Here is a 1,153,433-nt window from a genome sequence, read left to right on the forward strand (position 1 = left end):
TCAAAGGGGCATCAAACCTCACCACTTAGTTTATCAAGGTGATCACATAAAAGGGAGAAAAATAGTTTAGATGGGGCTGTGGCTACAATAAAATACTGACCCACCAATGTAATTTCTCTTCTTTATTCTAACGTCCCACTTTCCATCACCACTTTTTATTATAATTTTAATTATCACCTATAATTAGTCTTTTATTTGTGCATTAATATGCTTAACTTCTGTCTCCCTCACCATAATGGGGGCTCCTTGATGAAAGACAGTAGAGTACCCGAGTTTCCCTGTGGCATACCTGGTGCTCAGTTTAGGACATAGCATACAGTAGGCAATTCAGTTTGTTTTTATTAAAGGGTTAAAGCTGCCATTTTGGGAAAGAGATTTCTCATTTAGTAATAATGTGAGCAGCACCAGGATCATGCCCATGTATAGATTTCAAGGTCTTCATTCACATCAAATACGTATGACATCACCAGCAGTGTCTCCTCTCTGGCAACGGTAATGAGTTTAATTCAGGATCTGGTTTCTTCTTTACAGTTTCTTGTTACATGTCCCATAGAGATGTTACTTCTTTAAATAACCTTGATATCAGTAGGTAACTTTCATGCTATAAAGTCCTTGATAAAATCTTGAGGCCTCTGGTAAAAAGATATAACTAAAATCTAGCAATAATAATAATAGTAATAAATAAAATCTAATGAGCTATCTCATCTTTCAAATCATGGCTTGAACCACCAGGGTAAAAAGTAAACATTTGGCTGGACCAGGTTGTTAGTATAAAAAAAACAACAACAGCTTTTTCCGTTTATTTTTCTCTCTTTAGAGACTTCTAAGGTAAGATTAGATATACCACTAATAGATGGTGAGTTTCTTTTTTGTCCCCATGTGAGTATTATATCTTATGTGGCTCTTTGTTCATGGAAAGCCTTCAACAATCTGGTGACTTGAATTCAGCAACTTTTTTTTAGACATAGGTGGGGGTAGAAAAGGAGTAATGGAGTTTTAAGTTTCCACTCTTCATCCTTGAATATTTCATGCTAAGCTGTGTGATCTTGGTTAAGTGGGTTGAACTTTCAAAATCATAGTTTCTTCATTTATGAAATAAAGTTGTTGTGTTCGATAAAATGATTCAATCTTTATGAAGTTTTTGGAACAGTGCCAGCATAATGTATGAGTATATATACACACCCTCCCACAAATAATAAATGATTATTTATTAACAAATGCAAAATAAAGTTTAACTGTATAAAATAATCTCCTAAACTTTTACAAACTGCCAAAGCTAATACAACTTCAGTATAAAAAGACAGAGCAGATTTGGTTAAACCGAGTCACAGAAGGTCTACCAATGATGTGAAGAGAAGGGTCAGAGCCCCTTGTTTCCCATAATATAGTCTTACTTTTCCTGAATAGCATTATGGGAAGAGAATAGCATATCTGGTAGCTTTCGGGACTTTTTTAAAGTATGCTTTAAAAACGTCTTTTTTTTCAGTCTCCATAACACAAGAGGAGGTGAGACTTCACAAGCTTAGCAGCAGAAATAGATCAGAAACATTTTTTTCTAAATAAAGACCTTATTTTCATGGTGCCTGGTTTCTTTGACCTAAATTGCAATAAGTCAGTGTGTGTGAAATTACCTTTTGTAGGACAAGAGATCATAGAGAAAAAGGGGGAATAAATGGCAAGACCAAGAGAAAAGAATACACAATATAGGCAAGACTTCAGGTTGCCTGACAGAGCCCGGGACAAATAAGTAACTAAGTAGTTATAACAAAGATGACTCAGAGAGGCAATGACTAATGAGAAGACTAGCAATTATTTCCACTGGGCAGCCATGACTGGGGGTGAGGATGTCTTAAGAACTAACATAAAATGATGTTGAGGCCAAACAATGACATTTAATTGAGTTCTCTATTTCTGGAACTTAGTTTATTAAACTTTTTTATCATTTTCAACTTCATGGTGATGGCATAGCAGATTTATTTCTGTAATTAAATGGATTGTTATTTACCAGCAGAAATAAAGCTGGCATAAAAAGATACATGATCAGTAACATAGCTCAAACTTTATGAATTATTACTAAGGGCTGATGAATGGGATAATTATTTTTTCCATAAGAGGTTACTGAACTGTGCCTCAGGTCTGAAGGAACACTGGAAGCAGATCAGAAAAGACTGGTTATGAGCCATTTGTGACAGTTTGTGACCATCCATGTTTTTTTCCTCCCCTTTTGTGGTTTCAGAATAAGTCATAAAAATATAATCTTTTCATAGTGCTATGGCCAGCACTTGAACAATGTGAGCTACAGTCATAATATTATCACTGCAGGTGTTATACTGTGGGTTGGGTTTTGTAAACAGTGATTCGATGTGTGGGAGCCTTCTACTTGGTGTTGGAGTTCCTCATAGCCAGGGTGGGTGGTGTTTGAACAAATAGGTTCTGAATGAGTCAGCCTGGTACAGGCCTGGCATTTTTAAATGGTTGAGGACATTTATGAAAGATAATAATAAACCTGATAATGACAACTCTTAAGGACCTTGGAGCATTATTACATCTAAAAGGATCTCTAATTGGGCAGCAAAATATTATTAAAAGGTAATTCTGTCTTCATGATAGGGAAATGGGATTAAAACAGGAGTGCTGGGCACAGCATCTACCAAAAATCTCTTCTGTGCTTTTACGATCCAGGCTACACCTTTAGAGTATAGATGTTTAAATGATACTGCTCACAAAATCTACCCAAATCAATCAAAGTTAGTTTAAGGATGAAGAATAAAAGAACATTCAATTACCAGTTTGAAAAGTTTAATAAGCCTCTAGCAAATTGTGTTTAGAATAAGATCAAATATTTCTTTATTTTGTAAGAGCCATAAACTAGTGGGAGTAAACCTTTTGAGCTTTACATACATTGTAGAGTGAAAATAAGAACAGACTTTTGATAAGATAGTCATTTTCCTAATGTAATTCTCCTATCTGTCAGGATAGATAACAGTCATGCTGTGTTAACAAACATCCCACAAATCTCAGTAGCTCAAAACAACAAAGATCTTTCTAGGGCCATATGTCTTAGGTTTGCAAGAGTATGCTTTTCATTTTCTTCCCTCAGGGGCACAGGTTAATAAACCTTCCACTATTTGGAATATCACTTATCAACTTAGGTAATGCAAGGAAAGGTTAAAAATTGTGTGCCAGTTCATAAAGACCCCTACTCACATATTATAGGCCTAAGCAAGTCACCCAATTCAAGTGTAAATTGATCATAGGCTTGGAATAAAAAAATAGGAAATATTTGGTAAAGAGTCATAGTGATTACCACAAGGGAAGACACATCTTTCCTTGATTAACCATTTTCCTCTGAAAAAATATATTTTAATAATACTCAATTCCCCTATTTTCTCCTTTGCTATTTAAAGTTATCCTAGTGAATATCCCTAGATCAGATGAAGGCTATAGTTTCAGAAATACTGAGCTTTGGTGTTAGATCTTAGAGAATATTTTACCCATTTTCTATTTTTACAGATAAAATTGATGTGAAGAAGAAGAAAGTCACTGAAGAAGATGTGACCGAGCCATGTTAAATTACCTGTCTAATTGCACAAACTGAGTTGATGTTGAAGGTGAGTTTTGGTTCTCAGCCAGCATCTTTTCTGTTACATTGCGTGATATTCTTTGGGATACTAGAGTAGTAACTGAAGTTGTTGAAGAATTCCAGTTGGGATTTCAATACTATTCTACACAGAAAGTAAGGCATTTTTATTTTTGGTTTTTGATAATGCATTACACATGTTTACATGCCAGCAGTTGCAAACCCTCTTTGCTATAAATTCATGAGAATGGAACATTTGTATTTTATTAACTATTAGATTCCCAGTGTGTAGAACAGTATCTGACACACAGAATAAATTTAATTAATATTTATCTTGTTTATTTGTTTGTTTTGTTAATATCCATTTACCCTACTCTTTAGTGAGTTTGAGGTAAGAATTATTTTTACCTGTTTGTATAGTATTGCTACTAAACATTATGTCTAAGCAATAGCAAGTAGTTAAATTTTGTGATGAGTTAATAGAATAGTAAGATATTGATATCATGAAGATCACAGAGCAAATCTAAATGAGCAGAAAGGCTGAACTAAGATATTTTATAAATAAATCTTATTTTATTTAAGTTCATATATGATAACAAAGCTAATGCTACCACTCAAAGGCTTCTATTAAATTTTGTAGCTTATATGCAGAAATTTGTTTGCTCATTTGTGAAATGAAGTTCTTGGAGATTTTCTAATATATCTGTTTTAAAAATTATTATCCTTAGCTCATATCACAAATAATTCTTATCAGTCCATTTTAGATATTTTTAAACAATTCGGAATGCTTAACCAGATTGACCATTGACTAGTAAATATGTAGATGGGCCTGATTTGAATTTATTGTAGTTACCATATTAACATCTGCCTTTAGCAGCTGATTCACACATGCTTAAGTATAGTATTCTTAAATAATTACTACAATTTTCTTTTCAGTATTTTATTTTCAAAACATATAAACTGCTTATCCCTTCTTCAGCAATAATTAAGATTTCAAGTCAAATAGCACATAAACAGAAGATTAAAATATAAGTGCAAATCTCAAACCAAAAAATCTCTTTGAACGAGCCTTCCACATTCCCCACTTTGTTTTATTTAGAATTTATTTAACACCCAACAGATTTTATGTAAAATCTCTGTGTTCTCTGCCCAGACTGGTCCCTTTAGGGATATGTCGGTTTAGTATTATGGTGTACTGAAATTTGTGTGTATGTGTGGTAGGGTGAAGGGAGATAAGCAGCAAGGGGGATTTAGTACTTTTTATTTCCCAGTTGCAGAAAGTTAAAAATCAAAAGCACTGATAGAAAAGGCACATGAGCCTGCCTTTCTTGGGACTGCCTGGAACAAACAGCACTGTTAGCATCTGTAACCAAAATGTGACAACTTCCTGCCTCACCACTGTCAGAGAAGCAAACCTCAGCATTTTCACATGTCCTAGAAATAACCAACTCTATATTAAAGGGAAATGGGTATTTTTACTATTTTCTGAAAACCCATAAAAGACAGTCTGTATCAGATATCACATGACCAAATGTTACAAAAGCACCCAAATTTTCTTCTGGTTTCCTCCCTCTTACCTCACCTCTACAGGAGCCATCCTTCATCTTTTCAGCCACGCTGTTTTCAGCTTTCTTAAACCTCCCATCTCTCTTATGCTCCCCCACCCAACACACACACAGCCTGTTCTTACCTCACACATCGTCTGTCTCTCTCCTGGTTTCTTTAGTAAGGATTCCCATTCCTCTCCATTCAGAAATATACAAGATATGTCCTTTAGAAAGCAACAAAAACTGTCTATAGCAAAAAGTATTTCCCCCTTATTATTTATACAGGCACTGATACTCTGTTCTGTATCAGACTTTGTCCCACACTTAATTAACGTATTCATTCATTTAGTCAACAAATATTTACTGAGTGACTATAAGTGCCAGGCATTTTTCAAAAAATGAGCTCAATATTTAATAATGATCCTCAAATTTATGCTTTGTTTAACCAAAAAAACATTGATTTCATTTGCAGTAAACATTTACTGTGGTGATGGTCACGGAGCATTACCATGGGTGGTGCTGGGAGGAAGAAGGGATGTTTAATACACTAAGAAAAGGTAGCCAGTTCTCCCAGATCTATGCAATTGATAGGAGAAAATTTACATAATAAAATGTAAATCTAAATGTCCATGTTCACCTCTGGATACTTATTTCTGGCCTGAGAGTAAGATTTAAGATTTCAGGGGCATTAAAGTGTAAGTGAATGAAAGTGTCAGAGTAAATGGAATAACAGGAAGTGAAAGTTGGAATGGGCCTAGAAATTATAAGGCCCAGAGTCCTCTTTATGTTTGAAGAACTAAAGAGGACACAGAGAGAAAACATATTGGTAAGAGAAGTCATTGGCAAGGATAGACAACATGCTAGAAGTCTTCAGACACTCCTAACAGTCTCCTAACAAATTGTGTTCCACTTTAATTAACCAGAAGAGGTTTCTGTGGTGTGGGCTTCAGAACCACGGATGCATGGTGTACTGGGAAGAGCATAAAGTTCAATGTCAAAAAGTCATCTCGCTTTCCTGAATCTCAATCTTTTAAGTTATGGAAATTGGGGTAATAAGAATTATCTTACAACATAACAGTGAGAAATAAGTGGTGTGGAAAATTGTGAAGTTTGAAGTGCTGAATCTCATAACAGGAATACAGCAGCATGCAGTCCCTATAACCCAAGGGTTTCTTTAAAAAATCGTGATAAGGCTTTACAAAATTTCAGAGAAAATGAAAATTAAACAGTGACTTTATTTTGTTAGCAATGGATTACCAGTCTCTTTCTTTCTGACAAAATCTGCTTTCAGAAGCTCTACCATGGACATTATCTTTTATCTCCAAGTAATTTTCTCTACTGCTAAAACATCATTTCTTAATTTACAGAATCCTAGGGTACAAGTCAGCATTTAAGGAGTATTTACTCAACATGACCTCTGTTACCAGAAAGCTAAGATGTTATTTCAATCAGTCCCGAAACCTGGTATAAACTTTCTTAAAGCCCCTGCTTAATAAAAATGAGACTCAAGGAGGTAAAAATGTCCTGCTTAAGTTTGTATATGTGATACACAAGGGCAATTAAAGCCATGTATTTTGATTTCAAGTTCATAGAACACTTTTTACAATAATGAAGTAGATGTTTTTACCCAATCTCTCTCCCATATGTAATAGGAAAGATATCTATGAGCCTTGTTAAATTACTGAGAAGTTGAAAACAAGAAGTGGGTATTAGTTCATTCATCTTTGAAATATGGTGTACATTCATCAGTTTGTTGTTCCTGTTTAGTAGTGAAGTAAAGTCAGTATAAGCCAAAAGGGAAATAATATTCTCCATTCATTTCAATTAAGGCAAACCTAAGTAAAAATATTTTTTAAACTACACCATACAAAAAATAAACTCATGATGGATGAAAGACTTAAATATAAGTCATGGCACCATAAAAGTCCTAGAGGAGAACATGGTCAGGAAAATCTCAGATATTCCATGCAGCAATATTTTCACTGGTATGTTCTCTAGGGCAAGAAACATAAAGGAAAGAATAAACAAATGGGACTTCGTCAAAAAAAAACAAACAAAAAACTTCTGTGTGGCTAATGAAAACAGCAGCAAAATGAAAAGAAAACCAACTCTAGGGGAAAACATATTTGCAAATTATACCTTGGACAAGGATTTAATCTTCAAAATATATAAAGAAGTCACATGACCCCATTCCAGGACACAAACAATCCAATTAAAAATGGGCAAAGGCCCCAAACATACACTTCACCAAGGGGGACATACAGAGGGCCTAGAGACATATAAAAAGATGCTCAACATCACTAGCCATCAGAGAAATGCTAATTAAAACCACAATGAGATATCACTTCACACAGGTGACAATGGCCATCATAAACAAATGAACAAACAACAAGTACCAGTGTGGTTGTGGAAAAAAAGGAACCCTAGTGCACTGTTGGTAGGGATGCAGACTGGTGCAGCCACTATGGAAAACAGTATGGAATTTCCTCAGAAAACTAAAGATGGAACTGTCTCTTGACCTGGCAATTCCACTGTTGGGATTATACCCTAAGAACCCTGAAACACCAATTCAAAAAGACCTATGCACCCCAGTGTTCATAGCAGCACAATTTACAATAGCCAAGTGCTGGAAACAATGTAAGTGTCCATCAGTAAATGAGTGGATCAGAAAACTGTGGTACATTAACACAATGGAATGCTACACAGCAGAAAGAAAGAATGAGTTCCCACCCTTCGCTACAGCATGGGAGGATCTGGAGAGCATTATGCTAAGTGAAATAAGCCAGGCAGTGAAAGAAAAAATTCATATGATCTCACCTATAAGTGGAACCTAATCAAGAAAACAAACAAGCAAGTAAAATATAACCAGAGACACTGAAATAAAGAACAAACTGAGAGTAGCCAGAGGTGAGTGGGGAGGGGATCATGGGGGAGAGGGAGTCATCAAGGAACATGCTTAAAGGACACATGAACAAGGCCCAAGGGTGGTAGGATTGAGGGTGGGAGATGGGGATATGTAGGGTCTGGGACAGTGAGAGGGGGTTAAATGGAAGGGGGGACAGTGTAGGGGATCAAGTGCACATCTGCACTCGAACAACAATAAAAAATAATCCCCCAAAATAAAAAAATAAAAAGCATTGTTTCCCTCCTTTGCTATAACTTCATAACTTTATAGACACTCTGATAGGCTCATATAAACACCATTTTACTTCTAACAATTAAACAGTTTCCTCATCTGTAAAATAAAGATAATGTCAGCACAGACCACATAGGGCTTTTGTAAAAATTAAATATTATAATACAAACATTTCTAAATAGTGCAAAATATTTATAGGTCACACAGCGCTCAGGTCATGTTAACTTACATTTCTAAAAAGAAAACATTGCCTGATTTCAACAAATATGTGTGTGTGTGTATACACAGTGTGTGTATATATATATACACACACACACACCAATATAGATATACTGATTTGATATATATACACAGAGACTAATATATACACACACACACATATACACAGGTTCCCTTCACTATTTGAAAGTAGAATATTCCTATGGAATTTTTCTATAAGCCTAGAGCGTAAAGCAGAGAAGCATTGACCTTAGGACACGTGTTGCTAATGGATGTACAAAATAAACCATGATAAAGCACAGATGCTCCTAAACAAAGTTCAGACCCCTGGCATCTTAATGCTGAGATACCAGTGTCATTCCCAGGGAAGGAGCTTGGTGGGGCTACACTAGGTGTTCAGGGTGCTGGCTTCCTCTCTAAGGACTCCCAGCAAAACAAATGCAAAGGGCTAATTTTGATTTTGCTTTTTCTTCTCAAAGCAAAAATCTTTGATTTCTGTAACTTAGCAGAAACAGGTGTCAACGTAGGTCTTTTGTAAAAGTGAAGTGGTATAAAGTGAACTTTCGAAAAGTGGGGGCCACCTGTAATATAAGTAAATATATCATGTTATGTATATTTAACTTTTATACATAAATAGTTTTATACAATTATATAAAATTAAATATATTTATAAATTTGGGATAGATAGATAGGCAGATAGATAGGCAGAATCTTACAAAAGAAAACCCCTCTGTGACTTTACCTCCATGGGGCTTTTATGACATCTTTCTAGGACGTATCCTTCAGTACATCTACTTCTCTGGTTCATAAACTACAACTTCACTAGTAGGGCCATTTGTCTCCTAGAGCACAGCCTGTACTCTATCACCATGAAAAATAATTGGATCTTGTTAAATAAGCAGATTTCTAGTCCGCAAACAAACCTATGGAATTGAAATCCTAGGGATTAGGATTTGGCAATTTGCATTTTTCATAAGAATTCAGTGAAATCTAAAGATTTTTCCCCTTCTCCTGGCAGTTGCTTTGGGCAAGTTCACTTGAGCTTTCTGTGTCTTAGGATAGGAAGAAAAAACCCTTTCTCGGAGATGGACACCCACAATCTGTAATTGAATCTGCCAATTTCTCATTGTGTGGCTTTGAGAAGAGCACTTGGAGCCTTCTTTATAATGCATAGGATGGAAGTATCAGTGCCAGTTCAGCCTAATGCATGGTTATCATGAAGACAAAATTAGATTAATAGAAGTAAAATTTTGAAACTCTAAGAGCTATAGAGATTAAAGCATTTTTATTTTCTGTAAAACAAGATAAAGATTTCACAGGTATGATGTGAGGGCAAATTTTAAGATTATTTAGGAAGTATTTTGAAATTTTTTCAAAGTTAGGTGTTTCTTACAGGAGAATGTGTTTTGGATGGATTACTTATAATGCTCATGTGTTTTATTATTTTACAGTGTTTAGTGGCAAAAATGTATTAAGTGGTTCAGAATTTTCAAATGGTATTTTGGTATAACTGCCTGTGAATGGCACTGCATTTTTATGTACATTGAAATAAAGGACAACCTATTGTTGTTATAATTAATAGTAGTCTGTTCAGATTAAATTATATATCTTATTTAAACTTGAACTAACCCCTTTTTGCCTGAGCTTGGCACAGGGCTGGATTAATTTACCAGAATGAGATTCAACCTAGCTACTAATTCTAATGTTCTATAGAACAAAAAAAGAATTTTTCCTTCCACTCTTCTTGTGATTAAATCAGATTAGGTAGATATTCCTCTGAATCCATTATTTATACTGGGAACTTGACTCTTGATTTACAAAAATCTTTTGTCTCATAGTTACTGTTTTGTGCAAATAATCACAAAAATGCACTGGGAAGCTAAAAATATTGGACTTGATGTTCTAGCTACCTAGATAGTATCAGCTTGGCCTCTAATCCCTTCTGTTTTGTGCTTATGCAAATGGTTGAGGATCTCAGGGCAAAAAGGAAACTTGGGGTGAGAAAATCTCAGGTCATCTTTCAAAATTTATCTGAGACACTACCTGTGGCTGGGGAACCAAATGGCATTAGGGCATGAACATTAATAGCACCACATTTGTCACTCACTTCATATTCAAAAAACAATAATTACTTTCCCCTGAATTCACTTTCTTCCCATTTCCCACCCTGTTCCTTCTTTCTTTACATTACCTGTTTACATTTCACTTCCTCTTTTTCATTCTGTATGGTTTTCTCATTAGAAGATACATTCCTAAATGTATTCTTAATACAAGCATGCATTCTCTTGGTTGAAAAGATATAATGACTTTAATTCATCATAAAGTATAAATGACTACTAGCAAATCCTTTGTAGAGGAAAGAATTTTCAGAATATTTAGTAGGTTAAGGGGCATTACAATCTAATTGGAAAAGCAACTTCAGATAAAACACAAAATATTCTAGTCACCTTTTTTGGAAGCAAAGAGTATTTTTGAAGATTATGTATAAGTGATTATGAGGTCTCTAATTCAATGCACTTAGATTTATACATTTTAATTCAAATCATCATTACCTTTGGATCACCCTGGCCAGAAGTTTCAATAATATTGTCCAAGTTAATTATCTCACAATAAAACCTACAATAGCTGAACATTTCTAGTGAATAGAGAATTTTCCAGTTTCTAATGGAAAACCAGCCACAGGGAGTTGGATACTCCGTTCCACAAATGAAAAGGAACACACTAATTTCTGAGCTCACCCCAGGATACATAGCAGAACCATGAATCAAAGATCAGAGTTTTGCTCGAGTCAGTTACCAGATGTCACTCCATTCTCAGTGTCATATAGCTATGACACCTGGATCTCTGCCCATCCTGATTCCAGCCGAGAGATAATTGCTTATATTCAAGTCTAGGCATGCAGTGCACATTGGCCTCCTGGTGGGAATCATAGAGAGAGAGAGTGTGTTAAGAATTCCAAAATGTGATTCTAATGTAGTTTCTCTTTTTCCTTTTCTTTTTCTTCTATTTTCTTTTCATTTCCTTTCATTTCTTTTTTTTCCTTTTATGTAATTCTTGACAACGCTAATCACTTGCACCCTGCAATTTTTGAAATAATAAGAATCCATGACATAATTTATCCAAAGCCTTCTGCGAAGACACGTGTAGATTGTGGCACAGACAAAAACAATGCAGGCAGAGGACAGGTACACTTTCTGGGCTGAGTGTGCTGTTTGCTCTGTTTACATTTAATTTATTTATTGCTATTGCCCACTTCAAATATATATTCTTTATTGCACATCTGCAATTGAATTGGTGAAGCTCACACCAACTAAGAATTTGTTTATGTTTATCTTATGCTGGAAAATAGCTTATGCAAAGCATTTGAAGGGAAAGGGATGAGAGAATGTCTCTAAAAACTAGCCATCTTCATTAGTGGAAGTTACAGCCACCTCATTAATCTCTTAGTAATCTGACCTATCAAAATGAATAATAAGTAATCTAATGACATATAGTTACTAACTTCTATGGTTATTAAATGTAAATATAATTAATTAATACAAAGGACTTTCAAACTCACTGCATAGGGTAGGGCAAAAGTAGGTTTACAGTTATGTGACTATGTGAATCAGTTTATTCTTGTATTATTATGTTAGTTATTATATTATTTTCCAAATGAATGATTGTAAACCTACTTTTGCTGCATTTTGTATTTTATAATTATTTATAATGATAATAAAATAAAGATAAAAGCCTTGGATGATTGAACTTTTATTAACTCTAAGATTTTATAGTATTTGTAATTATTGCATTTTGCTTTGTTTTATTTTTCACAAAAACAGGTTAAAACTCTAATTTATTTTGTTCAATGCCAGATTTTACAAAAGAGTCTGTGAACTGATCATGATTTGGCCCCCACCAAATCTTATACATTCCTCCTAAATGAATTCCACTTAAAAGTTTGAGTAACACTTTCTTCTGAGGGTTCTTAAAAAAAATTAAATCAGTAATCTTTACAAAAGTGAGATTTGTAAAAATGAAAAATAGTAAAATTCATTAATAGACTATAAAATAGGTTTGTCAGTTTACCTCAAAGATGGAGAAAGATTGGACCATAAACTCAGAGTTTATAACAGAAGAGAAGGATAAATACAGAAATAGTCATTACAGATACAGGAGTACACATAGTTAGAACGCATGGCCTGTGATGATTATGAACCCCAATTAGGAGAACAGTAGAATAGATCTGGAGGTAGGCCCTTCCTTCCTTCCTTCCTTCCTTCCTTCCTTCCTTCCTTCCTTCCTTCCTTCCTTCCTTCCTTCCTTCCTTCCTTCCTTCCTTCCTTCCTTCCCTCCCTCTTTCCTTCCCTCCCTCCCTCCCTCCCTCCCTCCTTCCTTCCCTCCTTCCCGCCTTCCTTCCTTCCTGCCTGCCTGCCTCCCTGCCTCCCTGCCTGCCTTTTGCTTTATTCTGTCTCTTTTTCTCCTTTTGTAATCAGTCCCTTCTCACTTTCAGGTCTCACCTAGTATGTCAGTTACTTGGAGATGCTTTCTGTGCCCTGCCCACCTCATCTAAAATAAGTGTTTCTATTTCACCCCCAAATATTATCTGCCCCAGTATCTTATTTTTACCCAAGATCTATTAGAATGAGAATCATTTTTATTTATTATTCACTTCTTTTTGTCTCTCTCCTCTATTAGAAGATAAGCTATCTAAGAACCAGAATGGTTTCATTTTATTCAAGGATGAATTATTATTAAATAGTAGAAATTGAATATATAACTTCTGGGGAAAAATAAAATAAATGATTGGATTTAACAACTATAATGAGACCCAAGTCAATATAGCATTTTATACTTCTGAGCTATCCTAGTGACCTCAGGAAAGACCATCACTACCTGGGAAATGTAGTATTAGTGAAAAAGTAAGCCTTTATTTCCACATTACATCAATGAATAAAGTGCATTTGGGAATAAAATCAAACTTAAACTGGAGAATATTGTATATATTGTCATCTAGGAAAATGAATGAGAATGATTAAACAAGTTCAAAAACAATTTCTTCAAGCAAAATTAACATGGTTGCAAGGGCTTTACTTCCTTTTGATGTTTCTGGACTTAATCAGGAATTCTCACTTATGCCTAATAGTATATAACGGACTCAGGCTTCCATATCTCTAGAAAATAGCCAAGTGCTATTAAGATGAAGATGATGAGGAGAGATCATAGCCAAGCTATTCTTAAACACGAGCATAACCTTAGTTTCTGAATTTGTTTCAAATTCACTGGTACATTTCTCTAACAGTAGTATATGTGACATTTAATGGAGTAAAACAATGAGTTACTTAAGAATAAACAAAAGCCAACCTGGAAACTTCAACATGGAAGATTCTACTTTTCTGACACTAGAATAAAATCTTGTTTTTGCTTTCAGTTAATAAATAATTAGGATATAAGTAACTTTAGAAAAAAACATTATTTCTGTACTATGATTATAGAGCTGTTGATTGACTAAATATTTGGTTCTTAAAAATGTACATTACTGCTCACATGAAGACAGAGTATGGTTCATTAGGACCAATGTTATGCATTTCATCAAACACAGAACTTTTTATCCCTGGCCAAGTAGCTCAGTTGGTTAGAGTGTCATCCTGATTCAGCCAAGGTTTGGGTTTGACACTCCATCAGGGCACATATAAGAAGCAACAAAGAATGCATAAATAAGCAGAATATCAAATTGATGTCTCTCTTCCTTCCAACCTCAATAAAAATAAGAAATTAAAAAGCAGAATTTTTCAATAACATGTCTTCCTATAAACTGGTGTTAATATTATTAAATCTATTGGCCTGATTCATCACTGTGAGCTTTGAAAAAATGAGAAAATGAGACTAAAATTAATCTTATAGATAAAATAATTCTCCACAACTTTAGTGCTGCCATATGTTTTTAGGGTATTGCTATTTGCATATATCAGAATAATTAACACTAGGACATGAATTCTTATGACTCTAAAAACATTTTGAGGGTGTATAATAAAGAGTTTCTGTTTTTCAAAACTGCTCATGAATCAGTTTAATAAGTAAAACAAAAGACAAGAGCTATACATTTTCATTCATTGCCACTTTCATAGAATAAATGATGCAAGGATACTTTCTCTACAAAGAGATCAACATGGTTTTCCTCCCAGACACTTTTATTTCCTACTCTATTTTTTTGTATGGTGTATATATGTATGAGAGTGTTTATGTATATTTATAAAATATGTATACACTCTCACTCAAATGTGGAAAGAATAAAAGTACAACCTCCTTTTTTCTCCATATGTGAATTTCTGTAACTCATTATGTGTTCAATATTAAATCAAGCCAGTCATAGTTTCGTGTACTATCAAGATTGTTCATCCCATCTCAAAGGATGTTCCATCTTTCCCCTTTCAAATGTAGTTTTACTCCAGGTGCACATAGATATCTACCTATATCCATAGATTTAGGGAAGGGGCAGGCATGCTCTTCTCTTTCTGGCTTCAAATAAATTCTGGATGGACCCTAACTTGTCTTATCTAGTCTGAGTCACTGTTTCACATGTTGCTCTACTTGTTGCTGGCTCAAGTGTCTTAAGGCTGGTATAACTCATGACCTGTTCTCTTTCCTCAATAACTCAGTTTCATTGTGGTTCTCACTGATGCTTCAGACCCTATAAGTCTCAGAAATGCCTGCCCTCCAGGCCCCGGCTTATTCATGTCAAGGCACCCATCTTGATGCTTCTATTTCCTCACCTTGGTGATTCCAGCTTCATAGCTAACTTGCCTCACTCTTCAGCTCTTCCACTGGAAGCACACTAAGATGTCTAGATTGCTCTTCCATCCTGTGCAGCCCTGACACTATCTCATATCTACTCTCGGACATTCCAAACCACTCTCCTCCACTATAAGTGATCCCCAGCAAACACTTTTCATAGGGAAGAACTTTTCATGGTGTTCAGCAAGTGAAAAGTCATCACTGCATGACTTAAAAAGCAGATATCTAAAGCAAAATAATTTTTTAGGTCCCTCTCTTGCAAGAAGAAAAAATTTTAAAGGTTATTGTTGAGTAACAAGGAGGCTGCTAAGTAAAATATACCTAATTAATATATATTTTTAATCCTCCATGGCTTCTGCCTTGTTAGGTACAAGATTCATTAGAACTTTGAAATTCTTTTTTTTATTTGGCATTTTTTTTCATTTTATTTTTGTTGTTGTTAATCTATTACAGTTGTCCATTTTTCCCCTTTTGACTTCCTCCACCTAGTCCACCCCCTACCTCCACAGTGGGTCCCCACATCATTGTCCATGTCCAGGGTTTCATTCATACATGTTCTTTGACTGAACCCTCCTGCTTCTTTCCATAGTCAGGCTATAAATATGAGTTTTCTCCACAGGAAAAAAAATAAGTCAACATTGAGACCTGAGGCTGAGCAGTGACTGTGTTATTCCGGGTTGTCCTTGCCCTATTTTCACTTGAAGTAATAAACTTCACCACCAAGCCTTGGTGGTAAATCGATACAAAGAAAGAGACTGACTTACCAGTAGGAGGATATACCAGGAAAGCATTTAAAAAATACACTTCTGGTATTATATATTATGCTTAGTTTAAATAGAGTAGAAGTCTTTCCTTTACCATGACTGGTCTGATTGGTCAATTAATGACAAAAATAATTTCTAAAAAAGAGTCACTTTAAATATTTCATATAGATGTAGTATTTTAACTGTCATCTATTTTCCAATATTTTGAAGTATGGCTATCTTTTATTGTTTTTTTTTGTCTTTTGTATTGTTTTTAGCATGCGTTTGCTGATTGAAGGGCTGTGGTCCTTACCTTGTATACAATACACTATGTCATTAGTATATTGGCTTTTATTTCCAGGTTGTCTTTTTAAAGTGAAATGAGAACTCAAACATATTTGCAAAACAATCCAAGGCTAGAATTCTCATAGAGTTTACAGTCCCCATTGAATCTTTATTTGTATTTTCTGTACATAATTCAAGACTCTTTATTGCAACTTAAGTATTTTTGAAAACATTAAGCACAGTTTCAAAAGAACTGCTCTCATTTCCTGGTCATATTCCATCAGGTGGTATAAAAAATGAAAGAAGTAATAAAAAGTATACATGAAAATATAGATTTTGAAAAAAGACACAAATTATTCTTAGTAAGCATACAGCTTATCTACTGGTAGCAGAACTGGAGAATACTAGGCCATAATTTAGTAGCCTTGAGCAGTCCATGGGTGAAACACATAAGTTATATGTTTTGCGAAGGAAATTGAAATTCATCGTTAATCTAAAAGCTTAGTTAAGTGGAGGCCAGTTAAAGGGGCTTCTAGCATATTTACATACCATTTTTGCACAGAAATACCAATCATACATATATTATGTATTTCTCCTTGCTTTTTAAATATATTATGTGCTTATTTATTTATTTTTACTTGAATTCAATAGACTCTGGTACCCCTTCTGGTAGACATATACTCAGCATGGTATTGGGAATACCAAGGTGAACAAGGACTGTACCCTGAATATAATGAGGGACTAAAAGTGGATTGTAAACACTCATCCGTACTTTATGTATTAAATCCCACCAAGTAGAAAACTTAAAAGTATATGGCTTCGTCTATTAGAAATAGGCCCACACATTATTTATTTTTATGTCAGTTTGTTTTTCAGTACTTTATGTAATATTCAGCATAATTTAGAGCAAGTTATGCTAAGTGAATAAGCCAGGCAGTGAAAGACAAATACCATATGATCTCACCTATAAGTGGAACCTAATCAACAGAACAAAAAAAAAAAAACAAGCAAAAAATCATTAGAGACATGGAAATAAAAAACTGACAGTGACCAGAGAGGAGGAGGAAGGGGATAATGGGGGAAAGAAAGGGAACATGTACAAAGGACCTATGCACAAGGACAATAAATAGGGTGGGAATTGTCTTTGGGAGCAGGGATTAGATGCAGTAGGGGAGAGCAATGGGGTGTGTGTGGAATGGGGACAACTGTAAGTGAACAATAATAAAAAATAAAGTAAAAATACAGCTAGAGGAAAGTGTATGACCTCATCACTAATTGTCAGTCTACATCAGATATTATTTTTTAATGTTCTTCAGTCCAGGGTGAGGAGGGTTAAAATTAAATCTTTCTTGATCTCCTGAGATTTCTGATGCAGTTCTTCAATACCATGAGCAGGATGGTATCCAATGCTTTGGCAGATGCTGTTGACTCATGAATTACTATGGGCTATATGTCTCATTTATAAATTCTATTAACTGTGATAATGAGCAGATATCATTATTTGGCCTTCCAGCATTAATAATTGATTTTAGGCCAATATTATTTTCTCTCGCGTTCCCCTTCATCTTTTCAAAATGTATAACAAACACAAAATGAAATAATTATTTATGGTTAACATAGTACCATTTTAAAAAAGACAGCTTGCTAATTTTTTTTGACTAAGATCAATTTTATTATTACTTTCAAAATTATTAAAATATTTCAGCATTAAACATTTCTGTTGTGTTTCCCATAACAATGAATCTAGAAGATTTTCGGGTCACTTTCCAAATTCCTTTTAGTTTCAATTAAGATTTGGTAAAACATTTTTAAAATTCATACATAAGAGAATATAATACTTTAAATGGAAATGCAAATTATGTATTATAGAATTATCTTTCTGCTTATACCTTGTAATTTTTTATTAATGTTAATAAAATTGCTAGCCTGGTGACAAACACATGTTTGGGACTCAGAAAAGTTTATTAAATTAATGCATTTGACAAGAAATAACTGTTCAGTTAAGACTTCTCCATTTTAAGTTTTTTTACAAGATGTTTTCCATTTTTAAAGAGAGATAATAGAGAATTTTAGAAACAGAAAAATAATGCTAGTAGGAACCACAGCATTAAGTCTATCTTCTCCATTTTTCAGATGAAAATTACAGCCAAAGGAATTATGTGATTTAACCAATGGCAAGTTAAACTGACTTAAAACCTTAGGCTGTATTACTAAACCATGTAGTTTATTTGCTTCAAATAACTGATGTAACCAACATGTGTAAGGATGTGTAATGATGAAAGCACTCTAATAAAGTGCTGAGCTTTAAAATTATTTTTTAAAGGAATGAACTACAAAATTCCTACCCACAAAAATTTGTAAACTTTAGTTTGGGAACAACTGAGATTTGATTCTCAGGCTCAGACTGGAGTGTGGGCTGGGGATATTTATTTCAGAGTCACCAGTCTCCCATTGTTATAAACTGAAGACATAGTGAATTTTAGATCCCACAAGAAAAAGAAATAAAAAAATAATAGCAATAAGGATGGAGTCCGGTGGAGACTAATTTATTAGTGATACAGAGAGTCGGAGGGGAGAAGCACATAGGAAGAAAATCAGAAAATAATAGTTTATCGAAAATCAAGGTACACAGAGAATCAAGTAGTGAGTGACAGTTGGTTTCACAATCAATGCAGAAGATCCAATTAGGGTGAAGACTTGAAAGACACTATTAAAATCAGAAATTCAGCCCTGGCTGGTGTAGCTCAGTGGATTGAGGACAGGCCTGCAAACCAGAGTATCATGGGTGGATTCCCAGTCAGGGCACGGGCCTGGGTTGCAGGCTAGTTCCCAGCAGGGGACACACTAGAGGCAAAGTCTACTTTCTCAGCAACTTTGAAATATATTAAACAGTTTTATTAACAATAATGACCATGGTGGACATTAGATTCCCAAAACTTATTCTAAAACTGGAAGTTTGTTATCATCATCTCCTCACTTCCCCCAGACCCCCTGCCCCTGGTAAACACCATTCTAGTGTCTGTTCCTGTGAATTCAGCTTTTTTTAGATTTCATATATAAGTGAGATCATATGGTATTTGTCTTTGTCTGACTCATTTCTCTTAGCATAATGTCAAGGTCTGTCCATATGGTAGATTGAGAGAAACTTTGTGTTGAGGCATGGATCCCTTCTACCCCAAGAAAAGTTTTATCAGATTTGAAATCTAAACACATTGAAACTCAGTAAGTTTAAAATTTCAATGTAAATAAAGCACTTTTGAAGTCAAGCATACACTCAAATAATGACAGAGCCACGCCACAGAATCTATTCATTTTCTTCACAAAGACAGCAAGGAAAGGTGCAAGAAAGGAAAAAGCTAACAAAAATCTTAAATAAAATAGAATTGGTAAGGCTGACTAAAGAGAAGAGAAAGCATGAAGCAAAGAAACTTAATAAGTACTTTTTAAACCTCAGGTTTATTGAGATATAATGGACATATAGTTTGTGTAATTTTAAGGTGTGCACACACGTATTTGATGCTGTTTTAAATCCTCACCTGAGGATATATGTTTTCATTGATTCTGAGAGGGGGTGGGAGAGAAAGAGACATCATCGTGAGAGCAAACCATCAATTGGTTGCCTCCCCTACACCTCTTTCCTGGGTATCGATCCCATAACAGTTTGGTATACAGGATGATGCTCCAACCAAATGAACACCCTGACAGGGTAATGCATTTATTTATATACCGTGAAATGACTAGCTAATGCCTGAACTGTGTCACATAATTTCCTTTTCTATTTTATGGTGAGAACATTTAAGATACAATCTCTTAGCAACTTTCAACAATATAACACACTATTATTAACTATAATCACTGTGCTGTACATTAGACCCCCAGAAATTATTCATCTGGTAAGTAAAAGTTTGTACTTTTCAACTAACATCTCTCTTCTCCTTTCATCCCCTGATAATCACTGCTTTGCTCTCTGTTTCTACAAGTTTGCTTTTTTTCAGATTCCACAAACAAATGACAGTATTTGTCTTTCTGTGCCTGGCTTATTTAATTTAACATAAGGTTCATTCATGTAGTTACAAATGGTAGGATGCTCTCCTTTCCTCTGTCTGAATTTTATATACTGGGTCCAGCAGAAGTAAGGCCTGCTTGAATGTGGTTGGTAGGGTAATAATAAAGGTGTAATAATTTATACTTTTAATTTGAACATTTCACCCAAAATATCATATGGTGTGTGTGAATATTATATTGTTATGTTACAGAATTATATGCTTATGATTTTGTAGTAAAAAGGGAAATTATTTATGCTGGATCCTCTGCATATATGTGTGTGTGTTTATAGGTATATGAAATCTGTATATATTCCTTCATCCCTTCATTTTCTTTATTGATTTATCTGTTGGAAAACATTTAAGTTGTTTTCATATCTTGGCTATCATGAGTAATGCTTCAATACATCAGTGTTTCATTTCCTTTAAATAAATACTCAGTAGTAGGATTACTGGCTCATATGGTAATTCTACTTTTAATTTTTTGAGGAACATTCATACTGTCTTCCACAATGGCTGCACCAACATACAGTCCCACCAACAGTGCACAAGCATTCCCTATTTCCACATCTTCTCTAACACTTGTTATCTCTTATATTTTTCATAATAGCGATTCTAACAAGTGTGATGTGATACCTTATGATTTTGATTTGCATTTCCCTGATGATTAGTGGTGTTGGGTCTCTTTTCATGTATCTGTTGGACATTTTGATGTCTTCTTCAGAATAATTTAATATTGAAATCCTATCAAGTACTTTTTCTGACCACAACGGTATAAAACTGTAATCAACTACAAGAAGAAAAGTGGAAAATTATAATTATGTGGAATTAAACCATATGCTACTGAACTATCAATGGGTCAAAGAAAAAAAGTTTTAAAAAGTTAAAAAATATCTTGAGACAAATGAAATGAAAATAGAATGTACTAAGACTTACGGCATGCTGCCAAAGCAGTTCTAGGTGGGGTTTATGGTGATAATTACCTGTAGTATTAAGAAAATAAAAGATTTCAAATAAACAACCTAACTTTATACCTCTATCTTTATATCTATAACTTTATACTAACTATCAAAAGAAGAATAAACTATGCTCAAAATTAGTATAAAGCAAGAAATGAAGATTACAGAGAGAATAAATGAAGTAGCAACTAAAAAGACAAAGTATCAGTAACACTAACAGCTTTTTCTGAAAAGATAAACAAAACGGACAAACCTTTAGTTAGACTTATCAAGAAAAAAGAGAGGTGATTCAAATAAAATTGTAAATTAAGAGGAGACATTATAACTGATGCCACATGGGCAAAGAAACATGAGAAACTACTGTGAATAATTAGACACCAAACGAATGGACAAACTAGAAGAGATGGATACATTTTTAGTAAGTACTTTTGTTGGTCTTATATTAATAATGCTCATTTTCTAGGATTACACAATCTTATTAACAAATTTTAATGTAAACATTTGTAGAAGAGTACACTGGATAATAATGTTTTTTTTTTCATTAAGTGTTAATTTTTTTTTTAATTCAGAAGGAATTTTGTAGGGAGTCATCTTCCTTTTCTGAAACATGGTTTGCTTTGTGATTTTGTGTTTCAGAGATGTGTCTTCTAGGCCAGTCTTGAATAAGCTATCTTCTCACATAATCTGACAGAAGCAAAATGCTACCCTTGCTGAAAATGTCACCTACACTAGATTGGCATTATTCTTGAGATGAGAAGTATTAGAATAATTCCCAAAGAGCTTTTTGTGTTTATCTCTGAAATGTTACTACATGATGGTATCTAAGAGGATAGATTTGATTATTTTATTAAGTCAAGCTTTAATCCTTGATAGCAAAATATTATGAAAATGGGGCCAAGTACAGACAAATTTTGCTTTAGTCATTAAACATTAAAGTTGGAAGGGAAAATGGAGTTAATTGAATTCAGTGAAATGAATGTAAAAGAATCCTAGTTCCAGAATCACTTTAGTGGGAGGAGTGAGCTAAATAAATCGAGTTCCTGATTCTTCTATTTTTTCCCTTCACAGCATTTCTTCAAGGGTCTTTTTATATTGCGGTCTTCTTTATTAAGTTAAAAATATTTTAAAGCCATAATTAAGTCTAAATATTTCATAATGAAAAGGTACAAAATTAGTTAATAAGGGACAAAATGATTTCCCTAAGTCATAACCATAGTAAAAGATGGAATGGAAACTAGAACTATGGATTCTTGAGTTTTAGTACATAGTGATTTCATTTAACTTTCTTATTCTGTTAAAGATCTGAGAACCCAATTAGAATGCCATAATAGGACATAATGGCTTAAAATTTGAGAGAATGAAAGAAAAGTATTATAAAGAGGATTGAAATCATCAATGATTATTTTTGCTTCATGAATTTTGCCTTCATATAATTTTTTCTACCTGTTTGAGTATACATAGATATTGAAAGTGATAAATATTAAAATATTAAAATAAAAATTTGTCCAAAATGCAAGAGGTTATTAATGTATTTCAGGGTTCTCAACCTCAGCATTATTAGAAATGGAGGAGGCTCCATCATACTTTCGTGTTTGCTCCCCTGTGTATTACAGGATGGGTAGCAGCATCCCTGGCTTCCACCCACTACATACCAGGAGAGATACCTGTCGTGACAATCAAAAGGATTTCCAGACAATGCCAGATACCCACTGGGGGGTAATGTCACCCCTGTTTGAGAACAACTCAGCTAGATAATGTATAATCTAGATCCAAATCGAAAGTCCTAACTAACGATATCTTACGATGTTAGTTATTATATATGGGCGTCTGTTCAGTGAGATATTTTGGAAATCTTAAGGAAAAAGACTGGGGCTATAAAAAGTGAGGCAGGTGTGGGAGTCAATGCTTAGAATAAAAAGCTGAAGTTTGCTGCACTGAGCTGACTATGTGCTCAGTAGATGTGGTGTGGTGAGTCAACAAAAATGCTTAATATTATTTAATAGAACTCAGTTCTTGCTAACTTCTTTATGTGGCCTCACAAATAATGGGAACCAAAGAATTAAATATTTGTCTTTGATGTCTGGGCAAGGCACTCAAACTCCAGCATGGAGCATGGTGATGGGGACTGGATTCTTTAAAGCTTGCTAATTTGATGCCTGGCTGAGTTTTGCAGTTGAAAATGGGAAAAGTCATAAACAAAGGGCTTGTCTTGAGGAGTGGGCTCATCGTTCTATGCCAACTTCCATCCTAAACCTTTATCCTTTACTGTCCAAACCAAGATTTATAAATCAGCTTCCCACTGTTAAAATAAAAGAGAGTTCTTTGTTGGTTTATTTATAAGTTGTTTATACATTGTATTTAGTGAACAACTGCTATTTCCAGAGTGAAATTGCTCTCTCTGCCACAGTGGCTGATTACTTGTCCATGCAAAGCATGACTCAGTTTTGCACAGTCAGATTACTTTTATGATATTCTTACATGTATCCTATATTCACTGGCATAAAAATCTCTTACTTTTGGATTTTGACACTTAATGATTCTGTAGTGTGGCTGGTCCGTGATTGTCTTCCCTGCAAACACAAAGAGCCTGGCCACAACTGGAGATAACAAAGCCAGCAAGTAAAGAAATACAAAGGCAAATAGATCCTCAAAGACAAAAAGCCCAAGACATCTTTAAGCATTTTGACCAAGTCACATCTGAAGTTAGTTTTTCTCTCTTGGATATCCATCAACAAGAGTCAACAGAATTGTCTTTTTTTTTCTTTATACAGTCTGTGTTAGGTCTTCATCACTTACAAATGAAAATGGTCTGCTGAGTATAGTGAATATTCCCACTTAGCAAATGTTGGCAAGGAATTGCAAATGCAGAAACATAGCAAGATAACAGCTTATAGAGATGAAAGACCAACAGTATAACAGCAAGGGGTAGAAAATCTCATGAACCTTAATGCAGGAATAATGAACAGAAGGAGTGAGTGTGTAAGTTATCTTGCAAGCCTGATTTTCAAGGACAAGAAAGGCATTGAAGAAAAATGACCTCATAACAGATTGAAATAGAGACGATAATGGAGGAGGGAAATGTCCATAATCAAGCCAGAGATAGTGTCCTTCTATTCACCTACTGTTTGCAAATTCTGATGATGGAGGACCAATAGTTCAACTCACCTGTGCAAGAACTATATAATTCATTTATTCAATAGATATATATTTACAAATAATCAACCAAGAGGGAGAATTCTGACTTGATAAAAACCAATTCTCTGGACTTTAGTCTGTTTTTAATTTCTCTTTATTTTTTAAAAAATTTTATTGTTGTTCAATTACAGTTTTCTCTGTTTTTCCCCCTTTGCTCTCCCCTGCCCTGCCCACCTGCCCTCCCCTACTTTCAGTCCTCACCCCCATAGTCCTTGTCCATGGGTTTTTTTATATACATGTTCTTTGACTTGATCCTTCCCCTCGTTTCCCATTACCTTCCTCCTCCTCCTCCCTTCTGGTCACTGTCAGTTTGTCCTTTATTTCCATGTCTCTGGTTCTATTTTGCTCACTTGTTTGTTCTGTTAAGTTCCATGTATAGGTGAGATCATATGGCATTTGTCTTTTACTGCCTGGCTTATTTAACATAGCATAATGCTCTCCAGTTCCATCCATGCTGTCATAAAGGGTAGGAGTTCTTTCTTTATTTCTATTGCATAGTATTCCATTGTGTAAATGTACCACTTCTTTAAAAAATGTATCTTATATTTCGTTGTTCAAGTATAGTTGTCCTCATTTTCCCCACATCGCTCCCCCAAACCCCAGCCATCTTCACCTCCCACTCTTGATCTTACCCGCTTTTGGCTTTGTCCATATAGACTTTAGTCTTATTTTTTAATTATCTTATTGTTGTTCAATTACAGCTGTCTGCATTTATCCCCCACCACTCCCCCCTACCCAAGCCAAACCCACCTCCCTCCCTTGCTTCTACCCCCCAACCTTGGTTTTGTCCATTTGTCCTCTATAGTTCCCGAAAACCCTTCCCCCATTATCTCCTCCCACCTCCCCTCTGCTTACTCTCAGACTGTTCTTAATTTCAATGTCTGTGGTTATATTTTGCTTGCTTTTTGTTGTTGTTGCTTAGTTCTGTTAAAGGTGAGATATGGTATTTGGACTTCAGTCTCGATAAGAGATTTTGGTCAGGGGAGGAAAGAAACAGTTCAAGAAATCTGCACACTATAATAGCTATTGCAGTATAGGTAAGTGCAGAATGCAAATGGGAGATTTACTCTACTACTTGTGGCTTCAGATATTACAGATAAAAAAAAGCCATTCAAACTAGTTTAAGTAGGGAAATAAAAACTTGCATTCAGGCACAGCTAGACCGAGAAGATCAAATCATAGCACTAGAACTCTGACTTTCTCTCAGCCTCTTGGTTTTCTTTGTCTCAGTGGGCTGTATCTATATATAGGGAATGACTTCCAAAGCGTGGCAAAGGCAGCCATTGACAGCTCTGGGTTAAGATCATTAGAAGTCCAGTCCAGTCCAGTATCATCTTCCCCAAATGACACTAGCTGACTCTGCTTTTGGTTTTAGTCTCATTTCTGGACCAATCTCTGTATATAAAAGGATGCGCTTAAGCCTTTTCCATGTTCCACTTCTATGGCTGGATTCTGGGGCCTTGAGACTGACCAACCCACTAAAATAAAGAAGAGTGATAGAATTATCTAAAGGACAAGAACTTACGTAGTCAATAGCACTTATTGTTGTTAATATTCAAGTTAGTCTTCATCATCATTATTTTATATGTTCTTCAGTCTCCTAACACATCCTGGGTGGGACCTGGAAGTAATTAGGTGACATCTGAAGTTTTAAGGAGTAAGTATTCATATGATCACTACTTGGTTAGGATAAAAATCAAGGACAACTTAGAGTAGAGCGTTCAGTGTAATTACATAGATATGCTTTAGGAAAATTCACTAATGTCTATATGTGCACAAATATTATCTATTATTTATTAATTATTAATTATGTGCCAGGTATTTACTAAGAAATCTCTTTACTTGATCATCTCATTTAATTCTCCCAATTTTAATAAGGTAAATATGATTCCTTCTCAAATTGCAAATAATGCTCAGCAAGGTTAAATAACATAACCAATGAGCAATTAGCAGAGATTGAATTGAAACACAGCAAGTGTGAAACAAGAACTTGAATATTTAATATGGCTTTGTATTTAAGGTGACAGTATATTTCAGTTTATGTCTCTTGTCCTGAAATAATTATTAATATCATCCCTTTCTACTCCAAACAATGGCCAGATTTGAACAGTGAATTGTATAATCATCATAACACTCCTTCATGGACATATATGAATGCCCATATATTTTATATACATGTCTTGTATTGAAAATGATTTTTAAAAACATTTTTAAAAATTTTATGAGAAACTCCAGATTTACGGAGAAGTTGTAAAGATAGTAGAGTTCCGATATACCCCCACTTCAGTTTCCTCTATTATTAGCATTTTGTATTAATACGTCATAATTAATGATTGAATTGATACATTAGTATTAAGTAAAGCCCATACTTTATATACATTGTGTTAGTTTTTATCTAATGTCCTTTTTCTGTTATAGGAATCCATTCAGGACACCACACTACTCATGTCTCCTTAGGTTCCTCTTAAGTGTGAAGGTTTCTCAGTCTTTCCTTGTTTTCGATGACATCGACACTTTTGAGAAGCACTGGTCAGATATTTGTAGACTGTCTCTCAAATGGTATTTCTCTGATCTTTTTCTCACAATTAGAATCAGATTATAGGTTTTGGGGAAGAAAACAACAGTAAAGTGACAATTTTATTACATCATGTCAAGGGCATATATACTATTAACATGGCTTACCATAGTTGATAATAACCTTGGTCACCAGGTTGAGGTAGTTTTTGACATATTTCTCCACTGTAAAGTAACTCTTTAAGAATGGTTATTAACCTTTTCACAGTATGTTTATATGAAGAAAATCCATACATTTTCAGTGTGTGAATCCATTAGTTTGAACAGATATATTTACCTAGGTAACCATTATCCAAATCAAGATATAGGGCATTTCCATTGACTTTCTGAAGTTGTTTTAACTTCTCTTAATTAAATATTATGATTTGAAAGAATCTTTTTGGTAATAATTGAATCAGAAGTGACCCAACTCTAGCAGACATATCATACAATTTTGAGATGCTCTGGAAATAAATACCCATGTTGTTAAGTATGCTTGATTCTACCAGGTTACCTTTTATAGATTGGCTATTCATATATATATATATATATATATATATATATATATATATATATATATATATAATCTTCCTTGAATGGAATAACTAGGAAATGCAGACTTACCATTCCTTGTACTTAAAATCCTGTCCCATAAAAATGTAAGGATGAACCTCTGTCATAGTAGAAACATGGGAATGAACAAATCTAAAAAAAAATGTATTCTAAAAAAATCACAAGGAGTCAAAAGTTTTGTTTATAACTACTAAGTGTGTGACAGGATGTGAAGAAACCTGACACAGTTTTGACACATGTGGTATAGAGAAAACCATTTTGGATACATTCATGGGACATCACCTACTGAGGTATAGGAATGTAAAGCAAGAAAATCAAGTGGTATTTTATATTCCAAGGTTTCTAAGAAAAGAGTAGACCTGAAGTAGGAGTGAAACAGGTGTGATCTTAACATTCTAAGTGAGACTTCATGTCAGTGTTGGAAACAGAGGTTTCTAAAGTGCTTATATCAATGTGTGTTTTAACATATTAGTCATAACATTAATCACTGTTAGATTTATTAGAAAAGTAATGTTTTGAAGAAGCAACACCAATAAAAATCATGGCAAGTAATTAGAACCGAAACAAATGTTAAAACTCAGAGAGAAAAAATAAAAATCTTTTGAGTTTATAGGTGATAAAAAATGGGTAAGAGAATGTTGGGAACTACCCTTCCTTGTTTTTAGAATTGTAACTGCCTCCCATGGCTAAGTGAGCGACCTCCGGAATGCAGGCCACAGGAGACAAAGCTTGTCTCTGGCAGCAAGTGCTGCTTCTGCTTCTTCCCCTGCCCCCAAAGCATGGTCGATGTCCATGGCGGGTATGATGAGAGGGGCAACCTAGGCCAGACACAATCACTTGGGAGGCCATCATGGAAGGACTCAGGGGGCTGCGACAAAGAGGGAGAGATGGATCCTTGTTCCCCAGTTATTGTGACATAGCTCAAGTCCCCATTTCCATCTGGGAGAAGTGCTGCCTGGCTCTAATCCACTTAAGCCTAAAAACGTATGATGGGCAAGGGGTGAAGCCCTGTGCTGGAAAGGGTGGGTAGCCTGGCTAAATCAGGCATAAAAAAGAATATGTAAAAATCCTATGAAACTGCTTTGCTTAGAATGCCCTCATTTAAATGATAAGGGTCCAAGCAAGAAGTTGGTTCCTCAAAGTTTTATGGCTCATTAGCTATCTGACCCTGACTGAGAATAAGCCCTCATACTTCTTTGAATGTTATCTATTGTTTGATCCTTACTTGTATTCTTGTGCAAATGAACCCAATAAAAGCCCCTTGAGTAGGGGCTTTTCCCCTTTAAGGGACTGGCCCTTCCCCTTTGAGGGACTGGCCACCTTTCCTTCCCAAGCAGATCATGTCTTGGTAGTGTTTACTTTTATCTGTGGCAGATGGGGGGGTGGAGGGGACATGTCACCCCCACAAGAGAAGAGTTTAATAATTTGCCAAAATCCTAATATTTTTTACCTTCTATATCAACTTGATTGAGATACAATTTAAAAAAACAAAAATACATAATAAGTGCAAATAGATTGATGTATTTATAAATACATAAACTGAGCATAAAGCTTTATTATATAAAAAACACCACAGTCAAGTGATAGAACATTTTCATCACCCTGGAAAGGTTCCTTATACACTTATTTATTCAATCCATTCACTATACCTAGATTCAGGCCAATCTACTATTACTAGACACTAATTTTAACTTTCTAGAATTTCATTTAAGAATGTTATAACACACACTGTTTTAGGTCTTTCTTATTTTACTTGGTGTAACATTTTTGACATTCATCTGTGTTGTATGTATCAGTAGTTTCTGTCTTATAGTTGAATTAAGGATAGCATAAATGTATTTATCCTTTTGATGGGAATTTGGATTATTTTCATTTTATAGTTATTTTGAATAATACCACTGTAAACATTTACATAGAAATTTCTGTGGATGTACATTTTTATTTCCTTGAATAGAAATGGAAATATTGGTTTGCATGTTAACTGCATGTTTAACTTTATAGGAAACTGAGAATTTTCTAAAGTGGTCACACCATCATACATTCTGACTAGCTGTGTATAAAAGTACTATTTCTTCATATTCTTGCCAACACTTCGACTAGTCAGTTGTTTTTATTTTAGCCATTCTAATAGCTAGTGGAGGCTTATTGTGGTTTTAACTTGCTTATCCATGATAACTAATAATGCTGAGCATCCTTCCATGTTCCTATTGCCTTCTGTGTATCTTCTTCATTGAACATATATATTCCTTATTCTGCACAGGTATTATATAATTTGCTTTATATACAACTCCTTTATCAAATATATAGTTGTATCATTTTCTCTATGCTACCTTCTATTTTCTTAATCTGTGTAAAATTGATATTTTCTAGAAAAATTCTTAATTAAAGTCACCAGGGAAGCCATATGGATGTGAAATTTTCTTTGTGGGCAGCATTTTTATATATTATTTTTATCTTATTTAAACATCTTTATTTAGATATTTTTCTTATAGAATCCACTAATTTTAAGTGTATAATTTAATTATTTTTAGTAATTTTACCAAGCCATGTAATAATCAACATAAGTCAGTTTTAAAGCATTTTTATTGCCCTAATAAGATATTTTAAGCCCATTTCTAGTTAATTCCAATTTCCACCATCAGCCCACAGCAACCATAGGAAGATTTTTAAACAAAATGGAAATTTAGCAAAAATAAACTTTTTTGTATTTTCTTTTTTTTTTTAATCAGTTCTGGTAAGTTGCATCTTTCAAGAAATTTGTCCATTTTATTTTGTTATCAATTTTTTAAATAAAATACTTTCTAATATTTTTATTTGCTTTTTATTAACTTGAGATGACATTGGTTAATAACATTACATACATTTCAGGTGTATAATATTATAAATCAACATCTATATACTGTACTGCATGCTCACTACCCAAAGTCCAGTTTTCTTTGATTACCATATATTTGACCTTCTTTATTCACATTGGTGTCCTACTAATGGTCACCTTCCCCTCTGGTAAAATATGCTATTTTCTTTATCATTGTTCAGTTGCAATTGTCCTGCTTTTTTCCCAATTGCTCTCCCCTGCCCCATCTCCCCCATTCCCACAGTCAATCATTCCCCATTGTCTGAGCCCATGATTCCTCTATTTGTGTTCTTCAGCTTAACTCTTCCCCTTCCTTTCCGCATCATCCTTCTCTCCACTCCCCTCTAGTCACTCTCACTTTGTTCTTTATTTCCATGTCTCTCATTCTATTTTGCTCATTTGTTTTGTTGATTAGGTTCCACTTATAGGTGAGATAATATGGTATTTGTCTTTCACTGCCTGGCTTATTTCACTTTGCATAATACAGTACAGACCCATCCATACTCTCTTGAAGGGTAGAAATTCCTTCTTTATTTCTGCTGCATAGTATTGAATTGTGTAAATGTAGCACAGTTTTTAATCCACTCGTTTACTGATGGGCACTTAGGCTGTTTCTAGAACTTGACTATTGTGAATAATGCTGCCATGAACATTGGGGTGTATAGGTTGTTTTGAACTGGTGATTCATGACTTTTAGAGTAAATCCCAGAAGTGACATTGCTGCATATAAAGGCAGTTTCATGTTTAGTTTTGTGAGGAAATACCATACTGTTTTCCACAGTGGCTACAATAGTCTGCATTCCCACTAACAGTGCTCTAGGGCTCCCTTATTTCCACTTCCTTGCTAGCATTTGTTGTTTGTTGATTTGTTGATGATGGCTATTCTGATCAGTGTGAGGTGATATCTCATTATCATTTTAATTTGCATTTCTCTGATAGCTAGTGATGTTGAGCATCCTTTCATATGTCTCTGGGATGTCTGTATGTCATCCTTGGAGAAGTGTCATTGGCCACTTTTTTAATTGATTGTCTTCCTGGTGTGGAGTACTGTGAGTTCTTTATGCATCTTGGAGGTCAAATTCTTTTCTGAGGTATCATTAGAAAATATGTTTTCCCATAGTATTAGATACCTTTTCATTTTGATGATGTTTTATTTAGCTATGTAGAGGCTTTTTAATGTGATGTACTCCCATTTGTTTTTTTTTCTTTTATCTCCCTTGCCCCATGTGATACATCGGTCAAAATATTGCTGTGTGGGATATCTAAAATTTTACTGCCTATGTTTTCCTCTAGGAATTCTATGGTCTCATTACTTATATTTAAGTGTTTTAACCATTTTGAGCTTTTTCTGGTCTATGGTGTAAGTTGATGGTCTAGTTTCATTTTTGTGCATGTACCTATCAAGATCTCCCAACATCATTTATTGAAGAGGCTATTTTTGCTTCATTTTATGCTCTTGCCCCTTTTGTCAAATATTAATTAACCATAGAGAAATGAGTTTATTTCTGAGCTCTCTCGTTTTTTTTTCATTGATACATGTATCTGTTCTTGTGCCAGTGCCATACTGTTTTGATTATACTGGCCTTGTAGCATAGTTTGATAGCAAGTATTGGGATCTCTCCTACTCTGTTCTTCTTTGTTAAGATTGCTGAAGCTATTCAGGGACATTTTTTATTTCATATAAATTTTTGAAATATTTGTTTTAGATCTGTGAAATATGCCACTGGTATTTAATAGAGATTGTTTAAATCTAAAAATTACTTTGGGTAGTATAGATATTTTAATAATGTTACTTCTCCCAATCCATGAATATCATATATGCTTCCATTTATTTATATATTCCTTAATTTCTTTCTTTAGTGTTGTGTAGTTCTCTGAGTATGGGTCTTTTATCTCCTCGCTTTGTTTATTCCTAACTATTTTATTTTTTCCTGTTGCTATAGTAAATGGGATTTTCTCCCTGGTTTCTGTTTCTTGATATTTTTGTTGATATACACAAATGCCATTGATTTCTGAACATCGACTTTGTATCCCACTATTTTCCCAAATTCAATTATTAAGTCAAGTTGTTTTTTGGTGGAAACTATTGGATTTTCCATGTACACTATCATGTCATCTGCAAATAATGAGAGTTTTAATTTCTTCTTACCAACCAAAGGCATTTGGATGCTTATGATTTCTTGTTTCTTGTCTTATCTGTGGTTAGGTTTCCAATAATATGTTGAATAAAAGAAATGAAGTGGACACTTTTGTCTTGTTCCTGATCTTAAAAGGAAAGCTTTTAGTTTTTATCCATTGAGTATGATCTTGGCTGTAGGTTTCTCATATATGGCCTTTATTATGTTGAATTATGCTTCCTCTAATCCCACTTTACTGAACGTTTTTATCATAAATGCATACTGAACTTTATCAAATGCTTTTTCAACATCTATTGATATGATCATGTGATTTTTGTCTTTCATTTTGTTTATGTGGTGTATTATGTGTATTGATTTGCAAGTATAGTACCATCCTCACACCCCTGGGATGAATCCCACTTGATCATGGTGTATGATCTTTTTAGTGTATTGCAGAATGTATTGCAGAATGAGGTTTGTCAATATTTTGTTGAGGATTTTAGCATTTATCAGAGATAATGGTCTGTAGCTTTCTTTTCCTGTTATGTCTTTATTTGGTTTTGGAATTAGAATAATACTGGCCTCATAAAGAAGCTCAGGAGTCTTCTTTCTTCTTGAATTTTTTACAATATTTTGAGAAGGATAGAAGTTAGTTCTTATATAAGCATTTGGCAAAATTCACCTGTGATGCCACCTAGTCCAAGGCTTCTGTGTGCTGGGAATTTTTTGATTATTGCTTCAAATTCACTAGTTATTATCAGTCTATTCTGAATTACTTCTTGACTCAGTTTTGGAAGCTTGTATGTTTCTAGAAATTTTTCCATTGCACAGAGGTTTTCAAATTTCTTGGCATATAACTGTAGTAATTTCTTACAATCCATTGTATTTCTACGGTATTGTTTGTTACTTCTCTTCTTTTGCTTCTGATTTTATTTATTTTGGTCCTCTCCTTTTCTTGATGAGTCTGGATAAAGGTTTGTCAAATTTGTTTACCTTTTCAAAGATTCAAATCCTGGATTTATTGATCCTTTATATTGTTCTTTTAGTCTCTGTGCCATTTAATTCTGCCCTGATCTTGATTATTTCCTTCTTTCTACTTGCTCTGGCCATTTCTTGTTGTTGTTCCTCTAGTTCTTGTAGATGTACCATTAGGTTGTTTATTTGAATTTTTTCTATCTTCTTTAGGTAGATCTGTATTGCTATGAACTTTCAGGACTGCCTTCCCTGTGTCCTGTAAGTTTTGGGTAGTTGTGTGTTAATTTCCTTTATTTCCAGGAGCTTTTGATTTATTCCTTGATCTCATCATAAATCAATTCATTATTTAATAGCTTGTTATTCATTCTTCATGTACTTTAATATTTTTAATTTTTTTCTTGAAGTTTGTTTCTAGTTTCAAGTCACTGTGACCTGAGAAAATGCTTGATATGATTTAGATTTTCTTGAATTTGTTGAGGCTTGATTTGTGTCCTACCATGTGATTTATCTTTGAAAATGTTCCATGTGCATTGGAAAAGAATGTGTATTTTGCTTCTTTGGGGTGAAAGTATATATACGTGTGTGTGTGCGTGTGTGTGTGTGTGTGTGTGTGTGTGTATTGATTAAGTCCATTTGATCTAGAGTGTTGTTCAATACCAAAATATACTTGTTGATTCTCTGCTTGGAAGATCTATCCATTGTTGACAATAGAGTGTTAAAATTCCCTACAATGAGTGTGTTGCTCTCAATATCTTTCTTGAAGTACACCAATATCTGCCTTATATGTTTAGATGCTCCTATGCTGGTTGTATATGTGTTTAAAAGAGTTATATCTTCTTGATGAATTGCTCTGTTGAGTATTATGTAGTGTATTTGTCTTTTTTAAGTCGTTTGTTTTGAAATCTATTTTGTCTTATATAAATATTGCTACCCCAGCTGTTTTTTTCATGTCCTTTTGCATGGAGTATTTTTCTCATTCCTTCAGTTTCAATCTGTGCAGATCTTTTGTTCTGAGGTGCATCTCTTGTATACAGCATGTATGCAGGTAGTGTTTTATTCATTCAGCTACCCTATATCTTTTGATTAGAGCATTTAATCCATTTACATTTAAGGTTATTATTGATAGGCATTTATTCATTGCCATTTTCCCTTTGTACTCTTTCTTTTTCTTCACCTCTTAAAGCACTTTTTTTGTCATGCTTTGCAATGCTGGTTTGAAGGAGATATATTCTTTTACCTTTTCTTTTTTTGGTCTGGGAAACTCCTTTTTCCACCTTCCATTTTAAATGAGAGCCTTGCTAGGGAGAGTAGTCTCAGTTATAAGACTTTTTTTTTCATTACTTGGAATATTTCTTGCCATTCCCTTCTGGCTTCTAGTGCTTCTGTTGAGAAATCAGCTGCTAGCATTATCGGGGCTCCCTTGTATGTTACTTCTTGTTTCTTCCTTGCTGCCTTTAAGATTCCATTTTTGTCCGTAAATGTTGTCATTTTTATTATAATTTGTCTTGGAGTGGGCCTCTTTGGGTTGGTTGGGACTCTGTGCTTCCTGGTCTGTGTGACATTTTCTCTCATCAAATTAAGGAAGTTTTCTGTCATTACTTTTTAAAACAGGCTTTGTAGCCCTTGCTCCTCTTCTTCCATTTCTGATATCTCTATGACATGAATATTATTAAATCTTATGTTGTGCAGCAGCTCCTATAAGCCCTCTTCATTCTTTTTGAGTCTTTTTTCATTCTGTTGCTTTGTCTTGGAGTTTTTGTCTACCCTGTCCTCCAGCTTACTGATACATTAATTTGCTTCATCTAGCCTGCTTTTAATTACTTCTAATGTATTCTTCATTTCATGCATTGTACTCTTTATTTCCTCCTTGCTCTAATTGGTAGTTTCTATGTCCTTTTTCATGCTGGTGTAGATCCTGGTAAGTTCCTTGTAGCTTCCCTGAAATTCTCTGTAGTTCTCACTGAGCTCCTTGAGCATCCTTATAACCATTATTTTGAACTAAATGTCTGATAGTTTGCTTGCCTCAGTTTCATGTAGTTTTATTTCTTGGGATTTCTCCTTTCCTTTCAATTTGGGGTTGTATCTTTGTCTCCTAAATTTAGGTTACTCTTCTTGTTTTTTCTATTTATTAGATTGATCTGCTTTGAAAGGGGTTCTTCATGGTGTGACCTTCTTTACTAGAAGTCCCATGGGACTCAGTGGTACAGTCTCCTTGACCTCCTGACCTGGATGTTTTTGGGGTACTTTTATGCCCTTTGTTTGGGCTCTTGGTTATAATAGAGTTGTGGTTTTTGGGGGTCATTCTTTCATGTGTCCTTCCTTCTGGCTAGCTGACTGAGAGTCACACCATCCTCATGTCTTATGTGCTATTGTTCAGGGGCTGCCAGAACAAAGCCATACAACTGAGGAAAGAAACCCATACCTGCAAAAATAACCCCCACCCACAACCATATTATCAACAGCAAATGAGCAAATATTAATATAGATGTGAAGAAATTGAGATGATTGTAAGAAAAGAAAAAAAATACTAGATGAATAACAAAGAGAAATGATTTTGAGACGGTCAAGGGAGGAGAAATAATAAGAATAGGGAATAGAAAAAGAAAAATTGAAAATAAAATTTACATGTATAAATATAAAAGAGAGAGAAGAAGGAAGAATTAAGCAATAAAAGGGAAGGGTATAGTATTAAGTTTAAACAAATAAATTTTAAAAAGTATGGTGAAAAAATAGGAATCAAATTGGAGGAAAAGGTCTACCACAACAATATCAGCAACAGATGAGCAAATATTAATGTAGGCAGAATGGGAATAAAAAGAAAAAAAGCTTATTAAATGTCTAGAGGAAATAAAAGTGATTTTGAGAAGACAGAGAGAGAAGAAATACTAAAGAGTGAGGAACAAAAACCAGGCTAAGGCTGGGAAATATTAATATTTAAAGCAAACAAACAAAAAGACTATTCATGAAGAAGGCAAAATGGAGTAGGAGAGCAGAATGTTAAAATTTTGAAATGCAAAAATAGTGAAGATCTATAAATAAGATGGAACAAATGCAACAATAACTACCATATCAACAACCAAAGATCAAAAATTGATAAAGATGTTGAGAAAATAAGGTTCTTCAAAGACTGTGAGATGCCTAATGGCAAAGAAAATGGCTTTGAGAGGCTGGAGGGGATAGAAATAATAAGAGTGCAGAATAGAAACAAGTCATAGCAAGAGAAGAAATAAAATTTAAAACAAAAGCAAGAAGGAAAAGGAAGAAGGTATACTTGAGGAAAAGAAGAAAGAAGAAAAATATGTGGTTTGAAATAAACTAAAATATAAAAACCAATGAAATAATAAGCACAAACTAGAAGGAAAATAAATGAATGTTAAAAAGCTATGCAGGAGAGAAAATAATGCAAATAATGAAGAAGACCACAGTAGAGTTTGTCTCAGTAGAATCCACTGTTTGCCACTGTTTTCTCTTTCTGGATCTTCCCCTGGTGGTGTCAGATTGTGTCCTAGTCTGGTCCTAAACAGCTTGTTCAAGATTACAAGTAATTCAGTGTGTGGTTTTCTGCTTCAGCTTTGGCTGGCACCTGCTCTTCTGCCCTGTCTGCTTTCCATCAGCCTCAGGCCCAGGAGTGATTCATTTAGTGACCCAAGAAAACTGCCTGTACCTTCTCCACCTGCTTCCAGAGGGAGCCCCTAGTGTGATAGGGAAGATGGGAACCCTATTTCATCCTCAGGGGGGCACTGTTCAGTCTTCAGGGAAGATGGTGGGAGTGTTTCCCTGCCCTCTTGCCACATGTCTTGGTCTGTCCCAGATTCTTTTCAGCTATGAATGGTTTCTGGTGGATTAGCTGTCCATCTCCTGTGAGGGGCCAATCTGTGTAATAGGGGAGGGCTCTCCTGCATGGCACAGACAGCAGCTCTGTTTAGGCACCCAGGCTGAGTGGGGCCCTGAATATGCCTTGTTGTGCCTGTCTCTAATCTCTCGGCCCTGATCCTGAGGAACACTGTTGCTGGTAGTGTCTGGTAAAGGTCCTTTTCAGAGTTTTTCTTTCCCCTGTGGGAATTCGTCCAGCAGGGGGCTTCTAAGCAGGCCTCACTGATGTGCAGAGCCTGTAACCCCTCAGGTAGGGCTTGCACTTGCCCATCCATGAGGGGACCTGCCTGGCTGCAGCCAATCTCAGGCATTCAGCTCCTGGCCATCTAGTTCCCAGCCTGCCACACTTTCACTGGAGACTCAGCCTGAACTCTCCACTCTGTATGGTCTCTTGCTCATCAGCCATCCTGGGTTGGGTCCCACTGTCCCTTCAGTGTTACTCTATCCCTCTGAGTTCTTTGTTTATGTGGGTGCTGTGCATGGGTACACACATACATTAGCATCAGGTTCCTGCCAAGTCTCAAGTCTCGCCTCAGCTCTTTTTTTAAAATAGTTTCTGTGTAGCCTCCATACTGCAGCACTCACCTTGGGGGGCATATTCTCTATGTGCTCCCCATCCCCCCAGATCACAATCTCTGTAAGTCAAGGCTGGCCACAGCCTGTCAGAGCCTCCAGAAGTTTTAGATAGCATTTCTCTCTGGAGTTTTCTGGGACGGTGCTGGGAAGGGAACAACATCCATAGTATAACACAGGACAGTGGTGGGGTGCACTTGCTGCACTCATCACTGCCTCCAGTGGCTCTCAGCCTTGATCAGGCCCACTCCTGTCTCTCTCTGTTCCTGGGGCTCACAGCTCCTAAGCAGCTCCGCAGCTGCCCAGAATCTGAACAGCCTGAAGTGGGGGGCTGAGCTGCCACAACAGCAGTTGGTCTACCAGGAGAGCCCGGGCCCTCTACTGCCAAATTCCCTGCAAACAATATCAATGAGGTGTGGATATTGGTCTAAAACACATATTTAGACAAAATTATTTGATATTTTGACGATTTTAACGGTAAATGTATAGTGTCTCTTCATATGTTGAAGGACACAATATCTCATTTGGATGGCAAGGTTAGATATTGTGAAAATATAGCTATTATAAAATATAAAATATACAACTAATAATTACCAAATCAAATTATACCTCAGTAGACTGGGTAAAGAGTGCACTGATGCCATAATCAAAAATATACTTTGGAATCAGGAAGGAAGATATACCTTTGGCTCACTCCAAATGAGGTGTTGAACTTGAACTAGATTCAAGTGTTGTACTTGGCCGTTTCAAGGTTTAGGGGTAGGAAGCCAACTGGTCAGGAGTGACAGCTCAGTAACTACAATGGCACTTGACACAGGGTACAGTCCTGGAAAACACAATGCAGCTTGTTTAGGACTGTAGGGTGAAGTAAAGGTATCTATAGCCACATGAAGACCTAGATGGCTAATCTAGTTATCTAGTGTGAGAACAGGCACACCCTACCTCTAGTATGTACTGTGCACATGATTACAGTTAAGGGAGGAAAGAAGGAACTGGATAAGTGAGTACCTGTTGTTCACTGGATATTCCCTGAACATGCTTCACCTAGGAGAAGTAATCATGGAAACACTCTGCTATTAAGATCAGTGTCTAATACACAGACAAGCAATAGAATATAGTACTTAAAAGCACAGTTACTGAACGTAGACATGGGTGTTAACCCTGTCTGTACCTACAAGGTAAGTGGTAGAGTGGGTGAAATATATACACTTAAGAGATAGACTTCCTTGCCCAAATTTGAGTTCTGGTACCTCCCAGCTTTATTTCCTTGGCAAGTCTCTCTAAAAACTCTGTGCCTCAATTGCTTTACCTGAAAAATAGAGGTGATGATAATAATACCTATCTTATATGTGTTGGGGATTAAATAAATTCTCACTTTATTATGAGGATTTAAAAATCAACGTGTGCCCCAGCTGAAAAAAAAAACAGAAAAGAAATCATGTGCCAATCATTAGAGCAGTACATGGAACAAAGTAAGTGCCAGACATGTTAGCTACTGTAATTCTTTCTTGTGTAAAATTCAGATAAGAACAATACTGGTCTCTCTTTTATAGGTTTGATGCAGAGATTAAATAAGTCACTGCCTATAAAGTGCCCATTCTAGTGCCTAATAGACAGTAGGTGCTGAATGAAAGAAATAAACTTCACACATTGGTGATGGTTATTAATTCAAGAAATTCATGTGGTTCAACCAGCAGGTTCAAATGCCTTCATTGCCCACAGATAAGCAGGTCTCAAGAATACAATGGTGTGATTCTTCCTAATCATGAAACAAACTCCACTACTTTAAAATCACTACTCACTTTAGATAGGTAGAATATTACACCTTATATATTTTATATGTGTTATATACATATATATGCTGCATTTTTTTTTATCAGAAAATGAACATAATCTACCAATCCACACCCCAATTTCCTTCTAGCCCCAGGAATGGGCTTACCACCTGGGGAGTACACCTGGTCAAAGCCTGGTGTGAGCACCAACCCACACCTCATGTAGGGAACCAGACTAAACAGCATGAGCTGCACCATGCAGACTCAGTGCTGTGGCCAAGCGCCTGCTTTCCATTTGGTTGCAGACAGACCAGGGCCCAAGGCCCTCAGAAGCAGCCTAGAGTGGCAGGTTCCCAGGGCCCATGTCATGGAGGCCCCTCAGGGGACCCCACCCAGCAAGGCTCCCTTAAAACAATCCTTTATAAGACAATTTAACAATGTATTAGTTATTGTCAAGACTTCTTAATTTCTTATTTCACCTCCCACTCAACTAGTCTCCTGAAGTCACTGTCATTTGATATCATATGCTCAAGGTCTGCAATTACATCAAGAGCTAACTCCAAGACTATTACACTCCATGTCGTAGAGTTCTGAACTTCTATAGTTCATTTTCCTGAATCCACAAATCATTAGTTATTTTTCTTTTAATTATCTGTTTATCTTTAGCAGTAACAATCTAAATTGGCATCCTCAATTTTGAAAGACCCTACTCTTAAGAACTACTAGTTTAAGCAAAGAATGGAATACATCTGAGCGTCAAAATGTAATGTTTAAAGGCAAAGCAGCTTTAGGCATTACTGGATCCAGGGTGTAAGATGACCTCATCGGGGCTCTACTTTTTCTTTGTCTTTGATCTGCTTCCATGTGGGTTGATTTTATTCTCATACAGGTTTATTCATGTGGTAGAAAAGAACCATTCAAGAGAAATAATTCTGCCTTCTTTAAGTATTCATACATCAGCTTTCAGGTTCTTTACCAATCCTTACCTTCTTTATCAATAATTTAGCCTCAGCCAGGGAAGGAAGGGATCAGTTCTGCCAAGGCTTGATGTGTGCCTACAATTGAGTTTGTGTATGTGAGGCATTAATATTTTCAGCTCCATCTCCACTCATGGACACTGAGACACCTTCTTCACCATAGGAATGGCTGATGATGTTACCAACGGAATAATAGCAGGAACATTTCATCCCCTATCAACTTAGGGGCTATACAGAATTAGAGTTTGTTTGTTTGTTTTAACAAGATGAAACCAGGGAAAAGATGCTGGGTATGTGACATAAGATGCCTGCTACAAATAAATATGACAGGAAAACATAAAAGATGAACTAGAATTTTTTTCTCTTTCTGTCTCTACAAAAAAATGTCCACTCAGTAGTGCAAGTCCAATGTAAGATTGTGTGTGTGGTGGAGGGGGGTTGTGGATCAAGGCCTTCATGAAGGATGGAAGAATAACCCAGTATATTAGCAATAGGGATGGCAGCAGTTAAGGAGGACAACTTGGTACATTACAAATTAGATTTAAATACAGAGGGAATTGGCAGTGGAGACATTTTCTGTAGAAGATGATGGGCAGTGGAGGACAACAAAGAAAATAAATAAAACTTAGATGATTAAGAAAATTCAATACTAAGAATATAAATGAGGACTGAGCCCTTTAGTTACACATTTTCATTAATTCCTAATGATAGATCACTGACCACACAGAACCAAACATGTGAGCACATTTTATAATGTGTCATCTTTGTGCCTAAAACTAGATTCTCCTACCAATTGATTATAACACTAGAACAAAGGCTGGCTCAGTTTTAGATGAACCATTCTTACACAAATATTTTCCATTCATATAATCTCAAAAAATACACACTGTGTCACCTATTAGTTCCAGATTATGTGTATCATTTCCCCAGTTCTCTGGTAACAGATTACTCTTTCTCTTTGGTTCTGGTGGTGCTTATGCCTGGCGTCTGACCCTCCTCAGCCGGTCTATGGCAGCGGCCCTAGTTCACTGATACAGGAATCAACACTTGACTCAGGAAGAATTAAAGCCTTGCTTTAGATTTGGTCAAGAGACTTAAGGTTAGAGTATTCAATATTATGCAATATTTGTAAAACAAAAGTATTAGTAAATCTAATAGCCATCCTTTATGTTCTGGGCGCTGCATACTGTGACTAGGAGTGCAGCAAATTACCTGCCATTGTTTCTGCCCTGCCATGTTATAGTTTAGTCGCTGTTGAATGAAGGCAGTGGAGAATGGCAACACCAGTTCTGACTCATTGAACACATGAGTTATTCTTACAGATGAAACACTATCCTAAACATTGTCCGAGGAAAGATAAATAATATGCAGCCCTTACCCTCAAGGATCTTACAACCTGGCAGGGGAAATAAGACATGCACACAGATGACTGCAGTGCAAAGAAGATAACAATTGCTGCCAGATGTTTGGGGAGAATGAGCAGAAGGAGAGAATGCAGAATAAGGCAACATTCAAGAGTCAGCCAAGATATAGTTATTGAGCAATCACAAGATATGAAATAAAAATGATAGAGATGAACATGGATCCAGACAGCAGCAGGTAAAAAAACCAAGTGACTTTACTTGCTACCCAGTTCTCTAATTTTTGTCACCAAATTCCTAATAAGTACAGTAAATTTGAAACTTAACAGGGATATAGTCTCTGTTGAATACAGCCTCAAGTAGCGATGCCTAAAAATTAGGCTCATAGTACTTGTGTTTCCAAATATTCCTTTCTGCTGCTTTGTTTGCTTCTTTTTCTTTCCAAATTAGCCGATGCTACTTTAAGCAGTTATCTATTTCAGCTGTCACACTCTTTTGAGCTGGTGCATTGGAACAGGTGACTTAAAAGAGGATCAGTTTGTCTTCAAACAAGAGTAAGAAAATACTGTATGGTTGAAAAAAAAACAAACCTCAGAGGCAATCTTTCAGGCAAGGCTGAATCCAGGAGTTCACATCTTTTAATTAGGTCTCTACTTATCTCTACCCTCATTCCTCTTTCTCTCTTCCTTTTCCCTCTCTTTATATCTCTTATTATGGGATTCAAATGTCTCTCTGTTGATGTGGAAGGTCCTGGCACAGCTACAGGCTAATTATCCCCACAGCTCCAGGACTGGCAGGAAGCAGCGGGGCCATCATCCCCGTAAGGCTGTGCAAGGTGTGCACTCATGTGGCAGGACATCACATCTAAAAGTGGTTGATAATCACATTGTATGCACAGGTGGATTAGTGTGTCAGATACAGCACTGCTCTCTCTCTCTTTCTCTCTTGCAGATGGCAGTACAATGTTGTTAGAACATTTTCCAAAAAATGTAAAGTGTTTTAAGGATAGGGGGACTTCATTTTTCCCCTAAATGATGCACAGATTATCTGTTGGATAGGGGTAATTCTGTGTTAATTCCCTAGGTACCTCAACAAAGTCCAGGAATGAGTCCTGGGTGGTTCTCCTTGAGTTCCATTCTCATCCTTTATCTCGTACTCATTATAGCTAGCAGAATCCTATTTTCTGACTAGCCAAAGCTGGATTATGGGGAATGGTGAATATTTTTCTCAAACCTTAAGTATTGAAACCTGGAGAAAGGGCATATCCAAAAGGAAACCGATGGACTAGACTGTTTTTAGAAGAAAAAGGAATAGATGGTAGACAAGAAAAAAAGTCCTCTATACCAGGATATGTTTTAAATATTCTTTGGCTGTCCAAAAACTAGTCTCCTACATATAAAGCAGCAGAGTATATTGGCCTGAAAAAAGGCACCATGGCCAAAACATGGTCTATGAGGGGTACTAAAAAAAACCCCAGAATTACCATCTGGAGAATGGGCTCCTTGTAGTACAGGCTCCCCTGACTAGGTGAGTATTCTAGGAAACCATCTGTACCAGTGTACCAATTGGCATTGTTGTGAGAGTCAGTGTTTGGCTTTGGTGAATTTGTCTGAAGACTCAAGGCTTTTGCCCATTTCATGATGGGTGATTTACAAGCACACCTGCCCACACTGCACTGACACTGCAGCAGTTTTTGGCTAAAAACAGTATGACCCCCTTTCTCCGCTTTCCATATTCACCAGATCTCACCCTGAGTGACTTTTTGTTTGTTTGTTTCTGTGAATTAAAAAAGTCCTCAAAGGGAAACATTTTGCTGATGTGGAAGGGGAAAAACAAAAAATAGCAGAACCACCAAAAGGCATCAAAATTGACAAGTTCAAAAACTGTTTTGAGTAGTGGAAAAAAATCTTGATAGGTGTATCACATCAAGTGGAGAGTATTTAGAAGGTGATTAAAGTTTAAACATGTAAAAATAAATATATATTTTTATAAGTAAATTCCAGATTTTTTGCTCCTCCCTTATATTTTAACAGAGGGTTTGGGAGTTAGAAGGTAACTGTAAGAGGATCCGATTCAATCTCACCACTTTAAAGACAGGGAAACTAAAACCCAGGCAGGGGAACAAAAGTGCCAAAAGGTACACAGGTAGTTGGCAGCAAAGACAACCAGCTATCTGTCTACTGACTTTTTGGGTTGTGTGTGTGTGTGTAGAAGGTCATCTGTATTTAGTATATTAACAACAAAAACAGCAACAACAAAAAAGTGTAGTCTTGTTTCTGGTTTTCTCCCACCCCCAAACCTCTGCAGTGCAGTTAGTTTTGCTGCACTCCAACAGAAAGCCTCATGAAGAGCTGAGTTAACCTTCCTAATTTCACTCTGGTCCCCAAGGACAGAGACATTACCTTTCTTTATATAGGAACTAGGGCCACTTGTTGCTTTAATGGGCCAAGTTTGGAATGGTGCACTGAACAGGGACATCTTTGAAAAACAGCTTCTAAATTGCAATGCAACCTGCTCTGGCATCCTGATTTTGCCCCCACGGCTCCAGCCAGAGAAAGAGAGAAAGGCACACAGAATCACTGAGATTTCTGTCTGCTTCTCTTTCTTCCTCCTACTAGCACCTCTTTTCTGCTGTTTCCTGCCCTGGAAAACCTGTCACCGGCCCAGAAGCATCTCTGGAAATGGGTAGGAGGGAGCCTTACACCTGTCAGCACCAGAGAAGAAAGTGAGCTCTGTAGAGTTTTTGGTCGCTCCATCTCTTGAGACGAAATGAAGGATAGGGGCAAGTGTGAGGCTTCCACCACAGATTTAGTAGCGACTTCGGTTAGTTCATCTGGCTCTGGTCCCTGTAAACCCTGAGGACCAAGAATATAGTAGTTCCATTCCTAACGTTTCTTGTCGGCGTGTTTTCCTACAGGCCGTCCAGTTCCTTGGCCTGAGTAAAGGTTCTGTAAGTCATGAATCAGGGTCCTGTGGGTAGGTTCGTTTTTTTCTTGAGAGAAACTGGCAGAGACGGATCAGCAGTAGAGAGGGTCTTCCCTTGATCTCCATCACTGGTTTCTCCACCTTGCGACACCCTGGCGTTCTCCCGGAGCTGACAGCCGGGGCTTCGGACCTCAGGGTTGGGAGCTGTCAGCACCAGACATCCCGGCCCCATCTCAGGGCTGACGCCACTCGTGTGTGTGTGTGGGCGCAGGCGGGTGATCAAGAGGAGTCTACAGAGAGATGGGGGCAAGAGCTCATCCCTCGCAGGCGACCAGCAATCCTTAGATTCCCTGGGGACCTAGAAACTCCCAATCGCCGGCACTCCTCCACAACCCCCCCCCCCCACCGCCACCCACGCCCCCCTTACTCAGCACGCAGCCCCTCCCTGCGTGATGATGCAAACCAGTGGGGAGGGCGGGCGCTGGGAAGGGTGGGGAGAGACTGAGAACTAGCGAGGGAGGGAGAGAGTGGGAGGAGGAGGAGAGGGAGCCGAACGACCATTTAAAGCGATAGCAATCCGTGCCCTCTCCCCAGTGCTGGGCTGTTGAAGAGCGCGAGCAGCTAGTCGGAGAGCGCCAGCGCGGAGCGCCGGCCGGCGAACCCAGAGCGCACGGCGCCCCAAGCTGGCTGGCGCCGCGGGACCCCCTACACTCTCCCGCCTCCTCTCCCTCACCCTCAGTGCGGGCAGGAACTCCTGGGCTTCCCCGCAGAAGCTTACCCCGAGGGGCCTGGACCCCGGTGATCCCACCACGGTCCCTTCCGGCGCCGCCGCCGCCAACGCCACCGCAGCAGCCGGAGCAGCATGGTCCAGCTGGGGAAGCTGCTCCGCGTCCTGACTTTGATGAAGTTCCCCTGCTGCGTGCTGGAGGTGCTCCTGTGCGCGCTGGCGGCGGCGGCGCGCGGCCAGGAGATGTACGCCCCGCACTCCATCCGGATCGAGGGGGACGTCACCCTCGGGGGGCTGTTCCCAGTGCATGCCAAGGGTCCCAGCGGAGTCCCTTGCGGCGACATCAAGAGGGAGAACGGTATCCACAGGCTGGAAGCAATGCTCTACGCCCTGGACCAGATCAACAGCGATCCCAACCTGCTGCCCAACGTTACGCTGGGCGCGCGGATCCTGGACACTTGTTCCAGGGACACTTACGCGCTCGAACAGTCGCTCACTTTTGTCCAGGCGCTGATTCAGAAGGATACGTCCGATGTGCGCTGCACCAACGGCGAGCCTCCGGTTTTTGTCAAGCCGGAGAAAGTAGTCGGAGTGATTGGGGCTTCAGGGAGTTCGGTCTCCATCATGGTAGCCAACATCCTGAGGCTTTTCCAGGTAGGGGGGGCGCTTCCTCAGGGGTAAAGTGCTCCTTACTTCCCGCGCTCTGTATTCTAAAAAGCTGGTTTTGACTCCAGGGGTGCAGGGTCAGGTCAGCCTTCACGCATTTCCACCCAGGAGATCCCGACGAATCCCGTCCACCCCACCCAAGGAGGTACCTTCCCTGCTTGGTTCTTTTCCCTTCCATCTCTCCCCTGTCCGCGCTTCACTCCACCCGGCTTGACATCCTGGATTTATGGCCCCATTTACAAGAAGCAATCTGCGAAAAACAAGGCGATGATTTAAATGGGTTTGCATTAGAGTGAAATATGGTCCAAAAACAGGCTTGTAAAAGTGCCGGAATCCCGTGAGAGCCGGCCAGGCGCATGGACTATGAAAAATAAGAAGCCTCGAACCTGGGCATTTCTCAACTCCCCAGCTTCCCAGTCCCAAGTCGCCTGGCAAGCCGCAGCTCCCCTGGAAAATTTGGAGAAGAGTTTAGGGAGGCAGTACTTAAACCGAGGGCTAGGTCTTCATCTATATGTGGATGCTAATTGCCCACCTCTCTTGGGTTGGATTTCCCCCGACCTGTAGCCTGTCTCCACGAGGGCGTGGGGACGCTCCCCAAGTGGGGAGATGCCACCTGCAGACGTGACCCCCCCCCCGCCGTGATTCGCTGTGAGCAAATGTTTGCATGGTCTAAATGACATTTGCAGTCCCAGCTACTGGCAGGAGCTGGGCGATGAGCTTTCTAGTCCTGCCACTTCAGAGCCAGAGATGAGCTCATGCGAACTGCGAAACAAAATCGCTTTCTTTGCCTCCTCCCTCCGCCCGTCCTTTCCCAAGACCTCCCTTTGCACCCCCCCAACCCTAATTCTCTTCTTCTGGGATCCCGGAGCCGGACGGGGAGGCTCCTGGAGAAAGGCAGTGAATGGGGTGCGCAGAGCAAGGCCGGGTGTCCCCGGGCTCTGGGTGCCCAAGGGCCACCGCGAAATTGGAAGAAGGCGGATGGGGCAGCTGAGCGGTGGGTTCTACCGCAGTGCTCCCCAGCCGGCAGCTCCTGCAGACTCTGCCCCGTGGCTCCTGTGCCGCCTTGGGTATAAATGGATGGCTTTAGGGGTTAAGAAATTGAGTTTCAGGGTCTGGGTGATTGTGGTTTCCCTTCTCCATGTTCCTCTTTATGTACCCTTCTCTTCTCTTTCTCCCTGCTTTGTTTTTTTCTCTATCTTCCCTCCCGTTCAACATCTGCTTCTCTTCTCCTTCTCAACCCCCACCTACAAGTTTTGTGTTCATCTGTGTGTTGAGATGATCCCTTCCTAATGCACAGCTCTCTCCCTGCTTGGTAGTACCCAAACCCAATTAATCCCTCTTCCCCAGATGTTCTGGCTGACTCTGGCTGACTCTGGTGCCCTTATCCTCCCCTAGTGAAGAACTGCCTCTCTCTCAAGTGCTTTCCCTGAGGGTGTCGGGTTTCTGGAGGGGACTCATCTTGAGAGTCAAGCTGTCACCATGTCAGCTCCCAGGAGAGTGAAGTTTGTTTTTGCGCCAAAGGGAGGGGTGCCTTTCATGGCTGCAGCCTGGTATGGCCTCTGGACACCTGAGCCCCCCTAACACCTCCTGAGTGTGCCATTTTGGAGATCACTAGATGTGTGCAAACCCAAAAGTGCTTTGGACCTAGTCAGCCTTCACTCTGACTTGACACTTTCAGGAAGAGCTTGAGTTGTTGAAAGCAAAACCCAGAAGTGCTTCCGTTAATCCCTGAACTTAAAGCTAGACAACTTGAGGGGGCAGTGCTGAGGGTGAGGATGAGGTCAGAAATCACCTGAGAGCCCCTGGGGCAAATCACATGTTTTTTCAGAACCCTGGGGGTTGAAGGTATGTTTGGTGTTTAGCATTTTTAGATTATTTTGCTGTCTGTTTCTGGCTTTGCTCAGAGCATGGCAGTACTGCAGATGGGTCTGTCAGAAAAAAAGAGTGAAATGTTAAAGTCAAGAGAGAGATTGCAGACGAGGTTGAAGGACTGTGCTGAAAAAGAGTCCAGGGGGAGCTGATTCCTCTTCTGGTGTGTGAATCTGAGACACTTGTGAGGAAAGAAAGAGCTTGCCTTACGCTTAGTTCCCAATTCCCAGGGCTGGGAAGGAAAGGAACCGAATGTTAGCGTTAGCAGTGTGGGTTGGGAGCAAAGCCATTCAGAGAAAACTGTCATTTTCCTCTAATTTGCAAATTGCAGATATTCATGTTGGATTGAACAGCTGAGGAGAAAAGAAGCCTCCAGTTTCCACCTGCATTTATTGAGAAGAGGCTGGTGGTGGGAGGAATGCACCAACTGTAGACCATGCTGCAAGCTGGATATAACCAGTGGTGTGGGCATCGGTTAATGATTGCCCACATTGGAATATATAGCAGCCTTGTATGCATGTGATCTTAGAGGCTCCTGGCATGCACTCAAACCCCCAGGTTCCCAGACTGTGTAAAGCTTCCAAATGAATAGGGAGAATAGAGGCATAGAGACCCATTGTTTAAAGACACAGTCAATTTAGGGAGAGGAGAACAGTAGGTGAATCTTCTCTTGGGATGCTAGGTTCAGCTCAATTAAGATTGTCCTACAAAAAAGAAACTCCTCTAAATGATTGAATTCCTAGCTCTCCAAAGTTTCAAGTTCTCTTTTCCCCAGTCCCTATGGGTTGCTGTGGGGACAATACCAAACCTATAATTTGAGACAAAAATGTATGGTGAGATAAACTGCTAGGCTTGAGGAAGGAATGACTTAGTGACTTAAATGGGGGCTGCTAAGCCCTTGGGGGGCAGGAGGGAGTAATGAGATAATAATAGATATAACCAATGCTGCTGCTGTCAGCGAAGCCTGGAATGAAGTTCATTGCTGACATTTAGGACCTAGGCAAGAATGTCCACTCACATGTAAATAGTGTCTATGACTTCAAATTCTCACTTGCCTGCTGGTGTTCCAAACCAAAGATATAAGCTAGGCAAGTCCTTTCTCTCTCTCTCTCTCTCTCTCTCTCTCTCTCTCTCTCTCTCTCTCTCTCTCTCTCTCTCTCTCCTCTTTCTGCACACTGAATTGGTTAGTAAGTGACATGTCAAAGGACAGGAATCATATTCAGTGAGTCTTTCAAATCCAGGAATTTGAGGCCTAATGAAATTAGTGTGTGGCCAGGATTCTGCCAACTGTAATTCAGTCCTATACCTGCTGCCCTGCTCCATTTTCAGCCTCAAAGAACCATCGGGGAGGAATTGCTGGAGCATTGTTTCCGAACCTATATAAAAAACACTCTCTAATGCTAAGAAAGATTAAGTGTAGATTAATATCAACTGTAAGAAATATATTTAAAAAATAATTACACAGTGGGGATGGCTAAATGCGAAGAGCTTATATAATATTGTAACCAGAGGCTAAATCCCCTGACCACTGTTTTATGGGCTAAAAGTAAGATATATTATAGTAGAAAGTAATGGGAATGTTTTTATTCAAGCTTCTCTGTTTTTGACTCGAGAGCAAATGCTACATCCTGACTCTGAATGAACAATATTTCAGTGTAGTGTCATAGTCTGAGCTGTAGACTTGGAATTGAGTGGCATCTGCTTCTGTCTTGTTCCATCAAACGCAACTAGATGGAAAAACTGGTCCACTTGACCTTTGTTGGAGCATATCACAAATTTAAACCCATGGACCTTACACCATAAATGAAATACATTTGTAAATTTGTAAATGTTTTCTTTCTGTCCATTGAAGCTTGAATACTATCTCAAGCTTTGGGGACATTTTATATATAAGTGTCTAGTGTTCTTTCTTTTTCTTATCTATCTATCTATCTATCTATCTATCTAGTTATCTATCTCCCTATCTATCTTATGTAATTGGATAGAACTGGGCACCTGGTATGGTATGGTATTACTATTGTGTGTTTTCTTTTAAAGCAACTCTAACCTACTCTTTTTAAAATTTCATAAATATAGATGTCGGTGCCATTTAGAATAATCTCTATAACAATCTCTGCCTCCACATTTACTGTGTTTCAGGAAATTTACCTAACAGATGGCGAGTGGGCAATTTTTAAAGGGACATTTTTAAAAAGCAGAGAGGGAAGGATAAGATATAAGCACATACTATATTTGAAGATACCCCCATGTGTATTTTATCTGTACATACTCATATAATCAGGATGTCTTGGGCATTTTTTCTTTAACAATCATTGAAATAGTGGATGTCTCTAATTCAACTTTGAAAATATTTAGAGTTTAACAAATCACAAGTGCTCTATTTTTTACATACATAGGTTTAGTCATGGATTTAAAAGACTGTAGCCAGATTACACAAAGTATACTCTAGTCTCAATCCTGCACATTAATTAACTTTGTTACCCTAATAAAGTCACTTAATTTTTATAGGCCTTATTTTTCTCATCTGATTTTTTTTCTTTAAAAAAATGTAGTATCTTAGGAGTCTCCGATATCTTTGTGTAGCAGTTTAGGTTGGATAAAACCTGCTCTTGTCAAATCCTATAATGTTGTATTTCCATCTCCCACCTTGAACATTTGAGTGAGTTTGAGGGACCATTTTAAGAATATATTTTCACAGAACCATCTTAGTGACTGCTTTCCCATATTTAGACTTTTTCCTTATTTGTTTGTCAGTGTGCTCCTCAGTGATACATACTAAGGCTAGTGATGAGGAAAATGACTGCCTAGGTCACCTGACTGCATGGTTATGACATGGGGCAGGGAGTGAGAATGACGGAGTAGCAGATATAGCTTACATTATTTCGTGTCCTATACCCTTTTATCCTGCAAAACAACAGGCTTTTCTTTTGGAAAACACAGGGCCTCCTCCGTGGCCCCAGGTATGATTGGTTCAACTCTAGGCATCTGGCCTTGGCTTGGCCTGTCAGAATCCTCCCCACAAACTTTTCTGTCAAAGAGAAATGGAGAAATTGTCACTTCTTTCTGGAATTTCTAAGCTGTGGAAATGTAACTTCAGAACTTCCTGTGGTCATCCAACACAAGAAGAGATTCTGTGGGGGGAAAAGGTCATGCTGGGTAAGTGGGGCTGAGTGATGGAGAGGGCCAGAGCTCTACGGGGATTCTGGACCTCCTAAATCCAAAGAACTCCAACTGCATCCCTGAACTTCCAATTTGTAGCACTTGCTTTTTTGTTTTCCTTAAAATTTTCTTTTAGCCGTATTGAAAGCAATCGAAAGTGTCAGAGCTACAACAGCCTATTTCCTACATTTATGTAAGGTCCACTGACTGGAATTCAAGTGAATAATAACACGTGATATCTTCTTTACTTTAAATATCATTCTTCTAGCCCAGGTTTGGGATATTCACAACTATGCATCCTTCCCCACTTTTCCTAACATTTACGGTTTTAGTTCTTTTCACATTTTTCCCATCTTGTTGCAGTTGAGAGAGACAGCGAGCACTTTCTGATGTAAACTCTAGCCTCTAAGTCTTCTGTTTGGAAGCCTTAGAATCATTCTTGGTTTCTTTCATTAAAGCAAATCTTGTGTTGATATCCCCAGGGCACAGCAGCGTTTTCATGGCATAATGGACTACAAAGTACATTAAACTCCTGGGTCAGTTGACAGTAAGCATCAGGCCTAACTCTACTTCTCATCCCCTTTTACTTTAAAAAGGCAAAAAAGAACAGGTATAAACACATTTTTCTAACAACTAAAATGCACATATGTTTATTATTTAAAAGGATATTTATGCAACACATAGTCAGACTAATTAATTCATGGACTTTGGTCAATTAGCCCAGTAAATAATGTTTTATGCACTTAATAAAAACAGAAGTATATCATTTTTATAGGTAAATATTTATCTGAGAACAGTACTAGGCCAACACACTTAATATTAAGTTATTTCCATGTTTGGCAAGTAACCTCTTTTCAATTATATCTAATACTAAATGTTTTTGGTTAGAGATTATAAAATCAAAAATAAAAAAAAATATGATATTACAATGACACAGGATACATACCTTATGTTAGGAGATCAGAAGTTCTAACTTCTTTTTAAGAATACTAGTGACCATAATAATAATAATCTGAGTCCTCACTATGTGATGTACTATAAATACCTCATCTCATTTAGTCTTTACAATACTCCTGCAAATGCGTATTTTCATCTCTATTGTGCAGTTGAAGCAAGTGATTCTTATAACTCAAACTCACATCACAGGTGTCAAAGTCTAGTTTCAAACTTAGATTTGTCTGACAATATCCAAGTTATTAACCACTAACCATACTGCTTAGTTGTTGTACAAATGTAGAAATGCTTAAAGTGATTATAGATGTGTCTACCCTGGAATTATAGTGGCTTAAAGACATCAAAGAAGCTGATTGCTTAACCACATCTGTTTACAGAAAGATATAATATTTTCAGTTCTAAAACAAGATTAAATCTGTGAATCCATAGAAACTTGAGCATACAAATCCCCAGCTCCAAATAAGTTTGTTCTTCATCATTCAACAGGTATCCCTGTATGCAGGCAATAAATATATAGTAGACTTTTCATTCAAATAAATGAGAAAAGATGTCTCTCTTTGTCCTGATTCAATGTCCATTATTATGGATTATGATGGCTCTTCCTAAACTTTATTTCATTCACTCCACTTTTTCTATAGACCTCAAGTGGGGAAATCCATCATTCAGATATATGTGCAAAGTGAGAGGACTGTATTAATACAATTGCTGTAAGTCAAGTTGATAGAGCACGTGAAATACATCCTAATAAATGCAACATTAGTGTTTGTGTGGGCTGCAGAGTGAGGAGTAAAAGAATTTTAAGTTTAATGGATTATTTTTCCTGTTGCTATAACAGTGCTGCAGTGTAATAGTTTTATAATTGATCATTTACAGAATTCTCCATCTCCATTGAGTGTCTGCTGTTTTTTTTCTCTTGGTCTTGATAGGAGACAACAAGAAAGGCACATGGAAGGGCTCAGCCTGCTTTTCTGCATTATTGTTTAGATGTAAATATTTAAATTTACTAAAGTAGTATTTAAACCTTTTAATCATGCTTTAAAGTAGATTATGGTCTGAAGGTATTAGCATAGGAAGACATAATGTAAGGTGTTTTCTAGTAAAAAACACACTTTTATCAAAGGATTTATCAGAATTTTTATGTATGGCTTAAGAGTAAAATTCTGGAGTTAGACCTGAATTTAAATGTACACTTATTGCTTATTACGTGTATGACTGTGATCAAACAGGTACCACTCCTCTCTCATTAATTTCCTTATCTTTGAAATGCGGATAATAAAAATGTACTTTCTTGATTGAATATTTGTAAGAACTGCACAAAACATGCTTGGAAACATGCTCGTGCCAAGTCTAGCATGTGATGAGTGTTCAGTTCATTTAAAAGTTGTTATTTTATTATTATTATGCTATCACTAAATGTCACTGTTGCTTAAATGTCAGTATTGCTAAATTTGCTGTTAAATTACCATTATAATTTATGCCAAATTTCACTTTTCTGTGTATTTATTTGTTTGTTTGTTTATTTATTTTAATGATACTACTTAACAGAATGAGAGTTCCCATTGTATTGCTGAAATCAGTCATGAAGTTCATAGACCCAAGACAGCAAGGAGGCTGAGAGCAGTGGGCCTTGAAGCTAGCCAGCCCCCAGTTTGAATTCCATTGTGATCCTTTTCCAGCTACAGAACCTTGAAGAAGTTATTTATACTTTTTTGTCTTTACTACTCGTTTTGTCATTTATATTTTTCCCAGAAATATTTTTAAGTACCCCCATATGTACTGCTCTACGTTAGTACCTATCAGTAAATAAAATAGACAAGTCTTTCTCTTTTTCTTTTCCTTCCTTTCTTTTCTTCTTCCTCCCTCCCTCCCTCCCTCCCTCCCTCCCTCCCTCCCTCCCTCCCTCCCTTCCTTCCTTCCTTTTTTCTTTTCTTTTCTCCCCTCCCTCCCTCCCTCCCTCCCTCCCTCCCTCCCTCCCTCCCTCCCTCCCTCCTCCCTTCCTCCCTTCCTTCCTTCCCTCTGTCTCTGTCTCCCTCTCTCCTCTCACTTCTGCCCTCTCTCCTCTCAGGTTACACTGCCATGTAGGAACAGATAAGAGTAAATAAGTCTGATGGTACATTAGAATTTGATGAGTACTATGGGATAAGGAAAGGAATCTGGAGCACTGAAGAGTAATCCAACCAGTGGTAGGATTTTAGCACAGGGGCTCCACGATTTGTCTTTTGTTTTAAAATAATAAAACTATCTGTGGTATTGAGGATAGGGAGAATGAGTGGAATCAGAATCTGAAGAGATTACTGATGTCTATAAGATAGATGTTGGTGACTTGAGCTAGTATGTTAGCAGCAGATGTTTCAAGAAGTGGCAACTTCAGAAAGTTGTGACAGCATTTCTTAGGAATTGAATGTGAGTCGTGAAAGGAAGAAAGGGGGCAAGGGCAAATAAATACAAGATTTGGGGACTGAGCCACTGGAATATTGAGGTTAATATCACCTTAGATGGAAAAAGCTTAAGAAGAAACACATTTAGGAGACTAAAGATTAGTTCTGGCGACATATAATTTGAGATGTTTTTTTGAGATCCAATTAGAGATGTTAAATATCAGTTGTATGTGCCAGTCTGCAGTTCTGAAGAAAGGTCTAGTCTAAAGATACATTTTAATAAAATAACAATATTAAGAATGATTACTTGGAAGTGTCATTATAAAGATTAAATTAAATAATATGATTTAACACTGTGTTCTCAAAAAATTTAATAAACAGTTAGCTAAAAATAATGGTCTGAAATGGAAAAATCCTGTATATGTTGTCAATTAACCCTTGACAACATGTAGTTTAGAGGCACTGACCCTCTTGCACAGTCCTAAATACACATATAACTTCTGACTCCTCAAAAACTCAGTGGTCCCTTAATGCTGTGGGAGATTTGTTCCAGGACCTCACAAATACCCAAATCCATGGATGATCAAGTCCTGTATATAAAATGGTGTAGAAAAATAAATATAGTCAGCTCTTCATCTCTGTGAACTTTCAATCACAGATCAAAAATATTGTTTTTATCCACAGTTGGTCTGCAAATGTAAAAGCCCTAGATACAAAGGGTTGACTGTCTGTTTATTGAAAAACATCTGCATATAAGTGAAAACATGCAGCTCAGATCTGAGTTAATTAAGGGTCAACTCTAGTTTGTATTCACATTAAAACTGAGCAAAATGGTGTCACATTATTTTACTAGTCTTTATGACCCATTTTTAGTTAAGACATCATAACTGCAAACATTTAGACTGAACATTCCAGTCTTTTCCCTTTCACTCTGATAATTGCAGCCATAACCACATTTTGTAAGGTTTAAGTTAGTTGTAATAATGTACCTCTTTAATCAGAAGTAATTGTGGACAATCTAGTTCAGTGCAATTATATATACACACATGCATCATCAGACTCAGTGGAGAATTTGCATCACTGATATACATTAAAGTTAAAGCAGTTGTCCCAGCATTCAAGGAAAAGTAATGTGTTTGTCTTATAATATCTGTATGGGTAACTACTTTGAATAATTTTACCAGGGATTTCACATCTTTCATTCACTTTGCAATTGAAAACGTGATGGTAAAAATTTTATCTCATTGGTTTTGAGCTCCATTTAGGTATTTGCAAGTCCTTAAATATCTTTTGTAGTTAAACCAAAATTCTGTTCCTCATTCATTTGGCTACCAGATATTGGTCTAAACATGTACTTACATTAAAAAAAAAATGAATGACCGCATTGTCTCTGCATATCTATAATTTTATTTTATCACTATAATTATGTAAACTATATTTTAATTGTAATTATAACAAATTTTATATCAACACACATCTACTTCTAGTGTTCAGGAGAAGCAGCATGTAGTAAATTTTATCAAAATATAGCATCTGAAGAACAGAACAGAGGGTAATTGCATAATTTTGTATTCATTATAATTAAGTTCAGTAGAGTTGGCATAATATAATTAAGATGAAAAAAGTACAAAACATTGAGGCACCATGGCTCCCTCACTTAACACACCCTTTTCTCAGCACAGATTTAGCATCTTTCTGTACAAAAATAAAGAAAAGAAGAGGCCAGAGGATGAATCACAGGCATGAGAACAGTGGAACTATTAAAAAATGACATGAAAATGATATATTTCTTTTGGATTTGGTAGGTGGGGAAACAATCTAATAGTGTGTATGCCTACTGGGGCTACATTTTCTGAAAAAATGTAAGCCCAGTGTCAAATATGCTGTCCCACCGTCCTCATAAGCAGGGACGTACAATCTTTGCTTCCTGTTTCTTAGTAATTAGTTGAGAAAGTTATCCCAAGAATTGCATCTTTTTAAAAGATTTTATTTATTTACTTTTAGAGAGAAGGGGGAGGAAGGGAGAAAGAGAGGGACAGAAGCATACATTTGTGGTTGCCTATTGAGGTGCTCTCCACTGGGGACCTGGCCCACAACCCAGGCATGTGCCCCAGCTGGGAATCAAACAAGTGGCCCTTTGGCCAACACTCATCTACTGAGCCACACCAGCCAGGGCAAGAGTTGTACGGTATCTTAACAAGCAAACAACATTGCGTTGAAATGATTGGCACTCCCTAAGCTGTCACTCTCCAGGCTTTCTCTCTCTTTGTCCTGGATTTATTTAAGTTTGGAGTGCAGGAATGGGTTATGGGGAAAGATTATTGGCATTTCTCTATCTTCAGGAGTCAGTGTGGTATAATGGTTAAGACTCTAGGTGCTGGGCATAGTTTAAATCTCTGCTTTCCACTTGCTAACCACATAAGCTTTGGCTATTTATCTCATTACCTGGGCCTCAGTATTCCCTTCAGTAAAATAATCATAATGATATTCCATCCTCATAGAACTGTTTTCAAGGTTAAATGAGGTTCCAGTTGCCATGCACTTAATACAATGCTTAGAGCACTGTGTGGTGTATTTATTACGGTGTCATTGTTGTTATTATTATTATCATCATCATCATCATCATCACTGCTATCTTCCTTATGTCTTATTCCATTATTCTCCAACTCCCATCCTTGTCATGTTTTTGTACAAGGGGAGAGTCATGACAGCATTTGCTCCACTGGTATTTGACCCTAGTCATTAAGGTGGCTTTACCAGGGCACACCATTTATTGTTGCCCATTGAAACCATTCCTGTTTTGAGAAGCGAAATTGGATGTTGAGGCCAAGCAGGGTCAAAGACGGAGAATTTTCTCTTTCTCACCCATGGGGCCAAGTGAAATATTCAAGCTTCAGGAGAATCAGGCAAAGGGAAAAATGTTTAATTGTATAGTTTCATGATTAAGAACAAGTAAGACAGACTGAATTTGAATTCACTGCCATCATGAAGGTATAATCTTAGGTGCTTATTGTGAACTCTCTGAGCCTCGCCGTACACCTGAAAAAAAGAAATTATATTAGGATCTACTCCATAGCATTGTTGTGAGTAATAAATGAGTAAATAAATTCTTCTATAGCATTATCACATTGTTTGGCATATAGTAAGCACTTAATACATTTTAGCTTCCATGACTACTACTATTACTAATATTATTAAGTAGTTGAGCAAATCCATGGCCTTTTTTTTTTCTCAGGTGGCACATCAGCTTACATTTATCAAACATTGCTTATATGAAAACCTCCTGAACCCTGAACCCAGTTCTTCAACTGTACTTCCAGTCTGAGCCAGGTTTGGGGGGATGATTTTATACTGCCACTGCCACCATCAATATTGTCATCATTGTCACACCACATTGAGTACTTACTGTGTGCCAGGCACCAACCTTAACCCTGTTCATATTTATATCATGTTCTTTCACATTCCTCATATGAAATGTGAGATGAGGTGAGAAACACTCATCGTCCTCATCTTACAGATAAGTAGACAGAAGTGTCGAAAAGATAAATAACTTGAAACATAGCAAGAGATGAAGCCAGGCTTCTAAACCCCTATTTATCTGACCTCAAGAGTTCTTAAATGGGGTGGGCAAAAGTAAGTTTACAGTTGTGAGTACATGTAACAGTTTATTCTTGTATTGTTATTTGTTAATTATTTTTCATATGAACAACTATAAATCTACTTTTGCCGTGCCCCAAACTATTATACCACATCCTGGTAAGGAAATCTTCCAGCCACTCCAAAAAGAGTAGAGAAGATTCTCTATTCTTATTTCCCTCTAATTGACACATCATCCTCTCCTGTTACGAGAAGGGAAAGAAGGGGACCTTTGCAAAAAACAAAGGAATTTATTCCTATTCCCTTCAGCCTTTCCTGAATCTGTTAAATAATATTTTATTTTCTTAAAAATTCCCACATGTTCCTTTTGGTACTTGCCTTTGCCTTTTAGTATTCTTACGTTCTGTACATGACTCATCCACTCTATTTAATGTTAATTTATTTGAGGTCAAGTATAGGGTCTTACTCACCCTGCAGGACAATTATCTCCTGCAGCATGTAACTCTATGCTTTTCTTTTGGCAGGCCTTCTTGCAGTTATTCATTTGAGTTTTGTTGAATCGTGCTCAAAAACAATACACTAAAAGTTATACAGAAAATGCTTTCTTCTAAGGACGACTTTTTAAATAAATTACTAACAAGTTATTTTTATGGGAGTAGTATAGAGGTTCTAGATCTTCAGGTAATTTTTTTTAGGTTCTGTACTTCATTACCTTATTTTAATATATACTGATAAAACTGATTTTTTTTCTGTCAAGCCTATAAAGCTTCATTAACATTTAACTTAAGCTGTTGATTATGTATTGGTGACTTTTCTTTTTTTAATTTAATTTAATTACCTTTTTAATGTTGTTCAAGTACAATTGTCTCCATTTCCCCCCACAGTAGTCCCCCTGCCCCACCCATCCCCACCTTCCAACTCCTTTGGCTTTGTACATGGGTCCTTTGCGCATGTTCCTTGACAACCTTTCCCTTCTTCTCTCCACGTTAACCCCTCTCTACTCCCCTCTGGTTACTGTCAGTTTGTTCTTTATTTCAATGTCTTTGGATATATTTTACTTGCTTGTTTGTATTGTTGATTAGGTTCTACTTATAGATGAGATCATATGGTACTTTTCTTTTACCACCTAGCTTATTTCATTCAGCATAATGCTCTCCAGTTCCATCCATGCTGTTGTAAAGCATAGGAGCTCCTTCTTTCTTTCTGCTGCATAGAATTCCATTCCGTAAATGTACCATAGTTTTTTTTTAAAACTAAGACCAGTATTTTATTTAGTGTAAGTCTTTTGCTAAAGACTTGTACTTGGTTCTGGGCCACTGTTGGTCTCTGTAAATTGAGTTATTCAGAATTAGAACCGCTGGTAGTTAGGAACAGGGATCATAATTGAGTGTGAAATAATTATTTCTTTTATTCTTCCCTTTCTTCTCTATCTCATTGTCATTGGATGACAGCAACAACTTCTTAACTGGTTTCCTGGCCTCCACACATTTGACACCCTCTTCCTGCCCCCAATTGGTAAATTAGTAGCTACAATGTCCTTTTAAAACAGGAGGTTTTCTCATGTCACTTCCCTGCTCAAAACCCTTTGATGGCTTTGTTTAAGATCAAATTCTTTATCCAGGATGCCCACAACTTGGTCCAGCTTTTTCCTCCAACCTTTCTTTTTTTAAATATATTTTATTGATTATGCCATTACAGTTGGCCTATTTCCCCCCTTCATTCCCCTCCACCCTGCACACCCCTCCCCCCACCATTTCCCCCCTTTAGTTTATGACCACGTGTCTCAAGTTCTTTAGATTCTATATTTCCCATATTATTCTTGCCCTCCCCCTGTCTATTTTCTACCTACTGTCTATGCTACTTATTCTCTGTACCTTCTCCCCCATTCTCCTCTTCCCACTCCCCTGTTGCTAACCCTCCATGTGATCTTCATTTCTATGGTTCCACTCCTGATATAGCTGTCCTCTTAGTTTGCTTTTGTTTTAGGTGTGGTTGTGATAACTGTGAATTTGCTGTCTTTTCACTGTTCATTTTTTTCATCTTTTTTTTTCTTAGGTAAGTCCCTTTAACATTTCAAATAATAAGGGCTTGGTGATGATGAACTCCTTGAATTTGACTTTATCTGAGAAGCACTTTATCTGTTCTTCCATTCTAAATGAAAACTTTGCTGGATAGAGCAATCTTGGCTGTAGGTCTTTCGACTTGGAATACTTCTTTCCAGCCCCTTCTTGCCTGTAAGGTCTCTTTTGAGAAATCAGCTGACAGTCTGATGGGAACTCCTTTGTAGGTGACTGTCCCCTTATCTCTTGCTGCTTCTAGGGTTCTCTTCTTCATTTTAATCTTGGCTAATGTAATTATGATGTGCTTTTGTGTGTTCCTTCTTGGGTCCAACTTCTCTGAGACTCTCTGAGCTTCCTGGATTTCCTGGAAGTCTATTTCCTTTGCCAGATTGGGGAAGTTATCCTTTATTATTTGTTCAAATAAGTTTTCTACTTGAGCCTGTTCCTCTTCCCCTTCTGGTACCCCTACAATTCGGATGTTGGAACGTTTAAAGGTATCCTGGAGGTTTCTAAGCCTCTCCTCATTTTTTTAAATTCTTGTTTCTTCATATTTTTCTGTTTGTTAATTTTTTTCTTCCTTCTGGTCCACTCCCTTGATTTGAGTCCCAGTTTCCTTTCCATCACTATTGCTTTCCTGTGCATTTCCCTTCATTTCAATTAGTTTAGCCTTCATATGTTCCTCTAATTTGTGACTAAAATCAACCAGCTCTGTGAGCATCCTGATCACCAGTGTTTCGAACTGTGCATCTGAAAGTGTGGCTATTTCTTCACAGCTTAGAATTATTGGCTCTGGGGCTTTGAGTTGTTCTTGAGCCATAATGTTTTGGTCTGTTCGCACCTGTTAGGAATGAGGGGTGGGGCGACCCAGTCTCTTGGTTGTGATGCTGTATGTGGGGCAATAGTGGTCCCCTCTGCTGCTTCCTGCAAGCCACTGGGGCCTTCGGGGTCTTTCTCACTGGTTGCTCCTCCACCTGGTTTATCTGTGGGCAAATGTTTGACCACAGTCAGGCAGCTGCCTTTCACCCTCACTGTGTCTGCCCATTGCCACCCCATGCCTGGGATCTGCCAACCGCTGCCTGCGTACCTGAAAAGGTCTGGCTGATTTTTCTTGCACAACCCCGCTCCACCAGCTGCTGGCTCCACCCCTCTTACCAGTCTGGCTGAACGGTTCGTTGTTGTAGGACTTCCATACAATTCAATTTTCTGTGTTTTGGTTGCATTTTTGTTACTAAAACTTTGTTGTCTTTAAAGTTGGTTGTGCAAGGAGGCACAGTGTTTCCACCTACACCTCCATCTTGGCCAGAAGTCCTTTGATCCACTCATTTCCTGATGGGCACTTAGGTTGTTTCCAATACTTGGTTATTGTAAATTGTGCTGCTATGAACATTAGGGTGCATAGGTTCTTTTGAATTGGTGTTTCAGGATTCTTAGGGTATAATCCCAAAAGTGGAATAGCTGGGTCAAAAGGCAGTTCCATTTTTAGTTTTCTGTGTAAATTTTATTCTGTTTGTCACAGTGGTTTTACCACTCTGCATTTCCACCAACAGCGTACTAGGGTTCTCCTTCCTACACAATCTTGCCAGCTCTTCTTTGTTGATTTGTTTATGATGGCCATTCTGACTGGTGTGCAGTTGTATCTCACTGTGGTTTTAATTTCACTAGCATCTCTCTGATGGCTAGTGATGCTGAACATCCTTTCATATGTCTCTGGGACCTCTGTTTGTCCTCCTTAGAGAAGTGTCTGTTGAGGTCTTTTGCCCACTTTTTAAATTGGGTTGTTTGTGTTCCTGGAGTGGAGTCATGTGAGTTCTTCATATATTTTGGAAATCAAACTTTGTGTGAGGTATCATTTGCAAACATATTTTCCCAAACAGTTGGTTCCCTTTTTGTTTGCTGCTGTTTTCTATAGCTATGCAGAAGCTTTTTATTTTATTGAAATCCCATTTCCTTTTTCTTTTCTTTATGTCCCTTTCTCTAGGAGACATATCAGTGAAAATATTGCTGTGTGGAATATCTAAGATTTTCCTGCCTATGTTCTCCTCTAGGACTGTAATGGTGTTGCAACTTATATTTAAGTCTTTTATCCATCTTGAGTTTATTTTTGTGTATAGTGTAAGTTGTTGGTTGAGTTTCTTTTTTTTTTTTTTCATGTAGCTGTCTAGTTCTCCCAACAGCATTCATCAAAGAGGCTATTTTTGCTCCATTTTATGCTTCTGTCCCCCTTGTCAAATATTAATTGACCACAGAGACTTGAGTTTATTTCCGGGCTTTCCATTTTCTTCCATTGGTCTTTGTGTCTGTTCTTATGCCAGTACCAGTCTCTTTTGATTCTAGTGGACTTGTAATATAGTTTGATGTCAGGTATTGTGATCCCTCCTACTTTGTTCTTCTTTATCAAAATTGCTGTAGTATTCAGGGTCATTTATAGTTCCCAATAATTTTTTGAAATGTTTATTCTATATCTGTCAAATATGTCATTGGTATTTTAATAGAGATTGTACTGAATCTGTAAATTGCTTTGGGTGGTATGGACATTTTAATGATGTTAATTCTTCTAATCCATAAACACGGTATATGTTTCCATTTGTTTGTATCTTTCTTAATTTCTTTCTTTAGCATTGTGTAGTTTTCTGAGTAAAGTTCTTTTACCTCCTTGGTTAGGTTTATTCCTAGGTACTTTATTTTTCTTGTTGTTATAGCAAATGGGATTTTTTCCCTGATGTTTCTGATATTTCATTGTTGGTGTACAAAATGCCTTCAATTTCTGAATATTGGCTTTGTATCCTACTATTTTGCCAAATTTACTTATTAGTTTTTTGATGGAGTCTATAGAGTTTTTGATGTACACTCTCACATATGTCATCTTCAGACAATGGCAGTTTTGCTTCTTTCCAATTTGAATGCCTTTTCTCTCTTCTTTTTGTTTGATTGCTATGGCTAGGACTTCCAATACTATCTTGAATAGCAGTGGTGAAAGCACACACCCTTGACTTGTTCCTGATCTTAGTGGGAAAGATTTTAGTTTTTGCCTGTTGATGTTGGCTGCAGGTTTCTCATATATGGCCTTTATTATGTTGAGGTGTGCTTCCTCTACTCCCATTTTGCTGAGTGTTTATATCATAAATGTATGTTTTACTTTATTAAATGCTTTTTCTAGAACATAACATTCATTGTTATGATCATGTGATTTTTGTCTTTTCTTTTGTTTATGTGATATATTACATTTAATGATTTGCAAATATTGTATCATCCTTGCATCCCTGGAATGAATCCCATTTTACCATGATGTATGATTTTTTCACTGTGTTGCTGGATGTGGTTTGCCATATTTTGTTGAGGATTTTAAGTCTATGTTCCTCAATGATATAGATCTGTAGTTTTCTTTCTTGTAGTGTCTTTATCTGGTTTTGGGATTAGAATGATGCTGGCTTCCTAAAAGGAGTTTGGGAGTCTACCTTCTTCTTGGATTTTTTGGAATAGTCTGTAAAGGATAGGGGTTATCTCTTCCTTAAATGTCTTATAAAATTCTTCTATGAAACTGTCCAGTCCAAGACTTTTGTGTGCCTTGAGTTTTTTCATTACTGCTTCAATTTCACCAGCTGTTATCAGTCTAGTCAGGCTTTCTGCTTCTTCTTTACTCAGTTTTGGAAGATTATATTTTTTTTCTAGAAATGTGTTCATTCCACCCAGGTTTTCAAATTTCTTGGCATATAATTATTGGTAGTATTTTCTTAAGATCCTTTGTATTTCTAATGTATCAGTTGTAATCTCTCCTCTTCATTTCTGATTTTGTTTATTTGGGTTCTCTCTTTTTTCTTGATAAGTCTGCTTAAAAGCTTTTCAGTTTTGTTTATCTTTTCAAAGGACCAGCTCCTGAATTTATTGATCCTTTGAATTATTCTTTTAGTGTCTATGCCATTTAATTCTGCCCTGATCTTAGTTATTTTCTTCCTTCTACCCACTCTGGGCTTTGTTTGTTGTTGTTCTTCCAGTTCTTGTAAGATGTAGGATTAGGCTGTTTATTTGAAACGTGTTTATCTTTTTTAGGCAGGCCCATATTGCTATGAACTTCACTCTCAGGACTGCCTTCGCTGTGTCCCATAAGTTTTGGACTGTTGTGTGTTCAATTTTACTTTTCTCAAGAAACTTTATGATTTTTCCTTGATCTCATTATTGATCTATTCATTGTTTAATAGCATGCTATTTGATCTCTTCGAATTTGAGTGTTTTTTAGTGTGTCCCTAAGGTTGGTTTATAATTTTAGTACCTTATGGTCCAAGAAAATACTTGATATGACTTTAGATTTCTTAAATTTGTTGAGGCTTCTTTTGTGTCTTATCATTTGGTCTATCTTTGAGAATGTTCCATGTGTATTTGAAAAGAATTTGTATTTTGCTTCTTTGGTATGAAAGGTTATATATATATATATATATATATATATATATATATATATATATATATATAAGTCCACTTGATCTAGGGCATTGTTCAATGCTGCAGTATTCTTGTTAATGTTTAGTTTGGAAGATCTATCCATTTTCGATAGTGCACTATTAAAATCTCTTAGTATAAGCATGTTGCTGTCTGTATCTTTCTTGAAGTTCTCCAAGATTTTCCTTATATATTTGGGTGCTCCTATGTTGGCTGCATGTGTATGTTTATAGTGTTTATATCTTCTTGATGGATTCTTGAGTATTATGAAGTGACCTTCTGGGTCTCTTTTTATGGCCTTTGATTTGAAGTCTATTTTGTCAGATGTAAGCATTGCTACTCCGTTTTTTTTTTCTCCTGTCTGCTTGGAATATTTTTTTCCAAACCCTCACTTTCAGTCTGTGTAGCTCTTCTGTTCTGAGGTGGGTCTCTTGTAGACAGCATATATGTGGGTCATGTTTTTTTATCCATTCAGCTACCCTATGTCTTTTGATAGGAGCACTTAGTCCATTTACATTTAAGGTTATTATTTGATAGGTACTATTCATTGCCATTTTATTCCCTTTGTACCTGTGTTCCTTTTTCTCTCACTATGTTTCTTCCACTTAAAGCAGTTCCATTAGCATATCTTGCAATGCTGGTTTGAAGGAGATGTATTATTTCTGTCTGGGGGCCTTCTTTTGTCTGGGAAACTCCTTATTTTGCCTTCCATTTTGAGAGCCTTGCTAGGTAGAGTAGTCTTGGTTGCAGGCCATTGCTCTTCATTATTTGGAATATATCTTGCCATTCTCTTCTGGCTTATAGTGTTGTGTTAAGAAGTCAGCTGCTAGTCTTATCAGGATTCCCTTGTATGTTACTTGTTGTTTCTCCCTTGCTGCTTTTAAAATTTTCTGTTTGTCTTTAAAATGTGGCATTTTAATTATGATGTCTTAGAGTGGGCTACTTTGGGTTCATCTTGATTGAGACCCTGTGTGTTTCCTGAGCTTACATGGTTTTTCCCCTCTCCAGGTTTGAAAAATTTTCTGTCATTTTTTTCCAGACAGGTTTTCTATTCCTGGCTCCTCTTCTTCTCTTTCTGGTATCCCTATTATACAAATATTATTTCATTTCATATTGTCCTGAAGTTCCTTTAACCCCTTTCATTCTTCTTGAGTCTTTTTTCCTTTCCTTGCTCTTTCTGAGAGGTTTTTTTCTACCTTGTCTTTCAGCTTACTGATTTGATCCTCTGCTTCATCTAGCCTGATTTTGTTTCCCCCTACTGTGTTCTTCAATTCAGAAATTGTATCCTTCACTTCCTCTTGGAATTGTTAGTTTCTGTACCTTTTTTATGCTGATATAGTTCCCAGTAAGTTCCTTGTAGTTTCCCTGTACTTTTTGGTAATTCTCACTGAGCTCATTGAACCTCCTTGTAACCACTCTTTTGAACTTATTATCTGATAGCTGACTTGCCTCTATTTCATTTAGCTATCTTTTTGAGGATTCCTCCTTTTCTTTCTATTGGGGGTTGTTTCCTTGCTTTCCCATTACTCGTAAGACTCTTCTTGTTTGTTTTTGCTTTTTAAATTGATCTATTTGACTCCCTAAATTTGTGGTGTGGACTTCTATGGTGGGAGACCTGTGAGATTCATTGGTGCAGTCTCCTGGATTTCTTGATCTTGATGTTCTTGGGATGCCCTTTATGCCATATATGTTGGCTCTCTGGATGTAATTGGGTTTTGATTGTTGCTGGGTCATCCTTTGGTGGGTCCTTCCCTCCAGCTAGTTGATTGAGGATCACTCTACCCATCACATATTGTATGCTGTTGTGTAGGAGCTGCCAGAACAAAACCAAAAGCCCAGGAAAGAAACCCATGTCTGAAAAAAATAGCTCCCCACCCTACCAATGCCACTGTCAACAACAAATGAACCAGTATTAATAAGGATATAAAGAGTTTATGATTATTATAAGAAAGGATAGAAATAAACTATAGTATAAAATCTAGTGACTTAATATGCACAGAATTGATGGATAAGAAATCAATGTTAGAAAGCTGTTCAGGAAAGAAAAATATCACAAATTATGGCAAAGACCACAGTTGATTACATCTCAGTAGCCCCTAGTATTTACCACCATTTATTTTTCTGCATCCTTTCCTGGTGACATCAGATGTTGATCCCATCTGACCTTAGGCAGCCTACTCTGAGGCTGCCAGGGACCTACTACCTGTGGCTGTCTCCTTCAGTTTTTAATCTAGTCACTCTCTACTTGGCAGACTTAAGCACCATAGGGCAGGGCAGAATCCCTCACGTGGTTGGGGCTGTTGTTTCCCCTTAGGCTGCTGCCACTTGGAGGTGAGTGGTCTGCCTGAGCTAGATGGATGATGCCATATGGGAGGTAACTCTGCACTGGTATCCTGGAGGTTACTCTCTCAATTCTATCCCCAAAGCCTCTGTCCCCAGTCTCTCCTCAAGTGTCTCCAGTCAACTGTGTCACCCCTTTGCCAGGGATCAATTGTTTGTGGCTGACTCCTTCTGTTGTTAATCTATTCACTCTGCACTCAGCAGTCAGGCTTAAGAACCACAGAGCTGAGGCAGTGTCCCGCCTGGTGTTGGAGCTATTGTTTCTTCTCAGACTGCTGCCACTTGTATTGGTCATGACTCAGCACCTGTATCCCAGTGGGTGACTTTTCCATTTAAAAGGATATCAATATCATTTGTTCTTCTCAAGGGTGGGCTGGGTGGGAAAGTGCATCTTAAAGCCACAAATTGTTTTTTTAAAGTACTAGCATAAAGAACTTGAGCTTTTTGATATTTCTGCAGAAGTAATCAATTGTTTTATTTGTGTAATACATTCATTCTGAAGGTATAAATATATTTTCAAAGTGTTCTAATTTGTTCATATTCTTCACTTTTGTCTTGATTGAGAACAGAGTAGGTTGAATGGAAGACAGTCATTCTGACCACTGGGACACTAGGGTAGGAGAGTCAGTTCCCTGAATTTTGTTTTAATCTCTTTACTATTAATATTAATTAGTTAATGTCTTGAGTGCTTGCTTACCAGATGCAAGATACTCTGCTGACCATTGCAAATAGATTGTATAATTTAATCCCTTGATAGTCATATGTTAAACTATGTATTATTATGATCCCCTATAATTCACATAAGGAACAGAGCCTCAGAAGTGATTATTTGTTCATTAAATTATGGTAGAAGTGAAACTTGGACTCAGGTCTTTCTGACTCCCAAATCAGTGATTTTCCTACTAAATTAAAGTTGCATAACTCTGTGAGACTGGACTAGAACATCTCTACGATTACCTAAGTTGTAACTTTTTACAGTTGTTTGATTTGAAGCTTGCAGGGGTGTGGGTTAGGGAAGAATTCCAGCCTGTTGAATAGCATTTTTCTCAGAAAAGTATGAGGTCTGCTTTATACTCCAGTTCATTCATTCATTCATTCATTCATTCATTTGATATATATATATAATGTTTACTGTGTACAAAGGTACATCATAGCAGATCGAGTGCCCCTTCCGTTGATTTTCCCACAGCAGTCAGAGAAGCCTTAGACTAGCTTGCCTGGTATGGGGGAGGGGTTTGGTGCAGAGAGCCTAGCTAACTCCACACCAACTAAAGCAAGACATCCTTGTATTAGTTCAGAGGCATCTTGATACCATGATATAGCAGCACACTTAGATCTTACAATTTTGCCTGGAATTAATGTGAGAAAGGTTTTGGGTTTTAATATGGAAAGTGGATGCAGTCGTGGATTTGGTGGTACTACATATACATGGACATCATGTATCTGTAGCTACCTGCCATCCCCAACTACTACTGCTTTTTACAAACTAAACAAGTACCTTTTCATCTCTCCTATGGATCAGCTCTTGACCAAGGTTCTAGAACTTACCATCCCCCATAAGTATGTCACTGGCTAAACAAATGGTTTTTTGAGTAATGGTCATTAAATGATCCACAAGGTAGACTGCCATTCTACTGCTAAGAGTAGAAAATGGTGTTTTTTTACAATTCATTGGAAAAATATTGGCCACTGGATATGCTTTCCTCAACCTTAAATTTTATATATATATAAAATGAACAATTGTTATATATAGATATTTTCCCTGATTTAAAATAGTTTATATATAATTATTTATATATGTAAACAATTTTAAATTGAGGACATATTTACATATATAAATTTTGATTCTGCTGGCAAGTAAATGAAATTATCAGAGCACACATACATATGCACTTACACAAGAAAATAACCAATCAGATTCAATTCAATAACTTGCTTATTTGTAGATTTCTGTTTGTGATTTTATATCTGCAGGTGTATTTGCTAAAGAAAATATTTCTTTCACTTTACATAAAATTGAATTTATGTAACACCCATATAGCATGTTCCGAACACCTTAGTACAGTTTTAATCTTTGATAGCATCAGAAGTATGGAAATGCAAAAATACCAAAACATCACTTGAAAGTTTATTTATATTTCACTTATACTCATTTACTTTTATGAAACTTTGAAAAATAAACATTTAACTGGATTTGTCTGTTTCTGTATGTGTGGTGGAAGATTTCAAACACTTAACTGAAACACAAACAGCTAATTAAAAAAGGTATTATTCAAAATGATCAAAAATAAAAAAGGGCAAAGAAATTCAAATAATTAAACTTTCAAAGGATGCTTTTTCCAAGTGTGTAGTATTTCTTTGAAGGGATGTATCCTGAATCTCTACTAAGCACTTTGACACTTCTGTTTAATGAGTAACTACTTTGTGTCTGAGACTGCACTGTACACTACAGATTCAATAATAATAATAATAATAATAATAATAATACAAACAACCACATATATTCACAGACATTCCTTGCAAGGAAGGAAAGTCCAGTGGGAAACAGACCAGTGAATCACACATTAAAAATGTCAAGGATTCTCAAACATTAGTGTGCTGAAGGATCATGGCAGGCTTACTAACCAGGCAGAGTCCTCGACACTTCTTCACTTGGACAGGTTTGAGGTCCTGGATACTTTATTTTCAGTGAATGTCTCCAGGAGAATCTAGGATGGTTGGATGTTTTCAGTTGTCCTCAACATTCAGTGTGCATCAGATTTGCCTGGGAGTCTTGTTAAAGCACACATTCCTGCGCTTCTCACCCAGCATTTCTGAATCAGTAGGTTTACATTTTCACTATTCTCCATGTGTTGCTGACATTGCTGGCCCAGGGACCACATTTATTTTGAAAATGACTTGTTTGTGGAAAATACCTTCTGAAAGTCTACAGTATGGGATCGTGCATGCCATGAATGAGACAGGCATTGAGAACCATTGGAAGGCAAAGGGCAGTATCCTAAATTGGCAACAGGAAATAATAGTAGCTAAAATTGATTGACTCCAGAGAGATTACAAGCACTTTAGCTCATTTAATCCTTTTCATAAGGTATGCACGTGCTACAAAGTGTTTTGCATGGGAGGCCAGAAAAAGTATTAATTTGGCTAAGTTCTAAATTGCTATGTCACAGATTAAGAATTCAAAGATATGAAGTTTGATCTAGAGCCCACATTGTTAATCATTCTGCTCCTCTCTATAGAGAGGAGTAAAGGGAGCCTCTGAGTGTAGATAAAAGGATGAGTGGACATAAAACTTATTCCTCCCTTCCTCCCTCCCTTCCTCCCTTCCTCCCTTCCTCCCTTCCTCCCTTCCTTCCTTCCTTTTTTCAGATGGGTTGACTCTCAGGGCTTTCAGAGGAACCTGCCCTCCCCATACATCTACCCTCAAGAAGTCTGATTATCCAGAGAACCTGAGGCTAGAAATCTACACCTGTTAATAATGAGTTTGGCTGCTGAACTAACAGACAGTGAATAAGAGACTTTCCTCATTTTTGCATGTAACAATGTTTGGAAATGGTCCCTACAATGTTAATTAAACTGCTGAAGGATGTCAACAACAGACAGGTTCCCTCTAGTTCCAGTTCCTACATCTCTAACATGTTTCTGTGATTCCCTCAGTTGCAAGATGACAGATGAATCTTTGAATGTTCCAATAATTCAGCCAAGAAGGAAGGAAGGAGGGAGGGAGGAAGGGAGGGAAGGAAGGAAGGAAGGAAGGAAGGAAGGAAGGAAGGAAGGAAGGAAGGAAGGAAGGAAGGAAGGAAGGAAGGAAGGAAATCAGAGATCAATTCATTTACTACATCATCAGCAGACTTCAACATAGATCTCATCAGCTAGGATTTGAACTGGCCATTTCAGCCTTAAAGATGACGGTATATCCTACACCAAGGCTGTAATAGCCGCAAGGAGAGAATACTTATTGACTAGGAAGCTAACAGTGTCTGCACAGATTTCCTTCCCACTATTCCTCATATCCCCAAACTGAATTATATTTCATGTCCTTTACTTTAAAGAATGGTGAGGAAACATTACTTATCTGTAAATAGCCTCTTAGAAAGGGTACAATTATATAATTATACTATCCCCTAGAGAGCTTCTTTCTTCTAAAAACTCTTTGAAAACTGTTCAAGGTTAAGGACATTTGATCTTAATTTAGTAACTTGCTGCTGATTATCCTAGAATGACATCCTCTCTCTGCAGATATTCTGTTGGGCTTTAGAAAATTCTGGAAGAAGTGGACAGAGAAGTTTTATGGTATATATACACACACACACACACACACACACACACACACATATATATATAAGCAGTGTGAATCTGTTTAAAATAAAATTTATTTAGAGACCAAAAGGCATTTTATGTCTTTGCTATTTTTTCCTTCTCTCTACATTTTCACAATTTTTTTCCAAAATGCCTTTGAACAAATCTGTAAGGTATCACCCATCCATCTCCCCTGTCTGAATTCTTTAATACTAAACTATCTTCAGCATGCTATCTTTCACTCCTCTTTGTTTGAAGCATTTCTCTGGGTCCTCACCCTTTCTCCTCTTATATTTAGACTCATATTTCAAACTAAAGCAACAGTCTGCTACGACTTCTCCATAAATTGAAGAGCCTGATTTTGTGAGAAAAAATAGACTTTACCATTTTACTTTAAAGATAAGCAATATGTAAGATGTTTTTGAGAATTAAAAAAGTAAGATAAATATTTAAGCACTGGAAGAAACTTAGAATTGATCACATTCAAATAGTTTATTTTACAGATAAGACAACTCAGGTCCATAGGAAGAAAATCCATCAGTTAAACCCTAAGAGATAAACCTTAAATCTCTGTAGTGTGACACATTGGAAGTTCATTTCTTATTCACTCAGTAGTTCAATATAGGCTTTGGTGGTTTGGCAGTGAGTTTTCTGCTCATGTGATTCAGGAACCCACTTTCCTTCAACATGTGGCTTCTATATCTGGCTCAAAAAGTAAAGGAGAGAAAGTTTCAAGCTCAAATACCAACTTATTATCCTTCAAATATAAACTATCATCTCATTTGTGGCCACATTCCTTGGGGCACACAAATGAAGTCACACTAGATAGATGAAATTGGAGATGCAGGGTGTTGTCTCTGGCTTGGGTCTAGTGATGCGTCAATAATCTGGAGGAGCTAATTAAAGTCTTATTCAACAATTGGTCATTTCTGCCACAATGAATGATTAACCTAAGGCAATGGATTGTGTGTGTATGTGAGAAAAAGAGAATATGTATATAAACAAATACATGTAAAGATATATTTTAGCATATGTACTAAACACAAATACATACATACATACAGCCTGGGGCAAAAGTTGGTTTACAGTTGTTTGAATGAAAATACAATGCTTAATAAAAAATAATAATACAAGAATAAACAGTTTCTGCATATTCACTGATGTAAACCTACTTTTGACCTACATTGTACACATACACAAATATACATACAGACATATTTGTATAGGTATAATCTATGTGCATTAGTATAGGCTAACTCTTGGGGGCTCCTATCTTCTAAGAAGAGTATAGCTCAAATTTCCTTATGTTTCCTTTTTCTAGTTCAAGATCACCACTATCTATTTCCCTTCATTGTACTATCTCACCCCCATTTCAGTGTCAGATGAAAACTGGGTAAGAATTTATTGCAAAATCTCCAGATCTTTGAAAAGTAATACAATACTGACATATTAACAATATTACCCTGTGCAAATTTTACCAATTTCAGGTGATGAATTTGTAGGGAGTAAATTTAGATTGATACAAAAAAGTTGATTTTTATTTTACACAAATACTTTGAGCCATGATGCAAAATAAATGGAAAATTAGAGAAGTCTAAATTTTCTTATTGAAAATTAAAATATTTTGCTTGTGAAAATAATACAAACTCATTGTAGAAACTCCAAAAATTGAGAGGATGTAAAGAAAACAAGTAAAAATCATTCAAAATCTCATTTTTGAGATATCTCTAATTTTTTTAGACTTCTTTTGTGAGGGAGGTGCATATTATATAAACACAATGCATCAAATATATTTAATCATATCAAACTATAAAGTGATTCATAACATTTTTACCTGGCAATATATTATGAGCATGATTCCATATCACCTAATAAAAATCTTTCTCCTCATTTTAATGGTTGAACATTACCTCATTATTTGTTGAACCAGTCTTCCATTGCCCTCCTTTCTTGCTACTAGCCTATAAGGCTAATTATTAAGAATAGGGGCCAGCCTCTTTCTTCTCCAAAACACTTAAGACTTTAAATTCTTGGGATATGGGGATCCAAGCAGCCTAGCTAGTATGGGTTGTCAGGTGGGATGAGTAGTTTAAGAGGTTCAAGAGTTTATCCTTGAATCTGGATATTCGCAGAGTAATGTGTCAAGTAATGTGATCAAACCATAGTCTGGAGACTTGGAGTATATCACATAGACTTAAAGGCAGTGTGAGACAAAATGACAATGCAAATTACATTGATGAAAGTATCAGCGAAGTGACATTTAAAGGGCCCCATGTGTTTTTGCAGTGTGCCATCTGTTTGCAAAATGGGCAAAGCCATTGGATCTATCCAGTACAGTGAATGAATGGGACTCACATTTTGAAAAACTGAAATTGTGTCCATTTGTCAAGAACCATAATTTGTTCTGCTCTATTTCCCCAGGTAGAACATTGTGGGCAGTAAGACATTACCCTACTTCACTCCTGGAGCTTTCCAAAAATTGAAGCTGTCTCATCAGATAGTTAGCTTCTTGTCACTGAGAGTTGTGTATGACCAACAAGTTTAAGAAACTATTTATAATTTTATATGTATTAGATTCACTAGGGCATCCAAGTTGTTCTAAATAAATTCTAAAAATATGTCAGGATAGTTTTGAATATTTTTGTTTGATTAGTCATAATTTTCTGGTTGTGACATTTATCACCATTTTGACTATGACCACGTCCTTTTATGTGTCAAACTACTGTGTGGTACACTTGGATCTAATACAATACTGAATGCCAACTATCACTGGAATAAATTTGTATTTAAAAAATTTTCAAAATGAAAGTTTAAAATGAAAAAGAAAGTGAATATAATTTGTGACTAAGCAATCTCATTTTTGGTAAGTTCCTAAGAAAAATTCTTGCATATGTATAACAAGAAACATACAGATATTCAATAAGTTGATTTTTAGAAAAAATATATATAAACTAAAACTTACTGATAAAAGGCCTAGGTACCAAAAAACCCCACAAAATACATTCTTGTTGTCTCTTAGCCTAGCTCTGTGGTCTTGGGCAAGACCCTAACCTGCTTGAACACAATTTTCTTTCATATAAAATATAAACAATATTATATGCTTTGAAGGACTTCAGAAAGATGACTGATTATGTTTATAAAGTGGCTAGTAGCTATCCTGGCTCATAGTAGTTACTTGGTTAATTGTAGATGTTGTTAATTTAATTTTTAATTTGTTGACAAGTATTGTATATTCTGTGCTGGGAACTCTACAATTTATTCTGAGAGTGGAGAACTTTGGTGATTCAGAAAGCTGTTTGGAGTCCTTCAGTGTCCTACATATACCTCACTTCTATTCCTAGGTCATTTATATTCATGGAATAAATGATGCTTGATATGATCACTCCAAGGTGATGAGAAACTAGGTGAAAGTTCAATATACACCTGGAAATAGAAATGGATTTCCATGCCCAATGCAAATGTGAGAAAAGCATTATTCCCTCCTTATGAAGGAGATGATGTGAAGAACAACCAGCTTGAGGACATTCTGGGCTGGAAGGTGAGAGACCTCATTCCCCACTGTATTTACCACACAACTTCCCACAAGGGCTTTTCGTTCTGTAGCAGGAATTTCCACTTTACACCCTTGTAGTTAGAACTATACTCCATAACTAATATCTAGTGAGTACTGTAATTATAGACACCATAAATATGATTTATTTAATATTTTCTTTGTTTTAGCATTTTACATTTATAACGTAATAAAGATTATTACTATATTATAATTATTAAAATTACAATTTCTTGAGCTCAGAATCCTGGGTTTGGATCTCACCTCCATTGCTATTTTTCTTGTGAGTTTTGTTGAGGTATAATTAACAACAAAAAAAGGTAAGATATTTAAATTGTACATTGTGTGCATTGTGATTTGTTAACATGTATACATTGTGAAAAAATTGTCCTCATTGAGTTAATACATCCAACACCTCACATATATCTCCCACCCTTTTTTGGTGAGAACACTTAAGTTGTACTGTCTTAGCAAATTTCTGTTATACAATACAGTATTATCACCTAGAGTCACCATGTCATACATTTGATGCTCAAACAATATTCATCTTACAGCTGCAGGTATGTACCCTTTTACCAACCTCTCCCTATTTCCCCCACCTCCCAGCCCTTGGCAAACACTTTTCTACTCTGTTTCTACAAGTTTGACTTTTCCTTTTTTTAGATTTTAGGTATAAATGATACCATGCAGTATTAGTCTCTATCTGTTTGATTTATTGCACTTAGCATAATGCCCTCCAGTTTCACCTATATATTATCACAAATGGCAGGATCTCAGTTTTTAAAGGCTGAATAATGGTCATTGCCTCTTAACTGACTAATTTTTGGTACATTGTTCATACTTTTTAAGACTTGGACTATTTTTTTGTTTCTAAAATAAATACTAACAGACTATTTTCTGATATGTGGAATGTTTGTTGAATAACAAGTGCTTAGTTGATATAATAAATGTAACACTTAGCACCGGGTTAATACTTACTATTACTCTCCCTATTAACTTTTATAATAAATTATGTAGTGAGTAACAATAATAATAGTTTTATAAATGTTTGTGATGTGCCAAGCTCTTTTCATGTATTATGTCAACTGACTCTGTACCACATTGTCATGTGGATAGAATCCTTCACATTTTTTTCTGCAGAAGAAACTGAAACTTTGCAAGACTGAGTAGCTTGCTTAAGATATCAACACAGGTCTGAATCATTCCACACATGTGCTCTTACCTACTAACTGTCTGTAATTCCAAATCTGACTTTGTTTGTTATTGTTGTTTTAACTCCCAATAATCTGATCTGAAATTCCTTTCTTTACTTGGGAAACTTTATACTTCATGAGTCTTGGTGAGAAACAGAGCCTTCCTCCCAATATATAAGCTGAAAATAGCAGATACATTGTTTACTCTTTTTTTCAGTCTTCCTTCCAGCTGGAAGACAGGTGACCTAGGGTTCACCAATCAGACCCACGTCCTAGATTTTGAATTAGTGACACATAATGTGAAGGAGCAAGTTCAGCAGTGCTTGGGTCAGCCTCCTGTATTCCGTTCCTGCTGGGTGAGCAAGGCAAACCAGGGTGTGGGGTCACTTTGGCGTGATTCTATAATTTTAATAGGATGACCTTGACTTCTGATAGTTCAGTCTACTTCTAGTTACTGAGACCTAACAATAACCTTTACAAAAATTCTGCTTGAATCAGCCACCTCTGGTTCCTGTTGCTTGCCAATAAGAGCTTTTCTGATATATGGTGGTGACCTGTTTGTCCAGGTGGATATCACATATTCCTGTTAGGAGCAGAGGGCAGGAAAGTTTCCTGAGCATCTATCTGAACATGAGGAAAAGACCTAAGAAAGAAGAATTTAGCCAGTTCTGCTCATGTTATATTTTTATGTTCAGCTGCCTCTGTTTGACAGACCACATGCTAAGCATTATGCCCCTTCACCTGTTATAAACAGGTGAGGCAAACCCAGGCTGTCACCGAGAGCCACACTGAGATGTTCCATGGACAATCTAGAAGGGGAAATACTTCATTCAATGTTTTTGCCACTTGGCATTGCACTGTTCCTCTCTTTGGAAAGCAGCTTCCTGCATGTGTGACAAAAATATGCTTAAGCAAGGCATAGATGGACAGAGATGAAAGACACTAAAATTACCTGCAGAAGAAAAAAAGCATTATCTGTTAGCTGATGGTGTTAGGACCCCAGATACACTGCATGTCCATGAAAGGACAGGTGTGTATGGCCCCGGGAATGTTAAACTTCCATGGTAATGTATTGATCTATTATAATGAAGATGATGGTGATAGAATCAGTAACATTTATCAACATTGCCTGGGTGAAAGACACATCATCCTAATGACATTTTATCCCCACTACAACCCTGTGAAGTGGTAGATACTATTATTCTATTATCTTCAAGGTTCAAAGATATTAGGAATTTACCCAAGTTCACAATTGGGTGGTAGAATGAGCTCAGCCTGTGATCTCAGCAATTATGATGCTTGCTGCATATCTGTTTTAAGTGTTGCCAATACAATGAAATATGCACCTACTTCTGAGTGATTCTATCTCAGGAGCTGTGGAGTTAAGTGGACCACATGTCTTTATAGACAATAGATAACATAAGAGAGATTGTTTAAAAGGCCATTTGCATATTCCACTGCACTGTCATGTCTGCTATTGGTTAGCTTTTGAGTAACTCATTGACACATGTCTTAATCCAATCTCTAATGTCATTCATCTTGTACAATATTTGACTTACTGAGGAAATTATCTTTATTCTTTTCCACAAGCACAACTGAATATTCAAAACATACTCACCATGTTGTGAATATATCCCCTATTTATTCAGGGGCTGAGTAAGAGTGAGAGAGGAAAAAGACATAAATAAATATCTCAATGTATAAAATCTGGTCATCATTCTTTATATTTTAATATATTGTTAATAATACCTCTCAGCATTTAGTAACATTTACTAATTTGTATTTTTGGTATAGCAATTTCATTCATACAGTATTTAATTTTTTCTTAAAATATGGTTCATATACAGTATTATATTAGATTCAGGTGTACAGCAGAGTTATTTGACATTTACATGTCTTACACAGTGAGCACCATGGCAAGTCTAGTACCCATCTGACACCATGCAAGTTATTATTGACTATGTTCCCCGTGCTGCACTTTACATCCCCGCAACTAATTGATTCTATAAATGGAAATTTGCACCTCTTATTCCCCTTCGCCTTTTTGCCCCTTTTCTCTTTTACATATAGTTTATTATTTATATTCTATTTTAATAACACTGATAATTATAGACTAATAATAAAGTCATCTGACTCTACACTTTCATTCCAAAGGCATGAAAATAAAATAGAAAATAATGTAGTAAGTAGAAAATCTTTTTTCTTTTTTTTTTTTTGGTGGGATGAAAGGCTAACTTTAATACCACTCCTTTAACATTCCCTTTAAATTGTTTATTCCACCTTTAGCGAATGTGAGTGACTTCCATTTGGATAAATAGCAGCCTTGAGGGCAAACCTAAGGAAAGAAAAGTGGAAATTTTGTTACGGTAAAATCAGATATACTTTTAAGTAAAAAAAATTCTTTTAAATTTTAATGGTGAAAATCTTTCTATTTATACATACAGCTTCCCACAAAATTCTGGGAAACTTTATCAGTAGAGAATGGTGCCAAGTACACCTATTTTATTTCACCCTGTCTTACTTATTGCTTGCTATATTGACATTAAAATCCATAGTGGAATCACATAATTAGCAGTCTAGGAAATTTTTATGACATTTGATCTAAATCTCCGAAGTAAATTTTAGATGGAGATGATATCAAAGTCACATGAAAAAATCTAGAAATATATTTATGTTTTTAAATATACTAATATAACAAAAACAATCCTATTTCTAGGGAATAAAAGATCATTCCTTAGGTGATATTATATTATGGCAGAAAATAAATGTATACATCTCTTAACCCTACCCTAAAAATGCAAAGGAGTAGGGACAAATGAACTAAATTAATTGCTTTTGGTTCAAGTTGTAGTTTTTAGTAGCCACCTTCTGAATGAGTTTTCTAAGCAAATGTATGTAGTTCATTAACCATTACCTCTAAGTATGCTTTTTTGTACACTTACTAAAATACCATTATTAAATATGTCATTTTTAAATGATTTATGTAAATGTACCATTTACATTATTATTCTCCCTAATAAGTCAAAATATGTTATGTGCTATGTTTGTCTTCTATGGCTTAAGAAGAGAATATATGTTAAAATGCATTCGAATATTTATCAAGAGTCTACTAAGTGTCAGGCACTCCACTAGGCAGTAGAAGTATTGCATTAGAGATGGAAAATGTCCTTTATCTTCCAGAACTGATAGTACTGTTAAGAGACTACTGTGTCAAACCCAAGTCAGTTTCTTTTCAACAGAGCTTAAGAGTCTTGTGAAGTAAGTGTCTGGTTAACAGCAGGTCCTAAATTTGTTTGAGATGAATCCTTACTTTAATGAACTCTTTCATATGATTTGTGGTCCATTGAATATACTTTGAGAGAGACTAGCATTCTGTAATTGTTAGATAATTACCTTCTACTAAGCAACTATGTACTGAACCTATGGCGTTATTCTAGATTTTTTGGAGGATACAATGATGTACATAACCACTACAATTATAGGAGGTCCAGTTTAACTAGGAAGAGAAGCAGCTGTTACAACTTAATGCAAATTCATTTATATGCAAAATATGATTTTTATAGTACACAATATATTCTGAAGAAGATAAAGTAGTTTTCAACGTGGGGCCTTGGAGGAGGATTCACAGAGAAGGTAAAATGTGAGCTAGGAAGAATTTCAGTAGGTTTATTTGGTTCTGACTGTAAGATAAAATCTCTTCTGACCTTCATGGAACAGCATTGTATCTGGAGGGAACAGTATGATCAAGCATGCAGTGGTAGAGATTGCCAGAGTATAGTATTTCAATACATGGAAAATATTGAAACATGTGCTTTTTTTCTAGGAAGGCAGATCTCAAGTAAAAGACAACTATAATGGAAGTCACTGCTCTTTGTTTTGCACATTGCTTTGAGTCTATAACATGCAACAATGTTTGACATGGTCATTATCCAAGAGGGTACTTAGTAACAGGAGTAGAAAGGAAAGGACTCTTCCTGTGTGTCTCACCTTTGCTCATGGGGCAGAGGAGGTGCCAACATCATCGACCTTGTCACAGGTACCATCTACAAGGGGAATGTCAAGACTCATTCTAGTGAAAGGTAACTATAATTCCAAAGAAGGACTCTAAAGATATGCTACACATTTTGCATATCTTATATAATTGGTACAACCAAGATGTCACCTTAGTGGTCCTCCTTAGTACTTCCTTAGAAAGTCTGGTATGCTTTTTCTGGTATTGGCAGACCTTTAGAGAGAAAGCAGGGGTAGAGATGAAGAATAGCCATAAAATTTTAGCCCCTTGAACAGGGTGTAACACACAACACAACTGTTTTTCAATAATCTTAACAACCATACTCATAATAAACCATTAGAATGACTGCTCTTGTATGTCAATAAAACATTACCAAAAATATGTTAGCACATTTATTTTTTCTTCAGCTTTACAATTTGTTTTATCATTATTTTCATTTTACAGGTTGGAATATGAGGCTCAGAAATCTTAAATCATTGGGTCAGGTTCAAACAGCTAGTAAGAAAGAATTCTGTCAGATCCTACAGACCACAATATAAGTCTTTTAAAATATAATTCAGAATGTTTTAATGAATTGATGAACTAATCCTCATAGTCAGACTGACCACATCATTATATTAGGCTCAGCAAAGTGGGGAAATAGCATAATAATAGTTGGATAGTAGAAACTATAATAGAAACTTGCACTGAATTTTCTAAATGATGTTTAGCTGATGGTTTCATGATTACAGCCATTGAATAGAGATGGGCATATTTTGGTGATTGAAATAAGGTCTCATATTGAGTGAAATACATTATTTATTCTTAGACCAGTATGACATGAGTAACAAATGACATTGAGATGGCATCTAGAAGTGCTCCTGTGTAGTTCATCATGTCAGCCCAACCAATAATTTTAAGATGTTCAGAGGTGATAATCTATGCAACCATAAAGAATATTTCTAATCAATGTAAATAATATTTTTTCTGCGCTAACCCCAAAGTTAACTTATAACACACAGCGTAAGATTAACAAACCTTTTTCATCATCACTTTGTTATATGACTTAAGTTTGGAAGCCATTCAGAAGGATGTGAATTGAAGCTATGCTGAGCAATTGGAATGAAATTGGCCTTTGGTGGAAGCTTCCCTACCTCTGACTCCTATTTCTAGCTTCTTGAGAAAGAAAGGACAATTTTTCCTAGAGAATTTTACATGTTTATTATCTCACTCATATAATGCATATGAGGGACTATTTTGTCTTCTAAGCAAAACTTATCTTGGCATATAAAGTAATTTTTAGCCACTGTTTAATGAAATAAATACTGATTGTGAGGTGACGTCCTTTATTATTTGACTCCTGGATCACTTTTGTGAATATACTTTGCTTGAGACTAAATTTGAACTGAATATGTTATCTATAGGGCAGTGTAGCTCACGTGCATCATCTAAATGCAGGCTTTCTGAGGTCAGGTACTATATCTGCATCATTAGTGTAATTCTGTGTGTATCATTTAACAGGTGCTCAAGAAGTACTGTATGAATAATGTGTGTGTGTGTGTGTGTGTGTGTGTGTGTGTGTGTGTGTGTGGTGAGCAAAGGTTAGCATCTCGTTTTAGAGAGGTAGAGTACCCACACTTGTATTCTGGGAATATTCAATGCCAGAATCTTGCTACACCAATCTTCAGTTCCTTTACAAGTGTCTCAAAAGCACATTTCCTGTCCTTAGAAAACCTATTTCCTAATGTGTTTCCTGTAGAGTAACACTTCTTTAAATATTCAGTCCCGTTACTGCCTCTTTGAGATGGAATTTATTACCTCCCTATAAAGAGAATTTATTTTTTCTCAAATCTGTTCCACTGATGTGCTATATATATACTGGTTGGCCAAAAAGTCCATTTAGGTTCCCCCCCCGGCTATTTATTTATTTATTTATACTTTTAAAATTGTTGTTCAAGTACAGTTGTCTTCATTTTCCTGCCACCACTACCCCTCACCTCAGCCTTTCCCACCTTCTACCCTCAACCTTACCCCCTTTTGGCTTTGTCCATGTGTCCTTTATACACGTTCCTGAAACCCTTCCCCCCTTCTCCCCATTATCCCTTCCCACCTCCCTTCAGGTTATTGTCATTTAGTTTTTTCCATAAAATTTAAGACACATTTTTCATTTTCACCAATAATTTTATTGATTTAGATATTTTAGGTTGTCAGCTATATTCCATGTGGTATAATGTTGATTGTTCTCAATTAATGTCCTGATTTGATTGCCATCAATCTCAAGTGGTCTACCCAACCGTGAAGCATCCTGCAGTGAGAAATCTCCAGCACAAAGCTTTGACACATTGGATCGATCACAGCAACTTCTCCATACACTACACAAATTATTTTTTTCCATTTCAGTTGTGCTTTGGCCTTTCTTGAAGTAATAAAGCATAATATGCTGAAAATGTGTATTTCTTTTATCTTCAATATTAAAATGGCTACACAAAAATTTACCAGTTTTGATGTTTCTTTTATTTATTTTAATTGTTGTTCAAGTACAGCTTTCTGTCTTTTACTCCCATCCCAGCCCGCCCACCCAGCTCCTGCTCCCATTTCCACCTCCCGCAGTTTTTGTCATTGTGTCTTTTATACTTGCTCCTGTAAACCCTTCCTCTTTTCTCATGAAATTACCTTCCCTGTTCCCTGTGGTCCCTGTCAGCCTGTTCTCTATTTCAGTGTCTTTGGTTATATTTTGCTTGTTTGATTATTTTGTTGTTTAGGTTCCTGTTAAAGGTAAGATCATGTGGTATTTGTCTTTCACTACCTGGCTTATTTTGCTTAGCATAATGCTTTCCAGTTCCATCCATGCTATTGCAAAAGGTAGGAGCTCCTTTCTTCTGCTGTGTAGAATTTCATTGTGTAAATGTACCATAGTTTTTAAATTTTCATTTAAACCATTTATAGATAAGGATTATTCTTTAAAAATCCATATAAACACTGAAAGTGAAAGTCAGCATTTCTCAGTCTTCAATTATGTTCCCAGCATTTTACACAAAAGCCAGTGAGCATGATACTTATACCTTTCATGAAAATACAAAAATATATGAAGGTCTTTGAACTTCTGCCATCAATTTGAGTAGCCATTGAAGGTGTAGTTCATTTTTTTCCAAACGTTTTTCTTTTTTTTAAATTTATTTATTTTAATTGTTGTTCAAGTACAGTTTTCTGTCTTTTACTATCATCCCAGGTCACCCACCAAGTGCTCCCCACTTCCCTCCCATTTCCACCCCCTTAGTTTTTGTCCATGTGTCCTTTATACTTGTTCCTGTAAACCCTTCTTCCCCTTTCCCCCTAAAGTTCCCTTCCCTTTCCCCTCTGGTTCCTGTCAGCTTGTTCTCTATTTCAGTGTCTTTGGTAATATTTTACTTGCTTGTTTGTTTTATTGTTTAGGTTCCTGTTAAAGGTGAGAGAGATCATGTGATATTTGTCTTTTACCACCTGACTTATTTCAGTCAATGTATGCTTTCCAGTTCCATCCATGCTGTTGCAAAGGGCAGGAGCTCCCTCTGTCTTCCTGCTTCATAGAATTCCATTGTGTAAATGTACCATAGATTTTGGATCCATTCATCTACCGATGGCACCTAGGTTGTTTCAAGCACTTGGCATTGTAAATTGTGCTGCTATGAACGTTGGGATGTATAAGTTCTTTTGGATTGGTGTTTCAGGGTTCTTAGGATATAATCCTAGCAAGAGAATTGCTGGGTCAAAAGGCAGATCCATTTTTAGTTTTCTTAGGAAATTCCATACTGTTTTCCATAGTGGTTGCACCAGTCTGCAATCCAACCAACACTGAACTAGGGTCCCCTTTTCTCCACAACCTCTCCAACACTTGTTATTTGTTGGTTTATTTATGATGGCCATTCTGACTTGTGTGAAGTGGTATCTCATTGTGGTTTTAATTTGCATCTCTCTGATAGCTAGTGACATTGAGCATCTTTTCATGTGTCTCTGGATCCTCTGTATGTCCTGCGTGAAGAAGTGTCTGTTCAAGTCCTTTGCCCACTTTTTAATTTGGTTGCTTGTCTTCTTAGAGTGGAGTCGTGTAAGTTCTTTGTATATTTTGGAGATTAAACATTGTCTGAGGTATCATTGGCAAATATGTTTTCTCATACAGTTGGTTCTCTTTTCATTTTAATACTGTTTTCTTTAGCCATACAGAAGCTTTTTATTTTGATGAGATCCTGTTTGTTTATTCTCTTCTTTATGTCCCTTGCTCTAGGGGACATATCAGTAAAAGTGTTGCTGCATGAAATATATGAGGTTTTCCTGCCTATGTTCTCCCCTAGGATTTTAATGGTCTTACAGCTTATATTTAAGTCTTTTATCCACCTTGAATTTATTTTGGTGCATGGTGTAAGTTGGTGCTCCAGTTTAATTTTTTTTTTTTTGCACATAGCTGTCTAGTTCTCCCAACACCATTTTTTGAAGAGGCTATCTTTACTCCATTTTATGTTGCTGCCCCCTTTGTTGAATATTAATTGACTGTAGAGACTTGGGTTTGTTTCTGGGTTCTCTCTTCTTTGCCATTGGTCCATGTGTCTGTTTTTATGCCAGTAGCAGGCTGTTCTGTTTACAGTGGCCTTATAATACAGTTTGGTATTAGGTATTGTGATCCCTCATACTTTGCTCTTCTTTCTCAAAATTACAGCAGCTATTTGGGGTCATTTATGGTTCCATATAAATTTTTGAAGTGTTTGTTCTATGTCTGTGAAATATGCCATTGGTACTTTAATAGGTATTGCAATGAATCTGTAAATTGCTCTGGGTAGTATGGACATTTCGATGATGTTAATTCTTCCAATCCATGAACATGGTATATGTTTCCATTTGTTTGTGTCTCTCTTGATTTCTTTCTTCAGTGTTGTGTAGTTTTCTGCATACAGGTCTTTTATCTCTTTGGTTAGATTTATTTCTAGGTATTTTATTTTTCTTTTTGCTATATCAAATGCAATTTTTTTCTTGATTTCTGCTTCTGTTGTTTAATTGTTGGTATACAAAAATGCCTTTAATTTCTGGATACTGACTTTGTATCCCGTTGTTTTGTTGAATTCATTTATTAGGTTGAGCAGTTTTGGGATGGAGTCTATAAGATTTTCTAAGTACACTATCATGTCATCTGCAAACAGTGACATTTTTGTTTTCTCCTTTCTGATTTGGATGCCTTTTATTTCCTTTTCTTGTCTGATTGCTGTGGCTAGGACTTCCAATACTATATTGAATAAAAGTGGTGAAAATGGATAACCTTGTCTTATTCCTGAACTTAGTAGAAAAGTTTTTAGTTTTTGCTCATTGAGTATAATGTTGGCTGTAGGTCTCTCATATATGGCCTTTGTTATGTTGAAGAATGCTCCCTGTATTTCCACTTTGCTGAGTGTTTTTATCATAAATGGGTTCTGTACCTTATCAAATGCTTTTTCCACATCTATTGATATGATCATGGGTTTTTTTTTGTCTTTGCTGTTATTTACGTGCAGTATTACATTTACTGATTTGTGAGTGTTGAGCCATCCTTGCATCCCTGGGATGAATCCCACTTGGTCATGGTGTATGATTTTTTTTAATGTATTGTTGGATGCGGTTTGCCAATATTTTGTTGAGGATTTTAGTATCTATGTTCATCAGTGATACGCACCTGAAGTTTTCTTTCTTTGTTGTGTCTTTATCTGGTTTTTGGATCAGGATGATGCTGGCGTCGTAAAAAAAAGTTTGGGAGTCTTTCAGCAGTTTGAATTTTTTAGAATAATCTGTGAAGGTTAGGGGTTAGCTCTTCCTTAAATGCTTTGTAGAATTCTCCTGTGAAACCATCTGGTCCAGGGCTTTTGTGTGTTGGGAGTTTTTGATTACTGCTTCAATTTTATATGCTGTTACTGGTCTGTTCAGGCTTTCTGCTTCTTCTTCACTGAGTTCTGAAAGATTATATTTTTCTAGAAATTTGTCCATTGCATGTAGGTTTTAAAATTTCTTGGCATACAGTTCCTCATAGTAATTTCTTACAATCCTTTGTATCTCTGTGGTGTCCGTTGTAATCTCTCTTTTATTTGTGATCGGGTTTATTTGGGTCCTCTCTATTTTTTTCCTAATGAGCCTGCTTAAAGGCTTCTAGATATTGTTTATCTTTTCAAAGAACCAGGTCCCGGATTCATTGATTTTTATAACTGTGCTTTTCATCTCTATGTCATTTAATTCTGCTCTGATCCTGGTTATTTCCTTCCTTCTACTCGCTCTGGGCTGTCTTTGTTGTTGTTCCTCTAGTTTTGGTAGGCATATGGTTAGGTTGTTTGTTTGAAATGTTTCTATCTTTTTTAGGTAGGCTTGTATTGCTATGAACTTCCCTCTCAGGACTGCCTTTGCTCTGTCCCATAAATTTTGAGTTGTTGTGAGTTCATTTTTATTTGTTCCCAGAAATTTTTTGATTTCTTCTCTAATTTCATTCTTGACCCATTCATTGTTTAATAGCATGATATTCAATCTTCATGATTTTGAGTGTTTGGGTTTTTTTCCCTTGAGGTTGATTTCTAGTTTCAGTCCCCTGTGGTCAGAGAAAATGCTTGGTATGATTTCAATTATCTTGAATTTGTTGAGGCTTGTTTTGTGTCTTATCATGTGGCCTATCTTTGAAAACGTTCCATGTGCATTTGAAAAGAATGTGTATTTAGCTTCTTTGGGATGAAGAGTTCTGTATACATCAGTTAAGTCCATTTCATCTAGGGCTTTTTTTCAATGCCACAATATCTTTGTTGATATTTTGTTTGGAAGATCCATCTATTTTTGACAGTGGGGTATTAAAATCCCCTACTATAATTGTGTTGCTGTCAGTATCTTTCTTGAAGTACTTTAAGATTTCCTTTATGTATTTGGGTACATATATATTTACAATGTTTATGTCTTCTTGGTGGATTCTTTCCTTGAGTATCATGAAGTGACATTCTGGGTCTGTCTTTATGGCTCTATTTTAGAGGTCTATTTTGTCTGATATGAGTATTGCTACCCTGGCTTTTTTTTTTTTTTCCTGTTTGCTTGGAAAAATTGTTTCCAGCCCTTCACTTCCAGTCTGTGTAGGTCTTTTGTCCTGAGATGGGTCTCTTGTAGGCAGCATACGTGTGGGTCATGCTGTCTTATCCAGTTAGCTGTTCTATGTCTTTTAATTGGAGCATTTAATCCACTTATGTTTAAGGTTATTATTGATAGATACTTATTCGTTGTCATTTTCATACGTGTGTCTCTGTCTCTTTTTCTTTTCCTTCCTTTCCTTAAAGCAGTCTCTTTAGCATGGCTTGCAGAGCTTGTTTGGTGAAGGTGTATTCTTTTAGACTTCTTTTGTCTGGAAAGCTCCTGATTTGGACTTCTATCTTGATTGAGAGCCTTGCTGGGTAAAGTAACCTAGTTGTAGTCCTCTGATTCTTATTACTTAGAATATTTCTTCTCTCATCAAATTAGGGAAGTTTTCCATCATTACTTTTTCAAATAGGTTTTCTATCCCTTGGTCTTCTTTTGCTCCTTCTGGTATCCCTATTATTCGGGTATTATTTTTCATATTGTCTTGTATTTCTCTTAATCCCTCTTTATTCTTTCTGAGCCTTGTTTTCTTTTCTTGCTCTTTCTGGGTGTTTTTTTCTACTTTGTCCTCCAACTCACTGATCCAATCTTCTGCTTTATCAAGCCTGCTTTTGATATCTTCTACTGTGTTCTTCAGTTTAGATATTGTATTCTTTATTTCCTCTTGGCCCTTGTTGATAGTTTCTATTTTATTTTTCATGTTGATATAGTTTGTAGTGAGTTTATTGTAGTTTCCCTCTAGTTTCTGGTAATTTTCTGTGAGCTCATGGCACTTCCTGATAACCATTGTTTTGAACTCAATATCTGATAGTTGAGTTGTCTCTATTTCATTTAGCATTCTTTTTGAGGCCTCCTCCTTTCCTTTCATTTGGGGATTGTTCCTTTGTCTTCCCATTGTTTGTGAGACTCTTCTTGTTAGCCTCAGCTTCTTAAATTGATCTGTCTTGACTCCCTGGGTTTATGGTGTGAACTTCTGTGGTAAAATACCTGTGAGATTCAGTGGTGCAGTCTCCTTCATGTATCCCGGTGTTCACTGCTTCCACCTACTCTTTTTTTGTGATCAGTTGGAGGAGGAAGGCAAAATGGTTTAAGACAGCAAGAGAGTATTCTATGCTATTTACAGTAGCAGCTGGCAGAGAAGAGATAGGAGATTCTTTGGCTATGTATAGTGTTACCCCCGATCTTCCACCCAACTAGACACTTTTGAGAAAGGATGGAAAGAAGATAAGACTCTTATTGGGGAGGGAAGGATTGTGAGTTGGATCTAGAAAGCAGTGAGGTTGTGGGAGGTTATATTCTGAGGTAAGGTGAGAATAAAGGGTAGTAAGTAGGTGTAGTGTGTGAGAGAATAGAATTAACCACTATAGTAATAGAGTTCAGGAAACCGTGAAGTAAGCTAAGATCTGGGAGGAGTGTTGTGTAGTATTTACAATTGTATGGAACAGCTATTATTTACAATAAGATTAGAGCAACAATCATATGACAGAATCTATGAGATCTAGATACCAAGAATGGGGAGTATTGGACCTTCAGTATTGTGCTAATAGAACACAGGCGAAGTGAAGGACAGTAAATTAGCAATACACTATGAATGAAAGGACAAGGGAAACCTGTTAAAGGATACAATATAACCAGCCAGGCAAAGAAGACTAAACAGAAAGAAGAGGAACACAAAAATATTATTCACATAAAAGATGTAAGATTAATGAAAAATAATACAAATATGCAATACCTTGCAGGTCTTTGTAATAGCAAAGTGAAATTTGTCTCTCTGTCTCAGCTGGTGGGATGGCCCCCTCTTTGGGTCCAACTCTGGTCTTTTCACTGTTTCAGGTTTTTTTGTCTCATTTGTGGGTATTTCAAAAAAAAGAAGACTAAGAAAAGTAGAAGAGATAAAATTGGAAAGAAAGGAAGTAGGAATGAAACAAGAAAGAAGGAAAGAGAAGCAAAAAGAATTGAGAGATAAAAATAATAAAAATTAAAAAATAAAAATTACTTTAAAAATCAAACAAACAAACAAAAAACAACAACAACAAAAAACCCTCTTGCTGACTTCAAACTGGCCAAACCAGTTTTTCTGTTCTTGCTGGTTGCAGCAGGCTGAGGGGCAGTTTACCAGTGTGGGCTCAGGGTCTCCTGAGGCACACAAGCTCTCTAAGGGTCCGCGGGTGTGGTCCCTGAGTGTTGCACAAAGCTCTCTCTACTTGGGTTGTGGGCACATGAGCCCAGCCAGGCTGTGTCCAGTTGCATGGGCTTGGGTGCACACTCTTCCCAGGGCTATGCATGGGTGCTCACAGCCCTTGTGTGTTTGCCACTCAGTCCTTACTCAATTCTCTGCGACTTCAAGCAATCAGGTCTCTCCCGGTGCTGCTCAGACCCTGCTTGGGCCTGAGGGAGTGCTGACCTAGCTCTCTCCCAAGAGCCCTGTGGCCAGCCCAGGGGGAACTGGGCCTGGGGCTGCAGCCTCCCTGGTTCCCATGCTGATCCTTGGGCCCTTATTATCCTGAAGCACTCTCCTTACCGTCTGGTTTTTCAATGTCCACTACAATTTTTGATCTCCTATTTTCATATATGCTGTGGTACTATTGGCTATTTGCTCTGTTCCTCTTTAGATCGGCCAGGTTTCTCTCCCATGTGTAAGGGGAAATGGAATCTGCTCCCTCTTACCTAGCTGCCATCTTCTGATAAGTTTTATTTTAAATGTACACTGATATGACAGCTGTCACAATATAATCAAACAAAATTATTTTGTGTGAAGTTAAAGACAACTAAGTGATACTAGAGCCATCTTACAGAAACCCCTTACCAGAACTTTTTGGCCAACCATGTATCTATGCTCTATTGAAACAGTTAACTGTTATATCACATTATACTAATTTGTTTACTTAAGGTTTGCTTGATCATAATGAATTCCTGAGCCTGGTGCATTTATTTTATTTTTATTTTTCAGTTAGAGTTGATATTCAATATTATTTCATATTAGTTTCAGGTATACAGCATGGGAATTAGACAATTATGTAATTTACAATGTGATCCCCCCAATAATTCAAGTACCCACATGGCTTTGATGCATTTCTTATTGGCATCTATCACCAGAAAATTATTCTAACAATTAAACAATACATGGACAATAATATTTCTTTGTCTTTCTGACTTGTAGCTAGGAATTCAGCTGGAAACAAGCCCTGAAATGTTTGTACTGGATACTATTAAACAGCTTCTTAAGTCATTGTGTATGGAAAGCATTACTGACTGAACTAATGACTCTCAAAGTGTGGTATCCAGACCAGCACATGAGCTTCTCCTGAGAATTTGTTAGAAGTCAAATTCTGGCCCTGGCTGGTGTAGTTCAGTGGACTGAGTGCGGACCTGCGAACCACACGATCGAGGTTTGATTCCCAGTCAGGGTACATGCCTAGGTTGCAGGCCAGTTCCCAGCAGGGGACTCACGAGAGGCAACCATACATTGATATTTCTCTCCTTATCTCCTTCCCCTTCCCTCTAAAGATAAATAAATAAAATCTTAAAAAAAGAAAAAGAAGTCAAATTCTTGGGCCTCACTCCAGACATGCAGAATCAGTCTCTCTGGGAGTGGGCTCAGTACCTCTGTTTTAACAAACCCACCGTGATGCTGGCGCATGCTTGAATTTGAGAACCACCGGTTTAGGTATAGAACTTAAGGATTAGGCTTTGGATAGATCTGAATCCTAAGCTTCAGGAAGCCACTGTGGTGACCATGAGCAAGTTACTTTTGGTAACCTCTAGCCATCTTTGTGCCTGGCTTAGCTAATCGTGATTTAATTAAATTAGACTAATGCATTCAGTGCACTCAAGAGAGTGAGCAAAACATTGTATGCATTCAATAAATTCTAGCTATTATCATTATCATCAATCAGAGTTTATTGACTCATTCTGAAGGCACTCTTCTAATATGTATAATGTAATCTGTAAAATCAACAGTTAAAAGAGCATAGTAAGAAGTTTATCAGACAGGGTCTCAGCAGGAAATCAGGGTGCACCGAAAAGGACAATTTGAGCATCATGCAGAGAGGCAAGGGACGGTGTAGCAGCCTGGGTTCAGTGAAAGCTTGGCTACTTTGTCATCTAGGCTTAGGAGAGGAAGGAGAAGGGAGGCATTGCCAGAGAGAGTGAGGCTCCCCATAGATGCTGTGACCACCCTCACAGAAGCTGTACTAGTTGAGGGATGAAACAAACCCTCAGTAATTTAGCAGAGATGGACCCAGAGGGATTAACATTCTGACTTCAATCTCATCCTCCATTCCCTACAATCTCATGTCACTGCTCTTCACTGGTGAACCCAAATAGAAGCCAGAGCAAGGACACATATTAAGGAAGCCTATGCAATCCAGCCATAACACAGAGTTGGATGAGAAAAATTATCTGGAAAGACAAATAGGATATAGATTCCACAGGTGGTGAGCAAGGTCTAAAATCTCTTGCCACTTTATCATAATTATTATCAGTGAAACAAGGAGGAACAAATGGTTATTTCTGACTAGGTAGCAGGCTTCAGGGAAAAAGTGGAATTTAAATTAAATTTTAAAGGAAGAGTTGGATGTTTTTTAAAGTACAGTTTACAGTCACTATTATTTTGTATTAGTTTTAGATGGATAGCATAGTGATGAGCTAATTGTGTACTTCGCAAAGTCATTTCTCTGACATTTCAAGTACCTGATGATTTGAATTTTAGTGGAGAGTATGGATAGGAATTGGTGAAGAACCAAGGGAAATTGAGAGATTCATTGAGAGCAGAGTAAAAAAAGCAATGAAATAAAGACAAGAAAACACAATGCATATGGTAGGAATAGCAACTATTCTGTGGATGACTGGAGTAAGGAATGGGTAGGTAAAAGCTGGAAGTTAAGATGAAGTAAATACTTGCATAACAAAGTTTCCTTCATTAACCTCAATTTCCACTTCCTAAGTCCTTCACTGAGAATAAGGAAGTAAGAGTGAACTTTACTGGGGTGGGGAGAATGGAAGAATAAGGAAAAAGAGAAGAGTAGAAATGTTAGTATGCTTTGGTGAAGCTGGGTAAATGATGGGTGATGTTATCACAAGCACTGGGAGTGATTGGGATGAATATAGGCTCAGTTCTTGACTGTGTAACTGCAGTCAAGGGACTTAACCCCTCTGGGGTGCAGACTGCCGATCCATGAAGTGGGGATAAATGATGCTTCCTTAAGGGTTGCTATGAGTCTATAATGAAAAGTGGAAGTAAGAATTGAATCCAGTAATAAGTTCTTAATACACATAAACTAATGTGATGATGATGATAAGAATAATAGTTACCAACTCTTGAACACTTATGTGCCTGATAGCTACTGTGCTGGTTGTTTTACATATCTTTTTTCAATTAGATTTTTTTTCTCTCATAGCTGTCTTTCTACAGGCAAGAGACAGTTAATAGCTCAGCTTTGAGGAAAGTGTAAGAGGAAAAAATATAACAGAAAGTTAATTCTTAATAAACCTGTCAGCCTTCTGACAGGGGCCGTGCAAAATGTCTAACAAAGACCTGTGCTTACAGTACTCAATTGGACAACTTTTGATCGAGTATTAACTTAACGAATAGGCACAAACAAGTTTGAACTTTAGGGAGAGTATGTGGTAATATTAACATTGTTATAATGTCTTTTGAAAGTTAATCTCTAGAAATCAAAAAGAATACCAAGAAAGGGTAAAAATCTCTCTTGGAAAGCTATTGAGAAAACCAAGTTTGCTAAGACTCCAAAAGGGGAACTCAATAAGCATCCAGGTTACTCATAGGTCTTCTAAGAATAAGCCCATGAGAAATATTTGTAAGATCAAATGCCAGCATAAGGAAAATGCTGGTTTTATTAATGGCCATTTATTTTAAACAAATGGACTAATGATAAAAATAATGACAATGTGATGAATTTTTTAAAGTCTCCTTGACCAAACTGAGACTGAAGAGGGTAAACATTAAGATGCTCATACTTTTACTTAACTTATTGAAGTTGAGCAAAGAGAGCACCTGAAATGTTACAGGGCTAAATTTTATACAGAGTCCCACAGTTACAGTGCACTGGGGACACGAACCCGTTCCTAAAGTTCTCTGGTCAGTATTCTTTCACCAGTAAAATATTTGCTCATTGCAAATAGTGTGAACTTATTTCCAGGAAAAATGCCTAAGAACAAAATAATGTGGGCAGTAAAGAATACAAATGTAATGGCTAACTTAAGCATCCAAAACTGGAGGTAAAAAGTGAAGCAATTATTGGTTAAAAGAATGCATAAATTCAACTGGAAAGGGGATATGGTCAGAGAGGGCAGTTGGGGAATGGTGAGTCACTGAAAGTAAAAGTTTCAATTATAAGCAATTTGGGAGCCTTCAACAGAGGTTTTATAGATTGAACAATAGCTACAAGTTAAGGATAAAATACAAGGCTAACATGTGGACTGTAGCTTAGAAAGAAAGCATTGCAGGAAAGCCTCTTCAGTCTAAACTTACCTCTCTGTGTATTTGAATGGATTGGAGAGCATTAAAGCAGCCATTTAAAAAGCACGGGACTTAATTCAATCAGCCAGTGAATAATATGAGGTATTTTTGCATTTATATTAATTTATGCTTATAAATACCACTTTAAAAGCAACAAAATCCATAATTTTGAAACTAGTATAAAGAATGGAAAGATAACTTTTGCCTTGAGGGTTAAGATGAGGGTGTAGAAATTTAGAGAGATAGCATTTTGGAAAGTTATATTAATATTTATTAGCTGCTATGGTTTTGAAATGTGACAATTTAAAAAGAAGTAAAGACTATACTTTCAGGGATCATTTCTATAGTTCGTTAAAAAGAAGTAGACTACTATTTTTTTTAATTGTTATTTATTGATTTTGGAGAGAGAAAGGAAGGGAGAAAGAGAGAGAAAAAGAGAAAGAAAGATTATTTTCTTTTAGATTTTATTTGTTTATCTTTAGAGGGGAAGAGAAGGAGAGAGGGAGAGACACATCAATGTATGGTTTCCCCTCGTGTGTCCCCTGCTGGGAACTGGCCTGCAACCCAGGCATGTACGCTGACTTGGAATTGAACTGCGAGCGATCCTTTGGTTCGCAGGCCCATGCTCAGTCCACTGAGCCATACCAGCCAGAGCAAGATTTTTTATTCCACTTATTTATTCATTCACTGGTGGTTTTTTTGGATGTGCCCTAAATGGGTATCAAATGTGCAACCTTGGCATATCAGGATAATGGTCTAATCAACTGAGCTACTTGGCCACGGCTAAACTATTAATTTTTGAAAGGTAGTGGGTTGGTTTAAAAAGAAGGGAACCTTGCAGAGAACTATAATTTTCAAGGGTGTATTTCAATGTTATTTCAAAAAATAAACACATTTCCCATAAAAATGCAATGATGTTAAAGGAATAATGCAGATGGAAGCTTTTTGGCCCAAAGGATTTCCATCAGGGGAAGGTATTATTGTTTAACACATCACGACCCAGCTCTGTGAGTGCTAAAACAGTGGCTATTTTTACACAATCCTGTAACATTCACAGTATTTCTGGCCTTAGCACTAGGCAGATATCTTTCTGTCTGTCTTTGTAATTGTCTCCTCTATTGGAACTAAGTAATCCCTTATCTACGAAACTGGAAAGTAGTTCTCATTGAATAAAACCAAAGTTAATTCTCTGTACTGAGCTTTCCCAGTTCTTAGAGGTCTAAAATTAATGATACAAAGCATACTATATTTGTACTTACATATATAATTAAACATGAGTTGCATGACAGATGCCAACATTAATTATAACCTAAAAATTTTCTTTTGAACTCATACATATTATATAACAAAATACACCTAAGAGCTAAAAAATATAAATAGGCATGAGATTTGATTGTTTGAAGATAATTTTCTTCCTATCACTTCAACAATAAAGAGTTAAGTAGGACAATTTTTAAAATGTTTCTTGTTGTTTTATTTTAATTTGTTATATTTATAAGTCTTTTTGGAAAGCCAAGTATTTTCTGAAGCAAAATTAATGGGTTTTTAAATTTATATTTACTTGTATTTTTGTTGTTTTTAATTTTCTTTTCTTTCAGTTTTGATCTTATCATCTCCACTTACTTTTCCATTTAGAAATCATTTCTTTTCTCAGGATTACAATCTCATTGAAATCATCATTTTTAATTTAGTTTTCCTCTTTATTGACTTTATTGGGGTGACATTGGTTAATAAAATTATATAGTTTTCAATCAGGCATTTCTATAATACATCATCTGTCTACTGTGTTGTGTGTTCAACCCTAAGTCAAATCTCCTTCCATCACTATTTATCACCTCTTTATGTTCTTCTTCCTCCCCTCCCTTTCTCTATGGTAATCACCATATGATTGTCTGTGTTTATGAGATTTTTTTCTTAATTCCTTCACCTTTTCACCCAGTCCCTTAACTTCCCTTCACTCTCATAGCTATCAGCCTGTTTTCTATGTGTGAGTCTATTTCTATTTTTTATTAGTTTCTTTTGTTCCGTTGATTCAACAGATGAGTGAAATTATATGGCACTTGTCTTTCTCTGAGTAGCTTATTTCACTTAGCATAATACTCTCCCTGTCCATCTATGCTGTTTCAAAGGGCAAGATTTCCTTCTTTTCTATGGTCTAGTTACTAGACTCTAGTAGTATTCCATTGTGCAAATGTACCACAGCTTCTTTTTAATCAACTCATGTACTGATAAGCACATGGGCTGCTTCCAAATCTTGGCTATTATAAATAATGTTACAATGAACGTAGGGGTGCATATGTTCTTCTGAGTTAGTGTTTTGAGTTTCTTTGGATATATTTTCAAAAGTGAAACCACTAGGTCATAAGGCAGTTTCATTTTTAATTTTTTGAGGTAACACCATAATGTTTTTCACAGTGGCTGCACCAATCTGCATTCCTACCAACAGTGCATGACAGTGCCCTTTTCTCCACATCCAACAAGCAACACTTGTTTGTTGCTTCATTGATAACAGACATTCTGGCAGGTATGAGGTGATATCTTATTGTGGTTTTACTTTGCATTTCTTGGTTAGTGACACTGAGCATCTTTTCATGTTTATTGGCCATCTGTATGTCCTCTTTGGGGAAGTGTTTATTCAGGTCTTTTGCCCATTTCTAATTGGCTTATTTGTTTTATTTGGTGTAGAGCTGTACATATTCTTAATAAAATTTGCATATTAACCCCTTATCAGATGTATCATTGGCGAATATGTTCTCCCATTCAATGGCTTGTCTTTTCATTTTGTTGATGTTTTTTTTGCTGTGGAAAAACTTTTTAGGTTAACGTCGTCCCATTTGTTTATTTTTTCTTTTGTCTTCCTTGCCCAAGGCAATATATCAAAACAATATTGCCATGAAAAATGTCCACAATTTTATTGGCTATGTTTTCTTCTAAAATTTTTATGGTTTTGAGTATTACATTTAGGTCTTTAATTCATTTTGATTTATCCTCATATGCAGTGTAAGAAGGTGATCTAATTTTATATTTTTGCATGTACCTGACCAATTTTCCCAACACCATTTATTGAATATTCTGCAAAAAATAGTGTTGACTACAAATCACATGCTATGCCTTAATTTATTTTCCCTACAGAATTATAGTTTTAAAATTCTCAGTGTTGCTACATATAAATTAATTTATTGCTTCTATCCACTATCTAATACTTCACCATATTTCAGTAGCATGTTTTGCTTCTCTATTACCCTAGTGATGAATACTCAGGTTGTTTTTTAACACTTTATGTTCACCATAAAGTATTAATTCACTATATTCACACGTCTCCTTAAGGAATAGTGCAGAGTTTCTCTAGGGTTTACACTGAGAAATGAAATGACCGTGGTAGAATTTGTGTGGTTCCTTCTTTCACAGATGACTCTGCAGAATAACTGCACCATTTATCTCTTACCGTCTCTCTCAACATAGCCTTTGGAGAGAGATTTCACTTTTGTCTTTTACCACAGGCTTCAGCACCATATAATGCATTTTAACTTTTGGTAGTCTGGCATGTGTTGATTTGTTTAATTTGTGATATTTGTTTTAATTCTGCATTTTTCTGATTCTAGCAATGTTGATTCTATTCTTTTTTGCTATTCATATCTCATGCTCTATGGATTGCCTGTTTATAAACTTTTCCCATTATTCTGTCGTGTCCAATGATTTTATTTAGATTTACAGTTATTTTGTATTCATATATGAATTCATTATTGATTTTTAGACATTGCACATATCTTCTACCCATCACTTGTTTTTAACACTGAATTTGGCATCCTTTATTATACTAATTTTAAGGTAGTCCAATTCATTTGTTTTACTTTATACAATATATACTTCTGGCTTTTTTTTTAATGGAAACTTTTTTTTAAGATTTTATTTATTTATCTTTAGAGGGGAAGGGAAGCAGAGAGGGAGAGAAATACCAATGTATGGTTGCCTCTCATGTGTCCCCTGCTGGGAACTGGCCTGCAACCCAGGCATGTGCCCTGACTGGGAATTGAACTGCAATCCTCTGGTTCGCAGGCCTGTGCTCAGTCCACTGAGCTACACCAGCCAGGGCCTACTTCTGGCTTTTTAAAATAAATCTATTTCTTTCTTTACCCTGAAATCACAAATATATTCTCTTACAGTTTCTTTTTCATAGATTTTTACCTTACACATTTAGTTCTTTTAAAATCATTTTTGGATTGTTTTTCAATTTATTTTAAGTTACAGTTGACAAGCAATATTATATTAGTTTCAGTTGTTAAATATAATGATTAGACATTTATATATCTTATGAAGTGATCACCCCAATGTCTTGTACCCATCTAACACTATACATAGTTATGATACTGACTATATTCCCAGTACTGTACTTTATATCCACATGACTAATTTTATAACTGCTAACTTTTACTCCACATTTAGTTCTTAAACCTATTGCATTTGAGTTTTATATATAGGGTGGGATTATACAATATGATGGTTAATAGAATGAGCTCTGAGGACAGACCGTGTGGGTTTAATCTACAGCTCTGCTACATAGTTCTTAGGCTAGTCAGTCTATCTCTCACACCTGTTTTCTCACCTGTAAAGTGAGGATAATAGTTTATGCCTCATGGGGTCTTCTTATGAATATTAAGTGAGCCCTATAGTGTTGTGCACAATACAGGGGTGGGCAAAAATAGATTAATAATGGCAATAAATATTATAATAATTAATATATAAATAACAACAGAAGAATAATCTCTGTGTTTCTTGTACATACAACCATAAACCTACTTTTGCCTACCTCTTAAGTCATATCATTGAGATCAAGTCTTATATGACTTTATATAGTGAGCTCATTTTCCCAAAACCCTTAATTCAGCTTTCTCCACAAGATTTCAATGCTGTTTTTTCTCATATGCCAGCATTCCATCTATATTTGACTCTGTGTCTATCCAGCCTGCCTGTTTGGATGTGTTCCACCCTGCTTGTTTGCCATTTCTTCCAACAGCATCCACTCTTTTTACCTATTATGACTTCCCAATGTAGCTCAGTATCTGGTAGAGCGAGTTCTTCATCTTGGTCTTATTTTCCAAAACTGTCTTAGCTGTATGGAAAAATAAATTCTTCCATATAAATTTTAGATTAACTTTTTCATGCTGTCACTCAAGAAAAGGTTTGGAGTGTTATTGGAATTGCATTTAATTTATGATTAATATAAGAAAACATTATTATAGTGTTATATCATCTCATCCATAACTGTGACATATATTTATTTTATTCATGTATTCTATGATAGGGAGTTAAAGTTTTCACTATGAAGTTTTTTGCATTATTTATTAGATAAATCCCTGTATGCTATAGTCTTTGTTGCTGTGCAAATGTATCTTGTATTTTATCTTGTTATTGATGCAATTGGGGAATACAATTGATTTTAGTGTATTGATCTATTTTTTAGTCACTATGTTGAGCTCTTAGATTTAACAGCTTATTGGTTTTCCTGGCTTTCCAAAATAAATAAATGATGAAATCAATTTATAAATATGATACTATAATCTATATTTTTCTAAACTGCCTCTCTTTCTATCTCTCTCAATACACATCTTTTTTTAAATTTTGGGCAGTTTTAATAGATGATGTTAAATGAAAGCAATAATATTGGAAATCTTTATCTTAAATCTTTTTTGAGGTCAAATTCTAAGAATTTTATTTTATTATATTATTATTATTTTATTGTTATTCAAGTACAGTTTACCCCCATTTTCACCCCACCATGACTTCCCACCCCACCCTTCCCCATCTCCCATACTCAAACCTACCCCCTTTGGCTTTATCCATGATGTGTCCTTTATACATGTTCCTTGATGGTTCTTCCCCTACTATCCCTCTTCCCCATCCTCTCTAGTAACTATCAGTTTGTTCTATATTTCAGTATCTCTAGTTGTATTTTGCTTGCTTGCTTGCTTGCTTGCTTGTTTTGTTGGTTAGGTTCCACATATAGGTGAGATCATCTGGTATTGGTCTTTAACCACCTGGTGTATTTCACTTAGCGTAATGCTCTCCAGTTCCATACATGCTGTTGCAGACAGCTCCTTTCTTTCTGCTGCATAGTATATTATTTTTAATTAAGTTTATTGGGGTGACATTGGTTAATAAAATTATATAGGTTTCAAGGGTACAATCCTATGATACACTGTCTGTAGACTGCACTGTGTGCTCACCACCCAAAGTCAAATGTTTTGTCCCCCCTTTATCCTTTACCACTCCCTACCCTCACTGCTCTGGTAACCACTATACTATTGTCTGTGTCTATGAAATTTGTCTGTTTGTTTTTCTCATTTGTTCATTTTTTGCTTTAAGTTTTTATACCCCATATATGAGTAGAATCATATGGTTCTTACGTTTTTCTGATTTATTTTGCTCAGAATGATACTCTCATGATTCATCCATGTTATTTCAAATGGAAGTATTTCATCTTTTCTTATGGCTGAGTAGTATTCCATGGTATATATGTACTACATCTTTATCCAGCTTTCAGTCGAAGTACACTTCAGTTGTTTTCATCTCTTGGTCACTGTGAAGAGTGATGAAATTAACATGGGGTTGCATATATATTTGCAAATAAATGTTTTCAGATGTTTGGATAGATGCCCAGAAGGTTGCTGGGCCACATGATAACTACATTCTTAATCTTTTGAGGAATCTCCATACTGTCTTTGTAGTGGCTGTACCAGTTCACATTTCCACCAGCAGTGAATAAGAGTTCTTTTTTCTCCACAACCTATTCAGTACTTGGTATTACTTGTGTTGTTGATCATAGCCATTCTAACAAGTGTGAGGTGGTATCACATTGTAATTTTTTTGTAATTGTAAAGTTAAAGTTTTTATTGTTTATGCTATTACAGCTGTTCTAATTTTTCCCACTTTGCCCCACCCTCTAATCTACCTCCCACTCCCATAGTGAATATAGTCAATCCCCACATTATTTTTTATGTCCATGGGTCATTCATAAGTGTTCTTGTCTAGTCCCTTCACTTTCTTTCAACCAAACTCCCCCTCCCCTTCCCCTGCTACAGCTGTCAGTCTGTTCCATGTTTTTGTGCCTCTGAATATATTTTGCTCGCTCATTTATTTTTTCATTATATCCCATTATAAGTAAGATCATATGGCATCTGTCTTTCATTGACTGGCTTATTTACACCAGTTCCTTCCATGCTATTACAAAAAGTAATAATTCCTTTTTTTACCACTTCATAGTATTTCTTTGTGTACATGTGCCATAGATGTTTTATTCACTCGTCTACTGATGGGCATTGTGGCTGTTTCCAAATTTTGGCTGTTGTAAATAATAGTGCTTTGAACATTGGAACACACATATTCTTTTAAATTGATGTTTTTAGATCCTTTGGATATATTTCCAGAAGTGCAATCACTGGGTCAAAAGGCAGTTCCATTTTTAGTGTTTTGAGGAAACTCCATACTGTTTTCCAGAGTGGTTGCACCCGTCTGCATTCCCACCAGCAGTACACTAGGATTCCCTTTTCTCCACATCCTTACCAGCACTTACTGTTTGCTGATTTATTAATGATGGCCATTTTGGAGGTGTGAGGTGGTATCTCATTGTGGCTTTTAAAAAATATTTTATTTATTTTTTTACTTTTAGAGAGAGGAGAAGGAGAAAGGGGAAGAAACATCAATGTGTGGTTGCACTCCATTCTGGGTACCTGGCTTGCAACCCAGGCATTGCCCTGACTGGGAATCAAACTGGCAATGCCTTGGTTGGCAGGCCCACACTCAATCCACTGAACTATACCAACCAGGGCTCACTGTGGCTTAAATTTGCCTCTCTCTGATGGCTAGTGATGTTGAGCATTTTTTCATGTGTCATCAATATGTCTTTCTCAGAGAAAAGTCTATTCGGATCCTTTGCCCACTTTTTATTTGGATGTTTGTCTTCCTGGTGTTGATTCATTTGAGTTCTTTATATATTCTAAAGATTAAATCCTTGTCAAATGTATCATTGGCAAATATGTCCTTTGCATTTCCATAACTGGTGAAGGAGCACCTTTTCATATATCTGTTGGCCATTTGTATGTCTTCTTGGGAGAAGTATCTGTTCAGGTCTTCTTCCCCTTAAAAATGAACTTTTTTTCACTTGGTGTTGAATTATATGAATTCTTTATATTTTTGGATATTAATCCCTTGTCAGAGCTGTTTATGTTTTTTAAAAAATAGTTAGAATGATTATTTTCATTAATACATGCATGAGTCATTTATTTTTGGTATATAGACTTTATCAAGGAAAGATAATTTTTGTTTGGGGCTAATTTCACAAAATTTTACTCCCCCAATAGGTTTTGAAATTCCTCAGATGCTTTTTGTTCTATACATTAAATAAAATGATTATATTATTTGCTTCTTAAAATTTAACTAGTATAGTGATTCATTGATTGATTGATTTTCTGTTATTGAAACAACCTTGTATTCTCTGGGATAAACCCACTTGACAATCTTGTATTTTTGTTTAAGTTAGCTTTTGCTGCATTGCAATCCACCCGAAAACTCAGTGGCTTAAATAGCAATCACTTGGCAATTTAAAATTATATTAATCTGGGCAGTGTTATTTTCCTTCTGGTTTTGTCTGAGCTTATTTCATATAGTATCAGTGAACTGAGAAATCAGCCAGGTGAGAACTGGTCAGAGGAAGCCACACTCACATTGGTTGGTTTGGGCAATGAGAGCATCTGTCTATTTGTCTTCAGAACCTAGTAGCCTAATCCATGCCAACTTCTTTGCTATTGTCTCATTGTCTGGAGAAAATTACACACCAAAGAAAGCCCAGACTTACTTTTTTATATACTTTAGAACTATGTGAAAAAATATAGTCAGGTGTTGGGCTTCTATTTCATGAGGGAGATTTGACTGTAATATTTTTATGTTGTTCCTATTCAGTATGATATTTTCTTCTTCCTCCAACCCCATCATTCTAGCTTAGGATCTTTAAATGAATTGAATAGAAATGAGTATCAGATTTTTAAATCACATAATCTTGGACAAGTGATCCCCACCACCCACTGAGGATGTTCAGAATGATTTGCTCTCAAAGTGGGCTGCAAACCCATATCTGCACCAAGCACTTTCAAGGGATATAATACACACTGCGTCTCAATCGTTCCTTACTAACATGTTTTGTATGGTTTTAGAAGATGCTGTACAAGGAACTAAAATTCATTGAAAAGTATCTCTAGAGTTAAAAATGTTTTTTTTCTAAGTATACATTAGATTTTCTTTACCTTGATGGATTTTTGAAATATAATCAATATCTAGTTATAGTGGACTAAAGATATGTACAATTCTTTTGCTGGATTCTTCTTTATTTCTCAGTTAAAATAATAGTAAATGCTTATAAATAAAAATACAAAGAAAGAAGGAAAAACTCTTCATTACCCCACCACCCACCTTCACAGGGAAAACTATAAATATAAGGAATCAATTTAAAAAGATTTGCAAGATAAAAAATGATTCTAAAAAATCCTTGGAGACATTTGACCACTGAAGGATTGTGTTGAAGAATGTAAGTAACGTTTTATCTTAAATTCAAAATATATTGACAAAAAGTAGAAATAGTGCTCTAACTACATGGTCACAAGTAAAATAACTATATTTAGAATTAGAGAAAAATTTAGAACCATTGGATCCAGTTTCACATTTTTCATATGAAGAATCTGAGAATTCATGAATCATTGAAAGATCTCTCATTAATTCCAAGTAACTTCAGAATGCTATCTTCTCCTAGTTTGGCCATGAAAAAAAATGGATTTTGAGAGAGAAATAAATTCCTTTAGAGAAAGAAAAAGAATAAGGCCATTTTTATTCTAAGGAATCATGGAGAAATAAAAATTATTTTTTTATAATTTCCTGGTGGATAGAGGTCTTTTAAGATTAAGTATTATTAAAGTAGAAAAGTAGAGGACATTATCTAAATAAATCACATCAATCTACTTCCAGTCAACTCTTTTCTGGGTAAATTCATCCTTCATTTGTATTATGTAGTATTTGAAATTATGAATTTGTTTCATATTCTCAGGTCAGTTTATTTTAGCCATGCATTTTTTCTCTGTTTATTCCTCCCTCTTTTCCTTCATTACTCCCCTTCTATTAGTAAATTAGGAAGAAAATTTTCTTATATATGCTCAAGTTTACAACAGCAAAACCCCCAAATATAACATATTTTCTAAAAGCATAACAACTGAGAAAATATTGTAGCAGCAGAATCTAAGACTTTTTGGTTCTTTAGGTCTTAAAGTAGATTTGGAAAGTTCTCTTTTTAAATTCAGGGATGATAGTCAAGCCTTTGTTTTAAGAAAAACAATTAACTAAAATATTATTTTACAAAATTATTATCACCTTTGGAAATTAGTAATGATGAAAAGAATATGATGTATTTAAGTAATGTCTTCTTTTTTGTCTAGAAGAAAATGCACTTCAGTTTATAGCCCTAACCTATTTAATTCTCCAACAAACCTGAGAATGAACAACAGTACAGATTGTTTTTTCCTTCATTTCACAGATGAGAAAATTGAGGTTCAAAAAGGTTAAATGATTTGGCCAAGGTCATTCTTTGAGATGGTGCCAGAGCCAGGAATAGGACCCCTATTTTCTTGTCCCCTCTAGTGTGATTTCATTTTCTGTTCCACTATGACTGCAAAATGTACTGTACCCACCCTTACAAAATTCCTGAAATGTCCTTTTATTATGACATTAAGATAGTGACAAAACTGACCAAACACAAAAAATGCTATATGAAAGGAACAGCCTTTTTTGTTGACTGTGTCCCATAAAATTCCACAGGCACACTGTATGAGAAACATGAAACATTCATTACGATCATAGTCTCATTAGTTCTGGCTAGAACTAGATTTTGCAGAAATTAAAGACATGTCTCATGGCCTGACTGCTAAAATGAGTGCCTCAAGAGTCAGAGATGCATTGCTGCTCAGTTAAGTCAAGAATACCCTTTGCTAATTGTTTCTCCTCAATTTCTTAGAGAATTTAAATTTATGATCAGCATCATATATTATACCTCAGTACTATTCATCATCCACTTTGCACATATGTGCAATAAAGAAATTGGCCTGTCATTAAAGCCTGCCTTGATTCAAAATCTTATGACCTTAGTTGGCAGTCCAGTAGGTAGCTTACTAGGTGCATTAAATAATCTCTGTTATGGGCCTACAAAAACATGACCCTTAACTTACCAAGCTGTTTCTTCATGAAATAAAAATCAAACTGAGAGTTTAGGGAAAAGTTTGAAAGTATCTGGCTCTTTCAATCATGCACTGAGGTCCTTAGCATTTCTAGCTGCTGTGTGTGCTCTTTGATTGGTAGTTACTTATTAATGATAATAAAACTGTACAACTGTCCGTGTACACTGGCCCACAGTGTCCATGTCATTATGGATGAAATGAGACATTCACATGGACTACCAAGTCCGGTGGAGAAAAAGAGACAGCAGGGCTTTTCTCTCAAGGGGAGCAAAAGCCATGGCCCTTGCCGTGACCGGCCTTTATTGGGTTTCTGGGCACATTACCTGATGGCCCTCATTTACTATGCACAGGTTGCTTAGATGGTTACTTTTTACAGAAGACAAAGAAGCCAATGCTGCTAATCACATCACAGAAGAGGGATATTTGCAAATGAAAAGGCAAAAGTGGTTGAACTGGTTACACTCCTCCTTGACAGGTTTAGCATGGATTTTAGGAAAGTTACTTTGCAGTAAATGTTTGCCACTGGGGGCTGGGCCCATGCCACACAGAATGGTCTCCTACATCTCCCCCCTTGTATTTAGTTAGGACCACTATAGATCCCACAAAGCTTGCTACTTGCTGGTCTCTCACAGGACCCTGGGACAATGATTCACAAATGCATCAAAGTACACAGAACATTATTACAATCTGTAAGCAACCAGTGGTTCCAAAGACCCACATTCTCAGATTAAACACATCAATCATTGTCAGGCAGTAATGATCAAATAGATAACATTCAGAGAACTCTGAGGACCTATTTTGAGTCAGGGTCAGACAGCTAAAGGGCCATAAAATTCTGGGGAAACAAACTCATTCAGGCTTGGACTCTTATTATTTAAATTGAGGGTATCAGCAAAGTAGGTTTATAGGATTTTATGCTTTCTCTCTTAGGCCTGATTGCCCCAGAGAATTTACCCTTTCCAGTACAGGGCAGCACCCACCTTTAGCATTGTTTCAGGCTTAAATTGAGCAGGGAGTAAGGCAGCCAAGAGATTAGGAAACTTCTTGCAGACAGAAAGAGGTCTCAGGCTATGTCAAAGCCAAGGGGTGAGGGTCCATCACCCCCTTTTTCTATAGCCCCCCAAGTCCTTCCCTAAAGGCCTCCACATGATCTGCCTGTTTTAGGTCGATCCTCCCTGGAGGAATCCCAAGGGCAGGTCATCATTGGCTAACCAACCAAGCATTGGGGGCCAGGCAGGGTGAAGTAAAGTGGGCACGGATGGTGCTCCTGCCAGGGAGATAAGCTTCATCTCCTCAGTGGCTTATGGTCCCAAGGTTGCTCACTCAGCCTTAGCTATGGTGGGGTTACAGCTCCTGAAACCAGGCAGAGTGGTTCCCAACATCCAATGTTCCCCCTTTTTGTTTGTGAATGCAATTGTAGCTGTTAAGCCTGTGAAACCCACTATTTACTAGTCCCAAATGCAATCTCAAGAAAACAACCTCCACATATACATCATAAAGCACAAATAAGGATTAAGACAAAGGGGCATCCAAGGGCTGCTAGGACCCAGACTTGTAAATTCAGTCCATTGAAACAGTTTTTAGGGTTCAACCACCGAACACTATGGGGCACCGAGGGGTTGTTGCCCTCTGCAGGAGGTGCTGGAGCCTCAGCCTTTGTCATTGGGGCAGGTCCCATCCTCCTCCGTTGGCAGACCCAGGCCCATGAGTGATGGTGCGAGTGTCCATTTTCCTTCTGGTTGTTCAGGGTCAGCTGGGCCATCTGGTCTGTCAGTCAATTGGTTTTCAGCTTCAGGTAGCAGAGCAAGTCTGTCGCTCTCATGATAAGGTTTTACTCTTTTGGCTGGTAGCCAGACACGACCTGTAGGGATGGGAAAACAAGCACACCCTCTTCCCCAAGTTAAGAGATCTGCAGGTCCTTGCCAAGAACAATCTCCCAGAGAATTTCTATATAAAACCTATGGAGGAGATGACTTTGGCTCTTTCTTCTGAAGATGTTTCTTAATTAGAGTATAAAGCGATTCATCACGATTTAAAAAAGTATAGGTAAACAGGGCTAACATAATCAAGTTTTGGGGGGAAGGACTCATGACACCCTTTTTCTGTTTTTTAAGAAAATTTCTAAAAGTATGATGAGCCCATTCTACAATTGCCTGACCGGTTGGATTTTAAGGTATTCCTGCTTTATGTTGGATATTTCAATGCTGAGGAAAAACCTGATTAGAATGGGCAAGGTATACAGGGCCATTATCAGTTTTAATTTGCTGAGGCCATCCTAAATGACTCAAGCCAATGGGCTTGTGTATTTTTAGCAAATTCTCCTGTTAAAACAGATGCACGTAGGACACCAGAGTATCAATAGAAATATGAACGTATTTGAATTTTCCAAAGGGAGCGTAATGAGTGACATCTGTTTGCCAAATTATTTGAGAACTTAGTCCTGGAGGATTAGCTCCCTAAATGGGGGTGCCTTGCTCAGGGCTTGGAAAGACAGGCCCCCTGCTGTTTCTGCAGGCTGCAGTGAGTTTAAGCAGCAAGTTAATGGACCTGTTGTTTTCAGGACTTGGTAGCTCCTAGATTCAGAGTTTTCAAGAAAAGTGGGAAAGATGGCAGTGGAGGTGCTCTGAAAAAATATGTTTTAGACAAAAATGGTTGCACACCAAGGGCCTTTTGTGACTCAATCGACTAACCGTTCCCTCTGGGAGAATAGCCAGTTCTTCCCCAAGGAAACAATCAGTGTTTACAGGTCCTGAGTTAAAAAGTGGTAAGTAGTCTTCTGTGGAGAAGGGCTAGTTCTCCCCAGGGACAATATACCTATATTTCAGTTTTACAGTAAAAGTCACAGCTCTGGAACAAACAAGGAGGATTCTTAATGTTTTTTTAACATGTCACACCCCCATTTCACTTATAGCATGCTTTAGATCGATAAATTTAAGAACACATTCACAACTTTCAGAAACATTTTTTTCTCTACTGGCATATACATTTACTTTTTTTAAATTGGAGTTTTGACCTGCTCCATTTCTGACCTGGGCAGGTTCACCCCTCCTTAGGCAACCTGGTCCCCCCACCCCTGCGCTTGGGAAGTCACCATATGGATGCCGAACTTAGTGCAGACACCTGATCAGCATAGTGCACTGCAGCCCAGAACGCCTGGGCTCAAGTGATCCTCCTGCCTCAGCCTCCCCAGTAGCTGGGACTACAGGCACACGTCACCACGACTCACCATGCCAGGCTGGCTACAACTGTGCCAGAATGTCCAGAACTGACCCCAGAAGGGTCTCCCCCAGCTCGCATTGGGAGAAAGGGAGGCGAGGAAAACCAGTCTCCTCTCCTCGCTGCTGCTCATCCCTGGCAGGGAGACCCAGCCCCCACTTGACTCGCAGTGACTATGCACCAGCCAGACTGCGAGCTGGTACACAGACCCGCGCCACTGCCGAGGCCCACGGGTGGGCCGTGTGCAGGTGGCTTGAACAGCAAGAAGGGCATAGCTAGTGTGCATCTGTCCCTTCTGTTTCATACTTCCAAAATGTCAAGATCCCTTATGTAGGAGACATTCAGCAGCCTCAAAATACTGCTGAACCTAAAACATTGTTCTCCTTCCTTTGAGATCCTGTTCCCCATGGTTGAGGATTCGCAGAAACCTTTAAAGAAATTTTTAACAAATAAAAGAAACTTTTTCTGAAATTCCTCCTGCCACAAGCACAGTGTTTACAAAACTAGTTTCAATTTTGCCTTTTCTCCACCTGCACCTTTAAATTCTTATGCAGGCGGATGGAGGGAAAAGGCAAAACTGAAGGGGCCACAACAGGCAGCTTAAAAGTATTTGCTGAGATGCCTGTAAACTGTACTCTAACTAGTTGATGTTTTTAAAGCTTATTAAAGGAACAATCTTTGCTCTTTCTTCCAAGCCTAGACCTAGCTGGGAGTTGTGCCATGGGGGTATTTTTACAGTGTTGTGGCAAGTGCCTTTGTGGCTCTTAACTGCTCAACCCATGCACATGAGGTTGCAGCAAAAGCTTGGGAGAGGGAGCAAGGCTCCTGCTTAGGAAAGAAGGTACAGTTGCAAAGGAGTCCCAAGAGAAATCGACCTGAGAAGAAAACGCTTTTCCTCTGAAATCTAACACACCCTATGACGTTCCCGAACAGCACTCTGGGTTGTAGGCCCTTACCTGGGCTGATGCGCACACTCCAACCACGGTGGTGTGTTGTCCATAACTACGATGGCTCATGGCCTCTGGGTCCCTGTGCAGGTGACAGCTGATGTGACAATGGCTCACAGTGTCCATGTCATTATGGATGAAATGAGACATTCACATGGACTACCGAGTCTGGTGGAGAAAAAAAGACAGCATGGATTTTCTCTCAAGGGGAGCAAAAGCCATGGCCCTTGCCATGACCGGCCTGTATTGGGTTTCTGGGCACATTACCCGATGGCCCTCATTTACTATGCACAGGTTGCTTTAGGTGATTACCTTTTATAGAAAAGAAAGGAGCCAATGCTGCTAATCATATCACAGAAGAGGGATATTTGCAAATGAAAAGGCAAAAGTGGTTGAACTGGTTACACTCCCCCTTGACAGGTTTAGCATGGATTTTAGGAAAGTTACTTTGCAGTAAATGTTTGCCACTGGGGGCTGGGCCCATGCCACACAGAATGGTCTCCTACAGTCCAAGATACTTTTCTTTCTGTTTTCTATCCCTCAAATGTTTAATAAACCAAACCAGCCATTTGCTGCATTGTCTTGTTCAATTACTTTTCAAGGATAAGTGTCTTCTGTGAACTCCTTCACGAAAGACCCGGGGTCTTATTTTTCATGGCCTCAGGCAGAGAGCATAGTTCCTGCCCAGATTAATTACTCAAAATTGTCAGTTAGATGGGTGGATGGATTGTCAGTGTCTTACAACCCACAAATAAACTAGTATTGTGATTTTTACTGTATATAAGCAGGACATGACTTAGGTCAGGAAAATAAATGTCTAGCACATGTGCCACCACCTGTCCCTCTCATGTTCATTACAGCGCTCGATAGTCTATCATGGCATTCTCTCTCTTTGGGTGTAGACAAGACTTGAAGATCCTTGTGTATAGTGTAAATCATGCTTTACTCTTTGATTTGAGTTGGAACACAAAAACAATTTTATTTTCCATCCATGATGTTGACGTTAGGAAAATTAGCTATATTTTGTGTAAAAATATAGACATGCAGAATAAAAATAGTAGTTTTCAGGAAGTGACCTAGTTCATCCTGACTGGTGAGGCTCAGTGGGTTGGACACTGTCCCACAAGCTGAAAGGTTGCTGGTTTGATTGCCCATCAGGGTGTTTCGATCAATGTTTTTCTCCCTCAGTTTCTCCTTCTGATACAGGGTGCAGCCAAGGGCGGGGCAGCAACAAAGATTTGGAATGGTGTCCAGAATTCAAAGTGTATAGGAATATTGGAGAGACATACAAGATGTCCTCACTGCCCCCCCCCCAGGGGGAAGGGACCAATAGAGCAGGGCCATTGAGAGCTGTTTTGCATAGCAACAGTTTTGCAGCTAACCTCTGGAATGGTTATTTAACATATCTATAACCTTTAACTGATTTCATAGATATGTTAAATAGCTGTGGCCATGCTTTGAGCCAGGGAGAAGGGAGTAGCTGGGACTCAGGATGGGAACGAGGGGCTGTGCAGGAGTGAGAGCGCCTGTGTGAGACCTTGGAAAAGACTTGCTCCGGGAAATGAAGGGTCCCCGCTTGGCCAGGTGAAGAGAGAGCTACACGGATTGGGGCAGAGTGAGGACCCCTGCAGTCATGTAGGAGAGAGCTATGTGGTTTCAGCAGAGTGAGGACCCCCTCTTGGCCAAGTGAAGAGAGAGCCATGTGGTTTCGGCAGAGTGCAGACCCCCTCTTGGTGAGGTAAAAGAGAAAACCACACAGCTTTGCCAGAATGGAGACCCCTGGGGCCAGGTGAAAAAGAAAGCCACACATGCTTTTGGTGGAGTGCGGATCCCTGCAGCTTTGGTAGAAGAGGCCCACGTGGCTTTGGGGTGCCCCCTTTGGCCGCGTGGCCTGGAAAGCAGGAGAGACTTTGACTGGAACTTGGTAGAAAGAACTCTTGCCAGTGTACCACATAACTGGATTAATGAGAGATCCTGCCTACATGGTGATACAGCTGATGGTGCCAGTGGCCTGATACACAGACGTGTGTTCTTTTCCTGATTTACGGTACCCGGAGTTGGGACAGTGGGAGAAGTGAGCACTGTGTGGGTGTAGGTGTATACCCTAAAGGACTTTGATATTTTAGTGGAGGCATTAGGCCTGAATAGCATTAAATAAACATTTTGTTTCTTTTTCACAAATCTCTGGCATTGAGAGATGTCTTTCCAATTGGCGGCGGACAGAAGAGCCCAGTAAATATTAGTATTCTGTCCTTGGGAGGGGCCCCTGTTGTATAGCAGTTTTGGGCATCCCTAGGTGGGCCAAATATTGTGCCCCCCTCGGACCTCTTGTTGGGTAACACTTCCCTTCCCCTCTCTGAAAATAAAGAAATAAAATCTTTCAAGAAAAAAAAATAAAGAAGTAACCTAGTACAGGTTTCAGTTGAAAAATATGTCTAATTATTTATAGACGTTAGAGTCACCCACTCAGCTTCCTGCTTCAAAAGTCATATAAATTTTTATTTTAAACCAACATGTCGACCCAGTGTATAGCAAAACAAATCAAAACTTGCAAAACAGAGCCCTTCTATGTAGGACTCTTCATGACCACATATCCACATAGAGAAGTGATTCTCATTTTTTTTCATCTCATGACATATAAACTAGATACTAAAATTCCATGGCACACCAAATATATATATATATATATATATATATATATATATATATATATATATTTTTTTTTTTTTTGCTGATTTGGCAAAAAATATAGTTTTGATTCATTCACACTGATGGCTATTGTGTCAGCTGTTGTTATTTTTTAATTTGACAAGCTAAGGGAAAAGAGGTCAGTGCTCCTGACAAAATAGTCAGGTATTGTATGTTTTAAAAATTCTTGTGACACCCTAGTGTGCCTGCCACAGCACACCAGTTGAAAATTGCTGATATAGAGTGATAATGTCAGGTTTTTTAATTGGTAAATCAGGCTACAGGAAGAAATAGAGAGTATCTGTAATGGATAATTTTAAGCAGCATAGACATCAAGAAGTAGTATGTGAAAAATTATTTCTGGTAGGTAGAGTAAATGGACAATCAGAAAAGGAGAGGATTGGTGTTGAGTAGACTCATCACTAGTCCATGGTTACTACCAGCGTAGTAGTTCACCAATGAATTTGTCAGGGCTATCAATGCTAGATATAACAAACACTCCTTAAATCCAAGTGTTTTAACTCAACGAATATTTATTTCTCATGTTAAAGACCAATGTATGTCAAGAAATTCTTTCTTAGCATATCGTTTTTAAGTAGTGAGTTGAAAACCTGTGACTCCTGTTTTGTGCGTTGTCTAAAATACATAACTTCTAAAATTATAGCCAAAAGGAATACAGATAGCATAAGGTCTCCTGGCCAGACCCAGGGTGGTGGACTTGCATACTTTCAGCCAGAATTCAAACTCTACCTAGCAACAAGGAGCCTGGGAAAAAGCGATTGTTCCGTGTGCCCAGGAAGAGAAAATGAAATGTATTTCCATGTCAGTCACAGTTGAACACAGATAATATGTGGCAGAGAGCAACATTTGCAGATGATGATGCATAAAGATGAAAGATTTTTTTAATCAGGGAGAAGCACTTTGCCATCTGAATTCTGAATAGTATTAGATGAAACCATCCACTGAAAACTACCAATCTAGTTTTGTATGGTAGATAGCAGGAATTATGGTCTTATTGTTACAAGCATGTGTTTCACCATGTAGTCTTTCCTATTAGCCAGTCTTCAGTTCCCTCTCAGGTCATGTGACCAGGGCCTTAAGAATGGAAAGCACTGGGCCACCTATACAACCACCAGTCCTACAGGTGACACCAGCATTGAGGAATAAGAGGGAGCCAACACAGATGACTATGCTATTCACCTACACTTTATTAATGCAGAATCAATTTCAATTCATACTAACCTAATAGTAATAACCTAATAAAAATAATAATTACTTAGAAATAATCAGTAATAACATTACACAGGAGAATTGGGAGATAACCAACCCAAGTCCCAACAGTGCAGATTAGGTCTGGGTCTGGGAGGCAGACGGGACTGCATAGTCAGCTTTTTGCAAGGCAGAGTAAGAGGTGGGGAGCCACAGTCGAGGTCTTTCTTTCCCAAGGCTGAATGTTCAGGTCAGGATGTCTTAAAGTGATTTTCTTTCAAGATGGGTTATCTGTATTCTGAAGTTCTTTGCTTTTATGCCTCTTTTGGTTGCAAATTCATGTTAATTTTGCACGATTTCTTATAAACGTGTTTTTCTTAATTTGGATAAGCACATGTTATTTTCCTTAGTCCTGAGAGGCACATGTTATATACATCAGCTTTGATAGGCACATATTTACATCAGTTCTAATAGACACATGTTGTTTTGTGCAACCTCCATAGACCCACATGGTTCATGTCAGTCTACTGTGCATTCTCTGTAAGGGGTGTTACCCGTCAGACAAGCACATGTTGCCTGCTGGGCTATGCTGTACATGCTAAGGGGTTATATTATTTTTCTAAGTTATTACTGTACTGTGCATGCTCCAAACATGGGTTTGGGTCCAGCTTTCTATATTTATTTGGTAAACAAATGAATATTTACATCTGCACAGCACTTTGTTCCTAACTGCAACCTACCACTACTTCCATCCTGGTCCCTAGATCATTTCTAGTAGTTGGTATGAATCAGGGTCTGAGCAGTTCACCTGATGTGGACACTTTGTGTCCTTTGTAGCCAGCTGGTGGCTACATCTTAACCAAAACAAAGGAAAGAGGGAAAATCTACTGCTCTGCTTATCAGAAAGTCCTTCCTCAAATCTGGCAATTTTTGGCCACATTCTAATAATTTCTTCTTTCTTTACATTTCTTGGCCTACTGAATGCCATCGTCAAATTCTCCCTCAAACCATGGTTTCTTCAGCTTTTCCCTGAAAGGATAATTTTTCAATTTAGTTTTTGAAATATCTTGTTAAAAGTGAAATTTTACTGAATGGATTTCAAGATCTAATTGGCTTTATCAAGTGATCCATGATTTGGGCGGCAACCCAGCCTGCAATTAGAAAAGTGCTCTGAGAGGTTGTGATATGGGAAACTTTGAAAAACCTCTGTTTAACCTTTATTTGCCCAGGCCCTAGGTACCCTAGAGAGAATGATGGGGCTGTCTGGGAGGGCGGGTGGCCTGATAGTGAGGACTGGAAATGAAGGGAGAGGTCCTAGGAGACTTTGACTCACCTAGCACCCCTGCTGGGAATGCTGATAGCCGGATAGTCAGTAGGGCTGGGACTAGCACCCCCGCAGATAGAACCAATTTTCACATTTAGCCTTTGAACTCTGCTTCTGCCCTGTAGATAGAACTAATTACCGCATTCTGCTTCTGTATCCTGCTTTGCCACGTAGATAGGGAGACCCCTAATCTATATATTCCCCAAGAATCTTTTGGTTAGGGCTCAGAATTTGGAGATGACTCCTCTGAGCCCGTGCATGTTAAACAATAAACCTCGTACTCCAGAATCCTTCGGTGTCTGGTTGCTTCGTTTTCCTATAACAGTTGTACAAAAGGGAAGGTTTTCATAGAAAGAAGGGTGTGACAAGTGAGTTATTAGCAAAAAAAAAAATCCCATTTTGAGGTGAAAGGATGCAGATTACCTCTTCTTTCTATGGGGTATGGAAGGGGCCTAAGTGACAGATTACTTTATTGGTGTTGACTAGAAAATTCTACTTGTTGATAAAGATTACATATCTGGTGAAGTTTAAAATTGCAAGTAGGTCAGGTGTTAAGTCTGGGTTTTGTATCATGGGCTTTAGTACAAATGACACCATTTTGGGATTGTGGTTTTCTCCGTAACATTCTAGCGAGGTCATGTGTTCAGAAAGGATATCATATAAAAAGATAAATAGGGGAAATTGCTTGTGGGATTTATGTACCCTCATCCACTAATTTCAGAGCCCTTACCCATCTTTCTGATCTTTTATTAATTTTTAGGAGTCAATCAGAAGTTTTCTGTGGACTTGGGAAAATGTACATATGAATGTTTTAAAGTTTATTGTGTCATGAATTCAAAAAAGCAGGAAACTGGAAAAATTATTAAAATGTCATAGGCACCCCAATTCCAATGGGGGACTGTGGTGGCTTTCTCACATCACCAAACAATGGTTCAATGCCAGCTTAGTGTCCTAGATTTAAACTTAATTGTAACACTATCTAACCTGGAGATAGTATCAGATTCTACAGGTTGAGGGCTCAGTCCCACAAGACTGACTACCTGATCCATGGGCAATAGGTCAGAAGGTCTAAAAACCTTCTCCTTGGGTTTAATTCATTTGCTAGAGTGGCTCACAGAGCTCAGAAAAAACATTTTACTTGCTCAAGTAACCAGTTTACTATAAAGGTATGTAACTCAGGGACAGTGGAATATAAAAGATCTACACAGGGAAAGGTGTGAGGAAATAGCATGGAGCTTCCATGCCCTCTATGACTGTGCCAGCTCCCCAGATCTCCATGTGTTCACCAATCTGGAAGATCTCTAATCCATGTCCTTTGGGGGTTTTATGGGGGGTTCCTTATATAGGTATAGTTGATTCAATCATCAGCAGGTGGCCATTGGACTCAATCTTCAGCCCTCCATCATGCCCCTGAGGTCAGGAGGGTGTGACAGAAAGTTCCAGCTCTCTAATCAGCTCCATTGACAACCAGTCCCTCTCCTTACAGTGGGCTCCAAAGGTATTCTTAGTAATGTAACAAAAACATCATAATTTCAGCCATTACTTAGGAAACTTCAAGGGTTTTAGGATCTCTGTGTCAGGAACAGGACAAAGACTAAACATATATTTCTGATTACAAACTGCAACATCACAGTTACTTAATATTTGTACTATTCCAAACTGGTTGCAGTCATCAGGGATAATAACCTAATATCCAATCTTTTCTATTTATTTCTTAAATCAGATTTAAGAAATTTTATTGCTAATAAGATTTTCTCCCACTTCTAATTAATTTTTAAGTTTTTAGTTTAGTTTTGCAAATTTTCTTATTTCCAAAGGTTAAAACTAAACTTTCCAAGAAAAATTTTGTTTTTTAACTTTTAAAGGGAGATTATTTTAGATTCAGTGAAATGACAATGGTGCTAAGAGCATGTGACAATCATGATATCAACTTTTTCTTTTTTAAAGCATATTTTATGGATTATGTTATTACAGTTGGCCTAGTTTTTTTCTTCCCTTTATCCCCCTTGTCCCTGCACCAACCCTGACCCTCCAGCATTCCCTCCCCCACAGTCCGTGTCCATGGGTTATACATACAAGTTGTTTGTCTTCTCCATTTCCTATACTATTCTTAACCTCCACCTATTTTGTGCCTACCTAGTATACTTCTTATTCGCTGTACCTTTTCCCTTATTCTCCCCCACCCACTGATCACTCTCCACGTGATCTCCATTTCTGTGATTCTGTTTCTGCGTTAGTTGTTTGGTTAGTTTTTGTTTTTTAGGTTCAGTCGTTGATACTTGTGAGTTTGTTGTCATTTTGCTGTTCACAGTTTTAACCTTCTATTTCTTAGATAAGTCCTTTTAACATTTCATATAATAAGGGTTTGGTGATGGTGAACTCCTTTAACTTGACCTTATCTGGCAAGCACTTTATTTGCCCTTCCATTCTAAATGATAGATTTGCTGGATAGAGTAATCTTGGATGCAGGTCTTTGCCATTCATGACTTTGCATACTTCGTTCCAGCTCCTTTTTGCCTTCAAGGTTTCTTTTGAAAAATCAGCTGATGGTCTTATGGGCACTCCTTTGTAGGTAACTGTTTCCTTTTCTCTTGCTTAGAATTTTAAGATTCTCCTTATCTTTATTCTTGAGTAACTCAATTATGATGTGTCTTGGTGTGCTCCTCCTTGGTTCTAATTTCTTTGGGACTCTCAGGGCTTCCGGAACTTTCTAGAAGCTTATTTCCTTTGCCAGATTGGGGATGTTTTCTTCATTATTTGTTCAAATAAGTTTTCAATTTCTTGCTCTTCCTCTTCTCCTTCTGGCATCTCTTTCATTTGGATGTTGGTGCACTTAAAATTGTCCTAGAGGTTACTCGGCATCTCTTCATTTTTTTTTAAATCTTATGTCTGGTTAGATGTTTATCTTTTCCTTTTGTTCCAAATCATTGATTTGAGTCCTGGTTTATTTTCCTTTACTGTTGGTTCCCTGTAATATCTTCCTTTATTTCACTTTACATAGCCTTAATTTGTTCCTTCATTTTGCAACTACAACTGTGTTCGATCAGAAATTCTGTGGGCATCCTGATTAGCAGTGTTTCAAACTCTGCATCTGATAGGTTGTCTATCTTCTCATTGCTTAGTTCTTTTTCTGGAGTTTGGGTCTGTTCTTTCATTTGGGCCATATTTCTTTGACTACAAGCACTGTTACAAGGTAAGGGGTGGGGTCTTACGTATGCCCCAGGGTGGTGAAAACTTCTTTGCTGGGTTGTGGCACTATATGTGAGGGAGGGGTCAGAGAGGGAACAGTGCCACATGCTCTGCTCTTTTCCCATTTTCCGTCACTTCCCTCCCTTCCCACAAGCAGATTGTGTCTTTTCAGGTGCTGATTCATAGGTGGGTGTGTTTGTGTACATTTTAGGATAATGTGGGTCTCTCCAAAGAACTCTCCTTGAGGCTGGGAATTTCTCCACTACCACAAGACCCACAAAAATTTTTAAAACTGGAGTTCTGAGTCTTTAGTTTTCTGCGCTGAAACCCTGGTTTTTGTGGTCTGTCTCACTTCCTCATTGTTCCTCCCAGCTTCTCTGCACATGAATGTGGGATCACCTTTGTTCTCTGCCACCATGACTTGCCACAAGTCCTCTCCACCTGGCTGCCCATCTCTGCCCCTCCTGCCATCCAGATGAATGTTTCTTCAACTCTTTGGTCATTGGACTTCCATTCAACTCCTTGGTTGTAGTTCTTCCATGCAGAACTACCAGAACTACTTTTCTGGTAGTTCTGGCTGTTCTTTATTTTCAAATTAGTTGTTATCTTTCTTTTGGTGGTGTGAGGAAGTGAAGCATTTCTATCTATGCCTCCATCTTGACTAGAACTCTCCAATATAACCTTTTTCAAATGATTGGCATTATCTCAGTTAATTTAAATTCAGCAACTCTAAGCAAAATATAAACCTGATAATTATGGCAATTTTTAAGTTGATGGCATTAGATTATTAAATAAGATCTCAGATTTAAGGCATATTTTTCCTAAATATGTCCCAACGACTTATTTTATGATCCTCCTCATTAGTAAACAGCCATCTAATTGTTTAGTGCCTTCACCCTAAATTAAACATTTTGAATATCACCTGTGTTCCCATGGGAACTTACTTGATGTTAAGTGAAAGAAAAATGAAAGAAAGAAAAATGAAAGTATTTTTGGTCTAAAATAAACTTGAGAAATGCCCTGTTCAATAAAATTAAACATGTTTCTTGACTGGAGGGCTTTTGAGATGTGCAATGAATTATAGTGTGCCCTGTGAATTACAGGTTAAGTAGAATTTGGTGTGAAGAGTTTTTAAACTTCTTTTGGCCACACAACCCTTTGTTGATAGAGATTTTAAAGGATCCTTATTTCAGAAACATTGGAAAATGCTCTTCTAGTATCAATCATGCCTATCGATATCAGCATTTGAAAGGAGGCCCACAGATAAGCTTATCTAATTTCCAATATGGAAGTCTACCCTATGACCATGCTATAGGTTCATTTAGCTGTGGAGGCATATCTAGCTGACTCTATAGTTGGAATGCTCTTCTGTTAAAAATTTTTAACTTTTTAAGTGCATTTTACTGTTAAAAAAATTAAACTTTAAAATTTTGTCTATTGGACCTCTGATTTATGGATTAAGACATAACCTACTCAAGTAAAAGAATATTTTTCAATGGCATTTTATACCTGAAAACAGAAACAAACACAATTAAAATTCACAAACAGTAACCACTTATGTTGATTATATCTCAACAATACTGGAAAAATTAGTGATCAGAGTTTAATTAGAAATACTTTTAATTTAAAATTTACATTGAAATAGGTTGTCAGTACATAAATAAAACCAGTGAATTTTTTTTATATCTAGTAAAATTTAGACAGAATTCCAATTATATATAATTGCTAGAATGAAAAAAGGAATTGTACGTTACTTTGAGTCATTATTCCAACAAAATTGGATTATAGCATTATATCCTGCCTCTTACTGTATGTTTGATGTTAACAGCTCAATCAGGTGGTGTGATTCTGGTAAAAATTCATTCAAGGCATTTGTCATTTTTCCTAAAGCCTTTTCTTAATTATTTGGTATCCAAATGAGTTTATTTTACAATCCTTATTGTGTCCCTTTCTCTCTTTGAATTGCTAACTATATATTTTTGCTAGATCCGCATTTATCAATGACTTTGTATATTTATTCTAGATTTCTGATACCATTTACAGTGCCTTCACCATACTCTATCCGTATGATTTAGCATTTCACTTTGCAGTTTATTTGAATTATATTTCTATTATGTGCATAATAGAAATGTATATTTATACATATATGTATAAATAGTATATATGGTATTATGTTTAAATCACGCTTACAGGGAATGGATTCTATGGGCAACTCAAAATCAAAGGATATAGATAAGTATACTTGGTTATTAAGAAACACCTGTTATTGTGAAAATAAGCATAATGAACTCCCTAAATCTTTTATTCTCTGTTCTTACTTTCCTCCAGTCCTTCATTATGGAGTTCTTAATTATTTTTCAGGACTTTCATCACCTCCTCACTTCTAGGTCCAAGTTTGATGAACCTTTTGTTTTCATCTTTTATTTGTGAAGTGCTGATCCTAGTCAAGCCAGAATCCTTTTCCATTCAAGTTTTAGATTTAGGGTTTCAGTAGTTTTAATAGTAAGGGTAAGGACTGGCTATGCTAAACCCCTATATTCTTCCACCCAACACTTCTTCTGAGTAGCTTCCTACAATAGAAAGACAGACAGATGGAATGTTTGAATCTATAACTATGACTAGAAATTTACTTCTCAAACTTGACTTTCTCGGCATGCCATCTTAATCTAAAGCAATCTGCCAGATAAAATCTTCATTCTCTAGCCTGGGATTCAAGATAATACATATTCTAATCCTCACTCCTACTGATTTACCCCAGCCCTCCTCCTCACTTTTTTTACATATAGAAAAGCTGTTCATCTAACTGAATTCAGTGTTCTGGAGTACAAGTTCTTTTCTTTTCCTTGTATTTCAGTGTATCCCTGTTTCCTTTGCCTACAAAGTCCCTTGATATTCTTCACAGTCCTAACTCCTACTTGGCCTTCACTTTACTATCTTTTATACTTGGCCTTCAGAAAATGTTATCCTTACCAGGATCAATAAATTGATCAATCAATAAACCATAAATATGTTCATATGTTCCTTCAATTAAGTTCTTTCCATCAACCCAAATAGTCATCTTTATTAATAATACTATTTGCTTTCACATAAATGTGTTTAACTCATTTTTTTGACTGAGTACTATCTAAACCGACAGCATAATATTCTTCATTGTATTGGTTGTTTTTACATGCTTAATGTTTCTGTGACATTATTAGCTGGCTGTATCAGCTCCCTGAAGCCATAAAGTACACTTTATTGATTTTTTCAATCCCTTAATGTTCTGTCTTGTTTTACACTTAATGGGTGTTCAATAAATTTGACTTTGAAATTTTAGAAAATGAAGGAAACTTCCCCCAATCCTACCCATCTCTGTTCAAGACAAATAAAGATCCTCTTTTTTTTGCCCAACATTATTCTTTTATGGAAAATGGTCAGATATGTTTTACAGAAATGCAAGAAAAAATTCTGCATATTTAAGACTTGAGTCTTATGCAGTACTTTTTCCTCATCATGAATATATTCTTAAACATATATAATGGAGAACTGTGTTTTTATAATTTTATGATAAATCTCATGTAAAATAGCCATTGACATTTTAAAATACTCTTCACAGTGCAATTATTTCAAAGTTTCATTTCTATTTATATGAATATGATAATTATTTTACAATTAAGAGGAGTCGAAATATGACAGCTGATTTTTTTGTTGTTCTGTTTTTTAATTTTTAATTAAAATTTAATTGTCGTTCAAGTACAAGTTTCTGCCTTTTTGTTTGTTTTATACCATATTGTATTTTGGAGACATTGGGGGTACCTTTACTTATATTCTATAACAATATATAGGCATAATGTTTTAAAAATCACATGTATAAATATTAAATTTTACTATTACTTGGATGCCAGATATGAAGAAATATGATTTATTGAAATATTTTAAATTTCCTGATTTTAAAATAGGAAGCACTTTCTCAAATGTTTGTCTTCTTACAGAATCATCAAGTTTCTATCTTTAACAAAAGTCACTTAGTTCTATGCATGCCAATTAAGTTGAATGTTAAATTTACAAGCTCATGCTAATATATTCTCTGCTAAAGTTGAAATTTTTTTGTGTATTCATTGATATTGAAATATAAATCAAAGTGGTATAGATACTTGGGTGAGTGTGACCAAAAGGCATCTAAATTCATGGACATGAATGTGGAAATGGGATGATAGAATGAAATAACAAAACTAATGGGCTTGAGGCTCTTATTTCATTCTTTACTTAAACATAGTAAATGTAGTTTTTTGTTTTTCACCTAAGACTTGGTTCTGTATATATAATTCATGCAGAAGCAGATTTATTTCTAAAGCATCCTGTTTTTCAAACCAACCTATCAACTTCAGCCATTACACATAATGACAAATTCAGAGCTTGATTAGTTTTTCTGTTTCAGTCAGCAGGGTAGATAGCAAACAAGAACCCAGTTTGAGTAGGGTTTCCCTATAGACCCAGGGTAAATTTTTAACATGGTGCTGTCATTATTTATTTTATGATCAAAACAAATTTATTGATCATTTACTTATATGTTCTTACAAAGTTCTACATTCCTTCATTTAGCACATTTTCTGTATACTTTCCATGTACCAAACACTGAAGCTACAGTGATGAGCAAATCAGACATAACCCATGTAGTCATAGATTCTATATTTCAGAAAGCATACAGGGCTAAAAGCACCAGTAGGAAGAAGGGCTTCTTCCAGTTAAGTAATCATGGAAATATATGTGAAATGTATAATGACCAGGATGTTGTTAAGAGAGCAAGTAAAAGGAGATCCAATATTTTCAGGAGGTCCAAGAAACACTTCCCTGTGGCAAAGCCATCTGAGCTGAGTTCAGAGGGATACATTACCTAAACAATGGCAGTGATGGGTAGAGTTTGAGAAATGAGCAATATAGGATGATGAAACTTCACTAATTCAGAACATACTATGTACCTATACTGAGATGTAAGAAAAAAAGAACAACTCCAAAAAACTGAAGTGGCATCTGGGTGGAGACAGGGGATGTTGCAAAATGAGGCTGATTTAAGGTAACCACTGTAAATAACCCTCATGATTTTTCCTAATTCAGGTATAGTTGTCTCCCTTTGACTGGGAAGGGTGGTTGCAGAGACTAATAGTGACTCTTGTTCAGAAGAATTTCCATGATGCCAGTCATCATTTGTATGACCTAAGGCAGGTTACTTAACCACTTTATGCCTCAATTTTTTCATCTGTCAAAGGGTAGGGTTTATCTTACCTTATAGGGTGTGCAAGGGTTTAGAACTATGTTTAGCAAACAGTCTCTAAATAAATATTAACTATTGTAGTTATGTTAGTATTTGTTGCTATAGTTTATTAAATTAAAAGTTGAAGAAAATAAATGTAATTAAACAATGGTAAATGTTGAAATCTTTATTCAAAGTGAATTACAAGTGATTAATAAAAAATTCTATGCCAGGCCAAAATTCAGACAGAGAGGAATTTACTTAAAAGAAGCAAAACTGATAATAGAAACTGCATAAAATATATACATCAGAAAATGACACTTTGGAAAACTGGAAATCAATTGCATTTTGCTAATTGTTATTTTTTTTGGAAAGGGAAGATGGATGTTTGCAGTAAACTTAAATGAAACTTTAAAAAAATATATTCTTTGGTAACAGAACCACAAACAAATGCTCATGATTTTGTGTCTTGGGCTAAAGCATTTCTCAAATGTCCTTGGAAGTTCCCAAAGACAATCTTTCCTTAGAAAAGTCTTTCTCCTGTGAGTAAATAATGTTCTTGCCTAGAAATGAAATGCAGTAATATATTACACTTCAACTGAACTGATAGCAAGACTGGTAGCAGAAGTTCATGAAGAAAATGTTGCATAGTAATCTACAGTTTAAGGCTCTGTAGCTAAACTTCCTCAGCTTCTTAAGGGATGTCCTTTGTCTTAAATTAACATTGCCCAGAGAAGAAATTTGCCTATGCTTTACTTAACCATAAGAGGAATTTATTTAGAATTATTATTTATCATGAATTTTTTGCCTTCAACTTTATTTTATTTTATTATTGTTCAAGTAAAGTTTTCTATCTTCTTTCTATCAACTTTTTGTGGTTTTGCCCCACAATTGGTAAGCGGAGTTTCCTTTTCAAGGAGTCATATAGCAATGACATTTGAAAAATTGCCTTGCTTTTGAAGAAAGCTTCATACTTTTCAAGTACTTTGTATATGTATCTCTATGAGGCAGATAGAACAAGACCTGTGTTTTACAAAGGAGGAAATGGAGGTTGTAAAGGAAAACTGCTTGTTCAAGGTCATTCAGTTAGACAAGGATCACATCATAGGAATACTCAAAGTTCAGCAGGGTAAGCTTAAGGTTTCAGTACATCTTTACACAGGTATTTTTTGCATATATTTTTCATTTATGTAAAATGAAGTGCAGTAGGTATCTAGCACCTCCCTCATGCTACTTAGTCTGGTGAGACTCAAACTATTCTGATGGCTAATTACATGGGCTTTCGAATTTTAATTCCAGCTCCACTCCTTACTTGAAAGAAGTTTTTTAGCCTCTTGGAGCCTGTTTCCCCAACTCTTGGAGCCTGTTTCTGCTTTCATTAAATGGCAATTTAAAATTTATTTTTATCTTTACCCAAGGACATTTTTTTCATTACTTTTTAGAGAGAGGAAGGAGTGAGGAAGAACAAGATAGAGAAAGAGGGAGAGAGGGAGGAAGGGGGAGAGAGAAAGAGAATGAGAGACCTTCTATGTGAGAGAGAAACATTGATTTCCTTCTCACAGGTGCCCATACCCTAACTGAGAATTGACTCCATGACTCTTTGGTCTACAGGATGATGCTCCAACCAACTGAACCATACCAGCCAGGGCCGAATGGCAATTTTAATAGTGTTGTATATGTTCATTCGTGCACTAAATGAAGCACCTGTCAAATACTCTGCTAAGAATGGTTAAACTTTTCTAGGAGGCTAGAAGGCATCTTATAGTGGATTTCTGAGGAGAGCTTAGAGTTAAGATGTGAATTGACCTTAGGAGAAAATGAAGGCTCAGATGACAGCTAATAGATAAAGGACTCTCATACAGGCCATAAAGGTAGGACTGGAGACATATGTTGTGACTTTGTACCAACATATCACATTTCCAGCCTCAGTTCTCACATACTGAAGAGGAGAATAATTGTCAAAGAAATCTCATAGGGTTCATTGGTGAAGATTAAATGAGGATTATATAAGCATGGGAAGTACCATAGGAATTTGATAACTTATTTTATATGAGTATATGTACAAATAAAATCACTCTCCACAACCCCTGTCTATACCAAGTCATCACAGTATTCTTTAATTTTGTACCTGAGTCTGGACATGGACTGGTTATTTTATTCAGCTATCATATCAGGCAGCCTTTACCATATTGATCAATGGAAACTCTTGCCCCTGTGTGTCATATAATTTAATTTTAATTTTAGTTCTTTAGGTATGTGGGCATAAAGAGAAGGAAACAAATATATTGCAGATTTTTAATTCAAAAATGTAGAAAACATTTTCCCTCTGCACCCAGGCAAAGAGATTCTGAAGAAAACATCTTAAAAATTTAATTTTACATATTAGATAATGGGAGTCTCTCTACTTGATTTAGAAGCTGACTCTCAACTTTATGAGGATTATGCAGATAAAGGTAATTTTAGAAAATTCCAAATTACTTAATTCTTGATGTAATATTTTGTCATAATAAGAAATTAGGATTTTTATGAAAACATCCTTAATCTTTTTCTTGCACCTTTAACTTGTTCAGAGAGGACTTGTGTCTGCTTCATCTTGAGTTTGTCAACACATTGAGTTGCTAAAATCAGAGGTGAAGCTTAGTTTCTGCTGAATTAGTTTACCCAAGTGAAACTGGGATTATTCAGCAAGCATTTACCATGCTTTTTAAAAATACAAACAATTGAACTTGAACAACAATAAAAATAAATAATTTTTTTAATTTTAGAAAGTTTTTAGAATTATGTTATTGTTGTTCAAGTACAGTTGTCTCCATTTTCTCCCCACCCCATCCAAACTAAAAAGTTTTGTTTTAATAAACTTTTTTTTTAGTGTTGCTCAAGTAGTTTTAAAAAATACCAAGATACATGATCTTGTTTGCTTACAGTGCTAGGAATTTTTACATATATACATGTTTACTTATTTAGAGCTATTTCAGGTTCACAGTAAAATTGAGCAAAAGGCATAGAGATTTTCCACACACCCCCTATGCTCTGTCCCCACCCTTTGCCACACACTCACAGTCTCACTATCAACATCTCTCACCAGAGTGGTGCATTTGTTACAATCAATAAACCTATGTTGTTACATCATTATCACCCAGATTTCATAGTTAACCTTAGGGTACACTTTGTGTTGGCTTGGACAAATTTATAATGACATGTAGTCAACATTATTATACAGACTAGTTTCAATGACCTAAGTATCTTCTATGTTTTGTCTATTTATCCTTTCCTCCCCAGTAAACTCGATAACCACTGATCTTCTCACTGCCATATAGTTGGAATAATACTGTATGTAACCTTTTGAAATTGGTTTCATTCACTTACTAATATGCAGTTAAGTTTTCTCCATGGCTTTTCATATCATACATTTTTATATTAGAGAGTATACACATGGGTAAGAGTCAGACAAAGCTTAGTTCTATTCCTCCCCTATACCACTTAATATATAATATATAGCCACTAAAAGGTACAGAGCATGACATACATGTAAAGCATAGTTTCCTTGTTTATTTTATTTTTAATTAATTAATTAATTAACTTTAATTTAAATTGATGTTCAAGCACAATTTTCTGCCTTTTACTCCCATCCCAGCCTACCCCCAGCCCTCCCCACCTCCCTCTCATTTCTACCCTCCCCTTGTTTTCCTCCATGTGTCCTTTATACTTGTCCCTGTAAACCCTTCCCCTTTCCCCCTGAAATTCCCTTCCTTCTTCCCTCTGGTCACTGTCAGCCTGTTCTCTATTTCAGTGTCTGGTTATATTTTGCTTGTTTGTTTGTTTTGTTGTTCAGGTTCCTGGTCAGCCTGTTCTCTATTTCAGTGTCTGGTTATATTTTGCTTGTTTGTTTGTTTTGTTGTTCAGGTTCCTGGTAAAAGTGAGATCATATGGTATTTGTCTTTCACTGCCTGGCTTATTTCACTCAGCATAATGCTTTCTACTTCCATCCATGCTGTTGTAAAGGGTAGGAGCTCCTTCTTTCTTTCTGCTGCATAGAATTCCTCCTTGTTTGTTTTATTTTAAGTACATGCATGCTGTTCATTATTTAGAGAAGATATTTGAAATTACTAAACTATAATTAGTGACACAGGAATAATGAAATTTTATCAACCCTCAAACCAAAAAAATAGAGATGGGTGACTTTCCTCACAAATTTGTAGAATAATGTTTCTGTAGATCAAATTAAATTAGTTTACTATAGCCTGTCATGAGTTGCCAGGCTTAATGGTCACTTACCTTCCATCACTATTAATACCCTGATTCCCATCACTTGGAGCTGGGCCAACTTCTCCTTTTGGTTCCCCACCCTGGTTGAGTTGCCTTTCATGTGCTGCTCATACATGAAAGCCCTATTCCTGAAAAATGTCTTCTATGTGAGTTTCTTACATTCATACATATTTTCATTTTGCCTGAGTGAACCCAGACATGGTCTTAAGAATCATACATTCTCAAGAGTATCAGCAGCATGAGTCTAGCCAATAGAAATAACATGACCTAAAGATACTTAGCTGATGGAATCTTTAGAAAAGCCTAAAGTAACAGACAGTTTTTAAATAGTGGCTTATGACTTCTGGGAACCGACTGAAATTCTTATGTGAACCAGCATGAAAATTCCTTTCAAAGACACCCATCACCATGACTTAGAGGAGACTTCCTTCAGCAAGTGCCTTGGCCCATGCTGCATCCTTACTTTGGCTTATCTGTGGCTCAATTTTAGCCCCCAGGAGGAAAAAAGGCTGCCAAGGGGCAGCTTGTTTGTTTTGGGAGCCAGCCCAACATGAAAAGTTTGCAGGTAGAATCAGAAAGGGAGGCTGCAGGAGGAGAGGTGGGGGAAGATGACAGCTAATGATTCAGAAAGCAGTTTGCATGACAGCCTTCTGCTTAACAGGAGGTAGCATGTGCACGGGTGATGGTTTACCATCCACCACCAAGCTGGCTTCTACACCCTGAGTGCTCATTCAGTCAATACCTGAGTCCTAAGGGAAAGCCCAGCACACAGCTTTTGCTTACCTGAGTTAACACAGCCTGTCATCTAGAATTTCAAAGAGCTTTGCATTTATGAGAACACAGGGATTTATTTCATTCTGAGCTTCAGGACAACCAGTCCCACACAAACTGATTTAACAACAAATGTTGAAGTACAGATTCAAGGCCATCTAGCTAATATGCATCAACAACTTACTGTGTACCAGTCTCTGCATTGTGTGCTTTTCATATTAGATTTTATTTAATAACAGATGTCTGAGGTGGGTGTTTTAAGATTCCTGTCAAGGGCTCCCCACACAGGGAAAAATAGCCAGAAAAGGCCAAAATATCTTTCATTAATAGTGAACTAGCCCCTGCTACCTCATTTTGGAATTCTGAGTCCCTTCTCTCTCTCTCTCACCTCCAAATCACAGATGACTAGATCACAGGACAAACTTAAGCTAACATGATTTATTCTCTAGGTCATAAGCTGAGATACTGGAACAGACTGTGTGACATGTGTTGTTACTTTCCAGTGCAATAACCATACTCATTGCTTAATAGATGTTTTGGTTATCGTCCAATAACATTAGCAATCCCTCTTCCAGGAATGGTGAGAGAGGTTGGGGGAGACACCTAATCTCTTATTCCCTCCCAAACTTGTAAAGGCTAAAGCATGTTCAAAGTAGAAGCATATCTCTTTGTAACATGTTTAATTCTTTGTTGTATAAATGTGCAAGGGGACATTGGAGAGGCTGAGTCACTTGTCCATGTGACCAAGCCTATGTTTTTAACATTTCCATTAAACTTATTCCTCCTTACCAGTTAATTTGCCTTTTATGCTGATGTCCTGAGAAACAGACCACAGTTCAGGATAGAATTGAGTAACCATGAATAAGCTGGAAATGCACTTTATTTCCATAGCTAAGGTCATCATTTGTTTCTTTTAAGTGAGGTCTTCCATTTTTTAGTGACCATTATTAACTAGTTATGTGATTCAGTTGATTAAATAGACACAGAATATCCATGTATAACATCCCATATAAGACTCATATATTTCTATAAGCCCTATGTGTTCTTCTAGAGTTTAGATACTAAATCAAATAAGTTTCTTTTTTGTGAAAAAAAATGAATATAGAATCTCACATGAAAATTTATCAACATTTTTTTCTAGCTATAAGCAATGGCTATTGTTGGTTTGTTAGTCATGGTAGACAAAGCCATATCCTTCAGAAAACAACAAAACTTAGGAACTCTAGAATGCTTGTGGCTCAGAACTGTAAGAAGAGACCAAGGGAAGAGTAACATGCTATAAAGTATGTCACAAATCAATACTGAAATAGAGCTTAACACATAATTCATGTGGAAAGAAGTTCAAAACATGAATGCCAGTTACTTCATATTCCGTTCAAAGATGACAGAAACACTGTTGAAGTATGGTGTTCTGACTGCCATTTGAATGGTCGGATTTCAAACAGCAGTGCATTAGTTGTGCCCAAATGGGTAGATAATGCTGAATAATTAAGTGAAGAGGAAATGGGAGACCTGAATTCTAATCTTGTCTTGGCCAGTGAAAGAGATAATGTTGACTTCAAGCCCATCTCACAAGCACTTCCTGCCTTTGTTTTCTTGCCTGTAAATGAGGGAGTGACTATAGTTCTTCAATACCTTGTGATGATCTTCAATTCTATGATTCTAGAAGCATTTTGCTTTAACACAGTTTGAGAATTTATGCCTAAATTCAAGCAAGAAGAAAAATGTTATTTTATCTAAAATGACCTTGACATAGCATTAACAGAGCAAATGAAATTTTCTGAAAATTGTTCAAAGAATCACCAATTCAGAATTCATCTTCATGATTGGCTTTTATTGTCAGTTTAATTTTTTCAGTAGACCTATGATAATTTCAGTTTTTTCCTCTGCACCTGGACTAGTAGACCAGGTAGTTGGAGAAACACTTCGTCACTGATTTTAGATGCTTTGTTATCAAAGCCAGCTTTGTGATCTTTGCTCTATCTATGAATTATTTACTTAATTTGATGTGTTTTTCCCTGATTCATAGAATTTCCTTTTGTAATAATGTTTCTTCCCATTTATGGGACTGTAAATACAGCTGACTGTACCTCTCTAGTGGCTGAGCACATATCAGGTCTTTTGTATGAAGGATGCTAGTAGCTATGTTCCTGCTCATAGGTCTACTACATACCCATTCATTTGCTTTTTTTCCTGCTCATCCTTGAACATAGTGTCTGTGGAGTAAATAAAATAATGACACCTAGTACTTATTTAAGTGGAAGTCAGAAAACTTGACTTTTCCCTAACTTTTTAAATTTGCTAGCTTCATGACAAAGTGTACCTTTCTTCCTTTCTCTGAATGTCAATTCACCTTCTATATGGGAATAATTATGCCTGTCATGCAATGTGGGAACTATGAAAGAAATCTGCCCATATACCACAAGGTTGGGAGAAGTAATTGGGTTTATTTTCACCAGGTTTGGAGGCACATGTCTGCAATGGTCTGTTTGAGCATATAGACTACATGGAGTATAGTGGGGCATGGAAGACACCTTGGAGAGGTGGATAGACACCTCCCAGATAATCAACCACTGGAATAAAGTGAGAAGCATTTTGACATTTCAAGAGAGATATGATTTATGATATTAATGGTTTTTAACCTTGGCTATCCATGGAACTTTTAAATGTCTTAAAGCCCAGGCTATAATCTACATGAATTAAATATGAATTTCTGAGGAGTTGGTCTGAGGCCTTGGTATATTTTAAGGTTTGCAGAATGTGATGGCTAATATTGTGTCAACATGACTGGATCATAGGCTGCCCAGAAAATTTACTAAATGTTATTCCCAGGGAGGTCTGTGAGAGTGTTTCCAGATTAGATCAGAATTTGAATCAGAAGGTGAGGTAAAGCCCAGTGAGGCCCGATGTAGATGGGCCTCATCCAACCTACTGAGGGTCTGAATAGAATAAAAAGGCAGAAGGGAGAAGCCACTCTCTAGGCCCGACTGCTCAAGCTGGAACATTGCTATTCCCCTGTCCTCAGACTGGAGTTATACCATCAGCTCTCCAGGTTTCAGACATATACCACTAATTTTTCTGGGTCTCCAGCTTACATTTAATATGTGTATATATTAAATATTCAATATGTGTTTAATATTGATTACACATATTAGATCAGTTACATATATTACTTTATAAATACATATGTGTGTATATATTGTACTATTTTTCTGTCTCTGGAAAACTCTAAGTGGAAGATTACTCTAATACACAGTGAAGATAAAGAACTGCTATATATTTTAAAATACTGTGGCTAATGCATCACAAAAGTGGGTGATCTGACAGAGCAATTCTGCTTCTTATATGACAATTCTATGAAGGTGAGTAGCAGTGTAGATTTTTTTTTCTTTTTCAATGGTAGGCAATCATATATATGAAACCACTTTGGAGTCGGCAAGTCATTGATTAACTTATAGTATGTTAGCATTAAAACTACATCTCCAACATACTAATTAGTAGAAGGGATTCTAGGCCTGTCATGTGGAAACTTCCATATCTGCATCATTGGAAAAGAATAGAAAAGACCAAAAAATTACTGAAGTTTTTGGAGAACCCTAGTAACCCTTTTGGGATTCATGATATCAGCATTCATTGGCCTGTAGTTCTTGTTTTATAATATAGAGACCCACAGTTATATAGGAAATTGACACCTAAATCTTCTTAACTACAAGTAGAAAGGACAATATCTGTCACTAAAGAAGGAAATAGAGGTGGAAGTGGGGAAGACAGAGTAAAGAAAGAGAAAAGCAAAAGTCATTTATTTAGAGAAGACTTACTCTGAGGCCAAGCTCTGGACGTATAATCATCTGTATTTCTTATTTCAAAATACATTGCACGCTCTATTTTATGTCAGCATTTAATGATTTGTCTTTTAACAGAACTTTAAGTTCTGTTAAAGAGATTCACTCCTGCTGATATTCTGTTCCATGGGATCCCAGGAACTTTACACAGTCCCACCGTATTTGTTGAATCAGTGAATCAATGAATTAATGAATATGACCTCACACATAGTGTCTTTCTCAAATCAACTACCTGTTGTATACCATAATTAAGAAGGTTGTATTGTTATATTATTAAGTCTCAAAGGGAAATATGACCTTGATTTTAGAAGTTGAGTTCATGTCTTCTCTGAAATCCCTCGGAATAAAAGTTTACTCTATTAAACTAGGTTATACTCATCTGGCCTTATTTTGAGCTCTTCTGATGAGTTGAATGCTCTACTTGGTGAGTTAAGTCATCCTAGATATGAATATATGTAACTTTTGTAGTTCTTTCTCCTATCTGCCTCACTGAAGCATCCCACCCATTGGTCTTAGTTTGACCTGCTGGAACTACAAAGAAACAATGTCAGTTTCAAATAGTAGTCTGTTATTACACCCCTGAAATTCCTTAGCATAAGACAAATATTCAGTGTTTTTTTTTCTATTAATATTGTGAAAGTATGTATAAGTCCTTCGACATCTTGTTCACCAATGTTTACACTTGTTTTTGTTTTCTAAAATTACTCCAAAAAAAGGAAGCATTACAAGACTAGCTCTAGTGCTTCTAACATGGTCCATCCAAGACAGAGTGAGGCAACACACACACACACATACACTGGAAACTATATTTCTGTTAAGTGTGGTTCTTCTATCACAATACCTATATATGTTTATTTCAAAAATAAAAATATAGAATTGTATAAAATATGTAATGTTTAACATAAGAATACAGATGTAACGTGTATAAAAAAGAACACTCAGATCATTCAAAATATTACATTACACATACATACACACAAACCCTTTCATATTCTTTAAGATCCATTCATCTCTTTTTCTCTTCCTGTTTTTCGTGTGTTCATTTTTGTGACCAACACACAAACACACATGCCTAATACATTTTACCTAAATAAAAATACAGTGTTTTAAACCTGTTTTTAAAACTGAATATAAATTCAGGACATTATTAAATGGATATAAATTTACTTCTGCATTAAAACTTGTAAGCTCTTGGCTGATGGGTGAGTTCAGCCCACAGAGATTTTATTTTCCCTCAGAGTGTGCACAGTATTTGAAAAGTCTAGACATTTTGTGGCTTCTCTTGGACACCCGGCTTATATGGGTGTGCAGCCTTCTGTGGATGTGGTGAAGTGGAATTTCACGTGCTTCCTTTACACTGGGCAGGTCTTCTCCAACGGACTCAGTCATCAGAAGGCCTGCTTGACATAGAGTCTTTAAGAACAGCCCCTCTAGGGCTGAGTTTGCACTCCCTGAACATTGCCGTATTAATAGCTGCAGAATCACATGCAGTGGATGTACCAAAATTCATTCCATAAATCCATTTTTAAAGATTTTTATTTATTTATTTTTAGAGAGGGGGGAAAGGTAGGAGAAAGAGAGGGAGAGAAATATCAAAGTGTGGTTGACTCTCACATGGCCCCCACTGGGGACCTGGCCTGCAACCCAGGCATGTGCCCTGACTGGGAATTGAACTGGTGACCCTTTGGTTCACAGCCTGTGGTCAATCCACTGAGCTACACCAGCCAGGGCCCATAAATCCATTTTTGTTAGACTTAATGTTGGCTTCATGTTTCTCCTGTTTTAAATATTATTGCAGCAAATTTCTTTTATACATTGTATTCACCCAATTACTTTATCATTTTATAGTAAACTCCTACATTAGGGTTGGAATTGTTGAGCCAAAACAGACTTAGAGATTTTAGAATGTGTTTTAATCGTGTAAACATCACAAGGCCCACAATAACAGCCTGTAAATTTCACAGTGTTAAGCAAAACTTTCACCACTAGCTATATGTAAAAACAGATTAAAAAATAGTATTGTTCAAAATATATAGTAGCTAAATTAATAATTTATTGTTGAAAATGGCAAAATACATAAAAAATGTAAAAGAAAAAATAAACATATATATATATACTTCTGGAATTTTGAAATGCTTATTTTTTGCATTTTTACATTTTTCACTTATTTATACATATGCATTTATATATACATATATATTTACATATACCAATGTTCTAGGCACACATTATTTAATAGTTTTAAGATGTACTGTTATATAATTTCTTCTCTTACATTTTCAGCTAACATATTATGACTATTTCCCATATGTCCTAATATTTTTATTTGGGTAATTTACAAGTTGCTACATATTTTGACTTATGGGGTCACTTATTTAAATGATCCTCTATTATTGGACACTTAACTTGTTTTGAAGTGTTTCTTTTTGCCAATAATTCTCTAATTACACAATTTATGTAGATTTCTGTGACTTCTTTAAATTATACTCTTAGAATAAATTTCTGCATGTAAAACTACTAGCTCAAAAATCCAACTTGTGCTCATACACACAATTTTTAAAATCTAAATTCAGACCTCATATTCACAGTTATTTCAATTAATTTAGTTTATTTCTTTTGTTCTTTTGTTTTACCCTGTTGATAGCTAGATCTTTATTTTAATTTAATACATTTTTCATTGGATCTTCTTGCCTCACCTCTCTGACTCTTCTAAACACTTTGGGTAATTTTGGCATTAACTGGTCATTTTGACAAAAAATTCATTTAAATTTCCTCATCTGGTTACACAATCCTGCCCCTCTCCCAGGTACAAAAAAGTGCAATTCTAATGGTTAACATTTTTTTAAAGATTTCGTTTATTTATCTTTAGAGGGGAAGGGAAGGAGAGAAAGAGAGAAATATCAGTGTATGGTTGCCTCTCATGCGTCCCCTGCTGGGACTGGCCTGCAACCCAGGCATGTGCCCTGACTGAGAATGGAACTGTGGTTGTTTGGTCCACAGGCCTGCACTCAATCCACTGAGCTACACCAGGCAGGGCAGCATTTGTTAATACAGGGAATGAAGCCCCACAATTTTTCTATCACAGCTTACTGTTTGGGACTGGTTTCACAGGAATATTGTAATTTCCTTTCACAGTGCAATTGCATTGATATTCCATCCATGCATCAAGGAATATGAGGAGGCAAAATCTGTGAAAGTACTTGAATATGAAAATAATTATGTTTTAATAAATGATAAACATGAGATCTGTCCAGAAGTTATCCAACCATGTAATATGAAAAATAGAGACATTTATTGAAGAAGATATAAGATACAAGAAACATTTAGTCCCCTTCAGAATACGTTCCTTGGGACTTCACACAGTTCTCCCAAATGCCATCAGCTCCCCTGTCTAATTTTCCTGAATCTCAAATACAGTTTGAAATATCTTCCCTTTCAAAGGTGAATTTTCGTTTTGGGAAAATCCACACTTTGCAGGGTGTCAAACTGAGCTGTAGGGTGACTGAGTCATCTGCGTGATTAGATGTTTCACCAAAAAACTCTGCATGAGATGTGATGCATGAGTGGGTGCATTGTCATGATGAAGCTGCCCATCACCAGTTGCCCATAGCTGCAGCCTTCTGAATCATTTGAATAGTTTCTGTGGAGGATGTTCAAGCTTAATGAAAAATTTGATGCAGATGCATTGCTCTACTTGCTCAGTCATTTTTTAATGTGATGGCCACATGGTACACATGCTCACTCAACATCTATCACCCCCACTGACTAGTACAGTGAAGTTGTCATTGTTCACGCATGCACATTCTAGTCCACTCTCTTCGGCCAGGTTACACTGATATCATACAAACCATTCTCATTATATTGACAATAGCTAGATTTTTCTGGACAGAACTTGTATCATAAATTATTGAATATAATTAATGGTGGTTGAGCAAATTCTTTCTGCAAAACTGTGACATACCTTTGAAAATGAAGTCTTGTAATTAATATATTTAGATGTGGGGAATGAGTTTTTCCTCAACTTTTCATCAGAGCCCAGATATTGCCAGGCAAACAACTTGATGGAATCAATGGAAGCATAGGTAAGCAGGTGATACTCTCCTCTTGCCCTCCAATTTATCAGTAAATGGCTTTTCTGTGGACTGCAATTATTGAAAGGTTGTAATTTGTAGCCTTCTGACATATATGTGTTTAGAAAATCACCTTTTAAATGGAGCACACTCTGCTAGTAACTAGTGGGTTTATGAGCACTTGTTTGTCATTCATAATGATTAGGTTGCCCCATATTTGAACTGGCACATAATATGCAAGTTATAGTATTTTAAAGTGATTTTTTTCTATCTGCTTTTCCTTTTAGAGGCTTTATTTAGGTGCTTAGTTAATATCTTCCAGCACTTGGCCTCTGCTAGAAAATGGAAGAGCCTCACAGGAAACCCACAGTCCACTCGGAAAACTGAGAAAACATTGGAAAGAGATGGTGATAGCTGCTGTGCTCTCAATCTGTTATACTTGGTGTGATATTGTCATTTTAGCACATGGTAGGTTGCCAATAAAAGTCATAGTCAAAGCATTCCAGGTACTTTAGGGAGGTGTGGGAATGGGGTCATTTCAATTATGTAAAGAAGGTGCATCTGTTTGGCAAGAGGGCCATATCCATCTTTAACAATGCACAGAGCTTTCATTTTCTTTCTTTGTCCTGATTACTAATCTGTTTAGGTCTCCATGCCTTCCCGACTGCCTCCCCCATCTTAGCAGCTGCTCATCTCTGTACTTGCTTTGGAACATCTACTGGAGACAGCACTGAGAGCACAGGGTCTGGTCTCTGCAAAAATCAATCATTGCTTTTCTGAGCTGCACAAAATAAAAGGAGAGTCAGGAAATGAATGAAAGGGTGTTTGAGTAGAAATTGAATAATGCTACTGTGGTACCCGGGTTAGAAAGATGATACAGCAGATTTCTTGTCATATTATCACCTGGCAGGTGTATGTATGTTTGTGTGTTTTCAGTGAAAGGAGAATAGATAGCATCCACAATTGTGAAAGAAAACTAGGAAAGGACATGGATGAAGCATTTGGCATCGTTAGGGTGGATCAAATGGAAAATTTGGCCTGGCTTTTTTACAAAGGGAGACTTGTTCAAATGAACATCTATAAGAAGATAAAAATTGATTAGCATCAAGAGTAGCCATAGGGAAGGTAGAAGGTGCTGATCACATGCTTTGCCCAGGTGCTGTCAGAGTGACTTCAGGTGTGATACAGAGTATGGAAGCGCTAGATCTTTCTAGCATCAGATGGGATAACTCTCTCCCCAAGAGATAACCCATTCTCTCCTTTTATGAAACACAGGACTCTGCAAGTGTTGTATTTGGAGTGATCATGTAATTTTCCTTAACCTACGTGTGGCTGTGGAATGAAGTAAAGCTAATGCGCAGGCACACAAAGGGCAGTGAAAGTATGAGCTCTGGGGTGAGAGAGAACGGCATTAAAATCCCAACCCTATCGCTTATTTAGTTACATAAATTGAACAAGTTCCTTAAATTCTTTGAACTGCAGTTGCCTTGTCTATAAGGTGGAAATAGAGTCATTCCTTGCTGGGTTGTTGTGTACATTATACATAATACATGCAAAAGGCCACAGCACTGACATGAAATAGACAATCTGGTGACCATGGCTGTAACTCAAGAACTATCCTCTATCCAATACAGGCAGTCCTAGAGTGAAGCAATATATAATAAAACGTACTCAGAAGAACTTCTAAGTAAGCAAAGTTCAACTGATTGTGTAACTACATCCTGTGGCTAGGTCTTAATACATCAATTCATAGGCAACAAGATTCACAACATGTACTATAGATAGCATATTTCCAAATTGTCATCGTAAGAACTAAACCTTTGTAATTCTTTGGTTCCTAGGTGTTTGATTTTTCAACCTTAATAATGTATTAGAGTACTTCTGAGTTTAGCTCTTATTAAATTATAAATGCTATCATTTTATACCTAAAATGCATGGTTTGCTCAATTAAAGTAAAGAAAAAATAAATATTTTAGACTGACTGAGTCTGGTTTGCTGGTGTTCTGTTAGTACACAGACAAGGGGATCTAGTCAGCAAAATTGATAAGTTGGTCATTTCTAAATGTACTAAGATTAGATTGAGATACTAATTTCCAACTGCACATTCCCTTGTAGGTGGTCTTGTTTGCTTAGGTATAAGGATATGTCTTTCTCCAAATTTTTGACAGCTCTGCTGTCTCAAATAAAAGCCATGAAGTCTTTCAAGGGCATTCTGTGCATCCCTCTTTTTTTAAAAAAATATTTTATTTATTTATTTTTTGAGAGAGGGGAAGGAGAAAGAGTGGGAGAGAAACATCAATGTATGGTTGCCTCTCATGCGTCCCCTGCAGGGAACCGGCCTGCAACCCAGGCATGTGCCCTGACTGGGAATCGAACCTCGATACTCTGGTTCCCAGGCCTGCGCTCAATCCACTGAGCTATGCCAGCCAGGGCTGTGCATCCTTCTTGGTCAACTCTCACTCTTAGGACTAGTCTCAAATGCTAGCTGCCATCAGATCCTGGAAAGCCCATATTTTTCTGTCATTGTTACCTTCATCGCCACCATCATTATAATTACTCCTATCAGTTCAACACCTGTACTGACCTAGGCTTTATACCCATTGTTTACTGCTTTATATATAAGGTCTGTACAGGAAGTATCCAGCCATTTACCATGAAAAATAAAGGCATTTATTGGAAAAGATATAAGATACTAGAAATATTGTTACATCTCTCAACCAATGAAGAACATTGAGGTGTACTCACTAATTGTTTGGCTTGAGGGGCATACCTGTGATGGACAACACCTTCCCAATCAAAAAACATAGTTAACATGGTCTTGATCGACTGGGCCTTTGTTTCTGAATCATAGTCATATACCCACGATTCACCTCCAATTATGACCTTCTTGAGGAAATCTGGTTCACTTCAGTGGTTTGAATCAAGTCATTAGCAACTACAGTATGCTGTTCCTTCTGCTCTGGTAGCAGAAGCTGTGAAATTAATTTTACCATGTTGTGCTTCATGTCTACATCGAAATCTCAGACACAGTAGTTTTTGGAATCCCCAAGCTCAGCTTCTAGTTCTTGCATTGTCAGTTGCAGGTCTTTATTGCTGGCAGCCCATACTTGTTCAACATTCTCAGATGTTCTGCTTGTTGCAGACTTTCTAGAATGTGGATCACTTTCAGCAGGTTCTCGACCACCTTTGAAGCATTTGTGCCACACTCATTGCATCATTCCTGAAATCCTTCTGAACCATTTGGATAGATTTTACAGAGGAATGTTCAAGCTTAACACAAAATTTGATGCAGATTTGTTGCTGTACTTGCTCAGCTATTTTGAATGCAACAGCCACACAGTACACATGCTTACTCAATGGTATCTACCACCCCCACTGATTAGTATAGTGAAGTTGTCATTGTTCATGCATGTACATTCCAGTCCACTCTTCTTGGTTGTTATGTTACATTGATGTGGTACAAATTGTTCTCATTATATTAACAATGGCTGGACTTTTTCTGGACAGACCTTGTATATAGGCTCTATTTGCTAGCTGTGGTCTCTTGAAACAGATAGCAAACCCTTTGCTTACTTACTCATTCATAAAAATGATATTAACCACTTTAGTCAAAAAGAGTAAAACAGTATCATCTTGAATGTCCATTTTGAATGATTGGTTTGAATTCTGGCTTCCAGAAGCATTGAGTTAAGAAAAATTTCCAGGCTCTGTCTAGCCTCGGCGAGGAAGAATGCCATGATTGATTAGCAATGTCTGCCATGGGCAAAGGAAGAAAAAACAGTAATATAAAGAGTGACATGTGGGCCTGAAAGAATGGCAATTCTCAGCTCCCTTGTTTTCTTTGCTCTTTATAACCTTTTTGAAGACAGGAATAATGTTTATACCTTCCATCATGTTGCTGTACAGTTCATTTCTAGACCATTTATTTATTCCCTCAACCCTCTTCTTATTCCTGCTGAGTCCTCCCTATCTCAGAAACGTTATGTAGTCTACTACCGCAGCCTGGATGCTCTGCTGAGCACCCCTGACCCCAGAGTGGGTCTCTGCAGGGAAGCCTTCCCTGTTTATCCCAAGAAACTTCCCTGGGGTTATTGCATGTGGCAGTATCCTCCTATTTCAGGCTATAAAAGTCATATAAATTAGTAATTATTTGTTGGGATATTTACTTCTATATTTATTGTCTCCTTCCCTGAACTCTAAACTCTGTAAGCTCAGGATCATAGCTGTCTTTTTGACCAGCCACCTTGTACCCAGCATGCACATCTGGGAGAGAGTAGACATTTAATATATATTTGTTGAAACACTGAATGCACTAAATTTTAGAGATTCAAACTTAATAAAACAGGGATCCTGGCTTCAGAGATCTCATATTTTAGTGAAGGAGAAAGTTGATTAAGTAAATAATTATGGTGCAATGTGATAAAAGAAATCACCTGTAAAAGAATAACTACTGCCTGGGTTCAGGGACAGGTGTTGGGCAAACCTCCTAAAGGTAATGTTAAAATTAGATTTTGAAGAATAAGGAGTAAAAATGGACCTCAATAAAATTTCCACTTAAAAATTAAACACTGAATCTTGTGCTATTTGAATGATAATGTTCCACCATTAAAGTTTCTTTACAAATCGAATGCCACATATATTAACATGTACCTGTAGTATTGCCCTGAAAGCATTTTGAAAGAAATATAATGAGTATCTTGCCCATGGAAGGCACACAATTAGGCTTTTTCCTTAAGGATATTCTTAGTGTTAACCCTTTATCCTGCTTTTACTTGATGTATCCACTTACTGTTAGGATCCACGGGCCTTGATGGAAGCTCTTAGTCCATTTGCCAAAGGGCTGGTGGGGACTCTGTGAGCATGAGTCTTCTGAAATTTTAAGCAGCAAATGGCTGAAGCATTTCCTACAGTTAGGGAGTATGTGGTTATAATGAAATAATTTAGAGGAGTGAAATCACATTTGTCTTTTTAGATTTAAATATATGACTTGGGAATAATAAAGGAAAAGTCATTACTAGTATAGCAAGGGATAATTAAAATAAAAGATGGTTTTAGGTATGCCGCTTTCTTATGGCTTCAATGATAAATTGTTAGGTATTGTATTGATTGTAGCAGGAGGTAACATATCCCTTTGCTGGCGAAGTCTTTGAGGAATAAGCTGAAGTTTTGGGCTTATTTTTTAATAAGGTACAGAGGAAGAAAGGGAGAGATAAATTAAGAAAGCACAAGGCAAAACAGTTCCTTAAATCACATTTAAAATAAGATGGAGTTTAATAAAATATAGGAAGGAAAACTGAAAGGCAACAGTAATCTTTTAGAGAAGCTTTTATAATTATATTACAGCACTTGAGAGAGCTTCATTGCTTTGTGTATAGGCCTCTAAACTCCCCCAAAACATGTTTGTTCAACTTGACTGCAGTCATGAGCAAAGAAGTGTTTTCTTGTTGGGTTGTAAAGGCAGGGTCATATCCAGGCACTACCTGGGTTCACATCCCATTGCAATTCTCTATGAACCTGGGTGTCATGTACAGATAGATGCAGAAATAGGGTTTAAATCAAATGCATGCTGCTTTCTCTAAGACAAAAGCTATCCAATTAATTTTACATTAAAGTGGAAGAATTTATGCAAAGTCAGTGCCTTCTTCAGCTCTTATTTTTTCTTTTGCACCTAATTTTATTTTTTAAATTATTTTATTGTCCAATTACAGTTGTCTGCATTTTCCCCCCATCACTCTCCCCCACCCCAGCCAAACCCACCTCCCTCCCTTGCTTTCACTCTCCCCCTTGGTTTTGTCCATGTGTCCTTTATAGTAGCTCCTGAAAACCTTTCCCTGCATTGTCCCCTCCTACCTCCCCTCTGGCTATTGTTAGATTGTTCTTAATTTCAACGACTCTTGTTATATTTTGCTTGCTTTTTTCTTTTGTTGATTATGTTCCAGTTAAAGATGAGATCATATGGTATTTGTTCCTCACCGCCTGGCTTATTTCACTCAGCATAATGCTCTCCTATTTTATTTGGAGTACAGGAGGCCATTGACACAGAATGCATCTTGTAACTTGCTTTAGATCAAATGAAAACAGGTTGAAGGGAAAACAAAGTAACTGCTGGCTTTGGCTTTCAAAATCAAACCAGAGTGTTAGTCTAAAGTTGTGGTCATGGATAACAGAACTTACAAAAAAGAAGCCCAGGACTACAATTTGATGAGCTCCAACAATTAATTGCTGAACCTTAGAGTAGTTGGAGAAATAGAAGGAAAACTGGGAAAATGTGGTGTGAAAGATACTAAGAAGAAAGTGCGTTTCTTAAGGAGGAAGATGTCAGCAATATCGCACATCTGCGTGGTCAAGAAGATGAGGTAAAATACCTTTTGGATTTGGGGAGTCATTGAACCCTTTAGTTGTCATTGTTTTGATTCACCAGCCAGAAAAGTGATTTTGGGAAGTAAGTGAATAAAGTCAATAAATAGAGAGAAAGAATGTTCTCTGTCTTAGTTAGGACTCTTGATTTTATCTTTGATCAAAAGAGAAGTTTAAGTGTAAGTATCCTGAGGATGTCTCACAAACCCAAGGGCATAGATGCAGCCACATCTCAGCAACTTACAGGTTCCAGGGATTGAAGCACTTTTGGAGACCAAGAAATCCTCTCTCCATTTTCTTAGTTCTCTTTCTGCAAGTCTGATTCATTCCTACATGGAATCGCCTTTCCTCACAAGATAGAAAGTAAAAACTGCCATCACTCACAACTGTATATTTCCTTTCAAAAGAACGAGACTGGTATGTTCAAGAACAACTTGGACCACCAGCTCTACTTCTACCTGTCCCAGAGCTCATTGTCATCGGGTTGGCTGGGTCAAGCCAAATCATCTGCAACTAGAGGCATGGCAAAGACGTGGCTGTGCCCACCGAACCATACAGATAGAGGTGGGAGGGGCAATTCCAGGGAAGAGGTACTGGGCAGACATGCCTGTATTTGCCTACCAGCATCTCATGGTGAAGAGCTTTTTGAAATTTGGTTCAAAGGACCTATGCGTTAGAATCACTTGGCATATTTTCTGCAAATGACAGATATGAGTCTTATGCCAGATCTGCTCTACCAGAAACTCTTTAAATGAAACCTTAGAGTCTTTTCCTCTAAAAAATTCCTTGATGGCCATAATTTGCACTAAAGTTTGGGAATCACTGATCCAGGAGGAAAATTTTGTGTTTAGTGCTTATATACCACCTTCGGATGTCACATCCATTCTCAGAACTTCCGCCTCTGCCATATCTGTTCCTAATTCATGGCACTAATCTGAAATTTAGGCTCTAAATTACCTTTTCTTTCATGTGTGGAAAAAATTCTGCCCTGAAACTATAAGGGATATGGAGGAGATATTCAAGAAATGTTCACAGGCAAATTTTCGTAATGAATACAGATTATCCCCTGGATTGCTCATAGGTGAACGCGCCATTAAATACAGAGACTTCATCTTTTGTATATTTTTCTATACCATATATAATATTTATAGATAGATTTGCCATTGAAAAAATAGTGATGCTATTGACAGGTTTCTTTTCTCTGTTCTTATTTGTGTACTAGGCCTTACATGTATACCCATCCCCATCTCTTGTTGGGAACCTCTCTGCCTGGTTTCAGAAGTTGTAACCGCCCCCCTTGACTAAGGCTGAGTGAGAGAACTCTGGCATTCAAGCCACTAAGGAGACAAAGCTTGTCCCCTGCCCCCAATGCTTGGTCAGTTAGTCTATGCCAGGTACGACCCCTCAGAGGAGGGGCAACGTAAGCCAGTTACGATCACTTGGGAGGACATCATGGAAGAACTTGGGGGGGCTGCAACAAAGAGGGAGTGATGGACCCTCACCCCCCAGCTATTCTGACATAGCCCGAGTCCCCATTTCCATCTTGGAGAAGCGCTTCCTCGATCTAATCCACTTAAGCCTAAAAACCTATGATGGGGAAGGTGGTGCAGCCCTGTGCTGGAAAGGGCAGGTTCTCCAGGGTGATCAGGCATAAGAAAGAATATGTAAAATCCTGTGAAAACTGCTTTGATTAGAATGCTCTCATTTAACCGATAAGGGTTCAAGCAAGAAGTTGGTTCCTCAAAGTTTTATGGCTGGTTAGCTATCTGACCCTGACTGAGAATAAGCCCTCAAGGTTCTTTGAATGTGATCTATTGTTTGATCCTTACCTGTATTCTTGTGCAAACGAACCCAATAAAAGCCCCCAATAAAAGCCCCTTGAGGAAGGGGCTCTTGGCCCTTCTCCTTTGAGGGATCGGCCACCTCTCCTCCCCAAGCAGATCTTGTCTTGGTAGTTTCACTTTCATCCATGGTGGATGGGGGTCTTTGCAGGCAAAGTTGCCCCCACAATCTCTTACACATGTTCTCACCCAAACCCTTAAAATACATCATATAAAAATACTCACCTTACCTCCCCACCTTCTATTCGAAATATAGCTAAAAGCACAGTGCCCATTAATTTAGACCATTGTTTTGTGGAAGTTACTTCCGTGTTCCCTTCACTGACTTAGAGTATCAGTTCTTAAAACACTTACCCATCCCTTTCTCACTCCCAGGGACATTGAAATTGAAAAGGGTCAGGAGGCTGATCACCTCTCTTCAGGGTTCAGTGCACATCAGTTTTAAAGTTCTGAGAAACTCATTAATATGTAAGCCTGTTACCCTTTTAAATCATTTCCAAAACATGCTTCACCTGTGTCCTTCTCCCCCAGAAGCACTTAAACTAATATCCCTAAAACACACATGAAACATAGCTGGTTGGAGAAGTAGAACTTGATCTGCATTATTCTTCTAGTTAGAGAGTGTATTTTAAGGAACAGAATGGGAGAGAACTTGAGAAATATGTCAATGGTCCTTTTGTCTTGATCCCACAAAATGATGAGACTGATTACTCCCTTAAATGAGCAGCATCACATTGTTCTTGTGCTTACACTTTATACTGTGAGTAGTTACGCATAAAGTAAAAGCTATTGAATGAATATTAAGTTGTTTGGGTAGCTGAGTTGTTAGTTTTTTTTTAACAAAGGAAATCTATTTATTTACATCTACACTGTAGAAATATGGCAATGCTCCAAGAAGAATGTAAAATTAACCTATAATTTTCCCACCCAAAGAGATCTAATATTAGCATTTTAATATCTATTCTCTGTGCCAGTTTTTTATTTAGTGCCTGTCTCCTCTAAATTCACCAATTTTTAGCTGTTCTGTGAAAATATACATGGGACCTTTAAGTAGTTTTTCCCTTGGCCACGGGTGTAATATTAGGCTTTACTAATAGGTGGCGCTGGAAGGATGTTACAGAGAAAAGGTGCGGCTTCTAGGTGCTGGTGCGCTTTCTTGGAAGCTCCTGTTGGCCTCTCTGGTGTCTGGCTCCTTCAGCATCCATGACTTTCTTAGTCCCCAGCTCAGCAGTTCCGGCACTTTCTCCAGCACCCCGCTTCTACAGCTCCAAGGGCTTCTTGGTGTCCTCTCCGCAGTGCCAACACTTCTCCGAAGACGTTGTTGCACAGCAGCCAACAGCCTCCCTGGGTACCTCCTATCAAGTTTTGTAGTCGAGTGCCCCAGGTGAGAAACATTTCATAAACGACTTTCCCTGGAACCCCAGGCGGCATATTTCCAGCATGTTACGGAGGGCATTATTTCCAGAAAGTGTCATCATGAGGAAGCACAGCGACCTCTGTAACCATCCAGTAGGCTGTGTTCTCTCCAAATAGGGTTGAACCTCAGTCCTTTGGGGTCAGAGGAAGACTTCTTTATCAGCTGGAGGGTTAGTAGCCATTCCTTATATTGGCTATCTCTGTATTTTTTAAAGTTCGCTTTACTCATCACTTAGATTTAATTAATTCTTTAATTAATTAAATCCCCTGTCATAGTTAATTATTTTTATTAACATTTCAATGCTAGAATTACTGTGTTTTTTCTCTCCTGGTTGGAGCTAAAATAATAACTGATAAATTACTGAATATAATTTTTGTGGGTGTATTATTACTTCAATTTTAAGAAGGAATCATGAGCCCCTCTTCACAACATTCTGAGTTTCTACATCATTACTTTAATTGTTGCACAGTAGCCCATATAGTAGATACTTCATTTTTTTTCTCTTCTATTTTCTATTGTATGTACTGTTTTCATTTTCCAAAATTCTAAACAATGCTCTGGTGAACATCCTTTCATAATATGCGTAATGATTTCCTTACAATGAACTTTTAGTCATTTGGATGTTTTAGTCAGAAGCAAATCTCATGCTCCTCATAATGAGCATACTAGGTCACAGGTGGCAAACACAAGGCCCGAGGCCGAATCCAGCCCTCCACCTTGTTTTATCCGGCCCAGCACCTTGTTTCTACCCAGGGACAGCTCCAATTTCCTTGCCTCTAGTGAAGGAGTAGTTACATTTATGTAATCTTAAAATTACATTCAGCCCTTTGAAGGCAACCATGAGGTGAAGTGGCCCCCAGTGAAAATGAGGTTGACACCCCTGCACTAGGTAAAGTGGGTTATATATTTTCAGGGGAGTATTGGACGTACTACTTAGTGGTATAATGAAACAAAAAAAAGTGAGGAAGACATGGTTTTCAATTGTCTTCTGCCAAACTTTCACAGAAGGAAGCCAAAAAATCTCTCATGTAACACTAGAACCAAAACTAGATTTGAGATTGAGCCATTAAATATGTTATTATAAATGACTTCTAGCTGTTTTTCTGATTAAATGTTTTCCTTGTGTTTTGCAATTGTGGAATCCACCTCATCAAAAGAATGGTAAATGGGAAAGAAGTAAATAATTCAGAATATCTTGGTTGTTCTTTAAGAAAGCAAAACATTAACCTGAACTTCTTAAACAAATTGAGCTTGGCTGATTTTCTTGCAGAAAAAGAACCCCTGTGGCTTCAGCTGGAAACCCTGAACCACTGGCTCAATTGTTGTTTCCTTCAGGTTTCTGCATCCCAGGTAAAACAATCCCAGATACTGTGCTAAATGAACCTGAACTGCTGAGGCTCGTTCAGATCAATCTGAACCAACAAAGGGATAATCCTGATTGGTAGCTACTGAAAATTCTCTCCCACCAGGAAGTAGATTCGGGCCATCCCTTCTACAGCCACACATGTTCCTGAGAGTGCTCATCTTAATTCAATGTTTGTTTCCAGTTTGTTCATAGATGTATCCCAAATGAGCTGGTAGAAATATTAGCATTTAGTGAGCCATTTGGTGGTTTGTAAGACAGGCTGTGATAACCTCAGAACAAGGTTACTTGTTCATGGTTACTGTCATCAACAACACAATCACTATCACTTACTGAGCACCTACTGTGTAGATAGACATTAAGCCTCTCGTTCATGAATTAGTTAATATTCACAAAGCTCCTAAGAAGTGAGTACCAATAATACCCCCATTTTGCAGATAAAGGCACTGAGGGAGAGAAAAAGTTAAGAATTTGCCCATGATCACACAGTTATCCATCTATTCAACCAAATTAGACTGTCTGACTCCAAGATCAGGTGAGTGTGTGGCCCAAACACTATGCTTTACTGCTTCCCACATAGTTAGGAGCCAAAAGGAGTGGAATGGTCTACCTTAAAGGGAATTTTCCTTCAGATTTAGGCAAGTGCTTTCATCACTGATTTCAGTTGAGTCTCTGAGAGACTTAACGTATCATCTAGTATTTGTCAAATCAAACGACTGCATTTTCCCCCTTAATTCATCATTTTGAATTGAATTCCTTGGATTTATCCTGTTTTATAATGCTATGTGAGTTAGCATAACTATTATCAACCTCTTTCCCACCTGATATCACCACATATAACAAATAAAACTCATACGCATGGCATTTTCTTATGTGCTTATCCAAAATTAATATGTGAATCTGCATAAGTAAGAGGCTATAGTTTCGTACAATTTTTTCCAGGTCAGCTGTTACTCTATACCTTTGTCTCCCATTTTTCCTAGAGTCTACCGTGAAGGACTTACAGTCTAGAGAAACTGAAAGAGAGAGAGATGTTGGCTTGACAAATATATCTGAGCCCCGATAACGTGCCATGAGCCAATCACTGTAGTAGGCTTGTAGGGGATTTAAAAGTAAGAGGGCTTAGGAGAGATAGGCATTGACACCATTGACGAAAAGCACTCTAGTCACAGGGCAGTCAAGGGAGGAGGGAGGTGGGGAGAGGAACACAGCAGCAGAGTCCTTAATGTGGCCCATTCTCAAGTTTCTTAATCGAAACTCTGCTGTCTAACCGTGGCCACTTCTGGGAAATTCTGTACCATGAAGGTTTTGCTCAGTGTTAAAAAAAACTCTAGCAAAACAATGAAGGGGACAGAAGCTAACAGAAGGTAAAGTATATAGCAAATCATAAAGTTGTGTCTAATAAACAGGAAAGATCAATTCAACCTCCCAATCCCAAAATCTATTGACACCACCTAACAGTATAGAATTTTTACCATGATACTTGCTGTTTATTTATTAGTAGGCAGCATGACATAAAGATAAAAATAACTCAGGGTATAAATGAAAGTCCCCCACACTATGTTTGAATTTATGACTAAAATAACTATTGGTAGGATTCTATACATTTTAATATTTAGTTTCTGCAGCAAGTTGAGCAGAATTACAAAATCACATGATGTTCAAGGGAATTCAGTAAATACTTAATATACACCTTCATTCTAGAGATGAGAAAACTTCATCACCAATAAAAAGGGTAATTTGATTTATAACCAAAAAATCTCTAAAGGAACTGTAATCAGAAATATCCACTTGTCATACCTCTTAATTTTGTGATTAATTTACCTCACCATCAATCAATAAATATGATCTTTCAAATACAGAATATTTTAGCTTAGCTTCATAGGCCATAATTTTTTAAAAGGTGACAAAGGAAAAAAAATAGAAGCAAAACTTAAATAAATCTGAGATTTTTTTTGTAGTAGACCAATGCCACATTTAAATGGGAAGCATATTTATTCCATACTTATAAATCTTAATGTATCATAAAAAATATGTTTTACAAAAGTGAGATGTAAGAAATTAATTTCTATTCTGTGTCAAAAAGCTGTATGGTAGGCAATTAATGCATAAAATACCAGCATTTTCTGCCTTAAAGGCTTCATTGCCAGATGAAATTACAGATCTCAAATACAATCATTATCCTGACATTAATTTTTTGTTTGTGTGGTCTAGGGAATATATAATCTTAAATTGAATATTTACCTAATCAACGGTCAAAAGATAACTTCTTTTTTTTTTACTTATTTTTTTATTGATTATGCCATTACATTTGCTCTATTCCCCCCTCCATTCCCCTCCACCCTGCATACCCCTCCCCCACCATTTCCCCCTTTAGTTCATGAACACGTGTCTCAAATTCTTTTGATTCTGTATTTCCCCTGCTATTCTTACCCTCCCCCATATCTATTTTCTATCTACTGTCTATGCTACTTATTTTCTGTACCTTCTCCCCCCTTCCCCTCCTCCATCTCCCCTGTTGCTAACCCTCCATGAGATCTTCATTTCTATGGTTCTGCTCCTGATCTAGCTGTCCTCTTAGACTGCTTTTGTTTTAGGTGTGGTTCTTAATAACTGTGAGTTTGCTGTCCTTTCACTGTTCATCTTTTTTATCTTCTTTTTCTTAGGTAAGTCCCTTTAACATTTCATATAATAAGGGCTTGGTGATGATGAACTCCTTGAATTTGGTCTTATCTGAGAAGCACTTTATGTGTCCTTCCATTCTAAATGAAAACTTTGCTGGGTAGAGCAATCTTGGTTGTAGATCTTTGGTTTTCATGTCTTGGAATACCTCTTTCCAGCCCCTTCTTGCCTGTAAGGTCTCTTTTGAGAAATCAGCTGACAGTCTGATGGGAACTGCTTTGTAGGTGACTGTCCCCTTATCTCTTGCTGCTTCTAGGATTCTCTCCTTCATTTTAATCTTGGCTAATGTAATTATGATGTGCCTTGGTGTGTTCCTTCTTGGGTCCAACTTCTTTGGGACTCTCTGAGCTTCCTGGATTTCTTGGAAGTCTATTTCCTTTGCCAGCTTGGGGAAATTCTCCTTTATTATCTGTTCAAATAAGTTTTCCACTGGTGGCTGTGCCTTTCCCCCTTCTGGTACCCCTATAATTCGGATGTTGGAACGTTTAAAGATGTCCTGGAGGTTCCTAAGCTTCTCCTCATTTTTTTGAATTTTTGTTTCTTCATTCTTTTCTGTTTGATCATTTTTTTTCTTCCTTCTGGTCCACTCCCTTGGTTTGAGTCCCAATTTTCTTTCCATTACTATTGGTTTCCTGTGCATTTTCCTTCATTTCAATTAGTTTAGCTTCCATATGTTTCTCTAATTTGTGACTAAAATCAACCAGTTCTGTAAGGATCCTGATAACCAGTGTTTTGAACTGTGCATCTGAAAGACTGGCTATTTCTTCATCGCTTAGATCTATCGGTTCTGGGGCTCTGAGTTGTCCTAGAGCCATTTTTGGTCTATTCGTGCTGTTAAGTAAGCGGAGCGAAGCCTTAGTTGTTTACCAGGACGGGGAGACCCAGGTCGCTGGTTTGTGACGCTGTGTGTGGGGGCGTGGTCAGAGAGGGAGCAATGGCGGTCCTCTCCAGCTAGCCCAGCGCGTCCAGTCACTCCGCACGCCTGGGTTGTTTATCCGATCGGAATTGTGCGAGCCTGCTGCCCCACGCCGGCTTCTCTTCTCACTGGCTTCTCCGAACGTAAATGCGCGCGGCCAACCGACCCACCGCGCCCCTTCCTTGTGCGCTCCGGCAGCCAGCTCGCTCGCGATCAGCGCCCTCAGTTCCGCTGCGCACGCACTGCGCACTACCCCGGGAATTTTTTCTTGCTAACCTGCTCCGCTGCTGGCTTCGCTCCTCCTACCGGTCCAGCTGAGTATCTAGTTGTCCTTTGGACTCCGTATTGTCGATTTTCCGTGTGGCTTGGTTGTGACTGCTGTTAAAAATAGTTGTTCTTAGATTTGGTTGTGCACAGAGGCAAGGTGGTTCCTCCACCTACGTCTCCATCTTGGCGGAAGTCAAAAGATAACTTCTGATTTCTGCTGCCTTTAATCTAGAACAAAGTATCTACCTATGAATATTAATATGCTGCTTATATACTAGGGTACTACTGCTTACTATTTTCATTTCATGGAACACTTATAAAATATTTATGTGCCACACTAGGATAAACTGGAGGAGATCTAAATGGAGGTTGGTAAAAATTATATATCCATCTTTATATTAAACAGTGATAATGAAAATAAAATAAACAAATGTAAGATCAAGAAAATAAAAACAAACAACTATAATAAAAATATAAAGCATTTTAGAAGATATCAAATGGTTAATTTTTATACAATTCTCAAAAAATGTTTTTCATATTTTTAAAAGATACACTTGTGCTTGCTTCCAGAAATATAGAGGTTTCAATTAGATCTTATAATAAGTGGTGACTATAATTCTAACCAATATATTTTAATATTAACTTCCAGTTTGTGGTAGTCACATTTGACAAGAAGTGTTAAATTACTTTTACAACCATTCAAAAATGTACAATTCAATTTTTAAAATAAATCTAGTTTCTTTTTTTTTTTTGAGTAACAGTGGCGAAAGTGGACATACTTGTCTTGTTCCTGGCTTAAGGGAAATGTTTTTAGTGATTGCCCGTTAAGTGTGGTATTTGCTATGTTGAGGTGTGATCCTTCTATTCCCACTTTGCTGAGTGTTTTTGTCATAAATGGGTGCTGGATTTTATCAAATGCTTTTTCTGAATCTATTGATATGATTATATATTTTCTAAAAATTGTATTTATTGATTTGATAAAGAGAAAGAAGGAGAAGTTTATTGTTCTACTTATTTATGCATTGATTGATATTTGTATGTATGTGCCCTGACCAGGGACCAAACCCACAACCTAGATATAATGGGATGATGCTCTAACTAACTGAGCTACCTAGCCAGGGATGATCATATAATTTTTAGCCTTTATTTTGTTCATGTGGCATATTACATTAATTGATTTGCAGATATTATACCTATCTTGCATCCCAGGAATAAATCCCACCTAGTCATGGTATGTGATATTTTTAATATGTTGCTGAATTCATTTTGCTAATATTTTGTTGGGGATCTTTACATCTATGTTCATCAGGGATATTGGCCTAAAATTTTCTTTCTTAGCAGTGTCTATCTGATTTTGAAATTAGCATAATGCTGGCTTCGAGAAATGAGCTTGGGAGTCATCACTTTGGGTATAATTTTCTCTCTTTTTTCCTAATCTCTCAGTGTGAGAACTGAGGCAATTAATTTGGGATCTTTCTTCCTTTCCCAATATAGGTATTTATTTCTATAAATTTCCTCTTAAATACTGCTTTAGTGGCATTTCTCAAATACTAAGGGTTCTGTTTTCATTGAAATTTGTAGTTCAAAATACTTTTTAATTTCCCTTTTGATTTTTTTCTTTTGCTTATCAGTTATTTAAAAGTATGTTAAAGTTTACAGATATTTGCAGAATATTTTAGAGACTTTCTGTAATTGATTTCTCACTTATAGTACTTGAATCATTTTAAATTTCTTGAGACTTGTTTTTGTGGCCCAGAATATGGTCTATTTTAATAAATGGGGTGTGTGTGTGTGTGTGTGTGTGTGTGTGATCCCCTAGTGTTGGGTGAAGAGTTATTTAAGTCTTATAAGTTGATAATGTCATAAAAATCTAATAAATTCTTACTAATTTTTCTATCTATTTACTCTTTCGACTATTTTGCTTCATGCCTTTTGTATCTCTGTGGTTTGGTTTTGTTTTTTTTTGCATAAATATTTAGGATTATTATATCTTCTTGATAAATTGATCCCTTTATCACTATGAAAAGACCTTCTTTATTCTTGGTAAATTTCTGTGCTCTGAAATCCACTATGACTGGAAACCCCTCAGCTTTCTTTATTAATGATTGTTGATATCATTAGGTTTAACACCTTGCCAAAAGTTTTCTATTTCTCTTATCTGTTTTTTATTTTAGATTTCAAATATTCTTGAGCTTTGTTCTGGGATGAAGTTATGTTACATAAAACAGTTTCATTCTTTCTAGTCTTACTTTCAGAGTTCATAGGAAAAACCAGAGTCACCCTTAATGTAAAGCTAAGTATCCCACACAAATGAAGCAAGTCCCTCTGAGTTATTTACCCAATATCCCATGAATTATGTGGTTTTTTAGTCTGGGTAGTGAGAGTTAGCACCACTTTACTCTGAGTGCACCAGACTCTGTTACTACTAATTTTTGGACTGCTCTTTTCCTGCTGCTTTCTAATAATTCCTTCACAGGTCTGGTTCAATCAGTACTGTGCTGAACACTCAAGGAGGCCCCTTTATAGAGCCCTGGAGTTCTATGTGTAGCTCTCTCCTTTCTAGTTTTCTGTCCTGTCAGCTCCAGCAGCCTTATCTCTCCAGGCTCTCAGCTCAGTTTCTTCAACCCAAGGAGACTGCCAGGCATCTCCTTGTTTTCCCTCCCTGCTCTTGGTCTGAAAAGTCTATCAACTCAGTAAGCTGGGCATCACAGGTCCTACCACATTTGACATCTTTCTCTTAGGAATCACTGACCGTCACTGCCTGATACCCATTTTCCTAAAAATTTGCTTTGTACATCTTAGCCATCTTTCTCTCTTTGTTACTTTTAGTCTCTCTCTTTCTCTTTCTTGTTTAATGTTTTGGATAAGAGGGTAAGTCCAGTCCTCATCACACATTCCAGTACTCCATTGTTGCTAGAACTGGGAATATATGAGCATGAGCATACAGAATTGAATTAATGCTACAATATGACCTTGCTTCCTCTACTGCCCTATGACCAACATTCTCATGGTCAAAATGAAGTTTTGCACTTCCCTGTGGATTTCCTCCATGTAGTCATGTTGCAAAATTCCAATGACAGTGGGTAATAGACTGCACAATACACCATCTATTCTTAATGAAACAAAGATTCACATTTCTATACTATTTTAGTGAAGGTAATAAGAGCTGGTGTAACAAATCTTTATTTGCTAGTGACTTAACATAAAAACAAAGGTTTATTTCTTATTCTCATAGTAATGCAACATGGTGTTTCTGATTTTCTGATGACTTATCTCCCTGCAATAAATTAGGAGCCTGGATGCTTCCATGACCTAACTGCCATTTCCTAGGACCTCAAAGTCTTTATCATATAGCTGGAAATCAGAGGAGAAGAGGGTATAGAAGGCTCTGTTCTCACATCAGCTCAACCCAGAAGTAACATTCATTGACTTCAGCTCACCTTTCATTAGCAAAATCTAGTTGTAGGAGGACTAAAACAAGCAGCCCTGGCAAGCCATCATCTAGCAACAACCTTACATAATGGAAGACAAGCAGGCTCTCTGCTGAATTGCTCATCATCTCATGACAAACATGAGGAACTTTGTGACATTTAACTCTCTTCTAAGATATCTGCTTAATTTTTCATCTCTCCAGCTCTGATATGGGCAGCAGACTAAGTATCTATCCCATGTTTCATCAACTCGTGCTGTCAAGAGGGCCTGCTTCTTTTGCATAACAAGCACAGCACACTGGGCTACTTTTGATACCACATTTCCCACATTTGGACCCAAAGCATGCCTTACACATCACCAGGTTACTACTGAATAATCTCAGAACTATGGTATTCACATGAAAGGAAGAGATGACTAGCTTCCAAGATATTTGTGGACCAGAATTGCTCTGATGCTTACTCCCAACCTATTAACCTACTCCTAATCAAGCAGGTGGCACCTGTCGGAGTTCTGCAGGCTTTGTGGACTGCTCCCTTAATGTACATGAATAAATCATAGACCAAATAGGCTGCTTGTGAGGTCTAAATGAGACACTGTATTTAATGTAAGTGCTAAGCATGCTGTCAGGCAATATAAAAAGCAACCATAATTGAGACTCTTGTGATTATTAATTAAAGATAGGATATTCAGCAAAAATTGAAGTATGCTTCTTATGGAGGGTGATGATATACTGAAAAATTTGAACAAGTATTATTTTCTGCAACTTCTAATAAAATATGTGTTTGGTATCTGATTCCTAAGGAGAATGGATTTTTCTTCTTACCTTATCACATAGATATCACCTAAATAAAGTCTGAATGCTTATAACTAAATTCACTTTTAGGGTTTCTCCAACCTGTAAGAGGCAGCAATGTTTACTAACATAGAGTTTTGGTTCTAAACTCAGAGTTCAACACCCCAGTTCCCTTTCCCCTCCCTCTGGCTATTGTTAGATTGTTCTTAATTTCAATGACTCTGGTTATATTTTTGTTGGCTTTTTTCTTTTGTTGATTATGTTCCAGTTAAAGGTAAGATCATATGGTATTTGTCCCTCACCACCTGGCTTATCTCACTTAGCATAATGCTCTCCAGATTCATCCATGTTGTTGCGAAGAGTAAAAGCTCCTTCATTCTCTCTGCTGAGTAGAAATCCATTGTGTAAATGTACCATAGGTTTTTGATCCACTCATTTGCTGTTGGGCACTTAGGTTGCTTCCAGCACTTGGCTATTGTAAATTGTCCTGCTATGAACATTAGGGTGCATAGGTTCTTTTGGACTGGTGTTTCAGGGTTCTGAGGGTATAATACCAGCAGCAGAATTGCTGGGTCAAAAGGCAGTCCCAGTTTTAGTTTTCTGAAGAAATTCCATACTGTTTTCCACAGTGGCTACACCAGTCTGCATTCCTACCAACAGTGCACTAGGGTTGTCTTTTCTCCGCATCCTCTCCAGCACTTGTTTATTGATTTGTTTATGTTGGCCATTCTGACCAGTGTGAGGTGATATCTCATTGTGGTTTTAGTTCGCATCTCTCTGATGGCTAGTGATGTTGAGCATCTTTTCTTTTTTTTACTTAAAAAAAAATTTATTTAGTTATTTTTCAAGTACAGTTTTTTGTCTATTTCTCCCATCCCAGCCCCCCACCCCCACCCCATGCTCCCTACCTCCCTCCCATTTCCACTCCCCTTAGTTCTCGTCCCTGTGTCCTTTATATTTGTTCCTCCATATCCCTCACCTTTTCCCCCTTAAATTCTCTTCCCTCTCCCCTCTGGTCACTGTCCCCATCTTCTCTATTTCAGTGTCTTTGTTTTTATTCTGCTTGCTTGTTTGTTTTGTTGTTTAGCTTCCTGTTAAAGGTGAGATCATATGGTATTTGTCTTTCAACACCTGGCCTATTTCACTCAGCATTATGCTTTCCAGTTCCATCCATGTGCTTGCAAAGAGTAGTAGCTCTTTCTTTCTCTCTGCTGCATAGAATTCCATTGTACATATGTACCACAATTTTTTGATCCATTCATTTACTGATGGGCACCTAGGTTGCTTCCAGCTCTTGGCTATTGTAAATTGTGCTGCTATGAACATTGTGGTGCATAGGTTCTTTGAAATTGATGTTTTAGGGTTCTTAGGATATAATCCTAGCAGTGAAATTGCTGGGTCAAAAGGCAGGTCAATTTTTATTTTTCTGAGAAAATTCCATACTGTTTTCCATAATGGTTGTACCAGCCTGCAATCCTACCAACAGTGAACTAGGGTCCCCTTTTCCCCACACCCTCTCCAACATTTGTTGTTTGTTGCTTTGTTTATGATAGCCATCCTGACTGGTGTTAAGTGGTATCTCATTGTGGTTTTAATTTGCATCTGTCTGATAGCTAAGGATATTGAGCATCTCTTCATGTGTCTCTGGATCTTCTGTATGTCTTCCTTGGAGAAGTATCTGTTCAAGTTCTTTTCCCATCTTTTAATTGGGTTAGATGTCTTCTTAGAGTAGAGTCTTGTAAGTTCTTTGTATATTTTGGAGATTAAACCTTTGTCTGAGGTATCGTTGGCAAATATGTTTTCCCATACAGTTGGTTGTCTTTTTAATTTAATACTGTTTTCTTTAGCCACACAGAGGCTTTTTATTTTGATGAGATCCCATTTGTTTATTCTTTCCTCTATATTCCTTGCTCTAGGGGATATATCTGTAAAAATGTTACTACGTGAAATATCTGAGATCAACAAAGATATTGCGGCATTAAACAACACCCTTGATGAAATGGACTTAACTGATATATACAGAGCTCTTCATCCCACAGAAGCTAAATACACATTCTTTTCAAATGCACATGGAACATCTCAAAGATAGACCACATGATAGGACACAAAACGAGCCTCAACAAATTGAGCATCTTTTCATGTGTGTCTCTGGGCTCTCTGTATGCCCTCCTTGGAGAAGTGTATATTCAAGTCTTTTGCCCATTTTTTAATTGTTTTTTGGTCTTCCTGGAGTGAAGTCATGTGAGTTCTTTATATATTTTAGAGATCAAATCCTTGTCTGAGGTAACATTGGTAAATATGTTTTCCCAAGTAATTGGTTCTCTTTTCATTTTAATACTGTTTTCTTTAGGTGTGTAGAAGCTTTTAATGTTGATGAGATCCCATTTGTTTATTCTTTCCTTTATGTCTCTTGCTTTAGGGGACATATCAGTGAAGATGTTGCTGTGTGGAATGTCTGGGATTTTTCTGCCAATGTTTTCCTTTAGAACTTTTATGGTATTACTACTTATGTTTAAGTCTTTCACCCACCTTGAATTTATTTTTGTGTTTTGTGTAAGCTGTTGGTTGAGTTTCATTGTTTTTTTTTTTTGCATGTAGCTGTCCAGCTCTCCCAACAGCATTTGTTGAAGACGCTATTTTTACTCTATTTTATGCTTCTGCCTCCTTTGTCAAATATTAATTGACTATAGAGACTTGGGTTTATTTCTGGGCTCTCTGTTCTGTTCCATTGTTTTATGTGACTGTTTTTATGCCAGTATGAGGCTGTTTTGATTACAGTGGCATTGTAATACACTTTGATATCGGGTATTGTGTGATCCCTCCTGCTTTGTTCTTCTTTCTCAAAATTGCTACAGCTATTTGGGGTCATTTATTGGTCCATATAAATTTCTGAAATGTTTGTTCTATATCTGTGAAATATGTCATAGGTACTTTAATAGTGATTGTATTGAATGTATAAGTCACTTTGGGTAGTATGACCATTTTGATGATGATAATACTTCCAATCTATGAGCATGGTACATGCTTCCATTTCTTTGTGTCTTCCTTATTTCTTTCTTCAGTGTTGTGTAGTTTTCTGAGTACAGGTCTTTTACCTCCTTGGTTAGGTTTATTCCTAGGTACTTTATTAGCCAGGGTCATTTCTTCACTGGAGATATTCCTTCACAGGGATATTATGATGGAATAACATCATACATATGAAACATTTAGCAGAAGAAATCACATGTGGTAACTGTCTAATGCATGTTATTATCATTACATGATTATAAAGAAGAAGCAGTATAATATAATAAATAGAATATCAAGATTGAGGTCAGAGGATAAATTTACATCCATGATCTTTTTTTTTTAAATTTTGCTTAACCTCAGTCTCCTCATCTAGAAAATGGATCCAATAATATTCTCTTCACAGGGTTGATTCAATGATCATAAAGACTGTGAACTTACAAAGAACCTTCTCTAGAACTTGTTAAATTGTCTAGAACACATAATTTTCTTTCACTGATAATATCTGTGGCTGTAGGCTATTGATCTTCCTCTTAATATAAATTAGGCCTTCTGTTTGGCCTATTGTAATTAACATTAAAAAACTTCAAGCAATTTTAAATAATAGTACTATGTATAATATTATTATTTAAGAATATACTTAATCCTTTTCCTTCAGAATATGGCCATTGGAATTATGGAGTAAGACCATAACCTGATTTTTACAGTGACATTTTTAAAACACATGGTATGACAGGGTTTGCTCTCATCACAAAGCAGAGAAATATCAATATCTATCATTTTACCAGCCCTAACCCAGGTTAATTTTAAGATCATTACTAAAGACTAATTCCATTTGGAAATTTAATATCCTGCTAGAGGATGTCTTACTACAAAAGTTTAGAAAAGCATAAAAATAAATTCAGAAACAAATCCTACTAGCCTATGTCATTGAAGACAGTATTCCCAGGCAGGCCAAGTCTAAGGTCCACAGTCAGCAAGGGCTCTAATATGTAAGTAATATCTGCCATGAATGTGGTGGGAAGAGGTAGGAGTGTGCCCGGTTAACCCTCCTTCTGTTTTGAGAAGATTTCGAATTCAGATTAGATCATTGCATCACTACAGAGAAGCCCTGCTACACTCAGATATTTTTCTCTGAGACTCTGAACAAACTCACACACTATAAATAGACTCTTTTTTAACAAGGAGAAAACCTAAGGGCTTTCTCTAGCATCTCTCTCATCCTCTTTCCCCTATTGTACTCTGTGGATGTTGCATCTTATATCACTTCTCCAAACTCTAAGAATCTTTCATGGATAACCTCAAAGCCAGTATCTTCTATGTAGTTACTTGTTCAGTACTGCTCACATAGATCTCTCTTCTCCCTGAACCCCTTGAAACAATGTTCACATCTTTCAGTTAAGTGTTAAATCACAGAATTTCTTTCATATTATTTAAGTATGTTACTATGTTTTGTTCAAGTAGCATAGGGGGCAGGGAATGCTATTTGAAGAGAGAGGCTAATTCTTGAAAGCAGGCATTGATTATATCTTACATTACAACTGGCAACCCTGTGATACTGAACACATTGGCTAAATAAGTATAAATTCAATTAAAATGACTTGCAATGATGGCTTTATAGAAATGCTGTTGAATGATAATGTTCACATCAAACACAATATCTAAAAATAGCTAGATGATTATTTGAACTTGCACTTACTTATATAGATATAGTGCAAGGGGTTGCCCACTGGAATTTTATTTTTCATTGTTCGGCATTCCAGATGCCTTAAGTGACCTGTGAGCATCTTTTTAATATAAACTTTGGACCCTGGTATTACATTTTGGGACTGCCACCATGTGCAATTCTAAACTGTTTTTATAAAGTCTCAGGAGAAGTTTCCATTTAGTGAAAATTAATCTCTTCAGCTGCAGGAATATTTCCCCTGATTCAGACCTTTCCCTTTCAATTAAAGCAGTGAGCTCAGGACGTGGCTGGTTGTTGTGGAAGCCCACTGTGCTGTTTGTCATTGCTCTGTTCCCAAATGGCTGTTGCTTGAGGGCTACATCTAATAGAACTGCTGCATCTCCTTCACCAAATGTGAGATGCAAGCATTGTTCTTTGGTGTCCCATAGGCAGAACGTCTCACACAAGATATTGTTAAATTGTATTATACCTCCATACCTCCATGTAGATTTTTTTCCACTGGTTTCTGTGTGTGTCTTAAGTTAAAGCAGTGTTTCACTTAGCATAATACTCTCTAGGTCCACCTATGCACAAAGGATAAGATTTCCTTCTTTTTTATGGCTGAGTAGTAATCCATTGCGTAAACGTACCATAGCTTTTTTATCCCCTCCCCTACTAATGGACATCTGTGCTGCTTCCAGAGAGAAACAGAGATAGGGAGAAGTAGGAAAGGGTAAATTGGGAATAAATGGTGTTGAAAGGAAACTTGGGGTGATGAACACAAAATACAATATATAGATGAGGTATTATATGATTATGACCCTGAAACCTATATAATTGCATTAACTAATGGCACCCCAATAAATTCAATATAAATAAATAAACAAACAAATAAGTTAAAGCATTTTTTCCAGTCTATATCATGCTCACCTTTGTTCACCCTCCCATCTCCCACTTGCATACCAGAGCACAGTAAATGGACCTGTTTTCTCATATTCACCATTGATCTTGTTCTCAGAGGATCTGATTTGACAAGAGATTCATTTCTATATATTTACCAGCGCAAGTGAGGCTATCAATGCTCTATCCATTCATTCAATAGGTTAGGCATTGAGGAAACAGTAAACAAAAGGGGTATAGTCTCTCTCTGATGCAAAGCGTTTTGAGGGGAAATAAAAAAGGGAGAGCCCATCTTGTTTGAAAGCAGGTGATCAAGGGATAACAGGTGGCCTTTTTATATAACTATACTGAGCTATAATTTTTATATACTACATCGTACATCTTTAAATACATTGTATTATTTAATATACAGTGTATATTAAATATATGAGCTTTGATATATGTATATACCCATGAAACCATCATCACAATCAAAATACCAAATATGTTATCACCTGTAGTGTTTCTCATGTCCCTTTGCAATCCCTCCTTCTATGCCTTACTATATATTAGTTTACCTTTTTTGGAATTGTATAAAAATAACAGCATGTACTCATTTTTTTCTGGTCTGGCTTGTTTTAGTCCACATACTGATTTTGAGATCTACCCATGTTGTTCCATGCATGCCAAAAGTCTATTCCATGTGTTTCTTTGTTTTCTTATTTCTTTCTTGCTGCATAGTATTCCACTGTAAAAGTTTATCTGTCACATGCTAATATCTATTCCTTTCTATTATCCATATAGCTGCCATGAATGCTTGTCTGTACATCTTTGTGTGGACATTGCACTTTCATTTCCTCTGGAATTTCCTAGGAATGGAATTTCTGGGACATAACATCAGGTCTTTTGATGGATGCAGGAGAACAACACAAGAAGTTGGAGCATGCATAGATATAATCTTGGAAGGAGGAGAGTTGGGATATCTGTTGATCTCTCCCAACTATCTATCTAGTTCAACATTACATCATATAGCAAGTTTTAGTCTTGGTTCTTGATCTTCATTTTCTTTTTTTAAAATTTCATTGATTGACTAGAGAGAGAGATTCATCAATATTTGTTGTTCTACTTATTTATGCATTTATCGGTTATTATATGTTCCATGACTGGGGATTGAACCCACAACTTTGTTGTATTGGGACAACGCTCTAACCAACTGAGCTACCCAGCCATGGCAGATCTTCACTTTCACATATGGTCCCCTGTCAGTATTTCTTAGTTCAGTGGATAGCGTCATCATTTTCATAGGTGCTAAAACTTAAAGCTGGCCTTGACACCTACCCCTTTCCACCCTCTTTAATTTCCAAAGTTTTCCCTAATGAAAATATCTACCATTCACACTGCAGTGCCTAAGTATAAGTCACTGTGACCTATTACCTGGACCACTGATCCCTCATCCCTTAATTTGTTCTCTACATTCATTATCTGCAATTAAGACAAAATAGCCTTCAAGTATGTAAATCTGAGTATTTTATTCTGCAGATTAAATCTTTTCATGTACTCTCATAATAGTGGAATAAAGCTTAAAATCTATACCTTGGTTTTATAAAGTCTGCATAGCCACATCTCTGTTTAATGCACATTCTAGCATTATGAATCTATATTATCTTATCCTCCTATTCCATTTTATGTTTCACATTCAGTAAGCCTTTTTATTTGAATTTTCCAAGTTATTTCTCACCTCTTGACTTTTATATTCTCAGTATCCTTGTCTCTCTCCATTTATTTGTTAACTTCTATGCATCCAACTTAAATATCATTTTCCCTGAAAATTATCACATTTAGGTAAAGAAACTATTTTGGGCTGATTCTCTATACCAATCATAAACTATTACTGTATCCAAAATTTTGACCAGACTCTCTAACTACAATAAGTTGTAGTTAGACCCTACTATAAGTTAGGTAGGGCCTAACTTATTTACCATTGCATTCCTGATACTTAGCATAGTAGCCTATCTTGAACATATTAAGTCCTCAAACACATTTTATTATTGAATGAGCAGCTGTGACTATAACCTAGACCCTATATAACAGATGTCTGACAAATTTTTGAAGAGAAGCTAAGATAAATTAAATTCAAGAAAGGTTTCCCAATAACCGGTATGGATGTCACCTATTTCATACACTGAAATCCATGACTTTGCTTATAACAGTGTCCCTCTGGCTCTCATTTAAAAATTACTTTATACTTTACACAGTTCTAGTAAATTCAAGTGCCATGCTTTTATAGCAGAGTACATAAGAAGCAGAAAAATAGTGGTTGAAGAACAAAATCAATGTAGATATGTGTAGGCGTACATGTCACAGCTAAAGAGTAAAGATACTAGAATACATGAAATTATAATTCATAGTCCCAGTAGTCAAGGGCAGTTTGGTCCTGGGCCAAATAACCTTATAATATCATTTGATTAGAGATAAATTTTGATATTACTAATTAAATGATGACCTGATGAGGCTACTAATATTGATAGGCACCCTTGATTATGTTCTTTCTATATGCTAAAGTTGAAGATAAGCTCTTTTTATGCAAGATTTTATTAAATTCTAGTAATCACACTATAAAATAGATACTGATATATTTTACCAAGGAGGTAAAGAAAGCTAAGATAAGTTACATACCATGGCCTTGGTTGCAGAGCTTTTGACTCTAGCCTGCTTAGTCCTGCTTCTTCAAGTATTCAAGAAAAGACTAAATTGCTATTTTACTCTCTTTAAAAAACAGTAAATTTTAAAAGAATTCCATCAAAATGACATTTTTACTTAAATTTTGGATCCTCTGGGGAGATGTTGAGTTGTCTACAATAGTACTTAAGGTAGAAACATTTATTTCCCAATCATGCCTAATAGATGGTGTTTTTCTGTAAATGCTTTTCAATGATTACATTACACTTCATGATTACGTGTGAGACAATGAAAAGATTCTAGCAATCAGTGTTTCCAGATAAGTAACGAGAGCATGCTGTTGATACTAGACAATCCATTACTCCATATGGACTCATTAAGGGGCTAGTTATCATCTCTAATTGCAAAGAATGTATATCCCTCAAACGAGTCCATAATCTTTTCTAATAAGAAGTACTAAGATTATAAATAGAATCTATCACCAGATTCATTTAGAATCCACTTATCTTTATGACTATATGTATTGTGGATCATCAGCCCATGATCATACAAACTCCATCACTGCTCATCTTCCTTATGTCAACTGTAAAACGTGGTGTCTGCTGGGAGATTAATTTTTTCATACTTGTGAGGCATAGACTCCTACATTCCTAAACACATCTTGCTTGAAGTAATTAATTCTAGCATTGCATTAGTCAAACATATGCTCCCCATCTTTCTTTTAGGGAGTACTTAGCTCCAGACCACGACTCAAGCTCAGCCTGCCTCCAATCCATTCCTCCTCTCTCCCCAACCTCTTCCTGTTGGCTTATTCCAAATCTCCTCTCCTTTTGATATTTTTCTTTCTCTTGGATTTAAGAAAAGCCCAAAGAGTCTCTGTGGTCCATGTCTAGACTTTTCCATCCCCAGCTATAACCTCACCATTAGCATTTTGGAAGCTCACCAAGCATGGCGATAACCAACAATCTCCACTAATGCAAATCAGCATCTCTCCACATCTCATCTGTTCTCACCCTGATTCATCTTCCTCCAAGAGACCAGCAGGCTTATCTTCATCATGCCTTTACTCCTCCATTTTGCTCTGTAACTACCAAAATCCAAGGATTCCAAGGCCTTTAAATATCCAGATATTCTCTCCATATTCTTTTATATCTCTTAAACTGACATATCTCCCACCTCTTTTCAGTCCCTCATTCCCCAAATACTTTCTCCCTATCCTCTGGAATATACAATTAGTCCTTACCCAAATTCCTATCTTTGGTATCTTCTCTTATGTTTCCTTCATCTTCCAGTTTATATAAAATACTGGCTTCTGATGACACAGTTCTCTTTACAGTTTCCTAAGAGAAGAACTCTTTTTCCTCCTCCACATTACCTGTCATAGGGCTTAGAGATTTGATTGGCATTTTCTTCCCCTCTCATTGCTGTTTCTAAGACACTTCTCCTAATTTAAAACACTCAGCTTGTTGGGAGCACATGCCAACAAACTGTACTACCTAGGTTGTCCTAATCATCTAGTGAACTTCATTCCTTTCTCCTCATTTCCTGGATATTTTTTTCTTGCAACTTTCTGCCTGTCACTACTCTTATTACTAATTTTGGAATTTCAAAATTCACGTGGATCACTTCCTCCCAAACCCAGTCTCTCAGTGCCTTGGCCTCTGTACATTTGGTGATCTTCTTTTTCACCCAGCTTCAGCTTCTTATATCTTTGGATATATCCTAGAATTCATCATTATCAGTAGGTGCCACACCCCAAACCTCAGTTGCTAACATCTCACATTCTAGCAGCCATCTCTTATCTTGCCATATCATAAATATTTTCACTCTTGCAATTTGCTGGCCCCTTTTAGTCCTATAATAACCCCTATTCAAGTCAACTCCTCTTTACCAGTTTAATTGCTACAATCCTTGTCATAATCATTTCCTTGCTCACACCTTCAAATCCTTTGTCCCTTTCCATCTGCTTCACTTTCCTTGCAACCCTCATTTAACTCTTTGCCTATTAAAACTCTGAAGATAAGCATTAGAATGTGGCTTGTAAAAAATGCACAAGTGCCCTGGCTGGCGTAGCTCAGTGGATTGAGCACGGGCCTGCGAACCAGAGTATCGCTGTTCGATTCCCAGTCAGGGCACATGCCTGGGTTGCAGGCCAGTTCCCAGCAGGGGACTCATGAGAGGCAACCATACATTGATATTTCTCTCCCACTCTTTCTCCTTCCCTTCCCCTCTCTTGAAAAATAAATAAACAAAATATTTTTAAAAATGCACAAGTGTTCCTACTGGTCTCACACTAGTGTCTCAATGGACCTCCATGATAACAATAAGGGCAAAAATAAAATTAGAATTTTTTACTAATGATGACATATATTTATACCTATTGGGTCTACATGTTTAATTTAAGTAGGAAGGGGTTAAACATGACAAGGTTCATGTTTAGCACAAGTAATTTGACCAAGTTCAAAGAAGTAGTAGGATCAAAACTAGTGTTTAAACCTAGAACCAACTAGAATTCTTGTTCCTAATCACTGGGCCACACTGCAGCTTGTGTGATGTTCCTACAATAGTGGAGGAGGATAGTTCAGGTTTCATCAAGACTAAGAAACCAATACAAAATAAAGTGAAGAAGATTTCTTCCTTTAAAAAGTATTGAAATCATTTTGCTTTTAAAATTGAAGCTGCTTATTTGTCTCCAGCCATTATCAATCATGAAGTGATTGTGAGGAAGTATGCTTCAAGGTTAAATGCAAGGGGAGACTGCCTTCATCTCTGGAAAACTGCTGGAGGACCCATGTTCACTTCATTTTTCTACTGTGTGTAATTGCAGCTTTTATAAATAAGATTAAAAAATGCTTTTGCTTTTCTCTTGAAGCCCTTATTTTCCTTTGGGGATTTTTTTTTTTTTTTAGATGACCAGTGTTCTGCAAAGTGGGTGTAGCTGCTACTTCAGCGTAAACATGAAGCTCTGCAATTTTGCCAGGAGAAAAGCAAATTATTTGCCAAAATAGGGCCATATAGAAAACTCAGAAGTTGAAGACACTTAAGAACTTTCATTGACTGATATTCCTGATTTCCAGAGCTCAACAACCTCAAATAATACCTACTTTATAATTGAAAACAACATCTGTCTAATAGCACTGTCAGAATCCAGATGTTTCTAGAGCTATGTCATGACAAAGATGCATGAGTAGACTATTGCATAAAAAAATATATCCATGTAAAAAAGAAGTGGTAATCTTAATGCTAAATTTCAACCACAGGCATTTTAGCATTTCTGAAATCAAGGTATGTTTTAACAATTGATGCAGGTCATAGTGTAATTGGTAGTGTTTTTTTCCTTTCTTTTATAAAAGAATGGTGTGATTTACATGGATGACATTCTAATTTGGATGAAACAAATACTAATGTTAAGAGTATTATCAGTATGAACAAGAAGATATAAGCTTATTTTTCCATTTTCATTGTACACATCAGATTTTGCTAAGCTGAAATTCTATTGGAGTTTTCCCTACAGACATTTTTTTGGCACTTATGTGCCTTCATCTTACCGCTTAATTTCTGTATAATATGCTTACATTTGCTGCCTCCATGTTCTCAACATTGACTCAGAGTCTCACCTCCACCTCCTTGTGCAATGCTTAACTGAAGCCGGTCTTTTTAACATCATGCATAGACTGTTTTTAATTTTTAAAATCAGTAATAAATTATTTAATGTATTTCTTTAAATCCTCATAGGAGGATATGTTCTTGACTTTAGGAAGAGAGGGAGGGAGAGAAGTAGGGAAAGAGAGAGCACAACAGAGGGAGAGAGAAAGGGAGAGATTGACCTGAGAGAGAAACATCCGTCAGCTGATCCTGCACATGCCCCAACTGGTGATTGAACCCACAACCTAGGTATATACCCTGGGCAGGGATTGAACCCACACACTTTTTTTGTGTATGGGATGATGCTCCAACCAACTGAGCCACACTGCTAGTGCAAGTATAGACACTTTTTAAAAATATACTTTAAAAAATTTAATGTATAATTTACATACAATATATATTAGTTTTAGATATACAGCATAATGATTTGATATTTGTATATATTATGAAATATGGAAGAAATAGCCTCTTATTCACCAAACTTAAAAGCCTCTGGGTAGCTTTTGACACTACTGAGCCTTCACCTCCTCTTCACACTTTCTGTTGGCTCCCATGGTGACTTGTCTTATTTCTCTGCCACGTTCAGTCCCTTCTGCGCTCACCCCACTGCTTCCACACACCTCCCTAATATGCTCATGTCTTACAATTCAGTCTTCAACTCTTCTCTTCCCTATAAAATCAACAAATTACCCCTCTTCCCCGTAGTCTGTATGCAAATAATCATTACTAAAGGTTTATTTCTATCATTCCCTCTCTTGGTTTCTGGTCTCTGTCTGAAGACCATATTTAGTTGTTGGGTTTTTTTCCCCGCTTCCGCATCAGTTGACAATCAGACTCATTATTCTTCTTTTATACTAGCTGCCCTTCGGACTGCTCGATTCTGACAGAAACACCATCATTATTCTCCCTGCACAGTAGCTATGTTCAATACCTCAGTGTCAATTTTGATCACCTCCTTTTCTTCTTCTTTGACATTATGTCAGATTTTTCACTGAGTGCCATCGGATGCTTTCTTTCAAATGTCTATTTGATCTGGGCTTCACTTTCCGCTTTGTCATTACTGTGGCCCAAATCTGTGCTTCTGTGCAATTCATTATCAGGGAAATTTGAGTCCCATAGAAGCAGCACAATGCTCTTCATCATTAACTTTGCTGGCCAGGCCATGTACTCCTTGAGTCCAAGACCCAAGCTCTGTGTCTGGCAAATAGCAGTTCATACAGTTTGTCTAATTGAACTGAATTGTGTCTGGCAAACCACTGAGAGGAAGGACACCTGGAAGACAGGAAGAGGGATGATGGTGTTGCTGTCAGATACCAGGAACTAGGGAGGGACAGCTTGAAGTCTGGTGAAAGAACCATATTGAGTTTGGTTTTGGGTGCAGATGAAGTCTTCCATTAGAGAAAGATTGGACCCTAAACTGTGCATGAATTTGACCCCCTTCCCTTACTTTCTCAGCACTGCTAAAGCAACTTCCTTTTTAATTTTCTTGGTGCCAAATATGATAGTTTAAAAATCTCAATGTCTTTCAATTTCAAGCCCTATCAGGTTTTTAGTCAACTTTAAACAACTTAAGGACAAACTTATGAAAAAAATACTCTATATTTGTAGTCGAAGATGTGAGGCTTTCCTATCAATCACAAACTAGATTTTTAATCTTATATCTGCTGAACCTCAATTTTTTTAGTTTTCTTAAAATAAAATAAACAAGAAACAATTGTACATATTTAGTGTGTACAACATGATGTTTTGATATATATATATATATATATACATTACTACTACAATCAAACTAATTAACACACCCATTACCTCACAGTTACCTTTGATTTTTTAGTAGTGAGAAGAATGCTTAGGATCTGTCCGCAAATTTCAAGTATACGGTATTCTATTATTAGCTATAGTCCCCATGCTCTATATTAGGTTTCCAGAACTTATAACTGAAAGTTCATACCCTGTGACCAATATCTTCTTATTCCCCCTACCCCTTAGCTCCTGGAAACCACTGTTCTATTTTCTCTTTTTATGAGTTTGATTATTTAGATTGTAAATATCAGTGAGATTATGCAATATTTTTCTTTCTATATCTGGATTATTTTTTTAGCATTATGTCACCCAGGTTCATCCATGTTATTGCAAATGGCAGGGTTTGTTTCCTTCTTAGGGCTAATACTTCACTGTCATACCACATTCTCTCAACCTCTTTTACTTTACCTTTAATTGGAGTAATATAACCTATGATATCTACCTAAGGTTGCTATAAAGATCTCAGTTAATATATATAAAAGCATTAATCTGATTTCTAATTTTACTTTCTAATTCAGAACCCTGTCCTATGAGAACTGTGAAGCAGAGTTTATCTTTCCTTTTTTGCATGTTATTTAAGACCCACATGAAAACACATGATGTTGACGTATTTTCTTTCAACAACATTCCTCCCAACAATTGTAAATTTCTCCCCACCTCTATTTTCTAAAGCTATTTCCAATGTCCTTTCACCCTTGTCCTCATAAATAATCCAATTCAATTAGAAACTAACTCTTATCTAGTTGCACTGAATAAAGTTATTGATAAATTAATTCACATTAAATGTCAATGGATGACTATGAATATGATCCACCAAGAGATATATACCTATAAACATTTTTTGTTTAAAAGCACAATATTAAACAGTATGATTGATAAGTTGTATACAATATAAATGTCAAACATGGGGACATTTCTAATTGTTGCATAATATTGCATTATATACAATTAATTTTACTTTATAAAACTCAGGAGTCAAAAAAAAGGAGACTGATTTAATGAATTCCTTATAATGGAATACTGTGTAGTCATTAGAAATTATGACATATAAGTACTGACTTGGAAAGGTGTTTGTGAATATTATTCAATTCATTACAATATTAGAAAATTGTGTAATATTGTCTTTCTGTTGCCTTTATTTGTATGTTTACCTAAAATTAATGCATAAGCATATTAATAATTTTCATTTAAAGTAATCAAATTATTCAGTTATTATTTTTCTTCTCTAGATTTAAAATTTTTTTATGTAATGCTCAAAGTCATATTGTTGAATTAAGTTAAATGCTATGTGCTGTCAAAAAAGAATGATTTGCTGATGAGGAGAAGAATGTCACACGTGAAGATGGGAGGGCATAAGAAATATTTGAAGGGAGAGATTTTTACATGCTATAACATATTCCAAGGATATATTCATTTACTCAGCTGGTGTTTATGAAGCACCTGCTATGTCCTGGGCCCTGTTCCAAGAACTAGGGAAATAAATGAAGCAAATGGACCCTATTTCTACATTTCTGTACTCCATTGTTTAATGGAGGTGATCAATATAAATCAGATTATTATTTACAGTACACGCACAAACAGTAGGAGCTATAAGGAAAATGTAAGAAGGCTTCTATTTATACCTGTGAAAGATGAGGGTGGGATATACATGTTTACAAAAGGCTTCACTGACAAAGTGACATTTGGGCTGAGATCAAAGAGATAAAAGTAGGTGTTGGCTGGAGGAGAGAGAGAAGAAGAACATTCCCAACAGTTAGTTCTCATATCCAAAGATAGAGGGTGGGAGGGAATATGCCACTTACCACTTGAAAGGAACTGATTGAAAGCCAATGTGGCTGAAGCACAGAGAAGTTGAAGCTGCTTAAGAAGAATCGTGATTCTCTGATGATTTGGCACCTTCTTGATCTTAAGTTTATTAGCAGGACCTTTTATGTTCACTTCCTTTCTCCATCTGACAGCTCAAGTAGGTGCTATAAAGAGATTCCTTAACTTAAAATTTTAGCCTGCTTTTAATCCTCCTCAACCCAGTTCCTGCCTATAGACCACTTTTTATTTTCTAGGAGAACAGTGAGCACTGTTCTGCTTGCATCAGTTGAAGAGTCTGTTGATAATGGACAAGGAAGAGAAGGAAATTAATTAACTTTTCAGCACTTTCTTAAACAGGTCACACTTGAGTTGAGAAACACTGTTCATGCTGAATAGAAATATTGCTTTGATATTCCACGTTTCCATACCCTATCATTTGTACCAAGATGATCTGAAAAGTTTTCAAAGCTGGGAGAATTATTTTGTAGGAATGTTTTAGAGAAAATGTAAATATCATTGGTGGTTGTATTAAATGCCCCTTAGCTTCTCCCACAAACCAGGTTCCTGTGATGTTAAAAAGAATTTACTGTGATTCCACAAATACTAGCTAGATTTGGGGAATTGTTTGTACTTCTAGAATTTATTTTATGTATTTTAATGGTATCATTTTAATCTCTTTCTCTATCAGACCACATAATTAGAGTAAGCAGGAGGTAGAAGAATTGTGACAATATAATTTTCCTTCATAATTGGTTCTTCTTTTTTGCAGATCAAAATAGAATAACCTTAAATAGGAGGAGAAGGATGTAAGTAACTGTGCACAGTTGGACTAGCCACACGGAGACTTTCTCAGTTGTGGGTTTTCTGGGGGCTCCAGCTATAAAGAGAAAGTGTATTTTTTACAGTTTGCAATTCTTTCAATGAATACATACTCTTAAAGAACAGAGCTAGATTTTACCAATTGGTAAACTTTCTAAAGGTTGTGTATTAACTTTGATTTAGTAAAGAGTTTGTTTAACCATTTCCCTGTCTTCCTGTAATCATCCCACATGAAAGTTTTAAAAATAAAACCACTCTGACTGATGTGGCTCAGTTGGTTGGGCATCATTCTGCAGAGGAAAAGGTCTCTGGTTTGATTCCCAGTCAGGGCACATGCCTGGGTTACAGAGTTGGTCCTCAACGGGGGTGTGTACAAGAGGCAACTGATTGATGTCTCTCACTCACATCGATGTTTCTCTCCCTCTCTTTTTTCTTCTTTTCCCCTTTCTCTAAAAATAAATAAATAAAATCTTTAAAAAATTAAGCCCCTTTTTAAATTCAGTATATGTGACAAATCAGTGTATCAATTAGAGGGTTGCAAACATTGCCATAGTGAGAAGCACATCAAAGAGAAGAGGAACTTTCTTAAAGTCAGATGTGGAAACTATGGCAGTAACTGATTTATAAAGCAAGTTTCTGTAATTGCTAATAACAAAATATATGGAGCCCAGATGCAGTGAGAGCAAGAGTTGGAGAAGAAATCCGGGGGTATAAATTTTGACCTTGCCATTTATAATTTGGTTATGAGGCTTAACCTCTTTCCTCTTCAGGTGTCTCACCAATAAGTAAGGAATAATGACAGCAGCTTAAAAATGGTGATGGGGGTTAGAACTGATTAGTATTGGGTACATGGATGTGTTGTGGTACACTGAGTGGGGGCTCTTTCTTGACTGTCAGCCAATATTAGGAATCTTTATGAACATTGCTTTGGATTGCTTGACGTTAATATACTTCCCTTGATTTTTTGTTATTAAGGGACTCTGTTATACACAAATGTCCTCCAACTTTACTTACCAAAGTTAAAATGAGTTATGTAACCACACAGTATAAGTCATCATTTTTTTCTTTAGTCTTTATGGAGAGGGATACAATTTTGAGGGGGTGTTTTATCTGCTTAACCAATTAGGATGGAAAAAGCTAGATACTCATGTATAACAAATATAAAACAAAAACTCTTTTTTCTATGTTAAATGTGGAATGTTAGTGCATTACCTCAGTGCCAGGCTTGGGAGCAAGCAGACGAGTTAGGATCCTCATTCTGTCAGTTTTTACAGTGGCTTTCAAACCTGACTATACATTAGAATTCCCTGTTCGTGCTTCACCCCAAGCCAATTACTCAATGTCTGAGTGGAAAAAGGGGTGGTAAGAAGATCAGTGCATCAGTATTTGTTTAAAACAAACAGACAGACAGACAGAAACAAACTCATGGTAGTCAAGTTGAGAATTTAATAGCTATTTGAGATAGGATCATTTATTTTATGGTTTCTGAACTTTATTATACAGTATTAATTTCCTAGGATTGCTATAGTAGAGCACAACAAACTGGGTGGATTAGAACAAAAGAAATGTGCTGTCTTATGTTCTGGAGGCCCGAAATTTGAACTCAAGGAGTTGGCAGGCAGGGCTCCACATCTCCTGGTGGGGAAGGTTGGGTCCCAGGCTTAGCTTCCATAGCCTGTGACATTCCTTAGTTTTCAGATGGCTGTCATCTTCTCCTGTGTCTCTACAATCATTTGCCCTCTCTATATGTCTGTTTTTACTTTTTGTTTTCACTTTTTATTTCTGGTGAGCCAAAATTTTAAAGTTTAAAGCACAACCCTTTTGTTGTAGTTGTTTTTGTTTTTGAATTTCTGAAATTTGTGGTTCAAAAGTTTATTCCACCAGGGCAGGGAAGGTAGTAAGGCATTATAATGCTGTAAGAATTGTATGTCCCTGCCTGACTCAAGTAGGTTATTATATAAATTAGCCACTTGGCAATTCAGAAAAATATTTGTACCTATATAATCTGGTTTTTTTTTGAAATTTTATTTATTTATCTTTTTAGAAGGGAAGGGAAGGAGAGAAGGAGAGAAATATCAATGTATGGTTGCTTCTGGTGCATCCCCTGCTGGGAACTGGCCTGCAACCCAGGCATGTGCCCTGACGGGGAATTGAATCGCGATCTTTCGGTTCGCAGGCCCGTGCTCAATCCACTGAGCTACACCAGCCAGGGCTATATCTGGTTTTTACCTCAAAAATAGCTATGGGAGGTAGTCACCACTGCCTCCTTTATATAAATGAAGACACTAATTTCTCAGAGAGGTTTATTAAACTTCCTGAGTTCTCACAGTTAGTGAATGGTTAGTGAGTTACAAATATATATTTGGACCTAAAACATCTAACTCTGTGTCAGTATTCTTCCCACGGTGGTTCATTTCATATTTAGGGAATTTTAAAGAGCAATGGGAATATCATAGATTGAGAGACTTGTATTTTTTACTAACACAGCGAGTTATAAATCAATAAATGGAGGGGTTGGAGAAAATCTAATGAATCAGTTCATGAGCGTTCATGGGAAATCTGTGTAACATCGCCATGAGTTCCATCCTGACCACTCCTTCTCTTGGAGGTTGACAATTCCAACCCATACTGAGCTCTTCAAATATAGAGGGTAGTGGTTGTTGGTTGAGGGGCACCATAGGTCTGCATCCCCAGATTTGACACACCACTTTTTAGGATCTGAGGGAGTGACCCAACAAAGCAAGTTCTGGCTATGATGGGAATTGTCAACTTTAATTTTCTCAATGCCACCTTCAGAGCTTATAAAGCAGAAATATCTGTGTTCTTTCATAAGAGGTAGAAACAGTTATCTCCTGCATGATATGTGAAGGAGCACAACAGACACTGCTCACCCAGCACCCCCACCACACACACAGACCTCCCCCAACAATGGGAAGAAAGCTAGGCTAGAAGGTACCTCTTTTTGCATAATTGCAATTCTAGACATACCTTCTAAAAGAGCAACTGTTTCTATTCTAGCATTTATATTCTACTGTTTCTAGCCAACAGTGGCTCAAGACAACTTCCAGCTTAGAACTCCCCTCCCACCCCCATTCCAACTAGCTCCAGGACTTTCCCTTCTGATCTGTGGGTTAGAACTAATGTCTAAATGTCTGCAGTATATTTAGGGGCTCTTAACTCATGAAACCAGAGAAAGCTAGGCCTTCCAGGATATCACTATGTTTAAACCTACTATTTTTTCTCCAAAATTAATTACTTGGGTTTAAAACAAACATCAGCCCTGGCTGCTGTAGCTCAGTGGATTGAGTGCAGGCCTGGGAACCAAACAACCACGGTTCAATTCCCAGTCAGGGCACATGCCTGGGTTGCAGGCCAGTTCCCAGGAGGGGACACACAAGAGGCAACCATACAGTGATATTTCTCTCCCTCTCTTCTTCCCTTCCTCTCTAAAGATAAATAAATAAAATCTTTAAAAAAAATAAATAAATAAAACAAACATAAAAAATAATCATAAAAGAACTTGTTAATTGGTCTTAATCTGTATACATATTTTTAAAATATTGGCTTAAAACTGTGTATCAACAAAAGAAAATTTAAACATTTTGTTGATATTTTAACTTTTTATTATTTTGAAACAATTAAAACTTACAGAGGAAGAGCTATTCTTCCTGACTCATTTCAAATGAATTCGCCTCCCTGACGCTCATCAACCTTGAATATTTTAGTGCACATTTTTTACAAACAAGGACATTTCTCTTATGGAACCTCAATACAACCATCAAAATCAAGGGACTGACATTGTAACAATACTGCTGTCTAATCCTCAAGGCTAATTCAATTTCACCAATTGTTCCAAAGGTGTCTTTTATAGAAAAAAATATCTACTTCAAGACCATGTATTGCAAAATGTTTGATGTGGATACTTGTTAGGCAGATGAATATCAGCTTCCATACATGTTTGGATATATACATATTTAGCCATAAATGCTGCTTGTTTTCTTGCTGCTCATTTCTTCTTTTAATATATTTTATTAATTATGCCATTACAGTTGTTCTATTTCCCCCCTTATTCCCCTCCACCCTGCACACCCCCTCCCCCACTATTCCTCCCCCCCCTTTATTTTATGTCCATGTGCCTCAAGTTCTTTAGATTCTATATTTCCCCTACTATTCTCGCCCTCCCCCCTATCTATTTTCTACCTACCATCTATGCTACTTATTCTCTGTACCTTTTCCCCCCTTCTCCTTCTCCCACTCCCCTGTTGCTAACCCTCCATATGATCTTCATTTCTATGGTTCTGCTCCTGATCTAGCTGTCCTCTTAGTTTGCTTTTGTTTTAGGTGTGGTTGTTAATAACTGTGAGTTTGCTGTCCTTTCACTGTTCATCTTTTTTATCTTCTTTTTCTTAGGTAAGTCCCCTTAACATTTCATATAATAAGGGCTTGGTGATGATGAACTCCTTGAATTTGACCTTATCCGAGAAGCACTTTATCTGCCCTTACATTCTAAATGAAAGCTTTGCTGGATAGATCAATCTTGGATGTAGGTCTTTGGATTTCATGACTTGGAATACTTCTTTCCAGCCCCTTCTTGCCTGTAAGGTGTCTTTTGAGAAATTAGCTGACAGTCTGAGGGGAAGTCCTTTGTAGGTGACTGTCCCCTTATCTCTTGCTGCTTCTAGGATTCTCTCCTTCATTTTAATCTTGGCTAATATAATGATGATGTGCCTTGGTGTGTTCCTTCTTGGGTCCAAGTTCTTTGGGACTCTCTGAGCTTCCTGGATTTCCTGGAAGTCTATTTCCTTTGCCCAATTGGGGAAGTTCTTTATTATTTGTTCAAATGAGTTTTCCATTCGTGGCTGTTCCTCTTCCCCTTCTGGTATCTCTATAATTCGGATGTTGGAACATTTAAAGATGTCCTGAAGGTTCCTAAGCCTCTCCTCATTTTTTTTAATTTTTGTTTCTTCATTCTTTTCTGTTTGGTCATTTTTTTCCTCCTTCTGGTCCACTCCTTTGATTTGAGTCCCAGTTTCCTTTCCATTACTATTGGTTTCCTGTGCATTTCCCTTTATTTCAATTAGTTTAGCCTTCATATGTTCCTCTAATTTGTGACTAAGATCAACCAGTTCTGTGAGGATCCTGATCACTAGTGTTTTGAACTGTGTATCTGAAAGTTTGGCTATTCCTTCATCACTTAGATTTATTTGCTGTGGGGCTCTGAGTTGTTCCTGAGTCATGTTTTGATCTGTTTGTGCCTGTTATGTATGAGGAGCAGAGCCTTAGGTATTTACCAGGGTGGTACCACCCAGGTCACTGGTTTGTGATTCTGTATGTGGGGGCAGGGTCAGAGAGGGACAATGGCAGTTTCCTCTGCCGCTTCCTGCCGCTGAGGCTTGCGGGTCCATCTCACTGCCTGGTCCTTCACCGGTATATCTGCGCATGAATGTGTGACCTCGATCAGCCCTCAGTGGGTCTGCCCGCTTCTCCTTCTCCACACCTGGGATCTGCCCAGGGCTGCTGGCGCACCTGGGTAGCACACCTGGGTCGATCAGGTGGCTCTTTCCTGCCTGACCCTGCTCTGCTGCTGGCTCTGCCCCTCTTACTGGTTTGGCTGAAGGTTTCGCTGTTGTCAGACTTTCGTGTAGTTCAATTTTCTGTGGTTTGGCTGCCTTTTTGTTGCTAAAACTTTGTTGTTTTTAAACTTGGTTGTGCGAGAAGGTGCAGTGCTTCCACCTACACCTCCATCTTGGTGGAAGTCCTCTCTTGCTGCTCATTTCAATGTATGCATTTATTCATTCACTTTATTGAGATAAAGATAATGTAGCTGAAAAAGCCCTTTAAAACCAAGAACAGATAAAAGTCACAGTGAATGAAATAAAATCCAAGATGCCTACATAATTTCTTACAGAGTTCAATACAGGTGTTTTCTAGATTAAAAGTAAAACTTAGAAATAAATATGATTTTAAAGGACAATTTTTATTGCATTTTATTTGGTGCAAAAATGATAATAATAGCAAATAATGTTTATTGACCATTGAACTAAGAATGAATTATCTCATTTAATCCTCACATGGTCTAAGAAGTAGGCATTATTATTGTTATTGTCTCTATTTGACAGTTGGGATATCTGATCATCTATCTGTCATCATCTCCAGCTACACTAGGAGAATTGTAGTATCAGCACAAACTTCTGAGGATGTATGAATTGTATTAAATGATGTTTTCTTACCTCACTGACATCAGGACATGTGGTGCCATTTTCTTTTGAAATGTGTTTGGCATCCCAGGGTAGGATGACACTCAATCATAAAAGATTCCTATATTTGTCTGAATTAGATCTTGAATGTCCAGGTCCTTCCTCAATCTTCTGCAGTACTTGGGTTTTCTATATTGAGAAATTTCTGATTTTTCTTGTCCCAAAGTCTTCTGAGAGAAAACAAAAGATAAAGGTTGGAGGGTCAGAAATGGTGAGTGGGTCAGAAATATACAACATGGTGTATCTGGAAGGTCCTTCACTTGCTTCACTTTCTTTCAATCCAGTGCCATCCTCAGGGTGCCCTGGGTATCATCTGGTGGTGTGTGCTGGTGTAAATTTTCTTGGAGGTGGATGCCAAAATTAAGATGGTAATGCAAAAGGTCTACTATACAGGAACCTGTGAAAGGAAAAGAAAGGAAGCATGACTGAGCCATGATTGAGAGTCATTGGACCATGGCTTAGATCAGAGACCATCTCCTCCAGGCCAATGGGCAGTTCTGGGGCAAAAGTGAGTACCCAGAAGCACTTTGTGTCTAGCAGAAATAGTCAGGCCCTTGTGCTACCACCTTGCTCAGTCATTAGCCATCCAAAAAGTTTGACCTCATCACAAAAGTTGAGAGGATCTTGATGAATTCAATAGCAAGGTTTTTAGCAAATCACATTCTTTACAGATGGGTAGTAAGCTATTTCATTAAGGGGAAATTTCAATGGCAAGCTTCTATGTCTTCCAAGTACCAATGTATTATGGAGCATTTCAGGAGGAACTAGCACCCAATCATCATAGCAGCACAATTTACAATAGCCCAGTGTTAGAAGGAATCCAAGTACCCATCAGTAAATAAGTGGGTCAAAAAACTATGGTACATTTACATGATAGAATACTATGCAGCAGAAAGAAAGAAGGAGCTCCTACTACCCTTTGTGACAGCATGGATGGATCTGGAGAACATTATGCTGAGTGAAATAAGCCAGGCAGTGACAGAAAAATACTATACGATCTCACCTATAAGTAGAACCTAATCAACACAACAAACTAGCAAGCAATATACAGCCAGTGATATTGAAATAAAGAACAAACTGAAAGTAACCCCAGGAGTGGGGGAGGAGGGTAATGGGGGAAAGAAGGGAAGGGTCATCAAGGAACATGTATAAAGGACCCATGGACAAAGCCAAAAGGGGGAAGGATCAAGGGTGGGAGATGGTGATAGGTGGGGTGGGGGAAAATGGAGACAACTGTACTCGAACAATTAAAAAAAAAAAAAAAAAGAAGGAAGGAAGGAAGGGAGGGAGGGAGGGAGGAAAATATGGATGTCAGTTTTTGGTTTTTTATATGCTGACTATGGCATGTTGAGCCTTACTTTCCTCTGATACTAAATAAGAACATAACGTATACCAACCCTAAAGAGGGGTGGGAAGGCAAAAATGAGATAATGCATATGCAGTGCTATTGTGAGATGTACAAATGCTTTGAATTTTTATTGTGGTTTTATTACTATTCCTGTTGTTTTTTCTAAACAGCACTCTCATAGATTGAATGCCTCTTAATTGTGCTTACCATGTAGTGTGCTTCTTTTAGCACTCAGATTATAGCAATGAAATAGACAAAATCTGTATCCACAAGGAGGTTGCATGCCAATGGGAAAAATAGACAATAAAAAATAAACATATTATATATCAAGTGGCGATAAGGGCTTGGAAGGAAATAAAGCAAGGTATAGAAGGAAAAATGAGGGTTTCATATGACACAAAGTGGTCAGGGCAGATCTCAATGGTTCAGTGAAATTTGAGCCAAATTGAAAGTGAAAGTGCATTATTAGACTCTTTGGGAAAGAAACCATGAGGCAGCAAGAATAGCAAGTGAAAAGGCCCTGAGGTGGGAACATGCCCAGAATGTTCTGAAAACAAGGCATCAAAGGTGGTTGAAATGAATGGGCAAAGAGAATAAAAAATGAGATAAAGTCAGAGAGGTAGATCCTATGGTGAGTTAGCAGCCATTACAAAGTCTTTCATATTGATTGATGAGAGGCAAAGCTATTGAAGGAAATGAAGCAGAGTTGGGTGTGACCCAATAGGCTGATGTGTTACAAGTAGACTGTATAAGGAAAAGTGATAAACAGGGAAACCAGTTACATGGGCCTATAAAAATTCAGGAGCAATGATCGTAGCTCAGACCAAGGCACAAACTGTAACTTAGATGTGATTGGTTTTTTGGATATGTGTTTAATATAAAGTCAGCAGTGTTTACCAAGGGGGAGGATGTGAAGTGTGCAAGTAAAAGAAGAACAAGGATGACTTCCTGAACAATGAGGAGAAGAATAGCCATTTTCAGAGATGGGAGAGATGATATAAATAGCATGTTTGGGCGTGGGGTCATTGAGAATAGTCTCTGGAGAGAGATCAGGAGCTCAGCTTGGGACAGAATTTTAGATGTTCTATTAGTTATGCTAGTGGAAATGTTGAATAACCAATTGAGTGATACAGTTCTGGAAATCCAACTGAGAATATCATTTAGGGAACCACCAGCTTACAGGTGTTATTTAATACTTGAAAAATGCAGTCATTGAGATTATCAAGGGAGTGAATCTGTGTTGAAGATGAAGATATCCAAGATGAAGATAAGCCCTGGGCCTCAATATTTATTTAGCAGTCTGTTGGATGCAGGGTAATCAGTAAAGATACTGAAAAGGAGCCTCCTGTGAAGTAGAAAGAAAACAAGGAGAAAGTGAACAAGTGTGAGAGGTATTTGAAGGATGAGGAGTGATCAAGCATGTTAAGAGCTGCAACCACATTAAGTAAAATGAGGACGGAGCCTGGCCCATCAAAGGAATCACAGTAAAGTTATTTTGTGATCATGATCAGGTTTTTGGAGGAGTGGAAGGAAGATAAGGTAGAAACTTGATTGAACTGTGTTTTCTTGGAGAAAGAGGAGGAGAAGAATTAGGGATTGTATAGAGAAGTCACTTGAAGAGTTTTGCTGGGAAGGAGGGAGAGGGATTGAGGTCATGGCAGAGGAACAGGAGGAATGGACCATGCCTTGGGACATATTGGGAAATATTAGATCATGCTTATATGTTGATATGGTTGATTCAGTAGAGGAGATACCATGATGCAGCAAAAAATGGAGACAGTTTTAGCACAGGACTCATTGAACAAGCTAAAGTGTCAGGATTTAATGCTCAAAGACAGGTTGACATTAGGAGTACACCTGCTGGAACACATAGTTCGAGGGTGTAAATGCATGTAGATGAATAACTGCAATGGGAAAAGGAGTGGAGAATCCCTTATTTCTTCTGTTTAGTTGGTAAAAATTCATGACCAGAGAATGTGGTAGAACAAGTACTTGAGATTTGAAAAGAGAAAGAACAAAATTTACCAGGTCGCAAATCCTAATCTGAAAGATCTCAAGGAAACAGCTCTGATTATAAATTCTTTCCAAAAGAAGACTCTAGTAAGAGATTTTCAAGGAGACTGATGTGAATTTCACCTTGAGTTCCAATTCTCTTGTTTTGTAGCTGTGCAAGATTTGGAAAATCAATTCACCTGTTTAGGTCTCTGTTTCCTTGTCCGTAGCTTGTGGGAATTAGACAAAACGTGGCCTTTCACATTTCTTTGACCACAAATTCTCCATAAGACATTTTATAACATAGTCCACTTAAAACATACTGATGTACACACACATGCACTTGCAAAATCAAAGTTTAAAAAGCAATGTTTAGCTTTCCTATGCTGTATATGATGCACTCTGTGGATTTCCATTCTGTGCTAATCTATTTTGTCCTAATGTATTTTAGTTTAGTTATTTGTTTGTTGTTATGCATGGCTAATCTGGCTGTGAAGTGGGTTTCACAGTCCACTATTGGGTCATGAGCCACAGTGTGAAAAGTAGTCTTAAAGACACCCATTAAATGTTTTCTAGTCTCTAATGATGAGATTCTGTGTATTGTTAGAGGATGAAGGATAAAAAAAATCTTTGTCACAGCAAGCATATTAAGAATATGTGATCAGAAACTGGAACTAGGCCATCGGCTGATTTTGTTGTTTTAAAAAATAGTTACTAAGGATTTAAGAGGGTGGTAAATAAATCCAAGTTAGAAAAAATTTGACATGCCTATCCTTAGTCTCTCCTTGAGTTCTCCCATCTGTTTTCCTATACTTGGCTCACTTTATTCATTGAGGCCACTACCCCTAACACCCCAGGCATATAAGTTTGCAACCTGTGCTATAGTCTAAGACCAATCCAAGTGAGGCACCTCCTTAACTAAATTTTAATAAGTAAATGTTTATAAAGCAGTAAAACTATGTTCAGCATTGTGCTAGAAGTCATATAGAAAAAAATTAAATGAATTCCTTCCAAAACATTACAACCCACTTAAAATCTTTAAGTAGAAGCATAGACTTCTCATAGATAAATAAGAAATCAGGCACCTGATTGAAAGTCAGGTGCCAGAAAAAAAATACTGACTATAAATGGGGAGACCACATATCTCACTTTTCTGGGGACAGACTCAGTTTGCACCAGTTGTTCAGGTATAATTGTTAGTAATACCACCCTTTCACCTTTAAAAGTTCTGGTTTGGACAATATTTTTATAATCATTATATCTATAGATTAATGTTTTTATTTATTTTGGTTTGTTGGGGACAACAACTCTGAAATTAACTGTTGTGAGTTCAGTCCCTCTGTTGGGCATTTGGCCAAAGGAACTTGCTTCTGCTCAGTACCGATTCTTCATCTATGTTTCCAGCTGCTAAAATGCTGGAGTTCTAACTTTATTAACCTGCCAACACTTTTCATTCTCATATCCCAGTGTTTACTTTTCCTTTTACAAGTGTGCTCAAACAAAACCTACTATCTCCATTACCTTGTACATGGGAGAGATAAATTATAATACTATTTAAAAGACTGGTAATAATAGCAGGAATAAAATCTGGTACGGGGCATCACCTCAGGCTCTCAGGGTCAGTCCTTGTACCACTTAACTGTCTCTTTCAAAAGTGGATAATCCAGCTCCTAGAATGCAGCTTTCGATAATGTGGCCCCTAGATCGCCATGCAGAGGCTGGGGCTATGACATGAAGTGACTATGAATGATTTTATAATCACTAACTGGGCAATTGCTACTTGGAATGATTCCTGGCCATTTATTCATTGATCTATCCAGTGTTGGCAAGCTGGGCAGGAGTGGTGAAACCAACTGTTGGCCAAATAGGAGGCCACAGGGAGGTTGGCAGTTCGTGGTTGCCATTCACTGCATTAGCTAGCATTGCAAGTAAGCAAGGGAGATTAGAAGTTACCTAAATTTAGTCAACACAAGGGTGCTTGAGTCTGTGATTTATCTGTATTCTTTACTTTGTGCTGAGATACTTCTTCCATACCTACACTGGCGCTGCTAAGATGGTGTGTATGTGTGTGTTTTATATGAGATGAATGATGAAAATATGTATTTAAGATCACCTTATTCTATTATGCATTACTTTAAGCTCCTAATCTTTTCTTCTCCTTAATGTCAGGAGTTACAGAAAGATGAAGCATCTGAATTTAGGTTTAGCAATATCAATTTACCATTAAGTGGAGGGAACCAACCCAATCTACACACAAAAGTAAAAACAAACAAGAGAACCAACAAACTAAAGACAAAAAAAAGATTTTAAAAACAACCTGACATTTATTTTTTATATTGCAAATGAATACCTTGGTAGATTTTACTTGAGTGAGCCAAGGTATAGACTTACAGAGGGGATATTAACTGGACTGAAATATATGGGCATTGCCAAGTGCAGAGTGCATAGCTTGGATGAGTTGAAGAATAATAAATCCTTGAAAAACTATCTTTTAAAGTAGTTCTACATGCTAGTAGTTTTGTCAGTGATTGAGGCATTCCAAAAATATAATACTTTCTGGAAAAAGTAAACTGAGAAAATAAAGTTCTCTCTTATTTTATGTTAATAAACATAATAAGCTTTATTTTAAAGGCCCCAGGTGAGCAAAAGAGGTGTGTTAGATGATAGCTACTGGAAGTATGTATCAATGTCCATTCTCCCAGAACCTGTGAATGTAATCTTATTTGGAAAAAAAATCTTTATAGACATAATTAAGGATCTCAGAATGAAATCACCCTATATTATCTGGGTGGAATCTAAATCTAGAGATGAGGAAATACAACAGAAAAGCAGAGGGCTAATTGTCACAGGCAGCAGAGGAAGCACATGAAGAGAAGGCCAGGTGAAGACAGATATGAGATGGCATGATGAAGTCACTAGCTCAGGATCTCCTGTAACCACCAGAAATTGGAAGAGTCAAGGAAGGATTCTCCACTAGAGGCTTTGAAGAGAATGTGGCTCTGCCAATACCTTGATTTTGGACTTCTGATCTTCAGAACTATGATGGAATGCATTTCTATTTTCTTAAGCTACTGAATTTTTTTTCATTTGAATGGCTGCAACATTTAGAAACTAGTACAGCAAGAGCAATGTGAATTATTGTTTTAGTACTTTTCTCTCCCCTTTGATCCAACAATTAAATTGCTATTGAGCACTGAGCTTCATTGTTTTCCAGAATAATTTTCTACAAGCAAAACTGAGATGTTGTTTTGTCAGATGAATGCTGGGTTAGGTAAAACTCCAGGACGAGAATGTTTCACTTGCTGCTTTCCTTGATGGGGGTCAGTGGGGGAGAGGATAACTTATCTACATGATTTCCATTAAAGGAGAACACAGTAGCATGGCAGAAGATAGAAAGACCTCTTAGAACACTTTTTCTTATTCAAAATAATGGGAAAGGTTTTGTTAAAAAGTTGACATTTATTAACCCAGAATTCATGTGTCTATTGTGCATTTGCTTAGCGTTATTTTTTTAAGTGGGAAGACAAACTTCCAGACACTTTCAGAATTATCATTCATTCTTGTTAAAGGCTTAAAATAAAGGAGGACTAGAGAAAAGAGTTCACAAAACTGTTTTTTACTCTACACAAGTTCTTATAGTTAAAAATTTCTGGGGGATTGTAGCCTCTCAGGCAAGTAGTAAGGAGATAAAACACATTATTTCAATGTACCTATTGCATTCTTGAAAAACGGCTAATTGATTAGCAAAGATTGGTGCTAAAATATCTCCTAGTAAAATCAACAAGATTCATCATTTTGCTTAGGATTTTCTAATAGGAAATTTCCTGTGTTCTATTAATTGAATAATTAGGAAATTTATCTAAACCTTAGCAGGGCAGCTGAACATGCCAGTAGTCATGATCTCAAGTCACACTATGTTCAACATGACATTCATGGGAAGAATTGCTGCCAGAACTGCCTGAGAGCCAGGGCTTTCCTGCTGATGGGTGGAGGAGCACATCTGGTATCTCTGATGTTCACCAAGAGCCTCAAAAACTTAAAGAGAAACATGTCAATGAACATATGCTTTGCAAACCTTCTGATTCAAAAACCATATTTCCAGAGCTAATGGTATTCATGGTGATGCATGCAGATTTATCTATGAGAATTTTTATCTCAGCTAATATCTATTAATAGCTAAAAAGTCACAGTTAATAATATTGCAATAACAAGTATGGTCCCAAATGAGTACTAGATATCATGGTGATCATTTCATAAGTATATAAATGTCTAATCACTGTGTTGTATGCCGGAAGCCAGTATCCCGAAGCCAATTATTGTTGAGGTACAGTTGTCTTTATTTTCCCTTACCACTGCTCACTTCCCGGCCCACTCCCACTCCCCACCCTTGATCCTACCTGCTTTGGCTTTGTCCATGTGTCCTTTATGCATATTCCTTGATGACATCTACTCTTCTTTCCTCCACTATCTCCCTCTCCCTCCCCTCCAGTTACTGTCAGTTTGTTCTTTATTTCAATGTCTCTGGTGCTATTTAGCTTGCTTATTTGTTTGGTTGATTAGATTCCACTTATAGATGAAATCATATGGTATTTTTCTTTCACCACCTGGCTCATTTCACTTAGCATAATGCTCTCCAGATTCACCCATGCTGTCATGAAGGATAGGAACTCATTCTTTCTGCTTCATAGTATTCCATTGTGTCAATGTACCATAGTTTTTTGATCCACTCATTTACTGATGAACACTTAGGTTGCTTCCAATAGTTGGGTATTGTGATTGTGCTGCTTTAAACATTGGGCTGCATAGGTTCTTTTGAATTTAAAATTATAAAGATCTATACTTACTGAGATATTGGATTGATTGCTATGTATACAACCTATGTGATTAGAATGTTGGAACTTTCAGTACCCACTCCCACCAAACTCTGGGGAGGAAGGAGAGAGGCTGGAGGTTAAATCAATTGTCAATACCTGATGATTGAGTCAATGAATACTATGCAGTGAAGCCTCCATAAAACCCCAAAAGGACATCATTCGCAGATCTTCCAAGTTAGTGGTGCTGGGATAGGTGCTGAGAGAGTGGTGCCCATGGAGATAACATGGGAACTCTGTTTCCTTTTTCTATACCTTGACTGTGCATCTCTTCCTTCTGCCTATTCCTGAGTTTTTTCTTTTATAATGAATCAGTAATCTAGTGGGTAAAATATTTATCTGAGTTTTGGGAGTCCCTCAAGCAAATTAATCAAACCTGAGAAGGGTGTCTTGGAAACCTCTGATTTATAACCAGTCAAAAGTACAAGTGACACCAACCTGGACTTGGGAATGACATTTGAAGTTGGTGGGGACAGTCTTATAGGACTGAGTCATCAACCTGTGGAATCTGATGTTATCTCCAGATAGTGAGTGTCAGAATCGAGTTAAGTTTTAAGTACTCAGCTGATGCCCTGAGAATTTCTTGTTGGTTTAGGGAACCTCCATCCCCATACCGGAATTAGTACCAGAAGCTATTTACCAGGTTATGCATGATTTTCTGTCTGGCCATTATATATGGTGATGCATGTGTGGTTCTGTGAGAGGTAACATGTTCCATATCATAGACATAGGAAGGAGATATGCAATTCTTAATTCTTATTGAACAACCCTAAATCTCAACAATGCTTCTTTTGTCTACCATACACCTTCTAGCATTTCAGAATTAATGCTCCGTAGGGCAAAATGTTAAGAAGGAATATATTTTGCTAACTTCAACTACATAACATGTATGTTTATTTGAATTTTAATGTAGAAGAAGCCTTGGGAAGGAAAAGCAAATAAAACTCAACCCTCTCCATGATTCATCCAATGTAAATTGGTAATTTTTATTAAGTTAAAAAACACAGATTTAAGAGGGAATTTTTCTTTGATGCAAAACCTTGAGGCACTAAGCTTTATCTTTAATCTGCTTTGGGGCAGTATTAAGTTAGAGATTGCATACAGAGGTAAAAAGGAAGTCCTGGCAAGACTATACAGAAATTTCTGGAGGCCATGGGACAGAATACAGTTAAAGTTCTACCAAGACTCTCAAAGATGCGGGGACCCAATTAACTTTTAGATTGCATGTTTTTAATTTTTGAATTACAAACATTTATTTATTATTCAGATGTGCTCATTTAAGAGAAAATATCTTGGCTTTACTATCTCTAATATAGTTACATGGTCTAAATATAGGCATCTTGTGTGATTCTCCAGCACTTATGTGTTTTCTTTGCTGTGGGTTTTTTTCTCCTATAGTTAAAGGTGAATAAAGGACTCGGAAGAATAGAATAGAATCTCCCCACCTGTGCTCAAAACTACATAAATGAGACTCTAAAAATGCCCTTGGTTCTTTTTATTAATAATTGTCTAAATATAGAGGCTGGTGTTGGCTCAGGGCCATCCATCCTGGGTGTAAAAATTGCATTGTAGGATAATTACTTAGTGTCCTGTTATTCCTCTTAATTGGGGGAAATCATCTCCCTCAAAGGTGATTCTCTGGCTGCTTGATCACCCTCATATGAATAACCTCTGGTTATGGGTTTTCTAGCTTGCAGGGTAGGACTTCTCAGTTTTTACTGAAATCACATTTTGATCTGTCAAAGTGGATGGTACAAGAAAGTCAATGGAGAGAAAATAAAATGTAGAATATGAAAACCGTTGCATCCACCAACGCGAGAGACAAATTGTCAGAAACTTTCAGGATTCAGAAATGTTATTTTATTGGCCAAAGTTTTAACCTGTGCAGGGGCGGACCCTCAGAGTGTCCGGAGACACGGTGCTCATAAGAGCTTCAAAGGAGAGCCACCCTAAGCGCTTACAGCTAAGTCTTTTTATAGACGGGAGCAAGCAAGCATTGTATAGAAGCAAATGTGGCTGTTAGCTACTGGCTACTTGGGTGGCGCAAGCAAGCAAGCAAGCAAGCATGACCTAAGCTTTCTGGGTTTTGAGTAATGGAAAAATTTTAACCTAGACACTTGAACACCTGTTCAGTCCTCTACTTGTTCAGCCCCATTGGTTTTGTAGTTCTGCCTTCTCCACTCCCTATGTTCTTTCTTAACTTCCTTGTGGTTTCTGCTCTAAGTTCCTTGTTCCTCCAGGCCAAGCCTCTTTAAGGCAGTCCCTATTTTATTCCCTATTTTTCTGGTTTCAACAAAAACCAACTATAGAATTCCTAAGACCTTTTCTTCCTAATTTTACTTTTTGAATTATCACATAATAAAGTCGTCTTTGTTGTATAGTTTTGTGAATATTAACACATGCATAGGTCCATGGACACATCACCACAATCAGGATACAGAAGAGTTCCATTACATCCCCTCCCCACAAAAATCTTCCCTCATTCCATCCCTTTACAGTCAAATTCTGCTCAGTGTTCTATTCCTCTATAGTCAGGTCCTTTTGGGAATGTTAATAAATGGAATGACATAATATGAAACTGGCATTTTTTACCCACATAGCTTTGAGATTCATTCAAATTGTTGTTTGTACTTATAACTCATTCTTTATTATTGCTGAGTAATGTCCCATTGTAGGATGTACCACAGTTTATTTATTCATTCACTCAGTAAAGGGCATTTGGTTTGTTCCCTATTTTAGAATATTACATATAAAACTATTAGGAATACTCATGCATAGGATTCATCTGCATGAATGTACTTTTTTTCTAGAATAAACACCCAGAAATGGAATTGTTCACTTTGAGTTTTGGGGGAAAAATAAGGTTTAAAGACTTTCTTCCATTTTCTTTAATTATCAAATCCTCCCCATTTTATTCCTTTAGAAATTCTATTATTGTTAATTTTTACCTTTGTGCTCAATATGTCAAAACAAAGAATTGCAAGATAGGCTGCAAGATTTAGGTACAATCACAAATCACACTAACAAACCATTAAGAAATCACAGATACCACTGATTGACACTACTTACCAAGTTAACTACAGTGGTGGGGAGTCAATAAGAAGGGAATGTTGATAATACAGGGTAAATAGTTTGTTTTCAAGAAAAGGGTAGTTTTATTTTCACCAAGAAGACATAGGCCTGATATTTTCATTGTGGGGGAGAAAAGAAACTGTCATTAACTTGCGAGAGGGAAATTTCTAAAATTTCTGTGGTTAGGAATCTTAGGGTTTTGGTAGAAAGAAGGGTTACTCTACTTAATGGTTTCAGGAACTTGATTTTTTAAAAGAATAATAAAGGGATACATTAATGACACTGCAGATTAGGTGCTTACTGAAGGTCTCTTGTTTATCATAGTTCTTATCCATAAAATGAGCTCAAAATTCATTAAAAAGACAAAGTTTCATGTTTTGCTAATGCATTACAAACTTGCAAATTATTGTGGGATATTTCTGTTCTATGGCTTGACATTGAACAATGCAGTTAACCTATGAGTTAAACATTGTGGAAAATCTCCACTTTTTAAAAATTCCTATTTATAGACTTACGTATTTTAAACTTTTTTCTACAATCCTTCCCTCAAATGACCTTCTGTTTCTTTTTCTTTTGAGCGTCCCCCAAAATGAAAATAATAGATTTCTCTAAAAAGACCATTCCATTGAATTCATTGAAGGGTTTGTTTTCCTCTGTCATTATAAAACAAAGAGTTTATGACAGACATAGGACACTGATAGGTGGCCACGCCTGTGGAATAATTTGAAGGACAAATCAAAGCTCACCTGCTGAAAAATATTTCCCCTACATCTGTGCTGCATTTGGTATTTGAGAACTTTTGAACATTCTTTGAATTAAGATACTATCTCCAGTTAGTCCCTGCCAAAATATACATACATTCTTTGGCACATCATCTTGGAGACAGTGGAGCCTCATGGTTAGAAAGGTGAACTGTAAAGTCAAGAGCTAAATGAATGTACTGTATTAGAACTAGTATTGTTATTATCAGCATTATTTCACCAATTAGTACTAATATCAAGACAAAAATTAGAGCACAAAAGAGTTGGGGAAAAGGGATAATATTTCATTAGTGCAATTAGTGTCTTTCATTGATCATCCTGCTGTTTAATATGTATCCCCCAACTCTTTTGAAATCTGATGTGTTACCATGACAGTCCTTAGTAACGACTATATAGATTTTATTTCATTGGATAAAGGAGATGTGGTACATAGTATATACAGAATTCTGAGTAACATTACTCAGCCATGAGAAGAGATGAAATACTGCCAGTTATGACAATATGGAAGACTTTGAGAATATTATGCCAATATTATGAAAATAAGTCAGTAAGCAAAAGCTAAGAACCATGTGATTTCATTCATATGTGGAATATAAAACTGAAACTCATAGACATGGACAATAGTTTGATGATTACTAGAGGGGAGGGGTTGGATGAGGTAGCAAAAGGTAAAGGGGGCCAAATTCATGGTGACAAAAGATGATTTGATTGTAGGTGGTGGGCACACTATGCAATATACAGACTGTAGATCACAGAAATGTACACTTGAAACCTATATGATCTTATTAACCATATCACCTCAATAAATTTAATAAAAGAAAATGTACTAGACTCATCAGTAATCTATTTTTCATTAGTGATTGCTTGCCAGGTATTTCATAGTAATCATACCAAAGGTTTCCATATCTATGTGACTAAATTAATTAATTAATTAATGTTTTCCTTTATGAACTCCCATCTACCCTGACCTTGTGAAATTGTAGAAGAGTTTGTTTGAATAAGACTTATCTATTTATCTCACTTTTTGTGAAGCAAATTGTTCTTATGGGGATTGTGGTCACCCTGAATGTCCTTTATGGAGGTACACTGACATAGCTCAATGGCGGTTATGAGGTCAGAGCTTGTCAGAAAATAAAGTACTAGAAAAACAAGGTCATTGGGACTTAGAAATTAGGCAACTGAGTTCATTATCTCATTTTATTTTATTTTTTGCTGATTTTTAAGTATCTTTTTTATTAATGCTCAAATACAGTTATCTCCATTTTCCCACTACCACTTTTTCCCCACACCACCCACCTAAACCTCCCACCCTCAATCCTACCTCCCTTTGGCTTTGTCCATGGGTCCTTTATACATGTTCATTGACCACCCTTTCCCTTCTTTCCCCCATTATTTCCCCCTCCCTCCCCTCTGGTTACTGTCAGTTTGTTCTTAATTTCAATGTCTCTGGTTACATTTTACTTGCTTGTTTGTTTTGTTAATTAGGTTCCACTTATAGGGGAGATCATATGGTATTTGTCTTTCACTACCTGGCTGACTTCACTTAGCACAATGCCCTCTAGTTCCAACCATGCTGTTGTAAAGGGTAGGAACTTCTTCATTCTTTCCACTGTGTAGTATTCCATTGTGTATACATACAACAATTCTTGACCCACTGATTTACTGATGGGCATCTAATCTGCTTCCAGTACTTGGCTAATGTAAATTGTGCTGCTATGAACATTGGGGTGCATAGGTTCTTTTGAATTAATGTTTCTGGATTTTTAGGGTATAATCCCATCAACAGAATTGCTGAATCAAAAGGCAGTTCCATTTTTAGTTTTTTGAGGAAATTCCATACTGATTTCCACAGTGGCTGGGCCAGTCTGCATTCCCACCAACAGTGCACTAGGGTTCCCTTTTTCCCACAGCTTCATGAGCACTAATTGTTTGTTGATTTGTTTATGATGGCCATTCTGACTGGTATAAAGTGGTATCTCATCGTGGTTTTAATTTGCATCTCTCCGATGGCTAGTGATACTGAACATCCTTTCATAAGTCTCTAGGCCCCCTGTATGTCCTCCTTGGAGAAGTGTCTGTTCAGGTTCTTTGCCCATTTTTTAATTGGATTGTTTGTCTTCTGACTGTGCATTCATGTGTGTTTATATATTAGGTAGATCAAATCCTTGTCCAATATATCATTGGCAAAATTATTTTCTTATGCAGTTGGTTCCCTTTTCATTTTGCTACTATTTTCTATTGCTGTGCAGAAGGTTTTTGTTTTGATGAAGTCTCATTTGTTTTTTCTTTCATTTATGTCCCTTGCTCTAGGGGGAACATATCAGTGAACATATTGCTCAGTGGAATATCTGAGATTTTCCTGCCTATGTTCTCCTTTGGGAGTTTTATGGTATCACAACTTATATTTAAGTCTTTTATCCATCTTGAGTTCATTTTTGTGTAGGTGTAAGTTGGTGGCTGACTTTCTTTTTTTTCCATGTAGCTATTTAGATGTCCCAATACCATTTGCTAAAGAGACTATTTTTATTCCATTTTATACCTTTTCCCCCTTTGTCAAATATTTATTGATCATTGACTTTGGTTTATTTTTGAGTTCTCTATTCTGTCCCATTGATCTATGTGTCTGTTCTTATGTCAGTACCATACTGTTTTGGTTACAGTGGACTTGTAATATAGTTTGATGATAGGTATGGTGATTACTTCTACTTTGTTCTTCTTTCTCAAAATTGCTGAAGCTATTTTGAGAAAGCTATTTGGGATCATTTATTGTTCCATATAAATTTTTGAAATGTTCTATATCTGTGAAATGTGTCATTGGTATTTTAATAGGGATTTCATTGAATCTAAAAATTACTTTGGATAGTATGGACATTTTGTTGATGTTAATTCTTCCAGTCCATGAATACAGTATACGCTTCCATTTTTTTTGTGTTTTCCTTAATTTCTTTATTTAGTGTTGTGTAGTTTTCTGAGTACAGGATTTTTACCTCCTTGGTTAGATTTATTCCTAGGTACTTGTTATTATAGCAATTGGAACTTTTTACTGACTTTTGTTTCTGATATTTCATTGTTGATACACAAAATGCCTTCAATTTCTAAATATTGACTTTGTAGCCCACTGTTTGGCCAAATTCACTTATTAGGTCTACAGTTTTTTGGTGAAGTCTATAGGGTTTTCTTTTTTTAATATTTTATTTATTTATCTTTAGAGGGGAAGGAAAGGAGAAAGGGAGAGCAATACCAATGTATGGTTGCCTCTCTTGCGTCCCCTGCTGGGAACTGGCCTGCAACCCATGCATGTGTCCTGACTGGGAATCGAACTGCAATCTTTTGTTTCACAGGCCTGCACTCAATCCACTGAGCTACACCAGCCAGGGCGGGGTTTTTATGTACACTTTCATGTCATCTATAAACAATGACAGTTTTATTTCCTTCTTTGCAATTTGAATGCCTTTTATTTCTTCTTCTTGTCTGATTGCTGTGGCTAGGACTTCCAATACTATGTTGAATATAAGTGGTGAAACAAACATCTGTGTCTTGTTCCTGATCTTAGTGGGAAAGCTTCTATTTTTTGTCCATTGAGTATGATGTTGACTGTAGGTTTTTCATATATGGGCTTTATTATGTTGAGGTATGCTCCCTCTGCTCCCACTATGCTGAGAAGTTTTATCACAAATGGGTGCTGTACCTTATTGAATGGTTTTTTATGCATCATATTGATATGATCAATATGACTTTTGTCTTTAATTTATGTGATGTATTATGTTTATTGATTTGCAAATGTTGTTCCATCCTTGCATCCCTGGGATGAATCCACTTGATCATGGTATATGGTCTTGGTCTTTTTTATACATTGCTAGATGTGGTTTGCTAGTTCTTTGTTGAGAATTTGAGCATCTATGTCCACCAGAAATATTGGCCTGTAGTTTTCTTGCTTTGTTGTATCCTTGTCTAATTTAGGGATTAAGATGATGCTGGCGTCATAAAAAGAGTTTGAGAATTTACCCACTTCTTGGACTTTTTTGGATTAGTCTGTGAAAGATATGGGTTAGCTCTTCCTTTAATATTTTGTAAAATTCTCCTGTAAAATTATCTGGTCCACAACTTTTGTGTGATGGGAATTTTTACATTACTGCTTTGATTTTGTCAGCTGTTTCTGTCTGTTCGGGATTTCTGCTTCTTTTTTCAGTTTTGGATGATTATATTTTTCCAGAAATTTGTTCATTTTACTTTGGTTTTCAAATTTTTTGGCCTATAGTTCTTCATAGTAATTCCTTACCATTTGTTGTATTTCTGTGGTATCAGTTGTAATATCTCCTCTCTCATTTCTGATTTTGTTTATTTGGGTCTCTCCTTTTTTTTTCTTGATAAGTCTGGTTAAAGGCTGGTCGGTTTTGTTTATCTTTTCAAAGAACCAGCTCCTGGATTTATTGATCCTTTGAGTTGTTCTTTTAATCTCCGTGTCATTTAATTCTGCTCTGATCTTGATTATTTCCTTCCTTCTACTCACTCTGGGCTTTGTTTATTGTTGTTCCTCCAATTCTTATAGATGTAGGGTTAGGTTGTTCATTTGAAATGTGTCTATCTTTTTTAGGTAGGCCTGTATCACTATGAACTTCCCTCTCAGGGCTGCCTTCACTGTGTCCCATGAGTTTGGACTGTTGTGAGTTCATTTTCATTTGTTCCCAGAATTTTGTTTTATTTCTTCTTTGATGTTATTTTTAATCCATTTGTTATTTAATTGCATGCTATTCAGTCTCCATAAGTTTGAATGTTTTTGAGTTTTTTCCTTGAGAATGCTTTCTAGTTTTAGGCCCCTGTGTTCTGAGAAGATTCTTGATGTAATTTCAATTCTCTTAAATTTGTTGAGGCTTGTTTTGGGTCCTAACATTTGGTCTATCCTTAGAAATGCTCCATGTTTATTTGAAAGGAACATGTATTTTGCTTGTTTTGGATGAAAGTTTCTATATATGTATTAGTTAAGTTCATTAGATCTGGGGCATTGTTAATGCTGCAATGTCCCTGATGATATTTTGTTTAAAAGATCTATCCATTTTTGATAGTGGGGTGTTAAAATTTCCTAGTATGAGTATGTCGCTGTCTATATATTTCTTGAAGTCCTCCAAGATTTTTCTTATATATTTTGGTGCTCCTATGTTGGCTGCATGTATGTTTATAGTGTTTATATCTTCTTTTTTTAATTAATTAATTATTTATTTGTTTGTTTGTTTATTTATCTTTAGAGGGAAAGGGAGGGAGAGAAATACCAATGTATGGTTGCCTCTTATGCATCCCCTGCTGGGACCTGGCCTGCAACCCAGCCATGTGCCCTGACTGGGAATCCAACTATGATCCTCTGGTTCCCAGGCCCGTGCTTAATCCACTGAGCTACACCAGCCAGGTAATAGTGTTAATATCTTCTTGATGGATTCTTCCCTTGAGTATTATGAAGTGTCCTTCTGGGTCTCTTTTTATGGCCTTTGATTTGAAGTCTATTTGGTCAGATGTAAGTATTGCTACCCTGGCTTTTTTTTTCCTGTCTGCTTAGAATATTTTTTCCAACCCTTCACTTTCAGTCTGTGTAGCTCTTTTGTTCTGAGGTGGGTCTCTTGTAGGCAGCTTATATGTGGGTCATGTTTTCTTATCCATTCAGCTACCCTATGTCTTTTGATAGGAGCACTTAATCCATTTACATTTAAGGTTATTATTGATAGGTACTTATTCATTGCCATTTTACTCCCTTTGTGCCTTTGTCCTTTTCTCTATCACTGTTTTTCTTCCTCTTCTTAAAGCAGTCCCTTTAGAATCTCTTGCAGTGCTTGTTTGGTGGAGGTGTATTCCTTTAGCCCTTTTTTTTTTTTTTTTTTTTGGTCTGGAAAGCTCCTTATTTGGCCTTCCATTTTAATTGGGAGCCTTGCTGGATAGGGTAGTCTTGATTATAGGTCTTTGCTTTTCATTACTTAAAATATTTTTTGCTCTTCCCCTCTAGCTTGGACCATTTCCATGGAGAAGTCAGCTGCTATCCTTATTGGTGCTCCCTTTTACATTACTTCTGTTTCTCCCTTGCTGCCTTTAAGATTCTCTCTTTGTCTTTAAATTTTGTCATTGTAATTATGATGTGTCTTGCAGTGGGCCTCTTTAGGTTCTTCTTGATTGGGACCCTCTCTGCTTCCTGGACTTGTGTGTTTGTTTTCTCTCATCAAATTAGGGAAGTTTTCCATCATTATGTTTTCAAACAGGTTTTCCATCCCTTGATCCTTTCTCTTTCTGGTTTCCCTATTATATGGATATTATTATGTATCATGTTGTCCTGCAGTTCCCTTAACCCCTCTTTTTTTCTGAGTGTTTTTTTTTTTCTTTTGCTCTTTTTGGGAGTTTTTTTCTACCTTGTCATCCAGCTTGCTGATTCAATCCTCTAATTTATCCAGCTTGTTTTTTATTGCTTCTACTGTGTTCTTCAATTCAGATATTGTATTCTTTATTTTTTTCTTGGCCCTTGTTCATTGTTTCTATGTCCTTTTTTTATGCTGATATACTTTGCAGTAAGTTCCTCATAGTTTCCCTGTAGTTTTTTTGTAATTTGCACTGAGCTCATTGAGCTTCCTTATAACCATTGTTTTGTACTCAACATCTGATAGTTGACTTGCTTCTATTTCATTTAGCATCTTTTCTGAGGATTCCTCCTTTTCTTTTGATTGGGGTTTGTTTCTTGGTCTTCCCATTATTTGTGGGACTCTTCTTGTTTGCTTCTGCTTCTTAAATTGATCTATTTTGACTCCCTGACTTTGTGGTGTGAACTTCTATGGTAGGAATCCTGTGAGATTCAGTGATGCAGTCTGCTTGATAAACTGAATTTGATGTGCTTGAGATGCCCTTTATGCCTTTTATGCTGGTTCTTTGGATGTAATGGGGTTTTGATTGTTGTTGGGTCTTTTTGGTGGGTACTTACCTCCAGTACTGACAGAAAATTGAACTGTACAGATGTCTGACAACCAAGAAGTTAAAGTAGACACATTCATCCAGACTGGTAGGAGGGATGGAGTTAGGCGGCTGGGCTGAAAGGGGTTGTGGCATAAAAATAAAGCAGCGGCTGGCAGACCCTGGGCATGAGGGGTTGCAGGGGGAGGACCCAGAGAGGCAGTGGATTGTGGAGGGGCATGGTGCCCAAGGCAGCTGGCAGACCTGGTGGTCCCACATTTGCGCATAGATAAACCAGGTGAAACTGGGGAGTGAGACAGACCATGCAACCCATGGCTCCAGCTCGGGGAAATAAAGGCTCAAAGCACTGATTGAAAACACCTGTGGGGATTGAGGTGCTGGGAGATACTCCCAGAATCACAGGAGAGTTTGTCAAAGACGCCCACAGGGTCCTAGAAAGCACACAAGCCAACCCACAGAAAAATCAGCACCAGAAGGACCCAATTTGCTTGGGGAAAAGTGGGAGAAGGGACTGAGGTCCAACAGAGAGTGGAGCAAGCACCATTGTTCCCTCTCTGACCCCTTCCCCATATACAGTGTCACAACCCAGTGACTGGATGGACCCACCCTGGTGAACACCTAAGCTACCTCCCCTTGCTACCTACCAGGTGTGTCAAGACAAAAAAATGGCCCAAATGGAAGAACAGATCACAGCTCCAGAAAAAATACAAGTAAGCAACCAAGAGATCACCAACCTATCAGATGCACAGTTCAAAACACCGGTGATCAGGATGCTCACAGAACTGGTTGATTTTGGTCACAAATTAGAGGAACATATGAAGGCTAAACCAATTGAAATGAAGGGAAATGCACAGGAAAGCAATAGCGATAGAAAGGAAACTGGGACTCAAATCAAGGGAGAGGACCAGAAGGAAGAAAAAAATTAACAAACAGAAAAATATGAAGAAACAAGAATTCAAAAAATGAGGAGAGGCTAAGGAGAACCTCCAGGACATCTATAAATGTTCCAACATCCAAATTATAGGGGTACCAGAAGGGAAAGGGGAACAGTCATGAGTAGAAACCTTATTTGAACAAATAATAAAAGAGAACTTCCCAAATCTGGCAAAGGAAATAGACTTACAGAAAATCCAGGAAGCACAGAGAGTCCCAAAGAAGTTGGACCCAAGAAGGAACATACCCAGACACATCATAATTACATTAGCCAAGATTAAAGTGAAGGAGAGAATTCTAGAAGCAGCCAGAGATAAGGGGACAGTCATCTACAAAGGAGTTGCCATCAGACTGTCAGCTGATTTCTCAAAAGAGACCTTTCAGGCAAGAAGGGGCTGGAAAGAAGTATTCCAAGTCATAAAAGGCAAGGACCTACATTCATGATTACTCTATCCAGCAAAGCTTTCATTTAAAATGGAAGGGCAGATACAGTGCTTCTCAGATTAAAGTTAAAGGAGTTCATCATCACCAAGCCCTTATTTTATGACATGTTAAAGGGACTTATCTAAGAAAAAGAAGATAAAACCATGTACAGTAAAAGGACAGCAAACTCACAATTATTAACAACCATACCTAAAACAGAAACAAAAGCAAATTAGCAAACAACTAGAACAGGAAGAGAACCACAGAAATGGAGATCACATGGAGGGTTAGCAACAGGGGAGTAGGAGGAGGAGAGAGTGGGGGAAAGGTACAGAGAATAAGTAGCATAGATGGTAGGTAGAATGTAGACAGGGGGAGGGCAAGAATAGTATGGGAAATGTAGATGCCAAAGAACTTATATGTATGACACATGGACATGAACTAAAGGGGGGAATGTGGGTGGGAGAGGGTGGAGGGGTGGAGGGGAGTGAAGGGGGAAAGTGGGACAAACATAATATTGTAATCAATAAAATATATTTATAAATTATGTGAGGAAAGAGGAAGGTAAAATGACTAAGAAAAGGGTGGGGCAAAATATGTGAATTGAAATATAGTATAGTATAAAATCTAGTGACCTAATATGTAAAAACTTTCTGGACAAGAATGTTAAAAAACTGCAGGAAAGAAAATATCACAGATCATCGAGGGACCACTGTGGCTTTCATCTCAGTAGCCTCTTGTATTTACCACTGTTTTTTTCTTTCTGGATCTGCCTCTGGTGATGTGAAATGTTGACTGGTTTGACCTTAGGCAGCTTGTTGGATACTTCCAGTGATCTGCTGTCCCTGGCTGTCTCCTCAGTTGTTAATCTGGTTACTCTGCACTCAGCAGTCAGGCGTCAGTGCTTTAGGGCAGAGACAATCCCTCCTGGGGTTGGGGCTATTATTTCCCCTCAGGCTACTTCCTCTCAGAGGGGAGTGGTCTGCCTGAGCACAATGGCTGCTGCTGTCTGGGGGGTGACTCAGCCTCAGGGCCCTGGCATTTATTCTCTCAATTCTCTGCCCCAAGCTTCAGTCCTTTGTCTCTCCTCAGGCATCACCAGCCCACTCTGCCCTCACCTTTGCCAGAGCCCAGGGTAAGTGGCAGCAAATGAAAATTTTTGTGTTAGCACTTTAAATAGCTTTTGTGTCTCCATATGTCTGTCTCTGCAACCCTGCCACTATTTGCTGCTTGGTTGTTATCTGTACACTTTTTGGGCTCTGGTGCTCCAGGCTGGGAATTCTACCTTAGGGTTTAAACCCCATTCTTCTCAGGGGGATCCAATCAGCCACTAAGTTATCCCAACAGCACTGCCGCCTGTGGGCACCCAACCAGCCTTCTCAAGTCTCTACCACACTCCTTACCAAACAGGTTGTGCCAAAGCTGGGTTTTCTGTCTGTCCAAAGTTATACCCATTTCATAATGATGGGTATTCATGCACCAAATCGGTTTGTATTTATGTTTAGCATGGAAAAGCAGTCCATTTCAGTTCCCTACCTTTTACTGTATTTCAGCTCAAACAGATCACAGTGGCTGCAGCCTTGGTGTTTCAAGGCTCACGCCTCCCTGTGTTTCTATCATTTATAATATTTTCAGTATATTGTTTCAAATAATTTTCATAAGCATTATGTTGTTTTTATCCCCATGGTGCACTGTAGGTGTACCTTATGGATCCTATGTTATAGATGAACAAACAGGCTCAGAGGGCTTGAATGACTTGCCCAATGTCACATGGCTAAGTCACATGATGAGATAGACCCCAGATGTGACTCTAATTTCCAGCTAAACTTCATTTATCTTTCCACTATTCCACAGCTGCTGGTGCTTAGGTAGAAAGAAAGAGATACAGAAACTGGCAAAAGCAACTTGGCTTCTCTGTAGCAAGGACAGGTTATTAATGCTGGGAATGAGCTTGTCTACAAAGGGAGAAGATTATAAAGACATGTATAGTACCTTAATTTTTTATAAAATAATATCTAAGAAGCCCCCGCCCAACAATGTTATTAAGACTCAATTTCACCTGTTTGGAAGCTTTTAAAACTTTCGATTTCCACTATACACATTAATTTAGTTCCTGAAATGTATTCCTAACTTATTATGATCACCTTCTTGATGTTCAAACCTGGCTTCTACATTACACCATGACTTGTTAATTTCATGATCTTGGAATTAATCATGATGATTTCCTAAGCCCTCTTTGCCTTTTCTTTTATGAACAGACCGTTTGGAATATACTCTTGCCATTTTCCATTCGAATATCTTCCGCTTGTTCATTAGATGCCATTCTTCTAGAAAACCTGTTTAGGTTTACCCATGTATGAGTGTAAGGAGCCCTCCTGAATCCCATGGTCAGCCATTCCTTGCATATTTCCACGTTGGCATTTATTATCCCTCTGTAGTTCACTTTTTGTTCTCTCCCAGGAGGGAGTGGGCTGCTCTGTTGGAGGTACTATGCCCTTCTTCTCCATACCTTCCATTCTCAGTGTTCTTCCTGTTACTTAGTAGCTTACTCCTAAGTAAATGAACAAATGATTTTTTCTTTCAAAATTTGATCCTGGCCTCAATTACTCAGTTAATTATTAGCCCATTCAACTATAATTTTGTCTGCTGCCCTTTTCTCTTAAACCTTTCTTTTCTCATTTGTCCCCCCCACCATTTTTTTCCTTATTTCAGTACCCTTCCTTCTTATCTTCCTATTTTCCTTTCTTCCTTCTTTTCATCTACCTTCCATTCTACCTTATTAACAAGTGTTTCTTGAATAATTATTATGTGGCAGGGACAGGTTAAGTTTCAAGAGCAAAATGAAGAAAAATACAGACAATCCCCTGATACATCCCGTCCTTGCGAGCAAGAAGGGTCGGAGACTGCTGGGTAGTCAGAGGTGTTTTGTTGGCCAAAGTTTCAAAGTTTTACCTGCGCAGGGGCGAACTCTTGGGGTGCCTCCGGAGACACACGAGTGCCAAAATGGCTGCAAGTGAGAGTCGCACCTGGCGCTTACAGCCTGGGGTTTTTATTGGGGTGAGCAAGCAAGCAAGCAACAAATACAGAAGCAGACGTAGCTGTTAGCAATTGGCTATTTTGAGAGGACACACACATATCTCTGCTTACTACAATGGATACTTTTCTGCAAAGACAAGGCCATGACTTGAGGTAAAAATTTTCCCCCTAACGGGTGTCCGAGAGATTACTTCAAGGCTGAGAGATTACTTCAAGGCCTTGGCTAAACTCCCTGGAACATCTGCCCACGGCCAGGTGTGGTTTTCTGCCTAAGTCTAAAAATAAACATCTAGTTTAAGCAAACATCTCAGCTCTCCTCCTCACCCCCTAACACCCCCTGCATTCAAGGCACTAACATTCTAGTGGTGGAGGGAGACAACCAACACACATGTAGTAAAGAAAGATCATTTTAGAACTTGTTAGTACTACAAAAAAGGAAAAATGTAAATTTATGGCAGTAGCTGTCTTTACTTAGACAGAGTGGTCAGGGAAGAATTCTTTAGGGAAGAGCCCGCTGAGTTGAGAATCGAGTGATGAGAGGAAACATTATTTCCTGGAATAGGAAACTACAAAAAGCTCTGAGTCAGGAGTGAGTTTGAGGTGTTCAAGGAACAGAAGAAAGGGGAACAGAAGTTCATTGAGGTGAAGTTCAAGAGCTATTCCAGGCTAGACTGTGCTAATTACTCATAGACCACTATTTTCTAAATGTAATGGAAAACCAGTAGAAAGATTTTGACAAGACATCGACATAATCAGTTTCCCAAATCTAAATATCACAGTGGCTACTATATGAACAATGGAGTATCGGAGCCTCATACTGGGAGGTTTTGGGAAGCAGGGAGACCAAAGGCAGCTATGGACATGGTGCAGGAGAGACCTGACAGTGGTCCAGGCCAGGTCGGTAATTATGGAGCTAAAAATCATCCCTTTTGTAGTGTTGCACTCATTCCAGATCAATGTATCCTTAAAGGAGAAATTCACGGGCACACAGCTAGACTCCTCCTTGATGAATTATTCCTGGGAATCAATCTGGTACTCAGAGAAGCTGCATCAACTCCAGCTTTCACAGATCATCATGGATACTCTCTGAGGAATTACCAGCTGGACATCTTGAGTTGCCATTAGGAGTTCCAGCAGGCACCAGATGGACCCAGTGCTCTCTATGAATGCTTTTCAATCACAGGAAATTGTCTTTTCTTGAAGCACTATATTTCTTTTCCTACTGACCAAATCTCATACTGGCAGGTTTTAATGTTACTCTTTGAGTTATTAAATATAAAAGCATAGAGAATCAATACTTTGTAACTCTAGCTCAGGTATATACCATGAAATATACTTATTATTTTCTACTTATTTTCATACCAGAACTTCATGATATTTCATATCATTATGTCCCATTTCACATGGAAGCACTAGAGATTGAAGTCATAAAATCCAATTTTTATTTGTAAATCTTCCAAACAGCATGTACACATACTGTGCCAAATTTTTCATTTGGACTCTAAGTTCCAAATCATTTATACTTTCTATTTTTGAGTTTCAAACCGTTATGAAAGTTGGCTATGTCTCCACTCTATACACACCAAAGGTAGGATTATTCTCAGGCTTCGTAAACAATTGTCCCTAAGGCAATGTTTTAGAAAGTCTCATGTTGATTCTTGAGACATTAGTAGGTGTTACTGCCAGAAATTTTTCTTATTTCCTATCATTTTAAAAATACGTTAAAGGAAATTTTTTTATCTTTAGGATGAAATTTCTTAAATTCTTTAAAATGCAAATATGCAATGAGCTTCTCTAAGTGGGCAGGGGTGAGCAGACTGTACCACATTTCTGAAATCAAATTGACAAGAGACCCCTTTTATGCAAAGCTTCTAGAAGCAGTGGTCTGTGGAATACACATCAAGAGAGATCATTTGAATATATTTCCATGTTCAAATAGCAGTTTGGAAGGTTATTCTTTGGTCCAAAAGAAATAATATGCTTTTATCTTTTTATATACTTCATATAATTCACCACATTAGTGAATGCTATTAGCACTACAAAAATCAAGGTTGACTAGTAAATCCATAAAATCTGGAACTTTTTAAAGACTACTTTCAGATTATAAATGAGAAAACTCAAAGCCATTAGGGTTAAATGAATCACCTAATGTAACAGATGATTAGGGAAGAGATCCGGATTTCTACTTCTTATTCCATGTTTTCAGTGCAATGTTCGTGGCTACCAGTTAGGACTGAAAAACCCACTCTTGTCTCAGACTCCCTTCATTATCCTACAACTACTCTTCCTTTTGTCAGTTTTCACTCTGTATCATACAACAGTGACCAGCCATGATGAAAAATGTTGTACATGAGACATCTGAATCCAGGACGAGCAACCCTAAGAAGCCAAAATTGAATGTGTTAATGAAAAGTTCCAGCTTTTGGGTTCAAAAGTTGATATCGCATATGACTTCAGAAGTGTTGTTGGGTCAAAAGGCAGGTCAATTTTTATTTTTCTGAGAAAATTCCATACTGTTTTCCATAATGGTTGTACCAGTCTACAATCCCACCAACAGTGAACTAAGGTCCCCTTTTCCCCCACACCCTCTCCAACATTTGTTGTTTGTTGCTTTGTCTATTATAGCCATCCTGACTGGTGTAAAGTGGTATCTCATTGTGGTTTTAATTTGCATCTCTCTGATAGCTAATGATATTGAGCATCTCTTCATGTGTCTCTGGATATTCTGTATGTCCTCTTTAGAGAAGTGTCTGTTCAAGTCCTTTTCCCATTTTTTAATTGGGTTCGATGTCTTCCTAGAGTGGAGTCGTGTAAGTTCTTTGTATATTTTGGAGATTAAATCTTTGTCTGAGGTATCATTGGCAAATAGGTTTTCCCATACAGTTGGTTGTCTTTTTAATTTAATACTGTTTTCTTTAGCCATGCAGAAGCTTTTTATTTTGATAAGATCCCATTTGTTTATTCTTTCCTTTATATTCCTTGCTCTAGGGGACATATCCGTAAAAATGTTGCTGCGTGGAATATCTGAGATTTTCTTGCCAATGTTCTCCTCTAGGACTTTAATGGTGTCATGGCTTATATTTAAGTCTTTTATCCACCTTGAATTTATTTTGGTGTATGGTGTAAGTTGGTGCTCAAGTTTCATTTTTTTTGCACGTAGCTGTCCAGTTCTCCCAACACCATTTGCTGAAGAGGCTATCTTTACTCCATTTTATGTTACTGCCCCCTTTGTCGAATATTAATTGACTGTAGAGGGTTGGGTTGATTTCTGGGCTCTCTGTTCTGTTCCATTGGTCTATGTGCCTGTTTTTATGCCAGTACAGCAATTCCACTGCTAGGATTATACCCCAAGAATCCTAAAACATCAATTTCAAAGAACCTATGCACCACAATGTTCATAGCAGCACAATTTACAATAGCCAAGAGTTGGAAGCAACCTAGGTGCCCATCAGTAAATGAATGGATCCAAAAATTGTGGTACATATACACCATGGAATTTTATGCAGCAGAGAGAAAGAAGGAGCTACTACCTTTTGCAACAACATGGATGGAACTGGAAAGCATTATGCTGAGTGAAATAGGCCAGGCATTGAAGGACAAATACCATATGATCTCACCTTTGACAGGAAGCTAAAGAATAAAACAAACAAGCAAACAGAATAAAAACAAAGACGCTGAAATAGAGAACAAGTGGGCAGCGACCAGAGGGGAGAGGGAAGGGAACTTAAGGGGAAAAAGGGGGAGGGATTTTGAGGAACAAGTATGAATGACACAGAGATGAGGACTGGGGGGGGAATGGGAGGGAGGGGGGAGACGGGGCGGGGGGGGGAAGAGAAAAAAAATGTACTTGAAAAGTAACCAAATAAAATTAAAAAAAAAAAAAGATAAAAAAAAAAGTGTTGTTGGTTAGAAGGATGCAATGGTCTCAACTGATCAGGTACTCAATATGAATTACAAGTGTAACATAGCTGTGAGAAGAGCTAATGTCACCTTGGGATCCATGAATAGTAATATGGTTTCCACAATGAAAGAGGAAGATTCAGACATGTTAATGTTTTCTGGATCATTGGCTGAACATTCAGAAATGTACACAGCAGTTTCTCCCATTCATCTTAAGAGCTTCCCTCCCTAACTTGTTCTGATTCTGTAACTTCTAAGAGCATGTGATCAATTGAGCACGTGATGCTGGCTAAGTCCCCATTTCCTTTCTGAATTCCTGATATTCATCCATTCCTAAAAAACTAACAATGCTGCTTATTTTTTACTACAATTGGGGCTTCCTGTGGACTTCCTGGATGTTATATATAGGCAGCCCTTTACAATTCTCCCTTTTTATCTTGAATTCCATAAAAACTGAGAGCAAGTAGTGGGATTCTGACTCTGATAGTTAATGTGCTAAAATCTCTGAAAGATGTTGGTCATCTGGACATATATGTTAGTCTATTGCTTCCTTAATATTTAGCATTTCCATAAGAAGAAAATAAGAACTTTTAAAGAAAGCAGAAAAAATCTAATGGTACAACTTCATTGACTCAGCAAGTTCAGAATGTACGGGTATCTTTTTTAGTTCTGAAGGCACATTCTGGATTGGGAGACTGTAATTAGGAATTACATGTAAATAAAAAGAAACATTTTATTTATTTTTTTCCTTAGTGAAACACCAGGCACTGAAGGCATTTAAAAAATCTACTATAATCATCCCCTCTTTCAAAGTTACTCCTGGGGAACATAGAAAACTCAATAAATATTTGGTTTTCATGATTTTGCCACCTAAGAAAAACTAGAAGAGGTTTAAGAGATAGGAAACAGAAAGGTGGAGAGAAGTTACAATCACAGAAAGAAGGGGGAAGACAGAAGTAGTGGAAGGCTAGAGGTATAATAATTTCAGAAGTGGGCATTTATCAAAGGAAATTGCTTTTAATATTCCTTCCCTACCCTATGTATTATGCCTCATGCTCTTTGACATGATTTACTACTATTCAATACACTTAATTCAACAAGTATTTCTGACTCTCTGGGCATTTTATACCATATATTGATTATCTGGAGTCTGCAAAGATAAATATTTAAACTGAAACCTCTTATAGTCAGTGGAAGAGATGATAAGCACATACAAGTAACTGAAATGCAATGCAAAATTGGACATAGGTTTCAAAAACAGGAACAAATTGTCTTTGAGAACTCACTTCTTCCTATCAATAAGGCTATCAACAGGGAACAGAATCCAATTCAGATGGTCCAAAAACCATCTGAATTTAAGCCCTGGCAGGATGGTTCAGTTGGTTGGAGCATTGTCCAATGTCACGGGTTTGATCAGTAGTCCAGGCACAAATGGGAAGCAATCGAACAATATTCTCTCTCTCACATCAATGTTTCTCTCCCTTCCTCTCTCTCTAAAATCAATGAACATGTCCCTGGGTGAGGATTAAAACAAACTTTAATGAAGAAACTATTTATGGAGGTGTGGACAGTCTGGCAGTCACAGGAAACTGATACCACCGTTAGCCCTAAAGAGGCCAGAAGAGGAATTTGTTTACTGAAGCCCTGTAAGGGTGTGGACACGTGGAGATGACTGCCCACAGGAGCTGTAGTCATTAAGAAAAGCAACTACTGCCAAAAACAATGTTTCCAAACAAGGAGGAAGAAATACTTTCAATTTTCTCTCTTCCCATCCTCTTATTTCTTCCTGCTGCATCCCATTGGCCAGGCCAGACTCAAAGTTAACTGATATGGGAAACTGGATAATACAGTCAATGGGCTCAGCCTCCTGGTAAATAGATCAGAAGAGGGCACGACAGAAGAAAGGTCTGAGAATGAGGAAGCAAATAGAAACCCCTTGTTAGAAGTTTCAAAAGAGAGCAGGTCACATGTGATACAAGGTTTGGTGCATAAAGAACATGGTTAATATCAAGGGAGGGCATTCTTGGGGTTGTGAAAATATTCAGAAGGACAAGGAAGTGGAAAAATCAAGGTGATAATTTAGATTGGCTAATCTACGGATAGTGCTGGGGAAGAGGTCCTGAGAGGAAGGCGGAAGAAAGCTATGGATGCTTAGCTGGTGGTTTGTGTCTGTCATCACATGGTTTTGATTTAAAAAGAATAACATGTTTGAACAATTAATCTAGTGTCATAAAAGATACCTAGGAAAAAGTAGAGACTCTATTCAGAGAAACCAGTTTGGAAAACATTGTGCTCAAGGTAAGAAATTGTCATGGTCTAAAAAGAATGTTGACAGTGGAATGAAACAGGATGTCCAGTTCTAGAGGCTGCACAATTTAACAGTGGGATAGAGAAGGAAGGGGTGTCAGTGTAAAGGCTTTGAAGATGGGTGATCTGTGTTACACTGTAGCACAAGTAAGTAAGTTGGCAAGAAGTAGAACTGAAGGAGGAAATGTTGAATTTATTTTCAGTTACTTGGGCTAGATAGAGGTAAGCACTTGGAATGGATTGAGGACTGAATTTGTAGATTTGGGAGTTAACTACATGGAGATGGCAGCTGCCTAAGATGAATAGGGTTGCCGGAAATAGAAAATAATAATAGGTTTATTAGTGGAAATTTGGTGAATAACATTTTAGCATATGTGATTATATAAAGAGTTTAACACAAGATGTAGAAAGGGATATTTCGAGGTAGGGAAAGAAGGGGGAAAATAATGAGCTATTAGAGCCCATGAAAAGAGCTAAGGTGAAATGTTTCATTTTTAAGGTAAAATGTTTCTAAAGAGAAACAGGGCTGAGAAAAACTGTTGGCTTGGGAAATTATGTCAGTTACTCTTCTATAAACTTTGATGGTCAAGGAGCAGCATGAGTGGAGACCATATGCAGGGAGGATGGGAAGAATGTGGTTTATTTCTCTGATAGAGAATACTTGAGCATGTTTACAGGGAAAGTGCCGTTCTCTTCTTTTTGTATTTTCTGACTGGCTGTGTGTAAATGAAACACTATTTGCTGTCCTTCAAAAAATTGTTAATATATGCTAAGAGTGTACAGGATAGAGACACTACTTTCTTTTTAAAAATTACTTATTCTATTACAGTTGTTCCATTTTTTCCCTTTTGCCCTCTTCCACTCACACAGTCAATTCCCTCCTTGTTGTCCATGTCCATGGGTCATTCATGCTTGTTCTTTGACTAATCCCTTCCTCTCCCTTCTAACACCCTCTCCCCACCACCACCCCAGCTATCAGTCTGTTCCATGTTTCCATGTCTCTGGTTCTATTTTTATTGTTAGTTTGTTCATTAGATTCCAGTTATAAGTGAGGCCATACGGTATTGTCTTTCACTGACTGGTTTAATTCATTTAGAATAATAGTCTCCAGTTCTATCCATGCTGTTGCAGAAGGTTCCTTCTTTCTATCTGCTGAGCAGTACACCACTGTGTAAATGAGCACAGACCTACTCCTTTCTAAAAGTGACCCAGCGAGTTATTAGATTACCGTAATACTCCAAAACTTACGGAAGAAAGATAAAGCTCTTTTTCTGTTTCTGTTGAAATTTTTAAAAGATTGTTTTAAAGAACAGTAGTAGAACATTTATCTGGGATATGTTAATTCTTTCTTTCTTTTAAGTTCTTGTTTTTGTTCTTAAAGAAAACTCACTACTTGCTAGTATGATTTTTACTTTTTGGATCTTGGCCAATGATAGTAATAAAAATATTTTCTTCTATCTTTTTTATATTCATATTTCCTTATCATACGGTATTTGCTTACAACTAATTTTTAATGTTTTTCTGAAGTCTTCCATGGAGAAATTGTGTTTGGATGGCTGGATCAAGTTGGGTTTCGTATTTTGATGTTTAGAAGGAGATTACATTTAAGAATGTGCTCTTCCTATTTCTGGTTCTCTCCCTTAACCCTGAAAACACGTAGGTTATAATCCCCCACCATCTTGATGTTAGTCAAAGTCACATGACTTGCTTTGGCTAGTGAAAAGTAAGTTGCAACGATGCATTTAAGACTTTGGGTATAGTTCTCCAACCTCTCTTTTCCTCCTTTGGTAAATCCATGTTGGCATCATAAAAAGAAAGATTCATTCATCCTGAAATCCTGCATGACTTCAAAGAGCATAGTATCTCTCAGTCAGCATATGTAGTTTGAGAAATTAGTGGAAATAAAATCTATTGCTATAAACAAAGATCACCAAATATTTTCTGCAAAGGAGAAGATAGTAACTATTTTAGGCCTTGCAGGTCACATGATTTCTATCACAACTACTCAACTCTGCCATTGCTGGGCAAAAACAGTCATGGACAATAAATAAACATATGAGCAAGGCTGTGTTCCAGTGAAATTCTATTTATAAAAGCAGGTAGCAGTGAGATTTGGCGCACAGGCCATGCTTTACTGACACCTGCTTTAAGCCACTGAGTTGCTGAGACTGTTAAGGCAGCATAACCAAGCCCATGTCATCTCATGTAACTACTAGTACACTCAACAAAGAAGATTTAAGACTGCAGAGATGCAGTGGCAGTGTATGCTTTTCTGTGAGAATGTTTGTTAAAATTGGACCATGTAAAATCAATTCATGTGCAGGCCATTATCTGACCTGATTGCATTATGTCAGGAATCAGAGAAATAAGGACATAAAATTTACTTAGAGAAACTATTTACTAAAAAGTGGGTTAAACATTGAGAAGTTTTTCTCAAGATTGAAAACATGCTCCCCTACAAAGAAAGCCTCTTTGAGAAGCTATAGTGATGTCCAGAGAAATAGTAGCCAAAGAAGTGATGTCTAGGCAAGTGTCCACAGGGAAAGGTTTTTCTGACTTCTTCCATATCACTTAAACTCTAATGCAAATGAAAATTAAATTATAATTGTCAAGGTTTAAGAAGAGCAAAATAAGCTTCTAGGATAAGAATGATTTTCTGGTTTTTTGAAGTCAGTGCCCGTTGCATAGATGTGTTCATTTTGCAAAAATGCATCCAGCTATATATTTCTAGCATAGATCTTTTCTTGCATATATGCTATACTTCAATAAAGTTTTTTAATATATTTTTATTTTATTATGCTGTTACATTTGTTCTATTTCCCCCCTTCATTCCCTTCCAACCTGCATACCCTTCCCCCACCATTCCCCCCACCCTTTAGTTCATGACCATGTGTCTCAAGTTCTTTAAATTCTATATTTCCCCTACTATTCTTGCCCTCCCCCTACCTATCTATTTTCTATCTACGGTCTATGCTACTTATTTTCTGTACCTTCTCCCCCCATCTCCTCCTCCCACTCCCCTGTTGCTAACCCTTCATGTGATCTCCATTTCTATGGTTCCCTCCTGATCTAGCTGTCCTCTTAGTTTGCTTTTGTTTTAGATGTGGTTGTTAATAACTGTGAGTTTGCTGTCCTTTCACTGTTCATCTTTTTTATCTTCTTTTTCTTAGGTAAGTCCCTTTAACATTTCATATAATAAGGGCTTGGTGATGATGAACTCCTTGAATTTGACCTTATCCGAGAAGCACTTTATCTGCCCTTACATTCTAAATGAAAGCTTTGTTGGATAGATCAATCTTGGATGTAGGTCTTTGGATTTCATGACTTGGAATACTTCTTTCCAGCCCCTTCTTGCCTGTAAGGTGTCTTTTGAGAAATCAGCTGACAGTCTGAGGGGAAGTCCTTTGTAGGTGACTGTCCCCTTATCTCTTGCTGCTTCTAGGATTCTCTCCTTCATTTGAATCTTGGCTAATGTAATGATGATGTGCCTTGGTGTGTTCCTTCTTGGGTCCAACTTCTTTGGGACTCTCTGTGCTTCCTGAATTTCCTGGAAGTCTATTTCCTCTGTCAGATTGGGGAAGTTCTCCTTTATTAGTTGTTCAAATAAGGTTTCCACTTGTGACTGTCCTCTTCCCCATCTGGTACCCCTATAATTCAGATGTTGGAGCATTTAAAGATGTCCTGGAGGTTCCTTAGCCTCTCCTCATATTTTTGAATTCTTGTTTCTTCATATTTTTCTGTTTGTTAATTTTTTTCTTCCTTCTGGTCCTCACCCTTGATTTGAGTCCAAGTTTCCTTTTCATCACTATTGCTTTCTTGTGCATTTCCCTTCATTTCAATTGGTTTAGCCTTCATATGTTCCTCTAATTTGTGGCTAAAATCAACCAGTTCTGTGAACATCCTGATCACTAGTGTTTTGAGCTGTGCCTCTGATAGGTTTGCAATTTCTTGTTCACTTAGATTTATCGACTCTGGGGCTCTGAGTCCTTCTTGAACAATGTTTTGATCTGTTCGTGCCTGTTACATATGAGTAGAGGTGCCTTAGTTGTTTGCCAGGGCAGGGCCACCCAAGTGGCTGTTTTGTGATGCTGTATGTGGGGGGCAGGGTCAGAGAGGGAGCAATAGGGGTCTTCTCTGCTCCTTCCTGCTACTGGGGCCTGTCTGGTCTGTCTCGGTGCTCACTTCTTCACTGGTTTATCTGTGCGCAAATGCGAGACCACAGTTGGCCAGCCGCCCCATGCCTTCCCTGGGTTTGTTTGTCACTAGCCGCCCCATGCCTTCCCTGGGTTTGTCTGTCTATCACACCTGGGATCCATGCCCTTGGCTCCCTGCTCGCCCAGATTGGGGGATCATTTTTGCTCCACTGCTGGCTCCGCCTCTCTCACCGGTTTAGCTGAGCCATTAGTTGTTGTTGGACTCTATGTTGTTCAATTTTCTGTGGCTTGACTGCGTTTATTGTTGTTAAAACTTTATTATTTTTAGATTTGGTTGTGTGAGGAGGCAAAGTGTTTCCACCTACGCCTCCATCTTGGTGGAAGTCCCCAATAAACAGTTTTTTAAACTAATTATTGAGCCCTACCCAGGTAGCTCAGTTAGTTAGAGTATTGTCTTAACACACCAACATTGCACGTTTCCTCCCCATTTAGGGCACATAGAAGAAGCAACCACTGAATGCATAAATAATTAGAGCAACAAATTGACATTTCTCTCTCTTCCTCTCTCTCCACTCTCTCTCCCCTCTTCCTTGTGCTTTCTCTCTCTCTCTAAAAAAGTGTCAATACATAAAAAAAAAAGAAAACTAACTCAAAGAACTAAAGTCAGAAAAATTATTTTTGAAATTTTACATAATAAATGCATAATCTGGTTTCAGGGGTTGTTTGTAAAATGATTATGTTGGTAAACTTCAGCTTTCTACAAAATAGTCAATAGCTCTCTGAGCAATGCTATATTTATGAGTTGGCTCCTGAACTCCCTTATTTTCTAAAAAGAATAATTAAAAAATTATTTTTTAAATTAATTATTTTATTTGTAAATTTCACTTCAGTGATAAAATGCACCAATTTCTTCCCATTAGCAAGGAGGACCATCTCAGCCAAATTTTTTGTAGTCTTCACATTTTCTGTCACAAAGTCAGAGGGTACCTTCCTTCTGTTCAGCCTTTATTCCTTATCTTCTGTCTGTCATTCATGTGGCTGATTTGCTGCCTGAGCAAAGGATTCTTTATGGGATCTGAGAGGGCCTTATTCAGCAGGCTCAGATCCCTGACAAAAAACCTGGGGAAGAGGAACACATAGAGACAGTCTGGAAGAAATGCAATCTGCCTGATTCCCTGTTCAACAAACAGTCTGAACCAGATGAAGTGCTTCAGAAGAGAAAATGATCAGGTACCTTCAACATAGAAAGAGATTATAACTGAAAAGCAAAACCAGATATGTTAATAATTTCAGAATCTTATTTTAATTATTATTTTTGTGCACTGTATGTAAGAGTAAAATTGAGTATGAATATACTTAATTCATTATTCCATATTTCTTGTTTTCCTTTTAAAATTCAAGCTAGTAATATTAGCTATATTAGATCATTATTATTTTCTTGGTCATGTGCCATGACTGAGGTTGCTTTCCAGACAGATAATTTATTTTATCTCCTTTTAATAGAAAATTTGGCTTAATAACTTAATCTCTTAAGTGAATATGATTACTTTATTTGAAATAAAAAGTATATTAATTTTGTTTTCAAATTAAACTTCAGAACATAATATGTATTTTCTGTAATAAACTGTACTGGATTCATTATATACTATATGGGTAGTACATTGGCTTACATAATATTTTTCAAATTGTTCTGCCTATGTTAAAATTTTTATAAGAATTTTTTAATGAACACAAATGGAGCTGCAACTGTGATTTGACATTATAAAATACATTCTGAGATTTCCAAGTGTAATAAGAAAACCGCAGAGTGGAAGTAGAGTCTGTTAGAACTAAGTTTAATTTCCATCTTTACCACTTGTTTGCTCCATGATTTGGAGTAACTTCATTTCTGTGAACCTCAATTTCTTTATCTGCATTAGGAATATAAATTGCTACCCCACATAGCATTGTCTGTATTAAATGGGATAGTAGGCCATCAAAAAATGTTCATGTCTTTTGTATGTCATGTAAATTGTGCAACAGTCCTGTTGGAATGTGATTGTTTCAATCAACTGCTTTAATGAGTGATCCTGAAATTTTACTGGGCTGCAACTATAGGCATATGCCAGATATATCAGCTATGGTGGACAGATGGATGTATTTCCACGTCTGTTTTTGAGACTCAAACTCAATCGTTGCCTGCTAGTTGGGACAGCCATTTGGGACTTATTCTGCCATGGAGTAAGGAAAGCAAGAGACAAGGCCAAATATCTGCTTGAATGTGGCCTATGGCAATCCTGCTCACATTTCTTTGGCCATAACATGTCACATGGTAGAGCCTGACAGTGATGCAGGGATGTATACTCTGACAGGAGTCCTACAAGATGCACTTCAATATATCAATGGAGAAGAAAAAGGGAAACAGTGATTGGAAATAATGTGATATCCCTCAATGGTATTACCAATTGGGAGACATTCTGTGTAGTAATGGCCTTTTCTAGAAAGTCTGAAAGTCAGATGATGGTGGTAACTGAAAAACTAGCTTTCCAACATAATCTAAAATAAAGTATAATAATAATAATAATAATAATAATAATAATAATAATAAACTACTGGGCCCTGGTTGGTGTAGTTCAGTGGACTGAGTACCAGCTATGAACCAAAATGTCTCTGGTTAAATTCCTGGTCAGGGTGCATGCCTGGGTTGCAAGCTGATTGATGTATCTCTCACACATCAATGCTTCTTTCTCTCTTTGTCTCTCCTTTCCCCTCTCTCTATAAATTAATTAATTAGTTAATTGATTAATTAATAAATCTTCAAAAAACAACTATTGGGGAACTTATATTCATGCAAAGCTTTATGCAGGTTATTTTTGTGTTCATGTGATAATGGTATAGTTGGGGGCACACATGTTAACTTTATGTATATGTACTTTATAGATAAACTAGTCAGTTAAGAACTTATTTGTGGATCTGTCAACATCAAATGAAAAACATCTATTTGCAAACTGGAAAATAGGCTCTTCCCACATGTAAAAAACAGCTTGTTTCAGAGTTTAAATATATAATAAGATTAACTTTCAAATTGAATTGGTAAAAGTAAGTTACAGGTAAATTGAGTGCTAGAGTGGTTTTACTTTATAAGCTGAATTAAGGGCTTTGAAGTTAATTAATTTTGGAACAAAACATGCTCAGTGTAAGTTTTGTTTATTAATTTGGCTTTGGACTATTTTTTGAATGAAAAATTGTTATTTTAAAACTTTATTTTTCACATTTATGGCTCTTCATCCAACTTTTCCCTGAAATAAACATGAATTATCCACTACTTGCCAGTTGAAGCCCCATCTATCATTGACACATGTTTCATGGACTTGGTGCAATTGCGTTAAGTCCTTCATACCAACTACTTCTTTTAGGTACTTAATTTATTTTAATCCTTAAGTATATATATATATATTTTAAATATATATTTTATTGATTATGCCATTACAGTTGTTCTATTACCCCCTTCATTCCCATCCACCCCTTACCATCCCCCCTTTAGTTTATGATCACCTGTTTCAAGTTCTTTAGATTCTATATTTCCCCTACTATTCTTGCCCTCTCCCATATCTATTTTCTATATACAGTCTATGCTACTTATTTTCTGTACCTTCTCCCCCTTTTTCCTCCTCCCACTCCCCTGTTGCTAACCCTCCCTGAGATCTTCATTTCTATGGTTCTGCTCCTGATCTAGCTGTCCTCTTAGTTTGCTTTTGTTTTAGGTGTGGTTCTTAATAACTGTGAGTTTGCTGTCCTTTCACTGTTCATCTTTTTTATCTTCTTTTTCTTAGGTAAGTCACTTTAACATTTCATATAATAAGGGCTTGGTGGTGATGAACTTCTTGAACTTGATCTTATCTGAGAAGCACTTTATCTGTCCTTCCATTCTAAATGAAAGTTTTGCTGGATAGAGCAATCTTGGATGTAGGTCTTTGGATTTCATGACTTGGAATACTTCTTTCCAGCCCCTTCTTGCCTGTAAGGTGTCTTTTGAGAAATCAGCTGACAGTCTGATGGGAGCTCCTTTGTAAGTGACTGTCTCCTTATCTCTTGCTGCTTCTAGGATTCTCTCCTTCATTTGAATCTTGGCTAATGTAATGATGATGTGCCTTGGTGTGTTCCTTCTTGGGTCCAACTTCTTTGGGACTCTCTGTGCTTCCTGAATTTCCTGGAAGTCTATTTCCTCTGTCAGATTGGGGAAGTTCTCCTTTATTAGTTGTTCAAATAAGGTTTCCACTTGTGACTGTCCTCTTCCCCATCTGGTACCCCTATAATTCAGATGTTGGAGCATTTAAAGATGTCCTGGAGGTTCCTTAGCCTCTCCTCATTTTTTTGAATTCTTGTTTCTTCATATTTTTCTGTTTGTTAATTTTTTCTTTCTTCTGATCCTCTCCCTTGATTTGAGTCCAAGTTTCCTTTCCATCACTATTGCTTTCCTGTGCATTTCCCTTCATTTCAATTAGTTTAGCCTTCATATGTTCCTCTAATTTGTGGCTAAAATCAACCAGTTCTGTGAACATCCTGATCACTAGTGTTTTGAACTGTGCCTCTGATAGGTTGGCAATTTCTTGTTCACTTAGATTTATCGGCTTTGGGGCTCTGAGTTTTTCTTGAGCCATGTTTTGATCTGTTTGCACCTGTTATGTATGAAGAGGGGAGCCTTAGTTGTTCACCAGGGCAGGGCCACCCAGATTGCTATTTTGTGATGCTGTATGTGGGGGCGGGGTCAGAGAGGGAGCCATAGGGGTCCTCTCTGCTCCTTCCTGCTGCTGGGGCCTTTCTGGTCTGTCTCACTGCTCACTTATTCGCTGGTTTATCTGTGTGCGAATGTGTGACCATGGTCAGCCTGCCGCCTTGCACCTTCACTGGGTCCGCCCGTTGCTACCCCGCATCTGGGATGTGCCCTTGGCTGCCTGCTCCTCCGGATGGGGGGGGGGATCATTTTTGCCCAACCCACTTCGCTGCTGGCTCCAACCCTTATACTGCTTTGGCTGAGTGATTTGTTGTTGCCGGACTCCCGTATTGTTCAATTTTCTGTGATTTGCCTGCATTTTTTGTTGCTGAAACTTTGTTGTTTTTAGACTTGGTTGTTTGAGAAGGCACAATGTTTCCACCTATGCCTCCATCTTGGCGGAAGTCCTAATTTTATAATTTTAATTCATGGTGGAAATAATATTAACTTATGGTCTGAATATTTTATCTCAATTAATGAGAAAAATTTTGGGTAATTTGAGAAACTTCCTCACATATGTACTATTTTATTTATTTTTAAGTCAGAAGTATGAAAAGACAAATAATTCTATTTGAAAATTGAATTATTAAGAATTATGAATGAAGGCTGTTATCTTGAGGGTATAGTGGTTAGGTGCATGGGTCCTGAACCAAGCAGACCTGCCTCATTTCTAATTTCACTCCACGACTCTTCATATTTGTATTTGAGGAAGTTTACATTGTCTTTATTTGACTCAGGTTCCTCATCTGAAAAATAGGATAATGAGAGGGCTGCTCTGATAATTAAATTATAATTAATGTAGCTAGCAAATAGCATTACTCATTAAAGCATGGTTTTATATTATGTACCATTTAACAGGTTACAGGATGTTCGAACATACAAATTACTGATGAAAATTACTAATATACACATGTAATATGCTTAAATATATTTTGAATACACATAAATTAAATAATATTATTGAAAATCTACTTTATCCTGAGCATTCTTCTAGCCACTGGGAATATAGAGATGTGCAAAACCAGGAATGGTCTCTTGCTTAATGAGAGAGGTGTTAAGAAAGACCATTGCAGCCCTGGACAGTGTGGCTCAGTTGGTTGGGACATCATCCTATAACTGAAAATTGACTAGTTCAGTTCCCTGGCAGGGCACATGCCTAGGTTATATGTTCGATCCCCAGTCAGGGCACATACAAGAAAAAACTGACTGATGTTTCTCTCTCACATTGATGCTTCTCTCTCTATCTCTCTCCCTTCCCCTCTCTCTTGAATGAAAATGAAAATTAAAAAAAAACTTTACAGAAAGAAAGAAAGAGAGAAAGAAAGAGAGGAAGACCATTGTGATACAATGATTTAATATTTTGGGGTGGTCCTCAGAGGATCATATTATACAAAACTCTGAGACATTCCTGGGAAACTACTATAAATTTTGCTCACTGGAAGACTGATATGTAGAAATGAGTCACTGAGCTGTGCGAATGAGTCTAGGTCTATATCAAGTACATGCTTCAATTCTGTTTTATTTGCAGTGTTAGCTAAGTGCTGGGTAATTGCTACTGCAGTAATAATTAATGCAATGTAGTGCTATAATAGTGATATATACAATGGTACATGTAACAATTTTCCCCTTAAATGTAGCAGCTTAAAGAGACAATAAACATTTATAATTATAATAATAATTATTATTATCATCAGTATTTCATACAGTTTCTGTGGGTCAGGAATAATCAGAGCTGCTTAATTGGCTCAGGTTCTCTTACAAAGTTTTAGTGAAGATGCCAACTAGAACTGAAACATTAAATTGGCTAAAACTTAAAGAAAATCTGCTTGCTATTATTAATTAGAAACTTGAACATTTCTTTGAAGACAAAATTATTTTCAAAAACTGAATTTATGCTTGAAATGGTTACATGAATCTTCTGATCACTACCTTTATATAATGACCTCTTCAAATTTTGATAACCATCTTTAACAAGATACTTTTACATATGTAGATAATAAAAAATTAAAATCATTTTAAACCCATTTAAAATTATATCAAATTATGTTTAAAGATTATAATAGCTCTTCCTTTTCAATTTATTGTGATAATGTGAATAGATTTAAAATTTAATCAAATTTTTTCCATGTCAAGTGTTTCAAAATAATGATGAAACTCCAATTTACAAAATGCACTGCATTGTTGGATTAAGGATCCTATGAGGAGCTTGGATTTCTGTTTTTAAAAAATCAGACAAATGTCTCTAAAAAAATACATCAGACAGTAGACAAGTGAATGTACACGAGGACTTAGATTTCAGCCTGCTGGCTTGTGTTGCCACCCCACGCACAATTCCTTCTACAGGTTGTACTTTGGCTCCTTGCCAGGCTTTGTGAGAAGCTGGTGGTGCACCTTGGCCACATGGGAGGTCTGCATTTTGCAGGCACTCAGTTTTGTAGATAGATGTGAGGTGGTAGTTCATGTCCTTGGCCTATTCAGCTCATCATTGTGGAGCAGCAGATGCTGAATATTATTCATTTTCACTGCCTAAAGATCATGGACTTCACAATTTTACTCAGTAGTTCCTCTCAGGGCTACCCTTTTAGTGATGGAGGTGACCATCCCAGTGGCTCTGTCCAACTAAGCATTGGTTGGTTTCTCTTCTGCTCTAAGTGCATGGGATCCCTATCTCTGGCCATATGTTACTCATTCATAACACATAAGAGTTTGATACATGAATCTCACCCTATAATCCAAACCTGGCACCTTCAAAGATCAGAAATCATATCAAACTTTAAGTAACACTTAAAAATTAGCATTTTATGAATAAACTTATATTTAGTAGTAATAAGCACTAATTTGATTTTTGCATATATATTAAAATGTGCTTCATGAGAACATTTACACAGTAGTTTTCTAACTTAACTGATTATGAAACTCACCCAGTAAAGCTTGTTTGTTATGATTTAAAGATACTGGTGGTTAGGCATTATTAGTTATAATTCTTGCAATAGCAAGTATCAATGATTCGATTTAAATTTAAAGACCTAGGAGTATTTCAGAATGAGGAAAACCTAGGAGCAGGTAAAGTGATGCCATGATATATGCTGGTACCCTGCATTTCTCTTTGCTGGTTCTGTTTGTAGGCACTGTCAGGCTCACTTCCTATCTTCACACTATACTTCACATGTATAGGGTGCTTCTCTTCTAACAGCTCCAACAGAGCTCAGTACTGAGTCATTTCTCCGTTGCTGAGCCAGGCAGTGTGGACCACAAAGAGGAATGCTTTGGCCACAACTGTATCATGTGCCTACTCATGTAATCAAGGATATACAGCCAATTCCATTCAAACAACATTGCTGAGATAGAAAAGAGGCATGATTCCTCAAAGAAAAAAAAAAGAGATACTTAATCAGAAGGGAAAATAGACACTTGGAGATCCTCCCACTCTCCCCACATCCAAATCCATTATATCTGCTAACTGAATTTCAAAGGAATAGAGCTTTGGATTTTTATTTTGAGAGAGTTCCCCAGGAATGTAAGAAACACTGACCTACAGTGTATCATAACATTTGTCATTTATAGACAGGATAAGAGATAGAAAATTAATGGCATTATTAATTCTTACTGAAACTCAGTAGGTATCCTGAGCTTCAAAGTCACCAATTAGATAAACAGAAAGTGTACAAAGATTGTTCAGTATTTACCACTAGTCTAAGAAATCCATGGTGTCACTCATTATAAATGCCCGCAGGGTGAATTCCTGTTAAAATCATTTCTTGGTGAGTTAATGTGCTTCTTTCTATCAGATCACAGAAATTTCTTGTCTAATTATCTTTGCCTTTTTACTGATACAAGGAAACACAAAGAAAAGTTATTATTTGCCATAGTAATGATAGTAATATTTGTGGTTATTGTATCTTTTTATTCTTCCTCATGACTTTGTTATTCACTGTCTAATTTTACTGTACAATAATAATATGAGTCACATTAAGTCATATTGGAGCAAGAAACTGGAAAATTTTTATTAAGCTAATTTTCATGATTAAAATATTTTATAAAAATATAGCATTATATATAACCATATATATATATATATATATATATATATATATATGTACCTATATATGTGCATATAGACGAAAGGGACACTGATTTTAGTTTACAAAAATGAAGTATTTCTAGTGAATTGTTGAGCACCTACTATGTATTTGGATCTGAAGGAGATATAAATATAAAAAGAGGTGACTCTCCTTCTAAAGGGTTGACAAATAATACTGATAATCAAGGCACATATGTATCAATAAATAACTTCAAACAATAGGGTATCTTGAGGTATAGAAGAGGGTCTGTTTATTAAGAATAATAATAAACCTTGACAGATGACTTGTTGGAGCTAACTTGACTATTCTGGATAGACTGACTATACTGGTCAGAGGTATTTCTACTTGGGTCTTCAACTTAAACTGAATTTCTCAAATGATTAGTGACTATGGCTAATGAAGAGAAAGCTCAGAACTGGGACAGGTGACTTTCTTGGACTTAATTCTGTCTTTTAACAGCTGCTGTGTGTCTCTCATCAGGTTTTCTTCCCCTTTGAGCTTTTGTTTCTTCATCATTCAGATGGAAATGATGGCACCTAACCTACAGGGTGGTTGCAAAGATTAAGTTGTATAGTTTATGTAAAGTAGCAGAAGTATTAATACAAATATTAGTTATCAATATTATCATTGGCCTTAGAGATTTTCTATGTAATCTTAACTCTTTTTGTAGCAGGTGGTATCTCTCTAAAATAAAGAAGATATTTGTTATCTTGCTAACTCAGAGATTTAGAGAAGCCTATTAATAAATATTTATATTTCTCAATATTTGGCATAGTTCAAGGTCTTTAGGCACAAATTACTTTATGCTCTCATTTCCTAGCCACTGCACCTGTGCCAGGAAGTAGCTTCATGTCCTAAAATGGAAAGTTCTGAATTACCAACTTTTGTTTGAGTTTTCTTAGTCTTAGATAATTGGGCTTATATTTTCCTCTTACTAGAAATTTTGATATTATTAGTGAAATAATTTTAAATTATCTGATGCCCCACAAAAAGTTCAAGTTTATCCATAGGTTGTTCCTTTCTTGAGGCAGAAAACACTAACTACAGCTGAAACTGCACGTAGGTTTGATGATTTCAGTATTGGGAAATAAGCCATTCACCTAGTAACTGTTGACACCAAGGATATTTGGTGCTTGGTCCAACTCTCTCTGCAGAACTGTGAATAGAAGAAATATTCATAACACTCCCTCTCTTTCTTTCCTGCATTGAAATTAAGGTAAATTGCAATGTTTTCAAAGTGAAACATTTGAACATCTAATAAGGAAATGAAAGGTGGTACAGACTTGCTACGTGTAACAAGGTGGCACTGTTCATTTGGATGATGTCTGTAAATAACAATGAGAATGTAGATTTTTAAAATAAGTATACTATCTATCTAGAACTATCTTTGGTCTTTTAATTAGGGTCACTTATAATAAATGTGTTCTTGTCTTATGACAATATACCTCTCTGGTTCAGAAGTAGTTATAGAGCTAATTGGCTCTGAAGCATCTATGGAATTTGTCTTTCCAAATGTCTGTTGCCTTTATCAAGAATGCCCTACTTATCTTGTTTGGAATTCAAGCTCGTCCTTTGTTCAGGACCTGGTGTTTAATGAAATCACTTGGTATTCAAACCAAACACTCATAACTGATGGGGACTGAGATGACAAGGGCACAGCATCCTGGGAAGCTTATAGACACTTACCACACCGATTTGCCAAATGTGCTCTCATTTAATTAAGAAAACTCTCTTCAACCAGAAGAAAGTTGCTGAATGAGAAACTCAATTGTTTGGAAATTTGCATCCTTACAACAGAAAAAAACAGAAGCAAAATTAAAATACCATCTTGTTAAAGGAAAATGGTTTTAAAAAAAGAAAATAAAACTACTGGATGGTGATTCTGTGTTTCCTTTAAATCCAAGATTGTATCTACAATATAAAATAAAGTACTCAGTTGTTTTGACTTTATTTTAGGGCTAGAAGCAACCTTCAGAGCTTGAGTAGGCTTGCCTTCTGGTCTGTCAGGAAGTCTGAATCCTCCCCCCTCTCCTTCCTTTTCCTTCCTTCCTTCCTTCCTTCCTTCCTTCCTTCCTTCCTTCCTTCCTTCCTTCCTTCCTTCCTTCCCTCCTTCCTTCCCTCCTTCCTTCCCTCCTCCCTTCCTTCCTTCTTTCCTTCCCTCCTTTGAATTAATTAGCTTAGAACCACTGAATAAGATTGAAATTCTGTCCATACAACATATTAATAGAATGAATTTAAATAAAACACCTCTCTTCTCTCAAACTTAAGTTTTCTTACCTGAAAAGTATGGGTGATAATAATGACAATATCAGAAAATTTTTGTGAGAATTAGATGAAATAATGAATGTGAAAGGACCTTTTCCAAAATTGTGAGTATTACTAGGATTTAGTGACTTTTTTAAAGAACTAATGTCAATACTCATTAATTTTTGCTGTTATGAAGGCCTTTGTTTATCTCAAGGCAAATAGATTCTTCTTTATTCAATTAGACCAGTTTTCTATCATTCTGTCTTCAGAAATATAACAACTGGTGCCTAAACTTCTTCTCATTCTTTCCTCAGTTTTACTAAGGTTTATCATGCCATGGTGAAAATAATAACGTATCACTGTACTTTTCCCCTTTCTATAATGTGTTGAGTGTTTACTGTTTGTTTAGCATTAAACTACATAATATAATAAATTCCCCCAATGACTATGGCACAATAACTAATACTAAACCCACTTTACAAATAAGAAAATCAGAATAGAAGAACTTGTCCCAGGTCATACTTCCCCAGTGGGAAGTGGCAGAGCCGGGTCTATACCCAGGTCTATTTGCCTGATCCTGTGCACATTACCTACCTTCAAGTGTTACAAATGGTTTTCCTCTTTTGGACAATGTATATGTAGTCTCTTTGATGGGCTTTGGGAATCTGAGAAATCTCTGGAATTTAATGCAACAAGTAGGAGGTCAGTAGTTTACAGATTTTTAAATCAGCCTCTAAAATGCTAGGACCCCAAAAGGTATTCTAAATTACATCTAGCAACTTTAATCTTTATCAAAGGGAATGCCTTCCATAGACTCAGCATTAAAAAGAACTGGCTTCTCAGTTATACCTGCAAACACAGACTTACAGCATGGGGTGAAGAATGGAAGGGAAGAAAATATATTTTTCAGGGTTTATTTTCAAAGTCATTGTCTTTGCAAGGAACTTAATGGTCAAGATTATGGATAGCACAGCACAATAAAAATGCCAGACAATGCAAAACAAACAAACAACAAAAAACAAAAACAGAAAACAAGCAAATGAAAAAAACAATGCCCCCCCCCCCCCCCCCCCGTGACATTGTATAGTCAGGAAAATCATCCAGAAGCAGAATCAGGAGGAAAAGATCTTCCGGTCCCTCAGATCATCTGGTTGATACCTAATTTAAGAAACAGTCCAGTTAATACAGGTGAAAACTCTATAGTCAGTGTTGGAATAATTAGGTTTGCCCTCCTGGTTAACTCTACAGTTAATGAAGGTTAACTTCTTGTAGACTTGGTTCTCCTATCTGACAAATATGTTGAGGGAGAGGGGATAACAACCATAACTAATTTTTAGGACTGTTAGGTGAATTAAATGGGATGATCAATATACATGCCTAGAATGGCACCTGGCACATATAATGTTATCAATAATATTGTTATTAATGTGGACATAATTGAAACTTTGTAAATAAAAGAACTATCTATAAATATAAGAAAATAACCTCTATCACCCTTAGTTAATTGGTAAATATCTAGTTCAATGTTCTTAGTGCCAAGTTTTCTTTTTAAAAGTATTTTAAATGAGCATTCTATGTTTTGGGTGGCATATATGTTTTTCGGAATATATATATACCCATATATTCCAAACCAGGGGAAATGTGTGCAAAAATCAACAAAAGCCATCTTGCCTGGTTTAATGCAGAGAACAGTCTGAGTAAGTGTCTCCTAGCTTTCATTTATGCAGCTACCACTCAGTGGCAATGGTGGGTGCAACCATCCAAAATAGAATCCATTTAATAGCACCAAGAACTTATTCCAATATTGACTAGTAATTGAAAGCAAAGCTAGAAAAAGAAAAAAAAGACAATTACCTATACTGAGAGCCATGTGTATGATAATGGGAGTCTCTTTTCTTCAGTCATGAAGGATTAAAAAGAGATATTAAAATGTTAAGTGAATTTGTAATAGAAACAGTGGGAAAAGTTTTATTTTATATTTGAGCTTTTATAAAAGCCTTAGGAAATAGCAAATCAGTCATTTGGGTGTATGTGAATTATCTTTTTCTGTCCTTTGTCTTGCAAATGAAGCTTCCTAGAAGAGAGCTTTCCTCTAAAATAAAACTTTTGAATTAACCTCAAAAAGAGGTTAAGCTGCTGAATCAGATTAACCCTGCCTCTGAGTTCAGTTTCTTGAGCTACATTTTCTTTCCCAGCTGCTTCAAGTTGGTGCTGCAGAAAATCTAGTTGTCCTACAGATCAGTGCATTGAGTACCTAGGAAAATAAAGTACATGAGTGAAGATGGTCAAGCAAAGATAACAGAATGCATTTAGGGCCGTGGTTTAGGGCCGTGGTCAACTTGCAGCATTGTGGCCTCTCTAAAAAAGAGGTTTCAGCCCCAAGCTCCAATTTCTTGTTGCCCAGTCCTTGGATTTTAAAACTTGGAGTTTTATGTGAAATTTCCTGATTTGAAAAAAATGCTCACTATTATTCCAATTTCATGTAACAGAAGAAAACAGTATTTAGTGAAACCCATATACCCATCACCCAGCTTCACGCTCTTTTAGGAGCCCTCTTATTAAATATTCATGCTCTTTTATGATCCCTCTCCTCAGCCTTATTCTGAAGCAAACTTCAAATATATTATTTCATCTGTAATAATTTTAGAAGATATTTCTAAGTGCCACTCTATAAGGAACATAATCAAGCATCATAATCCCTAATCATTATCAAATATATAGTCAGTATTCAAATTTTCCAAAGATTTTTCATAATTTTTCTCAATAAAATTGAGAAAACTGAGAGCCAAATAAAAGAAATGCCTTGCAATTGGTTGCTATGTCTTAAAAGTCTCTTATTTTTAAATCTATTGCTATTCTCTTCCTTTTTTATTTCTTTTTCTTGCAATTAACTTGTGGAAGAAACTGCATATTTTTTCTCTATATTTTATCATAATTTGGATTTTGCAACTTGTAATGTTGTCTAACCATTTTTTCTCTTTTATAGTTTCAGTATATTGATAATTACCCATGAAGTTTTAATAAAATTCTGGTATTTTTGTTTTGTGTATTTTGCAAGTTTAAGTGTATAACCATTGTGATTTTGGATGTCCATCTTTTAGTAATATTACATTCTTTGATAATCATTACTTAAATCTATTAATTTAGTAGAGGATTTGAAGACACAGCAAAAACTCTGGGAACCATCATTACCAGATTATGACTCTGTCTTTGACTTTCCTGCTTGCCTTGAACTTGGGAAGATTGTAGGCATAGTTTGGCTCAATATGATTAAATCAGAAAATCAGAAAATCAGAAAAATAGAATTAAAACAGTTGATATAAGCTAAGATTTTACTTTATTTACTATGTTCTGCCTTCAGTCATGTATTAGATATACATTGAATACTTACCCCTCTTAAGGTTTGCCTTGACTGTGAGCTCCTTAAGGAGACGTGATACAGGGTGCGGGGGGGGGAAAAAAAAGATTTGGAATGGTGTCCAGAATTCAAAGTGTATAGGAATATTGGAGAGACATATAAGATGTCCTCCCCCTCCCCCCCCACAGGTGTGAGTTGGGGGGAAGGGACAGTTTTGTACAACCACAGCCTTGCAGCTAATCCATGGCATTATCTTTTAACATATCTATAGCCTTTGGCAGTCACTTGGATATGTTAAATGGCTGTGGCCAGGCTTGGAGCTAGGGGGATGAGGTCACTTCCCCCAAGATGTAACTGGGGGCAGGTCCCCCAAGTTACAGCGCCTGCGTGGGGGCTTGGAGAAGATTGGCTCGAGGACATGGGATGATTACTGCCCAGACTAACGATGGCAGCCCAGTAAACTTGTATTAATACAGAAATACTGGCAGGTGTAACTGATCTTGGGAGGAGTCGGAAATAGGGGTACAGAGGAAGATGGGTGCAAGGATTTAAAAGCCAGACACAGCAGCCATTGAGGGGGAGAGCCACGCGGTTTCAGCAGAGTGAGGACCCCCTGTTGGTGAGGTGAAAGAAGAAAGCCACGTGGTTTTGGCAGGGTGCGGACCCCCTCTTTCCCAGGTGAAAGGGAAAAACCACGCAGCTTTGCCAGAATGGAGATCCCTGAAGCCAGGTGAAGAAGACAGCCACATGCTTTTGGTGGAGTGCAAACCCCTGCAGCTTTGGTAGAAGAGGCCCACGCGGCTTTGGGATGCTCTCTTTGGCCGAGTGGCCTGGAAAGCAGGAGAGACTTTGACTGGAACTGGGTACAAAGAACTCTTGCCAGTGGACCATGAGAGGGGACCACAGTACTTTGGATTAACTAGAGAGAGATCCTGCCTACATGGTGATAACAGCTGATGGTGCCAGCAGCCTGAAACACAGACGTGTGTTCTTTTCCTGATTTACGGTACCCAGAGTTGGGACAGTGGGAGAAGGGAGCTGTGTGGGTGTAGGTGTATACTGTAAAGGACTTTGATATTTTAGTGGAGGCATTAAGCCTAAATAGCATTAAATAAACATTTTGTTTCCTTTTCACAAATCTCTGGCATTAAGAGATGTCTTTCCAATTGGCGGCGGACAGAAGGGCCCAGTAGATTTTAGTATTTTGTCCTTGGGAGGGGCCCCTGTTGTATAACAGTTTTTGGCATCCCTGGGTGGGCCAGATATATTGCCCCCTCTCTTGGACCTCTTGTTCTGTAACAGAAGGACTGCATCACATTGAACCCTTATTCCCCCAATGTTTAGAAGGGACACCTGACACACAGTTCTTGATAAGTATTTGCTGGATAGATGGATGGATGTGAGAGTAAATGACAGATTTAATGAATAAATGGATTAACAAATGCTATGCCAAGTACTACTGTCAAAGTAAGGAGTATCTAAATCTGTAGAGAATATTTATAAGTTTATTTGTACCAAACTGAGGACTATGTCAGGGGGTAAGATCTCAAATGCTCCAGAGGATACAGTCTTGCAGCTTTTTTAATGCATTTGAGATTAAGGAGGGGACATAAGGAAGATCATGTGGACCTGAGAATGAGTAATGCAGGGATTAGACTGCAGGATAGGTTATGATTATGAGATTTTTGAAGTTGGTTATGGTTTATTTCAAAGCTGTCTTAACCTAGATGCACAGAAACCATGAACAGAACTTGCTTAAGGCAAAGATAAACCTTTTACTGAAAAAGTTATGTGCCTAGGGTGTGGTAGGTAACCCACAGTGACCTGCCCAGTGAAGAATTTATGACCAGATAACCCTGTGAGGTTATATACTCTCCATAGAACCACCCTCCACCCCACTTTTCTGTCTACACTGTGCTTTCAGCCTATTAGAGAGCACAGATAAGTAAATAATGTGTTAGTTATCTCATCGCACAGCAAATTAACTCAGAAACATAGCAGTTTAAAACAACAAAACTGTATTACCGCATAGTTTCTATGGGAAAGAAATTTAATAGAAATTTAACTAGGTGGTTCCTGCTTAGGGTCCCTTAGGAGCTGGGAACATGTTTTCCTTAAATACAAGCTTATATCTACAATTCCAATGTTGGTCCCTCATGTAGATGTTTGTAGGAAGCCTCAATTCCCAGCCGGCTTTTGGGAGAAGGCTTCAGTACCTGACACATGGACATCCCCATAAAGCTGCTTGAGTGTTCTCTGAGCATGGAAGCCGTCTTCTCCCAGAGTGCATGATCTGAAAGATCGAGGAGGAAGCCACAGTGATGACTTAGTCTCAGATATTACTCATTGTCACCTCTACCTTATTGTAATCATTATAGATGGATTGCTAATTCCAGTTCACATTTAACGATTAGGCTACATCTTTTGAAAAAACTGCCAAAATTTTTTTGAACATATTTTAAATCACCATAAGTAATATTGAACATAAAGGGCAACAAAGGTTCTAGTAACGAGATATCCAAAGAGATCTTAAAGTGAATGGAATGCCACTATAGAGGTTAAGCAGTGAAACTACGGGGTACATCCAGGCATGCAAATTTAGGCAAATTTTCTTCCTACTTTGGATTACACTTTTGACAGTTGAAATATATGGACTTGAAATAGATTATAACAATAATAATAAAATAAAGTAACTTTTTTAGGGTACATATAAGAGCACTGACATTCTAAATGCAATGCATAAAGTTCCTCTCAATCCCAATGGTAGCTACTACTGTTTTGTTCTAGAGATGAAAAACAGAGGAATGGAAAGATTAAGGGAGTTGTCCCAGGTCATTCACTGGTAGAAACAGAACTCAGATTCTGTCAGTTTTCATTTCAGCTCTTATCCTGGGCTTTAAACCTTGCCCCTCGATTTGTTGATTGTGGTTTAGTAGCATCAGCATCACCTGGGGGCTTGTTGGAAAAGCCGAATTTCGGGTCACATTCTGGACCTACTGAAGCAGAATCTACATTTTTCACAAGAGGCCCAGCTGATTCAGATACACATTAAAATTTGAAAAGCAATTTCTAAAGAACTATGCTATTGATATCTCTAAGGAAACCTCCCATAATAAAACGAATTCTAAATTCTGAATACCTAATAACCATGTGAAAGATATATACATAAAAGAAATGAAACTTTTGACTTACTACTAGTGAAATTGTTGGTGTTTCAGCATCTATCCTTTCCTGACAATTTTCAACAAAATCAAGAAGAGTCATTCAAATATTATAAAGAGAGACTGATTTGATATTGTACTTTTAGTCATTCTAATAATAAGTGCCATATTTGCAGACTATAAGACACACCTTTCCACCCCAAATTTGGGAGGAAAATGGGGGTGTGTCTTATAGTCTGAATGTAGCTTACCTGGCTCACTGTTGCAGGGTGGGGGGATGGTGGTCTATGTTATTTATGTTATTAAATATTTTACCACATTTTTTGCTTAAATTTTTTTTTCCTATTTTCCTCTCAAACCTAGGTGCATCTTATGGTCAGTGTGTCTTATAGTCCTAAAAATACAGTAACTAAGATAGGAGTTTGGGAAACGTCTCTCCACACCCAGGAGAAAATGAAATTTATTGAGTTCGCTGAGTACCAACTATGCTAACCAATATTGAACATAGAATCACACAAGAACTCTGTGGAAGGTAATAACACTCCCACGGTCTATCATTAACAGTCACATTTCCCCTCATCTAAGTAGATAAGACAAGCTATTCAGACAGGCTTTGCTGGTGATTCTCTACATGCTACACATTTCAGTCACCTGGGACGTTCCCAAAATATACTGATGCCTGGGCCTATCCCTCAAAAATCCTGACTTACTTGGATTTCTGTGAGGTTTTGTTATCAGAATTTTTTAAAAAGCTGCTCACATAGGTCTAATTTGCAACCAGAATTGAGACCCATTGCCTTGAAGAATGACTGTGAGCTATGATTTGACTTTGTATTTCCTAATTACTCAGTTTATGCTAGCTAAACAAAAACTTTCCAGGCCAGAAGTTTTTCTGAAAGAAAGGGTTATTGGGCCACATGATAGATTAAAACAAAAACAAAAACAAAACTGCATGTCCTGGGGCATACAATCTAAACCACCAGGAACAGGGCTAGTTAAAGAAGAAAACCATGTTCAATGACTTGGGGCTGATGAGACTCTTCTATACAATGGGTTTAGGAAGAAAAGATGTAAGTTGTTTTGAAAGAATTTACATTTGATATAGATAAAGGGGGCAGCAGAAGGTGAAGTGGGGTCAGTTCTGAGTTGGGTGTATGTTCCGTAAGGAAGAAATATATGCTGCTTTTGAATTGGTTGTGAGCAACAATCTGGAAAGTTCCTGTCTAAGCAAGATGAAGCAGTTCTGGTGGCATGCTATTCTGTCTAGACAATCTCAGAAATAACCACCTGGAAGTTAATTCAAAGTTGGAATATAAGCAGTCTTTTGTTGGTTTTTGCCTATGCGCTTTGTTAACTGATGAAGCTCTCTCCTTCCTTCTTCCCCTCCAGCCTTTTGTAATTTAATTTAGGACATCTCGGAATTTTTCTCTTGTCAGCTATTTGAGTGAGTATAAGAGGAGATAAAATGAAAAGTTACAATATTACCTCTTACCTGCTGCCCAGTATATAACCCAGTTGGGTCCTTTGATTCTGAGCATTCTGATCACAAATAAACTAAATAAAGCGGAGGGGACGATTTTCTGAAAGGATGCGGGCCAGTTCACCAAGCTGATGACAGTGCTGTCCAACTTAAATGAGATCTACCTATGTAGTTGTAAATTTCTAGTAGCTATGTTTTAAAAAAGTAAAACACAAATAGATAAGATTTTAGTATTAACAATATATTTTATTTAAGTGATAAAAGAAAAAGAACTTTCTTAATCTACTCTACTCTCAGTACTTCTGATACTGATGTGTGAATTCCCCACCCCCCACATCAAGCAATTCTCCAACACATTAACTGCCTGGAGTTAGCACAGACCCCAATGGGGCTCAGTCCCACAAGGCAGTCTTGTACTAACCTACGTACTAACTATGTACTAACTATGTAGTCCCACCTACATACTAACACACCAATCGCACATCCACATTGAGTCCGCATTGAGTCCACATGGTCACCAGGGCTTCTGACTGGCCAGCTATAAAATTGGATGTTCCTAAACTCCCTCAAGTTTGATAACTTTCTAAAATATCTCACAGAATTTGGGAAAATAATTTATTTACTATATTTTCAGTTTATTGTAACATAATACACCTCAGGAACAGCCAGATAGAAGAGGTGTATAGGGCAATGTATTGGGAAAATTTGTGGAGCCTCCTGGGCATGTCACTTTCCCAGGACCCCTGTGTGTTCAGCAACCCAGAAGCTCTCCACACCCTATAGTTCAGGGATTTTCCTGGAGACCGCATTTCATAGGCATGATTGATTAAATTGTTAGCCATTGGTGAATTAACTGAATCTCCAGCCCCTTTCTCCTCCCAGGAGGTTGGGCCAGGGAGGCAGAAGTTTCCAAACCTTGAATAAATTGTTGATTTCACTAGCAATCCAGAGTTACCTCATTAGCATAAACTCAGGTGTAGTGGGCTTGTTATGAATAACAAAATGCATACCTTTCACCTTTATCACTCTTATTCTTTAGAAAATTCCAAGGGCTTTAGGAACTTTGTTCCAGGAATGGGATGAATACCAAATATGTATTTTTTATTAATAAATCACAATATCATAACCATATGTATTAAAACTTACTTCAACATGTGATGAATGAATTAAGATTTTATTTTTTCACATAAAATCTTTGAAATCAGAAGTATATTTTATATTTACAGCAACTAAATTCAGACCAGTTATATTTCATGCCAGTTTATTTGGGAAGTGAATCCAAAGAGTTGGAATGAGGGAAAGGGTAGAATTATAAGAAGGGGCCAAGAATGTGTTACCAAGTTGGCCACCTCTAAAGGTGTTTGTTCTTTGACCCCATAGAACATTCTGAGGAGTCTTATTACGTATGTCTAATAACTATTCACCTGAGAATAAAAGGAGAATTTTATCCATCACTCTTTGGTTAAGGGTGTCCCTACCACACTAACCGGTCTGTTCTTCTGGATTGTCCATGCATGCCTATGGGTCAAGCAGATTCCAATTGGGTTCTCTTGCAACAGCATCTTGGGCATGTACCACATCCCATGGGTGGGAAGTGAAAGGGGATATGGTGCAAGCCCAATGTGGTGCTGTGAGGGGCCATATGAGGGAAGGTAGAGCCAAGAGGAAATACTTGCTACAAAAGTGGTTGGAGTAGGGGTCGGACTAAAATGCTCTGGGTAGCACCAAGAATGTTCTAAATACTAGATAATGCCAATAACCTGGGAAGTTAAAAGTGTTACTTAAAAAATAACATTTGTGAATTTAAAAGTGTGGCAATGTATTGCATAACTTGTCACAACTTCTAATATATGTTACAGTGTATTGTGATACTTTCTAGAGTGAGTTACAATATGCAGCATTGAAAATTTTTATTTGTCCATGAAACTCTTTTGGTGAGGTGTATCTTGTAAAACTAGTGTATCATGTATCACATTTTACAGAAAGTTGCTGTATATCTTTGCTACTCAAATTGTGTTCCATGGACCAGAAGCCTCAGCATGCATTCATGTGCATTGCCTGAGTACCACAGGGAACATACAAGGCAGATAGAGAATTTATCAACTTAAGAGCCATCTGGACTTTCAGCCAAGATGGAGGCATAGGTAGAGACACCTTGCTTCCTTGCACAAACAAAAGAGGGACAAAAAAATTAAAAACAAAAAATAAACAGAATTGCCAGGAGATTGAATGGTATGGAAGTCTGACAATGAGTGAATTAAAGAAGAAATATTCATTCAGACTGGTAGGAGAGGTGGAGATGGGCAGCCATGGTAGGGAGGATGCATGGCAACATGGTAGCTGGTGGGCCAAGTGGTCTCACATTTCCCTATGGATAATCTGGGAGGGACAACCGGGGAGTGAGAAAGACCATGCAACCTAGGGTTCCAGCTCAGAGAAATAAAGCCTCAAAATCAATGGCTGTAAAAGCCTGTGGGGTTTTGATGGTGTAAGAAATGCCCAGCCTCACAGGAGAGTTCACTGGAGACACCCATGGGGTTCTAGAACTTACACAAACCCACCCACCTGAGAATAAGCACCAGAAAGATCCACCATGCTTATGGGTAGTGGGGGAAGTAACTGAAAGCCATCCTAGAGCTGAGCAAACTGCACATTGTTCCCTTCCTGATCCCTCCCCCACATACAGCACACCAATTCACTTGGGTAGCCTTGTACTGGTGAACACCTAAGGTTCCACTCCTTACAATGTAACAGGCATGCCAAGACAAAAAAATATGGCCCAAATGAAAGAACAGATCAAGATTCCCCAAAATAGAACTAAGTGATGAAGAGATAGCCAACCTATCAGACGCAGAGTTAAAAACACTGGTAATCAGGATGTTCATAAAATTGATTGAGGTCAGTCACAAAATGAAGAAAGAAATGAAGGCTATGCAGAGTGAAATAAAGAAAAATATACAGGGAACCATCAGTGAAGGGAAGGAAACTGGGACTCAAATCAATGATTTGGAGCAGAAAGAAGAAATAAACAGTCAAGCGTAACAGAATGAAGAAACAAGAATTTAAAAAAACATAAGGAGAGGCTTAGAACCTCTAAGAAAACTTTAAACATCCCAACATCTGAATTGTAGAGGTGCCAGAAGGAGAGGGGGAAGAGGAAGAAATTGAAAGCTTATTTGAAAATATAATGAAGGAGAACTTCACCAATGTGACAAAGGAAATAGACTTTCAGGGAGTCCAGGAAGGTCACAGAGTCCCAAGGAAGTTGGACCCCAGGAAGCACACACCAAGGCACATCATAATTACATTAGCCAAAATTAAAGGTAAGGGGAGATATGAAAAGCAGCAAGAGAAAAGGAAACAGTTGCCTACAAAGGAGTGCCCATAAGACTATCAGCTGATTGCTCAAAAGAAACCTTACAGGCAAATGGGGCTGGAAAGAAGTATTCCAAGTCATGAAAGGCAAGAACCTACAACCTAGATTACTCTATCCAGCAAAGCTTTCATTTACAATGGAAGGGCAGATAAAGTGCTTCCCAGATAAGGTCAAGTTAAAGGAGTTCATCATCACCAAGCCTTTATTATATGAAACATTAAAGGGACTTACTAAGAAAATCATGATGATCAAAAATATGAACAGTAAAATAACAACAAACTGAAAATTATTAACAATTGAGCCCTGGCGGTGTAGCTCAGTGGATTGAGTGCAGGCCTATGAACCAAAGGATCGAAGTTCGATTCCCAGTCAGGGCACATGCCTGGGCTGCAGGCTGGTTCCCAGCAGGGGACCCACAAGAGGCAACCATACATTGACATTTCTCTCCCTCTCTCCTTCCTTTCCCCTCTAAAGACATATAAATAAAATCTTAAAAAAGAAACAAAACTGAACCTACAAAATAAAAACAAAACAAACTAAGCAAACAAATAGAATAGGAACAGAATCACAGAAAAGGAGATCACATGGAGGGTTATCAGTGGGGTGGGGGGAAAGGTACAGGGATTAAGAAGCATAAATGATAGGCATGAAAATAGACAGGGGAAGGATAAGAATAGTGTAGGAAATGGAGAAGCCAAAGAAAGAAGTACAATCCACAGACATGCACCAAGGTGGGTTTGCCGGTGAGAGGACAGTATAGGAAGGAGGGGAATAAAAGTGAGAAAAGATGGGACAACTGTAATAGCATGATCAATTAAGTACATTTTTAAAAAATAAAATTAATATTTTAAATTATAAAAAAGAGCCATCTGTACCAAGAAGCCATTTAAAATGCAGAATCCAAGGCCCACTTGAGACTCACTGAGAATTTGTTTTTTACCAAGATCCCCAGAGATTCATAAGCACACTAAACTTTGAAAAGCACTGCAATGTACTACAAGTACTCAAATTGTTTGATTCTCTTTTCATCATTATTTTACTGTATAAAATAGATTTACTTCTGAAAAGTGAATTATAAACTGGGTGTTCAATCAAATACATCATTTAGAATAGTGTTTCTCAAATTATCAGACATTGGACTTAATTGTTCAACTGCAGATTCCTGGGGCCCCATTCCATACCTACAAAAATAGTAATTTCTGAGGAAATTCAGGAGGCTCGATTTTAAATAAGCTACCAACAAAGTTAATAAATCTATTAATGGTTGAAAACCACATTTCAAAAGGATGCAACTGTGTAATCTATTATATAGGCTGAATACAACACTATAAACATCATTCTAATGATCATGTATGTAAATATGGAATTTTAGTTTATTCATGATTCTTTTATGCATTTATTTACTTATCTAATCTTTTTTGAATGTCTAATATATGTAAGACTCTGTGTACTATGTTGAAAATTCAAGATAAGATACTATCTTCTGTCTAAAAATGCTTAGATTATCATTCAGCTTGATAAATGTCATGTTACATCAGGTAAAATAGGTTCACAGAGCTAAGAAGAGGACATCCCAGCTATGACTGTGGATGGGACCTTTTGGGGACCAGATCTGTTTTTAAAATGACATATAAAAAATAGATCAGGTCACCTTAAGTAAACTGCTAAATGATGTGTTTCCTCATTTTTTAATGATTCATTGATAATATGAACATGAAGGTAATAACAAAGTCATTATTTTCAAGCTATTAAATACATGTATTTTCTCTTCCCAAATATGTGGTCCTTAAGTTAATGAATTCTCTATTTTCCTTATATGTTCTCAGTGGCATTTAGGCAAAGCATAGAATTGCCCACATTGTCCAGCTGACTCAAGGACAATTTCTATAATATGCAGTAGAGTAATTTCACCTTACGGAGAAGCCAACGTTTGACCTGATTTTTCCCCCTTGGGGTGGGGATAAATGTAGCCTGCTTATAATTGCCCACCTAGTACATCAAAAAGAAACTTAAGTGAATGAACTTTAAATTATCTTAGACTTTGAGTGATTGAAGTATGTTCCTTACCAAGTAAAGGTCACTTAGGTGGTAATTGCTAGAGAATCAAGAAGACGAACAACTAGAAACACTGTGGGGCATCATTATTGAGTCTCAGTTCTGCATAGGTCTCTTGGGAGGAAGAACATTCCTGATGAATGAATTAAAGAGGTGAACCCTGTCTAGGAAATATTAGAGCAAAACTTGTCTTAAAAGGTATTAAAACAGAGTATATTCTAAGTGCTTAAGTTTTATTATTTTTTTCTTTGTTAACGTGGTGGACAGATATTTATGGAATGACTACAATTTGTATATATTTTTTGTAATATTTAGCATTGCTTGGCACTTGGTGTGACTTCAGTACTGTACAATGCATTATAACAGTAAGGAGCATTCATAGAGAAATAAATTATACACAATGCTAACTATATAGCTATATAGCTACATAACTATATAGTTAACATTATCAAATTTAATACAATCTGAAAGAAAACTAGAAATAAAATACAAAAACATGTCCTGTATGGAGATGTTATCCATTTCTGTCCCAGCTCTAATAACTTTAGTCTTGATGAGTTCTATCATTGACAGGACTGACTTATTCAGTAGGTATAAGAGTCATGCCCAGAGTCCACATACTTTTAGGGGTCCATTAAATGTTTTAATTTCTTTTAAGATAAGAAGAAATAAACTAAACTTTTAGGTGAAGACAAATACTTAAATATATAATATTAATGCATTAATCTTTATCCCAATACAAGAAGAAGTGGTGTTTCACAAGCACCTTCAGGGACAAATTGAAGATTGCTGAGTACAGAGCATTAACTGTTGGAATAAGTGGGTAGGAAGACATTCCAGGCAGAGAGGATATTGGGAGTAGAGACCAAGAATGTGACAACACATGATGTGTTTACAAAATGACAATCCAATGTGGCTATAGGACTAGAGCGTGTTGGGTGGCAGGACAAAACTTGAGCCTAGATAGGGAACTAAATGTTAGATATCCTTTCACTCTGACTTTATATGAGAATTGGTTGAAAGTCTCTCTTCAGAAGTACCTTTGCCCCAGGAGACTCACCACACAAAATTAACATTATAATTTAGATGCCCCTGGGAAGAAGTAGGAATGTGTTAGTATTCCATGGCTGCTGTAACTACCACAAAAGTATTGTCTTAGAACAACATAAAGTTATTGTCCTATGGTCTGGATCTCAGAAGTTGAATGAATCCACTGGGCTAAATTAAGATGATGACAGAGCTGTTTCCTTCCTAAGACTCTAGGGAAGAATTCTTTTCTTGCCTTTTTCTACTTGTAGAGGATGCCCCCATTCCTTGGATCATGGTTCCCCTTTTATCTTCCAAGCCAGCAATGACTGGTCCAGAATTTATCACATTGTATCACATTAATACTTCCTCTTCTCCCTCCCTTTTCTACTTATGAAAGTCCATGTGATTACATTGATTCCATATAGATCATCCAAGATAATCTCCCATCTAAATGTCAGCTGATTAGCAAACTTAATTCCACCTACAATTTCAATTCCCTCTCTCCATGCAATAGACATTCCATGGGTTCTAGGGATTAGAGTGTAGACTCTACCTTTGGGGAGGGATATTATTTTTTCCTACTATAAAGAGATAGTAAAATAGAGACTTTAGTCTAACAACACATTCCTACCTTACGAAGAAGTTAAAGCATAGTTCATTTTAGAATTTAATATATAGAAGAGACAGATGACTGTAGAATTTCTTGTTAATAACAGAACTGAGGTAGATCTTGAGAAGTGTCTTAAAAACATGATGTTCCAGCATGTCCACAACTCTTCTCAGTCATCTCTGTAAAGGCTGAGGTACAAAGTCCCTGAGTTACATCCATGGACACACATGTTAGTTTTAAAGACAAAATTATTGGTAAAGTCTTCTGCCCTCTCTTCCTCTTCTCTAGTCCCTGGTTTTTCCCTTTATGACCTTTTTACATGTCTGTTTTCTCTGCCTACATTTTTTATTTCTGTTTATCCTATTACAGTTGTCTCAGTTTTCCCCCTTTGTCCTCCGCCCAGTCCAACCCCACTCCCACAATCAATCCCCACACCATTTTCCATGTCCATGGGTCATTTATACATGTTTTTGGACTAATCCCTTGCCTATATTTTTAACTTTGGTATTTGAGTTCTGGCTAAGAAAAAATTCAGAGACAAGACTAAAATACAAGAAAAAGTTTATTTAGAAAGTCACAGAGGTAGAAGAAGTGAGCTGTGAAGAAACAAGCCAGCTGGGCTGTGTGAGCTCAGGAAGCAAGTTACAGAAGCAAAGTAAGGGCCCTTGGAGCTTAGGAGAAAGAAAGCAAGAATATATGCACCTGGGGGAAAGAGAGAGGGAAGTGCCCCAGAGAAAGCACAAGCAGGGGAAAGAAGGGTGTGGGGAAAGTAGGGAAAGCATGGGTGTTCAAGAAAGGGAGGGAAAGAGAGAAAACCTGAGAGAAGGCTGCCTTGCTCTGCCTAATCTTATTCTAACATTGGCCTCCTGCACTCTTTTAGTAGACTCATTACCCAAAGATCTAGTTAGAGGGGATTAAAAAGTGACCGTGATTGAGAGAATGTCATTTAAACATCTTCATTTAAACCATGAATCCCATGCTGCACAGGAAACAACCATTTAGCTGTAAGTAGTAGGAGTATCCAGCATCAGAATTAATGCATCAATGTATTTATATCTCTTATATCTCATGACACCTACCTTATAAAGCCTTACATGGCTAAGAGAATGTAGCTAGGTAACTACCTGTGACTATTTATCATCTTCCTACTGCGTGACAATGACTAAATGGCAGCTTATCAGGAATGATCACCTACTTTATACCCCAAGCAAAGGAGGTGGAGGCAAAGGGAATGGATTGTGGCAGCATCCCATCGGTCATATCAGAGGGCATATGGGACCTGACATAATTCAGTGATTGAGGGAACATGACTCATGCAGCCTCACTGTTTAAAACAAGCAGGGTTCCACTCTAGACAGTAGCTAAGGTCATTACCATTAGGACTATCTTCAAGTTGCCATGTACCTTGTGGCCAGTAGGAGCAGGTACAATGAATGACTCAGTAATTGACAGATCTCTGCTGTTTTAGAAGAAATACTATGACATGAATAGCTTTAGTATTCACAAAGGAAGGCAACTGAACCCTGAATAACATGCCTATTTTAGGTCCCCATCACTTACTCGTGCTGCTTATAAATGCTACGGGGACAAAAGGATTGTGGCATTGAAAGTTCAAAGGTCTTTCTAACCCTGGGAGTTTCCTCTGCTATGTTTTTGAAAAGGGGATTAAAATTGTGTCTAATAAACTATTTTGCAAGATTTATCACTATGGTACCTATGTAAAAGAGAAACATCCTCCTAGCACACAGGAGGGAGAGGGAAATATTCATTTATGAAAACACATGCCCAGAAATTATGCCCATTAAGAGTAATCACTGATGAATCTGGAGAGCATTATGCTAAGTGAAATAACCCAGGAAGTAGAAGAAAAATACCATATGATCTCTCCTATAAGTGGAATCTAATCAATAAAACAAACAAGCAAGCAAAATATAACCAGAGACATTGAAATAAAGAACAAATTGACAGTAACCAGAGGGGGGTTGGGAGGGGATAACAAGGGAAAAGAGGGAAGGGTCATCAAAGAACATGTATAAAAGACACATGGACAATGCCAAAGAGGGGTTGGATCAAGGGTGGGAGGTGGGCATGGCTCTGAGGTAGGTGGAGTTGTGGGGGGGATCGAGACAAGTGTACGTGAACAACAACAAAAAAAAAAGAGAAAGAAAAAAATCACTGATGATAACAACTCAATTTTTCTCCAATAAGTTCTTTCTTGCCCTTCTTTCAGCTAAGTTAGATACCTAATGCAATGATTTCTAATGAAGCAAAATTGCTGAGTCATGACTCCCCTGGCTATATTTTACCAGAAAATATGGGATTTGACTGCAGTATTTGTGGATTGGAGTCTAAAGCTGCGCATATTAATGTATTTGATGTCAGTCTACCTTTCCAGCTTGATTTATTTCTGCTCCATTATCAAACTCCTGGTGCTGGCAAGTTGACTCATCTTCCCCTAACACCTCATGAGATTTCAAAACTCATTGCATTAACTCATATCATCATGCCTTCTCTTTAAAACATCGTCCTCATTATGTTTTTTTCTCTCCTTAGAACACATGGCCTTGAACATCAGCACAAATCTCACCTCTTCCGTGAAGCCATTCCAGACCCCATAATCTATTTCTATGAGCTCTTACTCAGCAGAAATCATGACATTTTACATTCAGTCTCTTTTCCTGGATACTCATCCACACCCTGTGAATATCTGGGACTACAAACTGTTGGTCCACAGTATTAACCTCTCCCACAAACATTTTGAGACATCCACTTAGTATTTAGAATTAGGGTAACTTAAAATTCTGAATACCTGGACCCTTCAAAAATTATAACAGCTGGCAACATCAGGCCTATATTTAAAGTGGCAATAATTGATTATAACTGAGTGGCAGACATTCTTTGTTCATGGAAATACATTCTTTGGTTTCCTAAAAAAACACACCATCTCACTTTAATAATATTCAACAAGTTTTACTCATATATGTTTTTTTGTTATTATTTCTCCAAGGACTCTGCTATAGCCCACTAACTGGCCTTTATCCTTCTGCTTTCTTTTAAAAAATTATTTTGCCTTCTCACTGCTTATTTTCCATATAAAAGCTGAGATAATCTTTTTTTAAAAAAAAGAATGACAAAATTAATACCTCCCATGATTTTCCATTGAATTTAGTTAGAACAATTGCATATTCCTATGACAGCCTCCCTCCCTGAGACCCTTCTCCCAGTTGCTCACTATGAGTCCGTCACATTGTCCCTCCTTTCCCTCGAACTTGCCAAGTTGTCCACTTCTTACACATTTCCTTTTCTTCCAAATTTTCTTTTTCTGTTTTAATTGAGATATAATTTACATAAGCCCTGTATAAGTTTAAGGAGTACAGAAAAATATCTTGACACAAATACTGTGAAATTATCACCGCAATGTTTAGTTAACATCTATCATTTCATATATAAAAATAGAACATATATTTTCCTTGTGATGAAAACTTTTAGAATCTACTCTCTTAGTAACTTTTAAACATACTATACAGCAGTGTTAACTATACCAATCACATTTTACATTATATTGCTATTACTTATTTATCTCCTAACTGGATGTTTGTGCCTTTTGACCACCTTCCTCTAAACCTCCCCTCCTTACCCTCTGCCTCTGCTCTGGTAACCAGGAATCCGACCTCTTTTTCTATGGAATTTTTTTGTTTGATTTTATATTCTTCATATAAATGAGATCATATGGTGTTTGTCTGTCCCTGTCTTACTACTTTCACTTAACAAAATACCCTCCAGGTCCATCCATGTTGTTGCAAATGGCAGGATTTTTATGGCTAAATTATATATTTATACATTATATCCCCACATTTCCTTTATTTATTCACCTCTTGATGAACATTTAGATTATTTCCATGTCTTGACCATTATAAACAGTACTGCAGTGAAGATGGGGGTGTGATGTCTCTTTGAACAGTGATTTCATTTCCTTTGGATAAATACCCAGAAGTGGAATTTCTGGATCATATAGTTGCTCTATTTTTTATTTTTTGAGGAACCTGTGTACTTACTTTCATAGTGGCTGTACCAGTTTACACTCCCACAGACAGGACACAAGGACTCCCTTTTGTCCACAATCTCTACTACATTTGTCATCTCTTGGATTTTTAATGATAACCATTCTAACAGGCTCATGGTGGTACCTAACTGTGGTTTCCATTAGTATTGCTGTAATGGTTAGTGATGTGACTTTTCTTCCAAATGTTCCTAGGACTTGTTCATCATTTAGGTCTTATGGATTTGACCACCCTCTTGCTTCCTCCCAAATTGTATTTACCCATTATCCTGCCTATTTTCTTCTTAACTTATGCTCTTTTGTTTGCTTATCTAACATGTTCCTTTTTATATGTTTGCATACTTATTTCTCCATTTCCCTCCAATAAAATGTAAATTCCACAGGGCAAAAACCTGATCTGTGTTTTTTACAACTGTTTCCTTAGTGCCTAGCACAGAGCAAAGCAAACATAAGTGAGGAACAATTATAAAGTCAGCTTTCTAAATATGTGTGCCTGTCTCATTCCTGGCTTATCATGTCATATTATAGATATATATTTTTTGTTTTTCTGCCCAGTAAGTTAGTTTATAAGCATCTTGTAAGTGAAGTTTTTTGTCTGCTAGTTTTTTTGAAAACACAAAAAGTACAAAATAGTTAGTTCTTTATAGATATTTAGTAGACATTTGACAGTATGTTTATAGATTGAGTCAAGAGTGGATTTAAAAAGACAGCATGAGGAAATGTGTTAATTATATTAGTTTTAAATCTTTCAGATAATAACAACTTCTGTTCATGAATAGTAAATAAATTTGTTTCCAATTCTGGCCAAGATGAATTAACAGGTACCAGACTCATCCTCTTGCCTAAAACAACCATTAAAAAGTAATGGGAAAAAACTGAATAATTGTTTTTAAATCACTGATAATCAGGCAACTAAGGACTGAGATTCCTGATGAATGGGAAACAAACAAGGTATGATTATGTCAGCTTACAGCACAAATAAATGCATGAAAAGGTGCTCAAACAATTAGTGATTAGGGAAATGTAAATTGAAACTACCATGAAATACCACTACATACCTATTATAATCTATTAGAATCATTTAAATGAAAACCAAAATTGATCATACCAAGTGTTGGCATTGATTCAGAGGAACGGGGAGTACTAGTCAGAATGTGTAACGACAGACCCACTTTAGAAAACACTTTGGAAGATTTTTAATAAGTTAGATATTTGTGAGAAATTGGAGCTTTCTACATTGCTGCTGGGAATATAACATAGTACATTGCTTTCTGTGGAAAGAAATTTGGTGGTCCCCTCACAAAAAATTGAACATTAACCACATGATTTATCAATTCTACTTCTGGGTGTTACCCCAAAATTGAAAGCTTGAACTCAGACAGACCTTTGTACATCACTGTTGATAGCAGTACTACTATCCCAGTACTGCTTTCCAGTAGCCAAAAGTGGAAACAACTCAAATGCTCATCAACAAATGAATGAATAAGTAAAATGTGGTTTATGAAATTCTGACACATACTACAACATGGATAAAAACTTGAATAATTGTGTTAAGTGAAATAAACCAGACACAAAAGGGAAAATATTGTGTGAATCTATTTACATGAAATACTGAAAGTAGTCAAATTTCATAGAGAAAGTAGGATAGTAGTTGCTAGAGACTGGGGGGAAGGGGAATAGGAAATATTTTTTAATGGGCACAGAATTTTATTTTGAGAAGATGAAAAAATTCTGGAGATAGATTGTGGTGATGGTTGTAAAACAAGAGTGTACTTAATGCCATTGAACTGTGTATACTTAAAAATTGTTAAAACGGCCAATTTTATGTTGCATATATTTTACAACAAAAAAAGTTAGACATTCACTTACAATCTGATCTAGCCACTTTACTCCTAGGTTTTTACTGAAGAGATTAAAAAAAAGCATACATCTATAAAAGACTTGTACATGAATGTTAATGGCAGTCTTGCTTGTAAGAGACAAGTACTAGGACAATTAAAATAACCATCAATAGTTAAAAATGAACAAACTGTGGTATATGTGTGTGTGTGTGTGTGTGTATATATATATGAATGAACTACTGAGGCACAGCTCAGATTGATGAATATTGGAATAATTATGCTGAGTGAAAAAAGTCAGAAAACACAATCTACTCTATATGACAGAAAGCAGATCAGTGATGGCCTACAGATTTGTCGGGGTGGGGGAGGCAGGGTGATAGCAAGATAGACTGGGTGGAGGGATTCTGAAGGGCCATCAAGAAACTTTTGGAGATGATGGATATCTTTATTATCTTGATCACTGTGATTTTCTAATAGATATAGTAATGTCAAAACTCATCCAATTGAACAGTTTAAGTATGTGTAGTTTGTTGTATAGCAAAATAAAGGGTGTGAAATTGTAAGTCTAACACAATAGTAATTCAGTGATATCTGTGCTTACAAAGGCTGTCCTTCTTGATCCAAAAGCCATTCTTATTTATGAAGGTCAAAAGCCAAGACCTGACTCAAAATAATCTGATCAAACAGATCCTTGAAATCATTGACTTTAAGAGATGGAGTATATTTAGTGTCCATGCATCTTAATGAAAATTAATGAGAAAGATTTGAAATTTAATGGATTCCTTGCAGTGTTATTGAAATTTAATGGAAAATGATATAGTGTAATTTGAAATCAATTTAAATTATCCAGATGAATAATTAATATGTCTTTCATAAAGTTGTCTAGCATCTATTGTTTACAAGTAGTGATTCAGAATCAGTTTACCAAAAACTGTAGCTTCTGGAAGTATAATATTAAAGCATCCTTTCCTCTCTGGGTTCTACAGACAATTCTTGAAACAGAATGAAGATGAGATTCTATGTTATATTTATTGAAAAATATATGCCTGTAGTAAAAATGACCTTATTTTGTATGACTCTAGCATAAGGCATAGCCATAAACATGATCACCTTATTCCTTAGGTAGGAAAAAGACTGAAATATATATCATTGTCCTCTTTTTATAGATTAAAAAATTTCAGTATTTGTCCATTAAACTAAGCATTAAAAAATTAATTACTTCATCCAGGGTCTCTTTCCTCATTTTTTTGTACTCCAACATGTTTATCTTCTTTAGCTTCCTTCAAAATGCTAAGTTCCTTGCCACCTAATATTCCCTTGACTTAGTTTGGGTGCTACTTTCATGTCTTCAGAGTGACCTTCCTTAAATTGCATTGAAATCTGCACCCTCTTTTAGAATGTTGCTCCAAGTGTTTTTCCTCTATTTATTGCTAATATTGTGTGTTAATTATGCATTGATATTTTATTTTATATTTTAATTATTTTATTGTTATTTAAGTACAGTTGTCTGCATATACCCCCCACCACTACCCCCTACCCCAGCCATCCCCACCTCCCTCCCCTGCTTCCACCCCATCTTGGTTTTGTCCATGTGTCCTTCACAGTTGTTCCCAAAAACCCTTCCCCCTCTACCCGCCATTATCCCCTCCCACCTCTCCTCTGGTTACTCTCTGATTGTTCTTAATTTCAATGTCTTTGGTTTATTTTGCTTGCTTGTTTGTTTTGTTGATTAGGTTCCACTTAAAAGTGAGGTTATATGGTATTTTTCCCCCACTGCCTGGCTTATTTCACTTAGCACAATGCTATAAGACTTCAGTTGTTTAATTTCTGCCTCCCCTGTAGACCATATGTTTTGTGTCCATTTTGTTTACAGATTTATCCATAGTACATAGCACAATGTCTAGCAAGAATATGCAACTGGTAAATATGTTGAAAATAAAACAATCAAACTGAGACACAGAGAAGGCAGTGACTTGGCCAAGAAAATTCATCTTAAGAATATTAGCACATTATTTTGACCTGTGCCCTCTCCATTAACCTACCTTGTCTCCAACATTGATTGGGTATTGAGAAAAATAGTAATCAATACTTCTATGTCTAAGGGAAGGATTTGCAGATGAATATTAAATTTGAAGTGTCTGATATTCTAAAATATGTAAAAGACGTTTCTCATGGGTGTCAGTACTATGGGTGTTAAGTGGTAAGCCAGTTTGTGGGACAATATGTTCTATACTTTAAATGATGATTTTGTGTCTAAAATGTATGTAGGCCTTCTGCTGGAGAGAAATATAGAATCAGTACTTCATCCCAAAACTCATGACTGATTAAGATCTGTGGGAAAATGTGGCTTCATCCCAAATTGTGCTTATGTGCTCTGGAACTTATCCTGTGAGTTATTTGGATAGATATGAGTAGTAAAAGGTAGACAACTCTATAATATTTCAGTTTTATCAGGTATGAGGACTAAAGTAGTAAGAACTTAGTAAGCACTCAATAAATGTTAATTATTATTTTACTGTCATGCTCAGGAGAAAGTCAGTCAGAAAGACATTGTGTTCATACCAGGGCATTATTTATAGGATGTGTGATTTGAATCATTTATCCAATATCCATGTGTGATTTGATGATATATACCTTGTTCCCTAATAAACTGAAGAACTGTACAAGATATATAAACTGGTGAAGGGTAGGCTAAGGGAAAGATTTTCCTCTGGGTAAGATTATATGTTTCCTTGAATAATCTCATTCCATCACTGTTCATTTGTTTTCACATTGGGCTCATTACCCAAATCACTTGGGAAACATTTCAGGGGAAAAAAAGATCCTCTGACCCCATCTCCAAAAGTTTAATAGGTCTTTGGTGGGGATGAGAAATCTGTGTTTATGAAAAATTTTCCCAGGTGATTCTGATAATCAACCAAATTTTGGAAGAACAATTAAACCACTGAAATATTTGGCCTATATTATAATAATCAAAAAGGAACCATCCCCAAAGCATCTTCTTGGCAAATAACTCTCACCACCAGAAGCATCACTACTTGATTAAAGATACTCCGGAATGAAACATAAAAATAGTATTAAAACTTGAATGTTATGACTTGCTTCCAGACTTTTATAGTCATGTGATTTGAGAACTGTAAGTCTATCACAAATTATGCTCTTTTCTGAGCTTCAGCAAGGATAGACTTAGGAACCAGGAATAGATTTGATAAAGTACAATAAAAAGTCAAATGATTGGTGTACAGTAACCAGAACTCAAAGCAATTAGGGGGTGACTTGCTGAGCTGGATACAGTTGAGTCTGTGTGGATTCCTTACCTTCTCCTTGCTTAGGAGGGAGATTGTGGTGGTGGGTGGGGGACAGTGTGGTAGTGTGGAGGGAGATCTCAAACTTTCAGAAAGAATCCGACCCTGGAGAAAAGAAATGGAGGCAGAGGATATAGGCTGGATGAGTCACACTTGTACAGAAAACACAGGTTCATGGGGGCTTGGTCTTTGCTGAGTTCTTGGTGACACCTGTGGCTATGAGCTTGGCTAGAACTAGAAGAGCAGGTAGAGAGATGAATCTTAGCACTGCCTGCCTCTGAGGGGCCTTGGATTTATCTTGAGGCAGGAAGGAGGCGGCTGCTTGTTTATGAAAGATTTCTCTTAGGCATTGGAGATCTGTAGGACCTAAGAAACTTAAAATGGGTTTAAAAAAATGGAAACAGCCCTGGCTGGTGTAGCTCAGTGGATTGAGCACAGGCCTGTGAAGCAAAGGGTCACTGGTTCAATTCCCAGTCAGGGCACGTGCCTGGTTTTCAGGCCAGGTCCCCAGCAGGGGACACATGAGAAGCAACCACACATTGATGTTTCTCTCCCACTCTTTCTCCTTTTCACTTCCCCTCTATCTAAAAATAAATAAATAAAATATTTTAAAAAATGGAAACAGAGAAGCCAAGTTAGGGTCTCTTGCTGCTCACAGTTAGGAGAGGGGGGATTTCACGTACTTAGTAACTCAGAAAAAAAATCTCTGTTGGAATAAAATATAATTACATTAAAGGTAAAGGAAGTATGAAAAGTAGAGAGAAATATATTGATAGAATAGAAAGTACTGTGTTAAGGACTGTACAAACAATGGTATAATAAGGCTGCTACCTGCAAGAAACAACTTGAATGATTTTTAAAATTTTAGATATAATTTAAAAGAAGATTAAAGAATATTTACATATAATTTAAAAGTAGACTAAAACAATAACTTGCCTTTTTCATGAGCCTATAGACATGTGAAAGTGAGGAAGTGTCAATAAAGTGGGGACATTCCATAGACATGTTTCAGACCTGAATTCTTTGCCCCCTTGCCTTGGAAATATTCATGGGTTCTTTTAGCCCATCTAAGAAATACATGTAGCTTAAGCTTGCATTGGTGTTTGTCTGTTCATTAACCTTTTATTGAACATATACTGTGTGCCTGGCTCTGCTGCTAAAGTAATAATTTTGTAGGGGAGGAAAATATTCCCTCTATTTTTCTGATTTTTTAGATGAAATCCCTGTAGTAAAAGATAGGTCAACAAGGGGAAAAATGCAGAAGTTTGATAACCTGAACACCTCATGTATGCATGGGTAACCACCAAGAAAAGGGAGTAACTCTCACAGAGGTGACTTGTACAGAATTCAGAATGAAATACCATTTTAATAAGAAAAAGGGAGGATGGATGTAAGCCTCTTAAGGGGCACTAATTGCTAGAAAAGGTGAATGAACAATTAAAAGAGTGGATGGGCAGATAGTTTGTGACAAAGTTGTACGGTTATTGTGCCTATACATCCAGTCTCCTGTTCTGCAATGATGAAACTCCTAGACAGAATATTTGTGACAACTGAGCTCCTTTTGGAGGATTTATCTTTAAGTAGACATGGGAAATTCAAAGAAAACCTTTCCCTGAATTTGCTGTTTTTCAAGTGACTACATCTCAAACTATTCAAAATACCAAAATGCCATATTTTAAGGTGGTAAGTCCTGAACTCCTACTGTCATATTTTGAGTGGCATGTTCTCCTACCCTTCAACATGCATTATTTTGTTTATTCTTGACAATACATGATAGTGTTTTTATTACTCCATTTTACAGATGAAGAGACAGAGACTGAGAGAGATAAATGTACTTGTCCAAAGTCAGGAAGCCAGAGAAGGACAGAACCAGGCTATAAATCCAGTTCTGTCCAACTCCAAACCAATTGTTTGGGATTATTGTATTAGGATTTATAGGTTATATAATAAATATTACTGAAAAGAGGAAATGAAGAGGCTGAAAACAGTTGTGGCAATTGACTGGGAGTAGGGTTGAGAAGGAAAGACTAAGAAATGTACTACAGCATGGTGGCATTAAAATGAAATTTTCAAGGTTAGTTTTGTTTCATTGATGGGAGTGAACTTATTTTACTTGCTTTGTGGGGTGAGAATGTATATGATATTATTTGATCATGGTCTGAATGAAAATTTGGAAAATGAGAAGAGCCCTGGAAGTCGTAATCTTCAGCACAGCATCCAGACAACCAAGATTAGAGATAATTATGTAATCTCTAATTTATACATGTAATTCATTAAAAATATCATCTAAGAGAGGTGAGAAAGTGGAGTATAATCCAATTAGAGTTCAGTGAAGAGCTAATTGAACTATAAAATAGACATTTATTTGTTTTTTCTAAAAAATCTTATATACTTTAATTTCACTGAATGTTTAGAAAGGTTCTTTATTTAATAATATCTTTATTAAGGATATTAGATCAAACTTCATATTTGTTGTTAATGCCCCACAATTTTGCAGTTTAAGTCACTCTCTAAAGACTTTGGAATATCTTTGTTGCCTTTTAGAACACTAATAGCAAATATAAAGTCAGTCACAAATTTTAATAAAATTCAGGCAAATCATGGATTGTCTGTGCTTCAAATGGCCTCATCTGCAAAATGGGTCTAACCACAGTGGTTCCTGAAATTTAAGGAATGAGGACAGAACATGACAGAATAAGTGGTCTGTCTTGAGTCTTAAATTTCTCCATTTATGAAATAGTCTAAGCATCATGCCTCCTGAATTACCTGAAATACAAATGGCATGCCAGCATGGATAATATGTAAATGAATATCTTAGAGTGTTGGGATATTTATTGATGTTCCTACTGAGGCTCCTTCAAATACCTAGGAATACCTCTAGCCTTGGGTGAATTCCTAGAAATACCTAAATATCTATATATGCTTGTCCCAAACAAGAAAGAAAGATATCAATGTTTTACATTGTAGTTTACTAGCTGACTCAGTTCATGGCTGCTAATGAGCCTTCTTCCATTACCTTAAATTTAGAACCAAGTTATGCTTCCTAGGTTGGAAGAAACATACTCTGTACATAGGAAAGTAGGAAGGCATCAGGATACCAGACTATATGGGTTTAGAACCTGGTTTTGTCACTTAATAGAAAATTTTAAAAGAGCAAATTATTGAGAAAACTTCTCATTTCCCAGCTTTCTCATCTCAGAAAAACAAATAACAATACTATGTCCTGGGCTTGTTTTAAAGATTAAGTGAGTTGAAAGGACACAAAGGGTTTAGAGGAAAGTCTGACAGGAAGTACTAGATAATTACTAGCTATTACTCTTCTCACCTTAATTGGAACTGAGATGCCTTTCTACAGAGACATAAAATATTTTTCCAAACCTCTTGCAGAACTGAAAAGAACTTTAAACATACAATGTCTGATTGAAAAAATGAACATATGATGTAGCATGTGATGTATTTGAAATTGTGCCAAATGCCTGTAAGAACTCAGAAATGTATTTGAACAAATATTTTCTTTTCCCCCAGAACTGGAACCCATTACTGCAGCAGCAGCGTGTCTGACTACACTGAGTTCATAAAATACAGGGAAGAGTAGTCATAGAAACCACCAAGGGGAAATTATACTCTAAGCAGGTTTTCAAGTGTCTAGTTATTAAATAATAAACGGAGACCTAATAAACATGCAAATGTATTCTAAACATAAAGTACTCAAGCTCCACTATACTAATTTAACTGAAGTCTAATTGCTTCCATGTTAAAAAGATATTCACTATTTTTTCCAGATTGCCACTCTTTTTCCCTCCAATGAATTACAAAAAAAATGGTATTTAAGTCAATAAAAAGTTACTAAACTAATAAACATTTTCTTTTTGCATATAGAAATCCCTCTGTTCACTAATGATGGGTTGATCCATTGCTCTGTTTGGTGGCCTTACAATGTGTTGAGGATATTTATTTAGTTATTTAAATCTTAAACTCTCCTGGACCATATTTAGGAAAGATCTTTGCTTAATCAGCCTCCATTCAATAGCCAACCAAGGCAGGCTCCAAGGTCTGTATTAACATATACCCTTATAGGTCTGTCTTCTTAAGAATCTGGATTTTCTCTCTACTTCCAGATCCTTGTTATCATGGAAACTATTGACAGATTTACTCAATTCTTTTTTCCTTTTCTTTTGGCACTGAATGCAAACAGATTCTATCAACAGAAGAGAGAAAGCAAAAACAAAAGTCATTGATTTAGCTGCTGCCTAAAAAATTGGGACAACTGTTATAGAATAACCATAAGAAATGATTTAAAAAATCCTTAGCTCTGAGGGTCATGGATAGAAAGTGGGGAGCTCTATAGAGTAAGTGATCTAGGGAAATACGGACATGGTTAAAAGACCTTGGATACCCTTCCCCAAATGCCACCTTGCCTATATGATTAACTACTATTAGTGACAATGACTTGGTAATGATTATCTCTGTCTAGAGTTTGCCATGCAATGATAAATTTGTTAGAAGCACATTACTCCATATAATTTTCTCATCAGTGAAAAGACATGATACAATTATTATTATTTTATTGATGAGGGAGCTGAGGCTCTGGGAGTTTTAATAACTTGCTCAGCGGGATTATAGGCCAATCATACAGTGATTAATGAAGACCCACATGCTTTTTAAAATTCCGACGCCCATGATCTTAACTTTTATGCAAGTGGCTCTTAAAATGGGCTCTCCAGAAGCCTGCAATGACATCTCTTTGGATTTAGAATTGTAATATTTCAGGCTCCATCCCAGATATACTGAATTAGAATCTCTGGGGTGGGGTCCAGCTCTCTGTGTTCAACTTGTTGTCCAGGCAGTTCTGGTGCAGGCTAACGTGTGAGGACCACTGCTTTATGCTGCACTGCCTCATGTTAAAAAAAATAATAACTTTTTCCTGTTAGTTCAATTATCAGAAAAATGGTTTTATAAACCCAACTAAATTTGCTGAGTTTCTTATAATCCTGTGATTGTGAAATTTCCATGGTTCCTTTGACAAAAGAACAAGTTGTAAAAAAAAAAAACAAAAAAACTTCCGGAAAACTGAAGACTTCCAAATTTTCCAAATACCTGTTATGGTATAGCATCACACTTAAGATGCTAACCGTATAAAAAGTCAGAGACAGGGAGAAAATTGACTTAGTCTTAAATGAAAATGATTTTTTGTTTGTTTGTTTTGTGATAGGTATTATACGGATTAAGAAATTCCATTCATGTCTTTATTTCTCTAATGAAGTGCACTGAAGTAAAAGGTAACCTTCCTTATCCTGAGAATTTGTGACAGCTTATTCACTTTCAAGGGATTAGAGCAATGCATGTGCTAATAACTTACAGTGGCATTATTTTGCTTGCATAGATGACAGTAGAGTAAATTCACGTACATATGTAACATTGGATGTGCCACTAAAGGAGAAAGCCAAAGACACATCATTTCCAACTAGGAAGTGTCAATCAATACAAAGTTGAAATTCAGTTTACAGGAAATGTCATTCTTGCAATATTCTGGCAGAGTAACCAAGAAGGAACTCTTTGAGAATTCCTAGATAAACTAAACTCTGTTCCACTGACTATGGATTTAATCTGTTGTTACTATTCTGTCTTTCACAGCTAAGTGGCTCTTGTGAATATACAAACTGATTATTCCCTATTTTTTCAAAGTTCTGAAATGGTTATGAGGAGAAAAGCATATCTGTTTTATTCTGGTCCTTTCCATGGCATTTTCAAAACAATGATTTCACTAAGTTTAGGAATGCCAGTCTTGTCCATTCACTGTATACTCTATACTAGACTCATAGTGGTAGCTTAATAAATATGTATTGGATGTGTGTGTGTGTGATGCTTCCCTTGTTAGTGATATCACTCCACAGCCCACTGCCCTTGTGTTATTTTCATGAGGCCAGTATATACTATTTAAGGACACATTTCAAGAGTGCCAGTTTATAACACATATTTACTTGAAGATCAAGTCAGGTACAGCATCTAATTTGAGCTTTGGAAGAAAGCTAAGAAATGTTCTGGTTCTAGCCTCTCTATAATAATGCTGTACATGCAGGACTCAACACTTCTAACAGAAACCTCACTGCTCCATGCTGTGATGTGTTTCATGATTTGAACCATTTTTCTGCCTCTCTGAAATCTTAAACTTAACACTTAGTTCTGTTTCTGGGTGCCCAGTATGGCCCTAGTCCCTCCTGTTTAAAGGACTGTCTGGGGACTAGCAGCATGGTTGTCACTAAGAAGCTGATGGAAATGCAAATTCTCAGAGATGTTTCAAACTTTTGATTCAGAATCATTATATTAAAATCTTCACTTTATGATATATTCTCTTCTGTTATCACTACTTTTAATTTTATATTTTTCATGTTGGACATTACAGTTTTCACCTCTGGAAGTTCTAGCTGCATCTTTTTGTCAATCTTCCAAGTCTGTACTACACATGGAGAAACTTTGTTCTAGGTTCTTGAATTCTCTTTTGAGTATTCCATCTGACACCCATGAATTGTGAGTTTTTCCAATTTGGTTAGTGGAGACAGGAACTCATTCTACCTCTGTGAGTCTTGCTATTTATCTTCTCAAACACTTTCAAGTTGTTTTATTTTATTTATTTAATTTTGGGCCTTAAGAACTGACTTCACACTCCTGAGCTGAGAAGTCCTCAGCTATCTACTGCAGTTGGGGGAACACTGTGAAAATCTGAGAGTCGTCTCTCTGATAGCCTCTTTCTTCTGTCCTGGGAACTCCAGGCACCTTCGTCCCCCTGGACTCCTCACTCCCCGTGGTCTTCCAGGCTCTGTGTGCACTTCCCTTCCATGTCACAGCTGGGAAACTCTCTCTATCCAGTAAGCTGGGACAATCACAGGACTGACCTTATTCATTTTCTCTTTTCACATTCACTTTTCTATTGCCTGATATCCAAAGCCTTGAAAAAAGTTCTTTTAGGTATTTTTTTCCAGCTTTTAACTGTTTCAAGTGAAAGCACAACCAGCATAATCTAATGTCTGTTTCTCCACCTTGGCCCGAAGCAGAATTAACATTCTGAGCTATTGCTTTGCTGTTCTCCTGTCATGATCTGTAGACAGTTATGCATCCATTTTTTACATGAAAGAATTCTAAAGCCACATCACCTCTTTCAGTAGTCCTGCAGTGGTTTTTTTCAGAATCCAAGCATGAATCTTTGCATTTTACACGTTGATTCGTTGTCATCTCATTTAGCTCATCATTCAAAACAGTCAGTATTTTTTGGATAAACACATCACCATCTTATTTTAGAAATTACTCCCAATTCCATAATGTCTTAAAATATGATAAGTAGCCAATTTGTATCATCATCTGAGTCACTGATAAAAATATTGAGCAGAGTGGTACAGGAGACATTCCTCTGAGTTCTTCTTCCAGAATAACATTGCATATAGTTCTTTAACCAAATTGCCAATCTACTTACTGTATGACTATTCAATTTTTGTTTGTTTATAGAGATGTCTTAATTTATACCAAAAGCCTTAATTATATTGTTTTAATGCATAAAAGTATGAATTGAATGAAATTGCTAATTTCATTCTGGCAGTGAGATAAGAGGCGACATTTCTTTTTATGTATTATATATATGTCATTGTCACATATATATATATGTACACACACACACACACACACACACATATATATATATATATGTCACTGCTTAAGTTGCACTTACTGACACAGGGCAATTTCAATAGTAATTTCTCCAAAAGTCCCAGGATAGACCTTATCTGATAAAGGTCGTCCATACTCATAAAGATTCGGATTTCTTCACATTTCTTCATTGAACTTTATTAATATTTATTTTGCCCAGTCCAATTTTCAGGTCAGTTCTTATCATTACAATTATTATAATTATTTCTCGACAAAAAATTTTGAGGTAAAATCAGCTGGGGCACTTTGTTTTCATTCTGTTGATATTTATTGTTGAAGTATTGTCACATGGCCTATTTTTATCTCTTTCTTGTTTTTAGCATAGAAGCTCAACTACATACAAATAGGGGAAGTTTCCTAAAAGCTATTCTCTGATGTGACTGGTGTTACTAAAGCTGTGTGCTAGTGTGGGAAAAGGTGGTGTGATTTTGATATGTAGCATCCCCTTATTCATAGTGGTGAAATGCTATAATGTTGAATCTCATAAGTTATGTTAAGGCTGTTAATACCAGCTGTAAAAAGCTGCATAAAATCTCCATGGTGTAATATCAAAGCATATACAGTAGAATCAGATGCTTGGAAGACAGCCTTCTAAGTAAAGTTCCTTTCACTTTGTGATAATGGCATCTTATAGGACTCTTGCTGAATCCTCTGTATTTATATTGAATGAAAGGGGCATCAAATTTCAAGATTCTACTTTACCTGGAAGAGAGGCCAGGACTCCCTAGAAAGAGGAATCAGCCAGCATCTAGCCAGATGTGACCACAGGAAATGAGCATTTTTTTAAATGTCATTACTGTTTGTACATGGCCTAGCACAGTGCTGAGAGTCCCTAACATGCTTACGTTCTTCGGTTATCAGTGTCTCCATCTGTGTTCATCTCTTCACTCCATTCTGGCAGCAAACAGTGTTAAGTCAGAGTAAGTCAGTTACTCTGATGTAGGTGGGCACTGACCTAATTAACTTACCTCACATTTGTCTGTATCTTTTCCCAATTTGGTTGTTGGACAAAGTAGTGTTTTACTGTCCCACTCAGAAGTTTTCTTAGACTAATGTGAGCCAGGAATGCTGATTCCACCACATCATGGAAATAATATAACATAACACATACACACCCGCATTTGTGCATATTGCTGCCAGAAGGCTGACAAACCTTTGCTTATGATTTTTGATTCCTTCATTCATGGTTTTGTAAATTGGATTTTTCAGAGGAAAGATAGAGAGAAAGATATGAGAGAAAGAAAGATATGAGAAACATACTCTGTCTTCTGACTCATGAGTCCATTTAGATGTTTCTTAGGATAGGGAAGTCAGGGTAACTTGAGTAAACATACCCAAGTGTTTGATGGAAAAACTCTCTAAAAATCGGATTAATTCCTTGTGTCTCCTCTTGCTTTCTGCTGCCCAAGAGTGGCAGCGCTTCAGGAGCTGTTGTTTTTCTCCATTAGGATGTGGGAGTGTATATCCTTTGCACTGTTTGTAGACATTTCTAAACAGAATTATGTGGGGTGTTTAAAGTTGCAAGTGGAAGCCCTTGGCAGATTGAGGGAGTTTCATGAGCTGGAGCTGGACTGATTCCAAAGAATTTACCTGTCACAGTGTTTATGGCTGCTCTGCAAATACAACAGTTTCTTCAACATGGGAACCCACACAAAGCTCATAGCACTTTGTTTGCTGTTGGGGGTTGATATGGGGAGAAGATGATCTTTTTTGGGGGGGACTTGCCTTTCCTTACTTTTTTCAGAATCTAGCAACAACCATATTAGTTGCATTTGGTAATTTGCAATTTTGTCACTTCTAGGCTCTTTACATAAGAGTGTACCTTTTGAGAGGCATATACAGTTTATGTGGGTAACTGGCTGTCTTTTCTGAGAGGATTATTCTGGAAAGCAAAGTGAGATAAATTAGTGAGACTAGAAGCCACAAGATGATAGAAATGGAAAAGGAGTACTTTTATGAGGTCTCAAGACAGAATCTTGTTTGACTGATAAAACTCTAGTTTCTGGAACAAAGATTCTGATGTGAAAGTCTTTGAATTAGTCATTGCCATTTTAAATCAGTGTTGCATTTTTGCTATTAACTCTGTTCTAAATTAATTCTGGGGAGAAAATAGTTATAGGGGCAATGAAGTGGTTCTTGTCAAGAATGAGGAAGGCAGGATAGTATATGGATAAAGAGTGAATGAAGGAGAAGAAAATAAACTTTGAAAAGAGGAATGGAATTATTTATTCAATTAGTCTGAACTGTTTGGGCATCTGTAGGGATAACATTAAGGTTTCTTGCCTCAAATGTATAGTTGTAGTCGTTATGGAATATACTGGGGGCTCACAAAATTTGATCTATGAGTCAAATCTGGACTGCCACCTGTTTTTGTAAATAAAGTTTTATTTGAAAATAAGTCATTTATGTATTTTTTGCTACTTTTACTCCCTAATAGCAGAATTGTTGTGCTAAGTTGTGACACAGATATTGTATGACCTGAAAAGCTAACGTATATTGACTATCTGGTCTTTCAGAAAAAAAGTTTGTCAATATCTGCTATCCACAATAAATGTATGAGGACTAGAGAATTGTTATCCAAATCCAGTGTGAATGCTTAGAGCTCCCCTGCCACCAAGAAACACATGCCTTCCTTTAAAACTGAGCTTAGCTGTTAATTGGAGTCACTCAGTCCAACCCACATCTCTGCTGTCAGTAGGGAACAAAGAGCAAGAAAGGTGAAGTGACTTGATCAAGGCCAAATCACACAGCAAATAAGGGACAAAGTCAGAGTAAACCTCTAGGTAGGCCTCTCTAATTTCAGCTAATACTGGTTCTAGAAGTTGATAAAAAGGTTCACATTATGAACAGATAAAGGGGTCTCTTCTCTTTACTATTTGACAAGAATTCCTTATAGGGGGGAAGTTGCTGCATTGTAGAATGTTATGTTCAGATCTCCTGGATTCTACCCAAGCACAGTTTAATTAGTAATAACAGAATGACCTTACTATAATGTGAACTCATTTTTTAAGTATTTATTTATTTTTAGAGACAAGGGGAGGGATGGAGAAAGGGTGGGGGGATGGAGAAAGACAGGGAGAGAAACATCAATGTGAGAAAGAAGTATTGATCAGCTGCCTCTTGTATGTACCTCAAGCCAGGACTCATCCCGCAACCCAGGCATGTGTCCTGACTGGGAATGGAACTAGCAACCTTTTACTTTGCGGGACAATGCCTCACCAACCAAGCCACACCAGTCAGGGCTAGATTCATTTTTTAATAAAGATCCTTGTGGGAACTCTTAGGTCAGCATTAGCATAAGCTTGAGTGATCTTTCAAAGAGTATCTTTGTTAATTCCAATGATGATTTTGCTCTGAAAAATCTTTTTCTTTGAAAATATTTATGAGACCACAAATTTCCAATTCTACCAATATAATTCAGACCCATGGTCTTTAATTATACTTTTTTTTCAGCTGTACTTTCTTGATAATGAATACTGGCAATGTGAAGATTTTATTGTTAAATAACTTTCTCTGACATGAACATAATTATATAATAATACTTATTCTGAGCTCAACGTTGCCATGAAATACAACACTACCAAATTTGTACATTAAGTTCTTGGAATATTGAAGTCCTCTACAAAAGTTTGATTTTCTATATTTTTTAATTATCTTTGACTTACACTGTCAAGCATAAGAGATAAGCAAAGTAACAGATTCATTTCAAAATTTTCTCTCTCCTGACCCATATGTAACTAATTATTGCCTATTAATATGTCAGAGCACGTAACACAGAGTTGAGTTAGCATCTGACATGAGAGAACTGAATGGATTTTTCATTCTTGTTTGTTGTCACTTTGCCTATACTGTTACACATAAAATCAATACTTTGTCATTAAAATAAGAGTCTAAAGTGTTCACATGAAATAATAGTTAATTAAAATTTATTCTAAATTGATGTTTGATATTTTGTTTTGCTGACCAAAGAAGATATATGTTATTGTGTTTCAGGAAATAAAAAAAGAAGCATTGTGGTATATTAACTTAATTAGAGGTAAATGAGGTTTGTAGCGTTAGAAAAACAAGCTTTACTTCCCACATGTTTTACATATTTCCTTTTTCCTTAAGGGTTCCACCCCTTAGTTAGATAAAGAAATGCATTTCTAGAAGTTCAACAAGTAAATTGTCATAGTGCTAGTTTTCAGGGATTAAATAAATATTAAAATCTTGAAATGAAGCGTCACCTTCATTCATGTCTATTCAATCTTCTCACATGTGTTCATGAAACAGGTATTTATTGAGAGTTCAGGATGTCCGTAGCTCTCTTAGGCACTTGAAATAAATGGTGAGCCAACACACACTACTGTTGTTCTTGTGTAGTGTGCAGTATATGTAATGCGGAAGGCAGTGTTAATAAAATAATTCCACAAAAACAAACCCAGAATTACATCCTCAGGAATGCATTATGAAGAAAGAGATCAGGTTTCTAAGGCAAACTGCCCAAAGGGAACCTGTCTATAAATTGGGGACTCAGGGTCCCTTCCTGTTTTCAGAGTTTACTTGAGCTGAGAGCTGAGTGCTAAGTAAATAGTTCATTAACTGTGGGTGGAAGAGGATGAGAAAAAATGGCCCGTGCTAAGTGAGATTTTTCTCACAGAGGAGGAAGGACCTCAGCTTGTTCAAAAATGAAGAACGCCAACCTAGGTCAGTAAAAGAGGAAATTGGTGGGGAAAGTAAAGGCCAGACCATTCTGAAGAGTTTTGCCTTTACTCCAGGAGCAGAGCACAGCCACGGAAGAGTTTAATTAGGAAAAGAATACATATTAATTACAAAATAATTATAGCTAAGAAGCTGAGAAGCAAATTAAATCATAACCTATACAAATGCAGGGTTCTGGGGGAGCCACAAAAGTTCATTCAGACTGAGAGCAAAGCTCACCTGAGCTCTGCCTCCTGTGCCCCTGCCATCTGTCTTCTGGGAAACCAGTCCCTGGTGCCAAAAAGTCTGAGGACCGCTGACCTAGAGTTTATTGTGCTGAGTGAAATACGTCAGAAAAAAACAAATTTCATATGAATTCACTTATATGTGAAATCTAAAAAAAACCAAGTAGAACAGAAACACACTTATAGATATAGAGAACATTTTAATGGTTGCCGGATGAAAGGAGGGTTGAGAGGATGAATGAAAAAAGGGAAGGGATTAAGAAGTAAAAACTGGTAATTACAGAATAGTTGTGGGAATGTAAAGTGCAGTGTGGGAAATATAGACAATAATGTTGTGATAACCATGTATGATATCAGATGAATGCTAGTTATCAGGGTGATCACTTTGTAAGCCATGTTAATGTATAATCACTGTATGCCTGAAGCTAATATAGTATTGTACATCAACTATAATTAAAAATTTTCCAAAATTTTAAAAAGGTCCTATAAACTTTACAATAATATTCCACCTCTTTTTACACTTGATCTTCACACCAGACGTCTAAAATTGATTAGTTAATTGAAAATAATGGTTGACCTGAACTTGGGGTTAGTTCATATCCAATGAGAAGAGTAAAAATACCTGCTCAGCTGGGTGGGATAGTGAAGGTTCACTGTGGAAGGGCAAATAATAGTGAAGGTCAGAACAATGGCGATCTATGAGAATCTTTGTTTCTATCTTTTAGTCCCTTGGGTAACATTTCTCTAGTCTATACAAATTTTACCTTGAGAATATTCAAGCAATTGAGTCTTAGATGAGTTTTTCCTTTTAACTGAAACTACTATTGAAGGAAATCCTTTGGAAAATTTGATCCCATCCTACTTGATTGTACACTGTCCAAAGAAATTAGGTAACCATGAAGCTTTCTTCTTTTCTCCCACCTCCCCAGACCCATAATTTAAAAGATTAGTTTCAGTTTATTTAGAGATTAAAATGAAGTTAATAATTTAAAATTCCTAACAATTTAAGATTTAAAAACTTTTTTTTTAGTTTTTATTTATTTTTAGAGAAAGGGAAAAGGAGGGAGAAAAATGGGGAGAGAAATATTGATGTGAGACAAACATCCAACTGCCTCGTGTTTGTACCCCAACTAGGGACCAAACATACAACCCAGGCATATGCCCTGACTGTAAATCAAACTGGCAATCTTTTGCCTTGTGGGACAATGCCCAACCAACTGAGTCACACTGGTCAGGGCTCAAGAACATTTCTTGGATTCTATAATAATTCCCATTGATTTTAGCCAGAAGGATCTATTTATTTTTATTTATTGATTGATTAATTTTAGGGAGAAAGATGGGGGGAGAGAGAGAAATTGAATGGTTGTTTCACTTAATTATGCATTCACTGGTTGAGTCCTGTATATGCTCTGACCAGGGATGAAACCCACAACCTTGGGTTGTGGGTTGTGAGGACAATGCTCCAACCAACTGAGCTAGTTGGCCAAGGCCCAGGACAAAATTTTTAGGAGGATTCAGTATAGGTAATGAGAACAGGAAGAGGGGCTGATCTACCAGGTCAACATATAATCTCTACATCAATGGGAAACCTAATAATCTAAAAGTGAGATAAATATAATCTACTTTACTTGATTAGCTGTGAAAGTGATTATGTGAGTTCTTTGTGCCAGAAAGGAAGATGATGCCGCCACATCATCCCTTTCGCAGAAGCACAGTCGGATCCTTCACCTAATAAATTAATGACTCATGGCTTTAGAAATTCTTCCTTTTTTTTTAACCAATACTTTGCTACAAATTACAAAGAAATAACACAATATTGGACCAACTATGTATGTTGCTTGAATTTTAATCTGGAAACTTTATTACTTAAGTGATAACTATGCTGGTCAAAACCACTTAACCATGTTCTGTGTAACAATAGTACCCCCCCCCAAAAAAAAGGTTGATGTAATAATTTATTCATTAGACTTTTTGAGAATTGTACAAATCTAATCATTAAAAATTAAATTTTAGAGATTTATTTTTGTTCTATATTTGTTAGTTGGTTGAAGTATAATTTACATACAAATTCACCAAACGCAAGTTTTAAAAATCCAAATCACCACCACAATGAAAATATTTCCATCACACTCCAAATTTTTTATGTGTTTTACTTCCTTTGAATTCAGTCTCCCCGGCTCTGTCCACAGATCCTAGCAACAACTGGTCTGCTTTCTATTGCTACCATTTTGCCTCCTTTATGTGAAATCAAATAGTGTATAATCTTTGTGTCTGGCTTCTTCCATTTAGTTTAATGCTTTGGATATTCATCCATGATATTGCAAGTAACAGAACATTATTTCTTTGCACGGCTGAAAATTATTGCATTTTTCAATACACCAGTTTGTGTATTCCCTAGTTGATGGGCATTTGTTTTGTTTTTTTCTAGTTTGGGACTATTAAGAATAAAATTGTTATTAACCCTCTTGAACAAGTATTCCAGTAGACATATGTCTTAAATTCTCTTGGGTAAATACCTACTATTATATTGCTGGGTTTTATGGTTAGTATTTGTTTAACTTTATAAGAAACTGCTAAACTGTTTTCTAAAGTAGCTGTATCATTTTGTATTTCAGCCAGCATTATTATATAAGAATACCAATTCCTCCATATCCTCAATGACACCTGCTTTTTCTGTTTATTTTCAGTCATTCTAGTTGGCATGTATTGCTATTTCATTGTGGTTTTAAGTTTTATTTTTCTAAGTTTTAATGAGGTTAAAAATCTTTTCATGTGCTTATTTGCCACCCATATACCTTTTTATTATCTCCATATTTTAACCTTTTCCAGAGTGTCCTATGCTTTGAATTATACGATATATAATCTTTTCAGCTTGGCTTCTTTTACTTAGTAATAGGCATTTAAGTTACCTCCCTATTTTATCATGGCTTGATAGCTAATTTATTTTTAACTTTGAATAATATTCCAGTGTCTGGATGTATCACGATTTACCTATCCACCTGTCGAAGGACATCTTGGTCATTTCCAAATTTTGGCAGTTATGCATACTGCTGCTATAAACATCCTGTGCAGGTATTTGTGTGGATATAAAGTTTTAAACACTGTGGGTAAACACCAAGGAGTGTGCTTGTTGGTTCACATGGTAAGAGTGTATTATGTAAGTACTGCCAAGCTGCCTGCCAAAGCACCCCTACTGTTGGGCAGCTCAACTAGCAATGAAGGAGTGTTCCTATTGCTCCACATCCTCACCAGCATTTGATGTCAGTGTTCCAGATTTGGTCACACACTGACTTGTGTAGTGATACCTACACATTCTTATTTTAATTTGCATTTCCTGGATGACATATGATTTAGAACATATTTTTACAGGCTTATTTGCCATCTTCTTTGGTAGAGTATCTGTTAAGATCTTTAGTCCATTTTTAATTGGTTTCTTTTCTTTTAACTTCAGTTTTATTTAGGGACAATTGGCAAATAAAATTATAAGACATTTAAAGTACAAATTATGGTGATTTGATATATGTATAGATAGTGAGAGGATTCCCCCCACCTAATTAACACCTCCGTCATCTCTCATTTTTATCTTTTTTGGTGAGAATATTTAAGTTTTACTGTTTTAGCATATTTCAATGACAAAATACAATGTTGTTATCTATAGTCATGTTATACACAAGATCCTCAGATCTTCTCATCTTATAGCTGGAAGTCTTTACAACTTCACCAAACTCTCCCTATTTTCCCTACCTCAAACCCCTGCCAACCACTTTTCTACTTCATATCTTTACAAGTTTGACTGTTCTTTTCAGCTTCAACATTTTAGTGACACCATGAATGATACCCTCCAGTGTTTGTCTTTCTCCTTTCAGCTTCATTCACTTAGCAGATGCTTTCGAGGTCTGCGTTGTAGGAAAGGATTTCCTTCCCTGATGGATAACTAATATTCCTGTGTGTGTGTGTTTCCATCTCACATCTTTACCATTCATCCAATGATGGACATTTAGGTTGTTTCCATATCTTGGCTTTTGTGAATGATGCTGCAGTCAACATGGGAATGCAGATATCACTTCAATATCCTGTTTTTATTTCCTTTGGATATATTCCCAGAACTAGGATTGCTGGATCACATGGTGTTTTTATTTTCATGGGGAACCTCCCTATTGTTTTCTATGGTTGCTGCACCAATTTACATTCCCATCAAAAAAAAAAAAAACTCCAAGTGAAAAATTGGCAGAAGAGACAGTTTTCCAAAGAAGACATCCAAGCCAATGAGCATATGAATAGGTGCTCAGCACCACTAACCATCAGGGAAATGCAAAAGAAGATCACAACGAGGTATTGCCTCACACCTGTTAGAAAGGCTGTAGTAAAAAAGACAAGAGATAACAAGTGTTGTTGAGGGTTTGGAGGAAAGGGAACCTTTCTGAAAGTTTGATGGACAAGTAGCAAGTAAAAGGAACTGCTATAAATAGGCCATCAGTAATGGGGTGGTGAGGTTGGGGGCAGGGGAAGCAGTCTATAGTCCTGTGATTAGATCTCATTCTCTTAGTGAGCCTATGCTTCTGGGCTGTGAACTTCACAAGATATTCTTGGGGTTTTTCTTTGCCCTTAACTGGGACAGAATCACTGTGGTGGGCTGGATTTGGTTAGTTCTCTTTCCCCAGGTGAGTTGCATTCTGATAATACCTCAGTAGGTTAGGATCAGGTTAATTAGTTTACCCTGAGTGTAGGCTTTGTTAAGAGGAACAGAGTGCTTTGGTGTATTTCAGAATGGTTCCTTTTCCCCTCTTCCTACCAGAATAATATACTAAGGGATTTTTCTCTGATACTTATTGTGGAATCCTGGTGAAGCCCAGGCAGTAAATCTCAAATATTATGGATATTATGGACTCTCCCCAACCCCCATCACTGGGTCCCCTAGAGTTTTTAACTCTCAGCGGTGTTTACAGTGATCCTCCAGCAATTCACCAGTCACAGTTTTGGTTTTCCTGCCCTGGCAGTGGCTCCCATGGTGGTTTCCTTGCATGAGTCTCTGCTCTGGTAAGTCATGACTACCTGTATTTGCCTGTCTGTCTCTTTGCACTCTCTGGTAGTGAGTGGGTTTGCCTGTGCCCTTCCCTCCCTTATGAAACCAAGAAGAGTTGTGGGTTTGTCAGTCTGTTCAGACTTTTACTTATTGTGATGGAGTGGTGACCTCCAAGTTCCTTACATGTGAAACCAGACCCTGGATGAGGGTAGATTTACTTAATTTTTTTGGTTTTAGGTATATTCAAGTTGTCTATTTTTTCTTGAGTGCATTGTGCTAGTTTGAATTCTTTAAGAAATTTATCCATTTCGTTTGAGTTTTCTGAGCTATCAGCATAAAGTTGTTCATAGTTTTTTCTTACAATGATTTTATTGAGATATATTCATAAACCATCAAATTCATTCTTTTAAAGTTTATAATTCAGTGTTGTTTTGTATGTTTCATTACTCTTTTAATGTCTATTGAATCTATATTGACATCCTATGTTTTGTTCCTAATATTGGCCAGGGGTTTATCTATTTTATTCATATTCTGAAGAACAAACATTTAGTTCCATTAACGTTCTCCATTTAAATTCACTGATTTCTCATCTTATTATTTTCTTCTCACTTTTTTTTATAGGGAAAAAGGGTTAATTTTGTTTTCTAGTGTCTTTGGGTGGAAACTTAGGTACTATAATTAATATGTTTCTTCTTTTCTTTTTTTTCTTTTTTTATTTTTTTTAATTTATTTTTTTAAATTGATTATGCTGTTACAGTTGTTCTATTCCCCCCTTCATTCCCCTCCACCCTGCCCCCCCATCCCCACCATTACCCCCCTTTACTTTATGTCCATGTGTCTCAAGTCCTTTAGGTTCTATATTTCCCATGCTATACTTGCCCCCCCATCTATTTTCTATCTACTGTCTATGCTACTTATTTTCTGTACCTTCTCCCCCCCATCTCCTCCTCCCACTCCCCTGTTGCTAACCCTCCTTGAGATCTTCATTTCTATATTTCCACTCCTGATCTAGCTGTTCTTTTAGTTTGCTTTCGTTTTAGGTGTGGTTGTTAATAACTGTGAGCTTGTTGTTCTTTCACTGTTCATGTTTCTTTAACTTCTTTTTCTTAGATAAGTGCCTTTAACATTTCATATAATAAGGGCTTGGTGATGATGAACTCCTTGAATTTGATCTTATCTGAGAAGCACCTTATCTGTCCTTCCATTCTAAATGAAAGTTTTGCTGGATAGAGCAATCTTGGTTGTAGGTCTTTAGATTTCATGACTTGGAATATTTCTTTCCAGCCCCTTCTTGCCTGTAAGGTCTCTTTTGAGAAATCTGCTGACAGCCTGATGGGGACTCCTTTGTAGGTGATTGTCCCCTTAGCTCTTGCTGCTTCTAGGATTCTCTCCTTCATTTTAATTTTGGCTAATGTAATTATGATGTGCCTTGGTGTGTTTCTTCTTGAGTCCAACTTTTTTGGTACTCTCTGAGCTTCTTGGATTCCTTGGAAGTCTATTTCCTTTGCCAGATTGGGGAAATTTTCTTTTATTATTTGTTCAAATAATTTTTCCACTGGTGGTTGTGTCTTTCCCCCTTCTGGTACCCCTATAATTCGGATATTGGAGCGTTTAAAGATGTCCTGGAGGTTCCTAAGACTCTCCTCATTTCTTTGAATTCTTGCTCCTTGACTCTTTTCTGTTTGGCCATTATTTGCTTTCTTCTGGTCCACTCCATTGATTTGAGTCCCAGTTTCCTTTTCATCTCTATGGGTTTCCTGTGGAATTCCATTCATTTCCCTTAATTTAGCCTTCATATGTTTCTCTAATTTGTGGCTATAATCAACCAGATCTGTGAGGATCCTGATGACCAGTGTTTTAAACTGTGCGTCTGAGAGTTTTGCTATTTCTTCGTCGCTTAGATTTATCTCTGGGGCTTTGAGGTCTTCCTGCGACATTTTTGGTCTGTTCTGGCGCTTTAAATGTGAGAAGCAGTGCCTTGGACTCCCAGGTCGCTGGGTTGTGACGCTGTATGTGGGGGCGTGGTCAGAGCGGGGAAATGGCGGCGCCCTCTACTGCCGCCGCCACGGGGACCGCCGGGCCCGGTCCAACCGCCCACTCCCTCGCCTGTCCGCTCGCCCGCAGGTAGGCAACCGCAGTCAACACGCAGCACCACCTCCCCACTGTTTCCTCAGCAGTCGCTCACCCAGTGGGTTGCTTGGTCGCTCACTAGGTCCAATCCTGGGTTTGGAACCCGTTCGTCTGGATTCGCGCATCTGGATTCCGCGCGCCTGGGTCCGTCCGACCGGAGTCCTCCTGTGCAACCCCTCACGAGACGCTGGTTTCGCCCCTTACCGGTCAGGCTGAAGAATTTGTTGTTAACGGACTTCCGAAAAGTTCAATTTTCCGTGTTCTGGTTGTGTTTTCTGATGCTAATATTTAGTTGTCCCTAAACTTGGTTGTGTGAGAAGGCACGGCACATCCACCTATACCTCCATCTTGGCGGAAGTCCCTGTTTCTTCTTTTCTAACATAGGTATTTAATGCTGGAAATTTTTCCTCTAAGCTTTAATTTACTTGCATGCACACTACAATAAATTAAGACCATTTTCACTTTTATTTAATTCAAGGAATTTTATTTAATTTAAATATTTCATGTATTTATTTTTAGAGAGGAGAACAGAGGGAGAAATAGAGAGAGAGAAACATCAATATTTGACAAATACATCAATCATTTGCCTCCCATATGCCCCTAACTGAGAACCTGGCTCACAGCTCAGGCATGGGCCCTGACTGGGAATCGAACCAGTGAACCTTTGGTTTACAGGCTGGCACTCAATTCATTGAGCCACACCAGCCAGAGCTAGTTTAAGAAATTTTAAAATCCTCCTTTTGATATCATGACTGGTCTCAGTATCTTTTTAGAAGTGTGCTGTTTAATTTCCAAATATTTGGGTATTTTCAGTTATCCCTTGTTTTTTTGTTGTTGTTGCCATTGTTCAAATTTAATTCTTATATATTCAGAGTACATACTTTGCATAGCTTCAGTTTTTTCAAATATACTAAGAAATCATTTTGCATTAAACACCCAATTACCTTTTGAAGAAGTTTAAACAATGAAAACAAGCCTTTTATATTTCCTCTCACACTTTCCATTTCTAGGGCTCTTTATTCCTCATTTCCATTTGGCATCGTTTTCCTTTTGTCTGGAGTACTGACTAATAGTTACTGAAATTCAAGCCTGGGGAATGCAATCTCTCAAATTTATTATGTCTTTGTTTCCCCATTAATTTTTTTTATTCTTGTTCAATTTCAGTTGTCCCAACTATTTTTGCTGGGTGTGAAATCTCTCATTCCCCTACCACTGCTTATGTCTTTGAAAGATTTCACTCAATAACTGTCTGGTTTGCAATGTTTCTGAAGAGAAGTCTACTGTCATTCTTATTTTCGTTTTTCTGTATGTAATGCATTTTTATTCCCTATTGCTGCTTTAAAACATTTTCTCTTTATCAATAGTTTTCATGAATTTGCTGATAATATGCCTTTCTTTCTTTCTGCTTATTCTGCTTGCATTCATTGACTTTCCTGGATCTCTATTTTATAGTTTATATAAAATGTATAAGTTATTTGATCTTAAATTTTTTTCTGTGAATCTCCTCTCATCCCTACTTATGAGACTCCAGTTAGTAGCATGTTAGATTGCTTGATGCTGTCCCACTGCTCACTGATACCCTGTTCACTTCTTTCAAACACTTTTTTCTCGGTTTAATTTTGGATAATTTCAATTACTATGTGCTCATTTTCTGAAATCTTTTCATATGCTTTAATTCCATCCAGTGTACATTTCATTTTTGATGTTCTACTTTTTAACCTATAGAAGTTCTAGCTGAATGTATTTCATTTTATTCCATTTTTAAAAAGTGTATGGGCATGCATCTGTGTTTTTGAATTTATAGAGACTACAATAGGTATTTCCTTGCCTTTATAACAGCTCCCTCCCTGTCTCTAGACCCATCATTTCTGAATCTTTGTGTTGACTTTTTCCTTTTAATTTTGCATAAACTTTCCTTGCTTTTTAATTTTTTTCAATGTTGTTTTGATGCTGGACATTGTGCATTTTACATTGTTAGTTCCTGGATTTGTTGTATTCCTTTCACTAGTGGAGGATTTTGTTCTGGTGTACAGGTAAGTTATTTGAAAGAAGTTTGATTCTTTTGAGGTTTAATTTTAAGCTTTATTAAGTCAGGTTCTGTGTAGCCTTTAGTCTAGGGCTAATTTGGCAACTCCAATAAAGCAAATCTTTTCTGTGGATGCTTCTTCATGCCCTGTGCAAATGGGAACACAAATTATCTACAGTCCTATTATCAGCTTCAAACAGTTTCCCATCTGCTTCCTCCCTGTGGTACTACTTCCCACAGCCTTGCTTGTTTCCACACATACATGTACAGATCATTATTTGGCCAAAAACTCAAAGGGGCTCCTTTGTAGTTTTAACTTCTTTTTGCACATCCTCTTGGTGCAAACTCCTGTCTTTTATGTCTTCAAATTTCTAGCCATCTTAGACTCCCTGAAGCTCAAACTCTGACTCTACAACCCAAGAAGCTCTGTGTATGTTTCTCCTGTCCAGACTAGGTTCTAGAATCTTTCTTTAGGTCCTAGAATCTTTTCTCTTGCGATTGTAGGTCTCTTTTCATTTGTTTTCCATCTCTCTGAGATATTGTTCTCTTTCTGCCTAAATGTTTGAAAACATACACACACACACGTATAAATATATATGCATACATGTGTTATATAAATACATGTGCCTATTCATATGGATTATATAAATTATATGTTTTAGGTTTTTTGTTGTTTGAAATAGCTATATGAAGTATAACTGTGGTCTCTGTTATCCCCTCATGTTTCCAAAGTAGAAGTTCTTTTACTGGTTTTGTTACAAATCTTTTTTGTTTCTTTTGCCTTTTCCTCTGTGTGTGTGTGTGTGTATGTGTGTGTGTGTGTGTTGCTTGGACCAAATACAAATCTTCTATAGTCTTTGAAGTGACATTTCAACTTATCCTTTAAGGTTCTAGTTAATATATGAAACAATACCTTGGCATTTTCTTTCTTTTTCTCTCAGAACTATTTGTAATACCAATAACTACCCTTAGGTTGCCAAACAAGCTAGGTGCATCTTTATTTAAATAGTTTTTATATAGGTGGAGGTGAAGGGCCATTTTGTTGAATTTATGCTGATGGTTATCTGTTCTATGTATTAAAATTAGGATCTGTATTTGTTTATTATATTCCGCATTTATACACATGGCCCTTTCACTGACAATCAGGAGAATCATTAGACTTTATTAGATAAAGCTTTATGGCTACTCATCTTGGAATACATATGTGCAGTTTAGTCAAGGGAAAAGCAGCTTAGGAGTAGATCAGCTTTTGAAGCTATTCTGGAAGATGATTGTTTATTTCTTTGAAATCTATTTACCATCCTAACCCAATAAATATGGAGTCTCCAAAGAAAACTGTGTGTGCCTCACATTACCCGTATTTATCAGGTATACCATCCAAATCCACTTAAACTTTTACACTTGTTTTCAAGTAATGGCTTAACAAAGAGACAAAAATCTTATGCTCCTCCTAAAATTAGTACATTATTTCACCATATAATTAGCTTGAATTTTAATTGTTATATTACATTAATGTTATAATTTAGTACCTTATTTTACTGTAGACCTCATAGATATCATTATTGGTTTAAGGTTTTAAAAATGTCATTTTCTTTTTCTATCTGATCTAGATTTTTAAATCATTCTGCTATACAATTAAACATTAATTTGGACTTTGTAGAGGAAGTCTGTACAAATGCAGTGTGAATTAATAAAAATGTTAAAGGAAATTCGATTATTGAAGACCATTTGGTGTGAAAAGCTAGGCTGACAATTTAAGTATTGTCTCTGATAGATCCCTAGGAAACTTGTTTCAATTAGTAGATTGGAATGATTTTAAATTAACACATGGGTTGTTTCTATGCAAATAAAGGTTTCTCAAGTGCTTCAGGGGATGTTTGTAAAGTTAATTTAATTACAATACTTGTGAGTATTACCTCAAATCTGCTTACTCCTGTATTTATACATATGTTTTATTTTATAGATGAACCTTTATTTAAAGCAACTTATTCTAAATTATTATAGTTCAAGAGTAATGCAGGTATTATCTCTACATGATAGAGATATGGGTGATGTAAATTTTCTTCTTTAGATGTCATTTTAGTATTTTTCTACATTTAATAACCTTTTCCTGAACAATTAATTCTCATCCATGTTGCAGATAAAAATGCCCAAGAGCTTCCTTTCTAACAAGTCAAACTTTTTAAAATAATTGAGTTGTGGCAACTCATTGCATTTTACAAAGAAAAAAAATAATGTATTTGTAGAGAATATATGACCTACAGCTTATCTGCTTTAGAATACTAAAATGTTTGAGTTAGATGAACTTATCTCTAAAATCTTGTTCAATTTGAATTTTCTAGCTGAAGAAATTGAGACTCAACAATATTTTAGGTTGAACAGCATAGTTCGTAGTTTACTATTTCACCATGTCATTATTTAGCACTTGACATGTGTCAGGATGACCTCTAGACCCACTGCATGCTCTATCTCTATTGCTCATTTCTTATTAGTTGTTCGATTTGCTCAGGCAGATGAAAGATGGTGTGGATATAGATTCATGAAGCATCTAAATAGGATGCGTTTTGCATAATATGTGACTTTCAGTTCCTAGACATTCTGTTACCAGACAAAAAAAGAGAGGTTCCACTTCCCATTGCAATCCACAGACAGATTCCAGAGGCAGAGGTTGGCAAAGAAGGAAAGAGGTTGCACAATTTGAGAGGGTGGAAACTTCTGGGCTCCAAGCTCATTTCTTCTGGAAAACCCAGATAATCCAGCTGATCCCAGAAGCAAAAACAATGCCCAGGATTCCTGTTCCATTTTTATCTGTCCTTTGGAGCTCAAGGCTGCTAAGCAGATGGCCCTCTGGCTTCAGGCTCCATTCTGGGGTCTGCTTGTGACCTGGCACTGCCAGTCACCACTGCTGCTTCCTGTGCCAGGAGCCAGGGGCTGCTGCCAACTGCCATGGCCAGCTGTGTGGGGACTCCATTGTGCTAGCCACGTGGCTTCCAGGGCCTGCCAGGGCAAAGCACTGGCCCACAAGTCCATGTCATGGGTCCCAAGAAAAGAGGCCAGACATGTTCCTGCTTCCCCTTGGTTTAAATCTCTCGACCCAAACTTCCACACACTCTGGGAGTGTCCAGCCCCACCCTGCTCCAGCCAATCCCATTGTTTCCCACAGTACAAGTGGCACCTCCCCCTGCTGCCATGTTGACCTTCACAGTACACTTGCCTGTGTTCCCTGGTGCCACTTGTACCCAAAGACTAGAAGAGGATAGGAGGACTTTTTATCAATCACTCTCAATATCTGCACTCATACACAAGGCCCCTGTGTATCTTTGCCTGGGGTTAGCGAAATCTGTGGTCATCAGCCACACTAGCTTGTTTACCCAGCAGCTTGGCTTCATGCCCACTGCCTCAGGCATTTCCTGCAGCCCCTCCCCCAGGGCACCACGCCAGTGTCAATCCTATTAATATTTGGTCAGTTCCCCCTCTGTGAACTAATTAAATTTCCTGGGGATATTGTGATAACTTCATTTGAATTAGATTGAATCACTCAGATCTCAACTTCTAAGAGTATAAATACATGAAGCATTCTCCTTTTTGTAGATTCAGATGGTCTTTTGTTGAAATGTAGAAGCTGAGATTTTTGACCTTTGTGAGGTAATTGATCATCCCAAATTTTATTTCTTTAAACTAAGTTTTAATATTTACAAATTTATGTTCTATGCATTTTACAATTGGAAGTGTTTGATACAAACATTATACTAAAGCCTCTTTCTTCTGTGATAATTGGTTAATTTAAAAGATCACATGGATTAATACTTAATGTTTAGGTTTAGAAAGAGTTGGCTTAACTTTTTTCCACTGAGTTTTTTTTATTTTTCATGCTTTTATGTTTCTAGATGCTGAGGGCACTGAAGTTTTTATTGTTGGCAATGTTGTCATTTATTTGATTCAAGTTTATCTTTACTTATTGATGCTTGGTAATACATATTTTAAATAGGACAAAATGAATCTTACAGAATTGACAGACTGAGGTTTATTTTTTGAATGTTTCAAAGCAAAAGTTCTCCTATCAATGAACCACCTCTAAAGAGCAAGTACATATTACCACATTTGACTTTCTCCCTCCTTTTCCTTCATTTCCCATCATTGTTTAATTCACAGATGATTATAATTGGAAAGGTCTTTAGAAAAATTTCTAATCAGTATTTTTTATAAGATAAGGGACATCTCCAAAGATTAAGAGATTTCTATATTTGTTCTGTTGATCATTACTAGTACTAAATCTTCTCCAGAAGATTACTAGAGTTCTTGAAATGTAACTTAAATTTGCCTAAAATGCTTTCTTTTTCATTCATAGATGAGGTAGCATAGATGTGTATTTGCAGAAATTCAGCCTCAGTTTCCTCCCTGTATCCTGCAATGATTTGAAGGGGGGAAGAAGAGAAGGAAGGAAAGCTTAAGAAAATGGATCTAAGTTTTTTTAGGGGTCCCTTTCCTCTTGAACTATAGTTCTGTTCCTTAAAGTTAGTGTTTTTAAATAGTTGGCAAGGCCCTTGGGTTTATAATTATATGTATTTCCTTCAGTGTGTCTAGCCAATAACACTGTGGCAGAAAGACATCTACCAAGATTCAGGCTTTCTCTGCTGTGATTTGGTATAAAGCCATTGGAAAAGATTGTGTAGCAGGGTACTAACTTGGAGCTGCCACCAGTACTTGAATGTGGGTGAGGCCACATGACTAGTTTTTGTTAACTGAGTAAGAGTGGAAATGATATGTCATTGTAGGGACAAGATGGTCAGAAACAGATGGCCTTCTCTACCTTCCCTTTCTCTCTTTGTTGACTGGGATGCAGAGGAATCTGTGACTGTGGGAGTCACCAATCTACAAAATAGAAAGAATTTATGGAGATGAGAGCTGCCCATGAATCAGGACCATCCTTAATGAGCGGTTACAAGAGTGATTAATAAGCCTTTGTACATTAAGCTCTCCAGTTTTGGTGTTTATTTGATACAGCCACTAACATTACAGTGACTCAAATTGCTTTTTGGATTAATTATGTCAAATAAAAATGATATGCTTATTTCTTTTACTGCCTAGATATGTTTCCCTGTGTTTATAAATGAAGAAATAGACTTATTTTTATTGTGAAAAGTAGAAAAGAAAAATGTATTATGGGAAATTATAAAGGCAGTGTCTTTGAAACATATGTTTATATTTATAAGGCATATCATTATTTATCTCCCAAGCAGTTTTTCTATTTCACATGAAATGTATCATCCCCTTTCACAGTGCATACTGTCATACTGGGTGACTGGTTTATAGAACACATTGGCATTGAATGTGTTAGCTTTCTTCCAAGCTATTTCTTTGAGTGTAATATAATGGCCTTTAAGATTTATTTAGAATTCACTGTTGTGTTAGTACAAGCATCTCATGATGTGCTTTCATAAAAATATTAAGATTTATATGTGGAGCAGACTTCTGAGAAATCACATCCCTCATGTTAGGATTTGGGGTATATAAGATAAATCTCATAAGGATAAGGCTGTGCATAAAAATTCAACATCATATGGATGCATTACTCTTATATTGGTTGAATTGTTCTCAGATACTTGCAGCATGACTTATGTTTATAAAACATGGCTATACTATTACTAACAGTAATAATAATAACCAGCACTTTTGAGCCATGACTATGTTAAATATTTTTCAAGTTCATAATATTAACTTATTCCATCCTCATAGATGGTGTATGAGGTAGGTTACTAACATTGCCTTCACTTACACATGAGTAAAAGAGGGATAGAGACATCAGGTAACTTGTCTAGGTTTCAACAGGTAGTAAATCTGATATTAAAACTTGGAGTTGATTATTATAGCCACTATAGTAAAATGTCTTCCAATTAAGATTGGGGGACTGTGATAGAAAAGAATACAATGTTATGTCTTGCTGTTCCTTATTGGAAAGACTAGACATACACATGGAATAGATACCTCAGCAAAGAGAATGATGAACTATGGATTTAATAAGAAAGTGTGGCATGGATTTAATAAGAAAGTTGATTTGCGTGCTAGATGGTGTAAGCAAGACCTGCCGGGAAAAGAGAGGAACAGAAGCTACTGTGTTGAGCACTTTGCATAAATATCCTCACTTAGTACTTTTCTCCCCCAAAACAAAAATACCCAGCAAAATAGTATTTATCATTGAGTTTCAAAGCAAGGCAGCTGAAAGGGAAGTTAAGTAACTTTCCTGTTAAACTAAGAGTAAGTGTAAGAGCTGGGATTTTTAACAAAGCAGCAGATTTCCCCCATTGTTACCTATTCAGTATGCTAAAAATTTCTTCCAGGAGGGAAAATGGTAAAGGAACACTTACAGAAATTAACATGGTAAGAATCAAGCACCTTGAATTGTTTAGAAAACAAAGATCTTGGAAAATGAGGGAGGAAAGGCATGAGAGAATCAGGACACGGGTAGGTAATGGACAGGAGAAAACATTATATTGAGGAGTTTACATCTGTCCAATGGACATGAAGGACATACTATGCCATTTTAGGCAGAGAGTAGAGTGAGAATTGCATTTTAGAGCACACATCTACAAATGAAGAAAGAAATGAAAAGTCAAGAGAAAATGAGTTTCATTTAGGGGAAAGGTCAAGTCAAGGAATGTATATAAAGGACCCATGGGCAAAGACAATGAGGGGGGGAGGATTGAATGTGGGAGGTGGGGGTTGGGTAAGGCAGTGGAGACTAATGGGAGAAAAATAGGGACAACTGTGACAGAACAACAATAAAAAAATAATCAAAACAAATTATATAAGAAATATAATACCTACTATACGCACAACATTAAGCTAAATTTTAGAATATGTACAAAGAAATATAAGATGTGGTTTCTGTAATGCAGTGCCTTTTATTACACCAATCAATCCAGAGTGTTTGCATTTTGCAGAAATGTGACCCACATAATGGATCAATCCATGGGATAATTAGATAATGATAATGACCAATAGAGAATTCCAAGTAAAAAGTTGACTTCTAGATATAGCTATAGACAAACTCCCATCAACAAACTTACAAATTTGGGTAATTTCACAACGTATTTATTTGATCTGTGCTTCTTCCTAAAGGAATAGCTCCTTGAGAGGAATAGCTTATGCACAACAATGGCCCTAGAAGAACAATAGTGAAACTTACAATGGAAGCAACTGATGATGGTCCAAGGTAACATCTGATTCCTACTGGTACTGCAGGGAGCCATGATAGATGCCACAAAGGCACACTGAGAAAATGCACTTAGAAGTATTTGTTTCCTGTTGCTCTTCACAAAGTAGCACAGGCAAAATGTTGGCTCAGCTGAGCGCTGTTTTGTCCCCCATGGCCTGTCTTAAACGTAGTCCCTGACACATCACTACAGATCTTTCAGCCTAGCCCTGTCCAGGCAAGATTAATTGTTCTAGAGAGTGACACATCACTAATCCAAGGGCAATTAAGACCTAATTAAGGCTTGATATACAAGACTCGCTGAATCAGAGGTCATCTTAATTTATTAGATCCATTCATATTGATTATGTTTTTTTCTGTCAAGAATTTGAACCCAGAGACTGTTGTTCCATGTTGGTGAATATTTAGTTGATGGCCTTGTTGGACCACAAGCCTAATGAGTAAGCAGGTGAAACTGATTTTCCCCTACAGGTAACATAATCCAGTAGATTCCAAGTACTTTGAAGTTACAATGAAATGATTCCTTTTTCCACAAAGAAGGAAGAGGAATATATACCGAGGGTGGAACAGCATTAACTACAGTATTTTCCTTTGGGACAATGAGCTGTCTTCTTTAAGGAAATGAGTGGTGTGTAGCATAAGAGACTGTCTCCTCATACCTCAAAACTTTATAACCTGGATGTGCAACCCAACGCCAGGAAAAGACTAGTTGGGCAATAAATGTTTTATGAAGTAGTTAATTGTCAGAAATAAAGTTTTTAAATACTATTGTGTTTACAATTTACCAGGTAGCTGAGGAAAAAGAAAAATAACCTGCTTTGGACCACATGGTATCCAAATTCATGCTCTAAATGCTTAAAGCTTTTTTCCTTATTGAATGAAGATTTGTATTGATGCCAAATGAATACTAAAACTAGAAGTGATTTGCTGTTAATAAATTTAGTTTAATATAATAGTTAAGGTACAGAAAATACACAGTAGTTTCTACATACTATTCCAGTGTAAGTACTTAAACTGTTTTCCATGTAGGGTCTGTTCCTTTGGTTTGATGGAAATAGTTACATAAAATTTCTTTTAAAATGTGAAAATGGACATCAAGCTGATTTCTCTCCCTGTCCTTTCTCTTTTCCCAAAGTAATTTGTACCTTGAGAGAGCTTTTGAATGTCTTAGTACAGTTAGTTTCTCATAATTTCTTTTTGTATTATGAGAATGCACGTTGAAATGAGAGGTGGAAGAACTGAGAAATATAGGCACTGCTAATAAAAATTTGGTACAGCAGATAGAAGCATAGAACACCTGCCTTGTGAATGGTCAACTTGTTCAACTTTTCCAAAATGACTGTTCATTTTTTTCCCTTTAATTCTCTTTTTTAAATTGTTGTCCAGGACTTACTTACTGTTTCAAGAGTGCTGAGGGTTTTCCATTTTAGACCTGTTAGTGATACAGAATGTTCATTTTCCATAAAAGAAAATAGTCACAGTATGTTCTTTAAAAAATATATAGAAAAACTTAGCCTTCATGCTGTTGTGAACAAAACTCAATTATAGTGTCCTTCTAGAGTTAAGCTTAGCAGGGGTTGGTGGCTTTCTTCTTTCTTATCTAAAGCAATTTCTTTCTGTATGAGTATTTGTTTTTAGGATGCTTTCCAGTTTGGAAAAAAAGATTTGAGTCTTAGTAAGAACCTAAAAAAAAAAAAGCTGATGGGAGTGAAATAACTGACATTTGTAGGCATTCTTAGAATAACTTTTAACCCCTCTCAAGGAACATCTAAGATGAGAGATCTAAGTAGTTTCATCTTGAAAAAAACGTGCAGGTTCTATGTCTGTTATTTTCCTTTTTTGTTGTTGTTGTTCAAGTATAGTTATCTCCATTTTCCCCCACCACTCATCCTGCCCCACCTATTCCCACCTCCCACCCTCAATCCTACCCCACTTTGGCTTTGTCCAGGAGTCCCCTATGCATGTTGATGATGAACCTTCCCCTATTGCCACCCCCATTTCCTCTCTCCTCCATCCTCTCTGGTTCCTATCAGTTTGTTCTTTTTTCTTAATTTTTATTTTATTGATTATGCCATTACAGTTGTTCTATTCCTCCCCCTTCATTCCCCTGCACCCCCCACCCCCACCATTCCCCCCTTTAGGGGGGAAATGTGTCTCCCCTAAAGGAGAACATGTGTCTCAAGTTCTTTAGATTCTATATTTCCCATACTATTCTTGCCCCCCCATCTATTTTCTATCTACTGTCTATGCCACTTATCTTCTGTACCTTCTCCCCCCTTTTCCTCCTCCCACTCCCCTGTTGCTAACCCTCCATGAGATCTTCATTTCTATGTTTCCACTCCTGATCTAGCTGTCCTCTTAGTTTGCTTTTGTTTTAGGTGTGGTTGTTGTTAACTGTGAGTTTGCTGTCCTTTCACTGTTCATCTTTTTTATCTTCTTTTTCTTCGATAAGTCCCTTTAACATTTCATATAATAAGGGCTTGGTGAAGATGAACTCCTGGAATTTGATCTTATCTGAGAAGCACTTTATCTGTCCTTCCATTCTAAATGAAAGTTTTGCTGGATAGAGTAATCTTGGTTGTAGGTCTTTGGATTTCATGACTTGGAATACCTCTTTCCAGCCCCTTCTTGCCTGTAAGGTCTCTTTTGAGAAATCCACTGACAGTCTGATGGGAACTCCTTTGTAGGTGACTGTCCCTTATATCTTGCTGCTTCTAGGATTCTCTCCTTCATTTTAATCTTGGCTAATGTAATTATGATGTGCCTTGGTGTGTTTCTTCTTGGGTCCAATTTCTTTGGTACTCTCTGAGCTTCCTGGATTTCCTGGAAGTCTATTTCCTTTGCCAGATTAGGGAAATTCTCCTTTATTATTTGTTCAAATAAGTTTTCCATTCGTGGCTGTTTCTTTCCCCCTTCTGGTACCCCTATAATTTGGATGTTGGAACATTTAAAGATGTCCTGAAGATTCCTAAGCCTCTTCTTATTTTTTTAAATTCTTCATCCTTTTCTGTTTGGTCATTTTTTTCCTCTTTTTGGTCCACTCCCTTGATTCGAGTCCCAGTTTCCTTTCCATTACTATTGGTTTCCTGTGCATTTCCCTTCATTTCAATTAGTTTAGCCTTCATATGTTTCTCTAGTTTGTGACTAAAATCCACCAGTTCTGTGAGCATCCTGATCACCAGTGTTTTGAACTGTGCATCTGAAAGTTTTGCTATTTCTTGGTCACTTAGAGTTATGGGCTCTGGGGCTTTGAGATCTTCTTGAGCCATTTTTGGTCCATTTGCGCCCATTAAGTATGAGGAGTGGAGCCTTAGAGGCGGGGTGGGGCCACCAGGGCGGGGTTGCTGGTTTGTGATGTTGTATGTGGGGGGAGGGTCAGAGCGGGGAAATGGCATCCCCCTCTTCTGCTTCCCACCACTTGGTGAGGAGCAGAGCCTTAGGTGTTCACGGAGGTAGAGCTGCTCAGGTAGCTAGATTGTGACGCTATATGTGGGGGCAGGGTCAGAGCGGGGAAATGGCAGCCCTCTCTGCTGACTCCCGCAGCTGGGGCCGGCTGGGTCCTGTCTCACTGCCTACTCCCTTCCCAGTCTATCTGCACAGGAATGCACCACCACAGTCAACCTGCCTCCCTGCACCCTTGCCGGATCCTCCCGGCCACTCCCTGGGTCATTCACTGGGTCCACCCTTTGCAACCCCACGCCTGGGATCCACGTGCTGAGTCCATCTGACTGAGTTTTCCTGTGCAACCCCGCTCTGCCAGCTGCTGGTTTCACCCCTCTTACCGGTCAGGCTGAAGCATTTGTTGTTATCAGACTTCCAAAAAGTTCCATTTTCTGTGTTCTGGCTGTGTTTTCTGTTGCTAATATTTAGTTGTCTCTAAACTTGGTTGTGTGAGAAAGCACAGCATATCCACCTATGCCTCCATCTTGGTGGAAGCCAGTTTGTTCTTTATTTCAATGTCTGTGGTTATACTTTGCTTGCTTATTTTGTTGATTAGGTATTACTTATCTCTTCTATTAAGAAAGAACATATTCCTCACCAGCATCTGTTGTTTCTTGTCTTCTTGACAATAACAGGTGTGAGGTGATACCTTGTTGTGGTTTTGACTTGTATTTTTCTGACAATCAGTGATGCTGAGAGAATCTTTTTGTGGCGGTTGGTCATTTTGATGTCTTCTTTGGAGAAATGTCTGTTTTTAGTCCTTCTGTCCATTTTTAAATCAGATTGTTTTTTGTTATTGAATTGACTGAGTTTTTATATCTTTTAAATATTACCCCCTTATTTAATATATACTTCCTGTAAATTTCCTCCCATTCTGTAGGTTGTCTTTTTATTTTGTTAATTATTTCTTTTGTTGTGCAGAAGGTTTTGAATGTGATATAGTCTCATTCATCAATATTCTTTTGTTGTTTATGCTTTTGTCATCCTGCTCAAAATTATTGCCAAGGCCAAAATTAATGAGCTTCTTTCCTATTTTTTCTTCTAGTAGTGTTATGATTTCAGGTTTTATGTTTAAGGTTTTGATCCATTTCAAGTTAATTTTATAAGTGGTGTAAGATAAAGGTCCAGTTTTATTACTCTGCATGTGTTTCTCCAATTGTTCCAGCACTGTTTGTTGAAGAAACTATTCTTTTCCTGTGGGGTATTCTTGGTGCCCTTGTCCAATATTAGTTGACCGTGTATGCTGTGGTTTAATTCCAGGCTCTATATTCTGTTTCATTGGTTGATGAATCTGTTTTTGTGCCATACCATACTGTTTGTAGTAACATAACATTGTAGCATAATTTGAAATCTGATAGTATGATGCCTCTGACTTTGTTTCTTTTTCTCAGGATTGCTTTGGCCATTAGAATTGTTTCTTATATTTGTGTAAGAAATGGGGGAAGAATAGGAGTGAAGGTTTTTAAGAATACAAACTTGTAGCAAGTGGTAAATAAGCCATAGAGACCTAATACACAGTACAATGAATATAGACAATATTGTACTCTAAGTATGTAATATGATAAATATAGCTGCTATACTGGCAATTGTATTACAATATATAAATGTATCAGAGTAACACATTGTGTGACATGTGCACTGGCCTGCAGTGTATGTGGTGTTATGGATGGGAATCGAGACAAATTCACATGGACTCCCGAGTCCTGTGGAAGTAAAGGGGCAGGCCAGTCTCTTGAGGGAAGAGTGTGCACACCCTTGCCTAGTCAGGCTTTTTGTTTTTGCACAGGAGTATAGGTACAACTTATTAATCAGTGTCAGATGGAAAGGATCAAACTATAGATAGCATACAAAAAACTATTAGAGCTTCTTCTGAGTCAGAGTCTATCAGCTAAAAGGCTACAAAACTTTGGGAAACAAACTCATTTCCTGTTTGGACCTTTATCATTTAACTATAAGAGCATTCTTTTTTTTTTAATTTCTAAAAAAATGTTTTAAAATATTTTACTTATTTATTTTTAGAGAGAGGGGAAGGGAAGGTGAAAGAGTGGGAGAGAAACATTGATGTGTGGTTGCCTCTCATGTATCCCCCTACTGCAGACCTAGCCTGCAACTCAGTCATGTGCCTGGACTGGGCATTGAACCGGTGACCCTTTGCTCAATCCACTGAGCTACACCAGCCATGACTAAGTAAGAGCATTCTTATCAAAGCAGGCTTCACAGGATTTTACATATCCTTTCTCAGGCCTGATCACGTGGGGAGCCCGCCCTTTCCAGCACAGGGCTGCACCACCCTCTGTCATTGTTTCAGGCTTAAGTCAGGCAGAGGAGGCAATATAACCAAGGAATTAGGAGACTTCTCACAAATGGAATGAGGATTCAGGCTTCGTCAAACCAAGGGGCAAGGGTCCATCACCCCCTTTCTCCATAGCCCCCCAAGTCCTTCCCTGGGAACTCTATGTGAGCGTGCCTGTCTTAGATCGTTCCTCCCTTGGAAAATCTTACCCGTAATTGGCTAACTGATCAAGCATTGGGAGCCAGTTTTGAAAAAAGGAGCAGACGTGGCGCTCCTGCCAGAAAGATAAGCTTTGTCTCCTTAGTGGCTTATGGTCTGATGGTTGCTCATTCAGCCTTAGCCATGGGGGGGTGGGGTTATAGCTCCTGAAACCAGGCAGGGCATGTCTCAGCAATTGTGTACCTTAAACTTAAAGATGTTACATGTCAAATTTGTTCAGTTAAAAAAAACAACATACTCTAATCATTCTAGAGGTGAGGAAACATTTTCCTTACAAAAATTCTCACTCAGCTTTCTTTGTGTTCTCCCTTAATTATTGAAATGCTCTAATGACTTACCATCTTTGCATTGCAGTAATCATTGTCCAATAAGTATATTAACAACCATCTCTCCCTACACCAAGGATAGAGAGATATGTCATGAAAAAACAATAAAACAAGAAAAATAATTCAGTGAAGCCAGGTCTTTTGCAATAAGTATGTAAAGTATTTATTGATTCAAAGTCATACCAAATTTACTTTCTTGAAGATTGTTTTATCATTTTTGGTATCAATCAGTGGCTAAAGAATATTCTTCTACAATAAGCTGGTTTGTGAAGTTAAGTGTCAAAATTCTATGGGAATGAATTTCATTCAGTCATGTTAACCTATAGCAGTATTACTACCGATTCTTAATCTTGGTCTGTCTACCAAAACCCAACGAAATAAACAAAAAAAGATGCTAGGGTAAAATGTTAAATTCAGTCCTGTTGCTACCATGACAACTGCATAGAAAGGAAGAAGTCTGTTTTCCCCTTCTATGGATACAGTCACATTATGTCTTAGGATCTGCTTCCCCTACTAGTGCTGGATACTGCAGGCAACAGTAAGATGCTCAGTTCCCGTCAAGGAGAGGTTCCTGTATGAGAGTAACTGCAGCATCGGTGTGCATGGGTGTGGCGTGTGCATAGAACCCTTTCCCTCGGGCCCCATTAGCCATTCCAAACTCTCACAATGAAGCTGGAAAGGACATCTGTCATGGATGGGATTCTGTGAGCCCATGAAACCAACATGTTTTTGGTAAGTTACTCTCTGTATGTCCATTTATCTGCCAGCTTATGTCATATGTAAAATCCTCACCTCCAGTTACTAAAGTTGTTACATGTCCCCCAACTCTATGTGTTTAGAAACTCTGTGGAAGGATATTGATTCTCTGAGAGTTTTGAAATGTGTTTCTATGAGGGACTGCTGTTACACGGACTCATGTCATTGTAGGTGACTACATTCAGATCTTGTCATTGAACATTGCTCAGTGTGCATGCTGTTGGGTCACTTTTGTGAAGGACCTGTAAGAGTATCTAGGGGTTCAAAATGGAAATTGATGGCCCTTTTATTAATTATTTCTTTAAGGTAGTTAATGAGAATGAGACACATTTTCATATGATACCAAGAATGACAGAGAAGCTTTTTATGTTTCTTTGCTTCCATGTTACATTTTTTAAAATTTTAATGACAATTATAATAAAAATATACACGACTAATGTAGTAAAGATCCTTTTAGACTGATATGATGATAAAATAGTTGAATAAATAGTTGGATGGATCCAAGATATATTAAAAAAACACTTAAAACACTTTACCTCTGATAACTCAAAATAACTGCTTTTGGCCATGCCTGTTGCCTTGTCAAATGCTGATTTGCTAATGGTCATATAGTCTGAAACTGATTATTCACACACTTTATTAAATCCTTGGAGCTGGAAGGAATTCATAAAAAATGTCTGATTAATCTCCTTGTTTCAAGACAGCGCTATGCCTTTTCTATTTGAAAGAGGAAGCAATTGTAATCTTCCCCCTAATACTTGATTATCATGTCAGATTTTGAGAAATATTCTATCGGAGTAAAAGAAACTAGGTTATGTTCATCTCACATAAAAACCACTTGTTGCTATTTTAAGTTCTATTATACTTACATGTTAGTCCATTGCATGTTATGCTAAGATTTCCAGGTTTGACTGATTAGTGGAATTTACTTCAATGTGTGTTAGTTGAGTTCTAACTAGGTTTAGGATTTGTTAGGTACTTGAGATTAAGGGGAAGATGATGCAGTCATGGTTGCCTTGCCCTCCTCTATAAGGGACTGGAGGAATAGATAATGTGTATTGTCTTAGACCAGAGCCATCTAATTGCCCTGAGGGAGATAGAAAGGAGATGCTGTTGAGATTTAACATCCCATGAATGTTCTTTTATAGTCAGAATCTTTTTAAATCACAAAAATATATAAATAAGAATACAAATTGTGGGTGTTAAAGAGAAAAATCACTAGAGAGTGTTGACATGTAAAATGGCACTGTAATTCTTCTTCAGGCAATAGGTATGGCAGAAGAAGGGTGAAGAATTAGATATTGTTATATTTATAATTAAGAGTAGCAAAAACACACAGCTGAGTGTTCCTGATGGACTCAAATATATTCCAATAATTTTACATGCATTGTGTCATTCAGTCCTCAAAATAGCATTGTAGGTTTGTCTCCCATTTGTGTAGCCAAAGGAAAAAAGGCTTAGAGGTTGAAACATGCCTAAATTTGCAATAGTGGTGAGTGATAGAGCTCACATTCAGATCCAGTAAATCCTACAAGCATCAGCCTGTGGTTAATTTCATTTTGCCTGAACCATAAGACTCAGAGAGGTTATCAATAGGAGTTCAGAGTGGAAACATTCTCTGTGGGCTCTGGTGTGTAAAACATCAATTTTGGATCTGTGTGATGTAGTGAATACACTACTCAAAGTGTGGTTTCTGCAAGCTTTGTCGGTTACTGTTATGCAGCAATATAAATACAAACCTTAAGAGTCAGCACTTCTGAATTGTCATGATAATTTGACAGTAGTTTTATGTCTGTCAAATGTAATAAAAAATTAATCTTGTATTTTGCACTTTTTAAATGACATTTCTAGGAATTAATTTTTAGTATGTTCTATAAGTAATACAGATTGGAATATTTTAAAAACCTGGTGTTTTATTATATAGTTAGAGAGCCACTGATGTAGAATAAAGACATCCTGGTTTCTCTTCATTTCTAGTATCCTTTCAATGGGTTGAATATACACCCAGTAAGATTGTTGCCAGATTTAAAAGCAGGAGCCGATTAGCCAGCATCTAGCACTGTGTCTAGCACATGGTAGCTTTTCAGTCAAACCTAGCTAAACAGGTTACCATGAGACAGAATGTCGAGAATTGCTAAACAGCATTTTTATTGCATCTCACTCTAGTGAACATTTAAGAGTACTGAAGCAGAACCCCCCTTCCCTTTTTGTTTTAAGCAGCATCTCCTTCAGCCCGTTTTTGTATTTTGATCCTAGAGGAGAGGCAAATGAGATTTATAAAGGTCCATGTCAGGGATCTATGCAAAAAGAAATTTGCAAATTGGAGTCTTGATGGATTCAGATCTATCTTCTGTAGTAGTTTACAGTGAAAATTGTTGCTTTAAAATGATGACTCAGGCACTCAGAGAGTTACAGCCATTTAAAGAAAGGTCCTGGAGCTCGAAGCCCATAACCCCAGTGAAGGCACTCAGGGGAGGAGGATTCTGAGCTGCAGGAGGCAGCATTTGCTGCTGCCTTCTGGGATTTCAGCCTGATGTGCTGACAGGTCTTTGAGGCCTGCCTTCTCTGTAGCTTCTGTGCCTTTGAGGCCTGTTTTCTACCCTTCACAGTTGCCTCTTGATCTCCTTTGCCTCTATAAAATTCCCTGCTTCTAGGACCTGAATTTCCACATATCTTTCATAGACTACTCTTGAAAGAGTCTTTAATAGAATATTCCGTTCCAAATGTCAACCTATTTCAGCATTCCTCTGTGCCACATGCCTGCAAGATAGAGTTCTCCTGTTTATGCTTCAAAATGACTTTTTCTGGCCATACCCCTTCATCCCAAATTCTAAAACCCTAATGAAAATAATCACCTCTATTGTGATTTTAACATGGAAAATGAAGAAAAATCGCTAACTGACTATTTTGTAAAGATTACCTGTGCGCCTGCTATGCACAAGGCACTCTGTTGGGCACAGCAAGAGCACAAATACTGGTCACTCGTTCAGTCTTCACTGAGAAGGTCACTGCAATGCACATTAGGAATAATCCTAAAGCATATACAACAAGTTAAAGAAGAATAGACAAAATAAATACAGATAGAAGTTCTATTGTTTTCTTCTTGCACCCTGATGAGCCTCTGGAATAGCCTTAGGCAAGTGTTCCCCACTGTAAGAACCCGTATTCAAAGGTGAGATCATACAAGTTTTAAGTAAATACATCATAAAGTAAAAAAATTGCATATCACAAAAATTGCTGATAAAATTATATGGACTTATTGATGGGAGCTATTAATTCAAATGAAGTGGATTCTAAGCATTTGTTTCACAGGGCTCTTTATACACCCAACTCCGGAAATTAAAAACAAACAAGTTAATATTGTGGTGATTAAGAGCAGAAATCAGCAGATTTTTTTCTAAAAGTGTAAATATGATTGACTTTGCAGGCCATGTTGTCTTGGTCACAACCAATTCACCTCTGCCAAGGCAGCATGAATGAACACAGCCACAGACCATACACTTAAACAGCTAGGGCTGGCTATTTCTAAGTATCACTTGGGGCTGTAGCTTGCTCAACCTTGATTAAGAGTATAACCTTGGGTCCTGGCTGGTGTGAATCAGTGGATTGATCATTGGCCTGTAAACCAAAGAGTCACTGGTTTGATTCCCAGTCAGGGCACATTCCTGGGTCGTGGGCCAGGTCCCCAGCTGGGGGGTTTTGAGAGACAACCAATCAACATCTCTCATGCTGATGTTTCTCTCCCTCTCTTTCTCTCTCTCTTTCCCTCTCTGATAAGTAAAATCTTTTTTTAAAAAGTGCAGCTTGGGAATCATATCTGGAGATGAATTTTGTTATATCAGTACCAGGTATGTGGTAATGAGCCAAATTCTTTGAGCCTTGGTTTGCTCAGTGAGATCCCAATAGGCATTACCTAAGATCTAGTTAGAAATGCAGAATCTCAGGCCCTGCCCAGTTTGTAGACTTGGAATCTGCATTTTAACAGGCTCTTCAGGTAACTTTAATTTGGCAAATTATAGTTGGGGAGGCACTATGATAGGTAATAGTGGTGGTGATAGTGTCTCCTGCATAGGGGTTGTTCAGTTGTGTTTTAATTGACATGATACTATTAAAGTACTTACCATAATGCTAGGACTAACATAATCATTCTCTCAATTTTTGCTCACCAATACCTGTGTTAGGAATTCTCAGAGAGCTCAGAGTCTAGGGGGGTTAAGGACGGTGCTGTATGACATTGTCCTTGGATGATGAATGAGATTCAGTTATACGTTATACTAGGGTCATTGCAGACAGTTTAACCAGTAATTCATAATTGTACTCTCAGTAGTGAATTAGTTTTCTTTTTGTGTGTGTGTGTGTGTGTGTGTGTGTGTGTGCAATCAAATAGTGGGAGAAATATAGGCTTATGCTCTTTTGGCATTTTTTAATCCTTTCAGAATTATGACTTTTTTGTTCCATTGCTTAGCTTCAGTAATTAGAGTTAATAGATATTATCAGAATGGACTAATAACTTTTATCTTCAAAGTAATAGGGTATTGAGATATTATGTTTGAGAAACTTTTTAAAAAAACTTGAACCAAAATTATTATTTTTAGTTGATCGTAATTTAAGTAAACATGAATGTTGCATTATTTTAATATTAATTATATGATATATAGTAGTAATAAAGTAAATTATGTTTTCTATACCAATTTAACCTAGTTTATAATAAAGCAATGATCCAGGCCATAGCTTGAATACCCCTTTTTTTTTTCTCTCAGGGGTGCACATCCTATAAAGACTGTGACATTGTTCGGTACTGCTAAGCAAAGATGAGAGGGAACATCTTCTAAAGGATTCAATTTGCCCTCTGTGTCTCTTCAGTCAGATATTAAATGAGAATAATGCCTGTTCTTCTACAGATATTGTGAAGACAGATGAAGAAGGTCACCATGCTCTTTGAAAGAATGGCACTGTAGAAATCCAACGCAGCATTAAAATAGAAATTTCTTACTTCAACCTTTTCAACAGGCAGCGTTGACTGTTAGAAGCAAAACGGGAGAATTGTCCAAATGACCAGTGAGTTCGACAGAGTTCACATTTTTCCTTTAAAAGAAGTGATTCAAGTTGCCTGAGGAATATATTTAATCAGGGTGGAGTGATGAAACATTATACTTAAGAGGCTTTGAGTCAGTGTTGGAGTAAAAGTACCAAGGAGAGGACTGTGAGGGGGCAGGAGGGTTTGACTAGTGTAGAGATCTAGATTTAGGTAAATCATTCTGTGATTGTAGGGCAGTTTTCAGGGGTTGGTAGAACACATTGAAGAGAGTTTCTGGAAAGTAATTTGTCAAAAAAAAAAGTAAATCATACACGTGTTCTTTAATAATTTTGATCAATCTGCCCATGTTGGAGTGCTGTGAAAATCTCAGGTGGCCATGTGCATGAGAGAACCTTGAATATGGAGCAAGTGCTCAAAAATTGTTTATTCATTTGTTTCTATAGCTGGAAAGTCTGATGCCAGAGTTCATTTAGTGAATGGCATTTATGTGAAACAAAGAATGAATGGGTTTCCTTTACACAGCTACCCTAATTTGTTCTACCCGTTATACCTAAGCTTCTATAAAGAATTGTTGAACAATATCTCTAAGTTGTTCCCTGATCATATTTTTTAGAGTTGTCTATTTCTTCCCCTCATTTACTCTACAAACTTTTCCAAATTACCTTTTCACCACAAAGCTCCAATACAAATGTGTTCACCCACCACTTTTGTGCTTTCAAGGTCAAAAACATTTTTGAAGCCTAATCATATTAAATCACAGTTTTTTTGACACTGTTAAATATTTTTCTCTTCACACAACACTTTTCCTCTGGACTCTGAAATACCAGAGTTTCTCTTTGTCATGTTTGGTCCTATTTCCTTACTGTGTTCTCTTTGCTTCAGAAATGTCATTCATACAGTTGTGAGGTCACTGACCAACTATCCCATGACAAGTCCAACATGTAGATCTTTAAGTCATATTTTGATTCCAAGCTTCACACAGATAGGCAGTGTTATTTACTTGGCATCTTTTCTCATCTGATTCATAGGCCACTGACATGTGATAAGTCTAACCTAACTTCCAGAATGTAGTGTGATATTATTCATTATATACTGTACTTTTCTGTGACTATAATATGCTGCTTTAGCTTTATTTCATCTTGAAATTAGACCTTAAAATATATTCTTTCACCTGTACCAAACTATAAATGGAAGCTTTTTCTTACTTTTTAATTGTCCTTATGGGACCTATACTTATATAAGCACTGACTTATAATTGGAACTCAAACACTTAGCAAATGAATTAATCTACATCAATGGAGCAAGCATACACTAAACTACAAAGTCATGAAGAATTGATTTGGATGCCTAGGCATTCACTCATACCTGTATTATTTTATGAAATTATGTATCTTCTCTGAGTGCTTCTCCTGTCATCTTAGTACTGTCAACAAAACCAGCTACAGTAGAGTCCTTGTAAGGGTATAAATGATGCCACATAGTAAGTGTCTACCACACTGTCTGCTACAGAAGTATAGTAAATGATCTTATGTTAATTCATCACATTTTTTCTTTTTACTTTTTTATTGATGTGCGAATACAGTTGTCTCCATCTCTCCACCAACACTTTACCCTGCCCTACCCATGCCCACCTCCCACCTTCAATTTCACCCCCACTTGGCTCTGCCCATGGGTCCTTCATACATGTTCATTTACATCCCTTTCCCTTCTTTCCCAGGTTGTTTCCCTCTCCCTCCCCTCTGGTTACTGTCAGTTTGTTGTTGATTTCAATGTCTCTGGCTACATTTTGCTTGCCTGTTTGTTTTGTTGATTAGATTTCACTTATAGGTGAGATCATATGGTATGTGTCTTTCACCATCTGGCTTACTTCATTTAGCATAATACTTTCCAGTTCCATCCATGTTGTCACAAAGGATAGGAGCTCCTTCTTTCTTTTTGCTATGTAGTATTCCATTATGTAAATGTATCACTTCTTTTTTAGGAGTATATTCATTTATTTTTTCACTTATTGGTCCAATAATGTGTAAGCAGTCACTTCATACAAGATACTGTTCCAGGTGTTGAGAATCCAGCTGTGAACAAAATGGGCTATGTCTCTACTCTGTAATTAGTTATGTTTTCATGCGAGGAGACGATAAATACATTTACTAAATTTCAAATATCTCTGTGAGTGCTTGGAGGAAAAACAAAGGTTGTTCTGATAAGGTGCCATTGGGCCATGCCAAGGGACTATGTCATGCCAAAATGTGGAGGGTGACAGTTGTAGGCAGAACCACCAGCAAAACAAGCAGCATTAAAGTGGATGTGTGTTTGGATGTCTGTGGAATATCCTCCAGTATAGCTGGAGAAAAATTAATAATTTTTAGGGAGGTAGGAGGGAATGTCAATACTGTAAGGTCTTTGAGTCATTATAGAGACTCTAGATATTCCTTTCAGTGTGTGATAGAAACTAGGGGTAGATTTTAAGCATAGGAGAAACCTAATTTAACTTACATTTAAAGCAGATCATCAGGGCTACTTTCTGGAGGAAAACCTCAGGGGAACAAGGGCTAAAAAGGAAAACCAGAGAGGAGCCTATGAAATTTAGGAAAGATGTCATAAAGACTTAGAATGGGATGGTCATTCTCAAGGCTGGTTCTCAGAACAAAGTCAATATTAATTACTCACCCCCTGCCCTAAATCATCCTGTAAAATCTCTAAATTAGAATCTCTAGAGTGGATGGGGCCCTGAAATGTGTTGTAACTCCAGGACACACTGATGTTCACCAGCCTTTGGGAACTACCACTCTTGGACACTAATAGTTTCGAAAGCAGTAAGTAGTCAGATTCCTGATATGTGCTTGAGCTAGAGCAAGTTGAATTGACAGATGATTATACATGAGGTAAGTGTGAGAAGAGAATGATAGTGACTTTTTTGAACTAAGAAACTGGTGGAATGAACTTACCACATGGAATCACTTTAGTTCTGGGTATATTTGTTTCATGTGCCTGTTAGACACCCAGGTGGGACTGATGAGTAGGCATTTAGACATTTGTCGGGAGTTCTTCTATTTCTTGTTAATAAATCTGTTTAAGTTGTTATACAAAGACTGATGTATTACTATTCTGTATTTCTTATTCAAGAAGTGAAACTAGAACTATCTGGGACAGCATTTTTAAAATTAGCTCAAAAAGAAAGTGAATCTTTAAATTTTTCCCAAGACTAATTCTTTCAACTTGTCATATGCTGTAAATCACCTCATAGAATCTCTTAAATGACTAAGTATATTTTAATGAGCCCAGAAATTAAAATCATTCCATTATTACTTTGAAAGACAAAGGTGTCATGAGCATTTAATATTCTCAGATAGTACTCTGTATCTAATCTAATAACTTGCTAAGGGGCTGGGTTGCTTTAAAAGTTCTTAGAGTGTATTTTTATGGAGATACTATCAAGGAACCTAATAGTCTATGAAATCTGTTTTACATTAGACCTTTTTGGAATCTACTAGTCCTGATTTGCACCAATCAATTTAGTTTTGAACAGTCCAGGCTCAAAGTTATATTGACTAATGTTATATAATTTCCTGGTTTATAAAACTCAGATGCTTTAATTATATATCATGTTATCTGTTTTCTCCATTGGTTAAAATTTATTTTCTTTCTATTTAAAGCAAAAAAAGTTTGTCATTTTTCAACTAATACTATGTCTGAATTTATCATGGATACTGGGTTTTATTTAGATCTGTTATAGAAGTAATAATCTAAAGTGATGGCATTATTCTCTAATTATAAAGAAGAGTAGTTGCATAGTCCTTTCCTGAATTATGGCTTTAATATATTTTGGTGTTGCAGTTTCAGTTGTGGCAAACTTAGAGAAAGTGTTGGAAACTAGAATGAACTTTAGAGCTAATTACTCTAGGTGTCTTGGAAATTAAACAAAAATTTGTTTAGCTCAACTTACATTTTTGCTGAGTACCCCAGTAGGAGTGGAATAGTTGGCATAACAGGTGGTAATCATTAAGTTAAAAATCCCTGGAGAAATTTAGTGCCCTCCTCTTTAAGCCTCTAACTGAGGAGACACAGAGCTGGCCAAAATATCCACTTCTCATCTAGATGTAGAAGTCACTAGAAACAAGAATCTTGTTCAGTTGTTTGAAGTCATAAAGGTTATTCAAACTCAATAGAAATGTCACCATATTTTAAAAAATGCAAATTTATGAATCAGACATAAAAAGTATGATACTTAATAATTAAATATAAAATAATTGATGCAATATTTAACAAAATATTTTAAATATCTTAAATAGTTAACATTAATGAAATAAAGTATGTGATAAATATTGTTATGGCAAACTTTGAACTCTAATGATGTGGCTTGAGTTGGTAAGGATAAAGTTTCTTCCTGAGTCAAAAATGTGCTAAAATTGTTTTTTTTTAAGAAAAGAACCTTTGTTCCTAACATGTGTAATAATTGTTACTGGTATGCTTATGAGTGTGCTTATGAGTGTTGATAGTTCTTGGTTATCATCATGTGTTTTTCAACCATGGTGTCCTGTGCCCTGTAACTTTTTATATCCAGCTGAGCTCAAAGCTGCTTCACGCTGATACTAGGTGCTCCGATGACTGCCATTCATTGTGCAGTGAGACTCAGAAGTGATGTTTGTAAAGATGCTTCAGATGATGCATTATGTTTGAATACGTTTTCCATGGTCTTCTCTACTTCTCTAGACATGAAAAGGCTCAATTTTAAGTTTAGTTGGAAATGTGAACAACTTCTATGGAAGGAGTGCTTTGTTTTAGAAGTGAGATGTCAGAATGTTAACCCATGGTGCTATAGCTAGAAGGTGTGGTCTGGCACAAACAATGGGCTATGGAAATGTTCTGCTGTTTTATAAACATCAGATAAATATTTCAAATAAGATTGGGTTGGCCAAAATTTTTTATATTTTTCCCTGTGGCTCTAGTAGTGCTTAGTTATCTTTAACTTCAAAAAATCTTGTTAGATTGTATTTTGACAGCTGTTATAGCAGCATGCATGTAAAAAAAATTAAAATGCTAATTTTCTTCTGCACCATTTTAATATTGAATATAGAAGAAACATAACATTTTGGTGCATTATGCTTTATTATTTCAAGAAAGATAAAAATGCAACTGAAATGCAAAAAATAGTGCAATATATGAAGAAGATGCTGTGACTGATCAAACTTGTCAAAAATGGTTTGTGAAGTTTCTCGGTCTTATTGATATTTTGGCCAAGTAATTCTTTACTGTGAGGCTGTCTGATGCATTGGAAGATGTTCAGCAGCACCTCTGTACATCTACCTACTAGGAGCCAATTTCAGAAGATAGCCACGACACTCAAAATATCCAAATCAATAAAGTTGTTGGTGACAATGAAAAATATGTCTTTTATTTTATGGAAAAAAACTAAACAGATTTTCTAGCCAACCCAATAATAAACCACTAATAATAAATATTTAAAAACAGAGGGTGGCAACTTATATTAGATTTCTTACAAACTCTCATAGTATAAAAAACTTTATTTTGACTTATTTATTTAGAGAAACAAAACAAAGTTTAGAGAATACACTGTAGCCTGAAATTGCCTGAATCAAGGCTTATTTTGGATGTTCATAGAGGTTTTACAAGAAGAACTAAGAAACATTGGAAAGAACAATTAAAGTAGATTTGGTATATACTCCTGAAAATATTACCTCACAATTATAGGTACTCCATATCATTCTAGGCATGTCTCCAAATCCACTTCACCAAGTGTAGAATAATTATCTTGTAGCAATCATGATTATATACTTATGGAGCAAAAGAGTGATGCATTTTAATGTAAGTCCCATGTTTCAACTTGGGATAAACTTTTCAGGAATAGTATTATATGTACATTAAATAAAATGTGTATCTCAACAGTATGGAAGAAATATAATTTGCTTCAGAAAAATGTATTACAACACATGTTCTAGTGAAGACAAAGGGGCTGATGTTAAAGGCATGAGTAAAGTAAAATAAAGTTGTTTTATGAATCTCAGGCAGGAAAGCAATACATTTATTAATAATCTACATAGAGCCATTATGAAAGTATATATAATACACATTTGCATTATATATATATTGAATATTCAACCTTAGCTAAATAAATGTTACATATAAGAATCTATTTCATGTGCATACACACATGTATGTGTGTGTGTGGTATATATAGTTGAAGTGGCTAGACATACTTTGTTTTATTAAATTAGAGCTCACAAGGAAAAGAGAAGTTCAGTTTAAATGTTGTGTGATTATTATTTTGGTAGGGATGCTGTTCTGTTACTACTGTCCACATTTTATCCATCAGCATGTATAGTTTACACTGCCATATTCCTTTTTAAAAATACATGTGTCCCTTGGGAGGACAAGCATTAAGTATGTTATCCTTAAAAGCAATGTGTTTTCTTCTTAACAGTCAGTTGAATAATGAATACACTAGTTTTGCTGGACAAAGTAGTAAGGTGATATATGGTGTTTTTGAAGAAACAAAAGAAATTGGAACTTAGTATTAACTCAGCCACTACAGAGCTTAGGTTTGTCACCATAGGTATTAAACTTTTTATTTAAATGTTCAATGGGAATGAAAAATGATTACCTAATTTCTTAGGAAAATCCAAAAAGATACACAATCATAGAATCTTACGAATGTAAGAAAGCCTACCAGACCATCTTGGCCAATCCTTTTCAAACACTTTCTTCAACATTCTTAATATGTAGTTGGCAAGAATTCTTCCTTACTTTTTCCAATCCTGGGGAATCTACTTCCTAAGTATCCTACTTATTAGACAAGCCTTCACATTGAGCTGATGCAGCCTTCTGCATTAGTCCTAGTTACGCTCATCAGAGCCAGACTGACTCTATGGAATAAATACCTACGGTTCACACCTGCATGAGTATTGAATTTATCTAGAATGACCATCCCAAGTGGCCCTTTATCAGAATAAATACATATGCTCGTGAGGCTGTGTGTTTGTAAATAAATCTATATGTGTTTATAAGTATATCTTAGAATTTTAAAAGGCCCTGTGGGTTAGTATTCTTCTTTTTAACCATAGGTCAGTCAAGCTAGGTTGAATTTGAGCAGTCAGGAGATTTTTGTTGAAGTAGAAGTTTACATGAGAACACTGGCATTCTGGAAGGCAAAAGAAAGGGATATATAGAAGTGAAAATATCTTCAGAGAAATATTTCAAAAACTTTGTGATAGTTGACCAATACCCTGGTGAATTCTGTGCAGATAACTTGATATGAAGCTCTTGGGGTTGGCAAATTAACATTATTCTCCTGTTCCGTGCTTTGTTTATTTTTTCACATCAGAAGCTCACAAGGAATCTATTCAGTTAGAACAACAGGAAGCTGTAAGACCTTAGTATGTGTCATTGAACTGAAGGAAAGAAAGAGTTGTCTCATTTTTGCCCTTTCTTGTTACCCTGTGCAAGAGGAAGATAAAATAGGGAGAGGAAAGACCCACACTCAAGAACTCAGAAGTGGAAACTGCTTCACATAGAGGTCACGCTCAGGCTGGTGGCTGTGGTCAGATGGAGGAGCCCATGCTGCTATTTTTGTGGCTAATCAGGATTTCAGCCTGTTCAGCTCCCATTCCAGGGCTTCCTTCTAGCAGTAAATAATGGCATGAAAAAGACACTTTCCTAGATGAAGCAATGGATGCTTAGTGAAGGAGGATGTTACAGGAGCCAAATACAAGTAAATAGAAGAAATGGGAAAATTTTCACTTTTATGTTTAGGAGTCATTAAAAATAATCCCAACATAACTGATTGATAGGCATGCCTTTTCTTCTTATGATTAAGAGATCTATTTAAGTATGTAAAATATTTAGTTTATCAAGAGAGTGCTGGTCTAAGTTTGCTAGATGAAATAAACTTCCTGGAAAATTAAACTCTGTGGAACCCTCCCTCCCTTCCTTAGAGAAATTAACAGTTCTCTTAATTTCACCAAGTTTGGGGGGACAACTAATGATAATAGCTGATGTGTATCCAGCTTTCTGCTAAGTGAATGCTTATCTTCCATGCTGGAACTTTTTACCCTAACTATAAGTGTATTGACAGCTGTCATGACCTTTTTCCAATTGATAGCGAGGACAAAGACAACCCTATGCGCAACTAAGAAAAGAAAAGTTTCAGGATCTAGGGACTTGAGAGAGATAGCTGAGGTAAAAGAAAGGCATAAACTTTTCATTATCTTTATTTCTTCTTAAGTTGATCTATAGAACCAAAATTGTCAACACTATTATAAGTCAGTACTCTTGTTCTAAAGACCTGAATGCAGATATGAAAGAGAGTCAGTGAATGAATAAATGATCTCAGAGCTGAAATCTTACTAAGGAAAATGTTTTATATATGTAATACAAGGACTCTTTAGCATTAGGATTCATAATATTAATTTATTTATCGGCAATGTATAAGTGATACATTGCCTACCTATTTCAAGGTTGTGGGAATTAAGTTATTATATAAATGTAGAATTAATTTATTAGAATTGATATGAAAGCACTGTACTAGTGGGCCAACATTGGCTAATACTTATGAAAGACAACATGGTCTTTCATAATGGCAAAATAATGGGGAAAATGTACATTCTGCAGTCAGTCAAGGCTGGATTCAGGAGTGATTAATAACCATGTGTCCTTTAGTAAAGTAGTTCACATCACTGACCCTCACTGTTCACAGCTATTAAAATAATAATGACAACCTCTACTTAACAGTCATACTGGAGAGATTAATGTAGAGTATCTAGCAATAAATTTGTGCTGATTCATAGCAGTTAACTGTTATTGCTATGACTCAGCCAGGTTGTGGAGGGTTTAGCACCCTTTCCCCACTCCTGGACAACAGGCGTGGGCTGCCCTGCAGAAGGGACTTGGGCTGAAAGAAAAGGTCAGTTCTTCCTTTCTTAACAGTTTGCAAAGTCTGGGATGTATATGAAACTAGTTGCCAAGAGGGACATTCACTCGAATATACCTTGAAGGAGAAGCTCAGAGAATATTCAAATCAAAACATATATAAATAGCAAACTAAAGTGGATTATGAAGTCAATAATTTGAGATTTAAATGAAATGTACAAATGGTTAAATGATACGTTGATTATAAATGGTTATTTACCCAGAATGAGGTGTTTTGTTTGGTAATGGCTACATCTAGGCCAGTGATGATAGGGGACAGTGATCATCTAAATGTGTGGAAATCTCAGTTACAGTTTTTACATTTAAAAATTAACTCTGGGTTATCAAATGAATTTGTTTATCTTTCCACCTCTGAAAGTCCCCCAGGGCTGCAGTGGATCTAGCAGGCTTACTGATACCCCCCACGCCATAGGGGCGCCAGTGCTGCCAGTGGAAATGCCCAGACCAGGTGGTTCACGTGACGCCCCTCGATCACCCCACACTTGTGATGCAGACTGAAGGACAGGAAACATGCATAAGAAAATGAAAACTGAAGGCAGTGAGCGAGCACTAGGATAACCGATACAGCACTGAATACTACAGACATTCAGAAAGGAAGGTGCCAGTGTGGACTGACTTGTGCATTTTGTTCAAACCTTTGGAACCTAAGCTCTGTCTTTGAAGACCTTATGTTTGAATTGTCAGGAAAAGATGAAGCACTGTGCCATCCTTTCCAAGAAAAAAGGATGGATGAAGTTGGCAAATAACTATATTTTGAAAGATGAGGGGAGACAGGACTGAGTAGAGTAATGGAAGACAAAGCTAATTGCCTAAATTAATATTGAATTAAAAAATAGATGGATTAGCCCTGGCTGGTGTAGCTCAGTGGATTGAGCACGGGCCTGTGAAGCAAAGGGTCACTGGTTTAATTCCCAGTCAGGCCACATGCCTGGGTTGCGGGCCAGTTCCCTAGGAGCAGACACATGAGAGGCAACCACACATTGATGTTTCTCTCTCACTCTTTCTCCTTCCCTTCCCCTCTCTCTAAACATAAATAAATAAAATATTTAAAAATAGATTATAGGGGGTACAGAATTTTCCCTTTTTGATAAATAGAGAGGTAGTGAGTCAAATTTGAGAATGTAATGTTATAATGAGAATTTTTTGTTTGATTGTATATGTGTGAACAATAGGCAACCACTGAGAAAGTTGAGTATGAAAAATTAGGCTGTGGACTGGGGAAAGAGCAGTGTGGACTTAGAGATGTGTAAGGAAGCTGAAAGAGTACAATCTTGGCTTGAGTGACCTGGCATAAAAAATAGGAAATGGGGGAGATATATGCAACAAGGAAAGAGTCCCAAGAATATGGTGTCCTTTCTAAATGCAAAAGTATTCCTATCAATAATACTATTAGAGGTCTTTAATTTCCTCTCCCTGTACTGAACACTTTGACAACTGCCACTTAGCTTGGATAACTGCCTAACTCACTGATATTGCCTGATTATTCTTATAACACCACTATGCAATTAAAACTTTGAATTATTATGGCCACAGAGAGTTGATAGTATCCCAGGCAAAAGATTTAAAAAAATTAGATTTTGCTAGCTTATATGCAGAAAACTTATTTCTGCCATTTAATATCTTTAAGGAACTTAGTGAGGACCAGTCATAGGTAATAAAGTAAAAATAATTGAAAGAAAAAACTCTTAAGATTGCAAAAGTGATCCTGTGTCATAGATGGGCTCTAACTCAAGGTCAGTAACGTGTCTTTGAAGTGCTTAAGAAATAATTTAGCTCCTTAAAAAAATTCTTAAACTATTATGGGATCCCATTACAGAGCTTTTTCAAACAACTATTTAAGAAAATTACATGGAGGTTAATACATATATTTGAATAGTGAAGATACACTAAGATGAACTTTAAAAAATGATTCTAAATGATCAATTTTGACTCTAAATGATTAATGTATTAACTGTGGCTGTAATTATTCAATGTCCCAAAATACTGACATTGAATATTTTCTGTTTTGGAAGATTCTTTAGAATTTACAGTATGCACAAATTTACTGATGTGAACTCTTCAGCTCTGCATTAGGGTAGAGGAATTGTGCATAGGTAATAGGTATATAAAACATTCATCTGTGGGTCCAGCAGTGAGCTGCCCAAAGGACCTATAATAGAGCGACCAATGGAGTTGTTAAATGTTGGTAACTAAAGACACTGTCTTGAGAGTAAACATCCTCTAGGTTTATCCAGTAACATAAGGAGATACCACTGCAGGGAGCAGAACCACAAAGCATCACTTCTACATTTGATATAAGATGTTTACTATTTTCCTCAGACACAACCCATGAAATATCATGTAAATGGCTGCAGAACACATTAGGAAGTTCCTCCTGGTGTGTTTGCTCTAGTCCATTTTGAAAACTTCCCTTTGCTACAGACATCAAGAAATGACCTTGTTGGCAATGTCTGCTTCCTTTTGGATTTGCACTTTGATCCAGAGTCCCATTAGTGTATTAAATCATTTATGTGCAGGATGGGAAATTCAGTGGTTAATACAAATTCTCACAGTTTGTTTTTGATATGTTCTTTTTGAAAAAAAAAACACATTTGAAGTGAAAACTATATAAATAACTTAAAGTCAGGCATTTAATGCCAGGAATTAGTGCTTTTGGCTATATGGTACAGACTAAATTTAAAGACTTAGGATAACTTTTTTTTTTTTTTTTTTTTTTTTTTTTTTTTTTTTATTTATTTATTTTTTTTTTTTCCCCCCCCCCCCCCCCCCCTTCCCCCCCCCCCCCCTCCCCCTCCTTCTTTTTTTTAAAATCCCTTTTCCCCTAAGTCCCCGCTGCCCTCTGAATGATACAGTAGCTACTTTAGGTTGCTTAATATAACATTTTTGCATCAACACTCTGTAGGAAAGCTTTTTCCTGACAAATTTACAAATATTCAACTCAAAGTAGTCACATGGGTGGCACTTTGCTACTTGGAACTTCAGTTTTCCCATTTGTAAAATGGAAGAATGTATTGAATGAAATAAATATTTCCTTTAAGCCATAAAAGAAAGGAATCAGTGATACAATAATACATCAGATCAGATTCTGGTTACAAGTTGCTGAATCACCGTTTTTTCATGGCCAATTAAATAACATCAGGGCAAACCTTCTTACTATGTATATAGTTCCTTATTTGATCTTGTTAGAAACTTTTGTTGCTTTACCCATAACATTGAGAGCAGAGGTTTTAGTTAAGACATCTTGATTTGATCTAGGGTCTAGGGTCCACTTCTTTCTAGTTTTGTGTTCTTTGACAGTTGACAATGTTTTTGTACCTCTGTTTTCCTATAAAATGGTTTACTGAAAGTTTTAAATAAGGGAATTTATGCTAAATGATTGAATGATGACTGATACTTAGTGAGTATTTAAATGTTAGGTTCTATTACTTATTCTTTGTGTTGATGTTTTCCAGTGCAGTAGTTTCTGAATCTGGGTGTCCAGTGCATTCGGAAATCACTTGGTATCCTGAGGTAGCTTAGGGGGCTCAGAGTACTACTATGCCAAGTAAGAAACTATAAACAGTTATGAGAAGGGTGACATCATGTTTACAAAAGGCCCCCTAGATTATTTAGGCTTGACCAGAATGGTGGTTTCTTTTCTATTGCCTCCCAATATTAAGCTTCAAAGAAATTACTGAATTTTTAAACTCTGATTTAGAAAGGACATGTAGAACGTTGCCAGTCACTCTCCTTTGCTTGCAGACTTTAAACAATTAAAATATTTTTAATTTCCTAGTGAGGCAATTAAGGCCAAGTTTGGTTAATTCACTTTCTGAAGTCATGAAGACAGACAGTGAGAGTGAAGGTAAATATTACTGTACTAATGGCATGGGCCTATGAGTGAGCACGTGTGTGCGTGTGTGTGTGCATGTGTGTGTGTACATGCCTGCGTGTCTGTCTGTTGAGCAAAAGAGGGAATCCTTATACTCTTTTTTTTTAATGAGTTGTTTTGATTTTTGAAATTTAAGATATTGGAACCAGGTAGAGAAAACAGTATAATAGAAGTATAATTTTCTATTATACTTCAAGGAACCCCTGTGAGCACCTACTGTGTGCCAGAAACTGCTATAGATGTTGACACCTATGTCACCCCATTTAAAGTAATGCCGTTAGAGACTAACAACCAGAGGACAAACAATTAGCTCAAACGTTAGAGTTTAAAAAGCTATACTTATGGAATGAAATTGAACATGTAATTTTTATTTGTATACTGAGTTTTTATTTTACCATCTCAGTATTGAATTCTTTGATTATCTTTTATTTATTTATCCAAAAACAATTTATTGAATGACTACCAGACTCTATTCTAGATGCTAGAAATACAGCAGGAAATAATATAAATAAGTTTCTTGTTTCCAAAGAGCTTTCATTCCAACAGAAGAGACACATTAAACAAGTAGATAACTGAGTTAATGTCAGGTAGCATTGAGGGCTCTGTAGACAAATAAAACAGGCCAAGAAAAGTACAATTCCTTAAAGCGCAATAAGTATGGCAGATTATCTCGTTGAATTCCCTACATCCAATTACCCAGCTGACTGTAGAAATTTCAGGAATATCAAGATTGTACCAGATTATGGTATAATAGCTTTTGACTCAAAAATAACCAAGAAAAAGGAGAAATTTAGGAGATCTTCTAAGCCATTCTTCTTTGTTGACAGATAGAAAACTAAGAATTAACTTGATGAAGACCAAAGAGGCGGGTAATGGCAAAACTGGGCTCAAAATATGTCACCTGTCTCCCAGGTATGCTACTCTTTTTTCTGCACCAGATGGATTCCCATCTGGGCTATACTTTTGCCTACATTTAATGATCATATGCAAAACTTTAAATAGTTTTTGTAGGCAATATAATTAAAGCTTCAGGCTACAGACTTTATATTTTGGCTCTGCTCTCTCTTAGCTATGTACAAGTAAGTTACAGCAAAACAGTTGAAGTTGCAGAGTTTCCACTTTACATACTTTGTAAAGTGTGAGTGATAAAATGTATTAAATGTGCTATGCATTTTAGAAATTAAGTGAGTTCATACATCTAAAGTCACTTTGCCTATAAACTCCCATAGAATAGTGTTAAAAATATTAGGTCTTTATTTTATTAAGGACCCATAATTAATCAATACATTGTAGTATTTAGAACATTTATTAATGTTTGATGAAGATAGAAAAGTACTGCTTTTTTTAAAAAAAATCTGGGGAGTCAAGGTCATCCTTCTTGCTTTAGTTTCTTGCCCATGTCCCATAATATATTTTTTGGTTCCTGTTAGTATTTTAGAATCTCTTGGTCTCTAGTGCTGATTTACCAGGATTTTTCAACTTAAACATACTTCAGGAAGTTATGAATTGTTTTTAAACCTATCAGAGGAAAGTAAATAACTTTAATTATCTGACAAGTGGAGAAAAGGAAGCATGAGTCTACAGATTCTACTTTTTAATTCAGATTACTAAGTGGCTTGACTGCATCTATAAACTCATTAATTTAATACTTCTTACTTTCTTTTTCAAAGCACTCCTCAGTGAGGCATCATCACCAAAATGCCTTTGTTTAAGGATTGATCAAGTTTAATATCGGTCATTTTGCTTTTTCTCATATTGCTTTGAGTATTTCTTTTGTATTTATGATAGGAACTCACTTACACTGAGCTACACATTCTGGGGAGCCTGACACTTTGAGAGATGCAAAACATTCTTTCCCACTGATTGGTTGACAAGTAAGTCAGTGTTTTCTATTCTATATGAGATAGTCATTTGCCATATTTCATATGAAATATATTCTGTATTATCTTCCTGGATTACAAAGATGAGATAAAAATACAATTGTCATGAAGAATGGGGTCAGCATATTAGTTTCAAAGGAAATTAACTCTTATGCGTCTTCTTAGCCATACTTCTTTTTGGCTACTGGTTCTCTTTTCATTTTGTAAGATGCACATTTTCTCAAGGAAAAGTCGCAGACTTACTAAAACCACAAATTACTAGTAAAAGAAGCCTTACTTGTTTTAAAAGTAAATAGGGTATAATTTTTTACATAAAACTCTAGAATAAACAAAATTAATGTATGCTGAAAATATCTGAATAATGATTGCTCTGGGGCTCTGGGAAGAGGATTATAACATTAGTGTGATTGTAATATTATATATCTCTTGGATTATACAGGTGTATGCATTTGTCAAAGCTCAACAAATGTCTCCTTATTTTGGCTACCTGTTTGCATTTGTTTTCTGTGTATTAGTGTTAGGCAGATCTGCTGTATCTTCCAATTTTAGTTTGGTGACCTTATGCAGTGTCTCATGGGGCTCAGTGGAGCAATCTCCCTGATCACCTGAGCTAGGTGCTCCAGGAATGTCCCTTGTATCAATTATGTATGTGAGCTCTCCTGTTCTGTTGTAGTTGAGTCTTGATTGCTGTAGGCTTCTCTGTGAGTAGGGTTGACCTTCAGACTGGCTGACTTCTAGGATGGACCCTGACCACAGTGTATAAGCTGCTGAGTGGGGGCTGACTCCTTGAAGCAGAATTAGCGCCATCAGGGTTTGGTGCCTTCTGGGATCTCCATTTGGGTGCTGCTGAATATTTGTGCTTTCCAGTGTATATGAATCTGACATGAATTTTTAAAGATATTGAACGCTAGTTAATGATATGCATGTTGAAGTATTTAGAGGAAAATGTACTGATGTTTACAGGTTACTCTGAAGTGCATAAAAAAAGAATAGATTGTTGGATCAGTAAAAGGATGTTTGTGATAAGCAATATAATAGAATGCCAATAGTAGAAACTATTGGTAGATAATGGATATATGAGTATTCACTATAAAGTTTTTTAATCTTTGCAATATATTTGAAAATTAGCATAAAAAATATTGGCAGTATGTGCAATAAAGCTGGAGAATCAGGAACCAAAAAGGGGTTAGGTTTCAAGAGGAAGCCTGGATTCAGAAGCTATCTATTCCAGCTGTTTATTGAACTTCAAAAAACTGCTTGATAAATGGAATGGAGATTTGTAATATTTAGTTGCTTAGCAAATAAATATGCATTTGTGTTTATGGAACTCTATAGCACATGAGTCTCACTGGAAAGCAAAGCCTGATTTGCATTAAAGAAGCCAAAAGACATTGTTGCCTTGCAGTTTGGGTGAAGATCCTGCCATTTTTGGACATTAATGCAAGCCTCAGCCAATCACACTCATTCAATTCCAGGCTTTGAATTGTGAGCCCATGAATCAAAAACAGTGCTGAGACCTCATTTTTGGTAGTAACAACTAGTTTCTAAGGTCAGTTGTGATGATAGTAACAAGCACCTATGTTCTATGCAGGTGGTAAGTCTAGCACAAAGATTATTTGCAGGTGTTGATAGCATTTTTTATGGGACTGATCTATCCCCATTTTGACATAATTCTGACTGTGTGTTTTCTAAAACCTGCTCTCTGGTTTTCCTCCCATTTCTGAAAATCAATTTTCTGTACCATTTGAGAATTTGTATGTGTGTATATAAATATTCCATGTATGTTTAGGTATGTGTGCATGCATATATGTAGCTGTGTGCATGCATATGCAGGGATGTGTAAGTGTGTGTATGTGTGTGCATATATATACACAGACATTTTACGCACACACGTACATATGTAGTATATAGAGTAATACATAGTAAAATATGCTATGTATACATTTTTGCTTTTTTGTGTTTATACATACACATCCACACATATGCTTTATTGTTTCTATTGCTGAAAACTAAGACTTAAAATAATATATTAACTTCATAGTTATGTGAATCAGTTATCTTTATGGATCTCTTTCAAGTACCTACTCTATAAACTTCTATTATACCTATAGAAATATTCCGGTGTTTCTTATGCTAAAGGAACTTCCCACCAGTGGCTCCTTAAGGCTTTATTCTGTACTGACACCACTGGCCAGTGTGAACTGGGTGTATAGCAGTGGAATTGTGATGTTAACTACCTGGAGGAGTAGCACAGACCCCCTAAGTTAAGGGATCCATCTTCCACAAGACTGAGCTCACTTCTGACATCCTGGTTGTAAATTCGAGGTTTCCCATAACCCCATATGTTCAGTAATTTGCTAGGATGACTTACAGAACTCAAGACAATGCTGTACTTTTAGGATTATAGTTTTATTATAAAATGTACACTTACGGTGAAGCTGGGAAGGGAGCACAGTGCTTCCACGCTCTCTTCTCTCATAGAGCCAAGTGTATCACCTCCAGATACATTGGCGTGTTCACCAATCAGGAGCTCCACTGAGCTTTGATAGTCAGAGCTTCTACTGGGGTTTCATTGCATAAGCCTGATTGAATAAATCATTGACCCTGAGACTGAGCTCAACGTCCAGCCCCTATCCCCTTCCTAGGAGGTTGGGATGGTCCAAAGTTCCAATTCTTTAATCACATTGTTGGTTTTCCGCTGACCAGTCTCCATCTGGAAACTGCGAAACTGGGAAACTGTCTAGGGGCCTAAGATGAATCAACTCATTAGCATGACAAATACACTCTTATCACTCAGGAAATGGGAAGAGATTTTAAAGCTCTTCCTAGGAACCAGGGTCAAAGAGAAAATGCATTCTTTGTTATACAAAATCATCATGTAGTTGGGAAATGAAGGCAAAAACAAGTGACCATTAATAGTGGACTTGTAGCTCCTCCTTCTGTTAACCCTCATTCCATCTGAATTATAACTGATTAATAAAAAACACAAAAGGCCTAAATGTGGAACACCTGAAAATAAAATATGAATCTGGGTCCTAATTGCATTACATTGAAACCACTCATACATGCAGGGCAAAGCCAACTTTATCACCCAGTAATAGATAAAGGAGGATGGTCCATAGACCTACCTTAGATATGAGCCCTATCCCCCTCCTCACTTAGATGGACAACCCAGATGAACACTGTGCCTGCACATAGGCATTCCAACAAGAGATGAAACACCCAGAGCATGGCTACTGCTGTGTTTTCAGTGCAGTAACAATTCACTGAGGTGCAAAATACGAACATTTGGATGCTAGTCTTTTTTTCCAGGTAGATTCATGGCTCTTACAACCTTGTCTTAAAAGGAGCAATCTGCCCCTTAAACATTCCTTTCTTTTGTGGAATGGTGTCCAGGTGTCCTCCACTCAGCGAAACCCTGAGGACAACTTGAAATCATCCACTAATAATTAAGCATCAGTGGAGTGGTGTGAAATATAAAAGAATTGGGATTCCTAAAATGAGTGATGGAATGAAGAATCTCCAATTCACATTACTGGATATTACGAACTGCTCTAATTTCTTAACTACATTTGCCAGTTCAGTCTCCATACTCTTGATACTGCTAAGAACTTATCTGAGAGGTCAACAAAATTTTAATTGGCAAATGCCATGGTCTGATCTCAGCTGTCAAAATCCTGGACTCCTCTGCCTCATTTAACATTTGTAACCACCTCCTTCTTTTTGGAACTTTTTCTCTTTTGATTATTACCCAGCCTTTTTTGAATTTGCCGTACCTATGACTCATAGAAATCAGTAGGGAGCTATTGAACCTGTATGAAGAAGTGGGTAATTGATGAAAGCCCAATATGTTGTATGTTCTTGATAATTAAAACTTGATATCCAAAATTAAAATAGCAAAGGGACAAAAGCAAAACAAAGTGTGCAATGTATAGACTTTCTGTTTTCAAAATAGCTGTTAATTTTCAATATTGAAGCTGATTATCCAGAATTATTTTTCAATACAGAGTTCCCTTACTGTCTTAGTAATAGACATTACTAATAGTAATTACTATTACTCTCTTCTACTTCATGTGTCATGAACACTGAAGTGACATGACAAGAAATGTCATCCATAGCACTTTAAGTAACTGGACAAATCAATTAACAATTTCAAATCTAGTAGATAATTATTTGGGCATTTTCATGTTAAAATAATAACATTGAAATGTGCATGTATAAATCTAGAAGGATGGATTTGATTACCTTGAAAATCTACTTCACCTGTTTATGTTACATAACCCAATTCATGGGTCAGCTAGTGGCTTCTAGAGTCACTTTTGAGCTATCAAACAAATGAACATGATGACATTAAGAAATGTTCACCAACCCTAAAATTTAGAATTAGATATTAGATTTTTTCTCATCTGTGAAGTAATTTCATATGTTATATGTCTCATATATTTATGTATTCTACTAAACAGCAATGAAAAAGTTAGCTAAAGAACATTTGGGTAAAAATATATGTCCTTAATGTTTGGTTTTGTTCTTTGTAAGACTATAATTATAGCTATGATAAAGAAAACTCTTAGGAAATATCTTTAGGTGCCAATAAAAATATAGAATACTAAAGATGGGTGATAAGCATAAAATGGACTTCATTTGCTTATACTGTAAGAAGGTGTCACAATCTATTTAGGGTCCTCAGGGTGATGAGCTATGTGGATGGTGCATTTTCCATTTAAGACAGAGAAGAGACTTGGTATGCACCCATGTTAGGAGAACAATGCTTTATTTCTCCCACTGAGAAATTGTACACAAGCACTGGCATATTTAAATTGCTGGGAAATATTTTCCTTGATGCTCATGGGCCTTTCTTTATGCTAGAACTTATTATGAAATTTAAATCTTATTATTAAAAAGATTATGAAAAGCATTATCTTTTTAATTATTCTTAACTGCTATTAGACTATAAGTCTCTTAAGCACAGGACCTGTATCTTATATGTGCTGGAGCTTTTTTTTCCAGCCTAATATTCTCTATAGTAATAGTTTGGTAACTGTTATGATTGAATGAATGACTGAATGAATGTGCAATTAATGGATAAAGGCATTGGGCCCAGAAAATTTCACGAGTCTCGTTGCAAAATGGAAAAAAATTCTTTTCTCTCTTCACAGAAGGTCATAGGCACTGGCTTAGATCTTCAATGTATCATAGATTAAAAAAATGCAATAGAAAAGTGGGACAGAATTAAAGAACCTAAACTTTTATAGTGTGCTGACCTCATGAACTCTTATATTTTTGTGTACTTCTTATTTCTTTCAGGTGATTGTTGAAATACCGAAAGTAACATGGTGTTTTATGGTCTGTGGCTCTCTGGGATTTAAGTACAGGCTGTTCCTGAAAATGTGTTAATTGACACCCCCGGCAGTCTTAAAGAAGAGCTTGATTCGGCTTCTAAGGGGGATCACTTCTTTTTTTCTCCCATAGGCAAAAAAAAAAGTGTACAAAGGGAAGATGTTGCTATTGAACAAACAGGATACTTTTTCACAAGCCACAAATACCATAGTAGGTAATAGTCTAAAATCCCTGGCCCAGTTTACTGTTAATGAGAGTAGTGCGGAATAGTGAAAAAAGCCTGGGACTGGAATTTAGATGAGCTTTAAAATTCTAGCTTCTGTCATTCTTTGGAAATGCAATTTTTCTCATTGAAGAAAAACTTGCATTCAATGATATTCTCAGATCTTAAGACTACAATTATATGAGTTTGATAAACATATACACCCACATAACTATTCCTCTTATTTTTTAAAAATTTTATTTATTTATCTTTAGAGGGGAAGGGAAGGAGAGAGAGAAAGAGAGAGAGAGAAATATCAATGTATGGTTGCTTCTAGTGCATCCCCTGCTGGGAACTGGCCCCTGCTGGGAACTGGCCTGCAACCCAGGCATGTGCCCTGACTGGGAATCAAACTGCGATCTCTTGGTTCGCAGGCCTGTGCTCAACCCACTGAGCTACACCAGCCAGGGCCAACTATTCCTCTTATTAAGATAAAGAATTAGAGCTCCCATGAAACTATCGAAATCTCCATCAAACACAAAAAGCTTCTTTACGTTCTTTCCTGGTCAATTCCCACCCCAGAGCCAAATCATATTCTGATTTTTTAAAAAGATTTTATGTATTTATTTTTAGAGAAAGAGTACAGGAGGGAGAAAGAGAGAGGAACATCAATGTACAGAGGAAACATTGAATGATTGCCTCTCATGCACTCCCAACAAGGTAACTGGACCGCAGACCAGGAATGTACTGACTGGGAGTCTAACCAGCGACTTTTGGGTTTGCAGAACAGCATCCAAACCACTGAGCCACACTAATCAGGCTCATATTCTGATTTTCTCAGAATAGACTTGTTTTGCCTGTTCCCGAAATTATATAAAGGTGATGATATGAATATATACTCTTTGCATCTAGCTTATTTTGAATATCACATTTTTGAGATTCATCTACATTTTTGTGTTTGTTCCTTTCCCTTGCTGAGTCATATTTCATCTTACAAATATACCAGAATTTATTTATCCATTCTTCAGAAATGGGCATTCAGGTTTCTAGTTTTTGATTACAGTTGACACTTGAACACCATGTGTTTGAACTGAGTGGGTACACTTATACACAGACTTATTACAATAAACTATGTAAATGCATTTTCTCATCCTCATGACCTTCATAGTCACATTTCTTTATGTAGCTTACTTTACTGTAAGAATACATATATAATACATATAACATACAAAAATGTGTTAATCAACAGTTTAAGTTATCGGTGAGGCTTGAGGTCAGCAGTAGGGTACCAGTAATTAAGTTTGGGGAAAACAAAAAGTTATATGAGGATTTTTTGACAAAATCGAGGGGTAGGCACCCCAAAACTCAAGGGTCAGTTGTATTGTGAAAAAAAGCAGGAATGTTCTTGAGCAAGCTTTTCTGCTAACAATGTTTTCATTTCTTTTAGGTAAATACTTAGGAGTGGAATTTCTAGGTCCTATGGTAGCATTATATTTAACTTTATTTAAAAAAAAAAACGCAAACTGTTATCCACAGTAGTTACACTGTTTCTCATTCCAACAAACAATGCATGAGAGTTCTAGTTGTTTCTTAGCTTCTTCTAGTTTTTCTGAGGGGTGTATATTTGTCTCTAATTTTGTTGTAGTTTTCATTTCTCTGTTTGAAGCCTCATCAGACAGCAGTACAGTCTACCAACTTTCTTATGCTTACTATTTGCATGCTTTATCTCTTTTCTATTTTCTACTCTCTTTATATTTAAAGTACACATCTTGTAGACAGCATATAATTGCATCTGTACTTTGTACTCTGTTCATTTGAGTGTTACATACAGTAACATACAATACAATCATTGTTAAATTTAAGTCTCTCGTTTTCATACTATATGTTTTCTATATATATTTAAATACTACTTTCCTTCTTTCATGTCTTGTTTTGGGTCAATCAATTTAATATTTATTAGCTTCTTTCTTTTCCATCTGGCTAAATTGATTTCAAGGCTTTTGGTTATAATGTTTTCTTTGTTTTTCAGTGACTTATCTGTGAACAGCAACCTACCTACATCCATAATTTATCACAGTCCATTTAGAGATGGTATTGTACCACTTTACATAAAATGTAAGACACTTGCAAAATTACAAATTTGCTTAACTTATTCTATCCTTTGTGCTATTTTGTCAACTCTTTTCATCTATGTACACTATATATTCCATATTATAATGTTAATTTTTTCCCATTAAATATTATGTTTTTCAGTAACTATATAAAAGTGGTCTTCAGTTACTCATAAATATGCTATTTCTGTTCATTCCTGTTGCTTTCAGCCTACAAAAAAATTGTTTTTAACATTTTTTGTATGCAGATATGTTGCCAACTATCTTAGCTTTCATTAGTCTGATAATGTTTTATTTTGGTTGTTGATGCTATTGGTTGTGTATTTGTTTGCTTTTATGTGGATTTGTTTTCTTAGTGCAGAATTTTAGTTAAAAATTCATTTCTTTCAGTATTTAATTACATTGTTCTATTATACTCTAGTAGCCGTTGTTTTTGAAAACAAGTCAGTGTTTTTTTTTATATTTTATTTTTTAGTGTGTTTTTTAATCAGTGTTCATTTGTATATAATGCACTGTTTTTCTCTGGCTGCTTTCTAGATTTTCTTTTTATCTTTGATTTTCAGAATTTTGACTGTGATGTATCTAGATATGGTTTGCTTTTTATCTTCCTTATATGAACTTTGTTGACACTCCTGGGTCTATAAGTCAAGGTGTTTTCATTGAATTGTGGAATATTCAGCCACTATTTCTTCAAATATGTTTTTATATGCCATTATCTCTCTGCTTTCTTTCTGAGTCTCTAATTATACACAGTTTACTTTTTTTATATCGTCCCATTGGGCCATTAAAGCCCTGGTTTGTTGGGGGTTTTTTGTCTAATGTTTTGATCTCTTCTTTCTTTCCACTGGACAAAATTCTTTTATAATTATCCTTGGCATCTAGGACCAGTGCTGCTGAGATACCAAAATGTACAGATGCTCAAATTTCTTACATAAAATGGTATAGTTTTTGTATATAGACTATAGCAGGGTATACATACATGATGTAATACTTGGTGTATGTCATATTGAATCACAGCATAGTGCTTACTGTGTGGCAAAATCAAGTTTTGCTTTTTGGGAACTTTCTGGGATTTTTTTCCCAAATATTTCTGATACATAGTTTACTGACTCTGCAGATGTAAATACTGAGGATGCAGAGGGCCAACTACATATGTCTTCCAGTTCAATTGCTCTTTGTAAGTCTGCAGTGTTCTTTGAAGCCAGTCCAGTAAACTTTTATTTCACATATGGTTTTTTGTCTGTTTGTTTGTTTTAGTTCTAGAATTTCTTTTTGGTTGTTTTATGTAGATTTCTTTCCTCTGCTAAGATTCCCCATCTCTTCCCTTATTTGACCATTTTTTTTCTTTGAGTCTTAAACATATTTATAATAGCTTCTCTAAAGATTTTCCATGTTAATTCCAGCTTCTACTGATTCAGTTTCTATTGATTACTTTTTCATTAGACTATAGATCAAGTTTTCATGTGTTTGCATTTCTAATTTAAAACATTAGAGTGGAAATAAAAATAATTATGTTGTAGGTACTCTGGATTCTTCTCTCAAGACTATTAGTTTTTGTCTAGTATGCTTTTAAAAATGTTGGCCAATTAACATGAACCTCTGGGGGCTTTATTGTTTCGGTTTTACCTTTTAGTCTTAGGGTGAACCCTTAGTCTTTGTCCCTGAGGTATGATCCTAAAGTGTTTAAGAAACCTTTTGTATTTGATAGAATTCAAACTCCGAATTCTGCCTGCTCTGTAATGTGCAGAAGCTCAAGTCACTGGTCATCTTTTTCAAATTTCCAGCTGTTGCTTTCACCTTGGATCTGTGGAGTGTACTCCAAACACATTTAGCTCAGGGGTCAGCAAGGATTTTAACTTCCATAATAAGGTTGTTGTCGTTACTGCTTCTAATACATCTGGATATTGTACTTTTCTGGTATGATTGCTGTAGGCTTTTGATTTCAAACACTGGGCTCTTTGTTGAAGTTCTTATATTTTCTTGTCTCAACTTTTCATAATCTGGATTCTTTCCCCTTACATTTGTAAAATTATGTAGACTGGGGACTTCCTTGATTGCTATCTATTACCTTATTTCTTGGAATCACCACCTTCTCTCCTCATTTTCCATGCAACTAGCAGCCTCGACTTTCATTTTCTGATACTTTTAGCTGTTCTTCAGTACAATCTATGTAGTGTCTTCAGATTATAAAAGCATAACAGCAAGTGGTCTTAACCAATATAGTTCTCTTCTTTCAGTGGTATAACGCTCTCTGGTTTATATTTGGTTTTGGTCACTCTACAGTACCATCAAATATATTTTTTCTTAATATATTGTCCAGATATTATCATTGTTATTTATTTTGAAACATTTTTATTGTTGTTCACATGCAGTTTTCTGCCTTTTCCCTCAACCCCTCCCTACCGCCCTGGTACTCCTCACCCCTTCCCCTGTTTCTACCCCTGCTTGTTATCGTCCATGTGTCCTTTATAATTGTTCTTGTAAACCCTTCACCCTTGTTATTTATGAAGAGTTTAGTCCAACACAAACTACTTTGCCAGTATTCGAATAATTATTTTTAAAAATTAAAATTTCCAAGTCTTACCTTTGTTGTATGACAAATCCTTAATAACTACCAAGGATGAAATCATAATTTTATTACTACTAATGTTATATAGATCTTTCCTGATGTGACTTGTTAACCTAGAGATGACCTTTCCAATGTGTAATGTCTCCCTAATTAGCTTCACTCTAATTCCAGCTTTTTGTTATTAAATGCCTATCTCTTTTAAAGAAGAAAAGAATTCTTGGGCATACAGTTGTGACTGAACTGGCCTTATGAGGGTCATGATAACTTAGTTCTTCTAGTGGTTAGTTTCTGGCTAATCCAGTTACTAACATGTCATGCAATTAGCCTGTTAGCTCATATCTCTATCTTCTTAACAGTCTTACAGTGCTCTTGTGGAGGAAGTGATTAAACTCAGAGCACAATCTCCTATACTTGATGACTGACAACTCAAGCTTTATTTAGTTTTACACTTTAACAAGTAAAATAATCCCATGTTTACTTATCATTTGAAAGAAAATCTAACTATTTGTTGAGAATAAGATCTTCAGCCAAGGGGGGAAATATATTAATAAATCAGAGCAAGATCAAAACCCAGTTAAGAAAGTTCTGAAACAAAAGTTAAAACAGATCAAAAAGGCAAACAGATCTGGAGCACCGACTGCCCATCAGTCTACAGTTCATGATGAATAGTCCTATGACAAACCATTTCTGTAGGGGGTAGTGATAAACCAGGTAGGTTTTTCTCTTCATACCTACCTTTCAATTCCATACCTATTCTATGAAATATATGCTAATATTTAATTGTGTGGCTTCTTCACATTACACTTGTGTGTTGGTGGGTCTTTTTCTTTTTTCTTTTTCCCGAAAGGTGACTACTATTGTAATTGGCTCTTGGATTCCAGAGACCACTAACTTAAGATTGTTTGTGGCTGACATTTTCAATATACCCAGTCTCACTGCAAAACTGTGACTTGCTACCACAAGTATCTGGATTTTAACATTGGCTTCTTACTTTTGTCTTACTTCACAATATCTCCTGTCTTCATGCTGTGGACTGACTTGTGTCACCCCAGAATTCATATGCTGAGGCCCTAACCCATTATGGTATTTAGAGATGGAGCCTTTGGGAGATAATTAGACTTAGATGAGGTCATGAGGGTGGGCATTTTGTGATGAAATAAATGCCACTGTAAGAAGAGACGACAGAGAGTTTGTTCTCCCTTTCATTCTGCCATGTGAGGGCATAGTGAGAAGGTGGCTCTCTGCAGCCAGGAAGGGAGCTCTTACTAAAATCCATATATGTGGGCACCAGATCTGAGATTTCTTGTTTCCAGAACTGTGTGAAAGTAAAGTTCTGTTGCTTAAGACACCTAGTCTATAGTATTTTGTTACAGCAACCTATGTGGACTAATACACTTTGACTTCCATAATCTGGTTGCTTATAATTTTTTTTCTGTTTATAAAATGTTGTTCTGTCAGTCTGTTTCCATTGATCAGTGCTGCAAAAACAACTCCAAAATCTTGATGCCTTAGCATTACAATGCTACATGATTTATTTCTTGCCTATTCAATTTATGTAAATTAAATTGAAAAGCTTCTAGAAGAGTGAAGACCAAATATTTTTTATTAATTTATTTATTGTTCAATTTTGAGAAAGAAGAACAAAGTATAAGGGATCATAATACCTGATACCAAAACTATATTACAAGATCACTATCATCAAAACAGCCTGGTACTAGCATAAGAAGAGAGACATAGACCAGTGGAACAGAATAGAGAGCCCAGAATTAAATCCATGTCTTAATGGTCAATTAATATTTGACAAAGGGGGCAGAAGCTTTATACTGAGTAAAAATAGCCTCTCCAGCAAATGGTGTTGGGAAATCTGGACAGCTACATGCAAAAAAGACCAAATATTTTACCGTCCTTTGAATTCTAAGAGTATTAACTGACAATTACCAAGGATTTGTTAATTTTTTAATGATTGATTATGCCAGCATTACCATCTACATGATGTAAAATATAATAACAGGGACATACACAGACACATAGGTACATGGCAAAGACCCAAACTCCAGGAGTAACTCTGCAAAACATCATCAATCATTATACTGCTTCATTTAATACTTGCTTGCATGTAGTGCTTATTGTTAGCTAAATATTTTGTGTCTTATCTTTATAACAAATAATAATAATTACTAGGGAATTTTTTTGCTAAACATTTTTTAATGTTTGTTTTGTATCTTACTGAGCATTTAGCAAACACTTCATATTGTTGGCTGCTACCAGCATCAACATGTTCATTATCAGTCATCAGGTCTTATGACAACATGAATTCATTTCATCTTAAAAACAACCTCATGAGGTAGAAACCATTGTTTTCCCTGTGTTATACTGATAAAGCCTCTCAGGCTCAGAAAAGGAAATTACTTTTGCAAAGTTAAATAAAGTAAAATGTGACATTTCATAGCAATATCTGTGTAGCCCACAGTCCAGAACTATAATTAATATTGTATTATATTATATTATATCGTATTATAATTAATATAATATAATAATATAATATATAATTAAATGGCACTTCTTATGTTCCAGACACTTGTAAGTGCTTAGCATATTTTTATTTAATAATGTATCTCATACTAAATTTTTTAGCATGAAGTTATTATTTTATTTTTTCTGATTAGTAGATATGAGATTTCCAATAAATACTTATGTATTTCTATTTACTCAGGTCTATATTTCAGAAATATCCAGATTTTAGATCCTTACATATTATTTAATTTATTTTAATATTTTCATCATAACATAGTAATGAAAATAAAATGCTTAGTGTGCATAGAAAGTGAAGAATTTTTCTAATTTAGGATGGTCAAGAACTGAGCTGTGGGCCTAGAATAAGTTGGTGAATTTGTCCCAGGGCTTTGGTTTTCTGAAATGAAGGAAAATCACTGATGTCTTACCTCTGTGACTATCTGTCCAGGGATCCAACTCTGAAGGTAAGAGACCTGGTGGCAGTTTCACCTAATTCAAGGTCTACCAACCTTGAATTAGGTAGGCAATTCAAGGCTCTTAACTGGCTCTCAACACTCTCCCTCATTTTGCAGCACAATCACTTGCACAATGACCAAAGTCATATTTTAGCAAATGTTTTCCAAGTCCTTTCCATAGGAGTTGTGTGTGTATGTGTGCATGTCTTGGATCTTTATGGTTTTTTAGTGTTTTTTCTTGCCTGACTACTTTATTAGACTCAATGAATCAGGTATCTACAGTGGTAGGGGCCAACAATCCCTCTGTTAAATGTTTCAAAGATTTCTATTGCATAAACTACTTTCTTCCTTACTTATTAAATATATATTTTGATCTTGGAAATGTTGGTGATTCTTATTTATTATTTTATCAGGTACCCCATCTACTTTACCTTCTAGTCTTTGTTTGCTTTGAGTTTTTTCAAATATTTTGTGAAATGGGTAGAATTATAAAGTTAGGACAAAAAATTAAGATGGAGTAGGGAGAATAAACTTAAATGATTTTCTCTACAGATAGCATTTGAGATTTTTTAAAATAGAGGGTTTTGTTAATAAATATGCACAACAATATGTAATTATAAATATGTTATACTCAATAATAATACTAGAATAACTTGAATTTGTTTTTAAATGCCCTGTTTGAAATTTATAATGGTATTTATTGGTACTTTTTCAGGTTAGATAGTATCACCCTGCTTGGAAAATCATGAACTTCTGAAAAACTCTATTTAGAAAGTGTACACAGGCTTTATGTTGCCCATGCAACAATTTCTACTTAATTCAGCTTATTTGCTTCTTTGTTCATTCATTTGCTCAACTAATGTTTACCAAGTGACATGTTCCTATGCTGAAAATGGTGATTTATTTCTAAAATAAAAGTATTAAGTATTTTCCTCAGAAATTCAAATTACCAAGAAAATTGCATTAGAAAGGATATTGGAGAAGGTTAGTAACAGCTCTAATAAAGTAAGAATTTTTTCTTCTTTTTACTGCTTTTTGGAGCCATCCCTCTTTCTTATTGACCCCATTCATGATCTAATTCTTTTTCAACCAAATGCCAAGTTTTCAAACTTCTCGGACATTGCTATGTTAGGAAGCTACCAAAAAAATGCAAATGTGGATGATAATTTTCAAGAAAACAAAGCTCCAAATGAATGGATGCCTGTGCATTTCCAAGAATGGGGCTGCAATCAACAAATGAATGGCAACAGCTGAGTTGGAAAAAACAGGGAATGGTCCAGCTGAAGCAAAGGCTACAATTGGATTCATTTGGCCCCAGGTCCATTTTAGTTCTGGCGTTTGGACCACATTTGCTTTTGCTAGTGACCCAGTTCCACCTGCATTTGTTGCTACTGCTTTCAGACACTTGACAAACTCTTTGTGGGATAGAGTTGGAATGCTGATCTGGACTAAAGCAAACACATACTGTGTTTTCTATTTATGCCTTTACTGAATGGCTATAAGGAGGCAGATTGTACATGTCTGACAGGCGAGAAAGTCCTGCCCAGGATTGCCTTCCCTAGACAGCCTCCTGCAAATGACCAGAGAGGGTCATTCCACTTACTGAGCAAATAATTGTGTGTCTAGTGCAGTGATGGGTGGTATGCTAGGGATACAATGATAACCAAAGCAGACCATCATTAAGGCATGGAGGTAGAAAAGAGCTATTCTTTTAAACTCATATAAGATCCATGGAGTTATGACATACAGGGTGAGGAACAGAATAGCCTAAGTTGAGACTGATTAGGAAAGGACAGGCTCAGAATATGCTGCATTTATTTTCTTTCATTTAACAAACTATTACTGAGCACCCCTTACAATAGAGATACACTCCTAGGCACTGAGAAAATAGTAGAGAACAAAAGAGGTGTGTGGTTCCTATTCACCCTTATTACTTCTCTCCCCAGTTAGATAAGTGCCTGGTACAGAGTAGGAGCTTGGTGTATGTTTGCTGAATGAATAGTCATGTGATAGATTCTATAGCAAAGTCTATATCATTTTCTCAAGTGGTTCTGTCCCATAAACCTATGATATTGATGAACTTTCTTTAAAGGGGCTCTTCTCAAAGATAACAAACATGAAAATTACCCTGTACTTCGTCATGAGTAATGTAACAAAAATGTGTACCAGACAAGGCACTTGACACAGCAGAGTGCTACTCTAGAGAATAAAAACCCAACGTGTTACATAATATTGATCACACATAAATATTAATGAAGCAGATGCTGGCCTCAAAATTCCAGTAGAGCTATTGACTTTGATGTTTCATATTTTAATAAGAGATACCAGTAAAATCAGTTGTCAGGGAAGTTTAGTTTATAACACATTTAATTGCAAATAGGTAGACAAGAAGTTAACAGTAGTTTGGAGAGTTTCAAAGAAGAAAGTGTGGTCATTATTGCTGTACTATGGGAAGGTCAGGCAAGATGGAAACTAAAGAGATAAAAACTAGATTTGGCAAATTGGGAGCTAGTTGGTCTTTGACTGTGCCAGTTTAAGTGAGAAGATATTGCCAAAGACTCAATTTCAAATAATTTGAATAAAAGGATATAGAAAGAGTTGGGATAGATGTCTGAATATTCATAAAAGGCTTATCAGTGCTGTACAAACTAGGTGAGTGGAGAGAACTACGATTTATGTGCAGGTGGAGAGGGATATACTCGAGCCTTCAGGGGGAGAGCAATTCTCCAGTTTTTCTTCTCTGTGTCAAGTAGCAGCGTTGTTTGCCTGGGTAGTAGAAATTGGGTTTGTGATATGATTAGAGCTGGTTTAACGTTTTAATATGTGCTGCTTGATTTAGGGTTCAGCAGAGCATACAGTCTTCTACAATCTATTTCAGAGGCAGAATGGACTGTCAGTAACCATGTAACAGAACTGCATTAGGCTCTATCTGATTATAAAAAAAGAAGTGATAAGGTCAGGTGGCTGTATGCGGTGGGGGTCGTGGAGGTACCTGGGCATGCACGGCCAGGCTCTGCAGTGAACTGGAACCTGGCTGGTTGGCCGTTGTTTGTGGGACCACAACTGTGGCTCTGAGGAACCAGGGATCTTGCGGTCCATTAGAAGCAGTTGTTTGCTTCTACTGTGACTTTGCTGCAACTTGGAGTCAGTCACTCTTAATTTTTGCTTTTTCCTTTGTTTCACATCCCCTTGAGATCTCTGCCTCTCTGTTACTGCACTGCCTTTTCTGCGTGTCTCATGTTCAAGATAATTCAAGAGAAAAATTTGGTGTAGTTGGTTCCCACCATTGTGGATGATCCCCACTTGATTTTTTTATGCCTGGCCAGACGAGAGATGACTGGGCCTGATGGCCAGTTTGGGCAAAGAAGGAACTGGGCCAGCCCATTATGGCCCTAATAATAGAGTCACATGCCACACAAAAATGGCCTTTTCTCTGAAAAGATCATTCAGGGTTGTTTTCTCAGAAAGAGGTTTCAATCATGTCTGGTACTTGCTTTCAATGTAGGTAAAGTTTTCTACTTTGTGATAAGTTTCTACTGTGTGATAAGATTCAACACAGCAGCAGAATTCATGAGCAGATTTCTCTCAGAGGTAGCGTGCAATTGGAGATTTTGTAATGTCTTCTTGTCCCAAGAGTAATGTTCAGTTTTCTTAATTTAGAAAACTCTCCCAGGGCCTGAGTGAGTAATGAAGGTCTGAGTAGACAGATTTCTCAGGCAAATGTCTCTGGCCGAATGCTGAACACAGAAGAGGCTGATAATGGAACAAGAAGGAAACTACCCTCCTATTTTCCTTTACTTCTTACCTTTCGCTTTTGCTGAGATGCAGTTGTATTTCCTTCTGCTTGACCATATGTCTAATTTGAACCAGAACTCAGCACAAAGGTTGAATTCAAGGAAGTGGTTCCTTTGAAATTGTAGCAAGAAAAATTATGAAGAGAAATAAGTATAAAATAAAATCAAAAGCTAAAGATTATTCTTTGTCCTAACTGTGCACAATTTATTTTGTGTTAATTTTGCTAAAAGGCAATTGATTTACTAAATATTGAGCCATCTCTGATGAATGCTTTGTGCCCCGTCCCTCTACTCTACTAACCTGGCCCACAACATGTGCTTAAATGAAACCTTACAAGTTCTACATTGAGCTATTTTGTTAGCTATTTTTGTGCTGAGAAATGTGATTACCTATTGGAAAAATAATGATTGCCGATACACCTACTGCTCAGGAACGGCACACAATGGCCCGCACGCAGTGTGGCGCAGCTGGAGAACCCTCGGACACTCTGGTCTGCTGTTCCAGTTCAGCACAGAGGGGGCTGAGTGCTTTCATTTCATCTACATTTAATTTGACCTGCTGAAAGAAAGGCTGATATAAGAATGAATCAATTCACTTTACAGTGAAAGGAAACTTCTATCTGTATGTTTCTTTGTTTCTTTTTTGGACATAGTATGCAGGTAATACCAACTCAGAGAAAAGCAAGGCCATCACAGCCAGTTGCTACAGGTTCCTCGCTCTGCTGTGGTTGTGAAGAGCATGTTCATGATTCCATTACACGTGCAGTCTTCTCATCTAGAATCGATTTTTCTTTTTTATGGTTTTATCTCCCACTTTTAATTTAATCTGCTTTGCTTCCCTTAAATTAGGTGAACAGAAATTAAAGCCAAAATCTTCTATCTACAAATGCACTTCAGTGCTTCTCTGATTATAAATAGCAATAGATTGTTTTTTTAAAAATGACATGGTACATGAGGTTTTTCCACCCTGGAGACTAAACCTTATTATTTATTTTAAAACACTGAAGCTATAAAATTTCAGTGCATTGACTATGGGAAATCATTTGATGGTCAAGTAATTTAGCACAGTACCTAAATCTCCAGTAGGTTTTAATTATGTTGAAAGTTTTTAAAGAGTTTAATGCCAGGGTAACCAAACAATTTATGTTATATGAGTATTGATTATGTATTATTTCTTACAGGAACCTAAAATACTGATTTATGGAAATGAATATGAAACATGCCAAAATTTTCACAAATACATGAGAGTTAATTATATTAGCTTACTTAGCCTCAGGTTAATTACTGCAATTAGATTCTTGCTAGAGGCACCTTCCCATTTCAATGAGTCATTTAGTGTTCATTTTGGTTCATAAAACATTAGCAGATCCCATACTAAGTGCCAGATGAAAGGTTGAGAGTTCCAGGATGCCTAAGATATATAGAAATATTTGTTGAATAGTCTAGAGGAGAGAAGAACACATAAATAGGTATCAACAAGGTGTGACAAGACCTACAGGAGAAGTGTGTACACTGTGAATGTGAACACAGATGAGGACCACTCAACACAGGATGCACGGAGGGAGTCCTGGAAAGATCGTCGCAGACAAAGATGTCTAAAATACAAGTTGCAGTGCAAGTGGTGCGCCCAGAGAAGAAGGGATGGGGGCATGGGGAGGAGGGCAGGGAAAGGGTTTCAGGTGAGGAAAAGAACTGTATTTCAAGTCAATGCATTATCTTAAGCAGAGGTATGAGGTGGAGAGGAGACCTGGTGTAGGGGGAGCCACGTGTGTCAGAGATTAAAACGCAAGGCAGGAAGTGACATTGAGATACACTGCGTGGTTGGTTGATCATAGCCACCTCACAGAGGAACTTATACCTGTATGCTCAGACACTGAGCTTGCCCCAGGGATGGGTCACTAGAGTCTTAATCAGGGAAGACTAATGGACTGCTACACATTTGAATTGGCCACTTTAGTATATGTGGTGACAAAATAGATTTGAAAGTAGGCAAGACTCGTGGCTAGAGTTGCTTTAAATGTTACTAATTGTAGAGGTCCAGGAAGCAAGTTATGAGGGCCTGATACTAGGACTAGATGTAAAGGGACCAGGGCAAGATGCATTTTATTCAAGACAGGGAAGGGAGGGGAAATTAAAGACGGTTTCGGGAACCCATTTTTAATATAGGTAGCTAAGTGATATAGGTGGCCTTGCTGTTGAATGATAGATTTGGGGAGGCAGAGGTTCAGTTTAAATAATCACTTCAGTTTAAACAATCAATTGTGACCATGTCTATGATTAACATATAGTATAATAAGATAAACTTGTTAATGGATTATTGCCATGTATTTTTATGTATATTTTTCTTAGAATATGTCCAGACCTTTTTGTTCTATTTTTATTTTAACTTCCACTTATAATATGCATGGAAAAAAAGTGTACATATCATAGCCATATATTCGTTTTCACTTTGCAAAAAAGCTCATTGAGTTGTAAACTTACCATTTGTATACAGCTTAGTTTTTTCCCAAGGTGAACACACCTGTGGAAACAATACCTTGGATCAAGAAGAAAATATATATTTCTAGCCCCTCAGAAAGCCCCTAGGGCCTTTTAAAGTTAAACCTGAGATCAACTTTCTGTAAAAATTATATTTCTGTCTACCCTGGATTTTTGGCAAGTGGAAAAATTGATGAAGTTGAAATTTAAGTTGGCAGGAGTGCAAAAGGTAAGAGATTTATTGAAGCTGTTCTTTCTGCACATGGTGAAGAACAGATCTCAAAACAAGTGAGGTTTATGCAGTTAATCCATAAATTGATAGCAGAAGGGATGTAGTTAGTCACTTCTTATGGAAGGGATATGTTACTTTTTAATAGGTTTCCTGTTGAGATTCTATATTTTATCCTCTTAAAGTGCATTTCTTTCACATCATTGGGTCTCTGGCATAAGATACGTATAGTACAAAGGATGCTGAATCACAGCCAGTTTTTCAGCCTGCTACATGGCAGCTCTCTTGGATGCCTTTGACCTCACATGCTCGCACTTGCTCCAAACTGTGGCTGTCATCACCTCAGTTGAGTTATGTGCATCGCTGGTGCTACACGTGTTAGTGCCAAGTACTAAGCAGTGCCACCAAAGGCAGGAGTGATTGTCCCATTCCTTACAATAGGAGAAAGAATTGTAAGTCACCAGTAGCTGATGTGACTGATTCAGCAGGACTGCTGGTAACACATCACACAATGAGAGTATGTCTTCCTGCTGACTTTGAACAGGAGCTCCTTCACTTCCAGGGGCCTGTGGCTGGGTCAAGGCAAAAGCAAAATTAAGTGTGATCAAGCAAGAGAGTGCTAGCATCCAAATTTGCAAAATGAGCTTGGACGGGAATTCTGTAGAGAATAATAGAGCACAGGCATTGACAGTTCCCAGCAGGGAAAGCGATTTGGGAGAGTTGCATCCTGAATGTGATGAAGGTTTAGGAATACCTTAACTACTTCCTTTTTTAACACTATAGAGCACATATCACATTTTTATGTGATTAAAATGGTTGTTTCAATAAATGTAAAATAATTCTTATATAAATCCAAAACAGTTTTAAATGATAAGGATATGTGGTGCCACAATTTAATTGTGCTATTTTATATTGTTGTTTCTAGTGGTATATTAAATAATGGCACATCTTCCACTGAATGATGTCAGATGTCATAAAACATGGTATTGCTCCCCACCCCCAACTTCTGAGGCATCACCAGCAGCAGCCTGTGGGAGCCCTCAGCCTGTGATGGTGGCTAAAGGGAAAACAGCAACTGACATCTGAGTATTTATTATTCGGCTCATATTCTAATAAGTGTTTTACATGTGTTATTCTTTAATGATAAAATCTCAATAAATTATTTAATTATCTTCATTTTATAGATTAAGGATCTTGCCAAAGATTTGACAGGTCTTCGGTGTCAGAAATGGGTTTTGAAGCCACATCTGTTTATTACCAATGTCCCAAATTTAGCTACTAGTCATGTTGGCTCTTAGCCAGTAGATTCCAGAATCTTTTCTATCCAGCTGTGTTGTATAAAATTTAAGTGTCCATCTTAATGAAAAGAAAAACTTAAAACTCTGGTAGAAAAAACATTCAGACGTGTTTTTTTTTTTTTATAATGCATGGGTCACTCCAACTCAGATGTGAACACTAGCATATACTTACCAGGGATGGCTATTTAACATTTTGATGGTTTAACAAGCAGTGAGGTCATCACTCGAATGCAGCCAATTCAGAAAATGTCAAATTCCTTTACCTACCTCACTTCAAAGCCAACTTTGTTAATGAAAATAAAGTCAACATTGTACTAGAACCTAATCTCCTGTGTGTGGCTAGAGTTCTTAAGCTCCAGTTTATACATTTGCATCTGGCAGCCCCCTGATAAACTTAGGAGCTTTGTTATAAGACCTAACTGAATAAAGTTATTATATAAATAAAATTTAATGTAAATGAAATACATAATTTATTTTATTTAAATAACATTTTTTTCTGTAGAAATAAAAATATGCACACATAGAAAATGCAGTCTCCTTCTTCAAAGGAGAAAGAAGGATTTCTCTTTTTCCTCTAGTAAAATCTTGAGGGAAAGTCCCAAAAGTCTAAATTTAAAATCAATTCTGAAGAACTGGCTGTAGCCTTATTCAAATCCATAAGAACTTTAATAGGAAAAACTTATGTCCACAGGCAAAGTAGCTGCTTCTAGTGGTGACCTTCTGGGAAGAATTCATACCCCTTCCACAAAAGGGTTTTTTTTTATCAGTGGTTTATAGTAAAACCACATGGCGGGTAGTCACCCACCAAAAAGAACAATGAATTGCTAAGTTAACAGATAACATCGGGCAGTTATCACACTCTATACATTCATCAGCCTCCTTCCTGGGGGCATAATAGTTTTTTGGGGGTGGCGCCCAGTTTTCTGTGTAGTCAGCTAAGCCTGAGGGTACAGTGAGTTAAGAGTCCAACATTTCCTGGCCATCTTAGCTGCTGGAGCTATATTGCATCTCAGTGAGTTCTCCTACACAGAGCTGCAAAAATGAAAAGGAAAAATCAAGCTTATTGGTTTTTTTGATAAAGACAAAAAAAAAAGAGAGTCAATTGATAAAACTACTCACCCTCCCCAGTTTACCTGGTTCTGTTGGAATCACCACAGAACTGGCCTTGGCAGTGTCTAAACTGCGCTTCCAGGAAGTTCAGAGTGTGTCACTAATTAGAATCAGTTTTGAGTATAAGACTAAGGGTCAGGGGTGGGAGGAGTCAAAATCAGGTTTGGACCAGGTTTGATCCGTTTTAATTACTCTCTCAGGGTGACTTTTTTCACTGTTCATCTCAGTCCCAGTTGGAGTTCATCACTGCTCTGGGCACACGTTTTGTCCTCACCTGGTGGCCACATGCCGTCTCCCTTGCTTCTCCATGAGTGGCTATTCATGAGAAGGAAACTGGATGCGTAACGAAAGCCACCACGTAATGATCACTTGTTGTGTGCCAGGGACTGAATGGAGATAATTTGTATGTATTATTTTTGTTATTCTATGATTAGTCTTATCACTCTAGTACAGAGATGTGGATTCTAAGTCACAGAGGGGCCTTGTCATCAGTCCAAGGTCATATAGCTAGGACATGGCTCATGAGTGAATCCCATTCAGGCTTCCAAGCAAGTGATGTTAACCACTATGTTGTGTTTTTTAAAGTATGGACTTTAGTTTTGGTTCACAGTTTGCTTCAGCTTCTTACTCTGCTTCCTTGTGCAAGTTGCTCAACTCTTCTGTGCTATAATTTCCATATCTGTAAAACTAGCAATAACAGACTTGCTGGAGTTTTGTAAGGAATGCTGAAAACAACATATGCCAAACAACTGAACAAGAGCCGGAAAATCCTCAGTGCTGAGGACACATGAGCTTCTCTTCCAAGCCCATTTCTCCAGTGTGGTTTCCAGTAGAAACTACCTTCTTAAGATCTTAGGCTTTTTTCCCCCCTCATGCCAATGATGAGTTTGTAGATGGATGCTAAAGAATGGTTCTAAGAGTCTTTTTTTTTTCATGTGTGGATCTATGAAAGGCCAAAGGATGAGAACCTCAGGTTTGTTTTCCAGACCTAGGAGAGGGCTAATCTGTTATAAATGTTAGTCTTTTCTGGAGACTTGTCTGTGAAGTCATTCAAGGCAGGTAGCTGGAACAGTGTCATTCAGATCACCTAAATAAGTGGTGCCCATCCCATCTACTCGGGGAGAGAGCCCAAAAAGGCATGTAACACATCTATCCCATTTTAGATAAAGTCCTGATAATTCTGAACAAATGGAAGGGTTGGTAAGAGAGAACTTGAATAAATAAATGTATATGTGTCATAGGGTTGAAATGAATCAACTTCCTAGAGTATGGAGCTCTTGCAAATTGATAACCTAGCATTTCTTCTTCTGGGTACAAAACCTAGACCAGGAAATTCTTGTTTGTACATTGTCTTTTAGCTGTCTCATCATCACTACTCTGAATACTCATTCTTTAAAGCACTGGTGCCCAAATTTTTGACACTAGGGAATGTTTTCACGAAAGACATTTTTTCCATGGACCAGAGTGGGTTGAGAGAGACAGGAGGCCGGGCTCAGGCAGTAATGCAAGTGGAGTCCACAGACAGGGAGAAGGGAGGTTGGGGACCCCTGCTTTAGAGGACTGTTATGTAAGGCTCCTGGCAATAAAACTATAGGTTTTATAGACAAGGATTTGAAGATGTTATAAGTCATAACGTTTATTCTCCTGGATGTGTTATCAGCATATTCCAAGTACATATGCTTGCTGTGTTTGACGGAGATACTCAAACTCTGTACCAACAGAGTGTGGTGATGGTGGAAAAGATTTCCCTCCTTGAACTGGTAGCCATTCTCTCAATGAGCATCAGAACAATTGTTTCTAAGGGCTGCTACTTTTTCCATAAGCTGAAAATCTGGAATCACTAATGACCTGCAGCTAACATGGATGCAGGATTTATTGTGATTTGTACTTGTGCATTTAATACATTTAACAAGTTGTTATTATGCTCTTATGCAGATGAGGAATCATCTACATAAAAGAGATGCAGCTGATAAGTGGAAAAACCACTTATTTGTATCCAGGTGGTCTGGTTCTGGAACTTAAATCCCTCATCACTCTCTTACTTTCCATTGGTGTTTATACTCTTATTTGAAAAGCTCTCTGCCACTGTAGTTGTAAAGAAGTGATCTGATTACTTTACTATTACAAGTAGACAATAGCTTCTGGAGCAAATAGAAAAGGAATGACTTGGAATAGTGCCAAAAAAAAAAAGAACTCAGTTATTATATTTTGCCAATGTTAGTTATTGGGAGCAAAATCTAAACATTATCTTTTCTTCATTTAAAAAATATAAAGGTTTATTTTGCTGTAAAATAACTATCAACACAACATAATAAGCATACTTTGGTTATGTTTGGAAAAGGAATAGGACAATTAATGGGTTCCCACTAAGTAAAATTTCAATTGTTTTTGATCATGGAAATGAATGATTTGCCTTCCTCAGCAACATTTGACAATTTACTGTGTAAGTTTGGAGCTTGAACCCAAGTTGGAGAATAAAGTTTTGGCTCGAGCAATTTGAGTTTGCAGGTAAAGTTGAAACTGTAAGAAGGAATTAGGAGTAGGTGGTATAGCAGTGGGCATGACTGTGGCTTTCATCACATGCCAGGGAACCTAAACAGCTCTGGGACACAGAAATATGTTCCTGTTCTGAAGGAGCCTTCAGTCCAGTTGAGGACGTGGAAGAACAGCACAATAACAGCTTTGCAAGGAAAAGGATTATAGTGTTCAGTTTGGTGCTATGTTAAGCATTTCCACTGGGATCTCTAACATCAAATGCCTCACATGTGGAAAGAACAAGTCCAAGTCAAAATGCTTGATTATTTTTCTTTTTCTCTCTTTTCTAACAGGATATGAAAACAGGAAATACTAGCACAGTTCTTTCCCCAAGAGGCCCTTGGACTCAATAGTTTTCTAAACCAAGACTTTCACTTTCTGCTCTTTTCTCTGGAACCATGTAATTACCCACTTATATCCATGAAGCTATGGACAGCTTAAGAACACATTTCCTTGTAAAACTTGCTTTATTTGATTCCTTCCTTGAGGTGGCCTAAAGTTATATCCTATTCCAAGTTGTCAAAAGACTTGAAATTGAATCTAACTCCTACCACCAATTATTTCACATTTTGCAAACAGTTCTTCAGTCATCTCAAAGCACAAAGAGGAAATAACAAAAGATTAGGGCTAAGAAACCCTAGTTGAGATCCCAAATTCCACCCTGACAAGCAGTGTGGAGCCGGGCAGATCCATGGTCACTCCAGACCTCCATGGCATCATTGTAAATGCGAGCATCAGTGAACCCCTCACCTGGTTGTGGAAAAGTATAAGTGAGGTTTCTGTCTCTAAATGCCAGGATCATAGAACTCACCTGGGAGTAAGTCTTTTTCCCCACTAAAGTTAAAACCCAAGTGTCTCATCATCTAAAGACCTGTGGGACTTTTTGGTTTATCTTCAATCAGGTCCCAGGAGGTCTTCAGCGTCATAAAACCAACAAGTACAGAAAAGAAATTTTGGCATTTGTTACAGAAATAGAAGAAATATTTTGTGAAGTTGAAAATATTTTTCTTATGAATACTTATCTATGAAAACCCTTAGAGAAGTTTGCCATGATGTAATACCTCTTTGAGATGAGGAGTATAGTATAATCTAGACTCTCCTTTGGCCCTCTCTCACAAAATACACATTGCAGAAAACAACAGTTTGCTTTATGTAGCATGGAGAAGCATTTTATGTGGTTAATTTGGGTGTTGGACCTATTCAATCATTTTAATTACTGTGTAAAATAAGAAAATGGGGGAAAAACAATTTCTCTTTTCTAATGGGTTAAAAATCCTATCTTCCCATATGATTTCCTTTATTGCCTATCTGGAGACAGTGAGCTAATGCCGTTGGAAACTTCTAGAGGTAGTTTTTCGCTGTTGAGATCCTAAAAGACTGAGAATAAAAAAGAAAATAAGTTCCTTTTTCAATCCCAAGAGTATCAACATGCCTCCTCTCCAAATTTCCGCACATCTATCTACATTGCATTATACCTAAGAGGTTACACTTTGATTCTGGATGTATAACATTTATAATCATAGCTTGGCTTACCTAAAAACAGTACTTAATCTCAATTTTCTTCTTTTCTAAATAAATAGGAGCATTCCAATTTCTTGGCTTTAACACCTAGTAACAACTTTACTGCAGAATTCTCACTTAAAAAAGCAGTTAAATTTCCTAGCTTTTCTTCAATTTTTATTCATTTTTAATATATTTTATTGATTATGCCATTACAGTTGTCCTATTTCCCCCCTTCATTCCCCTCCACCCCGCACACCCTCTTCCCCACTATTCCCCCCCTTTAGTTTATGTCCACGTGTCTCAAGTTCTTTAGATTCTATATTTCCCATACTATTCTTGCCCCCCCCATCTATTTTCTACCTTCCATCTATGCTACTTAATCTCTGTACCTTTTCTCCCCTTCTCCTCCTCCCACTCCCCCGTTGCTAACCCTCCATGTGATATTCATTTCTAGGGTTCTGCTCCTGATCTAGCTGTCCTCTTAGTTTGCTTTTGTTTTAGGTATGGTTGTTAATAATTGAGTTTGCTGTACTTTCACTGTTCATCTTTTTTATCTTCTTTTTCTTAAATAAGTCTCTTTAACATTTCATATAATAAGGGCTTGGTGAGGATGAACTCCTTGAATTTGATCTTATCTGAGAAGCACTTTATCTGTCCTTCCATTCTAAATGAAAACTTTGCTGGATAGAGCAATCTTGGATGTAGGTCTTTGGATTTCATGACTTGGAATACTTCTTTCCACCCTCTTCTTACCTATAAGGTATCTTTTGAGAAATCCGCTGACAGTCTGATGGGAACTCCTTTGTAGGTGACTGTCCCCTTAGCTCTTGCTGCTTCTAGGATTCTCTCTTTCATTTTAATCTTGGCTAATGTAATTATAATGTGCCTTGATGTTTTCCTCCTTGGGTCCAACTTCTTTGGGACTCTCTGAGCTTCCTGGATTTCCTGGAAGTCTATTTCCTTTGCCATATTGGGGAAGTTCTCCTTTATTATTTGTTCAAATAAGTTTTCCACTTGTCATTCTTCCTCTTCACCTTCTGGTACCCCTATAATTTGGATGTTGGAGCGTTTAAAGATGTCCTGGAGGTTCCTAAGCCTCTCCTCATATTTTTGAATTCTTGTTTCTTCATATTTTTGTGTTTGGTCATTTTTTCTTCCTTCTGGTCCTCACCCTTGATTTGAGTCTCAGTTACCTTTCCATCACTATTGGTTTCCTGTGCATTTCCTTTCATTTCAATTAGTTTAGCCTTCATTTGTTCCTCTAATTTGTGACTAAAATCAATCAGTTCTGTGAGCATCCTGATCACCAGTGTTTTGAACTGTGCCTCTGATAGGTTGGCTATTTCTTGCTGGCTTAGAGTTATTGGCTCTGGGGCTTTGAGTTCTTGAGCCATAATGTTTTGATTTGTTCACACCTGTTACATATGAGGGGCAGAACCCTAGGTGTTCACCAGGGCAGGGTAACTCAGTTGCTGGGTTGTGAAGCTGCATGGAGGGGCGGGGTCAAAGAGGGACTATAGTGATAGCCTCTGCAGCTTCCCACTGCTGGGGCCTTCAGGTTCAGTCTCACTGCTTGCACCTTTGCCTGGTTTATCTGCGGGCAAATGTGTGACTCAGGTCAGCCTGCCGACTTGCGCCCTCACTGGGTCTGCCCATTGCAACTCCGTGCCTGGGATCTGCCAACCACCACCCTCACACCTGGGTAGGTCTGGCCAAGTTTTTCTGTGCAACCCCACTCTGCCAGTCACTGGCTCCGCCCCTCTTACCAGTCTGGCTGAATGGTTTGTTGTTGTTGGACTTCCGTATAGTTCAGTTTCTGTGTTTTTGGTTGCATTTTTGTTACTAGAACTTTGTTGTCTTTAAACTTGGTTTTGCGAGGAGGCACAGTGTTTCTACCTGTGCCTCCATCTTGGCTGGAAGTTCCTACTTAACCTATTCATTTTTATTCTTTATTAGAAATTCTGTGTGTGTTTAACTAGTCATGTCATCAGGTCATTCTTCCATTTCAATCCCATATATACTTTTGCACAATATCCTTTCATATTTTCTTAAAAATTCCCCAGTATCATTTTCTGATATGATACATCCACATTTTTAGGGTGGATTTGGTCCATAGTTGTTTGTTTGTTTATGTATGTATGTGTGTATGCATTTTTTTATCTCCCAGAAACCTTTCAAAACAGGTCCCTTAAAAAACATCACATGATGATTTTACTGAACATATTATACTTGAAGCAGTACATGTGCTAGGTATCAGCTAAGTTCTTCTTGCCTGCTGATAGCAGTCCTTGGGCCTTCCTGGGATTTCACATATGTGATTGAACTGGCGGTATATGTACTTTGGAAACCTTAAAATGCTTGGACAAAATAAGGACAGCTCTCAAATATATCCTTCATCATTTTCACCATTAGCTATGTGGGCCATTAAGTGAAATTTAGGGTGGATCAGTTGCATATGTTCTAATAGCTATAATCTGGGACTTGGATATTTCCTTGTAGTCACTCATGTTATTTCAAACCCTATATATTAAAGGATTGACCTAATTGTTTCTGTGTGCTTTTCTGTTCCAGTTAGAATTAGGAATTAAACGTTTGCACATAATACAGTTTCATCACTATTTTTGTTGCTGTTTCATAAATTACTTTATTGTTGTGCAATTATGATTGTCTCCATTTTCTCTCCACCACTCCCCTCCACCCTAGCCAAACCCACTTCCCTCCTTCCATCTTGGTTTTGTTCATGTGTCCTTTATAGTAGTTACTGAAAACCCTTGTCTCCACTGTCCCCTCCCTCCTCCCATCTGGTTATTGTTAGATTGTTCTTAATTTTAATGTCTCTGATTATATTTTGTTTGCTTTTTTTTCTTTTGTTGATTAGATTCCAGTTAAAGGTGAGATCATATGATATTTGTCCCTTACCACCTGGTTTATTTCACTTAGCATAATGCTCTCTAATTTCATCCATGCTGTCACAAAGGGTAGAAGCTCCTTCTTTCTCTCCGCTGCATAGAATCTCATAGTTTTTTCATCCACTCATTTGCTGATGGGCACTTAAGTTGCTTCCAGCACTTGGCTATTGTAAATTGTGCTGCTATGAACATTGGGATGCATAGGTTCTTTTGGATTGGTGTTTCAGGGCTCTTAGGGTATAATCCCAGCAGTGGAATTGCTGGGTAAAAAGCTATTACATTTTTAGCTTTCTGAGGAAATTAAATACTCTTTTCCACAGTGTCTGTAGTAGTCTATATTCCCACTAACAGTGCACTAGGGTTCCCTTTTCTCCACATCCTCTCCAATATTTGTTTGTTGAATTGTTTATGATGGCCATTCTAACTGATGTGAGGTGGTAACTCATTGTGGTGTTAGTTTGCATCTCTCTGGTGGCTAGTGATGCTGAGCATATGTCTCTGAGCCCTCTGTATGTCTTCCTTGGAGAAGGGCTGTTCAAGTCTTTTGCCCATTTTTTTTTATTGTTTTCTTTTTGTCTTCCTGGAGTGGAGTCATGTGAGTTCTTTATATATTTTGGAGATCAAATCCTTGTCCCAGGTATCATTGGCAAATATATTTTCCCATTTAGTTGGTTCTTTTTTCGTTTTGATGCTGTTTTTTAAAGCCATGCAGAAGCTTTTTAATTTGATGAGGCCCCATTTGTTTATTCTTTTTTTTTATGTGCCTTGCTCTAGAGGATATATCAGTGAAGATGTTCCTGGGTGGAATGTCTGAGATTTTCCTGCCAATGTTTACCTCTAGGACTTTTATGGTGTCACAACTTATGTTTAAGTCTTTTAACCACCTTGAATTTATTTTTGTGTATGGCATAAGTTGGTTGAGTTTCATTTTTTTTTGCATGTAGCTGTCCAGACATCCCAACAGCATTTGTTGAAGAGGCTATTTTTGCTCCATTTTATGCTTAATATTTGCCTTTGTCAAATATTAATTGACCATAGAAACTTGTGTTTTTATCTGGGCTATCTGTTCTGTTCTATTGGCCTATGTGCCTGTTTTTATGCCAGTACCAGGCTGTTTTGATTACAGTTCCCTTATAATACAGTTTGATATCATGTATTATGATCCCTCCTGCTTTGCTCTTCTTTCTCAGAGTTGCTGCAGGTATTCTGTGTTGTTTTTCATATAAGTTTCTGAAATGTTTGTTCTCCATCTGTGAAATATGTCATGGGTACTTTAATAGGTATTGCATCGAATCTGTAAATTACTTTGGGTAGTATGGCCATTTTGATGATGTTAATTCTTCTAATCTATGAGTATGGTACATGCTTTCATTTGTTTGTGTGTTCATTAATTTCTTTCTTCAGTGTTGTATAGTTTTCTGAGTACAAGTCTTGTACCTCTTTAGTTAGGTTTATTCCTAGGTACTTTATTTTTCTTGTTGCTATATAATATGGGATTTTTTCCTAATTTCTGTTTCTCATATTTCATTGTTAATATACAAAAGTGCCTGTGATTTCTGAGTATTGACTTTGTATCCTGCTGTTTTGCCAAATTCATTTATTAGGTCAGGTAATTTTTTGGTGGAGTCTATAGAATTTTCTATGTACACTATAATGTCACCTGCAAATAATGACAGTTTTACTTCCTCCTTTCTAATTTTGATGCCTTTTCTTGTCTGATTGCTATGACTAGGACTTCCAGTACTATGTTGAATAGCAGTGATGAAAGCAGGCATTCTCGTCTTGTTTCTGACCTTAATGGGAAAGCTCTAAGTTTTTGTCCATTGAATATGATATTGGCTGTAGGTGTCTCACATATGGCCTTTATTATGTTGAGGAATGCTACATCTGTTCCCACTTTGCTGAGTGTTTTTATCATAAATGGGTGCTTTACCTTATCAAATGCTTTTTCCACATCTATTGATATGACACTAACACAGTTTCATCATTTTTGTAAATGAATTCAGATTACATTTATTCCAAGTAGAGCAAAATCAGGTCAATACCTTAGAAAATGATGTCAGCTCAGATGTCAAATTTATGGGTGCTTCTGGTTTTCATATCTATTTTTTTCCCATTGTAAAATGTGTTTATATGACAGTCATCTTGCTTTGGTTAATTGTGGGTTTTTTTCTTATATGGTTTTTTAGAGAGGACAATATTACATTAAGGTACCAAACAGTGATTTTGTTTTTCATTGTCATGCAAATAAGTCCCAGGAGACTAAAAGATAAACAACCAAAAATTCTCTGGTAATATTTAGAAATACTAAAGACCTTTGAGATACTTAGCTCAGGAGGAATCTCAGGAAAAAAAAACTGTGACCAAATCACTGGGCTGCAAAAAGCTGATATGCACAGTGACTGAAATATTTATATACCAGAAAGCCTATAATGAAAGTAAAAAGACTAGAGTTTTATGTATCTAAAATCTCAATCTCCTGAATTCCTACTTATATAGTATGTAGTTGTCAAACTCCACCTTAATTTACATAATATGTTGAGAGTAAAAAACTGGAAAGACTTTGGCACTCTCATAATTATAGTCAATATTAATTTTAACATTAATGGCACAGCATACTTCTCTTGCTATATAAGTGACTAATATATTTAGGTACTAGACATTTTTCAAGGCTTTCATAGTTTACAACTGACTCCATGAGCAAATTATATAAGATTATATCAAGAATCAACCGCATGTATTTAAATGCATTGCAAAATAATTTTATTTCACATTACATATGAAAACATTTTCAACAACATGTGTACCAATGCCTATTTTTTATTTCTAAAATCAACCCAAATCTCACATTAGAAACTTCTTGGATTAAAAGTATTTATTTGATGATGAACATTAAAACTCTCAAATGTAAGTTCTGTTGAATTGGTGATTCTGAATTCTTAGGATACATTCCCAGCAGTAGAACTGCTGGGTCTAAAGAAAATCTTATTTTTAGTTTTCTGAGGAAATTCCATACTGTTTGCCATAGTGTCTGCACCAATCTGCATTACCACCAACAGTGCACTAGGGTTCCCTTTTCTCTGAGTCCTTGCCAGTATTTGTTGTTTGTTGACTTATTAATGATGGTCATTTTGACAGGTGTGAGGTGATATGTTGGTTTTAGTTTGCATTTCTGATTGCTAGTGATGTTGAGCATCTTTCATATATCCATATGCCATCTGTATGTCCTCCTTGGATAAGTGTTTATTCAGATTCTTTGCCCATTTTTAAATTAGATTGTCTACCTGACATTGAGTTGTATGAGTTCTACATATATATTTTGGAGATCATACCCATGTCTGATGTATTATTAGCAGGTGTGTTGTCCTGTACAATTAGTTCCCTTTTCATTTTAATGATTGTTTCAAAGAATAATTCAAAAGAACTTATGTACTCCTGTGTTCATCGAGGTGCAATTTATAATAGCCAAGTGCTTTAAACAGCCTAAGTGCCCATCAGTAAATGAATAGATCAAAAAACTGTAGTACATTTACACAATGGGGTTCTACACAGTGGAAAGAAGGAAGGAACTTCTACTCTTTGCAACAACGTGAATGGAACTGGAAACTATTATGCTAAGTGAAATAAGCCAGTTGATGAAAGACAAGTACCATATGATCTCACCCATAAGAGGAATCTAATGAACAAAATAAACAAATGAATAAAGTAGAACCACAGGCACTGAAACATGCAACAGGTTGAGTGGGAGGGGGAGGGGGATAAGGGTGAAGAAAAGGGGAAGAGACTAGATAAAGAACATGTATGAATGACCCGTGGGACATGGGCAACAGTGTGGTCACTGGCTGTGGAATGGGGGGTAGGATGGGTGGAAGAGGGAAAAGGGGGGAAAATAGAGTAAAAGTAAAAATTATTTATTAAAAATAACTCTCAAAGCATTCTGTATATCAGTAACCAGTTTCACACTTAGGCCACAAGAAGGTTATGTTTATCACCTTCTAGGACAGAGTTTGTGTTTCTTAGGACAGTTGAATGTAAAACTCAAGGAAAAGGAAATCTGAAATTGTTCCCAGCTCTGTTCCCACCACTGTGTCCCCATTAACATCTTGCACTTATTAAATCACAACATTCCTAATGCTTTGTTAATATGAATTTTTTTCTTTCCAAATTCACATATTCAACACCTTAGTCATCACATGTTCCAAGCCCTAGGAGTATTCCTGACACATACACATTTCAATAAATATTTATGCATTGAATTACAGGTGAAAGAGTATTATTGTAAGGTTCTTCAGCTACTGCCAATAACATTCATTTGGTCTTAGCCCAAGAACTCAATGTGCCATATGACAGACTTCCCAAAAGGAAGTGACTGAATGACCGAGTCCCAGCTGTACATAAAGAAAGTGGAACCATTTGATCTTTGCTGTGTTTTCAAACTCTGTGTTTTTTCCTCTTTCCATCCTTCCATCCTTCCATTAAAAAAATGTGTTCATAGCACTTTATCTGTCACATAGTAGATTTCTTAATGAATGTGTGACTACCTTCTTAAAGTTATTATGATTTACTCCTTCTTAAATCTATGCTCTATTCTAGTGTATTTAAGTGCCGTCTTGGTTTGCTCAGGCTTTTATAATAGAACACTATAGACCAGCTGGCTAAAATAACAAAAAATATTTTTAACAGTTTTAGAGGCTTAGAAGTTCAAGATCAAGGTGCTGATAGAGTTGGTTATGGCGAGGGCCTACTTCCTTCCTGGCTCACGGAGGGTTGTCTTCTTACTGTGTTATCACATGGCGGAAGGTGGAAGGGAGCTCTCTAGGTTCTCATTTATAAGGGCACTGATCCCATTTGTGAGGGTTCTGCCTTCATGATCTTCTCACCTCCAAAGGCCCACACACTTCCTCCCATCATGCTGGATGTTAGGACTTTACAGATGACTTTTGATGGGGGACACAAGCATTCATTCTATAGAAAATATCCACACATGAATTTAGCTCTCCAGAGATTCTTACAACAGACACTCCAACATGATCGATTCTTCTGTCTGCTTCAGATTCTTTCCTATCTCCCACCCAGTCCCAATGAAAGGCTGATTTATCCCACAGAGTGACTGAACGTGCATTAAGCATTTGTGCACATAAGAGCACCTAGAGCTACTATAGCACAAAGATCACTGAGGGAGCAGAGGTGGAATGCTGAAAAAATACCGATACCAGTTATTGGTGAGCACACCAAAGCTTGGGGAGGAATGTGACACATACAGCTGTGGCTGGATGTGGCTGGTACGCTGAGTGGTAGCAGCCCTTTCGCAGACATCTTGGCAGGCATTTCTGCAGTATGATTCCATATTTCCTATATTTTGCCCAAAACATATCATTCTTTATCTTGGCTGAGTAAAAAGACATAAAGAACAAAACACATAAATTGTAAAAACTAAGTAATGATTTAAAATGCATTGAATACTATATATAATAAATTTACAAGTTGTCTAAAAACAGATTAAAGGAGAAAACCTTGTTCTGAAAGTTAAAATGTTAACTTTCATGTTATGGCATGTATTAAGAATTAATCAAAATGTTATAATCTATGTTTTACATGATTAACTCTTGAAGTTCTATAAATCAATTTTGTAAAACTACAGAGTGACCTTTATACAAGAGGGAGATAAAATGCTGTAAGAGCCATGACTGACCTACCAATAATTATATAACTTTATTCCACTTTGAAAATACTTGTGAGCAAGAGCTATTTTAATGCTAACATTTTAAATTATTGAAAATAGTAAAAGAACATTTTCTGCATATAGCACATATTATTTAACAAACATCTGTTGGTGTAGATACCTGCCATTAGATACAACTTACTCTTCAAAAACAGTAGCTGTTAAGCTCTGGCTGGGTAATCGGTTGGTTAGAGCATCATCCTGGTATGTCAAGGTTGTGGGTTTGATGTGCCTCTGCTCAGGGCACATACAAGAATCAATGAATAAATACATAAATAAGTAGAACAGATCTCTCTCTCTCTCAAGTCAACTTTCCTCTCTTTTCCTTTCCCTTCCTCTCTCTCTCTCTCAAGTCAATTTAAAAAATAACAGTTAGTTCTAAGATAATTCAAATAGCAAAAGCAACTAATAAGCTCTTAGCAAAAATTTACTGTGGGTGGAGGCATATTTTTAACCTTGAATATCAGGAGTAGGAACAACTGGGCAGCTATAAAAAGAAAAAAATAAACCTGGGAATTTCTGGAAAAGTTCTCTTTTCCATTTTGAGAAACATAGGAAATTAGGCAACTTTGCTCAAACATGAAATTGGTAAATCAGAATCCCTATAAGCAGAAACATCTTATCTTTGAGTATGTCACTTGTGAGTATACAATTCATGCAAGTGATTTGCTCATCTTGTGTTCTTTTTATCTCCTTTTCTTCTTTCTCTATTAAATTTTACTTCTGTTTATCATCACAGTAATGTTGACCAAGAATCTTTAAACCCATTCTTCTGCTTTTTCTTTTAGCTGCTTGGATGAGGATTACAGATGACTTAGGGAAGCAGGCATATTTGAGCAGTGGTGTGCCTGTCGATTACACTGCCTGAATGGCTGTCACGGGATCTACTTAAGAAAGTGAATGCCTGCTTGTCCTGGAATGTACTACATTAAGGATTCTCTTTCTGAGTCATTCACTACCAGCTCCAGTGGGGACTTCTTAATAATTCAATCATCAGTCTTGGGAATCAATGCTTCCTGGATCTGCCTGTCCCTTTAAAAAACAATATAAATGCCTATAAATGCCTTTGGATTGGAGCCTCTCTTGGACTCACTGATAAAATCTTTCTTAGCCACTTAAATCTTGTCTTCAGGTCCTGTGGTCTAGTCATCAATTCCTGCAGATCAATTTGCTATGCAGCCCCACTGCCCCTGAGTTTGGGGGTCTCCATTTCACTCAGTTCTGTGTTGATTATTTTCCTGGTCCATTCAAACTGGATTATGTCCTGAGCCCACTTCTACTGCCTTGCCCTTATGGTGACCTATTATTTGTTCTAATGCAGAGATTTTTGTGTCTATTTCTCTCCTTTTTCCATACCTCTAACCAGCTACTGCTCATTCGCTGGTGTATATCATGTAACCAGTTGTGATGGAGCCACCACAGATACAATTGTTTTTATGGTCTGTTAAGGGTGTAGTTGAAACAAAAGATTATTAAGTCAGAATTTATAAACTCTGACTAGTAATAGTACTCCCTGGTTCTGACATCATGATTAAAAAATCATCCCAATGTCAGCTTAGTTAAATTGTGAAGTATAGAGTGTTTATGTTGAAGAAATGTGGAAATGCAGAGTTCTTTCTACCTCTGAAGAGGATGCTATAGAAAATCTAGACTTATATGGAGAAAATGAAGGCTCAGGGAGGTTGGAAACAGATTTAAAACCTGGTTAAGTCAGAATAATTTGGATTACAATTAAGTGATAATTTATAAAATATTATTACTTGGCCAGGGTAGAAACAAGCTAAATGTAGCTCTTTTTCAATTTCCTACCCACTACATTTTTTCTTAATAATAGGAGGGTGGTTCAGTCTTTATTAAGAACTCACTTCTACTCAGCACTCTTTCCCAACAAAACGAACAACTTTTATGATGAGAAATTAAATAGATCAAAGAAAAACATAATATGTTAAGATAATAATTAAATGTACCCTTATTAGAATCCCATAGACTAATTTAATGATGCCTTTTGTATCTGAAACACACCATCTGGCCTAAGATTAATATTCTTTTTTACTCTGATATTTCCTTTATTTTTGGCTGCATCCCACTCCTTGCATATGTATTTCACTCTTTGAGTTTTTCATAGAGCACGTGTAAAATAAAGACTGCTTCTGGTGCTACAAATTAATCCGAGATTAAAAAATAAATCTTTGGCTAACGTATTTTTAGAGCTTGCCTACAAATGACTAAAGCTAAGAAGGTTATAGCCTCTCCTTAATCATGCACTGAAGTGTTCTACCCAGCCTGTGCTGTATGAACACTCCCACCAGAGGCGACACATTGGTGTATTTTCTGCCTTTAGAACACTGGCACTCACGTATCTATCTCCACGTGCCCTATTGAGTGCATTCAGCGTGCAGATATAGCAGCTTTTAGTTAGCCTTATGGGGGGTGTTTACAAAGTGGCTGTTTCACGTTACTCCATCCCACATCAGAGACTTGTTGGCAGTGAAAATATTTACGGTAAGAGGCTCTTTTTCATCATGCACATTTTGTGCTGCTGTTGTAGTGACTGTCATCTTTGCGATTGCTTTCTTCTCCGGGCAGTGAACCAGCTAACGACAGTATGCCCCGAGTATGGAGTTTGAGAGTGAGAGGCTTGTCTTACTTGTGTGATAGAAATAGGATTCATCCATGAAAATTGACAACTGAACTGTCACCTTCCCCTCAGGTGGTTTCCTAATTATAATTTGTTCTGTGCAGTATCAGGAAATAGAAGAATAGAAAAAACACAATCTCTTTCGCTGGCAAAACAAACAGGATCGGACAGACTGGGAGCCAAGGAGAGTCACACTGGAAATAGCTCAAAGGTGCTGGCCGGTTTGGAAGATGTTCTATTTGGGAAGGTTACTCAAGTGATTCAAATTGCCTCTGACCTGTAGTGAACTTGACTGATGATGGGTTCAGAGATGATTTCTATCCCAAAATAGGATGGTGCTCTGGTACTTTGTTAAATTTGAAATTGCCTTTCTGAAAGTGCCATCTATTACCATAACTCTGCACTCAAGCTCTCCCTTTTAAGTAGTCAGTGGAGGTCAAATGTGCAGCCTTAACACACGAAGCCATGAACTGAAAATCACCCCTGATGCTCTAATTGCCATGCTCTGGACAGCATAGCCTGCTTTAATGGCTGTGTGAAACCACCAGGCATACGTGAAACTCAGATGGTCTGTCAGCTTTGATAGGGGTTATGGTTTGGTGGTTGAAAGAATGATTACACTTGGAAAAGCCTGGGCACCTTGCACGTCTGTGTTTGTTTCATATATATCCTTTCTCTGTCTCCAGGGTTTGGAGGTGAACTGAGTTAATCACTATTTACAACATGGGAAAATGAAAAAGATCCTTAATGCACAAAAAGTTAAGCACCCCAAGATAAAAAGTGTTGTCAAAGGATCCGAGGTTACCCCCTCCTCAGCTGTCTCTCTTTCTCCCTTTTCTGTCAGTATATCTTTCTCTCACTTCTGTGACTTTTCTCCATTATTTTCCTTGGCCAAGGAACTTGTAGTGTTGAAAAAATGCACGTTTTTGACCCATCATTCAGGGATATTGGAAGCAAGATGCACACAGGCCTCTTTTAACAGCTGAGTAAGCAAACCTCAGTTGTCTAAATGTTCTACTTCAGAGAAGTTATACAAAGGTAAGTAATGGTCAGAAGCCACAGACCCCTCAAACTTGGCATGATGCCTGTCTTAAAAGAGTTCATCACCTCACTAAAAAGCACTGTCACTCTGTCATTGTAGCGGGCAGGTGGAAGGAGATATTTGGAGAGATATTCCTCTTTGCAGTTCTAGACAGCAGCCACCTTTAGTATATATTTATGAGCTCTCAGTTCTTCTTCTCTTGAATGCCTGAAGAGAGAGGTCATCGTCTTCCATAGGATGGCTCTGTTGATATGTGCAGGGCACAGGAGGGATCAGAGAGGGGACCAGACCAGTCAATGTGGATAGATCACCACTGCTGCCAAGAAAATGGGGCAGAGCCTCTAACTCTAAGGACAGTGCTGTATCTTCTCATACAAATTAATGTTTCAGCATCTATTCTCCTTGTCAGCAATAACTTAAATTCAAGGTAGCTGCATTCTAGTACATCGGCAGAAATCTTCAGAAAAGCTTCTAGTTAGAATGTTCCTTAGCATGTATAATGGCTTTTAGGTTTGTTTTTTTAATACTAACTGGGAACCTGTAGCCTTTAAGTTATACATAATACATGTAGTATTCTTATTAGTAATATATGCAATACAGTAATGGTGAATAGTATTAAAACAGTACATTATAAAATGGTAAATAGTAAATAATAGTAAAATAGTAAGTAGTGTAGTAAATATATGACACATACACATCAATAAGATAAATGTTTTATTTCAAAATGCAGAAGGAACTACTTTGGAATTTTCTGACATTTTTGTTACTTTCAATATTGTTTGCCTAACTGAAATGATTAATTACAAATTTGGAACATTTTATGGGAATTCTCTGTTAGAAGTGGAGCAGTCAGAGCTCTTTATTTTGCTTATTGATTTTACTGTGGCAATAAATTAAAATCAGAATGAAAAGTGCACCCTTTTCTCTGAGGCATGATAGTGTCAGTCAATAGGATTCTTTTAAGTAGGAAGCACATACAATATAATTTTAGAGAGAAAAATGTGAAAGATGGCTAAGGGATGACTAAAATATTTCAAAATTAATATTTGTATGCAGTTCTTCACTTAAAAATATTCTGGCAGATAAAAAATAAATGACAACTGTTGGGTAGAAGTTAGAAGAAATCCTTTGCTTGGCATGGCTCTTCCATGTTGAAGAAAAATTTCTTAAAGTATTGATCTCCTTGAGCCTAAAAAGATTGTGACTTATTTTTCAGAATATACTTACTTGCTGTAAGAAATAAAATGCATCTTCATCGTTTTGCTTGACATGCTAGCTTGGAAATTATTTGTTCATTCTGCTTTATTTTCTGTGCATGAATGTAAACATGACTAAAGTCAGACTGCTGGCAACCAGGCACCTGATACCCACAGCGCACCACATTGCTCCAAGGTGCGCGAGCTGACCATCAACACATTCCAGTCCCCTGGGTTCTTCATCTGGGTTCTCCATTTGGAATGATGGTTCATAGATACAGGCATTTGCCTGCCCTTGATAGCAGAGACATCAAGAATTGTAACCTCTTAATTGCTCGAGGTGATTTAGGTTAAGGGAACTATCTTTCCAATCCATGGAGGAATATTATGGCTGAAAAGAACCCAGGAACCTGAATATCCTATCACAAGGTTATGTAGAAGCTAAAACTGGGAGAAATTTAAAAAAAAATATTAAACTTGCCCATAGTAAAAACATTTAAAAATGGTCTCATGTAGGAGAAATTCATGGGTAACCTTTTATGGATGGTCACAGCAGAAGAATCGGGAAGTTGAAAAGGCCGTGCCACTAGAAGCACACCAGTTTTTCCTGGAATGTTTTCATGTAAATAGGAGTACTGTGTGAGGGTCATTATAGGTTAATACTAATGAAAGCGTGCTCCCAACATCACTTATCACTTATGGTCTACATATGGTTAACATCCTATTAGGGTATTATTGACTACTGCCTGTGTCTTATTTGCTTTGTATACAATTGGTTTAAAGGTTAATTAAATCAGATACAGATTTTTCAATTGTATCTACTCACCATTCTCTGGCCTAGATATGTACATGGCCGCCTCTTGTCTATCCTTCAAGATTGTAGCAGGTGATGGCCTCTCTGTTCCTACTTCTTCCTCTTCTTTATTAGTAGACCTAAGTTTTATTGTTGGGTGGGGGGTGTTGAGGAGGTGACAATGTACATCTCTAAAGAATACATTATTCAAAAATCTTTTCTTGCAACCAGGTGTAAGCATGAGACTGTTTGGGAAAACCATATATAGGTGGATGTGTTGTGTGCAAGCCAAGAAGGTGCCTTGGAAGGATTCAACCAACTGGAAAATGTGTCTCTTCCTCTTTTTCCACATTTCCCATTTGTTGCCTGGAACGAGTCCCTAATTGCTGGAGCTCTGGGGCAATCTGGGATCCTAAGTGTCAGAGAGGGTGCAATTGAGAGAAATACAAAAAACCTGAGTCCCTGGTGACCATAGGGCTTCTGTTACAGCTCTGGACTGTTTATTTACTTTATGTGAGAAAGTAATAAACCTATTCTGAGCAGCTTTTTTTTTCAGTTTTCTATTTTTGCAACTGAACCAGTTTATAATTGATATTTCTTAAAAATAAAAATGAGACTAATATTGACATATTATAAGCAGAGGAACTGATCACTTAGAACAGTGTGGATCACTATAGGGCATAATCGAAAGATATGATTCTAGTTGTTTCTCAGTAACATTATGGCAATATGACTTTTGGTAAATTACTTTCCCTCTCTGAAAACTGTTGCTGTCTGTAAAAGTAGAGATCTGACCCCATTAGCACTACCATCCCATCCTGGACCATTTGAGACACCTCATCCTTGCAACCTGGCATCTAAAGGATAAGATCAGAAACAGGGAAAAGTGCCCACGTCCACTCGCAGCATGCCTCTAAGAGGAGTACACGAATCACAAAAAGGATTAGCAGCTCCATCGCAAAATCATTCCTGAAGCAACCTTGTTAAAATACAGCTTGTGCTGCTGCCATTGATGACATTCTCTCTCCTCCATCTCCACAGAAAGCAGTCAACCAAAAATGCAATTACATGTAAAAAAATGCAATCATGGTAATTGAAAGATGATATAGTGGCCAGGCATGTGATAGCAGAAATTGCAGGATGCAGGGAAGAAATGTTAAAAATGGCAAATTCTAGAGCAAATAATTATTTTCAACAACGTGCAGTGAAGAGAACCCGCCAGGCTATTTCAGCCTGAAAAATACTTCGGCAACTTTACTGAAGGTATTTTTTCACACACTGACTTAACCAAGGAAAACTTTCTGGGTCTAAGGTCTCAGGTCTCCAAAGCTGCAGTAAAAATAGGGATGGGAAAAAAGAACAAACAACTTTCTTTCTAGAAGGGGTTTGTCTGGGCTAATGAAAAGCACGAGTGCAGGAGCTAATACAAACTCCACTGGCTGACAGTCTCCAGTTCTGTTTAATGTAAACTCAAATATTTTATCATTATATCAAGATCTATTAATCCTGGATGAACTTCACTAACATTTTGAACCTTGGCTAAGACTTTACTCTTCCCAAAACTTTACAATTTGTTCTCTTTCTTCTCCTGTTGTCATGTAGAAACTAAGAAGAACAACAGAAAAAAACTAGAGAAATGCTCAGCTTTGCTTCTTCCACCAGTCTCTGTGTCTGCAGACAGGGAAGATCTGTAGTGAAAAAGTGAGCAATTCCTTACATCCTCTAACAGCAGGGAATAGTGTGCTTCTGGTATCAGATGAATCCATAAAAACCTTTTGTCACAGACCTTGTCGAAGAAACAATGACACTTTGTCTAATTGAATCACTGTTGAGTGATGCTGCTTCAGAATGAAGGAGCCTTTTCATTTGTTTTTACTTAGGAGGTATTTGGGACTTAGCATCCCTTAGCATTTCTGTTTGTGTATCACATAGCTGTGCTTCCAAGTGTGTGTTAATGGATGTTAGAAAGATTTTGTATGTTTTATTATTCTGTATGAATAGTTGTTATAATAGCAAAGAAACAAAATTAATTTAGAGAGGTATTAATTTTATCACCTTGCCCTATCCTTTTCTCTTGCTGTAAATCAGTGGAATTATGGATCCTGCTCTCAAGCCATACACCTTCGTCTCTACTTTCTTGCCCACATCTTAGTTACTCTATGCATTTGTTCTTACCATTTTCTTCTCCGGGAAAGACTTTCCCTCTGTTTTTTGCTGGAGGACATTTGCCTCCTGCCCTCTCACCAGCTGGAAAAACACTCTTGTTCATATCCTCTCCAAACTGCCTGTGGTATATGGTTGTTTTATCCTCAGTGACCTTTCAGTAATTTACTTACAACAGTTTCCCCCACCAAAGTGGTTCCCAGGCAACAATAATTATATAAGACTACAATGGAAATTCTGGGGGAAAAGGATTATGACCAAATGTACTTTGTAAAAGCCACATATATGTCCCATTATTTGGTTAGTGGAAAGGTATGGATGCATGTGTGGGGTTATTTATTCATTCTTTAAGTGAGTCTTAGATGCCTACAAGCTTGTCAAACTCATATTAATTAAAAATGATGCCGCATAGTTGCCATGGCGCAGTTGCTTGTCTGCCAAACAACCGTTTACTTACTTGTTCATCCCCTCAGAGAACCCAGCTGGGAATCCTTCCTCAGAGGTTGGATCATAAACCAATTTTGTTAGTCTTGTTTGTTTGTTTGTTTGTTCTTTTTGCCAGTGTTTGGAGAAGGAAAGATAGTGCGGCACAGTTCCAGTCGCACAGCTGTAAGGGAAATATAGTGAGGAGTAGGATATTTCAGAAAAATGAAAATTCCTTCGTGGTCAATGGCCAAGTAGATAAGAAGAGAAAGCCTTGGTTTGCTAGATACAGCCTCACCCCATTGCCTCTGCCTTTTCTTTTTAATGACGTCACGTAAAGCATGATGCCCAGAGGAAAGGAAGAGCCTTCTGAGTCTGAGACAAGGACTAAGAGGACTTCAGAGAAGTAAACCCAGTACCCCGTCATCACTGAGTCACTAAACCCATCTGGAAATGAGCTCTATCTAGATTCATTTGGTGATTTTATTATCCAAGTCATTATTAATTGAGTAATATGTTACCTACAGCCAAAAATATCCTTACTCGTGATTTTCAAATGCCGGTAGAACTCCAATACTTGTGTAGTCTTACAATGATGGGACACATGAAAGAAAATTTAGGCACAGTTTCTCTCTTCAAGGAGTCTTGTCACACACATGCAGTGATATAAGAATGAGATTAAAGCTGAGAAATGGCAAAGGGTGATGAGTAGCAGGAAGAGGGGACCGTTTATGTAGCCGGAGGGAGATGGGTAAATTGCCCAAAGAAGTTTGAATATAATCAACCTGGATATTGGAGAAATGCTACTAAAATTTATTAAGCAAATCTATCGAGTAGGTATTTCAGACCTGTACAAAGTAAGAAAAGCCCACGAGGAAGTAAATTATTTTGTTCTATAGAATTAAGGCTGCTTTGATAAATTTGATTACAGGTGTATTTGGGAATAACTTTAATGTTTTTAGTATACATGTGCTGTAGAATTTTTTGGAGCCTTAAAGCATTAATTTACACCTAACTCAAATTTCATTTGGTATCTTATCTGCAGTGCCATCTAAGACATTCTCTTATTAAACTGCTTTGTTTGTCTTCATGGAATCAATCTGTCTTTGTGTGTGTGTGTGTGTGTGTGTGTGTGTGTGTATTAGATTGTTGCATCCTCCAAAGCTGGTCTCTCATTAATTATTGTGTCTGCAATTGCTAAATTTTACAAATTTGAAAAATAGCTGGTGGTACACTATTTGCGTAATATTGTATTATCTGAATTAAATGATAGGGAATTATTTATTGTGCAGAAGTCTTATGAATGGTCTCTTTTGTTTTAACAAATAATACGTAAGTGCTTGTTTACTGGAAATGTGAGCCATATAAAAGCTAAAATAAACAACATTGCTTTTCCTCTTCTGTATAAGAGTAAAAAGGTAAATAAAGAATTTTTTTGTCAAGTAAGCCTCTTTCAGGGAATCAAAGGATCAGTGCAGATTTGACTTCACCTTCTGGAACATCTGTAGCCTTATCCAGTGAGAACGAATGTGCCTGCAGCCCTGCCAAACCCTAGAAGTGACTTCTGAATCATTAAGTGATATTACGGCATTTTCAGGGGCATTCCTGTTAAGTGTTCTACATTGTGCTCTAACTTTTTGAAAATTGGAATTCACGTGGAGCACATAGTTTACTGCAATCAATATTCAATAAAATACAACTCTTCATTTTCAACCATCCTACATAGTCAAGATTTTTGGACTGTAACATACTTTAAAAGGTGGCAGCAGTTCTCAGAGAGAAAATAAGTTTAGATTTAATTTAATTTTCTCCTGAAAAAGTCTTTCTTCACATTAAGAAGCTCCAGGCTGAGTACCAATAAAAGATGGAGCATTTCAGCAGCATACACATTGCACATTCCTCTCAGAGACCAGGAGATCGAAGGTTCCTGGGAAGCACAAGGAGCTTTGATAACTGCAAAAGATTGGCAAGGGGAAAGGAAAATATGGAAAGTATAGACAGTGTACAAAACATTAGAAATAGCTCTTCCTTTCATTGCCACTTTGAGACCACAGTATTATGACTACAGTTGTCTCCTTTTGTGCAGACAGAGCTATAACCCAGTGATTCTCAACTGAGGTAATTTTGCATTGCCCTTCCCCTCAACACACACATGAATATTTTGCCTTGTTCACCATCATTTTGAAGGTGCCAGCCGCAGGATGTGATGCTGGCATCTAGTGATAGAAGTCAGGGATGTGGCTAACCTTCCTTCACGACACAGGCTGGCCCCTCTCCCGCCACAGTAAAGAACTCACTGACTTCAGATGTCAATAAAACACCAAGGTCCAGAAACCCTGCTCTATGGAGATTTGACATTTTATTGCTAGTGGAATACCTCATAAGTCAGTCATTAGTGTTTGGTAAAGGAAACCTCAAGGCATGAGACTCTGGCCCTGGGGGCCTGAAAGAGATCCAGGATCATATTTAATAAGTGTGAAAATATTAAATACATACTTTGATTATGTTTTTGTTTCTTAATATACAGTGATTTACAGGGCTACTGGCCAGAGATAATTCATAGACATGTATATGGAACCCTGACAGGTCATAAAAATAATTTGCCTTCTCTTCATCTCTCTGTTCTTCTAGAAAACCATATGCCAATGATTTCCGTAGTCTCTTATTGGAGGGCCAACGTCTCTATTGTACTTTGTCATGGAATGCTGTGGAGATATGGGTGGAGTCAATTCTCCAATCTATAGAGGCCTCAGAGTATCTACACTAGATATACTCACAAATAAAAAGGCAAAGGAAACAGTTTCAATACTTTAGAGTAATCTCTGTCATGAGTAGTTTAAAGTTGAGTGAAACTCCAGATTTTGAACTAATTGAAAACCATTACTCAATACTTTGAAATAATAAACGCCACACGTTAGATTTAAAGTCCAACAATCCTAATGTGAGCAGAGATGTTATCTAGAAAATGGTAAGTACAAATTGAAGGGAATGATGCTTCAAAGAATGAGCTTGAGTGGTTTACCCTTTTCCATTTTTAGGGACCCATATCAATAACGCTTAATAAGAACTAAGAGTGGAATTACTGCCAACCGTGAGCTTAATAATGCCCCACTGGGAGTTCATTAATATCTCAACAGGTACACTGAAGCATTTTCTTAATTGCACATGATACTTCCAAAAATTGCCTTTTACAAGTTTTATGAAACTGCCTTCTGAACAAGTGTTAGCACTTTTTGTTTTGCCTTTCCTAGCCGGGCAAATTCCCCAGGAGTGTGGAAATGTGGCCCTCACTCAGCTTTTAGAAATAAGACGTTCAGCTGTCTGACCTTGTCATAGGTACTACCCTTGTAACAGAAAGGCAAAGAAACTCGAAATGCATGAAACCAATTTTGGGTATTTCATTTTTTTAAATAATTTATTATTTTTAAAACTTTTTAGAAATTTATTTTTTATGAGAGTCAAGTTTGTGTGGAGTAGTAGGGCAATTAGTATATCAAAAATATGTACTATATTAATGTTACCAAGCCCACATCTGGACTTGAGTCTTCGGTTATTTTGACATAAAGATGATAACTAAAAGGGTATGTTTTCAACTCATGAGCTCCCTTAGCCAAGTGTTTGACTGTAGAGATCATAGATAATATTACATTTAGAAGAGTTCAATCTTGTCAACACTTGGAAAGTGAAAATGCATCATGTATTTGTCTTATTTGATTTTGCATGTATTAGAAATGACATAGAATTATTTTCTCTAGATTTGCTTTCCTTTAACTTTTCTCTTTTTCTATTTGGTTTGGTAATAGCAAAGTCAACTAAAGTAAAGGCATTTAACTGGAACAGAGCACACTAATTCTGACTTGCATCTGATGGCCAAGCCAGTTTCCAGAAGGGAGAAAAGCTAAGGACAAAGCAGGGCAGAATCACGTTGTTTAAAAGGTAGATCCAAGTATGTCCTTAAGAGTTAGGCTCAATGCCAGCCACTGTGGTTTACGTTGCCTGGAGCTGTCAGGTCTCAGGCCTAAAAGAAGCAACAGAGGGAGAAGTCTAAATGACTCCCTAGTCCCATTACCTTTGAAGCCCCATCCAATGTCTACTTGTCCTACATTTCCATGATGAGGAAAGAAATCCCAGGGAAAAGTATGCCAAAAAGAAAGAGCAAGAAGTGTTTGCTATGCTGCCTAAAGCTGTCTACCTCAGGCCTGCCCAGGGCAGGGGTTACTTCCAAGTGCTGTGGAAGCCACACCAACTAAGTGGATAAGAGACTCTGTTGTCTCAGCATGATTCCATTCATTCATTTACTGGCTCACTTTTTTATTCAATAAATATTGATCAGGTTCCTATTCTGTCCTGGTACAGTGCTATCCAGTGGTGATAAAATGATGAGCAAGGCCCATGCCCTCCATGAGGGTGAGTATTCTTCTAGCAAGGAGAGAGCAATAAACAGACAATTATACAGATAATTGTTTAACGACAGCTGTGACACTTGTTATCAGAGAAACATGCAGTGTTCCAGAGGAACTGATCAACTGACCTTCCTACAAATTCCTGTTTTCCAGGGCACACCTGAGAGAGGTTAGGAAAGAACCTTGAGCTCCTCCTAGTGACTGGTGCATGACACTGATTAGATATATTTTATTTTTTTATTATATTTTTTTAGTGTACTGAAAGAATTCCATCAACACAACCACACTTGTATTGATGAGATGTGAATATTGTTGACTTGAAAATACCTGTAAGATATAGAGGATATACATTATTTAAATGTTCATGTTAATTATTTTTGTAATTGTTTTTCCCTGGTCTTCTTTCTCTTAGATTTATAGGAATTTTAGAGCCTTAAATATACATAAATATTTCAAAGGTTAATTAGAAACAGTAAATTGGATTTTTCCTGCTGTATTAAGAGTAAGATATAGATTTGGGGAAAGTTGCATCTGAGAACTTGAAGAATGATGGTTTTGCTGTTTTTGTTCCATTTGTGTATCAGTGTTCAAAAGTGTTAAGGAGGTTGACTGCTACATAAAGTTCAAATGCAAACTAAGATGTGACCACCACTGTGTTTCAAAACTTTGATTACTTGAAACTGATTTTCTGTCTTGTCATCAGCATCACCTGATTCATATCTTAGGAGAAATAATTGGAGTAACTGATTTTCTTTGCAGAAGAGAATTGTTGAAGGGACATACTTTTTTCAACTATTTGAAGACACTTATAGTGCTATAAGTTAAGTTAAGATTGTATTTTGGTGAAGTAAAATTTTAACTGACAATCTTAATTCTTCATTTGGCTATGCATTTTTCAAGATGAGAAATTAGAATAAATGCCAATTGATTTTAAATGTTTAGTGTAGATAAATAGAAAAAAGGCAAACTATTTTTTTAAAGATTTTATTTATTTATTTTTAGAGAGAGGGGGAAAGGAAGGAGAGAGGGAGAGAAACATCAGTGTGCGGTTGCCTCTTGAGTGCCCCCTATTGGGGACCTGGCCCACAACCTGGCCTGTGCCCTGACTAGGAAACAATCCAGTGACCCTTTGGTTTACATGCCAATACTCAATCCACTGAGCCACAGCAGGAAGGGTAAAAAAACAAAACAAAAAAAGCAAACTATTTTTACCACTACTATTCTTGTTTTCCTGGAAATTCTAGCTTATATAGCTAGGAAATAAAACTAAATAAATTCTTATAATATGACTTGTTTACCTAGAAGTCCCAAGAAAATAAACTGGAAGCCCTTAGAACTAATATAAATTTCAACATGTGTGTAAGTTGTAAACTAAATGTATGAAATTAATTGACTCCTATATATCAGGAATAGAAAATAAAATGAAAATTTGTTATCACTCATAAGGCAATAAAAATAACAATTATCTAGAAATAAAGTTAACAGTGTATGAGGGCTACATGGAGACAGTTATAAAATTTTACTAAAAGAGAAGAAATAATGGAATGCATGAAAATATTTTCCCATAGCAGAAAATAAACTTGTAAATGTATCAATTCTTCCCAAATTAATTTGTAAGTATAATGTATTATCATAATCTTAATGGAACTTTAGTATAAATTTGAAAAAAATTGTGCTATAGTTCAGCTGGAAAATTAAACGTGTGATTTCTCATGGTCGTTTTTTAAAAGAACACTTATGAAGACAGAATATTTTCGAATTAATATAGCTCCCAAACTCTAAATTTATAAGAATAAAAATAGTTAAATGCTGGCCCAAGACTCAGATGACAGAGAGGTGGGATAGTAGAGAATACATCCCAGGCATTCAAGGGTAGATAGAAGACTTAATATCATATTTAATAAGTATGAGAAGAGATGTGACAAGAGATGGTCTTTCCTATCAGTAAATAATTAGTATTTACTATATAGTGCTGGACCAAGTAGTTAACCATTTAGAGGAAAAATATAGATGTTTGGTTTACCTTATAGTACCACCCCAAGTAATTTTCACATAGGGAACTATTTCAGTGTAAACCTGAAATACTTCCATAGGACTCCAATCAACTGTTAGGATATTTTGTTAACTTCTAGAGATAATGGAAACTTGAAGAATGTTTAAACATTTAACAATAAAGATTAGGCTTAACTTAGGCATAGTTTTTTTGTAGAATGGTATGGAAGCAGAAAGAGTGAGAAAAAAGGTAAATGGTAGTGCGGGGATGGGGGGTATGGAAAGAAGATATTAAGACTCAGATTTTTATAATTAGCAATATACATATGTGCACGACCACATAATACCAAAAATGATAAAGTATAGAAATATTAGCAGGGATGAAGCCATTAAAATTATTTGCAATTTTGTTTCTGTATTTTCATAAATAATATGCATTATTATTTTTCTGAATAAAAGTAAAAACAATAAATACTATAATTTATAAATGTTTTTAATGCTACTTGATACTCATCAATAACACTAGTTTTGTGTGATAGGCAAATTTTTATGATATGAAAAATAGTAAAATAAAATAAGTTGAAAAATTTGGTTCTTTGTTAAAGATCAGAGTTGTTCCAATTTTTAAATTGGAGCATGGAAATCTCAAGGAGAAATAGAACATCTATTTTTCTATAGCTGAAGTGTTCCCATACTAAATTATCTTTATCAAAAGATCAGTTTTGCATTTCCATAGGAGACTGACAAGAGGAGAGGGTTTCAGCAGCAGAAAATGAAAGTACAGCTAGAGACCAGGGAGAGTCTGGAAGTTAATCACTGAAGATAACTAATAACAGTTTAGTCAGTTTTAAGTACCAGTTATAACACATACTTCAAAATAATTACTCTGTAGGCTTAAACATTAGTTTGAAAATGAGTAACTATGAAATATGCAGCATAATAGCCAAATAATTATGCAACAACATATTTGATAGGTGACATACATTCTTCCAGTTCTTTATCTTTGTTGCTAGGAGGGATATTCTTATATAGCTCTACAGGGTGGGCTAAAAGTAGGTTTACACTTGTTGGTATGGCAAATAGTGAAATAATTAATAATAATATAAGAATAAATTCTGTGTTTTGTGTACTCATAACTGTAAGCCTACTTTTGCCCAACCCTGTGTTTTTATCCCATAAATGGAAACTATTTGGTCCTTTATTCTCTAGTCTAGCATCATTTCAGCGTAATGGAGAAATAAGTGTCATTGGATACAGAATGCGTGTATGATCATAAAGAGACATACAAGTCTTAAGCCAGGAGATAGTTCTTGTTTATAGGGGAAGGGATAGACCACAGATACCAGCCATTTTCAAAGGGTATGTGGTAGGGAGGAGAGAAATCTGTTTCCCCCAGATTTTCATAACTGAAATTTGGGGCAAAGTTTCAAAATGCATTTGCATTTAGGCACTTCACGATTGTGATATTTTACAGTGGCTACATAAATGAAAATTTAAGTCGAGGGCTGGGTGTATCTTTATTAGAACTCCTTCAGAGGTGGAAAGGGATTTTGGCAGGAAAGATCTGTGTAATTGCATGAAGCTTTTACATTTCCACAGATTGAAACGGATGTAAATGTGTTGACGTGCTTGGCTTTCTTCCTTTTTATCTCTTGTAGGAGAAGGTCTCTCACCATCTCTCTCTCTTACTTTCTCCCACCCTCTCTCACCCCCTCCCTTTTATTTTTCTGCCCAAAGCCTTTATTCAGTTGATATGTTATTTACCTAAAAGTTATAACATTATAACTATGAATGAATCTTAGGGAACTCTTTCTATTAATCTTGGGTTGGCCAAAAAGTTTGGGTAGTTTTTTGCATAAAATAAAAGACACATTTTTCATTTTCACTAGTAACTTCATTGATTTGGATTTTTTGAGTATGTTGGCTATCACCCATGTGGTATGATGTTGATTGTTCTCAATTAATGTCTTGGTTTGATCGCTGTCAACTTCCACTGGTCCACCCAGCCATGGAGCATCAATCAGCAAGAAATCCCAAACATGAAACTTTGCAAGCCACTTTTGACATGTTTACTCAGTCATAGCATCTTCTCCATATACTACACAAGTCTTGTGTATGTGTGTTTCAAGTGTGTTTTTACCTTTCTTGAAATAATAAAACATGTAGAAAATGTTGCATATTTTCTTCCATCTTTAGTAGTAAAATGGCTACACAAAAATTCATCAATTTTGATTTTTTTGAAAATGTATACTGATATGACACTTGTCACAATACAATCTAACAAAGTTGTTTTGAACGAAGTTAAAAACTAAGCAATACTAGAGCCATCTTATGAAGAAAAAACAAACAAACATTTTGGCCAACTCAATGTATTTAATAATCTTTAATAAGGTATTTAAATAAAATGTTTGAATGACAGCCTTAAGAGTCATGTAAAATAACTTTTAGTGAGTCAGGAACCAGTACTGTGGACAGAAGTTGGCCTGGACTCTGATAATCGATTGCCCTTGCTTGTTTTATGCTTATTATTAAAGTGTTTCAGCAACAATTCATCTAGGTATTATAGTTCAGAGTTCAGAAATTTGCATTAGGTAGTTTCAGGCTTGCACAGTGCTGGTCATATTCTACTTTCAAGTCCCAATTTCCTCTTTTGTAAAATGAGTTAATAGTAGTATAGTATAATACAGCATAGTATAGTAAAAAATATGCACTGGTGGTTAGGTTAGGTAAAATACATAAAACTTTAGTAAATGGTTAGCACATAATAAAGAGCTGAATAAAATATTTCTAAAGCAATGATGATGAAAATATGTAAACATATTTTCTTAGAATTTTGAGGGGAATGTTTGTGTTAACATGTCACAGAGAATTGGGAAATCAAATGTGGAGAATGGGTGAACTTAGTTAGGAAATCTATACTGTTCTCTATTTTGATTATCATCTCTCCCTTGTATTAAGCTGCCCACCCTGTCACAGGCATCATGAAGAGCAACGCACATTTGTATGGTGGCCCCTCAAAACAGTCTTATACTAATGATGCAGCTAAGTCATTGAGGTGAAATAACTTCACTAAAAGTAAACACTCATGAAAAAAATCAAGCTTTAATTCACATCTTGTCAACGGCAAATATCATTTTATCTCCCCTCTACCTTACTACCTCTCTAATTAAGGAGTTACTCAAGACCCATCAGGAGATTTCGACCCTTTCTTTGGACTTTGAGTCAGGGTCAGAGAACCTGCCCCTCCTGGCCTAGAGCAGAACTGCATCAGGGATGAGCTGCAAGGACTTGACTGTAATGCTGACCTAAAAAGGTTGGTGGAGAAATGTGATTCACAGAAGTGATAACTAGCTTTAAACAATGGCAAATGTGTAGACTTTAGGCATACTGCACTGGAAGGTGAAAAATAGGTTAATATGGAGTAAAGTTTTCTGGGCTGAAAGACTCAATTTGAATGTAGTTTTGACTTCTTTGGGGCAAAGAGTTGGACTGTCGGGCTTCATCTGAGCAAAAATCAAAAGTGGCCTTTAGATACTGAGAAACCCATATGATAAAGCAGGGGCAAGTCCTGGGAGATTTTGCAAACAGGATTTTGTAGGAGTTGCTCATTGTTACAGGTAGATTAATTGTAGCAATGAATGTCTACTGCATGCTTCTGTTAAAAGAAAGAACTAGGGAGGAGGTGCATTGTGAAAGTTAGACCCTCAGCCTAACTTTAGGGCTACTTTAGGGCTTCCTCTAGGTTATTTGGGATATCAGGCAAACACTTTTTTTCAGGCCCTTTTTCTATATACATAATTTGATTTTTCTAAAATCAGCATTTCAGGATTACTCAGGTAGTCGAATCTCACATAATTCTAAGAAATAAATACTGCACAAGCCAAGGGGAGTAATCTGCTTGTTGGAATCCGTGCCTGAAAACCAGCGTTCTGCTATGGGACCCTAGGGCGATTCCCACAGGCACAAGTTCTAGAATTCCTTGGAATATATGGTTAATATCATGTGAGGTTGAGTGTCGGAGAGTCTCTAAAGGGGAAGAAATAAAAATCAGAGACCCGTGTGGCTCCTCCCAGACAGGACTGCCAACCCTTTCCAGCACCCAAAGGGGAACTTAGAAAATTGTGAGAAGGTGTTCCACTGTGATAGGGCCCATGAGAAGAAGGCCTTGGGGGCAGGAAACCCCCTTGCCTGGGTCTAAGGGTGTTACTGGGCTACTTCATAATGTTCATGTGAAAAATAAAATAATGCATGTAACTTGCTTAGATATTTCCTCACAGGTGATCAGCCCTCAATCAACATTAGATGGCTAATTACATCCACCAATATCCATTAGCTGTGTCAAATAAAACAACCTCTATATGCACTCCAGTTAGGCTGTTGGGGTTTTTTGTTTCTATTAGTTTATAAGAAGTAAAGTGTGATTTAAAATGGTAGCCAGGTGATTATAAATTATTTTCTCCTAACCACCATGACTCATATGGCTCCATGCAATCCTCATTTCTTCTTCCTAAGGTGAGAAAACAAAGGGTCAGGGCACAAAAGTAGATGCTTTTGTGCTTTAAAAAAGTTGTTGGTTGCATTTCGTACAGTTGCATATAGTGTTTGCCAACACACACACACACATCATCTTTGGAACTCAGGTCCTGTATTTTGAGTAAATTGTTGTCAGTATGAATGAGTCTCTCACATCCTGATGGTGTGCTCTCACATGGTGCTTTTTGTCTTTTCAGATCCCCCAGATTAGTTATGCGTCAACGGCACCTGAGTTAAGTGATGACCGGCGCTATGACTTCTTCTCCCGGGTGGTTCCGCCTGATTCCTTCCAAGCCCAGGCCATGGTAGACATTGTGAAGGCCCTAGGCTGGAATTACGTGTCTACTCTTGCATCTGAAGGAAGTTATGGAGAGAAAGGTGTGGAATCCTTCATGCAGATTTCCAAAGAGGCAGGTAGGAAGAGATTGCAATGATCAAAATGATCCTCTTCAAATGTATGTGGCTTATAGGGTTCTTTTCAGACTTTATTGAACAAACACTATAGATGACCACTTTATACTTACTCTCACATTCCTCATTGCCTATGAAGTAGATCTGTCTTTGTTTATAGCACTTTGTTGTCTTTGAAGAGAATATTTTCAAAAGTGTGAAACTGAAGTCCCTTAAAGTATTAATAGAAGAAATGCAGAGAAGAAAGTATGGTCCCAAATCAATATCTTACTTCTGTGTAATGGGGAATAGTGTGCATTAGTACTTATATTTGGAAACCTGAGAAATTTGTAAGTACATGTGCCTCTCAATGCATGATCTTTCTTTTTTCTTCTCTAATATTGAGAGAATTGTTTATAATTATGAGAACCCAGTCACAGTGGCACTTTGGAATTGGATAATCGTGATGGTTCTGGCTGACTTGGTCAAAACAACATTAAATAAATTATTCAGGCAGTAAAATGTATTTATACAAATAGTCTTTGAAACAAGGTATTTTAAGAAAGAGAGCTCTGCTAAGTAGCACTTGGAGAGGATTCTTTTATGTTTGTTTATTTATTTCTCTCAAATTGGAAGAAATAGGCTCCAATGTTAGGCCAGTGGTCTTCAGTTGGGCAGACTTTGAAAAATTAGACAAAATCTTCATGTTTAGGAATCCTAACAATAAATATTCAGACTTCTCTATTGAAAATACTGGATGTAATAAATATATATTGTAAAATGTGTACCCAATAATTTTGTACAGTTCTTACGCCAAACTTAGGTCCTTAGTTTTGTTTGTAAGAATTTTAGCTGATCCAAATTGTTACTGATCAGAATAGTTAACTAACAGTAAAGATAGACAAGTAGGGCAATAGAAACAGAGATTCTCTTCATGAGGAAAAAGTGTCAAAATCTCAGAGATATGGCTGTGATATTGGACTCTCAGACTACAGATATACTTACGTACATACATATGGCATATTTGCACATGGCTACTGAAAGAAGAGAGTCAGGATTTGCTTGCGAATCCCATGATTTTAACTCAGAGTGCCTCATCATTAGCCCTAATTTCAGAAATTCACTGGAGATGTGAGTCATTCTTATGTTCTTCCTTCTGACTGAAATACTCTCACTGTTGATACTTCTGACGAGGTAGCTCCTACTTATGAAGAGGTCTCATCCTAAAAGTCATTTCCAGGTTGAAACAAACATACAAGCTCCAATTCCCAGGTTCTGTTGGCATGGCCTTATGTTTCCAGTGTCTTTTCCCACAGCACTCATCACATGTTAGTCTAACTTGCTGTTGATGTGTGCTTTCTTGTTCTCTAGACTCTAGAGGAGACCAAGCCTGTCTCAATTACTACTGTCGTCCCAACTGCTATGTTGCTAAGGGAAATATTTTTTAGTATAATTCAGTTGGAAAGTTTCTGATTAGAAAGAAAATTTTAACTCCAGTCTAGTGCTATGCAGAGATTTGTATGACTTACTAACAATTAGCTACATGAAGCCCTAAAAAAATAACTCATCATTTCTGATAGCTAATTCTTTTATTTCTTTCTTGTTTCTTTGAATCTTGCTTTGACAAAAATAAGGCTAGAGGTTAACTTAGAAATCTGAGCAGAAATATGAGCATAAAAGACAATAGATAAGATATGATAAAGAGAAAATAATAATTTAAAGTTCAGAGGTAAAGTTCAGATCCCTTCTTGCTCTGTTGCTGCAAATGGCTCTCCGCTTTAATGCTGAACATTGCACTGGACAAAGCAAAGAGTGCTACTCATTTTGTTATGAAATTTACAGTGTTCGTAAGATTGAAATTACGTTGACTTTTCAGTAAAGCACAGGGCCAAGGCAAATGTTTGCTCTGTGTCTTTTATAAAAGACTGTTATAGACCTTTCTGTAGAGAGGTTAGTGGTGACTTTTACATGGTGGATTTTCCTGGTGTCACTCGGTGAACAGTTAAGATATAAAATCAGAGTCTGCTATATAGTGACTCTGCAAAAAGGACAAACTCCTTGTAGTCTCTCTGCAGCTCATACTTTTAGCTAATTCTACATTGTAATGATGCAGCTCAGAAATAAATATTTTATCATTGGCAGCCATTTTGGAAAAAAGCATTTAGTCTGAGAGTCCTTCCACTTGAGGATGACAGTAACTATAACACCAGCTGTAGGGATGCAGAAAAACACAGAGCATTCAGGTAATCATGCCTAGCAGATCTGTTCCTCTTTTCCTACAAGTGTTATGATACTTGGTGTGTATTTATAATAAATTTCATTTGAACTATATCATATTGCAAGTCATTGAAATGAATGAACTCACATGCTTAGCAAACACTCCTATTTCTCCTGCTTTCCCCAAAGAAAAAGAGGAAGTAAAGAGAAGAAGGGGGAAAAAATCACAATTTAAATGGTGTATCGTAAGTAAGAGAAAACCTGAAGTGGGAAACATGATCCACTGTTTCTCTAGTCGGCTTTACTTCTGTGGGCCTCTCATAATGTGAGCATGCATATTCATGTTCCAAGACCTCTAAAAGGATTCAACTACTTCCTCTGATGTCCTCCCAAAGAAACAGTAATATAGTTTAATTTATAATAAAAAAAGAAAAAATTACTCTATTGAAATTTCTGGGAAGTGTATGGGCTTGAAATTTGGAAGGATAACTTTAAATCTTCAATATTTTCCTTTGCCTCCTTACTAGAGAAGCTGACCCTCAAAAAAGATAGTATCCCACATATATTTGTAGGAGAGACAGTGTAGCATGGAGATAAGCAAGCACCGTGGTGCTCCTTTATCCAACTCTTATAGAACAACTCAAGACAATGATGTCAGAGAAAAGAAGCCATCTTTCAATAGGGGCCATCTAATTTGTTTGGAACATGAAAGCCTACATATAGTTTTTTTTTTAACTGTTAAAGAAAATAATTCTTCTTTCATGTATAGTCATAGAAGATTTTGCCCTGGCTGGATGGCTCAACTGGATGGAATGTCATCCCATTCACCAAAATGCCATGTGTTCAATTCCCAGTCAGGGCACATATAGAGGTGGTGGGTTCAGTCCCCATTCGGGGTGCATACGGGAGGCAACCAATCTATGTTTCTCTCCTACATCAATGTTACTCTCTCTCTCCTCCTTCTCCCTCCCCCTTCCTTTCTCTCTAAAATTAAACATATCCTCAGATGAGGATTAAAAATAATAATAATAGTTCTTCATTCGAGGAAAGTCATGGGAGATATAAATATGCATGAATGCTGCTCCTTGTTGAACCTTCAAAGAAGACTGTAACATGATTTTTCTAAGATGATGAAATTATTGTAGAAGTTATATTTGCATAAATTGCCCTATTTATCTGAATGGATGAACATGCAGTATTACCAAAAGCAATTTATTACTTAATATTACAGAGAATAAGAGAATATTTACTCTAGCATGTTTTAAATTCAGGTCAATGTAATAACCTGAATAGTCTAAATTAGACATAAAGACTTGTTTTTCTAAATGAGGGTCAAAGTAAATGCTTATGATAGCATACGGCATTAATATATGCCAGATATTTTGAACCAAATTTGGTTCAAGGACACCAAACATGACTCTTATACTTTGCCAGGCAATTTTAAAGAGTATCCATCAACTATTACTTCACAAAGAGTAATAATTTGTTATCTCCATGGTATCATGACATATGTCAACTTTCCAAAGCCTAGAACATTTGAGCTATCCTTTTTGTATTCGTGGCAATTACTTAACAGATTTATTTCAATTGGTCTTATAAAGTAAATTTTATTATTATTCAGATAAACTGTAGATCTGTTTACTTGACTCTTCTTTAATTTTTGTTTATTTTTAGTTAAAGAGTTTATTTATTTTCAGAGAGAGGAGAAGAGAGGGAGAAAGAGGGAGAGAAACATTGTGTGAGAGAAACACCAATTGGTTGCCTCTTGTTCACCTCCAACTGGGGACCTGGCCTGCAACCCAGGCATGGGCCCTGACAGGGAATCAAACCTGTGACCTTTTGGTTTGCAGGCCAGTGCTCTATCCACTGAGCTACACCAGCCAGGGCTTATTTGACACTTTACATTGACCTAGAATACTCTGTTCTTAGATGAAGGCTTAATTGACTATGTAGTAACTATTATTCAGTGTCATTTTTGTGTGTGTGGGGGGGGGAATTTTAGAGTTAGTACTACTTGGATTTGCTCATTAGTGGATTCTATTCTCAAAGAATTCTGTGCTTCTCTTTCCTTCATGGATGCAATGTTCTCTTTCATTCTATTACATGTCAATCTTCCTTGCCTTGCTGTAACCTCTATGAGGTCACTTTACCTTGTGACTCTGTTATGTAGCCTCATTTGGGGCATATAGAAAGTATTCAATAAATATTTGTTAAAGGAAGGAGAGAAAAAAGAATTATATTTTTCCCTTCACCTTTCAGGGAAAAAACCTGTAGATAAATTTTATATAATTTTTATGATATATAATTTGTGACTTGTGGATCAAAAAATTATATTCTATATCTATTTGCTATGGTTTATTATAGTTGTCCTCACTCTGAATCATTACACTGTTGCCTGTTACTAACTCCACAGAAAACTTAAAGCAATAGGATAAGACAGGTACGTACTTTCCAATACCACCATCTGTGTTGAGCTTGAGGAGTTTTCCTTTTTCTTTGTCTCTGTCTGTTTTATAGTGAATACAGAAAACTATGAGACATTTTAATATGCAGTTGGAGTATTTCTTTAATGGAGTGTTCAGTGGTCCCTGTTTATGCATATGTATTAAAAATTCAAGGACTTAATTTCAAAATACAAAATCACAAGAATTCTCACATCCCTGACTTAGTGGTCTAATTTTAGATTGTGGTGTGTACATTTGTCTTTTTTTTAACAGCACATTTTTAGTTCATTGCTATGAACAAATTAATGGAGAATGGTTGACTGTACAAGTCTTGATGAGAGAACAGGCCTCGGTATCATTGTAGACCTAAAAGGTCAGCTATTCATGTGTATTCGCTGTAGAGCTAGGGCACAGCCATCTATCCAAACTGTGGCTAATGAGAGTATCTACCACAGATGAATCAAGAGCTAGGGACACAAAGAAGCAGGAACAGTGAGAAATGAGTTTGTTCACAGCAGCAACAGGGACACCATGTTTTAGGGTGAATGTGGTCTCCTGGGTGTATTGGCAGCAGTAGTACAGTCTCTGACTTCCAGTTTCCAGGAATAGCAGCAGAAACAGTGCCCCAGCTAACTTGGTTCTGTGCCACTTTTGGGGAACTTTGGTTTTGAAAGTCTAGACATCTTTTATTTCAGCTCATGTTTTGACTTTGGTTCTCTAGCCTCCACATGATTTTGTAAATTATCCATCAGAATTTAAGTAAATTATATTTATACTTAATCTAGGCAGACTTAACTTCAATTATTTTACTTTTACTTTCATTATTATAATTCAGTGTCACTTCTATAAGTCCATAACACCTTGTGCATAACTTTATCATGTAATTTTTTGCATATCACTATAATCATTATAATCTAATTATCTTCTCCCATTATAATGTATGTTTATCAAGGACTGTTATTATGTTGGATTTGACTTTCAAAAGTATATCCAGGATAATGTCCAACATATTTTTGGCTTAATAAATGAACATTGAATTTTAAAATAGTCTATCAATAATATAGGTGAAGGTGCCAAGGTTTTAGTTAGTACAATAAAACTGTGGGAAGGTTTTCTGGTTTTGATTTTCTACAGTTATAATGAATCTGCTATAATAAACTGACTTTAAGGAAGGAAAAATGGGGTAAGCAATCTGGCATAGGCCTTATGAAATGCATATCTGAGTACTTTCTTCGTGTTGGATACTGTTCCAGGATAATAATGATGACTAATAATTATAATAGTAACAGCGACAACACAAAAAATAACATCTTCTCACCAAGAGTAGAAATACAAAAGTGGAGCGCTGAATACAGCTCCTTGGGACATGCTGCAAGGGAAGACAAGGCAAATGCCAACCCAACCCTCAGAGGTAAACAGAGTTACCAGACAATCCTGATGCAAATGGAGTGATGACTGACATCTTTAAGAAGAGAAAATCATGTTAAAAATGAAAATAAAATCATTTGATGTTATTTGAGTTTTTAAATGGTAATTGCTCTGGAAACTTTTATGGCTCTTGAATTACTATGACATAAAGTGTTCTTCCACACAACATGAGAACTATTGCAGGAAATTATTTCATTCTGGGGCCAAAGACTTGTGGATCTGCCCCTAATTCCTCCAGTAACTGATTGGGAGCTGACATGCTTCTTTGATTTGTAAAGTCAACACATTTATTGAGAAAACTGGTTTCTTTTGGTTCAGATAGTTCTCAAATGCGTATTATCCTGAATGCAAAGAATGGGTTTCTTGGAAGCAGTGGTCTGTCATTGCTGATGTGGGACTAGAAATAGATGATGACAGGATGTTTTCACTGCATGAAGAAGCAGACAATAGGAAAATACATCTCACAACTTCCTTCTGCTCTCTTCCACTTACCTCACTGGACCTGAGTAAAATGGAGGAATGTGAAAAGATCTGAAGATAAAAACACCTGCTTGGGTACTACCTGTTGCACATGCTAAGGAGAAAAGGGTCATCAGATTCTGGAATTGAAGTTGAAAATGTAGAGGAAAAAAACAGCTCATTTTTAAATATATTTTCTTTTTTTTTAATTTATTTATTTTTTAAAATTGATTATGCTGTTACAGTTGTTCTATTCCCCCCTTCATTCCCCTCCACCCTGCCCCCCCAACCCCACCATTACCCCCCCTTTAGTTTATGTCCATGTGTCTCAAGTCCTTTAGGTTCTATATTTCCCATGCTATTCTTGCCCCCCCCATCTATTTTCTATCTACTGTCTATGCTACTTGTTTTCTGTACCTTCTCCCCCCATCTCCTCCTCCCACTCCCCCTGTTGCTAACCCTCCTTGAGATCTTCATTTCTATGTTTCCACTCCTGATCTAGCTGTCCTTTTAGTTTGCTTTCGTTTTAGGTGTGGTTGTTAATAACTGTGAGTTTGTTGTCCTTTCACTGTTCATGTTTCTTTAACTTCTTTTTCTTAGATAAGTGCCTTTAACATTTCATATAATAAGGGCTTGGTGATGATGAACTCCTTGAATTTGGTCTTATCTGAGAAGCACCTTATCTGTCCTTACATTCTAAATGAAAGTTTTGCTGGATAGAGCAATCTTGGTTATAGGTCTTTAGATTTCATGATTTGGAATATTTCTTTCCAGCCCCTTCTTGCCTGTAAGGTCTCTTTTGAGAAATCTGCTGACAGTCTGATGGGGACTCCTTTGTAGGTGATTGTCCCCTTAGCTCTTGCTGCTTCTAGGATTCTCTCCTTCATTTTAATTTTGGCTAATGTAATTATGATATGCCTTGGTGTGTTTCTTCTTGAGTCCAACTTTTTTGGTACTCTCTGGGCTTCTTGGATTTCTTGGAAGTCTATTTCCTTTGCTAGATTGGGGAAATTTTCTTTTATTATTTGTTCAAATAGTTTTTCCACTGGTGGTTGTGTCTTTCCCCCTTCTGGTACCCCTATAATTCGGATATTGGAGCGTTTAAAGATGTCCTGGAGGTTCCTAAGACTCTCCTCATTTCTTTGAATTCTTGCTCCTTGACTCTTTTCTGTTTGGCCATTATTTGCTTTCTTCTGGTCCACTCCATTGATTTGAGTCCCAGTTTCCTTTTCATCTCTATGGGTTTCCTGTGGAATTCCATTCATTTCCCTTAATTTAGCCTTCATATGTTTCTCTAATTTGTGGCTATAATCAACCAGATCTGTGAGGAAGCTGATGACCAGTGTTTTAACTGTGCGTCTGAGAGTTTTGCTATTTCTTCGTCGCTTAGATTTATCTGTGGGGCTTTGAGGTCTTCCTGCGACATTTTTGGTCTGTTCTGGCCCTTTAAGTGGGAGAAGCGGCGCCTTGGAGTCCCAGGTCGCTGGGTTGTGACTCTGTATGTGGGGGCGTGGTCAGAGCGGGGAAATGGCGGCGCCCTCTATCGCCTTGTCCTCCGTCTATCGCCGCTGCGGCCGGTCCAACCGCCCACTTCCTCGCTCGCGTGCAATTAGGCAATCGCAGTCAACACGCTGCACCGCCTCCCCACTGTCTCCTCTGCAGTCGCTCACCTGGTGGGTTGCTCGGTTGCTCACTAGGTCCAATCCTGGGTTTGGAACCCGTGCGTCTGGATTCGCGCATCTGGATTCCGCGCCTGGGTCCCACCGAGCCCTCCTTTGTAACTCCTCACCAGACGCAGGTTTCGCCCCTTACCGGTCGGGCTGAAGAATTTGTTGTTAGCGGACTTCCGAAAAGTTCAGTTTTCCGTGTTCTGGTTGTGTTTTCTGATGCTAATATTTAGTTGTCCCTAAACTTGGTTGTGTGAGGAGGCACGGCATATCCACCTAAACCTCCATCTTGGCGGAAGTCCTAAATATATTTTCAAATATAGAAAATTCCATCAAACAAGAGGATTTCTTGGTCTGTTGCATAGGGAAAGAACATTGTTGTTTTGGGGTGTCTTACTTTGGAAAGTAACCAAGCTTTCATAATCATATTGTACCCACCGGAATTTAGAAGTAGGAGGTCTGATTTATTTTTCCTATATGATGATACTGTATCAGCTTTCAAATGAAGCTCTTTTACCAGTCTTTACAAAACTGTTTGTTGAAAAAAGACTTCAGTTTTGAATCTCATAGGTTTTTCATGGATGTCAGCAAGAAAGATAAACTTCAATTAAAAAAAATAAAAGGAATATTAACTTATAAAACTGGAGAGAGGTATATAGAATGAAGTTCAAGTACTAGTGTGTCATGCCTGTGTTTTCATTGTGGGATGTTAGGATGCCTTGATTTTGAGTTCCACTAAGGTTATACTCAGTAGGGAAGAGGTATTTCCCAATGTAATTTCAGTGCTTTAACCAAAAGTTGGATGGTCACTGTCTAAAAATAAATGCTGTTTTTTAGTTTTCTTTTTCAGAGGCTTCCCAGTGTTTCACTCTGGGCAAGCAAAGGTGGGGAGGGGGTTTGGCCTGTGCCCGTAGACAAAAATGCAGTATTTATTAACACACAGGAAAGGAGGTAAGCGCTAGTATTGGTGAGATGCATAGTTCTGAAAAATAGGCACATACTCTAGCCCAAGTAATTATATTAATTTGTTTCTTATGAAATATCTATTTACTGTACTTTAACTCCTTCTTAGGTTATTTTGTATTTTGAACTTGATACATGTAAATGCAGCCTCTTTGAGACCTACACAGAGAGAGATCTGTTTTCCTTTAATTTGGCAAATAGATTCCTGCTGTTAAATCTTTCAAGAGAGCGTAAGAAATTCTACAAAGCCCCACATCAATTGCATTAGCACTGTCAGGCAAATTGAAGGAGAGCAGATGATCAAGATTTTTGGCAGGAATAGTAACTTTCCAAACACACTGCATTGACTAACTTGAAATACCTTGAGGCTGTGTTCCTCCAAATTCACCTATTCCCAATTCCTCACATTTGTTGTTACTCTTTTTAGCTGGATGCCTTAAACAGAAAATTTAAAACATGTTGTCCATAATCATTAGACAGTATTATTCCATTATGTTGATATTTTAGAGTTGACAGGAACTGTCAAGCAAGCTTCTGTTTAGATGGGCTTTAATCCCTGTTATCACACTTTATAAACCACAACATTAGGATGACTCTTTGAGAAAATAGTCTAATAGGTTACAATATATGCTCTTACATACGAGGGAAAATGTTAAAGGTGAAGTCATTGTAATAATGATAAAGGTCTTAAGAGAAGAATTTGAGGTCTTATATTAGAAAGGCTTAAAAATAAAAGAATACTTACAAAAAATGTCCATGAAAATAAGGGTTGCTTTTTTTTCTGAGATGTTACTGATCTTTTGTATTTAAATATTTAAAATTTTTAAATCAACAACACAAACATGTATCTAGTATTTTTTGTCAAAGAAATATGATTTACCTTGGAAAAGATGAGGTTATCATAATTACAACTATAGAAATGATGAAAGGTGACTAGAATTATGTTGCTTGCATAGTCTCAGTGCTGGAAGATACAGATATTATAGATTCTTCTGGTCAAATATTTGTGGCAAGTTAGTTAAAATATAGGTTTATATCAGGATCATGAGTGTTATTTTATAAAAACCTAGTATACGGTTTTTAGATGCACCTAGTAAACATTACACTCTCCACACTTTTGATGAACTAATATAAATTATGTCTGTTCTCATGAATTCTTTGTTCAACAGTTAAGTTACCACTGAGTAATTAAGATAGGAACTAGAAATTAGAATGGCTTACTTGAGACTCATAGATTGCATTCTGCTCTAGGGTTTGCCTCACTTATCTGCTGTGCTCCCATTATGTTTTTTTCCAGCTTTATTAAGATAAAATTGGCATATGACATTGTGTATGTTTAAGGTGTACACTTACATATTATGAAATCATTACCACAGTAGGGTTAGTAAATATTTATCACCTTACGATTTTTATTTCTTTCTTGTGGTGAAAACATTTTGCTTGCTCTCTTAGCAACATTCAAATGTGTAATAGGGTACTGTTAAATATAGTCATCATGTTGTTCCTTAGATCTCCAGTACTTACTCATCTTACACTTAAAAGTTTGTACCATTTGATTGACATCTCCTAATTACCCACATTCACCATCCCCTGGCCATTACCATTCTACTCTCTGTTTCTTTTTTTTCTCCGTTTCTTTAAATTCAGCTTTTTTATGATTCCACATAATAGTGATATAATACAGCATTTGTCTTTCTCTGTGTAACTTATTTCATAGAACATAATGTCCCCGAGTTCTATCCCTGTTGTTGCGAATAGCAGGATTTCCTTCTTTCTCATGGCTGTATAACATATGCATACGCATATAATGTATATATGTATACATGCACCTGTACACATATACGTATATATATGCATATGCACATATTTATTATTGTTCATTATGTATATACCACATTTTCTGTATCCATTCACCCATAGATGGACACATAGGTTGGCTATTTTGAATAATGCTGCAATGAATATGGGAATGCAGATATTTCTTTAAGATCCTGACTTTATTACTCAAAAGTGTAATTAATGGATCATATGGTACTTTTATTTTTAATTTTTTGAGGAACCTCTATAATGTTTTGATAGTGGCTATACCAATTTACATTCCCACAGTGTACAGTGCTTCCCTTTTCATTACATCCTTGCCAATACTCATTATCTCTTGTCTTTTTAATAATGGCCCTTCTAATAGGTGTGAGGTGGTCTCTCTTGGTTTAGATTTACATTTCCCTAATGATTAGTGATATGGAGCATCTTTTCATTTGCCCATTGGCCATTTGTATGTCATTTTGAAAAACATCTCTAAGACATTTTTAATCAGACTTTTAAAAAATTATTTTTGTTATTAAGTTGTGTGAGTTTCTTATATATTTTGGATATTAAACCCTTTTTATAAATGTCATTAGCAAATACTTTTCTCCCATTCTTTAGTCTCTTTTTATTTTGCTATGATGAAAACTTTTGTTTATGTAGTCTCACCTATTTAATTATTTTTGTCAGTTATTTCTTTTGCTGTGCAGAAAGTTTCCCACTTATGCAGTCCCTCCTATTTACCTTTTTGTTGTTGTTTCTACATTTTGATGTCATACCCCCCAAAAATTGTAGCCAGGTCCAATATTATGGAACATTTTTCCTTTGGGAATTTTACAATTTCATTACTTTTGTTTAAATCTTTAGTCAATTTTAAGTTAAATGTTTTAATTGTGTAATATGGACTCCAATTTCATTTTTCTGAAAGATTATCCAATTTCTCAATGTGATTTATTAAAGAGATAATTTTTTTCATTGAGTATTCTTGGCTCTCTTATCAAATATTAATTGACTATATAGGCAGGTTTTTTTTCTGGGATCTTGGTTCTGTTTCATTTGTGTATGTGTCTATTCTTATGTCAGTACTATATACCATTTTGTACTTTGGTCACTATAGCTTTGTAATACAGTTTGAAATCAGAAAATGTGATGCATCCAGCTTTTTTCTTCTTTCTCAGGATCACATAGTGATTCAGGTGATCGTGGTTCTATACAAAGTTTATGGCCCTGACTGGTATAGCTCAGTGGATTGAGCATGGGCTGTGAACCAATGAATGGGTCACCACCAGTTTGATTCCCAGTCAGGGAACATGACTGGGTTTCAGGCCAAGTTCTCAGTATGAGGTGTGCAAGAGGCAACCACACATTGATATTTTTCTTCTTCTCTTTCTCCTTCTCTTCCCCTCTCTCTAAAAAATTAATTTAAAAAATCCTTTAAAAAAGTTTGTGATTTTTTGCTATTTCTGTGAAAAATGCCAGTAAGATTTTGATAGGGATTGCCTTCAATTTATACATGGGTTTGAGTAATATGGATGTTTTAACAATATTAATTATTCTGATCCATGAACATGGAAACATTTTATCTGTGTATTTTTCAATGTTTTTCATCAAAGTCTAATAGTTTTCAGTGTATAGAACTTTCACCTTCTTTGCTAAATTTATTCATATTTTATTTTTCAAGTTATTAATTAGATCATTTTTCTTATTTTTAAATATATTTTTGTGCATAGAAATGCAACTTTTTAAAATTGATTCCAGAGTGAGGGGAAGAGAGGGAGAAAGAAATGGAGAGAATCATTAATGTGAGAGAGAAACATTGATTGGTTGTTTGTTTTATATGCTTCAAAGGGGGGGTGGAACCTGCAACCCAGGCATATGCCCTGACTGGGAATCGAACCAGCAAACTTTGAGTTTGCAGGATGATGCCCAATCAACTAAGCTAAACTGGCCTGGGCACAAATGTATTTACATACTGATTTTATATTCGTTAACTTCACTGAACGTTTAGTTCTATTAGTTTTTTAGTGGAGTCTTTAGTATTTTCTATATATAAGATTGTATCGCCTAGGCCCTGGCTTTCGTTAACTTCACTGAACGTTTAGTTCTATTAGTTTTTTAGTGGAGTCTTTAGTATTTTCTATATATAAGATTGTATCACCTAGGCCCTGGCTGGTGTAGCTCAGTAGACTGAGCACAGGCCTGCAAACCAAAGCATCGCTGGTTTGATTCCCAGTCAGGGCACATGCCTGGGTTGCAGGCCACATCCCCAGTATGGGATGTGCTAGAGACAACCATACATTGATGTTTCACTCCCTCTCTTTCTCTCTCCTTTTCCCATCTCTCTAAAAATAAATAAAATCTTTTTTTTAAAGGTCATGTCATCTGTAAACAAAGACATGTTTTCTTATGCTCTGATTTGGGTTTCTTTTGCTTCTATCTCTTGACCGATTGCTCTGACTAGTATCTCTGGTATTATGTTAAATAGAAGTGGTAAGAGTAGGCACCTCTGTCTCATTCCTGATTGTAGAGGAAAAACTTTCAATTTTTCACTGTTGAGTATGATGTTACCTGTGGGCTTGTCATAATGGCCTTTATTATGTTGAGGTAAATGCCTTCTGTACTCAATTTTGTTGAGAGTTTTTATCATGAAAGAATATGTGTTTTATCAGATGCTTCTTCTATATCTATTGAGCCGATTACATAATTTTTATCATTCATTCTATTACTGTATTACATCACATTTACCGATTTGTTCATGTTGAACCATTCTTGCATCTGAGGGAAAATCCAATAAATTTTGGTAAATGATCTTTTTAATGTGCTGTTAAATCAGCTTGCTAATCTTTTGTTGAGAATTTTCAATTCTATATTAATCAGGGATATTGGCTTGTAGTTTTCTTGTAGTATCTTTATCGTGGTTTGGTGTCAGGGCTATGCTGGGCTCTTAAAATAATTTTTGGAGTGTTCCCTGCTCTTCAATTTTTTAAAAGAATTTGTAAAGGTTTGCCATTAATTCTTGATAGAGTGTAATGTTCGAAAGAGTTCACCATAGCAACCATTTGGTCCTGGGATTTTCTTTGTTGGTATAGCTTTGATTCACTCTCCTTCTTTGTTATTGGTCTGTTCAGATTTTCTGTTTATGCATGATTCAATCTTGAAGGGTGGTATGTTTTTAGAAGTGTATTCATCTTTTCTATATTATCTAATTTATTGGTGCTTTTATTATTTACAATGATCTGTAATTATATTTTATTAATTATATGGTATCAGTTGTAATGTCTCCTCTTTCATGTCTAATTTTAATTGATTTTTCTGTCTTTTTTCCTGAGCTGTCTAGATAAAGTTTTGTCAGTTTGATTTATCTTTTCAATAACCAGGTCTTAGCTTTGTTGATCTTTTCAGTTATTTTCTGGCCTCTATTTTATTTATTTATGTTCCAATCTTTATTTCCTTCTGTTAACTTGGGGCTTTGTTCTTTCTTCTTTTTCTAGTTTCTGGAGGTATTAAATTATGTTGTTTATTTGAGGTCTTTCTTTTTACTTAATGTAGACATTTAGTGCTATAAAATTTTCTCTGAGAACTGCTTTTACTGCATTCTATAAGTTTTGGTATGCTGTGCTTCCATTTTTATTTGTTTTAAGATATTTTTTGATTTTCCATTTTGATTCTTTCTTTGACCTATTGGTTGTTTAGGAGTGTGTTTTTGATTTCCACATATTGTGAAATTTCCATTTTTCTTCCTGTTACTGATTTCTAGTTTCATGCCATTGTGTTTTGAAAACATACTTAGTATGATTTCAATCCTCTTCTACTTGCTAAGACTTGTTTTATGACATCATGTAATCAGTTCTGGGGAATGTTTCCTGTGCACTGGAGAAGAATGTGTATTAGGAGGAATGTTCTCTATATGTCTGTTAGGTTCATTTAGTTTATAGTTCTAGTCCAATGATCTATTCATTATTGAAAGTAGGGTATTGAAGACCACTGATTTTATTGCAGCGTAGTTTGTTTCTCCCATGATTTGTTAGTATTTTCTTAACATATTTAGGTACTGTGATGTCAGATGTGTGTGTGTGTGTATAAATGTATAATGTATGTATAACATATATGTATATATACATATAATTTATAATATGTATAATTTTTATAACCTCTTGGTAAATTGACCCTTTATTATCTTATGGTCTTTCTGTCCCTTGTTTAGTTTTTGTTTTTCCATCCATGGCTAGTCCCCTCAAATAGAAGTGAAAAGGTACTTCTACTGGTAAAATAATATTCAACCAAATTTAGGGACTAAGTGTCTTTAGTTCTATTAGGATCTTCCTACACATCCCAATTGCAATTTTCAGGATACCATTTCCTCAAAATAAATGCCCTAATTTTAATAGGAGATAGCCTTTGAGGCCTGGTATTGTAGTTTTTGGTTTAAAGTCTGTTTTATCAGCTGTAAGTATTATCATCCCTGTTCTCTTTTGGCTCCTACTTGCATGGGGTATCCTTTGCCATCCCTTTACTTTGAGCATATGCATGTCACTAAAGCTGAAGTAAGGCTCTTCTAGGCAATACACAGTCTTGTTCTTCTTGGGTATTTAGTTTTCATCAATCTAGTCACTCTATGCCTTTTGATAGGAAAATTTAATCCATTTACATTAAGAGTAATGATTGGTAGGTAAAGATTTACCAGTGTTTTATTGTTTTTCTGACTGTTGTTTTTCTGGCTTCCATTGTTCCTTTCCCCTCCCTTGCTCCCTTCCTCCCTTCCTCTGTGAATGGATGATTTTTTGCAGTGTGTTCTTTTGAATCCTTTTTATAACCTGCTGTAGGTTTTATGTTGTTCTTGTTATTTTACAGTTACCATGAGGCCTGCATGGAACATCTCATAGATTTAATAGTCTCATTTTATATTATTTTTTGAAAGATTTTATTTATTTATCTTTAGAGAGGAAGGGAAGGAGAGAAGGAGAGAAACATCAGTGTGTGGTTGCCTCTCGTGGGTCCCCTGCTGGGAACTGGCCTGCAACCCAGGCATGTGCCCTGGCTGGGAATGGAGCTGCGATCGCGTGTTTCACAGGCCCACGCTCAATCCACTGAGCTACACCAGCCAGGGCTCATTTTATATTAGTTTTTAATCCTCACCTGAGGACCTGTTTCTATTAATTTTAGAGATAAAGAATATAGGGAAAAAGGGAGGAAGGAAGGAGACAGGAGGGAGGGATAGAGGAAGAGAGATGCGAGGGAGAGAAAGAGAGAAAACTGGTTGTCTCCTGAGCATACCCTGACCAATCATCAAACATGCAATCTAGATATAAGCCCTGACTGGGAATCAAACTGGCAACCTTTTGGTATGTGGAACGATGTTCCCACCAACTGAGATATGCAACCAGAGCAGATTTAATACTCTTTTTTAGGCTCATACTTTAAATTACATACAAAAACTATCCTTTACTTCCCCTACCCTTTTACATCTTTTATGTCACAATTTACCTCATTTTGCATTTTGTATTTATTGGCCTATTATTGTAACTATAGTTTCATTAATACCTTCTCCTTTAACCTTTATTTGATAGCTAAATGAAGAACACACTACCATATTACCACAGTTGAGTGTTCTGTTTTTGACTCCATATGTATCTTCACCAGTGTGTTGTGTATTTTCATGCAGCCATGTTAGTAATTAACTTTCTTTCATTTCAAGATGAACTTATTTTAGCATTTTTCATCAGGCAGTTTCCATGATAATGAATTCCCTAATCTTTTGGTCATCTGTGAAAGGCTTTCATTTCTGAAGAACAGCTTTGCCATTTAGAATACTCTCGGTGGTCATTTTTCCCTCTTCTCACTTGAAATATATCATTGCATTCTCTCCTGGCCTCTAAAATTTCGGCTGAGAAGTCTGATAGTGTTATAGGTATTCCCCTGTAAGTTACAAGAACTTCTTTTTTTTTCACCCTGACTTTAAGATTTGCCATTGATTTTTTTTAAAGATTTTATTTATTTACTTTTACATAGAGGGGAAGGGAGGGAGAAATAAAGGTAGAGAAACATCAATGTGTGGTTGCCTCTCATGCCCCCAGCTGGGGATGTGGCCCACAACCCAGGCATGTGACTGGGAATAGAACTCATGACCCTTTGGTTTGGAGTCCAGTGTTTAATCCACTTAGCCACACCACCCAGGGCAAGATTTGCTGTTGATTTTTGATAGTGCTATTATAATATGTCTTGAAGATCTCTTAAAGCTGAGTTTGCTAATGTATGTGGTTCATAAAGTTAGATATCTTAATCTTTCCTCAAATTTGGAAAATTCTTCTTTCTTTAAATAAGCTTCTTGCCTTCCTTACATCTCTCCTCTTTTCGATATCCCAATAGTTCACAGATTGCTTCTCTTATTGGTATCTGATAGATTGTGTAGGCTTTCTTTATTTTTTGTCTTTGCTTTTCTCTGGCTAAATAATTTCAAATTATTTGTCTTCTAATCTACAGATTTTTCTTTGCCATAATCCATTTTACTATTAATGATCTATACTGAATCTTTCATTTTATTCTTTAGCTTTTATCCCAAAGACATAGAGATTTGCAATTTATTTAATAAGAGATTCAAAATAACTATTTTGAGGAAGTTCAGGAAGCTACAACCCCCCCCCCCAAGCACTGTTCACTGAAATCAGGAGAATAACACATGAACAAAATGAGATGCATAACAAAGAGATAGAAGTAATAAGAAAGAACCAAACAAAAATTCTGAAGCTAAAGAATAAAATGAAGATTATTGTGGTACTCTGGTGTCTAGTTTTCTTGATTTTCGATGTTGTTGAAGTTTGTATTGCTTTATTTGCATTTTCAACAACAGCCACCTCTTCTAGTCATTACTAAATTACTTCAAAAGAGAAATATCTTCCATCAATTCTGATAGGAAGTCTGAGGCTTTCTTATTCTTCCTATGGATATACCTGCTCCATGCTTCTTTCTCCCTCTGTGTCAGAATTCTTAAGCTTCTGTCTTTTCTTTCTCTTTTAATGCAGCAGTCCCCAACCTTTTTGGCATCAGGGACTGTTTTGTGCAATATAATTTTTTCCAGGGACCAGGGTTGGGGAGATGGTTTAGGGATTATTCAAGCACATTACATTCAAGCTCGCCTTGTGCTTTGTGGCCCAGTTCCTAACAGACATGGACCAGTACTGGTCTGTGGCCCAGGGCTTGGGGACCCCTACTTTAATATACTGTGCCAGATGTTGGAGACCTCCATTTTCCTTCCCCAAAGTGGAGTTAAAGTTCAAGTTTGTGATTTATCCCTGGCCCATATATTCATGTTGGCTTTCTCTGCATGTTTAGTAGATTACTGCCAAAGTTCACGCTGGCTACTGAACATGCATACAGAGCCAGTCACAGGCTGGGATGTGTGTGGGTGAGGTGCATGAAGCACAGAAGGTACAACAAATGAGCCAGTTGAGGGGATATGTGGGCAAGATGTTCCCCATAGGTGTGCTTCTTGGTGGGGTATGTGATGTATTTAGTAGAATCTGCATTCCTTTAATGCCTTCTGAGAGACCTATTTACTTCTGTCCCATATTCTTCTCACCCCCAGTCATGCAGCTCATGACTCAGAACTCTGGATGGAATGAGACAGAGCTGGACATCTTAGGCAATGCCCACACAAGTGGAGAAACCTAGCACTCACTCCCAAGCTCTCACTTTCTCCCCTGGAGGAATCATAGGCCAAAGAGATGATGCAAGTAAAGTCTAACAGTTCCTCTCACCCTCTCCCATGTGTCATATCATTATATGGCTCTAATGATATATTATAACTTCTCCACTTGAATATTGAACTCCCACAAGGGCTTGCACTGTCCATGGATGGTTATCTAAGACAGTGTTCTCTGGTTCATGGGCCATGGACAAGAAGGAGTTTAAGTAGTTCGTAGACAACTGCAGGGTCCATACCTGTTACTGGATATGTGGGTGGGTAAGACTTCTCCTGGGTCCTTTAGTGTATGTACTGGACCTTACAGCTCTCACAAAGATACTTTTTCTTCTAGTGTTGTTAATAGAGTGGGAGATATGACAAGAGATGTGTTATTCAGCCATGTTGCTGACATCACTCATCCCACTTTTTAAATTCTTACCCAAAGATATATTTATTGATTTTAGGGAGAAAGAGAGAGGCAAGGAGAGAAGGAGAAAGGGAGGGGTGAAAGAGAGAGAGAGAGAGAGAGAGAGAGAGAGAGAGAGAGAGGAATCAGTTTATGAGAAAAATATCAATTGATTGCTTCCCATATGTGCCTCAACTTGGGACCAGGCCTGCCCTCAGTCTAGGTATGTGCCCTGACCAGGAATCAAACCTGCAACATTTGGTGTATGGGACAATTGTCCAATTAACTGAGCCAGCCAGCCAGGGCCCTTTCACCAAATTTTTTGAAGAATAGAATATGAATTTTACTTGGACACCCTAAATCTAAATTGGAAAGAATAGAACACGCATACTTTGTAATGAAAATATGTATGTTAACCAACTAATTACCTGATTAAAGACTCGGACTAGATCAGCTATAGTCTATTTTATTGTTGTTCAATATGTTTTGTTTAATTAGTATAAATAATGCAACCAAATGTTGATACTCCATCCCAAACATTTCTAAATTATATATCAAATATCTTGTTAAGAAGATAGAAGAGCAGAGAGAAGGTGCTGGTTAGAGCCTACACATTAGTGGTGAAATTTAACAAAGTGGAGCCAATGTCATGGGATGCTAAGGATGAAGTGGAGGGCCAAAAGGTGCAGAGAATAATCAAGAAATGAGAGTGTTTCAGTATAAACATCTCCTTTACAAGTTTTCTTTGAATTACAATATTTTCCAAAGTGTTTCCTTAGTGCTACTGAACAAACTGAAATTTTTATTTCATAATATGAGATTAACTAAGGTTCAACTGCAGCTTATTTTCTCTGAAAAAAATCATTCTGTCTTGGAGTATTGCATTCATACTAGTGTAGAAGCTTTAGGTGGCAATCTGGATCAGACACCTTCTAACAAGGTGTCTGATTCTTGGTTTGGATGGCTTTTGGCTGATAATTATTATTTGCTACCTGACTTGGGAACTCATATGTTGTATATGAAAACATAAAAATTTGTTTACAGTTGAGTGTGTACATAAAACAACTTTAGCCTTGAAGTCAGCCTCCAGAGGATAAAATGCATGGGTTAGTTCATAGTGAAGTTATGAGTACATATTTTTTATAGCATGACCTTGTCTTATGCCCTAGAAAATCAGAACTGGTACCATGAGTTATGATAGAAGAATTTCTAGTTATTCTGGAAGCTGTTTTTAATTATTGTGGTTTTCCTGTTGTTTTTATTTGTTTAGTCATTATCAGACATTTAAATCATTTGGTCAGAAAATTTAAGAATTGACAAAAAAGCAAAAAAAGATTTTAACCAACATAAACCAACTGCAGGTACTTCAGAAAAATAAAATAAAATTCTTTGTAAGATCATGAGGCAACTCAAAGAATCAGAGACCAGACCAAGGACTTATGCTTGGAAAAGACGAAAAAAAAAAAAAAAAAAAGAAGTCACTCTAATGCTCTACTATTCCAAGGAGCAGGAGATGAAGAACTATCTTTTGTCTCTTTAGGGCACCATCCATAAGATAAATCAACTTCAACTCCACTTAGGCCTCTAGTTCTATGCTCCAAACTTAAAATTCGGTAAGAAAGTGCCCTAGTGCTCTGTCTTTGACCATGTGCACATACTTCGGCAGTTTACTGAGAGTTCTATCATCTAAAATATGCATCAGATCTTAACATCCAAAAAGTAACTAGGAGGAGTGACTGGTACTGGTGACAAATGTGACCTACCATGACTTGATATAGCAGATGTTCTTTATCTTGCAATGTCCTTCCATGCACATTTGGGGAAAAGGAAGAATTAATAGCAATGCAAAATATTCTAGTTGAAGCAATTCTGTTATATTTCTGAAATAAGAGTATTTTTCTTTTACCTTTAGATAGATCATCAAAGAAACCATTATAACTTTAAATACTTGTAGAAAATTCGTCAAACCACTGGCTTCCTAAAGAGATAGGGAATGTAATTTTCTAAGCTTTACATCTGTGACAGGATTCATTAAGAATCAGATTTCAATCATTGGGTGATCCAATTAGCTCTGCTTTACCCCTTGATTGAAATATAAGGAATGAGAGTGAGGGAGGGGGCATTAATCACCACTAGTAGAAAATTCCACAGTAGTCTGAACACTCAGTAGTGATAGAGGGTCAAGTGGGATATTTTTATATGATAAAAATGGCTTTTTCTCATTTGCTGAGCAGTTTTGGAAAAGAACTGCTATTTTATTTTTTTACAATTTCACAATTCCTCCAAACCAACCTCTACAATAGTGAGTTTCTTATGAGACTAGACAAGTTTTCTTTGAAATGTAAATGTGGCAGTAGACAGGCCTTGTTCTTGAGCTCTTTCTTACAGAGACTTGAGCTTACTAACATCCTGTATTTTAACCCAGGAGAAAGGAGACTCCTTGTGAAAGAAAATGATGGAGACCCATGGCATGCTGGGACAAGGAACAGAAGCTTCTGGTTGGGTTTGCCATGAAGCCTAATAGAACATTTTTTAAAATTTATTTTTAGAGATGGAAGAGGCAAGGAGAAAGGGAGACAGAAAAACATCAATGTGAGAGCGTAATATTGATCAGCTGCCTCTAGCACACAACCCCTGGGGACCTGACTGGCACCCCATGCATGTGCCCTCACTGGGAACTTAAATGGCAAATTTTGATCTGTGGTATGGCTCCCAACCCATTGAACCACACAAGTCAGGCTAAAATACTTTTTAAAAACGGTGTGGAAGACCATTACAGACAGAAAAATTTTCTGATAAAACCAGAAAATGCTAACATCATGGAAGAAAAGTATTTAACACATATATTCACTTTCCAAGATGTAAGTAATTATAAGCATGCAAAGTATAGAACTGAAATGTGAATACTCAGATATGGGTTATTCTGCTATGAACTAGTAGGCTAACACAGAGAAAGAGAATTGAAGACCCTTGATTCTGCTTTAAATCTATTTTCCTCTCTCTCAGCTTCTGTTTGACCACTTGGTAAGGGTTTTTTGTTTTTTGTTTTTGTCCTATGTGTTCCTTGGACAAGCCAGTCTCCGAACACCAAACATCACTTCTTTTTATGCTTTTACTCAAGTATTTTCCTCTGTCTGGACTACTCTCTCCCAAGCTCAGTTGCCTGGCAAACCCCTCTCTGTGAAATTTCTCCAGTATGTTCTTTTTTCTTCCTCATCACCCCTGTGTATTATTCCTGGCACTTTGCATATATCTATGATAATACTTCTTATATCAATGTTATGACATGAAAAGTAATGAATGACTTAAAAGCAGCTACAAATATTAAAAATGGCAAGGGGGTACTGAAAATTCTTGGGCATTTCCCTCAGTCCAGGTGCTGGCCAGAGCTTATATGAGGTCTCTCTGGAAAAAAGTCCAGCTATTGTTAATATAATGAGAATGGTTTGTGTGACGTCAATGTAACCTGGCAACTAAGGACAGTTGACTACAATGTGCATGCATGAACAATGGCAACAGCTTCACTGTACTAGTCAGTTGGAATGGTAGGCACCATTGAGTATATGTACTGTTTGGCCATGGCATTCAAAATGACTGCATGAGTAGAGCAATGAATCAGCATCAAATTTTGCATTACACTTGAACATTCCTCCACAGAAATTATTCAGATGATTCAAAAGGCTTTGGGGATAATGCAATGAGGGCAGCTCAAGTAAAGGCGTGTTACAAATGCTTCAAATGTGTTGCAAGTGATCCACATTCTGGAAGGCCTGCAACAAACAGGCTTGCAACCTGAAAATGTTGAATGTGCAGGGGCTCCAATCAACAAATATCAGTGACTGACTGTGAGAACTAAAAGCCGATCTGGGGATACCAAAAACTACTGTGTCCCAGATTTTGGTGCAGGATCTTGGCATATAATGTGCCATGGCAAAATTTGTTCCACAGCTTCTGCTTCCAGAACAGAAGGAACGTTGTGCTGTAGGCTAACAATGCTGGGAGAACTGTGTGGAGTCACAAGGTGCCTACTTGGGAGGGGACTGAGGCATCATTGTCCTGTGTCCAATGTTATCTTCTACCTTATATCTTCTTCAATGAATGTCTCTTTCATATTATGTGGCTGGATACTCTCTGGATAGACCTTGTACAATAACACAGTACCACGGAATATTAAACACTAAATAAACATGTGTTTTTATAGTGAAATTCTGGCATCTAAAATCCATAAATCTACTTGCCCTTTTCATTTAAATTGTTCTGTAAATCCTACCTCTCCAGAGAGCCATTCATCTCACTGTTTGTAATATGAGAAACAAACCTCTGTGGCAAAAAATCTGATGAAGCATGCATTTCCTAATTTTTGAAGGTTGGCTTAGTTGCAAGTTTATGATAGATTAGAAAATTTAGACAATAGTAAGGCTAGGTTTAAGATTACAAAATTAGTAATTTTCTTTTTTTTCATTGTTGTTGAGTTTGTTAAAGGAAGACTTAATCTAATTGTGTTTTTAAATTGAAGCTTAAACTAATTCTGTTCATAGAGTAATGGGTTTGTTTTATGTATTTAATATATAAAGTAGTTTTCATTTATTTCTTGTTTGTGAAAAAGATTAAGATTAAAATAGAAAGGTAATTGATATGTAGTTGGAACTGAAAAATTAGAGACAGATTGCTTCTATTGAGTTGGGGGATCAAAAATGACTATCTTTTCTAAGTTAAGAAGAGCCATGTAAACATGAGTAATGATAAACCACTAAGTTTCAGTTGAAATACATTTCCCTTAGGGTAGGACTACTACCTGGTTCAAGATCAACTTGCTTTTGTTTTTGCTTCATTCAAGGTCTGAATAGATTCATTTGAGAAGGGAAAGTGGTAACTTCCTTTTTCTTATTTCCCTAAAAAATAAACTAGATCAGTGTGGGAGAATGGTCATCTTCATTCTATATAGTTTTTTGGAGGAATTCAGAGATTGTGGCCAGAAGATGGGCAAATATTCAGTATCTGCACCCATTCTCCCCCCCTTCCCTCTTTTTCTTTACTCTTTCTCTTTTTCATCCCCTTCCTCACAAATCCAGAGAACGCCTGAATATTCCTATTTCATAATGGTTAACAGCATAACTGGAAGTCATATGTATCTAGTTCTAAAACCCAGCTCTGCTCATTATAGAAACATATGAGTCACTTATCCTCATTAATATTCCATTTCCTTGTTTGTAAAACAGAATTAAACTAGTTCTTTCCTTAAAATACTTTTGAGTGAAATAAATGAGATAATCCAATACATTAAATTGCTTACCATGGTTCCCATGAAAAATACTCGATATACTTTAGCTGCTATAACAATTATTATGCTGATAATAATCCTAATAATGAAAATAATAATAATAAACTTTCTCTTTATTACTTATATTTTAAATTTATTTAACAAGTATTGATTGAATGTCTACTGGTTATCATTATGATTCTGAATGTCAGGAGTAAACAAGATAGATCTATACCTTTCTTATACATTCTGGAGAGATAAGCAGATAGTAAACAAATAATCATATAGTGTTGGACATTATCAGTGAAAAACAAAGTTGTTTTATTTTTTTCTCAAGCATTTTTATTTCAATGAACCTCTAACTGAATTTCAGGATTTCATTTGATTACACATGTGGACAATTAACTCTAGTAATAAGAGCAGTTCTGGTGACTTTGTAACCAATAAAATTCACAGATAGATAGTTTCATATCACAGTGCAGCTGTTGCAGATTCTACACAATATCATTTATACAGGCATTAAACTTTAAAATTATAAGAGTTATTTAACACAACAACAGATTTTGTGAAAATCCTTTATTTTTGATGCTTACATTATAGTGGGAACATAGATGTCTTAAAACAGGGTGGGTGGGGTAAGATGGTGACAAACGCTTGCTTATATTTTCAAAGTGAAACTAGTAGGACTTGCTAATTACTTGGTTATAAAGTTAGAGGGACATTCAATATGAGCCAGATGTTTTGTTGTGAATAATTGACTGGATGATGATGATTTTTTACTGAAGTATGCGTTGTGGAGTGGGAATTAAGAACTCTAGTTTGTTCCTGTGAAGTTTGAGATGCCTGCAATATTCCTATGTGGAAGAGCTGAGTGGACATTTGAATGTACTAATCTCCACTTAAGAAAAACAGTCCATGATGTAGATCTAATTTTGAGGAATCAAGAGTATATGGATGGTATGTAATGCTATGAGATGGGATATAATCACTTCAACAGAGAAAATACTGAAGGAATGAGCCAACAGAATATCTAGAAGTCTAGAATTGGAGATGGATCCAGCAAGATGAATTAAGAAGTTGTCTGAAGAGGTACCAAGAGATACTTCTCCAGGAAGTATTGTGTCCCAGAGACAAAGTTTTGCAGTGTTTTAAGAAGCAGAGATTGTGAACTAGAAATTAAATGAGGACTAAGAATTAATCATTAGATTTAGCAACACAGAGGTCATCATGGACTTTGAAAGAGGTGTTTTGATAGAATGGTTAGGTCAAAACTTGAATAGATTAAGTTCAAGAAAGAACAGAAGGAGAGAAATTGGACAAAGTGAGTAGAAAACTTAATTGGGGGTGGCAGAATACAAATAAGAGAAACATCTGTCAGAGCTGTAAGGGATCTAGGAAGGCATTTTCAGAGACTTTATTTTTTTTATATTCACCTCCCATTCTATTAATTCCATGTTTCTTCTTCCTACTTTTCTAATTCATCCCCCTCCTTTTTCCTTTATCCTTCATCTTTTTTCCTCATCTTTGTTCTCCAAACTGCTGTACTGGGCTCTGAACTATATTGGGTTAAGAATTCAAATATGAAACCAGCCAGTCCTGTCTCTCAAAGAGTTCGTTTTGTATGTGCAGACCACATGCATAGTGTGACAAGGTATACCACTCTAGGACAGGCTCTCAGATGTGTCAGAAGAGGTGGCCAGACAGGTACACCAAACATTGCATCCAGGGTGTTGGTGTCAATATTGAGGCACACTTGCTTCCTGCTCCTAGTTAAATAGAGCAAATAAAACAATCTTGCTCAGAGAGTGTAACCTGTAGCTCTTTTTTCTTTTTCTTGAAGGAAACACGTACACTACACAAAAAAGGAAAAGGTTGTCTTTTTATTTATTCACTCACAAAATATTCAGTGACTTTCTACTCTGTGCTCATCACTGTTAGAGTTTTTGGTTAGTCAGTGTTAGCTTATCAGTGTCCTCATAGAGTTTATACCAGAAAATGGAGATAATCAACAATGAGCAGATAAAGACAATTAAGAGGAAAGAGCAAAAGGGATGTATGTTAGATGCTATTTTATGTAGGTTGGGAAAAACTCTCAGAGGAGGAGGCATCTAAACAGAGAGATGAATGGAACTAGGGAATGGACCATCTAATAATTTGGGAGAAATTATTCTAGCCAAAGGAACAGCAATGTTTAAAAACCTGGGGGTAGGAATGTCTTAATACCTTCAAAGGATCTCATTATGTGAATGATTTGATTGAGATCAGCTATGTCATCTTTAAAAAGTTTCCTAGATTCCTTTTTTTTTTAAGATGTTTATAGAATCTTTAAAAAGGCTAATTCCTGGGACACTAGTATAAACTTTCCAGAGCACATCATCTTGACAGCTTCCCTATCAAAAGGCTTCCTTAGAACCCCAGTGGTAACCATTTAACTGGCTACCTTGATGTCATCCCACTTCATTGTTTATCAGACAACAAAATCTCAGCATAGACTCAAAATCAGTCTCCTTGTTCCTCTGGACACTGGTGGGGGTGAAGGAACAGAATATCAAATCTTTTTCTCAAAGCTGAATTTCTCTAGTCAGCAGTGTCCAGAGGAACAAGGAGACTCGCACCTATGACTCACACCCCTAGCCAGCTTTCTCACTCATCATCCTGTCCCTAATTCTGTCTCCAGCACCACTGTTAACAGAGTTGCATTTCACCTCTTCCTTTCAAGTGCCTTTCGGTGCCAGACGGTATCTTCTTCCGTGGATGTTGTTTTAGGAATCAGACAGAATTCTCTGGTTGCAAGCAACAAAGTTAAACTGTTATTAATTTAAATATAAAAATACATTGAGGAAAAAGGACTCACAGACATGGACAACAGTGTGGTGATTCCAGGGCAGGGAGGTATAAGGAGACTAAATGGTAATGGAAAAAATACAATAAAATGTTTTTTAAAATGTATTGAGATCAACAAAAGGGAAGTAGCTGATAAGCACCTAAAAGTTTTAGTTAGCATCACCTACTTTCTTACTGGCCCTATTATTGGAATGAATAAATTCACACATATCTTCAGTCCTTGTAATACCTGACTCCAGGGAAAAATCTTGGAGACCTCCCAGCTGGGCCTACTGGGTTCCTTGCCCGTCACCAGGTGATAACAGTATAATAAGAAAAAGCTTTTAAAAAAAAAAGGCAAAGAGAAAAAAGAAGTTTCTAAGACTCATACTATATTCCTGCAGTGGGAAGACAGACATCTGTATTCACTGAGCCACCAGCACTGTGCATTTTATCATAGACATAACAGGATGCATGAGAGGTGCAGAATGATTCCTACACTTGAGATACTGTGGTAGCATTTTCCAGGTTTCTAGGTTTCCATTCTTCCCACTTTCCTCATTATCCCTGACTGTTATCTGATGAACCGCCCATGGCCCATCTCAACATTTCTTGCTTAGACAGCTGTGATTGATTCCAGAATTAAGTGCACTGTACAGAGCAATCGTAAGCTAGATTTGCTCATAGTCGGCCAGTCTCTGGCTCCCTGGTGGTACCATGTATGATAGGAAAGAAAAAAATTAGAGAGAAAAAATTAAACTATCAGAGTAATTTAGAATCAAATGTTATTTCCTATGCTCTATTCACTTTACTGTTTGATATATTTCAATATATATATTTAGTTGGACCATATTTGTTTTATATTTTTGGTTTAAAATTTCATATTATCTTCTATAATAATGGACCTCAAAAGAAGAAAATATTTCACTAATATAAAGTAACTTTGGAATTGCATTCTACAGTAAATTATTTCAAAAGCGTATACTTAGTAAATTCATTACTTATATAGCTTGTCAAAATGTAAGGGCTTAAATTCTTGTGATTATGATGTTAGGGCAAAAATACGTTGGTTACCACAAGATTTCAGAAAATTTTACTTAAAAATATTTATTAAAACATATATACTAATGAAAAACTTATTTTATGCTCTATCTAGGTGCTTAAAATTTCAGTTGAGCCATCTAGTTTTCCACATGTACATTCTAAAATCAACATTCATATTATTTATTTGGCATTGTTTTTTTCTCAATGAATTTTCTCAGTAATTGCAAATCAGGTTTGCTTTTAGAGTATTTTAACTTCTCAATATTTGAGAAAATATTTTGTATAAAATATATTTTTACCTAATGTTGAAGAGGAAAACTTGACTTTCACCAATATGAATGTTCTTTTCTTTATCTTACTATTACTTATAATATGTTATCTAGAAAGTTCATTGATTTGGCTGAGGGTCCTCACTACCTATTTTAGAATTAAAGAAATGGGCAGAAAGATCTTATATAATTTTATACTTAATGGTCTTTACACACTGAAGATAAAGTACTGGAGCTAGTATATAAATTATGAAATGTTATCCTTTAAGAGAAGAAGCTGCCCCTGGGTTTAAATAGAGAAGCATTTTCCTTGACCATCTAATGGGGGTGTGGGTGAGTTTCACTTTCTTAAGCCTGTTACACTGTAATGTTTCTCTGGACAGAGGAATCATGTACCTAGTTTAGCCAATAATAGCCTAAACAATCATTTCGGATAATGACCATTGGTACATTTTAGTGTTAAAACTGCCCCCCCCCACATTAGCTGATCAATGAATAATGCAATAATTAACAGAAAATGTTTTCTCTAGGATTACCCCTCCCCAGCTACTTCCTCCACTCAAATTAGGACACTGTTTTAGTGTCATATAACTGAGTTTCTTTCCAGGGCAGCCTGAAGTGACAGTAACAGACCTGGGATGTTAGCCCAGAAATGTGGGCTCAGCCTGCTATTCTAACCACTAGACCACGCGCAGCTCATCCCTGTGTTTTCTAAGCCAATTCCAAGGTGGTTGCTTATTAACAAACAGATGTCACTCTGTGGCACTGATATCCATCAGAGGCAATGATTCTGCAGGAATCAGTGCCCAGGCCTTGCAGAAGTCACCACTGTAAGTATGGTCCCAGGATTCTTGCTTACTGTGTTATTAATAACAATGCTTGTGTTGCCTTGGCATTTATCTGGTTTTAGGAAGTGAGTAAAATTTGACTATTTGTGTTTAAATGAAATGTCTTGTAGATCATGACAACCTTTGTACTTTATTATATTTCAGTTATTATGAAATATGGTAAGCTTTGCCCAGCTGAATGCAATAGCGGCTCATTATACCTCAAATGAAGTGATAAAAGATAGAACAGTATTTTAATAACACAGACAATATGGCTCTTTGTATATTATTATTCACTATCCTATTGGCAATAGAATTTTGAGAAAGTGATTTTGTTCTCATTCAATCAAAATCACACTAAGCAAAAATACAATAGCAGTTTCTCTTTGAAATTTTGCTCAGATAAGAAATACCAACCCCAATAAGTGAAATTTGTGTTAGTCACAAGGAGTAAGCATTCTATTTAGAAACCTGTTAGTTTCATTCTTATGTAACCTGTGACACACTTTCTGATCATTGCTGTGATGAGATAGCTTCATAGCCCTATTTAGAGTGAAGATTAATGTAGTTTTCCACACACCCCTAATATGCCTTTGCAGAGTGTCATTTTTTACTCAGTTAAGAGCCCTTGGCTTACAAATAATAATGATAAATTTATACCAGTTCAAAGGAAAAGCTGAATTTATTGGAAAGATATTTTCTTATGCAATAGTACTCAGGGCTAACTAGAACAAGCAACCTTTAAAAAGATAATGGTCAAAACAGGTCCAGCCTCAAGTGGTGGGTCCTCAAGAATCTTCCTTCTAGAATCCTGCCATATCAACTCCAATAACTGCAAGAGTCCTTCTGTTTTGCTTTTTAAATTCAAATCCCTGAGAATCGGCCCTCTTAAAGTCCGATGTTCCCTCTTAGGTCAGGATCATGGGGCAGTTCCAAGTTCTCCCACTTTCCTCATCATCCCTGATCCAAGGGGAGATCATTGTGAGCTAAGTAGTCAACCCAAGAATATCCCTTGTAACCCAAACCTTCAATTTCTCAGCATATATAAACTCCTACTTCTCATATAAAACACTTAGCACAGTGTCTGGTACTTTGTAAATGTGCAATTAAGTTTTCATTATCATTTTTCCAATTGCTATATAATTTCCATTGCTGTGATTATTCATTCCATTCAAATATAGTCTTGTTTACATGATCCAAATATCCCATACAAAACCAAACATTCATTTGCCTTTTTCCAGTGTGGAAAAATACAGAGCTATTCCCAGAAACCGCACTCAGAAGTGATTTTATGGAGTAACTACATAGGGGTGATGGTTAGCCTCTCACAGTAGGACTTTATCTTGTCCTAATATTCAGCATGTGTGGGACAAATATCAAGTCTAATCATCTCTACTCTAACTATATTAAATAAAGAGAAAATGAGTGAGCACAGAAAAATTATCTGTGTCCTTATACATACATATGCACATATTCATTCCTTTTGGTCTAGGTGGTGTGTGTATAAATACCATCTTATCTGTTATCTATCCATCCATCCATCCATCCATCCATCCATCCATCCATCCATCCATCCCTCCTTCACCCAGAGGCTTCATAAACTACTCAGAAAGCCATACCTTGAATTCAAGAACCCACCCCCACCAAAACCTTGCCAGAACCGATTCTCCTTTACCTTTTCCTTTGATTGACATTTCCACTAGTTCCATTTTTTATTTTTTGACTAGAACTTTAACTCAACCATAGCTCTCCTTTTGAGAGTCTTATCTCTATTGGAGTGGGATTCTTTCCTGGAAGACTTTTTCTCTGGGGATGGAAAGGCAGGAGTACTGAAGATTTTCCCCTGACTATTGTCATATACCTTAGGACATCCATTTGTACACTTTGTCTCTATGGATGAATGTCACTCATTTCAGTCAACAATATGACTCCAATGCTTCGCCCATTTAATTCCTTAGTGTTACAAAGAGCCAGGTAACAAGTAAACTCCCAGCTTAAACTCAGTGGTTCTATCATGGGATTGCTCAGTGGAAGCATTATTATGTACATGAGTCCTTAAATTTCCAGACCAACCAAAGAACAAAACAAAACAAAATTGGGTGTGGGATAGTGCAAAACATTGTGAAAATTATATTGCTGAGTGAAACGTATAGAATAGTTATCTGACCTTTGAAAACTGAAAAAGGGTTTAGAAGATAGTAATGAAGGTATGTACAATATCAGGTAAAGATACAAGTTGGTTTCATCTTGCATAACAGTTTTGATTCCTGTACTGTTGTTATGTGTCTATTGTCCTTGAAAAGAGGGTCTATTGTTATTCATTCCCTTTTGACACAGACTTGGTAGAAGGGGTTCTTGGGCAGTGATTAGCCCATTTTGTCAAAGAGAATAGAAGAATACAGGCATTTCTGTGCCATTCATTAAGTTATTATTCCACTCCAGTCTAAACACTGAGGATCTGAATACGAATAAGATGAAGTAGTTTCCCCAAAGAGCTTAGAGTCTGGGTGGAAGACATTTTTAACACCTCTTAAAATACTAAAAATAGAGGTGTACATAGGACAATGGTTTTCAATCTTGAGTCTGCATTAGAATCACCTAAAGAACTTAAAACTCATTGCTGGACCCCATCCCTAGTGTTTCTAAGTCAGTGAGTTTAGGGGAGAGCATGAGAATTTGTAGTGCTAACTCGTTCCCACTAGTGTTGCTTGTTTGAGGACCAAGCTCTGAAAATTAGAACTGCTCTCCCCACCCCAGTAATAATTAGGGGAAAGAGTCAGTTATTAGGACTCCTAATTATCTTAACAACAGCAGATTTTAGCTATTTAGGTAGAAACTGTCTATAAAATGGATATTGGGAAGTTCTTTAGAAATCACTGGGGAGGCTAATTTTCCAACAAGAACAATGACCCAAACCACACCACCAAGTGGCCTGATGACTCAGGCAGCAAGACCTGGGCAAGGGATACTGGCTGCAGTTTCAGAACTGCAAGGAACATCATTTTGCTGCGGTTAGAATTTTGCCACTATCCATGCCACTTCTTAACTGCAACCATCCCTGAATAGGAGATTGTTTTCCCCTCTGTTCTGTGTAGAGCCTTCTTCTTCAACTTGTTTAATTTTGAAGCAAATTGTCACAGAGTTGAATATAATCAATGGATTCTTCTCACATACATATACATCAGATGTGAACGAAGCTGAGGTAGTAACACTGATCAGCCCTGACACATCTTCTTATGTAGCAGAACTAAGCGAAAGGGACTGAGCAGACAGAAAACAGGGCCACTGCAGGGGGGTTAACACTATTTGGCTGCTTCCACACAGTACAAAAGGATAAGGATGGTCAGTCTGATAAACTAGGAGAAGATGTGAGGAAATTAGCTACAAAGAAACTTCTTAATGGGACTTTCATGGCCCTATATAATCTGTCCTCAACATCTATTTCCAGTTTCATCTTGCCTTTCATTTCTTCCTGGATTCAACTCTAGACTGTCCTTCAGAGTCTTGCATATGCTGAACCGTGTCCTGTGGGGTGGTTTTCTCTGTGCCTAGTTGTCCTCTTTATTTTTGCCTGGTCAGTGATCAGTTGTCACATCCTCTTGTCACACTTCTCAACCTCCCTCATGCCATAAAAAAGTGCCAGACAGTGTGGCTTCAACAATATACATGTCTTGTCTCACAGTCTTGGAGGCTGGGAATCTGGAATCAAGGTGCTGGCGAGGCTGACTCCTTTTGAGGGAAAGATCTGTTCTGGGCCTATCTCCATAGCTTGTAAGCCATCTTCTCCCTCTGTCTCTTCACATCACCTTCCCTGTATGTATGTTGGTCTCTGTGTCTGAATTTCTTATTTACCTAAAAACCCTTGTCATATTTTATTATGGTTTACTCCAATGACCTCATTTTAACAGTAGTGCCTCTATTAAGATCTTATTTCCAAATACTGTCACATTCAGAGGGACTGGAATGATAAGACTATCATGTACCCTCATTTGGGGGGCACTATGCAACCCATTATAATAGGCTTCATAGCACCATGGATCTGCAATTCTGGAATATTCTAAGCTATAGTATTATAGCTTTTTTAATGCAGTAATGTGATTGTCTACCCCACCACTAGGTCATACACCTAAAGGAGGCAAGGTCAGCACCTCAGAGGTGTCAATGTGTATGTGTTAAATAAACAAAAGGTCAGAACCCTGCATACCAGGCTTCATTGTTTGGCTTTGTCATGTGGGCCGTGAGCTACAGAAGCATGACTTGTTGAGAAATCTGATTTAGAAAATGGGAACACCACCTCCTCCCTTAACAGCAGCACCAAGTGAATGCCAAGTGCATCATGTGTTGCTGGGCGAGGGTTATGTGCAGTCAGAAAGTTTCACAGTTTAAAGCACTCTCTCCACAGCTTCCCCTAGGAAGACAATACATCAGCAATGAAGGGAAAACAGTGTGCAGTGTTCCCAGTGCACTTATTTCCTGGCTGAAGAAGTAGCTTTAGAACACATTCTCACTAGAAATATGTGTGTCTTTCAGCACTTATATGGGAAAAGGGCTTCCATGCTGCTATTTGAAATTGTCAGTGTGTTCCATTTCCACATACATTCTTTTAGGGTAGGATTTTCAAAATAATAGAATGTTGGTAAGTCCTAAGTTGTTAAACACCCAGAGGATATGACGAAGGAATATAAGAGATACCCTCTGGAATTGGAAATGGTAGGGCCCTACTTTTTCTCTTTTTTTATAAAACAACAAAATTGAAAGCTAAATCTGGGGAGAAAATTAGCAAAGTGATATGGTCAACACTTCAAATTCTTAAATAAAATAGCTATATTCACATTCCCCTATTATTTAAATGTTAGTCATAAGTTATTCTAAGGAAATATGACTGAAATAATCTTCTAGTCATATTTCTGTGACACTGTGGCTTTAATTCAGACAAGAGCAATTTCAATAATCTTTGCTTATTTTTGAAAGCTGAACTAGTCTTTTTCTTCTTGCTAGAAGCTTTGAAAGAATGCTTAGATCTTTTACAGTTCACAGTCCCCAGGATATCATGAAAGTCAATACATCGTCTTTGATCACACATTAAGTAATAAAATGTTATAATTTATCCCAAAATTGCATCATTGAGCACTGCGTAAATGGGTATAAACATTTAGTTGGCATGACTTTTCACAATATAATATAAAATTATATTTTGTGACAGAATGTTTTCCAGGCATTTGGTAGCATAATAATAAACATTTGGAGTTGTGCTCAAAAACAGATACTAAATTTGAAGAATTACAATCATTGACACCAATAGTAAATTAATTTTTTTTAAATAATGTCTAAACTAATGAAAATTAAGGGAAACCAATAGTAATGAAAGGAAACTGGGACTCAAATCAAAGGAGGGGACCAGAAGGAAGAAAAAATGACCAAACAGAAAAGGATGAAGAAACAAGGATTCAAAAAAATGAGGAGAGGCTTAGGAAACTTCAGAACATCTTTAAACATTCTAATATCTGAATTATAGGGGTGCCAGAAGGGGAAGAGGAACAGCCACAAGTGGAAAACTTATTTGAACAAATAATAAAAGAGAACTTCCCCAATCTGGCAAAGGAAATAGACTTCCAGGAAATCCAGGAAGCTCAGAGAGTGCCAAAGAAGTTGGACCCAAGAAGGAGCACACCAAGGCACATCATCACTGCATTAGCCAAGATTAAAATGGAGAGAATCCTATAAGCAGCAAGACATAAGGGGACAGTCACCTACAAAGGAGTTCCCATCAGACTGTCAGCAGATTTCTCAAAAGAGACCTTACAGGCAAGAAGGGGCTGGAAAGAAGTATTCCAAGTCATGAAATCCAAAGACCTACATCCAAGATTGATCTATCCAGCAAAGCTTTCATTTAGAATGGAAGGACAGATAAAGTGCTTCTCAGATAAGATCAAATTCAAGGAGTTCATCATCACCAAGCCCTTATTATATGAAATGTTAAAGGGACTTATCTAAGAAAAAGAAGATAAAAAAGATGAACAGTGAAAGGACAGCAAACTCACAGTTATTAAGAACCATACCTAAAACAAAAGCAAACTAAGAGGACAGCTAGATCAGGAGCAGAACCCTAGAAATGAAGATCACATGGAGTATTAGCATGTGATTTCCCAGGGGAGTGGGAAAAGGAGAAGTGGGGAGAAGATACAGAAAATAAGTACCATAGATGATAGGTAGAAAATAGATAAGGGGGAGGGCAAGAATAGTAGGGGAGATATAGAATCTAAAGAACTTGAGACACATGGTCATAAACTAAAGGGGGGAAAGGTGGGGGAGGGGGTGTACAGGGTGGAAGGTAATGAAGGGGGAAATAGAACAAATGTAATGGCATAATCAATAAAATATATTTAAAAATGGTGTATGTAGTAGCTATTTTTAATGACTGTCTAATAGATGCAGATACTACACTGCATGTCATGTCAGTCACACCCTTAAGCAAATAATAGTGTACAAGGGGGGAGGAAAACTATATACATATCTATGCTGTAATGGTAAGAATGGTAACACACACATGGGTATGTATATAATGTTATGCTCATAACAGATTTTTATGGCAGGTATGATTAATTTCTCCACCTTCCAGATGAAGCTACTGAGGTACAGTAACTTTCCCAGGGTCACAGAGCTGGGATATCGTCAGTTAGTTTGTCTTCCTAGCTCCTGTCTTAGTAACTATACGTCCCAAAGGTGGGACTAAGCACCTCAAGAATACAGCTAACTACATTCAAATTAATCATCAAGTTACTTACCCTTATTATTCACAACCTTTTTGAGTTCAACCACTTTCCTCCATTTCTGCTGCTACTACCCAGGCTCACAGCAATGCAATATCTTGTATTACATTGGACCACCACAATGGGCCACAGCAAAAGCTTGCCAGCTGCTTTCTCCATCTCCTTTTTTATGCCAGTCTATCCTCTATATGTGGCCATAATGATCTTAAACAATGCACTGCATACATCATTCTTTCCTAAACCTGTCCACTGGGTTACTGTTTCACATTGGACGAGGACCCAAATCCTTAACCTGTTTGCAAGGTTCTGGTTCCTGCCTGTTTCAATCTGGTGTGATGTGTCCCTTTTTATGTTGCCTTTTCTGTTCCTCAAACATGCTGTGATGCTCTAGACTTGCAGGTAAAACACATCTTATTTCGTCTGCCTACACTACTTTCCCCAGCTTCCCCCAGTATCATGCCCCATGCATTTGCCAAGTAACTTTCTACCACCCTTCCACCTTGGCTCAAATTTCACTGTCACATGGAAATTTAACTTCTTTCTGGCAATTGGTATATATTTCCTTTTAATCAGTCAACTTAGAAATATTTTCTTCTGTTAGTGTTTATCCCAAATGGTGTTAGGCTATTGTTTCTTTTTGTCTTTGTTTCTTTGCTTTAAAATGTAAACTTATGAAAATAAGATTTTTTCTTTTTTTTCTTTCATTGTAACCCTTGTGCCCAGTATGAAATCTGGCATTGTTGACCTGCTGGATTTATGTTGAATGACCAGAGAAAAAGAAATATTTCTATTGAGGCAGCAGGAAAACCACATTGAGAAGATGGAACTTAATCATTTTGAAGGGTAACTAGGATCTAAATAAGATAAGGGATGAGAGTCAGGGATAAGTCTTTCCAGGTTGCAAAAATTACATGAGAATCTTAGTGATGGAAAAACACAGTGTTTATAGTTGGTGAATAGCATAGATTTAATCAAATACAGATGAGGGATAGGAAGTATCAGGAGATAATTTTGAAAAATTAGGCTAAGGCAAAATTGGAGACCAAGAAGTCATCCATTTGTTCCTTAAATAATGAGAAACCACTAAAAATATTATTGATGGAAGTAATAACATAGTGATTTAAGATTAATCATTTGACAAGAATGTATTTAAAATTTAGTATTTTAGAATCAGACATATTAGGTTTCCATTCTAGTTTTTATCTAACTTACTGTTTGACCTTGGAAATTATACTCAAGCCTTATAATAGTTAGGGGTATACTTTTTATGTCAAACAAATTTTGAAGTTTCAATGGCTTGATGCAACGAAATGTATTTCTAGCTGCCTTCAAACATGGGGGCCCTTGGTGAGTAGTTCTTTGTTCATTATATCTCGTGATTCTACAATCCCCCTAAATTCTCAGAGTTGTGTTCAGATGAAAATAAGGAATGAGGCGGGGGAGAGCATCTTTTTGCTTTTTTAAGCTCTTGCTCTACCTTCTATACATGAATTCTAGTCACAGAGCCATGCCTGGATGTGAAGGGTGCTGAGAAATATAATTGTTGTCTGGGTAGCTGCCTCTCGAGACTTTACACTACTGAAAGAGAAATCTGAAATTTTGGTAGACAATAAGCCAATTCTCCTCCATACTCTGAACCACAACTCCTTTCTCAGTACTATGAGGATGGCCATGTTAGCCAAGATACAGATATATGTATGAGGAGGAATAGTATATAAAATGTCCCAGTTTAGTATTAAGAATTCTATTCCAAGTATTTAGTATTAAGAACCCAGTTTGGTATTAAAGAGAAAAATAGCAGACTAAACTGTACTGAGGACTATAGAAAAAGCAAGCGATAGAGAAAAGTTAAAAAAAGTGTGTGTTAAACTTGGTTCTAAATTGGTGTTTTCAGTGTTGCTTTTGAAACATGTATTTAAACTTGTGAGAACTTGAATAAAAATGATAACTTCCCCATATTCTGCTAGAGACAGCTATTCAAGACAGTCAGCAGCTGTTTCAAGCTAGTCTATACAAATATTAGGGTCCTATATCTACCAAGTTATCACAGTGAAGTAAACAAAGATTGCCATTTTTTAGAATCTATAGTAATTTAACCTTTCAATTGCCATGGTTTTATAATCTATCAATTTTACCTTCTGAGTTACCTATATTTATTTTTTAAGGTTACCTGGTATTACTGTAAGGTGTTGATGACACAAACAAACATTATTGGTCTTTTCTTACAGTGTGGAAGAGATTGCTCTATCAATTCTTATTTAGTGCTTAACACAGTGTACAAAACAAATATGAAAACAATTTAATAATAGGTAGCAACTTGAATCAACTTGAAAGTTTATATTTTACTAGTAAACATCATCAAGAGGAAAATAAAAATACTACCAGAGAAGTTACCTTATAAACATTAAAAGTGGAAATGGTATTTGGCTAACTTTTGTCTGTCTGTATCTATTATCTATCTATCTACCCATCTATGTACTACATATATTTGAAAGAGATTATATTTGCATTATATGATACAACATTTCCTATGTAATTTCTGATTTTGATTTTGGCTTGACTAAGTAGGTACCATGTAACATAAAAAACTTAAAGAAAGATGGATTTGCATTTGTAGATTAGGTTAAAAATCAAATACATGTGGCAATTAATATTACAATTTGCAAACTCATCCTCTTACCTTCATTCTTTCAAAAAAGTAAATACAACTGACCTGCTATTTACCTGCAAAAACTGAATAATATTTTTTAAAGAGTTCTAAATATTAAGTAATTTTACACTTGATCTTAGCCAAAATGCTGAGAAGCAATAAATATATATTAAGTAATTTTAATGACTCCTAGAAATATAAGATAAATACTTAATATTACCCTCCCAAGTATTCAAACTAGAAACCTTGTGGTTATTTTTCTGCTCATGTCTCTCTCTTTGTTCTTTGACCCATTTTATTGGCCAAGGCTTTGAGTTCATCATATCTTGTCACAGCTGATTAGTCTGTTCTCACTCTATCTTTATTTATGTCCTTATCTCAATTATTATACTAGCCAGTTAACTGAAACAGTGTCCCATTTTATATTTGTGGCTTAATAAATCATCTTTATTTATGCCACTCATGAGTTCCGTGATTTACTATTACCTATAGAAGAAAAGAAGCTAAACTTGTGATCCAGCTTTACTCTTGTCTCTAACTTTTCAACTAGAGCCATTCAGTGAAATCAAAGTTCATGCAAGAGTGCCTTTGTCACTCTTCTCCACACAGAACCCAAATTTTCCTGGACTCCTCTTTGTTTATTCTGTTCTCTTCCTTCTTAACTCCTAATCAATCGGAGTCAAAATCCAGCACATTCTATAAGTACTAGGGTGTCAGTATTGAAAAAAAAAAAAGATGAATTCTTAAACCAGATTCTCAGAATTCTATTCCAAGTTAAGGTTTTTCATTTCTTTGTTGTTTGTTGCAGAGCATTGAACAGGCTATTTAAATTTCTGTAGCCTTGACTTTCTCATTATTAAGAAAGGCCCCCAAATACATTGCTTTTTACAGCTCTTTGAGATTGAAATATCAAGGTGATATTAACATCTCTTTTCTCTGAACAACTATGGTGCTTTTTCTGTTTTTCTACAATGACAGGTACCACTATCAACTACCCTTTATGTACTGGTTTTATTTCTAATACCTGAACACAAGAAGGTTGAAGACATAGTAATTATTTAAGTCATGTTAATATCCCTTTTTTTTCCCACATTTAACTACATACATCAGAAAACTATGGTGTATTTAAAGACTTCCACCAAGATGGAGGCATAGGTGGAAATATTGTGCCTTCTTGCACAACCAAGTTTAAAAACAACAAAGTTTAGCAACAAAAATGCAGCCAAACCACAGAAACTTGAACTATACAGAAGTCTGACAACAATGAACCCTTCAGCCAGACTGATAAACCAGCAAAGGAGCTAGCAGTGAGACAGACCATGCAGGCCCCAGCAGCGGGAAGCAGAGGGGACCGGCATTGCCCTTCTTTGACTCCGCCCCCCATACAGTGTCACAAAACAGTGATCTGGGTCCTCCCACCCTGGTGAACACCTAAGGCTCTCCTCCTCATACATAACAGGCACGAACAGATCAAGAAAACATGGCTCAAGAACAAGTCAAAGCCCCAGACCTGATAAATCTAAGTGAGGAAGAAATAGCCAAACTTTCAGATGCACAGTTCAAAACACTGGTGATCAGGATGCTCACAGAACTGGCTGATTTTAGTCACAAATTAGAGGAACATATGAAGGCTAAACTAATTGAAATGAAAGGAAATGCAAAGGAAACCAATAGTAATGGAAAGGAAACTGGGACTCAAATCAAGGGAGTGAACCAGAAAGAGGAAAAAATGACCAAACAGAAAAGAATGAAGAAACAAAAATTAAAAAAAATGAGGAGAGGCTTAGGAACCTTCAGGACATCTTTAAATGCTCCAACATCCGAATTATAGGGGTACCAGAAGGGGAAAGGAACAGCCACTAGTGGAAAACTTATTTGAACAAATAATAGAGGAGAATTTTCCCAATGTGGCAAAGGAAATAGACTTCCAGGAAATATAGGAAGCTCAGAGAGTCCCAAAGAAGTTGGACCCAAGAAGGAACACACCAAGGCACATCATCATTGCATTAGCCAAGATTAAAATGAAGGAGAAAATCCTAGAAGCAGCAAGAGATAAGAGGACAGTCACCTGCAAAGGAGTTCCCATCAAATTGTCAGCAGATTTCTCAAAAGAGGCCTTACAGGCAAGAAGGGGCTGGAAAGAAGTATTCCAAGTCATGAAATCCAAAGACCTACATCCAAGATTGATCTATCCAGCAAAGCTTTCATTTAGAATGGAAGGACAGATAAAGTGCTTCTCAGATAAGATCAAATTCAAGGAGTTCATCATCACCAAGCCCTTATTATATGAAATGTTAAAGGGACTTATCTAAGAAAAAGAAGATAAAAAAGATGAACAGTGAAAGGACAGCAAACTCACAGTTATTAAGAACCACACCTAAAACAAAAGCAAACTAAGAGGACAGCTAGATCAGGAGCAGAACCATAGAAATGGAGATCATAAGGAGGGTTAGCAACAGGGGAGTGGGAGGAGGAGAAGGGGGGACAAGGTACAGAAAATAAGTAGCATAGATGGCAGGTAGAAAATACATAGGGGGGAGGGTAAGAATAGTATGGAAAATATAGAATCTAATGAACTTGAGACAAGTGGTCATAAACTAATGGGGGAGAATGGTGGGGAGGGGGTGTGCAGGGTGGAGGGGAATGAAGGGGGAAATAGAACAAATGTAATGGCATAATCAATAAAATATATATTTTTAAAAAACCATGGTGCATTTACACAATGGAATACTACACAGCAGAAAGGAAGAAGGAGCTCCTACCCTTCACAACAGCATGGATGGAACTGGAGAGCGTTATGCTAAGTGAAATAAGCCAAGTGGTGAAAGACAATTACCATATGATCTCACCTATAAGTGGGACCTAGTCAACAAAACAAACAAGCAAGCAAAATATAACCAAAAATACTGAAATAAAAAGGAAACTGATAGTAAACAGAGGGGACGGGGAAGGGTATAATGGAGCGGGGAGAACAGGGAAGGGTCAATGAGGAATATGTAAGAAGGACACATGTACAAAGCCAAAGGGGGTAGGACTGAAGGTGGGAGATGGGAACGGGTGGTGAAGGAGGAGTTGTGGGGGGAAAATGGAGACAGCTGTACCCGGATAATAATTAAGTAAATACATACATAAAAACCAGTGTCTGATTCATTTAGGTATCCAGTTCACATCTTATTTTTATTAGTTAAAGTAAAGAGAAAAAAGGAAGGAAGGAAGGAAGGAAGGAAGGAAGGAAGGAAGGAGAAATAATGTTATTTTTGTTTTTAAACCTTAAGATTATGAACATATAATGTGGTCTTAATACTGCTGCTTATTAAACCACTTGTCTTAACGTATGCTCTTAGTATCCAAGTGGCACTTTTTTTTTCCTGACTAATTTTTTAATATATTTTATTGATTATGCCATTACAGTTGTTCTATTTCCCCCCTTCATTCCCCTCTACCTTGCACACCCCTCCCCCACCACTCCCCCCTTTAGTTTATGACCACTTGTCTCAAGTTCATTAGATTCTATATTTCCAATACTAATCATACCCTCCCTCCTATCTATTTTCTACCTACTGTCTATGCTACTTATTTTCTGTACCTTCTCCCCCCTTCTTCTCCCACTCCCTGTTGCTAACCCTCCATATGATCTTCATTTCTATGGTTCTGCTCCTGATATAGCTGTCCTCTTAGTTTGCTTTTGTTTTAGCTGTGGTTGTTAATAACTGAGTTTGCTGTTTTTTCACTGTTCATCTTTTTTATCTTCTTTTTCTTAGATAAGTCCCTTTAACATTTCATATAATAAGGGCTTGGTGCTGATGAACTCCTTGAATTTAATCTTATCTGAGAAGCACTTTATCTGTCCTTCCATTCTAAATGAAAACTTTGCTGGATAGATCAATCTTGGATGTAGGTCTTTGGATTTCATGACTTGGAATACTTCTTTCCAGCCCCTTCTTGCCTGTAAGGTCCCTTTTGAGAAATCTGCTGACAGTCTGATGGGAACTCCTTTGTAGGTGACTGTCCCTTATATCTTGCTGCTTCCGGGATTTTCTCCTTCATTTTAATCTTGGCTAATGCAATGATGATGTGCCTTGGTGTGTTCCTTCTTGGGTCCAACATCTTTGGGACTCTCTGAGCTTCCTATATTTCCTGGAAGTCTATTTCCTTTGCCAGATTGGAGAAGTTCTCTTTTATTATTTGTTCAAATAAGTTTTCCACTAATGGCTGTACCTCTTCCCCTTCTGATACCCCTATAATTCAGATATTAGAATGTTTAAAGATGTTCTGAAGTTTCCTAAGCCTCTCCTCATTTTTTTGAATTCTTATTTCTTCATCCTTTTCTGTTTGGTCATTTTTTTCCTCTTTCTGGTTCACTCCTTTGATTTGAATACCAGTTTCCTTTCCATTACTATTGGTTTCCTTTGCATTTCCCTTCATTTCAATTAGTTTAGCCTTCATATGTTCCTCTAATTTGTGACTAAAATCAGCCAGTTCTGTGAGCATCCTGATCACCAGTGTTTTGAACTGTGCATCTGCAAGTTTGGCTATTCCTTCATCACTTAGATTTATCAGCTCTGGGGTTCTGAGTTGTTCTTGAGCCATGTTTTGATCTGTTTGTGCCTATTATGTATGAGGAGGGAAGCCTTAGGTGTTCACCAGGGTGGGGCCACCCAAGGTCACTGGTTTGTGACGCCGTATGTGGGAGCAGGTCATAGAGGGACAATGATGGTCCACTCTGCCATTTCCCACAACTGGAGCCTGCATGGTCTATCTCATCATTCATTCCTTCACCGCTTTATCTGTGTGCGAATGTGTGACCGTGGTCAGCCCTCAGTGGGTCCGCCTGCCCCTCCACAACTGGGATCCTCCCCAGGTGAATGCATCTGCAAAATGCTGCCGGCGTGCCTGGGTCGCGTGCCCAGTTCGGTCTGGTGGATTTTTCCTGCCCGACCCTGCTCTGCTTCTGGCTCTGCTCCTCTTACTGGTTTGGCTGAAGGGGTCGTTGTTGTCAGACTTCCATATAGTTCAATTTTCTGTGGTTTGGCTGCATTTTTGTTGCTAAAACTTTGTTGTTCTTAAACTTGGTTGTGCGAGGAGGTACAGTGCTTCCACCTATGCCTCCATCTTGGCGGAAGTCTCCTCCAAGAGTGGCACTTTTCGATCATTAGCTATAATTCACTATTATTTAATAAGTTCTCAACTCCAATTAATTTCTATCACAAATGAAAATACCTTTAAAATAGAATTTTTCATTTTAATAGTAATGTTCTTTGCCTCTCAGAAGTAATTTCTTTTATGTCTTGTTCAAAATATATAGTCTTGTGTTGAATGTTAAACTAGCTATCTTTTTTCTTAATTTCTTTCTCCCATTTGCTCAGGTTTGCTGATTAATTAGAAGATGATTCCTTAATGAATTTAACATTTTGGTTAAGCATATCTTTCAGCTAATGTTAGAGCAAGATTTCTTACAGAATAAGTTCCCTGTGTTTCATTGAAACCAAAGTCATATCATGGTATCAGAAAGTCTAGACAGACTGTCTAAGAACATCTACTGATTAATTGAAATTACTCTAAAGGCAACACCTTTAATGTACTGGGCAAAGACAAAGATAAAAATTGATTTGGAAGCCTTATTTGTAGTCTTTTTCAATGCCTTATTTCTACTATTCTCTTCCTGACTTACAGAACGATATATATTTTATAGTACATTATCAGATTTGCCTTTCTTCTGCATTTTGAATTTTAAATGACCTATGATCTTGCTTTTCTGTTAGATACTTCACATTCATGTATAGCACTTTCTGCATGTAAGCAGTTTAATGATAATAGTTGTGTGTGGTCCATGTGCCCACCTTGCCTCAGCTCTGACTATTCCCTTCTAAGTTTTTAGGTATATACAGACATATAAGCCAAGTATAATGATTGGAATTGAGTCCACCCATAAGGCAGAAATTGTATGTTGCCTACATTATCTTTGAGAATACACTGCAAAATAACAAAGTTGCAAATGATCGTATCTTTTGATTGGTCTAAAATGGTTGACTTTTTCCTTAATGTTGAAACAAATATCCATTTCTTCAATTGAATGGCAAATTTGTTGAGTTTGCTCCAGGGGTGTTATATAAAGAATACAGAATACTCTATAATCTAACTTAGTACAGTTCACTATGTGCAGAGAAACTTGGTATCTGAATTTCACGGAGGGGATGTCACAGATTCATGTCTCTTTTATCCCCCATACCAATCAATGCTCTCACAAAACATTCACCCCTGGTGACTGCATCTAACAAAACAAGTGAAAGCATCTGTAATAGTTAATTCCCACTTCCTCAATTGGATTTGTTGTTTGGGGGATTTTTTGAAGAACACACTTTTAACTCGTGCAAGCAAATCTATATCCAAAAAGTGAAGATTCAATCCTGGTTTTCTAACTGGGTAGTCAGAGCTTGTCTATGTATTGGTGTTCTCCAAGACTGCCTCTTTTAAATTACAAAGATCAACCACTATTCACTTTTCTACTCTGTATTTTGGACTCAAAATAGCCACTTTAGTGAAAGAAACCTCATGTCCATTAAAAAAACAAAAGGTGGCTAATTTTATCTAAGTACTGGTTCATCTGAAGTGATTTGTTTGAACTAACAAGAGTTGATCAAACTGTTCTTCCTTGTAGTCGCTGTGTTATTGACCTTCCACCTGGTCCAACTTGGTGACTTGGGGATTGTAATATGTTTAGTGATAAATAAGATATGTAGGCTCATTGTATACTTTATACATATCCCTAGTTGTGTGATATTTAAGGGAGAACAGGTCTAGCTAGAAATTAGTTTCTTTTCATGTAGAAATAACCAAGTAATAGCAGAAATAAATTAATAATTCAAACTTTTAAAAATTATGTGTTGGTTTCAAGCTCAATGGTTAATCATATAATTTACATAGTGTTCCACTTTATGTTTCCAGCACCCCAACTGGCACCACACATAGTTATTGCAATATCATGGACTATATTTTTATAGTCCATAGACTATTGCTTTACTTACTTCCCTGTGACTATTTTGTAACTACACATGCATAGCATAAAATTTGCCATCTTAATCAATTTTAAGTGTATAGTTCAGTATTGTTAAGTGTATTTACAGTGTTGTACCAACAATCTTCTGAATGTTCTCATCTTGTAAATTGAAACTCTCTATCCATTAAACAACACTCCCCAGTTTCCCTTTCCCCTTTCCTGTGGCAACCACAATTCTACTTCCTATTTCTTGAACTTGGCTACTTGTGGTATTTCATTAAAGTAGAATCATACAGCATTTGTCTTTTTGTAACCGACTTATTTCCCTTGACATAGTGTTCTCAAGGTTTATCCATGTTGTAACCTATGTCAGAATTGCCTTTTCAAGGCTGAATATTATTTCATTATATAGTTAGACCACAGTTTGTTAATTCATTCATCCCTGATGGGCACTTGGTTATTTTAATCTTCTGGCTATTATAAGTAGTGTGCTTTGAATATGGGTGTGCAAATATCATTTCAAGATTCTGATCTCAGTTTCTTTGCCTATAAACCCAGCAGTAAAATTGCTAAATCATATGGTAATATTTTAAATTTTTTTAGAACTCTTCATACTGTTTTATATAGTGACTTTACTATTTCACATTCCCACAAACAGTGCACAAAATTCCAGTTTTTCCACATTCTTGACAACACTTCATATTTTTGTTTTGTTTTGTTTATTATAGCTATCCTGATGGGTGTGAAGGGTCTATTACTGTGGTTTTCATTTGGGTTTCCCTAATGCTTAGTGATATTAACCATTGTTTCATATGGATCTTGGCCATTTGCATATTGGCTTTGGAGGAATTATATTCAAGTTCTTTGAACATTTTTCTTAATAGCATTGTTTTACTGTTTTTGTTGAATTTTAGGACAGCTTTGTATATTCTAGATACTAATTTTTTAGCAGATATATTTGCAGATATTTTCTTCCATTCAGAAGGGTGTCTTTACACTTTTGATTGTTCTCTTCATGCATACGTATTTTTAATTTTGGTTTAGTCTAATATTTCAATTTTTAGTTTCCTTGTCCATGTGTTGATATCATATCTAGGAAATCATTACTATATCCAATGTCATTAAGCTCTATTCTAGGTTTTCTTTTAAGAGTTTTATAGTTTGGGGTCTTCTGTTTAGTTAGGTCTTTGTTACATTTTGAGTTCATTTTGCATGTGTTCTAAGTTAAAGGTCCAACTTCATTCTCTTGCATGTGGATTTCCAGTTTTCCAACACGATTAAGGTGATGAACAATTGATTTCAAGACAAATTATTATAAAAATTTATTTGCAAAAACTTGCTATTGTATGGTAGTAAGCAAGACTGGAATATGAGTACTACAATCCTTTTTCTTTCAAAATGTTTACAAATCATCTTCTTGTTAATTTGTACTAGAATCTTGGACAGAATCAACATTAAAAGGTTTCTGTATCACTATCAGGGGAAAAAAGAAAAACGATGCAATCAATGTGCATTGTGTTATTATTATGTGCAGGAGGCTTATACTTCTTATCTCTTTTCCTTTAAGTGATAGACTAGTGCATTTTAAATGACATTCTGTGGACTGCACTCAACTGCCTACATAAGAACACAGGCTAGGTGTCACTCAGGATGATCTAGTTTTTAATGTCCCTCAGCAGTTGGGATGCAGTTCAGACACGTAATTCAATCATGTCTGGCCAATATTTCACTCACATCATAGCTACTAATTTGAAGAGCTGGAGTTCAAATCCAGAGCCCCAAACTCTTATCCCCAAGTTTATATTCTTTTTCTAATGCAACCCAAGTCAAGCCAAGAGTTCCCAGTGCTTCTTTGTAGCAAGAAATCACTTTAGCAGATGGTTGACAAACTTGCATCTTTCATTACTCTTAAGTCTATTCTCCATATCTGTCATAGAGAAATAAATATTCCATCTGACTAGGAGTCTGAATCTAACACCTTTGTGCTCCTGTAATTTTTACTGAACTTTTAAAAATTATATTTGGTACCCTGAATTTTCTAATTTTAAACCAGTTCATTTTATCCTTAATGAATCTACTATGTAACCTCTATTTTTAACAAGTCATTTTGTTTTTAACTGGCAAAAACTTCTCATGATCATTTTTAAAAAACTGAGTTCCATTCAGAAAAGTTTTGCTGATTGCCGTGATTTTAAGTTTTGCTGATTGCCCCTCTGCTACTCTTTCCTACTTATGTTTTGAACATGGATATACAATCATATAGTCTTAAATGTCATTTCAAATTTATTTCTAATTTTCCATGATAAATTACTACAGGCTCTTTTTTATTTTTAAATCACACTTGTTCGGGTAACAATGGTTAAAAAGATCATGTAGTTCTCAAGGGTGTGGTTCTAGGACACATCATCTCTATGTGCCCACCATCCAAAGTCACATCCTCTTCTGTCACCATGTATTGTATCTGATCCCCTTTACCTGTTACTATCCCCCACCCCTTCACTCTGGGCACCACCATCCTGTTGTCTGTGTGTGTGAGTTTTTGTTTGTTCATTTATTTGTTGGTTTTAGTTTTATATCCTGCATATGAGTGATCATATGGTTCTTAACTTTTTCTGTCTGACTTATTTCACTTAATATGATGTTCTCAAAGTCCATCCATGTTGTCAGAAAGGATAGTATTTCACCTTTTTTTATGGCTCAGTAGTATCCAATGGGATACTACCGAGATTTGCCCCAGATTTTAAACTATTTATTATTATTCTTAGCTCTTTTTAAAATTGTTGTTCAATTGTAGTTGTCCCCATTTCCCCCCATTACTCTCCCCTGCCCTACCCACCCTCACCTCCCACATCTTCTTTATCCAATACTCTGTCCAAGGACATTTTGGTTGTTTTTATGTCTTGGTCACCATAAATAATGCTGAAATGAACATGGAGGTGCATATGTCTTTGCAAATAAATGTTTTCCTTTTGGGGGTAGATACTCAGAAGAGGGATAAAGCTCTTACACTGGTGCCATGTTCCCTCTCCATAACTGGTTCTGTCCATAATGATTGCACATGTGACATTCCTGCATTAATCATGTTGTGTTCCTCCCATATTTCAGGTTTAATTTAGAGGCCCTTTTAACTGGATAACTTTCTTTAGTGCAGAGTCATTCTTCCCAGTCTTAATGCTCTCTCTTCCTATCTGCGAACCCTTTGGTTTGTAGACTTAGCCACAGGTTAAAAGTTCAGTTTTCATTTTCTTAACTCTGTCTGCATAGCCATTATTTCCTCTATTCTCATGTTTCTTAAAACAGCGTTGAATATAACAGCAAAAGCAAAGCTCTGGTTTGTATACTGTGGTCTGCCATTTCTTAAAGAAAAATATATTTTGCCCCAGATTTTAAACTATTTATTATTATTCTTAGCTCTTTTTAAAATTGTTGTTCAATTGCAGTTATCCCCATTTTCCCCCATTACTCTCCCCTGCCCTACCCACCCCACCTCCCACATTCAATATTAAATTACATAAAACTTAAGAAAAGATTTAGGGATTTAGTCTAATGCATATATGGGTATGTAAATCCAATTAGCAGTGGCCTTGATACAATGTCACTCTGTTATTTGCTTTCCAGTTCAGGACTAAAGAACAGCACAGGCCAAAAATGGTGTGATTTTGTCCTGCTTACAACTATTTTCAACTTTAACATCTTTTTCTCACTTACTCCATTGTTCTTGTTCTCACATACCTTCAACATTCAAGTTCAGGGAATTATGTAAGTAATAAAAAAAACTCTCAGAATTTACTGACAATGAAAAAATAATTAAATAAAAGATCATTCTGTGCCTCTTAACCTGTAGATAGCCTCAATGTGCCATAATATGCTTTGTTAATGGCACTAACAGTGAAAATGTTCTTTTATTCATGTATTCTGTGAAATTGCCTGTTTTCTGATTAGCTATTTTGTGTGGTTTACAGATTTTCCTTGCTTTGATATCTTTTCTGACACTCTTTAAACATTATTGCTTCAATAGAAATCTTTTGAAAAGAAATGCTTTTGTTTTGTGTATGTATGTATGAATGTATGCATGTATTTAATATATTTTGTTCCCCAAGAATAAAAGAATAATAAAGGAAGAAAGACTTCAGGAGGAAAAGATGAAATTACAACACAGTCATTCTATCAGTTTATGTTCTTCTCTGAGCTCTTGTTAAATGTCAGTTTCAGAAACACCACTTACTCCTTCAAAGTGGCTTTGTATGTTTTACTTTATCTCCTAAATCCTTAAGTAGAAAAGGTTCACTTAATTGCAACCAGCATTTCTTCTGAAGAAAAACCTTTCTGAATCTCACCAATGATAAAAAGCCATGTACAAGGTAAAAGAATTATACTTGAAGTCGATGAGAAATTTTCACTGATGAAGTTTTGCATTGTTGAAGTCCACAGCCAAATGGACTATTTTATGCAACCATATGTAATTTTATGTGGCAGGATTTGTGGTGCACCTACTATATACTAGGTATTAGGTGTTGGATAGAGAGGAAAATGTTAAAAAGATGAAAAGGATAATGGTGTTGAGCATTTAATGGTTTTGAAACAGAATATAATGCAGCTCATTACCTCTTGGTGAGTATAGCAGAATGCAATAGTAGAATGACTCTCAAACAGACTGGGTATCAAAGGGAATTATAAACCTTTAAAATATTCATGGGAAAGAGAGAAAGGAATGGATACATGAAGTACAAAGGATGTATAGGGCAGTGAAAACATTCTCTATGATACCATAATGATGACTGGATGTCATTATATGTTTGTCGAAACCTGTACAATGTACAGTAATAGGAGTGACCCTAATGTGAACTGTGGACTTTGAATGGTTATGATGTGTCAATGTAGGCTTGTCAATTTTTACAAATATACCACTCTGATGAGGTATATTTGTAAAATATACCCCTAATGGGGCAAGTGATGCATTTGGGGGGCTTGGGTGGATACAGAAAATCTCTGTGTCTTCCCTTCAATTTTGCTACGAACCTAAAACTGCTTTGAAAAAGTAGAAACTTAATTTTTTTAAGTATGAGTAAATATGATAGGCATAGCTTAAAGTGGAAAGTATGGGTGACATAAATCACCTGACCCTTGGTAAATTCTTTTTTTTTTTTTTAAGATTTTATTTATTTATCTTTAGAAGGGAAGGGAAGGAGAGAGGGAGAGAAACATCAATGTATGGTTGCCTTTTGTGTGTCCCCTGCTGGGAACTGGCCTGCAGGGAACCGGCCTGCAACCCAGGCATGTGCCCTGACTGGGAATCAAACCGCGATTGTCTGGTTTGCAGGCCCGCGCTCAATCCACTGAGCTACACCAGCCAGGGCCCCCTTGGTAAATTCTAATCAGTCAAAAAGTACTATCGAAATGTTTCGATAACTTTGTATTTACGTTCATAATCTTGCCCTTGCCCTGTTCTAAAAGAGTCTGGTTCTCCAATTTTAGCTTGGACCTGACCATTTGTATTTTTGAAAGTTCTACCCATAAATCTAATGAGCATTCAAAGACAACTATCAATGCGTTGGTCATTAATTTCAAGGACTCCAGATTAAATAACTCATAATTAAGCCTATCTGTTATATTTGCTAGTCATGTGCAGGTTAGCTCTTTGTGACTTTCCTTTTACTGGGGACAGTGAAAGTGGTGGTGGGTGGACAGCTCCTATCAATGGTCTGGCCCCAGCTGCCCACTAAGTGTTCATTTCTAATTACCACTGTGTTCACCATTGGTTCTGTTAGTAAAACAGATTGTTATAAACACTATACCATACGTGTATGCACATATACACAGTGTTGTAAAAATTAGAAGAACAATTCGCGGTGGAGAAATTGAGGAAATCTTTAGAGAAAAAGAAGAATTTAGGTTGAAATTTAAGAAATTGAATTAAGAGTTGAGCTGATAGACAAATAATACTTTGAAGACAAAATATGTTTAATCCTGAATGCCGTGTTCAGAAACATGGCACTAATGAAAGATGCCACTTAAAGTAAGTGACGTCTGTTGGTGGATAAATGCATTAAAAAAGATTATATGTATATATACATAAATATAATGAAATATTATTCAGCTATGAGAAAGAAGGAAATTCTGCCTCTCTGACAGCATGGATGAACCTTGAGAACCTTATGCTAAGTAGGACAAACGAGACAGAGAAAGACAAATATTGTATGCTATCACTTATATGTGGAATATAAAAAAACAAACTTATAAAAACAGGGAGGACAGTGGTGGTGACCAGGGACTGGGGATGGGGGAGAAGGAGAAGTGTTTGAAGGTGCAAGCTTTGAACTAGTAGATAAATAAGTCCTAGAGATCTCATGCACAGTGTGGTGAATATAGACAACAGTGTTGTATTATGATAATAAAACTTGCTAAGAGACTAGATCTTAATTATTTTCATAACAAAATAGAAAATGTAATTATGTGACATGATATAACTATTGCTACAGTGGTAATCACATCACAATTTATAAACATATCAAATCAACATGTTGTACACCTTAAGTGTACACAATGTTATATCAAATTTAAAGAGAGTATTGACTTCACACATATACAAAATGAATAAATTGGATAAACATATATGGCATATAAGTTACATCAAATTCATGTTATATGATGATTAATCTTAAGGCAGTTAGTATAACGATTAAGGGGGGAGAGAGGATGAGAGAAAAGAGACAGAACATCAGTTAGGTAGACAATGTACTATTTGGTGCACTTTTATAGCAGAAAATTCAGTTTTATATAGAAAATCATCTTATATAGAAAATTCAATTTTATATAGAAAATTCCCTTCTTGGAAAGAGTGAAACCCTGGTGGGTGTAGTCTCCATGAATTGTTTTCTAGAGGATTGCCCCCTGTTGTGGTCGCTGTCTTTTGATTGAGCTCCTTGTATTATCTGTATTAATCAATTTTATGAATCAATTTCTAAAATAAAACTAGTTTTAATGCTTCTAAATAAAAACAATATATTTCCATTGCAAAATATATATTTGTGACAGATAGGCATATGCACTTATCTACTTATATTTTTGTAACAGAAAAATGAATGCATAAGAAAGTAAAACATATTTTATTGCTTGGTGATAAGTACTGGTTAATATTTTATACACATGCATTCCACTCTGACTTTATTCTCTCTCTTCTTCCTATGTGCTTTTCCTCTATTTTGCAAACTGCTTTCTTTTTACTCTCAGTGCATTATGGTATCTCTCCATGTAAATATAGTAGAACTACATCATTATTTTTAATGACTGTATGGTGTTCTGTCACATGTACTCTAATATATTTAAGCAATCTGCTCTCTATAAATATTTATATATTCAAATCTTTTTGCTTTTACAAACCATGTTGTGATGTAAATCCCTTACATTATTCATTTGGCAATCCAATTCCACCTTAATATCTCTGCTGTTGATCCATTTTCATTTCACTCTTGTGTTTCTGATTCTTGATGTTTTATGCTCACACAATTGCCAATAAAGTAATAATTAGAAGACAAATATGAATATTTACTTTGTCAGTCACTATACCATGTGTTTTTACATATTCTGTGAAATTTGTAAACTTTTATTAACAATGTTACCTCAATAAATTGAATTTAAAAATAAAAAATTTAAAAATTAAAAAGACATTTTGCAGTAATATTAGGTTTACAGAAAAACTGTGGGGAATGTATACAGATTTCCTATGTACCCCCTCTCTCACACATGCACATCCTCCTCAGTTACCCACGAGAGTTGGGCATTTGTTATAAGTGATAAACTTTCATTGGCACATCACCATCATCTACAGTCCATAGTTTACATAAGGTTCACTTTTGATGTTGTACATTCTATGGGTTTAGACAAAAATATAATGATGCATATTCATCATTGTGGTGTCAAACAGGGTGTTCTCACTATAATAAAAATTCTCCATGCTTCATGTGTTCATCCCTACCCCCAGCAGTAACTCCTGGCAACCACTGATGTTTTCAGGAGTTGTCATAGTTTTCCTTTCTCTAGAATGTTATATGGTTGGAAATGTACTGTATTAGTCTTTTCAGATTGGCTTCCTTTCACATAGTAATTTGAACGTAAGGTTCTACCAGGTCTTTTAAACATTGCCTGATAGCTCATTTCATTTTAGCCTTGGATATTATTTCATTTTATGATGTACCACAGTTTATTTATTCATTTATCTAGTGAAGGGTATCTTGATTGCTTCCAAGTTTAGGCAGTTATGTACAAAGCTGCTATAAAAATCTGTGTGCAGGATTTTGTGTGAGTGTAAGTTTTCAACTCATTTAGGTAAACACCAATGATTGCAACTGCTGGATAAGAATTTTTTGATTTGTAAGAAACTGCCAAACTCTCTTCCAAAGTAGCTGTACTATTTTACACATCCACCAGCAATTAACGAATTGCAGGTTTTTCAAATACTTGTCAGATTTCAGTTTTGTCATAGTTTTGGATGCTGGCCATTCTAACAGGTGTATAATGGTATCTTGTTTTAATTTGCATTTCTGTGATTACATATGATGTGGAGCATATTTTCATGTGTTTATTTATCATCTGTATATCTTATTTGGTGATGCACATATTATAGTTTTTAGCCTATTTTTAATCATATGGTTTTCTTATTGTTTAGTATTAAGAGTTCTTTGTATACTTTGAATAGCTCCTTTACCAGATGTGTTTTTTGAAAATATTTTCTTCCAGTCTGTGGCTTGTCTTCTCATTCTTTTGAACACATTATATAATGTCATTCTCCCAAAGGCAATGTGAACTAAGTGGCATTACTGGTAGTTTACAGTACAGAAACAGAGGCTTGCCCAAGGTGATAAATTCAGTGAGTGCTGAAACCAATATTTAATCCCCAGTCTCAGTAAATGTGAGCACCAGAGCCTTAATTACTAGGTTGTGTTATAAGGAGGGCAAAGAAGATAGCTTGTGCTTTGTCCTCTGACATTCACCTCTTCCAAAACAGCCCTCCACTCCTTCAGAGGGTGTTTGGAGCTGGCCATATGCCACAGCACCACTGCACATAAGAATTTGAGAAATGATACATTTTGGGTCCTTGCTTGTATATTTATTTTTATGTCCAGAAGTTTATCTTCTTCTGCTAGCTAATTAAAAACCTCAAAGAAGGACTCAAGACAATTTATGCCTAAAATAAAATGATCATTTCTTTCAGGTTTCCTCAATTTTCAGATAGATCTTTCTATATGATTCTATATGTTTGGGCATATTGAGTACATTTCTGTTTTATAGCTAAACATTGCAGGTGAGCCCATCAGGAAGCAGTGCTACTCAATATGAGATGGTGTTTAGCCATCACAGTGTTTTATTATTCAAGTGGTTCTCCATCTGTCCTCCCCAGAGCATTACCATCACCTGATGCCTGTGTAAAATGCATTGTTAAGCGTCACATCTTACATACTAACTCAGTCTCTGAGGGTGTGACTCAGCAATGTTTTAACACGTTTCCTAGGGGATGCTGATGTGTGCCAACATATGAGATCAATGTATTATTGTTTATGTAGCCAGCTGGGAGCACCTGCCCTTCAAAGATTTTGAATCGTACAGATACTTACATCTCTGGGGACAGATCAAATACTTACCAGGCAATTGATCAAATAATGTTTGTGATGCCAATATTGTCCTGCCCTTTCTTACCTATCTTCAAGTGGCAATGGTATGACCTTTTGTGTAACCAAAAAATATGAATCAAAATATTTAATTTTCCTAACAAAATGTCATGTTTGCCATAGCCATGTCTGGCTGTTCTAGCACAGATGTGTCTTCCAGCATCAGGAGACAAAGCCTCTTCCAGTCATTCCTCAATTAGTTGACTCTTGTCTTTTTAGGTCAATAGATATTTTTAAGTGTTGACTCTTTTATTAAATATGTTACTAAAGGATATGCAATATTATATTATTCTCAGGTGTACAGCAGAATGATGCAACATGTCCTTATGATGTGGTCACCACACTAAATCTGGTAGCTGCCCCTCAGTACCTGCCAGACTCGTCCTGTATCCATTGAGATTCAGAAGAAGCAGTGTAGTAGACTAAATGATCAACCATATTTCAAATTTTCTTTCTGTCTCTTTTCTCTAACATGCCATAGATTTGAATCAACACAGCAAAATATTGAGGGATTAGCACATGTGCATAGCTGATTTCCTTAAAAATTTCACATACAGATCTGTACTTTAAAGTTATGCTTGTTTTCTAAAGTTGAATAAAAAATGTCACATGTGGTCATTTTGGTTTCTTTGTAAAAGAATTCAGGCAATGCATTTCATTTAACATCCACTGCCAGGAAAAGTACTGAATACCTTTATGTTAATCTAGTTGTTCATTAAAAATAATTTAGTGGTAGGATCTTCGAGAGGTGCTTAGGTCATAAAGGTAGAGCTCTCATGAATGGGACTAGTGCCCTTACAGAGGAGATGCCATGGAGAAGCCTAGCCCCTTCCAGCCTGTGAGGACAGAGAAGCGTAGACAGTCGGAAAACCAGAAGGGGGCCTTCACCAGAATCCAAACATACTGCTCCCCAATCTCCAATTCAAGCCCCTGAAACTCTGAAAAATAAATTTCTGTTGTTTATAAGCAAAAAAAAAAAAAAAAAGACCAACTTAGTGGGATGTTAAAGTCAGTAAGCCTAGAACATAATTACTTTTTAAAAATATATATTTCACTAGATAATTCAACAGACTCTCTTTCTTTTATCAGGTAGTATTATCTCTTATCTAACTGTCTATCTGACTATATTTCCATCTCTATTACATATTTTTGTTGGCTATTGTATAACTCAGAGACATTTTATATGCTTTAGTAATAACATTTTTTAGCCTAAATTTCTCATATAATTGCAGTCTCCCTTGTACCATATTGCTTTTCCAATTTTATTTTTAATGATTCTGATGTTAATTAGTATTCTCTTGTTAGTAATTTCAAATATTTCCTGGAAAAAGAGTAATTATAAATAATGTTATATTTCCTTCCTGCCTACTTAAATATCTAAGAGAGTGCACTTCATACAAACATGTCAAAATTGACAATTGATTTGATCTGAATTATTTTATCTCCATCAGCTAAATGTTTCTGAAGTGTTATCCTCACTCAGCCTAAGGGGATGCACACACACACTTACACACGTGATCTCCCTTGCTATAGTTAGCAACAAGATGTACCTTTTATTTGTTTTTTTTAATTTTATTGATTATGCCATTACAGTTGTCCTATTTCCCCCCTTCATTCCCCTCCACCCTGCACACCCCCACCCCCACCGTTCCCCCCCTTTAGTTTATGACCATGTGTCTCAAGTTCATTAGATTCTATATTTCCCATACTATTCTTTCCCTCCCCCCTGTCTATTTTCTACTTACCATCTATGCTACTTATTTTCTGTACCTTCTCCTTCATTCTCTTTCTCCCACTCCCCTGTTGCTAACCCTCCATGTGATCTTCATTTCTAGGGTTCTGCTCCTGATCTAGCTGTCCTCTTAGTTTGCTTTTGTTTTAGGTATGGTTCTTAATAACTGTGAGTTTGCTGTCCTTTCACTGTTCATCTTTTTTATCTTCTTTTTCTTAGATAAGTCCCTTTAACATTTCATATAATAAGGGCTTGGTGATGATGAACTCCTTGAATTTAATCTTATCTGAGAAGCACTTTATCTGTCCTTCCATTCTAAATGAAAGCTTTGCTGGGTAGAGCAATCTTGGATGTAGGTCTTTGGATTTCATGACTTGGAATACTTCTTTCCAGCCCCTTCTTACCTGTAAGGTCCCTTTTGAGAAATCCGCTAACAGTCTGATGGGAACTCCTTTGTAGGTGACTGTCCCCTTATCTCTTGCTGCTTCTAGGATTCTCTCCTTCATTTTAATCTTGGCTAATGTAATGATGATGTGCCTTGGGGTGTTCCTTCTTGGGTCCAAGTTCTTTGGCACTCTCTGAGCTTCCTGGATTTCCTGGAAGTCTATTTCCTTTGCCAGACTGGGGAAATTCTCCTTTATTATTTGTTCAAATAAGTTTTCCACTTGTGGCTGTTCCTCTTCCCCTTCTGGTACCCCTATAATTTGGATGTTGGAATGTTTAAAGATGTCCTGGAGGTTCCTAAGCCTCTCCTCATTTTTTTCAATTCTTGTTTCTTCATCCTTTTCTGTTTGGTCATTTTTTTTTTCTTCTTTCTGGTCCACTCCCCTGATTTGAGTTCCAGTTTCCTTTCCATTACTATTGGTTTCCTTTGCATTTCCCTTCATTTCAATTAGTTTAGCCTTCATATGTTCCTCTAATTTTTGACTAAAATCAACCAGTTCTGTGAGCATCCTGATCACCAGTGTTTTGAACTGTGCGTCTGAAAGTTTGGCTATTTCTTCATTGCTTAGATTTATCGGCTCTGGGGCTCTGAGCTGTTCTGGAGCCATGTTTTGATATGTTTGTGCCTGTTAACAATGAGGAGCAGAGCCTTAGGTGTTCATTAGGGCAGGGCCACCCAGGTTGCTGGTTTGTGACGCTGTATGTGAGGGCGGGTCAGAGAGGGACAATGACGGTCCCCTCTGCCACTTCCTGCAACTGAGGCCTGCAAGGTTTGTCTCATTGCTTGCTCCTTCACTGGTTTATCTGCACACAAATGTGTGACCGTGGTCAGCCCTCAGTGGTTCCGCCGCCTTGTGCCCTCAGTGGGTCCACCCACTACTCCACACCTGGGATCTGCCCACAGCTGCCGGTGCGCCTGGGTTGCTTGCCCGGGTCCTCTGGTGGATCTTTCCTGCCCAACCCTGCTCTGCTGCTGGCTCTGCCCCTCTTACCGGTTTGGCTGAAGGGTTTGTTGTTGTCATATTCCACATAGTTCAATTTTCTGTGGTTTGGCTGTGTTTTTGTTGCTAAAACTTTGTTGTTCTTAAACTTGGTTGTGTGATTAGGCACAGAGTTTCTACCTACACCTCCATCTTGGCGGAAGTCCCCAAGATGTACCTTTTAAATGAAATTGAAATGGCACAAGATAAACTATTTCCCTGTGCTTCTTGTGCAGCTCTTTGATTTACATTGTTAGCACTTATAACCTTGTGTTGTCAATGTCTTTTTTAAAAATTTTATATGCATTTAAAATGTATTATTAGAAAACTTGTTAAAAGTATAGTTAACATACAAAGTAATAAATAACCTATAAAATAATTGTATTACTTTCAGGTGTACAACATAATGATTCAACATATTCCTTACAAAGTGATCACCATAAGTGTAGTAACCACCTGCCACCGTACGCAGGTATTAGGCCTTTACTATTTTTTGTCTTTCCTTTTTTCCCATCATTTTTTATTATTCAAGTACAGTTGTCTTTATTTTCCCCCCACCATTCTTCCCAACCCCAGCCATCCCCACCTCCCACCCTTGATCCTACCTGCCTTGGCTTTATCCATGTGTCCTTTATACATGTTCCTGATAACCCTTTCTCCATTTCCCCCCATTATCTCCTCCCACTTCCCCTCTGGTTACTGTCACTTTGTTCTTAATTTCAATGTCTCTGGTTATATTTTGCTTGCTTGTTTGTCTTGTTGATTAGGTTCCACTTATAGGTGAGATCATATGGTATTTGTCTTTTACCACCTGGCATATTTCTCTTAGCATAATGTTCTCCAGATCCACCCATGCTGTTGTGAAGGGTAGGAGCTCATTCTTTCTTCATTCTGTGAACTATTCCATTGTGTAAATATGCCATAGTTTTTTGATCCACTCATTTACTTATGAGCACTTGGGTTGCTTCCAGCATTTGGCTATTGTAAATTGTGCTGCTGTGAAGATTGGGGCACATATGTTCTTTTGGATTGCTGTTTCAGGATTCTTAGGGTATAGTCCCAGCAGTGGAATTGCCAGCTCAGACTCTTTGTCTTTTTGGTCCTCCATAAATTTCCTAATAGCAAGCAGTGTTACATATGCATAATTATAGCCTCAATGCCTAGTAGAATAACTAATACAGAGTTTTTTCCCCAACATGCAATTAATTGTCCTGAAGTGTGATACAGAATACCTCTTTCAGGAGCTCAGATGAAAGGCAAACTGAGAAGGATTAGAGATTCCTGGTTAAAAACTATGGAGGAGGAAAAACATGGAGTGGATATTGGCTGACCAGTCTTGTACTTGACATTGAATTTGACCAGGAGCATAGAGAGGTGCTTTACTGGGGTGTCCACACGTGGGACAAGGGGTGTGTGTGTGTGTGTGTGTGTGTGTGTGTGTAAGTAAGGGGGATGAGGAAATGAACTTTTTTTGGAAAGTAATTGGTATTTAGATTGGAGGTCAGAATTACCAGCCTAAGGAAGAGCCACAAACCTAGGAAAAAACTTTATAGCTGAGGAATTATGAAGTGTGGATCCAAAGAGCTTTGTGAGTGTGTATGTGATATAATATAATTTGTGATTAAAATTTCAGTCTGACAACAGTACTGTAGGTCAGAGGTTGGTCAGAGGTTGATTAATATGGACTGCAGACCAAACCCACCTCACAGAATGTTTTTAGTGGCCCTTAAATAAACAGTTTTAAGATATTTTAAGACTTATTTTAAAAAATAAATTAGAATATACAGTAGTGGCTTTTTATGGCTTCAAAGTCTAAAATATTTACTATCTGGACATTATAGAAAAACTTTCCTGCTTTCTTGGTTTCTGCAGGTCCCTGAGGGTTCATGAATAAAGATATACAGGATGGGGCGAAAAGAGGTTTACAGTTGTGAGTATGCAAAATATAGAGTTTATTCTTGTATTTATTTATTAATTATTGTATTATTTTCATAAGAACAATTGTAAACCTACTTTTGCCCCAACCTATATAGAAATGCATATACATGCATACATACATATATAATTGAAGATATGTATTTAAAGATGTATATGAAGATACATATGTGTGCGTATATACCTGAACACATATACACACACATTTATGTGAGGAGGCAATGATTCAAGGGGGTTTGGAGACTAAGAACCTGCATCTTTCCTACTTTCTATTTTCTGAGATTCTTTACTTTCTCCTACAACTCCTGGCTTTCATACATTCCAGTTATAATATTAAGCGAAATGGTATCACTCCTAAAATGCTTTTATCTTCTCATCAATCAAATGGGGAATCTGCCTCTTGGCTTTGTAATGAGGGTTAATAATGTAAAGTCTTCAGATGACTGCTTGGTCTATAGGAAATGCTCAATAAACACTGACTGTTAATTGTTGCTGCTATCACTGTTCGTGCTGCCATGGCCTTAAAATATTCCAGTAAATGTTTATGGGGCTTAGCAGGAGCTGACTATGAATAGATGGAAAAGGGACACAAAGTGCAAGAACCTCTACCTGTTGTCTTATATGGTGAAATAAAGAACCCTAGGAAGTTGGGAAGAGCTGACTTGCAGGTTAAATTGAAAATATGCACCCATCAGCAAGGCAAAAACAGAACTAAAAATAATTCTTGTCACCTTCTATTCTTCACAGATGCTAGAGAATTTAATGGTCACAAATCAAACATAGAGCATCATAGAAATGTAATACTGCAGAATAAGGAATAAATAGTGATCCCTCCAGCACTGTATTAGAATGACTAAACATTACTCCTTTGCTGAAACTTTTAATATGCACCCCCCACCCTCCACACACATACATACTCACACACTTCACAGCACACAAAGAGCTTTCATGATACATAAGTTGTTGATTTCTGAGAGGTTACTGAAAAATGACAGAGACCTCATGTCTGTAATGGCCTGTCTCCTCTCCTAAGTTCAAGCCATAATCGTGATTGTGGTTAAATTCCTGTCAAATAACACATCCATTGATGCTATTTGCAAATATCTTTGTTCGGTCCTTTCTTAAAAGTCTTGTTTTGCATACACAGTTTTAGAAGCATGATCATCAGAGTAGCAGGCATTTTGTGTTCACATTAGCAAGACTAGTTAACCCTCCACCCAATTAGGGCAATCCATTAGTTATCCTCTGCATATAGTATCATTCCTATTCCCAAATGGACATTGTTTTAGTAAAAAAATAAAGAATCAGAAGCAGATTTCAAAGCAGATGTGTGTCAGTTTTAGACACATAGACTTCCTGGGCCTATTTTTAAAGCCCAGGGAGATTCGAAGCTCCGTTTGCTCGGATTTGGAAACAAGATCTGACAGCCATTGATCCTTCTCCTCTTACTTCTTGAACAATTTCACTTTATTCTATGAAGTAGTTCATAGAATTTGACTCATACAAACATGGTACTTTGTTTTTTGCCAGTTCTTCTGATTTCTGGTTTGGGGCAAAGGTCTAGAGATCATTATTTTGGGAGCTTGTTGTTTTATGGCTGCTTCTCCTGCAAGCAGTTCACTGCTAGATTTTTTTTTTACTATGAGATACCCACTGCTCAAGCAGAGTACATAAGCATAACTGAATTTTCTATCAACACATGCCATTGAGTTGAGTATTCTATTAGACTGGAAGAAGAACTGTTCCAGCTCCTGGCTTACCCTACCCAGAGGTAAACCAGACATATTATCAAAGATGTACCAGTAGATGGGAAATCTGTTTCTCATTATCCACAAACCATGATTTCACAACACACAAAAATGAGTTAAACATATCTGATATTATTTCCTGTAGCACTAACAACTTATACTACTCCCCACACCCATCCTCTGAAATAATCCTGCCCTGAGGCCCTACTCCTTTAGTTCTTTATCAAGCATTGACCAACTGCATACTCTATCCTATTTTCTCTGATATAATGGTAAACAGTATTTATTAAAGCTTTTTAAAATTTTGTTGAGATCGGTTTACTTCGGAGCCCACAGGTTTCTATGACATTGACCATGGCTATGATAGGAGAAAGTGACTCGCCATGTAATCATGTCAACTGTGAAGTGAGTGTGTTGATATTCAACCCTCGGGCAGCAAGCACTTCCCCAGTGAGCTCCTTCCCCTCCCCCCAACCTTCACTCCTTTGTAATGATTGTATGTCCATCTACTTCTTGTAGAAGATCATTCTGCATCTTATTCTAGGGGATAATTCTTCTACACATAGACAGTTAAAACTTCATTTTATGTGTAATGACAGATGAAACAATTTTTTAAAAGAAGTTACTAAATCATCTTCATAGAAATCCCACTCCTGGCTTTTTACACTAAATAACTGAAGGCTTATGTTAGCACAAAACTCTATACATGGATGTTCATTGCAACATTTTTCATATTCATAAAAACTGGAAACAACCAAAATGTTCTTGAAAGAGCAAGTGTATGAACAAATTGTGATACACCAATATATTGGAGTACTATTCAGCAATGAAAAGAAAAATTACAAAATCCAGAATTTGGATGAATCTCAAAGATATTATGCTGAATAAAACAAGTCAGTCTCAAAGTGTTACACACTCTATGATGCCACTTATGTGACATGCTTGAAAGGACAAGAATGTAGTGATGTCCAATGGGCCAGGTGTTGCCAGGTGGCAGTGATTGGGGAGAATTTAACTATAAAGCACAAGGGAGGTTTTTTGAGTGATGCAGGTGTTCTGATTTTGGTTGTGATTACAATAATGTATACATGTGCTAAAATTTATATAACTGAACACCAAAAAAGTCCTTTTTATCATGTTAATTTTAAAAGTAAACATTGTCTCCATGCACTCATATGCCTCTATTAACACTCCATCCCAGTTTCCATGGCATCTAAACTTCAGTCGGAAACAGCCAAGCCCCTCATTCTTAGCGCCGAACCCCAGCACTCCCAGTTAAGGGTGAGTTCAATAGATCTGGCCAAAAGCTAAGGGTCCATAGTGTAGCAAGAGCCTAGGTGATCCTGAGGACAGAAAAATTTTGAGAAACTGCTATAGATCAGTGGTTCCAAATTTTAGTGAGCACCAGAATCAATTCAGTAGACCTTTGTAAGGTTAGGAATGGGGTTAACAAATTGTCATTATTTGCAGGGGTCCTATGACAATTTAATGTAGATGGTCCATGGGACAGACCTTGAGAAATGCCACTGTAGTTCAATGTTATCAAATTTATATCAAATTCAGCTGGCTTTTTTGTGTGCACCACATAATTCTAAATGTTCTTGGTTAGCCTCCTCATCCATTTCCAGAATGGGCATTAGATATCTGCACCAACCTGCAAATTCTACACCTCACTCCTCCGGTAGTTAATTAAACCTTGCCCTTGTCACCTACATACACAATTTTTTTAGATGTGCTCACCTTCATTTTCCCATTCTTTTATTTTTAATTTATTGTATTTTTCCCATTACTATTTTTTAAAGATTTTATTTATTTATTTTTAGAGGGGAAGAGGAGGAGAGAGGGAGAGAAATATCAATGTACGGTTGCCTCTCATGCATCCCCTGCTGGGAACTGGCCTGCAACCCAGGCTGTGCCCTGACTGGGAATCAAACTGCGGTTGATTGGTTTGTAGGCCCACACTCAATTCACTGAGCTACACCAGTCAGGCCTTTCCCATTAATATTAATCACTTTGCATCTCTCTGCCGCCTGGAATTACTACACTATTGTCCATGTCCATGAGTCCTTTTTCCTTTTTGCTTAGTCTCTCTACCTTCCCCCACTTTGCTGTCATCCTGCTCTCGACCTATGAGTCTGTCTCTATTTGCTTGTTAATTCAGTTCCTGTTTTTATATTTAAAAAATATGGAGCTGCATCTAATTTCATTCTCTTTTTCCAGTACCTGGGGAACAGGTGTGTCTTACCCTCAAAGCTCACGTAAATCTGCCTCTCCACTCTTGATCTGAGTGCCTCTTGATGCTCTGCTTTCTCCCTCCTGCATTTCCAATTTTTCCTTTTCTCATGGCTCCTTCCACACAGCCTGGAAATATGCTCAAGTCCTCTCCATTTTATACGATCAACACTGCTTTGACTTGGCATACCCTGTTATTACTCAGCCCTTCTATTTTTCTTTACAGCTGAACTCCCAAGTAAATAATTTCCAATTACAGTTTCTACTCGGTGTCTATCCTTTACACAGTAATAGGGCTTTTACCTCCAAACTTGTGCTGAAATGTCACAGGTAAAACCTGCCAGTAACCACCTGGATGCCTAATCCTCTGGACAGAGCCTGTGTTCATCTGACCTTATTTGGCCGACACCACTTTTCTTATTAAACAGTTATACTTTTTGCTCACTACCTCACAGGAGTGTTGTGAGAACTAACTGAAATAAAGCATATATTAGTGTGCTTAACACAGTGTTTGGCAGGTAGGGAGCCTTCCAAAAATATTAGATGATGTTGTCATTTTAGATGTCTTGATTCTATTTGCATTTTAAGTCATTTGAGTTCTAAAACATTCCGAACGCTTGGATCTTCATTATTAGTCATGCCTCAGGGCTAGTATCAGTCCTCAGGGAGGCGTATTCTAACCGTTTCACCTAAAGTGGACCCCCAGTGCCCTCTTCCCACAGCACCCAAACTAGCATGGAAGTGAGAGACCCAGGCACTGTGTTTTGCTCAGAGGCAAATCCCAGCTGTACACAGTTTCAGCCAAGTTACTTAACTACTTGATGATTCTCAATGTTGTAATCTGTTAAACAAAATTAGTAATAGTACCTATCTTACAGGGTTGTTGTGAGGGTAAAATGAGTTGATATGTTTAAAATCTCAGTGCAATGTCTGCTGCAAAATACATGTGAAATGTTGGTGTCAGTGTGTGTATGTGATTATAATCCCAGCAGTTGCCGCTTTCTGAAACTATCTTGCAGAATTATCATGTTGTAGTCTATCTCACCCTGCCAGAATGAAAGAAGATCCAAAGGAAGAAGGAAAGATCCATGCTTCATATTGTCTTTTTCACTGCCATGTCCTCAGAGTTCCAGTATGGTCTAGCATTCATCATATTTTTGTTGAAGGAATGAATAAGTGATACATACAATCAAATCATTCAATCCCTAATACCTGGCCTACCACATAGCATTGTTCATAGTAATATTGTTCATAGTATTGTTTATTGGATTGTGCATGGTTTATTATCAAGATATATTTGTAATGATGAAGGCAAGATATTGTACATGAGTTTAAAAAAAAAAGCAGAAGCCATGCAGGCATTGCATAGTGCCTTAGTGCCAGAGAGACCGCCTCTGTCTCACTTGATTTAGTTTGGTGGCTTCCCTTGGAAGGGAGCCATGAAAATAAATTACAGGAAAACCCCCACTATGCATCCCAATTCAGTGAAAATTCCTCACAGATTTATTTCTACAAAGGAAAATAAATTGATGTTTGTCACAGCTTGGGGATTTGAGCTAAATTTTTCTTGTCATTCGGTGACACTCTGTGTGCAAGTTCTAGAGAAAGAAAATTGGGATTTGGAAACTATATGTAGTTAGTGTGCTGCAGGCCATAGAGTTTAACTGGCTTCAGTGCTACTTCATTTTAATGAATTCTCCAGCAAAATCTGTAATGCAGGGAGCTACAGAAATTATGAGTGGACTTTATTTAATAAATAAGAAAAAGGAAAGGTATAAAATGCATCACAGAGAATATTAAAGAGATAAAGGAGCTGGGGGAGACAGCAAATCTGGTAGCTCATTCTAGAAGTCTTTACTGAGATACTAGGATAAAAGAGTATCTATTAGAACTAAATATGTGATGGCCAATATTTGCTAATGACACTTCTCTGCTGTGGTTTTCTATTCTAATCTTGGGTAAAATGTATATTATAAGTTTTCTGAGGTGTGTTGTGTTATTAGGGTTATTCAGAGAAAATTAACCAATAGGATATGTCTATATCTAGAATTCTGACAATTCCAATATCTGTATAGTCAGGCGGCAGATTAGAGACCCAGGGAAGGACCAGTGTTGCAGTTCAAATCTGAAAGCCCTCTTGTGGCAGAACCCTCTCTTGTTTAGGAGAAGTGAGTCTTTTGTTCTCTGTTCAGGCCTTCAGCCAACTGGATCAGGCTCATCCATAGTAGGGAGTGCACTCTGCTTTACTCAAAATCCACCTACTTAAATGTTAATCTCATTCAAAAACACCCTTACAGAAGTGTCCAGAATAATGTGAAACCATTTTTCTGGGAACTGTGGCTCAGACAAGGTGAAGCATAAAATTAACCATCACATTGAGTATGATGTAGCTTCTACTTATTCACTTCATCTTGGACCAATGATGTTTCAAGCATACAGGCCTTCTTTTAGTTCCTCATGAATGCACATTTCTTCTCTCCACTTTGGGGACTACATAGATACTATTCACTTGGCCTGGAAAGCCCTTCACCTGCTCATGGCCTGGAAGTGTGCTTCCTATCTTTTAGCCTCAGCTTAGATGGCATTTCCTTAATGGAGATGCTTCTGATCTCCAATCTCAGTCAGGCCTCCTTCTTAGAACCTTCATATCAAGCAGTATGATTTATTTCATTATACTTATAACATTATATGGTTTGGCATATTGGTAATCACAAATTTTGTTTTCTGTATTGATTAGTTTAATACCTGTTCAATAATTTCAGAAGCCTGATTGTGTTCACTTCATGTCAGTACACATGATAGCCATCAAGGGAGTATTTCATAAACAAATAAATGGATAGAACTTCAGATAATTGCAAAATATGTTTCCATACCAATATTAAAAATCCAAAACATCCTTGCCTTCAGGGACACTTTGAAACACTTTAGTTCACCTTTTGCTCTCAAAGGTAGACATTCCTTGACTTAAAAGCACTCTTAGGGATTGAGTAGGCATTTGCTTAAAAATACATATTCTCAGCCACTTTATTAGTTTAGGATTTTGTTTTGTAAAAAATGTACTGGTGACCCTGATGTTTCTGGGTAATAGACTAGCAGCGGGGAGCTACCTGTATTAGGCCAAACTTTGACCTGTCAGGTCTCCCACCTTAGTGATGGAAGAACATTGTCTACTGATGTTATTTACTTCACCTTGACACCCACAGAGTAGATTCAGTTCCTCACTAAATGAAGACAGATATAACATGCCTTCCAATACAGACATTTTTCATCTTCACTATTTCTTCACACTCAAAATAAATGTACTTCTTTCAATTATAATTGCTACCTTTTATACTCTTAGCCTTCTGTGATGAATTCATTTCTTTAATATATAGTAACTCCAAGTCTGTGATTATATTAGGTGCAAGCAATGCTCTTTATCCTGACACAGTCCTAGAATAGAAGGATGGTTAATTTTGAGATAATGTATCACCATTAATGCAGATCTGTGTTCAATTGTTTTTCTCAACATTTCAATTTTACTTATTGCTAATCAGTTTGTGATTTTGAAATCTCAATCAAGTTTTATGTTTTGAGAATTCTAGCTTCTAATCAAAGTAATATTTTTAAGGAGCAAATACATTCTAACTTAAGGTTTTCATTTCTTAAAAAAAAACTATTTAAATTAAGAACAGACTGACAGTAACCAGAGGGAAGATGGGACTGGATAATGGGGAGAAAAGGGGGAAGGGTTTTCAGGAACATCCATAAAAGACACATGGACAAAGCTGAGAGAGGTAGGTTCAGGGGTGAGAGGTGGGGGCAGCTGCGGTAGGGGGGGGGGGAGATGAAGACAATAGTGCTTGAACAACAATAAAAAAAGTCAGTCTGTTTAGCCAGAACTAACTTCAACTGTGTTGTGTTATGAAGTATCTTATTTACCATTTGGTTGAGAGTGTAGTTATTAGTGTTTAAAAACATAATTGAAAGGCAAACCAACTTAAGTAAGAAAGAAAAATAAGTATAGGACCTTGTGCAGAGGCCTGGTCCTCAGTTCCAGGACCCCAGTAAGACTGATGAAAATATGCTGGAAGTTAAAGATCAAATGGAACCCAGTTGAGTATTCTGGTTGTTGAATAATATAAGGCTTGATAGACTGATATTACATTGTGGAAGCTGAACATCTAGATTTTATTTTGGAAGTTCTGTGAATCCAGGAGCTGATGAAAGGTTTTCATCAGAAGAGCTATAAAATCAGCTTTTAAAGAAGATTAATGTAACTAAAAATTGAAGGATGAAAGGGAAGAAACAAGATGGAAGACAGGCATCCTGTTGAGGAGAAGTCAAAAGGGTGGGGCTTCATGCAACAACACCGGTGAGTCTTCAGCTCACCAAACACAAAGGGGTGGTATTCTAATATTCCATTTATAAGGAATTGAAAAGTAGGCAAAAACTAATTTACGGTGATTGAATTCAGTGGTTACATTCGGAGGGAGGTAATGACTGGGAGGCTTCCGGGGTATTAATAGCCTTATATATTCTGATCCAGGATGCAAAAACTCATCTAGCTCTACAAAGTAGTTATGTGTACTTTATACTAAGTATGCCCTAACCCCCCAAAATTACTCCTCCAAAAAAGGATGGGGTTAGAATGGAGGCAATGAAATTAGAAAGACAGAAAAAAATTCTTTCCACATGCATCTTTCAGAAAACAAACAAAAAACAAGCCTAATGGGATATATAAACAGGGTATAGCCATTTCTGTTATTGAAATGGGCTGTATCTGCAAGGCTCATTGTGGTTAATAGTCTCTGAAAATGACTGCCATCAATCCCTCCCCTCTTGTGAGTAATGTCTATGTGCCTCCTTTTGAATCTGGGATGTCCTTAGGACTTGCTTTGACCCATAAAATATGAAGGAAAGGACACCGACAATTCTAGGCTTAGCCATCAAGATCCTGGGAGCTTTTGTTTCTCTTCTGGAATTCATCCATCACGTTGTAAAGTAGCATTGATTGGTTAGACTGCCAAACGCTGATATATCACTTGGATGGAGAAAGCTCTGAGTGACCAGCTATGTGAGTGAGGTATTCCTGGATCTTCAGCTGCTCACAGAAGGGTCATGGCTGATGTCACACTGAGCAAAAGAAACCCTGACCTAACCCTTTCCTGAATTATTCCCATAAGAAAATCCACATCGTGGTTGTTTTAAGCTCCTAAACTTTAGAGCAGATTATCTCGTATAGTAGTAGGTAACTGCAACAGTTGTCTTCTAGACTGATGGCTCTCAACAGAGGATAGGGCCATCATTTCGTTCCTCCAGGAGATATTTGTCAATGTCTGCAGACATTTTTAATTGTCATGACTAGAGAGGCTGCTACTGACCTCTAGTGGGGAGAGGCCAGAGATTGCTAAACATCTACACTACACAAAACAGTCCCAACCACAAAGAATTACCCAGCCCCAAATGTTTGTGAAACCATGATGTAAGAGCAATTATTTGTAACTTAGGTGCACGCCCAGGAATTTTTCTCCAAATCCATATTTCCTAAAATTTACACACACACACACACACACACACACACACACACACACACCCCAGGTCTGTCTGGGAAAAGTCATTGTTAATATAGTGAGAACAGTTTGCATGACATCAGTGTAGCCTGGAAGCCAAGAAGAGTGGACTGAAATGTGTATGTGTGAACAATGACAACTTCACTGTACTAGACAGTGGGGGCAACAGACACCATGAGTGAGCATGTGCACTGTGTGGACATTGCCTTCAAAGTGACTGAGCGAGTAGAGCAATGAATCTGCGTCAGATTTTGCATTACACTTGAACATTCCTCTGAGGAAACTATTCGGATGATTATGAAGGCCACAGCTATGGGTGACTGGTGATTGACAGCTTCATCCTGACAATGTGTCTGCTCATGCATCACATTTCATTCAGAGTTTTTTTGAGAAATATCAAATCATCTAGGTGACTCCGGCCCCCTTACAGCCCAGATTTGGTGCCCTATGACTTCAGGCTTTTCCCAAAACTAAAACCACCTTTGAAAGGGAAGAAATTTCAGATCATTGATGAGGCTTAGGAAAATATGATGGGGCAGCTGATGACCATTGGGAGAACTGAGTGAGGTCCCAAAATGGCTACTTTGAAGGGGCTGGAGGCATCCTTGTCTTATGCACAATGTCTCTTGTATCTTGTATCTTCTTCAATAAATGTCTCTAATTTTCATAGTACCTGGCTGGGTACCTCTGGACAGACCTTGTACACATAATGTTAAAATTGTCCCAGACCTGCAGAACCAGGATTTCCAGGGAAGGGGCTTCAAAAGTTACATTTTTACTTTTGCAGTAATTGAAAAATATTGCCGTAGGCCAGTGTTTCTCCTATTTTAATGTGCATAGAAATAAGCTGGTATCTTGTTAAATTGTAGAATCTAATTCACTTTATCTGGGGTGAAACCCAAATTTCTAATTTCTAACAAGCTCTCAGGTGATGCCCAAGCATTGCTCCTTGACCACACTTTGCATAGTAAGATTCCAGAGCAGGTCTCAAATGTTAGTGCACATCAGAGTCCCCTGGGAGACAGAGACCATTGGGTTCACCCCAGTGTTTGATTCTGCGGGTCTGAAATGGGGCCTGAGAGTTTGTATTTCTTACAGTTTTTTAAGTGATACTAATGCTGCTAGTCTGGTAATCACACTTTGAGAACCAATGCCCTTGGTGTATACATATAAATTTACATGAAAATTTATACATAAAAATTTAAGTACACATAAAAATTTACCTCGGGTGGCAGCAAAAACTGAGGGTTCTCAGACCTCCCCATCCCCCACCACTTTCTTCCTTCAGTCTGGCTTAGGAATTTAGTAATTTGCATTGTAATAAATTGTCTCACCTGAGGTCATTCTAATATTCCTGGTCTATGACCACACTTCAAGAAACATTGCTTAGGGGAACATATTTGAATATCTAGAGTGTGAAGGAGGGGCATGGTTAGTTTCCAAAAACATTCAATTTTATAATTGGTTTAATCTGAATTTATTCTAAAATATCTAATGACATTAAAGGAACAGGAGGAGAGTTTTATGCTTATTAAAGGTGGCCCCAGGTTATATGGTAGAGCCAGAAAGACTGTTTCAGAAGGGGTGTTTTCTTCCTGAGCCAGTCACTCCTTTCTTTGCCAGCGCATGTATTTACAGTCTCTGTAGCAGCTACAAGTTGGGTGCTGCTGCCAGTTTAAGACAAGACGTTACTAATAATGGCCATGGTTAAACTTTCTTGAGTTTTTGCTGTGTACCAGGCATTATTATATAAATAATTTGTGAATGCTCTCTAATGTAACATACTAGATAACCCCTTCAGAAGTAGGTCCTATTATCCCCAGTGTACAGAGAGGGAAATTGATGTATTCCAAATTTAAGATATTTGACCACAATCATATAGCCAGTTAATATCAAGCCCAGAGTTTTCACCTTGTCTGATGGATAATTGATAGGATAACAGATTGATGGCTAGGAGATAAGATATGGGCATCTAGTTTAAATATGATTTTTTAAAAGTATGAGTCTTATGTGAAGTGATAGTTGAAATGTCCTTTTTACATAATTAGTAAAGGATGTATTTTGGAACAAGATTTAATATATTGCCTTGACAGGATATGGTAATGGCTAAAGGCTTTTTATAATTTTCAAGTATTACTTTACCAGGAATTTTAAACCTTATTGGAACTTTAATATATTTGTCTTACCCTTTTATTGTATCTGCCACTTTTTGAGCAACATATTATCTAGTAGTCTTTTTTTTTTTTTTGCTTTTGGCATGGGTAGTTAAGAAAGCTTAGAGTCATCCTGCCTCAAATCAATGTAATTTCAGGACAATCTGGTTCTTTACTCTATGGTTTATGTAGAGTTCAGTGTTTTTCCTGTTATGTGTTATCTTCTTCCATTGAATACTAAAGTTTCAAGCAGGCTTTTGCTATTGCTATTCCTCAATTTCCTACTCCTCAGTCAAATATACCAAATATTTTAAAACAGCAGCACACGTACAAAGTTGTTGTTGTTTTATTTGTTGCTCTAAAAATATCACTCTTGTTGCTCAGCTATGTCAAAGATAAAATCATCCATCTCAAACACATCCCATACTTACCTGGCAGGTTTTCCCAGGGCAAGGCTTGCCCTTTGCACTCGGGATGTGCTGCCCCTGTGACTTCCCCAAATATGGTCGACTCGAGTGCATAACTGGTTGTGGGGGAGGGCCGCATTCGGTCTCCCCCGTCAAACAAATGAACGAACAAAAAGCCCAGAAAATATTAAGTCAAAAATCTTCCTAGAAGAAGTTCCAGGTTTAGAACACAGTTTTTTAACTTTATGGAAATTTAAGCTTGTATATTAACATCCACTTTCACAATCTAAATGTTGAGCTATGTTTGTTTAGAAGACATTAACATTTTAGAAACTGATTCTTATTGAAGTGTACTTTCAAAATGTGTTTGTGTTTTGGGTCAGACTTTAAAAAAATAAGCCTTCTGATACATTAGACATCATATAATAAATAAAATATTTTGTCCTCAAACATACAGGAAGTAGATGCTTACATGTGATTATATTTTTTTAAAATTATTTTATTTGTTCAATTACAGTTGTCTGCATTTTCCCCCTACTGCTTCCCCTGACCCCAGCCAAACCCACCCTCCCCCTTGGTTTTGTCCATGTGTCCTTTATAGTAGTTCCTGAAAACCCTTCTCCCCACTGTCTCCTCCTCCCCAACCTCCAGCTATTTAGATTGTTCTTACTTTCAATGTCTCTGGTTATATTTTGTTTGCTTTTTTATTTTGCTGATTATATGTTCTTACTACTCACCATAAGTATAGATGTTGGGTGTTAGATTGTTTTCCTAAGTCCATCGCCAGGAAAGGGAAAAAGGATTCCCTTAGCCTAATCAGGTCTGGAGGTTAGGTCAGGTCTCCCTGAAGCCCATGGACAGTAACTGCCTAAGGAAGGGTGGACACAGACATGAGAACACTGAAGAAATGAGTGCTGAGTGGGCAAATAGCTCTAGAGATGGGAAGAAGGGCTTGGCCAGGTGGGGAAAGTGTTCTTGACTGCATCACATGTCAGACTCTGATGTCTCCGTTGAGAATGATGGACAGTCTATCGCTTTTAACAGACGCGGAAAAACTGTGGGCCCAGTACTGCATTCATTATGGAGCGGTGTTGTTTTTTTTTCCTCCATTTAGAATGGAATCCATTAATAATTGCTCATACCAAAAATAGCTTTGTAAGAGGAAAGAGATGTAAAATTTATGTTCTGGGTTAATGTGGTGGGGATTTCAGTGCTGTTTTTCATTTGTAAATAAGTAATTTAGTAAGTAAAAACTGAAAAGGTTTGGCTCCAGATAAGTAAATAATTAATAATCATCTTGCTTCCTGGGTGATTTGTTTAAGTATTATTTCTAAAAATAAGTGTGGAAAGAAGAAAGCAGTGTAAGAGTGGCTTATTGTCATCTGTACATTCAGGGTGAATCATAAAGGTGTGAAGAGTAGGGCTTGCTTTTTTACTGTATCTTTCTCCGTTACCATTTACCCCTTATACCCTCCCACCCTTGCAATCACCACACTGCTGCCCATGTTCGTGAGTCTTTTTTCCTTTTTTCTCAATCATGTAAGTTCACATCAATGTTTATATCAACTGGGTGATTCTTGGTTTTCAAAACCATGTTAAAACTAAGAATAATTCAAAGAGGCTTGAAGGTCTGGGGACTCTCAGGCTACACACAGTGGTACATTAGACTTAGTATCACCATTTTCTCGTGCACCCTGGAACTTTGAATCAATAATATGGAAAAGGTCTTATATAAAACCACAGAATTATTCACTTCGACTCCACTGCTAGATGACTCAAGTCACATGTACATTGATGGCACCAGAGAATGGAGACTGCCTTTAAGGGCTATCCTTAGTGTAGAGACATATAATTTGTTCCGAAACATGCACAAAGTGGAATGGTTACGCTGTGTTAATTTATTTAACAGTCTTATATCATGTTTCCTTTTGAAATTGCTTTCTAGTGTCAAGATTCATTGACTTTAATATTCTCTGGGATGGTAAGTCTTCATTTGTGGATGGATTAGTATTTTTGAAAATGCAGCAGATCACACAGCATAGTATGTGCTTAATCATGTGAGCACGGTTACCCATGTGGGAAGGCAGGAAAGGCAAAACCAAGATATCAGTACAGAGTAATGATCATAATTTTCACATGCTGCTGATAAACTGGCTGTGAAGGTTTTTTAAGAAAAAAAAGAATATATGTTGATAATTTGTTCATTTTAATCACATTAAAGGAAGGCCTAAATTTTTTATGTTTACTGAAACAGCCTGGTTAAAATAGGAATGAATAGAATTGTGCTATGTGTCTTAAAATATTTATTAAATTTCCCCCAGGTGCCTCAGCATTTTAGACATGTTCACCTTTGCTCATGATATTGTATCACTACTCTTGTTCTAATTCAAATATGTACTAAAGGGTTATAATAAATAGAGAAGCCTCTGATACGGTGGTTATTGATGTGGTGTGGTGAGTAGCAACAGAAATGCACATGTGTCTGTGTGTTTTAGTCTTTTTGCTTCTATTTTCTCATTTTCACCATCTCCTCCTGGCCACTTTTTTGCTCATTAGGTCTCTCATTAGAAGGCAGATAGGGAAATCAAAAGGTAATGAAACTTGAATCTGCTAATTTTGCATCTTGTTAGCAGCTCCTATTAAATGTTCAGTGGAAAAATATGCTATCATTATTAGCTAAAAGGAAGCTTAGGGGTAATCTATGGAATTTATTTATCTGTTACCAGTTCATTAATAATTGAACATTAAATTGGGCCATCCTGTTTATTACACAACTAAATTATATCCAATGTGCTTTTTTTTTTGCCTACAGTTAAAAATTGCTGAAAAAACATCAAGTTTATATACTTAATAAAATGCAAATTTAATAAAGCAAGGTCCATAACCTGGCAAAACCAACCTCCTTTATTATCCTAGATGTATAACAGTGCTAATAATGGCTACATTGAATCATCCTGGACTAGGAAAAAATAACCTTGTTGTTTCTGAGGTGCAAGACAGGACAGTCTATCTATACACCTGCGAAACCCAGCAAGAAAAGTAAAAGGAGAGGAAGCATCTGAGAAAATTAGAGGTATCGGTGACTTTCAGCGCCCAGCTTATGACAGTGTGACTATAACTGGGTTAAAGGACAAGGTGATTTAAAGGAAATCTGAAGCCCTTTCAGCCTTCTCTTATCATGTTATGTGCTCTGATAGATGGATGCTTGCTTCCAAACCCCTGGCTTTGAAATAGAATCGGAATCTCCAGTTGCTAGAGATGATTCAGTAAACATGGTTTTGAGTTGAAAATGATGGATATATATAGTGAGCGTTTATATATTTATATGTATATATAAAAGATAAGTGAAATGAAGTTTTGGTTAACAGTAATTTACATATGGACTATTTGGGTGGAAAGAAGGGGATAGTGAAGTGAGCTAGCATGAGAAATTAAATACAACCTGGAGGAGAAATAGAAGAAAATAAAAGGGAACAAAGGTGTGCTTGGAGCATGAGATTCTAATATACCATCAAGTTTGCTATGTACCGCTCTGAAATATAAAAATGGCATTTGATGCCTCTTGTGGTTCTTTCCTTTCCGTGTGAATGCTCACTTTTCATGTCCTGTCCACCTCCCCAGCCCTTCCACATACATCAGCTCAGCCACAGCAGTGATCTGAACCAACTGGTAAAATATTCCAACTCCCAAGATGAAGAAGGAAATTCCTTGTAATAACAGCTCCATACATTAAGGTTTCTATGTCAGGTTGGGGACCCTCGCTCTTTGGCTTCAGCTTTGGACACTGAATGTGTAGAATGTTAAACTCTATGATAGGAAACAGTGGGCTTATAGGAGATGGTTAACATTTTTAAGGCACAAATTTCAGAATATGTCGCTGTCTTTCCGAATCATACTAATTTGTTTTATCTGTTCAAAAAACATGATGAAAATGACACATCTTATCTTTCATATGTCTCTGCAATTATAACAGTTATAACAATTAAAATGGGATTTATTTATCAACACTTTTTTAGGAAATGCCTGAAACACAAAGGAGAAATATTACTGAATAGATCATTTAGATATACTAGGCCTTCTGTATTCAATACAATTGCCTTAAAATCACATGTAGCAGACAAGATAAATTTTGAGAAGGCACTTTGAAAAAGAAAGGCATTAGTACTTTTGACAAAAGCATATTCACCCACAATTATGCCCCAGAATCAGAGAGCATAATCCTTTCACACACATACCCAGATTCTATCTCTCTCCAAAAATCCCTTCATTCACTCATTCATTCATTCCCTCATTTATTTACTCAGTTGTTTTTCAAGTGACAGTGATGCTAGAAGACAGAGCACAGTAGACATGTCCCTGCCCTTCACTCCATTTAACATCTTCCTTGGGGGTGAACAGCAATGCGGTGACACAGAGAATGTGAGTCCAGCGCAACTGCCCGGAGGCCGAGTGGTCTGCAGTGACTGTTCTTAGCTTGGCGTTGGTGGCTGTACTTGCTGGTGTGTGATGGTGGGGTTTCTCTTATCCTCAGTCTAATCATCTGCGAGATGGAGATTGACCTGTCAAATCCACATTAGCACTTTCTGTGTGTTGGGGGTGCAGGAGAGAGCGTTGCTCACAGGGCGTGTTTCTCACCCGGCACTCACTGCAGTAAACGCTACCCATCGTCACATCACACTCACTGGACTGCATTGGGTTTCGTGCAGGATTCAGGACATCAAGGATGATTACTGTTATACCCAATCGTAATTCTATAAAACAAATGATTTTATTTTGTTTAACCAAATTGTGGCATCCTCCCATTATCGCTCTGCAATTTGTATTTTTCTAGTAGCACTTGGGAATCTGGGTGTAAGGGCAGAGCTGAAAAGTATCAAACCTGATCCTGGATATGATTTATTTTGCATTTTAGATCTCACATTGGATAGCAGCACAAATTATTAATGACGAATATAAAGGAGCCAGCTCTTTTTCCTGACCCTTCTGCTAGATTTGCCATCACTAAACTGTAGCTGTTTTCATTTAAGCCCCTCTCTGGATATCCCGGACTCAGTGTCCCTCAGTCTCCCTGGTACTGTGACCATTGTTTGGCAAGCTTCCTTTTTTCTGGGGGGAGGGCACTTCTTTTTTCCCCAATTATTTAATGTCATTCCCAGAGGCTCACCTATTTCTCTAAGTAGGATCAACTACCACAGGCACATCTCCTGCTAAATTACCTGCCCAGTCTTGACTTCACCAGGCAAAAAATTCTTCATAATTTTCATTTGAAATATTATATTCATATGTCAAACAATGGGATTAATCCACCCCTTCTAAATGAAGCATAGTTTTCCAAACTGTCTTTAGCCTCTGTCATTTTTGGGGTGTCCTTTGTTTTTCTTTCATTCTGTTTTTCTTTTTGCACTATTTACACTCTCTTCTCCTGTTTCATTTTTACCAAATGGTCAGAAAACTGAAATATCTACCTGGTTTCACTGATATTTATTGCCTTTCTCCCTCCCTCTCCTCTCTGTCTCCAGCTCCCCATTCATTCACTCTATATTTTTGTCTATCCATTTATTTATTCATCCATCTACACAATAAATAATTATTAAGTGCAAGCTCTGGGTCAGGCATTCTGTTAATTTCTAGACATATAATAAAAAAACAAATAAAAAATAGTATATCTCATAGGAAATTTAAAGATTAAAAAGTAGTGGAATAATCACACAAATGTACTCTTATAATTGCAAATTGTGCTGAGCACTATAAAAGAAATAGCCAGAATACTGCAAAATTCATAACCTGATCTCATTAAAGTAGAAGAAGGGATGAAGGAGGGTATTTCTGAGAAAGATACTTTCTTGCTGAAAGACAAGGAGGACTCATCTGGCTAAAGCTGAGGGGAAACAAGAAAAGAAGGAAGAAGGCCCAGGACATCCTAGTTCAAACTTGAAGAGTAAATCAGAAACCAATATGTCCACTGCAAAGAATGGCATTTTACAGGAAACATGCTGTCATGCCATTATGATGGAAAGGTTCATGAGGGATGATGCCATTTACTTCACCTTGAGAAAAGCCTTCAAAGGCCTCTGGACACTCGTGGAAGAGATGTAGACAACCCGTTGTGACTCACAGGAAGAGAGACCAAGAAACTAATAAATTTGAAGAAAATATTGTGAGATTAAATGTTATTATAGGACAGAGTCACCATAAATATGACACACTTAGAAAGAGAAACAAATACAAATTAGCACATGTGCAGTGAGTGGTGTTTAGGGATCAGTGGGCTATTAGTGGCATTATAGCAGCAATGACTACTGTTGCATTGCAAAACTTGGGTCAAAACTTTTAACTTTTTGTACACCTTTTCAGATTTTCACCATTTGAATTCTGCCCCATTTATATGTTTACTTCCCCATTCTGTCACTGAGCTCCAAGAGAGATAGTTCCTAGCTGGTTCTGTCAGTCCCTGAGAAGGCAATAAAGATTCCTTTAGATACCAGCTCAGTAAGTCAGAAACAGAATTCTGAGAGGATTCTCTACCAGACGACAAAGAAAAACGGTATTGTTCAATGTGTTATCCTGATAGGAAAATTGGTTTAGTGCTCCTCTCCAAGATTGGTAATAATCGTGCTTTTCTTTCAAACATTTATTCAATTAACCACTCATTTATCACATAATGCTATTGAATAGTGGAATCATTCAACTTTAGATGTAGGCAGGCCCTTGGATTTGGTCTACTTCAATCTTTTAATGTTACAAATAGAAGAGAAATGAAGTTTAGCAATATTGAGTGACTTAACTGTAGTTACACAAATACTACCTCTGCTTTAATACAGGTGTCTAACTCTGGGACATGGATTATGAAGTGGATATGCAGGTGCAGGAGGTTCACAGGGGACAACTGTTATGAACACCGGTGATGTAGTAGATGGATGAGGAAGGCAGAGGAGGGGATTGGACTTCCATGCAGTCACAGCAAAGGCTTCAGAAGATCCCATGGCAGACTCTGGGCTGGGCTTGCCCTTCAGAGTCGTCCTGCTTTGAGGCACATGAACAAGTCATTGCGTGTAGGCTGCCTCTGGAGAAGGGGCGTGACACTGGACAAGGGCGATTCCAAAACAGCCATCAGCTAGGGAAATGAGGGCTTTCATCCTGAGAGTGAGTCCAACGAGCTCACTGCAGAGTTCCCCCACATAGGATGAGGGTAATTTTATTAAAAAGTATTTTCCAGTAATGAGGGTCAAAGAGGCTTATATTTGAATCCTTTCTGAGTATCTGGGTGGTGACTCAATTCCTTTATTTTATACAAAAGTACATACTATTTGAAGAATATATATTTGTCTGAGAAACCTCATTCAATGTTAGTTTTGGGTGGGTGCTTATAGAGGTAATTTGAACTTATCGTCAAAAAGGAGGAAAACACACTTAACCCAGTGATGATTCTTGGGGATATGAACCCATAATTAAAAACTTTAAATACTGTTTAAATGCAGTTTTTGAAGGTTACTAACAAGGCAATACAATATATGTAGAGGTCACAAATAAGGATTGACAGCAAAGGGAGAAAGCAATGAATCATTTCTAGTAACAGCTGATGATTGGATTAATAATATTAGGAAAATATTAATTAAATAAATGTGTATCGAGCCTCTGATTGACTTAGACATTATTCAGGTGCTTAGGGTTCAGCAGCAAACAAAATAGAGTCATGACCTTATAATCACAGTTCTTACAGGCCATTTGATTGTGTTTTCTCAGTTCCTCCCTGTGATATTGTGGATATCTGGAGGATGGAGCTATGTGTCGTTTTTTTAAATATATCTAGTGATTTGCCTAGGCCTGGAGAATATAAATGTTTGCTTAATGAAACAAGTAGCAGACTCTTCTACACATGTAAACAAGTACCTGAACTTCAAACTTTATGCACCTAAGTATTTAATTACCCAACAAAGACTTCATATTGAGTCAGATTCCAGAGATCTCATATATCTTCCTGAGGTGGACAAGGGGAGGAGCCTGTGTGGGGTTTGAGTGACACATACAGAAGAAGAGAACAGGATGGGTTAGTCACTGGGAAAAATAATCTTGACTTTATTTTCTGTTCTCCTTTTTTAAGCATAGTTATTCAGACTGCTTACAGATTTTTCCTTAAAAGGCTGCAATTTGTAGCATTGGATTCTCTACATGCTCCAGGATTTTTCTAAGATTAGTGCTCAGAAAAACTTAGAGAAGATATATTTGTAAATAATGATATGCCCCCATTGAGACCTCTTTCAAATAAAATTTATTTTTCTTTTTCATTAAACTATATATTTATTATGTACATTGAAATGTAACCTCCACAAAAATGGGCAAATAATTTAACAAGGTGGTAACATTCTCATCATATAAGCATCACTTGGAAAGTTTGCTGAAAAATATTTCCCTCAGACACTTCAGTGCATACTTACTTTAAAAGTACATGTTAACAACCCTTTGAGGGTAGAAAGAAAATCAGTTTTTAATATTACCTCAAACATGTGAGGAAACTAAGATGTATCCTCCCAAATTCTGATTTAGAAAATCCAGGGCAACAACTTGTAATCTAGAATTTCTGAGCATTGAAAATTGTTTAATATGTTGGAAAGAACAGAGGTTTGGGAGTCAAAGTGAAGTTAGTGTAACGATTCTGATGCTCACTTCATGACTCTGGGTAAATCCTTAATTTGTCTGTGCCTCAGTTTCCTCACATGTTTGAAGTGATATTAAAAAACAATTTTCTTGCCCTGGCTGGTGTAGCTCAGTGGATTGAGAACAGGCCTGTGAACCAAAGGGTCACTGGTTTGATTCCCAATCAGGGCACGTGCCTGGGTTGTAGGCCAAGTTCCCAGTAGGGGGCATGCAAGAAGCAAACACACATTGATGTTTCCCTCTCTTTCTCCTTTTCTTACTCTTTCTCTAAAAATAAATAAATACAATATTTGAAAAAGAAAAACAAATTTCTTTCTACCCTCAGAGTGCTGTTAACATGTATTCAAAAACTATTATGCACTGAAGTGTTTTATAAATCTTAAATTCTAGACAAATATCCTTGTGAATGAAATTCTGATGAACTAGACCTATCCCTTTGTTAGCCACTACCCTCAACACAAGCTTTTTGGAAAATCAGAGGCAGCTCAACTTTCCCACTACGAATACTCAGGTGTTTCCTGGGGGCTTTTCCCATCCAGTTGTCCCTCTCTGGAACGCCCTCCTGGAAAAGATCATTTGTGTCAGAGAACTTGGTAAGAATTATCAAAGATTTGCCATTTATAAAAACAATCTAGTCCTACCTCCATGTAAACATTTTTTAAGTTTTCTGATCTTTTAAAAATAACAAAGTATCTACTAATCTACTGATGGGCATGGACTGGTTCCAAATATTGTCTATTTTAAATAAAGCTGCAGTGAACATAGGGGTGCTTATATTCTTGCAATTCAGTATTTTGGGTTTCTTTCCATAAAGTCTCCAGAGTACAGTTGCTAGGTCATAAAGCAGTTCCATTTTTAATTTTTTGAAGTAACCCCATACTGATTCCCACCTACAGTGCTAAAGGGTCCCCCTCTCTCCACATCCTCACCAGCACTTGTTTGTTGATTTATTGATGATAGCCATTCTGACCAGTGCTCATTGTGAGTTTAATTTGCATTTCTCTAATGATTAGTGACATTGAGCATCTTTTCCTATGTCTATAGACCATTTGTTTGTCCTCTTTGGGGAAGTATCTATTCAAGTGTTTGCCCATTTCTAATTGAATTGTTTGCACAATGGAATACTACTTGGCCACAAAAAGGAAGAAAATTGTACCCTTTGGGACAGCATGAATAGATCTGGAGAACATTATGCTAAGTGAGATAAGGCAGTCAGAGAAAGACAAATATAGTACCATATGATTTCACTTATATGTGGAATCTAATAAGCAAACTGAACTAACAAGCAAAACAGAGACAGACTCATAGGTGGAGAGCAGGTTGACAGCCCTGGGGGAGGGTTATGGGGCAGAGGGATTGAGCAAAAAGAAAAAAGGACTCATGGACACGAACAACAGTGTGGGGATTGCAGGGAAGAGGGTGGTGGGTGGAGGTAGAAAAGGGTGTAAGGGAAATAAACACTAAGGTAAAAATACAATTAACAAATAAATAAATAGAAATAATGAAATAAATGCGTCACTATTTTGGAACAAGTGGTTTTATGCTGTATTTTTGTATTTCAGAAGCTTGGGAAAACAACAGGTATAACTTTTCCATAGAACACATATTTTTGCATTATTATCATCATATGTGAACACAATCAGTTAAGCAATAATAGTACTCTACTGTTAGTTGATAGGACATAAATGTATGTATGTGTGTATGTGTTCCCATGCATGTGTGTGTGCGTGTGGGTGAGTGTAGGTGTGTGAGAGATAGGGTAGAACTGGGGAATTTTTCATTTATTTCATTTTCTCAAAATAATAAAAGTGACACCTAAACTGATGATGAAATATTTCAATGCCACGTTTATTAACACTGTGAACAGAGGAGATTGTTTCATTTCTATATAATGCATAAGGATTTGAGACTACCTTAGAGTCTTATTCAAAATCAGAAAATAACACATCTTTTGTGTCCATGTTCTTACATGTGCAGGATACTAATACTACTGCCTCACTCTTCCTAAAAATGCCCCAAATAAACTGTCATCTGTTATTACAGAAATTTGTTAGCACATGTTTCTGTTGCTCAAATTGAAAGTACACATTTGAGGAATCTTCAGGGTTTGTCTAATTGTGTGCGTGCGTGCACATTTGTGTTTTGTCTTCCCTGCTGCTTGGTGGTGTTTTCATTAGAAACACAAGCAACCCCACTAACAGCTTTATAGATGGTGTTGGATATGCCAGTATTAAATTCTGCAACATCAGGGCATTCGAGGGTGTTTACACAAGTGCAGGCATCCATCTCGGGCAGGTCATTCAGGCACCCCTGTAATCAGCTAAATGGAAAGTTTTCTGGTAATTTATATAATCACATCATTTAGTTTTTGCTTCCTGAGGAAATGGTTTCCTTTCTTTAGGCAAGCTGGTATACCATTAAGGTCATTTGTCTGCCTCACTGTTGCTGAAACTGAAAGAAAAGGAAAATAAACAAAAATACAAAACATCTTTCTTACCAGAGAGAGGAATTTGAAAGAGGAATGAGGGATGATGTTGTCCAGGTCGAGAAAGGCCGTGATGAGGTACTACGGAATTACAAATGGGCCACCAGAGAGCCTGCTGATGGGATTTGGACAAGTTGTAATTTTTCTCTGATAGTGCATTGACTTAAGTGTGTGCTGACTGACCTCATTTCCACAACTGTCACTGGAGAGGTGCTGTTTCCCTGTGGCCTCCCGGCTGTCCTCTTCAGTTTTATTACCTACAATTGATTTTTCCATCCTGGTTCAGATTCTTACTATAGACTTTTTAAATGGAAATGATTATCCAAACCTAAAATCTGAAGGAAAAAATTACAAGTCTCCAGGGCTGCTATCTTTTTATTTCATTTAAGAGACATTTCAATGATAATGAAGAAAATTGTGAGAAAAAGCAATTACCCATAGTCCTTTGTTCATGTTTTATTGAATTTTTCTTGACTACACATACATATATACTCTAATTATAAAAGTAATAGGTATACATTGTAAAATCTTTTAATTTTCCATAAGAAAGTATACATAAGATATAAATATTTTATAACACAAAATGTTTAATATTGAAAATATTAAAAAATTCCTAAACTCAGCAATAAGCATTGTTCATATATACATAGGAATATATATACACACACATATATGTGTATGTGTGTGTATGTATATGTATATATGTATATATATGTATATAATTTTTCCCTTAAAGAAACAAGCCCTACATTTTGTAATTTTGTGATTTTCTTTTTATTACTTACAATACTGTGGTTATCTTCCCATATCTTTATTATTTAAGATTTTGACTTTTTTAAGATTTTTTTCTCAATAATTTTATTTATTTATTTTTCAAGTACAGTTTTTTCCCTGTTTCTCTCATCCCACCCCCCCCACCCCATGCTCCCCACCTCCCTCCCATTTCCACCCCCCCAGTTCTCATCACTGTGTCCTTCATATTTGCTTCTCCAAATCCCTCCCCTTTTTCCCCCTTAAATTCCCTTCCCTCTCCCCTTTGACTTCAGTATAATATAGCATTACATTTATTGTATGACTTTATCAAACCTATTAGCCAAGGTTGTATCTCACTGTGAGCATGTAACAACTAGGATGTGAATAGCACTGTAGCAATCAATCTGATAGCTAAACTTCAAAAAAATTTTTCAGATTATTTTCTTAGAAAAAATTCCTAGAAGTTCAGTTATTTATTAAGAAGTATGTTATCTGTTTAAATATTTGATATATATTTTCAAAGTCCTACAGAGAGCCCTTACTGGCTTACAGTGTAAACAGGCCATGTCTGTTTATGAAGTAGTATCAATAATTTTCAGACTGAAAGGTGATTCAGAGACACCACAGGCATTGCTGTCTGTTTCTTAAGTGTGAGGTGCACATAGTGACTTCTAGAATGCGAAGGCAGGAGTAACTTTGCAGTGGAGAAACCTGACAGACACTACCTCAGTGAAGAGATCTGAGTGAGCCTCAACAGCGATAATTCATGTGGGTAGCACACACCCTTGATATGATGTGATGAGAATAGCACTATACCTCTCTGATTGTCCTCCCCAAAACACATCCCAAGGCTGATCATGAGAAAAACATTAGGAAAATTCCAACTGAGTGACATTCTATAAAATACCTGACTAATCCTCTTCAAAACTGCCGGTCAAAAAAACAAAACCAAAAAAAAACCAAAAACAAGGAGAATTTGAGAAAAAGTTATAGCCAACAGAAGCCTGAGGAAGCGTGATGACTAAATGTAAAATTGTAACCTGAATTCATCTTGGGAAGAGGGCATTAGGATAAAAGGGCATTAGGATAAAAAGGAATTTTTACCATATGAGCAGTAGTTTATACTTATTTGTCAGTATTGGTTCATTAACTGTGACAAATGTGCCATACTAATGTTAATGTTAACTATAGGGGAAACTGGCTGTGAGGTCTCCTAAATAGTCTTAAAAATTTTCAGTAAATCCAAAACAGCTCTAAAATAAAGTTTTGTTAAAGAAAAAGACATTACCCAGTCACCCTCTGCTGAGGTTTTGTATGCATCGTAACACCCACCAAAAGCAGGAGAAAGGGTCTCTTTACAAAATATTTATCAGGCGTCTGTATTATGCTGCACTGATAGATTACATATATAATCTCGGTTTAATTTTAATTCTTTATGGGTAAAGTTGAGAAGCTGTTTAGATGGTTTTAAAAATATCTGTATGTTTTTCTGTCAACTCTAATGTATAGTCTTTGATTATTTTCCCAATAGGCTGTTCTTTCCTTTTTTTCTGATTGTTTCTGTTTTGTTTATTTTTTTTAGATCCATCTAAAAGCAAAATTATATGTTATTTGTCTTTCTTTCTGTGACTTATTTCACAGCATCATACCTCCTAGGTATGTCATGCTGCCACAAGTGGTGAGACTTCATTTTTCATGGCCGAATAGTAGTCCATTATACCATATATACCGCCTCTTTTTTATCCACTCATCTATTGATAGATACTTATGTTGCTTTCATATCTTGGCTATTATAAATAATGCTTCAGTAAACATAGGGTACCTATATCTTTTTGAATTATTGTTTTGGATTTCCTTGGATAAATACCCATAAGAGGAATTACTGGGACAAATGGTGGTTTTATTTTTTTTTTAATTTTTTATATTTTTTAAGATTTTATTTATTTGTCTTTAGAGGGGAAGGGAAGGAGAGAGGGAGAGAAATATCAGTGTATGGTCGCTTCCTGTGTGTCCCCTGCTGGGAACTGGCCTGCAACCCAGGCATATGCCCTGACTGGGAATCGAACCATGGTTGTTTGGTTCACAGGCCTGCACTTAATCCACTGAGCTACACCAGCCAGGGCTGGTGGCTTTATTGGTTAATATTTTGAGGAGTCATTATCATGTTTTCCCTGGTGACTGTACCAAGTTACAATCCCACCAACAGTGTACAAATGTTTCATTATTTTTCCACATTCTTGCCAAAACTTATTTGTTGATTTATTGATATAGACATTCTGACAGGTGTGAAATGATATCTCATTGTGGTTTTCATTTGCATTTGTCTGATAATTAGTGATGTTGAACATCTTTTCATGTTTATTGGCCATCTGTAGGTCCTCTTTGGAGAAATGTCTGTTTAGGTCCTCTGCCAATTTCTTAATTAGATTTTTAAATTTTTCTTGGTGTTAAGTTTTACAAGTTCCTTATATATTTAGATATTAACCCCTTATTTAATATATCATTGGCCAATATTTTATTCCACTCAGTAAGTTGTCTTTTCATTTTGCTGACAGTTTCCTTCACTGTGTAAAAAGCAAATTTTAGTGTGATAAAAAACTAAAATATCTCATTTGTTTATTTCTCCTTTTGCTTCCCTTACCTGGGGAGACATTCAAAATAATATTTCTAAGAGTGATATCTAATTTACTGTCTATGTTTTCTCCTAGGAATTTTTATGGTTTCAGGTCTCACATTTAAGTTCTTAATCCATTTTGAGTTTATTTTTGTACATGGTGTAAGAAATTGGTCTCATTTCATTTGTTAATATTCTGTCCAGTTTACTTAATATTATTTATTGAGGAGACTGTCTTCAACCCATTGTATATTCTGGCCTCTTTCATCATAGATTAGTTGACTACTCAGGAGTGTGTTCTACATTTTGCTCATTGATATATGTTTCTTTTTTATGCCAATACCATGCTATTTTGATTACTATAGTCTTTTAGTATAGTTTGATATGTAGTAGCTTCATAACTCCAATTTTGTTCTTCTTTCTAAAGATTGTTGTGGCTATTCAGGGTCTTCTGTGGTTCCAAATAAGTTTTAGGATTATTTGTTCTAGTTATGTGAAAGATAACACTAGTAGCTTCATAGGAATTGCATTGAATCTATACATTGTTTTGACTGGTGTGGACATTTTTACAGTGTTAATTCTTCCTATCCATGGCCATGGAGTAGCCTTCCATTTATTTGCATCTTCTACAATGTCTTATAGTTTTCTAAGTACAGGTCTTTTACTTTCTTGTTTAAATTTATTCCTAGGTAGTTTATTCTTTATTCATGCAATTGTAAATGGGATTGTTTTCCTGATTTCTATATCTGAAACTTTGTTATTTGTGTATAAAATACAATTTATTAATTAATTTTGTATCCTACTACTTTATTTATTTATTAGTTCTAATAGTTTATTTGTGTGGACTATTTAGGGTTTTCAATAAATAATATTAAGTTATTTGAAAATAATGAGTTTTACATCTTCCTTTTTAAAATTTTTATGACTTTATTTCCTCTTCTTGTCTGATTGCTGTGGCTAAGACTTCTAATACTATGTTGAACAAAAGTGTTGAAAATGAACATCCTTATTTTGTTCCTGATCTTAAAGAAAAAGCTTTCAGTTTTTCACCATTGAGTATCATGTTACCTACCCATTTGTCATATATCACCTTTATTATGTTGAGTAATATTTCTTCTCTCCCACTTTGCTGAGAGTTTAATCATAAATGGATATTGGAGTCTGTTAAATGCTTTTTCCATGTCTGTCATATAATCATATGATTTTTAGCTTTCACTTTGTTTATGTATTATATCATGTTAATTAATTTGCCAGGTATTAAGCCAACTGTGCATCATGGGAATTAAGCCCACTTGGTGTAGGTCACATGATATTTTTAATGCATGGGGAATTTGTTTACTGATATTTTATTGAAGATTTTTATGTCTGTGTTTATATTGACCTATAATTTTATTTTCCTGTAATGTCTTTGTCGACTTTGACATCAGGAGAACGCTGGCCTTTTAAAGTGAGCTTAGGAGCCTTCCCTCTTCTTGAGTTTTCTGGAATAGTTTGAGAAGTATAGGTACTAATTCTTCTTTGAATGTTTGCAAATGGTACTTGGATTATAAAACTTTATCTGATGATCGACTTAAATGAATATTTAACTGGGGTCTCTCTGAGAATAACAAAATCAGTTATAGAAGTTTAGAAAAATTATATCATGCCGACAGATTTTCATTATTTTTTTTGGAAATAGAGTATTATTGCCTTCAGTTGGTAAGGTAGTATTCTCAATTCTGTCCTCAGCAAAATGAATTTTACTTATTTAGTTAATAAATATTTATTATATACTTATTATGTGACAGGTCTTGAGACTCATGAAACATATAGAAGAACATTTCACAATAGAAAGTGTATTATTTTTCTATTATGTCACAAATCATCAGACATTTAACAACTTGAAACAACACACATTTATTATTTCACAGTCGTTATAAGATCAGAAGTCAGAGCAAAGCTACAAGTCTGCAGTCAGGGTGTCAACCTGAGCTGGAGTCTCATCTAAGCCTTGACTGAGGAAGAATCAACTTCCAAGCTCATTCAAGCTGTTGGCAGAATTTATTTCCTTGTGGTGGTATGACTGAGTGTCTGGCTTCTAACTGACTGTGAGCTAAAGGCCACTCTAGGCCCTGGAGACCTCCCAGTTTCCAGCCATGTTGCCCTCTCTATGGTCACTGCTTCCTTCAGTCCAGGAGAAGAGTTTAACTTCTGTCAGCCAGGATGGACTCCTACATGATGTGATATGATCGTAGAAATGACAGTCTATTTGCTTTGCCATCTCCTCTCAGTTAGAATCAAGTCACAGGATTTACTTTCATTCAGGGGGGAATAATTATATAAGGACATGGACCATTCAGTCATCTTATTGTGTGTCTACCTAGAAGGTAATCAGAAAAGTCTGAATTACCTAATTGAAATTGTATAAAACAAACTTCCTGCCTTGTTCTTTATTATGTTTCTCTCATCTATTTTGTCATTGTGAAAGTCCTTGAGCTGTGTTATACTTGATGGTCTACTCCTAGGGAATTTGCATGATAATATACCTCTATTTTAAGGTTTTCCTTTTTTTATTTCAACACAAACATATGTCTCAGGATCAACCCAAACAATGCCTAAAAGTGGCATTGCTCTAATTTGCTCACATAAATAAATTTTACTTTTCATTAAGCATATTCAAAGGGCACTCTGATTTATGTTAGACTTGCTAGAGTTTAAGAATTACTTAAAAATTAGAAAAAAAAGTTTAAACCAGAATATTTGGTTATAATTTTATTTTAATGTTAATTAAGATATCTCATAATATTTAGCCTGTTTAACTGTAGAAGTCTCACCAAGTTATATATTAATAATTTTAAAAGATTTTATTTATTTATTTTTAGAGAAAGGAGAAGGGAGGGAGAATGAGAGGGAGAGAAACATCAGTGTGTGGTTGCCTCTCATGTGCCCCCAGCTGGAGATCCGGCCCACAACCCAGGCAGGTGCCCTGACTAGGAATCAAACTGGCGACCCTTTGGTTCACAGACCAGCACTCAATCTGTTGAGCCACACCAGCCAGGGCTATATTAATCATTTTTGTATTAGATAAAATTTCTGTTTGGACTGCCTTTGCTATTTGTAATTTTAACATTCATTTGAATCCATGGGAAATTACAAGAATTCAGTCTATATTGAGTAAGTATTTATAGTTCAGGCATTTAGACTATACAGGGTAATATTTTTTAGAATACTTGAGCTGTATCACATGATTATCAGAGTTTTAGCAGATAAAGGAGTAACTGCTGCCTCTGGAGTACCTACCCCACTGGATCTGACACTTTTTTTCTGTTGATTCACCATGTTCTCCACCAGAAGATAGAAACATTTAGTTCACAGATTATGCCCTGTGCCCACCTTTTAGTACAACTTTAGATAACATGCTTAATCATTCTCTTCTTTGAAATTCTCTTCAGCAAACTGGGAATAATAACACTACCTTCCTCATGTGGCTTATTACCTTTATTCAAGGAATTATCCTTGAATGAAATGGCAAACAAAATGCTTACCACCATAGAAACACATAGTAAAGACTCAACAAATGGGAGTTATGGTTTTAATTGCAGTTAGAGCAGACCCCCTCATCAGCAGTTTCAGTTTCTATGAGTTCAGTTACCCACAGTCAACTGCAGTCTGAAAATATTAAATGGAAAATTTCAGAAGTTAACAATCTGTAAGTTTAAAGTGGTGTGTCATTCTGAGTAGCATGATGAAATCTCACACTGTCCCAGTCAGTTCTACCCAGAGAGTGAATCATCCCTCTGTCCAGCATAATCACATTGTTTATTCTACCTGCCTCTCAGTCACTTTGTAGCCAACTCAGTTAGCAGATTGTCCATCAGGGCATCACAGTGCTTGTGTTCAAGTCACCTTGTTTTATTGTTACAATGTTTCATTAGTTTTTGTTGTTAATCTCTTACTGTGTCTAATTTATAAATTAAACTTTATTGTAGATATCTATCTATCTATATATCTATATATAGATAGATAGATATAGATATATAGGAGAAAACATAGTATTTATAGTGATCTGTATAATCAGCAGTTTCAGGCATCCACTGGGGGTCTTGGATCATATCACCCTTGAATAAGCGGGAGCTACTGTGTTCTTAGAAGGCATTAAAGGGCAGCATTCCTGCCATGTGGTGATTAGCATCAGAATCAAGTTGTGATGGAGATTTTTACTGGTTGTCACATTGGATAAACCTTTTCATTGCAAGTGAAAGAAATATCACTCATAACAGAAAGAAATAGGTGACATAATGGTCTAGTTGATTCAAAAATCTAGGTTCCTTGCTTTTAAACACTGTGTCAGAAGTAGGTCTCTTGCACTGTCTTATATCTACTTGAATGTGAATAATCTTTGTTCAGCCAGTGCCTCTCTCAAAGTGACCAGAAAGGTATTCCTTCCCAGTTTGTTTCAGTGAAATACTTGTGGTTCGCTCTGATGTTACCAACTTATGTCATGGACTGAGCCTATAACTGTGATGAGGGGAGTTTAGTGCTTAGACTGCCCAACCCCAGGGCTTGTGGGTGAAGCCAATCCAAATGGAGGTACCTGTACTAAGAACTGGTGAGGGAAAGTGCTGATATCATAAGGGGTGACAGATCAATGGTAGGTGTTACATCAATAAATAAAATAGATGTTCAATACAGCTGTATTTAAGGTAAATGCTTGTTTATGTATATCATAGAATTTTTGTAGTAAGGAACATTGATTCTGGCTAACACTAAAAAATATATTAAAAGGATGGAGGGTTGATAATAAAATCGCAGAAAACAGGTGGAGAAACAGAATCCAGGAATTTCAGGACACACCTTTAGGAATGCAATCTTGAATTCTTATTTTAAAAACCTCTGAGGATTTACCACAATTTTTTCTTATTATTTGAAAGAAGAATTAAATTGTAGGGAAAACATGCATGATTTGCCTGGCTTGGATTACATCTCCGTCCTTTCCACAGAAATGGGGAGAATCATGAGGATTTCTTCTACAGCATTCCTACTAAGACTGTGTCCAGTGGGAGAGGGGTCAATTCCCAAACTGAAATCCAAGGAGCTGTTACAAAAAGAAGTGGAAGTGAATGTTTGAGAGGCAAAAATAACATAGGGCTCCACAGCCCCATTCTCTATTCTCATATACAAACCCTTCCAAAAGAGGTTCATGAAATTTGGAATCAGGTGTTCTGGATTTTAACCATGGCCCTACTACTACCAAGTGTGTGATATTAACCACGTTAGTTAGCATTTCCAATCTTCGGCTCCTTCACTGTGGGTAATGTCCTTTCTCTTTCACATGATATGAAGAAGATGTGGTCAGCGACCAGTTGACATGGTGAGATACTACTAGTTTTATTAATAATTTGACAAATATTGATACAGTAGTGAATGCATATTTTTGCGCAAAGCAAAAAAATCTGTTGTTTTTTTCAAGAACTCATGACATCATGCCATGGAAAGACTCATAGAATGAGAATAGATAGGTTTGAGTACTTTTTCTGATGTCCATTGTGATGAATTATATGACCACCTCACAGTGTTTACATTCATGACAATCAAATAAATGAGAAAGAGAGAGAGAATGGTTGGTTTACAGAAATATTTTTATCATTAGATATTTTCTGAGCATTTACTATATAACAGACACTGATTTAAGTAACTTCATGTATTAATTCATCTAATTCTCACAAAGACTCTATAAAGTAGGCTCTCTTATTATTTCCCTGTTACAGCCGAGGAAACTGACACATGGAGAGTTGAGAAATGTGTCTAGCATCTTATATCTAAAAGTGGTAGAGGTGGGATCCTCTACCACAAGCATTACATGAGTATTTTGTTAAACTGCCTCTCGTCTATATATGGAGATAATACCCATTTATCCTTTATTCTGCTTAGCAGAATCAATAAGAGTTAGGAAAATGTTGAGACCATTTGATATTGTGCAAAACATTGAAGAGTAGATGAGCTTTGAGGGGAAATACTCTCTGGAGAAGAAAAATGACAGCGGGAGAATCAGAAAACAAATTAGCTTCTCTTCTTCAACTCAGCTCACCCAAAATGCATTTTTTTCTGCTCGACAGATGTTTAATGTTTCCTTATGTTTATAGACTTTCTGGATCAGCAATTTCCCATCTTCTACTTGAACTCTTATGTAGGAAAGAAATTACCTACTCAGATTGATTAAATTAATAGAGACATAAATACACGTTCACAGATGTTTTAGAATAGAACCAAGCATAATTTCATACCAAACACTTGGAAGGAGTTAAAAATGGAAACAGCAAAGGCACCATGGATATGCTTATCATTCAGAAGAATACGGATCTTAAGAGTAAGCAAGATCACTCTACAGCCCTAGGTTTTCACACTGTCTGTCAAGGGTCAGCAGGCTGCTGTTATGTGGAAGTTACTTGAATTCTAGTTATTGATTAATAATGTACCAGCAACTGTCTCTTAGTGTTTCTAGGGTTCGGTTTTTTCATAAGAGCTGCATTTGCTGTAACTGATTTTTGTCTTGTAAGTGTCCAAGATTCCTCTGAACTCACTGAGAACAGTATGGAAGGTAAGAAGAAACTCAGACATAGATTAGAAGTAGGACATAAGCCAGTGACATAAAGAAGCTTTCAAAGAGATTTTGTTTGTATAAGAATAATTTTTTTCCTAAGCAGCATTTGTGAATTGACAATGATCTGGAAAGGCTTACAATCTGATGTGTTAAGAAATTTTTGCAAACAGCATTGAGCATGCCACAGGGAAGAAATAACAGCTTAATCAGGGTTGTCAGTGTAGGAGTAATTCTGGGAAGCAGCCATTGCATAAGACCCTTTTGGTATATTTATGAATCTTGTAGTGGGGAATAATGATATAGACCATTACCACCTCAGCTGAACCATGAGAAACAGTATTCACACCTACCCATCCATTCACTTACTCACAGGAGCATTGGAAAACTGTCCATCCAATATGCTTAAATTTCTAAACTTGGAGCTATTACAAACTTTGTGTCGTGTGTATATGTGTGTTATGGGGAGGGAGGTGAGGTAGGCAGATAGCTAGAGGAAGAGAGGAGGGCTCTCTTTGGAAGCTCTGCGTGGTCCGTTTGTCACTCATCCCTTGGAAGGTTCTGGAAGTGAGCTCTGGGCACTGACTTAAGCACTTGGCATGTGAGGTGGTGATTCCCAAACTCCAGTCAGTTTTCTTGTTGTACATATAATATTTTCAAAGAACATATGCTCTGTAAAGATTGTTTTAATAGACTTACCTAATCAGTGGTATCTGATAATGTGATGTCAGCATTTAAATATGTTTCTTTAGACTTTCATCAAATTGGCCATCTTCAACATATGAACAGATGGCACTCTAAAATATTTTTATCTGAATTTTTAAAATTGTAAGTGTGTGTGCTTGTGTGTATGTGCAGTATATTTTCCCCCCTTCCAGAACATTTTATATATTGGTTAAGTTCCAGGGCTCGGTAAGAAAAACAATATCTGGGATGCTGCCGGGTGGTGACATGCCGGGTCTCAGAGATGCATCATCATGGCACGATAACAACAGCAATCATCACAACACTTGACGTTTACTGAACACTCATTATGTGGAAGGCACTGATCTGAGGACTTTCCACCCACAGATTTGTTTAATCCTCACATCATCACCAGGAGTAGAGATGATTATCTATTTGAAGATGAGCAAACAAAGGTATTTAGCATTTGAATGATCACCTTAAGGAGCCCATTTAAGAAGAGGCACATCTGGATTTCATGAGGTCGTCCAGCTCTAAATAGGCAGGCCCCTAACTCCCTCCCTCCAGGTCATGCTTATCAAGGCCCAGTGTATGGTGGGCACTGTCTAGATGCCAGTGACACAGTGGAGTCCCAGGCCAAGGGAGCTGCTGGGGCAGAGGGAAGTGAACAAATAACTACCTACAGTACACTGAACAAACATGTATCAAAGATAGCCAAGTAGGCCAGAGGAGTAAGTGATTAGCTCCTGGGAAGTAGCAGGAAAGGAAGATGGATGTAGCAACATCTGAGATCATTTTGATGCACAAGCAGAAGTTTCAACAAAAGACGGAACTGGAAAGCATTATGCTGAGTGAAATAAGCCAGGCGGTGAAAGACAAATACCATATGATACCACCTTTAACAGGAACCTAAACAACAAAACAAACAAACAAGCAAAATATAACCAAAGACACTGAGGTTGAGAACAGGCTGACAGTGACCAGAGGGGAGAGGGGAGGGAATTTCAGGGGAAAGGGGGAAGGGTCTACAGGAACTAGTATAAAAGACACGTGGACAAAAACTAGCGGGGGTGGAAATGAGAGGGAGGTGGGGAGGGCTAGGCTGGGAGTAAAAAACAGAAAACTGTACTTGAACAACAATTAAAATAATTAATTAAAGAAACAAACACCCAAAAGATGGGAAGGATGTTACAGAAGAGAGAAGCAGCCCATGTGCCCAGCACTGGGCCTGAAACAGCTCTCACCTGTCTGTGGGAAGACTTCCTTCCAATGTCTCTTCTCACTCAGATCTTGTTTGAAAAAAGTAAAATTCACAATGTTAGCTCTGGAATGACTCAAAATATAGATCCCTTTTTCGAAAATATAGGTCAAGTTTTCAAACTCAAGTTTTCAGACTGAAGTTTTTTATTTTTTTTATTAATGCTTAGCTTTTTAAAAAGACTTTGTTAGAGCAGAGATTGAGAGAAAGGTACAGAGATTTCCCATATATCTCTTGTTTCGACACATTCATAACACCTTCCACTATCAACTGCCCCCACTAGAGTGGTGCATTTGTTCAAAATTATCACGTAGAGTCCATGGTTTACCTTAGGGTTTGCTCTGAGTGTTATAATTCCATGCATTTGGACAAATGAGCAGTGGTTTGTATTCATTATCACAGACTGGGTTGGGACCGAGATATGACAAAAAGCAGGAAAATGGACTCTGAGCATTTATCTTCCCTAATGCCCACCATAGACTGCTTTCCGGGGGAGACAAATCTACGGAAACTGGAGACATGGTCTGAAGTATCAGATGACAGGTGGAAAATACAAAAAGGGGAAACATTTTTTCAGGGTCAGTTTGTACGGGAGGGATGTAAGTCAGTCAACATCTCCTTGAACATCTTGTGATTTTTGAGAAATAGAAGAGCTGTTACAGTATGTGATCAAAGATTATTCAACACTGTGGCTATGTTTTATGTGCCAGACACTGCCAAGGACTTTGTAAGCTTTCATGTAGTTTATCTACTCAACCTTAATGCAATAGCTACTTGTATTAGCAACATTTTTCAGATGGAGTTTACACTCCTGCTGAGAAGTAGGGCCAGGGCTCTAACTCAGACCTGTCAGACAGCATTTCAGGCGGCCCAGGTGGATTCAGGGCGAACTTTCAGGCTTCCCGACAGCCATCCTTATCATGATCCCTTCTAGATGACTTTCTTTGGTGACTCTTCAAGCTTCGGGGAATATGAACACTGATATATACATATGAGAGCCATGATGGGAATGCTCAGTAAATCAAGAGGCTGAGTACAGACTCTTTTATTTGCATGGCTATCAGGAGAGTGATGCTAAAATAGTTCGTGCTGAATGAATTTAAAACCATTACCAGGACTTGGTTTGGATATTTTTCCTTCAAAGGACTTTTTTGGCTTTAAAAACTGACTTTATGTTCCTGAAATAGAGAATAGAATATATATGCCCTAGTTTAGAATTCTGTAAAAGTTATAATTGAAGTTATGAAATTATATTTTAAATTGAGAAAGCCCAATTTATTTAATCTGCTTATTGCAGCTTTCCATGATAAGATTTATCAGAAGGCTGAAAAGTCTTCCTGACCACTGGCAAGTTCTTCTAAATTGGCACTGTGATTAATTATGATCTTTTTACTGATTAAACATCAGTGACTAATCCTCTAATAATGTAGGAAGTAACCACTGCTGTCATTGTTGGAGAATGCAGGAGTAAGGATGCAGAGAATCACATGAAGTAATGATGATATCATCAGATTGTACCAGCTATTTGTCACTGAGGTTTCCTAAAGCCTTGTGGCTTAATCTGAGCACAGATTAAAAAAAAATATAATGGCTATTTTGAAAGGCTGTGTGGTCTTTATTTTTTATTGCACTGACTATGAGCAATATAGCAATATTAAGTACCTGTGATGTGGGAGACACTGAGCTATTGAAAAGTGTCCAGTAACTAGAAATTCTCTATTTGGTTTTCACAGAGACCATGACTTTTTAGTAGGTAAGAGCCTTTATTGACACAATGACTCCAAAGTGCCATGAGTAAACCCAACTGTTGACTACCATCAACTCTCTAAACTGGAAGGGAGGCCATTGAAACTACCCAGTCCCCAGATGTGGTTTAATACCAGCATTCCTTCCAACAGTAGTTTATGATGTCCTGGGGCAGCTTATAGCATTTTCAAGTACAGTAAGTAGTTCAGAGCATTAGAAGTTTTCTTTCTGCAACTTCTTCTGATTGGTTTCAATTTTAGTTGTTCCATACTTTAAGGGTTTGACACAGTTTTGATGTTTAAGATATAAACCTTTGTAATAGTCAAAAGAAAGAATTAAGCAAGTTATAATGGAATTTTAGAAAATGAAATTATGTGATTTATTTGCCCAGAAACAATGCTTCAGTAACATATTGAAAAATAAGGTCACTTTCATAAATAAAAAGCAAATTTGTCCTTTTAACTTGGATTCTGAGGTTCATTAGAGACTGTTTGCCTGCCTCTTTATTATTATTACCAACAATAGAGAAAAGAAGGGTAGTGGTTAAGGTGTGTTTAAGCTGCAGGGGTTGGATTCCTAGTTCAATCACTTAACTAAGACCAACACTTTGGGTGAGTTATTCACCTCTCAGGGTCTCAGTTTTGTAACCAGTAATAATAGTACCCACATCCTAAAATTGTTAAAATAGTATTTATAAAGTAGTTAGCAATGGGCTTGTCCATAAAAAAACACATTCAATAAAATCATCCAACAAATTGATGACATGTATCTGTAACTCACATAAGAAATGATTCTCTAGATGACAATATGTGATAAATCCTTTCTCAGAAAAAATTTTTGAAAAGTTTCATTTTACCACATATTTTTCTTGCAATACCTAAAGAAAATAGGTTCTTTATGTTTTGGGGTATTGTCACCAATTAAAAAAATACTGTTTAGTTGCAAAATATTGTTATGGACAGATAATTTTTTAACAGTCAATAGAAAGAATTTGTGTCATTATTTTCTAGAATATATTGCATTAGAGATGTTTTGCTTTACTACTTAATATTCTTCAAAGATACCAAATCAAAGCTTCTCTCCTTAAACTCATTAAAGTTTTTTCTATGACCCATGTCAGGACCGGCCTGTGCAGTATGATGTTTATCTATCTTTCTGTTGTCTGTGATGAGACTGAACTCTATATTTATTTATGTCACCTCTCTGAAGAGCCATTTTGATACCTAATTATGTCTAAGCACTTCCCTCATCAGAATAAAGTTCCCTGTCTTGTTATTTGTAAACCCGGTTTTATAGCTTTTCACCTTAAACTTACCTTATCTTAAAGGTAGTTACCACCAATTAACCAGTTACTGAGCAACAGGAATAGCCAATAAGTTCATCTCTATTTACATGTGCAGTACATAAATAAGCACTGCATATTTATACACAGTGCTTCTTCCATTGTGCCCCTGCAATTTTCTGCTATAAATTGCATTTTTTCAGCTCTTGCTTCATAAGCTATGTCAGTCATTGCATTTGGTGCAGTGTTTTCTGTGCATGGATGAGTATAGAGTCTTTTGCTTCTTAAACTTAATAAAGAGATCTGTTTATCCTGGTAACTTGGCCTTCATCTATGTTGATCGTACAATACTGGTAAGCAGTCTTGGGCTTCTTATAATGCTCAAAAATGGACCAGGGTTTGTCTCCAGTTCTCAAGGGCTATGATGGTTCAGAGTTGTAACTGTATCTCCAGACATTTGCCCTAAGCCACCCAGCAGATCCTTCACAGTGAGTGGCAACAGAATCCTCACTATGCATTTAGATCTTCCTCCTCTATTTTAATATGTTAACAGAAAAGATACAAATGTATTCAACTCACAGTAGAAAAACATCCTGTTTTTGAGATGCGTACGCAGATAACATTCATCATTTCTAAACTAGATTCAGATAATATAACGTACATATAATTTGTTCTTCATCCAGAATTAAGTTTATCTGGAGCTTACTTTTTCATTGAAAAACATGCAAATCATGAGAAAAGATTTAATGGAATTATAATACATAAATTAGATTGATACAGTAAAGGCGTCAACATTTACTGGGTGCCTAAGTTGTGACAAAATGATGTAGATTCTTTAAATATTTTGTGTCATTTTAAGTTTGAAACCGACATGAAAAATTATTGTCTTCCCCTCTTTTGAAAGATAGAGATGTGGTAGGTGGATTGTGGTCTTAATTTTTCATGACTTTCTACATCCTTGCCCTATGCAACGGGACTTGACAACAACTCTTCTTAAGAGACAGAGTTTTCCACTAAGGCTTGACTGTGGGTCATCCTTATGACTTGCTTGACCACTAGAATCTGGTGGAAATAGACACTATCCCAGTTTCTAATCTAAGTCAAGAGGCCTCAGCTGCTTTTACTTTCTGTCTTTGAACCCCGCCCAGGAGCCAGTGACAATAAGGCCCTGGCTAGCCTCATAGATGATAAGAGAGGCAGGTTCCAGTTCTTACCCTTCTCACAGCCCAGAGCCAGCCAACCATCACACCTGTGAGTGATAACTTTGCTAGACCACTCAGTCTCAACCTCTGACCCAGCTCACTACACATCCATGATGCAGCCCTAAAGGATCCACCCAGCCTGGCCCAGACCTCAGGTTAACAGGGCCTCCTGCAGATTAGTGAGCAACAAGGCACACGTACTGTTTCAGTCCACCATGCTAACAAAAGGTAGTTTGTTAGAAAATAGCTTCTGATATCGAAGACTCTCTTGCAGTCACCCAGGGCACTGATGCTGTTGATTTGGGGAAAAAAAGGGAAGAAATTATTAAATATTTCTCAGTGTACAACCCTGTGAGAACCAAAGATAACTCATTTGCTTCTCAACAAATTTCAGAGCAAAGTACGGATGAAGAAATTAAAGCTAAAAGAGGTGCCTTGCACCAAGTTACCAGGGCATTAAGTGGCAGTTCCATGATTGCAGCACAGGCCTGAAGCCCACACTCTTTCTCTTTTGATATTTATCTTGTCCCTTGTTCATGTCTGATATTGACATTTGGCAGTTGTCCTAGGAAACCCTCTGCTCTAAGCTGTCCTTACAATGAGATGCTCTGGGAATCCTACAAGATATTTTAGTAGTTAAGTACTCTTTTTTCTATCCCTTGCATTTGAACCTACATCAGATGGTAAAAACACACAAAACCCCAATTTCTTCTTCAAAATCAAACCCCACAGATTTAAGGGATTTATTTCACACACCCTAGGGTTTGACCAAAATAAGGTCAGTAACAGTGCTCTTCAAGTTATGTGACCATCATTCTAGGTAACCCTTCTCACGGCAGCTCACGTCTCATCCAAACTCCTGTACCTTCTTCCTCCCTGAGTTTAACTTCCCCTCTCATCCCCTTTGCAGATGCTCTGGCTGCGCTCGCTTCCGTGTTGGTCCTCAGTTCTGCTTTAGGCTCATCACATTGCGGTTCCATCTTCTGCATGGAATTAGCCCAGATCCTTTTGAGGCTGATGTTTTTCCTTGCTCAGCCCAAAATCTAATCTGCCTTCTAAGAGAAGCCTTCTTTGTTTAAAATCTACCTTCCCAAACTCTCTACCACTTTCCACTATTGTATTTTCTTCCCATCAGTTCTCACCATCTGACATTGTCTAATACACTTATTTATTTTTTGGCTTCTGCTGCTAATAACCCCCAACAGAAGTCTATTTTCTGCTTTGTTTACCACTTCATCTGCATTGTTTCTACTCAGGCTTGGCAGACAGAAGAAACTCAGCAAACATTTGTGGATGGAATTGCCTAAAGCATTTTGACTTACTCTATGGTAAGGTAGGAATTTGCACAGCATTAGTCATTATCCTCTCCTCTGGATGCCCCACAACACCTTTCTCATTCGGTCACAACGAGATGCAGGAAAAACACTTTGCACTTTGGAGAACAAAAGACCTAACCTATTGGTTACTATCTAGGAGGCTGTGAAAAACTGCTTCTTCTTGGTACCATAGTTTGTTCACCTATAAAATAAGACTAATTCCACCTATCTTATGAAGCAACTGTGAGCATAAAATGAGTAACCCACCTCAAGCATGTAACAAATATGATATATAAGATGCAGCATATAAGAGACTCTCAATAAAATAAGTTTTCTCCTCTCACAGTCCCTTCTCCCCAAATTTGAGTCAAACAGTGATCTGAACAGGACTCTGTGTGGGCAAACTTTCCTCAAATGACCATGAACTTCTTTCACAACTCAGGTCTGCTGTTGTAGTGCAAAAACAGACAAGTCTATACCTAAATGTCTGGATGTGGTTGTTTCAGTAAAATTTCATTTACAAAGACAAGAATATAGCCTGTGGGGCATAATTTGGTGAACCCTTGATCAAAAGTCTATGTGAGCGACTGCCTTATACCTGTTTTGTCTTTATTTGGGCTCCTTAACACTTTGTCTTGATTTCCAAATTTTGTGGAGCTCAACTGGGACTGAGCCTTCTCAAGGTTTCTACCACTTGCGGTTCCAACAGAGACCCTCCTAACTGTCACTAATTCACCATTGTCATTTCCTAAGAACATACTTTCAGGGGCTGGGCACTATGGGCAGAGAGAGAGAGACATTTGGTCTGAAAATCTTACTGAAGACTCTCAAAAGACACTGCTCATCTTATTGGTCTTACAAAAGCTCTGGCAGCAAGAAACATAGGGGTTAAGGCTTCACTGCTTCTTTTAGCATCAGGATTTTCTCTTGGGCTTTAATTTGCAAGTTAGTTCTGTCCTGCTTCTGAAATTAGAGCATCACACACTGTACCAAGTTGTCTGGCTGTAACTTTCTATCACATTTTCAATTATTTTTGGCTGTAAGCAATCCTCCCGTTTTTAGCAAGCATCTTAAGAGCAGAGGCACTCGTTCATTTTTATCAATTAATTCTCCATACCCAGCTGGAGATAATGTCCAACAATATCAGATAACTACTTTCCCCAGATGATTTACCCCAGACGATTTCCCCCCAGACATCCATGAGTCAGGACTGCCAGCCATCTTTTGGCATGTACAGTTTTTGTTTTTCTTGTGGTTTGACTTGATCCTGGTGCAGAGATCTGTTAGAGCAGAGGCAGACCTAGGTGGTATGGGACTGAAACTTATTCAGGGTCGTGGTGGTAGGCCTCTGAAAACAGTTGTTTTATATATAAATAAAATTTGGTAAAGAGCTTTTCAAGGAGCTGTGCTTCTGAGGAGCCCTGAACTAAAGTTTCATGAACTTTATATCCAAACCATCTAGGATGTGGTCCCCACATAGACCAGGGTGGCTATGAATGTGACCCAACACAAAATCATAAATTTACTTAAAACCTTTTTTTTCTCATTAGTTTTCATTACTGTTTGTGTACTTAATGTGTGGCTCAAGACAACTCTTCTTCCACTCTGGCTGAGAGATGCCAAAAGGTTGGACAGCCCATGTTAGGAGTATATTATTGGGGTATGTTAGAAATCTATGGCTCTAGCACAGAGGCCACACCCTCCAACATCTCACAAGTAATGTGAGGAAGTGAAGTGAGTTCAGTAAATGTGTCTTCATAGGTTGAGTGCGATGATCCTGACACCTGGAGAAAACAAACCTTTTCTAAACACGGCAACTGTGATTCCTCCGCAGCTGACTATGAACTTGCAGGAATGACAGGGACCACATTGCTACATCTTGCAAATTTTTAAAGAATATAGACATATAATATTTTTTAAACCTGAAAGTTCCCAATTTAATATGCACCAATAAACATGTCTGTTGGGAGTAAATTCACACTATGATTTATGGTTTGTGATGTCTAAAGTGGTTTTTATGTTTGTGAAAAGATATTCACTGCAGTTTGAATATGAATGAAGGAATTGTAAAACTGCTAATACATGGTTAAACAGTGGTGTATACTGAAGAGCTAGCTTGTAAGAAGGACCATGTATCTCACTCAGCCCTCACACCTGAAATATTCACCAGCAACCAAAGTCTCCCACTTGTAACATTGATACAGGACTTAGAAGTCTGTTGGGTTTTTCCATTGCTTTTCAAGAAAATGTCAGTCCTGCCTGGCTGTTTATTCCTTCAGTCATTCTTTCTCACATAGTTCTTTGCATAGTACCTGGCACATAAATAAGAAACCATATAAGATACTGCCTTAATTAAGTAAAATCCAATTTAGCCAAAGCTTACTTTAACCTTGACCTTCCTGGATCTTAACTTGAGAGGGCCTTAATCAGTGAACAACATAGAATGACTTCATTTGATCAAAAATGTTTGGTTTTGATTTACATACAGATTCTGACTAAAGGTGTCTATGTGGATTAGAAATGTCTCACTAGTAGTAATGATAGTACTAGTAATTCTAACAACAACAATAATAGCAAAATCATTGCTTATATATGTGTTATGCACTATTTTGAGTGATTTACACATATCAATTCATTTAATACTCATAATTGTCATTATTTATTATTTATAGAGAAACTTTTTAAAGTTTGTTAGGAATCTTTAAATAGTGTAGAATAGCTGAATAAGGCTAACCCATAAACTTCAGGTCTAGCAAGGAAAAGGAAAACCTAAGGAAAGCCTGTTTAGTATCATGTTGGATATATTCAGTTAAGATATGTTGGTTGCCCACTGTGAGTCAGTTGCTTGGCTCAACACCAGGCTGTATGCTTTGGTGAGTTAGTGAGTAAAGGAGGTGGACAGACAAAAGGCTAATTCTAAATTCCCAAAATCATTCCAATCTCCTATTAATATAAAAAACGGGAGATTTAGGAAGCTGGTGGCACTTCAGGTTTTTCAACTGAGTAAGTCACATGGTTCCTCTAACCAGCTCTCTGGGGCACTGCTCCAGATTTCCATTCATGTGTGCTGGTTGTTGAAATATTTCTGAGATCTTCCAGTTTTCAAAGGTCTCAGCTCTCTCACCATTTCCCTGGAGCAAGTTTCTCAACAATGTTGGCATACAGTGACAATAGCTACACCTTGTTTTCCTGTCTTTCTGCCTGAAATTTTTGCTTTTTACCTATGGAACTTTTTTATAGCTTCCATAAAACTAGATAGAAACAATGTCTTTATCTCTAAGAAGATGGAACAGGCACTGGTACCACCAACTCAACCATTAGCTTATCACCCCTTTTTGTGCTAAATCTTATCTGGTTTCCTGCAAGTATGTTAGCATCAAGAGAAGATTAAATAGAGATGTCAACTTCTTTTTTTATCTTTTTTAAATATATTTTATTGATTATGCTATTACAGTTGTCCCATGTTTTCCTCTTTATTACCCTCCACCTTTGTTCACCATCCCCACCACCAGCATTCATCCCCTTCTTAGTTCATGTCCATGGATTGTACATGTAAGGTCTTTGGCTTCTCATTTCCCATACTATTCTTAACCTCCCCCCATCAGTTTTGTACCTACCATTTATGCTTCTTATTCCCTTTACCTTTCCCCTCATTCTCTATTCACCCCCTCCCCACTGACAACCCTCCAGGTGATCTCCATTTCTGTGAATCTGTTACTGTTCTAGTTGTTTGCTTAGTTTGCTTTTTTCCTTTTACATTCAGTTTTTGATAGTTATGAGTTTGTTGTCATTTTACTGTTCATAGTTTTGATCTTCCTCTTTTTCTTAGATAAGTCCCTTTAATTTTCATATAATAAGAGCTTGGTGATGATGAGCTCCTTTAACTTGTTCTTATCTTGGAAGCCCTCTATCTGCCCTTCCATTCTAAATGATAGCTTTGCTCGATAGAGTAATCTTGGATGTAGATCCTTGCCTTTCATGACTTGGAATGAAAGCCTTTTCTTGCCTATAAAGTCCCTTTTGAGAAATCAGCTAATAGTCTTATGGGAATTTTTTTGTATACACACTGAAACAAACAAAAAAAAATATGGCCTAAATGAAAGAATAGATCAAAGCTCCAGAAAAAATACAACTAAGTGATGAAGAGATAGCCAACCTATCAGATGCACAGTTCAGAACACTGGTGATCAGGATGATCACAGAAATGGTAGAGTATAATCACAAAATAGAGAAAGAAGTGAAGGCTATGGAAAGTGAAATAAAGAAAAATGTATAAGGAACCAACAGTAATGAGAAGGAATCCGGGACACAAATCAACAGTTTAAACAAGCAGGAAGAAATAAACATTCAACCAGAACAGAATGAAGAAACAAGAATTCAAGAAAAATGAGAGAAGCTTAGGAACCTCCAGGACAACTTTAAACATTCCAGCATTGAAATCATAGGGGTGCCAGAAGGAGACGAAGAAGAGCAAGAAATCAAAAACTTATTTGAAAAAAGAATGAAGGACAACTTCTCCAATCTGGTAAAGGAAGTAGACTTCTAAGAAATCCGGGAAACTCAGAGAGTCCCGAAGAATTTGGAACCAAGGAGACACACACAAACATGTCCACTTAAATAATGCTGCTTTGATTGGCCAGAGCTAAATGGTCCAGAGAGATAGCAGATGCTGTTTACATCTCAGGGAGCCCATGAGTTCATAATATGAGACCTTTTACAGGGTGTGCATCTCAAATTAGACAACCATGGTTGAGCATAATGTGGCAAAAGAACATAATGTGATTCATCAGAAAATGATCAGATTTAGAATTGTCTTCCTTATCCTTAAAGTGATGGAGTTGAACTAGAGAATAAGATCACTTTCAGCTCAGTGTGAGTATCATATGCCCACACTCAAAAACTATGTCTTGCCTTATGTAGTTGAATAATTGAATAATGTGTTTGCTTGTTTTTTTTAACTGCAAACAATTGTGTTGTACCTGTGAATGCAATATTGAAAGTTGGTGGGTATTAGTCAAATGATAGAAGTGGTAATGTCAGTAGGGCCTTTAGATTCAGTATCCATACCTATTTTGGCATGTTTGGAGTTTTGGATATAACATTATATTAAAATTGGGTGTTACCACAAACCATCTAGGTTTCAGAAAATAATTAACCCATTTTAGAATTGCTGTTATGCAAACCTATCTCCAGTGCCCTGTGTATCCAGGGTTGTGCATTGAGTATCTCGGCATTTTTAAATGCCTTTCCATTTTGTTATTTCAGTGTTGGCATAACCCATTTTTCCTCATGGGTATACAATATGGTTTTGGACTTTGATACTGGTATTTTGCAGCCAAAATTAACAGTGTGGAGGAATAAAATGGCATAGCATAAAAATCCCTTAAAGAGTCCCTATTACAGCTTTCTAATTTTTCAAATAATAAAAATGAAGTTCAGAAAGAGTAAATGGTTTGCTTAAGATGATGCTTTCCAAGCATTTTCATAGCCATGCACAGACGGAAGATAACGACATGCTTATGACAAACACCATGGGGCAAAACTGTGAGGCTATCAGCAGCTATAGCTGACCCATACAGGGACTCCAGGGACTGCGGATATTTCCTGGCCTTCCTGAAGGCTAAACCATTAAGATCCAAACATATTTTTTATTCATTTATAACACATTTCATAGTACACTGTTTGCAAAGCTCTATGCTAAACTCAACTGGTATCAGAGCCCAGTCTGCACTGGCTTAAAGTAAAATGGTTATTTATTGCCTCATACAATATAGAAAAAGTTGAGACTTGATGGAGTGGATCAAACTTTATGTCAAATATCTTTATTCCTTAGCTCACATTGGCTCATTGTATGTTGGCTCCATTGTCTGGAGGTCATTAATCTCTTGTTGGCAAAATGGTTTCAGCAGGTCCAGACTCTTCCTGCTTTTAGATTAAAATCTTATAACAATGAGAAGCTCCTGATCAGGATTCCTACAGAAATTCTTCAGACACTTTATTGGTTCTGAATGGAACACAAACATATCCCTAAACCAAATGATGTGCTCAGAAGAATATAATTCACTGATAGCATCAACCTAAGGTCAGGCATTTTACCTCTGGGCCAATGCAAGCCTAAATTAAATGGGAAAAAGGCAACTCCCCAAAGTAAAACTACAAACAATTACTTAAAAATGGGAGAATGGATGGCTGGTAAAAATAATAGATGTCCTCTATAGTCTAAAACCTATATTTTATAACTTCTATATCACTATTATTTTTATTACATCATATGAAGGAGAGATGTAAAAAAAAACAAAACCTTTAAAATGACTAAATGGAAACCTGACTGAAAAATGCAGTGTTTAGTATCACAAATTATTAAGTGCAATTAAGAGCATGTTGGACACAACATTTTCTTTGATCAATGAGTTTGAGGAAAGGTAAACAGAAATTAACTAAAGCCCAGATTGGTTGGAAAAAACTGAACAAAACCTTAATAACCTGGGTAATAACAGCAAGTCACATAATATATGTCAATTTGGAGCCCTAAAATGGCAGGAGAGATTAAAAAAGAGAGAGACATAAACTATCTTAGAGTAAATAATGGCAAAAATGTCTGAAAATGATGAAAACAATAGCTTCAAAATCAAAGAAGCTTACTGAACATCAGCCAAGATAATACAAAGAAAACCATCTAGGCACATCATGGTCACTGCTGAAACCCCCCAAAAATAAGACTTATTTACAGTAGACAGACAGAAGAAAGACATTTAAAAAATAATGAGCAATGTCTGACTTCTTGTGCGAAACAATGAAATATCCTTAAAATGCTTAATTGGAAAAGAAGGGAAAAGAGAAAATATAAGAAAACCTGTAAGTCTAGAGTTCCATATTCATGGAAAATATCTGTGATGGTTAATTTTAGCCCAGTCATGTCAACATGACTGGGCTAAAGGAAGCCCAGAAAGCTGATAGTATTGTTTCTGGGTGTGTCTGTGAGGGTGTTTCTAGAATATATTAGCATTAGAATTGGCAGACTGAGCAAAGAACATTGCCCTCGGCAATGTGGGCTGACACTTGATAATTCATTAAGGGCATGAATAGAAAGAAAAGGTGGAGGGAGGGAGAATTAACTCTCTTCTCGAGCTGAGATACCCATCTTTGCATGCCCTCAAACATTGTTGCTCCTTCAGGTCTTTGATCTTGAAATAGAACTGAGAATGTAGGCTCTCCTAGTTCTCAGGCCATCAGGTCTGGACTAGAATTACACCACTGGCTTTCTTGGGTGTCCAGTTTGCAGATGGCAAGTCACGGGACTTTTCAGCCTCCTTAATCACAATATAAAGTACTCTCCTTCCCTCCTTCTCTCTCTCTCTCTCTCTCTCTCTGGATATATAAGATATTCTGTTTCTCTGGAGAACATGGACTACTGACAAATACAGTATCCTTCAAAAATGAAGGTAGATTAAAGACAGTCTCAAATATAAAAGTTGGGAAAATTAATAAACAAGCTCTAGAGAAAAAAACAAAGAAAGTCTATAAGTATAAAGAGAGTGATACCTAATGGAAAGTTGGATCTTTGGAAAGAAGTGAAGAGGACTAGAAATGTAAATATGTGGGTTAAAAGGAATCACTATTTTTTCTCTTCTTAAATTTGTAAAATTATAATAGACTATTCAAAGCAAAAATAATAGCAATATATTTTGGAACTTATAACATATGAGGAATAAAAATTATAATGATAAATGAAAATATTTGTATATTTCTTAAATTAAAAGTGCCTTTTGAAATAACATCTAAAAATAAAGCACATAGTAATAAATTAAACAAAATATACTATGATTTTATCCTGAGATTTTTCAAGATGTTGCTGAGAGAAACTAAAGAAAAGGTAAATAACTGAGAAATAGAGCTTTTTATAACTAAAAAGATTTAGTATTACTAGTTCATCTTTAAGTGCATCTTAAACACAATCCTTTTTCTTCCACATGAAAGTAGTCTCAAAATAGAGACTTCTATGATATCTAGCTATAGTAAAATTTTATTAGAAATAAAAAGAAATTATTGGGTTTCTTCAAAGCTTTTTTTAGCTCTATTGCCCTATAAATGTGAAAAAGATTTTAAAAATCAGCTATATGGTAAATATGACTCCAGATTAGCATATTGCATCTGCTTGGGAAGTAGTATAAATTCCTGGTGGAAAGACTTAACTTTGGGCTTCCCTTAATGAGATGAATCCTATTACTGATACAGCTCTTGCAGGAGCACTGGCAACTATGCTAATGAAATTGTAACAAGAGGTACTGACTTCCATGTGCACTAGGCTTCTAAGGAAGGTGAACCTCATATCCAGAGTTGGGATCATGTCTCTTTTTTTACCTCAGCGGGTATCTCTTGGCAGATCAAAGATAGATATGTACTACTTTGAGCAAAAATGTCTGACTCTACCCTGCTGTAAATTCATGCCTAATCTAAATCCTCCAGTATACTGGTATCAGGATGGCCTATTTGGGCCTAGTGAGTATCAATAAGACGTGAAGAGACCTAAAAAGACTCCAGCGTAGACATTGCTATTCAGTTCTCCAAATAAGCTATAGATTTAGTGCAATGCCAGTCAAACCCCCAGTGGGATATTTTTTTATATTGCAATTATACAGCTAATTCTAAAATGTATGTGGCAATACAAGTGACGTAGAACAATCAATAGCCAAAACAATCTTGAAAAAGCAGAACAGGATGGAGGATTTACAATACCAGTTTTGAAGACCTATTATAAAGCTTCAGTAATCAAGACAATAGCACATTGACCTAAGATAGAAAATATGTTAATGCAATATAATAGAAAGTCCAGAAATAAGTCTGCACAAATCAGTTGTTTTTCTGGAAAAAAAAAAAGAAAAGATAATCCAGTAGGGTTAGTTAGGAAAGTCTTTTCAACTTACATTGTTTACATAACTTCATATATATATATATATATATAAAGGGTTTCTATATATATATATATATACTTCAACCCTAACCTCTCAACATACATAAAAACTAATCACAATCATAATATAATTGTAAAAGTTAAAACTATCAAGCTTTTAGAAAAAGGACATATAGGAGTATATACACATAACCTTAGGGTCAACAAAAATTTTGTAGGACATTAAAAGTACTAATTATATCCCTGGCCAGCTGGCTCAGTTGTTTGGATCATCGCCCCATAATGACAAACTTGTGGGTTGGTTCCCAGTCAGGGGACGTACCCAGGTACCTAGGGCGCAGGTTTCATCCCTGGTGAAGGCACATTTGGGAGGCAAGCAATTGAGATTTCTCTTTTACATCAATGATGCTTCTCTTCCTCTCTGTCCCCCCTCACCAACTACATTTCTCTCTAAAAATCAATAAACATATCCTCATATAAGAATTAAAAATGCTAATAATATAAAAAAATTGGTAAAACATCTTGTCTGAAAGATAAGCCACATACTAAGAGGGGAAAATATATATATACACACACATATATATAATATACTTCACTCACATAAGTGGTGTTTTATATATAAAGAATGCCTACATGCCTAAAAAATTGGTACTAAAATATAACCCAGTGAGAACTGTCAAAGACAAGGAAAATGTCATAAAATAAAATATACAAAAAGAAAATAAGCATTTGAAGAACTAATCAATGTGATTATAAAAAATGCCAAGTAATACTACAATGAGATGCCAACTTACACTGAAACTACAACTAAAAATTTTTTTAAAAAAAGAAGAAAGCTGACAATATTCACACTGTCTACACGGTAGAACTCTCAAAGCTGGTGGGAATATAAAATGGTGCAGTCATTTTAGAAATATGTTTGGTAGTTTGTTTGTTTGTTTTTCATTATAAACTCATACCTGAGCTATAACCCAGCAAGTTCACTTCTAATTGTTTTTTAAAAATGAAAGCATGTGTCCACTTCAGACTACTACATAGATGCTCATAGCAGCTTTATTCAAACAGCTAAAACTAAAAGTGGCTCAAATGATCATGAAAAGCAAAAGGATAATACAAACGTTGATATAAGAGAATACTATTTCTCTTGTTGATAACAAGAGAAATGTTTTTTTGGGGAATGAAATTAACCTGTACAGGTTAATTTTATCCACAATAATGTGGTTTTTGAGGCCTGGCTTCATACTAAACATTTTAAGCCTCAAATAATAGATCTGTCACTCTCTGTCACTTACAAATTCTTTATGCTTCAGATATGGCATCTGTAAATCACCTATATATGACACTTACTTGGAAGATTAAATGAGACAAAAAGTGCTTAACTCTGAGGCATAGGGGGCCATCAGTACAAGCAGCTGTTCTCCTCACTATTTTTATCATCTTTATCATCATTTATAGGTGGAGATGAGATAGACAACACAGTAGTTTATTAAACACTAAATATATTAAAAATTCATAAGAAAAACAGATGATAGATATTCACAAACAGAAATAGATGTTTATATCAACTTAAGTCTGGATGTTTACTCTAGAATTCACATATGATCTTCTAGATTCATGTGAGGTCATATAAGTCAGTGAAGTGCTTTCACTGAATTATATGTTAAATGTACATATATACTTATATGCATATTGTTTGGGATTGAACTTCCATAGCTTTTTTGAGATTCTTTAAAAAAAAGTGTGACCCTCCTCTAAAAAGAAAGACTGTCATGGACTGCTCTACCTGGTTCTAGGAATTGTAACTCTACCCCCTGTGGCTAAGGACCTCTGGAATTCAAGCCACAGGAGACAAAGCTTATCTCTGGTAGCAAATGCTGCCTCAGTTTCCTCCCTGCCCCTAAAGCTTGGTCGGAAGTCCAGGAAGAGTAAGACCCCCTCACAGTGGGGGGCAACCTAAGCCAGACTTGATCATGTGGGAGGCCATCATGGAAGGACTCGGGGGGACTGCAACAAAGGGCAATGGACTCTCACACCCTGGCTTTGACAAAGCCCAAGTTCCTATGTCTTCTGGGAGAAGCACTTCGTGGCTCTAATCCCCTTAAGCCTGCATACCTCTTGGGGAGAGGCGCAGCTCCTTGCCTTGCTGGAGCGTGTCTTCGGGAGAAATCTGGCATCACAAAGACTTCCTGATAAACCTATGAAATCTGCTCTGCTAAGAGTGCTTTCATTCATATGTTAAGGGTTCGAGCAGGAAACCCTAAAACTCCGTTCCTGACAGACTCTGACTCATACTAAGCCCTCAGATTTCTCTGAAATGTTACCTACTGTTTGATCCTTGCCTCCTGACGTTGATTAATGAGCTTAACCTGTATTCCCGTGTATTACAACCCAATAAAAGCCTCTGGAGGAAGGGGCTCAAGGCCTTTTTCCTCTGGGAAAATGGCCACTTCTCCTCCCCAAGCAGATCACATCATGTCTCAGTCATGTTTACTCTCATCCATGGCACATGGGGGGACTTTTGAGGAAAGTTGCCCCCTCAAAAGACATCTATTCATGGATTTATCTTTCATGATATACTTTTATTCCAAGGAAATAACCAATTTTTGAAAGTAAAAGGACTCTAGAAATATATGTAAATGTTAGTTTACCACCTATACATATTTTAATATTTTGGGGGGGGTGCTTTGTTTAGCTTTTATAATTCTTGGTTATTTCTTGGAGTGAAATTAAATAAGGAAGGAGAGGGGAAGAGTTCTCAATATTATTTAGAACAGAATAATTCTATGTAATTAGCCATAAACTTAGAGACAATTAGGAAATGTAAGTAGAAAGCATTTTGAATGCTTTCCATCATAACCATAGTGTTGTGTGATTTTAAAAATTAAGTGTGGGTTAGTAACTTAGAAACTGATAAGAGAAATGAAATTAGATTTAGAGGTAAAAAGGAACATGACTAAACATATCACTTCTTACTCACTAAAATGAAAAGTACTGGCATAGACAAGTCACATTAGAATGGGGTTGCTTCCTGAATTTGCCATGAAAAGTCTGTGGAGGCCCCAGGCTGGTGTAGCTCAGTGGATTGAGCATGAGCCTGTGAACCGAAGGATCGCAATTCAATTCCCAGTCAGGCTACATGCCTGGGTTGTAAGCCAGTTTCCAGCAGGGGATGCAGGATAAGCAACCATACATCGATATTTCTCTCCTCTCTCCTTCCCTCCCCTCTAAAGATAAATAAATAAATAAAAAGTTTTTTAAAAATTCTGGAAATACATGGGGTTGATGTTTCTGCATCTGTTATAATATAGATATTGCTGCGTGGGAGAGAGACCAGGAATGACGTAATACGCACAAGAAAGAGGTGTGCCTCACTCTGAGTGGCTCTGTTTGCAAGTCATCAGAGTCCCAAACTAATCATCTTCCTTGCTCTGCCAAGGGCATTGCACTTACCAGCAAGAATCATGATGGCGCACCACTGTGTCTGCATCCCAACAAGGGGGGAAGAACACTTGTTCCCTTCAAAGGCATCACCAGAGGTTGGAGCCATCCTGTGCTTATGTCTCTTGACCAGAAGTTAGCTACATTTTTTTTGCCAAGTGCTCAGCTAAATATTCTGGCAAAAACAGAAGTAGATATTGATAAAACAATATATTTGAAACTAGATATCCCTAGAGAATTAAAACTACAAAGGAAAAAAAACTCAGAAGATTTTTTTCTTTATGCAATTTCTTTCCAAGAACTTTTATGATTCTTTATAATTGGTAATGACTATTATTGGGAGCCAGTGGATATAACTTTTTTTTTTCTAGTTTGGCAGAAAACGCTTAGGACTAGTTAAAAGAATGGGCTTATTTTACAAATATGGTATTATTTAACTGTACAAATAAATAATGTTAATAAGTAAGCATTCATGTAAAAAGTAAACATTCACTAATATCGGAAAATTAAAAGTAATCAGCAGTCTAGAAAAAAAAAACTTAAAAAAATTCTTGCATTGTGGGCACTTGGGAAGTTAAAGTAAGTCTAGTTCCTTTATGAACATATTGCCCGTGACTGAGAGAAACCAGTTAGGGAAGCTTAAGAAAAAGGAGAATGGAGAGATCAAAATGGCTGGGAGGAAAGTGCAGAGTAAAAGGTGGAAGATTGTGATGGTGGAGAGGTTGACTTGGGTTAGATTGTCAACAGTAAGGAGTCAGAAGGTGAATGTTATGTTATTAAGTCTCCACTAATGATATACTGAAAAGAATGTAGCCAGAGCTGATGCAGTTTAACAAAGGGCTATTAAAAGTGTGAACAACCAGGAAGGATTTTAATGCTTTCCAAGCAGGAAAAAGGGAGCAATGGTTATTTACTAAGAAAAGTGTCCTGGGCTAGGAGTCAAGACAGTTAAGTTATTCTCCCAAATACCTGACTTCAAGTCATTTATATTTTAGGGTTTTAGTATTACTGCAAATGTATTGTTATCTTTTTTCCCCACAGAGACAACATAGGAATATAATGAAAATACATGAAAAACAAAAAACATTGAATGCCATTCAAATCTCAAATACTTGAATAATTTGAATCAGGGCTATGACATCATGATAATAGAGCAAGTAGTAGTTAATTACATTAAAGTACTGTATTGGGCTGTAACAATGCTTGTATTTTAATTATGAGACTTGTGAGATAAAGAGCCATATAGGCCTCTATTTGGTTGTTGGCAGTGCAAAAATATCTAAAGCACACTGGCCACTATGCAGTTCTTTTCCAAGACATACAGTCTGTTCAGTGAACTCAACTGGTAAAACATCCTTCAAGTGCAGTGACTCCCTCAAAATATTCCCTAGCAATGATGCTTGATGGCCTTTAAATCCCTGTGTGTGCATTAAATTCATATGGAAAGCCTGCCATGGAGAGCAAATTATACATATTGGTTATTACTATTCTCTTTTTATTGCTGGAAGTGAGAGGCCCAAAATGGATGAATGGACTTCATTATCTAGAGGACAAAGCCCTTTCCCCCACAATTATCAGAAGTGATCTATGTTAACTGGGAGTGAGGACACAGAGAATCCACTCCCTACTAACCCCCTGCCCCCCAAAAATTATTGGTAATGGAAGATAGCTGACTTATTGGGTAGGCCAAAAAGTCCATTTAGGTTTTTTTTTCTGTAAAATAATAGACACATTTTTTAAATTTTCACCAATAACTTGATTTGAACATCTTGTGTATATCAGCTATTGGCTTCTAGTGGACATCTTCCAAAGCATAAGACAGCCCCACAGCAAAGAATTATTTGACCAAAATGTCAATAGTACCAAGAAACTTAGCAAAGCACATGTTCGATCAGTCACAGCACCTTTTCCACCCACTGAACAAATCTTTTTTGTGTTGCAGTTGTGTTTTTACCTTTCTTGAAATAGTAAAGCATAATATGCCAAAAATGTTGCATGTCTTCTTCCATCTTCAATATTAAAGTGGCTGCACAAAAATTCACCAATTTTTGATGTTTTTTTAAATGCATACTGATACAATAGCTGTCACAACACAATCTAACAAAATTGTTTTGAATGAAGGTAAAGATAACTAAGCATTAGTAGAGCCATTGTATAGAAAAGAAAAAGAAAAAAATTAAATGAATTTTTGACCGACCCAATATATTCACATTTAACTATAACTCTTTCTTGGGTTGGCTTTTGAGAGTGAAAGAGGGAAGAAAAAATTCTAGACATGTACCTGAGGTGGATCCTGGCCTACAGGATCCATGTATGTTGTGGCTGCTAGTGAACAAATATACATGGACAAAAGAAATCCTGTGGAGAAAAAGGGATGGCATGGCCACTCTCTGAGAGAAAGAGGGAGAGAGGACCCCGTCCCCTGCCTGGGCAGGCTTTTATTGTTTTTCTGGGTACATTACATAGAGGGTAGTCCTCATTTTCTATGTACAGGTTCACTGTAGGGGATTACCTTTTACAGATAACAAAGGAAAGAATGCTGCTCATTACTTCAAAGAGAAGGATGTTGCAGACCAAGAGGAAAAGTAGTTGAACTGGTCACACTCCATTCTTGGGAGGTTTAACACAGACTTTAAGAAGTTACAGTAAGCACTTGTGCCTCAATTCAGAGTGAGGGAGTTTTAGCAAAAGCAAGCCTCATAGCAGTCTAGGTACAATGCAGGCCTGATTCCCCATGGGAAAACCTCTCCATGGGCATGGTTCTGCACACTACTAGCTCCCTACTGGTTGTTCACATGGAGGCTCAGCTACATTTCCACACCATGTGAAGCAATTTCCCTACATGTACCAGCTAGAATAAATGTTGTAATAGTAAGGCAATTGCATTAAGTCCAAACTCTCATATTCTAAAGTGAGTTTAACATTGTTCTCATGTTGGCAATGGAAATGATTGCCTTAAAGAAGACACATTTTATTTCCCTTCTGTCCCTTTATCTGCCCCCAAGTTGACCTTGAGAACTTTTGGACACAGAACTCCACAATTTCTCACACAAACTTCCAAAATTGAATGGTGTGTTCTTGGCTAAGATTTCTTGATGCTCCACTCATACGCTAGAACATGTGTTCTTAGTTATCCTTTTGAGGAATATTGCTCCTGAGAATCTAGTGGAAGTTATAGAGCAAAGCTTACAAAGTATTTGATTAGAGGATGAGGTTAAATGTTATTTGGCCTACCCAGGATATTTAAATGAAGGTGAATTTATTGTCAACACTGAAACCTTGGAAGGTTTCCTGCAAATATTTAGATGACTAGTTTTCCTGAAATAGTGCTGGGCATGACAGCAACTGGCTAAGTGACTAAGTGATAAATTTTCATAAGGCACACATTTCTCATTGTAGATGTTACCACTCTGTATTTTAAAATATCAACTTTATTAATACACATTAATTTCTTGTTAACTTATGCTGGCCTAGTGGTAGACACTTTAGCATGTGATCTCTTACTTATAGCTCCATCCACAGAAAATATAAATAACAACAATGACATTCAAACTTATACAGTACTGAGCATTTGCCAGATGCTATACACATTTAAGTTCATTTAATCCTCATGGCACCCTTTGGAGTAAGTAGTGTTTATATTCCTACTTTATAGCTGAGGAAATTGAGGCACAGAGAAGGTAAGATGCTTGCCCAAGGCCACAGTGCTAGGATATGGTGGCAAAAGGATTTAGGTATAAACAGGAAGACTCCAGAGATGTGGTTTTAAACTCAAGCATATATCCATGGACTTTGCCCCCCCCTTTCAGACTATACTGCTAAACCTTACCTCTTTAAGGGACCCACAAAGATCTCTTGGACAATGGGTAAAAGCCCTCTGAGGAAATGTTTTGAAAATGCTTACTTCATCAGGAAATATTCATAGAAATTATATTGTGTGATGATTGATTAAATCAGAATGTGAACACTGAAATTCTCCATCATTTCTGTGATCCAACAAGCAATGGCTGCATAAGTATTACTCAAAAAGCATGAAGCACAGTGAGTTAGTGCTGCTGAGTCTAAGGCACACAGCTTTGCGTACTGTGAACTCCTGTGGGATGTGATCTGACCTCAGTCTGAAAATTCAAGGAGCAGAGATTTTTTTTTCCTTTGTATTGACGACTGAGTCAGGCTCTCCTTGGCAAAGTTGTTTCACAGCCCAGGTCAGCAAGGCTATAAGGAGGAGAGGGGCCAATTTCATGGGCACACTACCTGCACAGTCCCACACAGTCCATGTTTGGGAAAAGCCATTTGCTTGGTTGAAAGCCCTGCTCTTGCCATCTGGAAATTTTTAACAAAAAAACCCATTTGTAGTTTCCACTGGGCCCTCAAATTATGTAAGTAGTCTTGATTAAGACACAGCATATCTCAGGGTAGAACTCCACAAAGGCAGGGAGACTTATCTGTTCTGTTCACTGGACCTCACCCAGGACAGGGCCCCTATGTAGAAAGCACTCAGTAAACGTTTCTTAAAGACTGAAAAGTACAGGCTGTAGGTCAGCAGATTTTTTTTTCAACCTGGAAGCAGTCATGACAACAGAGAGACTGACTATGGCTATGGGCTCTGTCCCAACAAAACTTCATATACCTAGTGGGCTGGATTTGGAAACAAGGCTGTAGTTGGCTGACCCTTTCTCTAGACTCAGAAAGCTCAGATTCAAACTTGGAATACCCCAATTACTCTGTGGTTTTGGGCAAGTCGCTTAACCTTTCTGAGCTTCAGTTTAATTTTCTATAAAACAGGGATAACAGAAGTTCTCTTCTCATGGTGTTTGTGAGAATTAAATGAGATCACAAATAAAAGGTGCTTACTAGAGCTCAACACATGGTCACTCCTTGAACTACTGTAGATATTACTTGTGTGATCATTACTATTAACTGCTTGACTTCCAGTGTGCTCTATGCATTCATTCAGCAGATGATAAACACACAAGAGGCAATTTCATCAAATCCTTTGGTGGATCGATCTTGAGGGAAGAGCAACTATACTGTTAACTATCCCAAGTGAACAGGCTTTCTCCACCTCTCCTTTGCAAATCTTCACTGTAGGAAGTAATGATTCTGGTCATCAGAGAGGATCCCTGTTCACTGGAACTAATCAGCCAGGAGGCAAAAGGCTCAGTTTATTCTTTTCTAGAGACCTACTGTCTTTTAAACCTCAGTTTCTCATCTGTAAAATAAAGCAGCTATACACAAATAATGTTCAAGGCCCTTTTTAACCAGAGAGTTTCCATGATGTAGATACTAAGCATGCAGACTCTGGAACTACATTTGGTTTTAAATCCTGCCTCCACCAGTCTCTAGACTGCGATGTTCAGTGGAGTGTCAGAGGAGTCACTGCCTCTCCAGCAACAATAGTAAATGGTCTGCCTGCTGCCTGCTCAGTTGATAATTCTTCATGTATAAAATCAGAAATATTAGGAATTAACTCATTGCCTTGACAATCCAAATGTGACTTTGAATTCAGGCTGATGTGTTAAAAAAAAAGTTGCTCAGAAATGTTCCCATTTAAGTTATATGCTTTGGCAAAACAGTTTATTTGCTTCAGTGTTTTTAGATAAAAAAGAACAAACGGGAATGGCTTAAAAACAATTGTTCTATTCATTCAAAGTGTTTACTCAAATGCACTCTTTATATAACATTGTCCCTTGAAGACAATGTTGAGGAGAATGGTGTAATATTCTTATCATTAACACAGTTCTGTGTGGACCCACAAGCACACCAACCAGCAATAAAATGCTTTTCCCAACTGGGTTACTTCAGTAGCCTCCTGTTACTGCATTTCCACTCTTGCTCCCCTGTAGCATGTTTCTCCATGGAGCTGCACAAATCATCTTATAAACCCAGAAATTAAACCATGCCACTCCCATGCTAATGCACCATTGGCACATAAAGTGTCCATCTCTGCCCTGGTCATTGGGATGACACAGATGTTCCTGCCTGGCCCCTCTGTCACTCACTCATGGTGCTGGCCTTTTCTCTGTTCCTCCAGAGCACCAAGCTTATCTCCATTCAGAACCTCTGCTGGTGATTTCCTCCATCGACACCAATACTTCCCCAGAGCTTTGCATGCTCATGCCCTTGCTGTTTTTCAGGTATCAGCTCAGGTGATGCTAATTGGTCTAGGAAGTTCTCTATTTTATTCATTAGTTTATGTTTTTTTCTGCTGGAAGGAAATCATTGTGAAACAGGATTATCATGTTCAGTCTAGTCCCTAGAACACTGCCTGATGCATGTTAGGTATTCAATAAATATATACTTATTGAGTGAATCAATAAATGGATCAATGAGAATGATGATTTCTGTTTGTAGTTTGTCTGAAAGACGATGTTTAACTAACAGTTTGCCTGCTCACCATTCTATTACTTCAGCATCAAAGGAAATGCTGGGTAGTGACTAGCATGCCTTTGTGGCTCTCTGCTGATATGCTCTGGTAAGAAACTCACAGAGTTTTTATAGTGAGGAGACCCCTTTGAGGTAATGTCATGTCCATTTTATCTGTGACACTGTAGACTTCCCGGCTACATGTGTGCACACACGCACATTCTACATATATATACATACATATATACATATATAATCATATATGTGTGTATGTGTGTGTATATATATATATATATATATATACATATATATATATACATACATAATCAAGTCCCTAAAAGATAGTGCTCAGGGAGCATTAGCTGAGCACCTATTATGTCCCAAGACATATTTTAGGTCCTGAAAATGCAAAGATGAACAAATCTGGCACTGATTCTTGAGGAATTTATCATTTAGTAGAGGACTGAAGTAGTTCAATAAGTAAGTGAAAATTTGACAGCTCTTCTAGTGGAGACTTAAAAATTGCTTAGAGGACCTAAGCTAAACTGATTAAATTTTTCAGGAGTATTGAGAAGCCTTGGCTAGGTATCTAGGTCTCCAGAGGTGAGTAGACTGTCAGGCAGGAAAGAGGGGAATACTGTTTCAGAGAGAGGGATCTGCTGAAGGATAGGCTCAGCCTCAGGATAATGAAGTATACATGTAATTCTCACTCCCTTTCTGAGTAAGGCACTTTGCCCTTACTGAATCCTCAGATTGTTTCTTTTTTTAGACCTAAATAAGGAAGATGTTTTAAATAGAGCAAAGTTAGGTGAGGGGTCTTACAATGTCTCCTCTGGTGGGCCAGAGGGTGGGGCTCTCTTATCAGCAATGATGTGTTACTAAAAGGCCATATTTTACTTCCTTTTTTGACATTATTGTTTGCATGCGGTCTATTATATCCACCAAGCTCACCCATAAAGACATTCTCTGGGATATCTTGATCACTCAAGATCAAAAGAGTCTTTTTGATAAAGAGCAACCTATTTTAAGTAGTAGAACAAATCTCTGAACGGTCATTAAAGTATGCTTACCTCATGCCAAATAACTTATAGGAAGCTCAATAACTCACAAGGATCGAGGTATCTTGGAAGTAAAGCTGTTTTTGCCCTCTTTTAGCTTCTGCTCCTTTTTCTTTCTTCCCCAAACATACGATAAGAATTGAACCATGAATATAGTTTGCTCACATCTATTATATGAATTTGTTTATTCAACTGATCTTGGTAGATATAGCAAGCAAATCTATTCCTAACCCATAGTTAACTAAGGCAATGATTGCTTTTGTGAAATAGCCCATTAGTATAAATCAGGCTTTTGGCACCTCACATGTCCGCCAATACCCTCTCTCACAATTCCCACCATGATTTTGTGAACTTTGAAGTTTCATTCATGGGCCCTCAGAAGAAATTTCCACACTGAGTGGTTATTGTCTGTGGTAATGTTCATTCTCTGTGACCTTCTTTTTTAACTCCCTTAAGAAATTGCAATGGGTATCTCTCCAGTCACTTTTTTCTTCACTCACACTTAATGGGTTTCCAGTGATTGAGCATCCATGCATTGGGTGTTGTGCTGAGCATTTCATTTAATCCTTATACTCCATCCCTGAAAGTATGACAGTATGTACATCATACTTTTTTTCCATTTGAGGCCCAGAAAAATTCAGTAGTTCACAAATCACATCCAGTGAGTGACATAGTAGCCTGATTCCAAATTCTTTTAACCACTTACACTATAGTGTCTCCTTGCCAGCTTCCTTCTCCAAATGTAAACCTTGTTCTCTGTCTTTCTGCTTCTTTTCACTGCCTTGTTTCTGAAATATCTCCCTTTCTTTTCTCACTCCATTTGTATCATATCTCCTAGGGTCTTTGGGGGTTAGACAGACGCACACTTCTGCCTGAAGTGTAGGCGACTGTAGAATGGGTGATCAGGCTGAGAAAGCAGCCTTTGTGCCAAAATTTAAAATCCCAAAGGCCTAGCATCTAAGTAGGTAGTAATACAAAAAAAAATCAGGGTACGAAAGCCATAGGGGGCAACTGAACAATACACATCCTTATGAGAGAGGAAGGTGCTATTCAGCCCTGGACAAATGGACCCGTTGTGGCCAAATCTTCTGATTTTCCAAGGAAAGCCAGAAATCCATATTTTTATGAGAAAGTTCCCATTTTAAAAAAGGTGATCACTAACTTAAATGTTTAAAAATAAAATGTAAACCCAAGATTCCTTCAGTCTGAGTTTGGACCAGGGGCCACTACTTTACCTCTTTAGTTTAAACTGTAGCCCCAGGGGTGTTTGACACAACCCATTCTTTCCTCCTGAATAATTTCAAGAAAATGTATGTTGTAAGTTCTGAGTGCATTGCTGAGGCTCTAATAGCATGGGAAGAGTCAGAAGGAAAGAAAGCTGGCAATGGGTGCCTGGAGGAAGGTGATGGTCATGTATGTGCATACAGGCCTGAGGAGTAGAAAGGAACGGATACTGAAATGTGGTCATCCAAGGTGAACATGGAAAACCTCAGTGGTTTTGTGAAACTACTTTACAAGACTCACTAAGGAGTGCAGGAACAGGTGTGCTTCCTGCAGTGTGTTCTAGGTGAATGCACAAGTGTGGGGTTATTTTCTGGGTGGAGCCAGACAGAGCAGACAAAGCTGACCATGCGAGGGGTCTGTTTTTGGTCACAGTCTGTCAGACACTTGTTCGGAATCTCTTTTTGCTAGTGCATTTGGCCAGCAAGCTGACCCTGGCTAATTAGAATTCTAAGGCCCGCACGGCAACTTGATAAATTTTGCACTTTTTAAATGGTGTTACTTAATTTGTGAAGTAGAGGTCTTAGAAACACTCAAGCCACACTCAGGAGCCATCTGCCTCATATGATGGTTACAAACAAAGAGGAGATCATGGAGAAAGTTTGAGGGCAGGTATTCTGTGGGGAAGTTGTCAGTGGCAGTACTCAACACTGTTTCTTCACGGTTTTATGTGGAGAAACTTCTGGCAATGATTTTGATTTCCAGCAGTCACAGATGTTAGCCCCACAGTGATCCCTTGAGATGCTCTGGTATGTTCACCTCATTTTGCTGATGAAGAGCTGGTGCTAAAAGACATTAACTGAGTTGCCATGAGAAAGACTCACTCTGCATTCCTGGGACTGTGGTCAAGTGTGTGCTCCAGTTATAAGTACCATAGGTATTGGAGTCTCAGGGACTGAATAAAACGGAAACTAACTGATATCAATTAGTAGGTAAATGACTTCTTGAAGTTGAGGGTACACTGTTGTATAAGCCAAGGATTGCTGTGAAGACAGTGTGTGAATAAATGAAAGGCAGTCATTTTTGTTTCCTATGAAATAAAGGTAAATGAAATAAGCAAACATATTAAAAGCAGCTTGCATTGAACCAGCCCTGATAGTCCATGTATGTTTAATTATTAGTTACTAAATTTATTTTCTGATCCACTCATTTACTGATGGGCACTTAGGTTGCTTCCAAAAAAAAAAAAATAAGTTTATTTTCATTGGATCTGCATGCATCATTCTCAAAGAGTATATGTGGTTGGTGGAGGGTCAAATACTCAAATTTAACTTTCCAATCACTGGTACACTTAGCAGGCATATTTATTTTCCTTTTCTGGGTGAATGGGCAGGTGGATATTTATGAATCCTAGGCCCAAGGTCTAGGGTCACATTCAAATTTATCTTATGCTGGAAAGGATGTCAGAAATTATATAGCACAGTTATCTCTACTAGCATCTAACATTCTATCTGTGGAATATTTTGAATGAAAATCTTTTCAGTTCAGACTTTTGATCTGATTTGACTTTAAATTAAGGGCAAAGTTTTGAAGAAAACATGCATTTATATAATTTACTTATTTAAAAAAACAGGTATAGTGCCTACCATATGCTGAGCTATTTTTCTGAGAGCTTTAGATATTATAATACAACAGTCCTATGAGATGGATATTATTATTATTATTTACATTTTGCCATTTAGCATCAGTGACAAAGAAAGTTTTAACTAACTTTGTTTTCTACCACGAAGGAGAGCAATTTCATGGCCTTGAGAAAAATTACAGGGGGACAAGATTCCCACATCTACAGGTATTTGGTCCAAAGTAAAGGGACAACTCTTAAATTCATCCACACGATGCAAATAGAAGCACTGGAGAGAGAGAACATTTTGAGCACAGATGCCACCAAGTCCAGTGCTGTAGAAATGCTTTCTGGACATGGGGAGGGAGGGCACAGCTTTGGGAGTATGTGGGGAGACCATCCTCTTATTTCCCATCCTGTTGGAACTGCGTTTTGCTTTCTATTTGCACAAAGCATGCTAGGCTACCTCTCTCTCTTTCTTTCTAAGCTGCCTAAACTCCCTTCTTTTTCATTTTCTAAAGATGGCCCTGCTGAAAAGGTGCAAATCTTTGGATTGCTTTATATCCTTAATCCTCCTAACTGCTCTGGGGGTGGGGGCAGACAGTACTGTGAGTTTGTCAGGAGGAGTATCAGGCCCTCTGATGCTTCTTTGGGACCACTCAGGGAGACAGTGTCCCATGCTGGGGATAGGACAGTGTCTTCATTCTGACTCTTCAGAGCTGCGTGATCTTCTGAATCCCAGAGCACCTCTGTCTCCACAATGATGAAGTTAAAAACGGTTTTTAAAAGAGAAAACAGCTCTTCTATTCCTCATCATAATGAAATGGTCAAATGAATGTATGATAGGTATAATAATACACTAAAAGAAAAAATATTAGTCTGTTGTTCAAGTAAAAAAATCCAAAATACAGGTTAAAGCCAATGCTATTAAAGTTCGCTTTTTTTTTTCCTGGCTAGAAATTGAAGGCTTCAATATAGCAAAGTGTTACTTTTCAAAAGAAAGCATTTAGTTTGAATACACCATGCTTGACAATCACCTAAATTACTGCATGAAATTATAAGAATGGGTCCTGAAAAATAAAATCATGTCATGAAACGTGGAGTCTCTCAGTGTAAGTAGGGGTTGGTGGAAATTGCTTTTTGCAAGGCAGCCCAAGCGACATCAGGAAGGATTGTTTGTGTGTGACCACAGTTGTACCCAGAAATTACATGCAACAAACAAATCTCTGTGAATTAGCAATGCTTGAGCACTGTTATTACTCACCCTCGAAGCCTTATATAGGGAAAACAGTGTGCCTGCATGTCTATTTTTTTACTGAACAGAAGGGTTTCTATTTTATTTTTTTAACTCAGCAAAAACCATTCTGCTCTATATTTTTGGTACAAATTCAATATAACCCAGAAAGTGTATTTATTTTACAACAACCTAAACAGAAACTGTGCAGTTTATCACATTTCAAGTTCCTGAATGCCTTTGAACCATTGTAAAACTGCATTTGCTATTTAAACTTGGATAATAATTTTTGAGCAGAGGTAATTAACTAAGTATTCTAAAAATAAATTTAATCCTATATTTAAATGTAACTTTAAGTTATTTTTCATCCACTGAATAGGCCCTTTGCCTTTGGGATTGCCAGGTGGCCTCTTTGATATTTCAGGAGGCCATTTATTTGATTTGTAATAGCAGTTGGTAGTTTTCTATAGAGAGTGGGGATATTTGCTGATATTGTTCTCTGGTGCTTTTATCTGTTGTTTCAGGGAAACTCGTAACTATTACCGTACATTTGGAATTTATGGCTGTCTTCTCTTGAGTCAGAAAAAAAGGTAGAAATTGCTTCTTTGTGGAAAAATTGAAATTGAAATACACTGATTGATGCCGATTACAGGAACTTAAAAGCTCTTAGTCAAAGGTGTTATATATTTTGGAAACTATTGATTAGTCCCAACTCACTATCTTTTGTTGGCAAGGAGAAAAAAAGCTCAAGCTTTTCTCCCTCTCTATTCGCAAAAAATCCAATATGAAAAAAGGTCTCTATCTCCCTAATGAAACCATGCTGTTACCACAAGACCTTCATGTAATGTTGTTGATTTACTGGAATGGTTTAATGAGAAAATTGTATCCATTGTTATTCTGATGAGGAGTGAAGAGGCAGGGGGGTGAGAACTGTACTTGTGTAAGCTTAGTTCTGCATATTTATGGGAAGAATGGAGTGGAGACCCAGTCAGTTACTGTTATAAATACCCCTGCTGCTTCTTACAAGCCCCAACAGAGACCCTACCATGCCTCCATGTCTCTCCAATGTCTTCACTAATTTAGAACCAGGGTTGTGTGAAAATTTAATTTTTCAAGTGAAATAAGCCAGGTAGTGAAAGACAAATACCACATGATCTCACCTTTAACAGGAACCTAAACAACAAAATAATCAAACAAGCAAAATATAGCCAAAGACACTGAAATATAGAACAGGCTGACAGTGCCCAGAGGAGAGAGGGGAGGGAATTTCAGGGGAAAAGGGGAAGATTTACAGGAACTAGTATAAAAAAACATATGGACAAAACTAGGGGGGTAGAAATGGGGGTGGAAAAGGGGAAGGGTTTACAGGAACTATTATAAAAGACACATGGACAAAAACTAGAGGGGGAGGGCTGAATGGGTGGGCTGAGATAGGAGTAAAAGACAGAAAGCTGTACTTGAACAACAATTAAAATTAAAAAATAAGACATTTAGATATTTCATATAAAAAGATTATAAATAAATTATTCTATAGTGGGGTAACAATAAAAATATAAATAAATAAATAATAAAAACGATACATTAAAAAAAGAAAAGTCAGATAATAACTCTTATACAGGTATAAAATGAATCCACTAAAATTTGTATTTAACTAATTACTAATGAAGGAAAAGGGGAGATGTTATAACCAGTGTAGAGGGAAACCTAAAAAACAGACACATTGATAGACTAGAATATAGAAATTGCGGCCCTCTCTGCTGCCTTCTGTTGCTGGGACCAGTTGGCTGCCCACTCCCTCGCTGGTCTATCTGTGCAGGAATGTGGGACCACAATCAACCCGTGCGCCCTTCACCCTCACTGGATCCGCCGGTCGCTCACTGGGTCTCGTTCACTAGGTCCCTCACTGGGTTGGCCCTTTGCAACCCCAGGCCTGGGATCCTTGCACCTGAGTCTGTCTGACTGAGTTTTCCTGTGCAGCCCCACTCTGCCAGCTGCTGGTTTTGCCCTTCTTACTTGTCAGGCTGAAGCATTTGTTCTTATCAGACTTCCGAAAAGTTCAATTTTCAGTGTTCTGATTATGTTTTCTGTTGCTAATATTTTGTTGTCTCTAAACTTGGTTGTGTGAGAAAGCACGGCGTCTCCACCTATGCCTCCATCTTGGCGGAAGTCCATTGCTATAATTCTAATTGTGAGTTTCTTGATCTTTATGGGCTATATTCAGACTATGTCAAACCAAGAATGCTACCAGATGATTGGTAACTCATCTTTTTGACCTAGTGAAATACAGCTCTAGCCCCTGGCATTACTAGCACCTGAGTTTCCTTGCCTTCTTTGTTTTTTTTTTGGGGGGGGGATGCTTTTTGCCTGTAGTGCAGTGACAATCACATGCACAGTATTATGTGTAGAAAAATGCTTTTCAGGTGTAGTGTTATGACATATTCGTTATTATTGTTATCGTTATGCTCAGTGACGGTTTATTGTGAAAGTTCAACCCCTTTCCGACTTACAGTTAGGTTTTCTTACAAAGGTTAATTATTTTGAACTTGAAAGAGTTAAAATCCATGTTATAATTGGTAGTTAGTCCCGTAAAGGGAAATATATTTAATCCTTCACCTCACTGATATGATCACCAATGATGCTTTTTTTATCCACTTCAACCTTATGTTATGTTCATCCATGTTCTGCAGAGAAATAGAGCCAATTGGATTTGCAGATTTTTCTGCACACACACACAAACATATGTACCCACATCTTTCTATATCTATGAAATTTAGTATAAGGAACTGGTTTATGTAATTATGGAGGCTGGGAAATCCTGTGATCTACCATCTGCAAGCTGAAGGTTCAGAAAAGCTGGTGGTATAGTTTCATTCTAAGTCTAAAGGCTTGAGAACCAGGTGAGCAGATAGTGTAAGTCCCACTTTGAGTTCAAAGGTAAGAGAAGAAGAATGTCCCAGCTTACCTAATATGGCTGAGAGCCTGAATTCTCCCTTCCTCTGCCTTCTTGTTTTATTCAGGCCCTTAATGGCTTAGATGAGGCCCACTTCCATTGGGCACAGTGGGGAAAGACATTTGCTTTACTCATTCCACTGATTCAAATGTCATTCTCATCTTGGAGACACTCTCACACACAAGCCCAGAAATAATGTTTAACCTGGGCATGGCAGGGCCCAGTCAAGTTGACACATAAAAGTAATTACCTCATATTTTCTCTCATAAAGACTTTGTCCTTCCAAACTACTCTGGATAAATGATTTTTAGAATGTTGCAGTTCATAAACCAGACAACTTTCTAAGAAAACTAAAATGTGGGGCAACCATAAGATTGTTGTTGCTTTATTTTGCCAAGGGACCATCTAAAACGAAATCCATCTCTACTATTGACATTACTAATAAGACATGAGTGTCTTATTGGTCACATTTGATCAGATGGTCATTCTGAGCCAATGGGTAATGGTTTTAGATAGAGGTTCATACAGCAGAAATCTAGCTCTCTCTATCCACATGTATACATTAAGAAGAAATGGTTATTTTTGTAAGTTTTGAATATTGTTATTGCATTGTCTGTGTTCCTGTAGTTTTCTTTCAATAAGATACATTAAAAAGAAAGCAGATAATAGGGAATAAGATTAAGACAAAAGAAAATAAATAAAAAGGTGTACTATTTTACATTTTTCCATAGGTATTAGCTAAGAAAGATATTTGAGGCACCTGTTTGTTATATTTTGAATCCATTTCTTACCTAAGCCACTGTGAGACTAAGTAATGATGTTTTTCAAGATATTAAGAGTTCTGTCATATGTTGTTCCTAAGGAAATATTTTTTGCTCTGATATCTTGCCTTTTCAATATTTGACTCTCAATTTTTATTGGCTATCATTTGATTTTTAAATTAAGTTTACTGTAGCATTTCTATATTATGGAGAATTTGATTTAGTTAGCATAATAAAATATTCTTAGTGATTAAAAACATAAAAACTATTTTCAAGGTACAGTCAAGACTATGAGGCCATGTTTAATAGAAGATACCTTAAAGCTATTTTCAAATACAAAATCTTAATTTTAATATTTTTAGTATTAGGCCCTCAGAGTTATGTTGATTGAGTTTAATTTTATAATGGTTAAACTAAATCTAAGATAAAAATAAAAATTTGATAAAGCCCAAACTTTATGAACTGCATTATTTAAACAAACCAGTGCTTATATGTAATAAAACGAAAACATATATGTAATTAATAATGGAACAGTATATTTTAAAAAGTGATGTCATTGTTTTGATTTCTCTTTCTAACCTTCTTAAGAGAAAGGACCATCTCATTTTCTTCTACTCTTTTTTTAAACTTGTTCATTGATTATTTAATGTAAATTTTTTATTTATTTACATATTTAAAGACAAATTTTTGAGCACCTATTTATACTAGGTATTTACTTGGTGTTAAGAACATTATAATGAGCAAGATTTGATTTCTGCTATTAAGTGTTCACTATCCAGTTGATAAGATAAATATAAAAGTGAGTTTAGCAAGTATGGCAAGAGCCATGATAAAGTATAGTATTGAATCTGCAATAGCATTAAAAGAGTTGGAATATAGGCAATTCTCAGGTCTTTGCTGAATGCATTAATACAAAGTAAATGATTTCAAAGCAAATAAAAAACATCAAACACAATTATCATTTAGCTCTTTGGTGGACCTAAGATTAGAAATTCCAACGTTATCAAAACCTCGTTACTTCGGTCTTGGGGGAAAATGATATCAGGTCTAATATAGATCATTTCTGTAGTTCTTTTTTAACCCTGAAAGTTTATAATTCTAGTATCCACTTTGGTGCTAACATTAAATATAGTATAAAGAATGCTTTAATTTTTCAACATAGATAAGAAAACATTGTATTACAAGTTTGCTCACAACTGAGTTAATATAAGGGTTGTGTTGAGTTTAATCAAATATTGGAGTTATTTGTCAAGTAAAGGCATAAAATCACATTATCTGAAAGCCTTAAACCCTAAGCTCCTCTCCATTTATTCCGAGTAATAAAAGTGTGGGAGTGGGCAAATTTTGGCATGACCACCCAGCTTCTCCTCTTACTTCAACTATCATCCCAACTAAATAAAAATATCTGTTGTAAAGGATGTTCTTACTTTTTATCTCTGCACAATTGATTGTGTGAGAAGTGAACATTTGACCAAACCATACTGAGAAATTGTGTCAGTTAGCCCTGGTTTTGGCTCTGAGTAGGCACCACAGCCACCATGAGGAAGCAGAGAAAGTTCTCTGTGGATAGCTGGGTACAACAGGTGAGTGGAGGTAAGGAGGTAACAGATCAAGCTGCCCTAAAGTGAACCAAAGAGTAGGTAAGGAATAGCTCCCAGAGGCCTTCATGCCTTTTCAGCTTCAATTCTGAAAGACCCAGCTGAACACTGTTTCCATGGTGCTCATCAAGGACTTTATACCTATGTCGGGTGTGTGTGTCCATGTGTGTTTATCTGCGTCTGTGTGTGTGAGAGAGAGGAAGCAAGCAAATGTGGTTGCTTGAGTTGGTTTATCTTCATTGAAACTAAAAGAACTGCTGTTCTGAAATGCTAATTCAGTTATGGTTATGTTCCCCCTCACCCTGCTGGGAGCCAGCTCTACCAAGCACATGGCTACGGTTGGACTATTGCTTCATTTCGAAAAAACAAGGTCCCATGCCCTTACCTATAAAACCTTACCATGAGCTGGGATTCAGCAAGGGAGACAGGTGATCAGAAAGGAACCAACCTTGCCAGTATGAATGTCTTCTAAGGCCTGGGACACATTCCTAATTGTCATAGATATGCTTGCTTTTTAAAAATAAAAGCTAGGTTATTGATTAATTAGAAAGCCAGAAATATATAGCATTTTATATCTTCCTTAAACACAAAAAGGCTCATCCATCCTCTATCCTTGTGGGTGAAGTTGAATTTATCTACACTAGGAACACTCAGTAAAAAGTAGCATGTTGAGTGAGTATATCAGACCAGCAAAAGTCTTGGTCTCTGAAGGCAGTATGCTACATTTAAATATGACTTCTTGTGACATTTAACATATTGGCTTCATCATTTGGTAAGTGCAATTTTCTACTTCTTGAAATTATAACAGCAATTATGTCATATCTTTGTTAAATGAGTGAGGTCTGAAACCAGTCTTTTAGATCCATATCCCAACTCCTCTGCTAATTAGCTTTGTGACCTTTGGCCACATATGTGATCCATGTGATGACATTTTGCTTCAGCTTATATATCTGCAAAACTGAAATGACGATGGTGCCTCTTTATAGGCTGTCCTGAGAGGTCAATGTGATAAAACACATAGAGCATTGATACAGAGCCTGGTAGTGCCAGGCACATAGTAAGAACTTAGGAAAGTGTTTCCAATAACTACTTACTACTATAAAGTGCTTCGTAAATTCTATAGCACTGTGTACACATAGTGATAGTGAAATCAGAATTTCTTGTGGCATGACATGATGGATTTTGAGTTAATTTTTAAAGTATCTCACCTGACAGCTTGCTAATGGCTTAGTCTGTAAGTCCATCTTTTTATAAAAGAACTAGTTAAGTAGAAATAGTCTAGAAGTGAGCTTTCTTCTGGGACCGATCAGGTATATGAAAAGCTTTTATCACCATTGCCAGACTTGCAGGTCAGGAGAATGCATTCATTTCTAGGGACTTGGCACCTTTCATGGACACTAATATTTTTCTGAAAGGAGAAAAAGCATCTGTTCCTCTTTGTGCTGGCAGTGATAGTAGAAAAGGGTTCTCTTTGGTGCCTTCCAATTTACTTAAACTCTTTTTCCTTGAAGGCAGCTAGCTACAAGGAAAGACAATTGACTGACGAGGCTTTCTGGTTCTATACATTTGGGTGTTTCCAAAGCAGGTATGAGACATTAGAAATAAAATTTGTTTTAAAATATAGTTTTTTAGAGAGAATAAGGCAGAAATCCCCAGATTCATTTTTTTAATTTATTGTTTTATTTATCTAAATCTAATTCTGTTTGCAGTACTAAAACAGGTATTTTATATGACTTTGTGATCAAATTTAGACTATTTCATAAAGCCTCCTTTTGTGGCTCATACCTCTTCTGTCTCATTAGTGAGTTGGATGTTTTTAAAATTGTTAGAAATGGGAGACCTCAATGAAATGTGACTTTTTTCCTCTATGCCCTTCCTTTAGAAAAATGTTTGTGTCATAAATACTGATGGATGTACTAATGCTTACAAATCTATTTTCATGATCATTAATCCACAGCCAGACATTCTCTTTTTAGAACTTCATGGATTTCCTTTTACTAAAGTTTTCTTAAGAAGGCTGGAGATATTTTTTCAGGTTTTCTTTAAACTTTGCTACTCAACATGTGAACATCTGACCACCAGCACCAGCAGAATCACCTGACACATTAGAATCTGGATGTTTAAAATTTAACTGCACAATTCCTGTTACAGTAAAATTTAAAAAGCACTACATTAAAACATCAGAGTTTCATCTTCCCCAGGCTTTTAAGATGTGTCCCTTTAAGCCAGAGTGATAGACTAGACCACTTATTTCCCAAGTTAAATTTGACAATAGCTGTTACTAGAAGAATATTAGTTTCCTATTTGCTGCTATAACAGCACATTTTATTACCTTAAAATGAGTACTTTAAAAGTACACAGAACAGGAAGTGTTCTTTTATAGTACCGGAGGGCTGAAGTCCAAAATAGGTCTAAAAAGTTGTCTAAAATCAAGGTGTCTACAAGACTGTATTGCTTCTGGAGACTCAAAAATTCATTTCTTGCATTTTCCAGATTCTAGAAGCTGACCCCATGTCTAGGCCATCGTCCATCTTTAAAGCCAGTAGGGTAGCATCTTCAAATCTCTCTCTGACTCTATTTTGCTTTCCTCTTTCAGTTATAATGACTTGTGATAATTATGGGCCCACTACCTAGTGGATAATCAAGGATAATTTCCTCATTTCAGGGTCAGCTGATTAACCATCTTATTTCTGTCTGCAACCTTAATTTTCCCTTGCTATAAAATATAACATAATTAAAATTTCTGGGGATTAAGCCTTGGGCATTTTGGAGTTTTCATTATTCTCTCTACACAAATAGAATCTGTGACCCAGTAAATGTGGGCAGCATTGACTAAACACAAGTAGGAAGGTGTCTTTTCTGTAGGACTTCTCAAAAAATTTTGTACATTAAAGTCAAATCATGAAAAACTGAGGGTGAGGTGTATTGTACAATAATCCCCAAATATATTTGGCAACATCTTATTAACATCTCCCAAAAGAGAAGACTTTGTTTGGGAAATGTAGGCGGAGGTAATAAATACTCTCCCTTCCCATCTATCCAAGGATTAACCAACGCAGCCTTGAGTTTGGAGCCTTGAGCTTGGAGATTTAGGATTAGGTTCTTATTATTGAACCCTATATCACATACTTACGTTGTAAGGAAATTGATTCACCTAGCTGTTTCAATTGTTACTAGTTTATTGGAAAACCTATATTCACATCTTGAACCTACCATTTATCCTTTATGTGGCCTTGATTTTACTCTCTCTGATTCCAAAGTTTGAGTTTTAGGGAATATTAACACCAATCCTGTCAGACAGCCTGTATTAGAATGCTACTGATGTAGATGTACGACCCAGGAAAAGGTACAGTATTCAACCTCTTTGTGTTTCAGTTTTCACATCTGTTAAAGAAAGGCAACAGCAGTGTCAACCTCATAAAATTGGGAACTTAAATTAGATAATGCATATAAAATACTGGATGCAACACCTGGCATATAGTAAGTACTCAGAAAGTTTTAATGAGACTTTTATTTTCAATTATTATTATTTTTAGAGAAACATAAACACCAAAGTCCTATGTAGACACATAAATACTATAAGAAGGATAAGTCTTGTTTCTTATAGGGCTGTTGACTTAATGGATATGAAAGAGTCTTTTGGCTCTAAAATATTGAATGTATGGTGATATTTACTATTAAATGCAAATCAGGGAGAAGAGTTTGGAGAGGGACTTGACTGGATAAATAAGAGTTGCATTTAAAGGCTTTTGGGCATTATATGGCAGAAGTACTTTTATCAAGAGTAGTGTTTCCAATAAATAGCTACAGAAATGTAGCTACCTTTAGCCAAATCGCTGGCTAAAGAATCAAGATTCTTCAAAGTGTCACACATGGATTTCTAGTGGTAGTTAAAAGGTTGATAAAGAAGGGTTATTGACACACAAAAATACTTGAGGAGTTCTTAAAATAAAAATTGGAGTTCTTGACTCAGTATTTTATTTTAAAATTGTAATAAAACAAATTGTATATGAAAGTTGATTACAACAACATATTAATCAAACCAATTCAGAAAATTAGGTCTTGTAATTATAAGTACTGTCTATACCTCTGTAAAGTGACAATTCAAATATAACTGGAACTACAGTGTCAGTATCTTTCCTGAGAAAGAAAAACATAATCAGGAATCTTAATTTGTCTCTATTGCAGCCTAATAACTCAATTAAATTGTGATAGAAAAATGGGCTTTGAAAGAAACTGAGAAGAAACCCACTAATTTCCCTAGGTTTAATTAGCTAAGTAGAAATCACAATACTGATAAGCACAGATAGGTGCTTATCAGTACAATTACCATAGTACTGGAGTTTTTGGCTTCAGGAGTAAGGAGTGTATAGTGTGTGTTGTGTGTGCAATGTATATGTGCCTAATGTGTGCATGTCATATAGGTGTGGTGTGTTTGTGGTATGCGTGGTATTTAATGTATGTGGTATATGTGGTTTGGTACATGTGTATGTGATGCACGTGCATGTGATTTTGTCTGTGGTATGTGACAAATATGTATGTGCCTGTGCAATATGTGTGGTATATGTTGTGTGCATGTGTATGGTATGTGTGTGGTGTGGTATATATAATACGCACATGTGGTTGTTTCTGGAGTGTGTGTGTGTGGTATGTGTTGTTTGTGTATACTGCATGTGTGTCTATGCACTTTCTCTTCGATCAGCACACTGCTACAGATGACTGACGTTAACAGTCAAAATGGGCAAATAAAGTGAAAACTATTAGTACTACATTGCATAATTGAAAAGATGGATTATGCCATCTGTTTTGAATAGGGAGATCTAGTTTGGAAAAGGCTGGACCAGTGAATTATAAGTATTGACCCCTGTGCTTTTTTGGTCCAATTTGGAGTTACTAAACTCTCAGTGGAACAGTGACTAGGAAATCTAGGGCTAGCTTTTCATGTTCTCATTCAGGTTTTCACTAAAGGATGGCCCTTAGTGTATTCTGGTTGTCATGACATAGTACAATATTTGTGTCATATAATTATGCCTAGTTTTGAAATCAAGCTTAATTTATCTCCTGATCTTGGACAAATCATTTTTTCACCTTTTCCTTCATTTATGCAATAAAACTGTTCTTTGCCTTAGGGACATACTTAACCTGTTTGACATTCAAAGTAAATAAATTTTAACAACTTCTTCCTCTACATGACAAAATTTAAAAAGCAAGTGGTAAAAATCTTATTGTATTTTACGTGTATATTCATGCTATTAATAAAATTATAAATAAATATACAAATTAAAATTACAGTGTAAAATAAAAATACACTAAGAGATAGAATTTAAATACATTACCTTTTTCAAAAGGGATAAAATATTGTACCTCTACATTGATTGGCCACACCAAGTAATGACATCAAAATTTCTGTTGGAGGCTTTAACTTCTGTGAATTTGTCAACTGTTTTGTAAACTCGATGTTCTTTGCCTATTCATGCTCAATAAACAACTTAGCCAGATTTGGAGATCTATATTTGTTTAAAGTTTATCAAAGAACATATTTAATTAATTTTATTTCAAAAGTTTTTTCTCAAGAAGCAATATAAATGCTAATAAGAAAACTCTTAAAGTTAAGCATAAGTTTAGCTCAAACTTATGAAATTCTTATTTCATCATAGCTTTCAGAATTTTCCATGACGTAGATCTCTTCATTTCTTTTGGATTGATTTTTTAAATGTCTGTACATTTGGAAATTTTCCCTAAAATATCTTTTGTTGAAAAATGTATCTTAAATGTCTATTATATAATATGTAACATTTACAATAGCCCATGAAGTTTACCGTAAGTGTACTTCTTAAATGAAAGAATAGGCAATACTATAGGAGTAGGATGCATTAAGTATGCTTGTCATGAACTTGAATAATTCCTTTTATGAACTTACACTTGAAGTGAATGAGTATAACTGCATCTGCATGTAGCAGAGTCTGACTGCATAATTTGAGATTTCTGGGTTTATTTCACTGTAGACTACAACATTGGTTAAAGGATAAGGGATAAAATAATCTTAAAGTTTATGCACATATATATATGACTAAAACTAAACAGTAATTACAACAATTGTTTAGAACTTAGACTAGGGGTCAGTAAACTTTGGCCTTCAGGCCAAATTTTGTCCAGCTTCCTGTTTTTATAAATCATTTATTGAATGACCATTTTTTACATATTGTCCAGGGAATTTGGCTGCTTTCATGCTGTAGCATAGTTGAGTAGCTTCAACAAAGACCATGTGGCTTGTAAGATCTAAAATATTTATTATCTGGTCTTGACTGGTGTGGCTCAGCTGGTTGTGTGTTATCCCAAAAACCAAAACGACTCCAGTTTCTCGGTCAGGGCACATGCCTATGTTGCAGGTTCAGTCCCTGGTCGGGATGCTTGTTAGAGGCAACCAATGAATGTTGCTCTCTCACTTTGATGTTTCTCTCCCTCTCCCTCCCTCCCTTCCCCTTTCTCTAAAAAATTAAAATTAATAATCAATAACATATTTATTCTATCTTGCCCATTACAGAAAAAGTTTGCTAACTTTTGACTTAGATCAACAAAAAATTATTGGAGGAAGAATTTTTTTTATCTGCCATTGTTTAGAGTTACCATCATATGGTTTTGATGAACAAAATATTACTTTTGTTGTTTCTGTTTGAAATTTCTTACAGATGGTGCAGTTTTTATTGCCTCACTATTCCTACCACCCCCATCTCAGTTTGCCTCTGAGTCAGCCTATAGATTTTTGTGATTTTATTGAATGAAAATAAAATAAGTGAGCGCTAAAGAAATTCTAATGCACAGTAAATGTTCCATGATTTTTAGTGTATTTTCCCTTCCAACAAGCACAAAACCATAAATTATAATGGGGGTGGTTCAAAATGTGCAGATAATAGAAGAACCAGGGATAAAATGTTGTCTGGCACTATGCGTCTGTACTCACAACAGCAGTATAAACTCCTATATCCTAGAGGGCCTGGCTGAACTCAGTGTATACTAGGGCCTGCTGAAATTTCAGATGCATTTAATTTCTAGATAGTACTTTACTTTTTTTGTTTTGTGCTATTTTATTGCAGTGTGATGTCAATCTCCTATTGGCAGGACAGCTGTAACTGTTGTCTGAAATGAAAAAAGGGTTCTTCATTCTCTATGCATGGTACCCCTTTTTGTTACCATCTTTCCTTATGGAATTGCCTTCTTTCCACTTATCTCTTAGAGCAATTCCTACAGCCTAAGAGTTATTTTAGTGTGTATACAGCTTTTGGAGCCCAAGCCCATATAGCATCCTTAGAAGGAAATGTGGGGTAAATCCATACCATGTATGAGTATGGATGATTGTGTTCATTCCTTTAGTCCTTTAATCCAGAACATTGTCAAAAAGGTAGCAACCCAGATCTGATCCTAATTTCCAATTGAGGTATTTGAACAAGACAAAAATGTATGCTTTTTTTCTCTAGGGAAACACATTCACCAGAGCTAGCTTAGTGCTCAGAATTCACCTAATCACAGAGGTGATTGCTTGGCTCAACCTAAATTAAAACCCATGTTCAAACTATAAAGGACACATGACAAAGCCCAGGGGGTGGAATCAGGGGAGGGAGGTGGGGATGGCTGGGGTGGGGGGGTAAATACAGACAACTATACATGAACAACAATAATATATATATATTTTAAAACCCATGTTCATTGTTACAAGATTATGTGTATTTTCTTAATGTTTTTCATTAAACTTTAACATCCAGTTGACTGAAGTATATTTTGTGTAATCACATCTCAAGATGCAATTTGGCCATTTCCAGGCGAGTTGGTAAATCTGAGGTTAGTGTCATTTCTGACCTACTACACTCTGGGTAGAAGCATGTGATGTCTACAAACATTTGTTCTGTCACATTCTTTCTTGTGGGTACGTTCTCATACTTACCTGGAACTCGGTTTATCAGAAGCAACTGATTTGCAGGCCCAGCTGCTTTGTAAGCATTGGTTTTATTTTATGCATAGAACATAGCCTTCTTATTAATTTTTATTTCATTTACTTAATTTAAATAACCATTTGATTATGGTGAGTTAAAGATGAAAATCATGCTTGATGCTTTTTTAGTCTGAGTGTGTGATCTAAAATATAAAGCTTTAAAAACCGGCCCTGTTTTATATAATCATTCAATTACTCATGTCTCTTTCAAGGATTTGAGGATATCTGCATACATGTCTCTTCCCCTGTTTTTCAAGACTTGCAAATATTGAGGTCATTAAAGGTGTGATTTTACTTATTTTGTAATATACTCTGTGTCTGAGAATGCAAACTTTTATTTCTATCATGAATCATAAGGAGATATCACAGAAAACAAATATATTTTAAAATATGCTGAGAAATAAGGTCATTTTGATTTAATGATAACAGTTAATACCTTCTTGAAACAGGATTTTAGGTTTATCAGGTGCAGCTTAGGGCAAATTCCCTGGAAGATAATTATAGAAGAATTTGTTGTCTAATTCTTGGACAGAGGTCTTACACTCCCTTTAAACCAACAAGGTTCATACTGTGGGAGGAGGTGAATGGGTTGATTTCCAGAATAATCATACTAATAAGCCATTATCTCAATTATAAATGATACACTAACCTGTCCGGGGAGACTTTCTGCAGTAAGTTCTTAAAAGTTTTAAGTGACTTAAGAAACTCAGACCATGGTTCAATTTGTGGCTTGATTTCTTGTGGGAATTCTCTACAGAAAAGAAAGAGATTGAGCAACACTTCTCCAATAGCAGACCAGTAAATTGGAAGATGAAGGAATCCATTTCAAAATGTCTTGTTCTATCCAAGCCCCTTGGAAAACTCAGTGAACTCTTTCCTACTCACTGTTAACAGTTCAATCGGTCTCCTGAGACTTGGGAAGCAATTAAACAAAGCCACCCACTGTAGTAACAAAGATGAAGATTATAATGTTAACCACCATCTTTATTGTGCTTAAAGAAGCATCATTGGCATAATGCCTTACCTACTACACTCCTCAGTGAGGAATGGGATCACTCTTCACTGAGCTTGTAAAAAATGGTGAGAGTGACATATTTCTAAAACCATTCAATGCAGGGTTCATTTGTTTCCACTTCCCTAGCTTTGGGTTTCTTTAACAATGATACACTCAAATTCTTTAAAATGGCTTTTATTGATATGTGTACTCTTTCAATTCTTAAGAGAACAGTAATTTACTGCAGTACTAATAGATTGTGTCTCAGCAGAGACATGAAGGGGAAGGGGAAGTGAGCTGCAGAAAAAGACTCTGAAAAACAACACAGTCCTTAAAGTTCAATTTCATTAACATTTTAGCAATGCAGAGGTCACTATTTTAATGATAGCTAGTCTTATTATAGACAGTGGTTCCTCACTACTTATTCTTATTTTGTTCCAGAACTTGTGATGAGTGCCCAAACCGATAAGTACTGAATGATGGAGAACTTCTCTTGCAGGGTAGAGTCGTGACTCATAAAAGTTCTAGAGAGTACAATGAGTCCCAAGCAAGCACTGAGTGCTGAAACAATTTTTTCTTGTCAAAAGGTGATGAGTACAGGGTTTGATTAGCTCTGAACTGAATACTGAAGTGTTACTGTAATTCTCATTTTGATATCCAGTATGCCAAATTATTATCCAAATTGATAGCATCAATTTTATGAAAGTAATGCTTTTTTTTCTTTACAAAGTTGAATACTGCATTAAACATTCCATTAACCATAGAGAACTTGCCTGAAATTTGAATACAGATTTTTCCTTTTATGACAGGATGAAGATTCTTTTTTTCTCCTCATAAAGTATACAAAGAGAGGTATATTTGTTTAGAGGGGTTGAGTTAAAATAGTTGGCACTGATTCATGGAAGAAAAAGATACTGTTGTAAAAGATTTAACAAAAATTTTAGCAAACAGTTGTGCTATTTAGAAAAGTTTGATAACCTAGATGGCCATAGAAATATATGTGTTTTATTTATTTTGTTTTATTGTTTCATTGAGAGGAATGTGATGGAGGAGAGAATAAAAGGTGTGAAATGGGGGAAATCTCGTCAAAGTTCCTAAGACCTGGTAGGGAAACAGCTTTCTAAAGTGAGGGGCAGGAGTTCTCAGTTTTTATCCTGGCACTGTCTTTAGCTTTACAGTGTTGGATAAATCAACTTGATTTCTAAGCTTCTGTCCCCTCATCTATAAAACAGATGAGTGTCTCTACCTTTCCCCATTTCTTATAGTACTTGGTAGTATTCATATAAAAATGGAGGAATTAACAATAGTTTTGCACCAAAAAAATGGAGTCATTGTAGGGGGATGATATTGCTTTAGAAGAAGGACTAGTAACATTGAAAGATGTCCTGGAGGTTCCTAAGCCTCTCCTCATTTTTTTGAATTCTTGTTTCTTCATTCTGTTCTGGTTGAATGTTTTTTTCTTCCTTCTGGTCTACACCATTGATTTGAGTCCCAGTTTCCTTCCCAACACCATTGGTTCCCTGTACATTTTCCTTTATTTCATTTAATGTAGCCTTCATTTTTTCATCTAATTTGCAACCAAATTCAACCAATTCTGTGAGCATCCTGATCACCAGTGTTTTGAACTGTGCATCTGATAGGTTGGCTGTCTCTTCCTCACTTAGATTTATTTGTTCTGGAGCTTTGATCTGTTCTTTTGTTTGGGCCTTTTTTTTTTGTCTTGGTGCACCTGTTACGTGGATGGTGAGGGGGGTGAAGCCTTAGCTGTTCTCCAGGGGAGAGTAACCCAGGTCACTGTGTCATGACACTGTATACGGGGGAGCAGTTTGAGAGGGAACAATGGTGCTTGCTCTGCTGTTTGCCAGGTTTCAGTCACTTCCCCTTCTTTCCATGGGCAGATTGGGCCCTTCTGGTGCCGATTCCCATGTGGGTGGGTTTGTGTATGTTCTAGGACCCTGTGGGTCTCTCCAATGAACTCTTCTGTAAGGTTGGGAATTTCTCCTGCTGTCACATCAACCCCCACAGGTATTTTCAATTGGTGGTTTGAGGCTTTATTTCCCTGTGCTGGGGCCCCGGGTTACATAGTCCATCCTGCTCCCCAGTTGTTTCTCCTGGATTCTCTGCACACGAATGTGCAATCTGCCACCTTGCTGAGTCCGCCTGCTGTTGCTTTGCCAGCCAGCTGCAGCCTTGGTCACTCCACTCCACAATCCGCTGCCTCACTGAATCTGCCAGCCACCACCTTGCTGCCTGGATCTTGGCCTGGCTGCCCATCTCTGCCCCTCCTAACAAGACATCTTTAAATATTCCAACATCTGAATTATAGGGGTAGCAGAAGGAGAAGAGGGAGGGCAACAAGTGAAAAAGTTATTTGAACAAATAATAAGGGAGAACTTCCCCAATCTGGCAAAAGAAATAGATTTCCAGGAACTCCAGGAAGCTCACAGAGTCCCAAAGAAGGTGGACCAAAGGAGGAACACACAAAGGCACAGCATTATTACATTACCCAATATTAAAATGAAGGAGAGAATTCTAGAAGCAGCAAGAGACAAGGAGACAGTTACCTACAAAGGAATGTCCATAAGACTGTCAGCTGATTTTTCAAAAGAGACCTTATGGCAAGAAAGGGCTGGAAAGAAATATTCCAAGTCATGAAATCCAAAAACCTACATCCAAGATTGCTCTATCCAGCAAAGCTTTCATTTAGAATGGAAGGGCAGATAAAGTGCTTCTCAGATAAGGTCACATTAAAGGAGTTCATCATTACCAAGCCCTTATTATATGAAATGTTGAAGGGACTAATCTAAGAAAAAGAAGAAAAAAATATGAACAGTAAAATGACAGCAAACTCACAATCATTAACAACCACACCTAAAACTAAAACAAAAGCAAACTAAGCAAACAACTAGAACAAGAACAGAAGCACAGAAATGGAGATCACATGAAGGGTTATTTTATTCTGAGTGTATGATCTATACACTCAGATGTGAGGGGAGTGGGATAGGGAGAGAGGGGGGAAAGTACAGAGAATAAGTAGTATAGATAGTAGGTAGAAAATAAACAGGGATGGTGAGAATAGTATAGGAAATGTAGAAGCCAAAGAACTTACATGTATGACCTATGGACATGAACTAAAGAGGGGGGTTGTGGGTGAGAGGGCATGTGCAGGGTGGAGGGGAGTGAAGGGGAGAAAATGGCACAACTATAGTAGCATAATCAATAAAATATATTTTAAGAAAAACTACTGAAAAATAGCATAATTCACTTATTAATTTATCAGGAAAAATAGTAGTGTGGAAACAATTTTTCAAATTCCTGTAGCATAGTACTGTAGGAAATGCACACACAGGTTACTACAGAATTCACAAAGGTAAGAGCACATCTTTAGACATACTGGCCTAGAAATATAATAGCAGAGAGAGAGATGGCTGCCCTGAACTCTCACTAAATTTGAATTCTGTGGGTGGATTCCCACATCGACATGGTATCCTATTATCCCTTAATTTTCAAGATTTAAAATGACTCATAAACTAGGCTTGCTCCATTTCCCCCAAACACATCTAATTGAGAACTGATTAAATGCAAATAGTAGATTGGAAATATCAGTCATGTTTTAGACTACTGAGTTGACCTCTTTTTTATTGTCCAGGGATGCATAGGGGGACATCTTTCAGAGTTGCTGTTTGGAGACAAGTGACAATTGATTCTGATGGCCAACACTGCTCAAGGGGATACAGTGACTTTAAAAATCCAGTTTCTTAGTTCTTGTTCAGGGAAAGAAACAGCTTGCCTTCCAAAGGTTTCCTGAATCAGAGTACATTCTTGATTAACCCCCTCATGACCTGCAAAGATATCAGCTATTGAGAAGATCTTGATGTTCTGTATTAGGATTTTGGTAGTAAGCTAAATTCAGAGCATCAGCAGAGGCCATTCCAGATGTGAAAGAGAATTTAAAAAGAAACAAGCCTTATATGTACATATCCCCACATGGATGAGTAGGACATTCATCTATATCCTTAGCAACTTGAGGCATGACAGATGCTCAGTAGTTATTTTTTGAATGAATGTATGGAACTAAAAATGGCAAAGAAAGTAATTCATAGTGTAATATCATCAGCTGAAAAATTATCAATTAAGGAATCAAAAAAGCTTAATTTCAGAGAAACTGCACAAAAATAACACAAATCACTTATTAATTTGTTCAGAGAGAACAATAGCATGAAAATAATTTTAAAAATTACTGTAGCATAGTACTGTAGGAAATGCATACACAGCTCTGATGCTACATTGGTCATTCTCCTTTCCTTTTCTGACACTTGTCACCATTTTTAAAATGAGAGGGTTGTACTGTTATTGCAGTTTTTAGGTTCTGCCATCAAGTCAACTAGAATGTGCATGACTCTCTTTAAGACTGCTTTAAGGGCAAGCTGTGCCTCTGGGGAATCCTACCATGTCTTTCTCATTCCTCACCTCTGTTTCAGGAGTGTTACCTTTGCCTTTCTCTCTCCTAAGCTCCAAGCACCTTCCTTCTGTCTCTCTAACTTGTTTCCTGAGCCTACGCAGCCCAGCTGGTTCACTTCTACTACGTCCGTAAACTCCTAAATAAACCTTCTATTATTAAAAAAAGATTGCTATAAGCTTCAATATTTCCTAAATTGTTATGAAAATTTTTCTTGAGAAAAATGATGCCACTGAAGTTCCTGAACGTTTTAAACTTAGACTTGCTGTCCAACTTTTCTTGCCTGAAAGATATTATGGATTGGCCTCTTATTAGCATGGGCAGAGAGTATAGAAGCTCTGCTCTCAATGACAGATGAGGTCCCACTGGCAGAGCATAAGCAGAGTTTCTCACCCAAGCCTATAATTTCTTGGGATTTGTCTTACAAAATCTTGTGCAATCCACCAACAACCTCACCAGCCTAACTACTACATTTTATTATATATATTTTTAGGCAAGCTCATGTCTCCATGCTCCCCAAAATACTATTTATATGTTGGTTGCTGGGCGTATTCTTTAGCTGTTTGTTCATCTGGCCTTGCACCGGGCCTTTCTCTTTTCCTTCTTCTCCCTTGTCAATCCAGAAAGGGACATGGATATGTCAAAGATTGTGCAGAGTTATTGGCTAAAGAAAGTCAAAGGCCTGAACTGTTAACTCCTGGGCTTCCAACAACAAATACTTTTCTATCACCAAAATTGTTTCCCACTTTCCTCCATCCCTGGGTGCTTTTTGCAATTTCCACATGACTTCATACTCTTCCACTCTGCCTCCTTCTCCCAGCAAGCTCTCTAGTCCCTACATCCTCGCAGGTGCTGACGTATCTCTTTTCTCCAACATCCCTACTGTAGGGGTAAGTCCTGGTCTTTCCCCTACTTTTATTAAAATTATTTCACTCTTAGGAATTTTCTCCCCCTCAGTACCAGGCTGGAAATTCTTCGAAGGCAAGGATAAAGTAGAAATGCATTCAGATGCAAATAACAAAACACTAAATGCCTGTAGTGTAAATAAAGAGGTAGTTGTTTCCCCAAATTTTAGAAAGTCCACGGGTAGTGAGTAGTTGCTGGAGCATTTTCTCTGTTCAGTGTTGCCTGGCTTCAGGGAATCTGATTCTTTTTATCTTTCTGTTTTACCATTTTAACGTGTTGGTTTTTATCACTTTGTTTGTTGTCCAATGGTGCCAAGAGGATAATAAGAGCTCCAGACATAACATCTGCAAGGCTGGAGGAAGAACAGGGCTAGTTTATCTCTCTCTCCCCAGAAGAACAGGTTGGTTTTATTTTTTATTTTCCCCAGAACTGGCCCAAGAAAACTCTTGCCTGTTTCATGGTGAACATAATCTTTCCTACTTTGAAAAGAGGCTAGGAGATTAGGAAACTAAATTGATTCCTTTGACTCTGATCACTGATAAGCTATTGTTTTGAACTGGACACCTCACCACCATTAGCACAACCAGAAATCTATTAACATAGAAAGAAGGCAGAGTCGAGGGTTGAATAATCATATCCAAAATGACCTTTACATCTTGACCTGTCTCTGTTCTCCATTAAGTATCCTTCCGCTAGCACCTGCCAAGATGTGAAATGGCCCATTTGAGAGTGAATATCTTGCATAAAGCCTTTGGTGATTTCTCTAACAAGATGTTAAGTCCATCGTTTTTTGCTTGTATAATATTTGTCCTACTCTCGTCTCCATTTGTAAAGTATATGAACACAAGCACACAATCTGCCATTAAATTTTATTAACTCTTCCACAGTTTGCCATTAAATTTATGATTTTGGAAGACTTACTTAACTTCACAAAATTTCCATTCCCTCCTGTACAAATGGAAATGTTTGCAAACCTAGATCATATGATCATGAGGTTGTATGACCACAGAATATGTCAATGATACAAAGCACTTAGAATGGTATGTAACACATAGACAAACTCAGTGACTATGAATTTGTCCTCATACTATGTTTAACATTATTCCTGTTAAACTCTCTGGACCTCATTTTCCCCACTGATAATGGGGAATTAAATAAGGTTATTTTTAAGGCTTCCTTTTACTGCTTTTCACATATTATTCTTTAAAAAATCCTAGAGAGCATTTCACATAATTGAGTCTCAATAAATACTATTTGTGAAATTGAACTGGCTTGTCTAAATGAGAGACCAAATAATCGGTAGGACTGCATTGTGTATAAACTCTGACAGAATTGAATTGCAAACTTTAAACGGTTTCCTATTTCTTCTGCTTATTGGGTGGAAACGAATTCATAATCATTTCAGAGAGAAAAGAATTTTTAAAGGAAACAATCTGTGGTCTGACTCCTGAGGTTCTTCTTGCTGTTACAGATTGCTAGCTACAACATGCAGACAGAAAACTGACCAGTTTTCAGCTCCAAATTGAGGAGCAAATTGATTTTGGGGGCTCAGAAATTCTTTCCATTACCTCAGAGGCTTATATCCACTCAAGCCATTGACAGTGGTTTTTCTCAGTCAAAGCTGACATGTCATGAATGGATTTATTCTGTCTGTGACATGCCTCTTTATTTGCAACATTTATGATGATACTGTCCAAATTTTTCTATATGTTTTCTCCCCACAGAAGTGTGAATTAACTTGCTAATTGCAATGCCAACCAGCACTGTCAAACTCCATCTAGTTTTCACATGCAAATAAAATGCCCCCTCAAAGGTTATATTCTTAAGCTCTTGATATTAAACCAATGTCTTCTCAGTATAGGCTGTGCATATACTGTGGTGACCAGTTAAGGTGAAAGATGTAACAGCAGGAAGCTGAGTCCACTGTGGGGGAGAGAGGGTGGACCCAATCCATAAAGAGAAAGTTGAACATTTGATAGGGCAGCAGTTGGGATGAGAATATGATTACAGGTCAGAGGAGAGTGTAGTGTGCTGAGTTATCACCATTGAGAAAGAGGCCAGCGGATATCCAAAGACCAGGTGTTTTGTTTGCATGTATGTGAACCACTTCATTCCCTGCTGGAAGACAAACGAAACCTACATCATCTCACAATGCTTCACTTCTGTCCTTACACACTTGGTCTGAATTGAATAATTGAGTTGAAGTCCTCTATGTACAATATATGTAAATGTTTAAGGCTGTCTGCATGCTCTTATGGATCTGAAACAAATTTTAAAAAATAACTTTTTTCTAGCAGGTACCACTCAAGCCCTCCAAGAGCAGAAGATCAAAACAGCATGTTTTCTTTTTCATCTGTTTTCCAAATGTTCTTTTTTACACTTTAGCTTTGTGAACATGTTCATCCCCATTATCATGTTAATAGCCATTTTCTCTCTTCTGTTGGATTGATTTCACTCACCTATGGGCAGTTCTCTATAAGAGGGGATGAACCTCTCAATCTTACAATCACAGAACTCTGTGCTTCAGTTCTCCCCAGTGCACACTGGGATGCTCTAAGTCTGAGAATATAAACTGCCCCTCCACGAATCACATCACCAAATGGAGTTTGCTCTAATTCATTTAATCGCTCAGCTGTAATTGATTGGAAGGAAGCTGGATTTTGATCCAGAATTGTTTCCCATTTTTTTCCCAGAAGGTGGTAAAGTCCTCGTTTCTTCTCTCAGCAGGCCCAGGACAGTCAGCACATGGTCTTGTCCTCCTGACTCTGTGATGTTTTCCAGACTGGGAGGAATTATGGCATGGAGACTGTAGTCATCACTACCCAGGAGTATTTCCCCAGGTGCTCTCTGCATCATCATAAACCTGATAAAGCATATGATCTATCCTAAAAATGTTTGACTAAACTATGCATGTGTGAATCCTACTTTTACCTGAACTGGCTACAACTGGTTTGAGAGTCCAAGCAGATGTCCTGCCAAAATCTTCTCCCATGGCCACCTGCAGAGGTATCACCTCGTGCAGTGGGCTCAAATATGGTCCCCAGACTCACAGCAGCAGCATCACCTGAGAGTCTGTTAGAAATACAAATTCAGAAGTTTCACCCAAAACTCACTGAATGAGAATATCTTAAGATTGGACCAGAAATAGGTATTTTAACAAGTTCTCCGGGTGAACTAATGCATGATAAGCACTGACCTAACTCCTTTGTTAAAAGTTCAGATTCCTGGGCCTGATCTACTACTTACTAAATAAGAATTTATTAGAGGTAATACTTAGACAGGTAGATAAGTAGATTAGATAGTAGGTGGGTAGGTAGGTAGATGTGTGTGTGTGTGTGTGTGTGTGTGTATAAATTATTTCAAAAATTTTATTTTGAAATAATTTTAGATTTACAGATGAGTTGCAAAAATAGAATTCCCATATACCCCTCTCCTAGTTACCACAAGTGTAAATACCTTAAACAAGCAGTGTACATTTATAAAAACTGAAAAATTAATAATGAAAAAAGACCATTAACTACAAAATTTATTCATATGTTACCAGTTTTATACAAATGTCCTCTTTTCTGTCCCATGATTCAGTTCCGATTTTAGAGTCTCAATCTTTTATCTGATGATCTTGAGAGTTTTGAGGATCACAAATCATGTATTTTATAGAATGTCCCTCAATTAGGATTTTTCTGATATTTTCTCATGATTAGATGTGGGTTGTAGATTCAGGAGGAAATAAACACACATGGAGTACCCTTATCTTCACATCATATGGGCTCATGAAATCAACATGACTTACCACTAGTGCTGTTAACTCAGTGATTCAGTTAAAGTAGTGTCTGCCAGATAGAACTCTCAACTGTTAAGTTACTCCTTTTTTTTTTTTATCACATTCTTTTGAAGCAAGTCACTATGTCCCCTCCCCTACATCAAGGGGAGGGGAATTAATCCCCATCTCTTCAAAGGAAGAGTATCAAAGAAGTTGTAGGCATATGTTAAAACCACCAAAGTAACTAGTAAATATTTTGGGGAAGATAAATATTCAGTGTTTTTTGACAGTTTCCTATATTAATTTCAGCATTCATCAGTGGATCTTTTGTGCAGCAATTATTATTATAATGTTCTAATGGTGATATGCCATTTTTCTCTTTCCTTCTACATTTATTATTTGAGATTTTTCTGTAAGTAACATTCATTCCTTTTCTCTTATTTGTCTTGTCATTTAGTTGTATCAGTATGGGTTCATAGGTATATGTTGTAGTCTTCGAAAAATCATTCAATACCATGGTTATTGAATTTGTTGTTCATATTGTCTGAGCTTTGTTCATTGGGTTCTCTTTCAGGTGGTTCCTCTGTCCTTTGACAGTATATATATAAATAATGTCCAACCTGAAATGTTGGACATATATATAATGTCCACATATATATAATGTGTGTGTGTGTGTGTGTGTGTGTACTTCTTGCTTCCTGACACTGAAGTCTCATCTTTTGTGTCAGGCCCTACCCCAGCCTTAAATTAAATCATTTCTTTAAAGGGGTCTGTTTTTTGGTTTTGGTCGAAAAGTGATATTTCAAAATCAACATCCAGCTCTAGGCACTAGGTGTGTTGGGTGCTACGGGGTGCCATTCCTTCTAGACTTTCCCAGTGGATATGCTGGGATATGTCTGTATCTATACTAACTCTTGTATACAAGCCCCTCCATGAGTTTACACTGATATTTCTAACTCTAGAACTACATGGTTCATCCTAGCCTTATTCTTTTGCTTATGTATAGTTCTTTCTCTAACAGTGAGAAACTTGGCTCTCATTATCTACAACTTATTTACTGTTTTGCTCAAATATGGAAGGCAGATCCAGAAATGCTAACTCATATCCCTGTGAAAAATTTACAGATCAAAGCACTATTTTATGTATATTGCTTTTTGTCATTAGTCTTGCTTAGAGTTTTAAGTCAAACATTATTTTTCAAGTTGTTTATGTCGACTCCTTTATTACTCATCTCCTTTAGTGAAATTTCCTCATATGTTTGTGATACAGTTAGATATTAACACAGTCTGCATTTTAATCTAGAATCCTGTTATACGCTGATTGATTTATTTTTAATTTGCAAAGAGAGAAGTTGAATTATTGTGGTGTATTCTCAAGGTCTTGATAAGTATATGGAGTCATGAGTCTACCAGCACAGTGTCGTCAGAACATTTCCACAACCCAAATTCCCCTTGTGTGATTCCCTTTAGTCAGGCCCTCCTGTTACCGAACAAGAGGTCCGAGGGAGGGGCAATACAATATTCCGCCCACCTAGGGATGCCGAAAACTGCTATACAACAGGGGCCCCTCCCAAAAACAAAATACTAATATCTACTGGGCTCTTCTGTCCGCCACCAATTGGAAAGACATCTCTCAATGCCAGAGATTTGTGAAAAGGAATCAAAATGTTTATTTAATGCTATTCAGGCCTAACGCCTCCACTAAAATAGCAAAGTCCTTTAGGGTATACACCTACACCCAAACAGCTCCCTTCTCCCACTGTCCCAACTCCGAGTACCGTAAATCAGGAAAAGAGCACACATCCGTGTTGCAGGCTGCTGGCACCATCAGCTGTGTCACCGTGCAGGCAGGATCTCTAGTTAATCCAAAGTACTGTGGTACCCTCTCATGGTCCACTGGCACGAGTTCTTTGTACCCAGTTCCAGTCAAAGTCTCTCTTGCTTTCCAGGCCACACGGCCAAATGGGGCATCCCAAAGCCGCGTGGGCCTCTTCTACCAAAGCTGCAGGGGGTCGCACTCCACCACAAGCATGTGGCTTTCTTCTTCACCTGGCTGCAGGGATCTCCATTTTGCCCCAAACGGCGTGGTTTTCCCTTTCACCTGGGCAGTTATCACCTCATGTCCTGGAGCCCATCTTTTCCAAGCTCTCACGCAGGCCCTTCTCACTCTGGAGCGCAGACCCTAGTTCCATCCTGAGTCCCAGCCACTCCCTTCTCCTTGGCTCCAAACTTGGCCACAGCTATTTAACATTATCTATGAAACCAGTTAAGGGTTATAGATATGTTAAATAATCATTCCAGAGGTTAGCTGCAAAACTATTGCTACGCAAAACAGTTCTCAATGGCCCTGTTCCATTGTCCCTTCCCCCTATAGGGGGGTGTTTGAGGACATCCTATATGTCTCTCCAATATTCTTATACACTTTGAATTCTGGACACCATTCCAAATTCTTTTTTTGGGCCCCCCCCTTGGCTGCACCCTGTATCACTCCTTTCTCTCCCAACCCCTGACATCCATTCCTCTGCTTTCTATACCTATGGTTTTGTTTCTGGGTTATTTTTTTTCTTAGAATGTCATATAAATAAAATACTAAAATATGCAGTCTTTTTTAATTTGATTTCTTGCATTTGTCAGAATGAATTTAGCATTTACTCATGTTCTTCTACAAATCAGTGATTCCTTTTGTTGCTGATGAGTATTCTATTGTGTAGCTGTGCCGTAGTTTATTTATCTATTCACCTCTTGATAGATGACTTAGCTGTTTCCAGTTTTAATGATTATTAATAAAATTGCTGTAAACACTTGTCTGTATGAACATAAATTTTCAATGCACTTGGATAAATACCTAGAATTAGAGTTTCTGCTTGCTATGTTAATTCTATATTTAACATTTTTTGAATGTCAAAGTGTTTTCTAAGATGGCTGTGCATTCCCATCAGCAATGAATAAGCACTTCTATTTGTCTGCATCTTCCCCAGCATTTGGTATTGTTAGCTTTGGAAAAATCAAAACACTACTTCACAGGTATATAAAGATATATCTTTGTATTTTAATTAGCATTTTCCTATTGACTGATATTGAGCATCTTTTTATATATTTACTTCATTAGATATATAATCCATCCCCCCCCCAGTCTCTGGCTTCTGTTTTTATTTCCTTAATACTTTTTTTATAGAACAGAAGTTTTAGATTTTTATAAAATCCAGTTTATCAATTTTATATTTATGGATTGTTCTTTTGTTGTCATAGCCAAAAACTCATTGCCAAACCTAAAATTATACAGATTTTCAATTTCTAAAAGTTTTCTAGTTTCAAACTTTACAGCGAGGTCTATCATCTACTTGGAGTCATTTTTGAATAAGGTATGAGAAATCATGTCAAGTCATTATTTCTGTTTATGGATATCCAATTGTTTCAGTATCCTTTACGGAAAAGACCACCCTCTCTCCGCTGATTTCCTGTATTCCTTTGCCAACAACAGTTGGCTCTATTTATGTTGGTCTATTTCTGAACCTTTTTTCTATTCCGTTGATCTATAATTATCCATCATTTTACCAATCTCATACTGTCTTGATTATGGTAACTTGATAGTAAATTTCATCTTGGTTAATTTCTCTAGTTTTTTTCTTTTTTTAGAGTTATTTAGATTACTCTGGTTTCTTTTGCTTTTCTGTATAAATGTTAGAACTAGCTGTTGAAATATTTTTTAAAAGCTTGAGATTTTGATTATGATTACATTGGATCTATAGATAAAATTGGAAAGAATTTATTTAAATTTTTTTTAGAATTTTGTTTCATCATGATTTAGACTTTTCAACATATAGGTCCTAGACATATTTTGTTAGACTTATAAATAAGCACTATATTTTGGGTGACATTGTCATTGACATTGTTTTTAGTATATAGGCATAGGATTAACTTCTGTATTTTGATACCCCACAGCCTTTCCTAAATCACTTTTTAGTTCCAAGACATTTGGGGCAGTTTCTTAAGGGGGATTTCTACAAGAACAATTCTGTTATGTGTAAGTAGGGACACTTTTATTTTTTTATTCTGAAATCTGTGTGCTTTTTCTTTCATTTTTCCCCAATTCCCTGAAAAGAATATCCAGTGGAATGTTTATAGGAGTGGTAAAAAAAGGACAATTTTGATTTGCGATTTCTCACTATTATGATGTTTATTGTAATGTTTTTATAGATGCCTATTATTAGGCCAAGAAATTTCTCCTCTAATCCAAGTTTTATAGTTTTTATCATAATGTATATAGAATTTTGTTAAGTGCTTTTTCAGCATGTATTGAGATGATTATGTATTTCTAAAATTTATTCTGATAATATGCAAATTATGATTGATTTTTGAATAATGAGTCAGCCTTACATTCCTTTGATGAAATCCACCTGTTTATGATACATTATCCTTTTTTATATAGTGCTGTATTTGTTTTGGGGGGTATTTGATTTGGGGGATATTTTTGAAAGTATGGTCATGAATAATATATCTTTGTATATTTTTATAATACCTATCTGACTTGGGTATTAGGGTAATACCCAGACCTTATGAAATGAATTTTTTCTCTCCTTTTCTCTTCTGAAAGTGATTGCGGCATTATATTTTATTTATTACTTGGTAGAATTCATCATTCAAATCATCTGAGCCTGGATATTTTATTTATGAAAGTTTTTTTTAAACTGAGAATTTGGTAGTTTAATATATATAAGACTAGTTGGGTTTTCTATTCTTCATTCAGTTTTGGTAGCTGGTATCTTTCAAGGAATTCTTCCACTTAATTTAAGTTGTTGAATTTGTTAGTGTAAAGTTATTTATACTATTTTTCTCTTATTTCTTGAAATAGATGCTTAAGTTGCTTAGTAAATGGCTTCATATTTCACTGTCTTAAAATTCATGATGTGAATTAATATTATAACAGCTCTGAGAAATTTGAAGGAAACTAAATTTTTAATCTCCTTATCTTCTAGCATAAAATAAGTAATACTATCTTATGAAATTTTAATAATGAAATAAAAACACATATAAAACAACTGTGGCTTGGGTATCATATAGTACATGGTAGATAAAAACTTGTGACTATGATTTATGATTTATAATAGTTGTGAGTGGTGTTTTTGTCACTGTTTTATTTGATTTATGTCATTAGCTCTAAGCTTTATAAGTTGGGGTGGGTATGAAGGAAACATAATAAAATCCTGGAATGCAAACTCTAGAAGTCACAGAGATAAATATGAGTTTTACCTCTTCCTTCTATTATTATTATAGTTTATTTATTATTGCTTTATTATAGTGTGTTGCATTCATTTTAAACACTTCCCACCCACTTCGTCTACTTCAACCTACCTCCAGAATCAATGATTGATATCCATGGGAATAATTAGCGATTTACAAGTACATTATAAAGAGAATGAGGCTGCGCCACACCACAGAAGGTGCGCCAAATATGAGCAATAAGTCTGGACTCAGCATAATGTCTTAAGCCTTCCTTATTCAGTGATATCACCAAGAAAGTGCTGTGCACTCAGAATTCAAAATACTCTCCTCCCCAACTGCTCTCCCTGGTTTCCTTAGTATCTTTTTAGGAACTTTATTGACACTTTGCTTTCCTTTCTTAAACAGGTGGGCTCTGCATTGCCCAGTCCGTGAGAATACCCCAGGAGCGCAAAGACAGGACCATTGACTTTGATAGAATTATCAAACAACTCCTGGACACCCCCAACTCCAGGGCCGTCGTGATTTTTGCCAATGATGAGGATATAAAGTAAGGATGACTGGTGAAATTTGTTAATATGCATGTTGCTACTTTGAGAAGTGAAAAGATCAGGATACCAGCAGAGAAAGGGGGAAAGAGAGAGCAAAGAATCAAATCTATAATCACATAATGGCAAAGGGCTCAGGAGTTTTTCTACCCCACACAAGTAATTATAGTGAGCCATAGAAGCTGCAGTATGTTGCTGTCCTCTCCTAGATTTCCTACCTATAAGCAAAGTAATGTATTGTTACTTATGGAAAGAGAAAACCACTAACATTTTATAGTTTCTTTTATTAAAAATATATCCAAATGTAACAGACTTTTATCCAGAGATGGTTCTCCTTAATGTAAATGAAAAAATGTCATAATTCCATAATTCTGGCTGTATCTCTACAGCTTTAGATTCAGTATGTTCAAAAAACATGCAAGTTATAGCTCTACATTCTCAATCTACTTTTTCCTCTCCTTTTCCTTATCTTGATATTTATTGGAGTAAGAAATCTGATTATAGCCCTGGCTGATGTGGCTCAGTTGTTTGGAACATTGTCCCATAAACCAAAGGACTATAGGTTCGATCTCCTGCCCGGGCACATACCTAGGTGGTGGGTTCAGTGTGAGAAGCAACTGGTGGATGTTTCTCACATCAATGTCTCTCTCTCCCTCCCTTCCCCTCTCTCTAAAAATCAATAAGCATTATGTCCTCAAGTGAGGATAAAATTTTTTTTATTGTAAACTTGTTTCTTTTTGCTCGTTTGTTACTTGCTTGGCCAAGGCACTTAGAGCTAACCATAAAAATGTTTCTAGAACATAAATAACCCCTGCTTTCTTTTCTGACCAGGGCTGCCCTTGACCAGAACACTTTTTCTTCCTTCCTCCCCTCCTTCCTTCCTATTTTATTTTTAGAGTTAATAGTAATTATATCTGATAAAAAAAACTCAAAAAATATAAAAAGATTTGGGTGAAAGAAAAATTTCATTCATTCTGTTTCCTAGCTGACTTCTTTCCAAATGAATTGTCTAATTACCACTTTCTTTCATATTCTTCTAAAATAGTCTATAACTTTACATGTGTACATCTTCCTTTGGTCCCTGCTATCCTTTACTTACCATTTTATCTCGGGGTCCCTGAATGTCAGTATCTATACATCTATTATGTGTTAGCAGCCATCCAGAGTTTAATTTTATATCTGTACTATGATTTCTATAACTGCTTCCTTTTGATTGACATTTAAGTTTAATTACAGATATTTGCAATTTTAAATAATACGGCAGTCAACTTCCTTTTTTCACAAATCTGTGTGCACAAATATACACATATATGATGCTATAACATATATGTATGTGAATATATAACAGAAATATAATACAAATGTATAATATACCAATACATTATTTTATATGTATATGTTATATGTACTTAAAAATTCCTAGTAAGAAAGTTTCCAGGACAAAGATATGTTCCTTTTTAAAAAAATATGAGTATTCTCTTATAAAGAGGTTATACAGGTTATACTTGTATTGATATGAAAGAGTTGTGTTGGTTTTACTAAATATTTGTCTTATAATTTAATATACTATATCATTGGATTTGAAGCTTACTCTCTTTTATCAAGGGTAAAGTGTAAAGGTCCAGCCCATTATTCTCTCCAACTTAGATTATTGCATTATCGTCATGGCCAGCCTCCCAGTCTGTGTCTCCCCTCCACGTGTACCCTTCATGCTGCCTCTGAATCCATCCCTGTTGCCAGTCTTAAGCTCTGATCATGGTTGGCAGGGCTGTTTAATGGACAGAGAATTATACCTGAAGTTGGGATACCTGAAGTTTTTATGTTGCTTACATGAGCACTGTCTCACTTTTGCAAGTGTCTTGACCCCTGCCCTGCTTCCCAACTTCTTGAGGCATCAGTTCTCCCATCAACACAATGAAAATACTTTTGAGCTGTTTTTACGGAGATCCTGCCTCATCCCACTCCTGTCTTATTTTAGTCCACACTCCGTCACCTTCTGTACACTGCAGGCATGGGAGCCATTTGTGTTTCCTCCCACCTATATCTCTGGACGTTATCGTCCACCTACCTTGAACACTATTTCTTCCTCACTTCATCAGCCTAATGCCATCTCTACTACTGCTTTCTGAACAATGTTGACTTCTCTGAATAATGAAGCTTTGGTGAATTCTTCATAGTTTATGTCACTGATGTCATTTTACATCATTTTATTGTTTATTTAGTGTTTGTGTTCTCTGATGGACTATAAGCATCATTAGGATAGAGATGATGTCTCTTATTTTTTTATTCCAGCCTGTGCTACATTGATCTTTTAGAACTTCTTCCAATTTATGGCATCTGTTACCAAAATTATTTTTAAATTACAATTTACAGTCAATATTACTTTATGTTACTTTAGAGGGGGATAAAAAGTTGCAGTACTTATATTATCAATCAAGTATTACCCAGCCATTAAAAAGATTATAATCTTACAATTTGTGACAGCATGGAAGGACCTAGAGGGTATCATGGTAAGTGATATGTGACAGAAAAAATACAAATACCGTATGATTTTACTCACATGTGCACTCCAAAGAACAACAAAAAAATGAACAAACAAAATACAAACAGACTCACAGATGCAGAGTATAGACTGATGGTTGTCAGAGGGGAAGGGCTTTGGAGGGCTGGTGAAAATGGTGAGGGGATTAAGAAGTACTAATTGGTAGTTACAAAGTCATTAAGGGGATATAAAGTACAACATAGGGATTATAGTCAGTAATGGTGCCTCTTTTGACTTCCTTTAGTATCCTCAGTCCCTATTACAGTGCTTAGCACATTGGATATGGTCCGTAAATGACATTCAATGGAAGAATAAGATGCCTAATCTAATGCCAACTTTTTAACAATTTAAATATATGCTTGCCTTTCTGAACTCCATGATGCCTTAAAATGTGGTTCCATTTTAACATTTATGCCTTATCTTCACTTGTCCAGTTCTTCACCCAAAATACATGATTCTGGTTTTCCAACGTGTCCTAATCACTACTGCACCATGACCTTTCTTTATTCCATGGTATTTCTTCTCTCCTCTACCTGTTGAAAGTGTATCTGTTCTTCAAGGTTTATTGCATACATGCTCTCCATGGAAACTGTTCCTGATCACCCCTTAAATGTATTATTGATCTCCTGTGTCTGACTTATGCCAACTCTACCGACATGCTTCTTAGTCATCTCATAAACCCTTTTTATACCTACTTCACACATTTGTAAATATATAATACATTGATAAAGTATGGCTTCACATTTATTTTTAAATACATTATACACAGCACACAAAGTTTTACTGAAAATAGCAATGGTAATGAGTTGGTTTTAATACTCTTGATTTTTAGGTAATGTGAGGTGCAATTTGGGATGTAAAAATGTATAAATCCTCTCAATCACTATGGTCATTCTTTTGGTGTTGGAGCTTATTTGTGTCTTTTGAATTTATATTGTGATTCATAGTATTGATAGCAATAATAGCTCAAACACAATAATAGAATTCAATATATATATATATATTTCTTCCAAAGCATAATCTCAAACACGCTGATATCTGAAGAATATTAATGACCTACAATGTTATGTTACTTCTGTTTTCAGGAAATTTATATGGTAGATGGAAATTTTTGAGATTTCTTAGAACATTAATTTCAAATACTTTGTCAGAGAATTGCAGTGAGAAGACATTAGCATCTAGATTTCTGAAACTAGGATGCTAAATCAGTCATAGGTATTAATAATTTGGATTTTAGACAAGAGCGAATTATTTTCTGGGACACTTTAACCTGATTATAAAAATAATATACAGCTAGTTTAAATCCACTGGAAACTGTGGAGAAGTTTTTGCTGTTGCTCTTTAATATAAGGACTCTTAAATTTACCATGCCCTCTGATTATCTAGAAAAATTGAAGGTGAGAGAAAAATCACAAAGTAGGGTTTTAGGGAATCCCTGTGAAATATGCAGTCCTAACACTCACAGATAACCACAAATAAAATTCTAGTTTAGTGTTTGTAATTATTTCTTTTTAAACATATGTAAGTTTTCCCCAGCAGAACATCGATCACATTAAAATTTTTATTTTACATTTTGCAATTCACATTCCACTTTAAAAAAACAAGTATTTTAAAGTGATTTAATTTTATTTATCTCAATAAATAACCCTATAGTTTTACATAAATATGTACGGTAAATGAACACTTTTAGTATTTATGTCAGTTTCTTCTTTCCTTTCTTGTTTCACTTAGTTTCTCACCATCTTTTCATCTTCTTCAGAATTCATTAGCACCTCCTCAATGAATGGCTGTTGTTAATAATAAATTCTTCTTATGTATCTATTTCTATTCATTTAAGCTAAAAAAATTTACATTTCTATCACCTTCTCACCCTCTCTCTGCCTATGGTGTCCATAGTTTTTTGTGGTCTCATATGAATGACACTATACTTTTAACTGCATATATATCCAAATGCAGGAAATTTTCAGCCAGCTTTCATGATATAATAATTGAACAATCTTTTGCAGTTTTTAAATTTAAATTTTCTTTTATAAAAATACCTTGTAGAAATCACCACACTAAGTATATTTTTAATTGCTCTCCATCCATTTTTTGGATGTGCTGTTGCTTAACCAGTTCCCTGTGCTCTGCATTCAGGTTGACCCCAGTAAGGAGCATACAGTTTTGGCAGTACGTTTGCTTATTTCCTTTGGGTAGATCAATACAAACTGTACCTGTAGGTCAACTATAAATCATTGATTGTATGTTATTTTATTAAGATAATAAATCCATATTTTTGAAAATATGACTAAAGCAATGTTGATTCAAAAGATTGCATTCCTGTCCTATTTCTCTAAACTCCTTGAACTCTTTCTCTTTGAGCAACAATTTTAATTTTTTAAGCTATTTAAGGCTTTCTGCATAATGTGCCTATATTATAATTTTTTAATTATTCATTTTAAATATTTATTAATTACTTTGATGTTAGGTAGAATTTGGCTCAATTTGTTCTCTTATTGTCCTAACATCACTGTATCTGATTTCCATTTACTATAAATCAGTGTTTACATGATTGTTTGTACATAAGATAATCTGTGAGTGTCATTACTTTTCTTGGGTACTTCCCTCCTGAAATCTCCACCTTTCTTTATCTTTATATTTTCAGGTTTTTAAAAAATTCTTACAGATAGTTTATTTCCTCATTTTACTGGAGCCCTCCTCCAATAACTTTCTTTTTTTTTAAATTAAATTTATTTTTTTAAATTGATTATGCTGTTACAGTTGTTCTATTCCCCCCTTCATTCCCCTCCACCCTGCCCCCCGCATCCCCACCATTACCCCCCTTTAGTTTATGTCCATGTGTCTCAAGTCCTTTAGGTTCTATATTTCCCATGCTATTCTTGCCCCCCCCCCATCTATTTTCTATCTACTGTCTATGCTACTTATTTTCTATACCTTCTCCCCCCATCTCCTCCTCCCACTCCCCTGTTGCTAACCCTCCTTGAGATCTTCATTTCTATGTTTCCACTCCTGATCTAGCTGTTCTTTTAGTTTGCTTTCGTTTTAGATGTGGTTGTTAATAACTGTGAGCTTGTTGTTCTTTCACTGTTCATGTTTCTTTAACTTCTTTTTCTTAGATAAGTCCCTTTAACATTTCATATAATAAGGGCTTGGTGATGATGAACTCCTTGAATTTGATCTTATCTGAGAAGCTCCTTATCTGTCCTTCCATTCTAAATGAAAGTTTTGCTGGATAGAGCAATCTTGGTTGTAGGTCTTTAGATTTCCTGACTTGGAATATTTCTTTCCAGCCCCTTCTTGCCTGTAAGGTCTCTTTTGAGAAATCTGCTGACAGCCTGATGGGGACTCCTTTGTAGGCGATTGTCCCCTTAGCTCTTGCTGCTTCTAGGATTCTCTCCTTCATTTTAATTTTGGCTAATGTAATTATGATATGCCTTGGTGTGTTTCTTCTTGAGTCCAACTTTTTTGGTACTCTCTGAGCTTCTTGGCTTTCTTGGAAGTCTATTTCCTTTGCCAGATTAGGGAAATTTTCTTTTATTATTTGTTCAAATAATTTTTCCACTGGTGGTTGTGTCTTTCCCCCTTCTGGTACCCCTATAATTCGGATATTGGAGCGTTTAAAGATGTCCTGGAGGTTCCTAAGACTCTCCTCATTTCTTTGAATTCTTGCTCCTTGACTCTTTTCTGTTTGGCCATTATTTGCTTTCTTCTGGTCCACTCCATTGATTTGAGTCCCAGTTTCCTTTTCATCTCTATGGGTTTCCTGTGGATTTCCATTAATTTCCCTTAGTTTAGCCTTCATATGTTTCTCTAATTTGTGGCTATAATCCACCAGATCTGTTAGGATCCTGATGACCAGTGTTTTAAACTGTGCGTCTGAGAGTTTTGCTATTTCTTCGTCGCTTAGATTTATCTCTGGGGCTTTGAGGTCTTCTTGCGACATTTTTGGTCTGTTCTGGCGCTTTAAATGTGAGAAGCGGTGCCTTGGACTCCCAGGTCGCTGGGTTGTGACGCTGTATGTGGGGGCGTGGTCAGAGCGGGGAAATGGTGGCACCCGCTACTGCCGCAAGCCACGGGGACCGCGGGGGGGGGGGGGGGCCCAGTCCAACCGCCCACTCCCTCACCCATCCGCTCGCCCGCAGACAGGCAACCGCAGTCAACATGCAGCACCGCCTCCCCACCGTCTCCTCAGCAGTCGCTCACCCGGTGGGTCGCTCGGTCGCTCACTAGGTCCAATCCTGGGCCTGGAACCCATGTGTCTGGATTCGCGCGTCTGGACTCCGCGCCTGGGTCCGTCTGACCGGAGTCCTTCTGTGCAACCCCTCACGAGACGCCGGTTTCGCCCCTTACCGGTCGGGCTGAAGAATTTGTTGTTAACGGACTTCCGAAAAGTTCAATTTTCCGTGTTCTGGTTGTGTTCTCTGGTGCTAATATTTAGTTGTCCCTAAACTTGGTTGTGTTAGAAGGCACGGCACATCCACCTATACCTCCATCTTGGCGGAAGTCCTCCAATAACTTTCTAATAAAGGGTAAATTGAAGAAAAACATTTTTGTCTTTTATGCCTAAAAATGTTCTTATTCTGCCTCCACACTTAGGAGTTGGGAATGTAAGGTCTGGACTCATATTTATTTTGAAATACATTGTACCTGATACATAAATTACACAGGAAATAGCTATGGTGACTAATGAGTTAGAGAACTAGAAAGTTTCAGGGAGCTTAAAGTTCCAATTTTGGATGGCAAAATCTGTAATATCCACTGATCATGTTAATTCTACTTGTATTGGAATTCCTTATGTGTTGCATATTAGAATTATAAATTATAAAATAATTTTTCTTCAGAATTTGTGAGACATTACTCCACCATTCTCATTTTTTTCCTCTGTGAGAAACACAGAGGGAAAAAATAAGAAATTTTTCTTATTTCTGTGCATGAATCCTTATTTTCTCTTGAAAGGTTTTAAAAATATATTTTATTGATTATGCTATCTTTTGAAAGTTTTTAAGATAGTCTCATTATTTTCAAAAATCTTAAATTTTATGACATGCTTGTGTTTTTTCAAGATTATGCTGGGTGAGTCTTTTTAATATAAAAATGCGTACTTTCAATTTACTCAATTTTTATTTATTAAATCATTTTACTTTATTTTCTCTGCACATTGTTCTGGAAATGTTATTATTTGGATATATGTCTTCTCGAATTCATTCTTTAAAGCATTTATCTTTTTCTGTTTATGTTCTTCCCTTTTGTTTTAGTTTTGCTGTCCTGGAGAAATTTTTTTCATCTTCTAAAACAAATTTAATTACATATTCTTAATAACTAACCTATTTCTTTTTTTTGTTCTGTTTTAAATTTTTTATTGTATTTTTCCATTACCATTTAACCCCCTGATATCCCTCCCCCCTGCAATCATCATATTGTTGTTTATGACTAACCTATTTCTTGGTTTCTATCTTGCTCTTGATCAGAGATATGATAGCTCCCACTTAAGTGCATTTTGGTGGGGGGGATTCATACATTTTCTCTGTCCCACCCACACTGTTTTTCCCTTATTAAAATTTTTTAATTTCTTTTTTACATTGGCAATTTTCCAAAATTATGGGTGATTTCTAGCAGTTCGCATTTGGATAAGATACTAAAAAGTTCTATGCACTGTCAGTTGTGGATAGAACATGTCTCAGTGGACTGGTCAAGTTTTATTAATGAATCTATGTCAGTATCAAGGACTTTTGCGGGGGGAGTAGTTCATATATTTCCAGAAAAGCTGTTTTCTGTCTGAGAGAACACACCATTGGTTTCCAGAATTCTGTAAATTTAATAAAGGGTCTTATCATTTTAATACTTAATGGTAACCTAAACTTCCCCCCCTCACCCTCATCACCCTCATGTTTAATTCATAGTCGTTCACCCACAACCTCCTGCTGTTTGGATATTCACAATATCAGAACCTATATTTTAAATATTTGTTAGAAAATTACCATTTCATATCCTGCATGGGAGAAGGAGAAGAAAACTTATTTTTTGTTGTTGTTTGTTTCTTGGTTTGTTTGTTTGTTTTGCCATTCTATACATAATCTTTCCACTACTCCTACTGAATTTAGCCATATACCTCTCTGGTACTTGGTAGCTCCAAGTCCTGAGAGGCAAGCAAACCACTTCTCCTTTGGTATTACCCACCACTGTGATTTTAGTTGTAGCTTTCTCTGTTCTATAAATGCAGTTACCTCTTATCTATCCTATGTTCTTCCAAAAATATTATTGCAATAACTTTTCCATGAATAAATAGTCTTTTCTTTTTAATTAAACTAGCTCTTTTACAATGGCAAGCACACCTTTGTATCATAAGTAACACAAACACAAGTTTTTGTGTGAAAGTTAAATTCTACAAATAAATGGTATAAATAATGATAATATGAAAATACTTTGTGTATTTGAATATTAGTATTTGAATGCCTAGTCGCCCTTCATACACACATACGCACACATAATTTTACTTATAAACATTGGTTGTATGTTTTTTCAAGCTTACTCTGAAGTTCTGTACATTTTACTTAATAATTTAAAACCCTTCATTTAGACTGACATGTTGCTTTCTCATTCACCAGCAGTGAATGAGAGTGTTTATTTCTCCAGTCCTATGCCAAACTCAAAACACAAAATAAAGCAAACATTTTGGCCAATACAAAGAGTGAATCTGATCTCTTGTTCTAATTCATATATCTGTCCTTTCTAATGAATGTGAATGACCAGCTTATTGATCATTTATAGTTCTCCTTTTATCTGTTGACTTTTAATACTCTTTGTCTATTTTCCTCAAGCTGCTTTGATGATTTTCCTTATTGGTTTACAAAATCTCTTTATATATTAAAGTTACAAGTCCTTTTGGCTTACATTTTTGGCTTTAATTATGTATTCTTTGAGAAATGGTAGCTTGCTTTCCTTCTGCTCGATTCCTAATTTGCATACATTCAACAGCTGTTCTTTGTCATAACATAATTTTTCATGTTTCTTTCTGCAGGCAGATCCTTGCAGCAGCCAAAAGAGCCGACCAAGTGGGTCATTTTCTTTGGGTGGGCTCAGACAGCTGGGGATCCAAAGTAAATCCACTATACCAGCATGAAGATATTGCAGAAGGAGCCATCACCATTCAGCCCAAGCGAGCAACCATAGAAGGTAGGGATTTTGTCAGTTTATGATATGCTAAGACAGTGGCTGGTGCTATGTAGGGTGTTTAAAGCATGTGTCTCTTTGAGGGTTTGACATTGACACAATTTATGCTCTCCTTTAATTTGGAAAGAAAAATTATTTCTAAAAGAAGACACTGCGAAGAAGAAAAACTACTCTGCTGATATCCTGCTTTGTGCTTCTTTTCTGGTGGGCCAGGTCTCCAAACATGCCCTGAAACATGCTTTGCACATTAAAAGCTGCTCTATCCTTTCACTAAAAAAGAGATCAAATATTTGCATTTCTTTCTATTCTGTTTCTGTTCCAATCTAATTAATTATTCTCCCCAGAAGTCTGCACGGTCTGTGAACACCTTCTGAAACAAGGTGGGTTGTGGCTCTGTCACTGTTGCCTTTCTGTGTTATCCAGGGACATAAAGATCCCACAAGTCCCTCATGCATTCACTGGGAAGTTTGGAACTAATTTCATTTCCTGGTACGTGTCTGGAGAAGAGTGCCTATTTTACTCCCTAAACCAATACATTTGCAGAAAGGCACAAGAATATAAGATGTTTTAACTCTCTCCAGTCCTTTTTGTTAAAAAAAAAAAAAACAACTTGAATGTCTATGGTATGCCTTCTTCTTTGCTAAAGCTAGTAAAACAAGATGAGTACCACAATGCTTACCCTCAAAGCTTACAGACCTGAATGTGTCAGAAAGTAGTTGTGATTATATAACATATGCAACACCCTAGCGAAATACAAAATAGATGTCCCAAGGTACAAAGCAGATACTGTGGAAGGTTCTCCAAGGTGCTGATGTTGTGGTTGGGGAAGACTCCTGAGAAGAGGTTAAACATAGAGGGGTGCCTTAGGACTCATCAGAAAGATCATGAAAGAAGCCCCAGCAGAAGCTTCTGAACTAGGAGATAAGACCGGGGGAGTGAAGAAGCACGGTGCATTGGGTAAATGTAAATAATTCATTCTACAGCATGGTCTTGCAATGATAGTCATCCTAAAATTCTTCCAGTTCTTTAAAAATGTTCCCCTTTACAGGATATTGGGAAAACCCTTCCCTCTTCTAGCACATCACATGATACACTATTTGGCTGACTGACTCCTTTCTATCCTTTGGGTGTCAGCTTAGATATTAATTGTCCTTGCAGACATCTGTGATCATTCCCCCCAGCGAAGTCTGAGAAAGGAGCTTTCTATTTCTTTCATAGTATCCTACATATTCACTGCCCTTGTAGTGCCTCTGTACTTGTCTCTCTCCGGAAATGTATCTGTTACAAACCATGGTACCCTTAGCACCTAGATCTTGGCCTGGATATAGCATATTTTTCAGTGGTTGGATGCCTGGGTGGATGGAAGAATCACAGATGACATAAAAACCTGGCATAAAACCTGGTGGCAAAATTGGCCCGAGTTGAGGAATCTTGGAAACTACACTATGGAATTTGTACTTTATTCTGAAATCCTGAGCAGCATCTGTGGATATAAGTGGAGTGTGATCAGAGGGGGTAAGAAGACTCACTCAGGTGTCTGTGTTGGGGAATGACATGTAAGAGTGGAGTGAGACTCTAAGGAAAGCAACAGATTAAAGCATCTCTACTGTGGTCCTCTCTGCCTAAGCTATAGATGCCACACAGACACAAATGTCCATACTCCATGGTTACTAGCCCCAGTTTCAAGATATTTTAGGAAATTAGTATCTCAAAAGTTTTACAAATTCTTGAAACAGACTACATTTTTGCATGTATATTTAGGGATACACAGAGTTATTCAATTAGATACAAAACCATATCCTGAATCTTCCAAAAAAATGTCATCTCAACCATTAAATGGGAGAGAAATATTATTAGCTATGAAAATATTATTGAAATGTGAAGTAGCAAATCTACATGCAAAACTCTTCACTCCTACCCAGATAAAGTAATGATTTTCATTTGTTTAGAAGTGTTGTGACTTCTATCTAGTCACATTTTCTTCTGTATTGCTACAAAGTACAGCCAAGATGGAACATCAAGATTGTGCCCATGCATTTACAGTGTCATATCCTAAGGAAATGAAATAAGAAATGCATCAATTGCACCAAGGTTTCTGAACAAAGCAATGAAATATCTCAAATGAAACTGTAAGTGCAGTATATTGTATTATGGGCAAATAAGCTCTTTTTCCCTGCCTACTTTTTTTCCTTAACTTTTTTGAGGATGTTTCATATTGAATTCTAATGGTTGGAGCATCATCCAAATACTTATAATATTGGTACATCCCTTTATCTTTGTGTTATATAATGCTATACCTTCACATGTAAATAGAAAAAGGTCAGTCAATAATAAACATTTTTTCTTTAGATCCATATTTTGAAGATGTTATGTAAACATCTGAATTTTTATTGTTTATTTTATGTATCTGCATAAATAATTAACAATAAATTACCTTAGGCCAAAGTGCTAGCAACTACATTGCCTCTGTGAGAGTAGTGTCCATCTTCTTTTATCTTCTATCTGTGTTTATTCTTTATTTACAGAAAAAAAGGGCTTTTGTGTTTGCTATCCAAGGGTGTCATTTATTTCCTTTTCAAATTGATGATGATAGGAACTGTGCCCAGACAGTTCACTGTGGCCCCTCTGGCTGCCTGGTGCTTCATGGGAGATCTCAGAATGTCTCCAGAACTTGGCAGCACTCCTCCAGCTCCTGAGCCAAAACAATTCTGTAATTTTTACTGTCCCTGAATTGTTAGCTGAGCCGAGAGATCACTGGCGTATTCCTCTCTTCTGTTGCCCCATTAACTAGGACTCTGTCATCCTCTCCAGCCTCCAGCAAGCCCACAAAGAAAAAAAAAGCTGCCCAAGTCACTCTCTACTCTCCTCCAAGGTGCTCGGCTGTCTGAAAGTAGGCTGTCCTAGACATCCTCTGATTACAGCTAGTGAGGATCATGAGCCAGCATCTTTTCATCTGTGCCATAATCACTAACGTTAGGGAGCTAGTGTAATGAAGGGTGGATTTTCAGGGCTAACTATAATGGCTCTGACGATTGATAGATGGTTTTCAAATGGGTGTGTGGAACTTGTTTTCTGAACTAAGTATGAAATATATGTTAGAAAACACAAAAAGTGCCCTGGACCCAACATACAAAGGTTAGTTATTTCATGCTTTTTTATTCAAGATTGCCATGAATGCTTGATTTATTTTTCCTAAAATCATCAAGATCAAAGCTATGAAGAACTGAACCAAAATATTCATGTCTCCTATTTGGATATGCCCTACTTTAGCCTGCCTTGATTCCCTGGAATGCCCCATGCATCACAGGGTTTTATTAGGTGAATGGGAGAAAAACATCAAGAAAGGATGTATTGCTTTGAACCACAATACTAATTCTAAGTGATGCATATGCCTTTTAGACCTGTGGCATTGTTCAATAAGAGCTCTGTCAGAAGAGTGCATACTCAATGTCATGACAGTTTCTTTCATTAAGCTTTTCATAAATGCATATAAGCTCTAGCAAGGTGTTAGGCATGAAGTTAAACACCTGAGGTATGTATATAGCAGGTGACAATCTACATCAGGTTCCTGCTCTCATGAAGTTGCTGTCTTAATGTACAGGTGTCAGGTGATAAAAATATATAAATAGGAAAATACCATATTAGCATAATTACTCTAAAATACATTCCCTTAAAGACCAGCTTGTAAGTTGCAGAGATGTGCAGGAAGAAGAGGAGAGACCAGACAGCCTGGATCTGATGCAGGTCAAAGTAAAGTCAGAGAGGACGTGGACACAGGTCACTAGCTCAAGCCTCTGCAGGCTGTTCTAGATTCCCAGCACATGTTCCTATCAGATCCATATATTGCCTAAACCTACTAAGATTTCTCATTTCCCTATTTCTTATTGATCTGGAAAATAAATCATTTCTTCAAGACAGATAAAATCATTAATTTTTTAAAAGACTTGCTGCTTTTCCCAGAGTTAGTCTACTCTGCAAAATCAAACTCATTGCTTCCCCAATTCAGACTGTGCCACATGCCCCCTCTACAGCAAATGTCAGTCATACTCACATTTGCACGCAGCACTTACAACTGGATTCTGAACCCTGAGGGCAGTGCCTAGAGCCTGTGGGTTCCCTGTGATTGTCTATCTCTATTCCCATACCTTCAGCAATTATTATAGGACCTAGCGCATAGTAAGTTTTTTAAATGCTAAATTTACCTTTTCTTGTCTATTATATCTGCATTTATCTGTAATACCTAAATATGCAAAGGACTGAATGTTTGTACGAATTTGAAGTTTTCTTAGGATGGGGAAATATTCATCCAAAATGGTTTGTCTCTTTGACTTTTTTCCTAAGACATTTAGTAGAAAGATGCATTTAACTCTCCAACTCAGGATCTCACCAGAAATTTCAAATGTGGGTTTGTGCACTTTTTTTCTTTTCCTCTTCTTGGAAGTAAGTACCTCTTGCCTTCTTTGTTTGTCTTGACTTTCATTTCAATTTTAGAGGGACTTACTGTACCAGACTGGCACAATGGCTCAATTAAATGATTTGCCTTAGTTCTGAATCCCCAGGAAACAGAAAGTGCCTCAGTTTGTCTTAGACTTTCCAGTGGACTCCTTCTTTGCCTACTATACTGCATTTATGAGTAGAAGGGACTGAGGAAGAGAAAGCAAGCAGATCAGAAGGGTGAGAATATCTGTGTGAAGAATTATAGCATTTTTGTGTGATTTTTTAAAGTTGAGGTTATTGACCTTGAGCAAGAGGTAAGAAAGGTAAACAGAGAAATCTGTAACCTAGATATCTAAGGAGATCTGAGAACAATGAATTAACTTGGAGTTGTTTTACATGTATGCAGTCCCAGATTTGAAGCTGCACTGTCTCTTGTCTAATGGGTTAGATGCTCTCTTAGCTAATTTCACTTCACTGGCCAAAATTCAGTTCTTAACCAGCAAAGATGTAAAATGTCCATTCTCTTTGAAAGATGTACTATCTGATGCCCAGTACACTGAACACTCTAACAGCTTGATCTGTACAACATCCCACCGGTTAGATCGTTGGCTACCAAAATCTAGCAATTTTTAATCCTAATGTATTTATCACAGTAATATGTAGGCATTACCATAATTATTTAATGTAATGAAAATTTATATAAACCAATGAAATTAGTGGAGAGAAAAAGATATAGAGATGGTATTTCAAATAAAACTTTGGAAATATTTAGTTAATGGCAGCCACTATTAGTTGTAAGCAAGGCAACAGTAAACTTGAAGGGATATCATAAACATTAAAAAAAATCCTGCACTTAGGTTACTGTGCAATTACCTTTAAGCTTTCTTTTCACTTTAAATACCACAAAAGTGAGTTTTATTATAGTTGATGTTTTTCAATTTTATAATAGAGAGGCCAATTAGGTGATGCATAGTCACTAATAATAATACCTTGATCTCACATTAGACTATTGACAAATGACTGTGTGCGTGTGTTTTGAGTTAAAACATTTTATATAATTGTGTTTTTAATATATTTATTCATTATGCCATTACAGTTGTTCTATTCCCCCTTTTGTTCCCCTCCACCCTGCACACCCCTTCCCCCACCATCCCCCCTTTAGTTTATGACCACGTGTCTCAAGTTCTTTAGATTCTATATTTCCCATACTATTCTTTCCCTCCCCCCTATTTTCTACCTACCGTCTATGCTACTTATTTTCTGTACCTTCTCCCCACTTCTCCTTCTCCCACTCCCCTGTTGCTAACCCTCCATATGATCTTCATTTCTATGGTTCTGCTCCTGATCTAGCTGTCCTCTTAGTTTGCTTTTGTTTTAGGTGTGGTTCTTAGTAACTGTGAGTTTGCTGTCCTTTCACTGTTCATCTTTTTTATCTTCTTTTTCTTAGGTAAGGCCCTTAACATTCCATATAATAAGGGCTTGGTGATGATGAACTGCTTAAATTTGACCTTATCTGAGAAGTACTTTATCTGCCCTTTCATTCTAAATGAAAGCTTTGCTGGATAGAACAATCTTGGTTGTAGGTCTTTGGTTTTCATGACTTGGAATACTTCTTTCCAGCCCCTTTTTGCCTGTAAGGTCTCTTTTGAGAAATCAGCTGACAGTCTGATGGGAACTGCTTTGTAGGTGACTGTCGCTTATCTCTTGCTGCTTTTAGGATTCTCTCCTTCATTTTAATCTTGGCTAATATAATGATGATGTGCCTTGGTGTGTTCCTTCTTGGGTCCAAGTTCTTTGGGACTCTCTGAGCTTCCTGGATTTCCTGGAAGTCTATTTCCTTTGCCAGATTGGGGAAGTTCTCCTTTATTATTTGTTCAAATAAGTTTTCCACTCATGGGTGTTCCTCTTCCCCTTCTGGTAACCCTATAATTCGGATGTTGGAATGTTTAAAGATGTCCTGGAGGTTCCTAAGCCTCTCCTCATTTTTTTGAATTCTTGTTTCTTCATATTTTTCTGTTTGGTCATGTTTTCCTTCCTTGTGGTCCACTCCCTTGATTTGAGTTCCAGTTTCCTTTCCATTACTATTGGTTTCCTGTGTGTTTCCCTTTATTTCAATTAGTTTAGCCTTCATATGTTCCTCTAATTTGTGACTAAAATCCACCAGTTCTGTGAGCATCCCGATCACCAGTGTTTTGAACTATGCATCTAAAAGTTTGGCTATTTCTTCATCACTTAGATTTATCAGCTCTGGGGCTCTGAGTTGTTCTTGAGCCATGTTTTGAGCACAGTCTGTTTCACTGCTCACTCCTTCATCTGCACACAAATGTGTGACAGGGGTCAGCCCTCAGTGGGTCCACTGTCTTGCACCTCAGTGGGTCCACCCACTACTCCACACCTGGGATCCACCCAAGGCTGCTGGCATACCTGGGTCTCGCGCCCGGGTCAGTTTGGTGGATCTTTCCTGCGTGACCCCATTCTGCTGCTGGCTCTGCCCCTCTTACAGGTTTGGCTGAAGGGTTTGTTATTGTCAGACTTCCGTATAGTTCAATTTTCTATTGTTTGGCTGCATTTTTATTGCTAACAATTTGTTGTTTTTAAACTTGGTTGTGAGAGAAGGCACAATGCTTCCACCTAAACCTCCATCTTGGCGGACGTCCTCTAATGGTGTGTTTTTAATGATTCATTGCTAAGATAGAAATTTTTGATTACTGACTAGTTTTGTGTCCCACTATATTAAATTATAAATTTTCCAATCTACTTTCATTTGGAGTTTTGTTTTCTGGAACTTAATCTTCTCACCTGTAGATGAAAGATTTCAACTAAATTACCCTTAATGTCCCTTCTAGGAGAAATATTTTATGAGTGATTATTATTTCTGCTCACCCAGCATCCATTCCCTCTTCTTGTCATAGCCCCACATTTTAACCTTGGAAACTGCACACTCTACTATCAGGCCATGTGGTTCTGATAGGACTGACTCTTGGCCCTGGGAGCAGGCACAGAAATCATCTCCTATCACACCCCTGGCCACTGAAAAGATTGTTTTGGAGCCAGTATATGACCCAAGGCAGACCATGGTTGTATTATCTAATTCCTAAAGGTTTACTAAAACTTTCAAGGAAGAAGTGTTTTCTTCCTTCCTCTCTCTCTTTTTCTTTCTCACAGTTACTGTGATGAAAGGGTATTAACTCCAATATTGAGCCCACCTCACAGAGAGGCCTGCATGAAAACATCAAAGACCCAAGTGCTGTAGAGAGAGGCACCAAATCCAAAGACATCATGGGCATTTCTGAGACCCCTGAACCTTAAGTCTGAATTTGGACTCTTCATTTTTGTTAACTTACAGACTCCTGTTATTTTGATCACATCCTGCAGGATGGGTTTCTGTACCGTGCATCTCAAAGGACTTAACAAACATAGTTGACTATTAGGACAGCCTTCTTTTAAGTATTTTTTCTCTCTTTTATCCTTTCTGAGTTACATTCTTCCCAAGTGCTATTTACCTCACAAAGATTTCCTCTCTTCTCTTCTCTCCCCTCTTTATCACTATCCAATGAAATTTATACATTCTCCAAAACCCACCATAAGTCCCATCTACCCTGTGATGTGTTCCTTCCCTTATCACCTCAGCCTTCTTCCTAATCTCACCCTCTCAGACACACAGCATTCATTCTGGTCATGAAACATGCATGCACAATCAGTTATTCTGTTTCTCTATTAGGGGAACACTAACTAGAATCTATGTTATGAATTTAAATGTATCTGAGAAATGCTAATCACATCACCCTCCATAAAGTTAAGTGCTTGAGATTTGAGCAGACCCTTGAGAGAGAACTTCTAAAGGAAGGATGACAAAATAGGCCTCACCCAGTAAGAAAGTCTTAGTTGTTAGAAGGAATACACAAGCTTCCCTCTTCCCAGGTCAACACCTATTGAATTCACACATGAATTACACAGGGAACAGGTAGACTATTCATAAATGCTTTTATCTGGAAGGGACGCACGTTATTTCTGCTCTCATTTTATTGGCAAAGAGTAATCAAAACAAGATTTGTGTTAGGATACTAGTGCTTGGACATGACATAAAGGAAAGATGAATACTGGCAAACTCAATTCTTCTCCACCTCAAACTCCAGTTGACTAAACACTGTCAGCTATCGGGGCAACAAGAGTCATGCTTTGGAACTTGCTCACAACACAACATATGACAAGAGTGCCATTCCCCTGTACTTTGCCACAGATCTCTGAACAGCTTTGAAACCATGAACAAAGCCTTGGCCATAGTACAAAGTAGGGAATTCCAGTAAGTAAAAAACATGGTGTTTGGCAGAGCCCTGGCCATGCTACTGTGCCCAGAAAAATCCCACAGGAATATAGCAATACCTACAAAATAGAAAGCTATTCAGTTAGTTTGGTCATGAGAATGTTTATGACACCCATAAGTAGACACTCTACTTGAGCAACACAGAAAGTGTCTTGTGCCTTGGGGGGACATATGTATTCCTTCAGGCTATGAAGCTTGGGGAAATCCCAATCACTTCTGTGAGAATGTAGAGTGGCCCCTTGGCTGATACTCTTGACCCTTCACCCAACATCCATTCTCTCCCACTTCTTTTTGGTCCATAAAGGTCTCCAGTTGCTGTGAAGTTTTAAAATGTCAGATGCTCACTTAGCCAAACTTTCCTGCCTTAGAGCATGAGCAGGTGACTTAATCCTGACCATTGGGACTCACGGGGGCATTTTTTGAAAGAGCTTCCTGGAAGTATTTTTCTCTCTTAAAAATAAAAGGACTGTCACTAGATTAGTAATATAAATTTATTGTCCAATATGGGACACTTCAGAAGAAAAAGGGCCAAAATGTGACTGTTCCAGGCAAAACAGGTTGTGTGGTCACCCTTGTCACAAGGAGGAAAGGCCCTGCCCTCTTTTCCTATTTTTGTCATGTTATCTTGTGAGGACAGGATACAGTGAGCTGTGGCAGTCATACTAACAATGTGGGAGAAAATGCTGACAGCAGAGGAAAGCAGAGAACAAAGATGGAAAAAGCTGGGGCCCGTAATGACCTGCTTAAATTGTGGAACCAATCCTTGAATCAGCTACCTCAGGATTTCTTCTTATGTGAGATAAAATTGCTCCTTGTCTTTTTTAAAAGTATTTTTATTGATTATGCTATTACAGATTTTCCAATTTCCTCCCCTTTTTCCCCCTCCACCATGCCCTCCCCAACCCTCCAGCATTCCCTGCCCCCTTAGTTCATGTCCAAGGGCTGTACATAGAAGTTCTTTATACCTCTGTTTCCTATACCATTTTTATCTGTTCCCATCTATTTTATGCCTACTAATTATAATTCTTCTTCCCTGTACCTTTCCCCCCATTCCTCTCTTCCCCCTCCCCACTGAAATCCCTCTACGTGATTTCCATTTCTCTGATTCTGTTCCTGTTTTGGTTGTTTGCTTAGTTTTTGTTTTCATTGTTTTTCTTTTCTTTTAGGTTCATTTGTTGATAGTCATGAGTTTGTTGTCATTTTATTGTTCATATTTTAATCACCTTTTTCTTAGATAAGTGCCTTTAATGTTTCATATAATAAGGGCTTGGCGATGATGAACTCCTTGGACTTGAATTTACCTGGGAAGCACTTATCTGCCCTTCCATTCTAAATGATAGCTTTGCTGGATAGAGTAGTCTTGCATGCAGGTCCTTGCCTTTCATGACTTGGAATACTTCTTTCCAGCCCCTTCTTGCCTGAAAGGTTTCTTTTAAGAAACCTGATAGTCTAATGCTGATAGTCTAATGGGCACCCCTTTGTAGGTAACTGTCTCCTTTCCCCTTGCTTCTTTTAGGATTTTTTCTTTATCTTTAATCTTGAGTAACTTAATGATGATGTGCCTTGGTGTGTTCCTCTTTTGGTCCCACTTCTTTGGGACTCTCTGGACTTCCTAGACTTCCTGGAAGTCTATTTCTTTCACCAGATTAGGGAAGCCTTCCTTCAGTATTTGTTCAAATAAGTTTTCAATTTCTTGCTATTGTTCTTTTCCTTCTGGAACCCCTATAATTCAGATACTGGAACATTTCAAGTTGTCCCAGAGGTTCCTAAGTCTCTCTCCATTTTTTTTAAATTCTTTGTTTCTCCTTTTCTTCTGGATGGATGTTTCTTTCTTTCTTTTGTTCCAAATCATTGATTTGAGTTGTGATTTCCTTCCTGTCACTGTTGGTTCCCTGAACTGAACATTTTGCTTTATTTCACTTTGGGTATCCTTCATTTGCTTTTGTTTCTTTTTTCATTTTCTGACCAAGCTCATTTATATCTGTGAACATTTTGATTACCAGGGCTTTAAATTCCCCATCAGATAAGTCAGCCATCTCCTCCTTGCTTAGTTCTCTTTCTGAGGCTTTGCTCTGTTTTATCATTTGGGCCATATTTCTTTGTCTAAGTGCAGCCTATAGGTTGTAAGGGGGTGGGGCCTTAGGTATATACCCGAGCAGGATAACCCTCCCTGCTGCCTGTGGAGGAGGGTCCAGAGAGAGAATAATGCAGCTCATCTGCTCATCTCTAGGGCACTTTTCTTTTTCTTTTTTGTTTTTAATATTTTATTTTTTAGAGAGGGGAAGGGAAGGAGAAAGAGAGGAAGAGAAATATCAGTGTGTGGTTGCCTCTCATGTTTCCCCCACTGGGGATTTGTCCTGCAACCCAGGCATGTGCCCTGACTGGGAATCAAACCGGCAACCTTTTGCTTCACAGGCCTGGGCTCGATCCACTGAGCTACACCAGCCAGAGCTCTAGGGCACTTTTCAATGAACTCTCATGTTGCTCCTTGTCTTTAAGCTGCTTTTAAGTTAGATATTTTGTTACATGCCACCTAAGATAAACTTAATGGTACATCTGCCTTAGTCACATCTGTGTACTTAGCATTCGAGTAATGCCTCTATAAAATAGTAGACTCTCATAAATATTTGTTAAATAAATGAATTTTACAAAATAGTGATCTTTTTAAGACTTTATTTTAATGCAGTTTTAGGTATACAATAAAATTGAGTAGGAGGTACAGAGATTTCCCACATGCCCCCTGTTTTCACATATGATGTACACATGCCCAGCTTCCTTATTATCAACATCATTTACCAGAGTGTGAGTGTGTGTGTGTGTGTGTGTGTGTGTGTACATATTTACAAATATGAACCTATTTTGCTGCATATTAAGCTCTGGATGTTCATAGTTTACCTTAGAGTTCACTCTTTGTGTTGTATAGCCTATGGGTTTAGACAAATGTGTAATGACATATATTCATCATTGAAAGGTCATGCAGAGTATATTCATTGCCCTAAAAATTCTCTATGTTCTGCCTGTACTCATCTCCACCACTGCCATCCTGCCACACACACACACACACACATACCCCAGTCTAATAAGCACAGAACATTTTATTCTTTCCATAGCTTTGCCTTTTCCAGAATGTCACATTATTGGAATCATGCAGTATGTAGCCTTATCAGGTTGGCTTCTTTCACTTGGTAATATTGCATTTAAGTTTCCTCCATGGCTGAATGCATCACAGTTTACTAATTCATCCAGTACTAAAGAACATCTTGGTTGCTTCCACGTTTTGGGGATTGTGAACAAAGCTGCTGTAAATATCGATGTGAAGGGTTTTGTGTGGACATAAAATTTCATATTCTTTGGTAAATACCATGAAACATAATTATTGGATCCTGTGATAAGGGTATGTTTACTTTTTAAAGAAACTGCCAAACTGTCTTCCAAAGTGTCCGTATCATTTAATTTTTTCCAACAGTGAGTGAGAGTTCTGATTGTTTTGCACACTCACCAAAATTTGGTGTTGTCATTATTCCAGATTCTAATAGTGATATCTCATTGTTGTTTTTAATTGAATTTCCATGTTGACATATGATGCAAAACATCTCTTCATGTACTAATTTATTGTTTGTATATATTAGTGGATATGGTAGATATTAAGATCTTTGGCTCATTATTTAAGTCAGTTTCTTTGTTTTTTTATTGTTGATTTTTAAGACTTCTCTGAACATTTTTGATAATAGTCATTTATCAGATGTGTCTTTTGCAAATATTTTCTCCCAGTCTGTGTCTTCTCTTCTAATTTTCTTCATGTTTTCTTTTATAGATCAAAAGTTTTTCATTTAAAAAAACTCAAACTTATAAAGTGTTTATTTTATGGATATCTTTGGTGTTGTGTCTCAAAAGATATCACTGTATCCAAGGTCATCTGAACTTCCTCCTGTGTTATCTTCTAAGAGTTTTATTGTTTGTGTTTTGCATTTAGATTTATAACCATTCAAGTTTATTCATGTAAAGGGTATAAGTTCTATGTCTACATTCAAATTTTTACATGTTGATGTCTTGTTATTTCTGCATCATTTGTGGAAGAGACTGTCTTTGTTCCACTTTATTGCCTTTGCTTCTTTTTCAAAGACCATTTAACTATATGTATGGGGGTCTGCTTCCAGGCCCTCTATTCTGTTCTATTGACTTATTTTATGTACCTATTATTTCTCAGATATGACATTGTATTGATTATTGGAGTTTTATACTAATTTTTGGTGGCCATAGCTATTTTATTTTATTTTTATTTTTTGTTCAATCCCTCCAACCTTCACCCAGCACCCCAACTCACCCCCACTTCAATAGCTGTCAGTCTGTTCTCTATAAGTCTGTCTCTATTTTGCTTTTTAATTCATTTTGTTAATTAGATTCCACATATGAACGAAATCACATGGTACTCATGTTTCTCTGACTGGATTATTTCACATAGCATAATGCTTCCCAGGTCCATCCACACTGTCACAAAGGGTAGGAGTTCCTTTTTTCTTACGGTTGAGCAGTGTTCCATTGTGTAAACCTACCACATCTTTTTAATCCACTCATCTACTGATAGATACTTCAGCTGCTTCCAAATCTTTGCTATTGTAATTAATGCTGCAATGAACATAGGGTGCATATTCTTTTGAATTAGTGTTTCAGGTTTCTTCAGATAAATTTCTAGAAGTGGACTCACTAGGTCATAAAACAGTTCTATTTTTAATTGTGGAAAGTAGTGTGGAGTTTTATAATTAATTCTTGAAGTTAAGTAGCTTCAGTTCTCCAACTTGTTTTTCTCTTTCAATATTGGCTATCCTGGGTCTTTTGCCTTTCCATATAAAATATAGAATAATTTTGTTTATATCTATTAAATAACTTGTGGGGCTTTTGGTTGGAGTTACACTGTATCTATAGGTCAACTTGGAGAGAACTAAACATCTTGACAATATTGAGTCTTCCTATTCATGAACATTTAGTTAGTTAGTTCTTTGATTTCATTCATCAACATTTTGTAGTTTTCTTTATATAGATATTATACATATTTTGTTTTATTTTATTTTTTCATTGTTGTTCGAGTACAGTTGTTTCCATTGTACACCCACTACTACCTCCCACCTTGGACATCCCTTCCTTGGACCTCCCAGCCTTGATGCTATACCCCTTCAGCTTTGTCCATAGATCCTTTATACATCTTCCTTGATGACCCTTCTCCCCTTTCCTCCTGTTGTCCCTTCCCACCTCCCCTAAGGTTACTGTCAGTTTATTCTTTATTTCATTCTCTCTGGTTATATATTGCTTCCTTGTTTGTTTTGTTGATTAGGTTCCACTTATCGGTAAGATCATATGGTATTTGTCTTTCACCACCTGGCTTATTTCACTTAGCATAATGCTCTCCAGATCCATCCATACTACTGTGAAAGGCAGGAGACCCTTCTTTATTTCTGCTGCATAGCATTCCATTGTGTAAATGTACCATAGTTGTTTTGTTTTTTATCCACTCCTTTACTAATGGGCACTTAGGTTGCTTCCAACACTTGGCTATTATAAATTGTGCTGCTATGAACATTAGGGTGCATAGGTTCTTTTGAATTGAAGTTTCAGGATTCTTAGAGTATAATTCTAGCAGTGGAATTGCTGGATCAAAAGGTAGGTCATTTTTAGTTTTATAAGGAAACTTCATACTGTTTTTCATAGTGGTTGAGCCAGTCCACATTCCCACCAACAGTATACTAGGGCTCCCCTTTCTCTACACCCTGCCAGCACATATTGTTTGTTAATTTGTTTATGATGGACATTCTGACTAGTGTGAAGTGATATCTCTTTGTGGTTTTAATTTGCATCTCTCTGATGGTGAGTAATACTGAGCATTTTTTTATGTCTCTGGGTCCTCTGTATGTTCTACTTGGAGAAGTGTCTGCTCAGGTCATTTGATTATTTTTTACTTATTTATAAAAACATTTATTTAGTTATTTTTTATAGAGGGGAAGGGAGACAGAAAGAAAGGGAAAGAAACACCTATGTGTGGTTGCCTCTTCACTTGCCCCCTGCTGGGGACCTGTCCCACAACCCAGGCATGTGGCCTCTACTGGGAATTGAATCAGCAACCCTTTAAATCACAGGCCAGCATTCACCCACTGAGCCACACCAGCCAGGGCCTTTCCCCATTTTTTAATTGGGTTATTTGTCCTCCTGAAGTTGAGTCCTGTGAGTTCTTTATATATTTTGGAGATCAAACCCTTGTCTAAGGTATCATTTGCAAATATATGTTGCCCTGTAGTTGGTTCCCTTTTTCATTTTGCTAATGTCTTCTTTAGCCATGAAGAAGCTTTTTGTTTTGATGAAGTCACATTTGCTTATTCTTTCCTTTATGTCCCTTACTCTAGGGAACATATTAGTGAAGATATTGCTGTGTGGAATATTTGAGATTTTCCTGTGGGTATTCTCCTCTAAGACTTTTATGGAGTTGTGACTTATATTTAAGTCTTTTATTTATCATGAGTTTATTTTTGTGTATGGTGTAAGTTGGTGGTCAAGTTTCATTTTTTTGCACATAGCTGACCAGGTCTCCCAACACCATTTGTTGAAGAGGCTAATTTTATTCCATTTTATTCTTCTGCACCCTTTGCCAAATATTAATTTACCATAGAGACTTGTGTTTATTTCTGAGCTCTCTATTCTGTTGCATTGATATATGTGTCTGTTCCAGTACCAGGCTGATTACAGTGGCCTTGTAATACAGTTTGATATCTGGTATTGTGATTCTTCCTACTTTGTTCTTCTTTCTTAAAATTGCTGCAGCTCTTTGGGATTATTTACATTTTCATATAAATTTTTGAAGTATTTGCTCCATATCTGTAAAATATGTTATTGGTATTTTAATAAGGATTGCATTAAATGTATAAATTGCTTTGGGTTGTATAGACATATTTATGATGTTAATTCTTCCAACCCATGAACACAGTATATGCTTCCATTTGTTTGTGTCTTCCTTAATTTCTTTCTTCAGTGTTGTGTAGTTTTCTGAGTACAGGTCTTTTACCTCCTTGGTTAGGTTTATTCCTAGGTATTTTATTTTTCTTGTTGCTCTATCAAATGGGATTTTTTCCCTGATATCTATTTCTGACATTTTATTGTTGGTGTACACAATGCCCTTGATTTCTGAATATTGACTTTGTATCCTGCTGTTTGTCCAAATTCACTTATTAGATTGAGTAGTTTTTTTTGTGGTGTCTATAGAATTTTCTATGTACACTATCATATCATCTTCAAACAGTAACAGTTTTACTTCCTCTTTTCCAATTTGGATGCCTTTTATTTCACTTTCTTGTTTGATTGCTGTGGTTAGGACTTCTAATACTATGTTGAATGGAAGTGGTCAAAGCGGACATCCTTGTCTTGTTCCTCATCTTAGTGGAAAAGCTTTTAGTTTTTGCCCATTGAATATGATGTTGGCTATAGGTTTTTGTATATGGCCTTTATTGAGGTATGTTCCCACTTTGCTGAGTGTTTTTATTATAAATTGGTCCTGTACCTTATTAAATGCTTTTTCTTCATCTATCCATGTAATCATGAGATTTTCGTCTTTGCTTTTGTTTATGTGAGGTAGTATGTTTATTGATGTTCAGATATCGTACCATCCTTGCATCCTTGGAATGAATCCCAATTGATCATGGTGTATGATCTTTTTAATACATTGATGGGTTTGCCAATATTTTGCTGAGGATTTTATCATCTATGTTCATCAGTGATACTGGTCAGAATTGTTCTTTCTTTGTTGTGTCTTTACCTGGTGTTAGGATTAGGATGATGCTGGCTTCATAAAAAGAGTTTGCAGTTTCCCTATTCTTGTATTTTTTGGAATAGTCTGTGAAGGATAGGGGTTAACTCTTCTTTAAAAGTTTTGTAAAATTCTCCTGTGAAACCATCCAGTCCAGGGCTCTTGTATGCCAGAAATTTTTTGACTACTGGTTTAATTTTGCCAGCTGTTATTAATCTGTCCAAGCTTTCTGATTCTTCTTCATTCAGTTTTGGAAGATCATATTTTTCTAGAAATTTGTCCATTTCACTCAAGTTTTCAAATTTCTTGGCATGTAGCTATTTGTAGTAATTTCTTTCAATCCTTCATATTTCTGTGATATCAGTTGTAATCTCTCCTCTTTCATTTCTCATTTTCTTTATTTGGGTCCACTCTTTTTTTCTTGATGAGTCTGCTTAAAGGCTTGTCAATTTTGTTTATTTTTCAAAGAACCAGCTCTTGGATTTATTGATCCTTAGATTGTTATTTCTAGTCTCTATGTCATTTCATTCTGTTCTGATCTTGGTTATTTCCTTCCTTGAACTTGCTCTACACTTTGTTTGTTGTTGTCCCTCCAATTCTTGTAGATGTAGGGTTGGGTTGTTTATTTGAAATGTTTCTATCTTTTCTAGGTAGGCCTGTATTGCTATGATCTTCCCTCTCAAGACTTTCTTCACTGTGTGCCAAAGGTTTTGGTCTGTTGAGTGTTCATTTTAATTTGTTTCTAGAAACTTTTTTGATTTCTTCCTTGATCTTGTTGTTGACCCATTCATTCTTTAAAGCATGCTATTCAATCTTCAGGAGTTTGAATATTTTTTTAGTTTTCTCTTTGAGGCTGGTTTCTAGTTTCAAGCCCTTATGGTCTGAGAAAGTGCTCGATATGATTTTAATTTTCTTGAATTTGTTGAGGATGGTTGTGTGTCCTCTCATGTGGTCAATCTTTGAAAATGTTCTATGTGCATTTGAAAAGACTGTGTATTTTGTTTCTTTGGGATGAAACGTTCTCTATGTATATCAGTTAAGTCCATTTGATCGAATGCATCACTCATTTTCTACAACATCCTTTCTGATATTTTGTTTGGAAGATCTATCCATTGTTGAAAGAAGGGTGTTAAAATCCCCTACTACAGTAGCCCCAACCCTAGGAAGGATTTTTCCCTGCCCTATGGGGCTTAAGCCTCAATGCTGTCTTTAGAGTGACCAGATAAACAACTGAAAGAGAGGAGACAGCCACAAACAGTAGATCCCTGACAGTCTTGGAGCAGACTGCCTAAGGTCAGACATAGTCAACATCTTACATCTCCAGAGGCGGATCCAGAAATGAAAAATAGTGGTAAATACAAGAGCCTACCATGACAAAATCCCCTGTGGTCTTCTCCATGATTAGTGATATTGTCTTTCTTGCATAGTTTTTTAACATTCACTTCTTTTCTATCAAGTTTGTGCATATTAAGTCCCTAGATTTTATGCTGTACTTTATTTCTTTCCTTTCTTATAAAAGTCATAATCGCTTTATACCCTTTTTGGTACTGGTTCGTTTGCTGTTTATAGTGGAATTGTGGGTGTGGGGGAGTTAGCTTTATAGATGTGGGTTTTTTTTCCCTTGGGCTTTGTGGTTTTGTCCTGGCAGAACAGCATACAACATGTGGTGGGTAGAATGAACCTCAGTCAACCAGCTGAAGGGAAGGATCCATTGAAGAATGAGCCAATAATCAAAGCCCAATTATATCTAGAGAGCCAATTTAAAGGTCATAAATGGCATGTCTTAATCAAGTTCAGGAGGTCAAGGAGACTGCACCACTGACTTTCATTGGTCTCCTACCATAGCAATTTATGCTCAAAGCTCAGGGACTCAAAAAAGATCAATTTAAGGAGCAGAAGCAAACAAGAAGAGTCTCACAGATAATGAGAAAACAAAGAAATGACACCCAAACAAAAGGAAAAGAGGAATCCTCAGAAAGAATGCTAAATGAAATAGAGACATGTCTACTACCAGATATTGAGTTCAAAACAATGGTTATAAGGAAGCTCAACGAGCTCAGTGTGAATTACCAAAAACTACAGCAAAGCTACAAGGAACTTACTGCAAATTACACCAGCATGAAAAATGACATAGAAACTATCACAACATAGTTTGATGAAATAAATGAATACAATTTCTGAATTGAAGAACACAGTAGAAGGAATCAAAAGTGGGATAGATGAAGCAGAGGATTGAATCAGCGAGCTAGAGGACAAGGTAGAAAAAACTCCCATAAAGAGCAAGACCAGGATTAAAGACTCAAAAGGGTTGAAGAGGCATTAGGGGAAATCCAGAACAACATGAAACAAAATAATAACCATATAATAGGGGTTCCAGAAAGTGAAAAAGAGGAGCAAGGGATAGAAAACTTGTTTGAAAAAGTAATGATCGAAAACTTTCCTAATTTGATGAGAGGAAAAACACACAAAAATCCAAGAAGCAGAGAGGGTACCAATCAAGAGAAACTCAAAGAGCCCACTGCAAGACACATCATAATTAAAATGGCAAAATTTAAAGTCAGAGAAAGACTCTTAAAGACAGCAAGGTAGAAACAGGAAGCAACATACCAGGGAGCCCCGATAAGTATAGCAGCTGACTTCTCAACAGAAACACTACAAGCCAGAAGGGAATGGCAAAAATATTCCAAGTAATGAAAAGCAAAGGCCTGCAACCAAGACTACTCTTCCCAGCAATGCTCTCAACTAAAATGCAAGGTGAAATAAGGAGCTTCCCAGACAAAAGAAAGCTAAAAAAATACACCTCCACCAAACTAGCACTGATGATATTCTAAAGGAACTACTTTAAGAAGAGGAAGAAAAAGAGTAAGAGAGGAACACAGCCACAAAGTGGGTAAATTGGCAATGAATAAGTACCTATCAATAATAACCTTAAGTGTTAATGGATGAAATGCTCCAATCAAAAGACATAGGGTATCTGAACAGATAAGAAAACATGACCCACACATACACTGCCTACAAGAGATGCTTCTCAGAACAAAAGACCTACACAGACTGAAAATGAAGTGTTAGAAACAAATATTACATGCAAATGGACAGGAAAAAAAAAAGCCAGAGTAGCAATACTTACATCAGGCAAAACAGACTTCAAAACAAAGACCATAAAAAAAGACTCTATATGCCTTTATTTATTATAACAGGTAATGTTTTGCTAAAATTTTTGTTAAAAATTAAGTCATTTCAAAATCCTGTTTATAGAAATTATAAATTATATAAAATATTTCTGCAAAGGTTATCTTTAAAGGAAAAATATAAGCTATGGAATGCTCTTGCAATTGTGAAATCAGTACATCTTGTGGTTCATTGACTGACAAAATATTATAAAAAAGAGAGAGTAAGAGAGATATATTTAATATTTTAAACAAATACTATATCATGTCAAAATTTGAAATTTATAAATATTTATAACCTAATTTTAATTTTTATTGAAAAAGCAGAATGCCAAAGTGTCTTAATAAAACATTTTCAGGCCTAGAAAATATGACACCACTAATATAATTTGAAGATTTTATTAAGTTAGCACATCCTACACTATATAGATTCCTTCTTTAATATAAATCATGACATTTATGTCATATTTGCCTAACTGAGAACTGATTGGGTGTATAATATATGCTCAGAGTTTCAGGCTGTTTGTCCAACTATGTCACCAGCAACTTTTCTCCTGAGTCATCACATTCAGAAAATTTCACTTCATAAATATATTTCTCCCTTTCTTTTACACACACCAAATTGTCTTTATATCACAGAATTATAGGTAGTATATCTGTGTATCACAGGACTATAGGTAATGTGCTGTTGATGTGGAAGAACCTACTTATTTTCAGTCAATTAACTAATGTTGACAGTCTACTATCTGTTAGGCACTGACTATATGCTAATAACTATAAAACAAATATCCTTGCCCTCATGGAGATTATGTTCTAGTAGAGGGAAATAGCTAATAATCAATAGGCATAATAAATAAGAAAATAATATAGAATGTTAGCAGGAGGTAAGCAGTATTTCTTCTCACCACTATTCTCATTTTGTTTATAATTTTACAATTTTGTTTAGTTCATGTCCGTGGTTTCTGTTATCACTTTGAACATATTTAAGACAGGTGCTTTAAGAACTTTTTATGTTAAGATGAAAGTCTGGGCTTCCTAAGTAATGGTTTGTCTTTTCTTCTAATGAGTTATACTTTCTTATTTATTTTATAAGTTGTGATTTTTTTTAATGAAAATTTACACATTCTGTGGGGTAGCTCTGGAAATTAGATTCTCCTCCCTTTCTAGGATTTAATGTTCTTAATTGTTGAAGACTATGGTTGTTGCTTTGTTTTATTACTTCTCCAAACTTGAAAAGACTGTCTTCCTTGTCATGTGTGGTCACCGAAGTACCTCCTCAGTTGACTTGTACTCAGCTGGTGTTTTGACAGATATTTCCTTAAATATAAGAAGCTAAAAAAAATAAACAAAAAAATGCATTTCATAATAACTTAGTTTGTTAAAGCTGCCATAGACTGATAGCTTAAACAACAGAAATTTGTTGCTTCTTAGTTCTGGAGACTAAATGTCCAAGATCAAGTTGTTACCAGGGTTATTCCTTCTGAGAGTTATAAGAAAAAAAATTATCCAGTGCTTCTTTATATCTTCTGATGATTTTCTGAAAATATTTTTATTCCTTGGCTTGCCTTTATCTTGACATTATATTTTCCCTCTGTGCTCTCCTTGTCTGTCTCTGTTCCAATTTTCCATTTTTATAAGGATGCCAGTCATTGGATTAGAGTCAATTCTAAAGACCTCATGTGAGCTAATTTTATCTGTAATGGCCCTATTTTAAAATAAGGTCACATTTGAAGTACTCGGTGTGGGGAGCTAAACATATAAATTTTGATGGGGACTCAATTCACCACCTAACTGCTAGTCTTTGTGGATTGGCTCAGTTCTGGGCACTCCTTCAATCTTAAACCAGGCTGTTTACAAATTCTACCTTAGCCTTTATCTTCTGTTTGGGCTGAGCCTAGGGGTTAGTTAGCTAAAGATGAGAGCTTAAGGTCTCTTCAGGTCTTTTCTGAGCACCCAACCTGCCTTGGATCTGTGTGTGGCTTTCTGAAATCCCCAGTATACCTGAATCCTTTCAAATGTTCTAATTTCTTAAAGAAATTCTCTTTTCAGATTCTCTTCCCAATCTTTAGACTGTCTGTTGTATTTTTCAATTACAACTTTTTGTTCACGATTTCTGCATTTTCATTTACCTTATGTTTATAAACAATGCTTACTTCTTTTTTACACTGAATGAGTTATGCTTAGGCAAAACAGGGACAAGTGTGTTATTTTAATCTTTCAGTAACCCCTATTTTAGGGGTTTAAACACAATATTTTAAACACAATACTTTTCTAGTGAGGTTTGCTCAGCTCTCTCCCCAGAACCAATCACTTGGATCTCATCATAGGAATGCAGGCCAACCTCTTCAGGTCTCTAAGACTGTCACTGAGACAGAGATTGGGTGAGACAAAATCAAATCGAAGTGCCACACAGCTTTTCTACTATTTGAAGTTGCTTTTTTTTTTATTGATTTAGCATTCATTTGGTTGCTGTAAAACTTTTATGGTTTTCCAATTCCAACAAAGTTGGTTTTGAGTATCTCTCTTGTCTTTGCTATTACTGTGGCAGAAGAGGAGCTTATAGTTTCCTGTTGTGCCATTTTGCTAACATCACACTTGTCAACTGTTACAAAGTAAAAAAAAAAGGAAGCAGGATAAGGGTAGTCATCAGTGGTGGAGGGGTGTTGCATGTTTTAAATAGAGTGGTCAGTGTAGGCTTCATTGAGAAGATGACATTTGACAGGTGATTTAAGAAGTGAAGAGAATATCCAAGTATGTATCTGGGGGAAGAATGTACTGAATATAGAAAACAATGCAAGCATCCTAGGCCAGGAGCACCCCTGGTGTATGTGAGAAAGAAGAAATTCAGTGAAGCTGGAATAAAGTGAGAAAGAAAACAATGAAGTCAAGAGATAATGGAAGGGTCAGATCACATAGACCCTTGCAGGTCATTTTAAATACTTTGCCATTAATTATGAGGAAAGTATCAATAGAAGACATTTGCAGGGTTTGAGTACAGGAATAACATGATCCATCCTATGCATTAAAAGAATAACTGGCTGTTAGGTTAAATATAAAATATAGAGGAACAAGAATAAATTCCCAAAGACTGGTTATGATGCTATTACAATAAACCTAGTGAGAGATGATATTAGGGAGAACCAGGGTAGTAGCAATGAAGGTAATGAGAAGTATTTGCATTTAAAATATAACTTGAAAGTAAAGCCAATAGGATTTTGGACAGAAAAAATACTAAGTCAATAATGGCTCCAAATTTCTTTACTTGAGCAACTCAAGATGGAATTGTCATGAGCTGAGAGGGAGAAAGCTGTCAGTAACTAGGGCAGGCAGGTTTCAGGTAAGCAAACAACATGTTAATATTCCATGTGTTGAATTGGCAGTACTTATTAAACATCCAAGTGTGAAGTAGGCAATTAGGTGTATAAATATTGAATCAAAGAGAGATTCCCAGAAACAAACTTTAATGTGAAGGAGTTACTAAAATATAGGTGCATTTTAAATTAATATAGAGAATAATAGGGGACCAAAGAGTGATTGCTAGAACATTCTGATATTAAAAAGCTGAGAAGAGGAAAAACTAGAGTGACCAGTGAGGTAGGAAAAAAATAAAAGAAGTATGGTTTCTTGGAAACCAGGTCAAGAAAATGTTTTAGACCTGGTAGGGTGGTTCAGTTGGTTGAAGTATCATCAATGTATACCAAAAGGTTGTGGGGTTTGATTCCCAGTCAGAACATGTATGGAAGGCAATGAATTATTGCCTCTCTCTCTCTCCCCCTTCCTCCCCCTTCCTCTTTCTCTATCCTAGAGCAGGAGTATCAAATTTATTTTCACCAGGGGCCACATCAGCTTCTCAGTTACCATCAAAGGATTGAATCTAATTTCAACTCCTTAACAGTTAAGGAGTAGTTACATTTATACAGTCCTAAAATTATATTAGGCCATTTAAAGGCAACCATGAGGCTGACGTGGCCCCCTGTGAAAATGAGTTTGATACCCCTGTCCTATAGTGAGGATTAAAGAAAATGTTTCAGAGTTGAGGGATTTTATAGCTTCATCAGAATACTACTGCTTAGTCAGTTAGCGGTACTAAGAATTAACCATATGATTTGGCAATGTGGAGTTTATTGGTAATTTTTGACAAATTGTTACATTTGAGTGGTTCTTTCAAAAGCCTGGTTGAAATGGGTCTACATGTTGGGAAAGCATGCCTATAGTTAATAAATATCCTCCCCTAGAACTCCCACCAACCCGTCCCCAGGTTTCATGCCACAAACCTTGAGGAAGCAGGGTAAAGTACTCTAGATCTTTTTATTATCTTCAAAAAATACGCCACTGTACAGGGCAAAAGGGCATCAATATATGGAACAATATATGGAACAAATTCTGCCCTCCAGAATACCAAGCTAATATTGCACAAGATGTCATGTCACAACAAATGGCACAAAAGCCTTAGAGGAATTTGACAAGGCAGGTACTCAATGTCTTAACAATATGATTCAGTATGTCCTTCTAGGCATTTGTTTTATGTAGTTGTACTTATTTACAAGTATATTTTGGTATATAGAAAGTGTATGTGCATTGTGTGATATAATCACCACCAACTATATTGCTAAATACGGAGACAATGTATTTGGGTGTGGAGCTAACCAACATCAGTGGTTGTGCTTTAACATCAACTAGCTAGGGCTCTAAACAGATGTGGGAAAGATTTTTTTCTGTCACTTCAGTTTTCTCATCTAGAAAATGAGTGGATAGGATTAACTAACTAGCTTTTATAACCCTAGTGTTCTCTGATTATCTATTGCAATAATAATAACAATAGCAACAACAACAATAACAATAATGTCTTTGTGTGTGTGTGTAATGTAGACAAAAAGAATTAGAAAGGCTGCAGTCAAGAGAAATGGGAAATTAAGAAAAGAAATCACAAATGCAGCAAAGTTCTAGAGCAGGGGTGTCAAACTCATTTTCACTGGGAGCCATATCAGTCTCAGGGTTGCCTTCAAAGTGCCAAATATAATTTTAGCTCTTTAACAGGTAAGGAGTAGTTACATTTATACAGTCCTAAAATTACATTCGGCCCTTTGAAGGCAACCACGAGGCTGATGTGGCTCCTGGTGAAAATGAGCTTGACATCCCTGTTCTAGAGACAGGAGTAAAATAGATTAAAAAAATGTTTTAATGCCTATCTTGGATTTATTCATGAAGAGAGCAGGTGGAAAAGAATGAAATTATTGGGGAAGAGATCGAAGAGGAAAAACAAGAAAGGGAATCAGGGTGAAGCGATATCTAGAACTGAAAGCTGGAGGAAACGAGGGTGCACAAACGGAGTAAAGAGGGGATACAAAGCACAAACGTCTTCACACTTTGGAAAGCCCTATCCCTGAGAATGACCTGTCCAAAACCTACGTTTCTTCTCTTTTCAGAACATTACCTATTTATTGTCTTATCCCAGGAAAAAGGAAAGAGTTTGTGTCTGTTTTCCCCTTCTAGGAGAAGGTTGACTGGGTTGCTTGCTTGGAAAAAAGGCAGTTAAATCAAGACTGAGACTAAGGCTTCCCTCTTTTGCCAGTATTGGGTCATTGCAGGGGCCGAGGAACTCACCTGTGGGCTGTGAAGAGTTGCAACTAGTGCAGTTAAAACGTGTCATTACTTTGCATTGGGTGTGAACAAATGAGACAGAGCACTTGAAACCATTAAATGCAGGGCTGACTATGAAAGCAAAGCAGTAGCAAGGATTTAAAGAGCCATTAAGTTTGCCAAGTGGATGGGAGGTTGAGAGGGCTTCTTTCATATTTTTTCACAAAAATTAGGTGCTTTATAATCTTTTCATATTTGGATAAGGGAGGAAAAAAACCTCGAAGTCAGTGGTGTTTTTCAGGCCCAGTATGTTCATGATATTAAATGTGTACTATGAAGGTTAATTGTAATTTAGAAGTTAAAATGACCTTCTTCCAACTTTAAATAGTAACATTTTTTTTCCTTAGTCAAGTGCAAATGACGATGTTTTGCACACTGTTCCTTAAGAACCAAGTCTAGTGTGCTATTTGTAATTTGATTTAGAGCATAATGCCAAGTGAAATAAGCCAGGTGGTGAAAGAAAAATACTATATGATCTCACCTATAAGTAGAACCTTACCAACAAAACAAACAAGAAAGCAAAATATAACCAGGGATATTGAAATAAAGAACAAAGGGACAGTAACCAGAGGGGCTGGGGAGGGGATAACAGGGGAAAGAGAGGGAAGGGTCACCAAAGAACATATATAAAGGACCCATGGGCAAAGCCAAAAGGGGGTAGGGTTGAGAGAGAGAGGTAAGCATGGGTGGCGTGTGGGAGAGTGGTGGGGTGGAAATTGAGACACCTGTACTTGAACAACAACTATATATATACTATATATATATATATATATATATATATATATAGAGAGAGAGAGAGAGAGAGAGAGAGAGAGAGAGAGAGAGAGAGAAAGAAAGAAAGAAAGAAAGAAAGAAAGAAAGAAAGAAAGAAAGAAAGAAAGAAAAGAAGGAAAAAGAAAGCTTGCCTAACCTCCCAATTTTCTATCCTCAATATTGCTAAAAGAGCCAACTGCTTTTTCTTACAATTCGCAAGTCAGGAAAAAATACTAGTTAGTCTTTTTTATTTTAGGAAGTTTTAGTACAAATTATCAAGCATTCCCTACCTGTTTTGAGTTTTTGAAGTCTGTCTTCCAATAGATTTTCAACAAACTTCAGTTAAGTACAATAGGTTCTAGGGACAAAATATAAAATACCATCCCTGCAGTAAAGGAACACACAGTGCATTTGGGGAATCAGGCAGAAAATATCAGAGCTTCATAATATCAGAGGATGAATTGTGATAACAGAGATAAACTCAGGGGACCACATGATCATCAATAAGCAGAGGCATTAACTGACACAAACAAGTGATGTGAGTGTTAATCCCTTAAATGATAGCAGTTGACTACTAACTAAGGGCCAGAGGGATCAACAGCAGCAAATGGTATGTCAACGACAGAGAAAGTAGGAAGGAGTTTGGATAAAACTGGCAAGAATAAAATCAAAAGGAGCCTCCAGGCTGCTTTCTTAAGGACCTATAGCAAAATGGACTAATCTTTATCTTTGAAATATGGATTCTAGGATTTGATGTCAATGTAAAGCTCAAACTGATCTTAGAGACCCTTGAATTTATCCTAAAAAAATCAGAATGCCTATGGTGGGGCAAAGAAGTGCAGGACTGACTTGCTATTTGACAGTGTTTAGGTCCAAGTTGCCTGAAGCTTACTAGTAACTTCTACACAAACACCGAGTTTCCTTAATATGTCATCACTAAAGAAAACACTGACCTACAAAATGTTATTCTTGTTTCCTCACTGTTCTTTAGATGTATTTCCTGATTTAAAAATCTGACTTTTTATATCCTATTGCCCTGTTTTTTACTTTTATTTTTTTTAAGATTTTATTTATTTATCTTTAGAGGGGAAGGGAAGGAGAGAGGGAGAGAAACATCAATGTGGTTGCCTTTCCTGCGTCCCCTGCTGGGAACTGGCCTGCAGGGAACCAGCCTGCAACCCAGGCATGTGCCCTGACTGGGTATTGCCCTGTTTTTTAGAATTTAGATCTTAAATGCACCACTCAATGACTTTTTATATATGTATATACTGAGGTAACTACCACACGAATCAAGGCAGAATATTTTCATCAAACTAAATAAATTCTCTTGGTTCCATTCTTTGTCATTAATCCTTGTATCCTTGGAGAGATCAATGTTGTCTTCCTTTTCACTGCATATAAGTAGATAATTATTTATCTAACAGTAAATTAATATTGCTTATGTTTGAACATTAGAGAAAAAATATATATGGAATCATACTGTGTGTTTGTGTGTGTGTGTGTGTGTGTGTGTGTGTGTGATTTCTTGACTCATGTTTTGGGAATTGATTCTTACTGTTGCTTATGAAAGTGATTTTTTCTATTTATTGCTGTGTAATATTTCATTGTACAAATACATCACAATGTATTTACCCATAGATATATTATAAACATTTGTTTTATGGCAAACAAATTATTTATTTATGCTCTGCCAATGTAATTTCTGGCACTTCTGATTTCAAGCTCAAAGAGTGTATTAAGACATAAATATCCCCGGTATCTCTTATTACTTTTTTAAAGAACATATCTTACTGGGTAAATTCGTGTGCTTGCATATTTTTCAACTAATGTACCATTTTAACAGAGTATCCTGGTGCTTTTTTCCATTGTCTTATGTGTTGCTGTGATTGAGCCCCCATGATGAGCTTTTGATGGAGTCATAAAGCCGAGTGACAGAGAAAAACAGCATACATAGGTGGAAGAGAAAGTCAGAGAATACAGAGAGCTGTGGCTCCGTAACACTATGAGGATTATTTTTGATCTAAGCCTGAGTTGTCACACATTACAGAGTTCATGAGGTTTGAGATTAATGATGACACTGACAGGTTTTTAATTTGGATAAGATTTTTATATTTCTGCCTATAAATCATTTGCCTCATCACCCATGTGTATACATAGCAATGTGTGTTAAGTAGAAAGTTCAATTATTTGGTGAATTTAATGACCATTTGCAAAAAGTAACTAATCACATAGGTTACTAATCAAAAAGTAACTAATCACAGTTTTCTTCCTAAGAAAACATAGTATTTCAGCTATTTTTAATCTCTCTGCTGTATTTTTTTTCTGTCTTTACACAGCGTATCTGAGTGGAACAAAATTTCCCTTTTTCTATTTCAGTACATAGTTTAATGATCTTAGGTTTGTGGTTGTTCTTGTTGTTGTTGTTATTTTTAAACCAAATACCAGCTTGCCAAAAGCCAATCACTCTGACATGGGCACTTGAAGTACTAATTTATTCTAACCTTAGGGAATTTGCTTTTTAGGAATAAATTGAGCATTAAAATTTTCTGTCTTATGTTTCTAAAAAGGTTTATAGAATTTCTTATAGATAAGCCAATTAAAGCACAGCATGTTTAGGTATTGTGGGATTCTGAAAAATGTCATTGTCTGGAATTGATTATTTCAGTTATCAACCTCATTCCTGCAGATGTGGGCAACTTATGCTATGGTTCAGTTCTGGCTGGCCTCCATATGTCAATGTCAGCGTGAACGGCCCCTAGCAAATTAGTGTTTGATTCTAAGAAAAAAACAAAAATATTCAAAGCATAGTCAATACTAAAATAAAAACAGGATTTCCTTGAATGAGCTAGGTAAATATTTTTTAAATGAGCATATGGAGGCTTTTTCTTTTTCTTCATGGGTAGGGTGCTCAGACAACCCTATGGAACTATTTAGTATAACAATTAAAATGGTGATGATGATGATGATGACAGGAGTGACATTAGTAGTGAGCTGCTGTTAAAGACTTGTAATATGCCAAGTATTATGAAATACAACCTTGACAGTAAGAACTCTTTTATCCACATTTTATTCATGAAAAAATGATGCTTGGATTACCTCTTGCCCAAAGTTACAGAAGAAAATACCTGCTGAGGATGCGATTTTACCACAAAAGCTATCTGACTCCTAACATTTTTTACTACTATTTTATACTCTATTTAGTGAAGAGGAGACTTAACAGTTGGTGTATAAAATTCATCATTTTTTAAAATGGGAAAATATTAAAACAGAGTGTCAAACTCATTTTCAACAGGGGCCACATCAGCCTCGAATTTGCCTTCAAAGGGCTGAATATAATTTCAGCTCCTTAACAGTTAAGGAGTGGTTACATTTACACAGTCCTAAAATTATTTTGGCCCTTTGAAGGCAACCTGGAGGCTGATGTGGCTGCCAGTGAAAATGAGTTTGACACTGCTGTATAATTAAAGGGTCATATGGATGTTAGGAACATGTCCATTTTATTGGTATCAGTGCCTTAGATTGTGTTCCTTAGAATCAGTGTGTAGGTCAGAAAGTCGGATGTATGTTTTATGGAGAGAATTCTCATGGGAGAGGAGTGAGGAAAGCCAGGTAGGGAAAGGAGAGGCACTAAATAAGGACTTGACTGCCACAAGAGTGTAGTTTCAGCCCTAGCTGGTATGGCTCAGTGGATTGAGGGACAGCCTGTGAACCAAAGGGTAGCTTGTTCTGTTCCCAGTCAGGGAACATGCCTGGGTTGCGGGCTAAGTCCCCAGTGCGGGAGCACATGAAAAGTAATCAGACATTGATGTTTTTCTCCCTCCTTTCCCATCTCTCCAAAAATGAATAAGTAAAATTAAAAACAAAAACAAAAACAAGTTTCAGCCTGGTCCCATGAAGACTTCAAACATGAACTCATCCAAAGATATGGTCCCACTACAAGGCAAGATATGGACGCTTGTATTTGTAGGTTGGCTATTTATTAGCTGCAGGTAGCCCCTGAGGTTAGGGTATAAATAACTTCACAGAGTCAGCTCTTGTTTAGCTAAAGAAGGAGGTAAGCTGTGAATCATTAGCTGCTCATCATGTGTCTCAGTCTATCTGGGCTGCTATAACCAAATATCACATGTTGAGTATCTTAAAAAAAACAGAAATTTATTTCTTTTTTTAATATATTTTATTGATTATGCCATTACAGTTGTTCTATTTCTCCTTTATTCCCCTCCACCCTGCACAACCCCCACCATTGCCCTCCTTTAGTTTATGACCACGTGTCTCAAGTTCATTAGATTCTATATTTCCCATACTATTCTTTCCCTCCCCCCTGTCTATTTTCTACTTACCATCTATGCTACTTATTTTCTGTACCTTCTCCTTCATTCTCTTTCTCCCACTCCCCTGTTGCTAACCCTCCATGTGATCTTCATTTCTAGGGTTCTGCTCCTGATCTAGCTGTCCTCTTAGTTGGCTTTTGTTTTAGTTGTGGTTCTTAATAACTGTGAGTTTGCTGTCCTTTCACTGTTCATCTTTTTTATCTTCTTTTTCTTAGGTAAGTCCCTTTAACATTTCAAATAATAAGGGCTTGGTGATGATGAACTCCTTGAATTTGATCTTATCTAGAAGCACTTTATCTGCCCTTCCATTCTAAATGAAAGCTTTGCTGGATAGAGCAATCTTGGATGTAGGTCTTTGGATTTCATGACTTGGAATACTTCTTTCCAGCTCCTTCTTGCCTGTAAGGTCTCTTTTGAGAAATCCACTGACAGTCTGATGGGAAGTCCTTTGTAGGTGACTGTCCCCTTATCTCTTGCTGCTTCTAGATTCTCTCCTTCATTTTAATCTTGGCTAATGTAATTATGATGTGCCTTGGTGTGTTCCTTCTTGGGTCCAACTTCTTTGGGACTCCCTGAGCTTCCTGGATTTCCTGGAAGTCTATTTCCTTTGCCAGATTGGGGAAGTTCTCTTTTAATATTTGTTCAAATAAGTTTTCCACTTGTGGCTGTTCCTCTTCCCCTTCTGGTACCCCTATAATTCGGATGTTGGAATGTTTAAAGATGTCCTGAAGGTTCCTAAGCCTCTCCTCATTTTTTTCAATTCTTGTTTCTTCAGCCTTTTCTGTTTGGTTGTTTCTTTTCCCTTCTGGTCCACTCCCTTCATTTGAGTCCCAGTGTCCTTTCCATCACTATTGGTTTCCTGTATATTTCCCTTCATTTCAATTAGTTTAGCCTTCATATGTTCCTCTAATTTGTGACTAAAATGAACCAGTTCTGTGAGCATTCTGATCAGTGTTTTGAACTGTGCATCTGAAAGTTTGGCTATTTCTTCCTTGCTTAGATTTATCGGCTCAGGGGCTCTGAGCTGTTCTTGAGCCATGTTTTGATCTGTTTGTGCCTGTCATGTAAGAGGAGCGGAGCCTTAGTTTTTCACCACGGTGGGGCCACGCAGGTTCCTGGTTTGTGATGCTGTATGTGGGGGTGGGGTCAGAGAGGGACAATGGCGGTTCCCTCCGCCATTTCCTGCCACTGGGGCCTGCTTGGTTCGTCTCACTGCTCGCTCCTTCACCGGTTTATCTGTGCACGAATGTGTGACCACGATCAGCCCTCTGTGGGTCCGCTGCCTTGCACCCTCAGTGGGTCCACCCGCTTCTCCACACCTGGGATTCTCCCATGGCTGTTGGTGCACCTGGGTCGCATGCCTGGGTCGGTTGGGTGAATCTTTCCTGCCCGACCCCACTCTGCTGCTGGCTCTGCCCCTCTAACCAGTTTGGCTGAAGGGTTTGTTATTTTCATACTTCTGTATAGTTCAATTTTCTGTGGTTTGGCTGCATTTTTGTTGCTAAAACTTTGTTGTTTTTACACTTGGTTGTGTGAGAAGGTACAGTGCTTCCACCTACGCCTCCATCTTGGCGGAAATGAAATTTATTTCTTAAACCTCTAGAGGCTGGGAAATTCAAGATGAAGGAGCTAGAAGATTTGGCATCTGGTGTAAGCCTGCTTTGTGGTTTATGGCCAATTCTCATGGCTTCCCTACATGGAAGAAAGAGAGAGGAAGCTCTATGGGGTCTCTAATATAAGGGCATTAATCCTATTCATAAGGGCTCTGCCCTCCTCATGTAATCACCCCTCCAAGGTCCCATTTCCAAACACCATCACATTGGGGTTAGGATTTAACATAAGGAATGTGTGGCTCAGGGTGGAGGGACACAAACATCCAGCCTGTAGCATCAAGCATGCAATGTGAATCATTTTTTTAGGAGTAAGATAAGTCAAGGTGCAAACTTCTATCATTCTTTGAGAAGTTAGTCTTGAGATATTGCCAACTACTAAATTCCCAAACACTTGATTGACACAGCAGAATTCTATTTTTGGTGCACATGCTCTGGTGCACATGTCTCTTATTAAAACATCTGGAGAATTTGTCACTTACTGCTCAACATGTCTGATGAACATGTTATCATTAGTGAGCCCATTTACTTTGCAGGGAATGTTCACAATGTTGAAATACACTGGGTGGGTCACAAGTAGGTTTACAATTGTTCCTATGGAAAATAATACAGTAATAAATTCTGTTTTGCCTGCTTACAACTATAAACCAAGTTTTGCCCCAGAATTATTGAGGCAGAGAGTAGGAAAATCACTGTAACCCTGGGGCAGTGTTAATGTGTACTATTGTCCCATCCAAACAAAAGCAAACTGCTTCTAATACTTTTTCCTTTTGGGGTATTAGGGAAAATCAAAATGAATTGGTCAGATCAATAGCCACACACCACATACCACTTTCTACTGCGGTATTTTAGCATCTCTACTTCCAAGAGCCATAAGGCTTCTCCCTTGAAATCCTTGTCAAGGATGGTTCCCACTTAGGCAGAGTGATGAGTTCCTCCAGATGCCTGCTTTGCAGAAACAATTCTGTAATCAACTCTGTTTGAAGGAGGGAGGAGACTTGGACACTATTTGTTTAGTAGATTTTGTTCGTTTTACTTTTTAACCTGCCTATAGTAATGATGGGCTTAATGAAGTATTTTAGTTTAGTATGCATATAGTTCATTCATGTAAAGTGCTTAAGAGAGTGTCTGGTAAACAATCAAATGTTATGTTTATTGCTGCTGTTACCACCACCATCAGTTATTTCTACACCATTTTATCTCTGCAGTGACTTACCCATGCATCCATCCACCTTTCCAATCATCCTTCATGTCCTTACATATTTGCACAACTCTCTGAATAGCCTTCCTTTATCTTTCTCATCTGGTTCTCTCACATGGATGCTTTAACACAGACATAACAAATGGCATTTGAGATATACTTTTCATGTTCAATATTGTGAAATTTTTGCCATTTCTTTTGCTTTTGGCAAGGGGAAATATTTTTTCTTTCTTTCTAATAATTTGTATGACATTTGATCTGGGACATGAAAGTCACTAAGAAGAGAGGTGTTGAGTTTTGGCTCCTCACCTGAGGCCAAAACATACCTGAATGATTTGACCTGCCTCTTGGCTGGCCCCAAAATGGGCCCGCTCTGTACATTACTAGGCTCTAACTGCAACGGCCTTCCCTGTAGGTTGCAAACTTCTTCCTGCCTCCAAGATAATGAGTCTTCATATTTACATGTCCTTCCTCCCCTTGTTATTTCTCAAAGGGACTTTTATATTTTCCCTACCAGTTATTACAGTTGCATTTAAATACCTACTTGCATAAATGTGTGTTGACTGTCTGTCAGTGTCCCTAGAATTTAAGCTTCATGAGGACACCTACTGCATCTCTCTTATTCATGCACATATGGCTTCTTAAAAACTTTTAAAGATATTAATTGATTAATTAATTAGAACTGTAGCATTCAATATCTTTGGATGTAAAACTGATTCTGAACATGCCTGTGAATACATTATTAATTGCTCCAATTACATTTTATTCAATTATAATAAACTCATTGAAGAAAAATTCTTATATTGACTATTGAAAATAACTATGAATTTCTTCCTTTATTGCCAGATCTCAGGTTATTTTTCAATTATTATTTTACCAATCAAAAATACTAGAAATCCTCCTCTGCCAAAACAAGAAAGAAAGAAAGAGAGAAAGAAAGAAAGAAAAGAAAGACAGTCTTTTTTTCTCAGTTTGAATATAATTCTATGTTGCAAAATTTGATTTGGGTTTATAAGGAAAAACTGATTATAAAATCCAATATCCATATTTATATTTATTTAGATATTGACATTTTTATCTTTAGTAGTATCTAATTGTAAAATTCTCTTTCTGCATTTAACCTCAAGAAGCATCTTGCTATTCCTTTGTAGAATATATCTCTTCAATGGAAAGATAGTTAGACTTCTTGACTTTTTTCACAAAGTTCTGTGCCTGAATCTTCAATGAGGCTTATTAAGAAATAAAAGGCCCTGTCACCTGAGTTGCTGACTGATCTAAAAGATGTCATAATAGTTGCATTTTTAGCAACCCCTAAGGGGATCCTGATATGTACTTCATACTCACATTAAACTCACATGCAGTTCCAGAGCATCTGCTTTGAGCTGGGCATGACTCTAAATAGTATATGGGAAATGCAAAAGTCCTACAGCAGACCAATGAAAGATAAGTGATACTTTGCAGAGAATGTAAGGCTTTGAGAGGCTATGATTTTGGTCAAGCCTATTAGCTACCAGGGGTCAGATGCAGCAGAAGCAGGAACTCCTGTGGGACACACTACCATTTAAGTTAATGTATTAAGAGACAAACTATCACACTCTGGGGGAAATGGTATGTTTTTTCTACTGCAGATAACTCATCAGTCTCTCTGAGATAGTGGGATGGATTGTACATACAGCCAGAAGTCCTAGAAGCTCTGCAGTTTGAATGTAGAGTTATTGGCCCCAGATTCCACATCCAGGGGCTTTTGCTGTGTCACAGAGCAAGACTCCTTGTGCCTATTTTGTGCCTCATAATTTTTGTATGACATTAGAGGAGTCTCTTATGTCACTGAGCCCAGTTTCTCCCAATGTTAAAAAAGCGCAGAGGTAGCTCTCTAAGGGCTCCACTAGCTCTGGCATTCAAGAATTAGGAAAGAGCCCAGGCTGGGCAACTCGGTTAGTTGGAGCATCGCCCTGTACACCAAAATGTTGTGGGTTTAATTCCCAGGACACGTACCTAGGTTGTGGGTTCCATCCCTATGTGTGGTACACATTGGAGGCAACTAATTGATCTCTCTCTTCTCCTCACCTTCCTCTCTATCTAAACTCAATAAAAACATATCCTTGGGTGATGATTAAAGAAAATAATTAGGAAAAAATCAAGGACTTAAATATTGGAAATATTTTGTCAATAAGTAGTCCAACACAAAGCAGTCCCATTGAGTGTGTTTGGGAAAAGATGTTAAAATATAAAGCAGGTGATGGTGACTCATATTAGGGTGGTAGCAGAGGAATGGTGAAAAGAGGCCAAATGAGGTTATTTTAAAGGTGTATCTAGTAGGAATTTTCTTTTTGTCTAAAATGGACTTTCAAATCCATGTGACACTAAGTAAAGTAACAGCGACACTATGACACAGTGAAAGTGAAGGTCAACTTCAAGTCCCATGTGTTATCATTGCTGCTTTGGGTTTGTACAAACATTTGTAGCTTACATAGCTCCCTCCCACTCATTGCATAATGTGGTCCTCCCATTGATTTTCCTGTGGAGAAAGGAGAAGATGAGGGATGGATTTAAAGTTCATCTAATTTATAAGGAAAGAAAGAGAACTAAGTTCACAGGTGTTTTATAGTGAAGGCTGGACTTGTATTGCAGCTTCCTGTTTCCATTCATTTTCTTGGAAGAGAAAAAACTAATCTGTGGTCACAAATAATATATTTTGTGCCAGGCAACAGTTTTCACTGTATCAAAGACTCTTTCCAAGTAGTATAAGTAAGCTTTAAAATTGTGGTTTTATGTCTTTGTCTAATTCCCCTTTGAGTCGTGTATACATCTATATCAGAAACAATAACAACAAAGTCTTGAAACCTTTTTCTTCAATTAAGAATACATTTCTTTCACATGAATCTTCAGATGTGGTAAGCAGCTATGAGTGGTACTTAGGTAATCCAAAAAGCATCTTATAGTTACATGAAGAACATTTGCCTTTGAATTTTACCATCATGGATGCTTTCTGAAAATATCTGTGTTTGGGGGCATCATTGATCCATGGGTCTTAAAACTAGCACACCCTCTTCATTTAAGATATGATTGTATTGTAGAAGTAATAGTTGGTCATTGTCTCCTGAACAAACCTATATAATTAGGTATAAAAAGCAGCAAATTCTCCATTTGATTTCGTGACTGTAGAAATAAAGGTTGGCCTACATCTCCAGGCCACAAAAAACTTCTAATGACATCATCATCTCACAATATTATCTTTTCACATCTTTTTCAGAAAAATCAAAAATCAAGCATTGGCTGGGTGGCTCAGTTGGTTGGAGTATCATTTTTTACCCCAAAAAGTTGCACATTCAATTCCTAGTCAGGGCACATACTTATGTTGCAGGTTTGGTTCCTTGTTTGGGGCGAGTATGGGAAGCAACATAATGATGTTTCTCTCTTACATCAATGGTGTTTTTCTCTCTGTCCTTCTGTCTTTGTCTCTGTCTCTCTCCCTCTCTCTCTTTTTTTCTCTCCCCTCCCTCCCTTTCTTCTTCTCTCCCTTTCTTCCTTTCTAAAATCAATAAAAACACATCCTCTGGTAAGGAATGAAAAATAACTAAAAATCCTTCAGCCACAGAAAATTTTACTTGGCAATAATTGGATAACACAAATTGTATTATAAGAGCTCTATCTCAAACATGGACTGTGAATGGGTATGCTTCAATATTTGGAATCTCTGCAGAAAAGCTCTGGAGAAATCCATTCCCTCTTGTATGAATTACTAAAGTAACAGTGGCAGCTCAGAGGCCACTTGGGCAGCAAGACCTATAACAGGCTGGAAAACAATGAAAAGGACAAAGATCAAGGCAGTTAGTGGGTGCCAACACTTATGCTCCATTTCTAGATTGCCACCTTTTTACCTTCTCAAGCAGGTTCAAGTGATATGGGGAATGCATCTTTTCAGTAAGTACGAGGTATAATTGGCCACAGAGACCGTTTTCAGCTGAAATGGGCATTTCATATAAAAACAGTGTCTTAGATTTACTGGTCTCTGATAGAATCTAAGATTAACACCCCTTGTTGAATTAGGAGGATATTAGTTTCCATCCTCTGAGCTCTGGCCCCCGTAGGGTTTTAGAGTCAGCTGGAAGAATAGTCAGACAGTGCCTGAAGGTTAGCACGCCTGTGGCGCAGGTTCCATGTTTTAAAGGAATTGACTTAGAAGACAAATGGGCAACTTCATAGTGAGGAGCAAAGCTATTCATTCCTCAGTAAGGGTGGAAGGGATAAACTGAAGAGCTTTGCTGAGCACTCCCTTGGTGTTGAAAGAAGTGAGAATAGGGCTGTTTTTCTTAATAACTGAGACGTCATTGTTCAGCTCAAAGAACACATTCTACTGAGTATAAAATGGCTCCGGTGGCTATTGATAGTTGTGTCCACTTGGACAGAAGGAGGGGGAATATAAGCCAGAGAATTAATACATTTTTGGCACAGAAGATCATAATCCAAAAGTCTGGATCCTTGTGAAACTGAGAAATAGCTTTCCTAAAGGCAATTTTGAATATTTAGGGATAAGGTAATAGGATTATATTTATTCTAATGCAAACATTCAAGTCACCTTATATGTTGAATAACTAGTCTCCCAATAAATAGGATGTTTTTTTATCTTCATTCTATTAGATAACAAGCTCCTTCTGAGTAAACATGGGGTCATTCATTGCTTTTGGATGCCTTACTGTCCAGAGTCAGTACTTCCATGAATATATGCATTTTCTACAAACATGTATCATTGTGCTCTTATGTTTCTTCCTGGTTAGAAGGAGGATATCCCCAGAAGCGAGAGCCCTTGCCTCACTTATTATCTCACCATATTATCTCACCTTTAGGTTAATTATATATGTTATTTATTTCCCTAAAGAAAGAAAAAATAAATAAATATCGATACTATATTAACATTATCAAAATATAAATAAATATGATGAGCAAGAGAATATAGTTAACTACCAATCTCTGGCCAATAGAGCCTTAAGTGAAATCAAAGTTTTGTCACAGAACACAACCTCAGTTGTCTTTGCAATGAGCTCAGGAGCTCAGGAACGGGGTTTGTGTGTCTGCATGAAGCCTGCCACTGTGGGGAGGGTGGATATTTGCTGCTTTCCCTGTGGGTACCTGGCACCAGCAGAAGCAGCCTGCAGCTCCCATGGCTCCTGCCACAAAGAAGCACAAATACAACTAAATGACAGAAATGAAAGAAGATCACACAAATGATGCTTCTCTTTGTTCTTAAGTATCATTAATGTTGAAACAAACTCTGGCTTGAGAAAAAGAGCTTTAGAGAAGAATCCTTTACTCAAAAGATATGCAATATCTCTGAATGAAACCCCAAGGCCAGAGTCTGCTAATGCTATGAAAAATAACATTTTCTCAGATTTGAGAACACTTATAGAGATTATATTAGGGGTGAAAATTCAATATATCTAACTTTACACAACAATAGGAGAATATTATTTAAAGGAGAGTGTGGTCTGCGCAGGGGTTATAGAGATAAATCAAAAGTAATGCTAAAATTCAAGTCATGTCTGCCTTGTTTAACAAACATTTATTCAGCACTTACTATGCTTTAAGCCATCGCAAAGGCTCATAATATATTGTCTCTCTTTTACGGGAGCTTACAATCTAGTGGCTAAAGGTAAACTTTAGTAAGCAATGTACTGTGCATATTAATTATATCAGCCAAACTACCTTAGCCAAAATTTTCATCTTTTTGAATTGAATCCATTCAAAGAGCACTCATCAGGGTTTATAAGTCCCAACAATGAACTCATTATCTAATTTAGAGTGCTAATAATTGTTTATTACATATTTCACATGTGTTTAATTCTTGCCTAAACCTTTTGGTTATAACCTGTATTGAAGGAACTAAAACTTAGAAAAAAATTTAGAGCTAGCTCAAGTTTGCACAGCCACTTTAGAGAGGAATCAGGCCCTGGCTGGCGTAGCTTAGTGGGTTGAGCGAGGGCCAGTGGACCAGAGGATCACGGTTTGATTCCCAGTCAGGGCACATGCCTGGGTTGCAGGCCAGTTCCCAGCAGAAGACCCACGAGAAGCCACCATAGATTGATGTTTCTCTCCCTCTCTCCTTCCCTTCCCCTCTAAAGATAAATAAATAAAATATTTTTTTCAAAAATAAATAAAAGAGGATTTGGGATTTGAACTCAGATTGTCTATTGTGGACCAATACTATTAACCATTAAAATATTGACCCTGTCATTGAGACAAGGCTGTGCACAAAAATGTAAATTTAAAATTACAGGTCATATGGTCAGGAGGATCATTTAGGAATGGTAGACAATACTAGACATTGGGATTTCCTACAGGTGAGTATGAGATATCAGAGAAACATCATTCTTTTACCGTATCCCATTGTCTTAAATTCATAGCCCCTAAATCTACTCCCTGCAGGCTCTAGACCCTACCTCCCATAGAGGCACTGGAATCAGTGATGTTCTATGAGTGACATTGAGATGACTGAGGCACTCAAAGATGATATTGTCCCTGATTGCTTGCATGGTGATTTTCAAGACAGTCTACAGGGTGGGGTAAAAGTAGGTTTACAGTTCATGTGGAACATAATACGACCATTAATAAATAATAATACAAGAATAAACTCTGTAATTTGCATGCTCAACTCTAAAGATACACACTATATAAGTTGTATTCATTCTGGCTTCAGTTGCTTTTCTTAGGTGGGCCCTCAATGTAAACTTGTAAACTTTGCAACAAACATCAAACATATCTAGGTTCTAGAATCTCTAATACTTTGGTAGACTGAAACATGCATTCTATACCCTGCTCATGCAGCCTCCCTAATCCACGTCCATGGTAGAGACCAACACAACTTGTACAATTGGCTCAAGAGATTTAATGTTATTTTCGACCTCAAGGGTTTACTGATGGCAGAATCTATCCATGCTCAAGTGTGTCCTACATTAATAGTGATTCTCAACCTTTATTTTTTCTCAAAATTACCTGCAGATAATTAAGTTAAAGCAGATTTTTAGTTCCCCATCCAGAGGTCCTGGCGACTCAGTATGTGTGGGCTGGGGCTAAATAATTTCTAACAATTTCCCAGGTGATGCTTATTTTGCTGGGACAAGTACCAAACTTTTGAGAACTATTGCTGTTTAACCAGTAATATCATGGTTGAGATCATGGGCTCCAGAGCCAGATCACCTGCTGAAATCCCAGCTCATCATTTGTGAGGTCTGTGGTTTTAGAAAAGTTTTTCAAATTATGGGTGGCTGCAATCCCTCATAAGTAACATGTGGTAATAGTCATGTCCCCTATTGGGTTATTGTAATAATTAAGGAAATTCAAATAAGTGCTTAAAAGAGGACTGGAATTTAGTAGGTTTATTAGAATACTTTAGAGGACATTATTTATTCATTGTGGTTATTGTACATGGATGGTAGGTACTCAAGTACTCAGTCTCTTGGAATTAATGTTCATACCAGTGATAATGTGCCTGACATGTGACCTCTTTTAGCAGCAGGAGGAGCTAAGATGTAAGAGGTTACATCAGTTTACAGCTCTTTGGGGAAGCCATTTTTAGTTGAAATATTTATTGACAGACTATATGTTGCTAGTTTGAGTTTTTTGATTATCAAATTGATACACAAACAGGGGTAGTCTGTTGCATAGTTATTGATGATCAGAAAAAAGCAAACACCTGTCCTAGGAAAGAAAGACCAAAGTACTGAAACTTCTTCAGCATTAAAGGTAGAACAGGATGCTGCTTTTTAGAAAGACTGGGGGAATTTTGAAATAATTGTGCTGTCACCAGACCATGGCTTGATTTCATAACTGGCACTTCTTGTGACAGTGATTGAAATCTGTCATCTGAATGACTCTGCTCTTTTTATCATTCCTTCCTATGTCCACAGTTACACAGTTGCCATGGTTTTCCCTCTGAGCCCCTTTGCTGCCAGTTGCACACAGCAAGCAAGAATGAGACACTCAGGAATTTGCTGCCCTGACATAGAGACTATAGCTAAAGGGTTAACTGTTTGTCTTAACCTAAAATTAGAATACTCAAATCAGGAAATGTGATGTTATTCATATAAAAGTATATATGTACTTTTGGTTGCATATTTTCCAAATCATGCCTATTGAAAAAATAAGAAAAATGCATAAAATGGAGAATGATGAAAAATCTAAAAAGTGTTATTGTTATAGAGAGAAGGTGATCTACTAGAGAAGTGGCATAACCATTATAAACATCAAAATCTGAACTTGATTTGAACTCATTCTATGAGATTACCTATAAAATAATGATAATGATTTCCACTTGTGACTTGTAGAATATGTCTCAGGTCTTCACAACTATTCTGACTCTCTGATGATCAGCAGACCTTTTATGCAGCCCATTTCAGGTACAATGTCTAACATATAATAAGTAATTCAATAAATATCAGCTATGTTTATTGAATTTATTGGGGTAATATTGCTTAATAAAATTATACATGTTTCTGTGTACAATTCTATAATACATCATCTGCATATTATATTATTTGTTCACCAGCCAAGTCAAGGTTTCTTTTATAACCATTTACTAACCCCCCTTTACCCTCTTCTATCTGCCCCACCCCCTTTTTCTCTGGTGATAACCATATTGTTGTATGTCTGTGAATTTTGTTTTGTTTTGTTTGCTGTATCCCTTTACCTTTTCACCCAGTACCCCAACCCCCCACCCATCAACAGCTGTCAGTCTGTTTTCTGTATATGTGAATCTATGTCTTGTGGGGGAGACTTATTCTCATCCAGCAGAGCTCTCCAGGCTGCTGAAGATGAAAATAAGTCTAGCAAGACATGATCTGCTTAGGGAGAAAAGACTGACCAATCTCACAGAGGAGAAAGGCCTGGAACCTCTCTCTCAATGGGCTTTAATTGAGTTTAGCTTACATAGGGATGCATATCAAAGAAAGGATGGTTTACAGATATATTTCTGGGATCATTGTGGGTTTTTTTGAGTCAGGATAGATAAGGTGATGCCAATTGGATATAAAACCTGGGGAAAAAATCTTATTTTGTGCTTGGACCATTAACATTTAAATTGAGAGCATTCTTTCCACAGCTACTGGTCTGCAGCTGTTCTGATAGTGGCAGTTGTGGTATTCCTCTGTGGGAAAGGAATTGTTACACAGTTAAACACCTTTTTCTTAGCAAAACAGAAAGTGGGCATGTGTGGGAAAGTGACAGACACTGGAAAAATTTAAAAAAAAAAAGAAACTGTGGGCATTCTTAGCAAAGCAGTTTTCACAGGATCTAATGCATTCTTTCTTAGGCCTGATCACTGTCCCCTGCCTCACCCACCAGGAACTGCTAGTTCTGGCACAGGGCTGCACCCCTCTTCAGCATTGTTTTAGGCCTGAATCGGGTGGGGGAAGCAAGGTAGCCAAGACATTAGGAGACTTTTTACAGATAGAATGAAGACTCAAGCTATCATAAAGCTGAGGGGTGAGGATTTTTTGTCCCTCCTCCATAATCCCCTAAATCCTTCCCTGATGGCCCCCTCACAACTGTGCCTGTCTTAGGTTGTTCCTTCCTTGAGAAATCTTACCCATCATTGACTATCCAGCCATCTTCCAGGAGCCAAGCAGGGTGAAGTAAAGGGAACAGAGGCTGTGCCCCTGCCAGGAGGATAAGTTTTGTCTCCGTAGTGGCTTATGGTCCCAAGATCAACTAGCCAAAGGGCCTTTTTGCCTGTTGGTGAGGTTACAGATCCTGAAACAAGGTAGGACAGTTCCCAACAGTTTCTATTTTGTTTGTTAGTTTATTTTGGTCATTAGATTCCACATATATATGAAATCACATGGTATTTGTCTTTTTGTGAGTGGGAACCCTCATAAACAGCTGGTGGGAATACAAACTGGTACAGCTACTGTGGAAAGCAGTAGGAGTTACCTCAAAAAGTTTTAAATGAAACTGCCTATGACCCAGCAATTCCACTTCTGAGAACATACCCGAAGAAGACCAAAACAGTAATTCAAAAACATATATGTGCCCCTACATTCATTGCAGCTGTATTTTCAATAGCCAAGATTTGGAAGCAGCCCAAGTGCCCATCAGTAGATGAGTGGATACAGAAACTGGTGTGCCTTGTCCAGTGGTTCATTTGGTTCGTACAACATTCTGTGCATCAGGGGGTTGCAGGTTCAATCCTGGTCAGAGAATATACCTAAGTTGCAGGTTCAATCCCCATTTGGGGCATGTATGAGAAGCGATAGATTGATGATTTTTGTCTCACATCAATGTCTGTCTGTCTGTCTGTATCTATCCCCCTCCCCCTCTCCCCACTTCCTATCTCTCTAAAAATCAATAAACATATCCTCAGGTGAAGATTTTTAAAAGAAGCTGTGGTACATTTACAAAATGGAATATTACTCGGCCATAAATAGAAGAAGGAAACCTTACCTTTTGAGACAGCATCGATGGACTTAGACAATACTATGCTAAATGTCAGCTAATTGATTAGAGCCTATAGCTAGCCCTATAATAGGTGAATATCCACTCTGTTTCCCAGTGCTACTGAGTTTTCATTCCTGTAGCTACTGGGTGAAGTTGAAACCTGTAGGAGGCTAAGGTAAGATATGTTCACAGACTATCAGAAATAAATTCAATTTGGAAAAAAATTGTTTTTAAACCACAACACTGGTGATGTATTAAAGTAAGGCACAGTTATAGTTTTCAAGCAGAGTACAAATATGTTATAATGATTAGTAATATCATTACAAAGAAGTAATTATAGACTATAAAGCAAATCATGCTCTTCTCCCCCAAATATATTAACCACAAATTGCAAAAGCTACAAATGAATAATTAGCCACCAATCTAGCCATTTATATACCTATCAGAACCATGGCAAAGACTCTCATTATGTTTTATTCAAGTTAGATAAGAATGACCATAGGCGGGCAAAAGCATTTTTATATTATGGTTTTTATCATCCACTGTCTGTATGTCTAGGTGATTGCAGTGCTGTAGAAACATTGATTTCAGATTTCAACAACATATCTGTCTGTAAGTGGTCTACACCATATCAACTCAGATTTGTTCCATCATAAACTGTAGCAATTTTAATAACCCACCTCAATTTTCTGAATGATGTAGTTTGTGAATTTCAAGAGTCATAGAAGGTCTTTATGTTTTAGTCTGTATAGCAAATAGAGGACATTATTTTCTTCTTTATAACTAGCCAAAAATTGAAATACTAAGAAAAAATCTCATGAATTTCAGTGGGATGATTTGTTTGATCTCTCCAGTGAATAATTTCTCATTTCCTTGTGAGAAAAATTATATTCTGTTTGAAATGCTTAGAGAACAATTACTCCCAGGAATGTCTAGTCACAACTACAATGGTATGGGAGAAAAAGAGACTGTGTTTTCATTTATTTCTCCTCTGGAAATCAGTATTAGAAGATTCACATTTTCCTTAGCCTCCTTATTCTTATTCTAGTATGAAGTGAGGAATAAAAACATCTACTGGTAAAGCATCACTGATGAACTAAGGGCAAAAATATATACTTCCTTTATAAAAATATCTTTCCCAATTCTTTGTGATTTTATCATTTAAGTTGCATCTAGTTTATCTAATTGGATGTTTTCAAGTAAAATGGGAATCCTAGGTGAGCTCTGGCACCAAGAAAAATTGTAAGTCTAACGCAAGAAATCTTAAACCTACATGACAGCCCCTAGCACCTGCTTTGGGACTTCAGCTCAGATCTAGTGAGATTTCATGTTATACCTAAACTCTCTAAAAGCAACCAGACAGACAGACAGATCAGGTGAGATGAGTCGTGGAAGAAAAACACTGTATTAAAAATAAACAGAACATCCACCATGGAAAAATACCCTTGAGGAAATTTTAGTGTTTTAAGCTTCCCCAAGTTTTCCGTCAATCCAGGTCACTTAGTGAAATCGATAAAATGTTATCACAGTTCCAAAGAAGCCTTCGAGTGTGTTTAGTGAGAAGGATGGCTCTGAAATTCAAATGGACTGCTGTTGCTACCGTGCTATCACAAGACGTTTAAAAATATTTCAAGGCTACTCCGGGCAATGAGTTTAACACAACACGCCTAGATTTCTGTCACATCTTCCATTTTCTTGTGTAAATGGATATTCAGTGCTTACCGTACAGCAATAGATTAATCCAAAAATGGATTCTTCCACTTTCTGTACCTTTCTAAAGTCACCTGCAAAATTTGCAGATATGCCAATGAGATTTTTGGGGGAATGAGTTATTTTAACTTGGAAAATATTCTCCCCAGTGCCCCTATTTAATTTGGAGTAAATCTTCCTACCATAGGCCTATCTAGATTGTAATGCAGTGAAGTATTCTTTCAAGTAAGTATTGCAACCATGGCAAATTTTTGCCCTACTTGTTTGAAGATCTGCAGTATCCAAACATTAGATAATGTCCATTTTGTTTAAGGGCTTCCACAAATCTACCTTTGACTAAATGTGAACCAAACATAAAGGAATAAACACAAAAAATACAACCCTTCTTTATCTTGTTTTCCTATTATCACCATTTCTAGCTCTTATTGCACCCTTTTCAGGCATCATTGGTGAGATATCTTAATGTGAAGCCTATTTACTCCTCCTCTAACATGTAATGTTGGTGAAAAGGCTTCAAAGTTCTTTGATATTGTCCTTTTGTCTTCTTCTTTCTTCTCCCTTTCTTCCATCTAAGTTCCACCCTTATAACTAATATTATTGTAACTTTGTAACAAAGCATTGTGCTGACTGCTTTTCATACACTCTTGGATTAATCCTTACAAAAAAAAAAACCTGGAAGACCATTATTCTTATTTTACAGAAAAGGAAATTGAGGCTCTGATTGATAATGTGACCTTGTCATAAGATCACTCTAATAACTACATCTGTGTGATTCGAGTGATGAAAATAGGCTTCTGCATGGCTCTCTGGGGTCCACATCTAATTTAAATTTTAGGCAATCAGCCTTTAAGCAGTAACTTTCATCAGTCTGGTTGATCTCTTACTTAGGAACTTCCTTTTTTTCCCATTTGAGTTAAATTTTTTACTGAATCTGGTGTTCTAAGCCATATACCAAGGACTCCATTTTATACTTTGAGCTGTAGATCACCAATATTTGTTAACATTAATCCTTTCCTCCAACTAGGTCAGTCTCCTTACTGACATTTCCCAATCACACAAAGATATCCATTGCCACTCTCACCTCTAATTCACCCATTTTTTTTTATCCTACAGCTAATCTCTTGCTTGTATTTGTTCCTCCACATCCTCAGTAATATCTTCTCTTCTGTACTTCCCTCAAGTCCCAGTTAAATGCTCATATCATCTTACTCCTTATTCATTTGGTCTCTCTGTTAGTTAGGGTAATGATAGCTGCTCTAGCAAATAGACTACCAAATGCTAAAGTTGCAAATATAACAGAAGTACGTATCCATAATAGACATGTAACTTTTGTCCACACAGTGATTCTCAAACACAGACTCCTCTCATCTCATGGCTCTCCCCTCCCTCGGGGAATGGCCCTTCTATACCAGCAACATCATCATTACCTGGAAACTTATTAGAGTTGCATATTTTAAGGCTTCATCCCAGATGTAGAGTCAGAAATTGTGGGGTTAAATATCTGTGTTTGCTAAAACCCTCCAGGTGCAATCCCACCAACAGTGCAGTATTTCTTACTTTTCTCCACAACCTCTCCAACACTTGTTGTTTCTTGCTTTGTTTATGATGGCCATTCTGACCAGTGTAAAGTGGTATCTCATTGTGATTTTAATTTGCATCTCTCTGATAGCTAGTGATACTGAGCATTTTTTCATATGTTTCTGGATCCTCTGTATGTCCTCCTGGAGAAGTGTCTGTTCAAGTCCTTTGCCCATTTTTTAATTGGGTTGCTTGTCTTAGAGTGGAGTCATTTAAGTTCTTTGTATATTTTGGAGATTAAACCATTGTCCAAGGTATCATTGGCAAATATGTTTTCTCATACAGTTGGTTCTCTTTTTATTTTAATACTGTTTTCTTTAGCTGTGCAGAAGCTTTTTTAATTTGATGAGGCCCCATTTGTTTATTCTTTCCTTTATGTCCTTTGCTCTAGGGGACATATCAGTGAAGATGTTGCTGTGTGGAATGTTTCAGATTTTCCTGCCTATGTTCTCCTCTAGGACTTTAATGGTGTCATGACTTATATTTAAATATTTTATCCACCTGGAATTTCATATGACCTCACCTGTAACAGGAACCTAATCAACAAAACAAACAAATAAGCAAAATATAACCAAAGACACTGAAATGGAGAACAGGCTGGCAATGACCAGATGGGAGAGGGGAGGGAATTTCAGGAGAATGGGAAGGGTTTGCAGGAACAAGTATGAAGGACACGTAGACAAAAACAAGATGGGGAGGTGGAAATGGGAAGGAGTGGGAAGACCTGGAGAGGGTGTGATGGGATGGGAATAAAAGGCAGAAACCATACTTGAACAAAAATTAAAATTAAAAAAACCATCCAAGTGATTCTGATGAACACCAAAGTTGGAGAATTACTACTCACAGCTTCCTACTCATTTACATTCAGTCTGTGAATGTTCAGTCTCTGTTCAGAGAATGTGGACAAGATTCACATGCTTTTTAAAGGCATGGTTCTGGAAGCGATGTACATCATTTCTGTTCATATCCTACTGGTAAATCCTAATTAAATGTCCATGCCTCATGCAAGGGAATGCAAAATGTAGTCCCTATAATTCTCATCTCAATAAAATATAGGCAGACAAACGCAAGTGTGGTCCTTTAGAGAAACTGTCCTCCATAACCTGATTTCCCTAAATTGTGCTTTAGAATGCAATCTGACAGGTTGCATTCTTAATTATCTCAATGCCTCTGCCAGTTCCTCACAGTATTTTTATTCCTTCTTTCTCTTCATATAGTTTGATTTTCTTCATCATTTATTTGGTTACTTCTTGTCATAAATTTCTTTCTCTTTTTGTTATGAGACTGACCACTGCAAACTTGCAGTTGCAAGTTGCTATAATATGTCAGCTTACTTCTATTAGCATAAAATGGCCCAGCTGATGGGCTTGTCATGCAGAACTCAGGACATAATGGCTAGCTGTTCCCCAAGCACAGTATGAACATTTCTAATTTTGAACTTGTCTTCTCCACATGTATCCTACACTTCTATTCATTGGTACTCAAGTCCTGAAGGTGTTCATGGACAGGAGTGGATATTTTTTAACTTGTAGATGAAATGCAACTTCCTATGAACCCAAGCTCTGTGTAACTTGGGTTAAATAAGGCAAGTTCATTACTATGATTGGACCTGGCCCCAGGGGAACATGCCATAATATAGGGGATGACCAAGTCATTATGATACCAGATTTATCTATTTATTATCTATTCTCCAATGTAAAACAACATTTCATTTTCCATATCACATAATTCAAAAATGTTTATTTTTGATCTATATATGTAAGTATGAAGTATGCAGATAAAATAATCAAATACCTATATAATTTAATTCTATAAACATTTTAATTCATATAAAGAATGATATTCATTTAGAATTACTCTTTTCCTTTTCATAAAATAATATTCAAACCTTTTTAAGCATCAAGTCCAAATTTTTCTCATCTCCAGAACTACTACTTTTTGAATCATCTTGCAGCTTTCCAGAGCGTATTGTCTTGACTTTCACTTACATTGTTGGAAGTCCTTATTTAATCTGTGTTTGAGGCTGTAGGTGGATTGTTGGTCCTAGTACCCAATCACAAAACATAAGGACCAGGCTATTTTATGTTATTTAAATTTTACTTACTCTTTTAAGTGTTCACACTGTTCCTGTACAATATGACCATGTACTGTAATGCTCTCTAAAATAACTAGAAAAAGTTTTTTTTAAGTTGCTAATACTCATCACTTTTAGCTAATACCACCAACAGTAACCCACAGTAATAATTGTGTGTTACATTTCTTTGGTTTATTTTGTTTCTTCTTTTAATGTAACTTGATAATACCTCAAACTAGCATTAGTTAAGTTTGTTATAGAGTCTTCCTTCATTATGTTCTGATATTTCAACCACAGTAAACAAGAGAATGCCCAGTGATATGAACAGTTTTATAAAATTTGAGGGTAACCTCTGAGGTCCGTAGGACATCAGCCTAAATTCTTATCACTGAAGACACAACCCCATGAGACAGGCATTTGTCTTCCTGTTTGTCACAATGATGCTGAAACTGAGACTTTAGTGATTTTCACAGAGCTCCCAGTTGTTGGACCAAATGTCAAGTGATGTCATGATGATTTTTGTGGCTAGAAGTATGTAGGCTAATTGTGTGTGAATAATCATCAAAATGTGATAAAAATTTTGCACTCTTCACTGGTTTGAGTTAAATTATTAACCCCTAAACACTTTGTTTCTTTTATTTCTTTTTAAATTTTTGTTTTCTATAAAAGCCAACTTTCTGCAATAGTATACAGTGTCTGCATTCATGTTTAAAGACATCCCTATCCCAGGCATGCTTTTGGAAGAATTCTGAAATTCTCTAACTTGTGGTTCTTTTCATGGAGCCTAGCCCCAAAATTCTATCCTAAAAATAATTCCTTTTGATGATTTATTTTTTCAAAGCAATGTTTATAAGACTTTATTTGAGCCAATAAATCTTCTCCCTACCATTTGTTCTGTTTTACTCAACAAATGGTAGGGAGCAAGATCTCAAATGTTCCCACAGATTTCAGTGGCCAACTAGATCTCCTAGGTGCCATGGTATAACCAAAGTTACCAGTTATTTGTTTGCTTGTTTAGTCACTTATTTTCTTTATTATCCATTGTTTGACCCAAACAAAGATTTGACATTCTAAATAACCAACTAGACTTATATATAATAAATGCATATCTTTAACTAGGGTATATATTTTTTTATTTTGAAAATATTTTCCAAATTTCACCAGTAGCCACCTCAATCCTGTGTAATTGTGTCATTCTGAATTTTGAATACCAACCAAATACAAATTGTAAGCCTGAATCTGAAGTTACTCATAACCATTCTTGCTTTTTTTGTTTTGTTTTGTTTTGTTTTGTTTTGTTTTGTTTTGTTTTGTTTTCCTAACCATATTCTATTGCATGCTAGTATCCTCTTGACCCCTCTCCTCTGGCTATTTCCTGTGCATGATTTCATATCTGTTATTTGTACTTGGTATCACTATTTGGTTTTTTAGTTCTCTAAATCTTTTTGGCTAAAATCCAAATATCTGTTTTATTGTGGTTCCAATCACCACCGTACCCTGTGTCTGGAGTCTGGGAAACCACTTAAGCACTTCTGTATTTTTCAGGGTTCTGTGGCTGCAAATAGCAGAAACTAGTGCATGCTAACTTAAGAAAAAATTATGTTGACATTATGTTGCTCAAAGATTTAGGGAGAAAAACTGCAAAAAAACAGAAAGTGGGACAGCTCATGAGATCCAGGAACTAAGAGATATTTTATGTGGGCTCCCTATACACAGTTGTCCCCAAATGCATTCTCAAAAACTTATTTTAAGGAAAGGAAAATAAATTTGGATAGAGAATATTTACATAGAGCCTTGGTGTACAGAATTAATTCAAGATAGAAAACTGTAGAATTGGAGGATCTCTAGGGATAATTTCTACTGACTCTAAGAGTTAAGGAGGCTCTAATAAATGTTCACACATCAGGCATGTATCAGACCAGTGTTTGACAACTAGCTTATTCAAGTCTTAAGTCTCAGCGTTGATGGTAGTGTCATATTACCACATTTACGTATGTCGTAGTGATCTGAGAGATGAAAGAGTAAACTAGAAATGAAGAATTATATCATGCCATTGTATTTGAAATACCTTTTTTAAAACAGTAATTTTTGAGCTATTGGTAACAGCATGGTTAAAGGGCATAGGGGTGTGATTAATGAAAGTGGAAACTGCACATTATCAGCACTACAGAAGTGAGTGAGGAACAAAGTAATGATGATTATTTCAGACATGTTTTGAGTACAGCACAGTAGGTTCCCATCATTAACGATATATTCTAGTTTTTTTTAAGTCTATTGTCTGATATTAATGGGTTTAAATATATGTGTAATTTTTGTCAAAAAATGAAATGGGACAAAATGCTCATGTTAAAAATAATTGGGTTTTGGTCATTATCTCAGCAGAATTTGAAAGTAATAATGATGTGAGATGTAAAATTCTTAAGAAACATTGGAAAAATAGGGTTTTTTGATTGCCAATTATTTTAAATTCAGTATAATTCCTGTGTGGACTGCCTATCATGTTCTAGTATATACATCTGGTCTAATTAATTGACAATGCTACTGACCATCTATCACAACTGCTCTTTAGTTGTCTAACTCATTGAAAAAACAATTAATGACTGTTTACTAAAAAAGTTCTTTGTGAGTGATATGCATAATAGCCCTAAAGTTACACTCCCAAGTTTATATGAAAATAATAGGAAGATGTGTTTTTTCAGATATCAGTCTACTGCTTGCTACTCGTGTGATATCCATCAGGTCATTTCACTCCAAGCTTCAGTTTCCTATATTTGAAAATAGGATAGTGTACAATGTATGCCACAGAGTCATAGTGATATTAAATGACAGTATATGCAAGGTTCAAAGAGCCATGTTTGCTAAATTAACATAATCCCATGACTTGTTCTGCACTTCCCCTTAAGGAGGTTATGACATCACAAGAGGTGACCAAAGGAGATAGAGATCAAGACAAATAAAGCTTGAGAAATTCTACTTTATTTTCCAATTGGACCAGTGTGACCAGAGGAGCAAGGCATGAAGCATGGTGAGCACTATTTAGTAACCAAAGTCTTGGGAAACTTTAAGAAAACCACCCTGGCTGATGTGGCTAAGTAGATTGAGTGCTTGTCTGAGAACTAAAGGGTTGCTGGTTCAATTCCCAGTCAAGGCACATGCCTGGGTTGCAGGCCAGGTCCCCAGTTGGGGGCACATGAGAGGCAACCACACATTGATATTTCTCTAATGAAAAAAAAAAAGTGAAAGAGGACCAGCCACTCTCTATTCTTCCTCCTTGCTCATGTACTAAATTTTTCCTCATATCCCTTCAAACCAGAACATCAACATCTCATGATAGTAACTTACAAAGCATAATTTTCTCTACATGAATTTAACACAGGGTGTATGATGAATATCTCCTTTCCCCCTCTATATCCATTCTACTTTTCTTAGTAACAGCACCTCTATTTTTCATTGGGGAATCATTCCCCAAAAGAAGCCAAGAACAAATAGTGATGTCTCACTGGCACCTCTGTATCTTCACTCTCAAACATCCAATAAAATCTTACATAGTTTTAATTTTTATATATATTCTTTAAACCACATATATCATTTGTATATTTTTTATCACCCAGCATCAGTTTTCAGGGATATATTATGTTTCTGATAATGTAGCTTCATTCATGTAGTTCCAGTTTATATGTTTTAATTACTGCCTATGATTCTACCAGAGTTTATTTATCCATCTCCTTATTGGAAGGGCACTTAGTATATTCCCATATTTTTTCTCTTAGCATTTACAAAAATAATGAACAACTATGTGTACACATGTGAGAGCTTCTCTAGAATAATGTGCATAAAACGGGAATTATTGGGCTCGCCTGGTACAAACATCTTCAACCTGATTGATGTCAAATGAACTGTCAAAAGATTCATCCCATGTGCAGTCCATGAAAGCTTGTCTGACTCTATGTTCCCACCAACACTTGAAATTATTAGAGTTTGATCTTTTTCCCTATGTATTACTATATGCATTGTCCTGATTACAAGTATACTTTTCATATGTTTATTTACCAGTCTAATTTTCACTTTTGAGAATGGGCTGTTTATATTCTTTGTTTTTCTGTTGATGATTGCCCACTTCTAACTGAAGAGTATTCTTCAATTGTTAAAGTTGAGTTCTACATATATTTGTATATGTAAATATGTAAATGTAATGTAAATTTGTATATGTAAATATGTAAATGTAATATGTATATGTAAATATGTAAAGCTCATTAATTGTGTCATTCAAATTTCATTTACCCTTAGTAGATGTCAGTTGACTTTACCTATATTTGAGAAAGCCGTTTTAAAATGTCCTACCATTATTGTTTTTTCTTTAATTTCTCCATGTAATCATGTAATTCTATTAGTTTTATGATGGAGAAAAAATATATATAGAGAGAGAGTTTCCTGTTTTTCCTAATGAATTTTCCTTTTAAAATAGATCTCTTGTTAGCAATGGCTATCTAGATTTCTAATTGTGCCCTCTTTATTGTGATTACTTCGATTTATTTCTACTCCTTCCTTTTTGTGTTTTAGATCCAATGATTTTTATTTACCATTTGATCCATTTTTTTCCTACATTCAAAATTGAACATTTTAAAATTTATTTTGCTTCCCTTTATTAGAAAGCTATGCATTTTGTTTTTTCTTCTTTATTAATAATTCTGAAATTATAACATTTGCAAATGACTTAAAAATTAAACATGGTTTGGTTTATCTTTTCTCTTCTTTAATGATACTAGTTTTTTCCCCAAGGCTGTAATCCCCCTCATCTAGTTTCATATTCCATGGTTGTATTAATTTTTACTAAACTCCAGCACTTACAAATTCCTTGATATTTGTTCTTATTGTGGCTAGTGTTAATATTTAACTAAGTATTAACCTACATGATAACAAATTTTCTTCCTCATTGTCTCTTTTTCCATCCTACTTATTCATCTACTTCAATCTTTTTTTTTCCTGAAGAATAGCTTGTAGTATTTTTTTTTCAGTAAATGCACCTGAGTAGCGATCTTTGTCTAAAATCACTCTAGTTTTCCCATACTCATAACCGACAGTTTAGTTAAGTATAGCAATATTAATTAACAGCTGGCAGTTTTGCCTCTCATTACCTTTGATGATATTACTCTACAGTTCTGGCTCTTCTGCTACTGGTGAATGATTTGCTTTTAATCTTTTTTTTTTAATTTTAAAGTAAATTGTTATTTTTTTCCCATTGCCTTTAAGGCATCCCAAGCCCCCTTTATTCCTCTATAGTTTATATGTATAAATCAGTGTGCTCTCTACAACTGAACTTGATATTATATGAAGTCAAGTAAAACCTCAACTATTTTCTCTTTGAATGTTGAATTTCTGTACTTCTCTCCAATTTCTCTTTCTGGAAGTTCTTCAGAATTTCTTCATTTCCATAACTGGTAACATTATTTTAATTTTCTCTTTTGCTTACTTCTTTTTGCTAAATTATTGGAAGTGTTCTCAAACTGTCTTCCAGTTTACTGATTATTCTTTGTTTATATCTAATCTGATATTTAACCCTTTATTTTTTGATGCTTTGTTCAAATACATTTCTTTTTTTCATGATTTTTAAATTTTATTGATTATGCCATTACATTTATTCTATTTCCCCCCTTCATTCCCCTCCACCCTGCACACTCCTCCCCCACCATTCCCCCCCTTTAGTTCATGAACACGTGTCTCAAGTTCTTTAGATTCTATATTTCCCCTACTATTCTTACCCTCCCCCCCTTCTATTTTCTATCTACTGTCTATGCTACTTATTTTCTGTACCTTCTCCCCCCTTCTCCTTCTCCCACTCCCCTGTTGCTAACCCTCCATATGATCTTCATTTCTATGGTTCTGCTCCTGATCTAGCTGTCCTCTTAGTTTGCTTTTGTTTTAGGTGTGGTTCTTAGTAACTGTGAGTTTGCTGTCCTTTCACTGTTCACCTTTTTTATCTTCTTTTTCTTAGGTAAGTCCCTTAACATTCCATATAATAAGGGCTTGGTGATGATGAACTGCTTAAATTTGACATTATCTGAGAAGCACTTTATCTGCCCTTTCATTCTAAATGAAAGCTTTGCTGGATAGAGCAATCTTGGTTGTAGGTTTTTGGTTTTCAGGACTTGGAATACTTCTTTCCAGCCCCTTCTTGCCTGTAAGGTGTCTTTTGAGAAATTGGCTGACAGTCTGATGGGAACTCCTTTGTAGATGACTGTCCCTTATCTCTTGCTGCTTCTAGGATTCTTTCCTTCATTTTAATCTTGGCTAATGCAATGATGATGTGCCTTGGTGTGTTCCCTCTTGGGTCCAACTTCTTAGGGACTCTCTGAGCTTCCTGGATTTCCTGGAAGTCTATTTCCTTTGCCAGATTGGGGAAATTCTCCTTTATTATTTGTTCAAATAAGTTTTCCACTCATGGGTGTTCCTCTTCCCCTTCTGGTAACCCTATAATTCGGATGTTGGAATGTTTAAAGATGTCCTGGAGGTTCCTTAGCCTCTCCTCATTTTTTTTGAATTCTTATTTCTTCATCCTTTTCTGTTTGGTCATTTTTTCCTTCCTTGTGGTCCACTCCCTTGATTTGAGTCCCAGTTTCCTTTCCATTACTATTGGTTTCTTGTACATTTCCATTCATTTCAATTAGTTTAGCCTTCATATGTTCCTCTCATTTGTGACTAAAATCAACCAGTTCTGTGAGCATCCTGTGTTTTGAACTATGCATCTAAAAGTTTGGCTATTTCTTCATCACTTAGATTTATTTGCTCTGGGGCTCTGAGTTGTTCTTGAGCCATGTTTTGATCTGTTTGTGCCTGTTACATATGATGAGAGGAGCCTTAGGTGTTCACCAGGGTGGGGCCACACAGGTTGCTGGTTTGTGATGCTGTATGTGGGGGCGGGGTCAGAGAGGGAGCAATGGCAGGTCCTCTCTGCTCTCCTGGGCCACCTCACCACTGCCGCTCTGCACCTGGGCCTGCGAGGTCTGTCTCAATGCACGTGTCTTCACTGGTTTATCTGCGTGCAAATGCACGACCTCAGACAGCCAGCCACGCTGCACCTTCTGGTAGCTACCCCGCACCTGGGATCCACGCCCTAGGCTGCTGGCGCACTGTCAGGGTCGGGGGATCATTTTTGCCCAACCCACTCTGCTGCTGGCTTCGCCCCTCTCACCGGTTTAGCTGAGTGGTTCATTATTTTCGGACTCAGTATTGTTCTATATTCTGTGATTTGGTTGCATTTATTGTTGTTAAAACTTTGTTGTTTTTAGATTTGGTTGTCTGAGGAAGCAAAGTGTTTCCACCTATGCTTCCATCTTGGTGGAAGTCTCTCAAACAAATTTCTTTTTCTATATTTGCCACTTCAAATAATCCGACTGTTCCCCTTTTGGCTGGCTATCTTTCTGGATTCCCAGAGTGTTCTGATTTTTTTTTATTGTGTGTTTATACATTCTTTTATCTTTTTAAATGTTTAAATCCATCGCACAATGTGGGGCAAAAATTGGTTTACAGTTGTAAGTATGCAAAACAGAGTTTAATCTTGTATTATTATTTATTCATTATTGTATTATTTTCCATACAAACAACTATAAACCTACTGTTGCCCCACCCTGTATGACAGTCTATTTCACATGGCATTGCTACCTAATTCACTGAGAACTAATTTAGATGTTTGCTCTTCCTATTGACTTTCACTCAATGTACATGGTTTATAATTTTTGCTTGCAAACTTCTCTTTAGTAAAGCCTGCTTTTTGTGTGCAGGATTGGAAGCCCTTCTCCTATGGAAGTGTGGCTACAGAGAGATTTAATATGTAATTTTCCAGGAGGCTGAGAATTTCATCAGTCTAGGAAAGGTTTTTATGTTAAATTTTCAGCTTGAAAATCTCACACTTTATTAGTACAGTGAATTTAGACTACAACCACAGTGTATGGTGCAAGTTTGAGGTGTTTCCTTTGGTTCCTTTTCTGAACGGGAGGGCACATTTATTTTCTTTTATTGTAATGGGGGAACTACCTTTTCTGAGTTCTAGTTTATTCCAATGTTCCATTAACTCCTATGGTTACAAACTTGTATCTTTCATCCCTAAGAAGACTTTAACAGCCACCCCACACTTGTTATGGCCCATATCTGGATAATAACATATTCTCTTCCTCTCTCATATGGCTTCTATATAAAATCTGTCTTCATTTCCCTTTGTATTTTGGACACTTGGACAGGTACTTTCTCTTTAAATTCTCGGTTCATTGTATGTATTTAAAAAATGGTGTTTTATGTCATATACACTTTCTAAGTGTCTTTTTAATTTTTTATATTTATAGCCATTGGAAAGTTTGCATTTTTTCAGTCCATGTTATTGCTGGAAATAGAAGTATAGTCCTTTATGATATCTTTACATTTTTTGAGTAAAGAACATCCTTAATTAAGATTTAAGTAATAAATTTTGGAAATGGTGTTTTCTTATTCATTTTCAATGCTAACTCTGATGAGAAATTATCTATAATTGATCACCTTGTTTTTTTTAATAAGTGCATATCATTTAGTAACACTAATCTTTCTCTTGTATAAAAGGTTCCTAGAGTGTCTCAATCCAGTTGCAGCATCACCTGTTACTATTTGGAAAATATGAGAAATTGGGGAAAGCTACATGAGATATGGCTGTATGGGTTCTGAATTACAATAGCTAGAATTTCTGTTAAACACATAGTCTCATCCGACTCCCATATCATTTTTGAGTCTTTCTTCCAAAGGTAATATATTAGCAAAGGCCATGGACAATTGAGATTTTCATTTAATTAAAATAAATTATAATAGGAACTGGTCAAAGAAATTATATTGCTTGGTATGCTACAATTTTAATGTTATTTTAATTAATATTAAAATTTTCTTGGAAGTACTAACTTTTACTATAAATCTCCCAAAGGATTCTTGCAGGAATATAATCAAATTATGTTCCAAGTGGCTTATGGGTCATCTCTGCAATTACATTTCTCTGGGCTCTTTGCAAGTGATTTTTTAAAGGCAGAATGATACATGATTATACTTTCTTGTCACCTCACTATGAACCAAAATAAACCCAAATTTGTTTCATTAGGTATTTTTGTACATTTTGTGTTGTTGCTGTTGCTTTTGTTTCTTTAAGTTCTTAGAGCCTGGAAGTTGGCAACAGATAAAATGGGACTCATGTAATTGTTTTGTTAGTAGTAATGGATAATTTGCATTACATGATTCTTTTTCATCAAAAATTAACTCATGCCCTTGGATTGCTTCAGCACTTACCATTGAAATAGATGTGATCTATTTCTTACTTTGTGTTGTGGTACCCCTCAGAGAATTGCATGATTTAGTCAAGAAATCATGGGCTTTAAGCAGCCAACAAGCCAGATTTGGAAGAAGTTACTTACAAATCCTCTGAGCCTTGGACTTCTAATCGGTAAATGTGTGTTGATGATAAGTACCACAGTTTGGCTGTAGTGAGGATCAGCGGGGCAGTGCACAGGACAGGGCTGCTCTTGGAGTAGCCTTATGCTTTCAGGGACTATCTTGACTCTGAGTTTATTTCTCATATCAAATACAGCACTTTGCATGTAGTCTGGTAAAATGTGTTAAACAAAATAGTAAATACAGTAATTGATAGTTGGGGTTCTCTTGGTGAAAAGGAAAGGAATTATTTATTCAAAAGTTATACAGATGCAGAGTGATGATTTAATGTCTTCATTAAAATTCTAAAGTCTTTTAAAAGAACCACAAACAAACACAGTCCTTTCTTCCTGCCTTTGCCTAGTCTGGTGAGTCAGGGGTACCATATTTAAGGAAAAGAGTAGAAGTCTGTGGCTCAGGTAGCCCCTGGTTCTTCCCAGTAATCCATGCTCAGCTGGCAGACCTCCCATGGTTCCCAGCACTATCACGTGTGTTGCTGCCTCAATCTCCAGTTCTCAATCCAAATCCATGTGGCACCTTCTCCTGGCCCACCAGCAAGAGTCCTTTTACCCCTTTCCTTCCTGCAGCATCTCTTCTGCATTTTTCCAAACTGTCAAGAGAGATCTCTGCATCACTGCTACATTGCTTTCCAGCTTCCTAAATTGCATGGCAAAGGGAGCCCCAAAGTCGTGTGGTTCTTCTTGTCATGGCTGCTGTGCCTGGGTTTATCTTATTTATTTATTTTTATTATTTTGTCATTTAATTACAGTTGTCTGCATTCCTCCCCATCACTTCCCCCACCCCAGCCAAACCCATCTCCCTCCCTTGCTTCCACCCTTCCCCTTGGTTTTGTCCATGTGTCCTTTATAATTGCTCCTGAAAACCCTTCTCCCCATTATCCCCTCCCACCTCTCCTCTGGGTGATTGTTCTTAATTTCAATGTCTCTGGTTATATTTTGCTTGCTTCTTTCTTTTGTTGATTAGGTTCCAGTTAAAGGTGAGATCATATGGTATTTGTCCCTCACCGCCTGGCCTATTTCACTCAGCATCATGCTCTCCAGTTCTATCCATACTGTCGCAAAGGGCAGGTGATCCTTCTTTCTCTCTGCTGTGTAGTATTCCATTATTTAAGTGGTTTTTAAATCTTCACTCAGAATTTACCAACCTTTTCCAATTACTTTTTACAAGTTCTCCTAAATGCTAACTACCTTAATCCTCACTTACTTTGACTTTTCTGTCCCAGTGTTTCCCAATCTATATTGCACAGTGCAATCAGAGAGCTCTTTTTAAAGAACATACATAATCATGTTACACATTTATTTTGTTTTTTAAATTTGTTATTGTCGTTGAAGCACAGCTGTCTCCATTTCCCCCACAACTCCCCTTGCCCCACCCCTGATCATACCCCTTTTCGACTTTGTCTGTGTGTCCTTTATACATGTTCCTTGATGACTCTTCCACTTTTCCCCCTGTTATCCCCTCCTCCCTCCTCTCTGGTTACTGATAATTTATTCCTTATTTCAATGTCTTTGGCTATTAAAACAAAGTCCACATTTCTTTTTTTTAGCTTTATATTTGTTTCAGGTGTATAGCACCATGGTTAGACAATGATATAAACTCCAAATTACATACATAGCTTTAGGATTTAATATAACAGTTCTGTTTTATATTGTAATCTCCTCTCTCACCAAAAAAGTATCTCATGCTGTGTTGTCTGTTACACTGAAGTACCCAGAACCTGGTAAAGTGGCCCAACCTATCTTCTATTAGTTAAGGCATATGCTAAGCTGTTATAACAAAGAGACTCCAGAATGAGGGAGCTTAAGCAAGATAAGCATTTATTTCTTCTACTTATCTAGACAGAAGTAAGTAGGTCAGGCCACATGGGATGACTCTTGATGTAGTCAGTATGTATCCTCCTTTTCTGGGCAGTTCTAGAACTTAGTCAGAAGGAGGGAGGAAAGATGTATAAGCCAGGGGGGCACATTCCTTTCCAGGGCACCGATCTTCACTTTTCTCCCCTCAGCCAGAACTTGGTTATATAACCACAACCTGATGTGGACACTGGCCCACAGTGTCTGCACACAGCATTATGGATGAGACATGAGACATATTCGCACAGACTACCAAGTCCTGTGGAGGAAAAGGGATGGCACAGCCACTCTCAAGAGGAGAGCATCCCGACCCTTGCCCAGATAGGCTTTCATTGTGTTCAATTAGCATAAAAATACAGGTAAAGTTCATTAATCATTGGCAGGCAGTAAGGATCAAACAACAGATAACATACAAAGAACTACGAGTGCCTATTCTGAGGCAGGGTCTGTTAGCTAAAAGGTTACAAAATTTTGGGAAACAAACTCTTTTCCTGATCAGACCCTTATTATTTAATTGAGAATATTCTTAACAAAGCAGGTTTCACAGGATTTTATGTATTCTTTCTTAGGCCTGATCACCCAGGGAACTCACCCTTTCCAGCACAGGGCTGCACCACTTTCTGTCATTGTTTCAGGCTTAAATCAGGCAGGGGAGGCAGGGAAGCCAAGAGATTAGGAGACTTTTTGAAGACAGAATGAGGACTCAGGCTTTGTCAAAGCTGAGGGGGCGAGGGTCCATCACCCTTTTCTGCTAAAGCCCCCCAAGTCCTTCTCTGCTGCCTCCCTGTAATCCTGCCTGTCTTAGGTCATTCCCCCCTTGGGGAATCGTACCAGTCATTGGCTAACAGGTCAAGCACTGGGGGCCAATTATGGATGAAGTAAAAGGAGCAGAAGTGGCACTCCTGCCAGGGAGATAAGCTTTGTCTCCTTGGTTGCTTATGGTCTGAAGGTTGCTCCCTCAGCTTTAACCATCGTACAGTTACAGCTTCTGAAACAAGGCAGGGCAGTTCCCAACACAACCAATTACAGGGAAGCTGGGAAATGCCTCATTTACAGAGGTAGCTATGTCCATAGTGGAAACATAGGAATTGTGTTACTAAAGGAGTGGAAATAGATGTCAAGATACAATTCATTATTTCCAGATGAGTTTTCATAAGTCCCTCTTACATAACTATTTTTCCTGAATAGTACCTGTCAGTTTATTTTGTTCTCCACCCCCCCCACTAAAGTCTAGACTTTTAAGGACATTAAATGTGTTTCATTTAACATTCTATCACTAATACTGATCATAGTCCCCAAGACATAGTAGGTGCTCAGGCAACATTTGTTAAATGAATGAACAACCACAGAATCAAGGTGAATATCTTGGCAATATGCAGTAAAAGAGCTTCAAAAAAATATTGTCACTATATTCTGGCTTACAATTTTTTTCTACTGTTTTCTTTATCTTTATTCTGAATTAACTGAGGATCCTTAGATGAAAGAAATAGCTAAAAAAGATATAGAAAATTTCTCTAGGAAAAAAAAAACAACACCAAGGCAAGCTTTGATTATAGACTCTGCCTAACACAGGTTATGGGGTGACTGCATATTATGTAAAATAAATGCTAACAAAACCCCTGCTTTTCTGGGTTAAAAATAAAAATTTCCAACTAGGTCTCTCAGAGAACCATTTTTTTTTTTTGTATTTGAAGCCAGGACTTAAATAGCTGGTACTGAGGGAATTTTTTTCTCCAAAGTAGTTTATTCAAAGTACTTTAATAAGTTTATCAAAGTTCATCAGTGCAAATGTTGATAGAATATCCCTTTGGGCTCATTTCTGATGTTTGTGAACCTCAGAGGCTGGAGCGATTTGGGTCCAGGTCAGAGGAAGGGAAAGGGTTAAAAATATCACCAGAAAAATCCAGAAATGGAAATACAAACTGTAGAATGGATGCAAATATGATCAGAAATGACTCCCCTCATTTTGTAACCTCAGACTCCTCTTCCCTCATAGAAGGAATCAGTGCAATAACATTAAACAGGTTCACTAACATGTTTGTTATTAGAGAAATTAAAGCCAGAGCTTACATTTCCTCTTTTATTCTTCCAGCAGTGACGTGGGAGTGTGCCTTCCACATGGTAGAGGATGTTTTAAACTTATTTTTAAAAGGAGTTTCTGAAATTAAGAACTCAACAAATTCATCTATCACCTTAATTTTTGAGTTTGGTTTCAGAAGCCTTATTCATTGGAAACCCTTAAGTGCTACTAATGTGAACAAGAGCAGAAGCTCCAAGTAAAACACCATTTTGAATATTTTTTCTTTAACCAGAGCCTATTAAGCACTCAGTGAGCATTTAGCGTAGGACACTTTATGAGCTACATACTCTAGAACAATGCAACTCAAAATTTATAATAAAGCACTAAAAAAAGTAATTGAATCCATTGCTGACCAAAATTTCTGTAAAATAGAATTAAAATGTTAGCCATGGCACATTGGTATAAAATGTTCTCAAAACTGACTCAAGTTCTGAAGCCCTCTTGTTGTGGAAAACACAAACTGTTTGCAGACAGACCACATTTTGACAGCACTGGTCTATGAGCTATAAAAAGAAATAATATTTCTCCTTTCTCTTCAAGTAGTTTATACCTTAGTGAGGGACTTGGCCATATTTCTCAACTGAAATAGATAATAATTGTGGTAACTGGTTTATAACATTTGATCTGAAGATGAAAGAAAGCATCAAAATGGAAGGTGATTAAGCTAGATGTGATTGATAGTAACAGCTAATGATTCTTATTGCTTATGATGTGTTAGGTACTCTACTATGTGCTTTTTACATTTATTGAGTCATCTCTCAATGATGCACAAAGAAGAGATATATGTATGGCATGGAGACCTACATGCCATGCCTATTGGTAACCCAGTATTACAGAGAAGAGATATATGTATGTCTCTGTATGCCCCTCACTATTTCTGTCTCTGTCTCTCCCTCCTCCTCCTGTTCCCCTCCAACACACACACACTAGTGATTAGTAGATTTGGGATTCACACCCAGGTCAGACTGATTCAAACACAGCAGCCCATGAGCATAACCTCTTTGCTATAATGCTTTGAAGTAAGAATTGAATTTTGAAAAGGAAAGAAGTTGCTAACAGACTTAGCAAACAGAATGAGCAAAGGAGCGAATCACTGAGTTAGTGGGCCCAATGGGTGTAGACCAGTGTTCTAGAAGAGAGGAGCCTGAGGATATAGCTGTAGATAATCTTAAAGAGGTGGTAGATCCTCAGGAGGGAGAGAAAGGTGACTGAATCTTCTGGAGGAGGTACAGATGGGAGGTGTAAGAGTCTGAAGGAAGAGATCCCAGGGAGATATTCTGAGGCTATAGGTAAGGGTCCCACCTAATGTTACATGAGCTCTAGAAGTAAAGGAAAGGTGGGCAGGACCCTGGTCACAGTGGAAGGACACTGCTGCTGCTGTTGCTGCTAACTAGGTAAGAGATAACTAGGTAAGGAGGAGTAGCTTGGGGTACAGGATATTCTCCCATTAGGATTTGCTGGGTTTCAAATTTTCGTAAGGCAATCACATAGATTTGTGTATGTGTCAGATACTCCTGGGTGCTGTAAATATTCATCTTGTGTCCTCAGGTTGAATACATGCCAATGACATTCACCAACCATTGGGAAGTTCAGATGTGGAGTTAGCAGTAAAGTCTTATCTTTAAGACTAATCAGTCTTAAGATCCAGATTTGTAGAAAGTGATCTGCCTACATAAAATTAGCTCCCAATTAGCCTTGAGGGTATAAACATACAGAACACCTTGTAGTCCTTACTTATATGCCAGTCATTTTGGTCACAGGGCAGACTGTAACATCTTGACAATTAATCATCCTTTTTACAGGTAGCAGGAAGACTCAGAATAAAAGCTCAAAGAGGTAACAGGTATATTTAAATTCTGCGCTTTGGTACGAAACAGGCAACTCTGGATACCTGTAATCTTTGTCCAGGACAATGAGGTCTCCGTCATTTTATTTTAGGCCATAGTGTGTATTACCAGAGCAATTTTGACTGCATCAAATTTTTTGTGTAATGTGTATGAGAGGAATGTGTTAAGGGAGGGAGGTAAGGGAAGAGTGAAAACAGCAAAAAGCCTTTCCACTTTAAATTTTCAAGGAAATGTGTCCTTGGCAGTGAGGACAGTTACAAGATTTTTTTTTCTTTTTAGTTAATATATTTTTCTTGAAAAAGTCAAGTCTTACAAAATGTACCACTAAGCCAACATAATCCAAATTGCCACTTGGAAAGCATAAGTACAACAGCACACTTGAAATCTTTCTGGAATTTGGAATATTGTGATCTGACCATTTAAGAAATCTGAAGGCACTCGCAGTGTCTCTCTCTCAAGGACACTTCGAGTAAAGTCTCCTCATTCAAAGAAAGCTGCCTCTGTCTGCTTAATACTTTCATTATTTGTGCTGCCTTATCTTGGTTACCACTGATACTCTGCCTTCCAAATCCTGTTTGCCAAGTTTTCTTTTCAGAATCATAAGTTGTTTTTATGCTTGACACCTAGAAGTTGGATCATTAATTTTTGGAAATGCCGAATTTGCTTAATCCAAGTTTCTGTGTGATGGTGTCCCAAATGATATGATTTTGAACAATTTTATTCCTATACACAAGAGCACATAAGAAAATCAGATTATGTGGATGCTTAGACTAAGCTTTAATCCCCCTTATAGTGCCTGTTAGGTAGACCTTCTTTATCAATCTTCTCTAGTTAATCCCAGTTTCCACTAAACAACATTAATAAACATAGCACCAAGAAGCCAGTCCTTTCTAAGAAAAGCTCAGAGCATCTTTGCTTAAGCTCTTTTTTATTATTCATACTCACTTGCTCCTTGTTTTAAGGTGCAACTCCTGTATCCACAAATAAGTTTTTTGCTACTGAGGAGCTGAGACAAAGAAAAATAAAATGGCAGCTGATCTCTTTTGTCTCTAGGCTTGGGACACAAGGAGTGTATTCTGGGTGTTCTACTTAAAACAGCTTTGGACTGTGGCACGTGACTTCAGGATTCAATGTTCTGAAGTAGCCCCACTGTGTGACAGACCTTTCTGCCGTGATGAAACCGTCTTTCTGTGTGCTATGCAATAATGGTAGCCACCGGCCACGTGTGGCTCCAGAACACCTGGAATGCTGCATGTGTGACAGAGAAACTGCATTTTTTAATTATACTTATTTAAAGTAATTTAAGTAGAAATAGCCACATGTGACTGCCTGTCAAGGATGTGCAGTTCTGAAGAGCGATCATCTCAGCAGCATGGGGTTCGGGAGAAGCAGCATGGCGTAGCGGAAATCCAGCTCCTTTCGTTATCAGCTCTGGGTCCTTAGGCCTGTTACACTGTACAATATGCCTCTGAACCTGTTTCTACTCTAGAAAAAAGTCCAAGTAAAACTGCTTACTTGAGTGAGGCATTATTAAGATATAACATGGCTGAAACAGGTTTTCTCAAGGTCCAGCAAGCATAGAAACCCTATAAATGTTAGTTAAAAAATATAAAACTGAAACTCATAGACACAGACAACAGTATGGGGGTACCCAGAGGGAAGGGGGTGGGGAATAGTGGTAAAGAGGTCAAATAAGTGGTGACAGAAGATGATTTGACTTTGGGTAGTGGGCACACAATGCAATATTCAGATCATGTATCATAAAATTATGCACTTGAAACCTATATAATTTTAATGAATTTCACCCAACAAAATTAATTTAAAATAAAAATAAAAATTCAGATATATAAGTGTATGTGTGTGTATATGTATAGAAATAAGCAGAGAGAGAGAGATGACAGAGAGAGGTACAGCTAGATACAGAGGTAGAGGTAGAGGACTTGGATTAAGCCTGAGTATCCATATGTGAGATAGTGAATGAGCGACTTAAGATTTCTGAGTTTGTTAGCACATTGATAAAATAAGATGATGATTCCTGCCCTGTCTACTTGAAGGGGTTTTCAAGTTCTGAAACTGTTGCCTCCTTTTTCTTGAGTCACTTTCCTTTCCTCCTTCCTGTTACCATGGCCTCATCTCTTGCATGGAGTAGACAGTGGCCTCCTACCAGGTTGCCTCACCTCCACCCTCCTCAAACATGGACTTTGTGTCATGACTGAAGTTTGGAAATATGAGCTCTATATTCTGTGTTTCCTAAAGGATCATGTCTGTACCCGTCCAAATGGCAGCCAAAGACAAACCATAAACTGCCACTTAAACATCATTATTTACTTATGTTTCCATCTTCAGAGTTAATCTCAGGCTCCCCTAGACTTCTTGCCATTCCCCTGTTCCATGCCTTGCAATTTCTCAGCTCCATGGCTGTGCTCTGCCTGCACCGCAATGTTTTCTTCCCCCACTGCCATCCCAGCCCATCACTGGATAGACTAGTTCTTCATGTGTCCCCTCTCTCTTCATCTGCCTTCCCACCCCTATTTCTAGATGGATTTCTCTTTACATGAGCACTTAACTGAAGCAAGAAAACCTAGGCACACCTCCCTGAACACATCCTTTCTGAGCCTCACCCCCAAACCAGGCCGCATTACCATTACCTTCCAGAAGAGAATCTTTTCCTCCAAACACATAGTGCTCTGTATCTCTGTCTCTCTTCCCCAAAAGAACACTCACCTATGTAGTGCAAATACCTATTAGTTACCATGTAGAAAGGCTCACTGGAAAGATGAGATTGTCCCAGAGATGCCATGAAATAATGTAGTTGAAAGCATTTTCAAAATGGCAAAGCTCTCCAAAGGTACAAGGTGGGACTGTTTTAATTAAACTTTCCTGCTGAGTTGGTGTTGTTTCATGCTGACCAGCTTTATGACAAACAAAGAGCTCACTGCCCATGTTTCTAGGTATCTGGATGTTTCTCACCATGTGAGCCAGACAACTCCATTTTGAATAGGATGTTTCTTTTTCTCTTTGATTCTCATTTTCTAGGCATGTTGCTGCAAGCACTCTGCTGACAATCCACTCATAAATGCTGGAATCCTCAGACCAGGTTGTTCTCCTAATACCTGCCATGTATAGGCAGGGGCCAGCATAAACAATGACTCTTTTATATTGCAAATCTTATTACAAAATCATAAGCATGTAATTGTGTAATATAACAATATCACCCTCAAGCATACCATGTGACAGTTTAGGTGAAATGTTCAAATTAAAACTATAAATTATTACACCCATGTTATTACTCTATCAGCCACACTCAAGCAAGCGTTACTTGTGCCAGTCCCTGTATTTTCCCCCTCCTATGCCAATAGTTTCAAGTCCCTTAAGGAATATAGAATGGAAGATTTCAAACAAGCCAGGATTTTCTGATAGCTTTAGAAGAGATACTTACTTACCTGAAAACAGTCTTTCTGGGAATATTTATAATAGAGGTTTCAACCACTTTTGGTCTAAGGCTTGGCAGCTTCAGGCACACTTTAGATCTGGGGTTGGCAATGTATGGCTCTCTGGACAGATCTGACTAGCTGCTTCGTATACTTGTCTATGTAAATAAAGTTTTATTGGAACACAGCCATGCCAATTTGCTTACGGGTTATTTATGGTTGCTTTCACACTACGACAGCAGAATTGGTATAACTCAGAGACCTTATGGTTTACAAAGTCTAAAATATTTATTATGTGGTCCTTTACAGAAAAAAAAAATAACTGACCTGTGTTCTAAAGCAAGATTTCTCAACTTCGTAACTATTGCCATTTGAGGTATAATAATTCTTTGATGTGTGTGTATAGGGGGCTAAATATCCTAAATATGGGATATTTAGCAGCATCTCTGGCCTCTACCCTCTCTCCATTTGTAACAACTAAAAATATCCTTGGGGAACAAAATGACTTCCAGTTGAGAATGACTGCTCTAGACAAAATAGACACAAACACATGTTAGAAGAAAGTGAGAGCAAATCAACTATTGAGAAATGTGAAGGTGTCAGATGTACCACACATTTTCTTTCCTTTGGCAATCTCATTATACAAATTTCACTGACTTAAGAACAATGCCATTCTACCTGTATGATCAACAAGGAATAAATATTGAAAATTTTTTAGTCAGGTGTCTATTATTATCCATCAACCAGAAGTTCAAGTCACGTAGCATATATAGACTGGCAGCACGACTATAGAGTGTTGAGTGCAGCTGGTGGCATCTGGAAGAACTGAGTTTAAACTAGAGCATTGTCAACATATAAGCTCTATAAATCTAGGCAAATTATTTTGTTTCTCTGAGACTAAATTTCCTCATTTGCAAAATGTTGTTAGAATTAAATGACATCATATTCATATAAAGCACTTAGGACATTGTCTGGCACCTAGTGAATGTTCAAGCAGTAGCAATGAGGTTAGTGGTGGTGGACACAAGAAAGAAAGAGGAAGAGCAGGGAGATGAAGTAAAGGAGAAGGAGCAGGAGGAATAGAGGGAAGAGGATGGAAGGAGGAAAAGCCTGGTGCAAAAGCACCACCTGGAATGTTAGAAATATTAAAACCATAATGTGTTGGGCTTGAAAAAACATTAAAGGGACCTCAGATGTTGGAATCCCTGCTATGTCTCTGTGTTTGAAGACAATGCTTGCATCCCCTACAAAATGTGAACTAGGTCTTTTGACAAAGACATGCTCTAACTCTTCAAGCAGCTACTCTAAAAGACAAATAGTTGTTCTTATATAACAAATTATATAAGAAGAGTTAAAAATACTAAAAACTAGTCATGTTAATAGAACACAAAAATCTTGCATTTAGAGTCTCAAAGACATCACAAGTTTCTGCTTAGTTAAATAAATAGTGCTAGCATTTTTTTTTGCACAAAAATCTCTGATCTTTTTATATATCTGTGGAAGATAAAATGGTGGTTCTCAGTTACATGGAAAGACTGTTGATTTCATTTGGCAAAGTTTTGTCACCTACTTTTGTGTCCTTCTGGGAAGGCCCACCCCAATTTACATAGTTTTAGTGGAGCCAACTCTAACCTCAAGTCTAGGCAAGAGCACATGATGTGAAGACTGAGCACTTCACAGCTTCCTGTTCACTGGGGGCCAAATTGTTGCACAGCCCCAGTCAACTCAGTAGACTTATGGGTTTCCAGAGAAAGAGACTCTCCCTTATATCTTGTCATCCAGAAGCTTGAGAGGTTGCAAGGTTGGGGTTGCTACCATCATTATGCTACCACGTGAAGTCTAAATATGAAACTCCAGGGTAAAGGACTGAGATGAGAAATAAAAGAAATGGACCTTGTGTAGTATTTTGTGCCTTGAATCTACAAATTTGGAAGTCATTGAACACCTGGATGTATAAATTTAAATGAAGGAAATTTTTTTCTATTTGTTTAAGTCAGAACAGGCTGGTTTCTCTATCCCTTAGAATATGTGCTGCCGAAGCGAGCACATGGTTTCTCTATCCCTTAGAAACAAGAATGCCCAAACATCAGCTCAGACACTGGAGTTAAGGGGTCCTCTGTCACCAAACGATCAACTGCTAAGAAGAACCTCTCACCACCTGAACTTTTCATTATAGATAACGTCATGTTAGCATTCATCCTATATTAGAATGCCCCTGTGACAAAGACAGTTAATGTTTAGAAGCATTTAAAAGCCAGTGTATTTTAAATTATATTTTATTAGCTAATATTACCTAAGTGGTAATATCATAAAATATAATATATTTTACTGATTCTGAGCACCCATTCCACTTTGTGGGGTTTTTGCTGACACCACCAAATGATTCTCAGACATCAACAAAAAATTCTACCATGAAGTTCAATTCTGACACTATCTATCTAGAGACAGCATCAGATCCTACAGGTCAAGGGCTCAGTCCCACAAGCCTGCCTCTCACCTTAGCTTCAAATGTCATTTGCAAGTCCAGGTTGTCACCTTAACTTCTGGCTACCTGCTATTGATCAGAGGTCCTAAAGACCCATTCCTTTGTTTCCAGTAAACTGCTAGAAGGACTTGCTGAGCTCCAAGTAACATTGAACTTGCTAGAAAAAAAAGTTTATTACAAAAGGACATAACTTGGGAACTGCCAAAGAAGAGATGCCTAGGGATTTCTCATGCCCTCACCAGGTTTACTACCCTTTCCTAATCTCCACGTGTTCACCAGCCCAGAAATTCCATGATTCCAGTCATTTTTGGACTTTTATTCTTATTTAAATATTCCATTTATTTATTTTTAGAGAGGGGAAGGAAGCAAGAAAGAGAGGGAGAGAAACAGCAATGTGTGGTTGCCTCTCAAGTGTCCCTCACTGGGGACCCAGCCCACAATCCAGGCATGTGCCCTGACTGGGAATCAAACCGGTGATCTTTTAGTTCACAGGCCGGCACTCAATCCACTGAGCCACACACCAGACGGGGCAATTTTTTAATTTTTATCAAGGCTTCATTACATGGGCATGATTGATTAAATCATTGACCACTGGCAATCTAGTCAACTTTCTGCCAGTCTCTACTTCTGGGAAATGGCTAGGGACTGAAAATTCCAACCCTCTAAACACAAGGTCTATTCTGGCTGTGGCCCCCAAGCCTCATCAATATGACAAAACACCTTTGTGTCACTCACCACTTAGAAAAGGCCCAGGGTTAGGACCTCGTCAGGAACAGAGATGAAGAATAGGTAGGTAGGTAGGTAGATAGATAGATAGATAGATAGATAGATAGATAGATGATAGACAGACATAGATATAGATAGACATATAGATATAGATAGACATAGATATAGATAGATATAGATATATATCTATATGTCTATCTATATCTATGTCTACCTATCTATATATTCATAGATATATCTATGTCTATCTATATATATAGTCTCTATATATATAGTTTATATATAACCATATATATTGTTATGAATCACAGTATCATATACTACAATATAACACAGTGTAATTAACTAATAATAATTAAAGTTTTATTTTCATCATGAAAAAGTTATATTAAGTCAAAAATGAAGAGAATAAATCCCCACATATTAATTACCTGCTCTGAATAATTATTAGGATTTTACCACATTTAGTTCATCTATATTTTTTATTTCCTACATATACTTTTAAATAAAGTATATTTTTGAACTCAAATTATGAGTCAGATATCTTCTGGGTATTTCACACGTGTTGCCATAACCTCTAAAATTGGAGATGCTAAAGGACTTGCCTGAGAATGGTCATATTCAACAGCCCAAGCCCTAGACAGCTGATGTCTAAATAATATCTAAAGAGGATAGTACCTCTTTTATTTCCCTAAACCTTTACTGGTATTTCTTTTCCTTTTTTAGTTTCTTAAAAATTACAAAAGAGTAGTATTACTCTGTTTCTGTTAGATTTTTTTTCACTTCTTTTCCTGGTGTGAAATTGACCAAATGTTTTATAAATCTGTAAAACATGACAATGTGTTAATTCTCAAGAGAAAAATGTACCTGTGGTGGAGATTTAAAATGTAAAGTGAATAATTTTGGGGAGTGTATTTTACATGTGTTTCTTCTGTACATAGGAATATAAGGTCACCCTACATCCTTGTTGAGTATTTCACAGTTGGTGCCTTGTGGCTCTATGTGTCTTTAATTGCATAGAGTGCAGTATTTCCATAAAGGCTGAAGCAGGTTTTTTTCCCCTTACCTGCTTCCTAACTGCAACCTCAAGCCTTGCTGCCCCCCCTTCTGTCATCTCCCTGGGTCTCCAACTCTCGAAATTGTCTTGCTCTTGTTCTTCCCACTAATAAATGGCCCTCTGCAAAGGTAGCTTGTGCCAATTTTTGTTCCACTCCAGCTCTACACAGACACAGTTTTTCAAAATTAATCAAAGCCACTTGAAAAACTATCAAGAAAGTCTGGCATGGCTTGAAATGTGGGAGTCCATATTCCCTTGTAAAAAAAAATGAATATTGCTAATATTTCAAGAGAAAGAAAGACTTGTTCAGAGAAATAAGTCCTTGATGTGTCCCATAAGAATGCAGGCAATGGTTTGAATGACCTACTTTGAGCACAGCCTTAACAAGTTTTAATATTCTGCTATGAAAGATCTGTGCTGTTGAGACTATGAGGTCAGTTTGGGACACGAGGGAAAAAGAGAATTTGTACCCTGCACATTCAACTCTGTTCAGAACACATTGTATTCTGTTGAAAAGATGTTTTGTGTTAGTACCAACTAGAGTTGAAGTATTGATGGATACATTGCCTGATGGAGGATGGGTTTGTGTATTATCAGGTTGAATCTGTGCACATTTCTTATCTCTCAACCTCTGTTCCTTCAGCTCCAGCGTTGGACGCAGAACACATAGTATAAACACCTGCTTTGTAAAACAGTTATCGCAGCTTAGCTCTGAAATGTTGCACCAAGGTGAACAAAAAAGAGGTGATGAAGACCCCAGGCCCTTTCTAGTGTACATAGGTGGTGAAATTCAGTTTTCAAGGCCTGCTCAACTTTTGAACATACAAACTTTGCCTAAAGATAGCAAAGTTGAACATGACTAAAGAAATATGTTCTACCCACTGTTCCACCTTATGAAGATTTAGTGTTGGGGGCCAGAATTTCACTCTGTCCTATTGGCAAGGCTCAGCCCGATCCATTTCTTCTCTCTCTGTTCATATGATTCTTTTCAACGAACAACCCTTAGGAAACTGATGTTCTTCCCAGTGTAATATCCAAAGTCTCTGAAATTTTTGTGTGAAGATGAATATTAAGGAAGGCTGTGTACTTTGAGGTCATAGGACAAAGTATGCAAAAATGGCAGGTTTTAATACAGGAGGTATAAAGTGATGGAAAACTTCAACTTGGAAGCAGAAGTAATTCACCATTTTTCTCTCTTAGCTATGGACAATGGAAATCTCAGAGCCAATGTTTCTGTCCCCACATATATTTAGTGTTCCGCCTAGCTAATTCCATGGCTTCATTCCATTATTTAGTATATTTCTTTGATGCTCAACTTTATTACTCTCAAAATATTGTATTTCTAGGTTTTATTACTTTGTTTATAGTATATGGGGCTCTGGGATCATGCAGATGAGGGTGAGAACCCTTACTTTTCTACTCAAAAACTATTCGAATTTGGACAGATCCATTCTCAATTTATTCATTCTGTTATCATTCATTAATCTGTTCTGGCAGTCATTATTGAGTAAAAACTATAGGGTGACAATGGTGAACAAAACTGATTTAAGTTCCCTATTCCTGAAGTTTATGGTTCATTGTGGGAGACAAGCATTAATTAAATAATCATGCAATGAGGTAAATAAGAATAAACCAAGATCAGTTCTCTAGAAAAAAGAGAATCAAATAGTAAACCAGCTTGTTTTGTAAGGAGATATATCCAAAGGGGCTGACTACATTGGAGTAGTGGGCTACTTGGTCTCTTTGAGCCTCCATTTCTTTATCCACAAAGTGAAAATAATAATAGTAACTATAACATAGTATGTTTTGAGGCTTCAGTGTGATATTGCAGATAAAGTGCTTACTATAGTGCCTGGAAAAGAGTAGAATTATATTAACTTAAATATTCACTACTAATGTGGTTTTTATTATAATTTATTAGTATTATCTTAAGACAAGTATAGTTAGATAAACAGAATCATTTTAGGCTTGTAGGAACATTTGTGATTATCCAGTTGAAAATGACTTTAGAACATAGCCAAACACTCAGACACCACAGAGTTTCATGTATGTGCATTTATGTCTCAAATAATGATTCATGGGTTATATCAAATCTTTGTTTTCAACTCTATAATTCAAAATAAGTTAAGAATGACTAACCATCAACTCCTTCACCAGATAAGAAAACCAAGAACAATTTTTTACTGTTGTTTAATGAATTTTTTCACAGTGAACCTTCATTTCTCTTTTTCTTTCTAAAAGTCCCTCCCTATCCCCGCCTGGTTACCTTATGGCTTCTTTGGCTGTTGTAAATTGGATCTTTACTAATATTTCAGTAGTGTTCTTACCACTATGAGTGAAAGTTGTTACTTCTATACCAAGTTGTTGATATTTACCAAGTGTTCTTGTGAACTCTTATTTCCTCTGGATTACCATGAACCTTCTATGCATATAGGGTACATTGAATACAAAACAGGATGATGATGTCTCTTCCTTTTAAATCCATATGTCTCTTCTTTCTTTTTCTTCTTTTGTTGTGGTAGAGAAGTTTTCCATTGTGGTACAGAAGAGGACAATGATGGTGTGTATCTGCTTTATTTTTGAACTTTACCAGAACTTCCTTCAGTGAACAGAACTTTACTATTGCGGGCAGCCATTTATGCCCCCTTTAAAAGGAGAATGTAAATTCTACAAGGAAGAAATTTGCATCTGTTTTGTCCACTGGAATTTGAGTTCTGAATGAGAACTTTTAGAATAAAAAGGGGAAACAAAACTCAAGAGCAGAGTTTGGTACCAAAAAATAACTTAGTCCAAGAGTGTTTGTTCATCACTTTTAGTTAGTTTAGAAGTGGGTAACCTAAAATGACATTTGGTGCAAGGTGGGCAGACTACCCTTTCAGTTACATTAAGGAAGAAGAGGCTTAAGTGTTCAAATCTTAATGCACAATCAGAATTCACTCAGGGACTTTGGAGCAGGTCATTTACTCTTCACCTCACACCTATTCCAACTTAACACACTGGATGTCCTGTGCTTACCACCCACAAATTGTCACTCCAAGGAAAAGAACCTGACTGGGATTCTGAACCATGCCAAGTCAGCAATGGGTTTGTCTGATCTTTTTTTATACTAATAATGAGTGGTCTTGAATATCAGCACAACCCAGTTCCAATGTCAAGACCTTCCTTCCCAAATTTCACAGTGAAATTATTGTTTATTAAAGCATTGATCCTGAAGAAAATACCAAATTCTCTTTTTCTTCATAAGTTTCTATGAAAAATGGTTAATGTATTTTATTTAAACATATTAGAATGTTAGATGCTTACAAACATTAGCAGTGTTTTATCTTTCTTATGGCTCTTTAGTTGGTTTGCAGAAATGTGGTAGCTGAGGGGACATATTGGAAAGAGAAACAGGCATGAAGTTGGTTTACAGAGTAGAAACATAAACTTTTGTGTTCCATATAGATAAAAAAGAAAATGAACCTTTATACCATTCCTATGCTCTTAGGAAATAATGCCTTATATATATAACCATATTTTTAAAAAGATATAAATCCTGTCACTGCTCATACACATATTTTCTATTGAATTATTGAAGAGTAGTATTCACCTATCAGATAAGATGCTCTGAAGGCAAACACACTCGGGCAAATAATTTTGAGATATAACATCAAGAAATAGTTCAATATCAAATGTCATAGATTCCCCGCAAGACTACTAAAGCTAATCTTTTGAGTTTCTCTACTATATTGAAAGACAAAACTTTATAAACAGAAACACATCTGCATTAAAGTCATCCAAATATTAACCCAATGAAATGTACATAAGTATATCCATATCACAGTGGGAGTAGATGAAGTCTAACCCAAGATTTATATTCATTAACATTAATGTTTACCTTTTTAAGTGGAGCTATAATCTCCCTACTCTCTCTTTAGCTTTGTGGAGTTTAGTTTTTATATCTAAATATACTAATACTACTCACTAGGAATAAATTTGCCACCTAGATCTTACTGTAGGTACAAAAATAAACTTTTTTATGACATTATAGGCCAAAAATCATAAAATTATATCCTTTGAAGAATATCATGAAATACGAATCTGAAAAAAATCTATTAACTTTTAGAATATATTATTTTATTAAGGGTTGGTACCACTTCTGTCCAATAGAAATATGATGCATATATATGTGTAATTTTATATGTCTTTACATTAAGAAAAACAAAAAAATTAAATTAATTTTAATGTTATATTTTATTTAGCCCAATATGTCCAAAATAGTATCATTTCAACATAAAATTATATAAAAACATGAATGAGGCATTTTACATATTTTTGTGCTAAGTCTTTAAAGTATTTTCTGTTTAGAGAATATCTAAGTTTCCCTAGCCACATTTTAATTGCTCAGTAGCCACATTTGTCTGATGACTACCAAGTAAGACAATGCAGGTAAGTGCAGTCACAAAGCAGCTAAACTCACACTGCCCACAGAGTATCAGGGACCACTTAGGAAGGTGTAGCCTTTGCCTGATAAGAACTTTCAATTGCCCTTCTCTTCCATCTCTTTTTTCTCCAAGTGTAAAAAAGTTAAGGAATATTCTATGGTGATCACATCTCTTTTACACGCATTTTAAACAATATGTGTGACTGACAATTTAAAAAGATGTTTCATTTTCCATTGTAAACTATCTTAAAATGGAAAATATTTCCTCTTGTAAAAGCTCAAACAATATTTAGAGTTCACATTACCCTTTAGGGCTAAAGAAAGAAATGAAAGCCTCCCTTTTAAAAATGTAAACAATATCTTACAAATCCTTTTTCATTAAAATAATGCATTTCTAGGAAATTAAATCATGTCCCATTTGACCACACAGAATGTGACTTTTATTTATTTTTATATAATTTATGGTTATTTATTTTTTATTTTAAGCATTTTATTGTCCAATTACAGTTATTTTAATTAATTTTTTTAAATGAATGTGTTAGGGATAGATAAAAAAGCATTTATTTGTAGGCAAAATATATTGCTGAAATGTAATTTATACAAAATATGTTCAGCAATTATCATTATAGTTTCTTAAATTTTATTTCTAAGTATATTTTAATACACAGAAGTGTCAAAAGAATAGGTTTAACTGGTATGAATTAAATTATAAGTGTTTAGCAATGGAAAATAGAAAATGATTTAAATAGTAACTTTAATGTAGTTTTTTATGAATACTGTTCCATGTGCACACAAATATACTGCAAAAATAAAAATCATTGTTTCCAAAAGCCAAACATTGGAAGCAATTCAGTGATCTATCAGTGACATAAAGGATAAAGACACCAGGTTATATTCATATCCAGGAAACTGTACAACAAAGAAGATGAATGCATGATAATGGAACGCAGCAACAGGAATGACTGCTCCTATTGAAATGAAATGTTGACCCAAAGATACAAAGCACAAAGGTGCATACAGTATGATTTCATCTATACTAAACTAAAAATATTGTACAGTACTGTTTAGCAATGTGCTAAAGCTATAAAGAAAAATGTGGAAATGATTATCACAAAAACCATGGTAATGATTATCTAGTGACAGGCAGGGATTGTGATAGTAGAGGAATAGCTTCTGGGGCTTGCAGTGTTCTCTTTCTTGACTGGCTGTTGATTACACAGATGCTTGCTTTATAAATATGCATCCCACCATGCAACTAAGTTTTGTATAATTTTCTTCCTGTGCAATATGTAATAAAGTGGTTCTGTGTGTATGCATATTTGCTCCACTTACTTTCATCTCATTTATTTCAGACTGTTGTGTCTCCTATCACACTATTAGCTTTCTTCTACATTTTGAGTTATGTAGGAATTTGGTAAAAATATGTATCTCTTAAGTCTTCATTTAACAAGCTGTTGGTTTAAACTATGAAAAGATCAGGACCAAGGAGTAGTCTCTGTGGCATTCCACTTAGATATGTCCCATGAGATGTAATAGAAATGGTAACATTAGTATTAATAATGGCAGTTATAACAAAAACAGGTGGTAAAATTTCCTCAGTGTAGCCACTCTGCATACATTTGACATATATTATTTTATATTTTTTATGAAGCATTAGGGTTTTAAATCCTAAGACATTATTGTTATCTCCATCTTAGAGATAAACTAAGCTAGGTTTAGAAAATTTAGATAATGTGACCAAAGAAACACAGTTATAGGGGAGAGAACCTGAATGTGAACGTAGATTTTTCTGATTCCAAGGGTTGTACTCCTTTCTCCCTACCCTCTTGCCCTCTTCTCTGTTGTGAACCATTGTTCAAACACAACCTTCAGGTCAGTCAGCTGTAATTCTCCCACTCACACTGCTCCAAATAAGAGATTCACACAGCCTTTCCTTTGTTTGCTCATGGAACCTGAAAAAGATGGTAAGGAAATAAACATGTTCAATGAGGACATATAAAGTGTTATAAATTTTTTGCCTGCCAATCTAGCCTGGTCATTGAAAGAGTCATTTGATATCACCTTGTTTTTGTCAAGACATAGTACCTCTCTTGATGATGATTACATTTTTTATGTCCACTTGACATTTGTTATGTAAATATGTAGAAAATTTCTAGAGAATGACCACAAAGTTTTCCTTAAGTCTTCTTGCTTTGCCCTCCCTTTTTAATATACAGAAGACAATTTTATGTCTGAGAATTTATGTCCCCATTCTAATTCCTACCATTTTCATCAGTTTCTGACTGTATTTAGTTCTACAGCATGTTCATAGTATAGTTTGTTCAAACCTGGATTTGAAATCATTAAAAATCATAAGATACCCTCTAATTCTATCTTCAACTGGTTGTTGATTTAGTTCCCATTTTATGAAAAAATTTTCTTCTATTTGCACTTCAAGAATAATTTTCTTTGAACAAAAATATAAGGAAAAATAGACTTTGAACAATTTCATTTAGTTTTCTATGCAATCTCATTTGCTTTTCTATCATTCATTTGAGTTGCGTCATAGTCACCAAATGGGGTACACATTAGTTCTCACAATAAATTGAAAATAACTCTTCTTTCTTGCCCTTTCTCTTTCATGTGTATTGTAGAGTTTAACTTCAGATAGCATCTCTTCTCTGCATTTTTCTACTCTATAAAAAGAAAATAAATCCAAATATCATGGCTTATTTCTGTTTATGATTCTCAATTCTGAGGAGACCCATTTTCATCAAAATTATATAAAAGTCATTAATGAGACTGAAATAAACCTATGAGGCATTTTTGAATACAGTGAAGAATTTCTTAATAACAACTTTTTTAAAATCCTTATAACCACATATTGGGATTAATAGAACATATATTTTTAAGCTGTAAATGAAAGAAACTACAACCACACAAACTAAAAAGATGAATCTCAGGAGAGATGTCTGATGTAGTGAGGGGGAAACTAATTTACTTGCTATTTTGTTTTAATTTTCTTTAAAAATTTTACAAATTGAAAAAAGATAGAAATCCTCAGCAACTAACCTACCCTAAAATGTATTAAATTCTCATCTTTTGCATGTGAATTACCATACTGAAGGCTTTCTGATTTACCTATGTCTTATTATATACATTGTTCTGTTTTAGTATAAACGCCAATATGAAGCTTTGGGAATTGCAAGAGTAGTGCCTCATGCTTAATTGATTTATTTTTTATATTGTCAAGAGTTACTAGCTGTTTATGCAACATGTTTTGGGGGGAATGAGGAGGTAAATATATAAAAGGGACTCATTTCAGGTGGCCTATTTCACAAGAAATGCCCAAGCCTCCTTTGTGTGTATTCTCTGGTGCCAAGGGCACCATTTTTCCCCTCCCTTAGGAGCAGCTGTGCCCTGGTGTGGCACTTCTTCCTTCTAAAGCACCATCCTCGGCTTATTCCATTAGCTTATTTTTCCCTCTGTGTATATAAAATAGTTCGGGATCCTAAAGTAGAAGAACTTCATGGACTCTAACATTGCTCACATTTTCTATAAACTGTAGGATATGGGTTCTGGGGAAGCAAAGGGGAGGAACACAGAGTTCCCCAGGAGACTGTCTTATGATCTTCCTGGCATGTGTCTATACTCACGGGCTCCATTTCCTTATTACCCACTTGATTATTATTTGATTTCAAAATGAAAACACCTTTTTTTCTCTGGTTATAAAGTTGTTAATTCTAATTGTTAACAAGTTAAAGTGTGAAGAAGTAACTAAAAAAAAAAAAGAGGCACAAAGAGAAACCGAAGCTCATCTCCCAGGGAAGTTTATCATATTGAAATTTTGGTCACTTTCCTTCCAAGCATCATCACAGTCATTCATCACTTAAAGAACACTGTGTCATAAACTGTACACTGATTTCACAGTAATTTTTCAATGTGACTATAAGAAAATCCCATAATTCAGTGAAGCAAATACCATACATTCACTTAAAGCAATCAAGTAGCATTGTTTCACTTTGAATCAGTGGTTCCCACCCAAGGGTGCTTTCCTCCCTCAGTAGACGTTTGGCAGTGCCCAGAGACCTTGGTTTTCACAATTTGGCATTGAGAGGATATTACTAGCATCTGGTGGATAGAAACCATTGATTCTGCTAAATATTTTACATTGTTTAGGACAGTTCCACAAACAAGAATTATCTGGCCACAGTGGCAATAGTGCTGAGGGTTGGTGGCCTCTCTCCAGCACCTGGACAGGGAATCCTCAACCTAGGCATTTGCCCTGATTGGGAATTGAACCCACAATCTTTCTGTTTATGGCATGACACTCCAACTGAGCCACAATGGCCAGGGTGAGAAACCTTGCTTTAGAGAGACTCAAAAATCTGGAACATACCCAATTTACAAATGCCCCAAGTGATGAAGAAAAACTTCCCCTAAATTTTAGGGTAAGTTGAAGAAAATTAGAAGATTCTATGTAAATATAGCCATTTTTTGTAAACAATTTCAGAATTACTATGTGGGAATTAATTTAAATTTTAAATGATTCAGAACTTAAAATTTAAGATTCAGAAATTTTAAATTGAGTAGGTTTGCCCATAACTATATTTTAATACCGTTTTTTAGAGGATGTATGATTTAGAATAACTTCAATCCATTAGTATTTATTGAATGCCTACTAAGTGCTAACTGTATTATTGGTGACTGGCAGTGTATGGTTTATGGAGTTAATGGAAGAAAGTGTTTGAAATCAGGTAAATAGAAAGTTTGTGATAAAATGGAAGCAAAATTATATTTACACTTTGTTTTCTTTAAGAGAAAAATAAATACAAATTACAAATTCATTTTAACTTATAATAGGAAGGGCTTCTCCAAATATATATGTGTGAGAATGCAAAGGACTATCTCTGAAATATGTCAAGTTCCTTGTGACTGGATATACTTATAGAAAAATTTGGTAGTCTATGATTGGAAAAATTTTAAAGGAAGTTTTATCATTGAGTAGAGAATTGGAAATTTTATCCCCTGAGATCTTTCTAGACCTGGTTATATTTTTTTTGCAGGGGCCAGTGCAAAATAAAAAAGGCAAAGTCCATTGCTCAAAAACTATTATGAATTTTAAGATGGTGACATGAGAGCATTAAATCAGAGTGGAGCCATTCTAAACTTGGATTCCTATGTGAGTCTTGGGACACATGCATGGGAAACAAACTCTAAGTCTTACTGAGCTATTGGATTCTGCAACATCCTAAGGCCTCTATTTTTCTGAAAATTTCCCTTGTATTTCCATTGGTGACTCCTTTGTCTCTCTTTGACATCCTTAAATGTGGCATTTCTCACAGCTCATCTCTTCATGTGCCATCCTCCTTTCTTTATATATTTTTTCTTTTTTTGATTTATTTTTCACCCAGTTCCAAGCATCACATGCATTTGTTTGACTTCTGAATCTATAGCTTTACACTTCAGAGCATTTTTCTTCATGTTTCAACCATCACCTAAATCACCTCAGTGATTTAGAAATCACACCACCTTTCTATTACAGAAGGAAAAAATGTAAAATAAAAAATCATTCCCTCAGTCCATTCTTGAATTCAACCTCAACCTTTTCCCCCAAACTCTGTGTTCAATCAGTAAGTCTCCTTTTTTCCTGCCCCAGGGCCTTTTCTTTCAGTCTGTCCTTGTAAAACTTCCTACTCCAGTTGTCCATGTGTTATTTCTTAGTCAACTGTTGCTGTCATTGAGAAGTTCGTAGCAAAACCATGTTACAGTCTCTAGGGCCAGAGAACCAGGATGAAATCTCATCTCTTCCAGTAGTGACAGAATGTTTTGTCTCTATCCATGGGCAAAACCCATGTTATCTGTGCCTCACATTTTTATCTGAAAAATGGGTATAATGTAGTGCTTATCTCAAGGCTGTTGGAAGTTTTAAACAGGTTATTTCATGTACATCACTTAGAACCTACAAATAGTAAATATTCTATGATATGGCTATTTTATTATAGCTTTGCAATGTCTCTCTGCTTAGCGTTTTTCATATTGAATGGTCAAGTAGACAGACTAGGACGGAAATATTGTGTTTACTTTTTCTATCTTGTGACACTGAAAGAGGTTTCTTCCCTGACATCCAAGTATAGACCTGATAGTTTCTACATGTCAGTGTTGTATAAGAATAATAGTACAACATGCAGATGAATGCTTCTATCACAATGTCACTCACTAAGTGTGAACCCTCCCGGAGTCTTGCTAGTATTGTTCTTCAAGTATTTCTGTTATCATGGTATCCATTCTTCAGAACTTACATAAGTGACTTACAACAGTAACTTTACAATGCCCATGAGATAATATCCCAACTCTTTATACTTCAAACATTTCACCATCTGCTTCCATCATACCTTTACATAACCTCCTTTGCATAAAGCATCTTTTGTAGTCAAATCCATCTGTTCATCACCCAGAAACACATGTGATGCATCCACTTCACCCTCTTATTCTTACTATTATCTTCCGCTATCGTTAGCTCTTCCTGTCTATATGAACTCTGCATTTTTAAGGTTGAACTCAGATAATAACTCTGCAATGGTATAAATGCACACAACTCTAGCTCAGCACCCTCTTTTATCCCTTGAATTCCTATAACATTTATAAAGCACCTTTGAAATTTTTATATAGCTTTTTTTTCTTTTATTTCTTCTTCCATTCATGATAAGAGCTTACCCTTGTATTCAGGTAAATTATGTTTAGATTTCATTTATTAGCTATGAGCTTTGGGGCAAGTTACTTATAATACACTGTATTAGTTTGTTTACTTATTCACCAAATGGGGATAATAATGATGGCTAATTTGTAAGATGTATGTGAGGGTGGAAATAATACATTCTTAGTCTAATTTATTTGATTTCTTCTCCATAAACAGTTCACATTATTGCTATTGTTGTTGTTTATATGTTCTCATTTGTCCCTTGGAGGCTGGGATTGTTTTATATGTTTTTGTAGTCTCCTATAATGGGGCCTCTTGCTTTAATTAATTTCTGTTCTATAATTTTTAACGATTTTTTATTATGGCATTTGAAACACTATTGCAGTTTGAATGACAAAGAAGCAGTCCCTGGGGACTAAAATAGAACTGTGTTTCTTTGGATAATGTCACTGACCTAGGTAGCAAGCACAGGCTCTGCCATTAACTGTCCCAGGCTGCTCCCATGGCACTCAGTGTGCTGCCTGCTCCTTAGAGGAAGAGAAAAGTTAGCTGTGGGGCTAAGGTGAAAAGCGGACCATATTTTATTGTTGGGAACATTGTGTTCAAGACAGGACCATATTTATTGTGTTGCCATATGGTTTGAATGCCAAGTCCATTCATTGCTCATGTGGCAATACAGGGCATGGAGCTCTTCCACAAAATGTTCTATGTTAAAAGGAAAAACAAGGATTGTTGTGTCTGAAAATGGCAGAAAATTGAATTTGTTCTCCTGTAACACCAATTACCTAGAAAAATATTGAAAGGAAAAAATAACGAGTTGGTCATCATTCTAGACATTTTCAGATACATTGATTGGATATAATTGCTCTGAAAAACTTTTGATCTACCTTCTCCAGAGTCAGGAACGTTTGCTTCCTCCTATGAAGTTGTCAATTATCTCATCTCTAAAACTTATGAAACTCCATTTTGTTAAAAATTATCTGTGTGTATCCTACTTTTTGGCAAATTCCTTGAAAATAAGATCTATATCCAATTGATCTCACATCAATATTAGTTTCAACCTTTATGGTTGCCAATCAATGGCAGACAACCATTGGAACCTGCCTAAGCACATAGGAAGAGGGATGATTTATTCCAAAGATAAAGAGAGGTCTTATAGAACCCAAGAGCAAGGAATATACTCACAACTTAGAAACAGATTGCACTTAGGCATATGAGTCCTGTAAAAAATGCAAGACACTTTGTTCCCCCTCCATGTGTCTTCTCTCTTGGCCTCCGATCAACTCATTCATCTTTCCCAATGCAAAGTGATGTTTTCTACTCCCCAGCCTACGTGGCTTATATCAGGAACTCCTGAATTTATAACTTTACTATTAATGTAAGCAGTCTGGGTGGAGACTGGAATTTCATTATATCCAATTTCAGGTTCTCACAGAAGGGAATTTGATTGCCCCAATTTAGGTTGGTTGCTTACCTCTAACTCAGTCAATCAACACCTAGTACAACCATGTAAATGTATAAGTACATTCCTAGAAAATAGGCTATAGTTGCCCAAAAGTGGAAGAGAAGAAAAATTCAGAATAAATAACCTTTCCTCTTATAGCATCTAATTCAATGTCTACTTCAAAAATATATTTGTAACTTAAGTGATGAAAGAATAAAATGATCTGAATTTGCTTCCTAAACTTGATATTCACATAAAACATTTATTTACCTGGGACATCTATTTTCAGCTGTTTTTACATTTCTGAAATATGATGTCTTCATTAAATATGCCAAATAATACCCAGAGAAATAATATGTATCAAAACAGTATTGTATTAGGAATTGCTGGAATGAGGATCAAAAAGCCAAGATATTGGGAGAGTTTTACTAAAACATAAAAAATACCACAAAATGAAAGTAACCTGTGTCATGAAATTATCACATGACATTTTAAATATGAGTTTAAGGTTTTCTTTGTCTCCATAAAGCTTTTTCTTTTCTGTTTCTATTTCTATGGGAATTCAAATGGTAAATTATTGTACACTTGAAACACTGGAATTGTTGTACAAATTTTCTTTTTCTTTTCCTTTTCCTTTCTTTTTTTGGCCTTTTGTTTTTTCTCATAGTGCATAAGAAAAGTCTTTCCATCAAAAATTTAGGTGAGGGGACTTCCGCCAAGATGGAGGTGTAGGTGGAAGCACTGTGACTTCTCACACAACCAAGTTTAAAACCAACAAAGTTTTAGCAACAAAAACACAGCCAAACTACAGAACATTGAACTATATGGAAGTCTGACAACAACGAACCATTCAGCCAAACCAGTAAGAGGGGCAGAGCCAGCAACAGAGTGGAGTGGGGCAGGAGAGATCCACCAAACCAACCCGGGCACATGACCCAGGTGCACAGGCAGCCGTGGGGGTATCCCAGGTGTGAAGTAGCAGTGGGAAGACCCACTGAGGGCGCAAGGCAGCAGACCCACAGAGGGCTGACCACGGTCACACATTCACGCACAGATAAACTGGTGAAGGAGCGAGCAGTAAGACAGACCGCTCAGGCCCCAGGGGCGGGAAGCAGCAGAGGGGATAGCTATTACCTCTCTCTGACCCCCGTCCCCACATACAGCATCACATCTCAGCCATTGGGTTGCCCCACCCTGGTGAACACCTAAAGCTCCACCCCTCATACATAATAGGCACAACCTGACCAAAACATTATGGCTCAAGCAGAAAAAGAGCTCAAAGCCCCAGAGACAATACTTTTAAGTGACCAAGAAATAGCCAATCTATTAGATATACAGTTCAAAACACTGGTGATCAGGATGCTCACAGAACTGGTTGATTTTAGTTACAAATTAGAGGAACATATGAAGGCTAAACTAATTGAAATGAAGGGAAATGCACAGGAAACCAATAGTGATGGAAAGGAAACTGGGACTCAAATCCAGGAAGTGGACCAGAAAAAAGAAAAAAATGACCAGACAGAAAAGGATGAAAAAACAAGAATTAAAAAAAATGAGGAGAGTCTTAGGAACCTCCAGGACATCTTTAAACATTCCAACATGCGAATTATAGGGGTACCAGAAGGGGAAGAGGAACACCCATGAGTGGAAAACTTATTTTAAAATAATAAAGGAGAACTTCCTCAATATGGCAAAAGAAATAGACTTCCTGGAAATCCAGGAAGCTCAGAGAGTCCCTAAGAAGTTGGACCCAAGAAGAAACACACCAAGGCACATCATCATTATATTAGCCAAGATTAAAATGAAGGAGAGAATCCTAGAAGCAGCAAGAGATAAGGGGACAGTCACCTACAAAGGACTTTCCATCAGACTGTCAGTGGATTTCTCAAAAGACACCTTACAGGCAAGAAGGGGCTGGAAAGAGGTATTCCAAGTCATGAAATCCAAAGACCTACAGCCACGATTGCTCTACCCAGCAAAGCTTTCATTTAGAGTAGAAGGGCAGATAAAGTACTTCTCAGATAAGATCAAATTCAAGGAGTTCATCATCACCAAGCCCTTATTATATGAAATGTTAAGGGACTTACCTAAGAAAAAGAATATAAAAAAGATGAGCAGTGAAAGGACAGCAAACTCACAGTTATTAAGAACCACACCTAAAACAAAAGCAAACTAAGAGGACAGCTAGATCAGGAGTGAACCATAGAAATGAAGATCACATGGAGGGTTAGCAACAGGGGAGTGGGAGAAGGAGAAGGGGGAGAAGGTACAGAAAATAAGTAGACGGTAGGTAGAAAATAGACAGGGGGAAGGGCAAGAATAGTATGGGAAATATAGAATCTAAAGAACTTGAGACACGTGGTCATAAACTAAAGGAGGGGAATGGTAGGGGAGGGTGTGTTCAGGGTAGAGGGGAATGAAGGGGGATAAATTGAACAACTGTAATGGCATAATTAATAAAATATATTAAAAAAAGAAAAAAATTTCAGTGATTTTTCCCCACCCAATCTTTAGGTTGTGGCTAATTCTGTAATTAGAAAAAAATGAAATATCATTTTGGTAAAATTCCTTCTAGATTGTTATAGATGTTTGATTATGTAAGTTTAGGCTTTGAACACACTCAGAACTTCTGGCTGCTGAGACATTTTTAGATCAGAGTACAAAATGAGACGGTAACCAGGCAACGTGGTTCTTGTACAGTTATTAAAAATAAGATGTGAAGCTTCCACAAAGCGGAATAATTCTCCAGCAAGTTTGTCTGTTTTTTTCTCTTTTTGCCTGGAAAAATTGTACATTCCATTTGTTGAACAGTTCAATACTTTCTATGGGTTAAAATCATCATTTTGTAAGATTATGATTGTTGGAAAATTATATACACGCATGAATGTAATTATAATTTAATGTGATTCAAAAAATTTTAGACATCTGCACAAAAAACTTATGTATGATGAATGTTTACAATATTTACTATGGAAACATAAATCTGACCTTACATTCATTAGGATGTCAAGGCTGAATAAATACATGTATACTTTATATCTAGCAGAGTACTATTAATTAAAATTTTGGAAAGCTTTCATATATTGAATGGCAATTTTCAAAGAATGGCACTGAGTTGCAATCAATTATGACACATAGTTCAATTTTAATTTTATGTTTCAGATGACATTTAAGCATGTCATATTACCTAAGTAATCATGATACATAGCAAGAACAAATATGTTCAAGTTCAAGGACCTTGTCATCTGTGTTTTAATATCTAGTAACTTTTTGGGACTGTGTTTAAAATGGAGAAAAGAGTATTAAATTGCATGATATTCTAGAGTGAATGTTGTCAACCCAGACTGTGCATCAGAGCCACCTGGAAAGTTAAAAATACTGCTGCCTAGGCCAATCAGTCTGGCTTGGAGTCTAGGTATAGATATACTTTTTTTTAAGTTTCATACATAATTCCATTGGGTAGCCATGGCTATAAACTATTGTTCTAGCTGTAGATATTCTAAAAATACCACCTTTAGAACTGAGGAAGTGTTTCTAGGAGGAGGAACACATACCAGTGTTTGTGGATTGTTACAGCACAGTCCTGGGGATATGTGCCTGCAAGCGTCTTGCCTGAAGGCCCTCTCTATGAAAGGCAGATCTCAGCTGCCAGATTCTCTATGACTGTTTTGGACTTCACATGACCTTCTCTGGCTAGGTAATTGGGCCTGTAGCCCATCTGGGTGCTTACTGTTGTGTTTCTTCCTGGATGCTGAGAAAGTAATAGAGAGGGTCTCCGAGTTAATGAGACACAGAAGAGAAACTCTGGTAGACGACTGATTATTGAAGGCTAGGTTTTTAAAGAAACAAAGATAAAGAAGAAACTGTCCTGGAATCTTGTAAGGTAGGCCTTCTTTGTAACTAGAATCTTCACAAAGTAGGCTCTAACACTGCCAGCAGTTGGGGTGCCATATCACACGTTGTGTGTGTGTTTGCACATGTGTGCATGTGTGTACATGTGTGTACCATGCACTTGAGTGTATGCTCCCTTTCAACTTAGACTTTTTCTCCCACCAGAAGCCTTTTGGTGGCTCAGTAGGAAATGATAGAAAATTCTAAACCTTAAAGTTCTACAGAAGAAAATCTGTATAATGCAAACAACAAGATCAAACTAAAGACACTGTTGAATCCATAAACAAGTTTTGCAACATACTCTACTATTTTTGGTTTTCTATAAAGACAGTCCCTACAATCTATCACATTTCTTTAATAAAAATACTAAGCATATTACAATAAGCAAAAATACCATATGTTTATCATTCATATCTTCCCAGAGATGTTATAGAACTAAGGTTCTTTGAAAGCAGATATCAGTTTTGTTTTTTTTTTTAATGTACAATATATAAAATCCATACCAAGCATTTAGGCAAAAGCTTCAGGCATGGTAGTTATCCATTAGATTGTAATATTATAAATTAAGTTTCCATATCTGAGAATAGTATGTGATATATAATAACTTCCTAGGAACAATTTGTTGAAAATATTCAATCATGTCAAGGATGGCATGTAACTTTTATCTTAGAAAATGCCTCAAGCACTCAGCTTCACAGAAACTGGAGACTAGCCTCCTTCAGACTAATTATCATGATTGATTGGTGATGTCTGTCATGGTTGTAGATGGTGGGAGTGGTGACATGACTATGCTTATATTGTATCTAGTTTTGATAAAGTCATAAATGAGAGATTTATAGATTACATTTGTGAAAATTCGCTATGCATGAAAATAGGAACTAACTTATCTGGAGGATACTTATACAATATTTTACTACATGCAAGCAACTGGATATAATATAGAATGAGCACATATTTTAGTGGTATATATTTTATATATTACATACATGTTTTTATACTTAACTTTTTGTGCTTGATTTATATTTATGTTATATATAACTATAGTAAAGAATCAGATAACATGGATGAGCTAAAAGTAAAATAAGTATAATTGACCTTTCACTAATAACCCATTATTGATATTTGATGAGAAATATATATAATTAATTTTATATATAGTAAATATATAGTATATAATATTTAATATATATAATATAAACTTTTTGGAAAAAGTTATATATTTAAGTATATAACTTTTACAAATACATATATAACTATACTTTATATGTATTTATGTATAACATATAAAATAGTCATACTATCAAAGTATTTTTAACTTTTTCAATATAACATATTAATATGAATTCCAAGTTCCTAGAGTATGCTGTTAAAACTGTAATTTTCTGTCTGTCAAATTCTGATGACTGCATACTCTTGCAGCATATAAATATTACTTAATCATCTGTTTTGAAAAATTGTGATGGTTTTAAATGTTTCTTGTTATGAAAAGTGCTCTAATCATCATCTTCATAACTACTTTAAAAATATCCTTTTATAGAAATTATCAAACATACATATAAGTAGAGTGAATTGTATAATTAACTCTGTAAACTGATAACCTTGCTTCAAATGTCATAAATATTTTGCTAGTCGTGTTTTATCTATCCCCTTTGAACTTTTATTATCTATCCCTTTTGAACTATCTAAAGAGACATTTCAGATAAAATCACTGGCATTACCAAATTTTTCTGTGTATAATGTGCACTTTTTACCAAAAATTTGAGGGAAAAATAAGAATGTACCCTATACATGAGTAGTGATAATTCCGTACCTATATAAATATTTCTAATTCTCTTATTCATGCTTATATGTTAAAAAAGTAACTAGAAAGCAGTAATGATGTGCAAAATTATACCCTAGAATATAATTGGTTTTGTTTCTAAATATAAATAAAATTTAAAAAATGAATTATAAAATTAAAATGAATGAATTTTTTCCTGAAAGTTTGGGCCCAAAATGGGGATGTACATTATATACAGCAAAATATGGTGTATCTTCTCACCTAAAATATTTCAGAAAGCATTTCTAACTGATAAGAACATATTATTTACTAATCTCCATGCTATTACCTTGTCTAGTAAAATTAATTGTTTAGTACATTATATATCTTTTCTTAAAAACTCCCTGTCTGGTGTGGCTGTTGGTTGGAGTGCCATCTGGTAACCAAAAATTTACGAGTTCAACCCCAGTCAGGGCATATGTCTGGATTGCAGGTTTGATCCCTGGTTGGGGCACCTGCGCTGGGACAGCCAGTCAATGTTTCTCTCTCATATTGATGTTTCTCTATGACATTCACGTTTCTTTTTCTCTCTTTCACTCCCTTCCTTTCTCTCTAAAAGCAATGAAAAAATGAAATGCATATAGTTACTTCATAGAATAAGTACCTCAAGTAAAATTGCTAGTTCAAAGAGTTTGCACCTATTTGATAACTTTTGGTACATAGTGATAATATTGTCACAGTCAAGATTGAATAAATGTAGCATCCATGTTCTTATATTCATGGTTCTTGGGGAAGAAAGAAAAATGATGGAAATTTGTAATATCTTGAAAATAACGTAGTATGGATGGAGGAAGGGGAAGGTGAGAAAGGTATGAGGAGGGAGGCAAAAAATTACAGTAATGACAATATAATCCCAAACCCAAGATAATGCTGTAACCTATATAAGTGATTGGTGCTACCGAGTCAGGCTCTTTACTAAGGTTCTGTACAGAATATTTAGCCAGCTAAATCAGGGGTACACATTGAGCACCATACTGAGGGCAGGGTAGAAGGAAGGGGAGCAGGAGCCTTTCACCACACCTGATCCATCACCTCTTCCATATTCTGTAGAAGCATCCTGTGGCCTAGAGGGAAATGGGCTTTTCAAGTCTCAATCTGTAGAGCATCCGCTAGAGGGCTGGCATTCTATCCTTTATGTCTACTGATTCTGCATCCTGAGCTGCTACAGATCAACATAGATTCAGGCTATTAGGCTTACATGGCTGCACATGGCATAGAAAAACAATTGAGAGCAAGGGGCTTTTGAGGATGGAAGGAAATTGCTTTCTAGCAGCTTGTATTAATACTAAAACTATGTACATTAACAAGATGAAAGGAACCTGTATTTATTCAGCAACTTTAAGATGCTAGTTGGTTAGCCTTTATATTTTAAATTTTTACATCTATCCGTAAGGTAAGTATTATTATTCTCATTTTATAGATGGAATAAGAGAATGAATGAGTGCAAATTAAATAAGCAAGCACATATATAGATCAATTGAATAACACACACAATAGAAACCTAAGTGATCAACCTAGTATAAGTTAAATAAAGGCACCCAGTACTTGCCAGGACCAGGATTCACACGTAGGTCCATCTGATTTCAAAGTTAGGATCTTGATAGCTGAACATGTCATGTATAGTACCTAGTGTTTGAAGTTTCCTAAATTTCCTCATCTTGTTCCCTCTTTCTCTCTTTTTTCTCACCTATCATGTGTGTCTGTTAATTTACTTTTAATTTAGTTAATATTACTGTGTGCCATGCATTGTCCTAAACAATGCATATGCTCTCCCATGGAAACTTCATAACAATCTTGTGGAGGAGATACTGTATTATTATCATCCTCACTTTATAAATTGAGATTGGACTGATTAAGTCATTTGCTCAAGATCATGTAGTTAACAAATAGCAAAGCCAGAAATTGAACCCTAGAATTCTAGTTTTAGAGCCTGCTTTTAACCTTTCAACTATTAAACTGTTTATTCCCAAATTCATTTCCATATAAGTATGTTCAGATTACATAAAATGTCCTTCTGTTTCCCAGGCAATTTAAAGGAATGAAAAAAATGGCAGACATCCTAGCATTATATAATAGGCAACTTCCCTTTGGAGGCATTTTGGGGAATAATATTGCAAACATTATTCCATCTACCTCATCCATAAAATGTCCCATGAAATTTTCATTCTTTGTGGGATAATTTCCATTGCAATAATTCTTATTTGTTTTCTCAAAAATAATGGCTGGTTTCCTTCACTCTCATCAATATTACTACATACCCAGCAAATTTGTGGGTGTATCCCAGAGTCTAGATTTGTCCCATTAGATCAGTAATGATCTTCTGTCTAAACTGATTTGTTTGTCTACAATGTCAATTTACTTCAATAAATGTTTATGGAGTTTTGAATTGGGGGAGGGTAAAGGGGAGTAGGGCATGGTCTCTGACCTCCAGGAACGTAGCTTCCTGACAGAGGCAGGCAAGGAAGTGACTGCCCACAGCACTGGGAAGTGCAGGCAGGGCCATGTGCACAGGGTATCAGGAGACATGCCACGTGGGACTGGACCCCACTGCAGACATCCTGCAGCAGGTGGCCGCAAACCAAGAGTGAAGGACCCCCAGGTCCTATAAATGTGTAAAATTCATCCCCTTGCAAAGACTGGAAATCCCAAATTCACTTACTCTGGTTAAGTCGGTGTAATGTTTCTCATATATTCTTGTGGACTAATGCAAGGTTAAATTCCTAACCAGGATCCAATTTGATCATTATTTAATTATGTTAGAGGAGAGCATCATTAAGATGTGAATTCCAGTTGACCATCAAGCTGGGCTCAAGCAATCAGAGGCTCCTTCTCTGCTCCCTGTCCTTGGAATGTGGAATATGCACACAGTTCCCACAGGGGGAGCCATTTTCCTAGAAGTCGCCCTGAGAGAGTAAGGTGTCATTGAGACCATCTGGACTGAATACTACTGAACCCAGTTAAGACCTCTATATAAACTTTTAAGATTCCTGTAGGCACATGCTGAGGTCTACTTGTTTTGATGCACCCAAGACAATTCTGGTAAGTAATTTCCCTGAATAAATCTGCCACCTACCAGTCTGACTCTTTCTTGGGTCTCTCCGGACCCTCTGTGTACCAGGAACAGTTTCAGATTTCATCTAGAGAAAACCCAAGTTTGCAAACCAACAAACCATCCAACTGACTGCTGTCTCTTAGATTATTATTAAAAGGGTAGCATATCCCTAGTGATTTGAAACGCTGCCTTTATTCTCTATGGTATGAAATTCCTATGTGCATTGGGCTTTATTTCTGGACTTTCTGTTTTATTCCAATGGTCATTGATCTCCTTATTCTTGTGTCAGGACTATTTGTTTTTAATTCTAAGGGATTTGCCATCTCCTGTTACTATAACATACCTGGTAGGGTGTGCCTCCCTCTTCCTCATCTCCCTCCCTCAATAGCCCCAAACACACATGCATCCTTGCTTTTCTTTTTCAGAGTTATACTAGTTCTCAATTTTTATATGAATTTTAAAAGCAACACATCTAGCTCTAAGGGAAATAAATTAATATTTTTATTAAAATGACAGAAAATTTACAAATTAGCTTCAAGAGAATGGACATAAGGGAAGTCTTAAAACCCTACTTAAGAACAAAAGTCAGTCTGACTCAGTGGAAAGATACACTTGTTCTTGCATAAATATTTCTTGGTAGCTATTTTAATTGTGATCCTTTTCACTACATTTTTAAGTGATTTTGTTTATGTATATGAAGGTAGATGATTCACCTGTCAATTTTATTTTATACTGCTTTCCCAACTCTGCTATGTTTTAGTGACTTTTTCAAGAATATGTTTTCAGGGGCACAAGATAGCATTTCTCATTTCAATGGAGTTTCAGCAAAGGTGAATTAAAGTAAGGGAGATACATATCTTGATGGTAGGAAAGCTCACTGTCGACTATGCCAACCACACATGTTTTACAAATGTTAGAACCATCAGAGATGGTGGAGAAATATTGTGGGCAGAAGAGTGCAGGCCCCGGAAGGGCAAAGCTGTTCTTCAGCACCTGTTGATAGCTGCTACACAGGAATAGGGTCCATGTTACCAGACCTTTTAACATTGTAAGTATGTAAAGCCAGAAATCTGGACTTAAAAGTGAAGTCTTCTGGTTTTTAAATTGGTTTTAAAAATAGTCTGGGACAAAATAGAAAGGACAATTCTGTAGGTGAAACATGTTCCCCAAGCCATCAATTTGCAACATCTGAGAAGAAATGTTGTCCTTCAGACCAGACAGTAGCTGTAGAATGTTATACTACCACAGGATTTATTTTGCTTATTAGGGTTGTATTAGTTTCCTGGATTTACAACAGCAAATGACCATAAATTCAGAGGCTTAAAGCAATAGAAATTATTTCACAGCTTTAGAAGCTGGAAGCACCAAATCAAGGTGTCCACAGGGCCATGCTTCCTCTGAAGGCTCTGGGGGAGGACCCTTCTTTGCCTCTTCTCATGGTTCCAAGTGTCCTTGGTTTATGGGTGCATCACTCCTGCCTCTGCTTCTATACTCATATGACCCTCTCCATGGTTTCTTCTCTGTGTCTCTTTTAAAGACACTTGCCATTAGATTTAGGGCCCTTGCAGATAATCCAGGATGATCTCATTTAAGAATCCTGAACTTAATTAAATTTGCAATGAAATAATTTGTTGTTGTTCAATATCCAAATGTATTTCAAATAAGGTCACACTGAAGAGTTCAGAGGATTAGGACATGGACATATTTTTCAAGGGCCACAGTTCAACCTAGTACAAATGACTTATGTCACAGACATAGAAAAGGGCATAAAACAAATACAGATCTCTTTTTAAAAATTGCTGTTCTGATACACTATCTTAGTAGCAGGGAATGTAAGTTCCCCTGCTTCCTCACCTGACTAACGTTTTTGTCTTCCTTTCTCTCCCTTTCCCTTTCCTCTTCCCTATGCCTTTCATTTCCTTTCCCTATCTGTTCATCCTCTTCTCCCTCTCTCCTCCCCCCTTTCTCATTCTCCCTTTCTCTATTTTCACATTCTCTCTCTCTTCCTCCCTTCCTCCTTGTCTGTCTTTTTTTAAGTATATTTTATTGATTATGCCATTACAGTTGTCCCAATCCCCCCTTCATTCCCCTCCACCCTGCACACCCCTCCCCCACTAATTCCCCTCTTTAGTTTATGCCCAGGTGTCTCAAGTTCTTTAGATTCTATATTTCCTCTACTCTTCTTGCCCTTCCCCTATCTATTTTCTACCTACCATCTATGCTACTTATTCTCTGTAGCTTATTCCCTCTTTTCCTCCTCCCACTCCCCTGTTACTAACGCTCCATGAGATCTTCATTTCTATGGTTCACTCTTGATCTAGCTGTCCACTTCGTTTGCTTTTGTTTTAGGTGTGGTTGTTAATAACTGTGAGTTTGCTGTCCTTTCAATGTTCATGTTTTTTATCTTCTTTTTCATAAATAAATCCCTTTAACATTTCATATAATAAGGGCTTGGTGATGGTGAACTCCTTGAATTTGACCTTATCTGAGAAGGACTTTATCTTCCCTCCCATTCTAAATGAAAGCTTTGCTGGATAGAGCAATCTTGGATGTAGGTCTTTGGATTTCATGACTTGGAATACTTCTTTCCAGCCCCTTCTTGCCTGTAAGGTATCTTTTGAGAAATCAGTTGACAGTCTGCTGGGAAGTCCTTTGTAGGTGACTGTCCCCTTATCTCTTGCTGCTTCTAGGATTCTCTCCTTCATTTTAATCTTGGCTAATATAATCATGATGTGCCTTGGTGTGTTCCTTCTTGGGTCCAACTTCTTAGGGTCTCTCTGAGCTTCCTGGATTTCCAGGAAGTCTATTTCCTTTGCCAGATTGGGGAAATTCTCCTTTATTATTTGTTCAAATAAGGTTACTACTTCTTTCTCTTCTTCTTCCCCTTCTGGTACCCCTATAATTTGCATGTTGAAAAGTTTAAAGATGTCCTGGAGGTTCCTAAGACTCTCCTCATTTTTTTTCAATTCTTGTTTCTTCATTCTTTTCTGTTTAGTCGTTTTTTCTTTTTTCTGGTCCACTCCCTTGATTTCAGTCCCAGTTTCCTTTTCATTACTTGGTTTCCTGTGCATTTTCCTTCATTTCAATTAGTTTAGCCTTCATTTGTCCCTCTAATTTGTGACTAAAATCAACCGGTTCTGTGAGCATCCTGATCACCAGTGTTTTGAACTGTGCATCTGATGGATTGGCTATTTCTTGGTCACTTAAAAGTATTGTCTCTGTGGCTTTGAGCTCTTTTTCTGCTTGAGCCATAATGTTTTGGTCAGGTTGTGCCTATTATGTATGGGGGGCGGAGCCTTATTTGTTTACCAGGGCAGGGCAACCCAGTCGCTGGGTTGTGACGTTGTATTTGGGGGCGGGGTCAGAGGGGGAAATGGCGTTTGTTCTGCTCTCTCTTGGATTTCAGTCCCCTCTGCTACTTCCCGCAAGGAAACTGGGTTTCCCAGGTGCTGGCTCCCGGGTGTGTGGGCCTGTGCACCCTCCAGGACTCTTTGGTTCTCTCCAACAAACTCTTCGTGAGCCTGGGAGCTTCTTCCGGCACCTCGACCCGGAAAGTTTCTCCAATTGGTGCTTTCAGGCTTTAACTCCGGGCGCTTGGGCCCTAGCCTGTGAAGTCTGTCTCACTGCTTGCTCCTTCGCCTGGTTTATCTGAGCGTGAATGTGGGACCACAGTCAGCCAGCTGCCTTGCGCCCCCATTGGGTCTGCCTGCCGCCACCCCTCACCTGGGATCCACCAATTGCCCCCTGCGCTCCTGGGTTGGTCAGGCTGCTTTTGCTTGCCGAACTCCGCTCCACTGGCCGCTGACTCTGCCCCTCCTACCAGTCTGGCTGAATGGTTCGTTGTTGTTGGACTTCCATACAGTTCAACATGCTTTGGTTGCATTTTTGTTACTAAAACTTTGTTGTCTTTAAACTTGGTTGTGCTAAACTTGGTTGTGCGAGGAGGTACAGTGTTTCCACCTACACCTCCATCTTGGCTGGAAGTCTCTCTCCTTGTCTGTCTTTTCTCTTCTTCCTTTTATTCACTGATTTACTCATCTACTCTGTTAGTATTGTGTTCATGAGATGTGCGAGGAGCTATATGTTTCTGAAATGACTGCACCCTCCTGAGTCAGGAGCAGACAAGGAAGAGCTAAGAGCATCCCTTTTATGGACTAGTGACAAGTGAGCCTGGGGTATTCCCTGACATTTAGGCTGACAGGGATGTTCTAACCTTCAGTGTGTGACTTGTGTGGGTAAAGAAGTGTTCAGCTCTACTGCTTATTTTCTGATGCCATGTAAGGTCACATTAATATCTGTCAGTCTCCCTTCACACTGGCCATCCAGGCAACTGACCCCTTTTCAACAATCTGATAACTTTCCTTTTGTATCACACACTTGTGACAGCATTATTCCTTCTCAGCGGGAAAAATCACCTCCCAAATGCTCTGCCCAGAAGAAACTACACATCTATGAATTTTCATGCTCTTGTCTCAGCCACAAATTTCAGGGGTTGTTTAAGGGCAGCACCCCAGTTAAAAGAGGAAAGAGCTAGAGAAGTACAGTCATAATGCCAGCTAAAGCTCCAATTGTTATTTCTATGTTGTTCTAAGTTTACTTCCAAAATTATAGGAATGTTGCATAACATATAACCAATGACATTTGCTTCAGAGCCACCTGGAGATTAGTTTCTCAAAATAATCTCCTCAGAAAAAGGAACAATTTCATTATGAGAATTTCACCTGCTCCACATAAAAGAATGATCTTTCTCTCCTTTAACATAAATCTGATTCTGTTTCCTGTGAGCTGAAATCCTAGTCTTGATGCCTTGGGTAACATCAGAAGACTCTGACAATTTCACTAATACCTTTATTGTATATCCAGATTGCTTTTTTTCTGAGCTCCAGTGGAATGAGAAAACGTTTCAATTCACTGTGATACACACACACATTAGATTAGATTATTACAGTTATTGTAATTTTTGTTTCTATTTCTGTTGCACCTTGGTGACTGTACACTTTGTATTAAATCACCTATTCCTAAAAAAGGTAGGTAAAATCTTTAAGCTGCAAAAACTGTACTGACACGTCAAGAGCGATGGGTTAGTGGCTGAAGCCAGAGGGAAAGCTTTGGACCAGTGTGTATCAGAAGCTCAGTATCTACTAATGAATGAATCAGCATGTGCCTAAACGCAAAGGCTGTCAAGTACGTTCCAAGGCATTGCGAATGTATGGCGACAGCAGAGTCTCTTTTGAAAACTTAAATATCCCATGGACAATTGTATTCTTTATGAATGAAAATGAGGAGAAGGAACTAATAAGAATTAATTTATCGTTTGCCACAGCCCTGCTAAAAAGAAGTAAACACATTATTAGGTCCTGAAAGGAATGTGATTCAGCTGAGGCAAATCAGCACAGATTCACTAAACTGAATACCATCTATTTGACCTCTGCTTCTGCTTCTTTGAATTATCTGAGAGCTCTGTTTTCTGAGACTGGCTTTTGCTGCAGCATGGTCAGCCCATGTATCCAGTTTTACTGTTTGGATTGACTCACCCATTCCAATACCTACCATGTAATGGCAGACCCCAGAGATACTGAGCGTTCAGTTCCAGACCACCACAACAAAGTATTACAATAACGCAAGTCAGTCATTTTGCTGGTGGAGAGTCTTAAAACACCAAAATGTATCTGTGAAGCTCAGAAAAGTGAGACACAGTAAACTGGGGTATGCTTTAAATGTTTTGCTCTTCCACCTATTGAACCACCCAGTTACCTAGTGGAATTGATGGCTGATGTAGTAGTTCAGTGATAAGGCATTTAATGGAGACAGTAGGTGGCATGACCAGTGGGCTGCAGCAGAGTCCCGGAGTTTTGGTTCACAATCTGTGTTGGATACGAGAATCTCCTGGGGAACTTGAGGTTGGTGGGGGAAGACCCAGGGCTATTACGTCCACAAACATGGTCTCCATGTTCTTTAGCAGCTCTCTAGATGATTGTGATACTCACTGAAAAGTTCAATCACTCACTGCTCAGTGATATGGAAGTCAAATAACCAGGGTCTAGCATTGGGAGACCTGGGCTCAAAGTCCTCTCTGAGCCTTAGTTTCTACTTCTAAAGTGTGCTTGCTGATTAAAACACATAAGATTAGTGCCTGCTTCCTAGGATTTATGTGGCACTGAATGAGAAAATGTATACAACACGCTTATTCTTTTCATAATTATAAATATTGGTGCAATTTTTTTATGCAGTCAAATCAAAATCTGGATGACATCAGAATTTTTGGCAACTATTTGAAGATGAACTTTTTAATATATTTATTCATTTATTGGATGAAGGTTTATGCCATTGATTAGAATTTTAGTAGCAATAATAGATTACATATACATAGAAAATGGTCCATTCATATTTGTTGATTTTGAGGCCTAGTTTTCGTGGAACAATTTGTAATGCTGGAGTAACTTCAACATTCCTGAGGCATACCGCATGCTACTGCATCTGAATAAATGTGTAAACTCTGCCCCGCCTCCAGTAAAACCTATTTCTTCCTTTTTTAACCTGTGTATCTAGTCTCTCCAGGAAGCTCTCTCTCACTTCCCAAAACAATTATCTCTCTCTGTGTGAGCTTCCAAAATATCATATATTCTCCCTTCATGGAAGTCATCACAGCCATAATTCTATATTTAAATACATTTTTTTATCTATATTTTCCACCTGGATGACTATAAACCCCATGAGGGGCCAGGTATGTTTCAATCCCAAAATATTTAAGTGCAGATAATAGTGCCTGCTACAGAGTAGATGCTCAGTAAATATTTCATGGGTGAGCATGTTTATTGAACAACCACAGTTAATATCGTTCTTTATAAGTACACAATGCTGAGTACTTAACAAATAATAACTACTTTAATCTTAATAACAACTCTATGAGGTAGTTATTACTACTGACACCATTTCACAGATGAGAAAACTGAGACACACAATAGCCGAGTAATGTACACAAAGTCCTACAACACAGGTGGCAAACACAAGGCTCGCAGGCCGAATCCAGCCCTCCACCTTGTTTAATCTGGCCCAGCACCTTGTTTCTACCTGGTGGTGGTGCCAAGTTTCTTACCCCCAGTTAAGGAGTAATTACATTTGCACAGTCCTAAAACTACATTCGGCCCTTTGAAGACAACCACAAGGCCCATGTGACCCCCAGAAAAAATGAGTTTGACAGCCCTGTCATACAGGGCTGGAACCCATGTTTTGTGACTATGTCTATGTTCACCACTACACTATGTCACTTCCCTAAGCACAGAAAGTGTAGCTCTCACACAAGCCTGCAGTTCTAGTCTCTAGCAAAATATCCCAAAGCAAATGTACAGACATACCTGGGAGGTATCACGGGTTTGGTCCCAGAGCCCCATTGTAAATCAATGTCATAATACAGCAAGTTGTAACCTTTTCATTGGCAGAGGATCTTGCCTTTGATTTGTAAAAAAAAAAAAAAAAAGTTACAATTATGAATTTCAGTAAAGTGCAGAGCAATAAAATGAGGTATGTCTGTATGCTGTGTTGGTAGCCGGCTAAGGGCCCTGAATTTTCACCTCAAGGCCATGGACCTCAGAGGTGGTAAAGACACAGGGATATATTAGGTTACCTTCTTAGAAACACTAAGGCACAGCACAAAGACTGAAATTCCAGGGCAAGAGCCCATAGAAATAACAGGAAACACAGGTGAGGGAAGCAGTCATTGAGGCTGCAATGGGGAATATAGAGCAAGTACTCCTGAAAATTCATCAGCAGGCAACAGCACGCTCTACCATGCTCAACTACAGGATCCAGGTTGGCAAGGTACAGCTCCTGCCATACTGAGCAAGGTACTAAGCAAAAGTCTCAACTACAAAAGCAAAGTGAAGACTCTCTCATCTGTACCAAGGGAATGCTTGAGGTTGAGAGGGTGATAACATTGATATCTAACCATCTGGACTGGAATTACTCCACTCCCACCTGATGAAGTTCAGGATTTGCTCTAGAGCAGTGGTACCCAACCTTTCTGGCAACAGGGACCAGTTTTGTGAAAGACTGTTTTTCTAAGTACCTGGGTGGTAGTGGATAGTCTGGGGATGGTTCAAGCATATTACATTCAAGCTCACCTCCTGCTATGAAGGCCTGGTTCCTAACAGGCCCATACTGGTCCCTCCATCACCTAGAGGTCAGGGACCCCCTGCTCTAGAGCCCTGCTTCTCAAAGTATGGGCAGTATGAACATCACCTGGTGCTTATTAAAAGTGCAGCATCTTTGGTTTCTACCTCAGGTCTTCTGAATTAAATCTGCATCTTATGAGAACCCCAGGAAATTCATATATAAATGCTTTTAGGACGCAAGAGCAGTACTCAGCCTGTGTGAGGGTGGGCAGCAGGCCCCACTATAAGGAGGAGGTGGAGAAATCAGGCATGTGAGTGACAAGGACAAAGATATGGGCAGAGAAAACCTGCCCTTCATCCATTTCCTGTCCCTGTTCATACAGCCAGCCTCTGTGGTGTGTACTTTCTTTTGAAAAATCTGTTGGTTCTCATGTAGAAGAACAGAGGGAAGTGGAAGTGACTGCTGCTTTCCCTTCCTTTTCTCTTTTAAATGTCTCACAGTCACCTACCTCTACGTGAACCACAAACTAGTCTTTCCTTCCTCATATCCTCCTGGATATCAGCAGACACAGGCTGAAGAGAGGCGTTTTGAAGTGATAGGCTTTTTAAACAATGAGGTTTCCTCTAAAGATGTTTTCTTCCAGGCTCGTGAATGTGTGCCTCAAGGCTAACATTTGAGCCACTTTAATTGTTCCTATTCTGAGTTTGGCTAGGGTTCAGGCCTGAAGCATGTAACCAAAAAGTTTGTTTCTGAAGCCTCTTTATGTTTTATTGTGGACTCTTCTTCCTTAAGATTGTGCTGTTGTTTGGGCATTGCATAGAGAGGGGCTTGGAGTGCTGAGATAATGAAGGAGTGTTTCAGTTGTCCATAACAAACTACCTCGAATGTTATGACTTAAAAGATAGATTCTCATAGTTCTGCAACTTGGCTGGTCTTAGTTAGCTAAGTGCTTCTTCTATGCAATTGGCTGGGAGTGGGCAGTAAGGCTGGAAAGGGCCAGAAGGCTTTGCTGAAAGGGTTGGGGTCTGGCTGTACTCCTCTCTTTCCACATGACCTTTCCGCGATCAAGACTCACAGATCACAGCAGCTGGTTTGCAAGTAGAATTCTGTAAGAACAGGCCACAGGGGCACAGGTTTCCCAGACTCTGCTTGCGTGACACCCTGCATAAGGGTGTCCCATGAATATGGGATAAATGAAATGTCCCATGAATAAGAAAGCAGGGCATAAAAGAGGGTTATACAAAGGCAGAAAGCCCAGGCAGCATGGTCCACCAGGGCCACGTATACACAGCCCACCACCCTTGCTTAATCTGATCTCCTACCCCATGTTCCCACCCTGTGCACAAAGCAGAGGAAAATGAAAGTTGGTCACCAGTAATTATGGGTAAATGTGTGTATGTATTTACATGGACAAGTGCATATATCTAGTGATCTTGGAAACAGAAGACTCATATTTTCCAAAAAATTCCTCTTTATTTGAGAGTATTATATTATACTACTTAATAGTCATCTGGAGGCGGGGTTGTAGGAGAAGAGTGACATGGGGGGGAGGACTTCAAGCCAGATAGATTAATTAATCAGTATTGATATCAGAATGAGATCAGGTGCAGCCACTGGGTTACTCCTAAATCACTGAATGTGGTGGCTATAAAAGGACACTTGGCGGTGCCTGATCAAGACATCATTATGTCCTATCATGTCCTGACAGTAGCCTGGAAAATGACCTAAGAGTTATAAAGTACTCTTTTTTATTTTCTCTAAAATGATATATAGACTCCTTTACTTTATAGGTCTTTTTTCTTTCCTTTTTTTATGGTCTTGTTTACTTATTTCAAGTTTTCTATTTATAGTAGGCTTATTATATGTCAGGCCATGAATTCAGTGCTGAAAATGTAGTGGTGAATTAAATTAACCTGACATTCTTCTTCGTGTAGTTTGGAGTCTAGAACTATATATTTTTTTCTTTTTTTTATTGTTGACACTATTACAGATATCCACCATGTCTACCCCCTTGTCCCCTTCAACCCAGTCCCTGCCCCCTAGAGCTATATTTTTAATGGCCCTAAAATTAAAGGAAAATTTGGAATAATTTAAATAATGTGAGAGTAAGTTCATCTTTTCCATGGTTTTGACCTTAAATTCTGTAAGTTCCCAGACTTCCCACTGTTATAAACAAACTGAGGATGAAGGTGATGTCATCTTTATTTTTCCAGATAGATAAAAGGAAGACCAGAAAGGTTAAGTGTGTACTTGCTCATGTTTCTACGACTTAGTGAGGACTGGGGAGCTGGAATTCAAGCCCAGGCCTTGTGATGCTGAATCCAATCTCATTCTCACAAGACCATGTGGCTTTATTTGAATATTTAAAGTTATACCATGCTAGTGAGGTAGTTAGAGATTTCCTGGGGACCTGGCCTTCTATTTGTCTACTCATCTCAAACTCTTTGTGAATAGCATTGAGGTAATATTGACCTCGATTTATCAGTGGATTCTTCAAAAATTTAATTGTGCTTTGATTAGAAAGTCAGTTACACATGGGACATTACTAAATGAAAGAAGGCTCTTAAAATGATGTTCACAGGTCAGTAGCTCACGTGTCAGGAATGCAGAATGTGGTGAAATCTTTGACCTTGGACATTGTTTTATCAAACCTCTGTTTTTCATCAGCAAAATGGGAATAATAGTAAGTACTGCATAGGCTGTTGAGATAAGTAAAAGAATCTATGTGAAGTACAGAGTCTGGTCCATAGAAAGCATTAAAGTTACCAGTTATTCTCTTTGATGATGATGGTAATAGGTGCTTTGTCCATCTCACCAGAGCTGCAAGGCATGTTGTGAGCACCGTGTCATCCCCAAGTTCACTAATGCAGATTTCACTGTGAAAATGTCATTTATAGGCCACATATCTGCCTGACAGATTATCTAGAGATACAGGTATAGGTTAACATTAGAATATTTTTTTCTTCTAGTGATTTTTTTTCTTTGATTGACACAAAAGAGCATTCAGCCTACTAAAACAAAGAAAAAACACAGCTGGTATTTCTATTTTCAAACGTTCCTGCAGTGCCCCACAAGCAATGACCTTTTCATTTAACTCCCTTTAGGGTTTGATGCCTATTTTACGTCCCGCACGCTTGAAAACAACAGAAGAAATGTCTGGTTTGCTGAATACTGGGAGGAAAACTTCAACTGCAAGTTGACGATTAGTGGGTCAAAGAAAGAAGACACGGATCGCAAATGCACAGGTAATTTCATTCTCATTGTCCCGTTACTCTACATGGCCAGTGTTAAAATGTCTGCATGACTGACAGAAGGAAGCTTGGCTGGAGACAAATTGAAAAAGTAAATTGAATTTTACTAGATCGTTCAGAAACTGGAACAGGAGCATAAGTCTTACAGGACAAGAGAAGTACAGACAAGATTGTATTATATTCTGTCTGTCCATCTAGCAGTAATTGACATTCTCACTGATTCTTTGAATTCAAGAGGGATCATGCTGCTTTGAATGCTCTGTCTGATAACTATTAGTTCATAGTGCAGCTAGGTGTAGGAAGTCATCTTCACATAGATAAACATCTCTAACAAATTTCATATCAGCACCGGGTTCAACTGTTACCATGGATGGTATATTTGATTAAGGAAACAAAGTAGTTGGGTTTAGAGTAATGAGAGTTTCAACTGATTTTCATTGCATCAAAGTTAATGACTCACCTGCTATTTAAAATATACTTAAAAACAGTCACCCAGCCTCATATGTAACTGTGCATAATTATTCCAAATTGAAAACACTTGGGTATGCCTGATCTAGATAGTAGTAGTCAGAAGGCAAAGTTACATGTTCATTCATTGATTTATTCACAAATGTTTATTGAGCAACTACCTTCTGGGAAGCAATGAGTAGGCACTGGTGATTCGATGGGGAGCAACCTGGTAAGGACCCTGCTTTCATGCTGCTTAAAAAATAGCAGGGGGTGAAGAGTCTACATTATTCCAGCGATCTCTCTATGAATACATAATTACAATCTTCAACAAGTGTCTGGGGTCTACAAGAGCGTATAACCATGAAATTTTACTCACTGAAGGCAGAACCTGTCTCAAAAGACCTGCTTGAGAATGAGTAGACATTGGCTGATTGGGGAAGGGAAAATCGGATAATAATTTGATGGTGGAATAACATGGCAAAGGACTTCTAACAGGAGAAACTGTGGTACCTTTCAGGACATGAAAAACAGAATAATGTGACTAAAGAAAAGAAGAGAATGAATGTGTGAGCTGAGGTTGCAAGTGTAGAGATATGGACAAGGGAATAAATAAGTTGGGATGTGTGGAACTTGGTGTTTACCCTAAGAGTTCTAGAAATTATGCAAGGATGTGACATGATTCACTAGCTTATCCCCAGCCCACTATTAAATTGCATTACCCAAGTCTATATACTTCAGTTGCCTTGAATGTCTGTAATGATGACCTTTAAGTCCCACCAAACTCCAAAATACATTCTGTATGCTCAGGAAAGCCACACACCCATGATAGATACACTTCCTGTGTTTAGTTTATCTTTGCAATATAGCTCTTTGAGCACCCATTCCAAAATCATCTATTAATTAGGAATAACTATGTAAAAGATGGTACTAAAAACACTGTGAATAATGTGAGGATGCTTAATTTTAGGCATTTCCTCAAGAACTTTTCTATAAAAAAGGAAAGATAAGATATGAACAGCAATGTGAGTAAAACAACGATAAAAAATAAATATGCATAATTGAATGTATAACTAGGTTAACTAGAAATGCATATTAACCACATTCTCTATGCCATGGTGTACAGCATCAGTGTTTTCAGAAATGGGAGAAAAGGAAACATTAATTCAATGATGACTAGACCTAAGTGACATAAAGCTTTCAAGTGGAAACTGAAGAAATTAGTTTGATGTCTGGATAATTTATCTATATGACAAGGAATATCTAAGTATACTAGAAGTCTCCAAATGATCGATGGCAGTTTTTTTTATTCTCTCTGACATGTAATACATTGTAGAGTGTCTGGAAAGTGGTTGGATTGGCTAGTGGTCATCAGGATTGTTCCAACCAGGGTCAGTCTCCTGTCTTTTTATGTCCTTTAACACAAGCCATTTTATCTTCAATATTTTAAGAATAGCACAACCTTTCTTGATGCCCAGTCCCATGATCCCCTGACCCTAAGAGTTAGACATTCATCCTCCTACCGTCCCTTGTGGTGGCCTCATTCCCATTGATACAGATTAAACCTTGGCAGTGACCCATTCTGCTCATGGGTAATTGGGGATGCCACTGTTCAAGGGATCATGCAGTTGATCAAGTTTGTTGTTGGTTTGTTTAATCATATTTACAGGAAACATGAACTACATTGGACAGGTACTGATGCCATTCATGCTATTTTATAGTAAAGCTATATTTTCCCATGGAAATAGTGCTAGCTACACACACAGTAAAGGAAGCTCTTCTAGACAGTTCATCGCAGAGTACTTATCTGTGGACAGAAAGGTCAGATGTGATTGTTTTTAAGTACTGTTTATGTTCTGCTGTCTTCACCTCACTTGTTGTGTGTTCCCCCTTAAGACTTGCAAGTGTACCCCTGACACAAAGGCCAGTTTAGAGTATGATCTCTTTGGAAAGAATATTATATTTCTGTGAAGATACTGAGGTCAAGAAAAGAAAGAAACGTACAGAGATAAAGCAGGTCTGTGAAAGAGATTCAGGACAGAAAGTGTTTGAGAAACCATGGAGTCGGGCCAGAAGGAGACCTGGGTTTTGTTCCAAGTTGACTACTGAGTGCCCTGGGACAGCTTGGACACTATTATTTAACCTCTGAAAGACTTCCTCAGCTTTGAAATGGAGGTGATAAAACTTTATACCCAAATTTGTTGTGGGAATTAAATTAGAAAATTCAAGTGAATGATGTAAAATCAAACTGGAACATGGTAATAGCCCATGCAAACTAACAACAGTCCTTTGTTCTGGGCTGAATGCAGTTGCCTGTGAGGGTTTCATGAAGATCTTACTGTCTTAATATCAGCCCTAAGGAAAATCAAAGTACAAGACAAATTCTAACAGAAAAAATAAACCCAGGGATTTGAATAAGTACATAATATGGCCAGGAGTTCTTCACTGGGTGCACATTAAACAATGATGTTTTGAGGTCTCAAAAAGTGTGTAGACGGGTAACATACAACTTTATGCTGTGATAGGAAAATGAACCTTAACGCTTAAGGAATCACAATGCCAAAATGTAGGTATGTCCCAGTATCATCAGGTCTTGGACTTGCCTGACATCTCATGTCCCAAATTTTGTACCATTTTATCCCTGATGGGCTGTATTCTTATATGGTTGGTATCATCTCCAAGGTCTTTGCTCCCAAACTCATTCTTTAAATTGAGAAGGAGGTTCTGAGAATCTGAATTGCTTGCTTATGGCAGCCCATAAAAATTATCTCTCTCATATCTTGCGGCTTACACAGAACATTTGTTTAACTAACAATACCGTTCTATCAAATGCTACTTTGTGAATACTGATTCATCAGTTACCTCTTTACTGAAAAGAAGGAACTTAGTATTTAGAAATTCACTATTGCATGAAGGGGACATTTCACTTTCAGAGATTTGTTTTCCTTTTGAAATGACAGGGGATAAGTTGGTGACTTTGTTTTTGTTTTTTTGTAAAAAGCTACTATATTCCATTGCTAGTGCTTTCAAGTCACAGAATAAGCAAATTCAGTTTTGATTTAAGTCCCTAATCAACCAACGTTTACTTTGGAAAATGTCAGGGGCTAAAGAGCATACTCTGATAAATGTCCACATTTTGGGAGGTCAGATCCCTAAGCTGTGGTTTTCTTTACACCTCACTTCTCAAAGCTAATAGTTTAAGTAAAGGTCACTTTGTTGGTGGGGCAAAAAAAAGCCTGGTAAGAAATGGCTGTTAGTGAGTAAACCATGTATTTCTCAAACCTTTTATCCTTATCTGGGACCCAGGCTCAGCAAATCCTGTATAAATTTTAACAGGACTATCAAGGCAGAGAATTACACTTAAGTCAAGTGCTTTGAGAAAATGTGTACAGAAAGAATTTATGACCATGCTAATTAGTACTCCCTGTCATTTTATTATTCTATGCTAAATTGACCTTTAATTGTTATATAGATGTTGTATTGTGACACCTAATTAATTCAGCATAATTGAAAAATCTTCATCAAAAAAGTTATGGATAAATAGGGGCTAACTCTTTGGCACGCTAAGATTTTTTGAAGCCATTTTGATGAGAAGAAATTTAAAATGCATTTTATTCCTTTGTGCTTTCTCTTAAACAGAGGTTTGATGCTGATTATTTATTACTTAATCTGCATGCAGTTTTTGTTATGATACAGTGTGTTGATATGATTCTTTGTTAAAATTTTTATTCTCTGAGTCATCTCTAAATCTGAGTCTTGGTTGATGTTTCTATTATTCAGTCACCTTTAAATCTTCCCTGGCCTCCCTCCTACATGTTTGGTTTCTATCCATGTGGGAACTAAAATTGTATATACTAAATTATTTTAAAAATTTATTTAAGTATTTATATCAGAATCATTACAGAAAGGCTAAGGTATATAACTTTTGAATTTAGTATCGCATTTATGGTAACTATTTGGGTGAGTTTACTAATAGAATTTAGAGAGATGTAATGCTAATTATACAGTATTTTCCAAGTCAAAACTATCTGACTGTCATATCTGAAGTCCTCATTGTTCTTGGAAATCTTTAAATTACTTTTGGAACAGGAGTATTGAATAAAAATCCCATGGCCATAAAAAAATTACTTTCTAGACAGTGGGTTCCCATATGTAATAGTTAAAAATAGGTTTTAGTGTCACATTAAGTCATATTAGCTGCCATGCTAATGTTGTGGCTTTGCTCTTAATTCACTTAGATATGAAATTTCATCTCCTTGTATTATTTTAAAACCAATGACATTCTCTTTATAAGGACATTTGAGGACAAAAACTCACCTTTTATGAATGGCAATTGTGTCACCATCTTTGTCACTTACTCCACTGGATAAATTTGAGAAAATTTAAGGATGATGTAGATAGTACTTTCTTCTAATAGCAAATACTCTGTAGCCTTTTCTATGGTTATCTACCACAGTGAGTACCTCCCAGGCCACAAAAATAAAACTTTTGATTATTTCATTTTTTTCCTCTAGAACCTCTCTTTATTTTTAAGGCTCCATTCCAACAGTTTGTATTAATTTAATCAGTCTTTTTAGAAATCCTTATTTCGCCTGACCAATTAAAATGAAGCTCAGTTACAGAGAGCTATTGAAGACTAGGACATTGGAGGCATTTGAGGTGCCCATTTGCTCTGAGCCTTTGGCATCTGTCAGGAACCACTCTGCCTGGTTTCAGAAATTATAACTGCCCCCCATGGCTAAGGCTGAGTGAGCGACCTCCGGAATGCGAGCCACAAAGAGACAAAGCTTGTCTCTGGAAGGAAACGCTTGCCTCAGCGTACTCCCCTGGCCCCAATGCATGGTTGATGTCCATGACAGGTACGGCCCCTCAGAGGAGGGGCAACCTAAGCCAGACAGGATTACTTGGGAGGCCATTATGGAAGGACTTGGGGGGGGCGCTGCGACAAAGAGGGAATGATGGACCCTCGCCCCCCAGCTATTCTGACATAGCCCGAGTTCCCATTTTTGTCTGGAAGAAGCACTTCCTGACTCTAATCCACTTAAGCCTAAAAATCTATGATGGGGAGGTGGTACAGTTCCTTGCCAGCTAGAGTGGTATCTGGGGTAAATCAGGCCTAAGAAAGAATATGTAAAAATCCTGTGAAACCTGCTTTGTTTAGAATGCTCTCATTTAAATGATAAGGATCCAAGAAAGAAGTTTGTTCCTCAAAGTTTTATGGCTGTTTAGCTATCTGACCCTGACTGAGAATAGGCCCTCATGGTTCTTTGAATGTGATCTATTGTTTGATCCTTCCCTATATTCTTGTGCAAACAAACCCAATAAAAGCCCCTTGAGGAAGGGGCTCTAGGCCCTTCCCTTTGAGGGATCGGCCACCTTTCCTCCCCAAGTAGATCATGTCTTGGTAGTGTTCACTTTCATCCGTGGAGGACAGGGTGGGGGGTGTACTTTGTGGGCAAAGTTGCCCCCACAGGCATCTGTTCATGACTTCTTTCTACCCACCAACTCTTCTCCAGGGGTGACCTTTTCTGTGCCTCTCCTTAGCAGTGGTGATGTCAAGATGACTACAGCCTGGGATCTTGATTCTGGCTTCTAGGTTTCTCCAGGTTCAGCTCCAATTTTGCTTACTTTCACAGCCCTCCTCTGACTGCCTTGTGGAGGTCGAAGAGCCTAGGACACCAACATTTCACTTTCATGCTTCCCAAAGTCCTTCCCTTCTTACTGACCTGCCACTTCTGAGTGTCCTTATCAGAGGCTAGGGGAGGAGGCTAGCTTAGATCCAATCACATCCTTCCATGTCTTTTGTATATGGCACACACTGTATATCCTGAATCTTTCAGTATGCAATTTTCAAAGCTTAGAGATTAGTACCGACCATATAAAGCTCAAAATTCAATCATTTTCCCCTGTTTTATTATTACCTTCTTTCCTAAAGCAGTGAATTAGTGCTCTGAAGCTTCAAGACTGAGGTTAGAGCCACAAGCTTACTTATATATACATACATGAGATTATGTAAGATTATGTCATTAAGATGACATATTAATATGTAAAAATATTATGACTTGATACTGTATAAGTACAACCAAAGTAAAAGAGTTATAGATGGCAGACTAGGTATTTGTTTTTATTTAACAGTACAAACATAGCACTAAGCTTGGTGTTTGCTCAAACCTTGACTATATGCCCAAGGTAGGGGTTAGCTATCTTCAGCCTTAATAAATCAACTTTATGGATAAACCCTGCAGTAAATGAATTCTTTTTGCCACCAACCCTACAAAGTTTAAGATGTGGAATCTCCCCAGCCAGGTATCTCAGTTGGTTAGAGTATCATCCAGATACACCAAGTTTCCAGGTTTGATCCCAATCAGAGCGCATACAAGAATCAACCAGTGAATGCATAAATAAGTGGAACTGTTACTGAACAGACTTCCTGGGGGGGGGGGGCAATATTTGGCCCATCTAGAGACGCCAAAAATTGTTACAGAACAACAGGGGCCCCTCCCAAGGACAGAATACTAATATCTACTGGGCCCTTCTGTCCGCTGCCAGTTAGAAAGACATCTCTCAATGCCAGAGATTTGTGAAAAAGAAACAAAATGTTTATTTAATGCTATTCAGGCCTAACGCCACCATTAAAATATCAAAGTCCTTTAGGGTATACACCTACACCCACACATCACGCCCTTCTCCCACTCTCCCAACTCCAGGTACCGTAAATCAGGAAAAGAACACGTGTCTGTTTTTAGGCCTCTGGCACCGTCAGCTATATCACCATGCGGACAGGATCTCTAGTTAATCCAAAGTACTGTGGTACCCTCTCATGGTCCACTGGCAAGAGTTCTTTGTACCCATTTTTCCAGTGAAAGTCTCTCCTGCTTTCCAGGCCACGTGGCCAAAGGAGGAACCCCCAAAGCTGCATGGGCCTCTTCCACCAAAGCTGCAGGGGTCCCCACTCCACCAAAAGCATGTGTCTTTCTTCTTCACCTGGCTGCAGGGATCTCCATTCTGGCAAAGCTGCATGGTTTTCCCTTTCACCTGGGAAAGAGGGGGTCTGCACTCTGCCAAAACCACGTGGCTCCCTCTTTCACCTCACCAAGAGGGGGTCCTCACTCTGCTGAAACTGCGTGGCTCTCTCTTACCTGGCCAAGAGGGGACCCTTACTTTACTGAAACTGCGTGGCTCTCTCCTACATGACTGCAGGGGTCCTCACTCTGTCCCAAACCGCGTGGCTCTCTCTTTTTCACCTGGCTGCAGGGGTGTGCCCTCTCACTAAAACCACATGGTTCTCCCTCTACGTGACTGCCGTGTCTGGCTTTTAAATCCTCGTGCCAATCTTCCTCTGAACCCCTATTTCCGACTCCTCCCACAATCTGTTACACCTGCCAGTATTTCTGTATTATTACAAGTTTACTGGGCTGCCATCATGAGTCTGGGCAGGTATGGCCCTATGTCCTGGAGCCAATCTTCTCCAAGCTCTCACACAGGTGCTGTAACTCAGGGGACCTGTACCCCAGTTACATGTTGGAGGGAAGTGACCTCATCCCCCTAGCTCCAAGCCTGGCCACAGCCATTTAATATATCCAAGTGACCGCCAAAGGCTATAGATATGTTAAACGACCATGCCATGGAGTAGCTGCAAGGCTGTGGCTGTACAAAATAGCCCTGCATGTTCCTGCTCCATGTGTCCCTTCTCCAAACTCACACCTGGGGGGTGGGGGAAGGGGTGAGGACATCCTATATGTCTCTCCATTATTCCTATACACTTTGAATTCTGGACACCATTCCAAATCTTTTTTGGGCCCCCCCCTTGGCTGCACCCTGTATCAGAACAACAAATTGCTGTGTATGTATCTATTTCTCCTCCTTCTTCCTTCTCCATATCCATTCCTCTCTCTTTCTCTCTAAAATCAATAAATAAAAATTAAGCAATAAAAATAGTCTCCACCACGCACCATGTTGCTTTAGGCCTTGCGTCCTCAGATTGCTCTTGCCACACAGCACACCAAGGCAGCTACAGGAGTTGTGTTTAATTCTGTGCATAATCAATCCAGGCAGTGGAACCCCAAGTTGAAAGCCCAGGGGTCCAAGCAAAACTGCTCCATAAATGCTAGAAGCCACAATTATTTGAACTGTGTGTCATTTCTTTCTCATTAACTCCAACAGGCAATGGCTTTAGAAATGGGAGTTATGGCCCTACCATTATTGCGAAGTCTATCAGGCTGGGCAGTTAATGAGAAGGAATTCCTGAATTAGGAGAATTAATGCATATGTGTCTTCCCAGAAACAGTCCTTATAAACAAAGTGCCTCTTGTAAGCAATATAAGTATTATAAATTGGATACTTAGACTGTGTTTAGTAGGAATAAGAAAGAGCTGTTGAATGACTTATCAAGTACCATCAAGCAAGCTAGAATGGAATATAGCTTTCTTCAGGAAGAATTTCTAGTAATATAGGTTTTCTAGTTTTTCTTTTTCCCCCTACAAAGAGAAATATAGACACTAAAAGCATTTTAGAGTTTTATAGTATGTGCAGTGTGCTCACAAGACAAATATCTGCCATATATATAAACCCAGATAAGAACTTTTGGGGCTGTTTCTAACTTTGTCTCACCATTTCCAACAACAGTAGATCAAGTAGGTAGGTGAACACATGGGAAGGCCTCCCATTTCCTCATCCTCATCCTCAAATATTATTTATTATTTACCTTCCTAGATAGCTGCAAGGAGACTTAAAGCACAGCCTCTATTTTGTAGCAACTCAGGATCCAAGCTGCCTGCTGAAGGGGCCCTGGTGGATTCACGAGAGCAGTTAAGGAGTCAAATTGCCTCAGTTCGAACCTAGCTCTTGCACTTCATGTGTCACTTGGGCAACTTACTGAACTATGTTCGGTGCCTCAGTTCCTCATCTGTAAAATGGGATAATGATAGGCCCTACAACCTAGGGTCATTTGCAAGAACTAAATAGAATGGTGCCCTGTGGAAATAGCACTCAATTGTTTAGGAGCCTTTATAAAAATGAAAACCAAAAAAAGAACCCCTCCATGGTTCAAAATGCCTGTCCTTTTGTTACCGAACAAGAGGTCTGAGGGAGGGGCAATACAATATCTGGCCCACCTAGGGATGCCCAAAACTGCTATACAACAGGGGCCCCTCCCAAGGACAAAATACTAATATCTACTGGGCTCTTCTGTCCGCCGCCAATTGGAAAGACATCTCTGAATGCCAGAGATTTGTGAAAAGGAAACAAAATGTTTATTTAATGCTATTCAGGCCTAACGCCACCATTAAAATATCAAAGTCCTTTAGGGTATACACCTACACCCACACAGCACGCCCTTCTCCCACTCTCCCAACTCCGGGTACCGTAAATCAGGAAAAGAGCACACATCTGTTGCAGGCTGCTGGCACCGTCAGCTGTGTCACTGTGCAGGCAGGATCTCTAGTTAATCCAAAGTACTGTGGTACCCTCTCATGGTCCACTGGCAAGAGTTCTTTGTACCCAGTTCCAGTCAAAGTCTCTCTTGCTTTCCAGGCCACGTGGCCAAAGGGGGCATCCCAAAGCCACGTGGGCCTCTTCTACCAAAGCTGCAGGGGTCCAAACTCCACCAAAAGCATGTGGCTTTCTTCTTCACCTGGCTGCAGGGATCTCCATTCTGGCAAAGCTGCAAAGCTGCGTGGTTTTCCCTTTCACCTGGGAAAGAGGGGGTCTGCACTCTGCCAAAACCACGTGGCTCCCTCTTTCACCTCACCAAGAGGGGGTCCTCACTCTGCTGAAACTGCGTGGCTCTCCCTCACCTGGGCAGTTATCCCCTCATGTCCTGGAGCCCATCTTTTCCAAGCTCTCTTGCAGGCACCTCCACTCAGGGGCGCAGCCCCTCGTTACCTTCTGAGTCCAAACTCTTCCCACTCAGGAGTCCAGCCCCTAGTTACATCCTCCTGAGTCCCAGCTACTCCCTTCTTCCTGGCTCCAAACTTGGCCATTGCTATTTAACATATCTATGAAACCAGTTAAAGGTTATAGATATGTTAAATAATCATTCCAGAGGTTAGCTGCAAAATTATTGCTATGCAAAACAGTTCTTAATGGCCCTGCTCCATTGTCCCTTCCCCCTGGGGGGGGGGGCGGTGAGGACATCTTATATGTCTCTCCAATATTCCTATACGCTTTGAATTCTGGACACCATTCCAAATCCTTTTTTTTGCCCCCCCCCCACCCCCCCCCCCCCCCCCGGCTGCACCCTGTATCACTTTCTTTATTTTTATAACCAATCGTATTCTTCCTTAACCTTAAAAATTCTTTGCTGGTATAGTGATATACATATGTCAATACACTATTATGAGTTTATATCACCCAATTTGATGCCCTTATCAACCCCATGAAGTAGACTAGTCAGGTATGATCCTCCTTTTACAGATTCAAACAAAGCAAAATTGCACTTCGAAGACATTCTGTGACTTATATGAAAACAAGGCTGCTGTTGAAAACATATAACCCCATTAACTAATGCGAGCATTCACTTCCTCATGCCTTCTACCGCTCACTTGTGCACTTACCCAGTGTGGGTTGCACAGTGGCATTGGGCCAGTGCCTGTGCTGGGCTTGAGAGTGCAGACAAGTTTTTTTTTTCCTTTCAGGGAACTTACATTCCAGTATGGGAGGCAGACAGAAAACCAAAGGGAGATGAATAAAATAATCACAGATTGTGATTAGTGCTGTGAAAGACACAAATAAGCGGCTGATCTAGGAAACAAGAGTGCAGAATTATTGTAGGAAAATGGTCAGCAGAGATCATCTCTACAGTCCTGTCTATGAAAGGTATTATTCTGATTGTACGGATAGAGAAGCCGTGGTTCAAATGACTCAACCAAATGATCGATACTGCTGATTTCTCCCCATGGTCTTTCTCCACTGACACTTGATTGCCCTATGAGACGCTGAGAAAACTGAACATGAACAGGCACTTTCTCTTTTGGGGGTAACTTTGTGGTTTTATTTGTACAGCAATCCCCTCACGCCACAACACTCAGCCACCTAAGGGCCCTTAGGAGAACATATGGGATAATGATTCTCGTTTGATTCTTTGGTCCTCATTTACAAACAGCTGCAGTGAAGAACAGAATTGACCTCATTTTTTCTCTTCTAAACTCAAAATAGGGCAATAGTGTCCACTTTATTCTAAAACTTTTCTAAATTGATGAAAAGCTGGTAGGTTGTACAAAGAGAAAAATAGAGGATTCAATTGCCTCATCTCATAGGCAGCCTAATTATGCAACAGGGAATTGCAGCCACAACTGTCAAGTTTTCCAACTGTTTTCATCCTGTGGGACTCTGTCCTTGTTAAGATGGGGAAAATAAACGTGCCTGTAGCCTTATCAAAGGCAATAGTAGGGACTGAGGTAGTGAGAAACCCCAGCAGTATGAAATAATACTTGTAAGGAAAAGCTTCCCAATATTAGAGGAGCACTTATAAATTGAGCTACCAAAGCAGTCCATTGTTCTGGCAAAAGTGGGTGATTTGCTATGAAAAAAAGTGTTGAATTACAAGATGTTCCTGCCTTTTCATTTGAGAAAAATGCAACTGTCACCAGCAAGTTTCAGGCAAGTTTGTAACAAAAGATTTACACTTTAGAATTCACTTTAAAATAAGAAACACAAAAATATAAAAAGAAAAGGATGTTAAGAGCCAGGCTGAAGCAGTTCCCTTGATGTGATGCAAGTGTATAAAAGTTACTTGGATAAATAATTACTGGACTTCTCATGTCTGACAGCCTGTCTGTTAACGTGACTACTACATAAACCATGCCTCCAGCACAGATTGCATATTTTAATAGATTCTCTCTTTCCTTGAACAAGTTGTGAGATCACAGAAGAAGTGTTACTGAATTTCAAGAACTTTTAAAAACCTAAACCGGTGATATTCTTAGCACATAGAACTAATTGTGTTACCCTCTATATTCAAGACATTTTAATGGTCATACCTTCCGAAGGAAGAAGACTAAAACTCAGCATTGTCTCTAGGGCTGCCTGTGGCAGGTCCATCTCAGACTTCTGGGGGCTCTTATCTTTTAGTTCTTTCTGTAAAGGCACCTGGTTCTCCCTCCCACAGAGTCTGGCACATGCTGTTCCCTCTCCCTGGAATTCCCTTTTCTCCACATGATTTTGACTAATTAACAGTCATTCACCCTTCACATCTCATTGTCACCTCTTTCGGAAAGCCCCCATTTGTGTCCCACCATGATCTGGGTCCTTTCCTCTCTAACCTCCCACCTTCCTTTCCTTCTGCTGCACTTGCCGCCGTTTGTGATACTGTCCTCTTTAGTGTGAGTACGTGGTAAAGGTCTCTCTCCTGTGCTTTCCCTGCAATCTCTGTGCAACCAGGCCCTCATTCCCTGCTATGTCTTTCTTCACATGCTCAGCCCTAGCTCAGGTCGGGCATTGAGCAAGAAATGGACATGTAGCTGTTGAGACGTTAATTTTACTCTCCATGCTTGAAACAAAAATCTGCTGTGCATGAAATATTTCTTGCATTTGATCCAATGGGGAGAGGAGGGGGAGGTGGGATGTTTCTATGTCTTCAGTGGCCAGCTTGTTGCACTTGTGAACATTGAAGTAGAATCTCTCACTTGGAAACTCAGCCAATGAGTTGAATCAGGGGCATTGCAGGATTCATTGGGTTGCACATGTTAAATGTTTCCTAAGCCCATTATGTTGATTTTTTACAAGACACAAAAAGAAAATAGCAAGTTCTACACTTACTTGAGTTGACAAGTGCTCCATTTTAAGTAAAAGTATGGAAATCCCCAAATTCAATAAACTGTAATATATTACTCATTTCTTCCTTTAGAAAAAGAAAAATTCACAGGAATGAAACTCTAGGGAACTCATCAGCCTCTCAGGATTGTCCATATACTTTCCTCTATTCACGGTTATTTGCATAACTGAAGAATCTCTGTATTTCATATGCTATAAGGAACAAATTAGATGCAGGGCTAAAGCCATAGTAATAAAAACAATAAATCTATGCTTGTTAGGTACTTTATTAAATGACAATGTATCATTCACCTTACAAATAAGTTAACGAGTGCAAATCTAAATGAACAAAAAGTTTAGCTTTTTGTAATATTTACACTTAAAATTTTTTTTGAACATCTTTATTTAAATTATCGATTTGAGAGAGAGATTAATTTGTTGTTCAACTTATTGACGCATCCATTGGTTGATTCACATATGTGCCTTGACAGGGATCAAACCTGCAGCCTTGTTATACTGGGTCAGTGCTCTAACCAAATGAGCTTCCTGGTCAGGGTTTATTTTGAGCATTTTTTAAAAAGTAATAACTTCATTTATATTTCTCCTAAACTTGGCAGGAATATATAAAGGACATTAAGAAATATCTTAAGACCTCTTGTGTTTTCCTTCTTTTGAATTACTTTCTTAGGATGAATTTTTAAAAGTTGTCAGAAGGAGTAGAAAAAACCAAAAATCTCCTGAGTTAATTTTGGTTACTGCCCCAAGCTAGCTATGAAGCCTGGTATAAATGTCATTGTGTCTCTGTGACCTGTTTCCTAATTCGTAAAATACAGGTGATAATAACAACCTGGTGGAGTTTCATCTTGTGTTTGAAGGAGATGCACTAAATGAGTTACTACATATAAAATGCTTAGTACATTGCCTGATGCATGTAGCATTACTTATTTTTATTACAACAGATTTACAATATGAGTATTTTTGGACAAGTGAAGTGTATTGTCAAATTGTTTTCTGAAAGGGCTATACTAATTTATTTAGCCATTGGCAACACTACTAAAATATTACCTCTATTTTGATTTGCATTTCTTGCAAAACTTGGAAGATTGAATAATATTTTTCCATATGCTTGGGAACTGATTTACTTTTTATGAGATGCACTTTGTAGTCTTTAAATAATTTTACTATGTCCTGTCATTTGATCATCATTACAACTTAGTAAAGTTGGCAGAGCTGATAATATTTACAATCTACCAAAGAGAAAGACAAAAGCAAACTACTGAGATATTTGTTAAGTGGCTTTGTCCAAAGCCACTTGGCTAGTGCTGAGCAGAGATGAGATTTGAAGCACAAGGTAGTTTGCTTTGCTATTGTAAACAATGATTCAGGAAAGTGTCAACTCCTGGCATGTAAGGGTTGCCATCATATTTATCAATCAATCAATAAAGCAATCACTTGTTTTTTCTATAACAAGTGTAAGCCCTTAGTAAAAAATGATTTAAACATCTTATAAGCTGCATTTGGGAATCAAAATCTCTGGAATGTGGTCTCTATTTCCCCCTATTTCTGGTTCTGACAGCTGGATGTATCAGTCAGAGCCCAAGCAAGAAATGATGATTCAAACTGGAATATTGAAACAGTGTTTCAAGAAGAGCCAATGTACACTGGTGTTGCAGGAGTTACTTAAGAAGGCAGCAGAGGTCAGTACAGTGCCTCTGGCCTAGTAACACAGAGTGCCAAGATCACTCCTATTCTGAAAGTGCATGAAGTGACAGTGGGAGAGGGGGTGCCTGAATCCTGGCAGACTGTCTGCAAAGACAGGCTACCTGATGGGGAGTGAGCCAGAACAATGAATAATAAGACCAACCATACTCCTGCACTCCAGTCCCCCGCCTATGACTCCCACTGGCCAAACCACCTGGATATCCAAAGGCAAGAGAGTTCTTTGATTCCGCCTGTGAAACTGAGCTGCTTGAGGCATAGAGAAAGGTTAGGAGTGGATCGGGGGAAACAATCTATCCAGTATAGGAGTTCTCATATATTTGTGCAGGCAAAATCTAGAAAGTGAGAGAGGCAAGAGTTTATTTTGTTTTAGACATGTTTAGTTCAATATACCAGTAAGGCATCTGGCTAGAAAGGTGACAAAAGCAACTCAGTGTATATGTCTACAACTCAGAAATCTATGGTGGAGCTACAAAATATAGCTTTGTAGTAGACAATAACATTTTTGGAATGTATCTAATGCCCAGGAAAGAGTATGAGAAGTAAGGAAATGTGGTCCTCAAACTCAGAGATTGATTTTATAATAAGAAGAGTGAATACTGTTGGAAGGAAATTCTCCATGGGTCTCTCATTTTTTTCTGCATGTCACGTGAGCAGACACTCTACCTGCCCTTGTTCCAGACTATCTTTTCAAGGACAGTAGTATAACGAACCACCTTGGAAAACAGAGGTAGCTTCTCTCTTCAGGTAGCAAAGATGAGGCTTGCTTACTGTTAGAATAAAATACAAGATTCCCTAAGCTCTGGGTTTCTCTCCTGTAACACAAGTCATTTAGTCACATGGCCCTCTTTTCATTACTCTGTGGGTTGGGAGTTGGGGAAACAGAGCCTCAAAATGCTGATACTCTGACTACTACTATTTCTGTGAGAAATAAAGCCCTTGTCTCTGACCCATGAGTCTCATGTCTCCTGCCAACCCACGAAATTGTGGCAGGATAACATGTAGCTTCTAGGTGTGGTAAAACCAATGGACCAGTTTTTTTATGAGGGGGAAGTAAATTATAGGGTGCAAATTTTATTTGGGAGTAAGAAGGGCATGGAGATACATGGGTAATGCAAGGGAAAAAAATCTTCACTTAATAGAGTCACAGGGTTAAGCAGTGTTCTCGGGAAACATCAGTATTTTAGTTAAGGATGAGGTTATGTTGAGGAATGATCAATGTGGATTAGGAGTTCCACAGAGCTCAGTGAAAGGACTTGTGAACATGAAAGAAGTTGGTGGCTGAACACAAGAGAGTCAGCAGATGAGGGTGAAAGCTTAGCGAGGATAACCAGCGAGGCTTGTCCAGTGGGCTGTGTCCAGTAAAGCTTGGGTGGGAGGCATGAGGATTTAGTTCTGAGAATGATCTGGAGGAGGGTGATCACTTGAGCCTATGAAGATCCAGGTGAGCTTTGGGAATGAAGACTAGAGTCCTTATAAACTACCAATCCCAATAGTGGTAAGGTAAACTTTGGCTTTGATTTTGGTAGTCTGTTTCTGACTATGCTTGGAGTAGGTGATGACATTTTTTTGAATGGATACAATCCCCAGGAAAGAGTGAGTGTTGCAAGTAGCACAAGGTTTTTTCCTTACAGTGTTTAGCCATTTGGGGAATATCATTAGTTTCTCTTTTACAATGACTACTTGTTTGAAGATGAAGAAACAAACTTAGGTTCTATAACTCCCCATCAGTCACAAGCATACTGCTTATAAAGGCAGAATTTCCACCCAGGTTTGTCTGCTAACAGCCTCCATGCTCCAAATTCTTTTGTTTCTTTTGTTGTTTTTTTAATGTGTTTTATTGATTGTGCTATTACAGTTGTCCCATTCCCCCCACCCATATTCCCCTATGCTCTGCACATCCCCTCCCACCCATAGCCCACACCCTTTAGTTCATGTCCGTGGGTCATGCATATAAGTTCTTTGGCTTCTACTTTTCCTGTACTATCCTTAACATCCCCCCCATCTATGTTCTACCTACCATTTCTGCTACTTATTCTCTGTACCTTTCTCCCCTCTCTCCCCCTCCTACTCCCCTTTTGAAAACTCTCCATGTGATCTCTATTTCTGTGGTTCTGTTCCTGTTTCAGTTGTTTGCTTAGTTTGCTTTTGTTTTTGTTTTAGGTGTGGTTGTTAATGACTGTGAGTTTGCTGTCATTTTATTGTTCATATTTTTTATCTTCTTTTTCTTAGATAAATCTCTTTAACATTTCATGTAATAAGAGCTTGGTGATGATTAACTCCTTTAACTTGACCTTATCTGAGAAGCACTCTATCTGCCCTTCCATTCTAAATGATAGCTCTGCTGGATAGAGTAATCTTGGATGTAGTTCTTGCCTCTCATGACTTGGAATGCTTCTTTCTAGCCTCTTCTTGCCTGCAAAGTCTCTTTTGAGAAATCTACTGACAGTCTAATGGAACCTCCCTTGTAGGTAACTGTCTTTTTTTTCTCTTACTGCTTCTAAGATTCTCTCCTTATTTTTAATCTTGGGTAATGTAATTATGATGTGCCTTGGTGCATTTCTCCTTGGGTCCAAGTTCTTTGGGACTCTCAGTGCTTCCTGGACTTCCTGGAAGTCTATTTCCTTTGCTAGATTAGGGAAGTTCTCCTTCATTATTTGTTCAAATAAGTTTTCGATTTGTTGCTCTTCCTCTTCTCCTTCTGGCACCCCTATAATTCAGATGTTGGAACATTTCAAGATGTCCTGGAGATTCCTAAGCCTCTCCTCATTTTTTTGAATTCTAGTTTCTTCATTCTGTTCTGGTTGAAAGTTTCTTTCTTCCTTCTGGTCCATTCCATTGATCTGAGTCCCAGTTTCCTTCCCATTGCTATTGGTTCCCTGTACATTTCCTTTTATTTCACTTAGCACATGCTTCATTTTTTTTTAATCTAATTTATGACCAAATTCAACCAATTCTGTGAGTATTCTGATTGCCAGTGTTTTGAACTGTGCATCTGATAGGTTGGCTATCTCTTTGTAGCTTAGTTGTATTCTTTCTGGAACTTTGATCTGCTCTTTCATTTAGGCCATTTTTTTTTTTCTTGGTGCACCTGCTATGTACTTTGGGGCGGAGTCTTAGGTGTTCATCAGGATGGGGCAACCATGTCACTGCTTTATGATGCTGTATGTGGGGACGGGGTCAAGAGGGAAAAATGGGGCTTGTGCCTCTCTCTCTGCTGGATTTCAGTCACTTCTTCTGCTACCCACAAGCAAAGTGGGCCCTCTGGTGCTGATTCCTGGGTGGGTGGGCTTGTGTACATTCTAGGACCCTGTGGGTCTCTCCAACAAACTCTCTTGTGAGGCTGGGAGTTTCTCCCGCTGCTGCCTCAACCCCAAAAGGTGTTTTCAATGAATGGTTTTGAGGCTTTATTTCCCTATGCTGGGACCCCGTGTTGTGAGGTTTGTCTCACTCCCCAGGTGTTCCTCCTGGTTTATCTGCACGTGAAGGTGGGACTGCCCCCTGCACTAGCCACTGCCTTGCCTGTCCTGGTCCTCCACCACTGCTTTGCTTTGAGTCCTCTCTACCCAGTTGCCTATCTTCGCCCCTTCTATGGGTCTGGATGGATGTTTCTTCTTTAACTCCTTGGTTGTCAGACTTCCAGACAGTTCAATTTTCTGTTCTGGTTTTTTTTTTGTTTTTAAATTGTTGTTGTCCTTCTTTTGGTTGTGAGAGGAGGCACAATGTGTCTACCTATGCCTCCATCTTGGCTGGAAATCTACTTGTTAATGTTTAAAGCAAAAGGAGAAGCAGAAGGATGGAAAACAGGGAGATAGAAGAGAAACAGAAAAAAGGAAGAGACTAAGCAGTGGTTCCAGTGTTGTGGCCTTTGGCCTGTTCACTATAAAATCCCCACCATTTTCACCTCATGGTTTTAGTAGCTATTGCTGATAATTGCTGAGATCCATTAACACATCTGGTATCTAAATGCATTTTGAATAAATTGTTTCATTAATATTCTGAAAGTTTTACCTGAGCACAACTCCTGGATTAACATAAACAGCATTTCAATGTCCAAAAGTCCATTTTAAATGGATTTTGGCTGAAGAATGGGTTAGGAGAAAAGACAATGATTGCAGTATTATTTTTTAAACATTTATTTGTTTATCTTTTAGAGAGAGGGGAAGGGAGAACAAAAGAGAGGGACAGAAACATCAATGTGTGATTGCCTCTTGCATGCACCCCTACTAGGGGCCTGGCCCACAATACAGGCATGTGCCCTGACTGGGAATCAAACCAGTGACCCTTTGGTATGCAGGCTGGCATTCAATCCACTGAGCCACACCAGCCAGGTCTATAGCATTATTATTTTTATTTAATCTTTAAGTCAGCTCTGAAAAGGATGCTTTACCAATGATTTTACAGTTTGCATAGAAGAAGCAACCTAAACCAAAACTGTATAAGCAGAAATTTAGCTTAAGAATGAGAGGAGAGAAAAATCTGTGAGAAATGGAAATGGAATCTATGTACTTCTTTAGAAAACACTTCCTTTTCTTCTTTGTTTTCACAAGTTTTCTTGTGGGTTTCAGAAGCACTGCACTCACCTTTGCTGAGCTGGTTGGCATTACTGCAGCAGGCTGCTGTTGGTCTTGGCTGAGTCTCTCAGCAAACCTTCCATACCTCTGGGGGGTGTGAACACTGGGGTTGAGACATTCCTCCCTTTAAATTCCATGCCCTCTGTACATGGAACCCACCCCCATCCTCCCCACATCACCACAGGCATGCTTACTCACTGCATATATCTTTACTTGTACTTAACCTGGAAATTGAAAATGGGATCGCAGAAGAAAACTCAGTTTGAAGTAAAAATTAAGTGGCTCCCCAGAAAGTGTCCTGCATAGAAAATGGCTAGACATTGTTTCCTCCCTTGGTAGAACTATTTTTGAACTTATAAGCAGCATTCAATGTGCATCCACTGCAGAATGTGAGTATGTTGTGTTAAATTGCAACAAAATTTTGGTCATCAGGGTAGATCAGTTGGTAAGTCATCCGTCATTCTTGATTTGCTTTCTTCGTTCTTCTGCCAGACTTTTAGGTGATTTTTCTGAGTATTAACTTTTCCACTTGAAGGGACTTCAGGGAAGAAACATTCATTTCCTCTTTGTAGTGGGGATAAGGGAATGCAAAAATCATGGCTGGCATGAATTTTGAGATGATTTTGGCTCTAAACTTACATTGAAAATAAAAAGATTAAAGAGAAAAGACTCCCAGTTCATTGCTTTCTATGTGCTGACCTGGAAGGAACCATTTATCTAAGTTTGTACAATATATCGTGAACTAACAGAAAAGCAGAAAAGGGATGGCCAATGGAAAAAACAATAGTACCTATACAAGAGAGTGTTGAGAGATTTAAAATTAAGTTATATTCCATTCACTGGTTGAAACTTATATATGCCCTGACTGGGGATTGAACTCACAACCCTTGGCATATCAGGACAATGCTCTAACTGAGCTACTTGGCCAAGGCCACTGTAATGAAAACAGCCTGGTACTGGTATAAGAACAGGCACATAGACCAATGGAACAGAACAGAGAGCCCAGAAATAAACTCAAGTCTCTATGGTCAGTTAATATTTGACAGAGGGGGAAGAAGCATAAAATGGAGTAAAAACAGCCTCTTCAACAAATGGTATTGGGAGATCTAGACAGCTACATGCAAAAAAATGAAATGCGACCACCAACTTACATCACACAAAAAAATAAATTCAAGGTGGATAAAAGACTTAAATATAAGTTGTGACACTATAAAAGTCCTAGAGGAGAACATAGGCAGGAAAATCTCAGACATTCCATGCAGCAACATCTTCACTGATATGCCCCCTAAAGCAAGGGACAGAAAGAAAAAAATAAACAAATGGGGCCTCATCAAATTAAAAACCTTCTGCATGGCTAAAGAAAACAGCATTAAGATGAAAAGAGAATCAACGCTATGGAAAAACATATTTGCAAATGATACCTCAAACAAGGGTTTGATCTCCAAAATATATAAAGAACTCACATGACCCCACTCCAGGAAGACAAAAAACCCAATTAAAAAATGAACAGATACTTCTCCAAGGAGGACATACAGAGGGCCTAGAAACATATAAAAAGATGCTCAGCATCAATAGCCATCAGAGAGATGCAAATTAAAACCACAATGACATACTACCTCACACAGGTCAGACTGGCCATCATAAACCAATCAACAAACAAATGTTGGAGGGGATGTGGAGAGAAGGGAACCCTCTCGTGCACTGTTGGTGGGAATGCAGACTGGTGCAGCCACTGTGGAAAGCAGTATGGAATTTCCTCAGTTTGGGGAACCGCTCTGCCTGGTTTCAGGAGTTGTAACTGCCCCCCCCCCCCATGACTAAGGCTGAGTGAGAGACCTGCAGAATGTGAGCCACTAAGGAAACAAAGCTTCATCTCCTGCCCCCAGTGCTTGGTTGGTTAGTCTGTGATGAGTACAACTCCTCAGAGGAGGGGCAACCTCAGCTAGACATGATCACTTGGGAGGCCATCATGGAAGGACTCAGGGGGCTGTAACAAAGAGGGAGTGATGGACCCTCACCCCCTGGCTATTCTGACATAGCCTGAGTCCCCATTTCTGTCTGGGAGAAGCGCTTCCTGGCTCTAATCCACTTCAGCCTAAAAACCTATGATGGGGAAGGTGGTGCAGCCCTTTGCCAGCTAGAGCGGGATCTGAAGTGATCAGGCCTAAGAAAGAATATGTAAAATCCTGTGAAACCTGCTTTGTTTAGAATGCTCTCATTTAAATGATAAGGGTCCAACAAGAAGTTTGTTCCTCAAAGTTTTATGGCTCCTTAGCTATCTGACCCTGACTGAGAATAAGCCCTCATAGTTCTTTGAATGCTATCTACTGTTTGATCCTTACCAGTATTCTTGTGCAAATGAACCCAATAAAAGCCTCTTGAGCAGGGGGCTCTTGGCCCTTTCCCTTTGAGGGATCGGCCACCTTTCCTCCCCCAGCAGATCATGTCTTGGTAGTGTTCACTTTCATCTGTGGTGGATGGGTGGGGGGGGGGGCGGACTTCGTGGGCAAAGTTGCCCTCATACCTCAGAAAACTAAAAATGGAACTGCCTTTTGACCCAGCAATTTTACTGCTGGAATTATACCCTAAGAGCCCTGAAACACCAATCCAAAAGAACCTATGCACCCCAATGTTCATAGCAGCACAATTTACAATAGCCTAGTAATGGAAGCAATTTAAGTGCCTATCAGTAAACTAGTGGATCAGAAACCTATGGCAGGTACATTTCCACAATGGAATTCTACTCAGCAGAGACAAAGAAGCAGCTTTTACTCTTTGCAACAGCATGGATGGAACTGGAGAACATTATGCTAGGTGAAATAAACCAGGCAGTGAGAGACAAATACCATATGATCTCACCTTTAACTGGAATCTAATCAACAAAAGAAAAAAGCAAACAAAATACAACCAGAGTCATTGAAATTAAGAACAATCTAACAATAGCCAGAGGGGAGGTTGGAGGGGACAATGCAGGGAAGGGTTTTCAGGAACTACTATAAAGGACACATGGACAAAACCAAGGGGAAGGGAGGAAGAAAGGGAGGGAGGTGGGTTCAGATGGGGTGGGGGCTTGGGGAGAAAATGCAGACAACTGTAATTGAACAACAATAAAGTAATGTGTAAAACCAAAAAAATTATAAAATCTTAAAATAATAAAATCAGGTTATATAGTGTGCTTAACACAGAAAATATGCAATGAACACATGCTGCCTTGCAGCACTGTGGCCATGAACCCTGTCATTCTTTGTGCCATCTGCTCATCCCATTGGACTCTCACTCGGCCTCACCTTCAGAGAGATGCACAGCACAACACGCTTTTTGACTCCACCCAGATCTCTGGCTTTCCCACTACTGCTATTCCTTACAGGCCATGGGTTTATACTCTGAGATTGTATAAACATGGTCACTATAAAAGATAGCAAGAGGTAAATTTTTATAAACACATAATCTTATTTTACTATTCATATTCATCTCATAAAGAGAAATGTATACCCATGAGGGAAAAAAAAAGAGTTATCCAGTAAACTGAGTTGTTTATTTTTAAATTATGGGAGGCCCTGCAGTAGCATCTTACTAAGGCTCTCTCAGTAACCACAGCAGTTTTCAGAACCTGCCATGTTTTCAGTGTTCCAGGATCCTCCCTGCTGCCCCTGCAGCCTCGTTCCCCAAACTCCAGCAGGTCCGTCACCAACCAAATGTGCCCTGACTCTAACTTCAGATCTCCTGTGGCATATTCTTTTCTTGTTTATTAGGGGTATTTATCACTGGCAATAGATCCAAGCATTCGTATCTTAGTTAATTACATACAGTAGCACTCAGAACTTCAGCCTCAAGAAACACTTAAGATTGAGGCTTCATATTCAATAAAATAAAATTTGTTGAATGAAGTTTTAAAGCACAATTAGCACAAGCTTGCATAATTTCAGAGAGGTCTTCCCAAAGCACAGAACTTCAATTAATATGTGAAATCCAAGTAAAAATTAGAAATTTTCATTCCTTGAAAACTTGGTAAGCATTGGGCCAGTTCATATTCACTGAACCTTTCTGCTGTCCTTTTAAGTCTGCAGTGGCAAACCTCTTTGATGTGTTTCCTGCCTACCTCCCACCTTCTTTCTTTTGGTTTCCCCATTGAAATATTAATATTAATAATTTCAAACCCATATATTCTTGCATTTTATGCCTTCCCCCAAAAGATGTCTTATGCATATTAACTAAGGCATATATTCTGAGAAAGTGGTATGTTAAAATGGGCAAGGTAAGCAGGTGCTTCAAGAGAAATCCTCACCTGCAGAATGAGCACTAAAAGTCCTGGTGTTGAAAGTTTATGGGCTATTCTTATGTAGTGCATTTGACAATGCATTCAACAGAAGGTTAAGAGAGTGTGCATTTTTAAGATAAATACTGGGTTCTTTGGGTAAAAATAACAATGGAGCAGAAAATCAGGAGACCTCAAAAGGTAAGTTTCTTTGCATGATGGAGAAGTAAAACACAATGCTTCCTACGTCACCTCATTTCATCCAAACCTCAGACTCTTTCCTGGGAAATGTGACCTTTATCCAAGGAAAGACTATAACGACCTCTCAGTTAATCAGAAAGACTGAAAGAATGAGCTATTAAGTGAGAATTAAAGGAGAATGCTTTTTTTTTTCCACACTTTATGTGAAAATATTTTTTAAAACTGCATTTCACTTTTTTCTTTTGCTGTTGGGGGAGTGTGGGCATGCATAATGTTAGTCCTTAGGATGTGAAGTGGTGTGTGGATAAGAAGTGTAGGGTTCAAATGAACTTGGAAAATATTTGACTAACTCATAGTTCAATTGTATTTTCATATCTGTAACACATTTTTATTCTGCTGTCGTTTTTATGCTGTGTAATTTCCTTCGGACCACAAGATGACTAGAATAACTGCAGGGTGTGTGTGCATGTGTGGTGTGTGAGTGTGCGTGCTGCTTTTGACATAATTGAGTGTATCTCTGCTTAAGAGCAAATAAACTTTCAGGAATTCCCTAGTAAACTCTTTTTTCTGTCCCCCTGTCTAGAATTGGGTACCATGCCTGTTCCTAAATTAGCTCTTGTGAAGGAAACTGGCTTGGCTTAAACAAATAAGAATTAGCCCTGACTGTGTCATTCAGTTGGTTAGAGTGCCGCCCCTATACGCCAAGGTTGCAGATTGAATTTCCAGTCAGGTCACATACAAGCAGCAGCCAGTGAATGCATGAGTAAGTGCAACAACACATCAGTGTCTCTCTCTCAAAAAAGTCAGAATTGGCTCAGTGGGGCTCTAGAGAGTAGAGAGGTCCAGAACCTCTCACCCTCACAGGACTCCAATGTTCAGAGAACCAGATTTGTTAGGGGAGGAGAGCAGGGTGGTAAATGAGTAACCAGACGCTCTGACATAGCAGACAGTTGTCTCCCACAGTAGGGGAAGTAAAGTTAAATGTGCTTTTAAATTTATGTATTTGTTGATTTTAAAGTGAGAGAGAAAGTTAGAGAGAGAGAAACAATAGTCTGTTGTTCCACCTATCCATGCACTTATTGACTGATTCTTTTTATTTAAGACTTGCAAAATTAATTTTAAAATTTTAAGAATGTATCAATTATAGTATTTTGGATTTTATACATGTACAATTCTATCATCAGCAAATAATGATATTTTTCATTTCTTTCTTTCTATCCCTTACACTGTCTATTTCTCTTCTCTTTTTTATTTACATTTTTAAAAGATTTTTAATTATTTTTCAAGTACAGTTTTCTGTCTATTTCTCCCATCCTAGCCCACCCTGCCCTATGCTCCCCACCTCCCTCCCATTTCTACTCCCCTTTGTTCTTGTCCCTGTGTCCTTCATATTTGTTCCTCCAAATCCCTCCCCTTTTTCCCCCTTAAATTCCCTTCCCTCTCCCCTCTGGTCACTGCCCACTTGTTCTCTATTTCAGTGTCTTTATTTTTATTCTGCTTGCTTGTTTGTTTTATTGTTTAGCTTCCTGTTAAAGGTGAGATCATATGGTATTTGTCTTTCAACGCCTGGCCTATTTCACTCAGCATAATGCTTTCCAGTTCCATCCATGTTGTTGCAAAGGGTAGTAGCTCCTTTCTCTCTGCTGCATAGAATTCCATTGTGTATATGTACCACAATTTTTTGATCCATTCATTTACTGACAGGCACCTGGGCTGCTTCCAACTCTTGGCTATTGTAAATTGTGCTGCTATGAACATTGTGGTGCATAGGTTCTTTGAAATTGATGTTTTAGGATTCTTAGGATATAATCCTAGCAGTGGAATTGCTGGGTTATTGACTGATTCTTAAATGCTCCTTGACCAGGGTTTGAACCTGCAATTTTGGCATATTGGGACAGCACCACAACCAACTGAACTACCCAGCCAGGGCTAATCATTTAAAAAATGTTCTATTTATTTATTTTTATTTGTAACAAACTTGCCACTTCTGATTTTCTTGATATAAGGGTACATTTTCCTAGTCCTGGTATCCCTTAAGTTTTAGAGCCTTTGATATGCTAGGTCACCTGGGGACTCTCCAAAACAAGTATAAAGCCTGCAATGTTCCACAAATAATAAAATATTTCAGTATTTAAAATATTGCAATTACTTTTTGAGGCATTCTCTCTGGGATGAATGTCTTTATGACTGCGGTTTAGAAACAGCTCTCCTGAATTACTAGCCTGAACCCATTTCCTAGTTTATATGTTATAGTGGTTATAATGCCTTCAAGATTGCCTCCTTAAGTATTATAAACCATAAAAGAAATTTGTAAAGTAGCAAGATATAAAATTAATATTAGAAAATGAATTGCCTTATGAAATAAGTATAGTAAAATGTTAATGTAAGACTCTAGATGGTGGGTTCAGTGAAAAGTTCTTTTAAACTTGCACTATATTTAAAAATCATTGTGATAATTGAAAAGTAATAAAACAACCATAACAAAACAAAGAATAGCTTTAATGTGTATAACTGAATAGCTATATGGGGAAAGACAAATTCTTTATTTCTCAGATTGCACCCAGAACACTTTTTAAGTGGATCAAAGATATAACTTTTAAAAATAAAATTTCTAGAAGAAAACATGGATCTTTTATACTCTGAAAGTGGGGACATTTCCTTTTCAAACATGATTGAAAAACTCAAACACCATTAGAAAATGATAACTTTTTTAGAAAACCAATTTTAAACCAATGTGATTTAATTAAAACATACCTAAAGTTAGAGAAAAAATGACAATCTGGGGAAAATAGTTGCAACTTAATCTCAAGGAGTTAATATATTGAATTAATTAAAAAAAAAACTTTTGAAAATAGTGAAAGAGGTGACCACCAAATTTTTACAACAGTTGGCTAAATTATAGACTGTTTGCTAAAAAAGAAATACAATGTATTTTTACGGGTGATATTCAACCGCCTCTAAAATGAGAAAAATCTGAATAAAAATACACTGTTAGCATTTTTCACATATCCGACAAATATCCAAGTTTGACAATACACTTGGGTAGTGACGTTGTGGGGAAATTAACACTCTCGTCCTTTGTAGGAAAGCATGATCATACAAATCTATTAAAGGGGCATTTGCCAGTAATTAGAAAAAACACACATGAATTTACTCTCTAATAAAGCAACCCCACTTCTCAATCTATCACCAAAATCTTCAAACAAAAGACTGTTCATTACACTACACTGCTTAGAATGCTTCTTAGACATGATCGCTGTTCTGAAAATGTTACCTTCATACTATGGAATACAGTGAATGAATAATGATAATGGTGTCATTAAGCATGAGGGTTTTTCTCACCAAAGAAAGGAAGTAGAGGTGTACGAGTGTCAAGGTTAGACAATAAACCCTATAGTCCTGGACTTGAATTGAAGGTAAAAGTAGGAATTTATGATAAATTTTATCTTCAAAAAAAATAAAACCCTACTCTAAACATTCCGAAAGGCCTAGGTTAAATGACTAGCAGTGAGCATAGGTTGACTGGTATTTAAATGAAGCATACATAAAACATAGAGGTATCTGCCATATAATATAGTGATGTGGGCTCTGAAAGGGAAAATACAAACAAGTAAATTTGGGAAATTCTGAATTTCTTCTTGGAAATTATAATTGTCATAACATTAAATGCTCTGAAAAAGTCTCCAGTAAATATGTCTGAAAATATGTAACCACCAGGAACACTGTGTATCATAAGGGAAGAGATCAGGATGGCAGGGTTCCTGTTGTGTCCTCACTACACAAATGTGCCATAGGAACCATTTGGGGATCAGTGCTGCACGTGGAATGAAATCTGTGGATAATTATTTGTCATAGCAGGACAAGCAGTCTAAAGAGAGTTCCTGGTACCATGTACTAAATGAATGCATAATTTAGTACAATTGTTGTTATCTGCTAGATACTAAGTGCTTTGTTCAGTGTTGGGGATGTAAGGGGAAAGAAGAGCCTGACTGGTGGGGCTCAGTTGCTTGGGTGTTGTCATGCAAAGCAAAAAGTTGCTGGTTCATGTCCTGATCAGGGCACATGCCTAGGTTGTAGGCCTAGAGTAGCTCTGCTACAGATCAACCTGTAGGGTGTGGGTTTGACATAGGGTGCAGCCAAGAAGGAGGCCCCAAATAGGGATTTGGAATGGGGTCCAGAACTCAAAGGTGTCCAGGAAATATTAGAAAGATGTATAAGATGTTCTCACCCCTTCCCCCCAACAGGTGTGAGTTGGGGGAAGGGACACATGGAGCAGAAACATGCAGAGCTGTTTTGTACAGCAACAGCTTTGCAGCTAATCCATGGCATGGTCATTTAATACATCTATAACCTTTAACTTGCTGCATAGATATGTTAAATAGCTGTGGCCATGCTCTGAGCCAGGGGAATGGAAAGGGACTTCCCCCCAAGATGTAACTGGGGGCAGGTTCCCCAAGTGACAGTGCCTGCATGAGAGCTTGGCAAGATTGGCCCCATGACATGGGGCCACACCTGCCCAGACTCACGATGGCAGCCCAGTAAACTTGGAATAATACGGGAATGCTGGCAGGTGTAACTGATTGTAAGAGGAGTTGGAAATGGGGTTACAGAAGACGACTGGCGCAGGGATTTAAACCCAGACACTGCAGCTGTTGGGAGAGAGAACGATGTGGCTTTGCCAGAGTGGGGACCCCTGCAGCTTTGGTAGAAGAGGACCACATGGCTTTGGGGTGCTCCCTTTGGCCACCTGGCCTGGGAAGCAGGAGAGACTTTGCCTGGAAGAAGGGTGAAAGAACTCTTGCCAGTAGGCCATGAGAAGGTACCACATGGCTTTGGATTAATTAGCAGTCCTACCTGGACGGTGACACAGCTGATGGTGCCGGCAAACTGAATCACAGACTTCTACTTCTTTTCCTGAGTTATGGAACCCCAAATTAGGGCAGGGGGAAAAGGAAGCACTGTGGGGGTCTATGGATATCCAAAAGAACTTTGATATTTTAATGAAGACATTAGGTCACTACTTTAAGCCTGTATAGCATTAAATAAACATTTCCTTTCCTTTTCACAAGTCTCTGGCATTGAGAGATTCCTGTGGTGACAGACAGTTGAACCTATTGGGGGGTCCTTTCAATAATAGTATATCGTACCCGCCCCTTGGCTCTGTGTGGGTGTTCTGTAATAGGTTCTTGACTTCATGGAGGAAAGATTTTACAACATGAGTCCAGGTCACTATGAGGGTATGTTTAGTAATGCTGAGGACAGTAAAGCAAAGGAAGGGCTTAGGGTAGAAGAAGCAACAGGAGAGAGCCTCACTGGGAAGCCAGAAAAAAGGGGGCCTTGGAGATGGGTTCAGGGGTAAGCCTAGGATGAGCTGCTGCTGCTCGCTGCTCCTGTTTGCTAGTCTTGTGGGGAACCTTAAAATTTAGAAGGAAGTAAAAACATTCATGCCCCAAAGGTGGCATGGGCAAGCTCGAGTGAGTCTGAACTAATATCCTTTGTTTGGGGTGTTTTATATCTCTTCTGTGAGTGAGAATTTTAAAGAAGGGTTACAGCAGAATATCAGCTTTCCAGGTACGTTTTTAATGTGCTGATGCATCAAAATGAGCATATAGGGTAGTTTAGGATTATTCTCTGACCCGCTTTACTGCTTTACTTTTATCTTGGGTCTGTCTGGCTCTAATGGTTTTTTGTTGTTATTATTGTTGTTGTATTTTTGTTCCCATTATTTTATCTGTCCTTGGGTTTGGCTGGCACAAATGTCGTTAATCGAGTCTCTGTTCTCTATTTTCCCCAATCAGGGTGATTAAGGTATTTATTCTCTGGTTAGGGAGAAGAGGTATAATCCCTTTGCTCTTGAGTGACCCTGGTTAGGGTACAGAAGGTCTTCAACTCACCAGCTGGCTATAGTTGTTCAAATTGTTTGGCCTTGTTTAAGTTTCTTGTCTCACTTCCTCCATTTCACTTGCCCAGAATTCTCTGAGCTTCCTACTCTCCTGCCTCACAGGCAATGGAGAGCCCCTGAACAATTTGGAGTGTGGGGGCGAGGTGATTAGCCCTGTAGATGGACATGGAAAAACAAATAGATAAAGGGAGATATGTGACATTGCCTCCTGATGGACGAAGTGCATTACTAAGGCATCGGTAATGTGGCCAAAACATGACCAATGCCCTAGTTATGAGGTGTAATGCCCTAGTGTTTCAGAGGTGGAACTGATCGAACTTGGTTATTCATTAGCTCTATGTACATGGCAGTGGAGAGCAAGAGGCGGGAAACAATGAAATATTACAGCAGGTTTTCTAGCACAGGTTTCTGAGTTGCTAGTAACTCCAACAATTAAGAGAAAACAACACAGAAGGTGAAGTAAGTATATAGAAGAGGGTAATAAGTTTGTTGTGGAATTTCATTTGTTTTCTGTCATTTTCCTTTGGGCCTCTCACCTTTCTTGAGTAAATGAGCTTTGAAGATTCGAATGTGGAATCCCAGGTTCTAATCCCAGCAATCCTTCAATTCTAAGGGACCACTGTATTTTTGACAGGGTATTGGCTAATCCTTGGAGTGCTGCCTCTAAAGCTTGTCTAATACTAATGGGAAAAGTTAGTGTGAGAGGCTCCAAAGTCAACTACTAAAAACTATGTAACATGGTAGTCACTGGTAGGTATGTGGCTTGCACTGTTGTATTTCTCAAAACATTGTTTGCTTGAAGCCTATGAAAGGAAATACAAATTTAAACATTCTACTCAACACCCATCTCTGTGTGTGTTTCTGGTTTTAATGTGCAGGGCAGGAGAGAATTGGAAAAGATTCCAACTATGAGCAGGAGGGGAAAGTTCAGTTCGTGATTGATGCGGTCTACGCTATGGCCCATGCCCTGCATCACATGAACAAGGATCTCTGTGCCGACTACCGGGGCGTCTGTCCAGAGATGGAGCAAGCTGGGGGCAAGAAGTTGTTGAAGTACATCCGCAATGTTAATTTCAATGGTGAGTCTCCAAACAGTCATGCTTTCGGAAATCCTGGGTTGGCATTCTGTTTCATAAGTTACCTCTTGAATGATTATTTTACTCTTGAGTATGTGTCGAAACCTAGTTGATTTTATAATTTCAAATGATTTAACCAATATATGAATGAATGAGTAGTGAGTGAATAAATGAATAAATATTAGGGGGCTTCTCCTCCTTTCCTTTGAATAAATTTTTATATGAGATAAATTTTTTTCTCAGTGAATATAAGTTCAGAATGGTGATAAACACACAAATTTATTACTTACTGTACACCAACTATGTACAGTTATTTTTGTCTTCAATCTTATAGTCGAACACTGTCTTCCAAAATTACTTGTATTATTTTTTTCTTCTTCACCCTGTTCAGTTTAGTTCTGTTTGGAATTTGTAATATAGCCAGGTTTATTTATTGCTGTATTCAGTTTTGTTTTATAATATATGATGGTTAATTTTATGAGTCAGCTTGACTGGAAAAAGTGATGATCAGATGGCTAGTAAAACAGTATTTCTGGATGTGTCTATGAGGGTGTTTTGGAACTAAGTAAAGCAGAAGGTTTTCCCCAAAGTGGGTCCCTTTCTGAAGAAAACCAAAAGGCAGTAAGTCAGAAGGGCAGATTCACTCTCCCTCTGCTTGAGCTGAGACATCCATCTCCTCCTGCTCTCACACATGGATGTCCCTGGTTCTCAGGCTTTCAGACGCAGATGGGGACTTAAAACCTTAACATGGGGGAAAGTTACAACATTACTTCTGAGGTCTTACTGCTAAAAATATATAGCCTCAATCTACTCCTAAAGAAACATAGACAAATTCATCTTTATGGACAGTTTACAAAATAACAGGCTAGTACTCTTCAAAAGTATTCATAGTGTGGCCCTGGCTGGGTACTTCAGTTGGTTAGAGTGTCACCTAAATAGGACAAGGTTGTAGATTAGAACCCTGGTGAGGGCACATACAAGAAGCAACCAATGAATGCATAAATAAGTGGAACAACAAATTGATGATTCCCTCTCTCTCTCTCTGTCTCTCCCCTCCCTTCTCTTTCCCCTCCCACTTCCTCTTCCCTCCATCCCTCCCTCTCTCTAAAATCAATCAATATATATATATATATATATATATATTTTAAAGTATCCACATCCTGAGGAAGACAGATGAAGGAATTGTTTCAGACTGAAAAAGATTAAGGAGACATTACTGTAAAATGAAATGTGGAAAAATTAATTGATCCTATGCCAGAAAAAGGACATTAGTGAGACAGTGGAAAAATTTTAATAAAATTTGCAGATGAATTTTAAGTAGTAATATACCAATATTAATTTCCTGGCTCAGATAATTATATTAAGGTTAAAGAAAACCTTCTTGTTTCTCTGCTTATAAATAAAAATCCATTTAAACTCACAATATTATATCATTCTTCCAGGAGTTACCTAGTATTTGGATGAAAAGGAACCACACACAATTTGGGCATAAACAGTTTTCTAGTTTAGATGGAGACAATATTTCATCAATATTTCTCTCCCTCTCATTCTCCCTCCCTTCCCCTGTGTCTAAAATTAAATAAATAAAATCTAAAAGAACAGGGAAAACAATATGTTAAAAAAGAAAAGGAGACTGATGTATAGAGAAGTAAGAATCATGTGATACAAAACCACACACATAGGTAGTAATGATCTACAATTGGTACCATGAGCGCCTAACTCCACAGGCTGCCTCCTGTAAGTTCCAAGAGGAAGGGCTGACTACTTCAGTGCTGCTTTGTCATCTTAGAATGATTGCTCTGTGGGAGGTCACAGGCAGGATTACTTGTTTTTCTCTCTTTCTTGTCATTGCAATTTTACCTATGCTCAACAAAATTGCCTTTTCCCTGAGGATTTTTTTTCTGGCCATATGAACAGCCAGGAGACTTCTGGCTCTGGGCACACTGTGACATTTGTGGATGGTGAGGCTCAACAATTTGGTAAAACCTGGAACCTGTGTTAGATTTAATTCATGGATTCCATGCTACTTTAAATGAGTGACTGTTAGTGAAAATAAACTTGACATTTTCCACTCATTCAATTCCTTGACTTTTATAAAAAGATATCAAATAATAGAGAGGAAAAAGTCTTTGTCCAAGACTTCACAGCTAGAAATTGACATGGACAGAACTAGAAACCAAGCCTCTTTCTAGTTTGTTGTGCAAAATTTAGCCTCTCTTTAGCATGTTTAGTAGTTTGATTTTTTTTTTTTGGTTTCAGTAAACTTAATTGTTCTCTTTTTTTACTTTAATACAAAATTCTCTGTACCCCTACATGTTTTGTTCCTGACTAACTTAATAACTCTGACCTTCACATTTACCAAAACACCAATTTAGGAAATGATAATAGAATGAATGCCCTGAAAATATTGCTATAGTTTCACCAAGGACTTAACTTCTTCTTATGCACCATTTTTCCAGAAAAAATGACTAATGACTTATTTCACCTTTATCACTTCTAGCCATGTTTTTCTCTGCATCCCAAATCAATGCAATGACCTGAGCCTAAATTTGATTTTGTTATATCTATGTTGGCCTATCTAACCAGATGTCAATACATATAGATGTAAATTTAACAAAGTTGTTGCCTTGGATACAAACAGAAAATTGCTATGTAATGATATATTTAAGCTTAGGTATGTCTGTACCTAGATTTATTCATTTTCAGAAGATGACCTGGGTTGCAGTATATTCTGTAAAGATGGCACATACCATGTGCTCTCTTTAAAACATCAAGTTAGCTTTCCTTCTTCAAGAGGTGAGATCTACATTCTCCTGAGTGAATTCTCCTCTTGAATCTGAATGAGCCTGTGACTAATGCAGAAATGACACTCTATGACTTCTGAGGCATACAAGTTAATAGGGCTTCTGCCCCATTCTCTTGGGACATTTGTTTTGCAAACATATCTTCCATGTTGAAAGGAAGCCAAGAAGCCAAGTGGACAAACCACATGTGGGTGTCATGGCCGTAGCCCCAGCTAAGATCCCAGATGACAGCTGGCATCAACTGCAAAGTGTGTGGGCTTCAAGCTGCCCAGCTTACTTGAGTGAACCAGAGAGGTGTTGTCCCCATGCTCTGCCCAAATTGCAAAATCCAGGCTGTCACTGTTTGGAGCGTGAAGTTTTAGGGTAGTTGGCTGAGCAGCACTAGGTAAATAGAACATAAATCAGTGCAGTGTTCATGGAATCTGTACATGGGGTGGTAAAATGAAAAGAGGAGACTTACAAACATATTGATGGGGAGGACTGTCTGGTCATCTGAACAATCTGAATCCTAGAGCCTTCTCTAACCAGGAAGAAAGGACTTCATTCAGCAGTCTGATCCATCGAACCAGTACCCCACCTTGTCAAGAGGCCCTGTTCCCTTTACCTCAGTGCAACTGTATTGTAGCCCGGATACCTGTAGACATTTCTGCAGGTGGTCACTTCTCTTTTGATAACTTCTTTCTCTTCTCTGGACTGCTTTGATTATTTTTTTTTTTTAATGCAGGAGGAGGGCAAAAGTAGTTAAACAGTTGCAAATATGCAAGTATTTCCTCATTTTATTATTTATAAATTATTTATAAATTATGTAAACCTTCCCTTGCCCACCTCTGTATAGACTTCAGTGAACCTAGCCCTGTTTTTTCTCTTTTGAGAAATTCAGTCATGCTGTTTAAAAGGCGTTCAGAAAAAAATAACTGGAAATAATAATCCATCTGCTTTATGGAATCCATCAAAAAGGTCAAAGCCATGCAATACACTATTACAAGTCATCACTTAAAGTATTCAGCTCTTCTGTCTTAATTTTTTTTAAAGCATGATCTTTAATGAGAATGGAAAGGGCATTATAAGAGTCATTTCTCCTAACGATTATAAGAAGGGAGAATGATTGGATGGTGTGTCCCATTCTGATGAATATTTATCTGGTGAGCCTGAGATCCTTTGGAGCCCCAGGCCTACAATATTCGTCTTCCCTCCCCTCAAAGACTATGAAAGCTCATGTCATATTATTTAATGACTAGAAGCTGTACAATTACAGCAAAGCACAACATAAATCCTAGTACCCAATGTGAAATAAAAGAAAGGTATCTGAATACTAATGTTTTCCTGTGAAATGCTAGGATTCTTTTCTTGCTAACAGCATGTGAAATTCAGATTTTGTTTGTTCTCATATATACTTGGAAGGCTCACTGAAAGAAGAAAGCCTATATTAAAAACTTATTTTTGTTAACTTTTTTCTCTCTATATAAAAAAGACTCCTGTCGATTCCTATAAAAGAAAGTTTTAGAGATCTTACTGTGCTACAGCAGGTACCTTTGTGGGCTACAGGGATGGTGTCTAGGTACAATGTAGATGAAACAAATTAATACAGTGCCTTTGACCACACACAGATTCAGCCACTGACTCAAGCTATCGAGACCACCCCTACATTGCTCATAGATCAGTGCCCACTCAGAGTGAGCTCTTGCCTGCTGTTTAAAAACAAACAAACAAACAAACAAACAAAAAAATGCTTACACTGATAGAGAAATTGAAATTAGATACCCCTTCGGGAAGTCAACTTCAGTACATTTGAAAGTCTGGATATCTGAAGGCAAGTGTTCTAGTCCTGAGATACAGCAAATAAAACAATGATAAAACATAAAAACTATTTTAAAAAACTATAAAATATCATTATCATTGATTGTGCACTTATGTAAAAGGCATGGAATTTTTGTGTATATACAGAGAGATAATACATTTACTCCTTACCAACACTAATGAGAAAAATATCATTAGCAACAATCAGATGTAGAGGGAGACTGAATAATTTAATACAGGTCACCCCTGTTTTAGGGGATTCCAAAGCCAGTTACTAAATGCTATTGTAGCTTAATTAGCTTAGAGGCCCTGGGGCAAGTGACTGCCCCTTTCTGAACCTAAGTACTGTATCTGTAAAATTAGGAAGTATAATGTTCCATGTCCTCCAGCTATGGAGCAGTTTCCTATGGCTACTCCCAAAAAAGAACAATAAATGTAATGGCATGAACAACACAAATTTATTATAACTATGTAGTTCAGACGGAAGTCTGACACATTGTCCCTGCATTGTGCTTAAGGTGAACACGGGGCTGGCTCCTTCAGGAGCCTCTAGGGGAGAATTGCTCGCCTTGTCTTGCTTCTGGAGGCCACCGGCATTCTTTGGCCATAACCCCTTCCACTCATCACTCCAAACTCTTGTTTTTATCGTCACGCCTCCTCCTCCCTTTTTTGACTTTTACTGCCTCTCACTTATAAGGATCATAATGATTATACTAGACCCACGCAGATTGTCCATGATAATCCCTCCACCTCAGGATCCTTAGTCACTGCAAAGTCCCTTTTGCCCTGTGTGGTGGCACTCAGGTTCTGGAGACTAACACATGGACATATTTGCAGAGCAGTTATTCAGCCTACCAGAGCTCTGATTTTTCTTTTCCATTTTAATACCAGAAATGTCATAAAATCCTGTGCCTGGCCATTGTAAAATGGTGTGGAGTTCTTTAACTGCCCCTGTGTTCTGTGATTATGTTGGATACCCCTCCCAGTGGGGGGTCACTTTCAGCGCAGGATTGCCTCTTTGTATGCCTCTTGTTCCTCTCATGGGCCCATTTTCTGACTCTCTTCTTGAGCTGAGTGATCACTTGTGTGGGGCAACGTTCACCGTCCTCCTGCTTCTGAAGCACTGGCACCTCTTTACTGTTTTAACCATACTCTCTCCCTCTAGTTAACATGCTTTTGTTTTTCCTTCATTCAGATCATTCATGTAAATGCCACCTCAGCCCAATTCTGCAGAAGCTAATGACTTTGCTAACCAGATGCAGAGCTCTGCCACTATCAGTATTCAATTTACCATCAGAATTTAATTTATGATGTATAAAAGTGCTTCATTCTCTTCTCCCAAAACAGCACGATGAACTTCTGTTCTCAGTGATTTGGGTTCAGCTAGTAAACAAACTATCTGTAAAATTCCTTGTACAAGACAGGAAACAGAGCTTTCTTTATTACAAGGAATATTGATTCAGTGTTAACCTAAAGGCAGAGCAGGTATCAGGCACACGGCCTTAGACCACTGATATCTATCCTGCTTCCAAGGGATCCAAGGGAGAGAAATTGTGCTCAGGGACCACAGTTTTGGCAATTCCTTTGAAACTAACCAAAACTCATGAGTTTCATGAGTTCCATCCTCTGTATATGGTTTGCCAGTTGCTCCAAATCATTAACATTAAGGGACTTTTCACTTGTATCCAACTTTCAAAAAACATATGTCCTTTTCTGTCTTTCTCTCTTTCACTCTATCTTTCTAGCATACTCTCAATAAATTTATTAACCTTTTTAAATTGACTTCATTATCTAATTCTGCCAAAATAACTGGTTTCCTTTTAAGATAAACATTTTAAAGTCCTAATACCCAGATGGAAGACTGAGAAGCTAACATTTATTGAAGGCATACCATGCACACTGCTAAGCATTTTTTACTGTGTATCATATAGAGTAATTTATAAATAATTATCCAAAAATATTTATAAATGCAATCTGTATCCAAGTACTTTTTTAAGTAAATTTTTTTTCTTGTCTGCTTACATATATATATATTTTTTTTAAATTACCTGGCATGTCTCTTTTTAAGTTTGTGTATTTGCTGATTTATTATTTTATAAATCTTTACTGACCACATAATATTAGCACCTATGTGAATGATCTCATTTAATCTAAAGCTTGGGTTTCTTAACAAACAAGTTACAGGCCAGTATTTTTATGTTAGCTAAAAAAATAATAAGTGCAAATTGTCCATCTACCTTCTATATGTGGCATCTGTAGGCCATAAGGATGACTTGCCCATGAGTCTTAGGAACCATGTGGGGGGGACCTACTAAAAAACTAGATTATGTACTAGCTACATTGTTTATTAGCAGGTCTCTAGACCATCACCAGTGGCACAAGAGACAGAAGGAATCTTGCTTAACTCTAAAATCTGCCATTCTCTTGTCTTCCTCAGGTAGTGCTGGCACCCCAGTAATGTTTAACAAGAATGGAGATGCACCAGGGCGGTATGACATCTTTCAGTACCAGACAACAAACACCACAAACCCCGGTTATCGTCTGATTGGACAGTGGACAGATGAACTTCAGCTCAATGTGAGTTCTGTTTTTCCCTCTCCCTTTGCTTGTGTGATGAATTAACAGGCCTTTAACATACTCAATAGGCAAATGATTTTGTGTGTTTGTGCATACATGAGTGAACATGAAACTTATAAGCATCAGCAAGGACTGAGTAAGAGAGCAGTGATAGTGATGACATTCATGATGATATAGAGAATAATAGGAAATATGTGTTGAGTTTATGCCAGACATACTAGCACCTATGTGAATGATCTCATTTAATCTGAGGCTCGGATTGCTTGACAAACAAGTTACTAGCTAATACTTTAATACTGTCACAAGATCCTTCTCTTGGTAAGATCTACCTACCCACCTATCTTCCTTCCTCCCTTCTTTCCTCCCTTCCTTCTTTCCTTCCTTCCTTCCCTCCTTCCTTCCTTCCTTCCTTCCTTCCTTCCTTCCTTCCTTCCTTCCTTCCTTCCTTCCTTCCTTCCTTCCTTCCTATTTGTGGTGTATTTTTTATTTTGATGCATTTTACTGAGTAACTTTGTTTTATATTGAGACTCTCTGAGTAACTGCAGCTTTAGCCATTTCCATAACCTCTCCCCTTTTCTGTTCATTGCAACCATGAGTAAGCAGCCACTTTCTTTTGTGTGTGGTTATATCAAAGACCACCCAGCAGAGACCATCAGGAGCTCATCTGTAGTCAAACACTGTTGGGCTTATTTAACATGCTGAATAAAGAACAAGCTTTTGCCAGCAAAACTCTGGGGTCATTAGGATGAAGGAGATGGAATGGGAGTTATGGTAAGCTTTGGGCTGAGTCAAGTGATTAAAGCAGGTTTAGGGGTGATTAAAGCTGGGTCCCATTTTGGTTTGGATTCTCTTAGGAAGTAGAAGTAACTTGCTGATTATATGTCTTGGTGACTTTTACCTAGAAGATAGGAGGGTGAAATTTAGGTGAGAGTTGTCATTAACAAAGAACAAGTAGGCATTTTTGTGGTTGCAGAGTATCCTTGCTTCTGTCTAGTTTCAGGCATGATGACGGAATGGCCTTCTTTTTGTCTTGCTCCACCACAGTCATGGAGTGACCTTGTCTGATCACCACTTACACTCTGCTAAAGTTGTTGGTGTTGTGTTTGAATTTTCTTGCCTTGCCGTTAGTTGACAACTGTAAGAACATCTTTTTTTTTATTCTTAATATTTTAAGTTGAGCATTCAACAGTGTGCTTCCAATAATACTTACAATACTCTATTTGAAATGATCATTAGTTTTAAGTGAATATGCTAACTTTACCAGGGAATAAAGAACACAGGCTGGACCACCTCCACCCTGGCTGGGCTCAGAACACCTGGAGTTCAGCACATCAAGCATCCCCTACATTTCCTCTCTACCCAGGAGGGTGATTAAATAGGCCAGGCCCCAGCCTGGTGGCCAGGGTCCTGGAGACTTGGGGTGGGAGCAGAAGTTGGAGAACCAGGTGCACTACAGGGCCTCTTCTGCTGAGATGCACTAAACAGGGTTACACTTCATAAGGTTCTGCAGTAGGTCCCTCCATATGGCCCTTAGACTGTGGATGGCATTCACCGGGGTCGTTGTTGCTGGGTGCATTGGGTAGGGCTTGCCAGGTCCATAAATATACCTTGAAATCATGGTATAGAAACACACAATTTTCTTTTGTCCAGGAGGGCACTGCATTACACTGAGTTCTCCAGAGAAATAAAACCAATAGGTAGGTAGGTAGGTTGATAAATAGTTAGGAATTGGCTCACACTGTCATGAAGGCTGAGACTTCCCAAAATGTGCAGTCAGAAAGTTGGAGACCCAAGAGAGACAATGGTGTAAGTTCTAGTCTGACTCCAAAGGCAGAAGAAGGTTAATGGTCAAACTCAAAAATTGACAGGGAAAAATTGGATTCTTTCTTACTCAGCCTTTTTGTTCTATTTAAGTCTTCAATTGAGGCCCACTCACACTGGGAGAGCAATCCGCTTTACTCAGTTTACCAATTAAAATGATCATCTCACCCAGAAACACCCTCACAGACATTCCCAAAGTTATGTTAACCAAATATCTGGGCACCCCATTGCCCAGTCAAGCTGGCACATGTGATGAACCATCACAAGCCCTGTCCATGGTAATTCTTTCTAATATCTCTTCCAAAGCTGGAAATTACTTATCAGTAGCCTTTAACAATTTATACCTTACTATGTGCTATGGAAATTCCTGAGAGCAAGGCTTCTTGAGAGTGGGATATAGAATTGATATCTTCGAGGGGTTTGGGTTGTAGATGCTAAGAATGGAGGATTGTGCATAAGGGGGCAGGGGGTGAGTAAAGTCGGCATAAGCCAATGACTTCATTTGCACATTGCCCTGCCTGACTCTGCTTGTACCTGTCTAGTTCTCTTTCTCCTGAGGTCCATCATCCAGGTGAACCCACCCAAATGTTGTGTCTGAAGGATTGTGATCTGTCACCTAAGAATGGATGGAGCTGGAGAGCTAGACAGCCAGTGCCAGCTGTGGCTGAGGTGAATGCTAGGGTTAAAACCAAACAAGAAGCTAAAAGTATTCTGAATTCAAGGCATTTTTTCCCAAGCAAAAGAAAAAATTAAAGCAAAACTAATAAACAGCCAGAACCTAATAGGTAAAACCCAAGGGGTAGTCATCAAAAGCACTATCAAAGCAGCAGAACCTTGCTGACATACCAGAAGTGTTTTCTTATTGGTTGCTACCAGAGTGATACAAAGGTGCTCCAGCCAGAACTAAAGGCAGGAAATCGAGGTCTGTGGTAAGAAGTGAAGTGCTCAGGGCTATTACATGACCCAGGAGATTAAATAACACATTAATCATTTCTAGTACAACCTCTGCACCAGAGGTAAATTTCTAGCAAATGTAATTTGTCCATGCATACAAGAATTCCCAACCAGCCTTCACCAACTTCAGACAATACCTGGAGTTTTAAAGCAAAACTATTTTTAAGAACCATCAACACTGATACTCTTTTGTTTGTTTGTTTTGTATTTTATCCTGCTTAAGAATTATATTTGATTACCCATTCAATGGGTTTTTTGTGGGGGTTTTTGTTGTTGTTTTTAAAAGCACCTCTCGTGTGATACACATTGTGAAAGTGGGTACATAATGGAGAACAAAACAAATGTGGTCCCTGTTCTCCCATATGTGATGATCTAGCATGAAGTTAGGTGGTAAACAAGTAAACAGATACATGTGTGGAAGTTCCAAAGTGTAATAATCAGTGTGGAGGGAGAGAGTATAACAGAGGTGGAGGAGGACCTACTGGATGAGAAGCAGGCAATGTGAGGACTATGAGGGATCCACCAGGCAGGTCAGAAGACTGACGGAGGGACAGTGGCATAACTAGGGGAGAGCAGGAGGAACTGAAGCAATAGGTAAGAGCCAGAGTGTGCAGTCTTTTTATAAGCCATGATAATTATTTTAAAATTTTATTACAAATGCATTTAAAAATCATTAGAAATATTAAACAAGGAGTGATTGGATAAAATTTAGGAATAAAAATTACTTTGCTGGGAAGGCAATGAATTGGAAGAGGCAAGAATGGACATAGAAATGTCAAATACAAGTCCGTTACATTCATCAAGCTAAAATAGGATGGCTTAGTGAAGGAGTTCTCAAACTGCAGCATGGGACCAAATCATCCAGAGGGCTTATAAAAACAGACTGTTGGCCTCTCATCCCCAGAGTGTCTGGTAAAGAAGGTCTGAGAGTGGGAAGAGGCCCAAATATTTGCTTTCCTAAGGAGTCCCTATGTGAAGTTGATGGCACTCTGGCTGTGAGTGAGAAGGGTAAATTTCAGAATCCCAATTTAGGGTTTTTTTCCGAACTAAAAGGAGGTATAAAGCAGGTATATCATCATATCCATAAATCAAGTATAGATAGTATTACCGAGAAATAGCAGCAATGGCTACAGGTAGACAAAAGCACATTTTGAAGACTATTAAAGTCAGGTTTGTAATTGTGCTAATAACCCCACCCAACAGCCCTTCACAATGACACAGGTCAAATCTTAGGAATTATCTTTGGCTTTCCACTTCTCATAGCCTTACAGTCCAACCATAATCAAATCCTCTAGCTCTATTTCGAAGATAGATCTTTTATGGAGGACATCATTAATGTTCAACAAAGATCCCCAATCTTTTTCAAATTCCCCAGTCCCTATGCAGTTAGGTTGAAACCAGGGACTTAATTCAAGCCAAATAAGTTAGAATGGAAATCATGAGTATCACTTCTAGTCTAAGATAATTAAGAGCTGATGTGCTTCCTTTACCTTGCCCTTCCCCTGCTGCTGTGACATTGAAAACCATGTATCCCAAAGAGCGTGGCTAGAAAATGGAAGATATTTGGATTCCTCAGTCACCATCTGCAGAGGAGATATTCTTAGAGAGCTGCCCAAACTGCATCAGACTCTGAAATGTGAAACACACTTTTATTGGAATAAGCCCCAGAGATTTGGGGATTTGTGTCTTGTAGCAGCTAACATTAATTACTCAAAAAATCAACAAGACTGATACCAGGAACAGGCTGGGGCTTTTCTAACAAAAACAAAAGAGATCAATTGTCTGGGCAACCAGGAAAATGAAATTGAAAGTCGAAAAGATATTCATTCCTTTTATCATTAGCAAAACATGTATAATGCTATTGCCTGTAGTATCTCTTGGTCATATCACACTGAGCTATCAACTCTAAAAAAAGAGGAGAAAATTAGTGTGAGCTGCCTAGTATTGGCTCTAAAAATGTCATCTCTCCACCGGGGACTTTCCTCTCCCCACTCCCCACAATTTAGTCTTGCCTTTTTCTTAAATATATGAGATAAAATGAAATGAGTATGTCTGTAGCTCGGAAAAGAGTTTGGGGCTATAGTTATTTTTTTAAATGTAGTTGTTAATCTATAAATGGCCATTAAATCTATTAGAGAGAGAGAAGAGAGAATAGGGGTCAGGGAAAGGCCTTAAAATCCTCATAGAAAATGGTACAGTTTCATTCTAACTACTCTAAACCATCCAATTTAAATATTCTGTTTAGACTTCCTGGAGAGTTGAATTGTTCATATACTTTGCTTATTGTTTTATTTATTTTTTATGGAAGGTAGATCTGGGATAGATGCTTGTTTTGGCATTCAGTGAGAACATTATGGATTCTATTATGTCATGCTGAGAATGGTACGTCAGGAAGAGCAGGTAGGGCACCTGTATCCTCAGGTGGATCCAGCAGTTGAAGCTTGGTATTACATGCAACCTAAAAGGTATGAAGGGCTGAGCCATGAACAGGACCATTTTTAGACTTGTGAGAGGCTGAGTAATTTAACTAGAGTAGATAAAGGGCCTTGATAGGAAGTTACCCCATTGATGCCTTTTATGGGCCCTTTAGGATATTGTTAAGTTGTATTTGACTAAAAAAGAAAATATAACCGAGGAGGTAAATACAATACCCAGAGGACACTACACTCCCTCACCTGGAGAGCCAGGGCCACAGCCCGGGTAGCTTATCCAATGGTTGGTATCTTATCCAACATCACCTGCTGTGGGGGCAACTTCTCCACGAGTCCCCCCCAAGTGCCACTGACAAAAGTGAATATGGCCGAGACATGCTGGATCTGTTTGGTGGGGAGAAGTGAGCTGTGGCCAGTTTCTCAGGGGAGACAAAGGCCAGCAGCAGCCAGTTTCTCTAAGGAGAAAAAGGCCCCGAGCCCCCTGCTCCATAGCCTTTTATTGGGTTGTAATACACAGGAATACAGGGTGGCAAGGATCAAATAGTAGATAACATTTCAAAGAAATCTGAGGGCTTCAGAGTCTGTCAGGAACAGAGTTACAGAAACTTTGGGAGACATACTCATTTCCTCTCAGACCCTTATCATATGAATGAAAGCACTCTTAGCAGAGCAGATTTCACAGGTTTATCAGGAAGTCTTTGAGATGCCAGATTTTCCCCCAGGACACACTCTAGCAAGGCAAGGAGCTGCACCTCTCCCTAACAGGTATTCAGGCTTAAGGGGATTAGAGCCAGGAAGTGCTTCTCCCAGAAGACACAGGGACTCGGGCTTTGTCAAAGCCTGGGTGGGGGGCGGCGAGAGTCCATTGCTCTTTGTTGCAGCCCTGGAGTCCTTCCATGATGGCCTCCCAAGTGATGAGTCTGACTTAGGTTGCTCCCCCCTCCCCAGTGTGAGGGATCTTACCTGTCATTGACTTCTGACCAAGCTCTGGGGGCAGGGAGAGTAACTAAGGCAGCATTTTCTACCAGAGACAGGCTTTGTCTCCTGTGGCTGGCATTCCAAAGGTTGTCCCTTGCCCTTAGCCACAAGGGGTAGAGATACAATTCCTAAAGCTAGGCAGAGCAGTCTACAACAACCTGCCCATTATGTTCCTTTTATTCTAATTGTTCTGATTTAGTTAAAAGTTCTGTGAGCGTGGAATTTAGACAAACCGAGTTTTGTAGGTTTGCTTTTTTCTCATCAACAGAACAAAACAAAGCATTTCAAGTACTGAGTGCACTTCTCATTTACAAAGACTCAGGGGTACACTTTCAATCCCCAGCTACATCATTTCTAGCAAACAAAAATTTCAGAAGTGCTTTCTCTGTGGTCAATAATTGCAAATGAGTTTCTTAGCCCAGAAATCAGAGTTTTGAGTCTCAGAATCCCAGTACTATAGACCAGACTACTCTGCTGTTCTACATCCAGTTCTCCAGAATTTTGCAGCCCAGGAGCACGCCATCTGTTATGGACTGCATGGTACACACTCATTGCCAGAGGGGCTCTGGGCCCTGTCACTTCTGGGGATCAAGAAATGACCACATGGTTTGCTACTAGGTACTTCTGCCCAAACAAGAATTCATGGGGAGGAAATCACAACTAGCAAAACCATTTACTTTCCCAGTTGCAACCCCTACAGAAATAACACTGATTTATTTTCTCAGGTTTGTATTCTACTCAGCAGAGATTCTGTAAAACATTATTTCTGGCAGAGAGGGGGAGGAAGGATATTGTAACAGACAGACATTGGATATTTGGAGTGTGTCAGGCAGGATGATAGCTAATGGAGGTGCTGGGATAGATGTGGGCCAGGTTCACAGACTAGGATAAGGGCTCTGTAACAGACACATTGCCTTTAAAGGGTTCATATAGGCACTGATTTAAGCAAAGCTACCAAAAAGTTATATTTCAACTGGATTTAAAAAAAAAAAAGTTGCAGTTCCAAAGATGGAGAAGAAAAGAAATGCTTTAAAATGAGGTACAAGGTACTATTATTTAAAATTTACAATAGTGAACTATGTTGTAAAAAGGCAAGAAGTGAAATGTGGATGCTTTAAAGAATTCTACATTTATAACATGAAATAAATTCTTTGCATATTATGTGTATTAAAAATAAAGGTTATTTTTGTCACTTTTTATTTATTTGCAATTAATAGAATATTTGAATATACCCAAAATATTAATATTTTAAACACCTGAAATTCTCTGTATGCCAAAGTGTTAATTGATTTTTAAAAAAACAGCTATTCTTAATGAGCAGCTTCCTACCATGAATTTTACACTCTCTTAAATAGAAGATTCTGAATGAATATTACTTAACATCTTCTGGAACCTTAATCATCTGCCATTCTGTAGGATAGTCTGTGATCTTTTGAGGTATGTGGGGCTTGTCAGCTTTTTCTGTGATTTATTCTCTATTGAAATCCCTTTCCACCTAGTGACTGATAGCTCCTGGAAGGTAGAATCCATGTTTAGTCATTGTTTTATATAGCTATTGAAATAGTGCCTAGCACACAGTAGTTTTTTTCTTCTTTTAATATATAAAACCATATAAAATGAACATGATTTCTTTTTAATGGTGGACATTACCTTGAGGAAGCAGCCACATTTTTCTCTTTCTGGGAAGAACACCCAGGTTTCCTTTTAGCCATGTGGTTTGCCCTAAATAGTTCCCAAATCCAGGTTGACTTGAATCAACCTAAGCCAATCATGTGCCATAGTGTTGGGCCTGGGGTCCAAACTAAGCCTGTCCAATCAGGGTGAACCATTGGATGTCTACTGGCCAATCAGAGACAACCCTGTGCGCTTGTTGGAAGACGGTGTGGCTTCAGGAGCCAACTGGGGCCATTTGGAGGCCACAGTGGATAAGATCCAGGGAAAAGGAGTCAAAACTTGGAGAGAGAACCTGGGCCTAGGTCACATCATTTCAGCTCCAGGAAACCCTTACTGGAAGCTGTTTGAATGCTCTCTGGATTGTTTCATTATCAATAAATTAAGGCAATTTAGGTTATATACTCTTTACTTACAATTTCATTCACAGTAGCAATCACAAATGAAAAAAAGTGGCTTTTAATATGTCCAATCAAAAGAAAAAATGCTGTCCTACCCTCAATAAGCAGACCATTTTCAGATTTCATTAAACTGAGGTGATTAAAATTTAATTTGAGAAATAATTTTTATTAAATATTAAATCTTACACACCGTTTAGAATTCTGTCTTTAGGAAACATTTAAGACATAAAAGGTGTGGTTGATTGCCAGATTCACCAAAGTCAATATTTATATCTACCTATAAAATTAATCATTTTATTGTTCCATAATTGTAACAATAAAAATATTGTAATTTAATCATACTCATAATTGCAGTGTATTTATTGCATGAGCTATGGGGAAATGGATAGCCACAATCAAAGCAGGGCTGACAAAGAGAACAATCTGTAAGTTGTCAAAATCTAGTACTTTTTCAGCTTCAGTCTGAGGTTTCTTTTATTGACTTACTTTATTGTTCATCATAATGAATGGCTCTCATCATTTATTTTATAGCTTTGTTGTTAGCAATTAGGAGCACAGGCTCCGAAGCTGGCCTGATTAAACGGATCAGAGTCTCAGCTCCTTCACTTACTAACTGAAAAGCAGGATACCAATTTTATATGATTACTGTTAGAATTTAAATGTAATAATATGTGTAATGTATTTAGAACAGCTCCTGGTAGCGAGTAAATATTCAGTGGATGTTAGTCACAACAATAATAATTTAATATCCTTAGCTTAGGACATCCTCCACACTGATCAGAATGTCAGTTTCTACTGCACAGCTAGATTATTTCTCTTTATACCCTAGCAACTAGCATAATGTTTAGCATATAAAAATGGCTTGTTCTATATTAATTAATTAGATGATAAGAATAAACAGTTGAATTCTATTATAAATAATTTTTTTTAAAGGAAGAGTCAAAACAGCAAAGGATTTAGGATCAAGGAAACTGCTTTGTAATTGTGGCACTGCCAGTTTATGAGATCTGGGAACCAGGACAAGGGAGCGCTCTCAGAAAAGATGGCTCTTAACTTGTACCCAGGTGACAAGAGTTATTTCCATTTGTCAGCATTTTGAATCTGTGATATTTTACAAAGGATGTTTACAAATTCAAAACAGTAAGTATACTTCCCAATGGTCAGCCAAATTAAGATGAGAAATCCCAAACCAAAAGCAAATAGCAGTGATGTTTAAAAAGTTAATTACTTGCCAATTTGTAAGAATCAGTAAATTTCATAATTACATTTGGGCTTCTATTTTCCAAACTGAAGATCTGGCAGTAGTGTGCCTTTATTCCATGCCACACAGCTAGCTGGATCTAAGTAGCAGCCTTCTGCTTGGAGGGGTGCGTGTTCTCCAAGTGACCACAGACCCCACTGTTCCCACTGCCAGATACCCAGTATACTTCTTACTCCCACCAGCATTTCCTTTAATCTAGACTGAAATACAAACTTATTTCCACTAATTTGTTTTAAGTACATGCTTGAATTTATGGTCTCTGGAAACTGGTTTTTAAAATCAACAATAATGTATCAATAGTGTTAATAACAAAAAACACTCATAAGTATGTAATAATATTTAAAGGGTCAATAAAAGCAGCCTGGAAGAGAGGGTTGCCTTGTTAAAAGACAATGCTTTTGTTTGGAAATACATATTTGTACATATCTGAAACACCTTGAAAATGAAAGAAAAGGAGATCACTCTTGTGTTGCCCGTGTTTCTTCTGGTAATCAGTGGTGTATAACTGTGTTCTGTCTATGGATGTCTGGAAGATTAATAGTATTTATAATGATCAGCATGGCTCCATAAGCACAGAAGTCAGAGAAGCCCAAATCCCCAGAATTTTCTGTTTAGGCATTCAAAGAAATCCCTTGATGTTTATTAATAAACAACTATTTTCTGTGGGCAAATTGTTGAGTTCCAATACTGGCTGCGTTTTGCTTGGGACAAATAACAGAGATCATCGGGAGGACGAGTCAGAGCTTAGCTGTGGGGACAAGAACTCTCACCAGTTGTTGCCAGTCCAAAACCACAGGAGGAAGGGGATGAGCCTAATGTTACCTTCTGCCGAATGTTTTGCCCTGGAAAACCAGAACTTCTAGAATGCCTGAGGTTAAAATTAAAATACAGGTGATTTCTGGGGGGTGGGAAGTACAAGAGGACTAAATGGTACTGGGGAAAAATACAATAAAGATTACATCAAATAAAACACAGGAATTTGATTTGAAATGTTTTTAAACAACTGGGAGACAGTCTTATAAAGTGGGACAGTGTCAGAAGGCCCAAGTTGAGTCCCGGCTTTGCCACCTGGACAACAGTTCCCATATAGATTGAAAATAACGTCAGGTCAAGCAAAATAGCTACTTCATAAAGACAGTCTGAGAATGAATTGCAATAATTTCTCTGATATAAGAAAGCATATGAGATATGTGGTCATGTTTCCTGTATTAGTTTTCTATTGCTACAGTAAATGCCAGAAATCTAATGGCTTAAAATAAATTCATTATCTAATAGTTCTGTAGGTCAGAGGTCAAACATGGGTCTCATGGGGTTAAAACCAAGATGTCACCAGGGCTGTGCTTCTCTCTGGAGGCTCTAGGGGAGAATCTCTTTTCTGCTCATTCAGGTGGTTGGCAGCATTTGGTCCTTGTGGATATGGGACTGAGGTCTCTGTTTCTTTGTCATCTGCTAGTTTTGGGGCAGGTCCCAGCTTCTAGAGGCCACCTCAATGCATTGGCTAGTGGCCCCTTTCCTCCATCCTCAAAACCAGCAATGGCAGGTCAAGTCCCTCTCATGCTTCCAGTTGCTCCTGCCTCTCATTCCATGGTCACACCTCTCTCGCTGACTCTGCAGCCTTCCTCTTCCAATTTGAAGGGCCAATTTACTGTGGTGACATGTGGATAATCCAGAATATTCTCTCTATTTTAAAGTCTATAACCTTATCCCATCTGCAAAGTCCCTTTTCCATGCAATGTTCACAGGTTCAACAAATTAGGATGTAGAAATTTTAGGGGGAGGCGGATGGAGGAGAGTGTAAAGAAGGTGCAGATGATTTTTTTCTACTGCAGTTCTTTACTGCTTGGCTTTCTATTAAGTTTAAAACATCTGTGTGAAATTTGCATTATTTTTGAGTTAGTATAGTTGCTAAAACAGATAGTAGCTTAATGTGATTTTATATACTTAAGCACATTTGGTATCTGATTGAGGTAATCTGTTTGATAAACGTTCTAATCACATTCCTGGAAAAGTCTGGCAAAGAACCCAGAATTAAGAACCCTGAATTAATGATAGACAGAATCAGAATCCCTCTGGAGTGAGAAGGCAGGATTGAAGATTCCCAGGAAGAAGGACTATCAACACAATAGGAGGCTTAGATAAGTTCCAGAAAAGAGTTCTGTTGACTCTATAATTTTCTCAGATTCTCACAGGAAACTTGGCCCAATCTGCTGAAATTGATGAGAACTCCCAAGGAGGGAGTGAGAGATGAGGCTACACCTTATATTAATCCATTTTCCCTTGTCATTTATAGTGGGATAATATTTTGATCATGCTAACTTATGGTTCCCAATCATCCTACCCCAATTAATTATTTAAGTCCTATTAATTCTTAGTCTTAATCTAATAGATTAATTTTAAGTCTTTTATTCCCATGTTAGCCCCCAAATTACTGAACATTTTCTTATTTGATTGCATCTGTTCTTCAAATGACAAAGCTGACCTGCAGAGAAAGAAAATAGATGGGAAGTTCTCCAAGAGCTAAACATGAAGTTGTCACGTGCATGAGCAATTCCACTCCTAGGTACAAACCTGACTGACATTCTCTGCTCTCTGAAAGGCTGTGAAGCAGTAGATTATAGTAGTTAATAGCTTGGAATTGGGGGTATTACACGCTCCCTGACAAAGCAATCCACACAGCCTGTTGATAAAGCACTCATGTGTATCTTTTACTGAAAGAGAGGAGACCACCACCTTGAAAGAGTCTTTGTAGCTTCTCAGGAGAGGGAGGTAAAGGGCAGATATATTTACAATTGGGGATCTGGATTAAGGCACCTTTTTCAATGGGAGAAGCTTGATCAGAATTAGATGAAATATGTGAGTTTATAGTGTTTTGTTGGCAGACCCAGTGAAAAGGGTTTTGAAGCAAATCTTTTTGGGTAAAGAGTCATTTGATTAGAGGGCTTGGACCAGTTCAGCAGTAAGTCCTCAAAAAGTACAACTTTCCTCCATGACTATTTATTTTTGTAAGAGTGGGGTGATTTCTTGTTGGTCAAACAGATAGGTTTTTAGGAAGTAACTGAAATAAACCATAAACATATTTGTAACTTTATCTTCTGGGGCAAGAATTTCACAAACTACAAAATCATGATTAACTTACAAACTTCGTTTCCTTAATCCTTTGAACCTGAGAGTGTGTAGGCAAGTTGTTCTGAGGAAGTGGACCAAGTTGGAGTTTTTAGTCTTAAATAAACCAGCTGTGTGCAGTTATTCTCACAGAGGTTTTGTGGCACTGAGTAAGGGCCTGTTTGGTGGCATCACTTCCAGCCATTTTCAGGAATAATTCTTGTTCAAATGTTATGGGCCACAGTGAAACTCAAACTTACCTGCCTTTTCCGCCTTCTTCCAACCTTCAGAACCAAAATAACACAGCCACTGAGCTGTATGTCATCCTGACCAACTCCAGTTGCGAAAGCAAGCTGACCTTCTCTTGGGGGTGTCCTACCTTTTGGCATTGGACCACACTGGAAGAAAAAGAGTTGTCTTGGGCCACATGATAAATACATTGCAAGACTTAACCACAAAAAAATCTCATAACGTTTTAAGTAAATTTACAATTTTGTGTTGGGCTGCATTCATAACCATCCGGAGCCACATGTGGCCTGTGGGCTGCAGGTTGGACACCCCCATACACTATTTAAGTCTTCCTCTGTTTAAATTACAATAGCTGTGTCTTAAGTATGAGCTTTGGTCTGAAAGGTTTCTTTTTTGTGGTTATTGCACCTGGAATCTCCCCCCCGCCCCCCCAGTTTTCTCAGGCAAGCACTGCCATTCCCAGCAGTGTTTTGCTTGTGCCACTTTTCTCCCTCGCATTTTATGTATTGGCATGTCTACAAATGAATAACTTCTCCAAAAAGTCTACATCTGAGAGTAGCAAACCCTCCTGCCAAAAACATCTACATGGGCAAAGTTGCCCTCCATGCCTCAGTGGTATGCCTTCATAGTTGTCTCCCATGCCGGGAACAGGTCTGGCTGTCTTTCCATAGCTGCACTGCTAATTTTCCATTATTAAGAATAGAAGTGGTGTCAGTGAGTTTTTGTCCCTAAAGCTTACTCTCCCTTATTTCATTGATTGTGGAGCCCAGTGAGAATTCTCTGTCCTTTTTGAAAAAGTGGGGTGAGGAGTCTAGAAGTGGTAGTTTCTCAGCTTCACATTTTGTCTTATGTCTTGGAGTTATCTCGCCTTCCATTCAAACACAGCTCTCTGGCCAACAGGAATTCATGACTTACAATCTTTTCAACAAATGTAGGGAAAACTTTGCACGCAAGTTTCCCAATCCGCCACAGATGAAAATGAAACTGCCAAGACATGATCTGCTTGGGGTGGAGAGGTGGTCAGTCTCTCAAAGGAGAAAGACCAAGAACCCCTTCCTCAATAGCTTTTATTAGGTTTTTAATACACAAGAATACAGGTAAAGTTCATTAATCAATGTCAGGAGGCAAGGATCAAACAGTAGATAACATTTCAAAGAAATCTGAGGACTTAGTCTGAGTCAGTGTCTGTGAGGTAAGAGGGTTGCAAAAACTTTGGGAGACATACTCATTTCCTACTCGGACCCTTATCATATGAATGAAAGCACTCTTAGCAAAGCAGGCTTCACAGGACTTCAGGAACTCTTTCTTATGCCTGATCACCCCAGAACCCGCTCTACCCAGCAAAAAGCTGCACTGCCCTCCCCTGTCATAGGTTTTTAGGCTTAAGTGGATTAGAGCCAGGAAGCGCTTCTCCCAGATGGAAATGGGGACTCAGGCTATGTCAAAATAGCCAAGGAGCGAGGGTCCATCACCCCCTCTTTGCTGCAGCCCCCTGAGTCCTTCCCTGAGGGCCTCCCAAGTGATCATGTCTGGCTTAGGATGCCCCTCCTCTGAGGGGACTTACCCGTCATTGACTAACCGACCAAGCATTGGGGGCCAGAGATGGATGACACAGAAGCAGTGCTCCTGCCAGGGAGATAAGCTTTGTCTCCTTAGTGGCTCACAGTCCGAAAGTCACTCACTCAGCCTTATCCATGCAGGGCAGTTACAACTCCTGAAACCAGGAAGGGCAGTTCCCAACGAACAAATACTCAACTATTCAGAGGTAGAGGGTGCTTTCAATTGCCCCACTTAACATTTCTTCCAAATATGACAGTGAGAAAGAAATAACAAGCTGAGAACAAGGAAGACAGAGAGGATGATATGGGAAAGTACAAAGAAGTTGAAATAGCTCATAAATAACAAATGCATTCTTGATTTATTGCGTGGCAGTATTATAACAGAGCCTTCACAGTGACTGAGTAGGATATGAGGAGGGCCTTTAGCGGGAACATGATGCCTGCCATTTGAAATCCCACTCTGGAAGCAGCTTTAACACATTGATGGATACACATTGGAAAGGTAAGTGACTCTTAGAAACTGCCCTGAAATCATTTATGCTTCAGTGAGAAGCTAGCATTGAAGTGGGTAAATAGTCAGTTACATGATTTGTGCACATATTTTCTGATAGTTAATTTTTTCCCATTAAAGGTATAGATCACCTTGGCTATAAATGTCAGTTTACAGGATTCAATCAAGAGTGCCACATTAGAATGTCAGGAGTCTGGTGAGAAGGGGTGGAATGAACAGCTCTTCTTTCTCATCACTGTTATTGTTACACAAATGAGTGTCATCACCACTTGAGGGGACTGCCTGTAATGAAAGGAGATTTGAGCAAAAGTCGAACTGATTTGCTTGATAGTCGCTAGCTTGCAACATTGTGGCAAAACTATTGAAGATTTGCTGGATGCCTTGCACATTTCACTGTGGAGCATCTTATTAGGCATACACAGTATTGCAAACATTTTTATAATGGAGTAGATTTACGGACCACTGTTCAAATGCTGTCTTTTACTGGTCTCTGCTCTGTATTTAAATTTGTTTCCAAAAACACCTGGAGCTAAAATGGCTGATAGGAGTCTTTTAAAACAGAATACTCCAGTGATTCCTCTGTCTGATCTTTCTGGAGTCAAATCTGCTTTCTCTGCCTTTATTTTTCATTCTGAAAAGTGGAGAAGAATTAGTAGGTCAACGTTAACAGGTATACGTGATGTGGGTCATTTATGAAGAGGCAGTGTGTCATAGTGTTTACATAGCATGGGCTTTGGAGGCAGGCAGTCTTGGTTTCAGTTATGAGTTTCTCCACTCCCTAGAGCTACCACTTAACTTGCAACACACTTAACTTGCCTCACTCACCCTGCCTGTAAAATGGGGCTCATAATGGTATCAGCCCCATAGTATTGTTGTGAGGACTAACTCATGGAATGCACTTAGGACAGTGGCAGGAACAATAAACATTTTCTAGGACTTTTATTATTATTGTTGCTGTTTTTTCTAAAACCAGAATTGACCTTGTCATTCTACTGTGTCAAACTGTAGAAATGGTTTGTTCTTCCCACCGTTTGTTTTCCCCTTCTTTGGGGTTCAAGGTGGACACCCCTCCCAGCTTTTGCTTCCTCCTCCCATAACCTTTGCTTTTCTTCTATTCCTTACTTCTGTTGTACACCTCTTCCTGAGGTGTCTGGAATCTGTTACATTCCCCATGACATTTCTATATCTTGTCCTATCACTTGAAATGGCACACTCTACTACTGAACTGAACACTGGCCCTGAGCACATTCTGACTTCCTTGGGAAGCCCTGCATCGCACATCCGTCCTCTGTTTCTGTAGTGGGACTATCCTCCCTGCCTTCACCTGGCAGCTTCTCTGACAACCTCCATGAAGATCTCAGTGATACCAGGCCTCCCAGGGCCCAGGGTAGGGTTAGGTACTGAACAAATACTGAAGAATGAAATTGTAAATATATTCAAACTGTGGGCCTCTTCTCTGGAACCAGCTTCCTTTATTTGAGAGAACTCTGTGGTCTTAGAGAGAAGGGTCATTATTGGAGCCAGAAGAAGCCCCTCTGGCCCAAGATCTTAACAAGCACTCAACTGGGCAAGACGCCCAGCTGCAGAGAGCAGGGCCCAACCTCACCCCTAGAGAGGGCTCAGAGGGGACAGGAAGTTGTCTGCAGACAGAGGCTAGGGGAGTCTTTACCACCCTCTTCCCATCCTTCCCAGCTCTGCTGTATACTTCAGACATCTACTGTTTTCACGCCCCTGTGCCCTCTGGCTTCCAGAACAGACAGGTGGAAACCGGTTGCTCTCAAAGATGGTTATTTTCAAAAGGACATGCATGGATATGTGGTCAGAGAGAGAGAGATAACAGATTTAGCTGTTAGGTAACTTCCTTAAGAATGAACCCTCTACAGAGGATGTGGCTTTTGGCTGTTATTAGCCTGTCTCTTGTTTTGATTGTTTCTTTCTGAGGTATGTACCTTTATTACTTTTTCCATTCTTCACTGTGATCAACACACAAAAATCAATATATGTTCCTTTTAAACTTGACTTTTGAAATCTAATTTGAATATTTTTGAATCCCTTCTTGCAGCCATTTCTCATGGGATCACTAATTTCCCTCCCTCTCTGCACAACCTGTATCTTCCAATGAAAAAGTGCAATTACATACAAATATACTCAGAAGACCATGGTACACATCAGTTTCTAATCTAAAGCCTGGAATAAAGGGAGTTGTGACGTCCAATTGTTAAGCTGTCGCTCTCTGTCTGTACTCATCATCCCATGTTCCTTCCTCACAAAAGAACAAGTTAAAAGTGTCAGAACAGATGACTTCATTAATGTGAAAAATACAGCTCTCTAACTTGAACAGTGAACTTGGCAGTCCTTGTTTATCTTTTGTGCTTGTACTTCCCTTGCAGTCATTTTCCTTTGCTCAGTTCACCAAACCTCTCACTGACAGTGCATTTCCGTAACCATGAATTTGCAGGCTTAGTTTTTCCCCAGCCAACTGGAGGGAAATCTGGGGAATTACTGACTTGCTGAAAGACCATATGTTTCTGCCATCTTAGGTGGAAGTCTTCACAGCTAAGTGCTGGGTTCTGTTTTATCAGCTCTCTTACTATAGGAAAGATACTGACTGGGTAATTGCTCATGGCATTAAAAATTTATGTTGGCCAATGTATCAAGTAGACATTTATTTTTCAGCTGGAAGATGAATGGGGCATTTGGAAAGGAAGGGGAGAGGAAGAACATAAGATTTAATCAGTAAATATCTTTGTGCTCTTCCTTTTGCCAAGAGGGTTTATTGCAGCTATTTAATAACTAGTAAGGTCTAGGGACCAACTCATCAGTATAGTCACCAGCTCTTGTTGAACTAGAGTCCTGAAAGCTTCCTTCTGTGTTAACCTTTAAGTTGCTGGATCATAGGCAGACCCAGGGCTTCCTACAGTAAGTTTGGGGATGCAGAGCAGGGGGAAGTGCTGAAGGGAGGGAGGCAGTTCCATTCATCAACTTGTGTGAGAGCATTTTAGTATTTTTAACAATTCACAAGATTATCCCTGTGTATAGGACTGCTTATTAGTCCTATCTCTGCCCACATTCCCCAGGTAGGTAACTACTTGCACATCTTTGCAGGAGCAGATCAATGGTCACTCTCTGCAGAAACTTTCCCAACCACCAACTGTTTCCTACTTAGTATCCCCACTGTAACTATAATTTGGTGGTACTTAATGTCATATACTGAGAGCCAGAAGGTGATTATATGATGGAGGAGAAAAGAATAGCACCTCCGGAGTCCAGCTAACCTCTGTGGGCTCATGTGTGGAATGGAGACATCAGAGCTATTCTAGTCTATTTTCCACAAAGGCAGATGGTGAGGCAAGGATTTTGTTGCAAGCATTTGGGAGATGATCTTCACACACATGTAATGGAGGAAACAAGTGAGGCGAGAAAGGGAAGGGGCCATTACAATGTGTTGACAAAAAAGGCTAACATTGTGGGTGCCTGGAGTTAAATCCCACTGGAGATTCTGAGTGCCTAGAACAGCCTCAGAATTGTGGCAAAAAAAAAACAAAAACAAAAACTGGAGGACTTGCCTATGACTGCCCTGCCTCACTGGCTGAGCACTCCTCCTTCGGCATTGTCTCCACAGAACTTCAACCTGACAGTGGCCAGAAAACACCCCCCAGTCAGGGTGACAAAGGATGGCATGCAAGCATATGGAGTAGTCAACATGTACTGAAGCCGTCCACAAAGGGACCTCTGAATTGGGCCAAGGAGATATGGCCCAATTCAGACAATAACTGCTACAAAAACCTCCTTCACAGAGTGTCTGTGGTAATGTATGATAGAGGGCCTACTTAATATATATTTGATTAATAATTAATGTAGGTTGCAAAATAACTAAATAAATTTTTTTTAATTTCTTTAAAAAAATAATTAATGTAGGTACCATTGTGATCATCTAGAGTGCATAGTGACTATATGCCAGTCACTGTGCTACATGCTAACTCATTTAACCCTCACAGCTAACTTACTAGGTAGGTACTATTTTCATTCCACTTGCAAGATGAGGAACCCAAGGTGCCCAACATTATTAGTCAGGATGACATAGTAAGTGGGAGTGATAAATAAACCTGGGCAGTCTGCTCCATGGTCCACACTATGTTTAATGCCTCTCTATAAGTAAAAGGGAAAAATCGACTGAAAAGATCTTTAGATTCACATCAATCTTAACTACTCTAACCTTTATCTTTGCTTTGCACTCAAGAAATTTATATTAGCACAGGAACAGACATTTGGAATACAAGAGTTGACACCTTTCCTAATTTCGACCTGGCCTATTTATTTGTGGTACACAGAGGATGCCATGCTTGTCAGACACAGATGCCATCATTAGTCAAGAGCATTTACTGAAGGTTTCCTGTGTGCAGAGTTTTGTTCTCAGAGCTGTTGGGAGTCACAGAGGAAGTGAGGCAGACAGTCTCATCCATCATGGAGTCTAACAGGGTAGTACAGATGCCCAGAATCACCCACCGAAGTGGCAGGAATGAAAACGAGACATGCAAAACTCAGCCCATCTCCTTCAGGTAGCGGAGTCGGGTTCTTCTTCCTCCTCTACAGTGTGTTTTCCCTACAAAGTGAAGATTTTGAGCAAAACAATGATTTAAAAAAGAAGTCCCATGGGGAGCATTGTATGGAAATAGAAGGGACCAACCTCCCCACTTATGGCAGGGAATGTGAGTTACATAGAAACACACCTCCAAGCAATTGGAATTAAATTGGGATTTGGGTTTAAAGCTGCATTAACAATGACTTAACCACTCAGAGGCTGAACGTCAAAGTGTGAAATTGGCCCCATAACATCTACCTCACCACTGTGCTTCCAGGTTAACAAAAATGAGCAAAATGATGGTCCATAAATGCTGTGTTTCTTACCTTTGCATTAGTTAGAGATTAGTAATTCATTGTGAGTATTGCAGGTATATTACTAGTGGGGGATACAGGATGTTAAATGTACACAGCCTGGAGCTGTGAGTTTCCAACTTGCTCTACATTCAGATCACTGGCACTGATGTTGAGATGGATATTACCAGGAGCATCCTCCACCTTTGAAGTTCTGACTCTGCTGAAACAAAATTATTCAGTGGTAGAGGAAATACTGATGTAGATCGGTTGTGGACCATACTTTGTATAAACTGGCCCACAATTCCAGTGTAACACTGGATCCAAGATTGAGCTGCACACAATGAACATAGTGATTTAAAAATGTAAGTATATTATAATCCAGAATGGTTACTGAGGTAGGATTGGTACAGTAGTATATAGATGAGTAGTTGGGCATGAGTGAGGGCATCAGGCTACAGTATTCACTAGTCTTTATCATTTTAAAGCAAGTTCAAATTCATTCTTTAATTTCATGCAAATGGCAGGCAGCTAGTAAGATAGACTTGAAGATGAGTCCCAAATCTGTCAAACAATGGCTATCAGGACTTGAGTAACTCTTCTGGCCTCTCTGGGCCTCAGTTTCCTTAGCTAAGAAAGGGGAAACAATATTCAGATAGCATGGTTATTTTAAGGATGAATTATAATTTTTTTGCTTTGTGTGTCTGAATACATTTTGTAATTATTTGGTAGAAGAACTCTGTCTCAAGGAGGAGAACAAACTCATGTCTATTAACGTGAATGCTGAATATGCACAATGCCCATTTTACAGAATAAGGAGGAAATATTCTCAATGTAGCTAGGCTGAACACTGGTCACAACTGTGCAAACTGCCTGCTGTGACTGCAGAAAGCATTGAAACTGTGAATATACTTCAGAGGTCAAAGTATTTTATTAATTAAAAATTAGTGTGTTAAACCATAGCAGGCAAATCAGGTCCTATAAAGCTAGTAAGTTTGATTAAATATGTCTCAATACCATAGACACTGCTCCAGACACAGGATCTGTCTGTCCCTTGATTGTTTCCAAGTAAATTCATAGGACCAGAAGAAAAGTAGAATCCTTGTTTAACCACAAATAGGAGGAGAAATTGGTATATAGGTGATCAACTCCCATTAAGATGCCAGCAACTTGACACTATCTGGATGAATTGAGAAAGGTCAATGACAAGTTAGTATGTAAGTTAGGTCCTAAAGGAAGACAGTACCCCTGATTTAGGAGAAAGCTAAATCAGGGGACTGCAGACTGACAGGCTGCAGAATGCCAAGGAGATAATGATGCTATGTATAGGCCAAATCTGGTGTCCACTTCTGTAAACCCTCTATACCAAATTAGGGCAACTGCATTATTTTTCTGGAAGAAAGCGTACCTAGAAGTAGAAGCTTTACAGATGAATTTTAAGTGGGGAAAGTGGAAGAATGAGCAGCCTTTACTAGCGAGACATTAAGCAAGTGTTCTGGAAAAAAGCTTAAGGATGTGGTTCTGATTCTGAGGATTTATGTTCTCTGTTGTGTTATGTGATGACTTTTTAAATAAGTGACATTAAGTGAATTGTACATTCCTTGGGAAGAGAAGAGGAAGAACTAATATTCATTTTATTCCTACTATGTGCCACGCTTCCCATTGAAAATTTACTTATTTTCATTCAGTGCCCCTCCAAACTTGAGTATGTGTTTTTTTAAATTCTCATTTTGTAAATAAGGAAATGAGCAACAAAAAAATAAATAAAATGACTGTCTTCCTAGCATCTTTATTCATTCATTCATTCATCCCATAAGCAATGAATAGCTAATATGTGCCTAGCAGTACTCTAAATACTGAGAATTCTACCTTGAACTAGAGGGAGTTAGGTTTCTGCTCATATCATAACATTCAAGTGTGGGAGACAGGAATAAACTGATAAAGAGATAGACGTAGGTGCTAAGGAAAGTGAAATAAGGTAACAAGCAGGGATAATTTGGACTGGAAGGCAAATTCTCTTTGGGGAGGCGATAATTGAGTTGACCTGGGAATGAAAAGCTAGGCATACTGATCTGGAGAAGAACAGACTTGGTGGAAGGAACAGAAAGCAACAGAGTAGTAGAGACTTTAAGGACAGATGACCCCGGTGTGTCCTGGGAACTGATAGAAGACACCAGGATGGTAAAAAGTGAACAAGAATTAGAGGAACAAGTGACAAGGTCAGTGGTAGGCAAGGGTAAGTGAATCTTGGTCTTGGGAAGAGTTGGGGTTTTCTTCAAAGTAGAGTGGAATGCAATTTAGGGATTTTAATTAAGAAAGTGATCTAAGGGCCTGGCTGGTGTAACTCAGTGGATTGAGCGCAGGCCTGCGAACCAAAGTATCATGGTTTGATTCCCAGTCAGGGCACATGCCTGGGTTGCAGGCCAGTTCCCAGCAGGGGATGCATGAGAGGCAACCATACATTGATATTTCTCTCACTCTCTCTTTCTCTTCCCCTCTAAAGATAAATAAATAAAATCTTAAAAAAAAAAAAAAAAGAAAAAGTGATCTAAGTTAGTTCTCTGGTTTGAGGACTGAAATTGAGTTACTGGGGACAAGTACAGTAGGGAAGTTGGGCCAGTTGGTTTATTATTCCAGGTGAGAGGGATAGTTTCTAAAATCTTTCAACTGGAAACCCTAAAGAATTATGTCTCCCTTTTTTCCCCTCCCCCTCTCAACCCCCCTCCTCTCTTTCATTTTACACACATATATAAAATGTCAATAGATATAGCTATATAAGTATATGCTTATATCTATATATATGCATAGATATATATGTATGTATGTATTTTATATAAATCATATATGGACTACCTTACAGTTATTTAGGAAATTATAAAACACACAAAACAGATATTCCTAAGAAGGAAAGACACATTCTAAATAATTTATTGCATTAAAAATATTGCTTTCACTAAAATCTTACTATTAAAAGTTTTATCAATATTTTAGTGAGAGTATATAATTGAATATGCTTTATTATTTTTTAAAAAGCAAACATTTGCTTTAAAACCTTCTGATACAAAGATTCAAAGATATCTTTGATATCTAAAATCAGTTATGAGTGAAGATATGTCCCCTCCCGCGCCCAGAGCAGGGAGAATAGAGTGGAGGTAATGTACTACTCTGATCCCCTGGTTGTGGGGGTGAATAAAGGGAGGCCCAGGCAGGGGACATGGCAAGTACATCTTCTGTGCATTCACTCCTTCATTCAGTTATGTACCAGGTAGGAACTGTTCTCAGAACTGGGGTGCAGTAAGAACAAAACAAAATAAAATAATATTCCCAGTACTGGTGCATTTGTTCAATTTCTTCAAACTCTATTGTTCTGATTTCTAATGTTTGAACATTTAGGATTAGGTAGAGGCTTCTAACATCTTGTATAGGGCCTCTAAAATATCCCCAAGTGCCCCTCACTTCCTGGATTCATGCTCTTGTGTATGCCCTTCCTGGTGTGTCAGCCAAAGCCAGTGACTTACTTCTAATGGATAAAATAGATAAAGGCATTGGGTTATTCATTTCTGAGATGAAGTTATGCAAAGACTGTAGCATCTGTCTCAGATGCTCTCTCTCTCCATTGCTTACTCTGAGAGCAGTTAGCTGCTAGGTGGTGAATTGCACTCTGAAGAGGTCCCATGGCAGGTAACCGAGGCCTCCTACTGACAGCCATGGGGAACTTTATCCTGCCAACAACTATGTGGTGAGCTTGCAAATGGACCATCCTCTGTCTGAGCCTTGAGATAAGACTCCATTCCAGTTGACACCTTAGATGTAGCAATGGAAGAGACTCAGAACCAAGGGACCCAATTAAGTTGTGTCTAGATTTATAACCCATAGAATATGTGAGAAAATAAATGTTTGTTGTTTTATGCCAGTAAGTGTTGGGGTGATTTGTTACACAGCAGTAAATAACTAACAGGCCACTTTCCCCCTAGATTCAGCATTTCTTTTTAAATGTACATACTCTCATGAGTTAGAACTTATCAATAAAATGTTTCTAAATATGTTCCTCAACTCGCCTACTGAGAATGCCTTGGACACATCAATCAGTTACATTTAGCTGGAGAGGTGTGCAGTAGAGCAAGTCGAGAGAGCTCAGTTCCAAGATCATGAGTCCTCAGGTTTCTTGGAAAGAGATTTGTTCATAATTGCTTGATATGTCACTTAGTTTCCATATACAATTTCCTGCTTGAGTAAATTGGAAAACATTATTTCAAGAAATTTAAATGCCAAATATTTTGAATTTTAACTTGAAGCCATGATAAACATCAAATCATCCCAAAGTATCAGAAATTATTTAAGGTCATTCAAGAATTTCTTGGTCTTCTAATAAATGTGGTAGCAGGCCTTGTTTCCCAGAGAGACTTTTGGCTATCTTAATTTTTAATTTTTCAGCAATTACATAAAATATATTGTTTAGTAGTCATTTCATATTACCATCTCTTGGTATAACACTAAGAGAAATTTTGATATCAAAATAGCTAAATGAAATTATTGAGAAAAAATAAATAAGAAATGTTGATGTCACTATAGAGCAGGTCAATAGCACAGACCACTAACATGGGTTCTCACACTCTGCCCACATGTACGAGTAAGGCTTAAAACTGGAAGTACTTCAATATTTGTTTGTCTCCAGCAATTCATGAGTAGGTATTAGTAGAAGCTGTAACATGTTAAGACATTAAGTGAGTGTGTAAGTGAACACATATAAACAGATAGTATATGTGTCAAATCCTCCAGAAATAGGCACCAAATTAATGAAAGTTGAACATATGCTTTAAAGTTAAGAGTCCAAGGATGAAGAAAGAGTGTGGTTCTTAACTGCTGTTTCTTGAACTGACTCTTATCTAAGAAAATCTTTCATTTTGCTCTCTAAGGATGTAAAACATAAAGATTTTTGTTTATGTTTATATCTGAACATAAGATTTTTGATGTTTAAATTTATCTGATATCTTTTATTCTGGGAATTTTTTTCTTCTTTCATTTGTATTTAAGTGTTCTTGCTTTTTTTAAAGTGATGATGGTGGTGGTGGTAATGGTGATGATAAGTAGGAGGTTTATTTTTTAAGTCCTTAGCAAAATAAAAAGGCGGTTGTCTTATTTCAGACTCTTCTCCCCACTGCCTGTTGTTGTTTCACATCCTGGAAACCACTGATCTAGAAGGGTTTTATTTTTTCTCATGGGAGAAGGCACTGCACGTAGATAACTGGAGTTAGAATGCATAACAAAGAACACTCCTGGCAGAGAGACAGTCTCACCAATACCAAAGCGCCTTTTCCTGTAACTTAGATTCATTAGGTACAATGCATAGTAGCATTAGAATTGTGTTTGTGTATTTTCCTGTAATATATTTTAAAGTATACACATGCTATCAACAAAAACTGAGACAACTAGTCATACTTACTAACCTTTGCCAATTGTTTACATTCTACAGGTGTTGCTGCAGGTACTTTAACTGCTTAAACTCACTTATAGCATCCCAATGAAGTAGGTATTAATAACATCTTCACAATATTAAAGCATCTGCACAGATATATTTGTTAAAATTTATTTGACCAGGGTAAATAGAAAGAAACACATTTTATATCACAACCCAAATATACACATACAAAGAAAAGTATTTTATATTCCATTTCACTTTTTGAAAGGTATTGATTGTGAATTAATAAATGATATTCCCTTGTCTTCAATTTTCTTCTCTACTAGTTACCATCTATTGAATAGTTTATATAATTTAATTCATTTTGTTTTACAGAATATGATTTAATATCCACAACAAACTTTTAATGTACATGTTGTTCTCATTTTATAAATGTATTTCACTAGAGCAGATAATAGAAGGCAGACTCAAGATTTGAACCAGGTACATCAGTTTCAGGATGCTGACGTTCCCCATTCTGCATTAGAGAGCCATGGCAAATGTGACGTCCCTCTGTACAGTGGAGTGTTTGGACGACTGTGTAGTCTACCTTGCATTAATCCTGTAATTTGGCCAGGTTCTTGAGGTAGAATGTATAATAGCACCAGGATTGTCTGATTGTGTGGATGTGTATTATTATTAATTTGATATGATAATGTTAATCCCTAATGATATAATTTCATCAATTATATCTTACACACACAAATACATACATATAACTATTCCTTATAATATTAATGGGGGAAATGAAAAATATGTTGAAATACAACCCAATCAAGATTATAACAAAAAAAGATATCAATTGAATAATAGTAATGGTTTATATAACTAGTAAACAGCCACCTGAAATTCAATGTATGGAGACTATAACAGGGACCAGAGGGGCAAGGGGAGGGAATTTCAGGGGAAAAGGGGAAGAAGGGTTTACAGGAACAAGTATAAAGGACACATGGACAACAACTAAGGGGGTTGGAAATGGGAGGAAGGTGGGGAGCACTGGGGGGATGAGCTGGGATGGGAGTAAAAGACAGAAAACTGTACTTGAACAACAATTAAAATAAATAAATTTAAAAAATAAAATGTAATGAAAATTCATTGAATTCATTTTTTTCTTTTTTATAAACATTTTCTTCCCCATTGTTTTTAACTTGGTGTTACATAGTTATCTTGTACTTAAGCTTCACTTTAAAACAATATTCTAGCACAGAAATTATACAGTTTAGGGCAAAATACAGGCTATACACAGTGCTCTCTGAAATTGATGGGCATAGTGAAGAGTCAAATAAACTGAAGATTCAAAAGATTTCCCCTCTCTGACCCTCCCTTGGCATGCATAAGCAAAGATGCATTCTTGAGTTAGTCCAAATGTGGCATGCAATTCAAATTTTCTTTGCATAACTTCTCTAACTACAAACTGACTTGTTTGTGAAATGTATGAATGTGTCCCAGCCTGAAACTATAATGTTCAAATGCCACCTGTAGCATATTCAGTAGGTTGTGGGTGAAGGGAATTAATAATTCTCTCCAAATCCCACACCAATAAAAAAAATAGTTCAAAAATAGTTTTAATAATTGTGGAAATTGAGTGTTTTTATACATTCAAAACCATTTGACTATTTTTGCTTATGTTTGAAAAGCCTCATTAAAAATGTGCCCCAGCTGGGTGACTTAGCTGTTTGGAGCATCATCCCATACACCAAAAGGCTGAAGGTTTGATTCCGGGTCAGGGCACATACCGAGCTTGTGGGTTCTATCCTTGGTTGGGGCACACTGGGGAGGCAACTGGTCTATGTTTCTCTCTCACATCAATGTCTGTCTGTCTGTCTGTCTGTCTCTCTCCCCCTGTTCCTCTCTCTCCCTCTTCCCCTCCTACCCTCTTTCCTTTCTCTCTAAAATTAGTAAACATATTCTCAGTTAAAGATTATTTTTAATGATCACAATTCCCAAAGTCGCTCCACATGTAGTAAGACTCCGTGCATCTTCCTGGCAGTTGTGTGAAATATGGAGAGTCATTTCAGGAATGAATTTGGCAATATGTTTAAACACCATAGAGACACTCACACTCTGGTTAGCCTACCTCCTCTTCAAGGAGACTACTCCTTGAAGTCTAAAGTAAAAACAAACAACACATCTATACACACCCATTTATCATACTGTATTATTATCTAAAATGATTAAAAAAATCTTAAAACATTCTACATTAAAAAATAAGTGAGCAAATTGTTTTATACAAATGGAGTGTATTTTGATGGCTCAAATATATAATTATGTGGATCTCCCAGAAGATTACTATGATATAATAATAAAGATTGATTAATCACTACTGAAGCTCATGAAGATAGATTCCCACTTCTAATTATATTACCAAAGTCTAGCAAATTCTTTAGCTTATCTTAGGTGCCCATTTAAAATGTATCAAATAACTAAGTGAATACTTTGAAAAATACCATATGCAGGTAAACAAAGACTAGAGAGAAATATGCAAAAATGAAAGCAATTGTCAGGGATTTGTTAAGGTGTTGGAACTCTGGATGAGTGAGTTATGATTTTTTTGCTGTTGCAGTTGTATTTGTGCAATAAAATATTAAAGAAAATAGAAAATTATTGGATAGGATATGTAATCTATAGCAAGGTTAATAAGACTTTGGCCTTTAAAAATTAGAGTTTCTCTGGTTTGTAATTTGCATAAAATATTTGTTTATTCTGTTCTATGGTGTTGTCCTGGGCTTTCAGGAATGAAGCCATGGGACTGCCCCTCCATTGCAGTGAGAAACTGAGGGACTGCACCTCTAACCCTACATTTCCTTTCAGTGTTTAAAATGAGCAGATGCCATTTTAGCCTGCTTCCAGTTAACTGGAAGTTAACTGCAGAAGATATAATGGTCATGGGAGTTGGACTTGAATACCAGCTCCTCTACGTAATAGTTGTACAGCATTGGACAAATTATTTTCTCCTTTGTGAATCAGTTTTCTTATTTAAAAAGTAAAGGCAACAAACAATAAGAATATGAAAGAGAAAGCATGGAAACACCAGATACACTGTTCAGCACTTGGTAGGTTTCAGTAAATACCCGAGTGGCAAGAAGCCCTTTATAAAGATTTGTGTTCCAGAGAACTTCTTGAGTCTCCCTGGTTCATCTGACCAAGACCCGGCACTAAGACAGTGATAGGGAGGAACAGGGATCTTTCTTCTTTATCTTGTTGATATGGTTAATTACATGGATTGATTTTCTAATGTTGAACCATCCTTGCACACCTACATTAAATCCTGCTTAGCTATGATATATAACTAGTTTTAGACATTGTTAGATTTTGTTTGCTAATCTTTTATTGCATCAAATGAGAGATGTTATTCTAGTTTTCTTTTCATGCACTGTCTGCAGGACTTTGGTAACAGAGCAATATTAGCTTTATAAAATGATTTGGGAAGTATTTCCTTTTTTGTTTTATATAAAAAATTAGATAAAATTGGTGTTAACTCTTATTTATATGTTTCATAGAATTGTTCAGTGAAGCCATCTGGGTTTGGCTTTCTTTTTTTCCAGATTTTAATTTAGAGATTTGATTTATTTGATGGTTATGGAGATATTCTGATTGTTTATTTTACCTTAATTGAGTTTAGGTAGTTCATAGTCTTTGAGGAATTGGTCTATTTCATTTAAGTAGGCAAATTAAAAAATATGAAGTGGTTGGTTGTATTCACTTATCTTTTTAATGACTATAGCATCTGTAGTATTGTAATATATCTTATTTAATCTGATGTTGCTGACTTTTATCTTCTTTTTATTGTTATAAGTTTTACTAAGAAGTTTATTAATTTTATTTATATTTTGAAGAGTCAGCTTTTTGTTTTTCAATTTTTTTCTAGATTTCATATGTATAATATCAGTAGTTACTACTCATATTTCCTTCTACTTGATTGGAGTTTATTTTGTTCTTTTTCTACTTTCTTAAAGTAGAACATTAGGTAATATAGTTGAGGACTTTACTGTTTTCTTAGGTAAACATTTAGTAATAAATTTCTTTTTTGGCAGTACTTTAAATGCATTGCATGAATTTTGGTATATATTGTTTGTCTATTCACTTCTATGATATTAAAAATTTTTCTTTATAATTTCCTCTCTAATCCATGAATAATTTAGGAGTATGTCATTTAACTTTACATATTTCGAGATTTCCCTGTTGTCCTGTTATTGATTTCTAATTTGGTTTCATTGCCATTCTATAATACAATGTATTATCTCAATTCTTTTAAGTTTTTTGAGGTTTATTGTATGGCCCAAGAAGTGACATATGAGGGAGGACACCCCCTAAAGACTGGAATTTATTTATAAACATTGTGTATTTATTTTTACATCTTCCAACTTCAGTCATTTTCAAAGGACTCTCCATTTGATGCAATACGCCTATCAAGATGTTTTCCACTGCTCAAAACAGTTTTTGAACTCCCTGTGGATGCCTTTTAGTGCTTCTGCCATTTTTTGTTTCACCTCTTCCCCATCAGCAAAATATTTCCCTTTGAGGACACTTTTCATCTGGGGAAACAAAAAAGAAAGTCACTCAGAGTGAGACTGAATGAATAGGGAGCATGGGGCATGGGAGTCATGATATTTTTGGTCAAAAACTGCTGAACGCAGCATGGTATGGGCAGGCAAGCTCATAAATCACTTAACACAACATGGGCAAATGCCAAGAAAGAGGCTTCCAAAAAATGCCCTGAAGCCAAATATAGCCTCTCACCACAAGACCAGATGGTACACTGACACAGATGAGTTCCTAGAACACTCACCTAGTAGGGGAAACCAATAGTACAAGGAGCCCAGCCTTTAGAAGATAATTTCATTTTTGGGTGCTCCCCTTGTATCTTGGGGAATGTTCTGGGGGCACTTGAAAAAATGTGTTTTTCTCTTGTTGTGTGGAGTGTTCTATTTCTGTCAATTAGATCCTGTTAGTTGTTCATCAGAACTATGTTCATATTTCTAATGTATTTGCTTATTTTCTGTTTAATTATTTAACCACTTGCTAATATGGAATCCCAGCTATGATTGTGGATTTGTCTATAACACTTTAAAGCTCCGTCAGTTCTTGTTTCATGTAATTCGAGTCTCTGTTAGTGAGGATGTATTTAAAATCATTTTTCCCTTTTTCATTATTGTAGAATTCTTATTTCTTTTTAGTAATTGTCTTTGTTTTGAAGTCTATAGTATCAGATATTAATGTAGATGTTTCTGCTTTCAAAAAAAAATGTTTGCCTGGTTTAACTTTCTTCATCCTTCTACATTCAACCTACCTATGTTGTTGAATTTGAGGTGTATTTCCTTTAAGCAGCATATATTTGGTCATATTTTTAAATCCACCTGGCTAATCTCTGTCTTTTGATTGGCATATTTAGGCCATTTCCCTTTAGGAACTATTATTATATGGTGCTTCACTCTGTCATTTATTATTTGTTTTCTATGTGTAATCCTTACACTTGTTCTTCTGTTTTTCTTTTCTTGTCTTTCTTTGAGTTACTTAAACATTTCTGAGGATTCCAAAACAATTTAGTTATAGCAATTTTGAGTGTATCTCTTTTATTTATTTATTTATTTGTTTGTTTGTTTGTTTATTTATTTATTTATTTATTGAGAGAGGGGAAGGGAAGGAGAAAGACTGGGAGAGAAATATCAATGTATGGTTGCCTCTCATGCGTCCTCTGCTGGGAACTGGCCTGCAACCCAGGCATGTGCCCCAACTGGGAATCAAACCACGATACTCTGGTTCACAGGCCTGTGCTCAATCCACTGAGCTACGCCAGCCAGGGCTTGAGTGTATCTCTTTTATATATTGTATGGTTGTTAGCAGTACTGTAATAAACATACATGACTTCTAGCAGTTTGCTGGAATCAGCAATTTATCACTTTGAATAAAGTTTAGAAACCTCATTACCATTTAGGTCTCTTTATCTTCCCCACTTTTATAGCACTGTCTTGGGCATCAGGCTGTATTCTACTTTTTTTTCAGTTATCGTATATTACTTATGAAGCTTATGAAGAAAATTATAGACCATTGTATTGACCTGTATTTCTACCCTGTTGTTACTTCTTTCCTGATGCTACTTGAACTCTTCTACCATTTCCTTTCTGTTTAAAGAACTTCCTTTCAGAGTATATCTACTAGCAACAAATAGTTTTCTTTCTCTTCATCTGATAAAGTTTCTGTTTCTACTTCATTTCTAGGGATTGTCTCCCTGTATATAGAATTTATAGTTGACAGTTTTTCTTTTTTAGCACTTAAAATATTGTCCTTCTGGCCTTCATAACTTCCATAAGAACTCTACTGTTGTTCAAATAGGTTATTTTTCTATTGATAAGCGGCTTTCAAGACTTTGTCTTTAGTGATAAGAAATTTAATTATGATGTGTCTTGGCATGCGTTTCTTTGGGATTACTTTGTCAGGAGTTAGTTCATCTTCTATAAACTATAGGCTTGTATCTTTCAGCAAAACTAGGAAGTTTTCAGCTATTATTCTACTACTGTTTAGCCTGATTCTCATTTCCATTCATCTGAGACTTTGAAAATACAAATATTGGATCTCTTGTTATAGTGCCACGGGTGACTGAGGAGCCATTCATTTTTATTTTAGTTTGTTGTTTATCTGTTGTTCAAACTGAGTAAATTCTATTGATATGTCCTCAAGTTTACTGAGTCTGTCCTCTTTCACCTCTACTCTTCTCCTGAGCTCATCCACTGAGTGTTTTTATTGTTGTTTTTTATAACTTAGCATTTTCCTTGATGAAATTTTTCTTATATTTTTATTTATTTTAAGTGTCTGTAATTAATTCTCAAATCATATTTATGATGGCATTTTTAAAATCCTCATCAGATAATCCTAGTATCTAAGTCATCCCAGTGTTGCCATCAGTTGGTTATCTTTTCTAATTCAGGTTGTGATTTTCTTGGTTCTTGCCATGAAAGGTGATTTTTACTATCCCGGACATTCTGTTTATTGTATTGAGACCAGGTCCTGTCTAAATCTTTTACTTTGGCATGCAGGCAGTTACTGCATTAAGATTAGGCATGTAGGTTTTAGTCTAGTTCTGTGAGTTGTGGCTCTAGCAGCAGTTTAATTTTTGAAGTCTTTGTAGGGTTCCTTTGATCTTGGTCTATCAGGTGCTATTTGGGTTCCCATTGGTCCCTGGTGGTGCCACCTGAGGGATAAGGAGAGGTTTATACAGGCCAGGTTATCAGGTGTTTTGGTGGAAGAGGGCTATATGGTAAGATTCTTCTACTGCTCCTTCTCCTAGTTTTTCCAGGTAAGGAAAGAAGAAGAAAGTCTTGGGTTGGCAGAGACAGAGAACTGAGCTGGTTTCTATAGCTAGGTCCCTTCCTTACACACCCTTGTGTCTCTCCATGGGGGAAAATAATCTCAGACCCCTAAGGACAGGAGGCTTCCTGGATTAAACCCTTGCTAGTCCCTCCTGCTAGTTTGTCTTCCCTGTCCATATCAGTGTCTTTGAGAGTGTTTACCCTGGCTACATATTTCTGGTGCAACTCCTAACTACAAGATCTCCCTTGCCAGTGGTATCAGAGTCACCTGATATTGGCAGGCACTCCTGTTTTCTCTGGGAGAGGATAAAAGCTTATTTGAACTGTTTTCTATTCCTAGACCATGAGTCAGAAAACATTGAGTTTGGGTCACCTTCTATTGGATAGAAGATGCAAGTGCTCTGCCACTCTGCTGTTCCTCCAGTTCTGAGTTTCCAGAGTAGATCATCACCTTCTTACTCTCTTTCAGAGTTCTCCTTTCATTGTCTCTTATACAAGTTTCAGAGTTGATAGTTGTGCTTAGTGGAGACAAAAATGAACAAACAAGGAAAACTGGGTCTGTGTGACTTCGTCTAGAGAGGAAGTATAAATATGCATTTTTATTACCACATTTTCTTATATCAGGTAGTACCTAAACATTTATGGAAAAGCTCATCTTCCACCTTTTTTATTAGTGGAGAAATGTGGAAGCTTCTGGGGCACAGACTTGCAGGCAGCTGTAAGTGGGATATTTAACCATAAAATCAAAGGTTAGTACTAAAAAAAGGGATTTCCCATGGATCATTTATCAATTGTAAAAGAAGAAACATTATTTATCTAGTGGAGAAACTCAACAACATCTTGACTGATTATTAATATCATCAACAAATACAGGTGGACAACACGAGCCTCTTGATATGGTAAGAAAGGATGTATCACCCTTAACCAATGAAGCTCACTTGGTTGAAGCATTGACCTGTAAACTGAGGGGTTACAGGTTTGATTCCTGGTCTGGGCACATATTTTGGTTGTAGGTTTAGTCCCCAGTTGGGGCACATATGGAAGGCAACCTATTAATGTTTCTCTCACATCAGTGTTTCTCTCTTTCTCTCTCCATCCCTCCCTCTCTCTCTGGAATCAAAATTAAATAAAATGAAATGAATGAATGGATATGTCATCATCTGTGTGGTATTCTGGTCAGGAATGCTGAACCAGAATTTCATTATGAAAAAATATGAGAAATATTCAAAATAAGGGGCATCTATTTTTTTAAAAAGCAGCTGTTCTGTGCTTAAGACATACACTGAAGCATGGAGGGAGACACACACACAGAGTAAGAGAGAATGTGATAAAAATGTGGTGAAGTGTTAAAAACTGGTTAAGTGGTATATGAAATTTTTTGGATTTTTCTTCCAACTTTTAGGTAAATTTGATAGTGTGATATGAGCTACTTTCAGTCACATAGAAATTATGTCACTGCAATAGATGAACAGTGAGGTGCTTCAGAGATGTTTAGGTACATGAGGCCATAAATAAAAAATATGGGAAGCTTTCTCACCATGTATTGGAAACCATATATAGGTCTCTTAAGACACATAAACCCACCTGTTAGGATCTGTTATGCCTCATGAATCCCTCCTTCTTCCCAATTGATTTTTATCTTAAAATTTTCATCATGCAGCCAACTGTCTCTACAACATTACAGATTTCAGTGCTTAGTTAAGTTTATCCTTTTTTCCCAAGTCTCATTTTTTAGCAGATTACATGGTGGCACTTCCAGTTTATAGGCCAGGTCCACATGCTCCATCTTATGTAATTTTGTTTTGTGTCCTTTTAAGGAAGAGATGAAAGACTCAGGGGGTTGATATATTTACAACCCTTCTGTGTACAGTTAAAGGGAGATAATCTCACCAGTAAGTGATGCCTCTTGTGTCTCTAAGGAAACAGCCTGGATTTGAAATCAGTCATTGACTCCTGGATTTAAATTCTGTCTCTTACATTTGTTAGCTCTCGCCTGGGCAAGTGTTTAACCTGTCTGAGCCTCAGTTTTCTTGCATGCATAATGCAAACACTAAAACCTACATCATCAGGTGATTGCAAGAAATAAATATATTTAAGGTTTCTGTATATGTTAGGGACTCAACAAATATATTATTAAGAAATAATATTAGTATTACTGATTATTCTTCGAGTAAAGCTGATTCTTTGGAAACAATCAGTAAAGAAATACAGGTATTTGTTTGAGAACCTCTTCTGATTCTTTTAGTCCTAAATTTCTTCATGCTCTCCATCATCTGAATTCCTGTATGCCTCATCCTTTCCCCAATGCACAGAAAACAGTCTTTTGAGGTTTCTTGACTTGCTTGGAGAAAATATCTCCATTAGCATTTCCCACCAAGAAATCTCATCTCTCTTTTATTACCTAGATCCCCATAGGTAATTGCTTGTACTCTAGAAAAACTAATATATGAAAATGACTTAATGAATTACCTTCTCCCCACTGCCATTGTCTTTACCCTAGAGAGTGTGGATTTTGGATGAAGAGTATTTTATTGGATTGACTAAAAAGTCCATTACATTATTTCTGTGTAATGACTTTAGTAGTGCTTAGTTGTCTTTAACTTCATTCAAACCAATTTTGATAGATTACATTGTGACACCTGTCATATCAGTGTGCATTAAAAACATCAAAATTGGTGAATTTTTGTACAACTATTTTAATATTGATGATGGAAGAAAGTATATAACAGTCTTGGCATATTATGATTTTTTATTTCAAGAAAGGTAAAAACTCAACTGAAACACCCCTCCCCCCAAATAAAACATTTTTGCATCATACGGAGGAGGTCATGTGACTGATCAAACATGTCAAATGTGGTTTGCAGTTTCTTGGTACTATTGGCATTTTGACTAAATATTTGCTGTGGGGTTTTCTTATGAATTGGAATATATTTAGCAGCACTCCTGGCTTCTGCCCACTAGACAGCCAATAGTAGGAGACAGCCAGCATACTCAAAATATCCAAACCAGTACAGTATCGGTAAAAATGAACAATGTGTCTTTTATGGAAAAAAATAACAGACTTTTGGGCCAATCCAATGGAACCCAGTTGTACCATTTAGCTAAAGCTGAACTTACATGCAGCTGTGGCCCTTGTTCACAACCATCATTAAGAAGCATGATACAGTTGTGGGACTTCTGGCCAAGATGGAGATGTAGGTAGACACACTGTGCCTCCTCACACAACCAAAATTAAGGACAACACAAATTTAGAAACAAACAAACAAAAAAAAAAACAATCAGAACTGACAGAAAATTGAATTGTACAGGACAACCATTCATCCAGTCCAGTAAGAGGGGTGGAGTTGGCGGCCTAAGGAGAGGGGTCACAGCAGGAAAAAGCAGTGGCTGGTGGACCCATGTGTGCAGGCGACGGTTGGCAGACCCTGGGTGTGAGGTGGTAACAAGCAGACCCAGTGAGGCGCCCAATGTGGCATCATCACACATTTCCATGCAGATAAACCAGACAAAAATGAGCAGCGAGACAGACTGCACAACCCAGGGCCCCAGTGCTGGGAAATAAAGCCTAAAAGCACTGATTGAAAACACCTGTGGGGGTCGAGGTGCCAGGAGAGACTCCCAGTCTCATAGGAGAGTTCATTGGAGAGATTCACAGGGTCCTAGAATGTACACAAACCCATCCACCCAGGAACAAGCACCAGAAAGGCCCAATTTGCTTGTGGGAAGCATCAGAAGGGACTGAAATCAGAGGGAGAGCAGAGCAAGCACCATTGTTCCCCCTCTGACCCTGCCCTCACATGCAGTCACAACCCAGCTACTGCATTGCCCTGCCCTGATGAATACCTAACGCTCTATCCCTCACTACATAATAGCCACAAACAGACAAAAAAAATGGCTCAAATGGAAGAACAGATCAAAGCCCCAGAGCCAATACATGTAAGCAACCAAGAGATGGTCAACCTATCAGATACACAGTTCAAAGCACTGGTGATCGGGATGCTCACAGAATTGGTTGACTTTGGTTGCAAATTAGATGAAGAAATTAAGGCTACACTAAGTGAAATGAAGGAAAATGTACAGGGAACCAATAATAATCGGAAGAAACCTGGGACTCAAATCAATGGAGTAGACAAGAGGGAAGAAAGAAACAACCAAACAGAAAAGAATGAAGAATCAAGAATTCAAAAAAATGAGGAGAGGCTTGGGAACTTCCAGGACATCTTTAAACGTTCCAACACCTGAATTATAGGGGTACCTGAAGGGGAAGAGGGACAGCCATGAGTGGAAAACTTATTTGAACAAATAATAAAGGAGAACTTCCCCAATCTGGCAAAGGAAATAGACTTCCAGGAAGTCCAGGAAGCTCAGAGAGTCTCAAGGAAGTTGGACCCTGGCACATCAAGGAGGAACACACCAAGGCACATCATCATTATATTAGCCAAGATTGGAATAAAGGAGAGAATCCTAGAAGCTTCAAGAGATAAGAGGACAGTCACCTACAAAGGAGTTCCCATCAGACTGTCAGCTGCTTTCTCAAAAGAGACCTTGCAGGCAAGAAGGGGCTGGAAAGAAGTATTCCAAGTCATGAAAGGCAAGGATCTACATCCAGGATCACTCTATCCAGCAAAAGAAAGATTGCTCTTTCATTTAGAATGGAAGGACAAATAAAGCACTTCTCAGATAAGGTCAAGTTAAAGGAGTTCATCATCACCAAACCCTTACTATAAGAAATGTTAAGACTTATCTAAGAAAAAGAAGATAAAAAATATGAACAGTAAAAGGACAGCAAACTCACAGTTATTAACCACCACACCTAAAACAAAAGCAAACTAAGCAAACAACTAGAACAGGAACAGAACCATAGAAATGGAGATCACATGGAGAGTTAGTAACAAGAGAGTGGGAGGAGGAGAGAGGGGGAAAGGGACAGAGAATAAGTAGCATAGACAGTAGGTAGAAAATAGACAGGGGGAGGTCAAGAATAGTATGGGAAATGTAGAAGCCAAAGAAATTATGACACATGGACATGAACTAAACTGGGGGAATGTGAGTGAGAGGGGGTGTGCCAGGTGGAGGGGAATAAAGAGGAGGAAATGGGACAACTTTAATAGCATAATCAATAAAATGTATTTTAAAAAGGAAGCATGAACACTTTGTTAAGCAAAATAGCTCAATTTAGCTCTTACGCTCTAATGAGAAATGTGGTCTCTGAGATCAGAATGCCTGGTTTCGAATCCTGCTCTGCTGTTTCATAGTTGGTTGATTTGGGGCCAGTAGTCATGGTGAGCATTTAAGAATTCAATGTGCATAAAGCACTTTGCACAGTGTGTGTGGCTTGCCATGCATATTCAAGTGTTGTTGTTATTTCATGTGAACTCAATTTATAGAAGCATGGACCTAGAAGACATTTGAGATATTATGTAATTGTTTGCAGAGTTTTCCTTTTAGCAATAGAATTGTTTTTCCTTACAAGTTAAAAATAATGTAGTATATAGAATTTCAATGTAAGAAACAGCCATTCAGGTTAACACAGATTAGGTAAGGCCAGAGCTCCACCCTCCCTGTCTACCTTGGCTCTCCATCCCTTTGGGTGGCTGCAGGGTTGCTAGGCTCTGGGTATCCTCTGTTGCATGATAAATCATGGGAAAACAATGACTGAAAACAGTAGCAGTAACTGATTTTACCCCTGAATCTGAGGCTGACTAGAACCATTAAATTGGTTCTTATTCAGATTCTGTCATGGAATTATAAACACATGATAGGTGGGGCTGGGAGATTTTGAAGGATTCTCTGCTGTATGTTTGGATCTGGACTGAAAGAGCTGGGACACCTTGGGCCATCTCTCAGTCTTTAAGGAGTCCTGGGGTGTGGTCTTTCCACATGACAGCCTCAAAATCACTGGGCTTCTTATATAGCACCTGAAGGCTCCCAGAGAGAGTCTGACCAGGAATTAGCAGAAGCTGCAGGCCTTGTCTAACCTAACCTCAGGAGTCACCTGGAGCTTTCACAGGTGCTTTTCCTCCAAGACACAAAGACATGACCAGTTTCAAAGGAAGATGGCACAGAGGCTGCCTCTTGATGGTCGGTGAATTTGCAGACCTGTTATAACCAACCACTACACCCTGTAATGTAGGGACCCTGTTTAAAAGATCCCTGAGGAGTAAATGCTTTTATATTCTCATTATGTTTATAATGATACTGACACCCATCAAAGCTAATATTTAATGAGAGATCACTCTCTAGTAGGCACTACTTTAAACACTTGACATATCAAGAATTATAAAAGCCTGTGAGAGTAGGTGGATGTTTTCAAATGAGGAAATTAAGTCAAAGAGTGAGATTGCCCAAGATAACACAGTTAGTATAGGAAGAGTTATAAATTTAAGCTCAACTCTTGGCCACTCCCCAAATATAACTACTAAGGCTGAGAAAATAGAGATTCAGTCAAAAGCAAACAATTTAATCAAAGATCTGGGCCTGCACACCATACTTTCTCACTTTTCTATAATATTCAGTCTTACAATTCTAACTCTCACATTGTGCCTTATGAGCTATTTTTGCAAACCTGTTTTGACAAACTAGGATAAAATGTCCCCTTAAATTCACTATGAAGCTCACAGGAGCTCTTGTCTCTTTGGTTTTAAGCCTCCTATTGGTCCACTGTGTATTAAATATGCTATGGCATCAAAGGCACAGTATTCACAAACTAGCCATCATCTGATTTGGAAGGAAATTGTTTTCAGTTTGAGATAGATTGAAGGTGTCATCCCCTTTGATGGTAATAAGAGTTTGCAGTTGGCCCCAGCTTCACTATGCAGCACCCTAAGCTCTGATGTTCCTTATTGGGAATTCCAAATGCAGCCTTGCTGCCAGGGGGCCAATTTTCTTCAACTTGGTCTGCAGGAAAATATCTTGAGGGAAAATTGAACCTGCTTTTATTCAATCACCCACATCCTAAGAGTGTGGCTGCCCAGGGACCAAGAGGGAAGTTTATTAGATAATGGATGATGTTGATTAAATTGGTCTATCTAACTCATGAATACTTGAAATCGAATTGTGTTGGATTCGATTATTATTTATCAAATCTTTTTACTTGTCCTCACCATGTTGGTTGGATGAACTTCACTTTCTCACCAGCTTAGGCCATGTGACTTGCTTTAGTCAAGGTACTGTTAACAAGTGTGACTGGAACAGAGACATGGTTTGGCGCAGGCCTACACTCCTGACATTCACAATGAGAAAAACATGCCTTGGGGAATCTCTGGTACAAGAAGGATGAGAAAAACATGAGTTAGTCTCAGACGTAACCTGCGCCCTGCATCAGGTCCAGCTATCACCCTGCATGGAGTTACCCACCTGAGCCTAATCTACCTTAGCCAAATTAGTCAACCTCTAGATCTATGAGAATGAGAAATATTCGCTCTTGCAAGACACTGAAAATTTTAGGCTTTTGTTTCACAGAATTAATGAAGCAAAATATTACTGCTATAACAACTAATATTTCTTGATTATGTAGTTTGATATTGTGATTTAAAACAAGTCACAATAAGACATGTATATTTGGTCTTGGTGTTTTTCTGGCACAGAGCTCCTAAAACCCTTGTAATTTCCTAAGTGATGAAAGTAATAAAGTGTCTTTTGTTATGTTAATGAGGTGGGTTTTGAATCCCACCTAAGAACAGCAGCTAGTTGCCATTGCACCTAACCAGTGACTAGAGAGTTAGGACTCTCAGTTCCATCCCCAACCTTCAGGGAGCTTAGAGGGGTTGTTGGAGATTTCAGTTCAGTCACCAAGGGCCAGTGGTTTAATCATTCATGAATATGTAATAAAGTCTACATAAATAAAACAGAAAAATACATGCCCTGGCTGATGTGGCTAAGTGGATTGAATGCCAAACTGCAAAGCAAATGGTTGTCGGTTCGATTCCCAGTCAGGGTATATGCCTGGGTTGCAGGCCAGGCCCCCAATAGGGTTCGTACGAGAGGCCACCACACATTGATGTTTCTCTCCCTTTCTTTCTCCCTCCCCTTTCCTCTCTTTAAAAATAAATAAATAAAATCTTTTTAAAAATTCACCAATAAAAAAAACCCCAAAACTACAGTGTTTGGAGAGCTTTCAGTTGAACTGGTGAACACGTACAGGTGCTGGAAGAGTGGTGGCCCCCAGGGAGGGCTTGGGAGCTCCAGGCTCTTTCCCTATGCCTTGAAATATGCATCTCTTCTGTCTTGCTGTTCCTGAGTTATATTCTTCCATAAAAAAGTGTAATGCAGTAAGTGCAATGTTTCTCTGTGTACTGTGAGCTGTTCTAGCAAAGTAACTGAACCTGAAGAGAAGGTAGTGGGAACCTCTCTGATCTATAACTTGGTCAGAAGCACAGGTGACTGTACTTGTGATTGACCTCTTAGAGTGAGGGGGACTTAGTTTTGTTGGACTGAGCCTTTAACACATGGGATCTTATGCTGTCGAGTAGATGGTGTCACAATTGAGTCTGAATTGTAAGATACCTAGTTGGTGTCAAAGAACTGGTGGTGTGTTGGGGGGAAACCTGTATATTGGAATTCGTGTGTCAGAATCCTAATAGTGTTGTCTATTTTTAAATTATTTTTAAGTAACTAAAATATGGTATCAGATACTGTCTAAGCATATTTTCTGCATTAGCTCTTTACATTCTAAAACAAGCCTGTAAAGAAAATAATATTGTCTTCATTTTAGAGTCTTTGAGATTTTTGCCTCTGATTAAAATGATCAGAACAGTCCATTGAAACTTAATCTTTTGAACAAGGCACCAAAGTAGATTTTGGAAATCCTTATTAAGATCAGAAAAGCAGATATTTTTGAAATCTTTGGGGAATACTGACAACTCCTGCTTTTAAAGAACATATCTTTGCAAAGTTGTGCTAGAAATGACTATCCCAGGTTTGACAGGTAAGAACAGTGATCAAGGCTGCTGTTTATTGACTACTTGTGTCAGACTCTGTGCTTTGATTATATAATGATTGTAGTCTAGCTATCTACAGTTAATATTGGATTTATTTTCCTATATGAACAACTGAAGTACAGAGGTTAAGTAATGCACTCAAAGTCACATAGCTTGTAGGTGACTAAAGTAGAATTCAGACCTAGTACCTGACTTCTTTTTCTTTTATTTCAGTTCTCCCAATTTTGTTATCCCCTCTATCCCCCTCCTCCTTGCACCCCCCACCTCACGACACTCCCCTCCACCACTTAGTTCATGTATATTGGTTGTATATATAAGTTCTTTGGCTTCTACTTTTCCTATGCTATACTTAATCTCTCCTTGTCTATTTTGTACCTACCTATTATGCTTCTTATTCCCTGTATTTTTCCCCCTATTCCTCACCTCCACTTCCCCATTGATAATCCTCCATGTGATCTCCATTTCTGCAACCCTATTTCTGTTCTAGTTGTTTGCTTACTTTTTGTTTTTGTTTTTTAGGTTCAGTTGTTGATAGTTGGGAGTTCATTATCATTTTACTGTTCATATTTTTGATCATCTTCTATTTCTTAGATAAGTCCTTTTAACATTTCATATAATAGGGGCTTGGTGATGATGAACTCCTTTAACTTGACCTTATCTGGGAAGCACTTTATCTGCCTCTCCATTCTAAATGATAGCTTTGCTGGATAGAGTAATCTTGGATATAAGTCCTTGCCTTTCACGACTTTGAATATTTCTTTTCAGACCCTTCTTGCCTATAAAGTTTCTTTTGAGAAATCAGCTGATAGCCTGATGAGAACTTCTTTGTAGGTAACTGTCTTCTTTTCTCTTGCTGCTTTTAAGATTCTCTCCTTATCTTTAATCTTGGGTAAGTTAATTGTGATGTGTTTTGGTGTGTTCCTGCTTGGATCTAATTTCTTTGGGACTCTCTGGGCTTCCTGGACTTCCTAATAGTCTATTTCCTTTGCCAGATTGGGGAAGTTTTTCTTTATTATCTGTTCAAATAAGTTTTCAGTTTCTTGTTCTTCCTCTTCTCCTTCTGGCACCTCTGTGATTTGAATGTTGGAGCATTTAAAGTTGTCCAAGAGCATTCTCAGCCTCTCCTCATTTTTTTGTATTCTTGTTTCTTCATTCTGTTCTGGTTGGATGTTTATTTCTTCATTTTGTTTCAAATCCTTGGTTTGAGTCCCCATTTCCTTCCCTTCACTTTTGGTTCCCTGCATATTTTTCTTTATTTCATTTTGTGTAGCTTTCATTTCTTTCTTCATTTTGCAACCGAACTCAATTATTTCTGTGAGCATCCTGATTAACAGTGTTTTGAACTCTGCATCAGATGGGTTGGCTATTTTCTTGTGCCTTAGGAGTTTTGATCTGTTCTTTCATTTGGGCCATATTTCTTTGTCTTTATGCACTTATTACGTTGTAAGGGGCAGAGCCTTAGGTACTCACCAGAGCAGGGCAACCCTCTTTGCTGTGTGGTGACACTGTGTGTGGGGGAGGGGTCAAAGAGGGAGCAATGTTACTTGCTGGCTCTGTTCCAGCCCTACTTTCTGTCACTTTCCTCACTTCCCACAAGTGGGTTGTGGCCTTTTAGATGCTGATTGCAGACGGGTGGGTCTGTGTGCATTCTAGGGCCCTGTGGGCCTCTCCCACAGACTCTCCTGTGATCCTCAGAGCTTCTCCCACTGCCACAGCTCCTGCAGATTTTAACATCCAGAGGTTTTGAGTCTTTAGTTTCCCATGCTCAAACCCTGGGTTCTGCAGTCTGTGTCACTTCCCAGTGGTTCTTCCTAGCTTATCAGTCCATGGATGTGGGACCAAATGTTCTACCAGCCTCCTCCTTGGCTGTGCATTGTCTTTCTCTTGGCTGAGCATTTCCACCCCTCCTACCTGTCTGGATGAATGTCTCTTTAACTCCTTGGTTGTCAGACTTCCATAAAGTGTGAATATCTGGCAGTTCTGGTTGTTTTTTTTGTTTGTTTTTAAATTTGTTGCTGCCCTTCTTTTAGTTGTGTGAGGAAGTGAAGCATTTCTATCTATGTCTCCTTCATGGCCAGAACTCCTGGGCTACTTTCTCCAAACCCTTGGCATATCAATACAGAAGCAGCTCTAGTAGCTGACTTCTTATCTACTACACTAAGCCACCTATTATAGTATAGTACCCATTTCTTGCTACATGGTTTATGTCCTTGTTCACAGCCATTTTCTTTGTAGAGAAATATATTTCATATTTGAGTGGTACTAAAACAAAAACAAAAATGAACAAAGCAAACAACTAGAACAGGAATAGATTCACAGAAATAGAGATCACATGGAGGGTTATGCGGAGGGAGGGAAAGAATGGGGGAAAAGGTGCAGGGAATAAGAAACATAAATGGTATGTACAAAATAGACAGAAGGAAGTAAAAAAATTATATGGAAAATAGAGAAGCCAAAGAATTTATATGTATGACCCATGGACATGAAGTAAGTTTGGGGAACGATGATGGGGGGGGTGGTATAGGGCAGAGGGGAATGAAGAGGAGAAAAAATGGGACAATTGTAATAGTATAATCAATAAAGTATATTTAAAAAACAGTTTTGGCAGTTGTTTCTTACATATTTGTTGAGAATATACTATGTGTCAGGCACTGTGCAATACAATGGAAGTGAATAATTGGATAGCACTGGATATCAGAAAACCTAGATTCTGTTACCATATGACCATAGAGCATAAAGGTAGAATGATCTTCACGTGCAGTTCCCATTGAGTGTTCTCTCTCATGGAACTTGTCACCTCATTTGATGGACAATGGAAAATGGCATAGTGGTAAAAAGCACTTGACTTCAGGGCCAAACAAAATTGGAAAAATTCTGGTTCTGCTGCCTGCTACATAAGAGCTTAGGAAAGCTATGTCACTTTGCTAAACCTCGATATCTTTATCCATACAATCTTAATTGTAGAGCTGACCTCACATTATTATAGGGAAAGTCAAGAGTGAAAATGTATTAAAGCCCTTAGCTCAATGACTGATCCAAATAAACAATCAGTAAGTCATATAGTGATGATCACTATCACTTTACAAGAAATTTTATTTAGTTTTCGTATCATCTTGATTATTCTCATTTGGATATATTCTCATTTGAAGACATTACATTTAAAAACACCACACAAATGAACACCTTCTATGTGACTATCAATGCTAGTTTGGTTACATAAATCTTATTAATCAAGTGTATTCCTCTCTCTGAACCTCAGTTTCTTGACATTAAAAGGATACATTAAATTAGATCAACTTTAGGTTCCTTGTAGATATAAGACAAAACAAAACTAACAAACCAAATGCATTATTCAAGAATGAATAATCTGAATAAGTGTTAATTCTCACGAGTTTTTTAAAATTTGTTTTGGGTTTATTTTTTTTAATATACAGGATGGGACAAAAGCAGGCTTAAAGTTGTGAGCACATGAAATACATAGTTTATTCTTGTATTAATTTTTATTAATGATTGTATTACTTTCCAAATGAACAACTACAAACCTACTTTTGCCCCACCCTGTATAATCTGTCTATGGCTAAATGCTCCTAATTGCCCCTACTTAATAGGTTTCACTATTATCTCTGTCCCATGGAATGTTCTTTGTTTTGAAAGGTTCAGAGGAGATATATGGTATGTTGGTATTTTTCCAGAAAGATGCTTTTTTATTTCTCACTAAATAGCTACTGCTACCAAGTAGGTGAGGATAACTGGTTGTAATAAATCAAAACCAAAACACAAAATCTTTTGGTGTACAGTGTGGTGGTTTGAGTACTTATTAGCATCCAATTTAATTGTAAGCCAACCCTTGAAGTGTGATAACTCCCATTTCCCAGATGAAGAAACTCTGAGAGTCAACATAACTAGACAACTTCCCATTGATGTCACAGTAAGTTATGACATGATCCATGATCCTCAGTTTAAATTCCTGCCCCACTTCTTTGCCTATACAACAAACTTAAGGATAACTAATAAGGGTAATTTTTCCTATGGGATATAACTATTCCTGTCACAGTGTTGTATCTAATTAGCATCAGAGGAAGTGTCTAGAAAGTAGGGCAGGAAGAAACCATGTAGGATGATAAGATTGCTTCCCCAAGGACATGTAAATCCCCCATATCAGTATTTTTGACAAAATCAAAGTCTAAAGAATTCTGAAATTTATTAGCAGATGAAGAATTCCCAAGAAAATACAGAGACCAGGTAAAGTTCATCTCTCTTATTTTCCTCTATTGTGTCTCTCCATACCTAGTTTCTCAGTGCACTGGGAGCAAAGAAAAGGTATAGCTCTTTTTTAGGTGACAATAGCTTCCCTACACAGAGGGGGAAACATATTTCTCAGGATTTGCCTGAGACATCCCTGAATATCACATCAGATGCAAGCTATTTCACTTTTTTTTTTGACTTCCAGCGTCATTCTAGACAAATTGCTTACCCACCATTTGGAATATCTCTGGTGATTATTCCTTTTTTTAAAATCATTTGTGCTGGAAACATTCTCTTTTAATCACCCAGTATAGAGTGGATCCTGAACTTGGTAGTGTATTGCATACATCCTCTTTACATGAATCTAATACCATGTATTAAAGATGATTATTTCTGTGTGAATGAAGGGATTGGAAATGTCAGCATTTTTGTCATTGTTTCTTAAATCCTCTGAAGTCAATTGCTAATTATAAGAGCTTGTAACTTTAGGGACTTAGCTGATGAATCCATTTGAACTGTCAGTTTTTTCAGGCTAGACTGGATATATAAAGAGTCTCCATCCTAATTGCTTTAATTAATGAATGCACAGATAAGGCAACCCATAGAGGAAAATGCTACAATATCTTTATGGCATTATTGTCATGTGTGGTAACTGGCTAACGATAATCTGTTTTCAATGGGCACTTGCAATATCAATTACTGCACTTTTATGGGCCACCTACCATGTACATAATATATGGCAATATAAACAGTGTCTGCAATGTCCCCAATGCTGAAAGGGCTTATAATTTTATTGAGAAACATGCCTCAGGTGTATGAAACATATAGAGAATAAATAAAAACTATGGTAAAGTAATTTTAGAGAAAGGATAATTTCTGGAGTAGGGTTTTCACCCTAGGATTTTAAAGCTACCAGTGATAGGTAGGATAGCTAAGGAAAGACCAGGGGCCAATTAATGGATCCATTGTTCAACCCCTGTTGGTTGAATTGCCAAGTTCTTTGTTTTTTTCACTCTTTTGTACTTACTCTTCTCAATGTGTAGAATATTCTTGCCCCCAGCTCTTCAAACTGCTACCTCCTTCTCTTTAGTTAGATGTGTATTCTGAAATTATCCAGGGAGATTCATCTCTCTATCACCATCTCCAAAGGGAAACACTACCATTACCATCCCCCTGTCTTTTAGCAGGTAGCTCTCATGTCTGTTTTTATAATCACCTCTTTTAGGATGTGAGCTCCTGGGAGAAGAAACCTGGTGTTTGTCCATCAACAAATCACAAGTGCCTGACAGATGGTGGGCATTTAGAAAACATTAGTTGAATAAATGATTTGCCAAATAAGGCTATTTTATCATAAGCAACAGAAATGCACTCTGGTTGATTTAAGCAAAAGGGAATTCATCAGAATTTTCTCTTATGAGGTTGGAGAACCAGGCTTGGAAACAGGCAGGAAGCAATCCAGTGTAGAGGACTTGGAAGCAAGAATGACAGGAGAGGGGCTCACTGCAGGGACCATCTGGTCAGGACACAGCTGGTGGGATCAGTAAAAATACCAACCACATCTTTTGTCTTTGGACACTTACAGAAGTTATATTTCCATATAGTGAAATATGAGCAGATGGAAATCAAACAAAGTCCTGAGAGAGAGCAGCTACGGTATTGTGTACCTGTTTTATTCGGAAAGTGACTTCCATGAAAACACTTGACATACTCCAAAGATTTGTCATATTGAAGGGATTGTGGTTCTTTCTGATAAGGTGTGCAAGCTAATTAGAGCTCATTAACCTGTCATCAGATAACGCTAAAGCCAAGAGCTTTCTTAATGCCTAGTCCAGTTGCAAAACTGGTGTGATTGTGCTCACTTCAGATACTCAGGAGAGAGGGAGTAAACTTAAATGGGTTATTATTTGAGAGTTCATTACAGTTGAGAAAGCACCAGGGTTTCTCAATTGAGAAATCCAACAACATGTAGTTGTTTGGATTCTTTAAAATAGCATTCATTTTCAGTCTTAGGTGTATTTTATTTCCATTTTAAAGAGTTCACAGTATGTAATGCAGGGTTCAGTTTTATTTTAAATGAGGTAGAGTTCTTACTACGTTCATATCTCAATTTTGTCTGAAAGCATATACAATTCCTGGTTAGCATTTGCTTGCTGAAGCCTTACTTTCATCCTTCAGGTAACAGCACCCTGATTTTATTTTTCTTTGTACAATCACTCCTATTCCCATGTCCTCATTCCTAGAATGGATTTATAGTAACCGAGAGCTGTAAAAGCACCATGTGTATTATTTTTCTCATTTAGAGAATTAAAAACTAAAGCAATATTTTGAATGTCTAGGCATGGATAGTTTGTTTTTCTTTCCAGACATTTGTTAAGTAAATTAATCCTGGTCAATCCAGTGAATAGAGTGGGTTAGGGCTATAGCTGCAGTGAGACTATGAAAACCAGAATACATGGGCCAGCCTCTGAGCAATAAAATCACATCAGAAGTGGAAATCACATTTGCAATTAACCCTGTGGGAAAAATATAAGGAACATAAGGGTTAAACCAGGGAGCAATAACTAACAGTTGAAATATTGGAGAAAAGGCACTAACTTGATCTGTACCATGAAATTATATTTCTATAATGTTACTTCAAGTGGTGTTTTATCCTTATACTTAAATGTGAATGTGAAGAATTTGTGTTTAGCAAATATTTACACACTAAGTATTTGTATATTAAAGAGTATTTGTGTAAAATTTTATATGCATGTGGATATGTATGTACACATGTATACCTATTTTTATATTATGGATAATTATATATGTATATATGCATACATGCTTATAGTATAGGTGATAGAAAGCATTGTACACATAATTATATAAAGGGGTTAATTGGTGATCTGGTGCACTACATACTCATACATGATTTCCTTCTAGCTGTTGACTTTTGTTCATGAGCAATATCTTGGTGAGTCTGGCATGTATTTTTGAGGGTATTCTTAGCCATCTGTCTTTGGTCAGTTTTTCTTTTTAGTGGGTTGAAAAGTTGTTTTTGAAAAAGTGGTTTATATGACATTTTCTCCTAGAGACTTAAAAGAGAGGAAAATAAAGCAGGAAGTTCAGAATTCACAAAAACTTTGGGAAAGCAGCATGAGATCATGTTAGAGTCTGCGCAGACTATTTTCCCTGATTTGTCACACGTTTATTGAGTTCCCGCTCATGCCCAGCCCCATCTCCCCTTCACAGTGTGCTTGCTCTGGTGGCTCTGAAAGAGGTGGGACCTCTCTGTTCCACATTAGGGAGATCCAGCGTGTGCTCTGATAAGCCGCTTCATAATGGACTTGGACTGTAATTTCACTGGGAAGAAGTGTATTCACCCAAGTTAATTAAGCCCAGAAAATGACAGTGTTCAGGTCCTACCAGTAGCAGTCTTTCTTCAGGAGCACTTGAGACAGACTTGGCAGAGAAGGTGCCCAGAGTTCATTTTCTCTGAGGACTTTACAAGTGGCACCAGCCTTACATTTCTCACTGGAGGGATTTCCTTTAATTTTGAGAAGGACTTCCCAAACCTAAGTATCAGGATATTAAAAAAAGAAAAGAAAAAAGAAGAGGAAGGATGTGGAATCACCAATGAGGACTTTAAAAGCCAGAGCCCTGCTGCTTGTTTAATTCCATGTCATCTTGGAAACAGAGAGCTAGACCTGATCCATACCTGGCAGACAGCGAAAGTAATCTGATGTCATCTCTAATATTCACTGTTCCCTTTTTAACCAATAAAAATGTCTTACATGAAGCACATCTTGTTTACATTGATTTTTGAGATCTTGATTGCTTATTCCTCTTTTTGCTCTCTAAACTAGAGCTTTCGATTATCCTTTTTGTAGCCCTTATCTTTTTTCCTCTAGAAAGATCATTTTGGAACTGAGGTGTCCTGGCCTACTCTTATCATCTTGGACTTTGTAATTGTTTTTCCCCTCTGAACATGACTTTTGAATATCCAAACTCCCCAGTGACCTGGGTGATTCTTTAAATTCCTGCCTTTATTTCTTGTCAGGATTGTCCGTGGCTGTTGTACAGAACACTCCCTTAGGAAGGAAGGACAGCATTGGCCTAAATTGTCCTTGTATTTTCAGTGCCTGTTATAGTCCCTGGAGCATAAAATGTGTTCAACACAGATTGAGTGCACGAATGAACAAATGAGGAACTACAAAGCTGCGGAACCTATAGCCAAGGTCCTTTAGATATGAACTAACTGAATACACATTGTAGTCAGAATTCTTCCCTTGCTCACAACAGAAACTGTCTTTGGTTAAATTAGGTACAATAGAGGCAGTTAGTGAAAGGAGTTGGGTTAGCTCAGGGATAGAGAGGGGTCAGGTCAAATTGGCCCTGTTGCCTGATTTTTACACAGCCCATGAGCTAAGAATAGTTTTGATATTATAAGAAGTTGAAAAAAATAAAAACATAAACAGTGTCTCATGACACGTGCAAATTATATAAAGTTTAGATCCCAGTGTCCCTAAATAAAATTGTATTGCAAGACAGACATGCCCATTGGTTTGTGCATTTCCTGTGGCTACATGCAGTGCAATGACAGAGTGGAAAAGTGAAACAGTTCTCAGACTTTGCTGACTGAGGCTGTCCAGTCAGCAAAGTCTTAAACATTTACTACCAGGCCCTTTACAAAGAAAAGTTACCCATCCCCAAGTTACTCATGGAGTCCAAGCTGGGCCAGCCAAACTGAGTTGAATTCATAAACCAGGGCACCATGGAATCTAGGTAACAGAAAGGAAGACACTGTGGTTTAGGGTGCACCATCAGAGTATATCTGTTCACCCCATTCTTATTTCATTCAGCTTAGTCTCAAATTCTGGAAAAAAGGATCCCAAGAAGCCTGGCTTAGTTGACATGCTCACCCCTTGACTCTAGGGATGACAATTGAGGGAACCTTGGAAAAAATATATATGTATATATGAAAAAAGTATTTTTTCCATCATATAGAAACAGCAAAAAGAGAAGATCTGTGCTACAGTACTTGACCCATGAGGCCAAAACAAATCATAGCTAAGTCCATTCCCTTCTCCTTCCAAAGATAAATAGGAGCTGTGACTTACCTGGCCAAATTCAGAAGCTACTGAGCAGTGGTGGGTTCACACTTGACACTGTGGCCTCTTGTCATTAAGATTGAGTGGACTCCTCATTACAATGTGTTCCCATTCATCAGAAATGTCAACTTCCATCTCTTCAGCTCCATTTCACCCAAGATGATCATACCCAGTGATGCACCATCTCATGCCTAAGTAGCTGAGTGCCAGAGGAAGAAGGGACTTCTTTTCTAAAGTTTTGATTTTTGCAGTTTAGTTTCAGAAATGTATATAATCACCTTTTAATGAAACTAAACTGGTGATGTCTAAGTGAGACTCCAAAGGAATCAGTGATTGTCTCAGGAGGTAAAGGAAGGTAGGGTTGGGAAGAACAGGACTTACGGCCTCAATTTCCAGTCTCCACTCTCAGCAGCTATTGCCACAGAACTAAAAAGCACCAATCAGAGACCATGAAAAGACCTATCAGCAAGTTTTCAGGGCAGGCTCATATCAAGAAGGATGAGGTGATGTAGTTAATTTCCAAGGCAGAAAAATATGAAAGTTAGTATTACTAAAAAAATTAACTGTGATGGGAAGATGAGAGATTGGTAAATTATCTTCCAGTGTGAGGGTCAAAGTTTCTCTGAAAAGTGACTTCTGTTGAGCCTGTGTGCAGCAATTATAGAGAGAATGAGCTTGTGCATGGATGAGCTTGTGTATGGATGTGTGTGGATGTGTGGTATGTAATGAGGGAAAATATTTGGCAGAAGCAGCCGTGATGTGAAATGTGCTTTGACTTAACCTTCATTTTTCTTAAATCTGGGTTCCAGGAAGAGAGATACTGAAAGTATCTTTTTTGGAAGGAAGTGGATATTTGGTTGTGAGGGTGGTTTATCTTTTTATTTTAATTTTTGTTATTTTTGAGCTAACAGGAATCTTATGGGGATTTGAAGGATTGGTGCAAGCATGTTTGTGGGTATTCTCTCTGCAAGTTGAGAATAAAGTCAGTGTCTCTTTAAACACCCTCAATTGATGCTGAGGAAAACATTTTTAACCAAACTGGAGCACACTTGGTGGAGGCCCCCGCAGCTGCTGCTTTGAAGAGGAGAAGCAAAGATGGTGGTTGTTGGGGAGGGTGGAGAAAAGCCAGGAAGGGGAGTCAAGGGACTGGTCAGTCTGAACTTTGAGAATGTCCTTCGCCCTCCCAGACATTAGGTGCAGTCACCTTGTTTAACAAATTCATCAATGCGGTGGAGGCAGAAATACTAATTAAGTGTTTTTAGCATAATAGAAAATCAATTTTAATGGTCCCAAATGGAACTATTGTTTACAGTTACAGATGGCTGCCAGGAATTACCTGTTGAAAATAAATGAGTCCAGGGAGCAGGGGATTGCTGTTAATTCCTAGGAGCACTGCAGGGAAGGCATTAGAGAATTTAGCCTAATAATGTTGTTGCACAGAAAACAAATTACCTATAAAGTCTGCACAATGGTGTGTTCCATTAGGACGATGCGGTCAGTGGTGTCATCAGGTCCCCTGTTCTCAACTCCCTCCTGTGTCACCATGGGAGGAATGAGCACTCAGTGGTTGTTACTACCACCAGACCCTCGTCCTCACACCATCAGGTTAAAATTGCTTTCTCATCTCTAAGCCAGCTTCCTTCTACTCCTGGGCTGTGTGTTCCTTAACAATGGTGAAATAGATGTCCATATACCCTGCAGCTAGATTCACCAGTTGTTAATGCTTCTTTCCTTTACTAAGCTCGTGAAGGCCACACAAAATCCCCAAGGCATAGGTATGTAAAGGACACCAGTCACCTGATCCCTTCCCTGGGAGTCACTTAACTTCCAAGCAAAGCAGGCCTTTCTTTTACTCCACCTCTTTCCTCCTAGCTATAGTTATTTCCATATTTATCTTATCTTTCACCTAGCCTAAAGTCCCTCAAGGGGATTTTATTAAAGAGCTAAACTTAGCTCTCTATTAGAAACCAAACACCTTAAGTGACTGACTTAATCTGCTTTCTCAGCTGGAAGATGGGGGTAATGATAGTGCCTGATGTAAGTATTGATGAATTACTTCAAATGAAGCTTCTGGCAAAAGCTCTGATGTGTAGTGTGAACTCAAAGATGGTAGCTGCTAATACTATTTTTTAATTATTAATCTCGTCACTTTTCTTGGAAGAAATAGTCAGAGCAGATCACATAAAAATACAGAATTTTCTTATTGAAAAATCCCTGAGAGGGGCAAAAATAAGAGTTTGGAGACAAAACCTTACACCAACTGACTCTCAGTGCAGGTTGGCTTAAGGCAGTAATTAGAAGGACTCATTGCAGCAAAACTACTGGAAGTGCTTGGGAATGTTGCAGATTCTTATTGAATCAAAATCCCAAAGATGGAACCCAAAATATATGTGTCTTTGATAAGCTCTCTGGGTGACTCTGATGGAAGCTAAATTTTGAGAATTTTGGCCAAAAGAAAACAGTCAGCCCCTGATTTACTAAGTGGTGAAGCCCAGCTATAGGCTCTAAAATGCTAATGTGTCATGTTTCACTTATTTTCTTGTCAAAGGGGCCTTGATTGAGATGGCACTAGGCAGCCAGCACCCTGCTCCTGCTTCTGTCTGCTCAGGTGAAGACAACCGGTTTCTCAGTCTCCTTAAGCTTTTAGGCTCTGCTCCCAGGATGCTCCTGGAAGAACTATAGGGCCATCTCATTTGCAGAATTCGTTCACATAAATCATTGCATGAGATAAGCTCTGTCCAGAGTGAACCTAACATTGGTCTAAGTATATGTACCATGATTAAATGAGCCAACGTGACCTTTTTCCCTCTGTGCTGCTCAGTAGAATAGTTTCTGTAAGACACAAGCAGTTGATTTTATTCTCTAGAGTCCTTTCCACTGAAAATTTACTTGGATTTTAGTATCTTGAAAACTCAATTATTGTCTGGGAGTTAGCTGTTTTTTTTTTCTTTTTGTCCTGAATTCAAATTAGAAATCTTAATTCACAGAAGATATCTAGTTTATCAAAGAGACCTGGGTTTGAAGTTTGTTTTTGTGTGACCTTAGATAAGTTTTTCAAACTTTTTAACCCTCAGTCTCTGTCATGTGTAAAATGAGGATACTGATAAATATAGTATGTCCTCACTTAACATATTCCAAAGGTTCTATGACTTTGAACAAAACAACATATAAGGGAACCAATTTTACCCCAGGCTAATTGATATATACAAGAGTTAAGTTCCTCTTCTGGCCAGTGTGGCTTAGTTGGTTGGGTGTCATCCCACAAATGAAAAGGTTGTGTGTTTGATTCTAGTCCGGGCACGTGCCTAGGTTGTGAGTTCAGTAGCCTTACAGAGCACATATGAGAGACAACTGATCGATGTTTCTCTCCCTCTCTCTCTCTCTCTCTTCCTTCCTCTCTTTCAAAAATCAATAAGCTTGTCCTTGGGTGAGGATTTAAAAAAAAAAAAAAAAGGAGTTACGTTCCTACAGCATCTCAACATTATTTGATGACCTGCTGCACCTCAAAGGATGTTATGAGAATTAAGAACACACGTGAAGCCCCTATTACACTTGCAAAGTACTCAAGAGAAGTCAGTTTCTGTTTCTGTGAAATACAAGTGCAGTATTAAAGAGAAAAAAATAAATACATTTTCTCTGAACTAAGGGTTTCTCGGCTTCAGGACTATTGACATTTTGAGCCAATTAATTCTTTGCATATATGTTTGGGAGGTGTGGACAGGGTGCTGTCCTGTGCATTGTAGGAGGGTTAGCAACATTCCCGACTTCTACCCACTAGATGCCAATAGCATCCTGCCCCCTAGTTGTGACAACAGAAATGTCTCCAGACATTGTCAAATGTCCCATGGGGGCCAAAAATTATCCCATTGAGAACCACTGCTGTAGCTCTTTGCCTGTAATTAAAAAAAATAAATAAATAAATGGCTAAATAAATCTAAGAAATAACTTGCCAATGTTTTAACAGATAGCATCAAAGGGAAACTAAACCACTACCTAGCTACGCTGGTCATCACTTGAGAAAATTCCCCAGCCTAATGCAGGGGCAGTTAACATGTAGCAAATAAAGGCTGGCCTGGAAGGAGGCAGAGTCCCAAGGGATCAATGACTTAGCCACAGCAAAGTGTTAGATTCTCACCTTTGTAAGTCTATAACCTCAGGCTTGCTCATGTCCTACATCTTATTGAGCTAGGGCTAGATTTCTCTTGTTGCATTCACGAGGGGGCAATGACTCTTGCATGAGACTGACACAAAAATTGGATGGTTAATTTATTCATTCATAAAGAGAAATGGAACTGTCAAGGGTACCTTTATTTAAGTTAGTGTGACCAGCCCAGTTGATCCCTAAAATAATTGCAGGGGATGTCAGATTGCCTGGGTTACCTGGGGAGCATGAAGTGAGAACAGGAGGCAAAGCACTGAAAGCCGAATGGCATCAAGCCACCAAAGCCTTATAGGGATGTGTGCCAGTGAGGCACTGGCAAAATCTTCGATGGGTATGGCCAACATTTGCCTCAGCATTTTGATTCTATTTGTTTCCATTGATGACAAAGCCTTTCTTACTGACACAGCACTTTAGCGTCGTTTCACTCACCTTTAATCTGGTCCTATTAGACGTCGATCTTCAGTATTTGCAATGAGATGACTTTGTGAATCTCTATAGGAATCTAACTGATGTTTTTATAGCAGAAACTGAAATGCAGGCTCTGGAGAGGCACCTCTCTGCAGACCCCTTCCGTCACCTGCCACCTAGAATGTCAATCTCTCTGTTGCCAGCCTCCCTAGGGTACATTGATCCTGTACAAAATTTCTTTCACCAGCAACACTATAGTAGCTTTCTCACTCTTTGACTCTCTTTGGTATCATGGTCACAGGACATGACAAGACAAGAGACAGTGACAAGTTAGGGCTGCATAAATCACAATGAGACCCACCCCCTCACCCAACTGTCCTGTTTCTTTTCTCTTTGGTAAAATAGAGGCAGAAGCTCAGAAGTGTTTTGTTATTTTTTTTTATTTTGTTTTAATTTCACAGAAGTTGCTTTGCTCTTGCTTTAGATGTAGTTAGTAAACACTAATAAACATTTATGGAATAAAAAATGTTATTTTTATGAAAAAAAGAATGCTAGATATTATTTTTCTAACAGTGCTTATTGCTTATTGATACCTAGCACTGATTATTTTTAGGGCGTATATGGGCCAGGCATTAACACTTTGCATGAACTATCCTAATTCATCTTCAAATGCTTCACTAATTCACAATTTCTTTTGCCCCTAAGTTTTTAGTAGTTGTCCTGACAACTTACCCAGCTGACACGTGACAGAAGTGGGGTCTGAACTGCTTCCCACAGTGCAGATGTGAGGTAGCTCACAACACAAGAGAGGAAAGCCATAGTGTGATTCTTTCTTCAGCGAGACCTCAGTGTCTTCTACCAGAAAGGCCTTGGCAGCACTTCAGAGGGGTTAGGGACTTCTAACTACTTAAGTTCTGCAAAATCAAACCCAGGATAGAGGTAGCTCCAAGTTAATGCCATTGAATGGCTTTTGTGTAAAGTGCATTTGAAAGCATCACAGAGAAAGATTCCTCGTTCTGCCTGGCATGGCAAGCGTGCTCCTTGTCACCTTCTGTAATTCAGGCATGATGGGCTTGACACAAGAGGATGAAAAGGTGCCAGCCACAGTGTTCTGTCCTCTCTTCCTAGAAAAAGATTCCAGCTCCAAGATTTTTCTTCCTGACTTTACCTCCTTCCTGTCACTAAGACATTAATTAACTCATTGATATTAAGAGGCTAAGAAAAATAAATTTTGAACTAGCTAAATTTTCCCAACCTCAAAATGATAATACTGAAACTGACAGCTCTGGTTTTCTGTAGCTTCTATTTTTGCTAAAAGCTTCACACCAGCTAATCAAACTCTGAGAAGCTAGGAAAATTTTAAATTATACCCATTTAAATAAAAATTAGGAAGCTGGGGGTCAGTAAATAGGAAATAAGTTTTTATTTTAATTTTTAATTTTTTGATTACAGTTTACTTTTAATATCATTTTGTATTGGGTCATAGTAGTTAGACAGTCATTCACTTTAAATTGTGTCCCCCCGATAGTTCCAATATCCAACTGGCACCACAGACAGTTATCACAACACTATTTCGACATATATCCCCTATACTGTACTTTACTTCTTCGTGGCTATTTTGTAACTACCAATATGTACTTCTTAATCCCTTCACCTCTTTCTCCCAGTCCCCCTAACACCCGGCCCTCTGGCAACCAACAGTCTGCTCTCTGCATCAATGAGTCTGTTTCAATTTTGCTCATTAGATTCTACATATAAGTGATATCATATGGTATTTGTTTTTCTCTGACTGACATTTCACTAAGCATAATACCCCCTAGGTCCACAAATCGTAACATTTCATTCTTTTTATGGCCTATTAGTATTCCATGGTATATATGAATCACTACTTTTTTATGCATTTATCTGTTGATGGGCACTTGGGTTGCTGCAGTGAATACAGGGATGCATATATTCTTTTAAATTAGTGTTTTGAGTTTCTTCAGATAAATTCCCACATTTGAAATCACTGGGTCATAAGGCAGTTCCATTTTCAATTTTTTGAGAACACTCCATACTGTTTTCCATACTGGCTGCACCAAACTGCATTCCCACCAACAGTGCTAAAGGGTTCTCTCTTCTCTACATTTCAGCCAAACCTTGTTATTTGTGGACTTACTGATGATAGCCATTCTAACTGGTGTCAGGTGACACCTCTTTGTGGTTTTTATTTGCATTTCTCTGACAATTAGTGACATTAAGCATCTTTTCATATCTGTATATCCTATCTGGGAAAGTGTCTCTTTAGATCTTCTGCCCATCTTTTAATTGGATTGTTTTGGGGGTTTTTTGGTGTTCAGTTGTATGAGTTCTTCATAAATTTTGGATCTCATACATCTGTATCAGATGTATCAGTGGCAAATATGTTCTCCCAGTTATTAGGCTGTCTTTTCATTGTGTTGATGGTTTCTTTTGCTATGCCAAAGCTTTTTAGTTTAATGTAGTTCCATTTGTTTATTTTTTTCTTTTGTTTTCTTTGCCCAAAGATATGTATATCAGAGAAAAAATGCTAAGAGAAATGTCTGAGATTTTACTGCTTATTTTTCTGGATTTTTATGGTTTTGAGTCTAATATTTAAGTCTTTAATCCATTTTGAGTTTGTACTTGTGTATGGTATGAGAAGGTGGTCTAGTTTCATGTTTTTACATATGTCTGTCCAATTTCCCCAGCACCGTTATTGAACAGACGGTCTCTATCGCATTATATGTTCTTGACTCCTTTGTTAATATTAATTGACCATATACACATGGGTTTATTTCTGGGTTCTCTATTCTGTTCCATTTATCTCTATATCTATTTTATGCCCATACCATGCTGTTTTGATTACTATGGACTTCTAGTATAGTTTTATGTCAAGTAGCGTGATTTCTCCAACTTTGTTCTTCTTCCTCAAGATTGCTGTAACTATGTGGAGTCTATTCTGGTTCTGTATAAATTTTTGAAATATTTGTTCTAGTTTTGTGAAATATGCCACTGGCATAATACTACCAATTGCATTGACTATAGATTGCTTGGATAGTATATTCATATTAATGATGTTAATTTTTTCCTATTCATAAACATGATATATATACTGTCACTTATTTGTATCTTCTTCAATTTCTTTTTTCAGTGTCTTATAATTTTCTAAGTATAAGTCTTTTACATCCTTGGTTAAATTTATTCCTGGGTATTTTTGTTGCAATAATAAATGGGATTGCTTTTTTCCCCCCTTATTTTGTAGTTTCTTTCTGATAGTTCATTATTGGTGTATGAAAATGCTACTGATTCCTGGATATTTATTTTGTATCCTGCTACTTCCAGTAGTTTTTTATGAAATCTTTAGGTTTCTTTATATACATTTCCATGTCATATGCAAATAATGAGAGTTTTACTTCTTCCTTTTCAAATAGGATACCTTTTATTTCTTCTTTTTGACTGACTGCTGTGGCTAGGACTTCCAGTACTGTGTTGAATAAGAGAGGTGAAAGTGGACATTACTGTCTTATCCCTGATCTTAAGGGAAATGCTTGTCATTTTTGCCCTTCCAGTATGATGCTGGCTATAGGTTTGTCATATATGGCCTTTACTATGTTGAGGTATGTTCCCTCTGTTCCCACTTTGCTGAGAGTTTTTATCATAAGTGTTTGCAAGATTTTATCAAATGCTTGTCCTATTATCAATAGACAAATGCTTGTCTATTGATATAATCATGTGGTTTTTATCTTTCATTTTGTTTATGTGATGTATCACATTTATTGATTTGTAGCATTTGTCTATTGATATAATCATGTGGTTTTTATCTTTCATTTTGTTTATGTGATGTATCACATTTATTGATTTGTAAATGTTGTACAACCTTGCATCCCCCAAATAAATCCCACTCGATCGTGGGGTATGATCTTTTTAACATATTGCTGGATTTGGTTTGCTGATACTGTGTTGAGGATTTGGATTTTGGCACCTATGTTCAAGATTATTGGTCCACAATTTTCTTTATTTGTAGTGTCTTTATATGGTTTTGGAACTAGGATAACACTGGCCTTGTAAAAAAAAAAAGCTTGGACGTCTTCCCTCATCTTGAAATTTTTGAAATAGTTTAGGAAGAAAAGGTGTTATTTCTTCTTTGAATGTTTAGTAAAATTTACCTGTGAAGCCATCTGTTCCAGGATTTCTGTTTGTTGTCACTTCTTTTACTACTGCTTCAATTTCACTACTTGGAATTGATCTATTCAGATTTTCTAACTCTTCCAGATTTATTTTTGGAAAGTTTTATGTTCCTAGGAATTTATCTATTTCCCCCAGATTTTTCAACTTTTTGACCTATAGTTGTTTGTAACATTTCCTTACAATCCTTTGCATTTCTGTGGTGTCAGTTGTTACATCTCCTCTTTTATTTCTAATTTTATTTGGGCCCTCTCTTTTTTTTTTCTTGATGAGTCTGGTTAAGGTTTGTCAATTAGTTTTATCTTTTCAAAGAACCACCTGTTAGTTTCATTGATATTTTGTGTTGTTATTTTAGACTGTATTTTGTTTACTTCTGTTTTGATCTTTATTATTTTCATCCTTCTATTACTTTGGATTTTGTTTAGTGTTCTTTTTCAAGTTCCTTTAAGTGTAAAGTTTAATTGTTTATTTTAGATTTTCTTGTTTCTTGACATATACCAATAATAATTTTTCTTTGGGGACTGTTTTCATCACATTCCATAGATTTGGGGTGGTTGAGTTCTCACTTTTAGTTGTTTCAAGGTATCTTTTGATTCCTTTCTTGATTTCATGGTTAATCCATTCACCGTTTGGTAACATGTTATTTACCTCCCATGTGTCTGAGTGTTTTCCAGTATTTTTTAAAAATTGTAATTGACTTCTACCACAATAGTTTTATACCATTGTGGTCAGAGATGCTTGATATGATTTCAACCTTCTGGATTTATTAAGACAAGTTTTGTGTCCTAACATGTGATCTATCCCAGAGAATTTTCCATGTGCACTTGAAAAAATATTTATGTTCTGCTGCTTTGGGATGAAATGTTCTATAAATATCAGTTAAATCCATCTAATCTGCTGTGTCATTAAAATGACACAGTTTCAGTTGCCTTGTTGGTTTTCTGTCTGGAAGATCTATTTATTGATGTCAATAGGGTGTCAAAATCCCCCACTGTGACTATATTACTCTTTATTTCTCCCTTTTCATCCACCAAGGTTTTCTTCATATATTTAAGTGCTCCTGCATTGGGTACGTAAATAGTTACAGCGTTATATCCTCTCGTTAGATTGATCCCATTATTGATATGTAATGTTCTTCTTTGTCTCTTTTTATAGCATTTGTTTTAAAGTCTATTTTGTCTAAGTATTGCTGCCCCAGCTTCTTATTTGTTTCTGTGTGCATGAAATATCTTCTTTCATCCCTTTACTTTCAGTCTGTGTGAATGTTTCATGCTGAGGTGGGACTTTTATACATAGCATATATATGGGTAGTGTTTTTGGAAGATAAATTTCATGTAATACCTCTGAATATAAGCTAATGAAATATGTCCTTTATTTGCCTCAGTGAATGCTAGATCTCTGATTAATGTGAAGATTTAACCAGCTATTCTCAACCTTAGTTCTTTTTAAAAAGATCATTGAAAAAACATATTCATAACTCTCATTTATATTATAATTTTGAGCACTTTTTCCCTGTTAACTCATTTAATTAAATCTTCAGAGGAACCTTGCTAATAGACATTATTCTTTGTCCTATTTTGTATTTGAGGAAACTGAGGTCTAAAGAAATTAAATGGCTTATTCAGATAAAAAAAAGATAATGTGAATATCACAACCCAGTTTTTTCTCAGAACAATTTTACTATTCTTCATGAAACAAAGCCGCTTCCCAGTAAAGTTTAAAAGTGTTTACTTATACCAGTAAAACCGGTATATTTCTTTTCTTTTAAAAAATCTATGTATTCATTTGTAACATAGGCTGTGTCTAGAACCTTGTTGTTACATCAGACTACTGATGTTCACTTTAATATCAGACCCAGACAGTAGCTTTCATTTATTCCCAATTGACTGAGGCAGAAGAAACAGAGGTCAGAGAGACCACAGATAACCACGAGTTACCAGTGAAACAAAATTAGGGTCACTTCTTCATTATGCAGGAATGAATTTGCCATTTTGTGCCTGGGTAATATTATATACCTGCGCTTGTGTACTCAGTCGTTCATAGCAAAATGACAAGAATCATCTGGCTTTACTGAGAGACTTTAAAAACAGAAATGTATTTTACACAGTTTTGAAGGCTGGTAAGTCCGACATCAAGGTGTTAGCACATTTGTTTTCTGGTGAAATTCTCTTCCCGGCTTACAGACAGCTGCTTTTACTCTGTGTCTTCACATGGCAAGGAGAGAACTCTAATTTCTCTTCCTCTTCTTTAAAGGGCATTATCCATCATGAGGACTCTCATAACCTTATCTAACTTCAGTTATCTCCCAAAGGCCACAACCCCAATATTGTCACTTTGAGGGTTGGGTTTAACATACAAATTTGGGGACATGGGGAGACACAAAATTGTCCGTATTGGTCATCTATAATAGGTATCTAGCACTGTAAAAATTGTTATGAAACTCAGTGGCTAAAAACAAGATGAATTTATTTTGGTCATGAATCTACAGTTTGGGCAGACTTTGGTGTGGATTAGCTCATCTGCGTTCTACTTTTCACCAGTTAGGGCAGCCCAGAGACTGACACTGGAGTCATCTGAAGCCCCTCAACCTCTGCCCCCTTCACTCAGTTTGGCTGGTGATAGATTCTGGCTGTTGGCTGGGGCTCCTAATTCTACTCCAAGTGGGTCTATCCATGTGATCAGCCTGTGGGCTAGGTTGTGCTTCCTCGCAGGATGATTGCCAATTACTAAAGGCAAGCATTAAAAATTACAGCAAGAAAAACAAATGAAAGCTGTATCCCAAAGACCCAGCCTACTAAGGAAGCATAGCATCATTTCCATCATACTGTGTTGACTGGAGCAATCACAATACCCCACTCAGACCCAAGAAGAGGGGGAGTACATCTCACATCTTCAGGGAGGAGATGTCAGTCATATATAAGAGATGTGAGGTGGGCCATGACTGGAACTCATTATCTTCCCCTAAGAGCTTGGCAATTTGATTATCCATGGTTACTAGAACCCTGAAGGAAATGCAAGAACCAAAGAGGACGCAGGCAAGTTCCTGTTGAATTACAAAGTGTTGGAGCCACTATCGTGGTCAGCCAGGTATGTGGCTGGTTTAGGCACATGCCTCCCATCTTACCTTTATTAGTCCTAACTTCTGGTCTTTGAATCACTTAGTTCCCTAAAGTTCTGTCTTCTTTATTTCCCAAATTCAATGGCTCTCTGGTTGTGATAAAACAACACCAGAGGACTCTTAACATTTTTCCATTAAGATGAAAGGCATTTAAAACCCAGAATCAACTGAGACTGACCCCAAAGCAAGCTCACATTCCATGGATTATTTCTCTTTTATTTCTCAAGGCTGATCAGTGTGTAGAGAACACATTTGCTGGGGCTCCATTCATAGCCTGCCCTTGTTGGAGGCTCATAATGCCATTTCATAGACAATTGAGCTGTAATTGCAGCATCAGACTCCCATTTGAAATAGATTCATGTCCCTGGGGGAAATCATCCACATGGCCTACTTCCCTGAGTGGGACATCTGAAATGCTCCTGTCAGCTCATAGTATCATGTAATCATGAAGGCAACTCTAGTTTTTACAGATTGGCTGCACATCCCTGCAATATAATTAAAACTTGGAGAATTCCTTTCCAAACTTACCCCAGATTTTATTGTCATTTGACACCTACACACCTCAAATTCTGAGTCACAGGTGGGTTCTTACCCAGGTTTCATTGTTCCTAATGAACAGAATAGAGTGTGGGAAGTCCAACTGATAACAGGATGTTTGTCCAGCTGTAGTGGGGGGAATTATCAGGCCAAAAACTCAGGTGTACAAAGAATTACTTTTGAATGAATAAACTTGTCTACCTATAGTTTGAAGCCCCATTCCACTGGATGGTGGAACTTGGTGTTAAGCAGGCCAGAGCCTCCCTGCATCCCATCCTTTCCTAAGTTCCCAGTGGCTATATGCACATTGACCTCACAGTATTCGTGGCTGGCTGGGTGTGGCCTCAATTCTTGATTCCTATACCTTCACAAAGAATCCTCTTCCTGTCTGTGGGTTCATGTCCCATGAGCCTCATAATGGGATACACTTAGGCCTAGTCTCAGAAAAGAAACACTGAGTTGCCCTCCTGAGCCACTTGGGACACATACAAATTCAGTATGCCTAGGTTGTTTACCACCTTCCTGTTCGTAAAATCATTAAGGCTCCTGATTCTCTGTGTACCAGTGGAGCAGGGTGAAGCTTCCTGAGCCCCACCTGCTTCCACACACCAGATAGACGATTTCTGTTTTCTCACTCCTTTTCTGTGCTGAGTGTGGAATCCGCTCTCCCTTGGGCTTTCCTCAGGGAAGCAGCTCATGTAGGATTACAACTGCCCTTTCTCCCCAGCCTACTTGGGAGGTTTATAGACCCACTAATGTTTGGTTTGGACCATGGCTTCTGGGATCATCATTAAGTCTGGAAAAAGGTGGAAGAGGGTAAAACAGACCTAGATCTTTATGGTCACATCTATTATAGTATGACTAGACTTTGGCTTTTGAAACCCCATATTTTTCTATTACATCATGCTGTAGCTTCTCTTCCTTAAATACAAATGCAATCAACTGGAGGAAAAAAAGACTGGAGTGTGGGAACATAGAAACAGACCAAGAAAAACAGCTGCAAATTCCTTTGCTTCTCTCTCCACTTTGCCAATTTTCCCAGGTCTGAAAAGTCCCTGGCTTTGTGTTCCTGCATGTACACCTGACCAGCTGCTCTGTATCCATCTGGAGATCTGTAGATACTGGCCTTAAAATCCACTCTTTCCCCCACCTCCTAAAGGTCAGTTTACTGACACCTAAACCACCACCCCCACCTGCCAACCCCACACATTTGCGTGGTAACTAGAAAATTCAGTCTAAATAACACAACAAAGTTACAAGCTCGTACATAGAAGAACAGCCTCTGAAGTCTATTGCTGTGGGCTGAATTGTGTCCCTCAGAATTAATATACTGAAGTCTTATACGGCAATGTGGTGGTTTTTGGAGATGGGGCCTTTGGTAGGTGATTAGGATTAGATAGAGTCATGGAACTGGGCCCCATGATGGGATTACTGTCCTTATTAGAAGAGAAAGAGACACACCAGAGCTCTCTCTCTGCCATGTGAGAAACAGCAAGAGGCAGATGTCTGCGGGTCAGAAAGAGAGCTCTCACCAGAAAGCAGATGGGTTAGCACCTAGATCTTAAAGACCTCCACCTCTATAATTGTCAGAAGTACATTTCCGTCATTTAAGCCATGAAGTTTATGACATTTTTGTTATGACAGCCTGACCTAACTAGTACACCCATGTTCCCTTTTTTCCCTTTACCACTTACCACATTTTCTTTCCATATTCTCCGTGGTAAGGTATTTGTCATCAATTGTTTCCTGTAGTGCCTTTGAACAGAGGGGTAGATCAGAGAAGGGGAAGAAGTCAATGGCATATAGAAGGAGTGTTTTTTTCCAACATGAAATGGTCCAACTCTGTCCTCTCTTCTTTGTTGCTGATTAAACCTTGAAACCTCACCTAAGCAAGTTTCCCTGTTTCTTGTGACAGATGGAGCCTATGAGATTGCTGAAGTGTTTTGCTGGTAATGGACATTCCATTTTGCTAGACTGGGCTTTACAAGAGTAGAGTGGTGAGCAAAGCATTTCTGAGTGGGTAGCAGGGTGCACTCCTGAGGCATTTACTTGTGTGCATGAGAGACCAGATGCAGGTAGCACTTAAAGAGTAAATGTGCACCACTGAGATTAGAAGGAAATGAGAAAATCTGGGAAAACTCTAAGGAAAGTGCTTTCCTGACAGTGGCATAATCAGAAAGAAGACATTGGGAAAGGAGGAATTCTTCAGGATCTGAAAAAGAAACATGATGAGAAAAGCATGCCATCTAACTCTACCTTTGTGACTGTCACAGTTGCTGTCACATTAGCAGGTGGTTGTATTGTGGAGAATTTGGAAGATAAAAAATTGGGGAAATGCAGTGATGGGGAGAAGAAATGTATTCCAACTTGAAGAAAAAATAAAGGGTAACTATGACTGGTATCTCAGGGCAGGGTTCTGCTTTTTTGACGAGGATGCTTTTTGAAGGTAATAAAATTAGGTCTCACTGATAAAGAGCCTCTTCTTCCATCTCTTGCTCCCAAGAGATCTGTACTACCAGTGGGCTGGATCCAGTTCAAGTTGAGCCCTCAGGGAATTCGGGTGATGCCCTGAGCCACTGTCCACTTTCTCAGAGGTAGACCATGAGCCACATGTGTCACAGTTCTCCAGTGAAATTGTTCAAAATGCCTTTTATTGGTCCCAGTCAAAATGGACTAAATCAGAGTCTTTACAAATGGAGTCTGAGAAACTGAATTTTTAAGAACAGTCTGGGAAAAATTTTATTCACTGAAGTTTGAGAGCCCTTCATTCAGGAAATTTCATTGTCTGGTCAGTGCCTGGCTTTTAATAGTCACAAAATAATTATTGTAATGAGTAAATAGATGTCCAGTGTTTAGCCTAGTTCCTGACACAGGGAAGTATTCAATTAATGTTTATCAAATGAATGTTTATGATATCTTTTGGTTTGTAGAAGTGCTTCTGAATGATAAATCCATCTATCCAGTAACTAGCTAGCTGTCCATCTACACACCCATCCCACTTTGGAATTTGGCATGGCAGCAAGACACAGCAAGACACAGCAAGGGAGCCAGTAACATGAATTGTAACTGAAGAATGAGAATCTAAGTTATTAGAATAGGGTTGCAAGGCAGGGAAAAGGCAGAGGAATGAGGTGGAAATGACATATCCGCTAGGGTTCTGTATGTCCATTGCATAAATAGCCAGAACAGTCAATGAATCATCAGCATGTGTGTTTATAAATTTGTTCTGCATTTGGGTTGAGGTGGAAAGTAATGCTGGAGCTGGTGCTGGGTTGGAGTGACATCAAGATAAGAAAATGGGTCAGATACTATAGTCACTCAGAATACTGATGGCAGGGCAGCAGATAAGAACGAGTGAGCAGTGGGAATAGGTCCTATAAAAGACCTTCTCTCTTCTTTTAAAGTTTTCTTACTGTCCCTCTCATTAAGCTTTGCAAAGTCTCTCCAAATGATAATATGCTACAGTATAGATTCAAGTTTAAGAGGTACAAGAAAGAAAAGCAAGACAGTGGTAACGAAGAGGGTAAATAAAGTCTCAAATGTTGGTGGGTACTGCTTTAACTCTGCTCCCCATGCTGAGCCTTCAGTGGAACAGAATCAAAGATAACTTCTGAGCTGCAGAGTATAACTTACAAAGAGGCTGGTAGCTAAAAAATCAAGTAAAATTCTTTCCCAGTACATTTTTCCCCATTATAATTGTAATCCATGTTTATTTTGCAAATTTGGAGAGGGAAGGGAAGGTGAGGGTAGAGGAAGAAAGAAGGAAGGAAGGGAAGAAAAAGTAAAAAGAAGGAAGGAAAGAAGGAAGGAAGGAAGAAAAACTTTAAAAATAACCCCTGATACTACCTCAATATGGTTTGGGCATCTTTTTATCCATTCTGCTCTCTGTTTGCATCCTATGTGGTTATTGTCTTTCTGTGTGTGGCTTCATGTTCTGCCATTCTCATTTACTTCACTTTGCATCATAATCTGCTATTGTGTGATTTTGATAAATAGTATAACCTAACTCTTGACCACAGACTCTAGGGGTCAGAGAAATCTAGGTTGGCATAGATAACTGCCACTACTACCTGGATAATTATGGGTTTGTTTTCTATCCTCTCTAGCTTCATATCCTTTTCTGTCAAATAAGACCAAAGCAATCACTACCACTGGATGGGTGTGAGGTTTAAATGAGATCATGTAGACAGAGCCTGTCATATAGTGCCTGGCATATAATAAGTACTCATTAATGTTTTTAATAAAAATAAAAATATATAATAGCTACATTATAGTTTATCTTAAAATATGAGAAAACTCAACCTCTAAGCCTCAATGGCAAAGTACATCTTTCTGCTTAAAACTTTTCTTATGAGTTTCCTGTATTTTTATGTACTTAATGTATTATTACTGCCAATAAGAAAAACCTAACTCAAAAAACCTTAAGCAAAAACAGGCAGATTTATTGACTCGTATAATGAAACTGTGGGACAGGTAGAGGTGGGCTGTCTTCAAAATTGTTGGGATCTCAGATTCCATCCTTTTGTGTCTCTTTCTCTCCAATTCCTATCTGTTTTCTCATTTTTCTAGACCAGTTTATCTGAGTCTGGAGACCTGGTCACTCGCAGCTACGGGATAATATCCTTAGAAACTAATGAAAAGGGGTTGGGGAGTCCTTAACTTTGTAGCTCCAGATCAGGGCATGAAGAGGGGTGTAGAGTAGGATAGAGAAGGAAATCTCTGTCCTCCCTCTGGTGTGGGTCGCATGCCCATTTGCTACTGGCAGAGAATGGATTGGCATTACCATGTCAACTGGCATTACCAGCCATACCATGACTGGCTTGGCATATATCATACCCAAACACCTCATGAGATAGAGGAACGCTGTGATTGATAGTGCCCTAGAGGATCAATACGGCACAACCCAACCCAACATATCTAAGCATTATTTCCTAAGGTCAGAGTCTCAACAATGGAATCATGGAATCAGAGTCATTAACATTACAGAGACTCTTAATGTATGCATGTTGTCCAATTTTCTTGCTCCATGATTTTTTTGCAGACTTTCCTTGAGTTCCCCATACCTTAGTTCCTTGACCACTGTCAGTGTGGTGCCCTGAACCTCTAAAAAGCCTTTCCTGTTGCTCAGGGTTGACCAACTTGCTTAAAACGTTGATCTTGCTGTCCATCTTTATTGTCTAATCCAACTGTTGATCCTTGTGTTTCTGCCCAGCACTGTCCTGAGGATATAAAATTCTGCCATCACACACACACACACACACACACACACACACTTAGGGACACTTTCAAAAGCCTTAACCTAGGATATAAATAGCCTGCTTTTAAAAATCAGAACACCATAAGATATTAGGTCATTGTGGGCAACTAGGATGGCTGATTCAACTCTGTGCCCCTGGTCCTGAGAAGTAAGCCATGCAGCATCACCAAAGGGCTGTCACTGTCTGGAGGAAGCACCAATCCTGAAGGAAGAGCAAACTCTCCTAGTATTCGTTGAGTGTCCGTTTAATGATTGACTGCCATCTTCCACTCTGCCTAGTTGAAATCAATAGGAGACTTAATGAAGTGAAAATGAAATCAATATTTAATTCCCACAGGTAAGAGATACTTCCATGACCTACACTCAACTGCCAATTTCCCCCAATTCCAAAGGGTAATAAGAGCTGGGCCATCTCAGCCTCAGAGCCAAGACACCTGCAATTTCTCCCTTTATGACTTACTGCATTCCTACTGTGCTTCAGGCATTGTGAGTGGGTACATTTTTACCACATTCACACAATAACCCCAAGTGCAGTTTTACTGAGTATTAAATATGTGGCATATAAAGTACTAAATACTTTAAATATATTATCTAATTTAAGCCTCACTACCACACTCTGAGATACATACTACTATCGCATTCTACAGATAAGGAAATTAAGGCTCAGAGAAGTGAAAAAACTTGCTCTGTTAGAATATTGTAAAGCCAAGATTTGAACCCAGGTCTAGCTAATTCCACATTTTGGGTGTTTACCCACTGGTCTTTACTACCTCCCATTTCATAGATGAAGAAACAAAAGCTCAGAAATGACATTGAAGGTCACACACATCTAGTAAAATGATCCGCATGCTTCACTTCACCTTCAAAAGTTTTTAAAAATAATTTTATTGATTATGCTATTACAGTTGTCCCGTTTTTCCTCCTTCACTCTCCTCCACCCTGCACACCCCCTTCCACCCAAATTCCCCCACTTTAGTTCATGTCCATGGGTCATACACATAAATTCTTTGGCTTCTACATTTCCTATACTATTCTTACCCTCCCCCTGTCTATTTTCTACCTACCATCTATGCTATTTATTGTCTGTACCTTTTCCCCTTTTCTCCCCCTCCCACTCTCCATTGATAATGTTCCATGTGATCTCCATTTCTGTGGTTCTGTTCCTGTTCTAATTGTTTGCTTACTTTGCTTTTGTTTTTGTTTTAGGTGTGGTGGTTAATAGTTGTGAGTTTGCTGTTATCTTATTGCTCATATTTTTCATTTTCTTAGATAAGTTCCTTTAACATTTCATATAATAAGGGCTTGGTGATAATGAACTCCTTGAATTTGATCTTATCTGAGAATCACTTTATCTGTCTTTCCATTCTAAATAAAAGCTTTGCTGTATAGAGCAATCTTGGGTGTAGGTCCTTGCCTTTCATGACTTGGAATACTTCTTTCCAGCCCCTTCTTGCCTATAAGGTCTCTTTTGAGAAATCAGCTGACTATTAACCACCACACCTAAAACAAAAACAAAAGCAAACTAAGAGAACAACTAGAACAAGAACAGAACCACAGAAATGGAGATCACATGGGCATTACCAACAGGATAGTGGGAGGGGGAGAGAAGGGGAAAAGGTACAGAGAATAAGTAGCATAGATGATAGGTAGAAAATAGACAGGGGGAGGGTAAGAATAGTATAGGAAATGTAGAAGCCAAAGAATTTATGTGTATGACCCATGGACACGAACTAAAGTGGGGGAATTTGGGTGGAAGGGGGTGTGCAGGGTGGAGAAGAGTCTTATAGGAACTCCTTTGTAAGTAACTTTCTCCTTTTGTCTTGCTGTTTCTAGAATTCTCTCCTTCATTTTAATCTTGGGTATTGTAATTATGATGTGCCTTGGTGTGTTTCTCCATAAGTCCAACTTCTTTGGGACTCTCTAAGTTTCCTGGACTTTCTGGAAGTCTATTTCCTTCACCAGATTGGGGAAGTTCTCTTTTATAATTTGTTCAAATAAGTTTTCTACTTGTTGCTCTTCCTCTTCACCTTCTGGTATCCCTATACTTAGGATGTTGGAACGTTTAAAGATGTCCTGAAGGTTCCTAAGCCTCTCCTCATTTTTTTTGAATTCTTGTTTCTACATTCTTTTCTGGTTAGATGCTTCTTTCTTCCTTCTTGTTCACACCATTGATTTGAGTCCCAGTTTCCTTCCAATTACTATTGGTTCTCTGTATATTTTCCTTTATTTCACTTAGCATATTCTTCATTTTGCCACCTAATTTGCAACCAAATTCAACCAATTATGTGAGCATCTTGATTACCAATATTTTGAACTGTGCATCTTATAGGTTGGCTATCTCTTTGTAGCTTAGTTGTATTTTTTCTGGAACTTGAATCTGTTCTTTTGTTTGGGCCACTTTTTTTTGGTCTTGATGCACCTGTTCTGTAATGAGGGGTGAAGTTTTAGGTATTCACCTGGGTAGGGTAACCCCCATCACTGCATTGTAACGCTGTAAGTGAGGAAAGGGTCCAAAAGGGAGTGATGGCACTTGTTGGCTCCCTGCCAGATTTCATTCACTTCCCCTGCTTCCCACCAGCAAATAGGGCCCCTCTGGTGCTGATTCCCATGTGTTTGGGTTTGTGTATGTTCTAAGAGCCTGCGGGTTTCTCCAGTGAATTTTCCTGTGAGACTGGGGGTTTCTCCTGCTGCCTCCTCAACCCCCACAGGTGTTTTCAATCAGTGGTTAGAAGCTTTATTTCCCTGCACTGGGTCCCTGGGTTGTGAAGACTGTCCCGCTCCCCAGTTGTTTCTCCCAGTTTATCTGTGCATGAATGTGTGACCAGCCACTTCACCAGCTGCTGCCTTGCTGGGTCCACCAGCCACCACCTTGCTGTGAGTCCTCTCTGTCCCGTTGCCCAGCTCTACCCCTCCTACTGGTCTGGACGAGTGTGTCTTCTTTAACTCCTTGGTTGTCGGACTTCCTTACAGTTTGATTTTCTGTCAGTTTTGGTTGGTTTTTGTTTTTAAATTTTTGTTGTCCTTCTTTTTATTGTGTGAGGAAGTACAGTGTGTGTACCTACGCCTCCATCTTGGCTGGAAGTCAGTTTTTTTGAATCACGAATTAAATTTCAGTTGTCTCATCTGTTCTATTTATGATGAAGCTACAATGAATAAGGCACTGTATTCAATCCTTTAGGGAATATAAATTGGAAGAAACAGTCCTCATCCTTACAAAATCTATGGTCTAGTTGTTGATAATATAACAAGTAGAAACAAAATACAGTATATGGGAATCCAGACATGGCTCAGGTGGTGTCTATTAAGCCACCTTTGGCTTTAAACAACAGAAATTCATAGTTCAGATTGACTTAACCATAGGAAATGCATTTCCTTATATACTGTAAAAACTGTGGGCAGGATGGTAAGAGGGCTGGTTCATTCAGCATCTCGACATTATAAGGATGCAGATGCAGTTTTTTTTCCCTCTTTCTACTCTTCCACCTTTGTTTTGTCATTTGTTCTTAAGCTAACCTTGATCACTGTTAGAGGGTATTTGTAGGAATATCAGGTGTTTCATTAAGAAATGACTATGAACCATAGGATATACTATATCTATGTGTCTCTTTATTTAGAGTGAGAAACATTTCCCAGATATTCTCCACACATACCAGGATGTTTTCAGCCAGAATTGCATGATATCCCATCCTCCAAGCTATTAATGGCTCAGGACATGGGACAACCATACTGAATTAGGGGACCCATTGGACAGAGTTGAGGCAAGTGGAGGAGGATGAATATCACATTTTTTTTAAAAATCAGGATTGCACTTAAAGGGAGAAGTTTAAAGAGCACTTGGAAGGTGGCAGAGGGTATTGCTTTATTAATACATTGGTGACAGTCACAAAGTAGTTGTAAGAGCTGGCTGAGATGATGACTTTTCGGTGTGGGAATGGCTTAGAAGTCATGGGAGGCACAAGAGAAGCTTATAGCCATAGGAACAAGAAGCACTTCTTCCTATTTGGGGACTTATCTGGAGTCACCCTGACTTTTGGGGCTCACCTGGGATTCAGTTGGCACAAATTCAAATGACAGCAGTGCTATTTTATGCCTGTGTGATCTTGGTCAAATCACTTAACCTCCATGCACCCTTATTTCCTTGCCTGCATGGTAAGATTCTCTGTCACACACTGAATATTTGAACTCTTCACTCTGCATACACAGTGGGACTAAGGATAAATGTTTCTGTAAGCATCCAACAGGGCAGAAAATATTCATTTTCTTTTCAATAAAAATACTGTGTGTGTCCAAACTACAGGAGATCAGAAGGAGTTAAATCCAGCCCATGTACTACTCAACAAGCTTTGCACATTGGCAGATGCTTTTGTCACCCAGAGGAAGTCACCATCTTACAAGGAAATCATCTACTTGCCAAGCCATAAGTCTAGGGGTCTGCCTGCATTCAGGGTGGACAATACCTTTTAAAAATCTGTGCCAAGCACCATGTGGGTTAGCAGCAACCCTGCTCTTCAAGGTGCTTCTCTGCTGATGCTTCTTGGGGGACAGTGTACAGAACAGTAGGTGTGTGTTTATAATTCTTCTTTCCCTCCTAGAACCTAGTACTAAAGTGCATGATGACTAAGAGCACTGTTGGAGGAAGCAGAATGCCTGGATTTACTTTTTCATCTGTTTCTTTGTTTTAGTTTGCGTTCCTGAGTTAAGGATTTGCGAGCAGGTAGCTATTTGGTACATCCCAGGAAACATGGTGAATTAATAGGGAATGGAAGAAATCCAGTAATTTGGCCACTTTTGGCAACTGGGGCTTCATTCCACTAGGACTGTCTGAAGGACAGAACTTAGAATTGTAATATCAAGGAACAAAAACTGAGGTATTTAATGCAATGACTCTCATTTTTCATTACACGAAGATTGATCCTGGACATGTGGTTAACTACCCAACAAGACAAGCCCAGTCATCCCTACTTCCTGACATCTGTGCCTTTGTACAATCCTTCCCACAGTGTATCAGGACTGGTCTGTGTGACCAGGAGCATATGACAGAATGATAAGGTGTCACTTTCAAGGCTAGATTATTAAAGAGGCTGTGGCTTCTGCCTTGATTTTTCTCTTGAACCACTGACTTGGGGGAGGCCAGACACCATCCAGGAAGCCAAATGCAGAGACTCATATGGCTCCTGTTAGTTTACTGTCCACAGCCATGTGATTCAGTGATCTTGGAAGTAGATCCTCCAGTCCCAATCAAAACTCCAGATAACCGTAGCCCTGGACAAACACCTTGACGTAGTCTCATGAAAGAATCTGAGACCATCCCACTAACCTTCTTCCAGATTCCTAACCCTCAGGACTTGTAAGATAATAAATATATGTTGTTTTAGATTGCTAAGTGTAATCTGTTATGCTGCAGTAGATAACTCATGTGGTATTGACTTCCCAACACTTCTGAACTGTCTCTCACATGTGCCAGGAAAGTTCTTGTGGTCAGGAAAGGTCATGGAGAAGAGGGAACGGGTGGCTGAAAAAGGAATTTTATAGTATGTGCTACAACTACTCATCAGAGCTGCAAGTGACCTCAGGAGGTAGTGTAAAGGCAGGACACAGCCATGCCAGCTATGGGAACTTGAACATGACCACTCACACCTATATTAGAGCTTTGGTTTTCTCTCCTCTTTCTGCCCACTCTTCTCCATTTTACCATTTTCCTCTCCTCTTCTTTCCTTCTCTCTCTTTATTTATTGATGAATTAATTAGGAAATTGTCTACCTGCTTGACCAATACTAACACTCCTGACTCTCAGCTCAGGTTAATCCTGAAGGGTTACTTACACAGACTGGCAAAGATTCTTTGGCTCCAAAATGAAGCCATTTTCAGAATTGAGAGTCTGATTCTGTGACTTGAGGCAAACAGCAAGGTCCACCATAGCAGATTCAAGAGAGCTGGGGAGGAAGCAGGAGTAACTCTTTAAAAAATAAAAGAAGAACTAAATGAAAAGGCAAATGAGTTGGTGGCCAGTGACTTATAATTTTGGTGTGAATGAATGTTCAATAAGTATGTAGTTGTTCATCTTTAGGAGAGGAAGTCTACTTCTTTTGACAGATTCTTAGAGGCCCCCAAAAGAATTACTGATCTAGGCTGGTATGATCTGCAATACAGATCAACATGAAAGAAAATAGAGCTTCAGCTGATTTTGGTTCCAGAATAGTCTTGGCAAGAGGAAAATATTATTTGGGAGACATGTGCTCAGTGGCAATGTCCAAAGTTGAATTGAGTTTAAGCTGGTTCCATAACTAAAACAAAAGTTTAAACCCATGGTACTAGTGCATTTTGATACATTGGTTTTTGTTTTGGGGGGATTTTTCTGTGGTCCACTTTGGCTGTCACGGCCTCTGGGCTAGGAGCAGCCATGCCTTGCTGGAAGAATTGTATCAGCCAATACTCTCTTTTTTCACAGGCCTGAAAAAAAAAATCAAGGTTTAATTTAATCAGCTCTGTTGGTTGGTAAAAACATATAAGCATCTTGACAGTTTTTAAAGTATTCATAAAATTATATTCAAATCTGTAAATATTATGGGTGCCAGCTACACACCAGATTCAGGGATGATATGGCAACTCATAATTCCACAGCAACCAAAACCAAATGGTAAAAATAGCATACAATTAAGCACAGCCTCATAGGTTTTTGCAGATTCACAAGGAGTATCAGCTGTTTCAGGAGCATTACTTATCATGGATCTTGTTTTTTGTTTTCGTTCTTTTTCTAACAAAATCAAGTGAATAAACCAGATAAACCTGGGGTTACTAAGCAGGTTATCAGAACAGGGACTTGGCTGATAGGATGTGATTTCATGCTTGACTGCAGCTAGGAAAAGAAAAAAAATTTTTGTTGCACTGTGCCTTTGTGTTGAGAGAGGAACTCGAGGCAGCCTCCACCTCCAAATTAACTGTGCCTTTGCCAAATGATACAAAATGTGGTTCCTCTTCATGGACCTATAAAATTAACTTATAGATGGTTGATTCTCATAGATGAGATCTGGGATTCTAACTACTCAGAGGCCACAGAACATGTCTGTTGGGGCGATTCATTGTGCCCAGATCAGCAGAGAACTGGAGAGGGCATAATAGCTGGGGGAGAATATGCCACTCTCTCCACCAAGCCATTATCCTAGCATTTACTCCCCCACCTCTGCAGGGCTTTATGCAAGTTTTGAAAAAAAAATAGCCCTAGAACAGACCATATGCACAATTCTGTGAAAAATAAAAATGTTGCTTTTTGCTTTAGAATCAGGAAGTTCTTTAAAATGTCTTGCTGAAATTCTCCTTGCTTTCCTCAAAGCTAGTCCCTCATCAGTCACTGACAGCCAGGTGAAGGCAGGCCACCTGAATGCAGGAGAGGTTAAATGCTTCAATGGCTAGGGTTCTTTCAGCTTTAAGAGTTCATTAGAATTGTAAATAACACTAGCACTGAATTGAATTTCAAAGATGGCTTGTCTTATTTAGTCTTTAAAATATCTGTGTGTATCTGAGGCACACTAAAGAAGTACTCTCTGTATGTCTTTCCATTACTTGCTTTTATCAGTGTAATAAGGAAAACTAGCAATTTAGAAAATTGCTTTAGAAAGCATTTTCATATTATCACATTTGCTCCTCTTAATAACATTGCAAAATGGGATTTTCTTGTATTCCTATTTAAAAAAATATCTGTAATCAAAAAGACAGATGATAATATGTGTTGGCAAGGATGTGGAGAAATTAGAACCCATGTACAATACTGGTGTAGATGTCAACTGGAGCAATTGTTTTGGAAAACAGTTTTGTAGTTTCTTAAGTGGTTAAAAATGGGGTCACCAGATGACCCAGCAATTCTACTCCTAACTATGTCCATAGAGAATTGAAAATATATGTCCACATAAAAACATATGTATGAATTTTTATAATAGCATTGTTCATAACAGCCAAAAAGCAGAAACAACCCAGGTATCATCATCTGTGGAGTAGATAAGTAAACAGAGGTATATCCATTCAATAGAATATTATTTGACAATAAAAAAGGAATAAAATACAGCTGCATGCTACAATAGTTATGAAACTTGAAAACATTATGCTAAGTGAAACTAGTTAGGCACATATACAAACACATATTACATGAGTCCATTCCTATCAAATGTCCATATTAGGCAAATCCATAGACATGAAAAATACAATAGTGATCCCCAGCAATGGGGGGAAAGAGAAATGGTGAGTTACTGATAATCAGCATGAGATTTCCTTAGGGGTGATGAAAATGTTTTAGAATTAGTTAGTAGTTATGATATAAACAAGCTTGTGAATATATTAAAAGCATCCTAATTGTTGTGTACTTCAAAATGGTATATTTTTAAATGTGTGAATTATATCTCTATTACAAAAAATATTAGAAAAATCAGGAAATAGAATCACTTAAAACTAATTTCTTTGACCATTTTGCTCGTTGGCTACTCTTTTCTTTCCTTTTTGACCCCCTTCATTCTTTTTTCTCACTCCCCCAACCCCATGCCTCTGGCAACCACCAATCTCTTTTCTGTATCTATGAACTTCCCTTTTTTAAATTATTATTTCATATATAGGAGAGGTTATATGCTATGTGTCTTTCTCTGCTAATTTCACTTAGCATAATGGCCGAGAGGACCACACACGTTGTTGCAAATGGTAGGATTTCTGCCTTTTATATGGCTGAGTAATATTTCATTTTGTGTATTATACATATACCACATTTGTTTATCCATTCATCTATTGATAAATTCTGAAGTTGTTTCCCGATTGTGGCTATTGTATATAGTGCTACAATAAATATAAGGGTACATATGTCATTTCTAGTTAGTGTTTGTTTTCTTTGGATAAATAGCCAGAAGTGTAATTACTAGATCATACGGTAGTTCTATCTTTAATTTTGTGAGGAACCTCCATACCATTTTCCACAGTGGCTGTACCAATTCACATATTTACATTCCCAACAATAGTGCACATGGATTCCCTGTTCTCCACATCCTCACCAACACTTATTTCTTTTCTTTTTGATAATAACCATTCCGATAGGTATGAGGTAATATCTTATTGTGGTTTTGCTTTTATTCCTCTGATTATTAGTGATACTGAACATCATTTCATGTACCTTTGGCCATCTCTTTGTGTGCTTTGCAAAAATGTCTATTCAGATTGGGCCATTTTAAAATCAAATTGTTTGGGGTATTTTTGCTATTGAGTTGTATGATCTGTTTATATATTTTGGACATTAACCACTTATCTGATATATAATTTGCAAATATATCTTCCATTTGATGGCTTGCCCTTTTATTTTGTTGATGATTGGATTGTGAAAATTAATACTGTTAAAATTTTCATACTACCCAAAGCAATCTACAGATTGAATGCAACCCCTATTAAAATTGCAATGGCATTTGTCACAGAAATCAGCCAAATAATTCTAAAATATGTATAGAACCACAAAAGCCCCCAAATATCCACAGCAATATTCAGAAAGAAAAAAGCTACAAGTATCATGCTCCCTGAATTCAAAATCTATTATAAATCCATAGTAATTAAAATGGTATGATATTGGCATAAAAATACAAGGTGGAACAAAAGTAGGTTTACAGTTGTGAGTATAAAACACAGACTTTATTTATTCTTGCCTTATTATTTATTAACAATTGTAATATTTGCCATACAAACTGTAAATCTACTTTTGCTTACCCTGTATATATATATAGATTAATAGAACAGAACAGAAAACCCAGAAATAATGCCACACATATATTGACGATTAATTTACCACAGAGAAGCTAGGAACATACTGCTTGTACAGTCATGATGATTCGCTAATAAGCATCTATCTCAGAAAGACTGAGCTCCAGGGTCTGTTGTCTGTTGCTGTGCCCTGGGGGTGGCAGCCTTTGAAGACCTCTCTCTTCACTGGTTAACATTTCTATGTAGCCCACCAGTATAAGCCCCTCTGGCCACCAGACTCCAGCAATGTAGAGGTATTCCCTGCATAGAGGAGATACAAAACTCTGGGCACCAGACACATGTAGAAGCTCCCTTCTGGGAGATACTGTTGTTCTGTAGTACACCAAAGAGAGAGTGCAAGTGGCCCCTCATTCTCCAAACCTGGAGAGTGTTCAAGCATCTTCCTAGATGTGTGTGTTAAATCAGGTGCCTGCCACATCAACCTACACCTTAATAGAAGATACTGAACCTTCTTCAGGCAAGATCAGTTGCCTTTGAGTGGGGTTTGGGGAAGGTAAATCTGAGCATTCGAGCCCTTTAAGAATCATTTCTCAGCTCACTAGTCTTGTGGGTCCTGGGACTTAAACCCCATTGTTTTTTTAAATTAGATGCTTTGGGAACTAATCTCTTAGGTACAAGTCTTAAAATTTAGTGCTTTCCAACCTTTGGTGCCCATCAAGATTTGAGTCCCCGCCCAGTGGTGGCTTGCCCCCTAGGGTGAGGGGTAGCAAGTGTTATTTTGGGACTGTGTCCCAGCCCTGCCTTTCCACTTTGATGTCTTCTTCTAATTTGTCCAGTATGCACTCATCACTCAACCTAGCCTTTAGTTTTAAGAAGAACATTTTCCACGTACCTGTAGACTCAGTGTGTCCCTAGGATGAGGTGAGACTAAGATCTTCCCATATCACCATCTAAAACTGTTCTAAGAAATGATTTCGTTTCCCCCCAAGTGATGCCCATTGGAAGAAGAATAGATCATTAAGAATGTGCAGCATATTCACGCAGTAGCGTATTTTACAGCAATGGAAAAGAAATGACTATAGATACAGATAAGAGCATGGATGAGTCTAAGAAACATAATATTCAGGTAAAAAATAAAGCAAATCAAAGGAAAATATCTAAGAAGTTGTTCAATATGTTTATAAAGTTTAAAAATAAATAAATGCAGAAATATATCTTTAAAAACGAGTGTGTGTTCAAAAATATAACCAAGGGTTAGTCATTGCAATGCTCTGGGGTTAAGAAAAGACAGGAGTCTGGTGATTTTCTTGTTCTCAAACTTAAGTGGCTTCACTATATATTATATAAATTCTTTTATATGTAAATATTACATGATTTTTGGGTAAAACATGAAATTGTAGTATTTCCTGGTCAAAATAGTCAAATCAGCATTTTCATGTTATTCAAACCTTTTTAAAAAGGTAAAGAATAATAGAATTTGGATTCAAACTCCCTCACACTAAATTTAACTCAGTACATACCTTTTGAGGCCAAAGTTTGTACCAACTTTTTTTAGGTTCTAATGGGAAGAAAAAAATTATTTTAAAATAGTAATATTAACATTAATGAGAGTAACTAACCTTATATTAGAAGTTTATTCTGTGTCAGACGCTAAGTCTTCTCAGCAAATCTATAATTCATATTTTACAGAGAATATCCAAGTTACTTTTAAGAACTTGCCCAAGTTGACTTAAAGCGTGCTAGTCCCTGTGTCCTTTCCACTGTCCTACATAGAAATATGGGCTCTAATATACAGGCCTTAGCTAGCCCTTTCTCTCCATTTTCACCGTGACAGTCTTAATCTAAGCCACCATATGTGTCTCTCTTGGCTACTGCAAGTCTCCAGTGTTCCACTAGTGTCTCCTTTGGCCCACCTTCATTCACTTGGAATGGACTCTGGATTCCTAATGATGTACACAAAGTTGTATTAGTTTCTTAGGGCTGCATAACAAAGTACTATCTCCTGGGGGGCTTAAAGCAACAGAAATGTATTTGCTCAGAGTTCTGGAGACTAGAAGTTCTAATCAAGTTGTCAACATGGGTGTGCTCCCTCTAAGACCCTGGGAAGATGACTTCTTTGCCTCTTCCCAGCTTCTGGTGGTAGTTGTAAGTCTAGCATTTCCCGGCTTCCAGGGAATCATTCCAGTCTCTGCCTTTGTCATTACATGCCATTATCCTACTGTGTCCGTCTGTTTTCCTATAAGGACACAGATCATATTGGAACAGGACCTACCCTTATCAATTATTACCTCAACCTACCTTGATTACCTTTGCAAAAGACCTTATTTCCAAAAAGGTACTGGCAGTTAGTATTTCAACAATTCAATTCATAGCAAAGGTCTTTCAAGACCTGTCCAACAGTCCATTACCTAATAATGCCTATCTCCCCACTATTAACTGAACTGATCTTTCAGTTCCTGGAGCATTCAAGTTAATTTCCAGCATGGGGTCTTTGTGCTAACTGCCCTCAACCTAAAACACACTCTCTTAAGCTCTCTATGACTCTTCATTCTTGGACTTCAGGTCTTAGTTTTAAATACCATAGTTTGCCATGTACAATGTGCACTTTTTCACCAAAATTTCTGAGGGAAAAATAAGGATGCACATTATACATGGATAATACTAAAACATGGGTGCTCATTATACACGGCAAAATATGGTAACTCCTCCTCTAGGATGTGTTTCCTGCCTCTCTTTTAAGAAGGCCCTTATTCCCCCTTTTTAGTCTCTTTCTGTGTATTCTCTGATGATTTCCTTTATGGCAATTTGCAGATAGTGACAATTGAGTTATAAATAAAAATGATTTGTAAATACTTTACTATTATTTTTGCTCCTCATCCTCCTTTGCCCACATATAAATTCTATGGAGGGTAAAAATTGAGACTATTTGGTTCTTAATTGGAGCATAGTGCTTGCCACATAATAAATAGTGTAAGTTTTTGTTTGAATGAACAAATAAATGAACAAAAGAGTGAATAAGTGAATAAATGAACCAGAAGTAAGTATAGTTCTCTAAAACACAGATCTCTATCAGGGAGTCAGTTTTACATAAGAGACCGGAGCAGAGGGGTTAAAATAAGACAGACATTTCACTCCCACCACTTATTATATGACCTTGACTTGACTCTTCCAAATCTCTGTTATATTGTCTGGAGAACAGGGGTTGTACATCATACCTACTTGGCTCAATAAACGAGAAGGAATAGGTGGGCATAAGGGGTAGTGGAGGCAGCAGTGGGAGGATAACTTGGGAAGTTATTGAAAATCAAAGATGGAAGTTGGGACCTGACAGGAAGTTGCCAAAGGACCAGTTCTGGCTCTGCAAGCTCCTTCTCCACTCACCTGGAGGCATTATCCTGGAGCCATGCTGTGTGGGCTTCCCACTTTCCCTAACACATTCAGCTAATCACTTTGGCAGTGAGTGATTCTGCCCCCTCTAGGCTGCAGGCCTGGGAACCTGCCCATTACAGAAATAGTTCAAATCCTTGAAGTAAGCAGACTGCAGTGCGGGAATTGGGAAAGGTCCATACTTCTGATTTTATGGAAGAAAATTTAGTAAGAGGCTGTGAAAGGAAAATTGGCCAGAATGTTACAGAATAAAATTCTATGGATATATCTTTAGGAAGAAATAAATCAACCCCAAAACCCGTAGCCATGGTGAGCACTTGCTGCAAGGGACAAAAAAACAAAATATGAGTCTGGGGATGGTGCTGCACTTGAGTTAGTTTTAAATGAGAGGCACTGATTCCTCCCCAGGCTTATGCTGACCCAGTAAAAACTAAGCCTCGGTGCACTTTTTTGCCAAGGATGTTCAATTTTCCTTATATTTGTACTATTAAAAGAAAATTGTATGAATTCTATAGTTATCTCAAATGGAAATCTAGACATGAAGCTCTTAGTTGATTATAGTCAGGAAAGTGAGCTCAATGATTGGTGTCCAGGGAAGAAAGACTTCCTTTGGATTCCAAGTTCCGAGAGCATTCACACACTTGGGCTTAAATCAGGTGGAAAGGGCCCTGGCTTTGAAATCAGATCCACTTCACATTTACCAGGTTGGAGATCTTAGCTCCTTACCAACCTATTCCCTTGTGTCTGTCTATAAAATGAAGACGATCTCTTCTCCAAAAATTCCCTCAGGAGGCAACCTGAGATCACTTCTTAGTCTTAATTTATTAGGACTCACACCTACCTGTTCTCATGCATCCCCATAGCTCTCCTGCTCTACTATTCATGATTTATAACTGTTGTTGTTCTTTCCACCCCTAAATGAGTGTTTCTTGCCTTGTTTTTCATTACTGCTCCTTAAGGAGTATTTTCTATGTTATTTCTCCAATTGTGCTCTCTCTTCCCCCATGATATTTTAATACCCCAGATGTTCTGCACATCTGTTTATGTACTGTGGTCTTTTGGAAGGCCATAAGACATTATGGGTTAATTTTTTTTGCCCTATCTCCCTCTCCCACCCAAGAACCTATTCTTGCCCAATTGGAGGCAATATTGATCCCTGTTGAGAATGCATGTCCCAGACTGTAAGTTATAGATTAGTCAGAAGCATTCATCATACTTATAATAGTATCCTCAGCACATAGGGCATAAAAAATAAGGAAGATATGTACTGGATAATTGGTAGATGAATCAGTTGGTGGCTGAAGATAAAATGAGAACGATGTAAGGAAATTGCCCATTCTTAAGCCTGTTATCTAGCAAGTAGGAAATGCACACTGCTCCCACTTCTGAAAACTCATCTGAACCTTTTAGTAGCATTGATCAAAATTATTTCAGATCATTATGTTTTGATCTGTAACCCTACTGTTGCCACTTTAAGGACACATGACAGTTGCCCACTGTTCTGTATCACCTACCATGTCAGATAACTGTTTAATGAATAAACACATGAAGTGAACAATTAAAATACACAAGTCAACTCATCCTCGGTTAGAAAAATTGCAGGAGTCTAATGATAAATTTAAGTGGTTTATTTCACTACCCAGAAGCCTTCTGTAGACTGAAGACAAAGCAACCTTGCACATGAGTGCAGCTGCTTATTCAATTCATTTCTTTCTCTTACCAGAAAGTCTTTAGGATGAGAATGGTATTATTTTGAAAAAGAAAACTTTGGTTCAGGAAAGTATTGTGTTTGAATACAATACAAATGAGAACAAGCAAACTGAATCTGTAGTATTAGGCATCAGGAGAGGGGATAATTTGAAGAGGGGCAATCACTAGGAGGGAACATGGGGAAGCTCGGAGTTCTGATCTCCTCATCTGGGTGCTAATAACATAGGTGTGCTCACCTTGTGATAATTCATAGCTGTACACTTATAATTTGTGTATTATTCTGGATATGCATGTTGATTCAGTTAAAATACAGAATGACAACACCAAAGAGTGAGGTCTGAGCCTTCTGAAGATCAATTACTTAGGAAAATCACTTTTCTTCTCTGGGCTTTGGTTTATTTATCAGCAAAACAGAAATATATACTAGTGCCTACATCACAGATTTGATGTGAGGATTGAATAAAATATAAAATACAAATCACTTAGCACAGTCTGGTTCATCAATTAGTAGTTATTAATGAGCTATTTATATTCATAGTCATTATTCATTTAGCCCAAATTTATTGAGACCCTATCATAAGTGTCAGTCACTGCTGTTTCATGTGCAATGGGGGTATAAATATGGAAGCAGGGTGAGATAAGGACTTTCCCCCTGACATTTCTTCTTGAAAATTTTTAAACACACAGAAAGGTGGAAAGAATGGTACAGTGAACTCTCATGGACTTACCACGCTCAACACTTTGCTAGATTTGCATTAGCATGTATCCATCCACTTACCCACCACAAAGACTGTAGTGAGGCCTTCTGTTAGAGACCTGACCACGGCCCTGCAAGGAGGCAGCTAAGGACACTTAGTAAGGTAAACAATAGTGCTAGTTCAAGGAAGATGTTTTAGCTCAACTTACGGGAATAGTACTGCCTCCTGTTGAATAATTCAGGTCTTATATTCATATCTCTTAGCAGTCTATAAACAAAAGATCTTGCTATGGGAAATAAAGGTAATATGGCTTCAAGGCTACAGTATTTTAGCAAAAGCAAGCAAAAGCAAATAAAGAACAAAGCCTCAGGGTGACTATGGCTTGGTGAAAACTATATGCAGCTGAAGATGTAATTTTCCCCAACAGCTTTAGCATTCATGAATTAACACTGACCTTGAATTAGTCACATTTCTCATTGTAAGGATACTGAAAAGCCTCAAGTTCTTTTTCTCTTACTGACATGCTGCATTCTATATTTTAATTTTTCTGTAAGCACTATGGGTAATTTGTACAACGAGAGCATTTGTCTTGGTTCTGTCTTTAATAAATTGTGGTTCTGCTTTAATGAACAAAAGCAAATAATTTGTAATTGGTCCATTAATTATTTACATATAAATGTATCTGTTAAAGTAACTTAATAAGCCATTGAAAGACATTCTCCTTTGCTGAGTTACAGTCTAGTTAGCAAGCAATTCTTTTAGAGGGTCAGGGCAGAAGTTATTTTATTTTATTTGAAAACAAAGATACACTGGGAAACTAAATCAGACTAAAGCTCAAAAAACTGAATCCTCAGGAATCCCCAAGGCCTAAGGTAGGAAGAGAAGACTCAGTGAAAATTCAGTTACCTAAAGTGTTAATTAAAGGAAACTATCCTACATATACCAGGTTGATGAGAAAGCCTTCCTAAGCACAGCCACCCAGAGTGACATGTTAATAGCTGGGACTGTCTCCCAGATGTTTCTGCACAAAAGAATCATGAAGGGCATTCCAAAAAATCCCAATGCCCAGGGCCCATCTCCTACCACTGAAATGAGAGATTCCAGGGTGAGACCCTGGCATCACCCTGGAATACTGGCATCAGTATTTTTTTAAATATATTTTATTAATTATGCCATTACAGTTCTATTTCCCTCCCTTCATTCCCCTCCACCCTGCACATCCCCCACCATTGCCCCCCTTTAGTTTATGACCACATGTCTCAAGTTCATTAGATTCTATATTTCCCATACTATTCTTGCCCTCCCCCTATCTATTTTCTACCTACCATCTATGCTACTTATTTTCTGTACCTTCTCCCCTCTTCTCCTCCTCCCACTCCCCTGTTGCTAACCCTCCATGTGATCTTCATTTCTAGGGTTCTGCTCCTGATCTAGCTGTCCTCTTAGTTTGCTTTTGTTTTAGGTATGGTTGTTAATAACTGTGAGTTTGCTGTCCTTTCACTGTTCATCTTTTTTATCTTCTTTTTCTTAGGCAAGTCCCTTTAACATTTTGTATAATAAGGGCTTGGTGATGATGAACTCCTTGAATTTGACTCTTATCTGAGAAGCACTTTATCTACCCTTCCATTCTAAATAAAAGCTTTGCTGGATAGAGTAATATTGGTTATAGGTCTTTGGATTTCATGACTTGGAATGCTTCTTTCCAGCCCCTTCTTGCCTACAAGGTCTCTTTTGAGAAATCCGCTGACAGTCTGATGGGAACTCCTTTGTAGGTGACTGTGCCCTTATCTCTTGCTGCTTCTAGAATTCTCTCCTTCATTCCAATCTTGGCTAAAGTAATTATGATGTGCCTTGGTGTGTTTCTTCTTGGGTCCAAATGTTTTGGGACTCTCTGAGCTTCCTGGATTTCCTGGAAGTCTATTGCCCTTGCCAGATTGGGGAAATTCTCCTTTATTATTTGTTCAAATAAGTTTTCCACTGTTGGCTGTTCCCCTTCCCCTTCTGGTACGCCTATAATTCGGATGTTGGAATGTTTAAAGGTGTCCTGGAGGTTCCTAAGCCTCTCCTCATTTTTTTCAATTCTTGTTTCTTCATCCTTTTCTGTTTGGTTGTTTCTTTCTTCCTTCTGGTCCACTCCCTTTATTTGAGACCCAGTTTCCTTTCCATTACTATAGGTTTCCTTCATTTCAATTAGTTTTGCCTTCATGTGTTCCTCTAATTTGTGACAAAAATCAACCAGTTCTGTGAGTATCCTGATCACCAGTGTTTTGAACTGTGCATCTGAAAGTTTGGCTATTTCTTCATCGCTTAGAGTTATTGGCTCTGGGGCTTTGAGTTCTTCTTGAGCCATAATGTTTTGCTCTGTTCACATCTGTTACATATGAGGAGCAGAGCCTTAGTTGTTCACCAGGGCGGGGCCACCTAGGTCGCTGGTTTGTGATGCTGTATGTGGGGGCAGGGTCAGAGAGGGACAATAGCGGTCCCCTCTGCTACTTCCCACAGCTGGGGCCTGTGCAGTCCGTCTCACTGCCTGCTCCTTTGCTGGTTTATCTGCACACGAATGTGTGACTGCGGTCAGCCCTCAGTGGGTCTGCCCGCTGCTACTCCACACCTGGGATCCACCTACAGCTGCCTGTGTGCCTGGGTCCCCCACACAGGTCGGTCTGGTGGATCTTTCCTGCCCGACCCCGCTCTGCTGCTGGCTCTGGCCCTCTTACCAGTCTGGCTGAAGGGTTGGTTGTTGTCGGACTTCCATACAGTTCAATTTTCTGTGGTTTGGCTGTGTTTTTGTTGTTAAAACTTTGTTGTTTTTAAACTTGGTTGTGCAAGAAGGTACAGTGTTTCCACCTACGCCTCCATCTTGGCGGAAGTTTGGCATCAGTATTTTTTTAAAGAGCCCCAGAGCATTGCCATGTGTAGCAAATTTTGGCACACACTACTCTCTTCACTCTTCCATATACCCAAAGGAAAACAATAACCAAGAAAAGAGGAAAAACAAATAAAAAGATAAAGGCATCCTCCCCTCCCCCAACCAGCAGCAGCCACATAAGTGTTGTAAGAAATGTCATTCCTTTGGTGGCTTGCAGTCAAACAAGACACTTGTCCACCTGGAGATTCTTTCCCAAAGAGCTAGTTTGGGAAAGGTAAAAGTCAGATTGTAGATTCCAAAAGGAAACCTGAGGAAGACAGAGTGGTAGAGATATGGGGATGGGAGAAGATGGGGGTGGTACAGGTGGCAAGGACCAAATTATAGACGTGTCAAGTTTGGATCCTCAAAGACTCCAGTGAGCATGGCCAGCAAGCCAGAGCGTGACTGAGGAAAATATTCTAAGAGAAATCCAGACTATATTTAAATGGAAAACCTAGGGCAAAAGATATTTTCCAGAAATAGGAAAAATGTGTTTTCTGGGAGGGTGGAAAGCAAGGCCATCTGTTAGTGAATCTAAAGATCTGTTTGGTTCTTTTCCCAACCACAATCAAACCACAATCAGTTGGAACAGCCTCTCATCTGTCCAACTCACTTCAAATTATCTCTGGAAGCCACTTCAAAGAAGCCAAGTGTGAGAGTTCAAGAACAGGCGTGAGTCGTGAGTCTGGCTTGGCTGCAGTTCTAGGTACGTCTCTTCTCTGAGAACTACAAGCCTCACCAGCCTCATTTTCCAATGGGAACCAATATTTGAAACTTGGTCACATTAAGGTGGGAATGATACAAAATCGTGACTGAAAGCACTTCTCGCTGTGTCTGGAACTTTGCAGGGCTCAATCGTTATGGCAGTTGTTACTATCTATTCAACCTGTGCCAAGTGCCTTGTTCACTGTCTCCAAAGCCTGCATCGTAAGTGTGGTGAAGAAGGGCGTGCAGCCTTGAGGAGAGCTCGGGGTATGGCCCTAGGGCACTGGACCTGCCTCTCACCATCTCCTATCAGCTCACAAGAGCTGACTTAAACTTTTAGGAAATTTGTAGAGTAGTTTTTAAACAACAATTATTAAAATAAAATAAGAACTTACAGTTAAATTTAAATCCAAAGAAATAAATATTCACAACTCCCACTTCTTTACTATGTGCTACTGTTACTTCTGTTCTTGAAGTCATTATTTGGTTGGCCAAAAAGTATGTTTAGTTTTTTCTGTAAAATAAAGGACACATTTTTCATTTTCACCAGTTACTTTATGGATTTGTATATTTTGAGAAGGTCAGCTATCTTCCACGTGGTATAATGTTGATTTTTCTCAACATCTTAGTTTAATCGCTATCAGCATCCACTGGTCTGGCTGTGAGCATCGTCCAGCGAGACACCTCCAGCACGAAGCTTCCCAGACCAGTCTGGACACATTTGATGAGTCACAGCACCTCTTGCACACACTGCAAACACATCGTTTTGCATTTCAGTTGTGTTTTTACCTTTTTTGACATAACAAAGCATAATATGCCAAAAATGTTGCATATTTTATTCCATCTTCAATATTAAAAATGGCTACACAAATATTCACTAATTTTGATAATTTTTTAAATGCATGCTGATATGACAGTTTTCACAATACAATCTAACAAAATTGTTTCAAGGCAGCGAAAGACAACTAAACAATATTAGAGCCAACTTACAGAAAAAACAAACAAACTTTTTGGCCAATGCAGTACATATATTGAACTGGTATGGTGGAAATATGGTATAAGTGTATAGTACGTTGCCTGCTGATATCACATTCACAACTTGGTGTCAGCCATGGTGAGTATTTGTAGCATGGAAATCACCAAATGCTACACATCAAAGCTCCCTGTCCCTCAGAGAACTAGTTGTTGCCAAAAATTCAGAAATAACAGAAGTAAAAGCAATAAATCACCGAAGTAGTAACTTGTAAAAGTTTACTGTGCTCCCAGCAAAAAGGCAGTTTGTGAACCCGGAACACCCAAACCAAACATGGGGTAAGGCTCAGGGGTAGAGTGTTCCACAGCAGTTTCTATGGTGACAAAGCAGTGACTGCTTATTCTTCACAGTGACTGGTGATGCGATTAGAATTTTCTGAAGTTGCTTTAGAAAATGAAATGGGGAGGAGAAAAAAAAAAAACTTTTCTCACTATCTTATTCAAAGAAGGCAGGATGCTGGGAAAAGAAATCTAGCAACTGGCTGGGGGCTCCCTGCTCTACCTTCTAAAGGTGAAATGCACTCTGTTTTCACATGTGAACATGATGGCAGGAGACTGTGAAATGCCAAGTGAAGTCGAAGGCCAACTTTCCCAGCCCTGAGGCTCAATTGTGCAGAGAAGATAATCCTTCATCATGAATTTTCAGGATTTGCATTTTTAAATTCAATTTTAGCTAAAATGTATTCAAGTGGTCCAAACAATCAAGAGGCATAAAAAATTAAGATGTGAACATAACTGCCATCTTTCTAATACCCCACACCACCAATTACTATTGCTTTTTTATATAGCCCTTCTTTCTCTTTTGCATGTCCAAGTAAACATATTTTTTTAATATTTTCTTTTTTAAAATTATTTATTTATTTATCTTTGAAAGGAAGGCCAGGAGAGGAGAGAAATATCAATGTATGGTTGCTTCTGGTGCATCCCCTGCTGGGAACTGGACCCTGCTGGGAACTGGCCTGCAACCCAGGCATGTGCCCTGACGGGAAATCGAACCGCGTTCTTTTGGTTCACAGGCCCATGCTCAGGCCACTGAGCTATACCAGCCAGGGCTTAAACATATTTTACCACCATCACTCTTCCCCTTATTACACAGAAGGCCAGATAATATACTTGCTTGCTTTTTCCCCCTTCCATCACAGGGGAAGATGCTGGTTATCTTCCTATGTGAGTCCATAGAGAGCTTCTGCATTCTTATAAACAATAGCTGAAGATCATGCCATAATATAAATGGGCTCTGATTTATTTAATTAGTCACTTAAATATTATACTCTGGGTTGTGGCCAATCCTTTGCTGTTATATAATGCTGCAATGAATAACTTTTTCTAGTATTAGCAACATAAAGAGTGCGGGCTTTTCAGAAGCCTAGCCAGATTGAATGAGTGGTCAGTCTGACAGCTGAATAATGGTGCCTCCATGGGATTTTAATTGTACTTCACTTATTCTGAGTGGCACTGAGCTTTTTTTAATACACGTAGAAGCCCTTCTCTTTTCTTTGTTATTTTTTTAATGAGCTGTCTATTCATCTGCTTTCTTCCTTTTCCTAATGTGGGGTTGTTTATTTCACTTTAGAGCCAGCAAACATTACCTCCTAAGCCTCATAGGACAGAGCCTATATTCCCATGACTGGTGAGATCTAGCCGTTTCTTTTTGCCACCTCATCATGCTAAGCTTTCAAGTAGCTGGGGTAATCATTACGTAATGGGGTACAGAAGATGTGCTAATGCGAACAGGGGAGGCAGGTCCACTCCTAAAATGCCTGTCCATCAAACCCAATATACACAAGCCTCCATTTGAATCAGGTGGCTGCCCAGAGCCTAGAGTGTAAGGTAATAACCAATCTCCTAACTCAGGTCTTGTCTCTTCCCTCTTTCCTCCCCTTCAATCCTTCTCTCTCTCCCTCCTGTTTCTTTAACCCCAATGGGGGCCCCTCACCTCCCTGTGCTTCCTACCCTCTCCTCACCTTTCTTTGCTTTGTCCAAGTCCCCCAGCAAATGCCTGTTGTTTGCTGGTGTTTGGTCAGCAGCTGTGGTGTGGTGGAGGGACCACCAGGTCAAGAGTTGGATGATGAGAGCTCAAATCTCAGCTTCCTCACATATAACCTCCTTCAGCCTTAATTTACTTAACCCTTAACTTCTCCAAGTCCTGATCAGCTGCTCAAGAACATGTGGAAGCAGTGCTGTGTAGTGTGCAAAAGTGAGTCTTTTAGAGTTGGATAGACCGGGGTTGAAATCCCCTTTCATCTTCCTACCTATGCTTTGTTATGTGGTAAAATAGTATGTGTGTGTGTGAGTGTGTGTGTATGAGAGAGAGAGAAAGAGAGACCTGACTCTGGACCTGCCACATTTATAAAATGAGAAACCAATCTCCTTGGATCACTCATAGTTCTGCATGTTTTGTGAACAAATAAATTCAGATGCTGTTTCCAACTTCTTTTCCCCAAGGATATTTATATAGTGAACACTGTGGAAGAGAGATAAGTTTCTCCTTATGGAGCAGAGGACAGGTTTGTTTTCTGTCTAGGATAATAAAAATAATGTTTCTGTCTATCCAAGCTTGAACAGGTTTACGTGCAGCTCTTATAAGATACTGGGGTTTCCTAAACTCAGGTTCTTCTATTGTAATGCAGCCCACAGACTGTGCAGTACTCATCTGACCCTCTTTACATCACCCCGAGGAAATGGGGGCTTGGAAAACCAGCACAAATCCTGTAACACTGGCTACTATTATTACTGCGAATAACAGTCGGTCCTTTGACCCAGAGGTTATGTATCTGCTGCCAGCATCTAGGAGACTGTGGCAGGCTGCCTCATTAGCTTTAAAGGATGATAAAATCCCAGAACCTTTGCACCTCTTGACATTTACTTTCCAGGAGTGTGGTTATAATTAAATGTAATAATGCAAAAAGCATATATGCCTATGCCTATCCCTCTTTCATAATAATTACATAGTAAGTAGAAACTAGAACTTGTATTTTTCTTGTTATTGCTATGCTTATTTTATTACCAGCCTCAGAGAATTGATGTAGAATTAAGGTGACTGATACATTAGCATAATGCCTGGCCCCTGCTAGGCTCTCAGACAGGAATTCTTTCTTTTTATTCATTTATTTGATCATTTCCTGGAAGCTGTGATAGTAGGGAGGTACCAACTTCACAATCTTCGAACCTAAAACTTTCATTAAAGAATACACTTATAGACATGGGTGCTCCTGATTCTTGAACTAAATTTCATCCACCACAGTCCCATCTCATTGGGGGAGAAAGCACTTTGTCACTAGCCATCCCTGCTCACTCAGTTGCATTCCTCCCCCACTTCGCCAGCATTTCTATAACAAAGATGGGTGTATGGCATCAGATGGGGAGTACTTTAAAGGTGACTTTAAAGTTTAAATATGTAAGAATAAACACACAAGATTTTCTAAATAAATTCTATTGGGGGGCCCCCCTAGTACAATTGTAACTGAGATCAGTGAAACAGAGGGAGCCAACACTGTTGAATTAATTAGGGTTAGTAACCCACTCCCAAATCTCAGCAGCTTCGAATAATAAAGTTTATTTCTCTTTTTTATCTTCATTTTTAATTTAGATAAACATTAAGTAAACAATAAGATATTTCTTTCTTATGTGTGGCTCGGTAGTGGGGACTGGGGTTGGTCAGAAAGTGGGAGACCGTTCATTCTCTTAAGAGCCCAGACTGCTCCCATTAGTCGGTGCCGCCATTCCCAGGTCTTCCTTCCCTCTCTCTGGTCAGCAGGGAGATGCCAGAAAGACAGCATTGAGGGCACATCTGTGGGAAGGCCCGCCAGTGACACACACCACTTCTGCTTACAGCATAAATGCTAGGGATGCTTGGAAACATGGTCCAGCTGGGTGCCCAGGACAGTCATGAGTTGTTTTCTGCCCCAAAGGAAACAGTAGCACAGAACAGGGTGGGCAGGGATGGCATCGCCCAGGAAATGACTTTGCTTAAGAATATAGGTTCCAGAGGTAGGCTGCCTGGGTGTCCTCTTGGCTCTGCCACTTGCCAGCCAAGGCCCTGGGGTTAGTGGCCTAGCCTCTCCATGACTCACATTTTCAACTGTAAAATGGGATGACAATTATAGAGTGGTTGTGAGAAATCAAATGAAATGATCAATGTCCTTCATAAATAACACGTAGCACTGGATCTGATTGCTTTATTTTAAAAGCAGTACAGTTAAATTATCGTGGTTTTCATTAGTAATGATAAAGTAAGACATGGAGGAATTAGAATTCAAGCAAAAGTGGCAGAAAACACTGTCTCTTCACTACTCCGTGCCCCATCCGCAGTCAGTGTGATGCTTCACCCGGCCCTTTGCTGACAGTGCTGGAGTAGCCTGCACTCCTCCCTCCCCTGTACCTGGTTTTATCCTACTCTCACACCTGCCTTCTAACCCCTCCTCTGAGCAGATGTATGGTGTTCATTTTATTTGTATTTATTTTTTATATTTTATTTTATTTTTCCACATTTTTAATTGTTGCTGAAGTGCAGTTGTCTGCATTCTCCCCCCACTATTCCCCCTCACCCCAACCATCCCCACTTCCCACCCGTGGTCCTACCCCACTTTGGTTTTGTCCATGTTTCCCTTATACATGTTCCTGAAAACCCTTCCCTCTTTGTACTCAAAGTTTGAAAGTACATGAATATTTTCTCTCTGGTAAAATGATGTGTTCAGCTAGATTTACCCCAAGATTTCCTTTAGTCCTAACTGTTGGTGTCCATTTAGGTGGATAATAAAAACATTATTATGACTGCCTGAATTCCAGCTCTTGTGTTTGGCAGTAGTAACATTGAATAGAAAATATTTTTTACTTGCTGGCTCTTACATTGAAAGCAGATAATTACAGTTAGGAGTAGAATCATTACTCATTACAGTGGAAGAACTGACAGCCTCTCAAGTCATTGGTCTGCTAACTTCTCCCTGTTGTTCTCAGCAGACCTGGGTCACACTCTGTCTCTGTCTAGCTGTTCCTCTATGCTGTCAGCTGCCTGCTCTGCCTACCTCCCTATAAGACACACTAGGCATGAAGAGCTGAGGACATTGTTAAACTTAATAACATTAATTTCTAATTTAAATGTTTAAAGAAGAATCACACCTTAAATGATTAACACAGAGTAAGTTCTAAGTTTGAATTATTTTCACCTCTATAAAATAGGACTCAAAAGGCTGTCATTTGTTACAAAGATCCAGTGTGACCCAGACAAAGTGCCTGTCACAGAGTAAGCGTTGAGTTATTCCTACCTGCCAAGGTCGATGGTAATAGTTTTGGTGTTGATTTGATTGCTCTTTATTGGCTGTCTGTTTTATGCCAGGCATTGTGATGGCTAATGAAGACAGAGATGTGAGCCCAAACACACTCCCTGCACTCCTTGAACTTGCCACTTGGAGACGGGGCTCATGCTAATCAAAAACCCTCTTACATACAATATCAAACTGCATCTGTGTGACAAGGAATGATGCTTTTAGTCCATTTATAAGGGAATTTCACCAAAATGGGAGATTAGAAAAGGCTTCCTTAAAGACATGCTCTAGAGCTGAGGACCGGAGGATGGGGAGGAACTGGCCTGGGCTGGGGAATAACAGCAATCAGTCACAGGGAGCTGAAGGTGCTGGAAGGACTCAGATGTGGACAAGCCTTTGGAGAAAGCCAAGGTAATTCTGGTGTGTGGGATGAGGCCAAAAAAGCAGATCTTGAAGACCACAGTAAGAATTATGGTCTGTCACCTAAGAGCAATGAAGCCCCTTTTAAAAAATTTGAGCAGAGAACAGTGGGGTTCCAGTGACTAGATTAGCCTTGCCTTTGGGAAAGATCTCTATCGGGAGGGCAGAGTTGAGCACATAGATGCAAGTGGATCAAAAAGCAGGCCCTTCTAAGAGCCTCGGGCTGCATGAGAAATGAAGCGAGCTTGGTCTCTGTGGTTATAAAGGTGGAGAATGAAAATGTAAGTGTCTGTGATTGGCATTCATAGGGTTAAGTAGACAGGATTCGGTGATGGATCACATATGGAAGATGAAAGAGGAAGTGTGGAGGGAGACTCCAAGGACTCTGAATTCTGAAATTGCTTGAATAGTCACGCCATTCACAGAAGTGGTGTCAGATATAGGGAGATCATAAATTAGTCTTTAAGTGGTTGGATGTATTTTGTAATTAATGTAAATTTATAACTAGAATGGCAATATTTGTCATTCAAAAAATATATATTGAGAACAGGTAAAAAGAAAATATAAAACATATATTCATCACTCCCTATGTTTTGGGGTGTTGTTAATTTATTTTAGTTCATTTTTCTGGAAACTTTCTAAGGTAGACACTGTCCTTACTGATGAAATCAGAAAAAAAGGTTTTTTTTGTTTTTTTGGGTTTTTTATTTAATATTATTTTATTGATTATGTCATTACAGTTGTTCTATTCCCCCATTCATTCCCCTCTACCCTGCACCCCCCCACCTCCACCATTACCCCCCTTTAGTCCATGACCATATGTCTCAAGTTCTTTAGATTCTATATTTCCCATACTATTCTTGCCCACCCATCTATTTTCTACCTACCATCTATGCTACTTATTTTCTGTACCTTCTCCCCTCTTCTCCTCCTCCCACTCCCCTGTTGATAACCCTCCATGTGATCTTCATTTCTATGGTTCTGCTCCTGATCTAGCTGTCCTCTTAGTTTGCTTTTGTTTTAGGCGTGGTTGTTAATAACTGAGTTTGCTGTCCTTTCACTGTTCATCTTTTTTATCTTCTTTTTCTTAGGTAAGTCCCTTTAATATTTCATATAATAAGGGCTTGGTGATGATGAACTCCTTAAATCTGACTCTTATCTGAGAAGCACTTTATCTGTCCTTCCATTCTAAATGAAAGCTTTGCTGGATAGAGTAATCCTGGATATAGGTCTTTGGATTTCATGACTTGGAATACCTCTTTCCAGCCCCTTCTTGCCTGTAAGGTTTCTTTTGAGAAATCCGCTGACAGTCTGATGGGAACTCCTTTGTAGGTGACTGTGCCCTTATCTCTTGCTGCTTCTAGGATTCTCTCCTTCATTCCAATCTTGGCTAATATAATGATGATGTACCTTGGTGTGTTTCTTCTTGGGTCCAACTTCTTTGGGACTCTCTGAGCTTCCTGAACTTCCTGGAAGTCTATTTCCTTTGCCAGATCGGGGAAGTTCTCCTTTATTATTTGTTCAAATAAGTTTTCCACTGGTGGCTGTTCCTTTCCCCCTTCTGGTACCCCTATAATTCGGATGTTGGAGCGTTTAAAGATGTCCTGGAGGTTCCTAAGTCTCTCCTCATTTTTTTGAATTTTTGTTTCTTCATATTTTCCTGTTTAGCCATTATTTTCTTCCTTCTGGTTCACTCCCTTGGTTTGAGTCCCAGTTTCCTTTTCATCACTATTGGTTTCCTGTGCAATTCCCTTCATTTCAATTAGTTTTGCCTTCATGTGTTCCTCTAATTTGTGACAAAAATCAACCAGTTCTGTGAGCATCCTGATCACCAGTGTTTTGAACTGTGCATCTGAGAGTTTGGCTATTTCTTCATTGCTTAGAGTTATGGGCTCTGGGGCTTTGAGGTTTTCTTGAGCCATTTTTGGTCTGTTCACGCCTGTTGAGTATGCAGAGCAGAGCCTTAGTTGTTCAGCAGGGCGGGGCCACCCAGGTCACTGGTTTGTGACGCTGTATGTGGGGGTGGGGTCGGGGTAGGGTCAGATTGGGGAAATGGCGGCCCCTTTTGCTTCCTCCTGCTGCTGGGGCCTGTGTGGTCTGTCTCAGCACCCACTGCCTCACTGGTCTATCTGCACATGAATGCGGGACCACAGTCAACCCACTGCCCTGTGCCCTCGCTGGGTCCACCAATCCCTCACTGGGTCACTCACTGGGTTGCTCACTGGGTCCACCCATTGCAACCCCATGCCTGGGATCTGCATGCCTGAGTCCCTCTGACCGAGTTTCCCTGTGCAACCCTGCTCCGCCAGCTGCTGGCTTCACCCCTCTTACTGGTCAGGCTGAAGAATTTGTTGTTATCAGACTTCTGAAAAGTTCAATTTTCTGTGTTCTGGTGCTAATATTTTGTTGTCTCTAAACTTGGTTGTGTGAGAAAACATGGCATCTCCACCTATGCCTCCATCTTGGTGGAAGTCAGAAAAAAAGTTTTAAAAGATTTAGTGACTGGCCTCAAACACATCAGTAATGATTAGGAAAATACATGTTTGGTTTTAGATTTGTATGAAAACAACATCTACTACAAACTTTCCACTACAAAATATTTCTTCCATGCCTACTTTATGTTGCTTTTACATGGGACAGCATGGGATTTCAGCCCTCCAGGAATTTATAGAAAGAAGTGAATGTGAATTTTAGGAAAGAATGGTGATAATTTCACAGTGGAGGTTTAAATAAGATGCCCTGGGTCTGCAGAGGAAGATGTTTGAGATTTCTGTGTGCCTTCTGGACATGAGAAACTCTGAGGTGGGTCAGGAACAGAGATTCTTTTCAGCCAGGGTCAAGGATACACAGAGGGGCAGGTGTGGCCTGGCCTCTATGGGATAGAGAGAGTCATGAATGCCGGTGCAGAGAAAGGAGAGAGGGAGAAGAAAGAGAGTGTGTGAAGACACGATAGAGCTACTGGAACTCTTTGCTATCTTTAGAAACCTAAGTTTTCCCATAAACACAGTAACCAAAAATCAAAGTAAATATACTTGGTAACGGTAAAGACTTAAGCTCATTAGCAATCTTTAAATAATTTATAATTGCTATTAGTAAAAATAATTCTGAACAGGGGCATAAATATACATAAGTTCCTTTTCGTTCCCTTAAGCTAGGACAACTCTTTCGTTCTCTTAAGCCAGGAAACTCTCTTTATATCTGACCATAACCTCAAAGGGGCAGAGTGTTGGGTGAGTAATGGAACAATTTTTCAAAATAAACAGGTTCTGTATTTAATGATTGATATTCTGAACCCCCTGACACACTTCTTTATTCTCTTCCCATCACTTGTGGAAACACACGCACAGAGGCACACACAGAAACAGACACAAAAATTCACGTAGGCAGTGTAACTAGTCAGGGTATTTTCACAAATCCACTATAACATGCACCAAAAAACTGGTCGATGGTTGCAAGAATAAAGATGAGACTAACATTACACAGTATATGATTGTGTACCTTGTGAATTTTTACAAGACGTATAATTGAACACATTTTTAAAAGTCCATTATTTTTGTGGCCTGAAAGCCAACAAAATTTACTTAGAAAGATTATGTATTCACACAATACCTGAGCCTGAGTTTTCTCATTCACAGAATATAGGGAATAATTTTTACTTTAATGGATTTTATTGAGGATTAGAGGGTATATATTTAATACCTGGCATAGAGTGAATGTTCAGTAATAATTGTATTATTGAAAAGTAAAATTTGTTTTTAATAGGTTGTAAATACTCTGGTTTCCTTCAGATCATACAAATGTTTCACCCTTTACTCAATAAAATGTTTTCTGGCTAAATTTGATGTCTGAAGAAATTTTGCAAGTAAAAATACTTAACTGGAATTCCAAAAATAGAAGTGAAAGCCTTCAGCATTGATGTAGTGCTTTTGGGCGACAGGAGAACTCCACAGTTCTAGCAGAAATATCCTGGTGGGAGAGAGGAGAAAAAAATAATAATAATAGTAATAATAATAACAATAAGCTTATTATTATGCTTGAAAGCTTATGTATCTGATTCAGGATGAAGCTAATTTCATCTTTATCTCACATATTTAATAAGAGAATCAAGCATTCATATATCTCAGTGGATTGTTTCACCTAAATGTTATTGACCTAGTCTAGTTATTAAACTATTATATTTTCACGCTCTGGATTAAGAAACTAATTACAAGGCTTTATTGGTTAAATCCTAGCTGCCAAGTCTTATGTATATTGTAGTGTTACCCTTAAGGCTGAATAGTTGTTTGATCTGTTGATATGGTAACTGCTTTGTAAAAATAGTCTGTGAGGTTGTAGTCAGTTTCCAGAGCAATGTTCAAAAATTGTGTTCTGATGTGGCCATCGAAATCTGGAAAGCTTGTTACTAAAAGCATGACAAGCAAAGTGGATAATTTTCTTGTGAGATGATGTCAATTAACCCTAATAGAATTATTTTGGTGCTGATTTTGTTTAATCAAACATCACAAAATAATTGAGCTCTGAATAAATGGCTTATTGCAGAAATATGCAGGTTGGCAAAAAAAGACTGGAGAGTACAGTTCAATAATGCATATACATTGTTACTTTATTTTATTTTTTTTTTCATTAAAATGGGCAACTACTGAGAGGCCTGGTGCTCAGGGTTTTGATGGACATACAGCCCTTCCAGAACTACATGGCTTCTCAGCCAAGACAAAGTCAGATGCTCTAACAGCGGGAACTTGGGCATTGGAAGGGAAAAGAAACTTTAATTCCAGTCTATCACCTATCAGGTCTGCAGAGGATGAAAGCCTGGTTTGTACTCCATGCTTTTATAGGGACATCTTATACCTATGTCCTTTCGTCCAAGGTCTCCAGACACCTTTTAAAAACATAATTCAGCCTACTGTTTAAACTACTGGCTGCATATAGGAGTCATACTGGGAAATTTGAAAACATATTGATGATGTCGAGGCCCCATTGCTGGCCAATTAAATTAGGACGTGAGTATGTTTCAGAAGCTTCCCGCATGTCCTGGGCAGAGAATTTCTGCTTTAAGCCATCAGTCACTCCACAGGGTAATTTCTCCATGCCTGCAGAGGTGAGTGGATATGAAGTGTTTTCAACTGGCAGGCTGCAGCACACTGGTGTGCCACAAGAATTTTTAAAGCATGGGATACCTGACTGTTCAGCCAGGGGCACTGACCTTTTTATCCCTTAGATTGTCAACTTTTAAAAAAATGACAGCAGCAAACACAACAAGAACCATCTGGTGTGAATGAATCAAAATTTTACCTATTTTTTGTCAGATCTGCAAAAAATATATTTTTCCTGTGTTTCAGAATTTTAGTAATTAGTTTATATGTATCATAAGATAAAAAAAGACTGGATTAGGTTGGCAAGCCTTATTTGCACAAATCAGAAATCTGACCCAGTGTATTAGTCAGCCCAGGCTACCATGACTGAATACCACAAACTGGGTGGCTTCTACAACAGAAATTTATTCTCTCATAGTTCAGGAGGCTGGAAGTTTAAGATCAAGGTACCAGTGGGGTTGTTGTCTGGCCAGACCTCTCTCTTTGGCTTGTAGAAGGTCATCTTCTTGCTAAGACCACACATGGCCTTTGCTCTGTGTATGCAAGTCCTCCTGACACCTCTTTACTTCTTAGAAGTACACCAGTTCTACCTGATTAAGGCCCCACACTTCTGACCTCATTTGACCTTAATAATTTCCTTTTAGTTGGGAGAGGTTTGGGAGTACAAAGACCACTCTCCAGACCCTTTCTTGCCTTCAGGCCAAGGATAATAAATTAACCCAGGATAATAAATTAGGTTTGTAAGTAATTTATGTGGCTGCATCCAAAAATAGAGAACTGTTTTGTTCATGAAACATCATTCTAAGTTTAAACTTAGAGAGATACACAGCTTGCAAGATGTTTTCCAGGAAATCATACCCTGTAAATGGATAGATTCCAGGTTTGTTTACTGTAAGTGAGCTCAGACAGACTAGGTTGGTCCTGCTAGAAACACTCCATAGATAAGAAATCTGAAGCCACCATACACCATTTGTTTGACAGATCTGTTGTTGTAAAAGTAGATTTGACTAAGCACCCTTTCTTCTTTCTTTCTGGAAGATGCTCCCACGTTTACTCCCTCCTCCCTGTACCCCACAAGGAATGAGAATGAATTGTGGGTCTGCCGGTAAGCATAGCCTTCCCAGTGGGCCGCGTGACAGTCCTGAGCTGACCTCAGTCTTCCTCTCTACTTTTATGAACAGTACTCTTACCCTCACCACTAGGCTCTAGACACCCTCTTTGTCTTGTGTTCCTTTAACACTTTGCTGGTAAACTGTAATCCCCAGACCAGTGAGTTCACCTGGGAGTTTTTTTTTAAAATGCAGAGTCTCAAGTCCACTCCAGGCTGGTTGATTCAGAACTTCATTTTAACATGTTCACAAAGGGATTTGTTTGCACATTCAAGTTTGGGGGGCGGTGCTCTACTACACCAAGTCTCCCTACCTTGGTTGGGCCTTTGCACCTGCCCTGTTACTTCCTATGCCCTCAGCTTTCAGATCACAACTTAAAAAGTTTTCTGTCTCTTCCATCTTTTATTTAAAGGAGTTCCCCTGTATTGTGCTTGCATTCGTACATTATTTATTTTCTTCTTAACACTTACTGTGATATGTATTTTATTAATTTTTTTGATGCTTTGTCTTACCAACTCTAAGCTACTTGAGCTTAGGAGTCATATTCAACTTGTTCACCAATTGTATCCAAATGAACATCACTTAGTACATATTAGGCGGCCAGTAAATACCTGTCAAATCAAAAATAAGTAAGTTGGTTTTTTGTGTTCTAGTACCTACCTGTGTCTGTCTCTAACATCATCTTCTTCCTTCCTTCCTTACACTTTGTATTTCAAGTCAACTTAAACTACTTATAGTCCCTCATCCTCATCCTCATCCTGAATGGAGGGCTTTCATACTTTCTTGCATTTGTTCAGGCTGCTTGCTGTTCCTGAATTTTCTCCCCTTATTGTCCCACTAAAGAATACACATTTATTCTCATAATCCTTGCTTCAGTATTTTAGAAAAGGCAACTTAAAGACCACTTGGTCCACAATTATATCTTGAATGGTGCTGGATTTTATTGGGATTTACATGCAAATTTCTAGTATGACATCAAAATCCTATTGAGGAAAAGAAAATAGGTATTTCCTGTATCTGTATTCTTGCTTAATGTACTTCATCAAATGTAGGATGCTTAGTGACAAGCCTTTGAATTATGAGACAAGAGAAATACAAGGTGGTATAAGAAGGATGGTTTAAAGATCACTCATGTCTAAGTATCCAAAATTTTGTCATAAAACGTCCTTCCTGGACAGCATAGTCCCTATAGTCTTGCATGCACTTATCTTGATGAAAAAGTAATTTTTATAACCTCTTAGTCTTCCAGCATTCCTGGAAGATAAACTGAGTCAAGTAAATACTTCATTTGTCTCACTTTCTGAAGACGACCTTGTTTCTCAATGTAAAAATAAACAAATATGCTGCCTTAGTGCATTCAGGTTAGTATACCCAAATATCGTGGGCTGGGTGGGTTATAAACAACAATAATCAATTGATTTCTGGAGTCTGGTAAGTCCAAAATCAAGGCTCCAGCAGAATTTATCTGGTGAGAGCCCACTTCCTGATTCAAAGACAGAGGTCTTCTCATTGTGTCTCCATATGGCTGAATGCGGTGAGGGAGCTCTCTGGGCCTCTTTTATAAGGACACCATCCCATTCATGAAGGCTCCATCTTCATGACATAGTTACCTCTAAATACTATCACAGTGGGAATTATGCTTTCAACACATGAATTTAGAGGGGACAAATATTCAGTCCATAGTTTGCTTAACTTTCTGGATTTACAAGCTTGTAGAAGAGTAGACTTGGTTTCTTAAACAGTCTAATTTTATTTATATATAAGTGGATATAGACATCAGTGCACCTGTATCTCAACAGCCTTCTCCAGTACTCATTAGGGCAAGGGACAGAAGTGGCTACTTAGATGTAGTGTAGTTTGGAACAACAAAGGACTCTTACTCAAATACGTCACTATTACATCCTCTGAGCTGGCAACTGAGCCTAAAATTGCAACTATTTGAGTCGTTTCCTTGGATTAATGTAGAGATGTCTGTTTTCCAGGTAATTACTGGTCAGCATATGCTTTAAAATCAATACTATTGACTTAGGCTCAGTTGGTAGGGATCTGCAATCCCTTTCCCCATAATACAGGGGAGAGCATCTCAGTTTGGCTTGCCTACCATTCACCAGGAGGACATCTCTGCATCAGCCTTGCTAACCTGTGTGAGAGAGAGAGGTCATGATAGTTGGGGGAGCTGTCTGAATAAAGGTGTGGAGGCAGTGAGCAAGAGAAAGATAAAACCACAAGAAATGAGAGTTTATTCTTCTTATAATAAAACATAGAGGAAAGAAATATAGTTATTTTGATTAAATATTACTGTCTTTGAACCACCCACATATACAATCTTATTTGATTCTCCAGTAGTAACTCCATTTTACTGTGAGGAAATTGAGCCTCACAGGGGCCCAAGGTGATCCAGCTAGTATTCTGAGAGTTTGCCATCGAGTTCATGTTCTCTGACTTTCCATGACCCCACAGGTTAGGAAAAAGTTCTGGAAGATGATGCTAGATTCCCAGTCAAAGAATTAGTTACCCAGTGCCACTGCTTTCCAGTGTTACTGGAGAGATACACATTTTGCAGGATGTGGACATGATAGATAGATAGATGCTACAGGAGGGGAAAGAATGTTTGTTCTGTACTCAAATGAATTAGAAGCCATGGTTTACACCAAGGGTTAGTCTTCCCTTAGTAGTAAAACTTCTCAGGGTGCACTGTGGGTCACCATGACATGGCAATATTGAATAAGATATTTTCTATGTTCCAGAGATTACAGTTCAGGGTTAGTATTCATCAGAATGAAATGTGGGATAACTATCCTAAATAATTGCTATAAAAATTGTTTCTCTTCTCTAGTTCATAAGAGGGAAGATACTCAGAGGCTTAGCAAAATAGAAAGGAGAGGAAAAAAAAGAAAATCAAAAGCAATTCTTGTCTCAGGTGGAAAACTGACTGATCAGCATTCTTCCCCATTTACCTGGCAGAGAGCATGACTCACCCCAGGCGAGTGGGTACAAAGCAATTTGCAAGTTGTCTGGAGTGCAAAAAGCTCAGATGAATGGCTGAGCTGGTTAGAAAAGAAGATTTAGTAGCAGTGATATGAGGACTTTTATCATTCTTGCTTGTATAGCTTGTCATATTTAAGCAAGTCAGACATGGGAGGCTCAAACAAAAAGAAAAAATTAGGAACATTCAAGGGCACTAGAAGAACATATTTTTATCCTAAGGATTTTATCACTTTTTGTCCTAATCTTGAAAAATTTTACTTTAGTACAATCTGCCTATGTTCCATTCCACTATTGAGGTTCTGAGGGCTTTAAAAATACACAGTGGCCACAATTTTCAACATATAACTAGAAGAGATAGGAGAACAGTAGGGATAAAATGCTAAGAAATTTCAACAAAGGCAGAGGGCATTTCTAGGTTAAAGGCATCAGGGAAAATTTGGGGCATTTGAGCCTGTTGTTGAAGAATTAGGGACCAAGCATGGCAGCCAGGAGAATGAGTATAAACTGAATTATGTAAATAGGCATCTAAGGGTATTTAAGAGTCTCATAAATAGTGCTCTTTGCTAAAAGAGTAATGGGAATGTAGGGTGGGGGGAGGTAGATGAGACAGGAGTAAAGGGTCAGTTTTCCACTTTGGAGTGACGTGAATGCTAAAATGAATTAACTGAACAGTCTCCAGTGGGCAGTGTGTTTTAATCTAGGGTGCAGGAGGACCACTCTGGCATCCCAAGCCACTCATACTTCTTGGCCATTGTGAGTCACTCAGGCATGAGGTGAACAGATATGCTTTCAACTTGAGGGAGACAAAGAGGTGCACACTCAGGCATGTAAGTTCAGAGAGTAGTTGCTATGAAGAAAAACATAGTAAAGGAATAAGGAACAAAAGGGAAGAGGTAAAATCAGAGAGAACAAGTAAGGAAACACAATAATAACTGTAATAGATCCATGTCACTGGAACCCAAGAGTAAATGGGTTTATGGAAGAAGACTGAGACAAACTTTGCAACTGCTATTTTTTTAAAGGAGCGAGGTAGAGAATGGTGTCAAAGAGGACAGTATTGTTGGTAATATTACTTTCAATGGACACAACTGATCAAGTTTTTACTGTGTGCCAAAGAATGTACCTCACTGACATTAATTTTCTCAGTATATCAAGGAGGTAAGCATTACTATCTTTATTTTTAAAATTTTAAAGGTTTTATTTATTTACTTTCAGAGGTAGGAAGGGGGGAAGAAACAGAGGGAGAGAAACATCAGTGTGTGAAAGCTACATCTTCCAGTTGCTTCTCACATGACCCTAACCAGGGACCTAGCCTGCAGCACAGGCATGTGCCCTGGCCAGGAAGCTAACTGGTGACTCTTGTCCCCTGGTTCATAGGCTGGTGCTCAACCCACTGAGCCATAGCAGACAGGGCATATGTTTAATACAGACATGAAAAAAACTAAGGTCGAGACAGCTTAAATGGCTTGGTCATAGTCACTCTGCTAGGTTTGAGCCCATGTCCATCTGAGTCCAATGCTCATAGTATTTACTTCTGTGGTATATCAGGACAGGATGGAGGGTATGTGGCAAGATGGAAAGGAAGAGAAGGGAGATAGTATGTTTGGTTATGGATGCATAGAGTCTGAAATACCTCTATGGCATTAATTGCTAGTGATATTCAGTTGCACAAATCAAAGCTCAATAGCATAGGAAAGATTGGGAATGACCATCTTAAAGCTTTTTGCATGGATTAAGTTGATCATTGAAGCCATAAAATATTCTAATAAAATTAATAATTAATTAGGCAGCTATGATGTCTCAGGCATTATATTAGTGCCTTTCACATGTTATCTAAATTAGTCTTCATAACAAATAAAGTTGGAAAACTGACACTCCAGATTGACTTTGGGCTTATTCTCTGAAGGTGATGAAGTCAGTCTTTGAACCCAATCTCTGTCTTCCTAGCTCACTACATTGCTAAGTAGCTAAGCTTACCAATGAAGAAAGTAACGATGAGGGACCTATTAAAATCAAGTTCCGTCCTTGGCTTCACATTGCATGTGACTTGTTTTGCTCCCTCTCCCTGGTATGTTAATTGTGTCCATTTACCCTCTACCTAGCAATTGAGTGCTCCATATTTAATTCCCTTTCTTTCCTCATAAAAGTGTCAAGGGCATTTTTAACTATAAATTTTCACTCTATAGATGTGTAGTAAATGACTAGAAAACCAATAACACATAAGTAAATATAGATTCTTTCATCATGTCTAAGTAGAGATAAATTCAAATTTTGGCTAGAGAAAAATTGCTTCTAGAGAAGTGGTCAGCCTTTTGTTCCCTTCACCCTCTGTCATTTACGCATTCAATCCAACAGTGCTATTGAGCTCCCTCTCAGATTTCAGTTTCCAACAGTGAATAAAGTGGACAGAAACTCTGATCTAATAAAGCCTACATGAATTGGGAGATAGACTTCCATAAAGTTACATATTTTCATAATTTGTAATTATGTTAACTCTTTGAAGAGGGTTCTTTGAGAGTTTACAAAAGGAGGACCCACCCTAGCTGGTGTAGCTCAGTGGATTGAGCACAGGCCTGTGAAGCAAAGGGTCATGGGTTTGATTCCCAGTCAGGGCACATGCCTGGGTTGCAGGCCAGGTCCCCAGTAGGGGACACATGAAAGACAACCACACATTGATGTTTCTCTTCTACTCTTTCTCCTTCACTTCCCCTCTCTCTAAAAATAAATAAATAAAATATTTTTTAAAATAATAAAATAAAAGGAGCACCCTATCCAGCAGGGGTAGGGACTTCCTGACCAGGATTCGATGTACTGGGGAGTTGGTGGGCAGCATACTGCAGCACAAACCCACTATGAGGCAGGAAACTTGATGAAACTCAAAGCCGGGAGAGCAAAGTCAATTGAAAAATGTCCCTGCTAGACTACAAAGGGTCATCTAAGAGGTTCAAGAGCAAGGAGAGTCATGAAGAGATTAAGCAAAAAGGTGATTTGATCACATCTGCATGCTAACGGGTACTTCTGGCTGTAGGGTAACAAATTCAAATACGAAGGGCCCAGAAGGAAAAGGGGTGAGAAAACTCAATAGAAGGTTGATGCAGAGGAAGTGTGGTAGAGCTACCCAGCAAGGGTTCATTGCCTGTTGCACACAGGAGTTAATGCTCTGGCACTGGCTTTTGAGAGAAGATAAAGCTTTTATTGCAAGGTTGACCAGTAAGAAGAACGGACAAAACTCAAATCTGCTTTCTGGATCAGGCGTTGGGGTGAGATTTAAAGGGTTAAAAGTCATAAAGTTATGCATGTTCTTTGGGATTACATCATCTGGTAAAAAGGTCATAGTGCACAGGCTCAGGCACTTTAACAACTTCATGAATTGCATGTACAAGTTTGGGGGCAGGTAACATGTAGTTTGCAGAAGATTGTGGCTTCTTGATATCAAAAGATCATTTTTAGGGCAAGATTTTTCTTTCTGTGCAGTCTCTGTAGTCTAGCAGAGACTGGTAGTCTTGTGACTCCCTTCCAGGGAGTAGGAGGATTATTCCCTTTCCCATTGGCTATGACCTGAGACCTCCTGTTTCTAGTCCTGTAGAAAACAGCTGATGCTGTTATTATTTAGGGCTGATTGGGGCTAATCTGTTTACAGGAAGAACAATGAGAAAAGAGGCACTCCTGTCTCTCTCTTTTGTTCTTAGCAACTGAAACAGGCTCAGCACCTAGTAAATTGGATGAAGTGATTTGCAAGAGAGAAAATCTATACAAGTTACTGGTAATTTAGATACAGGGTGGGGCAAGAGAAAAGAAGATGTCAAAAACGACAAAACCTCTCTACTTTATGGATATTAGGCTGTCTTGCACTAGAGCTTTGTCCTTCAGTTTTCTTTGGCTCTGAGTCAGCCCATATTTTGTATAAAAGGCCTGATAGCACATAGCCATGGCAGCCTGAAATCAACCATGGACAGGATCAGTGTGGCGATGTTCCAATAAAATGTTACTTACAGAAACAAGTGGTGGTCAGGATTTGGCCCATGGGCCATAATTTCCCAGTCCCTGGTGCAGGTCATGAGTTCAGTTTCGAGCAAGTATAAACTGAGGTATCTTTGAACTATCGACATGTAGTTTACATTACAAATTATTCCTAAACCCAAGGTTTAAAAAATGACTTTCAAATGTATTTAATAATTTGAACAAGATTAAATATCTAATCCTTGATTGGTAAACATATTTTGGGAAACTGTGTCCTCAAAGAAAGATAAATAAGAGATCATTTGTAATTAGCATACAAATTCTAGGGGGATAGTTTCTCTAGGGGCAGTAGCAGATGTGCATTGTTTGACTATTGACAGTGAAAAGTACTACATGATACTTTTTAAAAGGCATCAATATTGTAAAAAAAAATTGGAAGGTTCCAATAAGTCTGTTCTGAAAAAAAAATTAAGATAGTTCTGGAACAAAGTCAAGTCAACCCATTTTAGTTAGAGGTATAAGGAAGGTTTCATCAAGAAAGAGAAACCTATATTTACTTTAGGGGTGAACTGTTCAATTAGTCTGGGAGTTCTAACCATATATTTTTTTTCTCTCTTTTTTTTTTTGTTGATTATGCCATTACAGTTGTTCTATTCCCCCCTTCATTCCCCTCCACCCTACCCCCATCCCCACCATTACCCCCCTTTAGTTTATGACCATGTGTCTCAAGTTCATTAGATTCTATATTTCCCATACTATTCTTGTCCCCCCATCAATTTTCTATCTACTGTCTATGCTACTTATTTTCTGTACCTTCTCCTCCTCCCACTCCCCTGCTGCTAACCCTCCTTGAGATCTTCATTTCTATGTTTCCACCCCTGATCTAGCTGTCCTTTTAGTTTGCTTTTGTTTTAGGCGTGGTTGTTAATAACTGTGAGTTTGCTGTCTTTTCACTGTTCATGTTATTTTAATTTCTTTTTCTTAGATAAGTGCCTTTAACATTTCATATAATAAGGGCTTGGTGATGATGAACTCCTTGAATTTGATCTTATCTGAGAAGCACTTTATCTGTCCTTCCATTCTAAATGAAAGTTTTGCTGGACAGAGCAATCTTGGTTGTAGGTCTTTGGATTTCATGACTTGGAATACCTCTTTCCAGCCCCTTCTTGCCTCTAAGGTCTCTTTTGAGAAATCAGCTGACAGTCTGATAGGAACTCCTTTGTAGGTGACTGTCCTCTTATCTCTTGCTGCTTCTAGGATTCTTTCCTTTGTTTTAATCTTGGCTAATGTAATGATGATGTGCCTTGGTGTGTTTCTTCTTGGGTCCAACTTCTTTGGGACTCTCTGAACTTCCTGGATTTCCTGGAAGTCTATTTCCTTTGCCAGATTGGGGAAATTCTCCTTTATTATTTGTTCAAATAAGTTTTCCACTGGTGGCTGTGCCTTTCCCTCTTCTGGTACCCCTATAATTTGGATGTTGGAGCGTTTAAAGATGTCCTGGAGGTTCCTAAGACTCTCATTTTTTTGAATTCTTGCTTCTTGACTCTTTTCTGTTTGGCCATTATTTGCTTTCTTCTGGTCCACTCCATTGATTTGAGTCCCAGTTTCCTTTTCATCGCTATTGGTTTCCTGTGCAATTCCATTCATTTCAATTAGTTTTGCCTTCATATGTTTCTCTAATTTGTGGCTATAATCAACCAGTTCTGTGAGGATCCTGATGACCAGTGTTTTAAACTGTGCGTCTGAGAGTTTTGCTATTTCTTTATCGCTTAGGTTTATAGACTCTGGGGCTTTGAGATCTTTTTAAGCCATTTTTGGCTGTTCGCGCCCTTTAAGTATGAGGAGTGAAGCCTTGGACTCCCAGGTTGCAGGTTTGTGATGCTGTATGTGGGGGCGTGGTCAGAGTGGGGAAATGGCGACCCCTTCTGCTGTTTCTCACTGCTGGGTGAGGAGCAGAGCTTCTGGTGGTTCACCAGGGTGGGGCCACTCAGGTCGCTGGGTTATGATGCTGTATGTGGAGGCGGGGTCAGAGCAGGGAAATGGCAGCACCCTCTGGCCTGCTCAGTCCCATAGTCCCACCGCCCACTCCCTCACTTGTCTATCTGGGCACGAATGCACGCGCGACCATAGTCAACCTGCAGCCCTGCTCCCTCGCTGTTTCCCTTTGGTCGCTCGCTGAGTCGCTTACTAGGTCCAACCCTGTGCCTGGGTTCCGTGCACCTGAGTTCGTCTGACCACCTGAGTTCGTCTGACCGAGTTTTCCTGTGCTACCCCGCTCCGACAGCTGCTGGTTTCGCCCCTCTTACCGGTCAGGCTGAAGAATTTGTTGTTATCAGACTTCCGAAAAGTTCAATTTTCTGTGTTCTGGCTGTGTTTTCTGTCGCTAATATTTAGTTATCTCTAAACTTGGTTGTGAGAGAAAGCACGGCGTCCCCACCTATGCCTCCATCTTGGCAGAAGTCCTAACCATATATATTTAAAACTTACCCCCCCTGCCCCTTTTACTTCAGAGAAATGCAGGCATTAAAAACGTAAATGCAGATCATTTAGGCAGAACTCTCATAAAATCTGTTCTTGATAAATAATTTAACACATTTATATGCACGTATGATGATACCGTGTTCCTTTAGACCCTGTTGTTTGGGGGAAAGAAATGTTTCTTTTTCTCACCCACTTTATTTGTGGATGTGCTGAGCCTCTGTAAGCATTTGAACTTATTTTGGTCAATGACCTTATGAAACTTAAATCAGGAAACCTTCCTTTCTGTCCAAATTTGTTATTCCACTGCAGCTTCATACTTTCCCATTAACTCATAATAGAATATAAGGGAGCATTTGTGTGACCCATTCAGACTTTTAATGAGATAGAGCGTCACAAGGTCAAGAACAGAAGCCAGGAGAAGTAAATCTGTAATCAACAGGTTCTCTAAACAACACAAAGGTTCTCTTCTGAATTCCAGTCTGTCAGATAACTTAGTTCAGTGGTTCCCAAGCTTGTCTGCATATTACCTAAGGAGCTTTAAAACACACTGACTCTGTGGGATTTTTAAGACTCCCAAGTGATTCAAAAGTGTAGGCAAGTTTGGGAACCCCAGGCTCACCTCAAAACAAAGTCTTAGTAACTACAAAATGATCCTACCTTGGACCTCCAGAGGCTTCAGAGCAAGATGAAGCTTAGAATTCTTCCATGAATGACCATGGTACACCACAGTCAAAAGCCAATCGTAATAATACTGTGTTTGGCACTTTCTTCCTAGAGTATATAAAAAGGACAATTTCTATAATACAAATTTTGAATAAATAGAATGTGAATTAATGCATGTTTTTATTATATCCATACTGAAATTGTGTTTCATAGACTAGTAATGCAACCTAAGGTATAAAAATAAGGGCTGAGTCCTTAAAAAAACTCATGAGGTGCTACAAAATTCTTTGTGAAGCTCGTCATTCCACCTTATCCACTCTCCTCCAGAGCCCAAACCTGGATGTTTTTGAGTATTAAAAATTCAACATTTCTCTGCATTTTTCCTGAACTTTTTTCCTATAAATTAGGCAGGAAAAATGTATTTTTATTGAACAATTGACATTTTAACGAGAAAGCTCCTTTTAAAGTAACTCATTCTATTAAGGTTTTAATAAGCAAAACTAATATTGCAGAGAATTATCCTGCAGAAGCAGCAGCCAGCTTGGTCTACAGAGCAAGCTTTGGAAATATGCAAATTCAATTTCAGCAAAGAAAATATACCTGTAGTGACAAAATTTTCTTCCAGATAGAATGTGTCTGTGTGGAGAGAGGAACAAATCTCTTCTAGATAAAAATGGATGCACCAAACACTGTTTATAAAATTTCTGTCACTGTTTGAATCCTGCACTTGGCAGTCAGACAGCAGCTAATTTGGTTTTATCTTAAAATTCCAGCGATTATAAGGTCTGGAGTAAATCACTCTCTACTAGGGCCAGACCCCATTTTTTCTTTGCCAAGCACATGTGGTGCAAAACTTGAGCTGACAGGTCCTTTTTCATTATCTCTGTCTCGGCCAGAAGCAATGGAGTCACAGCTGATTTTCTGAGTCCAGGATTTTACCACCCTCTTATCTGAGCATTTTCAGGAGACAGAGACCCAGTGTTTCTGATCACGTGTGATTCACAGGTTCCCTTTCCTTGTTATTTATGCGAGAACCTACATTACTGGCTAATTAATTCAGAAGGTCTGCACATACCAGATGCACAAGCAAGAAAGAATATATGAAATGGTTGACTGCAAATAGTAGACCACATGAAGAATTGATTATTCATTACAGAAAGTTTATCATTTCATATTGGAAATTCAGCATTAGAGGGGTGCTAGTGTTGATTAAGCTAGTGACACAATTGTAACATCAATGACACACATTATCTGTGTTTTGTTTTGTGTTTGCAACTCTCAGCATATTGGCTTTGTTCCTTTGCTTCTTCCTGGAAATGGCTGCTACATTTCTACACATCACATTTGCACCCATCAGTGTTCAAAGGCTGACAATCGCACACCCCTTTCTCCTGTCTCTTTTTTTAAGAATAAAGAATATTTTTCTAGGACTTCACAACAGGCTCACTTTTGCTTTCATTAGCCAGAATTGCATGATGTTATCTTTCCTAAAACATTAGTCCACCTACCCATATAATCTATGTGTCATAGATTAGCTATAAAGTTTCATTCTCTTGCCAAGAGCTGAAATCTCAATAGTCATTCCCCATAAGCCAGCTACTAAGTAAATACAGTATCCAAAACCATAAAATACGGGTGTCCAAGAGAAAAATGCATTCTTGTCAGGAAATTTAGACCTATATCTTCTTAAGAAAGTTATCTTAAACATCCTATTTTTTTTCTTTTCTTTCTGTACCTTATGTTAGGCTTCCCAGCTAACCAAAACAGTTTGTCTGCAGAGTTCAGAAAAAAACTTGAAATTTGCATTCCTACTAGCCTCCTGACAGCATGGTTGATTTTTCATAGCCCTAAATCATTATTCTCCCTTAAACGGCTGTCTATGGGTATTTGCAGGTGACTTTCTTGTTTTGAAACAAGGCACTGAATCTGTGTGGATGAGTATAGATATACACATATCATACTCATTTCTTTAACAAAATTCTCACCTACCAGTGCTTTTAAAGATTACTTGGTGTCTTCACAGAATATAGATTATACATGGTGGGGGAAAAGTAGGGTTTACAGTTGTTTGCATGGAAAATAATATAATAATTAATAAGCAATACAGGAATAAACTGTATTTTGCATACTCACAACTGTAAACCTCCTTTTGCCTCATCCTGTATTATCAATAATGATTCTTGTCAGCCCTGGCTGGTGTAGCTCAGTGGATTGAGCGCGGGTCTGCGAACCAGACAATCACGGTTCGATTCCCAGTCAGGGCACATGCCTGGGTTGCAGACCAGTTCCCTGCAGGCCAGTTCCCAGCAGGGGACGCACGAAAGGCAACCATACATTGATGTTTCTCTCCCTCTCTCCTTCCCTTCCCCTCTAAAGATAAATAAATAAAATATTTTAAAAAATAATGATTCTTGTTGGCAAAGCAAATATATTAGGCTTTTGTTCATTCCAAGCAAGAGGCAACTTTGCTAGTCTAATATATACAATTAAATTGAGTTGAGATCTCCTTTAAGTGAAAATTGAAAACAAATTAGGTAATCAGTCAATAAAATATTTGTAGTTACAAAACTTGTATATATTTGGATAAATTGAGATTAAAAAAAGCTGTTCGGCATTATTGTCATTTTATTTTTATCCAAGGGGAACTAAAAATATTAAGGTGGCAACATTTGAAATTGACTATAAATTATGACATAATGACAATTTTTAGAGGCATCAAAAAGGCTATTTTACTTTATTTTTATTGGTTATGCTATTACAGTTGTCTCAATTTTTCCTTCTTTGCCCAACTCCACTCAGTACCCACTCGAACTCCTCAGGCAATTCCTGCACCATAGTTCATGTCCATGGGTCATGTCCATGGGTATAAATTCTCTGACTCCATTTCCTATACTGTATTTTACATCCCCATGGCTATTATATAACTACCTATTTGTACTTCTCAATCCGTCATCTCTTCATCCATTCCCCTACAAACCCCTCCCATCCGACAATACTCAAAATGCTCTCTGTATTCATGATTCTGTCTCTGTTCTTCTTGTTTGCTTAGTTTGTTAGCTTAGTTTGTTAACTAAATATTGTTGTGGGGTAAAGCAATCTTGGCTGTAGGTCCCTGCTTTTCATTACTTTGAATATGTACCACCAGTCCCTTCTAGCCTGCAAAGTTTCTTTTCAGAAACCAGCTCACAGTCTTATGGTAACTCCCATGTAGATAACTAACTGCTTTTCTCTTTTTGCTTTTACTATTCTCTCCTTATCTTCAACCTTTTAATTATTATGGGTTTTGGAGTGGACCTCTGTGTTCATCTTGTTTGGGTTTCTCTGTGCTTCCTGTACTTGCATGTCTATTTCCTTCACCAAATTAGAAAAGTTTTCTTTCATTATTTTTTCAGGTAGATTTCCAATTTCTTGTTCCTTCTCTTCTGCTTCTGGCACCCCTATGATGTGAATGTTGGAATGCATGAAGTTGTCCCGGAGGTTGCGTATATGTCCTTGTTTTTTTTGTAATCTTTTTTCTTCTTGTTGTTCTGATTGGTTGTTTTTGCTTCCTTACATTCCCAATATTTTATTTGATCTTCAGTTTTATTCACTCTACTGTTGTTTCCCGATAAATTATTCTTTTTTTCCATTAGTTAATCTTCATTTCTGACTGGATCTTTTCATGTTGTTGAGATCCTCACTAAGTTACTTGATCATCCTTATAACCAGTGTTTTGAACTCTACATCTGATAGATACTCAAAATGCTCAAAAGCAATCTGATAGATTGCTTATCTCATTTTTTTAGTTCTTTTTCTGGAGTTTTGATCTGTTCTTTCATTTGAGCCATATTTCTTTGTCTCTTCATTTTGGCAGCCTCCCTGTGTTTTTTTCCGTGTATTATGTAGAGTTGCCATGATTCTCTGTCTTGGTATCATGATCTATGTAGTAGGTGTCCTGTAGGATCCAGTGGCACAGCCTCCTCTACCACCTAAGCTGGGCACTTCAGGTGCATCATCCATACAAGCTGAGTATACCTTCTCTTGTAGTTTAACTTTGCCTGCTTTTGGCAAGTCAATGCCAAATCCTTCCCACCCCCTGGGAGGGATTTACCCAGGCCAGTCAGTTGCAAAGATTAGCTATGATCATTAGCCACTAACCTCTGCTTTCCATGGAGGATCAGCTATGCAGAAGCAGGGTGGCTACGCTCCAACATGGTCTTTAGCTGTCTACTGGGTGTGCAGAATCTGGGTTTTCCCATGTGGTGCAAGCCAAGGTATTCCCCACCTGTATTTTTCCCAGGACCGCCCTATCTGAGCTATAGAGCAATCTGAGATGACTATTACTTGTGCTGGCTTAGAGATTCCCAGGTGAAGCCAAGCTGTGAACCTTGACTGACTGCTGCCAGTGCTGTGCCTGGAGCCACTTAGCAAGAGGCACATGGGGAAGGACTATGGGGTATTTTGGAAGTTGTGAAGCATGAGCCAAGACCAGCCATTTGTTTGGAAAAGCTACTGTTAACAGCTGTTTGTTGTGTGGGACAGAGCCTCAGGGAATCTCCAGGGAGGAACAAACAGTGTTAGCCAGATTGATGGAGTCTCAGATATGGTACCCATCTGCCAGGTCTGTGGCTCTGCTTGCCTTTCTGTCTGGGAGAAAGCTGTTCCTCAGTTCTCACCTTGATCCCAGCCACTTCAGTTCCTCCTTGTATACCACCAGTGCCTTTCAAGCTACCACCCCAGTGCTGATGCTCAGAGGGAGTGAGTCTGAGTAAGTTTGTATGTTGGTTCTTTAAGAGGAACTGCTTAGGACTCCAGAGATTTCTCCCACAACTCAATCCCTTCTTATTTTTGCAGCCAGAAATTATAGGGACTTATCTTCCTGGCACTAGTACCCTGGGCTGGGGGTTCTGGTGTGGGACTGGGACTCCTTGCTACCAAGATATCCCTCCCAAATTTTTATCCACCACACCTGGATATGGGACCAGCCTGTTCCACATCTCCTGACTGGATGGATGTGGTTTCTTTAATTCCATAGTTATTAGACCTTCCATTCAACTTGATTTCTGCCAGTTCTGAGTGATGGTTGTTCTATAATTAGTTGTAATTAGGACATGTTTGTACAAGGAGGTAAGCTGTGTTTACCTATGCCACTGTCTTAATCAGAAGTCTATATAATGATAATTTGTTTCTTATATATATGAGCCCTACATCTATTTCCATAGGTCAGATTTAATCATGGCATATTAGTATCCACTAATGTTGGAATATGCAACCTCAAGTTTAGCTAATAAAATTTACCTATAGTTTTTAAGTGTCTTACTAACCATGAGAAGGACCTTTTAATATGACATTTGAAAACATCTATTAATAACAGTAATTTTTTTAGATTCCAACTTCTTAAAATTTGAAATTTATTAATACATATCTTTTTCTTTTTTATTGCAAATTGTTTTCTTAATTTTATAACTTTGGGATGACTGCCAGTGACTTACTGCCACCAAAATGATGACATCAAGAAAAAAAAGTGATGATGTTTTACATTTAGGTAGATTTATTTTATTTATACTTAGTTAAATGTATTAGTGCTGACTTGAGTTTTGTAATCAGGCAAATAAATTCACGCAAGTCATCTGAAGATTCTCAGGTTTCTGGTTAGAGTTTAAATTCAACCATTGGAACGTCATGATATTTTATGAAGTTAAATTCTTGAGCCATTTTTTTCAGAGTTAACTATTTTCATTCAGATTTTGAATGCAGTTCTCATTCAAATTTTGATGGAAGTATCACACCCTACTAGCATATCCTGTTTTAACAAAGCAAATATATGGTGACAGAAGATGATTTGGCTTTAGGTAGTGGGCACACAATGCAATATACAGATCATGTGTCATAGAAAATGTACACTTGAAACTTATATGATCTTATTAACCAATGTCACCCCAATAAATTTAATTAAAAAGGAGAACTCAGATGTAAAAAAATCATTTTTAGAAAAGTCAGATTTTCTACTATCTTTCTAAACTAATTTATATATCTTTCTAACTTGTATCTAAATTCAACTACATTAAAAATTAAAATAACTAGGCACAGGGAATATCAACCAAATTTCTTTATGGAATTTGATTTCTTCTTTAGTTAATTTGCTAAGTATACCTTGTGCAACTCGTAGATCCTGGAACTTTTTACTTAGTACATATATTTCAGGACTCTTGGTTATAAGTGATAGAAATGCAATTTGAGTGTTTCAGCATAGCAGAATTTACTGGCTTACATAATGGCACAACCTTGGGAATTCCTGCTTCAGGAATAGCTATATCCAGTAGCTCAAACAGGCTCAAGAGTGATCTTTGTCTTCAACTCTCCACATTATTTTCCTTTGTGTTCCCTTTCTTTTCTGACAAACTTCTCTCTTCTTGTAGCTATAAATAAGCACCAGGATCATTACATTCTAGAAACTGCAAGTCCAACAGAAACAGATTATTTTATCTGTGTAATCTCAGTAAAAAACATGAAATTAAATTATGTGCCATTTCAACATAATCTCATCCCTAACCAAGTCTTTGTGGCTAAGAAGAGGATGTGTCAGTGGTTGATGAAGTGTACTCCCCAGAGAATCCCCAGCAATGCCATCTAGATTTTTTTAGAAATATATATTCTCAGATTTCATCCTATACCCAATGAATCTGAAAATTAGGGTCAGCACATGCTGTTACTAGTTGTAACAAGTCCTCCACTTGACTCTGCTGTGCACTCAGGCTTGAGAAACACTGCAGTACACTAACTGACACGTGACCAAGCTTGTGTCATGTGTGCAGGCCCCAGAGCTTCAGTGTAACTTTCATTTAACAGAAAATACACAGAAAAGAGATCTGAGGAACTGATTTCAGGAAAGTGGAAGAGTAGCTGCTGTGCTGGGAAAAGCAAGCAGTATCCACAACACTGAGATTTCAGCCCAATACTAGTCTGTTTTTTCTCAGAACACTTTTGATTATCAATTTTCTTTCACAAAATCAGTATTGTAGTTAAACAAATACATGTCCGTCTTCCTCTAAATTATAGTGTTTTAGATCAGTTTTCACCTCCAAATAGGTACATGTCCAGTCTTGAAAGGTTTCCAGGCCATATTATTTTTTTAGCAAATCCTTCTGATCTCTTAGGATATACTTTGCTAGATTTAAAGCCTTCAAAATGGAGCATTTTCATTACTGTGTGATTAATAATAGGAAAGTTTCACTTTGCTTCAAAATTTCTCAGTGGAAATGGCAGTAATACCTACAGTATTTAGGAATGGTGGTCAGCACTGAAAATCCTCCAAAATAATTTTTAAACCCTTTTTTAAGTACCTAATAAGAGAGATGAATGTACTTTTTTTTTAATATTTTGGGGCTGGACAAAAAGCCTCAGGTTTCTGAAAATAAAAGTCACATTTTTCATTTTCACCAATAACTTCATTAATTTGGATATTTTGAGTATGTCAGCTGTCTACTACTATCGGCTTCTAGTGGGTAGAGGCCAGAGGATCTACTAAACATCTCCCAGTGCATAAGACAGCCCCAGAGCAAAGAATAAATTGACTAAAATGTCAATAATGCCAAGAAACTTTGCAAACCACTTTGATACATTCTATCAGTCAAGGCACCCTCTCCAAACACTGCACTAATTCTTTTTTTTTTTGCATACCAATTGTGTTTTTTACCTTTCTTGAAATAATAAAGCATAATAATGCACCAAAAATGTCACTTATCTTCTTCCATCTTCAATATTAAAATGGCTGCACAAAAATTCACCAATTTTGATGTCTGTTTTTAAATGCATGTGGATATGGCAGCTGTCAACACAGCCTAACAAAGTTGTTTAGAATGAAGTTGAAGGCAACTAACTCAGCACTAGTAGACCCATCATACAGAAAAAAAAACTAAATTTTTTTTGGCCAACCCAATACTTAAGAGTTTTGTGGGGGTTTTTTAAAACTTGATTTGTACTCATCCTGGAGAAGGCAGTAGAGAGCAATTCAATATTTCTCAGTTTATCTAATCATAAGAATCTTCTGGGTGCTTATTAAAAATAAAGGTCCAAAGACTTTTTTTCAGGATATTGTTATTTGGAAGGTGTAGGGTAGGGACAACAAATTTGTATTTTTAAGAGTTTCCACAGGAAATTCTTAGAATTAAGAATGTTTGGGACATAGTCTATTAACAGAGAATAGTAAAGATGTTGCAATGAAATGGTAGGGAGTCAGATCTTGGTTGTAGTTCCTACTAGCTGGGCTAAGTTACATGCTCTTACCAAGTGTCAAATACTTGTATTATTACTATTTATTGCTATTAGTCTTTTCTATTCAATAATGTGCCTGTTGCACCTTTGTATTTCTTACACTACAGATCGAGGACATGCAATGGGGTAAAGGAGTCCGGGAAATACCCCACTCAGTATGTACCCTGCCATGCAAACCAGGACAGAGAAAGAAGACACAAAAGGGAACTCCTTGCTGCTGGACCTGTGAACCTTGCGATGGCTACCAGTACCAGTTTGATGAGATGACATGCCAGCATTGCCCTTATGACCAGCGGCCCAATGAAAACCGGACTGGCTGTCAGGATATCCCCATCATCAAACTGGAGTGGCATTCTCCCTGGGCCATCATCCCTGTCTTCTTAGCAATGCTGGGGATCATCGCCACCATCTTCGTCATGGCTACTTTCATCCGCTACAATGACACGCCCATAGTCCGGGCATCTGGGCGAGAGCTCAGCTATGTTCTGCTGACGGGCATCTTTCTTTGCTACATCATCACTTTCCTGATGATAGCCAAGCCCGATGTGGCAGTGTGTTCTTTCCGGAGAGTTTTCTTGGGCTTGGGGATGTGCATCAGTTACGCAGCCCTCTTGACAAAAACCAATCGGATTTATCGCATATTTGAGCAGGGCAAGAAATCAGTGACAGCTCCCAGACTCATAAGCCCAACATCACAGCTGGCAATCACTTCAAGTTTAATATCAGTGCAGCTTCTAGGTGTTTTCATTTGGTTTGGTGTTGATCCACCCAACATCATCGTAGACTATGATGAACATAAGACAATGAACCCTGACCAGGCCAGGGGAGTTCTCAAATGTGACATTACAGACCTCCAAATCATTTGCTCCTTGGGATATAGCATTCTTCTCATGGTCACATGTACTGTGTATGCCATCAAGACTCGGGGTGTCCCAGAGAATTTTAATGAAGCCAAGCCCATTGGATTCACTATGTACACAACATGTATAGTATGGCTTGCCTTCATTCCAATTTTTTTTGGCACTGCTCAGTCAGCGGAAAAGGTAAGTGAAAATGCTCACCACACCATGCATTTCAAATGTGTTCATTTTTGTAAATGTTGAATCAAAGTAATTGTATAGAGTGAGTGGTTTTATATATGCTATATGGTATTCCCCAAAATAGAGAAATCCAAAATAGACATTCATGCTATTATACAAAAGTCTAAATCTACAGTGAACTTTGCCACATTTATCCTGCTGGAACCAACAAGAGGTAGCCTTTTTGAGTTACTATAAAATTATTCATGTAGCAAGAGATTATACAGAATGAAATTATCTAATCTATCTACATTAAACCTTCCTATTAATTAATTCTCCACTCTCTCTACTCATATATTTTTTTTGGTACAGAATAAGAAGGCCACAGTCCCCTTTTCCTCCAGTGTGTGAATGACCAGTTCTAGTTCTCTTCTCTCTTCTTACTGTCTGTTTAGGTTTCCACTATGGACTGGATCTAGTATGAGAGCTATACAAAATATTAGAGGCTCCCAATTACCTGAATGTGTGTATTTATAAATATAGTTATGTGCCTCTTAACTATGGAGGTACATTCTGAGAAATGCATTGGTAGGTACATTAATCACATCAAGTAATTCAGAATAATACCAGAGACTCAGCTTTCCAGCATAAGGAGAACAGTACACACACACACACACACACACACACACACACACACACACACACACAGTAGAGCAAGTGTTATCAAGCTGTGAAATTCAAAGTTTTCAAAGTTAGTGGGTCCTAATATGTTGGTCTTAAATATGGTTACTGCACATGATCCCTACATATAAGTTTTTATGAATTTTTAAACTAGGCAGCTCTAGTAGGTTGATTCTTAGTGCAATTAATATGGTCGAGCTGTAGGTTTGGCATGCATGCAAATGTGGCAGCACTAAGAGAAGATTTCAGATGTGATTCATCCTCATTTAACTCCATCTGGCTGCAGATTTGTGTATATGCAAATTTAGCAATCTTAATATATTGATTTTAGCACATTGATCTTAACAAGATCTGGTGTCCTTCACTCCACAAAGGCAGCTGTGACATGTCGATGTAGCTGAAGCCAGAACTGAGACCTGGAATCTAAACTGGAGCACTCTATGGGAGGAAGAATAGATATAGTTTGATTACAAATTAGGATCTCGGGGGTCTAGTCTGATTCCATGTTACTCTAGAGAAGTCTCTGAAACACTGAGGGACTTAGTTCCCTGAATGGGAAAAGCAAGGATTGAAGTAGGATTGTCCACAGATTTACTAATCTCTTAGCTTGAATCTGATTTCTTATTGTTATTTCTGTTCTCTTTTTAATCATTTAAATAATCAATGGCATTTTTCTGGTTTTCTAACTAAAAGTTTCTTTTACCTTTATTGTTTGATTCAAAATCTGTAAGTTTAGACTATATTTTTAAGTGAATATCTTATGAAACTACACAGAATTCTAAATCCAAAGGCAGTAAATGGTTTCCAGATTATGGTTTTAGTCATAGTCTTGAAGGAAGTTCTTCTAAAATATATGCTCAGTGAGCATAGTATGTTTCTAACCATGTGTTTCAAATTCATAATGCATATTTACTGTCTGTGAAACCAACTTGAATTTTACTTTATTGCTTCTATCTATCTCTAAGCCAAGGAGATAGTAAAACATGAGTCAGGGTGGTCAAATGCAATAGAGAGAGGAGAAAATTTTCTCTAGATGTATGCTGGTAATCTGTAAGCACTGGACTTTTTATGGGGCTTAGTGTACATTTTTAAAACCTATGGAGATAACGATCATTTTCTATTGAAATGAACACAACTCCCCATGCAACAGATTAAAAAACATTAAGGCCTTTCTTATAAATGTATTCTTAAAGAATATAAAATGGAGGAGTGACTTGAGTTGTATAGTTTTAGTTTTATAGATGAGATATTTTATAGTGCATATTTGACAATATGAGAGGGCCCCCAAAATGGAATTTCTTTATAAAAATTGTGTATTTATTTTTACATGTTTAAACTGCAGTTATCTTCAAAGTACTCTCCATTTCATGTGATAAACCTATTGAGACTTTTTTCCACTGCTCAAAATAGTTTTTTTTAGAAAGTCTTATTTATTTATTTTAGAGAGAGGGGAAGGGAGGGAGAAATAGAAGCAGGGAAAGATCACTGTGTAGTTGCCTCTTGGGTGCCCCCAACTAGTGACCTGGCTTGCCACCCAGGCGTGTGACCCTTTGGTTCACAGGCCCACACTCAATCCACTGAGTTATGCCAGCCAATCCACTGAGCTATGAGTTCAAAACAGTTTTTGAACTCATTGCTGGGATTTTGATGCCTTTTAGTGCTTCTGCCATTTTTTGTTTCACCTCTTCCACTTCAGCAAAGCATTTCCCTTTGAGGAAATTATCATGCAAAAAAAACAACAAAAAGAAGATCTCTCTGAGTGAGATCAAGTGGGGCATGGGAGTCATGCCATTATTGGTCAAAAACTGCTGAACACTCAGCATGGTATAGGCAGGTGTGCTCATAAATCACCCATTATGAAATGTGCAAATGCATTGAAAGAGTCCAAAAAATTCACTGAAGCCGAACGTGGACTCTCACAACAATGCCAGCTGGTCCACTGATACAGATGGGTTTCTAGAACACTCATCTAATGGGGGAAAGCCTACAAGAGGTTGACCCTCCAGAAAATAATTCTATTTTGAGGGGTTCCTGCTTATATGCCTCTACCCTTTCATTTGTCATTTCTGAAGATGATACAAAGTTTTAGGGGTTGAATTCACTGATTCTAGTTGTTCTAGAAGACATGCTGGAAGTACTTGACTACAGGGAAAATTAATCTCTCTTGAAGCAGTGTGGTTTTTAATCCCAGAGTTTAGAAGATGCATATTCATCTTTGAATACCCTCAGTGGGCCACAATGTTTTACATGGTTGATTGGCACAAAGTAGTGAATTACCAAATGGGAACGGTGAATTGTTATATGAAAATGCACATATCTTAATAATAGGCATATGACTAGAGAAGCATGAGTGAGCAATTAAAACGATTTAATGTATGTAAACCATGGAGTTTAAGTTTTGGAAAGTGACAAGTTGACAAATGCAACAAAGAGGTCACAGCAAAAGGCACTCGAGCAAGCTAGCAACTTACAGAATTATAACCTTTCCATCTTTGTTTAGGTTTAACAGTTTAAGTGTTTCAAATGAAAAAATTGCATTGTGATAGGAAAAAATACAATTATGCAGTGAATTCAGAAAATTTATTTTGATTGTGGATATCTTTATGAAATCTCTCATCAGTTGAGTTTATTGGCACAGTATCAAGTATGAGAGGAATGTTCACTATTTCTTGTAAAACATCATCCTCCACAAAGTTTATCTTTGTTCTTGTTAAGGAAAATGGTATCTCATTTTATCATTGCTAACCCTGTGAGTTCTGGAGTGAGGATCTTGCAAGATGGCCAGGTAGGGAAGAGGAAAGCTTAAGCCATAAGAGAACAATTCCTGGTTTTAAAATTTATATTTAGGTGACTGTAATGATTCAGGGAAATATTGCCAATGGTAGAGCAGTAGCACAGTAGGAGCTTGCTGGTTTAGTGATCTGTGGTAACATCCCACTGTCATATAGTGGCACTGTCTGTTGGAAGACTAGATTAATTTTCTTTGAAAAACAAAGGGTTGGCTTGTGGATGTAGCTACATGGAGAGTTTTGCATGCAACCTGGATAAGAAGCACACTTCAGGTAGAGCAAATATAGGCTATGCTGCCAAAATCTGAGAAACCCTATAGATACTCTGTTTATTCAGAGTGTTTTTAGCCAGTTATTGTCTGGAGAACTTTCTAGGTAAGCCAATATATCATTTATCATACATGGACAAGCTCTGCACAACCTGGCTCTGCAAAGGCAGTGTGGACTGTATTATACAAGAAATGTGATCATGGTCTCAGAGGTTGTCTCTGTGCACATGTTCGTTTGGATAACAGGGTGGTGAGTGGTGAGAAGACAGGAAAGGAAAAGACTGAGGCATCTGCTGCTCAGAGAAAAATTTGCTGGGATAAGAGTAGTGGCTTTAAGGAAGAACTGTATCTTCTACAGTGGCTCCCACAAGCCACTCTTCTGCATATATCAGAACAGAACCCTGGTGAATTTCAACACTTAAATAATAGGGTTATTTGGTTTAACTGGAAGAATTATTTCACTGAATAACAGAATTAGGGCTACTGAAGTTGCTCAGGGCCCTTAACTCAATGGTTGTCAAAACTGTGTCTATAATAATTCCCAGAGGAATTTGTTTTAAAAACATATTTCCTGTGTGCCCTTTCCAACTGGTTCATGGGGCTAGAATGGGAAATAGAACTCCAAAGTTTTTAAACAAGTGGTGGAAACCAAGCATGCTTCTTAAAATTGCCTAAGCAATTTTTTCCCCAACACACAGAAGACATCCTGTGTATCTTCCCTTGATTTCTACTTTCAGAGCCCTTGGGAATAAGTTAATTCTCTTCCCAAGCAAATGAGAGGTCTGGAGATCAAGGAGCCAGGAAATCAGAAAGATACTTTCCAGAGTCAAAGACAAAGCTTAGAATAAGAAGGTCTGAATGAAATGTCAACTCCAAGGTTTGGGCCAAGACTCTTAAAAGCCAAGCCAAGGTATTGTCCCTGGGACCAGCCATAACAGAGGATCAGGCACAGAGGAGTGTTTCCCAGGTTTATTTCTTGAAGGGCTGACTATAGGCCAAGACCTTTCAACCTTCCGCAGGTAGTACATAGCTTTCCAGCATCTGAACACAAAGCAACAACCAGAGTAATACTAGTACAGAGATCATAAATGTTTGACAGGTAGGTAAACATTCCCCAATCCATGCCCAGAATAGACATCACTAATCAATCTTGGCTCCCCCTGAACCCAGGTGTGGTCTTGAGTTCTTTATCAATACAATCTTTAGGCTGTGGAGCCACCCCAATAAGTCAGAACTGGAAAGAATCTGAAACCCATGTGCCATTTCTGATTTAGCACCAGCCTCCAACAAATGACCATATAATATCTCTTCCCACCCAGCTCTTTGTTACCATTACATGAAAACCAATGAAAGGCTTTCATTAAGATTAATCTGCTTGAAGAATAGTTAAGAATATGAGGTGTACTTCATATTCTTAATTAATAGTAAAGAATAGTTAAGAATATGAGGTGTACTTCTTTATGCTATGATTACAAATCTGTTTTTATAAATTGCCAAGTGCCATACAGAAAGAAGCAGTCCTAGTTTTCTTCAGGAGTTATATAGTAATTTATACTTCTACACTATTTGATTTTATTAAAATTTTAAATAGTTTTTCAGCAATTGAACTACCAATGTGTAACACCTTCAGTGTCCCTAGTGGTCTGTGAAGGACTGTGACACAGTTAAAGATACTATCTTTGTGTGGCAGGAGCTCAAGGCTAGCAGTCAACCTGGGATAATCAAACAGACTTTGACTAGTGTGGTCATCACACAGCAAATGAGGATGGCCACAGAGAGAAACTCCACTGAAGCTTCACAGAAGATGTGGCGAGCAGATTGAAGTTAATAGGCAGCAAAGGCAATGTTGAGAATCTAGCAAGAAATTATATCACAAGTAGAGGGTGGTGTTTTAGCACATGGCACATAGAGTGAGGAGACAGATTACACTCATGTGACTTTGACTTATGCAAATATGAGAGAGTGTGCTAGTAAAACTTAATAAAAGGTCATTCTGTGGTCAAATTTTGAAACATTGTGGACCCTAATGTTTCATTCCCAAATTCAACTTTTGGTAAGAATCACATCTTTTCAAAGTGATGGTCCAAGTTAATTTTAAATACTATAGCCTGTGAGATGAAGTACGCTCCTCTGCATACATTGAATTTGACGTGGTCTTCCCTCTGATGAAAGTTCAGCTCCATGTGGTTTTGTGGACCTGGACTCTGTAGCAGAGGTAGTGATGTGGTAAAGAGAAGTGAAGCCAAATTGTGAAGTTTTTAGGCTTTCTCCTTGAAGCTGTAGAGATCCAACAAGTTTTTTAAATGTGGAAGGAAAGTGAACATCAGATTTTGATGGGAATTCCAGGGGATGAAACTGAGCAAGGATGAGAAGCAGGTAGTGGTAATAAAACTAAATAGCATTATAATAAAACAGCAGTTTCCAACTGGTATGCCAAGAATTTTTAAAACATGTACTACCTGACTATTTAGTCAGGGGCACTGACCTCTTTTCCCTTAGATTGTCAAAAAATGATAACATTCAACTCAGTGATAGCTATCTGGTGTGAATGAATCAAAGTTACTTTTTGTCTGATCAACAAAAAATATAATAAATACATTTGGTGTTCAGCAGAATTTTAGTAATTATTTTCTGTGTACCATGAGATGAAGAAGGGTGAAAATCATTGTAATCAATTGACAAGAGATGGCACTGGTTTGAGGAAAGCCGAACGTATTAGGGCAGATACAGCAGTTTTAAAAGCAGGTTTGAACACTAAGAGAATGTAAGAAAAGACTGTGCATTATCTTTCCTTTTGGGCTATGTTGTTTGTTACTGAAATAGAGATAGAGATTTTTTTTTCTGTTTTTGATTTTGAAAGTCACATTGCCCACTATTTAATCTTTTTTCAAATAGCACCTAATTGAGGAAAGAGGAAGACTCCCATTATCCCATCCTCTAGAGACAATTGTTGTCGACAGTCTGATGTCTCTACTTTTAGACATACAGATATGTTCATACTCACACACATACACAGACATATTTTAAAATAAAAGTCCTTATTTTCCCATCTGGGATGCTTAGTAAGAAATTTCACCTCTCACCTAAACACAGTGGAGAGAAATGTTCCAATACATAGTTTATACTGAGGTGGCTGGTGCACCCATACTGTGATGGGCATGCTGACTGGTGGTCGAGATCTTCTGTTGTTTACTTTCATTTATTCCTATTTATATCAGAAGCATAGGAAACCATCTCCTTTCTGCTTCCTGCTGTCTTCTTGGTGATAACTGAACTCTCTCCAAACAGACCTCTGAAACCAGCTGTGCGCACCTGGTGCGTGCGACTGGTGTTTAGCCAATGCTTTTTGATGGTGTAGTCCTCCTGTCTACCCTTATGATGCATCAATTAATTTCAGATGCAGTTACCTAGGATACTTGGAACCTTCACCATCTTAGTCCCTTCATTTTGCAAGAATTACCAGCAGGTAAAAACCAAGAAAGAGCTTGTGTAAAACTAGACTGAGCTGGAATAAGAAAATAGCTTACTTAATTAAGTTAACAAAGGCCCCAACCATTCAAGATTTCAACAGAGAGTCACTCCAGAAAGAGAAAGTTCTGCTAAAAGGGAAGATTCAACACGAGACTTTGAATCTGCCCCAAGCGGGAAGCTCCCTGGAGCACTTTTCCCACTAGGTGTTTTTCACTTTGAGACTTCAGCCACCAAGAGACACAGCCTCAGAAACCCAGGCTACATCTTTATAACTAAATCAGGATTATCAAATAAACCTCTCTTTTCTTTGGCATTTATCAGAGCATCAGAGACTACCTATCACTTTCAGAAAGAACTTTTATCAAAGCACAAGAAATCATAACAACATAGTCTGCTGATGAGCAGTGAGGGGACTGCTTTGGGGTCCTGAGATCACCATACAATAGATCATAAATCTGACACAACTAGGATTTCTTTCTGGTCCCAGTTTCTCTTATCCTAGAAGCTGGCCTAATGATTGCCCACCCCAGCCCTCCCACCCCACCCCATCATTCTGTGGAACTCTGAACCTAAACGTTATATATATTTGGACATGTCATTTAACTACCTGGGTTCTTTCACCTGCATAAAGAGTATAATTATTCCTACTTTTAGGTTTGTTTAAGAAAAATGAGATCTTTACATTACTTAGCACAGTACTTAAGACTCATGATATCAAGTACTGGGGAGGATTTGGAACAAGTAGAGCTCTCCTACACTGCTGGTGAAAATGTAAAAAGTGGTTCAATCTCTTTGGAAAACAGTTGGCCAAATTCTTAAACATACACTTACCAACTATTCTATGGTTATTCTATTCAATGGCTATTCTAGCCATTACTTCTATGTCTTTACTCAAGAGAAGTGAAAAAAATATGTCCATACAAAGACTTGAACATAAATTTTTTTCTGGTAGCTGTTTTTCAATAGTCCAAAACTGGAAGAATCCAAATGCCCATCAATGGATGAATGGATAAACAAGTTAAAGTCTCTCCATAAAATGCAATAGTGCTCTGCAGTAAAAAACAAGGGACTGCCCCGACCAGTGTGGCTCAGTTGGTTCAGTGTCATCCCACAAAGTTGGGATGACTTTGTGGGATGACAAAGTCATCCCAAGAAAAGGTTGCCAGTTTGATTTCTGGTCAGGGCACCATGCCTGAGTTGCAGGTTCAATCCCTGGCACTGGGGCATTTAGGAGAGGCAACAGATTGATGTTTATCTTCCTTTCTTTCTCCCTCCTTTCCCATCTCTCTAAAAATAAATGAATAAAATCTTAAAGGCAATGGACTATTGATACATCCAACAGCAAGGATACTTCTCTAATTGTAATGAGTGAAAGAATATAGATAAAAGATGTATCTACTGTATGATTTTATTTATATAAAATTCTTTTAAAAACTCAATCTATAGTGATACAATGCAGATCAATTATTGGCTGGGAAGAGGGGGTGGGGCTTAAAATTACAAAGAGAGACAAGGAAATGTGGAAGGTGGTGTGCATGTATGTTTATTTTCATGATTGTGGTGATGGTTTCAGAGATGTATACATACATCAAAGCTGATCAATTTGCATACTTCAGAAATGTGCAGTTTATTATATATCAATTTGTTTAAAAACAGAATTTAACCAAGCAAAATTTAAAGATCTTAATATGCTTTATTCAACAATCCATGAGTTGGGCAGCATCCTAGCTAGCAAATAGAAAGAGATTCTGAAGAGCTATATAAAATGAACAACTTATAGACAGAAGAATTTGGGCCAAGGAAGGAATTGTTTTAGGCAGGGTCATCTTCCTTCAGGCTCAATGGGGTTCTATCAAGGAGATTACCTTACTAGTGCTGATCAAATCATTGTAGACTGACTGGTTAATAATACATACCTGAGAGAAGTTGGAACTGCAGTTAGGTTAGGTTTTGTCTCAGTTTGGCAATGTGTGATTCACACAAGTGACTCTATTTTAGACCTGTTGTCATTTTTAAACAAATTATATATCAATAAAACCATGAAAAATATTTTGCACAAAAACCCTCATCCTCCTTTTTTCTTGAAACTTAATCATCAAATGTTGATATACCTATTGGCCTATTTGCACAGTTTTAAAACTAGAAATTGCATCAGTAATGAAACTACAATTGTATAAATGAACTAGAGTACGAAAGCTTCAGACACTCTCTGGCACATGGTAAATGCTCAGTAAAGAACTATATCCTTCCACAGTAGCAAAACAATATCCTTCCCTTAGCAAAACAAAACTGTCTGGCCAAAGCAGAAGGGTAAGAAGAGGTAAAATTGTCATGTATTTGGGGAAACTGTAAGTATAGGCTACAGCGTGGTATGACAAAAATTGAACTTTGGAGCTGTGGGTAGAGATGAAATTTTGCAGGACCCTGTACACTTGAGATTTTTAAGTAATGGAGGAATATGCTTTAATGACTTGACAGTATGACATTGTTGAGTTTATGCTTTAGAAAGGTTATTCATTGCTCATGAGTAATGGTTTACATGATAACTAAAATATTGTGATTTATAATATGAAATATGTATTTGGTCTTTGCCTTTTTTTCCATTACACAGCTCCTATAACCCTTGGAATTTCTTAAGTGAAGAGAGTAATAAAAATGTCTTTTGTTATGTTAATGAGATGACTTTTGGACTACAACTATGAATAGGAGCTGTTTGCTAGGACCATCAACCATGTGATTATAGAGTTGGAAATTTTAATCCAACCCCCAATCTCCAGGGAGAAGAGAGTGCCTGAAAGGTGAATCTGTTGCCAATGGTCAATGAAGGATGGGACTTGGAGAGTTTCTGGGTTGGTGAACCTATGAAGCTTTGGGCAGAGTGGTACACTGTGGAAGCATAGAAAGTCTGCATCCTTTCCCCCTACGTATACACTGTATCTCTTCCATCTGACTGTTCTTGGGTTACATCCTCTTATTTTTAAAAAATGGTAATCTAGTAAGTAATATGTTTCTCTGAGTTCTGTAAGCTGCTCTCGCAAATTAACTGAACCTAAGAAAGGGGTTACTGGAACCTCCAATCCATAGTTGGTAGGTCAGAAGCACAGGTGGTAATACAGACTGGCAATTGGCATCTGAATTTGGGTGGGGGAGCAGTCTTATGGAACTGAGCCCTTAACCTGTGGAATCTGACGCTATGAATGGTGTCAGAATTGAGTTGAAGCATAGGATATCACTGTGTGGTGATATGGGGAAATTTCCCACTCATCAGAATTATGTACAGAGTCTTTTTATAGTTAATATGTGAAATTATATTCTGGGAAGACAGACAGTGGTTACCAGTAATGATTTAAATAGACTTTCTCTATGCTCAGATTTTAAGATTCATAATAGTATAAAACCAAAGGGATAAGGAAGAGTGAAAACAGTGCTTTGGAGGAAAAAATATAGATCAGAGCTGGTGGCCAGCAGACCTCCCATATGATAGAATATTAGAGGGGATCTGGGAATTAAAATTCTGCTTCAAGAGATGATTAGTAGGGAGGAGAATTTTGAACACTGCCTTCAATCTATACCCTTCTTCCCTAAGTAGAGAGATGTAAGTGTGAGACTGCAACAGTACTAGTGATATATATTATGGGTATCATAGATGATATTGAAGAGTACCTGTCTACTAGAAATGCTGTTTGTACACAGTTTCCCTTGATTTGGGTATTGTCAGTACATTGACACTGCATTGGTTTCTTCCAAGGAAAATGGGTTTCTGGCTTTTGAACTATAAGTAGTTTCTCATGAATACAGCTGATCTTAGCTGATTGTCACTTGGGTCTCAAGAATGCAGGGGGCATGACATCTGCTATAGAGTTATATACCCTCTAATAGCCCAGCTTGTTAACCTGTGATTTTGGTAGTTCTCTGCCCCAGCTCAGCACCACATTTGGCTCTCCAGATCTGACTGAGTTTGGCCATAAACCTATTAGTAAGTCAGTGCATCAGGGAGCAAATAACCTAAATATTTAAATGATAATCCAATTATAGACTTCAAGGAGGACTCATGAGGAATTTCTCAGATTAAACAAGTTACATTTTCCCATTCAAGTCTCAGGCACATGAAGGTATTAGAGAAGAGAAGGGAACACAAGTAGTCAACAGGGAAATTCTCAGGCAAGGGTGAGAGTCCACTGTGGCAAGGAATGTAAAGAACAAGCCAATACCATTAAGTAGCAATTCCTTCGGGTTCTCACAGGTCTTTATAAGCCTGAGGGGGAATCCTCAGGCAGAGTGGGTCATCAGTAAAAGTCTGTTAGTACACTATTGGATGACTGAAACACATTTCTTTCCTGTATTGCAGATTTTCATCACTTAGAACATTGATGTGGTCTCACTTTTCTAATTTATCACTTGCAAGAAGCTAATATTATTTCTAAAGATGCTTGATTTATATATAAGGAGTTAATTGTTCACACTTGGGAAATTCTGGCAAACAGTCTCAAAGCCCCAGATCACTTTGTAATGATTGGGTGTTAGCGTCCAAGACCAGATATTTAGGCTAGCTAAATCTGCTTTCCAGGACTTCAGTTCCATTGTGTTTGTCTGGTAATCTTCCCAGGGCCCTGTCAGAGTGACTAGGTTGAAACTCCATGGCCAAATTGCCTTGTTAATGAGACCAGGGCTGCTGCCTGGTGCTGGACCAAGTGCCAGATGAGTGGAGTCCTTACTTTGAGCCCTGCAATCCTATCATTCCCACTTTGTTTAATATTTCAGATCTTGAAGTTTCTTGTGTATGTTTTTTAAAGATGCTTAACTGAAAGGCAAGCAACCACATAGATGTTTCTAATTTGTGTAGTAAAATTTAATTTAGTTTTTAATCCCCTTTTCCCAGAATCTTTGCTGGGTGAGTGGATAGGGATAGAAATAAGTGTTTTATAAGACCTTGGAACTTTCATATTAGTTTTTAAATTGGGACAGTACCTGCTTATAGTGCATAGGGAATAGGGCCAGAATCTTCAGATTTTTTAAATATTGAAAACCTGCCATAAAAACTCATGAACAACAAATAGAGGCAAACTGCTGACACAGGAATTGAACTGAAACTCTAGGAATGCCTACGTCAGGGAAGGAGACTTTGCTGTCTGATTCCAGGGTTAGGAGCTGTGTAGATAATTGGTACGCGGCTCATTACATTGTAGATCCTCAAAAAGAGCTCTGCAAAATGGAAGGGCCTGTCATTTCATTTTGTCATAGAAGTCCAATTTCTCACCACTGCTGTTGGGAAGAGAAAACGTAAGGAAATGGTGCCTTAATGGTGATGCCAGCAATCTGTATATCTCATGCAGAAGCACTGGTTTCTAGAACAAGTCCTTGGGTGCCTAAAATGGAAAATTGTCTCTAACATGCCTTGTGTGGTCCAATTTATTTATGTTCCAATTGATTTCTTGGCTTATAACCAATAGTCAGTTTTTTGATCTAATGCCTCCCATCACACAGGTCTTTAAAAAAGCAGGTTAGTAGATATACTGAAATAGCAAATATGAAAGGTTTTTGTTCTCCATAATGATACTTTTTTCCCCTCCAGTGGCCTGCCACTCCTAAACCAGATATTCTAGGAGAAAGAGTTTTTGTTTTTGTTTTTAGACTGGCCCCTGTTTTTTAATAGCTGATTCCTTTTTATTCCTCACCCAAGGATATGTTTTATTTATTTCAGAGAGAGCGAAAAGGGGGAGAGAAAGAAATATACATACATACATACATACATACATACATACATACATCAAGGTAAGAGAAAAAAATTGATTGGTAGCCTCTCGTTTGCACCCTGACTAAGGATGGAACCCACAACCAAGGTATGTGCCCTGACCAGGAATCAAACCCTTGATCTTTCAGTGCATGGGGCAATGCTCCAACCAACTGAACCCCTTGGCCAGGGCTGATAGCTGATTTTTTTAAATGTCTGTTATATGCTAGGCCCATCAACCCCAACACCTACAAAAATCATATCACTCCCTTTTGGAAAGAGATTCTCAAGTTGCTTCCCATTGATATCATCATCATCATCGCCTCCCTGCCACCATCAGATTGATAATAGTGTTTAAACTCTTTCTTAGACCGTATGAGACTTAGATCAAGGGTCATAAATGATAGCCCACTAGCCAGATATAACCAGCTGCTTGTTTTTTATAAATAATTTTTTTATTGAAAAACAGCCATTCTGATTCATCAACATACTGCTAGTAGTGGTTTTCAGCCTACACATGGGCAGACTTGAGTAGTTGTGACAAAGGACATAGGGCCTGCAGAGCCAAAAATATTTATGATCTCGACCTTTACCAAAAAGGTTGTTGTTTGTGCCTTAGATGAGCTGATGTTTTCCTATCTCTCTTGCCTTCATTTCCTGTGCTTCCCATTCTCATTGACCTCACTTCAGTCTTGTGATATTATTTCTCCCTCTGAACATACTGGGACCATTACCTTCCCAGAACCTATGCATACCATGTGCCGTATGTCTAGGATTCTGTCACCCAGAACATCTGTCTCATTATTCAGATATCAGCTCACAGAGGAATCTTTTAACTGTCTTCCATACAAATTAAAGTTATCTTCACCCCAGTTACATTCCATTGCTATCATTATCCAGCACTAACTGATTATCGTTCTCAGTTATTGTTTTGCTCATGTGCTTTTTGCCTGGATCTCCTTGGAAATATCAGAACCTTGAATGCAAGCCCTTGGTCTGTCTGGTTCTTCTCTGGATCCCTAGGGCTCTAGCCAGTGCCTGGCCCTGGTGAATATTCAATAAATCTCTGTGAGATGAATTGATGAAATAATGAATGAATGGATATGTTTTGGGGCAATATACAGACCCTGCCCTCAATAAACAGTTTAAAAGTTCAGAGAGCCATGTAAATCAATAGTTGTGAAAACTGCTATAATATAAAACTATAGGAAAGTAGAATAATAGCAAGAAATGAAAGAGATCAGTCTTGCTAGAGGACCACAACTATAAAGACTGTACAGACCAGACAGATCTTTAAGGATGACCAGGCAGTTAGATGGATAAATGTTCCACACTGAATGCAGTGCTTTATTGAAATTAATTTCCAGTGAATCTTTAAAAATGTACAACCTCACACTTTATTTTTAGTCTTCAGAATAGTGAATATGACCAAAAATTCTAAAAATACTCAAGGTAGTGAGTACCTGGGAAAATAGATATTCTTATGAACTTCATTAGATGGCTAAACTGATCAAATCTCAAATACCTTCATTTTGGTTTTGAGTCTGGATTATTTTTAATTTTTAAAAATTTAAAAATCTTATTTTTCCAAGTTTTATTAAGATATGGTTGATATTATATTAATTTAAGGTATATTCATGATGATTTGATGAGTGTATGTACTGCAAAATATTTATTTACCACAGTCAGTTTACTTAACATCTGTCAACTCAAATAGCTACAAATGTTTCCTTGTGATGAGAACTTTAAAGATCTAGTCTCTCAACAACTTTCAAATATACAGTACCATGTTGTTAACTGTAGTCACAATGCTGTATATTATATACCCAGAAGTTACTAATCTTGTAACTGGAAATTTGTACCTTTTGACCATTTTCACTCAATCCCCAAACCCTGCCTTTGGCAAACACCAATCTTTTGTCTGATGCTATGAGTTTGTTTAGATCCACATATATAGGACCAAATATCAGATAAAAATATCATATGGTATTTGCCTTTTTCTGGCTGATTTCACTAAGCATAATAACCTCAAGGTCCATACATGTTGTTGGAAATGGCAGGGTTACATTTTTATAGCTGAATAATATGCCATTTGTATATATTTACTATATTGCTGTATTTGTTCATCCACTGATGAACATTTGTGTTGTTTGCATGTTCACATGCAATGAACATAGGGGTACAGATACCTCTTTGAGTTAGTGATTATTGTATTGAGTGTGTGTGTTTTTTGGGATATATTTCCAGAAGTAGAATTGCTAGATCATATGGTACTTCTATTCATAATTTTTTGAGGAAAATTCACACTGATTTTCATAGTGGCTGTATCAATTTACATTCTCACCAAAAAGGGTTCCCTTTTTTCTACATCCTCACCAACACTTGTCTGTTGATTTATTGATGATAGCCATTCTGACTACTGTGGTTTTAATTTGCCTTTCCCTGATGATTAATAATGTGGAGCAGCTTTTTGTATGTCTGTTGGACATTCACATGTCCTCTTGGAAGAAATGCCTGTTCAGGTCCTCTGACCATTATTTGTTTGAGGGTTTTTTTTGAGTGTGTTAAGTTGTAGGAGTTCTTTATGTATTTTGGATACTTAACCCTTATCGAATGTATTATTTGTGAACATCTTCTCTTTTCAATAGATTGGCTCTTTGTTTTGTTGATGGTTTCTTTCATTATGAAAAATCTTTTTAGTTTGATATAATCCCACAGTTTATTTTTTCTTTTGTTTCCTTTGCTTGAGAAAACATATCAAAAAAGATATTGCTAAGAGCAATAACTGGAGATACTACCTATGTTTCTCCTAGGATTGTTATGGTTTTAGGTCTAACATCTTTTTATTTAATTCATTTTGAGTTTATTTTTTATATGGTATAAGAAAGTGGTCTAATTTCTTTTTTCTTTGCATTTATCTGTCCAATTTTGCAAGCACCACATATTGAAGAGACAGTCTTTAGTTTATTGTATATTTTTGCATCCTTTCCTATAGATTAATTAGCCATATAAGCAAGAATTTATTTTCAGGCTCTCTATTCTAGTCCATTGATTTATATATGTTTTTTATACCAGTAACATATTGGTTTAATTATTGTAGCATCATAGTATAGTCTGATATCAGGGAGCCTGATATCTTTCACCTCGTTTTCTTTTTATTAAGATTTCTTTGGGTCTTAGGGATATATTGCAGTTCCATATTAATTTTAGTATTAGTTTTTCTAATTCTGAGAAGAATACTATTGAGATTTTAATAAGGATATGATTGAATTTGTATACTATTTTAGATAGTAAGGACATTTGAACAATATTAATTTTTCCAATCTATAAGCAGGGTATATCCTTTCATTTATTTACATTTTCTTCAATTTCTTTCTTCAGTGTCATAGTTTTCAGAATGCAGTCTTTCTTTGGTTAAATTTATTTCTAGGGATGTTATACTTGCTGATGCAATTGTAAATGAGATTTCTAAAAGTCTTTTTTCCCCCTGATTATTCCTTATTGGTTTATAGAAATGCGATGTTTTTCTCTATATTGACCCTGTATCCTGAAACTTTATTGAAGTCATTTATTAGTTCTAACAGTTTTTTGATGGAGTCTTTAGGGTTTTCTCTGCATGGTATTATATTATTTGAAAATAATGAGAGTTTTACTTTTTCCTTTCCAATTTGGATGCCTTTTATCTGTTTATCTTGTCTAATTGTTGTGTCTGGGACTTCCTGTGACATGTTGAATAGAAGAGGAGATAGTAGGCATCTTTGTCTTGTTCCTGATATTAGAGGAAAGGCTTTCAGCTTTTCACCACTGAGTATGATATTAATTGTGTGCTTGCAATATATGGCCTTTATTATGTTGAAATATGTCCCTTTTATACCTCCTTTGTTGAGAATTTTATCATAAAAGAATGTTGAATTTTGTCAAATGCTTTCTCTGTACCTTTTGAGATGGTTAGGGGGGTTTTATTAATGTGATGAATGACATTGATTGATTTATGGTTGTTGAATTACCCTTGCATCTGTAGGATAAATTTCACTTGGTCTTTGTTTGTAATCCTTTAATGTATTGCTGAATCCAGCATGCTAATATTTTGTTGAGAATTTTTACATTTGTATTCATTAAGGATATTGGATTTTAATTTTGAAATGATATATACATATTTTCATGTTTTTATTTCATAGCTTTATTTTCCCATAATTTTTTGTTTCTCTAGTTTGCTGTTTTTGACAATTTTTAGTTTCAAACATTCATTTCTGCATTCATTTCGCAAATATTTATTGAAAGCAGACTGTGTCAGTTTTCTTGGTGCTGAAGACAGAACAGAGAACAAGAAAAATATCTGCCCTCATGGGAATTCATTACACTTTAGTAGTGCAATGAGACAAAATACAAAAAAAAAAAGATGATAAGAAATGGGGGCCTTTGTTTTAGATGGAGGTAGTCAGGAAGACCTGGAAGGGGGTGCTCTTCAAGCTCAAATATGTGTAAAATGACACAGAATAGGGAAAGTCACTCAGAGGAGAGTGTAATTGGTTTGAGAAATAGAAGCTGGAGTGTGGAGAATGGAGGTAGAAAATGGAATCATGCAGTGGGCCAGAGAATATTCATTCAGGGATTTAGAATTCATTTTGAGTAAGATGGAGAACAATAGGAGGCTTCAGAGTGAGATTTATGTTTTAGAAAGACCACTTGGACTACCTGTAAGGAGAAAACTATGGAGGGATAAAAAGAGGGCCAGAGAGACCAGGCAGAAATTTTATAGGCACCTGCACATTTGATAGAGCTTTTGAAACTATGTCCTTGATACAACCCATGGAATGAAAAAACTGAAGTAAAAGTGATTTATTCACAACATAAGCATCATACTTTTCTACCATTGGGGAACCCATTTTACCAGATCAGTTAATAGGCAAGGTTCTATGACTTCCCTGAAGTAGGCAAATTCTATACGCAGTGTCCCTGGGCTACTGATCCCAGTTCTTTCCTTATTCATGAAAAGATGTGGAATTTCAGGCCCCACATATCTGCCCAGTGGCCATCTGAGATAGTTCCTAGAAAGCAAATGAACTTCCAAACTTTTCCTTTCCCCTAATTTATGGAGCATATTTTATAAAGCACCTTGAAGTCAGGGCCACAATGTAGGGCCATACAGTTATATTCTACATAATGCCAGGGTCTGCTGTTCACAAAAGTTGGGATTAGAATGCCATTTCACAGAGTTGTATGATGCATAGCTTGCACAGCTGTACACTGTAGGCTGCCACTTTGCTAGGCAATGAGAATAGAGATGACTGAGACATAATCTTTTCAGTTAACTAATACCCTAGTGGTTTTAAGCAATTAACCTTGTTTTGTCTTTTGAATGAGTTCCTATACTTACCAACAACTTTTTTGTAAAAATTGAGTGGCTAAGATAACTGTTTCCAAAAGGCAAAACTTCTAAACCTGTCTCCCAGACCAGCTTCTGGCAGTGTTCATTTTGGAAACCTATCAGAAGCATTTCAGATCAAAGCAGGTAGCAGAGGTGAGCTGTAGCCAAGTCTCATTTGAGATTCCAGATGCATCTCTGAACACCATCTGGGCCTCTGTTGAAACATCTGCAGGCTCTCCTCAATGCTTAAGCCCTCATACCATGAGCTAATGAGATATATAGTCCAGGAGAAATAAGCAGATCGTGAATTGCTTGACCTATCAAGGGGTTAAAAGTGTCAACTCAACATCATTGTAGAAGGGCAGGAGTGGTAAAGTCGTCCTCTATTTCCTGGCCTTCCTTTCTGTGTGTGTGTCCATGTCTCATGTGGTCTACATTTTCTCATCTTATGTATTCTAGTGCCTCCCATTGCAAAGAAATGATCTAGTCAATTGTTGATTGAGTCATTGATCCATTAATTTAATATGTATTTAGGAATAGCATCTTTGTGGCTGGCACTGTGTCCAGTGGTGTCCAACCTTTTGTTGTCTCAGTGCCACACTGGAAGAAGACTTGTCTTGGGCCACATACTAATACGTTGTGACATGTAATCACAAAAAAAACTTATAATGTTTTAAGTAAATTTACAATTTTGTGTTGGGCCTCATTCACAGCCAACATGGGCTGCATGCAGCCCACTGGTTGCAGGTTGGACACCCCTGGTAGGCCTTGGGGACAGTGAGCAAAATTGACACGGTTAGTGTTTTCATGAAACTTATGTTCGAGTGAGTGAGAACAATCAACAGATAATTTTACATAGTCATATGTGTCCTGAAGAAACTAAAATGGGTGATGGGAGCAGAATGGCTAGAGGAAGTATGAAAGCTACTTCAGATTTGGTAGCCATGGAAGGCTTCAGTGAGCAGGTGATATTTAAGATGAATTTGGGATGAGAAGGATCCAGAGGACTGATTCACACTGATGTGCCAGATACTTCCCTCTCACCTTCCTCTCACTTTTCCTCCTTTTGTTCATTTTTGTTGTTGTTGTTAAAATTCTTGAGCATCTACTTTATGGGATAAGAGAGTTAAAGAATCAAATTTTCTGTTCTCATGGTACTTTTTTTAAGTTGTCTAAGTTTAAATTTTACCGAACATGTAATTCACTTATCAAGTGACTCTCTTCACTTGAAAACAATAACATAAATGATTTTTCTAAAGATATAGAAAATACAACAAAATGAACACATAATTATCAAAAGCCTAAATTATGCAAATCTTGAGTGAAGGACCTAGGCTTTTTCAGTAGTCTTTTTTACATTTGTTTTAATAAAATACATGTTACATCTAATAATGTCAGTATTTATCTTTGAACAGATTAATTGAGATAAATAATTGACATATCATAATAGTCACAGATTATAAATATACAATTCTGTGATGTTGGCAAGTTATTTATAAAGAAGTGAATACCTCACTAGGATCAAGTTTTAGAACATGTTCATCAGTCAAAAAGAAGTAAGCATATAATAAAATGTCAGTTATTTAAATGCTGTTATATGATGGGATGGAAAGAGAGAGGATAGTCAGGGAAGGCCTCTGTGGAGGGTGACATTTGAGCAGAGACCAAAGCAGGGTAAAGAGCTATTAATACATTTGTAGGTGAGGGTGTGAAGAGCCCCAGACAGTGGGACAGCAAACCCATGGACACGGGCTGAGACAGGCTCATGAGAGTGCAGAGATCTGTGTATCTGCTGTGAAACCAAAGGAAGAGGTTCAAGGGGTTCAGTAACTAGATAATTTAATAGTGTGGGCCATAGTGAGGAATTTCAGTTTTATTCTGTTTTATGGGAAGTCATTGGAAGGTTTTGAGCATAGAAATGATATGATCTGACTGATATTTTATAAAGACAACCTGGATGTTTTGAGGAGAACAGACTCTAGGAGTAAAGAAGAAGCAGGTAAGTTAGGGTTGACCTTCACAAGAGAAATTACTGTAATCTAGGCAGGAGATAATGGCAGCCTGGGCTAGGGGAATTCTAGTGCAGTCATCTACTAAAAGTGGTTTGTCTAGGAAGATACGAAGATGGATGAGACACAATTTGGCAATTGACTTTATATAGGATATGAGCAAAAGAGAGAAATTCAGATATCTCCATGGTTGTTGGTATTAACACCTGGAAGAATAGAAATGCTATTTACTAAAATGGAGGACTCCAGGGGAGAGGAAAGTTTGGTGGGGGAAGGGGACTATGTTTGACATATTAACTTTGAGATGCCTACGGAAGATGGGGAAGGTGTCAGCTAAGGGTTGGTTATATAAATCTGGAATTTAGGAGAAATACTGGGAGTTACCAGGTTACCACTGATATTATTAAATCTTGAGATGCAGTGAAATCATTTGTGTATGACTGTACTCAAAGAAAGTCAGAGGAATGATCCTGAGGATGTTCCACCCTTTAGAACTAGGGAAGAGGAGGAGGAAATGGAGAAAATAGCAGAGAAGCTTCGCAAGAGCATCCAGATAGAAAGGAGGAGAACCAGAAGAGAGTATCTCCCAGAGTTCAAGGGAGAAAAGGGTTGGGAGGAGAATATAAAGGTCCAATGCTGCTGGAAAGTTTAGTAAGATGGAAATCAAGACGTGACCATTGGATTAGGTGATGGGGTCACCATTGGAGACCTTGGAGAGTGGTTTTGGGGAGTACCAGAGGTGAAAGTTTGATTAAAGTAGATGCAAGAGAGAACAGGAGGAGAGAAAGTTGCACCAATGAGCATAGAAAACGCTTTCAAGGGGTTTTACTGTATCCATTAAATACAATAAAATCCACATATAGCTGTAAAGCCCCAAATGGGAGAGGTTCTAGGCTTATGAAAGGATGTCTTTAAATGTGTTTATGGTGAAGAAAATGATATTACACAGAGAGAAAAGTTTTAAAAATACCAGAGTGAAGAGATCATTATTAGAAGGACATTCCTGTTGTTGTTTGCTTATTTCTTTTCTAAAACCTTTTGAAACTGTAAAGACCATTCTTAGCTTATAGGTCACAAAACAGCAGTCTATGAGTACGTGGAAGACAGGGCCCATGGGCTTAGTTTGCCAGCCCCTGCAGCCCAGTGGACTGTTCAGTTATCCCCCTTGACTAGAACTGGATATACTAGTTTCAGCACATCAATTTCTGGGACCTTTGTGTATACAGAAGGCATGAGGTCTCCATCCAGTAAGTTGTATATATAGTAAGGCTACTGGTCCAGGATCCCTTTGTCCTCAGTGTGGCTCAATATTTTTGTTTCTTAATTCCGATGGGTGTGAGATTTAAAAGTATAGTATTTGCTGAAACGATACATGAACTTAGAAATTAGAATTGCAACTTCCAATGAATACATCATATAGTGCCGGCAGGAACCAGGAGTGGAGGAAATCTAGGACAGAAAGTAATACATGTCATGGATGAGAGAAAGGGGTGTTTCTGGGGTAGACAAGACTATTACATCTGATGTATAAGAGAGCATTGATGAGGCTCTCTTACACCTTTCCACTTCCTAATCCCCTGACCCGAGAGAGAGAGAGAGAGAGAGAGAGAGAGAGAGAGAGAGAGAGAGAGAGAGAGAGAGAGCTTCATTCTTTGGAAGGACAGAGGACAAATTTCCCTTGATCATAAATTCAAGTGTTTGAGCTTTATTAAGCACTGAAATTTGCATGCAAATCAGAACCTTCTCCAGATCTCAGGATTCTTTTCTTCAGTCATCATTATCTAGCATATTACAAACAAGGAACACAAAACTGGGGAATCTAGTGTGTAGGAACAGTGACTACATAAAGCCTGAGTGCACGTCAGTGTAAAGACTAGCATTAGTCAGTATAGGCTAGGGTATGGCACAGTGAGACAAATGCCCATATTCCAGTGGCTGGTGACAAAATAAATTTTCATGAAGTTCGGGCAGCCCTTCTCTATTCTTTAGTTATGCTCCCTGGAACACATGGCTTCTGAGGTTTCAGTGGGGGTAGGGGGTGGGACAGTATCTGGGAGATATAGGGGAGTCCACAATATTTGGAGAGCACAATCTCTACCACAGCATTCACTGTCACTGACAACCCATCCTTTGATTACTCAGGCACATTTAGCTTATGTACCCCACCCATAGATACAGCAACCTCCTCAGTAAAGTTCCAGTGTTCCCCAACCCTTATAATATAGGAAAGTATCTCTATTTAAAATAATTTGATCAATTATTATAAAAGGGGTCTTGATTATGAGCTTTGGATATAAGGGTCTTGACATTGTCCTTCACATGAAATTAAATCATTAAGGAATTTTTAGTCCTTGAAACAATGTAGAATAAATTTAGAAAGTTGTAACCCTGGCTGGTGTGGCTCAGTGGATGGAGCACAAGCTGTGAATCAAAGGGTCACCAGTTCAATTCCCAGTCAGGACACATGCCCAGGTTGTAGGCCAGGTCCCCAGTGAGGGCCACATAAGAGGCAACCACATATTGATGTTTGTCTCCCTCTCTTTCTCCCCTCCCTCCCCGTCTCTCTAAAAATAAATGAATTAAAAAAACAAAGTTGTAACCTTTGCTCAACTTTCCTTTATCCCCTTGGCAATTCTGGATTTAATGAAGCATACTTCAAAGTGGGCTAGATACAGATATTTCATGGCAGGGCCAAAGGGTTTCTTCATGATAAAAAATGAGCATTTCCATCAGTGCTAATAAAATCAGTGTTTGACTTTGTAGATTAAAAGTGGAGCAGTGATGACTTGAAACATGAATTCATCTTTCCAGAATGACCACAAGCCTGGATGCAATGATGGCATCGAGGACAGCAAAGAGCAAGGATGAAGGGACTTTAATGTTTTGGGGTTTTTTTTAATCTTCATATACGCCTCTTAGAAGAGAAGCCCCACTCACAGGATATGTAAACTGGGACGAACTGTCCATTTAATCTAGCCCAGCCCCTTTCTTCTACAGATGAGAACAGACTCAGATTTGACCTGACCAGCCTAGGGGCCCATCATCGGTGGTGGCACAGAGTTCATTCAATGTGAAGCATGTAAATTATGTTTTCCATATGCAGTATTTTTATATATGGGCTTTTTCATTATTTTTAGAGATGGCTCTTGAATTTTTTATTACAAATTTCATGTTTGCCATACAAAATTAAACACTGGAATTTTAAATATCCTTTCATTCTTTTTTTAACAAGAAACTAAAACACATTTACTTCACACTGGTTATTGTACATTCTAAGACAGTTTCAAACCATTGCTTGATGATATATTGTGAACATCTGTGTAAACATTTGTTCTTGTATCTTGGTGAGTGATGAGAAATCTTGTTCCTTAGAACATTGGTATTTAGTATTCAGTTTTTGCATTAACAACCGAAGTGGGAGCATGTCTGCGCTCTTATACCAGAGACTGACACAGAAACATCTATGTTTGCTTCAGCATCAAGGGAGGGATGTAAAGTATTTCATAGCAAAGCTGTCTTTATGTGACTGAACATGCTTTACGGGCTCATTATTGAGGAGGAATTGTCAGAGAGTAACTGATACGAGATCTTTGTGGACTAGTGGCAACCAGAACCTGTGTAGCCCTAAACAAAATTGTCACCTGCTGCTGGATGCTGAGTTTTCAGACCCTAACACACATGGTTGGAGAGTTTCCTGTGATGAGCAGATTATTGAGACCCTATAAAAGTTCCTCTCTGTCTTGAGTGAGATTAGTATGTTCTACTAACTGTCCTATCACTTTAGCAACAATTCAAGTACACAGGACATTTATCATCATTCATGCAAAATATCTGGAAAACTGAAGTTTTTAATAAGCTACTGAACTGCCCAGAAATGTTGCCATCATAGAGACACAATTCCTATCTCCAGGAAAGGAATGCATTTTCATAGCTAAGCGTACAATGGCACCATGATTTTTATGCTGCTTATTTTTTTAGTGGATACTTAAAAATCAATTTATTTTTATTCTGGTGTGTGCCAGGAGTATAGTGTTTGTTAGGATGAAAAAGCAATTTTAATTTAGTGGGAAATGGATTTTCTCTATCACAGAGTAATGTAGAATAGATGAGAGACACACCAAATAAAATTCTCATTCTTGATCCCAGGGGTTGAGGTGGGGAGATGAGGCTGGCAGTCAGACAAGTTTAGATTTTGATAATTCTGTTTGAATTTCTCCTTAGAGCTCCTAGTTGTCAATAAAAGCTTTTGGTAAGCAACACAAATGACCCAGTTATGCCTGTCCTGTTGAACTGTGTGTTCCAAAGCAGCAGAGTATAGTGATTGCAATTAAAGGACCAGGGATCAGGTCTAGCTCTGACATCATTTACCTGTGGGGCCTCCAGCAATCATTTCTTCTCTCTGTATCAGTTTCCCCATTCACAAAATGGATTTAACATTATTATAAAAACCTGTGATTCTACCAGAGATTTAACATCATTATAAACCTGTGATTCTTAAGTTAACTGGGAAAATGTCTTATGATCTGCCCATATCCTTTCAACCAATGGTTTTTATTATAACAACTATAGATTATTGTGTTGCTAAGGAAAACTCTTGTTTAACTGAATTGATGAATAGACTCATTGATTTCAAAAGCTGCATCTGCAATTTCCTTTCTATAGTTATTTCATTGCCATTTCATGTGATATTTCAGCCAACTCATGTGCTATTTTCTTATTATAGTTATTTTGGTGTGTGTGTGTGTGTGTGTGTGTATGTGTATGTGTATGTGTGTATGTGTGAGAGAGAACAAAGGAGAGAGAGAAATACCCCATCTGTATCAAAGCAACCTCATTCATATGTTTTTTTGCCATCACCCTGTGATCTAGTCACACTGGCCTTTGTCCCTTAGTCTCTTAGTCCCTAATACTTTCCATGTCTTGTTCTGCCACAGGGTCTTTGCACATGTTAAAAAATGATGGACATATTCAAATCGATTATGCTGGCTCTTAAACCCATACCTTAATTTTATTAAGCATTAATAGAGAAGCATATATATATATATACACATATACGCATACACACATGCACACACGTACACAATGTCACAATTGTTAAAAGTATTTTGCTAATTATATGTTAACATATCTGGTTTCCTTTGTAATGCTATGTATCTTATCCTGTGCACTAAAGGCGATAGTCTTTGAATGGGTCCATAGGTTTCCCCAGACTGCCAGAGAGGCCTCTGGTACCCAAAGACTTTAGAACATCTGTATTAGACTATAAGTTAGGGAGAGCAGGAGTTGTATCTGGCTTTGTGTATCCAAGTTTGTGGCTGACTTAAGGTGCTAAATAAATGTTCGTTGAGTGAATAATGCAAAAAAAATAAAAGGTTGGAGATGATAAGCCTTCATTTAGGCTTATCTAGCTACTTTACATAAGCTAAGTACAATTCTTGAAGCAAAGGGTACACTAAACATTGTATTTAATTAAAATGTTTGGATTACAAAGAACATCAACCTGAGTCCAGGTGGCTTGAATAGCGAGAAGTTGTGTGTTCCTGAAGTTCAGAGGTGGCCAGGCTCCAGGTACTGTGTGGTCAGTGTATCCATGTTATCCAGAACTCCAATTTTTTCTATGTCTCTATTGTACTGTCTGCAGTCATGCTCACAAGATACTGCCAGTAGCAGGTGGGGCCATGTGCTTCTCTGTTTCTGTCCAGTAATCACAGGAAATAGTCTTTCCTTCAATTTCATAGAGCCAAATTAGAATTCATGCAATTCTATGGACCATTAGTAACTGCCATAGTACTGCCACATGTTGCTTGGGTAACACTGATTGGTATCCATCTCCACAGCCCAAGTGGGGCAGATTAAAAAATGAACAAACAATAAGCCATACTGAAAATAGAAAGGGAGAAATGCTGGGAAGGAAACCAGCAGGCTCAGGGACACACATGTCTTTAGGGAGGCTCCTCAGAGGACACCTATCAGCGGAAAAAACACCTCTGTGTTTGTTCAACATTTATCTTTGGAAAAGAAGATAAGGGGAGAGCAAGTGTGTAGGGAGATAATATTTACAAGCAAACCTGCTTTTGATGCCTTGGGAGTTGAATTTCACACAAGAACATACAGGGGACGTAGATGCATTCCCCTCCTCTGAATTACCACTTCCTTCCCCCCTGAATCAGGTGGCACATGGCAAATACAGCTCTATACACTGTGAAAGAAAAGATACAAGATGAACATCAGGATTTAACACAGCTCTTTTGTTTTGTCATATTTTATTCTTCACATTCATTCAGCATCCATCTCTCTGATTATCATCTACACAAGAGATGAGAAAGACAGAACTCAATGTCAGTATGCTTCTCCCTGTAATTACTGACAGATTCATATGCCTGCTACCAGGAGAGATACTATCTCACAGAAGTAACGATTCCTGTCTCTCCAGTACTGTCCCTTGTGTCCCCGCTTCCTTTCAGCATCAGGGACTACTCGTGCATAATTAGCTTTCCATTGATTTCCTGAGATTTAAGCTCTTGGAATAGAAATCTTTATGAAGATGCAATTGTAGTTAATTTGCCCGCTACTGTTCATGATAAAGAAAGCTATTTCACAAGAAATTACTTTTTTAAAATAAATTAGAATTCTCTAAGGCTGGTAGTCAATGTGAAATCCTTTGAAGGTTGAAAGTTTCATGCTTTGATGTTTTTGGTAGAAAATCAGGGTATTGTGCCATTACTACCAACTGTGAGAAATCTAGCTACCTACACTATTTTCAGAAGCCTGCTGGAATATGGGTATGAGTTAGTAAGTTAAGCATTTAAAAGTTGTGGGTTATTCTGCCCTAGCCAGTGTGGCTCAGTTAGTGGGAGTGTCATCTCATAGACCAAAATGGCACAGGTTCATTTCCTGGGCAGGGCACATACCCAGGTTGCAAGTTTATTCCCTGGTCAGGGCACATACAAGAAAGCAACCAGTCAATGTTTGTCTGTCTCTCTCTCCCTTCCTCTTTCTCTAAAAGCTATGAAAAATATCAGGTGAGGAGGTAAGAAATTAATTAATTAATTTTTTAAAATTGTAAGTTATTCTGATAAGCAAAGCACTGATTGTCAAAAGGGGGATATCTTGTGAACTCATTGTATTAGGAAATCAGACATAAAATCTCAGCCATTAGATTCCCTTCAAATTTGCGATGTAAACTGCACTTCAGAAAGAAATTCTATCTATTTAGAACCACCATTCATTGTTGCACTAAAACCCAGATATGTGCCTTTCAATCAAACTTATCTATTTTCAGTTGGTACCAGAGAGCTCAGGTTTCTTCATGAAGATCTGGATATACACATGTTCAAGGGCAAACCTTTACTTATTTAATGGAAAATAAAATTCAGTCTGTCAAATCAAAATTCTAATTCACATATTTGAGGTGGACTTTTGTAACCTAGAGAAAGAAAGGTTTTCATTGGTTGATACGGTATGTCCCTTATTAGAAATTGCTGTTTCTGTTTGTTTTTCTAAGTGCCTCCAGCCCCAGAATTTCTACTATTTTATTATATACAAAGATCTGTCTGGAAAAAATCCAGCTGTTGTTAATATAATAAGAACAGTTTGTGTGACATTGATGTAACCTGGCAGCCAAGGAGAGTGGACTGGAATGCATATGTGTGAACAATGACGGCTTCACTGGTCTAGTCAGTGAAGGGTGGTAGACACTGTTGAATGAGCATATGTGCTGTGTGGCCATCTAATTTGAGTAGAAAAACGAATCTGTGTGAAAACTTGTGTTAAGCTTGAACAGTCCTTCCTGGAAACTATTCAGATGATTCAAAAAGCCACATCTATGGGCAACTGGTGGTTGGCAGCTTCATCATGATAACACAGATGCTCGTGCATCATGTTTCATGCAGAGTTTTTTGATGAAACATCAAATCACCCAGGTGACTCAGCCCCCCTGCTGCCCAGATTTGGCACCGTGTGACTTCTGGCTTTTCCAAAAACTAAAATTTAAAGGGAAGAGATTTCAGACCATCCAGGAGATTTAGGAAAATATGGTGGAGCCACTGACGGTGACTGGGAAAACTGTGCGAGGTCCCAAAGTGCCTGCTTTTATGGGGACTGAGGTGTCATTGTCCTATGTATAATGTTTCTTATATCTTGTATCTTCTCTAATAAATGTCTTTATTTTTCATAGATAATGTGAACACCTGCTAGAGAGATCTCATATGTCACAGAGGTCAAGACTTCTGATAAGCCATAAATAACACTAGAATTCTAAGAGTTATCTTTCTAGGTTTTTTTTACCCCCCAGAGAAAAATCATGCAAGTGAGTTTAATTTCCAAAGCAGCAGTTTATAGGGGTAGTGTCTTATATATATATATTTTAGTACCTTCAAAGGCACTACATGATTTATGCATTTATTTTATTAATTGTTCCTCTCCTTCCTTTAGAATGCACAATAAGTTCTAGGATGATAGGATTTTTGTTTCCTCCTCACTACTGCATTTCTCATAGGTTTCAATCAAGTAGGGAGGTGGGATGCAAGTTGATCTCATACTATTTAAAAAATCAAATTTTGCAAGAAATTATTTTAAGAATATTAATGTACATGTTTAAGATTTTATTATATAACTTGGAACACTGTTAATGAGGACACCAGAAAGATTTTATAACCAATTCAAAGAATAAATCAAAGAAGCACAAATTTATGTGGAACAAGGAAAAGTTGAAATAAATATGTAAGTAGACACAAAGTTAGATTTTGCCATGGGTTGGGCATTCATAGTCCTGGATTTAATGGATAAAATGTATCTGTTTGTAGAAAAGAATTAATTTTTAGTCCAATGAGTTAACTATAAATTAGAGTGTGAAATAGTTCAAAGGCTTTGAAGGGCCAGATCAGATCATCTAGAAGAACTTGCTCTAAAATATACATAGTTTTTCATTGAAAACACTAGTAATCTTTTAGCTTATTTCCAACTTTCTTATAGTCTTCTCTGCTTTTGACCAATAGTAATCTCAGAAAAAAAGAGAGAGATTATTCTTGATTGTAAAATAAGATTGGTCTCAGTAGGCTTGGCTTGGTTATTCACATAGGTGCCGCAAGTATTAATTTACTATCTAAGACAGCTTAAGTTGGCTGTGCTGGAAATTTTCATAAGGACTCTCAGATTGGACTTTTCAAGGCTCTGTCATTTGTAATTTGAAGCTGGAAGGCTAAGTCCATAAACTCTACCAGATTTCCCTGCAGCATCTATAAAGTTGGGTAGGTTTCACTGTATTCGAATTTCTCAAAATTGTTCAAATACTTTTGCCCTGCCAAAAAGTGACTTTCCTTACTAACTGTAATTCTGAGACCCTATTATGCTAGGTATCAAGTCAGTTTTCTTGTGAGGGCTCCATAAAAGTTGATCTTTTGTTAAATTAAATTTATTGGGGTGACATTGGTTAATAAGATTATACAGGTTTCAAGTGTATATTTCTGTGATGAATGATGTGTATTGCATTGTGTGCCCACAACCCAAAGTCAAATCGTCTTCTATCACCATATATTTGGCCCCTTTTGCCCTTGATTACCCTTTTACCTCACTTCCCTCTGGTAATCACCATACTGTTGTCTGTGTCTATGAGTTTTTGTTTGTTTTCCTTGTTTGTTCATTTACTACTTTCAATTTTACATCTCACATGACAGTCAACCTCTTTAAAAGTGGCTTACCATGCCTGATAAAATGAACATCATACTCAAATATGATATACCAGGCAAGGCTTTGGTTATATAATCAATATTTCTATTATATTTTGGTAAAATGGGGGAAAGACTCTTATTGAATCTATGCAAACAACTATAGAGTCATGTAAAGTAAGGGAATTCAATAAAAGGTTCTGAATTGGGATTGTGAGACTGAGTGATATAATTTCAAATGTTTAATTTCAGTTTATAAAAGCAGAGCCTACCCATTGTTATAAACTGCAGATAACTTAACAAGAAAAAAAAGGGACTCCCTCTGTATTCAACTAATAGGACATTAGGCTGAGCTCAACAATGTTGCAAACAAATAATAATAGAATTTTCCTCCTAGATATTTAATTCTTATTCCATTTGGACTCTTGGGTAGCAGTCTCATGTAGCCATTTGATTCTTGGTTTACAAAAGTTCTGGAAGTCCTAATATGTTCTGGAAGTTGTACAAACAATGCTATCTGAGTCCGACACAGTTTTTTCCCTCAGAGGTCTGAGAGGGTCTGCAGCCGATTGCAAAGCCTTTAGGACAGGCATAGAAAAGCAGAGACTTACAATGGCTGTGGTTATTTATCACTGGCCATTTTCAAATGTGAAAGGTCTGAGTGGAGTTCAGGTCAAGAATAATGGAACTTACAAGGAAATTTACTTTTTTCTGTAGCATACAAAACAAGATAACAAAGCCAATCCAAAAAAAACTTTAGACAAATGTCTCTAAGAAAAATAATTAAAGCTACATTCAAAGAAAAGAGGGAGATGCTACATATCATTTATAAAAAATAAATGAAAATAATTTTACAGAGGAAAAACCTTAATAGGTAACATACGATAATCCCGAAACATGATATACATTAAACACCAATGCCAGAGCAAGAATATAATGCTAATATCAAGCAGTAAGATTAACTAAGTCTGGAGTAGGCCCAAATATCTGCATTTCTAGAGCACTCCATAGGTAAGGCACATGTGTATCCCTAATTTAAATCCATTGTGCTAGGAAACACTAGATTACAATAAAAGATGTGCAGTTGTGGCCAAGTAAGTACTTTGAATAATAACTGAGACTATGGAGGATAAAATATCACACCACCCATTAGTAAACTTTTTCTGTAGAATGTCAAAAGGTAAATCTTTAGGCTGATAGGGTGTATGGTCTCCATCACAACTACTCAACTCTGTCATTGTAGTGCAAAAACAACCATACACAATATGTAAATACATGGGCTTTCTGTGTTCCAATAAAGCTTTATTTGTACAAACAGGCAATGGACCACATGGACCAACATCGCCACCATGCTGCTGTTGCCCACTATCATCAGTGGAAGCATAACCAGGACCTTGAGAAACAGCAACATGCACAGTGAGGACACTGACAGATCCCTAGGAGATTTCTATAAGGCATATAATTTCTGAATATTAATAACATTTATTCTACATAAATTTAATCTAGGGAATGCTCAGCAACTCTTCTCATTTGACTTTTCCTGGCAAACTATAAGCAATAGCATAAATTAGCCTAGTTACTTTGACTTCCTCCCCTTTTTTAAGTTAAAAGAACAAGTCTTTGTGGTACCATGTGCCCTCTATGAACTCTTAAGATAATTTTAGCTGTAAAAGATATCCTGAAAGTTTTCATATTTTCAACACTAAGAATCTCATTTGAGGAGAGCAAAAATCATTTCTTAATTGTCAGATGTGATTTACGCTCTTGATTAAGGTGTAACAATATAACATAAGAATAAGCATACAAGGCCAACAATTTTAAAGACGTTTAGCTTTTTTTAATAAGTGAGGAAACTTTGCTTGTTTTCTTAATAATCAGGGCATAATCAAGTCAACACAAAACGTAGCAGGTTTTCTGATAGAATGAAATCTTTTTTATCTAGACAGATTGCAACAAAAAAGGATTAATTTTGCATATTGCAGGCGAAGACATTAACCAGTAAATGTAGAAAATGAGTCCAATAAAATTGAAGAAGCCTTTGATAATATTTTAACACAGTAATAGCTTTTCAGATTCAGGTGTTATAAACCCAGGCAGGTGTATGTCACTCTCCAAGTTGTCTCTGTCTTTGTGCTCTTTCATGTTCTGGAACAAAATGACACTTTATTTTAGCACAGAGCTCAGAGGGTCATGAGGTCAAAACTAACTTTAGACTGTGACTAAGCTATTGTTAGTATGTAATATTTTCATCTTTACTAGTTTCACATGACTCATTATATAAGCACTGTGAAAATGGCTTCCTTTAAATTCCCAACATGGTAAGTATTGATTTTTTACAACCTACAAATAAACCCTTCTTAGAGTCTTCAATAAATGTAAAGAATGTAAAACTATAAGGGATATAAAGAATGTAAAGTTTAGAGTACAAAAGAGACAAAACAACGAAACACCCTGATTGCCCACTGCCTGAGGACAAAGTACTCTTCTCCATAAAAAACACAGAAGTGTATACATATACACAGTTTCATTTCCCTGAAATTATTGGATTTAGTATAAATGTTAATCATAACTTTTAACTAAATTTAATAGCTAGTGTTTTGTAGAGAATACTGGAGGAGTGGATAATTGGAGACTGCCTGTCGTACACCAGCATTTTGACAGGCTCACAGAACTCATAATCACATTGAACTTTCTACCGCCCCACATGCCCTGATACGACTTCTCCAAGTAGCAAAAATGAACACATTCATTTACACAGTTCAAAGAATCAGCCACTAAATAGAAACAAAAATGCCTAAGTCAGAGCACACTGTTGCATCTTAGAAATGTTCTAGATTTCCAAAACCATGGAGAAGTAGGGGCACGGTGAGGGAAACGGGGCCAGTAAATAAAATGGAATGCTGGGAGAAATGATAGCATACGTATATGTTGATGGGGATGGTCTAGCAGACAGGGAGAAACTGATGATGCAGGGTGCGGTTGGTGATTGCTTGAACCAAGTTCTTGAGTAGGAGATAGTAGCCGAGCTCTAGAGCACCAGTGCAGCAGCGGACTGAACTGAGGAAGGGTGGTTCATCCATGTCTGTCAGGAGGGAAGCAGAGCACATGGGCACAGGTGTGGGTAAGTAGGTAAATGTGGGCTTGGAAGCTGGTGGAAATTTCTTTCTGATGCTTCTTTTCTATGAAATAGGAAGCGAGGTCATCAAATGAAGGTCAGGAATAGAGGTGTTGAGATGTTAAGAAGAGGGGACAATGTGTGCAACAGTCACCTGGAGAGTTGGAACTCACAGGGCTGGCGATACAGCCTGACGGGTTGATAATAGCCGGAGCCCGCTAGCAGTGAGTAGTGGTGAATTTAAAGTGAAACCAGCCAATATGGGAAATCCACCTGGAGAGACACTCCCTTAAATGGGAATAACTAAAACAAATAATTCCAGAAAGGAATTAAATTTGGAATACAGCTGTCCTGTTTATAGCTGGGTGTTCATGACAAGTAGATCCCCAGTCCTTTAACACTGGTTCTTGGTTGGCTTGGTTTTACTTCTGTATTTTTAGAACTATAAGACCCACTTGACCATAAGACTCACCTAGGTTTTAGAGGAGAAAAACAGGAAAAAATTAAGCAAAAAATGTGGTAAAATATTTAATAACTTGTGACCCCACTCTACCACAGATCCCCCGCCCAGTGAGCAGGTAAGCTACATTCAGACTATAAAACACACCCCTCTTTTCCTCTCAAATTTGGGGGGGTGCATCTTATAGTCTGAAAAATACAGTAAATAAAATAGAGTTAACTATTGCTAGCCTATGCTCGATGTTTATGTTTTAACATTTCTGAAAGAGGGGTAGTAATTCAGCAAGTCCAATTAAGTATTTTTCTTATTGAATGTAAGACACTTGGACGAACATTTGGATAACTGCCTTGAGCTGAAACGTTGCTCTGATTTTAAGACTAAAATAGTGTAGGATTTTGATCCTTGGTGGTGGCAGTTACCTCAAGGAATCGTTTCTTTAAAAATGTGCAAAGCCACTTATGCATTGTCTACTGATTAAACAGTAATAACAGAGCTGCTTTACAAAGCAGTTTGGACCCCCTTGTAATACCAGTTGACCTACAGTCAATCCAGCAGCCCCACTGACACTGGTTCCGTCTAGTCCAACGAAGCAATTACCCTGAGATGAAACCACCAGATTGCATTTTTAAACTCTGCAACGTCATAAGGCATTTACGTTCTAATTTCTATTAAAATACGTGGCTATGGCCAAGAAATTACTGCTTAGAACTAAATGATGTCCCTATGTATATGGGGGTAATTTTTAGTTTTCAGTGGGTAATTGGCCTAACAAAAAGGAACAGGAAAATGCAAGTCAGCTATAGGCAAGGTGATTAGGTACAAAAAGCACCTTGGGATTTTGTTTCTTATTATGATTCAGGTCATGACGCCTGGCCTATTCCATTGTTCCTGTAGCATTCTAAATGTTAGTTTTTCACAGTCTCCAGATAATCCCCAGGGCTGTGTGTTCTTAGAGGTAAAAGCCTTTTGTTTTGTTTTGTTTTTTTCCCTCCCGTGGTCACCACACTGTGCATTGGAATGGAAGATTATCACCCACAGAATATGGTTAGCTGAAACTTTACTTGGACCATCCTGGTCTGAGCAACTAAAAAACAAATGTAATTAAAACGATATTTAATGTGTAATAATAGTGTTTTGTTCCCTAGGCATAGCTGCACCAAAAAAGCACTGTCAACCCTCAAACAGTTGTATAGCCTTTGTGAGCAAAGCAATCATAGACAATGTATAGAAAAGTCTTGTGCATTTATTTCTTCATGGGTCATATTGAATTTAATTCTGCAAATGTGCATGAATATTTCAGGCTTTGTGTATGTTAAGTTTGCCTCAGATCCCTCATCTATGAAATAGAGATGCTATTAGTACATATCTTCTTGGATTATTATAAGTATTAAATGAATTAATCCCCATAAATTTTTTAGGATAGTGCCTTACCAGTAATGACCAATAATCATTATAGAAAACTGTGGTCTGTAATTTGATAGAGAAGAGTGGGAGGGGAAACAGTGAGCTTTGATATACATGTATAGATTAATGTGTGATGAAGAGAAAACAGGGAATATAGAAAAGAAACCTGGGGATGCAGAAAACCTTTTAGGGAAGAGGAAATGGCCTCTGATCAAGTTCTTACTCCAAAATGTGTCTGTAACCCCACTACTCTTCTGGTTTCCACCACTACCACCTGAATCCACACCTCCATCCTTTCTGGCCACCGCAACAGCCTCTGGACTAGGTTCTCCACCTCCATCCTGACTCCCATTCTACATTCTCCATAAAAGAGTAAAAATTATTTCTTAAATTTAAACAATTATATTTTTAGCACTGGCTGATGTGGCTCAGTGGATTGAGCACTGGCCAGAAATCCAAAAGGTCACTGGTTCAATTTCCAGTCAGGGCACATGCCTGGGTTGTGGGCCAGATCCCTGGCTAGGGGCACGTGAGAAGCAACCAATTGATGTTTCTCTCACACATAGATGTTTTCTCTCCATCTCCTTCTCTCTCTAAAAATAAATATAGTTAAAAAAATTTTTTTAAAGATTATGTTGTTACCCAATCAAAACTTTCTATTAGCTTTCCATTACACCCACTACTCTGCATAGAAAGTCTAGAATTTAAAAACTACAAGGACCCACTGGTCTGGTCTCTGCCTCTTTAAACCACACTCATCCAGTATATTGTCCTCCTCCCCAAGTTTTCTCTTTCTATTCTCAGAACACATGATACTCAGTCACTATTATACTTTACTTCTGTGTGAACTCCTGATCACTGCAGAACTGTCGTTCTTCAGTACCTCTGACACCCCTGTCCTGAGCACAAAAGTCACCTCCTCAGAGAAACCCTCCATGACTGCATTTTGGAAAGTGGATCTCCTTTCTGCTCAGTCATTGCCCCTCAGGTCACTGTAGATCACATTGTTCTGTTTAGTCAGTTCCATAGGACAAGTTGTAAAGGCAGCCAAAAGGACAAAGAAATTCGGGGAGAGAGGCCAGAGAAAAACAAGTGAAACTGCCATAGACTTACGAGAACCAGAAGGGGTCTTTGTGATTCCTGAGGCCAAGCTTCTCAATGACTGGAAATGGAATATGGAATCCAAAGAACTAGAAAAGCCATGTCCTTGCTCCTAAATCTGGACCCATAGGGTGAGAGCGTGGGCATATCTGGGAGCCATGTAGAAATGCAGAGTCTTAGGCCTGACTCCTAACCTCCTGAATCAGAATCTGCATTTTAACAAGATCTCCAGGTGATCTGCATATGCCCATTAAAGGTAGAAAAGCACAGCTCTGTGAAGCTAGTCTTGCAAGGAGAAGATACATGTAAAGATGTGTGACTCGGAAGTTAATTCACAGTTTAAAAATACAAACATTATAAATAAATTGATGAGTAAATAGATATGGACAAGTTTTAAAGAAATTTATGATTTCCATAAAGCATATGTAAAGAGAGCTTTGGTCTAAAGGCACTCTCCTGGACTTTTAGTCCCAGTTTCGTCACCTTCAAGTCCCTTAACTTCTCTTAGACTCATCCCTGTATCTGTGTGGCTTTGCTGGATGCTTCATTACACCCTCCTGAAAATCTTGGACTGTAAATCCATGTGCCTGGTGTTAACAACACAGCACGGCAGAGTTGTTAGGGAGCAGCTTCACAGTAAAGACCCAGCTCCAGGGCCAGACATCAAAGGCTTTAACACCAGCCCAGAACTTAGGTTTACTTAACCTCTCTGTGTCTCTATTTCTTCATCTATAAAATGGGCATACAAATAACTGCTGCTACTTCCTTAGTTTGTTTTCCAAATTAAAGTGAGATGATATTTATAAAGTGTTAAAGACCATTGAACAATATGATTTCATATACAGGCCCTGAGCTAAGATGTGCCAAGGTCAAAGAGCAGCCCCAGCTGCTGAGGAGGGCTGGAGCCCCTAGAACAGTTAAAATTAGAGTTGGCCTGGATTTAGAATGAGTGTCCAACTTCAAGAGGACCACAGAAAAACTAAGCTCTAACTATGGCAGGAAATGCGATATATTAAATTTGGAGAAAGTCAGACAGCTGAAGACGCATGATAGCAGAATGAAGATGAAAGTTAGCAGGGATTTTGGATGGATGACTATTAAAGATCTGAGAAGTAGACATTCATATTTGTTAATATCTGGGAAGACTTAGAAAAAAGTAATTTATTTGAACACTAAAGAATTCTTAAAGACAACTTCAGTGAAACTGTGTGAATTTGAATTAGTTTGTGGAGAAGACCAATTAGATTCAATGAAATATCCATTGCTTATCTTTAAAGGAAGCAGAGTTTCATGTCTTTTAAATATGCATAGTAACTTGAACCAATTGCTTTTTCAGAGTAATTTAATGAGCTGCTTTAAAGATAATATGAACATATAATTATCAGCAACGTGAATATATAATTGGTGTTTCTAAGTCTTTTAAAACATTTATATAATGTAAAGACCTTAGAAACAATCTTTCAATGTATTTACCCTTTGCTACCTTTTCATGGCTAAGTTAAATTCTACCTATTTTATTTAGTCTGAATGAATGTGGATTTGGAATCAGTGACCACCAGATTAATGAGATTTTGCTTAGATAGCAAAGGTACAGACTGTATTGTTTGGTTTATTTTATCAATAAAAAATATGCCTCCATTATTGTTCTCTACTAAGACTTAGTCTCTGCATTAAACATTCCAACGATAATGTACACATGTCAGGCATATTTTAACATGATTCAATTGTAGCTTACAGAGGCAGCTATATTTTGGCCCAGATGGTGACTGGACATTTGATGAACACTCTAAATATGTGGCATTATTCATTTCTGACACTCAGAAAATAAACATAAGGCAACCATTTCTCTCAGGAAAGGGAAGCAGAAAAGAAATTGTCTTCATTGCCCCACACAGTTGCTGGTTTTCCCTGGAAGTTGAAGAATGCTTATGTTTTACTTAAACAGGGAAGAACATCTCCCAGCATTTCCCCAAACACATGACCGACTCCTGGGAAAGGAAATGAAGAGGGCCTCAGTTTCTTCTCTATGACCTCTTCCAAACAAACAATATGTGACAGCATCATCTAAACTAATTCAGAAGACAATAAGATTGTCACAGCTTCTGACATCAGGGTCTTATGTTCTGATACTTTGATGGGGCTGTGTACCCATACGTAAGTGCAGTATTGGGAAAATTGGGGAAAACTTTATTTTTATATAGGCGTAGGCAAAAGTAGGTTTATAGTTGTGAGTGTGCAAAACAGTTTATATTTGTTATTCATTAACTACTGCATTATTTCTATAGGAATAACTATAAACCTCCTTTTGCCATTCCCTATATTTAAATTTTTTTATGATACCACTCTTAATATGTAGAAAACATTAATTTAAAAAAGCTAGCTAGTAAGTAAGGTCCCTGAATCATATATGTACAGCTGTTAATTTTCACAAAATGAATGTATCCAGATAGGGTCCAAATTAACAGATCATTTCTAGCATCCCAGCAGTCCCCCACTTCCCTCCTTCCTGTCACGAAGTCCTCAGTATGTTTGTAGTGAAGGCAGACATTCAAGAGCCCCCTTGATGGCAAAACCTAGAATCCACAATCTTGGCCCACTGCCCAAATGGATTTCAAGAGCTTGAGAGGAATATTTTTTAAATTTTTTTACATTCAACTCTCCATGCCCTTATATTTAAAAGGTACAGTTGGATTTTATTTTACAATCTGATCAGATAAGCCTAATCCTTTACTTTTAGTTCATTTTGAATTTGTCATTCTTCATTAACCCAAAGGGAAGCAAGAAAGGAACATAAATATAACATAAAACTTCCATTTTCTTCCCCTGCATAAAGCTGTTTTACATGTTTTTAGAACAATTACACTGGGCATTCTTGAATGAAATTGTAATGTGAATTATTGCTTTTAGCATTTCTTCTGATAATGTTACTGTCTTAGAATAACAATATTATTAATTCCCTCCCTCATTTACTTGCTACTGTTGTTCTGCATTTTTACCCCCAAAGTCAGTAATACCATAAAATAAATTTAAGAGTCATTTAGAACTACCCACTTGTTTGCTTGTTCTGACTCTTCTTTTCTTCTTAAATCTCTGAATTGTATCTAAACTCAGTTTTCCTTCTGCCTGTGCCATACCCAGTGGGAAATTCAGTTTTTGTCTGAAAATTTAGTTCCACTTTAAAGTGGCATTTTGTGGTCTTAGACTTACACTGTCTTTGTTGAGAAGTCAGCCATAATATTTTCCTCCTTTGAAAGGATTGTATCTTCTTTCCTATCGAATGATTTCCAGGATTTCCTCTCTGGTTTTCATAAGGGGTGCGTGCGTGTGTGTATCCACTCTGCAGCAGGGTTTTTAGCACTTTCAAAATCTGTGTGTTATTTTCTTTCATCATCTTTTATCAGTTTGAGAAATTTTCAACCCTTATCTACTTAAATATTATTTCTTTCCCATTCTCACTTTCAATTTATACTGAGACTCTAAGATTAAGTAACTTAGAATATCTTACTGCATCTCTTATTTTCCATAATTTTCTCTTCTAATTCATGTTTTCTCTTGAGCTCTGTTCTAATCTGCCATTAAGCCTATGTACTAAATTCTGAATGTGTTGCCAACCTCTTTAACCCCATTACTTTAATACCTAACAGTGAATACCTACTGAGTATTGTATAGAATTTGCACAGATAATTAGAATTAGCGGATAATAATATTTTCCTCAGAGAAGATGAATTTTTACTTCTAAGCAAGGCTAAGCAATTTCCTATAAAAGCTGGTATATTTCTAAATGGTCCTTATTACTGTTCAAAGGCCTTTAGGGTCTCGAACCAAAGCCTGTAGACACATGAGGCTTTCCAGAGTAAGCAGATGGCTCGTGAGAGAAAGGAGGGAAAAGAAAAGGAAAAGCCCTCAAAATACAAGAATTACTTCTCTGATACTTCTCTGATTTTACCCCCTTTTGCTTAGGATCTTCTCCGTATAATCCTTCTCTGCTTTTTTAACTTGTCATTGTCTTGAAATAGACCAGATGGGTGGATGGATGAATGGATAGATAGATAGATTTTTAAATTTTTCTAGTTATCTTCAGTGGAAGGGTTGAAATGAAGAACCTAGTGTGCCATTAGCAGAAGTGCCTTGAAATTTAATTTTAATACTATATTTAGATACTACTTAAAGGTCAAATAAAAATGTTTCCTTTCTAAGTAGAAAATACAATATCTTATGCTAACAGACTTTACTGCTGGCAACATTTTTCCAAATTTTTGACTCTTCTAAAATGAAAAGGGTATAGCCCTTTCTAAACTAACTGCTGTATCCCCCACCCCAAAGAAAATGTTTTATTGATAGCTTAGAATATGTTCAAGTACATAAATCTATGGTTGGTGCACTTGATACATCTAACCTAGACTATCCTTGAGACTTCAAATCTCAAAATACTAGCCCAGAATATACATAAGCTAACACTTTGGTGATTTCACTCAGGACTTAAAACTTTCAGTAAGTCTATCAGGAGCCAGCTAAATTTCCCATCCTCTCTGCAGAGAGTCAGTCCTTCATGATTGCAGCCACAGAGCTTTCCTGCTATTATTATCCAGAGCTCATTATCTACTGAACCATGTGTTTATTTTCTGTATGTTTGGCTTTCCTTATCAAATGCATATAGCTGGTTTCTCCTACATATTTATAATAAACTTCTTAAGGAGTAGGTGACATATAAAAGTACCTCAAAATCGTTTGATCAAAACAATGGTAAACCCTGAAGTTACTGAGTAATTAAAAGCACTGATTAATTTAGAAAACCTGCTTTAGGCAATAGGTTTATTGCCATAATTAATAACTTAGGAGAGAAAAACTTAAAGAATACCTTAATGAATTGTGAAATAGGGGATGATTTCTACAGAAACAGATGCAGTACATGTGAAAATTGGCTTTAAAATAAGTGTAATTACAAATAAAAAAATAAAGTTGTTCTGCTCAGTGCATAATGTGGGGCCGGGGAGCTGGATGTCTACTATGGAAAGAAAAAAATACTTCAGTCTATACTTCATGTCTTAGACAAAAAGGAAACTAGAGAGAGAGATGAAACAACTAAAATGAAAAAGAAAAAATATCTATATGTAATATAAATTTGAAAAATACTGGCATGGGAAGAATTTTCTAAGAAAAACAATAGCCTAGAAACCATAAAGCAAAAGATTGACAGAATAGACAAAAATACTGTTAGCAAACCAAAGAGAAAAGGAAATAGTTAAAAATTCTTATAAGTGAGGAAAGCAAAAAAAAATTAAAGGAGGGGAAACAAATGAAATAACAAACAACTCTGAGACAGTGGACAGGGTTGACAAAGCATATGAACAAAGTGACCGTGAAAGCAGCGAGACGCTTTGTATCTTCCTGGAGACAAAGAGTTTGGAGGAACTTTGGGGGAATCCTAGGACAAGCAATTCCAAACGGTGACCTTTTTAAAGAATAAGGATTTGTTTTCTAAGTAAATCAAAAGCATTTCAATTTAGTAGTGAATCTCAGGGCACCGGCACTGTCGGGTTGCAAACGCTGTCTGCAAGGGCATCTGCACTGTTACCTCTGAGCAAACTGCTTCACCCCTCTCATGCCTCCCCGTGTTCTCATAGGCAAAGGGGGGAGGGTGGGGAGAGGGACAGGAATACTTTCGGCATAAATTGAGATGAGTGGATGACACTTCCTTCCAGAGGCAGGCCCACGGCAGGTGCATGATGACTGTTGGTTTGTACAGTTATTACTTTCATTCTTTCTTTCATTTAGAAGCAAGAATCAAAACCCATCTCTACATGAAGGAGATGGGGGTAATTTGAGTAACTCACATAACCTTTGTGGCCCCAATTTTTTTATTTGTAAAATGGAGGAATTATTGTATCTACATAGTAGGGTTGTATGTTCATTAAATGATTTAGTATTTAGAAAGCGCCTTGGCCTCCAGAACTTACAAAGCATACATTAATTCCCATGGCAGTGTTTGTCAAAAGTGCTGGCTCTACCTAGCTAAAAATATCTGCATCAATCCAGACTGTGTGCTTAAATGTCAGAAGGAACATTTAGGAAATGGGACAACTTTCTAAGTGGTCAGAGAAAAAGCAGGAGAGAGAAGCAAGGTTTTTTTGTTGTTTTTTTTTTTAAGTTAATCTAGGCCCAACCAAGTACTTTATTTTCTGTTGCTAATTGTGACTTTAAAGGACCCAGTGGAATATCACAAATAGCGTAAGAGCAGACTCTACTGAATTGAGTCTGGATGAACCTTCTTTTAAAGTCTATTTTAACTGTGACCTAGATTCCTCTGCATGACCAGCCAATGAAAAACTCCATCTTTTCTCTAGGAGCTATTAGCCAACTGCTCAAACCACTGACTGATTTAGGAGAACATACCTTGAAGGGTAACTATTACAGTGGGCTGGACATGTCAACAGCTTCCTGATAATAATACAGAAAAGCTATTTGAAGGTCCAGTTCTCTTGACCACGGGCACAGACCTTGGAGCAGAAATTACCCACTTGCAGTCCTTTATGGAAATACAAATCTCTACTGAGTGTAGCTTGATAAGGTTTTTATCATCAGAGGTACAGGGATCAAAAAAAATTCATTCTCAGGAAATGGTAATGTCTTCTACCGGAGAGTATATGGGCAGTATACCCACTGACCATAATGTGAGAGAGGACAGTGATAGACACAGATGGGACAGGGGCGGAAGGAAGCCTGGGTGTTCAGGAAGTGAGATGCACTAGGCTTATTTTAGTCTGCCCACTTTGCAAATACGTGTCACCGAATGCTGTCGTCCTTAATGAAGGCAATTAAATGTAATTTGAAGACAAGTTTATCCTCTTTAGTGATGACACAGCTCCTGCTAACAATTTAGGTTATCAACATAATGTGAAGACTAAATTGGCCTTAACTGATGAAATTGAGGAGTTGGACTATTACTCAAATGTCAGGTGTCAACAAAAGTCTAAATTGGACAGTGCAATGGCTCTGAGTCAGCCTGCGGGCACTTACAAGTTAGGAAGAAATGAATGGATCTCAGAAAAATGTCAGCCTTTGTGCAAAATGATCTGACTGGTCTCAGGAGGTTCAGTGAAGACCCAAAGAGGGATAGCAAGGGCCTGTGTACTAATCAGCATGACTTAGTGGAGTCAGTTCATTTTAGGAACAAAGTGAACATCTTAGAGGTGACTTCAAAAACTTCTGTCAAAACATCAGTCCTGAAAGGATCTTTGTCCACTGCTGTGTTGTTTGTAGGCCTTATGAGCAAGAGCAAAAGCAAATACAACATGGAAGTTGTGCAAAGACTTCTTTTTTTTAGTGAAAACATTATTTACTTTTAATTTTTTGACATTCAATTTTATTTTATATTAGTTTCAGATGTATAGCATTGGTTAGACAATTATATAATTTATGAAGTGATTCCCCCAATAATTCAAGTACCCGCCTTGCACCATACATAGGTATTACAATATTACTGACTATATTCCCTATGCTGTACTTTCCTCTGAAATTTCTTTTTAAGGAAGCAAATCTGTCCATTGAACACATGCCCATTGATGGTGGCATTCAGTGTGTGGAGCCACACACATTAAATGCTACTTTACTCAAGGTAGATTTTTAAAGGGCAACTTCTTATCAGAAAGGTCCCCGCTATGAACAAGTGGTTTGCAGTCCTTGACTAGTGTTTAGCAAGGCCTTATATTTTGTAAATAGCCTCATAACATTTTATGTCATGTATTCTAGGTTCACCTTTCTCAGCTTTCATCAGATCTGGCCTTGGGTGTACATGATGAATGAGACAGTTGGAAAAAATTTCAGCAGCCCAATGCCATGTTTCTTAAAATTCTGTCTTTGCCCTGTTCTCAAAGTGGCAGCCAACTCATTCTGGACCACAGCAACCCTGACCCCCACATTCTTTAGGTTTTCTTCACGCATGTGTCATTGCCCACTCCCCTCAATGCCTGGCTTATGAGGACAGCTGAGTATTCATCAGTAGTATGAAGCAATGAAAGAAGAGAGAGAACTTTAACATTATTTCAGTTTCAGGACTGAAAAAAAGAAATTATAAAAAGTTTGCTTCTAGGGTTGCCTGATGAACAAATAAAAATACGGGATGCCCAATTAAAATCGAATATTAGATAAGCTGCGAACCACTTTTAGTATCAAATATGCACTATTTGGGACATACTCATACTAAAAATGCATTTGTTGTTTATCTGGAATTTAAATTTAACTTGGTGTCCTTCATTCTATCTGGCAACTCAGCTAAAGCAACACCTTTTGGGGAAAGATTATTTTTTAGGATTTTAGATAACTAAGTGACTATTTCAGTGAACTATTATGACTTAAAACCATAGTTTCTTTCCAGAAACAGTGAGTAGACTGGCAGCACACTCCGTGTGTGCAATACTTACAGCCCACACCGGGGCCGGGCCCAATGTTGTGTATGTGGTACATGTAAGTGTATGGTGGCTTCATTTCTGAAATGACTGACGTGCTGGTGGAGCATGTTCCTTTTCTCTTTATTTTTGTATATGATTATGGAGTACAGAAATTACTTTAAAAGGACCCAGTTGGTAAACTGCCAGTTAGCAACTTCTGTTTGGGAGAAGCAGATTCCATCTCCTTGACTGTTGTGTTACAGAAGCTTTGTCCAGAATTTCAACAGGAGCCTTCTGTTTTCTTTCCAGTGGTAGAGCAAACCCTGGTGGTAAAATTACTGAAACTAATATTCTTGCCACAAGGGGGTGGGGGAGAACAAGCCATCTTAGAGGAGGAGGTGAATAATTAATTTCAAAGTTGTCACAGTTTTAGCTCAACCCAGATTTTTATCTTCTCTTCTTTATACCATAGAAGAAGAACTGCATCTCCCCACCCCCACAGTGCATTCATGTCTATATTTATGGGCTGCAATCTCCCTAACTGGACATAAATCTGAGGAATCTGTGAATGACTGGAACTTGGCAAACCTAAGTGAAATGGCAGACTCCTTATAATGACATTCATTTGAAACAAGGAGCTTCATGGTACCTTTCAAAGTGGCCAAATCCCCATATGGCAATAACCATAAATGTGTGCTGTGGAGAGTCACAAACTTTGTGGGCTGAAAAGTAAGCCATCCTTGTTTTAGGAATTATGATGGAGCCAGTGGTTTCCATGGCTACCATTTGCTCTAATTGTGATACATTAGTAGCAACAAGAATTGGATAGCTCAAGTCATTTAGACAATTAAACACAAATTTGGACTCTGCCAAGAAAAATTATAGATGGGATTAGTACCTACCAGAATGCACCTGTAAAATGTGGATGGCAGTAGTCCTGTCCACTGAGGGCGACAGGGAGCCAAAGCGCTTGTTGTATATACCAAACATCTTTCTTACCCTCATCCCATTATAGGACTCTTTTGTTAATTTATTTTGAAAATGTATTCTCAAACAACATACAACAACACTGACCAATGAAACATGTTTGGTGGTGGTGCTGTTGCTCTTCAGAGCAGAAAAATAAGTGAAATCTCACAGGGAGTAAAGTGGTGGCTCACAAGCAATTACAGAAACGATGAAACCACAGAGTCTTCACTAACACTCCAAGCTCTCCGGAATAGTTTATAATGGAAAAAGCAGAGGCAGGCGTAACTTCGGCAGCCCAGTTATGTTTTGACATCCCTGAAATCCTGGTGGGTTTTTCACCAAGAGAAGCAAGAGCAGGACAGATTGGACAGAGATAAAGTAGGAAGGGTTATTAAATTCTGCTCATGAACTGGGGAAATGCTCTCCCCCATCAGACTTTGTAAGTGTATGTCTACACTCATTGGTCTCTTAATATTCACAGTTCAGGAGGGCTTGGTGAGGTAAAGTGCTTTACCCCAAATCACCACACCAGGGCTGTTCTTGTTCTCAAAACTGTAGAGTCAGACTTCATAAATAGCTCAGGATGGACATTATGGTGCCAGTTTGTTCAGTCATTCAAGATACATGCTTGTTATTAAGCATCTGTTCTGTGGTAGGCATATAGGATAAAAAGGTGAGAATACCTAGCATGGAACTTCCCTTTCCATGTTGTCCTACCTGTGCCATGTTGCCCTTCCATTCAAAATGCATCTTGGCTTCAGATAAATCTGCTCCATGCTCATATGTCCCAAGACATCAGTTGAATGCATACAGTGAATGAAGGGTACACAGCGAGTGAAGTGGACATGGCCCTTGCTTACAAGATCTGTGGTCAGGGAGGGGAGACGGTCATTGTTAATGTAATCCTCAAATAAGTGGAAAGTTGCAGCGGTGATAAGTGCTGTGGAGAGGGAAGTGGAACAGAAACAGGGTAGGGCTGACCTAGTTTCAAGCAGGGATGGAGCTGAAATCTGAAAGACTTAGCCAGTGTTCAGTAAGAGAGGCAGAACCACAAGGTGGTTGTGAGAAATGGCAAAGGAGTGATTGTAAGATGGTTTGCCTTGGTATTTGATTCTGGAACTTGAAGCCCACAGGGCAGGCAGTGGAGAAGGGAAGAGGGCATAAACGAGAGACAACAGGGACAAGCTTCAGCTTGAAATGGTTGACTGAGACCTGTGTTGGTGTTTGGTACCTCTGACCTTGATTGTATGTCATAGAGCTAGACACACAAACACACACTCACCTGCCTGTCCACCCATTAATCAAAGAAGCTGAAGGAAGATCTAGAAGAATGTATGGGCAGAGGAAAAGCTAATTATGGACACAAAGTAACAAATGGTTGTGCTTCACTTTGATCCTCCAAATCTCATGCTAGAACCTCTCTAGTGGCCTAATGTACCTTAACTGGAAACATCCAGGGAAGGCAAATCTGAGAAATATTGCAGATTAGCCCTGCCAAGTTGGCACCTTACAAAGTTAGGACGTGAGAGGTAGAGGTAATGTCAAGGCCCGGAGGATGGCATGTGATTCTTGAGGAACTGGAAGAGACTGGCATGCAGAATCCAAGAGAGACAAAGGGCTATTCACGCTCAGAGGTGATTTCTCCTACAGCCTGGTGTCTTCACTAAAGATTTAGGGGAATGAGCCCTGCTTCATGCATCTTATTTTCTGCTGCTTCAAATAACAGACTATAGTTTATGAAGTGCTATCTTGGAATCTCTTCACCAGAACTTCATTCATAAAGCTAGGCCAAGGTGGAATGGAATCAATGGCTTTGGAATAACTGTGCTATTATGATTGGATATGAGTACTATAGTATCTGATAATATAGGCATTTCTAGTAACACTTGCTAACAAAACCTATACATTGAGTTCAAACACTACAAAGTGGCAATAGTAATGTAAGAGAAGTGCTAGAACAGTTTGTGGGCTCTGCAGATTTGACTATTAACCTAAGTATCCATACTAAACATGGTAAAATCTACAGTTTCTGAATTGTTGTGAAGACTTAATTAGGTAATGTGTGGGAACTACCTAACTCAGGGTCTGTAATATTTTAGAAGCTCGATAAACATTAATGTATCTTAGAAATCTTACTATGGATGAGATCAGTGATAATCTTCTGGTTGGTCCACCGTGTCTTTTCAAAGTTTGAACTTCACCTGGATGGCAGCATTGGGAGAATTTGAGCCATAAAAAAAGCAAAGCTTTAGGAAGGACAGTTTACACATATCATTGCCTGCAGTGGGCAATGGGAATAAGTTTCCAGGGCAGAGAAACTCTTTAGAAGCCTCTAGTAGCTGTCATATCGTGACAAGGACCAGCTCTAAGGTGTGGTGTATTTGGGATGTGGAGTCAAGTACTTGCAGGGGGCCTTTCAAAGAAACAAACCATAGTTGTTAGAAAAAGCAGTAATGAGAAAAACCCAAAGTTCAATGTCTGGAGAATAAGAAAAAACAAATAATGAAATTCTAGCAAAAAAAAAGCCAAATTAAAAAAAAATAACTGAATTTTACAGTTGCACAAGCCCTTATAAAAATCATTTTCTTTTTTTCTAAACAGGAATGCTGAGGCCCAAAATGGTAGAGTTACACAATTCGTGAGATAAAGATTGAGGACAGCAAGGCACCCTCTGCCTGCCTCTGCTCTGTCTTGTGCACTGGCTGCCCTTATAGCTTTAGATCAGAGGTTTTCAACGCCTTTCATCTCATGGCACACATAAACAAATTACTAAAATTGTGTTGCACATCCCCAAAATTATTATTTTTTGCTGATCTGACAAAAAATTGGTATCATTTTGATTCCTTCACACCAGATGGCTATTGTTGTGTCAACTGTTGTCATTTCTTTTTGTGTGTGTGTGCTTATTTTTTTTAGATTTTTATTTTATTGATTATGTTATTACAGTTCTATTCCCCCCTTCATTCCCCTCCACCCTGCACACCCCTCCCCACCATTCCCCCCCTTTAGTTTATGACCATGTGTCTCAAGTTCTTTGGATTCTATATTTCCCATACTATTCTTGCCCTCCCCCTATCTATTTTCTACCTACCATCTATGCTACTTATTTTCTGTACCTTCTCCCCCCTCTCCTCCCACTCCCCTGTTGCTAACCCTCCATGAGATGTCATTTCTTAATTTGACAATCTAAGGCAGGGGTGTCAAACTAATTTTTACCGGGAGCCACATCAGCCTTGCAGTTGCCTTCAAAGGGCCAAAATAATTTTAAGACTGTATAAATGTAACTACTCCTTAACCATTAAGGAGTTGAAATTACATTAGGCCCTTTGAAGGCCACCATGAGGCTGATGTCGCCCCTGGTGAAAATGAGTTTGACACCCCTGATATAAGGGAAAAGAGGTCAGTGCCCCTGACTAAATAGTCACGTATTGCATGTTTTAAAAATTCTTGTGGCATACCGGTTGAAAATCAATGGTTTAAACTAAAGAGATGACTGGATATCCAAATGGGAAATATGCCGGAGACAGTTCAAAAGTTAGGACTTCCAAAGAGAGGCCTAGGCTGGAGAGGGGCATTTGTATCAAGGCATTTTGCTGACAATATTAGCAAAGGGAGAAAGTAAAGAGAGGGGTAAGCAAATACATAGGGTTAACACTGAACAAGGAGTGGCCCAAGAAGGGAGAGACACACATGTTACATATTATCCTTATTGCTCAGAGAAGGGCTGTTTCAAGAACATGGGAAGCATTTTGTTAGGCATCACAGAGCTGTTCCCTATGAAGGAGAACTGTTTTAGGGCAGTAGCAGGTCCAGAAGCTAGACAACAGGAGGCAAAGGGGGCCCATGTCAGGAGCGGGTTCCTCAGGGTAGCTCTCTCTATTCTGAGTCTGAGCCCTGGTCCTTTCCTCCGAGTGATTAACTTTGACCACATGGCTCACCAGTTAGTACTTGGTAGAAGCCCACCATTCTACTTGGTAAAAAATTGAAGTTCTCTGGGCTACGTAGATAAATTGGATCCCCCAGGATGAAATGTCAAGAAGACGATTGGACTTCCTGGGCCAATGACAGATCCTCTGTTGGCTCTAAAATTATTACACGGGCAGTTTTGGTAACAGGATTATATGGTTTTCTAGGGCTGCTCTAGCAAAGGAATACTGCCTTGGTGTCTTTAACTAAAGAAATTGATTGACTCACAGTTCTAACAGCTAGAAGTCTAAAATCAAGGTGTCATTGGGGTTGCTTTCTTCTGGAGTCTGTGAGGGACATCAGTTCTCTGACTCTGCTCTAGCTTCTAGTGGTTTGCTGGCAATCTTTGGTGTTCCTCACGGAAACACTGCCTCTCCAAAATCTGCTTTCATCTTCCCATGGTGTTACTTCTGTGTCTATGTCCTAATTTCTTGTATTTTTTAATGAAGACACTAGTTATATTGCATTAAAGATCCACCCTGCTCCAGTATGACTTCATCTTATTACACCTATAATGACCCTATTTCTAAGTAAAGTCACATTCTGAGGCGGTAGGGGTTAGGACTTCAACATATGTATTAGAGGAGGAGGGATGCAGAGCAGTCCATAAGAAGGTCCAAATGCTTTGTCATGTCAGGATCTAACATTACCTTGGTTTTACCGTAGCCCAGATCCAAAAGCCTACACAAACTCCTCCATTCATCTTTTACTTTCTAGAAACCCTGAGATAATATCTATGTTCCTTTTCTTTAGTTGGTTTAAAAGGGTCAGTAGTTGTATAGGGAGAAGGATCATTGGATTGCAGTCCTTCAATCATTAGTGGGCAGTTTTGCTAAGTCTTTGAGCCTCAGCTTCCTCATCTATAAATTGGAAATTCATTCTTCCTAATCAGAGGACTATGGTTGAAATCAAATAAAACGCAAAGAAAGATTGGAAAAGCTATAAAGAACACTCAATATTATTTTTATCACTTCGATTTTTTAAAATATAAAACCAAAAAGAAAGCTGGGCATTTTTTTTCTCTTATTGATCAATGTATGTTTGAAATCAAGCACATGCCTTAAGGTGGCAAATTAGTCTCAAAAATATATTACCTGGAGTGCAAATTAATGCTCTAGCTTTCTGTTGATGTAGAACAGAGATCACGTCCCCTGTTTCAAATGTTCTTTATAGCTTATTAAAGTTAGATATCTTAGGAAATAATTATTCTCCATTGAAAGAGTGGCATTTCACAGTTATAAAGACAATAAGAAATTTTCCTTTGTAGGTGCAGAAAGGTCAGCATGACAGATATTCATGTAGTAGCAAACCCACAAAATCTCAACTAGTCAGAGTTGAAAGCTTGTTGCTATAGGTTGCTGGAAAAAGGTGCATCTCATGATATGCATTCCCAGCTGTATGTTTGCTAGGCTGCTTATCAAAGTACCACAGCCTTGGTGGCCTCAATGGAAATGTATTGTCTCATATTTATGGAGGCTGGAAGTCCGATGTCAAGGTGCTGGTTGGTTTCCTCAGAGGCCCCTCCCCTTGGCTTGCAGATGACCATCTTCTTCCTTTGTCTTCACATGGCTTTCCTGCTGTGCATGCCTATGTCTGTGCCTAAATTTCCTTTTCAGGACAGCAGTCATAGTAGATGAGAGCTCACCCCCAATGACCTTGTTTAACTTAATTGCTACTTTAAATATCTTATCTCCACACATTCTGAGGTTGAATCTTTAACATATGAGTTTTGGTCAGCCAATAACACTCTGTCCCTGACCCTCTAAATACCTGTCCTTCTTATAGGCAAACTATATTTATCATTACACTTTAGAATCCTAAATTACAGCTCCAAAGATTTTTATAAAAATTGAAGTGATTTTTCCTTGAAATATTAAGATATTTAGGGTCATCTTTCCTTCCTCTTAAAACAGGTGGTATATACTTCAATTATATTTATTATAGATGTCACCTAACCCCAGGCTGCCACAGCATCTCCAAATAAAGTTCTTAATCTAACAGCCTGTAGAGTGCTTCACAGCTTTCCCAGACCATGACTTCAGAGAGAGTAGAACCAACCATTTCTCCTTCATGCTTGTATCCTCGTTAATGACTTAGCACTCATTACAAACTGGTCCTCTGCTTTCTTCCAATTACATATTAAAAAGTATTTTGGATTTCAATATTTTTATGTACTGAGGTGAAGGAAGTGTTGGCCTAGGAGTCCTGGTACTAGGCAGCATTGCCAACAACCTCACTTGCATTAGTTGCTTCAACTGTAAATTAATGTGATTTGGATTGTAAATCACTACAGGTACTTCCAAGTCAGTAATTCTGTGTCTCACTTAGGCTTGAGGAATCAGAGATTCCTTCTTGGAGGCCTTCTTGGAGAAGGAGAATATGAGATTCATCCCCAAGTGAGAGTTAGTTGAGGGGCACTTAGGACAGTGGAAGGGTCAGAATTGATGATAGCACTCCTAATGTACTCCTAGGACTTGACCCAAGTCCCAGCCACTATGTTGGCATTTGAATACAAGGGTGCTCACCTACAGGAACATTCAGAGGCATTATTCAGACCACACAGTGAATGCTTACCATTTGTCACCTTAGACTACTCGCCTTTAAGTAGTAGTTATTTTTTACTTTTGTTCACCCTCCATTGCTATCCTGTTTAGAGTAGGCATGAGGATATATATCCTACCCTACCCTATACATCAAACTTGCAATAATCTGGAAAAGATAGGATTATAGCAGGCTAATAGATAACATAATTTATAAAAGCCCTGTTAAGGAATGAAATGACTTATCACTGCTCAAAATGGCTTTGGAACATCTGTTTTCATCATTTAATATCAGGTATACAGAGTAGTTGAAATTGCCCAAGAAACTCGTCTCCTTTTGAGAATTTACTGTAATAGACCATCCAAAGGAAAAATTCGGTAGAGTTGTATATAAGCTTGCCTGCTATAACAAACTACCATAGGATGTGTGGCTTAAATAACAGACATTTATTTTCTCTTAGTTCTGGAGGCCCTTAAGTTCAAGATCAAGGTGCCAGCCAGGATGGTTCCTGGTAGGATGTGTCTTTCTGGTTTGCAGATGCCATCTTCTTGCTGTGTCCTTTCCTGTGTATATGCTGGGGGGAAACAGAGAGAGAGGGAGAAAGAGAGTTAGAGATAGTTGTCTGCTGTCTCTTCCTATTCTTATAAGGACATCCATCCTGATTATGGCTCATTCTTATGACTTTTATTTTCAAACTCTTAATCACCTCCTTGGAGGCCCAAGCTACAAATTAAAGGGCTTAGGGTGTCACAGTATGAATTGGGGAGGGAGCAAGTTAGCTCACAACAAGTTATTAGAGAGCTGTAAGTACTGCCTTATGCCATGTGTCATATGGGCAGGTAACCAGAGATTGCTGTGAACTCTAAAATAGTATCTCAAAAGCCAGCACCACTCTGAAAGTAACCAAGCTTCTTCTGTCTGAAAGATGAGAAAATTATTCTACTTTCCTTCTTTTCCTCTCTGACTTGTGCATTTTAAAATAGATTTGAAACCCAGGAAATTAGTACCTTCAATTTATTCCAGAACAGATAGCTAATAAGTAGGGAAAATTAAAAATTTTCAGCCAGCTCACTATCATGTTTCATAACACATACCACTTTGGCTTTGGAGTAGTTTAATTTGAATTAATCATTAGACTCTCTTCAGAGTTGGAAATTATGTGTTATTTAAAGCAAGTTACACATTGTTAGTATAATCTGACACATAAAATTTAGCCCGAGGTGCAGTCAGTCATACCTAAGCTTGATACTTTACATATTTTTAGAACCAAAACATCAGACAACAAGAATGATTTCCAAGCTCAAAGTTAAATAATTTCAGGATGGGGCAAGATCCATGAAAGAAAGCTCCTTTAGGAATACATATCATAGAGAGGAGGACTAGGACATTTCTAATGATCCTGTCAAACTAAAGAATCTTTCCTGAGATGTTTGATCAGGCACAAAGATGAACGGCAGTAGAACCACTGAACTGCCTCAATATTTTCAGCACCTATCCAATGTGTCGCAAATTTACAAAAGACTTTTCATTGTCCAATCTGGTTTCAGTGGCAATCTGCATCTCTCTTGAGCTCACTGACTGTACACTGACCATACGCACCGACCAGCATGGCCAGACGCACTTCTTCCTGATCAAAGGGAAGATAAGGAGGAGAAAGAAACTGCTCCTATCAGAGAATGCATTCTAACTTTGTTGAAGGCTTTTAGAAATCACTTGAACATGGAAGACAGGTTAGCTCGTCCCTTACGATTCATTAGAAGGCGGCCTCACCTACTTCCCCAATTCGGTGAGCTGACCTCTGTTTCCAATGAGAAAGTTTGACATTAGCAGTGAAGCCAAATAACCTCTTTATAGGAGGAAAGCCCAACATTTTATCAAGAACAGTTAAGCACATGTCATACTTCCCAGGGTCACAGACACGTGAATTTGGTAGAAAACTGTTGGCCTTCAGGGAGTAGCTGTATATGTGACATTACTAGCCATTTAGGGCATTTGATGCATGTTACACGGTTTCTCATCTCTCTTAGACTGTCTCTGTTGCCATCAAGTGCCCAGTGCATAGGTTAAGAGGGAATTCTTTGTTTAATGGTGATGTGACTTCTCTAGAAATGACAAATGTAATCATCACTGCAACCCTGGGGTGTTTTAAGAGAGAAAATTACTGTAAAGTCTTCATTCCAGTCCCTGCTGGATCTGTGGTCTGTTTCAGAGCAAGTGTTTGCCAAACATTCTGGCTGCTGGGTCAGAAACCATTGTCTTTTCAGCTGCAGGGATGTAATCGGCCCCTCCAATGACAAGCTGTAGAAGGCAGGTGCTGCAGTGGACTACCAGTGGGAGCCAGCTGGCCAGGGCCCATTGTGCTTTCTCCTTGTGTCCTGCAGTCCTCACTTTTGGGGAAGTCTGTTTCTCTACAGATATCTAGCTCTGTCTAGGACAAAGAGGTCAACAGAGGAACCCATGGTGTCTCAGGTAGAAGTAGGCTACAGTGGAGAATTAGAGAATGCCAGCTGGGGGTGCTTGTATCACTGGAACCACCCCAACAGAGTGAAACTCCAGTGGTCTTTGAGACCTCTGCGTTTATGGAATGTCTAAATGCCAGAGACTTTTGTCCCCTTCTTTACTGTTATTCACCCATTAAATTGACAGGACATCTGCCAGGTTCTGGGACAGCAATGATCAACAAGCCAGGGAAGGGCTGCCTGCATAAAGCTTTCAGTAAAATGGCGACAGTAGACCAAGGTTTTTCACCTTCTGCACTCTTGACATTTTGTACTGGATAATTATGTGTTGTGGTGGGGGAGAATTGGCCTGGGCACTGTAAAATGCATAGCAGCATCTCTGGCCTCCATCCACTAGATGCCAATAGCCACCCACCTTTCCTGGCTGTGACAACCAAGCACGTCTCCAGACTTTGCCACCTATCCCCCAGGAGGAGGTAGGGCAAAAGGTCCTCTGGTTGAGCTAGGCTGAAATATAAGAAAACTAACAAAAAAAAATCTATCTGTATCTTTAAGTTGTAATAAATATCACAAAGGAAACAAATTTGGCACTAGCTGAGAAAAAATTTATAGACTCAATTAGGTAAGATGATTATATACAGTCTCTTTAAAGAGGTGATGTTTAGGATGTTAATATTGAATATAGGAGTGTTCCAGAAAGAGCAATGGAGAGGCTAGAGAGACAAAGGTCATGTCATAAAGGGTTTATGGGGCTGTGATGAACTAAATATTTTATTAGAATTGTGATGGGAAGCCTTAGGAAAATTTCAAGCAATAAAGAAAAATGACTTGGCTTAGCTTTTAAGAGCAACAGATTTTTTCCCTGCAGTGTATAGGATATACTTGCATGGATGAAGTTGAGTGGAGGGTAAGTCAGCATTTATATTCTCATTCTATTGTGTGAAGGCTCTTTGTATGTTTGACTTATGTTAAGTTATCAGAGGGAGTAGAAAGTAAAAGGAAGAGAAGACTAAGGCCAATATGGAAAGATATTATTAATAGAGGCCATTTAATAAGCGGATAATGAAATATAAGAAAAATGGTGATGGTACAAAATAAAAATGGCTAAGTGATAAGATCCATGTGATTATTGCTTTGGGGACTATTTTCAATTTGTAAAATGGGAATCGACATAGAATGCCTTAAACACATATTAATGAAGACTGAGATAGTTAAGTAAAGCCTAATTCCAATGACAGAAACAAATCCCTCAAGGATAGTTATTTTAATTATTGCTATTAAGAAAAATCATCATTCACTTTGTTAAAAAACATTAAATTGAACTGAGTAAAAATGTAAAGATCTAATTGGCTTTATTCAATGATTCATGAACCTGGCAGCATCCAATATAACAGATAGAAAGGAGATCCAAGGAGCTGTACAAAATGAAAGACTTTCATACTCAGAAGAGAACAGGAACATGGAAGTTATACTAGACAAAAAAAGTGAGTTAGTTATTGCAAGGTTACTTTCCTTAGAGGAGGGAAGGATTGACTGGTTTAAGATTCTATTTCTAGGAGAGCCAAAACTGTAATGAAGATATGTCTTGGTTTGGGGATGAGTAGCATAAGCAACTCTATTTGGGGCCTATTGCCTTAACTGTGAGATGCAAAGGCCTCAGTGCTTTCCCCAGCTACCACTCTGTAGTTTTGTTTTGTTCTTTTCCTGAATTTCTGTGTGGTACATTCACAGATCACAGTGCCAGGTTTACATTCTTTAAGTTGCTCATTCTCCTCATTTCTTTTCTGATGTTCTAGTTTTAGGGAGATCATTTACTTGGTGATTAGCAGGTATGAACATGCATTTAAGGCTTTTGAGAGAATACAGTGCACCATGGAGTCTACTACCATAAGCAGGATAATTCCCAATGTCTGGAGTACACTCCAGAACACAAGCCAATCAGAATCAAGGAAGTCAAAGAAAGGAGGAGTCACTTTTGTAGCCAATCATCTTAGTGTACTTGTGTAGCTAAGTCTCACCCTCACCACAAGTATCAATCCAAGTGAAGCTAGTGGTGTTGACCACAGCACAAACACTTCCCTACTCGGCAGAAATATAATCAGGTAGAACGATGATAGAATACTGGCTATTCTATCATCAAGAACAACTTTGGCAGAGAGTCTAAGTATTTTTTGTTGGGCAGCTATTGCTTTGGCAGTAGGTCTTCTAATAGCTTTAAGAGTTAAGAAGAGGTTCCTGATGATAGCCTCACATGCACTTATTCCTGGACAGGGATCAGCCAGAGGAAGCTAATTTTGAATCACAAATGCTTCCTGGTACTTCCTGTTTGAGTCTGTGGCTCAAGACTAGAGGCCAGTAACTTTAAGAGTCTGTAGACCACACAGATGGTTTTATTCTGGTTACCTTTGCCATATGTCCCTTTCTTCATACAGAACAAGGACACAAGGTTTTCTAGTCTAAGGGTTGTTAACCAGAGAGGGAAATGGACTCTAGTATTAGAGTTATCTGACACAAAACAGAGAGAGCTGAGTTTTTCCAGAAAAATGGAGGCATTGAAAGTTGGGGAAGTTTGTGGCAAGCAAACTACAGAATCGCCAGTATTATGGCATATCCAACAGTTGTTTGGAGGTTAGATAACACACTTTGCAGTGGTCAGAGATATCTGAGCAATGGCATTATCTTTTCAGGTCGGATCAAGGAAAAAGGTGGACAGAAATCTCATAAAGGCCTTTATAGTGTAAGAATTAGGAAAATAATGTTAAGAAAGGAAAGGAGGAATGGAAAGAAGTATTCTTTATCTAACATCTGGGTAGAAAGCTATTTACCTTGATGTCAGCTACTTCTCTTCCTAGTCAATTTGATTTTGAGGTCTCCAGCATCTGGACAGGACCAGATGTCAGGATGACCTTCCTCGGTTGTGAAATATGTGCCCAGGTACAACACCTCTTACAGTAGAGTCCAGGGTATCTGGGAGAGTCCCTCCCACAATCTTATTTTTGCAAATAAATGTCAGAGTAAAACTATAACTATAAATGAAAAAAACTTAAAAATACCCATGGTTAAAAAAATGATTAAAGTTCATTATAATGTAATTGGCAAGGAAATTTATTTATTTCTGTGAATTATGACATTTTAAGATAACTGGGCTTATGACTAATAGTATTAGGACATAACAGATTCCTAAGAATTTCATACAATTTCTAGAACAATTACTGTAATAACAAGCACCCATACAATATAATCTAAGGTTAACATCACTTTGTTTGATAATACTTCCCATTATAATTTAACACATCAAATAAAACTATTTTAACATCTTCCCAGGTGAGCAGGTAAGAGACAAAAACCTTTGAGACTTTCTGGGTGCTCTTTGTAAAAGTCTCAAAGTTGGTTTGAAATCACAAAATCTCCATTTAGAATTTGACTTTGGGAAAATGTCAAAAGGTTTCTTAAGTAATCAAAGACTTGGGAAACACAGTAAATTATTTTGTAAGACACAAAAATTTTTGCTGTCCAGGCAGATAAAAGGTAAAGAAACTCAACCTCTGAGAAAACGTCCTTTTAACAGAGAGGAAACCAAATTCTAACTCTGGAATAGTATACTTTTGACATTAAAACTTATTTTTTAAAACCTTAAATAAATTGACTTCAATCTTAGCCAGCTTGATTGCACATTAAATTCCTTTCCCATAAAAATTTTTTAACTTTTTAATTAGAATTTGTCCTATTTTCCTCAGTCTATTATTACATCCAGTAATTTCACTTTTCGTACATAGTTCTTTGTTTCCTTTCATACTTATTATTTTTAGGTAGTTTTAATTACATATATACTAATTAAAATTGCCCTTAGAATCCTTAATACCTACTGAAGACTAAGAAATATGCAATAGTGGATTGTCTGTTACACTAGCATTTTGTGGAATGGAAATACATAGGTACAGGGGTGGGGAAAAGTAGGTTTACAGTTGTGAGTATGCAAACACATAGTTTATTCTTGTGTTATTTTCCATATGAATTATAAACCTACTTTTGCCTCACCCTATACATTTCATAACTTATAGAAATATATTCTTCACATTAAATATTTTAGTGTGATATAAAACATGTTTACTGATAGACCCAAATGTCTTTAGTTCCTCAGTAAAAGAAAGTAAAAAGTAGATAAATCCATGTTCACTATTTTATCTTACTTGGAAATGATATAGATTCAACACATATCCATTATTTAAATTTTATCAGTATAACTTTAAGGTTACCAAGATGATTTTGGAAATTATTTCTTAATGTACCATGATTATTCTTAAAAAATTTATTTACAAACTTTTATCCCACGTCTATACAACTTATTTTTTGTTAAGTTTGTTTTGATGGTTCATAAAAATTTTATGAGGCATTAAAAAGCTAATCATCATCTTAAGGCATCTTTCTTCCTGACAAATTCTATAATGGAGATAAAATGAACTTTAACTTTTAGTAAACCTAGGTAAAATAAAAGTATAAAATTTAATTTTCATAACTCTAAAGACATACCTCTTTACCTGGAGCTCTTTAAAAATTAATTTTGGCAATAACAACCAGAAGTAGAAAAATATTACACATCTATAACATACATATATAGATAAGCAAACATTCAGATAGATACAGAGACATTAGTTTTCATTTTAAAATTTTATCCATATGATGGTATGATATTTTGTAAAGTAAGTTTTTTATTAACAGTTGGATATGGCAGATGGAATAAGTTAAGGTTAGCTGCTCAACTGGTTTTAAACTTTTTATTAATACATGGGGCAAAGATTTTTAAGATTTTCATGGGCCTAGTTTTCAAACAGCCTTTTTTGTGTGTCTGGTAAGAACTAAATTTGGTTCCTAGAGAAAACCAAGCAGAATACTTTCATCTCGAAAAGTAGAGCAAACTTAAATTTACTAAGAAGAATGTTCTTTCCCTAACTCTATGTCTTTTAAAATGTACACAAGCCTTTTAAGATAAATGGGAGAGGTTTGGGGATTGATTTTTAAAAAAGGACAGGTAATCTTTGAATTGTTTCTAGAGCTACATTTCTGTTCTTGTAAAGACTCAATTTTATAAAACAAAACAGTTGATTTTTAATTCCTCAAAGATCTGGGTAGCAACCCGAATGACCTCAAGGGGCTGACACACCCATCCAACTACATTATTTTTGACTATGATAAAAATAAATAAGATTTTTGAGTTCTGGATTTATAGCTGTTTGTCCTTGAAATACTTCCCCCCTCTGGATACATTCATAATTTCATTAACAGCTTAGCTCAGAAGAGTTACACAAAATTCCCACCAGGCTCTGAATACCAGCTTCTGATTTGGCCAACTTCTGACCATAGAGCTACTATATTCTTTCAAATATATTGTCAGGTTTAATCTGGGACAAATAGTAAGTATTTTTTGGCAGAATTGAACAACAATTTGAACACAGGAGACATCCCCCAAGAGGATGCAAAAGATACTATCCCCCCAAGATTGGGGGCCACTCCCAAAGAAAGTCCAACTTCAATTCCTTCAGAGCTGGCAATCATAGATAGGGCCCTACCTGCAAATGCAGTGCCAACCACGGTTCTGTTGAGTCATATTTTTGGGGTTCTCTACCTGACAGTTGCCAAGTTCTCAGGACACAAATGCCATAAACAAGAAGATGCAGTAATTTTGCCTGGGATTAAAGGATCGACAACTAATGGGTCTAGATTTGGAAAGGAAGGGACCATGTGAAATTTTACCCTTCTCTCATGAATAGGTCTGACAGAGGTCTGAGAGAGCTAATGCCGGTCCAAGTGGAGTTTAGAGAGGGTAGCCCAGGCATCTACCCAAATTTGGCAAGGTTTTTCACCAACTTTAATTTCCCCTTGGCTGCTGGTAGCAGCTTACTGGAGAATTCCTCAGAGTCCTATTAATCCTAGGAAGGGTCCTCATTTGAGGGTGTAGATGGGGGGGTCTATAAGGCAACTAATTTGGCAGACTTTTGCTTGTGGTCTTGTAGTCTCTTCAGAGTGGAAAAGCAATTCAGACAGAGGTTTAGTCCACTGTGCCGGAAAGGAGGATGGGGCCAGAAGTAAGTCCTATTAATTTTACTTTAGGTAACTCTTGTGTCTTTAATTTTTCATTAGCTTTTGCAATGTATCTTTCAATAAAGTTATTTTAGCATCTTGAAGACTTTTGGAGGCTTCTGCATGCCAATTAAAATGGGTTTCTCATTCTGTGTGATTTGGGAGTCCTTGCTTTCAAGTGGACTTCTTAAATGAATTATCTTGTCTGACCCTATAACGGCCATTGTAATTCTAAGCTGTCTTAGTGAATTTTGACATTTTTATTGATATCTACAGCTTCTGGGACTGCAGTTGTGCAGGAAGGTAATGAATTGTTTCATTGAAACTTGATCTCCTTTTTTGATATCCCTAGCCGAACCTTGGGTCTCTGAGTCAAGTTTATACCTAACAGGGATGTATCACTGTGTTGAGGATTGTGTGGTGTTTTAGAGTGTACTTGATGGCACAGAAATTTTCTTGAGTTTGGCAGGTGGCCCAATGTCAATTTAACGTGTTCTGTGACAAAGCTGTCCTAACATGGGAGCCTTAGAGTTACATGATGAGCACTTTAACAAGTTTTAAGTGCTCAACCCATGCTCACCAATTTTGCAGCTTTAATTCTGACATTCCCATTAACAAGAATAGATATGTTATTTTTTACCACATGTGTACATAAATAGAAACCAACAGTAACTGAGGAAACAGAACTATGAACACCAGCAGCAACCAAAGAGATACTACTACGGACTAGCCAAGAGAAAGTCTTAGGTGCACAGTTCCCAACGTAAAACTGCAGACCGAACCAGCAGACCCCAAAAATGGAGCTCATGGACTAACATTGGGCTGGGACTCAGTCAGAGCCTCTTGCCAGTCTAGGCTAAGCCATGGACACTTGAACTTGAAAGCCAATTAGATGAGAGCTAAATGCAAAGAGATCTGAGAGAAACTCACCCAGGGAAACTTTGAGAAAGAACTCAAATGAATCAGGGGTGCCAATGCCAGTGTTTCTTGTTGTCCGTGAAGCCTTCTGAAGTCTTCTTTGGATCCCATCACTGGCACCTAACTGTTAAAGAAAATTTCAACTGAGTAAATTTTAAAGATCTTACTGGCTTTTTTCAACAATTCATAAATCATGCAGCAACCAATCTAGTAGATAAAAAGGGAGCTTGAAGAAACTGTACAAAGTAAAGACTTTATAATCAGAAGGGAGCAGGAACAAGGAAGTTATACTGGGGAAAAAGTGGGTAGGTCATCGCAAGGTCACTTTCCTTAGGGGACAGTAGGAATCTATTAGGTAGATTAGTTCATTAGTGCTGAACAGGTGATTCCTGATTAACTGGTGTAATTTTCTGTCTCTGGGAGAGGTGAAACTAATTAAGTCTTAGTTTTGTAATGTGGGCTTAGCATAAGCAACTTCATTTAGGACCTATTTATGTGTTTTTAACAACTTCTTACGTGTAAATGTCATGTTTTACTTTCTATTTATCAAATTCATCTGTTCTTCTTGACCACTATTCATCTAGAACCTATTCCCCATCCTGGACTTAAAAATAAAAATTCATATTAACTCATTAAAAAATTTTAAAAACAGATAATAGTGAATTTTTAAAAGTGATGATAAAGCAAAAAGCCTGCAATGGGTAGCCAGTCCTTTCACAGAATGATCCCAAAGGGGGAAAAAAACAATATAGGATTATACTTTAATAGAAACAATAAAAATGGAACAATGTCCTGATTAATCAGCCAGAGAAGGTGGAATCAAGCAGTTTTTCATTCACAAAAAAAGGTCATCTTCACGATGAGGAAAGTAGATGTTAGGTGCTGGGATACAATGGGCATCGAACTCTAGATGTTTCAGCCAATGCAAGAGTAGAAAAAGCTGACATTATATCATAACTATATGACCAAAATGTGAATGTGTGGACTATTGCTGCAATGTTTTCCTGCAGACGGGGCATTTTGCTAACGATGACATGTGCTCGGGTTGCACTTGCTATATGCCAGGAACTATTTGTTATTACTCATTTAATCTTCATATCTGATCAAGTAGGCATTATTATTGCCTTCATCTTATAGATAAGAAAACTGGGGATTTAGAGAGGTTTAATAACTTGCCCAAAGATACGTAACTAGCCAATAATGGAGCCAGAATTTTAAAGGAGGCACTTTTGTTTCAAATTCTATGTCTTAATCATTAAAATACACTGCTGCAAATGAGAACAGCAGAGAAAATAAAAAAACAGGACTGAAGCTGCAAATGAGAACAGCAGAGAAAATAAAAAAACAGGACTGAAGCTGATGTATGGAACTAGGTTCATGTCAACAAGAAGGAGAAAGTTAGAAGTAGGGAGGAGTATAGCTGGAATTTCTTCAATCTTCTGTATTGAAACCCCTTCTGATCCTCCACCACTGACAGCTTCTAAAACCCAGACCACCTAGTTTCATCTTATATACGATGCAAGACAACCTATGAGAAGATGCTAACAAAAATTTCCAAAGTGATCACTGATGTTTTTTTCCTGTGAGGTAACCCATTACTTTATTTCTTCGAATGTATAAAAAAGACCCTTTTGAGCTGAACTTTTATTTTTTTTTCATTTCTTCTATTACAGCTTATGCTCATCAACTTAATTGCATTCCAAATTGCATTCCAACAAATAGTGCTTTCTTAATTAGCAAAGTCCCACTCCATGACCTTGGGTTGTATGTGTGACAATAGACATTGCCAGCAGCCTAAGAGAAAATATTGCAATGTCTAGTTTTTTGTTCACAAAGATGCTGCCATTAATTTGGATGCTATCACTAGTATTAAACGAGGATCATAGATCTCATTTTATCTGGAATAAACTCCAACACTGAACTTAGCACATGTCATCATGCCCAAAAGCCCATTTCCTATTTCTCTTCACTCTGTGAAGATATTTGGATGACTTGTCTGGTAATGTAATAGTACTCCAGAAGTAGTAGGTCTAGCTCAGATCTAAGTAACTCATTTTATTCTGTACCAGGCAGCTTATCCAAACTTCCCAGCTGTCCGCCACCAACAACTGCTTATAGTCAAATAAATTGTCACATATCACCTATTCTTTCCTGAGTCAATTAGATCTGGGTGGATTAGAAACCTGTTTCCTAAAGAAATAGCAACAAAAACATGGACGAGGCTTTTTTCTCCATTTGCAAACTGAAAGAACATACTATTAAACACATTATCAAGTTTTCACCAAAGGTGAAAATGGTTAGGATTGAGTTTTGCATTTAAAATAATTTTTTGTAGATCTTTCAAGGTTATTGGTAAATTGTCCAGATTTTGAATATTTTATGTACAGAAATCAAGTTTGTAAAAATATACAAAAGATTTCTTGAAGAGCATAAACTAATATTCTAATTATATGGGTAAGTGGGATTAATCAAGGGGTTCATTGATTAGCACTGCCCAATAGAATTTTCTGTAATGGAAATGTTCTCTATCTGCATTGCCCAATATGGTAGACACAACCTCATGGGGCTATTGAGCACTTGAAATATGATTGATGGACCTGAGAAATAAATACTTAATTTTAATTAAATGTAATTTAAATTTAAATAGTACATCTGACTAGTGACCACTGTATAGATCTACACAAGTAGTAACAGTTTTCTGGAATAAAAGTAAGAGAAAGAAGCCAGGAATTAATTACTTCTAAAACAACAACTGGCAGTGAGTAGATCGCATTTGAAAATCAGGAAAAGAACACAGCAGTGTACGTGAATTAAATCTCTCCAATGCCCAAACAAAACTTTGAAATCACACGCAACTTGAGGGATGTTAAGTGCTGTGTTTCATCAAAAACTTTGAGGCATGTGGCTGTCCTACCAGTCTAACTCTTTAATGAAATGGCATCTTTAATTAACTTTTCTAGATGATATGGTCACTAGTGTTTAAGTTGAAATTCATTATTCCTCAGCAGAAAGCTACAAACTGCCCTACTGCCTTTGCCTGTAGCATCTTTAGTAGATAATTACTTCAATACTTGTTGGAAGCTGTTAGAGTCCTCTCTGTAACACTATCCTGATCTAAAGAGCCAGACTTGCTGCAAACCTGTATGAGCTAATTCATTCTGCCACAAAAAGTAGATCTGACTTATCATTCTGCAAGTATGCCACATTGCCACAACTAGCAAAATTTAGAGTGGAGATTTCTTCAAGATCAATTTGTGGCAAAATTTTAACTATAGGTTGTTTACCTTGATGCATACTTAACTCTTGCCTGAAATACTCTTCATTATCTTTGTCCACTTGGCTAACTCCCATTCTTCCTTCAAGATTTAACCTGAGTCTCACTTACTTTATAACATCCTTTCTTGCCCCACTTGCCAGGTCCTAGACATTCTTTCAATCATGGTAAAATAATAGAAATGCAGCTTCTCTCTTTCTTCCATTGGACTTCAACTAAATGAAGACAGGAACTTTGTCCCATTCATTTTTGCTTCCCTGAGAGCTTAGTAATGCCTGGATATAGTAAGCAAACTACAAATGTGATAAATTAATACATGTTTATTCTAAAAGTTATGAGAATAATGTATTGAGAACATTTCCATGAAACATGGTAGGACAATTTCAAGGGTCAGGTCTAAATGAGGGTAATTAGCAGATATATGCTTGCCTTTATCAGGATGGCAACTAGAAAGACAGACCATGCCGGCTGTTATAAATATTCTTTAGAAGTTTTATCTTTGAAAAATATACTAGAGCCCTGGCTGGTGTAGCTCAGTGGATTGAGCGTGGGCCTGCGAACCAAAGGATCGCAGTTCGATTTCCAGTCAGGGCACATGCCTGGGTTTCAGGCCAGTTCCCAGCAGGGGATGCACGAGAGGCAACCATACATTGATATTTCTCTCCCTCTCTCCTTCCTTTCCCCTCTAAAAATGTAAATAAATAAAATCTTAAAAAACAGAAAAATATACTAGAGACCCTTGGCATTCAGGATAGAGGTGTTCAAATGTTTAGAGGATCTCCCAATCACAGATACTCCATTAGTATAGAATATTTCCCACACAGTAGGTGTGTGCAGGTGCAAAGAGAACATCACAGTCATGGTGGTATGAGTGCTTGGTCATCAGCTCAGCACATGCACAGACCAGATACTTGATCATATATAAGCTTCTTGGTGCCCCAGGTTCACCACTGTACTATGGCAAAATCCCAAGAGCCACTCTAGGTTGCAGATCTGTCAGGGTGCCTGGCAAATCATGAAAACATTAAGCATTCTATCTACTAAAACCAACAGTTCCTATAAAAAATAATTTTCTCAAAGGGTATACCCTGAAATGGTCTTTCTGTTTGATTATGGAACCAGCTTTTAATTTAGTGGTCAAGGTATGAAGATATTCCATGTGAATTGAGGCAGACTAAACTTTAGGTCTATTTTTTTTTCAAGTGGCTTCAAAAGAATGGTGAGCATAAATGAGTGAGTATGGGTGACGGAGAGATTAGGCAGATGAATATTTGCAGACATGTCCCCTCCAAACAAGGAAATTTAAACTAAAAGAGATGTATTAGCAGGTGTCTTGATTAGGATATGTTTCCTACAATAGAATTAATCACATTCAGCCAGCCATTTAGTCAAGGAATAAATGGTTTTCCTTTCTTGAGTAGCTTTGCCTTAGAATAGCCATTCTGAAGTGCCAGGCATGAACTCCTATTAAAAAATCGGTGAGATACGAAGCCTATCTAAAGAGCCAAAGGAAAGCAATGGAAAATAGAATCTGGTCCACAGAAATTCTAACATGGAGTTGCAGAAGCATGCTGCCTATTGGATTGAAAGGGAGCACATCTGGATTTTGAAACATGACTTGAATTCATTTAACATAAATGCACCTAATTTGGGATGCCCTCATGGGGGACCACTCGCTGGGGTGACAGGGTTGGTCAACTGGAACAATGGTGTTGTCCTGTCACCACAGCATGTGAACCTGACCCAGAAATGACAGCAACAGATAGTGTAACATTAGTGGTGAAACTCTAAGGCACAGAATGACAGGTCGTGTTCCTGAGCAGCCTCTCCTGTGGGAGCCTGTGCCACACTCTCTAGTCACAGGCTGCAGTCATGGAACCTGTTCTGACAATTCTGACATTGACTTCAACAGACTCCAAAAGCTATGTTTGTTCACTACAGGGCCTACAACATCCAGGTATGGGGTGTCCCCTTGAGCAAAGTTCAGTAACATCTCTCTGGCATATCCAAGAAAATTGAGACACAGGATAAGAGAGAGAAAAAAATTTGGAAAGTGTATTCATTATGAGTTCTACAATTATCTACTTCTTCCTTGTTCAATTTTGTACTTCCTCACTCAAATAGATCTTTTTAGCAGACAGTAAGATCAAGCTCCAGAATCCCAAATTAATCTCTGCAAAGGTTAATGGGCTTTCAAAGTGTCCTGGCAACACATTGAATGATGGAGAAAGTAGAGGCTCCACAGATACAGGGACTTCATCATTATAAAATGCAATAACAATTATTCAGTTTTCTTCAGTGATTTTGCAGTTTATAGTGCATTTTGACACCAATTAATTTCGGTGATACTCAAAATAATTCTCTAAGGTGGACATGGTTATCTTTTTCAGAGGTAGAAGATAAAGCTAAAACTAAAAGATTTGCCCAAGGCCACAACTTGAAGATATATAGGTGGGAAGCCCACTGGTTCTTCAGATTCTTACTCTCCCCTACAACCCACCTCCATATAGTATAGTAACGGCTCCCCAAAATAGCACCCCTTTTCTTTCTGTATAAAAACTATATCCAGTGCTTTGATGTCTCGATTTTTCTGTGACTAGCATGCCATTATCACTGAGTTTAGACTGTCTCCATGATCAAAATTTTCACAAGATGCTCTTTGAAGGAACATTTGTATTGCCTTGAAGTGTTTGAAAACTGACTCTTAATAATATCAAGAGGGAACATAGCACAACAAAAGGCAATGTTGAAACAAAAGATGTGACTATTGTTTGCTTCCAGTATCAGTTGTATCCAAGGGTTCAATGAAGGATTAGAAGTCAAAAGAACTCAAGGGGAATAGAGAGCTAATGATCTGGCAGAATCTCCCAAAAGCCTGTGGTCTACACTTCTCAGCTTCATTGACTATTAACTGTGTATACAAAATGTGCTTGCTAGCCTAGCTTAAGATGCCCAACACTCCCAGAGTTGTTCTTTTCCTAAATCCTCCCTGGCTGACCCCTCCTGCTAGCCATACTTAAAACCTTTGACCTCTCTGTCTCCTGTACCTCCCATGTCCAGACAACTCAAAGACAATTTCTACACAGTGTCTATTATATTTATTTCTCTTCTCCATTCATTTTGCTCTAATCCAATAGGTCTAGCACTATGTATCCATGGGCAGTTTCTGGTTCTGACAGTTGAGGGGAGTGGGGACGAGGACAATAGTGGAAAGAAGGGAAAGGGACTAGTTAAAGAGCATGTATGAATGACCCATGAACATGGTCAACAGTGTAGGAACTGACTGTGGGAGTGGGGGGTGGAATGGGTGAAGAAGGGCAAAGGAGGAAAAATTGGGACAACTGTAACAGAATAACAACAAAAAGGAATCCTGTTGTCAAAAGCAATAATAACTTTTGTTTTAGAAACTAGCAGCCTCCTAACTCATTTCATTAACCCCCTCTCACCACGGGTCACACTGTGGCCAGACTCCTCTTGTTCAAACATAGACACAATCACATCTTTCCCTGCCCAGAAAACATTTAGTGCCCATGCATTTACCCAATAATTTAAGTGTAAGCTCCCAAGTGCCCTTCAATCTCTGCCACAACGGTATAGCAAGTATAACATTGGCAACTGCCCTGTGAGCACAAGGCTCACTGAACTGCTGACACCTCAGTGAACACTCCCTACAGTTTGTTCTCCTCTTCCTACTCATAGAAATGCTCTTTGCTAAGTCTATTCATCCTTCAAGGTCCATCTCAATGTCGCCACCTTCTAAGTCTTTGTGAGTTACTTGACTACCTTCTTTTAAACTGCTTTAATTCTATTTTTAAATAATAAGATATATAGACACATATACATTTGCACATACATACAAATACATACTTATATATATAAAACAAAGTGAAACACATGTCCTAAATGTATCTGGGATAAATTTTGACAAAGTGGATACTTGCATAAACACCATCTACACCAAGACATAGATTTCCATTACTCTGGAAGTTTTCCTGTGTATTTCCAGTAGGTCTTTATCACCAGGTAACTAATATTTAGACTCCATTATCACATCATTTGGCCTTCCAGTTCTGCTTAGTCTTGAACATCAAATAAATAAAATTGTACAGTATGTACTCTTTTGTGTCTGGATTCTTTTATTCAAAATTTTTTTTGAGTTTCAGTTTTGTCATTGAGTGTATATACTGAATTTTTCAGACTGTAAGATGCACCAGACCATGAGATGCACCTAGGTTTTAAAGGATAAAAATAGGAAAAAATTGAAGCAAAAAATGTGGTAAAGTATTTAATAACATAAATAACATAGGCTGCCACTGCCCCCACAGGTCAGGTAAGCTACATTCAGACTATAAGACACACCCCCTCTTTCCTCCCAAATGTGGGGGAAAGTGCATCTTATAGTCTGAAAAATATGGTAGTTCCGAACTTCCAGAGTACTTTGTTTTCACATCTGTTAAGAAATCCTTGACTTTCAGTATCATTTTTGTCCCAGCCCTAACAAGTAATGTGCACAATTTGCAATCTACTATTTCCCATAATGCCCCACACATGATTTTACATACAGTTGATGACAGTGCGTATTTGAGGGATTAAATTGAGTAAATGATTAATTCCCTTCTTGGGTCACCTGACAACTTTAGTGAGAAAGACCAAGTGTAATAAGCAGGATAACAGGTCCTGTGTAAATCTACATGCCCCTCAGATGTGTACTGGGCTGGACCCCCCCCCCCAAATATATGGTTTTTCTGTAAAATAAAAGACATTTTTTTCCATCAATCACTTTATTATTTGGATATTTTTATTATGTTGGCTATTTCCCATGTGGTGTAATTTTGATTTCTCTCAATTAATATCTCAATTTGATCCTTATCAACTCTAACTGGTCTACCTGACTATGGAACATTGTCCAGTGAGAAATCTCTAGCATAAAACTTCACAAAGCACTTTTGACACATTCAATCAATCACAGCACCTTCTCCATACCCTGCACAACTTTTTGTGTTTCAGCTGTGTTTTTACCTCTCTTGAAATGATAAAGCATAATATACCAAAAATGTTGCATATTATCTTTCATCTCCAATATTAAAATGGCCACACAAAAATTCACCAGTTTGATTTTTTTTAAATGCACAGTGATATGACAGCTATCACAATACAATCTAACAAAATTGTTTTGAATAAAGTTAAAGACAACTAAGCCTTACTAGAGCCATCTTATAAAAAAAATGAACTTTTTGGCCAACCCAATAATTGATAGAGATGAAGAGTTCATTGAACATGGTGTAATGAGAAAGGCAGAACAATGTCTATAGTATCTTATTAGCTTGTGAGGATTGATAGCAAATATTCAATGTCTTGTTTAGTTCTGCATTTTGACATGACCATATGCCTCAGATAGGTTACAATGCCTTGAATTCTATGAATGTTATAAACACAGAAATGTTAAAAATTCTCCTTTTTGAATAACAAAATGTGATGAAGTCAAAGAATTCAAAGTCTTAATTCTATTCAAGCAAATATTTAGAAGGAAAATATATTCCATTTGCCATTTTATGTACAGAGTGAATCTAAAAGGAGGCAAAGAAATATTATGTATTGTAAGAGCTAGAGTATGGTACTTCAAGCTTCTAAAGTCTTAGGACTCAGTGACAATTTAATGGGATACAGAAAATTAGAGAAATTATGCCAAAGCTGCAATGCCTTCTTTGGTGGTGTCATCTGCTATTATGGGAAAGGGTATTTTACTTTGTCTCCAAGCTGAAGTCAGGATTGCATAATGCAATGTCAAGACCTCTGACTATAAACTAAGCTATCACAATGATTACCCGAAGTTGTGTCTGCTTCTGACAGCCACTCTGTCTATTCACAAAGCACCTCAGACTCTGTAGAGAAATAATAATAATGATAATAACACAGCAACTGTTTAAGAGAAGAGTATTAGAGACTCTGAAATGATAGAGAAGGAAGTTTCCATGGGGCTCTCCAGTAATTATTGTCAAGAGTGTGCTTGAGTCTATCTAACTGAATAGTTTACTCAGCTAATCATTAACCAGTTTAGTTGGTAAAAAGCTAAGTGTCCACTAGTGACTCTTTGCAAATGTAGCAGTAAAACTAATTCCTTCCTGCTTCCTCTGAAACTCCTTTAGATGAAATATTTCTTGAGCTTATTACTTCTGTGGTGTTACTTCCTGACCCCTTACTACTGCAATAATCAACTATCTGAAATTTGTCAGGCCTATTATCAGTTGGAACTGAAAGGGAAAAATTGTAGACAGAAAATAGAATTTAGGATATTATTCAAAGAGTTAAAATATTTCCTCAGTTGAGCTAAAAAATCATAAACTAAAGAGAGAAACAGGTAAAGATTAGAAGCACTGATAGCTTAATATTATCTGCTCTTGCTATGGGGTAGGGACTTTCTAGGGTAATGATTTTCACCCTGACTGCATAATGGAATCACCTGGGTGACTTTTGAAACTCTTGAGGCCATATAGGATGGCCTACAAAATCAGGATACATGGGAGGAGAGAAGTGTGGGGGTGTGCATCTAAGCAACAGCAGTTTTCAAAGCTCTCTAGATGATTCCAGTGTATAACCAAAATTGAGGATCACTGCTTTCAACATATTAAAAATAAAGAAAATTCTGTCTAATGATATGATTACATAAAAACATGAAGATTCTGATAAAATGTGATAACAACACAATAAAAATGGGAAATAACACAAACAACAAAGTGTTTGTGTTCTTAATACATACAGAATTCTTATAAATTTATAAGAGCATTTTTGGCAATGTTTATTTTTTTTCACTTGCTATGTACCCCATACAGCCCCACCATGTTCACTTGAAGTCTAGAAAGGGAAAAATGTCATTAGAAACATTATAATATTTTAGGCAGGTCAGTGTGTATTTATCCCCCAACACTTTCTACTTCCTATTGCCTACCTTTTCTTTATCTACAAATCAAAACAGCCATGTACTGAGAACTGGGTCTTTTTTCCAGCTTTGCGGAGACATAATTGACATATAACATTGTGTAAGTTTAAGATGAACAATGTGATGATTTGATATACAAATGTACTGGGAAATAATTATCCCCAGTAAAGTGAGTTGGAACTGTTAACAAGGAAACTAGCTTTGGGCTTTTTAGATTTTTCACGTTCATAAGAGTAACTGGAGATCTTGTTAAATGTAGATTTGGGGCTAAGTAACTACATTCTGAGTGAACTCCTAGGAAGTACTCATATATTTGGTCCTCAGACCACATTTTGAGTGGCAAATACTCAGTCAATTTGCAATATTTAAAGTAGGCTAGAGCTGATATCCACCCTTTGTTTCCCCAAGGATTTCAAAAAAATTGGTCAGAGTAGTGTAAGATGTAACTTAAATATAAGCATCTCCATACTTTCATGGTATTACAGCTATTCTTAATGATGAATTATGCAAACAAATGAAATTTTAGGGTTAAAATCTGACATGTGAGTAGTTGCCAGTTTTTATAATGCATTGTCTAGAAGATGAAATTTTCAAGTTGTTTTTGGAAAAGAAGACCTCTAATCAAGTGAAGCTGACTATTTGATGCCCACCATGTACGGAAACATAGGACTAGACTACACTAACCATGTGAGTTCCTCTGAATAAGGCTGTGCTTTCAGTGTAAGTTCAGTATCAAGGTACTTTTACGGTAATCTAGGTCCACAGTTCAGTCTCACTTGGATTCAATAGTTGGAGAGCTCAACTGAATAATCACTTCTTCAATGTGATGTTGAATCCCCACAGTTTCACATACTGCTATTACGAGGAAGGCATTCAATAAATATTTGACAAATGAATGATTGAGGGAAATCTCAAATACCCAAGTAGCATAGGACAGGCAAGTATTATCAACCTATCTTCCAAATAATAAATAAAGTCAAGGTCCCCAGAGTGTTATGTCATTCAGAGTCAGAGGGCACAGCACTCTATGTGTGCCTGTAGATTTTATGTTTGCATGGTACAGAGGCAGACGATTTTAGTCGAAGGACCCTGGAGACCCCTACATTTCCAGAGTCCCTAGGAGAGTGCTCCTTGCCTTTTGTCACACCACATCCTTGATGACTGTTCAAAATGCAGATTTCTGGATTCCTCCCTTACCTGGGATTCCAACATCCAAATCAGGCCACTCTGTTTGAGGCTCACCCCAGAGACAGAAGCAGAGATGGACTTGGTATCATAACTCTGGTTTCAGTTTCTTCCTCTGCCATTTATTGGCCATTTTATCTTAATCCTTCTGGAGAATGGCTTACAAACTCTAGTGTCCACAGGGACCAGGCAGAGAGGCTGGGCAGTAAGGCATGACAGGGCACAACAAGACTATGACAATTAATAGCACTCATGTCCTGCTTAAGAAGCGTCATCCCTATCTAACTATAGAAAAATGGTGACTAGACCTTGTGATTTGGAAACTTAGAGTTTTGCATGACTATTTAAATGTTAGTAATTTATTGAGAATTTTTTTAAATGTTAGTAATTTATTGAGAATTTTTTAACATGTGTATACTGATCTGTGGGCCAGGAGCTCACCACTGGCTACCAGGTTATAGACTTGGTCTTAAAGCCTTGTGAGGGGTTTTTTCCTCCATAACTGTAAAATGAAGCTAATAACACTTACCATGTAGGATTGTGTGACAGGGGTCAGAGATAATATAAATAGAAAGCACCTTATAAATTATAAACATAAAAGTAAGAGCTTATTAATATCACTATCATCATCATTATTGTTGTACTCTGGCACCTAAGTGTTTTACTTATTGAGGAAGAGAGAAACATGGCTATTTCTCCCTCAAGTCCATTGACCCATTGATAGTAGATGCAGTATGTTCCTTACTATGTCATCTTCCTACATGAGAAGTGTCTGGATGGTGTTAGATCTAGGCAGGCCTAAGAGGAATGAAAATCACCAGGCAAGAAAATGGCACCAGGGGAAGCTGCCTGCAGACCCTACCCAGGAAGATTAGGGTCTTGGGTCGGCTTATCCAGCATAACAGAATGCAGCTTTCACCCAGCAACCAGCTCTAGCCAGTCAGACTCTAATACCCCAACCCAGGGTTTTGTGTTTAAAAACCCCAATCTAAGAACAACTGAGCGAGTCCCAACCTCCCTTGGTTGGCCCCACTTTCCTCTTAACCCTCTTATTCCCCACTAATAAACCCTGCTCTCCTTAGTTCCCTGCATCCATCCTGTTTCTTGAGCAACTCAGACCTAACAGATAGTTCTAAAGCATAGTTAAAGATGTGTAATGCCCAGATACCAATAGAACACAAGAATTGAGGTGAAACTGTAAATGTGCATAAACATACATCGGCAACTATAGATTTTCTAATATAATTTGCAGAAATAGTTTTTATAGCATTGACCTAACCCTTCAGTTATTTTCTGGTCACCATTTGAGATATATATAAATCAGAAATTAACCTGATTTTTCTTTATTCCTTACTTCAAGTTATCTATATAATTCAGTTATCTTCCAGACAAGGTCTCAGAACATTAAAAGATATAGAAACTGAGGAACAATGCTTTATACCTCTTTATCTCTAAATCTTTATTATTCATCAAGCTGAATATTGTTAAATGGTATCACTTTGCCAATCTATCGGTGGTCCATATAATTTGTTGGATGACAAAGAAAACTATCTTGTTTTTCCAGAGGAATTCACATTGGCTTCACTTTGCCTTCTGGGTGAGGATCAGAGGTTAGAAACCTCTGTTTGGTCCTTGCTGAGTTCTCCATCAATCAATCTTCTTCCTAGATGTCCACTCAGACTCACATGGCTGCCCTCATAGCCTCATTCTCACCAGGCACACCTTCCTGCCGAAGCCCTGTTCAGCTTGTGGATTCACCCTGGAGGTGGGGATGAAAAGGAGCAAGGTTCTACATACCTAAGGCTAAGTCCTCCCCAGCTCAGGCTCTCCCTGTCCATTTTCCTCAAATGAGCCTTTCATAACATTAGACAGGGACTATAAGTCAGACCTTGCCCCGAGGACCTCTGACAACTTCCCTTAACCTCAAACATTCCCTACCTCCGAGAGCTGGATCAAAGAGACTATATAAAGCTAACTCCAAAAAAAATGAATTCCCTGCTGGCGACCTGAATAAAAATGAACTAAAAATTTAAAAGCCTATATTCTCTTGCTTCCAGGTCCATGAAACCCCATTGACAAGCCAGTCTCCACAAGGCAGAGTCATAAGACATGAAATTTTAACTTGGCTACTGGAGTGCAATGTTGGAAGAAGCAGCAGTTCTGTGTGCTGATGGGAGGGAGAATGGGAAATGAGCACTTGTGGACCTATGTATGACTGAGCTATCAGCTTTTGCATTTAGCTCCAGCAGGTGGTAATCTTCTCCAATATGACCCGAATTTTCCTTTCAATGTCCAAAGCCTCCTGCTATTTAGTACACTGAGACAGAATTTATCACACCCAGTTCCTGTATAAATAAGCTGTTTTGTTTTGCCATTGTCTATGGAGATCTGATTGGTTATTTTAAATCGGAGGGTCTTTTGACTAAGCTATCATGAACACATTTAAATATGTACCAGGATAACACATCCCTTTACTTTTTCTTTCTTGGGTTTAGACTTAAATCTAATGAGCAGGTCCCCAGTCTAGTGGAAAAAAAAAAGTCTATCAATGCAAGGTCCACGTAGCACAGCTGTCACACTGGCTGCTTTTCCCTTCTTCAAATGTGTTTGCCTGGGTGGGCCACAGTCTATTTTCAAGCCATCACAGAGCAGTTAGTCCTGTCAGATCCAATATCCAACTTCTTGATAAGCCCTGTTAGTGTCATGAAATACACGTGGGGCCAAAGACATACTTGTTTTTTGTCAACAGTCATTGCCTGCTTTCTAGTGCTTGACAAAGCAGCCACATCTCTCTCTCTCTCTCTCTCTCTCTCTCTCTCTGCTTTAGGAGGAATTGGAGGAGAACAAAGGGAAGTATTTGTGTATTTGTGTGTCAGAGTAGGGAAGATGAGCTTAGAATCTCTGATGATAGTGAATGGCTCTGGATTAAAAACACATTTCTGGTCAAAAATACACTTTACTATTCTAAAGAAGTATTAATCAAGGTGGCATTTCCTTAGGGGGTTATGTGATGCCTAGATTCTATAGTTCATTTTAAAGGGCTGAGGCAGGGAAAGGGCCTCAATCTCAGCACTGGAGTAGCACCATATACTTTTAAAGGTGAGCTGTCCATTGCATCCTTTTGTCCTAATATTTCCTTGGCATTTCATTCTCTCTGCCCATAGTGCTCAATGACAATTTGCTAAACTGATGGGTGAATGATTACATAGATGGAAGGAAATAACCCAAGTAGGTGTGATAAGGTGGGTGTGGACACATGTCCTGTAAGAATCAGTATAGATTTTTTTCTCTTGTTTCCACTCAAAAGGTTCCTGACTAATTATGGCCCACTACTTGATCGGCTTTGAACCAGGTCCCTCACTGATCTTTGGAAGAACAAGTACATATACTTCCCTGTTCTTTCTTCCTTCTCATTTATCAGAAAGCAGTCTACTTTTTTACTTTAGCTAACCTTGCTAATGAAATACACAATGCAGCCACCTGAGCCACCTTGCCCAACTAACTCAACCAGAAAAAGACCAGATTCTTGGAGAAGCTACCAGAGGTCTGGTGTGTTGGGACATAGCAGGCGAAGAGAAGAATGGCAGCAGAAGAGACTGGGGGCAGATTGTACAGAAGCAGTGTGGACTATATTGAGGAGTCTGAAATACATTGCAAATATAATAGAAAGACAAAGGAGGATTTTAAGGATCGGGGGTTATATAATTTAAAGTTTAAAAAATACTTTCTGCCTTATAGAGGGAGCAAGAATGAAAATAGAGACCACTTAGGATTCTTCGAGATCAGAAATGATAGTGCCAGTTCAGATAGTGTTAAGTAGACAGATGAGGATTGGGAATCAAAAGGCAAGGCCTGTTATAGGATGGGGTGGGAAAAGGAGGAAGGTTAGACCATCACTGGGATAAAAGACAGCCTTGCTATGGAAGTAGTTAGGGTAGAACAGGGAAGAAATTAGTTTGAGAAGTAGCAGGAAGGGAAACAAATTGAAACTATCCAAGTCTATTGAGATTTTACTCATTTCCATTAATAATATTATATGTGTTGTTTTTTCTTTATGCATAAATAACATTTGACAAAGTTCAACATCTACTTATGGTAAAAAGTCTCAACGGGGGGTATACAAGGGACATACACCCACATAAAAAGGATTTTTAGGATAAACCAACAACTAATCTATACTCAATGATGAAAAGCTGAAAACTTTTGTAACATCACGAATAAGACAAGCATGCCTACTCTCACTGATTTTATGCAACAAAGTATTGGAAGTCCTAAACAAAGCAATTAGGTGAGAAAAAGAAATAAAATGCATCCAAAATGAAAAGAAAGCAGTATTGTCATTATTTGCAGATGACATTCTGTATATAGAAAACACCAAAGACTCCACCAAAAAAACTGCTAGAACTAATAAATTAATTCAGTAAAGTTGCTGGATTAAAATAATACTTGAAAAATAACTAAATAAAATTAATTATTAAAAAAAATAAAATAAAATAATAAGTATACAGAAATCTGTTACATTTCTGTACACTAATAATAAACTATCAAAAAGATAAATTTAAAAAACATTATTTACAACTGAATTAGAAAAAATAAAATACCCAGGACTAAATTTAACAAAGGAGGTGAGAGACCTATATGCTGAAACTATAAAACATTAATCAACTAAGTTGAAGAAGACACTAATAGATGGAAAAATACTCCATGCTTATGGATTAGAAGACTCAATAATATTAAAATATTCATACTACTCAAAGTGAACTACACATTTAGTGCACTCTCTATCAAAATTTCAATGGCAGTTTTCACAGTAATGAACCTATTATTTCTATGGAACCACAAAAGACCCTAATAGCCAAGGCAATCTTCAAAAACAACAAAGCTGAAGGCATCATTGCTCCCTGATTTCAAACTGTGTTACTAAGCTATAGTAATAAAAACAGTATGGTATTGGCATCAAAACAGAAACACAGACCAGTGAAACAAAATACTCCAGAAATAAATCCACCCATACAATTAATATATGACAAAGAAAGTAAGAATGCACAGTAGAGGAAAGAGGTCTATTTAATAAATTGTGTTGGGAAAGCTGGATAGCCATGAATATAAGCCCTAAAACTATAAAACTCCTAGAATAAAACAAACATAAGTAGTAAGCTTCTTGACATAGGTCTTGGCAGTAAATTTTTTTTTATCCGACACCAAAAACAAGGCAACAAAAGCAAAAAATAATAATAATTGGGACTACATCATACCAAAAACCTTTCTTCTGCACAGCAAAGAAAACCATTAACAAAGTAAAAAGGTAGTCTAAAGAATAAGAGAAAAATAATTGCATATATCTCATAAGGGATTAATATCCAAAACATATAAATATACATAAAATAAAAATATATAAATACCAAACAAAAGTTTAAAAAATGGGCAGAAAATCTGAGTAGACGTTTTTCCAAACAGAAAACACAGATAACAAAAAAATACATGAAAAGGTGGTCAACATTACTAATCATCAGGAAAATGCAAATCAAAACCACAAAGAAGTATGACCTCACCTTGTTAAAATGGCTATTATCAAAAATTCAAGGAATAACATGTGCTGGCAAAGATTTGGAGAAAAGGGAGCCTTTGTGCACTGTTGGTGGGAATGTAAATTGGTGCAGTCACTATGGAGGTTACCAAAAAAAATTTAAAATACAGCTGCCTTATGATCCAGCAATTCTTCTTTTGGGTATTTATCTGAACAAAACAGAAACACTAATTAAAAAAGATATATGCCCATTCATGTTAATAGAAGATTATTTATAATAGCCAAGATATGAAAATAAACATTATATATAATATATAATACATATAACATAAAACCTATTATATATATATATATATATCCTCAATGAAATATCAGGATAAAGTCTTGCCATTTGCTACAACATGATGCAGACACCAGCCCACAGTGCCCACAGCATCATGGATGGGATGAGATGAGACAAAGTCACATGGACTGCAGAAATCCTGTGGAGAAAAAGGGATGACACAGCTGCTCTCTCGATGAAAGAGAGGTCCACCCCGTCCCTTGCCTGAACAAGCTTTTATTGCTTTTCTGGGTACATTACATCGGGGATGGCACTCATCTACTATGCATAGGTTTGCTTTACCTTTTACAGAAAAGAAAGGAGAGGATGTTGCTAATTACATAAAAAAGAAGGATATTTGCAAATGCAAAGGGACAATGGTTTGAACTGGTTGCACACATACTTGGGAGGTTTAGCATAGATTTGAGGAAGTTATCTTTCGCAGTTTTCTGCCTCAATTCAGGGTGAGGGAGTTCTAGCAAAAAGCAAGTCTCAAAGTGGCGTAGGTACAATGCAGGCCTGATTCCCCACAGAAGGACTCATCTGTGGGTGTGGGTCCTGTGTGCTGGACCTCACTTTCCACTGGTCTTTTCGAGGGGGAGCTGGGCTACATTTCCCACACCACACAGAACAGTCTCCTATAGCAACATGGAGAGACCTCGTGGGCATTGTACTCAGTAAAATAAGTCTCAAAAAAGACAAATATTGTGTGATTGCACTTATATGTATAACCTAAAAAGAATAAGAGAGTCATAGATAGAACAGTTTTGCTAGAGATGGAGTATGAATGAAATGGATGAAGGGGTCAAAACTAACAAACTTCCAGTTTTAAGATAAGGATGTCACAGAGACGTAACGTACAGCATGGCAACTGTAGTTAACAATGCTATGTTGCATATTTGAAAGCTTTTATGAAAGTAGATCTTAAAATTTCTTATCACAAGAAAACGGTTTTGTAACTATGCAAGGTTAGGGACATTAATTAGACTTATTGTGGTGATCATTTCACGATATATGGGAAGACTGAATCATTATATTATATACTTGGAACTAATATGTTATATGTCAATTATGTCTCAATTTAAAATAAATAAATGGAAATATGCCAAATATTATATATATACATTTCTTTATAATTCTTTATTCCTACATGTAGAGAATTTCATTAAGAGGGGAGCTACTTGGCTTTTGAAGCTCTCTATACCCAATCACCATTTTATCTGAATGCCCCAATTGCTCAGTAGCCAACCTAGAAGTAATGTAAGACAAAGCTTATTTGTATGGCATGATCTCTAAAGCAATTATGTACCATATTTTGCCATGCATAATGTGTACTTTTTTGCCCAAATTTTTGAGGGAAAAATAAGGATACAAGTTATACATGGGTAGTGTCCAAAATACGTTGTATCTGTTGCTGTGCTTTATAATTATTTGTTACATAAGATTTATTGTACCATAATATGTTGAAAAATAGATGCTAAAATATAACCCTTTTATAATATAAAAAACAAGTACATAGATATGAATAAATAAAAATTGAATTTAAAAAGTAAAATGAAAGAATTTTTTCCTGAAAGTTACATGGCAAAATAATCTTCCTCTATCCTTTGAGTGTAAATGGTTTTGAAGTTTCCAAAGGAGGTTCTGAGAAAGAAAGAAAGGAGAGAATCCTGTAATTATTTTTTCATGTGGCCATGATTTTTAAATTATTAACTATGTATACTTTACTTCTGGTCTTTGTTATAGGAAAGATATTTCTTTTGTTTTTGGGGGGCAGGTAGAAAGGGGAAAATTTTCAGAGAGAAAAGAAACAGATGTAGGACACAACGAGGATTGAGAAGAGGTAGATGTCCCATAGAAGCTGAACAGAGAAGTTTCAGCCTCTGAAATTATCAGAAAAGTCTTCAGTGCAGCTAAGATAAGCTTCCTGAAACAATGCTTTCTTCCAAGGTGACAGGCTTAGTGACACTACAAAAAGACAGGCATCCTGAGAGTTGGGAAAGCCAGTGTGTGGTGTTCACAGACCAGGGGTCTGAGCCCAGCAGGGCTTGCTCAGACTCACACCCAAGTCCCCTACAACTCAGAGCCAGAGTGGCCTGGGTCTTTGGTTAGAAGAACACACCAAAGGAGGCACTTAATTCTTTTCGCCTGGACCACTTGGGACTGTGTGTGTGTGAAGTTCACTGCACAGGAAAAGGACTACCTTGAATGAAATAGTCTTCAAGTTACTACATGTTTCAATTGTCTAGGGTGCTAAAACAAATTTTTTTGGTAAAGCTTTGTAAAAGGACAAGTTTTCTGCCTTGTTGATAGTAGGTATTTTGTTTTGCTAAGTGATTCAAGGTGCCAGAGGTACATGATCAAAGTGGCTATATGGGTGTGGCAGTATTACCCCCACACCCCAGCACCACTTTGCTTATCTGCATGACAGATACTTTTATGTCATCACAGTTTTAACAGAGTAAGTTTTCCCTTCTTTGGGGGAGATGAGCAGCAGTTACATTTACATAAAAGATGACTGCTAACTGAATCCAATTGTTTACCATCCTCCGTCCCCATACTCTCCATAATTATATAATGTGGACTATATAATTTTCCACACAAACTTATTTCTACTACTGGGTAAAAAAAGGGAGGGTTGGGGAGGATGGTACTTTTACAAGGAGAGATCTTTGAAGCCAATATGAATTCTGTAATAATTGTTAATTTCATAGTGGTGATATTAGATTGTTATTTTTATAATGATTACAGCACATCATTATCTAGACTTCAAATGGAAAATTTGAGGACATAATTATAGGGTGAGTTATTTGTTTTGATGTTCTTTCCTCCATTATTTTGATTTGAATGCTTATGTCTGCATTTCTAGTTTATTCATTCAAGGGAGGAAACCTTTTACCCCACATCAGGAAAATATGGTAATTTGAAAAATGATTTAATGATATTTTGAAACCAATGACATTAAGTAACAACAGTGTTTCTCAAGACCTTGCTTGCTGTAAGCCATGTGAGGTCTGGAGTAAAGACTCTCCCAGGTATGGATTCTGACTCTCCATTCCCCGGCCTTATGCCCTGAAATAGTCCATAACTTCTATGAGCCTCCCTTTCTCATCTGACCTCTGGTGGTAATAATGGTGCCCATCGCCTAAGGTGCATAAATTGAAGTGAGACGCTGTGTATGAAGTACTGAGTGAAGAGCCTTGCCTTTTCAACAAGATCAAATGCTGCTAGGTTATTATATCAAAAAGGTGACAATTCTTCACACCAGGCCATATTGAAATCTCTAAATAATTTTTTCTGTTGGTACAGAGAACACCTCTTACACCTTGCAGAAGGCATTCTTTTTGTCACTTGTTCAGGCGCTAGCCCTACCTAATTCAGTTTCAGATGTGTGTAATTATTAACTACATTTTCTTCTTTCTTAAAGAGAGTAAGCAGCAGAGGTCATTTTCTAAGACTAAACTGAGGAAACCAAAGTCTATAGCAATCCCTATCCTCAAAACACACATACACACACACACACACACACACACACGCCAACCAGAGATGGAAGGTCCTTAAAACATTATAGCAAGGATGCTAATAAAAATTCATGGAGTGTCTCCTGATCCCAACTCAACCCCTCATTCTGTAGCCCCTGTTTTTCTTAAGGGGAGTCGAGGAGAAGGCAACTTCATTTTCATTCAACACTGAAAACTTAAATAGCTCAAGGTGTTTACATAGCTTGCATCTGCTCTGATAAATGACAGAATCCCACAGGTCATGGACCCAAAGGTGCTCTTTTTCTTCCTAGAATTTAGCTTCAGCATCTGAAAAAGAGAAACCTAGCTATGGACCTTGATCCTTGTGCTAGGAAAGGAATCAAAGTCTCAGCTTAAAACTGGAGGGAGAGGAAGAAGGGGGTTGTGTTTTGGTCCTCAACCCACCCCTCCAAAACCTTGCTGCTTTTACTTCCAAATGTATCTTGTAAACATTGCCCCTCAATATTCATTTGCATTGTCCATGAACTGCCAATTTATTTGTTTGCAGCTCCAGCTTCTCTGCTACTGCAGAGATGTGGGAATAAGATGATTATTTATAGGCTTCGTAATGCCTATTTTGCTGGACCAAAGAGGTGAATTTCTAAAAGTCAGGCAAGCTGGCAAAGCTCTTTTTCTGTAATTGAGGAGGCTGGTGTCAGGGAGAGCTATTTACATACATCTCATTAGATCTCCTCCTTGGGAAAGAATCCCCAGTCCTGACTCTGTGCGAAGAATTGCTGTTTGGTTCCACAGAGGAAATTTCAACCAAGGACAAGAGGTGCTCACTGTATGTGGCTATAATTGTGACTCTGCTGGGCTGTGGGATTTTGTGATAACAGAGCCCAACCTTTCACTTTATGGAAGAAATAAGAATTCAGAGACAGGAGGAGATGAAGTCCCTTCCCCTGATCAAGCACACTTGCCGGCACACGGTTAGTTCAATGCAAGATCTCCTGCCCACGCTCATAAATATTTTGAAAATCTTGTCTCCATTCTCATTTCTTTCAATTCCTTTGCAATTGGACAAGAGATTAATAGGACATTTTGACCAACATTTGGAAAGAACAGAATATAAACCCCAGATGGCTAGTGCATTACCTGAGGCAGGGGAAGTCTAGGTTAGGGTACCAACAAGCTGACTTATTCTGAATATATATAGATAGACAAAGACATAGGACCAATAACTCGTCTAATAGATGGGGCCACAGCTCTGAGACCAGGGCTGCTTCCACACACTGCTTGCTCTGAAAGTGCTCCCCGCAACCCTCTTTAAATCACCCTGATATGACATCATTTATGTTTTTCTCACATTTTCAGCCAGGAGCCTCAGAATCATGCTTTAATTCTCATAGCTAGTATCTGTCCATTAATTCTTTTTTTATCTTTGCCTGGGGACATTTTTTATTGCTTTAATAGAAAGAGGAAGGGAGAGAGAGAGAAGCATTGATTGATTGCCTCCCATATGTGCCAGGACCAGGGATTGAACCCACAACCTGGTTATGTGCCATGACCGGGAATCAAACCTTGAACCTTTTGGTTACAAGATGGTGTTCGAACCAATCAAACCATACTGGCCAGGGCATGGCTGTCTTTTCTTAGGTTCCTCTTCAAACCATTACCTCCCTTACTCTATTTGGCTGTTTGCTGGTCATTTCTTCTAAGCTCAGATAGTTTTATGATAAGCCTCTTGAAAATAGCTTTGAAAGACCTCTGTGGAGTACATGGGACATAGAAATAAGTTGCAAGGTAAGTAATACTGTGAGAATACCACGGAACCCTCATTCCAGTTTGCCCTTTCAACAAACTGGCCTACTTGCCACAATAATGACAAAGGAAGGTGTAACCGGCTTCATCTATCACACCTACATCTGTGGGATGACATCTTTAGCCCTTCAACAGTCTCTACAATTAAAGCATTACCAACTGTAATTGCTCTATTTCACTCTTTTGCTTGTGAATGAATGGCCTGAGAAACTTATCTTTTTGTCTTAAGTTGATAAAGAATCCAACACGGAGTGCCAGAAGCTGTCTTTCTCAGATTAGTTACTGGTGTGACACTGTTTTGTAAAGAACCCTTCTATTTTATAACTTTGGCTTGTTTCCAATTGAGTGAAGAGGCTTTGGAAGATGGAAGCCCTGGATTTGAAGCTCAGTCCCTCCATTAACCAGCTGTTAGGTGTCCCTACCTTCTGAGTCCACGAGTCTCATCCCAGGAGTCCATATTTACATGCTATTTGTGATCAACTAGTTTGTGATATACTACTGAAAAAGGCTAGAAATGTGCCTACTTTTCCCAGCTTTAGCTTTCCCTTTCTTACCAGTTGCCTCAATTGTCTCTAGTTCTAGTTCTCAGAAATAACCCATTTAAACAAAAACAAGTTGGCTAAAGATAAGCCCAGCTTGCGACTCTCCAACCACGAGGACATTTCAAATAAAATAAAAAACAAAACAAAACAAGACAGCAGATTGATGCTAAAATCTTTCACACCCGCAAAAATACAGTAGTTTGCTTTGGCTTGTTGACAAACACCTAAAGGAAATATGTAGTTAAATTCAATGCAGAAAAGTAGAAAATTTTATTCAAAATCCCCAAAGATGTACAGACCAAGCTTACCACTCCTTCAGCCTCTATAATGAATCACCTGCGTATCTACTGAAAGTTTTTCCCAAAGCCTCTGAAGAGTAAATCTCACAGACTCATATCTGCAGCACCACCAGTTAAGCTCTGGTCATATTAGCTTCCTCCCCCACCAATTGCTTCAATGCCTTGGACCTCTGCACACCTAAATGGAGTCATTTCTTTCCTGTCTGTAATCCTTGTAAGAATGCATGAAGTGTGGAAGCAAGTTGCAATAGCTAAGGAAAAAGAAGGATTGCCATTCCTTCTAATAATAATATTAATAACAATAGCTAGTACTTACTGATCATTTTCCAAATGCCAAGTGCTGTATTCAGCCTTTCATCTGTATTATTTCAATTACTTCAGTTATTTCACAAACAACAATCCTATGAGGATTACCCTTACAGCCATTTACAAGGAGGAAACTGGCTCAGAAAAATTCAGTCACTTGACCATGACCCAACAGCATAAGTGACTGAGGTAGTTAAAGATATCAGGTAGTACTTAATGGAAATTGGAGAACTGACTGAAGAGAAACCATATCCTTCCTGAAATGGACACTTAGAAATTATTTCCTAGAGATGACTGCTGCAGCCCAAAGGAAGTAATGATTTAATTACTTAAATTCAATTCCAATTAATTATTTCTTTCAGCCTATCTTTATTAAGCACCTCTTATTTATAAGGTAATTGCTTTATAAAATCAAGAAAAAGCCTGATAACAGGTCAAGGTTATGTCACACTCTTCACAGAATATCAAAAGTTAGAAGAAACCTGAGAGCACTTAGGCAAGCTACTTCCAAATTGTAGTCAAAGAGCCACTGGTTAGAAATTGCAGAAACTGTTACAAATGCAAAATTCCAGGTCTCATTCCAGACCCTCTAAACTAAAAGGAGGCTAGAAGTGAACCTTCATTTTTATTTTATGAACCTTCATTAATTTTCATGAGCTCAACCCCAGATAACTTGTATGCATGCATATTTAAGAACACCCATTGTGGACCAACCATTTCATGCTACAGATAGGGCCACTAAGATCTAGCAAGGAAAAAGATGGGTCACCCAGCATCCCTGCAAATGCAAATGAAAAGCAAAATACGGACAATCCCAAATGTTGACAGGAACTTGGAACAAGTAAAACACTTATGTTTTTCTAATAAGTATGCAGAATTGAACAGTCACTTTAGTAATATAAATAGTGTTAGGTCAGAGTTGCTCAAGAAACTGGATGGACACAGCCAGCTAAGGAGATCAAGGTTTATTACAGGGGAATAAAAGGAAAAGTGGAACCAACCAAGGGAGGTTGGGGAGACAACCAAGAGAGGTTAGGACTCACTTGGTTGTTTTTAGGTCGGGGTTTTTAAGCAAAGGGTATCATAATTTAATTGGCTAGATCTGATTGCTGGGTGCAGGCTTAAGTTAAAGCTGCATTCTGTTATGCCAAATAAGCTAACACCAGACCCTAATCTTCATCTGCTTTTCCTGGGTAGGGTCTGCAGGCAGCTTCCCACGGTGCCATTTTCTAGCCTGGTGATTTTCCATTCCTCCTAGGTCTACCTAGGTCTGTCAAATAGTTTAATATTGTTGTTTTTATAAAATTAAATATAAGCCAGCAATGCTACCCCTAAGATTTACTCATGAGGAATGAAAACACATGCCCACTTAAAGTTGTATGTAGATGTTCACAGCAGCTTTATGTACAATCACCAACAACTGTAAACAACCCAAAGACTTATCAACAGGTGAACAATAGTATATTCATACAATGAAATGCTAATCTGCAATAAAAGGAACAATCTACTGATATATACAAGAACATGGATGGATCTCAAAAGCATTATGCTAAGTGAAAGGATCCAGACACTAAAAATAACATACTATACAGTACCATTTGTATGAAATTATGGAAAAGGCAATACTGTGGTGATTAGGAAAAAAAAAACAAAACTAAAGGCAAATTGCTGTTTACCAGGGTGTCGGGTAAGAGAACTGATTGCAAAGAGGCATGAGGAACTTTGTACGATAATAAAAATATTCTATATTATGATTGTAGTTGTTACATGACTATATATTCACCAAAATTCATCCAATTGTGCAGTTAAAATTGGTGAATTTTATTGTATCTAATTATACCCCAATAAAGTTGACCCAAAGCAGGTGAAGGTGGGAAGGTAAGATTGTGGACTGAATGTTTGTGCTTCTCCCTAAATTCATACATTGAAGTCCTAAATTCCTACCCACAGCCTGCAGTGTGATGGTATTTCAAGTTAGGGTTAAATGAAGTCACAAGGGTGGGACCCCCATAATGGGATTAGTGCCTTAAAAGAAAAGACACTGGAGAGCTTGCTTTGTCTTCCTGTGTATACACACAAAGTCATGTCAGCACACAGTGACCTGGTGGCCACCTACAAGCCAAGGGAAGAGGTTTAAGATGAATCCTACATGCCAATACCTTGATTTCCCAGTCTCATGAACTGGTTGTTTAACCCACCCAAAATATGGTACTTTGTTATGGTATCCTGACCTGACAAGGAAAGAAAGAAGGAAAGGGGAGGAAAGGGCAGAGCAGAGGAAAAAATGGAGGGGAAAGGAGGAAAGGAAAAACAACCCCAGTGGTGCTGTGTTCGTGAAGACCCTCAGAATTTGTGTGAGTCCCCAGACTGGCTATACTAGTTTCCTAGGGCTGCAAGTTATCAGAAACTTGGTGGCTTAAAGTAGCATCGATATACTCTATCACAGTTTTGGATACCAGAAATTCTTAATTAAGAAGTTGGCAAATGTGTTTTCTTCTAGAGGCTCCGGGAAGGGTCTGTTCCATGCCTCTACCCTAGAATTTGGTGGCTGCAAGTAAAATACTTGGCTTCCTTGGCTTGTAGAAATGTCATTCTAACCTCTGCTTTGGTAATTACAGCACTATTTCTGTGTTTTCTCCTATTATCTTTAAAGGATACTAGTCATTGGGTTTAGAGCCCACCCTAATCCAAGATATCTTCATCTTGAGATCCTAATGTTAACATCGGCAAACACCCCTTTTTCAAATAAGATCACTCTCGTGGGTTTTATATTTATTTTGGGTTAGAGCACAATTTGATCTACTGCACTGACCAATTATCAGATGGCTTCTTGTGGGTTTGAGAATGCACCTTTATGCCTCATTGAGGAGGGGCAATGCCCATTATGTGAGATTTGGGATGACACTTCTTCCTCATCACTTCAGTTTAGGTTTGCCAGTTGTCATGGCTATTACCTATACCTAGGATTTCATGACAGGAAAGACACTAAGAATGAACCTCTGCTTTCCCAAGGCACCATCTGGGTACCAACTGGAGGAAAAACTTCTCACAGTGAATAGAAATCTGCACATCCTTACCCTCTTCAGAAATTTTGGGCATGAGACAAAAAAGTCCAAAAATAAATGTATGCATTTTCATGGTTTCTTTATAAAGGAATCAGGTGTAAGACAGATCTGGGTCTTACCACTTACAGGTTTTGCAACCATATCTGTGTTACATAAAGAACCTAGACTTACAATCTAAAATATTCAGATAACATTATTTCAGATGATTAAAGTGATACTAATATAAAAGACAATAGCACTGTCCTTGGCATATGATAGCAACGCGGAAAGAGAGTGTGTGGTGGTACTCCAGTGCATGGGCAGTGTCTTTACTGTAGATGTTTTTATCCTGACAACAAATTAAAATGTGTTATTAAATGTGTGTTTCCTAGCACCTATACAATAACATGTACAAAGTGTGTGGTGGCAGACAAAAAAAAAAAGGCAGGTAGTATTTTATATGCTCTGTCACCAACAGGTAAAACCCCATCTCTCAGATTCTCAGCATTCATTTATTGAATATATGTGAGTCAAGTTTCTTGATGCCTCAACTTAAAGGTGTAAATTACCACCTTAAAAGTGTACATTACCCAAGGAATGTCATTTGGAGAATGGAGCATAAAAAAATGGCCAAGAAGATGTCCTACAAAAACAAATGAAGTAATTGGATATTTTAGACTTTGTCTTAAAATATAAGGATATCTCTACCAACTGAAGTATTACATCATCTAAAGAGTGATTTTAAAATAGGTAAATCCCTAGCAATTGAGCTGCTAAATAAATTCACATTGACTAATGCCACTTGAACACTTAGGTTACTGGAAATATATGTACATATTTGGGGTAAAAACAAAGATATGTTGAAATCGACAGAGAAAATCCATAGTATTTTTACATAAATTAGCATATCTGAACAGGTAACAATTGCCAAATAAATGACAACTTTGTACATAGGAAAATAAAACCTGTTTTCTATGCTTTCTACCTACTTTCTATACCTCCTGCATCCACAGAAATAATGGCCAAAATATGTTGTTGTACAGTCCACAGTTCCCTTGTACTTTCAGGGTTACAGCAGTGTTATTCTGGAGTTCTCGAGTCTAATATCACTTGAGTTCTCTAAATGAGAAAAATGTTAAAAAGTGGGAAAGAGCTAGAATTCAGAGTAATATAAGATAATCGAGGAATAGTGATTATTTGGGTCATGCCATCACGGTGTCACAACACCTTGGGCAAAAACCAATCGAAATGATGACTCTTATCAGATATAAATATTTGGGTAGGTTTACTTGTGATGCACATGTGTTGATTTTATCCAATCTATACAAGAAGAAAAGGGTTAAAGTAGTTAGAACATACTTTAGGAGAGGAGAAAGGGTTTCATTTGTTGTTAATTCCCACTGAGTAAAGGCAGAGTTGTGAAATATCAAAGCAAAGGAAAAATAAAATAATAATTCCTACTATTAAAAAAAAACAAACATTTAGTGAGTGTCCAGCACTTTGCTAGTTATTAATGTTAAGGGAATGGACTTTCAGAATGAATAGCATATGCTTCAGAAAGCTTCAAAGTCCAGTGTGGCAGTGGATGGGAAAGAGAGGAGAGAGATACATACACTATTAATTATGTCGATTATAGAAGAGCAAATGTCTTACTTTGCCTGGGAAAGTCAGGAAAACTTGGTGGTAACTGGTCCTTGAGAGACACTCCTGACCCATGAGAGTGGAAGCTCTGATCTCAATATACCAGCCAATCACTCATTTCTCCAGAGATCATTCCAACTAAACTACTAAGTGAGGCTGAGGGAAACCATTCTGCCCCCAGGTATGTGTCCCCATGCCTTCTAGGTCACCAAGGACTTTGACCATGAAAAAATGACTAAGCCAGAACTTTCAAGGATGAAAACACTATGATATGTTCCTCTATAATTCCCAAGTTGATGTGCATCAATAGGCATTCTTTATGACTACATGAAAGAAGAATAGATATATTTATACACATCCATATAAACACACACTAAAATTAAATGAATCTTCAAAGTGTTAAGCCTTGCTGGGTCTCATACTGAATTTTATAAATCTAGTTCAATAAATTCCTAATAAATTTAGACAATAGACTATTAAGATCGCTATAAAAATATACTATATATAATCTTAAAAAGTAGGGGAGGAAAAATTATTTGATTGTGTGAAATGAATTATTTGATTTTGAGAAATGAAGATTGGCTCCTTTGCCATATTTGGTAGTCTTCTGCTTAGATAGAAGCTGGCAATAATTTGGGCTTGTTTCATCTTATCTTGTCAACTTATTCAATTTGTGACATTCAATAAAAGCTAACCACAGAAAGAGTTCCCAGGAGCAGAAATGTATGAAATCCAGTGATATTGATGCACAGTCAACTTTTAGAGAGATAGTTAACGTAAAGAAAGTTAATGATGCCCTCTGTGATAAATGCAGCATAGACAGTTTAAGGGGGCTATTTGAGGAAAAAGGATTCTGTAAATAGTTATATCTTAGGAAAATCCATATCATTTTTTACAACACAATCCACAGAATGGCAAACACCAAATAAAATGTAATCATCCAATAGTTACTGTAAAATATGTGACCTACATTCAGTTTGAGTCTTTGAATTTTTCCAGCAATATCCCATCCATTTCTGTTTACATGAATTTCAGCTTTTTTCTTTTGCTATTTTAATTTATGAAAAAATAATAAAGGTTTTAAAAAGGTTAACACTAACACTTTAAATAAATATAATGTTGGGGCATTTGCTATCAAACATTTATTTGCATTTTTAGCAAAGATATTTAAATTTCTGCAAACCAAAATGTTTCAAATAGTTTTAAAGTAATTCTATTTCTCAAACTAGTAATTGAGTATTCCTTTGTCTAAATTTCTCACATTTCTGTCTAGCTGTCTCCCTTCAAGACCTGCTCTGGCTTAAGCCAAATGAGGTGAACATTAGCTGAAACTTGCTGAATTTTCGCAATTTTTCCAATGAGCAAAAATAAATATCACTGCTTCCCCTTGATTTTCAGGACATAGGTTTTCTTACTCAGGTTTTCATGGATGCAAAAGAATGAGGAACATTGAAGGATGGAGTAAGATGTACAGCATGGAGTTTGAAGGACAAATTATGTTATAGAAATATGTCTACAGCTCTGGGACATGAGATCCTAGGAGGGAGAAAGAGAGGTATACTGAATTAAGGCAGAGAGCCCAGTGTCCACTTAAAGAAGACATCTGTGACCTCAATAATAGCCAGTTTGTGACTATCTTAAATCAGTCTCATGTGCAATGTTCTATAGCACAAAGCCTGGTGCAAATGGGAATATCAATAGGCATGAATTGTCCTCACAGAGTACAAAATACATCCTGTCTGGAAGTAAAATGAGCACCTACTGGAAGCCCCATCTGTTCACACATAGTACACACCACTATGTGAGTGAGACACCTATTTTTGTTTAATGCTGATTGAAGACCTATAGCTTATAAACCTATACAATTGATTAAAACCTAGCTGGCTTCATAGTCACAAGATCTCACTGAGACAGGAACCAAATCTGCATGGTCAACACTTTGGAAATTGTTTTCAAAAGAGTAAGGAATTTTCTTTTACCATTTCCTGATGCCTTGAGGGCTAACTTCAAGTTTCCTCCAGACTACTCCCCACCCCTAATCAGTCACTGTCAGGGAAATGTCTCCTAGTGGCATATTACTCCTAGTAATGTACCATATCAGAAAATGAGGAGAAGAGGGAAATTAGCATATTTGTTCTAGTCAAGATAGAAAATTGAAATTCTGTTCACCAAGAAAGAATGCAGATAGAAACAATCACATGTCAGAGCAGAAGTATTAAATACAATCTTATGGATTAACTTCTCAAAAAAAAGTATGTATTAGTCCAAGATTATTTCTAAATTACAGAGATAAACTGGACCTTTATAGTAATGAGATCTGGTGGTCACCACTTTAATCAGGTGATCAAACACCACCACCAGCAGCAGGACACCCAGCTATGTGGCCTCCTGAAAGGATGCACGCAGGTACCCACAATACCTCCTGGAAGTATTCTTGACAAATGCCTTTTACCTGAATTTAAGTATGAGAAACCAGACAAATCAGAATGCAAGGCATTTTATAAGATATTGATGTGCGCTTGGGATCTTTGAAAAACTTAATGTCCTTACAGATGGCCTACAGATGACCAACAGATATGTGAAAAGATGCTCAATGATACTAGTCATCAGAGAAATGCAAATTAAATTCACAATAAGCTATCAACTCACACCTGTCAGAATGGTCAGCATCAATAAATCAACAAACAAGTGCTAGTGAGGATGTGGAGAAAAGGGCACTCTAGTGCACCGCTAATGGTAATGCAGATTAGTTCAGTCCCATTAAAAAACAGTATGGGGCTTCCTCAAAAATTAAAAATGAAACTATTTTATGACCCAGCAAATTCACTTCTAGGGATTTATTTGAAGAAATCCAAAACATTCATTTGGAAGAATGTATGTGCCCCTATGTTCATTGCAATGTCATTCACAGTAGCGAAGATATGGAAGCAGCCGAAGTGCCCATCAACAAACGAGTGAATTAAAAAGTAGTAGTATGTATACACAAGGGAATATTTACTGTCATAAAAAAGAACAAAATCTTACCACTTGCAACATCATGAATGGACTTACAAGGTATTATGCTAAGTGAAATAAGTCAGTCAGAGAAAGACAAATACCATAATTCACTAATATATGAATTCTAAAAAACAAAATAAACAAAATTGAAACAGACTCATAAATACAGAGAACAAACTGATAGTTGCCAGAGGAATGAGGGTTTGGGGGGTTGGGTGAAAAAGGTGAAGGGATTAAGAAGTACAAATTGGTAGTTACCAATAGTCATAGGGATATATAGTACAATATAGAATATATATTCAATAATGTTATAATAATTATACATGGTGCCAGATGGGCACTGGAAATATCAAGGGGGACACTTTGTAAAATATAGCTTATGTAACCATGCTGTACACAAGAAAATAATACAAGATAATATTGAATGTGAACTATAATTGAAAAATAGGATTTTAAAAAATAAAAAGGCAAAAATAATAAAAGAAAAACTTAGTATCTTAACAAAGTATGATAGACCTGTTTATTAAAAACTATAAAATATTACTGAGAGAAGTTAAACTACACCTAAATATGTAAATAGATGTACATTTTTGATGGGTTAGAATGTTGAATATTGTTAAGATGTCAATTTTCCCCAAATTATACTATAAATTCAATCTAATGCCAATCAAAATCCCAAAGCCATCTTATAGAAATTAAAAAATGGATTCTAAAATTCACATGGAAATGCAAAAATCCTAAAACAGCTGAAACAACTCTGACAAAGAACAAAGTTGGAAAGGTAACACCATCTGATTTTAAGAATATTATAAAGCCATAGCATGAGACTAGTATAAAGAAAGACAAATAGGTTAATGTAATTGAAGACAGAGTCCATGAATAAATCCATGCATGTATAAATACCTGATTTTTTATAAAAAGTGCAAAGGTAATGCAGTGGATAAAATATACCTTTTTACCAAATTTTGCTAGAATGATATTTATATCTGGAAAAATGAACTTAGATCAATATCTAGAGCCATATATAAACATTAGTGCAAAATAGATTATAGATCTAAACATAAAACCTGAAACCATTTATAAAACTTCTACAGTAAGTAGAAGAAAATTTCTGTGGCTTTGAATTAGGTAAAGACTTCTTACATAACACAACAAATGTATCATCTATAAAGGAATAAATTAAAAAACTGGACTTCACCAAAATTAAAAATTTCTGCTCTTCAAAAGACAGAATTAAGAGAATGAAAGGACAAGTCAAAGACTAGGAGAAAAAACTTTGCAAAGCATATATGTGATAAAGGTCCTGTACCTAGAATCCCAAACTCTCAAACCTTACCATTAAGGGAAAACCCAATTAAAAACAAATGGGCAAAAGATTTGAACAGACATGTCACAAAGGAAGTATATAAATGGTAAATAACCCCATGGAATCTGCTGAATGCCTTGCTAAGAAATTGCAATTTAAAATGGCAACAAGATCTTACTGCCCACATACTAGGATGTCTAACATGAAAAAAAGACTGACCTTACAAAGCACTGAAAAGAATTTGGAGAAACTGGAATTCTCATGCACTGCAGATAAGACTATAAAATCATATCCCCATTTTGGATAATACTTGGTTAGTATCTTAAACTTTAATCATGTATCTACTACATATATGATCCAGACATTTCTTTTCTATGTATTTAACCAAAATAAAATGAAACATATGTTCATAGAATGATTTGTATATGGCATTCATAATAGCCCATCTATTTACACTGGGAACAACCCAAGTGTCCATTGACAAATGAATGGTTAAATGAATGTGATAAATCCATATAGTGGGATACTACTCAGCAATAAAAAAGAATGGATCATTGATACATTCAACAACATGAGTAATCTCAAAATAATTATGCTAAAAATAGCAGAGTGCTAATTTTATGGTCTCTACATAAAACTTTTAAAAATGCAAATCAATTTACCATAACAAAATGCAGATCAGTGGTTACTTTGGGATAGGGGTAGAGAAGAGTGTAGGGGAAATATTGAAAAGGGCCACGAGTACAATTTTGATGATGATACATACGTTCAATATCTTGATTGTAGTGATGATTTCACTGGCATATACATGTATCAAAACATCGAATTTTACTTTTAAAATATGTGCAGTTTATTGTTTATATCAATAAAACTATTTAAATACTAAAGTGAGGGAGATTGTACTAGTGTATGATAATCTAAGGAGACATAACCAAATACAATTCATGACCCTTGGTTGAATTCTACATTGGGGAACAATCATATGAGACTTGGGAAAAATAAGTGAACTTGACTTTGTAGTATATGTTAGATGACATTATGAAATCACAGTTAAATTTCTTAGGTATCATAACAGTATTGTGGTTATGTAGGAAAACATTCTTTTCCTTAGATGATACATATAGACATAAAAAAAGAATAAAATAAAGCGTGAGGCAAAAGTATATTTACAGTTGTTTGTGTGGGAAATAATACAATTAATAAATAACACAAAAATAAATTCCGTTTCACATTCTCCCATCTGTAAACCTACTTTTTCCACATCCTCTATAATGTATATGACTTTTAAATCCCTTAACAAAAAGAAGGAAATGATGTGGTGAGACATCAGTAAGGGTGAGTCTAAATGAGGATGGTACTGAGGTTTTCTGTCCTCAAAGCTTCTTAAAATTTGAAAGGTTTAAAAATAAAGTTTGGGGGGAAAGGTATGTATTGTATGAGAGAAGTGAAAAAAAGAAAAGTTTTCATTTTAATTCATAGAAACAAGTCCTGGGGGAAGATATATTTTGTCTGAGATATGCTGACTTTGCCTGACACATTCTATAAAAGTTGTATGGTGCTCAGGTGACCTTTGAGTTTTGTGCTACAACAGGACTTACAGAACAAATACAACTAAACTATAGAAAAACCATCACTCAGAACCATCAGAAATCTAACTGAATGGATATCCAACAACTATGGAATTAAAGAAACTACGTCCACCCAGACTGGTAGGATGCGGCAGAGGTGTGCGGGTAAGAAACAAGTTGATCCCACACCTATGTGTGGAAGATAAAAATTCAGGAGGAATATCTTGGGAGCAAAAGGTCCAAAACCTACACCCGGCCCTCCGGCCCAGTATTGCAGTGCCAGGAAGATAAGTTCCATCACTTCTGGCTGCAAAAATCAGAGGGGATTGAGTTGGTGGACAAAAATGCTAGATTCTCAAGAATTCTTCTTAAAGGACCTGCACATGGACTTAACCAGGCTCACTCCATCTGTGCTTCAGCACCAGGTAGCAGCATGAAAAGCTCCAGTGACATAGGGGAGGAACTGAAGTATCTGACATCAGGGCAAGAGCTAGGGAACAGCTTTCTCCCAGGCAGAGACCACTTATCTGCCCCCCACAGGGCCACAAAGCCAGAAGGCTGGCACTATATCTAAGACTCCATCAACCTGGCTCACACTGTTTGTTTGCCCAGGCCTGGTGATTTCCTGAGGCTAAGGGTGATTCCACCCAACCCAAAGTATGGGCCTGCTCAAGCTGTTAACAATAGCTTTTCCATATAAATGACTTGTCTTGATTCATGCTTCACATCTTCCTAAATCCTCTCCAACAAGCCATAGTTGGCCTCAGTGAGCCTCCAGCCCCTGTAGTTCTTATTAAGTTGCCACAGGTCTGGCACTAGCAGCAGCCAGCCTGGCTTCACCTGGGAATCTCCAAGCCCCACACAAGTAGTAGCCATCTCAGATTACTTTGTAGCTCATCTGGGTGGTCTGCAACACCTGGGAAAACCTTGAGCCTGTGCACCCAATTAACAGCTACATACCACATAAGAGCATCACCACCCTGCCCACTGCACAGCTGATCCTCCATGGAGGATGGGGTTGGTGGTCAGTGGTCATACCCAGGCCCTGCAGCTGACTGGTGTGGGTAAATCCCTCCCACTGACCTACCAACAGCAAACAAGTCTCAACTACAACAGGAGGGTGTACTCAGTCCATGGGGAGTGCATATGTGTTGCAGCATGACATCCAGAAGCCCCCGCTTTTCATGGCACTTTTTAAAATGTATTTTTTAGTTTAACTATAGTTGGTATACATGTTTACATTGGTTGCATTAATTTCAGATGTACAATGTAGAGATTTGACATTTTTACACCTTACAATATGATCACCCCACTAATTCTAGTAATCATCTGTCACCCTGTAAACTTACCACAGTGTTATTGACTGTGTTTCCCTTCCCCCTTTCACCCCTCCCCCTCCCTAATGCTATGTAAAATAAGTCAGGGAGGGAAAGGCAAACATTTTATGGTTTCACTTGTAATGTGGAATCTAAAAACAAAACAAAAATAAACTCATAGAAACAGAGATGAAAGGGATAGATGGTTTATGTTTCTTTTATTCATTGCCAATGTCATCCATGACTGTTTATAATGCTTATAAAGTAATTGGCATATAATTATGTATTACTTTTATACATTGTGAATATACCAATTATTTCAAAATTCTAATTCTCTTTAAGTTATTTCTTAATTTTCCTCAATTCGTGACATGGTATTAAGACTATTGGTTTTATGAAAAAATGTTTGCTTGGGAAAATAGATACATGTTTTTGGGGTTCAAGGTAAAATAGCAGTATATTGTCACAAATGTAATTAGAATGGCCTTGTCCATATTCCACAATCATTAAGTGGCAGAGCAGAAACTAAAATTCAGGTGTCCCATACCTGGGTCCAATAATCTCATTCCTAGACCATTATTAATATATCTGTTCTGTTAGCCCCAAGTCTTAACACAAAGACCATTGCTTTTTTTTTTATCATAAGATCAAGAAAGCTTATCCCAAAACATCATTAATGGGTATAACCCCCATACTATAGTTTCATAGTGGAAGGAAAAAGTGGGATTGTTCATTATTAAGTACCTCATAATCAGCCAGCCAGTTAAATTACAGCCACATTTCCCAACCCAAGCAGAGTTTCCTATGCACTAGTCAACAGATTCCCTCAACTCCTTGACAGGTAGAGGCACTTCCACTCCCAAGGCAACTCTCTGTTGTGGCCACTGGGAATATGTCACCTTTGGCCTAATAGCCTTGGTTCACTTTCCCAGAAAGACAGCTCTTAGTACACATCTTTTGATGTGGACAGTCCATGCTTCAGGTCCATTTCATATGTCCATAAAGGGATCACACCTCTCCCACTGCAGGGCTGGGTCTCCCTTCAGCATATCTCTTCAATCATTATTATGTACAAATAGGCTCTGCTTGGAGAGGAACTGCCAAATGTCCTTCATTTACTTCATCTTATATATAAGCTTAACAACTAGAAAATGAATGAAGGGAGGAGTCCTGCTCTACCATACACACACACACACACACACACACACACACACACACACAAACAGCAAAGATACTAGAGCATTCAATGCTCTCTTGAAAATCAAAGAATTCCAATTTGCCTTCCTAATGTGGCTTCATTCCCTTCTTCCTCTGTGCCTAGTTTATTTGGTCTACTCTTAACCTTCTCATATCAGTCAGTCATCATATCATAAACACATGGCAGAACCACCAGACATTATAAACTGTTCATGCTTCAGCTAATATTTACATTCTATTTGCATAATGCTTATTTTTCATCTTTTTCCTGCCTGCTCCAGCATGACTTTTAGCAATTGGGGCATTGGCCTGGGTGCTGTGGGCACAGTTGGGTGAAGGACAGCAACACTGCATTTTCTTGACAAGAAGCTTCATTTGGCAAGGAAATTGGACATAGTTTGAATGAAAGACAGAGGATGTTTGCTTGTTATTCTTAGTAGGAAATATGGACCTAAATATAAAAACACAAAAACATGCCATTCATGGTAAAAAATGGGAATTTTCTATCAGTTCCTTTCAGAAATACTTAGAGTTCGTTTTTGTTTTGTTGTTTCTTTTTCAACCATTGGCAGTTAAAGTCTTGGAGAATAAAAAATTAAAGAGTTCCATGAGATAGTCTTTTATTAAATAGGCTTTTTATTGAATGTGCTTATCACAGTAGTAAAATGAGCAAAAAATCTCAACTTACATTTTAGCTCTTGTCCTCAACTACTGTGACCCTGCACAACTCATGTGACTCTTCTGGAAAATGAGAATTTTGAGTTAAAAGTCTCTAAGTGTATTCAATCTAAAAACCCAAATCTACCCCAAATGTACCTACCTCTCAAGGAGAAAGTCAGTATCACACATTAGAATGCTTATATTTGTATCTTACTTTAGAATTATTTTTTCAAAACTGTTCTCCTTTATTTATTCAAAAAATATTTTGAAGTTCTTCGTGGTAGGAGTATCCCTGCCATCAAAAAGCCTGAACTCTGGTAGGAGATTAAGCATTGAGATAAATTATCACTGATGGTAACATGTACTATGAATGAAAAAAACAGGCTGCTATGCAACAGCATCATGGAAGGAGGAAATTCAAAGTGGTGTAGCTGTATAGCCATGTGAATTCTGTCAGAGGAAATGCATGGAGGTGGAAGCTATAAAATGACTTAAGTCTTAGTTGGGTGAAGGACTCAGGGCAAAAAGAAAAACATCCTGGGAAAAGAGAATAGTGTGTGCTAAGGCCATTTGTTGGATATGGGTTGAGAACATTCAAGAATGACAGTATATGTGTATCATATTCGAGAGCAGCTGTCTGGGAAGTTGAAAATGCAGCGAGGCCAGGAACTCTAGGATAATGGGAAGTCCTTGAAAGATGTTTTACAGGAGACCATATGTTCTGATTTGAATTTTTATAAAGACCATTATGGTGGTTCTGCATGGAATTGTTTAGAAGGAGGCAAAAATGTATGAAGCAGTTAGGATGCTACTATAGCATCCCAAGAACAACATTAAAGTGAATAATAATAATCATAATGATCATAATAATAATAGCCAAAATTGAGATTTTACAGATGGTATCCACTATTCTCTGTTCTTCTGTTCTGTGTATTAGCTGCTTAAATGTATTAAAGACTAGGGTGTGGGCATTGAGAAAAGAAGGGGACATATTCCAGAAATATTTTACAAATAATTTCAGCTGAGTAACACACTGGATAGAAAGCGTAAAACTGGAGGGAACTGCAAGCACTAAAGAATAACCCTCAACGTGCCATTGTGTGCAACCAGCTAGATGGAAGTAATAGTGCCTGAGAAACAGAAAATTAGTGGAGAGGCAGATTTTGGAGAAAAAGTTCCATTTTCAATGCCATGTGAGATGCCTGTTTGTTTCAACTGCCTTATGAGGTTGGCCAAGATGATAGTTCCTATGTTAAAGAAAATAAACATCCACTTCCATGGAAATGAGAATAACCTTACCAGAACCTTCTTCTGCACTGTTCTCTGATGTGTGGGCCTGGAAACTTTGGAGACATCACTAAGTACACCAGAGAGAAGACCTTTCTGTTTTATATGTGTTCCCATAAAAAATGTCTGGTGATTCCGTAAGCCAAGGCTGAATAGAGAATGCATGTTTAAAATTGTTTTAAGACATTCATTCATTTTCCTTCTATATTATATCAAACTTTGATGTGGTTTCATTTCAAGAGTCAGAAGAAACAACTGACTTTTACCTAAGAAAGTTTTTCTTAATTTATAAGGATTGTATATATAAACCAAATATTTTCTGGCTGTGGAGAAATAGCAATTTACTCAAATGCTCATTACTTAACCAATTTATGGATCTATTTTGTACTTTTTTAAGAAAGTGGATTTTTTTAAAGAAGAGTAGTTTAGGGATTGCAAATAAGAATAAATACAGGGTAGAGGTCTGAGGAGACAAAAATCTTAGCAATAAAAGTAAATAATGATGAAGAATTGGCTTTGTGTGGTCATGGCTAGATTAGAAAGAATCAGGGCTTCCTGATTTAGGGAGGTGAAGCTGGGGAGGTATACCTCCCCTCTAGGGAGGTATAAATTTCTGAGTCTAGCAGTCTAGAAGGCCCAGGGTCCAGCTGTGCTAATGTCAATTCACTTGCTTGCAAAGATTTTTAGCCAGTTCACCCTTGCTTGGGGAGTGGTGGAAATATTTTTTTTAAAGAAAAGCTCGATCTCACTTTGGGTTTTGTACAATGATGATATGATTTTGGATACTATCCTGGGGGCTACATAAAAGGAAGTAGAATGTACAGAATGATACCTTGGCTCCTCTCTTACCCTGACTCCTTCCCATCCCATCCACCCACTTGTCATTACCACTTCCTAATAACTCTCATCTGTCCCCTGCTACCCTCTTCATTGCCATTACATAGTCTGGGCCATCACACTTTCTAAAGAAGGTGAAGTTTTTAAAAGTGGTATTTATTGATGATTCAAAAAATGCCTAGAGAGATGAGAATTGCAAAACAAAATGAATACATGGTCTCTGTTAAGTCAAAGTCAGCAGCTTTTTGTTAAAAAAAAAAAAAAAAGCAGACATCCTGAACTCTTCACTGAGTCATTATGGCAACATTTTTTTTTTCCATTGAAGAGACAATTATGTGCTAACCTGGGTGTTGGCTCAGGGTTTTGAATGAAAAGTTCCCTTCCCTTTAAAAGGGGCAAAGCTATTAATTTCTATTGTTATTTCAGAGACTTGTTATTCTCATATCTACGCTTTATGTTTAATGAGCATAGGAAAGAGGGATTAGGAAACACTGGTGGCAACCCCCAGGTGAGGAAGTACTCCTACAGAGAATGTAAATTAATGGAACATCACACTCTTAGTCTTTCATATCTGATACCTTTGACTTTGTTCTCTGGGATAATGGCAGGGATCAAGCCAAAGACTGCAAATGAAATCTCTGTGGCTCTAAATTCTTCTTTAAAAGTATCAGTTAAGTCCCATGTATTTGCCACCCATACTACTAGACTTTGGGGATAAAACAGTGAGCTAAATGGACATGCATGCTAATGGGGGAAATCAATGCAAATCAAACACACACACGTGTTTAAATATGAATCATGATTGCTCAGGGTGCTCATAACAGGATTGTTTTAGCTAGTCTTGGTTATCAAGGTGGATGGGGCAAGGGGACATTCCAGGGAAAGGGAACATCATATGCAAATGACCTGTGGGAGAAGAGAACATAACATATTCGAGGGACATGAAAGAGGCTGGTGTGCTGATTTCCACAAAATACTCTGGTCTGTACCAAAATGGGATGATTTGTCTTTGTGTTTTGTCACCTTTGCTTATTACCTCTGAATGCCATGACTGGGCTAGAGGAGTGTCCCAGTTACAGGGCTGGAAAAAGAAGGGAAGCCAATGAAATGGCTGGAGGAGCAAGTACTGGAAAATGGAAGAAAATTATGATTGTTCAGAGCCAAAAACATAGCTACACTGTGTCAGGTGCTACACAGACATGAATGTTACCAGCAAAGCATTTTGACCAGGGCTTTAGATTTTAAGAAGTATGGCCCACTTACAAGCCATTTCTTCCTTGCCAAAGCTCTGTGAAGTGGATGTCATTACTCACTTGAGTTTGTAAGTATCAACATCCAGGCTGAGAAAGGATAAGTGAGGTGCACAAGATCACACAGTTGTCAGCAAGTGGCAGGGCCTGCATCCAAACCAAGAACTCCTGACTGTTACTCTATTTCATGTGTCAAACATTCTACTGCTCCTGGCTGCACAATTTGTTTCCTAGATTGTATGCATTCATCTGTTCAGCTAGTATGAATTAAGAACTTACTGCATTCCAGGAGCTGTCTCCAGTAAGTACCACATGGAGAGAGTCTAGTGAAGGGATATTTGTTAAATAAACACTCAAATAAACAATCACAAATTGTGATTAATGTAATGAATGGAAATAATGTGTTTTATGATCAAGCAAGAGAATAGGGCATAATATACTTGTACACTTGAGGGTCAGAGAAGCCCTCCCCAAAGAAGTAGGATTGAGACCTGAAAGACAGGTAGAAGATAGCCAGGTAAAGATGACTGAGAGGAGCATCTAAGGCAGGGGGAAGAGATAGGCAAAAGCCTTGAGGATAGGCAAAACCTTGTTCATTTGAAAGACTTAGAGAAAGTGAAGGAGGGCAGAAGGTGGACCCTTCAGAGTTCCTTGGCCATGTAAAGCCCTTTATCTTCATCCAAAGTGTGATGGGAAGTTGAGCTACTGCAGAAGTACAGCTGGAACCCCACCATTGTCCTATTGTCCTTAGCACTGAGTTTTTAAAAAATGAGACCCAGAAAATACCTCTCAGATCTGGCAAAGAGTTTTAAAATGTTTAAAAGTCAGACTCAGAAGAGGTAAAACAGAAGCCAGACTGCAGGTCCTTAAGAGTAAGTAGGTAGAAAGTGGTACTTTTAAGACCCTTGACTCCAGACCATAGAAACATAGATGAAAGAAAAATGGATCTTGTGATGGAGGCAAAACTGTGATCCACACGGCCCCTATTCCTTGGCCAGGCTCATGCCATCTCTTTCTTTCTCTCCTGGCAGAATGGGTATTTCCCTACCCAATCTCAGAACCTTCATTGTTCCATGTAGGGGCATAGGCTGAATGACTATTTTTTCTGCAATTCCCTAGGGAGACTCATAGCAGTTATTTGGTCCTTTTGGACATAAACCACTACACAGCTTTGGGTCTTCATGAATAGTCAAGCTCAGTTACCACTGGCTGGACAAGTCAGACAGTCTAGTGACCAGCTGTTGATGTGGTTTGCCCTTCAGCCAGTGATACCACTCAGCACATTAACTAATGGCTCCCACAGCATGCTATGCAGTCAACACAGAGGTTAGGGGAGCTGCCTCCATCCACGCAAATATGGATGTACCAGTAATGGTAGAAAAGCAGGAAGGCAACGACCATATAGGGAAAAGTATGAGCTCATGCAAGGGAAACAGAAGATTCTGAAGGATAGGAAGGGAGCTACCACTGCTCAGTGGTGATATGGAAAAGATAAAGACCAAAAGAAACAGAGTAAGGTCAGAAAAAATAGCAGCCAAGCTAGTTACTGAAAAGAGAAAGCTGGATGATTATGATGATCAAATCCTGACAAATTTCATCAGAAAGCCTTTCTCAATGGCTTTGAAAACTGAAATAAGACCAGATTTTCTTTTTGCAAGAATTTGACATTGTCTTCTTATCAATGACACCCTTGGGTGCAGTTTTAATAAATATAAGTGTACATTACAACACAATGAATATGCCCAAGAAATGCAAAGACAGTCTCTTTTAGCCATTAATTTGACCTCAATATTTTCATTTGATTATTGTCTTTTTTATATTTATTAGAACTACAAAGATAACTTTAAAAGCTGGCATAAGTAGACAGCTTTGCTCTCATATATATTCAGTGTTTCACATGACAACTTTAGAAACAGAGTAAGTTCAGACTTTTTTAATCCATTGGTTTACTTGCAAAGTAATACAGAATATCATTGCATATGACCTTGTATAATCCCCAGTGAGGAACAAGGCAGCATTTTCACATTATAAGACAGAATCTGACATTGCCTCCTACAAAAAAGCTGTTAGGTTCAATTGTGATGAATATGGTCAAGGGTTTAAAGGGAACCCATGGAATCTGGCAGAAGTGTGTCTCTCTAGGATGAATGCTGGGGGAGAGGAAAATGCTTTGCTTTTGTATGTTAAGTCACTAAAGGCAGAGACCTAACATTTGTAGGCTCTTTGCAGCAGGAATGGTAAACAGCCTTTAAAATAACACAATAGAGCAAACAGCTCCAGTATTAGCTACATATAAGAGTAAAACTTCTACCTTGCAGTTGGAGGGGAAAAACAAAATAAAAATTGAGAGGTCTGAGGGCTGGTGGAGGAAAGAAATTCTGAGGGTGTGTGTAGGCTGGGCTTGTATGCGCCCAGAAGAGCTATCTATCAAAATGGCCTGCAGCTCATTAGGGTGGTGGCATGGGGAGTAGAAAAATCAACTTCCCCAGGACGTAGTCAATTGGAATAGCAGCATCTCTGATTATGCTATGTGGGAATAGAGACATCAGGCTTCTGGTCAAGTGAGCAAAGAACTGAGATGTAGGTGATTTCAAGCATGACAATAATCACTTATCTCATGTTCCAGAAACTGATCTGCATTCACTTGGAGCACTTGTCTTATTTCCATCCAAGTAAATAATGTAATTGTCTGTAGACTTAACATCCTGTCTGCCTGGAGATACTAACTGAGAAAAACAAAACACAATATGACTAGGTATGGTCCAATAATTATCTGTTTTGTTTATTAGCTATCATTTTATGCCAGACATCTGTCCACAGAGTTTGTTTCATTATATTTGATGTGTGTATTTCTTTATGAATATCATCTATTTATTTATATATTACTTATTCAAAAATAGGTATAAAAAGACTACCATGAAAATCATCTGCAGAAGACCATCTACCCTCACAAAGACTTGCATTTCCTGAACACTCACCATATACCAGGCACTATACTAACTACTTTTCACACTTGATTTCCTTTCATTTTAAAAACAGAAAGTCTCCATGATAGTGGTAGCATGAGGTAGGGTTTTATATCAAGCCTGCTAGTACTAAATTGCTAGAATTTGAATTTCTATGCTATCTCTTGAAGTGGCATCCCAAAGCCACCAACGAGCCAAGGCCAACATTTGAAATCAGTTCTAAAAACAAAGATCTTGTTCTTTTCATTACATTACCCTTCTAAAAGAGCAAGTCTCCCTCCCCCTAAAAACACAAGAACTGTCCCCCCATCATGGGGCTGAATCTTTTTATCATCCTGTGTTACTTAATAACTAAGCAAAAGCCTGTCATATTCCCAGCCATGTATCATTATTATTTCTCATATATGGCTACTTTAATTAAGAAGCAAGAGGTACAGGGGATAAAGATAGAAAACAGTGGTCTTAACTGCCAGGAACTTCCATTTCAATAAAGTCATATGATGTTCCAAACAATAGTCAAATTAGAATGTACCCTTCCTCTTCACTTTGACTGCATCAGACATTTTTTTTTAATTCACAGATTTTGGCATATCATGAGAATTATGAAACTTCTCCCATCCCACCTAAAGACTACATAGATCCTTCTTGTCTCAACTCTCAACTGTCACTTGGTAATGCACAAAATTAGTTATGTCTTAGAAAATAGCCAATGACAGATAAAATAATGGTTTGAATATACTGTCAAACAAAATAGAAGCAAACTTAATGAGATGTTATTCCATAAAACAGACTGTGATTCAATGGAGTCCATAAGTAAGATCATTTTAAAATATGTTAAGATTGTATGAAAAATAACAGCATAAAAAACAAGTTATTTTATAGCCAATATATAAATCAGTGATACTACCTCCCCTGATTGAGTGGCTGCTGCATGCTGGGCACGTTGTATGTATTTTATAATGAGCCCATTTGACCTAACAACAGCCTGATAGGCACTGCTCTCTCCACTCTAGAAATGAGGAAAGAGAAGCACATTAATAAAGCTGATGAAAACAACAATGAAAAACTAAGAACTTTTCTCTTTTTTTCAATTTACTTTCAGAGAGAGGGGAAGGGAAGGAGAAAGTGGAAGAGAAACATCAATGTGTGGTTGCCTCTCATGTGTCCCCTACTGGGGAACTGGCCTGCAACCCAGACATGTGCCCTGGCTGGAAATCGAACCATGATCCTTTGCTTGCTTCACAGGCTCACACTCAATCCACTGAGCTATACCAGCCAGGGCCAAGAGCTTTTCTTAAAATAATGCTTAATGCTAAGGATATTTCTCATACCTAATACTTGCTTCAAGTGTAGAACTTTTCCTCAACCAGAATTTAACAAGCACGTATTATGTGGTAGACATCCTGTTTACTAATCAGCCAGTTCCACTATAACATGATGTGTATTTTTAAAAATCACTATGCCATATGATATTATGCAATAACCACAGGAATTATGGGAAAAACTGGGTTAAGGACACAGATTCAAAAACATCATCAGTGACATTTAAAACAAGAATACCAATCTAATGGTGGCAGGGTTTTATACATGATCAATGGCTAAGAAATGTATGACTATCAGCATAAGTTTGGCACTTTGCCTTCCAAAAAAAACAGCTGAAGTTTGCTTATGGAAGCAGGTGCCAAGAGTATTGCTACTTGTGTTTCATTGTGAAGTTGTGGAAGGGGAAGCTGGCAGATGTTTGAAGCATGAGCGTGTGTGTGAGTTTCATATATTTTCACACAGCTGGGTTCGGCTGGGTGCAGTTGACTGCATTCATCTAGTGTTTCTTGCGGAGGAAATCATCCATTTGCCAACATGAACTTTGAGTTGTCCTCAAATGGTTTCCTAATATATCGATCTCATTGGGATAAATTTGCATTTTCAAAGCAAATCATACCTACCATCTTCACAGTAGTATGCCCAAAACCTGGGCTGGTGTAGTCACTGGGTAGTATCTCAGTAAAAAATGTGAATGGATAAGTGCATAAATACACAGATAGCAGAAAAGTATAGTGTCTCACATAGCCTATCTGAATATACAGCTGAAATCAGTCACCTGTTATATAGTTAAATGTGGTAATTCATTAGTGTAAATATATCATTGGTTTATTTTTATAGTGCACACTTTTACTTGTTATTGCTATTCTATTACAGTTGTCCCCATTTCCCCCCTTTGCCCTCCTCCATCCAGCCCACCCCCCACTCCCAAAGTCAATCCCCACACCATTGCTCATGTCCATGGGTTATTCTTATATGTTCTTTGACTGATAGCTTCCCCTTCTTTATACCATTACCTGTAGGGGCGACTTTCTTCACAAGTCTCCCCAGTCTCTACGGATGAGAGTAATCATGACTGAGACATGATGTGATCTGCTTGGGGAGGAGAAGTGACCATTTATCCAGAAGAAAGAGGCTGTGAGCAATAGCCAGTTTCTCAGGGGAAAAAGGTGTTGAGCTCTCTCCTCTAGAGGCTTTTATTGGGTTGTAATACACAGGAATACAGGGTGGCAAGGATCAAACAGTAGATAACATTTCAAAGAAATCTGAGGGCTTCAGAGTCTGTCAGGAACAGAGTTTTAGGGTTTCCTGCTCGAACCCTTAACATATGAATGAAAGCACTCTTAGCAGAGCAGATTTCACAGGTTTATCAGGAAGTCTTTGTGATGCCAGATTTTCCCCCAGGACACACTCTAGCAGGCAAGAAGCTGCACCTCTCCCCTACAGGTATGCAGGCTTAAGGAGATTAGAGCCAGGAAGAGCTTCTCCCAGAGAACATGGGGACTCGGGCTTTGTCAAAGCCAAGGGTGGGGGGGGGCGAGAATTTATTGCTTCTTTTTTGTTGCAGCTCCCCTCCAGGTCCTTCTATGAAGGCCTCCCAAGTTATCAAGTCTGGTTTAGGTTGCCCCCTGCTGTGAGGGGTCTTGCCTGTCATTGACTTCCCACCAAGCTTTGGGGGCGGGGAGAGGAAACTGAGACAGCATTTGCTACCAGAGACAAGCTTTGTTTCCTACAGCTTGCATTCCAGAGTTCATCTCTCACCCTTAGCCACAAGGGGTCAAGATGCAATTCCTAGAACCAGGCAGAGCTGTCTACAATTACCCTTTTCTCTCCTCCCCTCTGGCCACTGTCAGTCTGTCTCATATTTCCATGTCTCTGGTTCTATTTTGCTTGTTAGTTTATTTTGTTCATTAGATTCCTCTTATAAGTGAGATCATATGGTATTTGTCTTTCACCACCTGGCTTATTTCACTTAGCATAATGGTCTCCAGTTCTAACCATGCTATCACAAAGGATAGGAGCTCCTTTTTCCTTCTGCTGCATAATACTTTCCATTGTGTAAGTGTACCACAGTTTTTTAGTCCACTCATCTACTGATGGGCATTTAGGCTGTTTCTAGCTCTTAGCAATTGTAAATAGTGCTGCTATGACATCAGGATGCATAAGTTCTTTTGAATTGGTGTTTTGGGATTCCTAGGGTATATTCCTAGCAGTGGAATCACTGGGTCAAAAGGAATTTTGAGAAAATTCCATACTGTTTTCCACAGTGGCTGCACCAGCCTGCATTCCCACCAACAGTGCAACTAGGGACCTAGGGTTCCCTTTCCTACACATCCCGCCAGCACTTGTTGTTTGTTGATTTATTAATGATGGCCATTCTGGTGGGTGTGAGGGATATCTCACTGTGGTTTTAATTTGCATCTCTCTGATGGCTAGTGATGTTGAGCAGCAATAAACTCATATTTCTATGGTCAATTAATATTTGACAAAGGTGGCATGAGCATGCAATGGAGTAAAAATAGCCTCTTCAATTAAAGGTGTTGGGAGAACTGTTGGTACATGCAAAAAAAATGAAACTAGACCACCAACTTACACCATATACCATAATAAGCTCAAAATGCACAAAGGTCATAAATATAAGCCATGATACCATAAAAGTCCTAAAGGAAAATATGAGCAATAAAATTTCAGATATTCCATGTGGCAATATTTTTGCGAGTATATCTCCTAGGGCAAGAGAAATAAAAGGAAAAAATAAATAAATGGGACTACATCAAATTAAAAAGCTTCTGCATGGTTAAAGAAACCATCACCAAAATGAAAAGGGAACCAACCATATGGGAGAACATATTTGCCAATGCTATATCAGACAAGGTTAAATCTCCAAAATACATAAAGAACTCATACGGCTCAACCAGAAAGAAAAACAATCCAACTGAAAAATGGGCAAGGACCTGAATACACCCTTTTCCAAAAAGAACATACAGGTGGTCCATAGGCATGAAATAACTCCTCAAAATACTACATACTTATTAAAGACATCGTTAGTAATGATGACACTTGACAGACCTAGGCAGGCCTAACAGGAATGGAAAATCACCAGGCAGAAAACTACACCGTGGGAAACTGCATGCCAACCTTACCCAGGACAGACAGATGCCCAGCTAAGATTGGGGTCTGGGCTCGGCCTATCCAGCATAACAGGATGCAGTTTTAACCCGAGGATAAGATGTAACAAGAACAATGGTCAGCAAAAACGGCACCCTCTAGTCAGCTCTACTCAATCAGACTCTGACACCCCAACCAGTTACACTTTGTGGGTTTTTGCACTTAAAAAACATGCCCTAAGAACAAAGGAGTGAGTCTTAATCTCCCTTGGTTGGCTCCCCAATCTCCCTGGGTTGGCTCCACTTTCCCTCTTATTCCTGCTAATAAACCCTGCTCCTTGGCTCTCTGCATCCATCTGGTTTCTTGAGCAACTCCAACCTTACAAACCATTTTCACAAACAAAAAAATCTGAAATTGGGTTTTTCCTGATGTGTGTGTGTATGTGTGTGTGTGTGTGTGTGTGTGTGTGTGTGTGTGTGTGTATGCCTGGTAAATTTGTTTCTTCTTTCTCTTTTATTCTTTGGACAGTATGAGAATATTCTGATTTTCAAAGTTTCAAACTTGTCACTGTTGTAACTATTAAGAGCTTGCCTTGAAATCTCTCAAGATAATCTTCAACTAAACTGATTCTGAAACTTACACAGAATAATTGGCAAATTTCAAAGTTTGCTCTAACAAGTTTTCAGATTTTTTGGTATCTTATCAATTGAAGGTTAGACAAGGAGAACACTACTAACCTTAAGTGCTAGAACTACTTACAAAGCAACATTGGAATCTCATGATGAATTCACATTTTATCAGACAATGACATTTTAGGCCAAGATGAGAAAATGCATGGACAGATTCAGGCGGGCTTTACCGGGTATTGAATTAAGCATATAAATGTATATATACTCTAATAGTATATGTGCTGGTACATTTCAATCAGATAAAATATGAATAGGTATGTTGTTGTAGACATTATAACCCAGTTAATCAATAAGACATATGTAAAAAGTGTAAAATATAAGAAAGTAGGTACAGAGGAAGCCTTATCTTGAGATCTACACCCCAACGACCAAATAAAAAAATAAAGTATTAGTCAGAAAGCAAGTATTAGCAACCAACATTTTATGGAATTCTACTAAGCACTTTTCATATACTAATTGATTATATCTTCAAAAATTACCATATGAGGTAGAAACTATTGTTATCTTAATTTTGTAAATAAGGAAACAGAGACAGAGGAGATATTTAGAGCCAGGAATTCCATGCATCAGACTTTAGGAAAGTGACTGTTCTAGAATGTTGCGTAAAGCCCTTGACTCCTAATCCCTTGCCTAAATGCTCTTTAGTTATATAAACTGGATTGTATGTGATGAATGTTAGAAAAGCCACATTCAACCAAGCAGCAGAAGCTGGATTCTGACAATTCATTTGGGTTGATGATAAAATTAATACTTAATAATCCAAATGTACAGAAATTCCAAGGCAGTCTGCATCCTTCTCACAGGCCTAGGCCTTGGGGAATTGACCAGGGCAGAGAGACATTTCTCCTCAGTGGACGACAGCAGAAGGGGGTCAGGCCCAGCTGAAGGCCAGCCCTGGGAAGAGGCTTGATCTCAGGACAACACTGCACAAGTCCTCTGCTCTGATGAAAGGGTCTGAAAACAATCACCAATGCCTTTGCAGCTCTGAAGAAATTATAAGAAAGGTAAAATAAAATGGTGTGAAAGACCCAAGATGAAACAGGTTATGCATTTTACAGAAAGCATCAGAACAGCCATGAGACTAAAAATAAATGTGTTGCCATTTGCTAAAAGAATGTAAAAGGAGACGCTAGGATTAAAACTCAAATCTCAACACTGAGCCCTCGCATTGAATAGCAAAGAGACAGTGACTTAGTTTCCCTCCTGCCCCTTAATGTGGTTGCATCCCTGTTGACCAGGACCTCAGGGATCCCTGTGAACTAGGGATCCTTCATATCTTTATACTTATTTTGCAATACTTTTATAGTATAGCAGATCCTCGAATAGTAGCATTTCATTCCATGTTGTTCTGTTACAATACTGATAAGATGCCCTAGGAACTTAACTCTTGGGTATATCCATTAGCCTGTGGTAAAATTGGTTTCATTATGTTTTGTTTCTCTTAGTCACAAAACCTATTGATGACATTAAAGGAGGACTTGCTGTGCTCACATTCTGCTAGGTTCTATCTAAGCACTTTACAGACAGTAATTTATTTAATCACCAAGACAGCATCATGAGATAGACATGAACATTATCACCTGCATTTACAGACATAGAAGCTGAGGCACAAAGACGCAAAGTAATTAGTGCAAGGTCATGGAACTAGCAAATGGAGCTCAACTCAGATGGGCTAGCTCTAAACTCCTCATTTTTTAAAATCCTCACTTAAGGTTATGCTTATTGATTTTAGTGAAACAGATAATGAATGTGAGAGAGAGAGAGAGTGTGTGTGTGTGTGTGTGTGTGTGTGTGAGAGAGAGTGAGAGAGAGAGAGAGAGAGAGAGGGAGAGAGAGAGAGAGAGAGAAAAGATTGATGTGAGAGAGAAACATTGATCTGTTGCCTCCCATACGTGCCCTGACCAGGAATCAAACCTACAACCTTGGTATGTGCCCCCCATACCAAGGGATTCCCCAACTGGGAATCAGACCCACGACCTTTTTGGTGTATGAGATAATGTTCCAACCAACTGAGGCACCCCGCCAGAGCTAAACTTTTCATTTTTAACCATCATGTTATGTAAAGAGGATTTGGGGGAGTAGGAATTTGGGCAATACATTCATGTTGGTTTTCACATACTTCTGAAATGTCACCAGAGACTGCAAAATTTTCAAAAGAAAATAGCAAATTCTCAATGGGCTCTTATTTGAGAATGGTGAAATGAAATGGTCCATAAAATGAATATCATAGTTTTTTTAGTCTTAAATTGCTAAGTGGTTTTTTCTTAATATATGCACATACACAAACATATATAGAATAGCATATATAATCTATAGTAACATATAAACAAACAAAATAAACTGTGAATGATTTCTTCAACTGCAAAATTTGTTTAGGAGTAGAGAAAAAGGAGCAACACCCAAGACCCCAGCTGTCTGCTTACCCCTTCCTGGGACTGGCTGATCCACTTGCAAAGCTCTCATTAGCAGGGTGACAGCAGTGGTCACATGGCCACAGGGGGAGGAAGCAACATCACCCAGGTGCACAAAGCCTTGTAACCATGGACAGTATAAACTGACGGGAAGAATGGAGTTGAAAATCTAAAGCAGGGGCATCAATCTCAATTTCACTGGGGGCCACATCAGCCTTGCAGTTGCCTTCAAAGGGCTGAAATAATTTAGGACTATATAAATGTAACTACCCCTTAAGAGTTAAGGAGTTGAAATTACATCCAGCCCTTTGAAGGCAATCACAAGGCTGATGTGGCCCCCGGGTGAAAATGAGTTTGACGCCCCTGGTCTAAAGCTATTCTAATAGGAAAAGATGAGCTTTTAAAAGATAGTCTAATTCACAATCAAGAGGATCATTGCTTCAATATTGTTTTGTCCTCCTAGTTTGTATTCTTATGTACTATATAGTTAGCAGCTGGCAACTCCTTTAAACCATTCAGAGACATTCAAAATGTTTGCTGGAAAACTGTATTTCCTCCAGATGAGATGGCAAAGTCTTTTTTCACTTGGGCCTCAGTTTGAAGAAATAAGATCAGAAAGGTCCAGGCAGCCAGCAGGTCTTATAGAAATTTTTGCAGTGTATTTAGAGAAAGGCTGTTTGACCACTTAATCATAAGTAGGTGTCTGTCATACAAACACATGGGCTCATTCATTGCATATTTCTTAAGTGCCTACTGTTTGCCAGCACCGCAGACACAGGTTCCTACCTTCATAGAACCTGTGGCCTAATGGGGGAGACCGACGGTCAAATAATCAAGGTAGTGGGAGGATAACTCCAAATTGGGATGAATGATCTAAAGAAAACTGCAGTTTTGAGGGTGTGTACATTAAGGAGTGGGCCTAGACCTTAGGAAGCCTGTATGGATGTTCTAAGCAGCACAAGAGGAACATTCCAAACAAAGGAAAACAAAAATAAAGTACAAGTGTATGTGGGCAACTATGAAAGCTCTGTGGTTGGGTGAGCCCAGCATCTTCAAGACCTGCAGAAGTGCCCCTACAGATAGTGCTCTGGGGAGGAAGATCGAGGGACAGTGATGGAGAATGAGTCTGCAGAAGAAGACAGGGGGCAGACCACAGGGGGCTTTGTTTAATCCATTAACAATAGGGATTTTATCCTCAGATCAATGCAAGACATAGTTTCGGAAAACCATTACCAATACATTCTCAACCAACTAGGCTTCCCACTGTCATGGAAGGTCAATATAGGTAGTCACTTGTTTAAAATATATATTTTAAATTTATTTATCTACCTACCTATTTGTTTATTTCTATCCTTATTGAGGTGTGGTTGACAAAAATTTTATCCATTTAGGTTATATAATGACTTGTTATTAATATATACAATGCAATGACTTCATATTCATTGTAAAATAACTACTATAATCAAACTAATTAACACATCCATCAATTTGCATTCAATCTAGCCTTTACAAATTGTATAAAACACAAGTATACCAAAATGTATTGCAGGGTATGATTCTAAATCATGAGAGGAAACTTCATAAACACAGCTAGACCAAGACAAGTTGCCTGTAGTTTTCCTCTGACTGATCTGACATTTCCCTTCACTCTTCAACCTTCATCTTTGCAAATGTAGGCAAGACAGGGATTTAGTGCATTAAACAGTGAGTAGTTGCTCTACTGATTTCTCAAGGAAGCAAAAGGAGACAAGGACAGCTATGGGCACCATCCAAACAAGAAATAACCACAAATGCCAGAAGGATATTTTGCACCTCATTAGCAATTTGACAATGTAAAGATACTGAACAAGACAACCTCCCTAGTTCTTGGTCCCTTGTCATTGGTGTTTTTAAAATCAGAATTAAGCAAGAAGGGCTTACTTTTCAGGGAAACTCAACTTACTACTTTGTAGGTATGGTAAAGGTGAAGGCTTTTGAAAAATTATACAAGAGACATAATGACTTTTCAAATAAGGCCCCAGAGTCTCTGTGTATCAAAAGGTAATACAGTATTAATCATTTTGTATAGGTATGGAGGGTAAAAAAATTTTCCTTACTCAAGGTTACAAACTTCTATGATCTTCACATTTTTGTATTCAATTGCCATTATGATTAGAGATACCTCATATCTGATTCTAGGTCCACCCTGAATTTCTGTGTAGGAGACTTCTCCAGGATAAGCATGTACATGGGTTTTCCCAGGGGCATTCAAACAATAAATATATGCACAAACTCTCCAATAATTGCTCAGAATCATTTTGTCTTGCTTTCTTTTCTTTTTTTTTTTCTTTTATCAGAAACCCCTAGAGATTGCTATGCTTTCTCTCCTAGCCGTAGTCATTCTTTATATCATGTTAAGCATTCAGATTTCCTCTGCGGTCATTTTATTTGTAATAGTGTCTTGTGTGTTGTGTCTCCTAGCTCTACATACAAACTACCACACTTACAATCTCCATGAACTTAAGTGCATCAGTGGCGCTGGGGATGCTATACATGCCGAAAGTGTACATCATCATTTTCCACCCTGAACTCAATGTCCAGAAGCGGAAGCGAAGTTTCAAGGCAGTAGTCACAGCAGCCACCATGTCATCACGGCTGTCACACAAACCTAGTGACAGACCCAACGGCGAGGCAAAGACAGAACTCTGTGAAAACGTAGACCCAAACAGTAAGTAATTTTCCTTTCTTTCATCTTCCCACCCTGCATCAGAAGCTCTCAGAAACATGGTGTGTGCTTGCCTTTCTTTGAAGAAATACTGTAACCATTCTTGGGTTGGGTACAACTGACTGGGTTGCCTAGATGAATGACATTTGTGCTGAAGAGTTCTGCCTTATTCTTGCCACCATTTTTTTTTTTGCACTCTTAGAAGAAGCTTTCAGAGGCACTGCTTCAGAAATGAGAAACCTCCCTTGTTCCTTCTCCTTTAGTACCAAACCCTCCAACTGACATAAACACCTTTGTTTCCCCCTTCCTGTTAGGAAGACAACTTCTTAAGAAAACTTCAACACCTTATTGAACTTCAGCAGTAGAAATGAACTTAGAATATTTAAGAATTTTAGATCATAACTTCTTTCCCCTGGAACATAGGTATAAAGAAAGTTATGATTCTTTACTAAGCGAGGCTTCCAGAATAAAAAACATTGGCAACTTTTTATCCAAGCATACAGGCCCAGTCACCATTGGTAATGGCATCCCCATGGGGAAAGACATCTACCACGGCACTACAGAAGTGTTCCATTAATGAAAAACTAACTATTAAGGGTGGAATTATGAATTAAATGCCAGATTCAATATTCTACCTGGCATATCTGTAACCTCAGGGCAGCCTTTGTTCAACCCTGCAAATAATTCCAAAGAAGATGGGCATAAAAAATTTATCCAGAGGTTAACTGCATAGATCACTAATGTTATTAACACTGGCAGGAGAGTAAATCTCAGATTAAAAATTAGACTTATAGGATTTGTTTTCTAGAAATTTTTTATTAGTTCCATATAGAAAAGTAGATACAAATATTCATGAAACTTCCTGATTCTAAAGTGGAGGGGGATTCTAGTTTGCCAGTAAGTTACTCATGACATACTACTTTTCAGATATGAGCCAATTTTGTTGTAGCCAAAAGTTTATTGCTAAGCAAAAAGAGTTCTTATTCTAAACACTCTGAAGTAATCCTTTATGCTCTGCAGTAAGAAAAAGATCTTTGAAAACCAGGAGACATGAAGTTTGATCATGACAAATATTATACAGAGATCTGCGATCTGGCCCATCTTCATTTCTAAATAGTTGAGTGAATATTATGAAACACTTTAAGAATATGTAGGCAAGGTAGCAAAGGCTCATTAATAACATGGTAGGCTTCACTTTGACATTTTAATTGAAGAGATTCTAGGACAAAGAGAAAGGAAGAAGCAGCATCACCCCAAGAGAAGGGAGAACCAGAGTGGGCAGAATGGATATACAGGCTCTGTCCTGGGTTTTCAGAGCAAATGGTCAATGGGGAAGAGGAGAACCCGATGGTGGATTGCTGTGGTATTTGATGTGATGTAAGAAGAGGTTGAGACAGACCTGGATTCAAATCCAAGCCACTCCACTTAATAGCTGTGTGACTTTGAGAATCACTGAGCTCTTATAAAGCTCCACATTTTCATGTATCAAATTGAAATAATAACATCTATGTCATAAGTGTCATAAAATAGCACGCATTTAGAAATAGTTGAACGATAAGGCATTAATTTCCTTCCATTTCTGAAAGGCAAAATATTTGTCCAAAAGTATATTTCAGCATGTTTTATTATATATCTATAATGATGCAGTTAAAGGCATACTGAACACCACAAGTAAATGGAATTAATTCACAAAAAGAAATATTTTCACAAGCATGCATATGTATCTACTTATATATATACCTTCATTAATCAATATACCTGCACTTATACTCCTGTAGAGTTTTATTCTAGAACCTCCTGTCAGATTTGCATTTCACAAAACATTTATCCTGGAGACAACCCAATAACAGTTTTACATTTATATCTGTACACACATACACACATACTTGGAATATGCCCAAAATCAATAGGCAGAAAATATATATAGACAATAAACAGAATATATATATTTTCCAATATGTATATATATTGGGAGAAAATTACCAAATTAGAATTTTTTAATTTGGGCAATTAATTCACTACTACACTACTTAAAAATAATTAGTTTGAAGCAACATTTCTACAGTTGTTAAGTTTTAACGGCTAGGTTCTGTCCCTGTTGAAGCTGTTTGGGGTATGATAATGGTTGTTAAAATGCTAACCATTATATGCTAACTAACAATGCTATTAATATTACTACTAATAATAATAATGCATCAACTATCCTTTGAAATGGGCATTATGTAGAATGTTGTTTGTAGACTGCCTTATTTCTCTCTGTGTAGAATGGGGTTTATCATCCTCATTTTACTGAGGAACCTGAGGCTTAACAAGATTAAGTGATGTCAACAGAGTCACACATCTAGTTAGCAGCAGAGACTGGACTGAAATGCAGGTCTGACTCCCAAATCCACGCCTGCTTCTCTTTGCTGCTGCTTCTTAGAACATGAGTGGCATGTCATAACTTCAACATAGTGATTACTTCTTCAGCTTCCTCAGTTGCTAATATTGCTTGTACATAAAGAATAATATGATGTGTTGTGGAAGACTCTTTAGTTAAATGTGCTGTGAAATGTATTATTGCTTATAATGTTGTCTATAATGACCAGAGTAACTCAAGCTCAAAAAAGGCTGCCCAGGTAGAGGCCTTGCCTACTAACTAAAAAATCCAAGTATCTTATTACCTATACCAGTGGAAATAATTATTCCACTTGGACTTCACTGGGTACCTTTCCCTTGAAAAAGTTTTGCTGACTTTTGTCACTACTATTGTTTGGGTGTCTATAAAATAGATAAATCAAACAAAGTCTTTATGACATAATCAATACAAAAGATTTTGAAGAATTGATTTAGTTCTTCTGGATTTATATAGATACTCCCCAAAGCATCATAAATAATTTAATTATATATTCGCTGAACCACAGGAGGAGATTCATGTACCTCCAAACATTGGGGTTTCTGATGGCCCAGCCCTCAAAGGCTCCGAAGAGGAATCTAAAGACCTTATCCAGACAGAACCTTCTGCAATGCTGGAAATGTGATAGCCATACGAGGCTATTCAGCACTTGTGATATGGCCACTTAATAAGGAATGGCCATTTTTAATTACTTCATTTCAAAGAGTTTAAATTTAAATAGCCATCTGTGGCATGGCCACTTTCATCTCTGATAGAAATTAATATTTGCCTCACCAGGCAAAGATTTCATTCAAGGACATTCAACATGAGACCATATTAGAAACACACCCCCAAATTTTAGTAGTGATGCTAATTCAAAGCAAAGTTAACTTAAAGAAATGAAACATTTGAATGAGATCAAAATGCAAATCATCATTTTAAATGATCCAAAGAGACAGCCGATAAGGAAATAGTGACAGCATAGGTAGCAATCACACTTGGAAAACCTGTCCTTGGCCATGCAGAAGTGTATGTGTGAAGGCAAGGAGTGGTAGTGAAAACCTCAATTAATGAAAATAACTAGACTATTCTGGTATAAGGGAACATTATTACTATATCTTATTTAATGCCAAGTATATCAAATTTTCTTAAAATTCTAAACTTTGGTAACAGAGACAAAGAAATTATTTCCTGAAATGAAGCTGTCTGGTTAAAAAGAAACGAGCTAAAGTGCAGACCAGGCAATTGGAGAACAAATGTGCCTTTCCAAAGGGGAAATTCCATACACTGTTCTCTGAGGGAGGGAATCTGAGAAGTCCAGTTTATAGTATGTGCTACAAAGTAAATAATGAAACATAAATCGCCCCTTATTCATCATTGCTCTAAACACTTAGTCTCAGTGTGTTTCAGTCTTCAGTGTTTTCATTTTAACAGCTCTGCTCCCTCAATGCAGCTTGCCACTCGGTGCATGTACGCTTCTCCTCATCCAAGTCTACACTGCAACTACATGTCTACATAAAAACAAATTTGCTTATTGCCTCACTATGAGCACAGTTTGATTTATCCCCATGAGGTACAATTTTCCTCTTAGGTTACTTCTTTAGCTAGAATGCTGTTGTTTTAAAGAAAAAAACTTCTTTCTGTATGGGATAAACCAAGAGTACCTGTTCACTACTAACATATTAGATATTCGGATGCTTACGGTTTTGCACTGAGTGCAAAACAGAAGAGGGTATGGGGTGTACCCCAACTGCTTACTGAATTTTTCTTTATACAAACAAGGTTTCTGTTGCAAGTATAAAAAAGCCTTACCTAATTTAGATAGCTTAATTTAGACCTGGCTACTGTAATGCCTTCTCGACACTCTTTTTTAAGAATGAGTGCAACTCAAGCTCTGGTTTTTATTTCTGCATTCAGTATCTGTCATGTTGCCAGGTACCTTACCATTGTTGACTTGGCTATTGCATGTTAATGGCAAGTGTGGAGATGTCAGATAAGCAGGGGACTTGATGGTGCTTGGGACTTGGCTCCTTGGTGGCCACTAGGACCTGTTTCTAGTTGGATGGGTAATATTAATGGGGGCAGCATGACTTTACTGAAATGAGTAAGGCCTGCTGCCTTCCTCACCTGGACTGGACAGAACCAGAAGATGCTTTTTGACTTATCTTCTGGTCAGGTGCTCTCCTCGTAAAGAATGTCACTGTATAGTGATAGGCAGCCCTGAGATAGCTTTGTCCTAAACTACTATCCAACTGCTAAGCTAATGTCCCCAGGCAGTGCAGAGAAACTCCTAAAGTTCCTGGGCTGTTTAGAGTTAGTTTACTCTGGAAAGTCAGCAGCAACTTGGTGGATGGCTTGGGACATACTTCCTCCTTTGATGTGGGAACATGTGACTGAGTAATCGACCCTGAAATAGAGGCTGGACATAGACACTTCATAAAAGACTAGTTTAAATCAATGAGCATGTTGTATGGTGAAGCACATTTTAGATGAACAATTTGAACCTAAAATAGAAAATTTTAAACAAGGTGTGTTACATATGAGTTATAGCCTCATGCTGTTTTGCTTTACTACCACTTTTGCATCTATAGTAAGGAAACTATATAAATAACTTGTGCTGTTCTCAGCAATTACTACATATAGGAGTTAAACGGTCAATATAAGGAGATATTCAAAACACACACAAAAATTTAAAAACTGCTGGAAAATGGATGTGTGCATCAACGCCTACATAAGTAGCAATGCCTAGAAAATTCTGGAACACATGCCTGTGCTCTGTAAATTTGTCATGGTTTTTGCTGTGTTTTTGTGCTGCTTCTTCATTTGTTAGCTCCCTAGCATTCTCAGCATTATGCTATTTGCTTCATCCTTCTGGACTAACTGCGCAGACTGGTCATCACACCTGGAGTAGGCTGAGAAATAAAGGGATAGCGACAGGAAGCAAAGAACTCTTACCAGATAGACAAATTACTTGGGGGCTGGTTCTTTCAACTGCTCCACTGCAAGCAAGTCAAACCAAACTGCCTTAACCCAAGAGGCACCAGTACTCCCATGTTCAGAGGTACCTGAATTGTGGTGAACTGGTCTACCAAAGGCAACCAAACCCACTGAAAGAGTGGGGGTAATGTCTATGGTCTCTATTGCAGCCTCTTGTCCAAAAGGAACAAAAATAACAAGGAATATTGTTTGAGCATTTATTTTATACATACCTATATATTTACTTTTCCTGTAGACTGTATACCACCAGTAAGAAAAAGTGTACAAAAGTCTGTTACTTGGTACACTATCCCACCAACAGTATAGCTTTTGCCTGCTTTTCAAAAGGTAAGAAAATCCAATTTTTATTTTTTATGTGTGTTCTTGTCTTTACTGAGAGTTAAAAATGTTTCCACAAAAACTGTGCATGATTACCTGTAAGTCTATTTATATGATGAAACGTGTTTTCAAAGATGATCCGTTAGCTAAATATGATGCAGAAAGCTGCTACATGATGTGCCTGGTGCATTTTCCGGAGAACGGATTGCATGAGCGTGTGCATTGGTCCTTTCTGAAAAGGTAGCCAATAATGGTGGGATTGGCACTGGTCATTGTGATGCATGCTCTCCTTTAAAACTACCCCATGGTGAGAGATTACCTTGAAGTATATGTTTTCACACCTGTTTTAGAAGGCAATTTTGAAAGTTTACAAGAAGAGAGGGGGGGATGTTTTATAAGCCTAATAAAAATGTTTGTTCTGGTTTGTTTTTATTAAATACAACCAAAGAAATGTATCCCTTCCTAGAAACAATGAATGTCCCAACCATCTTAAAACCAGAATGGTCTTAGTTTGTTCTTTGCAGCAAAAAAAATGAAAAACGGTTTGCTAGCTGGACTTGGTAATAATGTACTGAAGATGATTTGTGGCTCATAGTTCTGCCTCAGAGAAACACTGAACCAAATTCAGTCATTTTACAGAGCTGGGAAAGGTTCAGTAAAAGACGATTAAGAGTCTAAAAATGAGTTTCAACATTAGTTAAACCCACGAATTACCAATAAATACCAAGGGCATTCAAACTTAAAGCAAATGGTGAACGGTGCAATCTATGAACTGGACAGAGAATGGGCAGCTGTAATAATGACTGATTACCACTGATGCTTATGTATTATTTGGGCTCTCACTAAAGGATATATGCTGTGGAAGAATATTAGTATTAGTATTATTACCTCCCTGGTTCAGCCTGAGCAACATTATAACATAATGGAAAACAATCCTTGATTTAGCAAGCATCTTTGTCCAGCTGGAGTCAGGGTATTCTGAACTGTGGGAAAATAAACAGCAAAAAACATGGAGTAAAATTATTAAAATCACGTGGTAGCTTTGAACAAAATGTTTTTTAAAAAGTTCCATTTTGATCTCCTCTAAACCTCCTATTGTGCTGACAAAAACAGAGAGACCCCTCTCTGGACAGATTCCCAGAGAGAGAGAGAGAGAGCAGTCATGCCGTGGAGGGAGGGAACGCTGGTTCATAATGAGGGCTAGTCTCTCTCTTCTGTGTTTCTGACATGGGACTTTTATCGGATCATTGCTGTCTTTCTTCCATCTTTGCGTTTGTAACGGTATTCTAAGTACAAATAATGCCTTCTTCTTTTTTAACTCATTTAGCACTGTAAAACAAGAGTACTTTCAAAGAGTAATTACATTTTCTGTTGATTTTAGATGGATGCCAGTAACTTACTGTTTAATTTCAGACATACTGTTCACACAGTTATTTCCTTTTTCCCTATCAACTGATAGGGGAAAAGATCAACTGATCTGTCCTAGTTTTTAAATAGGGCATTCTCTTCTCCCAGTGACTATATAACTGTATTCCGGTGAGATTTCAAGTTTTTGCACTACAAGTGCTTGTCAAAATACTGTGGCTCATCACTTTAATGGTCCTTTTACAGGAGACTGCCTCAGAATAAATGAGAAAGAATGTTCTCTGGGTAAAAGTGATAGATTTAATCTCAATCCATTAAAAATTCTCCTTAGCTCCATTCTGAATCGATGCCTTTTGGTTTAAAGGGTGCAAGGTGAAAATGGTTTTCAGTCAGTCTTTCAGTTAAAAAACTTCTGGGATGTGCTATTTAGAAGTAAACTTTTAGCTAGGATTATCTTGTTTCAAGGATTTTGATCAGTGCTCTACTTTTCTGCCGATTCAAAGGTGGCTTTACAAATTAATGATAAACATCAAACATAGCTACTTAAAATAATAGGGAATTGAAGTTAATTTACATTAAACTTATTCAAAGGAGGGAGTGTGTTACCTTGTTTGAATTACAGTGTGACCGGGAAGCTAGGGGTCACAATGAAACAAGGAAGGAAGCTTCATGTTGCGTGTTCAAATCCATTTCTTTGTGGTTGTTTTCAGTGAGACAAAACAATAAAGAGAAACTTATCATTTCAAGAGTCAAATTCCACACTACTGTGTTAGTAAGACTTCAGTTTCAGCCACCACACCCCAACAAAGGCACACCACATATAGCAAATCAGCATCTGCTGGCCGGCGTTTGAAAGAAGCAGGTTCAAACTGTGACAGTAGAGAACCCAACCTGGTCTGCAAATGCATTCCATATACTGCACTCTTCGACAAGCACTGCGGGCCAGGCACCAGCTGACTTGACACTGCCAGCAGCTTTTGTCTGAATGTTTATAAATTTTAAAACTCTTCAATCGTTAGTGTTATCAATCTAGTGACATTTATTTAAAAATGCAATTAAATAACACCACCAAAAAAATGTCCAACTAATTTCCATCATCTAGCAGGTGGAATCTAGCATCATCCACTAGGTTAGGAAAGAGATAGTTTTTTTAGGAGGTAAATTTTCAAACCTGTATGTTCTGGCTTTAAAAACTTTAAGAGTTAATTCAGCAAATATGGACATTTAACAGCCTTGAGTATTTTTTTTACAAGGTCTGTTTTCACAGGCAAGTACACTGGTTATAATATTATTGACATTTCATAAATTTATTAAATGGTATTATAAAAATCCACAATCTCTTGTTTTCTATAAATACTATAATGGGGTCATTTCATGTTTTTTAAGTTTTTGGAACTGTACAACCAAACTTTTTTGTGTCATGCCAGGGCTCTCCCTTCACTCCAACATTCAATGGGTATTTCTGAGTTAACTGGAGACTCCCTCAACTTAAAATCCATTTGAAACTCCCTGTAAGTACAGCAGAGCAAAGAATATGTTAGCTGGCCTTTGACATGAAATCACCTTAGAAATAAATGCAGCTATAAATCTTTTCGGCGTATTTCTTTCTGCTTAAGAGCTCTGTGAAATACCATTATTTCTCTCATCGGAGTTTGAGATCTCAGCAGCCTCAAAAACCAATTAATATTTGCCATCTCTGTTCTGCCACTTCAGTTTTAGTTTAAAGAATGGGATGAGAGTTCACATGGCTGAGATTTCTACTAGTTCTTCGCATAAAAGAAACATACACACCATACCCCAAAGTCCCAAAAACTGTATCAAATTTTACATGTCATCACACCGTCTGGCCAGCACTTGTTAAGAGAGTCAAAGAAACACTTGAGAAGCACTGTTCCTCTGGGTCAGCCTTGAAATGAGTAGAAACTGGGGACAGAAGTCAACAATACCCAGAGGGAGTTCAGATCTGATCAAAAACTTCAAGGTATGCAATTATAGTTCAGAGTGACAGGGGCTCTTAGCAGAGGTGTGTACCGAGTGTTACTGAGCTATGCATGGAGAGCATCACATAGGAGCTGTTGTTTGAGCTGTTCTTAATAGACAAAGGTCTCCAGGCAGCCACAAAGAAAAGACACTTAACTCAGGAAACACATTCCCAGAAAGAACCAGGAGAACAAAAGAATATGGTGTCCTAGGACTAGAAAGCAGTTCTGTGAGGCAAAAGAACTAGGTTTTAAGACAGACAGGTTGAGGGGATGACACATGGGAAGCAGCCTGGGCATAGAGGGACCAAGTCATCTTTATTCTTGTGCCTTTAGTAGAGAGCCTGGCAAATAGCAGGTTCTCAGAAAATATGTGTGAAATGGACTACAATACCTCACATACCAAAGTCTCCTACCCTCACCTAGAACACAGTACATAAGCAGTAAGTATCTAGTAAGTATTAATGAGAAAATACTAAGCCTGCAGCTTCAGCAAGTGGAATTGTATTCTTCCAGATCAAACTTCTGGGATAACAAACACTGCCCTGAAAAGGCAATTTCTGACCCTGATGTCACAGGTTTCATGACTATGTAGTGTTTACACGCACCTCTCAACACTGACAGTCAGTGCTCTGTCTGCCCTTGTGTAAGTGATGTCTCTTTTGATGCGTTAACCCCATGTGTAAAACCAGCGAAGTTTTATGCCTTTCTTTCCTATTGTGGATCATGGATATCTACACCATTTTCTTTCAAAGGGCAAATGGATCCTGAGTACTTTCTTTAAATGGCTATAACTTTTAATTCCGTAAAAACAATCAATTAGTGGTTTTCCGATTATTATGTGCATTTTCTTAGAGACTGGCATTAAGGACAGATTTTGTCTTGTAGGGCCCCAGCATCATTTACACTTGTAAAGAAACTGTGTGGGTCCTAATCAAGGTCACTTAATCTCTACAGTCTTTCTTGCTCCTAATTTCTGTGAATGAGCATCTTCTCAGGACTCAAGTGATGATGACTCTTGTTTCTGCCTCCTAAGGACATGTCTCAGCTTTGTGGATTTTTTTTTTGACCGTACGATGGAACTTGGATGCATTTTCAATTAACTTTCTCTAGGAATCAAAGGTAATCATTATTTCTCTTTATGATCCACATAAATATTCTCATTATTTTTTTCTTTTCAAGTTTACAATTAGTTTTGAATTTCCCTTATATTTCTGCCCTATTTCAGAGTAACCTCAGAGTACCCCGGTCTGCACAAAGAAGATTGACCAATGTCTCCAGAGCCTGTTCTTGCTGAGCTGACCCAAACACTTGGAAGAACATGACATGACTCAGCAACCCCACTTGCTGTAAGTGTTGGTCCAAGTATAGGCTATGACCTTGTGTGTCCTATTTCTCTTCTCTAGCTAAGAATAAGGACAACTGGATCCAGGTCCTAGCCCTGGCTCTGATACTTGGGGTAGCATAAGCTTAATCACCTCATGGCCTTCTAAGTCATATTCTCTCTGCTCTTCATTTTCCTCTAGTTAAGGTGGGAGCAGATTTCCTTAATGAGACACCATGGAAATGGCATGGGAATGTAAATAAAAGCTATCCCTTACAAAGGGCTGAGTGTACATAGGGTAGCATTGTTAGTCCTTACTTGTCCCTCTGTTTTAATTGGCTTTCCTTTTTTTCCTTTTTTGTGTTTATATTTTTCTAAGTACCATAAGCCATCAAAGTTGGAAAACAGAGGATGACATCTAGATTACCAATGAAGACAGGCAACCTTTCCTTTATCTGTACAACAAGCTCTGTGTTTTGAAGTGGTTCACTATGATCTTGTGATGGGTCATTAATAGTTTTTTGTCTTGGTGAAATTGACAGAGGAGACTATCAGTCACTCAGCCAAGCTGCTGTGGGACAGCTGGGCTCATACCACCTGATATATGAACCACTCCATGTGATTAACTTCGACAGGTAACTTCAGGCCGACAGGCAAACTGAAGAGCATTTTAAGTACAAATAACAGTTCTGGGATATGTCTTGAGTGATAGAATAATGACTGAGTGCAAGGAGTCCTTTAATCTTGGCTTGTGAAACACATTTGGTTTCCTTTCAAGACTAGGATACAACAACGAAATCAATTAACAAAACCTCACAAAGATCTTTGTTGATACTTTGAAGTTTGGTATTTTTCAAGCTTACGTCAAATATAGAACTCCAGGGAGGGCCAGGCTCATTCATCTCAGTCTTCAAAGGGCCTGGCGGGGTTCTTTATAGAAATTTAATAATAATAGCAACAATATCAACTATGATGAGATTAACATACCATATTATCCCTACTGCTATAGGCTTACAGAGTACTCAGCTACCCATTGAGACAATTTGTATTGTCCCACTTCCCATATGAGGAAACTGGCTTAGAGCTGTGAAGAAAGTTGCCAGAAACACACACCAATGAGCAGCAGGGCGGATGCCTGAGCAGGGTCTTCTGGCCAGAGCCCTTTCTAATGAACATTTCTGAAAGTGAGGGGAACAGGATAAAATGTTTCAGTCTATAAAATCTTCCTAGTCAGCATTTATTATTCTCATCAGTTGTTTCCTAAAGATGAGCTAAGGCCCTCCAGGCCTTCAAGGTTAACATCACAATCTGATTTCAGGGCTATTTTGGAAGGAGAGATGTGCCCTCTTTTTGTTTTTCTCTTATTGATACTGCACATGATGAGACTACTTGATGCTCTTTCATCTACTCTTGTATTCTTTCGGTGGTCTGAAAAATTAAAAAGTATAGTTCCTGCCTCAGAGAACATGGCCTTCCAGAGCTGGAGATGTTTCACTCTTAAGACTTAACTGAAATCCACTGAATAACAATCGAGGCCCACTGCTCATTCAGGGCAGAGTGCAGCCCATTCACAGTTAAGACCACAAATTGTCATATATTGATGGCTATAAGCAGACTCCACTTCTGCATAAGGTGATTGATTTTTGCATGGGAACCTAAGCAAAGGACATAAAACTCAGATGAGAACTTGGTAGTATTAAACAAAAATGATACTTTCCTCTCACACAAATGTGAAAAGTTAACCCCCCCCCCAGCCCCACAGCTTCATCACCTTTTTCTTCTCTCTGGGCTTTCATCATAGCAAATCTCTATAAAGAAACTGACCACAGAGGTCATTATCATCTGTGTTAGCTAAAAATTTGATTAAGCTGGCCACCAAGGATTAGCATGAAAAACACTAGATTTCTGTTCTAGGAACTTAATTCCTCTTTCCCTCATTTTGGTCATGTTTGCAAATTTCATTTGCATTTTAATTTCCCGTGGTTTGCCAAAGTCCAGACTGAGACTTAAGCTGTTGTTTCTATTCAGGTGAAAAGTGCAGCCACAACCGACCATCTGCACTGGCCATAGACAGCTGACTGCCCAAGGCAAGTTATCTTTGTTGCATCCTTGTAAGTGTTCTAGGGAGGCTTTGCTACACAGCCCACCAATCAAAAAAAAATTTATTACCCTAAGAAAATGTCTTGAGAATTGGCCTATTAGAAACTTTTATTGGGGCTTTAAGAATGATTTCAAGGCACCAAATGTGGCAGCAACCCAGACTTTGATGCAACTCTGAGAAAGCCAGTCTCCTCCTGAGAATTGAATTCTTAAGTCTATTCTGGGTAAATTAACAGGGACAGTAGCACCAATGGGGACTCCTACCTGACACTCTCATAAAGGAAAACAAAGTGAAATAGGGGACCAGGATGTGAGACTCCATCATTTATGCCAAGCAGGCTGACTGCTGGCTCTTTAGGAAAGTCCTCTCTCTGTGCCTCAGGGCACCTGGTGGATAAAATGGTAGTTGTGAAGAGGACATAAAAGCAAAGCACTTAGAACAGAGTTCAGCACAGTAGGTATTCAGATGTTAGCCAGCAGTGTTATGGTGTCATGTAAATTAACTTGAGTTTTCTGCTTATGTTCCCTGTAGGAAAGAATTTGGAGATTCCAATCTGATCCTCTGCCCAGCCATCTCTTGTACCCATTCTCTCTCTGTACCATACACAATACACAATAAAGTTTGAGAGTGTCAAGTAATCCACCCGCCTCTGATTTTTGTCTGGAAAAACCTGCAAGATCTTTAAATTGAAATATCAGTACATCTCCTGTCTAGTCTTCAACCTATTTAGTATTGATTATTTTTTGAAGCAACGGTGTCTTAAAACTAAAATTGTATTGCACTATAGGAGGATCCACTTGAGAAAACATGATTAAACACACTTAGGTTTCCTTTAATTTAATAACACAGCACCTATTCCCTGACTCTAGGCATCAACCCATCTGACGTGGTGGCCACCACAGCAGTGCTTACGTTAAATCACTACTATTTGTTAGTGCCCAGATATGTAAGAAGATTCCAAGGACCCATTTTTATAATCCTATTTGTGGCAGAAAATTTGCCAAGAATAAATCTTAAATGTGTTTGAGTTTATACTTTGGTCTAATTTAAATCCTTTGTTCTCTGACCAGGTGCTCATCAAAATGTCACCTGTATTTAACACTCTTCCCAGGGATTCTGCTGCACATCCAGGTTGGGGGACTTTTGTTGCCTGATAATCAACACAAGTAGTATGGTGTTGATGTGATGGCGATCATACAGCAGAGCATTCTCCAGGATATTAAAAAATGATTTAAAAATTTACATGGGGTTTATTGCACCAGCATGTTCCCAGGAAGTCATTTCTATTGTCTGCTAGCACTGTGGGAAGCTATTTCAAGGTCTTCTCTCAAGAGATCTTCCAGACTGGTCTTGCAGACTAAATAAAGATGATGCTAATTGCTGAACTCTATTACTGGAGTGGAAAACATAGCACCATCTTTATTTGAGGCTGAATCTCCATAACACCAAATAAAAAGCTGGGTGAATATTTCTTTTTTCCTGCACTCAGTGGGCCACAGGTCATAGCCCTTTGTAGTCCAAGTGAGTTGACACAACCTTATGCAATTATTCCAAGCTACTCAGTAGGGCAACTCCAACTTTATTTAGCCCTGAAGTCCTCAAAGACATTGTTATTTTTAAATTGTGTTTCACGTTTTGATGGTTTTCATGCTTTTCTGCCCGGTCAGGTAGTAAGCACAATCAAGATAACCACTGCTTCAATTCCCTTGGTGTTCACAGATTTGCCATCATCTAGAGAGGCAGGCTAGTGCACAGTATGACAGGGTGCTAGAGCCCTTCCTCCTAGGTGCTGAATCAAGTTTGGCCATGCTCTAGATTTTCATGTGGGCTCATTGCTTACACTCTGTGCATCAGTGGTCTCATCTGTAAAGTGCGTGTAATATTAGTAATCATGCCTTAGGGTTATTGATTAGGATGAAATTAGTGCACATAATGCATAATACAATGCTTGGCATATAACATACTGCTAAATAATTATCTATTATTTTTCTTATTGTGAATATTACTGACTGAGCTATAGCTGCTCCATTTATATGGTAGGCACTAATCACACATAGATATTTAAAGTTAAGTAGTTAGAATTGCATAAAATGAAAACTTATATTTCTAAGTTGCACCAGCCACATCCTGAGTGCTCAGTGGACACATACCACTCACTAGTGACTACCACACTGGACAGCAAAGATACAGAACATTGCATCCTCCCAGAAAGTTCTGAGCCTTTGCCTAGAGAATGTAAAAAGGAAAATAAGAACTTCTTCTACAGAAGAGATAGCTTTTGTTCTTAGACTCTCCATTAACTGTGCAAATACCATACAGTCTCTCTCTGAGGACATCAGGGCCAATTTCTTTGGATCATTTCTTTTGTAGCACCTAAAAAGCAGTTTCCATTATGGAGTGGGCAATATATATAGTGAACCAACAACAACAAAAAAAGTGTTTTCCAGAAATGGTTTTGTCACAGCTGGGAAGACTCCCTCCATTTCTTTCACATGGTATTATAAGGCTCCTTATATTTACTCTGGCATTGCACACAATTCTTGAAAGGCAGGCAAGGTGGCAACTTTGCAGTTACCACGTGTCTTGCATTGGATCCCGATAGCTAGCAGAGAGGATGGTTTTCTGAATCACCACCCAAATGGAAGCAATGTACCCATTCATGCACTATACCCATAGCAGAAAAGCCAAGAGCAGAAAAAGCAAAGTTCAGTATTCAAGGAGTGAACACAGGCCTTCACACAATACCAAACAGCCTATTTCCAGACACTTTTCACCTGTGATTGGCCAACTTTGCAATTCTGATTGCAGTGGGAAAATGCCGGGTCCTGTTCCTCAGAGTCAAATCAGCATGTATTGTTTGTCCTGGCTAGGCCCTGGCATCATTTCCTTCTGGCACTTCATAAATGTTTGACAGTGAGGGAAAACACAGGCAAACAGGAAAAGATGTCAGCCATTTTCAACAAGCAGACATTTTACGTGAATCACAGACAGTTAGTAATGTTACACGTTATCTTGAGGAATCTCTGCTATCAATCTATATTTGGGGAGAACTTTTACTTAAAACTGGCATGGGAAGTTAGTAGGCAGAGCCAGTGTAACGCACGTAACCCCACACCAGGTCTGTCACACTGGTGGGGTAACTACACCTGCAGAGAAGTGCCCCCCAGCCTCGTGGGTGCCTGTTCCAGAACTCAAGCTCTAAAACAGCTGCATAAGGGGGAGGGAAAGTAAAAATGGTCTATTTTTTGAGCTTTCATTCAGGCTCTACATTTTTTAAGGAAAAAAAAAACTGGTTATGTTGATCACTAAACATTGTCAATAAAATAGAATCAATGAGCCTATCATTAGAATAGAAGTGAAGAAAAAGATAAAAATAAAAATCTAGACAAATTTTTTTAATCACATTATTACCAATGACCTGTTATAGTCAGCCAGCACTTACATAACATTTCAAAGTTTTGTTTTATCATGTGCCTACTCACACAACATCTCAGTTCATTGTCAGGGCATCACCCCGAGGCAGGTGGCGATGTCTTCCTCTATAGACACACAAACTACAGCTCAGGGTGCGAAGAAATGGTCCAACATGTTTGTGACAGAAGGAGCTTGAGACCCTATTATACCCCAGCATCTCTTCATTAAACAGCCACAATATCTTTAGACTGACAAGTTCATATTTAAGCCAAGGAGAGAAAAAATCCCTTAGTATGGAAGATTCAGGTTTATAGTATAATCTGGGAGTGGGGTGGCATTTTTTCTTTTACTATAAATGATCATCAGCAAAGAATATAGACAAAGAAGTGAATTATTAACAGCAGATAAAAACACATGCTGTATACATCCCCGAGGCCATGGGATAAGTGTGCTGCATGTGTTGGGAGGAAACAGGGCTCTGTATTGCACATCATTAAGCTTTTGACTTTGAATGCCATTAGAGCATGTTTTGTAGACTTTGCATATGCCAAATTTAAATCTAGGCTTCATATTTTTAAGCAAATACACTTGTGAGGCTTACTAAAGATGATAAATCCAGCCTGAAAAGAAAGAGAGAAGTTTACTATTTCTTTTGCCTGCTAGTCTTCTCATCAATGGAGCCAGATCCCACACCAACCAATGTGGTCTGTGGAGCACTTGCTGTTGTCAGGGCCTGGGCAGAGAAAGCTGAGACAGAACACGCCACAGCTCCTCCAGGAGTCCACCATCCAGCAGCAAAGGCAGAACATCTAAACTCCTATCAGACAGGACACACAGGTGCATGGAAGTGTGCAAAGAGGCCTCAGAACAGCAATTTCTCTCATGGGGTGAAAAAGAGACAGTCTAACTATGGCTTAAAAAGTGGGACAACACAAAAGAGAGTGTTCCAAGCAGAGAGACCATTCTAAATTAGTCAGAGTGCATGAAGTGGTGGCAACATTATTAACAGCTGTGTCAGGTAGATCTTGAGTACTGTCTGAAACCACTGTTCCAAGTACTTATTTGGTATTAGCTTGATTAATGACAATAACCTATATCAGATATGCATCATCAGGCCCACTTCACATCTGAAGACAGTGAGGCACAGGCACTAAAGTTACTCTCCCAAAGTCACAGGGATAATAAATTGAGGATCTTGGGTGTAAGTTGAGACTTCTGAGGCCAGAGGCCATGGCTCTGACCACTGTAATGCCTTCCAGGGATAAATACATGGGCTGTTTGAGGAAGATCCACTCTCCAGTGTAGCCACACCACAGGACTTCTCACCCATGGTGCTAGTGGAATTTGGGGCTAAACCATTGTTTGTTCTTGTCCATTACAGAATGTCTAGCAGCATCCCTGGCTCCTAACCACTATACATCAGTAGCATCTCCATCTTGCAACTGTTCACACCAAAAATGTCTCTGTACGAATGTCCCTTGACACTGCCAAATGTTCTCTGAGGACACAAATGCCCCAGTTGAAAACCACTGAACAAGCATATAATGTGTAAGACTGGTGAAAGACAGAAAATATATTAGAACTCAACTGTGAATATCCTATTCTGTTCTTCAGAAATTCTATTCTGAAGGCTGTGGAAATGTACCCTGTAGAGAGAAAGGTGCCCTTGGGGTTTAGCCAGTGAGGAGTAGCAGAGAAGGTAACTTGAAGAAACATTAGGAAGTACTATAAGAGATAGCACAGACTTCTGTGTTCTCAGCAAGAAACAGGATTTATTCCCAGACTTTATATATTGCATGTTCAAAAATCCTAAAGCTAAATATAGCAAAGGATGATCTATAAGAACAGTACAAACATTCAAGCAACCATTTTACCCAGTGTTCCCTGTAATGTGGCCAATACTTGACCTGAAAGTTCAAAATTCAAAGTTTCATTTCAGCTAAGAAAGCTTCTGAATCTGGTGGAGGGTGTGGGGGTGCGGGGGTGGGGGGGACTGAATACTCTGTTTTCTTAAGAAGCTCCAATGTCAGATTCCACATCACCATTTAAGTGTGAACATAGTCTGTCAACTTTGCAGAGGCTATTTATGCAGAAATATTTATTCACATGGCAACAATGGAAAAAATGGAAATTTGTTTCCTGCAAGTCCCTTAATAGATGAAATTGCAAGCCTAGGAATATGTGTTCAGAGCAGATAGTTTATAAACAGCGGGGAAAAAATCTATGCACCTTCTAAATATTCTGCAATAAACATATTACTTTTATAAAACAAAAGATAGTTTTCAAATGACCTAATTGAGAAACATACCTAAGGTTGTGCATAAACACTGCCCTCATTGTAAAATTCCATGCATTCTTCAAACAATCCCCTTTTTTCTTTTCTATTACCTGTTTTGGCTTCTAGTGAGTTCTTGATTGTGTCACTGGGAAGGATTAGAATGGATTATTTTCTTCACTCTCTTTACAAGACTGCCATGACTATTTTGAATTGAGTGCAGCTCCAAGCTTCTAACATCATAGCTTTTAAGATGTATTTCTCTTCAAAAGAATAACTTGACTGCCCATGAAAAGTTATATGGTCCCAGAAGAAATAAACAAAGTTTCTTCAACAGAAAGCCAGCCTAGGATCAGAGTCAAGGGCTTTCAAATCAGACGTGGCATAACTCTGACCCAAACATCCTCCTCCCTCAGCTGACTCATCTGACAATATGGGCATTTGAAGTCCCTCATCAACCAGACTCCTTTGAAGTTGAGTGAGATGACACAAGCTAAGGTCCCAGGATATGGTCTGATGCATGGCTGGCATTCAGTAGTTGGTGTCCCTTCCTCTCTGGCATTTAAGAAAATCATCCAGGACTTTGGGGAGAGCAGACCTACAAGGGAACCTCTTTGAGACTCTTCTGTTCAGATAAGGAAATGAACCACCTTCAACAAGAGCACCTCCTGGCCACTGTGTGACCCTCCCTCAACCCAAGGCAGGAATCTGAACCTTGCAGCCCATCTCACTGTGATCTCAGTGACAGCTGGAAAGGCTAGGAGGCTGAAAAGGTGGGATCCAAGCCACTCTGCACCAGCAGTTCTCCTGGGAATAACAAAGGCCTTCAGCTCACTGTGTAGTGGGAAAAATGTGTAGCAGAATATTGTCTTCAATAGCTTTGTTTTAAAAAAGATACTCAAATAGAGTGCTTGCTTAAGTCTGGTGCAGGCATTCCACTAATGACTTGAAATTTTAAACAGCTGGAGTTTTCTCAAGCTTTACAGTTTGTCTTTGAAGAAGAGTGCTAAGCTTTTATATTTTTCATAAATAGTAAATAGATTTAGTCATAAACATCTTGTAATATGTGCTTTGTTCCTTTTATTTGGAGGGAAGTTGCAAATTCTGATTAAACATTGTAAGTCATTGTACAGCAGCCATTGTGTGGGGAGAACAGCCACCAAGAAGTGCAATTTCTGCATTGATGAAAGGCATGTAAAGACAGCAAATCCCAAACATCTACCAAGCATTGTTGGGGGGGAAAAGGGGGGGTGGGTGGGGGACACTGAGCAATGTGTTGTGGAATTTTAAGGACAGCAAACAGCTAGCATGAATGTAAGTAGTTATAAGATGTCGGGAAGAAATTTAGATCACAGGGTTAGGTGATCAATGCTCATTTCACAGGCGACTCCTTTCTTCCCTTCAGAAGTGAAAAAGTTTTCTTCTTTTGCAAGACAGATGTTCACAGAGCAGAAAGCAAACAGCCAGCGAGTGCAATTGATAAAATCCCAAGAGGGCAGGGAAATGAAGCATCTCCACCCCCTTTTCCTCCAGGGAACAGGAGCATGACATTGTTCAGACTGTTTGGGGACTGCTGATATCAAGCTTGGGCTTTGGCAGAGCAACAGACAGGACCTTGGCTGGCATGATGCCCAGCCTTTCCGGAAGCAGTGTTCATTCTCAACATCGCTTGATTCTCCTTAGCCACTGGAGGGCTGGGTCTGGGAGTGCATGCGAAAGATGCAGGCGATTTTCTTGACTGCACGCCATCTCTTCCAGCCTTAGTAAAAGTTGGAAGAGGAGTATAACTACACTGGCAATGGAAATTCTCTTAAAAATGTCCACTTAGCCTGGAATGGAGGACCAGCATATAGGGATTCCTAACAGAAGGCGCTCTTCAAGAGAATTATTTGGAAATTGAACACTGAATTGAGCAGAAGATAGTATTCTTCATGTAATGCAGGCCTGCTAATTAGCACCTCCAATTATACATATTCTGACCCTAAGTTCCACAATGATGGGTATGTTTTTTCTTTCTTGACATTGTATCATCACCATGTAGCATGGTCCCTGGCCCATGGTAGATGGTAATCCACTTTTTGAGCTGATATATAAATACAGGGCTAAGAAAAAGTAGGTTTACAGTTGTTTGTATAGGAAAGACCACAATAATTAATAAAGAATAACAATAAACTCTTGTGTTTCACATACTCGCAACTGTAAATCTACTTTTGCCAACCCCTGTGAGAATTATGATGTATTTTCAACTAATTTGAAATCAATCACAGTGGTATGTGAAAAGGGTGGAATAAAAGGAGGAAAAAAGGAAAGAAAATTTGCTGTTCTTGCTCTCCCTCTTCAACCCATTTAGAGCCAGGCCTCCAATCCTCAGGGAAAGTGAAGCCTCAGCAAAAAATGCAGAGAATCCAAGTAACTCTGGACTCTCCAACTTCCACAGTTGCAGGACTTAGTGACTAATGAATAATGTAAAGCAGTGCTTCTCAAATTTTAATGTCCACATGATCACCCAAGGGTCTTGTTAAAATGCAGGTGTGGTTTCACTTGGCTGCTTAAATTCTGTGTTTCTAACAAGCTCCTGCTTGATGACCATGGTGCTGGTCTTTAGACCACACTGTGGATAACGTGCATTGAATAGACTGACCTGTACAGGAAAATGATGACCATGCCCAACCTTTGCTAGGAACGCTGACTTTAAAACCTAACTCCTATTAGAAAAGTGAGTCCACTAGACACAAGAATTTAACTGAACCTCACTGAGTCACTGTGGAATTGAATTACATAGTGAATATAAAAACTTGGCATAATTCAGTTGGCTATTGTTATCTGAAAGTATTTCTGTCTCAGCAGAAAAAATAAATATGGCAGGTTGTAATTTCACTTACAAAGTGTTCTAGATTTTCTTGTAACTACAATGGTTTAAAGCACCTAAAGTAATAAAAAGATGAATAAGAAAGTATTCAAGCCCCATTTACACTGTCATATATACTGATCTTAATTGCAGACTGCAGATTTTCATCTCATTGCTAACAGTAAGTTGGGTCTTAATAATTAAGAAGAGAAGGGGTTGCAAGTTATTATCGCTGATACAGTTTCAGAATATAAAACCACTACTGTTTTTCATATGTCATTATGACATTTCAAAAATAAAATGATGAATTCAAAAAAGAAACATGGTAATAGCAAAACTAATGCAAATATTAGTCTAACATTAAATATAATAAAATGGGCCCAGATGATCATCTGCTGAAGTACAGATGCTGACTCTGTGGCTCTTTGGGTAGAATACCCACTGGAATCACACGGACCTCTTGTAACCTATGTAAAAGGACCCCAGGACCCCACCACCCAGGAATCTATGTCAGTGCATTAGTGTGGGGTGTCAGGCAGCTGTAGTTTAATTATATCCCCTGGTGAATCTAGTTGCAGCCAGGACTGAGAACTTTGGTCTAATACAGAGATTCTCAACTCTGGTCCCTGAACCAGCAACATCAGCATCACCTGGGAACCTATTAAAAATACAGATTCCTGGTTTTTTCCCAGACCTGCTGAATCAGAAACTCTTGGGATGGAACCTATCAATTTGTGCATGATTAAGCCCTCCAGGTGATTCTGATGCATGCTACTACACATTCTTTCTTGAGACAGATGAGAGTCCTTGTCAGTATCTTACCCAGAGATTCTTAGGAAGTGCCTTTGAAAGATCTCTTGTTGAGACTTTCCATGGCCTACAACCTAGACTGTGATATTTATTCTAGAGGTGGCTCTGTTACCTCCATCTGGAAGTCTTCACAATGAAAGAACATTTAATTTAGGACATTTAATTAAGATTTGATTGTCACCATGCCATCCAAAAACGTGATCATTTATACACTTGAATACCTCTAGTGATAGGGAACTCAGGATCACATACCCTAGTCCTTCCTGTTTTTAGATGCTTACTAGGTACAGACTGTATTGAGTATTTTATGAAGATGATTCATCCATCCTTGACAATGTTCTCTGTGATAAATGCTTTAATCTGCATTTGACCTCTGTACAAATGCGGCTTAGACAGGCTTCACAATTTGCCAAGGTCACATGTTTTTGTAACAAGATTTATACCAAGTTCTTTGTTTTAAGGCCATATATAGAGTTCATCCTCAGAAATGATAATCTGTAAACTGTAATCTGTAAAATGTTTAGAAAACATTCTTTTGTCTCTAAAATAAATACCCCCCCTTATTCCTCATATCAGTATCTACCCTTTCATCAACCTGCTGGGTCCTATTGACTAGCACACAAGACTATTAATACATTGTTTTGTATTTTGCCTATCCATTAGAGCAGTGCTTTTTCATATCTTAGCCCATGTTAAAAAAATGATAATATTGTACTTGTAAGGCACAGAGTAAACTAGAGGGGCGTTGTGGGAAACTATGAAAGGCTTGTTGGAAAAAATGTTATCTATAAGTATATTACCAAAAAAATCAAAAGTTCTAGAGAAGAGATTGAATATTAAATTTGTATCAACCTTCAAAACTTAACATTTTCATTTTTTTCAAGAAAACTTGTGCTTGCTTCCACAGACAGATATTTTATATCAAATTATATGCATGAAACAGCTACAAACAATTCCTGGTCAACATTTTTTGAAGATGGTCTCTTCAAATTTTTGATACAGAATGTAAATGAAAAACTCTGTATGAGTAGAATAAAAAGTTTGATATTTCTTTTACAATTTGGAAACATAAAATAGATGAATTTTTATTATTATCATTCTTGTTTATTCTATTACAGTCGTCCCAATTTTACCCCCATTGCCTTCCTCTGCCCAGCCCACCCCCCTCCACTTCCACAGTCAATGTCCATACCATTGTCCATGTCCATGGATCATTCATACATGTTCCTTGACTAATCCCTTCTTCTTCTTTTCACCATTCCCCACTCCCCTCTAGCAGCTGTCAATCTGTTCCATGTTTCCATGTCTCTGGTTCTGTTTTGGTCATTAGTTTATTTTGTTCATTACATTTCTCTTATAAATGAGATCATATGGTATTTGTCTTTTACCAATGGCTTATTTCACTTAGCATAATAGTCTTCACTTTCAACCAACTGTTGCAAAAGGTAGGTATGAGGGCGCTCCACCTGCAGGGACCCTGGCCACCAAGGATGAAAATAAGTCTACCAAGACATGATTTGCTTAGGGAGAAAAGGTGGCCGATCTCTCAGACAATGGCCAAGAGCCTTTTCCCCAGTGGGCTTTCATTGGGTTCAATTAGCACAGGAATACAGGTAAAGCTCATTAATCATTGTCAGGCAGCAAGGATCAAACAATAGATAACATACAAAGAACTAAGAGGGCCTATTCTGAGTCAAGGTCTCTTAGTCAAGGGACTACAAAACTTTAGGAAACAAACTCATTTCATGCTTGGACCCTTATCAGAAAATTGAGGACATTCTTGTCAAAGCAGTTTTCACAGATTTTATGTATTCTTTCTTAGACCTGATCACTCAGGAAACCTGCCCTTTCCAGCACAGGACTGCACCACCCTCTGTCATTGTTTCAGGCTTAAATCAGGTAGGGGAAGTAAAGCAGCCAAGAGTTTAGGAGACTTCTTGCAGACACAATGAGGACTCAGGCTATGTCAAAGGGGCGAGGGTCTATTACCCCCTTTTGCTATAGCCCCCCAAGTCCTTCCCTGAGGGCCCCCCATGGTTGTGCCTGTCTTAGGTTGTGCCTCCTTTGAGGAATCTTACCCGCCACTGGCTAACTGATCATGTACTGGGGGCCAGGCAGGGTGAAGTAGAAGGGGCAGAGGTGGTGCCCCTGCGAGGGAGATAAGCTTTGTCTCCTTAGTGGCTTATGGTCCCAAAGTTGTTCACTCAGCCTTAGCTATATGGAAATTATAGCTTCTGAAATCAGGCAGGGCAGTTCTCAACAGGTAGGAATTCCTTCTTTCTTTCTCCTGCATAGTATTCTATTTTGTAAATGTACCAGAAGGTATCCACCCATGTGTTATGAAAAATAGGAAAAAAAGAGACATTTACTGAAGAAAATACAAAGCACAAGAAACATTGTACATAGTACAATGATGCCTCAGTCCCCTTCAAAGTAGATACCTTGGGACCTCACACAGTTCTCCCAAACACCATCAGCTGCCCCATCATGTTTTCCTGAATTCCACTGATGATCTGAAATCTTTTTCCTTTGAATTTCAGTTTTGGGAAAAGTCAGAAATTGTAGGATGCCAAATCTTGGCTGTAGGGGGGCTGAGTCACCTGGGTGATTTGATGTTTTGCAAAAAAAACTGCATGAGACATGAAGCACGGATTGCACAAGCAGGTGTATTGTCATGATGAAGCTGCCAATCACCAGTTGCCCGAAGCTGCAACCTTCTGAATCACCCAAATAGTTTCCATGAAGGAATGTTGAGGCTTAATACACAATTTGATGCAGATTTGTTGCTCTACTTGCTCAATCATTTTGAATGCAACAGCCACACAGGACACATGCTCACTCAATGGAAGTCTAATGGCCCCACTGACTAGTATGGTGAAGTCATCCTTGTTCATCCATGTGCATTCCAGTCCACTTACTTTGGCTGCCAGGTTACATCACTGTTATGCAAACCGTCCTCATTATGTTCACAATGGTTGGATGTTTTCCAGACAGACCCATATACACAAATGCAAATATCTGGGATTAGTAATGGGATATGGACCTGTCATGAAGTCCATGTAGCCATCTGGCCCCACCATACATTATGAATGAAGTTTTATTGAAGTTCCAGGGGTCACTTGTCTACCATAGGCATTGGCACACAGTACACTAAACATTATATCTAGGTGGGAAAGCATTTCCTTGGCTATATTCCTTGGCAGAATGGCAAGAGCTGGATCTCATTCATTAGATCTTTTATCTCCAAGAACTCTGAGACAAGTCACCAGTTCCTTCTCTGTTCAAGATGTCTTCAAGGTAGCCCTACATACCCAGACAATACTTGTGTTGGTTAGACATAATTGATGTCACTATCCCAAGCTTTGACTAATTCCTCCAAGGCCTGAAGGGATCAGATATCACAACACTCTACATTGTAGAAGCCTAAGATAGCAACACCTTGGCCAATCATAGTACCATGCAACCCTTGGACATCAAGGGCACTTTTCAGTAAAAGTGGTTCAGGACAAATGCACTAGGGTAAAACATCTGAAAGCACATCCTCCATGCAAATGATAATGTTGAATAGCTATGTTTTTTCTATAGTCACTCATCACCACTAATATCCAGTCCCCAAGGGGCAAGTGCTTGCATCCTGCTCATAATCATCATCTGAACAAAGTCTAGTCTGAAGCCCACCTGCAACAAAATGACCTGGTGCTCTTGTAAAAAATGAGGAAACATAGATCACCCACAGGCAAAGATGTCAGCCTACTGGGGACATACATGATCCCAGTAGGATCATGTTAATAAATATGAAACTGTAACTGTAAGAAACCTCTGGGAATAATACATACAGGGAACTATGAAACTTATCTGCAGAGATCAAGCATAACTTTCTTAAGAAAGGCTTGCCTGAAGGAAGAAAGGGCATTTGTAGACACAGATGGCTGGGAGATCCATCTAGACAAAGGAAAGAACACCTGAAAATGTCCTTTTGCAGAAGCCTGGAAAATATGAAAGAATGGATGAAGGCTTGGGGGCTGGAGTGGAGAGAGAAAACCAAAAGTGTTACTTAAGATAAAGCCTGGAAGATAAGTGTCCAGTCACACAGAAATTTATAAAACAAATTAGAAATGTTTGTTTTGGGGGAGCCATTGAAGAGTAAAGGAGGTGAGAAAAGAAAGAACAACATGATCTGATTTATATTTTTTAAAGAACTCACTCCAGCAAGTATGTGAAACAATAGCTATACGTAAATATTCAGAATTCAGTTTGAAGATATTTTATTAGTTAAGATGATGATGTTGGCTTTGCTTACAAAGATGGTAGTGGAGGTGGAGAGAAGTGAAAGGAAGTAAACAATATTTTAGAGGTAAAGATACAAGATTTGATGATGGATTGGCTTTCAACTCTACCTATCCACTAATAAAAAATCCCACTGACATCAACTGTAGTGCTTACATACTTACTCAGAGTGACTTCTGTGGCCCCAGACATGGAAAAATAAAGTAGGATAGTTCAACATTTACAGAGCTGTACTACCCAAATTTAACTGATTTTATCCCAGATCATTTATTTGTATTATGGAGTAGAGGGCAATTTCTCCAATGCACAAGGCCAGTCATTTTGAGATCTTTATAAAGATATCTCTATGTCTATCTGTATTTATTAAATGCATGATCCTATGCAGTCTCAAAAGTAATTTATATTTGTATGAAGAATTTAGGTCAGCTGCAAAATTTAGAGGGAGCAGTCCTCAACAGCATCTCCATTTCTGATACCAAATGCAGGTTTGGAGAGTTTATAAAACTGCCCTCAGATCTGATAATTTGCTAGAAAGACTCACTGAAAGCTGTTATACTCACATTTATGGTTTGTTATAGGGATTAAAATCAGCCAGGAGAAAAATACCCCAGGACAGAGCACTGGAGAAGGACCAGATATGGAACATCCATTGTCCTCTCCCCATGGAGTCAGGATGCATTCCTTTCCTGGCATCCATGTGCGACAGGACACACGGAGCTCTGCCAACCAAGGAAGCTGACCCCAGCATCAGGGTTCAGAGATTTTACTGGGTTTCCATTATGTCTGCATGACTTATTGACTGACTGATCAAACCTAGTCTCCTGGCCAACTGACACCCCATGACCCAAAGACTCCACCCTAAATCACATTGTTCCTATCTGGCTATTACAGGGTACCTGAACAAATAGAGATTACATCCCAAAAGCCAAGAGCAAAAGGTCAGACATCTTTTGGGGACAAGTTAAATTTTTTACTACATAATATTCCAACAACATCAAAAATTGATGACTTATGTGGTCAGTAGTAAAAATGGAGTTAAAGTAAACATTGCATTGAAATGGGAGTATAAAATTATAGAAATCTGATATTTTTCCTGTAAGAAACAGATTAAATAAATCAAGGTTAGATTCCACCTTGCCCAGAACTATTTTTATACCTATTAGATTAAAAACTTACGAGAATTTCTCTATCTTTTCTTCCTTGCTGGATTCAAAATCCTACTTCCTATGGTGAACTTCCTATGGGGAACCATGAATTTCTGAGATTGCCTAAAAAGAGAGCTGGTCTCCATTTCAGCATTTTAATTTTGCTCCACATTCTAAGTTTCTTGATTTACTACTTTTTTCACTACCAAGTCAGTTAACGGACCAGATTCTAAGGTCTTTCCTTCATCTGTCTGAGGAGAAACCACAAGAAAACAGACAGGCAAGATGATTGCCTATTTAGCAGGACTACCAAATATACTTTGACATTCAAAAAAAATCAAGCAGTTTCTATGGAGACTGACACTTGACACAATGCTTAAAATGATGGTGTGACAATCAAGAGCCATGTTAAGTTGGCATAGTCACTGATATGCAATCTATTTTTTTATTGAAGCAATCAACTTTAAAGGAAGATGAAAATATTATTTACAAGACACCCAGCAGATGGTGGAGTCATTATGGTCACCAGAAATTTCCAAAATCACTTAGACCAGATGCCTCTAAAGCATTTGTAGGAGCTAATTTGACACTCACTGTCTCTGCAGCAGAAATTGAGTCCTCCTCATCTTTTCTGCGTCTTATGGGCTCTGCAGCCAAGGCAGAACCACTGTTAAGTGACTTCAACTGTGGCTCCTGCGCCACATGCCCCTCATTTCGCCCTCTTGCCACTTGACTATTCCTTGCAGAGCTTATTTCAGCACAATAAGAGCATATCTCTGTAAAGGTGTCAATTTTTCTTATGTTCCATGCTTTATAAAGCATGCTTTTTACTGACGTCCAAATTTAGGAAATGGAAGCCTGGGGTGTTTATAATATAAAATTGGGAATCTCGTGGAGCAACTCATCTTGGTTAATTTCACATGATTATATGATTTTATGAGCCATGAGTTTCTTCTCTGTCATTTTTATTTGCCTTACCAAACTTCTGATTTCTTTTTTTAAACTTCAATCCTAATAGCACATATCTAGTTTTTCTTTGAGTGTTCCTTTGTTTGATTTTTAAACACATAATTTTGTGTATAAGAGAATAAAGCCTAGATTTTTTAAGTAAATTAAAGTTGGTATACAGAAAGCAGTGAACAGAGAGTAAGCAAATATGCCAAAAAATTAAAAACATATTAGAATGGTTGATTGTGTGGAAAGCACAGAGGGCTGTAGCAGCAGAAGGGAGAAAGGGTATACTTCTGCCTTAGGAGCCAAAAGGAGAGATGACATGGGATTTGAGTCTTAAATGCTGATTAGGAGGAGACAGGGTAGAAGTGCACAGTCTTGGATAACACAGAGGGAAAGCAGCTAAGAACAGCACATTCAAGTTCATAGATATAGAAACAGGAAATTGAAGGAGTTTAGAGAGCTAGCCCAAACTTCCATTCACAGGAGCAAAGGAATTTGTCTGAAAGAGGTCAGGCATGGTCTGGATGGAAAATTTGAGGCAGTAGTGGGAGGTGAGAACAGTTCATTTCTGATAGCAGGATGCCTGATGCTCTGTGGTTGGGAAACATCCCCCAGCAGCCTGGTATGAACCAAAGAAGATGCCTGGGGTGAGGTGTGGGTTAATGTGCAGTTAGGTATAAATTAGGTTGGACTTCCATGTCAGAGAACCTATATAGTTTATATATAGATATGAAAATAAAATTATATATGAATTCAGGTAAAATATATTTAATTTTAAATGTATGTATCCCATATACAAATCATATTCTGAAAATGACATCATGAAGTGGCCCAGGGAGTAAGGTGCTGAGGCAGCTGAGTGGGCTTCTCCCTTGGCATCAAACAGAGCAACTTCTCCATCATCTGTTGTTTGTTGGGTTGCTAAGTAAGATTTATTTGAATTAGGGTTCTGAACAAGTTTGAAAATGTCTGCTTTCTTTTTTTTATTGTTGTTCAGTTATAGTTGTTTACATTTTTCCCTGTTGCTCTCCCCTGCCCCATCCTACCTCTGCTCCCGAAGACAATCCCTACCCCGCTGTCCTTGACCATGGGTTCCTTGTGAGCACCTCAGTGTTTCTCAAACTCCATGCACTGTTTAGAGAAAATTAGGTTGGAGGGGTTTTCTTCATGATCTCTGAATCCCTTTTTCTCCATCACAGGGGGCTGGCATCCACAGAGGACAGTAAATGGGTCGATGCAGATAGATCATCAAACTACCTTGGCTCCTACTTTCACCCCCCCCCACACACACACATTCCAGTCTTGGAATGCTATTAGCTACTCCCTCCACCTGACCCAATTCTTCCTTCCATGTGACCTGGGAGTGTTCTGAGAATTCAGACAGACCCTGGGATAGAACCTCTGGAATCTAAATGCTGACTCACCACACTGTAGTATAAGAATTATACTGTTGCATCCATTCTCACCAGAGTTTGTTTTTCTACAAAGGCTCAGCATATCTCCTTATAAAGTACATTAAATATCTATAATCAACCTGATTACCTGGCAAAAGAATGCATAAGGTCAAAGATACGAAGCTATTTTCATTACAAAAAACACCACCACCTCTCAAACTTGAAAACCCCACAGGACCCATTTTTGCTGCAGCAAAAGATTTTGTACAAAGTGCAAACCTGTCACTCACAGACATGATAATCATGGGAGATTACCAGTCATTTTCATTATAGGTAATTTCCAGGTGCCCTGTTCTGCTCTGTCACTCACATTTCTGGGACCATGTCAGACATGCCACAAGGAGTAAATCAGGAAGCCAACCAGAACCTCAGAACCAAAGGATAAATCTGAGGCCTAACTGAATAATCCAGGCCACACAGCATCTCCCTAAGTAATGGCAGGGTGGAGGACAGGTAGGGCGGTGGTCCTGCCTAGCCAGATGAGGACCAAGAGATTCCCTGCTCTTTTGTTTACTTGGCACAGACATTTGTTCCACAGCATAGGATATATTGGTCCAGATTCATCAGCACAGGGGACAAAATTCTTAAAAGATCTTTCCTAAATTCATCTCTCCCAATCCCCAATATCACAATCTGTACCCCATTTATGCTGAACAATATTTATCCACTAAAATACACCACTCTCTCCACCAAGAACCTTCCTTTTTCTTTCTTCTTCCCTTGTTTTAAACTCACCTTAGGTTGGCTTCATCTCTCTACTTACTGTCACCTTTCCTAAGCATCTCTCTGATCTAAGACAGGAATGCCTTTCCTATGCACTGTCACAACCCAATATGTGCCTCTCTCACACTTTTCTGTGCTTGACCAGTTTCATTTACTCATGCAACCCACCTTTGGTGAGTGATTCCTGTCAGGCACAATGGTATCTATGATAAATAATTACCCACACAAAACTTATGTTTGAGTAGAAAAGAAATAAAAATAAAAGATGCATTTGCAGAACATCTTTTAGGGAATAGAGTGTGGCTAGGGGTTGCTAGCTTAGATAAGATATCCCTGAGAAGGTGACATATATGAGAGGAGACTAAATGATGAGAAGGCAAAAGCCATGCAAATATCTCTGAAAAGGCATTCAAAGCATCAAGTGCACAGCAAGTAGACAATAAGTGCAAAGGTCCTGAGGCAGGTGGCATGCCTCAGAATGGCAAGGAGGTTAGTGTAATAAGGAAGCAGCAGAGTCTAAAAGAAAAGGTCAGAGCTGTAGGTTAGAGCACAGCACATGGCAGTCCAGTCTCTAAGGCTGTCTGTCATCAAGACTGTGATGTGACCTGAATGAGACTTCTCCAAGACGGACGAATCAAAGACACAGAATGCATTCGGAATGCACATTCTGCTGAAGTAATGAACTGACCACTGACACTGGGCTGTGGCTCCCTTCCCAGGTTCTCTTGCTGTGTCACCTGTGTGTTACATATTAAGGCCAACATTGCCCCCAATTTTCACAGATTAATGCTATCATCTAAGTGAATATGTCTGTGAAAAGCATAAACTGACAAGTTATTCTATCATTTTCAGTATGTTATTAAAACAGCAAGAACAAAAACAATCCATGTCCTTTCTGCTCTTTTGGCACCTATTTGACCTACATGGTAACTAAATAATGAACAGGTGTATGAGACTATTTCAAGCCTTTGTCACTTAGTGACTTCCTTAAAATGAGCACCTCTGTCATGCTGACATATGACCAAACTCCAGGAGACAACACTATACCCACAGCTGTTCTGTGTCTGATTCACAGGATTCCTAGGAGAGCCTCAGTCTACCCAGGTGGCACAAGCCCCCCTCCCACCCCCGCACAGTAGGGACAGGAGATGGAAGCATTAGACAGACGGACTCTGAGTTCCAGCTTTTACCACCTGGGTGGCTTTAGGCAAGTTAACCTCTTTAGGTCTCAATTTTTTAAGATTTTATTTATTTATCTTTAGAGAAGAAGGGAAGAAGAGAGGGAGATAAACATCAATGTACGGTTGCCTCTCATGCGTCCCCTGCTGGGAACTGGCCTGCAACCCAGGCATGTGCCCTGACCGGGAATCAAACCTCGATCCTCTGGTTTGCAGGCCTGTGCTCAATCCACTGAGCTACATGAGCTAGGTCTTAGGTATCAGTTTTTAACACCTATAAAATGAAAAAATTGAAAGATATCTTTCTCAAAGAATGTGTGTGTGTGTGTGTGGATTTGATGTAATACTACTTATAGAGTGTTTAGACTTGATACCATTTATTGAATACATTGTGCTGTAGCCCCAAATTGGTGACCCCCTGGAATGAACTCAGCATAAGGGCCTATTTTGCTAGGACAACACAGTCTTTCTCTTCCTCTGCAGCTTCTTCCCCCTCTCATCCATCTTTCCTTCTTCCTCCTTCCCAAAACCCTATTTCCAATAAGGTCACATTCACAGGTGTCAGGAGCTAGGACTTCAATATATCATTTCTGAGGGGAATGCAATTCAATCCACAACTTGTCTCCTGTGGAACCAACTCCAAGTGGTTATTGATAGTTAAGAACCCGGGAGCAGACACAGGTGTGGATTCCAGCTCTATGTCTGATTTCTGCTGTGGCCCTGAACAAGTTACCAAATTTGAACTGTAGTTTTCTCAAATGTAAAATGAAAAAACAATACTTGGCTCATTGACTAGGGTAGGCATGAGTGCCAAATAAAATTCTTGGAATAACCTATGTTGAGGGCATAATCATTCTTAAAGCTAAAGAAAGCTCTCTAAAAGGAGTTGATTCCCTGGCCTGCTGGATAGCACAGGCCATGAATGCAGTGTCCTTGGCAGGGGTTTGAGTTTGCTTTGAGCCACCCCCACCCACTGCCTGGTTCCTGGGAAGCAGAATTGCATACTTCGTAAAGAGGTGGATCTTAACAAACAGGAGGATATTTCTAAAGACCATCCCCAGCATCTCTTTTTTTTCCTGAAATTAAGCAAAGAGAACCTTTGCTGTTGGTCTCATTATGCAGAATTGGAAGGCAGGTGTTTCTGAATCCCATTTTGATGAGCAGGCATTGCCAAGGTTAGCCAGTGAATGAAGCTGGAAACACAAAACAAAATGCTACCAATCTGTGCCATGCAGAGAGCTTAGGATTCTGAATGCTTTAGTAAACAGATTCAACTTGGGGAGAAAATGTTTGCACAGGCTCTCTTTAAACATATGCAGCAAGTAATGGAAAATTGAGGCAAACATTTCAGCATCTCAAACCAAAGAACAACATCCAACCTCGGTCTATTTCAGTTATCTCAACTTTTATGACTTGAATAGTCTACTAAAAGCACCAGTTCTCCTTTTAATTGAGTGTGCTATCAAGGCCAGAAGTGATAAACAGAACTTGACAGCACTGTAAATTTCTAGAAATGTCCCTAATGTCTTGCTGTATTCGATGTTTAGTCTGTGGGCCAGCACTAGCAGCACCTGGCGTTGGTTAGAAATGCATAAATTTAGGCTCCATCCCAATTTAGCTGAGTGAGAACCTACATTCTAACAAGATCTCCAGGTGATTCACAGGCACATTATAGATTGAAAAGTGCTCTTTGGCTCCAGTGTGCCCTCCCAATCTGCCTCATGCTGACTCATGTGTATGTATCTACTCAGCAGCCCATTTGTACCAGCCAAGGGCTGCAAACACATCCCTCTGTGCAGATGATCCTCTGCTGAAGAACTGGTGGCTCATAAAAGCCCATCACTAAGTCCCTTTGCTCCTAAATCCCAGGAGACACTATCACCAGCCACAGCTAACATAGTCCATTGGGGATGATGGGGATGATGGTGTTGAGGAGCTTCTCAACTGGAGCATGTCTGTGTACCAACCCATGAAAATTTGCACATGGAAATTTCTAAATCAAACTTGTTCCCAGGCTAGTGACAGAGAATAGTCACCCAGCTGGTGGCTTCTCTTCCCAGCCAAAAGCCATGGCCAAACCTAGCCTCTTCTTGCAAAAAACATGGCATTCAGGGCCCTCCCCAGGACCACAAACATGCCTTTTGATTTCAAGGGGAAAGAGTATACACATCTTTCTCGCCTTCTGCCTCCATGGGTTTTGCAGGGCTGCTCACTGAATGGCCCCACAGAGGAGTTTGCAACATGGGCTGCCAATACCTGAGCCAAAGCTGAGCTGGATTCATAGGTCAAAATATTCACATCTAATCTATTTAGACTGGACACTTTTTTCCATTGACCAAGCTATTATTCTGTTAGAATTTTAAACAGACATCTCTACAAACATAGACACCTAAAAATTGAAGGTAGTCTGATTTCCAACATGATTCTACTCCAAGGAAAGGACAGTTTTAATCAAAACTGGTTTATTGTAAGTAAATGGATGTCACATAGCCCCTCCTCCAGTTGTAGCATTCTGATTTTCTTAAGGATGGTGTCAGTAGGGCACATGCACTCAATATTTAAACCCCAGTAGTCAACTGAGGCATCTATCATTGAACATAACACATACGACCTATCTGCCACTGTGTCTTTAAGCACTGAATCTGCTTTCTACTTGTTTTATTGTCAATTCCACAGTTTTTATTCTGCATATTATTGATTTCTACAATGATTTTGAAAAAAATTAGCATATCTAAAACACGTTTATAAGCAGACTGTTTCTTCAAAGATTCTTCTTGTATGCTAAAAGAAAATGCACTTGGGGAGGCAGAGTCACACAACAAACCTCTGCCTAAGGGAATTGGCAAAGTACTGCACACCCTTCCTTTGAAATCTTTTAAGGAGTGTCTGAGCAATTCTGAATATAAATAAGTCGCTTCAGCTAAAAGTGTTACTTATGACCCAGCTGTTCTTTGTGGCAGTTAATACTTCCTTAGGTGCAAGAGTCTCACGGGAAGCCATTATGTAATTTACTAAAGCAGTTAGCAGAACTATCGGCTGAGTGACTGTAGCACATTAAATATAGTCAATATTCATTTCCGAGGAGGCATCTTAAGCTTCTCAGAGCTTGATACACTGTATATTGAAAGTCAGCATTACTTGCACTCAAAGATGGTATTGCATACACTTCAGTTTAAAGAACTATGATCAGAAAATACCATTTTCTCTGTAGGGATAATGACTTAGTTGGCCATTATTGAAGAAGAATGATTAAAGATCACTGGCATGCCATACAATCTTTTAGAGTAAAGAGTATTTTTTATCTCTGAATTAAAATGGGGCTGATAACTAGTGAGAAGGGCTGCAACATGATGATCATCTGGACTCCCTGCAAGGTTCCTAAGATATCTGAACAGCTTACTCAAACAGCAGAGAAACATGACTGTTTCCTTTCAGCTGAGCCTTTACCACTAATCTGTGGAAATTGACGTTGTGCTGTGTGGGAGATTGCTTTTGTCAAAGCTAGAGGACAAAAAAACACAAGAAAGTGTAAGACCTATGTCTTAATGAAGTGTAAGAGAGTGTCATCCACCTTGGACATCAGCCCCTGGTCAGTTTCTCTGGACCACACTGAGGAATAGAAAAAGAAACCAAATAAAGAGGAAGGTAGTTCTGAGCTTATGTCTCTGAGCTGGTGGAAGGAGTAAAATCATAGCTGCCACACTGCCAGAGCTTGATGATCTTTCCAATAATCTACGGAAGCTTCATCACTCTGTGGGTCTCTGGGTCCATGGGTCTGTGCAATCTGAAAACAGCACCGATTTCCTTCGGAGGTGGAGAGCTTGGGCATAGGCTGCAAAGGAGCCTAGGGATAGCCACAAAGGTCAAACCTAACAACTAAGAGCTCAATAAATTTGAATAAAATCAAAGTAGGTCTTCCCTGGGCTGGTGGCTCAGTTGGTTGAGGCATAGTTCCATACACCAAAAGAGTTCAGGTTCAATCCCTGATCAGGAACATACCTAAGTTGTGAATTCAGGGTGCATATGGGAGACCACTGATTAATGTTTACTTCTCTCTCACCTCCCCTTCCTCTCTTTCTAAAATCAATAAATATATCCTTGGGTGAGGATTTTTTAAAAATCCAAGTAGCTCTAACAAAGCACCTTCTTCTATATGAAAAATGATTAAGAGGGTCTCTTTAGCTGCCCGAAACAGAAGAACCAACACCACACTGTGGCTTAACTTGTGAAGTAAAAGACCACACATGCCAAAGGCTGGGAATACAATCACAGAGCAGTTCAGAACTAAACACAGTCCCTTAGTAAGCAAACCGGAACTCTGGAATCCCTCATGGCCCTAAAATAAGTTTACAAATGAATTCATCACACAATTCCTAGGAAATGAATAGTACTTCTCTTGTAATTCATTTATTTCTATACCATGTCTCCAACTTGCTTCTGATAAAGAGAAAGCAATGTGGAGATTGAAGGCAACAAGTGAATGATGTTTATCAGGGACCAATATAACAATAATAGCAAGTGCATATTAAATGTTTGCTAAGTGCCTCTGTGTACCAACTACTTTACTTATACAATCCTCAGGACCACTCAGTGAATAGGTTCTATTAATTATACTTTTAAACAGTTAAGTAAACTGAAGCAAAGAATGTTTACACAGTAAACCTTCTGCCCATGGCCACACAGTAAGTGGCAGGACAAGAATTCAGACTGCCACAGTCTGGCTCCAGAGTCCCATTGATGAATGCTTTACTTGTACACATTCTGCATACATGGACTGGACTAAGATATCATTCAAAGGTCACAAAATTCAGCCTTATTTTATTATTTTTATGAAGTCATTTGTTTGTCTCCCACTCCTTCTCATCATTGTGTGTGTGTGTGTGTGTGTGTGTGTGTGTGTCTTCCTCCTTTGCTCACTTCCACCTCCTCCTACCAGGGCATGGCAGGAATTCAGCAGCCCTCCCCTAAGTCAAGATCCTGCCCTTCACAGTGTCATCTTTCTTTCTCTGATTCCTGACTAGCACCAGCAAGCCTTCCCTTACCAAACAACCCATCATGTGTTCTTGGTGCAGCAGTATCTGAGAAAACTCAATATCTAGTTCAAAGGTCTGGTACCTTGGCCAATAGAGAGCTCTTTAACATGCTGTGAGGCTGTTTTCTTAGTTCAGAGACACATGGGATAAACATATCCATGCCAATTTATATCCCACTACTGGCACACAAGCTGTCTCCTTCTTATGATCCATCATAAAATGCCTGCTCAATTCCCCAAACTTATTCCATAACTACCCAAGGCCTGGGATACATTGATTGCCTTCATTTCTACTTATTCTGCCTACAGGGAAAATAATGCTTTCGGAATATGAAGTAGAGTCTGTAAATTGACCATTATTCAATACCATTTTCAGCCAAAGTGATACCAGTGTTTAGTACTTTACATGTCAACATCTCAAAGCTTGAGGCATATGTTAAGGAGTGGAATGCATCTGGAGGCTTTTATGAAAAAGAAATATGGGCAGAGCAGTGATTGCCTGAGTTCACTCACAGAGTACCACAGAGGACACAGAAATGGAATGAAATAAACGGCCCCATCCAACTTGAATGTATAATATGGTCCATTTGGACATCCCAATCCCGTGGGTTGAATGATGCTGCTGATTGATTTTTACAGTTGGCTCAGTTACAGAAATTGATATTTAGGCAGTATTTACAGGACATCAGAAAGCCAGTTGAAAAGTAAGTGGATTCATTCAAACAGATTTCAGCAACACTCTGATTAAGTAGTGACAAGGGGAATGGGGTGCCTGAGATTTATTGAATTCTCTGGTTGGAGTTATCCTCTCTGTTTCATTCTTTAAAGTTCTAATCCATATTTTCAAAAATATATATTGCATTCTATTTACTTGGTAAAGCATGCTGAGCATTATTCGATCATTTTTTACTCAGGTGAAGTTCCAAATGGGCTTTAGGTTCATTTCTCTGACTATTGGCCCTACTGTAGAAGACTGAAAGTGTGGAAGGCTAGAACACTGGATATTTCTCTCAGATCCTATTAATTCCCTGAAAAACAGTTTTTTTCCATTCCTCTTATCAAAATGGCGATTGATGACTGATTTCTTCTCCCCATCTAAAAATGGTTGAATTATAGAAAGGACATTTGAGTTTTCATTCTGAAATCATCAAAAAAAGAGAGAGAGAGGGCGCACTGACTGGTATGGCTCAGTGGGTTGGACACCATCCCGAAAAGTAAAGTCACAGGTTCAATTCCCAGTTGGGGCACATGCCTGGTGGGGGCACATGCCAGGTCCCCAGTTGGGGGGCATGCATGAGAGGCAACCAGTCAATGTTTCTCTCCCTCTCTTTCTCCTCCTTCCCCTCTCTCTAAAAATAAATAAATAAAATCTTTCTAAAAATGGATAGAAAATACTTCTAAAAGTTTGATTTTGAAAAAATATATTAAAATCAGACTAACATTTTTGCAAGTAGACAGAAGCAAAGCACAACATCTTTGTTGACTGCAGCTTTGGAAAGGTTAAGTCAAGTTGATTGGCAACATCTACAGGTAGCTCTAAAAGGTCTGTAAAATACTTGCAGAGTTTTTCTTCCTTAAAGATCAAAAACAGTCAGCCATTCAGTCAAAGGTGTTTCATCTTACAGGTTTTTTTTTTTTTAATTCATCACCTGTCTTAACTAGACTTTAAAGAAGCAATAGATATATTATTCAAATGTAGAAATTATCACAAGATAAATGGAAACCTTGTTTTAAACACAAAGGCCCAAGATAAATCAAATCCTTATCTCAGCATTAAAGAATCTATCATTAAAAACTGATAGATTCTTGTTTCTGAGCATCTGTTGGCAACCTGTAGCTCACCAGGTACAATGATCCACCAGCAACAGAGAGAGTTGTTGGTGATGGACAAGAATGAGATTCTACATTCAGGTGTGAGATTTTTCAGAGGAAGAGAGGAAAGAGAAGAGCATTCAGGATGGAAAACTACCAAGAACACTTAGTATGGATGAATCTCTGCTTTTCAAAATCTATTACTACATTGTTATTTCTCACTCATGTGACATCAGAGATACACTAGAGCTAGCCAGCAGAAAGGACCTTATGTTCCATCAAGCTCACTTGTTTTCTCCACTCCCCTGCTTCACAATATTTTCATTGACTAAGAGGAAGTGGACGAGCAAGTGCAATTAAAAGAATAGGTTCCAGTGGGTCAGAAATGGATTCTAGAGTCAGATAGCCTGGCTCTGCCAGCTGTGAAGTATTGGGGGTTGTACTTAATCTGTCTGTGCCTCTTTTTTCCCATCTGCAATATGAGAAGAAAGAAAGCACCTTCTCAGGGGGGTTATGAGGCAATCTGTCTTTTTGAAAAATATTTTATTTATTTATTTTTAGAGGGAGGGAAAGGAAAGGAGAAAGAGTGGGACAGAAGCATCAAAGTGTGGTTGCCTCTCATGTGCCCCCCACTGGGGACCTGGCCTGCAACCCAGGCATGTGCCCTGACAGGGAATCCAACCAGTGAACCTTTGCTTCACAGGCCCAGGCTCAATCCACTGAGCTACACCAGCCAGGGCCTGCAATCTATCTTTTAAGCTTCAGGTCATGTGTTACACAGGAAACATTCTATAAATGTTAACTATTACAATTATTATTAAGCAAACTTTCTTTAATCTGTCATTTCAAATAATCCCATCTCTTTCCAGTTTCTGACAGCCCATGAGACCTGCCCAACTTCATATCACTCTTCTCATTTTGCTCACAACAAACAAAAGAACCATAATAACTGACTGATGGTCATCACAAAGGGGAGGGAGGTAACAAAACAGAAGGCCTTGGATCAAGATGACAGTATAAGAGTAGTGAAGAATTATTCCAAGCCTCCAGGAGAGCTCAGACCTCAGAACATGGCATTAAAGGAAGGTATCCAAAAAAGAGAGAAAATGATTCATTGGGACACCAGGAGTTGGAAAATGAAACAGCTCACCAATGGGCTACAGTCCTTGTGATAGAATCAACTTGGTAGTTGCTACCATCTTCATGCTGCATTGTCACTACAGACACAGCTCAATTATTAACTGCAAAATTGACTAGTAAATAAATAGAGGATAACTCATTTTTAGCTAATCTAACTGACATTCCTATGGCACCCATTGGTAGATATCCAGCTTATTAAATCAAAATGAGTAAGTATATAAACAAAAGCATATTTACAAACTCCAGCAATTGATTTTGCAAATCACATAAAAGTGCTGTAATAAGAGCTTCCAGAATCAATGGCTGCCAGGTCCAATATCACACAAAGATGGCATGGACTGTTCAGAGGAGTAGCAGCAGCCATTGATTATGTGTACAAATCTGTCTGTACAGTGAGAAACTGTCATTTTTGCTATAAGAGAAACTGCCAACCCTCTGTTTTCCCCTTTGGCTCCAGTTGACTTATACAAGCTCTCAAAGCACAAAATTTCAGAATCACACTTTTGCAGAGGTGGACCAGTGCCTAATGACAACAGTGGAGACATGTTCACAGTGACGTGACAGGTTCCTTTCCAATGAATGGATGAAATCCAGTAGGTACTGGGATAACTCCTTACACCTCAAGGAAAAGATGACATCCTACCAATCTCTACAACTCAAACAACTAATTTAGTTTTGTTTTATAGGCACTCTGACCTTCTGTGCTGAGGAACCTGGTTCTTCCAAGGGAAAAGCACATGCATATGCAATGAGTCAAGTTTACGTGTGTGTGAGTTTCCATCTGGAAAGAGTCTAATAAAAATGAAAATATATTGACTAAAATTATACCAACCCCTAAGTGTCTTACATATATTTAATTGTTTAATCCTCATAACAACCCTAGAGATTGGTACTGTTATTATATCCATTTTTCAGATGACAAAACTGAGGCACAGAGAGACAAAGTGAGTTGCCCAAGGTCATACTGCTGAGTGGTGGCCATCCTTGTGTTTCTGACTGTCCATCTTTTCCCTCTGCTCTGCCTTTTACTCTGGTGGTGGTTTTGATGACCCCTCTTGAATTAGGATCACCAGAGTTCTACACCAAGCCAGAGAAACTATCCCAATTTCTTTTCATCTCTTCACAAAGACACAAGACTGGTTTGAGGATACTGTTTCTTGGTAGTAGATATTATGGGACAAAAGTAGGGCTAGTTTCCTGCAAAGTTATAAAGCATACATTTCACTTGGAAAATGGGGGGAGGTCTCAAACTTTTTATCATGAAACATTTCAAACATTCAGGAAAGTAGAAAGAGTAGTAATACAATCCACCACTAAGATTTCACAACTGTTAACATGTTGCCATATTTGCTACAACTATGTATTTTTGTCTTGGGTCATTTTAAACTTAATGACAGATATCATGATGCTTTACCCCCAAAATACTTCAGCTTATCACAAAGTATAGACATTGTCCAATGTCACTATCATTATCATTATTATACCAAAGTTCAAAGGAATTCTCTAATATTTAACATCCAGTCTGTGGACACATAACTCTTTCTCTCTCTTTATATAAGGCAACACTTTTGCTTCCCCAAACCAGTCTCTCCAGACCAATGTCTTTAATCCTGCTGAATTCTAGTGACAGGAATTCCAGCCTGCTATTCAAACCCCTCAAGTTCCATCACAAATGTTCTGACCCCAAGAAAAAAGAGGAATGACAGTGTGGACAGGTCCCTTAGACAACACCATGGCAAAGACAGTACATTTAAGGAAAGATTGTAAACTACCAACTTAAAATTAGAAATTTGATACATGTTCCTAGGAATCATTGAATACTTTTAAACTCATTGAGCCTAATACATGTATTGAAGGCCAATATCACTCCACTATGTCCTACCTTGATTTTTAGGTCACTTTGAAGTAATGGACTGGTGATATGTATAGGAATATGGAAAGCATTTTTATAGCGAGCACTAAAGATAAAAAATAGAAAACCCAATATGGTTGAGCACAAGCTGTATTCTGAATGGTCATGGGAGCCCAGAATTATAGGGCCAAACTTGCTAATATTAGAATCCAGCAATAATGAATTTCCAGTGCACCCCTCCATTTCCTCCAATAGAAGACACTGTCTCAACCCAGATTTGGAATGGTTAGAGTTCTGTTCCACCCACCTTTTACCTGAATACATAGTCCCTCTTCTCTTCCCTTAACTAATAGTTGTTGTTACTCCTGATCATTCTCTGTGATAAAAACTAACAACTTCCTGTTTCCTCTGATTGGGTATTAGAAAAATTGCCTAATTGCTACAAAGATCAGAAGATTTTCACATTTCAAGAAAGAGATTAAAGCAGGACCCTCATCAGTTTGTATCCACTAGTTAAGAAAGAAGGGGAAAAATTCCTGGCAGGAAGCAAAGTCAAAGGCAGAAGTTTTAAGGAATATCAGAGAAGTGAGTTGGCTCCTTATTATTAGCCCCAAATAATCCCAAAACAAAGACCTTGTTTCACCCATTATATTATTTATGTTAATGTCCAGCACTATCATAAGTCTCATGGAAGCAATGGTGACCAAAACAGGATATGTATGTACAGTTTATTTTTTGGAGGGGAAGCACGTAAACAAATTAAGATATAAATAAATTAAAACACTTTAGACAGTGGTAATGGTAGGTGATGAAAAAGTGACGATGGGGCTGGGAAGTTGGTTAGCGAGTGCTGTTTTATAGATTGTAGGAAGAAGGGCCTCTCTAAAGGGTGAGATTTAAACTGAAAGATGAAGATAAGTCCACTTTTGGAATTATTTGGAGGAAGAACATTCCAGAGCACGAGTGACTTATAATCAGACGGTATCTGCCTCCACACCCTCTTCTCCTTTTCTACGCGTGCCTCAGGCATGGGCGTTTTGGTGAAGTAGTTCTCTCTGCACGACCTTCTCAGCCTCACTCAGAGTTCTGTCTCTGCTTCTTCGTTCCATGTCTGATTTTGTTAATCTTTAGTAGTTTTCCTTTGAATCAATCCCTAGGACTTTTCACACTCAAGTATGGAACTTGGGTTAGAAGAGATGAGAAGAGTAGCAGGCACTGATTATCCTTCAGACCCTGGTTGCTCTATGATTCATTTCCTCACCTAGGACCCCATTGGGTTGGAATCCCACTGACCACAAACACAGTCCTAATCATTCCATCAACTCTTAGCTCCATTTCCAATGCATCCTCCAGGCTACTGTTGGAGTGCTCTCTCCTTTAAAATATTGGTGAACTTCTCACGATTCATCCTAATATCCAAAATCCTATATACATAAAATGTCATTGGCAATCTGAAATTAATCTTCTCAGTGATCTCTTCTCCCAGCATTCTTTCTTCTCTGTATGAAACTTACATTTACCAAACTCTTCAACTTTTTCTCTTCTCTCCAAAGCCTAAACTTTTTTCACAGAATATGGCTTTGCCAATGTAATGTCTTCCATCTGGACTGTTCTTCAATATCCATGCTCCCAATACCCAGGCCTGCTTGGAAAATGTCTATAATTTACTACAAGACAGTTCAACACTCCCTTATCTTTGAAACATTTTTTGAGGTCATCAGAAAATATCTTTCAACTATTCCCCTGTGCGCAAGTTTTTGATGGCACTGCCTACCAGTGTTGGAATTCTTCATGAATACTACTGTGTTTGCTCACTCTTAGTTCCAGCATCCTGGCCTTTCAGGTGCCAGTCTCAGGGACTGGACCTGCTGTTCAGTCAATGATCCAATATTTCCAAAGCTTTTCCTTCATGTCTCTGCTCAGATGCCATCTTGTCTGAACCTTATCTATGCCTCTACATAGGACAGCAAGCTTTGCCTTTTGCCCAATATCATCATACAACTGATCTTTGTCATTTGTGATTCTGTATTTGCAAACTCATCTACTTTCTAAAACTGGTCTGTAACTCTAAAATGAGTACTTGGGGATCTTTTGCAGTCAGGTGTGAACATACACAGAGAGCAAAGCACACATATGTTCCCAGCTGAGGGAGAACAAGGTGTCTCTCTGCCTTCTTGTCTCTGCTCTTATGTGTAAAGAAGTGAGCTTTTTGTAGTGTATTTAATAGCTGTGTTTTGCATGTATGTGATTTTTATTGGTGACTTTTCTATTTATAGTGCCACACACACATACTCCTGATGTGCTTGCTGTCTAGTGTCTCCAAGTGCAGGAGGGTGTGATGTGCCTTACCAAAAAAATGCGTGTGTTAGATAAGCTTAGTTCAGACATGAGTTACAGTGCTGTTGCTGAGTTCAGTGGTAATCAATCAACAATATAAATTAAACAAAGTGTCTTTAAACAGTAACACATAAAACAAGGTTATGTCTTGATTGTCTGATGAATATGTAACCAGAGGCTCACAGGAACCCAACACTGTATTATCCCTAGGAGCAGTAATCATTCAGTTTTCACTAATTCAGTGTTTGTGGTCATTTTTTATAGGTACAACAATGAATAACAAGAATTGGATGCACTTACTTTTTTAAATGATCTGTCTTCCCCTAGAAAAATGTAAGCTCTGCTTACATTTTTATGTAAGAACAGGGACTGTATTGCACATAACATTGCTATAACCCCCTGCCTATCACAGTGTCTGACACACAGTAGGTGCTCAATAAATATGTGTTGAATTACACTGAGCCAGGAGTTGTTCAAGAATAGAGAGTACTTGTCCCTACCTTTGTGCCACTAGTTTTTAACCAAGCTACTAGTACATTATAAGTACTAGCTGAATAAATGAATAAAGGAGTGAATGAATGGACTGTGAATTTCAGAGTAAAAAATAATAGCAAAGCCTGGATTTTAGCTGGAGCGTTTCTTCCAGGAACACTAAGTACTATTCTGCTACTATTTGATCATGAGTGCCTTATTTGTAACATATCCTTAAGACAGACTTTGATGCATAGCTTCAATCTTGGATGCATCATTGCACTGTATCCATAATATGCTGCAGAATGCTCACATCTCTAATATACTGAAATTGCAAAATACACAAAAGCTTTTCAAAGCCCAGGCAAAGTGCATTAGAAGAAAAAGTAGAAATCTTTGATGCAGTAATTCAGGTCATCCTTTTTCTCTAAGGCAAAACCTATAGGGCCTCAATCAAATTGGCCAGATTTTAACTTGGCTAAGCTTAAAGATGTTTCAAAACAGACACAGTCTATTTACTTCAAATATATCTTCCAAGAACCCTGTAAACCTCTTTTTGATGCTTTACATATTAAAGTACAAATTAGATTTTTAAAAGAAACACTAGGATGTTCATTGACTGTTTTCACAGCAGAATTGAAAATTGATTTGTCAATTTTAGCCAGGCCATTCTGACCCTCATTGGATGTTAAAAGAGGTGGGGGAAGGATGCTGTTGTTTAGAAGTTGCAAATTAAATCTGTGGCATGATAACAATGTTCAGCTTTGTACACAGTAGCACCAAGGGGGAACATGAGAAAAAAAGATGACGAAGTTCCCAAGTATTTTTTTAGCTCTCTTAACATCCTCTGAGAGCTAAAAATGGGAGAGCAGAAGCCCCTGTATAGCAAAAAGTTCAATAACTATTAAGAAATTCCTATCTGTTACACAGTTCCTAGGCATTAGGGGGGAAGTGGACTCTTCCATCCTGACACTCACAGTTCTGACATTGGAGGCACACACGGCAAATAAGTGATCCATGCTGATTGTGTTAATAGGACAAAAGGAGAGAGGCTGTGAGAGAGTGAGGCAGGGAAACATAGCTTGTCCGGAGGGATCAAGAAAGGTTCCTAGAGTAAGTGACTTCAGAAACTACAACTGAGCAAGGGGCAGAAGATAATAAGTTAAGAGATGCCCATTGAACTAGAGGGAAAAAACAAATTATGTTCTCTCCTCTCTCCTTCCCTTCCCCTCTAAAGATAAATAAATAAAATTAAAAAAAAAAAAAAAAGAAAAGAGGTTGTTAACATTGTAGGGAGGGAACAGCAAGTGGGAAGATTCTGCTTTAAAATTATTAACGGTTTCTCCATGGCCTCTCAACTATAGCAAGTCCTTGAATAACATCGTTGCATTCAACATCATTTCAGTATAATGTAGATGAGAAAAACATGATTCTGGACAAGGCCACTGTCTGTGTGGAGTTTACACCTTCTCCCCATGTCTGTGTGGGTTTTCTCTGGGCATTCCAGTGTTCTCCCAAGTCCCAAAGGTTTGCACGAGAGGTGAGCTGATGTGTCTAAATTGCCCCAGGTTGAGTGGGTATTGGGGTGAATGCCCTGGAGATGGAAGGGTGTCCTGTCCAGGTTGGGGGCCCACCTTGTGCCCTGAGCTGCAAGGAGAGAGTCCAGCCACCCAACCCTGAACTGGAAAGAGTGGGCTGGAAAATTATTATCTTGCTCAGCTTTTAGTCATCTTTCTTAAATGTATATATAGCTCATTATTTCAATGTTTAATATTAGAAATGTTTTCGGTCTTTATTTAAAAGTTTGATGATGTTTTTGAAACCAGAAGTATGCATAGGAACTGAACTCTTGTTTATGTAAACAAGTCTAGGGTACAACTGGTTTCATTACATGTCATTTCACTCAACAGCTTCCAAGAACCTACAGATGATGTCAAGTGAGGATATACTGCATCACTGCCTTCAGTTAGCATTCAATTATGCTAAATGAAGGGGCCTCCATTTGGAAGCTAAATAACCACAGAATTGTGTCTTCTTCACCACTTTGTCTTCAGTCCCTTGACTTTAGTATGTCAGCATGCATATTTTATGTATTTACTGAAATGAATACCTGGTCCCACCTATCCTGCCAGCCTGACCCTAGCATCCTCTGACTCCCCTTCTCAAGCATCTGGCTGGAAACACAGTACACTGTTATATGACTGCCTCCTTCCTACATTCTCCCATTCTTCATCATCCAAAGTGAATGCCCATTTCTCTGAGGAGCTTTCCCAGATTTAGTGTAGTACACTGCCATTCGGGGAAAAAAAATAGCCCTTATAAAATATCTTATAGCACTTATCACAGGTGCTGTAATCATTTCTCCCAGTGTAACACAAGTTCTAAGCAACAGAGACATATCTGAGTTATTTCTCTGTCCCTGGTAAAAATGGGGCAAGCACTTGGTACATTTTTTCTAAGGTTTCCTAGGCTGCTGCTTCTACACTCTCTCAACTGGATTGCTATTGTCTGCAAGTATGATAGACTAGTCCCAGAAGCTTTGCCCCATCATCTATTTGACAGCTTCCCTCACTCAACTGGTGAAGAGCTCTAGTTTACATTGGGGTCTCCTCTCAATGTGGATCTAGCCTATTATATCATGCCTTTTCCTTGTAACATTAAATAGAAGAAACAAAGGAAATGCCAAGCTCTTGCTGATGGCACATGACAGCCTTCTATAAATGTTAAATATGATCTGCGTATATAATAAATGAGAAAGGAACAACTTGCAGCCTCCCAAGACTGTTTGCAAGGTTAGGGTGCATTAGAATGACTGGAAATTAATAGGTATTAAATAATATTTTGTTAGACTGATGGTTGGATAGACAATACAAATTCAGATTTGGGGATTTTTGCAATTGGATTAGAATAATTGGTGATTTGGAGTGCTGAGTTGTTTAACTGGTTGGTTTCATTTTCACCCCTGCCAAGTTCTTATGTCAAAAAGTCTGACTGAGATCAGGACAAATAGTTTAGCATCCTTCTGTGGTGGTAGAACTGGGGATGGGGTTGAAGAGATATAGAAAAGTCTCTCTCTCTCTCTTTAGTTCAGAGTAACCTGCTTAATTGTGAATGACTCATTTTTTGGTAATCATGTTCTTCATTCTTGTTCTTTTGCATCTTTTTGGCTGGCTAAGGTGCTACTCTTAGTTTTAAAAAGATATTTAAGAAAAATCATTACAAAATGAAGTATTTTTAAAAAACAAAATATAGACAGTTTACTAGCCTATTGGAGATTCTGAATGAGAACTGATAGTTGAAGATAACGTCTACTCTTTTGCCATTAAATGACAGGCTAAAGGCAATTCACTGATGAAACCAACTGGCAGGAACCTGGTCATTGATAACAGAATTATTAAAAGTATTTTCTTTTGTTTTACTAACTGAAAACCATAGTATGAAGAATCCCTTCCAGCTAAAATATTTGTAACTGCAGCAACTCTGAATTGTGGTGGACAGGAATGCTTCAGAGAGAGAAGGGCAGCACAGACACTGCTAGGAATAGGTTCAGAGGAAGGTCTGTTTGGACAAAGACTCATCAGGCAATAAACCAGTATTTCAAAGTTTGGCCAGATTCACAAATGCCTAAAGTAATAGGAAGACCTAGAATTAAGAAACAGGAAGATTTCAAGATGGCTGCAGAGTAAGTGGAAGCTACACTCTCCTCCTCTAGATGCCGAACCAGATTTACAGCTAAGTTGTAGAGCTATCAACCTGAATGACCAATTGAAGTCTAGCTTAACAGAAGTATTTTAACCAAGGATTTATAGAAGAACCCACATAGAGATGGTAAGAAGGGTGGAGATGTGGAAAGGGCTGGCCCCTTAGACCCACATGTGTCTGCTATGAAGCCAGAGGGATATCTCAGCTGCAAAATTTCATTTTCCAGGAGTGTGGGGACTCAATTCCATGCCAGGATCTCCAAATAAGAACATCAGAGCCAGAAAAAGAAGCCCACATGGCACCTGGTGGTGAAAATCAGCAGGGCTTCAGTCCACCTGGGATAGAAGAGGGTCTGATAGATGACCCAGAAAAGAGATAACCCAGAGGTCATCTCTCCAGGGTTGAGCACTCCTATTTTTAAAGCATCAGCCTGTAGAGTGCACTAATCCAGTCCTCCAGCTACTGGTGATATCACCCTGCTGAGCTTGACTCCTATAGAAAGGCCTGCTGGTTGCATGCAACAGGGACCTCCGGGGTACTCTTTTTCTGGAGAAGCTCTTGGTGGAGATTCAAACAGTAATTGAGCTATGTAGCTTTGGAACAATGGCCATTTTTTTCTCACCTCCTGCATGCAGCTGGCATACCCCACCTCCAACCTGATGAAAAACTTGGCCTGTCCCTCCACTCACAGTGGCCCCACCCTGCTCCATGGGGGAATCAGAGTGCTGTGCAGAGCTGGGGCCTTCAGAGCACATCTCCTTGGGGGGCTCTTGTGCAGGACTCAGATGGGCACTGGGTTGTACATTTGAGGCACAGGGCAGGGAAGAGGCATTCTTGATCCCCTAAAGGCTCAGCTGGCACCAACCCCAATGGGAGACTCTTTTGGTCTGTCCTCCTGAGCTTGCTCCTGCAAAAGAGCTGACTGGCTTCATCCAACCTGACCCTGCAGTGTACTCCTCAGGAAAACTAGGGTCAAAGACTTAAACGGAGACTGAGTGGTATAGATCTGGAGTAGGGAACACTTTCTCCACATTGAGTACCAGACTATGCTACCCCCAAGCAGAAGACCCACTAGCCCCATCCCCCCAACCCTAGTCGTCACCCCACCCTAATGCACCCACACTTTGTGGAATGATCTGTGGGTTGCATCCAGCCTGGAATCACTCTACAGTCTTTCTATAGAAGGTTCTTGAGTAAGACAGGTGACCTCAGAGAGTGGTGGTGTGGCCAACAGGAGGCTACAGACCTCAGGGTGCATTGGAACTTTTACTGATCTGCCCCCAGCTAAGAGCTGGAGGTAGCTGACCCTTGTACACAGCTTGGTCCCTCCGATGCATGCCGAGACCCAGTAGAGGCAGCCACAGTGAACTGTGTTGTAGCTCCATGCAGATACCCAAAGGCTGTTTATAGTTGGTGTCTGACATCAACCTGCAATGGAAACCGACCCAGATGTACTCAGAACCAAAACAACTATGGTGGGCTTCAGAAAACACAAGGGCTCAACCTAACTAACCACACAAGTGGCACACTCAAAGGGAGATTCCAGCAGGCACCAGACCCTGCTGAAAACAATTCCACTTTTGGAGACAGCCCCTGCACAATGGTATATATACACTATGATCAAGGTCTATTCTTACAGTCAGCCATCCTCTGGGTTAACTCCACCAATGAGTGGGCCAATAGCACCCAAGACTTCACCACAACAGGAGGGTACACACAACCCACACAAGAGACATTCTGGGAGCACCTAGCTCAGGTGATCAGGACAACTGCCCTATTGACTCCCATGAGACACCTATAACATAAAACTATCACAACAACTTTGGAAGTCATAGTGGGTCTACCTAATACACAGTGACAAACACAAGAAGGCAGACAAAACGGGGAGACATGCCCCAAATGAAAGAACAAGAGAAATTCCCAGAAAGAAAGAAACATGAAAGAAACATGCCCCAAATGAAAGAACAAGAGAAATTCCCAGAAAAAAGAACTAAAATGAAAATGATCATGGTAACAAATACAAAATTCAAACAATGGTTTAGGATGCTAAAAAACATTGGGGTAAGAATGGATTCTCTCAGTGAGAACATAAAGAGATATTATTAAAAATGACATTGAAACTATAAGAAAGTAAGAAATGAGCATGATATCTGAAATGAAGAATACACTAGAAGGAATCAACAGCAGGTTAGAGGTAGCAAGTCATCAAATCTCTTGCTCTTTGCAAGAGACCGACCTCAGAAAAAAAGATACACAGAGACTAAAAATGAAGGGATGGAAAAAGATAGTCCATGCAAATGGAAATGAAAAAAAAAAAAAGAGCTGGGGTAGCAATACTTATAGTGGACAAATAGACTTCAAAACAAAGGCCACAACAAGAGTCAAAGAAGAACATTACATAATACTAAAGGAACCAATCCAATAAGTGGATATAACCCTTGTAAATATATACATGCACACAATAGAGGGGCAACTAAATATATAAAGAGAATCTTGATGAACACAAAGGAAGAGATCAACAGTAATATAGTCATAGTAGGAGATTTTAATACTACATTGACATTGATGGACAGATCTTTTAGAACAAAAAAAAAAAATCAAAAAGGCAACAGTGACCTTAAAAGACACATAGACCCAGATGGATTTGATTAATACTTATACAACACTTCATCCCAAAGCAGCAGAATATGCTTTTCAAGTGCACAATGGAACATTCTCTAGGAGATACCAGATATCAGCACACAAAACAAGTCTTAATAAATTCAAGAAGACTAAAATCATGTGAAACAGCCCTGATGACAATGGTGTGAAATTAGGAATCAGTTACAACAAAAAAAATTGGAAAACACTCAAACACAGGCTACATAACACATTACTAAGCAAAGAATAGGTCGACCATGAGATCAAGGAAGAAATCAAAAAGTGATGCTTAGGTAAATGACAATGAACACACGACAATCCCAATGGCCTATCTCACAGAACCAGAATATTCCAAAAAGTTACATGGAACCACAAAAAACCTCAAATAGCCACAGTATCCTGAGAAAGAAGAACAAAATGTGAGGAATCATGCTACATGATATAAAAATATACTACAAGGCCATAGTAATCAACATAGAATAGTACTGGCATAAAACAGGTCTATAGATCAATTGAACAAAATAGAGAGCCCAGAAATAAACCCACAACTTTAGAGTCAATTAATATTTGACAAAAGAAATAAGAACATACAAGGGGATAAAGACAGTTCATTAAATAAATTGTGTGGGGAAAATTGTATATGTACATGCAAAAAAATTTAATCTAGACCACCTCTTTATACCATACATAAGAATAAACTCAGAATGTATTAAAAACTTAAATGTAAGTCACAAAAAATACAAATCCTAGAAAAAAACATAGACATTCAAATCTCAGACATTTCAGCAATATTTTTTTCTGATAAATTTCCTCAGGCAAGGGAAACAAAAGAAAAATTGAACAAATGAGACTACATAAAACTAAAAAGTTTTTGCACAGCAAATGAATCCACCAACAAAATAAAAAGATAACCCACTGAATATTATATATTCATCAATGACACATCTGATCAGGGATTTATTTCCAAAATTTATAAAGAACTCAACACTAAAAAACCCAATCAATCCAATTAAAAATGGATAAAGGACCTGAATAGACACTTCACCAAGGAGGGCATACAGATGGTCAATAAATATATGAAAAGGTGCCCCATGTGACTAATCATTAGAGAAATGCAAATTAAAAGCACAATGAGATATCACTTCACACCTGTCATAACGGCTGTCATCAATAAAACCACAAATAACAAGTGTCGGTCATGCACTGTTGGTGGGAATGCAGATTGGTGCAGCCACTGTGCAAAACAGTATTGAATTTTATTCAAAAAACTAAAATGGAACTGCCTTATGACCCAGCAATGCCACTTCTGGAAATTTATCCAAAGAAATCTGAAACACCAATTTAAAAGAATATGTATGCACCCCTATGTTCACTGCAGCGTTATTTACAATAGTCAGGCTCTGGGAACCACCCAAGTGCCCATCATTAGGTGAGTGAATAAAAAAAGCTATGGTACCTTTATTCAATGTAATACTACTTGGCCACAAAAAAGAAGGAAATCTTACCTTTCACTACATCTTAGATGGACCTGGAGCGTATTAACTGAAATAAGCCAATCATAAGAAGACAGATACCATATGATTTCACTTACATATGGAACCTAATGAACAAAATAAACTAATAAACTAACAAACAAAATAGAAACAAACTCATAGATAGATACTGAGAACAGACTGACAGCTGTCAGAGGGAAGAGGAGTTGGGAACTTGGGTGAAAAAGGTGAAAGGATTGAGGAAACAAGCAAACAAAATAGACACGAGCAACAGTATGGTGTTTCCCAGAGGGAAAAGAGTGTGGGGAAAGATGGAAGAAGGGCAAAGAGGGGGTGAACGGTGGTAGGAAGAGACTTTACTTTGGGTGCTAAGCACATGATGCAGTATGCAGATGATATATTACAGAACTGTACACTTGAAACCTGTATGGTTTTGTTAACCAATGTCACCCCAATAAACTCAATTAAAAAAAGAGCTAGGAAATAACCAAATATATTTTCCAAAAGGATGTTCTTGTTTAGTACAAAAAGATCTACTAAAACAGGAGACTATAGAATCAAATTTTTGGAACAGCACAAATACTACCACAGAGTTGCAAACTGACAGCCTAAAGACTGGCCTCTTTCCTTTGACTTCCTAAATATGTGAATATAATTTTGAATCTTCCACTAAAAACAGGTACTCCTAATGCCCAGAACATAGTATGTGCTTGATAAATGAAACATGAATTTTAAAATAAAAATTTACATACAAATACAGAAGTCCAACCCTTCTTAAAAAAAAAAAAGGAATATCTGACTAAATCAAGGCAACATTCTGCAGTGATTATGCTGTTTAGATGGGCAGATGTTTTCTAGTTCACCAGGGTCTACACCTTAACATCTTACACTCGTCCCACTCATTCATATTTTGTGCCCAGTCCCTCTGAGAGACTCAAAAAGCACATCGTTATATTAAAGGCTCTGAGAAGGCCTACATACATCTATGTGCACAAGTGTGGCAGGTATATATCTTGAAATAAAAATACTGAATCAATGATATGCGTATCTTCAGCTTTTCTAGATATTTTCAAGTTGTTTTTCCATGTGACTCTACCAATTTACATTTTTACAAGTGTGTCTTAAGAATTTGTGCTTTTTTTTCCACCCTCACCAATAATTGTATCAGTACTATTTTCTAATGGTATGGGCATGAAATACTATATTATTGTTGTTTTAATTCTAATTTCTCTAACTGACAAAGCTGAGTACTTTTCACTTATTTGTTTTTCCTCATCTCCAAACTGTCATTGCCTTTTTATATCTTCAATCCAGTTTTAAAAATTAGTTTGCCTTTTGTTATTTTGTATTAGTGTGAAATACTTTGGATATCAATTCTTTATCAGCTTAAATATATTGCAAATAATGATGTTTTTATATACCATTTACTCCAGCTTTGTTTTTTATTGAAAACAATTAGAAAGTAGGTCCATCAGTAAAAAGAGTTACAGAAATTTTGCTATGTTTTTATAAGAAAACTGTATAGTAACTATGATTATCAAATAAACATAAACTAACTGTAAAACCACAATGTTATATAAAAACAAATGGCAAATGGATATGCATGGAATTAGATCATTTTGTATAATTTAAAAAACACAAAGCAATACTACCTATAGTTTATGGGCAGCTACACATGCAGTAGGTATATGAAACCACCTTGGGAAGGAGGCAAACCAGCATAAGGATAATAGCTTTGGAGGTTGGAGAAAGCAGGGAAGACTGTCAGTGGGAATAGGAAAATGGGAAGGGTTCCCCCATTTTATTTCCTCTGGATGGACAGAGGGGCACCCAAAAGCACAAATGTCAGTGCATAAATATGGGCTGTCAGTTATATTCTGGTCTGTGATATTGTTTTCACCTTTTGTGGCTGTCTGAATCACTTCATATACACACTTATATACGCATACATCTATACACATATTTTAGTTTTAAAGAGCTCAGGAAAACACAGGGTGCAATGCCAATGAACAATAGAATTCCTTATTATTTAAAAAATAAATTAAATATGGGTGGAGGGGAAGCCTTCTTTAATTTTTTATATTCAGTGTTTCCCAAAATTCAATGTCTCTTGCCCATGAGACTATTCCCCTTCTCTATTTTTTCTTTACTTCCTGTACTCTGGGCTACAACAGTCCACAGACCACACACTGAGAAGTAAAATGTTTGTGAGACAGAAAAGCTCAGAAATAAAGATAAAACAGTAAGTTCACTGAGTTAATGTCAGATTAAGTTTGATTTTGACTAACACTAAGAATAAGTTGTAATGTTTGACTTTCCGTTTTACTTTTTTGTTTTGCTTTTAAAAAATTAATTGAATTTGTTTTTAGAGTAGTTTCATGTACAGAAAAACTGAAAGTACAGAGAGTTCCCCTATGTCCCCTTACACTTGCCCGGCCCACTGTCCTCTGTTCCAGTATATTACATTCAGTAGCAAAGGCACACCCGTAATTCAGAAGCCAGTGTTCAAGCACTGCTTCACTGTAAACATCTACTCTTCAAGACACCTTGCTTTGAGAACTACTGATGTAGATAATTTTTTAATTCAATAGAAACCATACTTACTCCTTAAAACTTATAACTTCATAAGAAAAACTCTAGCTATTTCAAAATAAAGAACTGTATTTCTTTAGTAAATGTTTTGCTGCACAACTATTTTGAGCTAAGCAATTTTCTTACCAAGGCCAACAACTACATTACTATTCAAATAAATAGAATAATCAGATACTATAAACACTTATTTTGTTTACTCATAAGGATAGAATGATTTAAAAATAAGCACCATAATACACTGGATACTGCTCTAAAAAGTACATAAATTGCCATTTTTAGGACCTGCACAACTTCATTATCATTTTGCAGCAGTATTCCTAAGCTATTCGGAGAAGAAAGGGTACACTAAAGCTAATCATTTGTATAGAACTTTGTAATTTAAAAATACATTTATTTATGTGTTTTATGTTACCAGGGGAGAAACGGGTATTTCATACATTCATGCCATTCACAGCCCAGAGGATAACAATTATTCTACCCATTTTACAAAGACTCAGAGAAGTTCAGTGTCATTGGACTGATCTAAGTCACATCTCAAGTAAGTGACTGAATCAGAACCTGAGTATGTGAACCCACAACCCCTCATTAGGGATTATAAACAGAACTCACCTCAAAGTTACTTGAGAACACAGGAATGTAATTCATGCCAAGCATTGGTGAATTTCCATTAGTATTATCATTTCTAATTTTTTAAAAAATACAACATCATCCTGATTATAGCTTAACACAACACAATACCCAGCTTTTCAATACAAGGGAAATATTTTCTAACTTCTCAATTTTTTTTAGCAAAGACTTTTGCTAGGTGCTTGGTGTTTTAAAATAACCTATGTGAGGAATTTCAAATATGTTTTGCTTCTTTTTGCTAGACAGTTCTTGTTTAATCACACAATGGAGGTGGTCTCAGATATTTAGGTCACTATAAGCTTCTGGGCTCTTTTGTTTTCCCCGCCTTTTTCCTGAGGATAACTAACATCTTGACATTTGACCAGTAACAGTATGACTATTTCTTGCAACTATCAGTTGGAGTTTTTAAGTTATGATTGTAAAGGTTTAGTTATGACTTCAGAGGAAGAAGGAAAAACTGAAAACTTCTTTAGAAATATTTTTATCCTTATGTTCAAACCAAGCTTATTGTTGAAGACAATAAAGGCTGTAATAACACAGAGAACCTTCTTAGAGGACTCATGGGTAACCAAAGCTATGTGTTTTACTGGGTGAAGATGCATCGTGACCAGTCTCACATTGGATTTTTCATGGGACCCTGAATTTCATGTAATTCTATTTTTTTCATGGAACTTTAGGTAATGAATACAATGTGATTTATTAGAGAAATGAGTCTTCAAAATTCAGATATTTCCAGGATTACCCAAATTTTGAATCCACAAAGTAAGATGTTGTTCTATAAAGTGGAGATGAGCTAAATGCATCTGTAACTTCCTGGCTGCACCACTCAGAGTTCAGATACAAACCTCTCTCAGCACTCTAATGTGGCTTCTCTGTTCCTCCAAATTCACATAGACATCCCTACTTAATATGTCTGGAAGAATTCTTGCTACTTGTTTGTGTTCAATAAACACTACCATTTAGAATCTAACACAGTAAGTAAAATAAGCCATCTGTAAATGCTACATGACAGTTGCTCTGTGTCCAAAAGAAGCAGATGCAAAACCACAAAGATTTAATGAATAAAGAACATATCACATCAAAGCAATCATATTGCTTGGTACTGAGAAGCAGAACGTGAAGCTGAGTCATACCTTGGGACCTTGATGTCTGTTTCCAGCTTAAGGACAGGAAGGGTCTGATTTATTCATCAGCTGCTCATCAGTGGCCAGCCTTGTGTCTGACAGATGGTAGGCAATCAGCATGTATCTACCGAATCAATGATTGAATAAATGAGTGAGTGAAGGTAAAATGACTGTACCAAACAATGTAAAAAAATAACTTATTGTAGAAAAACAATTTATTCTACATTTAAGGAAAAAATATAGGCTGTGTTGAGACGCCTGCAAGATTTAAGTAGCTTCAATCCTTGAAACAGTCCTGCAAATTACCATTTACAACTTACTATGATAATACTACAAAAGTCACTCTACGGTAATCTGACTCCATGACTCAGAAATGGACAAGGCACTCAGTTGACCTAATCTTTAGTCAACTTCAGTAAATTCCAGAAATGCAAAGGTCATTTATTATGAGAAGGTGCTGGAGACAATCACACAACAAAATACAATGCAACATGAATGGGGCTTTTAAAGGTAGGGTTAGCTCATTAAAAAACATGATATCCACTGATGAATTTACAAATGTTACAAAACATAAAGAGGAAGATTGAAGACATCTCAGAATAGTGAAACCCAGATGGTTGGAGAATTACTGGGCAGTCCAGATTTTAGTGAACAAAACCTTATAAATAATCCTAGGAATCAAAGTGATTTGTGTGTTCCTCAATGGTACATGGTCCATCTCGACTTTGTCTCCAAGTCACTGAAGATCTAATTCTGCTTCTACCTTTGCAAATAAGGTCATTGCCACACTGACTTTTTCCCATTTTATTTTAGGCCCTGCTGCAAAAAAGAAGTACGTCAGTTATAATAACCTGGTTATCTAAGCTGTTCCATTCCTTGGAACCATGGAGGAGGAGGACCCTCAGTTATCTCGTCCCCCAACCTGGCATAGGACTCTTTTGTCCTGCCCGCTGCCATCACTGGAGGAGCATCCCCAGCTGGGAGACCAATGTGAGAGGATCCAAAGGTTCTACACAGCTGCTTTATGAAATATCCCCACTTTCTCTTGGCTTAATAAGTCAGTGGCATCAGCACTGCCAACTTGGCTGCAATTTTGGACCTGCCCTGCCAAGGGAGTGTTGAGACTCAAGTCCCACCTAGGTTCTCTAGGATGAACCACTGAGAGCCACAGTGATGTTTTGGGGCTGACCTGTCTTTCTACGTATGTACTTCCAGGTTGCAAGGTTTTGAAACTTTCTGTACAGTTTGTGAGGACTTTTGCACTTTGCCATCTGATGTTGTACCTCAGTTCACTGTTTGTTTTCGAATGCCCTGTTTTCATAGAGCCCTATTCTCTCAGACGGTGACATATCTGGGAAAATTTTAAAACGATTAAAAATTTAAAAAGATCTCGGCAGACTAAAAGATAAGTTTAAACCACATATGTACATGACTGTATAATTATGATTATAGTACAACTGCAAATCATGTTATTTTTTTTAAAGACAAAAAAGATACTTAAAGACCAATAACTGTGCTGATAAAGTAGATCCCACCTATCTATCATTGGTAAGTGATAGGTCACACAAAAGGAAGTTATGGGCTGAACTGAATAGAGGTCTTGATCTTTGGAATGCATGCCCGTAATGTATTTTACAGTACATGTTAATAATATGTTCAATATTTGTATTTGTGTTCTCTTCTGTTATTTTATTTAGGGTATATGGATATTTTGCAATAAATTTAATAATGATTAAGCTATTTGGAGAAAAGAATATGGATTTTTCACGTCTTGAGGTTTTGTTCATGCCCCTCTATGACTGACCAGTGTGATAAGGACTTTATGAAAAAAAGCATGTATGTTTTTTACTGTTTGTAATAAGTACTTTCGTTAATCTTGCTGCTTATGTGCCAATTTAGTGGAAAAACACCCTTGCTGAAAAATTCCTTCTTTCCATTCTCTTTCAATTCTGTGATATTGTCCAAGAATGTATCAATAAAATACTTTGGTTAAATTTTTTACTTTCTGCAATAAATATTTTTAGTTGTTTATCCCCTTTTAGTTACAGTTTATTTCATAAAATCTGAAGTTAGGGAACAATGGGGACGAAATTTGTTAAAGGAACAAGCCTGAGATCACAATTATAGCCATACCTGGAATGCATATTAAAAACTCAAAGGTCTAAAGTCTCTCAAGAGGAGCTAATACAAAGCCCATGCATTTTGCTTTTTCATAACTGAAGTTGAAATCTGACAACTTCAGATTTACTCAGCAAGTTACCTGTCAAAAACAGCAAAGTGCCAGAGGAAAGAGAAAAAAAGAAGTACTAGCTTCAGTAAATAGCAGTCTGGAGACAGTTTAGTGAAAAGATAAACATTTCTGCAATACTCAAAGGACATAAGTGAGTAAAGATAACCATTATAAAGCATTTGTCTACATTTGCAAACAGATATGGTGGCCATGTTATTGATGACAAGATTATGATTCAGGATTCCCAAAACTCGACATTAGGAAATACCCTTATGAGCACACAGGGATGGACCCCCAAAATCCAAAGTGTATGTAAATGACCCATTGTGCATCTAACTGCGACTAATAACACCCACACCTGATTCCACCTTTACAATCCACAGGCAGGGTCCTGCTGTCTCTCAGCTTTCTCAGCCCAAGTAGTTGTGCAAAGATTAAGAAATTCATTCCAACAGCAGACTGAGAAAAACTCTCAGTTTTCCTTATTGCTCCAACACCCTTTAAATGATAAACCATGGAAAAAATGGTGTATCAAAACAAAAATTTTGGATTATTCACATTTTCAAGTTGTAGAGACAGCCCACTATACAACCTGGCTCCTCTCCTGCTAGCTGTCCTTGGGGATGTTTCATAAATATTCTGAATCCTCCATTTCCTCAACTGAAAAATAAATTAATACCACTACTTATCTCAGAGGGTTAAGAGGGTTGGGAGATAAAAACCCAAGCAAAGGACAGCCCTGGCTCGTATAGCTCAGTGGATTGAGTGCAGGCCTGTGAACCAGAGTATCACGGTTCGATTCCCAGTCAGGGCACATGCCTGGGTTGCAGGCCAGTTCCCAGCAGGGGACGCATGAGAGGCAACCATACATTGATATTTCTCTCCCTCTCTCCTTCCCTTCCCCTCTAAAAATAAATAAAATATTTTTAAAAACTCATGCAAAGGGTTGAGGACAGTGCTTGGCGCATGGCTAACTTGCCATACACATTACCTATTATAACCACCACCACCACTGCTACCAGCAGTATCAGCACCCATCAAGGCTGTTACATTTCATCTTAAAAATAAAAGTGTATAGTGCTTCCCCATTCCAGATCTGTATCATAGCAAACAGACAAGCCAGTTTGTCTTCTGGCCATCCTATAGAAATTTCTTTTTTCCCCACAATGAAGCTTGCATAAGAGCCTATCCCACTTATTCAAATGTCTAATCATGAGGTCAGGGGAAATAACAAAATCAACCCCATTTAGGATCGGGAAGAGCTTGCTGACAAAAAAAGGCCTGTCTGCAGCTGGATCCGAAGGACAGGCCTGAGGTAACAGTCTCAAGATCATCACAAGCATAAAAGCTACAGCTTCTACAGCACTATGTACAAGACACATTATTTATATACATTATACATTTTATATACTATAAACTTTATGTATATTATATCTATTACAATGGATATTTTATAAACATCAATTTATTTAATCTTCAACATGCAGGTCTAACATCTTCCACAGCCCATACCATCAGGGCAGCAGTTGAGTTAAAGCATGACGGTAGCCATGGGACAGATCAGAGAACATTGTCCACAGTAAGCAGCATAATCAATGTTCACCTCCTCCAGCCACACAGGTTCCCTGCCCTTCTGCACACACTCCAAGCATCTCCCACTTCTCTTCTCTTGCTTAGCCCAATTCCCCCCAAATATCTGCAAATTCCACTTCCTCACTTAGTTCTAGCTTCCTCTTAAACATCATCATGTCGAAAGTCTTTTAAGACCCTAACAGGGAAGTCACCCATGCCACATCAGAGTGAATTCATCACCTACTTTATTTTTTATGACACTTATTGACTTCATAGATTTGATTTCTGGATTTTGTTGTTCCATCTGCAGTAACATCTAGGAGATAAGAAATCCTCTGTTTTGCTGTCATTTCCAGCACTTAGAACACTGCTCAACAGGTTGTCACTCCATAAACGTTTGTCAAGAAATCAGTGAAAGAAAAAAAATAGGATGAAGTTAAAGAGCTCTAGAATGTGAAATAAGGGCTGGAGGAGCCTGAACTTGTGGGGTGGCTGTGTCAGGTCAAGAGGAACTATGTCAACAGGAATTGGAGCTATGTCTTTTTTAAATTATTTTATTGTTGTTCAATTACAGTTGTTTATATTTTCTCCCTCCCCCTCCCCCCACCCCCTCCAAACCCACCTCCCTCTCTTGCTTCCACCCTCCCTTTTGGTTTTGTCCATGTGTCCTTTACAGTAGTTCCTGAAAACCCTTCTCCCCAGTGTCCCCTCCCCGCTCCCCTCTGGCTATTGTTAGACTGTTCTTAATTTCGATGACTCTGGTTATATTTTGTTTGCTTTTTTCTTTTGTTGATTATGTTCCAGTTAAAGGAGAGGTCATATGGTATTTGTCCCTCACTGCCTGGCTTTGAAGCTGGGTCTTTAAAGACAGACAAGACCCAGGTAATCAAGAGGAGAAGAGAGTGAACACTTTCCTGGGCAGTAAAGAAGAGAGCTACTTCTATCAGGTGTGGTTTCTTTTCATCAAAAATGAACCTCTTTCTTAGGAAGTAAAGTGGAAACTTGAGATACAAACCCTTTCATCTGAAGAAGGCAAACACAGGAGGTGGCACAGCAGTGACTCAGAACCAGAGCACCTGTGTTAGAGAGCCGAGCTCCCCCACCAATCTGCTGGGCTGCCTCAGACCATGCACACAGCCCTGAAATCCTCAAATCTCCATCCTTACAGCAGACATAGAACACGAACTCAAGTTTTTTCATTCATTGGGCCAGTCTGTTTGAACCTGATCCGGAATGTTGATTTCACAATCAAAATGTGCTCAAGTCTGAACAAAAAAATTTTGAAACAGTGTTAGAAGCAATTGCTGGGTACAAGTAGGAAAGGATAATTGCTTCTTTGCTGTCAATGAGATTAACTCAGACTAAGATATCCAGCAGGGCATTTGGCCACCATTTTACACAAACAAATGCAATTAGGCTCCAATAGACTAAAAATCTCTCAACCCCTCGATAACATAGCTGCTGCTATGTTATTTCTAATTTGACCTTTTTTCCTCTTCTAAATTATCCTTCTGTAAAATTTGCATTATCATGCCATCTCTTGACTGTTTAGATCCTGATAATTATACCAATTCTCTACTCTTCTAATCCCCAGGGTGGTGATGAGTCTGCCTCAGCCAAGGCAGTGATAACATTCAGGAGAAGACAGAAGCTGGAGTAGGCCCTTGGGGCTTCCACCAGAGATCCATGACTTTGCTGACTTTGGTGCATTAATCAACTTTACATGGATATAGTTATGGTCATTTCTCTAGTTAGAATCCCCACCCACTAAAAAAAAAGCAGAAACAATCATCTTGTATCGCTTTTTTTTTTTTTTGCTCAATAAAAAAGAAGAAAGTAACCAAAGCAAAGGACATCTTCCATGCCTTGTGAGTCAACACACTTTTATCTATGGTGTTTCTCTGACTCTGTGTCACAGAAGAGAGGTCAGACCAACAAGCCTATCATTCATGAACAATGAGTGGCTTCTGGGGATAACTTCTTTCCTCTCTAAGTGTTAGTGAGACATTGGCCTGGATTCTGCCAGGGAATTAAATCAGGTTCATAACTTATCCACAAGGTCTTTCATTGATGAAGTTCTGGTCATTGCAATACCTCATGACACTGAGCACACTCCCACTCCCCAGGACTCCCCACAGGGAGAGTGGGGAGGACAGGGCATGTCTCAAAACCTGGAGGAAAGCCCTTGTGTCTTCATGATTCCAAACTCATCCCCAAGGCCTGGGATCAACCATTGGTTGCCAACCTTGATTTTAACCTAGTGGTCTATTATGTTTGGCCAATAGCAATAATGTGACTACTGCCCAAGGAGGTAAGGGAAACTCAAGCACATAAGTGTTAGAGAACACCCTTTTCTCTCATTCATGTGACCTGCCTGCCTGTCATCTGCCTTTCTTTGACCCTGAACCTTCATTATACTTCACGTCTCATATGTCAACATGTTTATCCTGCCTTTTTTGTTCCACTCTTTTACTAACTTTAAAAGAAGTTAGTACATGAATCAATGAAGAGAAAATGGAGGCAAGGTGCAAATTCTGATTTCTTTCCTATAACTTATCTTTGCAAATGAATCTCAAACCTTAAGTGTGCCTATAAATCACCCAGGCATCTTATTAAAAGTGCAGATTCTGATTCAGCAAGGTAGGGTCAGGATTCTGCATTTCCAATAAACTCTGTGGAGATGATCATGCTGAAATTTGGTTCTCAACCCTGCCAGTACATTAGATTCATGAAGGAGCTTTAAAATATACCCTTAGCCAGACTCATGAGTCCAGTGTAATTGGTCTGCGGTAAAGATTGGGCATTTTTTCTTTCTCCACAAGCTTCCCAGATGATTCTGATGAGTAGGGTAGAAGATTAACATTCTAATCCAGTGGGCCTATGCTTTAGTAAGCGTCAGAATTTCCTGGAGGGCTTATCAAAGCACTCAAGCCTGAGCTTGGGCAGAGAGTTTAATTCATTAGGTACAGGGGAGAACTGGTAATTTGCATTTCTAAATCCAGGTGCAGTTGATGCTGCTCTTCCAGGGACTACACCTTGGGAACCACTGGTCAAGTCTAAACAACCAAACTGCTCTTTCCACATTCTGGCTTTTCACATGACAAAAGGTCAAAACAAACAAGCAAAAGACACTTTTATTGGACCTAACACATTGTGCAAACCTCCACTCATTCTGAACTTTAAGCTTTAAACCCAGCTCCTGTTTCCATCACTGTTTTGCAGTGGTCTGTATCTGCCTACCTTCCAGCTTTTGCATGAATTTGTTAAAACCTAACTCACTGGAAAGTTTGCTGTGTACTCACATTCGTCTCTTTGATTTACTTTTTTTTTTCTTTCCTGGGGTCAAGTCCAAAGGTTCAGAATTCTACTTCTCAGTACCTTTCCCTGCCTTGGGTCTGCCATCTTCCTATTTCTGGGTTCAGGTCCATATTTTGACTTTAAAATTGTTATTCTACAAATATTTTAGGATAGTTTTAGGTTTACAGAAAAATTGAGCATAAAATACAGATAATTTGTATCTACCTTTCCAAAGCCTCGTCTGTCCACTTGGCTTTGTGCAGGCTCCTGCCTCCCCGGCTCCAGAGTTTGGATAACATTGGTGGTTTCCCCCCAAGTTTCTTTTTGACTAGGCCCTCCTACCTGGTCTTAATTAGGTTAAAAAAACCAATTCCTTTCTCTCCTTCACCCCATGGTTAATTATAATAGTCAGTGGAAGAACATTTAATCCACAAATGATTGAAGCACCCATTGATCTAAATTCTTAGGAACACAGCAGTTAGGTAGGAAGCCCAATCCCCTACCCTGGAGAAGCTTCCATTCTACAGCACAGGACTAGTGTTTCTCAGATGCTTCACTTTTATGCACAAGTGACCTCTTCAGGATAAACATCCAGAGACACTGCAGACAAGCCAACCCAGAGCTTTACTTTCCTAACTGCATTTCTCCTCTTCTTCCATTATCCCTCACTTCTACTTAGGAAAGTTGGACACAGTGACACTTTGCTTTCTGTTACTTTGATTTACTGCCCTGTGGTCTCCAAGAGGACAGAGATCCAAGCAGGCAGATCTCCAGCTGAGTACACACCTGGTTCCACAGTTGAGAAATTGCATTTGCCTCTCAATTGTAGGAACCGATTCACTACAAAAAAGGGAAATTCTAGGGAGCAATTATTCCAAGTAAGTCAGTCAGCCAGTCAGCCAGCTAGCAGCATCCCTTGTTAGAGAAATTGGCATCTTTTTATGCTCTCCTCTAAATAAACAGAGCTCTCCTGCAAATTCTGCATATGGCTGCTGAGCTGGACAATGATGGAGACCATCTTGGTGACTGTCATCCTCCCACTGAACATTTGCTACCAGAGAAACTGGGTCAGGTAATTCACACTGGTCCCCGGGGGCAGGGCTTCCTTGCTGCTCCCCAGTCACTGTGTGCACAGAGACATTCATCAGGCACTTGGTATGTGCTCAGCCCTGAGTTAAGCAACTAATATTCATCCTGTTTAATTTTGCAAACAGTATTGTATGGGAGGGATTATTACTATCATTTTAAAGAGTAGCAAAAGACAAAATAGTAGAATTTTTTTAATGTCATGCAATTGGTAAATCCCTAAGCTGTGATTGGAAACCAGATCTTACTGACTCTGAACCCAATATTATCAAATTCTAAATTATAATGCCCCAAACACAATTTCTTATTCACCCCAAAATAGCAATTATAATCACAATAAAAAGAATAAACCCCAACCAGAATAAGATTTTTACTAGATAAGTGTATGTATGGACAATACATAATTATTATAATAAGGCAGACTAAACAGTATTAAAAATGATTCAGAAGAATAAATGTTGTAGAAAAATGTATGTACAGTTATTTTCAAGGTCAATCCAACTACATAAATATACACATACATGTCAGGATAAAGCTTAAAATATATACAAAATGAGTTATGCAGTTAGGAATTATTTTTTACTCAATTTTTTTCCTGTACTTTTTGTTTCCTTTTTTGTTCACATGAGCATGAACTGTACTTATAATCAGGAGGGAAAGTAGTTTTAAAATCATCTTGTGGATTTCTGCTAAGATTGCAAACCAGCACATTAGGCTGACTCCCTATCACAAATCACCTCTGGACACAAATTCTGTAACAGCTCTTCTGGACCATGAATTTGCACTAGAATCTTGGGACAGGGACGGGCTTTTGGAAAAATACTGATGCACAAGCTCCACCCAGACTAATGAAAACAGAAATTTTGGAATTAGACATGTTGGTGGATGCAGCCAGGGGGCCCCCAAAAGAAGAACGTGCGATGGGGTCCAGAACTCAGGGTGTCCAGGAAATATTAAAAATATGGGATGTCCTCACCCCCACAAGTCTGAGCTGTGGGGATGGGTACACGAAGCAGGGCCATTGAGTTGTTTTGCATAGCAACAGTTTCACAGCTAACCTCTAGAATGGTCATTTAACATATCTATAACCTTTAACTGGTTTCATAAATAGGTTAAATAGCTGTGACCATGCTTTGAGCCAGGGAGAAGGGAGTGACTTCCTCTCAAGATGTAACTGGAAGTCAACTCCCCAGCCCCTGTTACAGCACCTGTGTGAGAGCTTGGAGATGATTGGCTCCACACCATGGGGCCACTCCTGCCAAGACTAACTATGGCAGCCCAGTAAAGCTGGGAGAATATGGGAGTCCTGGTGGGTGTAGCCAATTGTGGGAGGAGTTGGAAATGGGACTGCAAAGGAAGATTGGCACAGGGATTTAAACACAGACTCAGCAGCCATTGAGGAGAAAACCATGCACTTTTGGCCAGAATGGGGACTCTCACAGCCACGTGAGAGAGAATCACCATGTAGCTTTAGCAGAGAGAACCTCTGGCAGCTTTGGCCAGAGTGGGGGGACCACCTACCCACCCCCCTCCGCAGCCATGAGAAGAATCAACATTCAGCTTTAGCAGAGAACCACCACAGGGCTTTAGCAAAGAACTACCACATGGCTTTCTATTTCTTTTCCTGAGATACAGGACTTTGGACTGGGCAAAGGGAGAAAGAAGGATCGTGTGTGTTTGTGGGTGTTTTAAGGGACTTTGGGATTTTGATGAAGACATTAAGTCATTACTCTTAATTCTGTATAACTTGAATAAATAATTCCTTTTCTTTTCACCAATCTCTAACATGGAGAGCTATAATTCTCTGGCAAAGTGAAAGGCGAACCTAGTATAGGGAGACCCCAGGAGAAGGGGGGGGTCAACTAGGTAACATTGTGGGACCCCCTTCCCTGGTGGCCAATCTGGGAAAACCATGGGCGACCACATATGCAGTAGCTTTACAACTACTTGTCACAGTAAAAGCCTGACATAACTAGCCAGGAAGGATCCGCCCTATAAGAGTAGAGTCCCTCCAGCCCATGAGGTCAATCTCTGCTTGGAGTTGGCCTGCTCCCAAGTTCTCTGCTATAAACTCTGGGTGTTCAGTTCAATTCTTTGTCCCAATCACCAAGAACCTGGTTACCTGTGCCAACCTGTAACAAACATAGACACTGATATATTTTTAAATCTTCCCACAGTGAGGTTATGATAGAAACATGGGCACCAGGGGGGCAGGACATGGAGGCTAGGAATTAGGAATGATTATCCCACCCCACACACATCATGGCTCTCATCATACACCCGATCCCCACACAGCACCAAACAGAGAAGTCAAAACCCACAACAGTGTGGAATGAGAGCCAAGAAATGGAATTATGCATTTGACTCTTTGTCATGGATAGATATGAAAACAAAGCACTATTCATGTGAGAAACATTTGAAACACTTCTTCATATTACACACAAAATAATCAATTCTAGAGAGGTTGTGGGGAAAAGGAGACCCTAGTTCACTGTTGGTGGGATTGCAGATTGGTACAACCATTATGGAAAACAGCATGGAATTTTCTCAGAAAAATAAAAATTGACCTGCCTTTTGACCCAGCAATTCCACTGCTAGGATTATACCCCAAGAATCCTAAAACATCAATTTCAAAGAACCTATGCACCACAATGTTCATAGCAGCACAATTTACAATAGCCAAGAGCTGGAAGCAACCTAGGTGCCCGTCAGTAAATGAATAGATCAAAAACTTATGGTACATATACACAATGGAATTCTATGCAGCAGAAAGAAAGAAGGAGCTCCTACCCTTTGCAACAGCATGGATGGAACTGGAAAATGTTATGCTGAGTGAAACAAGCCAGGTGTTGAAAGACAAATACCATATGATCTCACCTTTAACAGGAAGCTAAACAATAAAACAAACAAGCGAGCAAAATAAAAACAATGACACTGAAATAGAGAACAGGAGGACAGTGACCAGAGAGGAGAGGGGAGGGAATTTCAGGGGAAAAGGGGGAAGGATTTATAGGAACTAGTATAAAGGACAGATGGACAACAAATAAAGCGGGTGGAAACGGGACAGAGGTAGGGAGCAAGGGGGGCGGGGCTGGGATGGGAGTAAAAGACAGAAAACTGTACTGGAATAATAATTAAATAAAAAATATAGAGAGAGCATGAAAAAAAAGAATCAGTTCTAAATGAATGAAGAATGTAAATGCCCACAGGAGAAAAAAAAGGGTATATATAAAGAAATATAGCCCTGACCAGTGAGGCTCCATTGGCTGGAGTGTCCTCCAACCATTCCTGTGACTAACCTGCAATTCCTGGTCAGTCACATACCTAGGTTACGGGTTCAGTCCCCAGGCCAGTTGTGTGTTGGAGACAACCAATCAGTGTTTTTCTGTCACATTGATGTTTCTCTTTTTCCCTTCCTCTTTCTCTAAAAGCAATTAAAATAATGTCATTGTGTGAAAATTTCTAAAAAATTAGAAAAAAGAAATATAAAGGAATGTATTTTTGACCTTTTGTGTAAGAAATGCTTTCTTAAAGAAAACAGAAAAAGGACTAAACATAAAAGGAAGACTGTATTTTGCCATGTATAATGTGCACCCCCATTTTCATGTGCATTATACATGTGATTATTATGCCCATTGTTATATCCATGGTATGTAATCATCATACATATGTATAAAGCGCATCCTTATTTTTCACCAAAAAATTTGGGCCAAAAACTGTACATCATACATGGTAAAATATGGTAATTAATTTTGATTACATTAAAATCTAGACAACTATTCACATAAAATACTCTAAAGAAAGTTGAGGTAAAACTACAATCTATAAGATAATATTTGCAAAATATATGCAATAATATTAAAAATATATATTAAGAATCACTATACATATTCACATGGAATATGTTATGAACATATATGGAAGGTATACATGTAAATAAAATGTTAAATATATATCCTATAAGTAGGTTTCATGTATATATATATGTGTATATGTGTGTGTGTGTATATATATATATATATATATATATACACACACATATATATATATGTCAGTAAGATGAAGGCAAACAACTCAATATTTTAAAAAAATAGACATTTGATATTCCTGACTGATGTGGCTCAGTGGACTGAGTGCTGGCCTGTGAACCAAAGGTTGCCGGTTCGATTCCCAGTATGCACACATGCCTGCGTTTCAGGCCAGGTCCCCAGTGGGGGGCACACGGGAGGCAGCCTCACATTGATTTTTCTTTTCCTTTCTCCTTCCTTTCCCATCTCTCTAAAAATAAATAAATACAATCTTAAAAAAAAGAATAGGCATTTGACCAAAGAGAAAACTATGAAACTAATAAACATAAAAAGAGATTCTCAATTTCAATAGTAATCAGGGAAAAGAAAATTGAGGTTACAATAAGAGAACATTTTACCCCCCACCCCATTTAACTGGCAATGTCAAAAAAAAAAAAAGTCAGTACAAGAGATTTCCAAAGTTGCTGGCTTAAGTACTAACTAGTACTGCCACTTGGGCAAACAATTTCCATTTTATAAAGTTGAACATTCATGTTAATTATGAACCAGCAACTCTACTGCTTGCATTGACCCAAGAAGCACTTTTTGACAGGTGACACAGGAAACATGTAGGAGACATTAATAATAAATAGCTCTGTTCACAATTATGAAAACCTGGAAATAGCCCAATGTCCACTGAATGAAAAACAGACAAATAAACCACGGTATAGTCATGCAATGAAATGTTATGCAGCAATAAGATCAAAGAAATTACCTGGACATATTTTAACATAATAGTAGGTGAAAAAAGCAAGTACTAGAAAACAATAAAATTTAGAATCATGGTTTTCTCTAGGGAAAAAGAGGGGAACGATATAAGAAAGAAGGACACAGGCAGATATGAATTATTGGTAATGACTTCTTAGATTGGCTGAAAGTTAGCAAGTGCTCATTGCTATGTTAAATTATTAAAACATAAAGAAGGTGGCATAGGTCAATAAGGATATTTCATGTATCACGGATGACAACTACCTAAGTACCTTTGTGGCTCCACACAAAACATGTAGTCAACTAAGAGAAAACATGTAATCTCAACTAAGACCCCAGTCTTGCCACTATACAGTCTGAAATAACATGATTACTGTGCTTCTTGGACTATTTGGTGAACCACACTCTTATAACTGACTTCAGAGTTATTAGCAAAGCCCCATCATATCTGCTGTCTCCTTTAGTTAGGTGTGAAATTCTGTTAGATGGATGGTTCCATTCCCATTTCACAGAAGATGAACCTGGGGAGGAATGGAGTTAATTAAGTTAACTGAGTTAGTCTTACTGTTAGCAAATGATAGAGCCAAAATATTATTTCTAAGCATCTCAGAAGCTCTGGAGTTAGCCTGCATATACCTATGAAAGAGAAACAGAGCCACCAGCTTAACAATATGTAGATGGCCTGGGTCACTTTTGCCCCTAGTGTTATTTCTACTCTCATGATCAAGAATCTATGGCTAGGAAAAGCTACAACTTTTCTCCATCAGAAGAGAGGAAGTTATTTCCCTTTGCAAGCCTCAGAAATTGGCTTCATTAGTCTGATGTTCTGTCAGTCCCTCTTAGAAACATGAATCCTGTGTTTCTATCTGGAAACACTTAAAAAGTTAAGATCAGACATCCTGGCTGATGGGGGTAATCTCGTTTCTACAGTAAAAACCCATCAGAGAGAAATACACAATTTAGGAACCAGCCATTTTTATGAAGATCAAGCTTCTAAATGAGAGTAACAAGATTTAGCACTGAAAACCCAGCTTCCTGTTAAATCTCCCAACCTGAGGCAAATTGAGATGTTTGGTCCCATGAACCCTAAGGCTCCCATGAACCCTAAGGCACTCAGTCGACTCATTCTCTATTATTGACCTTCCATTCCTTCTCTCCTGATGGGAAGTGATCTAGAACATGAATCAAAATTAAATTCAGAGGTTTCCTATTTAGACCAGTCCATTTCTATCTCTGAAGGGAAAACGTGGCAGAATTGTGCATAAACCTTTTTCAGAGATTCCTTAATACTTCTCATATTCACGCTCTTAGTTGTATTTTCTTCATCTAAAAACTTTCATTCCATAGTAAAAATGACTTGTATGACTCACTGGGATACATATATTTATTCTGAACAAAAGCTTCCAACCAGATTATCTAACATTTGAATAATTGGAATATAAATATCACTGAATTTTAGGAATATATACAGTTCATTTCCTTATTCTTTTTGTGTAGAGACTCAAAAGAAAGAAAGACAAATAATATGTAGCAAGAATTCCCCAAAAATTTCAAGTCAGGAGAGGAATACCAAAACTGTCCTCAGATCATCAGCAATCTAGAGGGAGCAACTTAAATATTAATTTGCCAAGTCTGCTGCTTTGCATTTCATGTAGACAGCCAAATCAATTAATTACACTAATGAAGGTAATTGACACCCAAAAAGGTTTAAGAGTGGAGTTGAACTTGTTCTACAACAGATTCCCTGGCTCCAATAGTTTTTCAACTTTTTTCTTATCATGATCACAAACTGTCCTGCATGATGGTATTTTCAGAGAAAGAAAAATTGCACATCTTATAACTCAAAGAAGATGAATTATAAAATGGAATGTGGAGTATTGGCTTGGCCATAAAGTTCATTTGGTTTAGCACTTAGTTGCCTTTAACTGTATTCAAAACAATTTGTTAGATTATATTGTGACAGCATGTATTTGAAGAAAAGCGTGCATTTAAAAAAACTTACCAAAACTGGTGAATTTTTGTGTAGCCATTTTAATATTGAAGATAGAAGAAAATGTGCAATATTTTCTTAATATTATGCTTTGTTATTTCAAGAAAGGTAAAAACACAACTCAAATGCAAAAAAAAGGAAAGAAAGAAAGATTTGTTCAGTGTATGAAGAAGGTGCTATGACTGATCAAATGTGTCAAAAGTGGTTTGCAAAGTTTCATGTTGGAGATTTTTTTACTGGACAATGCTCCACACAGTTGGGTAGACCAGTAGAAGTTGACAGCAATCAAATTGAGTCATTAATTGAGAACAATCAACTTAAACCAAGTGGAAGTTAGCCAACATACTTGAAATACCCAAATCAATAAAGTGATTGGTGAAAATGAAAAATGTGGCTTTTATTTTACAACAAAAACAATTCTAAACAGACTTTTGGGTCAACCTAACACAAGCCCTTAACTACCATAACCTGATAATATTCAGTTGATTCCTTGAGAACACCAGTTTTCAAACTTTAATGAGCATCAGAACACCCATGGAAGACTTGCTTAAAGGGAGGCTGGTGAGCTCACTTGCAGCATCTGATTCAGAAGCACTGGAATGAAATCAGAGAATCTGCATTTCCAGCCAGCTCCCATTGCTGATCCTGCTCAGGACCACACCTGGAGAACAGTGCTCTGGAAGGCCCCTGGACAAAAGTGAGGTGGGAACATAAAAAAGCAATGTCCTTCTCTAAGGTCAGCACTCTCACATCTAAACAAATCCAAGTCTGTATCTCTGGACAGAAATTGGCAGAACTGCACATAAATTTTTTTCAAACATTTCTTAATACTAATAAGTAGTGATTAATAAATACTACTATTATAAGTGGCATGTGGAGGATGAGCTCAGATCCAAAATGGTGAGAGTCAGAGTTATGTGATAAAGTAAATACAGCAAAGTGTAAATTGTTTAGGAGTAGTATATAAGCTTTCACTCTATCATTTTTTCATTTGTATATGCTTCAAAATTTCATAGTAAATTTTTTAAAAACCTAACTTCCAATTTTTCAGTCATACTTGGGATTGCACAAAACTCCTTAATTAAATGCATTTACCCCCCCCCATTTTTAAGGGGTTACATAAATTAAATTATACAGCTGGCACACAAGAATTTTTTGTGTGCCAGGTGTATAATTTTTTAAATTTTTTAACTGTTGGAGTGTTAGAGGTTGGGAATTGGTTTGTCAGTGTGTCCATGTGGGTGTCAGTGTGTAGGTAGGATATGTGGAAGCTGGGTGAGGAACTGTGTCACTGAGGGAGTATTCACATCAGAAACAAATAATCTAGAAAAATGTTTAAGTATTTAACAAACTGTTTAAATTAGGGTTGCATTTGGTTAAAGCAACAGAGAACTCAACACATAGGGGTTTATTTTTCTTAAGAAACAAAAACAGCCTGCAGGCAGAGAGGTGAGGCCTATTCCAGCTGGTCAATCATGGGTGTCAAAACCCTGGGTTTGTTTCTTCCTCTGTTCACACTCCACCTTCATGTGTGACATTCATCCTCACCTTGTGATTACAAAGTGGCTGCTATACCTCCAGATTTTACACCCTTGCTGTAAGCAGTACAAATACAAAAGCTACAAATCTCTTTCTGAGGCTTTGTGTCTATACTCAGGGAGTGAACTCCTTCGAGTTTTCTGTTTTTTTTACCACAAACATGTCACTTAGCTTCCTTTGCAGTATCCTGCTCAATGTACAGAATATAGTAGATTACTGGGAATGTGTCTTGGCAGAGAAAACAGTATTTCTCTAACTAATGTTCCAGAAGACATTATATAAACTCTTCCTATTTCTAGCAACTTTTTTCTAAATAGTGGCAAATATTTAGAACACAAAATTACTTCTACCAACAAGACAAATTTGAGAGTTCTGTAAATAACATCAAATTCTGGAAAACCTGCCAGAAATGTTCAAACTGAGAGTAAAATGAGACTTGTGCTAATTCTGGGGGAAATCTCCTCAATGAGAATTACACAAAGCACAGGGGCTGAGCAGGCTGTATTCCACAAAGCTGTCTTTGGAAGCCTGTAAGTGGGTACCGTCTTGAGTGCTGCTTAACTAAAACCCACCACAGGAAGTGATCAGGTCTAGGAGGACCACTCTGGTCCATTTTGCATAGCTCATCAGGCTGTTTCAGATGCCTGTGTGCTCTCTGGGTAGCAACAACTGTCCCCAAATTTACTCCCATTCTGAATCACATTTTAAGGCAAATTATTTGTTCAGCTCCATTGCCAGCACATGAGAAATCACAATGAGACATTCCATTTCAAGCTGTAATTTCTGTGCCAAACTGTCCTGGAACAGAAGGCAGCATGAATCTAATTTGGCCCCTCCCTGATTTATTTCATCTCATCTGTCTTATACCAAAATTAAAATTTAGTGTAATTCCAAATTGTGGAGATATGTTGCCATCCAAAATGGAGCCAGAACTAAACAAAGATATAATAAAGAAGGTGCATTTCTATCCCCTTTAAATAAGATGCCTATACCTTTCATCAGTCTTTGCCTTGACATATGACCTATGATTGAAAAAGTTTTTAAATTTATTCTAGTGATTTTTTCCTTTAGTCCCATTTGTTAATTATTGGGTTGGACCAAAAAATCCATAAAAATCCATGTTTTTTCCATAAAATAAGAGACATATTTTTATTTTTACCAGTTTATTGATTTGGATATTTTGAGTATGTTGGCTAGATCATTCTCAATTAATGTCTTAATTTGATCACCATCAACTTCAACTGGTCTACCCAACCACAGAGCATTGTCCAGTGAGAAATCTCTAGCACTAAACTTTGCAAGCCACTTTTGACACAGTTGAGCGGTCACAGAACCTTCTCCATACACTGCACAAATCTTTTTTTTTTTCAGTTTCAGTTGTGTTTTTACCTTTCTTGAAATAACAAAGTAAAATATTAAGAAAATGTTGCTTATTTTATTTCATCTTCAATATTAAAACAGCTATACAAAAATTCACCATTTTGATAAGTTCTTTTAAAATGCACAGTTATGACAGCTGTTACAATACAATCTAACAAAATTGTTTTGAATGAAGTTAGACAACTAACTGCTACTAGAGCCATCTTACTTGGGGGGAAAAAAAAGAACAAACATACTTTTTGGCCAGCCCAATACCTTACTAGACTTTCTGAGAGCCCTTCAAAATCAAACAGAAGCAATATAATCATTTCCCAAGCTCAGCCCACTTAGCAAACTAGTAAAGTATTATGCAAATATAAAGCCATCCTGATGCTCATGTTTATCTATTGCCAAGTTCAATTCTCAGGCTTATATCCATTCACTCATCTCCTCCAAGCCGCATTTTCTGTTCTGGAATACTTGTGAACACAGAGTGAGGCTTGCTGTGTTACGAAGACAGGAAAAGTTGGGACAGTATCACAGCACTGTTAACTCACTGTGTGTTGAACACTGTGACATTCCTCTCTCAACTACTCTTCACACTTCTAAAGAGAGGGGGAGAAAAGATGAAAAATTCATTTACTAGATTTCTTTGTAGATAAGTTTCTGATTACAAATTAGTTTTCACTATTTAAAAAGCACACATGATTGAGACAAAAAGTACAGTGGATAATAAAAAATATATATTTATTCAGAGGAAGGCAAAATTAAGAAATTTTGAGACAAAAAATTAAATGTTAGGACAAGAACATTAGTAAACATAAACCTAAATTAATCAGCAATTGTGTTCAATAAGAAGTTAATAATGTATGCCACTTAAAAGACAAAGACGGTTAAATTTTTAAAGAAGAACTTTAAATTGCTCACAAGAAATGCTTTAAATACAGTGCCCAGAAAGGTTGCCAGTGGAAGAGTAGTGCAGGCCTGAATGGTGGCCACTAAAATACGGAGTCCTAGTCTCCAGAATCTGTGTTGCCTTGCTGGGAAAAATGGTCTTCACAGATGTGAGTAGAAGAAGGGCCCTGAGATGGGGAAATGATCCTGGATTATCTGGTTGGGCTCTAAATGCCATCATATACATAAGAGGGAGGCTGAAAGACAATAGATACACAAGAATGAGGAGAAGGTGGTGCAATTAAGAGGCAGACAAAGGAGTGACGTAACCATAAGTGAAGGGATGCCTGCAGTCTCCAGGAACTGGAGGAAGCAAGCAAGGGATTCTCCCTTAAAGCCAACACCCTGATTTCAGCCCAGTGACTTCAGGCTGCTGGGCCCTAGAGCTGTTTGAGACAATAAACTTTGTGCTTTTAAGCCACCAACTTTGTGGAGATTTGTTACAGCCGCTCTAGAGAAAGAATACAAATGGAAAATCTCTCTTGCGAAAGTGACCGAAGAAAGCTGGTATAACATTTCATAGTGAGTAAAAGAGAAAGTATATCATTCTGCTCCATTTGCCTTTTCTCCTGGGAAGCAAAATCATAAAATCGTGAATTTTTCTTCAAGTAGCTTCCTAGTGTCCATTCTTAACCAGGTACCAAAAGCCGGTCTTCACAGTGGCAGCGGACACAGCGCCATGCAGACTTCATTCCTGCAACCTCGTAATTATGGAGAAGAGATCTGAAACTTCTAACAGCACTGGTGGCTCCAGAGGTAGTTGCAAGATTATTGGTCCTTATGGCCAAACAACAGGGACCAACCCACACTTTCCATGCCTGACACTTATTTTTTTTGTGAAGAGGGCCCTTTAAGTAAAGGAATATATATTTTTAATGTAAACTTGTTAGGAATCCTCCCAGAGCCCAGGGAGAGGCCATGGCAGTGAGGGGCCCCTCACCTACAGCACTTCAGCTCATAGCAAGGAAGCTGTTCTCAGAGTCCAGTCCAGAACCACAACTCCAGCTTGGCCTGTGAGTTTGTGAGCACCTAAGTCCCCATATTTAACCTCCTGTGAAAATATCTAAAGGAATTTCTACACAGTAACCTTACTGATACATCCTAAAAGAGCAACTCCCCCTACATAGGCTCCAGCCTCCTTCTGCCAGTCAGAGAACCCTGCCATGTTCCATAGTCTAGGAACCCAAAGATGAACAATGCACTTGCATTTTGCTTACCTGTTGCAAAGGGGTTACTTTTCATTTCTGTTTGTCATTTCACCTGAACACACACCTATAATCCAAAGTTCTTCATATACCTTCCTCAGGGAATTGTGTTACAGAAGTCACCTGTACCTTCTTCCTACAGGGAATAAAGAGGGTTTCTCTCCAAGAAATCGTGTCAAAATCTACTCTATTAACATGTTCATAATTTCTGCACAAGGGATCTCCCAGAGATGGTATCATCAACTACATCAGCCTGCAGGCTCTATAAGTGTTCAATATTGTTGATTATATTAAAACTTCAGTGAATGATTACATACAGCACAATACTAGCAGAACACCAGACACTGAGATACCTTAGCAAGTGTGGTCTTCATCCCATGAATCATGAAGGAAAAAGAGGAGAGTCTGGATACATATCTTCAATGAACAACATCTAGAGTCACCTAAGCTTGGATCATCAACGAAGTTGAAATACGTACTATAGATTCTTCCTCCCATCAAATATCCACCACTGGGCTTTTTGAAAGACTCACATGAATACCTCCTTCGAAAAATGGTGCCTATCTCAGTTCAGGCTACTATCAGCAAGATGCTATAGACTAGGTGGCTTACATACAATAGGCGACAAATTTATTCCATGGTTCTGAAGACTGGCAGTTTTGGTGTTTGGCAAGAGCCTACTTCCTGCTCCATAGATGGCTTCCTTCTTGCTATGTCCCTCACCTGGAGGAAAGAACAGGGTGGCTTTCTGGAGTCTCTTTTATAAGGGCACTAATTCTTCATTAGAGCTTCACCTTCATGGCCTAATCGCCCCCAGTAAGCCTCACCTCCTTACACCACACTTTTGAGGTTTAGAATTTACCATATGAATTGGGGTGGGAGATATCGACATTCAATCTATAGCAGTAACAGTCTTATTCCATGAGGACAGTGTCTCATCTTATTTTGCCCTACATTGCAGTCCCAGCACCATAAAACACACATAAAAAAAACTCAATACATACTTGTTAAATGAGTAATTAAAATCAGAATAAAGTGGCCTCTTCCAAGTGACTTAATGGTTCACGCCAATTTACAATTTAGTACTAATCTGAGAGTAACAGTCTATCAGACTTTTAGTAGAGCCAGAACTAATGGTCATTTGGGAGACCAACCAAGTTATTAAGCAATGAAGGTGGATCAGATCCCTCATTAATTAAATTAACCTTCTAATAAGAGCAATCCAAGAGTGTTCCCTCACCCCATTCCACCATGTGATCACACAGTGAGAAAATGGCTTTCTATGAAGCAGGAAGCTCATCCTCCCCAGGCACCTTTCTATTAATACATTAATCTTGAACTACCCATGCTCTGAAACTGTAAGAAGGAAATATTTGTTGTTTATAAGCCACCCAGTCTATGGTATTCTTTTTATAGCAGTCACAATGGACTGAGACACTAGATAAGCCAGTTATCTGAGGAAGGTGAGACCTTTGGACAGAAGTGGGTGGGAACCAAGACAAGAAAAGACACAGCTACATAGCACTGTGTATGTGTGTGGTGGCGGGGAGGTGTTGGGGGAGTAAGTAAGAAAAGGTTGAGCAACCAGATGAAATACTAGACTCTGAGTTGTGAAAGGGACTGAGGAATAGCTAAAAATAGGAACACATAACACTGAACTTTAAATATTTTTGAAATTCTGTGGCTAAAATCTCTTCATAATTCAAAGTATTCAGTAAATGTTTTTATGAACACAAAAGCCTTGTAAGTGAATTTTGTGGGACCACACAAAATGAGCATATAAACTTGGAGGGAACATTATGATTCTATAGTGCAGGTGGAGTTTTCTAACAACCTGAATTGGCAATGAATTTTAGTTAATGTAGGTCACATTCAAAAGTTACCTTCAAAATGAAATCTACCTAATTAAAGCATCTACCCTTCATCCTCCCTCTGGGCCCAACCAAGCCAAACTGTGCTCTCCAACCTGTGGCCACCAGCAGATGGTCCTCTCTTCTCCAGCCAAGCTATCATCTCTCAGCAGAGACTCAGTTTTGTCTCTGCCACGCAGCAGACCTCCATTAAACAAGCTCCATTTGAGTACCAGGGATGTCACAGATAGTTTACATTTGTGCTGCCATCCCATCAATGAACGATCATTAGTGGGTCAACTGCAAATTAAAACCCATGTCATTGTTCAGTGGGCTGCTTCTAAATAATGCCTTCTACCCCTGTTTCTGAACTTGGCCTTACAGTTTTCTTTGGATCCATACCCAAGTAATTACACTGATCCCTCTTAAATTTAATCTTCTGAGATTAGGTTAATTATTTCAGTCTGTTGAAATTTTAAACCGGATTTAATATCTAATATTTTTACTGTCATCCATAAATTTGTGACTTATAAAATCTCTGACTTTAACCCCATACCCTGTGACACAAATCTAAAGAATATCCCTTCAAGGTAAACATTGACTCTTGGATAGAATGATGCATCTGACTTCTATATTTGCCTCCTATCTTGTATTGCCCAGGGCTGCCTCTGAGTGCTGGCACACCAGGCAGCCCTGAAAACCCACTGTGCTTTCAAGCCTTGGGCTTGCCAGCATTTATGCCAGTGTATAAAGTATCTGAACTTGCCGAGTGATTAGGACAGGGTCTTGCATGGAGAAAAGACTTGAACAGCCACCAAATTGATGCTCTACAGATGACACTGTTCCTAGCCTCCTGGAAAATTAGCAGGATGAATGCATGAATCAAGCTTAATATCTCCACTCCAAGATAATTCACTATCATATATGAGGGGAAAAATGCATCTTATTCCCAACACGTATTTTCCTTTGTTTTCTCAAAAGGCTTGTAGATTTTGCCTAATGTTTCTTTCAATGAAGAACTCTCATTCAGGGTTCTGGCCAGCTGTTCTCATAGTGGATTTTGATGGTTTGTGATGCAGAATCTGAAGAATCAGAAGAAAGTAACAAACCTGGAAAGGCAGGGAGGAGAGGACAGGAGGCATCAGATCAGCCCCTGAAGAGAAGGAAATGACAGAGCTTGGAAGACAAAGGAACAGAGGGGCTTGAGGAATAAGGGAAATGAATGGAAAATGAAAGAAAATTCTAAGAACTGATGCAATAAACTATTTTCCTCCTTTATGACAATTTATAAGCTCCAGTGAAACTTTTAATTATTTTGAAAGTATCTTTTAGATCCTGTGTTTTCTTGACCATGGCATTATACTTAAACTGGATTATAGAGGTTCCCCTTTGGGAATGCCTATATTTTTATTTCATTATATGGTACAAGAAAAGCATTCATATTTTCGCTATTTAACTTTACCAAGGAAATTGTTGAAGAAGACTGGAGAAATGTAATTGCAGTTCAATGGTTAGTGTATCTTAATTTAATTAAATGAAAGAGAAGGCCAAATAGACCATTGCTTTAATGGTGTGACAGACCTAGGTAGGCCTAGAAATGGAAAATCACCAGGTGGGAAAACTGAACCACGGGAAACTGTAGCCCCGAAACTGCATCCCGACCATACCCAGGACAAACAGATGCCTGGCTAAGATCAGGGTCTGGGGTCAGACTATCCAACATAACTGGATGCAGCTTTAACTTGAGCCTGACAAGATGTATCAAGAACAATGGTCAGCAGAAATGGCACCTAGCAACCAGCTTTAGCCAATCAGACTCTGACACCCCAACCAGTTACCCTTCATGGGTTTTTACACTTAAAAAACCCTGTCCTAAGAACAACCAAACAAGTATTAACCTCCCTTGGTTGGCTCCACTTTTCCCTCTTATTCCCCACAAATAAACCTTGCTCCTTAGCTCACTGCATCTGTCTGATTTCTTGAGTGACTCTGACCAAACATGGTGTAATAGCATTATAAAGGGAACCAAAGGTCCCATGTCTAAAAATGCTTCCTCAATGGCCAGCCACCTTGCCTGTAATTTCTACATTTTGAGTATATATGAGGCATGTTCAGAAGGTATCCAGCCATGTAATATGAAAAATAGAGACATTTACTGAAGAAGACAAAGATGCAAGAAACAGTGTATACAGAACAATGACATCTCGGTCCACTTCAAAGTAGGCACCTTGGGACCTCACACAGTTCTCCTAATTACCATCAGCTGACCCATCAGATTTTCCTGAATCTCATCAATGGTCTGAAATCTCTTCTCTTTCGAAGGTGATTTTAGTTTTGGGAAAAGCCAGAAGTAACAGGGTACAAAATCTGGCCTGTATGGGTGCTGAGTGACCTGGGTGATTTGATATTTTGCCAAAAAACTCTGCATAAGACATGATGCACGAGCAGGTTTGTTGTCATAATGAAGCTGCCAATCGCCAGTTGCCCATAGATCTGGAGTTCTGAATCACTCAAATAGTTCCCATGGAAGAATGTTCAAACTTAATGCAAAATTTGATGCAGATTCATTGTTCTAATCGCTCAGTCATTTTGAATGTGATGGCCACACAGTACACATGCTCACTCTCAATAGCTACTGTAACAGGGTGCAGCCAGGGGAATAGGAATTTATAATGGAGTCCAGAACTCAGGGTATCAAGGAAATATGAAAAAATATAGGATGTTCTCACCCCCACGAGTCTGAACTGGGGGATGGACACAAGGAACAGGGCCATTGAGAGCTGTTCTGCATAGCAACTAACTTCAGTCATGGTCATTTAACATATCTATAACTTTTAACTGGTTTCATGGATATGTTAAATAGCTGTGGCCACACTTTGAACCAGGGAGATGGGAGTGACTTTAACCCATGACATAAGTGGGAGGCAACCCACATGGTTACAGTGCCTGTGTGAGAGCTCAGAGATGATTGGCTCCACATCATGGGGCCACACCTGCCCAGATTTACTATGGAAGACCAGAAAAGCTGAAAAAATGCATAATGCTGACAGGTGTAGCTGATTGTGGGAGGAATTGGAAATGGGGCTGCAGAGGAAGATTGGTGTTGGGATTTAAACACAGGTGCAGCAGCTGTGACAAGAAGAACCACGCAGCTTAGGAAGCTAGAAAGCAAGATATAGCAGTGAAGCAGAGCTCTCTCTTAGCAGTTTGGAAGAATGCAGCAGAGATGCTGTGGAAAGGAAAGGGGTGAAAGGACTCTTGCTGGTAGATCATGAGAAGGTACCATGTGGGTTTAGATTAAGAACTGGAGATTGTGGCGGTGAGACAGCTGATGGTTCTGGGAACTGAGGGGGGTCTTCCAGTCTAGCACAGACTACTGGAAAGAACTGGGAGCTACCTGAGCCACAGACCTCTATTTTCCTGAGACAGGGTACCCCTGACTAGGCAAAGGGGGAAGGAAGAACTACATGTATGTTTGTGGGTGTTTTAGGGGACATTGGGATTTTAATGCTCACATTAAGTCATTACTCTTAAGACTGTATAACTTTTGAATAAATAATTCCTTTCCTTTTCACTAATTTTTGGCATTGAGAGCTATAATTTCCTGGTGGCAGGCAAGGCGAACCTAGTAGAGAGGGACCCTAGGAGAAGTGGGATCCATTCAGTAATAGTGTGCCATTCTCCCTTCCACAGGTCTATCCTATATCACTACTAGCACCCCCACTGACTAGTACTGTGAAGTCATCATTATTCACCAATGTGCACTCCAGACTACTCACCTTGGATGCTAGGTTACATCAATATGGAGCAAACCATTTTTGTTATATTAACAATGGCTGGATTTTTTCCAGATAGACCTCATCATATTTTGGACTAAGGCACTATTGATACAGGCGTGGTGTCAAGAATGAGGGAGGGGCACAGGAAATGGCAACATGGATAAACTTGAAGACAGAGACATAGCAGGATGAGGCCTTGCACTGAGAATGTGTGGGGTCAGTGAATAAAAATCCTTTTACTCCTTTCCAGTGCACAGCAGAAGACAGAGGTGCTGTGCTGGAGTAAGAATTGCTCATCCAGCCTGGGAAAAAGAGAGGGTTGGTTGGGGATGCTGTAAGCTTCCAGATGGCATGGAAGTTTGGGCTGGCAGATTTAAACAGAAGGGAGGGAGAAACATGGCCCCTTCTTCTGTCCTTCCCCTACCTTCCCTCTGCTGGGACAAGTCATCAGCACTGGGCCACAAAACCTGGCAGGAGTTAGTGGAATGTGCAAGATGTCTTCCTCTGCTGCACTGATGGTCCGGACCACTCCCCTTTCTTCTGCTAGGATCTGAAGCATTGACTTGTGGGCTAGAGCACTTGTGGACTGGCACGCCCTGGAAGCCTGTGTGGCCAGGCGGTGAGCCCCAGGCCCCCTAGCATGGGAAACAGCATGAAAAATTGTGGCCATGACTGGCAGCACCAGCCTCACACACAGATTCCAGGAAGGAGGCTAAGGACTAAAAATGATGGGGAAAGAGGCTGAGCAGCTTGGACGATTGGGCAATGACATTCTGCAGTTTTCCCAAAGGACCGTGTATTTAAATGGGAGAAAGAACAGTAGGGGCAGCCTTGACTGATCTGGCAGAGGGTGGCAGGGTTTTTCTCTGGGTGTTCAGAAGGGGATGGGCTCTGAGGCAGAAGCTTGCCATTCTTCCAAAGTGTGTAACTTTTGAATAAAAGACCTCTTTTCTTTTTCACCAGACCTCTGCCTTTGTCATTTGCCTATGGGTGGTGCAGGCAGCAGCACCCCATGTCTGTTCAGTAACACTACTTCCTAAAATAATCTTATTAGGGTCTACCATGTGCTTAATACTTTACATGTATTACTTTATATCTTCCTCATTGACAACCCTGAAGGCATTTGTTCAAACACTATAATAACAGCTACAGACTGAATTTCATTTTCAAAAAAGATATGTTGAAGTATTAACCACAGTACCTCAGAATGGAACTTTATTGGAAATGGGGTGGTTGCAGAGGAAATTACCTAAGATATGGTCATAGTGGAGTAGGGTGGGTTTTTAAATCAATATGATTGGCATCCTTCTAAAAAGGGGGAAATATGGACATAGAAACAGAGAGAATGGACATGTGATGAGATCAGACTGGAGGGAGGCATCTATAAGCCAAGGAGGTCCAACAATGGCAGCAAACACCAAAAGTGGGAAGAAGCTGTTACAGGAAAATGAAGCAACCAGACACTGAGGGATTCTGGAGTACGAGGTTTATTAACGTGCACAGGCCCATGAGAGTCAGTCTCCAAATTCTGAGCCCCAAACAAAGGGTTTTTGGGGTTTATATAGCCTACCAGGTCTTCCTGTCTACATAGCAAAGCGGGATACAGAAGCGGAGTGCAGAAGTTAGTTCTAGCTACGTGGGAGAAGCAGAGTACAAAGGCTAAATGCGGAAATTAGTTCTAACTGTGGGGGTGCTAGCCCTAGCCCTTGTGACTATCCTGCTGTTTGCTTTTCCCAGATGGCCTTATCGCTCTCCCAGGGCAGTTGGGGTTTGGGTGAACAAAGGTTTTCTAAAGCTTCCCACTTCAAGGCCAGGGAGCATTCTCCCTACAGGTTTCAGAGGGAGTGTGGCCCTACCAACATCTTGATTTCAGACTTCTGGCCCCCCAGAATTGAGGGAGGATAAATATCTGTTGTTTTAAGCCACACAGTTTGTGGTTCTTTGCTATGGCAGTCATAGGAAACATAAAACAACCAAGAGCTCAGATTCTAAAACCCAACACAGCGGGATTGTCATTACTTGTGCAACCTTGTATACATTACTTCAAGCTCACTAAACCTCAGGTTTCCTCATCTGAGATACAGTAATGGTGTCCACCACTACTTAGACTTCTTTAAAAATGTATTAAGCAGAAATCTCTCCATTCTGCTTCCCCTAAATCCTTGCATCAGCTAAACATGAAATACACAGCATGTTCTTCTGAGATCGTCCTCATGATCAGCATTTCTTCCTCCTTATGAATGAAGAAACAGTTAGAGGCCACACCCAGTGGCAGAGCTGGAGTTCAAAATGAGGTCTGACTGCCTCCAAAGGGCATGTCAGATTCCAGTACAGCCACTGGCAGAGAGATTATGTTTGCTCAAGAATCTGGGGGCATTCTGAGGAGTTGAATGGTGAGAGGTAAAACCTCAAATGTGAAGAAAGAGGAGATATGGACTTATAAAACAGGACACAGGGTGACGTCTGGGTGGGTGCCTCTGTTAGGCAGTTTGGGTAATCTGGAAGGCTAAGATCATAGCTTTGTTCTCCCAGCTCTGGCAGATATTGCCCCTTGCGGTGTTCCTGACCATCACCCCCAAGTTCATGTTAACACTGCCATTTCTTTCAAAAGACCACCTTTTATCCTTTCAATGAGAATGAGTTCCTTGGAGGTATCCAACTCCACAAAGTTCCTTTTTTCCTTATGAAGTCCAGCAGGTTGACTTCTTTACATCTGTGTGCCTGTGATCCCTGCCTACATCAGTGCCCTAGGAAATATGACAAGATTCTCAGGGCCAATGAGAGGCTGCAAATCCAGCCAAACACTCCCTGTTTCTGGTCGGCTTCACTTCACATGTAAAAGTAGTCCTGTTCTCTTAGTTACAAGCCCTAATAACACTGGGTCAATGATAAAAGTTGGATATGATTTAAAAACCTATTAAAATTTTAGATGATTAAGCTTCACTAATAGCAATGTATAGAATCTGAATGGATTACATTTATTTTGAAGCAGGAATGGATTAAAAGAAGAGATAAAAGCCAGGGAAATAAAAGTTTGCTACAATAAATATCCAAGTCCCCTATCTGCAGTCCAACCCTCATATCATATACATTTTCTGTGTAAGAAAAGCAAGGTTCGGACAGGACCTAATTCTGGTTCTGAACTAATAACTTGTATATCCCTAAACCCAGACCACAGACAACTAGTGACAAACCACATCTGAGAATCAATCCCCTGCCTTCTCTTTCACTGCATTCCATTTTTCCAAAGTGGAGGATTGCACATAAAAATAAATATACCCAGCAAAAAAGAAAACAATTTAGAAATTACACCAGTAAGCATCAAATTTATAGACTCTGGAACTCGGTTCTCTCCTTAATCCCAGTTTAGTCAATGGTATTTCATGTCCATGTGAAAGGAGTTTCACTCTTATAAAGAGCACATTCCTTTAGTTGTACTCCTTGCAAGGCTGTGCAGACAGGTTTTTAAGAAGTAAAACAATTTAATCTCTCCCTTTTATGCTGTAATTCCAGTTAATAAAATTTCCAAGTCAAATTTTAAGGGTTAGATCCCATATCCTTTGAGATAGGAGATACTAATAAGCTGTGAGAGAGTGGGGGAGTAAGCAATTTTGGATTAGCACATCCTCAAATGGGGAAAAGGTACCAAGTACCTGACAATCACACAATTCCATGAAAATATAATAAGGCATGTAGATGACGACTAAGTTTATACAAAAGTTCAAGGGCAGTTGACTAAATTAAGAGAAATATAGCTTTAGAAACCTGACTTCTTACTTATATTTAAAAAAGAAGAAAAAAAATCCAACCTTCTCAAAGTTGCCTAGTGTAGAGATGGTTTAGAATTTAAATGTGAATAAACCTTTGATGATGGAGTCTTTCTCCAGAGGCACAGTTCTCTCTCCAGAACAGCAGGGGCTTGCTGCTTAATATCTCAAGGCAAAATTGGCTCCCTTGTCTACTTTTGTTCTTTGACTTTCTTCCCCTCTCTTTGACATCTTTTCTGTACACAGGGCTCTGGGTCATGTACATGGTTTCTCTGAGGAGCCGCAGCAGGCCTCAGCTTGGACTGTAGGCATGCCTCTCCTTCCTGCACAATCTGCCTTAACATCTGCAGTTTCCCCTGTGTGTCACAGAACCTGACCTGATGCACTGAGGTGCAGAGACTGGGATGATCCAGACATATCTGAGCGTACCCACTTGGATTGAGGTAGTGAAACCTGGGTCAATGAATCCAGGAGTCATGAAGTATGACAGGGTAGGGAGAGAAAAAACTCTTTGAACTGCACATTTGCCTGATGCAGTGACAAAGATGACAGGAAGTAACTCAGTGGGGTCCATTTAAAGCAGAGAGGATAATATGTAGAAACTGAGGAAGTAGATAGAAGAGCAAGGCATGAGCATAGACCCCGTGGCCTAGATTCAGAGCATCCATTTCCCAACTTATTGAGCAGCTTAGGGAATTAGGCAAGCTCCTTACCTCTCTATGATTCAGTTTTCTCATGTAAAATGGGGGAAGTGTCAGAGCTATCACTAAAGGTTGTTGGAAGGATTAAATAAAATATTTCCAATAAGAAGACAGGCATAGCTTACTCAACAGAGGTGTACAGATCCCAGCTCTTTATCACTTGAATTCCAGGGAATTTGGGATGGTATAAAACACTGAGCTAAATAAAATCTAAGAAAGGAACTCTCCACTGATTCATTTCTTCTGTCAGTGTGGACAAAAGTATATTCATTCTCTCAGAGGGGGAAAAGAAAATTGTAGGATAAGGTGGGAAGATGTCATTGAAATGTAATATTCTAGAATATGGGTGGCAACTACATGTTGTGTCAGATGAACTGAACACGATGCATGTTTCAGCCTGGAATTTAGCAACAGGGAGACACAGATGAATAAAACATCAACTCTGTCCTTAAAACAACTATTGCCTTCTGGTGGAGGCAAGTGCATCACTAGTGATAATACAATGTGATAAAACTAAAAGTACATTCAAAGGCTTGAAGAAATGCAGAAAAGATGTAACTGATTCTTTATGCAGGTAGGAACAACAGTCTAATGTGCAGAGAAGAAGTGACATTTAAGCTGGAATTTGAGGGTTAAGCAGGACAAGACCAGGACAAAAAAGAAAAGTATGCTGTGTCCGCAGAATAATGTCCCCTCACTAATGTCCATGTCCTAATCTTCAAACCTCAAACACATTCCTTTAATCAGAAAAAGGACTTCACAAATTTAATTAAGGCTACAGACCTTAAAATAGAGAGATGATCCTGGATGATGGGTGTGGACCCAATCTAATCAATATAGTCCAAAACATTTTGCTCTGGCTGGACTCCAAGAGGTGAAAGAGAAGAGGAAGATGGAGAACTTGAATAAGCTTGGACATGATTCACTCCTCGAGTCTCTGGAAAGGAATTCACCCTCCTCAAAACTTCGATTTTGGCTTGTGAGACCCTAAGTCATTATAACATGCTGTATCTAGGCTTCTGACCTACAGAACTGTAAGATCACAACTTTGTGTAGTTCTAAGCCACTAAATTGATCATGATTTGTTTAGAGTAGTAGTGCAAAAAATAAAATGTGCACCTTGCATAGGGAATATAAGAACAAATGCCCGGACTCAGGAGAGGGCATGTGTGTCTCTTGAGGAACTACTGGGAAGAAGGAAAAAAACAGGATGAGCAGCTTGCTAAGAGCCCTATGAAATTGAGCCACACTGTAAACAAAAAGGGGCCTTGAAAGGCTTCTGATCAGAGAGATGGCCAGTGTGATTTGGGGGAAGTAGGCAGAAAATTAATAAATTCCTGAATTTACCAGAATTCAAAATGACAGAGGCCCTCTTATCTTCAACATAATCATCCTAATAATTTGCATTTTGATTCAAATGAGGTTGCCATGGTCTGAATAACCAGGAAATTTCTCTTTTATTGAGATTTGATTTTAGAGAGGATTTTAGAGCTGTAGTACTTTACATACACAAACTTAAATGCTTATGATTTTTCATTCCCTGACAGCATGACCTCATTCAGTTTACCAAAGGCCTCCATTTAAATACAAAAGGTATTCCTTAAGACTCTGACTTGGCTTCTCAGTCATATTTATTAGTATGATTAGACCCATATTTTCAAAACAGTCTTTTTTCTCTTAGCTTCTGTGATATAGTAATTCCTGGGTTCCTTCCTACCCTTCCTGTTTTCTGATTCTGCTTTTTTTATGTAAATTAATTTTTCTCCACCCAGACAATAAATATGAAGATTTCATCCATGCCCTGTCTAGGGCCCCCTGTCTTCGTCACTCTCATTCTCTGTCCTGAAACGATCATATCCTTATCACCTATGTAGAGATTGTTTACAGATGCCTCCCTCCAACTGAGAACTTTTCTCTAAGTTTCAGAATTACTATATCCAAATATATGTCATAGTTCTTCTTAGATGTCTGGAGTTAAGAAGTCCAAAACCAAATTCATCAATGGCAAGGTTGAGCTGGTCTTCATTCAGTGTTCTCTCTCCCAGTAAACAGTTCTACCACTCACAGGCTAGGATTTCAGCATCATTCTTGGTGTCTTCCTCTACCTCATCCCCCACATTCAAGTCCAGACTTTCTTTTCTGCCTGAAGTCACCAAGAGTGAATTTTAACTTCAAGTCTTCCTTGCATATTAGCAAGAAAAGAGAATGCACTGTATAGCATAGAGACTAATAAGTGAAAAGTCATTAGTTATTTTAATAACAGTCATCCACTACTGTAGATACTAGAAAAACTGACCCAAAGAAGCTAATGCAAAAGGGCACAAATGTAAGATCCTTTTTGTCCCCTCAATCATCAACCATCAAGTTGACCTCTTTGGGTGCACTTGGCTGCCAGATCTCAGAGTACTCTGCGTGAATGGCAAGAGATTTGGGGAGCTCAGTAAGAATCATGAGCACCACGAGCTTTAATCCTACTTTCATTCATGCATATTATATTTTTTAATTAAAAGTAATGAACTTAGTTAAGCAGCAAGTGATTGACATAATCATTTTTAGCCCCTGGTCATCTCTGAGCAGCCAGACAGAAGTTAGGAGATAAGGCCTGTGCTTTTGACTAGAGACCTCTATTTAAAGCAAACAAACAAACAAAACTCAATTGATTGTTTAAGTAAAAGCTTATCTTTACAGCAAAAAGTGCTGGTATTCACTTTACTAATTAGACTTAACTCAGAACATCTGCTTGTTTCTAAGAATTGTGTTCAAGCTTGACAGGAGGACACATATCAGACAGAAAATATTCACCAACTGCCTCCTATGTAACAGTGCATCAGAAATATGTGAAGGTGAAGGATGGGTCTTTGGGCTACAAGTTCCTCAAGGTTCCTGCTAAAACTGAGTTTCTGTAATTGCTTATCCCTATCATTAGATTCAAATATGAAATGCAAGTTAAAATTCTTTAACTTCCTGCAATAGCTGGCACAGGGCCTCTTTAAAAGATGTTTGTTGCACCTCCATTCTGCCATCATATGTACCTTGGAAACAAGAAGCAGAGATGAAGAGGGGCAGGAAAGGAGGTACAAATGGTAGCCTAGCTCTGAGCCTTCCAGTGTTGGAAAGGTAGTACGCTGCCCCCTGACTGCAAAGTACAAGAAAGATTCAGGTGATTTCCCAAGCTAAGAGCTAGATCCTGAGAAGGAAGATATCTGCAAAGCAATCCCACTGGGGTGTACTACAGTTTCTAGCTTCGCAGTTAGGTGTATTTGGGGGTATATTGGGACCATCAGTGAAAGTTCCTGTGTTTCCTTTCGAGGTTTGTTTCCCAGTCATGTCAATTTTTCATGGGACTTCCCCACTCAATTTATTTAGATCCTGGGCTCTCTGCCTAGGCATATAGCCTCTCAGATATGTTTTCACTAAGCATGTCTTGGTTTGGCTTCCTCCAGTGGAAGATCTTAAAAAGATAACAGGATTAGTAGTTTATTTAGTGTGGGGGCGACTTTTCCTGCAAGTCCCCCCATCCACCATGGATGAAAGTAAACACTTCCAAGACATGATCTGCTTGGGGAAGAGAGGTGGCCAATCCCTCAAAAGGGAAGGGCCTTGAGCAGTGGCCAGTTTCTCAGGGGAAAAAGGCCTTGAGCCCCTTCCTCCAGGGGCTTTTATTGGGTTATAATACACAGGAATACAGGGCAGCAAAGATCAAACAGTAGATAACATTTCAAAGAAATCTGAGGGCTTAGTATGAGCCAGTGTCGGTCAGGAAGGAAGCTGTGCAGAAACTTTAGGGTTTCCTGCTCAGACCCTTAACATATGAAAGAAAGCACTTTTAGCAGAGCAGGTTTCACAGGATTTTGAGGAGTTCTTTGTGATGCCAGATTTTCCCCTGGGATCCACTCTGGCAAGGCAAGGAGCTGTACCCCTCTCCATCAGGTTCCCAGGCTTAAGTGGATTAGAGCCAGGAAGTGCTTCTCCCAGAGGACAGGGGGACTCAGGCTATGTCACAAAGCCAGGGGGCAAGGGTCCATTGCTTGCTCTTTTGTTGCAACCCCCCAAGTCCTTCCATGATGGCCTCCCAAGTGATCATGTGTGGCTTAGGTTGCCCCTTTTCTGAGGGGACTTACCTGTCAACAACATAGACCATGCTTTGGGGGCAGAGAGGAAACTGAGGCAGCATTTGCTACCAGAGACAAGCTTTGTCTCCTGTGGCTCACATTCGAGAGGTCACTTGCTCATCCTTAGCCATGGGGGGTAGAGTTACAATTCCTGAAACAAGGCAGAGGGGTCCACAACAATTTAGGAGGAAATCCAGTAATGGATAGAGGAGACAGAGAAGAACTGGTCGACAACAGAGGCTATGTCATCAAAAAAGTTACCTCTGGGAGTAACTAGACATAATCTCACTAGGAAACTTAGAGAATCAATATAGATTTGTGCCCCCAAATCATCCTAGCAGAGATACAAGAGAGTCCTCAACTCTCACTGGTTGGGGGCTGATCTCTAGAGTCATATAATTTCTGGAGCCTTGTTTGCCATGCCTAGGAGCAGAATGGGCTCGGACACTAGAAAAATTCCTTCCACAGAGAAGCAGATGCTGGCAGCTGAAGCCAATCAGCATATGCTACCATGGCAGGGCCCAGAGAATATGGGTAGAGTACCAATAACTTCTGCCACAGGGCCCTAAATTTAAAGCTAACACTACTTCCTGCCATCAGCTGAGTTATGGAAGTGAGTGTGTTATAACTATTATGTTCTATTGCTTCAAATAACTTCCTACTTTATACTTCAGACATTCAACAATCCATATAAACTATTGTGCCAGAATATAGAAATTGAAGACAATAAAATAGTTGTGAACAGTGAAAAATAAAATAAAAAAGAAAGGAAATGGGAGGGAGGGCTTCAAAGATCCAGATTTCTTCTCCAAATTCATCTTTAGTGAACATACCTTTTCAGGTGCCTTTTCAGGTATAAAATATTAATATTATTATGTTATTAATCAGTGTATAGGCCATTTGTACTGAGTTTTGTGACACATTTTCAGAATCAGAGGTGTTTTATTGACTTGTTTGCTTACATAAATAGATACAAATTAGGGAGTCAGCAACAAAAAATACATGTGGTGACAATCAGGATTGTCCAATGAAAGACCCAGATTCTTTCTCTGGGCTGCTTGGCAATAAGATCTCTGGAATGAGGTTTTGCTGTCTCACAGCCAAACTCAAGTTCCCACAAGACTGTGACCTATCAAGCACACATGTTGCTATAATGGACCTCCCAGTTACAGGATATTTTGGTCTAGGTTTCCAGGGTCTCAGCAGCTGGTGGTTCCCAAAACTTATATCAATATCTGGCACCTAAACTTCTACTGCCTGGAGTCCAATAAATATGATTGTTTCTGGCCCTATAACATCCTTCTCATCTTGGTTCATTCAAAGCAAAAGGAGCAGGGAACAGGATTCTTCTGTTTTTGCACAGCCATGTAACATGCATCCAGTTGCAATCTGGCCCAACCACACCTCTTTGAAAAATGTTGAGAGACCAGAAAGCCTACATAAACTACCAGCCTTCTGCCCATAAATCCAGCTCACACTAAATGACTCATTGGTGTCCACTCCAAGTCATTTCCTATAATAATAGAAAACCAACTGTCATAAATAAAATCTTGATCAGCAGGGAAGGCAAGAGCATCTAAATAAAGCCATATTGCAGTCTGTTGTTTTATATATGCCATTAAGGTAAGAGAGATACAGCAACCAAGGTAGCTTAAGTTTGACACCTGCAAACAATGTGACTTTATTATATTTTCACTGTTCCCTTCATGCAAGAAGGGCACTAAGTCATTTTTGGGAACTGGGACTGGGACCAGATTTGTCCTTGGCTCTCCACCAATGAAACAATTCACAGCAGAAAGGTCCTTAGGCACAGTCACCACCAACAGGGACGGACAAATGACCACATATGACATGTTGTTTTATGCATGTTATAATGTTCTAAAAACTAAAGAAGGGCTTCTGTCGCTGCAGTTTCTTTACATTTAAATAGTTCCCTCCATGGGTGGCTAGTTATCCTGACATAAAAACTGGAACCAGTTGGAGTGTGATGGAGGAGGTAGGGAAGGGGAAGTAAACACAAGTAGAAAATGAAGAAAGCAAGGATTTAGAAAGCCTTTTCCTTAGCAGGTGCTGAGTACCTATATAAACATACTATATCTTATTTAATCCTTAGAACTTGCAGGTGAGCAATAGTATTCCCATTTAACAGATGAAAAACTGGGGCTTAGAGAAGCAAAATCTGTCCCTAGACAATAAATATTAACCCAGTTTGGTAAGTACTGTAGCAGAGGTGTGCATGCCTGGACAAACACACTGGCTCCCTCCACAGATGCATTAGAAGTTAAAGGTACCATGGAGAGAAGATGTAGATCAGGTGGAAAATGAGGGACATGCACTCAGGGAGGAGGAAACAGCTATTAGACACGAGAGGACATAGCGTGTTCCAAAAACAGTTAAAAATTTCATAACATTATATTTTAAGCAACAGATGGGAAAATAAGCTAAATTGTGGAAGAGCATACAGGCACAGCTAAAGAAACGAGATGCTCTGTAGACAGTGCAGATGCTAACGATTTGAAATCAGGAATATGACAAGTGAAAGCAAGACATTGGGCTACCCTGCTTCTTATACAGAACTCATGCAGCAGAATCACTGAAAACAGGGAGAAAATATCAACCATCTAGCAGGGAAGGAATGATGCCCTCCTGAATGTGAAATTAGAATCCACAAGATACCATCACTGAGCATCTGGTATGTGCTGGGCTTTAGAGCACAATTATTTTTTCTCCTCCTGATGTTGTGATTTTATAACTCCCTAAAAAGGTTTTGTTATAGCTAAGTAGCAGAGGTTTAGCTCTTTGAAATCTACACTCCTAGGCAGTAGTACAGATTGTAAGATATGGCTGGATATAGGAGATTAGGGGACTCAGAGGTTTGTACTGCTATCTTGTCTCTGCAAGTGTATTACACCTGAGTTAGTCCTTTGTGTATGATGATATTTGGTAAAATAATTATATTACTAGGTTATACCTCATTAATTTATACCATTTGTGGAATGGTCTATGCAAATGAAGAAAAACATTAAACTGTGAAGACAGAGTTATGCTTTCAAAATCAGATCTTCTCAAAGTGTCGTGGGATGCCAGTCCTAGAGACTGTCTGCAAAATGATAATGGTGACAGTAATGTGGATGGAATGTGAGGATTGTTCCAATCATCTTTTGCACATTATCCCCAAGCTTAGTAGCTTAAAATATCAACTACTTTATTATGCCTAATAATCGTGTGGGTCTATTCACACAAGGCTCAATTACTTTGCTCCATGTCATGGAAACTATAGTTACTTATTGATATTCTTTTGGCATCTGTGCTGGTCAATAGGGTCTAGCTGGTTTCATTCACACACCTGGTACTTTTATAAGGATGACAATAAGTCTGGGACTGACTAGGGTGCCCTTTCCAAGTAGTCTTACAGCATATAAATGTGATCTCTCCAACAAGGTAGTTACATTTTGTATATGTGCCTCAGGATTATAAGAGATTAAAACTGCCATAATGTCATTGTCACCACAGCCTGTTTTTCAAAGGCTATCCCAGACTCACTCCCAGGCTATCCCAGACTCAAGGAGGAGGTAAAAAGTTACCACCATCTGATGGGCAATCTGCCTGTACGTAGAGGAGAGTGAGGGATTGATGATAGCCCCTTAAAGACAAGCTGCCCTGATGGTAGCTATGATACTGTTTTGTCTGAAGGCAGCATGTGGTTGAACAAACTTTTCAATGAAAGGCCAAATGCTAAATATTTTAGGCTTTATAAGCCATATACTGTGTGTTGTATATTTTTTGTTAGTTCTCAGCAACCTATTAAAAATGTAAAAACCATTATTACTTCCCAGACCACATACACAAAAACAGGCCACTGGATTTGGTCCTGGGCTGCAGTTTCCCAACTCCTGGTCTGGGAGTTCTGGGGTCAAATGAACTCATGAGGCTATATGATTTATTCCTTCGCAGAGCTTCATGCTGCATGTTAACACAGCAGAGGCTCTAAAAAGCTCTAAGTAAGAAAATCTGTTTAATACCACCTTTTTCAAAGTTATATTGATCTTCCACCTGAAACTTACGTTACATGGCCTTTTAGAAAACATGGCTGTACAGCATATGAAATTACTGTGACCATGAAGTAGATTTAGTATCTAGTTAAAGGTTTTATTTAATCAAGATTTTTTAATTGATTTCCACAAAATATTAATTGGACATAGCCAGTAAGCTCTCCAAAGCATCCAAAAATATTTTGACCTTTTAAGTAAGGTTAACCTCCTTTACAATGATATTTTAAGCTTATAAGCATTTGAAGAATGCCTGTTGTTTTAATTTATACAATTAAATTTTCAGCATGTGCCCCAACTCTCAGAGATTGAGAGTTAGAGAAATTCATATCAATCAGCCAATGCAAGAACGTCAGAAGAGCATTGTTAAAAGAGTGTAGCACTTGGCCTTGGGGCCTCTGGATTATGTCAAAGTGCTTTCACTTCATAGATGTGGAATTTGCAAGAAGTTACAGAGCTCCTCCAACCTTCAGCTCCCTACACTGTGGAAGATAAGAGGCCCTTTACCTCCCAAGATGATTGTGAGGAGTGGAATGAATGAACACATACCTGTGGAAACATTTCACAAACTCCTCTAAGTCCTGTGAGAAAGTAAATTTGCCAGCCTTCTACAGAAATGGCTTCATAAGAGTGGTCTCTAGTTTTAGGTGATTTCCACCTTATTAAATTTTGTGGGGTTTTTTTAATGGGTAGTCAGAGGTAGAACTGGGTGGGGTATTGGGTCAACTTGCTTAGGTTTGAATTGAAGCCTAATGCCTGTGAAACCCTGAGGGAGATTCTTGGCCTTTCTGAAGCTAGACTGTCTTATCAGTAAAAGGACAGTGACCTGCCTACTCCATGGGGTTGGGACAAGCATCCAGTAGGTAGAAATAAAGTGCTTTAGTGCTTAGGTTCCTATAAAATAAGCAATTATCATTATTAGATTAATAATGGCCCTACTATAATAATAAAATATTATTATATAATAAAATAATAGTGACCCTACTACTGAAATCTTATAATCAACTTTAAGATTGATTTTCCAATTCTGTCCACAATTATTGGACTAAAAATATATGCCAATTGTATGTTCCATATATGTATACACACATATATATGATAGTACCTACTATATGCCTTAGGTTGTGGTCTAGAAGATTTGCATATATTAGATCTTTTACAATAGCCTGCCCTGTAAGGTAGGTGCTGTCATTACCCCACAGAAGCACATAAATTTGCAGTGGTTTGCCTGAGGTTACACAGATTATTAGCCTTGGAGTTTGTATGCCAACTCTGGAAGTCAGCTTCCAAAGAGAAGATTCTCAACCACCAAACTATATTTCTTCTGGAAGAAGAAAGATTGAAAAGATGATAGATACCCCAAAGAAGAGACACATTGTCTGGACATTCAGCTAGCTGAACACAGCAAAATCAATCCCCAGCCTAAGTCATGTTCTACCAAAGGCTTTTATTCTCAAGGCACAAGAAGCAAAAAATATTTCCTGTGGACAGGACTCTGTCCCTGTCTAAAAGAGTTAATATCTTTAAAATATCTCCTCAACTTCCTAAATTTTAATAGCAGCCAGTGCAACAGAAGGGACTTCAGACTAAAACAAAATGTGACATGACCCACCTCGGGATACCAGATATATGTGTACGTTGCAGTTATTGTGACAGGCATTGTGCACCAGGGTAGCCTATTGAATCCCCCAAACTTGCGTTTCTCAGCAACCCATCACACACACTAGGTAAACCGCTAAGTTTACCACACAGTGGTAAACCACTGCCTCCCATGAAAGATCCCCTGAGGGTAATTTCAACATAAGCCTTAGGAGACTAGGATTAGAAAGGTAAATCTGTAAGGGATGCCTATATGAAATGTATTTTCTCATTTGACTCAAAAAACAGTTACTGGTATTAACCAGGCACGGCTCTAGGCGTGGAGATTTATCAGCCAGCAAGACAAAAAGAGAATCTAATCTCAATATATTTGCATTGTTATGGAGAAAGTCAGGCTAAAGCAAACGAGATAATTTCAGATGAGAAGGAACTAGAAGACTGTACACAAGGTGATGTAATGAGACCTCTTGAAAAAATGATTGTATTGGTTCCCTATTATTGTGTAAAAAAGCACCCTAAAATAAACTCACTTAAAACAGCAAGTTCATCTTAATATAGTGGCTTAAAATACTATTCTTTTTCATGAATTGAGTGGTAAGCTAAACAGTTCTGCTGACCTCCACCAGGCATAGCTGATTTTATTTAGTTGGGCTCAATCATGAATTTACAATCAGTCCAGAGATCAGTTTGTGGCTGACTACTACAGAAAGGCTTCAACTGACAAGCGTGGAGGTTGGCTGTCAGCTGGATTGATGAAATGACTGGGCCAAGTGTCCCTCATCATCCAGCAGCCTAGCATGGGCTTGTTTATATGGAGGGGGCAGGGTTCCAAGAGATCCACAGATGAATGCAAGGCCAGATGAAGCCTCTAATGCACTGGAACTTTGGTTGCATGCTATTGGTCCAAATAAATGTACATGGCCAGCTGAGATTCCAGGGGAAGGAAATAGACTCCACATCCTGTTGAAAGCAGCTACAAAATCCCATTGCAAAAGGCATGGGTACAAAGAGGAGTGAAGATTTGACACATGTTTGCAATAAATCTACCACCGTAGTCAAGACAGACCTTTCTGGAGAACTGACATTTGAGCTGAGACATGAATGATGGTGGAGTCAGATAAACAGAGACTTCTAGGCAAAGGGAGGTCAAGTGAAAAATGTTTGAGTGTAGTTGTGCTTGACCACATGAAATACACTAGTGTGTGCATGTACAAGCATGTATAAGTGTACCTGTGCATGCACATAACATTTCATAAACATCCCTATCTTCTCTCTTTCAACATAGGAACATCCACACATCAATAGAAATATTGATTTAGCAGAACTGGGGTAGGACCCAGAAATCTGCTATTTAGCAAGGATGCCTAGTAATTTTGAAGTAGTTGTTCTCTAGGTAATAAATTAAGAACTAATTTTAATTTATCTCCAGTTTTGGCTTATCCACTCTTTTCTTCATCCAAACTAATGCCTGATTGTGTCTAACTTACATTACCAATCAATAGTATCTAGTCCTTTTTCCTAAAGATAACCAAGTGACTATGGAACAATTGATAAGAAAACTGTAGAAATGGATGCACAGAGTGGGAAATAAAAACCTCAAGATAACATATGCAATTCCCTTGTTGCTCATTCAAGTAATATATTTTTAACCCTGCCTGCTTCCAGGGAGCCTGTAACCCAGGGGTGTATGTCTTCAAGTATCAAGTCACTGGTAAAAGCATTCATTCTTTACAGAGTTTCTCAACACTGCCTACATGTCCCAAATAATCTTTTTTAAAAAGTAACTAAATTAATGGGGGTACAGTGGGCCCGAAGCTCAGGTCTTTGATTTTTGAGGACTCCCATACAATGCTGATACATTGTAAAGACTGAGATCCACTGAGTTAAAAGATCGAACTGGAAATGCTAAAAGCACCAGAAAATACGTACTGGGTAACCACCACCATGCACAAAAGCACAGGTATGCTTGAGAAGAGTCCAGGCTCTGGGCTCAAATACCCACTGGGCTATCAGTTTTTTCATTGCCACCAGTCAAGTCTCAGGTGCCCTGCTAAAAGCAGGGGATAATAAAGTCCACTTAACTGGTAGTATAATCATTTCATTAACCTAGCAAATGCCATAAAACATGATTTACTTTAAAAAGTAAATATGCCACTGTGATGTGATTATCCTGCAGGGACCAGTTCTCATTATTCAGCTTTAAAATGTCACTTTATTGTATTTCATGAAGAAAAAAGGTCAACATATTATAATCCACTACATTACTTCACTAAAATACGATCCACACAATTAGCCAGTCATCAGAAATAGTACAAAGTACAGGCCACACAGGTTTTGGAGGCTGATGAACCTCAGCTTGGATCCCATCTCTATGGTCTGAATGACTCGGGGCATGTTTTCCCCTGAGCCTGTTTCCTCATCAGTAAAATGGTACCATGATGCAGACTCCACAAGTGATGCCAGAAATAGCTCAGAGAATAAGATTTTTTTTAAAGAAAATCCTTTTTTTGGTAAAGTCTAAAGTATTTTAGACTTTATGGGTCACTTGGTTTCTGTTGAAACTTCAATTCTGCTGTTGTAGGCCTAAAATAGCCATAGGTAATACACAAACGCATAAATCCAGAGAAAATTTATTTACCAAGATGGGACCCAGGCCCCTATTTGCTGACCCCTGACTTAGAGAATATAAATTAAGCACTTAACATATTTCTATGAGAAAATATGAGCCCAATAAATGGTACCCAGTACCATGGCTCACAACAATAACAATGGTGTTACTACCGTTAGCACCATCATCGTCTGAGCTGAGAATCAACAGACAAGAAATCCTGTTTTACTTCTGACATGAAGATTTTTGGTCAACCTACTTCCCCTCTCCAGACATTATCTCCAAAAGATGATATCACCAGAGTTAAGTCTAGCATTTCTTCCTGGGGTATGAGTATTTTCTGTAAATCAAACAATCAACTGAAGTTTACTAACATTTGCAGCAGTTTTGACCACGTCATTTTACCCCCTCTTCTGATGAGCAACAGCAAAGAATCTGTCTGGTTGAAGGGCAGCTTATCAGAGGTAAGATAAGTACTTTGAGCCGAGTACTTCGAGCAGCAAGGCCCCTGTGCTCTTTGTAGTTATTTGGAATTTGACTGCAGCTGTCAAAATCAATAGGCTCCAACACACAACAGGATTTGGTTTTCACCATGGGTTTTAACACAAATTTGATAATTGGGTAAAGACATAGGCCCTCCCTCATGGAGATTAGGTGAGGTGTAGTCAGACAATGTAAAAGACAGACCACTGTCATCACTGCAAGCATTCATAATTTAAAAAACAGAGTTAACAGCTGTGCATTATAACAAGAATGTAATTTCCTGTTATTTCAGAGTAGAAGTGTTGATGCATTACTGCTAGAAATTAAAATTTAACTATAATGTACAGAAAAAGTACCATTTATATAAGACAGTGAGTCTCTGGGCACCAGACCAGCAGCATCAGCATCATCATAGGAATTTGCTACAAATGCAGAATCTCAGGTCCTTGTCCCAGGGCTAATACATCAGAAACTAGTTGAGGAGCCCAGCAATCCATGTTGTGACCAGCCCTCCAGGTGATCCTGACGCATGCTAAAGTTTGGGAACCACTGATTCAAGCAACAAAAGTATCATTCAATATGGTCTCTCTGCATCCACAGGGAGTTTTGTGACAGACAACAGCAGTTCTGTGCACCACCCCTCCTCCCTTCTTTGGGTAGTCATACCATGATTTTCCTTGGGATAACCCATTCCCCAGTGTATATGGTCCTAAAGAGTTTGTCCATCAAAGTCCCCTGTTCTCTTGGTAGTCAGGGGGTGAAACGTGTAACCCAGGCTGAGCATCCCTTTTGTCCTAGAAACTTGGGTTTGGGTTGTATTGGAGTGCCTTTATCTGAGCAATTGGACCCCAAAGAGAACATCCACTTAGTCTTGCTTACTAACCCCTGATTGATGTTAGGATCCTGTCATTTCCAAGTTCTCATGGAACTTGGAACTTGGTATAGGAGCTACCCTCCATCATAGGAGCTACCCTGCACCCTTCCACAATAAAGTGTCAGGGTTAGCTGCAGTACCTGAAAACCACAGAGTAATTAACAAAGACCTTTTAATTGCATAAGAGGACCTAGTACCTGAACAATGAGGGCTGTTTCTAAGCTGTTCAACATGACCAACCTCAAGGAAGAACATCTAAACACTGAGGAGAACCCCACCATCCATAAGGTAGGGGAATGGAGACCACAACAAATCTGATCAGTGTAAAGGGGTGGAGGCCAGAGCAGATGGTAAGAGAGACGAGCCCAGGAAAAGCACCACAAGGATGGCTTTGGGTGGAGAAGCTGCTACAAGCTCCCCTGAGGGCCACTGGAGAAGGGATGTGGCTCTCCAAGTCTCATCACCTGGGGAAACTGACAAGTAACTGTGCTAGGACCAGTTTTTTAGGGCTCATTGTATTTTCAGTAGCCAAGTTCCCACTCCAAACTGACTTAAACAATGAAGGAGGTTATTTGTTCACATGACCATAGAGCCCTGCGTTCTGGGCAGGATTCAGGTCAATCTGAGATTTGTGATGGTTTAGACACCATAGCTCAATTTCCCTAACATTCTTTCACCAGTTTCCTCCTGCTTTCTTAATCTGAGTTCTCTGAGCAGTTCTGGGCTAAACCCTTCCACATTCATGCACAAGGGGAGAGGGAATGTTTCTCTATTCTCTTTAAATACTGAACTTCAACCTGATGGGTCCAATAGCTGATTCTAAATTAGTAACAATGGCAAAGGGCTGGGGCCAATTCCACACTAATAGGAAAAGGATGGGTGCCTGCCAGAAGACAGCTACTTGCTCTGCACAGATAGGCTGGGGGATTTAGCAGGCAGAGAGCTTTTAAAAAAAGATTGTTTTTAGCACAGGTGGCAAACACAAGGCCCGTAGGCCAAATCCAGCCCTTCACCTTATTTTATCTGGCCCTGCACCTTGTTTTTACCTGGCAGCAGCACCAAGCTCCTTGGCCCTAGTTAAGGAGTAGTTACATTTTTCCAGTCCTAAAATTACTCTTGGCCCTTTGAAGTCAACTGCAAGGCTGATGTGGCCCCTGGTGAAAATGAGTTTGACACCCCTGGCTTATAGCAAAGAATGTGTTAGGCAAGAGTGAACACCTGGATATTGGGGTGTTGACGGTGAAGGTAGCTAACACAATTTAAAATTTCCCAAGCCACATATTGCATAGACATCAATAAACTAGAGGTGGGGTCACCAAATATTTTTGCTAATAGCCAGAGAGTAAATATTGTAGATTTTGTCCTTTACAGAATCTCTATTTCATCTAATCAACTCTGCTGCTATAACATAAAAGAAGCCGCACATAGTACATAAAGAAATGAGCATGGCTATGTTGCAGTAACACTTAATTTAGCAAAACAGGGGTGGGTTGGATTTGGCCTACTAGTTGTATGTTGCTAATCCCCAAACTGGAGGGCCAAACCTTTGTTTGCTACAAAGTGGAAAATAGCACCTCGTTGCTGTTTTCAGATTCCTCCATATTCTTGATGACTTGGGTCTCAAAAACACCTTAGTACTGTTTTCCTCAGCTACAGTCAGGAAAGCACCATAACCCAGCACCCACCTTGATTTTTAGTTAGCATCCAGAGTTCTTTGGCATTTTCCTTAATATATCCACACTGAAGACTTACTTCATAGATGGCAGCTTTTGTTTATATTTGCCACAATATCTTCTATCTTGCAACTGTCTGGAAGCCTGATAACAAAGGTTCATCTTTTTCTTGGGAAAGTCACCCCAATCTAGTTCATGGTCTAATAGACCAACACTGAATGCAATGACCAAACACGTGAAGTTTCACCTGGGCACCTCCTGGTTTTGGCAATTGCCCTCAGGACATCTTTGGCCACCTTCCCATCCCTCTTCTCCACCTGCTGTCTACATGGACACTTACAATTTTCTCACCCACCACCTCCTCCAACTAAACATGTGTTGAACCAAACTCTTCATCCTTCTGCCAAAACCTACTTCCCACTTAGCGTCCTGGGTTCAGCCCCAATCCTACCATTATAGGATGTCCTCTTGGCCCCCTTCTTCTTGATGACTTTCTACTTTCCATAAGCCATCTGTAGATTGTTCCCTTATAACTTCACTTATAATAACCCCCTTCCTTCTAGCCCCACTGCTGTCACTCGAATTCTGACCTGTAACTGCTCCACACCTTTGCTATCATAATTATTCCCTCACAGTTGTCTTGTTTCAGTTTTGCACTTTCTAATTATCCTCACCGCGTTCCACGGGGCACCCTACCTCTTAACAAGCCTCACTAATAGGGCACTTTCACCATGCTCTGCCCCTGCTTTGTTGATTTGGGGAAAGCTCAGTACAAGTCCCTTAACGCGCTGGGTCAGCATCTGGCTCTGAAGTCAGGGATCTCAGTGGTGGCGTCATGGTCCCTATCATTCAATTCTGGAGTTTGCTGGTCACAGGTGGATCTCTCTCACTATCTTCCTCATGGATGAATCAAGATCTACCATCAACTTTGGAACAACTTGGACCATCAGATTCCTCTATATTCCTCATGACTTGAGCCTCATTGCAGTCAGTTACTAGGTCTTGTCAGTTACAAAACGTTAACATCGACATCTTCACTCCCACTGTCATTTTCCTCCCCTGAGACACACCAAACTACTCATCACCTCCGTCACTGCATTAGTCTCCTGTTTCCTTCCTTGCTCACCAGCCTCATCCAACGCACTTTCTCACTAGAGCAGGAGTGACTATAAAATAAAAGTCTGCTTAAGTCGTGTCCCTGGTTAAAAACTTTGAGTGCCTTTCTACTGTCCTTCTACAGCGGTTCTCAACTCTGGATCAATATTAGAATGACCCAGCACTTGCAAAAATCATGACACCAGAATAAGAAATCCTTAAATGTAATAAGCATATTGCTGGGGGCTCAGTACAGACAGCTCTGAAATTCCAACGCCCCAGGGGGGCCCAGTTATGCGAACCCGGACATTACCGTGAGCCGCACCTTCAGGAGCTTGACCAGGTGCCCACAGCCAACGTGGCAGAGGAGGTCTCTGGGGCTCTGGGAGGTGGAGAGGAAAAGCAGCCATCTTGAAGTCCTAAGTGAGCCCCGTCCTTTTTTCTTTAAAAGGACTGTCCTCAGGTGAAACTAATTAAGCAGAGCCTAACTAGCTGACCAGGAGGTAAATAACTAACTCCAGCCCATTCTAGCCATGTTGTCCCAGAGAAGTCTGGAGGAAAAAAACTGAAAAACTCCTGTTAAGTTCACAGCCCAGACACACAGGCTCACTAGGAGACTGAGACCTAGTCACAGCCTCCCCTACACCTCACCACTAACGGCCTCTTCAGACAGTTCCTTTTACCCACTACACCATGTCCAGGTGTCAAGAAAAAAAAATGACAAGTCATAACAAAAGGCAAACGACACCGTTTGAAGAGCCAGAGCAAGCATCAGAACCAGACATGGGAGGGATGTTGGAATTATGAGGCCAGGAATATAAAACAACTATGAATAATGTTAACGGTCCCCTAATGGGTAAAGCAGACAGTATGTAAAAACAGATGGGCAATGTAAGCAGAGAGATGGAAATTTAAAAAAAATACCAGAGATAAAAAACACTGTAACAGACATGAAAATGCCTTTAGAGCGTTCATTAGTAGACTGGACATGGCTGAGGAAAGGATCTCTGAGCTAGGGGATACAGCAATAGAATACTTGAAAACCAAAAAGTAAAGGGAACTAAGATGAAAAAAAGAACACAACAGTGTATCCAAGGACTGTGAGACAATCATAAAATGAAGAACATATGCATAATGGGAGTACCAGAAAAAGAGAAAAAAAAGAAGAATTTGAAACAATAATGAATGAGAATTCCTAAATTAATGTCCAACACCAAGCAGACATTTTTATGATTATTTAAAAGTCTAGCTAACATACCAATTTCTAAAGAAATTGGAAATTTACTATTAAGAAACATTAGGTCCTTAGCTGTGACATAAAAGGAAACATTCATCTTGATTGAACCAAAATGTAACTCTTTCAAAAGTCCAGAGGAAAGCCCATCTTTTTAGTAAACACTGGTGTGAATACATTGAGCAAGGTTTAACAACAGTTAGGACAGAATATATTTTACTTATTTCTCAACATCCATTTTAGCACAAGTTTCCTTGGAAAGATTCTTTATGATCTTATACTCATCCTCTAAAAAGGATTAACCTCGCTCTGGCTGGTGTTGCTCAGTGGATTGAGCACCGGCCTATGAACCAAAGGGTAGCTTGCCTTCCCCATCAGGGCACACTCTCCAGGTCCCCAGCAGGGGGCGTGAGAGGGAACCACACTTCGATGTTTCTCTCCCTCTCTTTCTCCCTCCCTTTCCCTCTCTTTAAAAATAAATAAATAAAATCTTTAAAAATTCAAAAAAAACATGATTAATCTCTACTTAGCATACCCGCAGAAAAGCCAGATTCATTTAAATTCAAAAAAATTCACTAACAACAGCAGAATACATATTTTTCTCAGGCTTATATGGAATATTGACCAAGATAAATCACATTTTGGGCCAGAAAACTCAACCACAGATCCAGGCAGCTCGGAAAATACTAAACAGAATATATGACAAAAAAATAAAAATAAATAAAATACCTGCACCTACACATCTTCAAACTACATGAAATCAAAAATAAAGAAAAAATTCTGAAAGAAGCCTAGCATGTGTGGCAGGGCACAGTGAAGGAACTATAAAATAAATAAATAAATAAATAAATAAATAAATAAATAAATAAATAAATAAATAAATAAATAAATAAATAAAATTATATCTGAATTCTCCTCCAAAATCACACAAGCAAGAAGAAACTAGAGTAAAATATTTTGTGTTAAAAGAAAAAAACTAGAGACCTATTTCATTAATATTATTCAAAAGTGAATAAGAAATAAAGAATTTCTTAGAAAAATAAAAATTGAGGAAATTTTTTACCAATAGACCTATCTTGCAAGAAATGTTAAAAGAAGTTCTTTGGAGAGAAGAAAAAAGTTTGAAATTTAGATCTATACATAAAGGAAGGAAGAGCTACACAGGAAGGAACACGGAAAGTAAAATAAAGTTTTCTTATTCATAATTGATCTAATAGAAAGTTTGTTCAAAATAATAATAGCAACATTGTTTTTTGTTATGTGTGCTTATGAATATGTCTTTTATAGGTACACATAGCTTTATGTGTGCTTATATAGAAGTGACATAAATGATAATGATGTAAGGGACAGGAGGGAGGAATTAGTATTATTTTTATTAGAAGTTACGCACACTACCTGTGAAGTAGTATAGTGTTATTGAAAGTGAACTTGACTTAGTTATAGACATACACTGCAAATTCTAGAAGGGCCATTGAAAAAAAAATAATAAAAGGATAATGGGTAACCAATATGCTAAGAAGAGGAGAAAATGTCATTATGTGAAACATAGAATTTAAACCACAAACAAAGCAGAAAAAGAATAAGAACAAAGAAGGTCACCAAAGAAAAAATAGCAATGAACATGGTAGGTATTAGTCCAACTATATCAATAATCACTTTGAACATCAGTGGTCTAAACGTACCAATTAAAATACAGAGTGGATTGTCAGAGTGGATCAAAAAACCAAAACCCAATTATATGTTGTCTATAAGAAACCCATTTTTGGCTCCTCCCCTCCCAGTTTTATTGACATTATCAACATACATCACAGTATAAGTTTAAGGTATACAGCTTAATGGTTTCACTTACATATAGATAATATGGATAGACCAGTAACTGTTAAAGAAATTGAATCAATAATTAACAACCACCCAAAACAGAAAGCACCAGGCCAAGGTGGGTTCACTGCTAAATTCTATAAAATATTTAAGAAAGAAATTATACCAAATTTTCTGCAATCTTCTGAGAGGCTAGAAACAAAGGAAATACTTCCTAACTCATTCTCTAAGGCCAGTATTATCCTAACACCAAAACTAGATAAAGACATAACAAGAAAACTATCTTGTTAAGTCTTTAACATCGACTATCTCTAATGGACATAAATGCAAAAGATCTTAACCAAATATTAGCAAATTGAATTCAAAAAAAGATAAAAACAATTACACACCATGACTAAGAGGTATTTATTACAAGTGTCAGGTCCCCAAAGTGACTGTGACCCATTTCTCCAGCCTAATCTCCAGTAATAAAGGCTACCTTCATACCTTAAATCTTCAAGTTCTTATCCTTGGGCCTTCACAGGCATTGTTCTTCCTACCTAGAATATTCTTTCAATAGTTGCCTAGCTTAATAGCTCTCATACTTTGGTAAATATTAGAATCACTCCCCAAACCCAGTAAAGCATACAGAGATAATTATAATTTACATGCAACTATAGAAAATGGTAGAGATCTTTTGTACACTTTGCTCAATTTCCTCCAGTGGTAACACAATCTGCTATATAATATCACTACCACAATATGATACCCACTTTATTCAGATTCCCCCCATTTTGTTTGCCCTCATGTTTATGTGTGTGTCCATACATGTGTCTATGGGTGTGTGACATGTGTATGTTTGTATGTGTAAGGTGTGTGTATCCCACTCTATAATATTTAACCCCATATGTAGGCTAGTGTACCTATCACCACAGTCACCATACTGATGAGCTGTGACACCACAATGTAATACCTGTTGCCCTTTTAGATTAGTGGCTGGTGGAGGTTAGGGTTTGGAGGTCAGGATACAGAGGGTTGCCGCAGCTCTGCATTTCTAACAAGTACTCCAAGGGACTGCAGTGCTCACCAAAGGTGGGGAGTCACTGACTTACCTCATTCCCACTCTTGCTCCAATACTCAACTTACTCAAGTTCAAGTCACTTCCAGACCCCGTGATTCATTCCCCTGTTATATAGTCCCAAAGACACCTCATTTTTTAAAAAAAAAAACAGTCTTTACACATATAATTTTGCCCAGCCTCTTTTTAGAATAAGCAATCTACAAGCATTGTCCTAGTGCTAAACCTGCCCAGCCCCAAATACTTTTCAGGGAAGAAGCCTGATGCAAATCCTGGGGTGAAAAGCATGTGTAGTCAACTACTCTGCAATACCACACCCCGGGGTCTGAGCAACCAATGGCAATATTCCCAAAGTCATCTGACAATTAATATTCTAAGCTATTTTCCAATCCTGTCAGCACTCTTCATTTCATACCCTGAAACTATGGACATGGAGTACATGGTTCCATATCACTTTTTCTTCACATTTTTATGACTCAGCTTGTAAAGACACCTTTCCACGCTGTCATTCTTTATAGCATAAAAACCTTCCTTACTTTAACCATAGTCACACTCCTTCCCATCCCTTTGTGTTCCAATGGCTGAAAAGATAAGGAGCTTCATGCAGACCCTGCACTTGGCTGATTGAATGGGATTGTCAAGGTGAAAACAGCAGAGGTGGGACCCGAACAAATAAAGTCCACACATCGGTACAGCTTTCCCCGATGGTGGGGAATGCTGGTGGGAAGGAGGTTTGGGGTAGAGGGGAATAAAGCAGGGGGATGGGTCAACTGTATTAGCATAATCAATAAAGTATACTTTAAAAAAGAAATTGTTTATGTTGTGTACAATGCCTCATTTCTGTAAACTCCTGAGTTGAATCTTAATGCTCTGATTACTGTTTTGCTCGTTCTTGTCTATAGGTCTTTTCTGCTACTGGGGACTACCTATGGAATGAAAGAAAAAAGGTAATAAAATAATTCAATCCTGTGGTTTTCAAATTTGAAAGTGCATCTGCATCACCCGGAGGGCTGGTGGAAACGTAGATCCTGGCCCTCTCTACAAGATTGTCTGATTCTGTGGGATGAGACTGAGAATCTGCATTTCTAACAAGCTCTCCCAAAGTTGGCCCATCCCACCAAGCACTGGGAAGCACTGGTCTAACCTAATCAGTCGCCAACCGGGCAATGCTGATCTCCCCACTTGATTCCAACCACATTGATTGCAAAGCATCAATCTGAGATTGCCCTCCCAGGAGTCTATGTATTGTTTAAAAACTTTTGAGACAACACTGAATTAGAAAATTCCACATTATAATTCAAACACCTATCTTCATCTCTTTTTTTTTTTTTTTTGGAAAAAAAAGAGAAAAGAAAAGATCTGGCAACATTGAATCTTTCTTCCCTGATGGCACTAATGGGATAAGGCTGATCAACATGCTTTTAGAGGCGGGCTTCATCCTCTTGGTTTCATAGTTTAATAATGTGGAAAGCCTTTAAAATTTCAATGTCCAGGCTACATCTCAGCCCAATTATATCAGAGTGTCTGTGGTAACACCTACCCCGTATGTACAGTGGCAGGTGGGAAACACTATCACCTAGAATCACTGTGAGGAATAGATGACATAGTAAGAGCGACAGATGTCACTTCCATTATCTATTGAGCAATTACTCTGGGCCAGGCACTGTATTAACTGACTTACAAACATTTAAAGCTATATTTAAAGCTCATCTGGAAAACAGTGGGCTATGAATAGGCATCAGTAATCAAAGCAGGAATTTATAGAGTGGATCTATTGTAAAACAGGGAGGGGGAAGAAAATAAGTTGAACTTATTTAAAACCTGGTTCTGCCACTGACTAGCTGTGTCATCATGGGAAAGAAACCAATCTTCACATGGTTTTGGTTCCCTCATTTGTAAAATGAAGATAATATAATTTGCCTTCTTGAATTAGAGGATTAAATAATTTCATTTAATATATGGCTTCCAGTTTCAGTGACATGAAAAGAACTTAGAAGTTATTGTTTTCATATTTACAATAGAAGGATGCTAGATAAATTTAAAAATCAATGGCTTTTCTTGGACTCATCAGAGAACTGAGGTTGCAAGGCAAACCAGCACCTGACATCTAGAGCCAGGTGCATTCAGAAGGTCATTGCGAAGACCAGCCAACCTGGAACAGAAACTGCTGGGGCTGTAAACTCTTGGACATCCTCAAACAGTTATGCTGATGAATTGCTGGAGGGCAAACATATGGCCATAAAACCACTGGCCTCATAGAAAGACCTGGGAAGCATTTCTCCTCTTTTTTTCTGGAAGACTTTGTATTGGATAGGAATTTATTTCTTCCTTCAGTGCTTGATAGAATTAACTAGTGAAGTTATCTAAGCCTAGACATTCATCTGTGTGAAATTTTGTGGCCTTTTTTTTAATTCCTTAGGGGAGAGCATACTTTGTGGGCTTTATTTCCTGTAACCCTATATGGTTTTCAAGGTGAAGGTCCAGGAAAGCTTCTCTCCTGACTCTGACAGAGGGAGGGGAAGAATAATCACTATAAGCGTAGAGGAATACTCTTCAGAGGAAAAGATTTTAAGGGCTTTATACCAACTTGAAAAAGGACATTTCCCTCACTCAAGTACCCTGTAGCCATATTGTCTCATTAAAGGGCTAAAAAGGTTAGTCCACATGACTCAGGGATTCAAGAAAATTAATTTAGAACTCTGTAGCCAGGGAAGTGACTAGGAAGGGGGCAAAAAATGGCTTTACCACTAAATAAATACTCATGAAAGTCACAACCCAGGGACACAGGTCCACTAAAATAGAGAGATTTAATCGGAAAACTCTACAGAATGTTTCCTCTCCCCACACCTTATCTCTACATTAATAGGGCTCCAATTTAACAATAGTGAATTGTAACCCTGCAAACTGGGGCTCAGCCACTTGGCACCTTTGATTCATGTGACTCAACCATTTCTGCTGAAGGAAGCAAGTTCTTATTAGCAAGGTTTCAACCCTGAGGGTGCTTAGAGCAATCCTGCTCAGAACCTTCCTCTCCCACGAGACCCAGCACTTCCCTTGCTCCCCAAAACACTACAAGCCAAAACCACACCCCAAAGTTCCCCACATCCTTATCTGTCCATCAGCTGGCTGGGTAAACAAATCTTCATCCTCTCTGGGGTGTGCACTTGTGCATTTCAGAGTCGCCAACCTATTGCAGCACTCTCTCCTTCAGGATCTGGGTACACTGTTCTCAGCCTCCATGTAGCAGTCCAGGAAACCATGTGCCATGTGCTGTGTTATACTGTCCCAGAGGGTGGTACCCAGGGAGGCAAGTGTCCCTTCATGAGACCATTCCTCCAATAAGCTCTTATCCATGTGGGGTCTAAGCCCCTGGTATGCCCTGCATCTCCTGGTTTCACAACTACTCCCATCTGTGAAGGCAACAGACCCAGAGCTTAGAACATTGAAATGTCAAAAGCCCAGAGGTAGAGAGCTTGCGCCAAACTCCAGAATTCCATACCAAGAGCCCCTGTACCAAGAAAGTCACTTCTCTGTACATCCTTCAGAGAAGCAGAAGTGTGCCACTCACCATTCCTGGTCACAGTCCAGCTCCAAGAATCTCTCAAAAGTCTGGGTGGCCAGGCAGGTAACTGCAGCTCCATCACCTCTGTCACTGTCCTCAGGCAGATCTCTAGACCTCCAGGCAGGCAGACTAGACTGCATGGCTTCCTTCTTTGCAGAACTTCTGTTCCAATTTTCAATGCTTGGCTCAGAACTTCCTGCATGATTTAACACCTGGATCTTTCTATGGGGCGTTAGTGTCCACCATTTTTGTCAGCTCCCAAGGATTTTTGACCCTCTTTCAGCTGCCATCTTTAATCAGAGCAAGAGTCCCAGCAACACATTAGCATCCAGGGAGGGCATCTGCACCCCTGTGTTGTAGACCGGTCTGCCTGGTTCTAGGAATTGTATCTCAACCCTTTGTGGCTAAGGGTGAGGGATGACCTTTGGAGTGCCAGCCACAAGAGACAAAGCTTGTCTCTGAGAGCAAATACTGCCTCAGTTTCCTCTCCCCACCCCCAAAGCTTGGTTGGAAGTCAATGACAGGTAAGACCCCTCAGAGGAGGGGCAACCTAGGCCAGACATGATCACTTGGGAGGCCTTCATGGAAGGACTCCAGGGGGGCTGCAACAAAGAGCAATGGACTCTCATCCATGCCCCAGTTTTGACAAAGTCCGAGTCCCCAAGTTCTCTGGGAGAAGTACTTCCTGGCTCTAATCCACTTAAGCCTGCATACCTGTTGAGAGAGGTGCCACTCCTTGCCTTGCTAGAGCATGCCCTGGGGAAAAATCTGGCACCACAAAGACTTCCTGATAAACCTGTGAAATCTGCTCTGCTAAGAGTGCTTTCATTTATACGTTAAGGGTTCGAGCAGGGAACCCTAGAACTCTGTTCCTGACAGACTCTGAAGCCCTCAGATTTCTTTGAAATGTTATCTACTGTTTGATCCTTGCCGCCCTGTATTCCTGTGTATTACAACCCAATAAAAGTCCCTGGAGGAGGGGGCTCAAGTTCTTTTTCTCCTTGGAGAAACTGGCCACTGCCCACGGCCTTTTCTCTCTGGGAAAATGGCCACTTCTCCTCCCTAAACAGATCACGTCATATCCCTGTCATATTCACTTTCATCCATGGCAACTGGGGGGACATGCAAGGAAAGTTGCCCCCACACTCCTGCAGCTCTCACAAGTGCTATTTGAGTCCCCCAGCCCCAGCTATGTCATGAGTCACTGCACAGTCTCATAGTTACTTACACAATTCTGCAACTTCAGAGATCTTCCTTTCAGGAAGTCACAAGCTTTTAACCTGCCTTTGTTATGCAATGTGTCTTAAATGCTATACCTTCTGCTCTATGGACATTCCCTGTCACATCTCCCTCATGCCTCCCTGCAGGATTTGGGGGGATGATAGGGTTCCTCTACTCTCAGGGGACCCATGCTTTGCACCCCATTACAATATTATAACTGAAAGAGTTGCAAGATGTGAAGACTCTCTAAGGTAGTGTATCTAGGGAAGCTCAAAGTAAAAAAGAAACCCAAACAAGGATACTAGAGGAATTTCAATCCTCTGGTATCTATAGCTATAAAACATATTAAACACAACCCAGCTCCTAGCCAGATTAACATAAAATATGACACTAACACTAACAGCCTATTTATCTACATTTCTTGTACTCAGTATGACGTGTCTGACTTTCAACAAAAAATTATAAGGCATGCTGAACGACAAGAAAAGAACACATTCTTAAGAGACAAAGTAAGTATCAGAATCAGACTCAAGTGTTGGAATTATCAGACAAAATTAAAATAAGTGTCACTAATTTGATAAGTACTAGAATAGGAAAAGTAAAAATATGCAAGAACATAAAAGGAATGGAAATAGCTAAAAACGCTAAGAAACAATCTAAATGCTAAAGAAATCAAAACCACATTAACAAAAATAAATTAATATATTGGAATACTTATAATTATCAAAACGCTGCTTGGCACATAACAAAACCCAGGTAAATGTTAGCTATTTAGGGGAAAACTGATAAGCCATTATGAGGAATAACAAGGCAAGAAGAAGCACTCAAGACTTCCTTTAAAAAAAAACTATATAATCTTTATTTTATTTCTTTCCATTACCATTTAGTTCCCTTATACCCCACCTTCCCTCAGCAATCATCACACTGTTGTCCATGTCCATGAGTCCTTTTTCCTTTTTTGCTCACCCCTTAACCTCCCTCTGCCCCCCACAGCAGTTATCTGCTCTCTATCTATGAGTCTGTCTCTGTTTTGCTTGTTAGTTCAGTTTGTTTGCTAGACTAAACACATGAATGAAATTATATTGTGTTTGTCTTTCTCTAACTGGCTTATTTCACTTAGCATAATGTCCTCCATGTTGTTGCAAAGGGCAAAATTTTCTTCTTTTTTACAGCTGAGTAGAATTCCATTGTATAAATGTCCCATAGTTGTTTCATACACTCGTCTACTGATGGACAGTTGGGCTGCTTCCATATCTGGGTGATTCTACAGTGAACATAGTGGGGCTTATGTTCTTTTGAATAAGTGTTTTGGGTTCCTTCAGATATATTCCCAGAAGTGGGATTGCTCGGTCAAAAGGCAGATTGGTTTTTAATTTTTTGAGGTATCTCCAAACTGCTTTCCACAGTGGCTGCACCAGTCTGCATTTCCATCAGTGCATCAGTGCATCATCAGCGGATCAGTTCCCTTTCATCCTCATCTTTGCCAGCATTTGTTGTTTTTTTCTTTATTGATGATAGCCATTCTGACAGGTACCAGATGTTATCTCATTGTGGTTTTTATTTGCATTTCCCTGATGATTAGTGACCTTGTGCATTTTTTCATATATCTATTGGCTATCTCTATGTCCTCTTTGGAAAAGTGTCTATTCAGGTCCTTTGCCCATTTTTAATTGAGTTGTTTGGGGGTGGTTGGTGTTGAGTTTTGTAAGTTCTTTATAAATTTTGAATATTAAGCCCTTATCAGTTATATCAACAAAGATGTTCTTCCATTCTGTGGGTTGTCTTTTTATTTTGTTGATGATTTCCTTTGCTGTGCAAAAACTGTTTAGTTTGATGTAGTCACATTTGTTTACTTTTTTGTTGTTTTTCTTGCCTGGGGAGATATATCCAATTAAAAAATTCTATAAGCAATGTCTGAAACTGTGCTTCCTACGTTTTCTTCAAGGATTTTTATGGTTTCAGGTCCGACATTTAAGTCTTTGATCCATTTTGAATTTATTTTTGTGTATATGTAAGAAGGTGGTCTAGTTTCATTTTTTTTGCATCTATCTGTCCAAATTTCCCAACACCATTTATTGAATAAACTATCTTTAGCTCATTGTACATGCTTGCTTCCTCTGTCAAATTTAAGTGACAATAAAGGTGTGGGTTTAATTCTGGACTCTCTATGCTGTTCCATTGACCTATGTGTCTGTTTGTATGCCAGTACCAGGATGTTTTGATTACTATGGATTTATAGTATAGTTTGATGTATGGTAGCATGATTCCTCAAACTTTGTTCTTCTTTGTTCAGAATTGCTATTGCTATGTGGGGGCTCTTGTGGTTGGTTCCATGTAAATTTGTGAAATATGTGTTCTAGTTCTGTGAAATACATCATTGGAATCTTGGTAGGAATTGCACTGACTCTATAAATTGCTTTGGGTAGTATGTACATTTTAATGATGTTAATTTGTCCTATCTATGAGCATGCTATGTGCTTGCACTTATCTGTATCTTCTTCAATTTCTTTCTTCAGCATCTTATTTTCCAAATACAGATTGTTTACATTTTTGTAAAATGTTTATTCCTAGGTATTTTATTCTTTTTGAAGCAATTGTGAATGAGATTGTTTTCTTAATTTCTTTTTCTGTTAGTTTGCTATTGGCATATAAAAATACAACTGATTTCTGAATATTAATTTTGTATCCTGATAGTTTCCTGAATTCATTTATCATTCTAGTAGCTTCTTGATGGGATTCTCTATGAACAGTACCATGTCCTCTGCAAATAAACACATTTACTTCTTTCTTTCCAATTTGGATGTCTTTTACTTTCTTCTTGTCTGACTGCTGTGGCTAGGACTTCCAGTACTATGTTGAATAAGAGAGATGAAAGTGGCCATCCCTGTCTTGTTCCTGATCTTAAGGAGGAATGCTTATAGTTTTTCCCATTGAGTATGCTGCTGACAGTGGCTTTTTCATATATGGCTTTTATGATGTTTAGGTATGTTCCCTCTATTTCCACTTTGTTGAGAGCTTTTTTATCATAAGTGAGTGCTAGATTTTATCAAATTCCTTTTCTGCACCTATTGATATAGTCATGTGGTTTTTATCCTTCATTTTGTTTATGCGGTGAATCACGTTTATTGATTGCATATGTACCATCCTTACATTCCTGGAATAAATCCCATTTGATCATGGTGTATGATCTTTTTGATGTATTGCTGTATTTGGTTTGCTAATATTTTGTTGAGGATGTTAGCATCTATGTTCATTAGGACATTGGCCTATAATTCTCTTTCTTTGTAGAGTCTTTATCTGGTTTTGGAATTAGGATAATGCTAGCCTTGTAATATGAGCTTGTGAGCTTTCCCTCCACTTGAATTTTGTTAAATAATTCGAGAAGGAGAGATGTTAGTTCTCAGAATGTTTGGTAAAATTCACCTATCAAGCCATGCAGTCGAGGGCTTTTGTTTCTTGGAAGTTTTTTGATTCCTGCCTCAATTTCAGTAGGTGTAATCTGTCTGTTCAGATTATCTGATTCTTCTTGATTTATTTTTGGAAGATTGCATGTTTCTAGGAATTTATCCTGGTCATCCAGTTTGTTCAGTTTGTTGGCACATTGTTGTTCACAATGTTTTCTTACAGTCTTTATATTTTCTTTGGTGTTAGTTGTCCTTTCTCCTCTTTCATTTCCAATTGTACTTATTTGGGTCTTTTCTTTTTTTTCTTGATGAGTCTGGTTAAAGGTTTGTCAATCTTGTTTATCTTTTCAAAGAACCAGGTCTTGGATTCATTGATTCTTTGTATCATTTTTTAGACACTATTTTATTTATTTCTGCTCTGATCTTATTTCCTTCCTCTACTCACATTGGGCTTTGTTTGCTGTTCCTTTTCAAGTTCCTTTAAGTGTGAATTTAAATTGTTTATTTGAGATTTTTCTTGTTTTTTGAAATAGGTCTATAATGCTATGAATTTCACTTTTAGGATTATTTTCCCAGTGTCCCACAGATTTTGGATTGTTGTGCCCTCACTTTCATTTGTTTTAAGTTATCTTTTGATTCCTTCCTTTTACTGATTGTTGACTCATTCATTATTTAAAAGCATGTTACTTAGCTTCATGTCTTTGCATATTTTCCCATGTTCTTCTTGCAACTGATTCCTAGTTTCATAACCTTGTGGTTAGAGAAGATGCTTGATATGACTTCAATCTTCTTGAATTTATTGAGACTTTTTAATGTCCTAGTATATGGTCTATCCTAGAAAACATTCAATGTTCATTTAAAATGTATGTATATTCTGCTGCTTTGTGGTGAGATGCTCTAAAGATATTAATTAAACCCTTTTGATCTAATGTATCATTTAGGCTGTCATCCCGTTGTTGATTTTCTGCCTGGAAGATATATCCATTGAAGTCAACAGAGTGTTAAAATCTCCAACTATGACAACAGAGACTTATTTTGATAACAGAAGCCAGAGGAGTCAAGAACATAATGGGAGCTTTACCAGAAAATTTGCATATTCTGTGTTATATGTACTGAATTATGACCCCCCATTCACAAGTCAAAGCTCAACCCCTAATGTGACTATGTTTGGAAATAAGTTGTTTAAACACACAGCCAAGGTTAAATGAAGTCATAAAAGTGGGATCCTAATCCAATAAAAAGGAAGAGGAAGAAACACCAGGATTGCACATGCACAGAGGAAATGTCCATATAAGGATACAGCAAAAAGGTGACCATCTGCAAGCCAAGGAGGGAGGCCTCAGGAGAAATCAACCTTGCTGACACCTTGATCTTGGACTTCAGGCCTCCAGAAGTGTAAGAAAATAAGTCTGTTGTTTAAGCCACGGGGTCTGATATTTTGTTAATGGCAAACCCAGCAGAATAACACATTCGTGAAAGTCTATGAATACCATCCCCAGGTACCCTGGATCCCTTTTTTAGAATTGTCAACTATAAGGAAGAAAGAGTATGCAAGTGAATTAAGGAGACATCAGAGACAGGTCTATATACACTCTAGCTAGTTCCATGTAGAACAAATATTTGGGCAGGAGTTTGAATAAAGCTTGTGTTCAGAAAAAATACGAATATAAGACATACTTCAAAGTAGTTATATTGAGCCTGAAGAAAGACCAAGAAAATAAACAATCAAATGAAATGAATATTTAAAACAATAATATTAGGAAAATTTTCAGAAATATGATTTGAATCTACATATTAAAAGAGCCTACAGGATAGCTATTAAATTTAAACAAGAATAATCACTTCCAAGATATAGACTAGTTAGAAATAATAGCTTGAAGGAATTTTAATTATGATTTGATTGAACCTATAGATGAATTTGAGAATTGCCATCTTAACAATATCAAATATTTGAACCCATAAATATTGTATGTCTAATTGTTTACATTTTATTTCTTTCTTTAGTGTTTTGTAGTTTCAGTGTACAGCTGTTAAACTTATTTTGTTCAATTTATTCCTATTTATTTTATTCCTTTTGATGCTTTTGTGAACTGAATTATTAATTTCAGTTTATAATTACATTGACTTTTCTTGCTAGTATACAAGGCGGGCAAAGTAGATTTACCATTGTGAGTAGGCAGAACCATTTATTCTTGTGTCATTATTTATTGTATTATTTTCTACATGAAAAACTGTAAACCTGCTTTTGCCCCACCCTGTATAGAAATACATTGGATTTTTAAAAATTTATTCAATTTTAGAGGGTAGAGGAGAGAAAGGCAGAGACAGAGACATAAATTTGTTGTTCCACTTATTTATGCACTCATTGATTGCTTCTTGTATGTGCCCTGGACAGGACTGAACCCATAAGTGTGGCATATCAGGTAGATGTTCTAACCAACTAAGCTACCCAGCCAGAGCCTCAATAAATTTTGGCTTATATATTTTTTATTGATTATTGTTCAGTTATACATGTCTTTATTTTTCCCCCATTACTCTTCCACACCATACCCTCCCCCATCTTCCACATTCAATCCTCCCCTCACCCCATTATCTTTGTCCATGGGTGGATACTTTGTCCAGTATCTTTGTCCTTTATACACATTCCTTGATTCTTCCCCTTCTTTACTCCATTGTCCCCCTCCTGCCTTCCCTCTGGTTTACTGTCAGTTTGTTCTTTATTTCCATGTCTGTTTCTTTTTTGCTTGCATGTTTGTTTTATTGAGTAGGTTAGATCATATAGGTGAGATCATATGGTATTTGTCTTTCACTGTCTGCCTTGTTTCACTTAGCAAAATATTCTCCAGTTCTATCTACTCTGTCATGAATGGTAGGAGTTCCTTCTTTCTTTCTGCTGTGTAGTATCCATTGTGTAAATGCACCATAGTGTTTTGATTCACTCATTTACTGAAGGGCATTTAGGCTGTTTCTAGCACTTGGCTATTATAAATAATGCTGCTATGAATATTGGAGTGTATAGATTCTTCCGAATTGGTGTTTCAGAATACTTAGGGTATAATCATGCATGGGAATTGTTAGGTCAAAAGGCATGTTTCATTTTTATTTTTCTGAGGAAATTTCATACAGTTTTCCACCAGAGTTGCACCAGTCTGCATTTGTACCAACAGTGCACTAGGGTTCCTTTTCCTCCACACCCTCTCCAGCACTTGTTGTTAATTTGTTTATGATGTCCAAAATGTATAAGCAGGACTTTTGCTTATACATTTTGAATCCTGCTACATTGCTGAGCTTGCTTATAGGTTGTAGTCATCTAGTAGATCCCTTAGGATTCTTTTACATGCAACATGTTATCCACAATTAATGATAATTTTATTTCATTCCAATCTGGATGACTTTCATTTATTTTTCTTGCCTTTTTGAACTGACTAGATCCTTCACTGCATTGTTTAGTAGAGGTAGAGAGAATAGACAATGCTGTTTGTCTCTGATTTTAAGAGAAAGTATTTACTTTTTTATCATTAAAAATTATGTTAGCTGTGGTCTTTTTATAAATATCCTTCATCAATTTGAATAACTTTCCTTCTAAATTTATTTAAATTTTTTTCTCTTGCTGTGAATGGCTGTTGGAATTTTTTTCAAGTGCTTCTTCCTCATGTATTGAAATGATCATGTGTCTTTATCTTTTATTTTATCAATATGGTATAGTATATTTTTAATTGACTTTCAAATGTTTAAATTCCTAATGTAAACCTACTTGGTCATGGTATACAGTACTTTTTATATATTGCTGAAGTTTATTTGCTAATTTTATTAAGAATTTTTGTGTCTATGTGCATGAGGGATATTGGTCTGTAGTCTTATTTTCTTAGAATGGCATTGGTTTTGGTGTCACAGTGATATTGACATCATAAAATGATTTCAGAAGTCTTCCCTCCTCATTTTTCTGAAAGAGTTTGCCCAGGATTAGGATTCTCCTTTAGGACAGAAAAAAAACATTTCCTAGAGTTCAACAGGAAAGTCATCTGAACCTAGAATTTTACTTATGGAAAGTCTGTTTGTTTTCAATTTCTAATGTAATGTCTTTATTTGCTAGAGGTCAATCCAGATTTTTAATTTTTCTTGATTCATACTTGGTAATTTGTGTTTTTCTAGGAATTTATCTATATTGTCTAGACTAAGTTTAGCATCAAGTTTTTCATAACATTTACTTACCATTCTATTGATTTCTATGGGTTTGAAAGTAATAACCAGATTTCATTCCTAATCTTGATGATCGGTGCTTTCTCTTATTTATCCTTTGAAGAGAACAGACTATCTAGATCACAGGTGGCAAACGCAAGGCCTGCAGGCTGAATCTGACCCTCCACCTTGTTTTATCCAGCCCAGCACCTTGTTTCTACCTGGCAGCAGCACCCAGCTCTCACTTAACTGTTAAGGAATAGTAACATTTACACAGTCCTAAAATTACATTTGGCACTTTGAAGGCAACCATGAGGCTGATGTGGCCCCCTGGTGAAAATGAGTTTGACACCCCTGCCTAGAAGTTGTAACAACCCATATGAGAAAAAATAAAGTTATGCCAAAGTCAGTCAATGAAGAGGCAATGGACACAAACATATGGGTAAATATGAGAACGATTTCAGAACAAGCATAGTCAGCCCTTAGTGAGAAATCATACAAGATGGAGGGGGTAGAGGGAAAGGTCAGTGCTCTTTTCCAAGTTACTTGGTTGTCTCTCCAGGTTAATGGCGTTGCCACTCCACAAATTTTGGACCCTAACAGAGAAAGTGCATTTGAGGGCAAAGGTCAGGTGCTTTTGTATTCAACATGGAAATATCTTAGCTGAGAGAAGTAACACAAATTTGCAGATTAAATCACTAGTTTTCCATCAAGGAGTAAGTGATGCTAAACATCACAATAAGTGATATAGATGACATCTTAGAGGAAGGCAGACCTTCAAGTCCCCTGTAGGTATCTGGGTGTTAGCTACCCCCGGTAGCCTTTCCTCCACCCCCACTGCTGACACTCCATCTGTAGCATTTCATAGTACTCCTTTAGTGGAGAGCTTAAATATGCCTTACAGAAGGGTATGAAACCTGGGAACAAGTCACATCTGGGGAGAAATCTCCATAGAGGACATCATCATATTAACCATACTTTTTATCTTCTGTAGTCTGATGCTTTGACATCTGTGGGCTTGATGACTGTGGAGGGACTTCCCCTCCAGGGTTAGATCATTCCCAGAAATAGCAAACAACTGCCTGAAAACTTGTCCTTCATATGTGAACCAACCAATGGGAGCCCACAAAACCATCACTCACTTCCTTTGTCTGGCTCCCACATTCCAAGCCACTATCTGCCTTCCCTAAACACTTCATGGCCTAGTACCAGACAACTATGGACATCCCCTCTACTCCAGAGCCCACTGAAATTGCTCAGACAAGAAATCCTAAGCATGCTTACCTGCCCCAACTCTTCCCTTCCCAACAATAAAGCCCAACAATAAAGGCTCCTGAACACATCCCACATATTCCCCACCAGTACCGGCTTCCTGACCTATCCCTCCCAGAACTTCTCTGTATGGCCCCTCCCTGTCACGCCAGTAGAAATCACATTCTTTCGTGGAGTCCCAAGGGGAGCATTCCAAGAGATTCATGCATGGGAGGTTGTGGTATGGTAAGATTAGAAGGCTTACTCCCAGTTTCCAATGTCCCATCTCCATCCATTCCACCATGGAAAAAGTCCAAACTTGGTTCATCAGAAATAGGGCCAGTGTCCAGACATTTTGCACCATTGGTTAAATCTATGTCTCTGTCTCAAACTGTTCCTGCGGGCAATGTCCTCAAGCCCACACAGTCAGCCACGGGCCCCAGGAAGCTGCTAGGGCCACATGACTGCTGCACAGAGAATGCATAAATGAACGAGGCAAGCATATGTTATGGAGTGAGAAAGAGAAGGGCCTTTGTCTTTGTTAGGGTTAGGTTGTATTAACTCGGGCTTTTGGAAAGACCAGGTGCTTCTTTAAACTGACCAATCAATTTCCCAAGTTTTTGTGGGCTTCTGATGGGTTCGCCCCTTAACCAATCTATTTCCCAGATCTTCCAGGGTTGTGCCTGTTATCCAACTTGACCCTTTTCCCAGGCTAGACTGACAGGCTTCCATGGTCTCTGTTTTGGCTCCTGCTCTGCATATGCTCATCTTCCCCTTTATTGTTCTATCCTCTCTCCCAGCAATCTGTGGGAACAGACTGGTGGTTCCCTAGACAGTATACGTAGCTGTAGCTTCTTGTGTAAGCAGGCTCATGCTCCCTAGTTTATTATGCTTAATAATGTCTGATTCCCTTTGCTTTCTTCCCTTATTAATGTCTAGCTGCCTACACTAACACCTGTGGTGTGGTGTGCCCACTCTTCTTGGGAACTCTAAGTAATAAACTATCTTCCAGTGACAGTCATCTCCTGATCAAGAGGCCTTGTCACACATACATTAAAATGAAACTTATATTTTAAAACAATGAGCAATCTCTCCCACACTGTGAGAACAAATTAGGTCTATAAGTGCCTGAGGCACAGAGGAATATAATTGTACATATTCAGGGCAATTTTTCTCTTCATTACTGCTGCCCCACCAAGACTGCATCCTGCAGCTTTGAAATAAAATGGTCCCCAAAACAGCAGAGTGAAAATGACCTTTAGAACAGTGTTTGGGACCTAATTATTTCTGTCAAATCCCAGAGAGTATTAGGAGACTGATTACAGAGAAGCTACCCTACTGTCATGTTTGCTGGATACAGCCTCATTTGTTTCTCTCAGTGCGGCAAAGACAGAGGGGCAGGAACTTATTTGTCCTTGTCACTGCACTGATCACCTGCCTCATCCAAAAGTTCTTTAACATATTCACTGAGATCGCATCACAAAGCTCACCAAGTACAAGCGCGCCTATTGAGGTATGACCGAGATGAAGAGGAGACACTTTAAATAGCGCAGGTGATTCCTTTCAACCCCATCAGTGAGCATACCTATCTCAATATGAGATGAGGTGAGAGCATGTATCAGCTGTATCCACCGTCAGTTACATTTCCTGCATACCTCATACAAAAGGAATACCTGTATCTCACGTACTAGGTGAAATGTGTTTAACATTACAGTATATATTTATTACACATAGGGCCCATCACATTTATGACTTGACCAAGCAAAGAAGTACTGATTAGGTGTAATACTGCAGGGAAAAAATGCCTTATTTAAAGATACCACATTACGGGCATTTTTTTTTCTAAATCCGGGGTAAATTTTATTATCCTGGATGTTTCTCTTTCAAACAACTTTACAACATAAACTTAAAGCAAGACTACACTGTGCTCTAGTCGGAGCTCACCATGGGCCAGAGACGAGGCTTGTACTCGGGACTGCAGAGGAGTGGGTGGGCTGTGTGCCTTCTAAGTGACTTATTCACTTGGGCACAGACATGAACAAGTAAAACAAAACGAGTCAAAAATCTAGAGTAAATGACAAGTAGAAGGACTATTCAATATATGTTATTTCAATTGAATCTTGATCAGCAGATCTCCACAAGAGTTGAATCCTAGACTTGTGAAGTTTGAGGGGAAAAAAGCATATCTAAGAAATGTATCTCTTTGACCCTTGTATTTGAGCATGTAAACTTGTGAAAGGGTCGGGAAACGTAGTAGCTTCCTTGAACACTGACAGTGCAGACACAAGGACCCTGCAATACCACTCTGAGCACAAGAAAAATTCTTGCACATTTACATGGAAAATCAAACTCTTTTCCTTTGCAGCTTTGCAAAAACGTGAAAACACCCCAAATACCTCCAGCAGATGAATGGGTAAGCAGAACATACAGTGGAGAGTAGTAGTTAAGCATAACAAGTTTGAACTATTTGAAACAATGTGGATAGATATCAACAAATATGGTCGACTGAAAAAAGCAAACTGTGATATGATATACACAATATGGTGCTATTTATGTGAAGTAACATAAATACAGAATAATGTCATATTATTAAGTTAACAATATGCAACCAAGCCAAAATGGTGGGTACTTTGGGGGAAGGTGAGAGTAAATCAGGATTGATGAGGTTACTGGAACAAAACTTATTTTTATTTGCAACATCTTTTCTCTTTGGGGGAATGTATTTTCTATATTACCTTTGTAATTTAAAAATATATAAAACATAGTAATTGTACACAGACTCACATATTTACAAAAACTAAAAGAAACGTGACAATTACCAACAAAGATGAATTCTAAATTAAACAGTGAATGCCATCTTCTGTTTTGTACTTTTCAGATTTCTTATCCATCATTGAAAACTCCATCCTTTCCTCACCAAAACATGTAATTAAATTTGAGCATTAGGTGTAACTGGAGGCCAGTGGGGAGGACAGTTTGACTGGAACACCATGGAGAGGCTACTAGAAGATGGGGTCAAAAGGATAAATTGATGCTTAGCTCCAGAAGCCTTTAAATGCAAGGTTAAGAAGTTTGGACTTCATATTCTGCCCATGGGAAGCATTACTTGTTTCTGAGCTGGAGAACGTCATAGATTAAAAGGACAAATCAATATCTATTCTTCCCCCTTACTTCTCAGAGTATATTTTCACCATCATCTCCAACCTGATAGAACTCTGAGGGGTTTAGATGTCAGGCAGGAACTTCAGAGATATATTTTTTTCCAAGGGGGTTACTATTGAAGGAAGAGTTTAGACTCTTACTACTTTAATAAACACATGAAGAAGTGCCCCCTTCCTCTCCTGGACCACCCTTACTCTGTAGATGAACACTCCTCAAAGGCACTTGAAGATGAAGATGCTTTTCCAGCTGTAAGCAGCAAGCAGGTTCAGTCCTCACTAGGGAAAAGCACGATCCCATTTCTTTTATTTCCATGGCCTCCTAGGTCCTGCCTTTTGAAGCAGAATGAGAAATATGATCTTTGGTAAAAGGAACAAAACAATTATAAATAGGGTGGCTAAAAGTTATTTATCCTCTTGAAAGCACAGAATGTTGCTGTGTTAGAGACACTGAACAGAGAGAAGCTGTGAGACAGGTGCAGTTAGATTTGCAGGATTTACCATGTGCCACATGCTCATGACCCAGCCCATCAGCACATTATGGAGAGAAATAAATGGATGGTTTATAGGGAAAGATTAAATATGAAATGTCATCAACTAGAAGGAAGGGCCTGCTAATTGTCTCCTTATCTTTTAGAACTAAAGCAGCCTAATCCTTGAATTGCTCTTTTCCATGCCTTTTACAAATTTTTGCTTAAAATGGCTAAACAAAGCATCACAAGAAACAACACAGAGGAATAAGTCTAAGACAAAATAAAAAGTAAGTGACAGTCCTGGTCAGTGTGGCTCAGTTGGTCACAGTATTATCCCATAGACTGAAAGGTCATGGGCCCAATTTCTGGTTGGGGCACATATCCAGGTTGTGGGTTTGATTCTCAGTTAGGGCACATGCAAGAAGGCAACCAATCAATGTTTTTCTCTCACATCGATGTTTCTCTCTTTTTCCCTCTTTCTCTCTCCCCCTTCCATGTCCTTCCTCTCTAAGAAATAATGTCATCAGGTGAGGACTAAAAAAAAAGCAAGTGACAATAGCCAGTGAAGAAAGGACACCCTCACACAGTCAAGCGCCTGCTGATTGTCTGACTGTACACTGGGGACTTTGATGACTGATGGCTTTCGATCCTCAGACTCATTGCCATTCATTCATCCTTCCACCACGTGGAATAAGTGCCTAAGATAAGCCAGGCTCTGTTCTGTATACTGGGGATCATGGGTGAAGCATACAAAATCCCTGCCCTCATTGGGCTTATATTGTGTGGGTAACAGAGAAGTAAATACACAGCCTCCTAGTGAGCTCATTTCAGAGCCCATATGCTGAATGTAATTTGCCTAAAGTCTAGACTACTGTGTCCTCATAATGACTCCTCTTATTGTAGAGGACCACAGTAGCCAAAGATAAAGACACTTCACAGATGTCACTGTTTCCTACTCTTTTAGTAGAGTTACACTCACAGTGGGCCTCTGTGTTATTAAAAAACATCACATCGTCGGAAGAGCCAGCATGCAGAATTTTCTGAACCTGGGTGAAATACAAGGTATTGTCACTAGAGGGCAAGTTGACATATGCCTAAAAAAAAAAAAAAAAAGACAATACAACATTCTTGGAAACAGAAAGCCTTTAAGTGGGCATAAATTTACTGTAGAATTCTAATTTTTACAAAAATGTGATGCAGAACTGTGACTGGTAAATGGTGTCCTGAGGTGTCCAAGCATCATGCTAAGTTTAGATATCAAATTACAGTGAGTATTTTCTTCCCATCAAAACCACAGATGCATTGGTTCCTCGCCCTTAATTTTAATAGTAAGAATTAAAATGCATTAGGCTTAATGGAAATCAAGTTTTAGTCATGCTTCTTCTTGTATGCCTGAGGAATGCCCACTGTTCCCTCAAGTTCCTGCTGGCCACACTTTTCACAGCCTTTCCACCTCCCCTCTCCCCAGCGGTCTTGCTGTATCTCATCAGCTGTATGCACTGTAGGCAGCTGTCACTCATAGAACAACCAAAGCTTGAATATTAATTTCTAGAGATTGAGCATCTACCTGTCTGGGACACTTCTCATCTGTTGTGTCTTCTAATTTTTGCCACCGCCCTACAAGGAGGAAATGGTGACTCCCTCAATGACGTGTGCAGTAGACTGAAGCCCAAAGGGGCTGAGCGGCTTCAGCCCTGTCATTGAGCTACCAGTGTGGTCATGTGCTCACAGATGATCTTACTGGACTGCATGACACTTGAGGGGAGGGATCGTTAACACATTCCTAGGACCTAGTATTTTGCCTGCAGCAGGCTACATGCTCCGTGAACATAAGAGCAAACAAATGCTCTAAGATTTTTTTTCTAATATCTCCTTTGCAGGGATGTGGTGAGGACGAGGTGACATGATATGTGACAGTAGATGCTTACAAAGTTGTAATTAGTATTATTAGTGTGTTGTTGATCTTAATACATATAATAGCATGTTGGTTAGCTGTTGACATAATTTAAAATTCAAATTCCTCTCCATGACCCTACAAGATCTGGTCTCTGCCTAAATCTCCAACTTAGTCTTTGGTCTTACCCCACTCCGAGGCCATATTGGTCACCTTTCTGCTCCTCAAATGTGCCACACTGGTCCCTGCCTCAGGTCCTTCATGCTTGCTGTTTCTTTGGCCTGGACCACTATTTTCTAGCTCCCCATGGATGTTACTTCTCATCCTTTAAGTCTCACTTCATCTGTAATTTCTTCTGAGAGACCTTCACTGGATAGACTGGAGTATCACCTGTACCCCTGCCCTGTCTCAACCTCTATTTCTCTCCTTCATGATACTAAGTACAATTTGAGATTTTTTTCACTCATCTGTTAACTATTTCTCTCCCCTCCAGCTAGAAGGTTTGTAAGGTCTGGGTCCCTGTCTGTTCCCATGTACCATTACAGGCTCAATGGTTTACACACAGTAGGCCATCAGTAAATGCTGTGTGTTTTTTTTTCAATTGGAAGGGTAGATGCATGGATGAAAGAAAAAATAATTACTAAATGTGAAAACTTGAAGCCTAGGAAATAAAAAGGAATCTGAGAAAAGAATGGAACTATTTTATGGGCTGAAATATATTCTCACAAATAGTATGCTAAAGTCTTAACCCACCGCCCACCCCTAGGACCTGTGTATGCAACCTTATTTGGAAATAGGGTCTTTGCAGATCAAGTTAAGATGAAGTCACCAGGGTGGGCCCTAACCCAATATCACTGCTGAACTTACAAAGAGAAGGAAATCTGGACACAAACACAAAGAGGAAAATGCCACGTGGACACATAGATACGGAGGGAAGACAGCAATGTGAAAGCAGAGGAGGCAGAGACTGGAGCTATGCTGCCATAGCCAACTAGCATCTGAGGCCAGCAGAAGTCTGAGCTGCACCTATAGCCCTCAGAAGAAGCATGGTCCTGCTAATACTTTGATTTCAAAATTGTAGCCTCCACTATTGTGAGACTGACTATACATTTGTTTTTTAAGCCACCTATTGTGTTACTTTGTTAGTGTAGCTCTAGGAAACTAATACATCTGTGGTCAGAATGTCGTATAGATAGATACATATAGTTTGGAATCAAACATACCAGGTTTGAGCTCCAGCTGTGATAACACATGATGTCCTATGCTGCTATCTATAAATGATAACACACTTTCTTAGAAAAAGAAAATCTTCTGTTTGGTTCCCTGTCCAAAAACTCCCACTAAACAAGGAATGGAGCTCTAAGAACCAGGATAATAGTGGACTCTACTGAGCTCCATCCATCATTGGGGCTGGGTGTGGTGGGATTTGGGAAGACCTCTGACCCCATTTCTGCAAACTGGACTGGCTCTCTGGGCTTCCCTGGCCCTCCAGACAGCTCTGCTAAGACTGTGTTGGCTGCTCTTACAGCCTCAGTGCCCTGCCATCTGTTGGTGGTTCCTGATCCAGAGGGATTTGAGGAACTCTAGTTCAACACCAAAAAGAGCAGAGAGGCCTGCTCTTTCACCAACATTAGGGCCTCATCACCAACAGCTAAGCCTGTTACTCTGTGAAGTGGGTCCACTTACTAGACCCTTATCTTCCTCTTTAGTCCACATTTGCCACATTGATAACGTATGTGGAATCTACTGGAATCTACCCCGATGGGCAGGTAACAACAAAACAGTCATGTTCAAGTCAGCCAGGCCAACATTCAAAGCCAAGCTCTGCTCAGTTAGCTTCCTTGGGCCATAGTCACTCTCTTATGTAAGTGGACCTAAGACTTAGTTCATACAATTGGTATGAGAGAGTAAACAAGCACTTACTGTGGCCCCTAACCCAGGTCTCACATTAGCATTCTGTTCTGCTCTTACCAGTCTTCTTAATGCCACTGAAATGTCAGCCTGAGAGCTCAGAAGTATTTATTTCCAGATTCCATCTAAATAGACATCAAGTGCTGGGGATCGGGCATTAGCCTGGCTCTGATCTGGCTGAATACAGTAAAATAAGTACTCCTCCAAGGTGCAAGATGAAAGAGTCAGAATGGAATAACCACTCAAGTACCTCTCTCAACTTTCTCAGATTCAAAGATGAAATCTGCACTCCACAATCCACCTTGATCCTTAAAAAGAAAAAGAAAAAAATTGTCAAGTCTGAAAATATATGCCTCCCTTCACAATGCACCATCTCTGACAGGAGATGCATGTGGATTCAGAGGCAGAGGATCCAGGTGTCCTTTCAGGACCGGATCTGTACATAACAGCTGAGCACCACACAATGGTAACTAAAACAGAGAGCACGTACTGAGTCAGTCCCTGTTCTCAGCACTGTATGCAGATTAGCTCATTCACTTATTGCAGCACTGTCATGAGGTGGGTATTGCTTTGTTCCCGTTGTATAGATAAGAAGTGAGGCCCAATCTGCATGATTTCAGAGTCCTCTCTCTTAGGGACCACTGATGCTATTTCCTAACAACTACACACATTTGGGTGCCTCCACTGTGCCAGGCACCATGCTGGGTGGTTTTGCAGCTTACCTCCCTGAGGAAACTATCACAAGATACAACCAACTTGTCTGACAAGTTTGAGATGATGCTCAAAAGCATATATTTTTAAGTGTTTTGCAAGCCATTGAGTTTCTAACAAATGCTATTTCTGTAGGGATAGTTGGAAATACCAAAAAGAATTACTAGCATCTCCAGTGGAAAGCTGCAATGTTTTGAGCACTCTTCTGAGATACGAGATACGTGACTCTAGCTCTTCGTTGCCCTTGAGCTTCATTCACTCCAGCCCTGCAAGTTATAAATAACTGACAGAGCTGCAAAACAAACCCTATCCATAGATGTACAGTTACTTCTTTGGTAGATATGCAGCTGACCTCACCACTTCTGCTGTAAGGAAGAAACAATCTGGTGCCCCTCCTGCACACGCCTTCCAACCTTCCTTTACCCCGTATCAGTCTGTACTTCTCAGACTTCCAGTTCACTCACTGATAACGAGTTAAATAAAATCTTTAATGCATTTTGTATCTGTATGAGAGTTATGATTTTACTTTTTACATATAAAATTATCCTTTAACACTACTTATCACTATGAAAGATTGAAAAAATTGGCTTACTAATTTTGTATGTGTACCAGTAACGGCTCATGAGGACCGCCTGTCCCTGTGCATTATATTCAAGTGCCTTGATTTTAGTGGATAAAAACTGGTAAAATGCATCCCTTCATTTACCTTCATATGCAGGTAATATCAGAAAGTCACTGCACCCTGGGTTAAGAAAAAATTGGGTCGATCTGCAGAGATTTGTCAATTTCTGTAAGAATGCAGAAACATTAACTATAAACAGGCTTGGTGCTACAAATCTAAACTAAAAGAAAGTGTAACTGTCAGGACAGATGCCACTGAGACAGGTTCAGAGCTGGCATCTAAGCAAATCTGTACTGACCGGCTGGAGAAAAAGAAGCCCAAGAGAACAAAGGCTGCCTTCTACACACGAGGTGGCCCGATGAGATACTGAAAGCAAATCCTCTAATAAAACACAGCTGGAAACAGAAGTATGAGGCAAGTGACATGGATGAGTCCATGTTATGAGCAGATAAAACCCAGGGAGAGAAGGTCAAAATTCTGAAGACATGTTTCACACAAAATCAACTTGGAAATGAGAAATAGAATTGAAAGCTGGAGTGGTAATAATCTGGCCTAGCAAGACAGAACAAAATAGGTACCAGAGCAAAGATGGACTTGGTTCAAAAAAAACAAAAAATACAACACAAGTAGATGGTTGTAATAAGATCGATTTTACTTACAAGGAATATTAAAGCCCAAAGCTATTTTAGGGAGGTCTTAGAAAAGATACAAGATCTATCACTTTCATTTCTTTGACATGGGGGGGGACTAATAATGGTGCAAAAAAGTATGCATACAATCAGACGTATACACGGTGTGGGCCCTGCTACAAGACAACTACAGTAGAAGAGTCAATATCATTACATAAAAGCTTAGGAAGCCAGTTCAAGGTGAACAGATACAATACTAAAGCAGGGGCCCAGTGCTGGCTGCACAAGGGCACCCAAGGAGCTTCAGAAATCCTGAGAGTTTCAATTTAACTGGCCTGGCCTACACTTGGATGCAGGGTCTTATTAAAAGATTCTTTTATGCAACCAAGACTGAGAGTCAAGACTACACCAAAGCAGCATTTTTCAAACTTTACCATGATTTAGAATCACTGTTACAAATGAGGGGTAATAACGCCAGAGTTACTGAAGTACAGCTTGGGGGGGGGGGGTGATGATTTACATTTGAAACAAGTTTTCAGATGATGCTGATGCTGGTGGTCCAAGGGACTAGATTTGGAGAACACTGGGCTAAAAGAGGTAACTACTAAATACAGTGCAGGAAAGTTAATAAGACCCTGATTTTAATACAAGCACAAAAAGGTTTTATAGGGACCACTGGGGAAATTTAAAGGTAAGATGGAAATTAAATGTTATTATGGAATTTTTTCATTTTCATAGGTTTGATAATGGCATTGGGTCATAGAGAAGTTTGCCCTTATTCTGAATGCTGAAGTGGGTGAGTGGTGTTTCCTAAGTTTTTAACTGCTACACTAATTCTTAACTATTCTGTAGGGCTCAAAAGGCACTGCATCACAATGTAAATTAACCTTTACATTATTTGCTTCACACTCCCTCCAAAAACGCCAAATTTCTCAAGCTTAAGATGCATCTGTTAAGTTCACTTTACAACTATAAATGCCTACCGCAGATATGTAATACTTGCTGATTGCTCTGAATGGACTTTATCACCTAGCAGAGGCTCCTGAGCAGAGCAGAAGAGATATTCAATTATTTAATAACTGGCATACAATTCTTCATTCAGAAACTACAATTAATCTAAAAAATTCAAATCTTTTCATATTTCGTAGAAAGGGGGTTTAACTGAAATAAGATTGTTTTCCCCCGAAGCCCCATATAAAATTTTTCTAATTTCGCATCATTAATGAGAACAAATCTATCTAAATCCTGAAGAATGTCAGGAACAAAAGCGGTCGTATCCCAGAAACAACAGACCAAAAACTAATTCTCCCCAAATGTACCTGACGGGTGACTCAGGACATGGGCCCTCCAGCTCAGAGAACAGATGGCTGCCTGGCCAGCAGCCATAAGGAGTGGAGAACACAGTCTGCATTTGGAGTGCCAGCCTTCTCAGATCCCTGTGCTTATCACAACCCTGTAGCATTTCAGAGGCTACCCACGGCTCCCTCTCTGCTGCCACCACTCCCTCCCTAACCCTAAAAGTAGCACCAAAGCTGGAGGTGGGGTGTGATCGCTTTCATACCAATCCACACCACTGGTGCACTAGCCCGCAATGTGAGTAATAGATGGCGTGTCCACATCTGCTGGCCACCCAGGTGGTTTTTTCAGAATATCACAAATACTTACATAGCTCCCCAACTTGGAGCTCCTGCATTACAGGGCCCATAAAAAGTCAAGCTTTATTTTATCAATTCAGGACCCCAAAACCCACCCAATATTGATGTCAGCTCTGCATGTTTTCTCTATGCTTGTCAAGTCCTATCAATTCCACTTTTACTGTTGACTCCTATCCCTCTGCACTTGTCTGAGCACTTACTAGCTCTCACTGAAATTTCTTCCACTTAACAGGCAATATCCTACCTCCAGTCTCCTCTCCATCCTTACACACTGTCCGCGCTCTGCTGCTGGAATGATATTTTGAAACCAGAAATTGGCAAACAATGGCCTGTGGGCCTAATCCAAATGTTTGTCTAGATCTTTTAAAATAAAGTTTTATTGAAACACAGCCACATACCGTACATTTATTTTCATATTGTAGATGGCTGCTTTCATACTATAAGGTCAGAGTCAAGTAGCAACAGAGACCATAAAATCTACAAAACTGAAAATATTTATTATTTCTGCCTTTATCTACTAACTCGCAGACCCTTGTTGTAAATCCTTGCTACAAAAAGTGTGATCCAAAGACCAGCAGCTGATACTGGCATCACCTGACAGTGTGTTAGAACACCCCACCCCAGTGCTGCTGGACCAGATTATGTATTTTATTAAAATCCCTAGTAGATTCACATAGTCAATAATGCAGCCCAAGCACTGCCCTAAAGTACAAATGGTCATATTGCTCTTCTGTCCCAATATCTTTCTGAAATTTGCCCTCACTGATATCAGTAAAATGTGTGTAAAAATTAGCTTTATTTTATTCATACTTTACAGACAGACCTCAATGATATGAAAGACCTAATGGGAAGTCACACTCCAAGGGTGACCATGGAAAGTATTTTAAATCACTTTAAATTAGCAAGAGAGGGTTTGCCAAGTGACTAATTATCCTAAGGAATGACAACATGAACTTTTCTTGGGGAAATTAGTAGTGCCAAACACATGCATGACGACAAAGACTGAACTAAGACTTCTGCTGTCGATGAACAACAGTTAAGTAGTTGGTGAGCTTATTGCTTTACACTTAGAAATACTTTCCTAAATTATAATGATCTTTGGCCCCACATCCCTCCTCTTTCACAGAAGACTCGTTCCACCTAAGCCAACCAGAAGGCCAGCTGATCAACCAAGAGAATATTGGGCATGTGCTTCTGAGTGCCTGACCAAGTGGGTACTTCACTGAGCCTTAAAAAATTGGCTGTTCCTTCTCATGTCTGTTTACAGACATTGTACAAGCCTCATACTCTCTCTGGGACTGGCTGTCACTAATCATTGCTGCCTGGCAAACAGATTGTGGGGGAGAAAACTAGTTACCCCCCACACTTAATTATTGGGGACAATTAGATATTTACCAAAAGAAAATGATAATCAAGTGGCTCAAGTGCCTTAGGCAATCTTGCAACAGGGTCCTCATCAGCTACTGCCCAGACCCACTCACTAGATGCATCACATCCCCATTATATTGTTAAATGAAAAATTTTATACACGGTAGAAGAATCATGACTCTACCTTTAAAACAGATATAAAATGAAGGCATGTTAAAGATGTTATCTGATCTATTATTAAGGAAGGGATTGGGAATATATTACAAGTGCAAAGGAAAACTCAAAGAAGCATACATTTATAAGGAGTAAGGGAATATTGAAATGAAATGTATAAATAGAGGCAAAGGGTGGGCAGAGAATTCAATTGATCCCCCACTGGACAGAATTTATTTGCATGCATATAGATAAGAATTATTTTGCATTACTATTAGTTACAATTTACTGGGTTGCTCAAAGGCAATAAAAGGGGATAATCATTTAACCTGGAAAGTATATGCATAGCTTTCCTTTGGAATCACTTAGCACTCTTTTTTGGTTATTTCAAATTTCCTGTGGAGACTTGTTTATCTCCCCAGAGCCACATCAGGGAGCAAGTGACAGCTGCCCACTGCTCCCAGGCTCTGCAGAGCCCCATTCTCTTTTCTCTCAGGGCATTTTTCCTTTTAGCGTAGCAGCCTCTCCCTCGGTCGCAGATAATCTTTTCAAGAACTAGTTCTAAGGTGGGGGAAAAAAGCCCAAAGGAGAAAAAGTGGCATGTAATATATGCTATTGTTTCAGTAACATATCCTCTCTTGAAGCAAAAATAATTGAATTAAAAGGCTGTAAAAAATGAGGTCTTTGGGGAGAGAAAATATTAATCACCCCAATAAATTATCTAGCCACATTGTGAAATGTTTGTGGAAGAAAAGCAGCTAAGAGCAAGTTCTTCCTAGACCCCACATAACATCTTTACCCCTCGGCCTCCTTAGTCTCTATTGACCAATATGATCAATATCCAGAGAGGGATGTAAGGAGACCCATTTCAATGGATCCACATAATATATTTGTTCCAACCTGACAACCCAAACAGAAATGAGCTTCTGACATTTTCATAAACACAAGCACCACTTTGGAGCTTAGCTCTCATGTCTCCTACCTCATGCCCCACAAATTCTTTCAATAGTCAAATGTCATTACTGAGTAGGGGTACAGGGATGCTTGCTCTCCTCTTGCCAGTACAATTCCTCTCCCAATAAAGTGAAGGTTCACTAGAAGGGAAGAGGACAACATCCCAGAGATTATGAGTCAGGCTAAAGTTGGCTTCAGCACCCAGAAGCCTCCTGAGACTGGATCCAAGACCATTTCACACCTTTCATAAAGGATTCAGATTGAAGGCCTCACTAGATTATTTTTAATGGGAACTTAAAAATACATATTAATGTAGAGAAAATAGTTTAATCAATTCCTATATACCTATTGTCAACAACTGTTGGTATTTGGAACTAATACACATCGTGTGGTTTGGCTGAAATATCATTCTATATAATATATGAACTATATATGATATGTATTATTATCATATACATGATATATATTATTATGTAGAGTTTATCCAAGCCACATAATTTGAATTCTGTTAATATCATAAATGAGAATACATTTCTATCAACCATTATGCTGATTAACAGCTAGTTTCACCAGTAATTCACTTATTAGGTTAATTGGCAAAATGTTTAGATTACTCTGAAATAAAGATAGTTGAAGCCCTTATATTAGGCATCTTTGGAGGAGCTTTTCTAGTAACAACTCTAGCTAACCACCCTGGAGTGCAAATTCCTAATCAAAATTCTAGCTGTAGCTAGTATGTTAGATACATGAACTTGTACACTGTGCCTGTTAGGGCATCTCCTAAGTATTTCACAGGAAATCATGGACCCCATAAGAAGCACCATGAGATACATGGCTCCTTTTAGCATCAATTCAGTCAACTTTGTATAAAGTGAAATTCAAGAGTTGAGACATGGCAAGTCACCAGTGCCCAAGCCACAACATGTGTTCCTTTGATAGGATTACTGATAAAGGAGAGTCCTTCTCCAAGCTAGGTGAGGGTGAGGCTGGACACTTTGAACAGGTTTTTCATTTTGATTTCATTTTTCATTTTCATTCTTGCCTTTTAGGTAAGGCAAGAACTATTATCCTTGTTCATCCACAGGAAAACTCAGGCTCAGACAGGTTAAGATACTTCCCCAATATCTGTAGCCACAGATATTGTAGCCAAATTCTTCCTGACTCCAAAGCCCTTGAACTTAACTGTGGCTGGCGTAGAAGGAAAAGAAGAAAGGTCATTTGTGAAAAACGGAGGACAAATTAAGGCTGCACCACTTCACACCAGACAATCCATAAGGGACCAGGGTTCCTGTGCCTGCTCTTCCTTTCATCATGAACTACTGACTACATGTACAAAGAAAAGTGAAGATTCTCCGACATGTGAAAGCTGGTGAGCAGAAACAAACATGTGTCACAAATACCCCCGCAACAGACGCAAAGTGGAACTGGGAACAGCCTAACTTATCTAAAGACCAACTGAAAAAAAAAAGGGGTCCTTCCAAGAAAACTCTGAAACCACAAATTTTCTAAAAAATTATTTTCCTGTTCACATCCCTCAAGTGTAAAGAATGTGCCATGAGCCCTGGCCAATGTGGCTCAGCTGGTTGGGCATCATCCTGCTGACTGAAAGGTCATGGGTTCTATTCCCAGTCATGGCATGAGCCTGGGAGATAGGTTCAGCCCTCAGTAGGGACACATGTAGAAGGCAACAAATAGATGTTTCCCTTTCTTTCTTCCTCCCTTCCTATCTCTCTGGAATCATGTCTTGTTAAACTAAAAACTCTCTCCTCACCTGCTGTGGCTTCTGCTAAAGAGAAAGTAACATTTTTGTTATTCCAACCAAACATTTGGGAATCAAAGAAGTATTTAACAACCATTTCATGACAGAGCAACGGTCCTTCTCAGGGCACTGAAATAATCACCAAAAAAACCCCAAAATAACAAGTTAATCTATGGGAGTTTTTCTTGCAGTATTAATAATATTTCTGGAAGTGTCTAATGAGTATAAACTAATTAATTATATGAGAAAAAGCCTCAAATATCATTTTGCAGTCATTTATAGAGCTGATTTCCCTCCATTAACTTAACTCTGGCATTATAAATAGATTTATCTATAAATAAAAGATTTATTATTATTATTTTTTAAATATTTAATTTATTTATCTTTAGAGGGGAAGGAAAGGAGAGAGAGAGAGAAACATCAATGTATGGTTGCCTTTTTGTGCGTCCCCTGCTGGGAACTGGCCTGCAACCCAGGCATGTTCCCTGACTGGGAATCAAACCGCGATTGTCTGGTTCACAGGCCTGTGCTCAATCCACTGAGCTACACCAGCCAGGGCTAAAAGATTTATTATTAATCTTATAAAAGATTTATTTACTTCATCTCCATTGTTGTAATTAACTCTGTTTAACAATGCTGCACCTCTTTGAGGCAGTAGAAAGCTACTTGCTAAAAAGGTTGAATCTCTGGCCAAACTCTGAGACAGTATGGCTAACTGAAGAGTTAAAAGCATGATTATTCTACCAATAATTTTTAATTAAGCGCTCAGTGCCAGATTCTCTGCTATACACTGGGAACTCATTTATCCAAATATTTAAAGACTACCCACTATCTGCCAGGCACTGTTACAGGCTCTGGGGATATTGAGGTTCCTGTGTGTAAGAAATTAACTGGCTTTTGTTCCCAGTTCCTGGAAGGGTACCTCTAATGCCTTGGAATTTCCCAAGTGATAAGGGTCTTTGTTATTCATCGTGCACCCCTCAGGCCCCATCTGACTTTATGTTAATATGGTGTCTTGTGGTGGGTCCCCCAATAGTTTAAGCTAACAAGCAACTCAGGATGTAGGTGGTTAGAGGATTGGGACTTTGAGACGTGTAATATCAGCTAACCACTGAGGACATGAAAGGCAGTATAAGCCTTGTGGCTAGTGATTCAATCTATCATGTCTACATAATGAAACACCAATAAAACTCTGAATACTGAAGCTCAGAAAAGCTTCCCTAGTTGGCATTATACTTGAAAAATTGTCACACATTGATGTGCCAGGAAGCGAACCTGTTCCTAAGGACTTGGAAACTTCACATTAGAGACCCTCTCAGACCTCACCCCTATGTGTCTCTTCTTTTGGATGGTTCCAGTTTGTGTTCTTTCACTAATAATACTGTCATAGTAAGTATAGCACTTTTTTGAGTTCTGTGAATCAGTCAGAGAATTATCACATCTGAGGATAAATTTGTAGCCATTTGGTCAGAGTGAGGGTGACTTGGGAATCTGCAAACATGTAGCTGGTATTGAAGTGGTGACAGTTTTGAAGGAACTGTGCCCTTGATCTGTGACGTGTGATGCAACTCAAGGTAAATGGTGTCAAGAGTCAATGCAGAAGTGAACAACAGAAAGTTCTTGTCCTCCTGGAACTTGTGTTCTTGTGAACAAGGCAGACGATAAATATGTAAAGAAGTAGTAATAATTGCAGCAAGGTGTAAGTGAAATTAGAAAAGACTAGCATTCATGCTGCCTGTCACATATTGAACCCAATAAGCAGAGATAGGGATTGAATCTTTATGGGTGCTTTATTTTGATGGCCATCAATCTAAGAAGATGCAGGTTCATACCCTAATGGACCATCTTACATTTCCTTCCAAGGCAGCCTTTTTATAACAGAGAACAAAGTGTGGTGAGGGGTTTTGAAATTCAGAGAAAATTAAATTAAAAAACTGCAGTACTCTGGTCCTGGGCAGTTAGCTGTTCCCAGGGGTAGGTGGTCCCCTGTTTCTCCCTGGAACACAATGGTCTGGATGCCTCTACTTGTTCCCCAGGTGGTCATCTCAAGCAGTGCCACAGGAGACGGACTGTCTCTCCCAGAAGCCAGGATGGGCCTTATCTGTAGTTCCTGAAACAATAGCTTTAACATATGCATTACTTACTAGACTTATAACTATTTACCTTAAACCAAAATTTTCCAACTCGTGAGTCCCCTATCTGAAGTGCCAGGAAGCTTTGGCAGGTTAATGTGATAGAGACTGGCTGGTGGAAGAGAAGGGTGTGGTCAAGGAAGATCCTTCTCACTTCACGGTTAAAACTAAAGATGAAGGAGAAAAATGATGAGGAAGGATACCTAGCCCTACTCTTCTTTTATTATTATCAAATAGAACCAATCGCAAAAAGCAAGTCAAAATCAGCTACGGAATAATTCCACTTTCCAAAAAAGCTACCCTTAAAAAGTTGACTATAAGGTAAATCTTCTGCTGCTTGAGCTTGTAATCTTATCATTTATTTATACTATAAAATCATGGACAGTGTGCAATGGAAGATCCATGTGGACAATGATAGTCTGGACACACCAAAGAAACTTGAAGTTAGAATGACGTTATACACGAAAAATGGGTACTAAGAACTCCCAAGATAACCTTTCCTCTGAATCCGTTTATTCTAGCTCCACTGCAGTCTGATCCAATAATTCTCAATCACTGATATGCATATGCATTAACTGGGACTCTTGTTAAGATAAGATTTTAATTCAATAGGTCTGGGCCAATGACTGAGATTCTGCATTTCTAATGAAATCCCAGGGGATATTGATGCCTCTGATCTGAGGACCTCATTTTGAGTAAAGAAACTCTAGCCCGGCACTACACAATGCAAAAAAAAAGGCAAACTTGTAAGATAAAATTTTCTGGTAGCCACGTTAAAAAAAGTAAAGAGATGGTCAAAGGACCTGAATAGACACTTGTCCAAAGAGGACATACAGATGGCCAACAGACATATGAAAAAAATGTGCAAGGTCACTAATCATCAGAGAAATGTGAATGAAAACCACAATGAGATACCAGCTCAGACCTGTGAGCATGGCTATTATCAATAAATCAAAAAACAACAAGTGATGGCAAGGCTGTGGAGAAAGAGGAATGCTTTTGCACTGGTAGGAATTCCTATTGGTAGGAATGCAGACTGGTGCGGCCACTGTGGAGGCAGTATGGAGATACCTCCAAAATTAAAAATGAATCTGCCTTTTGACCCAGGAACCCCACTTCTGGGAATATGTCTGAAGTAACTCAAAACATTAATTTGGAAGAACATAAGCACCCCTATGCTCACTGCAACATTATTTACAATTGCCAAGTATGGAAGCAGCCCAAGTGTCCATCATTAGATGAGTAGATAAAACAACTATGGGATATTTATACAATGGAATACTACTTGGCCATAAAAAAGAAGAAAAGTTTACCCTTCGCAACAACATGGATGCACTTGGAGAATATTATGTCTAGTGAAATAAGCCAGTCAGGAAAAGACTAATACCATATGACTTCATATGTGGATTCTAACCAACAAATTGAACTCATGAACAAAACAGACAAACTCATGAATGGAGAGCAGATAACCGCTAATGGGAGAGGGAGGTTAGGGGGTGGAGGGATTAAGCAAAAAAGGAAAAGGACTCATGAATATGGACCACAGTGTGGTGATTGCTAGGGGGAGTAGGGTATAAGTGGTATAAATGGTAATGCATAAAGTACAATAAGGATTATGTATTTTTAAAAAGTAAAAAGAATCTTTTAAAATATAAATATTTTATTTAATTTATTCAAAATGTAACTTCAAATTCAACATAAAATATTAACAAGGTATTTTCCATCTTGTCTTTATACTGAATCTATAAAATCCAGGGTTCATTTTACACTCATTTTAAAGTAGCCACATTTTTAGTGCTTAATAGCCATCTATGGCTAGTGGCTATCAGAGTGTAGCTCTAGCTAGTGAGCAGTCTTAGAGCTAAGGTATTATACTTAGAAAAATACTTAGAAAATTCAAGCTTTTGACTGGTGTTATTGAAGTACTTCAATTTTGGTGTTTTATTTATTATAAGCAACCTTTAAGACTATGTATAAATGTGCCATTTTTAGCACCGTTTGTAAATCTGTTTCCACCTTATTCATATATACATATGTTTATTATTCATATATGTGAATTATACATGTGATGAATGTCATATATAGAATATGAATATATATGTGAATGTATATCTAAAACAGCAGCTATAGTTCAAAATATTGTTAAGGTGTTATAGTAGCCTCTTACTGGTATGAAGTAGGAAATTTCACAGGTTTTCTCGAACCAGGGTAGCTGGACACAGGAAATGGATTTTGTCCTCCCACTGAATTCTGATTGCTAGCCTACATTAACAAAAGTCAGCAGGTGATCATTCAAATGACCTAGCTTCCCAGTAATGTTATTAGCATCTTTCATCTAAGTCTCCCAAGCACATTAGGAGCACAGCTAAAGCTCTGAAATGCCCGTTACTCAAATATTCTGAATTTACAAACAAACTGATAAGGCAGCGCTTGGCTGAGTGATTTGTATCCAAACCAAAGACCCACTCTGGTGGACTGGTAATCAGAAGTCATTGCTTTGGGCATTGTCAACTATTAGTCTGACTTCCTATGGACACTGCATTTTCTCCCTGGAATTGATTTTTCTAAGTCACCTAAAGCAATGGTCTGATGAACAATGATATTGGCAAAAAGAAAGAAAATGACCTGTTATGATCATTAAAATAAAGATTTTTCAGATAGAGTCATAAAAGTAGATATCTCTGCACACTGGGAATTATTGATTACTACAACAAGAAAAAATAAGGCTACAATCCATGGTAATTAGGCATAAACCAAAATAGTAATAATATGCCTTTATAGACAGAAGGAAAAAAAGATTTTTTTACTGAATTGCTAGGGGCAATTGTAACAAAAAAAATCTCCAGTAGCATCGACAGGTGTCATTTACACAGGAAGCACATAAGTGCTAGTATTTTTACTGCCTGGTATTCTACTGGCTGCAATGTTTACAGAGGCCTTTATTCAGTTTTAGGCATAAATGTATTTTTATTAAAAAGTATTCATTATTTTGATGATTTATCTAGCCAGCTACTGCAATGAGAATTTCTATAGATGTTATCATTGAATCCTCATAATAATACTACAGAGTAAAAGCTTTTATTAGTCCCATTTTATATTTTAACTTAAATATTTTACTATTTTATTACAGTTGTCCCAACTTTTCTCCTTTTACCCTCTCCACCAAGCCTAGCCCCGACTCACACAGTCAATTCCCACACCATTATCCATGTCTATTGGTCATTCATATATGCTCTTTAATCCCTTCACCTTCTTTCAACCAGTCATCATCTCCCCGAATCCCTCTTATTGTTGTCAGTCTGTTCCCTCTATGCCTCTGGTTACATTGTGCTCAATAGTTTATTTTGTTAATTAGGTTGCACTTTTATGTGAGACCATATTAGTGTTTGTCTTTCACTGACTGGCTTATTTCACTTAGCTATTACATAGCCTCCAGTTCCATCCATACTGTCACAAGAGGTAATAATTTCCTTTTTTTTTTTACTGCTTCATAGTACTCCAATGTACCACAGTGGTTTTATCCACTTACCTACTGATGGGCACTTAGGCTGTTTCCAGCACTTGGCTATTGTAAACTGTGCTGCTATGAACATTGGGGTGAATAGGTTCTTTTGAATTGGTGCTTCAGGATTCTAGGATATCCTCCCAGCAGTGGAATTTCTGAGTCAAAAGATAGTTCCATTTTTAATTTTTTGAGGAAATTCCATACTGTTTTCCACAGTGGCTGCACCAGTCTGCATTCTACCAGCAGTGCACTAGGGTTCCCTTTTTTCCACAGCTTCACCAGCACTTGTTTGTTGATTTGTTAATGATTGCCGCTCTGACCAGTGTGAAGTGGTATCTCACTGTGGTTTTACTTTGCATCTCTCTGATGGGTAGTGAAGTTGAGTACTTTTTCCTATGTCTATAGGCCATCTGTATATCCTCCCTGGAGAAATGTCTATTCAGGTTCTTTGCCCATTTTTGGATTTGATTGTTTGTCTTTCTGGTGTTGAGTCATATAAATATTTTGTCAAACTATAAGGCCACTGTAATAAAAACAATCTGCTTGGCATAAGAAAAAACACATAGATCAATGAAACAGAATAGAGAACTAAGAAATAAACTCACATCTTTATGATCAATTAATATTTTACAAAGGAAGCAAGATCATACAATGGATTTGAGAAGGCCTCTTCAATAAATGCTGTTGGGAGAACTAGACTGGTACATGCAAAAAAATGACGCTAGACCACCATCTTACACCATGTACCAGAATAAATTGGCTAAAAGACTTAAATATAAGTTGTGATACCATAAAAATTCTAGAGGGAATCATAGGTGGTAAAATTTCAGGTATCTTGCATACAATATTTTTGCCAGTTTATCTCCTAGGGCGAGGTAAACAAAGGAAAAAAACAAACACCCAGGACTTGATCAAATTAAAAAGCTTCTGCACAGCTAAACAAACCATCATCAAAATGAAAAGGAAACCCAGTGTATGCAAGAACATATTTGTCAATGATACATTGGACAAGGGTTTAATCTGCAATATATATATAAAGAACTTATCTGACTCAAGACCAGGAAAACAAACAATCTAGTCCCATTTTAGATGAGAGAGGTTAAATAACTTATCCAAGATCACAGATATTAAGGACAAGACACAGGACTTGATCTCATGTCAATCTGATTCTAGATTTACCATGCTGTTAACAACCATATGATACCACCTTTCTCAGTTTTGAAAAGCCATAATGGTTTAAATTTTTTTCATATAATAAGCCATAGCTTGACCCTTATATTTTCCACCTCTTGATACTAGCTCAGCATTTTGAGCCCAAATCAAACCAATTTACTCCTTGTCTAATTTATGTCTGGGGACAATGATCTCTTCCCTGAACTACTAGATCCCGGGTTCCTTCCTATCTTATGTGTCCCAATCCCACTGCCATGTCAAGAATTCATCTTCTAAAATCTTCCATAGAGTTCCAATCATATTTAAATTAGTCCTTATATATATTTTGTTAGCCAGTCTTGTGGGTTGAAGGAAGAGTTTGAAATCATGATCCAATTAGGTAGCAAGGCATGGAAAAGGGTAGATCTATACTCTATAGAAAACTATACTCTTTGTGTTCTTCAATAATTCTTTCTCTCTTACACATGCACGGTTTGATGGCAGATGCTCTGGTAGAATAAACCCATAAACAGCACCAAGAAGGAACAAAAAATTAGATAGATATGATTTTTACATCAGCTTACTAAACAGGTTCATGAACAGTCAATTTCTTGTCTAACGTTACAGAACAAATAAATGCTCAAAGTTTGGATTTGAGCCCCGTTTTCTAATATTTAATTTTGTGATAATACCAGTTTGAGATTAGATTAGTATTCTCCAGTGTGTTCCTATTAGTAGGGATTAGATTTTTTTTAATGTGGGAAAAGCTGGATTAAATAAAGTTAGAAAGGCTTTATTGTGTAATTTCAATTTTAGAAAAAGGCTATAACATGAATCATTTCCCAGAATTTTTTTCTCAGGAGTAATATCTTTGACTATTTTTCTGAACTGCAAACTGGGGAAGCACTGGCTAGAAATATATTCCCAGGTGAAATATTTATTATGGCTACAAAATGTCTAGTTTTTGTTCTAACAGTGAGAAATACAATATTGCTTTTTTCAACCTGGTGGCTGTGATAGGAGAAGTAGTGGGCTTTTCCTAATAACATTTAATGTATATGACTTTGTTTTTTCAAGTACTGATGTTTAAAAATATACTGCTCGATGGCCAAGATGGGGTGAGTCTGGATAGTTTTTTGTTTGTTTTGCAAGTATATTCATTACACAATGATTGAAATAGCATAAAAAATTAAGGATAATCTAATTGCCTATTATTAGGGAAAAGCAAAAATAAATAAGTTTATTTATAAATTTAATTTTATATGATAATAAATGAATTACATGCATCTGCACAAATTAATCTCAAAAATATAACAGGGAAAAAGCAACTTGCACACAGCATCACCCCACTGTATAATCTCTAATTGTGCAAAATTATATTCCATATTTTTCACAGGTACTTGAATGGAGTAAAGGTAAAAGGCATAATCTATGTAACATACAAAATCTATAAAATTTATATGATTGACAAACACTAATCTTAAATAGGCCATATGTGGGGAAGAAGGAAAGGAAAACGAATGAAAAGAATAAACTGGCTGAAGTACAAAGTTTTATTTCTAAAGAATAATAGCTCTAATGATTACACTTATATGTGGAATCTAACAAACAAACTGAACTAACAAACAAAATAGAGATAGGCTCATAGAGAGCAGGATGACAGCTAAGGAGGCAGGAGAGGGGGTGAAGGGATGGAGCGAAAAGGAGAAAGGACTCGTGGACATGGGCAACAGTGTGGTGATTGTGGGGTATGGAGGAAATATAAGGAGACTACATGATAATGGAAAAATGTACAATCAAAATAAAACATGACCTAAAACATAATGAAAAAAGAAAAAAAGAATAATAGCTCTAAATAAGCAAAATATGGCAGTGGGCAAAAAAATAGGTTAAATGACTAGCCATCATTACCTAAAAGATAAATCATAAGTAAGGATATGAAATAACAATAATAACAAGATAAATAATATAAATAATACTTTAATAAATAACAATATAAAAATTAACTTTTTTGCATACTTACAACTGTAAACCTACTTTTCACGCCCTGTAGTAATGTAGCTGCTTACAGGTAGGCAGGTGATACATGTCTTCTTTTATTTACTTTTATGTATGAATTAATATTTTAATAACAAAATAAAAGAAAAATATTTCTTGAACTTAAAACTCCTACTGAAATAATTAACTTGATGGTTTATGAACAAAATTTAAATGACTGAAAAAGAAAAGAATTAAAGTGTTCCATTTATTCTTATGAATTTATTTATTCCATGGGTGAGGCAGGATTTATTTTGCATCCTTTATTTACAAAAGAATTAGGAAAGACACACAGCCAACATATTAATTTAAGAGACAACAAAATGAAAAATAGCCATCTTACAATAGAGAAGGTATAGTATAATTTGACAGTTTTAGAGTATTTTAAATAGTTATTAGGTGTAAGGAATTTTTAAGAAATTGCCCCAAGATTATATGTTTGATTGATGAAAATGTGACTTAATATAATTACATCATATATTGGCTGGAGGTTTCTTTAACATCCCAGGATATCATAAACTTTATTATGAATATATACCATGATGATAGTACCTCAAGAATTTATTCATTCTATCTGCTCTCTTTTATAGTTTACACAGTCAGATGGTTACATTTTCTAACCCATTGCTTCTGTGTCTCATTCATACTCCAGCAATTTCATATTTATGTGGGTTCGGTTTGAAGTTACAGCATGAGATACATCATTGCTTGCTTTAAAAACAAAAAATCGATAACAGCTCAGCTGTCAGCCCCACTGTTAAATCTGTCCCTTATCTATCAGACTGCGGTACAGAGCACCAGACTATGTAATTCCAATTCTTCGTAGCACTACAAACCTCCTCTGGCATCAACATGATTATTTCCTGGGAAGCTATAACTTTAAGCAATTCTCTGAACTTCAAACCTCATGAATCAGCAACTTGAATTCAAGAGTTGAAGTGTCAGCAAATCGTCTTTTAAAAATGGATATTTCCTGGAATACTTGGTTTAAAAAAAGAAAGCCATGTGGTTTTAAAAAATCTTCACAAGCCTATGTGATTTTTTTTTTAACTTCAGGCTCTCTACTTACTTAAAAACATTTCTGAAATCTCAAATAGTACTAAAAATAGCCAGAAAAATAACAGGTGTGCATCACTTCATGAAAATCTAAATTCTCAAGATTCATAAAAATAAGATGCTTACTTACAAAAGGAGATTTCACTATATAAAGTATATTATTTGTTTTAATGAAAAACACTTCTGATGAATTTAAATGCAATGTGACTTTCTATGAAGGCTCTAATTTCTCTTGGGCTTCCACTTACACTCCACGTTTACTCAACCTAATGATCTTTTCTCAAATAACAACCTTGTAACATCGCATGAATCAATGAGCTTAAAATCCTCCACATGAATACACTATATAGTTCTTTCACTTTTAGCTTGGAAAGGACCAATTTTTTTCTACTGAAAACAAGAAGGAATTCTGGATAAAATATTTCTAAAAATAATATATTTGAAGGTATTAAGAGCTACCAAGGCAGTGAGCATTCAGGTATCAAGATCTGCACAGAAGGGAAGGATGAGGGTGATGTTGACATTGGGCCAGGATTTGCCTCATGGCAACTGCCCATTAAACTTGCCTACTACAAGCCAGTAATGGAAGCAGCCGACATTACTAGGACATAAAGATATCAGATCCCAATAATGGGCATAAAGCCGCAGCTGAGAGGCTGAAGCTGAACATTAGGTAATCTCAAGGGTTTGAGAAACAAAAAACTGTAGTTTAGAGGCCACCAACGACAAAGAACCAAGGTAAATATCTAAGCCTTTCAGGCTTTCAAGTGGGATGTCTGAATGGATATACCGAATAAGTAAGGTCTAAGTAGGACCAGACTAACTCACAAAGACTGAAGTCCAGTTGAAATCAGCTCAACCCCAAATTATATCTAAGTTTTGTGTCCCTTGCTCAACATAGTGTTAGAAGCAAAATTAAGTCTTATATGAAAGAACATCAACAGACCATTGGATTATTTCTGTAATTCTTCATACACAATATTTGACATTCAATACAATTTTTTTAAATTATATTCTTCAGTGACTTCTGGACAAGATGGAGGCATGGGTAAACACGCTGTGCCTCCTCCCACAACCAAAATAAGGACAACAAAAATTTAGAAACAAAAAACCAGCCAGATCTGACAGAAAATTGAACCGTACAGAAGTCCAACAACCATTCATCCACACTGGCAAGAAGGGCAGCAGAGAGGGATCATGCCAGGAAAAAGCAGTGGTTGGCATCCCCGCTGAGTTGGCAGTGGCTGGCAGACCCCAGGTGCATAGGTGGTGGCTGGCAGACCCAGTGAGGCACACAAGGCCACTAGCTGATCACAAACATGCATTCATGAAGCAGATAAACCAGCCAAAAATGGAGAGCAAGACAGACCATGCAACCCAGGGCCCCAGCACCAGGAAATGGAGCCTATAAGCACTGATTGAAAACACTTGTGGGGGTTGAGGTGCCAGAAGAGACTCCAAGCCTCACAGGAGAGTTTGTTGGAGAGACCCACAAGGTCCTAGAATGTATACAAGCCCACCCACATGGGAATCAGCACCAGAAGGGCCCACTTTGCTTGTGGGAAGCAGCAGAAGGGACTGAAATACCAGAGGGAAGCAGCCACCATTGTTCTCTCTCTAATCCTTCCCCCCACATACAGCATCACAACCCAGTGGACTGGGTTGACCCACCCCGGTGAACACCTAAGGCTCTGCCCCTCACTACTTAACAGGTGTGACCAGACACCCCCCCAAAAAATGTCTCAAACAGAACAGATCAAAGCCCCAGATCTAATACATCTAAGTGACCAAGAGACAGCCAACCTATCAGATACACAGTTCAAAGCACTGGTGATCAGGATGCTCACAGAATTGGTTGATTTTGGTCACAAATTAGATTAAAAAAAATGAAGGCTACACTAACAAATGAAAGAAAATGCACAGGGAACCAAAAGTGATGGGAAGAAAACTGGGACTCAAATCAGTGGAGTAGATAGACCAGAAGGAAGAAAGAAACAACCAAACAGAAAAGAATGAAGAAAACAATTGAAAAAAGTGAGGAGAGGCTTAGGAACCTCCAGGACATCTTTAAATATTCCAACATTCGAATTATAGGGGTACCAGAAGGGGAAGAGAAACAGCAACAAGTAGAAAATTTATTTGAACAAATAATAAAGGAGAACTTTCCCAGTTTGGCAATGGAAACAGACTTCCAGGAATCCAGGAAGCTCAAAGAGTCCCAACGAAGTTGGACCCAAGGAAGAACACACCAAGGCACATCATAATTACATCACCCAAGATTAAAATGAAGGACAGAATCCTAGAAGCAGCAAGAGAAAAAGAGAAAGTTATCTACAAAGGAGTTCCCATCAGACTGTCAGCTGATTAGAGACCTTGCAGGCAAGAAGGGGCTAGAAAGAAGTATCCCAAGTCATGAAAGGCAAGGACCCTCATCCAAGATTGCTCTATCCAGCGAAGCTATCATTTAGAATGGAAGGGCAGATAAAGTACTTCCCAGAAAAGGTCAAGTTAAAGGAGTTCATCATTACCAAGCTCTTATTATATGAAATGTTGAAGGAACTTATCTAAGAAAAAGAAGATAAAAATATGAACAATACAAAGACAGCAAACTCACAATTATTAACAACCACACCTAAAACAAAAGCAAACTAAGCAAACAACTAGAACAGGAACCACAGAAATGGAGATTACATGGAAGGTTAGCAACAGGGGAGTGGGATGGGGAGAGAGGGGAAAAAGGTACAGAGAATAAGTAGTATAGACGGTAAGAAAATAGACAGGGGGAGGGCAAGAGTAATGTGGGAAATGTAGAAGCTAAAGAACTTATGACACATGGACATGAACTAAAGGGGGGGGGAATGTGGGTGGGAGGGGGTGTGCAGGGTGGAGGGGAATGAAGGGGAGAAATGGGACAACTGTAATAGCATAATCAATGAAATACATTTAAAAAATTATGCTATTCAAATTACCAGGAGTCAAGACTAATTTTCAAAAAATAAAAGAATAGAAAAGCCGATGTTTTAAAACAAAATAAATTATAAAATAGTCAGTGTAGATTAAGTTATTGGAATTATCAGACAAGGTTTTAAAGTAAGAACTAGAACAAAAATTTAGAATGGATAATCAGAAGGTTCAGATGACTATTGAAAATTATTGGAAAAAATCAAAGGGATATCATAAAAGTGAAAAATACAATTACTAGAGGTATATAAAGATAATAAACCTAAAAAAAATTTATAAATTGGGAAATTGGTCAGTAGAATATACTAAGGCTAAAGCAAATGGAGATAGCTTAAAAAATAATAAAAGACATACAGGATTCAGTGAAAAGATATAACATGTAAGTTAGAGAATTTCCAGAGTGAAATGAGAGAATGTTGCAGAAACAATATTTGATGAGATGTCAACAAAGAATTTTCCAAAATGAAAGAAAGACATCAAACCACAAATTTAAGAATCACTACAATCACCAAACTATATATATATATATATACACACACACGCACATATATATACACACATGTGTGTATATATATACATATATATGTATATGTGTATATTTGTATATATTTGTTATATATATATATAAGCCAGGAATAAAAATGATGAAATCAAAAGAAACAAATGTTAAGAACTTGACCCATGACAATATTCAAACAAGCAACAAGAAAGAGATAACATCTCATGTAGATAGAAGTCAGAAGACAATGAAATATGTTCAAAATGCTAAAAGAAAATAATTGCCACACTACAACTTCATATCCCACAAAAATATCCATCAAAATAAAAGATATAAAGATTATTTTCAGATAATTTAAAAAGAGGGAATGTTTTACTAGCAAACTCACACTAAAAAAAAAAGCTGAACAAAGTTTTAATGGGAAGGCATGCAAAAATAAATATATATATATGTGAATAAATCTAAATGAAGACTGACTGTGTAAAACTGCTATAATAGCATAAAGGTTTCTTGAAAAACTAAAAATAGAATTACCACATGACCCAGCAGTTGCACTTCAGGTTATTTATCCTAAGAAATCTAAAACACTAATTTGAAAAGAACTATGTCCCACTGTGTTCACTTAAGCATTATTTACAATAGCCAAGATATGGAATCAATCTAAGTATCTATCAATAAGCAAATGGATACAAAAGAGGTGGTACATACATACAATGGAATACTACTTGGCCATAATAAAAAATGAAATCTTGCTATTTGCCACAGCATAATGGACCTAGAGGGTATTAAGCTAAGTGACAACCCAGAGACAGACAAATCCTATGTGATCTCACTTATATGTGGAATCTATAAATCAAGACAAGCAAATAAACAAAAAAAGAAATAACATAAATACAGAGAAGAAACTGATGGGTGACAGATGAGAAAGAGTTTGGAAGGATGGGTGAAAATGGTAAAAGACATTAAGAAGTGCAAATTTCCAGTTATAAATACAGCTATGGGGATATAAATTACAGCACAGGGAGTATAGTCAATAAAACTGAAGGTGAAGAAGGATATAGGGAGGATAAATGGTAACAGGGAAGTATAATAAAAGTTAAAAACTGTAATAACTATGTGTGGTGTCAGGTGGGTACTAGACTTAGTGAATGGATGACTTTGTAATTGATATAAATGTCTAACCTCTATGTTAGAACTTGAAAATATTGTAACATTGTACATCAACTGTAATTGAAAAATAAATTTTAAAACTGCTCTAACATGTGGAGTTTAATGTATATACAAAATTAAAATGAATAATAAGACCAAAAGAGGGAGTTAAGTGACTGTAAAGTATTCAAAGGTGGTTACATTTTCTAGGAAATAGTAAACACACCAATTTACATACTTTAATGAGACAAGTATACATATTCTATTCTCCAGAGTCACCACTAAAGAAACAGCAAAAAACATATAATATACTTGTAAAGGAAGTAAATAAAGTAATAAAAACCTACTTGAATTATATAAAAAAAAGATAAAGGTATACAGATTCATGGAAAAAACTGAAAATGAGTAGTAAAATTGTAGGTTTACTTTAAATGTGTATTTAAATTAAATATAAATAAATTAAACACTTAACAAATATTGCCAGACTGAATAATAATATCAATTTGAAAAATTAAGATGAAATTTATGCTTTTTAAAAAATTGTTGTTCAGTTACAGGTGTCCCTATTTTTCCCATTACTCTCCCCTGCCCTACCCATCCCCCACCCACGTTCAGTCCTCCCCACCCAGTTGTCCTTGTCCATGTGCCTTGACTTGACTCTTCCCCTTTTAAAATAGATACAGGATAAACATAAGGATGTAGAAAGCTTGAAAATAAAAGTATAAAGTGACATACACAAAACTAACTCTGTGGACTAAATTGTGTCCCAACAAAAATCATGTATTCAGGATCATCGCCAATGTGACTATATTTGGACATAGAGCTTCCAAGAAGTAATTAAGGTTAAAGGTAGGACTCTAATTTGACATTTTGTTGGCCTCATTAAAGAGACATCTCTTTCTCTTTTTCTTTTTCCCTTTGCATGCACTGAGGGCAGGGCATGTAAGAAGATAGTGAGAAAGCAGTCATCTACAAGAAGAGAGATGCCAGACACCAACCAGCTGTGCTAGCACCTTGATCATAGATTTCCAGTCTTCATGGCTGTGAGAAAATAAAGTTGTGCTGTTCAAAACACCCAGTCTATGGCATTTTTAATGTGGACTAAGATACTAACAAAAAGAAGGCTGATCAATTTAAACTAATATCAGAGAAAGTATACATTAAGACAAGAAAAAATTACTAAAGAGAATACAACAAGTCAGCCTAACAACATGTAGTGAATAACATTTCTGGGTCTCTTCTATTCTATGAAACTACCTTTGACTGCTTCCCAGCAAGTTAGGTGCCCCTACTTGTGATGTGTTCTGTACATATCTCTATCAGCACACATGCCAGAGTGTCTCGTGATTTCTGACTACGCAGGGCGTAGGTTGTCACCCTCACTAGAATGTGGGCCACTTGCACACAGGATGATGTTTCATTGTATACTGTTTCTCCAGTACATTGTAGGTGTTCAATAAGTATTCTTTGAATTATGGTCTATTTCAATTTATAATTCATCTTGGGCAAAGCTGTGACAGATGGAAAGTAAATGTAACTATTATAATTCCAATGCTATTACTTATGATTTCTGTCTTATTAATTCCTTACTTTTCTAAAACACCATTTTTTTAAGGTTGAGCTATTTTCTACCAGATTCTGAGTCTAGAAGGCATACCAATCTGTGAGACAGCATAGAGGTCACTGTGCATAAATTAATAGAACATGCATATTAAGATGCAGAGATGTCTCATGTCAGTTTGCTAGTAACACCCCCGCTGTTCACCTGCTAAGAAAAATCATTCACATGGAAATGAATATTCAAAACAGATAACAGTAAATACAGATATAAGCCACTGAGTATTAAATGGATGACAAATAACCAATATAAATATTTATTTCAACTAGACTTTGAGAATTAGTGAATCATTTATGTTTTCCAATATATTTTCCCAGTTTTTGGCCCTTAAGATGACAGATAAATGATCTTTGGAAAAATACCACTGCATACACTTTGATGAAGGCATTAAAATTTATTTATCACAGCTACCCAAATTATACAGTATGACTTGTTCAAATAGTTCTGATAAAAACTAATAGATGGTGACTTCTCTTGGGCTCTCCATGCTAACACTGCTGCCTGGAAATGCCTCGCTGGTGTTCCTTTCTAAGAAGTGAGGCACTCCTTGCCTTCTTGCCCACCGACCTCAAAAATGACCATGACATTTCCCATTTAATCCTATTAAATTGATCATCTCACTTTCTTCTTAACACTTTATTCAGTGTTCCTGTTTACTTATTTAGACATCTAAAAATACATATTTACTACATTAAGACATTTTTCTTCCCTTAATTTGGTGTTTCTCAACTAATTTCTATGAGGTCTAAGGATGCCTTAGAGTCAAATAATCAACAACAATGTCAAGAACAATAGCATTTACTATCAAGTGCTTTCTATGTACTACCTACTGTGCTAAGCACTTTAAACATGTAAGAGCCTCATTTAAAGCTTGAAGTCACCCTCTAAGGTCAGGACTCTTATAAACTCCATTGGCAGATGAGGAAACAGACTTGGAGGTAAGTTCAGACCTAAATTCATTCTGCTAGCAAATGAATGTTCAAGGATTAGACTTTAGTTTTGATATCAGAGTTTGTCTTCTTATTTACAATGCAATAGTGCCTTTGATCTCCTGATTCTTTTAAGAGAGTCCCCAGATAAAAATATTTAGGGACTTGCTTAAATTAAGAACACAAATGTCTAACAGTGTTATAGCACATCAATTCACAGAACAGACAATCTAGTTCTGGGGATGAACTTGGCAGTTATTATGCCTGTTTACCCACCATTTATCTAAGTCCTTCATGAATGAGGTTTTTGTTTGTTTTTTAATATGTTTGTAAGTTAGAGATTTGTTTCTGTTAAGAACATAGTTTCCTATCCTTTTTAATACCCCCTTCCTCAGTCAAGTTTCTTGCTCCTACATTTTGGACTTCCACTAGAAAAAGCAATGTTGCCCTTGGGTGTTCTCTGAGCTTTGATTTATCACTAGCCAGCCTTGAAGACTTAAATAAGCCTATGATGTGTGCTCATAACAAAACTACCACACTAATGTGATCTTTCAAGCTAGCAAACAATGGTTCATATGCAGATGGTTTTAGAAAATACTAGGAAACAGTTCGCTTAAAAGACTATCCACCTCCCCCATGCAAAATTATTCCCACTATTAATTTACTTTGCAAAATATATTTTGAGAAGCAGCAATAGAAGCTGGGTCTCAATCCTTTGTAAATACGCAAATTCTTAAGAAAAAGAGTAGAAATTCATAACAATCTTGGTTATTCTATAACTATATACCAGATACTTGCTAAAGTCTGCATCTATTATCTTATTTAATCCTCACTGCAACCCTATAAAGTAGGATCTTTTAATATATTTATTCATTATTGATTTTTTAAAATTTAAGTGTTCAAATTTACTTCTTTTGAGATTTATTTTATACATATATCACATTATGTTACCTATTTGAGAATATTTTGGAGCCTGAGATTTTTCTACTGAGCACTAGGTCAAAATTGTTGTTATTATTCTCTCTCTCCCTCTCTTTTTTTCTTCCTTCTTTCTTTGCTATGTGCATGGTTTTTTGTTTGTTTGTTTGTTTGTTTTGCCCACCAAAGACCTTTTTGTTCTTGAAACTAACATAAAGAACATTCTGCTCTTGTTACTGACATGCTAAGTATATTCTTGCCCGAGATGCTGCTTTAATACAAAGCCATCCTAGAGTTACTTGGAATGCAAAGGAAAATAATTTTGAAAATCTTAAGTGCATTCAATGTATGATTCATCGAGACTTCATAAGGGACTCATTCGCCAGAACATCCAATGGTTGAAAAATGTTTTCACTTTGTTTTTAAGCACATAAGCCATTTTTGTTTTCCTTTTGGGGTCTTCATGACTGATGGCAAAAGGAATATCAATGTCAAAAATCTATTTGTACATTGCAAACGTATATTCTAACTTAGGATATATTGGTCTATGTGGAATCAGAACATCAGGGCTGTCAAATATATTACATTGAGCTAAAATTAAAGAAAACTGTCATTTTCTAGTAGAGATTCTTAACCCTCAACTTATAGCTAGCCTTTGAAGGACATACGAAATATAGAATTCAGTACAAAAAATTTGCAAATGTATATTTTGGAGAAGATGGTGTCCATAATTTTTACATGATTTTCAAAGGGAATCACATAAATATAAAAGATCTTAAACTATTATTTTGTTCCAGTTTTATTTGCTATAAGTGACACATAACATTGTGTAAGTTTAAGGTTTACAGGTGTTGGTTGATATATATTACCAAATGATTACCTAACACATCCATCATGTCACATAATTAACATGACTTTGTGTGATTAGAACATTTAAGATGTACTCATTTAGCAGCTTTCAAGTCTATAACAGAGTTTTATAGGTTATAATCACAACGCTGTATGTTAGGTCCCCACAACTTACTCATCTCATGACTGGAAGTTTGTACCCTTTGATCAATATCTTCCCATTCCACTATCCCCAGCCCCTGGTAACCAATCTACTCTCTATATACCACTATTCTTAAAGGAAAAGGTAGAGATTGTGATTCTCACAATGCCACTGCCAAGTAACTTTCCTTCTACCTTGCACTATATGTGCACAGGCAGAGGAAAGACCTCTACCCGCTTATTCTTAGATGATGCACTAAGTTATTAGAAAAGTCTTTGTAACTGATAGATGGTTATTTCTACTGTCTTTAAAAAGAAAAGTTACTATGCTCTCATAACAGAAAATTTACCATGAAGGTATGGAAGTGGCATATCCTGAGCCCTGACTCTATGAGGAGCCAGTCTTAGGCACACTAACAATTGTCACCTAATTTTAATCTTACAATAACCATGTGAGATTAACTGTATTCCTACTTTATGAATAAGGAAACTACAGAGGTGAAATTCTTGCTTTAAGTCACAGAGCTGTAGGGCTGCCAAAAAAGTTTCGAGTTGTGGTCTGCTTCCGAGTTGGTGGAAACACTCGCTGCATAACAGTGGTATCTGAACAATTTTTATAGGCGACATGGAGTAGGGAAAATGGACTGTCATTTAGGAGCAGTCCTACATGCTGACTGCAGGGCAAGTAACCTGTAAGTAGGAATTTGAAGAACAAAAGGAAGGGTCTTTATCTCAAATCGCTCCTCTCAAAAGGGTGAGGACTAATGAAAATTTGACAGAATAAAAAAGTAAAATATTTGCATCATTTAAAATTGTATATATCTCTAAAGACATATCTAAAAATAAAATAAATAAAAAATGATTAACTACCAAATCAGAAAGTGGTGGCAGTATCACAAATGAGCTAAATCCTCACTGAGTCAGTTAAGATATAAAATAGAGGGGAAAAAACAGGTAAACTGGCTACAAAATTAGCAAACCCTGTTTTAGGAACAACCAAAGTGGCATTAGAGATGCAGTAGGGATTCTAAGAAACAATTCTTATGAACACGTCTATGCTAACTAATTTGAAAGCAAAAAATAGTTATGTTTAAAAAAATCTAATTTAACAAAACTGAATCAGGAAGGAAAAGATGACTTCAACAGTTTTATAATATAAAAGTTGGAAAAATATTTAAACATTACCACAAGAAGAAAAAAACACACAGCAGGCCCAGACACACTTATAGGCAAATTTTAATGTAAGTCTGAATTGATCGTGCTAATGTATGTATGCTTTTTCAGAGAATAAAAAGAGGGAACACTATCACTTATTTTATTAGTATAAACTTTTAAATATATTTTTGTTGATCCTCACCTGAGGATATGTTTTTATTCCTCTTAGAGAGAGAAGGGAGGAAGAGAAACATCAATGTGAGAGAGAAACATCAATCAACATGTGCCTCCCACACACACCCCACCAGGGATCAAACCTCCTTGCCTACAACAATTTCTGGTTGTAGGCAAGTGCCACAACCAGGAATTGAACCTGAAACCCTTTTTTGTATGAGATAATGCTCCAACCAAGTGAGCAACACTGCCAGGGCTTTATTAGCATAATATTAAAAAAAAACAACAACACTGTATTGAAGTATGTTCGACATGTAAAAAACTGTACATATTTAATGCATTCATTTGATGAATTTTGAGATAAATACATATACATGAAACCATCACCACAACCTATGCCACAAACACATCCAATGTCAGATATTTCCTTTTGCTATATTATGTCTTATTGTTATTATGTTGTGATAAGAACACTTAACATAAAGTCTACCCTCAGCAAATTTTAAAGTATATAATACAGTATTTTAAACTACAAGTTCTATGCTGTACAGTAGACAGTAAATAGATATCTCTGACTTATTCATCTTGTATAACTGAAACTTTATACTCTTTGACTAATATCTTTCATTTTCCCCTTCTCCTAGCTCCTGGCATCTGTAAGTTTGACTATTTTAGATTCCCCCCCAAAAATGGTATCATTCCATCCCTGTCTTATTTTGCTTAGCATAATATCCTCCACATTCATTCCTATTATCACAAATGTCAGGATTTCCTTCTTTTTAAGGGCTGCATATTTTTTGTGTGTATGTGTGTGTGTGTAAAACAAAATTTCTTTATCCATTCATCCACAGTTAGATGTATACTTTAGGCCATTTCCATGTTTAGTCTATCACGAATAATGGTAAAATAAGCATTGTAGTGCATATATCTCTATAAGAACTTGAATATATATCCTTTGGATATATATGCAGAAGCACAATTGCTGAATTATATGTTAGTTATACATTAGTTTTAGAGGAAACTTCATATTGTTTTCCACAGTGCCTGTACCGATTCTCATTACCATTAACCATGTACAAAGGTTCCCCTTTTTTCCATATCCTCACCAACAGTGTAACCTCTTGTTTTTTTATAATAGTCATCCTAATAGCCACCTGTAAAGTGATATCTTACTATGACTTTGACTTGCAATCACAAATGGAAGAGAAAACATTGTAACCATGCTATGGAAATAAATAACTTCATAAATGACTATTATTAATTATTATACACCAATAAATTGGATAACCTAGAAGAAATGGATAAATTCCTGGAAACATAGTTCTCCCAATATTGAATTAACAAGGAGTAGAAAGCCTGAGAAGACCAATAACAACTAAGAAAACTAAATAGGTAAAAAAATAATACAAATACAAATACAAAACAAAAAACCTCCAACAAAAAAGTCAAGAACCAGGTGGCTTCACAGGTGAATTTTGCCAAACATGTAAAGAAGAATTAATACCAATTCTCCTTAAATGTTTTCAAAATGTAGAAGGTACACTTCCAAAATCATTTCATGACGCCAGCATCCACCTAGCCAAACAAAGATGACACCAGAAAAGAAAACTACTGGCTTTAATGAATATGAAAGCAAAAATCCTTAGCAAAATATTAGCAAACCAAATTCGACAATCACATTAAGAGGATCGTACACAATGACCAAGTATAATCTTCACTAAAAAAACTAATCCTGAATAATAAGGTGAAGAAAGATTATAGGCCAATCTCATCCATGAACATGTTGCAAAAGTCATCTTTAATTGGAAAAATGTCTATAAAAAAGGTTAGGTATCCCAAGCCAGTGGGGCTTGTTAGAAGAATGCAAAGTGACTTTAAGGTTAAACTATCTACCAATAGAATTTACCCTGCTAATAAAGTAAAGGAGGAGAATCATAATTATCTCAACAGAGAAAAAAGTATTCAATAAAACTCAACACCTATTTATGATAAAAAAAAGAAAAACTTTCATTACACTAAAAATACAAGGGAACTTCTTAATCTGCTAAAGCTTAAAAACAACGAGAAATCTACAGTAAAATTTAAATTTATTTTATTTTATTAAATCTAAGGAATGATATATTTTTATTGAGGTAACAATAGTTTATAACATTACTTAAGTGTCAAATGTACAACAATCTGGATATACCACACCAATGCTCATCATCAAAGGTCTAGTTTTAAGGCTCCATTTATTATAAGATGCACTACAAAGAAAGAAAAAAATGCTACCAACTAAACTATGGTGATCACTGATTTTAAGTCTTAACTCTTTTCAGAGTTGTTGAAATGTGAAAAATCATGTCCTTTAGAATCCGCAAACTATGGTGTGAAATATTGAAAGCAACCTCTTAAAAATTAGGTGTAGGATAAGACCGCCCACTACTACCTCTTCTACTCTTCATTCTAGTGAAGGTCTCACAGTGGGTTGAATATTGTCTCCCCAAAATTCACTTCCTACCAGAATCTCAGAATGTGACTTTATTTGAAAAGAGGGTCTCTGTAGATGTACTTAGCTAAGGATATTGAGAAAAAAAAACATCCTGTATGTAGAGTGTTTTCTGACTCCAACGATTGGTGTTCTTACAAGAGGAGAGAATAAAGAGACACACAGAGAATGCCAGGGGAAGATAGAGGCAAAGACTGGAATTATGCTGCCACCAGTCATGGAGTGTTGGGGCCGTTAGATATTGGAAGAAACAAGGAAGCATTCTTTTCTAAAGTCTTCAAGAGGGATCCCACCTATATACATGGACTTCTAGCCTCCAGGTTATGACAAAAATACTGTCTAATATTGTTTTAAGTCACTCAGATTGTAGTAATTTGTTATGACATCTTTTGTAAATTAATACAATCCTATACTATATGGGAAATAAGGCAAAAGATTAATAAAAGATAAGGATTGGAGAGAACCAGACTTTTATTCACAAGTCATCAGTATATAAAAAACAAAAAGAATTATAAAACAATTATTTAAAGAGTGAGTTTAGCAAGGTTGCTGGGTGTGAAATTAATGTAACAAAATCAACTGCATATTTATAAAATGGCCACAAAATGTCAAAAAAGTATATTGTATCACATTTTCATAAAGATTGCATTCACGATAGCAATACAATTATATAAACAACCTAGGAATAAACACAAATATATAATAATTTTCTGCAAAAAATTTTTAAAACTTTATTCTAAGTTTGAATAACTAGTAAACTAAATTATGTCTATAGTAAAAAGGCATATTTTGGAGAGAGAAAAACTTGCCCTAAATTAATAAGTGAATTAAATTAAATTCTAAAACTGATATCACAGTTCTTTGTAGAACCTGACATGCTAATTCAATAATGTACATACATGGAAGAGCACAAGGCAAGAATACCCATGTCACTCCTGAAAAGAAGATTGGCTCAGAGAAGGAAGGGACTCTCTTAGCTTATTTTAACACTCATAATAAAACCATAGGTATTAAGACAGTGTAGTATTAGCCTAGGGATGGACAAGTAGATAAGCAGAACACAAACAGAGAATTCAGAAACAGACCTGCGTATGTATACAAACAGAAAATGTACAAAATTGAAAGCAAGCATTTAGAAAATTGATAGCAATCTGGAACTGCCACATCTAAATGCTTGGTTCCACAAGTATAGATCCATAATACATTGAAAATTAAAACAAACAAAAACCTGGTCTTTCACTATGTTCTTACTTATTGGCTTAGGAAACAAAATTAGACTATTAAAGTACTGAGTAATCCTGAATAATCAGGCAAAATTATGCTTTCTCAGTACACTAAAATAGAATGTTGTAAATCAAAATAGGCAAAGCTGGATGGTGAGCAGACCTGTTTGGAATAACTGGGCCAGACTGGAGGATTCAGAGGTCAGAGTGGATTACAAGCCAACCTAAGCCTGATGTTCATTCACTAGGGCTGATTCTGTGCCCTCATGGTCTACTAACACTGTGAAACATGATCAGGGAGTCACTGACATTCTGAAAGACCACTGTACAAAAGCCAGCTACCATGCTGTAACCCCAGGACATGCACATATGTCACATAGCCCCAGGGAAATCAGTGCATATTGACAGAGCATTAAAACTGGAAGGGCTCCCGTAAGCCCAGAAACTTCATCCTATCACTTTTACAGCAGAGAGATAAACACTGTGAGGTAGAACAACTAACCCCAAGATCACCAGTGACCTGGTGAGGCTAGTTGAGACTTGGACCTCGGTTTCCTGAGACATAATAGACTTCTGCTTATGGCTTAAAGAAAGCATAATCCAATGTAGGCCATCCCATTTACCAGCATGAACCAAGACTGCCTGGACATAGAACCCTATTTTGCAAAACCGTCAAGTGTTAAAGAATTTGTCTCCAACTAGGAAAGCACCACTCCACCCAAGTTCATCCACAGACTCTCCAACTTGAAGTTCTACATGAATAATGGGGTCAAAAGGTATTGGAGGTAATGAAGAGAGCCTCAGTAATTCTACCCATAACCGTGAAATTAAATCAACTTGTCATATAATATTTAGCAACATGAATTGTAAGTATGTATTCATGGACTCAGGTCATTCTTTTGATCATTTGTGGACCCTTCCTTATCTGTTCCCTGACATGACAGTCAGAAGACAGGTCAAGAGAACCATGAAACCAAGCCCAGCAAAGCCACATTTCTCAGAGAAGGTATTCTCAAAAGTGTAGATAATTAGTATTAATAGCAAATGCGCTATTGCAATTAATAGCAAAATCTTTAAAATTCCTTTATAATGTGAAGTAAGGGTTATCATTTCTGTTTTACACATGAGGAAACTGATGTTAATAGCTAATAAGTATAACTAGGATTTGACTTTAGAAATCATATCCCAAATTTAGAGTGCTCACTACTGTGCCACACACCTTCAGAAGGTAGTCATAGGAATACAAACCTAGAAACTACCATGTTTTAGTCATTTTAATGGGGAGGGGGCGGTAGTAAGAAAGACAAGATTATATTGCAGAGTATGCTTATAAATAGTGAGGATTTCTGAGCCTTTGCAGTGTGATTACGATGTCTTCGGCTGCATTTAAAATAGTTTAAGAAAACAGGAGCACAAATCCCTGCTATAATTTACTATAATCCTAGAAGACACAGTTAACCAGAAAACAATGTTGATGAGAGCACTAGAAGTTATAGAAGACCAAGAAAATTGTTGTGGAGTGAGTAAATGGTAGTAAAAGGAACTTGGCTTTTGCTTTGCCCTTTACTGTTTACCAGGCTACTTGAAGTTCCTCCCATAAGGGAGGGATTATATTTCCCTATCCCTTGATTTTTGGACTTAGCCATGTGATTTGCTTAGGCCAATGGGATTTAAGCAAATGTAATTCAAGCAGAGGCTTGATATGTGCAGTGCAGCTTTGCAATAGCAAAAGCACCAGAGGACTTCAAAAAAATTTTTAATTGGTAATAAATGACCCTAGGATTGAACCCCAGAGAAAACACATAGAGCAATTCTGAGCCCAACCCACAGTGAGAAACCACCCCTCAACTTACCAAGCTACATCCAGCCAAGACCAGACAATTTATAGTCAACTTGCAGACTCATAAAAATAATGTTTATTGTTATATGCCTCTGATGAGCTCAGGGTTGGTTTGTTATGCAGCATTATTGTGGCAAGACCTGACTGATTGACTGGTACAGGGATAATTATTTTCATTGATGAACTGAGGAGAAGGTAAGTAAAGAAACGTTTCTTCAAGTAGCTTAAGTAAAAATTAAAATGAACATGTGTTTATAGAAATATAAAATGGTACAGGCACACTAGAAAACAGTTTAGCAGTTTAATTTTTTAACAGCATAAATGTGCAAATGCTATACCCTCCAAAAACTAAACTCTTGGCATTTATCCCAGAGAAATAAAGACTTGCATTCACACAAAACCCATACGCTTATTTTCCAGCAGCTTTATTTGTAATATCCCAAAACCTGGAGACAATCTAGATGTTCTCCAATAGGAAACTGGTTAAACAAACTATGATACTTCCAACAATGGAACACTATTCAGTAATAAAAAGGAACAAGCCATTTATATATATAATATATATTGTTTACCATATATATATAATTCATCCACTGTATGTGTGTATGTATATATATAACATACATATATATGATTAATTCATATATATGATGAATTTTCAAAAACTAGGCTGAGTGAAAACAGCCCATCTCTTTTTACTAAGTATAAAATGTTACATACTATATGATTTTATTTATATAGAGTTTTTAAATGACAAAATTAGAGAAAAAGAGTGATACGGACACTGGCCTGCAGTGTTCGAGTCATTACGGATGAAATGAGATATTCACACAAACTACTGAGTCGGGTGCAGGAAAAGGGACAGCATGGCTTTTCTGTCAAGGAGAGCGAAAGCCGAGGCCCTTGCCATGACAGGGCTTTATTGGGTTTCTCAGCACGTTAAATGATGGCCCTTGTTTACTATGCACAGGTTGCTTTAGGTGGTTACCTTTTACGGAAAACAAAGGAGCCAATGCTTCTAATCACATTACAGAAGAGGGATATTTGCAGATGAAAAGGGCAAAAGTGGTTGGACCAGTTACACTCATCCTTGGAAGGTTTAGCATGGATTTTAGGAAGTTATTTTGCAATAAATATTTGCCATAAATTTAGGTGAGGGAATTCCCAGCAAAAAGCAAGACTCATAGTGGCCTAGGTACACTGCAGGCCTGATTCCCCACGGGAGAACCTGTCAGAGGGTGTGGGTCCTGTGCATCTCCGAGTGGGAGCTGGGCCCATGCCACACAGAACTGTCTCCTACAATAGAGAACAAATAAGTGGTTGCCAGAGTCAGGGATGGGTGGAAGAGAGAGAGAGAGGTGGGTGTGTCTAACAAATTCCAAACATACATCAACTTCAAGCATAATAGAATATAATGATTCATTGAGTATAACTAAAATATTGTCTCTCACCTTCACTATGAATCAAAATGATTACCAATTGCTCCTGACTTACGTTATGTATCAGCTCAAGAGTCCCTGAGAAAATGGAATTTCTCTTTCCCAATTGTTCCAGCAAAACTCTTGGAACTGAACCTCACTGAACCAACTTGAGTCATATGATAATTTCTGAACCAAACACTGAGGTCAGGGGATTCAATACACTGATGGGCTGGGGCTGAGTAACATACTTTTTCCTGAACCAGAGGTAGGCTAGCCCTCCCCATGGAATTACTGTAGGAAAGGGCCTCGCACAAGATGAGAGACCTAATGATCAGAAGGAGGAATAAATGCCAGGTTGGCCAAAAGTTCCCAGATCCACTAGGGGAAGCAGAAAATAATGTCATAGGTTTTTTAAAAATGCCTAGAATTGATACAGGGTGCAGCCAGGGGGGCCCCCCAAGAAAAGATTTGGAATGGTGTCCAGAATTCAAAGTGTATAGAAATGTTGGAGAGACATATTAAGATGTCCTTACCCCCCCCCCCAAGGGGGAAGGGATGAATGGAGCCAGGCCATTGAGAGCTATTTTGCATAGCAACGGTTTTGGAGCTAACCTCTGGAGGAATGGTTATTTAACATATCTATAACCTTTAACTGGTTTCATAGATATGTTAAATAGCAGTGGCCAAGTTTGGGGCCAGAGAGAAGGAACTAGCGAGACTCAGAATGTAACTAAGGGCTGCTCTCCTGAGTGAGTGGACTGGGACTCAGGAGAATGTTACTAGGGTCAGCACTCCTGAGAAGGGACTGAGGATGGAACTAGGAGGACTCAAGATGGGAACTAGGGGCTGCTCTCCGGAGTGAGAAAGACTGGGACTCAGGAGGATGTAACTAGGGGCTGCGCTCCTGAGTGAGAAGGCCTGTGTGAGAGCTTGAAAAAGACTGGCTCCAGGACATGAAGGGTCCCTGCTTGGCCAGATGAGAGAGAGCCACGCGGTTTCAGCAGAGTGAGGACCCCCCTGTTGGTGAGGTGAAAGAGGGAGCCACGTAGTTTTGGCAAGGTGCGGACCCCCTCTTTCCCAGGTGAAAGGGAAAAACCACGCAGCTTTGCCAGAATGGAGATCCCTGCAGCCAGGTGAAGAAGAAAGCCACATGCTTTTAGTGGAGTGTGGACTCCTGCAGCTTTGGTAGAAGAGGCCCACGTGGCTTTGGGGTGCCCCCTTTGGCTGCGGGGCCTGAAAAGCAACAGAGACTTTGACTGGAACTGGGTACAAAGGACTCTTGCCAGTGGACCATGAGAGGGTACCACAGTACTTTGGATTAACTCGAGATCCTGCACAGTGACACAGCTGACAGTGCCAGCAGCCTGCAACACAGACGTGTGCTCTTTTCCTGATTTACGGTACCCGGAGTTGGGACAGTGGGAGAAGGGGAGCGCTGTGTGGGTGTAGGTGTATACCCTAAAGGACTTTGATATTTTAGTGGAGGCATTAGGCCTGAATAGCATTAAATAAACATTTTGTTTCCTTTTCACAAATCTCTGGCATTGAGAAATGTCTTTCCAATTGGCGGCGGACAGAAGGGCCCAGTAGATTTTAGTATTTTGTTTTCGGGAGGGGCCCCTGTTGTATAGCAGTTTTGGGCATCCCTAGGTGGGCCAAATATTGTACTGCCCCTCCCTCGGACCTCCTCTTGTTCGGTAACAGAATTACTATGTGGGAACATTATTAAATAATGGTGTTTTATGTTATATATCAATAAATATACAATATAACCCTTAAAATAAAAGGGAACAAAGGATGATAACAAAAGGAAGAAAGAAAACAAACTGGTGCTTTGAAACTCACTACCTCAGCACCAGGATTGCTTTTGTTTCCCTGTGCTCTGTTTTCTTGGGTGAGATGCATATACTTTTCACCAGTGATATTGATACAGGGTGCAGCCAAGGGGAGGGGGGTAAAAAAAGATTTGGAATGGTGTCCAGAACTCAAAGTGTATAGGAATATTGGACAGACATATAAGATGTCCTCACCCCTTCCCCCCACAGGTGTGAGTTGGGGGAAGGGACACATGGAGCAGGAACATGCAGGGCTGTTTTGTACAGCCACAGCCTTGCAGCTAATCCATGGCATTGTCTTTTAACATATCTATAGCCTTTGGCAGTCATTTGGATATGTTAAATGGCTGTGGCCAGGCTTGGAGCTAGAGGGATGAGGTCACTTCCCCCAGGATGTAACTGGGGGCAGGTCCCCCAAGTTATAGCAGCTGCATGGGAGCTTGGGGAAGATTGGCTCTAGGACATGGGGCCATACCTGCCCAGACTAATGATGGCAGCCCAGTAAACTTGTAATAATACAGAAATACTTGCAGGTGTAACAGATTGTGGGACGAGTCGGAAATAGGGGTACAGAGAAAGATTGGCACAGGGATTTAAACCCAGACATGGCAGCCATTGGGGGAGAGCCCTACAGTTTTGGGCAGAGTGAGGACCCCCTCTTGGCAAGGTGAAAGAAGGAGCCACGCAGTTTTGGCAGAGTGCAGACCCCTCTTTCCCAGGTGAGAGGGAAAACCACACAGTTTTGCCAGAATGGAGATCCCCGCATCTAGGTGAAGTAGAAAGACACATGCTTTTGGTAGTGTGGACACCTGCAGTTTTGGTAGAACAGGCCCATGCAGTCTTGGGGTACTCCCTTTGGCCACGTGGCCTGGAAAGCAGGAGAGACTTTGACTGGAACTTGGTACAAAGAACTCTTGCCAGTGGACCATGAGAGGGTGCCACGTGACTTTGGATTAACTGGAGATCCTGCCTGGATGGTCACCACAGCTGACGATACCAGCGGCCTGGAAAAACGGACATGTGCTCTTCTCCTGATTTATAGTGCCCAGAGTTGGGACAGTGAGAGAAGGGAGTGCTGTGTGTGTGGATGTATACGCTAAAGGACTTTGATATTTTAATGAGGGCATTAGGCCTGAATAGCATTGAATAAACATTTTGTTTCCTTTTCACAAACCTCTGGCATTGAGAGATGTCTTTCCAATTGGCAGTGGACAGACGAGCCCAGTAGGTATTAGTATACCGTCCTTGGGAGGGGGCCCCTGTTGTTCTGTAGCAGTTTTTTTGGCATCCCTGGGTGGGCCAAATATTGCCCCCCTTGGACCTCTGTTCAGTAACAGTATGGTGGGTATAGGTCATACCTACTTTTGGTGGCCACAAATAGGCATGTGTTGCAATTCTCTAGGATTTGTGTTTTTGTTTGTAGCTGAAGGAGACTGAAGACTAGAACTAATGTTTGTTATAGTCCTCTTATCACTGAGCAGAAGACACCTTTCTGCAGAAGAGAAAGGAAATCTACATAGATAAGCAGAGCTGAGAGAGAACCATTAGGAGAAAAGCCTGAGCATCTCTTTGAACTACTGGAATTAGCCTTATCTGAAACTAAATATTTCCTGACTCTTCAGTAATACAAGCAACTACATTCCCAGTGCTTAAGTTAACTTTCAACTGGGTTTAGATAGCCCATAATCAAGAATTCTAGTACAAAATTCCTGCTGTGAAAGTGAAATTTGTTGATCATTGGCCAAGTCTATGAGATAAAGAAGAATTGAGGAAAGAGGTGCTATCTGGACTTTTTTGAATAGCACAACGATGCTGCACCACGGAAATTATTCAGAATACTTTACATACCATGTTTTATTAATCTGATTGTTTCAGACATCCATCCCCAAATCTTAGAAGTTTATTCTAGTCCTGACAATTGCATTATAAATGTGTTCCAAGTATTCATTTTATGAAAAATGATGAAGCTATTTATAAATACTAAACTAAGAAGGAGTTAAAATAAAGTTATTCAAAGACCACTTGCATCAGAACATTACACATCTTGTTAAAATAATTCTATCCAGTGTCCACTCCAGGTTTCCTGAAATAGAATGTTTGTGTGCAGTGCTCAAGAACCTACATTTAAAGTTATCCTGGTCTACTTTATGCAAAGTAAAGTTTGAGAGCCCATGAGCTAAAGACTCTCCAACTTCCTCACTCAATTAAGAACACTTTTCTGAATTATAGGAGGAAATTTAAAAACTTTTCAAACTTTACTGTGATATGAATCACCTAGAGATCTTGTTAAAATTCAGATTCAGATTGAGATGGTCTGGAATGGGGCCTGAGATTCCCTGTGTCTAACATCCTAGGTGATGCTGACTCTGCTGGATCTGAAGACCACACTTTGAGTAGCAGAGTAATAGACTGCATGTTGCAAGATAAAACAAAAACACCACAGTTCAATATAGAGATGATGCATTACAGAATTGTGCACTTGAAACCTATGTAATTAATTGAATTAACCAATTTTACCCCAGCAAATTATAAAATTTTAAAAAGTACATTTGAAATAAATTAAAATGGAAATGCATTAAAATATAAATAATAATTGATGTAATGAGAGACAATGTAAGGACTGTAGAAAGAATTCCATGTTGGGAGTAGAGAGTCCCTAGTTCAAGTCCTAATTCTACTATAATTAACAACCAGTTGTGTGATTTTGGATGTATTTTTTCACCTTCTCAAGTCTTTGTTTTCCTAGACTTCAGTATGAAAGATAAACTGCATTATAATTTGATAGTCTCCTAATTCTGATCCTGTGAGTCCAAGAACCTGGTTTACCACCTTGAGATCTGATATTGATTACTAAGCTCATTAAAAATATATACAGGTATATCTCAGAGATACTGTGAGTTCAGTTCCAGACCATCACAATAAAGTGAATACCAAAATAAATTGAGTTTTATGTCACAATAAATAATTTGCTGGTGGGGATCTTGCTTTCCATTTGTAAAAAACGCAATACCTGTGAAGTACAATAAAGTGAAGCTCAATAAAATGAGATATGCATGTATGTGTGTGTATGTACACATTCAAGACCCTGGAGATACAATTCTAATATAAAGCTAAGGCATCAGTAAATAAACTGACTAGTCACTTCACCTTTGGAGACAAGTATACAGCTTCCCAATCATCTCATCCTTGTACTGTATAGCATCTCATTTTAAAGATAGTCTTTATGAGTATGCTGTCAGTTGTTGTAATAAACTATTAGTTCTCTGGTCTGCTCAACAATCAGCAACAATTGGATTGAACTGGACCCAACTCTTTCTCAACAACTTATCAGTTCTTCACATTTCCCTGCATCCAGTAAACTTAGAACGCTAATCTTCATGGACCTCAACACTGAAAAATGTTAACGTCCTTCTTACCTAAATTAAGGATGGCTTAAGGGCATTTCATTGTCAGGCAATGAGCAGGACTAGGGGTGGGGGGAAGAGACATGGCAATGCTTAGTTCAGTGTGTGGGCACATTATGGTGACTACTGGATTCTGAGCACATGAGGTCATCAGAATAAGTAAAAGACAATCTTTGCCATCAATGAGCATGCATGCAAATGTGTATGTGCACACATGTTTGTGTGTAATTAGTTTACAACACATTAGAATAAAGTCCCAGAAAACTTCATGTGTGCATATATGGTGTGTGCTCTAGGAGACCCAAGGAGGGGGATTTTTCCAGGGCTGTGATATGGAAAGTGAATCACTGTACTGTCCCTACAGGTACTAAACCTATTTCTCAAACTTTATTTATTCATGAACCACTGCTTGATTTTCAGCACCTCTAGTAGCAACTATATTTTGGATCAATATGTTTATTCAAATCTCATCACAAATTTTCTTTAAATTGCCACAATTTTTTCAAAAGTAAACAAAGCACTATTGTCAGTCAAAACTCAGCACCAGTGGTGACAAGTAGGTATCTATAAAAACAAAGTGAAATGAGCCAACTTTACAATTTTCCAGTTAAACGCTTTGTCTACTAAAGAGCTTGAGGCACACTTTCTAGGCTAAAAAGGTAGATTCGCCAGTGTCAAAGGTGTTAAAGACATATTAACATCAGAATCTTTTCTCTTGAAGCAATTAGAAATACTGACAGAGAATTAAAAAGTAATGATATGGCAGAGCGACTCAGCACTACATAATTTTGTATCCATAGATATCTTTAGCAGTACATGTCCCATTCCACAGAAATACTTAACAAGAGAAATAAAGACAATAGGTCTAAACTGTTTTTCATCACATTCAGGGGTATGAATAAAAATGTATATTTAACACAATGCGCTATAAAAATAAATGGGAAAAACAAAGCCAGGTCTACCTCCTAATAGACAAAACATTGATTTCTCCTCCCCAAGATTACTCTTGCATCAGAAGAGACTTTTTTCTCCTTCATTTTCTTAGGATATTAATTTTTGTAAGGATCTATTCAAGGGCTTATCATTATTAAGTCAAATGTACAATCTTACCCAATCAAAAGTTTTTAATAAATATTTAGAGATCAAATAATTCTTAAGGCCAGTTTATATTTAGAAATGATCCTCATGTCATTTTATATTCTAAACCTAAGCTGACTTAACTACTCACTGTAATTATATTCATCAATAACTGAATAATTCGGGGATGAGATTATTTTGTCAATATATTCTCCATCCACCTACTTCTAAGCCCTGCTGCTCTCCTTTCATGTCTCTCTAAAGGAGGCAATCAAACAAAACTTAAAAGAAAACTTCACAGGGAAAGTCTTACTGTGGTAGAGGGTGAGGATTAGTAATTGAACAAGACCTTGACAGACCATACTAGTTGGCCATGTGGCTATATCTGCAAAGGGCATGAGCAAAGCTGGAGAGACGGAAAGGTACAGAGCGTGGGCTGGGAGAAGTTAGAGCTCAGGTGGGGCAGACTGAATGAATGTATAAGGTCAGGCAAAGGGCAGGTCAATGGAGAAAAGAAAGGCCAGTGTTGCTACCTGAGAGCTTATGTGCTGGGACTTTCCAACAGGCAGCTAACATCCCATGACAAGATCACCAGTAAATTGATTCCCCTTCTGTGCAGTGAGGAAGAGAGACCTGGGAGGTACTTAATAAGCCTTACTCTCACTTAGAACAAGGAACAATAAAAGTTAGATTTGCTTTCTACCCTTCCTCCTTTTATTGTCTGGTCTATTTATGAAATGTAACAAAGCTAAAAATGAAAATACCCTCAGGAATTTATAAACAGAAATAGATACATTCAGTTTTTCTCCAACTTCAAATATTCCAGAAGGGACCTATGTCGAAGGACTAAGACAGGTTTATGGCTCATTCTTTTTTCTTCACCAGAGTGACCTTAGAAGGATGAACCCTGGGTCCTGGGACAGGTCTATCTACTTGACGGCCTGACCTAGCCACCTGCCATCTAGGGGTTTCACTTTTCCACCTGGAAGCAGACAGCACAGGGGCCACAGTGTAGACTCTGGAGCAAGAAAGACCTGGATTAGAATACTGGTTTCACCATCTACCCATTGGGTGTTTCAGAGCAAATGACTAAATGTTTCTGAGGGAAGCAAGGGAAAAATGGGTATTTAAAACTGCAGTCAGTGATAATTGAATATACTTTGGTCAGTATTGACTGATATATATTTTTAAAAAGAAAATTTATCAAACATCAATAAAATCTCAAACTATTTTTTATAATTTTTAAAAGAATGTGAGTATTTTTATTTCATTTATTTATTTTTAGAGAGAGAGAAAGGAAAGGAGAAAGAGATGGAAAGAAACATCAATGTGTGGTTGCCAATCACATGGCCCACACTGGGGACCTGGCCCACAACCCAGGCATGTGCCCTGACTGGGAATTGAACCAGTGACCCTTTGGTTCACAATCCACGCTCAATCCACTGAGCTACACCAGGGCTCAGACTATTTTTTTTAAAGTAGGAGCTAAGTTTGCTATATGCAAGAGGATGGAAGTAATATTTAAAACTTAGATCTAGATATTAGTACCACTAGCTATGTGGCCTTTGGCAAGGTTAGTTAATCCTGGAGACTGGGCTTTCTCATCTATAAAATGATGATTAAAAACATATACTCATAGCATTACTAGGAGTGCTGCGTACATCACAGATAAAGTGGCTGGCACGGTGCCGGGCCGTAGTTAATTTCCTTCCCTCCTGGCTGCTCTGTCTGTGGAGTAGCCCCTCTCAGTCTCACTGCTTCCCTAATAAATGTTTTTGCACTTTAAACTATAAAAAATAATAATTTATTTTTCTCCTGTTTCTTCTGTAGGAAAATACAGGTCTATATATTAGGTAAGCTTTTTCTTTCATTATTTGTCCTTAAATCCAGATTTCAACTATATTTGTTTTACAGAAGCAAGAAGTAAAATTTGAAACAAATATAATCATTATTATTAATAACTAAGATCTCAAAGTTGGAGACTAATGTTACCGATAACAGAAAATTGGACAGTCCAGAAGGTGAGTTGGTTTGAAGGAACTGATGACGAATTTGGTTTCAGACACTCTAAGTTTGAGTGACCCAGGAAACATCAGGAGGGGATGTAGGAGATGAGTGATGGTTGACAATATAGATTTGTGAGGCATAGTCAGAGAACCGTTAATAGCAGACTGAAGGATTTGGGAGAGTCAATGCCAAAGGGCAATTGCAGAGGACAGACAGCTGTGGCTGCTGGATCATACACACCCACCTTAGAAAAAGGAGAGTAGGAGAGAGAAACTGCTTCAGGAAAAATCAAAGGCGGATGCATAGAATGAAAAGAACACCTTCATGGGAAGAGTGGGCACGGTAGAGATCTGTACGTACCAGCCTGTCTACCTGTGGATCTACTAATTTAAAGTTCCTAGGGTTGGGCTTCATTTCCTGGAATTTTAAAGCAAGAGTTGGCAAGCTTTTTCTATAAAAAGTCAAATATTCTATAAATACATTAGGCTTTGCAGGCTATATGATTTCTGCCACAATTCAACTCTAGTGCAAAAGCAGATGTTGAAAAATATGAATGTGAATGGCTATGGCAGGATTTTAATGAAACTTTATGTACAAAAACAAGCAGCCGTCTGGATTTGACTTAGGGGCTGTAGTTTGCCAACCTCTGTTTTAAAGGATTGTGAGAGCCACCCAAATAGAAGTGTTCTTTAAGGCCAGAGGCTACGTCTCTTTGGTTCTCTACATATGCCCAAGTGCCTAACAAGGTACATGGCACAACTCAATATGTTCTTTTAAATTGAGGATTTGATTGGAGAAGTGATCTGGAGCACATTTATACCACAGCAGGAAAGACCTGTAAATAACTTTCCATCAAAAAGCCAAGGCACACATGCATTTTCACTGGCACCAAATCACTGCACTAAAAGACTGAAGATGGGAGGTAGCATTACAAATTCCGTCAGCAGAGATGGGTGGCAAAGGTGAGGAAAGTTTCGTGACAGCCTGCCAGTAGGCAACTGCTCATTTCAAGATGCTTTAAGGGGTTTTAGGTGCCAAAACATTAAAAAACCCCAGTCGTCACAGTCATGGTGCTATCTACAGGCCCCAAATCCTAGACAGAGATTTCTTCTTATTTGGAAAACTTCAGAGCTGCCTTTTCTTCACTGTGCTTCAGAAGATGGCATTTCTGCTACATCTCAGAAAAGCACTCAGTAGTTATACTGAGCCAGGACCAAACTATTCTGAGATATCTAATTTCATTAATATATACAGCTTATGCAGTAATCTAATCAAAAATCTAATGACATCATGAATTGAATAAGCAATATGTTGCTTCAATAGGCAAAGATAGTCTTGGCCATGATGGGTTCCACTCTTCTCCCTCATAAGTCAGTTATCTAACCTGACTTATGGTGAACATGGGAGAGTTCTGTTTTAGCCTGTAGGTTGGACAATGAATATCCCTGCCTTTATTTAGATTCTGACCATTGAAAAGACCTCTATTTACCAATCTGTTTAAGCATATAACACAAAATGGCATGTGTCTTGCAATTTGCAAGCCCCTGGTCATCACTTTCAGGTCTATTGCTTCTAAACTCTCTGCTGGAAAACATCTCATTTCAAGAGTTAACATGCATGCCCTTTGTTAGGGGTTGTATGCTGGAGAATGAGTTTTCTGCTAGATCTAAAAATTCACTACTATATCACTCTTACATGCAGCTCTCTCTCACCTAAACAGGATAAGGGGTCCCCACTTTTGTGCTCCCACATGACAAGCTCAGATAAACAACAGAAATTGAGAGCTTGTGCCCTGAGTTTCACTCTGGCTCACTTTCAAGTCCCTGCTGAGCACCAGGCAGTCTCTAGGCTCCTATTAGTTGTCCAAGAACTGTGTCTTTGTAACCTTATACCCCAGGACCTGTCACTCAAAATGCTGATTGACCCACCACTGAGACCAGGATTAACCTCTAGGTTCCTCTCCTACAGTCACACTCAACTGCCTTTAAGTTCTATTCTCCACTGTGCTTCCAAGAGGGAAGTAAATCCGATTTAAATAAGAGAAGAAAAAAGATGTTAATATTCACAGTAAAGAAAAGTTGGAATAGGCAGACAGACCCACCAAATTAGAAAAAATTCCAGATTAGGTCAAGTTTCTTTTACTTAGAAACTTACATTCTATTCTCTATCCTTGTTAAGGATGGGGAGAGAGAAAGAGACTTGAGCCAGGAGGCCTTCCTTCCCTGCCTTGGTTTTTATCTCACTTGCAAGACACAAATTCAAGCAAAAGACAAACAAGTATAGTAGGAATGAAATAGCAAGTTCATTTTATGAAACACACACAAGCAGAAAGCTGCAAACGGGCACCCATAAAATTGTTAGTAAGTTTGTTAATAAGTTTGTTCTATACACTTGAGCCAGGGCTACAACTGGGTACTTAGCTAATGTAAGCATGCTGACTATTTGGTTTCATAGGTTATATTCCTTAGCCAGCTTCTAGGTTCCCCCTCCTTTTCCTCTATGGCAAGAATGTACAGTTACAAAGCCTTTCTTTCTCAGTTAGTAAAGGCTCTTTGTCTTAGTGAAGTTTTTACAGAGGCCCCCTTTCCCAGCATAGGCCCCCCCTTTTCCTCCTGTTCAATTTCCACTTGTAATGGTCAGAACACCCTGCAACCTTAGTATGATTGTTATAGAAGCCCCTCTTCTCAGACACCCCGTAATCTTATCAAACTCAGCTCAGAACTGCTGAGTTAATTGGTGAGACATTTTCCTTTTGCTTCTATCCTCCTATAATAAGTTCTTTACTAGATTGTAATGACTAGGTCCCTGCCTTTATTTTCCCTCTGGGCACTCATTCCTAGCTGCTACCTAATATCCCCATCCCCAATAAGTTATCTCAGTCCCTTTGCCAGTGCCTCGCATATTGAATAAAAGAAGTTGGCTGGCTGGCTCAATGGATGGACAGACAAACAGATATGACAGAGCACCGTTTATATTAGCATATGAAGGGTTCTTCTAGATCCTGCACTAAAAGTCCCTATGAAACTAAGTATAACCCAGTATTTCTCAAATTCACTTGTCCTTATAAACTATCCTTCATATAATTTTTGTTAATCTGTTAAAACCAGTGTTCATGTGATGTATTTTAGAAATTACTGATTTCCATACTTTTTTCATCTTCATGGCAACTTTCCCTCTATCATTCTATCAGGAAAGAGATTAGAGAAATGATATAAAGAAGCATGTAATGAAAACAAACAAAAATGTTGTTTCCCAAAGAAACATGCATGATGCATCGACTGTGCAGCCACATGGTGGAAAGGGGGCAATTGTGGCCCCCAAAGTGTGGGCTCAGGCCCTGGGGTTCCAGCTGAAGTTATATCCTCAGTCACTATTTCTTCAGCATTTCAGAGACATCTTTTTAGTCCCGGGGTGCTTGTTAGTCCTGGAAACACTCGTATTTTGTTCTGACATTGGGCTTTTATTTTGTCTTTCAAGCAAACAAAGTACTAATTGGTTTTTCAAATGCTAATCAATAAACAACTTTATTTTTCCCCGATAATTCAAACCAAGTACAGTGTGAAAATTGCAGGCCAATTTCCTCTGTACAACTGGGAGAAATCAATCTCAGGCCCTTTCCAAGATAAGCTGGTGTTTATATTCCTTGATTAGCACTAGCCTCCCCTTTTTCAAAAGTCTACATTTGCTTCTGAATAACTACCTCTCTGTCCTCTAAAGTAAGGGTGAGTCTCATTGCTCTAAACATATTTTTAACGCTGCAGGGTGTCATCTCACTGCTACAAATCATTTACTCGAACACAAAATCAATGTACTTCATCCATAAGAAACCCATGAACAAGCTGAAAACCTGGACTTAGATGGAGATTTCAGGGTACCAGACTGGCAGTTCTAGACATGTTCTTACACAGTAGTTTCCCCTTATTCATGATTTTGTTTTTTTGCAATTTCAGTTACAGGCAGTCAACCATAAGCCAAAAATATTAGATAAATTACTTCAGAAATAAACAATTAATAAGTATATTAAATTAGGCTATTTTGAGTAGCATGATGAAATCTGGCACCAACCCAGTCCAGAAACTTCCACCACCATATAAATTACCCTTCATCCACCAAGTCCATGCTGTATACACTATCGGCCCATTACTCTCTTAGCCGCCCACTTCCTGCTTGGTTATCAGATCGACTATTATCATATTGCAGTACTTGTGTTCAAGTAGTCCTTATTTTACTTACATTGTTATAATTATTCTATTAGTTGTTGTTAAATTCTTACTGTGTCCAATTTATAAATTAAACTTTATCACATGTGTGCACATACAGGAGAGAAACAAAGACACATAGGGGTTTGGTACTATCCATAGTTTCAGGCATTCACTGGAGGTCTTAGAACGTATACACTGCGATAAAAGACTACTGTATAGGTAGCCGTGGAGCATAGGGATCAAATGGAAAGGCCAGTGTCTCAATAGATAACATCTAATGACCTATGTTAATGATGTGGCTTCAAAGAAGCAATGATTTAATTTGTGAATTTGTGTGTGTGATTCAGTTTGACAATATAACTTCTAATTTTTTTTGATTTATTGATTTTAGAGAGGGGGAGAGAAACATCAATTTGTTGTCCCACTTATTTATGATACACTGGTTGATTCTTGTCTGTTCCCTGACCAGGGATTGAATCTACAACCTTGGTACATCAGAAAGACACTGTAACCAACTGAGCTACCTACCCAGCCAGGGCTGATGGTATAGATTTGAGGGGGTATGACAGTCATTCCCAAATGTTTGAAGTACTAGTATGTGCAGTAGGGTGCTTGGAATGGGCCATTTTCCTACTCATAAACCTTTGACAAGCAGAGTTTACAGGGAAAACTTCCTAGATTATTTTCTACAGTTATTGAGAATTTTAAATCTAAATTCATGATTTAAAGTTTAATACTCTTTTTTTCTCTCTCTAAAGTATATCTTGACTTCCGGTCAAGATGGAGGCATAAGTAGACATATAGTGCCCCCTTGCACAACAAAAGAAGGACAACAACAATTTAAAATAAAAAACAACCAGAAATGACAGAAATTCGAACTGTATGGAAGTCTGACAACCAAGGAGTTAAAGAAGACACATTCATCCAGACTGGTAGGAGGGGCTGAGACATGCAGCAGGAAGAGAGGACTCGTGGCAAGGCAGCAGCTGGAGGACCCACAAGATTTCAGCTGGCCAGCAAGGCAGCAGCAGGCAGATCTGGCAAGGAGGCAGATTGCAGACTAGGTGGCCCAACATTCTCAGGCAGATAAACCAGGAGAAACACCTGGGGACAGGATGGACGTGCACCCCAAAGCCCCAGCATGGGGAAATAAAGCCTCAGACCACTGATCAAAAACACCTACGGGAGCTGAGGCACTGGGAGAAACTCCCAGCCTCAAAGGAGAATTCGTTGGAGAAACCCACAGGGTCCGTTCACACAAACCCACCCACATGGGAATCAGCACCAGAAAGGCCTAATCTGCTTGTGGGGAGCAGGGGAAGTGACTAAAATCTGTCAGACAGCGGAGCAAGTGCCATTGTTCCCTCTCAGACCACTTCCCTACATACAGTGTCACAACACAGCAACATGAGTTACCCCACCTGGTTGAATACCTAAGGTTCCACCCCTCACTATACAACAGGTGACTCAAGACAAAAAAAAAAAAAAAGTGGCCCAAATGAAATAACAGATCAAAGCTCCAGAAAAAAAGATAACTAAGCAATGAACAATGGCCAACATATCAGATGCACAGTTCAAAACATTATTTGGTAATTGATTTGGTAACTGAATTTGGTAATAAATCAGATGAAAAAATGAAGGCGATGCTAAGTGAAATAAAGGAAAATGTGCAGGGAACTAATAGTGATGGGAAGGAAATTGGGACTCAAATCAACAGTGTGGACCAGAAGGAAATAAGAAACACCCAACCAAAAAAGAATGAAGAAACAAGAATTCAAAAACATGAGGAGAGGCTTAGGAACCTCCAGGACATCTTTAAACATTCCAACATCTGAATTATAGGAGCACCAGAAGGAGAAGAGGAAGAGCAACAAGTGGAAAAGTTATTTGAACAAATAATAAAGGAGAACTTTCCCAGTCTGGCAAAGAAAATAGACTTCCAGGAAGTCCAGGAAGCCCAGAGAGTCCCAAACAACTTGGGCCCAAGGAGAAACACACCAAAGCACATCATAATTACATCACCCAAGATTAAAATAAAGGACAGAATCCTAGAAGCAGCAAAAGAAAAAGAGAAAGTCATCTACAAAGGAGTTCCCATAAGACTATCAGCTGGTTTCTCAAGAGACCTTACAGGCAAGAAGGGGCTGGAAGGAAGTATTCCAAGTCATGAACTTCAAAGACCTACTACCAAGATTGTTCTACCCAGCAAAGCTTTCATTTAGAATGGAAGGGCAGATAAAGTGCTTCCCAGAAAAGGTCAAGTTAAAGGAGTTCATCATGATCAAGCCCTTATTATATGAAATGTTGAAGGGGTTTATCTAAGAAAAAGAAGATAAAATATGAACAGTAAAATGACACGCAACTCACAATTATTAACAACCACACCTAAACAAAAGCAAACTAAGCAAACGACTAAAAGAGGAACAGATTCACAGAAATGGAGATTACATGGAGGGTTAGCAACAGGGGAGTGGGATGGGGAGAGAGGGGAAAAAGGTACAGAGAATAACCAGCATAGATGGTAGGTAGAAAATAGACAGGGGGAGGGTAACAATAAACAACTAATCAATAAACAACTAATAAGTCAAAATGTAGAAGCCAAAGAACTTATATGAAAATGTAGAAGCCAAAGAACCTATATGTATGACCCATGGACATGAACTAAGGGAGGGGAATGTAGGTGGGAGGGGTGTGCAGGGTGGAGGGGAATGAAGGGGGAAAATGGGACAACTGTAATAGCACAACCAACAAATTATATTTTAAAATAAAATATATCTTTTTTTTAAATTTTCCATTTATTTTTAATGTTGTACAATTATAATTCTCCTCATTTTCTCCCCTGCCCAACCCATCTCCCATGTCCCACATTCAATCCTTCCCACATTGTATTTGTCCATGGTTGATATTTGCAAGGGGAAATACAGGAGATTCGTCTTTAATCTCCTTTAAAGGAGATTTCAATACTCTTTAAACTGACTGCCTCTTTAGTCTAAGGTCCTGAATAAAGAGCATATATAGTTATTCCTTTCCACAAGAATGGACTTATTTTTATATCACATTCATGTCAGTTTTTGCTTTGCTTTTCTATTAGTCTCATTTAAACATAATTTCACTCAATAGCAATATTTCCAGGAAGATAAACCATAAAAATTACTTTACCAATGCAAAATTAATATAGAACTCTGCCCTCTCCTTGAGCATATACTTAAAATTAAAAATCACAAATATTCACTTCAAGCAAATGTGCCTAAATTGATGTATAACATTACTCAAGATATGAAATGCAGTTACAATTGGCAGTTGTCAGATTGATTGGCTAATTTCAAGCCAAGTGAAGGCCAAGAAAATGCCCATGATATTATTGTCTTTATTACTTCAATTTACACTGATATTTTAACAGTAATTTTTAAAAAAGCACATCAACAACTCTTACACAGTTCAAGACTATCCAAAATTTGTTCTCTGATAGTTAAGTCCTAGTTCCCACAATTCTTTGCCTTTTTATTTTCTGTTGTAAACACATTGTAACATATTTATTTCCATCGTAACAGAGTAGGCACTCAATAAACATCAGAAAAGATCTCTATACATAAATTAATGTATGTTTAACTACAGCCATATTGATACAGGGTGCAGCCAAAGGGGGCCCCCCCAGAAAAAGATTTGGAATGGTGTCCAGAATTCAAAGTGTATGGGAATGATGGAGAGACATATAAGATGTCCTCACCCCACCCCCACAGGTGTGAGTTGGGGGGGAAGGGACAGTTTTGCACAGCCACAGCCTTGCAGCTAATCCATGGCATTGTCTTTTAACATATCTATAGCCTCTGGCGGTCACTTGGATATGTTAAATGGCTGTGGCCAGGCTTGGAGCTAGGGGGATGAAGTCACTTCCCCCAAGATGTAACTGGGGGCAGGTCCCCCCAAGTTACAGCGCTTGCGTAGGGGCTTGGAGAAGATTGGCTCGAGGACATGGGATGATTACTGCCCAGACTAACGATGGCAGCCCAGTAAACTTGTATTAATACAGAATACTGGCAGGTGTAACTGATTTTGGGAGGAGTCGGAAATAGGGGTACAGAGGAAGATGGGTGCTGGGATTTAAGAGCCAGGCACGGCAGCCATTGGGAGAGCCACGCGGTTTCAGCAGAGTGAGGACCCCCTGTTGGTGGGGTGAAAGAGGGAGCCACGTGGTTATGGCGGAGTGCGGACCCCCTCTTTCCCAGGTGAAAGGGAAAAACCACGCAGCTTTGCCAGAATGGAGATCCCTGCAGCCAGGTGAAGAAGAAAGCCACATACTTTTGGTGGAGTGCGGACTCTGCAGCTTTGGTAGAAGAGGCCCACGCGGCTTTGGGGTGCCCCCTTTGGCGCGGGGCCTGAAAAGCAACAGAGACTTTGACTGGAACTGGGTACAAAGGACTCTTGCCAGTGGACCATGAGAGGGTACCACAGTACTTTGGATTAACTGGAGATCCTGCCTGCACAGTGACACAGCTGACGGTGCCAGCGGCCTGCAACACAGACGTGTGCTCTTTTCCTGATTTACGGTACCCGGATTTGGGACAGTGAGGGAAGGGAGCGCTGTGTGGGTGTAGGTGTATAACCTAAAGGACTTTGATATTTTAGTGGTGGCATTAGGCCTGAATAGCATTAAATAAACATTTTGTTTCCTTTTCACAAATCTCTGGCATTAAGAGATGTCTTTCCAATTGGCGGCGGACAGAAGGGCCCAGTAGATTTTAGTATTTTGGTTTTTGGGAGGGGCCCCTGTTGTATAGCAGTTTTGGGCATCCCTAGGTGGGCCAAATATTGTATTGCCCCTCCCTCGGACGACCTCCTCTTGTTCGGTAACAATATGTTGGATAAAAGCAGTGGGCACCAGGACTGCAGCATAGCAGACTCCAGATGGTGCCATTTTTATGGTGTAGATATAGACTTGGAATGGTCACTAGACAGGATGACCATTAGTATGTCACATGTACCCTGGTGCTAATGCTTTTGCTTAGTCAGCGGAAAGCCCATTTGTAGCTCCGATCTAATCTCAACTCACTCTTTCCACCATAGTAGGTGGGCACATAACCATCCCCTCCTTGTGGGCATCTGTAAGGCTCATAAATTCCCTTGCAAATTTAAATACAGGCCATTTCCTTGAAACATGTGCTCAACCATAGGCACTTCACAGCCTGCCACGAGAAAAAAAAAGCAAACTCTAGCAAAACGATTGATCAGAGCATGTGGTGCTTAAAATGAGCTGTGAGCAAGCAAATAAACTGAGGTTAAGACAGGGGTTTATGATTCAAGGATGTGACATCTAAGCACCTGAGAAAGGGTAAGAATGGTGTAGTGGCACAGTGGAGAAATAGCAGGGTGCCAACAGTGGAAGACAGAGTGAAACCTCAGTCGAGTCAGGATAGCCTGACCAGTCTATACCAAAGGGTTTTAGCACGTTTTACCAAGGAAATTGTAAACATGCCATTTGTTAAATGGGTACGTAATTATCATATTACACAATGAATCACAGGTGGTTGACTTCCTGGTATTTGGCCATTTTCGACTAGTCCTTTTATTATCATCATAAAGGGTTGACATGATGAGCTTCTAATCTGATCATTAGAACTCAGATACTGATGCCTACACTAGAAAAAATATTTATACCCTCACCAAAATATGCCTCAGCATGTTCATGAAGGAGAAGCAAAGTGCCACTGTAAACGGAATGAACTGTTCTACTGGGAATGTTTGAGTGGCAGAGCAATTTTTCTAAATATTCAGAATAAACACTTTGCACTGAAGAGCAAGCATTTTGTTCATTTCAGAACTAGACAGAGGCTTGCAGCCTCCAAATGTTCTCTATGTATCAAAATTAATATATATTTACACACACAACTTCTATTTCATGCACAAGGGAGGGATAAAGCTCTGAGCAACTGCACCAGGGAAGATACTAATTAATATTATCTAATGCATGTAAGTTGGCATAGGTACAGCTAAATCTGGGTAAAAAATCATATAGACATTTTGGAGTGTCAAGAATTATATATAAAAGTATAGGTTGAAAATCTATTATTAGAAAATCAAAGATGGCCTTCCCTCCTCAAGTGTAGTATGTCATTTATCTTTCTGTCTCAGAGCTATCATTGCATTTCCATTATTGTGACACTTGATGGATGCAGTTAGACAGGTAGCAAATAGATGCAGAACTACATTACCTACTCAAAGAAAATGTATCTCAGTCATCCTCTGTTTGGCATCACACTGCTTTCTACCATTAGATGTTTCACAGGACTTGCATTGACTTTAATGGTCTTAATACAATGATGCTGATATACTGCTATTTGTAGATGCTCACCCTCCTCACATCATGAAAAGAAAACAAATTTTCCATTTTAAGTCCATCACTACTTGTATTAGTGCTGAGGCTACCTCAGATTCAGTGGCTTAAACATCAGAATTTGTTTAACATAAGTCCAAGATCAAGATGCTGATAGGACTGGTTTCTGGTGATTCTCCCTGGTTTGCAGATGGCTGCCTTTCACACTATCCTCTCATGAACTTTTTCTCTCTGTGCACCCACTCCTAGTATCACCTATTTCTTCCTTTTGTTATAAAAAGACCAGTCACGTTGGATTAGGATCCCATCACCGTGACCTTAATTACCTCCTAAAAAGCGCTGTCTCCACATAAAGTCACTTTTGATGGTTAGGGCTTCAACATATAGATGTGTGGGGGGAATCTACATTCTGTAGCACTACTCAGTGCAAAATTAATCATACCAAGAGACCACATAGGAGTAAGATTTCTACTGGGTAATTATCATTCAGTTATGACTTTTATAAAAATGTTTCCAGAGATGACGTTCAACATATTCAGCAAGAAATATATCCTGGCCTTGATCAATCAGAACAGATGCTGGAGCAAGGTTTGGAAGACCCAGGTGGGATGGACTGTGGGGAGAGGCGGGGCAGTGGCACGAGGGCCCTGGAGTCTGTGGGAACAGTGCAGGAGCAGCTCCGGCACTGAAAACCAGTGCGTCCTTGGTCCAGAGGGCTTTGTCATCACTGCTCACTTTAAAACAGAAGACCTTGCTCTCTTTCATGTTCTCACTTATGTAAGTATTTAACTTATAAAAGAGCCAAATTACGATCATGTAGATCGGGAGGCAGCTTGGCCGCCTTTACTTCTTATATTCATCTATGTACTTTCTACTCCAAAGCTGCTGCTCAACTTTTACTTTCTCTCCACCACCTCCCTGTCACTATTGGAATGCAACAAAAGGGAGCAAACTCTACAAATCACCCTGAAATAACAGATGGGAGCAACAGAAACAACATAAGACAAAACAGTGTTCACCTCGTGCTAGCAGGCTGCAACATTATTTATTTTTATTTTTCAATTACAGTTGACATTCAATATTATATTACTTTCAGCTGTACATCTTAGTGGTTGGACATTTAGGTAACTTACAGAGTGATCATCCTGGTAAGTCTGGTGCCCACCTGAAACCATTCACAGTTATTACAATATTATTGACTATATTCTCCATGCTGTACTTTACATCCCTGTGACTATTTTGTAACTTCCAATTTGTACTGTTTAATTCCTTCACCTTTTTCAGCTGCTTTCCAACATTATCTTTTAATTTAAAGATATTTATCTGTGCTCTGATCTACTTTGTGTTTTAGGTGAAACAAATCTTCTCCATGTCTCTTCATCTCTACTACATCCTTAAGAATAATTTGTAAAAGTTCACAATTGACTAAATTGAGTGCTTTGTAACCCAGAAAGAATCTGTATCTCACTGCTCAGGTGATCACATCCTAACTAACCTTGCTTGACTTCAGCAATGTAGAACTAATGTCCTCGAACTCCTTCTCTTGAATGTTTCCTATGACCCCATGTGCCTTCAGCATTGGTTCATTGAGATCCTTGGGTGGTGACCACTGATAAATGGTAAGCCAAGAGGCAAGGCAGACTGCACTTGAATTTTCACTCTGCCATTTACTGGCACTGTGATCTTGAATACCACACCATGTGACAAATATTTTTTACTTTCTGGGGACACATCAGTAGTCAAGACCAGCAAGGTTCTTGTTCTTTGGGGTTGAAATTCTAGTGGTATTTATGTACTTAGACTTGTTACTAAAGCCTTCCAAACTTCAGTTTCTGCAGCTATTAAAAGAGGTGAAGGCTCACATGTCTTCTCACCAAGTTATATATAAGTATTCTCCAATATTGATGTATTTGTATATTTATACTTTTGTGTTTAGATCATTAATCTGATCCATTTTTTCCAGGATCACTTATAGGGTTTGAGAAATGAATTATAATTGCATGTAGTCAATGATGTCGAGCTGTGCCAGAAATATCTGGATTTTTTTACTGGAGATTAATGATATTTCAGATTATCAATAAAATATTCAGAAACCCCTTTCCTCCCTCCTGAATTTGGAACTGCAGTCATTAGAATCTAGTCAGGAAAACAAAACCCGGGTAACTCAATAGAGAGGACTGAATATGGGGAGTTATGATAAGTGTTTAGAAAAGCTAAAAAAGCAAACATGGAAAGGGGTAGCAAGTTAGAGATCAGCATTTGGACTAAGCCCCTACTACCCTGAGGACTGGAGGGACAAAGGAAGGAAACTGTTAAAGGAGCCCAGGAGCTGGTGCCTCCAACAGAAACAAAAGTTATGCTGGACCTTTCTCAAAGGCACCTACCTCCATGGGGAGCAGCTGGGTGGTGGGAGCTGGAAATGAGGTATATCTGCAGTAACTATTGATGAAACTGTTACCAAGAGCAGTGAAGATGGAAGATCACTGGAGTTTATCCCTCTCTCCTATCCTCAATACCTCTCTAGTTCTTATCCTTGTTGACTCAGCCAGAAGGCAGTGAGCAACAAAGTTGGAAATGCTGTTTGAAGGGTCAGGCCTCCTGCAGAGAAGAGCAGAATGAGCAAGGAAAGTATCTGATAAAAAATAAGACAATGACCAGAAGAGGAACTAAATGAGAATTAAGACAAAGGAGATTCACAGATGAAAATCAGAATGTTAAATTTATTACTGAGAAAGCTCCTTGAAGAATATGGCTTTAATCCATGGGCAAACTTGTTTTCTATCATTGCCCTGAATTAGATTTACCTACCCTATACTAAGCTGAGCTGGATAGCTAACAGCCACCCCTCAGAAGTGGGCAGCTTGTTTGTTTTTGATGAAGTATACATTAGTTAGAAACATATGGTTCATATCATTTCTTTCTAATTCATGGAAATTAATTCACTGTCTTTTCCAATGTCATGGGACTCACTTTTGTGAAACTGCAAGTATGAAATGGCTAGACACTCAATCATAACTGATGATATCTGTCAAATCAAGGCAAAGTACAACCAAAAGCTTTTCTTTAGAAACAAGAGATAATTATATGATAATTTTAAAAGGCTTATTTGACTTTGTGTTTCTATGGTGATTAAAAGGAGATGCTCAAAAGCAACCAATTTCTTGAGAATGTACTATAGAATTATATTTAATAGTTAAAGGGAAGAAGGCCAAGTATTTGTATTATAAGCTTAGACTTTAAATTATGGTTAATGAGGAATGAAATGGTCAAGGTACTGCTTTCCAAAGAATAAACCAATGAAAGGATTTGTCAGTGGATGAAAAAGAATGTGGACATCAAATGGTTAGGTTTGCAGTGGGAGTGGTGGCTCAAGAACAGTTCAGTTCTGACTTCTCGTGGAGCCATCTATCTGTTCATGACTCTTGCATGCATGACTCATGTCATCCTTTTACTCTGGGATCACATAGAAGTCATGCTGTGGCTCTCCACTCCAAACCCATACTAGTTAATCATACCATCCCTTCCCAGAGAGTAGGAACACAGCTTCGCCATACATCTCCCCAGAGAACTCCAAAAGCTACTCTCATTCAATCAGATCAACAATTACGTATCTAGTAACATAAATTTAGCTCCTTGCTGGCACCCAGATGTGTCTTCTTTCTGACATGCCCCTTTAACTCTGTTTATCCAACATTCAGTATTTTTCTAAAAATTTTTTTTGTTAATAGATGCTCAACAGTTGTTCAAGTCTTACATGAGATGAAGAATGTGATGGTCCTAGTGCTAGGCCAACTGAGTAGTAAGTTTTCAAAACATGTCTATTACCACCATTAACAAGGCCGAAACCTATAGGATATGGGAAATCAGCAGGTGTTTGTGCCTTTGCTGTTTCCCCTTGTTCTTCATATGATCTACTTTCTTCTCTCTTCAAGGCCAAATTTGGCTTCCTCTATCAAACTGTCCCCCAATAGTGGGTCTGTGCACATGCACGTCTCTTGGACTAGCTGGGGAGTCACTGAGAGTGTGGTTTGGTGTCTTACCTCTGTATGCTCAGCTCACTTGCACATCATAAGTGCTCAATAAATTGTTCAACTAATGGGATCCTAGATGTGGATGATGAATGTGTTCCCAGCACAGAATCCTAGGGACTGTAGGCATACTTATGTGTAAAGGTGTAGAATATCACAAGCAAGGGGATCCTCCATTTTTACCACCGTAAAACAAGAATAGAAGCCTCTAGAGATGTTGAGAATATTTTACAAAATTACATGTACACAGTAATTACTACTGAGCATAGCAACCAATAAGTATTTCAGAAGCAGTGGCTATATGAGCTTAATTAGAAGTTGTACCACCACGGGGCCAATCTAACACTAATTTTCTAATGAATACAGATGAGCTGCCTCTATTTTCTGAGGGCTGGGCAAATGTTCTGGAAGCTTCGAGGAGACCGAACAGACATCCAGTCTAGGGCACTGTTGCTTCCTGTTATCTTTCAATAAAAAGCTACCTGATTAGGGAGGGGTCCTCTAAGAAGAGCTGTGCCTGAAAGTTATAGAAATGCAGATCCTAGGAAGCAAAGTTCTTCTCACAAAATTTCATTTTCTCTATGTTCCAATGAGCATGCACATTATTTTAAGTAAAGCAAAATCAACATATATCAAGGTTGCTGGGGTTTTGTTGTTTTTATTTGCTTGCTTGAGTAATTGTTTACTTAAAGATTCTAGAGTACAGCCAGGAATTGCCTTAAGATGACGATGTAAAGTAGCTCAAGACTGCATGGAATTCAGCCAATCAGGTAAAAAACAAAAACTAAAAGTAGATAATGGCCTAGGAAGATGGATGGATGAATGGATGGATGGATGGATGGATGGATGGATGGATGGATGGATGGATAGACGGATGGACGGATGGGTGGGTGGAAGGGAGGGAAGGAGGGAAGATGCATGCAACAGGGGGAAGGATTGGTGGCAAGTTGTTTCTGAAGACTGAAGTGAAACATAGCGCAGCCCCGTGTTTTCCAAACTACAGCTCTGGGGAAAAGTTATATTGTTACCATATCTTCATGCCACCTCTATTTCTAACTTAATGTTTTTCTATAAATCTATTTACTTTATTTTAAATTTTTATTTTAAAAGTAACTTTATACAGTTATTGCAAATATAAAAGTGATATCACTTCTCATACAGAGAAGGTAACTGTGGCAATTAGTTGAATGGAAACAATGCTGTTATTAAGTGTAGTAGAATTTAGTGAGTCTCACTGTCTCTGTTACACAAAGATTAGCAATATTCACCAAGGTAGAGTCTGACATTGAACTAAGACCATCTTATTTTAGAGTTTGAAAGCCTGAAAGAGAATTGAAGAGGGAATGACTCTTTCAGAATGTAATCCTCCAAACCCATCTCAATAGTCACCAGTAGGAGCCCTGAACTTTGGGAAATGATGGTGCAGAAAAAAGAAGAGACAAAAAACCCTGGTTACCCCAGCCCCATGATTACTAATTCACATATCACCTCATGCAGAAACTCACTCTTTCTCTCTAGGTCTCAGTTTCTCCATGTGTAAAACAAAGTACATAGTTATTTCACTGTTTCCTCTTAAGCACTGATTAAACAGCTATTTTATACATCATGTTCTACTTCTCCAAGGTAAATAGAAATGCAACACAATCCCCTCCAATTTAATTCCCATGTGGGCTGAACATTAACATTGGTAATGATAGAAGATACAGTGCTACCTTATATTTCAATTTCTCTGCCCCAGCCCTTCTGTAAGTAGTATGGACCCACCAACACCTAAAAAGAACAGTCCCAGACTAGATATAAATGGCAAGCAGATTCACTTTGTCATCTGATCATCTTTACTCAGAAATAAGCATGATCCTGCTAGGAAAACAGACATATCTTATATGGGCTAAACCCCAAGGAAAAGGCTTCAATTTATACTTTACCAATAATAATTCAACTCAGGTTTAAAATCCCAAAGGCAGCTCCCAGGGAAATGTGTTTGTTAGACATTAGACTTCAACCATACCAGATAATAGATGATGTTCATTTAGTACTATGTCACAAGGGCCCAGATTTTAATTAAAAATGGTGTTTTCAATTGGTTTAGCATACACTTTCTCCTTGATCACAAATGTCAGCACAAACCCATGGCCCCAAATCAGTCTGGCAGGTTTCTCTAAGTCACAGTTGTTAAAGGAAATGCTTGCCACCAAGCCATGATGCTCGTAAATGTGAGAATAACATACAGTCCCTCCCCCAGGTGAATCCATTTTCAGGGCTGTCTCAAGGTAAAGGCAAGTCTGGAACAGCATACAAAGCAGTTTCATTTGTGCAGGTGAAGGGATAGCTTCATGGCTCTATTTTCTTTGAGGTTGCAGCTTTAGCTTTTTATTAAGCTTTCTGGGAACTAAAATGGGTGAATGATGAATCCTGTTTATAAATAAGGTGAAACAGTCACTTTGTCTTTGATATAAATCAAAAAAAGAAGAACAGAATAGATTTGGCTACCTGAATAAGACACAGAAAATAAATATTTTCCCTCTTAACACACAAAAGACCACCCCCAACACAATGATTCTTCTTGTTATATTTGCAGAAACCTTGGTGACACCTGTACTTAACCTTCTATGCATAGGTAAAGAGGAACTAGCAAGGCTGAGAGGAGGTAAATACCACCCTCCTCCCTAGACAATAAAGTTCTAATGGCTCCAACAGTACTTATAGGATATGAGCACTTCCCATACCCTACCCGCAATCACTAAAACTTTTCGGATTGGTAAAAGAATTTACATGTGACCTCCTGAGCTGGTCCATCATATTCCTGCTTCCTCCAGTGATAATAAGTGGCTCAAGATCTGGACAGCAGAGCCAACAGAGTTCTTTCATACATTTAAAATGTAAGTGTTTGAAGAAAGTTGTCTGTACCTGTTAGCTTAGGTTTGCTTATGCTGCTGTAATAAACTCCTACATTCCAATGGCTTTCAACAACCAAGATTCTCTTCTTGTTCCAAATAGGATGTTAATAAAGTGGAAAAAGGGTCTCTGGCTAAAGTTGATATTAATGGGTCAGGAAGTGAATAATCCTTCCATAGCAAATATTTTGAATACATATTACATTTATTTTAATACTATCTGCTGGGTATAACAAGCTACAGGAATATATAATAAATATAGAACTATAACAATCATGCATCCCACTGGAGAAGAAACTATCAAATACAGTTTTAATGAAGCAGTCAGCTATAAAATATTCTACCCACCCATTCTCAGGAAAGACAAGTGATCCAGGTAGAGTCAGTTAGAGTTGGCAATCTGTGAGGGAAACTTTGCGCACAAGTTCCCTGTTCACCATGGATAAAAATAAAATTACCAAGACATGATCTGCTTGGGGAGGAGAGGTGGTCAGTCTCTCACAGAAGAAGGACCAAGAGCCTGTTCCTCAATGGCTTTTATTAGGTTCATAACACACAGGAATACAGGTAAAGCTCATCAATCAATGTCAGGCAGCAAGGATCAAACAGTAGATAACATTTCAAAGAAATCCGAGGGCTTAATCTGAGTCAGTGTCTGACAGGTAAGGGGGTTGCAAAAACTTTGGGAGACATACTCATTCCCTGTTTGGACCTTTATCATATGAATGAAAGCACTCTTAGCAAAGCAGGCTTCACAGGACTTTATAAATTTTTTCTTATGCCCGATCACCCAGGAACTCACTCTAGCTGGAAGAAGACTGCACTGCCCTCACTGTCATAGCTTTTTAGGCTTAAGTGGATTACAGCCAGGAAGTGCTTCTCCCAGACAGAAATGGGAACTCAGGCTATGTCAGAATAGCCGGGGAACAAGAGTCCATCACCCCTTATTTGTTTCAGCCCCCCGAGTCCTTCCATGAGGGCCTCCCAAGTGATCATGTCTGGCTTAGGTTGCCCCTCCTCTGAGAGGTCTTACCAGTCATTGACTAACCGACCAAGCACTGGGGGCCAGAAATGGATGAAGCAGAAGCAGCACTCCTGTCAAGGAGATAAGTTTTGCCTCCTTAGTAGCTCACAGCCCTAAGGTCACTCACTCAGCCTTATCCATGGGGGATTTACAGCTCCTGAAACCAGCCAGGGAGGTTCCCAACAGTGATTCCCCTTGGTAACAGTGAGTGAACTCCATGGCATGTAACTCAAATGGGGTCAATCAGAGTGCTTCCTTGGGGTTGTTTTACAAATACAGAGAAGAGATTTCCTTTCCTATAAGGTTTCTAGGCTGAAAGATATAATTTCCACAATGTTAGATGCCATCTAACCTACTATGTGAGGAAAGCCTGTTATTAGGTGAAGCCAAATGGTACACGTGGGAGTGAAAGAGAAAAAGGTAGAGAGACAAGCAGAGAGAAAGAGATGCGAATGCATGTGCTCAATATCTTTAACCCCAGTTCCAGCCTCCAAAGCTTGCTTATTACTGCTCACTAATTTTTCCCCTTGTATACTGTGAGCTATCTTTCCCAGCCCACAAATCAATACATGCCTCAATCTCCCTCTCTCTCTCTCTCCTCCCCTCTTCCTCTCCATGTTTTGGTTTTGTTTTGTGCTTTTTTAGCCACGTTGATTTGGAAGAGTACTGACTAACATAAAAGTTAAGCTTGGGGGAGGTTAATCTATAGTTGATACAGTATAAATTCTACATCCTAGTATACAAGATCCCACTTGAACTGCACCTACTGCCTTTCCAGACTCATCTCCTAAACCCCTATCCCATTTCGCACCCCGTTGGCCTTCCCCTATAAACACTTTCTACCTCTTCTCAACACTGGACTCTGCACATACTGTTTCCAATTATTTGGAGGCACTTCTGTTACCTATGAGGGTTTTCTGGAGAGAGAATATAGCACATAAAAAAGTCATTTTTGTCTAAGCTCTAGTCAACATTGGCATCTGGGTTAAGCTTAGATATCTCTTCCAACAGCACCAGGAAGCTGTCCCTGAACCCAAAGACTGCATAAGCTGTATCTCCTGTATGCCCCCTGCCAACATGTTTACCCCACGTCTTAACACATATCACACTAATCTGTAATTACATACCTACTCACTTTCCCTGCTAATAAACAAACACTGTGTTGTACTCATCTGTATATTTCTAATGAATGTGCCTGGGGAAACATTTCAAATGTTTCTTGAATAAATAAATGTCAAATATCAGTAGCTAGAAAATTATATATTTGGATCTAGAACCAATGATTTCTAAGAAGTATTTTCCCTAATACCTTTTCATATTAGTAGTGTATTTATAAATGTCTCCAAAGTATATTAATTACCATAAAGTTTAACATTGCTAAATTGCTTCCTTTTTTTGGATCAGTTTTCTAATTTTTAAAAGAAGACCTGAAAATGGATGAAGGTCTGCAAATAGATGTCATGATAAAGCTCTTCACTCAGGCAAGTAGGCTCCTACAGGTCCCACTTTAGCCCCTTGCTGACATGACTTCCTGTCCACAAAGAACTATATTTTGAAGAAGACTTTGCAAGGAGTTACACAGGTAATCTCGGCTCAGGCAGGCTGATACAAACCTCCACGACACTTGGAAGATAATTCTGAGCAGTAAAAGGAGGTAGAAAATGAATAGAGAATAGACCTTCTGTCGGGTATGACAGTAAAGATATATGGTTCTTCTGGGGGCTGCTTGGGAGTAAGTCTCCAACATCCCTGGTACCAAGTGACACAAAGGTCAAGAGTGCAGATTCATTCAAAACTTTCCATGCTAGGGTTAAACATTCTTCCTGGCCACATATTCTTGGTTATATAGATGTAAACTCAGTTCCTGGCCCTCCTGGAAATTCTGTAAGCTACCTAATTCTCTGTGATAATTTTCTTTCTGCTTAACCAGCATAAGTAGATTCTTTTATCTGCAAGAACCTTGATATACTTAATCATGCCTCACAAAATAGCCTTAAGCTCATTAGCCACAGAGTTTATTCGTGAAGTATTTGGAATCTGCCCTGAAATAATAGTAGTTCTGCCAGTGAGAAAATCAGGTTTCTGGGAACCACACCAACCCACAGTAAGTCATGTCTAGTGCATAAGAATGGTTTTATTGAGGTGCAAGGGTAAGAGTTCTCATCACAAGTTATGCATAACCAAGAAGCAGATTTGCAGGGATATTATTTCCATTACACTTTCCTTACAGAAAGGTGTGTTCTCCCCACTCCCCTAAATTATTATTTAGGATCTAGGCCCTCTTTTAATGCCTGAGTTTATATACACAGTAAGCGCATTTTCTGTTTTTACTCACAATTTGTCCACAGATGTCACATGAGGAATTATGAAGAATGAAGTGCTTTAGGGTTAGTCCATTATGGACTAACCTTCCTCACCACCCAAATTAGAATTATAAATACCAAAGAAAGGGGAAAACCATACACCTTTCCCATAATGGAAAGGGAGCAAGATCTTTTCCCTCTGTGCAATGACTTCTAAGGACAGACACTAAACTTTCCCCATCTCTCCATCTCAGAAATCTGCATTTTCTTTTCCTTCCAGAGTCACCAGCACCACTTCTTCTCTTCAAACCCCTTCCTATTTCCTTCAAAGTCTTGCTCAGAAAAGTAAAGAAGCCAATGACCTCACCTACCATGGCTCTAGGCATCACTGATAAAACTTCACTCAGATTTTGGGTCTTTTTCTCATGAGGGCAGATATTTTTCATCTGTTTTTTCCCTTCTATATTCCATACACCTAGGAGTGTGCCTATTGCATAATAAATACTAAATGGATAACTGAATTATTGAGTAAATTAATTAGTGAGTAAATGAATGAATAGATGAATGCCTAGATGGGTGGGTGGATGGATGGATGAATGAAGTTGAGGAAGATAGATTAAAGTGGGAATCCACATACAACCTGGTGAAGTCTCCCTGGGAGTAAACACCCCCTACCTCCAATAGCAAGGAGACAGGCAAGGGCCAGACAAGAGCTGACCCAATAGTCACAAGGGTCAACAAAGGAGGTTATGACTGAAGGCTAATTTCTACAATATGCTTCTTCTTTCCCTCCTGGTTATGAATTATCTCCCTTTGAAGATAAAACAATCTAAACAAATCTGATTCTCCTCCTTGGAACAATGATAAACTCTAGAAGTAAAAGGATGAACCAAATACTTCCTGAACTGGTAGAGTTTCCCACCTAGAAATGAGCTGAAATCCAGAAACATCTGCACTCTGATGTTATAAGGACTGTGTTTTCAGTCCATTTAATATGAGGAAAGGAATAAGTACATATAGGCATAAGCGTAGGGGGTGGGGAGGAGAAGGGATAAGAGATGAAAATCAAAGTAGGGGCAGAAAAAAAGAAGCAATATTCAATGTGGGTCTTGAGTGATGAGTAGAAGTTTATGAGAAGAACAAGAAAAGACAGATAAAGAGACAAAAAGCAGTCTAGGTAGAGGAAACTACTTGAACCAAGAATAGGCCTATGCTCTGCATACCTGGCCTGGCCCTGGCCCTGACCCCATCAGCTCCTCCTGCCCAACCCCAATCTCATAGAATGGCATCTCTATCCAGATAGTTACTCAAAGCTGAAACTTGGGGTCTATCATCATCACCCCTTTCCTGCTACTCTTTCTCCATCATCATGTCAGGTCAGTTTTTAGCTACTAAATCAGTCTCTGATCATGTCGCCTCTCACCATCACTGTCCCAATTCTGGTCCTGGCTATCCTAATCCCTGATACAGCTTCCCATGGCAGTTTCCTTACCCTGTTCCTGCATATACTAGGACCTTCTTCCAATTCATACCACAGTAAGATAACCTCTTTTTGAAATGAATGACTAATCAAATTACTTTCCTACTTTAGATATTTCAGTGGTGTTATAAACCAAATCAGGACCCTCTCAAATTTCTAATTTTAAGCTTTCACTCTAAATGTGGCTGTGTTTGAATATAGGGCCTGTAGAAAGGTAACTAAGGATAAATAACATTATAAGGGTGGGTGTCCACATAATGAAAGGAGTATGCCTAGTATCCATAAAATAAAAGGAATAGACATTAGGACTATACACTCATGGAGTAAAGGCCATGTGGGGACATGGTTTTTGGTTTACAGATAGCAAGGTGGCTATCTGTAAACCAAAGAGAGAGGGTCTCAGGAGAAACCGGCTATGATGGCACCTTGATCTTGGACTACCAGGCCTCATAACTGTAAGAAAATAAATGTCTACTGTTCAAGCCACCATGCCTATAATAACCTGTTGTGGAAGCCTGTTTGTATGAGCTGTCTCATGTCCATGAGACATGAACATGTTTGTATGTACATGTCTCATGTACAAATGGCCTCCCATGTTTCCTATCCAAATTGGTCTAACTTCCAAACTCCTTAACATGGCCAACAAGTACCTACATGGTCTGACTCTGCTAGCTGGATCAAATGCTCTAATAAATAAGTCATCAGCACCACATTCTTGTCCCTTTCCATGGACCATGATGGCAATTTGATTAATAGGTCTTTGCTGCACTAGCGTGCAAGCTTCACAAGAGCAGGAACCTGGCTTATTTCTACTGCCACTGTATCTGTGCCTAGCATGTATTTTCATGCTTTGGTGTGAAATTGCTGCTCACATATTTGCAGAATAAATAAGTAGTAGGCCAGTTTAATCACTGGAGAATTGATTGGTTTGTTAGAGCATAGAACTAGAGGAGTAGTTGTAAATGAGAATAGTTGGCTGTGATTAAGTTGCCATGCTACAGAGTATTGGCAGAATTTCAGAAGCCTGACAATACCAAGTGTCACAGAGGGTATAGAGACATAGGATCTTTAACATTCATGCTGAGAGCATCAAATGACATAAAGGCTTTGAAAAATTACCTTGGCTTTATCTTCTAAAGCAATGCTCCACAATCAGGGGTGATTCTATCTCCCAGGGAATATTTGGCAATGTCTGGAATTAGTCTGATTGTTACAACTTGGGGTGCGAATGCATTAGCAGGTAGGCCAGAGACACTGCCAAACATCCTAAACTGCATAGGACAGCCCCACAATAAAGAACTAGGTGGTCCAAAATGCCAACAGTGGCAAGTTTGAGAAACAGTGTTCTAAAGTAGCATTTAGTCATATATATCATGACATAACAATCTCTAACTTAGGCAATACCCAAAGCTTGCTGACACATTTACAAAAGAAAACATTACAACCTATTTATAGCAGCATTGCTCTCAAGAAAAAAAGCTGGAACAGGGTTAAATGCCCATGAGTGGGAGAATTAATCATGGCATACTCACCCAACAGAGTAGTATTCAGTAGTCAAAACAAATGAACTAAAGTAGTATACAACAAAGTAGATGAATATTAGTAACATATTATTAAGAAAATATTAAATATATATTTAAAATAAGATTAAATATGCTAAAACTAGACTTTTCTACCTTTATAAACATAGAGGTATATTTCATAGATGTGTATATAGAGGAACTAAAACTATCAATAACTAAAGCCAACAATTGATAAGGAAAGACTCAGGATGGTGGTTTGCTAGTTGGGAAATAAGGGTTGTAGCCAGGGACAGGGGGAAGTCATATGGTTAATGCAGTTTAAGGGGCTAGCTTTTGCTAGGGGTGATGGGTCTGGGCATACCTAGTACATTGCAAAAAATCATTAAATCACTGAGAAAACAAGTCAATAATTAAATAATAGGTCACCCATATACTAATGATAAGAATATGCTGTGAATTAATGATTAAGATTAAATCAACTCCATGCAACCGAAGACCAGTTTAAACGCAGAAAATTCCCCGGCATTGCTAGTGGTTCTCACAGGATGCTCTGAAAGGCTGCCTTGCCATAAGGAAGAGACTTTTTATATATTGTAAATTGGTCTCCTGCCTATGATGTCATTTAAAAAAGAACATCTACTTCTAAAATAAAATAAGCATCTTGTAAAACACTGCTGTGAAAATTCAGAGTGTTTTAAAAGGGAAGCTGCAGTATAAGATGTGACCCATGAAAAATCACACACTATGCTAAGGAGGCCATTTTCAAAAAAGAGGCCAATACTAGACTCCAAAGAGATGACTTGTAAATAATATTGATACAGGGTGCAGCCAGGGGGGCCCCAAAAAAAGGTATGGAATGGTGTCCAGAATTCAAAGTGTATAGGAATAATGGAGAGACATATAGGATGTCCTCACCACCCACCCCCCAGGGGGAAGGGATGAATAGAGCCAGGGCCATTGAGAGCTGTTTTGCATAGCAACAGTTTTGCATCTAACCTCTGGAATGATTATTTAACATATCTATGGCCTTTGACTGGTTTCATGGATATGTTAAATAGCTGTGGCCAAGTTTTGAGCCAGGGAGAAGGGAGTGGCTTCGGACTCAGGATGTAACTAGGGGCTGCTCCGGAGTGGGAGAGGGCCTGCGTGAGAGCTTGGAAAAGATGGGCTCCAGGACATGAGGGGATAACTGCCCAGGTGAAAGGGAAAACCACGCAGCTTTGCCAGAATGGAGATCCCTGCAGCCAGGTGAAGAAGAAAGACACATGCTTTTGCTGGAGTGCAAACCCCTGCAGCTTTGGTAGAAGAGGCCCACGTGGCTTTGGGATGCTCCCTTTGGCCGAGTGGCCTGGACAGCAAGAGAGACTTTGACTGGAACTGGGTACAAAGAACTCTTGCCAGTAGACCATGAGAGGGTACCACATAATTTTGGATTAACTAGAGAGAGATCCTGCCTGCACGGTGACACAGCTGACGGTGCTAACAGCCTGCAACAGATGTGTGCTCTTTTCCTGATTTATGGTACCCGGAGTTGGGACAGTGGGAGAAGGGAGCGCTTTGTGGGTGTAGGTGTATACCCTAAAGGACTTTGATATTTTAGTGGTGGCGTTAGTCCTGAATAGCATTAAATAAACATTTTGTTTCCTTTTCACAAATCTCTGGCATTGAGAGATGTCTTTCCAATTGGCAGAGGACAGAAGAGCCCAGTAGATATTAGTAGTCTGTCCTTGAGAGGGGCCCCTGTTGTATAGCAGTTTTGGGCATCCCTAGGTGGGCCAAATATTGCATTGCCCCCATCCCGGGGACCTCTTGTTCGGTAACAGTCTGAATCCAAAATCCAACAACAAGAAGGTAAGAGGAAGACCATTCTTTAAGTTGTTTCCACAAATCACAGCATGGAAATAAAGAGGCTTAAAGAGCCAGATACACACATATAATCAAATCCACAGTAGTACAATCCTCAAAGTACTGACATGTAAAGAACCTAGAAGCCAGCTAGCCTGACTTCTTGCCTTCTTCCTTTCCTTTCAAAATTAATTAGGGTTGAAGCCTGTGCAAGGAAGGTGCACACAGTGTAAAAATGGTATACCAGCAGATTTGGGGAATTGACTCCAAGAAGAAAGACTGAGCAAATAAAATACAAGAGAAGATAATGTTAGCCAGGTCTCTCATTGTTGAAGAAGGGAGTTACAAATACAGAAAGGGAAAAAAATGGAATTAACACTCTGGCATTAGATTGGAATTGGACTATAATAACTCATGGCTTTTGACAGGCACATACACAGAGAAATAAATGTACATGTAAATGGGTATTCATACACTTACACATATATTACTTAGCTCTACCCACAATGAGAGTGTCAGTACTATAGTTTGTAGGACTTTCTCCTAAATAACTGTCTTATACTCTTTTTAAAAAGCTCAAGGACACATGCACAGATGACACATGGACAAGGACAACAGAGGGGAGGGTTGAATGTGAAGTAGGGAGGGCACGACAAGGGAAAGTAATGGGGGAAATGGGAGACAACTATAATGGAACAACAATTTTTTAAAAAACTCAAGGAAAGTTTGAGAAGCTCTTCAAGATTGAAGGAGACTAGAACAAGACAGCTACATGTGACACATGACCCTGTATTGGATTCTTTGATTATAAAGGACATTGTTGAGGTATTTAGCAATATTTGTGTGGAATCTTTGGGTTGAATGTTAGTAATGTAGCACTGTTAAATCTCTGACTTTATGACTATTTGATGATTATTCTAAAAATAAGGAGTTTGTAGAAAATTTGTTTTGAAGTATTCAAACATACTGGAGTATTACATGTGTAGCTTATTCTCAATGGTTGAAACTAAAAATATTTGTAGTTTTCTTTCCATTTTTCTCTTAGACTAATGTTATTTTAAAATAATAGAAAAAGGATTTACAAATGCTATCATTCTTGTATAAACAAATCACATGGAACTTGAAAGGGAATAATGGTTAACCAGCAAAATTGTGATAGTCGAGTATTTAAGAATGGGGGTGGGGAATAGGTTGTTATGGAAGTTTCATCACAAAATAACAACAGGAAATTGAATGAAGCTTGGCTATAAGGAAGGAAATTTTCATTAAAAGCCTGGTGTATCCCATTTTATTTTAAGGTGATGGAGGAAAATGGTCATTAAACTGCCTTGGATTTGTTTACATAAAACAATGAAGGTGTTAATAGAAACCTAAAGAAAATGCCAGAACTGAGAAGTGGATGTGGCTTGTTGAAGGGTCTTATTGTAACCACAAATATCTTGGGCTGATAGTCAAAGACACCAAGATAATTTATCAGTTAATTAAAAAGAGTTTTACAGGAGACTTGAATAATAGAGGCAAAATAGACCATCAACTGGTATTTTTACATCCAACTAATTGTTCTCTCTTCATAGAGTTTAACAGAAGAAAATCAGTTAACAATGCTATGAGCTATTTTTTCTATAATTAACTTCTTTCTGCAGATCGTCCCCATAAAACTGGGGTAGAAGAAAGATGAGACTATGTACCCACCCCTTCTCCAAGAACAATCAGAAAACCCTGAAAATAACAATCCCCTTATAAATTATACTGAAAAAAATAAAACTCACATTTATCAAAAGTCTACTTTGAGCCAGACGTATTCTGTAAATCATCTTATTGAGTACTTTCAACAGTGATGAAAAGTAGCTATCATTTTTCTCCTCAATTAAGATGAAGAAATGGAGGCTCAGAGGGGTTAAGTGAGTTACCTAGAGCCACATTTTAAGTGAGTTAAAATGGGAATATAGAAACAGTAAATTTATTTTGATCATTAATCTTCATGTATAAAACTTTCAACCCAGATACTGTAATTCCCATGTAAGAAAGTTAGCTTAAATTCATTCATCATTTAAAGTCTTGTGTTCTTTTTACCTGTTTAACCTTTTTTCTTTAGTAAAAACCAAGGTTTCTAAATATCACCTTCAATAATAATTAATAATAATAGCTACAACATGAATACAAAAGCAATTTGTATTTTACAAATGTTTTCATGCACACTTAATTTTCATCTTTTCTACGGCTAGAGAAATTTATTTATTTTTTCTCCCAGTTTAAATGAGGATTTAATAAATGTGGATTCTGCAGTTCAGAGTACTTAAGGGGGCAGCTCAAGTCACACAGTAAGAGTCATGACTGCGTCCTGGACTAAAAGCAGACTTTGATGTCACATAGGAAAAAAATAGCAGTTTAGTTTGTTATTGAAGTAAATATTAAGTGTAGGTCCATAGAAGTAGGCAAGAGACCGGAAGAGAAAAGAGCTGCACAGTGATGCTCAGAAGATAGGCATGGATTGTGATTGCCCAGTGTTTTTTAATTTAAATGTTTAGTTGGTCTTCAGCTGGGAGAGATATAATGTATTAGACATTTAAGGACATCCAGAAGATCAATTGCCAATGATTATACTGTTCTGGGCTCTCCAATGGCCATGGGCTTCTAGGATTCTGCCAGTCCCTTAATTCCACCCAGGGAGCCTGCCAAACAGTGAACCTGTTTGCAGATCATAAATGAAAGAAAACCATTTCTGGATCTCAGCCCATGGACTCCTCCTCCCACCCCATGCTCTGTTGGAGCACATGGGAAAATACTCCGCATCAATGGCCTGCTGCTTGGACAAAAGCAGCATCATGTGCAAATACACCAGGCAAATGGCTGGCACATGCGGCTAAGGACCAGCTGCTCAGATGGCTTCCAGCCTGCTGGGAAGACAGTGAGCTAGTCCCCCAAAGGCAAATAATAATAATAATAAAGCTAAAAATGAGCTTGGAAAGTCTTTGTTAAACTAAATCTAGTAACTTGTCTCCCAAATCCTAAACAAAAAATAATAAATTATACTTGGCTACATCAGGCTTCTGCACTTAGCTGAGTTTTTTGTACTCCAGTAAGCCTATTTGGTTTCTGATTGCTAGTGAGTTCATGGGCGATACAAGCACTGTGAAAGCAGGGATACCACCTTCACTTTTCATCATGTTTCTTGGGTAGTGCCAGGTACATAGTGGCTACTTAATCACTATATGATAGGTGAGTGAATATAGCATGATCACTTAATACAGAAGATGATGTCACTCTAAATTATCAACTCTTAGCTTATCTCAGACTGTCTATCTATCTATCTAGCCATGCCTTAATTTTGAAAGAAAATAAGATTTAATTTTTTTATGGCTTAGTAATATTCTGTTGTATATATAAAATGTATCTTCTAGCCCTGGCTGGTGTAGCTCAGTGGATTGAGCATGGGCCTGCAAACCAGAGTATCGCGGTTCAATTCCCAGTCAGGGCACATGCCTAGGTTGCAGGCCAGTTCCTAGCAGGGGACGCACAAGAGGCAACCATACATTGATATTTCTCTCCCTCTCTCCTTCCCTTCCCCTCTAAAGATAAATAAATAAAATATTTTAAAAAAGAAAATGTATCTTTTTCATCTATTCGTCTATTGATGGACACTTAGATTTCTTCCATATCTTGGCTATTATAAATAATGCTGCAATGAGCACAGGAATGTCTTCATTTTATTCAGATATGTTCCCACAAGTGAAACTGCTATATCATATGGTAGTTCTATGTCTCATTTTTGGGGGAACTTCCATACTGTTTTTCATAATTGCTGCATCATTTTATATTACCTCTAACAGAGGAAGAGGGTTCCCTTTTCTCCACATCCTGGCCAACACATCAGTTTCTGTCTTTTTGATAATAGCCATTCTGACAGGTATGAGATGTGATTTTGAGGGGCATTCCCCTGATGATTAGTGATGTTGAGCATTTTTTCATATGCCTCTTGTCCATCTATATGTCTTCTTTGGAAAAATGTGTATGCAGGTCCCCTGCCCATTTTTTAATGGATGGACCTGAAGGATAGAAAGCTCAGTAAAATAAGGCAGACAGAAAGACAGATACTGCATGACTTCTTATATGTGTGAAATCTATAAAACAAAATAAATAACAAACAAAAAAGCAGATTCATAGATACAGAAAACAAAGTGGTGGTTCCCAGAGGGGAAAGGGATTGAGAACAGGCCAAGTAAGTGAAGGGAATTAAGAGCTACAAGCTTTTCAGTTAAAAAGTGAATGTCTTGGGGGATGTAATATAAAGCATAGGGAATATAGTAAATACTATTGTAATGACTTTGCATAGTGATAGATGGTAACTAGACTTATCATAGGGATCATTTTGCAATGTATATAAATATTAAATCACTATGATCTACACTTAAAACTAATAGGGTGTTGTATGTCAATTATATGTCATTTGAACAAGAGAGAAAAAGAGTAAGAATTGGTAGCAATGCTAAGATTCCTCTCACTTCATCACTTTCTCCTGGTACCTTTAGAGAATGCAGTCTCTACCTATGTAGTTTTGGTAGAAATAAGGGTGACTATCAGGCATCTAAATTATTCTAAATTTGTAAAATACCAAAATAGTAGAAGATGGGAATTGAGACATGGTCGGGCTTGGATCAGTGCATGATAAAGACGCAAGAATTAAAGTCACCAGTAAAATGTCCCCCTGAAAAAGAAAACTTGAATACTAAAAAAGGAACTCAAATGCCCAGCCACAGCAAAGATATTTTCAAGGTGATGCCTGCTGGTAGCAGGAGGTTCTTGTGATGACAGAGCCATGAGTATCCAGTGATGGATAAAGATCAATGAGGAGGATGTCAGCAACAATGTCTTAATTAATTAATGAAGACTGTTCACGTAGAGGGTCATATGCATAAATTTGTCTAGTATATCTTGCCTCTGGCTTGTTTTTAAAACCTCCCCTTCTGATTGATTCTATGTACTCCCCAATAACCTTCTAATAGATCCATCTTCAATGTCATTCAATTAAAGCTGGTTTAATTGATTTTCCAACAAGAACATATTTTGATAAGGGAAATATAGTCAAAGGCAGTAGTGCTACCTAGTTTCCAATAGGGTAATAGATGCTTTGGAGATGAAGTGAAAGAAAACTATATTATCTCATACTTGAGAACTTTTACCTGGCATCTTGGAACCATGAGAAGGAAATCAGACATCATATGCAGTACTTTTTTTACTTATGCATGAACTGTTATGACTTGCACACTGACAAATTATATCATTCATTTATTCTTTCCTCAACATTTACTGAGTACCTATTATGTGCAAGGAGCTATGCCAGCTGCCTGGGCTTGAAGACTGGTGTTATCACTTCCAGCAGCGCGATGCTAGGCAATTGACTTAATCTTTCTGTGCTTATTCCATCTGCACAATGGTACTAATAGCATCTGCTACATACAATTGTTGCATTAATTACTGATAGTATCTATCACATACAGTTGTTGCATTAATACATTTAATCCCCTTAGAAAAATGACTCATGAAAGAAGCATTCAATAAATCTTGGTGGTTGTTGATGTTAATTTTATTAGCTGAGTGTTTGACAAATGTTGGACATAGTAGTGAATGGTTACCATGTAGGAATATGGGATCAACATCAGAGGATCTTTCAAGTTTGCAGGAGCAGGACTTAAAGGTGTTTCATGTGAAACTGAAGAAAACACCTCTACTATTCAAACTGGACCCAAGAGAAACCAGTTCATGACTCTGAACTCTGGGTCAGCTTTACTCCCCTACTTAAGCATTGAAGCCTGGGCAGCACAAATAACTCCCCAAAGGTCAGACCTTTAGAAAGGGACTGAACTGGAAATAAAACCCACATTCCCTCCTGCTCTCCATATTTATGTCACAGCTCTCAGACAGGAGATGGCATTTTCATGGTAGCTGATCCTTCAGGACATAATGGCAAGCCCCAAAATGGGCCAACATCAAGGAACTTACTAGAAGGCAAGTATGAAACATAGTTGGCACCACACACTGAAGCTCTTCTCTGTCCACCAATGAGTCATTGTTGTATTACCTCCCCCTTTGAAATGGCAATTTCTACTCAGAAGCAGACTTTTAGCACCAGTAAAGAGCTCCTGCTTAGGCACAGTCACCATTCAGTGAATCAAAAAAGAGGCTTGACTGGAGAATCCCTATTCATGTTACTGAAATACTATGCAAGGGGAAAAATAGTTTAGTGTAATTAAATCATATGGACATAAGTAGTACATGAAGATTCAGAGCCATCTTTAACCAGGGCCCCTGAGAGCTTTATGTTTTTCCTGAGGCTATTGCAAGGCTCTGGGAAAATATCCCAAGTAGCATTAAAGCCATCTATGAACTGACAGAGAGGAATTCTCTGTCTGGCCCCAAGAATTTTTCTTTCCATCTCCAAATGAAAGCCTGCTGAGACATGCAGGGGAAGATCTGAAAATAACACAGGCAGCAGCAAGTGCAGGGCACCCTCCCATCCAGCAGGCTGCCCAAAGACCTACCAACACACTGGCTGTCCATAATCTTAGGGTGAAAGGGAGGAAAAGAAAAGGGGTAGCCCCAAAAGGTTTAAACCAGCTTTAAGTCAATAACATTAAAGCAGTTCATAGACTGCTTTGATCCTCCTGGTAATTTCATAAGATGGGAGTTGTCATTATTTGACATAAACAGTTCTTAAGTCATTTGACTAAGATTGGTCTAACGTATAAGAGAGCTGGAAAGCAAAACCTCAGCCTACGTGAACAAGTTCCTGCTCTACAAGAGTAGGAGGGAAAATAGATTGCCAAATGCTCCTGGACTTATACTCACTCATCAGAAAGGCAGAAAAATATTAAGTCTATGGATTATGAAGTCATTTTCCCAGGATGCCATTTATTTTGAAAGCTGCATTTACATTGTCCATAGGGTTCTGTGTGATGGACTCCATTTATATTCAGAGAGAAGCAGATAAAATAAATAAGTTGGGACTAACCAGAAATTATGACATTAAAGCCAATTGGGAAACTGGCCCTAGACTTTCTCAAGGAAGCTGCCCTCATCCTCCAAGTTCCCTGATTTACAAAACATCACCTTCTGCCCTGGCTGGTGTGGCTCAGTGGATTGAGTGCCAACCTGTGAACCTAAGGGTCACCAGTTCCATTCTCAGTCAGGGCACATTCTTGGCTTATGAGCCAGGTCCCTGGATGGGGGTGCATGAGAGGCAACCACACACTGACGTTTCTCTCCTTATCTTTCTCCCTCTCTTCCTCTTTCTCTAAAAACAAATAAAATCTTTTTAAAAAACCACCTTCTGCAATGTGAGGGACAAAACATGAGCAAAAGCCAGACTTGGGCATCAGATCACAAATGTCAAAACTCAAAATGTCCCAGAGCATTTACCCTCACCTGCCCCTGCCCCCCACTCTGAGAAATCAGAAATGAACAAAGTGAACTACCCAGTGTCAAATAGCAACGTGTGTGTGACATAAACTAGAACACAGGCCATTCTGGCTAGTAGTTCAAGATGTACTCCTCTAACTTCATTTTATAGCATAGGAATTATAAGTATAGAGCAGAGCTCTGGGCTCAGATTAGCCAAGTTTCAAGTTTTAATGCTAACTTATGATCTTTAGCAAGATTTTTAACCTTGTATACACTCAGTTTCCTTATTAGCAAAATGGGACAATAACAGTGTCTACCTAATAGAGTTATGGTGCATAGAAGCCAGAGTTATCATGCATATAAACACTCATCATGGAGTCTGACCCAAGGATGCATTCAATAAATGTTAGCAGTTTTTTATGATGCCCATGAAAGTACATTATAAACTGTAAAGTGCCATTGGATGTTATTTATTACTACAGCCTAATTTTCCTAATGAGGTAATGTACCATGCTATATAAATCTTTTCTCTCTTATACATCATAATAGCATTTGGACAGTTACAAAATAATCTATAAAGTCATCTTGTTTGTCATAATTTTTAATATAAGAAATGCAAACTGTACAAGTAATCATGTTTAATACTCCTACATGTTGCAGTTGAGGCCCAGATAGTAAATGTCTCCTTGCACAATGCTGCAGATTAGTCAATAAGACAAATGATCTTCTCTGACAACAGTATTTACTCAAAACAAAATTGAATGATGTGCTATAACAACAATGAAAAAAATATTTGGTCTTTTTCCAGAGTTTTTGGCACAATGCACCTAAAACCTTTGGCATTTCTTGAGTGATAGGCATGTCTTTTGTTATTTACAAGGAGCCCTTTCAGACCATACTTGAGTTTATGCTAATGAGGTGACTCAAAAGCAAGGCCCCTAGGTAGCGTCAGACTGGGGACCATTCATCAGAAAAACTAAAGGTGGATTGGAGGGTAGGAACTTTCAGCCTTTAATTTCTTCAGCGGTTGAGTGCAATCGTGTGACCGATGATTTCATCAATTAGGGCTACTCGATGAAACCTTGATAAAAACTCTGAAACACTGAGGCTCAGAGAGCTTCCAGGTGGGTGAACATATTGAAGGGTGGTATACCTGGAAAGGGCATGGAAACTTCAACCCCCCCTACCATGCCTTATATATCTCTTCTATTTGACTGTTCCTGGGTTGTATCCTTTACAATAGAACTGTAATTCTAAGTATCACTCTTTCTGAGTTCTGTGAGTTGTTCTAACAATTTATCAAACCTAAATTAGGCTTGTGGGAACTCCCAATCTGTAGCTGGCTAAACGGAACTGTAAGTGGCTTAGGGAGATCCACCGACCTTGGGACTGGCATTTGAAGTAGGGTCAGTCTTTCGGGACTGAAACCCTACCCTGTGTTGTCTGTGCTAACTCAGGATAGTTAGTGTCAGAACAGAGCTGAGTTATAAAACACCTGACTGGTGTCAGACACGTGCTGCAGAAATGATGCAAAAGGGAATTGTTTCAGCTCTGAAGCAATTTAGTTCCTTCCCATGTCCATAACTGGACTGGGTGGGAATGTTAGTTTTTATACCTCCTCTTTTCATTTTTTAGATTCTCAAATTGGTGCATAAAGAAAGGCTCTCTGCCCTGCATGTCCTCAAACTGTGTTTGTGGTTGTGGAGATTCAAGGCCATCAGTACCCAGATATAGTAAAAATTAAGGCAGAATTTTAGAAGGAACATTGATGACCTACTATGAATTTTACTTGTCTGAGTTATCCCTGGTTTTGGCTAATCCTTCTAGTTGTAAATTAAGAAAGCTAGGTTTGCTTCTAAGGCATTGTACAAGGCTGACATTCAGCCAGAGACCCACGTAGCTCTAAGGCAGCATAGGCATGGGACTGGATCCTGAGTCCTAGCCTTGGTTCTTCCTCTTAGAGTTTAAATGACTTCATCTAGGTCATACAGCTAATGAGTCTCCATTTCATCATTCTTACAGTGAGGAAGTTATATCAATTTTGAAAATGTACTCTAGAAGCCAACAGTATTATACTCACCTGCTATGCTTGTGATGGCAGTTCATGTTGTCCCAGATCTCATTACTCAGAATGTCTGGATTTAGGAGCCTGGAATCTACATTACAGACATGCAACCCGGGCAGTCCTGGTGTCCAGTGAAATTGGCAACTGAAAGACATAACCCCTTTCATTCTATTACAGCATTGTATAGCATCAGTTCTTCCTATAATTTATTTAAATGAGAAATAGGTTATTAGTTGGTTGAGGACACTAACAAGGTAGGCATCATATACTCAAGTATTAATGAGTCTTAAGTGGTAAAGCTGGTTAAATAAAATCAATACATATAATGAGTCAATCTAGAAAATTCTCTCTGATGATTCCCCCAAAACTTCTTGCATAATTTCAGCTTTGTAATAGCTTCTTTTGTGTGAATTTTTCAGATCAAGGCACTATTGTTCCATTTAGTTGGTCTACATAGTTCCAGTCTCAGGAGCAAATCTTTCCAAATTGTTTACCAAGCAATCTTCTTGACTGATGCAGTGATTTTACACAGTGAACAAATACACTTATGCAGTTAATGATGCATCATTTAAACCACCTTGGAGGGGTTCCTTAGAGTAACAAAGACATGTAAGTGATTCTGATGTGGTTAAAAATGCCGATGATCCTGAACCTAAATATGAGTGCTAAATCCTAAAAGTCCATCCCTTTCAGAGGGCATCAGTTGTCACAAAATTTCAGATTCCTGTTTCTCTTTTTCCCTCTCTTTCTCCCCAACTTCATCCCTCCTTTTCATGTAGAAATTAGGTTGTTATCATAAGTATTTAGCTGAGGTCATTGGCTTTGTTAGTTTCATTTTAGAGTACCTGGCTCCTACACAGACTTCTTTACATTTAAAAAAATATTTATACTTTTTCATCATTCCCAAACTGACATGTTGGGAAAACACTTAGATCATCTGCTGAACCTACATTCCTACTTCCCTCATTTAAGTGGCTACTATACAAATACTTCAATGCACATTTCTAAGCCATTTGTAATGAGGAAGGTAATTTAGGGTAACTCCAATTTGGCTAGGAAAATCTCAGATTCACACACACACACACACACAAACTGGCATGGATAACTTAAAATCAAGGCTGTCTTGGATGGTGAAGATCTTTTGTTTTCATTATTATAAAAGGTTATATAAAAGGGGCTGCAACACCTCAATCTGTGATTAGATTTTATGAACAAGACTCACTTTCGACATCCTGGTTGCACAGAGCCTACTCTCTGACTGTGGGTCCTAACCACTTGGGAGTAGAGGGTTAGGATGGAGGCACTCACAGCCTCGAGAATACAATCAAATCTACAATCTCCCACTGACCCAGCATGATTTTTAAAAAGGGTGGGTGGGGAGACATAGTGTGTTCCCAGATTCAAAAAGTACCAGGCTGCGAATCTTCCTACATATACTCTCAGGGAGAGCTACTCAAACTACAGGTGACCAGCAGGGCTGTCTGTAAGTTTCTTGCTGTGGGTCTACAATAATAGACTGAAATTGAAGGAAAAATTTCAGAAACTTTACAGATACTTGAAAAATGTTTTATGCTGTTGAATCTAAGAATGTAAAAAAGGAGCTTGTATTTTGTATATTTGTTAAATTTAATTGTAATGTATTTTCCTTGTATTTTTATTTATTCATTTATATATTTTAAAATATATTTTATTGATTATACTATTACAGCTGTCCCATTTTCCCCTCTTCACTCCCCTCCATCCTGCATACCCCCTCCCACCTTAAGTTCGTGTCCATGGGTCATACATATAAGTTCTTTACCTTCTACATTTCCCATACTATTCTTACCCTCCCCCTGTCTACTTTCTATCTACCTTGTATGCTACTTACTCTCTGTACCTTTTCCCCTTCTCTCCCCATCCCACACTCCTGTTGATAACTCTCCATGTGATCTCTAATTCTGTGGTTCTGCTCCTCATCTAGCTGTCTGCTTAGTTTGCTTTTGTTTTAGGTGTGGTTGTTAATAAATGTTAGTTTGTTGTCATTTTACCATTCATATTTTTTATCTTCTTTTTCTTAGATAAGTCCCTTTAACATTTCATATAATAAGGACTTGGTAATAATGAACTCCTTTAACTTGACCTTTTCTGGGAAGTACTTTATCTGCCCTTCCATTCTAAATTATAGCTTTTCTGGATAGAGTAACCTTGGATGTAGGTCCTTGCCTTTCATGACTTGGAATACTTCCTTCCAGCCCCTTCTTGCCTGTAAGGTCTCTTTTGAGAAATCAGCTGATAGCCTTATGGGAACTCCTTTGTAGATAACTTTCTCTTTTTCTTTTGCTGCTTCTAGGATTCTGTCCTTCATTTTAATCTTGGGTGATATAATTATGATGTGCCTTGGTGTGTTCTTCCTTGGGTCCAACTTCTTTGGAACTCTCTGAGCTTCCTGGACTCCCTGAAGTCTATTTTCTTTGCCAGATGGGGGAAATTCTCCTTTATTATTTGTTCAAATAACTTTTCCACTTGTTGCTCTCCCTCTTCTCCTTCTGCTGCCCCTATAACTCGGATCTTGGGTTGTTTAAAGATGTCCTAGAGGTTCCTAAGCCTCTCCTTATTTTTTGAATTTTTGTTTCTTCATTCTTTTCTGATTGAATGTTTCTTCCTTCCTTCTGGTCCACTCCATTGATTTGAGTCCCAGTTTCCTTTCCATCACTATTGGTTTCCTGTACATTTTGTTTGCATTTTAAATGTGTACTAGTCTGCAGTGGATTAGAAATTTTAAAACAATAAAATTGACCCTGTACTACAGATATTTGGGAAGCATGGCTCTATATGGCAGCTTTCATTCACCTTTCATAGGAAGTCTCAAAGATCATGGAACTCCCAAGCCATGATGTGCCCATCTGTATAAATTCTAAGGGACTGTGCATCCCATACGTGGGGTATGGTTTTCCCATGTCCCATGTAAGAGATGCAGCCACAGAGACATGGTGACAACCTTGTGTTGTTCGTGCCAAATTTGCCCAAGAATCAGAACTCAGAATTTCCAAGAGGAAGGAAGAAATCAAATAGCAGGAAACATGACAGAGGTGGATGCTAATGCTAAAGTATCCCAGTGTGAGCCTCAGGTCTTTGAGCTCAACTTGGATGATGCACATCCCTGAGAGACACACTCAGCCCTTTGAAGAAATACATAAAATTCACTCAAAGATAGAAGGCTTCTGTATTCTAATAACTTGCGATCAGAGGCCATTAGTGGTGACAGATACGTGGGGCAGAAGACCTGAGCTACAGAGACTGTGGGAGCCTCAGTGAGCCCATCAACATCCCCTGCTCACAGCTTCTCTAAAGGGAGATGAATCCACTGTGGGAGCTAGGTTCCCCACGTGGGGTTTGGCTTCTGAGAACATATGCAAATGCCACACCCCAGTCTTGGAGCCTCAGGGGCTTCTGAAAAGAGTCCACAGGCCCCCTTGCTCATGGCAATGATTTTCTAGAAGTAAGGACTAAGAGAGTTCCTAAGGAGGGGTAATCCCCTCCAGCAAGTTATGATGTGGTTGAAAGGTACAGTGAAGACTCAAGTGGTAACAGAATACTCACTGTCTGTTCTCAGAACCTCAGTAAATCAGTCAAATACATTTCTGTTAATGATGAGAATTGCCATGCCCTTCATGTATGCTACAAAAATGAAGTCTAAGATAACCCATGATTTTATTGCTCTGGGTAAAATGTACAAATCCTCAAACAAGCCATGCAATGGAAAACAAGATAGCAGGTGTCCAAGATACCCCCACCACTCATTTACCCACCACACATATGCACACAGATGCACACATATGTATGCACATACTCATTCCCATCACTAGCTCCCTGTATGACTCCAGACACAAAGCAAGGCCCACATCTGCACTCAGCAACTGAAGGGCTCACCCAAGGCCACACAGCTACCTATAAGACTTCTCAGATGACAACTTAGGTGTTCCCACTTCTTTAATCTATTTTGAAAGTAAACAAATTCTGCACTTACTGACTCCAACTGAAAGCAGAAACATTTAAAAATATTTACACCCAGCAAATGCATTCCATGTCTCAGATTCTGTGAAAAACCCAATGAAATGTCAGCTTCAAACACAATTTTAGAAAAAGATATCAGAACTTGCTATTGCAAGTGAAGTGTGTGCCTGAATAAACAGGCCAAATGGTTAGTGATAATTATATAGCCATGAAAATAAACACAGAAGGCAGTGAAAGAAAAACAATGCATCCAAATACTTATCACTGAAAGCCGGGAATTTTCAAAGTGATTTTAATTCCAAGGATAGCTCAAGAAAGTATACCTCTTAATTGGTACATTGGCCCAATAAAGCTAAATCCTTGCATGTTTTTCAGCCTGTATTGTTGGGAGGGATAAAGATCTCTAATGCTTGGGTATCCTAAGTTTCTTCCCCACTTCTTCCTTCCCCAGGGAAAATTCAGCTTTTTGCTGGCTGGATTTGGCCTACCTCTCTTTCTTCGCCATGGGATTTCGTCTAGCATCACCATTTCTGACGTTAATGATCGCTAGACTAAAACATGATAAAAGGAATTATAAAACCCTGAAAATCCTATGAGATTAACATTGGAAACAAAAAGAACTTCTAGGCTGGAGGAAGGAAAAGAGAAAATATAGTGTGGAAGAGCAGGAAAGATGAAAACCCAAGCAGTTTTTGAGTCTAGGAAAGTGGAAAGAGATCAGAGATATGCAGGTGATTGGGGGAGGCAGTTACTGGTAAGAGAAATATACTTAGAATAAAGCAAAGAGTGATTATGAAGTTCTATCATGACTGTGAATGAAACTTTAAAATCTGCTTTAATCATTACCCCTTTGAAATAATGTGGGGGCGGGGAGCGTGGAACAGTGTCATTTTTATCAATGGCATATTCAGGCTTGTTTAACAGGTACACTGAGGGACCGTTCAGTTCTCTGGAAGACTATACCTGTGTTTGACATCACTATTTAGCATGTGATTAGAGCCCAGGCACTGAAGTTACATGCTAATGTGTACATTAACGTCCAGTAGAAAAGATATCCCCAAACATTAAAGTGTTCAGTTTTATTGCCCTACAGAACATTAATCACTTTTGTAACCAACCTAGCAAAGATAGGCTAAGATTTTAAAATTCCTGCACATGCCTAATTCTGCAAATGCTCTTGTAACAAGCTTTATCCTTATTAATTAGTAAAATTAATTTGACACATTCTTATATTTGTATCAGGATCAAGAAGTTAAGTTTTTGAAAATTATACTTTGACAGAGATAAAAATGGAAAACTCCTTCTGCCTCTATCACTACCATTTTTTTCAGATGAAAGTCTCAAATTCTTTTTTAATACTTTTTCAGCTACTAAACTACTTTTAACAACAACCAAAAGGCCATCCTAGTGCGTCCTTTCCCTGTTTTTCCCCAGTGTGGGAGCTGCATTTGGTGATGTCCAGAAGCCTGGAGATCAAGAAACCTGACTTCTGGTTCTCGCTCTGCCTGACCCTGTAGCCACATTTCTTTTCCTCTCTGAGGCTCAGTTTCTCCGCCTGGAAAATAAGAGGTTGGGTCTCAAGGCTGCTTTCTTCATTTCTAACAATGGAGTCTATTTCTAAATATTCTCTGTTTGAAATGCCTTTGTGTGGCCCTCTAATCTACGTGGTAAGAATGTGCTAATACTTACTCAGTTTTCCTTCTTCTTTCACAAAGAAGGAAGACAATCCCCACTGTAGGAGGAGGTACTGATTCTGGACAGACCCACCAGAAGAGGCAGTCCTATATCCTGACTGGAGAAGGAATTTATCGCACTAGAGTGAGGCCCAACAGTGAAAAGCATAGTGAACACACAGAAGAGCAAAACAAAGTAGCAAAGACTCTCCCAACCCTGCTAATATGTAAATCCCTTTGCAGCTTGCAGATAATTTTGTATTCATATTTGGGAGTGGGAAATAACAAAAAATTTCCATTCCCCTCACTGATAAATATATTTAGGTGCCAATATCAGCAAAACCGCATGTGGATCTGTATTCATTTTTGAGTTATTTGAAGTGTTTATGTCTGTTGAATATGTATTATTAAATTAATGCTGATTGGAGTTAGAAGGCAATTTAGATTAAAATGTATTTCATTGTGCTGTAGGTAGAGCTGAGTATGGGAAGCAAATTATCTAGCAAATTGAACTTGCTGCACTCCAAGTACCCATTGCTGGTGAATACTTGATTTCCTGATTATCTGCTCTGTTTCCTTCCCAAAGCTGACAGGCTTCTTCCAGAGCTGCCTTGTAGGGAGGGAAATTAGTGTGAGAGATGGAAGGGGATAATGGGATATACCTTGGGTACTGAGGAAGGGCCAGAGAACCCCCTGTGGTCTTTAAGTAAATAAATAATGATGGGGGTGAGGCACTTATAATGTCCTCTGAGTTTAAGTAAGGCCAGAGTTGATTTTTTAATTAGATTAAGTCAAGGTAATGAAAAGTGCATTCTATGAAAAAGGAACATGGATTCAATTCAACTTGCTTCAGAGAAGAGAACGGGAGTCGAATAAGAGTGGCAGAGCTCAATCGCAGTTCTGATACAGGTTCCATAGGGGAAAACTGGTAGATTTTTCCCTATCAAACATATTCATACAAATTGTCAGAGTTTCTTGGGTATGTCACCTCCAAATGTTCCCATTTTATTCTCCTCCTGCATCTTCTCTTATCCCAGAAGGACATGCCAGCAAACCATGCTTCCACAAATTCTGTTCTCTGGTTCCATCCCACCAACACCTGTAGGGATGGATCACGGAAGCTGCTGAGGAGGGTGAAATTTGGGAGACAAGAAGCTGCCACATGAGACCCAGCGCCAAGGAGGCCTGGCACTCAGTTGAGTGTTACAATAGAAGCACTCTCCTTGCTGAGCCCCCTGTCCTGTCAATGCAGGTCTCTGTCACAAAGAGGATCAGATGTGCCAGCGAGCTAATGCAATGGCCACTGTAGCACTGTGCCTCCCCAATAATGAAAATAATAATTCAATCTGTCTATTTTTAGTGAAGTTTGCCACAGTTTTTCTTATTGACCATCAGTTGGGCGATTGGTTAGCCTCAGCCCAATAAGAATAAGAAATTGAAAAGATGGCCATTCTAAGAAAGCCCTACTCAATTATTTAGATAAGTGTGAGAAATTCAAATACAGACAACAGATCTACTTGGATTTCTGGATGGGGATTTTGTTTTGCTTAACTCCACTCTGCGATCTGACCATATATTGGGAAGAAATAGATTGACTTTTATTTTTACAAAGACCATATTTAACTCCATTTATGAACCAATATAGCCAGGATAAAAATGGCAATAGCTAACACTTCTCAAATGTCTATAAATAGCATTTGATTGAATGTTTTACACAAACTACCCCCATCTAATTCTCACAATTCTATGAGGCATTCTTTATTCTCCTTTCATTTTACAGAAGAGTAAATTGAAACACAGAGAGGTTAAATTAATCCACCCAAGGTCATATAGCTGGTGTTTTAGTCAAGAGGCTCATTGTTCTATCAACAATTCTAAAATCTCTGTGACTTAACATACTAAACATATATTTATTCCTCCACCGAAGTTCAATTCAAATATTTCAGGTACCAAGTAATGTCCATTCCTGTTGAGTGGTTCTTTCTCAAGTAATGACTTGGGGACTCAGGTTAGAGGCATCTTATGTAGCTGAAAGCTTCAATGCATGGCCTAGGAGAGCATCACAGAGGTGCAATACTTGTAGAGAAAGCAAACCCTATTCTTAGAAACTTCCTAGGTCAGGATATAACATGCATCCTTGCCTCTCACATTTTTATTTCCCAGAGCAAATCACATGGTTCCACCTAGATGCAAATGAACTAAAAAATGTGATGCTTGGCACTTCCTAGTAACAACTCTCACCATTTGAGCAGAGGCCATCAGCTCTGGTGGTCAGTCACCTTCTCTGCCATAGCTAGTTAGTGGTAGAGCTGACATTTGAAATTTAGCTCTTCAATATTTTATTGAATCAGTTTCTGGCACTGAATTTTGTTTTGAGGGCCAAGATTCTTTGTAATATACAAAAGTATATTTCCAAAAGAAAACTTTTAAGGACAAATATTGTGCAATAGAGAGGGCAGGCAAATCATTTAAATAAGTAAAGCCAGCTGGGGGAATAGAAAAGAATGATATGCACACTAGCTGAGGGCAGCTGCTATTCAGGTTTAAGGCTAAGGAGAGAGAGTATATTGGAGATTATCGAACTCTTTCTAAAGGTAAGTATATATCTAGTATTGCTGATCTGTTACTTTGAAATTTTTTTGAGAGAAGAGAGAGAAGCTAAAAATGAGAAATTGTATGAGAATGGGCCAAGTTTTCATACACAGGCATACCTTGTTGGAAACCACCCTGCCTGGTTTCAAGAGCTATTACCCCCAGCCCCCCGCCATGGCTAAGGCTGAGTGAAAGACCTTCAGACCATAAGCCACTAAGGAGACAAAGCTTATCTCCCTGGCAGGAGCACTACAACTGCTTTTTTCCCCCATAACTAGCCCCCAGTGCTTGATCAGTTAGCCAATGACAGATAAGATTCCCCAAGGGGGGAACAACCTAAGACAGGCATGATCACATGGAGGCCCCAGGGAAGGACTTGGGGGGCTATGGAGAAAGGGGGTGATGGACCCTCACCCCTCAGCTTTGACGAAGCCTGACTCCCCTGAGTCTGTGAGAAGTCTCTGAAAATTCGAAAATTCCTTGGCTATCTGCCTCCTCTGCCTGACTTAAGCCTGAACAGAGGACAGTTCAGCCCTGTGCTGGAAAGGGTAGGCTCCCCAGGTGATCAGGCCTGAGACAGGATATGTAAAATCCTGTGAAGACTGCTTTGCCAAGAATGCTCTTAGTTAAATGATAAAGGCCCAAGCAAGAAATTAGTTTGTTTCCCAAAGTTTTGTAGCCTTTTACCTGATACACCCTGACTCAGAAGGAGCCCTAATAGTTCTTTGCATGCAATCTATTGTTTGATCCTTACTGATTGACAATGATTAATGAGCTGTACATGTATTCCTGCACAAATTAAACCCAGTAAAAGCATGTCTAGGCAAGGGTCAGCGCGATCTTCCCTTGAGAGAGTGGCCAGGCCGTTCTGAGGCACTCCCCTCCTTGAAGGAGTAGCCATGCCATCCCTTTTCCTCCACAGGACATGGTAGTCCATGTGAATTGGTCTCATATCTCATCCATGACACCTCGGACACTGCAGGCTGGTGCCCACATCAATAACTCATTTTATTGCACTTTGCTTTATTGTGATTCACAAGTATTGCATTTTTACAAACTGAAGGCATGACCCTCCATTGCCAAAAAAAGTATTGCGGGCGCCACAAGCCCCCCTTGGCAAAGCCAGGGGGTCAGGCCCAGCTGGCAAAGCCGCTGCCCGTGGTGACCTTTCAGCTTAGAAAACAAAAAGGGGGAGATGTGGGCGCCACTAGCCCCCTTGGCAAAGCCAGGGGGTCAGGCCGGCATAGCTACTGCTCGTGGAGACGTGACCGTAAGCCCCCCTTGGCAAAGCCGGGGGGCTGGGGTCAGCTGGCAAGGCCGCTGCCCGTGGCACAGTTCCTCTCCACCTTGCTTGGCTCCCTGCCTGGAACCTGCTGTGGCTAGACAATAGGTCTCCCAAGAAAGCTAGAGAGCCTGTTTCCCTGTAGAAGGGTAGGTCATGCACCGGTGCTTGATAAACAGAGAAGTTTTGATAGCACCCTGTGTTCCCCTGTTGTTCCGTGGAGTAGCTTTGCAGAAAGGACAAAGAAACTGGCTTAGGTACAGCCCCCTCCTGCTTATTCCCCAAAATTGTAATAAAAGCCTTGAATAAACGGAGTTCGGGGCTCAGCGGGATGCTGAGACCTCTCCAACCTGACTCCCTGCGTCCTTGACTCATTTCCGCCCCCTCCCCTCTCCTGACGAGGCTGGTCCGCGGCAAAGTATGTTCTGCTTTATTGTGATACTCATTTTATTATGGTGGTCTGGAACAAAACCTACAACATCTATAAAGAATACCTCTATTATTATGACAGGCATTTTATTTCCAAAAGAATTAGCCTTTAAAAGAAAGATGATTTCATAGGAATGGGCCTGATAGCAATTGGTGTCCTAAGGCATCTGGTGAGAGGGGCCTTCCAGCTGAGAGAAATGGAACTGCTCTGCAACACCCAACAATGGCTGGACCACAGTCTGTCCTCAGAACCCATTCTGGCTCCATCTACATGCCCATCCTTATCTCCTCCAGGCAGCCTTTTTAAGATTGGTCTTCTCTCCATGAATCCCAATCCTTAGTCAGGTTTTACTTTGTAACATCGTTCTATCTCCTTTCTTCTCTTCCCTCTTTTCTGCCTAATGGAGTTCCTTTCTGGCCTCAAAACTTCTGGCCTCAAATTTTATTTCTTTGAAAAATTTCAACTACAGTTTACATTCAGTATTATTCTGTATTAGTTTCTTATGTGCAGCATAGTGGTTAGACTATCATGTACTTTACAGAGTGTTCTCACCCCACCCTCACCTCTGGCAATTCCAGTACTCGCCTGGTCCCATAGACAGTTATTAATGCCTATCTGTCGTCATTAATATTAATGACTGTATTCCCTATGCTATAATTTACATCACTGTGACTATTCTGTAACTACCAGTTTGTACTTCTTAATCCCTTCACTTTCTTTCCCTTTTCTTTTTTGAAAATTTATTTATTTTAATTGTTGTTCAAGTATAATTTTCTGTCTTTTACTCCCATCCCCCTTCACTTTTTTCAGCCTCCACCAGAGTGTAAGGCCATGTTGCCCTGAACCTACATGCTCTCAAATATGCTAATGATAACTTGCAAAAGTTTGCTTTCAGTTCTTCCTCACCTTTAAGTTATACAATGACCTCTCCAGGAAATGTCATCTAAAACAAATTTCTCACCCTGCACCTCACTGAATCCAGTTTCACCTGTTAATTTCCTTATTTTGATCTTTATACTAGTGCTTCTCCAGCTGTTGTGAAGGGAAGACCTTTACGATCTTAATTCTCCCTCTGTCTTAGATTGATACTGTTCAGAGCTAATTCTCCATAAATAATTTCACATTTCTAATTGGTCTGAGCTTTCTGAGAATTGGAAAATTTAGGTAAAGAATGATATCATGGCAGACATACCTTAAAAGATGAAGACAGTAAAAAAGACAGTAAAAAACTTAGAGATATATCTTTTCTAGAGCCATTGGCTTACATTCCAGACTAGGGAAGCTCTAGATCCCATTCCTCTTGCCTACCTGGAGAATATTTATTCATATTCCATAGCAAAGGTTCCTCTATCTCTCTGTAGGGGAGGATGGGCTCATATGCCAGCCAGCCTTTCCATATAAGCTCCAAGTCTCACAATTTCTAGGTTGCTCTCTGGCCCTCACTGTATCACCTGGAAAAGATCGGTGCCTAAGGAACAGGTGCTAAAATACTCTGTAAGCAATAAACAATCTGTTCTCTGATCCAGGGACCCTCTGTTTTCTATAAGAATATCACATTCATGTAAACATAACAGATACATGTATGGAAATCAATAAAATGAATAGCATGCTAGAAGGAATCTTAAAAGTTCTCCTCAGAAAAAAAAACATTTGTAACTCTGTATGGTGGCAGACATTAACTAGATTGATCGTGGTGATCATCTTACAACAGTGGTCCCCAAGCTTTTTGGCACCACAGACCAGTTCTGTGGAAAATGGGGGGGGGGTAGAAGGAGGAGCTCAGGTGAGCTTTGCCTACAACCCAGTTCCTAATAGGCTGTGTGTGGACAGAACCAGCCTGAGGGTTTGGGACCCCTGTTTTACAATATATACAAATATTGTATCATCATGTTGTACACCTGAAACTAATATAAATGTCATATGTCAATTATATCTCAATAATAATTTTTAATATTTTATTTATTTTTAGAGAGAGGGGAAGGGAAGGAGAGAGTGGGAGAGAAACATCAGTGTGTAGTTGCCTCTCATGTGTCCCGTACTAGGGACCTGGTCTGCAACCCAGACGTGCTCTGACTGGGAATCAGACCAGTGACCCTTTGCTTCACAGGCCCATGCTCAATCCACTGAGATACACTAGCCAAGGCTCAATAATAATAATTAAAATGAATCATACAAGAATGCCTCAGAAGTACAGGATGCGGGGCCAGACCACCCAGGTGGGAATCCTGGTTTTGCCATTTAGCATCTGTGAATCCACTGGCAACTTAAAATCTTTGGCTCAGATTCTTCACCTATGAAGTAGAGACCATGATACCTCAACCTCACAAGTTCGTTGTAAAGATGCAAGAAGTTGACACAGGTGGAGAACTTAGAATACTACCCATAAACACTAAGTGGTCAATAAAGTGAATGTTATTTTCATCAGATATGATGTGAATTTGTCTTCCCAGTCTTTCTCCTTTTCATAAGTGTCATTCCAGTTGCTCCAGGATGAAGTCAAAAGGTATGGACCCATGATTGATAAAAAACAGGACTTGGATTCTCATGTGGGGACTTAACCATCTAGAATCCAGGTAATCAGACTTAAATGCGGTGGAAGACTCCCCACAACCTCTACAAAAGCATTCTCCTGTGCCATTTCTGAATAGTTTGAGACCTTTCCTCACAGGTTAAAATTAGCCAGCTTTCAAAACATTCTCCCCATTTACCCAGCTCAGCTATGAGTGTCCATAAGATGAAAACTCTTGAAAAAATGTGAGAACCTTTGCTACCTCTGAAGAAGGGCTTAAAGGTATAAACTATTTAAATGAGACCCAAGAGGAGGTGTTACTGGAAGTAACTGCTACAGATCAACAAACCAACTGAATTCAGTGAGGGAATAAGGCTTGAGACAACTTCCAGGTACACTCTCCAAAATGAATTACACGAGATATAAAGCAAAGACACAGAGAGGCCAAAATTTTATTATTACACTTATTATTGCCCATTGCTTTATAAGTCAACTTGTCACAGAAGTTTCTAATTCTTATTTTCAATTCCTATGCTCATTGCAGCATGGAACACTGCAGTCTGTTGGCCTACACATTTTGGTCTGTGGGACTCGGGACTTTGAGTGGCACTGACCTTCATTGACCATGAGCTGGGGTAGTTCAACATTAACCTATTGACAGCTCCTTAATGGAGATGCTATGTGCAGAACTTGGAATAATGCTTGGCATATAAGTAAGGGTTCAGTAAATGTTACAATTGTTGCTACCCAACTCTCCTCTGTCCTTCACCCTTACTTCATTATGAACTCTCAAGTCTCATTAAATTTATCATGTAATTTATTTTCTGTACTTGTTCCTCCCTCTCCATTCCCCCAGCCATGACTGCAGTGCTGTTTAGACAGACCTTTATACCACATGGCTATAGTGTTTCAATAGAATTCTAATCAAAGCACAGGCAGTTACAGAATACAGAGTGTGGCTGACTAGGTGGTCAGCGATTCCCTGGTGAAAATAAAGAATACACTTAGAGATCCTGTTGGGAAAGGAAAAGGCTAGCCTGTCTAGGGGACAGAGCTGAAGCAGAGCATGGCTGGAGCCCACCCCCAGCTCCCATGAGATTGTGCCCACAAAGGCCAAGCATCGTGCCTCGTTTTCTGCAAACTCCAATTCCCTTCATTCATGAGAGACAATGCAGGGAGAGAGGAAATAAAGGGGCATTTGATGACTTCTTTCATGCCTTCTCAGATAGTCTGTGGTTAGCAGCAGCATAGAAAACTGAAACAGAGATAGGGAATAAGAAAACACATTCCATTAAGGGTGGGTAGAGCAAGGTTGACTCCTCCATTGCAGCCATAATGATGCATTAATTGTGAGTTGCTGAAGTTTCACAATAAATATGGTTTCTGTCTGACACACATCAGACAACTTCTGGAGTTGTCTCCAGTCATTTTGCCAGAAATCCAGGAGAGAGAAATTTTGTCGAAGAAGTTCCCAGTGGCAGAACTACTAGACCACTGTGCTCAGTGTCCTAGAATTTAAGCCACATGACATTCCTGATCTATAGGTGGGGGTTGAAAGTCTGAACCTTGGAATAGTGTACTTAGGTGGCTAGAACTACTGAAAGGTTTTGCAAACCCCTAACAGCACCAGAAGGACACGTGAATGTAGATGTCTATCACAGGCAGCTAGATATGTAGCTCAATAGAGACATCAGCCTTCGAGAGATTGTCAGGTCAAAAGTATTGAAACACACACACACACACACACACACAATCATGATCAAGAGTAAATCCTAGTGGAAGAACCCTTGTATTTAAAGGTGGAAGAAGAGCCAGATAAAGTACACCTAAAGAAACAAGGAGAAAACAAAACAAAACAAAAACAAAAATAGAACAAACCCAAAACACAATAAAGTATCAGAGAAGCTATTGGTGGAAAATATCTTAAGAGGGAAGGGATATCTACAATGTCACCTATAAGAAAAATAAACACATGGGTGGCAGAAACGTACTGAATTGAATTTCTTGCAGGGAACTTTGAGAAAACAGTTGGAGTAAATATAAAATTTGAGGAATAAGTGTGTGGTGAGACTGACAATTCAAAAACGAGATAGGACAATTCACAATTGTGGTGATAAGAGAAACAAAGCAATTAGTCTCCAACACAAAGTTACATTGTCAATTATCTGATTTATTTTTAATCGTCATCCAGTTCTTCCTTTTATTATTTATAACTACAATACCTTACTATCTGTTGTCACAGGGAGTCAAGGCCTCAAATGTGGTATTTTTTTAAAGTAATTATTCATATAAGTCAAGCCAAAAGGTACCTTTTGCTTACAGTTGCCCGGTAACAGAAAGGAAAGCATTTGGTGACTTGAATTATCAATGCTATATCGCCTCAATCTTCCATGCTCCCTTAGAGAGGACTGGAGTTAGGAGCAGAGGAAGACAGGAGGGTAAGAAGTAGCATCAGTGACCTTACCTGGTGCCACAATTGGAACAAGCGTTCTTATCAACATTAAAGATTTCAGACACAAAAGGGAACTAAAATTCAAAGGCAGAAAAAGGGTAGAAAGATAATTATCTCCACCATCCACTGAGTCCCTAATTATGCAGTGTGTTTCTGAAAGATAACAGGGCATGCATAGAAGCTGTAGTTTCCTTAATAATCAGGTTCAAGTCCAAGTCAACCAAACCTGCCCTCCACTATATTTAGAGCCTTGCATTATGAGACATTATTACCCACTATAGGATGGAACTTGGGACCAAACCAATTACTCAAACTGACTTCATTTTTGAAGAACAAGAATTTTGGCAGCTTGAGCTAAATGTTACAGAAGATCTTGAAATTCCGTGTAAGAGAGGTATTGATTTTCTATTCACTGAGGTTAAAAGAATGACTATGGTTTGACAAGTCTTGCTCTTGAAAAGTAGCCTGAACTCCTTTGCCTTGCCTACTTTCTGCAGGCCCTTCTAGTTGGTCAGTCATCACCCACTACTCACCCCGATCCACACACAACTCCTTCGCATGTCACTCCTTCTCAGTTTTGGCATCTCCATGGAAACATCACTTCTTTCTTAAGACCATCACCAAATATCTCATAAAGCAGACATAAGCCTCATTTTCTCTGACCTCTGATTAGTCCCTTTGAAGCAATTGCATAAGGTATTTAATGCTTCCTGCCTTATGGTCCCCCTCCCCTATTCATATGCATCCCACAAAAGCATGAGTTGTAACTACTTTTTTGCTATTGTGTATTTTGTAAAATATTGGTGGAAGCACAGGTACAGGAGTAAATGGGGAGGAAAGGAAGGAGTGTAGGGTGGGAGAGTAAGGAAGTGAGAATGTGGACCAGGGAGGAGACAAAAGGGGGCAGAAGTTGTAGTTTCTATTTCTGCTACACTGAATCCCTGAAAAAGTATTGGCTTAAAACAACACAAATTGCGGTTAACTGATCTCCCTTTCTAGAGAGAATTGAAGCTTGAATTTTGAATTCAAGACCTAAAGGAATATGATGCATCATTTACTTTCTAAGCCTTCAAAAATTGAGAATGCTTCTGAATTTTTTGAATAACATTATTGCGTCTATATTAAAGAAATTGGCCCTGAAAAAAAACCCACAAATTTATCTTACAGCTATGTAGATCAGAAGTCCAAAAATGAGGCTTATGAGGCTAAAATTAAGGTGCCAGTAGGACTGCATTTTTTCCTTGGTTTCAGAGCAGAATCTCTTCCTCATCTTTTCCACCTTCCAGAGACTCCTGTCATTCCTTGGCTCCTGGCTCCCTTCTAGCAATGACATAACTTTGACCTCTGCTTCTCTAACTCTTATAAACATTTCCTCTTATAAGGACTCTTATGATCACATGTGGTCCACCTAGACAATCTAGGATAATCTCCGCAGCATTTCAAGATCCTTAACTTAATTGCATATACCAAGTCCCTTCTGCCAATGTAAGTTAATATATTAACAGGTCCTTGGATGAGAATGTAAGCACCTTTGATAGTCCATTACTACTTGGTTTATCACAGAGATGGGAAGAGAATGGGGGGGGAAGGAAGGTGGGGAAAGGAGGAATGATCTCTCCTTCTAATTCCTTACTCCTTGTATCCTAGGCCACTGCCCGGAACCTGATACACAGAATAAACCTTTCATTGCAACACTGTGAAATCTGTATCTCTTAGTCACTGTTGTTTTCAGTTGAATTTTTGTGAGTTCAGGTTGATGTTAACAAAATACCATGACTAGCCCATATTTTTATTTATTCTTATTAATGGAATATGCCATCTTTAGTTGTTTAAAGACTTAAGCAATTATTCCATTTGGTATATTCCATGCCAAAATGCACACTTATTATCCATTTCAAATCAAGATAAAATTCTTAATGTTAGGAGTCTCTGGGAAATAGAACAAAATGTCAATAACTGGCAAATATTCCATGTTTCTGAAGAAAGTGGCATCTACTTGTTTTAATGGAGTAGGTCAATTCCCTTAAATGTCCCTTCAAGACAGGTAGTAATTAATTATTCAACTTCAAAATGGCCAAACCAGAGACTGTTCAATAAGTTGTTCTCAGTTTAAGAAATACCAAATAATTATTCTTGCTACTTTTTTCCCCCTATGATATTTTTTGGCTGCTTTCACATGTAAAAGAAGCAAATGAAGGAAAAAGTTTATCAAATCCCATAAACATGATTGATTAAAAATAGGCACCAATTCTTCAGTAAACAAGAGATTCTTTAACAATACCCAGCATAAGTACTCAGTAAGTGGAAGCTAATATAATCCTCATGCTTATGATTCTTATCTTGAAAGTTTCCAACTTACAGCTACCTACCAGATAATTTGCTGACTAGATAGACTTTTAAGATTAAATTATATTAACAATGTTCTTTTTCTGAGGCCAAAAGACTCCTAAAAGCCACACACTCATTTTCAAATCAGTATGTATTCTACGTTCAGAAATTTTAACAAAACTCTCTCTAGCCTTTCCAGACCATAGCTGATGGAGTATTTCATTATGTTGCCTATGGTTCTTGACAAGATGTAGGAGAAAAAGCAGGAGAAAGACATTTTAGGAAATAATTGAAATGAGAACTGTCACTTTGAGTTTAGTGTCAGTGAGTTTATACACAGCTTGGGCTGAAAAGTAGACAGTGGAAGTAAAAAGGCATTTACAAAAATACCACTCCTGTGCATGAACAAATCCATCTTTCATTAATATTTGATTTTTTTGTTCCTGAATTGATTGTCATGACATATATGTCACCTGGCTGAATCCCAGAACTTCTATCATAGGCAATTTTCTTACAGAATTACTTTCCTGAAAGATCTGGACATTGTACTAGCCTTTTCAAACTACACATGTCAACAGCATTTGATAGTGACTCTTCAATAATTAATTTACTAGGCTGGACTGTCAGTAAAATTTCAAAAGTGCTTGTAAGCTGTTCACATTTCTTGAGGCTGACAACCCAGAAGCATCATAAATGGACCATGTATATAGTGCAAGTAACAGGTTATGTGATCAGATATAGTCAATTTGAAATGTGTCCTGAAGAAAGTGAGTTCAGAATCCTAGAAGATTAGAGCTGAGAGGAATAGGATCCAGTGATCATTTTATAAGTGATCCATTAATCATTTAACTCTGATTTTTTCAGAATTTGTGCACCATTAACAAAGCACAATTAGATAAGTGTGTTTGCTGGGATATTAAAACAACACATTAATATACCATACTTCACTGTGTGAGAAGGACCAAATAGATCAAAAACTAGAAGTAAAAAGATAAAGACATGCTAAGGATAACCCTGCTTCGAGTTTGCTCTGCCTCATAGCAAGTCTGCCTGTGATTGAGAATAAGCATGCTTATTTTTAGTAGTCACTCCAGGGAAGTATTTCTGACTGTAATATTTCCAGTCATGGCAGTTTTAAAACATGATGGCCCCATTATCATTACTTTTTCAGTAAAGTACACATGGACAAAACCAAAGAGGAGTAGAATCAAGGGTAGGAAGTGGGGATGGCTGGGGTGGGGGGGAATGGAGGAGGGAAAATGGATACAATTGTACTTGAACAACAATAAAAGAAAGTTTTTAAAAAGAAGCAAATATCCTTTAGTACAATAAAAATTCATTTGAACAATTAAAAAAAAACAAAAGAACATGATTGCAAATTTTTTGGCACTTGTCTCATTTACAAATGGAGTCTAAGTCCCTCTCCTTGGATCTGGGCAGACTTGTAAATGTTTTAACTAATAAAATACAATGGGGCAATACCATGTGACTTCCAATTCAGCTTCTGCCTCTAATACTGAAATGCTAATTATCTGACTTCTTTGAGCTGAATAAGAAGTCCAACTACCCTGCTGCAGGGAAGCCCAAGTTACATGAGGAGGCCACCTGTAGGCACTGTGGCTAATAGTCCCAGCTGGCTCAGCAATTAAGTCATCCCAGCTAAGGTATGCAGATAAGAAAACTTGTAGATGGTTCTAGTCATAAGCCAGGAAGCCTTCCCTCCCAGTTAAGGCTCTGAACACTGTAGAACAGAGACCAGCCATCCCTGTTGTAAGTACTCTTTAAACTCTTGACCTACACAGATTATGAGCACAATTAAATGGTTGATTTATGCCACTAAATATGAGTGGTTTTTCTATGCAGCAATAGATAATTGGAATACTTATCCCATCCTGATTTAAAAGTACAGATGAAGAAGAAAATTATTATTTTTCTTTCTCCAGGCTAAAGTATCTTCATTTCTCTTTAGATACACCAATTACATTTACCATCTCAAGGAAAGATGGTAGTAGATGGGCTCAGACAGAAACAGAAGAAAGGGATCAAGGAGGTAGTTCACACTCACTCAGACATAGAATTAGTTACAAATCTCAGAAGAACCATTGAAAGAGAATTGAAAGCACCTTGGAGTGGGTACAAACTGGAGCATTTTACAACTGTACAAAATTAAGAAAGCATTTCAAGGGACTGTTATTACCTGCAAATGATCTCTGAAACTCAACTTTGATTTGTAATTCTAGGATACAACCTCTTTCTTGTATCAACATTTAATAATAAATTCAGAAGTCCCTTTCAGGTTATTATTTACATAGGTTATATATACATGAATTACTTCACAGTGCTAAATGATTCCATGAAATATTTATTACCTGTCATTCACAAAGCCATGGTAGCAATTCATGAAGACTTGCTGCCTCCCTGCCATGATTCCTATGCAAAGCACCTGGATCACAAAGGGTCACAAAGTCTCTTTGCAGGGTGGAAAGATCAAGTTAGAATTTGGACCATGTCACTGGCCCACGGAAAAGCCTTGAGAGGCACCTCTCTGTCTAATTACTACAGTTTAATTATTGTAATTTGCCATTCTTGGCATTTCATAATCTTCTAACTTACTTATCCAGTCATGGTTTTTTCCTTCTATTTTAATTGATTAAAAATATTTGACTTATTATATATCAGGTATCATTACAGAGAAGGACCCTGCCCTGATCAAACCAACATTCTAGTAGGGAAGTCAGAATTCTCAGAAAATAAAATATTTCACAAATTTAATTATTGCCATTGAGAAAATATGGTGATGTGATGGAATAATTGACTAAAATGAGAGCATTTTGGATTTTTAAAAATTTTTGTTAGGACAATCTTGAAAAACAAAAAAAAGAAATTAAAATAAAATATAAACAAACAAACAAATAAATAAAATGGCTACTCTAAGGACAACTAGCATGTAAAAAAAGATAATTTTGAAAACTCAGTATAGAGAACACTTTGCCAAATATGCTTCCAATCAATTTTTGAGTTGAAGTAACTTATACACATATTTCATCCCTTAAATACTTATGTAATTAGGAAAAACAAGGGCACTTTCCTACATAAACACAGTAAGATGAACATGCTGAACTGGCAATTTCTTAATAGCAAATTACCACCCTATAGTCAATCCAATTGTGCCCCAAAGTCTTTATAACTGTTTTGTTCAAGATAAGAGTCATATAAAGTTTAATATTTGCAATAGATTATATATTTTTTAGTCTGTAAGAATCCTGCCATTCTCTATCCTTTTTTCCCTCATGCTATTGGCAAGCTAAAGATATTGGGCTAGTTTTGGATTTGCCTGAAGATTTCTCATTATATCATTTAACCTGCTCTTTCTCCTATACTTCATATAAACTGGAAATTAAATGTAAACACTTGATTAAATTTAAGTTGTATACTTTTTCAAAAGCTACATGGTAGGCAATGCTGTGCTCTGCATATCACATCATGTCAAAAAGCACATAGCATCTGGATACCCCCTTAAACTCTCTGGATTAATGTAGTGACGACCTGCTCCTGCCTCCACAGAGTGACATTTCCTGACTTGCAGCCTGCAAAGAGTACCCACAGAGACAGAATGGTACAGTATGCATATATAATTCCTTATAAATCTTTGATTGATTAAGTGGTTTAATTGATGATCCTTGACTGAGTCAATTATTCCATTAGGTAATTCAAAAGGGCCATTTTTCTAATTCCTTTACAATTTTCTAATTCCTTTTGCTATCTCTACATTGAAAAAACCTAGAAGCAGCAACATTCCAGGACCAGTGAGTACCCCTGGCATTTGGATTTTATTTTCTAACTACCATTTTCCTTTCAGAGAATTTATGGTTCTTTGGAGAGATGGCTAATTTCTGGCACAGAGAATGCCCTGAGTATTCCTGGTAAGTCCTAAATATACTATAAAGCAAAGAATATTTAAAGACTAATGTCATTTAAAAAGACACAGAGCCAGTTTTAGGAGCTCTTAGTGTCCACAGTATTTATAGCTCAAATAACAGTAAGAATAACTATAATTTATTATAACATGATTAATATATATAATTATATGAGTCCATTGTCATCAAAAAATTAAAATCCAAATGAAATTCAAATGATGATGATAAATTTAAAAAGTCTATTAGAGATTTAAAGGCAAATAGGTATTTATTCTGCCTTTCCTCTGCAAATTACAGCTCCCATTGATAATAAAAGGCTATTTTTTAATAGAAAACTGCTTGGTAAAATTGCCTTTTGAAAATTATTGGTACATTGTAAGTGGAACCTAATCAACCAAACAAACAAATGAGCAAAACAGAACCAGAGACTTGGAAATAAAGAACAAACTGACAGTGATCAGAGGGGAGGGACATGGGGATAAAGGGCGAAAGAATGAGAAGGAGCAAGCAAAGGAACATGAGTAGAGGACTCATGGGCAAGGACAATTCAGGAGGACTGACAATGGGAGAGAGGTAAGGAATGGGGAGGGGAGAGCAATGGGGGAAAAGGCAGCACAACTGTAACTGAACAACAATAAATATATAAATGAATAAATATTATGAGTATATGCTGAGACTTCCAAGTCAAATTACATTTGATAGGTTTTTAACAAATAAACACACATCTGAAACCACCACAATCAAAATATAGAATAATTTTGTTACCCAGGTCATTTATGCTCCATTGCAGGCACACTTCCTTCATTCTTGTCTTTTGATTTGCTGTCAGACTCTATAGATTAGTTTCATTTCTTCTAGATCTTTACATAAATAAAATTTTACAATGGTTTCATTTTTATCAGTGAATAGTATTCCAATACATGGATGTATGACCATTTATTTATCACTGGTGGACATCTGGGGTTTTCTATTTTTGTTTGTTTGCTTTGTGCTGTGTTTGTTTGTTTTGCTCTTAGGTATAACTCTATTATGAATGCTTACATATAAATGCTTTTATATGACTATATGCTTTGTTTCAGTTGGGGAAATATATGTGTGGGATTATTGGTTTGCATGGTAAAGTTCTGTGTAACTTTATAAGAAACCCTCTTTATTCTCAATGGCTATACAACCACACACTCTCAACAAGAATGAGTTAGAATTCCAGTCACTTCACATTTTTGTCAACATGATATTTTTAGTATTTTTGAAAATCATATTTAGCATTGTATAATTTACATACATTAAAATTCACTGTTGTGGGACTCACTTATATTTGACAAATGCATATTAATGGATTATCATCAAAAACAACATATAGACAGTTAAAGCTCCACAATAAATTCCTCTGTCTTGTTTTTGTTTTTTTTGTTTTTTTTTATGGTCAAGTCTTCTCCCACCTTCATCTCTAGTAACTACTGATTTTTCTTTGGTCTCTATATTTTTTAATACATTGTTGCATGTATCATTATTCCACTAAGTATTGTTAATGAGTAGTAAGTATACTGTTGTATAAAGGAGCCAGAGCTTATTCGCTCACCAGTAAACAAATTTTGCATTGTTCCCAGGTTCGGGATATTAGAATAAAACTACTATAAACATTTCAGTATAGATTTTCATCTGAACATAAGGTTCATTTCTCTTGGATATGAGTAGGACTGATGAGTTATATGATAGATAGGTATGTGTTTAACTTTATAACTTATTTATATCTTCTATTTCTCTCCTTATATAATTTTCATGTCTTTCTTCCTATTTTCTTGAACATATGAAACATATTTTATATTACATGTTTTAACATCCTCACCCACTAACTTTTTCATCTCTGTTATGTCTGGGCCTATTTTTGTTAAGTAATTTTTTTCATGGCTATGGATTATATTTTTTTATGCTTGGTAATTGGATGCTGAACATAGGATATTTTATGTTAGTTGTTAGACATAGCTTTATTCTTTTAAATAGAATTGGACTATTTTCCAGTATTCAGTTCCTTTGAATCAGTTGACTCTATTGAGGCTTGCCTTTTAACTTTGTTAGGGGAGGTTCAAGAAAGCATTTAGCCTACAGTTAGTTTGCTCCATGTATTAAGGTTGTAACCTCCTGAAGGCTCACATGAATGCTCCATGTATCGAGAGGGTTTCCAAACTGGTCATTATGACAGAAAACATTCCCTGCTGAGATGGAGCTCTGATAGTCATTTATCCTACTGCTCTCTGATGGGCCTCTCTCTGGCCTTTGGTAGCCTCCTCGATTGTACAAAGACCAGAACTCAACCAAAGACCAGAGAGGATGCCTCAGCAAATCACCAGAACTCCCTTTCTCTGTTTAGCATCATCTTGTCTGGTGCTCTGCCCTCTCGAGTTCTTGCTTCTTTGGCCTTCACAAACTCCATCCCCTGTGCTATTGCTTGGATTCTGCCTGTAGGCAGTTGAGCTCACCTCAACTTTTTCTCTTAAGGGATCACAGTCCTGCACTGTCTGCTGTGCAATGGCAAGACCTACTGTTGCATATTTTCTACATTCTTGTTATTTAAAGAGGAATGGTGAATAAGTCCTTACCCCACCAGGTCTGGAAGTGAGAATCCTTATAATTGCCTCCCCTGATCTCCCCACTGTTTATTGTCAGTGGCTTCTTGCTTTTAATTTTAGGAAGTATATTTGTCACTGACATAATTCTGTTTTTAAATTTACATGTTTCAAAGTAAAAATATTAAAAATACAGTCAGAGTAGTTTTGTTTATGTACCTATGCCCTCATACCACACCTTTGGATAACCATTAGAATCACTTTTTAATTTATCCTTTCAGTGTTCAGAGTTTTCTGGAATGGTCTCATGAATAAGGAGACAACTCTGCAAAGACCCACAGAGCCAGCATTCAAGACAGAGATACTACCAAGTACAAATACTATGATGCTTTGAATAGCATGACTTATTAAAAAAGAAGAGGGAGGGAAGGAGGGAGAGAGAAAAATAAAAGCCCACAGTGTGACCAGGGAATTATAATGAGGAAAGAAGGTTGGGAGCATTTATTTCAGGTTGCAGAAGTCAAAAAAGAAATCTTATCAGGCTGGGTCTTGTGTGGGAGATTAAGAAACTTAAGTGATTATTCTCAATGCAATAGGAGGCAATGGAAGAGTTTTAAGCACTGAAGTCATTGGATGAGGTTTATTCTTAAACTATCACACTGGTAAGGTAATCGGGGAAAACAGTTGCTAAGGGGACACGAATAATAGTACAAAGACAAGCTAGGAGCTCCTAGTAAAAAAACTAGGTGACAGATAATAATAATTTTGTCCAGGCAAGTGACTATACAGAGGTAGAAAGGAGTAAAAAGCTTCAGATTATCTTTTTGCATCAGGACAAGAGTAGCTGATGAGTTACATGTGGATGCTGGAGAAAAAAGAAATAATAAGGATGGTTTTTATGCATTTAGCTTAAGAAGATAGAGACTGTGAAATACTTCAAGGGAGAAACAGGCTTTTGGGAGCAATCATTGTATTTACCTTGTTAAATTTGAGGGGCATGTTAGAGTTTTCAAGTTACACAAATCAAATAGTAGGTTGGATATGTTGGTCTGCAGCTCAAAGACAAGGGAGTACAAAAAGCTATTTGAGAGGCAATAGGCAAAGTACTAGATCAAATCTTCCAGGAAAACTGTGTGTTTGGTTAATAAAAAGAAATTCCTAGTCCTTAGGACATACCAACATTCAAAAGTCTTACGGAAGAAAAAAATATAGAAAAAAAACTAAAAATGTGATATTGGTAAAGTAGAGAAAACTGGACAGTTGTGTCATGGGTGTCAAGAGCAGAATGTATGCCAAGAATGAGAGAAGATTAATTGTGTCTAACTCAGATTTGCAAAGAGGTGAACAGAGCCATCTCAGAGAGAAGCAGAGACACAGAGCAGGTGGTCCAGAAAACAGGGAGAAAGGAGTAACCTGATCATTTCTAGTTTCTGTGTTGTTGAGTTCTACTTCCATAATTCAAATAGTCATCATTTCTAATGTATCCTCCAAATTATCAATTTTTATGAATTCCAAACAGATTCCTCTTTCTTGTACTTATTGAATAGTATGATACCACTTCAGGAGAAGAAACCAGATCATCTAAAAAGAAAGAGAAGGCTTCATTGATAATCATTATTGACGACTAGAGTCATGGGTGATTTTTTTAAGGGGTAAGATGAAAGCATTTGAGCACTGGCTATATACCAGACATGAGATGTGCCTTACCATACACTGTCATTTAACATTATACCAATCATGCAAATTGGATTTTGTTATTTCTACTTCCATATAAAGATGCCATTGTTCTGCAAGGTTACCAAATCTCTATTTCTCATCTAAAGCAAATGTGTGGCAGGGTCAATTTTCAAATGGAAGTTTACTTCAAAGTAATAAGTAAATTCAAAATAATAAGTAAAGCCATTGTTTTAAAGTACATGAAATACTTTTGCCTTAGCAAATTCCATTTCTTGTGGGCAATGTTCCCATCAGTAGATTTTATACATGGCACTGACCCCCATCCCTGATACAACACAGAGACAATTGGGTAACACTGTCAGCTTGATTAGGAAAGATCAATGACACAATAAAGAACACTATCAGTAAGTATGTCTTCTGAACATTGTGCAGACCAATCTGTACATGACATCACACAAAAAAATCCCAACATAAAGGTCATTGAGTGATGGCTTAAAATTGTGAAAACAATGTGTTGAATTTAGGGAGAAAACTTGCTACACAGAAAGGAATAAAAATATCCTAGAGGAGAGTCTTAAAAATTCATAATTCAGCTTGGGCAAAATTTACAGTTACTTATATTTTATACTTAAATTATTATACAGAAAAATCAGATCTTTCTTTAAATAGCATTGGAATACAGCTGAAGAAGAAAATCTCACAGACTGCAATCTCTAGACATTTTATTTAACAGATCTCTGAGATTCAGAGAAGTTAATTTTCTTGCCTGAGGTCCAATGGCTGGTTAGCAGCCAAAGACGAAGATAGCAGTTGGGTGTCTCTACTCTTAGGATTGAGCTCTTTCCAATATTATTTGAAACCCATGTGTATGCATCCTGATGCTACTCGTTTGTAGCTCAGAGATAGGAATGCATATTTAAGTAAAATATAAAGTGAGCTTTCTTTGAATTCTAAGTTCTGTAATTCCAACTTTAAAAAAGAAAAAAATCTTTTAAATTTTCATCACCATAACCTTTTTGTTTAAAACCAAAGCAAATGGCAAACTCCCTCATGTTTGGGAAGAATTTTTAAAGTATTTCATCATTTTTTAAATATTTTTTATTTATTTTTAGAGAGAGGGGAAGGGAAGGAGAAAGAGTGGGAGAGAAACATCAATGTGTGGTTGCTTCTCATGTGTCCCTTACTGGGGACCTGGCCTGCAACCCAGGCATGTTCCCTGACTGGGAATCAAACCAGCGACCCTTTAGTTCACAGGCCCATGCTCAATCCACTGAGCTACACCAGTCAGGGCTGGGTTTCATCATTTTAAATGAATGTGATGAGGAATGAAAGCTTCAAGGGGAATTACTTCAGCCCATCAGTATGGAGAGGCTTGAATCCAAAGGATCTGCAATATCAAAGAGGGGGTATCAAAGAGGTCAAAGTCCAAGTGTGCCCATAGGTGAACTTTTCTCCCCCCTTTAAGAGAACAGTTGGCTGTGGAACCACTCGATTCTATACTACAAAAGTTTTGGAATTGTCTAAAATCTTTGAAACTAAAAGGAGTTGCTTGGCACTAAGGACTGAATATTTCAAGCATGTCACTGAAAACAGGCAAAATCAAAAGCTTCAAACCAATCCAGAACAACTGCTCTCACCCTATTGCCCTTCCCCTGAAAAAACTGCTTTGAAAATCAAACCCAAAGCTCAATATCTGAGGAGCCTCTCAAGTTCAGTGCAGATAATGAGATAAAGTCTGTGTCACAAAGAATAACTGAGTATCAGATACTTAAATCTATCCTTGTATCAACAAAAACTAGATATATGATCTTCACCAAGTCACGTTTTCTCTCCAAGTCTCAAGTTCCAAAGAACCAAAATAAGGAGATGACATCAGGTTGGTAAATTGGTTACACCCTTTGGGCCAACTCTGTGTGGCAGAGATATGCTGCCACAGCCAGAATCAGTCTCAACCAATGCTGTCTACCAGAAATGTGCTTTGAATATAAAGTCACGAAGAGGTTAAACATAAACAGATAGAAAAAGATATAGTACATAAGCACTGATGCTGAGAAATCTGGATTATCTATATAGGCCAGAGAGAAAAACTATCTCTCAAAAAAAAGATAAAAGGCTATTTTCAGATAAACTAAAATACAGTTCACCACAACAAATCTTTTTAAAAGGAATTTCTAAAATACTTACTTTTGGAAGAAATGTTATACCAGAAAAGTCTGAGATACAAATAATGAAACAGCAAAGCAAATCTATAAATATGTGGGTGAATCTAAACAAGCACTGACAATATAAATTAATAAAAGTGATTTGGAATTAAAAAGGTAAATTTCAAATACTGAACAATATTATTAGTACATAAGCCTTGAAGAGGTTATGAGAATTTAAATAACCTAAGGTCTCTGTATTATCTATAAGAAAAGATGTTGATTCTCTTTAGACTTCATAAAATTAAGAATGCAAAGAAAAATGTCAACTTTAAGAATATAAATAGTTTTCTCTCTCTCCCTCCCTAAAACTGATTTTGAATCTGAATATTGCATAGGTCAGAAAAAAAAGAGAACTTTGCAAAGATAACTGATTTCAGAATTTCATGACTAGAGTCGAAGGTGAGAGAGAATAAAGAAAATGAAAACTAGGGGCTTGATTTGTATAAAAATCTTACTCATCCTTTGGGGTGAGCAAATTAACCAGACAAATGTAGTAGGATGACCACAGCAAAATGGGCCTGGAGGGACTGTAAGGAGTGATGAGGCTACAGGGAGGGGACAGCTGGAAGAGTCAGGATAAACAAAACGAAGGGCATGAACATTAACTGAGGACCTGGACCTTCTTGTAGGTGGTGTGTTACTGAGGATTCAGGATGGCAATTGGGTGCTATGGAAGGTACCTTCAGTTCCATGGAGAATGGAGAATAAAACCAGCCAAGAATCATGATCATCTTTTTTTCCCTCTGGAAGGGTGTGTGTGGTATTGAATCCTCCACAGAGAATCCTCCTCTCAGTGTTTATTCTATTGTATTTCTTAAACTCCACAACCATCATCTTATTAGAGCCCTGAGCATGACATACTAAGTTTTATTTAGAGTATTAATAACAAAGCAAAAATGACTGGTCCCTCCTCAGCAAATCACCGGGCACGTCAATGCACATTCACCAGGATCTTGTGCACATTCACCCAGAGAACAATTAGAAAACAACTCTGAAACAATTCTTATTATACCCAATTACACAAAAGACTCAGCCACCAAGGTCTTTTATAAGTTAATTAAAAATCATTCATTTAAAGTCAATTTTAAAAACTTTACAATCAATAAAAATGGCCACCACAGTCATCAAACTCTCACCCTCCCACCTCTCCCCAAACATTTTAAACACAAAAGTTCTAAACTGCCTAGGGAATCAAGCCACCAATTCAAAAAATGAAGAAGGAGGGGGAGGCAGAGAAGGAGAAAAAGAAGGAGGAGAAGGAGGAGAAAGGGGAGAAGTAAATAATAGGAATTTCATTCTGTTTTGTGAATTTACAAACATTCAGATTCAAACAAGAATGCTATAGAGAGAAAAATGGATAGTAAGGCACTCTCAAAATCCATATTGACTGACAAGATGAATAGCTAAAAAGTAAATGAGATCTTAGTCTATGAAACCATTTGCTCCTTTCACTCAGGGCCCACAAGATGCCAGTGATACTTGCTGAAAAATCTCCATCAGCAGAGCTAAAGAACAGAACACTCTTGGCTACTACTGCCTTTTTACAACATACCTGATTTGGAAGATCACAGAGCAGTTACCATGATGCACGATAAAACTGTGGTGATGTATGTACTATGTACTGCAGGTAAGATGTACAGATGGAGGGAGGGATGCCTCTCATTTTCCTGAGGCCCAGGCATGCTGTGGAGAGCCACTGCAGTCTCCCACCGAGGTGAGCAAACTTTCCAAAGCAGGCCCAGTGGACTGAGTCGTCTAGGGCAGCCCACAGGTGCCTCCTGATGGGGCCTCTCCAATTCTTTTCCAAAGTCTCATTCACCCTCTATTTCTTCTACTCTGTCTCTTCTTCATTAGTCTACGCTGATGCTCAACATTCCTCCATACTGCTGTGACTGGACAAAACGCTTCATGTCCCTGAACCACAGATTGGGGTGCTATAAGGGTGAACATGAGAAAAACCTTATCTTTCCAATTGAATCTCTACAGTGAAGAGCCTGGGAGTCTGTGGATTTTAGCCAACAGGTGATTTCACTGATGGAGCAAGTTTGCAAAACACTGCTTTGTTAATGGCACAACCTTTATTATGTAGTAAAACACCTGGATGCTGGTTAGATAGGCAGATCTCCCTGGTTTCTCCCCAAACCCACTGACATAGACTTCATTTCAGTGTGTTTGGATACAAATCATCTGTGGAAGCACTTTGAGGAAGGCTCACTTAAGGCCTTGACACTCAGTGGTCCTAGTTCACCAGCATCGGCATCACCTGGAACATTTTGGGAAATGAAAATTTGAGGTCCCATCTCTCTGGAACCCATGTGCGGTTGGTAATATCCTCAGGTGATTCTCATGCACATCACAGTTTGCAAAGCACTGACTTACGTCCAATCCTGAATCACATAACCAAACTTCTAAAAACTGCTCTGTACTTAAACGTTCATAGCTTGATTTGAAATGTTACCTGATCCACTTAATCCCTATTTCAGATGAAGAAATTAATGCACAGAAATCTTCAACAGGGAAGGAGTTGTCGGTCTTCAAAGCAGAGGCCAACATAACAGTAATCTGCGACCTATTCCGGGTCCCACTTCGCCCAGAGCTCTGACTACTAAACTGCTTCACGATGCCCATGACAGGAGTCATCAGCTACTTGGAACTTGGTAATAATAGGTCCTTGAATAGGGGAAATGGTTTCTTATGTTGGGCCTCCAGTTTCCCAATTTGTAAAAAGGAGATAATCATGCTCAATTCACAGGTTTGCAGAAAGAATTAAGATGGACATAAAATGCAGGCTCAGTGGTAGCAGAAGGCAAAGTTCTGTTGGTGAAAGGGATTTAGTAAGCTACCGGGGATGGAGGCAGCAGCAACAATCCCTGAAATAGCAGTTTAAGCCCTCACTGTCATGCTTATTCTGCCTCAGTGTTTTCAAACAAGAAAAAATAAACTTGTATCACAGTGGTATCACATCTGGAAATAAGAATGAGAGTATGATCACGGAAAACATTTTTTCCAGAGAAGTCAGTTTTTATTTGCAACTCCTCTGGCCTCTCCTTTAATCGTTGTTACTCCAAACTCTGAAATGGCCTCACATTTACTTATAATAAGGCTATGACCCAAATCCTAGCAACTGAGGATTTTTGAATTGTAAACATCAGCAGGCCTATTTTTTAATCTTTCCTTCACTGTTTTTGCCCTAAAAAATGAACACTGAGCTAGAGATACAATAACACTTTTTTCTTCCTATTTCATTAATTCAAGCATACATTTCTTGAGCACATACTATGTACCGGCACTATGCTTATTTTTTATATGTTATTATTTTATTGTTTCACCATGCCCTCATTATAATCCTATAACTTAAGAACTCATTGTATACCCTTTCTGCAAAAGAGGACACTGAAGCAAGTTAGGTTAAAATCTTGCCAAAATCACTCAGCTAGCAAGTGACAGAGATGACCATTAAATCCAGTCTGACTCCAGCCCCAAAACTCCCCCTAACTATTGGGTGAAACAGCTACTGTGTGCCTGGAACTGAAGCTACAGAGAAGAGTGACATACAGTTTTTGCCCTCAGAGGCTTATGGCCTAATAGGAGACCACATTCTAATGCAAGGATGATAATCTGTACTGCAAGTCACCAATGCTGTATACTTGCCCACAGCAGACATAGTTAATTGATCTTAATCATCTTTCTACTAAATCTGGACTTGTCACATAGGGCTCCTGGAAAACACTGCCATTTACTTGAGGTTGGCACTGGAGATGACGTTTTCTATTCTTACAGCAGTGGAAATAAATCTAAATCTGATTTGTCCTAATTGCATCTGGATTTGGCCTATGATAGAGGCAAGGAAAAATACTGATATTGTGTGCAGCTAAAAACAAAGAGTTTTTTGCAACTAGGTGCAATCCTATGAAACAAAAACATTACAATAGTCAAGTAGTTAAGATTATTGCTTTTATTTGTTCAGCTCTCAGAGAAGACAACCCTAGCCTCTACTTTACCCAAATTGTCACAATCTCCTAAATCTCTAGAGTTCATGTAAATTATTTGCTCAAATTTTACCTTTTCAGGGATTAAAAAAAGCAAGTTTTTTTTTAATGGGACTAAAACATAGGTTGAAGTAAGGATGTAATACAACCACATTTGATGTCAGATGGGGTGGGCCAGTAAATCAGAAATTTACCTTAGTGAACCTATTATAATCCACCTTTCACCAGTTAACTGAAAATGAATTAATGCACAGGTGGGCTTAGTTAAAATTAGCATAAAAGAATATCATTTTCTGTTTATATAATTTGCATGTCTTTGTAATCAGCGAAATGACACATCAGACAAGAGGCCTACCTGCTGTGATACACTCTTTGATCCCTGTCATATATTAATCATCCCCCATAATATAATAAAGCCACTTCAGTTATGATGGCATTAAGTGTAAATAGTCCCAATTACTGGTAATTCCTAACTGTTTTGCACAAAGAACAGTGTGGTATGATCCATGGTCTTTGTAAGGAAACAAAGATAATAAAAGAAGGTAACTGAAGTTTGCATCTAGGTCAAAACTTTTCTGGAGTCTCCTCAAGCTCTGTGTTTACTTTTCTCAGGTTATTTCTAAGGGCTGAAGCAACACAGAAACAGACCCCTGCAGGAGGAACATCCTTTGGTTCCTCCTTTATCAACCTTTATAAGGTTCAGGATGATATTAATAGGCTGAAAGTGAGTAAGCAACTTGTGGTGCTAATTTCCCGCAGGCATTTTCCAAGTTTTTACTCATTACAGTGTGAGACCTTTGAATAAAAAGGTTCTGTGTGAACCAGATATTGCTGTTGCTCTTCTGGTACATGAGAGAGATATAAAAAATATCTCTAAGAGTGAAAGTGAGGATAAGAACTAATGTCACACCTGCCTAGCATTAGGAAGTGCTTTCCTCAAAGATTTCTCTAAATTTCATCAACATTAAACCTTCTGACACTCTCAAAAAATAAGTGGCCACTACCCTTTTAATGCTATTTAAGAGGCTCTCCAAAGGGAGATGATTCCTGGGACTGCAGAGAAAAGCTGTCATCCAGGTGAAAGGGCGCAGATCAGGAGAACAAAAGCAATCACTGTTCACCACTCTGTCACCAGTGCCAGATTTTACTAATCAATTGCTGTGGGGTTTTTTTCCTCAGGAGCCCACATTTAACCTTATCACCTTAGGCATCTGGACGGCCATTAACAGTGAATTGAATTTGAAGTAAAAAGTGGAAGACATTTGCCATCTTTTCTCTTAGATTTAAATTGCTAGAGACAATGAAATCCCTGCAGTTCTGTTGAAACCATTTCCTCATTGGGGAAGGTACAACATGACCTTCTTGATTAGAAGGAAATCAAAAAGGGGGAGGGATTCCTTAAACTTTCCCTCTCCTCATGCTCCTACCTGCCCCTCATCTGCTCTTTCAAGAAATAATAAAACCAATTGTAGAAATTCTAAGCAAAGAGCCTGAAATTTGTTACCAAACTCTAGGACTAAAAATAACCCATATGACTTTGGGTTGTAAGCTTTGTTTACATTCCTTTAATTGTTATTTTTTATAACTCTGTATCAGTTAATAACAGTAAATGTGAAATTAAATTTTCCATATTTTTAAACACCTATAATTTCTGTTCACTTATCATTAAAATATGTATCTTAGCTAATATCAGGTTTCAAGTAGTGCATTTGTTGGTGGCATATTAAGGGTGTTATGGCAAACATCTTGGATCCTATCCTGCAAAAATGTTCCCTCTAAAGAGGAGCCAGAGGTAGACAAAAGCCAAAGAGGTGGCAAATCAGACACATATTAGTTATTTCCTAAGTCATACCTATCATTGAGTATCTCAGTTAAAGACTAGGTTGGAGCACTTGGCTTAGCCTTGAGAAAAAAAAAATATTTTGCCAAATTATCTCCCCAAATCCAAATCCAAGAATGCCCAATTATTCCTGCAGGGCACACAGGATGATGTGTGATGAGAGATGACCCCACCCCACAGAACTCCCATGTCCCCTTATCAACTCAACTACATAGACTAAGAGAGTAAGATGCATAAGCATTTGCCTTTTGTGATGTAGTAATCACAAGCCCAGATGGCCCGTAAAATTGTGCTTAATCTTGATCAAACAAATCAGCACATCATCTTTGCTTTGGGGAAAGAGGCTGGTATATCTTCTCCCCTACAGTGATCCCATTTTGAAATCTACATCTGTATCCCAGGCAACCACTGTCCATCATTCAACCTCTCTGATCTCCTGATTCACTGCTAGTGTGTGCCACACAACTCATTATTATTTTGAAGTCTCTGATTGATTCACATTGATTTGCTGTTTCTATATACATTGTAGAGTCTTTCATGGTAGAGTTAACTTTACTTCTGTGTATCACACAGATGTTATTTATACTATATTTTACTTAGTAAGTATATGATAAATATTTGTTGAGATGATCACTTGCCACTCAATAAATATGTAAATTTGCCCTGGCTGGTGTAGCTCAGTGGATTGAGCATGGGCTGTGAATCTAGGGGTTGCTAGTTCAATTCCCAGTCAGGGCACATGCCTGGGTTGCAGGCCGGGTCCCCAGTCAGGGCCATGTGAGAGGCAACTACACATTGATCTTTATTTTCCTCTCTTTCTCTCCCTCCCCCTCTCCCTAAAAATAAATAAAATCCTTTAAAAAATAAAAACATAAATTTTAAAACTATACCTTGATGAAACTAATTTCACAAAAATACTAGTACTTCTTTAAATTTTGCTCTAAAATGATAGAGGGAGTGTTATGATAACAATATCTTCATTTAAAATATCTAAATAAAATATTGGACTTGCTTTTTAATGTTAAGGCATCATACAGAATTTTAAAATTAGGTTAACATAGAGGAGGTATTTACCCAAGAGAAATAAAAGCACATATCCACAGAAGAGGCCTTTCCATAAATGTTTACAGGGGGTATATTCCTAAGAGGCAAAAACCAGAAACAATCCAAGTGTTTATGAAGAAGAGAACATATTAACATATTGTTCTTCATTCATATAAAAATACTATACCAAAAAATGAACTACTAATGCATGCAATATAGATGAATCTGAAAAAGCATGCTATGGAGAGGTGGAGGTCAGACACAAAAAAATAAATAGTGTATGGTTTTAGTTATGTGTAATTGCAGAAGAGGCAAAACTAATTTCTAACAACAGAAAGCAGATTAGTGATTAGCTTCAGCACAGGATGGAAGGAATGGCTGCCGAGTAGTAGCTCAAAGAACATTTGGGAACAATGGAAATGTTCCTTACTTTTATTGTGGTAGTTTCATGAGCATAATATTTATCAAAATTCATCATACTGAATATTTAAAAGGTGTACATTTTTGTATATGAATTATGCCTTAACATTTGATTTTAAAAATCATACTAACCTCAGGAGAAAGAACTGCTTAAAGTCTCGAATGTTTGCAGGTCTGCCAAGTAGAATGAAAGCACATGTTGTGGCTAGTGTGACTCATCTGAGAGTAGGAAACCCAATCTCCTCTAGAATTATGTTCAGGGGAGTTGACTGATAGAACCTAGGCTAACAACAATCACTTTTAATTTATCTCATGCCTGATTCTATCTGCTATCTAAGAAAACTGATTTGAAAGAATATATGCACACCATATGCTCATTGTGGCATTATTTACAATAGCCAAGATTTGGAAGCAGTCCAAGTGTCTGTCCCTCAGTAGATGAGTGGATAAATATGCTATGGTACATTTACACAATGGAATACTACTCAGCCATGAAAAAAGAAAATCTTACCTTTTTGTGACAGCATGAGTGCACCTGGAGAGTATTATGCTAAGTGAAATAAGCCAGTCAGAGAAAGACAAATGCTATGGGATTTCACTTATATGTGGAATTTAATGAATATAATAAACTCTAAAACAAAATAGAAACAGACTTAAAGATACAGAGAAGAAACTGACAATAGTAAGAGGAGAGGAGGATTTGGGGGCTGGGTGAAAAGGGTGAAGGGATGAGGCAAAACAACAATAACAAACTCACAGACACAGACAACAGTGTGGTGACTGCCAAAGGGAAAGAAGGTTGAGGGCCGGAAGAACAGGGTAAAGGGAGAATAAATAGTGATGGAAGGAGATTTGACTTTGGGTGGTGAACACACAATACAATATGCAGATGATGTATTATAGAATTGTACACCTGAAACCTATGTAATTTTATTTAACCAACATCACCCCATAAATTCAATATTTTTTATAAGAAGAGAAGCTGATAAATTTTTTTCAAATAGGCATGCAGTCTATAATCATACTGAATTTTAGAACCTTTTCAGTCATTGTGACACACTGGCAATTTTAGGGCTCTTGACATGTGAAGCAAAAAATAATATTTCTATTTTTCTGGGAAAGTGAGCATCCTCAGAGCACCAAGGGAGGTGGCATGTTTGGCTGCTGAGTCAGCCTTTTTAAAAGATTTTATTTATTTACTTTTAGTGAGAGGAGAAAGGAAAGAGAAACCATAGATGTGGCCTACCACACAGGCATGTTCCCTGACCAAGAATCAAACCAGCAACCTTTTGGTTTATAGACCAGTATTCAATCCACTGAGCCATGCCAGCTGGGGCAAGTCTACTCCATTTTGATTACAATTTTATTTTGAAGAGGATAGAATGACCCCATGTGGCACAGAGATGTACACCAAGAAATTTGGCCAAATGCATCAGAATCCAGTGAAAGCAAATTGCACAAATAGTGGATAACTCTCTCATCTTCATGGAACTAGAATGTGATGTTATGCAGAAGAGCTGCCCATGCTCAGAGAGAGCTTTGTAGGCCTTCATAAAAAAATGAAATGGGAAGCCACTTAAAAATATAATCCAAAGAGAAGCTTATTTATATATGCATTTTAAAAAATCACTTTGGTTCCTGTGTGAAATAGGAGTTGGACAAGAACAAGCTTGGACACTTGAGGGACCAGTTGTGAGGATACTGCTATGGTCTAGAGAAAAGATAATGGTGATTTGGAATAGATGTTGCCTGTGGGCAGAAAGATATTCACAAAGTGGAAATGACAGGAATTAGAGAACTGAATAAATTAGGGAGGGGAGGAAGAGGGAAGTGCTAAGAACAACCTCTAAATTTCTATCCTGAGTAAATGGGTAGATTATGATACCGAAGAAATGGAGGAACTTATTCAAACCAAAGAAAATTCATTAATTTGACCTTATATACATAGCATATACATAGCATATTCAAAAAAAACTAGAATGATGCTATTCAAATAGTCTAACCTAAATATAAATATTCATGACAATAATAACACTTAATTTTCAGTTCTGACTACCAAATACAGTGCTAGGCCATTTACATTTATTACTTTAATTTCAATCTGAGAAATAGCTCTATATCATGGGTATTATCACCTTCATTTTACAGATGAGTTAACAAAGCACAGAACAATTAATTACATGTGGTTGACAATACTACTGTTCTCCCATTTCCAGCTCTCTTCTAACCAGTTACATGGAGGATTATAATGCTCTGCCCACTTGAAGTGTAACAATCTGACTTGCATTGGCCAGTAGAATGTGAATGGAAGTGAAATATCTCTTTTGAGTAGAAGAGTGTAGGAGCCCATGTCTGACTTTTTATGCTCTCTCTTCTTTTGCTGAGCTGACCAAAGGAGCAGTGGGTTCAGATACTGAACCTCTACACTGACATAGCTTCTGAGAAATCCCTCAGTAATGATGACCTCAGTTACTTCCTGTGAAGTCATGTTGGACATGGTATACAAACAAAAAAATTGAGCAGGCTTGTGTTAAGGCACTGAGACTTAGGCAGTACTTATTACTGAAGCATAACCTAACTTATTCTGACTTACACATGTTTAAAAGATTCAATAAATGGCTGAGTCAGGCACTAGAAAACTGGCCTTTAACTGCTACAAAGTGTTTACCAAAAAAAATTAAAATTATCTCAAAAATGAGACAGCTCATTATCATATCAGATGATCAGTAAAGGAAATGAAGGTGAAGTAAAGTGTTGAATAGCTACAGCCTAGACACTATAGACCTTCCCCTAAGGGAGAGAACCTCTTTTATCTGCACAGGATATCTTTATTCACCTGCATCAGACTTCTTGCCTTGTTTTCAGAAAGTTCACCTATTGGTGTCAATTTAAATGGGTCAGCTGAACCTGTGAACAACATTAACAGGTCCACTCACCCACTCTAGATCTAGTCAATGGAGAAAGCCTACTTACCCAAGGATCATTTGGCCAAATACACCAAATAAGTTCATTGTGTGTGTGTGTGTGTGCATGTGCGTGTGCGTGTGCGTGTGTGTGTGTGTGTGTGTGTGTGTGTTTTCAAAGCTATTACACTTTTTAAGACTTTCGTACAGTTTTAGGTTCACGGAAAAATCGAGGACAGGGTGGGTGCAGAAATTTTTTATATTGTATATCCCTGACCTCTCACATACATAGCACCCAGAATTATCAACATCCCCTGCCAGAGTGGCATTTATTATAATTGATGAGCCTACAGAGAATTTTTACTGTGCTAAATACACTGTTTTTCACCTATTCATCCCTCTATCACCCCAAACCCCAGCAACCACTCTTTTCACTGTCTCTATAGTTGTGCCTTTTCTAGAATACCATATGGTTTGAATCATATAGTATGTAGCCTTTTTTGGATTGTTGTTTTATTGAGTAATATGCACTTAAGATTCATTTATGTCTTTTCATGGCTTGATAACTCATTTATTTCTAGTGTTGAGTAGCATTTCATTGTCAGGCTGTGCTACAGGTTATCCATTAACCTACTAAGGGACATCTTGATTGCTTCCAAGTTTTAGCGATTATAAGTTAAAGCTGCTTGCTATAAACATCTGTGTGCAGATGTTGGTGTAGATAGAAGTTTTCAACTCACTTGAGTGAATGCTAGGGAGCACAACTGCTAGGTCATATGGTAGGAGTACATTTAGTTTTGTAAGAAACCACCAAACCATCTCCCAGAGGGGCTGCACCATTTCCCATTCCTACCCGCAGTGAGAGTCCTATTGCTTCCCAGCCTTGCCAACATTTGGTGTTGTCAGTGTGCTCATTGCAATTTGTAAAAATTAACAAAATATTTAATAGTTTTAACAGAAATGTTTAACATTGGCTATTAAATATAATATTTAGGAAAATATAGTTTATCCTATGGAACTAAAACCTAAGTGTTAATATGGGAATTCCCCTTTAATTCTAATTTACTATATGATATATTTTGTCTAATTCTGAATATTCATATACTTGAAATTTAAATTAAAGTTTACAATTGACTTTTGACAAATTGGCTTTCAGTGGACTAGTCTTAGCTAACTGGCAATTGCAGCATTAATTTTCAGAAAGTTGTCCATTTCCACCATCCCAAAGGAAGCCCTAATCTCAGAAACAAAGGCAATTCATAAACTCAGCTAAAGCTGCAGTGAAAAGTATGCATAAAATATGGACAAGGTCAATACCTTTGGTTTTCTGTTTTTCTCTCCTGGCATCTTTTCCATTTTTCTTTAATCAGAGACTATTCAGTACTTTTGGTGAGAATAACTCCTCTTACCTTTGGCCACAAGCATTAGGATAATACTTCTAGCTAACCAATTATTACACTTCCCATTCCAAATCCTGTATTCACTACTCATTTGTGAATGAGCATATCTCAACTCAAAATAGGTTAATCAAAAAGGACATTTAGAGATTCACACACCTAGGGGTCCAAGAAAGCATCTAGATTCACCAAAGACTACATCTGGCAACTCCTATGACTCTTTTCTCTGCCTGTCTATCTTCTGAAACATGAACCATAAATTTGGAGGTGTCAGTGGTAAAGCTGGTCCCTTGGACCACCCAGGTGCCACCTTTCCTGCTGCCAGGTTCCAAGCTTCAGGAAAGCCTGAAGTTAGATGTTTCACAGGTAGATGGAACATCTAGTTCTCAGGAACCTCTAGTTCCTGAGATAAATGGCCACAAGACCCACCAAGATCTGAGAATGGGGAGAAGAAATGGTGGCTTAATAAGTATTCTAGGCCCCACACTTTTGTTGTAACCTTGAAGGAAAACAAAATGAACTTCAACAAAGCCTTATATATGAGATGACAGACACCTTTACAAAACAAGATATAAGCAAAATAAAAATCTTAATTAATTGAAGAAAAAGCAGTTCACATAAGAGGGGCTGCAATAAAATTCTCATATTTTGCTGATTTTGTCTTTCTTAATAGTCAGATTTTGTCTCTTTGTTCAGACTTTTGGGAAGAGATAGAGCTTCCCATTTAAAATTAATGTTCTGTAAATGTTAGTTGAGAGTATGTTTCAACAAATATCACCTAACTAGGAACAAAATAAAAATCAAGATATTTGCCAGGCAATATGCTTAGGCCATGGGGATAAAGCAGTTGGCAAGGTAGATAAAATGGAAAAATTCCATATATTGATTAACTTATAGCAATCCTGATAAAGAACTCTAGAATGCAACCACAGAGTACTGAAGGAGCAAAAGGCAGAGTCATGAGATCTTGTCAGGGTCCATCAGGGATGGCTTCTCAGAAGAAGTAACAGCTATAAGGATGGCTGGGAGTTAGGCAGCCGAAAGAAAGTACAGGAGATAGGAGTACAGGAATCCAGAGGGAAGGAGAAGTGTATACCAGGTTCAATGGCAAGATCACTTAGCTGAACTGAAGAATGGAACAAGTATAACAAAAGCTTCAAAAGTGAGTAAAGAGTGGTAAGAAATAGGGCCAGAGAAGAGACTCGGAGAAAGTTTTCGAAATCACAGTAAGAACTTTCGACTTTATGTCAACACTGTTGGAATGGTATTAAACAGTTTTAAGCAAGGCAACAACATATTCAGATTGTACCTTTCAAAGATTGCCTTCTCACTATGTGGAAATGGAATTGGTGAAGGCAGGGATGGGGGAAGTCACTTATATGACTATGCTAAGGCAGGCTTTGAAGCACATGCTAAAAGCATATTTCTTCAAATATTATCTTAACTTTAACACAAAGTTTACATTTTTCATAAAATATATGCTTGTTTATTTTAATATTTAAAAATATTTGTAATGATTCACAATGATTAATAGAGTAACAAATAGGCATTTTCTCCTTGTCAAAAGAAGTTGAATTGTGTTCAAGATTGGCAATGTTATAAGCCCCGAATACAGAATCCTACATCATCTAAGCCAACTGAAGCAATTCCGATTTCTGATGTATGATGGTCCCTGCAAGTAGGGATGAAATATGGTTCAATTCTGGCAACTGGGAGTGAAGTGGCCTCTTTGGAGAGAGGATCCTGAAAAGTGTTTTCTTCCCTTAAAAAGGAGAGAGAGGCACAGACACTGAGCAGTCACCTACTCCCTTCTTTCCACTGTGGCCACAGCCTTGAATCCTGGAAGGACAGCAGCCATATCACAACACTAAGGGTGAAAACAACAGAACAAATCTGATATGCAAAGATGGCTGAAAAGTGGTTGCTAAGGATGAAAAGATTCTCCCTAAAGTCACCAATTTTCTTTCTGATGCTGGAGACCTTGTTATGTAAGCAAATTATGAGGTTACTCCTGTTTGTTTAAGTGACTATAGGACCTTCGTAGAAAAAAAGGTTCCAATACAATAGATCTGACTTTATCCTGAGGTTTCATGAATCACCAGGCCAGAACCTCAAGGACCCTGCGCACCTGAGTTAGAGAAGTATAGCCTTGATCAAATACCACCATTTCCAATGATTTCACTTCTAACAATCCAGTCCAAAATTCTCTTCTCTTGATTAGTTTTAACAAAGGGGCAGTTTAGGCTCCAAAGACTAAAAACAACAAGAGAGAATTCTTTTATTCTGTGCATCTAGGTTTATCTTGGCCTCTGGTTGGGGAATAGCAATGATAACCTTAGAAAGTGCTTTTAGACTGCAGATAAAAAATAGTATCTCAGCACAAAGAATATTTACCATTCTTAGAGGGTTTTTCCATTTTTTATTTCTTTTGGACTGATGTACTTTCGTTCAAGAACCCGAGTCATCTGCTTTCAGTTTTCAATATAAGCTGTGCAAGAAAAGACAAAGATTGGCATGTCCTCTTAATATGGCTTTGCTCAGGAGTGTTGACAAGAGAACAGTGCGCTTTTGTTTCGTGCATGGACCAAAAGAGAGAAGGGAGAGAGGAGGAGTCTGCACAGGCACTGCACAGGCACTCTGCACTTCTCTGATTTGAACATTCTCTCACTGCACTGTAGTCCTGATGGTGAATCCAGCTGTACAGCACGGGCATGGCTCTTTGATAACAATTTGCGAGCAAATATTGCCTTTTCCCAGACTCTAGATAAATAACCCATTTCTCTGGTATTTAAAGACAGAAGTATGGCCATTAGGAGGAGAGAGACTGTGTGTGTGATAAATGCAGAAATACTGCAGCTTCGTGTGATTTATTATAGATGAGTGTGAAAGGGAATATAAAACCTATTCCATTAATTCCATTTACATTTTAGTGGTTATGTGGGCTTAGCTGCCTTGAAAATTATCTTCTTTCTCCTGGAGAGAGATTTGCAAAACTACGAAATGGCTGGATATGTTTTGACATAAGCAATGGAATCATCCTTATGAAGCAAGTTCCCCCTTACTCCCCAAGCTCCCACCTTCTGTAATGATTTGGGAGCTATGAAAGATAGTGTTTGAAGCCTTCCCTAACTCTACACATCCCCAGTCTAATAACACTGTCATTATCCCTTCCTGCTAATTATACCTAGGTTATCACTTCATTCATTCTATTTAAGTTCATCTGTTCCTTAAAGGAGCTCAGTAATGGGTTTTTACAAGGAAATATTAATATCCTGGTTATGCTTTCATGTCACAAAAGTTATTTATTTACTTACTTATTTTAATCTTTATTGATTTTTTCCATTACCCTTTTGTTCCCTTATACCCTCCTCCTCCCCACCCCAGCAATCACCACACTATTGTCCATGACCATGAGTCCTTTTTGCTCAATCCCTCTATGCCCTACCCCGCACCCCCTTAGCTATCATCCTGCTCTCCATCTATAAGCTGTCCCCATTTTCCTTGTTCATTCAATTTGTTCATTATGCCTTATTGCATTCTAAAACTCAGATTTGTAAACTGGACACTTAGAAGAAGTCATTTAAAATTTATAATAATTCTCCCCAAAGAGTTTATAAACCAAAAATTCCCAATCACATCATAATTTCTTCCTCTATTTTAGTATAACTGGTAGAGGAACATTTTATATTAAGAAATAGGTAATAATATTAACTTAAAATTTATTGGTTTCTCAATCATGACCCTAAAATTTTGTAGCACACCAAAAAATGTATTATATTTTTTCCAATCTGACAAAAATAGGTATGATTTTGCTTCATTCACACTGGATGGCTATTGTTTTCTTGGCTATTGTCATTTTTTTATTTGACAGTCTAAGGGGAACAGCTCAGTGCCCCTGACTAAATAGTCAAGTATTGCATGTTTTAAAACTCCCTGCAGCACACCGGTTGAAAATTGTTGGTCTAGGCCAATGGTGGAGCTCCTGTCCTCCTGATGGTTGATTGGGTTTCAAGTTTCAGCCAATCTGCTCTTGCAATTCTCCTGGTAATCATCGGTGGTGCAGGGGTGGGCTCAGTATGTAAGTCAGTCTAATAAGAATGAAAAGGAGAACATTTGTGCTGCAGTTAGGGAGACGGATTATCTCTCTCCCACTAGACAAAGCAGCATCTTGTCCCAGTCACTGTTGGCACTCATGACCATAAAGAGAGCCAAGCTGAAAACTAATCTGCTACAGCAGAGGAAAGAGTTAAGAGAACAGCAGCGAACTAGCCAAAGATCCTCATCACTGGAGTCTGATCATGTACCTCTCCCTCTGGAAGATAAATATCCTTTCTATTTAAGTCTATTTAAGTCATAGTTTTTTTCATAACCAAATGTATCCTAAGGAACACAGGTAAGCACCCACCTGTTATGTTTCAGTAGCATTGAATGGCAGGTTGCACCCATATATCTCACCCACTACCTGCTGTAGCACTTGAAGACTTTGTAACTACACTCACTCCTTAATCATCTTCTGATAATGCTGATTGTCAGCTAGGTCCAAATAACACATCATTTGTGGAGGAGGTATTTAAGTGCCTAGTTCATGTTAACCTCGCCTTGCTTGGCACTGCACCTACTTATTCTCCATCCTCATTGCACCCTGTTCTTCCTCTAACTCCTGCACACCTGCCACACTGCCTGTCTTTCATGTATTTTGATTTATCATGTTTCTCTGCCTCAGGCCCTTTGCTGCTGCTACCTCTCCCCTCCACGCACACGTACCGCACACCACATACCACATACTGCATATAGCGCACACGTCACATTGCATACTACACACCTCACACAGCACACTACACGTGCTTGACTGATCTCAGCTTTCAGAGTTCAGCTCAGTTAACACTTTTCCAGGGAGACCTCCCCACATCCCCTCTTTCCTGTGTGGATGACATCTCCCTGTGAACCAATCCATAGGCAACACTGTAGCAGAGACGGAGCTGTTTCCCTATATCTCTACTTTCCTTCTTCAGAACTTGAGATTTCTAGCTGGGCACACAGCTGACCAGAATAAAGACTACTCTCCTGCTTTCTTTACATCTAGCGGTATGTACAATTCAAATGTTACAGCTGATGCTACTGGTGCCCAGTGCATTTCCTCTCGACAGATGCCATTCCAGCACATCCCAACCTCATTTTACTGCAGATGTTGGAGACTCACTGCCCGAGGCCATGCACCTGGGGCCAGATGGAAATGCTTAGTTGCTAATGAAGCCAGGTACAGCCTTCAAGCAATAAAAGATTGGAACAGGAGTATAAATATCCCAACTTCCTCACCTTGTGGGTGGCATTAATCTAAAGCATGTTCTACACAATTACCTGGAGTGCTCAGTGGGATGAAAGCTCCGTTGTCCACAGTGCTGACCTCTGCTAGAACATGTTCTTTATTCCCTTCTTGCCTGCCCACAACCCTGCCAACTTTCTGGGATTACCTCCAAAATAAACTACTCATACTTCAGACCTGGTCTCAGGGTTGACTTGCTCCTAGAGAAACCCAACCTAGAACACAGTACTCTCTCCCCCACAAAATTTTCCCTAATCTTCTCAAACTAAATGGGTTCAACTAACAAAATGAGTATATATGGCTTCATAAAAGTATCCATCTTCTGACATTTTTACACCCACTTCAGTGGCTCTTATCCCCAGTAAGAACCTAAATTCCTTGAGTATCAAAAGTTCAGGATCTGATGTCAGACAGATTTCAAATTCCAGCTGTATCTCTAACTAGCTGTCCAGTCTCATACTGTATCTCTCTGGGTATGTTTCCTCATCAGTATAATAAAAATAATAGTGACAACTTTATGTCTTTTGGTATTTTTGTAGGGATTGAGTTAGGTAATTCACGTAAAGCATTTAGCAAAATGCTGATAGAAGTCATCACTCAATAAATGTTGACTGCTACCACTTATTAGTTACACTAGTATTGGCAGTATTAACATCAATTGTATAAGTAATTGCATTTATCTTAATGTAATTTGGCTCCTCCTACAGGACATAGTACAACACATCCATTCATCACATAGTAAATTGATATTTGTTAATTAAATAAAAATGGTGAAATATTCACCCTGGCTGGTATAGTTCAGTGAATTGAGTGCCAATCTGAGAACCAAAGGGTTGCCGGTTCCATTTCTAATCAGGGCACATGTCTGGGTTGTGGGCCAGGTCCCCGGTAGGGGGCACATAAGAGGCAACCACACATTGATGTTTCTCTCCCTCTCTTCCCCCCTTCCCCTCTTTCTAAAAATAAATAAATAAAAGCTTTAAAAATTATGAAATAGAGCAGCACACTTTATTTTAATAAGCAGATTGAGATCTAATTTGGCCAATGTATTTTTATAGTACATGTGACAGAAGTATTGCTAAACTGCTCAATCCTTAAGATTTCTCACAATGTAAATATAAACTAAAAGTGATCTTTCATCTGCTCCATGAGCAATATACAGTTTGTCATTTTCTGGAGAAATTCAAAGGTACAAAATCATGTGTGAGATATTTTTCATTTCCTCTTACCTAATTAGGATGTGTTTAAAGAGACATAGGAGCTACACTTAGCATTTGGTGTAAAAAGTGGCTTTGGGAGAAATGCAGAAGCATTATGTAGCTTTCTTCCAGACTTCTACTGGATCATGCCAGAGTGAGCCTTGTAAACCAAGACTGAGCAGGTTACTCCTCTGCCAAGATGTCCTCAGTACTCCCCACACAGTACTCCAAAACATGGCTTACAAGGCTGCCCATGTCAATCTCTCCAGCTACAGCTACATCATCCCAGCAGGGTAACTCTAGTCAAGCTAAACTTGTGATTCCTCTGAAGAGGGCTTCCTATTTGTATGCACTGTTTATATTGATTGCTCTGTCAGAAATGCCCTTCTCCATTCCTTTTTCTTTTATTTTTTTCTTGGAGGTGGAGCATTACAGGAGCTGGTAAATATCTACATACCTTCCAAGACTCTCCTTGAACTTAAAGAAATCTGTTCTATATAAAGACTACCAATCAAGTAAAACTATTTCCTTTTATGCATCTCTTCAAAAAGCTCTATCTTGGGAACTCTGATGCTTAGTGATATGTACAACACATGTGTTCTTAGTTCCGGCCAAGCTCAAACACGCTTAGAGAATCAGAGGATTTACCCACTGTTTCTATGGAAATCCTTTCCAAGCCAGATATTTTTCACTTTAGATGAGCACCACTAAGTCTTCTCCCTGCATTTCCCTTCCTGAATGCACCCCTCTGTCCTCACCCAGGTTTTTGGCATCACCCACCCCTTCCCACCACACACTTTCTCTCTGTGTTTGAGATCAGCAAGACCTCTAGCCCCAGGTGTCCAGGGCTGGCAATGATTGAACCTCACATTTACAAGACAAATTATTTTTGAATTACTGAGCAAGTAACTTAACACTTCTGTGTCTTAGCTTCCTTAGCCATAAATGGAATAATAGAAAGTAAATATTTCATAGAGTAGATATCATCATAAATCAGGTAATATACATAAAACATTTAGAAGAGTACCTGTCATTAAGTTCTCAATAAATGTTAGCTGCTATTTGTTTGAATATTATCAGTATTGATTATTAGTCATATTGGAAGTAGTAGAAATATTGATCACCTTTCAAATAATAACTTCCAATGATTATTATGCTAAAAGACACTTACTCCCCTAGGAGTATGGATGGAGAGGAACAGAAAGGAAGAAGGGTGATGAGACCATCTTGGGTCATATATTTGTATGTGAATGTAGGTGTCCTGTTCCTCTTCCCTACGTGTATCCAACACACGGTGAGCATTTTAAAGAAAGATTCTGTCTATGTCTTGCTCCTCATTGTATCTCCAGCATCTGCTGTGATTTTAGGACTAGAGTAGGGGCTCAGTAAATGCTTGTTCTATTTGAGCAGGACACCTGGACAACGACTTTTGTCTATCTAGCACTGGCACTAACAGACAAATTTCAGAACAAATAAAGGCAGAAGGACCTGTCACATTTTGATTAGATGTTGTGTGCCAGGCAATTTCATGCCTGGCTAGTGTTTCATTCCTACTCCCCATTTTCACAGAAGCACTGAGAGTGTTTAAACAACACACTAAGAATCACCTAATAAATAAAAAATATATTTGGTATCTGAGTATGAGTCTGCAAAACTTCAATTTAACTCTTCCATGATCATCTTCACTTTCATGTTTAATACTTAGAAGAGTACCTGGCACAGAGTACATGCCCAAAATTGATATTTTTTAAATGGATCCATAGTAGAAACTATCAATTCTATGAGGGTTGTAAACTAGGAAGTCAAGAAAACAGGAGGCCTGGGACTTCCAGAAACAGTTTGTCTGCAAAGTTTATGTGCATACTCTCCAACCAAGAGCAAAGGGCTGGGAACTAGTAGGGGACTATTTCTCCAGAGCTAACAGATGTAGTCTCACCACAAGCCAGATGCCAGAGGCCATTTATGACTCTAATTCTTTTGCGTTCTATATTAATTTATCTCTGTGCATTTACCTTTCCTTTCTTTAAAAAAACTTGAATGTACACACAGGACTATATGAGGACAAAGATATCAAAATTAATTTTCTTTGAAAAACAGTGGAGTAGTTACAAAGCACCCCCTCCATAAAATATCCTTATAAACAAATGCAAACTAGAATTTATTATAGAATCTGGAATTTTAAGAGCAGAAGCAGAAAAGCTTTTTAAATAAAACTTGGCATCCTCACCTCTAGTTCATCCTCTAACAGAGTAGTTAGAGGATATATTATGGATATAATATATTATGGATATATGGGCATAATATATTATGGATAAGGAGGCAAAGTGGTGTGGAGGCTCATTCATAAGCTCCTGGGAGTCTCTAAAATCATTTTAGGGACCACTATATTAATAAAGAACACTAAGACAGGTGGATTTCTTCTCATTTGCCTAAGAGAATTCAGCTTCATTGC

General features: G+C 37.8%; 1 protein-coding gene and 1 non-coding gene across 2 annotated transcripts; both read left to right on the forward strand.

The window, feature by feature from the left end:
* The first annotated feature begins 45,899 nt into the window (after window positions 1-45,899).
* On the forward strand, window positions 45,900-956,213 carry GRM7 (glutamate metabotropic receptor 7). Its single transcript, XM_037134730.2, has 10 exons — window positions 45,900-46,418; window positions 356,502-356,718; window positions 510,714-510,855; window positions 520,414-520,568; window positions 625,064-625,204; window positions 655,937-656,137; window positions 663,173-663,312; window positions 782,331-783,266; window positions 898,358-898,604; window positions 955,783-956,213. Exons 1-10 carry the CDS (start codon window positions 45,900-45,902, stop codon window positions 955,830-955,832), a joined length of 2,748 nt encoding a protein of 915 aa, XP_036990625.2. The 3' UTR covers window positions 955,833-956,213.
* On the forward strand, window positions 562,901-563,033 carry LOC119041486 (small nucleolar RNA SNORA41). The gene has a single exon (XR_005081045.1). It is a non-coding gene; the product is annotated as a small nucleolar RNA SNORA41 (small nucleolar RNA).
* Window positions 956,214-1,153,433: the final 197,220 nt, after the last annotated feature.

This window comes from Artibeus jamaicensis, unplaced genomic scaffold (assembly GCF_021234435.1).
Source record: "Artibeus jamaicensis isolate MK-2021 breed Jamaican fruit bat unplaced genomic scaffold, CSHL_Jam_final contig_519, whole genome shotgun sequence".
Taxonomy (NCBI): domain Eukaryota; kingdom Metazoa; phylum Chordata; class Mammalia; order Chiroptera; family Phyllostomidae; genus Artibeus; species Artibeus jamaicensis.

What these genes read in the sequence shown, in the direction of transcription:
- GRM7 (XM_037134730.2), top strand. Translation starts at nt 45,900, where the DNA reads ATGGTCCAGCTGGGGAAGCTGCTCCGCGTCCTGACTTTGATGAAGTTC. An exon ending in GCCAATGATGAGGATATAAA is followed by an intron (nt 510,856 to 520,413) that starts GTAAGGATGACT and finishes TTCTTTCTGCAG; the next exon opens with GCAGATCCTTGCAGCAGCCA. An exon ending in TGAAAACGTAGACCCAAACA is followed by an intron (nt 898,605 to 955,782) that starts GTAAGTAATTTT and finishes ATTTTATTTTAG; the next exon opens with GCCCTGCTGCAAAAAAGAAG.